This window comes from Scyliorhinus canicula, chromosome 6, assembly GCF_902713615.1.
Source record: "Scyliorhinus canicula chromosome 6, sScyCan1.1, whole genome shotgun sequence".
Lineage (NCBI taxonomy): Eukaryota > Metazoa > Chordata > Chondrichthyes > Carcharhiniformes > Scyliorhinidae > Scyliorhinus > Scyliorhinus canicula.
The window spans coordinates 62,051,947-63,205,379 of NC_052151.1; the positions used below are offsets into that span (position 1 = coordinate 62,051,947).

Sequence of the window (1,153,433 nt, forward strand, 5' to 3'; positions counted from 1 at the left end):
ATTTTGAAGACGGCCAGGTAACGTGGTCTATCAGAAGCCCGAAGGAGGAAGAGTTGGAAGAACATCCAACATTGGCCAAAGATAAGAATGACTGCGGTCTACTCCAGATGGAACCGGCTTCATTTACTGGGATTGCCCCACTGTGCATCAAACAGTACCCTATCAGCCTAATCTCTATTGCTGGCATCTTGCCAGTAATGCAACAACTAGAGGAGCAAGGTGTGCTGGTAAAAACACATGGTTCCTCTAATAGTCCTGTCTGGCCAGTACAGAAACCAAATGGAACTTGGCGTCTGACCATCGATTACAGGAAGGCTAACTAGTATATTGATTAGTGGGCCCCTTTGGTAACTGACCCCTCCACCATTTTTAATGCTCTACCGCTGGAACATAAAAAGGTTCTCGGTAATAGATATGGCAAATGGATTTTTATTGGTACCATAGCCACCCAAGATTCGACCGTTGTTCACCTTTGCCATCCAACAGCAACAGTACACCTGGACACGACCACCACAGAGTTTTCACAACAGCCCTACGATATTTCACATGGCCTCACAAAGCCATTTAAGAGAGAGTTACCTACCACGCATTCCACGGTTATCCAACATGTGGATGACATTCTGTTGATATCAAACATGGAAGAACAACACAAGCATATCTTGCTGGATCATCTCCACCCGAGAAGACACAAAGCCAGCATTGCCAAAGTACAAACTGCCCAAGCAAATGTTATGTACTGGGACAAGGATTTTGGAAGGAAAGAGAGAACTTACCCAGGATAGAACCACAGCCATTCGGGTTGCCACAGCCCACTACTATCCAAAAACTCAGGTCCTTTTTTAGGTTTGTGTAACTTTAACCGGAATTGGATTGACTCCGACACACAGCTGGCTCAGCTATTGTATGACCTTTTAAAGTGGAAGTGCAAATCCGAAGAAGTCATTGCCCTCATGAAAGAAGAGCTGGAGGCCTTCATTAATCTTAACAAAAAAGTTCCTTGTGTTCGGCACTGGCTCTGGGAATCCCTGACAATGGGAAGCCATTGTCCCCGAGAAAGAAGAATACATGACAGCAATACTGGTGCAAGAACATGTGCATCAACAGAGGCCCATTGGATACTATTCGAGAAAACAGGACACAGTAGCCCTTGGATGGGGAAGTTGCCTGAGAGCCATGGAGGCCATGTGTCAGGCTGTAATGACCACTGTGGGTCTAATCCTGGACCAAAAGCTAACCATCAAGTCCCCCACGCCGTACATATTCTAATGTCTATGAACAGAGTATCCCAGACTGCAGCCAGCTGGAAAAGATGGACAGTGATCCTGGAAGCCCTGAATCTCCACATTGTCCAGGCTAGCCCAATGAACCCATCGTCTATGCTCCCAAATCCCAAGGATCAAGAGGGGGGAGGAGAGGGGAATGGTGTGTGGAGGGGGGAGGAGAGGGGCATGGTGTGTAGAGATCTTGAACAAAATGGAGGAATCAAGTTTGGCAGCAGAGGAACCATTGAACGACCCAGACCATATCCTGTTTACAACGGCTCTTCCTTCCAAAAAACAGGTGGGCAGTCACAAGCCTACACGTGATTGTGGCAAAGTGTTGTCTGGCCTCCGGGACATCAGCCCAACAGGCTGAGTTATGAGCCCTGGCTGACATGATGATAGCAAAAGGACAGGCGGCTAACAAGGACAGACGGCTAACATCTATACATACTCACGGTACAGCTTTGGAGTTGTTCACAACTTTGGCCAGTTATGGCAGAGAAGAGGATTTCTCACTGTCGCCGGTACACCTGTCCGAAATGGGAGAGGCACGAGACTTACTGGAGGCCATACAACTACCACGGGAAGTGTCCACCTTGAAGTGTAAGGCTCATACAAAGAAAAATGCCGCAGAAGCGCAAGGAAACATCCTAGCCAACAAGACAGCAAAGATGTGCCTCACCATGTGCTTCTCCAGAAGAACCAACACAAACATGCAGACTAGGAGCAATCAGCCTGACTCGAGACCTACAGACAATGCAAGACGAGTGCTCTCGAGAGGAAAAATGGAGTTGAATTGAGGCAGGTATAAAACTATGTGATGAAGACATCTGCAGAAAAGAGGTACCGACAAGCCCAGTCGCGTCACAAGCACTGATGCCCTTTTAGCTCAACAGATCCATTCATGGGGACACTTGGCCCCGCAACAAATAAGGGCATGGTTTCAGAAACGCTGGTGGGGCCGGGGATTCAAAAAAAATGCGCCCAGTTGGTAGCAGACTGCTGTGTGATCTGCCAGAAGAACAATCCTGGACCTATCACAGTAGTGCCCCAACTGAGGTCCCCTGCCGGATCATTCCAGTACTTGCAGGCTGACTATATATCCCTTCCTTCATCTCACGGACACACCAACGTTCTCGTGGTCGGGAGGTTTTAAAGGTGGGTGGAAGCTGTTCTAATTAGAAGGGCTACAGACAATCACACAGCTAAAGTCCTATGCAAGGACTACATTCCCCGATGGGGAGTCCAGACCAGCATTGACTCGGACCAGGGAACCCACTTTACATGTGTTGCCTGCCAAAATGTCTGTACAGTAAGAAGTCTTACAACAGCAGGTTAAAGTCCAACAGGTTTGTTTCGAATCACCAGTTTTCAGAGCACTGCTCCTTCCTCAGGTGAATGAAGAGGGAGCTGCCTTCTGAAAGCTAGTAATTCGAAACAAACCTGTTGGACTTTAACCTGGTGTTGTAAGACTTCTTACTGTGCTCGTCCCAGTCCAACGCTGGCATCTCCACATCAAGAAGTCTGTAGATTACTAAAAATTACCAGGGACTTACACTGCCCTCATCACCCACAATCGTTAGGGCAATGTGGTGATATGCATCATTGTAAATACACAAGGGGTTAATGTAAGTACACGTAGACTAGCTAGACACTAGAGGGAGCACTAGAGACATGACACACAGACATTCAACCATGTCTTGTTATGCTTTTGGCGTAGCATAAGCTGCTTCCTTGATGTTCACTCTGACAAAGGAAGGTTCAGACGTGGAGATAACTTCAACACGTTTATTAAACTATTTACAATTTTCCTACTCGGATTCGCCACTACTGTTAATCCTGCTATAGCTACTCAGACTGACGAACCAGTCTGCTACAATCCACGTGGTGGGTGTGATATTGAATCCACCCTGTGTCTGTACTCACTGAGTGTCTCCACTGGAAAGAGGAATATCATGTGTGCTGTGTCCTTTTTATATGGGTTGGTGTAATGCCATCCTGTGGTAGTGTCACCTCTGTGTGTATCGTGAATGCCCATTGGTTGTGTCCTATCTTACTGACCTATTGGTTGAATGTCTGTGTGTCATGTCTCTGGTGCTCCCTCTAGTGTCTAGCTAGTCTACGTGTACTTACATTAATCCCTTGTGTATTTACAGTGATGCATATCACCACAGGCAAGTGGAACGAACAAACAGAACTCTGAAACAACGACTTGCCAAACATCATCAGGAAGGAATGCCATGTCCCCAGGCACTACCAATAGTCCTGTGCAGTATAAGGGCAACTCTGAATAGAACTATGGAAATCGTAACAGGGAGACCCGTGTCTCTGCCAGGAACCACTGATTTGAGAAAAGCTGATGCCTTATTAGAATATTGCGCCGGAATGTGGTGACTAGGGGCTTTTCACAGTAACTTCATTGCAGTGTTAATGTAAGCCTACTTACATTGACAATAAAGAGTATTCTTATTATTGCCAGAATCTAACAAATGCTATTAGTTCTGCTTCTCAACAGGTATCGGCAGCCTGGGGAGATCCACCAGAAGGAGGACACAACATTGTCCCTGGAATTTGGGTTTATGTGAGGACAGTACATAAAGAACCTTTGGATGCTAAGTGGGAAGAAACCCTATCACGTTCAACTGACCACCCAAGCAGCTGATAAAGTCCAGGGGAAGAAAGCTTCAATTCACGCATCTCACGTTAAACAAGCACACAGTGATTAAAACTCCTCTCTTAAAAGGACAATTCTTGCTGCCAATATGTTTAACCATATTGTTGTATCCGTTGCTTGCTTTTTAATTTTTTGCATTCCTTGCTTTCCCTGGACCAGCTATGCCGGGCCCAGACGGGTAAAAAAAACTCATTCAACCGCCACCCAACACCTTGTGGAGTTGGGCAACTCAATGGCTGAGCTCTATGGGAACCTCTTTAGTTCAGGGTTTGATCTTATTATTCCTCATTACCATTCATGTGTGTATTATGTTTTATGCTTAATAAGCGTTGCTGGAAACAATTAACCGAAGCCACTCCTAAGGTTATGTCTCTCAAGACTACCTGTCACCCCCTCTTGCGTAATAAGCACGTTTCCTATGTTTAAAGGATCGTAACAGTTTATCGGCTTGTCCATTCCAGTGCTGAAGGCTGTTCTTAAACAAAGGGACCAAATGTGAACGTGTTCCTCTGTACTATTTCCCGCTTGCTTCCTTTTATGGATTCATTTTAAAAACTTTTTTTTAAAAAGAAGAATCAAAGTGAGGATTGTGGGAAGTAAGTATGGTGTTCTTTCCAAGGACCGCTGCAGACTCAATGGGCCGAATAGCCGCCTTCTGTACTTTAGATTCTATGATTCTATAAAACCAAGTTTGTGGGGAAATATTAAAAACAAATTTTGAAAATATTGTAACTGTGGGAAAGTCAAATAAAGAATTTGTTGGGTTGTAGATGAAATACAAGCTGTATTGTTCTCAGTCAAGGTTGGATTATACATTTGCAGTTTGGTAGTGATAAAATTTAAATGTCACACCAGCTTTTCAGGATACATACTGCAAATGTGCAGAGCCACTTGGTTAGATACCAGTGTGAGTGATCGTATGGAGCACCATTCAGAAGACACAATTCAAACTTGTAAGCCAATTAGAGGCAGAGGAGGGGAGGGGGGGGGGGGGGGCAGTACCAGAGAGTGCAGATAAAAACCTTTGGGTACACGTGGTGCCCTCTCTCTTATAGAATCTAAAGTGCAGAAGGCGGCTATTCGGCCCATCGAGTCTGCAGCGGTCCTTGGAAAGAACACCATACTTAAGCCCACACCTCCACCCTATTCCCGTAACCCAGTCACCCCACCTAACCTTTCTGGACACTAAGGGCAATTTCGCATGGCCAATTCACCTAACCTGCACATCTTTGGACTGTGGGAGGAAACCGGAGCACCCGTAGAAAACCCAAGCAGACACGGGGAGAACATGCAGACTCCTCACAGACAGTGAGTGATCCAAGCTGGTAATTGAACCCAGGTCCCTGGCGCTGTGAATCAACAGTGCTAACCACTGTGCCACCATCTGTCCATTGTTCTCTTCCTTATGCCCTTCTGGGCTTTTGTTTGTATTTAAACATGTACTAATCAAGTTTTTGCAATACACTCAATCTCAAATTACCCCATCTCTTATTAGAAAATAAGAGATCCTACAGCTTCCATGAGAAATGTGTCTCCGATGGAATAACACCTCATATCCTACCCCTTGCATATTTCAGCTATGTAGATGATACATTTGCTAATCGAAATCTGCAGCTGCATATCATAATTTCCTTATCTGTCTTATTAGGCTTCATCCCGCATTCAAATTTACATTTGAAATGGAACAATCAAATGAGCTCCCTTTCCTTGATGTACTAGTTGAGAAATCTGCCAGGGATACTCTACCACGGTCTATTGTAACCCTACCTTCACTGGTCAATATACGAGTTGGGATTCTTACAGCTGTTACAGTATAAACACTGTAATGTTCTATGTTAACATTGGCCTTGTCAGCAACAACTTAAATAGGATCTGAGCCATTTGCTCACTATGAAAGGTGGATGCTGAAATAGAGTGCATTAAAGGCATCCTCTGGATAATGGCTACCCTGATCAGCTCGTTTTGCAGTGTATATCGCGCAAACTCATTAACCAAAAGGTGCCCAGTTTATCTTGGATTCTTCTGGGAGGGAAAGGTAACTAAAATATTTGAGTAACAGGTGAACCTAGCTGTTTCGCGCTGTTACTATGCCGTGTAGCCACTGTAGCCACCTAAAATGGACACTGAACTAAACAAAATGGAGAATCGCTAAGACTGCAGGGAAAAACAGTTTAGCCAAGGCAGCAGCCTGCAAACACTCATTAGCATTTTGCAAGCAGCAAAACTAGTTTCTGGCCAGGTGGAAGATCTCAAACCAAAGGTGATAATGGCAGAACGCTTTACATACTAATGAGGCAGTCCAGATCTAGGCACACACAATGGCAACATTTGGGTTTGAATAAGATACTTTGAGTGGGTGTCCAGACAGAGCGGCACCAGAAGTATCCACTATAGAAACCGCCCCCGCCATCAAGAGAGACCCTCACATTGGAGGAATTCAAAAGATATCGATTGGGAGTGATCCAATCGATACCTGAAGGTAAAGCCCGCCCAGAAAAAGGCAAGGACATTGGGGACCCCTATAAAAGATAGACCCCCACCCATGGTCCTGTCTGTTGTTTCGTGCTCCGGCTTTGACCAAGAACTCCAACCTGTATCCTGACTCCAGCCGTTGAGCACCAGCCGCCGAACCGTAAGTGCCAATACGACGCTCGCTACGCGAACCAGGCCCACTAGACCCCCAGTGACCAGCACGCTTTCTGAAGGTTGCAGACCAAGACCGGAACGAAGGCCTCGCTCCCTGACCTTGCCTGTTCCTGTTTAGTTAAGTATTCTGATTGCTTAGTTTAGTCATAGCTTAGTCCCTTAGCGTGTGCATGCGTATTTATTATAATTGTATAATAAATATTGATCGTTTGGAACTTACTAATCGGTGTATCGTTTTATTACTTTGAACCTGACCTTGGAATATTTGTGAGGTGTCTATACGGCATCTGGCGACTCCTGAGCTGAAAAATACATACACAGAGCCTAGTAGTGTTAAGCACACGGCCTTTAAACGGAGGCGTGTTAATACACTCCAATAAACGCGTTTTACACCCATAGCAAAACGTGCAACAGCCGTAGCAACATAAGTGGTATTCGCCACTAACAGGATGCTGCTGTCAAGCCAAAATAATGTTTTGATATTACACAAATGAGTAATGTGCCATAGAAAGATAGAATCATACAAAATAGGAGCAGGAGGAGGCCAATTGGTCCTTCGAGCATGCTCCACAGTTCATTATGATCATGGATAATCATTGAACTCAATAGCCTCATCCCGCTTTCCCTCCATATTCTTTGATCCCCTTTGCCCCAAATAGTATATCTAACTGCTTCTTGAAAAGCAGTATATGAATTTTATTTCCATTGTGATGCTAGATATGGGCCGCATGTCCCAATGGCTGGTGGATCGTATCAAACAGACTGCCCTGCCGCTTCAGCTGTTCATAACTGATAAGATACAGGCTGTAACCACCCAGCCCGTGCTTGCAAAACCTAAAACACAATATCCAACGTTAAATGCGATTCTGCAATTGGAAAACATTTGCTAAATAATCCTCAGCGTGCTAAGATTATGCTGACAACCAAGTTAAGATTGCTGATCAGGCTTGCTGTATGATGCATTTGTGTGTACTTGAACCACATACATTAATACACAGGGCCCTGTTCTTCGCAGAGAAAGGACATGTGCACACACTGCTAGTATTGCAGCTGAACAAAATAAGACACAGCCATTTGCTGGTTCATTCTTCAGGGCACTGGTTTGACCAATCAGAGTCAAACTGCCGGATTTAAATTTCAAAAAAAGCTTGGCAGTCAGCACTGTTCGTTACCATCAACTGGTGTATTCTCCATGGTAACTCCTCTACCAATCAGAATCCACTTGCCAATCAATCAGCACTCTCAAATCTGTTGTTTTCCTCACATTGCTATTCTTGTGAATTGTCCCGATGAGTGCAAGAAAATGTCCTTTTCAACAACATAGATTAAAATATCTTCCACTGTATTTTAGTTACAGCACCCACAATTGCATAAATGTTATGGTGTTGGTGATTTAAAAAAAATTGTTTATGGGACATGGGCGTAACTGGCTGGCCCTGCATATTGCCCATCCCTAATTGCCCTTGAGATGGCAGTTAAGGGTCAGCTACATTGCTGTGGATCTGGACTCACATGTAGGCCAGACCAAGTAAGAATGGCAGATTTCCTTCCTTAAAGGGCATTAATGAACCAGATGTGTTTTTACAACAATCAACAATGGTTTCATGGTCACCATTAGACTTTTAATTCCAGATTTTTAGTCAATTCAAATTTCACTAACTGCCATGGCGGGATTTGAACCTGAAGTCTACCACACCAGGGCTCTGCAGGTAGAGATCACAAGTGATCTGCACCCACATGACTCCTGGCCCCGGGGCCAGTGAATCACGGGAGGCCGGACCATAGGGCGCTGGGCCTGCTAAAGAGATGCAAATGGATCATTAAGGTTGATTTGCATTTATTTACATCCCCCCACCGGCACACATCATGGGCCTCGTTCACACCGCCAGTGGGAGGTCAGAGCATCAGACGCCGTTCCCGATTTTCCCCCAACGCCAGATTCTCCATCCCACAGGGGAACGCATTCTGAGTGGCCCGGGACAGAGAATCCCACCCACGGTCTTAGAAATTTCTAAATGACACTTGTTTAAAAATATATTAAAATACTTGCCTATGGGAACCATCTCAATAGAAGTTACCTATATTTCTACAGTAAAGTTAAAATGCAGAGCCTTACCATAATTTTGTAAAATACACATATTCAAAGGTACCATTAGAAGAACGACAGATCCTAGTATAAAAAAAGGAACTTCATATCCAAAAGATTGGTACAAAAAGCCTCCAACAGGCGGACCCAATATTAGGCCAAGCCCAGCGAATATTTCCAGAAGTCCCTAAAAGAGAAACATTTGTAGTTTGTGTTACAATGACTTTGTTTGCTAGAAATATAAAATCATAAAAAGTTACATTTACTATTATATTACAAAGTGCAGTCAGCTTAAGCAAGTTTTTCCCTTCCAAGTTTCTCCTCTCCCCTCCCCTCCCAAATGGCAAGGTAGTGTAGCACTGACCGGTAATATGGAACACAATGGGCATTATTCACTAACTAAGCATTGACAAAGTAGCTGTTCATAGGATTATCCCAATGGAGCCAAATCCTGTCCTCTGACATTCCTCATTTCTACTACAGGGTGGAGAAATTGAAGGATAAAAATCAGGTATCGGAACAGATTAATTCTCCCTTTTCTAAACTATAGCCTCGTAACTACATGTCCTATTGATGCCTTTGCTGAGATTAGCTAAGGAGTACAAACCGAGGTTCATTGACAACATTGGGAAGCCATCAGGGGTGCCAAACTTTGAGGCGCTGCAGATCTAAGAAAATGCATTGGGCATGTCATTCTAAACCTACTATTACGTTGCTTTCGTATATATTAATCATTTGAGCCCCCAAAAGTCAATAAAACTATGCTTTTTAAGTGAAAAATATGAGTGTCAGTAGAGAGAACCATGTGGCATTTTGAATCATTAGTGCTCAGCATAGCTAAAATTTAATTATGCAACAGTTTGATTTTTTAAAAATTCATTCATGGGATGTGGGTGTCACCGGCTTGGCAACATTTATTGTCAATCCCTAATTGCCCTTCTACTGACCTTCAATGGCACCATTTCTCCAGGCACTTAAGTGTCAACCACATTGCTTTGGATCTGGAGTCGCATATAGGCCAGACCAGGTAAGGATTGCAGATTTCCTTCCCTCTGGTCATTAGTGAACCATATAGGATTTTACGACAAGGCAATGGTTTCATGGTCATTATTAGACGTTTGATTCCAGGTTTTTATGGAATTCAAATTTCACCACCTGCTGTGGTGGGATTCGAACCTGGGTCCTCCGAGCATTGCCCTGGGTCTCTTGATTACAAGTCCAGCGACAATACAAATACACCATCACACACACACACACACCCTTCCCTACTGACTGGAGAATAGTATATTGAGGTGACACAGGACAAGGAGTTGAACCAAGGCTGGATAAACATGTAACAAACAGGCAAAAAGCAGAGGTTTGAGAGATTCATGAAGTCCAGAAGGAACCCGTTCAAATTTTGTAATTTATTTTGGGTGTTTTATCTTAATACAATATTGTGGCTACTCACCTTCACATGGAGAGACTTTTGTAGCTAGGCGTGGGGTGGATTTGGGGGACAGTTGCAGGAAGGTTGGAGAAAGCAAATGGAATTTGAAGCATCATAGAATTGAATCTACAGTGCAGAAGGAGGCCCTTTGGCCCATCGAGTCTGCACCGGCCCTTAGAAAAAGAGTACCCCATCCCTACCCCCACCCTATCCTGTGTAACCCAGTAACCCCACCTAACCATTTTGGACACTAAGGGCTATTTAGCATGGCCAATCCACCTAACCTGCACATCTCTGGACTGTGGGAGGAACCCGGAGCACCCGGAGGAAACCCACGCAAACACGGGGAGAACATGCAGACTCCACACAGACAGTGACCCAAGCCGGGAATTAAACCTGTATATATTCCATATATATATAAATTTCATTATAAAAGTTGAATGCTATCAGTAGAGTACAAGTTATACATTGGTGAAAAACGTCAATTTGCTACTACCATTATTGTGCCGACATTGTTTGGAAATGTTGCTGCAAGGATTGAAAACGAGGCAGTCATGCTCCCAGAAAAGCCCATTCCATCCATTGATCTTACGATGAAGCACAAAGAGATATAAATCGGTCCATCTGGAACTTTATCCAGTAAGCTGAGAATATAAAACAAAAAATCAGAAAAGGAGTACAATTCTTTTTCTCCTGTCTTGCTTATCTCAGCTCTCCCTCACCACCACGTTTGACTCTTGCCCTGTTGCTAAATCATCAGACTGTTTGATACTTATTACTTGACGAGCAGTTACGTCCTTGAACTAAACACTGGGAAGATCAAAACGGTCTTCAGTCACCACCACAAACTCTAGCTACTGACTCCATCTTCTCCCTGGCAACACGGCTGAGCCAGATTTCCAACCACATATCCATGCCATCACTAAGACTGCATTGCCACTTCAGTATCACCTGACTCTATCCTCGACTCACCACATCCTCTGCTGAAACCCTCATCCATGCCTTTGTTACCTCCAAAATTGACTAATCCAAAGCCTGGAATGCTCCTGTGAAATGCTTTGGACTTTTCATTATGTAAACCTCCCACATTCCACATCCCACCTCCACAAATGAGTGGGGCTGTTTAGCACAGGGCTAAATCACTGGCTTTGAAAGCAGGCCAGCAGTACGGTTCAATTCCGATAACAGCCTCCCCGAACAGGCGCCGGAATGCGGCGACTAGGGGCTTTTCACAGTAACTTCATTTGAAGCCTACTTGTGACAATAAGCGATTTTCATTTCATTCAAATGGGAGATAATTTAAAACTCTGCTGTCTGTGTCCTTGCATGCGCCACATGAGAGATTGTTAATTCTCGGATGGACGAGGGGGTTGGTGGTGGCGCTGGAGCAGGTGAACAGGGCATTTGAGGAGTTTTATAAAAAGGTTGTACAAGCCAGATACCCCAGAGGATGAGTCAGATATGAGGGATGTTTTGGGGAGGGCTGGAGTGTCCTAAAGTAGGAGAGAGCAGGGTTGGAGGAGCCAGTGGGGATTGAGGAGGTTTGGACGGCATTAGGGAAGATGCAAACAGGTAAAACACCAGGGCTGGATGGGTTCCCGGTAGAATTCTATAAGAGGTCATTGAATAGGTTGGCGCCACAATTGGTGGAGATGTTTGAGGATGTGGGAGCTAAAGGGGCACTCCTGGAGAATATTGGACAGGCATCTATTTCACTGTTGTTAAAAAAAGGATAAGTACCCGGTGGACTGTGGGTCGAATCAGCCAAAAGCCCTGTTAAAGATAGATACCAAAATTCTTGCCTAGGTGTTGGCAGTTAGGGTAGGCAGTTGTCCTTGAATGTGCGCCGCTTGTGGTGGAGCTTGATGCGGTGTTTAATTGAGTAGAGGAGATTTATTTGTTTGCTGTGTTGAAGCGGTTTGGGGTTGGGCCCAAGATTGTGGTGTGGGTCAAATTGTTATACAAGGAACTAAAGGCGAGTGCTTGTACAAATGAGGTTAACTCGGGGATATTTTAAGCTGCATACGGGAATGAGGCAGGGGTGTCCCACAACTCCCCTTTTATTTGCATGGCGATAGAGCCCTTGGCCATTGCGCGGAGGTGTTTGGATAAGTGGAGGGGGATAGTGAGGGGGTGGGTGGAGCATAAGGTGTCTCTGTGTGCCGACGATCTTTTGTTGTATATTTCTAACCCGGATCCCATGGTGGAAATGAGTGAGTGAATGGTGCAAGGAGGCCTGGCCAACCATGCCCACATGTTCCAGTCTTGCCCCAGACTTTCTGGGTACCGGACAGCCTTCTTCGAGGCAATATCCAAAGAGTGGGGATGAGGGTGGAGCCATGCCTGAAAGTGGCAGTCTTTGGGTTATCAGACCAGCCAGATCTCTTCATGGGGAGGAGGGCGGACGGCCTTACCTTTGCCTCCCTGATCGCCCGCCGTATAATCCTGCTTGGTTGGCGATCAGCAGCACCAGTTAAAGCTGCAGACTGGCTGTCGGACCTATCAGAATTTCTCCAAATGAGGGGGATTGCCAATTTGTGTGGCGACTACTCACTTCAAGTACCCGGGATGTGCAGGAGGCTCGAGATTGGGTCCAGCTCAGTACATTGAATTTTACAAGTCTGGTGGGTAGGGTCCAAGGCAGATTTGTTGACATGGGACAGCCTCACACTCTCATTAGCAGGCGGGTACAGGTGGTAAAGGTGAATATCTTGCCGCAGTTTTTATTTTTATTCCAGTGTTTCCCGGTCTTAGGTGTTTTTTAATAGGGATTGATTGTCATGTCTGGGCAGGTAAAGTAGAGAGGATTTGAAGACAATGTTTCAGAGAGGGTGACAGTCAGGAGGTTTGGTTCTTCCAAATCTGTTGTATCACTATTGGGTGGTGAATGCCAACATGGGGTTGGGATAGGGAGCTGGAGGCAATATGGGTGAGGATGGGGGTATATTTGGGGTGTCGGACTTGCCGGAGCTGCAAATGGGAGCGGGGCAGATTTTTTTAGCCTTCGCCTTATTGATTGATCGCAGGCAAGTCCTGCTGGGGTGGAAGTCAGCTTCTCCACCCTGTGCCTCAGTATGGCTGGGTGAATTGATGTAGTTCCTGTATTTGGAGAAGGTTAAATTTTTTGAGATGATGGAGGGGTTCCACAAGAGACGGAGTCTGTTTATTCTACACTTGTGTACCCGAACAGGTGCCGGAGTGTGGCAACCAGGGGATTTTCACAATAATTTAATTGCAGTGTTAATACAAGTCTACTTGTGACACTAATATAGATTATTATTATTATAAAGAGCTGGTTACCGTCAGCTGCTATGGGGGGGGGGGTTCTTTGAGTTATTGGGGAATCGGTTGGTGGAGTAGGGGGGGGGGAGGTCACTTTTGTTATGAAATTTGCATTGTTTTGGTTTGTGTATAACATTTTTAAATGTTAAAACCAAATGAAAATTTTTTTTTTTTTTTTTTAAATCTCTTTGCCAGTTTTATACAATCTGCAAATTTTGATATTGGAGTTACTTTTTGCAAAGTCAAAGTCATCAATATAAATTACGAGTAACAGTGACGGCACTGATCCTTGTGGAATACCATTCTTTACCCTACTTTCCAGGTTTTATAATATTTTAAATATTTAATTTGCCAATCGTTCAGTTATTTTGTATCCTGCCTCCACATGAATGAACCAATACAAAAGTGAGTAATAAATTAAGATTAATAGATTACTGCCAAACAACCTCTCTGGAACTGAAAATTAACTTTTACATGTGCAGTGCCTTATTCCTTCAGATTTTAGTTATCGTTTGGAATTTTAAAATAATAATGTTGAAACATTTTCCTTCTGTCTCTCATCTCTCTTAATTCATAGAACATAGAACAGTACAGCACAGAACAGGCCCTTCGGCCCTCGATGTTGTGCCGAGCAATGATCACCCTACTTAAACCCACGTAACCCGTAACCCAACAATCCCCCCCATTAACCTTACACTATGGGCAATTTAGCATGGCCAATCCACCTAACCCGCACATCTTTGGACTGTGGGAGGAAACCGGAGCACCCGGAGGAAACCCACGCACACACGGGGAGGACGTGCAGACTCCACACAGACAGTGACCCAGCCGGGAATCGAACCTGGGACCCTGGAGCTGTGAAGCAGTGATGCTAACCACCATGCTACCGTGAGGCCTAACACGATAATTCAATCACTCTTTTCTTTTCATTTCACTTTCTGTATCTGAATTTGCATCGAATTAAAGCAGACTCTTTTTTTAGATTCTGCATTGCTCGGTGAAGATTTTTCATTCTGATTTGTTGGAATTTGCTGGGCGCAAGACCTTTCTCTGTGTATCTGCAAGGTGTTAAAATAAATAAAACATAATAACGCAATTAAAAAATCCCTCCGGCCCTCACCCTTACGTTCTATGCCAACCCCTACCCCCACACATCCCTGGTCCCTCAAACCTCTTATGCCGACCCATGCACCCGCCACACATTTGCCCCATACCCTTATGCCCCATATTCCCTCTGCCAACTTAGTGTCAATTCATGCCCTCTAACCATCACCCTTTGCCCTTGCCTCTTCATCAGTTGGACAGTTTGAGACTTCTTGGACACATTGACAGCTCTTTAATATTCCAAAATTCCCTGGATGCGGGAAAGGTTTCATTGGATTGGGAAATGCCCTTATTCAAAAAGGAGGGAGGCAGAAAATAGGAAACTATAGACGAGTTGTTTAACATTTGTCATTGGGAAATTGTTAGAATCCATTACTAAGGAAGTAATAACAGGGCATTTAGAAAGTCAAAATGCAATCCATCAGAGTCAGCATGATTTTAGAAAGGGTAAATCGCATTTGACGAATTTGCTAGAGTTTTTCGAAGATGTAACAAGCCAAATGGATAATGGGGATCATGTAGATGTAGTATATCTGGACTTCCAGCGGAATTTGATAAGGTATCACACAAAAGGTAAGATCACATGGGATTAGGGTAATTTATTAGCTTGGGTAGAAGACTGGCTAACCGACAGAAGGCAGAGAGTCAGGATAAATGGGTCTTTTTCTGATTGGCAGGATGTAACTAGAGGGGTGCCACAGAGTTCGGCCCTCGTGTCCCAACTGTTTACAATATATATTAATGACTTGGATGCAGGAATATGACTTGGATGCAGGACCAAAAGGTACTATAACCAACTTTGCAGATGCCACTAAAATAGGTGTGATAGTAAGTTGCAATGAGGAAATAAGATATTTACAAATGGTTATAGATAGGTTAGATGAGTGGTTTTGGCCGATGGAGTTTAACGTAGATAAGTGCGAGGTTATCCATTTTGGTCAGAAAAAATGGAACGGCAATTTATTATCTAACTGGAGAGAAACTTCAGAGTGCTTTGGTGCAGAGGAAACTGGGTGTCCTCCTGCATGAATCACAGAAAACTAGCATGCAGGTGCAGCAGGTAATAAGGAAGGCAAATAAAATGTTGGCCTTTATAGCAAAAGGAAGAGAGTATAGAAGTAGGGAAGTATTGCTGCAACTGTACACGGCATTACTGAGATCCCACCTGGAGTACATGTACAGTTTTGGTCCCCTTATTTGAGGAGGGATGTAGTTGTATTAGAGGCAGTGCAGAGGAGGTTCACTAGATTGATTCCAGAGGTGAGGGGTTTGTCTCATGAAGAGAGATTGAGCAGTTTAGAAGAATGCGAGGAGGTCTAGTTGAGGTATATAAGATGCCAACGAGTATTGACAAAGTAGAATGAGAGCAGTTGTTTCTTCTTGTGGGGCAATCTAGAACAAGAGGTCATAGTTTTAGGATAGGTAGTAGATTTAAAACAGAGATGAGGAGAAATTACTTCTCTCAAAAGGGTCGTGAATCTATGGACTTCACTACCCCAGAGTGCAGTGAATGACGGGACATTTGAGTAAATTTGAGGAGATGAACAGGTTATTAATTAGTAATGGGTTGAAGGGTTATGGAGAACGTGCAGGAAAGTGGAGTTGAGGCTTAGATTACATCAGTCATGATCATATTGAATGGCGGAGCAGGCTCGAGGGGCTGAATTATTTAATCCTGCACCTAGTTCCCAGAATCACACAATAATACACTCTAGAAGAGGCCCTTTAACCCATCGAGTCTGCACCAATACATGAAAGGCCCTGACCTGCCCAACTAATCCCACTTGCCAGCAGTTGGCCCATCGCCATGTTATGGCATGCCAAATACTCATCCAGGCACATTTTAAAAGATGAGGCATCCCGCCTCTCCCACCCTCCCAGGCAGTGCATTCCAGACGATCACTACCCTGACTTTCCTCAATTCCTCAAAAAACCTCTCACTCCTCATTTTGAACTTGTGTCTCCTCATAACCGATCCTTCAACTAAGGGGAACAGCTGTTCCCTATCCGCCCTGTCCAATCTTCTCATAATCCTGTACACCTCTATCGGGTCAGTCTTCTCTGCTCCAGAGAAAACAACCCAAGCCTATCCAACCTCTCTTCATAGCTTAAATGCTCCATCCCAGGCAACATTCTGGTGAATCTTCTCTGCAACCCCTCCAGTGAAATCACATCCTTCCTATAATGAGGCGACCATAATTGCACACAGTACTCCTGCTGTGGCCTACCAAGGTTGTATGCAGCTCTAAAACTCAAAAAAAAAAAGCAGGGGCAGCAGGGTAGCATGGTGGTTAGCATAAATGCTTCACAGCTCCAGGGTCCCAGGTTCGATTCCCGGCTGGGTCACTGTCTGTGTGGAGTCTGCACGTCCTCCCCCTGTGTGCGTGGGTTTCCTCCGGGTGCTCCGGTTTCCTCCCACAGTCCAAAGATGTGCGGGTTAGGTGGATTGGCAATGCTAAATTGCCCGTAGTGTCCTAATAAAAGTAAGGTTAAGGGGGGGGGGTTGTTGGGTTACGGGTATAGGGTGGATACGTGGGTTTGAGTAGGGTGATCATGGCTCGGCACAACATTGAGGGCCGAAGGGCCTGTTCTGTGCTGTACTGTTCTATGTTCTATGACCTCCCTGCTTTTGTAATCTATGCCCTGATTGATAAAAGCGAGTGTCTCATGTGCCTTTTTCACCACCCTATTAAAAAGCATTTCTGCATTCAGAGATCTACAGACAAACACGTGAAGGTCCCTTTGTTCTTCGGAACTTCCCAGTGTCAGACATTTCATAGTCTACTTCCTTGTTAATTGCTCCTTCCAAAGTGTATCACCTCATACTTTTCAGGGTTAAATTCCATCTGCCACTTATTCGCTGATTTGACCATCCCATCTATATCTTCCTGTAACCCAAGACACTCAAACCCACTGTTGACCACCGGGCCAATCTTTGTGTCATCCACAAATGTACTGATTCTACCTCTCACATAGTCATCTATGTCACTGATATAAATGATAAACAATAGGGGGCCCAGCTGTTGACTTCTTTATTTCTATGTGAACCACAAGTTGTTTCTTATGTCGGGCAGCACGGTGGCCTAGTGGTTAGCACAGCTGCCTCACGGCGCTGAGGTCCCAGGTTCGATCCCGGCTCTGGGTCACTGTCCGTGTGGAGTTTGCACATTCTCCCCGTGTCTGCGTGGGTTGCGCCCCCACAACCCATAAATGTGCAGAGTAGGTGGATTGGCCACACTAAATTGCCCCCTTAATTGGAAAAAATAATTGGATAAACTAAATTTATTTTAAAAAAAAAGTTGTTTCTCATGTCCACCGAATGACCACACAACTAGTGTTTTAGTTCAAAGGCAGTTTATTAATAACACAAGACTTATTTCTATATGCATTAATACACGCGACTACGCACTAAACTAGACTTAATAACTAAGATGACCTTTACTAAACTTCGGGGTGACCGACTGTGTGCGGGAGATAAGGCCTTTATCTGTGTCCACATAGGTCAGTTGGAAGTCTTCAGGTTCGTCTCGGCTGGGCTCGTCCTTCAGGTAGCAATCATGGGTCCTTGAACTTAGCTAGTTTATATGCTGCAGTTGGTCGCACACAGGCCGGTCCAAAAGAGGCCACTCCCTAGTGTGCAGGGCTTCTTATCCTTCTTCTCTTTCCCGCCCTTTTGGGCGGTCCTATCTCCAGCTCCAATGGATCGTTAGGGTTTGATCACCCTCATTGATTCTGGCCAATTAGGGGGCGGATACCTCGGTGGCTGGGCGGGTCCTAGCTATCATTGTCCTAGGCACGTAGGCCTTTCCAAATAAGGGGAAGTGGCGCAGGTTAATCTGCTACTGTTGTAACTCCTTGATTCAAACTCTATTGTTCTGGGGGAAATGCTGATCGACTCTTAATGGATTCAATTTTTGGTCAGGTCTGGTTTCTTTGCACAATACACAGAGGCTATGTATCTGTCAGTGTCCAAGCTGACCACAATTCCCATGGTCGTTTGCAGGTGTCTATTTCAGATGGCTACATAGCACAGATCCCTGTGGCATGCCGCTGGACATTGGCTTCCAGACACTAAAGCAGCCATCTATCATCACCCTCTGTCTCCTACCGCTAAACCAATTATGAATCCACCTTATCAAATCACCCTGTATCCCACTTGCCATCTTAATAAGTCTCCCATGTGGTATCTTGTCAAAGGCTTTGCTGAAATCCATGTAAACTACATCAACTGCAATACCCTCATCTATACACTTGATTATATGATCAAAAAATTCAATCAAATATGTTAGGCATGACCTCCCTATGACAAAGCCATGCTGACTATCCCTGATCAAACCTTGCCTCTCCAAGTGGAGATAGATTCTCTTCTTCAGAATCTTCTCCAGTAGTTTCCCAACCATCAATGTGAGACTCACTGGTCTGTAGTTTCCTGGCTTGGCTTTATAACCTTTCTTAAATAGTGGGACCACATAAGCGGTTCTCCAGTCTTCTGCCACCTAGCCAATGACCAGAGGGGAATTAAAAATTTGGGTCAAAGCCCTAGCAATCTCCTCCCTCACCTCCCACGCAGCCTGGGACACAATCTCTGGACTGGAGATTTGTCCACTTTTAAGCCCGTCAATATGAAATGAAATGAAAATGAAAATCGCTTATTGTCACGAGTAGGCTTCAATGAAGTTACTGTGAAAAGCCTCTAGTCACCACATTCCGGCACCTGTCCGGGGAGGCTGGTACGGGAATCGAACCGTGCTGCTGGCCTGCTTGGTCTGCTTTAAAAGCCAGGGATTTAGCCCAGTGAGCTAACCAGCCCCTCTAAAAGCCCCTAGCTGCTACATTCCGGCGCCTGTTCGGGGTGGCTGGTATGGGAATACCTCCAATACCCATGACAATTTGCTCAAGAAACTCACAATCTCTCTCCCAGAGTTCCATGACTACCTCCTCATTTTCTTGGGTGACGACAGATGTGAAATATTCGTCCAACACCCTACCAATGTCCTCCGGCTCCTCCCACAGATTTCCTCCTTGGTCCTTAATGGGGCCCTACCCTTTCCTTGGTTATCCTCTTCCCATTGATATACTTATAGAATATTTTGGGATTTTCCCTTCTTTTATCAGTCAGAGCTTTTTCATATCTCTTTGCTCTCCTAATTGATTTCTTAAGCTCCATCCTGCACTTTCTATACTCCGCTGATGCCTCTACAGACTTGCTCCCATACTTGTTAACAGCCTCTTCTCATGGTATCCTGAATGTCTCTGGTCATCCATTTGTCACACCTTCCTATTACCCTAGAGGGAACATTTTGGGCCTGTGCCCTTCTCATTTCATCTTTGAATGCCCCCCACTGCTCTTCTGTAGGTTTCCCCACTAGTAATTCTTTCCAGTCTACCTTGGTCAGACCCTGCCTTATTTTGTTAAAACCTACTCTCCCCCAATCCCAAAAACGTTTTTTGCAACTTGTTTATTTCTTTGTCCATTACAAATTTAAATTGAACCCTGTCACTATCACCAAAATGCTCTCCCACCAACACATCAACCACCGTCCAGCTTCATTCCGCAGAATTAGGTCCAGCATTGCAGCGACCCTTGCTGGATGATCTACATAAAAAGTTCTCCTGTATACATTTTAGGAACTCTCCTCCATCTACGCCCTTAACATGATGGCTATTCCAATTAATTTTGGGAAGTTGAAATCACCCAATATAATTACCCTCTTATTATTTTTACATCCCTCTGTGAATTGCGCACATATTTGCTCAATTATCTGTTGGTCTTTAATAAATTTGTTATGTTCCTAACAGTTCTTTGACAGCTGTAGAGTTCTTCAACAGCTTGACAGTTGCTCTGCATTTGTGCATTGGACTTTGATAATCATATTTACTTTTATCAATCGCAGAGTGCCCTGCCTCCCACAGAGGGGGCCCCGTTTACCCCAAAGGGTGGTGTACCTCCCCTATAGTTGTTGCAAAGGAGTAACGTACCTCTCCAAAAGAGTGCCCTGACTATCAAGCGAATTCATCAAGTTCAAACCTCCTCTTACTTGTTCCAATCTACGAACTCGAATTGTCGTACACCAGACCTCCCAAAATCCCACTTCAATGAAGGCAGCAGGTGATTTAAAAGGCAAATTGCGCATGACTCCAGTCTCGTGCCCAGCAAAAATTGGAAATGGGTGTTCAGGGGTGGGACCTGGATACCTTGTCGATTTTCGCCACAATGGAGAGCCTCTCAGTCATGGCGAATATCTAGGTCTCAGTGTACAAACATAGATGCACTGAGAAAAATCCTCATCAGGATCTTTGTGAACCAATATTTACATCAGGGAATTTTGCCTCTTTCAAATATGAGTAAATAGGATTTGGGTTCTCAGCTATGTTGAAGAAAACATCAGTTTGGTCAAATCCCACTTCTTGAACTTTAAGAGTTCTGTTTGTTAATTCAGTGTTTGTAACTGCATGCCAATTCCTTTTCACTGTGCAGTTTACTGGAGTGAGTTGAAAAGTTGTTTGGAGAGCGCCTCACACACACATGCAAAAACCACCACAACCTGAATCCCAACTTGCACATTCAATAACACAGGACTGGATTTACCTACCTATATCCCTATAGTAAAAACTATACAAATTCCAATGGATAACTTACCCAAAAAGGATAGTACACCAGCCAGAAATAAACAACCCAACCAGAAACATGAACTTGGCCCCAATTTGCACAATCTGAAAAAAAAACAATAGGCATTTTAAACAGTCAGCAAAACAGCCGGTTGGAATTCTCTTTTCCTGCTGGAAGCACGTCTCCGCCTGCGGGTTTCCCCAGAGGTGTGGGATGGTTTCAATGGGAAATCACATTGACAAGTGGCGGGAGTAGCAAGTCCCGTCAACAGCGAACGGTGCGCCGCCGAGAAACACGCGGCTGGGGTACCGGAGAATCCAGCCCAACATCTCATCATGGTTATATGGAATATACACTTATACACATGATTACATCATAAGGAGCTTTCAATCAATTGTGCTGGGCTATAATAATTAAAAAACATAAAACATAAGGAGAAACCCAATGTTTAAAATGTCCACACTTAAAATGTGCTAAAAAGCCTTTCAAAATTGCCAGGTATTCAATCTGTATATTTTGTGCAGGAACAACTGTGCCTATTGCCCTCAAAGATCTTTGATTTTAAGTCAACCCTGAAAGCTTATGGGGAATCCTCAAATTTGACTGCCCTCAGAATTTTTTTCCCATCCTCTGCCTACTCCATGATCTTCACCTGTCTATCCTTCATTGAGAAACTGTTGTAATGAACTGGTTTAGTAAAATAGATTTTGTTTTCCCATCATGAAAAATGTATTGTCATTTAGCTACTGGCTAAAATATTATAAGAAAACATAAATATTAAAATAAAATACTTACATATTTTCCCAATATCAGTGAAAATAGAAGTTCGATTAAAGCAAAACACCCAAAAATCATTCCAACAATAGTAGCACTGGCTCCTTTCTTTTCTGCCTATGAAGAGAATATACAATAAATGTATTATATATTTATTAATAAGCTGTTTACAGTTAAAAGTATTTGGTATCCAGACTTGGAACCTTTTCTTTCACCCACAAGATGCCATTTGGCAATATGATCTGCAGATTTGGTGGGAAGGGAGTTTCTCGGCACGGATTGCAGGATCAAGCTCTCTGCAGCACCTTTCTTAAGTACTTCAAAACCGTTGTACTGTTTGACTTTCTTGTTTGATAACCAGTATTTCCTCTCACTGTGCACTGGAAAAATCACCTTCAATGCATACTCTAAACTCTGAGCACTTGCTACTGACTCCTTAGCCACCATTGCAGCCTGAATCAGATTGCTCATTATCTCTACATCTTATTCATTCCCAAGCTGACTCCCCGTTTTCTCCATTAAAACTGCCTGCCTCCATCTCTAATCATAGAATCATAAAATTTACAGTGCAGAAGAGGCCCATTGAGTCTGCACCAGCCCTTGGAAAGAGCACCCTACTTTAAGCCTCCACCCTAACCCCACACTAAAGGGGTAATTTAGAATAACCAATCTACCTAACCTACACATCTTTGGATTGTGGGAGGAAACTGAAGCACCCGGAGGAAAACCACGCAGACATGCGGAGAAAGTGCAAACTCCACACAGTCACACGAGGCCGGAATTGAACCTGGGACCCTAGAGCTGTGAGGCAGCAATGCTAACCACTGTGCCACCATGCCGCCCTAATGATGCCTATCTGTGACTAAAACACAAATTCATACTGGTTACCTCCAGACTCTCCTGGATATCATCTTTCTAAACACTGGCACATCAAAAACCTGTATCTTATTCTGCAACAAGCCCAACTCGCCCAATTCCCCTACTCCCGCAACATGCCTAGGTCCCAAATTCACTCCACCTCCCTCTCCTCCTTTAAGACCCTCCTAAAAATCTGTCTCTTTGACCAAGTATTTTTCAACCCCTCATATCTCCACCGTAGGCCCAGTATGTTATTTTTATTATGCATCAGTGAATTGTTTTGGAACATTTTTCTACATTAAAACGTCTCTATGTAAATGCAAATAGCTGATACTAAAAATCTATTAGATAATATCAGTAGGTTATTGTTGCATTCCAATAGACCAGTTAAAACAAGTGTGGAAATAGGCAGCCACTTACTACAATCTAAGGAGTACCTGTCAGGGATACTAAATTATATACATCAGGGAGAAATCATCGATAAAGAGCATTATTAAATGTATTATTTGTATCAAGTGTTGACCAACAATTTGCTAATCAAACACATTCCATGACTGCAATATCCTTTAATAGTAAAAATAGCTAAATATATCCGTCAAATATTTAATGAAACAGTAGTTGTCAAACCACTTAGAATTACAAAATGCTTTAATGAAACTTTCAAGGATGTCTTTGAAAAATATATAGCTATTATCTAAACACAAGACAAGAGATGTTTATTACCTCTTTTGGAAAGAAAGGTCCCAAACATGAATAACAAATCATAGAACTAAAGTTCAGCGATGCCACAGACGCTAGTGTGAAAATTTGATTCCTTGTCCATTTCTGCGATTCTTTTCTCGAATTTTCATTTTGATCATCTGAAACTGTCACAACTTTAAGACAAGAGGCAAACATCAATTTTTAGAAGCTATAAAACATTAATGCCCACTTACAGGAGAATAAGGTTTTTCCCCCCCTCATTGTACTCAATTTTCCAGATCTTTGCCCATTCAGTTTACCTACCTATATCCCTAAGTAGCCTTTGCTATGACCTCCCCCACCCCCCCAGGTTGGTCACAACAACATTAATATATTTTTTAAAGGGACCCCATCCTCTACAGAATACCTTTCACGAGTCCCAATATCGATGGCGTAAAAGGAGCCAATTTAACCAGACTTCCTTGAGCTCATTAATTACTGAATGCAAGAAAATGCTAAAATACATGTATATAAATTCATACAGATTAGAAGTGAGAATTGACTCCAAAACAATAGAGTCATACATGTTTACAGCATGGAAACAGGCCTTTCAGCCAGCTAGCCCATGCCGCCCAGTTTTCATCACTAAGCTAGTCCCCATTTGGCCCATATTCCTCTATACCCACCCTGCCCATGTAACTGCTTTTTAAAAAAGACAAAATCATACCCGCCTCTGGCAGTTCGTTCCAGATGCTCAGCACCCTGTGTGTGAAGAAATTACCCCTCTGGTCTCTTTTGTATCTCTCCCCTCTCACATTAAACCTATGCCCTCTAATTCTAGACTCCTCTACCTTTGGGAAAAGATGTTGACTATCCACCTTATCTATGCTCCTCATTATTTTATAGACCTCTATAAGATTATCCCCAAGCCTTCTATGCTCCAGGGAAAAAGGTCCTAGCCTATCCAGCCTCTCCTTATAAGTCAGACCATCAAGTCCTGAGAACAGCCTCGTAAATTTAATCTGAACTCTTTCTAGTTTAACAATATCCTTTCTAATATAGGGTGACCAGAACTGTACACAGTATTCCATGTGTGGTTTTACCAATGTCTTGTATAACTTCAACAAGACGTCCCAACTCCTGTATTCAATATTCCGACCAATAAAACTTAGCATGCTGAATGCGCTTCTTTACACAGACCATGGAATTAACCCAGTCTGTGAAGACTTCATTACCCTTAATGACACCCACGGCAGTCATTCTCTCAAGCTCTGCCTTTAGTTTATCCATTAATGCTGCTGGCACATGTCTCGGCGCATGAATCACAGGCTTCGCATCTTCCTTTAATTGAATCTTGTAGATGTATAGTAACATACCAAAACCTTGGTAAATTTCAGGGAAATCATTCAGAATGGAGTCTCCTGAAGGATGAGAGCCTGTTGCAGCACTGTCTGAACTATAGACTCGTCAGACTAGCTGCAGCTCCTCAGAAGCCTGAATTCCAATTAAAGACTCGCTGTCCGTCGCCACCACAGAAAATTTCAACTTGTGAATTTTGTTTTTCACATCAACCTCAAACTCATGCTCCAAACGAGAGATTTGTTCCCATTGTAATCCCTTAATAATACTGCTCTGGTAACTATTTTTGGTTCAATTCGCAGCCTTTTAAAAAAAAACATTGGACAGGTTGATGAGGTTGGCCCTCGCACCAGTGTCAAGCTTGACTGTTATCACTGTGCCATTTATCTTTAGTGGCACTGTCCATTTATCTTTATGATTATCTGCCTTCACTATTGCTTCAGATTGGTACAAATACGTTGTTATTTGGTATGAGCCGAGTCTCCCTGTCCGCGCTGGAGATCATGTCTACAAAGAATGTGTCCCCTAGGCACACTTCATCAATAGCGCTGATACTCTTTGTTTGTTCAGGCCTTCTTCGTGAATAACATTGTAGCCACCTAAGATGGACACTGGGCTAACAAAATGGAGAACTGCTAAGACTGTAGGGAGAAAACAGTTTAGCCAGGACAAGCAGTCTGCAAAGGCTAATTAGCATTCTGCACGTCGCAAAACTGGTTTATGGCCAGGTGGAAGATCTCAACCAAAGGTGTAAATAGCAAAACGCTTTGCATAGTAATGAGGCAATCCAGATCTGGGCACACACAATAGCAACATTTGGGTTTGAATGGATACTTTGAGTGGACGCCCAGACGAAATGGCACCAGAAGTATCCATCACAAAAGACCCTAGAGACCGCCCCACCCATCGAGAAGAGACCCTCAGATTGGGGGGATTTGTAAGACATCGATTGGGAAATGATCCAATCGATACATGGCAGGTAAAGGCCCGCCCCGAAAAGGCACGGACATTGGGGACCCTATAAAGATAGACCCCGCACATGGTTCTGTCTGTTTTGCTCCGGCTCCGCTGTTTTTGTGCTCCGGCTTGGACTGCTGTTTTGACTCCGGCCCAGATCTGCTGTTGTATCCTGACTCCGACTCCAGCCGTTGATCCTGTCTTCGATCACCAGCCGTTGAGCACCAGCCATCGTTCAGTAAGTGCCAAAACGACGCTTGCTACGTGAACCCGGCATTGCCTATACATTAATCGACTAGTAACGAACAGAAGGTGCAGCCCAGAAAGGAACAAAGGCCTTGTCCCCTGACCTTGCTGGTTCCTACTTAGATAAGTATTTAGTCGTTTAATAGTAGGAATAGGTATTAGTCTTTAGCGTATGCATGCGTATTTATTATATTTGTATAATAAATATTGATCGTTGGAACTTACTAATCGGTGTATAGTTTTATTACTTTGAACCTGACCTTGAAATACTTGTGAGGTGTCTATATACGGCACCTGGCGACTCAGAGCTGAAAATACACACACACAGCTGTAGCAGTGTTAAGCACACGGCCTTTAAACGGAGGCGTGTTAATACACTCCAATAAACGCGTAATACACTCAAGTAAAACGTGCAACATTTAGTGGCGACATCCTGACGGGACCCGGTTACAAGTGGCACCCCCACTCCGTCGAGGACCCTGAAATTTGAATTAGAAATCTGGTAAAGAAAAAGGAAAGAAATCACAAGTATTCAAGGTGTTCAAACGAATAAACGTAATTCGGAAGTGTGTTTAGTGCATGCGCACTAACAGGGTTGTAAGGAAAACCTGAAAACATTTTTGTTGCGACAAACTTTCGGAATTTTGTGAACGGAAGATAGCGTAAGCCTTACCCGTTTCGTGAGACATAACCTCAACACCCCCCGTTCCAAATTAAAGTGAGTCAGAGAAAATGGCCATGCAGGCAACGGAACGCCTGATGAATCCAGAACGGTTTGTGGTCTCAGCGACCAGCAGTAGCCGAGTAGGTCAGTGTCCCGTGTGGGAGCTGGAACTCCGCAAGTATCTGCAAGGAAAGGGATGGCCCATTTGGAAAGAATTCTGTATGAATGAGGAGACAGGTCCCGGAAGTATAGGACATACTTGGTGGGAGAATCTCTCTCAAATTCATAAGAAAACCCTTAGCAAAGCACGCAAGCCGATGGCAATCGTGTCCTGTTTGGCACAATTGCGAGGCACAGAGGAGGTCGTTCAGACGCTCCGGGCAGAATTAGAAGAGAGAAATCGAATGAGCAAAGTGGATGTCAGGGACATCGAGAAAGAAAATATGGATCTTAGAGGGAAGCTGGCAGAGAAAGGTAGAGAGGTGGATGATGCCAAGAGGGCACATCAGTCTTGTCTAGCCCATCTCAGCAGTTCCCAGACCCAGTACGAAAAGGCCTATCAGGACGTGGAACGTGCCGTCCTGATAAGAGAAGAATCAGAGAAGCAGGTAGAGGCTTTGCAGAGGCAATATTCTGACCTAAAGGCAGCTTTAAGAGCACTCCATGCTGCCACCACAGAACAAAGACAGAGTACAGTAGACCATGCAAAATGCAGGAAGCAGATTGCGGAGCTGCAATCGCTGCTTTCAGTGCAAAATGGGTTCCAAAGCACCTTTGGAACGCAGTTAGATGAGGAGAATGCCCCAGACTGGAAGGAATTAAGCGAAACAGCGCAGCGTTATGTTCAGGGAACATGTGTGCCAGCAGCGCAGCAGAAAAGACAAGCACCCCAACCCCCTACAGATCAGATAGTTACCGCACCAATGAATCCAGTCACCACCCAGAGGAAAGCGACCACAGAAGGCGCACCCGATATCACCTACACCACCCCCTTAACTGTAACCCAACTCAGGGACGCGTGTGAAAAGATCACTCCGTTTCTCCCCACCGCAGACCCCCACCAATCTTTCGCAAAAGTAAAGCAACAGGCAACCATGTACGGCCTGGACGAGAGAGAGCAGGTTAAGCTCACAGTTCTGAGTTTAGACCAATCGGTAGTAGCAGCCCTCCCCGACCCACAGAACGTTGGCGGAGGCACCCTAGAGGAAATGCACACCTCCATTTTAGATGCCATAGGGTATAATCGAGGTGACCCAGTAGAAGGACTTAACAAGTGCCGACAGAAGAAAACAGAGCACCCCACAGCATTCGCAGGAAGGCTGTGGATCCATTTTAACGCAGTTTTCGGCGATTTAAATAGAGCCCATTTGAACCGTGAAAACATGGTTAAATGGACGCGCACCATAATTTCCCATGCCACAGATGCAGGACAGAGTGCTTGCAACAGCTATGACCCTCAGAAGAGGCCCATAATGAGAAGTGGGTCCTGAAAAGATTGTCCCGCGCTTGGGAGCAATCAGTTCAGGGCAGAGGCAAAGTGAAGTCCCCAGAAGAGGCTCAGGCTCCAGCAGACATTCAGGCAGTGAGAGCGCACCAAAACCCCGCGTGGGTAAATGAAGGAAAGAACAGCCCTCCACAGAAGTCGCAGGAATGCTACAACTGTGGCCAGTTAGGACATTGGGCTAAGGAATGTAATGCACCCCAAAGATCACAGAGAGGCCAGCAGACAGGCACTCTGAATAGGAATAAAGCCAAACCAATCCATAGTATAGGGATCCAGTCAGGACAGACCAATGTGGACGGGACGGACTGACGGTGTTCGGGCTCCCCCACTTGGGTCTGTGACACTCTTTGGGATCAATCCGGAAGACCGGTAGTCACAGCTAAGGTTAGAGGGAAGCCCATAGAGTTACTTTGGGACACAGGAGGGTCCCGCACCACGATTAATTCCACCACCACGGCACAGGCAGACACGTGGCCGACCACCTCCACCATCACACTTAGCGGTTTCACAGGACACTCGCGGCAGGGACACATTACAGCACCCGTAGCAATCCAGCTAGGGAACATTTCCACCAAACACCCCGTCGTTCTAGTAAATCTTCCCCGGACAGCAGAACACATCCTAGGGATAGATTTTATGAATGCCCATAGCCTGTCGTTCGACCCAGTGAACCAGTGTGTCTGGCGAATGGCAAGATCGGACAGAGCACCCGCTACCCTCACAGTAGGAGACTACGCCAATAGGATTAGCGCAGTAGGCGACTATTCATTTGACCTGACTACACTAAACACGGACAGACAAGTAAAGGCAGTATTACACAAACATAGGACAGCATTTGCCAGTCACCGGCACGACTGTGGCAGAATGACTGGACAAATTCACGTTACCGGACCTGACCCCCGACCACAGAAACAATACAGATTTCCCCTAGAAGCAGAGGGAGAAATAGAGAAGGTAATAGGTAGCTTATTGGAGCAAGGTGTGCTTAGAACAGTAGCCTCGACCAATAATGCCCCTATTTGGCCAGTGAGAAAGCCCGATGGATCATGGCGTCTGACCATTGATTATCGGGAACTCAACAAAGTAACCCCAGCAGTAGCCCCCACGGTAGCAACAAGTCCCGAGACCATGCTCAAACAGGGACTCAACTCCAAATATTTCACGGTATTGGACATTAGCAACGGCTTCTGGTCAATCCCATTGGCAAAGGCGTGCCAGTACAAATTTGCCTTCACTTTCAAAGCACAACAGTATACGTGGACATGCCTTCCACAAGGATTCCACAATTCCCCCTCCATTTTCCACCGACGGCTGGCGAATGGACTAGAAAAATTTTCCCGCCCCGAATGTCTGGTACAGTATGTGGACGACCTACTACTGCAGACAGACACAAAGGCAGAGCACATTACGCTTCTGGCCGAGCTCCTGGAACTTTTAACCTCAATTGGCTGCAAAGTTAACCCAAGAAAGGCCCAGATTTTGGAAAACAAAGTGATGTATTTGGGTACAGTCATCACACACGGCAAACGCGAGATCGAATTCAAAGGAATTGATTCGATTGTCAAATTGCCCCTTCCCCAGAATGTTTCAGCCCTCCGGTCGTTCTTAGGACTGGTTGGTTATTGTCGGAACCACATCGACGGATTCGCGACAAAAGCCGCCCCACTCTCAGACCTCCTTAAGAAAGGAGCCCCCTGGGAATGGCTTCCGCAGCATACAGAGGCTGTGGAGGAGTTAAAGAAAGCCCTTAGCGTAGCACCCGCGCTGCTAGTCCCAGACCACCTTTCCCCCTATGCAATAGAGGTAGCGAGCACAGATCTGACACCGAAGTATTGATTCGGACCAGGGATCTCACTTCACAGGACGTGTCATGAAGAACGTCCTGACAATATTCGGCATCAAACAAAACTTTCATATTGCGTATCACCCACAGTCCAGCGGGATTGTAGAGCGCATGAATCGGACCCTAAAATCCACACTTCGAAAAATGGTTCAAGAAAACAACTCAACATGGGATTCAGTGCTCCCATTTGCACTCATGTTTATCAGAAATACAGTTTCAACTTCCACAGGATACACACCACACACACTCATGACCGGACGCCCTATAAAAGGTACAGAATTCCTTTTAGGACTGGACATGACTAGCCCCGAAGTGACGGCCCTCACACATGAAAAGGCAGTTAAAGACCTAGTTGAGACTGTGAGGTCTGCACAGATCGCAGCCACAGTTCAACTAGGGAAACGGCGAAAACAAAGCACAGCATGCTTTAATAAGACCGTACACCCCACAGAATTCCAGGTTGGGCAACAGGTAATGCTATCTGTATACAACCCCAGCAGTTTTTTGGCACCAAAATATTCCGGCCCATATTCAATTTCGGATAAAATTAGCCCCTCAGTTTACAAGATAAAATATCCTAATGGAAAGACCGCATGGTTCCATATCAACCAGCTAAAGGCATATGGAACACAGTCCAACCATGCACACCATGTCCTGCTAGACGCAGCAGAACACCTCACCCCTCCCACTAGAGACACGTTTCCACCATCCCCCTCACAGACCAGTTCTTCATCGGACTCGCCCACGACTCCGCCCACTGACCACGACAGACCACGCCCCGAAACGCCCACAAGCTGCCGCAGCAGAGACAACGATACAGACACTGACTCTGAGGACAGCCACAGCACACCACACTATAGCCCACACTGCAGCGACTATGACCCCGACTCCAGTGACCCCATGGAACTCACTTATATTAAAAACCCAGACCCACCACCCGACCCCGACTACCCCGACAATACCCATTCACTTTTAGACCCACTACTTTGGCACAGGGACAATTCGTACAGACTTGTCCGCAACGACGAAAGTGACCCCCGGTCACATAATTCAAAAATTTCATGCCTGATCCACATAAGGGTGTGGGATCCGGGAGAGCAGGACGACACGGTGTCTGACTCCCGACACGGCAACCCCTTTGTGACCCTGTTCACAGAGACAGAGGAAAAGTGAGGTGTCCAGATGATGTAAAATAGGAACCGCTTGAGGGAAGCGATGTCCTTTCTGATGGAACCTGCACGTATGTTTTGTTTGTCAGTTTATGTTGTTTGTATTTAATGTTATTGGTTCAGTTGGAGGCTGGACACCTTCTTTTCAGCTGAAAAGATTGTGACCACCTCGCACGCACTTTAGTTTGTCCGCAGATACCTCTGAGAACTTTCTATGGTGACCAGCTCACCTTATCGTCTGAAATGTCTGAAGCCCAGCTCAATTTTCAAAAGGAGCATCTTGGCTCCTCCCTTGTTTTTAGGTGCCCCTCTATTCGGCGAATAGAGGCTGCAAATCCACGGTAGACACATTCTTGCCCGTTTAATCCAGGTTACTCAGGCAGTGGACAAACGGCACTGAGGACCCGCCCTGTCTGAGAACCCACTTTGGTCAGCCAAGCTCGGGTATGGCACAGCACGCCTTACCCGGGGATCCCATTCAAATTGTACCCGTAGCGGCCCATACGCAACCCATTCGACCTTTTGTTTCAAATTTGTTTTCATTTTTCGTTAGGCAGCCCTTAGGCCGCCATCCCACATGCTATTTACATCCAGGAACATTCGGATGGTAAATTAGCAAAGCCTGCGAGACAGCTCGCAGGAGGAAAGTTGTTAGATGTATTCTGGTCCTAAAATTCGCTTTTGAAAAAAAAAATGAGGGGAGTCACAGGGTGTGACTTGGCCAGTCATTTTAATGGGTCAATTGGAATTAGAGGACAGATACACTAACAAGTACGGATATTAAACTGTGTATTGACAGATACTGTGCTTGATCCCATAGCTTTCAAAGGGCGAAAGAGGGTTCACAGCAAGGATCGGCCATACAGGAGGAAGAGAAAGAGAACGAAGAGAAGACCATGATGGAAGCCTACCTATTACTGTTAAATGTTGTATTTGTATGTGTGGAAGCAAGGCACGTTTCCCCCACAATCCCTGCCGTCAATGTTTCCCTCACACCAACTCCCCCGTGCTCAGCTCTGATCAGTGAAGTTCAGACCTGGTGCACAAAATTTATGACATGGTACTCCATGTCATATGTGATTGAATCACTGCTAGTGATCGCAATCCTCTGCATAATCGTACAGACCCTCAGGTTGAGGAAGTGGAAAAGGAGAGCCTCCCATTCCTGCCCCTCAACCATCTATGGAGTTCGATCCCCTATTTTTCGGTTTCATCAATCCCCCTTGCCCCTTGATGAATAAAGCACTATGTGAATAAAATAAATAAATACCCATGTATCATATTGTCCTGGACTCGACTGCCGAGTCAGGAAATGTTATGTGATGTGGTATGAATGGATGAGGTTCAGACTGTAATAAAATGTTTAAGGTAAGATAAGGATAGTTGTGATAGGTAGAGGTTCCCGGTTTTGGTAATGCATGTCCCCTTTGACATAGCGCCAAGTAGAGATGTCAGGTAAAAAAATTTCTTCCCATAGTCAAGGACAGAATAGACGCCCAGGAACTTGCCGAGGTCAGGGAACACAAAGAAGGCACCCAGAAGCACTCGAAGCAACGTGCATAGGTGATCCTTCACAATTTTATTGTGTGGATCACAAGGAGGGAATGTAGCCACCTAAGATGGACACTGGGCTAACAAAATGGAGAACTGCTAAGACTGTAGGGAGAAAACAGCTTAGCCAGGACAAGCAGTCTGCAAAGGCTAATTAGCATTCTGCATGTCACAAAACTGGTTTATGGCCAGGTGGAAGATCTCAACCAAAGGTGTAAATAGCAAAACGCTTTGCATAGTAATGAGGCAATCCAGATCTGGACACACACAATAACAACATTTGGGTTTGAATGGATACTTTGAGTGGACGCCCAGACGAAACGGCACCAGAAGTATCCATCACAAAAGACCCTAGAGACCGCCCCACCCATCGAGAAGAGACCCTCAGATTGGGGGGATTTGTAAGACATCGATTGGGAAATGATCCAATCGATACATGGCAGGTAAAGGCCCGCCCCGAAAAGACACGGACATTGGGGACCCTATAAAGATAGACCCCGCACATGGTTCTGTCTGTTTTGCCCCGGCTCCGCTGTTTTTGTGCTCCGGCTTGGACTGCTGTTTTGACTCCGGCCCAGATCTGCTGTTGTATCCTGACTCCGACTCCAGCCGTTGATCCTGTCTTCCATCACCAGCCGTTGAGCACCAGCCATCGTTCAGTAAGTGCCAAAACGACGCTCGCTACGTGAACCCGGCATTGCCTATACATTAATCGACTAGTAACGAACAGAAGGTGCAGCCCAGAAAGGAACAAAGGCCTCATCCCCTGACCTTGCTGGTTCCTACTTAGATAAGTATTTAGTCGTTTAATAGTAGGAATAGGTATTAGTCTTTAGCGTATGCATGCGTATTTATTATATTTGTATAATAAATATTGATCGTTGGAACTTACTAATCGGTGTATAGTTTTATTACTTTGAACCTGACCTTGAAATACTTGTAAGGTGTCTATATACGGCACCTGGCGACTCAGAGCTGAAAATACACACACAGAGCTGTAGCAGTGTTAAGCACACGGCCTTTAAACGGAGGCGTGTTAATACACTCCAATAAACGCGTAATACACTCAAGTAAAACGTGCAACAACATGGATTGCAAAATGATTCCTGCCATTGCAGATGGCACATGTTTTTTCCGTAAGGAGGGCATTGCCGTTTGCTACATCGTGGATATAAAATGGAGGATTCAGTCAGCCACTCAAAATTGCCATTTTCACGAGGAGCACGTTTCTTATTCAGCTGTGCCACCACACTAATGGCATTTGCCGGCCCTTTTGCCTTCACTCCAAAATGCTGGAGATTGAGCATGCTGAAAGATCATTAGCATGGCAGATTTAATCGCACTTTCGAGTTTCAGGCCTGTTCGGGCATTTTATCATTGGCGATTCCAAAAACTATCTGGTCATTGATGACTGGAGTGTGCTGAAGTCAGTGAGGAAGCTATCGAACACCTCTCGCATGTTCTGGGTGTGTGTACAGAATATATAGCGCTCGAAGGTTTTATTTTTTTGGGGGGGAGCAGTGCTGATCGAACTGTTTAAGAACTTCGTTGAAGCTTTTGCTGTCAGCCTTGTTTTCAAAGACAAAAGTGTTGAAAATTTCAATTGCTTGGGGATTTCTTCCAGTGAGCAGCAATGCTATACACCTCTCATTGGGCTGTGTCTGAAGACTAGGGCTGCATCATAGAATTTAAACTGTTGTTTAAACACCATCCAATTCTCGACTATGTTACTGGTAATCCGAAGCTGTTTGGGTCCTTGATGCCTACATCCTAGACTTCGATGTTTTGTAGTGCGTTGAGCACCAGATGCCAATAGCTAGCAAGTTTAGTAGCAACTGTGTGTTTTCTTCCTTTACTTTCAAAGTTATCTTTAGTGGTTCAAATGTTTTCATACAGAAGTTCTTAGTAAATCATCAATCCTGGGACCATGTCATATTCTGTTGACTGGCGGACATAAATGATAAAATACAGAGCATCTAGTTTAAATGATTTAATATGAAACAACTGCATGATAAAGGTAAATAAGATAATAACCTCACACTAATTGACTATTGTAGAGCTACTACAAAATACGTCTAACCGTTAGCACTACTTATTCCCAATTTCCCAGCCACCGGGTCATGTTGTGGGTTTACACTGCACCTAGTGGTCAGAGGTCATGCATAATATTATATACAAACTTGCTTTATGCATATCATCTATAATTGAAAATATGGAAAGATGTGTCATTTGAAACATGGAATTCTGGCAATATCTGGTCTGAGTGAAACATGAGAGAATATAGGGCAAGATCCCACAAAGGGTTAACAGCAGCTGCGAAGAGCAGGGTTGTAAAATGCAGATAGCCTTAGTCAAGCAGGCTTCACCAATAAACAGGATTCTTGTATGAAGCTAAAAACAATGGTTCACACCTTCATTGAAAGTAACCATCTTAGTAGGCATCTGGAAAAGCATGGATGAGGGTTTCAGTTGAGCTAAGTGATAAATATAAACTTTTCAAGTTATAACCAAGTGGATATTTAGCATTATGCCAAAAGCAATGATTCACACCTTCATTGAAGTAAAATCAGCAGATAGAAAAGAATGACTAGGGAGACAAAGATATAGGTGTAAAGTTCTGCCGATATCAGGTAAATTAAAGAAAATTGGAGACTATCAGTCTACGAGAAACATAATTTAAAGCTAAAATCAAAGTCAAAATAATGAGCTGGGGACACAATTGGAAAATAAAACTATAGAAATGACAGGAATTAAAAGTAACACCTCTTGAAATCAAAGCATTTTGAACATCACAAAGGAAACAATGTAATCAGAGATCTGAGAGGTGACGTCATGTCAAAATGAATACTTAGTTGTGTTAAAAAAAATTTAGATTAAAAGTACCTTTTACAATCAAAGTGAAATAAAAGTTGGGACTTCCGGTGGCGGCGCTGACGTAGGAAGCCGCACATTTGGGAGCTCCTGATTCAAACGGACTTTTCGGCTCTTTTTAGAGCCCAAAACAGAATTTTTTTGACGTCTCCCGGTGGGAGAAGGTGTGGTGATCAACTTTCTCCACATTTCATGACTCGAACTCGGAGTGGAAAGGGGGAAAAAAATGGCAGCAGCTCCCCAGAAAAAACGGGGGAAGGATTCCAAGATGGCGGCTGCTCTCCTGCGCTGTTTTGCAGATTTTAAGGCTGAGGTGCTGAGCTCTCTGCAGGAAACGAATAAAAAACTTTCAGAGATTCAGACGACCCAGGGTGCTGCCATCCAGGCGTTGCAGTCGCAGGCCGCTGAACGAGAGGAGGAGGCCGTGGTCCTCGTAAGGTGGAGGGGCACGAGGCACTCCATAAGAAGTGGCAAGACCGCTTCGAGGAGCTTGATCTCCGCATGAGGCGGAAGAATCTGAGGATCTTGGGCCTTGCGGAGGGGCTGGAGGGGTCGGATCGGACAACCTACGTGGCCACGATGCTGAACTCGCTAGTGGGGGTAGGATCTTTCCATCTGCCCTTGGAGCTGGAGGGAGCCCACAGAGTACTGGCCAGGAGGCTTAAGGAGAAAGAACCCCCGCGTGCGGTGCTGGTGAGATTCCACTGGTTCAGTGATCTGGAGTGTGTGCTGCGCTGGGCCAAGAGGGTGAAGAGCAGCAATTGGCAGAATGGGGTATACGGATCTACCAGGATTGGAGTGTGGAGGTGGCTAAGCGGCGGTCCGGGTTTAATCGGACGAAGGAGGTGCTCTATAAGAAGAAAATAAAGTTTGGAATGTTGCAGCCTGCGCGCTTGTGGGTAACTTATTTGGAGCGGCATTATTATTTTGATTCCCCGGAGGAGGCGTGGGCCTTTGTGCGGACGGAGAAGCTGGACTCGAACTAGGGGTTGGGGGTTGCGGGGTCGGTTGTAATGGTTTATTGCTGGTTTCTGCTGTTGCTGTGTTTTTTCTGTACTTCTGTAATTTTGATATGGTTATTTATTGGGGTGTTGTTCTGTATTTTGTTGGGGGGCATTGTTTGAGTTTTGTATTTTGTGGGGGGGGTTGGGGGATTTGTTGTATTCTGTATAGGGTTGGGGGTGTGGAGTGGGGCTGGTATTTGGGAGCTGCGTCAGAAGGGTGTGGGGGGGGCAGTGCGAAAGCGCGGGCTTTCCTCTGGTTTCCCGCGTTGCGGAGCTGGGGGGTGGAGATGATGACGGGGGGCGGGGCCTTAACTGGTTCCTCCCCGTGCTGGAGCGGTGCCTTGAGGAGTGACAGGATGGGGGATGATCCCACTCTGGGAGGGGTCGGGTTTTTGGCGGGAGTTTCCGGGGTCAGCAGAAGTTAGCTGACCCACGGAAGTACAATGGAGGACGGTTCGCGGCTAGGAGGGTTTCTAGCCTGGGGGGGGGGGGGGGGGGGGGGGGGGGATACCGGGTTGCTGCTGGCAGGGTCAGGAAGGAGCTGGTGTGGACCGGGAGGGCAGAGGTGAGGTGTTGTCGCCGTGGGGACTGGGTCGGGCGGGGGGTGCTGGCCTGGGGCGGGCAGTCAACGGGCTATGGCTAGTCGACGGGGGGGGGGGGGGCCCTCTGTTGGTCACCTGGAATGCGAGAGGATTGAATGGGCCGGTGAAGCGGTCTAGGGTACTTGCTCATCTGAGGGAGCTAAAGGCAGATGTGGCAATGCTTCAGGAGACCCACCTGAAGGTGGCGGACCAGGTCCGTCTGGGGAAGGGGTGGGCGGGGCAGGTTTTCCACTCTGGGTTGGATGTGAAGAACCGGGGGGTGACGGATAAGGGGGGGGGGGGGGTTTGTTATGGTAAGGGGCAGGCTACAGGGAGAGAAGGTGGTACTTGTTAGTGTGTATGCCCCAAATTGGGATGATGCGGGCTTCATGAGGCGTATGCTGGGACGTGTCCCGGATCTAGAGGCGGGAGGTCTGATTATGGGGGGGGGGGGGGGGGGGGGGGGGGACTTCAATACGGTGTTGGATCCTTCACTGGATTGGTCCAGCTCTAGGACGGGTAGGAGGCCGGCGGCGGCCAAGGTGTTGAGGAGGTTTATGGACCAGATGGGAGGGGTGGACCCATGGAGGTTTGTGAGGCCGAGGGCACAGGAGTACTCTTTCTTCTCCCATGTACATAGGGTTTATTCTCGGATAGACTTCTTCGTGGTGAGTAGGGGACTGATTCCGAGAGTGGAGGAGGCCAAATATTCGGCCATTGCAATCTCCGACCACGCTCCGCATTGGATGGAGTTGGAGGTGGGAGAGGTGCGGGACCAGTGCCCGTTGTGGCGGTTGGATGTGGGGTTGTTGGCGGAGGAGGAGGTGTGTATGTGGTTCATACAGGCCCATATCTCTCCTTAATGTGGATGTCAAGGTGCTGGCAAAGATCCTGGCCACCAGGATAGAGGACTGTGTGCCAGGGGTTGTACACGAGGGCCAGACAGGTTTTGTTAAGGGAAGGTAGCTGAACACAAATGTGCGGAGGTTGTTGAATGTCATCATGATGCCGGCGATTGACGGGGAGGCAGAGATAGTGGTGGCGCTGGATGCGGAGAAGGCCTTCGATAGAGTGGAGTGGGAGTACTTATGGGAGGTGTTGGGGAGGTTTGGATTTGGTGAAGGTTTTATTAGATGGGTGAGGCTGCTATATGAGGCCCCGATGGCGTGTGTGGCCACGAATGGGAGGAGGTCGGAGTACTTCCGGCTTTACCGAGGGACCAGGCAGGGTTGCTCCCTGTCCCCCTTGTTGTTTGCATCGGCAATCGAACCATTGGCGATGGCGTTGAGGGATTCAGGGAGGTGGAGGGGTTTGGTGCAGGGTGGGGAGGAACATAGGGTGTCGTTGCATGCCGATGACCTGCTACTGTATGTGGCAGACTCGGTGGGAGGGATGCCGGGGGTTATGGAGCTGCTAGCTGAGTTTGGGACCTTTTCAGGCTATAAACTAAATCTAGGCAAGAGTGAGGTGTTTGTGGTGCACCCTGGGGACCAGGAGGGGGGAATTGGTAGGCTCCCGCTTAGGAGGGCAGGGGAGAGTTTTAGGTACCTGGGGGTGCAGGTGGCCAGGGACTGGGGGACTCTTCACAAACATAATTTCACCAGGCTTGTGGATCAGATGGAGGAGGAGTTCAAAAGGAGGGACATGCTGCCATTGTCATTGGCGGGGAGTGTGCAGTCCGTCAAAATGACGGTGCTTCCGAGGTTCTTGTTCCTCTTTCAGTGCCTGCCCATCTTCATCCCCAGGGCCTTCTTTAGGAGAGTGACTAGCAGTATTTTGAGCTTTGTGTGGGCACATGGGACTCTGAGAGTGAAGAGGGTTTTCCTGGAGCGAGGGAGGGATAGAGGCGGGCTGGCGCTGCCCAACCTTTTGGGGTACTATCGGGCGGCCAATGTGTCAATGGTGCGTAAATGGGTGATGGGGGGGGCGTGGAAAAGAATGGAGATGGCATCTTGTAGAGGTACGAGCCTGGGTGCCCTGGTAACGGCGCCGTTGCCGCTCTCTCCTAAGAGGTATACCACGAGCCCGGTGGTGGCGGCGACCCTAAGAATCTGGGGACAGTGGAGACGGCATAGGGGGGAAACAGGGGGCTCGATGGAGGCTCCATTAGGTGGAAATCATCGGTTCATCCCGGGGAACACTGATGGGGGATTTAGGGCGTGGCAAAGGATATGCATCAGTAAATTGAGGGACCTGTTTATTGCCGGGAGATTTGCGGGCCTGGGGGAACTGGAAGATAAATTTGGGCTCCCCCAAGGGAACATGTTCAGATACTTGCAGGTAAAGGCGTTTGCTAGGCGACAGGTGGAGGAATTTCCTTTGCTGCCCTCATGGGGGGCGATGGACAGAGTGCTTTCGGGGGTGTGGGTCGGAGAGGGAAAGGTGTCTGACATTTAGAAGGTAATGGAGGAGGTGGAGGAGTCGTCAGTGGAGGAGCTGAAGGACAAATGGGAGGGGGAACTAGGGGAGCAGATAGAGGATGGGACTTGGGCAGATGCCTTGGAGAGAGTCAACTCTTCCTCATCATGTGCAAGGCTTAGTCTCATCCAATTTAAGGTGCTGCATCGAGCCCATATGTCTGTGACTCGGATGAGTAGGTTCTTGGGGGGGGGGGGGGGGGGGGGGGGGAGGACAGGTGCACCAGGTGTTCGGGGAGTCCAGCGAATCATGGCCGTATGTTCTGGGAATGCCTGGCACTGGAAGAATTCTGGAAGGGGGTGGCAGGGACGGTGTCGAGGGTGGTTGGATCCAGGGTCAAACCAGGTTGGGACTCGTGATTTTTGAAATTGCGGCGGAGCCGGGAGTGCAGGAGACGAAAGAGGCCAGTGTTCTGGCCTTTGCGTTCCTAGTAGCCCGGCGGAGGATCTTGATGCAGTGGAAAGATGCGAGGCCCCAAGTGTGGAGACCTGGATCAGTGACATGGCGGGATTTATAAAATTGGAGAGGGTCAAATTTGTCCTGAGAGGATCAGTACAAGGGTTCTATAAACGGTGGCAGCCTTTTCTGGACTTTCTGGCTCAAAGATAGGTATCTTGGTCAATAGTAGCAGCAACCCGGGTGGGGGGGAATGGAGGGTATTCTTTATTGTTTCTATTTTTTTCAATGGTTATTTAACTTAATATTGTGTTAATTTAAGTTGTTGTTGTTAATATGTTTGTTGTTCATTAAGGATGGGCGAATGTTTATGACTGTTATCATTATTGTTATTGTTGGTACTTTATTGCGGTTCGTTGTTCAATATGCGGTTCAATAAAAATTATTTTTTTAAAAAAGTGAAATAAAAGTTAATTTACAATAAAGTCATAAAAACTTAATAACTGTTAGAAAGAGAATATAAACCCAGAACCAGAGGGGGTGAGAGAGAAGCAGAGAAGGAACAAGAAAAGCAAGCAGAGTCAGCTTACAGTCAGCTCGGTCATGGGAAAGGGACAGGGCCAAGTAGCCGAGCTAAAACAGCTAATACATCTAAGGAAGACCAGAATTTAAAGAGGAGGCAGAGTCAGTTCAGAGATAGCCAGCAGAGGCAGCTCGGTACATGGGAAAACAGGACATAGCAACCGAGCTAACCAGTGAATACTTCTAAAGAAGACCAGATTTTAAAAAGAAGATTGATTGTCAAGGTGGGCCTGAAGGTCCCTTCAACCAATCAGAAGGATCCAGAAGCAAGATATTTTTACTTTTCTGTAAAGACAGTGATTGCATCTTTTTAAAAGAAAAAAATATAATAAAATAACTTTAAAGTTTTAACCTGAAACAGTGGTTATTCCAAAGTCTACTTTACTTACTTAGCAATGCGGGACCCAGGATCGATGCTACGAAGTGGTAAGTAGATGAAATCTTCTGTGAAGGTATGGGTTATACCGGCGGATAACTTGAAAACATAGTTTGACTGAATAGCACCCACCGAAGCCTGCTTAGGAGTTTGGGAGTGAGAATTCCTGTTTACCATTTAGAATGTCGGCCCTTTTTGGTATAGGGGGAATTCTAAGAATAGTGATGAGTTTTCAACAACATGGCGCCCAACGTTTAATTAAAACAGTGTTAATTACACCTAGTGGGTTGCTTTATTTTCTACATGGCACCCGACGACGTGTTAACACCGTGTCAATTACATCCAGCCAGTTGTTTTGCTTTCTCCGTGGCACCCAGCGTCGAGGCCCAGAATATTAGAAGTTTCTAGGTAAAGCAAGGCTAGAATATTAGAAGTTTCTAGCTGAGCAGAATGGGGGCTAGAGTGGGGGCTAGAATATTAGAAGTTTCTAGTTCCCAAGAAACGCTTGGAATATTAGACGTTTCTAACTGGCACAAAGGCTAGAATATTAGAAGTTTCTGGTCTATGTGTGAGTCAGACCATACCTGCCGCATTTAGTCTGGAAAGTCATGTGTGATTGACTTTTGTAAGGATATTCTGTGGGGACTAAAACTCAGGTTGGGTGTGAAAATCAGCAGACTAGAAGATTCTGACCGAGACAAAGTCTGCAAGACATCTTGGTGACAGCATGAAAAATCTTGCATGCATTACTGGTAAAAAGGAGGCCAAAAAATAAATCATCCTTAGAGTAAGGCTGATTGTGAGGGAACATCCTAGAGAAATGGGGACTCCCAGAATCCTTTAGAGACCAATAACCAATCAACCCTTAACTAAAACGGGAAGATAGTGCCTTAGCTAGCCTTGGATGGGGCCCAGAAAGGGTACTTATCCTTAATTTCAGATTGCAACTGAAAGGGACAACCAGGAACAGAACTTAGAATTCCGAAAAATGGCAATTAGAATAATCCTCTTGCTCTGAAACACGGTCAAGAGTTGAAGCAATGAAACAAGAGTGGAAAAGATTAAGAGGCAAAAAACTCCTGCATAAGAGAGACTTATCAGCACGGAGGGGTCTCAGTTTTTGTTAAGAGTAACTAAAACCCTACTGAATAGAGGTCCAAGATCTCAGTGCATAAATGAGTATGTGTTTAATAAGGATTTGTGAAGCCCTACAAAGTAGTGATCCAAGATCTTAGTGGATTAATGAGTGTGTGTATGTTTCATAAGGATTTGAGAATTTCCTTTGGTGTTTGTATTTTTAAAAATGTTGTATTTTGCAAAACCAAGTTTCACATCAATTGGAAGTTGTAAACGGCAGGCAGGCAGAATTGTGATCAGTATTATGAGGTCGTAAATCAGTATGTTCAGAACTAAATTGGTCTCAGAATAAACAGATAAATAAGTTTTACTGGGCAGCAGTCAGCTGTGTGCAGGAGATTACTTTGAAACTGATGCGTTGAAATTGACATTGCATAGCTCCGCAGGGTCCTACTGCCGGATGATCACAAAATGTCACTAGCAAAAATAATGATGTTTAGAATGTTAAATGCATTGAAGAAGGAGCTTTGGAGAATAAATATATTGGCCCAGAAATTAGATTAAAGAGAATTACTTGCAGTATCAGGAGATGAGAATCTGATGGCAGGACAAGATTTAATAAAAATAGATGCAGGAAAAATTAAAATATTAAGAACAATTGATTATACAGAGGAAGTTTGTGGTGAAGCTACCAACTAAAACTGCAGGAAAAATAATCAGTGAAGCTGTAAAATGTAAAGACAAGATCGTTCAGAATTTGGGTAAACATACAGTTGAATTAGAGAAGCATGGTGTCTGGAGCAAAAGAAATTGTATCACAATTAAAACACATGACCCAGTTGGTGGGAAATTGAAACCCATTAGCAGCATTGATTGGACAGATGATAAAGTTAAAATGTCATGTTTGGAACTTACCTTCATAAAGATCCGGTCGTAATCAAAATAAAGTAATTAAAGTAAATGCAGTAGCAATATCAGGAATGTATCAGGGTAAGGTTTCGACCAGATTGGATCACTGAGTGAGCAAAAGAGGAGTTTGAGATTCTTTGAATCTCACTCAGGGGTGCAATGACAGAAGGAGGAGGCTTAACAGGCCTTAATTGTATGATGTATACCAATGATAAGGAAAATAAACCAGTTCAAAAGAAAAAGGAAAGAAATGGTGGCAAAATAAATCCATAAATCCTGGGGAGGGCACTTCTGGATTATCCAAACGAAGATAGAAAGTACAAATTAAAGATTAGGGCCCTCTCCACCCTTGACCTGTTCATTTGATTTTTCAGATGGAAAAAAAAAGAAAATAAATAACAGACAAACCAGTTCACAAGAAGGAAGAGAACCACACTCCAGATAAGAGTGTTTTAGACAGGATTGGAGGAAAACTAAATGAATTTGAAGGAATTAAATGACAGAGGCCGGAAGAAAACTTTTACGGGTTAGAAACAAATCAAAATATCAAATTATTACTGAACAGTGAAACCTCCGGTCAGACATCTCTGACTGGACATCAGTTGATGGATGATCTGCGGTCTCCACGGGGTATGTACTACGCGATGGTGTTATTAAGGGTCTCGGCAGACAGCAGCGACTGACGAAGAACCCCAACATGATAAATGACAATAGTTTAAGAATTTTTGTAGCTTGATGCCACGGCGGGAAAATTGTTACCAATGCAGCAAACAATATTGCATTGAAGAGCTATAATAGTTATTAAAGAAGAAATGTCATGTAAGTTGGTAGGGACTGTTATGTTATGATAATGGGGGTATGTGTGCCGTTCAAGAACTTGATCAGCATTTCTAAACTGTGTGAATGTTTTAATAGAGGGGGAATAGTGGTAGTTTAGTGTGTTTTCTTGATTTAACTGCATAGAACATCCGAATAATATTGATGTTGTTTTCACGCCATAATTAGTATGTAATGACTTTTGGTCCTAAAGCCACTAAGGGATGTGTCGATATTGTACTTTATTTTTTAGTGTTGAAATTGTGATAACAGTTGCAAATATGTAAAGTTGTAACACACAGTCTATTTGTGAGGTTAGGTGATGAGTAATGTGTTAAGATAAGACATTTTTTTTTTTTTTACTGTGTATTTAACAATAGGGAGAATTTATTTGGAAAAAGTGACAGTTCAATGTGGTTTTGCGAATACTGTTGGCATATTATGTTGCAAATGTTGTAATGGAAAATATACACTTTCATGTTGTACGGGAAATGATAACGGACAAAAGGGATTTGAAGGAAATCTGTCAGAAAGATATTCTCTCCACCAGGGGCTGGCAGACATACATAGTTCAGGACAATATTAGACATTAATGAGAAGTTAGGAATAGATGCAGGACCAATTGAACCCTATAAATTAATGAAGCAAGGGAATCAGTGGGTGGTACATGATATCATAATTTACCATTCCAATGAGAACCAGAAAGCAAGTTGGATGATTGAAAAATGGGACACTCAACAGCCAATGATGGACAAAAGACCTTTTTGGTTACTGATGGACTGAGTTTGTGCTGTCTCTAAGGGACATGGGGAAGCTTTTACGGTGCAGCTAACCCAAGGAAGTAAAATGCTTTGGAGGTAGTGGAACACATGGATATAGCTATTGTGTTACCTTCCTGAGCGGCTGCAGCTATGGTTCACGGTAATTGGACTTGAGGAAAGAACGAAACAAAAACTCTTATCGACACTAGTCTGTGATATGGATACATTTACAAATTGATTTTGGTGCACAATTTAAAATCACAACATGTACATACAAAATGAGAAAGATTGGGGATAAATGTTAGTCAGTATAATGGGTGGGGGTGGGGGGGGGGATAATTGACCAAATGATATAGTTATGTTTCAAATGTCAAGACGGGGTGTAATTGAAAATATGGAAAGATGTGTCATTTGAAACATGGAAGTCTGGCAATATCTGGTCTGAGAGAAACATGAGAGAATACAGGGCAAGATCCCACAAAGGGTTAATAGCAGCTGCAAAGAGCAGGATTGTAAAATGCAGATAGCCTTAGTCAAGCAGGCTTAACAAACAAACAGGATTCTTGTATGAAGCTAAAAACAATGGTTTACACCTTCATTGAAAGTAACCATCTTAGTAAGCACCTGGAAAAGCATGGATGAGGGTTTCAGTTGAGCTAAGTGATAAATGTAAACCTTCCAAGTTATAACCAAGTAACTTTTTAGCATTACGCTAAAAGCAATGATTCATACCTTCATTGAAGTAAAATCAGCAGATAGAAAAGAATGACTAGGGAGACAAATATATAGGTGTGAAGTTCTGCCAATATCAGGTAAATTACTTCATTTACAATTTCTTAAGTTATTCTTTCAGCCTCTCTTGGTTCCATTGTTTCCTACATATTCCACTTTGAGTCTTAAATCAGTCAGAATAGCATTTCCATTTACACAAGATTATGATCTGATTCTGCGGCAGCTCCCAGCTGAGCTTTTGAGCTCTCAACACTGTTCCTGTATCTTTGTATCACCATTATATGGTGCAGTTGAAATCGTCCTGTATTGCTGTCAACCATTTTCAAGGTATGTCATGATCTTTTATGCTGCCTAACTGACTTGATTACTATCATGAGTTCTGTTCTTCAAAAATCCACTAGTTCTTTGGCCTGGCTCATTTCTTTTTCCAAGACCATTGGGGCCATTCTCCAAAATGGAGACCAAGTATTCGCGCTGTCGTGAACGCCGTCGCGTTTCACGATGACGAGAAACGGGCATGGGGATGACCGATTCTGGCCCCACAGCGCTGGAGCGGTTCAAACCACCCCAGCTTCCCTTCCCGGCACCAAATGGGCACCACGCCAACCCGCACATGCGCAGTTGGGTCGTGCCAACGTGCGCATGGACTTCTTCAGCATGACGGTCCCAACTCAACATGGCGTCGGGGTTCAGGGGCCGGCTGTGCAACAAAGTAGGCCGGTGGGGGGTGGGGGGCAGGGAAGAGGCTGGCCTGCCGATCGGTGGGTCCCGATCGTGGGCCAGACCCCATCGGAGGCCCCCCCCCCGGTGAAGGAGCGCTTTTCCCTGCCCCACAGGCCGTCTCCTGACCGTTCGCACAGAGTTCCCGCCAGCAGCGACCAGGGGTGAGCGGCACCGGCGCGACTCTGCCATATCCGCTTGGCCACTCGGCCCATCCGGCCCTGCTGATGCCACTCTCCTGGATGATTTGTTTTCTTAATTATTATTATTAATAATAATAATAATAATAATAATAATAATAATAATAATAATAAAATAATAATAAAAATAATAAAATCTTTGTCACAAGTAGGCTTACATTAACACTGCAATGAAGAGACTGTGAAAAGCCCATAATCGCCACATTCCAGCGTTTGTTCGGTACATAGAAGAGAATTCAGAATATCCAAATGACCCAACAGCACGTCTTTCGGGACTTGTGTGAGGAAACCCGGAGGCAACCCATGCAGACACAGGGAGAACGTACAGTCTCCACACAAACAGTGATCCAAGCCGGGAATCGAACCTGGACCCTGGAGCTGTGAAGCAACAGCTACCCACTGTGCTACCGTGCTCCATCATACTGTTCAGCAATCACTTCTTCTGGATATTTGCTTGTGGGCAGATCAGTCTGAATGATATCCACTGGTTGGTTGCCCCTATAATTTGACCAGCATCAGTCTATCTGACTCACATTTCACCTTATTACACATTTGGCAGCTCCCTTGCTTGGCATTACTGGTACTCTCTATTCCTTTTCAATTCCTCCCGAGTATACCATTCTCAACTCATCATTCTTAAGTCACATTCCCTGCCTATTATACTTCACATTTCTCCTTTTCTATTTCTTGCTTTAAGCTCTCTTTGGGCAGCACAGTAGGCTAGCACCGTGGCTTCACAGCGCCAGGGTCCCAGGTTCGATTCCCTGCTGGGTCACTGTCTGTGCGGAGTCTGCACGTTCTCCTGTGTCTATGCGGGCTTCCTCCGGGTGCTCTGGTTTCCTCTCTCAGTCCAAAGATGTGCAGGTTAGTTCGACTGGCCATACTAAATGGCCCTTAGTGTCCAAATGATTAGGAGGGGTTATTGGGTTACGGAGATAGGGTGGAAGTGAGGGCTTAAGTGGGTTGGTGTAGACCCGATGGGCTGAAAGGCCTCCTTCTGCACTGTATGTTCTATCCAGCTTTCCTTCCTGAAGATTATTCATACATTCCATGTTTCTATTATTTTGATACGTCCTAGCTTGTACCAAATGAGGATTTCCCCAGAGAACAACTTACATAAGAACTAGGAGCAGGAGTAGGCCATCTGGCCCCTCGAGCCTGCTCCGCCATTCAATTAGATCATGGCTGATCTTTTGTGGACTCAGCTCCACTTTCCGGCCCGAACACCATAACCCTTAATCCCTTTATTCTTCAAAAAACTATCTATCTTTACCTTAAAAACATATAATGAAGGAGCCTCAACTGCTTCACTGGGCAGGGAATTCCATAGATTCACAACCCTTTGGGTGAAGAAGTTCCTCCTAAACTCAGTCCTAAATCTACTTCCCCTTATTTTGAGGCTATGTCCCCTAGTTCTGCTTTCACCCGCCAGTGGAAACAACCTGCCCGCATCTATCCTATCTATTCCCTTCATAATTTTAAATGTTTCTATAAGATCCCCCCTCATCCTTCTAAATTCCAACAACTACAGTCCCAGTCTACTCAACCTCTCCTCATAATCCAACCCCTTCAGCTCTGGGATTAACCTAGTGAATCTCCTCTGCACACCCTCTAGTGCCAGTATGTCCTTTCTCAAGTAAGGAGACCAAAAATGAACACAATACTCCAGGTGTGGCCTCACTAACACCTTATACAATTGCAACATAACCTCCCTAGTCTTAAACTCCATCCCTCTAGCAATGAAGGACAAAATTCCATTTGCCTTCTTAACTTGGGAGGCCATACTTCCTCACTTGCTCAGTGTGACATTATCGGTCTTTTGACAGGGACTCCTGCCTACGCTTTTGGTATTCTGATGCTATCTGAGCCCTTTCTATTCTTGACTACTTTCACTGTTGGTGCGCCATCCCGTACCAGCCCCCCCGGATAGGCGCCGGAATGTGGCGACTAGGGGCTTTTCACAGTAACTTCATTGAAGCCTACTCGCGACAATAAGCGATTTTCATTTAATTTCATTGCCTTCCACTGCAGTGCCAATTTAGACATGTACAACTCTGCCATTGCAAGTTGACACACTGGGCTTCCCATAGTAGCAGACCTCACACATTTGACCTAACCTGTCAAACAACCATGCAATCTTTTGGAAATAGGTTTGAGGTTTTAAACTGTCAATGATCAAGACTGATACACTCAACCAGAGCCAGGAATACAGTTTCAAAATGGTTTTGCAATTCAAGTGCTCTGCAAAGCAAGACTGTTGTAAATATTCTTAAAAGGGTAATGGCAACCTGTTAACTGAATTATTTTGTTTATGACAAAATAATACAAACTTCTACAAGAGTAAAACTGTTTCTATTTTATCAGAATTGATATACTGGTGACACGGAGGGAAAGGAATCAACACATCTCCACACATGAGCTTTGGCGCTCTGACTTTTCCCTATGTTTATGCTCTCTCACCTGCCATTTCCAAACCCAGTGTTCGGGCAATAAATAGACCTGATTCTCAGCCAACCTGCTGTAATGTCTCTTTTTAGGCCAATAGTGCACTATTCCTTTCAATGATTCATTCCAACAGATTTATTAAGCTGAAGGCTGAATGCATTTGGATATTGTTACACAGCCTCAGTATAGCAAAAGGTTGCACATTTCAACCCTCCCTGGAAGCCATGCAGTACTCCTTGTGAAAAACTGCCAACTACTTCTTCAATTAGTATTCTCTGCGTCACTAGATTCCCTAAGAAAACTTAGAGTACAACCGGATCATTGTTCTTCTGGTGGCCAGCCCTGTTTTCACAGTGCTTCACAGAATGGTCCTGTAGACATAAATGTATTATTCAGAGGCACTCAGAGAAAGCACCTTCCAGGTTAGCATAAACCAGACGACTGAATTTTATTTTCATAAACATAGTCACAATCTTACCATTTATGACTCCTGCCCAATAGTGATGTGGTTGATTCTTCCTTGCTCAATTAGGGATGGACAATAATAACAGTTTAGCAAGTGCCACCTATACACTCTTTACCAGTGCAACTTTACCCCATATTGTGCGGCTCCAAAAAGTGTCAATTCACCATATGTCTGTGCCCAATTCATTCGCCACAAATGGAAAGTGGCGAAACATGTTGGCCAACATAATCACAAGATGCACTCCAACAACTCACCCAGACTTCTTCGGTGACCCCTCCCAGACCTGCAGCGACCATCATCTTGAAGTACAAGGGCAACAGGCACTGGAGAAAACCACCAATTGCAAATTCCTCAAGTCACACACCATCCAGACTTGGAAATATATTGCCATTCTTTAATTAGCACTATATCCCCTCATCAAAGTCCCTCAATTACCTTCCAACAATGAGAGTTCATTGTTCCAACAATACCTTCATTGCATGGATTTACCAGTTCCTCAGGGCGAGGGTCATAAATGGCAGCCTTACCGGCAACTTCATATTCTGTGAATTTTTAAAAAAATCATCCCGAAGAGGGCGGCAGTGGTTAGCACTGCTGCCTTACAGCATCGAGGACACAGGTTCGATCCCACCCACCCCCCCCCCCGCCGTCACTGTCCGTGTGGAGTTTGCACATTTCCCCCTGTGTCTGTTGCGTGGGTCTCACCCCCGCAACCCAAAGAGCCATGATGTGGAGATGCCAGCGTTGGACTGGGGTGAGCACAGTAAAAAGTCTTACAACACCAGGTTGTAACTCCAACAGGTAAAATCCAAAGAGCTGCAGGGTTGGTGGACTAGCCACGCTAAATTGCCCCTTAATTAGGGGGGAAAAAATTGGCTACTATAAATTTATATTTAAAAACAAAACCCTGCCCTAAAGACAAACAACCCTCTTTGGAATATTCACTAAACTTCATGATCTGGGGCTGTCACGGCCGGATCGGTTACACAACCTAGTCAAGTCAGCACAGAAAAAGAGCAAAGCCAGGAATTACCTTCATCCCCTTGACTTGCCATTGCAGTTTGGTGGAGGGGCAGCTGCCGACAGCGGGGGAAGAGAGAGGTAGACTCTGTGCGTACAGGGTAAATCAAACTCGGTCCGAGCTCCACCAGCTCACTCCACCCGCCCACTTTCACCCGCACTATTGCAATTGCCCGAGTAGCCCCGCCCACCCCGCACTTTTTAAGGAATGAAAGTCCTGATTTGCGAGCATTCAATGTGTTGGTCGTATTAACTAAATCGCCCCGTTCTCCCAATTGTCGGGTTACTCTCCACCTGTTAGGTGCTGCGCCAGAGCCGGCAGTGGGCGGACGGTGCGAGAAGTTAACGGTTTCGGTGTGTGTTCACAGGGAGACTGAGCGCGGGGTAGGGTAAAGGTTCACATCTCACTCGGAACTTGCTCGAGTACAAACTCTGGGCGCGGGGCCCAGTGCAGCACTGAGGACAAGAAGGTGCTGCTGCGCTGCCAGAGGAGTCAACATCTGGTCAATGCCCTACAGGTGGGCATCAAATCCACCCCGGCAGAGCTATCCCCGCCTTTTCGCCCAGTGTCCACGGGAGCTTGCTGTGCGTAAATTAGTTGTTGCCCCTTTTCTACATTGGGCCACTTTTTAAAATGCTTCATTGCCCTTTTGAGTCAGGCTAAGGCCGTGAACAGCGCGACGCAAGCACAACACAGCCCCTCCCCCTCGGCGGGCGGCTTGGCTCCTCCCCCCTCGCGGGGCGGGTCCTGCGCGGGCGCGCGCGGGTATTAAAGCGGTGACGTCACGGCGCGCGCCCTCTCTCTCCGCCATCTTGTCGGCGGCTCTGACTCTGTGGTCCGCGGTGAGTGAGGGTACAATCGGAGCCGTATCTCCGCCATCCTCAGACCCTTCCCCCCGGGTAAAGCGCCATCCCACACGGCCCAGCCTAACCCTCACCCTCTCCTTTATATTGCAGCAGGAAACCGCCCTGATCCGCCACAGCAAGCAGCACAATGGCCGAGGAATGGTGAGTGGCTCCCCTGCCCCCAGGTCTGCCCCGGATCGGGCTGGGAACCGGGGATGGGTGGGGGTGCAGTTCGCCGTGGGGGAAGGGGGAGCTCCGGTCCGGGAGCAGGGCCAGAACATGATGCGGTGGGGGGCGGTCGGGCCCGGGAGCAGTGCCTGGAAAGTAGCTGGAGTCTCAGTCATTTGCTTTAGCCAGAGGGAGAACGGGAGAGGCCTAGGAAATGAAATGGGTTAGTGAAGTCCAAATATTCGCAACCCACGAGTGAAGAAGTTCCTCCTCCACCCCACGGTGTTGAATATTGAGACATTACCCTGATATTGTGCTCCAGCTTCCCAAACCAGAGGAAACGATCTGTGTCCACGTTGAGCGATCGCCTCCTGTTCCTAAACTTTAGATTACAGGCCCAGTAAACGTTGCCGCTCATATGGCAATACTCTCATCCCAGGAACCCGTCTCATCAATCTTTGCACCTCCACATCAAAGGCACTCATCTGTCAATGCCAACAAAACTAGAGAGCTGGTCATTGACTTCAGAAAGTAAAGTATTGTACACACCCCAATCAACATCAACAGGGCCGAGGTGTAGATGGCAGTTTCAAATTCCTAGGGGTACACATATCCAAAAATCTGTCCTGGTCCACTCACCTCGACACTGCCACCAAGAAAGCACAACAGCGCTTATACTTCCTCAGAAAAGTAAGGCAATCTGCCATGTCCACATTAACTCTTACCAACTTTTACAGATGCACTATAGAAAGCACCTGATCTGGCTGCATCACAGCCTGGTATGGCAACTGCTCGACCCAAGACTGCAAGAAACGTTGGAGTCATGAACACAGGGACAATGAAAAGTATTTTTCTACGAGCAGCTCAACAGATCATTAAGGACATGAAAAGAAAATCCATCTCACGAACCTGCCTCCCATCCATTGATCCCATCTACACCTCCCGCTGTCTGGGGAAAGTGGGCAGCATAATCAAAGACCCCTCCCATCCGGCCTCTTCCAACGTCTTCCATCGGGCAGGCGATACAAAAGCCTGAGAACACGCATGAACAGACTCAAAAACAGCTTCTTCCCCACTGTTACCAGACTCCTAAATGACCCTCTTATGGAGTGACCTAATTTACACTCGTATACTTCACCTGATGCCAGTGTTATCTAGTTACATTGTGTATCTCGTGTTGCCCTATTATGTAGTTTCTTTTATTTCCTTTTCTTTTCATGTGCTTAATGATCTGTTGAGCTGCTCGTTGAAAAATACTTTTCATTGTCCCTTGGTACACGTGACAATAAACAAATCCAATCTTTAAGATATGGAGACCAAAACTGCATTACAGGTGTGGACTCACTAAAGCACTATACAATTATAACATGATTTCCACATTGGACTCCAATCCTCTTACAATAAAGGCCAATTTGCCATCCTAATTGCTTGTTGTATTTGCATGCTAACTTTGTGTTCCTTATATGAATATACCCAAGTCACAAGTTTTTCCAGCCTTTTAAAGAAAATTTTGCATTTGAATTATTGCCAACATTATACCACACCTGCCACATTGCTGCCTATTCATTCAATCTGTCTATAACTCTGCAATCTCTGTCCTCATACCTATAATAATAATCTTTATTGTGACAAGTGGGCTTACATTGCAATGAAGTTACTGTGAAAAGCCCCTAGTTGTCACATTCTGGCACCTGTTTGGGTACACAGAATTCAGAATGTCCAAATCACCTAACAAGCACCTCTTTCAGGACTTGTGCGAGGAAACTGGAGCACCCGGAGGAAACCCACGCAGACACTGGGAGAATGTGCAGACTCTGCACAGGCAGTGACCCAGCCGGGAATCGAACATGGCACTGTGAAGCCACTGCTACTGTGCTGCCCGAGCTTGTGTCATCACCAAATCTAGATTACTGTTTTGTCTTTGACTATATCATTAAATGTAAATCACTGACGCCCCAACCTACCAACTTGAAATGTTCCATTTATCCCTACTTTATACCTCCTGTTTGTTAATCAAGACTGATCTTGGCAGCACACATTCCAAAGAACCAGCAGGTTTTGCGGTTCATTTCCCTCACTGACTTTGTTATGATTTATATGAAGTGTTGCCGAGTTTAATTGGTCAGTGAGAAAGTGGTGGAAATATATTATTTCTAGTAGAAGTATTTATAATGGAAATATAGACAAAAAATATACATTTAGGTGCTAGAAGTCTCACTCGATCATTAAGTTCTTCCAGATATTTGGAATGGTTGCACGTCAAAACGTTTTAAAATTATGTTGCAAGATTGACCATAATTGTTCGATTTCAAGTGTCGCTGATCATAATTATCGTACTACAATTAAGCTACATGGTTGGAATGATGAACGTTTTATGTCGGATACCCCTTCACTCTTAAGGATGAGTGAAAAAAATATTCTGACAACGATGTAGCTCAAACCATTAACTTTATTTGATATAATTTGCCAAAAATCCATAGGTTGAATAGGAGCAGAATTCTGTATAATATACAATTTTAACTTTTGACAGCATAACTGCAAGCGGTGTTATGGATGTTAACACAGCACTTCAGGAAGTGCTTAAAACTGCATACATCCACGATGGCTTGTGTTGTGGTCTCCGGGAAGCTGTCAAGGTGCTGGACAAGTGAGTATCTTTCAATAATTCGATAAATGAACCTTCATCATTGACGTGTAATGGGAGAAATGTAACCATCGCTATGAACGTTTGAATAATGTCTAGTGCTGTTAACTTTGAAATCTATGATAAAGGGATGGTTGTAATATTGAAATGAGTTTTGTTCCAGCAGATTAGTGCTAAAATTCTTTTAAGATGTATTGACTACCAAATTTGCTTAAGCCACATTTTTAGTTAAAATGTCCAATTTTAAAATGGTAGGTATGAACCCAGTGTACATCTTGTAGATGTAGCCTATTGTCAGTATCGTGAAATTAGGATAAGAGTGCAAGAGTGGCATGTTAAAAGTTTTTGCTGAATGAAACCGTTATATTTTGTCACAGCTACTTTGGGTTTCCCCTTTGAGGGAATGGGGGTCTTGGCAGGGTCTTGGCTCCGAAACATGAGCCAGTAACTCCTGCAATAGGCATGCGAGTGCCTGATGGCTCCACAATGTGACACTTGGTAGCTCTGTTCACACAAGCCATTTAAGTGAAGTATTGAAGGCTGTTGTGACCATCAGAACGGGAGTTGCTGTATTCAGAAGAGCTCTGTGCTTATTGGTTTTTAATGTTGAATCATATCAAGCTATCCCATTGTTGCATTAAACCGTGTAAAAAACCTAATGCTCATTACTGTGCCAACACCTACATCATGCTCCCTTAACTTAGCAAGGGACCAATCTTGAACCTACCATTATACTGTCCGAACAGCCCAAGTGCTGGTGACCTATTCTTTATGTAGATAGCATTACACATAAACATATTTATATCTAGATTTTGAATAACATTCGTTACTTTACTTTGTGACATTGATATTAATGGTCATATTCATTGGAGCAGATTGGTGTAAATATTTGTATGTGCCAAAAATAGTTCAATGTAATATTCTGATTTCTTTTTACTTCCAGACGGCAAGCTCACTTGTGTGTCCTGGCAGGCAATTGTGATGAGGCACAGTATGTTAAATTGGTAGAGGCACTATGTGCAGAGCATCAGATCAACCTGATTAAGGTGAGCATCAGTGCCCTGAACAAATAACTTCTGGTACTTTAATGACCATCATGTATTCCATCTTTTTACAATTAAAGGCATTATTCTGTATTTTCTTTTGTTCATTGACTATCTTATGAAGCACCAAGATCAGCTCCCAAATTCCCCAATCTTTCCTCATATCATACCTAACTGGCACACGTTCGGACTGTGGAAGGAAACCGGAGCACCCGGAAAATACTTGCAGACATGGGAGGAATGTATAAATTCCATACAGTCGCCCAAGGTCAGCAGTGAACCCAGGTCCCTGATGCTGTGAAGCAGCAGTGCTAACCAATATGCCACTTCACCCTAATGCCCTGGGTGGCACGGTAGTACAGTGGTTAGCATTGTTGCTTCACAGTACCAGGATCCCAGGTTCAATTCCTGGCTTGGGTTACTGTCTGCGGAGTCTGCACGTTCTCCCCGTGCCTGCGTGGGTTTCCTCTGGGGCTCCGGTTTCCTCCCACAATCCTGATAGACATGCTTGTTAGGTAATTTGGACATTCTGAATTCTCCTCTGTACCTGAACAGGCGCTGGAATTTGGCGACTAGGGGCTTTTCACAGTAACTTCATTGCAGTGTTAAGGTAAGCCTACTTGTGGCAATAAAGATTATTATAATATAGTAGGTATGATTTGCCATGATTGAATTCGATCCTGTTTTCACATGACATCTGTGCAGCTCCACTATGAATGATTGGGTAGCAATCAGGCATTGGATGGAATGTGTGCTCCCTAGCAACATCACTAAAGTTAACTGTTAACCTAACTAGGTCAGCTTTCTGCACACACAAGGCAGATTAAACTTGGGACTTTCTGAGCCTGTTGGTTTAAGCTACTGAATGTACAAACCGGACTGATTTGATGAGATAGTTTAATGCAGGAATACATTGAGATTAATAGCATCTGGGATTCTGAGAATTGACCACGTACATGGTATGGAAACCTAAAAAGGTAGCACATTTCCTCCTTGAGGCTTCATTTGTTTCAAAGAGTTTAAGCAGCCAATAGTTGAACTACTGTATGTACACCAGGAAGGTCTGCCATTTGACATCAGATCTCTGTTGAGCCACCAATCTTGGCTAATAGAGATGCTATAATTGATGCTCCCAGGTTAGAAGAAGGGAAAACTTTGTGGTGGTATTGCTCACTTAATTATCCAGTTAGTGTTGAGTGGTGAAGCTCTATTTAATAACGATGGCTTGAACATGGAACATTGTATCTGAAAAGTTTCCCCTGTGAGTCACTACTTTGTACAAGGGGGATAGATTTGCCCTGATGAAATATTTAACTTAAAAATTAATGATTGTAGCTATTATTATCTATGTATACTTATCCTGTGTTTGATGTGGAATGGAATAGCAGTACTGTATCTGTGATGACCACTTGGCTCCCTCAACAGAAATCAAATGAAGAAAATGCCAGAATTGTTACCCAAAAATGTCTGAGATGCAGTACTTGTCTTATCAAATGTTGGTGAAACTTGATGGCTTTTATAAGACGTTGTATAACTGCCTTTTTCTGCACTGAAGGTTGATGACAACAAAAAACTTGGTGAATGGGTAGGCCTGTGCAAAATAGACCGAGAAGGAAAACCTCGCAAGGTTGTAGGCTGCAGCTGTGTTGTTGTCAAGGTGAGTTATTTACATCAGTAAATGAGGCTAATTTCTAAAAACTATTGGTTGTAGTCCGATTGGACATATATATGAAACTATGTATTTTATATATATATGTATATCTACTTATTTTAATGTATTAAACTTGAACTAAATGAAAGAAAGACTATCCATTCATAAGGCATTCCTGTTGCAAGTTTGAGATCGTGTTATAAAATTAATCTAATACAAGTTAACAAATGTTATTTCTTTTTAGGATTATGGCAAAGACTCACAAGCCAAGGATGTCATTGACAACTATTTCAGAGGAAAGTGATGTGTTTCATAAATAAAAACAAAAACTAATTTTATGACTCAATTTTTGTCCACGTGTGAGATGGATTATGCTGTTAGCACTATGGGTCTTAGCAAGCTACTTTCAGAAAATACGATACTACAGTGTTGTAAAATTGTTGAGACTATTCCTTGTTAGTGGACAATCAGTTCAGTTGCAAAAATTGCCATTTGGACTAGTCTGAATTACTGTCAATAGTGAGTATCCATTACTGTATCAATGAAGATCACTTGGCTCCCTCTACTGACAAACTGAGGAAGAATGCCAGATCCATTACCCAAAGTTTCTGAGATACAGTACAGGTTAATATTGGCTAAACTGAGAAGAGAATGCTGTTTAATAGTTCTTTGTGTACAGTGGGCATGCATATAATTATAAAAGTTTTCACAAAGCAGTGAGGTCTAAGAACTTAAATAGGATTAGATATTGTCATTGGATTAGTAATCCAGAGATCCTCTGGAGACCAGGAATCGAATCCCACCACGGCAGGTGGTGAAATTTGAATTCAGTAAAGATCTGAAGCCATTGTCGTAAAGGCCCATCTGATTTGCTTACGTCCGTTAGGCTCATTGTAAATATGTGCGTCATATTCTCCCGGGGCCTGGGAGCTACCGGCCATGCTTAGGAGTCCTTGCCATTTGGCATTGGTTTCCACAAATGTGGACCAGGTGTAACAGCACCGGGGGGGGGGGGGGGGGGGGGGGGGGATCCCGGCTCTGGGTCACTGTCCGTGTGAAGTTTGCACATACTCTGTGTCTGCGTGGGTTTCGTCCCCACAACCCAACGATGTGCAGGTTAGGTGGATTGGCCATACTAAATTGCCCCTTAATTGGGAAGAAATGAATTGGGAACTCTGAATTTTTTTTAAGTGTGACCTTGGAGGGGCATTCTCAGTCAAAAGCCAAAAAAACCAGCAAAGTGCTGTTAAATAGTGGTGTCTGCAGCGCCAAGAAACTGCTAAACTAGCCTCTGCTTCTGTCTGTTAAATCACACCCCATATCTGTCATTTTGAAACTTAAAATCTCAATGCCCAATATACATTTATTAGTCCAAAGGTTGTGTAATGAATGTTAGAAAAAAAGCAGCTGTTAGCACAAAGTTAACTCTGCTGCTTGTTTGGGTAGGGTGAAGGCAAAGAATCTGACATGCAAATTCAATACTTCACATAATTTTTTAAAAAGCTGATCAAACTATTTCAAACTACTTCAAAAAAATATATTTTACTACTTAGCAAAATTTGAAAGAAACGTAAAACATGCTTTTAAGTCGAGTGCAAATGTTTTCAAAAGTTTAAATTGGATTTCTGCAAGATTTTACACGTCCTTGTATATTTGGGAACAAACTGTAGAGCCCTTTCACAGCTGTGCAAGTACAATTCAAACTTCCTGTCTCAGCACAAACATCATGTTTTAAATGCTCAGTTTCCAAACTCTAGCTTCCTTTTCAAACTTTAAAAAAACATTTTAATGTTTGAGAACAAATAGTAACATGCCTCAAATATCAGGTGTTCTTTGCTGGGGAAAAGTCAACTTGCCCAACTTTACAGGGTAATGATCGTGGATGATGTTGGTGGAGGAGCCAGTTGACTGAAATTAATTGCTATTGGCTTTACTAGTTATAATCCTCACCATTGATCTTATGGTAACAGTTGTAGAGTTTTCAGTGAATATACTCAGGATTTTGATGGGGACCTGTCTGATGGTAATTGGGTCCCTGTGAGTGCTTTGGCCCATCAGACTTTAAATTCTAGGAAGCATGCAGCTGGGAGGATCTGTCAGGTCACTGTTTTGTAACTCTGGGTGAGGCCATAAACATTTCTCACTTTGACAGGAGGGCAATGAGTTTGGAACCTTGTGCTTTGAGAGCCAACTTCAGTTTCTACTGGCTGAGGCATCTCCGTCACTATCTTGTCAATTTGGGAACTTGCTTCGTCCTGCTCTAAATCTGGAAAGAAGGATTCTGCGATCGTTCCTGTTTGGACCATTTGACTTCCCTCAGTCTCTTCAACAATAGGGGGACTCTCCGTCATTGTCCCTCTCTGTTTTTGAACCTCTGAAAAGAAAGATGCAAATGGCATAGCTTGCGCCACTTCAATTCATACAGGTTCCAGTGTTTGGTCTAGTTTTTTCAAATCTTGCATAACATGTTATATCATGTGCCTCCTCTTCTAAACGGGTCAATTCCTTTTCTAACTTATTGCTGCATTCCCTTAACTTCTTGAACTTTATATTACATTGTGCACTGTTGACCAACATAGTTTGGATTTTTTTTGAATGGAATCTTTACTTAACCTTTTAAGAAAGTTTATCAGAGAAACACTTGTAATCTCCATCCCACTCTTCTATATCTTGAAATCCCAACACACAAATATTGACTAAAATAGGAGAGGGTAGATTTGTCCAAATTAGTTTGTGTGAAAGTTAAAAATGTTCATAGCTTGCTGCCCTGTCTGGCTGCAGATAGAATCTGTGAGGCATGATGCTTCAAATTTAAGAATGTAAGTGACCTAGTTGATCCTCTGAAGTCACAGCTGTGGTTAAGCTCTTTAAAAATCTGTATAATACATAGGAATAGAAGTAAGCTATTTGGTCCGTTGAGTGCTCTGCCATCCTGCAGAATGGAGACATTTGATGGTTCACCTCGAGAGATGGGGACCCTTCATATGGGCATACAAATTAGGAGCAGAAGTAGGCCACAGCCCCATAAGTCTGCTCTGCTGAAGGCAAGGGAATATACAATAAATTAGCATACTGAGAATTGTAGAGGACCCGAGATTTTGGAGTGCACATTCACAGATGCAGGAGATTGCTGAGTAAGCAGATAAAATGGCCAAGGTAAAAGCATTCAGAATAGTTTATTCGCTGAGGCAAAACATAAAGGCAGGGAGATTATTTTAGAATTATATTAAGATTTAGTATATAGTTCTGGTCACTGCAGTAAAAAGGGATGTAATCATACTGGAGATGGTAGGAGATATTGTCAGGAATGGATCATTTTGCACGTTCTCCCTGTGTTTGCGTTAATTTCGCCCCCACAACCCAAAGATGTGCAAGGTAGGTGGATTGAACACGCTAAATTGCCCCTTGGAAAAAATGAATTGGGTACTCTAAATTTTTTTTAAAAAGGAATGGATCATTTTAGTCACGAGGAAAGATTGGATAAGCTGGTACTTTTTGAAACTGAGGTTGAGGGCGGATTTAATTGAAGTATAAATTATGATGGGCCTTCACATGGGTGGTTAACAGATGGCAGGCGGAGATTTAATGTAATTGGTAGAAACATTCCAGGGAATTTGATAATTTTTCTTACCCACTGAGGATGGTTGGGGTCTGGAACTCACTGAAAGGGTGGTAGAGGGAGAAACTCATTGAATTAAAAAATATATTTGGAGATGGACTTGGAAGCTTTGTATTAAACCTCAGTACGTGTTGATGTTGTTTTTCTCCTAGTGTGAACGATGAGTCTGACCACATTGCTGCTGAATGCTCCAGTCACTTATCGCATGGAAATGTTTGCAGAAAAACACCTTGGACTAGTCAAATGGGCAAAAAGTGTCATTGATTTCAATCTAAAGGAATGTGAGGCAGTGCATTTGAGGAGAGGAAACAAGGCAAGGGAATATACAATAAATTAGCATACTGAGAATTGTAGAGGACCCGAGATTTTGGAGTGCACATTCACAGATGCAGGAGATTGCTGAGTAAGCAGATAAAATGGCCAAGGTCATTTGTCAACTGTCAGGCAGTGGTCCACATGTAACGCCTTTGAGGCCCTGGAGGGAGGGGGAGGGGGGGGGGGGGGGGGGGGGGGAAGAAATGGTAGATCCTGTCATGTCCACAGATGTGCAGGTGAAGTGGGTTGGCCATACTAAATTGCCTCTTAGTGTCCAAAAGGTTAGGTGCGGTTACGGGGGTAGGGTGGGGACCTAGGTAGGGTGCTCTTTCAGAGGGTTGGTGCAGACTTGATGGACTGAATGGCCTCCTGTGCTGTAATGATTCTATGATTTTTCTTCTATCGTTCACTAAGCAGACAAGTTATTTTGCAGAACACCTCATCGGCATAACTGTCAAACAAGGCACCAAGGCACATCTTGGCTGATGATGGGAAGAGCTCTTCCTGTCAGATCCTTCCCGCACACTGGAGTGTTATCCCCTCTGCATGCTGCTACTAAGGTGGCTGTGGTGAAGAGACTTTTCCTCTCCTGGGAAACAAAAGTCTGGAAAGAGTTGCAGTGGATTTTGTCAAGACTCATTTCAAGCAGCTTGGTAATGCAGAACGCTGCTCTACCAATCTGTTCCCAGGATGGACATTGAGATAAGTGTCAACTGCTGCTGGAGGAATATCAACATTGTGAGAGACGCCCTTTGGTTTGCCAAAAACCCGTTGGACACTGTGGATAGCACTGCTGCCTCACTGGGGCCCAGGTTCAATTTCAGCCTTTGGTGACTGAGGAGTTTTCACATTCTCCCCATGTCTGCATGGGTTTCCTCTCACAGTCCAGTTGTGCAGGTAAGGTGGATTGGCCATGCAAAAATTGTCTGAAGATGTGAATGTTAAGTGGGGTTAAAGAAATAGGGCACAGGTCTAGGTAGGGTGTTCTTTCAGAACGTTGGTGTCGATGGGCCAAATGGCCTCATTCTGCACTAGGGATTCTATGGTTCTGGTAGCCAAGCGGTGCAAACAGGTGCAGGACTATTTGAAGAGGGGTGCAATAAAACTTGGGCAGACACTGCAAAGGCTCAGTGGGGAAGAGCCATTGTCGTAAGGCCACTCCCACTCTAGTATACCTAGAGGTTGGAAACAAACTCCTTGAGCTGTATATTTGACATAAAGTATAATATATTTATATATATATAAAGCCTGTAATTGTATATATAGTGAGGTACCCCAGGCTGCTACATACTTTATTACAATAAGTGAATCTATGTTAAACTTTTATGATATGTCAAATTTGAACTATTATGTAATGTGGTTTTACAATTATGAATAAATACATTTTTGGAAAAAAATACTCGATGCAATCTGCCAAACTATGAAGCAAGAGCTGGAAATAGGGATTAAGTTGGAAAGCCCCTTTAGAGCTGGTAGAAACATGATGGGCCAAAAGGCCTCCCATTCTGTAAATTTTTGATGCTTACATTGAAAGCATTTATTTAAAGGAAACCTGCCTTATGGCTGTTACTACTGGATGGACATAAGTGCTTTTTGTGATGAGCATTGCCACCCTCTGTTACTTCATGGTACTGCTCTTAATTTCTAATGACTAAATTTGAAAATGCAAAATTGTAGCTGACAAATCAGACATTAAAAGTCATTTTTACACAATGAATTCATATAGCTCATTTAAAATGAAAGCACATGGAATTGGGGATAGTGTATTGACATTGAGAGGGAAACCGGTTGACAGGCAGGAAACAGCGCAGGATTAAACGGGTCTTTTTCGAATGCAAGAGAGTGACTAGAGGGGTATCACAGGGATCAATGCTCGGATCCCAACTGTTCGCATTATATATTAATTAATTATGATGTGGAGATGCTGGACTGGGGTGGGCACAGTAAGAAGTCTTACAACATCAGGTTAAAGTCCAACATGTTTGTTTCGAATCACTAGCTTTCGGAGCGCAAATCCTTCAGGAGGAATCTATCTTTTGGAAGCAGTTGAGGCTCCTTCATTAAATATTTTTAAGATAAAGATGGATAGTTTTTTGAAGAATAAAGGGATTAAGGGTAATGGTGTTCGGGCCGGAAAGTGGAGCTGAGTCCACAAAAGATCAGCCATGATCTCATTGAATGGCGGAGCAGGCTTGAGGGGCCAGATGGCCTACTCCTGCTCCTAGTTCTTATGTTCTTATTATGTTCTATTTATTAGATGAGGGAACTAAATGTAATATCTCCAAATTTGCAGATGACAAAATGGGTAGGAGGGTGAGCTGTGAGGAGGGTACAGAGATGTTTCGGTGTAGATGGACTGGAGGCCATGCAGTCGGGCAAGGCCCCGAGACCAGATGGTTACCCAGTGGAATGTTTGGGCGCACTGTTGGTTAAGGACATTTAACGAGGCAAGGGATCACGGTGTTCTTCCTCGGACAATGTCACAGGCCTCAATTTCACTGATCCTGAAGCGGGAACAGGACCCTGAGCTATGCAGGTCTTACAGGCCGATCTCCCTGCTGAATGTTGATGCCAAACTGTTAGCTAAAATCTTGTCCTCAAGGATAGAAGACTGTGTCCCGGAGGTGATAGCGGAAGACCAGACGGGGTTGGTTAAGGGTAGGCAGCTAACGGCCAACGTTAGAAGGCTCTTGAATGTAATCATGATGCCCCCAGAGGGAAAGGAGGTGGAGGTAGTGGACGCAGAGAAGGCCTTTGACTAAGTGAAATGGAACTATCTGTGGGAGTTGTTGGGGCGGTTCGGGTTTGGTCGGGGCTTCATCGACTGGTCAGGCTGCTGTACCAGGCACCAGAGGCGAATGTTCGAACGACCCGGCTGACGTCGGGCAATATACTATGTTTCTGACCCGTTAGAGGGGATGGGAGAGATCATGAGGATTTTGTGGGAATTTGGCCGTTTATCGGTGTACAAATTGAACATGGGGAAAAGTGAGATGTTTGCGATCCAGGCAAGGGGGGCAGGAGAGGAGACTGGGAAAATGACGGTCCTCCCGAGATTACTGTTTGTTTTTCAGTGCCTTCCCATCTTTACCCAAGGGCCTTTTTCAAGCGGGTAAATAAGGTGATCTCCTGTTTTGTGTGGGCGGGTAAAACCCCGCGAGTGAAGAAGGTGATGCTAGAGCGTGGCTGGGGGAGGGTGGGCTGGCACTGCTGAACTTTAGCAACTATTACTGGGTGGCAAATATAGCCATGATTAGGAAGCAGGTAGTGGGGGAAGGGTCGGTGAGGGAGCGAGTAGATGCTGCATCTTGTAAGGACACGAGTTTTGGGGCATTGATTGGATTGGATTTGTTTATTGTCACGTATACCGAGGTACAGTGAAAAGTATTTTTCTGCAAACAGCTCAACAGATCATTCAGTACATGGGAAGAAAAGGGAATTAAACAAAATTCAAGAAAATACACAATAGGGCAACACAAGATATACAATGTAACTACATAAGCATTGGCATCGGGTGACGCATACAGGGTGTAGTGTTAATGAGGTCAGTCAATAAAAGGGTCATTTAGGAGTCTGGTGACTGGGGAAGAAGCTGTTTTTGAGTCTGTTCTTGCGTGTTCTTAGACTTCTGTATCTCCTGCCCGATGGAAGAAGTTGGAAAAGTGAGTAAGTTGGGTGGGAGGGATCCTTGATTATGCTGCCCGCTTTCCCCAGGCAGCGGGAGGTGTAGATGGAGTCCATGGATGGGAGGCAGGTTTGTGTGACGGACTGGGCGGTATTTACGACTCTCTGAAGTTCCTTGCCATACCAGGCTGTGATGCAGCCCGATAGGATGCTTTCTATAGTGCATCTGTAAAAGTTGGTAAGGCTTAATGTGGACGTGCCAAATTTCCTTAGTTTCCTGAGGACGTATTGGCGCTGTTGTGCTTTCTTGGTGATAGCGCCGACGTGAGTGGACCAGGACAGATTTTTGGTGATGTGCACCCCTAGGAATTTGAAACTGCTAACCATCTCCACCTCGGCCCCGTTGATGCTGACAGGGGTGTGTACTGTACTTTGCTTCCTGGAGTCGATGACCAGCTCTTTAGTTTTTCTGGCATTGAGGGAGAGATTGTTGTCGCTGCACCACACCACTAGGTTCTCTATCTCCCTCCTGTATTCTGACTCGTCGTTATTTGAGATCCGGCCCACTATGGTCGTATCGTCAGCAAACTTGTAGATGGAGTTGGAACCAAGTTTTGCCACACAGTCGTGTGTGTACAGGAAGTAGAGTAGGGGGCTAAGTACGCAGCCTTGCGGGGCACCGGTATTGAGGACTATTGTGGAGGAGGTGTTGGTGTTCATTCTTACTGATTGTGGTCTGTTGGTCAGAAAATTGAGGATCCAGTTGCAGAGTGGAGATCCAAGTCCAAGGTTTTGGAGCTTTGATATGAGCTTGGCTGGGATTATGGTGTTGAAGGCGGAGCTGTAGTCAATAAATAGGAGTCTTATGTAGGAGTCCTTGTTTTCGAGATGCTCTAGGGATGAGTGTAGGGCCAGGGAAATGGCGTCTGATGTGGACCGGTTGCGACGGTATGCGAATTGAAGTGGGTCAAGGCGTTCCAGGAGTATGGAGGTGATGCGCTTCATGATCAGCCTCTCGAAGCACTTCATTACAACTAATGTCAGGGCCACTGGGCGGTAGTCATTGAGGCACGTTGCCTGGTTCTTCTTTGGTACCGGTATGATGGTGGTCTTCTTGAAGTAGGTGGGGACCTCGGAGTGGAGTAGGGATAGGTTAACGATGTCTGTGACTACCTCTGCCAGCTGGTCCGCGCAGGCTCTGAGTGCACGACCAAGGATCCCGTCCGGGCCCGTCGCCTTCCGCGGGTTCACTTTCAGGAAGGCCGATCTGACTTCGGAAGCTGTGATGGTGGGTATGGGTGAATTATGGGTTGCTGGGCCACTCGATAGCGGATTGTTGGTTACCTGCTCGAACCGAGCATAGAATGCATTAAGAACATCGGGGAGGGGTGCGCTGCTGCCAGAGATACTGCTCGGCTTCGCTTTGTAGCCCGTTATGTTGTTTAGTCCTTGCCACAACCGCCGAGAGTCTGTCTGTGACTCTAGCTTAGTTTTATATTCTCTCTTGGCATCTCGGATGGCTTTGCGGAGGTCGTACCTGGATTTCGGATGGCTTTGCGTAGGTCATGTGGAGGCAGAGCCCCCAGTTCCAGCCATGTAGCCCATTGGACATGGGTTGGGCATGGGGTTATGCCCCATGCTAACATGTAGGTATAGGGGATGTGGGTGTCTGCATGGGTTTCCTCCGGGTGTTCCAGTTTCCTCCCACCATCTCCAAAAGACGTGCTGTTGGGTAATTTGGACATTCTGAATTCTCCCTCCGTGTACCCGAACAGGTGCCGGAATGTGGCGACTAGGGGCTTTTCACAGTAACTTCATTGCAGTGTTCATGTAAGCCTACTTGTGACTAAAGATTATTATTATTATTATTTCACCCCCTGCAGACATTGGATACAGGAATTCAACCAGCAATGGTGGCCTTCCTGCTAGTCGTCGCAGCTCTGGGGAAAACCCTGGGGCTGAACAATGCACTAGCACTACTCCAGGCGGAGGAAGCTGCAGCAGTGGAGCATATGCTAGAGAGACAGGAGGTAGCAACCCAGGATGGAGAGCTGGCCGCCCAACAGGCCGAGACGGATGAGATGCCAAGAAGGCACCGCATGAGGCCTCACGTGTACCGGCAGCTTCTGCTGGACCGAGCATGTCGTCGAAGACTCGGGCCGAGCAGGGAGACAGTGCAACATATCTGCCAGATGATGGCACACCTGGCACCGTGGGGTATGGGGGAGAACACCTGCTCCCGGTGGCCGTTGAGGTGACGGTTGCCCTGAACCTTTATGCCACGGGTCCTTCCAGGCGCCGAGTGGGGACCCGTCCGGGATCTCACAGACCTTGGTGCACCGGTGCATTTGTGCTGTCATGGAGGTCCTACATGGTCAGTCAGCATAACACATCCATTTCAATGTGGACCGAGCCCACCAGGGTGGCTGGGCAGCGGGGTTCGCCGTCATTGCCGACATGCCCCGGGTCCAGGGGATGATGTCCCCCTACGAGCACCTGCAGATTACAGGCGGCTGTACACAAACCAAAAGGGTTCCACTCGATGAATGTGCAGCTGATATGTGACCATCAACTGCGCATCAATTCCCAACATGTTCGAGGTGCTCCCCTGGCTGGGGATTGGCTCTTCGGCGACAGGGTTTATCCACTATGGTCATGGCTATGACACCTATCCAGAGACCCGCTCCAACGATGCCCATGCAGCGACCAGGAGCATGATCGAGCACTGCTACGACCTCCTGAAGATATGGTTTGGGTGTCTGGACCTCTCTGGAGGTGTCCTCCACTATGATGCTGTGCTGAGAGGGCCGCCCGCTTCGTGGCGGTCTGCTGCATCCTCCACAACATTGCGCAGCAGAGCGGTGAGGTGCTGGAGGAGGAGGATGAATGCCAAGCCTTGCGCGAAGAGAAGGATGTGAGGGAGGGTGGGCAGGACATGGGGCCCAGGCAGGCACAGGACGCCGCACGACAGGTGCGCCAGGGCCAATGTGCACAGGACGCTCTGATCGCCTCCAGGTTCACCGACTGGTTCCCCCCCTCCACTCGCCTGCAACCCCCTCCGTGATACATACCTGCAGCACTACGGGGTGCAGGCCCTGGGTTGGCAGTAACACTGGGTCTGGTCCATGAGATGGAGAATGATGATAACCTGCTCTGCAATGCGCTCTTGTGCTTCGCATCATTTGACTCCTGCCCACATAACACTTTCCATGGTCCACCTGGGTAATCCCTGCTTGCGCGCTGGTCAAGCCATCATACGGTCCTATCGAATCCCTGGGGTGCCGGTGGTGGAGATGGTTGGTGGGGGAGGGTGGGGAGCCCAGGCCACCCACAATGTCCGCCCATTTTCCCGCCCCCCTCTCTGGCCATCCCAGCCCACCCCTCACAGCGTTCTGATAGAGCAGCGAGGCAGGTTGTAACAGTGTGAAAAGGTGTTTAATGTGGTAACGTTTATACAGATTTATGCCCTAGCCCCTATAACTAAACTGTGCCCTGCACCCTTGCCATCTTAACTGGTGTCGAACTTTCTGGCCATACGGGCCCTAAAGTTGCATCTTGGTGGATCCCCAGATGGTACATCAGGAGTGGAGGAGGCCTGCTGTGATTCCCACCCAGCGACCTGGGTCCGCGCTGGTGGCGACCAGGCCTTTATGAGCTCGGCTACAGCTTGGGTTTCCCAGGTGGCGTGGTGCAGCCCTCTTCTGCCCACTGCCCACCAGATGCACCAGGGGCACGAGAGGGGGGGTCCGAGGTGCTGCTATGTTCTGGCACCTGCCCTGCAGGAGTCACCGGCACGGGTCCCAGCACCTCCTCCTCCCTCAGGGTGCCCAATGGCCACCGGGCTAGTCCATGGGATGGGGTTGTGAATGGCTCTATCCCCTGAGGCTCACTCGCCATCTGGCGCTGCCAGTCATGGAGGCCTGCTCTGGTCTCGACTAGGGGCCGCAGGTTCATGGTCATGGAGCAAAGGGAGTGGACCATCAGCGTCTGGAACTGCATCACATCACCCATTGACTGTGCCACCTACCTTCTGGGTTTGTGTCACATCAGCCAGTGACTCCCTCTGGGACTGGGCCACCTCCCTCTCAGTCTGCACTACTTCGTCCAGCACCTGGGCAAGGCAGCCGACATTCCCAGCCATGGCCTGCTGTGAATGGGCGACACTCAGAAGCACTGCTGCAATTTCCAGGTGGCTCTGGCACATGGCTGCCTGTGAGGCAGCAACCCTATCCTGGTTCTCGGCCAGCGTCTGCACAGAATGCCCCAAGCCTTGACATTGTCACCCCAATGCCTCCACCGCGGAAGCCACCGGTGTGGTATTGGCCTGGGTGGCACCACCTCCTGATCCTTCATGTGGTTGGACTCCTCCAACTGCTCCTGCAGGTGCTGGATGCTCGCCGACAACCCTTCTTGTTGTCCCTGGCTCTGCGACTGCATCTCCACGATCGATGGGACTGTCCATTCCAGAAACCTGAAACCCATCTGGACGGCAGCTAGTTCCTGGGGTCGGCCTGCACTTCAAGCCCCCCCCTCGTGAGTTCCTACCTCCACCTGCTGTACTGGATCAGCTGTGTGGTGAGCACCAGATAGTGTCCCAGGAGCCTCTGCACTAAAGTGTCCAACCGAGGTGAGTGCCTCGGGGATGGTGGAGGGTGTTGGAGATGCTGTGACAGGAAATCTGTGACATCCTCGGACTCGAGCTCCGGGGTGCCCCGAATCTCGGGTCGAGGGCTGCCATCCGAACTGCTCTCCTCATCAGTGCTCAGTTCACGGGGGCGGTGGCGGGGGTGTGTGTGTGTGTGTGCACGGCTGTGGCACTATCTGTCACAGATTTGACACCGGACGGACCCGCCCATCGCCAACAGGTCCTGCAAGGTACAAGACAAGACACATGATTAGATTGCGGGCTGGGGGGAATGGGGGTGGTGGGGGTGCGGGTGGTCAGGTGGTGTGGGGGTGGGGGGTGAGAGTGGTCGTAAGGGTGGTGATGAGGTTGAGAGTGATGTGGGGAATGGGTGAGGGTGCTGTGAGGGTGGTATGGGGAGTGTTGGCACACATATCACAGATGCTGTTGGTAATATCACAGACGAACAGATAGATGATGTGTGACCTCCAACCAGCAGGTGGCGGTGCAGACACACCATGTGGTCTCAAGACCGTTGTCAAGTGACCCTTCTACTAGGAAACACATCCGGCCATCAGCAGATGGTTGCAGAGGATAGTAAGATGTACAGGTGAACGGTCGGTGCTAGGTGTAGTATAGTATGCCAGAGGAGTATAAAGAGACTCCATGACAACGTGCTCTGTAACAGATTGCTAACTTCCACCCAAGACTCAATAAAGATCCTGGTTTGGACATGTCAAGATGTTTGGTGGATTCCTTTGCAAGGTATAGAAGACCAAAAACAACATGGTACCACGAGTGCTGAAGATTTAAAGATAGAGACGGCAGTGACAACATTAGGCATTCAGCTTGAAGACCGATTTGGTGAACAGCATCCTGAGGCGACCCAACGCGCTAGAAGATGCTGAAGCTTGTGATGGATGGACTGAGAGCCCCCCAGCAGCTTCAGATGTCCAGTAATGTAGATGAAAACTGGCGGCTGTTCCAGCAACAGTTCAAACTCTATGTTTCAGTCGTGGGCCTACAGGCCCAGCCTGATAAAAGGCAAATTGCGTTGTTGCTAAGTGGCAGGTCCACAAGCAATTGAACTGTATAACTCGTTTGCGTTTGATAAAGAGGAGAATTGCAAGAAATATGATGAAGTTGTGAGGCACTTTGATGAACATTGTTCCCCGAAAAAGAATGACATGTTTGAGCGATACATGTTGAGTGCGCGTACCCAAAGACCTGGCGAATCATTTGACAGTTTTTGTCACTGACTTGAGGCTGAAGGCCCAGTCACGCAACTTCAGCAACCTGAAATCTTTGTTGATCCGGAACCAAATTGTCTTTGGTGTAGCTTATGATAAGCTTCGGGAAAGGTTATTGCGGGAAGAAAATTTGGTGCTGGAACAGGCAGTGAAGATTTGCCAGGCGAGCGAGAATAGGCACATTCTGCTCAAAAACAGTTTGGCACCAACTCAGAAGAAGAAGCCAGCACTATTAGTGCTGTGACGCACGTCATGAAGAAACGTGGTCTCAGTGCGGGCGACCATTTTAAGTGGCCGATAGGAGCCCGCCCCCGCCACCTTGTGACAAAAGTGTGGCACTCGACATGCCCCACGGCAATGTCCGGCCTTTGGAAAGTTTGTTCCAGGTGCGGCCGTATTGGGTATTTTGCAAAACAATGTTTTGGCCGTTCTACAATGGACCATGCACGAGCGGTGTACACAGTTGATGAGATAAATATCGAAGAACAGTTTTTCATCGATCCCATCATGGCGAGGAACCAAAAACGTCCGAACAAGAATGATGAAAACAAAATCTTAAGGAAGACTGAAGATAGCTAGAACTTTCCCAAGACCTTTACATCTAAATTGAAATCGATGGTGATACTGAATAATTCTTTAATACGTTGTGACTTTGACCCTAAAGTGACAGCCAACCTTGTGAGTCGATCTGCTTTGCAAAAGCTGAACATGCAGCGGAAATTCGCTGATCGGTCAGGGCTGATAGACTTCGGAACAAGAACTATGGAGACATTCGTTGTCTGCGAACTGGTGCTCTCCGTGGCAGACATGAAGCATACACTACTCCTTCATATTGCACACATGGACGTTAACTCTGTACTTGGGCTTGACTTCCGGGCGGCGAGCGAGGAGGTCGCAGGGAGAGGGGCTCCCGCAAGCGGTGGACAGCAGGAGGAACAGCCCCCCCCCCCCGACAGGCCGGACGGCGGAGGAGCCGGAGCGGGAGCCGAGGAGACGGAGCCGAGGAGCCGGGGAGCCGAGGAGCCGGGGAGCCGAGGAGCCGAGGAGCCGGGGAGCCGAGGAGCCGAGGAGCCGGGGAGCCGAGGAGCCGAGGAGCCGGGGAGCCGAGGAGCCGAGGAGCCGAGGAGCCGAGGAGCCGAGGAGCCGAAGCCGAGGAGCCGGAGCCGAGGAGCCGGAGCGGGAGCGGAGGAGCCGGAGCGGAGGAGCCGGAGCGGCGACAGGGGGGCCCAACAGCAGCAGGTCCATCCCCTCTCCCCCCCCCCCCCCCCCCACGCGGGCCAGGAGCGGTGCGGCGGCGGCCCCTCTTCTCTCCCCCCCCCCCCACGCGGGCCAGGAGCGGTGCGGCGGCGGCCCCTCTTCTCTCCCCCCCCCCCACGCGGGCCAGGAGCGGTGCGGCGGCGGCCCCTCTTCTCTCCCCCCCCCCCACGCGACCCAGGAGCGGTGCGGCGGCGGCCCCTCTTCTCTCCCCCCCCCCCCCCCCCACGCGGGCCAGGAGCGGTGCGGCGGCGGCGGCCCCTCTTCTCCCCCCCCCCCCCCCACGCGGGCCAGGAGCGGTGCGGCGGCGGCCCCTCTTCTCTTTCCCCCCCCCCCCCCCCAGCCAGCAGCGGGGACCCCCCCCCCCCCCCAGCCAGCAGCGGGGACACAACCCCCCCCCCCAGCCAGCAGCGGGGACACAACCCCCCCCCCCCCCAGCCAGCAGCGGGGACACAACCCCCCCCCCCCCCCCCCCCCAGCCAGCAGCGGGGACCCCCCCCCCAACCAGCAGCGGGGACCCCCCCCCCCAACCAGCAGCGACCACCCCCCCCCCCCCAACCAGCAGCGACCACCGGCCCACTCGCCCCCCCCCCCCCCCCCCAACTGCTGTGACCACCACGTGGCAAAGACAAAGGGACTCTCTCTCCTGGTTGAGTGGGGAAAAAAAGAAAAAAGAGACTTGTATTTCTGTTCTTCCCAAAAGAAAACTGGTAAAGAGAAAAGGGGTAGGGGAAATAAATTAAAAAAAATATATATATATATACATATATAGATATATAATAATAAATAAAATAAAAATAGGGTGCGGAAAAGGGGGAAAAAGAAGAACAAGGAGAGAAGAAAAGATGAAGGGGAAGGGGGAGAAAAAAGTGCCAGAAAGGAGCCAAGAGAAAGGGGGCACCGGAAGTAGACTGGGCAAAGGGAAAGCCAGCTCGGGCGAACGAGTCAACACGCGAAGCGGCGGGAAGGATGCTTCGCCGCATCCAGAAGAGCTGGACGGGCGGGCAACCTCTCCCCTGGGGTTAGAGGGGGGCGTGAATTGGAAGGAAGCCTTTGCCGAGGTGGTGAGGGAGCAGCTGCAGGCATTCAAGGCAGAGTTAAAAGCAGACGCAGAGGCCGCAGCACAGGCAGCAGCGACCAGGGCCATGTCAGGGGTGCAGCAGGTTCTGACCAGATTGGAGAAGAAAGTGGATGCCCAAGGGAAGATACTGGAAACCCAAGGGAAGATACTGGAAGCCCAGGGGGCAACCATTAAAGAGCTGGAGAAGGCAGCGACTGACGCGAGCGACCGGGTCATATCCCTGGAGAGGGGAATGGTGAAACTGAGTGCAACACAGGGGAGCCTGAAGGGCAGGGTAGACGACCAGGAGATCAGCTCGAGAAGGCAAAATATCAAGATAGTGGGCCTGCCAGAGGGGATAGAGGGTAGAAGTCCCACAACATTCGTGGCTGCGATGCTGGGCTCCTTAGTGGGGCGGGAAACTTTTCCCACCCCACCGGAAATGGACAGAGCTCATCGGTCACTGCGCCCGAAGCCCAAGGAAGGGGAAAAACCGAGAGCAGTTATAGCCAGACTGCACCGGTACCGGGATAGGGAGACAATCCTGCGCTGGGCCAAGGAGAATAGAGCCTGCAATTGGGACGGGCACGCCATCCGAATCTACGAGGATTTTGGAGCGGACATAGCTAAGAGACGGGCGGAGTTCAACAGAGCGAAAGCAGCTCTCTATAAGAACAAAGTACGTTTTGGTATGCTGTACCCAGCAAAACTCTGGGTCACATACCAACACAAGGAATATTTCTTTACAGCCCCTGCCGAGGCGAATAAATTCGTCGAGGAGCACGGGCTGGAAAAACGCCATGGGAAGTAGGGACGAGGGGCCCATGGCAAGGAGACACGTCATGCCGACGGGGGGGGTGGGGAGGGGCGAGGCAAAGCCAGCCCCCTCCCCCCTGGCAGAAACACCCAGAACGGAAAACAACCCAATGCCCTAGGGCCCGCTTCAGGTGGGAGGCCAGGCCCCGGCACGAGGGAACGGGAGTACTGGAGAGGGGAGAGGGGAAGCGGGACAGCAACCTCCGGGAGGGGAGCCACCGTGCTAGCAGGAAAGCTAGCGAAGGGGGCGCGCAACAGAGCAGGGCCGCAGCGCACCCCCAACAGGGGGGAAGGCGCCAGGCAGGGGAGGGGGGGGATCACCCATCAAAGGTGGGAGAGCAAATGGGGACAGGAATGGGGGAGAGAGGGGCAATGGAGGGGTACACAGGGGTATCCCCGAAAGGGATAGAGCGGGGGGGGGGGGCACCCGGGGGGCGAGAGACCAGGGAGGGGAAACGCAGGGACGAAGGGACAAAAGAGGCCAGTAAGGGAATAGGGCCACAAAGTGCCACAGACAAGGGCTCGAAACAGGGAACTGCTGCAAGCACCCACCCAGTACGGTCTGTGGGTGAAGGGGCCCCCCGGAGTGCAGGGGACTACCCGCGTGGCGGACACAAAGTGGACGGCCATGGCGGGTGTCCCCGGGACAAGGGGGAACCCCGGAGCGCAGGGACCCGACCGCATGGGGAGAGCAGTGATAGTGGACATCCTGGACGGCCCCCTAACATAGGGAAACCCCAGAGGGCAGGGGCGCGTCCACCGGACAAATATGGTTAACCCCACAGGAGCAAGGGGGCAGAAGCCCCCCACCAGAATAGTCACCTGGAACGTAAGGGGACTTAACGGCCCAGTGAAGAGATCTAGAGTCCTCACCCACCTTAGAAACATGAGGGCCGACATAGTCTTCCTCCAAGAGACGCACTTGAGGGAGCGGGACCAACTGCGGGTAAGAAAGGGCTGGGTGGGACAAACCTATCATTCCTGTTATGGGGCAAGGGCCAGGGGGGTGGCGATCCTGATTGGCAAGAGGACAATGTTTAGGGCGACAAAGACGGTTACGGACCCAGGGGGACGGTATGTCATGGTCAGCGGGGCCCTGGATGGGGCGCCGGTAGTTCTAGTTAACGTGTACGCGCCCAACTGGGACGACACGAGCTTCATCCAAAAGACCATGGCAGAAATCCCGGACATAGCGACGCACCGACTAATCATGGGGGGGGACTTCAACTGTGTACAGGACCCAACGACGGACAGATCAAACCCCAGAACGGGGAAAACCTCAAACATGGCAAGGGAACTCAGCCACTATATGGAGCAGATGGGAGCAGTAGACCCCTGGAGATTCGCCCACCCGGGGGAGAAAGAATTCTCTTTCTTCTCCCCAGTACACAACGTGTACACCAGAATTGACTTCTTTGTGGTGGGGAAAACGGTGCTTCCAGAGATAGACAAGGTGGAATACTCCGCAATTGTGATATCAGACCACGCTCCACACTACATGGATGTGCGGCTAGAGACGGGAAGGGCCCAGCGCCCCAAATGGAGGTTGGACGGTGCCTTACTAGCTGACAAGGCCTTCAGCGAAAGGATAGCGCAGGCCATAGCGGAGTACACTGAGATCAACCAAAACGGGGAGGTCTCACCCTCCACGTTCTGGGAAGCGCTTAAGGCCGTACTAAGAGGGGAAATCATAGCCTACAAAGCGCAAAGAGATAGGGAGGAAAGGGTGGCTAGGCAGAAGCTGGTCGACTCCATACTGGAGGTAGACCATAAATACTCCGAGGCCCCGACTGTAGAACTCCTGGCGGAGAGAAAAGAATTACAAAGGAACTTTGACCTGCTCTCCACCAGGAAAGCAGTACACCAACTCCGCCAGGCACGCGGGGCCCTATACGAACACGGAGACAAAGCCAGCCGCCTGTTGGCCCACCAGCTGAGAAAGCAGGCAGCCAGCAGAGAAATCGCGCAAATCAGAGATACCAGAGGCACGTTGGAAACAGAACCAGAGAAGATTAACAAAACCTTCAAGGCCTTCTACCAAGAGCTGTACACCTCAGAGCCCCCAACGGGGAAGGCTGGGATGAACCGGTTTCTTGACGGACTGAACATACCAGTTGTGGGAGAGGGCAGAAAACGGGATCTGGAAGCACCACTAGCACTGGGAGAGATCATGGACAGCATTAGCTCCATGCAGGCGGGGAAGGCGCCGGGACCGGACGGATTCCCGGCGGACTTCTACAAAAAATTTGCGACAGCGCTGGCCCCGCACATGCGGGAGATGTTCACAGACTCGCTAGCTAGGGGCACGTTGCCACCCACGTTAGCACAGGCCTCAATCTCGCTGATACCTAAGAAAGACAAAGACCCAACGGAATGTGGGTCATACAGACCCATATCTCTGCTGAACGCAGACGCCAAAATACTGGCCAAAATCCTAGCCAAAAGGCTAGAAGACTGTGTACCTGAGGTGGTCACAGAGGACCAGACGGGCTTTGTCAAAGGTAGACAGCTGACCGCGAACATCAGGCGCCTGCTGAACGTGATAATGACCCCCTCCGGGGAGAGAACACAAGAGGTGATCGTCTCCCTGGACGCAGAAAAGGCCTTCGACAGAGTCGAATGGAAATACCTCATAGAGGTACTGGAGCGGTTCGGGCTTGGAACAGGGTTCACCGCTTGGGTAAAGCTCCTGTACAACGCTCCCATGGCGAGTGTACAGACCAACAATACCAACTCCCAATACTTCCAGCTGCACAGGGGCACCAGACAAGGATGCCCACTGTCCCCGCTGCTGTTCGCACTAGCAATCGAACCGCTAGCAATCGCGCTCAGGGCAGCAAAAAATTGGAGGGGGATCCGAAGGGGAGGTAGAGAGCACAGAGTCTCACTCTATGCGGATGATCTGCTCCTCTATATCTCGGACCCACAAAGCAGCATGGACGGAATCATCGCGCTCCTGAAAGAGTTTGGAGCCTTCTCGGGCTACAAACTCAACATGAGCAAAAGTGAGATCTTCCCATTACACCCGCAAGGGGGGGGGGGGGGCAGCACTAAAGGGGCTGCCGTTCAAACAAGCCCGACATAAATTCCGCTACCTGGGGATCCAAATAGCCCATGACTGGAAAGGGATCCACAAATGGAACCTCACCAGCCTGACGGAGGAAGTTAAAAAGGACCTGCAAAGATGGAACACACTCCCGCTCTCCCTCGCGGGGAGAGTTCAGACGATCAAAATGAACGTACTGCCCAGGTTCCTCTTCCTGTTTAGATCCATTCCGATCTACATCCCCAAGGCCTTTTTCAAAGCGCTGGACAAACTCATCATGGCGTTCGTATGGGGGGGTAAAAATGCTAGGATCCCAAAGAAGGTCTTACAAAAAACAAAAACCAGGGGAGGGTTAGCCCTCCCGAATCTACAATTCTACCACTGGGCAGCAACAGCCGAGCGAGTAAGGGGATGGATCCAGGAGCCAGAAGCTGAGTGGGTGCGTGCGGAGGAGGCCTCCTGCATGGGAACCTCCCTCCGGGCCCTCGCCACGGCAGCACTCCCATCCCCACCCAAAAAACACTCCAGCAGCCCAGTGGTGACAGCCACCCTCCAATCCTGGAACCAACTGCGGCAGCAACTTGGCCTGACCAAAATGTCGAACAGGGCTCCCATCTGCAACAACCATAGGTTCAAACCAGCACTGACCGACGCCACCTTCAAAAGGTGGAGGCAGGACGGGGGGACACTGACAGTCAGGGACCTGTACACGGACGACAGGATCGCAACACTGGACGAACTGACAGAGAAATTTCAGCTAGCTGGGGGGAACGAGCTACGGTACCTGCAGCTCAAAAACTTCCTACGAAAGGAGACAAGGACGTACCCACAACCGCCACGACAGACACTACTGGAAGACCTACTGGACGCAAGTATCCTAGAGAAAGGGAACTGTAGTGACATGTATGACCGACTGGTAGATAGGGACGACACCGTACTGGACGCAACAAGGAGGAAATGGGAGGACGACCTGGGGATGGAGATCGGGTGGGGACTCTGGAGCGAAGCACTGCATAGGGTCAACTCCACCTCCACGTGCGCAAGGCTCAGCCTGACGCAACTAAAAGTGGTACATAGAGCCCACTTAACAAGAACCCGTATGAGTAGGTTCTTCCCGGAGGTGGAAGACAGATGTGAACGGTGCCAAAGAGGCCCGGCCAACCACGCCCACATGTTCTGGTCCTGCCCCAGACTCGTGGAGTACTGGACAGCCTTCTTCGAGGTAATGTCCAAAGTGGTGGGAGTGAGGGTGGAGCCATGCCCGATAGTGGCGGTCTTCGGGGTTTCAGAACAGCCAGATCTATTCCTGGGGAGGAGGGCGGATGCCCTTGCCTTTGCCTCCCTGATCGCCCGCCGTAGAATCCTGTTTGGCTGGCGGTCAGCAGCACCGCCCAGAGTTGCGGACTGGCTGTCCGACCTCTCGGAATCTCTCCAAATGGAGAAAATCAAATTTGCCATCCGAGGGTCGGACGACGGCTTCCACAGAACGTGGGAGCCATTCATGCGACTGTTCCGGGACCTATTTGTGGCCAATGTACAAGAGGAAGAATAGTCGGGGGAAGGTAGCGGGAGGGGGGGGGGGGGGGGGCTACAGGTTCGTTACGGGGGTTCGATGGCTAGCTAAGGCCCAAAACCAAGCTAAATAAACATGTTGAGGGGGGGAGGGGGGGGGGGGGGGGGGCGCAGTTACTACTACGAAGATGCTTACCTGTAAATATGTGTGTTAATTTTTGCGTGTTTGTTTTTGTTAGTTTTTTTTTTTCTCTCTCCTAACAATTTGTAATTTGTTCAATATAAAATACGAAAACTGAATAAAAACATTTATAAAAAAAAAACTCTGTACTTGGAGTAAAATCATGTCAATCCCTGAATCTAGTTGAGCATCTATGTGTCCAAGAAGGTGGCTGCTCAGCTGAACACTCTGGATCCGTACAAGACATTACAGTGTGCACGGTGTGTGAGGATTTAGAAGAAACTCTAGTGGAGGACGACAAATCAGACGAGAGGATGGAACTGCCGGTCAGCATTCTGTAATTTTGGTTAATAATCTTGAACAACGTGCATAGGCTCAATGGCATGATACGGGAACATGACAAACCTGCATTAAAGTATCTGCAAGGTGTGAGTGTTAAACGGACAGAGCATGGGTAGCCGTGGAGCTTCACTCTAGAGTTTGCATTCGAGCCTAACGAGTATTTCACAAATGAAGTGATCACTAAAGTATATCAGTTGAGCTCGCAGACGCTTAAATCATTCTTTGCTGAACCACAAATCATTGGTTCCACAGGCTGCACAATCGACTGGAGGGAGGGCAAGAATGTGATGATGAGAACAATCTGAATGAAACCAAAGCACAAAGGTCGAAGCACTCCAAGGACGGCGACAAAAACCGTACCAATGCATCTTGTAGATGGTACACATGGCTGCCATTGTTCGTCAGTGGTGAAGGGTTTGAATGTTTGTGGAAGGGAAGCAATCAAGCGGGCTGCTTTGTCCTGGATGATGTTGAACTTCTTGAGTGTTGTTGGAGCTGCACCCATCCAGGCAAGTGGAGAGTATTTCAATACACACCTGACTTGTGCCTTGTAGATAGTGGACAGGTTTTGGGGGGTCAGGAGGTGGATTCCCGTTGTAGGATTCCTAACCTTTGACCTGCCACAGTACTGCTGTGGCTAGTCCAGTTCAGTTCCTGATCAATGGTAATCGCCATGATGTTGATTGTGGGAGTTTCAGCGATGGTAATGCCATTGAATGTCAAGGGGCGGTGGTTAGATTCTCTCTTGTAGGACATGGTCTTTGCCTGGCACTTGTGTGACGCGAATGTATGTTGCCACTTGTCAGCCCAGCAAGATAATTTCCTACAAAGCACACGTGGAAAGGACTGCGAAGGTGGAGCGGCAGAGGCTGGTGGACTCCACCCGTGAGGCAGACCCATCAGTACACACTTGCCCCAACCCCGGAATTGCTTGCAAGCAGGAAAAAGCTGCAGTCACAATTTGAATTGGGCAGCACGGCAGCATTGTGGATAGCACAATCGCTTCACAGCTCCAGGGTCCCAGGTTCGATTCCGGCTTGGGTCACTGTCTGTGCGGAGTCTGCACATCCTCCCCGTGTGTGCGTGGGTTTCCTCCGGGTGCACCGGTTTCCTCCCACAGTCCAAAGATGTGCAGGTTAGGTGGATTGGACATGATAAATTGCCCTTAGTGTCCAAAATTGCCCTTAGTGTTGGGTGGGGTTACTGGGTTATGGGGATAGGGTGCTCTTTCCAGGAGACGGTGCAGACTCGATGGGCCGAATGGCCTCCTTCTGCACTGTAAATTCTATGATCTATGAATTACTATCAACAGGCAAGGCGGTGAGCCAGTTGTGACGTTCAAGGCGGACATTTTATGAACACAGGGAGAAGACCAGTCACCTTTTAGCTCATCAGCTGAGGCGGCAGGCTGTTTCCCAGGTGCTTGTGCAGATAAGGACTCGAGTTGGCAGTTTGGTTTCCACCCCGCCTCTGGTCAGTGTGCCTTTTGAAACATTTTACTGGGATCTTTATAGATCGGAGCACCTGGTGGAGAGTTCGGCCATGACGTAGGTTTTGGATCCATTGCGGTGGTGGAGAGAGAGGCGGGAAGAGTTGGAATTTCCGTTGGGCCCTGAGGAAATTCTGAAATGCATTGGGTTAATGCAGATGGGTAAAGCTCCCAGCCCTGATGGATTACCTATTGAGTTTTATAAGAAGATTGAAGGACAACTGATTCCTCTTAGATATGTTTAATGATTCCTTGTCCCGGGCTTCATTGCTGTTACACTTGCACAAGCCTCTATTTATCCTATCCTTGAGAAAAACAAGAACCCTACGGAATGTGGTTCACTTCAACAGACTTCGCTTTTGAATGCAGGCACTAAATTACTCGCAAAAGTGTTGGCACAGCGGTTGGAGTCTTCCAGGGGTAATCTCAGAAGACCAGACAGGCTTCGTCAAGGATCGGCAATTGACGGTTATTATATATGGCAGCTATTAAATATTGTCCTTTTCCCCCTTCTGCAGTGCCCGAACCGGAGATGATTATTTCCCTGGACACTCAAAACGCATTTGATAGGGTGGAGTGGGGATATCTCTTTGAGATTCTTCAGAGGTTTGGTTTTGGGCAGAGGTTACATTCTAGATTTGTTTACTGTGTTGGGCCCCTACTGCTAGTGTTCACACAAATGCCTTGAACTCAGGCTATTTTCCCCTGAATAGGGGTACAAGGCAGGGACGTCCATTGTCTCCACTCCTATTTGCTTCAGCAATAGATCATCCAGTAAGTGGAGGGAAGGGCAGCACAGTGGCGCAGTGGGTTAGCACTGCGGCCCCATGGCGCCGAGGTCCCAGGTTCAATCCTGGCTCTGGGTCACTGTCCGTGTGGAGTTTGCACATTCTCCTCGTGTTTGCGTGGGTTTCACCCCCACAACCCAAAGATGTGCAGGTTAGGTGGATTGGCCACGTTAAATTGCCCCTTAATTGAAAAAAAAATTAATTGGGTACTCTAAGTTTAAAGAAAAAGAGTAAATGGAGGGAGATAAGTCGGGGAGAGAGGGAGCATGATGTGTCCTTGTACAGAGATAATCTGCTTCTTTATATATGGACCCAGTATGCATTATGGATGAGACAATGGAATCTGCTTAAGAGTTTTGGCTCCTTCTCTGGGTATCAGAGGAATTTGGATCAGAGCGAATACTTCCCAGTTTAGTTCCTGGGGTGAGGAGCCCATCTGGGAATGACTGTGAGGAAAGAATATTTTGCTCCAGGAGTAATTGCACAACAAAAATGGGGATTTGATATTTTAAAACCAAACTTTATTATTACCACAATATTTTTTATTACCACAATATTAAACTCTTTAACATCACACCTGAAAATAGCTTACACTTACCCTTTGAACAATATTACTCAGAATAGTAAATACAATACCCTGAATTACTATCTCTATTCCTAATTAAACAAGAAAGAAAAAAACCCATACATCTCTCAATCCATCCTGAATGCCAATTGCACAGAGTAATGCTTTTTACAAATAAATTTAGAATACCCAATAATTTTTTTCCAATTAAGTGGCAATTTAGCATGGCCAATCCACCTAACTTGCCAATCTTTGGGTCGCGGAGGTGAGACCCACCCAAACACGGGGAGAATGTGCAAACTCCACACGGACAGTGACCCAGGGCCGGGATTGAACCTGGGACCTCAGTGCTGTGAGGCAGCAGTGTTAACCACTGCACCACCGTGCCGTCCAGGCACAGAATAATACTTTCCTTCCAGAACAGATTTGGCTCCTGTTAGAACCCCTGCAAACTCCGGTTGTATGTCTTAAAAAGATGTTTCAACTGGTTTGTTTCAGCTTACCCTTTGTCCTCAGACATGTTTACACTGCTTTAAATGCTATTAATCTTTTTTCAACTAAACTAGTGAGAGCAAAAGACATTGGGCAGGATTCTCCATTGGCTGACACTGAAATCGCGAAATGCGATTGGGCGGAGAATAGGTTCCGACTCCAAAATCGTGGTGGCCGCTGATTTGACGCCAAATCGTAATTCACCGCCACCTTGACAATGACATCAATGCATTCCGGAACAGTAGACACGTTTGCATGTCATTAGCGGGCTCGCCCGGTATTCTCCGGGGCCTCCAGCATGCTCTGCCTCCGATGGGCCAAGTTCCCGATGGCGTGGTTCACTTGTGCTTTTAAAAATTGTGAAACTGTTGTCGTGGCTGCTGAAGGAGAGAGATGGGGTATGAAAAGTGTACAACTTTGCCATAGTGTGCTCACAGTTGCACCTCTGGCCGGGGGATACTGCCAGGTCTGGGGGGAAGAGCGGGGGGTAGCCAGGTGGTGGGCGTTGGGATCGGGGTGGATGAGCACAAAACATCATTGCCGCAGCCAGCAAGGCAGCCATGCAGCTGTGCATGCCGCTGACTGCCCACTGTGAACTTAGGGCCATAGGTCATACAGATGTCCCCCCAGGGCTGTTCCCACTGGCCCTATCTGACCTATCAGTGGCATGGGCCTGTTCCAGCCCAACCAATGCCATCTTGTTGGCTGGGACGAGTGTGTGTGGGGAGTGTAATGTGTATTTGCAGCTGCAGCTTGTCAGTCCCCGACTGTCAATCACAGATCCGGCAAATCCCGCACTGTTTTTCATTGGAATCGAATGTGATCCACGTGGCGCGTGTGCTAGCCTTGCCACAATCACTGAATCGATCCAGGTTTGGCGCAAGTTTTGCTGTCACGCAAATCCACGAATTCTGTCTTGGGGTCAGTCTCAGGAATGGGGAATCCAGTCCCTTACTTGTGGTTTAAAGGGTTAGCCAGATTAGAACTCAACTCCAAATCTTTGACAAAATGTTTGAATATCTTTGCTCCACCCAGCAATAACATCACCTCCTCAAGCTGAAAACAAATGAACTCCCCAGGCTAAAAACACATGGGGCAGATTCTCCGTTTCTGAGACTAAGTGTTGATGTCAACGCAGAATATGTGGACTTCCACGACAACAAAACTGGTGCCGCACTTGGACTGATTCTGTTACTGTTGAAGGGCATCACGTGGAACACGATTGTGAGAAATGGATTTGAAGGTTCTGCACTTGACACTCAGGAGGCTGACAAGCAGCAGCCGTATGCACACACTTCACTCCCCACACACACTCATCCGCAGCCAACAAGATGGCAGTGAGGAGAGCAGCCCTGAGATTTACTGATGCTGCTGGAGACCCTCTTGGACACGGTGGAGGAGAGGAGGATGACCCTGGACCCCAGCCCGGGAAAGAGGCTGCTAGCCATCGCCGTTTGCTGTGCCTGGGAGCAGGTGGCAAATGCAGTCAGCGCTGTAGGCAACACCGTCCGCACCGGCCAGCAGTGCCGTAAAAAACTGCATGACCGCGTCTGGATGGCCAAGGTGAATAAGCAGCGCTGTGCTCCTGGCGCTTACCCCCGTAACGCAACCCCCCCAGCCACTGAGGCCACCAGCTACCTACGCACTGGGCTTCATGCGTCGGACTGTCTAACACTGCCATTTTCCGTTTGCACCCCCCTGCCGACCCGACCCCCTCCCCTTAACTCCCTCAGGAGAAGCCACAGCCACCGTGCATAGCCGACGGAGCAGGAGAAGACAGGAGTGGAACCACTGGGGTGTGGTCATGAACCTCGATCCCGGAACCAGTGGGCGGTCGGAGCATCACCCAACGCCCGATTCTCCATCCCATCGGGATGCGCCTTGCCACGGGACGGAGAATCCAACCCAAAGTTTCTTTAGAAACATACGGAGCATTAACCTGCGTAAGTTTAAAGACCAATCTTGTGATAAACTACTAATTAATTTTTTTTTTTAATAAACATTTTATTGAGGTATTTTTGGTTTTACAACAACAAAATAAACAATATACATGAGTCTATAAATACAGTGCAAATGCCGTCTCCCTCCCTTACAGGTCCCACCTTTATTAACCCCCTACTCTAAGCTAAACTATCCCCCCCCACCCCTTCTGTTGACGATTAATTTTCCGCGAAGAAGTCGACGAACGGCTGCCACCTCCGGGTGAACCCTAACACTGACCCTCTCAAGGCGAACTTGATTTTCTCCAAACAGAGAAAGCTAGCCATGTCCGATAGCCAGGTCTCCGACTTCGGGGGCTTTGAGTCCCTCCAAGCTAATAGTATCCGTCTCCGGGCTACCAGGGAGGCTAAGGCCAGAACGTCTGCCTCTTTCTCCTCCTGGATTCCCGGGTCTTCTGACACCCCGAAAATTGCCACCTCCGGACTCGGTTGTTGTTAACACGGTGGACATGACATCTACAAACCCCTGCCAGAATTTCCTGAGCCTGGCGCATGTTGTGGACGCGTTTACTCTACTCAACGCATCCGCCCAGAGACCATCCTCTATCTCTCCTCCTAACTCCTCTTCCCACTTGTGCTTCAGCTCCTCAGTCTGCGTGTCCTCTGACCCCATGAGTTCCTTATAGATGTCAGAGACCCTCCCTTCTCCCAGCCACACTCTGGAAACTACCCTGACCTGTATCCCCCTTGGTGGTAGGAGCGGGAAGGTTGAGACCTGCCTGCGTAGGAAGATCCGCACCTCCTGGTACCTGAATTCATTTCCCCGCGCCAATCCAAATTTCTCCTCCAACTCCCTCAGGCTGGGAAAGCTCCCCTCTATAAACATATTCCCCATCCTCTCAATCCCTGCTCTCTGCCATCTCCGAAACCCCCCGTCCATCCTTTCCGGGGCAAACCGGTGGTTATTACAAATTGGAGACCAGACCGATGCTCCCTCCGCTCCCACATGCTTCCTCCATTACCCACAGACTCAGGGCCGTCACCACCACAGGGCTGGTGGAGTACCGTGCCGGCGGCAACGGCAGAGGCGCCATTACCAATGCCCCCAAGCTGGTGCCCTTACATGAAGCCGCCTCCATACGCTCCCATGCCGACCCTCCCCCCCCCCACCACCCGCTTCCTAATCATGGCTATATTCGCCGCCCAATAATAGTTACTGAAGTTCGGCAGCGCCAGCCCGCCCTCTCCCCAGCTCCGCTCAAGCATCCCCTTTTTTACTCACGGGGTCTTGCCCGCCCAGACAAAGCCAGTGATCACTTTGTTAACCCGTTTAAAAAAGGACCGCAGAACACAAACAGGAATCTCGGAAGGACCATCATCTTCACCGTCTGGACCCTCCCAGCCAGTGACAACGGGAGCGCGTCCCACCTTCGGAAATCGTCCTTCATTTGGTCCACTAGTCGCGCCAGATTAAGTTTGTGCAACCATTCCCATTCCCACGCCACTTGGATGCCGAGATACCTAAACCTTCCCCCAACCACTCTAGACGGCAGTTCCCCCAATCGCCTCTTCTGTCCCCTTTGCCTGGATCGCAAGCATCTCACTTTTCCCCATATTTAGATTGTATTCCAAAAACCGGCCAAATTCCCCTAGAATCCTCATGATTTCTTCCATCCCCTCTGCTGGGGTCCGATACATACAGAAGCAGGTCGTCTGCGTAAAGTGAGACTGTGTTCCACTCCCCCCCGGACCAGCCCCTTCCAGCCCCTTGAGGCTCTCAGTTCAATTGCCAACGGCTCTATAGCTAATGTGAACAACAGTGGGAAGAGGGGGCATCTCTGTCTCGTCCCCTGTGCAGCCTAAAATAGTTCGATGTTGTCCTATTCATCCGTACGCTCACCACAGGAGCCTGATACAGCAACCTGACCCAGTCAATAAAGCCTCTCCCGAATCCGAACCGTCCCGGTACCTCCCACAGATATTCCCATTCTACCCGATCAAAAGCCTTCTCTGCATCGATTGCGACCACTACTTCCACCTCCCTTGTGAGGGCACCACGATCACATTTAACAACCTTCTTACATTGGCCACCAACTGCCTTCCCTTAACAAACCCTGTCTGGTCCTCCCCAATCACGTCCGGAACACTGTCTTCAATCCTAGAGGCCAAAATTTTGGCCAGCAGTTTGGCGTCCACGTTTAACAGGGATATCGGCCTGTAGGACCCACACAGCTCCGGGTCCTTGTACCGCTTCAGGATCAGCGAGATCGTGGCCTGTGACATTGTCGGGGGCAGCACCCCTCTTTCCCTTGCCTCTTTGAACATTCTCATCAACACCGGCCCCAATATCCCAGAGAACGTTTTATAAAACTCCACTGGGTACCCGTCCGGCCCCGAGGCTTTACCCGACTGCATGGCCTTCAGCCCCTCCTCTATCTCTTCGATCCCGCTCGGGGTTCCCAGTCCTTCTACAGCTCCCCGTCCACCTTCGGGAAATTTAGCCCCCCTAGGAAGTGCCTCCTCCCCTCCGGCCCAGGTGGGGGGTTCCGACCCTTACAGCTGACTATAAAACTCCTGAAACGCCTCATTCACGCCTGCTGAGTCTCCCGCCAGGTTCCCGGCTCCATCCTTTACTTTCCCTGTCTCCCTGGCTGCCTCCCTCTTTCTAAGCTGGTGTGCAAGCATTCTGCTGGCCTTCTCTCCATGCTCATAAATCGCCCCCGTCGCCTTTCTCAGCTGCTCCACCGCCCTCCCTGTGGTTAACAAGCTGAACTCCGCCTGTAGCCTCCGCTGTTCCCTTAAAAGCCTTATCTCTGGGTTCTCCACATACCTCCTGTCGACCTGTAGTATCTCCTTTACCAGTCGGTCCATCTCTGCCCTGTCTACCTTCTCCCTATGGCCCCTTATCGCGATCAGCTCCCCTCAAACCACCGCCTTCAGTGCTTCCCAGACCACCGCTGCTGAAATTTCCCCCGTGTCATTGACCTCCAGCTATCATGAATACATTTCCTCAACCGCCTCATCCGCTAAAAGTCCCATCTCTAACCTCCAGTGTGGGCACTGGTTACTGTCTTTACTAACCTGTAGGTCAACCCAGTGCGGGGCATGGTCTGAGATTGTGATCGCCGAGTACCCCGTGTCCACCACCCCCGTCAGTAAGGCCCTGCTCAGAATAAAGAAATCAATCTGGGAGTATATTTTATGCATGTGTGAGTAGAAGGAGAACTCCTTCACTCTTGGCTGCCCAAATCTCCATGGACCCCCCCCCCCCCCCCATCTGATCCATGAGCCCTTTTAGTTCCTTTGCCATTGCTGGCACCCTGTGTGAAAAACCTGTCCGACCCAACCTTTCCTTAATCTAATCTGGTCAGCTACTCAAAGGTGCGTCTCCTGCAGCATTACCACGTCCGCCTTCAGTCCTCTCAAATGCGCGAACACCTGTGCCCTCTTGACCGGCCTAACACCTGCTAATCCCCCACTACGCTTCCGTATGCTAGCCTGCCCAGCTAGCTTGGGGGCCCTCGCCCCTGGCGCCAAACATTCTCCCACCTATTCGTCTCCCCCCCCCCCCCCGCTCGACATACATGTTCAAATGAAAAATAATCCCAAGACAATTCCCGACAGAGAAAAAAAACCCCAGTTAAATAAAGAAAAGATCAAGCAAAAGATCCAGCATCTGAACAAACACACCTCCATCCCCCCACAGTGCAAATGCAAACTTTATCTCACTCAGCTCTGCAACTGGCCCCAGATCAATACAGAAGACATTACAAATAACGTCCGCTAAACAAAACACGAGAAACGTTTTTGAACATAATCGTTGCAGCAAAGTTCAAAGTTCTCAGTCCAATACCAGTCCTTTCCTTTTTGCGAAGTCCAACGCTTTCTCAGGCGACTCAAAATAGAAATGTTGCTCCTCGTACGTGACCCAGAGGCGGGCTGGATACAACAGCTCAAACTTCACCTTTTTCTTGAAAAGGGTTGATCTTAGTTAAACCCAGCTCTTCTCCTGGCCACCGCACTCAAGTCCTGATAGATCCGCAGAATACTGTTGTCCCATTTACAGCTCCGTGTCTGCTTGGCCTACTGTAAAATACGCTCCTTATCCAAATATCTGTAGAATCTCACCACCATTGCCCTTGGGGGGGTCTCCCATTCGCGGCTTCCTCGTGAGCGCTCTGTGAGCCCTGTCCACCTCCAAGGGTCAGTGGGAATGCCCCATTCCCCATGCCCGCTATGTATGCCGCCAGCGCCCGCTCCTTCGGACCCCTCCGGGAGCCCAATGATTCTCAAGTTCTGCCAGCGGGACCGGTTCTCTAGGTCCTCCACCTTCTCCAGGAGCCTTTTCTGCTGGTCTCTCAGCATCCCCACCTCCAACACAACCGCAGTTCTTGGTCAGCCAGCGCCTTCTCTATTTTCTGGATCGCCCGATCTTGGGCATCCAATCTAAGCTCCAGCTGCGCAATTGCCTCTTTAATCAGGTCCAAGCAGTCCTGCTTCTGCTTGGCGAAGCTCTCCTGGATAACTTGCATCAGAAGCTCCGGTGACCGTTGGGTCAACAAACCAGAGGTCCGGTCCTCCGCCATGCTGTCTCCCTCTGCAGCTTCAGCCCAAGCCTTCTCTGTTCTTCTGTTTCTGCCTTTGCGAGCACTTGTAGTCCCCCTCTCCATGCACTGATGTGGGAATTCAGTACACAATTGCCTCTGTCATCAATTTTTCAAATCAAGTCCGGTAAAAAATCGGGGGAAAAAGTCCAAAAGTCCGACCCGAGCAGGAGCCACAAATATGTGACGTACTCCTTCATTGCCGCCACTGGAAGTCCTCAACTACTAATTAATTAATAGTTGTTTAATTATAATTGAGGCTCAATCTTGATTTCTGGGCTGGAGTCCAACTATTCAAATGAGTTGATGATTCTCTTTATCTGTCATTTCCATAATGCATTCCAGGCATCCACCACCCTCTGCGTAAAGAACTTTCCACGCATATCTCCCTTAAACTTTTCCCCTCTCACCTTGAACTCATGACCCCTAGTAATTGAGTCCCCCACTCTGGGAAAAAGCTTCTTTACGGGCAGCAGGGTAGCATGGTGGTTAGCATAAATGCTTCACAGCTCCAGGGTCCCAGGTTCGATTCCCGGCTGGGTCACTGTCTGTGTGGAGTCTGCACGTCCTCCCCCTGTGTGCGTGGGTTTCCTCCGGGTGCTCCGGTTTCCTCCCACAGTCCAAAGATGTGCGGGTTAGGTGGATTGGCCATGCTAAATTGCCCGTAGTGTCCTAATAAAAGTAAGGTTAAGGGGGGGGTTGTTGGGTTACGGGTATAGGGTGGATACGTGGGTTTGAGTAGGGTGATCATGGCTCGGCACAACATTGAAGGCCGAAGGGCCTGTTCTGTGCTGTACTGTTCTATGTTCTATGTTCTATGTTCTTGTTATCCACCCTGTCTATACCTCTCATGATTTTGTAGACATCAATGAGGTCCCCCCTCAACCTCCGTCTTTCTAATGAAAATAATCCTAATCTATTCAACCTCTCTTCATAGCTAGCGCCCTCCATACCAGGCAACATCCTGGTGAACCTCCTCTGCACCCTCTCCAAAGCATCCACATCCTTTTGGTAATGTGGCGACCAGAACTGTATGCAGTATTCCAAATGTGGCCGAACCAAAGTCCTATACAACTGTAACATGACCTGCCTACTTTTGTACTCAATACCCTTCCGATGAAGGCAAGCATGCTGTATGCCTTCTTGACCACTCTATCGACCTGCGCAGTCACCTTCAGGGTACAATGGACCTGAACTCTCAGGTATCTCTGTACATCAATTTTCCCCAGGACTCTTCCATTGACCGTATAGTTCGCTCTTGAATTGGATCTTCCAAAATGCATCACCTCGCATTTGCCCAAAGGCATACTACTTGTAATTTTGATATTACTGGTCAATGTTACAATACATTGCAACACACATATATCACTGTAGGGTACATGCAGTAATTATGTTGAACAGGACAAAAGATTGATTGTTTGATTGATTTGATTTATTGCCACATATATTCAGTATTTCGCCGTATTCAGTATTACTGAAGATTTCGGTATTGCAGTGTTATGTATTGTGTTAAAATCCTTCTCTTAAACGGGTATTAATATAGTCAAGCCTTATCTATTAATGTCTCCAAAATTGTGGTTCACTATCTGAAAATCATCTGTTGCCAGCTTGTCTAATTCATTGTCAGTTCAACAATATATGAATTGAATGCTTGATGCGACCATCAATTCACGCGAAACAGAGAGTAGATGTAAACTGTGGCTTTAATCGACTAGAACAGTGCCTGCCTGCTGCTGCTCTGCTAGTGAGAGCTGCCTATAGGGCAGCTTCTCTTCATACCTCCCCTCAAGGGGCGGAGCCCACAAAGGCACCAACATGATACATTCCGTGTGATACCATACAATGGTCCATAGGTGGAGCCCACATGGGCAACAGCGTGATACTGTAGAAGTCAATATTTTTCCTGTTTCTTGACTGTGGTAGAAAGACTCAACAAAGTTAGTTCCGACAAAATAATTAGTCTTTATTTACGAAAAGACTGCATGCAGTATTGGCTGCAACTTGAGTTCAGAGAGCAGTTGTTACAAATTGTGAATTCCTCCTCAGGTCCGCACTTACACAGAAAATCAGTTCAGTATTTATACATGATCATTATCAGGATTGCGTGACTACAGCTTAGTCAGGAATTTGATCAGAGGTAGAAACATAAGCAATGTCATAAAACAGGCACAACCTGCTGATCTCCTAGGACTCTTTGTCTCATCACTCATACCATTATCTTTGATGCACGATCAATTGTACAAAGACTAGAGTTGGATACAACTGAGGCTTTAGTGCTCTAAGATGTGTGGCCTCCCACAGCAGCTGGCAAAATGGCTGCTGAATGAGGACACGCATATTTATACTCCGCCTACTGGGCTACCGGCAAACCTGTAGTACAGGTCCTACCTTACATCACCTAATACATGTGTAACAGTGGTTTACCACATTCACCCCCTGTTAAAATTGAGTCCGGCGGGGGTGGTGGAGAACGATATACAGCGATAAATTTATATTTACAGTATTTGATTAGAAAAAAAATGTCTTTTGAAGTCTGGTGCCAGTTAGAAATTTAACCGGTCCGGTGCCTTGATGTTCCGCTGGGATCGACGTAGCGGTGGCAGCGATATCGGTGCTGGCCTGATGTTCGGTGACTCCGGGAGCATGCCGAAATCCTCTTCATCCTCGGGCATGGGCAGGGGAAGGACGGATTGTCCTGGTGGGGTTAATGCTGGGAGTGCCGGGGGAGGGGAGGGTGGCGCTGGGCCGGGGAGGTGTGTGTGTGGAACCTGCTGGTGCCAGGTTCCTGAGGGAGACAGTATCTTGGCGGCCGTCCGGGTACACCACGTAGGCATACTAAGGGTTGGCATGGAGCAACTGCACCCTTTCCGCCAACGAGTCCACCTTGTGGAGTCGGACGTGCCTACGGAGCAGGACTGGTCCTGGCTCTGCGAGCCAAGTCGGGAGCGACACCCCGGATGTGGACTTCCTGGGGAAGGCAAAGAGACGTTCATGGGGCGTGTTGTTAGTAGCGGTGCACAGCAGTGACCAAATGGAGTGGAGTGCATCAGGGAGGATCTCCTGCCAGCGAGAGGCTAGTAGGTCCCTGGGCCGTAGGGCCAGCTGGACGGCCCTCCATACCATCCTGTTCCCCCTCTCTACCTGACCGTTTCCCCGGGGGTTGTAGCTGGTCGTCCTGCTGGAGGCGATACCCCTGCTGAGCAGGAACTGACGCAGCTCATCGCTCATGAATGAGGATCCTTGTCACTGTGCATATAGGCGAGGAAACCGAACAGAGCGAAGATAGTGTTTAGGGATTTGACGACGGTGGCAGACGTCATATCGGGGCATGGAATGGTGAAGGGGAACCTGGAGTACTCATCGACCACACTGAGAATATACGTGTTTCGGTCGGTGGAGGGGAGGGACCCTTTGAAATCCATGCTGAGGCGCTCAAAGGGGCGGGAGGCCTTCACCAGGCGCGCACGGTCCGTCCGGTAGAATTGCGGCTTGCACTCCGCACAGACCTGGCAGTCCCTGGATTGTCCGTACTTCCTCGACGGAGTAGGGCAGATTGCGGGCTTTGACAAAATGGTACAGACAAGTTACTCCCGGGTGACAAAGGCTGTCGTGCAGGTCCTGGAGTCGGTCTACTTGTGCGCTGGCACATGTACCTCGGGATAGGGCGTCTGGGGGCTCGTTGAGTTTGCCGGCGATACAAAATCTCGTAATTATCGGTGGAGAGCTCGATCTTCCACGGCAAGTTTTTATCGTTTTTGTCTTGCCCTGCTGCGTGTTATTGCAGATGAAGGCTACCGACCATTGGTCAGTGAGGAGAGTGAATCTCCTGCCGGCCAGGTGATGCCTCCAATGCCGTACAGCTTCAACGATAGCTTGGGCCTCTTTGTCGACGGATGAGTGCCGAATTTCTGAGGCATGAAGGGTGCGGGAAAAGGATGCCACGGGTCTGCCTGCCTGGTTGGGGGTGGCAGCAGGGGCGACGTCCGATGCGTTGATCTCTACTTCAAAGGGCAGTGTCTCATCTACTGCGTGCATCCCGGACTTGGCTATATCGGCTCTGATACGGGCGAAGGCCTGTTGCACCTCGGCCGTTAGGGGAAAGTGGGTGTACTGAATGAGTGGGCGGGCCTTGTCCGCATAGTTTGGGACCCACTGGGCGTAGTACGAGATGAACCCCAGGCAGCGCTTGAGGGCCTTAGGGCAGTCAGGGAGGGGAAGCTCCTTGAGGGGGCGCATGTGGTCGGGATCGGGCCCCAGAACTCCGTTCTGGACCACATAGCCGAGGATGGCTAAGCGGGTCGTGCTAAACACGCACTTCTCCTTGTTGTAGGTGAGGTTGAGGAGAGTGGCGGTGTGGAGAAATTTGGCAAGGTTGGCATCATGGTCCTGCTGGTCATGGCCGCAGATGGTGACATTGTCTCGGTACGGGAAAGTGGCCCGTAAACCGTACTGGTCGACCATTCGGTCCATCTCCCGTTGGAAGACCGAAACCCCATTAGTGACGCCGAAGGGAACTCTGAGGAAGTGGAAGAGATGACCTCCGCCTCGAAAGCGGTGTATGGACGGTCCGATTTAAGAATGGGGAGCTGGTGGTAGGCGGATTTGAGGTCTACCGTTAAGAAGAGGTCTACCTAAAAGCTTTCTATAGGTATGTCAGGAATAAAAGAATGACTAGGGTAAGAGTAGGGCCAGTCAAGGACAGTGGTGGGAAGTTGTGTGTGGAGGCTGAGGAGATAAGCGAGATACTAAATGAATACTTTTCGTCAGTATTCACTCAAGAAAAAGATAATATTGTGGAGGAGAATGCTGAGACCCAGGCTATGAGAATAGATGGCATTGAAGTGCGTAGGGAAGAAGTGTTGGCAATTCTGGACAAGGTGAAAATAGATAAGTCCCCGGGGCCGGATGGGATTTATCCTAGGATTCTCTGGGAAGCCAGGGAAGAGATTGCTGAGCCTTTGGCTTTGATTTTTAGGTCATCATTGGCTACAGGAATAGTGCCAGAGGACTGGAGGATAGCAAATGTGGTCCCTTTGATCAAGAAGGGGAGTAGAGATAACCCCGGTAACTATAGGCCGGTGAGCCTAACGTCTGTGGTGGGTAAGGTCTTGGAGAGGATTATAAAAGATACGATTTATAATCATCTAGATAGGAATAATATGATTAGGGATAGTCAGCATGGTTTTGTGAAGGGTAGGTCATGCCTCACAAACCTTATCGAGTTCTTTGAGAAGGTGACTGAACAGGTAGACGAGGATAGAGCAGTTGATGTGGTGTATATGGATTTCAGTAAAGCGTTTGATAAGGTTCCCCACGGTCGGCTATTGCAGAAAATACGGAGGCTGGGGATTGAGGGTGATTTAGAGATGTGGATCAGAAATTGGCTAGTTGAAAGAAGACAGAGAGTGGTAGTTGATGGGAAATGTTCAGAATGGAGTTCAGTTACGAGTGGCGTACAACAAGGATCTGTTCTGGGGCCGTTGCTGTTTGTCATTTTTATAAATGACCTAGAGGAGGGCGCAGAAGGATGGGTGAGTAAATTTGCAGACGACACTAAAGTCGGTGGAGTTGTAGACAGTGTGGAAGGATGTTGCAGGTTACAGAGTGACATAGATAAGCTGCAGAGCTGGGCTGAGAGGTGGCAAATGGAGTTTAATGTGGAGAAGTGTGAGGTGATTCACTTTGGAAAGAATAACAGGAATGCGGAATATTTGGCTAATGGTAAAATTCTTGGTAGTGTGGATGAGCAGAGGGATCTCGGTGTCCATGTACATAGATCCCTGAAAGTTGCCACCCAGGTTGATAGGGTTGTGAAGAAGGCCTATGGTGTGTTGGCCTTTATTGGTAGAGGGATTGAGTTCCGGAGCCATGAGGTCATGTTGCAGTTGTACAAAACTCTAGTACGGCCGCATTTGGAGTATTGCGTACAGTTCTGGTCGCCTCATTATAGGAAGGACGTGGAAGCCTTGGAACGGGTGCAGAGGAGATTTACCAGGATGTTGCCTGGTATGGAGGGAAAATCTTATGAGGAAAGGCTGATGGACTTGAGGTTGTTTTCGTTAGAGAGAAGAAGGTTAAGAGGTGACTTAATAGAGGCATACAAAATGATCAGAGGGTTAGATAGGGTGGACAGCAAGAGCCTTCTCCCGCGGATGGAGGTGGCTAGCACGAGGGGACATAGCCTTAAATTGAGGGGTAATAGATATAGGACAGAGGTCAGAGGTGGGTTTTTTACGCAAAGAGTAGTGAGGCCGTGGAATGCCCTACCTGCAACAGTAGTGAACTCGCCAACATTGAGGGCATTTAAAAGTTTATTGGATAAGCATATGGATGATAAGGGCATAGTGTAGGTTAGATGGCCTTTAGTTTTTTTCCATGTCGGTGCAACATCGAGGGCCGAAGGGCCTGTACTGCGCTGTATCGTTCTATGTTCTATGTTCTAAGACTCGGTACAGTGCAATCTGATGGACCATATCAGATATGCGTGGGAGGGGGTACCCGTCGAGCTGCATATACCGATTGATGGTCTGGCTGTAGTCCCCGACCATTCTGTGCTTCTCCCCAGTTTTAACGACTACCACTTGGGCTCTCCAGGGGCTATTGCTGGCCTCGATAATACCCTCCCGAAGCAGCCACTGGACCTCGGACCTGACGAAGGTCCTGTCCTGGGTGCTATACCGTCTGCTCCTGGTGGCGACGGGTTTGCAATCCGGGGTTAGATTGGCGAAGAGGGAAGGCTGATCGACCTTGAGGGTCGCAAGGCCGCATACAGCGAGGGGTGGTAGGAGCCCGCCAAATTTGAGGGTGAGGCTCTGGAGGTTGCATCGATTGAACAGTCCAGGCCGAGGAGTAGGGCAGCGCAGAGGTTAGGGAGGACGTAGAGGCGGAAGCCGCTGAAGTCTACGCCCTGGACCGTGAGTGTGACCGTGCAGAACCCCCGGATCATGACGGAATGGCTTCCGGAGGCCAGGGAAATTCTTTGATTGGCGGGGTGTACCGCGAGGGAGCAGCGCCTTACGTGTCCGTGTGTATGAAGCTTTCGGTGCTCCCGGAGTACAGCAGGCAGGAGGTCACGTGGCTGTTGATTTTCACGCTGGTCGATGCGGTGGCCAGTTGTGCGGATGAGACTGGTCCATCGTCACTGAGGCGAATCGTGGTCGGTCATCGCTGACATCGGATGATGGGAAGCCTGGGGGGCCCAGGTCCTGGAATGCTGCCGGTGTCCATGTCCTGTGGGGGAGACAAGATGGCGGTGACTGAAGTTCCTGCAGGGGACAAAATGGCGGCACCCATGGGCCGCACGTTGCGGGGGTTGGACAAGAAGGTGGCGCCCATGAGCCGCACATGGACTGGGGGGGGGGGGGAGAGAAGATGGTGGCCCTCACTGGCTGCGTGTGGCCCCGGGAGCTGAAGGTGGCAGCGCCCACGCCGCACGTGGCCCCGGTGGGTGAAGATGGCGGCTGGCCAAGTGTGGCCCCGGGAATGAAGATGGCGGCACCCACTGGCCGCGCGTGGTCCGGGGAGGTGAAGACGGCGGCGCCCACTGGCCGCGCGTGGTCCGGGGAGATGAAGATGGTGGCGCCCATTGTGTGTAGACTAGAGGGGTGGGAGCGATAGCGATGGCTGGGCGGGCTTGGCACACCGTGGCGAAGTGCCCCTTTTTGCCGCAGGCCTTGCAAGGGGCAGCACGGGCCAGGCAGCGTTGGCGAGGGTGCTTCTGCTGGCCGCAGAAGTAACATCGGGGATCCCCGGGGTGCGTGGGCTGGCGTGTGGCGCAGGCGTACTGGCTGGGCAAGGCCCCTGCTGGGGCGGCCGTCTGTGGGGTCCACGAGGGGTAGAAGGGGTGGGCCGCGCGGCTGGTGGGGTTGGCCTGGATGTTACGTGAGGCGACCGTCATGGAGAGAGCTAGCTTCTTTGTTTCAGCTAGGTCGAGCGTGGCCCCTTCTAACAGTCTTTGGCGTATGAGGTCCGACCTAATCCCCGTTACGAACGCATCACGCATAAGAAGATTGGAATGTTCGGTGGCCGTAATGGCCTGACAGTCACAGTCCCAGACTAGTGGGATTAGGGCCCGCCAGAAGTCTTCTATGGACTCACCAAGAAGTTGAGAGCGAGTGGTGAGTACGTGCCTGGCGAAGGGTGTGTTCGGTTTATGTGCGTAGTTCTCTTTGCAGGGGTGCCATGGCTTCGGTGTAGTTCGGGGTGTCCTGGATCAGCGGAAACACGTTGGAGCTCAACCTTGAGTACAGGATCTGTATCTTCTGAGCCTCCAGAACAGGAGCGGGCGCTGATTTTTATTTTTTTTAAAAATAATTTTTATTGAAATTTTTACAAAATATAAACAGCTCAACTCTATTAACAAAACAACCGCGGTAACACCCCAAGACCAATTCCCACCCAACTTCAAAAGCAACTACAAACAAGAGAAAAAAACCCCAAAAGAACACCCAACGACAAAAGGGAAAGAGATAACACCCGCCACATCCCACAGACCCATGTACACAGTTCTCCCTCTCCCCGATCCAAACCCCCCCCCCTCCCCCCCTCCCGGGTTGTTGCTGGGGTGGTTGCTGATTTGATATACACCTCGAAGCAAGCTAGCCAGTGATTAAAGTCCTTTCTGGCGTCACTTGATTGTGGATCCAGCTGCAGGCGATCCAGTTTGATTCAGAGGTCCATCTTTTAGAAAATCTTAGAGCAATAAATTGATGCACGATCAAATGTCCAAAGACTAGAGTTGGATACAACTGAGGCTTTATTGCTCTAAGATGTGTGGCCTCCCACAGCAGCTGGCGAAATGGCTGCTGAATGAGGACACGCATATTTATACTTCGCCTACTGGGCGGAGCCAACAGGCAGGGGCTACCGGCGAACCTGTAGTACAGTTCCTACCTTACATCACCTAATACAGGTATAACAGTGGTTTACCACAATCTTGTCCTTTGATAGAACATTAAAAGGTTGATGACGCCTTCATCCCTGACCTTATCTTGTCTTACTCATACAGCCCTGGGTCATGAGGAGTTAACCTTATTAAAAGTTACAGAGGCCAGGCCTTTTGGGATAGCTTGGCCTTCTCTGACCCTATTCATGCTTTAAGTTATGCGGAGTCAGCCTTATTGGTCTTACAGGGCCCTGGCATATTTGAATGGCTAGGTCAGCTTTTCTTACATTGTATCAAATAGTTGACCAGTTTTCCCATCATGCCATTACTTAATTCGTACAACATCACATTCCCTCCTTTTGTCATATCACAACAACTAGTTAAATAGGTATATCCATGACTCGATTGAAAATGCATTTACCCAAGCAACCAAGCAATCCTATCCCTAGCAGCAGTAGTAGCAGTAGCATGAAGGCCTTAAAGATCCAACCAAATAACTTGTGACCCAACCATCCTAACCAACCTGGCGGGTTATAGTCATGAAACTCACTGCAAATCTCTTGAATTTGATCTATATTAAGAGACCATGGGTGCGATTTTCCGCTCTCACGCCGGTTCGGAGAATAGCGGGCCGCGCCGATTTTCACGGCGACGCCGGTCCGACGCCCTCCCGCTATTCTCCGAACCCCGCACAAACTACACGTCGGCATTCCCAGCAAAGGCCTCGGCAGACCCCCCGAAACGACCAGAAGGCCGACTTTTTGGCCCCCCGCTATTCTCCGGCCTGGATGGGCCGAAGTCCCGACGTCATCACGTAATGTCTTCATGCCGGCCAACACACCTGCTTTTCAAGTTCGTCAACCAGTCGTGCAGGCTGACGAGAGCTTCGAGGAGGTGAGCGCACCGCTCAGCGCACTGCTGGAGTCTGGCCACAATGGGGAAGGCATCCCTGAGAACGGGAGGGGGGGGGGGCGGAGACGGAGGGGGGAGTGTGGGAGACGGAGGAGGGAATGAGGGAGATGGAGGGGGGAGTGGGAGACTGAGGGGGGGAATGTGGGAGACGGAGGGGGGAGTGTGGGAGACGGAGGGGGGAGTGTGGGAGACTGAGGGGGGGAATGTGGGAGACTGAGGGGGGAAGTGGGAGACTGAGGGGGGAAGTGGGAGACGGAGGGGGCGAGTGGGAGACTGAGGGGGGGGGAGTGGGAGTGGGGGGGTAGAGAGAGAGTGAGCGAGTGACTCGTCCAACCCCGGTTACAAAATGTCTGCCACCATGCCATGGCGTGCCGGTCACGCGGACACGGCCGCTGGTTCCCCTGTGGCTTACGGCCACAGGCCACTGACGCATCGGTGAGGAGGACATAGTTAACAGCCAGTTGGATGCAGAAAGTGACCAGGGGTTAGGCTGCCCGCGTGTCAGCAGCGCGACCAGGCCACCGGGACACACTGGTATCCCATGGCAGGCGGCTGCCGAGGTGTCGACTAACCTCCGTCTAACATGTCCTGTTTCTCTGCCCCCCACCACCCTTCTGTAGGTTAGCACAATGTATGTGAACAGAACGGCTATGTTCTGCGCAGTGGTTGGGGCCGCTGCACTGCATTTGGCGATGCAGCAGCATCCACACCCACAACCCGCAGTGGATGCAGGGCCAGCTGCAGCAGCAGAGGGAAGGGCCGAGGAGTTGCCAGTCGTCGAGCAGCATGGGGGGGGGGAGGAGGAGGAGGAGGGGGAGGAGGAGAGAGTGAGGGTGCAGCCACGGCACCAGAGGCGACGACCAAGGCCGAGGGTGTACCGTGCCCGGATCTCTTTCCTAACAATGACGGACATCACCTGCTGGAGGAGACTCCGGCTGCGTAGGCGGACGGTGATACATATCTGTCACCTCGTGGCGCACCTCGCCCCACGTGGAACGGGGGGGGGACACGCGATCCCGGTTGCCATCAAGGTGACGGTTGCTCTTAACCTCTATGCTACTGGCTCCTTCCAGTCTCCGAGCGGGGACCTCTCCGGGATCTCCAAGTCATCGGTGCACAGGTGTATCCGGGATGTGACCATGCCCTCTATGCCATCGCTGATCACTACGTCACCTTTCCCGAGGACCGAGCAAGTCAAGATTCACGAGCTCGTGGATTTGCCAGCGTGGCCGGGATACCGAGGGTGCAGGGTGCAATTGAATGTGTTCACGTCCCCATGCGCCCGCCTGCAGGGGACAGGGACGTGTTCACAAACAGAAGGGGGACATACTCCATGAATATCCAGGTGGTATGCGACCCCCACATGAGGTTCATGAACATCTGTGCAAGGTTCCCAGGGAGTGTGCATGACTCCTACATACTGGCGCAGTCGTACATCCCTGCGATGTTTGAGGGACGTCCCCCCCCGGCTGAGGGGCTGGTTGCTGGGCGACAGGGGTTATCCACTGAGGTCTTGGCTGATGATGCCTATACGGAGGCCTCAGACCAATACGGAAACACGATACAACGAGGCCCATGCAGCAACCAGGGGTGTGGTGGAGCGCTGCCTTGGCCTCCTGAAGATGAGATTCAGGTGCCTGGACCGCTCCGGAGGGGCCCTGCAGTACCAGGCCGACAGGGTCGCTCGCATTGTTGTGGTCTGCTGTGCGCTGCACAACATCGCGATGCAGAGGGGAGATGTCCTGCTGCAGGAGCCGGAGGGAGAAGCTAGTGGCAGTGGTGCCAGCACAGAGGAGGAGGAGGAGGAGGAGGATGAGGAGGAGGAGGCTGGCGGAGTGGCGGGCGCAGCACGCAGACACAACCCAGGTGCTGGTGATGCCCAGGAGGCGGCATGGCGGACCCGGCGAGGACGGCGGGCATGCGACGCCTTGGTGGCAGCACGGTTCACGCGTTGCATGCGACATCCCCGCTGAACACCAAACCCCCACCTGCATCGCCAGTCGCGCAGAGGCTCAACACACAACTGCCACCACCACAACCCCACCCCCAACCCCCTCTCAGTGTACACTGCTCCACTTCGACATCACCCTTACCACTGGGTCCAGACGGTATGGCACAACATTGATGGCTGTGTCAGCGGGTGTGATCAGTGCCATGTGGAATGATGACAGCCCGCTCTGCGAAGAGCTGTGAGCTCAGAATCATTAGAGAGAGTCTGAACCATCCACCTTGGTGGCCGCTGAGTTTGTTACGGACATTCCATCACGTGCCCGCGTGGGCTAGCTGTGGGAGGGGGTGGGGGGAGGGGAAGGGACTGCACACCCGGCACCGAAGTTTCACCGCTCGCCAACCCCAGCGACACTCGGTCACCATCACGATTCCTGTGGCTTTGGAACAATCACACGGTATTACAAGTAAGGTGGAACAGTGCGTTTAATGTTAACAATAATTTACAGATGCCCTAGCCCCTACAACTAAACTGTGCCCTTCACCCGTGCCAACCTACTCAGTGTCTCTCTTTGTTGCCTTACGGGCCCTACCACTACGTCTAAGTGATTCCCCAGATGATACAGCTGGAGTGGAGGAGGATTGCTGCGAATCGCCCCCCTCGACTCGTTTCTCCTTGGCCAAGCGTTTCCTGGGGCGACCCGGCATTGATGGGCCAGGCTGCTCTGCGGGCGTCTCGGGTGACGTTGTGCCACCCTGCTCTGCCCGCTGCCCACACGATGCATCAGGGATGGGACGGGGGGAGGCCGGGAATTCCGGGATGTCCCGTGTTGGAGTTAATGGGACGGGCCCTGAAACCTCCTCCTCCCTCGGCGAGCCCGGTGGCCCCCGGGCCTCACTTTGGGACAGAGGTGCGAGCGGGGAGGTGCCCCGTCGTGCCGCCGACACCTGGCGATGCCAGTCCTGGAGGCCTGCAACGGTATTGACCAGGATCCGAAGGTTTGCAGAGACGGAGTCCAGGGAGTTAGAAATTCCCGCCAGGGACTGTGCGACCTCAACCTGTGTGTGCACGACGCCATCCAGCACATGTGTCAGGCGGTTGATGCTCTCGGCGACTGACTGCTGCGACTGGGCCATCGACTGCTGTGATTGTGCCATGACCTGCTGAGACTCTGCCAAGGCCCGCCGCACGCTGGCAATGTCGAGTTGACTCTGGCGCATTGCTGCCTGTGAGAGGGCAACCCTGTCCAGGGCCGAGGATGACGCGTGCACATTAACCCCAACGCCTTGCATAACCTGACCCATTGCTTCCACCGCGGATGCCACCCGTGCGGTGTCGGCCTGGGTTGGTGCCATGAGCGGCACCACTCCCTGCTCCTGGACGCGGTTCGACTCCTCTAACTGCGTCTGCAGATGCTGGAAGACAGACCTCATCCCGTCATTGTGTCCCTGGGTTTCTTGATGCATCGGCTGTGCTGGTGGGTTGAGAAACTCCAGGAACTCGGATGCTGGGCCTGGCCTGCCCTCCGCCAGTCCGGGCCCTCGGCTGCTCCGACCTCCACCTGCTGTACCTGCTCAGCTGTGATGTGCGACCCAGACTGTGACCCAGGAGCCTCATCACTAAATAGGCCAACCGGGGTGAGTGTCTCTGGGATGGTGGATGGTGTGGGAGATAGCTGTGCCGCAAGCTCGAGGTCGTCTTGGGTGGACGCCTCCTCTATGTCATCGGCCTGCTGAGAGGCCGCAGGGCGTTCGCGGGCCATTTCTCTCTCTTCCTCTCTCGCCGCCCTCTGGGCGTCCTGCTCCACAGATTCAGTTGGGGAGGATGGGACTCCCCGCTGATCAGGCACCCTCTGTCGTGCGGCCCTGGGTGCGGTGGGGGCAGATGCCTGTGTCTGCCTGGAGCCAGACGGCCCTGGTCGTTCGGCATCACGTCCTAGGGAAGAGAATGAAACGGGTTATTTAGAGACGCTCGGCCAGGTGCTGGACAGTTCCAGTGAGCAGAGTGTTAAGGGACAGAGGATGGGGGAGGTGTCCCAGTGGGCAGAGTGTGAAGGGATAGAGGATGGGGGAGGTATCCCAGTGGGCATGGTGTGAAGGGACAGAGGATGGGGAGGTGTCCCAGTGGGCAGGGTGTGAAGGGACAGAGGATGGGGGAGGTATCCCAATGGGCAGGGTGTGAAGGGACAGAGGATGGGGGAGGTGTCCCAGTGGGCAGGGTGTGAAGGGACAGAGGATGGGGGACGTGTGCCAGTGGGCAGAGTGTGAAGGGACAGAGGATGGGGGTGGGGGTGGGGGGGAGTGTTTGTCATGCAGGGTTGTCTCACTTGGTGCAGCTCAGCCAACCTCGCATTGCGCGACCTCCCGGGTGGCAGATCCCCCAACAAGGTCCAGTGCCCTCTGCTCAAACGTGGTGAGGGGGTGCAGTATGGGCGAACCCCCTCCAGTCTTGTCCTGTTGGGGGAGGGGGCATAGGTATATCATTACAATACGACTGGTATCAGCAGGCCGTTCAGATACTGGCACAGGTTGGGGGTCAAGTTGTAATAAGACCATTGCATCTCTCCACGGGGGCCAGAGCGCTGGGTCTGTGACTACTTAGTGAACCACCCTCCACTCACTCTGCCCCAATCCCCCTCCACCCCCCGTGCCGGGGGGGGGGGGTGATTAAGTAAAGGGGGGGGGGGGAGGGATGGTTGTGCCCCGGGGGCACCCTCTTGGCACTTACCCTGGCAGGCCTGGTGAGGTCGTGCAGCTTTTTACGGCACTGCTCCCCAGAGCGAGGGGTCTGCCCCACAGCACTCACGGCAGCAGCCACCTCTCGCCAGGCCTGGCGCACCACGCTGGCAGGGTGGCGATGCCCTCTTCTCGGGCAGATGATGCCCCTCCTCTGCTGCACCTCATCGAGGAGCGTTTCTATGTCGGCCTCATCAAACCTCGGCGCTGCCCTCCGTGGTTCCGACATGTTTTCCGTCCCGTTCCTGTGCTCGCCCGCGCCTTTTTACGACGTTGAGCGGTGTCACGTGGCCGTGATCGTGGCGTCGCCGCGTTCCGACGTCATCTGGAACGTAATTGCTGCGGCCCCGTTCCTAGCCCATTTCCCGGGCGTGAATACCTCGGGAATGGGGCCGTGTCGGGCCGTTGGCAAATTCGGCCGTTTTCACGGTGTGGAGAATCACGCCCCATACCTCTTAATATGGTCGGCCAGGCTGGTGATATTTTCAGAGCCAACTGGAATGTAAGTACAGCACTCCTTTTTTTAAAAAATAATTTTTATTGAAATTGTTCGATACAAACATTTACCCCTACTACATTTTAAATTATAACACAACAAACCCCCCCTGGAAAATCCTCCCCACGCCCTCCCCCGCGCGCACCCCCCCACCCTCCCCCCCCCCGCGCTACCAGTCTAGCAACCAAACCGTTTTTCCCTTTCTGCCGATGGCCTCGGGCAGTCATTGCCCGCGACCCCCCGCTGACGTGCTCCCTTTGTTGCTATCCCCCCCCCCCCTCCCTTCCCCCCCCCCTTTCTCCCCGGGTTGCTGCTGTTTCGGCCTCCAGTTCCTATCTCTGATCCAGAAAGTCAAGGAAGGGCTGCCACCGCCGGAAGAACCCCTGTACCGACCCTCTGAGGGCGAATTTGATTCTTTCCAATTGGATGAAGCTTGCCATGTCGTTTAACCAGGTGTTAACACTTGGTGGCCTTGTGTCCCTCCACTGAATCAAGATCCTTCTCCGAGCTACCAAGGACGCAAAGGCCAATATTCCGGCCTCCCCTGCCTCCTGTACTCCTGGCTCCACCCCAACCCCAAAAATCGCCAGCCCCCACCCTGGTTTGACCCTGGTTCCCACCACTCTCGATACCGTCCCCGCCACCCCCTCCCAGAACTCTTCCAGTGCCGGGCACATCCAGAACATATGTACATGGTTCGCAGGGCTTCCCGAATACCTAACACACCTGTCCTCACCCCCGAAGAACCGACTCATCCTAGTCCCCGTCATATGGGCTCTGTGCAGCACCTTAAATTGGATGAGGCCCAACCTTGCGCACGACGACGACGAATTGACCCTCTCTAAGGCATCCGCCCATGTCCCATCTTCTATCTGCTCTCCCAGCTCCGCTTCCCACTTGTCTTTCAGCTCCTCTATCGATACCTCCTCCACCTCCTGCATTATTTTGTAGATGTCCGAGACCTTCCCTTCTCCGACCCAGACCCCTGACAGCACCCTATCACTCACCCCTCTATCGGGAAGCAAGGGAAATCCTTCCACCTGTCGTCTGGCAAATGCCTTCACCTGCAGGTATCTAAACGTGTTCCCCGGGGGGAGCTCAAATTTCTCCTCCAGCTCTCCCAGGCTCGCAAACCTCCCCTCTATGAACATGTCCCTCAGTTGCCTGATGCCCGCCCTGTGCCAGCTCTGGAATCCCCCGCCAGTGTTTCCCGGGACAAATCTGTGGTTCCCTCTCAGTGGCGCCGCCATCAGACCCCCCACTTCCCCCCTGTGTCGCCTCCACTGCCCCCAGATTTTAAGGGTGGCCGCCACTACCGGACTCGTGGTATACCTTGTGGGGGGGAGCGGCCATGGTGCCGTTACCAGCGCCCCCAGGCTTGTATTGCCGCAGGACGCCCTCTCCATACGTTTCCAAGCTGCCCCCTCCCCCTCCATCACCCACTTGCGCACCATCGATGCGTTCGCCGCCCAGTAGTATCCGGAAAGATTGGGTAGCGCTAATCCTCCACTGTCCCTACTCCGTTCCAAGAAAATCCTTCTCACTCTAGGGGTGCCATGTGCCCACACATAGCCCATAATGCTGCTAGTTACCTTCTTGAAGAAGGCCCTGGGGAGAAAGATGGGCAAGCACTGGAACAGAAACAAGAACCTCGGGAGGACCGTCATTTTGACTGACTGCACCCTCCCTGCTAGCGACAGCGGTACCATGTCCCACCTCTTGAACTCCTCCTCCATCTGCTCCACCAGCCTTGAAAAGTTCAGCTTGTGGAGGGTCCCCCAGTTCCTTGCCACCTGCACCCCCAAGTACCTGAAGCTCTTTACTGCTCTCTTAAAGGGGAGCCGCCCAATTCCCTCCCCCTGATCTCCCGGGTGTATCACAAAGACCTCACTTTTACCCACATTTAATTTATATCCCGAAAAGTCCCCAAACTCCGCTAGTATTTCCATTACCTCCGGCATTCCCCCTTCCGGGTCCGCCACATATAACAACAAATCATCCGCATAGAGTGATACCCGATGTTCCTCCCCTCCCCTTGTCAGTCCTCTCCACCCCCCTGAACCCCTCAGTGCCATCGCCAATGGTTCGATCGCTAATGCAAATAGTAAGGGGGATAGGGGGCATCCCTGCCTGGTACCTCGATGGAGCCCAAAATACTCTGACCTCCTCCCGTTTGTAACCACACTCGCCATCGGGGCCGAATACAGCAGCTTCACCTACTTGATAAATCGCTCCCCAAACCCAAACCGTTCCAGCGTCTCCCACAGGTATTCCCACTCCACCCTATCGAATGCCTTCTCCGCATCCAGTGCTACCACTATCTCAGCCTCCCCCTCCACTGCTGGCATCATAATCACATTCAACAGTCTCCGGACATTTGTGTTAAGTTGTCGTCCCTTTACGAACCCCGTCTGGTCCTCATGGATTACCCCTGGCACACAATCCTCTATTCTGGTTGCCAGGACCTTTGCCAACAGTTTGGCATCTACATTCAAGAGGGAGATAGGCCTGTAGGACCCGCACTGTACAGGGTCTTTGTCCCGCTTCAGGATCAAGGAGATCAGGGCCTGTGACATTGTCGGGGGCAGAACCCCCCCCTCTCGCGCCTCATTGAAGGCTCGCACCAGCACTGGACCCACCAAGTCCACATACTTCTTATAAAATTCCACCGGGAACCCATCCGGCCCCGGCGCCTTCCCCGCCTGCATCTGGCCTATCCCTTTAACTAGCTCCTGCAGCTCTATCGGCACCCCCAGCCCCTCCACCCGTTCCTCCTGGACCTTTGGGAACCTCAATCTATCGAGGAAGTTCTCCATTCCCCCCTCCTCCTGGGCGGCTCAGACCGGTACAATTCCCTGCAGAAATCCCTGAAGACCCCGTTCACCTCTTGCCCCTTCTGCACTACGTTCCCTCCCTTCTCTCTCACTCCCCCAATCTCTCTGGCTGCATCTCGCTTGCGCAGCTGGTGTGCTAGCATCCTGCTCGCCTTTTCCCCGTACTCATAGACCGCGCCCTGTGCCCTTCTCCATTGCGTCTCCGCCTTCCTAGTGGTCAGTAGGTCAAACTGGGCCTGTAAACTGCGCCGCTCCCTCAACAGCCCCTCCTCTGGTGTCTCCGCATATCTCCTGTCCACTTCTATAAGTTCCCCCACCAGTCTCTCCCTCTCCTGCCTCTCCTTCCTTTCTCTGTGTGCCCTTATGGAGATCAGCTCTCCTCTGATCACTGCTTTCAGGGCCTCCCAGACTACCCCCACCTTCACCTCGCCCGTGTCGTTCGTGCCCAGATATCTCTCAATGCCCTTCCGGACCCTTCCGCACACCTCATCGTCCGCCAGCAGCCCCACATCCAGGCGCCACAGCGGGCGCTGGTCCCGTGCTTCCCCCAGTTCTACCTCTACCCAGTGTGGTGCATGGTCCGAAATCGCAATGGCCGAGTACTCCGTGTCCTGCACTCTCGAAATCAGCCCCCTGCTCAGAACAAAAAAGTCTATTCTGGAGTACACCCTGTGGACGTGGGAGAAAAAAGAATACTCCCTCGCCCTTGGCCTGCCAAATCTCCAAGGGTCTACCCCCCCCATCTGCTCCATGAACCCCCTTAGCACCTCTGCCGCTGCCAGCCTCCTATTCGTCCTGGAACTCGATCTGTCCAGCCCAGGGTCGAGCACTGTATTGAAGTCCCCCCCCATGATCAGGCCCCCTGCCTCCAGACCCGGAATGAGGCCCAACAGGCGCCTCATAAAACCCGCGTCATCCCAATTCGGGGCATACACATTCACCAGCACCACATTCTCTCCCTGCAGCCTACCCTTCACCATCACGTACCTACCCTCCTTATCTGCTACCACCTGCGCCGCCACGAACGACACCCTCTTTCCCACCAAAATCGCCACCCCCCGGTTCTTTGCGTCCAAGCCTGAGTGGAACACCTGTCCCACCCACCCCCTTCTCAGGCGTACCTGGTCTACTACTCTCAAGTGAGTCTCCTGCAACATTGCCACATCCGCCTGCAGTCCCTTTAGGTGTGAAAAAACCCTTGATCTCTTGACCGGCCCATTCAGCCCCCTCACGTTCCAAGTAATCAACCGGGTCGCAGAGCGACCCGTCCCTTTCCCCTGTCTATTAGCCATGTCCTGTCCCCTGTTCGCCCCGGGTCGACCCTCCCCTTCTGACCCATTCCCCATGGCGATGGCCCCCCCCCTCTCTCCTCCCGTTCTTCCCTTCCCGTCCTCGGCCTTTCCAGCAGCAACCCGGTATCCCCCCCTAACCCCCCCCCCTTGGCTAGGACCCCTCCTAGCCGCGGTGTATCCACCATCGTACTCCCGAGAGTCAGCTGGTTTTCGCTGACCCGGCTGCCCCTGCCACACTCCGACTCCTCCCGATGTGGGGGGGGAGGGGCCTCCCCCCCCCCCCCCCTTGCCATCCCTCTCTGACCCCGCTTCAGCGCGGGAAAAGCCGCCATTGCTGGCCACACCCCACTCTTCTCTCCTCCCCCTTCCTCCGTCCCGCGCGCGGGAAACAGGGGAAAGCCCGCGCTTTCGCCCGGCCACACCCTACCCCGCCATCTTCAATTCCACCCCCGTCCCCATCCAAGCCCATAAAAAAGCCCCCTTAAAACGAGAGGAAGAAAAAAGAGAAAAAGAAAACACGCATAACCAACTTGCACCCCCCCCGTCCCGCCTCCCCAACTTAACAATATAACAATATAAATAACAAATCTCAAATAAATACATAAATACATAACTATGCCTGCATAACTAAATAACTACCCAATAATAACGTATTTAACCATCACCCTCCATCGAACAGAACAGTAACCATAACCCTTAAAAAACAGATCAAAAAACAGTAAAAAAGCCCCCCCTACAACAACAATAATTAAGGGAAGTTGGCAACGGGAAGAGACACACAAAAAGGAACAAAGAAACCCCCCATAACACAAGTTTCAAAGAAACCAAGCGATCCATCAACTTTAACCAAGTTCCGACCTGGCCTAAGAAAGACATGGGCCACTTGATCAGTCAAGGGTACTCGGGCGGCCTCGACCGCCGGCGTTCCCAAGTTCTAGTTCAGGTCCAGCTTTTCCTCCCGAACAAAAGTCCATGCCTCCTCTGGGGTCTCAAAGTAATGGTGCTGGTCCTTGTAGGTGACCCACAAGCGCGCTGGCTGCAGCATTCCGAACTTGATCCTCTTTGCGTGCAGCACCGCCTTCGTCCGGTTAAACCGGGCCCGCCGCTTTGCCACCTCCGCACTCCAGTTCTGATATATCCGCACCGTCGAATTCTCCCATTTGCTGCTTTTCTCCCTCTTGGCCCACCTCAGCACTTTCTCCCGATCACAGAAACGCTGGAATCGCACCAGCACCGCCCTCGGGGGCTCGTTCGCCCTAGGCCGCCTAGCCATGACCCGATATGCTTCTTCCAGCTCCAGGGGCGATGGACCGGCCCCCTCTCCCATCAGGGAGCTCAGCATCTCCGCTACATATTTCGGGAGATCAGGCCCCTCCAGGCCTTCTGCTAGGCCCAGGATCCTCAAGTTCTTCCGCCTCATTCGAGTGTCCAGCTCCTCAAAGCGGCTCTGCCATTTCAGGTGGAGTGCCTCGTGCACCTCCACCTTTCCCACGAGGACCGTGGCCTCCTCCTCCCTTGCAGTCATCTCCTGCGGCAGCTCTCTTATCGACGCCTCTTGGGTCGCCTGGGCCCCCATCAGCCTTGTGGTCGTCGCGTTCATAGACTCTAAGAGTTCCACTTTCAGCTCCGTAAAACACCGGAGGAGAGCGGCCTGCTGCTCCTCCGCCCATTTTCTCCAATCTTCTAGTGCGCCACCGGCCGCCATTTTGGTCCTCTTCCCCCGCTTTTTTCGGGGAGCTGCTGCCGCTTTTTTTGTCGCCCCACTCCGAGTACCGACCATAAAGTTGGTCTCACTCTCCTCAGGGAGCCTTCCCCCACCGGGATTCGTCTTTACAGTACCGTCGGGGCCCTCCAATCGGCCCTTAAACACCTTTGTCGCAGGAGCTGCCAAATGTGCGACTTAGCTGGTCATAGCCGCAACCGGAAGTCCCCTAAGTACAGCACTCCTGACCTACAAGAGTGCACGTTCCTCCCTGCGAGGCTAACATAACGAGTGCAGCATATGAAATATGTTCCATTATAGGCCGTAAAATCATCAGCTAATGTCATCCAGGGGATTGGGGATGTCTGTTCCCATGAACTATCAGAGGTTATATTCCATACCCTGGACCAATCACAGTTAAACATGCCCTTGTTGGATATTCCTGGTACCGGTCCTTGGCAGTCAACTGTAAGGTTACACCTACTTTGCCCCATCAATTTTCCTTTCCCTGATTTATTAAAACACATGGAACCTTGAACATCATTTGAGTGGATGGTGAGGGAGGGTGGAGTCAAGGCATGATTATAAGCAGGCTGATACCAAGCCAAAAACCTAGTAATGTCATAGCCAGCAGATTTCCATATTTCCATATCTCCCCCATCTCCCCTGCTCCCGGTTTGATTTTGTCGTAAAATCCATTCACCTGTCTCTTCGATATGGAAGGGGATGGATTGGAGAGGTATTCCTTCCCTCGAATGGACAGGGGTGTGGGTACAAATCCAACACTTGCTTACATTCAATTTTTCAGCCTCATCGAGGAGCGTTTCTATGTTTATTTTACAGCGAGTGGCCATTAAGGCCAAATAGTCCAGAGAGTCCAAAAATTATAAGTATCATAGAATTTACAGTGCAGAATGAGGCCATTTGGCCCATCAAGTCTGCACCGGCTCTTGGAAAGAGCACCCTACCCAAGGTCAACACCTCCACCCTATCCCCATAACCCAGTAACCCCACCCAACACTAAGGGCAATTTTGGACACTAAGGGCAATTTATCATGGCCAATCCACCTAACCTGCACATCTTTGGACTGTGGGAGGAAACCGGAGCACCCGGAGGAAACCCACGCACACACGGGGAGGATGTGCAGATTCCGCACAGACAGTGACCCAAGCCGGAATCGAACCTGGGACCCTGGAGCTGTGAAGCAATTGTGCTATCCACAATGCTACCGTGCTGCCCATGAATATCTTCATCCTGTGTTCGCGTCTGGATTGGAGACTATCTTCTTGCAATCGGATAGATGTATCCAGCTTGAATGTCCTTCAAGCTTGACAGAAGTCGGTGTAGTCAGTAGTACTTGAAAAGGACCGCTCCAGCGTTGTCCTAGTTTCTTTCTATCCCAGTTCTTCACCAATACGTAGTCTCCGGGTTCGGTCACTGGATATCGAGGGATGGCTGTCCCTGCTGTCACTGGGAGATGTGCCTGTTTCACCTGTGAGTGGAGAAACTTCAGAGAAAGTGATAATTGCTTCAAATAGTTCCGCATCTGTTCCCATATCACATGGAGGTTTACTCCCTCCAGGGATTTTTCATGGACATCCCAGGGAGTCCTCATTGGCCGACCATGTGAATGTGGAGTCACCCGCATGTGAAACAGTGCCAAGGGTAATACCTTGAGCCAATTTAACCTAGTTTCTTCAATTAATTTAGATAATTTTTCTTTTAGAGTCCCGTTGGTTCTTTTCACAATTCCTGCTGCCTGCGGGTGATACGCGCAGTGCAGTTGCTGTTTAATTACGAGTGCTTCACACAATTCAGTATTGATCCGAGCCACAAAATGTGGTCCATTATCTGAGCTCACCATTTTGGGTACCCCAAAACGGGGAATAACTTCTGTAAACAACAACATCACCACCGTAATTGCATTACAATTCGTGGTGGGGAAGGCTTCAATCCATTTACTAAACACATCGATTATTACTAAACAATATTTATAGCACTGTATTTTTGGTAATTCAATAAAATCAAGCTGTATACTAGCAAAAGGGCCGTCTGGCAAGGGAGTGGTTCCTGGAGGGCATTTGATGCCTTTACCCTTATTATTTCTCATGCAAATGAGGCATTGATCCAGCCACGCCTGCGCTGCTGTATTCAAATCTGGGTGCCACCAAGTTTTTTGGAGTAGCTGTACCATTCCCTCCTTGCCAAGATGGGTACAAGAATGTAAATAATCAATAAGTACCGGCAGTAAAGAATCCGGGATACAAACTTGACTGGAGTAAGCTAGAGGTCCCGTGCAAAGGGGTGCAAACACCCCATTAACTTCCATAGTGCGTGCTCAGAATCAGAGGCGTCCCTCTGTAAATTTTGAACCTCAGTTATCTCTGGCATGCCCTTCGTCCTTAATGCAGGAACCTGATTTAGAGCCTGATAAGCCCCATTGGGAACAATCAAAGAGGCCGATGCAGCCGCCGCCTTAGCAGCTGAATCAGCACGGGCATTCCCTAATTGCACAGGAGTATCCCCCTTCGTGTGCGCAGCACATTTAATAATTGCCAATTGACGAGGAAGCGGAACAGCATTGAGAAGATTTTTAACCCAAAGACCGTTTTGAATGGGTGCTCCCGCAGAGGTGAGAAAGCCTCGTTGTTGCGAAAGGCAGCCAAAATTGTGGGTCACGCCAAAGGGATACCTAGAATCGGTGTAAACGTTTGCACTTTTATCTGCGGCCAAAATACACGCTCGAGTGAGGGCGAATAGTTCGGCTTTTTGTGCAGAGATAGGGGTCTGGAAGACAGCTGCTTCCCGAATTTCAGTGTCTGTCACAACGGCATATCCCAACTGTGGGATACCAGTGGGAGAAATGGAGGAACTGCCATCGACATAAAAAATGAGATCTGGATTTTCAATAGACCGATCCGGTAAGGAAGTGATTCCTAAGCAAACAATCATGCGGTGCATCAGCAAGGTTATCGGGGGGCTGCTCGAGGAACACAGCAGGATTTAAGGTAGAACAGTAATGAAAAGAGAGGTAGGGGTTTTGCAATAGTGAAACCTCATAGCGGCTGAAGTGAGCATGAGTCAGATGCTGGGTTTGCTGAGACGCTAGGAGAGCCACAATAGAGTGCGAGGTATGCACTTGTACTGGCCGGTGAAGGGTCAGATTAGACGCCGCCTGTGCTAACAAATGGACAGCAGTAAGAATTTGGGTGCAGGGAGTTAGACTGCAAGCTACAGGATCCAATTTGGTAGAATAGTAGGCGACCGGGCGACGCCGCTCACTGTGCTCTTGTGTCAGAACACCAGTGGCACATTCATCAAGAACATTAACGTACAACTGAAAGGGTCTGTCATACATACGTTGTCCGAGCGCCGGGGCGGCAGCCAGGGCGTTTTTGAGAGTAACAAAAGATTGCTTTGCTGAATCGGGTAGTTCAAACTTCTTTAGTGTGTGAAAAAGTTCTTTAGTGTGGACAGTAACATTTGAAATCCGTTGTCTGCAAAAGTTCACCAGTCCTAAAAAGGCTTTTATCTGTTTGGGCGAGGTAGGAAATGGGGTCTGCAATATAGGATAAATACGTTCCTGAGTAAGGGAACGATCAGTAGCACTTATTAGGACACCCAAAAATTTTACCTGCCGTTAGCCTTTATGAACGTTAGCGGGCGGGATCACATATCCCCACCAATGGAGGTGCTTGAGCAGGTAAACGGTGTCACGCTGGTTAGTGAGAAGTCAGGGCTGGCAAGGAGTAAATCATCAACATATTGGATAATGGTGGACCCACCAGGGGGTGATAATGTCGCTAACTGGGAATGCAGGGCCTGTGAGTAAAAGGTTGGAGAATGATAAAGCCCTGTGGGAGCCTAGTCCAAGTGTACTGTTTGCCCTTAAATGTAAAGGCAAACAAATACTGTGATTCAGTGGCAAGGAGTATCGCAAAAAAGGCATGTTGTAAATCCACAAGGGTAAAAACAGTCGCTTCAGCTGGGACTTTACTATGGATCGTAGCTGGGTTTGGGACTATAGGATGTAAGGGCTCCACGATCTGATTAATACTTCGGAGGTCTTGGACCAAACGCCGTTCGGACGGTCTACCTATCTTAGGAACCGGAAGAATGGGGGTGTAACAAGGCGATTGGCATGGTATCAAAATTCCCTGTTGGAGGAAAGATTGGATCATGACCGAGACTCCTTCATCAGCCTCGGGGCGTAAAGGGTACTGTGAAATGGAGGGCAAGGGCATATCGGGCTTGACTTCAAGGTACATTGGTGAGACCAACATCGTGTCTGGAAGCCTCCCATAAATCTGCGGGGACTTCCGAAATCGGAGACTGGACTGCTCGATGGTGGTGCTGTGCACCAGTTAGATAGAATGGTTGCGGAAAATATTCTAAAGTGCCCTCAGGGAAGGTTTGCCATCCAGTAAAGGAAGGATCAGCCTTCCCTCGTAGGGCAGCTACCAAAAATCCCAAGGATTGGCACTGTATCCCTTGTTGACAGTAAGAATCATGTGGGGTGCCACTTGTCCCGACTGATGCCAGAGCCCGTGGGGTACCTCAACAAGAAAGGCGGAACCTTCTTTTCCCTCAGCAAGGCCAACAAAAGACACGGGTTGTAGAGTACCAAGGGCCTCTCAGTAAATGCTCTCCAACTCAGTCAAGCATCCCGTGTGATCGGAGCAAAGAGTTACATGTGGATGAAGAATATCTAAGGGAGGGGAACAGTCGGAGGGATCTAAATCAACCGACCACCACCGTGGAGTAGTGAAAAGGGGGAAATTTCAAAGCTGGGCTTGCGAGATAGCTGATATTGTAATGCTGTTATTAAGGCAAGCAATTTCTACCTGCAAGGGACACAGCAAGTCCTGTCCAGCCAGGTTGACACCGAGCACCCGGGTAACCGTGAACGGGATGCAACATTCTTGGCCCTCAAATTGAACAGAGAGCGGCTTCGTAAGTGGATAAACCGCACCTTCCCCCATGAAACCAGCAAGTTCCACAGGCTTATCAGAGAGGGGAAATCTATGCTTCTGAATTAATGTCCAGTCTAACGTAGAATTATTCGCGTCATTGTCAATCAAGAAGGGGATAGGGACGCCTTTGATGTAAACCGTAGCAGTGGGCTCGTCAGAGTGGTCCACTGAGAGAACTGGAAAGCTCGATCGGGCTAGTCAATAGGGGTGAGAGGCAGTGAAGGGCGTCTGTCTACGGGGTTGAAATCTACCTTGTCATTGGGGAGCCGGACAATCCCTAGCATAGTTCCCTGTCCGTTGACAGTTGAAGCAAGTGACATTATATTTGGCTGCAGGATGGCGCGGAGAAGCGCAGGCAAAATCCTCCATGCGCGAAGTGCAGGGGTAAGAAGCCTGTGAGCGGTAACCAAATTCCGTAGGGTCCGTGCCATCTGGGCGATAGTAACGTGAATCTGTTTGAGAACCTTGACCTTTAGGAGGTCTCCTTTGAGAAGGACGTTGGACAAACTCGGACTTAAGTCTAGGCGTAGTGTCTTTGTAACAGGCCTCACGGTTGCGGCCATTGCTCCAATAATAAGACACAGCCCATTTCATTTGAGATTTAGAACTGTCAGACCAATCCATGTTATTAGTTTTAATACTGGACGCTACGCGGTCATGCAATACCTGCATTAGTAGGGCATTGAATTGGGGAGACTGTATCCCCTCATTAAAACAATATCCCCGGAGCAAAGAGTGTAGACGCCACAGAAGCGGTCAAAAAATTCTGGACCATCTTCCTTCGGAGCGGGGGTACAGTCAAGTAATCTGGAGATGTCCACGGGCTTATGGAGAGCCCGTTTCAGCACCGGGAACATTAAAGCGCGCTGATCCTCCTCCGTCTGGTGAGCAGCGCTGAAAGCCGCCCATGTGTCCTCGTGAAGTCCCAATTCATTTTTCCACTTTTCCCCGAACTCCAGGGGAAGTGAGGAATAAATCAGTGAATACTGATCACGTGTACATGGTCGCAGTTCTTCTCAAAAATTCAGTGAACCCCTCTGGGTCGTCTTTACAGGAAGGACATTGGGCCATGATCAAACATAGTTCCTGGGGTTTAAAGGCCTGCCACACCTCAATAAATTGATCATCATTATCACCAGCGTGGGAGTTGATAACACTCCTAATGGGATAATTTGCAGGGGGGGGGGGGGGCGGAGGTTCTTAGGCTGGAGGGATAAATCAAGAAGAGCCCGATTGACAGAGGTGGAGGGTTGTTCCATATTTAGGAGTTGCGTTTGTGACCGGATGCATGATGCCACGGGAGAAGCGGCAGTGGGAAAATCAGTGGCAGTGGGACCATAAGGGGGAGGCTGGACTTGGGACGGTGGCAGTGAAACAGCTGGGAGCGCTGGATAAAGGGTGGATCTAGGGGCCGTCTCCTCCTCTTCCTCTGTATCGCCAGAATAGGGAAACATCGGCATGCCAGGGCAACTGGGAGGATCCTCCTGTTGTTTAATCTGATGGGCTAGCCCTACCTGCCCATTACTCGGCGCTGTCTGATTACTGCCCTGTCGTTTCGTCTCATGATGCTTCCTATCCCAAAGTTCACATTCCAATTTTAAAGTTTCCCAATTCTTTGATTTCCCGTCCACACACTCATCAATGCCTTTTCTACAGGCGTTATTCCTCCAACTCATTCATAGCGATTGTTCGTGGCGCCTAGCTGACTCTTTTTTCCATTCTGAAATTCCACTTGGAACCTGCATTTTTTTTCCCAAATAGCTTTTTCTGCTGCAGTGCAATGTTCCAAGCTCCATGTGCCGCCTAGTGGCCAAATATCTTTACCCAATTTACTATTTAGTGCAGCAGATAATCGTCAGAAATTACGTTCCTGAGATGGGGGGTCTCAGAACACATAAAAGGCAAAGGAGAATTGCCCCCTGTTTTGTCTAAACTCTGTCCCATAACGTCAGTATACTGTGCCCCAGGCAAAAATTAAAAAAAAAAAATTCCTGGTACCAAAATCAAATCACAGGGTCCCTGACCTAAACTAAGCCTGGATAATCCTGATCCAGATCGAAAACGAGATCAAGGGGTCCCTGACCTGAGGCTAAGTACAATCGGGTCCCTGACCCTAAACACTCTACGCACAGTCCAATTTAGATTCAATACCGTCACCTGTTAGTGTCCTCTGTCAGGGACGAGGGGTCGCAGCACCGATCCGAGAGATAGAGAGAGGGAGAGAGAGACCAAGATGAATCTTACCTTGTGGCCGGAATCCATCTCTTCCCTCCGGGTCATAGCTCGATCACTTCTTCAGTCCCCTACGGAATTCATTCAGGGTATTGGTTTTTGCTCGCAGCTCCAAATATAGAAATCAATATTTTTCCTGTTTCTTGACTGTGGTAGAAAGACTCAAAAAAGTTAGTTCCGACAAAATAATTAGTCTTTATTTACGAAAAGACTGCATACAGTATTGGCTGCAACTTGAGTTCAGAGAGCAGTTGTTACAAGCTGCTAATTCCTCCTCAAGTTCGCACTTACACAGAAAATCAGTTCAGTATTTATACATTATCATTATCAGGATTGTGTGACTACAGCTTAGTCAGGAATTTGATCAGAGGTAGAAACATAAACAATGTCATAAAACAGGCACAACCTGCTGATCTCCTAGGACTCTTTGTCTCATCACTCACACCATTATCTTGTCCTTTGATAGAACATTAAAAGGTTGGTGTGTCCTTCATCCCTGACCTTATCTTGTCTTACTCATACAGCCCTGGCTCATGAGGAGTTAACCTTATCAGAAGTTACAGAGGCCAGGCATTTTGGAATAGCTTGACCTTCTCTGATCTTATTCATGCTTTAAGTTATGCGGAGTCAGCCTTATTGGTCTTACAGGGCCCTGGCATATTGGAATGGCTAGGTCAGCTTTTCTTACATTGTACCAAGTAGTTGACCAGTTTTCCCATCATGCCATTACTTAATTCGTACAACATCACAATACAATGTAATACAGTGGTGAATGGTTAGTAGAATACGTTCACCCCCTGTCAAAAAAATTTAAGTCCGGCAGGGGTGAAGGGTTCACAGGTTCAGTCTGTCCGGCGCCCTGATTGTGCGCTGCGATAGCCAGAGCTCTGGTATCACAGCTGGCCCGGGTGTCAAACTCGTCAGTGCGGGCATGGGTGGTGGACTCATCAGTGCGGGCATGGGTGGTGGACTCATCAGTGCAGGCATGGGTGGTGGACTCATCAGTGCGGGCATGGGTGGTGGACTCATCAGTGCGGGCATGGGTGGTGGACTCATCAGTGCGGGCATGGGTGGTGGACTCATCAGTGCGGGCATGGGTGGTGGACTCATCAGTGCGGGCATGGGTGGTGGACTCATCAGTGCGGGCATGGGTGGTGGACTCATCAGTGCGGGCATGGGTGGTGGACTCGTCGGTGGAGGCACAGGCGTGGACTCTGGGAGCGTGTCTTCAGGAGCTTCATTCCTGTGGGTTGGTGAAGGGGAGGGTGTGTGGAGGCCATGTAGGGGCGTGGGCACTGGTCGGCGTAGGTTGGGGGGGGGGGGTAGGTTGGGGTGGTGGTAGGGGAACTTGCGGGTGTCAGGTCCCGGAGGGAAACCGTATCCTGTTGGCCATCGGGGTGTTCTATGTATGCGTACTGGGGGTTGGTGTGAAGGAGCTGGAGCCTCTCGACCAGGGGGTCGGAATTATGGCTCCTTACATGTTTGCGGAGTACGGGCCCCAGTGTCTTCAGCCAGGATGGAAGCGAGACCCTGGAGGTGGATTTCCTGGTGAAAACAAACAGGTTGTCATGAGGGGTCTCGTTCATGGCCGTGCAAAGGAGGGACCTAATGGAGTGGAGTGCGTCGGGAAGGATGTCCTGCCAGTGGGAAACTGGGAGATTCCGAGACCGTAGGGCCAGGAGGATGGCCTTCCATACCGTTGCGTTCTCCCTCTCCACCTGCCCGTTTCCCCGGGAGTTCTAACTGGTAGTCCTGCTCGAGGCGATGCCCTTACCGAGCAGGTACTGACGCAGATCGTCACTCATAAACGAGGAGCCCCGGTCACTGTGGACATAAGTGGGGAAACCGAACAAGGTAAAAATACTATGTTTATGCCTTAATGATGGTGGCCGCGGTCATGTCGGGGCAGGGGATTGCAAAAGGGAAGCGGGAGAACTCGTCAACGACGTTGAGGAAATTCGTGTTGTGGTTGGTAGAGGGGAGGGGCCCTTTGAAGTCGATACTGAGGCGCTCGAAGGGCTGGGATGCCTTCACCAGGTGGGCCTTATCCGGTCGATAGAAGTGCGGCTTACACTCCGTGCAGATCTGGCAGTCCCTGGTCATGGCCCTGACCTCCTCGGTGGAGTAGGGCAGGTTGCGGGGCTTGATGTAGTGGAGAAGCCGGGTGACCCCCGGGTGGCAGAGGTCATCGTGGATGGCCCGGAGTCGGTCATCTTGCGCGCTGGCGCATGTGCCGCGGGACAGGGCATCTGGGGGCACATTGAGCTTCCCAGGACGATACACTATATCGTAATTATAGGTGGAGAGTTCGATCCTCCACCTCAAGATCTTATTGTTCTTGATCTTGCTCCGCTGTGTATTATCAAACATGAAGGCTCCTGACCGATGGTCAGTGACGAGGGTAAACTTCCTACCAGCGAGGTAGTGTCTCCAGTACCGCACAGCTTCCACGATGGCTTGGGCTACGTGAGGCCGGTGAACGAAGTGTACGCGCAACATCTCCTCACCACTCGCCGCCAACGCCCCAGGGAATTGTTGGAGGAGTACCTACGCGACCTCTGTGGTGAATGAGGTTCACACGGTGTTATAAGTTACCAATGTCACTCTGTTCCCATTATATATGTACCGATATTGTAAGTGCAGTTGCACTACCTGACCACCAGGGGAGTAGCTCTGGGAGTACTCAAGAGTTTGTACTGGGCTCCCCCCTTGGCTCTGCCCTGAACCCCTCCCCCTGGAGCTGCTGTATAAAGATCCGTGCCACAGGGCCAGCCAGCCAGTTCATCGAAAGTTCAATGGCTAACAGGCTGGCTCTGTTGTAAATATATTAAAACTGTTATTCTAATCCTACAAGCACGTGTCCGTAGAATTGATGGTTCCTTCAATTTAACATACTTACGAAACAGTCGAAGTAAATCATGGAAGCAGCCCTCAAGCCTAGAACTCGACCCGCAGGATGCAGAGGCTAAAGAAATTTTCTCCCACTGGCTGAGATGTTTTAAGGCCTATCTGGCAGAAGCCAGCACCACTCGAACAACGGAGGAACAAAAGCTCAGCCTACTGCACGCGAGGGTAAGCCACAGAATCTCCACACAGCTAAACCCGGCCGGTTCTTACACCGCAGCGCTGGCGATATTGGACAAAATGTACGTTAGGCCCATTAACGAGGTTTATGCACGCCACGTGTTTACGACTCGCCGTCAGCGGCCTACAGAAACGCTAGCCGAATTTGTACGTGAACTGAACAATCTCTCTAATGACTGTAATTATCAAGCCGTTACCGTGGCTGAACATAGGGAGCTTGCTGTGCGGGACGTTTTCGTAGCGGGCCTTAGATCGAACTATGTGCACCAAAAACTGCTAGAAAAGGGGGCCCAGGACTTAGATACTACTGTGGAGGCTGCTACCACTATGGAAGTCTCCTTCCGTAGCCTCACGTCGTTTCCCGCGGACCCCGCGATCTCATCGTGGACCCCCGACCAACAATCCCCCCAGGCCTGTGCCGCACGGCTCCCCAGCCACCGTGCTGCCAAAGCCAGTTACTCTGCTGCCCCAGCCAGCTACTCAGCTGCTCCAGCCAGCTACTCAGCTGCCCCAGCCTGCCATTTCTGTGGCCAAAGCCAGCACCCGCGGCAGCACTGCTAACTCCCCAGTAGAGAGAACAAATCGCTCCCAGCACCAGCGGGCCCGTGGGGCCCGAAAAGCTGCGGCCTACGCCCTGACTCCGCCCCCTCCTGCCACACGCGATCCATGGGGCCGCCATCTTGGCAAAACCCCACCATGCGGCCGGCCGCGTGCGGCTCATGGGGGCCGCCATCTTGGACGCCATCTTACTCGCCGCTCACCACGTGCGATCCACATGCCCCATCTGCATCTCCAGACTCAGATAGCTCATCAGAAGACTACGACTTCCCCGGGCACTCATCACGCAACTCGCAACTCAGCGCAGCAATCCTGCATCAAGCTCGCCAGAACGTGACGGCATCTACTCGACCGGACGCCCACTCGGAAGACTACGACTCCCCCGGGTACGCGGCCAGCAACTCAATGCGGTCACCCTGGATCAATCCCGCCCCAAGCACCTACGAAATTCGATGGCGGAGGTCCAGTTCAATGGGTACAGCACGCCATGCCTCTTTGACTCCGGGAGCACCGAGAGCTTCATACACCCAGAGCTGGTAAGACGCTGTTCGCTTCCTATTTTTCCTGTGTGCCAAACTATCGCCCTCGCTTCGGGCTTCCACTCAGTCCAAATCCAAGGACGCACCGTCGCTACGCTCACAATTCGAGGCGCTAGTTATTCTAAATTTAAACTTTATGTCCTGCCTGACCTCTGCGCGCCACTCTTATTAGGCCTGGATTTCCAGTGCAACCTCAAGAGCCTCACCCTCAGCTTCGGTGGGCCCCTGCCCCCACTCACTATCTGCAGCCTAGCCACGCTGCGCATCTCCCCCCCTCCGCTCTTCGCCAATCTCACTCCAGATTGCAAACCAGTAGCTACACGCAGCAGGCGATACAGCCTACAGGATAGGGTCTTTATCCGATCGGAGGTCCGCAGGCTGCTCAGTGAGGGGATCATAGAGGCCAGTAATAGTCCCTGGAGAGCTCAGGTGGTGGTCATCAAGACCGGGGAAAAATTTTGCATGGTCGTCGACTATAGTCAGACCATAAATCGCTTTACGCTCCTAGACGCGTATCCCCTCCCCACAATTGCAGACGTGGTTAACCAGATCGCCCAGTATCGGCTATTTTCCACGGTGGATCTGAAGTCTGCATACCACCAGCTCCCAATCCGCCCGGAGGACCGCCATTACACGGCGTTCGAGTGTTCCAACGAGCAATGGACCGAATGGTAGACCAGTACGGGCTGCGGGCCACGTTTCCGTATCTGGACAATGTTACCATCTGCGGCTATGACCAGCAGGACCACGACGCCAACCTCCACCGTTTTCTCCAAATGGCACAGAAATGAAATCTCACTTATAACAAGGAGAAATGCGTTTTCCGCACAAACAGACTGGCCATCCTCGGCTACGTCGTGGAGAACGGAGTCCTGGGCCCAGACCTGGACTGTATGCGCTTAGAACTCCCCCTCCCCCATTGCCCCAAGGCCCTCAAACGGTGCTTGGGGTTCTTTTCATACTACGCCCAGTGGGTCCCTCAATATGCGGACAAAGCCCACCCACTCTTTAAGGCCACACGATTTCCCCTGTCAGCTGAGGCGCGCCAGGCCTTCAGCTGCATCAAGGAGGACATCGCCAAAGCAGCCATGCGGGCGGTGGATGAATCCATTCCCTTTCAGGTTGAGAGTGACGCCTCAGAGGGAGCGCTAGCAGCCACTTTAAACCAAACAGGGAGGCCCGTTGCATTTTTCTCCCGTCCCCTATCCGCTTCAGAACTCCGACACTCCTCAGTCGAGAAGGAAGCACTAGCCATCGTGGAGGCTGTTCGTCACTGGAGGCACTACCTCGCAGGTAGGAGGTTCACCATCATCACCGACAAACGATCGGTTGCCTTTATGTTTGACAACTCGCAAAGGGGCAAAATAAAAAACGATAAAATCCTTAAATATCGACCAGGGAAGCTCAACGAGCCCGCGGATGCCCTATCCCGTGGGACATGCGCCAGCGCACAGATCAGCCGTCTGAAAGCCATCCACGTTGACCTCTGCCATCCAGGGGTCACCCGGCTCGCCCACTACATCAGAGCCCGAAACCTGTCTTTCTCCAACGAGGAGGTAAAAGCAGTCACCAGGGACTGCCTGATCTGTGCAGAGTGCAAACTGCACTTCTATAGACCAGACAGGGCCCACCTGGTCAAGGCTTCTAGGCCCTTTGAACACCTTGCGATCGATTTCAAAGGGCCACTCCCCTCAACTAACAAGAACATTTATTTCCTCAACATCATAGACGAGTTCTCCCGATTCCCTTTTGCCATTCCGTGCCCCGACATGACCTCCCACACAGTCATTAGGGCCCTGCATAGTGTCTTCACCCTGTTTGGGTTCCCCAGCTACGTGCACAGCGACCGGGGTTCGTCCTTTATGAGCGACGAGCTGCGTCAGTACCTGCTCAACAAGGGCATCGCCTCGAGCAGGACTACCAGCTACAACCCCAGGGGGAACGGGCAGGTGGAGAGGGAGAACGCGACGGTCTGGAAGACCGTCCTACTGACCCTCCGGTCTAGAAAACTCCAAGTCTCCCAGTGGCAAGAGGTTCTCCCAGACACGCTCCACGCAATTAGATTCCTCCTCTGTACAGCGACAAATCAAACCCCTCACATGCGGCTCTTCATTTTTTTTAGGGGCACTACCACAGGGGGTCTCACTTCCAGCGTGGCTGAGGACACCAGGCCCGGTTCTCCTGAGAAAGCACGTCAGGGCGCACAAAACCGACCCCCTTGTTGAAAAGGTGTGCCTCCTCCATTCCAACCCACAGTACGCATTCGTGGAGTTCCCGGACGGTCGCCAGGACACAGTATCCCCTACCCCCACTGAGGAACCCCTTACCCAGTTCCCTATGCTGCCGCCCCCTCGCGCCCCCAATTCCGCAAGCTTGCCCCACCTGTTCCACGCTCCAGCACCAGCCCGCCCCCAGTGCTCCCAGTCGCCGGTCGAGCCAGAGGTGTATGAAGTTTGGACGAGACCCGCCCCGGAGTCTGCCACAGTACCCCAGCTCGCAACACCCACCCAGCCACCACAAGAGGCTGCAACCCCGGTGCTCCGCAGATCGCAACGAACAATTCGTCCACCGGACAGACTAACTCTGTGAGCCACCACCCCCGCCGGACTTGATTTTTTTCACAGGGGGTGAATGTGGTGAATGAGATTCACACGGTGTTATAAGTTACCAATGTCACTCTGTTCCCATTATATATATGTACCGATATTGTAAGTGCAGTTGCACTACCTGACCACCAGGGGGAGTAGCTCTGGGAGTACTCAAGAGTTTGTACTGGGCTCCCCCCTTGGCTCCGCCCAGAACTCCTCCTGCTGGAGCTGCTGTATAAAGATCAGTGCCACAGGGCCAGCCAGCCAGTTCATCGAACGTTCAACGGCTAACAGACTGGCTCTGTTGTAAGTATATTAAAACTGCTATTCTAATCCTACAAGCACGTGTCCGTAGAATTGATGGTTCCATCAACCTCAAAGTCCTCTCGCAAAGCTGCAACTACAAGGCCATCACGGCCTCACAACAGATGGAACGCGCCGTCCGGGACGCCTATGTGGCTGGAGTCTGGTCCAACTACATCAGACAATGCCTGCTCGAGAAAGGCGCCCCCGAACTGGAAGAGACGGTAAAACCAGCCACCTCGCTAGAAGTAGAGTTCCAAAGCATCAACGCGTTCCCGTCCGATCACGCGACCCCCTCATGGACCCCCGACCAGAGAGTACCCCAGGCCTGTGCCACGCGGCTGCCCGCCCAAGCCAGGGGGGCTACCCTGCTATTTCTGCCGCCAGCACCAGCACCCCAGGCAACGCTGCCTGGCTTGGAGCGTGAACTGCAGCGACTGCGGCAAAAAGGGACACTTAGCTAAAGTTTGCCTGGCCAGATCCAAATCCTCCTAATCGCAGGCCCGACTCTCTGACTCACAGGCCCGCAGACCCCTCAGTGTGACTGCATGCCTGCCGGCTCCACCGCATCACCTCCGACCACGCTGGCTACCCGCAACTCGGCGCAGTCACCCTCGACCAGTCACGACCAAAACACCTCCGGGATTCCATGATGACTGCCCGGGTCAATGGAAACGAAACGCCTTCACCCAGACACGGTAAGGCGCTGTTCGCACTACACAGCCTTTGAGGCAGACGGCTGCCTCTTCTTCTGCTGGTCTGCTTTCAAAGCCAGCGATTTAGCCCTGTGCTAAACAGCACCTGCTGTTGAATCGATCTGGGTGGAAATAAAAAACAAGGGAGAAAAACTCCTCAGTAGGAGTAATTTACAGACCTCGAGCAATATTTCCAAAGTGGGGCATAGTATAAACCAAGAAATAATAGGGCTTGTGAGAGGGGCACAACAGTAAGCATGGGTGATTTTAATATTCACATTGTTTGGATTGATCAAATTTGCAAGTGTAGCCTCGAGGGATTTTTCATAGACTGTATAAGGGATTGTTAGAGCAATATGCTAAGGAGCCAACCAGTGAACAGGCTATTTTAGATTTAATATTATGTAATGAAGAAGGGTTGATAGTCTTGTCATTAAGGATCCTCTTGGAAGGAGTGATCACAGCATGCTAGAATTTCAAGTTCAGATTGAACTAGAGTTTTAGCATTGGGCAGAGGTCATTATGCAGGCCTGAGGAAAGAGTTGGTCCATGTAGACTGGAGACAAATAACTATGGGTAGGACAGTTGAGGAACAATAGCGGGTTGGGGATGGGGTTCCAGTCCCTTCACTGGTAGGACGTGGTCAGCTCTGTGTCAGGCAGGAGTTAGATATATCTCTGCGAATGTGAGGGACATCGCTTTGTCCTCAATGCAAGTTATTATCATTCTCCCGCAGAGTCCGGCAAATGGCTTCAGCACCCTCCCCATGGAATTGGGCACCATCAAGAAAACTTACCGCTGGTATCACAATGAGATTACAGTCCCACAGTAGGAGAGCTCCTCACTCCCTCGCCCTGGTTGTCTCCAAACCGAGAGACTATGAGGATGTCCCTAGTTTGACAGCCCTTGCGAGTCCTGGCCATGGCCTAAGGTTCTTCCTCCTCCACAGGTAGCCCTTCGCAATCCTCCTCAACCTCCTCCTCATCTGAGGAGATGTGGCACTCTTCCATACCCTCCTGGTCCAGCTGATCTCCATTCTGCAGTGCCAAGTTGCGAAGAGTGCAGCAAACCTCGGTGGTGTGTTGTACCTAAATGCGTGCAGTATACGGAACAAGGTAAATGAGATTGTTGCGCACATTGAAATTGGCCGGTACAATGTTGTGGGCATCACAGAGATGTGGCTGCAAGGGGGTCAGTGCTCGGATCTAATTATCCAAGACTATGGGACAGGCAGATGGGCGAAGGGGGCGGGGTTGCATTGTTAGTAAGGAGTGAAATTAAATCGATAGCAAGGAGTGATATAGGATCAGAAGGCATACAATCTCTGTGGGTATAGGTGAGGAATCGCAAAGACAAAAAGACCCTGATGGGAGTTATGTACAGGCCCCCTAGCAGTAGTCAGGATGTGGGGCAGAAAATAAATCAGGAGATAGAAAAGGCATGTAAAAAAGGCAATATTACAACAATCCATGGGGGACTTCAATATTCAGGTGGACTGGGAAAAGCAGGTTGGTAGTGGATCCCAAGAAATGGAATGTGTGGAATGTGTAAGAGATGCTTTTTTGGAGCAGCTTGTGACAGAGCCTCCTAGGGAACAGGCAATTCTGGATTTGGTGATGTGTAATGAGGCAGACTTGATTCGGGAACTTAAGGTGAAGGAACCCTTAGGGAGCAGTGACCACAATGTGATAGAATTTACCCTGCAGTCTGAGAGGGAGAAGCTGCAATCAGATTTAACGGTATTACAATTAAATAAAGGTAACTACAAAGACATGAGGGAGGAGCTGGCCAGAGTTGATTGGAAAAGGAGCCGAGCAGGGAAGGCAATGGAACAGCAATGGCAGGAGTTTTTGGGGGTTATTAGGGAGGCACAACGGAAATTCACCGCAAGGAGGAGGAAACATGCTAAGGGGAGGACAAGGCATCCATGGCTGACGAGGGATGTCAAGAACAGCATAAAGGCTAAAGAAAAAGCAAACAAAGTGGCGAGGATTAGTGGGAAACCAGAAGATTGGGAAGGCTTTAAAAGCGAGCAGAGGACAACTAAAAAAGCAATAAGGGGGGGAGAAGATGAAGTACGAGAGCAAGCTAGCTAGTAATATAAAGGAAGATAGGAAGAAATTTTTTCAATATATAAAAGGTAAGAGAGAGGCAAAAATAGACATTGGACCATATGTGGCTGGAGAAGTAATAATAGAAAACAAAGAAATGGCAGACAAACTGAATAGTTACTTTGCATCAGTCTTCACGGTGGAAGGCACAAGTGGGATGCCAGAGATCCAGGAGAATCAGGGGGCAGAGGTGAGTGCGGTGACCATTACTAAGGAGAAGGTTCTGGGGAAACTGAAAGGTCTGAAGGTGGATAAGTCACCTGGACCAGATGGACTACACCCCAGGGTTATAAAAGAGATAGCTGAGGAAATTGTGGAGGCATTAGTGATGATCTTTCAGGAATCACTGGAGGCAGGAAGGGTCCCAGAGGACTGGAAGGTGGCTAATGTAACACCGCTGTTTAAGAAGGGAGGGAGGCAGAAGACGGGAAATCATATGCCGGTTTGCCTGACTTTGGTCATTGGTGAGATTTTAGAGTCTGTTATTAAAGATGAGATTGTGAAGCACTTGGAAGTGCATGGTAAAATAGGACTGAGTCAGCACGGCTTTGTCAAAGGGAGGTCGTATCTGACAAATCTGTTAGAGTTCTATGAGGAGGTAGCAAGGAAGTTAGACAAAGGAGAACCAGTGGACATGATTTATTTAGATTTCCAGAAGGCCTTTGACAAGGTGCCGCTTTGGAGACTGTTAAATAAGTTAAAAGCCTATGGTGTTAAGGGTAAGATCCTGGCATGGATAGAGGATTGTCTGACTGGCAGAAGGCAGAGAGTGGGGATAAAGGGGTCTTTTTCAGGAAGGCAGCCGGTGACTAGTGGTGTGCCTCAGGGGTCTATGCTGGGACCACAACCTTTTACAATATACATTTATTGGAAGAAGGTACTGAAGGCACTGTTGCTCAGTTTGCAGATGATACAAAGATCTGTGGAGGGACAGGTAGTATTGAGGAAGCAAGGGGGCTGCAGAAGGACTTGGACAAGCTAGGAGAGTGGGCAATGAAGTGGCAAAGGAAATACAATGTGGAAAAGTGTGAGGTTATGCACTTTGGAAGGAGGAATTTAGGCATAGACTATTTTCTAAATGGGGAAATGCTTCGGAAAGCAGAAGCACAAAGGGACTTGGGAGTCCTTGTTCACGATTCTCTTAAGTTTAATGTGTAGGTTCAGTCAGCAGTTAAGAAGGCAAATGCAAAGTTAGCATTCATGTCAAGAGGGTTAGAATACAAGACCAGGGATGTACATCTGAGGCTGTATAAGGCTCTAGTCAGACCCCATTTGGAGTATTGCGAGCAGTTTTGTGCCCTGTATCTAAGGAAGGATGTCCTGGCCTTGGAAAGGGTCCAGAGGAGGTTCACAAAAATGATCCCTGGAATGAAGAACCTTTCGTATGAGGAACGTTTGAGGACTCTGGGTCTGTACTCATTGGAGTTTAGAAGGATGAGAGGGGATCTTATTGAAACTTACAAGATACTGCGAGGCCTGGATAGAGTGGACATGGAGAGGATGTTTCCACTTGTCGGAAAAACTAGAACTAGAGGAAATCATCTCAGACTAAAGGGACGATCCTTTAAAACAGAGATGAGGGGGAATTTCTTCAGCCAGAGGGTGGTGAATCTGTGAAACGCTTTGCCGCAGAAGGCTGTGGAGGCCAATTCACTGAGTGTCTTTAAGACAGAGATAGATAGGTTCTTGATTATTAAGGGGATCAGGAGTTATGGAGAGAAGGCAGGAGAATGGGGATGAGAAAATATCAGCCATGATTGAATAGCGGAGCAGACTTGATGGGCCAAGTGGCCTAATTCTGCTCCTATGTCTTATTGTCTTATGGTATGTGCTGAAGGACACCCCCTCAACCAACCTAGGCACCAGACTGAATCTTGAGCAGTTCAATCACCTGCTTGACTAGCACGTGTTGAAGCATGCACCTTGTTATAGGAACTCTCAGCAGATGTTTGTGGACTCGGCGCTGGCATCACCAGCCACTTCCTCAGTGGGTATCCCCTGTTCCCGAGGAGCCATCTCTCCAGACGCAGCGCTCCCTCAATAACTTCAAGGATCAGTGAGCGCTCAAGATGTAACTGTCATGGACGCTCCACAGGAAACGGGCACACACCTGCATTATGTGCATCATGTGGTCACAAACAAGTTGTACATTGAGGGACTGGAATCCCTTGCGGTTCATGAATAGCATCACATGACACCATGGAGACCACAGAGCCATGTGGGTGCAGTCTATTACACTGTGCACCTGTGGCATGTCTGCTAAATGGATGAAGCCCATGGCCCTGGCTCTCCTGGTCCTGGTCTAAGTTGATGTATCTGTGCTGGTCCTTGCATAAAGGCCATCTGCTACCTCCCTAATTCATTTGTGTGTGGCTGATTGGTAGAATCACTGGTGCTGCCCTGAAATGAGCCTCTCGAATATAAGTTCAGAGTGCTGGTGACCTTAAGGGCCACGGGCAATAATTGTTAATTAATGATTTGGATGATGGCATGGAAAATCATGGGTGAAATTTTCCCATTGGGAGACTAAGTGCCGACGCCGGAGTGAAACCCAGAGGGCGAAATTCTCCGCCCCCCACGACGGGTGGGAGAATAGCGGGAGGGCCTTCCCGACATTTTTGCCGCCCTCCCGCTATTCTTCCACCCCCCCGCCGAAGTCCCGACCCGAATCGCTGCCGCCGTTTTTTTACGGCCGGCAGCGATTCTCAGCTGTTAGATGGGCCGAAGTCCCAGCCCTTTCCGCCGTTTTCACGAACGGCAAACACACCTGGTCTTGCCGTTCGTAAAAACGGCGTCACAAACTCGCTTTTTATAACCATGGCACCGATTGGCACGGCCGTACCACGGCCGTGCCAAGGGTGCCATGGGCCCGCGATCGGTGGGCACCGATCGCGGGCAGCGGGCCCGATGCCCGCGCACTACTTGTCCTTCCGCCGCCCCGCAGTATCCATTCGCGGGGCGGCTGAGGGACAACCCGGCCCGCGCATGCGCGGGTTTCGCGCAAAAACGCGATGACGTCACCCGCGCATGCGCGGGTTGGAGTCTTCCAATCCGCGCATGCGCGGCTGACGTCATATGACGCGTCAGCCGGCGCTAACTCCGGTAAGCGGGCTTAACGATTTTCGTTAAGCCCGTCTTGCCAGAGCCTACGGCGTCGGGCTGCTAGCCCCGACTGGGGACCAGAATCGGTCCCCCGTCGGGAAGGGGCGCGCTGCCGTAAAACCCGCCCGGGTTTTACGGCAGCTTTACGATTGGGAGAATCTCGCCCAGAGTGTTTCACTCCGGTGTCGGAGGCCGCTCCTCGCCCCCGTATTCTCCCACCCCCAGGGGGCTAGGAGCGGCGCTGCGTCAATTATGCGCGCAGGGCCTTGGCGCCATGTCAAAACGGCGCGTGTAAATTACGTGGCCAGCGGCGCGTACATGACGTCACCCGCGCATGCGCAGGTTGGCCGGCGCCAACCCGCACATGCGTGGCTGCCATCCTCCCCGCGGGCGCCCCGCAAGACATGGAGGATTGATCTTGCGGGGCGACGGAGGAAAAGAGTGTGCCCTTTAGAGACGCCGGCCCGCCGATCGGTGGACACCGATCGTGGGCCAGACCCCTACTGAGCACCCCCCTGGTGCTCGATCCTCCCTCCCCCCCCCACAGGCCGCATACATAGCGTTCGCGCGATGTTCATGCTGGCAGCGACCAGGTGTGGTTGGCGCCGGCGTGAACCCGTCGAATTAGGCAGGCCGCTCGGCCCATCCGGGCCGGAGAATCGCAGCTCGACCGTTAGAAACGGCGAGCGGTGATTCTCCGAGCGGCCTGTCGTGAAACGCGGTATACCGTTCTGGGGGGGGGGGGGGGGTGGGAGAATCGCGTGCGGGTGCCAGGGCGGTGTAGCGGGAATCACCCGGCACTCCCGTGATTCTCCCACCCGGCGTGGGGGTCGGAGAATTGCGCCCCATATATCCAAGTTTGCTGATGATACAAAGTTAGGTGGCATTGTAGACAGCCAAGATGATAGAATAAAATTGCAAGGAGATATTGACAGATTAGGTGAATGGACAAAATTGTGGCAGATGTTATTCAGTGTAAGGAAGTGTGAAGTTATCCATATTGGACCAAAAAAGCATAGGGCAGAGTATTTTCTAAATGGAAAGAGGTTAGGCAAAGTGAATGTCCAAAGAGACTTGGGGGTTCAGGTGCATAGGTCCTTAAAATGCCACGAAAAAAATGCAGAAAATAATCAGAAAGGCTAATGGAATGCCAGCCTTTATATCTAGAGGATTGGAGTATAAAGACAGATTATGCTGCAGCTATACAAAATCCGATTAGACCCCACTTGGAGACTGGGAGCAGTTCTGGGCACCACTCCGTAGGAAGGATATTTTGGTCGTGTAAAATTATATCTGGACTACAGGGGTTGAGTTACGAAGAGATATTACTCAAATTAGACCCGTTTTCACTAGACTTTACAAGATTAAGGGGTGATCAGTATTCACGATATTCACGATTGAAGTATTCACGATATTAACAGGAAAAGAGAGCGTAGATAAAAATAAACTATTTCCATTGGTTGGAGATTACAAAACTAAGGGGCATAATCTAAAAATTAGGTCTAGGCCCTTCAGGAGATATCTTAGGAAGAACCTCTTCACTCAAAGGGTGAAGTTGAACCTAGAACATTGTTAATTTTAAATCTGAGATAGATTTTTGTTAAGTAAAGATATTAAGGAATATGGGCCAAAGGCATGTATATGGAGTTATGCCACAGATCAGCCATGATCTCAATAAATGACAGGACAGGCTCGAGGGGCTGAATGGCCTCATTCTGTTCCTATGTTTCCTATGCACGTTCATTCCATGTGGTGCCAGCTCTTGTAGGACATGTGTAAAAGGGTTTCCTTTACTCCACAACAGACTGGTATTGGGTGTCACAGATAACTGCAGGTGTTTCTCTCTCAGGTGTTGAAACCACAACCCAGAAGTGTCGCACTGGAACAGCTTTGCAAAAGCGAGGGAACAAGTCTCACTGTTTATACCTAACCAGTGGGTTTGACCTTATGCCACGCCAGTTACCTTGACTGCCACCTATGCCTGTGTGAGTCTCTCTCCTGTTGATGGTGAAATGTCACCCGGAAGTACCCCACTAGTGCAACTTCACACGAGAGAGAGAGAAAGAGGGACCATTGTTTATCCCTAACCAGTGGCCTCTCTTGAGTGAGCCTGTTCAAAGCACTCGGATTCCCTTTGGGTCCTTGACTACGGAATTATGTTCTGGCAATTATTGTGACTCAACCAGAGCGGACAGTGAAAGAAAGGTGAGACTACAACATTGGTAGATTTAATAATAAATAATTTATTCTAGAAAATTAGGCCCTCCACAACTCAGACGCTACCACACAAACACAGGTTATAAAAATACTATGGGAAGCAAGAAACTAAACGACATATCGAAAATTCTTTTACACAAATTTACTTAAACACACATAAACATATATATATATATATATATATCCACTCACCCTCCCCAACCTCAACTATCTAACCTATTTGGGAGTTTCTGTGGGCTGAGGGTGTATACTCACCGTTCCCAGGAAGAATAGTTAAACCGGCATGGATGTCTCCGGCTCTTCCTCAAAAACAGACTGGTCCATTTGGCTGCTCGGCCTTGCTTTAGTGTCCCTGACCTTCTGTCTTGTAGTCTGGTAGAAGCCTCGTAGCAAGTGAAGCGAGAGCGAAGCAAGAGAGCGAGGGCCTCTGAGTCCAATAGTTTTAAGGGCAAAAACCTGAATGGAGCTGACTGGCCCCTCCCACAGGTGAGTTCCAGGACTAAGGCCTGCTAATTGCTGGCTGGATAAAATTGATTTGATCAGTTTCTCCATAAAAGATTCCATAATGTCTCCGGAGACCGCTGATGTCTTTCAAATGGCTCAAGTGGACTTTGGGGACAACTTTAATAGTTTTCCCATCGGTATTGTGTGATTTTGTCTTGGAGTGAATTCAGGCCTTTTAGATCTTCCCGCATAATTTTTCCGTTGGCCCTGTTATGACTCCTGGCCCTGCTTTGTTCTGACCTGAGATGATCATAAGGATGTATATTCTGTGGTCTGCCTCCGTTTAAAGGCCGTGTGCTTAACACTACTATAGCTCTGTATGTGTAATTATGCTCGGAGTCGCCAGGTGCCGTATTGAGACACCGTCCCAAGTATATCAAGGTCAGGTTCAAAGTAATAAATCCGTACACCGATTAGTAAGTCCAAACGATTGGTGTTTATTATAACAAATATAATAAATACACATGCATACGCTAAAGAGACTAACTTACTTCTAATACTAAACAACTAAATACTTATCTAGACAGGAACAGGCAAGGTCAGGGAGCAAGGCCTTCGTCCCGTTCTTGGTCTGTAACTTTCTGATTGGCAAAGTTGTCAAGATCTAGCAAGGTCTGGATCACGTAGCGATCGTTGTGTTGGCACTTACAGTTCGATGGCTGATGCTCAACGGCCGGTGATGAAACTGGAGTCAGGATGCGATGTAACAAGTCTGGGGCGGAGTCTGGAAGCAACAGCAGATCTGGGCCGGAGCAAAACAGACCGAACCATGTGCGGGACCTACTCTTATAGGTCCTAGAAGTCCGTGCCCCTTGGGGCGGGTTCTTTCACCTGCCAGGTATCGATTGGGTCACTCCCAATCGATATCTTTCAAACTCCCCAATCTGAGGGTCGTTCCTCGATGGGTGGGGCGGTCCCTACGGCTCTTTGTGTTGGTTGCTTTGGCGCCATTCTGTCTGGGCGTCTATGGAAAAGTATCCATTGATACTTAAATGTTTCTATTGTCCGGGGTCTGGATCTGGATCACCTCATTACTATGCAGATCTGTTTCCCATTTGCACCTTTGGCTGAAACTCTGCACCTGGCCAGAAACTGGTTTCTGTACGTGCAGAATGCAAAACAGTCTTCTGCAAGCTGTTTGTCCTCACTATGACTGTTTTTCCCTGCAGTCTTAGCACTTCTCCATTTTGTAGTCCAGTGTCCATCTTAGATGGCTACACATGGATTCTGTTTTCTGGACAGCATTTGTCCTTTTAAAATGGAATATATCCTTTCCAATTTTGTCCATTTTGTTCCGTTTATTTTTGTTCAGCTGATAAGTTGCTATAACTTACACATGGCAAAAGTGGTCCAGCGTCCCTCCGGGACAGGAGCTGCCTTCTCCGGCACTGTGGTTCCGCCATCTTTTGGTAGAATGTCCGACGTTGGAAGTCTCTTTGCCCTCAGTGTCTCCTATGGGGCTCCACCCTCTGTGGTGCTGTTCTCCGAACAACTATGGGCCAAGCCTCCTCATCCTCTGCAGTCCGCTGGTCCTGGCTGCTAGTAGCGGCATCTCTCTGTCTGTGCTGATGATTGATCGCTATTAGTAGATAAGCCAACTCGACAGACTCCATGATTCTCCAGAATCATGCACTGAAAGAAGAACACCAAAGTGAAGTGGTGAGGATTCCTGACAGAGCCAGTCCCACTGTCCTCCATTCCTCTGGGACCTCCACCTATGCGTTTCTCCCTTAGTGAGTGCCTCTCCACTAGGCCTCACACCAGAAAATCCCCACCATTGTCCCTCTCAACTCCACCAGGGAGTTTTAGTCGCTCATCTCCCCCGCCATTTCCCCAAATGCCCCCCAAACCTTGCGTCAGTTGAAAAGGCAGTTGAGTGGATGCGAGGCACCAGCATTTGCATCCTTTTGAAAAATATATAAATTTCAGAGTACCCAATTATTTTTTCCAATTGAGGGGCAATTTATCGTGGCCAATCCACCTACCCTGCACATCTTTGGGTTGTGGGGATGAGACCCACACAGATACGGGGAGAATGTGCGGACTGTAACCCGGGGCTTGGATTGAACCCGGGTCCTCAGCACTGTGAGGCAGCAGTGCTAACTACTGTGCAGCCCAGGATTTGCATCCTCAAGGGGCACCTCAAAGACACCCCTCGTCATGACCTAGAACGGGGTGAGTGATGATAGATTTAACCATGAAGCTTTGTATTGGGGTGCACATCAGTGTGATCTGTGTGAAGTTAACTCTTGTATGAACCTTAAGAGTTCAATGCTTGGGACTCCAACTATTTTGATTAACCAAATAAACTAAATTAAATAAATTGAGGAACAAATTAAAGGGATGCTGCCATAAACCAAAAAAAAATCAAAAATGAAACTTTAAAAATTAACCTAAAATGTGAATAGAAGGGCCAATAAGGCACCCCAGTGGGCACAGAAGGCCTCAACGATGCCAGTGGCACCACATGCTCCCTTTCCAGGGACACCAGGCCGTGAATGTAGCTGCAGTAGAGGAGCAGACAGTCATGTTGGATGATCCCCTCACCACCCGCTGCCTGGACCTGCTCATGGTAAGTTATGCCAGGTCCAGGTTCACAAGGAGGTCCTCCTCCTGCCTTGCCCCTCTTTGCACCAGGTGCCTGTAGATCAGGGGTATGGGCCTGAAGTGCAAAATGCTTGGAACTCAATTAAACTAAATTAAATAAACTGAAGGTTGCAAGGTGACTAAGGTTGGTACCTAAATATTGAAGGTTATTTGACATTTGGGAAGGACAAGAGGCAAAGGTGGTTCAGTAGCTCTGTTAATCAAGATTCTATTCAAGAAACGAGGGAGACAGAAAGCACAAACTGTAGGGCAGTTAGTCTAACATCTGTCATTTGGAAAATGTTAGAGTCCAATATTAAGGAAGTAATGATCAGACATTTAGAAAATCATAATACAATTAAGTAGATGACACATGGGCTCAGGGCAGGATAGTACTCTGGCACACCTGCTGGCACCTAGACATTTTGGCACTTGCCACTTGGGCATCCACTGCCAGAGTGCCCAGATGGTACCCAGGGTGCCAGGCTGGCAGTACCAAGATGCCAGAGTGCCAGGTTGTCCATGCCAAGGAATGGGCCCAGAGGTGCCCTGAAGAGGTGGGGTGAGGAGGGGCTCAAGGACCCCCAAGAGATAATTGGTGCAGTGGGGGGAGAGGGGGTGGGGTCCAGTGGCCACAGTGGGCATTCCATGAGGGGGAGGGGGGGGGGGGCGGGAGTCAAAAGATCGGGGCGGCATCTTTATTTCTTCTTGCACTACCAGCTAAGCCCGTCAATGCAGGAAGTGAGATAAGTGCGGCCTCGGTGGGGAGGTTCCTACCGAGGCAAAAAAAGAGACAAGATAGCAGAGTAATTCTCGGTGCCAAACAGGACTCTTTTTTGCATGTTAAATCATGTCTTATATCAATAACCTCGATGAAGGGACCGAATTAATATACAGTAGCTAATTTTGCTAATGACACAAGATAAGTAGAAACGTAAGCTGTCAAGATGACGTTTGGAATTTACAAAAGGATCTAGATAGGTTAAGTGAGTGGCCAAAATTCTAGCAGGTGGAGTATAAATTGGGAAAATGTGAGCTTGTCCACTTTGGCAGGAAGAACAGTAAAGCAGTATAGTATTTAAATGGAGATGTAGAACTCTATGTTATAGCGGGATCTGGGTGTCCTGCTGTATGAATCACAAGAAGGAAGTCATATGGAATGAAACATAAGTTTCTGAGGGGTTTTGACAGGGTAGATGTTTCCCTTTATGGGGGAATCTAGAACAGGGGTCACTGTTTGAACTAAATGGTCACCTATTCTAAAGTGGAGTTGAGGCCACAACTGGAGCAACCATGATGAAGTGGGTGGGGGGTGTTCAGCGATGATACCTCTTAAAACTGAATAGTTAGCATGCCACTAGAGTTTTACATAAGTTATTTTATTAAGGATTGAGATGAATTATAGGACTGAGTAATCATTATTAACCATTAAACATGTATTTTTAGGACAATAGCAGTAATAAGTAACCAAATGGGACTTAGGATAGTTAACTTGACCAAAAGGACATTACTTCTGATGTCTGGGGCCGTATTCTCCCCTACCCGGCGGGGCGGGGGGTCCCGGCGTAGGGGATTGGCGCCAACCACTCCGGCGCCGGCCCATCGCCAGCCGGAGAATCGCTGTGGGGGGCCCGCCAACCGTTGCGGGGGGCCCGCCGACTGGCGGGGCGCGATTCCCGCCCCCGCCGATTCCCGGGTGGTGGAGAATTCCAGCCACGGCGGGATTTACGTCGGAGAATTCTGCCCCTTGTCTTTGTGAAGCAATTCAGGGTGCTGGTTCTGTTGCTCTGTTTCTCACAAACAGTCAGCACAGGCTGCTGGGAACAGTTGTCAGAATGAGGATCAATCATGCACTGCTTGCAATTCTATTGGATGAAGTTTAAACACTGCTTGCAATTCTATTGGATAAATTTAAAAGTAGCAGCTTCAGGCATTGGATCGTGTCCAAATGGTGTGGGCTATTGATTTTTGACATTGTACAAGTACTGTGTTCTGGTCTTTGTTCGGCAAAACAGGTCTTGGCAGATATCCAGTCAGTTCTCCATGTACACATAACAAGCTTGATTAAATAAGCCATCTTTGTCCAGGTTGTCGTGTTTGTTCCTCTCTGTACTGAGTTGAGCCACAGGGAATAACCCCACGTGGGAGCTGACTCAATACACAGGTCTTGAAACCACTCGTACATCACATGGTTTCATTCAATGGCACAGTAAGAAGTCTTACAACACCAGGTTAAAGTCCAACATGTTTGTTTCAAACACTAGCTTTCGGAGCACTGCTTCTTCCTTGGGTGCAGTGCTCCGAAAGCTAGTGTTTGAAACAAACATGTTGGATTTTAACCTGGTGTTGTAAGACTTCGTACTGTGCTCATCCCAGTCCAACGCCGGCATCTCCACATCATTCAATGGCAGAACAGGCTCAAGGGAATGAATGGCCTACTCCTGCTTCTAATTCTTGGGAGCTATTACTGCTGAATCTCTCACTTATAATTTTTTCACGACACACTCAACTTTCCCAATGCTGTTCTCGCTAGATCATTCCCACTCCCTCACTCAATCCATCCTACACAAATTTCAATACATCCAAAACTCTATTGGCCATTTCCTCTCATCCTCCATCAAGTCCCTCCACTGTCCTTCCCTTAATTCTTCCAGCCCTGAAAATCTACCTCTTTACATTCTCTAATTATACCCCCAACACTTGCTTGGTGTCTAATATTTTTGTGAAACACCTTTAGAATTTCCCTGTGCTGCAATGAAAATGAAAATTGTTTACTGTCACAAGTAGGCTTCAAATGAAGTTACTGTGAAAAGCCCCTAGTCGCATTGCCTGTTTGGGGAGGCTGGTATGGGAATTGAACCTGCACTGTTGACCTTGTTCTGCTTTACAATGCAGCTGTTTAATGTAAGTGCAAGTCACTGTTTTCCATTATTATATAGTATATCATTGCAATAATTACCTCATGAAGCATTCATTTGTACCAAAAACTGAGGCTGTCTTAATCATTGAAATTAGTTTGTTTTAATCATTTTGAAACACAGAAATATCAAGACTGTTTCTGTACAAGTATTTTCAGATAATTCACACTAAATATATTACAAAGAAACCCAGGACCATTTAAATTTCCACAAGAGTTGATTTTAATGTTCGAAAAGCACAATCAAAATAAATAAAAAAAACATAAACACTATACTGTTACCACTAAAATTTTGCGGAGTGGCCAATACTTATTACTCTATAGCCCCAATACTAGAATCTGCAGGAACAAAGTTTAACAGATCAGAGTGGTGTATCAATTTGTGCATCCTCTGAATATCTCCTTTATTAAATCACACACAGAGTTGAAGACTAATTGCATTTACAGCATATTGGCAGATTACCTAATCTGTTATGTATAGTTTGTTTCTATTTTTTCGGGAAGGGAGGGGAGATGAGACAGTGAAATCAGAATGATGTTACTGTAACTGGTGAATCTGTGCTGAGCTTTCCCCATACGGCACGGCAGCACATTGGTTAGCACTGTTGCCTCACAGCACCAGGGTCCCGGGTTTGATTCCTGCTTCACGGGTCACTGTCATTGTGGAGTCTGCACAAGTCCCAAAAGACGTGCTTGTTAGGTGAATTGGACATTCTGAATTCTCCCTCAGTCACCCGAACAGGTGCCCGAGTGTGACGACTAGGGGCTTTTCACAGTGACTTCATTGCAGTGTTAATGTAAGACTACTTGTGACCATAATAAAGATTATTATTATTATTAATAAATAGACACAGCCAGATTAAAGACTAAAGGATATGTTCATGCTACACCATGAAATTGTTGATTGTAAATGGCATTAAATATAGAAGTTAATAAAATGATAATTGGGAGATTTAACAAAACTAAAATTGAACTGTAACATAAGCAACATAGAGAAATAGTTAATTGGAAAATTATGTTTTGGGATGAGACACTGCAAGTCTACTTAAATTAATTCTTGTCCTACCTTCAAGATGATTTTTTGTATGTCTGCCAATATGCTGTAAAAACGCATAATGCACAATTGCATTTATTAGGAAGAACTTAGTTTAAAGGCTTTTAACATCAACTTTATTTAAGGGTCTCTGAACTTTGAACAAGTTATTAAAATGAATTTGAATGGTTTATTGTACAATAGGAACTGCAATACTGGCTTAGAGAGAAAATTGTAACATTGGGCTGAGAAATTGGATAACTTTTCACTTTGTATTTGTAGAATGAATCTATCAATGAAAACTGGAGCCTTCCCAGGAGATGCAATAAGCCCTTAAACTTGTTCAAAACCCTTATCCACACATTCCTTTTTATTCATAGACATATCAAATGGGGACGGGAGGCAGGAAGGGGTGGATTGTGATAAAGCTTGTATGAACTCAGTGAGGTTGGGGTATTATCATTTTCAGATTTAAAGAAAATATAAACTAGCATGAAATCAAATAAGTGCCCAAACCAAAGTTCTTTTAGAAACTTCCCAAAAATGGTAAAGACTAGCATAATATCAAAAAGTGTCAAGCTGTTTCTTAACGACTAAAATAGATTACCTCACAGTTTAAATTAAAACGTTTTTCCTGGATATCATTAAGGATTGTAATTTACAATTAAACACTAAAAGTCCAAGTAAAAACACAAAAAACTCTCCAATTTTTAATTTCCTGTTTAGACCAGCAGTTTGGAACAATTCTTCTCTGCTTACACAACGCAGAATTCTTTTACTTCTGATTCTTTTCATAATTTGGTCATTTCAAAAAATTAATCATCACAAAGAATTTATCTATACATATGTGGAACAAAAGTTACATTGTAACACACCAACACTGTCTTATTTTAAGGCACAGCACATCGTTTATGTATATTCTCCTTGTCAAGCTTTACAAAAAGTGACTATCCCCATAAAAGCATTACATTTTCGAATACAGCTGCTAACTTAGAGTAAGCTCTCACAGTAACTAAGTTACACAAACTGCAGGTCTAGATGTGATTGTCAATGTAGCCCAGTGCGCTTCCTATGCAGGTTCAGCTTGGATAAGCAGACTAAAGTTTGCTAAAACACTGCATTATTGAGAACATCCAATGGCAAGAAATGCCGTTGAACAACTTCATACCGGATGCGTTGGTAGCAGCTTCGTGTTCCTTAAAAGAGCTAGTTCATTGTAAAAGCTGTTCAAGCAACCTGGGCATTGTATAATCACTTGAAGAGTTGTAAAATACACACAACTTGCACTTTTATCTATAATGAACAATATTTCCTAAGACCAACATAGTTCTTTATGCTGAGGTTTAATGTACCAGTCACTGTTCAGCAGTTTGAATTCACAATAGCCTCACATGACAACTCATATCTCTTCATTTCTTAAGACAAATGTGGAAGCCAGAGGTGCTGCAGATCACAGAGGGTAACTTCATATACTCCTATGTATTTTGTTAATTTTGTATCTCTGGCTGTGCTGCACAAGGCAGCTACAAGTATTCCAGTTCCAGTGCTTGATTCAAAGCCAACAGATCAGAGTGGCTTGATATCCTCCAGAATGGCATATTGTGCTAGATGAAACAAAACAAAAAAGTCACATTAAACCAATATTAAAAACATGTTGATAAAGTGAAATTCTACACTTTCAAAATGCTTCATTTCATATAAATTAAATGAGAGTAGGTTGAGAGCTTAGTTTGACTTTTGATAACAATGGGGCGAGATTCTCCGTTTCTGACACTATGGGCGGAATTCTCCGCCATCGGGATTCTCCGTTTTGCCGGCAGCCCGGGGAATTTCCCGACGGCGTGAGGCTGCCCCACAATGGGAAACCCCATTGATGAGCTGGCAAAACTGAAATCTGGTGCGGTGGGACAGAGGAACCCGCCCTAAATGTTGATGCCAATGCATCAGAATTTGTGGACTTTTACGACAGATAAATGGGCAGCACACCTGGACCTACTGTTGAGGGGCTAGCACTGATGCCGTGTAGAACACAATCGATTCCAATGAAAAGCGGTGCAGGATTCGGCGGGTTTGTGGTTGACACTCGGGAGGCTGACAAGCTACAGCCACATATACACATTACAATCCCCACTCACACTCATCTCAGCCTACAAGGTGGCACTGGTTGCGCTGGAGCACGGCAATGCAGCTGATGGTTGTCTGGGGCCTGAGGGCACCCAGGAGGGTGCCCTGAGGGGACACCTATACGACCCGTGGCACGAAGTTCAAAGTGGGCTGTTAGTGTTGTGCTCAGCTGCAAGGCTGCTTTGCCAGCTGCGGCAGTGGTGATCCCTGCCCGCCCTCCCTGATCCAACAGCCCATCTCCTGGCCACCCCCCATTATTCCCCCCAGCCTTAGCAGAAGCCCCACACCCAGCAGCACAGCTGTCAGCAAACTATGGCGATGTTGGACACTTTCCGGACGCCCTCTCTCTCCCTCAGCAGCTGCCACGTGGTTTCACGATATTCAAAAGCAGAAGTAAACCACGCCATCGGGAACTCGGCTCATTGGAGGTGGAGAATCGCTGAGGCCCTGGAGAATACCGGGTCAGGCCCGCTAATAATATGCATAAAGTGTCTACTGTACGTCCGTTCCGGAATGTATTGACGCTGCTGTCAAGGTGCGAGAGCATTGCGATTTGGCGTCAAATCGGTGCCTGCCATGATTTTGCCGTTGGAACCGATTCTCCACCCAATCGCCTTTCCTGATTTTGGGGTCAGCTAACAGAGAATCCTGCCCATGATATTTCATGCATCAAGGGAAAGAGCGTTGGAGAAACACAGATGGTCAGCTGCTTGTTCGCCTGTTGCTTTCGCGACAGCCCCATTCTTCTTTATAGAGGTTTGAAAAGGGGGTTGATCAGACAGGAGAATAAGCAAAATTCTTGAGGTCCAGGCCAACACAAGCCTGGATCTTCAGGTGGACCCGAAAGACAGCGGATAGGAGTTCCTCCAGGTGCACAGCATGCTGGGTGAACTCAGATGGAGGCTAAAGAATTTACTGGGCTTGGCACACTTCGATGTTTCGAGTAGCTACATTTTCTGTTCCAAATAGGTTCTCCCAGAAACATGTTGGGATTCAACTTTTAAAAATAAAAAAATATTTTAGAGCAATTTTTTTTTTCCCAATTAAATTTGGCGATAGAGTGATTAGCAATGATGCTTAGGGCATTGAGGAATTGGAGAGGGCTTGAGCAGGGGGGTGTGCCGAACATAGGGGGTGGGATTCCCCGTTGCCGGATGCCGATATTGTAATCAGCGATCGGGCGGAGAATCGACTCCGATGCCCAAATCGGGGCCGGCGTTGGTTTGTCGCCGGACAGCTATGCTCTGTCCCCTCGGAAGTGGCGTAATCGTGTCGCGCTCCGTGTCATCGGCAGGCCCTCCTTCGATGCTCCGCCCCCCTGGGCCATGTTCCGAAAGGCATATGACACGTGTGATCTCAGCGTTTGGGGACCCGGCGTAGCGGCTGTGGACTGTGTCCAGCGCCGCACACTCGGCCGGGATCCGTGTCGCTGACCACGGTGGCGCTTCCGCGAGGGCTGGGGAGACTGGTGGGGGGGGGGGGGGGGGTGGCCAGTGGGGTCACGGATGATGGGTTGGGTCCGCGCATGGCCGGCGCCATGTTGTACGGTGCGACCGCTGCAGGTCGCCACAGTGCGCATGTGCAGCCAGGGACTCGGCCATTCGCCGGCAGTTTTCAGCGCAAAGCCAGGAGATTCACCCGGTTCCACTGCTAGCCCATCATCGGAGGAGGCGTCGTTTGGGGAACCTGTTTGAGGGCTTTACCGTTCTCTCCGGCCAGGTACTCCGCAAGAGCAGTGGTGGTGTCGTCCCGAAGGGTGTGGGAGCAGTGGAGGCAGCATATGGGGCTGGAGTACCTTGGTGTGGCCACCGATCTGAGACAACCATAGATTTGCGCTGGCAGGGTGGGATGCAAGGTTTAGGGGGTGACGACAGGCGCTTTGGGGACGTGAATGGATGGGGCAATTGTGTGGGGCTGGAGAATTTGGAGGAACTGTATGGACTTCCCAAGTGGAATGGCTTTAGGTACTTGCAGGTTCAGAATTTTGTGAGGAGAGAGGTGCCGTCCTTGTGATGTGTTGTTCTGCTGATATTTTGTGTATGCCTTGAATAAAAATATTTTAAAAAACAAATAGTGAGATTTTCCAGCATTTCATATCAGTGGGATCTTCTGGCCCTGCCGACAGCGCACCCCCGCCACAGGTTTACCAGCAGCAAAGGGTGCATTCAATGGGAACGCCTGTTGACGATGGCGGGACCAGAACATCCTGTCACTGGCCAATGGCAGGCCGTCTCCCACTTTGAGAAATCCCACCCAAAGTATTTATTTAACTCCTCTTCCATTTCCTGTTTATCCATTATTATTTATAATAATCTAATTGTCACAAGTAGTCTTACATCAACACTGCAATGAAGTTACTGTGAAAAGCCCCTAGTCACCACATTCGCCTGTTCGGGTACAAAGAGGGAGAATTCAGAATGTTCAAATTACCTAACAGCACGTCTTTCGGGACTTGTGGGAGGAAACCAGAGCACCCGGAGGAAGCCCGTGCAGACACAGGGAGCACGTGCAGACTCCGCACAGACAGTGACCCAATCCGGGAATCAAATCTGGGACCCTGGTGCTGTGAAGCAATAGTGCTAACCACTATGCTACCTGTTTCAGCCTCTAAGGGCCAATGTTCTATTTGATCTCTCTCTTCCTTTTTATATATTTAAAGAAGCTCTTGCTGCCTTTTTTATATTACTTGCCAGTTTCCCTTCAAAGTTTATTTTCTCCCTATTTATTTTTTTGATCATCTTTTGTCTATTTTTAACTCTTTCCCGATACTTTGACTTAGCACTAAACTTCGCCACACTGTATTTTTTCTTTCATTCACTTCCTTGGTTAACTGTGGTTGATTTACCCCTTGCTAAAATCCTTCTTCCCGACAGAGATATATCTTGTTGTGAATCATAAATTATTTTCATAAACGTCTGCTGTAGTTAATCAACTGTCTTTTCTGCTAAACACCTTTCCCAGTCCACTCTATCCAACTCTGTCCTCCTTCCTTTATAATTACCCTTATTTATGTTCAGCACAATTGTTTCTGACCCAAGTTTCTCACTCTCAAACTGAAGGTTGAATTCCACCATGTTATAGTCACTGTTTCCTAGGGGTTCTGAGATTGTTCACTAAAGCTACTTCATTACATATGACTAGATCCCAAATTGCCTGATCCCTAGTTGGATCCACAGCATATTGATTGAGAAAACTGTCCCGAATACACACGATGAATCCTTTCTCATGGTTACCTCCGCCAATTTGATTTTCAGAATCCACATGAAGATTAAAGTCACCCATGATTAATGTGCTGCCTTTATTACATGCCTTCATTATCTCCTGATTTCTTCTCCATTCTACAGTTTAGCTCGTGTTAGGGGGCCGATAGACTACTCCCAAAAGTGTCTTTTTCCCCATGTTATTTCTTACCCCCACTCATATGGATCCTATATCTTCCGACTCAGGGTCATTTCTTGCTATTGTACTTATACCATCTCATACTAACAAAGCTAACCCACCAGCCTTTTCTTCATTCCTGTCACACACCCCAGAATATTTAGTTCTCAGCTTTGATTTCCTTGTTAAGAAGGGCACGATTTAACTAAATGGGAACAAAGTCCCATAGCGAGTGCATTTGGCCCAGTGTTTCCCAGCGCTTGTAGCAGCGAGAAACACCCTGCTATTTAAACGTTAGTTAGGGGCCTCATCAGAAACATCCAGCCGAGGTTGCACGTGGCCCTGTTTTCTGCACTGAGGAGCTCCACTCGGCAAAACTCCTCAGTGCAGCGAGGGATTGCCCAATCTCTGGAGCCTCCGACGTGACCCCTGACCCCCCCTCCCAAGCCCCAACTCACTATGAGGGGATACCCAAGCCCCCTGCAGTCCCAAAACACCCGTGTAGGGCATCCCCGGACCAATCGCCGCCATACAAATATGCCAGTGTGCCACCTTGGCAGTGCCAGGCTGGCACCCAGGTGGCACTGCCAGCATGGCATGATGGTAGTACTAGGGTGCTCAGGTGGCACCAGCAATGCCAGGGTACCACCCTACCCAGAGGGCAAGCACCTGTGGGGCTGGTTTAGCTCACCATGCTAAATCACTGGCTTTTAGAGCAGACCAAGCAGGCCAGCAGCACGGTTCGATTCCCGTACCAGCCTCCCCGGACAGGCGCCGGAATGTGGCGACTAGGGGCCTTTCACAGTAACTTCATTGAAGCCTACTCATGACAATAAGCGATTTTCATTTTCATTTCCAAACCCTTGGGAGACCCCCACGAGCCGTTCCGTCTGGTCCCCATTTGTGAAGACCAGCATTGAATAGTTTCACCCCAGGTCTCCAAGGCGAAGGGGGTATATTCCACCGTCACAGGAAACTGGCACCTTAAAAAGTGAGACTCGCTGTCTTGCCTTAATATACAGAGTTGACAAAAACCCATTGCAAAGTCTCGTGAGAGCACGTTCGATCTCGCGAATGTTGCAAGCCGGGTAGATCCCTGGAGTGGGGTCTCTCAGCTTCTATTGTCATGTTGTGCCGCTGTGCACTGCTTTTAAGGTGCAAAGAGGCCGGTCGATAGCATCCAAGATCTCTGTAATGTCTATGAGATCATACCCATTAACTTCAATTTGTGCCATTAATTAATTTATTTGTGCTGAAGATTACATGCATTAAAGTACAATGTTATTGGCTGCGATTCTCCCCTACCCGGCGGGGCGGGGGGTCCCGGCGTGTTGGAGTGGCGTGAACCACTCCGGCATCGGGCCGCCCCAAAGGTGCGGAAGTCTCCGCACCTTTAGGGGCCAAGCTCTCACATTGAGGGGTTAGACCCGCACCGGAGTGGTTCCTGCTCCGCCGGCTGGAGCGAATGGCCTTTGGCGCCACGTCAGCCGGGGCCGAAAGGACTTAGCCAGCCTGCGTAAGTCCGCGCATGCGCCGGAGCGTCAGCGGCTGCTGACGTCATCCCGGCGCATGCGCAGGGGAGGGGGGTCTCTTCTGCCTCCGCCATGGTGAAGACCATGACGAAGGCGGAAGAAAAAGAGTGCCCCCATGGCACAGGTCCTTCCGCCGATTAGTGGGCCCCAATTGCGGGCCAGGCCACCGTGGGGGCACCCCCCAGGGTCAGATTGCCCCGCGCCCCCCCAGGACCCCAGCGCCCGCCCGCGCCGCCAATCCCGCTGATCAGGTAGGTGTTTTGATTCCCGCAGGCGGGAGAGGCTTGTCAGCAGCGGGACTGCGGCCCATCGCGGGTCGGAGAATCGCTGCGGAGGGCCTGCCAACTGGCGCGGCGCGATTCCCGCCCCCGCCGAATCTCAGGTGGCGGAGAATTCGGGACACAGCGGGGGCGGGATTGACACCGGCCCCGGGCGATTCTCCGACCAAGCGGGGGGTTGGAGAATCCCACCCATTATTTTTGCCCTTTTATCATTTTTTTCTCCCTATGACCCGATTTATTGCTGTTTTTTAATGTTTGTACATTTTGTCCCTTCTGGCCACACTATGGGTATCATTACCTAAATAGCTGTCTTGCAATGTTGCCACATCATTTTGCTTTTTAAACTCACACATCCCGTCTCCAGAACCATCCCCCGATATTTTGTTCAAAGCCGTCTTTGCCGCCCCAGTAATCCGGGTCCCACTGGTCCTAGCATTGTTCAGATGTAGGCTGAGGGAGGGTACAGCACCCACTTACCCCAACCGATGTCAGTGCCTCACGAACCAAATCCCACTTCTCTCACACCAGTCTTTGAGCGACATATTAATCTCTCTAATTTTACGTACCTTATGCCAATTTGCACGTGGCTCAGATAATAATCCAGATATTATAACCTTGGGGATTCAGTGTTTAATTTCGTGCCTAGCTCCTCAAACTCTCTGCGCAGAACCAATTTGGTTGTTTTACTTAAGTTGTTGGTACCTACATGGACAACGCCAATAGGATCCTATCCTCCCCCATCCGTTGTAATTTCCTCTTCAGCCCAGTAGATGTCCCAAACCCTGGCACCAGGCAGGCAACACAGCAATCTGGACTCTGTCTCTTTGCTGCAAAGAACAGTGTCAATCTCCCTCACTGTGCTATCCCCTACTACCAATATTTTCTGATATGCTCCTCCCATTTGAATGACTTCCTGGATCGCGGTGCCATAGCCAATCAGCTCATCATCTCATCCAAACAAGCTGGGAGGACCTCAAACTGTTGGATAATTGCAGAGACTGACACTGCTGCCCTCTGGGTCTCCTTACCCTGCCTCAGCTGCAGTCAAAACCCTCTGTCCCTGGCCACTTTCCAAACCACAAGACTCCATCCTAAGGGGTGTGACTACCTCCTGACCCAAAGCATCCAGGTAACTCCCCCTCTCCCTCAGATGTCGCAGTGTCCGCAGCTCAGTCTCCAACGCAACGACTCTGTGCAAAGTTCCTCAAGGTGCAAACACTGCATACGTGACCTGAACCTAGAGAGTTCATAGTGCATAGAATTTACAGTGCAGAAGGAGGCCATTCGACCCATTGAGTCTGCACCGGCCCTTGGAAAGAGCATCCCACTTAAGCCCACCCCATCCCCATAATCCAGTAACCCCAGCTAACCTTTTTGGACACTAAGGACAATTTATCATGGCCAATCCACCTAACTTGCACATCTTTGGGCTGTGGCAGGAAACCTGAGCACCCGGAGGAAACCCATGCAGACACAGGGAGAACATGGAGACTGCGCACAGGCAGTGACCCCAGCCGGGAATGGAATTTATGGCCCTGAAGCTGTGTTGCAGCCTTGACACATCACCTATCCTGCCATCTTAAACGTGTTTTAAATAATCACTTTAGCAAATTATTTCATTATTTATGGCGCTTTTAATATATTTTCAACTTAGAAAAGAACAGCTCCTATACTATTTTAAAACTTAAGAATGGAATAAACACTTACTAGATACTCACCAGAAAGGCACCAAACAGCTAGCGTGGCAAGACCATTTTCTGAAGAGTGAAAAAGTTAGAAAAAAAAAACCCAAAAGTGCACTTCTTTCCCCTGTGCACTGAATTCACACTTTGATCCAAATTCCCAAATATACAAAGATGTGCTTTCTCCCACTGTGCACTCATTGTGCGCTTGACTAGGCCCTTTCTTACAGAGAGCCGAGATGAGTCACTCTTTAGTTTAGCGATCCTGTTCGGAGGCCTGAAAACATGGCTCATGCAGACTGCTGCAGGATAAAATCAAGTTTGTGTTGCCAGGATAGTAGGCATTCACCAATACTAACTGCATGTGTTGAATCATAGCTCCTGCTGCTGCTTTTCCTCCTCAGTCAAAAGATGTTGAAGTTTCCTTTCCTCCTCTGAGCTCCTCTGTCATCTCTCTGATACTTCCATGAATAGCAAATAGTGAAACACTATGAATATTGCCATCTGCCGTCTGGGAAGAACTGGTTGTAAAGGAGGAAAGGGGCGATGGTGGTACTGGGAGGGCATCCAGGTAACTCCCTGCCTCCCTCAGATGTCGCAGTGTCTGCAGCTCAGTCTCCAGCACAATGACTCTGTGCAAAGTTCCTCAAGGTGCAAACACTGCATACGTGACCTAGAGAGTTCATAGTGCATAGAATTTACAGTGCAGAAGGAGGCCATTCGGCCCATTGAGTCTGCACCGGCCCTTGGAAATTGCATCCCACTTAAGCCCACACTCCACCCTATCCCCGTTACCCCACCTAACCTTTATTTTTGTTGGACACTAAGGACAATTTAGCATGACCAATCCACCTAACCTGCACAACTTTGGACTACACTCAGCCCATCAAGCTTGTTTCTCCATTCAATACGATTGTGGCTGATCGAAGATTTCAATGCCTCTTACTCACACTATTGACATATGCTTTACATTATTGTTAATGAGAAATCTATCGTCTGGGAGCTTTGATAACAGCTCCTTTGCCGTTCTCGCCGACCCGTTTTTTTTTTTTACAAAATCCGAATTTAAAAATGTACATTGTTTGATATTGTACGATGCTAGTTACTCCACAAGTCCGGTGGTGGTGGTGACACTGTGGATCTGGGGACAGTGGAGGAGGTACAAGAAGGTGGAGGGAGCGTTGGACTGGACCCTGATATGTAACAACCACAGATTTGTCCTGGGTAGGATGGATGGTGGGTTCCAGAGCTGGCAGAGGGCAGGCATCAGAAGGATGGGAGATCTGTTCATAGACGGAAGCTTTCCCAGTTTGAAGGTGCTAGAGGACAAATTTAACCTGCCATCAGGAAACGCCTTTAAATATCTGTAAGTACGAGCCTTCCTGAAAAAAGCCTTTCCGCGCTGCCACCACTGAGGATACAGGACAGGGTGGTCTCCGGCACCTGGGTGGGGGAGGGGAGGGTGTCAGATATCTATCAGGAACTACAGGAGGCAGAGGAAACCCCAATGGAGGAGCTCAAGGGCAAGTGGGAGAAGGAGCTAGGTGAGGAGTTGGAAGCGGGTCTGTGGACAGAGGTCCTGGGCAGGGTTAATTCCTCCTCATCATGTGCCAGCCTCAGTCTAATTTAAGGTGGTCCACCGGGCACACATGACGGCAGCGAGAATGAGCAAGTTTTTGGGGTAGAAGACAGTTCTATGAGGTGCAAGGGCAGCCCTTCAAACTATTTTCACATGTTTTGGGCATGCCCGGAGCTTAGAGTGTTCTAGCAAGGGTTCGCGAAGGCAATGCCCAAGGTGCTTAACACGGGTGGTGCCGAGTCCAGAGATAGCGATCTTTGGAGTGTCAGAGGATCCGGGAATTCAGGGGCGAAAGAGGCCAACGTCTTGGCCTTTGCCTCCCTAGTAGCCCGGAGACGGATTTTATTAATGCAGAGGGACTCAAAGCCCCCGAGTGTAGAGACTTGGGTTAACGACATGGCTGGGTTTCTCAGCCGTGAGAAAATAAAGTTTGCCTTAAGAGGGTCTACGCTAGGGTTCTCTCGGAGGTGGCAGCCGTTCATCGACTTTCTCAGGGAAAATTAAAATGTCAGCAGCAGCAATCCGTGGAGGGGGTGGGGGGGGGGGGAAATGGGGGATGAGTGCTTCATTAGGATGGTGTGGGAAGAGTGGGTCACGTGGAGTAATGTCTATTTGTTATTGTATATTCTCTTTTTGCACTATGTTAATGTTCACTCTAGTTTGTTTTCTTATTATGGTTACTACTGTTTTATTATGAAAAATTCTGCATGACCTTAATAAAAATACTTTAAAAAAAAATCAGAAATCTATCAATCTCCACCTGAAACATAATTTTTATTTCATTTTTTATTTTTATTTTTTTAAAATAAATTTAGAGTACCCAATAATTTTTTCCAACTAAGGGGCAATTTAGCATTGCCAATCCACCTACTCTGCACATTTTTGGGTTGTGGGGGCAAAACCCACGCAGACACGGGGAGAATGTGCAAACTCCACACGGACAATGACCCAGAGCCGGGATCGAACCTGGGACCTCAGCACCTTGAGGCCACTGTGCTAACCACTAGGCCACCGTGCTGCCCCACCTGAAACATAATTAATGACTGAGCTTCCATGGCCATCTGGGTAGAGAATTCCAAAGATTCACGACCCTCTGTGCAAAGAAATTTCTCTTCATCCTGGTCCTCAATGGCTTCCCCCTTATTTTGAAATTGTGCTCCCCTGTTCTAGACTCCCCAACCAGGGAAACATCTTACCTGCATCTACCCTGCCTGTTTCTTTAAGTATTTTGCAGGCTTCAATGAGATCACCTCTCATTATTCAAAACTCTAAGAGAATACCGACTCGGTTTGTCCAATCTCTCTCTATACGACAGTCCACACATCCCAGGAACAGCCCTACAATCCCTGGAACAGCCCTGCCATCCCCGAAACTGTTCCGCCACCCCCGGAACAGTCCGAACATCCCCGGAACAGTCCCGCCAACTTTGGAACAAGTCTGATGAACCTTCTTTGCATTTTGGGGCAATAATATCCTTTCTGAGGACCAAAACTGCACACAGTACTCCAGGTGCAATCTAACCAACCTTCTATACAATTGAAGCAAGACTTCACTACTCCTGTACTCAGCCTTTCTGAAGCCAACAGAAATCTTCAAACTCCACCAATAACTCAGAGCTTCCACCATCATTGTCTGAGCACAAGTAAGTCAAAAGAACCTCACTGAGAGACCCTATAAGTAACCACAGAATCGGACTGATCATATTTGCTAACACTTGTATCCAGGAGTGAATAAGGAAGACGATTGCAGCATATATGTTGGCCAGTTTCAGTATTTCGCCTTGGCATCAGCCTGTTGACGTCTGTCATGGCACGATCTATCCCTTCTTTGGGTGCATGCAGGGGATGCACCTGTGTACTCAACTCCAGTTGTCGGATGCTGCTTGGGAACTGACCATCAGCACTCCCCCCCAACAAACATGAAGGATTGTCTGCATAGTACACACCAAGTGATTGGATTTCACTATGCTGAATGTAGGAAACTTTTATGTATACATTGTATTGTATATCTCTTGCAGTAAAATTTTCAAAAGTTCTGGTTTAACATACAAGCAGGTGATGTCCCTGCTCGGGCTGAAAGTAAAGTATCTGAAAAGTGAGATAATCATTCATTCCAACCAAGTACCTGTTTACCTATATGGGGTTAATGGAATACTGGGTATTTTGGAAGGTTTCCTGGGGTATAGATAATTGAGGGGTTGTGTTTAGCCTTAGTTAAGATGGTCATGAGAATGTTAGTGGGATAAAGACAATGTAATCAATGGGAGGAGCCAGATCTGTAGCAAGCAGTTTAGCTGAAGGATATTTTAGTCTGACAAAGACAGCATGATTTCCAGGTTGTGTCTGTAAGAGCTCTCTCCTTTCTGAAAGAAAATCTCTATGCAACAGTACAGCAAATATTCCTGTGTTTGTTAACTTTGTTTACAAGTGATTTTTTTGACCTGTAATGGGCCTTGCTTAATTGGAGAAAGTGAAGGTACAAGTTAGTAGTTAAAGTTTTCCCTTTTATTTTAAGATTTGTTTGACTGCTAATTGTAAAGCTATTTTCTGTAATATTAACGTGTTTAATCCTGTGTTAATAATAAAGCGTGTTTTAATATAAAAGAGCCCTTTTTGTCAGTGGAATCACTTCTGGAGCGAAGTATCCTTTTCTCACAGTTTTACAAATTGAAAACTTGTTGGGATTTCTCGTCTGGTTTCCTGACATAAATTGGGGTCTGGTCCGGTACCATAACATCACACCAATGTACCTTAAATCCCAGGATTCCTACTGAATTCCTGGCACACTATTGACAAAGAGTCATCGGACTCGAAACGTTAGCTCTTTTCTGTCCCTACAGATGCTGCCAGACCTGCTAAGATTTTCCAGCATTTTCTCTTTCGTTCCTGGTGCACTATTGTTGGGATTGTGACAGAAAGGTTCACAACTTTTATGGAGCCTTGCTGACTACAAGGGGAAATCTGGTAAGACCTTACTGAGTAGGTAGTATAGCAATTCATGACAATAACAGCAATTTGCATATAAAATATCCCGTGGGACTAACTAGATATCCCATTGAAAAGGCTGGTACAGGAATGACTGGCGGACTGGCCTCCTTAGTGCAGTATTATTCTATGATTCTGTAATTCTCATAGAACCATAGAATCCCTACAGTGCAGAAGGAGGCCATTTGGCCCATCAAGTCTGCATCCATCCTCCGAGAGCACCTTACCTAGGCCCCTCCCCCTCCTACACAGTCCTATCCCCCGTAATCTAACCTGCACATCCCTGGAGACTAAGGGGTAATTTAGCCTGGCCAAACCACCTAACCTGCACATCTTTGGACTGTGGGAGGAAACCGGAGCACCTGGAGAAACCCACACAGACACGGGGGAACATGCAAATTCTGGTTAAAATTTCTCATTGGACCTTGCGGGCAGTTTCTCATATATACTTAGATCTAGAATGGACACTTACCTGCAGCTATTTCTGCTTACTGTATTGATACTTGGGAACCTAACAACCCGCTACTGTATTCTCACACACACTGGGTTGGATTTTATTGCCCCTGAGCTTTAATCTGTGGTGGGAGACACCACTTCAATGTCCAGCCCGGCAGCTCAATGTGTAGGCTGGTAGTGAGCAAGGGCCACCTTCCGCCCCTGGCCCACCACCAGGTCTTCTCCTCCTATCTACCCCTCCTGTCTGTCTATCCTGGCCCCTTTTATCCCTGGCCAGCCTGCCAGCCTGTCCCCAGTGATGTCCCCCTGGCACTTAATTTTCATTCCAGTTCCTCATGATTGGGATTGGATACATTCCCAGCAGTAGCCACCACTCTCATTTGATTGTCCAACAGCTCTCAGAGACAGGTCTTTCTGCCCAGATACGGGCGCAAGTCTCACCTCAGGTCAACCAATGCTGGGGCGAAGAAATGGACCTGACCTTTTTTTGCCCACAGGGCGGGTCCCTGATGCCCCATAAAATCCAGCCCACTGGCTATAAAGGGGCTTCCCTTTCAAAATAATTAGGCTTTGGGGTAATTTGATAGAGGTATTAAAAATTGTTTGATGGTGTTTCTTTTGTGGCTCTTAAAACTATATTGGTTAGGTAAAACCAAAGGACATGGGTATAAGCTATGGAAGGATAGTGCAAGGTTAAATGTTGGATGGCTTTCTTTTTCCCAAAGGATAATAGATGGAACAAATTTGTCACTTGCAAAGCGTTGAATCTCTGCATGTCTTAATTGGGAAGAGGATCACGTCTTATAAATGGTGCTAATAAACTGTTTATGTGGTCTCCTAAATTAGTTTCAGTCCTCTAAAGGGGTAGGAAAGGAAATTTAAAAAGGTTTTCCCCGATTGCTATTTTTTCTGTTCTTGTCGAGTACAGGAGATTGCATGCATGGGTATGTTGTCAGGTGGTGGCAGCACCTAATTGTGATACTCCAGGAATTATAGTTGTGTGAAGCAGGTTTGATAAAACAGCTGGCCTTTTCCTGTCTGTAGATTTTGTATTCTCATATTGGCCACCCCTACATGGCCAGGCGTTTAGCCTGAAATTCTTCCAAGTTTACACTCCGTCATTGAAAGAATCACACAACGTTGCTGCAGGGCATCCTGTAGATACATCGTGCAGATAATGCAATCAGCAGCCATCGTTTGGGGGGGGGGGAGGGAGAAGAGTTAGAGATGCCCAAAGTGCAGCTTCCAGATGGTACGCACTGCAGTCACAATGGTGAAGAGAGTGAATGTTTAAGTTGGTGAATGGAATCCCAATCAAATGGACTGCGAATATGATGTCAGGCTTCTTGAGTTTTGTTGGAGTTGCACCCATCCAGGCTGGTGGAGAGCATCCCATCACATTCTTTTATTGTACTTTGTGGAAAGGCTTTCAAAAGTCAGAAGTTGAGTCACTCACCACAGAACACTCCGCTTCTGACCTATTCTTGTAATCACAGCATTTAAACCAGCTGGTCAAGTTAAGGTTCTGGTCAATGGTGATTCCCAGGATGTTGATAGTGGGGCTCAATGATGGTAATGCCATTGAATGTCATTATTGGAGATGGTTGTTGCCTGGCATTTGTGTGGCACAATGCTCATTTATGTGACATGAATAGCACCTGTTACTTGTCAATCCAACTCTGGCTTGTGGCAGGTTGCAATGCTTCACTATTAGCATAATTGTGAATGAATCTGAAAACTATAGAATCATAATTGAATATCACTGTTCATGATCTTATGACAAAGAAAGGTTAATTAATGAAGCAGTTGAAGATGGATGAGTAAAGGACATTGTCTTGAGGAATACTGTTAGTGATATCCTTGGGCTGAATAATCAGCCTCTGACAACCATGACAATCTATCAGTGTGTCAGGTATGATTCCAGCCACACGAGGACTTGCCCATTGGCCCTCTGCTTCTCACAGGTCTATGTTTTGAAAACTGTCTTGATGTCAAAAGCAGCTACTTTATTCTCTCCTCCATTTTTCTCTGCGCTTAATGATTTTATAATGAACTCATACTGTCTAAAAGCATAGTTTAGAAATGGAATTGTGCTGCACTCATTTCTTGCACTTGGACAAATGCTGAGGGGTCCAACGTAATGTGTGAAGTGGTCAGTTCATCTTGGCAGTCTGCCACAGGCCATATCTGTAAATGCCTGTGGTACTTACCTGAAACTGGCATTAGACCCACTGCTTATGCAGTTTAGATCTCTTTGGAAAAATGGACGGCATGTGGCTTGTTTTCTTGGGTGTACAGTGACCAAACTTGAAAGGAACTGCTGGAGGCTGTCACTAAAAAGATGGTTACAAAATTGTTTTTCTCCTGGTCCCAGTTTAAAACTGGAGTCACTGTCCTTGGACTTAACTGCACCCCCCAATGACCAATCTCAGGCATCATGACTGACATCCGCAGCTCACCAGTAATAAAAAAATGAGATGGTGCATTAATATTGCATGTTCCCCCTTTGCACTTTCGTGGTTGTCAAAATTTGGGTGAAATACATTTCCAGGCTTATGTTTCAAAGTTGCATGTTCCCGCAATTTTATTTGTTGTGGAGTAAATGGTTATTTTACGATTTTCTATTATAATGGAGTTAGCCCTTAGAAAATTAACATTTGGATATTATCACAAATGTATTACTCTCCCCAAAAACACTCAATAATAGAAATGCTGCAGAAGTTTAAATGATGGAGTAACATTTCCATAAATTTGTGGGAGTACTTAAATGCACAGAAGGGGGAGGGGATGAATGGTGGTAAAGACGCAAAGATTTATTAATTCCCTCTTGGCTTAAAGGAAAGGAAAAACAGTTTACAATCTGCCAAATTTTTAACACTCCAGCTGTAGTGGCTTATTTTTGTCAATCAGACATGGGCAATGTGGATTCAGGGTTGGTAATGAAAATCAATTGGAACGGAGTTTAACTGAGAGAAATGGTCAGCAACATCACCCCTCAATTAGGTATTCACTGAAACTTTAAACCAGAGCACTCCAGACTGATCAGTGAGTGATAGCAGCTGGGACACGTGGATTCCTAAAAGATTGGCCCTCTATGTTCATTTAATTTTTTTTTAAAGAGTACTCTTCATTTAAAAAAATAATTACTTTTGAGGCCTGACGCCTCTCCCCAACGTCAAAGCTACGCAAAGCCGAAAGGGAATATCCACAGTCTTAACCAGTTCAGTACAGCAATGGTTTTGTATGGCACACATTTTCTTCCCCTGTCTCTTGTGAGGTACCCAAGGCTTGCTCATCACCTCATCAATTCATTCATGATCAGAATGTCCTAGTGTGGGTCGATGTGGCTGTGCAGACATTTCATGGCAGAGTTATTTACGAAAACCAATGGTTGCGTTCCCCACCATCACACCTTCCCCCTTCTCTGGGCCTCCTTCAGCGATGCATTCTGTATCAAATTAGATCTGGTAATCCTCGACATTCCTTCAACGATCCCATTTTACAAAGATTTTACTATTCAATTTGTCTACAACAAGTGGTAGAAACATAGGACTTAGGAACACCAGTCGGCCATTCGGCCCTTCGATCTGCTTTGCCATTCAATGAAATCATGGCTGTTTTGGTTGTGGTCTCAATTCCACTTTCCTATCTGTCCCCATAACCCTCAATTCCTCTGTGAGTCAAAAGGCTGTTTAAGTCAGCCTTGAATGACGCAACCTCTTCTGCTCTCTGGGGAAGAGAATTCCACAGGCTGACAACCCTCGGACAGAAATAAATTCTCGCCATCATTCCCAGCTGCAATTCAATCATTCAATCATTTGGACAGCAAAAGTTTTGGGCAGAGAGACCATTGTATTTCAATGTAATGTCACAGGAGGTGCCGCTGCTCTTTCAGCATGCTGTTCCCAGTTTGCTTATTCATAATCTAGCAAACGACAGAGCTCAGACAGCTCAGGGAAAGAAGACTATTGCTGTGTTTCATGCATGGAATAATTATTTAATTTTATTTTGTTAATTAATTTTATTTCACCTTCAGCATAAATCAAATCTCCAGATTTAATCCCCGAAGATTTTGGTTAGAAGTTTCCAGTGGATATGATGAGCACCAATACAAAAACCTTCAGAGACTGGACCAAGTGATTTAAAACATTAGTTACAACTTAATGCTTTTTCAGAAAGCAGACATGGCCAGGATTTCTCGATGGCAGAACTTCCCTTCCCGCCATCCAAGGAGCGATACTTGCTAACCCAGTGCCATTTCACCCTCCAACGAGCATGAATTGGCTGAAGGTCGGCCTTCCACCCCTCATTCGGGAGGAAAGCCCACCTCAGAATTGCCAAGCTGATTGGCTTGTTGCTCTCTCGTCCCACCAATGATGGAAGTAATGGGTAGTCCCCCGCATCTAAGGCCAGCATATTATCCTCCACTCCGCCCCCAGCAGGTTCTGAGGAGCAGACAGCCAGCAAGGGGTGGGGGGGGTCGTGAAATTTTCCATTCCAACCCTACAGCCATTTTACACTGGGTGGGACAGCTTCGAACAGGAAACCCCTGTTTCTCCAATGAAGGTCCTTAAGTGATTCATTAATGGGAATTTAAGGGCTGTTTCCATCCCAGCCTCAATTATTAGTTTGGCGGGCAGTTGACAGCTCACTGAGGGGAACCGGAAAATAGGATTTTTACAAATTCATTTAGAGGATGTGGGTATCGCTGACTAGGTCAGAGTGTATTCTCCATCATTAATTGCACTTGAGAAGGTGATTATAGGGACTTCCGGTAGCAGCCATGTCCGAATAGGTCGCGCACACGGCAGCTCCCGCCGGGATCGGAGTTTCGGGCCCTTAAACGGAGCGGCAGCGGCACTTTGGCGGTGATTCCTGGTGTGGCAAAGGACGCTGGAGAGGTTCCCCTCACTGCTGCATGGAGGGAACCAGGTGCTGGGCCGTTAAAAGAGCGTTTGCAGGGAAGCGAGCGGAGCAGGTCTGGGAAGACAAGATGGTGGCCGGCGCGGACCAAGCAGCGTGGGCCCAGTGGTCGAGAGAGCAGCAAGAGTTTCTGAGAAGCTGCTTCAGATGAAGGTGCTGGCCCCTATGAAGGTCTCCATGGAAAAGATGGTGGGGACTCAGAAGGTGCAGGAGAAGGCGATTAAAGAGATGGAGAGGAAGGTATCTGACAATGAGGATGAGATCCTGGACCTGGCGGTCAGAGCGGAGGCGCACGAGGCCCTACACAAGAGATGGCAGGAGACACTGGATGACCTCTAATATAGGTCTAGGAGTCACAACCTGCGGATTCTGGACCTCCCTGAATGTGCGGAGAGGGCGGATGCGAGCACGTATGTGACTACAATGCTGGGGACGCTGATGGGAACCTTCCCGCGGCCTTTGGAACTGGACGGGGCGCATAGAGTCCTCGCGAGGAAGCCTAGGGCGAACGAACCAACGATGGCGATGGTGATAAGGTTCCACCGCTTCACAGCCAGGGACCGTGTCTTGCGTTGGGCAAAGAAGGAGGGGAGCAGTAAGTGGGAGAACTACGAGATTCTCATGTACCAGAACTTGGGAGCTGAACTGGCTAAGAGGCGTGCGGGATTCAACCGGGCCAAGGCGGTCCTCCACAGCAAAGGGGTGAAGTTTGGGCTCCTGCATCAGGCGAGGCTTTGGGTAACGTACCAGGACAGTCACCATTACTTCGATACGCTGGACGAGGCGTGGACATTTATTAAGCACGAAAAGCTGGACTCGAACTAAGGGGCAGCTGCACATGGGTGAAACGCTCTGGCGGGGATGTGTAACCGGGTGTTGGCCTGATGTAAGATTGGTAGTAGAATTTAAGTTGTTCACTCTTCTTTTTCTGGTTTTTTTCTTTGTTTCTCTCAGGGCGTGGGGTAACGCCCGGGTTGTGATTTTCGTTGCATGGGAAGAATTTGGATGTCTCTTGCCCTCTTACCCTGTGGGAGAGGGGGGGTTGGGGGCCCGAAGGAGGAGACAATAGTAAGACTGAAGATAGAGGCGGGAGTGGCCAGCGTCAGCATGGGTCAGCTGACTTACGGAAGTGTAATGGGGGGGAAATCAGTGCCATGGGGGTGGTTGGCACGGGGGGGGGGGATTGGGGGGGGAATGGGCGCTGCTTTGCTGACTGAAGGGGAGCCAACTGTTGGGGATGGATGGAGAGTCGGGTTGGGGAGCCTCCGGCGGGAGGGCTGGAGCGAGCGGGGGGCGCGGGCACGTGTCTGGCCGAAAAGGGAGATGCCTAGTCGGGGGGGGGGGGGGGGGGGGGGGGGGGGGTGTCAACCTCCCATCCAGGCTGATCACGTGGAATGTGAGGGGTCTGAGCGAGCCAGTCAAGAGAGCCCGCGTGTTCTCGCATTTAAAGGGATTAAAGGCAGACGTGGCAATGCTACAGGAGACGCACTTAAAACTCGCTGACCAAACGAGGTTAAGGAGGGGATGGGTGGGCCAGGTGTTCCATTCGGGGCTAGACTTAAAGACCAGAGGGGTGACAATTCGGATTAGTAAACAGTTGGCATTCGAGGCAGGGAGCATTGTGGCGGACAAGGGGGGCAGGTACATAATGGTGAGTGGCAAGCTGCAGGGGGCCTGGGTGGTGTTAGTGAACGTCTATGCTCTGAACTGGGATGACGTGGAATTCAAGAGCCGCATGGTGGGTAAAATCCCGGACGAGTCAAGTAACTTGATCATGGGGGGGGGGACTTCAACACAGTCCTGGATCCGGCACTGGACCGGTCTAAGTCCAGGTCGGGAAAGAGACCAGCGGCGGCCAGGGCCCTGTGGGAGTTCATGGATCAGATGGGGGGCGTGGACCCATGGAGATTTGCCCAGCCAAGGGAGAAGGAGTTCTCCTTTTTCTCCCATGTTCACAAAGTCTACTCGCGCATTGACTTTTTTGTGTTGAGCAGGGCGTTAATCCCGAGGGTGGAGGGGGTTGAGTATTCGGCCATTGTGGTCTCGGACCATGCCCCGCACTGGGTGAGCTTGCGACTGGGGGCGGAGCGAGGGCAGCGCCCTCTCTGGAGACTGGATGTGGGACTGTTAGCGGATTAAGAGGTGTGTGGGTGGATAAAGAGCAGCACCCAAAACTATGTGACAACAAATGACACAGGAGAGGTAACAGCAACAATGGTTTGGGAGGCTATGAACGCGGTTATCAGAGGGGAGTTAATTTCTATTAGGTCCCACAGAGAGAAGATGGAGAGGGCGGAGATGGAGAGGCTGGTGGGAGAGATACTTAGAGTAGACAGGAAGTACGCGGAGACCCCCGAGGAGGGGCTGCTATAGGAGCGCCGGAGATTGCAGGAGGAGTTTGATTTGCTGACCACTTGGAAGGCGGAGGCACAGCTGAGGAAGGTGAAAGGGGCAGTCTACAAGTATGGGGAAAAAGCAAGTAGGATGCTGGCGCACCAACTTCGCAGGAGACAGGCGGCCAGGGAGATCATGGGAGTGAGGGATAAGGCAGGTAACACGGTCTTGGGGCCCAGAGAAGATCAACAAAGTCTTCAAGAAGTTTTATTGTAAACTATATGAGTCAGAACCCCCGAGGGGAGGGGAAGGGATGAAGCAATTTATGGATCAATTGAGGTTCCCAAGGGTGGACGACGATCTGATGGAGGGACTGGGGGCCCCGATTGAGTTAGAGGAGGTAGTTAAGGGCCTAAAGAGTATGCAGTCGGGCAAGGCCCCGGGTCCGGATGGCTTCCCTGTAGAATTTTATAAGAAATTCTCGGAGCTACTGAGCCCACTCCTGCTAAGAACCTTTAACGAGGCAAAGGAGAGAGGAACCCTCCCCCGACAATGTTGCATTGATCTCGCTCATTTTGAAGAGGGAGAAGGATCCGCTTTACTGTGGGTCCTACAGGCCGCTATCGCTCCTGAATGTGGACGCCAAACTGCTGGCTAACATTTTGGCCACCAGAATAGAGGAATACGTCCCGGGAGTGATTGAGGAGGATCAGACGGATTTCGTCAAGGGCAGGCAATTGAACACAAATGTGAGGAGGCTCCTGAATATTATTATGATGCCCTCAGAAGGAGGGGACGCAGAAGTAGTGACTGCAATGGATGCAGAGAAAACCTTTGACAGTGTGGAATGGGAGTAACTGTGGGAAGTGTTAGGTAGGTTTGGATTCGGTGAGGGATTCATAGGATGGGTCAAGCTGCTGTATAAGGCCCCCGTAGCAAGTGTATCCACGAACTGGCTGAGGTCGGATTATTTTAGACTGCATCGAGGGATGAGGCAGGGGTTCCCCCTATCCCCGCTACTATTTGCCCTGGCAATTGAGCCATTGGCCATAGTGCTGAGGACTTCAAGGAACTGGGGGGGGGCTGGTCTGGATGGGGGGTGGGGGGGGGGGGGGGGGGAGAGGAGCACCGGGTTTCCCTCTACGCAGACGACCTGCTATTGAATATTTCGGACCCGCTAGAGGGGATGGGGGAGGTCATGCAGATCCTAAGGGACTTTGGGAGCTTCTCGAGATACAAGTTGAATGTGGGGAAAAGTGAGCTGTTTGTAATCCACGCTAGGAGTCAGGAGGAGAGACTGGGAGAGCTCCCGCTCAAGATGGTGGTGAGAAGCTTTCGTTACCTAGGTATACAGGTGGCTAGGAACTGGGATGTCTTACACAGGCTCAATCTATCTCCGCTTGTAGAGCAGATGGAGGGAGACTTTAAAAGGTGGGACATGCTCCCGCTTTCCCTGGCGGGAAGGGTGCAGACTGTGAAGATGACGGTCCTCCTCAGATTCCTGTTTGTTTTCCAGTGCCTTCCCATCTTCATCCCCAAATCCTTCTTCAAGCGGGTGAGCAGGATTATCACGGGAATTCTGCGGGCAAACAAGACCCCGCGAGTTAAAAGACTGTTTTTGGAGCACAGTCGGGGGGGGGGGGGGGGGGGGGGGGGGGGGGGCGGCGCGGGGGGGGGGGGGGGGGAAGAGAAGGGTTGGTGCTTCCGAACTTCTGTAGCTACTATTGGGCGGCTAATGTGGCCATGATTAGGAAATGGGTAATGGAGGAGGGGTCGGCGTGGGGGCGGCTAGAGGCGGCGTCATGCAAAGGCACCAGCCGAGGGGCACTAGTAATGGGACCGCTGCCGTTCTCGCCAGCACGATACACCACAAGCCCGGTGGTGACGGCACTGAGGGTCTGCGTTCAGTGGAGAAGGCACAGGAAGGAGGAGGCGGCCTCAGTTTGGACCCCAATACGGAACAACCATAGATTTGCTCCGGGCAAGATAGACGGGGGGTTTCAAGTCTGGCAGAGGGCAGGCATTGGAAGGATGTGAGACCTGTTTATAGATGGGACTTTCCCTAGCTTGAAGGCGCTGGAGGAGAAGTTCAGCCGGGAAATGCCTTCAGACACCTCCAAGTCCGCGATTTTCGCAAAAAACAGGTGGGAACATTTCCATTGCTACCCCCTCGAAGGATACAGGACCGGGTGGTGTCTGGCATCTGGGTAGGAGAGGGGAAGGTGTCGGACATCTACCAAGAGCTGCAGGAGGCGGAGGAAGCCTCAGTGGAGGAACTGAAGGGCAAGTGGGAGGAGGAGCTTGGTGAGGAGCTAGATGAGGGCCCGTGGACTGATGCCCTGGGCAGGGTGAATTCTTCCGCATCATGTGCCAGGCTCAGCTTAATTCAGTTTAAGGTGGTACACCGGGCTCACATGACGACGGCGAGAATGAGCAAGTTCTTTCGGGTGGAGGACAGGTGTGCGAGGTGTTCAGGGAGTCCGACGAACCATATCCATATGTTCTGGGCATGCCTGGCGCTTAAAGAATTCTGGCAGGGCTTTGCGAGGGCTATGTCCAGGATTTTGGTGGGGAGGGGGGGGTTTGGGGTGGAGGGGGGGCTCAGGTGGGGGAACTGTCTATTTAATGTATATTTTCTTTTTGTATAATAACAGCTACCTAGTTTTGTTAAATATTTTTCATCTATTTTTCTGTTATTAGTTATGTAAAAATTCTGTTTGAAAAAAGTTAAAAAAAAAACAAATTTAAAAAAAGGTGATTATAGAAGTTACAGTGCAGAAGGAGGCCATTCTGCCCATAGAGACTGTACAAGCCCTTGGAAAGAACACCCTAATTAATCCCACACCTTCACCCTAACCCTGTAACCAAGTAACCCCACTTACCCTTTTGGACACGAAGGGCAATTTAGCATGGCCAATCCACCTAACCTGGACATCTCTGGACTGTTGTGAGCTGCCTTAGATCTTGGTTGGGATGGGCAGGCAAAGGGGTCGGGAGAGGGGTGGGGGGGGGGGGGGGTGCAGAATGGTGATGGTGGTGGCGGTGGTGGGGGGGGGGGTGAGATGCCTCCACAAGTAGCCTTCTTCTGACTGGGCTCCCTCCCCACACAGCCTGGTCCCCAATAGCCTCCCTCGTAATCCCCCAGGCCTTCCCTGTCTTCCCCATCCTAGAACCCATTTCAATTATCTGGGTCTCTGGTCCCAGGAGTTAGTCTCAAGCTTGTTGCTGTCAACTCTTTGGATGGCGGGGCTGGTCCCATCTAAAAAGGGCTGTGCCCCCACAATCCTAAACATTCAAGCCTAGGTCCCAATAATCCAGGATCATGCACCTTTTGGCCTCTCTGTGTAGGGAGAGGAGCTAAGGCCCGTTAGGATTGTGGAGATGGGGGGGGGGCTTCCCCCTTCCCCGAACTCCTCCCACCAGCTTGAAAATTGATGCTGGCTGTGAAATCGCCCTTAAGTGGTCCTTGGTTGGCGACTTAAGGACTTCAACTGGGGCAAGAGCAGGGGAAGCTTATCGAGGCCTTCTCTGTCCCACAGAGAGGTCAGGGTGGATGATAGCCCAGTGGGAAGGCCGTCTCAAGAATTTTATGGCCACTCCCTGTTGGCAGTGGAATGTAAAATTCTGTAACCAGGTGATGCCAGGAACCTCTGCATAAGGCTCCCTGAGGAGATATAGTAATGAGTGTAATCAATGGAAAAAACAGTTGAATGACCAGAAGACCAAAAGACATAGGAGCAGTATTAAATCACTCAGCCCATTGAGTCTGCTCCGCCATTCACTCATGGCTGATATGTTTCTCATCCCCGTTCTCCTGCCTTCTCCCCACAACCCCTGATCTCCTTATTAATCAAGATGGAATGGAAAAATCTGATTTAAGCTTTTAGTTTCAAAATCTGGCATTTCTGTTATATGTATCTTAATGCTAATTATAGGGCGGGATTCTCTGATTCCCGACGCCAAAATCCCTTTTGGCGATCGACCAGAGAATCCACGTTCAGGCTGGAATTGGGGACAACGCCGTTTTTGAGATGCTCCGCTCCCTCAAAAACGGCGTACTCAGGACATCAGCTGAGGCCCTCCCATGATGCTCAGGCCCCGATGGGCCGAGTTCCCGACGGTGTGGGACACATGTCCTCACAACCTTTGGGGACCTCAGGTGGTGGTAGCAGACAGTGTCCAGCATTGTCACAATCGGAGGGGGGGATCCGCTGGTTGGGGGTGGGGGGGGGGGTGCTTCGGCGGGGGCTGAGGAGGCTGGGGGGGGGGTGGTCCAGGGGTGGCAAGGCTGATTACAGAGGATCAGTTTTAGGCAAGCCTGGTCCGTGCGCGGGCGGCGCCACCGCCGTCATGCGCATGCGTAGCCATGGACCCGGCAATTCTGTGGCCATATCCGTAGGTAAAGCTGGGGGCTTGACGATACGCGGCTGCTAGTGCCCCAGCAAGTGGAGGATTGGTGGGGGGGTAGCGCCGATTTTCTGGTCGTAAGACCAGACGGATCCTGCGGACATAGCTGCAAGATCGGAGAATCCAGCCCGGAATCTCTAGAAGAAAAGTTACACAGGATACTTAAATCGCTTACTGTACTCTGAACACAAAGCTGACACTCAAAGCACATCACACAACAGTTCCCAGTGTGAGGCCCACTTTCAGACACATTGACACAATGTCATTGTGTCTGCAGTAGTGCATTCATGGGTTTATTTAAAATCAATTGTTAATCAAAATCAATTAATCTGGTAACTTGTGGTTGGTATGAGAAAAAAAATGACCATGAAAGGTGATATGTTGTCAAAAACCCCAGCTAATTTATAAATGTTGTTCAGTGATGGCAACATGCCAACTCTACTCTGTCTGACTACATGTGATTCTAGCTTCATTCCATGGCCGGAATTTTCCGGTCATCGGGATTCACTTTTCCCGCCTGCAGCATTGTCCTGCCAGTGGGTATCACGCCAGCGTAGGGGGGTTTCAATAGGAAATCCCACTGACAAGAGGCGGAAAGACAGAAGCCACCCGCCAGCGAATGATACACAGCCAAGAAACATGTGGCTGGGGGACCAGGGAATCCCCCCTTATGTGTTTGATCTTCAGGGATTTCACCCAGAGAAGTAGTTATCACAGCATCTAGGCATGAGCAATAGGCATGAGCAATAAATGAAGTCTTGCTCGCAGTTGCCCACATCTCAAGAACAAAAAACAATCGCGGAAGATAATCCAATTTGCTTGTGAATTTCTATTGTTTGAGCATTTTGCATTAAGATTGTATTCTTTGTAAGACAAGATTTGTTTTTAATGTCTAGAACTTGAAACATGTCTGTTTTTAAAAAAAACTAAATTTGCACATTATTGTCAATAGGGTGATGCCTCGCTCCTGGATCTTCTCAGAATGAAGTATAACAGTAGACAGTACTTGCCAGCTACACCTGTTATACTATCCTATTCAAGCATCTTTGTTGTTGTTGCTGTAGCATGTATCTTAACCAACAGGAAGATGATTAGTCAATAGCGAAGCAATGAACTAATATAGCTAAAAATGAAAATGTGTCTCATTTTTTTATGGCACAAAGCACATCCAAAACAAACTCTGGACATGTGCATGTCATGAGTTTGGAATTTTTTTGGCACTGAGATCAGGACCTGAACTTCAAGAAATGCATAATTTGATTAGACTATAGTTCCAATTCATCCCTCAGCTATTCCATTTCTCTTCACTTACCACTGTTCAAATGATTGGCAGCAGTAGTGCAATTTATTAAATCAACATTCCATTCTATTTTAAAAGTAATTACGTAATTCATTCCAAAGGAACAAGGAATAATCAGTCATGATATTGTCCATATTTCATGGATGGAACATTATTAACTGCCAGGACTAGGACAATATTTTTTCAAAGCTGGATGTTAGTACAATAAACTAGCCAAAGCTCTCCCCTCCACATCCCCCCCCCCACCCCACCCCCCAAAAAAAACATTGGGGTACAATTTCTAGAGGGCTGGGGGTGGGGCATGTATCATAGGACAGATACAGAAACCGCCACCTTCCCACACGCTTCCGTGCTCACCCCCAAAATACGGGGGTGGTAGGATGGATGTAGAATTCAGCATCCCACTCGCCATACTTAAATAAGTAATCAAGGATTAATTAGGCTTATAATAATAATAATCTTTATTATTGCCATAAGTAGGCTTACATTAACACTGCAATGAAGTTACTGTGAAAATCTTGTAGTTGCCACAGTTTGGGTACACAGAGGGAGAATTCAGAATGTCCAATTCACCTAACAGCACGTCTTTCTGGACTTGTTGGAAGAAGCCGGAGCACCCGGAGGAAACCCATGCCGATACGGGGAGAACGTGAAAACTCCCCACAGACAGTGACACAAGTGGGAATCGAACCTGGGGCCGTGGCACTGTGAAGCAACAGTGCTAACCACCGTGCTACCGTGCAACCCAACGCAATTTTTACCAAGCCAATTGACCCCGATGATGTACTGCCCATGCCGTAAAACATTTGGCGTGGGCAATCAGGCAGAAGTAGGCAGCCTTATTGTTTTAGCACCATTCGCTAAGAGGTAGAAAGTTGAGTTTTGATCTTCGGAGGCTGCCCTCTGTGGAAGGGGGGGGGGGGGAGGGGGGGGGCAGTCCCCTAAGATGGAACCCCCTTTACTTTCTAACTCCCGCAGCCCTAAATAGAATGCCCTGCTCCCCATCCCACACCCCTGACCTGACAAAGCCCTCTCTGCCCAAGACAACGGACCTTTAGGCATTGGGGATCCACGGGCCTTCTTACTCCTCTAAGTGCAGTCCCGACTAATGCACTCTTGCCTCTGCCGGGACTGATGGCGTTGCCTGCTAATCGGAATGTCCAGCAGCTCCAGAAGGTGGGCCACCCTCCCCTGTGAGGGGCAGGAGTCCCATATTGCCCTTGTTAATTTCTCCTTCAGTGCATTATGGCTGTTGTGGCAGGCCAACATGGAGCGGGATGGTTCCACGCTAACTTTGCTTCTGGACAAAGAACAGTCATATTGGACTGGAAATGTTAACTTTGCCAGACCTGCTGTATTTTCCAACATTTTCTGTCTTCACACCCTTGTAATTGCCTTCATTTAAGCTTAAGACACTAGTTCCACCCCCAAATTTCTCACCTTCAAACTGAATGTGAAATTCCATCTTGTTACGGTCATTCTAGGATCCTTCACTATGAAGACATTAATCAATCCTCTCACATGACACATTACCCAGTTTAAAATAGCTATTCCTTTGTTAGTTCCAGAATGTATTGTTCGAAGAAACCTTGCCGAATAAACTCTATGAACTCATTCTCTCGAAGGCCTTTGCCAAACTAATCAATTTTTAAATATAAATTTCGAGTACCCAATTATTTTTTTCAATTAAAGGACAATTTAGCGTGGCTCATCCACCTAGTCTGTATATATTTTGAGACACACATAGACACGGGGAGAATGTGCAAACTCCACACGGACAGTGACTCCGGTCCTCAGCGTCATGAAGCTGCAGTGCTAACTACTGTGCCACCGTGCCGCCTGTTTGCCAATCTAATCTATATGAAGGTTAAAATCTTCCACAATTATTGCTGAGCCTTTCTTACAAGCCCCCATCATTTCTTGATTATATAACTAAAATTATACAAATCACTCCCACCAGCGATTTACTTCGTTGAGATTTCTTAATAGATACAGCACACTTTGATACATGTTGACCCAACATGCCACCCAGGTTGATAGGGTTGTGAAGAAGGCCTATGGTGTGTTGGCCTTTATTGGTAGAGGGATTGAGTTCCGGAGCCATGAGGTCATGTTGCAGTTGTACAAAACTCTAGTACGGCCGCATTTGGAGTATTGCGTACAGTTCTGGTCGCCTCATTATAGGAAGGACGTGGAAGCTTTGGAACGGGTGCAGAGGAGATTTACCAGGATGTTGCCTGGTATGGAGGGAAAATCTTATGAGGAAAGGCTGATGGACTTGAGGTTGTTTTCGTTAGAGAGAAGAAGGTTAAGAGGTGACTTAATAGAGGCATACAAAATGATCAGAGGGTTAGATAGGGTGGACAGCGAGAGCCTTCTCCAGCGGATGGAGGTGGCTAGCACGAGGGGACATAGCCTTAAATTGAGGGGTAATAGATATAGGACAGAGGTCAAAGGTGGGTTTTTTACGCAAAGAGTGGTGAGGCCGTGGAATGCCCTACCTGCAACAGTAGTGAACTCGCCAACATTGAGGGCATTTAAAAGTTTATTGGATAAGCATATGGATGATAAGGGCATAGTGTAGGTTAGATGGCCTTTAGTTTTTTTCCATGTCGGTGCAACATCGAGAGCCGAAGGGCCTGTACTGCGCTGTATCGTTCTATGATGTTCTATGTTTTGGCACTTGGAACTTTTAATTTCCTTAATTGCTATTACTGTCAATTCAAATGAAATGGCCTGGTTCTTATGCTTCATTATGCTATCTGCATCTTCCATCGCTAACTGCCTTGTTGCTCATATGTGCTGATCTATAACGCAAGAACTGGGCCCTGTAAGTACTAAGCCATTAATCTTCAAGTTATTAGTCACTTTAACTTGCATGTACAATTCTTGCTCCTTGGAAGATCTCGTCAGCCTGATGGCCTCATGGGTTGCATTATACAAAATTCAACTCATGTTCCATTTTAAAGTATTAAGATATTTTAATATTTTTATTTTTGCAACTAATGTGTTTCAAAGCAATAGGAGACTTTTGGATATTTGATATCAATGTCTGACAATGTAATCGAGTAGACTTTTTATTGATATAATCCTTGAGGAAAGGCACACCACAATTGGTACTTAAAGCATGCAAAATCTGATTTGATCCATACAAGACTTTATAAAGGGGCACACACCATTTCTTCAAAATTCATGCAAGAAAAAAAAGAATTAACCACCACCTTAAAATGAAGACCAAATCCATTAGCTAATAAGATTAATTATATTAATTCTAGTTCACAAAGCGACTTGTTCAGGGGTGCTATCTCATCATGCTCTACAAGCTAATACATTAAAGCACACTTGGAAAAACCTTTTCCAGCATCACGTAAATTCAAACAAAGAAAAGCCCAGAGCAATAAATCTAAATGGTGCACCAACAATATTTAGCAGACTTGTTACCTTTTTTGCTGCCTGTTCTTCTTCTACACCATCCCCAATAACAACATATACTACTTTTCTGCCAAACCTTTGCATAATTCGTTCAAAGCAACTTTCTTTGCCTGGAAGATAAATGAGGAAGAGTTCAGGGTGAATTTACCTGAGTAGCGGCATGCTCTTCATCTCGGGCATCTCCAATGACAACATAAGTAACTTTAGTGCCAAATTTGGACACTATACGCTGAAAACAGCTTTCTTTGCCTGAAAAACAACGCATGGCTCAGCCTTTCAATCTGCTTACTATACTGTACATAATTAAAATCAGCCTTGTGGGAACATGCTCAAATTATCTTTGTAAAAAACATTGAGAATAGCAAGAGAGAATATAACATTGCAGTGTTTATATTTCATCTCCCTCAATCCATTAGTAATGATGTACCTCAGTCTGCCACCTGTCCCTATTTTGTCAGTCTCCCTGATGGTTCAACAAACTCTGTCTCAAGTCATACTTTTTCCTCAAAACTACATCTGGGCAGGCAATTTGAAGGCTGGGGTTCTTGGGTGTTCAATAATCATTTTCCTCACTTTTCTCTTCTTCTTCAAAAGGACACTGACTTATGTTGGGGCACAAGTGATGTCAACCCGTGAGTTCTTCACCCAAGTGTGGACACAGACAGCAAATGCTGGTGGGAGATAGTACGACAGCTTGCTCTTCTTTTCATCCAACACTGATACACAGAAGATGAATTTGCCCTTTTGTGCTAGTGCAATATAATAATAATAATAATAATCACTTATTGTCACATGTAGGCTTCAATGAAGTTACTGCGAAAAGCCCCGAGTCGCCACATTCTGGTGCCTGTTGGGGGAGGCTGGTACGGGAATTGAACCCGTGCTACTGTCCCTGTTCTGCGTTACAGGCCAGCTGTTTAGCCCACTGTGCTAAACCAGCCCCTATTGGGCAGAGTTAATTGACAGCCCATTTACATCACCCGCTATTTTCAGTTCAACTGACTGTGTAGCATCCCATGACTTTATAGCACCTCATACACTGCTGTGTTCCAGGGTCACGAAAGTTGCCATAGTCCCAGAGGACCAAAAGCTGTTCTCCTATTGAGAGAGAGCGAGCTGAGGGTCACCACACCTTAGGTGAGCGGCAAGATTGAGACGGCAGTGCTTTGTGAATAGCGCCAGCCAGTATGGAAATTGAAGCCATGCAGTAGGCATGGCTCCGCATCACAAATCATCCGCTCAGCCAACTAATGGGAGCATGATGGTGGGCCCCAGGAAGTGGTAGTGAAGGCTCTGAGTTTCCCTGCGGGAAGAAACTCTTACAACAGAGCCCTCTCCCTCTAACTTTATCGGACTTTTTCCCTTAGTTTTAGTCTTACTTGCACTCTTCCTAAATTTCAATTGTAACTTTCTTTCTGTTTTAATGTTGGAAGAATTTCCTCAGGTTAAATTGGGTCTCACAACTATTCTTATTTTACTTTACTGCTGAAGCACATTTTTGGAAGTTTGTACATCTCCACTTGCTTTCTGGTTGAGTTAGGTTTCTTCTGGATTCTTTGGGTAAAAATGTGTGCCCCCAAGATTGGACCTTGCTGCACTTGTTTTAGGCCGTTTATCCATAAAATGGACAGAACAAAGTATAATTTCTGCCCCAGCTGGTTGTTGCTTCTCCCTAAAGACTTTGTAGTGCTTAATTTCTCTTTGTATTGTCTTATCAAACCTTTCAAAGTCACATTTCTAAGTCTGTAGTACTAATCTTTAGTAAGTAATTAAGCTGAAAACTCAGTTGCCTGTCCTTAATTCTTTAGAGTAGTAACTTACTAATCTTATATTAGTTTGTCATACAATCTATGCTAATTATAGTTTGTTTATATGTTTGGTGCTCGTACTAATGTTAATTAAGTTTTTTCCTGGGAAGGGACTGTATTAATGGCAAACAGTCTCCCATTAAACCAGAATCTGTACTAAATATTAATTAGTTCCTCAACCACTCAGGATCTGTGATAAAGTTAAGCAGCTCCTCAAACAATCAGGTTATGTATTCTTATTCTTAGGGGCTGGTTTAGCACAGTGGGTTAAATAGCTGGCTTGTAAAGCAGAACAATGCCAGCAGCGCGGGTTCAATTCCCGGGCTCCCTGCACAGGCGCCGGAATGTGGCGACTAGGGGGTTTTCACAGTAACTTCATTGGAGTCTACTTGTGACAATAAGCGATTATTATTATTTGACAGCGTTTCATTGTCAGGTCAGCTCTCATGTAGTCAGGTAATTTTTTCAAGGCTTTAGTAGTTGTTTAAGTAAATAACCAAATATTGAAAGTAAATGATGCAAGAAAACAAGAGGGAATTGTCATAATATACACACAGGTATATGATGGTGCACAGACAGGCAGTGATTGACACACAGGATGACCAATGAACACACAGAACACAGCAGCCAATCACTAGACAGGACACAACCACTATAAAGCCAGAGGGCACTAGTTTTCCTGCTCTCTTGGGATCCAGCCTCTGAGACAGTCAGAGCCCGTGAGCAACAACTAGAACATACACCATGTGGTAGTAAGAAAGTCTGGTCAGGTTAGCCTCAGGTCTCCAGTCAAGTCAGCATAGTGTCAACCCACAGTTAAGGTATGTTTAATAGTTAAGAGTTCAATAAAATCGAGATGCATATCTTCAAGTGTTGGAATCCTGTCTCTCTCACTGCTGTGGTAAACGCAGTTCTCGCCGACTCAGCCTACCCAACACATCACGGTACCAGTGAGTCATGCTCGAGTTCGACGGACCTACCTTGAGATAGTCTGCCTTTGACCAGCGATCAGCCATCCGGTAACATGGACAGCATCCGCCCTCCCCCGCAGCTCCGCATCGCTGGCAACCTCGCTGCAAACTATTTTCAAGCAAAAGTTCCAGCTGTATCTTGAAGCCACCGACCTCGAAGCCGCATCGGATGCCCCAGGAAGATCGCTCTCTTTTTCTCTACAGCCAGGGACATCTTTAACTCTCTCACCTTTGCTGAAGGCAAGGACAAGATAAAGTTTAAAATAGTCCTGCTGAAGTTCGACAGCCACTGTGAAATCGAAGTCAACGCTATGTGTTCCAGCAGAGGCTTCAGGGTAAGGATGAACCTTTTCAGTCCTTCTTAACCCATTTCCGTATCCTCACGCAGTCCTGCAACTACAGCTCCACTTCCGACTCCATGACCCACGACCAGATCGTTTTGGGGTCCACTCCGATCCCCTTCGCCAGGAGCTCCTTAAAGTTAAGCAGCTCACCCTTACCATCACCATCGAACCCTGCATCCTCCACGAGCATGCTAACAATCGGTACTCCCATATCAAGGCGGCAGAGACGGCGCGGCAAGGCCCCCACGATGCGGAGCGGGTGCAGGCCGTTAAACAGCTCCAGGGCCTGAGCCTGGATGAGGGCGGCCATTTCGCCCGCTTTTCCCGGGCTCCTGCGCATGTGCGCCACGACCAGGGGGACGGCGAGGCCGACGACCGAACTGCGCAGGTGCGCACATCGTTCGACCGCACCGCGGATGCGCGGTGGCGCATGGAGCGTCCTAACATCAGCGCCATGACGTGCAACAACTGTGGTCCTGCCCATTTAAAGCGGCAATGTCCCGCGAAGTCTCGACGCTGTCCCCAGTGTGGCAAGCTTGGCCACTACGCAGCCCTGTGCAGATCTGCTCAACTGCCCAACACACAGCGACCCCAGCCGCAGTGCAGGAATGTCCAGTCAGTACAGCAACCCGTTGCAGACTCCGACTCCGACATGGTTCCAGATCCCAACACCGAGGGCCCCACATCCCCATTCCGGGTGGGCATCATCACCAAGCATGCGATGCTTTCAGCGAAGAAGGTGAAACAATTCCCAGTGATGAGCATTGAGCGACGAGTGGTGTGCCGCCCTTACGGTCAACAAGGCTCGCATACGCTTCAGGCTGGACACCGGCGCTTCAGCGAACCTCATTCCAAAGACTGACTTTGACACCATCCGCGTCAAGCCAAGCATTCTTCCACCGGCCTGCCAGCTCCTCGACTACAATGGCAATGCCATTGCTGCCAGTGGCACATGCCAGCTTGCGGTATCCCATCGTTCTTCAAAAGCAACCCTACATTTTGAAATTGTAGGAACCAACAGAGCTTCCTTGCTCAGTGCTCAGGTCTGCAAAATCTTGAATCTTGTGCAGCGGGTTCACACCATGTCGTCCGCTGAGGCAACGGCCTCGCCAGATGTCAACTTCCAAACCCAATTAGATGACATCATAGCACAATACCACAGCGTCTTCGAAGGTATGGGCACACTCCCCTACCAATACAAGATACTACTGAAGCCAAATGCCAAACCTGTGGTTCATGCACCGCGTCGGGTGCCGGCACTTCTTAAGGACCGCCTCAAGCAGCAGCTGCAAGACCTCCAGGACCAGGGCGTCATCTCTAAGGTCACGGAACCCACGGACTGGGTTAGCTCCATGGTTTGTGTCAAAAAACCGTCAAGGGAACTTCGCATTTGTATCGACCCCATAGATTTGAACCGTAACATCATGAGGGAACACTACCCTATAACTAAACGAGAAGAGCTCACCAGCAAAATGGCTCACGCCAAGTTTTTCACGAAGCTGGATGCCTCCAAGGGGTTTTGGCAAATCCAGCTGGACGTGTCCAGTCGAAAGCTGTGCACATTTAACACCCCGTTCGGTCGTTACTGTTACAACCGGATGCCCTTTGGCATCATCTCCGCCTCAGAGGTGTTCCACTGAATATTGGAGCAAATGATGGAGGGCATCGAGGGGGTGCGAGTGTACGTCGATGATATCGATCGCCTCAAACAAGTGTTCCATAGGATCCACGAGCATGGCCTCCAACTGAATAGAGCCAAATGCTCGTTCGGTCAACCAGAATTCGTCGCCCGCCACAGAGACTGAATTTATAGACTGAATGTTGCATTACCTTGTGATCCGTTTACACATCTGTACATATTGTTTCTTCCTAATTTGTTATCTCTATCTGCACGAGACACCTTCCCATGTAAATACGTTCACATACTTTGTAGATAGTCAGGCTCCTACAAACACACACACACACTCACTATTTATTGACCTGTACACATTTTTTAAAAGTAAAAAAAAAGGGGGGAGATGTCATAATATACACACAGGTATATGATGGTGCACAGACAGGCAGTGATTGACACACAGGATGACCAATGAACACATAGAACACAGCAGCCAATCACCAGACAGGACATGACCACTGTAAAGCCAGAGGGCACTAGTTTTCCCGCTCTCTTGGGATCCAGCCTCTGAGACAGTCAGAGCCCGTGAGCAACAACTAGAACATACACCATGTGGTAGTGAGATAGTCTGGTCAGGTTAGCCTCAGGTCTCCAGTCAACTCAGCATAGTGTCAACCCACAGTTAAAGTTTGTATGATAGTTAAGAGTTCAATAAAATCGAGTTGCATTTCTTCAAGTGTTGGAAGCCTGTCTCTCTCACTGCTGCAGTAAACGCAGTCCTCGCAGCTTACCCAACACATCAGGAATGATCATCATAATCCTTCATAAAACCTCTTTAAAAAATGGAATAATCACCTCCAAATACAGTCGGCATATCCAACAAACCCATGTTACACAGATAAACCCATGGAAATTTCTTTAGGCCCGTGTCTCATACACCGAGTTACCCGGATTTTGGAAGAACCTTGGGGTCCCGTGCTTCGAAACACCATAGCAGCATAGTGGCAAAATCAAGGCAGCAGGAATTTACTTGAATAAAGGAATAAAGTGTTATCAAATGGTTTGGTGGCACAGCAGTCAAAAATTGATTGGTCAGTGACATATTTCCTGTCTATCCCACCCTGCCTCCCATAGTAGCCGGGCATTGGCTGCTCTATTTAACGGAGATGAAATCCATCTGATTGCAGTTACTTTGTAGAGGTCACTAGCACCCACTCTCTTGCACTCTCACTGGAAGGGTGGGTTCACGGATTTATGGAGTGCACCTCACAATTGATTTAACGTAACCCATTTGACTCAAATTCAGAACAAAACAAAACTAACATAAACATTAAATGGCCTTTGCAAAATGATGAACTGCACAATGGAACTAAGAGGGCATTATTTCCTAGCAAGATTGACCACATGTTGGTTGTGGCAATAAAAGCTGTACCCTTAGTTCCTGTGACATTCTGTAATCTCAATATAGTTTCAAAGATTATAATGCTCAAGTATTGTTTGGTTGATCCTTACCTATTTTGGTTGCACTGTAAATATTTTCAATAGGGAAAACACCACCTAAGCTATACAATAGGACTTTGGCAAGTGCTGGCACGAGTTGCGTCGTGGTTACCAAGACATTAACACAGTTACTTCTGTAACAAACAAAGAGAAAAAAATTAAATTAGTAACCTTCCTTGTAATATGAAATATGTACATGTAATATGTAATATTGAAGCGAGCACTTTTCCAGGAGACTCATCCGGAGTGAGACTCATACAGAGTGGGAGATTGAAACTTGGTAATTTGGTGCAGTGAGGTAATTCGGTGCAGAGTGTGAGGAGGTGCTCTTTAACCCTGGTAAGTGACTGGTAAGTAGTCTCTCTTTTTCTTTTCATTGTCTAATTTATTTATTTTTATTTTGAAATTCTAGTTGTTTAAGTTTACCAAGGGTTTAAGACATGGCAGGAGATCCCAGACTCGTGTCATGCTCCTCGTGTGCGATGTGGGAGCTCAGGGACACGTCCACTGTCCCTGGCTCCTTCACGTGCAAGAAGTGTGTTCAGTTGCAGCTCTTGTTAGACCGCTTGACGGCTCTGGAGCTGCGGATGGATTCACTTTGGAGCATCCGCGATGCTGAGGAGGTCGTGGATAGCACGTTTAGCGAGTTGGTCACACCGCAGGTGAAGGTTACTGAGGGAGATAGAAAATGGGTGACCAAAAGAAAGAGCAAGAGTAGGAAGGCAGTGCAGGTGTCCCCTGCGGTCATCTCCCTGCAAAACAGATATACCGCTTTGGATACTGTTGAGGAAGATGGCTCACCAGGGGAAGGCAGCAGCAGCCAGGTTCATGGCACCGTGGCTGGCTCTGCTGCACAGCAGGGCAGGAAGAAAAATGGCAGGGCTATAGTGATAGGGGACTCGATCGTAAGGGGAATAGACAAGCGGTTCTGTGGACGCAATCGAGACTCCAGGATGGTATGTTGCCTCCCTGGTGCAAGGGTCAAAGATGTCTCGGAGCGGCTGCAGGACATTCTGGGGAGGAGGGGGGGGGGGGGGGGAGGGTGAACAGCCAGCTGTCGTGGTGCACATAGGCACCAACGATATAGGTAAAAAACGGGATGAGGTCCTACAAGCGGAATTCAGGGAGTTAGGAGTTAAACTAAAAAGTAGGACCTCAAAGGTAGTAATTTCAGGATTGCTACCAGTGCCACGAGCTAGTCAGAGTAGGAATGTCAGGATAGATAGGATGAATGCGTGGCTCGAGAGATGGTGCAAGAGGGAGGGATTCAAATTCCTGGGGCATTGGGACCGGTTCTGGGGGAGGTGGGACCAGTACAAACCGGACGGTCTGCACTTGGGCAGGACTGGAACCGATGTCCTAGGGGAGGTGTTTTCTAGAGCTGTTGGGGAGGGTTTAAACTAATGTGGCAGGGGGATGGGAACCAATGCTGGAAGTTGGAAGGTAGTAAAACAGGGACAGAAACAAAAGGAAGTAAGGGGAAAAGTGCAAGGCAGAGAAGACATAGTCAGAAATCCATAAGGGCGACAGTACAAGGTACAGTGACTGAGGGGAGCACAGTGAATAGGCCCAGTAATAACAAAAGGAATAAAACTGGAGATGTTAAGATTCAAAACAGAGGTAAAAAAACCAACATAAGTGTACTTTACCTGAATGCTCGTAGTATTCGGTATAAAGTAAATGAGTTGGTGGCACAAATCATCGTAAATGACTATGATTTAGTGGCCATTACTGAAACATGGTTAAAGGATGGTCACGACTGGGAGTTAAATATCCGAGGGTATCAAACTATTCGGAAGGACCGAGTGGATGGTAAGGGAGGTGGTGTTGCTCTGTTATTTAAGGATGACATCCGGGCAATAGTAAGGGATGACATCGGTGCTATGGAGGATAAGGTTGAATCCATTTGGGTGGAAATCAGGAATAGTAAGGCGAAAAGGTCACTGATAGGAGTAGTCTATCGGCCACCAAATAGTAACGAGATGGTGGGGCAGGCAATAAACAAAGAAATAACTGATGCATGTAGAAATGGTACAGCAGTTATCATGGGGGATTTTAATCTACATGTCGATTGGTTTAACCAGGTCGGTCAAGGCAACCGTGAGGAGGAGTTTATAGAATGTATCCGCGATAGTTTCCTAGAACAGTATGTAATGGAACCTACGAGGGGAACAAGCGGTCCTAGATCTTGTCCTGTGTAATGAGACAGGATTGATTCATGATCTCATAGTTAGGGATCCTCTCGGAAGGAGCGATCACAATATGGTGGAATTTAAATACAGATGGAGGGTGAGAAAGTAAAATCAAATACTAGTGTTTTGTGTTTAAACAAAGGAGATTACAAGGGGATGAGAGAAGAACTAGCTAAGGTAGACTGGGAGCTAAGACTTTATGGTGGAACAGTTGAGGAACAGTGGAGAACCTTCCAAGCGATTTTTCACAGTGCTCAGCAAAGGTTTATACCAACAAAAAGGAAGGACGGAAGAAAGAGGGAAAATCGACCGTGGATATCTAAGGAAATAAGGGAGAGTATCAAATTGAAGGAAAAAGCATATAAAGTGGCAAAGATTGCTGGGAGATTAGAGGACTGGGAAATCTTTAGGGGGCAACTGAAAGCTACTAAAAAAGCTATAAAGAAGAGTAAGATAGAGTATGAGAGTAAACTTGCTCAGAATATAAAAACAGACAGTAAAAGTTTTTACAAATATATAAGACAAAAAAGAGTGGCTAAGGTAAATATTGGTCCTTTAGAGGATGAGAAGGGAGTTTTAATAATGGGAAATGAGGAAATGGCTGAGGAACTGAACAGGTTTTTTGGGTCGGTCTTCACAGTGGAAGACACAAATAACATGCCAGCGACTGATAGAAATGAGGCTATGACAGGTGAGGACCTTGAGAGGATTGTTATCACTAAGGAGGGAGTGATGGACAAGCTAATGGGGCTAAAGGTAGACAAGTCTCCTGGCCCTGATGGAATGCATCCCAGAGTGCTAAAAGAGATGGCTAGGGAAATTGCAGATGCACTAGTGATCATTTACCGAAATTCACTAGACTCTGGGGTGGTCCCGGTGGATTGGAAATTAGCAAACGTGACGCCACTGTTTAAAAAAGGAGGTAGGCAGAAAGCAGGAAATTATAGGCCAGTGAGCTTAACTTCTGTAATAGGGAAGATGCTGGAATCTATCATCAAGGAAGAAATTGCGAGGCATCTGGATAGAAATTGTCCCATTGGGCAGACGCAGCATGGGTTCGTAAAAGGCAGGTCATGCCTAACTAAATTAGTGGAATTTTTTGAGGACATTACCAGTGCAGTAGATAATGGGGAGCCGATGGATGTGGTATATCTGGATTTCCAGAAAGCCTTTGACAAGGTGCCACACAAAACGTTGCTGCATAAGATAAAGATGCATGGCATTAAGGGTAAAGTAGTAACATGGATAGAGGATTGGTTAATTAATAGAAAGCAAAGAGTTGGGATAAATGGGTGTTTCTCTGGTTGGCAATCAGTAGCTAGTGGTGTCCCTCAGGGATCCGTGTTGGGCCCACAATTGTTCACAATTTACATTGATGATTTGGAGTTGGGGACCAAGGGCAATGTGTCCAAGTTTGCAGATGACATTAAGATGAGTGGTAAAGCGAAAAGTGCAGAGGATACTGGAAGTCTGCAGAGGGATTTGGATAGGTTAAGTGAATGGGCTCGGGTCTGGCAGATGGAATACAATGTTGACAAATGTGAGGTTATCCATTTTGGTAGGAATAACAGCAAACGGGATTATTATTTAAACGATAAAATATTAAAGCATGCCGCTGTTCAGAGAGACTTGGGTGTGCTAGTGCATGAGTCACAGAAGGTTGGTTTACAAGTGCAACAGGTGATTAAGAAGGCAAATGGAATTTTGTCCTTCATTGCTAGAGGGATGGAGTTTAAGACTAGGGAGGTTATGTTGCAATTGTATAAGGTGTTAGTGCGGCCACACCTGGAGTATTGTGTTCAGTTTTGGTCTCCTTACTTGAGAAAGGACGTACTGGCGCTGGAGGGTGTGCAGAGGAGATTCACTAGGTTAATCCCAGAGCTGAAGGGGTTGGATTATGAGGAGAGGTTGAGTAGACTGGGACTGTACTCGTTGGAATTTAGAAGGATGAGGGGGGATCTTATAGAAACATTTAAAATTATGAAGGGAATAGATAGGATAGATGCGGGCAGGTTGTTTCCACTGGCGGGTGACAGCAGAACTAGGGGGCATAGCCTCAAAATAAGGGGAAGTAGATTTAGGACTGAGTTTAGGAGGAACTTCTTCACCCAAAGGGTTGTGAATCTATGGAATTCCTTGCCCAGTGAAGCAGTTGAGGCTCCTTCATTACATGTTTTTAAGGTAAAGATAGATAGTTTTTTGAAGAATAAAGGGATTAAGGGTTATGGTGTTCGGGCCGGAAAGTGGAGCTGAGTCCACAAAAGATCAGCCATGATCTCATTGAATGGCGGAGCAGGCTCGAGGGGCCAGATGGCCTACTCCTGCTCCTAGTTCTTATGTTCTTATATCAGATGTTGACCAAAATGAGTGTCAGCTTAGCTCAACTGTGTAAGCTTAGCTCCACTATTGCCTTTAGGCTCAAGCCCCCCATGAGCATACAATCTAAAATGACGCTTCAGTGTAGTTCTAAGGAAGTCATAGAACCTCTACAGTGCAGAAGGATGTAATTTGGCCCATCAAGTCTGCACCGACCACCCCCCTACTCTCTCCCTGTAACCTCGCCTAACCTGCACATCCTTGGACACAAAGGGGCAATTTTATCATGGCTAATCCATCAAACCTGCACATCTGTGGGAGGAAATTGGAGCACCCAGAGAAAGCCCGTACAGACACCGGAGAAAGTGCAAACTCCACGCAGTCACTCCAGGCCAGAATTGAACTTGGGTCCCTGGTGCTGTGAGGCAGCAGTGCCACCCACTGTGTCACCTCTATATTGTTGGAGATACTATTATTTGTACGATACATTATAGTTAGATTCTGCTTTTAGTTTTCTGGGCAGGGGAAATTAAGTATCCCACAGTACTGTTTGAGGTAAAGTGGGCAGTTTTCACATTGTCCAAACAAACATTCTCCCTCAACCAACGCTACTCATACAAAATAACTGATAGACCAGGGGCTGGATTCCCCGCTCCCTGACGCCGAAATCACATTCTTTGACAGGGTGGAGAATCCATTTTGGCGCCAAAATCGGGAGTGGCGCCGGTTTTCAATTCTCCACCCCCTGAAAAGTGGTGTACTCTAGGAGTACGCCGCGCTGATTATCCACCGCCTCAGGCCATTGCCTGAGGGCTGCACCGTGATGCTCCGTCCCTGACCGGCCGAGCTCCCGACGGCGTTGGTTACGTGTGCTCACACCGTCCAGAAAGCTCGTGTGGTGGCTGCGGACGCTGTCCAGGGCCACCACAATTGGGGTAGGGCTGATCGGTGGGGAGTGGGGGGGGCTTCATTCGGGGCTGGGGGCACTGTGGGTGTGCAGTCTGGGTCGTGCGACTGGTTGGAGGGGGGCACTACTTTGGCGGTCCAGGTCCGCGGGCTGAGTCTGCCATGGAGCATGGCGCGGCCGCTGCAGGCCGCCACCATGCACATGCACGGTCTTGGAACCAGAAGTGCTGAGGCCCTTATCGGCAGTTAGAGCTTCTACGCTGCCTCCCTGCTCGCTCCCAGCAAAATGGGAATCGGTGGCCCTTTTACACCAGTTTTCCTGGGGAGAATCCAGCCCCAGGTGTATCAGTTTAATTAACTTTTTGTAGGACCTTAGTATTTTTTAGATATTCTCAGGATGCAGTTGACACTGGGAAGACTGCATTTGTAACCCAACCTTGGTTGTCTTGAGAAGGGATTTTTGGGCCTTAAGCCTCTTCAAGTTCTTTCCACCCTCAAGTCTGAATCATCATCCTCACTCCTGCGGCAATGTCTCTTTCATCACTTGGCACAAGGCCTCGCTTCAGTGACAGATGGAACCAAATCAGGGGACGTGAAATGGACTGAGGATTTTGTTTCCTTTTTGGGTGCTGAAGGGTCACAGGTGGAGGCTCGTCTTCAATGCTGACCTTTAGCGGAGGATCAATCTCCTCAATCTCCATTTCGGACTCCGAACCTTCATCATCAGGGGGGAATGACACTTAGAATGCATCATAGGCTGAGTCCCCTTGCTGGAGGTGGTCGTAACGGGCATTGGGAACATGGGGCGGGATTCTCCGGTCGCTGACGCTGAAATCGCGTTAGGCGATCGGCCGGAGAATCAACGTTCCCACTGAAAATGGGGGCGGTGCCGCTTTCGCGATTATCCACCTCCTGCAAAGCGGCGTACTCTAAGACGCTCTGCCCCGACCTGCTGAGTTCCCCATGGCGTCGGTCGCGTATGCTATTATTTTTCAGGAACTCGGTGTGGCAGCTGCGGACTCAGTCCAGTGCCGCCAGTCAGGGGAGAGCCGATCTGCGGGCAGGGGGGACTTCGGCTGGGGCTGGGGGCACTTTTGGGGGTCTGGTGTCGCGAGTTGGCCAAAAGGGGGGCACTATTTGGCGGGCCAGGTCCGCGCGCGGCCGGCGCCATGTTGCACGATGTGGCCGCTGCAGGCCGCTGCGGTGCGCATGTGCAGCCACGGGCCTAACAATTCTGCGACCGTATCGGCAGCTAGAGCCAGGTGCTCTACTCTGCCTGTTTGCTAGCCTCCTACCAGACGGAGGATTGGTGGCCTTTCCGGTCGTAAAACGCCACCGTTCAGGACATGCCTGAAAATCAGAGAATCCAGCCCTGATCTCTGCTGAAAATATCTCTGCTCGAATGGATTCACTGCTTCTCAGGTGCTTCAGATGGTTTTAATGGCCTCCCCTTGGACTGTGATTTTGCAAGAAACTGGACCAGTCTTTTCCGTTTTTAAAATAAATTGAGTACACCCAATTCTTTTTTCCAATTAAAGGGTCATTTAGCGTGGCCAAAGTCTCGTCCACGGGCAGCACGGTGGCTAGCACTGCTGCCTCATGCGCTGAGGACCAGGGTTCAATCCTGGCCCCAGGTCACTGTCCGTGTGAAGTTTGCACATTCTCCCCGTGTCTACGTGGGTCTCACCCCCACAACCCAAAAATGTGCAAACTTCACACGGACAGTGACCTGGGGCCAGGATCGAACCCTGTTCCTCAGCGCCATGAGGCAGCAGTGCAAACCACTGTGCCGCCCTTGGACTAGACTTTTCCAACAGAACTCCTGGGATCCATTGGGAGCCATCACCAACGTTCTGCACATAGACGCCATCTCCTGTTCTGAAAGACCTTTTATAACTTCTGGTGTCATGTTCAAAGAAGAACTGGGCTAATTTCATATCCAGGGAACCATCAGGCTGTTTCTTCATTCCGTAATTGAATGTTTGAACTGCTCGTTCGGCCAGGCAATTAAGATGATGGTGGGTATGGTGCCATTCGATGTGTTTAAGCCATTCGACTTCAGGAATGCCACTGGAAAAGGGGGTACCATTATTGGATATGAGGGCCTCTGGTATGCTGTGGGTAAAGAAACATGGCCGGAGTTCTTTTATTGATGCACGTGAAGTCATGGATGACTTACAATGTATTTCTAACAATCTTGATTGGGCGGCAACCATAATAAGGAACATCGATCCCAAGATGGGCCAGCAAGGTTCACATTCACCCATACCATCTTCTTCCTGGCCACTCCCATGGGTGCAAAGAGCGGAAGGTGGCAGCTTCTTGTTGTCCTAGTACTGGAGCGCTGATTCATCTGATTCTCAGTGTCTGTATTGAGCCTAGGCCACCAGAAATAGGTCCCTGCGAGCATTTTCATCTTGGATACTCTGGGCTGTCCATTATGCAATTCCGGCAGGATTGGGCGCCGATCTGGGCGGAGGACGACCACTCAGCCTCCCCAAAGGATAGTCCCATCTTCTTTACTCAGCTCTTGTTGTTTAGTGTGGAAAGACCTCAAGTCATCTGTGGGGTGTCCTCGAATTCCGCAGCTGATGATCATATGGCACAATTGTCTTTCTGGGTCCATGCTTGAATCTGCTTTGTGGATGCCAGCAAGGTCATGATGACTTCTTTCAATTAAAACCAAGCGTATGAGCAGCGGGAGGTAACTCAGGGCATCCCCGTTGGCAATTTGTGTTCCTGGGCGGTGCGCGGGAGAGTATTTGTAGGCCATTGACAATAATGCCCAATGTTGGATCTGAGCCAGGTGATGGGGGGGGGGGGAAAATCACTTTATCCTCTTTGAAAAGGCGCAGCAGAGATTTATGGTCTGTTATGATTCTGAAATGTTGGCCAAAGACATATGGGTGGAATCTTGTCATCCCAAAAAGAACATCCAATCCTTCCTTTTCGATCTGAGAATAGCATCTTTTCATGTCCGCCAAGATTCTGGATGAATTTGCTATAGGTCTCTTTGTGCCATCGTCCCGTCAACGGGAAAGGACTGTCCCTACTCCATTATGAAGAGGCATCACATGTTCTCTCTTGAGGTCATAATGAGCCAAGATGTTAGATTATAATAACTGCTGCTTCACCTTCATGGAGGCTTCATCCTGCAGCGCCTGCCATGACGACTTTTGGTGTTCTTTTAACAGTGTGTGCAGGAGTGACAATAGAACGGCCGAGTTTGGGACAATTTTCCCATAGTAGTTTATGAGGCTTCGGAAATATTTTAATTCTGTCGTATTTTGTACCTCTTTGATGGCCTTAACTTTATCCTTCATGGGGTATAGGCCTTTTATATCACCTCAGTACCTTAGCTAGACCACTTTGCCTGCCTGGAATACGTATTTTTCTCATTTGAGACAGACACCGGTTTCAGAAAACGATCTCAAAACCTCCTCCAGGTTTGTTGGGTGCTCTATTTCCATGGCTACTGTGATTATTATGTCGCCTAAGTGTACTGCCATAGTATACTTAGGTAGCCCTTGGAGAATGTTTTCCATCATGCATTAACAAATGACGCATGCCAACAAGACTCTGAAGATCAGACGTATATATCTGTTTAAACCCTTATGGCTGTTAATCGTTACGTACTTCTTAGATGACTCGTCTAATTCTAGCCTGAAATATTTGGGAGGGGAGTCAGTGTCGACATAAATCTTTGCCCTTGATTCCTTTATTTTACCGAGGTATTCTTGGAATATCTTGGGTATTTGCCAATGACCTCATACAGTCCTGGTTTAAAAATTTGTAACCAGTCCAAACGGACCCTCTGGTGCCAGTCTCTGCCCAAGAGGCTGGGTCCTGGTCCTCGTACAACTTTGAACGGGAATCAGGCCGTCTGCTGCCCATTGGTAACCAGGATCATAGTGGTCCCCATAATCTTCAAAGGTTCCCCGGTATATGTGGTCAATCTGACGCTGGTGCCTTGCAGGCCTAGGGGCAGGATGCCCATTCAGAGATGCCAGAAGGACTGTTCCCCGACGTTGGTGATAGCAGCTTCTCTATGCACCCCCATTTCTAGAGAATGGCTGTTGAACACAAGTGTTATATTTATCGGGGCAGCCTGAGGGGTGATGCTGCAGATTAGTTGCATTGTTTCGTCCTATGGGTTGATTGAGTTATAAGACCCTAGTCTGAGGTGGTTTTGGCATCCGGCCTGGACGACACGAGTATCTCTGATTCTGGCAGCTTTGCCTGGGTAATATCCTTTGGCTGCACTTATAGCAGCCTTGCGGCTGACACTTGTAATCCTCTGGGGGGGCTTCCCTGGTTCTTCTAGTGTTATCCGGCGGTCTTTTGAAATGCCAGAATGTCCTGGCTGAAAGCTCAGTTGGTGGTGGGTGGGGTATGTGGGAGCCTTCACTGGGAATGCTACGGTCCAGCATCTCTTGGAGTTCTTGGGCCCGTTTCTCGGCGTTCTCCAGGGATAGTGCTAATTCTATAGCCCTTTTGAGGTCTAGGTTGGGTTTTTGTTTTGCTTTGTTTCTTACTGGAGTTGTTGTCGAGCATTTTCGATAAAGGTGCTAAGAATCCTGGGCGGGATTCTCTGATCCCAAGGCTAAGTGTTGACGCCGTCGTAAATGCCGTCATGTTTTACAACGGTGTCAACAGGTCCCCAGGAGCAACGATCCTGAGCCCTACAGGGGGCCAGCATGGCACTGGACCAACTTTCGCAGCTCCAGCTGCCAATGCTGGCGTCAAACAGGCGGCGCGGATCTGCGCATGTGCGCTGTGGCCGGCGTGACCACGTGCAAGCACGCTGCGACCAGTGTGATCTCGCGCATGCGTACTAGCTTCCTTCTCCGCGGCAGCCCTGATGCAACATGGCGGAGAGCTGCAGGGGCCGGCACGGAGTAAAAGAGGTCCCCACCAGGAGAGGCCGGCCCGCTGATCGGTAGGCCCCGATCGCGGGCCAGGCCACAGTGGAGACCCCTCCCCCCCCCCAGGGTCGGACCCTGCCGCCCCACCCAACAGGCCGCCCCCCGCAGGATGGATGCCGTGGTCCCGCCGGGTAAGACCACATGTGAATGACCCAGCCCCAGGATCAGAGAATCCCGCCTCCTGTCCTTGATTCTCGTCGCCAATGTAATAATTCCAGGACGCGCTGTGTGAAAGGCCAAACTGATTTATATTACACTGAAAATAAAGCTGCTATTACGGCACACAAAACAAACATCCCAGCCCAGAACCATTGGGAACTGTCGACCCAGGTCCGCGAGCTGCATTTAAAGGTCCCGTTGATGAAACCCAGATCGGGTGGGCCTCTGCCCACTCACCACGGGAACTCTTTTTCTACAAAGTCCAAGGGGAGATCAATCAGTGATCCTCCATGGTCCTCGTGAGAGTTACCACACTAATCTACCACTTTGCATATTCTCCAGGCAACTAGTGACCCCAGTGCATTTCGCAAGTATTTATTGGAACACAATGAAGGCCGATCAAAATGAAAATGTTAAAATGTTATTTACTTTTATTGTTGAACTATTATTGATACCAAATCATTATTTTGTCCTGAACACAAAGCACTAATGCGACTGTGTCCTGGAAGTTTCAGCAGTGAGCAATAACTATACTAATAAATAAACCTTTGTGTCAGGGTGCATGGTATAAAATGTTATTCCAAACAGTAAATTAACAGTAAAATCCTACCTTGAGCTGATGATTGACAATGATTTAAGTGCATTTGATAGCCAGGAGTCTGTCAGGGCCTCAACCTCAGCTCTTAACTGAAGCCAGGAATCTCTTTTTGCTGGACCAAGTAGTCCTAAAACAAAATACAAGAAAATACACAGAGAAATAGAGTGAGAATATATTTAATACTCTTGAGGGGTAGCTTGTGAAAATCATGGGTACAATGGCCATGATTGTCTGTCCATTGATTTATTTTATAAACTTGGAAGCTTGTTAACTGGGTTATTTTGACCAGTTTAATGGAGGGAAAAGTTCCGCTACACTGGAAAACAAGCATTATTCGTTCAGTTTCAATTTCGTTCCAGAAACGTTATTCCATAACATAATGGAATTTTAAAATAGTTTTTCAGGATGAGGTTTTAAAGCTTAACTAGCATTTTTCAGTTTTAGATTCTACATCCTACGAGTTATGAATGTTGTATTGTGTAGTTGGATTTGGATTTTGTTTATTGTCACGTGTACCAAGGTACAGTGAAACGTATTTCGTGAGGGGGGTCATTTCGTCGGGGGAATCACTGATAATATTTAAATCAATGCAAAACTATAAAATGAGATTCAACAGGTGGAGGATTTTGCGAAAATGGTTTATCCGACTTTTCGGTGGTTAAAGGGGATGCTGTCAGTGGTGGGGCTGGCGGGTGGGGGGGGGGGGTCATCTTGGCGGTTTATGGGAGAATTTTGGGGAGGATATGGTGTCTCTGGAGGGGGTTAAGGACAAGTGGGAGGTGTTGGGGACAGTGCTGGAGATGGGGCTGTGATATTGGGTGTTGCAGAGGGTGAATGCCTCAACATCGTGCGTGAGGTTGGGGTGGATACAGCTAAAGGTAGTGCATAGGGCACATCTGACGAAATCGTGGATGAGCTGGCTGTTTGGGGGGGGTGGAGGATATTTGTGCGCCGTGTGGTAGGGGCCCAGCCAATCAGGTACATATGTCCTGGTCCTGCCCAAAGTTGGAGAAATTTTGGAGGTCGTTCTTCAGCACCATGTTGGCCACTTGTATGTGGATTTGGAGCCCAGTCCCCTGGGGGCCATATTCAGGGTGTCGGACTTGCCGGAGCTGCAGACGGGAGCGGGGGCAGATGTTTTGGCCTTTGCCTCGTTGATCGCTCGCAGGCAAATCCTGTTCGGTTGGAAGTCAGTTACCAACTGTCTCCTGGCATTAGTTCCACTGGCCACCCCTCAAATTCTCAACCCACACCCCCAATCCACTGGCTGACACCTCGCACCCTTGATCTTCGTGCTTATTCCTCGAAGCCCCCTGGCACTTACCAGGCAACCTCTCATGTCCAGGTGTGGTCTCCACACATGCCACCTGTTATTGACCCCCCTGACCCATCAGGTGTGCAGCTCACAAAGCCATCTTTTTGTCCCCGCAGAAGAACATAGCCCATGGGAAAGGAGCAAGACGGGAGGAACCCAGAGATTCGAGTCCTTACCCCCATGAGGAATTGGCCAGGAAATCGCAGCATTGCGCGACGAGAAAGCAGTCAACGACAGCGGGGTTGGTCTGCGACAGAGAGGTGAGGATCCACTTACCCTTCACCCAGATGACCTGTCTCAAGTGAGTTGTTCACATCAGACAAAATTTTCCTGCCCTCTCACCGACCACATATCCATTGGGCGGGTTCCCCTACCCGGCGGGGCGGGCCGTATCAGCACTAAGGAGTGGCGTGAACCACTCCGGCGTCGGGCCGCCCAGAGGGCGGCGGGGCGGGATTCACGCCGCCCCCCGCCGATTCTCACCCGGCGGAGGGTCGGAGAATCCTGCCCATTGTCTTTCAGGCTCACCATCTGATGAGGCCGGGGCATCCTGTACTTTTCACCGGCACAGAGTCACAGACTCGGTGAGTGACATTGGAGGACAGGCTTCTGGGGCACAATGTGAGCATCACACAATTGCTGATGCACATCGGATGGAGGCAGGAACTCCCAACGGAAATAGCAGTCAGAGGTCCGCTGGATTCTGGGACACAGCCAAACCCATGGACAAGGCTCTCCCAGATCTGATACAGATGATAGCATCCAGCTGTGAGAATCAGAGGAGGTGTCAGCGACTGAAAGTCCGATTGGTCCCAAATGCTTCAGGTGCAGGAGATGGTACTGACAATGCGTGGTACCAAGGCCAATACTGCGAGGGTGGCGACCGCAGTGGAAAATCTGACGCATTACGTCCGCGTCTTGGATGGTGGTATCCAAGGCGTTGCTCAGTCTGTGTCAACTATGGCCGAGGGCCTTGACACCATGTCCCAGTCATCGAGGGTTGTGTCCCAGACACAGGTGGGAATTGCCGAGGCATTGCAGACTCACTGAGGACCATTGCTGAGGGTGTCACACTTCAAACATGTGAAGCCTCTGTCACGTTAATCTTCGCACCGGGCCTGCCTGCACCCCCACCTCTTGTTGACTTCTGCTCCCATCCCCCCCCCCCCCCCCCCCCCCCCCACTTCCCTGGGAACAGTGGTCCAAGATCAGAAGCTCCCGAAGCAGACCCGTTCTGAGGATGGGTGTGAGCGCATTGTCAGCACGGCAGGAGTCAGACTTAATCAGACCCTGAGGGGCACCAGAGCTTTCCTGACAGCGAGTGGTCATCACACTTCTGCTGTATAGTGACCCGCTGACAGTGCGACACAGGCCCAACACTCTGGAGCGATGTTGCACACTTGGAGGGGGGAACAGGGTGGCTGAGGTGTGGGTGGTGTTAAGGGGTGGGTTGAGAGAGAGAGAAATGGGGGGGGGGGTGGGGAGGGGAGGAAGTGGGAAAGGGAGATTGGGGGTGTGGGGATTGAGCTGATGGACAGAGCTTTGTCCCAGATGAATCTGAAGACAATGAGTACCTCCCTGGTTCTCCTCGCGTGTCGGACCCTCACAACAGCCTGTCCCCATCCTCCGGCTCCTCCTGTTCCACCTCCTCCTCCTTAGAAGACTGCACGTTCTCCCTGTGTCTACGTGGGTTTCCTCCGGGTGCTCCGGTTTCCTCCCACTAGTCCCGAAAGACATGCTTGTTAGGTGAATTGGATATTCTGAATTCTCCCTCAGTGTACTCGAGCAGGAGCCAGAGTGTTGCGACTAGGGGCTTTTCACAGTAACTTCATTGCAGTGTTAATGTAAGCCTACTTGTGACAATAATAAAGATTATTATTATGTTCCTCCGCCTCCTCCTCCAGCATGTCACTCCGTTGCTGTGCCAGTTTTGATGGACACAGCAGACCACCACAAAACAGGAGACCGTCTGGGGGGTGTACCGCAGGACATCGCCAGAGCGGCAAGGCATCAGAACAGCATTTTCAGCAGCCCAATGACAGCAAGGGTGGCAATGCAGACCTTATTGTTTCAGGTCTCCGCCTTGGTCTCAGGCCTCCGCACTAGCGTCATCAGCAATGTACTCAGCGGGTATCCCTTAATCCCCACGAGCAAACCCTTCATCCTAGGGTGGTCCTCAAAGACACTGAGGATAATAATCACTTATTGTCACAAGTAGGCTTCAATGAAGTTACTGTGAAAAGCCCCTAATCACCACACTCCGGCGCCTGTTCGGGGAGGCTGGTACAGGAATTGACCCACGCTGCTGGCTTTGTTTGGCATTACAAGCCAGCTATTTAGCCCACTGTGCCAAACCAGTCCCTGATATCTCCGTGCTCCCCAGGGTGGAGCTGTCATGGACGCTCCCAGGGTAGCGGGCACACACTGCATGATTCTGAGGCAGTGGTTGCACATGATCAGAACATTCAGGGAGTGGAATCCCTTCCTGTTAATAGGGTAATATCGGAGCTAGGGGGAATGGAAATCTGTCAAGGTTAAAACATGTCACACTGGCTTGCCTGTGCCCCGACCCCTTGTTGCCCTCCGTTCCCCCACCCCCGAGCTTAGTGGTCCAAGATCAAAAGCCCCGGATGTATACTCATTCAGAGGATGGGTTTGAGCTCATTGTCAGCACAACAGGTTTTGGACTTTAGCAAAATCTGAGGAGCACCAGAGATTTCCTCGCAGCGAGTGATCATCATTCTCCTGCCTTGTATAGGGACTCACTGACAGTGCCGACACAGGCCCATCACCCTGGAGCGATGTTACACCCTTGGAGGGGGGAACAGGGTGGTCGATGAGTGGGTGGTGTTAAGGGGGGTAAGGGAGGGGAGGGTAGTAAGGGGGTGGGGAGTGGAGGAAATGGGAGAAGGGAGATTGGGGATGGGGTGGTTTGAGCTGATGGACAGAGCCTTGTCCTAGGAGAATCTGAAGACGATCAGGGTCTTCCTGGTTCTCCTCGCCACAGCCTGTCCTCCATCCACCAGCTCCTCCTCGGGTTTGACCTCCAGCCCGTCCTGGTCCGCCTCCTCCTCAAGACGGCAATGCATGTCCCTCCAGCTCCTTCTCCAGCATGTCACTCCACTGCTGTGTCAGTTTGTGGATGGCACAGCGGACCACCACAAAGCAGGAGACCCTCTGGTGGTGTACTGCAGGACATCGCCAGAGCGGCAAGGCATTGGAACCCCATTTTCAGCCACTCAATGCATTGTTCGATGACAGCACTGGTGGCAATGCGGGCCCCATTGTTAGGTCTCCGTGTCGGTCTCAGGCCTCCACACTGGCATCATCAGCCGTGTCCTCAGCGGGTATCCCTTAACCCCAACGAGCAAACCCTTCATCCTAGTGTGGTCCTCGAAGACACTGAGGATCTCCAAACTCCCCAGGATGTAGCTGTCATGCACGCTTCCTGAGAAGCAGGCACACACTGCATGATTCTGAGGCGGTGGTCACTTAGTATCAGAACATTCAGTGAGTGGAATGCCTTCCTGTTAATATAGGGCACTCCCTGATGCCCCTGTATTCACGGGGTGACATGCATGCCATTCATCGCCCCCCTAGACCTCGGGCATCCAGGCAATGGCCGCAAATCCTGTAGACCGGGCATCTTGTGGGTCAGGTGCAGGTCAAAGACTTACTCAACTTAAATCATATGACTGTAAGGGAAGGTCAACCATTATAATAAAAGAATCTGCCACAATTTTTTTTAATGCTCTGCCCCATCAGTCTTGACAAAGAGTCCTTGTGTGTTCAGGTAACTCTTAAAATTCTATGACAATTTGCTAAACTTTGTCACCAGTCTAGATACGCCCTATAATTATCCTCGCCCCATTAAATTTCACTGAGATATCCAATTCCCCCTCCCCAACCGTTAGTTTTAGACAGAAAGATGTGTTAACACAGCACACATGGGAAAACATTTGCACAGATTTGTTAGCCAGTGAGCTAAATCGAGTGGAGCTTCTAACTGTAGAATGTTTTCAATGACAAGGATGTGAGACAAGCTGTTATGTTGACCACAAGTGAGAATTTCCTTTCAATGGCAGCACTAAATTGGTTGACGGTGAATGGTGTTCATTCTGAAGGTAGCACATTATTAAATTGTTGGTCCCATAACTTCCGGTCTCCGGAGCATCATAACCAGGAGGCACCCCTGAAGATGAGCTGGGGGACTCCTGGGTGTTACCTCACAAGGACTGCACCGGAATTGCCTGGGAAGTTCAAAGTTTTGGTGGGCAGGTACCCTGCGCTGGGAACAATCCAATACTCCAATTTAAATTCGCGATGTAGGACTGTTCCGATTGTACTACCAGAATAGTTACCAAGAAAAGCGAGTAGCAATGACAGCACTTCCCAATCCTGCATAACTACGGTACTAACAACACCCCCTCCACCCCATGGGAACCCCCGACTCCCCCATCACAATGACCTGACATCCCCATTGACCGCCTGACCCCTATAATCATCCGACCGCCTCAACTGACCACCCGATAGCAACCCCACGGCCCACGCCCTCACCCTCCCTTCCCTGTGTACAGACCATCTAAAGCATCACAGCCTATCCATTTACCTTTTCCCTAGCTTCTCAAAGTGGCTGGACTATTCATTAAACTTACCTGCTACGGCAGCTAGTGCTGTGAAAGAAGGGCACGGCTTCCTTTCACCTGACTTTGCAGCAGTCAACTGAGGGCCTCAGGAACCTGCCACACTGCAATTTTCTCACCCGGCCCAAGTCAGAAGGTTGGGTGAGAAATGTGCAGCTATATTCCAGTTTCAGTAAAAAGGACCGGAGTGGCAATCCAACTGTGATTGCCACTCCTCGGAAGTTCTGGCCCATTGTCTTAAGAGGCAGTGAGAAACCAAACTAATCAGTGTAATGTTCTCTATGTTCACAGATGGCGATATCTTTGTGGTTGAATCAATTAGAGAAAATACGGCTTTGTTAAAGAACAAAACTATTTATTAACTAACGAAATACTATGAAGTTTGTACGATGTGAACGATAAATACAGTTGGATACTATGGCTAAATTCAAATAATTATGATGAACTAGTATTAATTACTATTGACTAAGGAGCTACTCGATATGCGGCTGGACTCTATGTCTGCTATCCAAGATCTGCTGCACACCTCGTGTGTTCCAGTAACGTTCTCCTGTCGTCACGCCACCGAGTGGTCGGATGCTAGAATTTCAGTCTATGCATACGGCACCTATCTTTACTTACAGTTCGGTTGTTAAATTATACGCAAATTATATTCTATATATCATTACAATCAGAGTAAACATAAGCCAGACTCACCTCCTATATTGTTTTTGTAAGTATTGTACAGTTCTTTTACACGCCTATAGCGGAAGGCTAATTTTCTCATCCAATCAACACCCCCTCGCACACCTGTTGCTAAGCAGAGGTTTGCACTGGTGGCAGCTGCATGAAAACCATCAGTTGCAAAACTGTAGGTACTGCAAATAGAGCAAAACAATATATGATTTGTCATTCAAAATTCTTTTTCTTGGCATATTAACTTGCTGGAGAATACTGCGATTACCTTAAATCCTGTCCATTGTCATCAGAGGAGACATCATCTATATGAACTTGATCACATTCCTGTTAAAAGATGATCAAATTAATCAAATACAAAAATACCTCTCTGAGAACAGAAAATTATATTGCAATTTTAACTGCAGTTACTGTTTTAAGTTGAGTAAACTTTGACCCCATTGTTTTTCAAGTTAGAATTTGAGGAACATTCATGTTCAGCATGTTACAATATGCAGGATGCTTGGTTAAGGACCAGAATGATAATGATATTTTGTGACAAGATCTAGATTTAAATAAATCATCATTGTTTGCAACACAAGCAGTGCCAGGGACCTGGATTCAAATCCCAGGTGGATTTGAGACCAGGACAAGATAACTACGATCTGATTGAATGGCGGAGCAGGCTCGAAGGTCTAAGTTGCGTACTTCTGCTCCTTGTTCCTATGTACCTTGGGTGACTGTCTGTGTGGAGTTTGCACTTTTTCTCGATGTCTGCTTGGATTTCCTCCAGGTGCTCTGGTTTCCTCCCACAGTCCAAGGTTTGGCTGCGCTAAAATTGCCCATTCGTGCCAAAAGATGTGCAGCTTAGGTGGGGTTACGGCGAAAGGGCAGGGGTGAGCCTAGGTAGCGTTGCTCTTTCAGAGGATCAGTGCAGACTTGATGGGCCATATGGCCTCCTTCTGCACTGTAGGAATTCTATGCTACTTTAAACAGACTAGCCATATAAATAATATATAATATAAAAATAGAATACTGCAGGTCCTGGAAATCTGAAATAAATACAGAAAATTCTGGAAAATCTCAGCAGCATCTTAGGAGAGAAATATTTTGAGTCTGTGTGACTCTTCTTCAGATCTATATAAATACTGTGGCTACAAGTACAGGTCAGGGGGTGGAAACTTAAGGCAAGTAACTCACCTCCTGTCTCCCCAAAGCCTGTCCACCATCTACTAGGCCCAAGTCAGGAGTAATTGAACACTCTCCTGGAAGCGGCAGCTCCAAGAACATTCAATCGGCCAGCCATCCTCCAGGACAAAGCAGCCGATTTGATTGGTACACCTTCCACAAACATTCACTCCCTCCACCACTGACGCACAGTAGCAGCAGTGTGTACAAGGTGCACTGGAGGAACTCACCAAGGCTCCATACTTAGGCTGCACTTTCCAATCTCATGGCCACTACCATCTAGAACAGTGGTTCTCAACCGGGGTTCACATGGACCCTGGGGGTCCATGTAATATTACTGGGGGTCCACACAAAAGAAATACCGAATTGGGGGTCCACGGTGATATTTTAGTGGTCCATAGAGCAATTCTACTTCAGAACAATTGTTATTACTGAGAATCAAGTAGAAGAAAAAATGTTTGTTTTCATGATGAATATTCACCTTTCTCTCTCTCTCTCTCGCACCGACAAAGGTCAAAGAGAGATTATAATCCATACCGGTTGATGACAAATGGGTTTATTGTGCTTTAATGACAGTTGTTGTTGAAGATTGCCCGGGCTATTGTCCCCTAGGAACAGCCCAGAGGACCTTTAATGACAGAAGCAGCTTATTAAATACCCACGGTTGACCTGACGCTTATGCCACGTTTCTCCTTGACAAGTTTAATGAACGATTTAACACAGTAATCACTAGAAACTGTGTATATTTGATATGAATTGGTTATTTTTAGAGTAATTTAATTCAATTTAGTCAGTAAAAAGTTTTTTTCATTACTTTTCATATTAGAATAAGTTTGGCAACGTACGAAAATACCGCTAATCCGTTTCCAACCCTCACGGTAAGGTAGATGGACTTTAGGATTAGTTTACCACGCATATAAGAAGCTTTTTTTCTGTGGAATGGCTATGGGGGTCCACAAAAAAAAATTAAGAGGAAAAGGGGTCCATGGGTTAAAAAAGGTTGAGAACTCCTGATCTAGAAGGACAGAGGCAGCAGACACAGGGGAACACCACCACTTGGACGTTCTCCTCCAAGTCACTCACCATCTTGACTTAGAAATCTATCGTTATTCCTTCACTATTGCGGAGTCAAAACTCTGCAACTCCACGCATAGAAGGCGTTTGATTGGGTGGAGTGGGAGTATCTGTGGGAAGTGCTGGGTGGGTTTGGGTTCAGGCACGGGTTTGTGGACTGGGTTGGTTTGCTGCATGAGTCACCTGTTGCAAGTGTATGGACGAACCGAGAGAGCTTGGGATATTTTGGGCTGCATCGGGGGATGAGGCAGGGGTGTCCGCTCTTCCTGTTGCTTTTTGCTTTGGCGATAGAGCCGCTGGCAATGACTCTTAGGGTGTTCGGGGACTGGAGAGCGATTGTGAGGGGGGTGAGCACCGAGTATAGGGTCTCGCTATATGCAGGTAACTTGCTGCTATACATTTTGGACCCATTGGGCAGTATTGGGGACAATATGGGGATTTTGGAGAAATTTGGCTGGTTCTCTGGGTACAAATTGATTATGGGAAAGAGCGAGGTGTTCCTGATTGAGGCTTGGGAGCAGGGGAGCAGATTAGGGGAGCTGCCATTCAAGGTAGTGGGGATGAGTTTGAGATACTTGGGCATCCAGATGACAGAGGGCTGGGTGCAGCTGCACAAGCTGAACTTGAGTCGATTGGCGGAGCAGATTAAGGGGGACTTTAAGAGGTGGGATGTGCTGCTGCTGTTGCTGGCGGGGCAGGTGCAGACAGTAAAAATGACAGTGCTGCCAAGTTTTCTGTTCGTGTTTCAGAACCTCCCAATCTTTGTCCTGAAGTTGTTCTTCAAAAAGGTTAATCTCTAGGTTTGTGAGGGTGGGGAAGGTTCCGTAGGTCAGGAGGGCTTTTATTGAGCGGGGATGAGGAGGGGGTGTACGAGTAGCCCGGGGGTACGGTTTCAGATACTTGCAGATCCGGGATTTTGTAAAGAGAGAGGTACTGTCCTTTCCTGAGCTACCACCCTGCCATTCAGTTTAAAGTAGTCCACAAGGCACATATGCGGGGGCCCATGAATTATGTCCACATGTTTTGGGCATGTTCGAAGCCGAAGGGGTTCTGGCTGGGTATTGCGGACATAATGTTCAATGCGCTGGGGGTAAAGGTGGCCGCAAGTCCAGAGGTGGCGATATTCGGGGTGTCGGAAGACCCGGGGGTTCATGGGGGCGAGAAAGGCCGATGTTTTGACCTTTGCCTCCCTGATAGCCCGGAGACGGAGTTGGCTCGCGTGGAGGGGCTTGGAGCCGCTGAAAGCGGGAATGTGGGTGAGTGACCTGGTGGAAATCTGAGGCTGGAGAAGGTCAAGTTCATCCTCAGAGGTTCGGTCGATGGGTTCACTTGGCGGTGGAAGTCGTTTATTGATTTCTTTAAGGAGGATTGAGGGGTTAGCAAAGCAGGGGTTGGGGGTGAGTGGGGGGGGGGGGCGGTGCAGGAATAAGGGAGGTAAGTGGGTTAAAATGGGGAAGGCAGGTTTGGGGAAGGAGGCGGTATTGGGGGAGCAAGGGGGAGTTGGTGTTGGTTGTTTATAATGTATGGTTGTTCTTCTGCTTTTTTTTGTTTATATGAAAATGCCTTGAATAAAATATTTTTTAAAACTCTGATACTCCCTCCCTAACAGCACTGTGGGTGTACCTACACCACAGGGACTGCAGTGGTTCAAGAAGGCAGCTCACTACCACCTTCTTAAGTGCAATTAGGGATGTGCAATATATACTGGCCTAGCCAGCGACTCCCACATCCTGTAAATGAATTTAAAAATCAAGTAGTCAAGGCCAGAGAATGTACCCACAAATGTCATACCCCACCTATTGTACCACAAGGCTCTCAAAGTGCTCAGTGCACCAACCTGCATCACACACCTACCAATAATCTCTATCAATCACATTTATACCCAGCATTCACAGTTTCACGTCACCATCATACACTTAGTATTTCTGCAAATCTCATATTCACCTCTCACAGATTATATATGCCGTCACCTCCTCAACCCTTATAGCTACATCATCTGAATACACTGACACACTTCCTTATCTCCTGAAGAACATGGGGCCACATATCTGGAGACAGCAACATTTAACCTACCCTGATGCAGGAGATGGTGCTGCTGCCACTGGAGTGGCTACGACCAATTTCACTGCATGATGGTATCCTGGTATCTAATCGTCCTTCTCATATCCCACTTTCCCCCCTTATGCCAGACTCTTCTGATATACAAGCTTCAGATGGTGTTAGCACACACCTCTTGCTTTCCTCTCATCCCTCATCACAGCCCTACCATTGTGACTTTCTCCGTTTAGATACTCAAAAGCTGCAATATGAACAGACAGTAGTGGACGATCAAGAGGGGAAAGCCAGTAATGAAGCAGAAAGGCGATCACTCACTAACTCTCACACTTACAGCTACCAGCTCAGACACGGACACTTTGTGTACTTTGCATGATAACTCAAAGGCAGAGTTGGCATATGGTGAGGCACTGGGTTTGAGTGAGCTATCGCCAAGGAAGCGTTTGGTGCAGCAAAGGTGCTAATTTGCCCAAGGGCGAGATTGTATACAAGTTGTGGGTTCCAAAATTCAGCCCACTTCATCCTTACTGCGGAACCTGGGCAATCAGTAAGAAAGGGTCGATATGGTGGGACAGCTTATGTCCTGGGCCACTTCAGTTACCATGAAAGCCTATTTTTAGGAACCCTAGAAATACTTAGCAGATGGGACTCTGACAAACATATCCTCAATGGCAGAACAGGTAGGGGAAGATGTGCCATCTGGAATATCTCAATGGCTGTTCTAGCAGAAGGCTGCAGAAGAACAAAACCTCCAATTGTCTTAGTTTCCTTGCCAGTGGATCAAGGTTTTGCTCTGTCACATGGAAGCTGGTGTGCAATGGTTTCTTCATGCTACAAGATCTCATAGATTTTCTTTCTGGGCATACCTACCAAACTTTTCGGTAACCAGCAGAATGGTTTCAGGAGCAGGATTGTGTTGTCTGGAAGCTTCTAGTCTTAATCTGCCACTGAGACGGCAGTTACAAGATTGTAGGCTAGCATTCAGATGAGGCATTGGTGCCTTTTAGCAGCTGTAACTGTGACTGAGTAACCCTCTTTAGGATCCACTCTGCTCACCCTTTATTGGGGAGAGGATTAGAAAAGTTTCCCTAAAAATAGTCTCCCTCACTGCTCTGAACTGGATAGCCGTAGCCTGAGGGATCACCTTCTGCATGTAGAAACACACAAAAGACACAGGTCACAATGTTTGGGATCAGGAACATTAGGATCCTCGTCGACATACCTGTGAGTGGACACCTAGAGTACCACACACTGCATTTGTTGCCGAGAACTCTGGCCATATGACATTGACATTGCCACTTTGAATGAGGCCCAGTAAGCTGGAGGGGGGCAATTCAGTCAACTCTGAGGTGGCTATTCTTTCTTCTGGGAAGGGAAATCAGAAAAAGGGCACAAAGATCATGGAGTTGGATTTGCCATTGAGAATGAACTGGTCAACCGGCTTCATAAGTTCCCCTTAGAAGAAATGGGACCCTCATGACTCTTCGTCTCAAACTGCAAGGACCCAGTGTGCCACCATGGTCAGTGCATTTTCCCGAACTCTGGATTGCCAATGCCAAAACCAAGGGAGATTCTATGCTGAACTTGACTAAGCTGTCTGTGGGGTTCCGAAGGATTATCTTATTCTCCTCGGAGACTTCAACACCAGAGTTGGAAGAGATTCCAATCTCTGGAATGGAACTATTGGCAGGGAACGAATTGGAAATGTCAACTCCAAAGGCATTCCTCTTCTTACCAACATGGGTTTAGTATCACCAATACCATGTCCCACCAGAAGAACAAGTACAAAATGTCATAGCAATACCACGGACCAAGCACTAGCATATAGCGATTATATTATCGTCTGTGCCCGGAATCAAAATGATGTCCGCACCATCAGAGAAATGACAGGCCTGATGACTGTTGGACCAATCACCAACTGGCTCCCAAATGACGTGTACAACAGAAGAGATGTCCATGAAAGATCAACAACAGACCGATTCCAACACTGCCTTAGGGAAAAACTTCAATCGAAAACAGAAGAAGAGTGTCCACGGTGCTTGGGATGCCCTTAAGTTCAACATAATCAATGTCTGAGGATATTCTGTCAGGGTACATCAGGATTGATTTAATGAAAATGATCAGGATATTACGAACTGATTGATCACAAGTGCAAGACTTTATGCCCTTGGCGGAATGACCCGAACTCAAAGCAAACAAAACTATCTCACCAACAATTAAAAGCTGAAGCACAAATGTGCAGCTGTGACATGAAGAACATGTGGTGGGCAGGCTATGCAAAGGAATTTCAACATATCACTGACATAAATGATATCCGTGGCTTCGAACACTGCCACAAAGTCCAGGTCCTTTGAGGTTCAAGGACAGGGAGATCTAATCAAGGAGAGGGAAGCTGTCAATGCCTGTTGGAGAGAGCATTTTGCAGATCTTTTCAATCAAGGATCAATTGTTGAGTTTTTTCAACTCCATCCTCGAGACGAGCATGGGACTTCACCAACACCTATGGGAGTAGTGAAAGCTATCACACAAATGAAGATCAACAGAGCTCCAGGAGGCAATGGAATCCCAGCTAAAAACTTTCAGCATGGAGGAGAATGACTAACATTACAACTTCATGCCCTTATCCTACATGTCTGGAATTAAGAGGAAGTCCCAAATGACCTCAAGCATGTCCTAATTGTGGCAATCTTCAAGAAATGGGACACCCAACAAAAAATCCGACTGTGGAAAAGACAGCAGTATCTCCCTGCTTTCCACTGCAGAAAAACTGTACTACAAGAGAGAAGGTGGGTCTATTGGAGGAGATTAAGGGGCACTTATGGAACCAATTACGTGGGATTCTGGATTGCAGGGACATGGGTCAGATGGTACTTGGGAGTCCTGGTTGTGATGTATAGCGGAGCAGGGAAATCAATTCATGGTTCAAGGTGGTTCCAAATGTGGGGAGTGCAGTCTAATGGTGGTGCAGAGGGTCTGGCTCATGGTAGGGTTTGGTCCAGAATTGGAAGTAGTTGGCAGTTGGGGTTTCCAATACTGTTCAAGGGATAAGCAGACTGTTTATGGCGATGGTGGGTAGCTGTGAATATTTGCTGGCTACTTGTTGGGCCTGGAAGAGGCACTTTCAGGGTTTCTCGCGGCGTGAGAAACCCAGACGCTTATGATTGCAAGTAGAATGAGTGTTGAAATTAAGTCATGCAGCCTCATTATAATAATATAGAAATTACCAACCCACTTCCCACATGTGGGTTGGTCATCGGCCTCTCATTCCACCTCTACTAAAGGTGAAAGCAGGCTGGATTGAAACTAGCTCAGCTACAGTTTAGATATAAATGTTTGCAAGACTCAACCCACCTCTCGTCAAGTAAAAATTCAACCGCTGCTCTCCTCATCAAAGTTCAGGTAGGTGAATTACTCCCTGGAGATCATGGCCAATATGGCCATCTGCTGAGAGTCCTCCTCCCCCTTCTCTCTCTCCCAGAAGTTTGTCCTGCTCTGTATTACCTCTGTTCATTCTCCCTGTCTTGTTGTGGAACAAATCTGCATCTATGTCTGGGGGCAGGTGGGTTTTGCAGAATCCTTGTAGTTGGTACCTTGAAATCCTTCAGCATGCGTCACATCACTCTCTGTAGAATTGAGCAGCTCTCAAAAAGCAGAAAAAAACTCTGCAACTGCAGCAAGAGCCGGCAGCAAGAGCCTTGAGAAATCCATCGGCAACCACATTCAAAGTTATTGGCAATACTTCTAAATAGGGCTGCTGCTCGGTCCTTCCTGCTGTTGGATGCACATGTGAGCCCAAATCTTTTGGTGAAAATGCAGTGCTAGCATCAGAACAGGATTACACACTGTCTGGTGTCACAACTTGTCTATTCAACATACTTCCAATGGATGATCGCCGCCAGCATGCCCCGATCTCCACATCAAAATGGCAACCAAGACCACTGCACTGGAAATGTGCACGTCTGCTATGGATGTCATTTCGGAGGAACAATGGTACATGCAGCATGCAGAAGCAGAGATGCTAAAGAGAATTTTGCAACCATGAGCTTCTAATGTCAAAGTTTTAAAGAAGGATTAGAGAAAAACACAAAAATATAAAAATGCTAAATTCATAATTGCACCAGGGTGGCCGTTGACCAATAAAAGGGGCAGCATTGTAGCACAAGTGGCTAGCACAGTGGCTTCACAGCACCAGGGTCCCAGGTTCAATTCCCTGCTGGGTCACTGTTTGTGCGGAGTCTGCACGTTTTGCCCGTGTCTTCGTGGTTTCCTCCGGGTGCTCCGGTTTCCTCCCCCAGTCCAAAGATGTGCAGGTTAAGTGGATTGGCCATGATAAATTGTCCTTAGTGTCCAAAAAAGGTTAGGAGGGGTTATTAGTTTACGGGGATAGGGTGGAAGTGAGGGCTTAAGTGGGCCGGTGCAGACTCGATGGGCCAAATGGCCTCCTTCTGCACCGTATGTTCTATGTTCCAAAACTAGTTCTGTTTTTATTCTGGATTATTATTGTTGCAAAGCCTTTTTGGCAGTTCAGAAAGTTTATTTCCTTAACAATAATTTTCTTTTAATGACAACTGTTGATTAACTTGTTACTCAAGGCAGTTACAAATAAAATGACATACACTGGTTCATTAAAGTGATTCATCTATCAATTAATTTTTATCTACTTCAAATTTTATCTACTAAACCAGGGGCTGGTTTAGCTCACAAGGCTAAATCGCTGGCTTATAAAGCAGACCAAGCAGGCCAGCAGCACGGTTCGATTCCCGTACCAGCCTCCCCGAACAGGCGCCGGAATGTGGCGACTAGGGGCTTTTCACAGTAACTTCATTGAAGCCTACTCGTGACAATAAGCAATTTTCATTTCATTTCATTCATTTCATTATTTCAATTATGTGGACAAAAGATGACTAGGAAATACAATTAATTGAAGTAATATTTATTATGGCATTAAGGTTTGTATTGAATGGGTCATAAAGTAACATTCAACCAGTAGGTGGCAGAATTGATACATTTATCACGACCATGGGCTGCTGCACATTTCTTTTCAAGCATGCAGTGAAAATGATAATATAATTGTTTAATTCGTCACTTCGCTCTAAAAACTGTGGTGCACTTTATATGTGCTTGACTTTTGTGTTGTTACATTTGTTCTAACATTTTCATTAAAGATGCCAAAAATAGTTAATACACTGACATGCAGCTATGTGAAATGGAATGACTAAGAACCATATTGCACCAACAAATGTTGTGTTGGGAGGACTTTTAGTTTGAATCTGGTGGAAGCAAGATCCACCCTCTCTGATCAGCCTGCATTCCCACAACCTTCCATAGTACAGTGAAAGCGTCATAAATTACCTAGCTATTTTTTGCACAGGAGATAATGGACTTGTATGCAATTAGCATCCTCCATGTCAAAAAATAAAGGGAAATTAAACTACCTGCAAAGTTATGTACAACATGAAATGGCTTATGCGCATGTGAAAGTTATCCTGCCAGGCCAAAATGAATATTCTTTGTCCCTTTTATTTTTGTTCAATGAGAGCTGATCCATTGGAATATTAAAAAAATTCATTTACGGGTTGTGGGAGTCACTGGCTAGGCCAGCATTTAATGCCCATGTCTCGTTGCCCTTTAGAAACTAATGGTGAGCTGCCATCTTGAACAATTGAAGTTATTGAGGTGTAGTTACAGCCACAGTGCTGTTAGGGAGGGAGTTCTCGGATTTTGACACAGCGACAGTAAAGGAACAGTGATGCATTTCCAAGTCAGGGTGATGAGTGACTTGGAAGGGCACCTCTAGGTGGTGGCGTTCACAGGTATCTGCTGCCCTTGTCTTTCTAGATGGTAGTGGTTGTGGATTTGGAAGGTGCTGCCTAAGGAACCTTGGTGAGTCCCTGCAGTGCATCTTGTAGATGGTACACACGGCTGCTAGTGTGGAATGCCATGAATAACTCCGTGAACATAGAAACTGAAGCTTTTTATTAATGATGGTGGATAGTTACAAGAAGCTTGAAAACGTTGATTGCTAACATTCACTACCATGACTAATAAAACATTGGTGGTGTGGAACAGTGTACTGCTGTTCTCCAAAAAAAGTCCATCAACAAATCATTTTAATTTCTCAATCAAACTAAATGCCTGCTGCTGCCTGACCTTAAACCTTGAGAGCTATATATCTTTCATATGGACCTAATAATTTACTGCATATGAAACTGACCTCAGCACAGCTGAATCAATGAATGTTCTCCACATATAAGTGAGTAGAGATTAGAGTAACATTCCTTCACCAAGTAGCCAAATATGATGAGGTTAAGCAAATATAGTCCGCAGTGTCAAATAACTGAATGCATAATATACAAGAATAATGTCTTATTTAATTTTTTTGTTCAAAATTACACTCAATAAAGAAATCATTAAAAACATATGAAGGAGAATGTTTAAACTGTTCCAAATGCTAAGCTCCATAAGCAAAATTATTGTAAATCATATGATCAAATGTCACTAATGTGACACAACAAATAGTAGCTCCTCACTGTAACACTCACCAATACTGCAATACACTACATTACTTCCAGCTCCCTCATTAATACAGAAACCATATTAAACCCAACTATGGTACACTTTTTGTATCCTTCCCAATTGACAGTCTTATAGAGCAGGGCTCTACTGTATTAAGTTGAAACACCATGTAGCACATGCATAAGAGTTGACAGAGGCAGGGGTAGAGATTGATGGAGAGAGTAAGATTTCAGGTCAGGGCGGGTACATAGAGACCCTGCTAATCCTGAGCAGAGAGAGCTCTGTGAGTGCACTCTGGTAGCTCTTTGAAACAACCAATAAGTCATATTGTTTTTGCAAGAGGCTGTTTTAATAAAAGTGTGCTCTTTCCTATACTACAGCTTGGTTTGGCAATTTATAATAACAGTGACTGCTTGGCAATATCATAATTTGTTGCACTGGCTGGGCAATGGGAGTATGCACTGTTGCACCACAGGAGATTTCTTTAACACAGTCAAGGGCTGTGAGGAAGCCAAAAACCTGTGCCGAAAGCTGGCTGGGCAGTACTCCCGATTGAAGCAGCCTTCAATTAAGAGACCGACAGTGTAGGTCAACACAGGTTAGATGTATGGAAACCTAAAACGGCCAAAGGTAATTTTACAGCCAATATCTCAAGGCAGATGGCTATGTAAATTTAACATGTGAAAAAACACAACAAAAGAAACAGGGCACAGTTCTGGATAACGCTGACCAACTGTAAAAAGAAATTTCCAACAATATCACACCTTTATAAAATCCTTTCTGATTGAAATATATATGATACTAATGTGAAAATATTTAGAAACAATCACAGTTCCCACGCTCCGAGTGCTTGAAGGGGGCATAGGTCGGAAAACCAGTGATACAATGTTCCTGGCCTATCTCCGGCCTGCAGTTTCAAAAATTTTGAAGGGGACATGTGAAGGTTAGTGGAATGGACAAAGGTGGCAGATATAATTTAATAGATTTGGAGAAAAGGAAACGAGGGATGGGAGCAGAAACTCATGGGAAAGATAGAATAGAATGTGGAAGAACAAAGGGAACTAGGGGTTTAATTTCTGTGGGGTTTTCCGGTTTGGTATAGGTTCAGCGGAAGAGCCACAAAATACCTGGGAAAAATAGCATGAATTATTTGGCCCTCCCAATGAAATTAGTGAGGCAAGTGGGAGGATTCCATGGAAATTCAACACCTAGGACGCAGATATATAAATCCTTGAAAGTGCAGTTGATAGTGTCACAAAAATGCCTCTTTGTTTTTGAAAATGTATTTTTAAGGGACTTTCAGCTGACTGGACAATTGGTACTTTTAGAAAGAGATAGCCAACTGCTTTAAAATGCAAGGTGAAGGTGAGAAAAGAAAACAAAAAACCCCTCCAAATGGAAGTGTGAAGTTAGAAACATTCTAAAAGAAATCGGCAGACACCAAAACCCAACCTTCTAACCAAGGAAGAGATGCAACATGTGAATTTTAATCAACAATAAATACAATGGGAACTGCTAACCTGCCAGTTATGCCCAACAGGTACTCAAAACCCATTGTGGAGGATGAAATAACTTCATCTCCTGTTGGCTTCTGATATCATGAAATATGTCAAATGTTTTTGAGATGCAAGATCAAAATGTAACTTCAACAATGACAGCAAGACATGTTAATCAAATTCCTTTTTGGGAATATACAGGCAGGAGGATTTTATAAACTGGTTTTGCTAAGCCAGTCACAGACAGAAGTCATCAAGAAAATCTGCTGAAGGAAACTCTCTCTCTCTTAAGTTAACATATGTCCAATTTCTACAGTATGAAAATCCAACCCAAGAGCTAGTGACTGACCATCGGAAAAAACCTCAGGATGAATTAATTGATTTCTAGGAGACGGAAGAAAGAATTAAGAGGAAGGAAATTGTCTCCAGCAAAGTGAAGTTACCAGGACTACAATTCAACTCCAAGATTTTAAAGGGGACCAGTTAACCTCAAACAGCTATAACATCAAACAATCTTTGCCTCAAGGATAAGCAAATAATCACTGATTCTTTTAGCTTTTATTTGGAACCTTACTTTTCTTACTTCTGTGGGCGTGTTGTCACATCTTTCATTATTTTTGTAACTGAGAAAACTTGCTCTTTCTTTGACTCAAGAAAACCTGGTTTGATTGGCTCTTTATTACATAGTAAATACATTTGGATCGTAAAAGGCATCTACTCAGGAAAAATAAATGTAAAACCTTTTGTTGTGACCAGTCCTGGAGGGTGAATCCAGTTCATCCCTCCTCGCTTAGTCGTATTAATCTCATACACTGCATACTAATATGAGAATACATTGTGGCCTGAATTCTGCGGCCATCAAGTGCGCGCACTCGGTGGACTCGAGGGTTGGCACGAAATTCGCTTCTAACTACGATCAGCCCCAGCTGGCCAATTAAAAGGGAGCCAGCATGAAAAACATGCTGAGAAAGGCTCATTGCTGCCATGGTGGACGAGAAGAGGGCAGACACTGAGAAAAGGGAGGGTGCGGGGTGTCACTTGCATTGCGGAGCTGTCTCAGTGCGCTGCAAACCACTACAAATTAAAAGTGATGAAAAAAATGTAGCAAACTGTGTTTGTGCAGCAGTCAAACACCCGTCAGTGGGATTCAGTCCCCAGACATTCAATCCCACCCTGGATTGAGGTTGAAGCAAAACGTTGGGAACTGATGCAGGAAGTTGGAAGGTAGTAAAACAGGGACAGAAACAAAAGGAAGTAAGGGGAAAAGTGCAAGGCAGAGAAGACATAGTCAAAAATCTAAAAGGGCGACAGTACAAGGTACAGTAACTGAGGGGAGCTCAGTGAATAGGCCCAGTAATAACAAAAGGAATAAAACTGGAGATGTTAAGATTCAAAACAGAGGTAAAAAAACCAACATAAGTGTACTTTACCTGAATGCTCGTAGTATTCGGAATAAAGTAAATGAGTTGATGGCACAAATCATCGTAAATGACTATGATTTAGTGGCCATTACTGAAACATGGTTAAAGGATGGTCACGACTGGGAGTTAAATATCCGAGGGTATCAAACTATTCGGAAGGACAGAGTGGATGGTAAGGGAGGTGGTGTTGCTCTGTTATTTAAGGATGACATCCGGGCAATAGTAAGGGATGACATCGGTGCTATGGAGGATAAGGTTGAATCCATTTGGGTGGAAATCAGGAATAGTAAGGCAAAAAAGTCACTGATAGGAGTAGTCTATCGGCCACCAAATAGTAACGATATGGTGGGGCAGGCAATAAACAAAGAAATAACTGATGCATGTAGAAATGGTACAGCAGTTATCATGGGGGATTTTAATCTACATGTCGATTGGTTTAACCAGGTCGATCAAGGCAACCTTGAGCAGGAGTTTATAGAATGTATCCGCGATAGTTTCCTAGAACAGTGTGTAATGGAACCTACGAGGGAACAAGCGGTCCTAGATCTTGTCCTGTGTAATGAGACAGGATTGATTCATGATCTCATAGTTAGGGATCCTCTCGGAAGGAGCGATCACAATATGGTGGAATTTAAAATACAGATGGAGGGTGAGAAAGTAAAATCAAATACTAGTGTTTTGTGTTTAAACAAAGGAGATTACAAGGGGATGAGAGAAGAACTAGCTAAGGTAGACTGGGAGCTAAAACTTTATGGTGGAACAGTTGAGGAACAGTGGAGAACCTTCCAAGCGATTTTTCACAGTGCTCAGCAAAGGTTTATACCAACAAAAAGGAAGGACGGAAGAAAGAGGGAAAATCGACCGTGGATATCTAAGGAAATAAGGGAGAGAATCAAACTGAAGGAAAAAGCATATAAAGTGGCAAAGATTGCTGGGAGATTAGAGGACTGGGAAATCTTTAGGGGGCAACAGAAAGCTACTAAAAAAGCTATAAAGAAGAGTAAGATAGAGTATGAGAGTAAACTTTCTCAGAATATAAAAACAGACGGTAAAAGTTTTTACAAATATATAAGACAAAAAAGAGTGGCTAAGGTAAATATTGGTCCTTTAGAGGATGAGAAGGGAGTTTTAATAATGGGAAATGAGGAAATGGCTGAAGAACTGAACAGGTTTTTTGGGTCGGTCTTCACAGTGGAAGACACAAATAACATGCCAGCGACTGATAGAAATGAGGCTATGACAGGTGAGGACCTTGAGAGGATTGTTATCACTAAGGAGGGAGTGATGGGCAATCTAATGGGGCTAAAGGTAGACAAGTCTCCTGGCCCTGATGGAATGCATCCCAGAGTGCTAAAAGAGATGGCTAGGGAAATTGCAGATGCACTAGTGATAATTTACCGAAATTCACTAGACTCTGGGGTGGTCCCGGTGGATTGGAAATAAGCAAACGTGACACCACTGTTTAAAAAAGGAGGTAGGCAGAAAGCAGGAAATTATAGGCCAGTGAGCTTAACTTCGGTAGTAGGGAAGATGCTAGAATCTATCATCAAGGAAGAAATTGCGAGGCATCTGGATAGAAATTGTCCCATTGGGCAGACGCAGCATGGGTTCATAAAGGGCAGGTCATGCCTAACTAATTTAGTGGAATTTTTTGAGGACATTACCAGTGCAGTAGATAACGGGGATGTGGTATATCTGGATTTCCAGAAAGCCTTTGACAAGGTGCCACACAAAAGGTTGCTGCATAAGATAAAGATGCATGGCATTAAGGGTAAGGTAGTAGCATGCATAGAGGATTGGTTAATTAATAGAAAGCAAAGAGTTGGGATAAATGGGTGTTTCTCTGGTTGGCAATCAGTAGCTAGTGGTGTCCCTCAGGGATCCGTGTTGGGCCCACAATTGTTCACAATTTACATAGATGATTTGGAGTTGGGGACCAAGGGCAATGTGTCCAAGTTTGCAGATGACACTAAGATGAGTGGTAAAGCGAAAAGTGCAGAGGATACTGGAAGTCTGCAGAGGGATTTGGATAGGTTAAGTGAATGGGCTCGGGTCTGGCAGATGGAATACAATGTTGACAAATGTGAGGTTATCCATTTTGGTAGGAATAACAGCAAACGGGATTATTATTTAAACGATAAAATATTAAAGCATTCCGCTGTTCAGAGAGACTTGGGTGTGCTAGTGCATGAGTCACAGAAGGTTGGTTTACAAGTGCAACAGGTGATTACGAAGGCAAATGGAATTTTGTCCTTCATTACTAGAGGGATGGAGTTTAAGACTAGGGAGGTTATGTTGCAATTGTATAAGGTGTTAGTGCGGCCACACCTGGAGTATTGTGTTCAGTTTTGGTCTCCTTACTTGAGAAAGGACTTTCTGGCGCTGGAGGGTGTGCAGAGGAGATTCACTAGGTTAATCCCAGAGCTGAAGGGGTTGGATTATGAGGAGAGGTTGAGTAGACTGGGACTGTACTCGTTGGAATTTAGAAGGATGAGGGGGGGGATCTTATTGAAACATTTAAAATTATGAAGGGACTAGATAGGATAGATGCAGGCAGGTTGTTTCCACTGGCGGGTGACAGCAGAACTAGGGGACATAGCCTCAAAATAAGGGTGGACCCCGCGAGGGCCTTTGACCGGGATTCCCAATGGGCGTTATGCACACGAGATCTAATGCGATATCGTGATCTGGATCCTGCCCACAATGGGCGGATTCAGACTTGATAGTTATGAGAGCTTAACAGCTCACTTAACTATGGGCATGATCGAACAGAAACAAACAAGAGTACCTCTCTGGGAGGAATTAGCTGGGTCGTTCCCGGCACACACCAGGAACGACCTCGCTAATCCTGCCCAGAAGGGGAGTGTTTTTTTTTGTTAGATCATGCTCTGAATGTGTGATTATAACATACAAAGATTGCACTATGAAGATTATAACAAAATTAGTTATTTTTCCTTTATTGAGACAATTAACATAAACACAAGTTCAAAAGTAAACAACCCCCAGTAATTAACTAGGCTAGTAATCCAGAAGCCCAGGCTAATGGTTTGGTGACACATGTTCAAATCGCGCTGCAGCAATTATTAGTAAAATTGAGAATTGGAATCGAGTCTTGGTAATGGGACCATGAAACTACCATTGATTGTCATAAAAAGCCAATGGGTTCACCAGTGTACTTTAGGGATGGAAATCTGCCGTCCTTAGCCAGTCTGGTCGACATGCAAGTCTGGACCCACAGCAATGTGGTTGACTCTTAACTGCCCTGTGAAATGGCCGAGCAAGCCACTCAGTTCAAGGGAAATTAGGGATGAGAAACAAATCCTGCCCTTGCCAGCGGCACCTACATCCCATGAAAGAATAAACAAATAAATCCTAACTCTATTGTGATATTAATAATTAAATACGGATTTAAATCTGTAACTCTATTATGCGTATGAACAAACCTTTGTCTCTTAATTGTAATGCTAGCTTTGATATAATATATTATTTATAGTTCCCAAATTGATGGCGAAGTTATACAAGTGACCTATTCCATAACATTGTTTTTCAATATGGTTTCTCAAAAACACCACAATAGAGAAGATCGACTGTACTGACTATCTGTAATTAAATTAATATGAAAGGTGGGTTTTCTGAGGGGCACGAAGAGTCCAGCACAGGTTTGTAGACTCAAACAGAAAGAAACTTTTATTTACAACAATATTTACACAGTACCAGTAGTTCATTACTGGTTCTCTCTCTCTAGCCAGTGCCCCACTGGCTAGCTCTATTTATACAGCTGAAAGGTTAATCATTGCCCCCCCCCCTCCCCGACCTCATTGGGGAGCTCATAATCCTCAAGAGTCATGGGATAACCAATTGTCCCCAGCCAATAGCATCTGGGCAGGTTAAAACAGTAAATATTGTACAATTTTAAATGCAACAACAATTCATATTTATATAGTGTCTTTAACATAGTAAAATATAATAATAATAATCTTTATCGTCACAAGTAGACTTACATTAATACTGCAATGAGGTTACTGTGAAAAACCCCTAGTCGCCACATTCAGGCGCCTGTTCGGATACACAGAAGGAGAATTCAGAATGTCCAATTCACCTAACAGCACGTCTTTTTGGACTTGTGGGAGGAAACCAGAGCACCCGGAGGAAACCCACCCAGACACAGGGAGAACGCGCAGATTTGCACAGACAGTGACCCAAGCCAGGAATCGAACCTGGGACCCAGGTACTGTGAAGCGACAGTGCTAACCACTGTGCTACCGTGCCACCCCTGGGCAGGTGATGAAAATCTTGGTCACAGAGATAGGTTTTAAAGAACATCTCAAGGAAAGTAAGAGTGATAGACAGGTTCAGAGAAGATATCCCAGAACGAGGGGTCTTGGCAGCTCAAGACATGGCGGGTGTTCATTAAACCATAATTGCAGGAGCATAGATATCTTGCAAGGTTGTAGGGCAGAAGGAGATCACAAAGGTTTAGAGGGGTGAAGTCAAAGGTGCTAATTTTTAAATTGAGGAATTGCTTAACTGGGAACTAATGAAAGTCAAAGAGTACAAGAGTAATGGGTGAACCAGGGCATAGTGCAAATTCGGACACAGGCAGCGGAGAATGGATAACCTCAAGAATATGGAGGGTAGAAAATGGTAGGCACAGCAGCACCTTATTAGAATAGTCAAGTATTGAAGTAGCAAAGGGGTGCATGAGGGTTTCAGCAGTAGATCATTTGAACCTGCAGTGCAGTTTGGCAACGTTACAGAGGTGAAAACAGACAATCTTACCAATGGAGTATTTAGCGTCAAAGCCTCATTTGGGGTTCAAATATGGCACCAATGTTGTGAACAGTGCGGTGATTGGGAGAGAGATGAAGTTGATGGCTAGGAAATGATGTTTCCGGTGGGGATCAAAGGTTTTGGGTGGTACTTTCCATACCTTGGCTGTGTGTTTTGTGCCAGACGGAGGTAGGCCACCATTGGTTGGTGTCGGGAACGGGACTTCCAATATTCTGCACTCCCCTGCTACCGAGAAACCTGCGTTCACATCGGTGGGGCCAGAAGATCCCACCGGCGAAAACAGCTGGAAAATTCCAGCCAATGGCTCTGTCTTCCCAAAACACAGTTGGAGGAACTCTCTGATTATTTAGTAATGAAAGTTTGAACAAGCAGTCTGAAAATTTAGAGACAATGGCCAGTTCAAGAGAGGTGGTGGTGATGATGTGGAGCTGGATGTATTCCTTAGACTTGTGGAAACCGATGGTTTTCAGATGATGTTACTAAGGGGCAGCCTGTAGATGACAAACACAAGGGGGTGAAAGCGTAGGTCCAGAGAAAATGGTGTGGAAGTGGGAAGTGAATAAATTGCAGGTAGTGCTCTGGCTATTACTGGATAGATAACAATGGGACCAGATTAGTGTAGCCTTACTCAGCTGGATGATAGCTAGAGGAGCATTGTGTAATTAACTATGTCAAAGATCAACAAAGATAGGGAGGGATCATTTACCTTGCCCTTGAGGTTGATCATGAGGCACATCAACTCCATACTACCAGAATGCTGAAATCCACTGCAATTCGTATACCGCCATAACAGGTCCACAGCAGACGTCATCTCCCTGGCCCTACAGTCATTCCTGAAGCATCTCAACAACAAGGACTCCTACATCAGACTCCTATTTATTGACTACAGCTCGGCCTTCAACACCATAATCCCAGCCAAGCTCATATCAAAGCTCCAAAACCTGGACTTAGCTCTTCACTCTGCAACTGGATCCTCGACATTCTGACCCATAGGCCACAATCAATAAGGATAAACAACAACACCCCCTCTTCTCGATAGTCCTCAATTCCAGAGCCCCGCAAAGCTGCATGCTTAGCCCCTACTATACTTCCTATACACACACACGACTGCATGGCAAAATTTGGCTCCAACTCCATCAACAAGTTTGCTCTCGACACGATCGTAGTGAGTCGGATCTTGAACAACGATGAGTCAGAATACAGGAGGGAGATTGAGAACCTAGTGGAGTGGTATAATGACAACAATCTCTCCCACAATATCAGCACAACTAAAGAGCTGGTCATTGCCTTCAGGAAACAAAGTATCGTACACACTCCTGTCTGCATGAACGGGGCTGAGGTGGATGGTTGACAGCTTCAAATTCCTAGGTGTGCACATCACCAGCAATCTGTCCTGGTCCACCCACGTTGACACTATGACCAAGAAAGCACAACAGCGCCTATATTTTCTCAGGAAACTAAGGAAATATGGCATGTCCACATAGACTCTTACCAACTTTTACAGATGCCCCATAGAAAGCATCCTATTTGGCTGCATCCCAGCCTGGTGTGACAACTGCTCAGCCCAAGACCATAAGAAACTACAGAGAGTCGTGAACACAGCCCAGTCCATCACACAAATCCACCTCCCATCCATTGACTCTGTCTACACCTCCCGCTGCCTTGGGAAAGCAGGCAGCATAATCAAAGACCCCTCCCACCCGGCTTATTCTCTCTTCCAATTTCTTCCATCGGGCAGGAGTTACAAAAGTCTGAGAACATGCAGTCATGGGTTCAAAAACAGCTTCTTCCTCGCTGTTACCAAACTGCTGAATGACCCACTTATTGACTGATCTGATCACACATTTTCTCTATTGAGTAATGTTACATTCCTGTATTCTTCACCCGATGCCTGTGTCTATGTCTGTATATTGTGTATTTTGTGTTTGCCCTATGCATTTTCTTTTCATGTACGGAATAATCTGTCTGAACTGTACGCAGAACGATACGTTTCACTTTACCTTGGTACACGTGACAATAAACAAATCCAATCCAATTCAATGCAAACCACATAGCATGCCATTTGTGACTTTGTTAAAAGTCCTTTCAGTGCTGTGATAGGAGATCAGTAAGAAGTCTTACAACACCAGGTTAAAGTCCAACAGGTTTGTTTCAAACACGAGCTTTCGGAGCACGGCTCCTTCTTCAGGTGACTCACCTGAAGAAGGAGCCGTGCTCCGAAAGCTCGTGTTTGAAACAAACCTGTTGGACTTTAACCTGGTGTTGTAAGACTTCTTACTGTGCTCACCCCAGTCCAACGCCGGCATCTCCACATCGTGATAGGAGATGAAATCCAATGGAGAGATTTAACACAGAAATCCAGGATAGATGGACACAATTCTGGGAGATGACAGCATGTTCAAGGACTTTGAGAAGAAAGGGAGATTAGGGACAAGGCCAAGGTTTATAAGGACAAAGAGGGTTAGATTTGCTTTTTCTTAAAAAAAAGCCGGGAGGGCGATGATGGCAGATTTGAAGAAGAGTGGTATACTACCTGGAAAAAGAACCATTAACCATATCTGCTATCACTACTTCCCCATGGAGTATGAGCCCGAGACCCTTACTGAGTTAAGAGAAACACATTTAAGTCACCACAGGGAAATGAGGAAATACATTCGTTTTTTAAATAAATTTAAAGTGGCCAATTTTTTTTCCAATTAAGGGGCAATTTAGCGTGGCCAATCCACCTACCCTGCACATCTTTGGATTGTGGGGATGAAACCTATGCCGACACGGGGAGAATGCGCAAACTCCATATGGACAGTGACCTGGGGCTGGGATCGAACCCGGGTCCTCAGCCGTGTGAGGCAGCAGTGCTAATCACTGCGCCACCGTGCTGTCCGAGGAAATGGATTCTAAAAGGTACTCAATTTTTCTGGAATTGATTATCCTCGGTCTTCCAGGGTAGAATTTGGAGTGAGACTTGGAAACCTGCTGGATGCAGCTTCTAAACAAATCTGCAGCTCCCCTTGTGACCCTGCTGACAAAATTGCATCAAATTTCCAGGAGGCATCTGTAGTTGAAATCTCAATGTTGGGAACTGGATAAAGCCTTCTTCCACCACAAATTTTCAATTTTCCATGTTCATACACTCAAACCTAATACTACTACACATAATAAAGAATGCAGGAAAGTCTACATCAAAGTAGTCCTGACAGAAATTGATTACAACATAATTCCACTTTTTTCCATGTTTAAGATGGATTTAAAATGTGCTGGCGTGGGTTGTTGCTAAGGATAAACTTTGTCTGTTATTGCAAGTGAGGAGGAGGAGGAGACAAGCAGAAAATTCTTTGCAGCTTTCTAGGATTAGAAGGAGATTTGAAAGCTGGAGCTGAAAATGTTAAAGGTTTACCGAATAAAGGTCTTTATGGTTATTGAAGAGTTATGAAAAATAGTAATAAACTCTTCACAGGCTGGTGAAATGATTAGACGAGGGTATAAATTAAGATAACAAGAAATATTTAAAAGCGGGTTGAAACAATCCTTTAAACAGAGAGTGGCTACAAACACACCACAAACTATTACTGAAGCAAGTCCATAAATGTGAATTGTATAGTTGATTGAGAAAGAAAAACTAAAGGCATCTGGCAAGCAAAGAGAGTGTGATTTGATGAGAGCATTCACGCAGAGAAAGGAAGTGGCACAAACGTGTTAGTTTGCTTCATGTACTTCTGTTGAAAGCTACTAGGTAAAACTAAGTAATCAGGGATAAATCGTGAAAAAAATTGTAAATAAAATTGATTAGTAACTAAATGGTCTGGCCTCAAATAGTTAGCAACTTATGGTTAGTTACATGAAAAATCAGAGGGTGCAATCTTCCCAAAATTGCACAGAGTGTTGGATCAGGCGAGACAAGCATTGTGAAACTCGGCAGCTCCACACCTGACCTTTTAATAGAATAGAATAGTACAGCACAGAACAGGCCCTTCGGCCCTCGATGTTGTGCCGAGCAATGATCACCCTACTCAAACCCACGTATCCACCCTATACCCGTAACCCAACAACCCCCCCTTAACCTTACTTTTTAGGACACTACGGGCAATTTAGCATGGCCAATCCACCCAACCCGCACATCCCTGGACTGTGGGAGGAAACCGGAGCACCCGGAGGAAACCCACGCACACACGGGGAGGACGTGCAGACTCCGCACAGACACCGACCCAGCCGGGAATCGAACCCGGGACCCTGGAGCTGCGAAGCATTTATGCTAACCACCATGCTACCGTGCTGCTAAATTATACTTCCAATCTCATGAGTCTTAATTTTGTGTATTAACCGTGGCACATTATCGATTTCCTTTTGAAAATCCAAATACTCGACATGCATTGGTTTCCCTTCATCATCTCATTAGTTACATTCTCAAAAACCTCAACAGATTTGTTAAACAACAATTCTTTTTCATAAATCTATGTTAACTCTGCTTAATTATGATTTTCTAAATACAGGGTAATGTTCCTAATAGCGTATTTTAGCATTTTGCGTACAACTGATGTTAATCTGATGGGCCAATGATTCCATGTTTTCTCCCTTCATCCTTTATTATATAGCAGGGTAATGTTTGAAACATTCCAATCTTGGGAACTATCGCAGAATCTACGGAATTCTGGAAGATCTAAACTGCGGTATCCACTACCTCAGCAAGACTCAAGTAAGAGGACATTAGATCCAGGAGATATATTTTCACTTATTTTCTTTCGTACTATTTCTTCAAGTTTCTCATTCTCACTCGGCCTTTGGTTCCTTCTTTTTTTCCAGAATGTTCTTTTGTGCCTCCTATCCCTCAGGGCCGTCTCGCCTGATTTGCACTCTGTGCAAGTTCAGAGTTCCGGCAAGGATAACACAGACAACTGGAAGGGCGGGGCCTAGAAACATTGCCACTGGCGGAATACTGGGATTGGGGCACCCACTCTTAAAGTAGAATTTAAGGCCACTCCCTGCCACCCCCCCAACAGACATCTGACCCAAACGCACATCCGGGCCCCTGGTGAAGAAGGGAAACACCCCCAAACCCCACATACAGAAGGGGACGCTCTCACATTCCCCTACCCCATGTATGGGGGGAAGCCCCCCCCCCCGCCCCGCAAGTGAAAAGGGTATCACCCCGGGCAGTGCCCCCCCCCCGTCAGTGTTCCCTGAAGGCATGACCATCTGCCCAGAATTGTCCCTCAATCTCGGGGGTTACAGGCATATCTGCAACCCTGGCGTGTGTGGTGAATCACATTCCTAGTAATTCACACTGTGTTATATTGTATGTGTTGTGTCTCTGTAAGCTCGGTATACGAGCAATTGTGCGGCTCTGCCCATAGGGGGAGATGAGGAGTTTGTACTGGGCTCCACCCTTGGCTCCGCCCATGGCTCCTTCCACTAACTGGAAGTATAAAGATCTGCAGTTGTGAGCCTGCTGCCAGTTCATCTCGTCGCAGGCAGGCTCAGTTGTAAGACTATTAAAACCACTGTTCACTTCCAACCACGTGTCTTGTGAATTGATGGTCACATCAGCGTGGACATCACAACTGCCTTTCACTTTTGAAAACTAGTAGTGATTCTTGTCTGTGTGAAGCCACACCGAGGGGTGGGGGTGGGGGGGGGGGGGGGTGGGTGGGTGGGGGGGGGGGGGTGCGGAGACACATTGTGGGCAGATGTTATGGCTTCAAGCCAAGTATTTATATTAATTTATTAAAAAGTATAGAAATCAAGTTCACGCCCAGCCTCACTGGCAGGGACGTGGAGAAGATCTAAAACTGAGATTATGCTGGCACAAATCCCGATATGGGGCGCTAACAAGATTTAGTCGCCATTACGGTGTAGCCATCTAAGATGGCCACTGGTAACACAAAATGGAAGACTGCAAAGAATGCAGGGAAAAACGGACATAGTAAAGAGCAAACAGCTTGCAGAAGCTTTCAGCATTGAGACACTTGCAAAAACCGGTTTCCCGACAGCTGCAGAGTTCAGGCAGCGCTGTAAATGGGAAATCAGTTTACATATTAATGAGGTGATACCGGGACAGTCCCGGGCACAATAGATACACTCAAGTATCAATCGATACTTTCAATAGCGAAGCAGACACGATGGAGCCAGCGAAGCCCAGGACAATTAATCCTAAGAACCGCCCCAGCCATCAAGGAAGCAGGTAATTATAGGCCAGTTAGCTTAACTTCGGGAATAGGGAAGATGCTGGAATCTATCATCAAGGAAGAAATAGTGAGGCATCTGGATGGAAATTGTCCCATTGGACGGACGCAGCATGGGTTCATAAAAGGCAGGTGGAGCCTAACTAATTTACTGGAATTTTTTGAGGACATCATCAGTGCAGTAGATAATGGGGAGACAATGGATGTATTATATCTGGAGTTCCAGAACGCTTTTGACAAGATGTCACACAAAAGGTTGCTGCATAAGATAAAGATTCATGGTGTTACGGTAAAGTAGTAGCATGGATAGAGGATGATTAATTAACAGAAAGCAAAGAGTGGGGATTAATGGGTGTTTCTCTGGTTGACAATCAGTCATTGGCAATCTGTAAGTTTGCGGATGATACGACCGTGGTGGGCCATATTTCAAACAACAACGAATCAGACTACAGGAGGGAGATAAATCACTTGGTTTCATGATGTACTGAAAACAGCCTCTCTCTAAATGTTGGAAAGACCAAGGAACTGATCATCGACTCCAGGAAGCATTGCACGACACACACTCCCGTCTGCATCAATGGCTCCGAAGTGGAGAAGGTCGATAGCTTTAAGTTCCTGGGGGTCACCATCACCAGCAGTCTGTCCTGGACCATTCACGTTGATGCAACAGTCAAGAAAGTCCAACAATGTTGCTACTTCCCACGGAAGCTAAAGAAATTTGGCATGTCTGCACGACTCTCACAAACTTGTACAGATGTGCGGTGGAAAGCATCCTATCCAGCTGCATCACAGCTTAGTATGGCAACTGCTCGGTCCAAGATCGCAAGAAACTGCAGACTGTGGTGAACTCAGCCCAACGCATCACACAAGCTTGCCGCCCCCACATTGATTCTGTATACACCTCCCACTGCCTCAGGAAGGCAGACAGCATTATCAGAGACCCCTCTCACCCAGGCATTGCCTTCTTCCAGACCCTTCCATCAGACAGAAGGTACAGAAGTCTGAAGACTCGTACATCCAGGCACAGGAACAGCTTCTTCCCCACAGCTACAAGACTCCTCAATGACTCGCCCTTGGACTGATCTGTTCCCTGTAGGAACACTATTCACGATGCCCTATGCTGCTCTTGCTGCATTAGCTTTGTTTGGCCCTTGTTTCGCACTGTAACCAATCACTGTTTGTCAATGTACCATTTGTCAATGTTCTCTGTTGATTATTCTTTTGTCTACTATGTACTGTGTACATTCCCTCGGCCGCAGAAAAATACATTTCACTGAACTTTGGTACATGTGACAATAAATTAAATCAGATCAAATCAGTAGCTAGTGGTGTCCCTCAGGGATCAGTGTTGGGCACATAATTGTTCACAATTTAAATAGATGATTTGGAGTTGGGGACCAAGTGCAACGTGTCCAAGTTTGCAGAGGACATTAAGATGAGTGGTAAAGCAAAAAGTGCAGAGGATACCACAAGTCTGCAGAGGGATTTGGATAGTTTAAGTGAACGGGCAAGGGTCTGGCAGATGGAATACAATATTGACAAATGTGAAGTTATCCATTTTGGTAGGAATAACAGCAAAAGGGATTATTATTTAAATGATAAAATATTAAAGCATCCTGCTGTGCAGAGAGACCTGGGTGTCCTAGTGCGTGAGTCGCAAAAAGTTGGTTTACAGGTGCAACAGGTGATTAAGAAGGTGAATGGAGTTTTGTCCTTCATTGCTAGAGGGATAGAGTTTAAGTCTAGGAAGGTTGTGCTGCAACTGTATAAGGTGTTGGTGAGGCCACATCTGGAGTATTGTGTTCAGTTTTGGTCTCCTTACTTGAGAAAGGATATACTGGCACTGGAGGGTGTGCAGAGGAGATTCACTAGGTTAATCCCAGAGTTGAGGGGGTTGGATTACGAGGAGAGGTTGAGTAGACTGGGACTGTACTCGTTGGAATTTAGAAGGATGAGGGGGGATCTTATAGAAACATTTAAAATTATGAAGGGAATAGATAGGATAGATACGGGCAGGTTGTTTCCACTGGCGGATGAAAGCAGAACTGGGGGGTATAACCTTAAAATAAGGGGAAGTAGATTTAGGACTGAGCTCAGGAGGAACTCCTTCAACCAAAGGGTTGTGAATCTATGGAATTCCCTGCCCAGTGAAGCAGTTGATGCTCCTTCATTGAATGTTTTCAAGATAAAGATAGATAGTGTTTTGAAGAATAAAGGGATTAAGGGTTATGGTGTTCGGGCCAGAAAGTGGAGCTGAGGCAACAAAAGATCAGCATGATCTCATTGAATGGCGGAGCAGGTTTGAAGGTTCAGATGGCCTACTCCTGCTCCTAGTTCTTATGTTCTAATGTCCCAGGATCAATTCTCGGCTTGGGTTACTGTCTGTGTGGAGTCTGCACGTTCTCCCTGTGCCTGTGTGAATTTCCTCCGGGTACTCCGGTTTCCTCCCACAAGCCCTGAAAGAGGTGCTGTTTGATAATTTGGACATTCTGAATTCTCCCTCTGTGTACACGAACAGGCGCCAGAATGTGGCAACTAGGGACTTTTCACAGTAACGTCATTGCAATGTTAATGTGAGCATACTTGTGACAATAAAGATTATTAAGATTATTATTATTGTGCATCAGTAGAATTCATGATAGAAACTACCCAACCTTCATAAGATTGAAAACACTCCACTTTCTCTTAAAGATGATGTGGAGATACCGGCGTTGGACTAGGGTGAGCACAGTAAGAAGTCTTACAAACTTGTGTTGTAAGAATTATTACTGTTCTCTTAAAGAGTCTTCCCTTCACAAATCAATTCCCCAGGAGAAATGCAAGGCTAACTGCATTGATTTCCCTAAACCATAAACAGTTCAAAGGATTTCACAGATTGACAGAACCATAAAGGGCTCAACACATTCAAGTCTTGTCAAAATCACTATTCTGTAAGCTATTAAATGATTATTCCCAGAATAATTCCACATTGGCTACATAATTGATCTCTGCATCACAAGAATTCTGCTAATAATCTAACAGAATGCAATGTTAATTTTATTGGTGTTTAAGAATATTCAATTTATGAGGTGCACTGAATAACTCACAAGTGCCAAAGGTTCTCATAAAGAAGGTAATCAAACTCACACCTCTCCAACCTGAAGCAGTTCATTCTTTAAGTAGGTTTCACAGTTTAACCTGATTACAGTGTCAATAACTTTGGAAAATCTTAATCTGAACATCTTGAAATGTCCCTCTGCAGATAAAGGGGGCAAATTTCCAAAAAACACATCTCAGGAGAAAAACACTGCAAATCTGAAATTAAAGGGCATTATCCCAAACATTACCTTCTGATTCTCTCTCCATCGATGCTGCCAGACCTGCTGAGTAATTCCAGAATTTTTTGTTTTTATTGTATTAAGTTTCAGATTGGTCCAATGGTGCATTTTCTCCGAGAAGGTTGTGGGTTCTAGTCCCACTCCTGGGACCAGAGAACAACATTTGGGCAGATACTTTGGTCTAGCACTGAAGGAGTACTGCAGAGGTCAGAGATGCTGGGCGTGATCTAACCAAATTGCAACTGAGTCCCGTGATGAGCATGTTTAGCCGGATGTTTCCGGGTGATCGCAGTGCCGAGAAACACCAACTTTGTTGTATTCTGTGTCCTCAGCTATACTTGATGCCCCATCCAATGAAGGCAAGCATTCCGTATGTTTTCTTAGTTTAAGCATGGACAAAAGAGCTGAACTCAAGAGGTGGGGAGAGGGTGGCTCCCCTTGATATCAAGGCATCACTTGACCAAATGCGGCTTGAAGGAGCCCTTCATGTGCTAATGTGCGGCTGTAGCTAGTCAGCCTCTTGGGTGGCAATTCCAACCCGGCAAATTGGACTCGGTTTTTCATTGGAATCTCTGGAGTTCTACGTGGCGCCGGTGCTAGCCCATTAACAGATCATGAATTGTTCCGGGACCAGCGTCAATTTTATTGTCGCAGAAGTCTACCGATTCAGACCCGGCGTCAATGCTTAGTCTCTGAAACGGAGAATCCCGCCCCTGGTGCCAATTATACCTTTGACTAAGGCTAGGAGGGGAAATAAAACTGTTAAAATATTCATATTGGACAGTAGCTTCACTTAACCCCATACAGCACCCCCATACACAAGTAAATAATACATTCCACATATATTATGCAACAATGGAAATGAACAGCTGTTGATGAAATGCTGATTGTAATAAAATGTAAGTGTTACCGTGCTCAGACTAAAATTGCTATTCTTTAATGCTGAAGCATCCACTTCAACTACCATAATATTGTTCCATTTAACCGTCCACTGTTGAAGCCTACATTTTCTGTTCAACATCACTCAATGCAATTAGCACCCTTGTGGTAGAATTATATTCAATTTAATGAAAGAAGGATTCCACTACCATTGCTCACTTTTTTTCCTGTTTCACTGTTCTGCTTTTGTAACAATAATATTGACTAATTCTTAAAGCCCGGTTAAAACCATAGATTGCTTAGTTCTAATGCCATTATTATACAATATTATGTTTTGTTCATTAACTGCAACATTGAACTAAAATACCTTTATTAATTGATGGCATTTTGAAAAGTGTTTTTTTCCGAACTTACTGTTGCTAATGTTGCAACAATAACTTATTTACCTGCAATTAATTTATCATTGCAAGCACCATTTCATCTAGTTATCCATTTCCATGTTGCATAATATATGTGGAATGCATTATTTACTTGTATACAGTGAGATGCTGTATGGGGTTAGATGAAGCTACTGGCTAATATGAATATTTAAAAGCTTTATTTCCTCGCCTAGTTTTAGTGGGACAAAGTTGATGTGTTACTGATACCGAATTTCTCAAGTACAAAACATAAAGACCACAAATTTTGACTTTGTGATACAAAATCTTGTGAGGGCATTCACACAGGTGTGCTCTGCATGTGCTTCAATCATGCAAAGTGGACAATCAACAGCCTCTCAGGTTAATTGGCACGATCTGCCAATTTGGACCACATAGGTCAGTTAAGAATATGTTGATGTGATAATAACATCTGTTCAGCAACCACAAAGGAAACTCCACTGGTGTTATATAATTGGTGAGGTGATTTCGACTAAATTCTGCTCTTGCGAGGATTAATGGAAGTACTGTGCGTTGTGTTGGAGGAGTTCAAACAACTTGTCATTTTGAGTAAGTAAGTTCGCGGATGACACGAAGGTTGGTGGAGTGGCAGATAGTGTTGAGGATTGCCAGAGGATACCGCAGGAAATAGATAGGTTGGAGACTTGGGCAGAGAAATGGCAAATGGAGTTTAATCCGGACAAATGTGAGGTAATGCCTTTTGGTAGGTCTAACATAAGAGGGTCAGAGAGATCTGGGCATACAGGTCCACAGATCTTTGAAAGTGGCAACACAAGTGGACAAGGTAGTCAAGAAATCATCTGGAATGCTTGCCTTCATTGGATGGCCATGATATGGAGATGCCGGCGTTGGACTGGGGTGAGCACAGTAAGAAGTCTTACAACACCAGGTTAAAGTCCAACAGGTTTGTTTCGAATCACTAGCTTTTGGAGCACTGCTCCTTCCTCGGGTGAATGGAAGGAAGCAGCGAGGAAGGAGCTGCGCTCCGAAAGCTAGTGATTCAAAACAACCTGTTGGACTTTAACCTGGTGTTGTAAGACTTCTTACTTCATTGGATGGGGCATTGCGTATAAGACTTGTCAAGTCATGCGACAGTTGTATAGAACTTTGGTAAGGCCACACTTATATAATGATTATTTTGTCCAACTGGGTGTCCCCGCCAGGCGTGTTTAGGGCAGGTGCCCATTGCATAACCTTCCTGTTCACTCCAAAGCTCACACCCATTCTACGAAATCAGTAACCCACCCGCCATATTTAAATAAACAAGGGTCAATTGAGCTTGTTAACAAACCAATTAACCCGATAAAACACTGCCAACACCATAATATGGTTGCATGGGAAGTTGCGGGATGGGCAGGCTGCTTTTTAAAAAAACGTTCTCAAAGGACAGAAAGCATAAAAGAAAGCATACGGAATGCTTGCCTTCATTGGACAAGGCGTCGAGTTTAAGAACTGGCAAGTCATGCTGCAGTTGTATAGAACCTTGGTAAGGCTGCACTTGGAATATTGTGCACAATTCTGGTTGCCACGCTTCCAGAAGGATGTGGAGGCTTTGGAGAGGGTGCAGAGGAGCTTCACCAAGATGTTGCCTGGTATGGAGGGTGTTAGCTATCCAGGGAGGGTGAATAGACTAAGACTGTTTTCATTAGAACGACGGAGGCTGAGTGGTGACCTGATAGAGGTCTACAAGATTATGAGGGGCATGAATAGAGTTGATGGGCAATCACTCTTTCCCAGGGTGGAAGAGTCAGTCACCGGGGGGCATAGATTTAAGGTCCATGGGGCAAAGTTTGGAGGAGATGTGTTTACATAGAGGGTGCGAGTGCCTGAAAAGCGTTGCCAGGGTAGGTTGTGGAAGCAGATACATTAACCGTGTTGAAACAGCATCTCAACAAATACATGGATAGGATGGGTACAGAGGGAAATGGCACTAGGAAGTGCTGAGGGTTTTGGCCTAGGGTGGTAAAAGGTTGGAGGGCCGAAGGTCTTGTTCCTGTGCTGTATTGCTTTTTGTTCTTTGAAGTGAATGTTCCTACATCATGTGAGGGAGACCAGAAGGTTTTTCTGCCCAGTGCACAGAAGGTTGCTAGAGTTGGGGGGGGGGGGGGGGGGGGGGGTGCATAATAATCCAGTCCCATTTGAGTCGCGATATGATATGGAGCAAAGGCTGCAAAGAGGGAAAGCTGAACACAGAGGGAGAAAGAGCAATGCTCTTCATAGAAATCCCTACCCAGCAAAGACCTTCCAAGAGAACTACATTCACCTTAGCCAGGAACAATGTTTCAAGCACCTGCAAGGAAGCGGGTCACTTTCTGCATCAGAGCCGACAGCCATATAATAAGGGTGAGAACAGTGCTGCCAATGGTCATCAAGGTAACCTTCGCCCTCAGATTCTATGCAAGTGATCCTTCTAGGTGGTAACTATCCCAATTCACTATCCACCATTGCATCAGATGGTGACAGAGGCCCAGAATGCCAGGAAAGGGACTTCATTGTCTTCTCTCTTTCCAGAGAGAAGCAGGATGAGCAGGCACATTGCATTGCCAAGATACCAGAATTTCTATTGTGCAAGGAAGCATCAACTGCACACATGTGATTCTGCAGGTCCCATTTGTAAATGTAGAGTGGTAAAGGACCGCATGTGCTAATATGCCATCAATGTGCCGTTAATGTGCGACCATGCCCAGATCATAATGAACAGTGAATGCCTGCTATCCTGGCAGTAGCCACAATACATTCATCCTGAGACAATCAGCCACTCCCATCATTTTTAGGCTACTGTGACGATCCAGAGGAGTCTGTTTCGTAAGAGGGATACATTGGGCGGGATTGTTCAAACCCACGGCAGAGTGTCCATGCCGTCGGTAAACACGTGCGCCACGGGATCCGCGCATGTGCAGTTGTGCCGGTGCCAACGAGGACATGCGCAGTGGCCTCCTTCAACGCGCCGGCAGTGACGCAACATGGCGCAGGACTACAGGGGCCAGCGCGTAGGAAAGGAGGCCCCCAGCCACAGAGGCCGGCCCGCCGATTGGTGGGCCCCGATCGTGGTCCAGGCCACATTGGAGGCCCCCCCAGGGTCGGACCCCCCCCCCCCCCCCCTCGCACTCTCCCCCCAAAGACTGCCACCCAACCCTCACATGCCGCGGTCCCGCCAGCCCAGAGCAGGTTAGAAGGCGGCGGCGGGATTCGGCTCTTTTCTTACGGCCGCTCGGCCCATACGGGCCGGAGAATTGGTGGACCAGCTGCATAGAGCGGCCCGCGACTGGTGCCACGCCAACCACGCCGGCGCCAATGGCACCGATTCTCCGCTCTACGGAGAATCGCGAGCCGGCGTCGGGGAGGCGTGATGCGATTCGCACTGTCCCGCCCCCGGTCTACAAATGGTGAGGAATCCCCTACAACACCCAGTTACATGGGTAGCCCGTCACGGGCCGGTGCTTAGAGGGGGACATGCATCCCGTCGACCACTTCCTGTACCTGGGGCATCCTGGCAATAGTGCCAAACCCTGCTGCCCGGGCATGCTGGTGGGCTCAGTCCACATTGAAATTGATATATTGTGCCGACCCGACATAGTGGGCCTCCGTGACAGTGCGGATACACCTGTGCATCGAGGTCTGCGAGATCCTAGACAGGTCCCCACTCAGTGCCTGGAAAGACTCCATGGTGTAAAAGTTCAGGACAACCATCACTTTGACGGCCACCAGGAGTGGGTGTCCTACCCATACCACTGTGGTTCTATGTGTGGCACGATCTGGCAGATAAGTCGCAGTCTTCCCTGCTCTCAGCTGGAGTCTTCGATGGCATGTCAGCCCTGGCAGGTCCTTGAATGACAGGCGCTGCTGGTACATGAGGCCTGATGCCTCGGCCTATTGGGGAGCTGGCTCTCTATCCTCACTGGCTGCCTCCTCTTCCTCTGGGGCAGGCTTGGCCACTGCAGGGTCCACCCTGAGCAGCATCTGCACATACAGCCTCAGTGCATCCACCTGGGCTGTGGCGGTGGCTAGGATGAAGGCGACCATTCCTGGTTGAATTCAGAGGTCCATGTTAGCATGGTGGGAACTCCCGTGCCTAACTAGGCCCACTGGGCTACACAGTAGCCCCGACCTGCACTGCAGCCCCTGTCCCCGCATGTCCCACCCACCCCCGCCCATTCCCATGCCCACCCCCAGCCGTATTCCCTGACACTGCATCCCTGGTCCCGTTGGTGCCCGGCACCCATCCAGCGCCTCCCCTTGGGTGGGCCTCATGAATGCCCTGCCGGCGGGTGGCACACAGTTGTGGGAGTGGGGGGGGGTGTGGAGATATGGTGGTCAGTGGGGTGGAGTGGGGGTGGAGTGCGAAGGTGGTAGGGGAACCCATAAGACTGGAGTCACTCTGTGCAACCACAGACCATGGTGGGCAGTCAGTTGGGAACGCAGCAAGATTTAGATTGCCGTAATGGTGGTCCGTGCCTGGCCTTCCCAGTTCTGGGGGGGTCACCCCGTCCCCATGGCCTAGCCCTGGTCACACTCCCTGTAACCCGCCCCCATACAACCCCTGAAGCTGGCAGAGGCACTCCCCCAACCCCCCCAGCCAGCAGAAGGTCCGGCAGCCCACGGTTGCACCTCTGGAACACATCCTACCTCCTCTCTCCCTCAGCAGCGCCTGTATTCCGATTTTTAAAACCACAAGTGAAACCCAACATTGGTAATTCCTCCTTGTGGAGGTGGAGCATCGCGGAGGCTCGGGAGAATGCCAGGTCAGGCCTGTTAATGATATGCCAACGGCTTTTACTGTACATGCGGAGTAGAATGCATTGCCGCCGCTGTCAAAGCACCGGAGCATGGCACTCCATCGGGAGCCCAGGACCGGCCACGAATTCCGCCGCACACGCGATTCTCTGCTCAATTGCGTTCCACGATTCCGCTGTCACTGGACGGCGAATCCCGCAACAAATTTCTGAAGTATAATACATTTGGTGTACAACATATTGCCATATTCAACTTAAAAATTACTACTCATTCCCTCCTCAGAATCAAAAAGTATATTTCTCTCCAATATATTCTCTGTCCCCTTTGTTTTACAACTTTGTTGCCACACTTTAATCAATTTCTGAGCTGCTGGAGAGGGAAATGGGAAAGATGTGAATTGAACTTCTGATCTGCTTATGCCCTCCTTCCAAGAAGCATTTGTAAGTACACTGCCAAGAACTGGGAAAACACATCGAACAAGTGGACAAGCTTGAGTGTCAGGCAAAGCTGGAATTTGAACTAATGGTTTCCTGGCTGGAAGTCAAGGGATTAACTAACTGAGCTATCAGGCACAGACTTTAGAATTCTTTTAATATTTTCATTTCCAGTTCTTTTTGTAAAAACAGTTCACATATAAAATGAGAAGTCAATGTAAATCTGAGTGATCAATTATCTAATCAAAACAGAATACAGAATCGTTCTTTTTCCAAAACAAATGAATAATGAACATAGAACATACAGTGTAGAAGGAGGCCATTTGGCCCATCGGGTCTGCACTGACCCACTTATGCCCTCACTTCCACCCTATCCCCGTAACCCAATAACCCCTCCTAACCTTTTTGGACACTAAGGGCAATTTAGCATGGCCAATCCACCTAACCTGCACATCTTTGGACTGTGGGAGGAAACCGGAGCACCCGGAGGAAACCCACACAGACACAGGGGGAACGTGCAGACTCCGCGCAGACAGTGAACCAGCGGGGGATCGAACCTGGGACCCTGGTGCTGTGAAGCCACAGTGCTATCCACTGTGCTACCGTGCTGCCCAAATTAAGTTACTATTTGAATGCTACAAAAGAACATTAAATTTAATAGCGTTTGCATGAACCAATCAATACAACAGCGTTTGATGTAATTCATAGAAAACATATGAGGAAAACAAGGAAGCTTACGTAAGGTTGAGGAAGCAAGGATCTGACTCGGCTCTAGAGGGTTACAAGGTAGCCAGGAAGGAACCCAAAAATGGACTGAGGAGAGCTAGAAGGGGGCATGAAAAAGCCCTGACGGGAAGGTTAGGGAAAACCCCAAGGCGTTCTACACTTATGTGAGAAATAAGAGGATGATCAGAGTGAGAGTAGGGCCGATTAGGGATAATTTCATAGAATTTACAATGCAGAAGGAGGCCATTCGGCCCATTGAGTCTGTACCGGCTCTTGGAAAGAGCACCCTACCCAAGGTCAACACTTCCACCCTATCCCCACAACCCAGTAACCCCACCCAACACTAAGGGAAATTTTGGACATTAAGGGCAATTTTGGACACTAAGGGCAATTTATCATGGCCAATCCACCTGACCTGCACATCTTTGGACTGTGGGAGGAAACCGGAGCACCCGGGGGAAACCCACGCACACACGGGGAGGATGTGCAGACTCCGCACAGACAGTGACCCAAGCCGGAATCGAACCTGGGACCCTGGAGCTGTGAAGCCATTGTGCTATCCACAATGCTACCGTGCTGCCCTAATGGAGGGAACTTGTGCCTAGAGTCTGAAGAGCTGGGGGAGGCCCTAAATAAATACCTTACTTCAGTATTCACTAGAGAGAGGGACCTTGTTTCTCATGAGAACAGTGTGAACCAGGTTAATAGACTCGAACAAGTTGATATTAAGAAGGAGGATGTGCTGGAAATTTTGAAAACATCAGGATAGATAAGTCCCCTGGGCCTGACTGGATATACCCAAGGTTACTACGGGAAGCGATGATCTTTGCGTCCTCACTCTCCACTGGAGTAGTACCGGATGATTAGAGGGAGGTGAATGTTGTTCCCCATTCAAGAAAGGGAATAGGGATATCCCTGGGAATTGCAGACCCATCAGCCTTACGTCTGTGGTGAGCAAAATATTGGAAAGGATTCTGAGAGATAGGATTTATGATTATTTAGAAAAACATAGTTTGATTAAAGATAGTCAGCATGGCTTTGTGAGGCCATGCCTCACAAGCCTCAGTGAATTCTTTGAGGATGTGATGAGACACATTGATGAAGGTCGGGCAGTGGACGTGGTGTATATGGATTTCAGTAAAGCATTTGATAAGGTCCTCCATGGTAGGCTTATTCTGAAAGTTAGGGGCATGGGATACAGGGAAATTTGGCTGTATGGATACAGAATTGGCTGGCCAAAAGAAGACAGTGAGTGGTAGTGGATGGAAAGTATTCCGCCTGGAGGTCTGTGACCAGTGGTGTCCTGCAATGATCTGTTCTGGGACCTCTGCTCTTTGTGATTTTTATAAATGACTTGGATGAGGAAGTGGAAGGATGGGTTAGTAAGTTTGCCGATGACACAAACGTTGGTGGAGTTGTAGATAGTGTTGAGGGTTGTTGCAGGACATTGACTGGATGCAGAGCTGGGCTGACATGGCAGATGGAGTTCAACCTTGAGAAATGTGAAGTGATTCATTTTGGAAGGTCGAATTTGAATGCTGAATACAGGGTTAAAGGCAGGATTCTTGGAAGTGTGGAGGAACAGAGGGATCTTGGAGTCCAGGTACATAAATCCCTCAAAGTTGCCACCCAGGTTGATGGGGTTGCTGAGAAGGCCTTTCATTAACACGGGGATTGCGTTTAAGAGCCGCGAGGTTTTGCTGCAGCTTTATAAAACTCTAGTTAGACCACACTTGGAATATTATGTCCAGTTCTGGTCACTTCATTATAGGAAGCATGTGGATGCTTTGGAGAGGGTACACAGGAGATTTACCAGGATGCTGCCTGGACTGGAGGGCATGTCTTATGAAGAAAGGTTGAGGGAGCTAGGGCTTTTCTCACTGGAGCGAAGAAGGCAGAGAGGTGACTTGATAGAGTGTACAAGGTGATGAGACGCATGGATAGAATGGATAGCCAGAGACTTTTCCCCAGGGTGGAAATGGCTGTCACGAGGGGACATAATTTTAAGGAAATGGCTGTCACGAGGGGACATTATTTTAAGGTGATTGGAGGAAGCATGGTAGCATGGTGGTTAGCATTAATGCTTCACAGCTCCAGGGTTCCAGGTTCGATTCCCGGCTGGGTCACTGTCTGTGTGGAGTCTGCACGTCCTCCCCGTGTGTGCGTGGGTTTCCTCCGGGTGCTCCGGTTTCCTCCCACAGTCCAAAGATGTGCGGGTTAGGTGGATTGGCCATGCTAAATTGCCCGCAGTGTCCTAAAAAGTAAGGTTAAGTGGGGGGTTGTTGGGTTACGGGTATAGGGTGGATACGTGGGTTTGAGTAGGGTGATCATTGCTCGGCACAACATTGAGGGCCGAAGGGCCTGTTCTGTGCTGTACTGTTCTATGTTCTATGTAAGGTATAGGGGAGATGTCAGAGGTAGGTTCTTTACACAGAGTGGTGGGTGTGTGGAATGTACTGCTAGCAGAGGTGGTGGAGTCAGAGTCCTTAAGGTCATTTAAGCGACTCTTAGACAGGTACATGGACAGCAGTAAATTGAAGGGGTGTAGGTTAGGTTGATCTTAGATTAGCATAAATGGTTGGCACAACATTGTGGTCTGAAGGGCCTGTACTGTGCTGTACTGTTCTATGTTCTATGATAGGTATATCTAAAATTTGTATTTGCACTCTAATCATCAAAAGGCTAGTTAATCTCAGTAAAAATCATTGAAGACATAGTTTGATAGAGGTCCCGTAAAACTGAAAACATACTTTGCAAACTTTTAGATATTAAGGCAAATGAATTACTTCTGTAAACTGTAAAATATCCATACCTCCAGATCATTGAAAAATAAATGTGTATCAGCCAGATTGAAAATCATTTCTTCCATCCGAAGTCCAAGTGTAACAGCTATAGGTGGATCCTGTAATACAAACATTTCCATCAGAACCAGCGTACTGCTGCGCAAGTTTCAGCACTTACTCCACTTTCTTCACAGTCTATTTTAATAATGAGAATGAAATAGTGGGCTAGATAATATGCTGAGGGCAGACTTCCTGTACCCTGGCGCAAATTTTGAGGGGCAAGTCCAGTTCCCTCTGTTTGCCTGCTCACCCCATTAATTAGCATGAGGCGGGTCCTTTGCCGTCTCCAGCCGATGTCCTGCCTCATTCAACTGCTTTCGCATTGGAGGCCAGCAGTTCTGTGCCATACCAGGATTGGTGGCGATTGTTGGTATTGCAGGAGGCCTGCGAGGAAATGGAACCATGGATTTCCCCAAATTTAGGGAAGTCTCATATTTAGCTTTAGAGTCATTGGGCTCAGCCCGCCTCGCCACCATCCCCCACCCCACCCCTGTTGTAACGTGCTGTGGGCAGACTGAACAAATGCCAAGTGAGACTTCTGCCCCTCACTGGGGAGGAAGATCTGTCCTGTGGAGTTGTTGACCAATCCATTTGGCTGGCAGCTCCACCAGTCCTGATAAGGAAGAAATGGGAGTTCCATCTTCGGAGGACAGCTTCTGACCCGCAAAGGACAACTACCCCAAAGATAGAACCGGCCATTTCTTTCCACCCTCTGACTAAACTATTTAAAAAATTGTGCTACCTGACTGCCCACGTCATATGTTTTACGGGGTGGGCAGCATGTTATCTGGATCAATTGTGTTGGTAACAAGCCAAATTGACCCTTGATTATCTATTTAAATATGGTGGGTGGGCTGATGGTTTTGCTGCAGGCCACATCGCTCCCCAGTGTATTATGGGGCGAGCTTGGAGGAAGGTGGTTTTTGTGAGGGCCACGAAGAATGCAGCACGAGTTTGTACAGTCGAATAGAAAATACATTTATTTACAACAATATGTATGCAGCACCAGTAGTCCACTACTGGTTCCCTCTCTAGCCGGTACCACACTGGCCAGCTCTATTTATACAGCTGCAAAGCTAACGACTGCGCCCCCTCCCACCCCATTAGGGGAGTTCATATTCCTCAAGTAACATGGGGTGACCAATTGTCCCCAGCCAATAGGATCCAGGCAGGCTATAACAGTGGTGGGGTAGGAACCCACCCTATGTTATGTGATCCCTCATCCACCCCTGCTGAAAACACGCATATCAAGGGCACGTAAAATACAGCCCATTGAATCCAGTTTGATGAATAAACCATGGAGCTAAAATACCTCATTACATCCTCAGTTCTAAAGTGTTTAATATATTTTCTTTGGGCTCGATACATTTATTATGTTTGTTCTCTGTGTTTGCTGAATGCAAACATTGCAATTAATATAGCTTTTTATATCGGCACTTAGAAATCGACCAAATAAATTCAAAACAATATGGGCTATTAAAAAAATGAGTGGCTAATCAGAACATATGAATGCAGAAAAAAGTTCTAAACGACATTCTCCATGGTCACTTGTCCTGTTCTGTCAGGAGCCATTATTTAAGGGCTCATTGTTTTTAAAAATTTGTAGGTCAACTGCTACTCAGCTGCAAAAACCATTATCAAGCACAGGTCACAACAAGTCAAATACCAATCGTCTTTATTTGTTGTTATGGTAACTAATCTAACATAAAAACAGGCGATATTTTGAATGATCATACGACAATTCACCGCACTCAAGTTAATTTGTTTCTAACAAAATCCTTTAAATTCGAATACTGCCATGAGCAATGTAATATTTCCTGCTAAATAATACCAGTACACCACATTATGTGGTGAAGAAGAATTATGTATTTTTAATGATACTTGCTCTTAGTCTCTTCCAACAGCAATTACATTTACCGTGCCACAGTTTTATTTACATTTTGGCAAGTTGGCCATTATTTTGACATTGTTTTTCACAGACTGTCTCATTCTCATTTAATGGCTCAGTAATTCTTCCTGTGTACATCTAGTAAAGTATTCCAAAGCACTCTTGAACCTGTCACTTCACTAGATAAAATATACCACATACCCTACAGTCAATAGCCTTCATCCTCCCAACTATCCTGTTACTGCTATATTAGCTGCAGTTTTCAGTCCAACGTAAATCCTAAAGAGTGAACTGTGCATGGTAATAATTAAAAATTTATTGATGTCTAGACAACTGGAAGATTCATTTATACCTCCAGTTTCGTGGCTGAGAAAACAGACCAAATTACCTCTGTGTTATGCATGCCGAGTACGCTGGTTTCCTTATCCTTGCGTTTCGACATATATTTATAAATATATGCAACATATATTTATAGTAAGCACTTCAAACATTAAGGGCTCAGTTAAGTGGGCTAAAATGCCAAAATTGTGCTTGTTTTTAACAATCTTTGGTATTATCTATAAACCTTCTTATCTAGCAGTTAGAGTTTTTAGTGCACACCAACAGTGTAGCAAAGTACCATGTTTCAGCAGTCTGAAAACTGTTAGACTATCAAACATTAAACATACTCATCTTTTTAAGCACTGACTTCACTTTCATAACTGAAGACTTATTGAGTCAGAATCATGGGGCTGGATTCCCTGTTTCGGAGACTGAGGTGTATTGCAACCCGTTTATGATCTCCCTGGCAGTGCAAACCGGGAAATAATTCAGTGTTCCTTGGCATGCAAATTTATGCATGTCGTGGAATGTGAGAGGGTCCAAAGGCAATCCCTCTATCAGGCTACCATTTTGAGCGAGTGGCCCAATACCGAGGTGCTGCCGCCGGCTACCTCCACCGCACCGCAAATCAGCCCCAAACAACTGCCCCCTCCCCCCCGCCGCAGTGCAATGTAGCCGTTCCCCACCCCAGATTGACTGGGTGCTCCCCCCATCCAAGTATGGGGGTGACACAGCCTGCCGCCCACAGGGACCCCCATATTAGAAAGATCCCCACAAGGCCCCTGTAATAGGGAGACACACCACAGGGATCCCTGCAATATGGAGACCCCCGTCCCAGGAGCCCCTGTATTTGGGGGACTTTCTGACCAAAGGGACCCCCTCAGGGACCCTGTAATAGGGGCAACCGCCCACAGGGACCCCTGACTAAAGGAACCCCCATCATGGATCCTCTTCCCCCTCCGAATGCCTCCCCAGAAAATAGACCCCTGTCTATTTTCAGGAAGCTAGAGAGCAGTCCAGACAGAGTCAGTGATAAGAATTACAGCTCTAACACTTACCTTAAAGATCCACATGCCCATTCCTGAAAAGAGAGCAGCTGTGACCAGTGTCTGGTTCCCACAAATCCATTAGCTACAAGCCACTCATAGCTTTCTAGTAGTGGTCTGTGATTGACAGCTTCAACAAACCATCTGCAGCTTTGATTCATTCATCTCCCTTCATGGTTCAGTGGCCGAAGTAGTGAAACCCCAATGTTTACAATCAGTAACCCACCCGCCATATTGAAATTAAACAAGGGTCAATTGAACATGCTAACAAACCAATTGACCCCGATAATACGCTGCCCACACTATAATAAGGTTGGCATGGGCAGTTGCGGAAGTAGACAGGCTGCTTTTTAAAAACCTTTCTCAAAGGGCAGGACGGAATGGGTACTCTCTTCAGTTGAGGGCAGGGTGGCAGCCTCGTAAAGATAGTATACCCCTTTCTTCCTATCTGCTTCCCCCATGAAACACACCATCCCCATCCCCCAAACCTTCCCTAAAGTGCCCAAAATCTCATTACTCAAAGACCTCTATTAGCTGGCAGCCCCAAGAGTGGGGCTTATTCCCACTCTGCACCTGTTTAGCCTGTCCGTTATGACTGCGAGGCGGGCTGGTGTTGTGCGGGTTGGCTCCATGTCGACCTTGCTTTTGAGGGGAGGAGGTGGTGCCGTCAGATGTAAGTACTTCACTTCGCCACTGATTGTAAAATCAAGGTCAATAAGGCCGGAACCTTCTCCAATGCAACGTTGGGAAAACCGAACTCTCATGTTTGATTGCTCCCAGAATCTTTGCAATCTAGCCACAGTTGTATTACCCTCCCTGTGTATAATAAACTAGAGACCAATAAATGACTGTTTCACATAGTGACTCTATTATATTCATCGTTACCTTCAGCTGTTGTTAATTTGAATTAAGAAACAGCTTTTAGTTACATGCCAGGAGAATTATTTATACATTACACTTACAGCATTTCGTAGAGCAGAATTAGTTTTAACAATAAAAAACAAAGTTAACAATAAACTGCAATTCATATGTTACCTTTCTTCACTTGCACAATGTAAAATGGACAGGAAGTCCCTCAGTACTCCGTAATAAATGGTTTTATTATTTTGAAAGTTTCAAACCATACCTCAGTGGAGGAGTAAGCACTGTGTTCCACTGTTTCCCACTGTATTTATATATTACAAATGGCAAAATATTGCTCCATTTGTTACACTGATTCCACAGGCAAAGTCCAGAGTTTACCCATATGTTAACATAGAACATTACAGCACAGAACAGGCCCTTCGGCCCTCAATGTTGTGCCGAGCCATGATCACCCTACTCAAACCCACGTATCCACCCTATACCTGTAACCCAACAACCCCCACCTAAACCTTACTTTTTTAGGACACTATGGGCAATTTAGCATGGCCAATCCACCTAACCCGCACATCTTTGGACTGTGGGAGGAAACCGGAGCACCCGGAAGAAACCCACGCACACACTGGGAGGACGTGCAGACTCCGCACAGACAGTGACCCAGCCGGGAACCGAACCTGGGATCCTGGAGCTGTGAAGCATTTATGCTAACCACCATGCTACCGTGCTGCCCTTAGCTGCCCTTAACTGCAAACTGGATCTGACTTGTGCATAATCACAATGCCCTGTTTCACCCGAAGCCTCAAACTCCATAGGGCAGGATTTTTTTGGATGGTGGGCTTTCCCACCCTCCTACTCAAAGAGTCCATGGGGAACGAATCCCTCGTGGTACCGGCTGCCCCGCAGTTATTTAACATTCCGCAGGGAGTTAATTGTCTAAGTGTGATATTTCCATTGCGGTCTGGGGAGGAAGTCCAAATTGAGAGGGTTGCCAGCCAATCGGATAGCCTAAGACTCCATAATCCCAGCAATGCCAGGTCCAAGCGGTGGTCACTGCTGGCACTACAGCCAGTCCCTGAAGAAAAGGAGCCAACGGAGGCCAGGCTGAAGATTAAATCAGACACCTCCACCTGTAAAATGAGAGTTTGATCAGGGGTGGGTGGGAATTCAGCGGGCAGCCCATGGGCTTCATTTTATGAGCCACACCTGCCTTCAAACCAATCAATAGGGGACAGTAAAATTCCAACACATATTCTATTCATCACCACAAGAACCTGATCCCCTTAGTAAAATTGCCTGCTTCTATCCCTGCCACTGAAATTTGTGATGTGGAGTTGCCGGCATTGGACTGGGGTGGGCAGAGTAAGAAGTCTTACAACACCAGGTGAAAGTCCAACTGGTTTGTTTGGAATCAATGCGAGTCTTTGCAGGTAATTAAGTCTTGAGTACTCATGCATCTAGCCTGGGCTTGCAAAATCCTACTAACTGTCCTGGCTTTAGACAATTCACACCTCTTTAACCTGTGATTATCCCTCCCTCCAGTCGCTCCATCTGGACCTGTAAAGACTTAATTACCGGCAAAGACTTGCATTCAAAGTATCATCTTGCAACATTGACTTTGTCTATGTATGTGTTTGTGGAACCCACCTCTTCACTCACCTGAAGAAGGAGCTACGCTCTGAAAGCTAGTGATTTGAAACAAACTTGTTGGCCTTTAACTTGGCCTTTAAGTATGACTTCTTACTGAAATTCATACCCACACTTTATCATTTCCAATGCTTTCTTTGCCACTTTCCACTTACTGAACTCCAAACTTCAACTCTAACTCCATTGTTTGCACCCTGCTTGTACAGCCAACTTAATTGCCTTTCACTTCTGCTGTTGCTGACCTCCACTGGCTTGTTGTCCTTTGATACATTAATGTCAAAACCTGGGTCCTAATTTATGAATCCCCCAATGGCCTTTTCACCAACGTCCTCGCACCTCACAATTCATATCTTCTCTCCTTCTTTCACCTGGATATCGGCCATTTAGCCAACAACCACCCCCCACACCCTAAAACAATCACCTGAGGGAATATGCTCAAGTCAAACAAGAAGCCAAGAACATAGTGAAAGCAGTAAGAGTCAGGGGAGGAAAGCCCAAGTTGCAGACACGAGGAGTGAAGCAAAGCAAGACATGGCAGACCGAGCTGTTTTGCCATTGTGAATACTGGCCCATCCACTGATGGGACAGAGAACGGAGCTCCAAACACAAGAGCTCCTAAAACTTAGGGACTCCATTAAGGAGGATTTCATGGTGACTGTGAAGGCGGCCATGGTAACCGCTCTGGCCCTCCTCAAAGAGGTGCTGGAGAGGATGGAGCAGCGGTTGGAGACCAAGGAGGTGACAGTGCAGGAACTAGGAAAAGTGACCACTGACCAGAGTAATCGGATTGCCTCGCTCGAGACAGAAATGGCAATGTTGGCAGCAACCTATGGAGTGCTCAAAGGGGAAGGTGGAGGACCAGGAAAATCGGGCTACCTGTGGGCATGGAGGGCAGAAACCCAACAGAATACGTAGCACAGATACTAGGGATGCTGGTTGGGTGAGAAAACTTTTCCAAGGCCCCAGGCATGGACAGGTCACACAAGTCACTCTAACAAAGGCTCAAAACATGAAAACCACCACGAGCGATCGTTGCAAAGCTCCACAGACTTCAGGCCTAGGAGCAAAATTTGAACTGGGTGAGGTCCTGCAAATGGGAAGGGCATACAATATGCATATATCAGGACATTAGGGCCGACGTGGCCTGAGTGACACACAACAACAAAGAATATTATTTCAACATACTGCGGGAAGCAGACAAATTCATTCGGAAAAACGGGCTGGGAAGACAGCAACACTAATGGACACACATGGGCCATAATAATACTCTTTTGTTTATTATTCTGTCTGCCTGCCATTCTCGCGAATGAATACCTGCATGGCCTAGGGGAAGGGGGTAAGGCAGAGAGATACCAAGCAGCGAGAAGGGCGGGGGGGGGGGGGGGGGGGGACAAACAAGGACAAAAGATAAGAGAAAACGCTCCCAGGGGGAGAGCCATTTGGCTGGCAAACATGCAAACACAGGGAAGGAAGACGAGAGGGGGGAGCTTGCGGTGCATCTCTCGAAAGGGAGGGAGCACCTGGCAAAAGGGGTGGACAAAATAACAAGGAGCGAGGGGGGTAAGGGGGGGGAGGAGATACCATAGGGTCATGGGGAGGGGGGGCAGCAAGAGTGGGGGGCTTGGGGAGGTAGAATGCCAGTCACAACAGGTCACGCATGGGAACGGCTGCAACAAAGAAGACAACGATGGCCATCTCGGATGGCCCCCAGACATAGGGAAACGCCGGCGTGCTGGGGCACAACCATGTGGTTAGTATGGCTGACCCCGCAGGAATTGCGAGACAGAAACAACATCCCCCATCAGGGCAGTCATCTGGAATGTCAGGGGACTCAAGGCCCGGTGAAAAGATCCAGAGTCTTCGCCCATCTGAATAGCCTGAGGGCCAACATAGTCTTCCTGCACGAGACACACCTGAGGGAGAAAGACCGACTGAGGGCAATAGAGAACTGGATAGGACTACAAAGTATACTATGGGACGAGGGCTCGGAAAGTGGCAATACTGTTGAATAGGAGGATGACCTTCACAGCGACGAATACGGTGACGGACCCTGTGTTGGCGGGATGTGTGAGGGTGTGTGGGGGAATGGTATATCATGGTGAGTGCTCTCCTGGAAGGGGCACCAGTGTTGCTTGTGAATGTGTACGCCCCTAACTGGGACGACGCAGACTTTATCAAAAAGACCATGGCAGAAATCCCTGACCTAGTCATCCACCGATTCAACATGGGAGGAGACTTCAACTGCGTACAGGACCCACGGACAAACAAATCTAGCCCAAAGCGGGGGATGCAATCGCTGATGGCAAGGGAACTGATCTCCTTTATGGAGCAGATGGGTGCGTTGCGTGGAGGTCGGTGCGGAAGGGTGGACCTGTGGACATTCACACGCCCGTGGGAGAAGGAGCTCGCCTTCTTCTCCCAGATCCACATATTCCTGTATTGACTACTTTGTAGTGGGTAAAGTAGTACTTCCAGAGGTAGTGGGAGCAGAATACTCTGCAATAGTAATCTCACACCATGCTTTGCACTATGCAGATGTGACGTTGGAGTTGCGCAGGGCCCAGTGCCCCCATGAAGGCTGGACACAGACCTCCTCGCCGACAAGACATTTTGCTAGAGAATGTCACAAAGCATTGATGGGTATTTAACTGCAACCATAATGGGGAGGTCTCACAATCCACATTCTGAGAGGCAGTGAAGGCAGTGATAAAGGGGGAAAATAATTGCGTATAGGGCACACAGGGACAGAAAGGAGAGGGTGGCTAGGCAAGGGCTAATCAACTCCATATTGGAGGTAGATCGGTGGTACTCCATGGCCCCAATCATGGAACTATTGGCAGAGTGGAAACAATTGGGGCGGCACGGTGGCACAATAGTTAGCACTGCTGCCTCACAGCTCCAGGGTTCAATTCCGGCCTTGGATGACTGTCTGTGTGGAGTTTGCGCATTCTTCCCATGTCTGCGTGGGTTTCCTCCGGATGCTCCGGTTTCCTCCCACAGTCCAACGATGTGCAGGTTAGGTGGATTGACTATGTTAAATTACCCCTTAATGTCCAAAAAGATTAGGTGGGGTTACGGGGATGGGGTGGAGGCGTGTGCTTAAGTAGGGTGCTCTTTCCAAGGGCCGGTGCAGACTCGATGGGCCGAATGATTCTATGTTTCTATGAATTACAAATGGAGTTTGATCTGCTCTCACTGGGAAAGCAGAGCACCAACTCCACCAGACTCAGGGGGGCCTTCTGCGAACACGGAGACAAGGCTAGCCGCCTGCTTTCCCACCAGCTGAGAAAGCAGGTAGCCACGAGGTGAAAGAAAGGAACGCCAGACTAGCCACGACCCCAGATAAGATCAGCGAGGCCTTTGCGACATACTACTGGGGGCTGTACACCTCTGAGACCCCGGCGGAGGAGGTAAGAAAACAGGAAGCACCACTGAAACTGGGGAAATCATGGATAGTATCAACTCCACGCAGTCGGGGAAGGCACTGGGTCTGGATGGATTTCCTTGCCATTTGCCATTCCCTGTTGCTTGCCATTTTAACAAAAGACCCTGCTCCCATGCCCACATGTCTGTTCTTGGCCTGCTGCAATGTTCCAGTGAAGCGCAACGCAAACTGGAGGAACAACATCTCATCTTCCAGTTAGGCACGCTACAGCCTTCCAGCCTGAACATCGAATTCGACAACTTCAGATGATCAGCCTCACCTTGACCCATTTGTTTTCATTTGATTTTAACTGTCTTTTACCATTTTCTTTCTTTCTTAATATACATTTAATTCCCCCCTGCCATCTTATCCACCTTTCCTGCACCTTTCTCCTCTTTGCTTCCCCCTTCCCCTCCCCCCCCCACACCTACAGTTCATCCTCTGATGTTAGTTTCTCTGCTGTTTGACCTTTCACATCTTTTGTCCTCTCTGGGGACTGTCATTAACACCCTTTCCCCTTGGTTTCTGCGGCCATTAGCACCCGGTTTCCCTGGGTTTCTGTGGATATGACTCATCTTTCATTCTCACTCCACAGTATAAATATTTCCCACTTTCTCTGTCTGTTAGCTTTGACACAGAGTCATCAAACTCGAAACGTTAGCTCTTTTCTCTCCCTACAGATGCTGCCAGACTTGCTGAGATTTTCCAGCATTTTCTTTTTTTATTTCAGATTCCAGCATCCGCAGTAATTTTCTTTTATCTATATGGATTCCTGGTGGATTTCTATAAAAGATTCGCGACAGCACTGTTCAATGACTCGCTATCAAGAGAGACCCTGCTGGCACAGGCCTCAATATCGCTGATCCATAAAAAAGACCCGATGGAGTGCAGGTCATACAGACCCATCTCACTCCTAAACACTGACGGAAAATGCCTAGCGAAGGCCTTGGTGAGGAGACTGAAGAGGTGTGTGCCAGAAGTAGTCACGGAAGATCAGATGGGGTTTGTCAAGGGCAGCCAACTAACGGTGAACATCAGGCACCAGTTAAATGTGATCATGACCCCACCTGGGGACGTGACACCAGAAGTGATCATCCCCCTGGGTGCAGAGAAAGCATTCGGCAGAGTCGAATGGAGGTACCTGATGGAGGTACTAGAACAGTTTGGATTTGGGTCAGGCGTCATCTCATGGGTGAAACTACTGTACAGCGTTCTCATGGCAAGCGTACGGACAATCGCCACCATCTCGGAATACCCTCCAGCTGCACAGAGGCACGAAGTAGGGGTGCTGCTTATCTCAGCTGCTTTTTTTCCTGTCCATTGCTCTCAGATCAGCGAAGGGATGGAGAGGCATTCAGAGGCAAGACAGAGAGAACAGAGTCTCATTCTATGTGGATGACCTGCTCCCCTACATCTCGAATCCCCTGGCCGACATAGGAGGATTACTGGATCTCCTAGGAGAGTTTGGAGCCTTCTCAGGTTACAAACTCAACCTGAGCAATATTCCCCGCGATCCCGCAAGGGAGGGGGGGGGGGGGGCGATCCCGCAAGGGGGGGGGGGTAGCCGAGCTCGGAAATCTACCGTTCAGGCTGGCCCAAAGGCTCCCAAAAGGGACCAAGCTGCAATATATGCAACTAACAAACTTTCTCCGCAAGGAGATAGCAATAGTTCCCACAGCCACCAGGACACTCCCTCCTGAACAGATGTCTAACTGTGGGTGAATTAGGGGAAGGTAGCTGAGCCGACATATACGGTGACTACTGGAGAAAATACAGTCATCATTGGATGGTGGACGAGACAAGGGACAAGTGGGAGGAAGAACTAGGCATGGAGATAGGGAGAGGACTCTGGATTGAAGCACTGCATAGGGCGAATTTCACTTCCTCATGTGCGGGGCTGAACTTAATGCATTAAAGGTAGTGCATGGGGCGCACTTGACCAGAACACGCATGAGCGGGTTCTTTTCGGAGGTGGAGGACAAATGTGAATGGCGCCAGGGAGCTCTGGTCAACCACTCCCACCTGTTCTTGTCATGCCCCAGACTCGTCGGGTACTGGAACGTCTTTCTCGAGACAATGTCCGAGGTTTTGGGGTAAGGATGGAGCCATGTCTTTTAGTGGCGGTTTTCGGGGTATCGGAACAGCCAGAACTCTTTAAGGGGAGAGGGGCAGACGTCCCAACCTTTGCCTGTATGATTGTCCCCGGACACTCCTGCTCGACTAGAGATCAGCAGCACCATCCAAGGCCGCAGACCGGCTCTCCGACTTAGCGGAATTCCTCAAATTGGAAAAGTTTAAATTTAACATCAGAGGACCGGAGGAGGGCTTCCTCAGTACATGGAAACAATTTACCAACTTGTTTGAGGACCTGTTCGTAACCAGCAGCCAATAGGGTGGGTGGGAGGAGGGGGGAATGGAAGGGGGTGAACACAGGGGAAGCAGGGCAGAGGGACCGTAGGCGGGGGCGGGGAGAACCCAGAGGGCGATCACAGCAACATAGGGCGGCACGGTGGAACAGAGGTTAACTGCTTCCTCACAGCACCAGAGACCCAGGTTCGATTCCAACCTCAGGCGTCTGCCTGTGTGGAGTTTGCACATTCTTTCTGTAACTATGGGGGTTCCTCCGGATGCTCTGGTTTCCTCACACAGTCCAAAGATGTGCAGGTTAGGTGGATTGGCCATGTTAAATTGCCCCGAGGCAGGGTTACGTGGATAGTGTTGGGGAATGGACCTAGGGTGTTCTTTCGGAGAGACAATGTAGACTCGATGGGCTGAATGGTCAGCTTCTCCATTGTAGGGATTCTATTCATAAAAAGTAGGTCCACTTGGGGGGTTTTCATACCATGTGGCCGCATATAAATAGTGAAATAGCGCAGTTGGGATAACTAATTACTGAGGGCTGAATGCCAACAGGCCCTAAATCTGTGTTCTGCTTTCCTGTGTATTTACACTGGATTACTTGTTTCCCCATTTTTCATTTTGTTTTATACTGTTGTTACCTTTGGATCTTTTGTTCTCTTTTCTTTTTTCTTTTAATCTTTACTCAGCAATGTTGTTACAAGTTAAATGCAAAAACCAATAGAAACATATTTTTTATAAACGCTGCAGTTTTTCACTTCACTGCCTGAACTGCTCTTCAACTTTCAGGTAAGGGTGCCTTATGGGGGTATCTATTGAGTGACTCTGATAGAGGGTTCTGATATGGGGGGGGGGGGGGTTCACTGATGGGGGGATCTCTCTCTGATGGAGGGTTGTGACGGGAGTGCTGGGCGGGGTGGGGGGAGTTTGGGTCACCACATGTGTGCTGTGGGGGGAGTGAAACGTTATTCTTGAGGTAAGGGAGGGAGGATGCCCCTACTTGCCAACGGTGGGCAGGATTAGCGCTGTGTGTGTGCGGGGGGGAGGGGATGGGGACTTACCACTGGCCCTCGGCGGTTTCAGGCCGCCCACTCAAAGCGGTGGCCCAATGCCGGGATGCTGACTGAATCTGGCGGGCTCTCCTCAGCAGGAATGAGCACGGTAAAGGGCAGAGACTCACATACCGCTCCTAGCGCCAGCGGAGACCCGTAGAAAATTTCCGCTGGTGGGAACAGAGAATGGAGAATCCAGGCCCAAGACTGCCCAGTGTGACAAAACTGGACATTCCAAGCATTTCTGCCAAGTTGAAGAAAATTGTCCTGCTGGTGGGATATTCCAAGCCCCCTGAAGGCGACCCCCCCCACAACAGGTAAATTGCAGCAGGATGGATAGGCCATGCCAAATGATGTAGATAGGGTGGGGGGGGGGGGGGGGGGGGAGATGATTCAGGCTGCATACACCTTTTAATCATTCGCAGGATGATTGCTCCTCTTTGGTACAAGGGGCAGCAGATCATTGATTTTTCATAGAATTTACAGTGCAGAAGGAGGCCATTCAGCCCATCGAGTCTGCACCGACTCTTGGAAAGAGCACCCTACCCAAGGTCAACAACTCCACCCTATCCCCATAACCCAGTAACCCCAGCCAACACTAAGGGCAATTTTGGACACTAAGGGCAATTTATCATGGCCAATTCACCTAACCTGCACATCTTTGGACTGTGGGAGGAAACCGGAGCACCCGGAGGAAACCCACGCACACACGGGGAGGATGTGCAGACTCCGCACAGACAGTGACCCGAGCCGGAACCGAACCTGGGACCCTGGAGCTGTGAAGCGATTGTGCTATCCACAATGCTACCGTGCTGCTCTATGTTCTTCACAATCAATGTACATCTTTATTGAGTGGCGATGTTGGCTTACTTCTAGGAATCCCAGAAAAAACAAATGATGCTCATCATTTGAATGATTCACTGTTTTTCATGCAACAACCTTCAACCTTTCATTTAGAAACAGTAATAATTCAGCTATCTGAAGCTGAGGACGTTTATACACTTGACAGTAAATTCCTTTACAGAGACACCATCCACTAGATCAGTGTTTTCAAATTGTTTTCCCCAGGACCAATTTTGCAACTGGCCAGCTTTCAGGACGCATGTCGGTTGTCCTTCCGGACCCATGGCAACTGTCCTTTGCGACCCATTCAGGCTGACCTTCATGTTCTCTTACCTTTAATCCAAAAGGTGAGCCTGCCTGATTCTCATGATCTCACTCTAATCAGGTTCACAGGAGAAGAGGGCAATGTGCATATCAGGTGCAGACCTCAGCCAGTTTCCGTTGTGTCAGCTTCATCTTTGTGAGAATGGAAAATCCAACCTCGCACATGTAGTTCATTGTGAAGGGCAATAGCAACAAAATGCTCATTTTACTCAGCACTGGATACTCCTGGAATGTGCCACTTCAGAATGCTGACAGACTCATGGGCTTTTGGTGTGTTTTTAGTGTGCTGTCATAGGTGATGTACAGCAGAGTAGTCTTTTCATTTGGAGTCAGCTGTAAGTTAATAACTGACTCTGTGGTCTCAACCTCAAAAGAAATTTTCACCCACCACTTTTCTTTCAAAATCAGAAAATTTGCCTCTCATTTGCCAGTACTTCCCTGCATATAGCACACATGGGCTTTGCATCCTTATCTTCACTGGCACAATTCGCAAAACCATACCTCAGGAAGTCATCTTTTCAATGCTTTGTCCCCGATTTAAGTCACCTGTTAACCAAAGTCTCTGGATCTCTGTATAGAGCTAACACAAGCACTGCCCTGGATTCTCCTGAGCAGCTCTCTCCACCAGATTCAGATGTGAGATCCTGGCCAGTAGGAACGCTGCCTATTTGTGCCTCTGGCCATCTCTTTCTTGTAAGAAAATAATGAATCTTCACAGTCCTCTTGCCTTGCTTGCGAGTAGCTAAAAAATGGAAGATGATCTCCTCCATGATTTGGCGTTAAAAGCACGTACATACAGGGCATTGAATGTCAAGTGTATGCAAAGGGCATGTGACCAGCTCACTGCTGCCTCTTCTGACCAGAAGACTATGCACCCTTATTTCCTTTTGATTTCAAAGGTGGCAGTGGCCATTATTCTCAATTAAAATGGCGGTAGCGGCCATAGGAACGCCACCACCGATCACCATGCGGCCCTTCAAACACCCACCCGCGACCCACACTTTGAAAAACCCTGCACTAGACCCACGGCAGAGACTGAAGTTTTCAATCTCTCAGTTCATAGAATCTTAAAATCCCTACAGTGCAGAAGGAGGCTATTTGGCCCATCGGGTCTGCACCGATCCACTCCACACTATACCCATAACCTACCAGTACATCTCAGGTGCAATTTAGCATGGCCAATCCACCTAACCTGCATATCTTTGGACGGTGGGAGGATTCCGGAGCACCCGGAGGAAACCTACACTGTCACGGGGAGAAATTGCAAACTCCACACAGTAACCGAAGGCTGGAATTGAACCGGGGGCCCCTGGCATTGTGAGGCAGTCCAAAGATGTGCAGGATAGGTGGGCGGCGCAGTAGCACAGTGGTTAGCTATTCTGTAGATGATGGCGTCCTACCAGACACAGAAGAAAGCTTTCATATCCCCAAGATGCCTTCCCTAAGGGCCACGAATATCGTAGGAGATTCAATCTCCCGGGACAGTGACTGAGGAGGCAAAGAGTAGGAGTTGGGTTGAATTATAAAAAGGGAGTTACTATGTCCGGAATTCTCAGTTTGGGAGATTAAATGTTGCTGCTGGGACTGAACGGTGTGCAATTCACACTTCCATTGGGGTACTATTCGGTAAACTAGTCAGGACATGGAAATGGGCCAGCAGTCTGCCGGCGCAAAGTTAGAGCAATTCCTGCTGCATCGGGCATTCTAACCACTAGGGCCGGAGTTAGTACTAAAGAGCCTGACAGCTGGAGCTGTTTCTATGCGCTCCACTTACTATACACTCAATGCAGCCACAAAGATGGCCCACAGAACACCTGACCCCTGAGGTTGGGAGTCCGAAGCAGACCCACAGCTCTATGCCAGTGAGGAAAGGAGGGACGCCTCTTCCCGAGGGTGGGCCGCAGACTCAAGCTGCCCTCCTGAATGGCGCCTTGGAGGTAGCGGCAAAGGCAGTCAGTGCTGCCAGCCTCACCAGGAGGAGACAACTGGTGATCCAGTGAGGTGGGTGTCACTAGTGAGGCTTCTGCTCTGAGAGGGGCAGAGAACCAGAGAGGGATCCAGAGGTCACGCTGCAGTTGGCCTCTGGTTGGGGTGAGCTCTGCTGATCCCTATTTCTTCTGCTGTGCGATAGCGTTTCTGAGGAGTGCCAACACCTGGTGGACACTTGATGAGACTGGCCATGTCCACCCTCTTGATGAAACAGTTAGGGTGTTCAGAGGGGTGGCCTAGGTCGGCTCGCAGATAACCAGAGGCCTTGTGAGCATTTGAAGGACACAGGCAACACTCAGCAGTGTGAGCAGCCAGGAGCCTGTAAGTAGCACCAAAGGGGTGTGTTTAAAAGACAATGGTGGACTGAGCTGACCTGAGGGGGACATCCTGAGTCCACGGACTTGGTACTAAGTTGTTACCTGCTACTGCCTCCAGCTCAGGCAGCCATTCCAGCAAGCCCGACAATTTTTGAGGGTTTTTGTTATAACCCCCAAGAGACCCACAGGGACTACCCAATTGATCTCCCCATGGTGTCCGTGGAATACGAGCTCCCCCGCTGAGGGAAAGAGGCCCAACAGCGGGCTTGTTAATTCCCGGAGATAAAAGCTGACCCAAGAGGGAGTCGGCATCTCAGGATGGTCCTGGCGAGGACTTGGAGTGTTGCTTAGTTGCTGTATTTCCTAACTGTGAGCAGGAAATAAACTACTTTTGACTTACCTTTTCTGGGTTCCTCATTGACTACAATAGTTTTTCAATGTTTTCTAGCCTTCCGCTCCCATGGCACCCAGGCTCCACTTGTAAATACTGGCACTAATTCACGCCTGAGAGACTTCCACTCAGAGGGGCGAAGTATTCCAGAAGTGTTCAAGCTACCGATGATATTGAAATCCATACATTTGACAGTTTTGCGGCCGCAGGGCGCAAACATCGATATCGCCGCCAGCTGGGGTCCGAAACATGGCGTCCGAATTGGCGCCGGGTACAAACATCGATGTTTTGATTACCTGCAAACCTTTGCCCGATCGTGATTCGTCTTTTTGGAGTCGAGAAATGGAGAATTCAGGCCAATGTAAATAGTTAAAAACATTTTTTAAAAATAGCAAAGTGTACTTGGAGGGTGGTGTAAAGGGTTAACAGATGGGATATGCTTTTTTATCACATAGATGAAGATCTACCACTGACATTGGTCAGTCATGTATTAGGCTTTCTCTCTCGATAATGGAATCATGCCTAGGAGCAATATGACTACTCTGTAATCTTTTTTAGGTGTAATATTTCTAAGCAGATACCAGAGTAAGTCCAGTCCCGATCTCTCACTACACTGAGGGCCGAACGGAGCATCTCGGTGTAGAAAACCCGGTTATATGCTGCCTTGGCCCTTGTTCCCCATTGAGGCCCCTTATTTAATGCGAGTGGCGTTGTGTAGACATGTATTTATCGGCGCTATGTGCGGGGGGGGGGGGGGGGGGGGGGGGGAAATAGGCGGCTAAACGCGCTCGCTTTGGGACTTTGTTCCCATTTTGTTGAATCACGGCCATAGGTTTTAAAGTATTAATGGTCTTTTCAGATAGTTTTCTCAGTTAAGTAAGTGTCTGTTTGAGTACTTGAGAAATGTACTTGATAACCAACACTTGTTAATTCCTACTCCAAACTGGCTGGACTTTTAAAAATTAACTAAAATGGTAAAGTCATCAAAGGCTTTTCTTAGAAGAAGACTGAATGATTGTACAGATTCCAGCATTTAGTCAAGCTACTCCTGAAACAAATGTATAACACCAATGTTTTAAAAAATTAAAAATTTTTTTTTTTTATAAATTTAGATTACCCAATTATTTTTTCCAATTAAGGGGCAATTTAGCGTGGCCAATCCACCTAGCTTGCACATTTTTGGGTTGTGGGGGCGAAACCCACGCAGACACGGGGAGAATGTGCAAACTCCATACAGACAGTGACCCAGAGCCAGGATCGAACCTAGGACCTCAGCGCCGTGAGTCAGCTGTGCTAACCACTAGGCCACCGTGCTGCCCTATAACACCAATGTTAACAGAAGTAAAGCAAATAGTTATTTTAATTTGAAAAAGAATGACCCTGTCTTATGTAGGACTTGATCGAACAGAAAGGTTTCTAAGTGTCATTTGTAGCGAGTTTTGTTGGGACTTTCTACCAACCTCTGTCAGCAAGTTCCCCACCGCTATCTAACACACTTAGTCACTTTTCTGGGTGCTGGGGAGTTTCTCTCCGGGCTAGCCCACACTTCAAATTATTTTAATCTCTCAGGAGCTGAACCCACTAGCCAGACCGGCACTTCACAGATCGGGCCACCATTTTGAAAGGGTGCCATGATCACAAAGTGAGCTTGTGTGACACCTATACCCCCCCACCCATGGGCAATGTCAGCCCATACACATAGGCATAACCCCACACACCGCCCAAGTGATGATACCCTACTGTGGGGTTGCTGAGGGCCCTCCTTTTCATGCCTTCCCATGCTCCCTTTCAATACCACCACCAACCTTCAGGAGGATCTACACACCGGCCCTGCACAACCCCATCCTTCATACCCCCTCCATCCTCCTTTCATGGGCATGGCCCTCCTCACACCCTGACCCTTGGCAGTATACCCGGGCTCCTTGGCACTGCCACCCTGGCAGTGCTCCTATCAACTTTGCACTGCCACCTGTGCACCATGGCAGTGCCAGGGTGGCACTACCAAAGTGCCCGTGTGCAAGGGGGAGGGCCATCCTGCCCTGTCTCTGACCACCCAGGGACCTCCGATGGCCCGGGAGAACCCCCGGATGCCGTTCTGCCTGGTCCACATTTGTGCGGTCCAGTAATTAACGGCACTCGGCTGGGATCTCCCTGGAGAGGCAGATAGTTGTTGGGAGCCCAACAGGTCCTGGGTCAGCACGCTGGTCTTAAACCCACTTAGATGTGCATGAGATCCAGATTCTCATGAGGTGTGCTGGCGTCGGGAGGCCTGCGGAAGGCCTCTCCCTCCACCTACCAGCCGTGTCGCACTCTCGTTGGGAGTGTTAAATTGTTTATAAAAGCTTACTGGTGTTGGGATTGCCAATGCTCTTATTAGGAATTAATTAACTGTACAACTCTTCTGGCAATATGCAAATGACAGCTTCACAGTCAGAGAACTTCAGACCGAAACACACCTGGAGTAAAAATAGAGAGAAAGCCACTGCATGGGAGAAAGAGGAGAACATTAAATGGAAAGGCCATTGGCTCAGGAAAAAGCTTGGAGTGAAAAAATGTACAATAAAGCAAATAATAAAAGAATGATAACTGCAAGGCTTTACAAAAATAAATTAAAAATAGAGTAATTATGGAATAATTCAGGAAAATAAACAACTATAGATACGAAAAAACAATTAAAATGTGACTAAAGCTAACTAGATGGAAGAAGCAAACATGCTACAAGATATAAAATAAAAATAAAAATAGCAGTAAAGAAACAATCCGCAGAATAAAGTGAACCAAGAATGATTAAGATATTTAAGGAATAATCTTCAGCCAAGAATATCAAACAACTGTAATGTAGAAAGATGACAAAAATTAACTTGTAAACTAAAACTTCCATGAAAAGGCAAAGGAGGAATTAAATTAGTGGGAATGAAATACTGTGTAGCAGCTATTTTCTGACGGGATTTAATGTGGCACTTTTGGATACACTCCAAATAAAAGTTTTGCCAATTAAATCGCAAGCAATGGAAAACAACTGACTTCTTCCTTAAACACACAAATATTCTAATTCAAATATGCAGCTTCAAATATAGTGCGCCAATAATTCTTTAACTGATATTTGAGCAGCTTGGGAGGAACACAACTGAGGGTTCAGAAGTCATCGTAAACCCGAACATCCAGTTTGAAGAAAGTAATCTGAACATCTGTGTGGCTGCCCGTAATTCTGCCTCAATAGGATCCATTTTCTTTATGTTATAGCCTCTTCTTGTTGCAAGGATTGAGTGGAACCCTGTCAGTGATTTTAACACTACCATGTTTTCACATTCACAGAATCATAGAATGCCTGCAGTGTAGAAAGAGGCCGTTCGGCCCATCGAGTCTGAACCTCAACCAAAGAAAAAGTTGAAAAATGGGCAGGAGTTTTCAAACTCCATCCTTCCTGCTTTGGGATTCATTTTTACCCTTAGCTCTTTGCTCATCTGTAGACAAATCAGAATGATACAGATGGCTTGAAATAGCGCCAAGAACACAGCCATCTTGTAATTTGCACAATACATAAAGTTAGGATCAATAAAATGCAATCCAATAAATGATGTTAAAGTTTATGTTTCCCTTAAACACTTTATACAATTTATCCTGCAATTCAGAAATTAAACTATATTTAAAGAAATATTCCTCCTGTTGATAATAATTTTCGCTAAAAATCATGTGTGATACAGCCGCTGCCTGGAGTCCTATTGCATAGAAACAACACATGAAATTGATTGCTTTTTATTATTTTCTACTGCACAGAAAGGGTCAGTGCATTGATGCTGTTTACAGATAATGTTTTTAAATATTTGCTACATTACCATAAATGCCATGAAGAAAGATGCCTGGTACCTTTAACTGTGTCTGTCACAGCTTGTGACCCTGCATCAGAACAACTGGTTAAAACTACATGGGATGAGTAGCTGGCTAGCATCAACCAAGAGTCCAACACTGTTTGAGCATCAAAGAATATCTGAACATTTTCACAGTTTTAATCAATGCAGATATTCAGTTTGAGTATTCGGTCACCATTCTGTTCACCTTAATGATGTGGGTTGCGCAGCTGACTATTTTGATTGCAACAAAAAAGCATTTTAATTATAGCCAGAATTTTAAACAATTAAAGTGACCTGAACTTGTGTAAAATTGTGTAAAAAAACGTTGGGTGTTCATCCCGACGTCACCGCGCATGTCAGTGATATTATAGTTGGCAGGAACGCAGGGGAGGCAGAAGTGCAGCTGCTGACACTGCAAGGGCCAATTAAGGCCATTCATTTAACAACTGAAAACAATTTTCAATAGCCCATACGGTTTTGCGGATGTTGCATAGGCAACATGGGAATGTGACCAACATATTTTCCCTGAGTTCTCTTCTGAGGTGGGTGAAAAGGCCCCCGGGCTCTATTTCTTTAGGCTAGATGAATTTGCTGTGAAATGTATCCGATATGAGAGGCTTCTCTGCCATTTCTGGTGTATTCAATGCTTTGTTTCGGAATACATTTTCTTACCACTTTTGTCTAAAGATTTCAGCAGAGTGCTCTCTTAGATGATGAGAAGGTGGGTTTGTGAGCCACCTTGTTACTCAGGAGCCATCCATCCAAATGATCAGGAATGACGCACAGCCTTGGTACCTGTGAATGTTGCAGGACGTAAGCATCATATGAGCTGTGAGGGTAAAGGGCACAAACTTGCAAGATCAGTGACTTGTCACAGACGAACTGCACGTTCATTGAGCGGAACCCCTTCTGCTTCATTAAGGTACCCAGCTCACCTGCAGGCACCTTGATGGTCCCATGAGTGCAGCCAATGGCATCCTGGAGAGGGCATGGGCGGAGATGCAGATTATCTCAACTGGACAACTGAAGGGGAGCCCCAGCATGTATTACTTACAATTTAGGGCATTGGGAGAGATGAACATGTGAAGGGCAAAGGCTCAATGTGTGCAGGAAACATCTTGCACATGGCTGAAGGGCCCTGGCAAATATTTTTGCCTCCCTGCACATGCATGATTCCTAGGGATATAACCTAGCCTGTGGTGTCCCTTTGAAGATGGATGGTAGTGTTGGTTGGGGGGCATACAGGCCTAAGGGCTATGAAATGCAAATAAACCGCATCGGACCTCATTAAAATGTAAGTGTATTCTATTTACAAAAGCAAATGTATCATAACATTAACAATCATACTACACCCATGCAACCACATGTGAAATCAAAACTTCTTATTCTTGCATTCCTACCACTTCTTCTGGATGCTTCTCCGACATCTGCAGCAGGGATGGAGGCAGTCTGCTGACCAGTTTGCCCTGTTGTCTTGGATGACCTTGGTGGTCAACCTCTGGAAACCTGAGGCCTGAAGGACCCCAGCTTACTTTGGTGGTTCTACGGTAGGGTAGCTGTTCCTTTTGTTGTCACAAAGAATGAAACTGAAGGAGTCACAGGCAGGAAGGATTCCAAAGGGCTGGCCACCCACAGAGAGTCCTGAATGGAGGTCCAAGTAGTATTCAACAGCTGCTCCTTCTCCCTTTTGGTGCCAGACTCCATGAGGGGAAAGGGCTACCTGGAGGGAGGTCGAGGTAACCCATCCCCTTCTCATGGAGCCACTACAAAAAGTCACCTATTGCTACACTTATGGACTGCAGGTCTGTGTGAATCTCCGGCAGAAACTGGGTGATGTGCTGGACCAGGTTCTCCATGGCATCTGCCACCTTCCCCATGGAGACCTCAATCTATGCATTATCGGCATTTCTTCATCAGAGAGTAAGAGGACGGACTCTTCCACCTCATGTGCCTGTTGCAAGATTCCAAACATCTCTGTCTGATGCTTTCCTTGTCGTTTCCGAAGTACCTCATGCATGGCCATCCTAGAGGCTTGTCGTCCAACTTGGATGTCGCAGATGCATCTTCTTCAGCAGTTCTCTGAGTGCCAGTGAGTTTGGCTGGCCCTGTCTTCTCCAGCTGGGATACCTGCTCATTGAACTCAGGTTCTTCAGGTCAGGCAAGCTCTCTCTCTCTCTCTCTCTCTCCTGTTGTGCCTCAACCAGAGGTGAACTTACACCTTTGGGGGCATTGTGCTCTTGCTCTTTGCAGGAGCCCCACACCCCCTGGTGACATGGCAGCCCACCCCAATGCCATTGAACTCCGCCTCAATGACATCATGCCCTTCCAGTCATATCAAACGCCAGCTACACTGTTGAGCTCCACCCTGAATGATGTCAATGTCACAATGCAAGGCACAGAAACCCAAAATCGCTGCTTGACAGACTGCTGTAGTCCTCTTTAACTTGACAACAACAAGCATGTATTAATAGATATATTGAAATCCATGCCCACCTGTTATCAGCATGATGATAGAGGTGGTCAATATTGCGATCTTGGTTCCATGGAGGCAAGCAAATATTAACTGCTTGATGAAAATGGAATGGAGAAATCAGCTGATGATATGACTGCAGCACAACACAGGCCAGTGCAGGACAGAATCAGCCAGAAAAAGTCCAGTGCAGGAAGTGGACTGTCCAGTCCAAGTCTAATATCAGCGGCTTTGTTGGCAACTGTCTGGCAGGATTCCATTCTTTAATTGTCCAGAAGATTAAGAAGGCACTTTCTAAAAGCCAGAATAGAGTGAAGGGGATGGCCGGTCTGCATGTGACCACCAGCCATTATATCAGACCAGTATACGTTCTCTCTCTCTCTCGAAGACGACAAACAGAATTTAGACTGAAAAACATTGTAGGGTGACAGATTCTTTTAGATTTTCTTGCTCCATCAGTTGTTTGCAACCCACGGCAACTTAGATAGCTTTACTTCTGCACTTTTTCTTAAGTTCACAAAATCATCAATCACATCATCGTAGGTAAAATATTGTAAGGATGCATTTTTAACTGTCTGTCTTGCTGAACTTGTCCAATTTTCCTGGCTCATTGCACTTCGCAGATAATGTTTCACTCTTTTCAATACAGAGAAAGAACGTTCAAGGGAAGTATTTGTGACAACTATTGTTAAAAAGAACTTCAGAATGTTTTCCATAATTGGAAAGGATTCCTGCAAACCATCACGTACAATTTTGTACAAATAAGCTGGTGATCTCAAGGCACAAGAGTTTATCATTATCGATGAAATTAATGAATTACTTTGCTTCATCTTCAAAAAAACTTGTGTCCATGCTCTCCTGTTAGAATTCAATTAACCTCTTACTGCAGCGGTCCTTAGCATTCTCATCCAAACTTTTGTCAATAAGCATGCAAAATAATTAAACAGCTTTCTTCAGAGATTCACTTCCACTCTGCAATTGCACCATTATTGACTTCCTCCCATTCAAGGCTGGACTGATGGCTCAGCTTTCTCCTTCCATCCTCGCTGTAGGGGACCCCCCCTTCTGGCCTCCACTGCATTGAGCTGCACTTTGAGAGATGCATCACTGAATTGTGGGGCTGGAGCTCCCTGTGATTACTCCTCCAAAGTTGGGTAAGTTGATACCCTGGCGCTTTATAAGCATGGTGGGGCTTATGCCACCCTGTCCGCCCGCCAGGCGATATATCGGAAAACCCCCCGACTGCATAATTTATGAGGCTGGTAGTGCGTAATTCGGCACAAATTTCCACCAGCCTTTGTGGTAGGAAACATTCCTGGTTCTTCCACCCCCACCCCCCATCTCCCCCGCCATGGCACCTATGACTAGAATATTCTGCCTCCAACATCTACAAGCCCTCCATTCAACCTTGACGGTGAGAAACCGTTTAGAATTGATAATCTGTGCCAAAACTAATAATTACCTGGACAAGCGTGAATTAATTAAGGAAAGCCAATTTGAATTTGTTAACAGCAAATTCTGCTCAGATAACTTGATTTGATTTTGTTTAAAGAGGAGGTAACAGAGTTGATGAGGATAATGAAATTAATATTTCGGGCTTCCAAAAGGTGTAGAATGAGGAGAGACAATGTAAAATAAAGGATACAACTGTAAAGACATACAGGAAGAGGGCGACTTGGGGTATATGTGCATAAATTATTGAAGGCAGTAAGGCAGGTTGCGAAAGTGGCTAAAAAGTTTTAAAAATAGACATGGAGGACAAGGAAGTTATGATGAACCTGTATAAAATGCTGGTCTGGTCTCAATATTGTGTCCAATTCTCAGATGATGCACTTTAGGATGGAAATGAAGGCTTCAGAATTGGTGCAGAAAAAAGTTACAGAAATAGTTTCAGGGATGAGGCACCTCAGTTACTTGGAAAGATTGGAGAAGCTGGGGTTGTTTTCACTAGAGGAGAGAAGGTTGAGCGAATATATGACAGAGATGTTCAGAATCATAAGGGGTCTAGTTAGAGTAGATAGTGAGAAACTATCTAGTGAGAAACAGAGGGGCACAGAAGTTAGCGCAGTTGCTTCACAGCTCCAGGGTCCCAGGTTCGATTCCCAGCTTGGGTCACAGTCTGTACGTTCTCCCATGTCTGCGTGGGTTTCCTCCGGGTGCTCCAGTTTCTTCCCACAGTCCAAAGATGTGCATATTAGGTGGACTGGCTATGCTAAATTACCCTTAGGTTAGGTGGGGTTACTGGGATAGGGTGGAGGTGTGGGCTTAAGTGGGGTGCTCTTTCCAAGAGTCGGTCTGGACTCGATGGGCTGAATGGCCTCCTTCTGCACTGTAAATTCTATGATTCTATGAAACTGTTCCATTCTTGGAAATAGAAAGAACCAGAAGGCACTGATATGAGGGAAAAAGACGAATGGCAATATGAGGAAAATCGCTTTTACGCAGTGAGTGGCCAGAACCTGGAATGCAGTGCCCGAGAGGCTGGGGTAGCCAAGTTCAATGATGGCTTTCAGAATGGAAATGGATAAGCACTGGAGGAAACAAAAATGTAGGGCTACAGGGAAATGGTGGAGGCGTGAGACTAGCTGAGTTGTCCTTGCAGAAAACCAGCATGGTCACATGAGGGCACATGCCCTCCTTCTGTGCTGCAACCATTCCACGATTCTACTGTAGTTATGCCGATGTACCTTGGACATAAAGTGTAATTTTAATATTGGCAGCAGCCTAACAAAGCTTTCCAGAAAAGCTGCTGCATTACAGAAGCTCCAAAAGCAACACTCCCTTTGGGATAGATCATTGTACAATAATATAAATTCAAGCCAAAGGAGGTTTGTCTACCTTAAAAGCATCTGTGAACTGTTAATTTTTGAGTGAATGACATCCATTTGTATATAACTTGCCAATTCTCTGTAGTACTTTACCAAGCCTTTGACCAAACTTGAAGAGTTTAGCAATGTCACACAAATGTTGCCATCAAGCCATTCTATCTATCAGACAAATGAATAATGTGGTATATGAAATTCAGTGCCAGTGTGATGATAGCCATGATGTGGAGATGCTGGTATTGGACTGGGGTGAGCACAGTAAGAAGTCTTACAACACCAGGTTAAAGTCCAACATGTTTGTTTCAAACATTTGCTTTTGGAGCACTGCCCCTTCCTCAGGTGAATGAAGAGGTATGTTCCAGAAACATATATATAGACAAATTCAAAGATGCCAGACAATGCTTAGAATGCAAGCATTTGCAGGTAATTGAATCTTTACAGACCCAAAGATAGGGGTAACCCCAGGTTAAAGAGGTGTGAATTGTCTCTAGCCAGGACAGTTTGTAGGATTTTGCAAGCCCAGGCCAGATGGTGGGGGATGAATGTAATGCGACATGAATCCCAGGTCCTGGTTGAGGCCGCACTCATGTGTACGGAACTTGTGTGCAGAAACTTATAGCTAAGTTATAGCCAAGTTCCGCACAGGACCGATAAGTCAGAGTACAGGAGGGAGATAGAGAATTTAGTGGCACGGTACAATGACAACAATCTCTTCCTACATGTCAGAAAAACTAAGGAGCTGGTCATCAATCATCATCGTACACGCCCCTGTCCACATCAATGATGTCGAGGTGGAGATGGTTGACAGCTTCAAATTCCTAGGTGTGCACATCACTAACAATCTGTCCTAGTCCACCCATGTCGACGCTATGACCAAGAAAGAACAACAGTGCCTATACCCCCTCAGGAAATTAAGGAAAATCGACATGTCCACAATGACTCTTACCAATGTTCATAGATGCACCATAGAAAGCATCTTATCTGGCTGCATCAGAGCTTGGTATGGAACTGCTCGGCCCAAGACCGTAAGAAACTACAGAGAGTCATGAACACAGCCCAGTCCATCACTCGAACCTGTCTCCATTGATTCTATCTGCACCTCCCGCTGCCTTGGGAAAATGGGCAGCATAATCAAAGACGCCTCCCACCCAGGTTCTCTTCTCTTCCAACCTCTTCCATCGGGCAGAAGATACAAAAGTTCGAGAACATGCACTAACAGGTTCAAAAACCGCTTCTTCCCCACTGTTACTAGACTCCTCAGTGACCCTCTTATGGACAGAACTGATCTCTTCACATATCTTCTCCACTGAGCATACTCTGTATGCTTCCCCTGCTGCCTGTGTCTATGTCTTTACATTGTGTATTTATGAATGTCCTATGGTTTTTTTTTCATGTATGCTGATCTCTATGACCTGTATGGACTGTACACAGAACAATACTTTCCACTGCACCTTGGTACATGTGACAATAAATCAAATCAATCAATCAATCAAATAGAAGCATTGCTTCCATTTATCTAATAATTCAAATAAAGTTAACAAAAAGAGAATACAGTCTTGTCAGCAAAGGTTCTAAAGCACAAAGTTCAAATGGTTACATGTTTCTCACCAACTTCACTACGATTCACTTCAATAGCCAGGTGATCATTCAGAAGTCTAACCCAGCTAATTGGTTTTCACTAATTGAACTGCAGAACTGACGAGGCTGGAAGAACATTATTGTTTCTCAGCCTTAACAAGTAAATCTTAGGTCGTTCTTTCAAAACTAGGAGTAAACTGACAAAGAGAAAAAAGTGACAAAACGTTTGGGGAAAGCATTTGAACACAAAGAATATTCCTCTAATAATAACATTGTTTGATCACTGAGACTGGTTTAAGCATTCTGCAATTTAAAAAAAGGGTGGGATTCTCTGATCCTGGGGCTAAGTATCGGTGCCTTCGTAAATGCCGGAGCGTTTTACGATGGATTCGTCTGGCCCCGAGGATCAGCGATCCTGTGCTGCACAGGGGCCAGCATGGCACTGGAGAGCCTTATCCTACACCAGCTGCCGATACGGGTATCAGAACGAGCCCTGCGGGTCCGTGCATGTGCGCTACGGCCGGCGCGAGTTCGCGCACGCGCATGGGTTGCCATCTCTGCGCTGGCCCCGATGGAGAGCTACAGGGGCCCGGTGCGGAGGAACATAGGCCCCCACCGGGCTAAGCCCGCCCGCCGATCGGTAGGCCCCGATCGTGGGCCAAGCCACCGTGGAGCCCACCCCCGGGGTTGGATCCCCCCATCAGGCCACCCCCCGCAACATGAATGGCGAGGTCCCACCGGGTAGGACCATACGAGAACGGCTCTGGCGGGATTTGGCCTAACTCGGCACATCACGCGGGGAGAATTGCCGTGGGGGGGGGGGGGGGGGCTGCGATGAGTGGCACCTGACCCGACCGCGCCAGCGCCAATGGCACCGATTCTCCGGTCTGCGGAGAATCCCCGCCTCGGCGTGGGGTCGGAGAATCCCCCCAAAGTTCTTTAGCGGCAACAGGGGCTGCCAGCAACATGTGTGATGAAATTGTCATATATCATATTTCATGTTTGTGGCAGTAATGTTATTAAAAACCCTGATTTAAAATGCATACAGGCAGCCTGTCTACTAAAGCTGTATTTAAAGAGTAGTAAAAGGTGAGGTAATGATTGATTTTAACCATTTACTTGTGTATAGAGAGATAACTAATAGGATATTGTTATGATTCCGGAGATTTCCTGGAGAGTAGATCATTTTTGAGGGATTATATTTAGTCATAGCTGAGCAGGTGATGGGACATCTTAGCGGGATACAGATGATGTAATTAATGGGAGGAGCCAGGTCTGTCTGCAGTTTGCAATTTTGTCAAAAGCTGTTGGGTTGAGTTGAAGGGTTTGACAAAACAGAAGTGTACTGGATTTTCTCTTGATAGGGTCTCTCTCAAAGGTCTACACAGATAAGCAAGTAACTTGTTTTGTAAAGTTTATTTATAACTGGCATTTGAACTGTATTCAGTTGCTTAATTGGAACTAGTGGCAGGTGGTAGATAGTAAGTTAAAGCTTTTCCTTTTATTTAAGAACTGTTAACTGTAAAACAATTTCTTTCACGTTAATGGGATTAATTATGTGTTTAAGTTAGTTTGTTTTAACATAAAAGATACCTGTTGGGCAGAATCATTACTCCTGAGGTGAAGTATCCTTTATTCACAGTTTTACAACTTGAAAACTTGTTTGCTGTTTGGTGTTCTCGGCTGGTATCCCAGCAAAAATTGGGGTCTCGTCCGGTATCCTACCAACTGTTACAAGCTCCTGGGCCTGTAGTAGCATTTTCCTTCCCTCTCTCCCCTGAAAGGGTTTCCCTAATGCCAGGGAAAAAACATCATGACCCCACATAATATATTTGACAGGAAAGTCAGCAAGTGTGGGGGGCAGCAGTAGTTTTATCCCACCAAGGATTCACCAGCTTAGGTGCCGGTGTTCAAATCACAGTAGAATATATGGGCAGGATGGTGACGAGTCTTAATTTTATTCCAATGATTTCTTTGCCCCGTTTAATATCACAGACCTGCATAATTTACAAGTTTACAAACTTGCAGAATCAGGTGTAATAAAAAAACTAAAATTGATACACATAAACAAAAAAAATTAAGGTAAAGTATTTGGATGTAGATTAAAATATAAATAAAAGATATTTGAACTAGAAGTGCATGTATGAAATATCCAAAAAGAGACGGACAGGCTAATATTATGAGTGACATTTGCCACTGGAACTGGCAAAGACTTATAACTGAAACTTTCACCTATCTTTTTCACTTTCAGGTGCTGTGCATTTGTCAGTTTTCCTGTTTTTATTACAGACTTTAGCTATAACTGTGATTGTTAGGAGAGTCAACTAGGGCACCAGTGTCATGATATTGCTGGTAATCAATTGGATATTTCAAACACTTAGCATCAAAAGTCTGATAGTTTGGGCTTGATGGTTGCCGGCAACAGCTGTATTTTTTTTAGGTTCATTAAATTAACTGTGAATGGAAATTAAAAAATTCATAGCAGGCTGATGGTACAGGAAATGTTTGTGTAATAGAGACTTTTGCACATTGATGCATCATCAATTCTGCAACTGAAAACCCGTTTTTCAAAATCCTCGGTGAGTTGCATGTACATTTTGCATTACTTCACATCTGGACAAAAACAGAATCTGGTTGTCACAGTGTGAAATACTTTGGATCACCCACAGTTAGCTAGATTTGGTTCTTTAAAAACAAAAAGGAAAAACAAAGGCATGGACTGAATGCAACAATTAAGATCAAATACCGTCACAAATGTAACAAACAGCAACAGCAAAACGTCTCGATGCATTAACTTACTAAATTACTCTTCACTTACTAGCCCTCATTGTACTATTTTTAATAAGGTACGGGTCACTGACCCATTCCTGGAAAAATCCAAGATCACAGGGATGTTAACCCCAATTGACAACTGAACAGATTTTACAAGCCAGCTAGCATTAATCTTCTAGTCCTGTCTGATGTGACAAACTACTGACTGCAAGATTCAAAGGTAGACTTTGATTAGTCTCCCATGGTGGTGGGCGTTGTTGGTGTGGCATTCTGCTTTCAGTTAATGAGAATATTACAAAAGTAGACTGCACACTGAGTGATGGCCACATCCTCCACCTCCCACTTGCCTCACTGAAAGCAGTCAACAATTAATCCACTGAAAGTCAGACACACAGTTATCTCAAACATGTTTGTTCATCAAGTTGAATGCCTTCCCTTCCGAATATAACCAGGCATAACCGCATATTTAATCCAACAAAATCAAATCATTTCAAAGGCTTATGCCCTTACATTACTTGTGGGCTTTTTAGTAGCTTTGTTCCTGTTACGTATTCCAGACATTTAGCTGTGGAAATTGGTCATTTTGCAATATGTCAGATAAGATAGTGTTTTGAATCTAAACTTTGAAAGAACAAGCAGAAGCTGCGATGTCAAAACCGTGGCATTAAAATATGAATAGTGCATTTTTGTACACACTTCTAAAATTAAGTCTGTATGACTCGATCCACAGAAATTGAACGTTTTTGTAATTTTACAATGCCATCAACTCTTTTCCTCATTCTCCAGGAATTCTTTTAAAAAAGTAATTTCAATTATAAATGTCACAAATAGAATCACATTCAGTAACAATTCAAGAGCAGAAAGCAACCTAAATTGGCTGTGCTTTATTCAGATTATTTTAGGAAGGTGGTTCAAAAGTTCTTTTATTAATCTCAGTACAAATTTATAGGTAACAACTACCGTGAACTTTTCAGCACTCTCAGACAGAAGTAGCATCTATTGCATGGAAGGAAGCATCAAAGTTACACTGCTTGTCTGGAAACTTTAGTCTCTGCTGCCAAGCTTGTGCCATTAGCTGACAAACGCATGTCATTAGGAAAGTACGTGGTGCAAAGTAAACTACTGTTCAAGAAACGCAGAGCAAAGGCAGACACTGCTCATAAATAATGGTGCTTTTATATACAAAGAAATGAAAGCAAATTGCATGGTTGGTTTAATTTCTTACCTTACCATACTTTTGTGCATACGATCCTGTGAGCAAGGAATGAAAGATAATGATAGTCTCATCGAGATCCCAGACAAATACTCGCTGCAAATATAAAGACAAAAAGTCAGTGAAATAATACTTATTTTGTATTAACGCCACAAAACATTTATTTGTATTGCTGATTGCTTTGCATTTTTTGTGCTTTCTGCTCTTGAATTATGGTTGAATGTGATTCTATTCATGAAATTCAGCATTGAAAATACTTTTAAAATAATATTTCCTGGTGAATGAGGAAAACAGTGAGATTACAAACCTATTCACTTCAAAATAGATATACATGATGTTGTAATTTATTGTCCTTATAAACACATGGAGCATGATTCACTCAAAACATGACTAGGTGTCATTTTGGGTGGGTTTGGTGGGGTGATTCAATCCGGCTGTAATGGCGAAATTGCGACCTGTATTCACCCGCACTTAGTGCAAAAATCGAGCCTCCCTGTGATTCTCGCCATGCCTGGCACCCTCACCATCTTATTCGCCGTCTCGCGACTCAGCTGCTCACCGCTCACAAGGGGGAGCTGCTTTTAAATGCTCACTCAGCACTCACTCCCAGTCAGAAACTGAGGATGGCAGCTCAGAGACCTACTCCTCGCTTTGGGGATGCTGACCTGGCCAGGCTTCTCGATGCCGTGGCTGAGAGGCAGGGCACCCTGTTCCCCCAGGGGTTTGGAGAACCAGCAGCACAGTTAACAACGCCACCTGAGAGGCAATGGCAGCGGCTGTTAGTGTGGGCAGCATGACCAGGAGGAAGAAGAGCTGCAAGGGTAAGTTACCACTTCTCTCCTGGCATCGGTCCCGCCTGCCACGCCTCAATTTCCCAAACCCCCAACCAATCCACTGGCTGACACCGTGCACCCGCCCAACATCTGACCTCCAAGATTGTTCCTCAGAACCCCCTGGCATTCACCAGCACATCCCCCTCATGCCTAGGTGCATTGCCCACACATGCTAACTGTTACACACTGTTCTAACCCATCATGTGTGCACGCAATGCTCTTGCTTTGTCGCCGTAGGAGAAGATAGACCATAATAAGAGGGAAAGGGCGAAGATGGTGGGGGCTGAGTCCTCGCCCACTATGAGGAACAGGCCCTGGAGATCGCCAGGTTGCCTGCGCAGAGGACAGTGACCAACAGAGAGGTCGGCCTGCACCAAGAGGTGAGGATCCACTGACCTTTCACCCAGATGACCTGTTTCAAGTGAGTTGTTGGTCCTTCCCTTTCACTGACCACATGTCCATTGTCTTGCTGGATCACTATCTGATATGGTCAGGACCCCCTCCCACCCCAACCCAAGAGAACACCTTGGAGGAGAGCTCCAAGGTAAATACCGGCAATGTGTCACAGCTATCACTCACATTTTCCACCAGCACAGAAACACACACCCTAGCACGGTACCATTGTGGATAGCACAATTGCTTCACAACTCCAGGGTCCCAGGTTCGATTCCGGCTTGGGTCACTGTCCGTGCGGAGTCTGCACATCCTCCCCGTGTGTGCGTGGGTTTCCTTTGGGTGTTCCGGTTTCCTCCCACAGTCCAAAGATGTGCAGGTTAGGTGGATTGGCCATGATAAATTGACCTTCGTGTCCAGAATTGTCCTTAGTGTTGGGTGGGGTTACTGGGTTATGGGGATAGGGTGGAAGTGTTGACCTTGGGTAGGGTACTCTTTCCAAGAGCCGGTGCAGACACGATGGGCCGAATGGCCTCCTTCTGCACTGTAAAGTCTATGATTTGATTTATAGTGGGCAGACTTCAGAGTCATTATCTGTTGTCCACCACACAGCTGCTGATGCAAATCAGGTGGAGGCAGGAACATCCAAGGGAGTCAACAGTCAGAGATCTGCTGGGCCCCAGAACTCAGCTGGGTCTCAGCCAGATGACCAGCCTCTGGACAAGGTTCTCCCAGAGCTGATGCAGGTGCTCGGACACAGCTGTGACATTCAGGAGGGGGTATCAGTGACATTCCAATGACTGCAAGCCGATTGGAGGAGTTACAACGCCTTCAGGTGCAGGAGATGGTGCTGGCATTGCTTGCTAGCCTGGCCAACACTGCTGGGGTGGCGACCACAGTGGAGAACCTGGAGTAAAACCATTGAGTGGTGGTGTCCAAGGCGTTGCTCAGTCTGTGGAGGGCTTCGACATCATGCACCATTCGCTGAGGGACATGTTCCAGACACAAGCGGACATTGACGAGACACTCCAGAGTGTGGCCCAATCACTGAGACCATCGCTGAGGGCATTGACACCTTGGTGCACACATTGGGGGACCTCCAGCACTGGGAGCGCCAGATGCCTCAGAGACCTCTGGAGCCCACTCCAGCTGCCCCTTCATCTCATGGAGTCACCCAGGGCCCTATGGGCACCCTCATGGAGGAGGAAGCGCTGGAGCCCATCCCGGGGCCTTCCACCTAGGAGATTAAGGCAGTCTCCAATTCTTCTTAATCCCCCACCTCCTGACACCGGTGCATCTCAAGGCAGAGGGCAGAACAGGCTGACATGGTCACTAACTCCAGGCCCTCCAAAGGAAGGCCACCATTAAAGGCCACAGGGAACGGAAGGCCACAGGGCACAGAAGGCAGCAGGCTGCCTCAACCTCTGATGTGCATCTTGGGGACACACAGTGTAGCACTGGACCATGGAAGTCCAAGAAGAGTGAGGAGCACCGAGAGGGCACTATCTGCAGCTAGGGGGAATGGAAAGCTGTCACATTAAATGTCAAAACATCACACACCTGAAACATGTGAAGCCTCTGTCACTTCAATCTTCACAGCAGGCCTGCCCGCACCCCCACCCACAGCTCTTCTCCAGTCCCCGCACCCTCCCAGTCTCTGCCTGCCCCCCCCCCCCCCCCCCCCCCCCCCAGCTTACCACAGTGTACAGTGCAATGAAAAAAGGCTTTTGCCTTGGGTTATTTTACAGATTGCTGCCATCTAGTTCGGCATGTCCTCCCCCCCCCCCCCCCCCCCCAGCCCCCCTTTCCCTAACCCCTCCCCAGCTCTCCAGCCCACCCCCCTTTCCCTAACCCCTCCCCAGCTCTCCAGCCCACCCCCCTTGCTATCCTCCCTGATCGATCAGCGGCTATGCTCCCTCTTCTCCTTGCTTCCCCCTTTCTCTTCTCCCTTTGTTGGCTTCAGCTGTGTTTTTTTTTGTGGATGAATGAGTGTGGGGGGGAGGGGGGTTGCCCCTCTTTATCCATCTCAGACTTGTAAGTGGCTACTTTAAAGGTTGCGCTCACAGAGCTGTGAATTCTCCAGTCTCTGCAGACACGGCTTGGGAGTGGAAATCTTGGCTTAAGTCATTCAGACTCCTGAGGATCCCGTTCAACAATTCAATTTGATCATCCCGCAAGCTTCCAAACTCAAAGGAATATGATCCATATTTATGTAACCTGTCCTCATAATTTAACGAACTATGCTCTTCTGGTGCAACTTGATTGGACTCCCACCAAGGTCAATAAACCCTGAAGGTCATATTCCTGAAGTTCAATATCTAAAACTATACACAGCACTCTGGATAGAGCCTATTGATTGCTCCAAACTGAGGCATCAATTCCTCAATTTTGTATTCCAAAGTCAATTGAAATAAACCCCAACACTCATTAGACCTTCTCATTATTTTTTGTGCCTGTACATCAGCTTTCAATGATTTGTGTAGATGACCAGCACTTCTCTACCATGCAATATATCTCACCATGATGAAGCCATTGGTAGTTTTTAAAAACTTTTTCAAAACCAACATGCGATGTACGTGCAGGGAGGAATGGGACAACTCATCGCCGCCGACTCATCGCCGCCGACTCATCACCAGCCCAACTCATCGCCAGCCAACTCATCGCCAGCCCAACTCATCGCCAGCCCAATAAAAACAGTACAATCAACAGACTTCTTAACAGCGCTCTGGAGTGAATGGAATTTATTTAAACCAACAGACTTCTTAACAGCGCTCTGGAGTGAATGGAATCTATTTAAACAATTTAAACCTATAGAAAACAAAGGACATTTTAACATATTTTTCAGTAAATTGACTCTATATATATTGCATATATATTTATTAACATGATAATCCTCCCACATCTATCCACGCAAACGCATCCACACACACACACCTGCATAGGGTTATCAATCGTGGCATCTCAAAGAAACTTATTAGCATGAAACCAGTGGCATATATCAGCTGACTTGTACCAGAGTGCACTTTGCAACTCACAAAGTTGCTCAATGTATATTCGCACCTGCCACATATAATTTTGTGCTTTTCGTCTGAATAGCTGAATAGCTGAAATTGACAAACACCAGGGTTATGGAACATGCGAGCGACAAATGTGAAATTGATTAGGTTCAGATTTGGTCAGTTGACTGTTTACTGTATATTTTTCAGTATTTCATAGAATTTACAGTGCAGAAGGAGGCCATTCGGCCCATCGAGTCTGCACCGGCTCCAGAGCGCTGTTAAGAAGACTGTACTGTTTTTATTGAGTTGGCGATGAGTTGGCTGGTGATGAGTTGGGCTGGCGATGAGTCGGCGGCGATGAGTCGGCGGCGATGAGTTGTCCAAGACCCGTGCAGGGCCACTCTCTGCATGATCAGAAACAGGTCTGTATTGCCCACATATGGCGTTTGTACTATTCATTCTGTACTCTTTTCTGACAAATTACACAACCGCTTCTCAAACCTTTTTACAAGATTGTTTTTCAGATTATCTGTGAAGTGCTTTCTCTGGCCACTTTGCTGAATACATTTCTTCCTTCAATTGGCTGTAAAATTTATCTTTAGGTAATTATTCATTGACCATTCTGGTCACATATCCAGTGATGGTAGCTGATTTTTCTACAGTAGCAATAGAGCCTGTGAATGAATAAATGACAAAACTTCATTGGTTGGTTATTCTGCCTCGCCAATGGAGACCTCGTATGCGGGGCTGTACTTTCCCCAACGGAGACAGGAAACAGGTGTGGGGACTGTTATCGGGTCCTGAACCTGCCTTGACTGACTGAAGTCAAGATTTTCATTGGGGGTGAGTCCTCAGCTGGCACAGAGGTTTTCCCTGTCCATTTAACCATAGCAGGTGGGTTCTCAAAACTTGAATCCAACCTGAGGACTTTCAGTTTGAGAGAAGCACGAACTGGGAGGGTGCTTCAATAGAAGGTATCCGCTCAGCAACTTTTAAAACCTTTCGTCATTAAAGTACAAAACGCAGCCACACCACCACTGTGGTTTATGGAGTCGGGCTGGGGAGTGGTGGAAATGGGACGGGGATGGGGTGGGGAACCGCTCCGCAGGGTAGTCTTTGAAAGTACCCCCCACCCACACAGACAAGGAGGCTCTCTGGACTTGCTTGGAGCATTGGCAGGAGCCTGTCACTGGTTGTCCAACTCATGTTGATCTGCCCCCAGTTATGTTGGCAAATTTGGAGGCCTCCATTACCCATCTTTAACAAGGCTCATATTGAGTCTACTTGTTTATTTGCCTTATGGGAATGATCAGCCTTTTCAGGTCCCAAACCTGTGTTAGCCAAAAGACTGACACCAGGAATGGGGTCGGTAGCTGCCCTTGCTTGCTGACTAGCCAATGTCTGCCTCCATCCCTGATGTTGGCGTGTCCAAACATTTCAACCAATGAAGTATTTGAGAGCTGCGATGTGCCCATGATAACCTGTTTCACAGTTGCATAGTTAAAGGAACATGACTACATCATAAATTTGAATTTTTAGGCAGCCAGTTTCCTTGGATGGAATCTTTCATTCTGGAGACAAAATCCAGTGGCGGACAGGAAAGTCGAGGTGATTCCTGCTGAGGCGGGGACTGGTTGAACATGCGCAACTTTCTGCTTTTGAGCTCATTTATTATGCATCCTCAAAAGGATCGGCGAATCTCGTGGTGGGGTGAGCATAAAGGCCAATCGTTATTTCATAGGGTCAAATGTGCTGGTATTATATTTAACTGGCACTTGGACGCCTTTCATTTAATCAGGCCAGGAGCTCCAGGTAACACGTCCAGGATGGCCCAAAAAGAAAATAGCTTTCGGCCCCACATCCTAGGGATGGGAGCAGGAGGCTCTGCTGTCTGACCATGCCAGTCGGGAGGTGATCCAGACCCTGTGGGGCCCAAACCAAAGATCGTCCTGCATTGCAGGAAGCGGATAAATGATCTTCCGTGCTTCAGCAGGGTAAGTGCATTGTTTACTCAGGAAACTAACAAATCTCAGAGGGGTATCAGGCAGCCAAGGTTAGAGTCCACAGGAATGTCACCAACGACTGGCAGATGGGACATCAGCACTAAATGTGTGCCAGCCACTTTAAGCTCTCAATCTCATATTAGTTCTTGGACAAACGACTTCTTAGTCACTTACTGGGGAGAGTTCAGCATGCTTCACCCATTGGGATCACAATCAATTCATTATTCTTTCTGTAGGAGTAGATTCTCATAACAAGAGAGACTGGCCAAGATCAGAGGTGGCACTCCTGAAACCTGTTCCCTCAAGTTCAAAGGCACAGGCCGCGAGCTGCCAGGAGACGACAGAGTTCAGATCTGCGCAGAAGGAGAGATTGGCCTTCCCCAACAAGGCAGTGAGGATGCATCCAGTATACATCGACAAGACATGGGCAATGACTGTGAGTGAATGTATGAGCCTGTTTATTCGATAACTAGCTCTCCCTTTTCTCTATTCCAGGTACCAGCAAGAAAAGGCATAGGATGTCATCTTCCACATGCCACAGTCCAGAACCCTCAGCCCATTTCTGTGGAGGAAGCTGCAATATACTCAGAGGGAGCACCATCAGCGGGTTCACCTGCACCCTCCACCAATGCAGATACAAATAATTTGGTGGGTCCTAATCCTATTGCAGGCTTGGGTTCACAATATGGTGACCACCTCATAGACACAGATCCACATCTAGCAAAGGCAGTGACAGCCAAGGTGGCTGATATTTGGATCATTGCTGGAGAGCGAAGGCGAGCAGTGTCTCCGGCAGCAGCACACCCCTCCCCGATCAACTCAATGCATTCTATGCTCGGTTCGAGCAGGAAGCCAATAATCCGCTGTTGAGTGCCCTAACAGCCCATAACTCACCTGTACCCACCATCACAGCTTCCGAACTTAGATCGGCCTTCCCGAAAGTGAACCCTCGGAAGGCGACGGGCCCAGACGGGAACCCTGGTCGTGCACTCAGAGCCTGCGTGGACCAGCTGTCAGAGATGTTTGCGGGCACCTTTAACCTCTCCCTATTCCACTCCGTGGTCCCCACCTGCTTAAAGAAGACCACCATCATACCGATGCCAAAGAAGAACCAGGCAACGTGCCTCAATGTCCGGTGGCCTTGACTTCAGTTGTAATGAAGTGCAACGAGAGGTTGGTCATGAAGCGCATCACCTCCATACTCCCAGGATGCCTTGATCCACTGCAATTCGTATACCGCCGCACCCGATCCACAACAGACGCCATTTCCCTAGCCCTACACTCATCCCAAGAGCATCTCGACAACATGGACTCTGACATCAGACTCCTATTTATTGACTGCAGCTCTGCCTTCAACACCATAATTCCAGCCAAGCTCATATCAAAGCTCCAGGACTTGGCTCCCTACTCTGCAACTGGATCCTCGACTTACTGGTCCACAGACCACAATAGGTAAGAATGAACAACAACACCTCCTCCACAATAGTCCTCAATACCGGGGCCCCGCATGGCTGCGTACTTAGCCCCCAACTCTACTCCCTGTACACACACGACTGTGTGGCAAAATTTGGTTCCAACTCCATCTACAAGTTTGCTGACGATACGACCATAGTGGGCCGGATCTCAAATAACGACGAGTCAGAATACAGGAAGGAGATAGAGAACCTCGTGGAGTGGTGCAGCAACAACAATCTCTCCCTCAATGCCCGCAAAACTAAAGAGCTGGTCATTGACTTCAGGAAGCAAAGTACTGTACACACCCCTGTCAGCATCAACAGGGCCGAGGTGGAGATGGTTAGCAGTTTCAAATTCCGAGGGGGGCACATCTCCAAAAATCTGTTCTGGTCCACCCACGTCGACGCTCCCACCAAGAAAGCACAACAGCACCTATACTTCCTCAGGAAACTAAGGAAATTCGGCATGTCCACATTACGTCTTACCAACTTTTACAGATGCACCATAGAAAGCATCCTATCTGGCTGCATCGCAGCCTGGTATGGCAACTGCTCGGTCCAGGGCCGCGAGAAACTTCAGAGAGTCATGAACACAGCCCAGTCCTTCACACAAACCTGCCTCCCATCTATTGACTCCATCTACACCTCCCGCTGCCTGGGGAAAGCAGGCAGCATAATCAAAGACCCCTCCCACCCGGCTTACTCACTCTTCCAACGGGCAGGAGATACAGAAGCCTGAGAACACGCACGAACAGACTCAAAAACAGCTTCTTCCCCGCTGTTACCAGACTCCTAAATGTCCCTCTTATGACTGAACTCATTAACACTACACCCCTGTATGCTTCACCAGATGCCGGTGCTTATGTAGTTACATTATATACCTTGTGTTGCCCTATTATGTATTTTCTTTTATTCCCTTTTCTTTCCATGTACTTAATGATCTGTTGAGCTGCTCGCAGAAAAATAATTTTCACTGTCCCTCGGTACACGCGACAATAAATAAATCCAATCCAATCCAATCCAGACAAGACCCCTGCTGAGTCCGAGTCAGATGATGAGTCTCTGGACTCAACCCTAAGAAACAGGCAGGGGAATATCAGGCAGAATTATCATTCGTAGTCTGTACCAAAGGAGGGAGGAGTCTGTCCATATTATGTTTGCAGTTGTGGCCCCAGCATGCGAGTGCAACAAAGCCTTTATTGTAAGGGTGACGACACCCTGGAGACCAAGGTTCAATCTGCTGGATTTGTGCTGGGACCTGCATACCATCACTCTAGCAATAGGTGCATTTCAGCAGTGGTGAGACAAGAGAGTGATGGGGCACCTCAACCTCCCACAGCTGTTTGGTGGATTGTTTATTTATCTTTCCCTTCACGCTTGAATGCATCTCAAGTACCCTGCTTTGAAGCTAACCATAATATCTATGAACACTGTAGCTATGTTTGACAGCACCTCATCACATCAAAGGAGCTCAGAGGTTTCACTTCCTCTTTGCTCACAGCAAATGCGCTCCATTGATGTGATGACTGACCACACCCTACACACCATTCTGTGCACAGCAGTCACTGCCAAGAGAGGCCTTCTCCCGCCCAAGCCTTGAACATGACACACCTTGCTCTTTAACTGACAGTGTGGCATAATTCTCTTGATAGTCTGTTAAACATGCCCCTGACAGCGTATCCTCATTTCTTATAGCCGTATCTTAAATTTCCTTCCCTGACACTCTTTTGTCCTTCCCCTCTGGTCCTTCCCCATCTCCTCCCTGGTCCTGCCAGAAGGGAAGGGTGAGATGGAGGCAGGGGTGTCTCCCCCTCTCCCCCCCCCCACCCCCTGCACCCTGATATATATCAGTGACGGTGTGAATCATGTGTGAAGTGAAGGTCAGCAGGTGAGTGCCAGCTATATACTGTCATAAAGCAGAATGTTCAATAGTTGCTGGCAGGGAACTTAATTTGGAGGAGGAAAGGTGATTTAGGTGAGTTGGCCTTTAAATGTGCACTCTTGAGATGCTAATTAATGCCAAAGGAGTTCCTGACATTGCTCAAAGGGAAAGCCGACAGACCTTTAACTTGCCTTAAAGTCAGGAGAACAAAATTCCAAACAAATTTTCTGCGATTCGGAAACCGATTTTCTAATTCACACCAAATTTAATTTTTTTCCCAATTAAGGGGCAATTTAGTGTGGCCAATCCACCACCCTGCATACCTTTGGGTTGTGGGGGTGAGACCCATGCAGACACGGGGAGTATTTGCAAATTCCACACGGACAGTGACCCAGGGCCGGGATCGAACAAGGGTCCTCGGTGTCGTGAGGTAGCAGTGCTAACCACTTCGCCGCCATACCGCCCCTAATTCACAACAAACATCCGCTGTAATTCCCTCTATTGGAGGGAGTGGAAGACTCTGCCTCTTGTATTAATTTGTCTTTTTCATATCACCCAAAAATATCAGAGTGTGTTTTGTGTCATTTCTCCGAAATAATATCTTTTTGACAATGGAATCTCACAATGGTATTTTGACCACATTTCTCCACCCTCAGATGGATAGGGTGCCCATTGCATTCTTCTTCCATCAAGTTTGTCAAAAACAGATGTAGGGCTGGATTCTCTGTTCAGGAGACTAAGTTCTCACGCCAGAGTAGAATCGCTCCTGATCAGTGCAAGTGCTAGGTGCGGGCCCAGGAGCAATTCCCTCACCCTTGCCATGCACATTTATGTATCGCAGGGAGCTCACAGGATTCCATTGGAATCCAAGTATCGGGCTGCCATTTTGAGAGGTTGGCCCAGAGATGGACCCCCTCCTCCCTACAATGCAAATCCTGCCTTCCCACACCCTGCTGACAGGTATGGGCATCCTCCCCCCAACACCACGAGAATTATGGGTCAAGCCACTACAGCATGCACGTATGAGGGTGAACCAAACCCCCCACAACTCCCACATCAGATCCGTCCATCAGAGACCACTATCAGAGACCCTCCATCAGAGTCCCAACACAGACCCACATATCAGAGATCCCTATATCAAATAACCCCGGGCGCGATTCTCCGCTCCCCAGGCCGGACGGGAGAATCGTGGGAGGGCCGCTCTGGCACCCCCTGTGATTATCCCACCCCCCCTAAAATGGCGTGTCGCGTTTTGCGACACGCCGCTCGGAGAATCGCGGGTCGCTGTTTTTCGCGGCGACCCGCGATTCTCCGGCCCGGATGGGCCGAGCGGCCTGATGTTCCTGACCTGTTCACGCTGGCGGCAACCACAACTGGTCACTGCCGGCGTGAACATCGCGTGAAAGGTAAGTTTGGGGCCTGTGAGGGGCGGGAGGGGATCGGGCACCACGGCCGTGCTCGGGAGAGGACTGGCCCGCGATCGGTGCCCACTGATCGTCGGGCCGGTGTCTCCAAGAGACGCCTCCGCCGCCCCGCAAGATCAAGCCGCCACGTCTTGCGGGGCAGCGGACGGGAAGACGGCAACCGCGCATGTGCGGGTTGGAGCCGGCCAACCGGCGCATGCGCGGCTGACGTCACTTAGGCGCCGCCGGCCGTGTCATTATTGGCGGGCGGCCGAGTTCCCCGCAACCCTGCTCTTAGCCCCCTGGGGGGGGGGGGGAAGAATAGGGAGCGAGGAGCGGCCTTCGACGCCGTCGTGAAACACTCAGGGTTTCACGCCGGCGTCGGCCGTTGCGGAGAATCGCGCCCCTCCTCTTTCACTTCCTCTTTTCCTCAGCAGAAAGGACTTTGTTTGATGTGGTCAGGATCTGTCAATCATAGCTAGATGTTTATAAACATTGTTGTTAGCTTCAAAGCAGAGTATGTGAGGTGCATTCAAGTGTGAAGGGAAATGAAAATAATCAATCCAGACACCGGGTTGTCTGAAAACTATTACCCTGTCAATTACAGCCTACTAAAAGCTATTTCTCTTTGAAACTGAATAGAAGCCTCGCAGATCGAAGGATTTGAGGGTGTTTAAAGCGTTGTGTTCTGGCTTTCTATGAAGCCTAGGACACTTGTAACAGTTGCTGGTTTCAATACTTTTGTCCAAGGCAGCAGGTGTAAGGGACTGGTAAAGGAAAAAGCAGTGATTTTTCACTGTTTCTGTCTGGACTGCTCTTCAGCTTCCAGGCAGGGGTGGCCGATGGGGGGGAGTCTCTGTTGGGGGGGGGGGGGGCAATCTCTGGTATGGGGGTCTCTAATGGAGGGATCTCTGATATGGGGGTGTCTGTTGGCGTGTGATGGGGTGTCTCTGTTGTTAACCTCAGTTGGGGGTTTGATGGAAGGCTCTCTGTTGGGAGGAGTCTGATGGGCGATCTGATTGGGGGGAAACTCTGTTGGGGTCTGATGGGGGAGTCTGTGTGGGCAGGATTTACCTTGTGGAGGGGGGAGGGGGGAGGGGCCCTACAATGGACATTGGCTGCATCTATGTTACATAGTTAACCCCTGACCCACCGCGGGATCCATCACGTCACGCTTAAAAATACTTGCACCAGTTCACACCTGCATAAACCCTGGCCGAGCCCGAGAGGGCTGGAAAATCAGGGGACTTGGAGAATCGGGCTTCCAGCCTGTTAATCAGATGCACATAGATTCAAATGAGCCATTTGCATCCTCCCACCGGCACGGGGAATGTGGCACGCTGCCACTCTTGGCGGGGTACTGGAGCATCAGAACAGGATCAGCGATTTTTGCCCGATGCTCGATTCTCTGTAGCATCAGGGACCCCGCTACGGGCAGCAGAGAATCCACCCCATAGTCCGTTCAATATGAAGTGATACCTATTGACTGAGATGTCACGAGAAAGTGCGCTGCCTCTGGTTGTTATGAAATTCTGCGCCATGCAACATGTTGTACCGATGATGGAAAGCTGACTTGTTGCCAAGTCAATAAGTTATATGTGTGAATCAGAAATGGTAGCAATGCTATCTTGCACTGGTACATGTTAGCATTGGAGATTGCTATCTGCTGTGAACTCCAATATCTGAGTCAATGTTATTATATCAGGCATGACTACAAAAATAACCCAAATAGATTGGGTGCTAAAATAAAACACTGCTTGATAATAATTTTCTAAAAATCATATGACCCCACCTCTAATTCTAATGTGAATGGTTGAATACTGCTGTCAGAGTTTGGGGAGGGGGTCAGGCAAATTGATCAATGGAGAGGACAGCAGGCCCAGCAATTACTACTCAATTGGCTAATTTTTCTATCCATTTTATGACTGACAGAGGAAAAGCCAGTGAGGCTTATTCCCACGGTACAAGAATTGACAACCTGGGTTAATGCTGTCAGGAGCTGTGATCTAAGCAGTGCAGAATTCTGGCTCTACTTTGCAAAGTAAGTTTAATTTTAAAAAAAGGAGGAAATTGTGGTAACAAATCAAGTATTTAAATGAACCAGTGGTATTGCCACCAGCTGCTCCAAGTGGTAGCAACGGAAGAAAATGACTCTGAAGTTCAGTTCAGAGAATATGATGGCAGCTAATTATTTTTCCAAGTCAATGATGAAGGAGAAACACTTTGGGGAACTAACAGATTAACTGCTGGTTGTAAATTCACCACTGCCACCATATCCTTATCTTAGGGGCGGCACGGTGGCACAGTGATTAGGACTGCTGCCTCACGGCCCTGGGACCCTGAGTTCGATGCCGACCTTGGGTGACCGTCTGTGTGGATTTGCAAGGGTTTCCTCAGGGTGCTCCGATTCTCTTCCCACATTCCAAAGATATGCAGGTTAGGTGGATTGGCCGTGCTAAATTGCCCCTTAGTGTCCAAACGTTAGGTGAGGTTACGGGGATAGGATGGAGGAATGGGCCGAAGTAGAGTATTCTTTCAGAGGGTCGGTGCAGACTCAATGGGCCGAATGGCCCCCCGCTTCACTGTAAGAATTCTATGATTCTAATCAGGTTTCGGAGGGGGAGAAGGAGGTAAATTTTAAGCCTGTTGAACACCACTGTAGGATTCTTCACTTGAAAAAGATTGCAATTGTTTAGGGAAAACAAAGTGAGATCTCTAAAGTTTAGAGGTGCGAATGAATGGACAAATCAAAATAATTAAATAAAGCTGCCTGACAATATTTGTAAGAAGTGCAGAGTAAAGTAAATTCATGCAGTTACAATTGGACTATACCATCTGGTTAGCTTAATAATGTGTAAAGTAAAATTTTTTTAAAAATCAACTAATGTTATTATTGCACCAGTTCTTGCTTTTGAAGTCAACACTTAATTCCTTGTAACACATAGATACAATTTGAAGTAAGTGCACATTAGTTCAGTACTAAAGAAGGTTTGACTGATGCTTTTAACACAGAAATGAATTGGCAACACATACATGAGCTGATTACAACATTGAGCGCAGAGTACCATAACATTTATCCAATTGAGAATTAGCTTAAATGGAAATCATTATACCTCAAGGGTGGTCAATACCTTTTTTTGTCACATTTTGTACGGGGCAGTTTCATTTTGGGCTTTGGGACCTCACTGCTGTTAGGCTCAAATGAGGTTGGACACCCACATTTTTTGAGGGAACAGTCACTCATTTGTATTTTCCACAAATAAGCCAATTGTTGGCCAGAAGGCCACCCAATTAAACATGGCGAGAGGGTTTTGAAGCTGGAGGACCAATAGGAGGAAGAAGCTGGATATCTTTAGACACAAGTTAAGGAGAAGGGTGCTCCATAGGGAGGCACTCTCTATTCAACTTTTCAAAATGGGCAGCATGGTGGCACAGTGGTTAGCACTGTTGCTTCACTGCGTCTAGCGCTGTCACTTCACAGCCCCAGGGTCCCTGGTTTGATTCACGGATTGGATCACTGTCTGTGTGGAGTCTGCACGTTCTCCCCGTGTCTACATGGGTTTCCTCCGGGTGCTCCGGTTTCCTCCCAAAAGTCCCAAAAGACATGCTGTTGGTAATTTGGACATTGTGAATTCTCCCTCAGTGTACCCGAACAGGCGCCGGAATGTGGCAACTCGGGGCTTTTCACAGTAACTTTATTAGTGTTAATATAAGTCTACTTATGACAATAAAGATTATATATATATTTAAAAAATTAAAAATACAAAATGGCTTCAGCAACCGGGCACCATTTCAGAAGGGGTTCAGGTTTGGTAGGGCAGTGGGGGAACCCCTCCACGAGGTGGCGGCTGTAGCTCCAGACAGAAAGGGCCTCTAAGCCTGCCTGGAGCTGCCGGCTTGGTCTGCTATCAAGGAGGCCACCTCCAGGGAGGTACACTGTTCCCTGGGGCGCCTCCAGCAATCTGGGGGTCGACTGCAAAATTTCAGCCGATCTCCAACAATAGACCTTATGCAGCCCTCAGTTGGTTGAATCAGCCACCTGATGCCTGTGGGTGGGTATCCCTGCTACCCCCCCTTGCCCTGCCTCAGGGAAGACGGACCAGTGGTGGGATGGAGCCAGGAAACTGACAAGCTAGCCGGTGGCGAGAATCTTTGTGACTTAAAGAGCCCAACACCCTCGGAGGTTAAAAACCCTCTCCATGACGTCACTTGACTGCATTATACTGCAAAATTATCATTAAGATACATACAATGCATTTGTTACTTTGTTGACCATATTGCCTCAAACTAACAACACCCCCTTTAAAAATATGTGTCAATGCAACCTAGCTGCTACTTCCTGTGACAATGAGTTCAGTGCAAACAGGCCTTAAACTAGACAGGCACCAACAGCTCCTGCTCCTTTAGGGTAATGATGGTAAAACAGTAATAATAGTAAGTACATTTACACAGCACTTTGCCATGTCCAAACACCTCTAAGTGTCTCACATCATTACTTTAGAAGTGCAGCATCTGTTGTATTGGTTGGATGAGCTTGGGCTAAACAGTTGCGGGAAGAAGATGAAGAAAGACTCATGCAGCAGGTTTGCAATTTCTAATTATTGTCGTATTGGAAGTCTAAATAAAGGATGATTGCTAGAGATACAATTTACCCTGCAGGATAGTGTAAGCTATTTTAAAATCAGAATGTGGATCATTATATTCCATTTAAAACTGCACTGTAAAATCTAAAAGCAGATTGGAAAATGGGACAATCAATGTTAGAATCTGGTCCGTTAAAGATCTGCATCATCAGGGAAATGGATCTGACCCTGGTACTGGGTACCTGACCTTGGACTGAAAACTTGGGCTTAGGTGGCAGCCTAAATTTTTATATTCAGATTATGTATAGTCTAATTGCAAAACATACAGCTTTAAATCTGCCTCGAGGAACAGGCTCTGTTCACGTGTCACTGGGTCATGTTGTGCATAATGAGGCCTGTTGTTTTGTTTTTCACGCTGTGGATTTTCTGGTTTTAAATAATTAAAAGGCAAGTCATGTATTAACAAATTGTAATACATTCATTTATTTTAATCCCCCCGATTTGTACAGCTGTAAATCTGTACCCCCATCCAGTAATTGTCCTCTTCTACTGATGACAGGGGCCTCTGCTCACAATCTCTTCCTTCTGGCACTTGACTCTTTTCTTTCCTCAAGATTTAACATTTTGTAAAATGATCTCAGCCAACATCAGGTATATTATTCACTTCCAGCAGGGGGACGAGACATTGATGATCTTTGAGGATAAAGAGGTACTGCAGTTGGGAGGTGCTGCAGTTGGGAGGTACTGCAGTTGGGAGGTACTGCAGTTGGGAGGTGCTCTTTGGACAGGGAAGTGGGAAATTGAAGGTGCATATTGATGCTCAGTGGGGTATCATAGAATTTACAGTGCAGAAGGAGGACATTTGGCCCATCGAGTCTGCACAGGCCCTTCGAAAGAGCACCCTACCTAAGCTCACACTTCCACCTTATCCCCGTAACCCCACTTAACCTTTTTTGGACACTGAGGGCAATTTTAACACGGCCAATTCACCTAACCTGCACATCTTTGGACTGTGGGAGGAAACCGGAGCACCCGGAGGAAACCCACGCAGACACGGGAGAATGTGCAGACTCTGCACAGACAGTGACCCAAGCCGGGAATCGAACCTGGGACCCTGGAGCTGTGAAGTAACTGTGCTAACCACTGTGCTACCGTGCTGCCCATGGGGGTTTTGAAGGGAGGCAATTAGAGTTCGAGGCCAGCAATGACATTAAATGTATTAGGGATGTTGGACACCAGGACTATCATCACTGCTCACAGAATGTAGCTTGCAGCCTAGGCATGCAATACAGTCTTCAACGGAGGAGGTGATAGCATAGAAGCTGTTCTGTCAACTGCCACTGCTATAAATTAATCTATCCTTATGTCAAATGGTACAGCCTATTGCGTCACCAACCTCCTTTCCCAATTACTCCCCAACTACTGCAGCTGATGGCTCTTCCTCCACCACTGCAGATATTTCCCTGACACTGTAGCCAAACAACATACATATCCACCTCCCCGTGTTTCTCAGTGGAGCACCATCACCGGCTGTGGGCATCTCCGTTCTTGCAGCCGGCCAATGGAATTTCCCATTGTAGGCACTCCACTAGGCTGGGGTGATCTGTCGGCAGAATGGAGAATCCTGCTGGCGAGGAATTTACGGGAATGTTTATAAACACCTAGCTATGATTGACAGCTCCCACCAGATTAAAAGCAGTTCAGTGCTTTCTGCTGAGAAAAAGAGGAAGTGAAAGCATTTAACTCCTAGATATTTATAAACATCGCGGTTAGGTTCACAGCAGAACACTTGTGATGCATTCAAGGGCAGCACGGTAGCACAGTGGTTATCACAGTTGCTTCACAGCTCCAGGGTCTCAGGTTCGATTCCCGGCTTGGGTCACTGTCTGTGCAGAGTCTGCATGCTTTCCCCTTGTCTGCGTGGGTTTCCTCCAGGCGTTCCGGTTCCCTCCCACAAGTCCCGAAAGACGTGCTTGTTGGGTGAATTGGAGTGCCCGGAGGAAATCCAGGCAGACACGGGAGAAAGTGCAGACTCAGCACAGACAGGGACCTAAGCCGGGAATCGAACCTGGGACCCTTGAGCTGTGACGAAACCATGCTACCCACTGTGCTATTGTGCCACCCAATATAATAAACAATATATTTTCCGATAGTGTTGAATACAAGATCCAGCTACTTATTATGGCAGTACATAATTAAAAACAGAACAACTCTCAACAAATCACAGCTTCCAATGTCGAAACTGACGCTTTTGGTTCTCAATTATTTTTTGAACAATAAGTGTTTGCAATAGTCCACAGTCTTGCAATAGAGCTAATGGCTGTATTGGGTGCAGTGAAATTTTTACCAGAAAGTTTCAGTTCTGCTGCTTATCACTCATAATAATTCCAGCTTTATTCTCCTGCTGCGTTGCCCCAAATTCAGAAAGCTCTGGAAGGTAATATACACTCTGTAAACCAAGTGCTTGCTGAAACCATCATTGTGTTGCACTATCTTTACCATCAGGAATAAAATCACCTCACACCAACCTTGGCTGATAACTATTTTATGAATCAGGTTTTTGGAAAGAATGTTTAGCTGTAGTTCTGCATTAGTGTAGTGAGGCCTGCCTTCCACCATTTATTGCAAAATGTATGTAATCTTAAGCTTTCGTCAATTAAAGTCAGGGCATACCTCCAAGTCGTTGTCAGGAGGTGGTGATGGATTATTCTTCCTTCCCCTTCCCCGTGACTTTGACCCTGAACTCCTACACGTTCGCTCATCCAGGTCTTTGACTGGTGTTGATGGGCTCTGCACAGTATCAAACTCCCCTGTAAAAGCAACCATTTAGATTACAACTATCATCTTGAGTTTTTCTGCACACAAGGTATGCGCGTTCACCACAAATTCACACTGCTGCAGAAACAAAGTGATTTCTGATGATTGCACAGCATTCAGTTTGACAGCAGTTCAGCAGCTGAATAATTATGTATAAAGAAAATACACCAGGCACAGAATAACAAACAGTGCGGCAATTTATTTAACTGTTGCCACAGTCAGAACTATTAAGGTTCTATGATGTGGAGCTTTCATATTTTACTCATTTGCTACACACATTTGGACGGATTGTCTAAGGATCTGGCGGACAACTGGAGTGAATATTCGATCATTAGGAATTATTCCATTAGCACAACGTGAATGTAAGGGGGGGGGGGGGGGGGGGAGGGCATATTTTGGACTGAATATCTGTAGCCTTTCTGGCGTACTTATGCTTTTAAGTCTGATGAAGGCCAGTGGAAGGAGGGTAACTGGATCAGCTGCAGTTCAGTTTCTATTGTTCCCCCTGAGTCAGAAAATTGTGGATTCAAATCCCACCCCAGAAACTTGAATACAAAATCTGAGGGCTCACACTCCTGTGCTGTGCTGAAGGAATGCTGCACTGTTGGAGGTGCCATCTTTTGCATGAAATGTTAAACTTCAAGCTTTGTCTGCCTTCACTGGCAGTAGTACCCGATTTCATGGCACAATTTCAGCTAATAATCAGAGGAGTTCTTCCTGACATCCTTGTTAATATTTGTCCCTCACCCAACATAATATTAAAAAAAATAGAAGTAACTGGTCATGATCACTTTTGTGAAATTATCCAGTTGTTTGCTTGCGTGGGACCTTGCTGTGTGCAAATTAGATGTAGCTTTTTCTACATTCCAACAGTACTTTATGGGCTGTAAGGTGTTTTGAATGTCCACAGATCATGAAAGATGAATTATAAATAAACTATTTTCTCTTTATATGTTGGGTCCCAGCCTTCGCAGCTAATTTCCATCTGTACCCCCGTGTTGTTGGGGTTTCTCAAGTACTTCGTCTCCCAGACCACAAGTTTCTATGTTGATAATGGGCCAGTATGCTGAGCGAGAGCAGAAGAACCAGCTCGCAGTCCAGAGGAGGTGATTCACGAGGGTCAGCAGGGAATTTCCATCATCTCTTTGGTGTAGGGAGGACAGATGAGAAGGTCCTTGGTTTGTGGGGGTATTGGGGGGTGGGGGTTAGTGGTGCACTTCCAATGCCATGGTCATGAGTAGCACGGTAGCACAGTGGGTAGCACTGTTGTTTCACAGTGCCAGGGTCCCAGTTTTGATTCCTGGCTTGGGTCACTGTCTGTGTGGAGCCTGCACGTTCTCCACGTGTCTACGTGGGTTTCCTCCGGGTGCTCTGGTTTCCTCCCACAAGTCCCAAAAGGCTCGATGGGCCTTACCTGTTAGGTAATTTGGACATTCTGAATTCTCCCTCTGTATATCCAAACAGAGGCCGGAATGTGGCGACTAGGGGCTTTTTACGGTAACATCATTACAATGTCAATGTAAGTTTCCTTGTGACAAAGATTATTATTATTTGTCCACAATATTAAAATTACATCTGCCATCCAATTCTGCATACTTAAGCTGGAATATCAGACCTATGGATTTTCAGGCTTCAAATATTTACTGATTTAGCCTGGCCCTCCTTCAGAACTTCTCCATCCAAATGTCTGCTTGGTTTATAAAAACTGTGAAGGAACACATTTTACAATTCTGCCTGCAGGATGTGCCTGATGGCTTTGTGTTTGAATGTAAATCCACTTGTGAGTGAGTGAACTGAGGGAGGTAAATGAGGGAGGTAAATGGGCAGGATGACACTAGAGCACAGCCTTCGCCACTCCTTCTATCACTCCCTCCATGATTTCACCATTTATGATATTCAGCAAGATATCTTGGAATTGACCCACAGGGTTGAAGTTGCAAGGTCCTCTTCCTGTGTCGGTCTGCTCTCTCCTGATTTGAACAACCCCATCCTGTAAACAGAGTAGCAGCGTTGAGACATGGAAAGCTTCACAAGCACATAAGAGCGATTCCCATGTGCCTATCCCTCATTCCAGTGTGTGTGAGTAAATCACGTAACTAGATTGTGTTAAAATGATTTGCTGTGCGAAGCTCTTTTAAGATGTCAGTGTGTCAAGAGCTTTTGTTGAAAGTTGCAGTTTGAATGTGTGGCATGCATAGTAAGGGATGGAAGGGCTGTAAGGCTGTCTGAGGGCTTTGCATGGATCAGCAGTAAATGCGTAACAGGCAGTGGGCAACACTTTGTGGAATGCCGGCTTGTAGCAGCAATTTGGTATATGGCACTGTTGAATAGCCTTATCCCAGCAACTTTGTTACAGTAACAATCAACCCCAGCATTTGTTTCCAGGTTTTTCCTTTTTGGTGCTGTTCAATCACTTGCCTAGATACTCTATTTGCTGCCTCTATTTTTGCCCCCCTTTGCCCTCACAGCCAGCCACTTACTTTTGCTGCAGCTGTTAAAGTATCTGCAGCAACCCCAGAAATTCTACTCACCCTCCCCCTACCAACACTACGTCTCAGCTGTCACCATCTTCAACGATGGTCATGACTGATTATCCAGACCCCAGGAGTTTTATCTGAAATGACCACAGTTAAGTGCCTAACACTTACGGACCATCCTCACAGCTTTTGTGTCACTCGTGGAAAATCCACCCCTAACTCTAAAACAAATTGTAAGCCCTAGCTGGAACCAGAAAAAAAATTAAAGATTGTGAGGAATGCCGTTTTACTCCAACCAGTGCCTGCAGTTCTACTCTTACACTCAATTCATTGGACTCCTTTTACGAATAAAAATTTTAAACACGTTACACCCACACCCAAGTGGGTTACATATGTTCTGAGAATCTCCGTGTAGCCGTAGGCTAATCTAAGCATCCAAACAAAAATCCAGTTGTTAACTCCAATAAAATGTCTAGCCTGAAAAAGTAAAGTCAAACTGACAAGATTTAGTTCATATGCTCAGAAATGATGCTAAACGATTAAAATAACGATATGCACTTATAAATCCAGCACCGGCCTCCCCTTCCCCCTGCCCTTACCCTTGGCACTAACATTTGGAAATTCTTTTGGACTTAATGCCTCAATCTGATTTTGAAAAAATAAAAATGAAAATCGCTTATTGTCACGAGTAGGCTTCAATGAAGTTACTGTGAAAAGCCCCTAGTCGCCACATTCCGGCGCCTGTCCGGGGAGGCTGGTACGGGAATCGAACCGTGCTGCTGGCCTGCTTGGTCTGCTTTAAAAGCCAGCGATTTAGCCTGGTGAGGTAAACCAGCCCCTGGTGAGCTAAACCAGCCCCTAAGTACCAAAATGATTTGTCTTACTGCCTGACACTGACAGCTTCAAAATCTAACGACTTGCAATAATAAAATTCACTTAAAAGACAGGTCGGATAATGCAAATATTGTGGACAAAAGTAAAAGGACAGAGAAAGCCAATCATAAAATGAACACATGTACATGTGCACACATCTTTTTGGAAAATCTTACAAACGCTTGCAAATTGAATTACTTTTTTAAAAAAAATTGCATTTCTGGTATGCACTTTTAACTAAGTATTTGTGTCCAAGATGGATAATATTAGTCAGGTATCTAAGTGAGAGCAACTGAAGACCACACAGGCCAGGAATCCCACATAATTACCCATGTTTAGTGAGTGTAACTGAAGGGTGTTACAGAAAAATGTTAACAGGAAACAGAACAGGTTTTAAAGCTCTTATTGTTATGTCTCAATAATGAAAAACAGTCTAACTCTCTGGAATGGAAAAAGAAAATGTCTGTGATTGAAGAAGAATGATAAGCTTCCTTAATCAAAAATCTGTAAGGCTGCCAAAGACAACTGGAAAAAAGAGACTTGAGATTCAAGAATGTTCCAGTTTCTCAAGGAAGCTTTGATATCAAAGTTCAAATACCTGCAATTAAAATAGTCAAACTCCGGACTAAAAGAGTGTGCCTTTTTCACACTGATATTAATGGAAAGTATTAGCTTTATTTTTAAAACAGTGTGGAGCCTTCAAAAGATAATTACACTGCGACTAGCACACACAGAAGCTTGAACTGGTTACATTGCTTTTTAATGGCAAAATGAATTTAAAAATAATATATTTTCATCAAATTCTCAAAAGGCATACTTTTGTTCCCCCTATTCTTTCTGAATTATGACCAACAAATGCTTGAGACATTTTGCTGTGTGTATGTGTGTTTGTTATTTACTAATTTGGAAACCTGCTTCTGTTTAACTTGGCCTGGCTGTATTCACTTTATGGCTAAACCTCAACATCACACGCCATATAATAAAATGTTGAACCATACAAATCTATCAACAGCGTTGGTTATTGTCCTCTGAGCTTTGCTCTCCACTTGGACCAAAGACAATTTGCTACGTTTCACCGACACAACCCAACTGCCACTTGTGTGTGCGCGTGTTTGCTAGCCTATTGTGCTTTGGGTTCAGTCCCAACTGGAACTCATTTAACAAAATCTCCAAATCTGAGGCTCTCCTCTGTCATTCTAACTGCATAAATATATGCTTCGGTTTTAGAGGCGCAAGTGCAGTAGTCAACATTAAAGGGTTTGTTTTGACAAGTGTAAACCAAGCTGCTGAATTTTTTTTATTTTCCCTACCTCCTGATCAACACGTCCAAAATGGTATCAGATTGCAACTGCAGAACGTCCTTGCAACTGCAAACCGCCCCCCACCTTCCATTGCACCCTTCCCCCCACCATAAATCATTAGGGGAATTTAAGTTCAGTTGTTTGGATCTTACAATCGTGATACACTGATGTTGCTTGCTCTGTAGAATAACTTAAAAGCACTTGCAGTCAAAGGTATAAAAATTAGGACTGTTACTGTGCTAACTTAAACCAGACACTTTCTTCCTTTGTCAGAAACATGATGGTGTTTGATCTTTCAGTTGTCTTAAAACACTGACTACAGTACAAAGGGAAAGGAAGTTCTTTACCTCCAGGAAGATCTGTGGCGGGCTGACCAGTGATATTGGAAGGATCTTGTAGCTGATAAGTTGTTGACGTTGAAGAGGTACCATCAACAGTATCATTCGAGGTCATGTATGTGCCATATGTTGAAGTTGGATAATACTGTGCATACTGGTTTTGGCCAAATGCTGTGTAGGAAGGGTAATCCTAAAATGGCAACAAGCAGGTTTAAGTAATATCTCTTGTATCTTACACTTTATGCTGTTTAATCAGTGTAATGAAAACTACCAGAATTGTCATAAATAAAATGCATTCAGCGGAATAAAATCACACTGTGCACAGAAGTAATAAATACAACAACTAAAAGGGACGTTCATATCAACTATGTTAAGGGACACAATTCTCCCAAAACATTTCTAAGTGTGGCCTCCGGTGGGAAATGCAATGCAATTCCTGCCGGATGAGTCGGCGCAATTCAGTTCGCAATCCACTGACATTTAGAAAATCTTTTGAAGGGGGACGAGTTTTGCACTGGCACGGATAGCGGCGGGGCCTAAACATGCTGGTAAGCCCGGCTTCACAGAGATTGGGGATGCGTTTTTTAAAGGGCGCCCCGATCTTAAAGTGATGGTAAAGGTTCCCCACCCCCCATCATTACCGGCATTGGGGCTTCAGTGCCGCCTTTCACAGCCAGAGGGCAATGCCATGGTACTGTGATCACTCAAGGATTACTGTGACCTCAGAGCTCCCTAGTGTGGTCATCGCGTCTGGTCTCTGCTGGCTGCATGTTGTGCTGGCGGGTGGATGAATAGCGGGAGCCAGGAGAACCCGGCATCAAAAAAATCCAACATATTTAAATGAGGATTTAAATATGCTAATTTGGGCATGAACCAGATTATGTCAGCTGCAGCGGGCCTGGAGCATTGTGTGCTATTCTGCGCCCGACACAAATCCCGTTTCGGAGCTCTCCTGCAATTCTCCCACCATTGCAAGATTTGCGCCAGGTGCAACATGGCTGGAGAATGGCCCCCAAAATTTTGGATATACATGCATAAATTGAGGGGTTGTGGGATGAGTGTGTAAGATCCAATACAGCTACAACACTGGCATCTACCTGACAAAACAGAATATTGCCCAGGTACATCTGTCTAATTACTTCCACATTCAACCTACCCTCAATCATCTGCAAGGTGAGGAAGGGGTTGTCCTGTGCTATCTGGTGGCAGATACTAACCAGTAATTTGCCACAGATGTTCAGTTTTAATTCCGTCAGGACCACTTGGTTCCAGCCCTCCTGATAGGCTTGGATCAAACATGGACAAAAGAGCATAATTTCAGACATGAGGTGAGAGTCACTGCCCTTGACATCAATGAAACATTTGACCAAGTGTGACTCAGGAACCCTACTGAAATTTAAATTAATGGTGATTGTGGGGAAATACCTCCATTGGCTGGAGTCATACTTATTACAAAGGAAGGTGACTGTGGTTGCCAGAAGTCAATAATCTGAGTCCCAGAACATCACTGCAAGAGTTCCTCAGGGTAGTGTCCAAGGCCACTATTTTCAACTGATTCATCAATGAACCTTCCTCCATCATAAAGATGTTATAACAGCATTCAGATAAATTCAAGGTAATCAAGCAATGTCAACAAGATTTTGTGGGAGGGAAGTCATCTTTAACCAATTTATTGGAATTCTTAGAAGGAGACGCATGTGCTGTAGACAAAGGAGAACCCGTGGATGTACTGTACTTAGATTTCCAGAAGGCCTTTGATAAGGGCTGGGATTCTCCGAAATCCCGGTCAAGAACAGGCACAAGTGATGCCGGCGTCAACGCCCTCCAGAACCAGTCATTCTCCCTTCCTCGGGGGCTAGAACGGCACCGGAGTGCTGTGCGCTGCTCTGGTGCTGAAAGCAGGCCCTACATGCATGCGCGCCACGGCCATCTCCACGCCAGCCCGCGGGCAACATGGCGGAGCCCTACAGGAGCACGGTGCAGAGGAACATAGCCCCCCCCCCCGGAATTAGCATGCCCGCCGATTGGTTGCCCCCGATCGCGGGCCTGGCCACCGTGGAAGCCCCCCCTCTAGAGTCGGCTCTCCCCGCCCCCCCCCCCCCCCCACCAGGACGGCCAGGTCCCGCCGGGTAGGACCATCCGTGAACGATGCTAGAGGGACTCGGCGGAATTCGCCGGGCACTCGTCTCGTCGAGTGCGCAGAATCGCAGCGGCGGCCGCTTTCTATGGTCCCTGACTTGCGCCACGGCGGCATGATTGGTGCTGATTCTCTGGTCGCCGGAGAATCGGTGGTCCAGCATCGGTGCGGCGTGGCAGGATTCGCGCCCCCCCCGGTGATTCTCCCACCCGGCGTGAGTTCGGAGAATCCCACCCAAGGTGTCACATCAAAGGTTATTCTAACTTATTGGCATGGAAAGAAGATTGGTTAGCTATAAGGAAATAGAGCGTCAGTATAAATCGGTAATTTTTTTGGTTGGCACGTTGTGTGCCACAGGAATCAATACTAGGCCTCAACCTTTTACAATTTATGTAAATGACTTGGATGAAGGGACCATGGGCGCGATTCTCCGCCCCCCACGACGGGTCGGAGAATAGCGGGAGGGCCTTCCCGACATTTTCCCCACTTTCCGCTATTCTCCCCCCCCATGCCCGCCCCCCGACACGAATCTCCCCTAGCCGATGGGCCGATTTCCCAGGCCTTTACGGCCGTTTTCACGAACGGCAACACACCTGCTCTCACCGTTCATGAAAACGGCCGCAAAGTGCCGTTCTGGGTAACCATGGCACCGATTGGCACGGCCGCACCACGGCCGTGCCAAGGGTGCCATGGGCCTGCGATCGTTGGGCACCGATCGCGGGCAGCGGGTCCGAACCCCGCGCACTCTTTGTTCCTCCGCCGCCCCGCTGGATCAGTCCGCGGGGCGGCTGAGGGGCATACCGGCCCACGCATGCGCAGGTTTCACGCATATGCATGATGATGTCATCCGCGCATGCGTGGGTTGGAGCCGTCCAATCCGCGCATGCGTGGCTGACGTCATCGTGCGCGTCAGCCGGCGTTAACTTTGGCGCGCGGGCTTAGCGAATTTCGCTAAGCCTGCGATGCCGAGGTTCACGGGGCCCCGCTGCTAGCCCCGACCGGGGAGCAGAATCGGGTCCCGGGAGGGGGCGCGGAGGTTGCCGGGAAACACGGCCGGTTTCACGGCAGCCTTCACGACTCTCCGCATTTGCGGAGAATCGCGCCCCATATGTATGGTTGCTAATGTATGGTTGCGACTCAAGGGGTTGACTCCTGTTCCAAATTCATATGTTCATATTAGGTCAGAAGTGGGGCCCTTGACAGTTGATTGCATAATGTTCAGTTCCATTCACAACTCCACAGATACTAAGCAGTTCTTGCCTGCATGAAACAAGACCTAGATTTTACAGGGTGCTGTGGTCCCTGGACCTCCCCCACTTAAAATGTTAGGGATCTGGGGGATGGGGGATACGTTGGGAGCCGACCCATTATCTTGACAGTAACCCTAAAGCATTTACTGTTGGGAGCAGTGCTAATTGCCTTAAGCGCCACTTCTATCCCAGTTGGCCAATCAGACAGTTCCAGTAGCACCAGCCAGAATTGGTGGCCACCATGCTGAGGAGCCCAGATAAGTTTGGGGTTGGGTCTTAGTGAGGGGTGTTGGGGTTTGGGTTTACTTGCCTCGATGAGTGTTGCTCCAACAACACACAAGCTCGACACCTTCTAGAACAAACCAGCCCATTTGATTGGCACTCCATCCATCACCTTAAATATTAATTGCCTTCAACGCCAATGTACAATGGCATCAGTGTGTACCATCTACAAGATGCACTGCAGAAACGCATCAAGTCTCCTTCGACAGCATCTTCAAACCCATGACATCTACTACCTGAACCACAAAGGCTACAGGTGCATGAGAACAGCCCCACTTCCAGGTTCCTCTCCCTGACTATTTCATTTATCATCTTTGAGAAAGGGTCATCTGGACTCGAAACATTAGCTCTTTTTCTCTCCCTACAGATGCTACAGACCTGCTGAGATTTTCCAGCATTTTCTCTTTCGATTTCATTCATCATCGTTGGGCCAAAACCCAGGTACTCCCTCCCTATCAGTACTATGGGAATGCTTACACTAACAGTCTACAGTGATTTATCACCATGTTCTCAAGAGCAATGAAGAATGGATTTTGGCCTTGCCAAAGATGCTTATATTCCTGTCAATGGATTAGAAAAAAAGAGCATCACTGGCTTCAGCTTCCTTGGGAAGAGGAGGGTGAAAGAAGTTGGTCAGGTTTTGTACTCCTGATTCTATCTCTTGGGACCTTTCTTGGAAGGCACATGCATGTACATTTGATCAAGATAAAAGTCAAGTTCCATTGTGATAGCCTTAACAATTATAAAAGCCAGATTCACAGGTGAAGAATGGTCACTTGAGTGAGATAACCAGGCACACAAACATTTGTGGAATTGCACTCACTGTATGTCGTAATCGTCAGAAGAGGAGTGATTTGTGAAAAATTAAAGAATAAATGCAACTCTCAACATAAGTCCATTATGTATAACAGTAAACTTTCCTCATGAGGTATTAGTCACTGTTAGATATGATGGCAATAAAGAATGTTGTACTCTTAGCTGTAAAATGTTGTATCAGCAAGGAATAAAACACTTGAAGAATTGTTCGATAAAATAATACACAGAAGTTTCAGAGTAAATGGTATTGTTCATGTACCATGTGCTTTATATGTTGAAATAATACACTTAGGAACCTTACAGAAGACACTTGCCAAGTACATGAGTAGCTCATAAATCTGCAATGTTGTGAGTACTTTCTTAGCTGCTACAAAACGGAACTGACATACTGGTTGGGTTGAACCATTTTTCCCTATGATTTCTGTGTTGGACATGCCCTTATGTGCTTAAAACATGAGAGCAAATGGTAGAAGATAAAGATCTCCATCATGTGTGTTACATGCTGAAGCTGGGAGTTCACAAAGAGTGAGAGATGAGTCAAGAGTTCACAGTGAGCGAGAGGAGCCGGGAGTTCACAAAGAATGCAGAAGGATCTGGGAGGTTAAAATGAGAACGAGAGGAGCCGGGAGTTTAAACAGAGCACGAGAGGATTCGGGAGTTCACAAAGAGCACGAGAGGACCTGGGAGTTTAAAAAGAGTGCAAGAAGAGCTGGGAATTCACAAAGAGCACAGGGCTGGTTTAGCACAGTGGGCTAAACAGCTGGCTTGTAATAGAACAAGGCAGCAGCGTGGGTTCAATTCCCTTACCGGCCTCCCCGAACAGGCGGCAAAACGTGGCGACCAGGGGCTTTTCACAGTAACTTCATTGAAGCCCACTTGTGACAATAAGCGATTATTATTATTATTGGAAGCCGGGTGTTCACAACGAGCACGAGAGGAGCTGGGAGTTTAAAAAGAGCGCAAGAGAATCCGGCAGTTTAAAAAGTGTATGAGAGGATCCGGGAGTTTAAAAAGTGTATGAGAGGATCCGGGAGTTTAAAAAGAGCACGAGAGGAGCCGGGTGTTTAAAAAGAGCACGAGAGGATCCATAAGTTTAAAAAGAGCGTGAGAGGGTCCGTAAGTTTAAAAGGGGCAGGAGAGGATCCAGGAGTTTGAAAAGAGTACGAGAGGAGCCTGAAGTTCACAAAGAGCACGAGAGGACCCGGGAGTTTAAAAAAAGCACAAGGGGAACTGGGAGTTTAAAAAGAGCAGGAGAGGACCAGGGAGTTCACAAGGAGCACGAGAGAAGCTGGGAGTTCACAAAGAGCACAAGAGGATCCGGGAGTTCACAAAGTGCGTGAGAGGAGCCAGGGCTTTGAAAATGTGCGCGAGAGAAGCCAGGATTTCACAGAGAGCGTGAGAGGACCTGGGAGTTCACAAAGAGAGCGAAAGGAGCTGGGAGTTTAAAAACAGCGCAAGGGGAGCCAAGAGTTCACAAACAATACGAGAGGAGCCAGGAGTTTAAAAAGAGTGCAAAAGGAGCCAGGAGTTCACAAAGAGCGCGGAAGTTCACAAAGAGTGCGAGAGGAGCTGGGAGTTCACAAAGAGCAGGAGAGGTGCTGGCTGAGAGTTTAAAAAAGAGAGCAAGAGGAAAGTGAATCTAAGAGCAGAACCAGGTGGATTAAAAGACTGTAAGAAAGGGCAGAGTGCAAGTTTACATCTCCTAAGGAAACCTAAACAATGGTTTGGGTGAATATCGTTGGTTGGGTACTTATTACTATTATTGGTTATACTTGTTGAAATATCATTCTATAATTCATTATTTGTAAGAAATATATTCTATAATAACAAAGAGCTGAGAAGAAGGGCCTTAGTTGATATTGTTCGATATTAAAAGGATTAATTTAGTTTAAAGTGATAAGACATGGCAGGAGAGCTCCAAGCTGTGATCTGCTCTTATTGCTCATTGCGGGGTTCCAGGAATGCTTCCAGTACCTAGGAACAGCATGTGTGCAGGAAGTGTTTCCAGCTCCAGCTCCTGAAATCCCAGGTTTCAGAGCTGGAGCGGCGTCTGGGGACATTGTGGAATATCCGTGATGTGGAGAGTATCGTGGATAGCACATATAGAGAGGTGGTCACCGCGGACTCAGACTCCACAGGCAGGAAGGGAATGGGTGACCACCAGGCAGAGTAGAGGGCCAGGCCAGGCAGGCAGTGCAGCCGGGTGAGATTCTCGCAACGGGAGACAAAGTGCCGACGCCGGAGTGAAAACTGGAGTGTTTCACTCCGGCGTTGGAGGCCGCTCCTCGCCCCCTATTCTCCCACCCCCAGGAGGCTAGGAGCGGCGCCGCGGCAATTTTGTGCGCTGGGCCTTGATGCCGCGTCAAAGTGGCGCCGCGTAAATAACGCGGTCGGCGGCGCTTAAATGACATCACTCGAGCATGCACGGGTTGCCGTCCTCCCCGCGGGCGCCCCGCAAGACATGGAGGATTGAACTTGCGGGGCGGTGGAGGAAAAAGAGTGCGTCCTTTAGAGACGCTGGCCCACCGAGCGGTGGGCACCAATCGTGGGCCAGACCCCTACTGAGCACCCCCCTGGTGCTCGATCCTCCCTCCCCCCCCCCCCCACAGGCCGCACACGCAGCGTTCGCCGCTGTTCACGCCGGCAGCAACCAGGTGTGGTTGGCGCCGGCGTAAACCCGTCGGATTGGGCAGGCCTCTCGGCCCATCCGGGCCGGAGAATCGCCGGAGAATACAGGGAGCTAGAAAGCAAGTTGAAAAGTAGGTCCTCAAAGGATCACTACCAGTGCCATGTGCTCGTCAGAGTGAAAACAGCACGATATAAAGGATGAATACGTGGCTGAAAAGATGGTGTGAGTGTGAGGAATTCAGATTCCTGGGGCATTGGAACCGGTTCTGGGGGTGTTGGAACAAACTGGACTGGTTACACCTGGGCAGGAGTGGGACTGATGAGGTGGGGTGTGGTGGATAGGGGGTGGGGGGGGGGTGGCATTGCTAGAGCGGTTGGGGAAGGTTTAAACTAATATAGCAGGGGACAGGAACTTATGTAAGGATTCAGAGCAGAGGGAATGAGGAAAAAGAAAGACAGCAAGGAGAATAAGAAAAGTGATAGGCAAAGAAATCAAGGGCCAGAATCAGATAAGGATACCATAAAAAATAGTAGGGACAGGACAAAGAATGATAAAAGGACTAGCATTCAGGGTTTGTACCTGAAATCTTGGAGCATTTGAAATTAAATGGATGAATTAGTTGCACAGTTAGATGTAAAAGACTATGATATAATTAGGATTATAAAACACGGGGCAGGACTCTCCGATCCTGGGGCAAATTGTTGCCGACAGCGTCATCTGGCCCTTAGGATCAGCGATCCTGCGCCGCACAGGGGGCCCGCATGGCACCGGAGAGCCTCACGCTGATCCAGCTGCCGATACTGGCGTCAGGACGAGAGCCACGGGTCTGCTCATGTGCGCTACGGACGACACGCATTTGCGCATGCGTGTACATTGCCGTCTCCTCTCCGGCCCCGACACAACATGGCGGAGAACTACAGGTGCCCGGCGCGGAGAACCATAGCCCCACACAGGGATAAGCCCGCTCGCCGATCGGTAGGTCCCGATCGCGGGTCAGGCCACATTGGAGGCCCCCCCAGAGTCGGAACCCCCTCCCCCCTATCAGACTGCCCCCCCGCAGCATGAACACCAAGTCCCGCCGGATAGGACCACACGCGAGCGGCATAACTCGGCGGGCGCTCTGCCCATCGTGCGAGGAGAATTGGCGGAGGGGCTACGTTGAGCGGCCTCCAACTGGCGCCGCACCGGCGGACATGCGTAGGAGTGGCGTCACATGATTCGCAGCCCCCCCCCCCCCCACCCTCCCCCCCCCCCCCGGCAATTCTCCGACCCGGCATGGATTCAGAGAATCTCGCTCACAGTAAAGGATGGGAACTAAACATTGAGGGCTATTCAGCTTTTAGGGAGGACAGACAGAAATGAATAGATGGTGGAGTTGCATTGTTGATTAAAGAAGATATTGATACAATATTAGGACAATTGATGTGGATCCTGTATGGGTTGAGTAAAGAAATACCAAGAGGAAAAAACATTCGTCGGGCTGGCATACAGCCCACCAAACTATAGTGGTAATGTTGGGAATAACAGTAGACAGGAAATCGGAGATGCATATGTTAAAGAAACATCTATGATTATGGGTGACTTTAATCTGCATATAGATTGGGGTGAGTCAAATTAGTCACATTACAATGGAGAAGGAACTTAAAAACTATGGGAAGGGAGGCAGGGGGTGGCCATTACCATTGGGGAGGGTTTGTGCTTCTGATGGGAAAGTAAGCTGCAAGCAAGTTGTGCGCTTCCCTCCATACATAATGAGTTGAGACCAGGAAAGTGGTTTTGGTCACAGTGGTGTCAGGGAAGTGCATGGAAGTAGAACCGATTGAAATAAACTTAAAATTCACTCCCAAACACAGTCAAATTGTTGTTGAAATATCATTTGCCCTATATAGGAACTAGGAGTGTGTTGCTCAGCCCATTGAGTTTGCTCCACCATTCAATATGATGATCCACACTACTCCCATTTCCCTTTAAGTCATTTGTATTCAGAAATCTGCCAATCTCTACTTTACACATACAGAACTGCAGCTTCCACAGCCATCCAGGTAGAGGATTCCAAACAATCACTATCCTCTGAGTAAAACATTTTTTTCTCCTCTTTTGGTTCTTAGTAGCTTCCCTCTTATTTTAAAATTGTGACCCCTGGTTCTGGACTTGTCAATTAGGCGAAACATCTTACCTGTATCTACCCGGACTATCCCTTTCAGTATTTTGTAAATTTACACTGAAACATTTACTTTTGAGAAACTAACGCATAATCGTAAACCTTGGGAAAAGTTATCTATCCTCATTCAGTGGCATTAATGGGGACGCCACTATTGGTCTACCATCGTCAGGTTTGAGGAAGTGAAATAGGCAGAAATCCCTTTTCTAACTGTGACCTATTGCCCCTTTTAGGACTGCATGTGTAGAAATATATATTTTGCTGAATAGGAGGGGGTCAGGCTGAACTGTGTTATGCAAGGTTAACGCAGGTCAGTCTCACAGGTGACAGAAATGTGAAGCAATGGAAGGCTGGCATAACCCATGGTTCAGGACCAGAGTTCATGGCTCTGTCTTCAGCGAAAGGTGGTTAAGAGAAGAGAATTGGAATTTATACCTGATGAGAACTGTTGAAGTTTGTCGAATTGGAAACAGAATTGCTGCTCGCATAAATACCGGGTGATGGTGTGAAACTAGAACCTGCAGTCAAAACAAACAGCACATTTAGAAATCTTACATATCTCACATTAAGATCACAGTAAAAATTGCAGATGCAGATGACAAAAGTAAAGCAAGTACTGGATGCACTTCTTGACCAGAGTGGTGCTCGCACTATTTTTTAGTGCAGATAATAAATTCACATGTCATTGGGTGCGATTCTCCCAAAAGGAACACAGTCCCATTGCAGGCGCGTTTAGCGCATGTTTCCCTGTGCTCACAGTGCCGAGAAACACATGGCTATTCAACCCAACTCGCATAGAGTAAGGGGTCTGAATGGGGAATGTGCAGCCGAGGGCACACAAAGCCCCTTTCTGTACAGTGTAGCGAAAGATTGGGACGCACAGTGTGGAACACCCAGGGTGGAAGTTGGTACTGGGGAAAAAACAGACTACCAATGGGGGGGAAGGGGAGGGGGGTAGACGGAGGGAATATATATGTAAATACCAGGTGCACTATAGATTGAGTTGTTACTCTGTAAAAACTGAAAACGGCCAAGAAATAAATATTTCAAAAAAGATTACAAAAGGGACATAATGTAAAATCAAACTAATACATGATGAAGGGCATAAGACAAACACCTGGAATTCCCGGAAGAACACCGGTGAGTGGAATAAAAGAGTAAATTAGGTAGCTGCTTCTGCTGTCCACACAGTAGAGCAGAAGTCAGGAAGTTGTTCTCTCTGTTGGTCTGCTCCTCCGCAGAGTTTGGAGGCCTCTCGCGAGATTCAATGGCCTCGTCCCGTCACCAGGTTGGGTGCGATGAGGCTGTTAAATCGCGCCCTGAAACTCTCAGCAAGGGTACCACTGCAGCATGGTTTGTGGAGGAGCAAGGTTTGTGGAGGTTAGGGCAGCCAGATAAAATGGCACCCCGATCTGCGACGAGCCTCTCCTGCTGGGCCTGCCAGCAGGAAATGACTCTAAGTGTGGCCTCGGCGGAGAGAATCTACACAAGGCCCAAAATAACGCAAAAGTGCGGTTAAATAGTGGATGCTGCAGCCGCCAAAAAACATCCTGCTAAACATGACCAAAACTGGACAGAGATTTGTTTTCCGGTTGAATCGCGGCCTCAGTGTTCACACATATGCAAGTCGTGAAATTGATCTACTTACGCAGTAAACACCAACTAAACATGCTGGAAAATGTTATGGCTCATCTATTCGAGTGATAAGCAATGTTTCCTGTAAAATTTCATTGTTGAAAAAGCGGTCAGCTTTTTAACTAGTGGTACCTTAAAGTATTTTTGCACCACTGCTGCACTGTACTCATACAGAATAAGGCTTGTGCAGTACCTTTCAGGCTTCTGTGCAACTGCACGTTCACCCAGCTATTACTGATAAATTACCTCCCTGGTACAGAAAATAAACATTTACAAGACTTACTTGGCCCCTCCAAATTTGCACGTTTGCACTAAATCTTTATTGGTGTCCATTTCAGATGAGAAAGGGGTACTTTCTCTTGTACCCCTAACCCTACTCAATAGTTAAAACCTGCCAGGGAATAAATTTCGCAGAAAAAGCGACTCCATTGAATCCCATTATATTGGAATTCAAATTCAGGTTCAAATGTACATTGCTAAAACTATTTTTTTTTAAGTTAAGGATTTGACTTCCCTCGGACTTTCTGTTGCTGTGTTTTTGATGACATTGCAGGTAAAAAATATGACGAAATTCAAGGCTCAACTATGACCAGAAACAGGAGTGTTGGTGATGGGTGAAATTCGCCACTGCCTGTCTCCGGTAGTGGGGTTTCTAATGCAGCAGAGAATCGGGCGTAGGGGAAAAAACAGGATTGGTGCCGGGTGCCAATCTGTTTCCGATGCTCTGGCCGCGGGACCGAGGTTTGCACCCGGGAGCCAGCATGTCGGGCACCATACTCTCCGGGCCCATCGTCCTCTGGGCCGGGAATCACGTGGGCGAGAATCACTACAAGTATTTCCCAGCGTGACCCTGACGTAGTGGATCTTGCTGTGGGGCAAGAGGGGTAATTTCTTAAGGGAGAAGCCCCAAAGTCCACCTGAGGATCACCCTCCCTCCCCACAATGCAAGATCTGCCCACCCAACCCTCCACCGCCCCCCCCCCCCCTTAGATAAAGAGACCTCCCAGCGACCCCCTAAATAAACAGGCCTCCACAGAGATTTCCTAAATAGGGAGACTCCCCTATAGAGACCATCCTAAAACGAAGAGATCCCGCCAAAGACCTCCTAATAATGGAAGCCCCCCCCCACATAGATCCCCAAAATGCAAACTCCCTACAGATCCCCCTGGAAAGAGCCCTCTGTCAGGAAGCCCCTCAGAAAAGAGAACATGTCAGGAAGCCCCCAGAAAGGAGAAAGCCGTCAGGAACCATCCAGGAAAGAGACCCCTGTCCGGAAGCGGGAGAGCAAATCAGTTGCAAATCACCCCCGGCGGGAGAACGTTGGGCTCTGTTTTACCGGCAGCCTGGGGGTTCCCCGATGGCGTGGGGCTGCCCCACAATGGGAAATCCCATAAACCAGCTGGTGAAACGGAGCCACCCGCCGGTGTGCTGAACCAGAAATCTGGAGTGGCGGGAAGGAGAATCCAGCCTATAGTTTCCCAAATACAGAATCTCGTCCAATGTTTCTGACAAGAAATAAGTGACTATTCGTTCTTACATCAATACTTATTGTAATGAAAACTTCTACCTAATCCTGCAATTCCAAAATTTTAAACTTTAGTTAAAAGATTTGTTACAAATGAAGACTAATAGTTTTTTTGTGTGACTGAGAACATGATCAATTGAGCACGCTAGAAAATCCCCCAGAATTTCCTTGTAGCTGCTGCTGCTCCACCACTGCCATTTGCTGGAACTGTTTTCAGGGATGTAGAAAGGTAACGAGATTAACATTGAACTTCAGATGAAAATTAAATAATAAAAAGTAATAACACTCGCAGGCACCTAGAGTAATAATGAGATGCAATTTGCCCAGTCACAAGATTGGCAGGAGTCCAGAGACATTGGGCAAGATCCAATAGCCACAATGTGCCCGAAAAGCAGCTTGCCGTGGTGCAGCATGGTTGATAAAAGCCGAGAGAACCTGCTCCTGGGATCTAGCCGGCTCACAACGCCTAACAAGATCCAATGTGGGCGAGATCACATATGGCAAACATATAATCTCATTCTAATCTGCAGAATCCCGAGGTACCCAAAGGTTTTGGGATTTATCTCTTTAACCCGGAGACCTTGGGCAAGCGCCATTCAGCACTGGTCTCCACAAACTGGGACCAGGTAGATTGGTGCTTATGGGCATTGCCTAGGGAATTGGATGACCCCAGCTGCATGCCCTTTGGCAGGGTGGTACTCTGGCACGGCTGGTGCCACCTGGCAACCCTGGCAGAGCAACCTATGTGCCAGCCTGGCATTGCCACAGTTCCCAGAAGGCATTGCCAGCTGGCATGGGCACTGCCAAGGTGCCAGGTTGGTGCCTACCGTGGGCCTTGGAGGCGGGGACCCTCCCAGAGTGTGTTTGGGCTGGGAGATCGGAGATCGCTTAGGGGGCCTTGGAGATTGGGACGCCATTCGAGCGGAGCTCCCCAGTGTACAAAACGTGACTATAAGTGGCCTTGGCCAGGCATTCCCTGCTGAGGCCCCTTATACAACTCGTGTCGTGTTGTATAGCCATGTGTTTTGTGGTGCTGCAAGCGCCAGGAAAAGCGGATAAACACGCTCGCTATGAGATTTTATTCCCATTTAGTTGAATTGAGCCATTGAGGTGCAAATGGTTATATCAGAAAAATTGTTTACCAGAGATTAATGAGGCTATACAAATCGTAATTTCAAAAGGCAAGGAATTTGATGGAGGTAGACAGTAGGATCCACAGAGGGGAATATCAAAGAGATTGGACTGTACAACTGCTGGTATTCTCATTGGAGAGGCAGGCTAGTTGTCCATCTAACAGCCAGACAGGTCAGTTTCATCTGTGATCTGAGCCACGGAGGCCTGTTCCAGATAACATTCAGAGCCACAGCAGATATTCTCCTCTAAAAGACATAGTTTCATGCCTTCCTTGAACCAGGAAGAGGTGTTTTCCCAGATTTAGTCACATAAGCGGTATTGTGGGGGAACTATTAACTGGATTTGACCTGTAGAGTGACTAAATTGGATGTTGCTGGAAAAAGTAGGTCTTGGTGAGTTCATGGAACGTGAATTCTCCCAGTGAGCAGACACAGCCAGAGTGAGGCACAGCAAAGAGTGAGTTTGGGAATTTGAAGCTAGGTGGGAATTCAAAGCTTGGTGGGGAGGAGGTGCTTTGTATCCCTGGTAACTGACTGGTCAGCAAATTTTCTTTTCATTTGTTTATTTATTTATTTATTCTTTCTTTTTTTGGAATTGTAGTTGTATAAGTTAACCGAAGGTTTAAGACATGGCAGGAGATCCCAGACCCGTGTCATGCTCCTCGTGTGCGATTTGGGAGCTCAGGGACATGTCCACTGTCCCTGGCTCCTTCACGTGCAACAAGTGTGTCCAGTTGCAGCTCCTGTTAGACCGCTTGATGGCTCCGGAGCTGCGAATGGACTCACTTTGGAGCATCCGCGATGCTGAGACGTCGTGGATAGTACATTCAGCGAGTTCGTCACACCGCAGGTGAAAGTTACTGAGGGAGATAGAAAATGGGTGACTAAAAGACAGAACAAGAGTAGGAAGGCAGTGCAGGTGTCCCCTGCGGTCATTGCCCTGCAAAACAGATATACCGCTTTGGATACTGTTGAGGGAGATGGTTCACCATGGAAAAGCAGCAGCAGCCAGGTTCATGGCACTGTGGCTGGCTCTGTTGTGCAGGAGGGCAGGAAGAAGCTGGCCGGACTATAGTGATAGACGACTCAATCGTAAGGGGAATAGACAGGCAGTTCTGCGGATGCAATCGAGACAAGGGTCGATGGTGTCTCGGAGTGGGAGGGGGGGGGGGGGGGGTGACCAGCCAACTGTCATGGTGCACATAGGCACCAAAACTATGGGTAAAAAATGGGATGAGGTCCTACAAGCTGAATTCAGGGCGTTAGGAATTAAACTAAAAAGTAGGACCTCAAAGGTAGTAATCTCAGCATTGCTACCAGTGCCACGAGCTAGTCAGAGTAGGAATGTCAGGATAGACAAGATGGATGCGTGGCTTGAGAGATGGTGCAAGAGGGAGGGATTCAAATTCCTGGTACATTGGAACCGGTTCTGGGGGAGGTGGGACCATTACAAACCGGACGGTCTGCATCTGGGCAGGACTGGAACCGATGTCCTTGGGGGGGGGGGGGAGGGGGCTTGCTAGAGCTGTAGGGGAGGGTTTAAACTAATGTGGCGGGGGATGGGATCCGATGTAGGAAGTTGGAGGGAAGTAAAACGGGGCCAGAAACTAAAAGCAGTATGGGGGAAAGTGTAAGGCAGAGAAGCCACAGTCAAAAATCAAAAATGGCCACAGTACAGGGTACAGTGACTGAGGAGACTGTGAAAAGGGAGGTGGCCAATGCAGGATTGAGGGTGTTGTACCTAAATGCGCGCAGTATACAGAACAAGGTAAATGAGCTTGATGCGCACATTGAAATTGGCCTGTACGATTTTGTAGGCATCACAGAGACGTGGCTGCAAGGGGATCAGGGCTGGGATCTAAATATCCAAGGCTATGTGTGCTATTGAAAGGACAGGCAGGTGGGAAAAGGGGCGGGGTTGCATTGTTAGTAAGGAATGAAGTTAAATCGATAGCAAGGACCGATATACAATCAGAAGGCACAGGTAGAGTTGAGGAATCGCAAAGGTAAAAAGACTCTGATGGGAGTTATGTACAGGCCCCCTAGCAGTGGTCAGGATGTGGGGCAGAAAATAAATCCGGAGATAGAAAAGGCATGTAAAAAAGTCAATATTGCAATAATCATGGGGGACTTCAATATGCAGGTGGACTGGGAATATCAGGTTGGTAGTGGATCCCAAGAAATGAAATTTGTGGAATGTCTAAGAGATGTTTTTTTTGGAGCAGCTTGTGACAGAGCCTACTAGGGAACAGGCAATTCTGGATTTGGTGATGTGTAATGAGGCAGACTTGATTTGGGAACTTAAGGTGAAGGAAACCTTAGGGAGCAGAGACCACAATATGATAGAATTTACCCTGCAGTTTGAGAGGGAGCAGCTGCAATCAGATGCAACGGTGTTATAATTAAATAAGGGTAACTACAAAGACATGAGGGAGGAGCTGGCCAGAGTTGATTGGAAAAGGAGCCGAGCAGGGAAGACAGTGGAACAGCAATGGCAGGAGTTTTTGGGGGTTATTAGGGAGGCACAACATAAATTCAGTCCAAGGAGGAGGAAACATGCTAAGGGGAGGACAAGGCATCCATGGCTGACGAGGGATGTCAAGGACTGCATAAAGGCTAAAGAAAAAGCAAACAAAGTGGCGAGGATTAGTGGGAAACCAGAAGATTGGGAAGGCTTTAAAAGCGAGCAGAGGACAACTAAAAAAGCAATAAGGGGGGGAGAAGATGAAGTACGAGAGCAAGCTAGCTAGTAATATAAAGGAAGATAGGAAGAAATTTTTTCAATATATAAAAGGTAAGAGAGAGGCAAAAATAGACATTGGACCACATGTGGCTGGAGAAGTAATAATAGAAAACAAAGAAATGGCAGACAAACTGAATAGTTACTTTGCATCAGTCTTCACGGTGGAAGGCACAAGTGGGATGCCAGAGCTCCAGGAGAACCAGGGGGCAGAGGTGAGTGCGGTGACCATTACTAAGGAGAAGGTTCTGGGGAAACTGAAAGGTCTGAAGGTGGATAAGTCACCTGGACCAGATGGACTACACCCCAGGGTTATAAAAGAGATATCTGAGGAAATTGTGGAGGCATTAGTGATGATCTTTCAGGAATCACTGGAGGCAGGAAGGGTCCCAGAGGACTGGAAGGTGGCTAATGTAACACCGCTGTTTAAGAAGGGAGGGAGGCAGAAGATGGGAAATTATATGCCGGTTTGCCTGACTTTGGTCATTGGTGAGATTTTAGAGTATGTTATTAAAGATGAGATTGTGAAGCATCTTTTGACTCTGGGAGGAAACCGGAGCACCCGGAGGAAACCCACGCACACACGGGGAGGATGTGCAGACTCCGCACAGACAGTGACCCAAGCCGGAATCGAACCTGGGACCCTGGAGCTGTGAAGCAGTTGTGCTATCCACAATGCTACCGTGCTGCCCGTGTGTTCAGTTATTCAAATGTTTAAATGTCATAGTGCATATTCGTCTTTTGTCATGCATTTTTTCTCCTTTTATTTTGCTTTAATAAATATTTTGTATTTATTGTTTACACAATGATTGGACTGATTCCTCGCTGGGTTATATATGATTTCTCACATTATTCCAAGCATATATACATCCCTAAGAATCGGTGTTTCAAGTTATCTTTTGGGGTTTTGAGACGCTCCCACAGGTAAAATCAGCAGGGATCTTAGAACTGTGTAAATGGTGTTTCCAGCGAAGTTATAGCTGCAGGATAGGAGCAACTCCAAGGAAATTCTGGGTCAAGTTTGACCATGCTGAAAGTTTATATGGACCATTGAAGACTGTTTTAGTTAGCTGTTCTGCTGATATGGTGACAATTGAATTGATAGCAGCGCTACTTCTGAAAGCATTTAATGTTGAATACTGCTTTAAAGAGAGACCAGATTGCTGGGGCTTTTCGCCTTGCACTCATTTAAGATAAACGCAGAATGGCAAATTTCAAGTGATCTACATGACAAAGTGGTGCTGATTGGTTGGAAAATCAACTCTGATTGGCTGAGACTTTGCCATGGAGAAAGCATTGGGGAATTAGATGCTCCCCATGTGTCTGGCTAATTCAAAAAAGGCACAAGACTTGAACATATTCCTTTTGTTTGCAGAGAGAAGGTTTCCACAGAATAATTTATGTCACTTATAACAAGGATAAATGACCATGTTATGAGCTCAACAGATTATCTTAAATTGGTTATTAGCGTGGCTATTATCTAATTGTTCAGCAAGTACCGCCCAATCGCGCAATCACATTTAACAATAGATGTTTTGTCTAGAGTTTTGCAAATGTAGGCAATTGAGTAAGGTCTGTATCCTACATGTTACGTACAGCCAGAGGAATACGTTGTTCGATATGAGCAACCAATCATTGGGATGTATACCCCACGTACCTGACCTCGCAATGGCACTGAAATTCCTACATGAATTTGCTCAATTATGTTGGAGTGGAGTCTCTTTTAGGACTGACGGCAGCATCCAAGTAGTGGAAAGTACCACTTGCATAGCAACAGCATGAAATGTCTTGCTCAACCTGTTGTTCAAATTTTTTGAGATACTTTTCCTAGCCAGGGCAATTCGATGCGGATTGAGAACTTTTCAGGTCCGAACGTTGGCGGCCTTTTGCAAGTTCGCATGATACACAGCAAACAGTATCCTGGCCAGGATGTCCAGTGTCCTGCAGGATTCTTTGATGCACTTTATTTCTGCGTGAGAAAATCACTTGGGGCTTATTTATAAGACTGCTGATAATATTGACTTTCTCTGGTAAATTCTCTAAACTTTTGCTAAATTTAAGCCACCTCCACCCCCAATGTTAATCAAACGTGACTGTTGAAACCTGAGTGGGTACAAGTTGGATGCCCGATTTACATCCCTCCTGATCTTACACTCCATTAAAATCAATGGAATATGAAATCAGGTTACTTTACCAGTCCTTCTCATTGTTGATGGCTGTGTTAGGCTTGAATTGTGGCTTGAATCTATAAATAGGTTTGTCATGCTTCTGGGATTTGGTCGGACTTTCCTCGCTGCAGCAGTCACAATCTAACAGAGAGTCAGGTTCCTATATTGCAGAGTATCACAGAAAGTGCTCTCGCAATAATATGTGATATTAAATAAATAATATTTAGGTTCTGCATTAAATGATTAAGTATGGTCCTTAATTTTCTTTCAGTTGACTTTTTCTTTTGATCAGTGCTGCTGTGAAGTTTAATGCAACAGCATTAAGCAAAGTAACTTAATTATGACTGGAGCATTGAAAAAAAAAAGAAAAGAAAGTAAGACTCTAATTTTAGAGCACATTTGAATTCTGGAAATGTTAAACCATACAACAGACAAGCCATAAAAATATATTTGCGGCTGGAAAAAGGTTAATGAGATCATTTTCTAAATTTGCTGATATAAAGATAAAGGAATTGATTTTGTTGGCCCCAACTCTTTCCAGGGAACTGTAAAGGAGCAGTGTGCCTAATGTGTACTGCACCTGTCCAGGCTTGATGTCTAAGCCATAACATGGTCCAGTGACAGCCTTAACCTCCTGGGGAGCAGCAGCTAGAATACACAAGTGCCAAAGATCTGCTAGATCACAGTAAGAAATGTGTCACTTACTTTTAAACTTGTTTGGTTCTCTTGAGAACCTCATACAAGCCCACTTGGGCTTGGTTACCTTAGCCATACACTTCAGTTTCAGCACTGCCCCCAGTAACCTGGGACAACATTAAGAGGGCAAAGGCCCAGAAAACAGGCTATTTGCTTGACCTCCACAGTCAATGATTTCCCAAGGGCAAAGGTCAGTAGAATCAGAATGATTATAGTTTGAGGAAATAACCTGAAGTTAATTATTAAAAATATTTGTGCTGCAACATTTAGAATGTTATCCCAAAAGTAAACAACACGGGTTGTGGGATAACTTCATCTGTGTGAGGCTACTCCAGGCCTCAACGCTATTATTTTGAAAGTTTGAAATAGTGGTCAACAATTAGCGTATCACCATTCAGAACATGAACAGGACCACAAGGGTCTCAAAGTAAATTAGTTGGGAAGCAGACAGAAAGGAAAGAAATAACACTGCACTAACCTTGCATCTGATAGGAATATGCCGTTTGGCCAGGCTGGGGTGCAGCAAATCCTGGGCTGTAACTAAGGCATCCAGTCTGCAGTGCAGATTGTGCTTGTGGTAGTCCTCCTTCGGTCTTGATTCCTGCCAACAGCACACCCAAACTGGTTGAAACATTATATTTTGTAATGCCGTTTCTTTAAATGAAACTTTCATCCCTTTTCTTTTACAGTGGACAATTGACTAAACATCGCTGTAGAATAATTAATTTACAAAGCCTCAGAGAAGTGCCTTACCATAAGTGGGCAATCCGTAGTGCTGGCCTGTTTGAGAATATGCTGCATAGACTGCTGGCTGCTGCATTCCTGAATACTGGGTTTGGCCAGCATAAGGTGTCATTGACTGCACTGCTGGTGTGGAAAGAATGTGTGGGTATGGCCTATGGAGAAGAGAAAGCTATGTCAAAACAGTGTGATTCTGGCCGGCTGAGTCAATGCCATCCGAATCGCAATCCCCCCACACTTATAGACATTTTTGTTTTGTAGTTGGGGCGTTTTGTGCCATAATTTCTTTTAAAATTTAGAGTACCCAATTCATTTTATCCAATTAAGGGGCAATTTAGCGTGGCCAATCCACCTACCCTGCACATCTTTTGGGTTGTGGAGGCAAAGCCCACGCAAACATGGGGAGAATGTGCAAACTCCACACGGACAGTGACCCAGAGCTGGGATCGAACCTGGGACCTCGGCGCCTTGAGGCATCAGGGCTAACCCACTGCGCCACCCTGCTGCCCGATTTGTGCCATAAACGAGGTGTGTGAAACTGAAAAATGCTGGCAAGGCTGGCTCCAAACACACCCACCCGCCCCCCAACCCCAATCGCTGGGAAAGACCACTTTCCCCACCAATCGTTGTCATCAGGCCCTCCCTCCAAGAGAGCGACACCCAGCATTGCGAAAACCTTCATGTTCTCAACCCTCCTGTTCCCCTGGAAGTGCAAGTCTGGCAGTACGAGGGAAAGTTTCCGGCCATAGTGAAATTTGCACCTGTGCAAGAGGAGCCCCCTTTTGTCTCACGTGACCCCACAAGCAGAAATAATATAAAGAAAATGTGTTGCAATCATGCAATCCAGATTTATACCCAATTTGGTTTCTATGGAAATGAATGTATAAATAAATACTGAGAAGGCATTTCCCTTTGACTGACTATAAAGTTTGTTTTATACGTACTTGGAAGGATATAGCTGTGGTGAATATTGGTGTATTCCTCTTGGACTGTAGCCACTACTTGTTATTACTACAGGAAAGGGAAAAGACAAGTGAAACATTAAATGACAAGCAGAACAAATGCATTTTGGATTTTGTGGCACAAACTCAAGTTAAGCAGGTGTGAGATGACAGAATAAACTTAAACAACTAGGCATCTGCGGAGATAAATGCATAATGCATAGCAAATAACATTTAGCATGGTTAAAGGAATTGCAACAAACACAGATTAAGATGTCTGCAAAAATGTTGGTTGAAATATAGAACACTTAAATTTATGAAGTACTGATTTGACACATTAGTCCTGTTATATTAGGTGGATTGGTCAGGTGGATTGGCCATGATAAATTGTCCTTAGTGTCCAAAATTGCCCTTAGTGTTGGGTGGAGTTACTGGGTTATGGGGATAAGGTGGAGGTGTTGACCTTGGGTAGGGTGCTCTTTCCAAGAGCTGGTGCAGACTCGATGGGCCGAATGGCCTCCTTCTGCACTGTAAATTCTATGATATCTATGATATTGCTGCAGTTGGAAGTCAGAAGACATAAATGCAATATGGGGTGTGATTCAGCGACCCTATTGTACCCTGTGAGGATCCAGGCTAAATTGGGCGAGAGCTCCAAATCAGGCTCCGCGCCGGGAGATGGACCGATTGTGAGTCACTTGACTTGCTCTGCCCGCTGCGATCTGGATCTTGCCCTTGGTCGACAGATCTGTGGACTTAAATTAGCCTAATGTCATATTTAAATACACAGACGTCGGATTCACCCAATGCCCGGGGCTCAACAGTGCCCTTCGAGACCTCACCAGTGAAGCCGTTTAGTACTGGTGTGGACCAGGCATAACGGCACCTCGGGGTGTCTCACAGGGCATTAGAACCCCCGGATGGTCAGGATAGGGCAGGTTTGCACCCTAGTAATGCCAGCCTAGCACCCTGGCTGTGCCACCATAGCAGCATGTCCGGATGGCACTGCCTGGGTGCAAGGGGCACTGCCAGTGTGCCCAGGTGCCAGGTTGGCACGGGTGTGGGGCGGGGAGGTGTCGGACCTGGGGTCGGCCTTGCCAATTGGAGAGGGGGTGGGGGGGGGGGGGGTCCCCAATGACCTTGACAAAGTTCGGCGGTGAGGGATTGATAAAGCCGGGAGGGGGGGGGGGGGGGGGGGGGGGGGGGTAAATCTCTCCAAGTGCAGCCACAATGGGGAGAAACTCCCCAAGGCCAAAGAAAGGGGCAGATTGCTGTTTCTCAACGCTGCAGCTGGCAACAAAAACCTTGCTAAATGTGCCCACAAGCTGACTTTAACACTTGTCCGCTGAATCGCGCCCATGAGGCTCTGAGGACTGAGCACTGATCACCAAGAATCTAAGTTTGAATGTTAGAAGTTTTTAAAAGTTTGAAGTTATTCATTCTCATACTTGTAGCCAGTGGTAATGAACCTTTTGAGGATTGCAGTCGTAAACATTTAAGAAATTGCAGTCTTGGGGATGGCGAGGAAGGGGTGGGGAGGAGGTGGGTTACAGTGAGGCTCAGACTGGCAACAGATTCCCAACCATCTCCACCCTCACCCCTGAACTCCTACCACAGCGAGGGAGATTTTAACCATGAGATCTCAATTTTATGTTCTACACAGCACATTAACCCTTAATCTGAAGAGAAACACCACGTGGTAGATTGGTGGGATTGGGATTTTGGCTGACAGTAGGCTGCCACCAAGTACCTGGAGGAAAGGTTCTCGCGGTTGGGACCTGCAGCAAGTGCCTATGACTGTGATCAGAGAAGAGGAGGAAAGCCCAAGGCAGTGAGGTTCAAAGTTTGCTCATGCACCCCAGAGGAACACTCCAGCTCCACCCCCCCCCCCCCACCCCCCGCAAGGAAACTAAGCGGGATTGGTTGTTATCATTGTGTCAGGGTCCCAATTATGAAATTGAACACCAATATTTTCAGGTCAACAAGCCTTTTCGATGCTGAATATTAGCTCCACAACTCCACAAATGTACTATTATTACTCTTCCCAGCTGTGGGTAATATTTTGATTGTGGATTCTGATAAATTTTGTTTGGTCACTTAAGTTTTGAATGCTTAGTTGCAAACTTAATTTGTAAAAATTAAACCATATGTGTTTCTAGGTTAGATTTGCTCTTTGAATAATTTGAGGATTGCATAACTTGGAAAAATGACCCAGAATTATCTCTGGCCAATTAAGTGATAGTGAACTAGGTCAGTAATGTTCCTAGCTGGATAGGTTGAAGTGCTGTGGCATTTACAATGCTGTACAGTAATAACAAATGACTGCTAAAGTAGATCCATACGAGCCCAGCTGTAAACGTTTTCCATTTGTTCATTTTTTTTATTTAGACAAGGTACGAACTCACAGGAATGGAATGAACAATTCCATTGTGGGCTTTTCTCACTACTCTTTGCATTTTAATGTGTGTACAGAAATTAAAACATGACAATAAGTTTGAACCAAAGTTGATTTTTATTTTCAGCTCGGCTTCTGACTGAACAGGAAACACGTGGCATTTCCTATTTCAAGATTCATGACAGAAATTGTAAATGTTTTGTTCCACACACATGAAATAAGGAAATATAAACTTCAAATGTTTCATTTCCTTTGTAGGAATAAGGAAGTTCACCTAATTAATCTACAAAATTAAAAGTTAATGTCAAATGGGAAACACAGAATTGGCTTTAAAGGACATATTTCTGTATACTTCAATATTTGAAAAGATAATCTTCTCTTGACCGACTGGATACTAAACGAATACAAGGTAAGAGAAGGTAAAGTTACTGCCAGTGTGCAATCGCATTTTCAGTACCATTGACCTGAAAAAGGCCTAAGACATGCAAAAGATCAAGGAATTTCAAGCGTAAATTGAGTTTCTGTGATCTTCTGTGCTAGTTTAAAACAACATCGGGCGCAATTCTCCGCCCCCCACGCCGGGTGGGAGAATCGCGGGAGGGGGGGGGCGGTCGAGTCCTGCCACCCCGCCCCGGCACCCACACGCGATTCTCCCACCCCCCCAAAACGGTGCGCCGAGATTTACGACAGGCCGCTCGGAGAATTGCCGCTCGCTGTTTGTAACGGCCGAGCAGCGATTCTCCGGCCCGGATGGGCCGAGCGGCCTGCCCAATACGATGGGTTCATGCCGGCGCCAACCATACCTGGTCGCTGCCGGCGTTAACAGTGCGCGAACGCTGCATGGGCGGCCTGTGGGGGGGTGGGGGTGGAGGGAGGATCGAGCACCGGGGGGGGGCACTCAGAAGGGGTCTGGCCCGCGACCATTTATTTTTTATTTAAAAATAAATGATTTTTAGTTTTGAAAATTGGGTTACTTACAGGTACTGGTCTAAATACTCTAATTAAAAATTGCTCATAATTTCGTGATGAACCCATTTCCACCTGTATGTATAAAACTGCGCCATGTTGCCACTCTTTAGTGTATCAAAGAATATAAAGTACTGTTCGATTGTGCTGGTACATGGAAGATTTATGTCCAGCAATAGCAATTGAGTTAGAAGGCAGTTTGTACCCTGATTGCACCCAAAGCGGAAACTCTATCCCAATATATGCGACTATACCACTGAAACCTTTAAGTTTAGTGGGTACACACGCGTGTCGTTTGGTCATGGTAGCACAGACACCAAGGTCGGAATTCTCTGGCCATTGGAACTATCTGTTTTCGCCTGCAGCAACCCCTGCCTGCGAGTTTCCTGGCGGCTTGGGGTGGCTTCAATGGGAAATCCCATTGACAAGTGGCAGGACTGGAGAATCCCCCACCAGAGAAGGATGTGCGGCCAAGAAACATGCAGCAGGAGGACTGGAGAATCCAGCCCTGCTGCGGATCCCCTTATACTGAAAGGATTGCTAATACTTTTATACAAGGTCATTGCGGTAAAATACCGCATATTCCACTGACAATCTTCTCGGGTCAGGTTGTCACTACCACTTCCTGATCAATAATAGTAAGGTGAAAAAAGATGCATCTTGTGTAAAAATTATGGAGACTAACAAATACAGAGCAAAAGGACTCTCGCATGCAACAATTACATTGTAACTTTACAGTGTTACTTTATACAATCACTTTTTCTGTCAATAGATTTTAATGCCACTGGCAAGGTTAGCATTTGTTGCCTATCCCCAAAGGCCTTTCAAAAGATGGTGCTGAGCCACCTTTTTGAACTGCTGTACTATATGTGGGGCAGCACGGTAGCACAGTGGTTAGCACAGTTGCTTCACAGCTCCAGGGACCCGGGTTCAATTCCGGTCTCGGGTGACTGTGTGGAGTCTGCACGTTCTCCGGATGTCTGCGTGGGTTTCCTCCAGGTGCTCTGGTTTCCTCCCACAGTCCAAAGACCATAAGACATAGGAGCAGAATTACGCCACACGGCCCATCGAGTCTGCTCCGCCATTCAATCATGGCTGATATTTTCTCATCCCCATTCTCCTGCCTTCTCCCCATAACCCCTGATCCCCTTATTAATCAAGAACAAGAAGATGTGCAGGTTAGGTGGATTGGCCACGACAAATTACCCTTAGTGTCCAAAAATGTGAGTTGGGGTTACTAGGTTACATGGATAGGGTGGAGATGTGGGCTTAAGTGGGGTGCTCTTTCTAAGGAGCAGTGCAGACTCGATGTGCCGAATGGCCTCCTTCTGCACTGTAAATTCTATGATTCTATGTGGTGTAGCTACACCCACAGTGCTGTTAGGAAAGGAGCTCCTGGACTTTGATGCAGGGAAAGTGAAGGGATGGTGATATAGGTACGTCACGGTGGTGTGTGTATCGGAGAGGAACTTGCAAGATAACGGCATTCCCATGTATCTGCAGCCCTTATCCTTCCTGGTGGTAGAGATCATGGGATTTGGAAGGTGCTGTGGATGGAGCCTTGGTGAGTTGCTGCAGTGTATCTTATAGATGGCACACACCACTGTTATTGTAATGGAGTGGTAGAGGCAATGAAAGTTCAACGTGCTTAACAGGGAGCCGATCAAAAGTGCTGCTTTGTCCATAATGTTGAGCTTCTTGAGTGTTATTAGAGCTGCACTCATCGAGGCAATTGGAGAGTAACCCACCAGACTCTTGACTTGTGCTTTCCAGATATGTTTTGGGAAGTCAGGAGGTGAATTACTCACTACAGAACTTCCAGCCTCTGACTTACTCTTGTAACCACAGTATTTATATGGCTGGTTCAGGTGCAACGGTAACCCCCCCAGGATTTTAAAGTTGGGGATGTAGCCACTTTAATACCATTGAAGGTTAAGGGAAGATAGTTAGATTCTCTTGTTGGAAGTAGTCATCGCCTGGTACTTGTCTGGCATGGATGTTGCTTGTCCCTTATCAACCCACCTTGAAAGTTTTCCAGGTTTTGCTGTATGTGGGCATGAACTACTTCAGTGTCTGAGCAAATCAAATTGCGCTCAACATTCTGCTAACATTAGTGAATATCACCATTTCTGAACCATTCTGGCCTACAACACTGCTGAAGTAGAGTTTCTCAACAACTTTGCCTTCCCAACTGTTGGGACTATTGTCCTTGATGAACAGGAGATGATCTACAGATAATGTGGGTTGGGGGAGGGTGGGGGTTGTGCGGCTGACATTATATTCTATTGTACCTTTTTCCATACTTTAAGTGCTCTTTGAATGAAACAGCTCTGCCTGCAATTCCAATTTTCTAATTATATCGCTAGTTTCTGAAGCCTTGGACAACACAATTTGACAACGTGAATAGAAAGGCTACCATTCTTTCAAGAACAATCAACCCCAAAACTTTTATTTTCATTAAAAAAGAACATCAGAGCCAATCCCGCCTTCAATGTGACAGGTAGAGGATACTGTAACACAATATAACAAGTAAATTTGAAACAAATAAGCTGCAATATAGCACACAAACAAAAAACATGCAATTTTTGTCCCATCGTAGATACTTCAACGGCATGGTTTCAAAACAACTGTGTGATCTTGAAAAAAATCAGGAGGAATCTGCTCAAAGCAAGGAAAATGAAGTTGGCTGTAGATGGCATTTGAGAAAGATTCTAAATCATTAAATTGGGCAGTGAGTGGGTGTTCATTTTTGACGTCATTTCCATAGGGTTAATAAAGATAAAGTGCCACATGAACCATCTTTCTTTCATTGCACCAAGGCAGCCCCAAAAAATATACCCACTAAGCTGGGTGGGTGCACAGTCGTGCTGGAGCCTGACAGGTACCTATCCATCATGGTCCTAGAATATGGACGAAACACTGGCCCAATTATAAGCCACTCACAACTCATTCACTTGCACAGAACCCACACAGTCCAATCTGGTTATAGACTTGATGCATTTATGTGCAGTGTTCAATCACATGCATTGGAATATAGATACATCCTGGGCGGCATTCTCCCCTACCTGGCGGGACGGGGGGGTCCCGGCATAGGGGAGTGGTGCCAACCACTCCGGCGTCGGGCCTCCCCAAAGGTGCAGAATTCTCCGCACCTTTGGGGGATAGGCCCGCTCCGGAGCGGTTGGCACCACGACCTCTGGTGCCAAAACCGGCACCAGCGGCCTTTCAGGCCTTTCAGCGGCCGGTTCGCGCATGCGCCGGTGGTGACGTCTCCATCAGCTACCGCTGACGTCACCACCGGCGCATGCACGCTGGGGGATTCTCTTCCGCTTCCACCATGCCAGAGGCCGTGGCGGAGTCGGAGGAGAAAGAGTGCCCCCACGGCACTGGCCCGCGCGCAGATCGGGGGGCCCCGATCGCGGGCCTGGCCACCTTGGGGGCACCCCCCGGGGTCTGATCGCCCCCTCCCTGGACCCCGGGGGCCCGCGTGCACCGCTGATCCCGCCGTCACCAGAGGTGGTTCAAACCTCGGCGACGGGAGGGGCCAGCCAGCGGCGGGACGTCGGCCCATCGCGAGCCGGAGAATCGCCGGAGGGGCCTCGTCGATCGGCGCGGACGTCACGCCGATCGGCGGGGCGTGATTCCCGCCCCCACCAATTCCAGGGTGGCGGAAATCTCTGCCACGGCGAGGGCGGGATTTTCGGCGGCCCCAGGTGATTCACCGACCCTGCTGGGGGATGGAGAATTTCGCCCCCTAAAAGAATTTCTGTTGTGCAATTTGGTGGGAAGGTTTCTAAGTATGGTAGGCAGCGGGAACTGCCACGAGCTTCCCGACGCTTGGCCCGGTGATGCCGTCACTGCTATAAAACATTAATTGGCCCACTTAACGAGGTCCTACAGGCTTCACGCTGCTCATGACTGTCCTGCAAGCTGATTTTCCGGGACCGTGCTAACAAGGGAGAGCAGCACTTTAATCGTTCCTGTACAGCCAACCCCACATAGCTCGCAGCCATGCCACTGAGGAGACCAGCGCCACGATTTAGGGATGCCGACCTGGCCAGCTTATTGGACGTGGTTGAAACCAAACGGGATGCCCTGCTCCCCTGAGGGTCTTGGCGGGTCAGCCATAGGGCCTGAGGGGAAGTGGCAGCGGCCGTCACCAGGAGGACTGGCACCCAGTGCTGTAAGACGGTCAACGACCTCCACCAGGCCGCATGAGAGAGTTGGCACCGACTCCCGGCACTGCCCTGCCCACCACCACCGACTCCCACCCCCCACGAGTATGCACCAGGCATCGGCCCGCCCAGCACCATTTCGTGCCCCAGCCTAGCTATGTCCAGCAGTGACGCTCACGCCACCCCTTGCAAACTCCCCACCCTCCACACTCCTCAACACCTCTACTCCACCCCTACTGACAATCCCTTCCCCTGCCTCCTCCTCCCCCCGGGATGAATGAAGCCTGCAGCTCATGATGCCCCTCGGTGTCCCCGCAGGAGAAATTGGCCCACAACAGACGGGATTGGTTCCAGATGGGCAGCGGGGTGCGGGACAGCAGAGTCCTCAACCCTACTAGGAACGGGCCCTGGAGGTCAAGGGGGTGGCTGAGGACTGATCTGTCACCGATGTAGAGATTGGTGTACGCCGCAGAGGTGAAGTTCCACCGACCCCCACCCAGAGTTGTTAATGCCATGTAGCATGAGCCATCCCTCCCACTGACCATATGTCCATTCTCCCGCAGGATCCTCATTGGGACATGCTCCACAGCACCTCATCAAGGACCACGTGGGACTGGGACATGTCAACCAGCGAGTGAGACATGTTCTCGAGGTGCTCAGTTCAGATGACAACTGTGCCACCCCAGATGGGCTAGCAATGTCTCCGGTTTACCCGGAGCTGATGCAGATGCTAGGGTGCAGCCGTGATATCAGATGGGGCTGTCGGCAACAAGGTTGTGGCTCAGTCGGTGGCGGCCATGGTTGAGCACCTCGAGAACATGTCTCATTCGTTGGTTGACATGTCCCCAGTCCCATGTGGACCTTGATGAGGCGCTGCAGAGCATGTCCCAATCTCAGGTGGGCACAGCTGAGGAACTGTGGAGCATGTCCCAATCTCAGGTGGGCATAGCTGAGGAACTGTGGAGCATATCCCAAACTCAGGTGGGCATAGCCGAGGCGCTGTGGGGCATGTCCCAATCTCAGGTAGGCATTGCCGGGGCACTACAGATCATGTCCCAGTCACTGATGAGCATCGCCGAGGGCGTCGTCACCATCCTGCAGAAATTGGGGAGCCAACAGGGCTGGCATAGCCAGATGACACAGGGGCAGCCAGGGCTCAATCCAGCTGCCCTTCTGTAATGGGCACCATCGGGGAGAAAAAGGGTGCTGGGTGCCACCCCCCAGAGCCACCCTACAGAGTAACGATGACGGCCACAACTACGGAATAGCGATGATGGCTGACAGTGGCGACTCATCACACTGGAGTGATGTTACACAGACCCTGGGAGGGTGGAAAGGGGTGGGGTGGGGGGGGGGGGGGGGGGGGAAAGAGGTGGTGGGAGCCAGAATGGTGGAGGGTTAGGAGGTACGGGAGAGGCAGGGGAGGAGGGGGAAGGGGGCAGGGGGAAGGTGGAGGGGGAGGGGAAGGTAATGGGGGAAAGCTGAGAGATGGGGGGAGCGGGGTCGATGATGGACAAGGCCACACGCTATGTGAAGTAGGTGAGGACGAGGGCCTCCCTGACCATCCGGGCTTGTCGGACCTTCGCTGCTGCCATTGTCCTCCAGCCCCAGGCTGGTCTGGTGCCTCCTCGTCCTCCTCCTCGGAGGTGGGCACATGTTCCTCCTCCTCCACCACATCGCCCCGCTGCTGTGCCAGGTTGTGGAGGGCACAGCATACCACCGCAAAACGCACAACCCTCAGGGGGTGCATCACCAGGGCGGTCGAGGAATTGGAACCGTGCTTTCAGGAGTCCGATGCACCATTCAATGACAGCCCAGGTGGCCACATGGACCACGTTATTTCGGGTCTCTGCTCCGGTTGCCGGCTTCCGCACTGGTGTCATTCGCCTTGTTTTCAGTGGGTATCCCTTATCTCCCAAGAGCCAACTGGCCAACTTGGTTTGCTCCTCGAAGAAACCTGGGATGTCTGACTGCTCCAGGATGTAACTGCTGAGCACACTCCCTGGAAAGCGTGCACACATGCATGATCTTCATGTGGCAGTCGCACATGAGCTGGACATTCAGGGAGTGGAACCTCTTCCTATTGATGTAGTGCACTCCCAGACGTCCTGGTGAGCGCAAGACGACATGTGTGCCATCTATTAGCTCCTGGACCTGGGGCATCCCGGTAATGGTGAAGAGTCCTGCTGCCTGGGCAGCCTGTTGAGCCTGGTCATTGTCAAAGTTAATATAGTTTACGGCAGGGACAAATAGGGCATCCGTGACCTCATGGATACACTTGTGATCTGTAGCTTGTGAGATGCTGCACTATTCCGCACTCAAGATCTGGAATGATCCTGAGGCGTAGACATTCAGGGCTGCGGAGACCATGGCGGCCATCAGGAAGGTATCCTTCTCTTCCACGTGGTGCCAAGCCCACAAGGACATGGCACAGGTGCTGTACCATCCCCTTGTTGTGGCAGAGCCTCCTGCAACATATGCTGTCATTCATCTGTTCAAAAGACCAGTGACGTCTGTACACCTTGGGCCATCATTGGCGTCCCTCTCTGGTCCCTCCCTGGCCTGATGGGTGGTCAGGTTGTGAAGCAGGGCCCTGCACATGGGCTGCTGCCTAGAACCTCTTTTGATGCTGCTGCTGCCGCCACCTTCTGCAGTGCTGGCCGCCTGGTCTGTCAGCAGCACCACGATGGCAGCTTCCGCGGGGTCCAAGATATCATCCATCCCGTGTAATATCTGCAAGGATTAGGAGAAGGTGTGAGACTGAAACCTGCGGTGTCTTCCAGCCTGGGACCCTCCATTCCCCCATTGCTACTCCCCACCCCCTGCCATCCAACACACTCTGCCCACACATCCTGGCCGCAGGGGGGGACCTGGTCACCGGTCCCACAACCTGCACCCCAGACACCCGCATGTAACATTACCTGGACCATGCTGTAGTCCTCTTCCCGGTGCACACAGGCACCCTCTGGTTGCCTAAATGCCCCCGGTGCAGAGGCGACAGTAGCTGGTGTTCAGATGTTAGCTGCTGCATCCGTGGTGTTGCCTCCCGCAGTATTCTGGCACAATGTCCAGGCATCACTGTCTGATTAGGATGCGAGGCAATCACTCCCACTTGCTACATGGCATGCGTACCCATGGGAATTCACTTGGGAGCTGTGAAGTGCTCACTTAACTATGATTGCCAATTCCCTATTAGCAATAGACTTCAGCCACGCGGCCAGAGGCCTCCTTGGTCAGTGGGAGTATGGGTGGTCGGTGGGGCAGACAGGCAGGGGCTAAGACTGCCCTGGAACAGGGCACCGCGACAGCCATCGTCACCCCCACCCCTCTCAGGCCTTGTTTGGGAACTCCCCCCCCCCACACCCCCCCTCCCCCCCACCATCTGACCGAGACTGCCCTCCCCCAACCCCCAACCCCCCAACCCCCAGTGCCATCAGATGAAGGAGCTACACTCCGAAAGCTCGTGATTCCAAATAAACGTGTTGGACTTTAACCTGGTGTTGTAAGACTTCTTACTGTGCTCACCCCAGTCCAACGCCGGCATTCATTTGCATGCAATTGCATCTTCTGGCACAATTAGGTGCAGACACTGAAAAACACTGGGCAGTGTAGTTCAGAAGCACAATGGAGGGAAAACTTTTGAACCCATAATTCAGGTATCGATTGATTATAATTCTAGCCCCATTAACTATCAACCAGAAAACAATGAAACAGTTCCATTCATTGATCTCCAGTTCATTCTACCCATCCATATACAATGCTTTACATTTAAAAAAAGAAACCTTTACAATTTCAAGTATATTGTATAAAAATGCTCTGTTGGTCCAAAATCTGAAATGCTCCATTTATATTCCTAACTTTCTGTCAGAATTAAGTGTGTAATTCCACAAATCAGGTACAACAGGTGGAATATAAATTATCCAAAATTGTGCGGTATCATCTTTGAATAAACCTCTTAGATAGTTTCATGACTACTAAAAGCAGATTAGAGGCAATTATGGAATGGAACGCCCCAACAAGGGACTGCAGCGCAAATGCGATTATTCTGTTAAATGTTCATTGACACTAAGGGCAAGGCTTTCTCCGAGGGGTTTGAACTGTCAGAATCAATTGTGGGTCCCACCCCCGCACTGTGTCGGGAACAGTCAGCTGACATTGATTTTGCTTTAATTGTCATCTTGAGGCACCCCCTCAACACTTTGAAAAGAATCAAACTAAAAAAGGCCAGCAGCTGGGCCACTTTCGTGGAAGGAAACCCCTCCACATAGTGGCCTGTGGCCAGATCTGTGGCCAGGTAGGCGGGAGAGGTGGCCCTCAGAGTCACACTGGAGTGCTGGCATCCCAGTCTGTCACTGGGAGACCTCTTCCTCTGCTGCCTATGGCACAGGAACTCGCAGGCTGACTGCAAAATTCCAGTTGGTCTCCAATCCTTGGCTTTAATTGCCCTTTAATGACCTTAACTAGCTACCCACTGCTCATCAGCAGGCAGGTGTTCTGTCCTCAGTTTGGCCTCCCCAAAAATGGCATGCCTGCCAGTGACATGAAATTATGCGGACATCTGCCTCCATTTCAGCGCCCATATTGGAATGAAAATCTGGCTCTGATCTTCGATATATAAATAATTACAGACCATAGCCCTAACATTACTGTTAGCATTTGCACCTGACTAATCAAGGCTCAAATAAAGTTTTGGGTCTTGGACTTCAATATTGGATTAAATCTCCTGCACAAGCTGGTAGTAAGTTAGATCCTAATTGGATCATTTCCAAACTGCAAATATTTCCAACCACCTGATGGCTAAGATAGATGTATAATACATACAGACTTTACATTATTAAATCAATTTCATCAGAGAAGGACAAGACTGGGCAAAGAAACAGAGTTTCTTTATGATTCCATCTGCTATTCGTTCACCATTCTGAAGATTAAAGTGGCACATTATACAACACAGGAATTAGTCTCTCCTAATCCATCATACCTGTACTTCAAAGAATACAGTAAAGAATATGGTACTTCTTCATTATATATTAAGAATATTTTTATAACATGTGTATTTGACTGATAACTGCTGTCGTAGAAAGGAATTCCATTGCATACACACACTGTATTTCACCAAGTGCACTCAAATTCCTCTGCCTGAAGTTAGGAATATTATCAGAAGTTGTGCTATATCGAGAATTTACCCAATGGTAACTAATTACTAGCTGTGGAGTCTTTATCTACTTATAGGATTACCCCATCTGCAATTATAAACAATTATACATAACTAATTCTGTCTGTTAACTTGCAGCCATGACCATCACCGCAACCCCACGCGCCCCGCCCCCCCCCCCACCCCCCATCCCAAGCTTTTTGTTAACAAATTTAGAATTTTAGATTAGTGTCCCCATGGGGTCTGATTTTAACTCACTCAAAACCCACCCACTTGCACGGAGTTAAAATTTCACTGAATATCTCACTGATATAATTTAATTCAAAATTTGCTACATTTGTCACCCACTGTACTGCATAAATGAGCCCTTTATGTACATAAATGACATATGGAAGTTATTTTTTAACCACTGCAGTCCACGTGGTGTAGGTACACAGACCACTGAGTGGCTTGCTCGGCCATCTCAGAGGACAGTCAAGAATCAACCACATTAGGGCAGCATGGTGCGCAGTGGGTTCGATGATCCGGTCCTCGTGGAGGTTTCCACACCCCTAGACGGAGCTGGTGAGGGCCGGGCCGTGGGGGGGGGGGGGCGTCTAGTCCTCTAGGCGGCACGGGTGAGGGGGTTGGCGGGCCAGGGAGGGGAGCGCCTGCAGGGAGCAGTTGTGGCTGGAGGGGGGTGGGCGGGGCTGGTGCCGGGGGCGATGGCGGGGATCCAGCGGTCGCAGGTCCCGTAGAGAGACCGTGTCTTGTCCGCCGTCGGGGTACTCCACGTACGCACATTGCGGGTTAGCATGGAGCAGCTGGATCCTCTCGACCAACGGGTCCGATTTGTGTGCCCGCACGTGTTTCCGGAGCAGTATGGGCCCGGGGGCAGCCAGCCAGGTCGGGAGCGGGGTCCCTGAGGAAGACTTCCTGGGGAAGACAAGAAGGCGTTCATGAGGCGTTTGATTTGTAGATTAAATTGATCTGTGATCAATAACCACAGAAATGAAGGGGTAGTCCGAATTGAAGGCTTTAATCTACAAGATGTTTCCCCAGCAGCTTGAGTACAGAAAGAACGATGGCTGCTGGGAAACATGGGTTCTTATACAGCTACCTTCATCTTGACCAATGAGAAAGCAACACTTGGGCCAATGAGCAGCGAGCCTTCTCCACCAATAGCAGCTCATACTCCCAGGTACCGTAGTACCTCTAGTCATACTACCACATTACCCCATCTGCAATTATAAATAATTATACATAACTAATTCTGTCTGTTAACTTGCAGCCATGACCATCACCGCAAACCCCCCCCCCCCCCCCATCCTAAGCTTTTTGTTAACAAATTTAGAATTTTAGATTAGTGTCCCCATGGGGTCTGATTTTAACTCACTCAAAACCCACCCACTTGCACAGAGTTAAAATTTCACTGAATATCTCACTGATATAATTTAATTCAAAATTTGCTACATTTGTCACCCACTGTACTGCATAAATGAGCCCTTTATGTACATAAATGACATATGGAAGTTATTTTTTAACCACTGCAGTCCACGTGGTGTAGGTACACAGACCACTGAGTGGCTTGCTCGGCCATCTCAGAGGACAGTTAAGAATCACCTACATTAGGACAGCACGGTGGCGCAGTGGGTTAGCCCTGTTGCCTCACGGCGCCGAGGTCCCAGGTTTGACCCAGCTCTGGCTCACTGTCTGTGTGGAGTTTGCACATTCTCCCCGTGTTTGTGTGAATTTCACCCCCACAACCCAAAGATGTGCAGGCTAGGTGGATTGGCCACGCTAAATTGCCTCTTAATTGGAAAAAAAAATGAATTGGATACTCTAAATTTATTTAAAAAAAGAATCAACCACATTGCTCTGTCTGGAGTCATGTCAGTAGGTCAGACCAGCCAAGAACCCCCGATTTCCTCCTCTGAAGGACAGTAGTGAACCAGATGGATTTTTACAACAATCGGGAAGCTTTGAGATTTGTAGTAATCCACGGGAGGCAGGAGTTCCGTCACCACACCAATATTTATTTACAATAACGATATTACAGGAGCAGCTACAAACAGTGCTGCTAGCAGTCCAGTCAACTTAAGACTGGCTCACAAAGCCTACACAGGTGATTATATGGGCCCCCTCAATGAGCTATCATTGAGGGAGCTCATACTCCAATTGGCCAACCAATAAAGCCAATTGGAGTTCATTACAAGATTATTATTAATAAGACTGGCATTTTGTCCCATGTTTCTTAATTCACTGAATTTGAATTCCCTCTGCAGCCATGGTGAGACTTGAACATATGTCGCCAGAACATGAGCAAAGATTATTAGTCGAATTATAGAATTTCTATTGTTGACATGGCTATCTAGAAAAGATGACAAATTGAGTGAGATGCTTTCTCCTTGGAAGTGATTAATTTACAAATTAACTTAATTTACAAAAATTAGGTGGGATTACTGGGTTATGGGGATAAGGTCGAGGCATGGGCTTAAGTAGGGTGCTCCTTCAAGGGTCGGTGTAGTCACGATGGGCCGAATGGCCTCCTTCTGCACTGTAAATACTATGAACTCTATTACCACCATGCTCCCTTCCCTCTTAAATCAGTTTTGATTTACTGGTGGGCTGAGGAACAGAATTGCTCCTCCAGGTCTGACGAGGAAACCTTAAGTCTCCTTAACCCAAAGGCTTCATCTCCTCTCCTTTGACCATGGTTTGGATTTTTATCTTGGGTATTGGGAGTCGGGAAGTTTCCTTCACCCTCACAGGGCCTCTCTGTGTTGCAATGTGTTGCAATCCATTTAAACACCTATCGATCTGTCAAAAAAAATAACCAAAGAAGCCATTGGAAAAATGTACTCCCCCCAGAGGGTGAAAGGTCTCTCAAAATAATCATACCATTCAAAAGCCACTTGGAAGAACCACCAGTCTTTTGAAGTCATAAAACTGTCAAGGCCAATCTGGCAATGTTTTGTTACATTTTGCATCCAATTCCTACCAGCTCTGAATATGGATGTAACAGATACACCTCAGGTTGCAGCATTTCTTGATGAACTACCCACCCCAATGTCACCTCAAGCATCAGATATAAATCAGAAGGCCTTGTTGATCATGATCACCTCCAGGAAAATCACGAGTGATCTGAACTGGCCGTCTATAAAATGTGCGGCAATGTTAACCAACAGGCGATGGGTGTCATCACCCACCTTTCAGGTGAAAGGAGCTGGCGCCAGGGATGGAGATGGTACTTCCAGGTCCCACCTCACCTCCATTTTGGGTCCCGATTGGAAAATCCAGCCACCGGATTCCATTCTTGGAGAACTCATCTTGTGCTGGGGACTGCACCCCTGGTAGTAGCTTATTGCTGCCCTATTTTAATGGCTGGGTAGCCACATCCCCCTACCCTAACTTCTTGGCTGTTTTGGTCTGGAAATCAGCAAGTGACACGATAGTGAGATCCAGCCAAATTGTTGAGTAAACTGAGACTGAATCATGCAGTAGCCTAATGGATTATGGAACTTGGAGTTCATTAGTCAAGTTATTAAAAGCGAATTCTGAAAATCTGTGTTCAGCATATGAAAAATGACCATGAAAGCTTCTGGATTGTAACAAGCACCCAGCTTGTTATTTAATGTCCTCTGGGAAGGGGAGTTGCAATCCTTACCTTGTCTAGACATCACCTGGCACCAATTCCATATTATGAGGCTTACTCTAAATATTTAGGATAGAGCACAGAGTAAAAGGGAGGAATCAGGAATAGTTCAGCACTGGGTTAAGGATGAAATACTATGGATGGAATTCTCCGTCCTGCCTCACCTGTTTTCTGGTGCGGCGCACCCCTGCCGGCAGTGGGATCCTCCGTCCAGGCAGCCGGCCAATGAGGTTTCCCATTGTGGGCACCGCCATCCACGGGCTGCGGTGTGTGTGTGCTGCTGGCAAAACGGAGGATCCCGCCGATGGAGAATCCAGCCTTATGACTTCCGGGAGCGACCTTCCCTGAGGCCTGAGGGGGGTGGGAGTGTAGATGGAGGTCACACGATGGGCGGCTCCTGCTAGGGTGCTAGTTTTTGGCCCTTTGTGCCCAGTTTTTATGGTGGTTGGAGTGCCCAGAGGTAGGAGAGGAGAGTGCGGGATTGGAGGAGCCAGTCGAGGTGGAAGAAGTGCAGACAGCGATAGCGAAAATGTAGACGGGTGGTTTTCCCGTGGTATTTTCTAAAAAATGTAAGGAGTAGGTTGACACTGCTGTTGGGATAAATGTTTGAAGACGCAATGGTCAGGGGAGCCTTGCCGGAAACAACGTGTCAGGCATCCATTTCGTAGTTGCTTAAAAAGGATAATGATCCAATGGAGTGTTGGTCATCCAGGCCCATATCTCTGCTGAATGTGGATGCCAAGATACTGACAAAGGCATTGGAGGTGTGCCTTCTGAAGGTGATTGGGGAGGATCAGATGGGGTTCATTAAGGGTTGGCACTTGTCTATATGGGGAGGGAAGGTGGCCAGAATTAGAAAAGTGCTACTACAGAGAGGAAGGCAGGCAGGGGGTTTGGGTCTTCTGAACTTGATATATTATTACTGGGGGGCGAATGTGGAGAAGGTACAGAGCTGGATCAGAGGGGTTGACTCCCAGTGGGTCAGAATGGCGGAGAGTTTGTGTAAAGGGTCGGATTAAAGGAGCAATCAACAGCGCCGCCCCCAACGGCCCTGGGGAAATACTCAGGGTAGTAATAGCTTCATTGCGAATTTGGAGGCAGTTTCACCAGCACTTCGGGTTGGGGCAGGGTCAAGGGAAATGCCAATTCGGGGGAACCATAGAAGGGAAGCGGGATGTAAATTTTCGGAGATTTGAGGAGAAAGGAATTAGGACACGAAAAGATTTGTTTTTTGAGTGTTGATTTGCATGATTGAAGGAGCAGGGAGCGAAGTATGGGCTGGAGCAGGGGGAAAAATTTAGATACATGCAGGTTCGAGACTTTGCCAGAAAGGAGATACAGAGCTTCCCGGTAGAGCCGGCTTCCAAATTGCTGGAGGAGGTGCTGACGACAGGGGGACTGGAGGAGGGGGTAGTGTCGGCCGTTTATGGGGCAATTTTAAAGAGGAGACAGCACCGCTGGAAGGGATCGAGGCAAAGTGGGAGGAAGAGTTGGGTGAGGGTATAAGACCATAAGACATAGGAGCAGAATTAGGCCACTAGGCCAATTTTGGCTGATATTTTTCTGATCCCCATTCTCCTCCTTTTCCCCATAACCACTGATCCCCTGATTGACCAAAAACCTATCTGTCTCTGTTTTAAAGACACTCAGTAATTTGGACTCCACAGCCTTCTGCGGCAAAGACTTCCACAGATTCACCACCCTCTGGCTGAAGAAATTCCTCCTCATCTCTGTTTTAAAGGATCGTCTCTTTAGTCTGAGATTGAGTCCTCTGCTTTTAGTTTTTCTTACAAGTGGAAACATTCTCTCCATGTCCACTCTATCCAGGCCATGCAGTATCCTGTAAGTTTCAATAAGATCCCCCCTCATCCCTCTAAACTCCAATAAGTACAGACCCAGAGTCCTCACCGTTCCTCATACGACAATTCTTCATTCCAGCGATCATTCTTGTGAACCTCCTCTGGACCCTTTTCAAGGCCAGCACATGCTTCCTTAGACATGGGGCCCAAAACTGCTCACAATACTCCAAATGGGGTCTGACCAGAGCCTTATATAGCCTCAGAAGAACATCACTGATCTTGTATTCTGGCCCTCTCAACATGAATGGTAACATTGCATTTGCCTTCCTAACTACCCACTGAACTTGCACGTTAACCTTAAGAGAATCGTGAACAAGGACTCCCAAGTCCTTTTGTGCTTCTGATTTCATAAGCATCTTCCATCTCCATCTATGGAGGAGGTGTTCTGGTATGAGGTGCTCCGGAGGGTGAACGCCTCCATCTCGTGCGTGAGGTTGGGGCTGATACAAGCTGAAGGTGATATATAGAGCACACCTCACAAAGGTGAGGATGAACCGGCTCTTTGAGGGGGTAGAAGATGTGTGTCAACGTCGTGGGGGGGGCGGTGTCCCCCAAACTACGTTCATATGTTTTGGTCCTGTCCAAAGCTGGAGGATTAGTGGAAGGAGATTTTTAGGGTAATCTCTAAAGTGGTACACGTGGAACTGGACCCGGGCCCTCGGGAGGCCATATTAGAGGTGTCGGACCAGCTGGGGTTGGAAACAGATGCGGAGGCAGATGTTGTAGCCTTCACCTCGTTGATCGCCCAGAAGAAAATCCTGTTGGGATGGAGATCAACCTCTCCACCCTGTGCCCTGGCGTGGCGGGGGTACCTGCTGGAATTCTTGAGTCTTGAGAATGTCAAATTTGAACTGAGGGAAAGGATGGGGTGGTTCTACAATTCATGGCCGTTATTTATTACGCACTTATGAGAATTGGGTTACGTCGAACATTAGTGGGGAGGGGGGGTTGGGAGAGTTAGGGGGAGGGGAACTGTATGTGTTAATGGTGACTATGGGTGATTCCTGATTCCTTTTTGTTATTTGTTCATGTTAATATGTATCTCATGTTTGGGGATTTGGTGGGAGGATGAGATTGGTGGGGATTGACATGGCATTTGTTACTGATTATTGTTTATTGTTGGGTGTAAATTTGGGAGAAAATGTGATAAAGGACAAGAATAAAAATATTTTTTTAAAAAAGGTAGGTAATTGTCGTTGAATGTGCAGCGACTGCTGATTGTGATGCTTTCTCCGGCAGAAGGGAGTTGGAGGTGCTGGTAGAGATGGATGTGGGGATGGCATTTGATCGGGTGGAGTGGAGCAATCTGTAATGTTGGAGAAGTTTGGGATGGGGCCTAAGTTTGTGGCATGGGTGAAATTGTTGTATAAGGATCCGATGGTGTGTGTGCGAATGATATGAATTCAGGATACTTTCTGTTGCATAGGGGTACGAGGCAGGGTTGCCCCATGTCACCCCCCCCCCTTCTGTTTGCGCTGGTGATAGAGCCCTTTGGCCAACCCAGGTGGCTACACCCCACCCACCCCCCCCTTCTGTTTGCGCTGGTGATAGAGCCCTTGGCTGTTGTGCTGAGGTGCTCGGATTTGTGGAAGGGGATAGTGGGGGGGGGGGGGGGGGGGGGTGGAGCACAGGGTGTCTCTGTACGTAGTGATTTGCTATTATATATTTCAGACCCGAGCTCTTCAGTGGGAGCCATAATGGGTCTGATTAAGGGATTTGGGGCGTTTCGGGATATGAAATGAATTGAAAATCGCTTATTATCACAAGTAGGCTTCAAATGAAGTTACTGTGAAAAGCCCCTAGTCGCCACATTCCAGCGCCTGTTCGGGGAGGCTGGTCCGGGAATTGAACCCGCACTGCTGGCCTGCCTTGGCCTGCTTTAAAAGCCAGCGATTTAGCCCTGTGCTAAACCGGCCCCAATTATAAGTTGAATTTGGGGGAATAGCAGGTATTCTACGGGGTCTTCTCCAGCACTGGGGGTTGGTGTGCGGGGGGTGTTGGAGTGGGGTGGGTTGCCATTTCGGGTGGCAAAACCCCATTTCAGGTATTTGGGGATGCAGGTGGCCTGAGATTGGGCGTGGTTGAACTTTACAAATCTGATTGGGAGGATGAAAACGGATTTATTGAGGTGGCACGTTGGGTGCAGGCAGTAAAGATAAACATTTTGCCACGATTTCTATTGTTATTTCAGTGCCTGCCGGTCTTTTTGCTGAAGTCTTTTTTTTAAGGGGATGGGCAGGTTGGTTTTGTCATTTGTTTGATCAGGAAAGGTGGCCAGGATAAATAAGGCAGCACTTCAGAGGGGTCGGCAGTTGGGGGGGGGGGGCCTCCGAACTTGTATTATTACTGGGCGGCGAACGTGGAAAAGGTGCGGGTCTGGAGTAGGAGGCGGAGGCTTTATAAGTGAGGATGGAGCCGGGTTCTTGTAGGGGGTCAGGGTTGTGGGTGCTGGCGATGTCATCGCTTCAATTTGCCCCAGGCAAATATTCGGGAAGTCTCGTGGTGGTTGCCATGTTGAAGATTTGGAGGAAATTTCGGCAGCATTTTAGGTTGGGAGCGGGGTTGAGGCTGATGCCGATTTGAGCTCGGGAGGAAGGATATGTGGTTTCGGGAATGGGAAGAGAAAGGGTGAAGGAGAGGAAAGATTTGCTTATGGAGGAGCGGTTCACAAGCTTGGAGGAGTTGAGGGGGAAGTTTGGGTTTCCGCTTGAGGAGGGTTTTCGGCATATGCAGGTCCAGGACTTTGCTAGAAAGCTTTTTCTGACCTTTCTGACCGTGCCGGCTTATTCGTTGTTGGAGGAGGTGTTTTCGGTAATGGGGTGGAGGGTGGGGTCGTCTCGGTGATTGTGGAGGAGGATAAGATGCCTATGGAGGGAGTTAAGGCCAAGTGGGAGGAGGAGTTGGGGACGATGCTGGAGGAGGCACTGTGGTGTGAGGTGATGCGGATGGTGAATGCCTCAAACGCGTGCGTGAGGTTGGGGTTGATACAATTTTAGGGCAGCATGGTAGCATGGTGGTTAGCATAAATGCTTCACAGCTCCAGGGTCCCAGGTTCGATTCCCGGCTGGGTCACTGTGTGGAGTCTGCACGTCCTCCCCGTGTGTGCGTGGGTTTCCTCCGGGTGCTCCGGTTTCCTCCCACAGTCCAAAGATGTGCGGGTTAGGTGGATTGGCCAGGCTAAATTGCCCGTAGTGTCCTAAAATGTAGGGTTAAGGGGGGGGGGTTGTTGGGTTACGGGTACAGGGTGGATACGTGGGTTTCATCATTGCTCGGCACAACATTGAGGGCCGAAGGGCCTGTTCTGTGCTGTACTGTTCTAAAGTCTAAAGGTGGTGCGCAGGGCACATTTGATGAATTCCAGGATGAACCGGCTGTTTGAAGGTGTAGAGGATACTTGCGAACGGCGTATGAGGGGCCCGGCTAATCATGTGCACATGTCCTGGTCCTATCTGAAGTTAGAGAAATTTTGGGGGTTGTTTCTCAGCACCATGTTGGCGATCCAGCATGTGGATTTGGAGCCAGGTCCCCTGGGGGCCATATTCAGGGTGTCGTACCTGCTGGAATTGCAGAAGGGCACAGGGGCAGGTGTTTTAGCCTTCTTCTCAATGACTGCTCGCAGGCGGGTTCTGTTGGGGTGGAGGTCAGCTTCTCCATCCTGTGCCTCGGCGTGGCTGGGGGATCTAATGGAGTTCTTACATCTTGAGAAGGTGAAATTTGCCCTAAGGGGGGCAAATGAGGGGTTCCACAAGAGATGGGGTTTGTTTATTTCGTATTTTGGGGAGCTAGTTACCGTCAACTGTTAGGGGAAGGGAAGGGTTGGGGGTGGAGGTTGGGGGGGGGGGGGGTGGAGTAGTTGGTGCAAGGTTTATTGTATTTGGGGGTGTAATGTTTTGGTTTGGTAAAATGTTAAAATGCTAAAAATTTAAATTCTAATACTTTTCAACAAGGATGAAAAAATATCTCCGGTGTTGGAATTTGCACAAATGCACGCAGAGCCAAATGGTCCATAATTCAAGACTAATTGACATTAACCTGGCATTGTCAGTGAGAGAAGCCACATGAATGAGATTCATGGGCGATGGAAATTCCATGGTGATGTAGTAAGAAGTGCTTCTCCGACGACAGTTTTAAAGCGCAACTTTGGGGGTCGCATACAGGCAGCAATAGAATGAATGATGAAATACTAATAAAACAAGCCCCTGCAATTTCCACCACAGCCAACCCCCAACCCCCCCAGCCTGTTTTTAAGCCACTGAAGCACTTTCGTGGGGGTTGTACCCATCTCCTGCTTACATTATGGCAGAAGACCAGTTGAATCCAATGGTACATTCAGCACTGCTCAATCCATTTTCTTTCTAAGTCAAATTAGGGGCTGGTTTAGCACACTGGGCTAAATTGCTGGCTTTTAAAGCAGACCAAGGCAGGCCAGCAGCACGGTTCAATTCCTTTACCAGCCTCCCCGAACAGGCGCCGGAATGTGGCGACTAGGGGATTTTCAAAGTAACTTCATTGAAGCCTACCCGTGACGATAAGTGATTTTCATTTTCTGACAAATATTTCACAGTTAAGTTGCTGACTGGGCACCATGTGGCAGAAATTCCGCACAAAAGAACTAATCTTTCAGGCATAAAATCGCACCAGGCAACTTAAACACGCAGATCTGTAGGATCCTGAATGCAAAATTCAGATACAAACGGGTGAAGATTGTGCAGTGGATGTTATGCCTAGTTGCAGCCAGGTACTGTGCCGCCTCGGTAGCAATCCTTAAAACAAGCCAGCGTGTATTAGCACCGGTCCCCAGAATAGATAAACGGAGGAAGGAGGTCGGTGGCAGGCAGGACCACCGTCAAATCTGAAAAAATAATGCTTGATATGAAGGTGATCATCCAGCAATGTGGCAACCCCATCTAACATGGGAAAAGTCAAACGAGAAAGAAAGAATCCTTAATGGCGGCTGCTCAAACACCCCCCTTCCCCCAACCACCACCGACAGCAAATAGCAAACTACCATTTTTATTTTTTTTGGAGAGCGCCTCCTGAGGCCACATAAAAAAGCTCTGGATGCTACTGGCCCTTTCAAGGCCCCTCACAGACCCTGGACTTAATCTGGCAGCGTCGGACCCAGCTGACTTACTGCTCTTTCTGCCCAACCAGCTGCTGTAGTGTGCCCATTTGTCACCTGCCGCTTGCCGGCAGCGTTTCAGTTTGGCCCAAAGCAGAATGTGTCTCGGGCTTCAGGCCGGCGTGGACAGGAGGTGTAACTCTGCCAAATCTGCCCCTGTTTTGGGTGCAAATCAAATTCCTCAACCAGTACATCGGTCTGCCCTGTACAGGAAAGCAAAAATAGAGAGCTGCTCAGCTGCAGCACATAAATCAGAACACTTGACAGTGGACTGTGTGTTTATGGGCACATTCTTGATGGTTTACTCTTTGACAAACAGTCACGGGTTTCCTTACTGAAACAAAAATTCTCACAAAGGCATAATTAAAAATTCTGCCATTAATTTAAACCTCTTCATTCATAATGCTTGAGAATAACAGCTAAATAGGATTACTTGAAATGTTGAGGTGTTATGAAATGCCTGCAGGCACGGCAGAGCTTAATAAGATGCATTAACTAACACTATTCCTACTGTCTCTACATGAACTTAACTCAACAATTGCTTCATATCGTATACTCAAATGAAGTCCATTAACTCCTGACCCAGCATTCAAGGTTCTCTGACAAAACATTTACAACAACTTTCTCCTCTTTTCTTCCTTCCTTTCCTCAATGCTGATGCATGGGTGACGGTTTCCCTCTGGTACACTGGAAAGTTGTAGCGTCAAACCTGGACAGTGACATTCATTGAAGGGAAACACAGGGAAGCCCAATCGTCTCCTCACCAATATCCACATCTGGACTAGGCAATTTTATTGACTATACCTATTAGGTCATCAGGAAAGTCACGTTAACAGATCGTTTATAAACAACCTAGATATGGGGTGGGATTCTCCATCCCGCCGAACCTGTTTTCTGGTGTGACCCGCCCCCACTGGCAGCAGGATTCCGTCCCAGCAGCTGGACAATGGGATTTCATCGGGAAATCCGCAGGCGTGAGTGCGCTGCTGTCGAGGATCCCGCCGACGGAGAATCCAGCCCATGGTCCCTGAGCAAGATTGTCCCACCCACGTTCCAGGTGAGGTAGCAGGCGGGAAAAGTGGCCCTTTCCTGGCCGAGCACAATGACGTGTTTTTGCGCCGTACCGTCTGCTCCTCGCCTCGAGACTGATGCAAAAACCGGAAGCACATCGAATCACGGGTTGTCGACCTCTGATTTGCCCGCTGTGACCTCAGAGGTTGTTTCCTCTGGGTGTTATATTTAAGGTGCAGCCATAATCAGCCTTCTCAGTGTCTTCAAGCCAGAATAGCCCCACAAAAGGAATGACCCCAAAGACAAGAAATGTGCATCACCCACATTGAGTGACGCTTCACTGGCGAACCTCTGGACGCTGTTGAGGCACATCAGGATGCCCTCTACCCCAGTGATGGCTCAAGGAGGTCCACCAATGTCACCACTCTGGCTTGGGAGGTGGAGGAATTGACAGTCAGCGCAAACACGGTGAAGAAAAGAGTCTGTAAACCAGAACAGGAAGAGGATGAATTATCTCACTTGTTCTGGTAGGGTAAGGCAACCACCTCAACACCTTCAGCTCATATTCACAAGCCCATCTGGACTCTACAGGGATGCCACAGACTACCAACTGAAGGCACATTGCCACACTCCCTCTAAGACACACCTTCGCATCTCTCTCTGGCCTTATGTCCTGTGCACATTGTGTCCTCATCCCGCCCACTCACCATACACAAAAGGCAGGCATCCTTATCATCTGCCTGTGCATGTGCTCTGCTCACAACTTCTCCATTTGTCATGCAGGACAAGCTCGCAAACAATAGGAGGGAGACGTCAGAGGCCTGGGGTAGAATGACTGAAATTAAGGTCCTCACTCCACGCAACAGTACTGGCTAGAGAGGACTGGGATCATGCATGTGGTGACAGTGTGATGGGCGTCGCCAACCTAAGTGAGGACCCTGCACCAGCTCATCCCTGAGACAACCATGCTATGAGTCCATTCTGCTGTCTTCCAGTTGTTTGTGATGCTTAAGTAATCTCAGCTTCCTTTCATAGGAATCTCTGGAAAGTGTCTGAGATCATCATACAGTCAGGCTCCAATTCCAGCCTGTAAGGACTACGGGGAGATCAATCAGGGTATCCCCGTGGGCCTCTTGGGGGTTATTACACAGTCCTGAAGACACTTCAGACATAGAATAGGAGGCCAACTTTGAAGACCCACACCCTCCATCAGTACAGAAACACACAACTCTGCACCAGCTAGTTCTAGAGTGGCCTTGAAAGGGGGGGGGTGTCACAATCTGGTGAACACAGCACACAAACTGGTCCACAGCAGGTGGAGGCAGGGACATCCGAGGGATCCGGCGCTTGGAGTAGTGCTGGAGGCCCCAATTCTGCTGAACCAGAGTCTGATGATGAGCCTCCAGACTCGGTTCTAACGCAGTTGGCGGAGTTAGCAGTGACAGCCAATGGAATATCAGTAAGGGCGGTCAGTTGCTTTGCACAGTGTGCAACAATGATGGAGAAGCCTGTCTGCATTCAGTCTATGGTTATAGTGCAGGCATGCGAGTTCAACACTGGTAGACTGGTAACTGCCATGGAGACCTTGGCACAGGACACATGTTCTACATTGCTTTAGGGGCAGCAGTCCATCGCTGTAGCCATTTTTGTCATCCATCTCACAGGAGAGAGGCAGGGAAACTCAATCTCACGCCAGCTGCCCCCTCTCCTCAAGGAGTCTGCCAGGGGCCTTCAGGCACCCATAGGGAGGGGGGAACCAGCACGAGAACACCAGGGGTCATCCACCCCAGGTGACTCTAGGAGTGTCCAGCTGATCCCAATCCCCTCTTCCTGTGACTCCAACAGCTACAGTTGCACCGGGCAAGGAGGGTGCATCTGTCCCACTGCAGGACAACTCAAAGCGGCCAGGGCCATCCAAGACATGGCTCTCCAGAGGACCCATGTCAAGAGCATAGTAATCAGCAGATTCCCTCCACCTTGGGATGCACCAAGACGTAGTGGCAGGGTTAAGAAAATTAAGAAATATTAGGAACATGACAATGACACAGCTGATAACCACAGGCTGTATACTTTGCTCTAATGTTATTAGGATACCAACCATTTCACAACATCTGTATATGTTCTGCTGTGTTGTCCATCAGCTGTGACACAATGGTCTCTAACACCACTTGTCAAAGGCAGGTGTACATGCTATCAGCTTTCACATCTCCACAGTGTGTGTGCGTACTCATATAATTTTCAACATCACTGATGCCTCGTCCTTAATATCAAGTCTGCTTGTGTAAAGAACCTTGTTCACATGATGTGCTGCTTCCTGTCATCTTCAGTTCAGGCTGTTTAGGTTTGAGGTTAGGGTTTCATCTTCCTTATTGTAAGGTGAACGTCTCCTGTCCATTGAAAAATTAGTCTTCTTCTTCGGTGATCACTTGCTAACGAATATGATGTCCGCCTAAGAAACTGTGTGTTACTGGTCATAGGGATCAGCTAGCGGGGGTATTCGCAGACATCTTCAACCTCTCTTTACAACAATCTGAGGTCCCTATCTGCTTTAAGAAGATGACCATCATCCCTGTACCAAAGAAAAGCCAAGCAGCGTGCCTTAATGACTATCGTCCAGTGGCTCTGACATCCATCATTATGAAGTGCTTCGAAAGGTTAGTCATGGCACGAATCAACTCCAGCCTCCCAGATTGCCTTGATCCACCTACAGTTCGCCTACCACTGTAACAGGTCCATAGCAGACACCATCTCCCTGGCCCTGCGCTTAACCCTGGAACACCTAGATAACAAAGACACCTATGTCAGACTCCTATTTATTGACTACAGCTCAGCCTTCAACACCATTAATCCTATAAAACCCATCTCCAAACTCTGTGGCCTGGGTCTCGACTCTTCCCTCTGCGACTGGATCCTGAACTTCCTAATCCGCAGGCCACAATCAGTAAGAATAGGCAACAACACCTCCTCCATGATCATCCTCAATACCGGTGCCCCACAAGACTGTGTCCTCAGCCCCCTACTGTACTCCTTATACACCTATGACTGTGTGGTCAAATTCCCCTCCAACTCGATTTTCAAATTTGCTGATGACACCACCGTAGTGGGTCAGATTTCAAACAATGACGAGACAGAGTATAGGAATGAGATAGAGAATTATTGAACTGGTGCGACAACAATAATCTCTCCATCATGGTCAACAAAATGAAGGAGATTGTCATCAAATTCAGGAAGCGTAGTGGAGAACACGCCCGTCTACATTAATGGAAATGAAGTAGAAAGGGCTGAGAGCTTCAGGGTTTTAGGTGTCCAGGTCACCAATAAACTGTCCCGGTCCCCCCATGCCGACACTGTAGTTAATAAAGCCCACCAACGACTCTACTTTCTCGGAAGACTAAGGAAATTTGGCATGTCAGCTATGACTCTCACCAACTTTGGTATGGATCCTGCTCTGCCCAAGACCACAGGAAACTACAAAAGATCGTGAATGTAGCCCAATCCATCACGCAAACCAGCCTCCCATCCATTGACTCAGTTCACAATTCCCGCTGCGTCGGAAAGGCAAACAGCATAATTAAGGACCCCACGCACCCCAGACATACTCTCTTCCACCTTCTTCCGTCAGGAAAAAGATCCAAAAGTTTGAGGTCACGTACCAAGCGACTCAGGAACAGCGTCTTCTCTGCTGCCATAAAACGTTTGAATGGACCTACCTCGTATAATAAAGTTGATCTTTTCTCTACACCCTAGCTATGACCATAACATTACATTTTGCAGTCTTATCTTCTTTCCCTATGTACAGTATGTGTTGTCTATATAGCATGCCGAGGTGGAGATGGTTAGCAGTTTCAAATTCCTCAGGGTACACATCTCCAAAAATATGTCCTGGTCCACCCACGTCGACGCTACCACCAAGAAAGTACAACAGTGCCTATACTTCCTCAGGAAACTAAGGAAATTCGGCATGTCCACATTAACTCTTACCATCTTTTACAGATGCACCATAGAAAGCATCCTATTTGGCTGCATCACAGCCTGGTATGGCAACTGCTCGGCCCAGGACCGCAAGAAATTTCAGAGAGTCATGAACACAGCCCAGTCCATCACACGAACCTGCCTCCCATCCATTGATTCACACCTCCCTTTGCCTGGGGAAAGCGGGCAGCATAATCAAAGACCCCTCCCACCCAGCCTACTCACTCTTCCAACTTCTTCCACCGGGCAGGAGATACAAAAGTCTGAGAACACACACGAACAGACTCAAAAACAACTTCTTCTCAACTGTTACCAGAGTCCTAAACGACCCTCTTATGGACTGACCTCATTAGCACTACACCCCTGTATGCTTCACCAGAAGCCGGTGATATGTAGTTACATTGTGTACCTTGTGTTGTCCTATTATGTATTTTCTTTATTTCCTTTTTTTTCGATGTACTTAATGATCTGTTGACCTGCTCGCAGAAAAATACTTTTCACTGTGCCTCGGTAAATGTGACAATAAATCAAATCCAAAATCCAAGAAACAATTCTTTTCACTGTATATTAATATATGTGACAATATAAATCAAATCAAATCAAAAGGTTCTGTGGGTTCTTGCATGGCTGATGATCTCAATCCTAGAGCCGCATCTTCGACCGCACACTTGACAGGTGTTTCCAGGAGGTGGGGTCGATCCTTGGATGCTAGCTTGCTGGTATTCCTTTCTCAGGCTCCTTTTCCAGGTCTCCTCTTGCCGTTGGGTGTTCTCGAGGAATTGTGTCCCTTCAATCGGGAAGTTCTTCCAAGAAGGTCTCTCCCAGGCATTGACGTCTAGGTTGCATTTCTTAAGGTAAGTCTTCTTTGAACAGCTTCCTTTGTCCTCCTCTTGCTCTGGAGCCTCCTTTGAGCTGGGCAAAGAAGATTTACTTTGGCAGTCGGGACTCTGAAGTCCTAAGCACATGGCCGGCCTAGCGGAGTTGGTTTTGGATGATCATGGCCTCAATGCTCTTGGCTCCTTCAAGGACACTGACGTTAGAATGCCTGCCCTCCCAAATGTGGAGAATTTGTCTCAGAAAGCATTGATGATAACTCTCCAGAGCCTTGAGGTGGCATCTGTACATGGTCCAAGTTTCTGAGCCGTATAGAAGAGTTGAGAGGATGAATGCTTTGTACATGGTGTCAGCATGGACATCGCGGTCATCAAAGTCTCTCGATGTTAGGCGTCGGAAGGAAGTATTGACGAATTGGATACGATGTTGGATATCCGCTTTGATGTCAGCCTTAGAAGAGAGGTTGCTCCCAGGTATAGGTGGAATGAGGGACTCAAGTTCACACCTGCCTCGTCTGGCCTGTGTTATAGTCTCTTCGCTGCAGCCTTGGCGTCATCGAACTATTCATCCTCATCTTTTCAATATTCTCCTCATTCGAGGAGACTTGCAGCTCCTTCAGATCTGCACTTGGAAAGTCCTTCCCCCTTGGGAGCACTTGTACAATGCGCACCAGACGACGATGGTAAAGGCAGTACTGGAGTGCTGTGCCAGCTTTGTCGAGGCATTGAAACTGCATCTTCAAGATGCCTATGCTATGCTCTCCCAGTGTTCGGGTCACGGTATGAGCATCATTGTATCTTCTTTCAACAGGGTTTCTCGGCTGTTGCACGGGCATCCTAAGCCAGGTGTTGTGTGGATACCATTTTGACGCCAAGAAGCCAACCCTGGATTCTGTCTGGTCCCTTCAAGAAGTCAGGGATCTGGGATCAGTTCAAGATGTATGAATTGTGGCAGCTTCCTGGGTATCCCGTACACAGCAACATTGGGCGCCATCTAATGGAAATGTTTCTCAGTGTGGTAGTGAGCGGGAAATGCCGATGTTTCCCAAAAGCCGACCCAGCGAGGCCGTCACCGGTCTCTAACGTTAATTAGGGTACTTAATGATGCTCTACGGGCTTCACACAGGAAATGACTGTCCCACCGGGTCTGTGCCCGGCAGCTCCCCACTAATGAGGGGGAGCAGCACTTCAATTGATCCCGCAGACCAAACTCCAGACAGCAAGCAGCCATGTCGCTGCGCAGACCAGCTCCACAATTTGGGGATGCCGACCTGGCCAGACTGATGGACGTGGTCAAATCCAGATGGGATACGCTGTTCCCCCCTTGGGTCAGGCGCTCTTTCCAAGAGCCTGTGCGGACTCGATGGGCCAAATGGCCTCCTTCTGCACTGTAAAAGTCTATGATTGATTCTATGACCTCCGCCAGGCCACACGGATGAGTTGGCTTCAGCCTCCTGGCACTGGTCCTGCCTACTACCCCCAGAGCTTACCCTCGACGACCTTGGGCCTGGCACCTCACCCCCCAGCACAATACCATGCCCATGCCCCAGCATACCCTCGCATTCACCAACACAGCCACCAGCAATGATACACCTGCCTGTCACCTGCCATGAGCCCCACCCGTGATGCATCAAGTGTGTGGCTCACAATGCCCCCTCTGTGTCCCTACGGGAGAATTTGGCCCATAACTGATAGGAAAGGGCCCAGACGGATGGCGGGGTGCCGGACATCATAGTCCTCACCCTATGAGGAACGGGTTCTGGATGGGGTTGGCTGAGGACAGGTCCGTCACCGACATCGGAATTAGTATGCGCCACAGAGGTGATTATCTACTGGCCCCCACCCAGATGACCTGTCACACGTGAGTTGTTCATGTCAGGACAATGATCCTGTCCTTCGACTGACAGGGGCGAGACTTCATTAAAGACCACGGAGAGACAGGGGCGAGACTTCATTAAAGACCACGGAGAGACAGGGGCGAGACTTCATTAAAGAGCGGAGAGACAGGGGCGAGACTTCATTAAAGACCACAGAGAGACAGGGGCGAGACTTCATTAAAGAGCGGAGAGACAGGGGCGAAACTTCGAAGGTAAGTTTACCTCTTTAAAACTTTAAAAACTTAACTTGAAGGGTGACATCACAGCAAAGCAGAGATCCGATCGGCTGGTAAGGAAAGTGCTCCAATTAGCAGCAGCTGGGAGAAATTTAACTCTTCGTGTGTTGGTAAGTTTTGTGATTGGTAAGTAAAATCTTTGTTCCTTTCACTTATTAATTATTTGATAGTATAGTTTGTAGTCAGTTAAGGTAAAGGGTAAAAATGGCAGGAGATCCCAGACCCGTGTTATGCTCCTCGTGCTCAATGTGGGAGTTTAGGGACGAGGCCGACGTCCCTGACTCCTTCATGTGCGTGAAGTGTGTCCAGCTGCAGCGCCTGTTAGACCGCATGACGGCTCTGGAGCTGCGGGTGGACTCACTTTGGAGCATCCGCGATGCTGAGGAGGTCGTGGATAGCACATTCAGTGAGTTGGTCACACCGCAGATTAGGATTGGTGAGGGAGACAGGGAATGGGTGATCAAAAGGCAGGGAAAGAGCAGGAAGGCAGTGCAGGTGTCTCCTGCAGTCATCTCCCTCCAAAACAGGTATACCGTTTTGGATACTGTTGGGGGAGATGACTCAACAGCGGAAGGCAGTAGTAGCCAGGCTCATGGCACCGTGGCTGGCTCTGCTGCACAGAGGGGTGGGAAAAAGACTGGCAGGGCTATAGTCATAGGGGATTCAATTGTAAGGGGAGTAGACAGGCGTTTCTGTGATCGAAAACGAGACTCCCGAATGGTATGTTACCTCCCGGGTGCTCGGGTCAGGGATGTCTCCGATCGGCTGCAGGACATACTAAAGGGGGAGGGTGAACAGCCAGTTGTTGTGGTGCATATAGGCACCAATGATATAGGTAAAAAAAAGGATGAGGTCCTACAATCAGAATTTAGGGAGTTAGGAGATAAGTTAAAAAGTAGGACCTCACAGGTAGTAATCTCAAGATTGCTACCAGTGCCACGGGACAGTCAGAGTAGAAATTCAAGAACAGTCAGTATGAATACGTGGCTTGAGAGATGGTGCAGAGGGAGGGGTTCAGATTTCTGGGACATTGGAACCGGTTCTGGGGGCGGTAGGACCATTACAAACCGGATGGTCTACACCTGGGCAGGACTGGAACCAATGTCCTAGGGGGTGCTTTTGCTAACACTGTTGGGGAGGTTTTAAACTAATGTGGCAGGGGGATGGGAACCAGATTAGGAAGTTAGAGGTCAGTAAAGAAGCAGAAACTAAAGCCGGTAAGGTAGAGTCGACAGGGAAGAGATGATGAACGCAAAGGGACAGGTGGTCTGTCGTGCATTTGTTTTAATGCGAGATAAATGCAGGTAAGGCAGATGAATTTAGGGCTTGGATCAGTACCTGGGAAAATTATGTTATTGGTATTACTGAGACTTGGTTGAGGGAAGGGCAGGACTGGCAACTGAATATCCCAGGGTATAGATGCTTCAGGAGGGATAGAGAGGGAGGTGGAAGGGGTGGAGGAGTTGCATTACTCGTCAGAGATGATATCACAGCTGTGATTAAGGAGGGCACGATAGAGGATTCGAGCACTGAGGCAATATGGGTGGAGCTAAGAAATAGGAAGGGTGCAGTAACATTGTTGGGACTTTACTACAGGCCTCCCAAAAGTGAGCATGAAGTAGAGGTACAAATATGCAGACAGATTATAGAAAAATGTAGGAGCATTAGGGTGGTTGTGATGGGAGATTTTAACTTCCCCAACATCGAATGGGATTCATGTAGTGTTGGAGGCGTAGATGGAGCAGAGTTTGTAAGGAGCATCCAGGAGAGTTTTTTTTAGAGCAGTATGCAAATAGTCCAACTCGGGAAGGGGCCATACTGGACCTGGTATTGGGGAATGATCCCGGCCAGGTGGTTGATGTTTCAGTCGGTGATTACTTTGGGAATAGCGATCACAATTCCGTAAAGTTTTAGAATACTCATGGACAAGGACAAGAGTGGTCCGAAAGGAAGAGTGCTAAATTGGGGAAAGGCAGAGTATAACAAAATTCGGCAGGAGCTAGGGAATGTGGATTGGGAGCAGCTGTTTCAGGGTAAATCCACATTTGAAATGTGGGAGTCTTTTAAGGAAAGGTTGATTAGAGTGCAGGACAGACATGTTCCTGTGAAAATGAGAGATAGAAATGGCAAGATTAGGGAATCATGGATGACGGGCAAAATTGTGAGACTAGCTAAGATGAAAAAGGAAGCATATGTAAGATCGAGGCGACTCAAAACTGATGAAGCTTTGGAGGAATATCGGGAAAGTAGGACGAATCTCAAACCCGCAATAAAAAGGGCTAAAAGGGGTCATGAAATATCTTTGGCTAACAGGGTTAAGGAAAATCCCAAAGCCTTTTATTCGTCTGTAAGGAGCAAGAGGGTAACTAGGGAAAGGATTGGCCCACTCAAAGACAAGAGAGGGAATTTATGCGTGGACTCGGAGGAAATGTGTGAGATTCTTAATGAGTACTTTGCATCGGTATTCATAAAGGAGAGGGACAAGATGGATGTTGAGACTAGGGATGGATGTTTAAATACTCTAGGTCAAGTTGTCATACGGAAAGGGGAAGTTTTGGGTATTCGAAAAGACATTAAGGTGGACAAGTCCCCAGGACCGGATGGGATCTATCCCAGGTTACTGAGGGAAGCGAGGGTCAAAATAGCTGGGGCCTTAACAGATATCTTTGCAGCATCCTTGAGCACGGGTGAGGTCCTGGAGGACTGCAGAATTGCTAATGTTGTCCCTTTGTTTATGAAGGGTAGCAGGGAAAATCCAGGGAATTATAGACCTGTGAGCTTGACGTCAGTGGTAGGCAAACTGTTGGAGAAGATACTGAGGGATAGGATCTATTCACATCTGGAAGAAAATAGACTTATCAGTGATAGGCAGCATGGTTTTGTGCAAGGAAGGTCATGTCTTACAAACCTAATAGAATTCTTTGAGGAAGTGATAAAGTTAATTGATGAGGGAAGGGCTGTAGATGTCACATACATGGACTTTAGTAAGGCGTTTGATAAGGTTTCCCATGGCAGGTTGATGGCAAAAGTGAAGTCGTATGGGGTTCAGGGTGTACTAGCTAGATGGATAAAGAACTGGCTGGGCAACAGGAGACAGAGAGTAGTGGTGGAAGAGAGTGTCTCAAAATGGAGAAGGGTGACTAATGGTGTTCCACAGGGATCCGTGCTCGGACCACTGTTGTTTGTGATCTACATAAATGACCTGGAGGAAGGTATAGGTGGTCTGATTAGCAAGTTTGCAGATGATACTAAGATTGGTGGATTTGCAGATAGCAAGGAGGACTGTCAGAGAATACAACAAAATATAGATAGATTGGAGAGTTGGGCAGAGAAATGGCAGATGGAGTTCAATCTAGGCAAATGCGAGGTGACGCATTTTGGAAAATCAAATTCAAGAGCGGACTATATGGTCAAAGGAAGGGTCCTGGGGAAAATTGATGTACAGAGAGATCTGGGAGTTCAGGTCCATTGTACCCTGAAGGTGGCAACGCAGGTTGATAGAGTGGTCAAGAAGGCATACAGCATGCTTGCGTTCATCGGACGGGGTATTGAGTACAAGAGTAGGCAGGTCATGTTACAGTTGTATAGGACTTTGGTTAGGCCACATTTGGAATACTGCGTGCAGTTCTGGTCGCCACATTACCAGAAGGATGTGGATGCTTTGGAGAGGGTGCAGAGGAGGTTCACCAGGATGTTGCCTGGTATGGAGGGTGCTAGCTATGAAGAAAGGTTGAGTAGATTAGGATTGTTTTCGTTGGAAAGACGGAGGTTGAGGGGGGATCTGATTGAGGTATACAAAATTATGAGAGGTATGGACAGGGTGGATAGCAACAAGCTTTTTCCAAGAGTGGGGGTGTCAGTTACAAGGGGTCACGATTTCAAGGTGAGAGGGGGAAAGTTTAAGGGAGATGTGCGTGGAAAGTTTTTTACGCAGAGGGTGGTGGGTGCCTGGAACGCTTTACCAGCGGAGGTGGTAGAGGCGGGCATGATAGCATCATTTAAGAGGCATCTAGACAGGTATATGAACGGGCGGCAACAGAGGGAAGTAGACCTTGGAAAATAGGAGACAGGTTTAGATAAAGGATCTGGATCGGCGCAGGCTGGGAGGGCCGAAGGGCCTGTTCCTGTGCTGTAATTTCCTTTGTTCTTTGACCACATGTCCATCCCAGGCTATCCAGGATGTACACCGGCCATGGGAACATCTCGGAGGAGAGCTCCGTGGATGCCACCAGCAATGCGTCATGCCTGTCATCCCCACCAGGATAGAGATACAAACTTTGGTGGGTGAAAGTAGTGGACAGAGTTATGGGGCACAAACTGGTGAGCACCACACGTCAGATGGAGGCCGGGGGGCGGGATTCGTCCCCCCCGCCCCCCTCCGCTGGGTGGGAGAATCGTGAATCGCTCCACGCCGCCCCGATCCCCGCACACGATTCTCCCACCCCCCCCCCCCCAAACCAGCGCCGCGCAAATCGCGCCGGACTGCTCGGAGAATCAGCGCAAACGGTGAGCGGCGTTTCTCCGGCCCAAATGGGCCGAGCGGCCAGTGAAAAAAATGACAGTCACACCGGCGCCGTTCTAACCTGCTCTTGGGCCGGCGGGACCTGGGGCTTCAAGGGCTGGGAGCGGCCGGGGAACCCCGGGGAGGCGTTCCGGAGTGGCCTGGCCCGCGATCGGGACCCATCGATCGGCGGGCCGGCCTCTCTGTCAGTGGGTCTCCTTTCTTCCGCCGGCAAGCCTGGATCCATGCACCATTTTTGTGCGGGGCGGTCTGGGGGAGGACGGCCACCGCGCATGCGCTAGCTGGCGCCGGCCCAACTGCGCATGCACGGGACCCATGGCGCCATGTCTTTTATGCGGCGCCGGGTCTCTGACGCCACGCCAAGCCCCCGCCCCCGTAAATCGCGCAACGCCCCTGCTAGCCCCACAGAGGGCGGAGAATAGGGGACTGGGAACGGGCGCCGACGCCGGTAAAAACTCCGGTTTTTACTCCGGCGTCGGCACTTAGACTCCCGTTGGGAGAATTCCGCCCAGGAACATCCAGAGGACAGCAGTCAGAGGTCTGCTTGATCCCAAGACATAGCTGAGTACCAGTCAGATGCTGAGTCTCTGGACCAGGCTGCCTTGGAGCTGATGCAGTAAGCAGGGTGCGAACACGAGATTCAGAGAGGTATGTTAGTGACACTTCAGGAGGTCCATAGCCTAATGGAAGAGTCCCAATGTCTACGGGTGCAGGAGATTGCATGGCAAAGCATGGTCAAAACTGCTTGGATGGCGACTGCAATGGAAAGCCTGGAACACGATGTCAGCAGCATGGCTGGTGGTGTCCAAGGTCTTGCTCAGTCAGTGGTGGCCATGGCTGTGCACCTCAAAAGCGCATGACGTGACGTGTCCTCACATGACGTGTCCCTGACACAGGCGACCTTTATGAGATGCTGCAGAGCATGTCCCACTTTCAGGTAGACATTGCTGAGACGCTATGGAACAGGTCCTGTCATTGGGGGAACGTGTCCCAGACGCAGGTGGACATTGGTGAGTCACTGAAGAGCATGGCCCACTCACAGAGGGTCATCATTGAGGGCATCGACACCATGGTGCAGACCCGGTCCTCAGCATGTGGGGCAGGACCCTGCATGTGGGCCGTCGCCTTGCACCTCTCTTGATGCTGCCGCCATCGCCGTTGCCTTCTCCAGCATGTGGCCGCCTCACCTGCCAATGCAAACGTGAGGACAACTTCCGTGGGGTCCAAGATACTATCCATAATTTAATATCTGTAAGGAATTGGAGAGGTTGTGAGGCTGACAAATAGTTATGGCTTCCACCCAGGTATCCTCATATCCCCTAAGCATCCCCCACTCTCACATTCACTGACATCCCTCAGGGTGCCATCCTATGCCCCCTGCACATGCACCCCCAGCTGCAGCATTGGCCCTTGGGCACCAGACAGACCCTGTACCCCAGACACCCGGTGGAAATGTGAACTGGACTGGGCACCTGTCCACAAACTTGTCACGGGCATGTCCCTAGTGCTCAGGCCCAGCTCTTGGGGTTTGAATTTTGGCTGCTGCCTCTGTGGTGTTGATGCCTCTGGAGTTCAGGACAAGTGTCCAAGCATCACGGCCTGATTCCGATGCTGGGCAGTAGAAACCTGCTTCACAGCATGTGTACCCATGGGGTTCAACTTGGGAGGTGTGAGGTGTTCACATTACTGGACTTGCCAATTCCCCATTAGCAATGGCCTTCAGCTGTGTGGCCAGTGGCCACCAAGGTGAGCATCATATAAAATGACCCCCATCATATTACCATGATGGGGCTCTCTCACGGGTGTGTTGAGTGGGACAGACAGGCAGCAGCTGGAGCTGCACTGCAATGGGTATACATGATCTGGGGGTGGCATGGTGGACACAGGGGTGCTGAGCCCCCTTGCCCTCCAGCTGAGGGTGACCTCCCCGCACCCCCAACAATGGCCCCAAAAATGACTCAGTCCACACACTGGTAGGGTCTATCTTCCCTTGATCTTGATTTGCGAATGTGCTCAGCCATTCTATTGAAAATGGATGGCTGAACATAGCTTTCATATTTAAAGCAAGGAGGTCTATTAGTGCCATGACTTGTGATTAATCTTGCATGAATGTGCTTCATTGCCTCACTCTCCTGATTCTCTGCATTATCATTGAAAGGCTCCTAACATGTCTCAGTGTGGTGAGATAACCACTGTAGTTATGTGTACTGCAGTAGGAGGATGTATGCCTGTACCTGTAATACAGGTTCCTCCGGTCAGCCCCTGCCGGCTAGCTCCGCCCACAGGGAGCTTATGTATAAATGTATGAGAGCTGCTCAGACCCTTAGTCTACTGTTGCAGATGGAGGGACAACATCGTACAGCAATAAAGCCTCTATTGTACTAGTCTCTCGGCTTTGAGTATAATTGTTAGCGCCACACTCAGGTACACAACTTTTCTCATTAGGCAATACACAATTCAGTTGGGTGCCACTTTAATCAACCCACCCAGTGAAGTGCACAATTCCTCCAGAGCCCTCACCAGCTGAGATATTTCTCAGATTTATTTTGTGTTGCACCATCCCTTCAAGTTGCAAGATGGTGGTGTTAAGGCCTCACTATCAGACCAGCTTGGGCCTTACCTTGTGTGAGCTATCATCCTGGGTGTGCATTATGTTCAGGCTTCCCTTCCTCCAAGGATTCTCAAGCCTTAACCTCCAAAGCTTTATGCCATTTTGATGGTTGAGGATATCCTGAGCAATTCCCTGAATGCATTAATGTAGATGTGCATTGTGCATTGGCAGATTAGTCCACTCTTTCTAGAGCTCTCCTGCACATTGAGCGTCTGAGCTCACACCCCTCACCCCCACCGCCCCCCGCTATGAAACCCTTAAATAGGTGTACAATTCCGTTTAACCATCCACAGCCTACCCAGACTGTGAGTGTGCCAACCGCATTCCATTAATGAGCCAGAAAGCCACTGGACCAAGCCATCTGTTACAATTACCTACGTTCAACTGCTAGGCACAAATGACTTTCTACTTGAACGTCCTCCTCCTCCCTTACCTCGGACAGGGACAGTCCTTGCAAAGCCAGCACTGTAAAGTTTAACAACTCACCACTCTGCCATCTTCCAATTCTGGCCCGGGGTCACTATGGCCCTTTTTGAGATTCTGTTCCCATTCTGGCCAAGAGGACGTATCCCCCTAGTCATGTGCTGGATTGCATCCTTTGCCAATTTTACTGCCTTCACTGGGCGGCCTTGCCCTGTGACCCCTTGCAAAACCTCTGCCCACTTTTTCCCCCTTCTCCATGAAGGCATTGCCCTGCGGACCCTTCCTTACAGCACCCCACCTTACAGTTGCTATGATAGCTACAACCTTGCCAGTGATACTCCCAAGAGCGATGTGGTGCTGCCTGCCATGAACACTTCATGATGAAAGGTAGGCGAACAAATCTCGAAGTTGGGAGCCAAGTGCTGGTCGACAGATGCATGTTTATAATAATCTTTTATTATTGCCAGAAGTAGGCTTACATTAGCACTGCTATGAAGTTACTGTGAAACTCCCCCCTAGTCGCCTGTTTGTATACACTGAGGGAGAATGCAGAATGTCCATTGTGAAACATGTCGGTCTAATTGTTTAACGACGTGACCACTTGATCCCAGTGTCGGTAAGCAAGCTATATGATGAGTATTCAATCACATTTAACTGTATTAAAATTAATTTCCTGACATTGCTGCACCATTGACGGCTGGAGCAGACAATAGTACCCTGTTTTCCAAACGACGTCAATCAGATTTTTATGCTCCCACAATATTTTCCGCTGATGACCACCATGATACCTGTTGCAGGTGGGAGCGGAAAATCCTGGCCTCTATCTTAATGGACAGAATTCCAGTCTTAGCCAGACATATCTTTGCTCGGCAGCTTCACTCATAATATCAGAAAGCAAGAAAATAGAAAATACCATTCAGTTCATTAAACCTGCTTCTTTCAAAAGCGATGCACAATTTTCTCTTCCCAAGGATAAATTGTAAATATTTTTAATTTATAGTTGTAGCAAATTAATCATGTTTTCAGAAACTAATTCAAGTGATTTCATAGATTTATTTTGCTTCTGTGCTTTAGATTCTATGTAATGTGCACCTTCAGCTACTAGTTTGACTTGACCACTCCAGTTTTTGCTAATAGTTCTGTTATGCTACTGAATAGGAAATATGGGAAGTACATTCTGGGTTTAGCTAGTTAAAAGAGGATGACCACATGAAATTATTATCTTTGTCTGAATAAATTTCCTATCATAATGTTCTCATTTTACTAACAAATCTTACAGTGGGCTGGCATTAGATCACTTAGTGAAAGAATTTCTTATATATTTAAAGGAAATGATGGAAACATAAGACAGGTTATTATTCTGTTTCGTTTCAATATTCCTTTAATTCTGGACATTCTGATGTACTCTCGTTAAAAGCATGAACAATGCCGTCGTATTTCATGCTCTTACTCTCTTTTTCAAAAGGGAAATCACACCGCTACTTAATCACAGGCATGCACCATAGATATTCATATACCAGTGATAACTGGTTGGAGAAAGTACATTTCACTGTCTGATATCATTGACAGCTGTTGTTGCGATCAACCTCATCACGTACAAGGCAGACTTTCATCTATTCCATTGCTAGCCTGTTGTCAGAGGTATATAGCCTGACGGGGTGCCACTCTTCCTCAAGAATGGCTGCCCAGGAATCTCTTCCGCTCTTACCATCTGCCATTGGCATGCGTTGGAAGGATTTTGCAGCTTGATACTCAACCTCTTGGCCACGTTATTAATTCACCTTCCTTAGCTATCACTCCCAGGGTGGGACACGAACCCCAAGCTTTTGGCTCAGAGGCAGGGAAACTACCTATCATGCCATAAGACCGCCTTTATAATACAGTGCTACATGTTAACCTCCTGTTTAATACAGTGCTACATGTACATCTATCAGTGAGAGTTCTAGTTTTGTCACTAGTCAATGAAGTTGCGACAATTATGTCTGCTCTGCGAGTTGAACTATGTGGTCAGTGCCTTACCTGACCCAGTGTAATTGTCAAGTGATCCATCTCCTGTCGTTGTGGCAGTGTCACTGCTGCTCATTGGCTCTGTTTTGACTGCAAGAAGAGACACTACATAGAAGAATAAGTATAAAAAATGATGTAACCCCTAGTTTTTCATTCTGATTTATACAATGCGTTTGGACAGTCCCATCTTTGGTTTACAGTCATATTTGTTTATGGTTCGGATGTACCAATGCTGGAACATGGAGCCCCGAGGTCAGCATGAAAAATTGCTGCAGTCACGTTAACTCATCTCAGAGAGTAGTGTCACTTCAAAAGGGGGTGATAACAGTTTGGTGGTTAAATAAAATCCTGATATTTAGAAAAAATGCTTTTTAGCATATATTCTACATGGAAACGATCTGTACTCTGATCCAAAATGATTCCCTGGTAATACTACAGCGAAAATATCGCAGAATATGTTAATACCTTCTTCTGAGCCTGGAGACACAAAAGCTCTGTTGACAATGTTAAGAAAGAGACGTTGTAATTTTTAGTTTAAAAAATAAAATGTAAGCAATATGGGTCTTACAAAATATAAGGTGCCAGGGAGCAATCTCAAGATTGTAATCTAATCTTCAATCTTAGATGACGTTGATAAACCACTTAAGTTCTAATCTTGCAATATAGGATATCCAATGAACCTTCGATCAGACAGTAACCTTGTAACTCATTCCAAGATATCTATTATTGTGTACATAAAAATAGAATACACAACAGATAGGGATAGTTGGACAAAAATAAATTACTTGTAACATTAGGCGAATGAGGTCACTGAGTGGTTAATTTTTTGTAAGTCGCTGCTCATCACATATCTGTTTTTCAAAGCTTTATTACTTTGCTTGTGTAGCAAACTACCAGTTACTCTATTGCGATGACAACACTGTTCAGCTGAACAAATTAAATATGTATGGTATTAGAGACAACTGTAAATTGAACTAAAATATATTATTTCTGTATGCATGGCAAAGTTGACACACGCTGAAAACTTGTAAACCAAACACTGTAAACTACATGTGCCAAAAAAACACAACAAGGCAAGTTAAAAGAGAAAAGAGTTGTGCAACACTCGCATGCAATTTGTAATATCTAGCAAGGAGATAAAAGAACTGAGTGATGTGTTGTTACATATTTAAACTGCTTCCGAATCTTCATTAAATGCATTGAAAAAGCATGTTCCCAAGAGAGTCAAAACTTAAGTACTGAGAAACTTGTTCAAAATTCAAGATCAGGAATACTGAGGCAACAATATTTTTTTTGGCCAGTTACCCAATGCGTGGGGGACTGTAGCTGTGAACCCATATCCTACGATTCTGCAGCAGCACATTGCAACAACATGCTGTGCTTCCTATTAATTGAGAAAGGATCCTTTAATCCTCCAATGAATCAGACTGAACAAAGAGGTGTTCTAAAAAATAATGTAAAACATTAAAATTAGGGTAATATAGCACAGGGCTAAATCGCTGGCTTTTAAAGCAGACCAAGTGGGCCAGCAGCACGGTTCGATTCCCGTAACAGCCTCCCCGAACAGGCGCCGGAATGTGGCGACTAGGGGCTTTTCACAGTAACTTTATTTGAAGCCTACTCGTGACAATAAGCGATTTTCATATTTCATTTCATATAAATGGTGTAAATTAAATACACAACTGCATACAGTCAAAATTCATTTATTCCACAATGGAAGGAAGCTCTGATAATTAATGAGTACCATGTTATTCACAAATAAACTAGGGACGCAATTTATGGTCTCTTCCACATGATTTGGTGCGGGACCAGACCTTTGAATCTTGCAAGAGGCCTCTCGCGAGATTTGTGATGCTCGAAACACCTCGTGAAATTTAACAGAGCCTCGCGTGACGCCACAATCTGGATCTCGTCCTCATTCGGTGTGATCTAGATCAACATATTTAAATGAGCTGAATATGTGTTTGTGGGATTCTCTCGATGCCCGGCACCTCATCAGGGTGCTGTTTAGTACCAGTTTCTACAAAGGTTGATCAGTCGTAATGGTATCTGGGGTGGTTTCCCAGACCATTAGAGACTCCCAGGTGTCGGGAACAGGCATGGTGGCACCCAGGGGCTCCCTCTGGCACCTGTGCAACTTGAGTCTGCACCGGCCCTCTGAAAGAGCACCTTACCGAGTCCCACTGCCTGCCTTATCTCTGTAACCCCACCTAACCTTTGGACACAAAGGGGCAATTTAGTATGGCCAATCTACCTGACCTGCTCATCTTTGGACTGTGGGAGGAAACCAGAGCACCCACAGAGGGAACCCACGCAGAGAAGGGGGGAACATACAAGCTCCACACACTCACCCAAGGTTTGAATCTAATCCAGGTCGCTGACACTGTGAGGCAACAGTGCTAACCACTGTGCTACTGTGCTGCCGTGAAATTTGAAATGGACAGGAACAGAATAAGAACATGTGATGGCTAAACTCATTAAAATTGCAATGCATCTTTGACCTTGTTCTCCAAGATTTTTAGCTAACTTTAATTTCACTTGTTTGTGACTGGAAAAAAACTGTTTTCCACTGAAAACCTTTGAGTGGTCATGGCTTTATGTCTGTAGTGGTGGATTATATTAATTGGGACAGCTTGTTAGGAATTGGCACTCTTTTCCAACCTTGTCTCTTAAAAAGTAAGTTAATAATAATGATAAAAATGTTCTCATTAGGAACGCGCCAATAATTGTTATCTCAACAAAACAGGAAGTCTAGTTGTGTGAAATTGTTCCAAGTGGGTGGGGGGGGGGGGGGGTGGAAGAAGAGATGGAACTATTAACCTAAATAGACAACAAAAATGGGACATGCTTGAGTCGGATGCCTGATTTAAACCCTGCCTTTCAGCCACAGTACACCGTGGGGCTGGAAACGTTGTAGCAGCCACCCCTGGTTGTATGCCCAACGCTCAATATAAATATAAAAGCACAGAAATTGTATTGAGGGAATTCAGAGAGGCACATGCTGTCTGCACTTTTTGTAACTTTTCAATCTGAATTGTATTTTGCCCCCAGGATGTGTGCCTGACATGGAATGTATATTGAAAATATCAAAAGAATTACAATGGCACAGAGGCACCTAATAGTGGAACACACTGCACGGAGGCATGTCGGGTTTTTAATGGCACATTTTGTAAATTTCAGGTTGAAATGTTTTGTAATGTACTTTTACAAATTTTATGAATAAAGCACATTATTTTGGAAAAACAGATTTAAACCCTGCCTGATTTTATGCTCCAATGATATTGGCAAGCTTGCGGAGTTAAAATCAAGGCTTTCAATTCTGCATTTCTGGTGCCAAATTAACTTGGCACCATTTGTGACAAATTCATGTTCAAACCCTTAAGTGCAGATTATCATCTTCACCGGATGCAGGAACCTGAGGGGGCAATCATCTGGCATAAAAATCAATGGAATGAAAATTGGATGAATTCTATAAAAGGAAGCGATTCACTCAGTCAAATTACAGTTCAAAAATGTACCTGCATGATGTTGGTTAAAAAAAAGAGGAAATAAACATAGCTGCTCATGGTTCTGCATGAAACTAAAAGGCTGAGTTTTACTCGGATTGGGAATCGGGGTGGGGGGGTAGGGGAGGTGTGGGGGAGGTGCTAGGGCCAAACCGGCAGTAAACAATCTGCCCCCCGCCCCCACCCTACTCCATTCCCTCCTCTAGAGCGTGGTGCCTGGGATTTCAATTCCCGGGCCTCATTTATTTGTCCCAACTCTGACTTCTGCTTGATGCTGGTGGGAATTATGTCGCAGAGTGGGGCTAGTGTAGACTTCAAATCAATTCTTAAACAATTGTTGTCTTACTCTGTAAGCACGTAATGATGAATAGAGTAAAAAGTTACACCACCATACTTTGGATTAAATTGACCCTGGGAATTGCACAATACTGTAGGCACCAATTATTATTGTTGTGTCATGATATCAAATTTACAGCACCAGCTTCATGTATTTTAGCCAATCATCATTCTAACCTGGATCAAAATGATTTCTAAATATGTTTACTTTGTCCTGAAAGTCAATCTAATTTTATTTTTAGCTTTTAAAATTAAGCTAGTGTTTCTTTTATTCAGTTACTAAAACTACCTTGTCTACTTACGGCATAAATTGTAAGCATAAAACATTTTTTAAAAGCTGATTGGAATACTCACTCACACTTTTTGGATTGATGTGTGCCACATTAGTACTAAATGTTTATACTGAGAGGATGTTTCCACTTGTGTGGGAGTCTAGAACTAGGGGGCAGATGTACCGTCAATTACCACGAGAAGAGAATGGTGGAACAATAGAGGCTTTATTGCACAAGATGTTGTGCCTCCTGCAGCTGGAACCAGAATGGGAGCAGCGCAGGAGAGCACACAACTTTATACACCGCCTGCTGGGAGAAGCCAGCAGGCAGGGATTTACCGTAGTACTTGTAATACACGGGCAGTGCAGTAATACATGCAATATATCACTAGTGGTGTTTACCACATTCACCCCCCGTTTAAAAAAAATAGTCCGGCGGGGGTGAGGAAAACATTACAGGTTAAGTCTGTCGGAGGCTTTGACTCTCTGCTGCGATCGCCTCAGTCCTGGTGGTGATGTGGGTGCCGACGTGGTCACCTGCGACTCCGGGAGCGTGTTGTCCTTGTCTTCGTCACCCCTGAGTGGACCTAGTGGGAGGACGGATCCTGCTGGGGCGGGGGCTGCGGTGAGGTTCGCTGGAGGGAGGGTGGGTGGCGCAAGGGTGAATGAGGCAACTGGGGAGGGAGGAGCAGTGTCAGGTCAGGGGTCATGGTGGGGTCCCAGCGGGTGCCAGGACCCGGAGGGAGACTGTGTCCTGTCGCCCGTCGGGGTGTGCCACGTAGGCGTACTGCGGGTTTCCATGGAGGAGGTGGACTTTCTCGACCAAGGAATCCGATTTATGGCTCCGCACATGCTTCCGGAGGAGGACGGGGCCAGGAACTGTCAGCCATGTTGGGAACGAGACCCTGGAGGTGGACATCCTGGGGAAGGCAAACACCTATTCGTGAGGGGGCTCATTAGTGGCGGGGCAGAGGAGCGACCGGTAGGAGTGGAGCGCATCGGGGAAGACTTCCTGCCAGCAGGAGACCGGGAGATTTCTAGACCGAAGGGCCAGCAGGACGGTTCTCCCTCTCCACCTGCCCATTTCCCCGGGGGTTGTAGTTGGTCGTCCTGCTTGGGCCTCCTTTTCAACCGAGGAGTGACGGATTTTGGAGGCATGGAGGGTGCGGGTAAAGAAATCCACGGGTCTGCCCTCCTGGTTGAGGGTGGCGGCCATAGCTACGTCTGATGCATCGCTCTCCACCTGAAAGGGGAGGGTCTCATCGACTGCGTGCATCGTGGCCTTGGCGATGTCCGCCTTGATGTGGTTGAAGGCCTTGCGGGCCTCAGCCATCAGGGGAAAAACTGTGGACTTGATGAGTGGGTGGGCCTTGTCCGCATAATTCGGGACCCACTGGGCGTAATATGAGAAAAACCCCAGGCATCGTTTCAGGGCCTAGGGGGCTGTGGGGAAGAGAGAGTTCCAGGAGGGGGCGCATGGGGTCAGGGTTGGGCCCTAGGACTCCATTTTCCACTACGTAGCCAAGGATAGCTAAGCGGTTGGTGCGGAACACGCATTTCTCCTTATTGTAGGAGAGGTTAAGGAGTTTGTCGGTATGGAGGAATTTTTGGAGGTTTGCGTCGTGGTCCTGCTGATCGTGGCCGCAGATGGTGACGTTATCTAGGTACGGGAAGGTGACCCGCAGCCCGTACTGGTCAACCATTCGGTCCATCTCTCGCTGGAAGACCGAGACCCCATTGGTGACGCCGAAGGGAACTCTAAGGAAGTGATAGAGGCGGCCAGTCGCTTTGAACGCAGTGTATTGGCGGTTCTCCGGGCGGCTGGGGAGCTGGTGGTAGGCGGACTTCAAGTCAACTGTGGAGAAGACTCGATACTGCACAATCTGATTGACCATGTCAGATATGCGTGGGAGGGGGTACGCGTCGAGTTGCTTGTACCGGTTGATGGTCTGACTGTAGTCAATTATCATCCTGTGCTTCTTCCCAGTCTTCATTACCACTACCTGAGCTCTCCAGGGGCTGTTGCTGGCCTCAATGATCCCCTCCTGCAGAAGCCTTTGGACCCCCGACCTGATGAAGGTCCTGTCCTGGGTACTGTACCGTCTTCTCCTAGTGGCAACAGGTTTGCAGTCCGGGCTGAGGTTCGCAAACAGTGAAGGTGGATCGACCTTAAAGGTCGTGAGGCCGCAGACGGTGAGGGGGGGCAGAGGTCCACCGAGTTTCAAAATAAGGCTTTGGAGATGGCATTGAAAGTCCAGGCCTAGCAACAGGGCCGCGCAGAGATGGGGGAGGACGTAGAGCCTGAGGTTGCTGAACTCTACGCCCTGGACGGTGAGGGTCGTGATACAGTAACCCCGGATTTCAACGGAATGGGATCCGGAGGCCAGGGAGGTTTTCTGGGTTACAGGGAATACCGAGAGGGAGCAGCACCTTACCGTAGTGGGGTGGATGAAACTGTCGGTGCTCCCGGAGTCAAAGAGACAGGTCGTCTCGTGCCCGTTGATCTTCACCGTTGTCGTAGCGGTCACGAGGTTGCGGGGCCGAGACTGATCCAGGGTGATGGAGGAGAGCTGTGGAAGATGTTGGGAGGTCCCGGGCTGATCAGCGATGGCGGAGGAATCAGCAGGCAGTAAACGGCCAGACAAGCCTGGGTCCTGAGGCATGGTCCAAAATGGCGCCACCCACGGGGCGCACGTGGCTTGCGGTGGATAAGATTGCGGTGTCCCTGGATCGCACGTTGGGGGTGTAGAAATGACGGGCCTGGAAATGGCGGTGACCGACCGGGCCTGGCAAATGGAAACAAAGTGTTCCTTCTTCCCACACCCGTTGCAGGTCACGCTCCTCACTGGGCAGTGCTGCCTGGGGTGGTTTGCTCTGTCCACAAAAATAACACTTGGGCCCCCCCCCGGAGTTGGCTGGCTGTCACGCGGCGTAGGCTTGCGGTGCGGTCGAGTCAGCAGCTCGATGCCCATGAGGGTGCCATGTGGTTGGGGGTGTAGGACTCCACATTAAGGGAGGCCACTTCTAGTGAGTTCGCAAGCTGCCTAGTCTCTGCAAGATCAAGCGTACCCTCTTCCAATAGTAGCTGGCAAACGTATGTAGACTTCACGCCCATGACATAAGCGTCACTGATTAATAGTTCGGTGTTGGACTGCTGAAACTGCCTGGCAGTCACAGTTCCTACCGAGGATCTGTCGGGCCCGCAAGAAATCATCCAGAGTCTCCCCCGGGAGTTGCCGTCTCGTGGCTAGGAGCTGCCTGGCTTACACTTGATTCACCGGCTTAACGTAATGTCCCTTTAGTAGCATCATCGCTTCTGTGTAGATGGCCGCATCCCGGATGAGGGGAACAATTTCAGGGCTCACCCGTGAGTAGAGGACTTGGAGCTTCTGTGGGTCTGAGAGTTCTTCAGTGGCTGCTCTGAGATAGCCTTCGAAGCAGGCTAGCCAGTGCTCGAAGGTGGATGAGGTGTTGGTTTCGTGAGGGCTCAGCTGCAGGCATACACTTTTATACGTCGCGTGCTGGGAGGAGCCAGCAGGCAGGGATTTACCATAGTCCTTTTAATACACGGGCAGTGCCGTAATATATACAATATATCACTAGTGGTGTTTACCACAGAGGCACAGTTTAAAAATTGTGGGAGGGATTCTCCGGTGGCCGACGGTGAAATTGTGAAAAGCAATTGGGCGGAGAATCGTTTCAGACAGCGAAATCACAATTCTCCGTCACATCAATGCAATCCAGAATGCGTGCACAGTAAACACTGTTTGCATATTATTAGCGGGTCCGACCCAGTATTCTCCGGGGCCTCCGTGATTTTCCTGCTCCGATGGGCCGAGTTCCCAACGGCGCGGTTCACTTGTGCTTTTAAAAATCGTGAAACTGGCGCCATGGCTGCGGAGGGAGAGAGAGGGTACGGAAAGTGTCCAACATCGCCATAGTTTTCCAACAGTTTTGATGCATTAACTGACCTAAAATAAATAGATCGATGCCTTTCTTAAAATAAGGGCAGCACGGTAGCACAGTGAATAGCATTGTGGCTTCACAGTGCCAGGGTCCCAGGTTCGATTCCCCGCTGGGTCACTGTCTGTGCGGTGTCTGCACGGTTTCCCTGTGTCTGCGTGGGTTTCCTCCGGGTGCTCCGGTTTCCTCCCACACTCCAAAGACGTGTAGGTTAGGTGGTTTGGCCGTGCTAAATTACCCTTAGTGTCCAAATGCATTCAGGAGGGGTTATTGGGTTATGTGGAGGTGGGGGCTTAAGTGGGTCGGTGCAGACTCGATGGGCCGAATGGCCTCCTTCTGCATTGTATGTTCTATGTCTGTCTATGTAATATCAAAGGAAGATTTAACATTCTCTTTTCATAGCATCCCTAAAGTGCAGAAGGAAGCCATTTAGCCCATTTGATCCTCCAAAAGAGCACCCTACCCAGGCTCTCAACTCCCATCCTCACAACCCCATAACCCCTGCATAACCTTTGGACACTAAGATGCAATTTAGCATGACCAAGCCACCTAACCTGCACACCGCATTGGACTGTGGGAGAAAACCCACACAGACACGGAGAATGTGCAAACTCCACACCGACAGCCACCCAAGGTTTGAATCGAACCCGGGCCCCTGGCGCTGTAAGGCAGCAGTGCTAAACACTGTGCCACCATGCCCTCCCAATGTTCTTCATATTAAAGAGTTATTTACAAACAAGACTGATATGGTTTTGAAATTGCCACTGCTTTGATTCTAAAATTGCATTTATTTCAGCAAGGCAAAGCCACTGCTTCACCTTCATTCAATGTATACTAGTCATGAATCAATAGAGACAATGCAACAATACAAGGTCTGTGTTACATTACAGCTTTCCAGAGAATTTTGATTTCTAACCTAATTATTGTTTTTCCTTAAAAGTGAAGATCATAATAATTGCACGTAAATTTCATGTAATTGGAAATCTGTACTGAACCTTTACGTAACTTAGTCTTCCCTTAAGCCATGCGAGAGGGCAATGACACAAAATATAGTACAGGTACTCGCTTTTAAGGCTGAACTGGCCAATCCTCCAGTTTAGTGCTCATTTACACGTAATATAATGATGTTGACATTTAATAAATGTGGCTTGAATGTGCAGGATGACTTAGAGAGACAAAATCAACCTTGAACATTTTCATGACAACAAATGATTTCAGACAACAGGGATTTCAAACATTAACGATCAAAATATATTTTTTGTACAGTAATGGATGACATCTCGGTTTCAAAAAGCAAGTCAGAAAATATTTTTAAGTCTACTTAATTTATTCAGCAGTTAGGATCAGATTTCATTAACATTGTTATTATATGATTTGTGGACTCATTTTAAGGAATGGATTTTTTTTTGATTTCAATCAGGCAAGAATTAAAAGCACCATACTTAACAGGAACACAAGAATTATAGAACATATAGAACATTACAGCGCAGTACGGGCCCTTCGGCCCTCGATGTTGCGTCGACCCGTGAAACCATCTGAAGCCTATCTGACCTATACTATTCCATTTTCATCCATATGTCTATCCAGTGACCACTTAAATGCCCTTAAATTTGGCGAGTCTACTACTGTTGCAGACAGGGCGTTCCACACCCCTACTACTCTCTGAGTAAAGAAACTGCCTCTGACATCTGTCCTATATCTACCACCCCTCAATTTAAAGCTATGTCCCCTCGTGTTGGTCATCACCATCCGAGGAAAAAGACTCTCACTGTCCACCCTATCTAACCCTCTGACTATCTTATATGTCTCTATTAAGTCACCTCTCAGCCTTCTCCTCTCTAACGAAAACAACCTCAAGTCCCTGAGCCTTTCCTTGTAAGACCTTCCCTCCATACCAGGCAACATCCTAGTAAATCTCCTCTGAACCCTTTCCAAAACTTCCACATCCTTCCTATAATGTGGTGACCAGAACTGCACGCAGTACTCCAGGTGCGGCCGCACCAGAGTTTTGTACAGCTGCAGCATGATCTCGTGGCTCCGAAACTCAATCCCCCTACTGATAAAGGCTAGCACACCATATGCCTTCTTAACAGCCCTATTAACCTGGGTGGCAACTTTCAGGGATTTATGTACCTGGATGCCGAGGTCTCTCTGTTCATCTACACTACCAAGAATCTTGCCATTAGCCCAGTACTCTGCATTCCTGTTACTCCTTCCAAAGTGAACCACCTCACACTTTTCCGCATTAAACTCCATCTGCCACCTCTCAGCCCAGCTCTGCAGCTTATCTATGTCCCTCTGTAACCTATAACATCCTTCAACACTATCCACAACTCCACCGACCTTCGTGTCATCTGCAAATTTACTAACCCATCCTTCTACACCCTCTTCCAGGTCATTTATAAAAATGACAAACAGCAGTGGCCCCAAAACAGATCCTTGCGGTACACCACTAGTAACTGAACTCCAGGATGAACATTTGCCATCAACCACCACCCTCTGTATTCTTTCAGCTAGCCAATTACTGATCCAAACCGCTAAATCACCTTCAATCCCATACTTCCGTATTTTCTGCAATAGCCTACCGTGGGGAAACTTATCAAACGCCTTACTGAAATCCATATACACCACATCAACTGCTTTACCCTCATCCACCTGTTTGGTCACCTTCTCAAAAAACTCAATAAGGTTTGTGAGGCATGACCTACCCTTCACAAAACCGTGTTGAGTATCGCTAATCAACTTGTTCTTTTCAAGATGATTATAAACCCTATCTCTTATAACCTTTTCCAACATTTTGCCCACAACCGAAGTAAGGCTCACAGGTCTATAATTACCAGGGTTGTCTCTACTCCCCTTCTTGAACAAGGGGACAACATTTGCTATCCTCCAGTCTTCCGGCACTATTCCTGTCGACAAAGACGACATAAAGATCAAGGACAAAGGCTCTGCAATCTCCTCCCTAGCTTCCCAGAGAATCCTAGGATAAATCCCATCTGGCCCAGGGGACTTATCTATTTTTACACTTTCCAAAATTGCTAACACCTCCTCCTTGTGAACCTCAATCCCATCTAGCCTGGTCGACTGTACCTGAGTATTCTCCTCAACAACATTGTCTTTCTCCAGTGTAAACACTGACTTAAAATATCCATTTAACACTTCCCCTATCTCCTCTGATACCACACACAACTTTCCACTACTATCCTTGATTGGCCCTAATCTTACTCTAGTCATTCTTTTGTTCCTGATATACCTATAGAAAGCCTTAGAGTTTTCCTTGATCCTATCCGCCAACGACTTTTTGTGTCCTCTCCTCGCTCTTCTTAACTCTCCCTTTAGGTCCTTCCTGGCTAACCTGTAACTCGCAAGTGCCCTAACTGAGCCTTCATGTCTCATCCTAACATAAGCCTTCTTCTTCCTCTTGACAAGTGCTTCAACTTCCTTAGTAAACCACGGTTCCCTTGCTCGACAACTTCCTCCCTGCCTGACAGGTACATACTTATCAAGGACACGCAGTAGCTGTTCCTTGAAAAAGCTCCACATTTCGATTGTACCCATCCCCTGCAGTTTCCTTCCCCATCCTATACATCCGAAATCTTGCCGAATAGCATCATAATTGCCTTTCCCCAAGCTATAATTTTTGCCTTGCGGTATATACCTATCCTTGCCCATCGCTAAACTAAACATAACCGAATTGTGATCACTATCACCAAAGTGCTCACCTACATCTAAATCTAACACCTGGCCGGGTTCATTACCCAGTACCAAATCCAATGTGGCCTCGCCCCTTGTTGGCCTGTCTACATACTGTGTCAGAAAACCCTCCTGCACACACTGCACAAAAACTGACCCATCTATAATACTCGAACGATAGTATTTCCAGTCAATATTTGGAAAGTTAAAGTCCCCCATAACAACTACCCTGTTACTCTCGCTCCTGTCGAGAATCATCTTTGCAATCCTTTCCTCTACATCTCTGGAACTATTCGGAGGTCTATAGACAACTCCCAACAGGGAGCAGGAATAGGCAATTCAGCCCCTTGGCCATTCGATAAGATCATGGCTGATCTGATTGTGGTCTTAGCTTCTCTATGCTGTCTGTCCCCATAACCCTCAAATCCCTTGTCTATCTAACTCAGCCTTGAATATATTCAATGATAGAGCCTCCACAGCTCTGAGGGAGAGAATGCAACAGACTAATGCGACTCTGAGAGAAAAATATTCTCCTCATCTCCAACTTAGATGGGATACCTATTATTTTTAAATTGTGCCCCCTAGTTCTAGACTCCCCCACAAATGGAAACATCCTCTCAGTGTTAACCCTGTCTAGACCCTCAGGATTTTGTATGTTTAATAAGATCACCTCTCAATCTTCTAAAATTTCAATGGATACAGCCCAACCTTTCCTCATAAGAAACCTTCTTTTTTACAGGAATGAGTGAACATTCTCTGAATTGTTTCTAATGCAATTATATCCTTTCCTGAGTAAGGAGACTAAAACTGAAAGTAGTAATCCAGATGTAGGGTTGGATTCTCCGCCCCGCCGCGCCACATTTCTTGCACATTCCATTTACCTCCCTAATCACTTGCTGTACCTACTCACAACCCTTCTAAATCCCGTTGTAAACCTTGGGCGTGATTTTACAACTTCACTGCGGCCAAAAGGCAGCTCACCGCGGCGCAGCATGGCCGATATGAGCCGGGGGACCCTGCTCCTAGGATCTACCTGGCTTGCAATGCCACGTGAGACCTTGCGATGTAAATCCCACCCATTGTGAGCGGGATCACTTTTGATAAATCTGTAAATTAGAGTGAGAAAGCTAGTCTCACTTTAATGTGTAGATTCCCGAGGTACCAGAGGCATGGGATCTATCTCTTCGCCCGGAGACCTCGGGCGTGCGCCGTTCAGTACTGGTCTCCACAATCGGGGATTAGATGGAAATGCACTCATGGGCGTCTGCTAAGAGATTGGAGGAGCCCAGGTGTAAGCCCTTTGGGCATGATGGTACCCTGGCACTGCTGGTGCACCCATTTATCCCTACTCTCTGCTACCTGCTAGGTAAGCAATCCTCTACCCACGCTAATATGGAGTAACTTCTGATATGTCACTTTATCGAGTGTCTCATGCACACATCTACAGGTGCCCCTTCATCCACCTTGCGTGGAAACAAGGAAACATCATGGCTGATCATCAAATGCAATACCCTGATCCCATCTTCTCGCCCGTATCCCTTGATCCCTTTAGCCCCAAGAGCTATATCTAATTCCTTCTTGAAATTACACAACTTTTTGGCCTCAACTACTTTCTGAGGTAGTGAATTCCACAGATTCAACACTCTCTCTGGATGAAGAAATTTCTTATCTCAGTCCTAAAAGGTTTAGCCCTTATCCTCAAACTATGACCCCCACCATCGGGAACATACTTTCTGAATCTACCCTGCCTAATCCTCTCAAAAAATACAAGCCTCATTTTCAAGCAGCTTTTGAACTTTTGCCTCTGCTGGTTGGTTAACCTGAGCCAGGGGACACCCGGGAGCTTCCTCAGGACGAGCCCTTGGTGGATATAGGAGGTGGCTAATGCTTGGTTGATTCTGTTGTTAGGTGATGGGCATTGTTTGATTAAGGATTGAGAGCACATAAACAGTGTAAGCGAGGAACTGGGGAACTGGGTGGGTATTTAGAAGGTTGTGTCGATTGGAGGATTTTAAAAATACTGGCTTCTAAATATTGGGACGAGTTATGAGTTAAAAGCCTTGGGGATATAGTGTGTGGCTGCAGTGAGCATGGGTTTCAAAGGGATTTTGTTTTGCTTCTAGGGAATAGCATGTGAAATTAACCAAGCAATGTGTTTTTCACTCGAGGCTAACGGACTGTGGTTTGAATGGGGAGGTCCCTGTGGAGGTAATGTGCTTTTGCAGCCTGCAGAGGCAATTTGCTTTTAAAACTTGGCAAGATAGGTAATTGCTGGATAGAACCCTGAAAGGCAAAGAGGCAGTACATTTGGAGAAGCTTTGCGAGAGAGAGGAGCTGAGTTCTGATCTACCTGACTCTGAGTCCAGAATTCTGTCCAAGTAGGCTAGTTAAAGAAAGGGTAATAATATTTTAAAGCCGAGTAATATTGTCTGAAGACAAGAGGCTGTAACAACCTAAGTTGAAGTTGCTTTTTAAAGATATTCAGCCAGAGTCTGAAGGGTTCCAACCGGTGTCAAATCTGTTTTATAAAGCAAGGGGACGGTATGGTGGCACAGTGGTTAGCACTGCTGCCTCATAGCACAAGGGATCCATGTTTGATTCTGACCTCGGGTCACTGTGTGTTGAGTTTGCACTTTCTCCCCGTTTCTGCGTGGGTTTCCTCTGGGTGCTCTGGTTTCCTCCCACAGTCCAAAGATGTGCAGGTTAGGTGGATTGTCTTTGCTAAATTGGCCCTAGGTGGAGTTATGGGGATAATGTGGGGTTTGGGCCTAGGTACGGTGCTCTTTCAGAGGGTTGTTATAGACCTGATGGGCCGAATGGCCCCCTTCTGCACTGTAGGGATTCTATGATCCTATGAAGAATTACTCTATGCCCTGCTAATTTTAAGCTGGATTAAGAGCTGTATGTTTCTTTTTTATTGTTTAACGGGAAATTCAGTAGTCGCGCTTAAGGCATAATTTGTAAGCTGTTCTTTTTGGGGGTGAAGTTTAAAAATTAATAATCTAGTAATCATAAAGTTTTGTTTTAAAAATAACTAGCCCTGTTTCTTCATGCAATCACTCCTGGAGTGAATCATCTTTTCCACACAGTCTTTAAATAAGCTCAAATACTGAGGTTTTGGTCCAGTATCCTATCCACTGTTGGAGTCTTGTCTGGGATTGTAATAAGGCAGAAAATTGTAATGTTACATCTGGTGAATAAACCTACTGTTAATAAGGTTTAATAGGTATATCTATCTCTTGATTCATACTTCGCCATTGTCTTGGATCCATTTAACAGAGGTAAGTGCTGCTGCACATATCTTGATTCAGCCCGAGGAGGCTCTGTTATTGGAAGCCCCTGCTCCCCCCCAAACTTTTCAGAGGCATCGGACACTACTCCTGGTCAGCAAGCCCTGATTATTCCCCATAAGGTCTCTTCCACCACACACCCCCTGCTCCCCCAACTCAAAAATGTCTCCTGGCCCCTCTCTCACCAGGCCCCCATTCTGCACCAACAATTCTGAGATGTGCATTTTCCCCACTCATCCCGGAGACCTCTGAACTCCCCCTTACAGGCTTCTCCCCAACAGGCCTCAACCTCCATCCATTCCTACTGCCCTTGATCGCCCCAGATTGACCACTCGCTAGCTCTGTCTTGATCTCTTACCCCACCACGCCACCTCATCCTGACAACGAAGGTGGTTTACACCTGGCATTCTGACTAAATAGCTCCCTGCAGCTCAGGTCAGTGATAATTCTCCCTTTTGTGTCCTCCTCACAGCTTACCGAGCCTTAGTAACCTTGGGCACATTACTCTTACCGCCGTCATGTAATTGTCATATTTTTTGTAAACAGCTGAGGTCCCAGCGCTGATCATTACTGCAATCCACTATTTATAGCCCGTTAAATTTAAACCCCATTTATCCCTGGTTCCTATTTGGTAACCAATCTGCTATCCATACCTGTTGGTGACATTCTCAAAATAAGTAATAAACATGTTCAAAATAAATTTGTAATATGGGGCGGGATTCTCCGACTCCCGGGTCCTGGGGGGGGGGGGGGGGGGGGGGCGCGATCTGGCCCCAGGGCGTGCCCTCACGGTGGCCTGGCCCGCGACTGGGGCCCATCGATCCGCGGGCGGGCCTGTGCCGTGGGGGCACTCTTTTCCTACGCGCCGGCCGTGTCAGCCTCCGCGATGGCTGACGCATAGGTGAACGTCAGCAGCCGCTGACGCTCCCGCGCATGCGCGGACCTGCGCCGGCCGGCGGAGTCCCTTCGGCCCCGGCTGGCGCAGCGCCAAAGGCCTTCCACGCCGGCCGGCGGCCTAGACCCTGAAGGTGCGGACCGACGCCGGAGTGGTGTGAACCACTCCGTGCCGCCGGGATCCCCCGCCCGGCCGGGTACGGGAGAATCCCGTCCATGATTTTTAATTTCCTTGTTAACACTTCCTCCATAGAGGACTGCAGTATTTTCCTTATGACTGATATCAGGCTAGATAGTCTGTAGTTCCTGCTCTTCTCTCTCCTTTTCTTGAATGATTATTTACATTTGCTATCTTTCAGTCTGCTGGAACTGTACTAGAATCTAAGGAAGATTACAACCATTGCATCCACTATATCTGCATCCTCCTCTGTTAGAACCTGAGGATACAGGCCATCAGGTCCAGGAGATTTGTTGCCTTTTCTCCATTGATATTAATTATTTTAATTTCCTCACTCTCATTAGCCCTTTGATCTCCTATTATTTTGATATGCTTTATGAGTCTTCCACAGTGAAAACAAATACCAAATATTTGATTCTCATCTCTGCTATTTCCTTACTTCCCATTATAACGTATTCAGTCTCGAAGGGAGCATGTTTAATTTTACTACTCTCCTTCTGGTACATATGTTTTACCATCTGTTTTTGCATTTCTTACTAGTTTACTTTGTAACCTACATTTTCCCACTTTAACAATTCTTGGAGATAGAAACAGGGTTAAAATTTTGAGTTGTGAATTACACTTCTCCAATTCTGAAGAGGTCATATTTGACATGAAACATTGCCCGAAGCCCGTTTCCGGAGAATCGAAAAATCAGGATCTGCACCAGGCATCAGCAGGCACTGATCTGATCGTGATGCTCCGACTCACTGCTGGCGGCAGGATCGAGGTTCACGCCAGTGTGCCAGCAGGATGATGTAAATTAACGCAATTGGTCTTCATGTCCCATTTGCATCCATTTAACTGGTCCAGCACCCTAAACTCCGGCCCTCCATGATTCTCCGGTTCCCTGGGGCGGGAATCACTTGAGCGGAGATTACTACAGGTCTCATCAAGCGTGAGCCTGACATGGTGGACCTCGTAGTGGGCCAAGGGAGTAACTCCTTAAGGGTGTTGCCTCCAAAGCTAATCCGTTGACCACCTTTCCTCCCCCCACAATGCACTACCTGCCCACCCCTCCTCTACCAGACCCCCCCCAAGACTCCCAAAAAGGGAGAACCCCCCAGGAGACCCCCTTAACTGCTAAGGTGCTTGAATGGCACTGCAGAGCTGGTGGGAACACTGTCAGGGTGCCAGGTGTTTGACTTCTTAAAAGAATGCTCGAAGTCGTCTCTAGGTTAACTGATGCTTTATTGTGCCCCACAATAAACTACAGTGGTACTTGAAAATATACTGCTTTACTTGTCTGCAACTAGGCCCAAAAGACTTGCATCTCCACAGTTGAGTTCCACCTCTTGTCTCTTCAACCCTCTAGCTCCAACTGGCCGAAGGCGGAGCTCCGGCGTTCCTCCTATTTGTCCTCGCGCTGCCCCCTGGTGGTACTTGTACACACACAGGCGAGGATCACCACATCCCCCTTTTTCACTCTTTTTTTTTAGCTGCAGAGCTGTAACAAAACACAAATGTAACAGTTAGGTTTATATACATATATATATAACAGGGCAGGGCCATGCATGTGTCAGTCCATGTTTACAGGTTCAGACGGTCAGGTGCACGTCTGATCCGAGTGGACCTCCTGAGTGGGCATGGAGATCCAGGGTCGTCTGTGTCCATGTGGACATCTGCTGCTGGAGTGTCAGGATGATGCATGACAGCGTCCTGTAGGTCCAGCGTGTCCTGCCGATCAAGAGTCGGAAAGACCCGTGGTCGAGGTGTGACTTTAAGAAGGTCTCTCCGATTTCGTCGAACCATTGTCCCAGCGTCCAACCGAACGATGTAGGACCGCGGCGATGTTTGGCGAAGGACCACGGCCATTTTGGACCATCCTCCAGCCGGGTTTCGCAACCTCACCGTGTCGTTGCTGGCCAACGGCTGCAGTACCTTGGCCTGCTGGTCATAGTGCTGCTTTTGCACTTGACGTTGGTGACGCATTTTATCCAGGACAGGCGAGTGATCAGGATTGGTGAATTGTAGCGCTGGTAATGTTGTCCGTACGTCCCTGTTGAAAAGCATCTGAGCTGGTGATAGTCCCGAGCTCAAAGGTGACGATCGGTACGACAAGAGGGCCAAGTGTACGTCGGATTTCGAGTCCTCAGCCTTGCTGATGAGTTGTTTAACTATGTGGACACCTTTCTCCACCCTGCCATTTGATTGCGGAAAGTGTGGACTCGACGTTATATGCTGGAAATTGTAGTGCTTGGCGAAGTCCGTCCACTCCCAGCTGGCAAAGCAAGGACCATTGTCGGACATGACCGTCCGTGGGATGCCATGCCTGGAGAAAGTTTCTCTGCAGGCCTTGATGACGGCTGCGGCTGTGAGATCCGGGAGTTGCAGGACTTCCGGAAAGTTGGAGTAATAGTCAATGATCAGAACATAGTTGCAGCCCATGGAGTGGAACAAGTCAATGCCCACTTTTGTCCCATGGTAACGTGGCCATCTCATGCTGCTTCAGTGGCTCCTTGCATTGCGCCGGTCGATGTCTTTGGCACGTGTCACAAGTGAGCACCATGTTTGTAATGTCCTCGTTAATCCCTGGCCAGTAAACAGATTGTCGCGCTCTCCTTTTGCACTTTTCGGCACCAAGGTGCCCCTCATGAATCCTGTGAAGGATGTCCGCCCGGAGAGCCGTAGGAATGACGATCCTGTTGTTTCGTAGTATGATGCCATCGACCACGGATAGTTCAGTCCTAACATTTTGGAACTGTGGGCACCGCCCCTTTGGCCAGCCATGTTGCAGGTTGTGTAAGACTTGGAGGAGGGTAGCATCCTCCTGTGTTGCCTGACGAATTTGCTGTAGCCTTTCGTCCGTTGCCGGGAGCGTCTCCTTGCACCACTGTGCATGAGCTTCCACATCATTGATGGAAGCCGGTGGCGGGTTGTCAGCGTCCATGGCTCGTGATAGTGTGTCAGCTATTACAAGGTCCTTGCCAGGGGTGTAGACCAGCGTGAAGTCGTACCTTCGCAACTTCATCATCATGCGTTGTAGGCGCGGTGTCATATCATTTAGGTCCTTGTCGATGATATTGACCAGCGGCCTATGATCCGTTTCCACGAGAAAAGTGGGGAGACCGTACACATAGTGGTGGAATTTGGTCACCCCTGTGATTAGCCCTAGGCACTCCTTTTCTATCTGTGCATACCTGCACTCTGTGACAGTCATTGCCCGTGAGGCGTAAGCCACTGGGACCCAGTCCGACTGGTCGTTCTGTTGTAGGAGCACAGCACCAATTCCATATTGACTGGCGTCAGTGGAGATCTTGGTAGGTTTTGCCGGGTCAAAAAATGCGAGCGTTGGAGCTGCCATCAACTGGTGTCTCAGATCATCCCATTCATCTTGGTGAGCTTGGGTCCAGGCAAACTCCGTGTCCTTCCTTGTCACGTTCCTCAACGCCGTTGTCCGTGCTGCCAAGTTCGATATGAATTTACCAAGGAAGTTGACGAATCCAAGGAACCTTAAAACCGCTTTCTTGTCCTGTGGTCGCTGCATGCCCTGAATCGCAGCGATCTTCTCAGCGTCCGGCGTCACCCCATGCTCGGATATAGTGTCGCCCAGGAAGGTCAGAGAGGACTGTGCGAAAGTGCACTTGGCCCGGTTGAGCTTCAGTCCATACTGGTGGATCCGCTGGAAGACTTGCTTCACCCTCGCAATATGGTCTTCCTCTGTCGTGGACCATATTATGATGTCATCCACATAGACACGGACGCCTTCGATGCCTTCTACCATCTGCTCCATAACCCTGTGAAATATTTCGGATGCCGATATGATGCCGAAGGGCATCCGATTATAGCAGTACCTTCCAAACGGCGTGTTGAAGGTGCACAGCAGGCGGCTGGACTCATCGAGCTGCATTTGCCAGAACCCCTGTGATGCATCCAGTTTGGTGAAGATTCGAGCTTGTGCCATTTCGCTCGTTATCTCCTCTCGCTTGGGGATAGGGTAGTGTTCCCTGCGAATGTTCTTATTGAGGTCCTTGGGATCTAGACAGATCCGGAGTGCACCCGACGGCTTCTTGACGCACACCAGCGAGCTGACCCAGTCAGTCGGCTGTGTGACGCTTGAGATGACACCTCGAGTTTGGAGACGCTGAAGTTCGGCTTTTAACTTGTCCCGCAATGGAGCCGGCACCCTCCGTGGGGCATGAATGACCGGTATGGCATTCTGTTTGAGCAGGATCTTGTACGTATAGGGCAGTGTGCCGATGCCCGAGAAGACGTCAGGGTAGTCGCTGAGTAGCAGTTGTATGTCCTCGGCAATTCGTGATGCTGCAGCCGTGTTCATGAAAATCCGCTGAATCAGCCGCAAATCCTTGCAGGCTTGAGCACCGAGCAGTGAGGACTTTTTGTCCTCTACAATTTCAAAGCGGAGTTCTGTCATGACTGTTTGGTTGGCAACTCGTAGGTGGCATGATCCCTTTGAGACGATCTGGTTGCCGTTGTAGTCAGTGAGCTTGCATGCTGCAGGTAACACCTCGTGCGTCCCTGGGACGGATGCGAGATCTTTGCTCGTCAGCAAGTTTGCTGAGGCTCCCGTGTCCAGTTTGAAGGTGATGGGGAAGTTATTTACGTGCACCATGGCAGTCCATTCGCTTGCCGAATTGATGGCATGCACGTGACGAGGTTTTGTCGTCAGGTCCTGTGGTTCCGCTGTGGCATTAATAATTCCAATGCTGTACTTGTGCTCCCAGGAGTTGAATTCCTCATGGTCGGAATAATTGTCATCGGGTGCCTGAGTGTTCATGACATCAACTGTGCGGACCTTCATGTTCCCGTGCCGTGGCATTGAGGAGTGAAATTTTGCTGTAGACTGACATTGGGAGGCGAAGTGATTCATTTTTAAACACTTTCTGCACTTTTTTCCTTGAGCTGGACATTGCCCTTTTAAGTGGGAGGAGCCGCAACAATAACATGTCATGACGTCATGCGCATGTTGCGTTCGCGCATGCGCAGTGCGGTTTTCATTCCAGGGCCGGTATTGCGAGTAGTGCGAATGCGCATGCCGATCACTTCCGGGATCGCGTCTTTCAGGACGGTGCGCATGCGCAGACGGGCCGGAGAACGGAAGAGACGGCCTGGAGAACGGAAGAGACGACCTGTGAGGGGAAGCCACCATCTTTATATCTGCCTCGTGGTGAGTGTCTTTCAATGAATGCTTTTCAAACAACTCGTGTACCTGCTGCTTTTTCTGCTCATGTAACAAACATTTATCTATGGTAGTTTTGAGTGTTAAATCGCTTTGTAGTAACAGAGAATCTCTCAGATTTGTATCAGCAAGACCAAAGATTAGCTGATCTCTAATGAGTGAGTTTGCCAAATCACCAAAGTTGCAGCCTTGTGCCAGCAAGCGTAGGTCTGTCACAAAGTGGGAGATAGTCTCCCCGTGGTTTTGGAGTCTGCTACGCAGGGTGTACCTTTCAAGGATCTCACTGGATTGAGACTTCCAGTGTTCATCAAATTTCGCAATTACCACGTCATACTTAGTTTTGTCTGCAGCATCAGCATATGTGAAAGAGTTATATGTATTTAACACCTGCTGGCCACCTATTGTGACCAAATGTGCAATTTTTCTGTCATCAGCGGCTGTATGTAAGTCCAGAGCTAACAAATGCATCTCAAACTGTTGTTTAAACATTTTCCAGTTGGAATGTAGATTACCTGTAGTGCGCATTGGCCCTGTAAGTAGCTTGTGTTCCATCATTGCAGAAGGTCGTCTGTAGTTGAGAGGCTGCAGAGTCTGGTGGCCTGCCTGTTGTTGTTGCTTTTTTTTTTCTGTTTGCTGGTTCCTTTTGTTCAGAGAAGCCACTCCTGTACCATGTTTGACTTCTTAAAAGAATGCTCGAAGTCGTCTCTAGGTTAACTGATGCTTTATTGTGCCCCACAATAAACTACAGTGGTACTTGAAAATATACTGCTTTACTTGTCTGCAACTAGGCCCAAAAGACTTGCATCTCCACAGTTGAGTTCCACCTCTTGTCTCTTCAACCCTCTAGCTCCAACTGGCCGAAGGCGGAGCTCCGGCGTTCCTCCTATTTGTCCTCGCGCTGCCCCCTGGTGGTACTTGTACACACACAGGCGAGGATCACCACACCAGGCTGGCAGTGCCAGGGTGCCTGGGCACGAGCATGGCAAGGCCAAGGGTCAGGGCCCGAGGGGGGCCATGCCCATGAAAGGAGGGTAGATGGGGGTATGAAGGGACCTCCAAAAGATTGGGGGGATGAAAGGTGGGGGCCCTGGAAGGGGGAGAGGCCCAAAAGGGAGTATGGGGAGGCCTGAAAAGAGGAACCCCTTGGTAGGGTGTCATCATTTGGGGGGGTCGGGTCTGGAATAATACCCATGTGTGTTGGGGGTGACATTGCCTTTAAGGTGCGGTGGGGGGTGTAGGGGACCCTCAGAACCATTTAAAGATCAGGGCACTCTTTCAAAATGGTGGCCCTACCTTGGAGGAGCCATTCTGGCCAGTGAGTGCAGCTCCCCAGCGATTAAAATAATTCTGAGTGTGGGCTAGGACAATGAGAAACTCAGTAGGGCCCACAAAAGTGAGCAACTATGCACCGCCCAAAAAAGTGACTAAGCGTGGTTAGATAGTGGTGGAGAACCTGACGACAGAGCCAGGGAGAAACTCTCAGCAAACCCCGCCACGTTAGATCGTGCCCTTTGTTTCTATTTCAGATTTTGGATTTCTAGAATTCATATTGTTTTGCTTTTAGTTTGATTAGCCTTTGCAGGTTTCTAAAACACTCATTATACAAAGCAGGATTTAATTTAGTCTTAATGCTGGTTGGTTCCATGACATTTAATTTTAGGAAATCTATCTTGAATGCATGAACTTGACCTCCAGGCTAACTTTAATCATTTGAGTTATCCAATCAATGAGAAAATTAGGTGTCCATTGTGGAAACTCTACTTTGAGAAACACAGCCTTTGACGGCTGCATCCACTTCATTTTCAAAACAAATAATCATATAAGATGCTAATTCTTAATATTTGTTTCTTTTTCTATAGTGCATTCAATCTTTGTTCGTGCTACTGTAATTGGCAACAGCACTGGTTTCCTGTAACATTGCACAATGCTGATATGTACATAATACAGCTTGAATATTTAAATAAAAGGTCAGCTGTTACATCTTTGTCACAATTAAATCTGCAACACACTTGAAACTAGATCCAAGGTATTCCTAAGTATACAATTAAGTGAAATAAAGGATTCTAGAGGAGCAAAATTGGACCTTGTTGCACATGGTAGGCCAACCAACAGACAACATCGGAGCGATCAGGAGAGGGATGAGCAGGAGCTGACAGTAGTGCTGGAGAAGCTGTAGGGTGCACTCCTGTCTTATCCTGGCTGCACAGTAGAGCATAGATCCCGACAGTGCAGAAGGAGGCCATTTGGCCCATCGAGTCTGCACCAGCCCTCCGAAAGAGCACCCTACCTATGCTCACTCCCCCTGCCCTATCCCTGCAACACCACCTAATCTATACATCTTTGGACGTCAAGGGGAAAATTAGCATGGCTAATCCACCGAACCTGGACATCTTTGGACTGTGGAGGAAATCTGAACACACAGAGGAAATCCACGCAGACAAGGGGAGAACTTGCAAACTCCACATAGACAATCACTCAAGACTATAATCATTTGATTGAGCGATTAAAGAGCCCTTGGCATCAACCTGAAAGTGGTGTCAGATCCTTGAACATATTACTTTCTTGCTGACTTTGACAGTTCTTCAGCAGCATTAAAAGTAATTGTTGGATGCCCAGGTAGGGTTTTGGCTGGTACTTTGCTGCCAGGATAAGACAGGAGTGCACCCGACAACTCCCCCAGCACTACTGCCAGCTCTTGCTCATTCCTCACCTGATTACATCATTCGCAGCTCCACCTGTGGTCCAATTCCAGCAGTGAAGTAGCCTCAATTCATTCTCAATTTTCTGGTGAGCTGGCTGGGGACAGGGAGCAGGCACCTGTACTTCACCAGTATTTTTAAATTGAGGCCCACATTTTGTGCACACCTGTTCCATCATATGCTTCATTCCCTACGGCTTGTAAGAGGCTGGGAGCCAATTTTAACCCCCTGTTGATTAACTCAAATGGTCACAATACAAAAGCCATGCAGATAGAAATACAATTTCCATAAATACTCGAATAATACAAGTTGAGATAACTTAAATGGAAAATTTACATAATGCAACATGGTATTGGAAAGGTTTTTATTGCAGAAATTCTACATGGTGGATCCATGGAATTATTTTCATATCCAGTTGTCTTTGACACCAGTGTAAAGATCATGGATATATATTTTTAGTTATGTATCTTTTGAAGACTTTGTTATAATATGGAATTTATTGGCCTAATCTTCAGTAAATAAACAGTGTTATTCACTCACTGTGTCTAGTGAGCTCAGTTGGCTAGATGTTAGCATGTAATTCAGAATAACACCAAGAGTGTGAGTTTGATTCCCATTCCAGTGAGGTAGGTTTGGGACCTGTGATGAAAGTTCATTTACCTGAAACACTAACAATGCAATGGACGGAATTTTCTGCCCCCTGCCCCACCCCCACAGGCATGTTTCGCAGCGGTGGTGTCCTCCCATTAGCCGACAGGCGGGTCATCTTATTCTACGCACTTCCCACTGCCGGGAAACCAGAGGTGGGGGATTGCTGTCAGCGGGAATATCCCGCCAGCAACAAAGGCCAGAAAATTCTGGTGCCTGTGTCTCTCCCCACTGAACTGCTGAGTATTTCCAGTATTATATGTTTTTATGTAAGAGCATCTGTTCAAATTACTTGAAAAATGTAATAATGAGCAATTGATCAGGATGACAACAGGTTCACTCAAAGAAAATACCCATAAACATTTGGTTACTATCAAGTTCCATGATAATTGCTATTATTTGTTTAACACCATTTTATAGAGTGTACAATCTTTCAGAGAATAAAGAAGACAAAAGCACTGCACTCAAATTCCACACTAGCACGCACATGCACTGTACCATAATCTGTCATACTTGTTGCAGAGGCGGGGGTGCTGCAACCCAGCAACCAGTCTGCAGTGTTTAAAATAGTCATGGTGTCTCCTGAAGAGGGAAAGTCAAAATCACATTTACTTTGAGATTTCAGTAACATTTTATCACTTGCTTATACACTAATTCATATATTCATACAACTTGCAGTCATACAAAATATTGATGGAAGGTGTTAAATGAGTATATTTCCAGGTAACGTAAATGTGAAATACCCTGCAATGGGGAACTGTGGACAAAGAACAGCTTGGTTTGCATAACAAATTACCCAGAAAAAGCAAAGGCTAATAGTGCAAATGACAGTGAAACAACTATGTATCATTGGGCTCACTGACGGTGCAAATTCACAAAAATTAAGTGACAGGCGAATAATCAACTGGACACATTTAAAATATTGGTTGAGAAGTTGCAAAAAGGAAATACCAAGCAAATTATGTCATTGTAAGCCCTTTCTCTACCCTGCACATTCATTAGCATAAAGAGGTTTAAGTTAGTTGAATAAATAACTACATGTAGTTCAGCTAAGCCACAGAAATGATTTAAACCACATCTAAATAAGGTATCAAAGAAACAGGATGCTTCCCCTCAGTACCACCACCTGTTGGTTTTTCTTGGCCTTGCTGCATCTTCGTGAATCCAATAAATATCTGTGGAAACAGGTTTTTTTTGTGCCTTTGGCATTTCGGTGGACAAAATGATGGGCACTGGGTGAAGTCTAATTTGAGAGTGAGTGTGAGAAGAAACTGTTTACCGTTCTTATATCAAAGGACAAATAATTGAAGCCCACAGCTCATTTTGACACCAATCACTTGGATAACAGTGACGTCTTTCAAAAGTTAATAATTTAAAAAAAAATTTCTTCATGCTGAAGAAAATCACAGTTAAATAAGCATGCTCTGTAAGCACTCCAATATTCACTAGCTTGCAAGGCTGAATTATATTCTGCCAGAGTAACTCTAGTCCAGTTCACTCCAGATCTTAATGAGATACATGCCATTGCCTTCTGTTTATAGTGCAGTCAGAGCAAGCCAAACCAGACCAGCTTGCTGCATGTTGATCTCAAGTTGAAATGTGTGCACAAAATGAATTACACGTACACTAATGGGTGCAACCAGTTAATAGTACACGATCAGCAAAAGCAATGACTGGCGGGATATTTATTGCTCCATTCATTACATTATAACAGGAAATTAGAATGACCCCTCAGGTCAAAGGTAAACAAATGTTAAAGAAAGGGGAAAACATAATTAAAACTCATAAATCTCAGTTCTGCACCCCATGTCATGCACACTGCAGTACGTTCTCCTCCTTGAAAAGGGTAGGAGGGAACATTTGAGAATAAGACCAGGGAACAGCAGCAGGGTTGATTTAGAATGACGCCAGAGATTACATAATTTATGGCACAACTCTCAGTTTTGGAGTTTTACCAAATCCAGTAGCCAAACATATTATGATCTGCGGACATTTCCATATAATCAAAAAAGTAAGAGAAATTAAAGGCTAAAGAGATGTAGAGAGACAGAGAGAGATAAATGCGGATATGTGAGAAAGACAGAGGGACAATTAATTTCTTCTAAAAAAAATAAATTTAGAGTGCCCAATTACTTTTTTCCCAATTAAGTGGCAATTTAGCGTGGCCAGTCCACCTACCCTGTACATCTTTTGGGTTGTGGGGGTGAGACCCAGGCAGACATGGGGAACATGTGGAAAATCCACACGGACAGTGACCCGGGGCATGGATTGAATCTGGGCCCTCAGCGATGTGATGCAGCAGTGCTAACCACTGCACCACCATGCCACCCAAGGACAATTAATTTCTATCTAAATTTCTGATTTATTATTTATGATCTAAATTTAACCATGTAAGAATCGGGAAATTTATGGGAAAAATTTTAAATTTAATTCCCAGCTGATCATTATTCGCATGCATGGAATAATAACAATAAATAATTATCAGCTAGTAATATAATCAAAGGATTTGAATTGTTAAATTAAATGTGCAAACTGAACAATGTAAATATCAGGTGAGCTCCAAGATTAAAGTTAAAATATGAACTCATTCTTGCTTTCTGCTTCATTCTGTGGTAAATATACTCAATTTGAGAATTGTTCCCATTTTCAGTAGATAGAGTCCCATCACATACGTCAGCCATCAGTTTTTTAAACTGACTGTCATCTTTTCAACGCATGTGTCAGCTTGTCAGTTTTTTTTCAGAAAAATCAGGATGGGATTGGAAGTGGTCAGTATCAGCTAATCAAATTTGTAGTATGGTGGACTGAATGCTGTAAAAAGCAATCAATTGATTAACCAGATATTACTTGTGACCACTGTTGACTGGGCATTCTTCAGGCAAAAAAAGATGAATGGTGGTTTCTGAGAGTTGCAATTATAGATGCATTCTTTTATTTTTTTTGCCCCTTGAAGATGGTAGATAAAGCTGCTAAATTCAACTGAAAACACAATTTTCCTCAAAAAAGTGACATTCTGGAGCATGCCCAGAAGTTGTCTTATTTGAAGCTTAATTTCTTCAAGGTTGCTGTAGAGTTGCCGAAACATTTTTGGATTGAACCATTTGTTCCTGCTGTGAATATCTTAACTGGCTTTGATGAACCACTGTTGTCACCTTACTTGCAGAATCACCAGTGTTTGAAAATAAAAGAGGGCGTGGGTTTGGAACAGTGATACGATTAACACAATTTAAAGGTTCACAGTGAGACTCCTGCACATTAAATGTAGTTACAGTGCTTTGCTACGATGTATGGAAGGGACAGTTGGCCTGAGTGGGGGTTGAGTTATAATGCCCATTTATGTTCTGTAACTGTGAAACAGTTTTCAGTTTGTTCTTGTGCTACCGGTGGAGGTCACTTTGTTACCGTATAGTAATCACAGAGGGAGAGAGTGCGAGAGAGCCCGCACTGTCTGGATCAGAACAGTTGTTTATTTAAAATAGTTAAATCAGCATACCCTTAATTCACATAATCCCCACCTGCCTCTGGGCTGCCTGGGATCAAGGACAGGGACAGATCCAATAATTGTGTCAGTTTGTTGACTGCATTTAAACTACACTATTCTTTGGCATTATTGTTAGTACGAGTTGGAAAATTTTCAATTGTATCTGGCATTAGATTTTCTCGACCCTGTAAATTTGTTTTGAAGTCAGAAGAAATGCTTTTTTTTCATACCTAAAATATCTATAACTATTCCAGGATGAATTTATTTTTGGAGTGAAAGACAGTAGGCGCCAAAAATTCAGAAAATGCACTGAATAAAGTACAAAGATTTTTTTTCTCTGGAAAGGTACTCGGGTCCCTTTGGAAAATGAACTTCACTTCTTCAGCATTGATATTTACCTTCAGTAAATTCTGAATATGCCATTGTTGCAAACAGCACGTTTGTGGACTTTTGGCTTTGTCTGCTGCATCAAAGTGATGGAATGTTGGGTACAACTGCAGCTTCAATTTTGAAAAGCCCCTGTCCATGTACTTGCTGCTGAAGCCCTTTTCACAGGTCAGAGGGCCTTTAGGGCTGTTTATGGTGTCAGGCTTTTTGAGACTGTCAGATATTTTGCTTACATCGCTTCAAAAATAATGAATTGGTTGCCAAACACTTTTGGGCACCCTGAGGTTGTGAAAGGGACTGTGATCTTTCTTTGTGCATTTTGTCAGTTTCTAAGGTTGACATGAATGCATCATTGGCAATCCTACATCTTTGAAATAGATAGACAGTTCAAACTAATCTGGTATGACACTTACAGAAGGGCAATTATTGTTGGTTTAATGCAAATTAGTTCAGCAAAATTCTTTCCTTGTGTTTATTATTGAAACTACAATTCACATTTGTAAATTGTTTCTCTCAACAGTGCATGACTTTTAGGAAGTTATTTGAAAGGCACATGACAGTTGAAACTCTATCAAAGCACAGTTGCAATGAAAAAAAGAGACTCTTTATCTGGGGATTGCGAGATGTATCCATTCTCACTGCTCTTAGCAGTCCAAGAATATTATTATCGATGATTCTTTGTTGGACTCATTTCAGAAGTTTATACTTGTGATAAATAGTTACATTTCATCTGCACTCTTCAGATGATTCCCATGTTATGCTGAATTATTGTTTGGTGACAGACTAAGGGCCAGGTTTTCATGGTCCCGAATGGAATCAAATGGAAGTGGCACAAAAGGACAATGGCCGCTGACTGCGCGCCCTGAGATCCTGCCTCCATTTTCACCCTCAACCGTTTTCGTGAGGGTGGGGAAGGAATGGAACCCTGCAACCTGCCACTCCTATGAAGGAGGCCATCACCACCACGTGGGCCCATTCAGAGCCTGTCACCAGTAACTTTCACGGAGACAGCCAAATTTTAGAAGCTTTTGGCCGGAATTCTCCGGTCCTTGCGATTCACTTTTCCGACCGGCAGCACATCCCTACCTGCACAGGTTTCCTGGTGGCTTGGGATGGTTACAATGGGAAACCCATTGAAAAGCATCTGGAAGATAAAATCCCACCACCAGCGAAAGGCATGCGGCGGAGAAACCCATGGCTGGGGAACTAAGAATCCCACCTACCAGCTGCACGGAGGCATGAATCATGGATTGGGGTAACAAGGTTAAGCAGTAAAATGGTTTTTCCTTGTTTACAGCCCATCATGAAATGCGAGAGCATGAGTTGCATCTGTGTTAATTACGGTGAGTCATGATAGTGCTGTTATTGGAAGCTGTGATTACCCATTGAACAAGGTGTTTGCCATGTTGTTACTTCTGCCAACTGGTAAGCTGTCAAGTAAAAATTCAACATTGTAAATGTGGACAAGTCTTCAAATGAGTTAAAAAAATTAATCTCATGGATAAAAAGGTAGAGAGCATTTCACATGATGGAAAAGGTAGTCTAGTAATGATATCAATGTGAAAATATTTGAACCTTTGTGTTTTCACTTTAGATTCTGCTCATACAGGTAATGTAAAGAGTTAATTTATTCACTAGTAACCAGGGGAGTTGTATGGGCTACTCAATAGCTTCCAATTGTTATAATTGGACTTGTGAGTTATGTTTGTAAAGTGGATAATGGGTGAGGGTGGTAAGGGTGGGTGAGGTGGAGGTGTTAAATTGATCAGAGGTTTTAAATTAAAGATTGTGAAGCCTTCCCGATACAGGTCACCTTTGTTTCTAATCCATTGGAAGAACCGAGGGCCAATGTTTTTTGTGAACTGGGGTGGATCTTTTAAACTTCTCACTCTGGAATCTTACTCACATCCATCTCAAGGTCAATTAAAGCCATGGCTGTTGAAACATCCCCTTTCTTGGCAGCCTGGCAACAGAGGTGGGATTACCATGGCGGGATTAGTCCTGCTTCCCAATATTTTCAGAAGACGTTTGTCTTCAGAAGTTTGCTGAGGTAGTACATTTTGGTATGAAGGACAGGGAGATCACTTATGCAATTCTAGGTGGGGTAAAGAGATCTCAGAGTACAAATGCACCAATCATTAAAAGCTGTGTCACAGGTTAACAAGGCCATTAAAAAAAAAACAAAGAACTAGGCTTTATTTCTAGAGGGGCACAATTGAAAAGTAGGGTAGTTATGCTAAACATGTATCAACCTTAATTAGAACAATCTTAAGAGTACATGTGCAGTTCTGGCCACCAGATTAGTAAAAGGCAGAGATGAGGGTACAGAGATTCAAAATGATGATACCAGAAATGTGTGGGTATGCACATCAGGACAGGATGGACAGGTGGATCTCTTAAATCTTCAAGGAAATGGCTGAGGGATGTCTTAATAGAGGTCTTTAAAACTCTTAAATAAGATATTATTTAACAAGAGTGAATACAGAGAGAATGTTTCCACTTAAGATATGGCGATTCTCCGACCCCCACGTCGGGTGGGAGAATCGCGGGAATGCCGGGCAATTCACGCCATGCCGCCCTGGCACCCGCACGTGATTTCTCCCCCCCCCCCACAAACGGCATGTCGCGGTTTGCGACAGGCCGGTCGGAGAATCGCCGCTCCGGTCGAGCAGCGATTCTCCGGCCCGGATGGGCCGAGCGGCCTGCCTAATACGACCGGTTCACGCCGGTGCCAACCACACCTGGTCGCTGCCGGCGTGAACAGTGCGCGCATGCCGCGTGTGGGGCCTGTGGGGGGCGGAGGGAGGATCGAGCACTAGGGGGGTGCTCAGGAGGGGTCTGGCCCGCGATCGGTTCCCACCGATCGTCGGGCCGGCATCTCTGAAAGACGCACTCTTTTCCCTCCGCTGCCCCACAAGATCAATCCTCCATGCCTTGCGAGGCAGCGGAGGGGAGGACGGCAACCGCGCATGTGCGGGTTGGTGCCGGCCAACCTGCGCATGCGTGGGTGACATCATTTAGGCGCCGCCGGCTGCGTCATTCAGGTGGTGCCGCTTTGACGTGGGCGTCAAGGCCCGGCGCGCGAGACTGACGCGCTGCCGCTCCTAGCCCCCTGGGGGTGGGAGAATAGGGGGCGAGGAGCAGCCTCCGACGCCGGAGTGAAACACTCCGCTTTTCACTCCGGCGTCGGCACTTTGTCTCCCTTTGGGAGAATTGCGCCCATGGTTTGTAGTTGAGTGATGGGGTGCAGTGCATTAAGCCGTCTTTGAGCTTAGTTGTGCAGTTGGTGGGATTCGACATGTGAAGATGAATTCACTGACCCTGATAATTCATACGAGGTCAGTGAATGTTTCTGCTGCAAATCATCTGGGCTGGTCTCCTATCATTGATTGCCATGGCTATCTGGTCCCACTATCATCAGACCATTTGCGTGCAGGGCCATCTGGCTCCCTCTGAACTGAGAACCACTCTGCTCCTTTGCACATTATCCACTAAGGCCTTCTTGAGTACAATGCCCAAAATCTTGGGCACACTCTTTTCCATTTGTACCATTGTCTTTCTTCACATTGTGGTGACTTATACAAGGATTTCCACCATCTGCTCCAACCACATTGCACCTCCCCTTTAAGTGATACAGGCTAGCTTTGACTGGTGCTGGCACCTCCCCCACCTGCTGAAGTGTGCAGTCATTCAACATCGCGCTTATGCTGCCTTCTTGCAATGGCAGGTAATCACGAATTTCAAGTTCTTCCCCTGTGCCCGGAGCCTATTAGATTTTGCTCCTCTTGGGCGGGATTCTCCCGTACACAGCGGGGCGGAGGGTCCTGGCGGGACGAAGTGGGGTGAACCACTGCAGCGTCGGGCTGCCCCAAAGGTACAGAATCCTCCGTCGCTGTGGGTCCGCGCATGCGCGGGAGTGGCAGCGGTTGCTGACGCCATCCTCGTGCATGCGCGGGGGGGGGTGTTCACCTTCGCGCCAGCCATCGCGGAGGCCTACACGGCCGCTGCATAGGAAAAGAGTGCCCCCACAGCAGAGGCCTGCCCGCGGATCGGTGGGCCCCAATCGCGGGCCAGGCCACCATGGGGGCACCCCCCCCAGAATGAGCGGGACTTCGGACCATCGTGGGTTAAAGAATCGCCGTTGGGGGGGGGCATTGCGAGCGGCCGTCGACTGGTGCAACGCGATTCCCGCCCCCGCCAAATCTCCGGCACCAGAGAATTCTGAAGCCGGCAGGGGCAGGATTCACGCCGCCCCCTATCTCTTAGTCAGTGATGATGAGCATAATTTTCCCAGTTCAGTGTTTGCAGAATGAAGCCATCTTTTTTGCCCCTCTGTCATCAACTCCCACGATCGATTCCATCTGCTTTCATACAAAATTGAGCAAGATTTTAACATGGGGTTCAAGACACCAACGTTGGGACGAAATGGACGTTCTGCGCCTGTAGCATTGGCAGCAGCACAGAGAGCGATATTTTCCTAGATGCAGCCTCCTAATTGACTGCCTACTGCTTGCTTACTCCAATTAAGGGCAGTGGGCAAGTTGTAGAGGCTGCCGGACCAATCGGAGGACTGGCAACTGCACCCTATCTCTGTAGCTTTACATTTGTCTCCTTTTGCTCAATATACATTTTTGCCTGATCTATACTTTTGTAAAATGGATGCTTTCCCACATTGAAGGTGAAATATAAACATACACGTTCTCACCACTGCTGTGTTAATCCTCTGTTTTAAGATTGAATGTAACATTTATGGACCTAAGCTCTCTAAGTGTCCTCTTCTGTTGGAGTACTGGAAAACATTCTTATTGTTGTAAGACACAGACTTATTGTCGTGTCTGCAGCTACATTCTGTTCTAGGTCTTTCTTTTATCTCTTTAACATGTTCCTACATGTCAAAATATTTGTTCAAGTGAACCCCATCCCCCTTCACCCTATTGTGTTTATAGAGCCTATCTGTTCTCCTTACTTCACTTCATTTGTTTATGCTTCTATTTATGGTGAACGTTCATTTAGTCTGAGCTTTTTGTTTTCAGGTATACATTTTTCCTCGAAGATCAACATAATGCATCCAAACGTGTTCCGTGTATCCTTTACTGAGGTGTTGTTGAACAGCCTCCCCAATCGATTTGCTTCTGTTGTCCCCTAAATATTTTGAAATGAGGTATTTATACGTCATATACTTGGCTCGTCATCCTAGCTATTTCTGAATCTCAAATCACGTTCAATTTCTTCATTCTGTGGTCACAGCCAGCCAGGGCTGCCCTAACTTAGTATGGCTCACTTATGAATACCAGATGAGATGAACACTACCTCTTGTAATCGTCTGGGGCATGCAACAGTTACATACTTCATTTAGATCTGGCTCTTGGCAATTTTCATCTTCCAAACTTTTATTAAGTTGATTAAGTTGCCCATTCGAACAACTTTTCTGTTTTTGTACAGCAAACTATCTTCCTTGGTGGTCTATGGTTAACCCCTAGTATCAGCCTGGATTTTTTTCAAGTTAGTGATTACTTTGCTGAGTACCCACTGTAGTTCGTTGTGCATTTTTCTGTTGGACAGACTTTTTGCATGAATTTGGGAGCAGTTTAGTTCAAGCCATAAAAATCACATGAAAGTCAACCTCAAATTTAACATTCTAGTTTTTATATTCCTAGTTAAAAACTAATCTTTCATGTTCTCCTGTGTGAGGAAACAAAACAGATTTTACTTTGTAGATGCATAGCAACACTTTCTCGCCATCACTCCTCCCTATCTTATTTAAACTTATTTCAGAAGGGAAATGGGCAGTGAAACATCATGTGCAATCTTCACAGCTGAAGGAGAAGTACTAAGGCAGTTAAGGAAAGGTCCAGAATCCTTACAGAAAATGATGGACAGACTTTTTGCATGAATTTTGGAGCAGTTTAGTTCACCTGTGGCTTGTTCAGGCCAGAAAAATCACATGAAAGTCAACTTCAAATTAAATATTCTCGATTTCCTATTCCTAGTTAAAAACTAATATTTCACGTTCTCCTGTATGAGGTAGAAAAACATCAAATGAAAGTTAAATGAGGGTACTACTGGGGCAAAATGGCTTTATTACACAAAATAATATGAAAAGGTAGGAACAATGTCCTTCAATATTGGAGAACTTGGAGCAGATTCCTCCATGCTGAAGTGTAATTAAATAGAAGCAGGATTGCAAAACATTGCCCTGGCAGTCTACATGGCAGTCTGGCTTTTTTAAAAAATAAATTTAGAGAACCCAATTTTTTTTCCAATTAAGGGTAATTTACCATGGCTGATCCATCTACTTTGCACATCTTTGGGTTGTGGGCGTGAACCACACAGACACAGGGAGGATGTGCAAACTCCACAAGGACAGTGACCTGGGGCCGGGATTGAACCCGGATGTTCGGCACTGTGATGCAGCAGTGCTAACCACTGCGCCACCTTGCCGTCCCTCCATTCTCAACTGATGATTTTCCCAAGGATGGTGGGAGAACGGGAGTGTGGGCTGGATTGTGGTCAATTGGGCAGCTTGAAGTCATTCGGGTGCTTATTAAATGTTTGCCTTTGGACCTCCCAGGAGTGTCTTGGATGCGGCCGGCCACAAGCAGCTCTCTGAACATGACCAGCTGCAACTTGGCAAGAGCAGAGGTGGAAATGTTGAATCAGTTTCATTTAATGCAAAAGAGTGAAAGTTTGGAGAACCGAGTACTGAACAGTGATAAAAATGTAATTAACCTTTAGAACATAGAACATAGAACAGTACAGCACAGAACAGGCCCTTCGGCCCTCGATGTTGTGCAGAGCAATGATCACCCTACTCAAACCCACGTATCCACCCTATACCCGTAACCCAACAACCCCCCCCTTAACCTTACTTTTTTTGGACACTACGGGCAATTTAGCATGGCCAATCCACCTAACCCGCACATCTTTGGACTGTGGGAGGAAACCGGAGCACCCGGAGGAAACCCACGCACACACGGGGAGGACGTGCAGACTCCGCACAGACAGTGACCCAGCCGGGAATCGAACCTGGGACCCTGGAGCTGTGAAGCATTTATGCTAACCACCATGCTACCGTGCTGCCCCGTGCTGCTTTCTCGACCCTATTCCAGTTTCTAGCTCTCCATTTCGCCCTGGCCACTGTGAACATAAGATTCTCTAATTTTATTAGTGCCGCACTGCATCCCCATGACTAAACTTAGAAACTCGACTATTTTAATTATTCTTAATTTACAACAGTAATGTAATTCAATTTTCCCCCAAATTTTTATCATCATTATTTTTCACTTTGTTGTAAACAAATTTTAACAGACACCAATTAAAAAGAACAAGAAAAAGCCAAATCAAAATGTAAAAAAAAATGTGGTGTACACTATATAGAGAACAACAACACTATTATTACCTACCTTTACATTGTATGAAGTATAGCAGGGGGAGATATTCAAGTTGCCATATAACATGCTTAACTTTACATCTGCAGTATTTTAAATGGAAGTACATGTGCGCTGTGCTACTACCAACAAAAATATATATTGTGGAAACATATATCAAAAGAGTAAATGGTCCCAAGGCAGAAGGGAAATTAAATATTCAAGTACTATTGATACTTCCTTATAATTATGATTACTTACATGCTGCATTCATTTATAAGTACCAGTTTAATCAGTTCTGCTATGAGATCTGTGCCAACCTACATGCTTAAAATGCCGGAAACAAAAAAGTTGACACTTCCTGCATTTTTGACTAAGCCACATGTGGAAAACACACATCTTTGTATTGAGGAAAGGCCCAAAATCTTTTCCCAATTTTATCATTATCACTGTGAAGTAGAGAAAAACAGTGAAGAATTTTCGAAAGCAGCCACATAGAATGTAAGCAAAAGCAGGAAATATGGAAGAGAAACATTTCCTACAACTTACCCGCTGTTCCATTTGATATAATCGAAGAGTTACTCAGGTTGGCCTTGTCCAGTTTTGAGCCAGCAGAAGTGTCATTACTGCTCACTCGACTGTGCGGACTTGCTAGGTCCTGCATTTCCATAGACCTGCCAGGACATGAAAATTTATTTTATCACAATTATTAAGTAAAATGTTCAACTACCGGTATTAAGTAAAATGTTCAACTTACGGCAATATAATTTTCAAGTACCTCCCAACACTTCAGAAAAACACATGTTAATCATTATCGCATTACGATTTAAGACAGTGAAATGATGGTTTTTGAGGTAATTGAAAGATCTGTATGTAACTCGGTTTATTTGTTTCAAAAGGGAAAAACAATTTATTCACCTATTAACCTTCACTGATTTGCTTGTGCATAGCTAAGGCATCACTTTGTTGGCCAAAATACATTTAAGCTCCTTTTATTGTATCACATTTCGATCATGCAATGGTTGTAACAAAATTCCTTGGTGCAGTGGTTTCAAACAAAAGCATTGATTTCTGCTCAAAATTACATCACCATGCGCAATGCCCTTGAAAAAAGACAATCTGCCTATTTGCAGTCATAACAACATTTTTATGCCATAAATTACCTACTTCTCTAACTAATTTTCTTGAGAAATCAACTGCATGCCTAGAAGCCTAAAAAAGTTAGAGAACATTGTTTTCTTTGCGAGCTGAAAAGAATCACGGTTATATGGTGCACATATTTCATTTTTAAACCTGTTTACAAAATAAAACGTCTCAACACAAGACCAGCTGGCAGCATTGAAGTACACTTCAAAATGTTAAATCTTTCAGAAGTTTACCGATTGGTACATTTGATCTATTAGGAATCAAGAAGGTACCACATGTAAAGAACCAGGGAACCCTATTAACTCTCCATTCTTGTTTCACTTTCTCAGCAGGGATAGCAGGGCAGATTTGGATATTTGACTGTCATCTTTCCTTATTTTCCTTGCCCCTTTATGTGTCACAATTCAAAATCTCTTGATTGGAAGAAGATGGGGAGGGAGGGCTGTGGAGGGAGTGGGGCCGAGGGGAAGAAAGTGGTGGGAGCGGTTGGCTGAAATCCATTGAAAATGGTTCCAATAAGTTGAAATTTGCTGGCATCTTGGAAAGGGCACAACTCTCAAATTCCTATTGTACGGTCATCTCCTTTGCAAATCATACAATGGTTGGTTGAGGATTTAAAGTTTTTTTTAACCATAAAAGTTTACAAATGCATTTTTATTTTTGCCACCATTTAACCAATGCCATCAGGCTACTAATGATGTGTTTGCAGCAATTTTATGGGTTGGCGCTGGTTTCCAACAGAGAGCCCCAGCCTCCACCTTAGAAATCTAGGCTCGCATGGACCATGATTCATAGACCATTAATATAAAATGGTGGGTGATGTTTGTGAGTCCGCATCATCAGTGCTCTATCCTTGTCACTCAACAGCCAACCATTGGTTTGTTATTGTTGCTCAAACATGCAAGTAGTATTTAGATGAGCCCTTGAAATGCCAAAGCATACAAGGCTATGGATGCAGACTCTAGATGTAAAATGAAGGAGTGAAATCTCTTTAGGTTGCAGTACATTTCAGAGTTGACATGCAGCACTCAAAGTGGTATGCTTGCTGTCAAGAGCACCCTGTACCATGGGGGAACCAGCAATCTTTGCCATGTGCTCAGTCACCTTGCTGCTCTCAGGCAAGAGGGAAGAAAATATACTCAGCTCTGCTGTGCAGCTTGCAGAAACGTCCCATATCCAACAATGGATGACAAATTGGGAGATGCTACAAATATTGCTTTCTCCAGCTTGGAGGGCGTCAGATACATAAAAGCTCATGGCCATTAAAAGCTCGCCTTCATGCCCATTGGTGATGCAGTCCCTACCAGGCTTTGAGACAGCAGTAGTTGGCAGATTTCAATAAGCACCTCATTGGTGAAGCAGAGATAATGATAATAATAATCTTTATTATTGTCACAAGTAGGCTTACATTAACATTGCAATGAAGTTACTGTGAAAATCCCGAGTGACCACATTCCGGTGCCTGTTCGGGTACACTGAACGAGAATTCAGAATGTCCAATTCACCTAACAAGCACGTCTTTCAGGACTTGTGGGAAGAAACTGGAGCCCCAGGAGGATATCCACACAGTCACGGACAGAACGTGCAGACTCCACACAGAAAGTGACCCAAGCTGGGAATCAAACCTGGCGCTGTGAAGCATTGTGCTACCATGCCGCCCAGATGTTTGACATACTGTTCCTTCTTGAGATTCAGTTAGGATGTTGGCTCCCTGAACATACTGTGTGGATATGGCCTCGTACTGAGAGCCATTCCGCTTTTCCCCTGTTCCATCTTTGAGCAACTTGTCCTGCTGTGTTACCTCTGCTTATTCTTCCTGTCATGCTGTTGACTAAAGCAGGTGAAACTACTACACTCATGTCTGGGAAAAGTGGTTTTGGCAAAAGTCCTCCAATGTGTAACACACTACTGTTTGTAGACTTCAGTAATTTTAAACAACACTGGAAACAACCAACTCTTTTCCAATGGCAGAAAAGAACCTGCAGAAACTAATCATAACTGACCCGAAAATAATTTATGATTCATTTAAATAGCACTGGGAAAAGGGTCCTCCAGATGCTAAATGCATGTTCAGCTGTGAGAGGTCAAGAGAAGATGCTAGCAGGAGCACTTGGCTCCAAAATGGTAGCAATTTCATCAAATCAGTATTACACGTGATTGATGTCACAATCTTTGCATACTCTGGCAGACACTGCTTGCATATGTTAATAGCCTCATCGAAATGGAATCCAGCATGGCTAGGAGTGACTGAGAATGCCATGGATGCCACATTGGAGGTCAAGATGTTGGGTGCTATGGAGTTGAATTTCCTGGCAACAGTCTTTAGTTTATCCCTTCTGGGAAAGACTGAAATTGAGTTTTGCTGCACTGTGTAAAATGCTGCAGTTGACTAAAGGACCAAACATTCCTTCCGTGAGTGGAGTAGCTGAAATGAGAAACTATGGACACGATCTACCCGAATAGGGACAGGGTCCCATAGCGCCAGAGATTAGCCGGATGCTTTCCGGCGCTCGGAGTGCTGAGAAACACCCCACTATCTAATGCCCATCCGGGTAGATTGGGGGCCTCAGCAGGGAACTCTCCGAGGAGGCCACGCTTCACCCCGTTTTCTGCACTGAGGAGTTGTGCAGCAAGAGATCGGGTCACCATTTTTAAATAGCGTCCCAATCTCTCAAACACCCAACGTGACACCTGAATGCCTGCCCCCCCCCCCCCCCCCTCCCTCCGCAGGGCACCTCACGCCCCGATCACCACTGTGCAAAAAATGCTAGCTTGGCACCCTGATGCCAGGATGCCCAGCTGGCAGCAGCAGTACCAGGGTATCACCCTGCCCAGGTGACATGCACCTGGGAAACCCGCATGAGTGCTGTTCCATCTGGTCCTGGGCCAAACTTTACCGGCTGTTCACACCAGCGGGATCTTCTGGTCCCTCCTACGGTGCAGCCCCGCTTCGGGTTTCCTGGCGACAAGGAGTGCATTCAACGGTAAATCTTGTTGGCAATGTCGGGACCAGAAGATCCTGCTGGCGGGCCACCTCCACCGCCAAAAAACACACGACAGGTTGCACAGAAAATCCAGCAGGATACCATTTTGGAGCCAAATGCTCCTGCTAGCATCTTCTCTTGACCTCTCACAGCTGAACATGCATTTAGCACTGAATGGCACTCATCCGAGGTCTCCATGGCGAGGGAGTTAACCCCTTGGTTAGATCCCAAGTGCACTAGGGGCTGTTTAGCACAGGGGTAAATCGCTGGCTTTGAAAGCAGACCAAGGCAGGCCAGCAGCACAGTTCGATTCCCGTATCAACCGCGCCGGAAAGTGGCGACCAGGGGCTTTTCACAGTAACTTCATTTGAAGCCTACTTGTGACAATAAGCGATTTTCATTTCATTTTTTTCAGATATTAGACTGAGACGAGCAGTCTCACTCTAATATGCCGATTTGGCAGAAAGTGATCCCTCCCACAATGGGCAGGATTCACATTGCGACACCTCGCGAGATCACATTAGATCTCATCATGGGGCTACTCTTTGGGTGCAACGCGACCAGTAGATCCCGCCCCATGACTGTGGAATGAACTCCATCAGGCAGAAGGCAGCAGTCACAGAAAGGACTTCCAGGTTTCTTGGTAGCTGTAATCTGAAAGCATTGTAATTATGAGTTAAAAGAGGTGCGAGTGACAATCAGATTTCTCTAACACTATATGTTCTCTCTTTATAAAAGATAAGGGCCGGGATTCTCACTTATCCGGTGGGGCGGGGTGTCCCGGCGTAGCGGCAACCACTCCGGCGTCGGGCCTCCCCAAATGTGCGGAATTCTCCGCCCCTTCCGGGGCTAGGCCCGTGCCGGAGTGGTTGGTGCCGCGCCGACTGGCGCCAAAACCATCGCCAACAGCCTTTGATGCCCGCCACCCGGCGCCGGGGCTGGCCGAAAGATCTTTGCCGGTTCGCGCATGCGCGGTGCGTCAGCTGCCGCTGACGTCACCACAGGCGCATGCGCGGTAGGGGGGTTCTCTTCCGCCTCCCCCATGGTGGAGGCCGTGGCGGCGGCGGAAGAAAAAGAGTGCCCCCGTGGCACTGGCCCGCCGCCGCCACTGGTGGGCCTCGATCGCGGGCCTGGCCACCGTTGGGGCACCCCCGGGGTCCGATTGCCCCGCGCCCCCCCAGGACCCCAGGAGCCCGCTCGCGCCGCCGATGCCGCCGCCACCAGAGGTGGTTGAAACCACGGCAGCGGGATTGGCCTCTTAGCGGCGGGACTTCGGCCCATCGCGGGCCGGAGAATCACCGCAGGGGGCTCGCCGATCGGCGCGGAAGGCACACCGATTGGCGCGGCGCGATTCCCGCCCCCGCCAGTTCCCGGGTGGCGGAGAATTCCGGCCACGGCGGGGGCGGGAGTTTCGCCGGTGAGGTACCAATATCATGGCAGATTAAGAAAGGGCAGCAGGGGGATGGGATCAAGTTTCCCTCCAGGTCACACACCATCGTAACATGGAACTATATCACTGTTCCTTCGCTGTCATTGGGAGTTGGAACTCCCTTCCTAAAAGCACTAGAGATGTACATACACCACATGGACTGCAACAGTTCAAAGGCAATCAGGAATGAATAATAAATGTTGGCCTTGCCATCAATACCCATATACCGTAAATTAATTTTAAAAATGTTTTATTTGATTTCAATAAGAATGGTACTACCATCAGCCATTATTTTTTAGGAACAAAATGAGAGCGTTGATATACGTAATCAAGGTTTTATAAAACTAAAATTCTTGGGGGTTTCTTAAAGAAGGCCAGCTGCTCAGTGAATTAGCGGGGCTCATCAAATGTTTGCGACCTCTTCTCCATCAATCAATTCTATGCCAGCGTTTAATCTGCCCCAAAATCATTTTAGATTTGTCCATATGAGAGGAAGCAGCTAGTGTGTCAAAAATAATTTTCTATGGGCAGTCAGAACAAGAGGTCCTAGGAGTGGAAACAGAGTGAGTCTTCCATGGGGAGTGGGGAAACAGTTATCACTTGAGGGACCCAAGTATCAGAGAGCTCAATCTTCAAAAGGAGAATGATGCGGGAGCATAGATTTAACATGTGATCCGGGACATGTGTAGCACATTTAAAGCAAAAACCCTGAGAGAATGACAGTCTGGCATATCTCTACAACATAGTTCTAGAAAGAGGTTCTGGGATGATCAGTTTCTCTTAGAGTAACTATTTATTCAAAAGATGTTTCAAGGGTCATACGAACATATGAATTAGGAGCAGGTGTAGACCTTTCAGCCCTTTGAGACTGCTCCACCATTCAATAAGATCATGGTATACCTGATTGTAACCACAACCCCACACTCCTGCCTGCCCATGATAACCTTTCACCACTTGCTTAACAAGAATGTATCTTCCACTACCTTGAAATATTTAAAGACTCTGCTTTCACTGCCTTTTGAGGTGGGAAGTCCTTAAGACACACTACCTTCAGAGAAAAAAAAATCCTAATCTCTTTCCTAAATGGGCAACCTCTTATTTTTAAACAGTGGCTCCTAAAAAGGGAAATATCCTCTCCACATCGACCTGTCAAGACCACTCAGGACATATGTTTTACTCAAGTCGCCTCTTACTCTTCTAAATTCCACTGAATAGAAGCCTAGCCTGTCCAACCATTCCTCATAGGACAACCCACTCATTCCATGTATTAGTCTGGTAAACCTTCTCTGAACTTCCGCGAATACATTTACATTCTTCTTTAAAAGGAGAATAATACTGCACATATTACTCCAGACGTGATCTCATCAGTGCCCTGTACAACTAAAGCATAGTCTCCCTACTTGGTATTCAATTCCCCTCACAATAAACAAGAATATTCCATTAGTTTTCCTGATTACTCGGTGTGCCTACATTTTAGCCTTTTGCGATTCATGTACTAGGCCACCTAGATTCCTCTCCATCTCAGAGCTCTAAACTGTCTCACCATTTTTCCCGTCAATGCACAATTTCACACAATCCCACATTATACTCTATTTTCCAGGTATTTGCCCACTCACTTAATGTATCTATATTCGTTTGTAGCCTCCTTGTGTCTTATCCACATCTTCCTCTACCTATCAGCAAATTTAGCAACCATACCTTCAGTCCCATCATCCAAAACGTTTGTATAAATTGTAAAAGGTTGAGGTCGCAACGCTGATCCCTGTGGCACATCACCCATTGCATCTTGCCAATGATAAAAAGAACCATTCATGTCTATCCTCTGTACCCTGTTAGCTAGCCAATCTTCTACTTATGCTAATATTTTTTTCTTCATTCGTTCATGGGATGTGGGCATCGCTGGCTGGGTCAGCATTTATTGCCCATCCCTGAGAGCATTTAAGAGACAACCACATTGCTGTGAATCTGGAGTCACATGTAGGCGAGACCAAGTAAGGACGACAGATTTCCTTCCCTAAAGGACAATTAGTGAACCAGATGGGTTTTTGCGACAATTGACAATGGTTTCATGGTCATCATGAGACTCTTAATTCCAGATTTTTTTGTTGAATTCAAATTTCACCAAATGCCATAGCAGGATTTGAACTCTGGGTCTCCAGAGCATGGTTCTGGGTCTCTGGATTACTAGACCAATGGCAATACCACTACGCCACTGCCTCCCCCTATACCATGCTTTTATCTTCTGCAATTACCTCTGATAAGGCACATTATCAAATGCCTTCTAGAAATCTAAAGACATAACATCCCCCAGTTCCCCTTTAACCACAGCATCTGCTACTTCTTCAGAGAACTCCAATAAATTGGTCAAACATGATTTCCCTCACTGAGCCAAAGACCCGGGTTCGATCCCGGCCCGGGTCACTATTCATGTAGAGTTTGCAAATTCTCCCTGTGTCTTTGTGGGTTTCCTCCACAACCCAAAGATGTGCAGGGTAGGTGAATTGGCCGCGCTAAATTACTCCATAATTGGAAAAATTCTAATTTCCCTTTCACAAAGCCATGTTGAGTCTACCTGATTACCTCGAATTTTTCCAAGTGCCCTGTAATAAAGTCTTTAATAATAGCTTCTAACATTCCTTATGACAGGTGTTAAGCCAGTGAGCCTGTAGCATCCTGCCTTCCTTTAATGATTGAAGGAAATATATTCATCATTTTCCAATTTAATGGAACCTCACCCAAATTCAAGAATTTTAGAAAATTACAACCAAAGCATCAACGTTCTCACTACCAGGGGCAGCATGGTGGTGCAGTGGTTAGCTGCCTCACAGTGCGAGGACCCGGGCTCGATCCTGGCCCAGGCCACTGTCTGTGTGGAGTTTGCACATTCTCCCGGTATCTGTGTGGGTCTCACCCCCACAATCCAAAAATGTGCAGATTAGGTGGTTTGGCCATGCTAACTTGCCCCTGAATTGGAAAAAAATAATTGGGCACTCAAAATTTTTAAAAGACTTCTCACTAGCCATTTTTTTTAAGGTCCTGGGATGAACTCCACTGGGGACTTGTCAGCCTCCAGCTCCAACATTTCCCCAGTGATTGTAATTTCCCTGAATTCTTCCCTCTCTTCCTCTTCCTGATTAACAGCTATCTTTGGATGTTACTTGTATCCTTGAAAATACCAATTTAATCCTTCACCTGAGGAAGGAGCTGTGCTCTGGTGATTCGAAAAAATCTGTTGGACTTTAACCTGGTGTTGTAAGACTTCTTATTATATTTCTAGATAGCTTTCTCTCATATTCTAATTTTCCTTATTAATCTTTTGGTTATTATTTGCTGTTTTATAATATTCTGTCCAACCATTTGACCTGTCACCATCTTTGTGCAATGATATACTTTTATCTTTAAGTCTGATACTTTAATTTTAAAATTCTAATCTTCGACCTGCTCTTCTCTCCCTCAAACTGAATATAAAAATTAAATCATATATTACGAATGCTGCAACCTGGGCACCTTTACTATGAGGCATTAATTAATCCTATGTCATTGCACAACACCAGATCTAGTTAAGCAGAATGTGCTACTCGAAGAATCTATCCCAAGAATATTCAATGAAGTCTTCATCCAGTACACCTTTGGACATCTGGGGTGGGATTCTCCGAGCTTCCGTGCCAAAATTGCGCTTGGCACGGGGGCGGAGAATGGGGCAATCGGGTCCGATGCCTTCCTGCGATTCTCCAGGGTCCGGAGAATCGGCACCAGTCGTGCGCGCGCAGTCAACACGGTGCCAGTTTGGGCCCACTGAAAGAGGTCCCCATGGCGACTCTCCGCCAACAACTGGCCGAGTTCCCACCGGCGTGGTTCACTAATGGTTCAACCCGGCGGGAGCTCGGAATGGTGGCTGCGGACCTAGTCTGCGGCCGCCCTGGTGGGGATGGGGAGGGGGGGATCCGTCACCGGGCCTGGGGGTGGGAGGGGGGGGGGGGGGGCTGCAGGACAGCATATTGTTGGGGCCGGCCCGCTGTGTGGGTCCGCCATGTTGCACGGGACTCACAGCCGGAAGTGCAGGGTCCCGTATCGGCAGCCGGAGCTGTGAGGGCTACACCGGGGCCCTGCTAATTCCACTCAAAATGGAGAATCACTCTGGATTTTCTCCACGAAAGTCCACAACATTAATGTGGGGGTTGTTTAAGGAGCACTTCCTGTGAGTGCTGGATAGTTTTGTCTCACTGAGACAAGGAAGGAATGGTAAGGTGAAGGAGCCTTGGATGACAAGAGAAGTGGAGCTTCTAGTCAAGAGAAGGAAGCTTACGTAAGGTTGAGGAAGCAAGGATCTGACTCGGCTCTAGGGGGTTACAAGGTAGCCAGGAAGGAACTCAAAAATGGACTGAGGAGAGCAAGAAGGGGGCATGAAAAAGCCCTGGTGTGAAGGATTACGGAAAACCCCAAGGCGTTCTACATTTATGTGAGAAATAAGAGGATGATCAGAGTGAGAGTAGGGCCGATCAGGGATAGTGGAGAGAACTTGTGCCAGAGTCTGAGGAGATGGGGAGGCCCTAAATGAATATTTTGCTTCAGTATTCACTAGAGGGAGGGACCTTGTTCCTCATGAGAACAGTGTGAACCAGGTTAATAGGCTTAAACATGTTGATATTAAGAAGGAGGATGTGCTGGAAATTTTGAAAAGCATCAGGATAGATAGGTTCCCTGGGCCTGACAAGATATACCCAAGGGTACTACAGGAAGCGAGGGAGAAGATTGCTGCGCCGTTGGCGATGATCTTTGCGTCCTCACTCTCCACTGGAGTAGTACAGGATGATTGGAGGGAGGTGAATGTTGTTCCCCTATTCAAGAAAGGGAATAGGGAAATCCCTGGGAATTGCAGACCCATCAGCCTTACGTCTGTGGTGAGCAAAATATTGGAAAGGATTCTGAGAGATAGGATTTATGATTTTATAGAAAAACATAATTTGATCAAAGATAGTCAGCATGGCTTTGTGAGGGGCAGGTCGTGCTTCACAAGCCTCATTGAATTCTTTGAGGATGTGATGAGACACATTGATGAAGGTCGGGCAGTGGATGTGGTGTGTATGGATTTCAGTAAGGCATTTGATAAGGTTCCCCATGGTAGGCTCATTCAGAAAGTTAGGGGGCATGGGATACAGGGAAATTTGACTGCCTGGATACATAATTGGCTGGCCGAAAGAAGACAGCGAGTGGTAGTGGATGGTAAGTATTCCGCCTGGAGGTCGGTGACCAGTGGTCTCCCGCAAAGATCTGTTCTGGGACCTCTGCTCTTTGTGGTTTTTATAAATGACTTGGATGAGGAAGTGGAAGGGTGGGTTAGTTAATTTGCCGATGACATGGAGGTTGGGGGAGTTGTAGACAGTGTTGAGGGTTGTTGCAGGACACAATAGGATATTGACAGGATGCAGAGCTGGGCTGAGAAGTGGCAGATGGAGTTCAACCTTGGTAAATGTGAAGTGATTCATTTTGGAAGGTCGAATTTGAATGCTGAATACAGGGTTAAAGGCAGAATACTTGGAAGTGTGGAGGAACAGAGGGATCTTGGGGTCCACGTACATAGATCCCTCAAAGTTGCCACCCAGGTTGATGGGGCTGTTAAGAAGGCGTACGGTGTGTTGGCTTTCATTAACGGGGAATGAGTTTAAGAGCTGCGAGGTTTTGCTGCAGCTTTATAAAACCCTAGTTCGACCACACTTGGAATATTGCATCCAGTTCTGGTCGCCTCATTATAGGAAGGATGTGGATGCTTTGGAGAGGGTACAGAGGAGATTTACCAGGATGCTGTCTGGACTGGAGGGCATGTCTTATGAAGAAAGGTTGAGGGAGCTAGAGCTTTTCTCACTGGAGCGAAGAAAGCAGAGAGGTGACTTGATAGAGATGTACCAGGTGATGTGAGGCATGGATAGTGTGGATAGCCAGAGACTTTACCCCAGGATGGAAATGGCTGTCACGAGGGGATATAACTTTAAGGTGATTGGAGGAAGGTATAGGGTGATGTCAGAGGTCGGTTCTTTACACAGAGAGTGGTGGGTATGTGGAATGCACTGCCAGCAGAGGTGGTGGAGTCAGAGTCATTAGGGACATTTAAGCAACTCTTAAGACAGGCACATGGACAGCAGTAAATTGAAGGGGTGTAGGTTAGGTTGATCTTAGATTAGGATAAATGGTCGGTACAACATCGTGGGCTGAAGGGCTTGAACTGTGCTATACTGTTCTATGTTCTATGTATTTCCCGACTGTTTTCTCGCAGACTTGCGGACATAGCCCCATTATCAGAGAATTCCGCCACTGATTTTTCCGGTCGATATGTACATTACAATATCCCATAATTATCACCATATCTTTATGACAACCTCCCATTATTTCTTCCTTTATTCCCCATCCTATAGTACCATTACTGTTAGGTAGCCCATACACCATTTCCACAAGTGACTTCTTGCCTTTGTCATTTCCCATCTCTACCAAAACCGTTTCTACATACTGGTTTCCTGAACTTAGATCATTCTTCTCTGTTGTGTCAATGTTAGGGTTTTTGGTCAGTAAATATATTAAGGGATAATGGCCAAAGGCAGTTATATGGAGTTCCTTGACAGACCAGCCATGATCTCATTGAATGGTGGAGAAGCCTCAGGGAGATAAATGGCCTCCATTCCTATTATAGCACTGATTCCAGAATCACAGAACGGTAATGGTGCAGACGGAGGCCATTTAGTCTGTCGTGTATGCACCGGCTCTCTGAATGAGCATTATGATTTAGTGCCATTCTCCTGCTTATTCCCTGTAATCCTGCACATTGTTTCTATTTAAATAATAATCTAATGACCTCCTGAATGCCTTGATTGAACCTGCCTCCACCACGCTTCCAGGCAATGCATTCAAGAGCTCAACCACTCGCAGTGAAAAGGGGCGGGCTTCTCCCTTCTGGGGACTAAGTCCCCACGCCCACCGAAAAACGGGCGGGAATCACTCCAGACTTTTTCCTAGAAAGTCCGGGGTGATTCTCCGTCTTCAAGGGGCCAGTAGGGCCCCGGCATGCATCCCGCAGATCTGGCTGCCGGCGGGCCCCTGCAGTTACAGCCGCGCATGCCGGCCGGCCGTGGGTCCGCGCATGCGCGCGTCTTTGCACCGGCCCCTGCGCAACATGGCAGCGCCCTACAAGGGTCCGGAGTGGAGGAATATAGGCCTCCCGCTTTCAACGGCCCCCGACCGGCGGCGCGTCGATCGTGCAAGCGTGACTGCCGTCAACTCTACGGTTGCTGGAGAATCGCGTGCCGGCGTGGGAGCCTATTTTGGATCATTCTCCGCTCCCGCACTGAAATCAAAGGTCGGAGAATCCCGCCCAAGGTTTTTTCTCACATCACATTTGCCTCTTTCATAAATCACCTTAAATCTGTGCTCTTGCATTCCCAAAACTTTTATGAGCAGGAACAGTTTCTCCCCATTTATTCTTTGCATACCCTCATGATTTCTAATACCTCTATATAATCGCCCCATTTGCCTTCTCCTCTCCAAGGAGAACAGTCCCAACCTCTGCAGTCTATCCTCGTAACTGAAATTTCTCATCCATGGAACTATTTTTGTAAACCTCTTCTGCGCTCTCTCCAATGGGTTCACATCCTTCCTAAAGAGTGGCACCCATAACTGTAGAAACTTTGAGCACATGTTCTACACTAATGGGCTGCAAGTTATGGAAACATGTTACTGATTCTCATGATAGTGAATTGCATCTACTTCTTTAAGATCCTATCCAAAGCTGGCATCTAAGAAAATTCCAGACCCTCGGCATGGCTCCTCTTTAAAATATAACTGAAAATGGGTCCTTCAAGAACACTCAGGCAAACATTATTTCAGTCTTCTAAGTATCCAGCCTAATCACCCCAACCACTCAGCTTTCAATGGTGTTTCACTTAGTGAGCATCTTGTAGAAGTGTAAGCTTAGTAACTAGGGTGGTGAAGAGTGATAACAAATAATTGAAATTTTAGGGTGTGAAATTACTTGAAGATATTGATGAATTTTGTTGTTGGTAATAAAAATTGTTTGACCACATAAATTTCACAATTAATGATTGTGAAGCTTACAACTTTAACTGATGGCTTGAGATTGTGGTGTTTGTAATGTCTAGGCGAGGTATAGAAGTCTTTGTGGCTGCATGACTTTATGAGCCAGCTGGGATGGGGAGGAAAGTTTGTACACAAAATTTCTAAGTGTGGTCTCTGGCAGGAAACAATTCCCGCCAAGTGGGTCGGTGCGATCCAGATTGCAATCCACCCACACTTAGACATTTTTTTAAAAGTTGGAGTGATTTGCACCATGAATGAGGCATGTGGGACCTAAAGACACCAACAGGCCCGGCTCATCAGGGATCAGAGCGCCCTTTACAGAAATCCCCTCCCCAATCGCCGACAAAGACACACTCCTCCCCCAACCACTGTTATCAGCACCCCCTAGTGAATGGCATTCTGTTAAGGGATCACCAAAGGCCTCCATTTTCAGGGCCCTCCCCCCACCTCAGGGACTGCCACATTGGCACTGCCAGGGTGCTGGAGGCAGCAACAGGGCAACCATGTCCCTGACCACCCGGGTCTACAATGGCCTCCCAAGGCCCCGGCATGGTTATCATGTCTATCCAGATATTTCAACAATGGCTGCACGAAGGTCCTCATTGAGCAACCCTTGAACTTTAATAACTGAGTGGTGCCAGCAGCTTCTATGGTGGAAAAATACCTCCAGTTCAGGCTTGCTGTTCAGGCATCAGAGTTTGAAAGAAATCCAGTCGAAAAAGATTGCTGCCAGATGGAACATCTGCTCTTTCTCGGAAGCATTTCAGACTTTAAACAAACCCACCACGGCAAAAATTCATTCAGACTGCACAACTGCACTTTTTAACGAAACAATTCAAGGTAGAAAAACATCCACTACAGAAAAAATGTGGTCAGACAGGACACCTCATCAATATAGGAAGCACTTCAGAGTTAAAAGCTATATAAACAAACAAGGCTTCAGGAGTTAATCAAGACATTTGTAAAAGACAATGGGGTGTGAAATTCAACGTAAACAACCAAGTACAAAGGCATAAAAGCAGGCATACTGCAACAATGAAGCCAGTCAAACCGCAGAGGCTCGGAAAAGCCAATGGAGTGTGAAATGGAATGTGAACAGCAAGTAGAAAGGGATAAAAACAGGCATACTTCAACAGTGACACCACAGAGCATATTGAAATGCTTTTCCAAGAGACAAACTGCAGAATGGCTCTGTCCTGTGAGAGGGGTTCAGCACAGACAGGCTGCATCTATGCTTTGTCCTGTTATGGGGTGTTAAACTTGAAAGAGAGCAGGCTTCAAGCCTTCGCAGACCCAAAGCGACCCCCATCCAGGGGGAGACCCCCGACCTGGCCTCCTCCAGTTTAGCATGAGCCCCCAACCCCCAGTGTCATAATATACACACAAGTATATGATGATGCACTGACAGACATTGATTGACACGCAGTATGACCAATGAACACATAGAACACAGCAGCCAATCACCAGACAGGACACGGCCACTATAAAGCCAGAGGGCACTAGTTTTCCCGCTCTCTTGGGGTGCAGCCTCTGAGACAGCCAGAGCCTGTGAGCAACAACTCGAGCATCGACCATGTGGTTGGAAGATAGTCTGGTCAGGTTAGCCTCAGGTCCCCAGTCAACTCAGCATAGTGTCAACCCACAGTTAAAACATGTTTAATAGTTAAGAGTTAATAAAATAGAGTTGCATTTCTCCAAGTGTTGGAAGCCTGTCTCTCTCACTGCTATGGTAAACGCAATCCTCGCAGACCCAGCATACCCAACACATCATGGTACCAGTGCGTGATGTTAGAGTTTGACAGAACTACCTTGAGATAGTCTGCCTTTGACCAGCTATCAGCCATCCGGTAACATGGACAGCGTATGCCCTCCCCTGCCACTCCGCATCGCCGGCAACCTCAGTGCCAACTGGAAGATATTTAAGCAGAAGTTTCAGCTGTATCTTGAAGCCACCAACCTCGAAGCCGCATCGGATGCCAGAAAGATTGCTCTCTTCCTCTCTACAGCCGGGGACCACGCTATCCACATTTTCAACTCCCTCACCTTTGCTGAAGGTGAGGACAAGTCCAAGTTCAAAACAGTCCTGCTGAAGTTCGACAGCCACTGTGACATCGAAGTCAACGAGAGCTTTCAACACTACGTGTTCCAGCAGAGGCTCCAGGGTAAGGATGAACCTTTTCAGTCCTTCTTCACCCATCTCCGTATCCTCGCGCAATCCTGTAACTACGGCTCCACTTCCGACTCCATGATTCGCAACCAGATCGTTTTCGGGGTCCACTCCGGCCCCCTTCACCAGCAGCTCCTTAAAGTGAAGCAGCTCACCCTCGCCATTGCCATCGAGACCTGCGTCCTACATGAGCACGATACTAACCGGTACTCTCATATCAAGGCGGCAGAGACAGCGCGGCAAGGCCCCCACGATGCGGAACGGGTGCAGGCCGTATAACAGCTCCAGGGCCCGAGTCTGGATGAGGGCAGCCATTGTGCGTGCTTTTCCCGGGCTCCTGCACATGCGCGCAAAGACCAAGGGGACCGCGAGGCCGAGGACCGAACTGCGCAGGTGCGCACATCGTTCGACCCCAGCGCACATGCGCGGTGGCGCCGAGAGCGTTCTGACGTCGGCGCCATGACGTGCAACAACTGTGGCTCCTCCCACTTAAAGCGTCAATGTCCCGCAAAATCTCGACGCTGTCTCCAGTGTGGCAAGCTTGGCCACTACGCAGCCCTGTCCAGATCTGCTCAACTGACCACCACACATCGATCCCAGCAGCAGCGCAGGAACGTCCGGTCAGTGCAGCAACCCGTTGCAGACTCCGACATGGTTCCAGATCCCGACACCGAGGATCTCACATCCCCATTTCGAGGTGGGCATCATCACCAAGCATACGATGCTTTCCTCAAAAAAGGCCAAGCCCCTCCCAGTGATGAGCATTGATCAGGACGACGAGTGGTGTGCCACCTTTATGGTCAACAAATCTCGCAAGCGATTCAGGCTGGACACCGGCGCTTCAGCTAACCTCATTTCGCAGTCTGACCTGGATTACATCCGCGTCAAGCCGAACATCCTTTCATCGGCCTGCCAGCTTCTCAACTCCAATGGCAATGCCATTGCTGCCAGTGGCTCATGCCAGCTTGTGGTATCGCGTTCTTCAAGAGCCACGCTGCGTTTCAAAATTGTAGGGTCCAACAAAGCTTCCTTGCTCGGTGCTCAGGCCTGCAAGATCCTGAATCTTGTACAGCGGGTTCATTCCATGTCGCCCGCTGAGGCATCACCCTCGCCAGATGCCAACTTTCAAATCCAATTAAATGACATAATTGCACGATACCACAGCATCTTCGAGGGTATGGACACACTCCCCGACACATACAAGATTCTTTTGAAGCCGAATGCCACACCTGTGGTTCATGCACCCCGTCGGGTGCTGGCGCCCCTTAAGGACCGTCTCAAACAGCAGCTGCAAGACTTCCAGGACCAGGGCGTCATCTCTAAGGTCACAGAACCCACGGACTGGGTTAGCTCCATGCTTTGTGTCAAAAAACCGTCAGGTGAACTGCGCATTTGTATCGACCCCAAAGATTTGAACCGTAACCCCAAAGATTTGAATCGTAACATCATGAGGAAACACTACCCTATCCCAAAGCGCGAAGAGGTTACCTGCGAAATGGCTCGCGCCAAGTTTTTCACGAAGCTGGATGCCTCCAAGGGGTTTTGGCAGATACAACTCGACGCATCCAGTCGAAAGTTCTGCATTTTTAACACTCCGTTTGGCCGGTATTGTTACAACCGGATGCCCTTTGGTATCATCTCCGCCTCGGAGGTGTTCTACCGAATAATGGAGCAAATGATGGAGGGCATCGAGGGGGTGCGAGTGTACGTCGATGACATCATTGTCTGGTCCACGACTCCGCAGGAACACATCGATCACCTCAAGCGAGTGTTCCAGAGGATCCATGAGTATGGCCTCCGACTCAACAGAGCCAAATGCTCGTTCGGTCAAGCAGAAAAAAGTTCCTCGGCGACCATATTTCGCAGTTCGGTGTGCAGCCAGATGCAGGTAAGGTGTCGGCGATCAATGCTATGAAGACACCGGAGGACAAGAAGGCGGTCCTCCGCTTCCTGGGGATGGTCAACTTCCTTGGGAAGTTTATCCCCAACCTTGCATCTCACACCACAGCTCTCCGCAATCTTGTAAAGAAAACCACCGACTTCCAGTGACTCCCCGCTCATGAGCCAGAGTGGCGTGAGCTCAGGGCGAAACTCACCAAGGGGACGAAGATCTCCACTGATGCGAGCCAATCAGGCATTGGGGCAGTACTCCTCCAGCGCGACGAATCCTCCTCCTGGGCCCTGGTCGCATATGCATCTAGAGCCATGACACCTACTGAGCAGTGCTATGTTAAAATCGAGAAAGAGTGCCTGGGCCTCCTCACGGAGATTGACAAATTCCATGATTACATGTATGGACTCCCCAAATTTATGGTCAAAACGGACCACAGGCCACTGGTTCACATCATACAGAAGGATCTCAACGATATGGCGCCACGCCTACAATGCATCCTCCTCAAACTCAGACGCTATGATTTCGACCTGGTCTACACCCCGGGCAAGGAGCTCATTGTGGCCGAGGCAGTCTCCCGCTCCATCACCACGCCGTGCGAGCAGTCGGACTTCGTCTGCCAGATCGATGCCCATGATGAGTTCTGCGCATCCAACTTTCCGGCCACTGACGAAAGGGTCGTGCAGATTCGTCATGAAATGGCCAGGGATCCTCTACTCCAACAGGTCATGCACCATCTCACAGACGGGTGGCAAAAGGGCCAGTGCTCACAGTTCTACAATATAAAAGACGATCTGGCAGTGGTCGATGGCATACTGATGAAATTGGACAGGATAGTAATACCACAGAGTATGCGAGAGCTCGTCCTTGGCCAGCTCCACAAGGGTCACCTGGGGGTGGAAACGTGTCGCCGGCGAGCCCGAGAGGCAGTATACTGGCCTGGCATCAATCAGGACATCACCAACACAGTCCTAAATTGCCCAACGTGCCAACGGTTCCAGCCAGCTCAGCCGAAAGAGACTTTGCAGCCGCATGAACTGGTGTCGTCCCCATGGACCAAGGTTGGCATTGATCACTTCCACGCAAAAGGCCGGGTCTGTGGTGATTGTATATCAGTGTAGATGCAATACAACTGAGCAAGCACTAGAGGGAGCACGGGAGAGATATAAATACACACGAACAGGAAGTCAGGACACACTTCACAGGAACGGGAGCTGGTTGCAAGACAGACTAGCAGCACAGATGTAACTTTAAGTTAAGCACTGAAGAGAGAACAAACTCACAATAAAGCATCTACTTCAACTTTAAGACTATGAGCTTTATTAAGACACAAGGAACAACACAGGGACCACGTCCTCATTGTGGATTATTTTTCTAACTACCCCGAGGTGGTCAAACTGCATGACCTGACATCAGTGACAGTCATCAAGGTGTGCAAAGAGACCTTTGCCCATCATGGCATTCCACTCACAGTCATGACTGATAATGGCCTGTGCTTCTTCAGCCAGGAGTAGACCAATATTGCCCGACAGTACAATTTCACGCATGTCACCGCGAGCCCCCACTACCCCCAGTCAAATGGGAAAGCTGGAAAGGGGTACACATTGTCAAACGACTGTTGTGTAAAGCAGCTGATTTGGGTTCAGATTTTAACCTGCCACTGCTAGCCTACAGGACGACTCCCTTGTCTGCTGGCCTGTTCCCAGCACAACTGCTAATGAACCGCACACTACGGACGACGGTGCCTGCTATCCACATCCCGGACCTCGACAATTTTCCAGTCCTGCAAAGAATGCAACTATCTCGGGCCCAATGCAAGTCGGCGTATGACGCCCACACCACGGATCTCCCTGCTCTCGTCCTGCTGACCGGGTTTGTGTTCAGCTACCTGATGGTGGCTGGTCTGCCACAGCTGTGGTGGTCAAGGAAGTGGCCCCCAGATCATTTCTAGTTCCATGCATGATGGCTCTTTCTTCGGCGTAATAGGCGGGCACTGCAGCTGCTTCCACGCTCGCCGCCTGAACGTTATGTCCCGCCTCGCCTGTGATTCCTCAGGACACACCCTTCCAAGAGGTCACCGATCTGCCGCTTCTTTTGCCACCCTCTACATTGGATGCAGCTCCACCCATTCCAGTGCAGGCGGCCCCTGACCCTCCCTTCAGGCGGTCAACCAGAATTCGTCGCCCGCCAGAGACTGAATTTATAGACTGAATGTTTCATTGCCTTGTTCTTCGTTTACTGTACATATTGTTCTTTCTAATTTGTTGTATCTGCACTAGACACCGTCCCATGTAAATACGTTCATGTATTTTGTATATAGTCAGGCTCCTAATCATGTAAATACGCTCACATCCTTTGTACATAGTCAGGCACATTCACATACTCACTTTATTGACATATACACATTTTTTTAAAGGGGGGAGATGTCATAATATACACACAAGTATATGATGGTGCACAGACAGACATTGATTGACACAGGATGACCAATGAACACACAGAACACAGCAGCCAATCACCAGACAGGACACGGCCACTATAAAGCCAGAGGGCACTAGTTTGCCCGCTCTCTAGGGATGCAGCCTCTGAGACAGCCAGAGCATGTGAGCAACAACTTGAGCATCCCCCATGTGGTTGGAAGATAGTCTGGTCAGGTTAGCCTCAGGTCCCCAGTCAACTCAGCATAGTGTCAACCCACAGTTAAAACATGTTTAATAGTTAAGAGTTAATAAAATAGAGTTGCATTTCTCCAAGTGTTGGAAGCCTGTCTCTCACTGCTATGGTAAACGCCATCCTCGCAGACCCAGCATACCCAACACATCACCCAGCTCCCTTGAAGGACCCCCTCCCACACCACAGCATCTGGCCAGGGGTTGCTGTGCCCTTGTATTCCCTGGGGGTCAGTGGAGAGGGGTATACATGAGATTAAAATGAATGCAAATGAGCTCTGATCAGATTCTTGCCCTCTCTGGGCAAGATCAGGTTCTTGCCCTCTCTTCTTTCCAGGAGAGAAGCGAGCACTTCCAGGAGACTCATCCGGAGTGAGACTCATACAGAGTGGAGGATTGAAACTTGGTAATTTGGTTGCAGTGAGGTAATTGGTGCAGAGTGTGAGGAGGTGCTCTTTAACCCTGGTAAGTGACTGGTAAGTAGTCTCTCTTTTTCTTTTCATTGTCTAATTTATTTATTTTATTTTGAAATTGTAGTTGTTTAAGTTTACCAAGGGTTTAAGACATGGCAGGAGATCCCAGACCCGTGTCATGCTCCTCGTGTGCGATGTGGGAGCTCAGGGACACGTCCACTGTCCCTGGCTCCTTCACGTGCAAGAAGTGTGTTCAGTTGCAGCTCTTGTTAGACCGCTTGACGGCTCTGGAGCTGCGGATGGACTCACTTTGGAGCATCCGCGATGCTGAGGAGGTCGTGGATAGCACGTTTAGTGAGTTGGTCACACCGCAGGTGAAGGTTACTGAGGGAGATAGAAAATGGGTGACCAAAAGAAAGAGCAAGAGTAGGAAGGCAGTGCAGGTGTCCCCTGCGGTCATCTCCCTGCAAAACAGATATACCGCTTTGGATACTGTTGAGGAAGATGGCTCACCAGGGGAAGGCAGCAGCAGCCAGGTTCATGGCACCGTGGCTGGCTCTGCTGCACAGCAGGGCAGGAAGAAAAATGGCAGGGCTATAGTGATAGGGGACTCGATCGTAAGGGGAATAGACAGGCAGTTCTGTGGACGCAATCGAGACTCCAGGATGGTATGTTGCCTCCCTGGTGCAAGGGTCAAGGATGTCTCGGAGCGGCTGCAGGACATTCTGGGGGGGGGGGGGGGGGGGGAGGGTGAACAGCCAGCTGTCGTGGTGCACATAGGCACCAACGATATAGGTAAAAAATGGGATGAGGTCCTACAAGCGGAATTCAGGGGGTTAGGAGTTAAACTAAAAAGTAGGACCTCAAAGGTAGTAATCTCAGGATTGCTACCAGTGCCACGAGCTAGTCAGAGTAGGAATGTCAGGATAGATAGGATGAATGCGTGGCTCGAGAGATGGTGCAAGAGGGAGGGATTCAAATTCCTGGGGCATTGGGACCGGTTCTGGGGAGGGTGGGACCAGTACAAACCGGACGGTCTGCACTTGGGCAGGACTGGAACCGATGTCCTAGGGGGGGTGTTTTCTAGAGCTGTTGGGGAGGGTTTAAACTAATGTGGCAGGGGGATGGGAACCAATGCTGGAAGTTGGAAGGTAGTAAAACAGGGACAGAAAGAAAAGGAAGTAAGGGGAAAAGTGCAAGGCAGAGAAGACATAGTCAGAAATCCATAAGGGCGACAGTACAAGGTACAGTGACTGAGGGGAGCACAGTGAATAGGCCCAGTAATAACAAAAGGAATAAAACTGGAGATGTTAAGATTCAAAACAGAGGTGAAAAAACCAACATAAGTGTACTTTACCTGAATGCTCGTAGTATTCGGAATAAAGTAAATGAGTTGGTGGCACAAAACATCGTAAATGACTATGATTTAGTGGCCATTACTGAAACATGGTTAAAGGATGGTCACGACTGGGAGTTAAATATCCGAGGGTATCAAACTATTCGGAAGGACAGAGTGGATGGTAAGGGAGGTGGTGTTGCTCTGTTATTTAAGGATGACATCCGGGCAATAGTAAGGGATGACATCGGTGCTATGGAGGATAAGGTTGAATCCATTTGGGTGGAAATCAGGAATAGTAAGGCGAAAAAGTCACTGATAGGAGTAGTCTATCGGCCACCAAATAGTAACGAGATGGTGGGGCAGGCAATAAACAAAGAAATAACTGATGCATGTAGAAATGGTACAGCAGTTATCATGGGGGATTTTAATCTACATGTCGATTGGTTTAACCAGGTCGGTCAAGGCAACCGTGAGGAGGAGTTTATAGAATGTATCCGCGATAGTTTCCTAGAACAGTATGTAATGGAACCTACGAGGGAACAAGCGGTCCTAGATCTTGTCCTGTGTAATGAGACAGGATTGATTCATGATCTCATAGTTAGGGATCCTCTCGGAAGGAGCGATCACAATATTGTGGAATTTAAAATACAGATGGAGGGTGAGAAAGTAAAATCAAATACTAGTGTTTTGTGTTTAAACAAAGGAGATTACAAGGGGATGAGCGAAGAACTAGCTAAGGTAGACTGGGAGCTAAGACTTTATGGTGGAACAGTTGAGGAACAGTGGAGAACCATCCAAGCGATTTTTCACAGTGCTCAGCAAAACCGACAAAAAGGAAGGACGGAAGAAAGAGGGAAAATCGACCGTGGATATCTAAGGAAATAAGGGAGAGTATCAAATTGAAGGAAAAAGCATATAAAGTGGCAAAGATTGCTGGGAGATTAGAGGACTGGGAAATCTTTAGGGGGCAACAGAAAAGCTACTAAAAAAGCTATAAAGAAGAGTAAGATAGGAGTATGAGAGTAAACTTGCTCAGAATATAAAAACAGACAGTAAAAATTTTTACAATATATAAGACAAAAAAGAGTGGCTAAGGTAAATATTGGTCCTTTAGAGGATGAGAAGGGAGTTTTAATAATGGGAAATGAGGAAATGGCTGAGGAACTGAACAGGTTTTTTGGGTCGGTCTTCACAGTGGAAGACACAAATAACATGCCAGCGACTGATAGAAATGAGGCTATGACAGGTGAGGACCTTGAGAGGATTGTTATCACTAAGGAGGGAGTGATGGGCAAGCTAATGGGGCTAAAGGTAGACAAGTCTCCTGGCCCTGATGGAATGCATCCCAGAGTGCTAAAAGAGATGGCTAGGGAAATTGCAGATGCACTAGTGATAATTTACCGAAATTCACTAGACTCTGGGGTGGTCCCGGTGGATTGGAAATTAGCAAACGTGACGCCACTGTTTAAAAAAGGAGGTAGGCAGAAAGCAGGAAATTATAGGCCAGTGAGCTTAACTTCTGTAATAGGGAAGATGCTGGAATCTATCATCAAGGAAGAAATTGCGAGGCATCTGGATAGAAATTGTCCCATTGGGCAGACGCAGCATGGGTTCGTAAAAGGCAGGTCATGCCTAACTAATTTAGTGGAATTTTTTGAGGACATTACCAGTGCAGTAGATAATGGGGAGCCGATGGATGTGGTATATCTGGATTTACAGAGAGCCTTTGACAAGGTGCCACACAAAGCGTTGCTGCATAAGATAAAGATGCATGGCATTAAGGGTAAAGTAGTAACATGGATAGAGGATTGGTTAATTAATAGAAAGCAAAGAGTTGGGATAAATGGGGTGTTTTCTCTGGTTGGCAATCAGTAGCTAGTGGTGTCCCTCAGGGATCCGTGTTGGGCCCACAATTGTTCACAATTTACATTGATGATTTGGAGTTGGGGACCAAGGGCAATGTGTCCAAGTTTGCAGATGACACTAAGATGAGTGGTAAAGCGAAAAGTGCAGAGGATACTGGAAGTCTGCAGAGGGATTTGGATAGGTTAAGTGAATGGGCTCGGGTCTGGCAGATGGAATACAATGTTGACAAATGTGAGGTATCCATTTTGGTAGGAATAACAGCAAACGGGATTATTATTTAAACGATAAAATATTAAAGCATGCCGCTGTTCAGAGAGACTTGGGTGTGCTAGTGCATGAGTCACAGAAGGTTGGTTTACAAGTGCAACAGGTGATTAAGAAGGCAAATGGAATTTTGTCCTTCATTGCTAGAGGGATGGAGTTTAAGACTAGGGAGGTTATGTTGCAATTGTATAAGGTGTTAGTGCGGCCACACCTGGAGTATTGTGTTCAGTTTTGGTCTCCTTACTTGAGAAAGGACGTACTGGCACTGGAGGGTGTGCAGAGGAGATTCACTAGGTTAATCCCAGAGCTGAAGGGGTTGGATTATGAGGAGAGGTTGAGTAGACTGGGACTGTACTCGTTGGAATTTAGAAGGATGAGGGGGATCTTATAGAAACATTTAAAATTATGAAGGGAATAGATAGGATAGATGCGGGCAGGTTGTTTCCACTGGCGGGTGACAGCAGAACTAGGGGGCATAGCCTCAAATAAGGGAAGTAGATTTAGAACTGAGTTTAGGAGGAACTTCTTCACCCAAAGGGTTGTGAATCTATGGAATTCCTTGCCCAGTGAAGCAGTTGAGGCTCCTTCATTACATGTTTTTAAGGTAAAGATAGATAGTTTTTGAAGAATAAAGGGATTAAGGGTTATGGTGTTCGGGCCGGAAAGTGGAGCTGAGTCCACAAAAGATCAGCCATGATCTAATTGAATGGCGGAGCAGGCTCGAGGGGCCAGATGGCCTACTCCTGCTCCTAGTTCTTATGTTCTTATGCCAGCTGGCGTTAGCTGCGGGTCCAGCGCAAATCCCGCCTTGGGCCTCTTTCGGAATTCTCCCGACATAGCAGGATTTGCACCAGCGCAATGTGGACAGAGAATCACCCCCATTATTTGCTTCCACAATGTTTGTTTACTCAAAGAATTTGGCTTTAACTTGTTGCCTCCTCTCTAGTTGCAAGCTGATAGCTGTCCTGCTCCACTCAGCTTCCTCCCACGCACCCTTCTCCTGGATGTGAGTATAGAGGACCCTACTCCCTCTTTTTCTTCATCAACATCTGCTACAGTTTCAGGAAGTAATAATTATTTCTCCATGGCAATATAATGTGAAATGCAGAAAAGAATGATGATTCTGAATTTTATCCCTATGTGGGGCCTCCACCATTTGTATAAAATATATATAGATATCCTCATGGCTAATTTCTGAAATTCTAAAAACTGGACTCCTTTTAAAATGACTGAAACTAGGTCTGTCTGTGACCATGAAACAAAAGGAACATTCGAGCAGCATCAGGACACCTCGCACCTTGTTATCTCTGAAGTGACACTCATGGTGCCTGTGGGCTGTAGAGACCAAATTCAAATAATCATACAAAAGTCAATTGCATTTCATTAGCCAGCCCTAGCTAACTGGAGCCTATTCATCTGCTGGGACAAATGACCTCACAACATTGCTTTTGAGCCTTAATGGTTGAAACATTTAACAATTTTGGGGACCCAGGCAAAGGACCTCTGTCGAGGATAGTTAAGAGGTGGGAGCCTAGCTTGTGCAGCACGGTGGCATGGTGGTTAGCATAAATGCTTCACAGCTCCAGGGTCCCAGGTTCAATTCCCGGCTGGGTCACTGTCTGTGCGGAGTCTGCACGTCCTCCCCGTGTGTGCGTGGGTTTCCTCCGGGTGCTCCGGTTTCCTCCCACAGTCCAAAGATGTGCGGGTTAGGTGGATTGGCCATGCTAAATTGCCTTAGTGTCCTAAATAAATAAGGTTAATGGGGGGGGGTTACTGGTATAGGGTGGATACGTTGGCTTGAGTAGGGTGATCATTGTTCGGCACAACATCGAGGGCCGAAGGGCCTGTTCTGTGCTGTACTGTTCTATGTTTGTGTAACTGGTAATATTGCCTTGCTTTACTGGAAAAATCCTCAGTCTGCGATTTCTAATGTCCACCAGCAGCTGCATAGCATAGGGACTCTGCCAGGCTGAATACTTGACCTCATCTACACTATTCCTACTGGAACTTTTGTACCATATCCTGCAAGACCGATTCATCTGTGTGTGTCAATCTTCTCATATGATGCCAACTCTACTGGAAAAGTGAATTGGACAGCATTGGGTTTCAACCTGCAAACCGTCTTGAAGGGGTACCTTATTGGACTTTGATTCTGGACTCTGGATTTACGTGACGCAAAATTATTTTCTCTGACATCTTTGCCCTACAAATCTTTCTGTCTCTACCCCAACTTTTCCTGTGTGTGTCCACGGCGCAATGTGGCTACCCCCCCCCCCCCCCATCCCCACCCCTCCTGAGTGCATGCAAATAAACTAATCCTTTGACTTCACCCGATCATAATTTTTCTGTGGGGTTATTAACAGAAATTGGATCACACCAAAATTGAGAGATTGGGAAGTTATAAAAGGGTGGCAAAATAAAACACGTTTCTGTTTATCGATGGCAGGAGGAGAAATCATGGCTGTTTAAATTAATTGCCCTCCTGTCCATTACAACTCAAATAAATATGGCTGCTGTAATAATATTTCTGTTGTCTTATGGACCTTACTGTATTCCGCAATTGCCTCCAGGGGAAGCAAAATATTCTGAGGTACTGATGGAAAGAGAAATCTAAGTAAGATTTACAGGTTTGCAAACTCTGTGAAGTATTGACATATTGGAAGCAAATCATTTCTGTGATGTCTCATTCCAATAACCTGCAATCTAGCATCTTCGACATGCTCAGCCTCCTCCACCTTGTAGCACAGAATTACTGCAACAGCAAAATTCATTTACTCACTGCAGAAAGTTACTTTGTCAAGCACTCGTTAAAAACTGTCAGGATATGTCTTCAGACTTCCAAAGCAACAGCCAACCAAAACATTGCACAATCGAAGTTTCTGCAAGTGACATCTTCCAAAGAGACTATCATACAATCAGTTTTCTGGAGGTCAGGTTAGTAACCGTAGGTGGGGAAATGGCATAGGAATGTTGGTCAGGCCCTTCTGACCCAGGATTGAGGTAATATCAGGAGATTTAATTCCGGAAAGGATTCACCGCCGAGGACCGAGGGCATCGGTATTGTGAAGAAAAACCATACGGCCCCATTTTACACCTCAAAACTGACCAAAAGTAGACTGATTTGACAAAAAAAACAATTCTGATTAAAGTAACTCTATTGTATGCATAGCTTACAAACAATTTCATTCAAAGCATTAATTGGTTACACAACACGAAGTCTTGAGTAGATATAGTGGGTCAGTGAGTCCTCCAGATTAGTGAAATAAGACAATCTGACTGCCAGTGGCCATCCTGAAATCCAGATAACGTTGAATTTCACAGGGGCACATGCCAAAAAGTGCATTTTTTATGGTGCTACAGCTAAGCATGGGTTTTCTGTTTCTTATTTGCGACTTTACAGCCTGTCAATGTTGTCCTTTTTAAATAAACTTCATATAAGTTTACAATAAGTCCCTAATTTAATGGATCATGTTCACCAATTAAACGAGTATCACTTGCAACAACTGAAGTAAAATTATTAATCAGCAAACCGTGGCGACCAATCGATGCTTCAATGTAAATGCTTAATGTGGTTGTTCATTTAAACAGAACACGTACTTAGGCAACATTTCACTTATCCATCACGAATCACAATGGCAGGGGGCAGAAAAAATTATGCACAAGTAGGCGATTTAAACATTATACTTATAATCATATCTTGAAAGGGATCTGTAACATATTGTATGTGCATGATTTGACTAGACAGTTGAATGCAGTGTGACAGAGGTTGTTGTTGTCCAGGTACATTTAAGTGCAATTCCACGTATAGTGTAAGCTTTTATTCATACTAACTACCAGAGATTAGAGGCAGGGAGATTCTTCTCTTAAACATAATTCTAGGTCAATTTCTAAAATAATGATACATGGAAAATTTAACCGTCAGATTTTTTAATGGGTGTGGCGGGGGGGTGGTGGGGGGGGGGAGGGGGGGGGGGGGGGGGGGTTTGTAACAGATGGGATGTTTCCCACAACTGTTAAATGACCATGACAGCAGAAAATGGGCAATAAAACAAGCGGAAGCAGTGAGATACACTGCAGCTGCCAGTTTTGACATTTCTTGCATTATTGTTTTCTCTTTACTCTCTCAAAAGTAAGTGAAACTAGTAACTAATTCTAAACAAAGAATTGTTGATATTTGTTAAGGTCTTGGTAACGAGCTTTCGCAGAACTTTGCGGCAGTTTTCCACGGGTAACAATGGAACCCTCCCCTTGATCTGGGCCAGGTTTTGGAGAATGGCAGGGCTTCCCTTCCCACTATCGAAAGAGCCTCACAGCTGAGCATTAATTGCCTGGAGATAGAACGTCTGTGTCTAACTTGGGAAGCAGTCCCGCCTCAGAGTGTTGCCAGTTTATCTGACTGGCTGGCAGATCTCCTTCAGTCCCAGCAGCACCAGAAGTTATTAATTAGTCACACGAGGGTCTCATTGGACTAAGAGTGGGCAGGCTGGCTGAGGTCTTATTTTTCAGACTGCAAAACTGCAGAGGTCAGGGTGCGTAGGTAGATGAAGGTAAGGCCATCCAAGGAATTTTACAGCCCCCCTCTCATGCTTGAAAGTCTTTGAAGCAGGAAGGTACAATTCTCCCCCGAGTTAATTCAATGATGGAGCTGTTAAATACTACCACTCATGTTGCTCAAATTGTGACATTAACAGATTCAGTAATTCCCTTGGCAGGAAAGAACTGCCTGCGAACATGGATTCACAGTTGTTACGCCACTCTGCGCAAGTGCGTGGTCAATTCGGAATTTGTGCCCCGGAGTCACAACATCGTGAATTAACCAATAATTCTTTTAAAAATCCATGAAATCTTTAGCCCCTGGCTGCCCAGTAATTGCAGTCCCCAGGGGCGGGATTCTCCCCTACCCGGCGGGGCGAGGGGTCCCGGCGGGATAGAGTGGCGTGAACCACTCCAGCGTCGGGTCGCCCCAAAGGTACGGACGTCTCCTGATGAACCACAAAGATAACACCACTATTTGAGAAAAATGGGAGACAGAAAGCAGGAAACTATAAGCCAGCTAGTCAAACATCTATCAATGGAAAGTGCTAGAATTTATTCTTAAGGTGGTTATAACAGGATATTTAAGAAGTCATCATACTATCAGGTAGAGTCAATATGGTTTTGTGAAAAAGAAGTCATGCTTGATAATTTGACAGAGTTCCTTAAGGATTGTAACAAGCTGGGTGGATAAATAAGAACTTGCAGATGGAGTATATTTGGATTCCCAATGGCAATCAATAAGCGCCACATAAAAGGTGTTTGCGATGATATATTAGCATGGAGAGAGGATTGGCTAAATAACTGGAAAAAAGAGAATCGGGTAATTAGATGATTTTCGGGTTGGCAAGCTGTTATTCGTGCAGTTAGGGATCAGTATAGGGGCCTCAACTATTTACGATCTATATTAACAAATTGAATGGACTGACAATATTGTAGCTAAATTTGTTCTTGATGCAAAGATGGTCGGCACGCAAGTTGTGAGGAGGATACAAAGAGGATATCGGTTAAGTGAATATTAGTGGGTAAATATTTAGCAGATGGAGTATAAGTGAGAAAACGTGATGTTGTCCAAGTTGGCAGTAAGAATAAAAAAACAGAATATCATTTAAATGGAGAGAGACTGTTGCAAGGGGATCTATCATTTTAAATTCAATTTGTTGCTTTTGAGACAGATCCCACATCAGAACAGAAGCTGAACAGAAAATGAAGCTGAAAGGGAAGAACAGGTCAACATAGAAATAAACGGAACTTCCCTGTCTCTGAAGGAAATCAGGAGCAAGCTGATGTGGGGAATTTGAAAATCAAAGTTGTTTAATGATGTGAAAGGACACAGATCAGTCCAAGCAGTTGTTGAGTTCACAGGAGCAAAACAGACAAACTGGAGATGTCGGATAAACTCGGTTTGTTCTCACTGGAACGACGGAGGTTGAGGGGCAACCTGTGAAGTACAAGATCATGAGGGGCATGGACAGAATGGATAGTCAGAAGCTTTTTTTCCCAGAGTGGAAGAGTCAATTACTCGGGGGCATAGGTTCAAAGTGTGAGGGGCAAAGTTTAGAGGAGATGTGTGAGGGAAGTAGTGGGTGTCTGCATCTCGCTGCTGGAAGAGGTGGTGGAAGCAGGTACGATAATGATGTTCAAGAGGCATCTTGACAATTACGGGAATAGGATGGGATTAGAGGGATACCGTGAGGTGCCGCCCATACTACCTTCCCGTGAGTTCACTTCAGCCATTATCACAGCGGCCTACATCCCACTCCAGGCAGAAGTGAAGAAGGCACTGGACGAACGATACACAGTTATAAACAACAAAACAGAACACCCGGAAGCCTTGTTCATTGTGGCCGGGGACTTCAACAAGGCCAACCTCAAAAGTGTACAAAACTTCCAGCAGCACATCTCCTGCCCCGCCAGGGCGACAACACTCTTGACCACTGCCACTCAAAAATCAAGGGTGCCTTTGGAAAATCAGACCACAAGATGGTGATCTTTCTCCTGGTATACAAGCAGAAACTTAAGCGGGGGAATCTGGCTAAGAATGTCGTGCAGTGCTGGTCCGAGGTAACAGAACAGCTCTTACGTAACTGCTTGGAGACAGTGGACTGGTCCATATTTAAGAACTCAGCAACCAAGCTAAATGAGTATGCCACCACCGTCACAGACTTCATCAGCAAATGTGGATAACTGCGTGCCAAAGAAAACAGTGCATAAGTTCTCCAACCGGAAACCATGGCTTAATCGGAGGATTGACTCCCTACTGAAGGACAGATTTGAGGCGTTCAAGTCAGGCTACCCTGACTCATACAAGAAATCCAGGTACGACCTCTGCAAAGCCATCCGGGATGCTAAGAGAGATTATCAGACCAAGCTAGAGTCACAGACTAGCGTTACAGACTCTCGTCGGTTGTGGCAAGGCCTAAACAACATAACGGGCTGGAAAGTGAAGCCGAGCAGTATCTCCAGCAGCAGCGCACCCCTCCCTGATGAACTCAATGCATTCTATGGTCGGTTCGAGCAGGGCACCATCAGATTCAAAAACAGCTTCTTCCCCGCTGTAACCAGACTCCTAAACAACCCTCTTATGCACTGACCTGATTAAAACTACACCCTGTATGCTTCACCCGATGCCGTGTCTATGTATTATATTGTGGACCTTGTGCTGCCCTATTATGTATTTTCTTTTTATTTTCTTTCTTTTTGTGAACTAAATGATCTGTTTGAGCTGCTCACAGAAAAATACTTTCCACTGTACCTCGGTACATGTGACAATAAACAAATCCAATCCAATCGATATGGACCTCGGAAGGTTTTAGGTTAGACGGACAGCATGGTCAGTGCAGGCTTGGGGGGAGGGGGGGCGAAGGGCCTGTTCCTGTGCTGTACTTTTCTTTGCTTTTTGAAAAGAGTCAAGAAAAAGAGATTAGATCCAGAACTTGAGGACAGGCAAAGAAAATTAGTTGCTGCTGTTGTTTCTGTTAACTGAAGAGTGGTGGATTTATGCCATCCATTGGTTCAGGTTGGTTGTCAGCTGCTATTGCCTGGAGATCCAACTAGCTCCTAGATGGAGAGGAGCTGAAATTCCCCAAGAGGAAGACAGAGTTTGAAGGATTTTAGACCAAGTGTGATCACCAAAATCTGTAAGAGTCTGACAACACCAGGTTGTCCACAGGTTTTGTTTCAAATCACTAGCTTTCAGAGCACTGCTCCTTCCTCAGGTGAATGGAGAGGTAGATTCCAGAAATATTTATACAGACAAAGTCAAAGATGCAAGATGATACTTTGAATGTGAGCATTTGCAGGTAATTACAGAGCCAGAGAGTGGGGTAACCCCAGATTAAAGAGGTTTGAATTGTCTCAAGCCAGGACAGTTGGTAGGATTTCACAAACCCAGGCCAGATGGTGGGGGTGAATGTAATGCGACATGAATCCAAGGTTGATCCAAAGTTGAGGCCATACTCATGTGTGCGAAACTTGGCTATAAGTTTCTGCTCTCCAATTCTGGGTTGTCATGCGTCCTGAAGGCCGCCTTGGAGAACGCTTACCCAAAAATCAGAGGCTGAATGCCCTCGACTGTTGAAGTGTTTCCCGACTGGAGGGGAAACATTCTGCCTGGTGATTGTAGCGCGATGTCCATTCATCCATTGGTCGCAGCATCTGCAAGGTCTCACCAATGTACCATGCTTCGTGACATCCTTCCTGCAGCATATGAGGTAGACAACGTTGGCCGAGTCGCACAAGTATGTACCGCGTACCTGGTGGATGGTGTTCTCACGTGTAATGGTGGTACCCATGTCGATGATCTGGCACCAAAATCTGAGTGGACTGCTGGGCCAGTTCATAATGTCTGTCTTTGTTGTATCTGCCACTTAAGGTACAATTTATAGTTTATATTCAACCACAATTTTCCATTGTTTCCATTGTTAATTCATGTTCAACTCTTTTTAATTCTGGGTGTTAAAGTATAGAATAAATAGTATTTAATGTTTTCTTTGTTGCCTCTTGTGTTGCAAATACATTTCTGGTGTAACCTGTGGAATATTGTGGCTGAATTCTCTTCGTAAATAACTGTTTTCATATTTGGTCTACTTGAAAAAAATGTGACTGGTTTCTACCGAGATCATAACACTGCAGAATGCTACAGTACAGAGGGATCTGTGTGCCCTTGTATATGGATCACCAAAAGGCAACATACAGGTACAGCAAATAATTAGGAAAGCAAATGGAATGTTGGTGTTTACCGTAAGGAGTATAAAAGTAGAGAAGTCTTGCTACAATTGTGTGGCGATTGATGAGACCACATCTACAGTACTGTGTACAGTGCTGCTCTTCTTACTTGGGGGATAGACTTATATTGGAAACCAGTTCAGAGAAGGTTCATGAGGCTGACTTCTGGTATGTTGGGGTTGTCTTATGAGGAAGAGTTGAGCAGGTTGGACCAATACTCACTGGGGTTTAGCAGAATGAGAAGTGATCCAATGGAAACATAAGATTCTGAGGAAGCTTGACAGAGCACATGCTGAGTTGATTGGCATAGTTGGATCAGGCAAGACCGTTTGAAACCCGCTGGTCAAATGGCACTCCGTGCAATTTTGAAGTACTGACACAACCATCTAGAAGGGACGTAGCCTAAACATGCCAGCAAAGCACGGATTTGGAGATCGGGGCATGATTCCCCCCACCAATGCGGGCATCCCGACCCCTACCCTCACCAATACAGTCATCCCAGCCTCACTCCCACCATTGCCGTCATCACCCCCTCCACCACCCCACCAATGTGGCATCCACAGCGCCCCCCCCCCCCCATGCCCCTCAGCATCACCCACCAATGTAGGCATCAGCCCCTTATAGCCCCCACCATCGCTGATGCTCCTCCCACCAAAGGTACAGCTCCCAATGGGGCTTCCCTGAAGACACCACACTGATTGGCACTGTGAGGATACCAGGGGGCTGTGCCAGCGCACTGTCCGACCATTCTCCGCTCCACCCAGGGGCTATACTCATCTCCAAGCCCCCAGCGAGGTCGTCATAATTGGTTTCCATTTTTAGGAGCCAGTAGTTCCCGTCGGCGTGATATCATGCTGGCAGGGGTGAATATTGGAAGCAATATAGGAAGAATATTGAATATTAAAATGCATTTAAGTACATGGTAATCAGGTTCGGGCCCCTTACTGGGCAGAAGGGAGGGCCCGGGAACATTCTCGCCAGCACAAATCCTGTTATGACTCTCTCAAGAGAGTTAGCAGCTACAACTGGGTTTGCAGTCGCGGTGAATGAACAAAGAACAAAGAGGTACAGCACAGGAAAAGGCCCTTCGGCCCTCGAAGCCTGTCAACGATGCTGCCTGTCTAAACTAAAATCTTCTACACTTCCTGGGTCCGTATCCCTCTATTCCCATCCTATTCGTGTATTTGTCAAGATGCCCCAAAGAGAAAATCACGCCGTTGTTTCCTCTTGTTCAGGTACCTAAAATAGGGGGCATAGTTTAAAAATAAGTGATTTTGTTTAGTGATTTCCCATTTTAAAAATTCCTTTAAGGGATATGAGCCCCACTGCTGTTCGCACTAGCAATCGAACCGCTAGCAATTGCGCTCAGGGCAGCAAAAAATTGGAGGGGGATCCGAAGGGGAGGCAGAGAGCACAGAGTCTCACTCTATGCAGACGATCTGCTCCTCTACATCTCGGACCCACAAAGCAGCATGGACGGAATCATCGCGCTCCTGAAAGAGTTTTGAGCCTTCTCGGGTTACAAACTCAACATGAGCAAAAGCGAGATCTTCCCAGTACACCAGCAAGGGGGGGGGGGGGCAGCACTAAAGGGGCTGCCGTTCAAACAAGCCCGACATAAATTCCGCTACCTGGGGATCCAAATAGCCCATGACTGGAAAGGGATCCACAAATGGAACCTCACCAGCCTGGCGGAGGAAGTAAAAAAGAACCTGCAAAGATGGAACACACTCCCACTCTCCCTCGCAGGAAGGGTCCAGACGATCAAAATGAACGTATTGCCCAGGTTCCTCTTCCTGTTTAGATCCATTCCGATCTACATCCCCAAGGCCTTCTTCATAGCGCTGGACAAACTTATCATGGCGTTCGTATGGGGGGGGGGGGGGGTAAAAATGCTAGGATCCCAAAGAAGGTCCTACAGAAAACAAAATCCAGGGGAGGGCTAGCCCTCCCGAATCTACAATTCTACCACTGGGCGGCAACAGCCGAGCGAGTAAGGGGATGGATCCAGGAGCCAGAAGCCGAGTGGGTGCGTGCGGAGGAGGCCTCCTGCATGGGGACCTCCCCCCGGGCCTTCGCCACGGCAGCACTCCCATCCCCACCCAAAAAACACTCCAGCAGCCCAGTGGTGACAGCCACCCTTCAATCCTGGAACCAACTGCGGCAGCAATTTGGCCTGAACAAAATGTCGGACAAGGCTCCCATCTGCAACAACCATAGGTTCAAACCAGCACTGACTGACGCCACCTTCAAAAGGTGGAGACAGGACGGGGGGACACTGACAGTCAGGAACCTATACACGGATGACAGGATCGCAACACTGGACGAACTGACAGAGAAATTTCAGCTAGCTGGGGGGAACGAGCTACGGTACCTGCAGCTCAAAAACTTCCTACGAAAGGAGACAAGGACGTACCCACAACCGCCACGACAGACACTACTGGAAGACCTACTGGACGCAAGTATCCTAGAGAAAGGGAACTGTAGTGACATGTATGGCTGACTGGTAGATAGGGACGACACCGTACTGGACGCAACAAGAAGAAAATGGGAGGACGACCTGGGGATGGAGATAGGGTGGGGACTCTGGAGCGAAGCACAGCATAGGGTCAACTCCACCTCCACGTGCGCAAGGCTCAGCCTGACGCAACTAAAAGTGGTACATAGAGCCCACTTTTTTTTTTTTTTCTTTTTTTAAATAAATAAATTTAGAGTACCCAATTATTTTTTTCCAATTAAGGGGCAATTTAGCATGGCCGATCCACCTAACCTGCACATCTTTGGGTTGTGGGGGTGAAACCCACGCAAACACGGGGAGAATGTACAAACTCCACACGGACAGTGACCCAGAGCCGGGATCGAACCTGGGTCCTCGGCGCCGTGAGGCTGCAGGGCTAACCCACTGCGCCACCGTGCTGCCCCCCATAGAGCCCACTTAACGAGAAACCGTATGAGTAGGTTCTTCCCGGAGGTGGAGGACAGATGTGAGCGGTGCCAAAGAGGCCCGGTCAACCACGCCCACATGTTCTGGTCTTGCCCCAGACTTGTGGAGTACTGGACAGCCTTCTTCGAGGCTATGTCCAAAGTGGTGGGGGTGAGGGTGGAGCCATGCCCGATAGTGGCGGTCTTCGGGGTTTCAGACCAGCCAGATCTATTCCTGAGGAAGAGGGCGGACGCCCTTGCCTTTGCCTCCCTGATCGCCCGCCATAGAATCCTGTTTGGCTGGCGGTCAGCAGCACCGCCCAGAGCTGCAGACTGGCTGTCCGACCTCTCGGATTCTCTCCAAATGGAGAAAATCAAATTCGCCATCCGAGGGTCGGACGACGGCTTCCACAGAACGTGGGAGCCATTCATGCAATTGTTCCGGGACCTGTTTGTGGCCAACGTGCAAGAGGAAGAATAGTCGGGGGAAGGTAGCCGGCGGGGAGGGGGGGGGCTACGGGCTCGTTACGGGGGTTTGATGGCTAGCTAAGGCCCAAAACCAAACTAAATAAATGCCAATAAACATGTTGGGGAATGTAAAATATGTATGCCGGCGAAAAGGGGGAGGCCACAGTTATTACTACGAAGATGCTCACCTGTAAATATATATGTTAATTTTTGCGTGTTCTTTTTTTTTCTCTCTCTAACAATTTGTAATTTGTTCAATATAAAACATGAAAACTGAATAAAAAACATTTATAAAAAAGAAGGGATATGAGCATCGCTAGTTAGGCCAACAATAATTGCCCATTGCTAATTGGCCTTGAGAAGGTAGTGGTCAGCTTGCCTTCTTGAACTGCTGCAGTCCATGTTAAGTAAGTACACCTACAGTGCTGAAGTGATGTCCTAGAACTGAGATGATTGATCTCCAACCACCACAACCATCTTCCTTTTGTGTCGGGTATGACACAACCCTAATTCACCTCTTTTGTCCATGTTTGAACCAAGGCTGTAACAAGGTCAGGAGCTGAGTGACCCTGCCAGAACTCGAACTGAGTGTCAGTGAGCAGGTTATTGCAAACAAGTGTCTCTTGGTAGCGCTGTTGATGACCTCTTTCATCACTTTAATGAAGATTGAGAGTGGGTTGAAGGGGAGCTAATTGACCAGGTTGGATTTGGTGTACATATGTGGGCAACTTTCCTCATTGCTGGGTAGATGCCACAGTTGTAGCTGTACAGGAACAGCTTGGCTCGGGGGCATGGCAAGTTCTGGTGTACAAGTTTCAGTACCATTGCTCGAATATTGTCAGGCACAAAAGGCTTTGCAGTATCCAATGCCTTCAGCCATTTCTTGATATCAAGGGAAGTGATTCAATTTGGTTGTAGAATGGCATCTGTTATGCTGGGGACTGAATTGATGTGTGGAGTTTGCATATTCTCCCCAGGTCTGTGTGAGTTTCCTCCAGGTGCTCCGGTTTCCTCCCACAGTTCAAAGATGTGCAGGTTAGGTGGATTGGCCATGTTAAATTTTCCCTTAGTGGCTAGGAATGTGCAGGTTAGGTTGCATTGATAGGGAGGGGTGGGCTGGGTATTTGGCGTAGGTAGAGTGTTCTTTCAGAGGGTCGGTGTCGACTCAATGGACTAAATAGCCTCCTTCTGCACTGTAGTGATCCACCCACTCAGGGATGGTTTAGCCACTTCTAGTGCTCTGTTTTGTAATTAACACCAGTAATGCTGTGATTAGCATTTAAAGGCTAACATGGAACATAAAATAGCTACTTGGAACAGAAATGCAATAATCTGCATCGCACAACTTATTAAAAATTACTCTGTTTCATATTTTCTGTATCTGCATCTATTTTCAAATACATTTGTGTAACAAGAGAAGGGTTGATATACAACCAAGATCTGATAAATGAACTGGTTTGCTTGGATCAGGAATTTTGCACACTGCGACTACAAAAATAGTCGATCAGTAATATTAATACCTCAACAACCCACCAAGTCACTCACTCTGCAACTGAATCTAAATTTAAACAGTTTATTCTGCTAAATTTCTAAAGCTGGTGGTATGTTAGGAATGAATTGCACACACAATGGGCGCAATTCTCCGAGTCCCGCGCCGGGCCGGAGAATCGCCGCAAGCGCGCAACAATGCCCCGACGCCAGCACGCGATTCTGCGAGGTGCGGAGAATCGGCGGCATTTGTGCCGGCGCGTTTGGTGCAGCGCTGGTCGAGGGCCGCTGGAATCGGAGGGTTCGCCGATTTTCCGGACCAGATGGGCCGAGTGGCCACGCGGAAAAAGCAGAGTCCTGCCGGCACCGTTCACCCCGGTCGCTGCCGGCGGGAACGCTGCACGTAGGGTCGGGGGGCGGCCTGTGGTGCTGAGAAAAGCGCTCCTTCACCGGGGCGGCCCTCCGATGGGGTCTGGCCCGCGATCGGGGTCCACCGATTGGCAGGCCATGTTAGACGTTTAGCTGCTGCAGTATAAAGAGTCAAGGGTTCTGCTGCTTTTACACAAACACCTTCAATTTACTTCAACAAACTCTGCACTAAACTCTAACATCACATCACCTGACACAAAGGCCACATGAAGTCCCTGTACATATCAGTGTCAATTATTAGATGCTTAACATAAATGAGACAACTAATTGGAATGTCTCTTAACCCATTACTTAACAGTCTCCCCTTCCTTGGAGGGAAAAAAATAATTAGGTGAAACAAAATTACAAGAAACTCACAAACACACACGCAATTTCCCCCCTTCTTTTGTTTTCATTTTTGGAAGAAAAAAAGTCACAGAAATAGGCGCCCTTCTTTAACAATATCCAAAAGTTTCTGTGATCTAGCCCCTCTTTTTGTAAAACAGTCTGACAATTGATAGCTACTGTCAACCCATTTAATTTTTGCTATCTCCCCTCTGTCCAACATCTGCTTCAAACTTGCAATGTCTATCCTTAACCTTTCTTCATTGACACTTTTTGTAGAGTGCACATTTTCCCATAGGGATTTATTGTCAATGTGACGTTCAATAGGTATATTTCCCAAATCCCCTATTCCCAAAATTTCTGTCAACATCTGAGCTATATTAAAGGCCTTATCCACCACCTCTACAAGGCTTAATGTCTCAGCAGCCAACGTGCTTTTCACCACGCTCCTTGTTTTCTTTGTTTCCCACACAAAAGGGCAACATTTACCATTGTTCCCCAAAAGGAAAATTATAAAACCTCCTGCGCTTGAAACCCCATCACATAAATTTGCATAGGACGCATGACTATAAACTACGAGTTTCAAGTGCCTAAGGTCATCTAAAACCGGGCACCTCAAAACACACTCCTGCATTTTTAGTTTGACCAACGCTTTATTTGCTCTTATTATGTCTTCCATAATGGGATCATTCATTTTTGTACTCAACTCTAAGACATCAACACTCACGTCCGGTCTAGTCTCTACCTAACCAATTCAGTTGCCCAATTAAATTTCGCAGTTGCTCTTTTTCCATCTTTGAAACCATTGCGTATTTTTGTGAAACCCGGCCACGACTAATTGCTATTGGGCTGATGCTTTCCAAATAAGATTGCTGACATAAAGTTGCCCCTAACTTAGTCTGTCCGATTTCTAGTCCAATATACTTAAATGCACCGGAAGCCTGACTTCAAACCCCGAATTCTTTCCTCAAACCAGAGATTACAATAGCTTCAAAATCACGGGCGAAATTCTCCGACCCCACGCAGGGTTGGAGAATCGGCCGGCAGCGGCGTTAATCCCACTCCCGCCGGGTTTTTATTCTCCGACCGGCCAAAAACCAGCGTTGTGCAAATCCCGCCGGCAGCCTCTGAAAACAGCTGGTGCAGGCGGGATTTCATTATATTTTTCTTTCACCAAATCTCCGGCCCGGATGGGCCGAAGTCCCGCCGACGTGGCCACGGGTCACGTCGGCGAAAAACAGAGTAGCTTTAAAACGGCGTCAACCATTGATGATGGTTGACGGCGTTCAGTGTCCGAGTGCGGGGGGGGGGGTTTGCGGGGGGGGGGGTTTGCCGGGGGGGGGTTTGGCGGGGGGGTTGTGTGGGGGGGTTGCGGCGGGGGGGTTGCGGCGTTGGGGGGGGGGTTGCGGCGTTGGAGGGGGGGGTTTGCGGCGTTGGTGGGGGTTGCGGCGTTGGAGGGGGGGTTGTGGCATTGAGAGGGGGTGGGTGTGGGGGGGTGGGGAGGGGGGTATGGGTGGTGGGGAGGGTGGTAGGGGCGGTGGGGGGGTAGGGGTGGAGGGGGTTAGGGGTGGTGGTGGGGGTGGGGTGGGGGGGGTTTGGGGGCAGCAGCGTGCAGAGAGAGGGGGGCGATGATGCCCGGGGCCAACGCACCGTCGCCCCCCCTCTGCACGCCGCTGCCCCCTACCCCACCCACCCCCCCTCACCACCCCTACCTCCTCCAACGCCCCTACCCCCTCACCACCCCTACCCCCCTCCCCACCACCCCTACCCCCCTCCAACGCCCCTACCCCCCTCCCCACCCCTACCCCCCTCTCCACCACCCCACCCCCCTCCAACGCCGCCCCCATCTCTCGCAACGCTGCAACCCCCCACCCTCAACGCCGCAACCCCCCACCCTCTCAAAGTCGCAATCCCCACCCTCTCAACGCCGCAACCCCCACCCTCTCAACGCCGCAACCCCCACCCTCTCAATGCCGCAACCCCCCCTCAACCCCCCCTCATCGCCGCAACCCCCCATCCTCAATGCCGCAACCCCCCACCCTCTCAACGCCGCAACCGCCCCCGCAAAGCCGCAATCCCCCCCCTCAACCCCCCCCCCCTCATCGCCGCAACCCCCCACCCTCTCAACACCGGCCCCCACCCTCAACGCAGTGTCCCCCCAACTCTCCTCTCAACGCCGGTACACACACCCCCCCCCTCTCAACGCCGGTACCCACACCCCCCTCCCCCTCCCTCTGAAGGCCGGTACCCCCCCCCCCCCCCGAAGGCCGGTACCCACACCCCCCTCCCTCTGAAGGCCGGTACACACACACCCCCCCCCTCCCTCTGAAGGCCAGTACCCCCCCTCCCACTGAAGGCCGGTACCAACACCCCCTCCCTCCCTCTGAAGGCCGGTACCCCCCCCCTCCCACTGAAGGCCAGTACCCACACACCCCCTCCCTCCCTCTGAAGGCCGGTACACACATCCCCCCCTCCCTCTGAAGGCCGGTACCCACACTCCCCCCCTCTCTTCTCCTCCCCCCTTCCTTCCTCCTCCCCCCTTCCTTCCTCCCTCCTCCCCGCTTCCTTCCTCCTCCCCCCTTCCTTCTTCCCTCCCCCCCTTCCTTCCTCCCTCCTCCCCCCCTTCGTTCCTCCCTCCTCCCCCCCTTCGTTCCTCCTCCCCCCCTTCCTTCCTCCTCCCCCTTCCTTCCTCCTCCCCCCTTCCTTCCTCCTCCCCCCTTCCTTCCTCCTCCCCCCTTCCTTCCTCCTCCCCCCCTCCTTCCTCCGTTAGTGGGGGGGGGGGGTGCGGCGTTAGTGGGGGGGGGGGGTGCGGCGTTGAGAGAAGGGGGGTACCGGTGTTGGGGGGGGGGGTTGCGGCGTTGAGAGAGGGGGGTACCGGCGTTGAGCGGGGGATTGCGGCGTTGAGAGGGGGAGTACCGGCGTTGAGAGAGAGGGGGGCGGCATTGGAGGGGGTAGGGGTGGTGGGGAGGGGGGTAGGGGTGGGGAGGGGGGTAGGGGCGTTGGAGGGGGTAGGGGTGGTGAGGGGGTAGGGGTGGTGAGGGGGGTAGGGGGCGTTGGAGGGGGTAGGGGTGGTGAGGGGGGGGTTGGGGTAGGGGGCAGCGGCGTGCAGAGGGGGCGACGGTGCGTCGGCCCCGGCCATCCGTCGCCCCCCCCCTCTGCACGCCGCTGCCCCTACCCCAACCCCCCTCACCACCCCTACCCCCTCCCACGCCGCCCCCCCCCCTCTCTCAACGCCGGTACCACCCCCCTCTCCTCTCAACGCAGGTAACCCCGCCCTCTCCTCTCAACTCAACGCCGCAACCCCCCCCCCTCTCCTCTCCTCTCAACTCAACGCCGTAACCCCCTCCCCCCCTCTCCTCTCAACGCAGGTAACCCCCCTCTCCCCTCTCCTCTCCTCTCAACGCCGCAACCGCCCCCTCCCTCCCTCCCTCCCTCTCCCTCCCCCCCTCCCTCTCCCCCTCTCCCTCCCTCCCTATCCCCCTCTCCCTCCCTCCCTCTCCCCCTCTCCCTCTCCCCCTCTCCCTCCCCCCCTCTCAACTCCGCAACCCCCCCCTCCCAACGCCGGGTCTCTCTTCCTCCCCCCCCCCCCAACGCCGGGTCTCTCTTCCTCCCCCCCCCCCCAACGCCGGGTCTCTCTTCCTCCCCCCCCCCCCAACGCCGGTCTCTCTTCCTCCTCCCCCCCCCCCCCCCCAACGCCGGGTCTCTCTTCCTCCTCCTCCACCCCCCCCCCCCCAATGCCGGGTCTCTCTCTTTCCCCCCCCCCCAACGCCGGGTCTCTCTTCCTCCTCCCCCCCCAACGCCGGGTCTCTCTTCCTCCTCCCCCCCCAACGCCGGGTCTATCTTCCTCCTCCCCCCCCCCAACGCCGGGTCTCTCCTCCTCCTCTCCCCCCCCAACGCCGGGTCTCTCCTCCTCCTCTCCCCCCCCAACGCCGGGTCTATCTTCCTCCTCCCCCCCCCCCAACGCCAGGTCTCTCTTCCTCCTCCCCCCCCTCCCCCCCAACGCCGGGTCTCTCTTCCTCCTCCCCCCCCAACGCCGGGTCTCTCTTCCTCCTCCCCCCCCCCCAACGCCGGGTCTCTCTTCCTCCTCCTCCCCCCCCCCCCCCCAACACCGGGTCTCTCTTCTTCCTCCTCCCCCCCCCCCCCAACGCCGGGTCTCTCTTCTTCCTCCTCCCCCCCCCCCCCCCCAACGCCGGGTCTCTCTTCCTCCTCCCCCCCCCCCAACGCTGGGTCTCTCTTCCTCCTCCTCCCCCCCCCAACGCCGGGTCTCTCTTCCTCCTCCCCCCCCCCCCCCAACGCCGGGTCTCTCTTCCTCCTCCCCCCCCCCCCAACGCCGGGTCTCTCTTCCTCCTCCCCCCCCAACGCCGGGTCTCTCTTCCTCCTCCCCCCCCCCCCCCCCCCAACGCCGGGTCTCTCCTCCTCCACCCCCCCTCCCCAACGCCGGGTCTCTCTTCCTCCTCCCCCCCCCCCCAACGCCGGGTCTCTCTTCCTCCTCCCCCCCCCCCCCAACGCCGGGTCTCTCCTCCTCCACCCCCCCTCCCCAACGCCGGGTCTCTCTTCCCCCCCCCCCCCCCCAACGCCGGGTCTCTCTTCCTCCTCCTCCCCTCCCCCCCAACGCCGGGTCTCCCTTCCATCTCCTCCCCCCCCCCCCCAACGCCGGGTCTCTCTCTCCCCACCACACAAACGGCGGGACTCACCACTTCCGCAGCGGGTGAAACTGACGCGTATCGCGTTAGTCCGCTGCTGGCCCTTTCGGGAACGGAGATTACCGGCTTAAAAGAAGGCCCTGACGCCGGAGTCATCCGCACCGCTTTTTCCCGCCGGAAATAGGCGTCACGTTGGTCCGCGGAGAAGTTCGCCCCACTAGTCCCACCCCACAAACAATCATCGACATGCATCATAAAGATGCCAGAAAGATTTCCTTTATAGTGCCAGATCTGCTTTCAACTGGCAACAGCTTAACTTTAACAAAACGGACCTTACCGAAAACTACCAGACTCTAGATGCATCATTCAATCCATATACACATTTGTTCAACTTCCAGAATACCCCTTCTGTGTTAGCTGCCTCTTTTGGAGGACGGAGAAAAATGTCTCTTTGGAGCTGATGCCCCTGCAAAAAGGCAGCGTTTATATCTATAAATTTGCATTCCCATGCCTTTGTGGCTATTAGAGCCAAGAAGATCTTTAAAATAACCTTTCCTGCATTAGGTGAATCTACCCTTAAATCCGGATCTTCTAAGTTTTCTTCAAATCCCCTTGCCACAAGCCTGGCCTTTCCCTTATAAGTTCCATCTGGAAGAACCTTTTCCATACAAATCCATCTGTGGGATAGAGCTCTTTGTCCCCATCCGGTACTTCTGTGTATACCCCAAATTCTCTCCAACAATGCAGTTCTTGCTGTTTGATAACTTTTTCATCTAATTTATTGGAAGCCACCAAAATCTCACGTGCATGTGGGCTTCTACTCCAATTAGTATTCGTAGTCTTACTCATGTTCCGAGATCTTGATAAACTACGTCCCCTCTCCCGCCTGGTATCTCGTTCTGTACTGCTGCTGTTTGATCTTTACTTTCTGCTGTGGGATGTCCTTTCAATAGTTTTCTACCTTTTCCTGCGGACCTGTTCACTATCCGATGTACTAACAGAACTGGCACGGCGTTTCTGTGCTCTCAATTTTTGAACTTCGTTTTCCCAATCCATTGTCTTGACTCCGTCCCCTGAATGCTGTACATTCAACTAATGTTTATACTTTCCAGTGGCCTTCCCTGCTCTACTAATAACAGTTGCATCCTTCCATTGACTGGACCCTTCAGGCAAGTATGTCACTTTTGTACCAACTTTTGGCATTCGCCCTTTCGGAAAAATGGCCTGTTCTAATTCATCAGAAATGTTGTGTTCCTCTAGAGAAACCCTGTCTATATCAGTTAACTGGTCCTCATAGTTCTGTAAAAGGTGCGTACCAGATGACTCTGGTTCCTCGTCATGTCTGTCTGCTCTGTCTAAATTTGAAAATTTGTAATCTGTACCCATTATTCTTGATGAATGTACCCTAACAGTTTGATTACCATGTTGCAAAATAATTGTTTTGCCATCTATGCCTATGATCTTCCCTGGGCCTTTCTATTCATTAGAACTGTCTCTCTTATAGTATACCATGTCTTCTTGCTGAAAAACGGCATCTGATGGCCGTACATTATGTCTTAAAGCTATGAGAATTCTTTCAGAGACTTTGGCTTCCAAAAAGGCTTTTCTACTGCTATGTAATGCATTTAAATGCTCACCAAAAGCAGAGCTAAGGCTGGACGCTGGTCATCTAAGATGGACAGAATTTTAGGGTTTCTACCAAACACTAATTGACAGGGACGATAGCCTCCAACAATCTGCAATGAATTCTTTGCATGTACCGCCCATGCTAAAGCTGAATTTAACTTGCAGTTTGGTCTATCCGCCAATATTTTACAGAGCATGTCATCTATTATCGCGTGGTTTCTTTCACACACAATTACTAAATGGGCTTTCCGCAGCCATATTCATAACTGTGATATTCACATTTTCGCACATATCCCTGAACTCATCATTAGCAAATTCTCCCACATTGTCCGTAAGGAATTTTGCTGGTAGGCCCATTCCTGTCCCTATCCATTTTTCCACGATTTGATCCAGAATTACACTCTTTTCTTTACTTCGTACAATCGTTGATTGACTAAACCTGGTTGCTAAATCTACACAATGCAAAATAAATATATTATTGGCTTTATCCCAGATCTTAAGGTCCATGGCCACAATGTCGTTAAAATCCTTGGCCAAAGGTAAGGTTACTATCGGTCGTGCTGGTGTTCTTCTGTACTTCCTACAAACTTCACAGCGATCACAAACCTGTTCTATCAGTTTAGTATAGTCTTCATCCCTTACCCCTGCATCCTTTAATAAATTTTCCAGCTTCCGAGGAAACGGATGCGCAAATTGCCTATGCAGTTTTAATACAACAAGCTTTTTATCAGCTAAAGTCCCATTTTCAACTGCCATTAACACATCCTTAACAACTGTACTTTAAATATTATTTGTCAGTAATGGAATACAATAGTGTCCAGACTGTGTAAATTGGAAGATCACCGTCTTTCCAAAAACTGTTGCCTTATCCTGTTCCATATCCAGTTTCATGTGTGCTTTCTTCATCGACGGTCTGCTCAGAAGCAAAGGTATCTCATTTGATACAACATCCGTGTTAATGAAATAATTCACTCCGGCAATATTGCAAGGGATCACCACTCTTTTCAGCGACTTCAGAGTATTATCATCCCCAAATCTGAAACTTGTGGAACTTTCAAATTCCTTAACCTTGTTACGATTTTCAGCATTCAAGGAGTCCAGGTAACATTTTAACCAGTCAATTCCACACACAGTAGATGCGCAGCTACTGTCCAATACAGCACAGTTGAACGATTCTGCAACCAACACCCTCATTACTGGTGTAAAACTGCTTGTTAATAGGACAACGCCTTCTTTCTGGCCACTATCGTTTTCCTCTTCTAACTCTTCTGTGTCATGTGTCGCTTCAAACACTCTATTATAACGTGTTCAGCAGTTGAAAGCATAATGGTATTGAGAGTCACATCAAAAACATCGATTTATCATACCCCGGGCATTTCTGGCGTTCACCTTCCGATTGTAGGTTCTAACTGGGTTTCTGTCTTCATACTTTCCGGATCCCAATCTCCCTCTATAATCTTGGAACCTGTATGCAGCTGTGCAATTTCGCCATCCTGTTAAAAGTGTGTCTTCTCTATTCTGCTTTATTGCAGGCTGACCTATTTGGGTCATCAGAGCCATCAGAATTGAATGTTTCCACAGAAACTTTTTAAAGCTTCTGTCATCTGATCGAATAAGGTATCCTTATCCGCAAACTGAACTGTCAAAACCAGGAGCATATTCATGTTGCTCACTCTAGCACAGTCACGCAATTTAAAGGCCAACACAGACTGTGGAAATTCCAAGTTGTATTTCTGCAGCGTTTTATATAGTCTGCCAAATTCCATTATACAGTCTTCCATGGAGAATTCCTCTATTTTCCAGAGCCTATCAAAATCCGACCATGCTTCATCCGCACTTAACAAGTCATCCTTTTTATAAATCTTATCCATGTAAAGTAATAGTCTCCAGACCTTCTTCTGAGTCTAACTCTTCCAATTCCAGCTCAGAAAACACTTTGCTTCGGATTTTACTGTCATAAGATAAAGAAAGAGCCAATGCCATACCTTGTTTTCTCTTTGCCAAGGCAGTTAGTTCACATAGCTACTGCATTTCTCCATTGATCATACAATCCCCTTTCAGAAAATAAGGTGGTGGGGGGGGGGGGGGGGGGGGGGTAGTCATATCCAGCCATCTTTATCCTTGGTTCAGCCATTTTCTTTTCACTTCCTCCGTGGTTTGGTCTGGAAAAGTTGTATCTTTCAACCCTTCATACTTGCACAGCAACCATCCTCTGCTACCATTTGTTAAACATTTGGCTGCTGTAGTATAAAGAGTCAAGGGTTCTGCTGCTTTGCCACAAAACACCTTTAATTTCCTTCAGCAGACTTTGCACAAAACTCTAACATCACATCACCTGACATAAGGGCCACTTGAAGTCCCTTTACATATCAGTGTCAATTATTGGATGCTTAACATAAATGAGACAACTAATTGGAAAGTCTCTTAACCCATTACTTAACAGGCGGCCTCTCCCCCCCCCCCCCCCCCCTCCCCCCCTCCGGACCTACTTTGTTGCGCAGCCGGCCCCTGAACCACCACACCATGTTGTGTAGGGGCAGGTGCGCAGAAGAAGTCCCCCGTGCATGCGCGGGTTGGCGCGGCGCCCATTTGGTGGCTGGAGCGGCGTAAACTGCTCCAGCGTCGTGCTGGTCCCCTGTGGCAGATAGAATCGGTTGTCCTTGCACTCATTTCCCGCCATTGTGAAACGCGACGGCATTCACGACGGCGGAAACACCACGGGCGGCATTCTCCGACCCCCCACCGCGTCGGAGAATCGCCCGGGGCCAGCGTCAATCCCACCCCCCTGTGTCCCGAATTCTCCACCACCCGAGATTCGGCGGGGGTGGCAATCGCGCTGCGCCGGTCGGCGGGCCCCCGTGGCAATTCTCCGGCCCGCAATGGGCCGAAGTCCCACCGCTGAGAAGCCTCTTTCGCCAGCGTGGTTTAAACCACCTACCTGACCGGCGGGCGCTGGGGTCCGGGGGGGGGGGGGGGAGGTGCGGGACGCTCTGACCTCGGGGAGTGCCCCCACGGTGGCCTGGCCCGCGATCGGGGTCCACCGATCGGCGGGCGGGCCTGGGCCCTGGGGCACTCTTTTTCTTCCGCCTTCGCCATGGTCTTCACCGCCTCCCCTACGCATGCGCCGGGATGACTTCAGCAGCCGCTGACGCTCCGGCGCATGCACGGACTTACGCCTACCGGCGAAGTCCTTTTGGCCCCAGCTGGCATGGCACCAAAGGCCATTCACGCAATCCGGCGGAGCGGTAACCACTCCGGCGCAGGCCCAGCCCCTCAATGTGAGGGCTTGGCCCCTAAGATTGAGACCTCCGCACCTTTGGGGCGGCCCGACGCCGGAGGGGTTCACGCCACTCCAACACGCCGGGACCCCCCCGCTCCGCCGGGTAGGGGAGAATCCTATATATCTTGTGCAATTAATGAACAAATAATTCAGCAAACTTTACATCTGAATCAGTTTCATTTATCTGACATGCAAATGCTGTACTTGGATAATAATGTGAATGAATAATGATCGGTTACATTGCATTTTTATGCTTACATGACCTGTTTATCTATAATCAACAGAACAGCACGGCAATATGAACAATGCTTGAAATATATCCCATTGTATGCTGAAAATGGGGAAAAATTATTTCAGTGACAAACTACTTTTTTTGCCAAACCCAAACAACTTATTTTTAAAAATTATTCATATCTTTAAATATCAACTTCTAGTGCAGTCAGCCAAGGGCTGAAATGACCCAATCAGTCCTTCCAAAGACAATATAAAATACAAAAAAGTAATAGAAAAAACTGAGTACAATACCATACTGATCAACATCAGTCTTTACATCAGGGTTCAAATTTCACCAATCATTAGAGTTTGTTCATTGTGCAGGTCAGATAAGGTACTGGACTATTCGTAAATCTTGTAGTTTCACATCTAAATTCTGTTGTGTGGCATGTGTGGTTTTAATAATTTAGTCTAAAATGTTTCAGTCATTTGTTTTTTCCCATACAAATAAAAAACAAGTGTGACACAAACAAGTAGAAATTTTATTCCACTAACATCTGTAAAGACAAGCTGGTTTTGTTTGACTTCAATTTTACAAGCATGTCATGCAAAGTTAAACGTTAAACTTAAAAAAATGTACAGCTTTTATAAAACGATAAATTCCAGGACCTGGATTTGCAAATTGCATCTCACATCTTGAATACTACCAATGTGAACAGCTGGAAGATCTTGTCCAATGCCTCTGCATTAGCAAATATGCAGCAAATGCTAACACTGTTTATCATCACACTAGCTTACTTATATTAAAGACACAAAAACATGGAAATGCTCAATTACCTGGCGTTCTGAAGCTCTGTAACATCTGAATCTGGCTGTGTTTTCTTTACCTGCAAGAGTAAATTATTACCAATTACATATCCATGGAGTAATTGCAGTTGAGTTTAGGACATTAATGAGGTCACATCTCGAATACTATGTAACATTTTGGTCTCCTTATTTAAGAAGATTCATAATTGCATTAGTAGCAATTCAGGGAAGGTTCACTCAGCTAATTCCTGGGATGAGGCAAGGTTGGACAGGTTGGGCCTGTATCCAGTGCAGTTTAAAAGAATGAGGGGTGATCTTAATGAAACATATAAAATCCCGAGGGGGATTTGGCACAGTGGATTTTTTTTTTTAAATCATGGGATATGGGTGTCTCTGGCTAGGCCAGAATTTATTTCCCACCCTTAATTGCCCTTTAGAAGATGTTTTCCATTGTGGGAGAGACTAGACTAGAATTAGAACAAAGTACAATACAGCACAGGAACAGACCCTTTAGCTCTCCAAGCCTGTACTGGTCATGATACCAACCTTTGCCAAAACCCTCAGCACTTCCTTGTGCCTTATCCCTCTATACACATCCTCTCCATGTATTTGTCAAGATGCCTTTTGAACGTTGTTAATGTATCGGCTTCCACAACTTCCCCTGGCAATGCGTTCCAGGGACTCACCACCCTCTGCGTAAAAAAACTGCCTCACCATCTCCTCTAAACTTTGCCCCACGGACCTTGAACCTATGCCCCCTGGTGACTGACCCCTCCACCCGGGAAACTGTTTAAAAATAAGGGGTCTCCCATTGAAGACGGAGATGAGGAGAATTTATTTTCTCTCAGAGGGTTGCGGAGCTCTGTTCCCCAGAGAGCGGTGGAGGGAGTGTCATAGAATATTTTTAAGACAGAGGTAGCTAGATTCTTGACTAACATGCGAGTCAAAGGTTATCAGGGGTCGGCAGGAAAATGGTGTTGAGGACCAAATCAGAGTCGGCATGATTTTATGGTATTCACCTGCTCCAATTTGTATGTTCATATCAAGATGTGTTGTTCTGTGAATTTATCCAAGTAGAAACATAGTACTGCAAAATGTTATTTTCCCTCAAGTACCAGCGAATCTATTCTGTCCCTGAACCTTGTAGTTTCAGTTTCCACTCAAACCATAATTTTATGACGCGTATTGAAATTTCACTTCTCAATTATTTTTGGTGCAGCTTTCATTAAAAAAACATTCTTAGATCTTCCCTGGCACATCTCTTGCTTTTGTATGAGTTAAAAATATTTTTCTATTTGCCTTTTAATAATTTAGAACCGATTATCATTTTTAAAATGTTTTTGCTCATTGTACATTTCCAAGTGCTCAGTCTTTGTGTGAAATCCTGGGCGGGATTCTCTCAGCCCAGGCTGGGCCGGAGAATCGTCGGGACGGGTGCGAATCGCGCCACGCTGCCCCAACACCGGGCCGCCGATTCTTCGGAGAGCGGAGAATCAGCCCCATTGCCCCCCCCCCCCCGGCGATTCTCTGCCCGGGATGGGCCGAGCGGACACGCCAGAAAATACGAGTTCCACCGGTGCCATTCACACCTGCTCTTATCCGGAGGGACCCCGCCGTGCATGCATCGGGGCAATAGAACATAGAACATAGAACAGTACAGCACAGAACAGGCCCTTCGGCCCTCGATGTTGTGCCGAGCCATGATCACCCTGCTCAAACCCACGTATCCACCCTATACCCGTAACCCAACAACCCACCCCCCCCACCAACCTTATTTTTTAGGACACTACGGGCAATTTAGCATGGCCAATCCACCTAACCCGCACATCTTTGGACTGTGGGAGGAAACCGGAGCACCCGGAGGAAACCCACGCACACACGGGGAGGACGTGCAGACTCCGCACAGACAGTGACCCAGCCGGGAATCGAACCTGGGACCCTGGAGCTGTGAAGCATTTATGCTAACCACCATGCTACCGTGCTGCCTATGGTGGGGGGGGTCCTCTGCTGTGGCCTGGCCAACCATTGGGGCCAACCGATTGGCCCCTGTAGCCCTACGCCATGTTGCATTGGCGCCGGTCCCACTGCACATGCGCAGACCGGCGGCGTCCATCTGACGCTGGGGATGGGCAGCTGGAGCGGCGTGGGTCGCTCCTGTGCTGTGCTGGCCCCCTGTAGGTGTCAGAATCACTACTCCTGAGGCCATGTTGACGCCGTCGAGAAAAGCAACTGCGTTTATGTGGTGTCAACACTTAGCCTCAGGATCAGAGAATCCCGCCCCCTATGTTGTGAGTATTGACAAGCTGGTTGCTCAGTGTTGAAGCATAATAGCTGACCATGACCTTGCTCCTCACCAAGTATTCACAAAGCTACTTTATAATGAGATTGTTTTCCACTATTTTATTTGACTCTCCTAGGAGAGTTCATGGCTGGGGTAGGGGGTGTAAAGGATAGTGTCTCATCTTAATGCTTTGTCCAGCATAGTGTAGCTAGAGCCTCATGACTAAACATGCCCTTGTGTGGGGCATGTTTAATGGACCAATTAATCCTTTCCTGCTCATTAACTTTGTATGTTCTTATGTCACTAAATCAAGATCAGGAGTGGGAAGGCTTGTTGACTATTTTCTTCAGCTGTGGGACACTGAACCTCAAGTTTTTTTTTTACTGAATCAGTCTCTTAATAGTTCATTTTGAACAGCGCAAGGAGAGAGGAAAGAGTTGATTTTGACCAGTGGAGAGAGAGAATCATATCATAGAATTTACAGTGCAGAAGGAGGCCATTCTGCCCATCGGGTTAGCACCAGCCCTTGGAAAGAGCACCCCACTTAAGTCCACTCTTGCAACCTATCCCCGTAACCTGACCAGCCTTTTTGGATGCTAAGGGCAATTTAGCATTGCCAATCAACCTAACCTGCACATCTTTGGACTATGGGAGGAAACCGGAGCACCCGGAGGAAACCCACGCAAGACACGGGGAGAATGTGCAGATTCTGCACAGACAGTGACCCCAGCCGGGAATCGAACTTGGGACCCTGGTGCTGTGAAGCAACTGTGCTACCATGCGGCCCTTAAGAGGCGAGAGTTCATTTTGAATGGCGCGGGGAGAGAGGAGGGAGTTCGTTTTGAATAGCGTGGGGAGAGAGGAGAGAGTTCATTTTGATCAGTGAAGAGAGAGGCAAGAGTTCATTTTGAATGGCGCGGGGAGAGAGGCGAGAATACATATTGATCAGCAGGGAGGGAGGCGAGAGTTCATTTTAAGTATCATCCCAGCCACAGTGATCTCCTGGACTCATTTCGATTGCCACAAGGGGTCGGAGAGGAATGTTCCCAGAATCTCTTCTCATATTGGCCCCGGGGTTTTTTCGCCTCTCCCTGGGTCGGTGTGGGGAGGGGGTGGGGAGGGGTTCGTGGAGATCAGAAAAACACTGCAAAATTAATGAATAAATTAATTAACTAGGTGGACATGACTGGGCAGGTGATGTGCTGTAGTTGTATGATGTGGAAGCTGGCAGATCCCATTGCGAGCCGCAGTGACCACATTTGCAGCAAGTGTTGGTTGCTCGTGGAATTTCGGCTCTGAATTGATGAGCTGGATTCTGAGCTTCGGACACTGTGGAAGTGGAGAGTAACCTGGATGCTATGCTTCAGGGTGTGGTCACACTCCGTAGATTAAATACTTCAAAGTCGGTCAGTGGTCAGGGGCAGAAGAGTGTGCCTGCAAGTCAGGAAAGTGGAGGGATCCTAAATTCAGGAACAGAGGAGCCTCAGCTTTTGATCTTGTCCAACAGGTATGAGGTACTTGCTTCCAGTGTGGATGAGGAAAAGGGCTGTAGGGAGGATCAGCTAGCCAACCACTGCACGATGGTATAGGAGGCCATTAAAATGGGGGGAGCAAAAGTGGTAGTTGCAGGGATTCTCCAGGGAAAATTATGAAAAAAGTTAAAGGGAAGAAGAACTCAGGAAATGTTGTTAATGGAGGTGTTCCAATTCAAAAAGAAGGTTAAAAAACCCCCACGGTGGCCTGGCCCATGATCGGGGCCCACTGATCCCTCCGCGCCGGCCTCTGTAAAGCTCCGCCATGGCAGGCACGGAGAAGAAACCCCCTGCGCATGCACAGGGATTACACCAGCGGTTCTGCGCATGCGCCAGAACACGCTGGTGCTCCTGCGCATGCGCCAACTCGCGCCGGCCGGCGAAGGTCCTTCAGCACCGGTTGGCGCGGCACCAACAACTCCAGTGCCGGCCCAGCCCCCGGAAGTGCGAAGGATTCCGCAACTTCTGGGCGGCCTGGCACCGTAGTGGTTCAGGCCACTCTTTGGCGCCGGTAGGGGGAGAATCCCGGCCATGATTGCAGGGTGGTCATGACTGCGAGTTAAATATCCAGGGGTATCAGACTATTTGGATGGACAGGCAGGAAGTTAAGGGAGGTGGTATAGCTCCGATATGTAAGGATGACACGAGGTCGGTAGTGAGAGATGATATAGGTTCTATGGAGGAAAAGGTTGAATCCATTTATGTGGAAATTATAAATAGTAAGGAGAAAAGGTCGCTGATAGGTGTTGTCTATCGGCCACCAAATAATAACATCACAGTCGGGCGGGTAATAAACAAAAAAATAACTGATGCATGTAAAAATGGTACGGCAATTATCATGGGGGATTTAATCTACATGTCGATTGGTCAAACCAGGTCGGTCAAGGTAGCCTTGAGGAGGAGTTTATAGAATGTATCCACGACAGTTTCCTCAAACAGTATGTAATGGAACCTACAAGGGAGCAAGCGGTCCTACATCTGGTCCTGTGTAATGAGACAGGAATAATTAATTATCTCATAGTTAGGGATCCTCTCAGAAGGAGCAATTACAACGTGGGTGAATTTAAAATACAGAAGGATCGTGAGAAGGTAAAATCCAATACCAGCGTCTTGAGCTTAAACAAAGTAGGCTACAATGGGATGAGGGAGGAGTTAGCTAGGGTATATTGGGAGCAAAGACTTTGAGGTGGGACAATTGAGGAGTTGTGGAGGACTTTTAAAGCAATTTTTCACAGAGCTCAGGAAAAGTATATGCCAGTGAAGAGGAAGGACTGCAGAAAAAGGGATAATGAGCCATGGATATCTCAGGAAATAAAGGAGGGTATCAAATTGAAAGAAAAGGCATACAAAGTGACAAAGATTAGTGGGAAACTAGAGCATTGGGAAATCTTTAAATGTCAACAGAAAGCCACGAAAAAAGCTATACAGAAAAGTAAGCTAGATTAGGAGAAAAAAACCAGCTCAGAATATAAAAAGAGATGGCAAACATTTCTACAAATATATAAAACAAAAAGAGTGGCTAACATTGGTCCTTTAGAGGATGAGAAGGAGGACTTAATAATGGGAAGTGAGGAAATGGCTGAGGCATTGAACAGTTGTGTTGATCTTCACGGGGGAAGACACAAATAACATGCCAATAATTTATGGCAAGAAGGCTATGGCAGATGAGGACCTAAAAACGATCATTATCTCACTAAGGAGGTAGTGTTGGGCAAGCGAATAGGGGCTAAAGGTAGACAAGTTTCCTGGCCCTGATGAGATGCATCCCAGGGTACTAAAAGAGATGACGGGGGAAATAACAAGTTAACTTGTGGTAATTTAGCAAAATTTGCTGGAGTCTGGGGGCGGTGCCAGCAGATTGGAAAACAGCAAATGTGACGCCACTGTTTAAAAAAGGAGGTAGACAAAATGCAGGTAACTATAGGCCAGTTAGCTTAACTTCTGTAGTGGGGAAAATGCTTGAATCTATCATCAGGGAAGAAATAGCAAAACATCTGGATAGAAATTGTCCCATTGGGCAGACGCAGCATGGGTTCATGAAAGGCAGGTCATATTTAACTAATTTATTGGAATTCTTTAAGGACACTACGAGTGGGATGGACAAGAGAAACCAGTGGATGTGGTGCATCTAGATTTCCAGAAGGCATTCGACAAGGTGCTGCACAAAAGGCATAAGGTAAGGGTGCACATCGTTTCAAGTAATGTGTTAGCATGGATAGAGAATTGGTTAACTGACAGAAAGCAAACAGTGAGGATAAATAGATGTTTTGTTTGGTTGGCAATCAGTGGCTAGTGGTGTGCCGCAGTGATCAGTTTTGGGACTGCAATTGTTTACAATTTACAGAGATGATTTGGAGTTAGGAACACAATGTAATGTGTCAAAGTTCGCTGATGACGCTAAGATGAGTGGTAAAATGTGCAGAGGACACTGAAAGTCTGCAGAGGGATATAGATAGTTTAAGTGAGTGGGTAAGAGTCTGGCAGATGGAGTACAATGTTGGTAAATGTGAGATCATCCATTTTGGCAGGAATAACAGCAAAATGGGCTATTATTTAAATGGTAAGAAATTGCAGGATGCTGTCTTGCAGAGGGACCCGGGTGGCCTTGTGCATGAATCGCGAAAAGGTTGGTTTGCAGGTGCAGAAAGTAATTAAGACGGCAAATGGAATTTTGTCCTTCATTGCTAGAGGGATGGAGTTTAAAAGCAGGGAGGTTACGTTGCAGCTGTTTAGGGTGCTGGTGAGGCCACACCTGGAGTACTGTGTACAGTTTTGGTCTCCTTACTTGAGAAAGGATGTACTGGCACTGGAGGGGGTGTAGAGTAGATTCACTGGCCGGGATTCTCCTTTCTGGGTACTATGTACCCACGCCGGCGGGAAAACTGCCGCGAACCGCTCCAGCGTCAAAGGGCCCCCAAGGTGAGGAATTCTCCACTAACCGCCACTTTCTCGGGTGCTAGGTGGACGGCGGAGAGGTTGCCGCTGCTCCAGCTGGCGCCGAAGGGACTTTGCGAGTTCGCGCATGCGCCAAAGGGCCGGCGTGATCTCGCGCATGCACAGAACCACCGGCGTGTTTTGGCGCATGCACGGGGGGTTCTTTATTCTGCGCCGGCCATGGCAGAGCTCGGCAGGGGCCGGCGCAGAAGGAAGGAGTGCCCCCATGGAATAGGCCCGCCTGCAGATCGGTGGGCCCTGAGCGCGGGCCAGGCCACCATGGGGGCCCCCCCCGGGGTCGGATCCCCCCACGCCCCGCCGAGCACTGCCCCAACCGACTTACCTAAAAGGTCCTGCCGGTTTGTAAGCTGAGTGATTCATGCCGGCGGGACTGGCCAAAAACGGGCGGCCACGGCCCATCGGGACCAGGAGAATTGCCGGGGGGGACCATTGGCAATGGCCCCCAACCGGTGTGGCATGAGTCCCGTCCCCACCTGAAAACCGGCGCCGGAGAATACAGCAGCCGGCGTCGGAGCATGATTTGTGCAACCCCCCGGGAATTCTCCGACCCGGCGGGTGGTCGGAGAATCCCGCTGACTATGTTGATTCCCAAGTTGAGAGGATTGGCTTATGAGGAGAGACTAAGTAGACTGGGACAATACTCATTGGAATTTAGAAGAAAGAGGGGGGATTTCATAGAAACATATAAAACTATGAAGGGAATAGGGAGCATAGAAGCAGGGAGGTTGTTTCTACTGTGGGTGATACTCGAACTAGGGGGCCCAGCCTCAAAATAAGGGGGCACAGACTTAAGGCTGAGTTGAAGAGGAACGTCTTCACCCAAAGCATTGTGAATCTGTGGAATTCCCTGCCCAGTGAAGCAGTTGAGGCTACCTTGTTGGATGTTTCAAGGCAAAGATAGATAGATTTTTGAACATTTAAGGAATTAAGGATTATGGTGAGCGGGCTGGTAAGTGGAGCTGAGTCCACAAAAAGTTCAGCCATGATCTTATTGAATGGGGGAGCAAACTCGAGGGGCAAATGGCCTACTCCTTATGTTCTTATCAACGATTGGTTCATGGCAATTCAGAAGGGGTTTCTTCAAAATTACAAATGGTTTGTGTTGATGAAAAATGGAACCACTTAAACTTATATACTAAAAGTAAACCAGTGTGTCCAAATTTACTACATATCTACACTTTTTATAAACATGTGCAAACGTGGCAAATTTCTTAAAAATTGACTTAGCTGTGAAGTACATTAACAAATTAATAGAAACCATTTACTGCGTTTCATTAATAATACAACAGAATTGGAATTGTACTGGTCGATTCTGGACATATCCAAGTTAAGCATGAATATAAATGTAAGGTGCATAATTGTTTCCAGTTGAACATTGTATAAATGATCAAAAATATTTTAAAAACTACAACATATTTATCAAGAGCTACCAATTGATCATAAACAATTTAAAGCAATAGTGATATCTGTAAGGATCTCGGATCGTGTTTGCGGGATCCTTAAGGGGAGGGGGAGCAGCCCAAGTCGTGGTCTACATAGGCACCAACGGCATAGGCAGGAAAAGGGACAGGGAAAGGCAGGAATTCAGGGAGCTAGGGTGGAAACTTAGAGCTAGAGCAAACAGTTATTATCTCTGGGTTGTTACCCGTGCCACGTGCTAGCGAGGCGGGGAATAGGAAGAGAGAGCAGTTGAACACGTGGCTACAGGGGCGGTGCAGGAGGGAGGGATTCAGATAGCTGGATAATTGGGGCTCATTCTGGGGTAGGTGGCACCTCTACAAACGGGATGGTCTACACATGGACCAGAGGGGTACCAATATCCTGGCGGGGGGGGGGGGGAATTTGCGAATGCTCTTCGGGAGGGTTTAAACTAATTCAGCAGGGGGTTGGGAACCTGAATTGTATCTCCAGTATACAGGAGGTTGAGAGTAGTGAGGTCCTGAGTAAGGCTTCAAAGTTGCACACAGTATGTAGATAGGCCAACAAGAGGCAAGGCCACATTGGATTTGGTACTGGGTAATGAACCAGGACAGGTGCTAGATTTGGAGGTAGGTGAGCACTTTGGAGATAGTGACCACAATTCAGTTACGTTTACTTTATCGATGGAAAGGGATAGGTATATGCAGCAGGGCAAGAGTTATAGCTGGGGGAAAGGCAATTATGATGCGATGAGGCAAGACTCAGGATGCATAGGATGGGGAAGGAAACTGCATGGGATGGGCACAATTGAAATGTGGAGTTTGTTCAAGGAACAGCTACTGCGTGTCCTTGATAAGTGTGTACCTGTCAGGCAGGGAGAAAGTAGTCGAGCGAGGGAACCGTGGTTTACTAAAGTAGTTGAATCACTTGTCAAGAGGAAGAAGGAGGCTTATGTAAAGATGGGACGTGAAGGTTCAGTTAGGGCATTCGAGAGTTACAAGTTAGCTAGGAAGGACCTAAAGAGAGAGCTAAGAAGAGCCAGGAGGGGACATGAGAAGTCTTCAACAGGTAGGATCAAGGATAACCCTAAAGCTTTCTATAGATATGTTAGGAATAAAAGAATGACTAGGGTAAGAGTAGGGCCAGTCAAGGGCAGTAGTGGGAAGTTGTGCGTGGAGTCTGAGGAGATAGGAGAGATGCTAAATTAATATTTTACGTCAGTATTCACGCAGGAAAAAGGATAATGTTGTCGAAGAGAATACTGAGATACAGGCTACTAGACTAGAAGGGCTTGAGGTCCATAAGGAGGAGGTGTTAGCAATTCTGGAAAGTGTGAAAATAGATAAGTCCCCTGGGCCGGATGGGATTTATCCTAGGATTCTCTGGGAAGCTAGGGAGGAGATTGCTGAGCCTTTGGCTTTGATCTTTGTGTCGTCATTGTCTACAGGAATAGTGCCAGAAGACTGGAGGATAGCAAATGTTGTCCCCTTGTTCAAGAAGGGGAGTAGAAACAACCCCGGTAACTATAGGCCAGTGAGCCTTACTTCTGTTGTGGGCAAAGTCTTGGAAAGGTTTATAAGAGATAGAATTTATAATCATCGAGAAAGGAATAATTTGATTAGGGATAGGCAACACGGTTTTGTGTGCATGCGCACTGTGGGTTTCTCTTCCGCTTCCGCCATGGCGGAGGCGGAGGAGAAAGAGTGCCCCCAGGGCACTGGCCCATCCCCTGATCGGGGGGCCCAGATCGCGGGCCTGGCCACCGTGTGGGCACCCCCCAGGGTCCGATCGCCCCACGCCCCCCCAGGACCCCGGGGGCCCGGTCGCGCCGCCGATCCCGCCGCCACCAGAGGTGGTTCAAACCTCGGCGGCGGGAGAGGCCTCCCAGCGGCGTGACTTCAGCCCATCGCGGGCTGGAGAATCGCCGCAGGGGCCTCGTCGATCGGAGTGGCGTGATTCCCGCCCCCGCCACTTCCCGGGTGGTGGAGAATCTCTGCCACGGCGGGGGCGGGATTTTCGGAGGCCCTGCTGGGGGTCGGAGAATTTCGCCCCTTATCGAGTTCTTTGAGAAGGTGACAACCAGGTGGACGAGGGTAAAGCAGTTGATGTGGTGTATATGGATTTCAATAAAGCGTTTGATAAGGTTCCCCACGGTAGGCTATTGCAGAAAATACGGAGGCATGGGATTCAGGGTGATTTAGCAGTTTGGATCAGAAATTGGCTCGCTGTAAGAAGGGGTGGTGGTTGATGGGTAATGGTCAGCCTGGAGTTCAGTTACTAGTGGTGTACCACAAGGATCTGTTTTGGGGCCACTGCTGTTTGTCATTTTTATAAATGACCTGAAGGAGGGCATAGAAGGATGGGTGAGTAAATTTGCAGATGACACTAAAGTCGGTAGAGTTGTGGACAGTGCGGAAGGATGCTGCAGGTTACAGAGGGACATAGATAATCTGCAGAGCTGGGCTGAGAGGTGGCAAATGGAGTTTAATACAGAAAAGTGTGAGGTAATTCATTTTGGAAGGAGTAACAGGAAGACAGAGTAATTGGCTAATGGTAAGATTCTTGGTAGTGTGGATGAGTAGAGAGATCTCGGTGTCCATGTACATAGATCCCTGAAAGTGGCCACTCAGGTTGATAGAGTTGTTAAGAAGGCGTACGGTGTGTCAGCTTTTATTGGTAGAGGGATTGCGTTTCGGAGCCATGAGGTCACGGTGCGGCTGCATATTGAGTATTGCGTGCAGTTCTGGTCGCTGCATTATAGGAAGGATGTGGAAGCATTGGAAAGGGTGCAGAGGAGATTTACCAGGATGTTGCCTGGTATGGAGGAAGATCTTATGAGGAAAGGCTGAGGGACTTGAGGCTGTTTTCATTAGAGAGAAGAAGGTTAAGAGGTGACTTAATTGAGGCATACAAGATGATCAGAGGATTAGATAGGGTGGACAGTGAGAGCCTTTTTCCTCGGAGGATGATGGTTAGCACGAGGGCCATAGCTTTAAATTGAGGGAAGATAGATATAGGACAGATGTCACAGGTAGGTTCTTTACTCAGAGAGTAGTAAGGGTGTGGAATGCCCTGCTTGCAACAGTAGGGACTCGCCAACATTAAGGGCATTTAAATGGTCATTGGATAAACATATGGATGATAAGGGAATAGTGTAGATGGGCATTAGAGTGGTTTCACAGGTCAGCGCAACATTGAGGGCTGAAGGGCCTGTACTGCGCTTCTATGTTCTATGTAACATAGTTTTAATATAAGCTGAATATTGGAAACAAAACGGGGAAAGCCGGAGGGGGGCGGAGGAGGACAGGAATCCCAAAAATGCTTTTACGCTGGTGGGATTTCCCATTGACATTGCCGCCACCCCCCCCCCCCCCCGCCGCCCCCCCCCCCCCTCCCGCCCCCCCCCCGCCCCCCCCCCCCCCTCCCGCCCCCCCCCCCCCCCCCCCCCTCCCGCCCCCCCCCCCCCCCCCCCAAGCCAATGGCGTAATGGGCTTCCCGTCATGAAAGATTAATTTTTAAATTTTCATTTATTTCAAATCGGGTGCCCCGATCATTCTGGACCCGAGGTTTCTGGGCTTTCTGCCAGCTTGACAATGTGGGACCCACCTCTTAAATTTTCTTTCTAAGTGCTGCCCTCTGTTTTTCCCGTACCAGACAACGCTTAGAAATTAAATTGAAAAATTCAGCCAATATCTTTCAAATGGCAAGAAATAAAATGTCCACCAGTTAGACACATGTTTACCAGCAGCATTTGCCAAGGTTCTGTACTATTGAGGAGTATAGTACTATACTCTGTAATGTCTGGCAAGTATTTCAGACTCATGTGTATAATTTGATGAATAAGGGTACTACTGTGAACATAGACCAGTATGCATAGACAAGTGTTATGAAGACTTTGAATTTTTTATAATTGAAGTGCACAAATCACAAAAACACCATTAATTCAGAAAATATCATAGAGTAAATAAAATGTCTTAGAAGGCTTAAAAAACTGTAATTCAATATCTTCTGACACACTAAATCCATTTTTTATATTATGAAAGTTTATTCTTTTCGTCATGTCTGGGGTTATATTTATAAACAGGACCACAGAAATGCATGATGACAAGCAGAAATAGCAAGTAAATATTAATTTTACATTCTGCATAGCGCAGCAATTCTGCAAGAAATTACATACTTTGGTCAGGACTTTGTAGTTTATTGTTTAGAATGAATGGTTAAGCCGTATATCTGAAGAAAGAGTCCTGAGCTTGGCTCCCGGTGAGGACTGCTATTTGTACATTATTTGTACACTTGTACTCAGGTTCCTGGGAGATTTTGTGGCTCAGGGAGGTAGTGCTCTTGCCTCTGAGCCCAAGGTTTTGGGTTCATGTCCCACCCCAGGACTTGATAGCCAAGGAAATGCGGTCATAATGTAGCCAAGCAGGTTGAGTGTCAACCTGCAAAATCCTTCCAATGTGCCATTGACAAATGGTAAAAGCAGGGTCAGCAATGCCTGATGTGGAGTGGTACCCCTGAAGCTAGCAGCCTCTGGCAACAGACTAGTGACCTGTTCCAGGAATAAGCAGCTGTAGGAAAAGACAAAAGTCTGCCTCAGTGCACTCCTCGGTGTGGGAAGAGAATTGGAATGGAAATCAATCTCCTCAGTCTCATTCAGTTAGGATGTCTGTGGGGATAAAAGCAAACTTTTGGAGACTTCCGGTGGTGGCTATGAGGGAGTAGGTCACACATTTGGTGGCTCCCGCTTCGGTCGGACTTTTGGAACTTTTCCCCCGACCTTTTTGCGCTTTTGAGCGCGGAACTGGAAACCAATAGTACTCAGGCACAGGACCCATACAGAATTGTATGGACCTAAGAATCCAGAGGGACCGTAAACAGCAGAAGAAGTGGTCGAATAAGGGCACAGTGGAGGCTGTGAGAGGGACCAGCATGGCTGGCGTGCAGAGCAAGGAGTCGACAGCCCAGCCTACAATGGAGCAGCTGCTGCAGACTATGCAGGAGGGCTTTTTGGCTCGGAAGCATGACAACTTGGAGCCGTTACAGAAGTCGATTGACCGGATGGAAAAAAGGCTGGATGATCAGGCTGAAGCTCCAGCAGTTGGAGCAGTCAGTAGAGGAGCAGGCTGACTTTCAAACGGTGGCGGATGTGGAGATTCGGAGGTTGAGGGACCAGCAAAAAGTGCTTTTGGAAAGGCTGGAGGACCTGGACAACAGATCTCGTCAATTGTGGGCCTCCTGGAGGGGGCAGAGGGGCTCGACGCTGCCGCGTTTGTGGAGGGTATTTTTCAGAAGTTGCTGGAGAATGAGGTGTGCCCGCGCCCGCCGGTGGTGGACAGGGCACACAGAGTGCAGGGGAGGCAGCAGTGACAAGGGGATCCCCCACAAGCGATGGTGGTACGCTTTCACAGGTACTTGGACAAGGAACAGGTGCTGCAATAGGCAAAAAGCACACAAAGCTGTACTTGGGACAATACGACCCTACGTGTGTACCAAGAGGAGGGGAGGCTACAGGCAGGTGAAAAATGAAAATCACTTATTGTCACGAGTAGGCGTCAATGAAGTTACTGTGAAAAGCACCTAGTCGCCACATTCCGGCACCTGTCCGGGGAGGCTGGTACGGGAATCGAACCGTACATGTGTGGGTTACGTATGAAAGTCAGCACCACTATTTCGAGGAACCCGAAGAGGCGATGGACTTAGTTAAGAAGCAAGGTCTGGCCCTGAGCTGAGGACGTTTGGACTCATGTCAGAACTTTTAAGTATGTGTGGTGTCTCTCCCGTTTTGAAAATTGCCTGCATGTTTCGGTCTGGTTTTTTTCGGGTTTTTTTCGACCTTTTTAGGGTGTTGGAAGGTGGTAGAGAGGTTTTGTTTTGCGTGCGTTTTGCGTGGTTTACCTGAATGTTTCCTTTTTGGGCTCTTTGATTAGTTGGAGTTTGGTTGGGGGGAAAAGAATAAAGAAAACAATTAAAAGGGTTGGGTTAAGATGGATGCTTCAGGGGAGGAGGGGTGACTGGGAACAATGGGTGGGAGACGTGCTAGCGCCGAGGCTGGGAGCCCCAGCCTAGCTGAGTGGGGCTAGTCAACGGCAGCCGAGATGGGGGTGTGTGTATATAGTTAGATTAGAGCAGGGGTTAGGTGATAGGATGGCGTTGCCGGGGGGGGGGGGGGGGGGGGGGGGGGGGGGGGGGGGGGTGAGTCGTTCTGCTGACGGGAATGAAGACTGGGCATTGCAACAGTCAGGAGGTCATGGGCGGAGCTGGTCGGCAGGCGGCCAGATAAAGCGCGACACATGGCTGTGGGGCTGGCCAAGGAAAGGGGATGGCTGATCGACACCTGGAATGTTCGAGGGTTAAACGGCTAGTGAAGAGGGCATCTGCGGGTTCTGAAGGTGAACATAGTCATGCTGCTGGAGACGCACCTGAAAGTAGCAGACCAGGTTAGGTTAAGGAAGGGCTGGGTCAGTCGGGTCTTTCATTCGGGGCTTGATTCTAAGATGAGGGAGGTTGCGATCTTGATTAATAAAAGGGTACAATTTGAGGCAGAGGGCACAGTCGTGGATGGGGGTGGCAGGTTTGTTATGGTGAGGGGTAAGATCGAAGGGGTGAGAGTAGTCCTCGTCAGTGTCTATGCCCCTAATTGGGACATTGTGGATTTTATTAGGAGGATGCTAGGGAAGATCCCCGACTTGGACTCGCGTAAGCTGATCATGGGCAGGGACTTTAATACAGTCCTGGACCCGAGCCTGGACCGGTCATGTTCAAGAACGGGCAGGTTGCCAGTGATGGCAAAGGAACTGAGAGGGTTCATGGAGCAAACGGGGGGAGCAGATCCGTGGAACCTTAGCCGGCCGACGGCGAGGGAGTTCTCGTACTACTCCCACGTCCACAAGGTGTATTCCCGAATTGACTACTTTGTTGTGAGTAGGGACCTGCTGGCTGGAATGGTGGGGGCAGAATATTCGGCAATTGCCATATTGGACCATACTCCGCACTGAGTAGACCTGCAGTTTTGTAAGGACAGCTTTCAGCTCCCACCATGGAGGCTGGAAGTTGGATTACTCGCGGACGAGGCGGTGTGCGAGACGCTGAGGAAATGCATGCAGAATTACCTACAGGTGAACGATACTGGAGAAGTCTCGGCAGCGGTGCTCTGGGAGGCACTGAAGGCAGTGGTGAGAGGGGAGCTGATTTTAATCCGGGCATACAGGGACAGGACAGACAGGGCAGAGACGGACCGACTGATTAAGGAAATTCTACGGACGGACACGTGTTACGTGGAATCCCTGAGGCCAGAATTACTCAGGAAACGACAGAGGCTGCAGACCGAATTTAGGGTGCTGACTACAGGCACGGCTGTAGAGCAGCTTAGAAAGGTAAAAGGCGCGATTTTTGAGCATGGGGAAAAGGCCAGTAGAATGTTTGTGCAACAACTAAGGAAGAGTGAAGTGCCTAGGGAAATAGGGAGGGTAGTGGATGGGGAAGGCAATCTAGAGGGTGACCCGGCAGGGCTGAACAAGGTTTTTAGGGACTTTTATAGGAACCTGTACACTTCGGAACCCCCTGGCGTCCGGGGGGGATGAGGCGATTCCTGGACGGACTGACCTTCCCAAGAGTGTGGAGGGGGTTGGTGGACGGACTGGGGGCCCTGGTCAGGATCGAAGAGGTATTGGGGGGCCTGAAGGTCATGTAGTCGGGAAAAGCCCCGGGGCCGGACGGGTATCCGGTGGAGTTTTACAAAACATTTGCCGGGATAGTGGGGCCGGTGCTGGTCAGGGTCTTTAACGAGGCAAGAGACAGAGGGAGTTTACCCCCGACGATGTCGCAGGCCACCATCTCACTTATTCTGAAACGGGATAAGGACCCGGAGGCTTGCGGGTCCTACAGGCCGATCTCTTTGATCAACGTAGACGCCAAGTTACTGGCCAAGATTTTGGCGACTAGAATTGAGGACTGTGTACCGGATGTGATTGTGGAGGACCAAACCGGGTTTGTGAAGGGGAGGCAGCTGGTGGCCAACCTAAGGAGGCTGCTTCACGTGATTATGATGCCCCCGGAGAGTAGGGAAGTAGAGATTATGGTAGCCATGGATGCTGAAAAGGCTTTTGACCGGGTCGAGTGGGATTATCTGTGGGAGGTACTAGGACGGTTCGGGTTCGGGGTGGGGTTCATCAACTGGGTTAGGCTATTATATCAGGCCCCGGAGGAGAGTGTAAGGATGAACAGGACAACATCAGACTACTTTAGACAGGGCTGCCCTCTCTCCCCACTGCTGTTTGCGCTGGCCATAGAGCCGCTGGCAATTGCATAATGGATCATGGTAATTGTCCTCTACTTGGAGGTTTAATCTGCACAGAAATGATGGGCTGAATGGTCTTCCTCTATGCTGCATGATTTTATAAAGTAGAATTAATAAAAGCCATTGGGTTATTTAATAATTAAAGCTTACACCAAAATAATTCTGTCATATACAAAACTATTTTGTCAAAAATATGTGTAATTTGTACCTTAGAACACCCTGTCCCACAATTCATAGGATTGCACAGGATTATATTGGATAAACGGCACAGAAACAGGTAATTCGGCACAAACAGCCCATTCCAACATTTATGTTCCAGTCGATTTTGTGTCATTTTTTCTCACCTTAACTACCAACGTAACTCTCTATTCTCTTCTCCCTCCTATGCTTGCCTATCTTTCCCATAAATACATCTACACTACTCCTTTCAAACGCTCCCCATGGTATTCTCAGCACTTTTTGGGTAAAGAGGTTTCTTCTGTTGGATTTCTATTGGGTTTATTGGTGCTTACCTTATACTGTCGGCCTCCGGTTATGTTCTTGCCTGCAAGTTGGAACATTCCCTGTACACTCCATCAAACCTTTACAAATGTAAAAACCTCTACTAGGCCACCCCTCAGCCTCTCTTTTTGAAAAGAAACAAACTAAGCATGTTCATCCTTACGTATTTTTAACTCAGAGGAAAAAGAAATGTGAAGGGCGGGTCCCACAACACCATACTGGCAGGGTGATCTCATTCAACCTGGTCTCCTGCCAGATTGGGGCTTTGTTTTTAAAGGGTGCCCTGATCTAAAAAAAATGAAAATAAAAGCAGAAACACCCCAGGGAACCCACTCCCACAGACATGCTTCCCACCACCCACACCCAGAGAATCCCTGCACCCCCCGCCCATGGAACCTCCCGCCCCACCCCCAGAAAATCCCCCCACCCAAACCTCCTAATTGGAATTTACATAGATAGAATTTACAGTGCAGAAGGAGGCTATTCGGCCCATCGAGTCTGCACCGGCTCCTGGAAAGAGCACCCTACCCAAGGTTAACACCTCCACCCTATCCACATAACCCAGTAACCCCACCCAACACTAAAGGCAAGTTAGCCTGGCCAATCCACCTAACCTGCACATCTTTGGACTGTGGGAGGAACCGGAGCACCCGGAGGAAACCCACGCACACACGGGGAGGATGTGCAGACTCCGCACAGACAGTGACCCAAGCCGGAATCGAACCTGGGACCCTGGAGCTGTGAAGCGATTGTGCTATCCACAGTGCTACCGTGCTGCCCCGAAGCGGCATTCCACATTGGATTTCCCATTGAAGCCACCCCATGCCAGTGGGAAACCCACGGAGGGGGGCGGTGCTCTGCCAGCAGGACCAGAGAATTGCACCGCCAGTGAACAGCCGCATATTTCCGGCCCCCATTATGTCATTGGCAAGGGTGGGAAACAACCTCAATGGTAAATCCCAACAGCGTAAAACCTGGTTTGGGACTCCCATTGGATTCCCCCCCCCCCCCCCCGCCACAAACAGGGAATAAAGTCCCCCCATGCATGGTCTAACCAAGGTTCAATACAAGAGTAGCAAAATTGACTTGACTTCCGGAATGCGAGCGAGGAGGTCGCAGGGAGAGGGGCTCCCGCAAGCGGTAGACAAGAAGAACAACCCCCCCCCTCCCCCCCGACAGGCCGGACGGCGGAGGAGGAGCGCCGGCAGAGGAGCCGGAGCGGGAGCCGAGGAGCCGGAGCGGAGGAGCGGAGGAGCGGAGGAGCCGGAGCGGAGGAGCCGGAGCGGCAGCGGAGCGGCGACAGGGGGGCCCAACAGCAGCAGGTCCATCCCCTCTCCCCCCCCCCCCCCCCCCCCCCACGCTTCTCTCCCCCCCCCCCACGCGGGCCAGGAGCGGTGCGGCGGCGGCGGCGGCCCCTCTTCTCTCCCCCCCCCCCCACGCGGGCCAGGAGCGGTGCGGCGGCGGCCCCTCTTCTCTTCCCCCACCCCCCCCCCAGCCAGCAGCGGGGACACAACCCCAGCCAGCAGCGGGGACACAACCCCCCCCCCCCCCAGCCAGCAGCGGGGACACAACCCCCCCCCCCCCAGCCAGCAGCGGGGACACAACCCCCCCCCCCCAGCCAGCAGCGGGGACACAACCCCCCCCCCCCCCCAGCCAGCAGCGGGGACACAACCCCCCCCCCCCCAGCCAGCAGCGGGGACACAACCCCCCCCCCTAGCCAGCAGCGGGGACACAACCCCCCCCCCCAGCCAGCAGCGGGGACACAACCCCCCCCCCCCCAGCCAGCAGCGGGGACACAACCCCCCCCCCCCCAGCCAGCAGCGGGGACACAACCCCCCCCCCCCAGCCAGCAGCGGGGACACAACCCCCCCCCCCCAGCCAGCAGCGGGGACACCCCCCCCCCCCAGCCAGCAGCGGGGACACCCCCCCCCCCCCCCCAAACCAGCAGCGACCACCCCCCCCCCCCAACCAGCAGCGACCACCGGCCCACTCGCCCCTCCCCCCCCCCCCCCCCCCAACTGCTGTGACCACCACGTGGCAAAGACAAAGGGACTCTCTCTCCTGGTTGAGTGGGGAAAGAAGACAAAAGAAAAAAGAGACTTGTATTTCTGTTCTTCCCAAAAGAAAACTGGTAAAGAGAAAAGGGGTAGGGGAAATAAATTTAAAAAAAAAAAAAAATATATTTATATATATATATATATATATACATATATAGATATATAATAATAAATAAAATAAAAATAGGGTGCGGAAAAGGGGGAAAAAGAAGAACAAGGAGAGAAGAAAAGATGAAGGGGAAGGGGGAGAAAAAAGTGCCAGAAGGGAGCCAAGAGAAAGGGGGCACCGGAAGTAGACTGGGCAAAGGGAAAGCCAGCTCGGGCGAACGAGTCAACACGCGAAGCGGCGGGAAGGATGCTTCGCCGCATCCAGAAGAGCTGGACGGGCGGGCAACCTCTCCCCTGGGGTTAGAGGGGGGCGTGAATTGGAAGGAAGCCTTTGCCGAGGTGGTGAGGGAGCAGCTGCAGGCATTCAAGGCAGAGTTAAAAACAGACGCAGAGGCCGCAGCACAGGCAGCAGTGACCAGGGCCATGTCAGGGGTGCAGCAGGTTCTGACCAGATTGGAGAAGAAAGTGGATGCCCAAGGGAAGATACTGGAAGCCCAAGGGAAGATACTGGAAGCCCAGGGGGCAACCATTAAAGAGCTGGAGAAGGCAGCGACTGACGCGAGCGACCGGGTCATATCCCTGGAGAGGGGAATGGTGAAACTGAGTGCAACACAGGGGAGCCTGAAGGGCAGGGTAGACGACCAGGAGATCAGCTCGAGAAGGCAAAATATTAAGATAGTGGGCCTGCCAGAGGGGATAGAGGGTAGAAATCCCACAACATTCGTGGCTGCGATGCTGGGCTCCTTAGTGGGGCGGGAAACTTTTCCCACCCCACCGGAAATGGACAGAGCTCATCGGTCACTGCGCCCGAAGCCCAAGGAAGGGGAAAAACCGAGAGCAGTTATAGCCAGACTGCACCGGTACCGGGATAGGGAGACAATCCTGCGCTGGGCCAAGGAGAATAGAGCCTGCAATTGGGACGGGCACGCCATCCGAATCTACGAGGATTTTGGAGCGGACATAGCTAAGAGACGGGCGGAGTTCAACAGAGCGAAAGCAGCTCTCTATAAGAACAAAGTACGTTTTGGTATGCTGTACCCAGCAAAACTCTGGGTCACATACCAACACAAGGAATATTTCTTTACAGCCCCTGCCGAGGCGAATAGATTCGTCGAGGAGCACGGGCTGGAAAAACGCCATGGGAAGTAGGGACGAGGGGCCCATGGCAAGGAGACACGTCATGCCGACGGGGGGGTGGGGAGGGGCGAGGCAAAGCCAGCCCCCTCCCCCCTGGCAGGAACACCCAGAACGGAAAACAACCCAATGCCCTAGGGCCCGCTCCAGGTGGGAGGCCAGGCCCCGGCACGAGGGAACGGGAGTACTGGAGAGGGGAGAGGGGAAGCGGGACAGCAACCTCCGAGAGGGGAGCCACCGTGCTAGCAGGAAAGCTAGCGAAGGGGGCGCGCAACAGAGCAGGGCCGCAGCGCACCCCCAACAGGGGGGAAGGCGCCAGGCAGGGGAGGGGGGGGATCACCCATCAAAGGTGGGAGAGCAAATGGGGACAGGAATGGGGGAGAGAGGGGCAATGGAGGGGTACACAGGGGTATCCCCGAAAGGGATAGAGCGGGGGGGGGGGGCACCCGGGGGGCGAGAGACCAGGGAGGGGAAACGCAGGGACGAAGGGACAAAAGAGGCCAGTAAGGGAATAGGGCCACAAAGTGCCACAGACAAGGGCTCGAAACAGGGAACTGCTGCAAGCACCCACCCAGTACGGTCTGTGGGTGAAGGGGCCCCCCGGAGTGCAGGGGACTACCCGCGTGGCGGACACAAAGTGGACGGCCATGGCGGGTGTCCCCGGGACAAGGGGGAACCCCGGAGCGCAGGTACCCGACCGCATGGGGAGAGCAGTGATAGTGGACATCCTGGACGGCCCCCTAACATAGGGAAACCCCAGAGGGCAGGGGCGCGTCCACCGGACAAATATGGTTAACCCCACAGGAGCAAGGGGGCAGAAGCCCCCCACCAGAATAGTCACCTGGAACGTAAGGGGACTTAACGGCCCAGTGAAGAGATCTAGAGTCCTCACCCACCTTAGAAACATGAGGGCCGACATAGTCTTCCTCCAAGAGACGCACTTGAGGGAGCAGGACCAACTGCGGGTAAGAAAGGGCTGGGTGGGACAAACCTATCATTCCTGTTATGGGGCAAGGGCCAGGGGGGTGGCGATCCTGATTGGCAAGAGGACAATGTTTAGGGCGACAAAGACGGTTACGGACCCAGGGGGACGGTATGTCATGGTCAGCGGGGCCCTGGATGGGGCGCCGGTAGTTCTAGTTAACGTGTACGCGCCCAACTGGGACGACACGAGCTTCATCCAAAAGACCATGGCAGAAATCCCGGACATAGCGACGCACCGACTAATCATGGGGGGGGACTTCAACTGTGTACAGGACCCAACGACGGACAGATCAAACCCCAGAACGGGGAAAACCTCAAACATGGCAAGGGAACTCAGCCACTATATGGAGCAGATGGGAGCAGTAGACCCCTGGAGATTCGCCCACCCGGGGGAGAAAGAATTCTCTTTCTTCTCCCCAGTACACAACGTGTACACCAGAATTGACTTCTTTGTGGTGGGGAAAACGGTGCTTCCAGAGATAGACAAGGTGGAATACTCCGCAATTGTGATATCAGACCACGCTCCACACTACATGGATGTGCGGCTAGAGACGGGAAGGGCCCAGCGCCCCAAATGGAGGTTGGACGGTGCCTTACTAGCTGACAAGGCCTTCAGCGAAAGGATAGCGCAGGCCATAGCGGAGTACACTGAGATCAACCAAAACGGGGAGGTCTCACCCTCCACGTTCTGGGAAGCGCTTAAGGCCGTACTAAGAGGGGAAATCATAGCCTACAAAGCGCAAAGAGATAGGGAGGAAAGGGTGGCTAGGCAGAAGCTGGTCGACTCCTTACTGGAGGTAGACCATAAATACTCCGAGGCCCCGACTGTAGAACTCCTGGCGGAGAGAAAAGAATTACAAAGGAACTTTGACCTGCTCTCCACCAGGAAAGCAGTACACCAACTCCGCCAGGCACGCGGGGCCCTATACGAACACGGAGACAAAGCCAGCCGCCTGTTGGCCCACCAGCTGAGAAAGCAGGCAGCCAGCAGAGAAATTGCGCAAATCAGAGATACCAGAGGCACGTTGGAAACAGAACCAGAGAAGATTAACAAAACCTTCAAGGCCTTCTACCAAGAGCTGTACACCTCAGAGCCCCCAACGGGGAAGGCTGGGATGAACCGGTTTCTTGACGGACTGAACATACCAGTTGTGGGAGAGGGCAGAAAACGGGATCTGGAAGCACCACTAGCACTGGGAGAGATCATGGAGAGCATTAGCTCCATGCAGGCGGGGAAGGCGCCGGGACCGGACGGATTCCCGGCGGACTTCTACAAAAAATTTGCGACAGCGCTGGCCCCGCACATGCGGGAGATGTTCACAGACTCGCTAGCTAGGGGCACGTTGCCACCCACGTTAGCACAGGCCTCAATCTCGCTGATACCTAAGAAAGACAAAGACCCAACGGAATGTGGGTCATACAGACCCATATCTCTGCTGAATGCAGACGCCAAAATACTGGCCAAAATCCTAGCCAAAAGGCTAGAAGACTGTGTACCTGAGGTGGTCACAGAGGACCAGACGGGCTTTGTCAAAGGTAGACAGCTGACCGCGAACATCAGGCGCCTGCTGAACGTGATAATGACCCCCTCCGGGGAGAGAACACAAGAGGTGATCGTCTCCCTGGACGCAGAAAAGGCCTTCGACAGAGTCGAATGGATATACCTCATAGAGGTACTGGAGCGGTTCGGGCTTGGAACAGGGTTCACCGCTTGGGTAAAGCTCCTGTACAACGCTCCCATGGCGAGTGTACAGACCAACAATACCAACTCCCAATACTTCCAGCTGCACAGGGGCACCAGACAAGGATGCCCACTGTCCCCGCTGCTGTTCGCACTAGCAATCGAACCGCTAGCAATCGCGCTCAGGGCAGCAAAAAATTGGAGGGGGATCCGAAGGGGAGGTAGAGAGCACAGAGTCTCACTCTATGCGGATGATCTGCTCCTCTATATCTCGGACCCACAAAGCAGCATGGACGGAATCATCGCGCTCCTGAAAGAGTTTGGAGCCTTCTCGGGCTACAAACTCAACATGAGCAAAAGTGAGATCTTCCCATTACACCCGCAAGGGGGGGGGGGGGGGGGGCAGCACTAAAGGGGCCGCCGTTCAAACAAGCCCGACATAAATTCCGCTACCTGGGGATCCAAATAGCCCATGACTGGAAAGGGATCCACAAATGGAACCTCACCAGCCTGACGGAGGAAGTTAAAAAGGACCTGCAAAGATGGAACACACTCCCGCTCTCCCTCGCGGGGAGAGTTCAGACGATCAAAATGAACGTACTGCCCAGGTTCCTCTTCCTGTTTAGATCCATTCCGATCTACATCCCCAAGGCCTTTTTCAAAGCGCTGGACAAACTCATCATGGCGTTCGTATGGGGGGGTAAAAATGCTAGGATCCCAAAGAAGGTCTTACAAAAAACAAAAACCAGGGGAGGGTTAGCCCTCCCGAATCTACAATTCTACCACTGGGCAGCAACAGCCGAGCGAGTAAGGGGATGGATCCAGGAGCCAGAAGCTGAGTGGGTGCGTGCGGAGGAGGCCTCCTGCATGGGAACCTCCCTCCGGGCCCTCGCCACGGCAGCACTCCCATCCCCACCCAAAAAACACTCCAGCAGCCCAGTGGTGACAGCCACCCTCCAATCCTGGAACCAACTGCGGCAGCAACTTGGCCTGACCAAAATGTCGAACAGGGCTCCCATCTGCAACAACCATAGGTTCAAACCAGCACTGACCGACGCCACCTTCAAAAGGTGGAGGCAGGACGGGGGGACACTGACAGTCAGGGACCTATACACGGACGACAGGATCGCAACACTGGACGAACTGACAGAGAAATTTCAGCTAGCTGGGGGGAACGAGCTACGGTACCTGCAGCTCAAAAACTTCCTACGAAAGGAGACAAGGACGTACCCACAACCGCCACGACAGACACTACTGGAAGACCTACTGGACGCAAGTATCCTAGAGAAAGGGAACTGTAGTGACATGTATGACCGACTGGTAGATAGGGACGACACCGTACTGGACGCAACAAGGAGGAAATGGGAGGACGACCTGGGGATGGAGATCGGGTGGGGACTCTGGAGCGAAGCACTGCATAGGGTCAACTCCACCTCCACGTGCGCAAGGCTCAGCCTGACGCAACTAAAAGTGGTACATAGAGCCCACTTAACAAGAACCCGTATGAGTAGGTTCTTCCCGGAGGTGGAAGACAGATGTGAACGGTGCCAAAGAGGCCCGGCCAACCACGCCCACATGTTCTGGTCTTGCCCCAGACTCGTGGAGTACTGGACAGCCTTCTTCGAGGTAATGTCCAAAGTGGTGGGAGTGAGGGTGGAGCCATGCCCGATAGTGGCGGTCTTCGGGGTTTCAGAACAGCCAGATCTATTCCTGGGGAGGAGGGCGGATGCCCTTGCCTTTGCCTCCCTGATCGCCCGCCGTAGAATCCTGTTTGGCTGGCGGTCAGCAGCACCGCCCAGAGCTGCGGACTGGCTGTCCGACCTCTCGGAATCTCTCCAAATGGAGAAAATCAAATTTGCCATCCGAGGGTCGGACGACGGCTTCCACAGAACGTGGGAGCCATTCATGCAACTGTTCCGGGACCTATTTGTGGCCAATGTACAAGAGGAAGAATAGTCGGGGGAAGGTAGCGGGAGGGGGGGGGGGCTACAGGTTCGTTACGGGGGTTCGATGGCTAGCTAAGGCCCAAAACCAAGCTAAATAAACATGTTGAGGGGGGGGGGGGGGGGGGGGCGCAGTTACTACTACGAAGATGCTTACCTGTAAATATGTATGTTAATTTTTGCGTGTTTGTTTTTGTTTGTTTTTTTTTTTTGTTTCTCTCTCCTAACAATTTGTAATTTGTTCAATATAAAATACGAAAACTGAATAAAAACATTTATAAAAAAAAAAAGAGTAGCAAAATTTCCATATTATCCAATTCTAACTCTTCTAGAAATAAAATCTGGTGGCCTGACTTGATTTCCTTATAGTCTTCCTGACTTGTGGAGCAACTTTTAGTTTCTGTTATGTTATGAATGAAAAGAGAAGTATTTTAAAGCACTTATAAAGTGTGTAACACCTGAATATGAACTGAATACTGGCCAAATCTACACTCTTAAAATAATTTAACAGTAAGGACCAAAGAACCTCTATATAAATAGTCCCTTTGCAAGTCCTCAGGATTTCTCGAAGAATTTCACAAGCAACAAATCACTTCTTGAATTGAAATCACATCAGCAAACAAAGTCAATTAATTAACATTGAGTGAGTTTATCATTGAGTTCATTTGAGTTCAATAAACATTGAGTCACACTGAGTGTACTGAACATCGAGTTCAACAACTACAGACTGTGAACTCTCTTCTACCTTCACCCATTTTTATTTCTATCAATTTATTTTCATTTCTTCCATTAATCTGTTTATCCCTCCCCATTGTCCCCCTCCCCCACCCCACCCTCCTTGGGGCACCTGTTCCCGGGGCGGGGTTCTCTGAGCCCGCACCAGGTCAGACAATCACCGGGGGGGGGGGGGGGGGGGGGGGCGGTGCACACCGCTCTGACGCTGGGCCGGAGAATCGGCGGCAATCGCGCAGATGCCGCAGCGCCGGTAGGGGGCTGTTGAAAGCGGCCCCCGCGGCGATTCACCGCACTCCAAATGCCGAGTGCCCGCCGAGTTCTGCCGACATTGTTCGCATGTGGTCCTACCCGGTGGGTCTTCGCCGTTCTGGCTGTGGGGACGGTGGGGAGCCGACTCTGTGGGGAGGGGGGCCTGCACGGTGGCCAGGCCCGCGATCGGGGTCAACCGATCGGTGAGCGCAGTCATTCTGGGGGGGGGGGGGGGGGGGGGGGCCTGTGTTCCTCCGCGCTGGATCCCTGTAGGGCTCCGCCATGTTTCCCCGGGACCAGCATGGAGATGGCAGCGCATGCATGAGCGGACCCGCACCAGCCGTGTAAGGCCGGCTTTCAGCGTCAGAGCAGAGCACAGCACTCCGGCACCATGCTAGCCTCCGAGGAAGGGGAGTATGACTGGGCCTGGAGGCCCGTTGACGCCAGTGTCGCTCGCACTGGTTTTGACGCCGACATCAACACTTTGCCAGGATTTCAGAGAATCCCGGCCCCTGTCCCGAGTTGCCGTTTAACACACTGCTCACCTTTGTTATGCCATTCACACATTCTAATCTCTTTATGTGCCACTATCAGCACCCTTCTTAGCCTTACTTGCCCCCATTTACATTCCCTTTGTATTTCTGTCCACAACATCTTTGTCAATCTCCACCTATCGCTGGCCCTCTATCCAGCCCCCCCCCCTCCACCGCTCCATGCGCCCCCACAACAGTATCAATCTGACCCTATTTACAGGTCTCTCCAGCTTTGACAAAGAGTCATCCAAACTCAAGGCATTAGCTCCCTTCTGCCTCCACAGATGCTGTCAGACCTGCTAAGATTGATCAGTACTTTCTGTTTTTGTTTCAGATTCCAGCATCCAGTCATTTGCTTTTTACTAAAGGGATGAGACCATCGGTTCACGCGACACGTGGTTAGAAATGAACAGTGGTTTTAATCGTCTTACAACAGAGCCTGCCTGTGACACGATGAACTCCAGATGAACTGGCAGGCAGGCTCTCAGCATCACCCTTTATACTTCCGGTTAGGGGGAGGAGCCGTGGGTGGAGCCAAGGGTGGAGCCCAGTACAAACACCCGTACACTCCCAGTGCATCTCCCCCTAGTGGCAGAGCAGCGCAACTGCTCGTGTGTCGAGCTTACAGAGACATAGTATAACATGTGTAATACAGTGTGAATTACGCGACTGTGATTCACCACATTCACCCCCTGTAAAAAATCAAGTCCGGTGGGGGTGGTGGCTTACAGATTGAGTCTGTCCGGTGGCCGAGTTGTCCGCTGTGATCGGCGGAGCACCGGGGTTGCAGCCCCTTCTGGTGGCTGAATGAGCACCGTCGGTTGGGGTACGATGGCGGACTCCGGGGGCGATTCCGCCCGAGCTTCGTACCCGTCTGGTTCGACTGGGGACTGGGAGCGCTGGGAGCGAGCTGGCACGGGCGCGTGAAAAAAATGTAGCGAACTGGTAGGTGCGGGGGCGTGGGGGGAGAGTTGGGTGGGATGTAGTGTGAGGGGTACCTCGGCGGTGGTAGTGGACCCTGCAGGTGCTAGGTCCCGGACGGATATTGTGTCCTGACGGCCGTCAGGGAACTCTACAAAGGCGTACTGGGGGTTCAAATGCAGTAGGAGCACTTTCTCTACGAGTGGGTCAGTTTTGTGCGCCCTGACGTGCTTCCGGAGGAGTACTGGGCCCGGTGTCTTCAACCATGCCGGGAGCGAAACCCCCGTGGTAGTGCTCCTGGGAAAAATAAAGAGCCGCTCGTGAGGGGTCTGGTTGGTAGCGGTACATAAGAGGGACCTAATAGCGTGGAGCACGTCGGGGAGGACTTCTTGCCAATGGGAGATCGGGGGATTCCTGGACTGGAGGGTCAGTAGGACGGTCTTCCAGATCGTCGCATTCTCCCTCTCCACCTGCCCGTTCCCCCTGGGGGTTATAGCTCGTAGTCCTGCTCGAGGCGATGCCCTTGCCGATCAGGTACTGACGCAGCTCATCGCTCATAAAGGACGAACCCCGGTCGCTGTGTACATAGCTGGCGAAACCAAACAGGGTGAAGATACTATGCAGGGCCCTAATGACTGTGTGGGAGGTCATATCGGGGCACGGGATAGCAAAGGGAAAACGGGAGAACTCGTCTATGACGTTCAGGAAGTACACATTCCTGTTAGTCGAGGGGAGTGGCCCTTTGAAATCGATAGCGAGGCGTTCAAGGGGCCTAGAAGCCTTGACCAGGTGGGCCCTGTCTGGTCTGCAGAAGTGCGGTTTGCACTCTGCGCAGATCGGGCAATCGCTGGTGATGGCTTTTACCTCCTCGGTGGTGAAAGGCAGATTTTGGGCTTTAATGTAGTGGGCGAGCTGGGTGACCCCCGGGTGGCAGAGGTCATTGTGGATGGCTTTTAAGCGGTCGCTCTGTGCGCTGGCACGCGTCCCGCGGGACAGGGCACCTGGGGGCTCATTGAGCTTCCCCAGTCGATACATAATTGTTAGAGAGAAGAAGGTTAAGAGGTGACTTAATAGAGGCATACAAAATGATCCGAGGGTTAGATAGGGTGGACAGCGAGAGCCTTCTCCCGCGGATGGAGGTGGCTAGCACGAGGGGACATAGACTTAAATTGAGGGGTAATAGATATAGGACAGAGGTCAGAGGTGGGTTTTTTACGCAAAGAGTGGTGAGGCCGTGGAATGCTCTACCTGCAACAGTAGTGAACTCGCCAACATTGAGGGCATTTAAAAGTTTATTGGATAAGCATATGGATGATAAGGGCATAGTGTAGGTTAGATGGCCTTTAGTTTTTTTCCATGTCGGTGCAACATCGAGGGCCGAAGGGCCTGTACTGCGCTGTATCGTTCTATGTTCTATAATATCGTATTGTAGGTGGAGAGTTCGATCCTCCACCTCAGAATTTTGTCATTATTAATTTTGTCCCTTTGCGAGTTGTCAAACATGAAGGCAACCGATCTTTGGCCGGTGATGAGGGTGAACCTCCTACCTGCGAGGTAGTGCCTCCAGTGACAAATAACCTCCACAATGGCTTGTGCTTCCTTTTCGACTGAGGAATGTCGAAGTTCCGAAGCGGAGAGGGTTCGGGAGAAAAATGCGACTGGTCTCCCTGCCTGATTTAGTGTGGCTGCAAGAGCTACCTCTGAGGCATCGCTCTCAACCTGGAAAGGGACGGATTCATCCACCGCCCACATGGCAGCCTTGGCGATGTCCTCCTTGATGCAGCTGAAGGCCTGGCGAGCCTCAGCTGACAGGGGAAAAAGTGTGGCCTTAAAGAGTGGGCGGGCTTTGTCCGCATATTGAGGGACCCACTGGGCATAATCCGAAAAGAGCCCCAAGCACCATTTAAGGGCCTTGGGACAATGAGGGAGAGGGAGTTCTAAGAGCGTTACGGGGCGCATACGGTCTGGGTCGGGACTCAGGACTCCGTATTCCACGACATAGCCGAGGATGGCTATTTCTCCTTCTTGTATGTGAGGTTAAGCTCCTGGGCCGTCTGGAGAAATCGGTTGATGCTGGCATCGTGGTCCTGCTGGTCATAGCCGCAGATGGTGACGTTATCCAAGTACGGAAACGTGGCCCGCAGCCCATACTGGTCCACCATTCGGTCCACTGCTCGTTGGAACACCGAAACCCCATTTGTGAAGCCAAAGGGGACCCGGAGGAAGTGGAAGAGGCGGCTATCGGCCTCAAACGCCGTGAAGTGGCGGTCCTCCGGGCGGATTGGGAGTTGGTGGTATGCAGACTTCAGATCCACCGTGGAAAAAAGCCGATACTGGGCGATCTGATTCACCATGTCTGCAATCCTGGGGAGGGGGTACGCGTCGAGGAGCGTAAATCTATTAATTGTCTGACTATAGTCTATGACCATGCGGAATTTTTCCCCGGTCTTGACGACCACCACCTGAGCTCTCCAGGGACTGTTACTAGCCTCTATGATCCCCTCACGTAAAAGCCTCTGGACCTCGGATCAAATGCACACCCTGTCCTGTAGGCTATACCGCCTGCTGCGAGTGGCTATGGGTTGACAGTCCGGAGTGAGGTTGGCAAAGAGAGGAGGGGGGGAGATTCGCAGTGTGGCTAGGCTGCAGATAGTGAGTGGGGGTAGGGGTCCGCCGAAGCTGATGGTGAGACTTTTGAGATTACATTGAAAGTCGAGTCCCAATAAGAGTGGGGCGCAGAGTTCGGGCAGGACGTATAGTTGGAAATTAGAGTAGCTAGCGCCTTGGATTGTTAGAGTTGCGACGGTGCGCCCTTGGATATGGACAGAGTGGGAACCCGAAGCGAGGGAGATAGTTTGCCGTGCAGGGAAAACAGGGAGCGAACAGCCTCTTACCAGATCTGGGTGTACGAAGCTCTCAGTGCTCCCGGAGTCGAAAAGGCACGGTGTACTGTACCCGTTGATTTGGACCGTCGTCATAGAGTTGTGGAGATGATTTGGGGCCAGTGTGACTGCGTTGAGTTGCGGGTAGTCGGCGGCTCAGTCGGCTACACTGGGCTGGCCCCGCGATGAGTGCCCGCTGAGGTCGCAGTCTTCAATCAAGTTTTCTGAGTGTGGAGAGGATGGGGCCTAAGATGGCCGCCCCCGTGGATCGCACGTGGCAGGCAGCGAGGAAGACGGTGTCCAAGATGGCGGCCCCCATGAGTCGCCCGTGGTGGACCGTGTGGTGGGGGTTTCACGACGGCGCGTAATGGGCACGGGCACTAGTGATTCTGGCCCCCTGCACGGCGCAGGAGCAGTTCACGCCGCACAAGCCTCCCTTCCCAGCGCCAACTGGCCACCGTGCCAATCCGCACATGCGCGGTAGCGCCGCACCAACCCGCGCATGCACGGGGGGGCTTTCTCAATGAGCCGGCCCCGACTCAACATGGCATGGGGTTTCAGGGGCCGGCCACGTAACAAAATAGGGCCGGGGCTGGAGAGGCCGGCCCGCCGATCGGTGGGCCCCGATTGCGGGCCAGACCCCATCGGAGCCCCCCCCCCCCCCCACAGGCCGCCCCCCGACCCTGCGTGCAGATTTCACGCCGGCTGTGAGCAGGCGCGGACAGCACCGGTGGGACTCTGCTGTTTCCGCACGACTGCTTGGCCCATCAAGGCCGGAGAATTGGCGGCCCGGCTGTGGACAGCGGCCCGCGACCGGTGCCGTGCCAAACACGCTGGCGCAAATGGCGCCGATTCTCCGCTTGTCAGAGAATTGCGTGTCGGTATCGGGGTGGCATGGCGCGGTTGCGGCGATTCTCCGGCGCGGGCTCGGAGAATCCTGCCCAAGGCTTGGAAATAAAAATCAGCCTGGCCCTTCTGCAGTATTTGTGTCAGATTCAGAAGTAAAAATGTCAGTAACTGAGCCAAGCTTACATAAGCACCCCTCAAATGTAGATTCTTGTCTTCGCTGCATGGGTGTAGTGTTGCCTGAGAGGAAATGATGCAAGCAAATATTTGGCAGATTATGTCTGAAGTATGTAGATTACGTTGCCCAATTTAGCTCTTTGCTCACTACCTGGTGATTTTTTAAAAATCCCCCAAATGGTAAAGAAAAATCCTACACAATAAATAATATTTGGATTAATAATACTTTGCCCGAAGGCTCCTGACTGGACTGCTAAGAGAAGAGAAAATAATTTTAAACCATTGTCAAGATATTTGTTGCTTGACTTCACGAGGGTTGAGTGAGCTGGAGGTAATCTCATTGGATCACCTGAACTGGTGTTTTTTCCATTCACAAGTCGTGAACAGGTTTTCAAAGTTTCGGAGTTTCGCTGCTAATTGTTTCTCAGGTCAGTTACCCTTGATTAGCTACAGGAATCCACTCAAGTCTTCTTGCTGTAAAGTGATCTTGTCGTGGCACCGCTGTCATGCGGGCTCTGGTTTGCACAGGAAATTTGATGTCCTCTGCTTTCCATCTGAAGATATCAGTGAGCTGTTCAAACTAAGGGAGAGGAAAGGAACTCCCTGGAAATAAAGAATTATTCTTTTTATTAAAGATCGTCTAACAAAATTACTTCTGTTAAGAACTGAACTTTTAATGATGGAAGGTGATGTGGTGAAGACAAAATCCGAGTTTTTTCTTAATGCCATACTTAAACTCTGAATGATGATTGAAATGGCTCTGCTACTACAACCAATCATTTTTAATGACCTGCAGAAAGGCAGATCGGGAATCTCAAAGAAGGCTGGCGAGAAACCGATTTGCATCTCATTAATAGTGTGGAAATGAAGGCTCGACCAGAATCTTCCTTTCATGTCTCGATTTTCCACTGTGCCAGCAGGAAAACACACTAGTTCAGAACATGTCTGGACCAACGTGGTGTGCAAAAGTCAGGACTTACCTGAAGAAGGTCTAGGCTACCATCGGAGTTCGGGATGGAGGTGTCCAGGAAGGCTGGACCTCCACAGATGTGGATGGAGGGTGCATCTATGAGGTGGATCTTCCAGCTTTAGTGTCGTCAAGGAAGTCTATCTTCCAGCCTCAGAGTGCTCCCAGAGGTCCATCTTCTTACTTCAGGAGGTCCATTTCTTTCTTCAATGGTGGATCACCTTTCAAAGTTGAATGTCTTTTCAATATGGCGCCTGCACATGACAGCAGAATGTGCACCATCATGCCTGTCCCACCGTGCAAGATACATAGAAACATAGAAGATAGGAGCAGGAGGAGGCCTTTTGGCTCTTCGAGCCTGCTCCGCCATTTATCGCGATCATGGCTGATCGCAGATGGTGCAAAACCCTGGATGCATAATTGATTACGCCCGGGATGGAAGATATGATGTGGTTTCCTGTCAGCCTCCGCAGGAAAAGCTCCCCGTTCCTCCCGCCAGATTTAGTCCCAGATGGGAGAATTCCATCCTGGGTCTCTCTCAGGAACACCCTCTTAATGACAGATAATACTAAATTGGCAGCATCAAGGCCATTGTTTACTAATATGAGGGGTGAGGGCTGAGGACTGGAGGGATGCTTTTTTATTTTATGCTTTTAACAAAATATTCTGGACACAGTACCGGAGCACAGAGGCAGACTTTCTGTCCTGGCTGCCTCTGCACTCAAACCGGTGGTGGCGAGTCTGACTCTCAGGGAACACGCCACCGCAGAATGAAAACTCCAATATCCAGGGCATTTTCTCCCAGGTTGCATTTGTAGAGCCAACACATGTCCCAATTCCGCACTTTAAACCTAGGAGTGAAAATCCAGGCCTGAGAAAATGCAATACTATCCAGGGGCGAAATTCTCCGACCCCACGCAGGGTCGGAGAATCGGCCGGCGGCGGCGTTATTCCCGCTCCCGCCATGTTTTTAATTTTCCGAGCCGCCATTAAACGGCGTAGTTCAAATCCCGCCGGCAGCCTCCGAGAACAGCTGGCGCCGGCGGGATGTCATTTAATTTTTACGTTGATTAATTCTCCGGCCCGCATGGGCCTAAGTCCCGCCGACGTGGCCACGGGTCACGTCGGCGAAAATCACAGTAGGTTTATAATGGCGTCAACCATTGATGATGGTTGACGCCGTTCAGTAACCTACATCGAGTGCGGCGGGGGGAGGAGAGTACCGGCGTTTGGGGGGGGGGGGGGAGAGAGTACCGGCGTTTGGGGGGAGGGGAGGGAGTACCGGCATTTGGGGGGGGAAGAGTACCGGCGTTTGGGGGGGGGGGGAGAGAGTACCGGCGTTTGTGGGAGGGGGGAGAGTACCGGCGTTTGGGGGGGGGGGGGGGAGTACCGGCGTTTGTGGGGGGGGGGGGGAGAGAGTACCAGCGTTTGTGGGGGGGGGGGGAAAGAGTACCAGCGTTTGTGGGGGCGGTGTGGTGGGGAGAGTAGGGGGGGGAAAAGAGGGATGGATGAGGTTAGATGGAGGATGATTTGGGAGGGGGGTGGGGGTGGTTCAATGCAGTGCCCCTGAGGAATGCCGAACCCTCCCTCTTTTCTCCGCCCCCACACCTGGGGTAAACACAGAACCTAAATCGCACTGTAAATCTGTGCCAGTGCACAGGGGGATCAAATAGCTCTGGAACAAAGGGCAGGATGAAGAGAATGTGAGAGATAGAGAGGAGAAAGGGGGAGGGAGTAGAAAGGGGGAGGGAGGAGAAAGGGGGAGGGAGGAGAAAGGGGGAGGGAGGAGAAAGAGGGAGGGGAGGGAGGAGAAAGAGGGAGGGAGGAGAAAGGGGGAGGGAGGAGAAAGGGGGAGGGAGGAGAAAGAGGGAGGGAGGAGAAAGGGGGAGGGAGGAGAAAGGGGGAGGGAGGAGAAAGAGGGAGGGAGGAAAGGGGGAGGGAGGAGAAAGGGGGAGGGAGGAGAAAGAGGCCCAGGGGGGTGGGGAGGCAGAATTAATCCAAATTCCTGCTTATTCCTCAGACCTTCAAAAGTTTGTTTCTCCCCAGGATTAGAAAAGGTGCCTTGATAATTCACTGTCCAATGGATGCCCAGGGCCAACGCACCGTCGTGCCCCCCCCCCCCTCTGCACGCCGCTGCCCCCTACCCCAACCCCCTACCCCTACCCCCCTACCTCTACCCCTACCCCCTACCCCTACCCCTACCCTCCCACCACCACCCCCTACCCCCCACCCCCCCACCCCCCTACCCCCCACCCCCCCCTCTCCAACGCCGCTACCCCCCCCCCACACAAACACCGGTACTCTCCTCCCCCCCCACACAAATGCCGGTACTCTCCTCTCCCCCCCCCCCCACACACACAAACGCCGGAACTCTCCCCCCCCCCCCCCCACAAACGCCGGTACTCTCCCCCCCCCCCCCTCACACAAACGCCGGTATTCTCCCCCCCCCACCCCACACAAACGGCGGTACTCTTCCCCCCCCCCCACAAACGCCGGTACTCTCCCCCCCCCCCACACACACAAACGCCGGTACTCTCCCCCCCCCCACACACACAAACGCCGGTACCTCCCCCCCCCCCCACAAACGGCGGTACTCTCCTTCCCCCCCCCCACACAAACGCCGGTACTCTCCTCCCCCCCCCAAACGCCGGGCGACGTTGATGATGTCACCCGACATCAACCGACGCGCCACTTCCGCAGCGGGTGAAACTGACGCGTATAGCGTCAGTCCGCTGCTGGCCCTTTCGGGAACGGAGATTTAGGGCTTAAAAGAAGGCCCCAACGCCGGAGTCACCGGCGCCGCTTTTGCCCGCCGGTAATGGGCGTTACGCAGGTCTTCAGAGAATTTCGCCCCAGGCCAGAGCAGTCTGTATGACTGGATTCCCTGAAACAGAACTCAATATCCATTCCCTCCAATGGCAGCACATGTTCGCGGTATTATATATTCAGGATGCAACAAGCATATTTCGACAGAATCTCCTAACCCTATTGCTTGATCACAGTCACAACATCACCTTCATGCATCTTTCCGAACTGCACACCCTTCTGACTTGAACATGCATGGCTGCTCCTTCACCTTCGTGGAATTTCATACAATTTGCACCCATCAAGCAAGCACGATCCACAAAACGTTCTGGATCAAGGTGAAATCCCACCACCACCACTTCCTAAATATAGCAGTACAATGACTACTGTAAATAAGTATGTAACAGTGTGTGAGTGCATGCACACGTGAGTGTGTGCAATTCTATCCTTTGTAGTAATTGATTTTAATAAAGGATACAAAAAATAGGATTCTTCGTTTACAGTGGGCCCAGTTAGGAAAGTCACTCCTTTGTACGTATAACTATAGGTTTCAAGATGAGGTCGACATGTTTAATGTAGCACAAATGCATATTTCTCTGTCACACAATATGGTATGAGACAAAGAGGAAGATAGTTAGGTTTTCTTTCCAAAAACAAAGAAGTCCCGATAATATAGAACAGCTTCTAATTGATTTCAAGAAGACCTACCAATTCAGCCTCATGGCCTTAAAGCAACGTTGGATGAGCTGTTCATCTTCATGCTCACTTAGATGCATATCGTACAATCGCACAAAGTTTATGATACATAAGTCAATGTTCAAATTAATTTTCATGTACCTCCAGTTGAAAATATTTACAAATCTTTTGATTCAAGATTTATCCATTAATGAGACAGCATCCCTTTCCAAACTGCCAGGCTCAACAGAGACCAACAGACCAGTGATTAGCAGCTGACCATATTGCCAGGACTTTATGCAGGCCATGGTCCATAACTTGTACATTTGGTCATAAAGGGCTACGAAGTTTCATAAAGGCCAGAACTTCCCGGCCATTCACGCCAGCTGGATCTTCCTGACCCTGATGGTGCACCCCCGCCATTAGTTTCCCAGCAGCGAGGGGTACATTAAACGGGAAATGCCATTGACAACGCGGGACCAGAAGATCTCACCGATGACTGATGGCAGCTGTCTCTGCTGCCGCGAAACGTACGGCAGGTTGTGTGGAAAATCCCACCCATGATTCCACTTTATGAGCAAATGAACATATTGTTCATTACATACTGTAATGATCCTATCGTTATGAAACCACACATTCTCTGACTGTGAGCAGCAACATGGGAAACCTGCTAGCAACACTAAGGAAAATAAATGGTTTTCTGCAAAATAGATGTATGTTTTACCGCGTATCATTTGGCACAGGTTGATTTCAACTTACATTTGAAACCATTATTCTCCCCTGTTAGTTTGTCTGAAACACTGCCTTTAGAGGCTTTAGCCAAGAACAATTTACCTGCCGGAATGGGTAGACTTTGGGCCTTCGGTCTCATTTATATGAGATCAGTAAGCTGTGGATGCATACTGGGCACCTAAGCAGCCTGTCGTGGAATAGAATCATAGAATTCCTACAGTGCAGAAGGAGGCCATTTGGTCCATCGAGTCTGCACAGACCCTCTGAAAGAGCACCCAGCCGAAGTCCACTCCCCTCGCCCTATCCCCGTAAGCCCCTAACCTGCACATATTTGGACACTAAGGGGCAATTTAGCGTGGCCAATCCATCTACTGGGAAACAACATTGCATTTTAGGTTGCTGCGTTGCAAGCAGCTGCTCCCAGGTACATCCTGGGATGGGAAGATGGGAGGTGATCGGGAGGAGACAGTGGAACTGGGAGGGGCGCTACTCACCACCTGGCCACATTCAATTATTTTTCAGGAAATAACATTTTTTGGAGGTGATCTTCAGCAGTTCCTTAGGAGAACATTGATTAGGCTGCATGAAGACTTTTTTTTTTACCAACACAAGTAAAAACTATAAGATATTTGAATGAGAGGGTCATTAGTTATCATCAGACTACTGTGTAGTCACCCGAGTCGGATTTTGGGAAGGAAGCCTCAAACAAGCATTAGGGACTCTAATTTTCTTCATTCTAATAATAATCATTATTGTTACAAGTAGGCTTACATTAACATTGTGGTTAAGAACTTTGAAGTTAAAGTTGCAGCAGCTCATCACAGGCCAGGGAAGGAACCAGAATTAGGAAAGTTGCCATTTGAAGGGGTCGTAAGCCACCTGGCATTCAGTAGGCATTGGATCAGTGGGCAAGGCTTTCTACACCTGAGCACCAGGAAGATTGTAGCTGGAAATGGGTTCTGCATCTTCAGAAATTGATGTGGAGATGCCAGCGTTGGACTGGGGTGAGCACGGTAAGAAGTCTTACAACACCAGGTTAAAGTCCAACAGGCTTGTTTGAAACACGAGCTTTCAGAGCACTGCTCCTTCCTCAGATGAATGAAGAGGTATGTTCCAGACACATATATATAGACAAATTCAAAGATGCCAGACAATGCTTAGAATGCGAACATTTGCAGGTAATTGAATCTTTACAGATCCAGAGATAGGAGTAACCCCAGGTTAAAGAGGTGTGAATTGTCTCAAGCCAGGACAGTTGGTAGGATTTCGCAAGCCCAGGCCAGATGGTGGGGGATGAATGTAATGCAACATGAATCCCAGGTCCCGGTTGAGGCCGCACTCACATGTTCGAAACCTGGCTATAAGTTTCTGCTCGGCGAAGGTCTTGTCGGTTGAAGGACCTGTGCTGTCAACCAACATTATACACCAGATACATCGATTACATTTTTTTCCTTTGAAATTGAAAATTGAAATTGAAAATCGCTTATTGTCACGAGTAGGCTTCAATGAAGTTACTGTGAAAAGCCCCTAGTCGCCACATTCCGGCGCCTGTCCGGGGAGGCTGGTACGGGACCCTTTGGACCCACGGCGAAGAATCACTGAAACGACTACACGATGACATCAATAAGTTCCATCTCACCATCAGACTCACCATGGACTCCTCTCCAAAATCAGTTGCATTTTTTGACACACTCATCTACATCAAGGACGGTCACCTCAGCATTTCGTTTTACCGCAAGCCCACGGATAACCTCACGATGCTCCACTTCTCCAGCTTCCACCCTAAACACATTAAAGAAGCCATCCCCTATGGACAAGCCCTCCGTATACACAGGATCTGCTCAGACGAGGAGGAGCGTAACAGACATCTACAGACACTGAAAGATGCCCTCGTACGAATGGGATATGGTGCTCGACTCATCGATCAACAGTTCCAACGCGCCACAGCAAAAAGACCGCACCAACCTCCTCAGAAGGCAAACACAGGACACAACCGATAGGCTACCCTTCGTCGTCCAGTACTATCCCGGAGCGTACAAACTACGACATCTTCTTCGCAGCCTTTAACACATCATCAATGAAGATGAACATCTTGCCAAGGTCATCCCCACACCCCCACTACTTGCCTTCAAACAACCGCGCAACCTCAAACAAACCATTGTTTGCAGCAAATTACCCAGCCTTCAGAACAGTGACCACGACACCACACAACCCTGCTATGGCAATCTCTGCAAGACGTGCCAGATCATCGACATGGATACCACCATTACACGTGAGAACACCACCCACCAGGTACGCGGTACATACTCGTGTGACTCGGCCAATGTTGTCTACCTCATACGCTGCAGGAAAGGATGTCCCGAAGCGTGGTACATTGGTGAGACCATGCAGGCGCTGCGACAACGAATGAACGGATATCGCGCGACAATCACCAGGCAGGAATGTTCCCTTCCAGGGAACACATCAGCAGTCAAGGGCATTCAGCCTCTGATCTCCGGGTAAGCGTTCTCCAAGGCGGCTTTCAGGACAACGTAGAATCGCCGAGCAGAAACGTATAGCCAAGTTCCGAACACATGAGTGCGGCCTCAACTGGGACCTGGAATTCATGTCGCATTACATTCATCCCCCACCATCTGGCCTGGGCTTACAAAATCCTACCAACTGTCCTGGCTTGAGACAATTCACACCTCTTTAACCTGGGGTTACCCCTATCTCTGGATCTGTAAAGACTTGATTACCTGCAAATGCTCGCATTCTAAGCATTGTCTGGCATCTTTGAATTTGTCTATATGTATGTTTCTGGAACATACCTCTTCATTCACCTGAGGAAGGAGCAGTGCTGTGAAAGCTAGTGTTTGAAAAAAACCTGTTGGGACTTTAACCTGGTGCTGTAAGACTTCTTACTGTTCAGAAATTGAGGCCATTGGAGATGAGGATGTACAAGAAGGGCAGAGTGTTGGGCATCAGGACAGCAGGGGAGAGCAGCACAAAGGAGAAGGAGGAACTACCCTGAGCATAGGATCTGCAGTCAGAACTCTCTCGGCAGATGGTCACAGATATCCGTAGCCTGGTCATTGCCGATCTTTGCAGCATCTTACAGGTGGCTGCATACTCGCACATCACCCAGATGATAGATACCTTCTTTATCAATGCTGAACGACACATCAGGATCACAGCTGATGGAAATTGTGGGCTTAGAGGCACTGTGTCCATTGTTTGGTATTGTCACGTGATGCCCTGCAAAACCCTCCTGCGAGGATCTTGGTCAAAGTAGTGGTCTGCTGTGCTCTCCATAACATGGCCTGCCTGAGAGTCTAGGACCTGGAGGAATGTGGTCCTGGAGGAAACAGCTCATCAAGGAGAAGTAGGAGGCAAGAGAGGAGGAAGAATTGGCAGCAGAGAGAGATGACCTTGATCATAGGTGACCCTGCTGCATGACAAGGTGGCCACCTCCTGCCTTTCTCTCATAGATGCTGGACCTCAGCCTCCCCTGTGCTATCTTGGATCCCTGTGGTACAGTGGAAGGCTGTTGCATATACCTTCTCTCCAAGCAAGGACAACCAGCAGCTTCAGTGATAGCTCCCTTGGATGTCTGAAACCCACCTCCACTCCTGCTTCCAATAGCTGTAATTGAACAGGAAATCCATCTCCATATCAAGGGCTCAAAATCCCAAGCTAGAGTCATTTTTCCACCAGAGGTGGGTTTCTGACACAGACACCAACGTGACCCCAGTTTCCTGTCTCCAAGGGGCAAAACCGATCTGTTTCAGGAATGGGCTCTGGAAGTCTTTTCTTTTACCTTTATCACTGTGGCAGGTAGTGCAGGCTTGTTGCCTGCTAAGTTGAATGCTTTGGTTTCTAATTCACATCCTCAATACAATGCAGCAGCAAACAAATTCGAGGCCAAGTTAAGCCAAGCAATTTTTATTTTTATTTATTTTAAGTTTAATGATTACAATTTTGGTTCACATTTGTCAGTGAGCCATAATGTTTCTTGCTGATGAGCTGTGAAACACAATGTAGTTTTATCAATCGTCAAGTTTTATGTGGCTATTAATCCAAACAATTTGATGACAAAAAATAGAAATTTTAAGTTTCTGCAGGTCATGATATAGAGATAATGTGATATAGTGCTCCAAAATCAACCTCACAAATGTTAGCTCATATTGATTACTCATTCTTCCTCATTTATTTATTGCATTATACGAAGAATTATATCACTTTTCCCATCTATTTTGTGACATGCTGAATAACATCTTTGTCCTTCGTAATTAACAGAGATACAGTGCCAAACTCTCGTGCAACCACCACTCAATTGTCTCAAGGATAACTGAAGATTTGCATGTTCAGCCTCAAACTTTATTTTACTGTTTCAACATCTACTTTGTATTGATGGTGAAGAAAATTCTCATACATTTTTTGCAAAGCATCTGACCTCTATCCTGCAGCGATGAATGATAAAACATTAACCTGTAACCTTCTGATTAAACAAGAACAAAATTAATTGACTGAACCAAATAAGAAGCATATGGAGGAACTAGGGTTGAAAACTATATAAAACAATAAATGCGATAGGGAAAGCCACATAAATATTCAATGCCCATGAAACTATTGATTTTAAGGTTCCAGAGTTGATTGCTACTCTCCGTTTAAAGCTGGAGATATAATCCAGCAAGGCAAAAGATGTGAGCAATGTTTTGTTCCTAATGTAATGCCAAAGTTACATTAAGAAACCATTTGTTCTATCTATTTTAGACGCAACAGCATGCCTAGATTCTTAACTTGCTAATGAAATTTGAACATTAGGATTTACAGCATGCACTGAAAGGCATTCAATCCATCGGTCCTCCGACGAGACTTGTTCCAAACACTCATGAAACTAGAACTTAAACCAACTAATAACAGTCAACACTGCACGGAACATAAACTGATATAAAATAAAGTCAACTGTGTATACTGAATTACCATGCATCAAATCTGTAATCAATTCCTAATCAAAGGCATTGTTGAAGCTAAGAGGTTGGAAGGTGGCAAATGCTTATCATTTCTCTATTACTGTTTTCTATCATCTACCCAGCAAGCTGGTTTAATGTATCACATGTTTGACAATTTGAATCATTGTGGCACTATTCATTTTTTTGTACTGGAGTACTTATTGAATCTTTGATTTGCTCACCAAATGAAATGTGCCGCATAATTCAGGCATACGTATGTGGATGCCAGTCAGCAATTCAAAATGTCAGCAGTTATAAGTAGCACAAAGGTTCTCCTGAACAGGTTGCCAATTTATTTTTTTCTTTAAAATACTACTGTTTTATATTAGTTGTCAGAATTGTCACGATAATGTCTACTGTTTTTAATTTAGTTAAAAATAGTTCAGTATTTAACCCTTGCAAAAAAGGCGTCGGAGCAAAGAATTAGGAGAGATGTCGTAGATGTTGGAGTCCTTATTTTACAAACTCAATACTTCTTCACTTAACAAACATGTTAAATAAAATTACCATAGAGCACAGAAGGCTATTTTCAGTGTTTACACCCTTTTAACAGTACGCCATACTATCCATTTATATTGATTGCTGTTTATGGTGCACCCATGTGGACTCTTCCTCAATTCCATTCTCCTTCCAGAAAAAAATAACAGAGGCACCTTTCTCTTATTATTTCATCCTAAGTACATATTTATTGATAAAGAAACATAAAACTAAAATATTTACATATACATGGATACATATGTACCTAGATACTCATAAACAAGAAATACGTTTTGAATCTATATATTCCTGCATAAAATTAGGAAAATGTGAAAATTATTAATACTCTAGTAAGCACTATGAAGCCCACTCCACCATTCAATTAGATAATGGCTGATATACATATGAACTCCTTTTACCTTATTTAGCTTAATATGTTTTGCGCTTAACTGATAAAAGATTGATCTCAATACTGAAAGCTCCGTTGAGATTGCTGAAGAAACATAGCAGAAGCTGATCCCCTGAGATGGAGAATGGAACTCAGACATAAGAAGGACACAGCAGGGTCACAGAGAGCTGTGGGACAAATTCATCAGTAACATCTGATCTGACGATTAACATCTGTAATAACCAGGCTACCCTGCATATTTCTAATTTATAATATTTCAGTATATGCTCTTCATTATTAATAGCTGAAGTTCCATAAAGGCACCAAGACACAAATGTATTTTTTTTTGATTTTCAGTTCTAACTTGTGCATTCAACAGGAAGATTGTGAACCTCATGCCATTTCTCACAACAAAAACAATATAAGGATTCTGAGAAGTAAGTGAGGTTCCCCACGACATTTTCACTTTTTGTCTCAATTGTATTCTAACATTTCAAATTCCCACCTTTTTAAAATAATTTTTTTTTCACAAAATATAAACAGAACAATATTAACCAAACAACCATAGTAAAAAACAGAGAACCAGAACCAACCCCCCCCCCCCAGTAACTACAAAAACAGGAAAAAGAAAACAACAAAAGGGAAAGAGCTAACACCCGCCCCATCCAACAAACCAATGTACACAATTCTCCAAATTCCCACCTAAGGCTTCAAACATACAGCTGCTTTATTTGATCATTCTTGGAATGGAGTTTGCCATCTTCTCTGCTGAGTCCTGGGATGGACAGTTTGTTTGGATTTGTAATTTCCAACCTTGATCAGTTGGGCTTTATAATTCAGGGGTACAGGGGTGGATGCGGTGGGGAGGGGGGGGGGTGATTGATGGCAGCCCCCGTCACCTTCCTCCTCCCCATCCCCGGGTGCAATGTCGAGACAAAGGGCGGGATACTCCGACCCCTGCCGGGTCGGGGAAACCCGGGAAGGGGGTGGGTGGGGGTGGGCGCGAATCCCGCCCCGCCGCCGGCTGCCGTATTCTCCTGCGCCGGTTTTCGGGCGGGGGCAGGGTTTACACCGCGCCGGTTGGGGGCCGATGGGCCGAGCGGCCGTCATTTCCTGGCTAGTCCTGCCAGCGTGAAATGGACACGGTCCATCACGGCGGGACCTAGCTTGTAGGCCGGCTAGGGGTGTCCTTGGGGGGTGGGGTGGGATCCGTTATTGGGCCAACCGATCTGCGGGCGGGCCTGTGCCGTGGGGGCACTCTTTCCTTCTGCGCTGGCCTCTGTAGGCCTCCGCCATGGCCGGCGCCGATAAGAACCCCCCCCTGTGCATGCGCAGGAAACACGCCGGCCGGTCTGCACATGCGCGGAACCACGCCGACGGTTCAGAGCATGCGCCAACTCGCGCTGGCCCTTCGGCGCCGTTTGGCGCAACGCCAACCCCTCCGGCGCCGGAGTGAAGTGTGTTGGAAGGACAATTTAAAATTAAGAATGAGCAAAAAAAGTAAAACTTCTGAGTATTTTTCAACATATTGCATATTATTCTAAAATAATCTTTCACAAAGCAATGGGATAATATTTAAAATAAAAACTCCTAAACTTCATGGTACTTTTGTAGAAAATATTGTGACACACCTCATACTTCATTGTCTGTAATCAACCAAATATACAGCAGCAAAGGATCACTTGTTAACACATGTAACACACCTCTTGAGTTTAGGATTTTCAATGATTTACAATTATTCTTTGATGTTTTATGCCTTTAATTAACATCATCCATCAAAGTGGTCACAAAATAAATACTTGGGAAAGAATATTATTTTGTAATGAAGTAATGCCTACCTATTTCCGGTAACTTAAAATGGGCATAATATTATACTTGTGTATGTGAGAGATAAACTCTTGATATCACTGAAACGGCACTGTATATGGTAGATATTCCATAAATGAAAGGTTTGCATGTTGCAGTGTCTACAGCAACATAATGTGCGCCAAATTTCCTTTTTTCTGTCCCTATAACGTTGGAGATTGACTTGTGTCTGACATCCTGACCCCACTCCCATTTCCTGGGTTGGTGCCATTAAGCATTCATGGCAGGCCTATGACGGGATTGCGCAAAGTTGGAGCTGCCCAGTAGTCTCAAGCGAAACGGACCACTGCTGCAGCACTATAACAGGGAATACATGTTAAAGCCGGACGAAGAATCGTAATAACTTCAATACAAATACCAAAGACTCTGTCAAGTCAAAGGCCATTGGCAGTCTTTCATTGAGGAAGAGGTTTGATGGAGCAAGAGGTGACCAAAGCATGCCCTCTGCTTTCATTGAGGAAGTAGCAGGACGGTTCTGAAGTGTCTCTCTACTTGTCGGGTTCACCTGGAATGTGGGAAAATGGGCTGTGAGGAGGGGAAGATTAAAACCCTGCGGGGACGGGGATCATGGGTTGACCAGAGGTCATGATGAGGTCGGAAACTGTGAGTCAAGGGCTTGAATTGATCAAGGAAGGAAGACACAACTTGGGAAGTGTAGGATTGTGGGTCAAGTGAGAGATTGTGAATTAGGGGCTGAAGTGATCACACAGGCAGAGGTGGTGACATCATGGCGAGGAAGACATTGCTCTGGGAAAATTGGTCTGCGGTCATTCAATCTTAATGTTGCTAAAAGCTGAAGCTTTTAATAAATAATTAATATTTTATTAATTTATTAATTGACCCACCTCTAGGGGAGTAGGTTAGTTGTTCACTCCCTAGCCTGCCTCAATTAAAACCAGAAATAGTGCAGTCAAGGATTCATCAGGTCAGTTTTCAAATTCTTGAAATTTACACATGCAATCACCTCAACCTACCCACCCCAACATCCACCAAACCACAATCCCTGAACCCAAATTTCCAAAACCAAGATGAGATTTTTGGTCTTTAGGTAATCAAGGGATATCGGGAGGGGTGGGATAGTATAACTGAAGTCGCAGATCAGCCATAAGCATACTCAATGGTGTGAAAAGCAAATTACTGTGGATGCTGGAATCTGAAACTAAAACAGAAAATGCTGGACAATCTGTGGAGACAAAAGGGAGCTAACATTTCGAGCCTGAGTGAGCTTTGATCAAGAGTCACCCAGACTCAAAACGTTTGCTCCCTTTTAGCTCCACAGGTGCTGTTAGACCTGCTGAGATTGCCAGTATTTTCTGTTTTTGATACTCAATGGTGTCATGGACTTGCTCAGCAACAGGTCTGCCCAGTAACAGGTAAAAATCTGCCAAGCAACAGCAGTAAACCTAATGTGATAAGGCATGATTGGGTATGATCTGCCCAGCAACAGGTACAAATCTGTCTAGTAACAGCAGTAAAATAAATGTAATAAGGTATAATGGGATGTGATCTGCCCAGCAACAGGTAGACATCTGCCTAGCGATAGCAGTAGCCAGCATTCAAAAGGCATAATAAGACGCGATTTTAAAAGAAGTGAGATGTAATGAAATGAAATGAAATGAAAATCGCTTATTATGAAGTTACTGTGAAAGGTGTCTAGACGAAAGATATAAAGTTGCCAGCACCCTCAGAAGCAGCGAGGCTGTTTACACTGAACAGTCAAGAGGCCGTTTTACACCTAACAGTCTGTGTGGCCAGTCTCCAATCTAATAGCCAGGAGCTGAGACTAGCATCTACGTCTTAGAGCCAATACCGTGCAGAAATCTTTGTAAATACAGTTACTTATAAAGAAAGCTGGCTGCTTTATGCTGACTGGTGTTCTATTTTAACAAATGTTAAACTTAACCAGAAAAATCCATTCTGGAAATTATTCCCAATTCATCTGAAAAAACTCAGAAATCCTTCCACTTGCATAGAGATAACCCTACGGACACCTTGCTGGAAAATACAGTAATGGTGAAAATTAAAATATGAAGTCTAAACTCAAGGCTGCAGGAATTATACCTACTCTGGCAACTTCTTTGCCTAAATATCAAGTGTTTTTCTTCCCCTCACTAAACTTTTTTTTTGATTAATGCATGTGTCCTTCTCAACAGGCAGGGTCAACGGGCGGAATTCTCTGAGCCTCCGCGTTGAAATCACCCTCGGCATGGGGGCGGAGAATGGGGCATCAGACCCCCGATCGGGTCCGACGCCTTCCTGTGATTCTCTGCAGACCGAAAAATCGCTGCCAGTTGCGCGTACACAGTCGACGCAGCGCCGGTCGGGGGCCACTGAAAGAGGCCCCAGCGGTGATTCTCAGCTGACTGAGTTCCCGCCGGCATGGTTCACTCATGTTTCCACCCGGCAGGCACTCAGAGTGGTGGGTGCGGACACAATCCACGGCCACCCTGGTGGGGGCGGGGGATCCGTCAGCGGTGGGGGGCCTCCAGCACGACCAGGCTCGCGATCGGGGGCCACCGATCGGCAGGGCGCGCGTGATCTGGGGAGGGCCTATATTGCTGTATTTTTAGCCGGCTTGCTGTGCGAGTCCGCCATGTTGCGCGGACCCGCCACCGCAGGCGACCACCACGCACATGCATGGACCAGTGGCCAGAAGTGCAGGGACCCGCGGCCGGAAGCGCAGGGCCCTGTATCGGCAGCCGGAGCTGCAAGGAGTACTCCGGGGCCCTGCAAGCTCCCTTCAAAATGGAGAATCAGTCTGGACTTTCTCCAAGAAAGTCCAGAGTGATTCGCGCCCATTTTCTCGCGGGCGTGGGGACATAGCCCCATTTTCAGAGAATTCCGCCAAACCCATTTTCAGAGAATTCCGCCTAACAAGTCTTAATGAATTGCGCATGTTCCTGGCGGGTTGAGTGGGAACTGCCTGCTTTTGTTAACTAGATTGGTGTTGAACCCTCTGACCCTTGATGGGCATGATGAATAAGCTTATAGAACATATAGAACAGTACAGCACAGAACAGGCCCTTCGGCCCTCGATGTTGTGCCGAGCCATGATCACCCTACTCAAACACACGTATCCACCCTATACCCGTAACCCAACAACCCCCCCCCCCCCCCCCCCTAACCTTACTTTTTAGGACACTACGGGCAATTTAGCATGGCCAATCCACCTAACCCGCACATCTTTGAACTGTGGGAGGAAACCGGAGCACCCGGAGGAAACCCACGCACACACGGGGAGGACGTGCAGACTCCGCACAGACAGTGACCCAGCCGGGAATCGAACCTGGGACCCTGGAGCTGTGAAGCATTTATGCTAACCACCATGCTACCGTGGTTGATACATCATGAACATGTATTATTTGCTCACCTCCAGGTCCTCAAATCAAGACAAAGAAACAGATGAAGGCTTAGATGAACCACTTCTTCAATCAGAAATATCCTAGTTTATAACCTAGTTTATAAGCTTATTCATGAAGGCCCACCTTCATAACCTTGCCCCTCACCTGAGGTGTGGTAATCCTCAGGTTAAACCACCACCAGTCAGCTCTCCCCCTCAAAGTGGAAAGCATCTTGTGGTCTTATGGGACTATGGCGAATTTACCTTTTATCTCACCTAGTTTACATGCAAATACATTCAAATAAAACTATATATACTCAGGAATTGTACAATAACATTATGCTTTTTGGGGGAATTCCATTTTGGGGATATGTTAGAATTTGGACTGGAAGCTAGATCTAATGGGTTTCCAGCTTATCAAGGTAAAACTGCATATTTTACTTGAGGAGTGGGGGATAGGACATGGATCAGCCTAGCTCCAGGATGCTCACATAAACTTGTCAAGCTTCTCTGGCAGCACCTCCCTAATTCATGCCGTCCACCATTCAGACTTGTATCATAGTTTCTCCATCATTGTTGAATCAAAATCCTGGAAACTTCTGCCTAACAGAAATGTGAGAGCACCTTCACCGCATGAACTTCAGCAATTCAAGAAGACTATTCACCACCAGCTTCTTAAGCTTCTTAAGCAGGGATGGGCAATGAATGCCAGTCTTGGCAGTGACACTCATATTAAAAGGTTGAATTGTGGAGGGGAATGTGGGATTGGTTAATTGAGAATTTCTATATCAACAGTGGGAGGGATAGTGGTTAGGGTCTGGCAACAATGTATGGTTTGGTAGAATTGGTTGGTAATATTCTAATAGATTAGGTCTGCCCATTCAGTGGTTAATATCTAGAGATGAGGAACTTGGCTTTGTTTATGAGCAAGACAATTAAGGCTTTACAGTTCTGGTATTTTGCACTTGTTGGGAGGTTTTCTGCACATTTCAAATGCCTGCATTTCATTATAATTTTTCAAATTTGTGACATAGATGTGACATAGATGTTTGAATTAAACAGTGTGCTGTGCTTGAAGTGTCGTGATGTGTGATAATTTCAAAAAACATCCGCATTAGTAGAAAAGATGTGCACATGAAGATATGTGGCAATGGTTTCAAGACTAATTTCAGAGTTTAGATGAGGATAATAAACCACTTGCTGTTTATAATATCATCTGAACCACCGAATATGATTATTACCTTGCGACTCCAACCCTTTTCTTTAAAGAAACCAAATCCTTTTGTAATGTTTCAGTAACATAAAAAAATACTTAACGGGAAGAATTTCTTTGCACAGTGCCACTTAAAGAGATGCTACGCAGACTTGCGTCAACTCGCGGGAGAAGGTAGCACAAGGGCCGCCATCCATGCAATATTCTTAATTGATATCGCTGAAGAACACCTTGGACGGAGCGCTCCAGGGCACTGCTTGGCTCCACGGAATTATTGTAGTGTGCTTAGCCCGCTTGCAGCAGTACAAATGAATTTCTCCCCCTTACAGTATGCATACAATCGCAAATTATGGAATACTTTGTACTGTTACTGAACTTCACCTATAAATGGCACACAAACAAAAACGTGTCCGAAACTAGGCCATATACAAATGTTGTTTAAATTGATTTCAAGTTGACATACTTGTTACTGTATATATACTGTATATATATTATCATGTATATTTACTTGAAAAAAAATCACACAAAACGTTCGAGTAACCAAATACTACTAACAATTTGAAGCACTATATTTAAAAATACTCAAAGATGCATTCATGGAATCATAGCAATAATACAGCGCAGAAGACCATTTGGCCCATCTAGTTTGCACCAACCTTCTTATAGAGCACCCTACCTCGGCCCACTCCCCAACAACCCCACCTAGCCTTTGGGCACTAAGGGCAATTTAGCATGACTAATCCACCTAACCCGCGCATCTTTGGACTATGGGAGGAAACCAGGGGACCCAGAGGAAACCCACAGCGACACGGGGAGAATATACAAACTCCACACAGACTGTCACCCAAGGTCGGAATCAAACCCAGATCCCTGGCACTGTGAGGCAGCAGTGCTAACCACTGTGCCAGCGTGCTGCCCTAGAAAACTGAAAAATCGTTATTTTGTTGGATTTTGAAAGCAATCCACTAGTAGTGATTTTCTGGCTTATTAATGAATAATGGGAGATAGAAAATAGAAAGCAGGTTGAAAGTTCCTTCCCAGGACATTTTACTCTAATTCTCCTTCACACTACCCTTTGAGAGATACTGGAATGCTGTGGCCACAAGGTTAGGCAGGATTCTCCATTAGTGTTGACCTGCCAAACAAAATAGGGTCGTGATCCTCAGCAGAAATTCAGCACTTAACTAATCCTAGTTCCTACAAGGATACAATATCTGAAAAGTATTTGCTAAAGGCTAAGATTTAATGCTTCTTTTGCTTGTAAGAAAAATACATCTGTCAATCATATGTATGAATTGTTCTCCCATGCAAGACTGGAAACAAAATTAGTCAAGAGTATTTTGAATAATGCGGAGAGATTTCCTCATGTATATTTGCAAAGTAAAATCATTACCAGCTCTTTATAAACAGGCTTACAGTTTTGTTATATGGGGCACAGGAAATTTTCCTCCATGGATGAATAGTTCTATTCTTGCACAAGATGTTGCACTGTATATTTTGAAATATCAAATGTTTGTATTTTACATTACAGCGCTAATGCTGTTCTTCAATATGCATTAAACTAATAACTAGCACAGGTAATATAATCAACTATAGCAGTTCCTGGTTATTCAAATAAGCACATTTAATTTCAGGTGTTGTGCTGCTGAGTAATAACTTGGGTTATTTTGCCCAAGTAGTTTTTCCGCAATGTAAAACATGGCCATGGGGAAAGAGCAAGGAAGTTGCTCTCCCAAAGGGAAGGCACAGGCGTGATGGGTTGAATGGCCTCTTTCTGTCCTGGATGCTATGAAACGTTTTAGCACAAATTTTGCACTGAGAATAACAGTGAGGCTATCAGTGCTCATTGTTGTTACGGAGTAAGTCGGACAGCAACGTCCAAGCATCCACACATGCTCAGTTAAATGTGGGAGTCAGGAAGTTGCTGTTTGATTGGCTCTGCTCCTCCATAAGCTGCACTACACTGGTATCTTACGAAGGGAGTTGGAATCAAAATGCTTGAAAGGCATGAAGTTGCTGTACTTACCCACTAAATTTGCTGGTTTGTCGATTCAGTTTTAATAGCTTGATAAATAGCCAGAGAATCCCTCTGACACTGAATATTTGCTTTTACAAGTGTGAAGCGCTTTTCCTTCACATTTTAATTATTATTGGAGATTCAAAAAATATTAATTATTTCCCAGATCTTGTGGTCAGGGTTGGAGAGGGCGTGTCCAACATTGACTTTGATCTAAAAATCCCACTTACCATTTTACGCTGGAGTCTTTGCCTCTTCCGATGATGGCTCCAGCAGGGATGCAGCTACGGGCAGATTCAGGAGACAAGTTGTTGAGTGTAAATGCAGCACTGCCACTCCCCCTTTTCTCATCATCAAGTGAAGGCATGCCTCTTGAGGTCTGTTTTTAGTTCATTGATTTACACTGTTTTTAAATGGAGCTGTCAGTCTCCCAGTTGACAGTGTTAACCCCTCATCCCCAACAATGTTCACCCTCCTCTCTCAGCCCTCAACGGTACTCAAATCCCACCTCACTGCCTGACAATGTTAACCCTCCTCCCTCACCCACCGACTGTATTTACCCCCTCTCACTCACAATTGTATTTACACCCCTCTCTCACCCACCGACTGTATTCACCCCCTCCCTCATCCACCGATTGTATTCAACCCCCTTCCCTCACCCACCGACTGTATTTATCGCCTCCAGCACCTCCGACACTGATCACCCCAACCCCCGCAGTGTTCGTCCTCTCTCTCTCTCATCTCTGACAGCGTTCACGTCGAATCTCAACACCCCGACAGGATTCAATGCAAGGAGTCATGACCTGAGGACTTGAGTGCAGAGCCGCAATAAATTCAATTACCTCACACGAGAGGTCACAACCAGTGGCAAATGCCATATCCAACCACATCTGCATTGTAAGGTTCTTATATTGCTCAATTTACCATAACCCCTTCTCTCACCTACCAACCATCTCTATCAATAGGACTCCAACGCGATCTTGCGAGACATTGTGATGCAAATCACACCCATTGTGGGCGGGATCACTTTTTGGCAAACCTGCATATTAGAGCGAAGAAGTTAGTCTCATTCTATTGTGCAGATTCCCAAGGTACCTGAGGCCTTGGAATTCATCCCCTTCACCTCAGAAACCTTGAGCGAGCGACCTTCAGCACTGGTTACCACAAAAGGGGATCAGCTGGAACAGCACTTGTGGGGCTCTCCCAAGGGATCGGAGGCCCCTAGCTGCATGCCCTTTGGGCAGGGTGGTGCCCTGGTACTGCTGGTGCCACCTGGGTGCCAGCTAAGGTGCCAAGATGGCATTTCTTGCGCACGTTTGATTGGGCTGGGGGTGGCTGGAGTGGATGTTTGGACTGTGGGGTAGGGCGATGTCGGGGATCCTTTTGGGGTCCTCGGAGATCGGGACGCCATTTAAAAATGGCGTCCCGCTCTCTCACCACAATGGGGCGTGCTGGCGAATGGGGCTCCCCAGCGTACAAAACAGGGCTATGTGCGGCCTTGGCCGCGGGTTCTCCCTTCAGGCCCCTTAGACAATGTGAGTCGCATTGAATGGCCATGTGTTTCTCAGCACTGCAAGCATGCATCTCTTCCTTTCCCCACTCCTGCCCCACAACTTTAACCTATCTCCTTTCAGATCCCCAAGGTAAAACCTTGGCGAGGTACTGCAGGAACAACACTCACATTTTATTTTACATAGCTCAGACAGCGCATATAAATAACATGACGGCTCATAGGTGGGGTCTGCACAGGGTGAGACACTGGACACAAATTGCCTCCAGCTTGAGTAAGGATCGCTCAGGTGCCAACTCACTGGTGAGTGAGGGCAGACATGGATTCTGCAATAGAGGACTCATGCCAGTACTTTTTCAGTCAGGTTACAGGAGAAAGTAGATGGGTGAACAAAATGAAATGCTTGGTGCAGTCTACCAGAAAGTCTGCGGTCAGTGTCAAGGACTACAACGTGGAGGAATTGGGCACCAACCTGAAAAGGAGTCTTGTGAAGAACCCACAGCCCATCCATTCCAGAAAGGAAATGGTCGACAACTTTTTCAGTGGACCTAACTATAAATGCAATATCTGATGACCGAGGTTTCAGCTTCCACTGCAGCTCGACCAGAAGTCACCACAAGACTGAGAGTTGTAGTAGAAGCTCAAACTGAAGTTATAAAAGGCCAGCCTCTGCCATGCAAGCTTTTAGGGCTGCTGTCATGAATACAGCATGCAAAAGGACTTACAGGATCCCACAACAATTCATTATTTTGTCCTCCAGCAGATTGCTAAGATTACTAAATTGGTATCCTGGGAAAGTGGCAGTGGCACAATGGATCAAGAAGTGTCCTCGATAAGGAAGATCATATACAACCTCAGTCCTGCCAATGCCATCACTGTTGACCTGCCAGCCCAGGCTGTTGTCACGCTGACTGAGATGGTGCAGTCCAATGCCGAGTCTTCTCAGCCCAGAGGTGCTCATGGTTGTCTCCTCATGCCAACTGCAGTCCCCTGATTTGAAAGCCTTCCAGCAGCCAAGCTGCAGCCATTGGTTTAGCATGTGTAGACACACTCAAGACAGGAAATGCACACAGCAGATTGACAATGAGGAAATGCACAAAAGTGTTTAGTTGACTTCTGCATGCAATATGTTAATATTTGATCAATATATTTTATATGGAATGGATATTTTTTCGTGGCTTTTATCTTTGCACGTGCCCAAGCATATGCTGTAATGGTCAGTGACAGAGGGAAGACAAGAGTCTGGATTCTCCGCTGGCGGGATTCTCCATTTTGCCGGCAGCGCACCCACACCTGGGAATTTTCCAACGGTGTGGGGTTGCCCATAATGGGAAACCCCATTGGCCAACTTGCGGGACGGAGAATCCCGCTGCCAGTGGCGGAGCGCGCGGCATGGAGAATCCTACCCAAGGAGTTTCCACAAGAATTTAAAAAGAAAAGAGCAAGTAAAGGGAACGTTGGTCCTCTAGAAAGTGAGAGTGGGGAATGGGAAATGAGAAAATGGAAATTTTGCACTGTCATCACTGTAGAAGACATAAATAATATCCCGGAAATAGTTGTAAATCGAGACGTGAAAGGGAGGAACTAAAAACAATTACAATCTGCAGGGAAAGGGTACTGAAAAAATATTAGAACTAAAGTCTGACAAGTCCCCAATATTTGTTGGCCCGTATCCTAGAATCTTAAAAAAGTGGCTTCAGAGATAGGAGATGCAATAATAGTTGTATTTTGCAAATTTTCCTTGATTCGGGAAAGGTGCAATCAAATCGGAAAATAACAAATATAACTCCTCTAATCAAGGGAAGCATGGTAGCATAGGGTTAGCACAATTGCTTCACAGCTCCAGGGTCCCAGGTTCAATTCCCGGCTTGGTCACTGTCTGTGCGGAGTTTGCACATTCTCCCTGTGTGTGCGTGCATTTCCTCCGGGTGCTCTGGTTTCCTCCCACAGTCCAAAGATGTGCAGTTTAGGTGGTTTGGCCATGCTAAATTGCCCTTAGTATCCAAAATTGCCCTTAGCGTTGGGTGGGGTTACTGGGTTATGGGGATAGGGTGGAGGTGTGAACTTGGATAGGGTGCTCTTCACAAGAGCCGGTGCAGACTTGATGGGCCGAATGGCCTCCTTCTGCCGTGTAAATTCTATGATCTATGATCAAGGGAAGGAGGTAGAAAGCAGGAAACTGTAGGCCAGTGGGTTAACATCTGTGATTGGGAAAATTCTAGTATTCAGGAGCTCATGGCAGGACACTGAGAAAATCGCAATGCAATCAGGCAGAGCCAATATGCTTTTGTGAAAAGAAAATTGTGTTTGACTAATTTATTAGAATTCTTTGAGGAAGTAACAAGAAACATAGATAAAGGGGAATTTGTATATATGGTGTACTTATGTTTCCAAAATACATTTGATAAGGTGCTGGAAAGGTTATTACACAAAATATGGGCTGGGTGTGGGGGAGGAATGTATGGTTGCTAAATGTTCTGAAGACGCAAAGTGAGATAGGAAACATAGAAAAAAGGAGCTGGAGAGGGCCATTTGGCCCTTCGAGCCTGCTCTGACATTCATTGTGATCATGGCTGATCATCCAACTCAATAGCCAAATGCGACTTTCCCCCCACACCCTTTGATCTCCTTCACCCCAAGGAGCAAGAGTAGGTTGTGAAGAGAACAGAAGTAGTCTGCAAAGGGATAAAGAGAGTTAAATGAGTGGGTGAAAATTTGCAAGATGGAGTAGAATTTGGGAAAATGTGAACTTGTCCACTTTCAGAGGAAAAGTAGAAAAGCAGTATATTATTTAAATGGAGAGAGATTGCAGAACTCTGCTGTACAGAGAGATCCAGGTATCCTGGTACATGAATCACAAAATATTGGTATGTGGGCACAGCAAATAAGCCCATAATAGATGAAGCAGCAGTAGGCCATTCAGCCCATCGGGTCTGCTTCACCATTCAATAAGATCATGACTGATCAGATAGGATCATCCTCAACTCCACTTGCCCGCTGACTCCCCATAAACCTCGATTCTCTTACTGATTACGGAATGTTGGTGCTTATTGCAAGGGGAAATCACGTATAAATGTGGGGAACTTTTGCTACAGCTGTAGAGGGTGCTGGTGAAGCTGCATCTGGAGTACTGTGTACAGTTTTGGTCCCCTTGCTTAAGAAAGGATATAATTGCACCAGAAGCAGTTCAGAGAAGATTCACTCAACTGATTCCTGGGATGAAAGGGCTATCTTGGGAGGAAAGCTAGACAGGCTGGGCCTGTATCCATTGGTGTTTAGAAGAATGAGAGGTAATCTTATTGAAATATAAAACTCTGAGGGAACTTGACAGAGTGGATGCCAAGAGGATTTTACCCTTATGGGAGAGACCAGAACTAGGGGACACATTTTAAAATGAAAGAGTTTTCTCAACTATGATGGAGATGAGGAGTATATATTTATTTTAAAAATGAATTTAGAGTACCCAATTATTTTTCTTTTCCAATTAAAGGGCAATTTAGCAAGGCCAATCCACCTACCCTGCACATCTTTGGGTTGTGGGGGTGAAACCCACGCAGACAAGGGGAGAATGTGCAAACTCCACACAGACAGTGACCCAGGGCCGAGATTCGAACCTAGGGCCTCCGCGCCGTGAAGCAGCAGTGCTAGCCACTGGGCCACGTGTCGCCCTGAGGAGAATATATTTCTCTCAAAGGGTCATTAGTATTTGAATTCTCTTCCCCAGAAGACAGTGGAGGCAGAGCGGTGGAATATTTTTAAGACTCAGTTAGATAGCTATTTGATTAACAAGGGAATCAAATGTTATAAGGGGTCGAAAGGAAAATGGAATTAAAGCAACATCAGAACAGCCATGGGGGAGGGGTGCACCTTTCAGCCCATATTCGCTGTCAGAGACAACGATGATTCGGGTGGAAAATTGGGAGAGAATCAGGAAACATGATTATCTCCGGAGAGATTGCATTTCCCGATTTTCCCCATCCGTTGCCGGTGATGTCATGAGGATCATGCCCACAAAGAGAGAACTTCATTTTAATGGGTTTTAATAAACTTAAACATAATTACCCAGTTCATGATCCCCCCCTCCCCCCTCACTGAATAACCATAGTCCTGCCGGCAAAGTCTACCGTAGCTCAATGTGTTTACAGTAAACAAATTAAAAATAGCACATACTTAATTTGCGCACCAACTGTTGGTCAAAAGGTCAGTTAAAGATTATTGTTCATCGACTATAATACAAATTACATGTTTTAACTTTTGATGTAAACTGGAATAGGAATTAGAAAACCAATCTTTTAACTCAAGGGCATTTGGGTTGAGATCCAGGCCGCAAAGTGCAGAAGTACAGTCCCAGCTTGTTGAAATGTTGCTGACCCCAATTGAAATTAGTTTGTGAGTACCACACATTGCTTAGTAGGCACAAGGGATAGCGATGGCTTATGAAGGAATGAAAATGTCATATTGATGCAGTAAGTTTGAAGCACATTGTAAGAGATGCGTATGCACAGATTGCCACTTCTTTTTTTAACAAGTACGGTAGCATAGGATTAGCACAATTGCTTCACAGCTCCAGGGTCCCAGGTTCGATTTCCAGCTTGGGTCACTGTCTGTGCGGAGTCTGCACGTTCTCCCCGTGTCTGCGTGGGTTTCCTCTGGGTGCACCGGTTTCCTCCCACAGTCCAAAGATGTGCAGGTTAGGTGGATTGGCCATGCTAAATTGCCCTTAGTGTTGGGTGGGGTTACTGGGCTTCGGGATAGGGTGGAGCTGTGGGCTTGGGTAGGGTGCTCTTTCAAAGAGCCGGTGCAGACTCGATGGGTCGAATGTTCTCCTTCTGCACTGTAAATTCTATGATTAATTCTCTCAGATCAAATAGAGTTAAGTGCTGTCAATTTCTAGCTCAGCAGTTCAAAATCACTCAAACGTGAAGGGGCATGACTGGATTTAGATTTAGATTTATTGTCATGTGTACTGAAGTACACTGAAAGTATTGTTCTGCGTATTGTCCATGCACACCGCTCCATACATGAAAACATAGAACATACGATCGGTGCACGATGTAAATATATAAACATAGACATTTTCAGAGGAATTGTTTGAGGACATTATCAGTGCGGTAGACAACGGGGAGCCAATGGATGTGATATAATCTGGATTTCCAGAAAGCTTTTGACAAGGTGCCACACAAAAGGTTACTGCACAAGATAAAGATGCATGGCGTTAAGGGTAAAGTAGTGGCATAGATAGAGGATTGGTTAATTAATAGAAAGCAAAGAGTGGGGATTAATGAGTGTTTCTCTGGTTGGCAATCAGTAGCTAGTGGTGTCCCTCAGGGATCAGTGTTGGGCCCACAATTGTTCACAATTTACATGGATGATTTGGAGTTGGGGACCAAGTGCAATGTGTCCAAGTTTGCAGAGGACACTAAGATGAGTGGTAAAGCAAAAAGTTCAGAGGATACTGGAAGTGTGCAGAGGGATTTGGATAGTTTAAGTGAATGGGCTAGGGTCTGGCGGATGGAATACAATTTGAGAAATGTGAAATTATCAAGCAAAAGGGATTATTATTTAAATGATAAAATATTAAAACATGCTGCTGTGCAGAGGGAGCAGAGTGTGCTAGTGCATGAGTCGCAAAAAGTTGTTTTTTTGAGATATATTGTTAAATGATTTGAATCAACATATAATCAGAATAATAAAAATAATTTAATTATTTTTTTTTTTAAATATACAAAATATATATCCCAAATTTTACCTGAGTGCTGAAGATGTCTTGCTGTTGGAATTACATAAAACATAAGAACTAGGAGCAGGAGAAGTCCATCTAGCACCTTGAGCTTGCTCCGCTATTCAATAAGATCATGGCTGATCTTTTTGTGTACTCAGCTCCACTTACACACCCGTTCACAATAACCTTTTATTCCTTTACTGTTCAAAAATCTATCTACCTTTGCCTTAAAAATATTTAACGAGGTAGCCTCAACTGCTTCACTGGGCATGGAATTCATCAGATTCATGACCTTTTGGGTGAAGAAGTTCCTTCTCAACTCAGTCCTAAATCTGCTTCCTCTTCTAGTTTCAGCCGCCGTGGAAACAACCTCCCTTCTATCCTATCTATTCCCTTCATAATTTTATGTTTCTATAGGATCCACCCTCATTCTTCTAAATTCTAATGAGTATAGTCCAGTCTACTTAGTCTCTCCTCATAAGCTAATCCTCTCAACTCCGGAATCAACCGAGTGAATCTCCTCCACACACTCTCCATTGCCAGTACATCCTTTCTCAAGGATCAAAACTGTGCACAGTTCTCCAGGTGTAGCCTCATCATCACCCAATACAGCTGCCACATAGCCTCCCTGCTTTTAAACTCCAACCCTCTAGCAACAAAGGACAACATTCCATTGTCTTCTTTTTCTCTTTTTTATATAATTTCGAGTACCCAATTTATTTTTTCCAATTAAGGGACAATTTAGCGTGGCCAATTAAACTAACCCTACACATCTTTAGTTTGTGGGGACGAAACCTACCCAAGCACGGGGGGAATGTGCAAACTTCACACGGACAATGACCCAGAGCTGGGATCAAACCTGGGACCAACTTTTTGCGATTCATGCACAAGGACACCCAGCTCTCTCTGCACAGCAGCATGCTGCAATTTTTTAACAATTAAATAATAGTCCATTTTGCTGTTATTCCTGCCAAAATGGATGACCTCACATTTATCAACACCGAACTCCATCTGCCAGACCCTTGTCCACTCACTTATTATATCCCTCTGCAGAATTTCAGTGCCCTCTGCACACTTTATTCTACCACTCATTTTAGTGTCATCTGCGAACTTTGGCAAATTACATTTGGTCCCCAACTCCAGATCATCTATGTAAATTGTAAACAATTACGGACCCAACACTGATCCCTGAGGTACACCACCAGCCACTGATCAGCAACCAGGAAAACACCCATTTATCCCCACTCTTTGCTTTCTTTCAGTTAACCAATCCTCTATCCATGTTAATACATTACCCATGACGCCATGCACCCTTATCTTAAGCAGCAGCCTTTTGTGCAGCACTTTGTCGAATGCATTCTGGAATGTCAGATACACCACATCCACCGGTTCCCCGTTGTCCATTGCGCTTGTAATGTCCTCAAAGAATTCACCTAAATTAGTCAAACATAACCTGCCTTTCATGAACCCATGCTGCGCCTGCACAATGGGACAATTTCAATCTAGATGTCTCATTATTTCTTCCTTAATGATAGATCCAAGCATTTTCACCATTACAGAAGTTAAACTAACTGGCCTATAGTTACTTGCCTTTTGTCTACCTCCTTTTTTAAACAGTGGCATCTCATATGCTGTTTTCCAATGTGCCGGGACCGCCCCAGAGACCAGCGAATTTTGGTAAATTATCACAAGCGCATTTGTTATTTCCCCTGCCACCTCTTTTAGCACCCTGGGATGAATTCCATCAGGGCCAGGAGATCTGTCTACATTTAGCCCCATTAGTTTGCCCACCACTACCTCCATAGTGATAATGATCTGAGGGCTCCTGAGGACTGCTTTTGGTTTGAGCTGCTAAACAAAAATATATTGCAGATTTGACTGGAAGGTATCCATAATGCAAACAAGTCAATTATTGAAATCATGATTATTGGCTGATCGAGCACTTGGCTTCTGGAAATGGCTCAAGGAAGGCTGGTCATTCAGGGGCCAGTTTTGAACCATGTTGGGCTCTGTCTTCTGGATGAGAACTAAGTATGGGGGGGGGAGAAAGATACCGTTGACAAACAAAATAAGTACAAAATAGCTGATCACTGGAAATCTTCCTTGCTTTTGAGCACTCCCGTTATGAACTGGAACTTCAGACATTCGTTGTCACTTTGCTTCTTGTCATATTGGGCAAAATTCTCCATTTGGGAGGCTAATTTTTGACACCAAGACTGAATTTCATGTAGTTTGTATTAGAATTCAGGACATGCTAATGGGTCAGCACTCTGATGGTGCAAATTCCAAGCAAATCCCGGCCCAGCGAGTGTTCTAACTGCGGGGGCCGGAGTTAGCGCCAAAGAACCTGGCAGCTGGAGCTGTTTCTAAATGCTCCACATACCACACACTCATTGCAGCCACCAAGATGACTCAGAGAAGACCTGTCCAGAGCTCTGGACCCACAGCTCCATGCCAGTGAGGAGCAGAGGGACACCCTCTTCCCCGGGGTAAGCCGCAGACTCAGGCCTGCCCTCCTGAACACTGCCTGGGCAGTGGTGGCAGAAGTAGTCAGCGCTGCCAGTCTCACCGGGAGGTGATAGCTAATGATATGGAGGGGTCACTGAATGCTCTGCCATGAGAGGGGCAGAGGAAGGTTCCAAAGGCTATTGTGCAGGTGTTCATGGTTGGGGTGAGCTCTGCTGATCAACTGTTTCCTTTGCAATGGGGCAGCACTTCTGAGGAGTGCAGATGCCCGGTGGGCTTCTGATTGAGCTTGGCCCTTGATGAGACAGCTGGGATATAAAGGTGTCCAGAGGGGTGGCCTGTGTGGGCTCCCAGATGTCCAAAGGCTTTCTGAGCATTTAAAGGACACATGCAGCACTAGGTAGTGTGAGCAGCCAGGAACTGTAAGTAGCACCAAAGGGATGCATTTAAAAGACAGACTGCAGTGATGGCAGTCTGAGCCAAGCCACTCTGATCCTGAGGGATCACCCTGGGATGCAAACCTTCTTATCACCCCAGCGAGGGTCCGGAGCATGGCGCTTAAATCAGCATCTGACGTGGTCCTCAATTTTGGCCAGAAGCCCATTCTCTGCCGACTGCAGTTCGCGTTTGCAGCGGCGTCATGCGGAAAAATTCACCCATTGTTGTAACACCAATCACTCATGAGGGATTGTGAAAACATGTTGTGGGTTCATTTATTTAAGCTAGGCACAAAGAAACATTTATACATAGATAGAAAGCTTGAAGACATCAGCAGCAGAGTGAGATACGTGTGCTCTGCTCAAAAGCAAAAGTGTAACTAAGACTGGATCACATGACACACTTTCCTTCTGGTAATGTCATGCTGTTATCCCTTAAAGGCTTAGTGAAATACTTCTTACTCTCTGAATTTAGCAACTTCCCTCGGAAGTCTTATGACAGAGTGGTAGTACCACTACCCCTGGACCAGAAGCTCTGGTTTCAAGTCCAACACACGGATTTGTTGGCCACAGAAGGGGTGTTCATAACATGATTCAACGGGCTGATATTCAGCTTGAGAGTCTTTACTCCATTATTCCTCATGGGTGTATATGTGTGTATGTATGTGTGAAGGCATGCCAAAAAACAAATCAGTTTTCCCTGCCTTTCTTCAATGATGGGCGTTATTATTATCAATGAACACAGGGAAACCTATCGGCCTGTCTTCAGCTTTACCCACGAGGACAGTAATCTCTGAAGGGACAGTGTGCAGCTGTACCACTGTTACTAATTTGCTTTTCCACTGGCAACATTCAGCCTCTACATGCTCGTTTTTGTGAAAATTCCTTAGACGTTTGAGGTCTACAAAATTATGAGAGGTATGGACAGGGTGGATAGCAACAAGCTTTTTCCAAGAGTGGGGGTGTCAATTACAAGGGGTTACGATTTCAAGGTGGGAGGGGAAAAGTTTAATGGAGATGTGCGTGGAAAGTTTTTACGCAGAGGGTGGTGGGTGCCTGGAATGCTTTGCCAGCGGAGGTGGTGGAGGTGGGCACGACAGCATCATTTAAGATGCATCTGGACAGATATATGAACGGGTGGGGAACAGAGAGAAGTAGACCTTGGAAAATAGGCAACAGGTTTAGATAAAGAATCTGGATCGGCGCAGGCTGGGAGGGCCGAAGGGCCTGTTCCTGTGCTGCAATTTTCTTTGTTCTTTGTTCAAAACTCACGTCCAGTCTAGTCTCTCGACATAACCAATTCAGTTGCCCAATTAAACTTCGCAGTTGCTCTTTTTCCATCTTTGAAACCATTGCATCTTTTTGTGAAACCCGGTCACGGCTAATTGTTACTGGGCTGATACTTTCCAAATAAGATTGCTGACATAAAGTTGCCCCGAACTTAGTCTGTCCAATTTCCAGTCCAATATATTTAAATGCACCGGAAGCCTGACTTCCAACCCTGAATTATTTCCTCAAACCAGAGATTACAATAGCTTTGAAATCACTAGTCCCACCTCACAAAAAATCATCGACAGATCCTATATCCTTTATAAAACATTGCCAGATCTGCTTTCAACTGGCAACAGCCTAACTTTAACAAAACTGACCTTACCGAAAAATTACCAGACTCTAGACGCATCATTTAATCCATATACACATCTGTTCAACTTCCAGAGTGCCCCTTCTGTGTTAGCTGCCTCTTTAGGAGGACGGAGAAAAATGTCTCTCTGGAGCTGATGCCCCTGCAAGAAGGCAGCTTTTATATCTATAGATTTGCATTCCCATGCCTTTGTGGCTAATAGAGCCAAGAAGATCTTTAATGTAGGTGAATCTACCCTTAAATCATAAGAACATAAGAACTAAGAGCAGGAGTAGGCCATCTGGCCCCTCGAGCCTGCTCCACCATTCAATGAGATCATGGCTGATCTTTTTTGGACTCAGCTCCACTTTCCTTATCTTCTAAGTTTTCTTCAAATCCCCTCGCCACAAACCTGGCCTTTGCCTTACAAGTTTCATCCAGAAGAACCTTTTCCATGCAAATCCATCTGTGGGATGGAGCTCTTTGTCTCCTATCCAGTACTTCCGTGTATACTCCAAATTCACTCCAACTGTGCAGTTCTTGTTGTTTGGCATCTTTTATAAATTTTTCATCTAACTTATTGGAAGCCACCAAAATCTCACGTGCATGTGGGCATTTATTCCTATTAGTATTTGTAGTCTTACTCATGTTTCGAGACCTTGATAAACTACTTCCCCTCTCAGTATCTTATTCTGTACTGCTACTGCTTGATCTTTCCCTTCTGTTGTGGGATGTCCTTTCAATAGTTCTCGACCTTTTCCTGCGGACCTGTTCACTATCCAATGTACTATCTGAACTGGCACTGCGTTTCTGTGCCCTCCATTTTTGAACTTCGTTTCCCCAATCCATTGTCTTGACTCCCTCCCTTGAATGCTATACATTCAACCAATGTTTACACTTTCCAGTGGCCTTCCCTGCTCTACTAATAACAGTTGCATCCTGCCATTGACTAGACCCTTCAGGCAAGTTGACACTTTTGTACCAACTTTTGGCAGTTGTCCTTTTGGAAAAATGGCTTGTTCTAAATCATCAGAAGTGTTGTGTTCCTCTACAGAAACCCTGCCTATATCAGTTAATTGGTCCTCATAGTTCTGTAACACGTACGTACCAGATGACCCTGGTTCGTCGCCATGTCTGTCTGCTCTGTCTAAATTTGAAAATGTGTAATCTGTACCCTTTATCCTTGATGAATGTACTCTAACAGTTTGATTGCCATGTTGCAAAATAATTGTTTTTCCATCTATGCCTATGATCTTCTCTGGGCCTTTCCATTCATTAAAATTGTCTCTCTTATAGTATGCTATGTTTCCTTGCTGAAAAACGGTATTTGACGGCCGTACATTATGCCTCAAAGCTCTGCGAATTCTTTCAGAGACTTTTGCTTCCAAAAAAGCTTTTCTACTGCTATGTAATGCATTTAAATGCTCAGCAAAGGCAGAGCTAATTGTAGTCCCTTCCCAAGCTGGAGGCTGGTTATCCAAAATGGACGGAATTTTAGGATTTTTACCAAACACTAATTGAAAGGAACTATAGCCCCCAACCATCGGCAATGGATTCTACTTGTGTACCGCCCATGCTAAAGCTGAATTTAGCTTGCAGTTTGGTCTATCTGCCAAAATTTTCCGGAGCATGTCATCTATTATCACATGGTTTCTTTCACACACACCATTACTAAATGGGCTTTCTGCAGCCGTATTCAGAACTGTGATATTCATGTTTTCACACATATCCCTAAACTCATCAATAGCAAATTCTCCCCCATGGTCTGTAAGGAATTTTGCCGGTGGGCCCATTCCTGTCCTTATCCATTTTCCACGATTTGATCCGGAATTACTCTCTTTTCTTCACTTCGTACAATCATTAATTGACTAAATCTGCTTGCTAAATCTACAAAATGCAAAATAAATATATTATTGGCTTTATCCCAGATCTTAAAGTCCATGGCCACAATGTTGTTAAAATCCCTCGCCAAAGGTAGGGTTACTATCGGTTGTGCTGATGTCCTTCTGTACTTCCTACAAACTTCACAGTGATCACTAACCTGTTCTATTGGCTTAGTATAGTCTTCATTCCTTCCCCCTGCATCTTTTAATACATTTTTCAGCCTCCGAGGAGATGGATGCGCAAATTGCCTATGCAGTTTTAAAACAACAAGCTTTTTATCAGCTAAAGTCCCATTTTCAACTGCCATTCACACATCTTTAACAACTGAACTTGAAATATTATTTGTCAGTAATGGAATACAATAGTTTTCCGACTGTGTAAATTGTAAGTCCACCATCTTTCCAAATCCTGTTCCATATCCAGTTTCATGTGTGCTTTCTTTATCAACGCTCTGCTCAGAAGCAAAGGTATCTCACTTGATACACATCCGTGCAAAATAAATGATTCACTCCGGCAATATTGCAAGGGATCACCACTCTTTTCAGCGACTTCAGAGTATTATCATCCCCAAACCTGAAACTTGTGGAACTTTCAAATTCCTTAACCTTGTTACGATTTTCAGCATTCAAGGAGTCCAGGTAACATTTTAACCAGTCAGTAGATTTTCAGCCACTGTCCAATACAGCACAATTGAAGGATTCTGCAACCAACACCCTCATTACCAGCGTAAAACTGCTTGTTAATAGGACAATGCCTTCTTTCTGGTCACTATCTTTTTCCTCTTCTGACTCTTCCGTGTCATGTGTCGCTTCAAACATTCTATTGTAACGTGTTGGGCAGTTGAAAGCATAATGGTCTTGAGAGTCACATCAAAAACATCGATTTATCATACCCCGGGCATTTCTGGGGTTCATCTTCCTATTGGAGGCTCTAACTGGGTTTCTGCCTTCATAATTTCCGGGTCCCGATCTCCTTCTATAGTCTTGGAACCTGTTCGTAGCAATACAATTTCGCCATCCTGTTAGTAGTGTATCTTCCATATTCTGCTTCATTGCAAGCTGACCTATTTGGGTCATCAGAGCCATTGGAATCAAATGTTTCCCCACAAAATGTTTTAAAGCTTCTGTCATCTGATCGAATAAGGTATCCTTATCCGCAAACTGAACTCCTGTCAAAACCAGGAGCTTATCCATGTTGCTCACTCTAGCACAGTCAAGTAATTTAACGGCCAACACAGACTGTGGAAATTCCAGGTTGTGTTTCTGCAGCCTTTTACATATTCAGCCAAATTCCATTATATAGTCTTTAATGGAGAAATCCTCTATTTTCCGGAACCTATCAAAATCCGACCATGCTTCATACACACTTAACAAATCATCCTTTTTATATAACATAATAGAGTCTGCAGACCTTCTTCTGAGTTTAACTCTTCCAATTCCAGCTCAGAAAACACTTTGCTAGGGCAGCACGGTGGCCTAGTGGTTAGCACAGCTACCTCACGGCGCTGAGGTCCCAGGTTTGATCCCGGCTCTGGGTCACTGTCTGTGTGGAGTTTGCACATTCTCCCTGTGTCTGAGTGGGTTTCGCCCGCCCCCCAACCCAAAAATGTGCAGAGTAGGTGGATTGGCCACGCTAAATTGCCCCTTAATTGGAAAAAGTAATTGGGTAATCTAAATTTATATATATAAAAAAAGAAAACACTTTGCTCTGTCATCAGGTAGAGAAAGAGCCAATGCCATACCTTGTTTTCTCTTTCCCAAGGCAGTTACCTTAGTCCACATAACTACTGCACTTCTCCATTGGCATATGATTCCCTTTCAGAAAATAAGGTTGGGGGGGGGGGGGGGGGGGGGGGGTCATATCCAGCCATCTTTATCCTAGGTTCAGTCATATATCTTAGGGTTTTTTTTCTTCACACTCACTCCTTGGTTTGGTCTGGAAAAGTTGTATATTTTAACCCTTCACATTTGCACAGCAACGATCCTCTGCTACCATTTGTTAGACGTTTAGCTTCTGTTGTATAAAGAATCAAAAGTTGTGCTCCTTTTCCACAAACACCTATGATTTACTTCAACAGACTCTGCACAAAACTCTAACATCACATCACCTGACACAACGACCATCTGAAGCCCCTTTACATATCAGTATCAATTATTGGATACTTCACAAAAATGAGCCAACTAATTGGAATGTGTCTTAACCCATTACTTAACATCCCTGACCTGTATCACTTCAGCACCCCCCTCCCCCGACCAATCCACACCACCCTGAGGGATGCGCCCACCCCCCAGCCCTTGAGCTGCAGTACATTGAGCTGCGTACCCGTAAATGGAAATGGCGACTCATCTCTTCACTTACCCTCAGCAGCCATTACGCCAGCTTCACGTTTGTAAAAAGGATTACTAAACAACAGCCACGTGATTTCTCGCTGGGGAGCCAGTTAATTCCCGTGAGGCTGTTACATTCAATCTTACCAATGGGATAGAAATTAATGCAAATGGGTGTTAATGATTTGCTCGGCATATTTGGGCGAGATCTGGTACTCGCTATTGGGCCGTGACGGTTAGATGGCAAACTTATTTGCGCCGGCCATGGATTTTGATTTTGGCCTTTTCCAGTATTTAACCGACACACCCAGATCCACGATGGGCGCAATGCAGTGGTCAAATCCCATCCAATGGCTTTAAATTTTAAAACAGATCTGACTTGATCGAATGGAATGGTGGGGAAGCCTTGGGAGCTGAAGGCCTACTTCTGATCCTGATTTGTATGTTCCTATATAACATTTAAGTCATGCATGTGCCAGGAAATGACATTCTCCAGCAGGAGAGAATCCAACCATCCCTCTTGAGATTCAATAGCATTACCATCACCATCACGGAATTCGCCCACTAGAACATCCTGGGTGATTACTGTTGACCAGAAACTGAACAGTGGAAACCCACACAAACACGGGGAGGACATGCAGACTCCGCACAGACAGTGACCCAGCCGAGAATTGAACCTGGGACCCGAGACCCTGGAGCTGTGAAACAATTGTGCTCACCACTATGCTACCATGCTGCCCCTTAATAGTATGCATTCTCAAAGCTTTTCCAACTCAGCCTCAGCTTTTCGAATCTTTCACTTCCCACTCATTAGTTTCGGCCATTGATTTGGATTTGCTGGCAGTTGGGTCCCATTCGACAACCCCGGAGACGGTTAAGACAGACAAGGTCTATGTCTACAAATCCTCTCTCTATTGGGCCATGATGTTGCTGATGGCACTGAATCTCCTGAGACTCCCTTCTCCATCCCTTTAAATTTTTTTTTGGGGCTGTAGCAACACTCAAACAGCGGCAATAGGTCTTGTCCAATCCTTCCTTTCTTCAGTCCTCTGCTCCTTCTACCTGTTTAATAAACAATATTAACACAGTTAGAAGTCTTACAACACCAGGTTAAAGTCCAACAGGTTTGTTTTGAATCACTAGCTTTTGGAGCGCAGCTCCTTCCTCAGGTGAATACGCTCGGAAAGCTAGTGATTCAAAACAAACCTGTTGGACTTTAACCTGGTGTTGTAAGACTTCTTACTGTGCTCACCCCAGTCCAACGCCGGCATCTCCACATCAATAATAACACAGTCTTTGGGCATTGAGATAGAGGATCAGCCATGATCATATTGAATGGTGGAGCAGGCATCAAAGGGCTGAATGACTGATTTCTGCTCCTATTTTCTAGGTTTTCTATAATTCATCTATTCTCAGAGACCTGCCTCAACACCAGGATTTGTTTGAAGGCTGTCAAATAGATGGATTTCCATTCACAGAGAATGGTTGCCGGTTTCCTTTTTACACAAATTCTCAGTGCTCCAAATTGCCAAAACGAATAACACTGTTTGACGCCACTGCAATTAGCTTTTTATCCATCCTTTCCTTCTTATTAGTACCTCTCCATAGCAAATCAGGTCACATGAGCATTCTTTGGAACCAAATCATGTCATAATCAGGAAACCAATTTATCCTCTTTCAGAATACTCCCCAGCCGGGTTTAAAGAGACATAGCATAAAAGAAAATACAGGCATTTCTCCACAGTCCTTTCCTAAAGCACTTCTCATTTGGATTTTTTAATGTTTAATTTTATTCTATAGCATTCATATTAGGTGTGAATAAACCTACTATGAAGAGTGGAGTATCTTTATTACTATAACACAGGTTTTGTTTCAGTATGAGTTCATGGAGTACGAGTTGAAATTACACTTCAGCCAATGTAATAGAAATATTCACAAGCTTAACGCTTACTATAATTGAATGCATGAAAGAGAAAATATTTAAGTCACAAAAGGAAATAGTACCAGTTATTCTTTGTTCCTATGTCTATCATTCAAAACTCTGCTGGTTTGCCTCAGCTCACAGCAAGTCCTGTTCCCCTATCACCCCTGCTCCTTGCTGACTTACAATGACACTCGGTCACATCCTTGTTTTCAAATTCCTCCAAAGCCTTATCCCTTCCCATATCTGCAATCTCCCCCAAACCCTACAACCCTCCGAGGTATCTGCACTTCTCTAATTCTGGCCTCTTGTGCATTCTCAATTATACTTCCTCTGGCACTGCTGGCCGTGCCTTGAGTTGTCTAGGTTCCGAGTTCTTGAATTCCATACATATATTTCTCTACCTTTGTAACTCGCTTTCCTCCTTTATAACACTCCTTAAAGCCTACCTCTTTGACCATCTAACCCAAAATCTCCTTATGTGGTTCAGTGTCATACGTTGTCTTGTAACACTGTTCTGAAGTGCCCTGGGACAATTTATTACCTTAAAGGTGCTGTGTAGACATGTTGCTGATCCCAAGTTAATCATATCAAAATTAGCAACGCTGTCTACACTACACAAAATGTCTCACATATACAGATGCTTTTAGCATTAGTAGCTAAAGATCCTCCCAATACAAAGATCAATTTTGACCTAACAAATAAACCTGATTGTGACGCCACATTTTCTAGAAATGAAGCTGCAACATTGTACAGTTTCTTTCGCTTCATTGTATGTTAAACATGCTGACTATTTTGGTGAAGCTATCTTCTAATTAAAAAGAACAGAATGAAATCACAATACTAAACATAGGAAATCCCCAATAATTCAGCCCTCTTTCCAATAAATAGTTCAACCCGGCAGTGTTGGGGTCTATTTGAAATGAGTGTAGGGGTCATTTAACGCCTCATAAGTGCAGGGATTCATGCATTTATTACTTCGTTATCTTCTCTAACTATATTTGTAAATATATGTGAGGAATTGCAAAAGCATTGAAGCGTGTTAAATAGAAACTGGGTAAATACAAGAGCGTACATAAAACATATACAGAACATCTTAAAAGAAACAAATACTTTAGCAATGATGTTTTTAGTTAAAACATCACCTCTGTAATTAAGAATAAAATATAGATGGCATGTTGTGTGATAACTGAATTACCTGCACATTTTCATTAACTTTTGCTGATAAAGCAATTTGTTCAATTCACTGCACATTGGCGGTTTTGTGGTCTGTTTTAATATTTGAACAACTGTCACAAAACTATCATAAGGTTTGAAAGACAACTGTTGTGTTGGTCTACTACGCTTACTAGTACTATTTAGATGCCAATATACGAGCTACTGGAGGTGCTTTTGAATTTTGTCGCCACTTTAATTTCAGCTGGAAAGTTTGTTTATTAAGAACTTACAGTTAATAACATGATACTCTCTCCGTCATTCTTTCAGCTACGCAATATAAAAAGTCTAGTCCCACAAAAGCTTTCAGAAACCTTCTAAAGTAATTGCACATGGAGATTATTGTGTGGTTTCACAATTTTTTTCAATCTTATTAAAATGCTTAAAACAGAATATAAACTATTGTTTAGAGACCTTACACAGTAACAACCAAATTTTACATCTCGAGTAGAAGTAAATAACCTCAGGACAAGAATTACCAATAAACTTCAATTTAACAGGTTTCAAATTGAGCACTGAAGTCTGCAGACCTGAATGTATTGCATCAGATCAAAATTATATTCAAAAAAATATTATTTGGTTTAGAAACTAAAGCAAGTGTAAACCCAGGAAGGCAGATATATCTGAAAAGATGTTGCCGCAAACTACAAATGCAATACTTTTAATCTGCTGCAAGTGCGGGGAACCGTAAGTAATTAGTTCCTGGGCAATTATGAACCAATGGAAATGTTCAGCAATATTTTCAAAGGTGTCTGCAATTCCTTCGGCCTTGTTTGCCTTCTCTGGTGTGACTTTCAGTCATTTCAATAGAATTATCCTACACAAGGGGTTTGAGCAAAATGCTTTCCATGCAACCTTAAATAGCGTAACTGTATTCTGCAGGCCAACATCATTTTCCAAATGCACAGATTTAAAAGAACACATTGAAGGCATATCTCCACAAATAGTTCATACAGAATTCAAAAGAGTAATAGAACTCAAAGAAAAAAAACACAACTTCAACTAAAACTTCACCTTAGTTGGAACACAGCAGTACATACAAGTCTTGTTTTTTTACTCCAAGCATAGTATCCCCTTGTGCAAGCAACAAATGAACATTCCTAGCTTTCAATGACAATCATAAAAATCATGACAATGACACATAAAATGCAAAATATTCATGATCACATGAGTTTCCAGTCTGTGATAATTGTAAAACATAAGTGTGATCAGCCAAAAGTTGAATGTAGTTCAAGAGGCTTTTAAGTTGATCAAAACAATATTTTTTTTCAGGAACTATCTGAATTAATAGATTTCCAGGGCTTTGAATTTTATATATCAAAATATTTTTCAATTAATCACATGGCCAAGTAAAGATAGTGATAGATGTAAGCAATTAAGAATATCCTAACATTCTAGAATAAAGTTAGCCCATTTTTAAAACGCTTATGTGAGACTAGAGTTACATGTTATCACAAGAAAATGAAAATTGCATTTTGATAAAGAACAATTCATTTTTAAAGTGTTTTTAAAAACTGTACCAGCTGGTAAATGTTGCTTCAAAAATTATTTGTTCCATCAGTTTGACGTAATCATAACCTGTTTCATAGCTATGCTCTTAATAACAGGAATTGAGTTTTATAAGTCCTGAGAATTACTTAGCAGAGCTAAAGACAGCACATTTTTCTCTACATTGTTAACAGCTTTATGAGATTTGTAGAAAAAACCCAACAATATTTTCTTGCAAAATCTTACTGTGCCTTAAACTAAATATCAGTTGGGGTTTATTTAAAATGCAATGACACACTTAAGTATTTACGGCTTCATAGGTACAAGCTGTACTGAAATACTTTTACTGAAAGAGAAAGAAATCAAATCACACCTAAATTGCATATTCCACACAAAACTGATCAAGCTTCCTTATTAAAGTTCACTCTCAACACAGTGTCAAACATTATTCACATTTGCCTTAAAATGCTCTTTTGTACTAATTTAGGCACAATAATCTACCCAATATTCTTAATTTATAACGTTAAATATATTTTATAGTATATTTACTACAGCCAGGCTTTAAGGTACACTTTCATAAAAGAGCATGTTCAGAAGGAAAGCAACTGGGCAACCCACATAACAAGCTGCTTGCTTTAAAACCATGCATCAATCTATTCCATACAGCAGCTCTGCAGTTTCATGGCATTAGCCTACAGAACTAAATGGGAAAGGAAAACCTTCCCTCTTTTACACACTGTGCGTACCTGTTGTTACAATGAAAACAGAAGTCAGGTTCTCAAAACAATCCAAAGCCCTGAAGGTGAAAAACTGATTTCAGACACAGAAGAGCCCAGTCTGTGGTATTCTGTTTCCTCCAGAAGCCTGATAAAGAGGCACTACCGTGGTAGCCTCTCACTGGCTGTGTCCCGTGAATGAAGCAGACTTTCAAGAAGTCAGCAAACATTTTGCCAACTCATGAAATGGCCTCAGATTGCAAACACCGACAGTTGGTCTTAAAAATGAAACTCGATTTTAAATAGATATGTTATGCTGTATAGAGCACGGCATCGCACCAGTTAGTAATAATATTTCTGACAACCAGGTTATGAGGATCTTACAAATAAACAAATTAAAGATGAAGGGAGTTGACTGCTTAGTGTATTGTTGCGAATTATTTCTTGTATGTTACTAGCAGTAAATGTTTTAAGCATACTTAACTGTTTTTTAAAACAAGCATATCTAATATAGTTTCAGAAGAAATTAAGATAAATTTTTCTTAAATATTTCAGTTGAATTTTCTAGGTCTACCTTTATATCTGTAATGATTTCAAATGGATCTGTAACTTAATCCTCCTTCCGTAGATCTTGACTTCCTTCTAACAAATTGTTATGAGACATCATTATAGATAAGATGACATGAATATTTCACATATATTTTCTCACTGGTTTGCATTGAATTAAAGCAATTTTAAATTCGACTTCAAAGGGATGTGTAGAACATTTGTCCGCAATAATAAAACAAATAGTCAACAATAACGAGCACATTTTCTGCAAACAAGGTAGGGGTACCCTCCAGTACAAAAGGAGAAGAAAACTGCAACAAGAAGACTTACTAAAAAGCATAGCTCATTGAGCCCGACTCTGGACGTAGAATGATTTTTTTTCACTTGACACAATGAACTGAAAAATAAGTTCTGTAATTCTAAAGTAACAAGACACTCTTGTCTTACAAATACTGTAACTTATCTCCATAACACGAGCTTGCCTTTCAGCATCAAACCGCATGGATGCATATACCGAGGAACACCAGCAAGCTCAACAATTGTTTCTCACTTTCCCAGAAATGAACTGCATAAGTTAGAAACAATTTTTGTCCCCCTACTGAGACAAAGCTACAAGGAATTACAAAGTTACTTTGGACTTATAATGATAATATATCATCCACTGCAGCTAGCAGTCCGTAATGGAATAAAGGAAACAATTCTCAGGTAAGCTGTTCAATTATCTAGACATTGGGCAGATATGTGAAACAGCGGTCTCATTGTTTTACTGGAAACAAAGTGAAAAAATAGAAGGTAAAGTCTTACCGGAAAAACACACAGCTCTTCAGTTAAAACTCCAAAATGTTCATTTTGTTTTCACCTCTGCAAGGAAGATATTAAATTTTGTTTCTATTTTTCTTTACCTTACTGTTCAGTCACCAGTTCAACGTTATAAACGTGCCACAGCTTTTGAATTAGTCAAAGTGGTGATTTTTTTTCAACAGTAATGTTTTTATTTACTCTGCTGATTTTTTTCCCCTTTTAAAGCTGTAATCATGTTCGAAGGTTCAGCGCTGTTGATTTAACTTTACCATGAGGATAGTCAGAATAGTAAACAAGTTTCAGACTGACCAATAGCTTTCCACACTCTTCTGTTTATAGCAAGCTGACTTACATTCAGAGGTCACCTCGTCAACAGCTCCTGTCTTTCACTGGATATATAATGTGCTGCATTTATTCCATGGCTCACCAGCGTAGCCACATCCCCGGCCTCTGCTAGCCTGCTGTCACTTTGTGACGCATCTGCTCTTTAGCATGTGAAGTTTCAGTCTCAGAAGGGAATTTTGAATTTTTTTTGCAATAATGCAATATCATTTTCATGGAGTCCCTTAAACGTTAATCAGGTTCTATTCAAAGATTCCTTTCAGACAATATGTCTTTTCTTTTACTTTTTTTTTGCTTATTGAAAGAACGTCAATTTTAATGTTCTTAAAAATTTACCATTTATAAATACAATAAATATCTAGGAATTAAATGCAGACATTACTATAGTTTATGTTTATTACTTTCGCCGTACAGCGTGAAACGTAATCTTGGAAGAAAGGATCCTGAAATTAATTTTATCTGAAACCAGTTGCAATTTTGTCACAAGGAATCGAATTTCTAGTTAACATTTTCAGAAATAAATTTTTTTTTGAAACTGTTGATGGAACAATGTTCCATTAAGCTTTAGCTCAAAAATAACACCAACAATTGAAAACATTAAACCACTGAAAAGAATTGCAATAGAGGGTTTGATCTGAAAAAAAAGTTCTGAACCCCCCACATGTTGCAGCATTAAGTGAAGCGGAATTGTCTTTTTAATAGCCTTCTTTAAAAAATCTTCTGCACAACCAAACTTATACAAGTATCACTGTTTAACTAACCTCACACATAATCACTGTGCCACCGACTTAAACAAAGGAAAGAAGAGACTGAAGATGGCACCCTTCCTCCATAGTGGAGACCACTGCGACTCCTGTCACAAATGGGGTTTGAGTGAAGGTTACACCTGCAGCACATTTCTGGTTCACTTTTGTCACCACTGCAATGTTTAAGTGACGGAAAATGTCCAAGCTCCATTAAAGCTAATAACACATGATTGATGTGCTGCGTTAGGAAGCTGTGTCAGTACAGATTAGAACATCTGTGCCGTCACTTTGACAACTCAAGCACTTTATTATTAGAAAGGATCTTGGAAGGCTGAAAACTCTCTTAAATGTTTCATGGTTTAAAAAGAAATTGCACTGCATAATGCAGACATATTCAAAAATGTCCAGCGCTATCAATTTAAAAAAAGGCCACTTCTGCTGAACGAAAAACATATTTCTGTATTTATTTACGTGAAATATTCATTGACTGGGATACTCCTGGGATATTTCAGTTACCATTAATGATATTTCATACCACAGAAAATTAAGTCTCGGCATCTGTGTAAAGCGTTTGAGTACCAGGCGATGTGCACTGTATTCAAAACCTATTTTAAACTGCTTGCGCTGACAATAAAATGAACAGAATATCTGACTGAGTCACAGTCTGTTTTAAACATACTGTCAACTTCTGAAGGAATGAGAGCAGTGCACCGTATTCTGGTGCAGTCGTAGATACAGCCAAAGTAGCCATACTAATTTGTGTCACATCAGTTGCATGAAGGCTATACTAAAAGCAAGAAACACGGCTTACAATACAAAAAGAAAGACCAGTACATCACCTGAGAACAAAAGATGAAGTTCAGACACAGCATATGCAATTCAATTAGTTTTACAGCAAACTATCAGAGTTGGAAAAGACAGCGTACAAGTAGTGTTGCAGCCAGGACTGCTGGATAAGTCTGCAAATTGTGTTGTGGAAACACATTTCAGCAGTCACCCTGTCTGCAGAAAGAAGCATTTTTGTCTGAAAGCGTCGATCCCTTCAGGAAATACCTAGACTACTAAAAAAAATTAGAATGCTATTAGCTGCAGCCCCTGTCATATTTCTTCAACAGCACACAGGTAAACATCACCCTTCGCCAAGTACTCAAAGATACTGCCAGAAACCTAATGGAATACAGGCAAATCAAAGTAATTCATGGAATTTCCTTGGATTTAGCCAAATGTCTACTTTCATTTCTAGTGGTACCATAGTTAATTTAAGCAACAATCTTTTTTGTCAAATAGATTAAAATTTATTTTGTTATCTTTGTTCAGATGATATAATGAAGTTCCACTTCCAAAAACAGTGTGGACCTCTGATACGCAAGAAAGAGGCATGGGTTAGTTATTAATGCTTCAAATATATTTATTATACTTTTAATTGAGCTTCCATAAGTCAATGAGGTTTAGAACCACGTCCAGAAGCAAACATTTTCTGGATGTTTGGTGTAACAAAAGGAGTAAATGAAGGGAAAGCTAAATTAATAGAGGATAATTTATCCCTGGGTTAAATGTTTCAGCATTGTCTGTTCCTGCTACGCCAAACATTAGTGGATTTAAAATGTCTTGGCATACGAAGGAATATCTGTGCCTTTATCTGTTCAGTAAGGTTCATTCAAAAGGCGCTGAAAGACAAAAGCCTGACCATGTAAAACAGCAAGAATTGAAATAAAATAACTCCATACTAATACACCTTCCCTGCTATATAATAAGAATACGACTAATAATAGCGTATTGTCACAAGTAGGCTTCAATGAAGTTACTGTGAAAGGCCTCTAGTCGCCACATTCCGGCGCCTGTTCGGGGAAGCCGGTATGGGAATTCAACCAGCACTGCTGGCATTGTTCTGCATTACAAGCCAGCTATTTAGCCCACTGTGCTAAACTAGCCCCTTCATACTTGTATTAACAAGCATTGCAGCATCAAGAGGCTTTAACATTGTACACTAAAGGGATGGGTTTGAAAAATGGAACACAAAAATAATTTTTGTAAAATACCCATCAAGAGCACTTTTTTGTTAACAGGTCAGAAAGTATGCAACCTAAAGATGGCGCTATAAGCACTACATCATGAGGTTGCACAGTTCCATTCACTTTTAAGATGCTATTTTTCAGTATTTGCTCCAAAAAACTTTTCATTTCATGTGATTCAAGCTTTTTATAACAACTCTTTCATGAATAAAGATAACACATTTCCGTTTAACTATGGCAGCATTAACATGGAAGGGTTGGGAAATCTTACACAATCTCTTAATAGTATCAGAACCCTTTTCAGACACTCACACAATCAGTTATTAATAATCAATATACGTACGGTGGATATATCATTAACAGTCACACTGTTCTTTAAATCAACTTTTAGGGGAAAAAGCTTGTATGATTGATACCATGGTTACCTACTTGCAGGCACTGTAACACATTCTCCCTGGAGCCTTTCTGCAAACAAGCAAACCACCTTCCTGACAGGGAGAAATATGACCCACAGCCTGACTCATGTCCTACTGTTTAGGGAAATGTAGCAAAGACTACATTTGATTATTCCAAATCCTCTCCTAACCCACCCGAGAAAAATAAAATCAGGCCATCCCACAATATGCTTCTGAAATAAATTGGTTAAAGATTATTGCAATACAAAATTAAAAAAAAAACATTTTAGCAGAAGAAACAAGTCCTGGTTTTGGAAGCAGATCAGACAGAATCCTCATTCATTATTAACCATGTCTTGCGCCTGTGTCAGCGCCTGATAAATAATTTAGATTAATCTCATTACAGAAGATTTCATTACAGGATAATTTAATTAAATGATGAATTGGCTCCCAGATGTCAATGTGTGTGCCATCCTTTAAATAATGCTGATGATGGCATAGGGATTTGCCAGGTTTCCAGTCCAGACTGGGGAATGTGCATTATTTAACATGCTCTGCCCCAAGTTGAGAATGGTCACCCAGGTGCTTTGTTGCAGCTAAAAATTATATTTTAAGAGAAAACCCAAACTTTGCAGGCTATTTCAGAAGTGTTGAAACTTTTAGAAAGTGGAGTGATGATCTTGTAGAACTGAATAGGTGACACTGAAGCATGGACAATGCCTGTCTTATCCCAGCGAAATGATTTGAAATAGAATACTTAAGAAATTATTTCGAGGAAAATTGTTATGAACAAGATTAAAAGAAAATTTTACGCTAAATTGAAAGGACTCATTTTCAAAAATATGTCCAGCACTTTCAGTGTTTACGCTCTGTATAAAATATGCTTCTATGCTAACATTGCACATGTTGGTTGTTGTGTAACAAGCACCCAATTTTTAAATGCTTTTGTTTGTTGTTCAATTTGTATTGACCTAGAGTGGAAGGGATTCAAGTGACTGATCATTAAAATGTATTTTACTTTACCAAATTCAGAGTTCAATTTGTAAATGTGTAAACTATTTATAAATAATTATCATTAAAACCTTATTTATTGAGGTCAAAAGTTAGTGCTTATGGCCTCTTAAATATATATCACAAATTCCAACACAAATTATAACAGGGAATAAAGACCCTGGGGAGGGGAGGAGAAAATACTTTATTAGCCTTAGACAGAAAACTATTGAATATTTTGAAGTTAATGAGATGACAGGCAAATCATATTTAATCACAGAATATTCATACACTTGGTCCAAAAAATATATTGTGCTGAAAATATTCCCTTTTAAAAGTAAGCCAGAGAATATGGAGAGGAAATAGCTCATCAAGTTTGGCAAAACTCCACAAATTAGTTTACATTTGACAGTGCGCTGATGTATCATAAATATATATGCAAATGAGCCATGTGGTTCTGAGGAGAAAAGGTTTTGTGGGGTAACTGCAGTGTGTACTGAATTGACATATCTCTTCATACACCAGTGGTTGTTTTGAGTATTTTATCTTCTTTGTAAAGTAAATTTATGCTTCTTGGGAAAACAATTCAATTGGTTTTTGCATCACAAAATAGTGATGTATACTAAATTTACATCAATGGGCCCACTAAAAAATTGTGTTTAATTCTTTATTTGATTAATTATGGCATTACTGAAAATATGCCACAGTGTTATATAGCAATCATGCACTATGCTGCATGAAATTAAATGTAAAATCTCTATAGCCTCTTAAAATTGCTGTTCTCCCTCAATTTTAGGTACTGACCTATAACCTTAACAAAATGGCAGGTAAAATTACAAAACCATGTTTCTGCCAATCCTCCTCTGCAACTTGCATCTGCAGAAGAAACATTTTTATTTTTGCCTAGAAACCAATTCGTCACTAGGAAGACCAGTAGCAATTGCACTCCTACCAATGCAAAGAAACAAAAAAAACTGCAGTACAAAATCGTGTTGTTTAACTGCTGTTAGATTTATAGTTTGGAAATATGCAAAGATTTAAAATATTACAGAGAGATGCTGTTTGAAATTAATTATCAGTAAATTAAATCTACTGAATCAGAAATTGTAAGATACTCTTTCAGTGACAGTAGGTAACATTAGTAGTATGTTCTCAGCTTTTCTATTTGATAAAACAACAAGATAAAAACGGTAATCCAGAACAGATGCAATAACAAAATGGTGGGTGCGAAATCCAATTTCTCTTACCTTAGATACTGCAGAAGACAGCAATTTAGTTTGTAGGTATGTAACACCACTAATTGTTTGAAATTTCCATTGCCCATGGGTCAACATTATACTTCATTAATCCTTTGCAGGAACTGTAGACTACAAGTAAGCTCATAAAATGTTTATGTGGAAGTGTATCAAGCAGTATTTTATTTGTTTTCAATTTCAAGATAGTTTTGGACACAACATTGTCAATTAAATCCACATAAAAAGTTTTGATATTCTTCATTCAATGTCAATGGCATTTTCTTTTTTCTGATTTTTAAATATTTTTTATTCTCCTTTTTCACATTTTCTCCCAAATTTACACCCACCAACAATAAACAATAATCAGTAACAAATATGTTAATCCCCATATCAATAACAACGATCCCATCCTCCCACCAAACCACAAACATCAGCCCGCATGTTAACATAAACAAATGACAAAACGGAATTAGGGATCACCCACAGTTGCCATTAACACAAACAGCCCCCCTCCTCCCCCCAACCCTCCCACCCACCCGCCCCAACTAATGTTCGATGTTATCCAGTCTTGAAAGTGCATAATGAATAATGCCCATGAATTGTAGAACACCTCCATCCTTGCCCTCAGTTCAAACTTAACCTTCTCAAGAGTCAAGAATTCCAACAGGTCCCCCCGCCATGCCAGGGCACATGGTGGAGAGGTTGCTCTCCAACCTATCAGATCCGCCTTTAGGCGATCAATGTGGTGAAGGCTAACATATGAACGTGATTAGCGCCGCCCCCACCCCGGCAACGTTCACACACATCTTCTACTCCTTCAAAGAATCGGCTCATCCTCGCTCTCGTGTGGTGTGCTCCATATACCACCTTCAGCCGTATCAGCCCCAACTTCGCGCCTGAGGTGGAGGCATTCACTCTCCGGCGCACCTCACACCAGAACCCCTCCTCCATATCCTCTCCCAACTCTTCCTCCCACTTTGCTTTGATCCCTTCCAGTGGTGCCTTCTCCTCTTCCAAAATAGCTCTGTAAACCGCTGTCACTACCCCCTTCTCCAGTCCCCCTGTCGTCAGCACCTCCTCCAGCAATGTGGAGGCCGGCTCCACCGGGAAGCTCTGTATCTCCTCTCTGGCAAAATCTCAAACCTGCATGGATCTAAACATTTCCCCTTGCTCTGGCCCTGACTTTGCTTCCAGCTCCTTAAATCCTGCAAACCGACTCCGAAGAAACAAATCGTTTAGTGTCTTAATCCCCTTCTCCTCCCATTTCCGTAAATTTCCATCCCACCTCCCTGGCTCAAATCTGTGGTTCCCCCGAATCTGCATTTCCCTTTACCCTGCCCCCAACCCAAAGTGTTGGTGAAACTGCCTCCAAATTCTCAATGAAGCTATTATTACCGGACTCCCTGAATATTTCCCCGGGGCCATCGGGAGCGGCGCTGTTTCTAGTGCTTTCAATCCCAACCCCCTGCACAAACTCGCCTCCATTCTGACCCACTGGGAATCAACCCCTCTGACCCAGCTCCGTACCTTATCACATTCGCCGCCCAGTAATAATACATCAGGTTTGGAAGACCCAAACCCCCTGCCTGTCTTCCCTTCTGCAGCAGCACCTTTCTAACCTTTCTCTGGCCACCTTCCCTCCCCATATGAACGAAGTAATCCTTCCCTCAATCTCTCTGAAAAAAGCCTTTGGCAGGAAAATCGGCAGGCATTGAAAAATAAACAGAACTCGTGGCAACATGTTCATTTTAACTGCCTGTATCCGACCCGCCAGTGACAGAGGGAGACCATCCCATCTTGCCAGATCAGCTTTCACTCTCCCCACCAAACTGGAAATGTTGTACCTGCGGAGCCCCCCCCCCCCCAACTCCCGGGCAACCAGCACCCCCAGGTACTTAAAGTAAAACCCTGCCCTACGGAATGGCAGCCGCCCCTACCCCCGGCCGAGACACTACAAAATACTCACTCTTGTCTAGATTTAGTTTGTACCCCGAGAAAGACCCAAACACTCGAAGCAGCTCCAATATTCCCCCTATCGACACACTCGGTTTCGACACGTATAACAGAAAGTCATCGGTATACAAGGATACCCTATGCTCTATTCCCCCCCCCCCCCCCCCCCGCATTATTCCTTTCCATACCCCCGCGATGGCCAATGGCTCAATTGCAAGTGCAAACAGCAGGGGGGGACATAGGACATCCCTGCCTAGTCCCACGGTGGAGAGAAAAGTATCTCGAGCTGATGTTATCTGTGCGGACACTTCTTATATGGTAGCTTTACCCAGTTCACAAATCTTGGTCCAATCCCAAACCGCTCCAGAACTGCCATCAAGTACTCCCATTCTACCCGGTCAAACGCCTTTTCAGCATCCAATGCCACAACCACCTCTGTTTCCTTCCCCTCCGCCGGTGCCATAACGGCGTTCAATACCCTTCTAACGTTTGAAAAGAGCTGGCTCCCTCTCACGAACCGCGTCTGATCTTCACCTATCACCTTCGGGAGGCACCCCTCCAGCCTACCCGCCAGTACCTTCGCCAATACTTTTGAGTCCACATTCAGAAGTGATATGGGCCTATACGACCCACACTCCGTCGGATCCTTATCTTTTTTTAGCAACAGGGAAATCAATGACTGCCCCTAAGTTTGTGGCATCCCCCTTCCCTATCACCTCTTCCAACATCCCCAGCATCAGGGGTGCCAGCTTATCCTTGCATTTTTTATAATATTCCCGGAAACCCATCTGGCCCTGCCACCTTCCCCGACTGCATCGTCCCAATTGCATCCTTTATCTCCTGCTCCACTATCGCTCCTTCTAATGTAGCCCTGCCCCCTCCCCTAACCTTGGGTCCTCCAACCCATCTAGAAATTCCTGCATCTCCCTTTCACCCCCAGGTGGCTCTGACCTGTGCAACCTGTCATAAAATTCCTCAAAGACCTTGTTAATCAGATCCGGAGCCACCACCAACTGCCCTGCCCTATCCCACACCTGAACAATTTCCCTTACCGCTGCCTCCCTCCGGAAGAGCTGACTTGCTAACATAACTTATCTCCATGTTCGCAAACTGCACCCCTTGCTCGTCTCTGTTGGCACACCGCCTTCCTAGTAGATAGTCGGTCAATCCCCTTTTCCAACTTCGCTGGGTCGCCATCTTCTATCTACCGCCAACATCTCATCTATTACCCTCTGCCACTCCAACCTCTCCTCTTTGTCCACCCTGGTCTTAAACAAAATCACCTCACCACTCACTACCGCCTTTAGAGCTCCCAGACAACTGCCTTTGACACCTCACCGGTTCAATGGCATTTTCATCACACTTTTAAAATGGTGGATATATTTTGAAGACACAAACAGCTCATACTTTTTAGGTTTCTGGAACTTTTATATTTCGGAGAATTTTACAATGATCTGTTTTCTTTGTACTTTTTGCTATATTTTAAGCCCTATAAATCATTCACTCCAGCTCATCGGGTGCATACTAACTTTGTTATACAAAGCCCATAAAACACTAGAGCAGATAAATTATTAGGTGAAAACAAAAGTGACCAAGAAAATTGCAAAAAATTAATCAATTACTTAAAGCCAATTCTCTTATAACGTTCAATTTTTTATATAATTTCACATATTTTTATGGATTTTTTAAAAATGTAAATTTTCCTGATAAAAGCAAATTGACAAATGAAAGTCCTGCTTTGGCAGCACAGTTTTTGAAGGCTGGGAGATTATATTGTGTTCCTCTGTAAAACCCAATGCTGTGAAGTTCAACTTGTAGAGACAGAGATTCTACACCTCCTCTCTTTTCACAGAAACCGCTTGACTCCTTGGTATCTTCTGTTCAGATTGTTACACTTGTCAAACTGGGATAGCAGGAATAATTTTCTATGAATCAACATGTTGAACATTTACACAAGTCTTTGACACTCACCGGAATTTTAAAAGAATTGTCACGGGCCAGCTAAGTGAGAGTCAATTTGTATTTCTGAAAGTTGCTACAAACGCAGTTGGAAGAGATGTTGGGCTAAATTCTCCGCCGCCCACCACCAGTAGTGGTGTTCCTGACGCAGTGGAGAATTGGGGATCAGGGGTAAAAATGGGATTGGCACCAGGTGCTGATTCGTTTCCGATGCTCCAGCCCCCCACTGGTGGTGGGATCGGGGTTTGCGCCCATACAGCAGTGGAAGGATGCAAATGGCTGCAAAGGGGTCTTAATGACCGATTTAACGCCCAGCACCAGATTCTCCGGGCTTCGCGATTCTCTGGTCCTCCGGGCCGGGAATCATGTAGGCATGGAGTACAACAGATATTGCCCAGCATGGCTCTGGTGTGGAGGAACTCACCATGGGCCAAAGGGGTTGCCCCCAAAGTCCACCTGAGGGCCACCTCCTCTCCCAAAAAATGCCAGAGACCCCTTCAATAAAGAGACCCCCTAAATAGGGAGACCCACCCAAAATAGAGACCCCCTGAATTGCATTGTAATCTCCCTCCTTCACGCTTGAATGATTTTGAAGTGCTGTGCTGGAAATTGACAGCACTTAACTCTCTTTGAAGTAGTTGATGTTTGTTAACATTGTGGTTATAGCACTTTAGAGTTATGTATCCATGAAGGGAGATTAATGAAGCAAGGTTCACACCTATCTCTATGGAAGCTGTCAATCATAGCCCATTATAAAATGAATGAATGGTTTGCAGCTAAAGGATCTAAGGGGTTTAAACACAGTTCACTGCTTTTCACTTTCCAGGAATGGGCATGTGATGCTTCCTCTGTCTGAGCCAGCACGTGTATGCCCAGGTGAATGTTACAATAGTACTTATTTAGTACTATTAGTACATGAGTATGGTTGCCATTACAAAAGAGATGGTGCTAAAAAAGCTAAAAGGTCTTAAAATTGACAAATCTCCTGGCCCCGATGGGCTACACCCTAGAGTTCTGAGGGAGGTGGCTGAAGAAATAGCGGAAGCGTTGGTTGAGATCTTTCAAAAATCACTGGAGTTAGGGAAAGTCCCGAACGATTGGAAGATCGCTGTTGTAACCCCCTTGTTCAAGAAAGGATCAAGACAAAAGATGGAAAATTATAGGCCAATTAGCCTAACCTCGGTTGTTGGTAAAATTCTAGAATCGATCGTTAAGGATGAGATTTCTAAATTCTTGGAAGAGCAGGGTCGGATTAGAACAAGTCAACATGGATTTAGTAAGGGGAGGTCGTGCCTGACGAACCTGTTAGAATTCTTTGAGGAGGTGACAAGTAGGTTAGACCAGGGAAACCCAGTGGATGTGGTCTATCTGGATTTCCAAAAGGCCTTTGATAAGGTGCCACACAGGAGGCTGCTGAGTAAGGTGAGGGCCCATGATGTTCGAGGTGAGCTACTGGCATGGGTTGAGGATTGGCTGTCTGACAGAAGGCAGAGAGTTGGGATAAAAGGTTCTTTTTCGGAATGGCAGCCGGTGACCAGTGGTGTCCCACAGGGTTCAGTGTTGGGGCCGCAGCTGTTCACCATATATATTAATGATCTGGATGAAGGGACTGGGGGCATTCTAGCGAAGTTTGCCGATGATACGAAGTTAGGTGGGCAGGCAGGTAGTGCTGAGGAAGTGGGGAGGCTGCAGAAGGATCTAGACAGTTTTTGGGAGAGTGGTGCAGGAAATGGCTGATGCAATTCAACGTGAGAAAATGTGAGGTCTTGCACTTTGGAAAAAAGAATCCAAGCATAGACTACTTTCTAAACGGTGAGAAAATTCATAATGCCAAAGTACAAAGGGATCTGGGAGTGCTAGTCAAGGATTCCCTAAAGGTAAACATGCAGGTTGAATCTGTGATTAAGAAAGCGAATGCAATGTTGTCATTTATCTCAAGAGGGTTGGAATATAAAAGCAGCGATGTGCTACTGAGCCTTTATAAGGCTCTGGTTAGGCCCCATTTGGAGTACTGTGTCCAGTTTTGGGCCCCACATCTCAGGAAGGACATACTGGCACTGGAGCGTGTCCAGCGGAGATTCACACGGATGATCCCTGGAATGGCGGGTCTAACATATGATGAACGGCTGAGGATCCTGGGATTGTATTCATTGGAGTTTAGAAGGTTAAGGGGAGATCTAATAGAAACTTACAAGATAATACATGGCTTAGAAAGGGTTGACGCAAAGAAACTGTTTCCGTTAGGCGAGGAGACGAGGACCCGTGGGCACAGCCTTAGAATTAGAGGGGGTAAATTCAGAACAGAAATGCGGAGACATTTCTTCAGCCAGAGAGTGGTGGGCCTGTGGAATTCATTGCCGCGGAGTGCAGTGGAGGCCGGGATGCTAAATGGCTTCAAGGCAGAGATAGATAAATTCTTGATGTCGCGAGGAATTAAGGGCTACGGGGAGAATGCTGGTAGGTGGAGTTGAAATGCCCATCAGCCATGATTGAATGGCGGAGTGGACTCGATGGGCCGAATGGCCTTACTTCCACTCCTATGTCTTATGGTCTTATTTGATTATTTGCATTGCCCCTGCCTGGACTGCTCACTAGCTTCCAAACATGGGTCTCTTTTCTGGGGGGGGGGGGAGGTTGCTTTAGTTAAAGGGTCTCTGAGGGGTGTTCCTCTATTGAGGGGGCTCTCTGGGGTTCCTTTAGCTAGGGGGTCTCAGGGAGGTTCTTTTATTGAGGGGGCATCTGTAAGGGGGGGTTCCTTTAGTTAAGAGATCTCTGGGAGGGAGTTCCTGTACTTAGGGGCTCTCTGTGCGGGGTTCCTTTGTTAATGGGTCTCTGGGAGTTCCACTACTCGTGGGTCTCTGTGGGGTGTACCCCTGTTCAGGGGGGTCTCGGGTGTCCCAGTATTCAGGGGGCCTCTGTGGGGTCACCAGATTCAGGAGGTCTCAGGGGCTCCTATTCAGGGTGTCTCTATGGGGGTCCCCCTATTCATGGGGTCTCCGTGAGGGTCTCCCTATTCAGGGGGTCTCTGTGATGGGAGTCCCCATATTCAGGGGTCTCTAGGGGGCAGGTGGGTCGGGTTACCTCTATGCTTGGGGGAAGAAATGCACCCAGAAAATCCAGGATGGGTGGCCAAATTGCGATGCGGATTGGGGGGCCGGCTGCTCTGCAATGAGGAGGGGGGGGGGGGGCAGCCATAAGATGCCGCTTATGGCAGACCAATACGGGATTCCCTTGGAAATCGCTCGCAGTCCTCGGCATACATAAATTTTCCCGTGGGAGCACAAATGAGTAGCGAATCAACTACAAGGGGAGAACATAATTTCCCGAAGGGAAATTGTCGCCTGTTGAGTACAATAGTTCCAAGACCATTGCCCCAAGAACAATGTTGCAGTGGACGGAAATATTTGCTGGCCCAGTTATTTGGAACACTGATAATGATTGTCGGATTGCCACTTTTCTTGAACATCGCAACCCCACCCCCCACTGCCAACTTGATGCTGCTGCACATTTCTACTGGGACACCCCAAGTCCTGGGTTTGGGCTGGTTTAGCTCACCAGGCTAAATCGCTGGCTTTTAAAGCAGACCAAGCAGGCCAGCAGCACGGTTCGATTCCCGTACCAGCCTCCCCGGACAGGCGCCGGAATGTGGCGACTAGGGGCTTTTCACAGTAACTTCATTGAAGCCTACTCGTGACAATAAGCGATTTTCATTTTCATTCATTTCAAGTCCAGCTTGCACAGAAATGTGCAGTGCACTGTCCCTCGGGGAACTCGGATGGAGCAGAGTCGGGGGGAAAATGGGATATGCCCCCTTTTTACAGCACTAGCTACCCACCACATGGTAAGTTAGGAGGTCCATCTGAATGTTAGTGATACGTAGATGAGTGCGTGTGGTTGGATAGGTAGCGGAGGTGGAAAGTGGGTAAGGCGGTTAAGTTAAAACGTCCCAGACAATTCCTACATAGATCCAGAGACCAGCAGATTTAGCCCAATGACTTAAGTAGAATTGATCACAGCTTCATTAATTACAGAATTTACGGCACTGCACTGTCCTCCTCCACTGCAGAGTCCTATTGCATCAAACTTTAGAAATGTTCTCATGCTCACACACTTAACCCAACTACAAAACTAATTTGCTTGCAACTGACAATTTATTCGACACTGTCAGCTATTCAGCTTGACAACCAGATTCTCCAAGCAACTCACACTGTTATTAATACACTTCAAACACTTTAACACATTTTTGTATGTGAAGGCTACATACAATGCACATCTACAGGCTGCTGTTGCTATTGGAAGAGGAAGAACCCAAATGAACCTCCCCTCCCCACCCCTTCTAGTGTCCGGTCTATAATGGTAAGGGACAGTGTGGAGATTGGGGCCACTGGAAATGCTGGAGGAGATGTGATGCAGGTTTCTTTATACCGAATCTTGAATACTGTTGAAAAGAGAGAGACATGTTTCTGAAGCTTTTCACTTTGCACTCAGCAGGACAAATGAAAGAGTACCAAATTTCAAATGATCAAAAAAATTTAGGCTACAGAAGAAAAAGATGTTAATTCGTTAGCAAGTTAACTCTGATAGGCTGAGGCGAAAGCAATAGGGAACAATAGGCTCCCCAAATTCCCCAGTAATTCAACAAAGGTTCAAGGCCCGAAAATGTTCCTTTTGTTTTCAGAGAATGGGTCTCCCCACATTCATTTGTATGTCCCTTCTAGCAAGGGTAAATGAGCCACATTACGAGCTTGACTGATTATCATAAACTAGTTGTTAATGTAGCTGTTAACATCACTCAGGATCTGTGATGCTGGGAACTTCAACAAGAAAAACATTCCATCGCACCTCGTTTCAGGAATGCGATAATTGTAACTTTCTTCAGAAAGGGTGATTGGAAACAATTCCAATTCTTATTGTCCATAGCAGGAAAATTCCTAAAATCGCATTCTCCTCAGTTGCCTATTTCCTGAGACTGAAAAAATCCTCCCAGAGACAGACATTGGGAATTTCCACTCCCAATTGCAATGGGTGGGTTCAGAAAATCCCACCAGAACGGTCAAGCCATGTTTCATATCAATAGGAATATGTCACATGGTGGAACTTTTATCAGTGATGGGGATCATTTAAATTAATTGGCATATTATCAGGCTTTCACACCGGGGTGCCCAGCATGGGTGTTGGGAGTGCCAGTGGACCTCCCATGTTGCGTTCGGGTTTGGGGGTAGGTTGGGGATTTTTTTCGGGGCATCAGAGATTGGGAAGACATTTAAAAACGGCGTCCCGATCTCTCACTGCAATGCGGAGTTCTGACGAGCAGAGCTCCCCATTGTAAAAAACGGGGCGATGGGCAGCCTCAGCCATGCGTTCCCCGTTTGGGCCCCTTATTCAAAGCGAGTCGCATTGAACAACCATGTGTTCCTCGGACTGCGGGTGCCGGGAAACACGCGGCTAAACCACTCGCTCAGGGACTTTATTCTCTTTTGGGAAGATCGTGCCCTTCATCACGATTTCATTATGGTGATATGCCTGGAAATGTCTTGAGTGGGAGATCTGAAACAGACTCCTTCAAAATCTGAACCAGGGTCAAGCCAGGTTGTGTGATAGCCTCTATACTAATTACCATCCATCAAACAGTGGCTCTTCATCTCAAAGATAACTGTCCTCTGGCATCCATATTAAATACGGCCTAGATGGAAAACTCTTTAACCTCAGCAGCCTGCTTTCTGAAACTAAATTCACCACCATGGCCATGCATTGTCTACAGTTTGCGAATTATTGCAGCCACCCCACACCTGATTTACAAGTCATTCTCAATCTCTTCAATTCTGCATTCAAAAAACCTGGCCTGTCAGAACTCATGTATCAACCCACACCTGGTCAGCCAAATAATCCACCTCCCATATATGTTGGAGGAGAGAATCTGGAATATGATGAACACTTCCCATACCTTGGCAACCACGTCACTCCAGAGGCCACCATTGACAAGGAGATCCAACACCAGATCAGCTGTACCAGCTCAGCCTTCTACAAACTATGGTAGCAACAGTTCGACAATAAAGTCCTCGGCAAGTCAACACAAGTCCTAGTATACAGAGTAGTTCCCATTACCACACTTCTGAACTGCAAAGAGACCTGAACTGTGCATCTACACATAAGAGAACTGAAGAAATTCCATCAGCCTCTGGATTCAATGGGAGGACCGTCGAACAAACACTAGTATGTTCCAGAAGTAAGCTCCACAAGCATTCCGGCAAAATTCTTGCTAAACCGGCATCTAAAGACTGTACACATTGTTCAGGTGGCTGAAAAACATTTCCTCCGCATCCTGTCCATTGGGCCAAAGATCGGTGCAAAGATCAGTCATATAAAGACCAATGGAAGAATCTGATCCCGAATGGATGTCAGGCTTGAATTGGGGGACAATGTCAGCGACAATATATATACTATAAGAAATTCAGGAACAAGTAATGATTACTGCCAGCCTGGCACTCACATGCCCACTTTTATATTGTTTCCCATATAAGTTTTCATTCTGACGGATTTGCATCAATGAGGCAGCATTTAAGTGATCAAACACAGCCTCTTTAGCCTAGTTTCAGATTTGTCTTTCATCAGCTGGATTTAAGGCTGCAAACCGAAAAGCTGGCTCTGAGAACTGGTACGACAGCAGTTATTAAACAGGATGAGGAAATTGTGAGCACCCAGGAGAATTTTGCACCATGACCTGGTTGTCACCTAATGGGGTACTACCAAAAGGTTGATCCTGCAACCTCAGCGGTCTCTGTTGTACATCATTGTACAAAAAATGGAAATATATGTAATGTTTGGGAATTCAACGTTTTGTTAGAAATGTAACATTTTCATAACTACTGAAAGGAGCAATCGACACGTAAAATAGGATAGATTTTTCACTTCCAGTGGAAACATTTTTCTTCCTATTAGTTTTCTATGCAAGTTGTTATACATTCAGCAAACATTCAATCTGCGTTATGTGGTAACAGATTTCACAGAAACTGGAGACACTCTCCTCAAGCTAAGTGTAATGAATTTCCACTTTTTTCAGTTGAGTTAATTTACTATGGGTTGATAAATATAATTTAATTATTCTGTTTTTAAAAAAAAGAGCAATTCTCTTTTGTCACAATGCTGTGTCCTCCAAGCCACTGTCAATGAATGATATTGTAGACATAAATCTTATCACAATACCCATAACAGAACAGAAAACCATAATACAAAAGCTACCCAAACCTATATCAGATAAGATACATTTATTTTGTGGTACTAATTTATTTTGTGCGCTTTTATCAAGACCAGAAAAATCAACTTCTCTTTAAAACTTGAAAAGAGAGGGCCAAAAACAAGAACAGTTAACTTTGCTTGAACTTAATGTTTTCATTTGGGATACTTTAAAACTATTAGCCAAACCCAATTGTATAAAGTTCTGCACTCCAGGGTATGACTGGAAAATTGAAATAAAGTGCAACGGACACAAAGTCTGATTTGTATATCCGGTTTCTCTGAGGACACAGGTACAGCAGCTATCACATGCTGCTAAAAACTGAAATCCAATATAAAATGTCAACAGGGAATATGTGTCCTCTTTCTCATTCGAATATTTAAGATTTGCATTGGAATGTGAAATGTATTTCTTGAGTGATGGTTAACTAATAACTCTCGAACTAGTAACAGGTAAGTAGGTTCACATTTAACACAGTACTTCTTTTTAAACTTAGAGGGCGGAATTCTCCGCTCCTGGGAAAAATCGTGAAGGCCATCGTGAACTCGGCCGAGTTTCACGACGACCTCGGAGGCCGCTCCTCTCACCGTATTCACCCCCACCCAGGGGACTAGGAGCGGCGCTCCGTTATTCTCGGCCGCCGGGCCTTGACGCTTGCGTCAAGGCGGCGCGAATGATGCCACGGCGGCGCCTATGTGACGTCAGTCGCGAATGCGCAGGTTGGCCGGCTCCAACCCGCGCATGCGCGGCTGACGTCACAACGGCTGACGGCTCAAACCCGCGCATGCGCGGTGGCCGTCTTCCCCTCTGCTGCCCTGCAAGACGTGGTGGCTTGATCTTGCGGGGCGGTGGAGGGGAAAGAGTTTGTCGCTTTGAGACGCCGGCCCAACGATCGGTGGGCACCGATCGCGGGCCAGTCTCCTCCCGAGCGCGGCCGTGGTGCTCACTCCCCTCTCCGCCCCCCCACAAGCTTCAAACGGGCCTTTGGCGCCCATGTTCACAACGGCAGCGACCAGGTGTGGTTGCTGCCATCGTGAAACGGTCGCGAACTGCAGGCCGCTCGGCCCATCCGGGTCGGAGATTCGCCGGTCGCCGTGTAAAACAGCGAGCGGCGATTCTTCTGAGCGGGGGGTGGGAGAATCGCAGGGGGCGCCAGGGGGGCGTTAAATTAGTCGCCCGGCCCTCCCGCAATTCTCCCACCCAGTGTGGGGAGCGGAGAATCGCGCCCAGAATATCCAATTCTTTTTTCCAATTAAGGGGCAATTTAGCGTAGCCAATTCAACTATCCTGCACACATTTTGGGTTGTGCGGGTCAGACCCACGCAGACCCGGGGAGAATGTGCAAACTCCACACAGACATTGACCCAGGGCCGGGATCAAACCCGGGTCCTCAGTGTTGTGAGATAGCAGTGCTGACCATTGCGCCACCGTTCTACCCTAGCATTTAACACTATATCAAAGTTTTGAAAACTTACTGCAAAAGGAAGAACTGTGAACGAAACAGGTACTGGCAACAATTTTCATAAAAACTATCCGAGCCATTAACTTGTGCATGGAACTGTGTACATGGGTTTGTGGGATGTGGCGGGTTCTATCTCTTTCCCTTTTGTTGTTTGGGTGCTCTTTTGTTTTTCTTTTCCTTTTTCCTTTTGTTTGAAGTTGCTCTTGAAGTTGGGGGGGTATTGTTCTTGGGGTGTGACCGTGGTTGTTTGTTAATAGAGTTAAGATGTTTATATTTTGTAAAAATTTCAATTAAAATTATTTTAAAAATACAAAAACTTGTGCATGGATACATTACTTGGGACAGATTTTTAAACTGACATTTTAAGAATTCTTTAAAAAACAATGGGTAAAATTCTCCGTTTGAGAGGCTAAGGGCAAGATCTAACCAAATTGCAACAGAGTCCTGTGACTAGCAGCCAAGTGTTTCCTGATGCTCACAGTGTCAAGATCTTCCGAGACCCACCCCGATGATTTGATCAGATTCATGTCCAAGAGGGGGAGGAACTGAGGCGGGGATTTCTGGGGATGGTCTCCCTTTTGGGGCGGTGCATCTGGTGGGGGTCTCTCTTGTGAGGGGAACTCTGGTGAGAGGGTTGAGCAGGATTTGCATAGTGGGGATGGGTGTGCGGCCCTCCCCATAAGGATGAACTTTTTGGGCAACTCTCTTAGAGAACTACCCCACTGGCACACTGCGAGGCCCATTGCATTATAGCCACGCTGGGAAATACCTGTACCATTTCCCACCCACATGAATCCTGGACCAGGATACTCACGCAGGCTTGGATAATCTGGTGCCAAGATGGTTAATAGGATGAAAATGGGTCAAATTGACCAATTTGCATCCCCCCACTGGCGTGGCCGTGAACCTCGATGCCACCGCCAGTGGGGGACTAGAGAATGGGAATGGGCGTCGATCCTTCTTTTTGCCCGACGCTGAATCTCCATCAGATTGGGAATTCCACTGCTGGCGGGCGAGAATCTAGGCCACGATTTCAAACACCCTGATCGAGCCTTATATGGTCCACCCCAGGGGATCACCAACCTCCCCCCACCAGTCCAACCCCTCCTACCCTCCTCTTCCCGGTTCGGCTCTCTCTCACCCTTCACTCAGTCCAACTTCCCACATCCCCCCTCCCAGTTTGGCTCCCACCCTCCGATCAGTCTGGCTCCTCCCAGTCTGGCTCCCTCACACCATCTTCCCAGTCTAGCTCCCCCGACCATCCAGCTAAACGAGGGGAGGAAGGAGGAATGGGAGGGTGGAGTGGGTGTCGGACTGAGAGGAGGAGGACGGGCAGGGAGATGTTGGACCGGGCGGAGCACGGGGTGGGTGGAAGTATCATACGGAGAGGAGGCAGCAGTCATCGCACTGGGATTGCGGGGGGGCGGTGAGGGGGGGGGGGGACAGGCAGGGGCTGGGGGGGAGGGAAGAGTCCTCCCAGTCATACTCCCCGTGTCCACCCTCCTCTTGTTTCGATTCCCCTTCCAAACTCCTTCCGGTTCCCCCCCCCCACCCCACACCCAGTACGACTCTATACCAGCGACTACATTTTATGCAGGTGCCATATTACCGGTGCTGTTAATTGGCTTAAGGAAATACCTCCATCACCATCATGGAGGGAGTCAGGACTCCAAGAGCTTCTGGCCAATCAAGTATGGGATTATTAGTCAATGCTGGGACTGCAGGGACCAAGGGAAGTGAGAGCCATGACAATTTTGCGGTCTTGTGGAGTCCGTGAGCCCTGTCTATGTTGAATGTCCTAGATTGCACTCGCTTTTATTGAAATTTTGTTTGCACTTCAGCCCTACGCTCTTGATCTACGGGCATCCGGTGCAGAAAGGGACGAGAAAGGCTGAGGACCTCCTCATGAACCTGCTCCATGGCCTGGTGAAATTCGCCATTAACAGGTCTAGGCAGCGGGCGACCGAGGGGGTCATCCGGCCGGACTGCCTGTCCCTTTTCCGTGGCATATTCATGGCCAGGGGTCCCTGGACAGGGAGCATATGGTGTCCACAGGCACTCTTGAGGCCTTCCGATCGCTGTGGGCATGGCAGGGGTTGGATTGCTTTATCGACCCCTCTTTCACATTATGATTTGATATTGATAAATTTCCGTTGTTCTTTGTTATTTTTGGGCAGTGCCCCTACCAGAAGTGGCTCCTTTTAATTTGTCCATGAGTTTGTTTCTGTTATTCTATTACATTGATTGGACCCTAAAATAAATCAAGGGAAGTAAGTTGCGATTGAGCTGAACTTGAAGGTAATTCCAAAGGAATCGACGGGGTGAGGCTGGTTGTGGGTGAAGAGTCAGTGTGGAATGGTCAGTGGAGTGGGGAAACACGGGAGGTGGTGGTGAAGACCCGGGGGGGGGGGGGGGGGGGGCTACCTCCAATGAGCACTGAAGGCCTGAACAGAGGAACCCCCCCACCTTGCTTGACCAGCATTCTGTTTGATTTCACCCGACAGGCTGGACTCTGGAGCAGTGGGTAAAACCGCCTGGGTAGAACCGGTCATTAATTTGCCATGCAAGGGTTTCAATTGGCCCAAAGAACGGGATGCCTTGTTGGTGGCCTGACACCCAATTTTTTAAAAAAGTATTTTTATTAAGGTTTTGCAGAATTTTTCATAATAAAAGTCGTAACAATAATAACAAAATAAACTAGAGTGAATATTAACATAGTGTAAAAAGAGAATATACAATAAAAATTAAATAGACATTACCCCACGCGACCCAGTCTTCCCACACCATCCCAATGAAGCACTCGCCTCCCCCCCACCCCACCCCTACGGATTGCTGCTGCTGCTGACATTTTAATTTTCCCCGAGAAAGTTGACGAACAGCTGCAACCTCCGAGAGAACCCTAGCGTAGACCCACTCAAGGCAAACTTTATTTTTGACCCCCAATTTTATGACCCCCTCCCCCCCTCCACCCAACTTGTATTCATCCCCCAGGAAATTGGGTGCCAGAAGCACCATCCCTATTTTTCACCCCAGGCATTTTATAAACTCCAAGTTGTAGTATCAAAACCTGCATCCCCATTTACATCACATTGTGGTGAGATCTATGCTGTAGGCTTACATAAGTGGTCAGTATCATTGCGCTTAGTCCATGACAGCTAGGAAAAGTTTAGGGGACTTTTATTTCATTAGCCAGGGCTAGACATATTTCCAGGTAAAGGAACAATGTGTCTATTATTCTCCTAATGTAATGTTTGCGAGCAAAGTCATAGCAAGTGCAGCAGCCCTGCTTTTCGAAGAAAGGTGGCTTAGGCTTCAATGATTTATGTACTCTGAAATCCTCTGTAGCCAGGTTTAATGCATAATATTCTATTTTGATACATTGGTCCAAGCCCACTACTTCACAAAACAACCCTTTTCCTCCATCAACTGGTTTCAGTTATGTCTAAAATTCTTGTGAAAATGTTAAATATATTTGATTGCAAGACATTCGTCAAATAACTGCTTTATTACACTTCAGACTTATAGAACCTGCGAGCTAAGTAATAATAGTGTAATATTGGATACTTCTGTTAATGCTCTTGTTGCCATAGTTTTCTGGAACTTTGGGGAGATTCCTCATGAAATAATAGCTGGAACATGCAACAGTTAGGTGAGACACTTTCATTGTAAATCTTTACAATTGTAAATTGTAACGGTACTACTCACTCATACACAGTGGCGGACTGGGTCTAAAAATATTGGTTGCCAGGAGACAAAGGGGGCCCACCCACAACTACAATGCTATCATTTAATTTTCATAACGAATAAATAAAATTTACAAAAAATACATATGGAAAAAAGAATACAATTAAAATTTTTGTGGAAAAATGTGTATTTCTTAGTAATTACAGTGTACACGTACTGTACATATTACTGGCAGTAGATACCAAATATAAATACAGAATGTTATAATTGAATTTTTTATTTATTTTTTTAATTTTAAGTAATTGGTTGATATTTTTAAATAGTTTACTGCACAATTTACACATTAACAGATAGTTCAAAAGCACAATAGAGCATTGCATGCAGTCCACTATATTAAGAGCAATTGTTTGTGTTCGCTAGATGATTGTGCGAATCTGCCAATAATTGCTTCTGCATCCAATTCATCTAACAATTCCTTTTCAATGGATAGCAACATGTATGATTCCAAATTCTCCTCAGACAGCGAATTTCTTAACCTTGTCTTTATGTTCTTTAGCTTTGAAAATGTCCTCTCACATTGGACTTGAGTAACTGATAGTGTGCAGATGACTTTATAAAGTTCATAAAGGTTATCATATGCCTTGTCATGAAGTCTGTTGGATGCCAGAATTTTTAGTACACACATAGAACAGTACAGCACAGAACAGGCCCTTCGGCCCTCAATGTTGTGCTGAGCCATGATCACCCTACTCAAACCCACGTATCCACCCTATACCCGTAACCCAACAACCCCCCCCCCCTTAACCTTACTTTTATTAGGACACTACGGGCAATTTAGCTTGGCCAATCCACCTAACCCGCACATCTTTGGACTGTGGGAGGAAACCGGAGCACCCGGAGGAAACCCACGCACACACGGGGAGGACGTGCAGACTCCACACAGACAGTGACCCAGCCGGGAATCGAACCTGGGACCCTGGAGCTGTGAAGCATGTATGCTAACCACCATGCTACCCTGCTGCCCAAACGATGGGCAAGTGCTGCAAATTTTACAATTGTTGCAACTGGAATCCATATTCTCACCATCATTAAGAAATAGCTTTAATACATCAAAGTTTGAAGCAAAAGAAAACAATTCCAATATTACTTGATCTTTGCTGATTTGTGGAAACAGCTTAATAATACCTTCCAATGCTTCATCTTCAAGGCCCTTCTCTGCAATAGTTTTAAACTTTGCTGGGTCCAAGCAGGACAAATCTTTATACAACTGTTTGTGTTGTACAAAGCGTGATTCTGGTGACTGGACAATGCGATCCATTATTAGGTTAAACACATTTACTCGAAAATCAGCTAGAGAATCTGAGGAATTTCTTTCATCATCAATAAGCTCATCTGCCATTCTTTTCTTCTTCCTCTGCCTCTTAACTGGCAATGCTGTTTCCAATGCATCAATTTCCAATGTTTGATTTTCATCCATATTCATTTGTGAAATCCTGTCATTACATTTATTTACAAATTCCGAAGCCTTGGTGTGAACGTTATCAAATGTTCTTGTCTGTTCCTTCAACTTTGTTGTAGCTGAATCTACCAAACCCCATGCAGTAAACATATCTAAACCACTTGTCTGTAGATAACTTGATAACGGGGTTGCAGTTTCAAATATATACAAGTAAGTAAATGCTGTCAATATGGTTTCAAACTTTAGAAGACTTTGAAGTAAAACACTTGCTTCATGTTTTGTTTTTGCATCAAACTTTTCTGAATCTTGTATCATTGATAAGCATGTCAATAGATTTACGAAAGTACTGGCAGCGGCATCATCAAAACGTCCAAATATAGTTGTTGCTGCATTGGATTTTCCTGACCATCTGGTTTCACCAATTAGCTTTAATTGTTTCATTTTTTCTTGTCCTAGATGTTTTCCAACAACTTCTATCCATACAGCCATTCTCTTGTATGATGCTGTCACAAAAGTTGCTATATTCTGGAGCAAATTGAAAAAAGAAACTGCAGGCACACAACATTTTGTTGTTTCAGTTATCACCAAATTCAAGACATGGGCATAGCACCATATATGAACATGTTGATCAGCCACATCAGCAATTTTACTTTGTAAACCATTATACTGGCCATGGTAGCTTGCAGCGCCATCTGTGCTATCAGATAAACATTTTTGGGGGTCAATTTTAAGATGCTGTAATGTTTCAATCAATAGATCAAAAAGTCCCTGTCCTGTACCATCATTACTTGGCACAACTGAAAGTAGTCGCTCACAGATAATACCTTTAAGCACATACCAAATAATAATGCTAAACTGATCGATGGATGAATTATCTTGTGTTGAATCAACCTGAATAGAATAATATTTTGCTTGAGAAACTTCATGACTAATTCTTTCTTGTATCATAGTCTTCATAATTTTCATTAACATGTTTATAGTTGTTTTACTCAGGTATGTAACAAGTCCACCACGGCCTTTACTTTGAGCCTTTCCTTGTTGCTCTAATCGTTTGATTCTTTGTTTAGACTTGTTTTGCACTGCAGAAACGTGAGCTGCCATAATGTGGTCATATTTTGCCATCAACTGCACTGTAGCTAAAAAATTGGCATGATTCAGAACCTCATTATCTAGAGTGTAGGCCGATTCATTTCTGTGACCTCGAAAAGGAAGTGCTTGCTTGCCTAACATCTTTATGATGTCTATAATCCTCATGACAATACTTCTCTGCTTCAATAACTCTTCTTTCCTTTTAATTAGTGATGCTGCAAAAAATGTATCTAAGATGCCATCATTAACCACACTGATATATTGCTGAGCATTTCTGACATGTGTTGTTGTCGATTCATGTAAAGTCAAGCTCTGGCTAATACGCCTGTAGTCACTAAAGCCACGTACAAAGGGTGATGGATTACAAGTGTTGGGAAACTCAAAAGGCTAAGCAGTATGAACAATATAAGCATCTATTTTCTTTGTTATATGTTAGCCCTTTTCTTGGGACTGAGTCATTCATAATTTTCCTCTCATACAAACGAGTATCAAATGGCAGATCATCAAGTGGCTGACGTGGATGTTCAGCAAAAAACTGTTTTAGCTTTGCTCGTGATGGATATTGGAAGATTCCAGTAATTGATCTTTCATTTTCTTGCGTAGGTTAATTTACAGGATGTACTTCAGAAACCAAGTCATTTATGCTTGAAGGAATATCTGATTCCCTGTCACTAGTTGAAGCTGTGTGTTCAGATGTTGCAACTACAGGCAGTACAGATACCGGAACAAGGAAGCCAGAAGAAATATTGGGCCTGAGTTGATTAGTAATGGATGCACTTGTATTTGTCTCTACATTCAAAGTAGCTCTTCTCTGTTCTTGCAGCTCGCATGTCATTGCATCATCACCAACCATGAGCATTGTTTCTTGCTTCTTGATTATTTGTTGCAGAACAGGATATTGATGTGGATTGTGCTTGTGGTATTATAAACTCTGTAATAGGCCTGCATCGCTTGGCTGATTCCTTCCTTTCTGCTTCTTTTTGTTCTTTGCGTTTTAGTGACCCAGATTTATGCTTTTTCTTTTCCATGCTGGTAGGGGTAATAGTCCTGAAATAAAAAGTTAATTAAAAATAGCCCACATTGGGAAAAATGAATATTGATGATTGCAAGAATAACTTGAAGGAACGCCAGATAAACCCCTACTTGATAAAAAATATAAAATAACTTACTTACACTTCAATAGGCTATGTTCATTAGTCAATACTACTGTGGCCTATGCAGCTTCAGAAGAGGAGACAATCCACTGTCCAGTGTTCACACCAGCAAGCAACTGAGACAACTGTTGAAACTTAGAAGTTTGGTCCGACGATAGTAAGACATTAAGAATGGTCCCACAACCAAAGTTAACATGTCCAGTTTGATACCAGTGTAGTGTTACAAGTCGCAACCCTTTGAGTTTACCGATCATGGCTTATCACTTCAATATCTTTGACCTCATGATTCACGGTCAAAGGTACCGCTTCTCCTTTTCGGTGACCTCACGACCCTATGTACTGCTTGATATCCTTTCAAGTTGCCAACCATCTCAAATCACGAACTGTAACTTTATCTTTAAATTCACACACTCTTGCTGAAAACGTGGATTTCCAACTATGTCCGACCCGGGTGAACCAGCCCCCCCCCCCCCCCCCCCCACTCCTTTTCACATCCGTTTAACACTGCTTCGTTCCTTCATACACTGAGTCATTATTTGTTTGTTTCTTTATTGCATTTTTATTTGGTATTGCTCTTTTTAAAAACAATTATATTTTATTAAGTTAGAATACAAATCTCAGGAAAGAAGTTGGAGATTTATTTATCTAATTAATTATAATTTTTAAGGGCCCTTCAGAGATTCACGGGCCCCTTCTTGGCTCTCCGGGCCCCGGACCAATGTACCGGCTGAACTTCCTTAATTTCCTTAATTATGCCCGACTCAGGCCCCCCTATTCCACATCCTTCCACTACCTCCCCTGCTTTGTTCCTTTTCATGCACTGCTTATTTGTGTCCTGTTCTCTTTTTTTTCTTATTCCTTTTTATTACCAAAACAGTTGTCTGTGTTTGTTTCTTTATTGCATTTTTATTTGATATAGGGGGCCCACTTCATCAGGGGCCCACTTGCCATCGGGCAAGCTGACACCCTGGCCAGTCCGCCACTGCTCATACACATTTGTTACTATTACATTACGTCACACTGTCCAAGAAAAGTATAATGCTGTTTTCAGATCTTGGAAAGAGTTTGCAAAAACTTTAGGGACCCTTTACTTTGACAGAATATTTTCATCAGCATGCCTTTCCCAATTGCAATGTCTTACACAGCTTTTCAATAGTACATAGATGGCCAAGAAATAGGATAGGTTTAATCAGAAATGCTCCAAAAGTATTAGCAAGAGTGCTCATGTAGATAGAAATGATTTGTACTCATGCTTAAAAAGGGGGTAAATATTTGTTGTCACCCAAGTTCATCACAAAGGAATTTACACGCAGTTTTTATCTGTAACTTTTGTTTCATATTTGAGAGTTTTTTCATTTACAATACTTTTTTCACTTTCACTATTTTTATTTTGAACAGTCCAAACAGTCTGTTTCTGCCAAAAATATAATTGGAAAACGACAAATCCAATAGATCAACAGGAGGGAGCGACAGCAATAGTCCATGTTTTTTTTTAAGTCCCCAAAACATTGTCATGGAGATCTCAAACAATTAACAGAGCAAAATTATTGTGCACAAGCTGAAAACATTATTAACAACTCCCCTGCAGGTATAACAAATTAAACACTAAAAGCAATTTGAGAATTCAAAACTGTAGATTTTTCTTCTTGCTTCAAAGACCAAAGGTTGTCTCATGTACAGGTTGTTACATGCTATTGTAACAGCGTAATAATTACAGCAAAACAAAATTTTTAATGTTATTTTTGACGTTCTTTTATTTTACCAGAGTGAAAATGTCTCATACAGAAAAAAATGAAGGATAGGAATAGAACAGTAGACCTATTAAACCTATTGCAACCAGACATTGTGGAACCATGAACACTACTGACTCACCCCTAATCATGTAATTGCTTAGGAGGGACCAAAAAGAGGAAAACCAACTGTGACCAATTTAGAAGAAAAACTAGGAAATTTCTCTCTGATTCTCGAAAGATCCAGCCGATGTGGAACAGCTAATAATTTTCCATCTACTTCTTCAGGATTCGTGTTTTACAACTCTCAGCAATCATGGCTCTCTAACTTCCATGGTCCTCGACAGCAGCCAACATTGTTCTCAAATCTTATACCCGTTCTGCTTCTTCAACTGTTGGTGTATTCCCTCCTTTATCACCGTCATGCTCCACTACCTTCAATTTTACCAGCCACTACAAAATATTCTAGTTTCTCTCTCCTAAGAGCATGCCCTAAGAATTGTCGCTGTCTCTCGGTGATCATTTATAAATGTTCTTCTTATGTGCCTGCTTCCCTCAAAACATCTCATCGATTGTATGTGTTGTCCAACTAACCCTCATCATACTCAGAAACTGTTTACTTTAATTTATATTCAATTGTCTTGCTTAAATTCCAGCTTTCAGATCCATAGCGTAATGCTGACCACATGGAAAATAGACAAGAACACAAGAAGAAGGAACAGAATGTCTCCTATTTCTTGGTCATCTATGTTCTACTTTGGCCTGTTGAGCCTGCTCCGCCATTCCAAAAGAACATGGCTGATCTTGGGCATCACTCCAATTTCCTATCCATCCCCACATATCGCGATTCCCTGAGACGCGCAAAACCACTTTCAGCCTCAAATGTATTTAATAATGGAGCATCCTCAACCCTCTGGGGTAGAGAATTCCAAAGAGTAGAACCCTATGCGTGAAGTAATTTCTCCTCATCTCAGTCCTAAATGATTGCCCTCCGTGTCCTGTGACCGCGCCCCTCTATTTAGATTCTCCAAATAGCGTCAATAATCTCTCAGCATTTACCCCATCAAGCCTCTTCAGAATCTTGAACTTTAGAGATCCCATTCTACTTTCCAAGGTGATGTTATTTCTAAAGTGGTATGGCATTTTTGCAAATCTTTGTTTACCAGGTGTTATGCACTTTTTGGAGACTGTCACTTTTCGCCATCAAATTTTCCCCGGCTACTTAATAATTTGCCCTCAATAACTGGAAATATCCAAAATCTAGGAGTTTATCCATAATAATCTATTCCTGAGAGTGATGATTTGCTCAAATAGTCAATAGGTACATAGAGGGCTGGATTCTCCCAAAATGGGGCTTTATCCCCACGCCGGCGTAAAAATGCTGGCGTTTCACTCCCCAGTTTCCTGCGAAAAATAAAGAGCTATTCACTTACCTGCAGGGGGCTGGCAGGGACCCGATAAGCTTCATGCAGTTTTGGCTGCGGATACGGGCCCCCGCCTGTCCGGTTCCGAGTTCGCGCATGCACACGGTGGCTTCTAGCGGCCACGCCAAACGCGGGATCGGAGTATCGCTGGGAGGGCCTCTGGCAATGGCCCCCCCAGCCGCGCGGCATGATTGATGGACGAGTGATTCTCCGGAGCCCATGAATTGCCGGAGCGGTGGCGGTCGCGATACGGTCGGGAACGTCGGTTCTCCGCCACCGTGCCAAATGCGATTTTGGCGCGAGGCTGCGGAGAATCCAGCCCAGAATCTCTACAGTGCAGGAGGAAGCCATTCGGCCCATCAAGTCTGAACCAATCTCTGAAACAGCACCCTACCTAGGTCCACGCCCCTGCCCTATCCATATAACCCCGTAAAACCTCTTAACCTGAACATCTTTGGACTGTGGGAGGAAACCGGAGGAAATCCACACAGACAGGGGGAGAACTTGCAGACTCTGCACAGACAGTAACCCAAGGCTGGAATTGAATATGGGTCACTGGCGCTGTGGGGCAGTGCTAACCACGGGACCACCCCCAGTGTCTTGACATTTAAGCCAATTCTTTACCTACATAGTTGTACAAACACCCTCTAATTATACCTTTACTATCCATTTCAAATAATGTAATCACCAGTTCTTAACAACTGCCTTCAGATGCTGTGGGATGAGAACCTATATACGTCCATCCCATTTTTCTTGGTGAGAGATGAAATTAAGTTGGCAGCATAATTTGGTCTGTGGTTCCGACATCACTCTACATATGTTTGGTCTCAAGGATACCTGTGGCATCATAACAAATGGTGCTGCATTGCATATGGTTTTCATTGTGTGTAGAATTACTAAAGTTTAGAGTATAGACTAGACAGGATTTTGAGATATATATATATATATATATTTATACTCTCCAGTCAACTACATGCCCATCATTTATTGGGGTATTTTTAATCAATTTAATAAATTTGTGCCGAAACCAGATTTTTAAAAAACACAACTAATTTAAAGTTTGACTATATATACAGAAAGGCATCAAGTACATTTTTAAAATATACCACACCCCACCATTTTGAATACTTATTTTCATATCTCCCGATCTATCAAAATCTCATTCACATCTGCCCTTTTGGCTTGTATCTTTTTCCTGAGCTTTCTACTTCCTTTTCTTTCAGCTCTCAGTTATTTCAGTGAAAGTAGCCAATAAATAAACCGTCTTCCTGTGTATTCTAACAGATCAGTTTTATGATTACGTTATGGCACATGATCATGGGTCACTTGTATTCAGTCAGTCTACAACTCCCTCAGTGCAAGTTAAAGCATCTGCCATGATGAATAAATTCCAAAAAAGTGGACGCAAATTTTGGGAATGTGCTAGATAATAAATAACAAGCCAAAGTGTTTTTCTTAGAGTACATATGATAGTTCTCAAAGTGGAAAATACTTGGTTCTGCGCTTCATTGGAAGGTGAAACCAATAAAGACATGGCTGGTGCCTAATCTTGATGATGGAATGATGAGGGCTTGAACCACTAACATACCTGAGGCACTCATCGTACGCCAGTGCAGAGAGAAACATCATGGCGAGTGCTGGGAGCCAGCACTGGGAATACATCTTACTAGATAAAAAACTGTTTCATATTACATTTTGTGGTATTATGTCGTTATTCTTTGCCTTGTGATCCAGAATGGTCTGATGAGTTGATGATACAGAAACCACCAGATTTTAGATTGAAGCGAAACTAATTTATTGAATAATGATTAATTAAAGAAAGTTTAAACACACTACAGAGCTATAACTACTAATAAAGTAAGACTGAATCTGTTAAACAGCAATTTATAATCTAGCATTAATTAATGATGACCTTGTGCTAACTCTCTCCAATCTAAACTACTCCTCGAGCTGTGATCAATACTTCTCCTTTGCTAACTACCCAGCATTCCCTGAGGTCTGATATTTATACTGGAAACTGGTGTTGCCCTCCAGTGTTTGAGTTACACTGAGATGTAATAATTAACCCTTCACTGGCATACCTATATACATATCAATAGAAACTGCAGCACCAGTGATGCTGTATCGATGCAGCATTATCAGCCCCCTATGTGTGTACTACAAGACAGTCAGATTTCTAGTTTATGCTTCTGGCACCTTGTGCATACACAATGGATATTATCAAATGATGATGGAAAGATCATAAGAAATAAATTTACATCGAGCATTTCATGACCTCAGGACGTCACAAAGCATTCCACAGCCAATGAAGCATTTTTGAAGTATACCAGGAGGAAGGAGGATATATATATATATATATATATAAAAAAGAAAATGTACTTTAACTAATTGGGTTTTCTCTACTGTGGTAAAATTTTCACATGTCATTATTTATATGGGAAAAGATAAAAGTCTATTGTTGTAAATCAGACCCTTCGTTAGTTTATTGCCGAGAGTCATCTGGTACTTCTCTGTAAGAAACCAAAGCTAAGATTTTCAGTCATTTTCCTTTCAACTTTGGTTTTGTTTAGCTTTGCACAGAGGCAGGTCAAAACACATTTCTTTTTGTTTATTTATTTCTCAGGATGACTTTTACTGATGTTCTACTACCAGCCTTACTCCTCACAAGGCCCATAATGGCTGCAAATTACTTCAAGATTTTTTGAAGCAAAATACAACAGCTTTCATTTCACTTGGCATTAACTTTCTTTATAAGTAAGGTATAATCTAGAGGTCAACGTTTTTTGTTTTGCTGTAACTCCATTTTTTTCCTGATATTTTAATTAGCAATTTAACAGCAAGGTGCTTTTATGATGCCAGATATAGGCCGGATCAGATAAGGACAGCAGGTTTTCTTCCTGATTATATTATCAAACTATTTATGCTCTTACAACCATCCAACAGTTTCAGTGGCATATTTACTGAAAGCAACTTTTAATTTTTTTCCAGTATTTTTTCAATAGTGAATTCATATTCTCAAACTGGAATTTGTAATTTTGAGGTTCACATTTCAGGTGTACTTTTGTGTGTGTGTGTGTGTTTCTCAATGTATTTGCATCTAACATATGGAAAGGTTAGCTTTTTTTCAAGCGAACTTCCATTATTAATTGTTCTTGCAATCTTAAAAATTCTTTAAATCAATAAAATTATGTACTCTTTGGGATATATTTTAAGCCAACAGCATGGGACATTCGGGAGAGATTTCAGAGTCTATTACACAATCAATCTTATGAAATTTATTGCTAGAACTCAATAATGGATTTTTATAACCTTTTGTTTTCCTCAGTTATATAACAGGGAATGGGAGGCCAATGTTTGATTTAATTTGAAATTATTTTTGTTCTGGAAAGATGACCGGCCAGTATATTAACTCACATCAACTACCACATGACATGCATTAGTTTCTACAAAAACTGTAAAATTGACCTGAAACACTGCAAGAGTTTAACACTACTTCAGAAAATTTCTTAAATCAAACCAGCTGCTGATCACTTTCAAAATGAAAGCAAATCAGCAACAATACAATACTGTAATTATGTGACCTTGTGACAAAAGTGAACATGTGACCCACATAAATGTCTGGCAAGGAAAAGTTGGAACCCTTCCATTCTCGTAAACACCAGAATACTAAATTACTTAAACCTTCTGTACAGCTGTGGGTCCCTTGCCCCAAGCATCTAGGAGCAAAAGAATCAACTTTCTAGAATGGTGGAATCACCAGAAAACAAGATATTTTGAATTAAACAACATCAAAATGCACCACAAGACAAAGAACTGACCAAAAAACTATTTTCATTTTAAAGCATTTCCTACTGCACATTTCTAAAAATCTGCTTTTTCACAAGACTGAAAACACCAGCCAAAAATAGATTTTTAAAAATGAGATCCACTTCCAAACCGGTAGACCGACTTCACATTTATTTGCTTCCATTGACAGAATTACTTTGGAGACTGTTAGAAGCAAACATGGAATTTTCATTGATCGTTCAGGTCACATCAATCATTTGTACTTAAAACGACACAATTTTGTTTTTTTGCACACCTCAAACAAATAAATATCCTAAAGGGTGGATAGCAACAAGCTTTTGCCAAGAGTGGGGGTGTCAATTACAAGGGGTCACGATTTCAAGATGAGAGGGGAAAAGTTTAAGGGAGATGTGCATGGAAAGTTTTTAACGCAGAGGGTGGTAGGTGCCTGGAATGCTTTGCCAGCGGAGGTGGTAGAGGCGGGTACGATAGCATCATTTAAAATGCAGCTGGACAGATATATGAACGGGTGGGGAGCAGAGAGAAGTAGACCTTGGAAAATAGGCAACAGGTTTAGATAGGAATCTGGATCGGCGCAGGCTGGGAGGGCCGAAGGGCCTGTTCCTGTGCTTTAATTTTCTTTGTAAACTAGAATGTATGGATGCATTCATACTCCAAATTTTGAGTTCCGTTAAATTTGTTACTGCCTGGCTCCAATGCTCAACTTGCTGTGTAAAGCTGGATGGAGGGTCTGACCTGACTCTGGTTAAAAACTATGTGAGCCTTCTTGAGGGGCTAATTTTGCAATCATGAAGTTCAAAAGTACATGAAACACAAGTCAATGTGTGACATCAAAATCCCCACCATGTGACTAGAAATTCAGTAGCCTGGACTAATAACCCAAAGAATAAGAATTTAAATCCTACCATTGTAGTTTTAAGAATTTGAATTCTGTTTTAAAATAAGTAAAAACATGCACCCACTTCATTAAGGTGCTTTAGGGATGGAAATCAAATGCCCCTATGTGATTACAGTCTCGCATAAATGTGACTTATTCCGGAGTGCCCGAGCAAGCTATTCAGTTTACCCTCGGATTGTAACAAGCGAAGGACAATACATTCTGGTGTTGCCCGTATGTACGCACATGTGTTTAAACACAATACACAAACACACACATGATTAGAGTGCGAAGATATACATTCTCCAAAGCCAAAGTTTACATGTAATTGCTTCAGGCTGACTACTGTAACTTTAGTAAGGCAAAGAAGATAAAGTCGCTATAGTCCCAGATGACCAGGCTGCTTTTCCCTTTGAGGGGGAGAGCTGACTGGTGGTGATTTGACCTGAGGATCACCACACCTCAGGCAAGGGACAAGGATGACAAGGCGGAGCTTCATGAATAATTACAGCCAGTAAGAGAATTGCGCCCACGCTACTGGCCTTACTCTACAACACAAATCAGCTGTCTAGCTAAGTGAGCTAAACCGGCCCCAGTAAGGCAAAGTAGTAGCTAAAATACATTGGCCTGGATCATCTGCGAAGCAGCAAGCACTGTCGGATTGCCGCTCTAACCGTACTTCTGTGTGTCATAAAACAGCTCTGCACTTCTGGCCAGGTCTAATGAGCCTGGCTTTTCTAGAAATGCAGAGCGTTCAGGCCACCAGAGAACTCCATTGCTGTCGAATAGTGTCAGGGGAAGACTGACGCTCTTTTTATGTCACTAGCTGCCATAAGTTTTAATGTCCAGTGTGGGTCTTCGTAGATGGGAAAGTGAACAATTAAGTATATGGGTAGGTGGGTGAGGCAAGTGGGTAGGGAGCAAATTGAAGCACAAGTCAGGAGAATTCCCAGTCCTGGTGATGAACCCCCTTGCGCATGCACTGGGATGACGCCAGCACACGGCACTCCCGTGCATGCACCAACTCGCGCCGGCTGGCGGAGGCCCTTCGCTGCCAGTTGGCATGTCGCCAAGCCCCTTCTACGCCAGTCGACGCGGCACAAACAACTCCGGCGCCGGCCTAGCCCCTGAAGGTGCGGAGGCTTCCGCACCTTTGGGGTGGCCCGACGCCGGAGTGGTTCACGCCACTCCTTTGCGCCGGAATTGCCCACCCCATTGGTTCGTGGAGAATCACGCCCCAGATATTCATTCTGGGAGAGTGAGGCGGGGTTGTGACAGGATGTAACAGGGGATCAATGCCCCTGGAGGCTGCAGGGGGCAGAGACAGGCTCAGCAAAAGGTTGGCTTCGTCAATCCAGCACTTTGTCCCAGCTGCACAAAAAAACCCAAAAACTCAAAAGGAGCACTCTAGTCCTCATCTCTGCACTCCCTCTCATCTGCAGACACATCCATGTCAACCCATGCCACCTCATTCTCTACCTACCTGTCATGGTTCCTCATATTCTCCATGCCAACCTTGGCCTTCTACCGAGCCCAGGCCGCTCATACCGTTCCTGCCAACCTACACCACCACCCACCCCCACACTCTTTATAGCCCCTATGTCAATTTAGTACCAACTCATGCCAACCCATGTCCCCACCTTCCACTACCATTTTCCCTTACACTCTCCATGCTAATTACCCAGTGGGCAGACCCCAGGACCCTTGCTGAGAGGAAATAAAGTTCTAAATGTGTATTGATGATTTACTATTTTAAAGAAAACATTCACCTTGAATAAACCAATTTACTGCATTTAAATCCCTTCATCAACTTAATCCCTTAGAAAAACAAACACTTATATTCATAGTCCCACTTATAAGTACAAGTGGCTGTCAATCAAACTGTGACTGGGTAGCCGGCCCACCAAGATAATGATAGGTTGTAAAATCAATCATGCAGCACAAATGCTATCAGGATAGCCTCAAGCTTATGTCAATAGGCAGAGTGAAATAGTGTGGTTCAGCACACTGGGCTAAATCGCTGGCTTTTAAAGCAGACCAAGCAGGCCAGCAGCACGGTTCGATTCCCATACCAGCCTCCCCGAACAGGCGCTGGAATGTGGCGACTAGGGGCTTTTCACAGTAACTTCATTGAAGCCTACTCGTGACAATAAACGATTTTCATTTCATTTCATCTTTTAACCTGGATACAGCTTTTTAAAAAAAAATAATGGCCAGGAATCTTTGAAACTCTTCAAAGTTCGAATGAGCTTATCAGTTCCCTTGCTAAATTGAGTGTTCCAATTTGTTTATCAACATTTTATGCACACTTTCAACAATCTGAAAGGGTACCTGACCTCTCCTACAGGGCACCTTACCTTTCCCAAATGTGTCCCTGGACCAATCCTAAAGGGTACCTGCCTTCTCCAAAGAGCTCCACTAACTTTGCTGGTTGCATCGCAAATTATAGCGCCTGGCCTGGTTCTCATTTTTCCCTCTCCGGCTATTCACCGGCCTCTTTTCATGCGAGTGGGAGCGCAACAAGGCCAGAGAATTGTGCCCAAAAATGGTAGGTCCTGAGTTTGAGGGTGGGACTTCCAGAGACCCTCTCCATTGTTCGAAAAGCATGCCAATTATTCACGGTAGCTGTTTTGTAAATAGAAGCCAGAGAAACCATGAAATCTATAGAGTCCCTATAGTGCAGAAGGAGGCCATTTGGCCCATCGTATCTGCACCGACCCTCTGAAACAACACCCTACTTTGGCCCAATCCCTCACCCTATACCCGTAACCCAACCTAACCTGCACATCTGTTGCATTTGGGAGGAAACCCAGCATGCGGAGGAAATCCATGTAGACACGGGGAGAATGAGCGCATACAGTGGCACAGTGGCTAGCACTGCTGCCTCACAGCACCAGGGACCAAGCTTCAATTCCGGCCTTGAGTGACTGTCTGTGTGGAATTTGTACCTTCACCCCGTGTCTGCGTGGGTTTCATCCCGATGCTCCGGTTTCCTTCCACAGTCCAAAAGATGTGCAAGTTAGGTGGCTTGACCATGCTAAATTGCCCCTTAGTGTCCAATAGGTTAGGCAGAGTTTCAGGGTAATAATAAGAATGATAATAATCTTTATTAGTGGTACTTTTGTAAATTGTGCATCAAATTTTGGAACCATATTGCTGTTCCTTCACTGTCTCTGTGGTTAAATGTTTAAGTGATCTGCTATTTCTTCAAAAGCCTCAACAATTGACTTTTGGACAATCTTCTCCTATTCGTTGATTTAAAGTAAAGACTCCTTGCTTTTTATTACTGGTGACATAAAGGCATGAGAAGCCAAGAGGGATATTGTGAGGCAGAAAATGTTGAAAAATTAACAGTGGGAAGTATTCAAAGACAAATTTGGTACAATATAAACGCTACATGAATTCCAAAATGGCAAAGGCTCCAATTGACTAACAAAACCATGGTCAACAAATGAGGTAGGAGTACTGTGAAAGAAAAACCTTACACAAACGCAAGGAAAAGTGGAAATTCAGGAGTCTGGAAAGCATAAAAAGAAACAAAGGAATTCAAAGAGAGTAACAAGATTTGTGAAAAGGGAATAAGAAAAGAAATTTGCAAGCAATATCAAACCGACAGCAAAGGTTTTAAAAAACATATTGAGGACAATAAATTAATAAAGGAAAATGCGGGCCATTTAAAAACGGATGCAGCCGAGACTATAATGGATAATAAGGAAATGGAAGACTTGTTAAATGAGTACTTTGTATCCATTTTCACAGTGGAGGGAGAGGTCAAAATATAAATGGTACAAGGGAACGCAAAAATATGTCAAGAGGAGGAAGTTAGTGGATTTTATGTAAGTTTTTAAAAAATGTAATGGAGAAAGCAATGGGACCTAAGACAGAAAAACCTCCTGGACCTGATTGTTTATATCCCAGAATAGTAAAAGTGAAGAAGTTTCAAATGTATTAACCATAATTTTCTACCGTTGTCTAGATTCGAGAGTTATGCCTTTGGATTGGAAAATTCTAAATGTTACTCCATTATTTAAGAAGAGAGGATGGGGGAAACCAGGTAATGACAGGTCATTCAGCTTAACATCAATTGTAAAAAAAAATTAAGAATCTATCACTAGAGTCACAGTGGGATAAATTTTGACTTTGTGCAATCGTGTTAAATGGAAATAAAACACAGGGAAGATACAAAATGGACTGGCAATTCCGTGTCACCTGATTTACATTATTGCAAGGCAATGTGTACGTACCACTGTGCTTGAACACATCAAGAATCAGCTGAGCAAAGTCTGCATTTGTGAAAGTTATGTCATGACTTATGAATCTAGTTGATCATTTAGAGATCACTGTAGTGTTGTAGTATTTTGAGAAGTATAATGTTGTATATATTGTTCATTTGAAATTACTGTACAAAATTATACCAGCAGAAGGAGTCTGCGAGTGGGAGCAGAGTTTAGAAGCTGCTGAATAAAATACAGCATTTTGCTCATGTACTTTTAATCCCCAAAACCTCATACTTATGTTGAGGATAAGGAAAAATAAGAAGGTATGAACCTTTTTGGAGAGTTTTGCCTGCTCTCTGCAAAGAATACAGCATTATAAGCTGCAGGCAGAAGTTTAGGCTGCAGGCTTTGAGAAATAGGGGGCGGGATTCTCTGATCCTGAGGCTAAGTGTTGACTCCATCGTAAATGCCGTCGCGTTTTATGATGGTGTCAACAGGCCCCTAGGAGCAGCGATCCTGCGTCCTACAGGGGGCCAGGATGGCACTGGAGCGACTCACGCAGCTCCAGCTGCCGATACCGGCGTCAAACGGGCGCCGCGGGACTGCGCATGCGTGCTACAACCGGCGCGAACTCGCGCATGCACGCTAGTTTCCTTCTCCGCGCCGGCCCCGACGCAACATGGTGGAGAGCTACAGGGGCCCGGCGCAGAGGAACATAGGCCCCCACGCAGAGAGGCCGGCCCGCCGATCAGTGGGCCCTGATCGTGAGCCAGGCCACGGTGGAGGCCTCCCCCGGGGTCGGATCCCCCCTCCTCCCCACCAGGCCGCCCCCCACTGGGTAGGACCACATGTGAACGGTGCCGGTGGGACTCGGCCTATCTCGGCGGCCACTCGACCCATCTCGCGCAGAAAATCGTGGGGGGGGGGGGGGGGGGGGGGGGGGGACACACGTGTGGTCCTACCCAGCCCAGCCTCAGATAATTCCGTCCAGGGAGGCTGTGTTGAGTGCTGACAAGTTGAGATCAAACGAGCAGGGAAGTTTTTAACAGAGACGCTTCATCCTTATTGCTGATGAAAATGGCATTGTTTATGCCCAAGCTACCACCTTTTGAAGTACATTTAGAATCTTCATATGTCTTTCCAAGTTGGCAAAAATTATTGCAACATTTTGAAGGGGCAATAGAAGGTTTTGCCATCACAGAGGACAAAAGGAAAAAGCCATTACTAAAGAATTGGAAGACATAGTTGAAACACTCACACCTGCGCAAAATGGCAACGACTCATCAACTAATGTCCTATTTTACGCTCAAGAAAACCATAATACAAAATAATTATCTTCAGTCACATGATACAAGAAGCCAATAAGACAATAGATCGACATTGCATGTGGTTTAGGAAACTACCCGCCAAATGTGACTTTGGTAAAGTTCAATGGGTCGAAAGGGAAATAAAAGTACAAATCATCCAAGGTTGCCTCTCCAGCCAACTATGCTGCAGTTGAGAAAGACAGAGAACTGTCAGAGATGTTGGAGTTACCAACGTCACAATTGCTTTCCGAGTCAACAGATGCTGAAGCTGAGGCTGCAAAAAACCACACTTTTGAAGTTCACGTTTGCCAGGCAACCACTTGCAAACGCAACAACAGCAGACTCACAAACAGAGTTGTGACTTGTCCAAAAACATTTCCACTTGCGCTTACCAACACCAGACAGGGTGTTTGGCTACTGGTAAACAGTGCAAAGCTTGCGGAAAACCCTACCGGTATCTCATGTTTGTCGCTCTTCTGCAAAGTCAACTGCCAAGACCAATACCAACAGAAAGGTGACATGTGCGCGTACTTCAGCAAAGGGATGAGAAAATGTTGATAAAGAATAGGCAGATGACCCCAAACATACATTTGTGCTTTCTATCAAGCAAAGCAAACAGCCACCTGTGACAGTGACCAGTGACTACTTGGTTATTGATGCTCTCACAGAGACAGCCACATCTGTCAGTCATGGGATACAAAGGGCGGGATTCTCCCGCAATTGGAGGGATGGCCCAAGCCGGCACCAAGAACGGCGCGAACCACTCCGGTGTCGGGCCAACCGGAATTTGCAGAATCCTCCACACTTCCGGGGGCTAGGCTGGCGCTGGAGGGGTTGGTGCCGTGCCAACCGCCGGCAATGGGCCGCCGCGTGTTTCCTGCACATGTACAGGGGGTTATTCTCCGCGCCGGCCATGGCGGAGCACTACAGAGGCTGGCGCGGAAGGAAAGCGTGCCACCACGGCACGGGCCCGCCCGCAGATCGGTGGGCCCAGATCGTGGCCAGGCCACCATGGGAGCCCTTCCCGGGGCCGGATCCCCCGCGCCCCCCCCCCCCCCCCTCCGAGGACTCACCTAGGCCTACAAGCCAGGTCCCACCGTGATGGACCATGTCCATTTCACGCTGACGGGACTGGCCAGAAAACGACGGTCGTTCGGCCCATCGGGGCCCGGAGAATTGTTGGGGCGGCCGCTGCCAATGGCCCCCAACCAGCGCGGCATAAACCCCGTCCCCGCCCGAAAACCGGCGCCGGAGAATACGGCATCCGGCGTCGGAGCGGTGGGGCGGGATTCACGCCTTCCCCCAGGGATTCTCCGACAAGGCAGGGGGTCGGAGAACCCCGCCCAAAATGTTCAACAAGCTTCAGGATTGTCCCATTCTCTGCAAACATGAAAATTCTCCCTTATAACAGTGACAAACCAGTGAAAATTCTCAGAACTTTTGAAACACTAATCTCATTCAAAGACACCAGAACAAGTGCTGTATTTTGTGTCATATCTGGAGAATGTGACATGCTCTAATGGTTTTCATACAGCAACAGATCTGGACGATTGCCCTCACATACATGGGCTGGGATTCTCCAATCTCACGCCGGGTTGGAGAATCACCGGGGGGGGGGGGGGGGGGATGTGAGAATCTCTGCGCCTGTAGGGCTCCGCCATGTTGCCCGGGGGCTGGCGCGGAGACGGCAACCCACGTACATGCGCGGACTCGCGCCGGCCATGTCGGGCAGGCTTTCGGCGTCGGAGCAGCGCACAGCACTCCGGCGCCATACTAGCCCCCGAGGAAGGGGTGAATGACTGGGCCTGGAGGCCCGTTGATGCCGGCGTCGCCCATGTCGCCAGAGTCAACACTTGGCCCGGATTTCGGAGAATCCTGACCATGATTTCTATGCATGCCAACAACATTCTTGAATTGTATTCTGACCACTTCACTGGTATCGGAGCACGTTACACGCAAATTGCATGTAGATACCAATGTGCCTCCTGTAGTGCACATCAACGGTTACAACTACCACTTCATGTGTAGAAGGCCTTGTGATGCAATGGTAGCACCCCTACCGTATGACGAGAAGCTCCAGGTTTGGGTCCAATGCCAAGACTTGTTGGCCACGGAAGGAGCATTCAACCCGTTTAATGGGCTGATAATCAGCTGTGCAATCCTTCCACCACGTCCCACCCTATTTCACAAATGGTTAAAAAGATACAGGAGTGAATTTACGCTAACAACATCCACTTAATGCCAGGAAGGAAGCAGACTCAGAAGGAACATCAACTTGACCTTGACATAATTGACAAAGTTGGAGCTACGCCTACTGTCACGAAGCACCCTGATGTTATCTGCGAGGGTAGCCAAACCTGCAACACCGGCTCATGAGGGTATATTGTTGTTTTGTTTTGTTGTGAGGAGACAAGTGAAACCCCAGTGAGAATAAATAGTCCAGTTGTTGTGTAACAATTATGAAAGGCTGTTTATTGAAGTAAAGACAAATACACTCAAAAGGACTATTCCACTCTCGCACAATCAATATATATGAATTACTAAACACAATGAGTTCATATATAACATACCCCATGTTACAAAATCTATCTACGATACTTGAACTCTGCAAGACCTCCCCTGTTCCCCAAGCAACATCCAATTGAATAACCAGCTATAGTGACCACACAAGGGATGATGCCCAAACATGGGAACCATCTTTTCCTGGTCCAGTGAAGATATTTTAAAACTGCTGTGACAAAGGTTTTCAGCATTGCCTTGGCTCTAAGGCTTAGAAGCTTGCTTCCTGTAAACTTGGCCTTCAGGCATGGTGGCTAGGACCTGCCTGTCTTCTTTCTGAGGCTACGAGATGTTAACTGTCTCTCCTGGCTTCCCAGGGTCTTCTGTGTGTTCAGTTGTCTGTCCCTATCAATTCCTTGACTATACATTAACATATGTACATCATGGATTTTCCCAATCGTCTATAATCTGTTTCTCCTCCATAAGCTATTCACACTCGATTACATAAACTGCCATTCTAACCTCATTAACATGGAAAATGCATACCAATTGAGGGCCTTTAAGTAACAATAATAATCTATATTAGTGTCACAAATAGGCTTACATTAACATTGCAATGGTTACTGTGAATATTCCCTAGTCACCACACTACAGCGCCTGTTCAGGTACACTGAGCGAGAATCCGGAATGTCCAATTCAGCGAACAACCATGTTTCAGGACTTGTGGGAGGAAACCGGAGCACCCGCAGGAAACCCACGCAGAGAGGGTGAGAACGTGCAGACTCAAAAAACAGTGCACCCAAGCAGGGAATCAAACTCGGGTCCCTGGTGCTGTGAGGCAGCAGTGTTAACCACTGTGCCACCGCGCCGCTCGTACTGTCTACTGCTGTCTCCACGCAGATTCATGACACTCACCCAATGGGTCTCACCCATACAAGTCGTTAAGAAATCCAAGGGCAAGAACCTGGGACGGGATTCTCTGATCTCACGCTGGGTCGGAGAATCGCCGGGGAAGGGGAAGCGAACCACACAACACCGCCCCGACACCGGGCCGCCGATTATCCGGTCAATGCGCCCCCCCCCCCCCCCCCCCCAGCGATTCTCCATGTTCGGACGAGTCCCACCAGCGCCAGCGTCGTTCACGTGTGTTCGTACCCGGCGGGACCTCTGCGTTCTGCTGCGGGGGCTGTCCTGGTGGGGGGGTTGCCGGAGAATCGGCGGCCCGGTGTCGGAGCGGCGTGGCGCGATTCTCGCACCCCCCAGTGATTCTCCAACCCGGCGCGAGATTGGAGAATCATGTCCAGAATGCCATTTTGCCCGCGGGCCGGTGCGGAGACAGCAACCCACGCGCATGCGCGGCCTGCGGCAGCCGTGGTGCGCATACGCGCCGCCCATGCTGGCACCCGTATCGGCAGTTGGAGCTGCGTGAAGCGCTCCAGTGCCGTGCTGGCCCCCTGTGCGGTGCAGGGTCGTTGCTCCTAGTGGCCAGATGATGCAGTGGTAAAACACGCCGGCATTTACGACGGCATCGACACTTAGCCCCATTATCGGCGAATCCCGCCACTGATCTGAATCTGCAGTGATATCTGGTTATGAAACGAAGCCACATGATGAGAAAGACGTTTGACACCGACAATCGATGATGTGCTAAATTAAACACTTTGCTAAACTTGACCTCAATGTAAGGATACCATAAAATTGAACTTGCAGAAGAATCAAGGTACTTTACAGTATTCTGAACTCACAGCGGTCTTTTTTTACGATATAAGAGGACCAACTTTGGGGTCAATTCAGCAGTTGAGGTATTTCAGCACTTGATTAAATCTGTATTGCCAGGACATGAAAGCATGCTGAATATCAGTGATGACATTTTCATCTATGGATACACTGAAAGTGAACTCAAAACATGCCTACCTGCATGCCTATATCTTAGCGAATGTAACCTCACCGTGAATGAAGCCAAATGCTTGTTCAATGAAAGTAAATTCAAATTCTGCGGTCATGAGTTTAGTGGTGAAGGACTATCACCTGATTCACAGAAAATTGAAGCCATTGTAAAGGCCGTGTACCTTCCAAACATGCAGGAAGTCGGAGTTAGGATTGTTAGGATTAATCACATACAGCAGTCACTTCATTCCTGATTGCACAATGCTATCTGCTCCCCTCTGCGGTCTGACAAGAGACCACCAAGTGGGCATAGACTACATTACACAGACTGTACATCAAATCAAAAGGCAGTTGTCAGCAAGTTACACAAATACCTATTCCAATCCTGAGAAAACCACTCAGCTAGTCTTGGGTATAAGCCCAGCTGGCCTCGGGTGCAGTTCTCATACAAACAGTCAAGGCAGGGAACCCATCAATTGTTGCAATGACAATCCAATCACAAACACCCATAAAGCAATGTTATTCGGAAACAGAGAGAAATGCACACTCAATCACATAGAGGAGCTTACACTTTCATCCATATTTGTATGGAAGCAAGTTGGGAGTCATAACTAATCATAGTTATGTCTTTTCTTTTCATGTACTAAATTATCTGTGAGCTGCTTGCAGAAAAATACTTTTCACTGTACCTCGGTACACGTGACATTAAATAATCATATGAAAACAAATACAAATAGAACACTAGTAACTTTTTCAACAATCCACATTGCAAACCACCTCCTTGAATAGACCATTGGAAACTCGAGTTTGAATTCCATGTTGAGTATCAGCCAGGCTAACTTAACCAGTGATGTCCATTGCCAGCAGTGAGTCCTACTCGTCATGAGGAAAAGGTTGCTAAACAATACAGAATCGTAGAATCCCTACGATGCAGTAGGAGGCCATCCGGCCCATCGTGTCTGCACCGGCCCTTGCTCTGATAGAGCACCCTACCTCGGCCCAATCCCCTGCTCCTATCTCCACAACCCCACCCAACTTTTGGGCAATATTAGCATGGCCAATTCACCTAACCAGCACATCTTTGAACTGTGGGAGGAAACCAGAGGAAAACCACGCAGACACGGGGAGAAGTTCAAACTCCACAGAGACATTTACCCGAGGTCAGAATCAAACCTGGAACACTGGCGCGGTGAGACAACAGTGCTAACCACTGTGCCACCCATTTTAACAATGTAAGCCTAAACACCAAAATTACAAAAACTAACTGACATCAAAGCAGCAACAAACCACGATGCATGGCATCAATGGAATGACAAAAATGGAAAGGCATGATTGAAAGAGTGTCTTTTGAAAATGTATTTTTTCATGTGATTCAGACTTTTCAGGCCAGGCCAGCATTTATTGCCATCCCAAATTTTTCTGAGAAGGTGATGGTGAGCCGCCTACTTGAACCACTGCAGTCCATGCATTGTCGGAAAATCCACAGTGTTGTTGATGCACTATCAATTGTACTAAAGACTCGGATTGGTACAACAGAGGCTTTATTACAGTCAGATGCGTGGCCTCCTACAGCAGGTGGCAGAATGGCTGATCAGGCGGAGTCATGCTTATTTATATGGCTCATTGTGGGCGGAGCTATCCGGCAGGGGCTACCAGCGAACCTGTAGTATAGGTACTACCGTACATCCACTAATACAGGTGCACACAGTTAACACAGTGGATCATCACAGTTGTTAGGAAGGGATTTTTTGGATTTTGATCCAGTGACAGTCTACAAATGAAATCATTCACACACTAGAAGTCCTTCACAATATTTGAAGTGAGCTGACCAATACAAACACATCTGGGGCGGAATTCTCCAACCCCCCGCAGGGTCGGGGAATCACCCGGGGCCTTCGTAAATCCCGCCCCCGCCGTTGTCAGAATTCTCCGTTACCCGGGAATCTACGGGGGCGGGAATCGTGCCCCGCGAATCGCCCCCCCCCGCCGTGGCAATTCTCCAGCCCACTATGTGCCGAAGTCCCGCCGCTGTCAGGCCTCTCCCGCGTGGTTTAAACCACCACTGGTGCCGGCGGGAGCAGGCGGTGCAAGCGGGCCTCAGGGTCCTGGGGGGGGGGGGGGGCACGGGGCGATCGGACCCCAGGGGGTGCCCCCACAGTGGCCTGGACCGCGATCGGGGCCCACCAATCAGCGGGCAGATCTGTGCCGTGGGGGCACTCTTTCTCTTCCGCCGCCGCCATTGAAGAGACCCCCTCCACCGCGCATGCGCCGGTGGTGACGTTAGCGGCCGCTGACGCTCTGGCGCATGGGCGGAGTCACGCCGACCGGCGAAGGCCTTTCGGCCAGCCCCGATTCCGGTCGGCGTGGCGCCAAAGGCCGTTGGCGCCAGTCAGCGGAGGGGGAGCCACTACGGTGTGGGCCTAGCCCCTAAAGGTGTGGGGAATTCCGCTCCTTTGGGGAGGCCCGATGCCGGAGTGGTTGGCGCCACGCAGCTACGCCGGGACGCCCCGCCCCGCCGGGTAGGGGAGAATACCGCCCCTGATCTCTTGTTATGCAACAATTGTATGATCATTCTACAATCATTGGGGGAATGCCTTGATAACATGGCACATGAAAGTCACCATGAAACTCAAAACCAAACAATTCTTTAGGGGAAAGATTTGGGGGGTGGTTCCCTCGGTGAAGGAGCTTCCCTCCCCGCCCCACAGGCCACCACTCCCCCCCCCCCCCCTCCCCCGACCCCGAGCGTTCCCGCAGAGTTCCTGCCAGCAGCGACCAGGGGTGAACGGCACCGGCGGGACTCTGTCGTGTTGGAGCGGCCGCTCGGCCTCATCCGGGCCGGAGAATCGGCATCCCCGCTGATTCCAGCGGCCCATGGCCGGCGCCACGCCAAACGCGCCGGCGCAAATGGCGGCGATTCTCCGCACCTCGGAGAATCGCGCACCAGCGTCGGGACTTTGTGGCGCAGTTGCTCCGATTCTCCGGCCTGCCACGGGGCTCGGAGAATCGCCGCCTTGATTTCCAGGATTCGATCATTTTTTGTTATGTCAAGCAATCACAATGGCAAATATTTGTGATCCTCTCAAGATTTCTGAATTACTTCCAGGACCATGGATTGAGTTTAGCGATGGTTTTGCAGACTTGCACAAATGAGTGTTGTCAGTGACGACGACAGCAGATTCCCAGTAGTGGAAATAGCCATGTCAACTTCAACGAAAGCAGTCATAAGAACATAAGAACATAAGAACTAGGAGCAGGAGTGGGCCATCTGGCCCCTCGAGCCTGCTCCACCATTCAATGAGATCATGGCTGATCTTTTGTGGACTCAGCTCCACTTTCCGGCCCGAACACCATAACCCTTAATCCCTTTATTCTTCAAAAAACTATCTATCTTTATCTTTAAAACATTCAATGAAGGAGCCTCTACTACTTCACTGGGCAAGGAATTCCATAGATTCACAACCCTTTGGGTGAAGAAGTTCCTCCTAAACTCAGTCCTAAATCTACTTCCCCTTATTTTGAGGCTATGCCCCCTAGTTCTGCTTTCACCCGCCAGTGGAAACAACCTGCCCGCATCTATCCTATCTATTCCCTTCATAATTTTATATGTTTCTATAAGATCCCCCCTCATCCTTCTAAATTCCAAAGAGTACAGTCCCAGCCTACTCAACCTCTCCTCATAATCCAACCCTTTCAGCTCTGGGATTAACCTAGTGAATCTCTTCTGAACACCCTCCAGCGCCAGTACATAAGAACATAAGAACATAAGAACTAGGAGCAGGAGTGGGCCATCTGGCCCCTCGAGCCTACTCTGCCATTCAATTAGATCATGGCTGATCTTTTGTGGACTCAGCTCCACTTTCCGGCCCGAACACCATAACCCTTAATCCCTTTATTCTTCAAAAAACTATCTATCTTTTAGTACGTCCTTTCTCAAGTAAGGAGACCAAAACTGAACACAATACTACAGGTGTGGCCTCACTAACACTTTATACAATTGCAGCATAACCTCCCTCGTCTTAAACTCCATCCCTCTAGCAATGAAGGACAAAATTCCATTTGCCTTCTTAATCACCTGTTGCACCTGTGAACCAACTTTTTGTGACTCATGCACTAGCACACCCAGGTCTCTCTGCACAGCAGCATGTTTTAATATTTTATCATTTAAATAATAATCCCTTTTGCTGTTATTCCTACCAAAATGGATAACGTCACATTTGTCAACATTGTATTCCATCTGCCAGACCCTAGCCCATTCACTTAACCTATGCAAATCCCTCTGCAGACTTCCAGTATCCTCTGCACTTTTCGCTTTACCACTCATCTTAGTGTCATCTGCAAACTTGGACACATTGCCCTTGGTCCCCAACTCCAAATCATCTATGTAAATTGTGAACAATTGTGGGCCCAACACTGATCCTGGAGGGACACCACTAGCTACTGATTGCCAACTAGAGAAACACCCATTAATCTCCACTCTTTGCTTTCTATTAATTAACCAATCCTTTATCCATGCTACTACTTTACCCTTAACACCATGCATCTTTATCTTATGCAGCAACCTTTTGTGTGCCACCTTGTCAAAGTCTTTCTGGAAATCCAGATATACCACATCCATTGGCTCCCCGTTATCTACCGCACTGGTAATGTGCTCAAAAAATTCCATCAAATTAGTTAGGCACGATCTGCCCTTTGTCTGTGTCTGCCCAATGGGACAATTTCTATCCAGATGCCTCGCTATTTCTTCCTTGATGATAGATTCCAGCATCTTCCCTACTACTGAAGTTAAGCTCACTGGCCTATAATTACTCACTCTCTGCCTACCTCCTTTTTTAAACAGTGGTGTCACGTTTGCTAATTTCCAATCCACCGGGACCACCCCAGAGTCTAGTGAATTTTGGTAAATTATCACAAGTGCATTTGCAATTTCCCTAGCCATCTCTTTTAGCACTCTGGGATGCATTCCATCAGGGCCAGGAGACTTGGCTACCTTTAGCCCCATCCGGCATCACTACTTCCTTAGTGATAACAATCCTCTCAAGGTCATCACCTGTCATAGCTTAATTTCTATCAGTCGCTGGCATGTTATTTGTGTCTTCCACTGTGAAGACCGACCCAAAAAACCTGTTCAGTTCCTCAGCCATTTCCTCATCTCCCATTATTAAAACTCCCTTCTCATCCTCTAAAGGACCAATATTTACCTTAGCCACTCTTTTTTGTTTTATATATTTGTAGAAACGTTTACTATCTGTTTTTATATTCTGAGTCTTCTCAAAACTTTGCTTGTTTGGAATCTCTCAAATGGTTAGAAGAACCGATGGGCCATCTGCATTTCGACAGAGATGGGTTCACTGAATTAGTGAAGTATCTAGATTTCACACAACAAAAAACCATGCCCCATTGGCCAAGAACTGATGGAGATTTATGCATACCTTGAAAAATATGATATGTACAGCGACAGCTGAGAGCAAGTAATGGAAGGAAGAGCTGCATTGCTTTCTTCACAATTATAGAGCGATTCCTCTCTCAACTATTGGAAAGTATCTTGCAACATTCATTTTTGCACATCATATGTACACGTCTTCCTAAGCTGTACCACGGAGCTAACCGTGGGCAGCACGGTAGCATGGTGGTTAGCATAAATGCTTCACAGCTCCAGGGTCCCAGGTTCGATTCCCAGCTGGGTCACTGTCTGTGCGGAGTCTGCACGTCCTCCCCGTGTGTGCGTGGGTTTCCTCCGGGTGCTCCGGTTTCCTCCCACAGTCCAAAGATGTGCGGGTTAGGTGGATTGGCCATGCTAAATTGCCCGTAGTGTCCTAAAAAAGTAAGGTTAAGGGGGAGCGTTGTTGGGTTGCGGGTATAGGGTGGATATGTGGGTTTGAGTAGGGTGATCATGGCTCGGCACAACATCGAGGGCCGAAGGGCCTGTTCTGTGCTGTACTGTTCTATGTTCTATGTTCTAACGATTAGCGTCAGCGAACGCGATTGAGAACAGAAGAGTTGAATGAGAGTGAATGCAAATCGAAACATGAAATTCAGAGCTACACCACTAAAACCAGGCGACAAAGTGCTTCTCAGCACGATGGCCATGCTGGAAGGCAAACAACCCTCTATGCTGTCCAGCCATTTCTTGTGACCAACACAAAAGGATCAAAGACCACTGCTAAGCTGTGTTCACAAGCCATCACCAAAACCATTCATCCTTCTAAGCACTGAAAATGCCACTCAAGTGTTATGGGGTGTTATGTCTATTTGTCGACTCTAGGCATGGTACTTGGTTGGTAGACAGACTCGAGTTATACTCTGTTATCTACTTAACACTTGTGTAGTAGTATAACTGCTAAACTAGTTAAGACGGTCGGTTTAGCTCGGTTGGCTGGACAGCTAGTTTGTGACACAGAGCAAAGCCAACAGCATGGGCTCAATTCCCATACTGGCTGAGGTTATTCATGAAGGCCCCACCTTCTCAACCTTCCCCCTCGCCTGAGGTGTGGTGTCCTCAGGTTAGATCACCACCATTCAGCTCTCCCCTTCAATGGGGAAAGCAGGCCATCTGAAACGATGGTGACTTTACTTTTAAACAGGTTAAACAGTAAGAATGATGCTCTGAGGTACGGTGCTACTCTCTTTCACTCTCTCTCTCTCATACATACATGACTGACTGATGTCAGTAGAATATCATCATATTTGTCATACATTAGCATCACCTATCCGTCAACCTTTTACACTATAGTAAGCAGCACATCCGATTCTGATATAGACATTTCAAATGAAGAACATAATTTAAAATAGACTCCATCTGAGATTAGATGATAACCCATTTGTGAGACATCAACCTCCATACTTACATGATTATGTTGCAAAGCGAACTGTTTTCAGTGGTGAACAAATCTGTCACCTTATTGTACTTAAATGAGTGCATGGTTAAATTAATACTAAAGTTAGAACATGCAATAAGTTGAATGTTTTAGTTATGCTTAAGTTTACTGCTTACTCTTTGGACATGAATTATAGAAACATGTCTCTCATCTACTAATGATGGGAGGGTTTAGAAAGTGCAATGCTGTACATGTTGTTGAATTGAAGTACTGGAGAAATGCCCAAAACACCAATCATTTTTAATTTTCGTTTTGCGCTTTTAACATTATATATCACAAATTCACAGAGCCAAACAAGACCAACACATATATCAGCAAACGAAGAAGTTCCAGCCAACAACTGTCACAATAGCACCCCCCGCTTAACAAAAATATTTCTCTTGCAGACTTTACATTGCCAGACGTGGCCAAAACACGCACTTACAGTGGTTTATGTACATTGTGTTTCAGGCATCAATTTGCCAGAAAACCGGTCTCTCATAGAATCCCCCTCTCCTGCCTGTCTCCCGTGTTTCTCTTTGATGCATTCGTCTCTCATTCCCCACCATGACCTCCCCCCTTTCTTTCTGTTCCTTGCCCCATAGCTTGCTCTGTGCCCCCCCCCCCCCCCCCACCACTACTTTATTGGTTGTTGGCCACGAACAGTTCTTGAAACAAGTTGGTGAGGTGTACGGCTTCCACGTCCTGTGAAAGTCTTCTTCTGACCCACGGATGGTGAAATTTATCTTCTCCAGACTGAGAAATTCCACCGGTCAGACAGCCAGTCTGCAGCCTTGGGTGGTGCTGCCGATCGGCAGCTGAGCAGGAGTCTCCGGTGAGTGATGAGGGCGGCAAAGGCTAGGTCATCAGTCCCCCATCCCATGAAGAGCTCTAGCTGCTCTGAAACACCGAAGACCCCCACAGGTTGGCAGGGCTTCTCCCTCGCTCCCACAACCCTGGACATGGCCTCAAAGAAGGACGTCCAGTACCCGACAAGTCAGGGGCATGCCCAAAACATGTGGGTGTGGTTGGCCATGTCTCTCTGGCACTGTTCGCATTTGATCTCCACCTTCAAGAAGACCCCGCTCATTCTAGTACTGGTTAGGTGTGCCCTGTACACCACGTTCAGTTGTGTTAGGCTCAGTCCTGCGCATCGGGAGGTAAAGTTTGCCCTGTCCAGTGCTTCGATCCAGAGTCCTCCCCGATTGCCCTGCCTCCCACTTTTTTTTTGTCTCATCCAAGGGGGACGTGCACCTCTTCTAACAGTTGTCCATTTATGTCTGCACAGTTCTCCTCCCCTAGGTCGCCCACGCTCAGTAGTCTTTCAAATAGTGAATGTCATGGGGGTGCATTATCATTTCCATGGAGGAAGTTTTTGACCTGTATGTATCTAAGGTTATTCCCTCTCAAAACACCAATCATGGTTTATTGGGGCGAAAGGAAAATGCTGGAAAATCTCAGCAAGTCTGGCAGCATCTGTAGGGAGAGAAAAGAGCTAACGTTTCGAGTCCGATGACTCTTTGTCAAAGCTAACAGACAGTGAGAATGAAAGATGAGTCATAGCCACAGAAACCCAGGGAAATCGGGTGCTAATGGCCACAGATACCAAAAGGAAGGGGAGGGGAAGGGGGAAGCAAAGAGGAGAAAGGTGCAGGAAAGGTGGATAGATCGGGCGGGGGGGGGGGGGGGGGGATTAAAGGGATTAAATAAGAAAGAAATGGTAAAGAAATTGAGTTTCTTTCTTAATATACATTTAATTTCCCCCCCCCCCCCAAATCTTATTCTCCTTTCCTGCACCTTTCTCCTCTTTGCTTCCCCCTTCCCCTCCCCCCAACACCTACAGTTCATCCTCTGATGTTAGTTTCCCTGCTGTTTGACCTTTCACATCTTTTGTCCGCTCTGGGGACTGCCATCAGCACTCTTTCCCCTTGGTTTCTGTGGCCATTAGCACCCAGTTTCCCTGGGTTTCTGTGGCTATGACTCATCTTTCATCCTCACTCCACAGTATAAATATTTCCCACTCTCTGTCTGTTAGCTTTGACAAAGAATCATCGAACTCGAAACGTTAGCTCTTTTCTCTCCCTGCAGATGCTGCCAGACTTGCTGAGATTTTCCAGCATTTTCCCTTTCGTTTCAGATTCCAGCATCCGCAGTACTTTGCTTTTATGGTTGATTGGGAGGTTGTTCCCAGTCCACTGTCCTGTGATATGCTCTTTCTGCGCATGCACAGGGTTGGCACAGTGCATGCATGCTTTCTGCATGTGTTTTCTCTGTGGAAAAGACAAGTATAAATTTTATATGATGAAACAATAGAAATCAAATTAGATACTCACAGTTTTACCCAGGCTGATAAAATGTAACTCCCATCTACCCCTGTTGACGGAAAATGTCTGTGCAATACAAATAGCCTTTACTGTGACTCAGAAGGGAAGGCGGGGGATTAGAAACGTGATAGTGACAGTAGATTCAATGGTTCGGGGAGCAGATAGGAGATTCTGTAGACAGGAACGAGACTTCCGGGAGGTATGTTGTCTCCTGGTTGCCAGGGATGCCTCAGATAGAGTCTACAGGATTCTTAAGGGGGAGGGGGAGCAACCAGAAGTCGTGGTGCACATAGGCACCAACGGCATAGCTAAGAAAAGGGATGAGGATCTAAAAAGTGATTTTATGGAGTTAGGTTGGAAGCTAAAGAGCAGGACAAGCAGAGTAGTAATCTCAGGATTGCTACCGGTACCACGTGCTAGTGAGACCAGGAACAGAGAGCAGCTAAACATGTGGCTACAGGGCTGGTGCAGGAGGGAAGGCTTCAGATATGTGGATCATTGGGATACCTTCTGGGGAATGTGGGACCTGTACATGAAGGTGGGGTGGCATCTAAACTGGAGGGGCACCAATATCCTGGGCGGGAGGTTTGCTAGACCTCTTTGGGAAGGTTTAAACTAGTTTGGCAGGGGGATGGGAACCAGATCTACAGATCAGATGATAGGTAGCTGTTGAACAGGCATAAATAGTATGCAGCGAGTCTGTGAGGAAGGATAGACAGTTGATAGAGCAAAGTTGCACTCGGTGGAATGGGTTAAAGTGTGTCTGTTTCAATGCAAGGAGTATCAGGAATAAGGGAGATGAACTTAGAGCATTGATCGGTACTTGGAACTACGATGTTGTGGCCATTACGGAGACATGGATTTCTCAGGGGCAGGAATGGTTGTTAGATGTTCCAGGGTTTAGATGTTTTAAGAAGAATAAGGAGGGGGGTAAAAGAGTAGGGGTAGCACTGTTAATTAGGGAGTGCATCACTGCTGCAGTAAAGGGGGTAGTCGAGGAGGGTTTGTCTACTGAGTCAGTATGGGTGGAAGTCAGAAACAAGGAAGGAGCAGTCACTTTATTGGGAGTTTTTACAGACCTCCCAATAGCAGCAGAGAGATGGAGGAACAGATTGGGTGGCAGATCTTGGAAAGGTGCAGAAGTAACAGAGTTGTTGTCATGGGTAACTTCAACTTCCCTAATATTGACTGGAACTTCCTTCGTGCAAATGGTTTGGATGGAGCAGATTTTGTCAGATGTGTACAGGAAGGATTCCTGCCTCAATATGTAGATAGGCCGACCAGGGGGGAGCCCATTTTGGATTTGGTGCTTGGCACCGAACCAGACCAGGTGTCAGATGTTTCGGTGGGAGAGCATTTCGGTGACAGTGGCCACAACTCCTTGACCTTTACCATAGTCATGGAAAGGAATAGGAACAGACAGTATGGGAAGGTATTTAATTGGGGGAGGGGAAATTATACTGCTATTAGACAGGAGCTGAGGAGCATAAATTGGGAACAGATGTTCTCAGGGAAATACACAACAGTAATGTGGGGGTTGTTTAAGGAGCACTTGCTGCGAGTGCTGGATAGTTTTGTCCCACTGAGACGAGGAAGGAATGGTAAGGTGAAGGAGCCTTGGATGACAAGAGAAGTGGAGCTTCCAGTCAAGAGGAAGGAGGAAGCTTATGTAAGGTTGAGGAGGGCAGCACGGTGGCGCAGTGGGTTAGCCCTGTAGCCTCACGGCGCCGAGGTCCCAGGTTCGATCCAAGCTCTGGGTCACTGTCCATGTGGAGTTTGCACATTCTCCCCGTGTTTGCGTGGGTTTCACCCCCACAACCCAAAGATGTGCAGGCTAGGTGGATTTGCCACGCTAAATTGCCCCTCAATTGGAAAAAAATTAATTGGGTACACTAAATTTTTTTTTTTTTTTATTTAAAAAAAATGTAAGGTTGAGGAAGCAAGGATCTGGCACTGCTTGAGAGGGTTACAAGGTAGGAAGGAACTCAAAAATGGACTTAGGAGAGCTAGAAGGGGGCATGAAAAAGCCCTGGCGGAAAAGATTGAGGGAAAACCACAAGGCCTTCTACACTTATGTGAGAAATAAGAGGATGATCAGAGTGAGAGTCGATCCGATCAGAGATAGTGGAGGGAACTTGTGCCTGGAGACTGAGGAGGTAGGAGAGGCCCTAAATGAATATTTTGCTTCAGTATTCACTCGAGCCAGGGACGATGTTGCTCGTGAGAACAGCGTGAACCAGGTTAATCGGCTCGTTGGTATTAAGAAGGAGGATGTGCTGGAAATTTTGAAAAGCATCAGGATAGATAAGTTCTCTGGGCCAGACAGGGTGTACCCAAGGTTGCTACGGAAAGCAAGGGAGGAGATCTAGCAACAGGCATGGCTCTAGACCTTTCCAGCCTTCATCGGATTGCAATAGTGCTGGCAGGCACTACCAGGTAGGAAGAGGCCTGGTGATGTCAGGAAATCTCCCGACTCATGACTTCCACCTTAAAGATTAAAATCTGGCCCAATAAATGCAAATGGAGACCAAATACGTCAACCTTGCCCCATCCAGCAAAACGTGTGGCATAGTGGAAGATGGCTACCTCTGCTCCTGGCTGTGAGGGAGCATCCAGAATCGTGCAGGGTCACTTCGTTTGAATAGCATTGATCTGGCCATACAATGGTCTTGAGGACTTAAGGGGGATGGGGTAGGGCAGGATAAAGCAGGAATTGCAAGCCTGAATCGCCAGTGGCCTCATAAGTTAATGTTCATAATTCAAGTTTCTTCAAGGGATTATTGTGTTTCATGTTACCCCTCAAACAATCTGTCCACTGCATCCCACCTCCTGACACCGGTCACTATGGTTGGGATCAATGGAAGTTTTACCCACTCCTGCACCCTGTGCTGATTAGAAGCAGATTTTAATCGGAGTCTTGACATTCAGGTTCTGCCAAAAAAACGTGCTTCTATAGGCCTCCTGTGCCTGACTTCCACTTTGGCTGCCCAATAATTACAGTCACCAGGGACTCTGCAGCCCCGCTCAAAAAGCACGTTTGGCACAGGGGCGGAGAATCCACTTTGATGCCCGAATCGGGCCCTGCGCCGCTTCCGCGCGATTTATGACGCGTGGTTGGGGGGCCATTGCCAGAGGCCCTCCCGACGATGCTCCGGTCCCAACCGGCCGAATTCCCGTCGGACTGGTTCTGACCACGTCTGGCCGGTTGGGATTCAGTCCAGGGCGGAGATTGGGCAGGTTAGATGTAGCGGCACGGGGCAGATCATTGGGACCTTCTTTGTTGGTCCAGGTCCGCCGTTCGGCTTGGTCGTTGGAGGCCGCCGCCGTGTGCATGCGCGGAACCGGACGTGTGGGGGCCCGTATCCGCAGCTGAAGCTGAAAGAAGCACTCCAAGCCCCTGCCAGCCACCTGCAGGTAGGTGAATAGGTCTTAATTATTTTAAGGAAAGTCTGGCGTGGGGATGTAGCCCCATTTTTGGAGAATCCAGCCCCAGGTTTTTTTATGTTTAAACACAATTCCTGTTTATTTATAACAAGGATGAATTTGAAATATGCAGTTGTTAAATGTCCTTTAACACCTGACCCCCTGCCCTTTACGGTCTCACCCTCTACCCACACACATAAGACAGACAAACACAGAAAGGAAAGGAGAGAGTGGAAAAATAATAAGGATTGAGGTCAAAAGTTAGGAGTCCTGGCTTCAGATGATGATCGTCAGTGCACCCTCTTCATGGTAAGAGTGATCATCTTTGCAGCTCAGCAATATATCTTCCTCACAGTTTTTCCATGAGGCACCTCTGGCTTAGCACCAGCCTCCTATCCACAGAGAGAGTTATCAGACTCTGGATTCAGCTTGCACAGTCCCTTCTTTTCAGAGAGAGACAGAGTTATTGGATTCTCACAGTGACCTTTTTGGTGAGAATTAACTTCATATTTCTGATGTGGAGATGCCGGCGTTGGACTGGGGTGAGCACAGTAAGAAGTCTTACAACACCAGGTTAAAGTCCAACAGGTTTGTTTCAAACACTAGCTTTCGGAGCACTGCTCCTTCCTCAGGTGATACTGTGTTCATATTTCTGGAGTGACTTGATTAGATTCCTCCATCCAGCTTGCAGAGATGAAAGTGAAATGAAAAAGCAAGCCTTGTCACTGAGGAACACAGCAGTGTGACTGGGTCTAATCACTACCTGTCACTGGGCAAAGCATTGCCTCCTATTTTCCAATTTGTTGGCCATCAGCCAAATCAATCAACTGGAGTCATTACTGAAGTCTCCTGCTGCTGCAATCCTCTGCTTGAATTTAAAGGCATAGGCCACACACAGGCTGCTTTGCTTTAAAGTCACAGATCCATTACTCATCCATGGATCAAGATGTAACAGCAAAATATAAAAGAAAAGGGAAGTAAGGAACAAACGAGAACAAACAGGAAAGTCCCTTACAGGTGACATGTCCTAAAATTTCCTTATGTGGCTTAAAGTCAAATTTTGTTTGAGAATGCTCTCATGAAACTCCTATATGAGAGGTGCTATATAAATGCAAGTTATTGTTGTATTTCAGCAATGATATTTTTAGACATTGCCAAACAGTCCACAAAGGTTTGTACAAGGGTACATCTATATATTCCGATAACAGAAAAATTATTTTTTTTCCAAAAAAACACTTCACATTTTTGCAACAAATGCATAATGCTTTGGGTAGATCTCGACATCAAGTGCCACTTTTTGGAGTGTTATCCATTAGGGGCCCTAACGGTGATTTGTTTGTCTAAACTGCTCAATTTGTTAACATGCAGGAATGCAGCAGTTTCCTGTCAGTAGCACCAGAATAGCCACTGTTTGAGAACTTAAGCCATCCAATCAAAGCTCAGCTGTAGTGATCACAGTTTAACACCTTAGTCAGCAGGAAGTGAGTTTCCCTAACTCTTACAAAAACAAACTGCCCAGATGTGCTGATTGGAAGCTTCAGAGCTATGGTCCAGAAGTTTATACACTAGGCCCCTTTCATGGAAATCGATGTACTATGTTATATAAGAAAAACTGGTCAGGACGTTGGATTTGTTAGCTCATGCACTCCCATCCCTCTTCAATCCACATGGTAAAAAAAGCTGGAAGAATGGTTGAACACCAGCTCTGTCCCCTGAAAAATGTGGCAGGAGATAAGAAAACCATCTCATAACTATTGTGAAAATCACAACATAGAAACTTGTTTTCAAATACCTCATAAGTTCAACAACAGCGGCTATGCCTCAAAAATTGACAGGCTTTTGGGGCTGACAAGCCTTGATGAATTGAAGTGGGTAATTTAAGATAAAGAACAGGGATCATCTAGTGTACAGAGAATCACTGCGCCTGAGGTCTCACACAACAGTACTGCTGTGAACACAGATACAGAGCCACCTCCACTCCCATAAATGAGTGCATTGTCAGGAGGCCAGTAATAGAACCTTAGATACTTGATATATTGGATAGGCCAAGAAGATCTCTGTTGCTATGTATCCATGGAGATGCAAATAGAGGAAGTGGTAGGTTCAGCAGTGAGTGGCTTACCTTTCAAGTGCAACCTTTGAAGTTTCAGCAAGACATCCACAATGAATTCGCCACCAAGCACATTATGATCAATGACAGGATAAGAAAGAAAAAAGGTCCAGCTTGGAAATGAACACCTACATTTTGGATGTACTTAATGCAGTGGACCAATGATTGTGGTCCACAGTGGTCAATAGCAGACAAAGAACGTGGCAACAATTTAAGCTTCAATTTGACCTGTACGATATAAGTGCATTGCTGGTAGGAAACCTCAGACGTAAAACAAAAATTTTCTTTATATCGTCCCTCTAATGTCGAACAATATCCCAAGAAATTCAAATCTGTAACCACGTGACCTAAATACCAAACCTAAGTAAAAATAATCAAAATCTCTTTAGACCTCAGAGAACTCTTCAGGTCATAGGTGAACTTGCTTCTCACTTCCTGATAAAATTACTCACATGGTATCGGTGAGAAAACTGAAATGACTTATCCTCATTTGATAAAAGAGACTCCCTTAACTCTTATGAGTACCAACCAGGTTTTTCTTAACTTTCCTTTTCTGAACCGGATGGACTACACCCCAGGGTTCTAAAAGAGATAGCTGAGGAAATTGTGGAGGCATTGGTGATGATCTTTCAGGAATCACTGGAAGCAAGAAGTGTCCCAGATGACTGGAAAGTGGCTAATGTAACACCACTATTTAAGAAGAGAGGGAGGCAGAGGGGACTGGAAATTATAGGCCGGTTAGCCTGACTTCGGCCATTGGTAAGATTTTAAAGTCTGTTATTAAAGATGAGATCGCAAAGTACTTGGAAGTGCATGGTAAAATAGGACTGAGTCAGCACGGCTTTGTCAAAGGGCGGTCGTGTCTGACAAATCTGTTAGAGTTCTTAAAGAGGTACCAAGGAAGTTGGACAAAGGAGAACCAGTAGACATGATTTATTTAGACACCCAGAAGGCCTTTGACAAGGTGCTGCAAAAGGAGACTGTTAAATAGGTTAAAAGCTCATGGTGTTAAGGGTAAGATTTAGGCATGGATAGAGGATTGGCTGACTGGCAGAAGGCAGAGAGTGAGGATAAAGGGGTATTTTTCAGGATGGCAGTCGTTGACGAGTGGGACCACAACTTTTCACAATATACATTAATGATCTGGAAGAAGGTACTGAAGGCACTGTTCCTAAGTTTGCAGATGACGCAAAGATCTGCAGAGGGACAGGTAGTATTGAGGAAGCAAGGGGGCTGCAGAAGGATTTGGACAAGCTGGGGGAGGGGGCAATGAAATGGCAAATGAAATACAATGTGGAAAAGTGTGAGGTTATGAACTTTGGAAGGAGGAATTTAGGCATAGATTATTTTCTAAATGGGGAAATGCTTAGGAAATCAGAAGTACAAAGGAACTTGGGAGTCCTTGTTCACGATTCTCTTAAGGTTAATGTGCAGGTTCAGTCGGCAGTTAAGAAGGCAAATGCAATGTTAGCATTCATGTCAAGAGAGCTAGAATGCAAGACCAGGGATGTACTTCTGAGGCTGTATAAGGCTCTGGTCAGACCCCATTTGGAGTATGGTGAGCAGTTTTAGGCTCCGTATCTAAGGAAAGATGTGCTGGCCTTGGAAAGGGTCCAGAGGATGTTCACAAGGATGATCCCTGGAATGAAGAACTTTTCGTATGAGGAACGGTTGAGGACTTTGGGTCTGTACTCGTTGGAGTTTAGAAGGATGAGGGGGATCTTAATGAAACTTACAGGACACTGCGAGGCCTGGATAGTGTGGACGTGGAGAGGATGTTTCCACTTGTAGGAAAAACTAGAACCAGAGGACACCATCTCAGACTAAAGGGACAATCCTTTAAAACAGAGATGAGGAGGAATTTCTTCGGCCAGAGGGTGGTGAATCTGTGGAACTCTTTACCGCAGAAGGTTGTGTAGGCCAAATCACTGAGTGTCTTTAAGACAGAGATAGATAGGTTGTTGATTAATAAGAGGATCAGGGGCTATGAGGAGAAGGCAGGAGAATGGGAATGAGAAAATATCAGCCATGATTAAATGGCGGAGCAGACTCCATGGGCTAAGTAGCCTAATTCTGCTCCTATGTCTTATGGTCTTATAACCAATGACATTAGAGTAAAATTACATCTGTTGTCACAGTCACCTTATTTATAGCTGATATGGATGGATTCAAGTATTCAGAAAATGCTGCAGGGCTCTATATAACCCGGAATACTGCCTGAATAAGTCTGAATCATCGTTTTCTTGGTGTTGTGAACTTGTTTCTAAAAATTTGAAGTAAGCTCTATCCACAATAATCGTATCGAACAGGGGAATGAAGTTAACTGGATCACTCTGCAGGGAGCTGGCATGGACTTGATGGGCCAAATGGGCTCCTTCTGTACCGTATGTGTCTCTATGATGTTGCTCTGATGTTTCTAGGTGTCATTAGACCTTTAGAAATATTAGTAGTGCCATAAAATATATTATTTTGTTTTATACCTTTTAGGTTTTTCCAATCACTGCTCTATGTGAAGGAATATTCTGTAATTTGTAATCCCCATTTTGGAAGGACAAATATGAATGCGGAATACAGGGTTAATGGTAGGGTTCTTGGCAATGTGGAGGAGCAGAGAGATCTTGGGGTCTGTGTTCATAGATCTTTGAAAGTTGCCACTCAAGTGGATAGAGCTGTGAAGAAGGCCTATGGTGTGCTAGCGTTCATCAGCAGAGGGATTGAATTTAAGAGCCGTGAGGTGATGATGCAGCTGTACAAAACCTTGGTAAGACCATTTTTGGAGTACTGCGTGCAGTTCTGGTCACCTCATTTTCGGAAGAATGTGGAAGCTTTGAAAAAGGTGCAAAGGAGATTTACCAGAATGTTGCCTGGAATGGAGAGTAGGTCTTACGAGGAAAGGTTGAGGGTGCTAGGCCTTTTCTCATTAGAACGGAGAAGGATGAGGGGTGACTTGATAGAGGTTTATAAGATGATCAGGGGAATAGATAGAGTAGACAGTCAGAGACTTTTTCCCCAGGTGGAACAAACCATTACAAGGGGAAATAAATTTAAGGTGAATGGTGGAAGATATAGTGGGGGCATGGAATGCACTGCCTGTGGAAGTAGTTGAGTCGGAAATGTCAGGGACCTTCAAGCGGCTATTGGATCGGTACATGGATTATGGGAGAATAATGGAGTGTAGATTAATTTGTTCTTAAGGGCAGCACGGTAGCATTGTGGATAGCACAATTGCTTCACAGCTCCAGGGTCCCAGGTTCGATTCCGGCTTGTGTCACTGTCTGTGCGGAGTCTGCACATCCTCCCAGTGTGTGTGTGGGTTTCCTCCGGGTGCTCCGGTTTCCTCCCACAGTCCAAAGATGTGCAGGTTAGGTGGATTGGCCATGATAAATTGCCCTTAGTGTCCAAAATTGCCCTTAGCGTTGGGTGGGGTTACTGAGTTATGGGGATAGGTTGGAGGTGTTGACCTCAGGTCGGATGCTCTATCCAAGAGCCGGTGCAGACTCGATGGGCCGAGTGGCCTCCTTCTGCACTGTAAATTTCAATGATAATCTATGATTAATCCAGGCCGAAGGGCCTGTTCTGTACTGTTTTTTTCTATGTTCTATGTTCTATGTTCCATCACTCCACATCATGACCGCCAGAAATAAGTAACATCGGAAAATTTCGACCATAAAACCCCAAGATGTAGGAGCAGAAGTCAGCCATTCTGCCCACTGATTCTGTTTCGCCATTCAATGGGATCATGAATGATCTGATATGATCATCTTCAACTCCACTTTACCACCTTTTCTCTTTAACCCCCGTTTCCTTTACTGATTAAAAATCTGTCTCTTTCAGCATTGAATGTACTTACGACCCAGCTTCTCCAGCTCTCTGCGATAAAGGTATTGTACGGGACATAGAACATAGAACATACAGTACAGAAAGAGGCCATTCAGCCCATCGAGTCTGCACCGACCCACTTAAGCCCTTACTTCCACCCTATCCCCGTAACCCAATAATCCCTCCTAACCTTTTTGGTCACTAAGGGCAATTAATTATGGCCAATCCACCTAATCTGCACGTCTTTGGACTGTGCGAGGAAACCAGAGCACCCGGAGGAAACCCACGCAGACACGGGGAGAACTTGCAGACTCCGCACAGAGAGTGACCCAGTGGGGAATCGAACCTCGGACCCTGGTGCTGTGAAGCCGCAGTGCTATCCACTTGTGCTACCATGCTGCCCAAACGGTAGCACAGTGGTTAACATTGCTGCTTCACAGGGCAGCATGGTGGCTCAGTGGGTTAGCACTGCGGCCTCACGGCGCCAAGGTCTCAGGTTCGATCCCGGCTCTGGGTTACTGTCCGTGTGGAGTTTGCACATTCTCCCCCTGTTTGCATGGGTTTTGCCCCCACAACCCAAAAGCTTGGTGGATTGGCCACGCTAAATTGACCCTAATTGGAAAAAATTAATTGGGTACTCTAAATTTTTTTAAAACATTGCTGCTTCACAGTGCCAGTGTCCCAGGTTCAATTCAGCTTGGGTTACTGTCTGTGTGGAGTCTGCACATTCTCCCCGTGTCTGCATGGATTTCCTTTGGGCGCCCCAGTTTCCTCCCACATAACCCGAAAGACATGCCTGTTAGATGAATTGGACATTCTGAATTCTCCCTCTGTGTACCCAAACAGGCACCGAGTGTGGTGACCAAGGGATTTTCACAGTAACTTCATTGCAGTATTAATGTAAGGTGATGATAATAAAGATTATTATTAAAGGATTCCAAAGATTCACTACCCTCTGGGAGAAGAAATTCCTCCTCATCTTTGTCTTAAATGGGTGACCTGTTACTCCGAGTTTATGCCCTCTGGTCCTAGTTATTAAAATAATTTCACCCTTGAAAGCTGTCTATGGGAATAATGTTCAGTTGGTTAGAGTTCTGTTGCCGGAGACTTCCGGTTGCGGCTATGACCAGCTAAGTCGCACGTTTGGCTGCTCCTGCTACAAAGGTGTTTTCGGGCCGATTGGAGGGCCCCAACGGCGCTGTAAGGACAAATCCCGGTGGGGGAAGGCTCCCTGAAGAGAACCAGACCAACTTTATGGTCGGTACCCGGAGTGGGGTGGTAAAGAAAGCAACAGCAGCTCCCAAAAAAAAGCGGGGGAAGAAGACCAAAATGGCGGCCGGTGGAGCACCCGAGGAATGGAGGAAATGGGCGGAGGAGCAGCAGGCCGCTCTCCTGCGCTTCTTTACGGAGCTGAAAATGGAGCTCTTGGAGTCAATGAATGCGACGACCACCAGGCTGATGGGAGCCCAGGCGACCCAAGAGGCGTCGATTCGGGAGCTGCAACAGGAGATGACTGTGAGGGAGGAGGAGGCCACGGTCCTCGTGGGAAAGGTAGAGGTGCACGAGGCACTCCACCTGAAATGGCAGAGCCGTTTTGAGGAGCTGGATACCCGAATGAGGCGGAAGAACCTGAGGATCTTGGGCCTGGCAGAAGGCCTGGAGGGGTCAGACCTCCCGGGATATGTAGCAGAAATGCTGAGCTCCCTGATGGGGGCAGGGGCCGTCCCTTCGCCCCTGGAGCTGGAAGAGGCCTACAGGGTCATGGCTAGGAGGCCAAGAGCAAATGAGCCCCCGAGGGCGGTGCTGGTGCGGTTCCAGCGACTCAGCGACCGTGAGAGAGTGCTGGAATGGGCCAAGAGGGAAAGGAGCAGCAAGTGGGAGAATTCGACGGTGAGGGTCTACCAGGACTGGAGTGCGGAGGTGGCAAAGCGGCGGGCCCGGTACAACCGGACGAAGGCGGTGCTACATGCAAAACGGATCAGGTTCGGAATGCTGCAGCCAGCGCGCTTGTGGGTCACCTACAGGAACCAACACCACTATTTTGAGTCCCCAGAGGAGGCGTGGGCCTTTGTACAGGAAGAGAAACTGGACTCGAATTAGACCCAGGGGATACTTGGCGGCCGTAGCCGCTCGGGTACTTTCAGCTGAATTCTTTGTTTGGATTTTGAACTCTTGCTGTGGTTTTTCTTCTGATGTTTTTTCCCCCTTTGCCAACTTCCCTTAGTTATTGTTATTGTGGTTATTCATGGTTATTTATGGTTATTTATGCTGTTTGGTAGAGGGCGACTGTTAAGTACATTGTTATTTGTTATTTATCTGTTATTTATAATGTTAAGTTGGGGAGGTGGGACGGGGGGGAGAGCAGATCGGGGATATGGGCTCCTAGGGGGGGTTCTTTTACAGGCATGGACGGGGACGGGGGTGGAACTGAAGATGGCGGGGTGGGGTGTGGCAGGGCGAAAGCGCGGGCTTTCCTCTGTTTTCCCGCGCGCGGGGCAGAGGAGGGGGGAGGGGAGGAGTGCGGGGCGTGGCTAGCAATGGCGACCTTTCCCGCGCTGGAGCGGGGCCAGGGAGGAGTGGCAAGGGGGGGGGGAGGCCCCCCCCCGAGCCGGGGGGAGTCGGAGTGGGGCAGGAGCAGCCGGGTCAGCGTGAACCAGCTGACTTACGGGAGTACGATGGAGGGTACATCGCGGCTAGGAGGGGTCCTAGCCTGGGGGGGGGGGGGGAGGGGGGTTAGGGAGGGACACCGGGTTGCTGCTGAAAAGACCAGAAACGGGAAGTGGAGGACTGGAGAGGTGGGGGGAGGGGGACATCGCCATGGGGAGCGGGTCAGAAGGGGAGGGTCGACCCGGGGCGAGCAGGGAACAGGACATGGCTAATCGGCAGGGGAAGGGGGCGGGTCGTCCCGCGACCCGGCTGATCACTTGGAACGTGAGGGGGTTGAATGGGCCGGTCAAGAGATCAAGGGTATTCTCACACCTGAAGGGACTGAAGGCTGATGTAGCAATGTTACAGGAGACCCATTTGAAGGTAGTGGACCAGGTTCGCCTGAGAAGGGGGTGGGTGGGACAGGTGTTCCACTCTGGATTGGACGCAAAGAACCGGGGGGTGGCGATTCTGGTGGGAAAGAGGGTGTCGTTCGTGGCGGAGGAGGTGGTGGCGGATAAGGAGGGTAGGTATGTGATGGTGAAGGGTAAGCTGCAGGGGGAGAAAGTGGTGATGGTCAACGTATATGCCCCGAACTGGGATGACGCGGGTTTTATGAGGCGCCTATTGGGCCTCATTCCGGGACTGGAGGCAGGGGGCTTGATCATGGGGGGGGACTTTAACACAGTGCTGGACCCCGGGCTAGACAGATCGAGCGCAAGGACCAATAGGAGGCCGGCAGCGGCAGAAGTGCTGAGGGGGTACATGGAGCAGATGGGAGGAGTAGACCCATGGAGGTTTGGTAGGCCGAGGGCGAGGGAGTATTCCTTTTTCTCCCACGTCCATAAAGTGTACTCCAGAATCGATTTCTTCGTGTTGAGCAGGGGGCTGAGCCCGAGGGTACGGGAAGCTGAGTACTCGGCCATTGCGATCTCTGATCATGCACCGCATTGGGTGGATGTGGAAATGGGGGAGGCGCGGGACCAGCGCCCGCTGTGGCGGCTGGATGTGGGGCTGTTAGCGGACGACGAGGTGTGTAAAAGGGTCCGGAAGAGCATTGAGAGCTATCTGGACTTGAATGACACGGGTGAGGTGCAGGTGGGGATGGTCTGGGAGGCCCTGAAGGCAGTGATCAGGGGAGAGCTGATCTCCATAAGGGCGCATAGAGAAAGAAAGGAGAGGCAGGAGAGGGAGAGGCTGGTGGGGGAGCTATTGGAAGTGGATAGGAGATATGCGGAGGCACCAGAGGAGGGGCTGCTGGAAGAACGGCGCAGCCTGCAGGTCAAGTTTGACCTGCTGACCACCAGGAAGGCAGAGACGCAGTGGAGAAGGGCACAGGGCGCGGTCTATGAGTATGGGGAAAAGGCGAGCAGGATGCTGGCACACCAGCTTCGCAAACGAGATGCGGCTAGGGAGATTGGGGGAGTGAAGGAGAGGGGCGGGAAGGTAGTGCAGAAGGGGCAAGAAGTGAACGGGGTCTTCAGGGATTTTTACAAGGAGTTGTATCGGTCTGAGCCGCCGACAAGGAGAGGGGGAATGGAGGACTTCCTAAACAAATTGAGGTTCCCAAGGGTCCAGGAGGGGCTGGTAGAAGGGCTGGGGGCGCCAATAGGGCTAGAGGAGCTAGTCAAGGGAATAGGTCAGATGCAAGCGGGGAAGGCGCCGGGGCCAGATGGGTTCCCGGTGGAATTCTATAAGAAAAATGTGGACTTGGTGGGACCGGTACTGGTACGAGCCTTTAATGAGGCGCGAGAGGGGGGGGTTCTGCCCCCGACAATGTCGCAGGCTCTGATCTCCCTGATATTGAAGCGGGATAAAGACCCCGTGCAGTGCGGGTCCTACAGGCCTATCTCGCTTCTGAACGTGGATGCCAAGTTGCTGGCAAAGATCCTGGCAGCTAGAATAGAGGATTGTGTGCCAGGGGTAATCCATGAGGACCAGACGGGGTTCGTGAAGGGGCGGCAGCTCAACACGAACGTGCGGAGATTGCTGAATGTAATTATGATGCCGGCAGTGGAGGGGGAGGCTGAGATAGTGGTAGCGCTGGACGCGGAGAAGGCATTCGATAGGGTGGAGTGGGAGTACCTGTGGGAGACGTTGAAACGGTTTGGGTTTGGGGAAGGGTTTATTAAGTGGGTGAAGTTGCTCTACTCGGCCCCGACGGCGAGTGTAGTGACAAACGGGAGGAGGTCGGAGTATTTCGGGCTCCACCGAGGGACCAGGCAGGGATGTCCCCTATCCCCCCTACTTTTCGCACTGGCGATTGAACCGTTGGCGATGGCACTGAGGGGTTCAGGGGGGTGGAGAGGACTGACTAGGGGAGGGGAGGAACATCGAGTATCGCTGTATGCGGATGATCTACTGCTGTACGTGGCAGACCCAGAAGGGGGAATGCCGGAGATAATGGAACTATTAGCAGAGTTTGGGGACTTTTCGGGGTACAAATTAAATTTGGGCAAAAGCGAGGTTTTTGTGATACACCCGGGGGGCCAGGGAGAGGGTATTGGGAGACTCCCCTTCAAGCGAGCAGGAAAGAGCTTTAGGTACTTAGGGGTGCAGGTGGCAAGGAACTGGGGGACCCTCCACAAGTTGAACTTTTCCAGGCTGGTGGAACAGATGGAGGAGGAGTTTAAGAGGTGGGACATGGTACCGTTGTCGCTGGCGGGGAGGGTGCAGTCAATCAAAATGACGGTCCTCCCAAGGTTCTTGTTTTTATTTCAGTGCTTGCCCATCTTCCTCCCTAGGGCCTTCTTCAAAAAGGTGACGAGTAGCATCATGAGCTACGTGTGGGCGCATGGCACCCCAAGGGTGAGGAGGCTCTTTTTGGAGCGGAGTAGGGACAGTGGAGGGCTGGCACTGCCCAATCTCTCGGGGTACTACTGGGCGGCAAATGTGTCAATGGTGCGCAAGTGGATGATGGAAGGGGAGGGGGCAGCTTGGAAACGAATGGAGAGGGCGTCCTGTGGCAACACAAGCCTGGGGGCCCTAGTAACGGCACCATGGCCGCTCCCCCCCACAAGGTACACCACGAGCCCGGTGGTGGCGGCCACCCTCAAGATATGGGGGCAGTGGAGGCGACATAGGGGTGAAATGGGAGGTCTGTTGGCGGCGCCAATAAGAGGGAACCATAGATTCATCCCGGGGAACATCGACGGGGGATTTCAGAGCTGGTACAGGGTGGGCATACGGCAGCTGAAGGACCTGTTTATAGAGGGGAGGTTTGCGAGCCTGGGAGGGCTGGAGGAGAAGTTTGAGCTCCCCCCGGGAAACATGTTCAGATATTTACAAGTGAAGGCATTTGCTAGGCGGCAGGTGGAGGGGTTTCCCCTGCTCCCCAGTAAGGGGGCGAGTGATAGGGTGCTCTCGGGGGTCTGGGTCGGAGGGGGGAAGATATCAGACATCTACAAGATAATGCAGGAGGCGGAAGCAGCATCGGGGGAGGAGCTGAAAGCCAAGTGGGAAGGGGAGCTGGGAGAGCAGATAGAAGACGGGACGTGGGCGGATGCACTGGAGAAGGTCAACTCTTCCTCCTCGTGTGCGAGACTGAGCCTCATTCAATTTAAGGTGCTGCATAGAGCTCACATGACGGGGACAAGGATGAGCCGGTTCTTTGGGGGTGAGGACAGGTGTGTCAGATGTCTGGGAAGCCCAGCGAACCATGTGCATATGTTCTGGGCATGTCCGGTGCTGGAAGGGTTCTGGAAGGGGGTGGCAAGGACGGTGTCGAAGGTGGTGGGGTCCAGGGTCAAACCAGGATGGGGGCTTGCGATCTTTGGGGTCGGGGTAGAACTGGGGGTACAGGAGGCTAGGGAGGCCGGAATACTGGCCTTTGCGTCCCTAGTGGCTCGACGAAGGATATTAATTCAATGGAAGGACGCGAGGCCTCCAAGCGTTGAAACTTGGATTAACGATATGGCTAGCTATATTCAGCTAGAAAGGATCAAATTTGCCCTGAGAGGGTCGGTACAGGGATTCGCCAGGCGGTGGCAACCTTTCCTTGACTTTTTAGATCAGAGATAGACGTTCGGGGTCGTGGCAGCAGCAACCCGGGGGGGGGGGGGGGGGGGGGGGGGGAGGGGGGGGGGCAGCAAGGGTCGTGGGGGGACACGCACGACTGTAACGCGGGCAAGCCTGCTCACTGCTCATGTCTGAAACTGTAGGCTGCCTTGGTTGTTAAGGTTGCCTGGGGGGGGGGGGGGGGGGGAGGACTGGTGCGCGCGAGTGGGCGGGCGAGGGAGGGACATTTGCCTAGAGGGATTGTGTTGTAAATAATTTAAAAATTTGTAGGGGTAAATGTCTGTATGGAAAAACTCTTTCAATAAAAATTATTTAAAAAAAAAAAGAGTTCTGTTGCCAATATCGCACTTAAAAATCAAACATTAGTTGATTGGAATTAACTTCCATTCTGATTTATGGTTCTCCCGTCATTTAAAAATTCACTGACAGAAAGTTGAACTGACATCACTAGGAACCGTGCTGAAGTTTCCAATATTGTTTTCAGTAAGGCGGGGGGGAAAGTAGGAGAATTTTATCATGGAGTAGAGATTGGAATGTGGTGCACCTGCTTACAGACAAATGATGACAAATTTATTGGGATGGCCCATGCCACCATACAGGAGCATGCATGCCACCACTAAATGCACACGGTCAGTTTTATTGCCACCCAAAGTGGCAGCCTAAAGCAGGTATTGTGATCTCGGTATATGCTAAAGAGGAGGCTGGCAGCTGCTTAAGGTCCCCTCTGGGAATTTGGTTTATGATGAGTGAAGGCGTTTCTGGGCCTGCTCTGCTCAGCCTTCTTCAGCGGCCAGTACAATCTAGTCCGTGGCCGCCACAGAAAGGCAAGACTAAGTCCTTTTAATAATTAAAAATCATTCCTGTGGAGCCAGGAGGAGCAGGAATGCTGCCCCAATATCCACAGTCTTCACAACTGACTCCTCCCATTGCTGCTCCCAGGCCCTCACCCCTCAGGACGTACTTCTCTTTGGGTTCCTGATCACCAGGTCTTCATTTGAATAAACTGCATGATGCACAACAGGCACTGGCAGCTCACACATCAAATAAATAATTAAGCCCAAAGGGACAATTTCAGGACGAACTGTTGCTTATGGGCACACAAATGCGCCAATACCGATCGCCAAACCCATATTCTAAAAAAGAATTGAACTTGAAAATCAATTAAAAATGAAAATTAACTTTTGTTTGATTTATTTTACTGTGCTAACATTTTAAGCAAGTCCAATAGCACAACTAATTCAAACTCTAATGGGAATCTATTGTCAAACTGCATCATAATTATTTCAAGACTCCTTGACCTTAGCTGTGCGCACGTAAACTGCATTCGTCAAATGTTTTGGCTCAGTAACTCCTCAAATGAGGTCATTAGCAAACGGTGCTTGAGCATTTTTTTTAAATCTAAAGGGACGGCAAATCTGATCCCAATTATACTTAGCTGACTACTATTCACAGGAAATTTTGTTGGTGAGACTACCTCTTTAACCTACGGGTACCTTATCCAGTTTGTCATTTCAAACTGTGCATGTTACGCTGCTTGACATTGAAATTGGATTACTAATTATTTGGCGGGGTAAAAAGATGCAAAAATGGTAAAAAGGCAAAGGATAAATGAACCCAATGTTTCATCTCTTTATGCAGGTGGCATAATCAGGATTAACAAAGAAAACTCAATTATTTTTCCCTTTTGCTTTTCATCTTTATAGTCCACTCCTTCAAATTCACAGGCGCGATTAAGCGACCCCATTGTGGATCCGGACGCAATGGGTGAATTGCGCACGAGTCCCAAATTGGGCGATCAGGATCTCGCCCTCGCTGTGGGGCCTCAAAATCGGGGAGGGGGGAACATCGGGGCTGCCGGACACAATGACGCCCCAATCTGCGAGGACCTTTCCTGCTGTCAAGCTGCATGAAATCCCTCTAAGTGCGGCCTTGGTGGGGAGAAATCCCCCAAGACCAAAAAAACCAGCAAAGTGTCATTGGATAGCAGGCGATGCTGTCGCCAGAGAAATCCCCCTGTAAACATGCCATTCAGCAGATTTTAACTTTAGTTCTCTGAATCGTACCCCACATCCAATGGTGTATAACCCAATTTCAACGGCTCTCTTAAACAATGGTCACCAACAACCTTTGCGAAATACGTTCAACTCATGAGCTCATGCAAGATAGTTTCCCAATAGAATCAGATTCAGTTTGATCATAAACAAAATAACCCTTCTTTAAAAATAATCAGAAATAAGATGAGGAAAGAACAGGATATTAATGTCGCTAATTATTATTTTTAAAAATAGATTTAGCATACCCAATTCTTTTTCTTCCCAATGAAGGGCAATTTAGCATGGCCAATGCACCTACCCTGCACATCTTTGGGTTGTGGGGTGAGATTCACGCAGACCCAGGAGAATGTGCAAACTTCATATGGCCGGTGACCCGGGGCCGGGATGGAACCTGGGTCCTTGTTGCCGTGAGGCAGCAGTGCTAACCACCAGCTTGCCGCCACTTTGCTAATTATTTTTAACGTGTTTCTAAGATGGAATGCTGATGGCTGGGGTTCCGCTTCAAAATCTGCTACTGGAGTTACAATTGGATCTACAACTCCTAGCAGTGGTTTACAGTATCTGTAGATATGCCTGGTTGGTCTTTGATTTAGCATAGTGTCCTTGTACCATCGACTTCAAATGTAATTCCATTTCTCCAGAAATTAAAGCCCCAGCGTTTGCCCTTTTAAAAAAAAATGGCCTTATTAACCTGCGAAATTTAGAGTACACAATTATGTTTTCCAATTCAGGGACAGTTTTAGCGTGGCCAATCCACCTATCCTGCACATGTTTGGGCTGTGGGGGTGAAACCCACGCAGGCACGGTGATAATTCACAAACTCCACACGGACAGTGACCCAGGGCCGGGATTTGAACCCGGGTTCTCAGTGCCGTAGGCAGCAATGCTAACCACTGTGCCACCGTGCTGCCCTAGCATCGCTACATTTAATAATTTCTGTATCGGTACTCCTGGATCCCTTGGTTCCTCACCACATTTAAGCTCTTAGGGCTTGATTTTCTCAGCTCAGTGATGGTGGGCTTAGAGATGAGAGAGGCAGGGGAAAGGATGGGGAAATAGAGAGGAGCTGCATCGGGCTGGCTCCCTAGGTAATTTCCACTGTCAAGGATATTTTCCGTGGGTGGGTGGGGACTTGGATCAGATGTATGCACTGTAGCCACTGTAGCCACCTAAAATGGACACTGAACCAAACAAAATGGAGAATCGCTAAGACTGTAGGGAAAAACAGTTTAGCCAAGGCAAACAGCCTGCAAACACTCATTAGCATTTTGCAAGCAGCAAAACCAGTTTCTGGCCAGGTGGAAGATCTCCAACCAAAGGTGATAATGGCAGAACGTTCTACATACTAATGAGGCAGTCCAGATCTAGGCACACACAATGGCAACATTTGGGTTTGAATAAGATACTTTAAGTGGATGTCCAGACAGAGCGGCACCAGAAGTATCCACTATAGAAACCGCCCCCACCATCGAGAAAGACCCTTACATTGGAGGAATTCAAAAGATATCGATTGGAAGCTATCCAATCGATACCTAGAGGTAAAGCCCGCCCAAGAGGGAAGGACATTGGGGACCCCTATAAATATAGACCCCCACACATGGTCCTGTCTGTTGTTTCGTGCTCCGGCCCTGACCAAGAACTTGAACCTGTATCCTGACTCCAGCCGTTGAGCACCAGCCGCCGAACCGTAAGTGCCAGTACGACGCTCGCTACGCGAACTAAGCCCGCTAGACCCCCAGTGACCAGCACGCTTTCTGAAGGTTGCAGCCCAAGACCGGGACGAAGGCCTCGCTCCCTGACCTTGCCTGTTCCTGTGTAGTTAAGTATTCTGTTTGCTTAGTCTAGTCATAGCTTAGTCCCTTAGTGTGTGCATGCGTATTTATTATAATTGTATAATAAATATTGATCGTTTGGAACTTACTAATCGGTGTATCGTTTTATTACTTTGAACTTGACCTTGAGATATATGTGAGTTGTCTATATGGCAACTGGCGACTCCTGAGCTGAAAAATACATAAGACAGAGCCTAGTGGTGTTAAGCACACGGCCTTTAACACAGGCAAGTTAATACACCCCAATAAACGCGTTTTACACTCATAGCAAAACGTGCAACATTTAGTGGCGACTCCCTGACGGGACACGGTTATAAGTGGTACCCCCACTCCGTCGAGGACCCTGAAATTTGAATTGGAAATCTGGTAAAGAAAACGGAAAGAAATCACAAATATTCAAGGTGTTCAAAGCAATAAGCGTAATTCGGAAGTGTGTTTAGTGCATGCGTACTAACAGGGTTGTAAGGAAAACCTGAAAGCATTTTTGTTGCGACAAACTTTCGGTAGTTTTGTGAACGGAACATAGCGTAAGCCTTACCCGTTTCGTGAGACATAACCTCAACACCCCCTGTTCCTAAATTTAAAAGTGAGTCAGAGAAAAATGGCCATGCAGGCAATGGAACGCCTCATGAACCCAGAACGGTTTGTGGTCGCAGCGACCAGCAGCAGTAGCAGGGTAGGTCAGTGTCCCATGTGGGAGCTGGAACTCCGCAAATATCTGCAAGGAAAGGGATGGCCCCTTTGGAAAGAGTTTTGTTTGAATGAGGAGACAGGTCCCGGAAGTATAGGACATACTTGGTGGGAGAACCTCTCTCAAATTCACAAGAAAAACATGAGTAAAGCACGTAAGCCGATGGCGATTGTGTCCTGTTTGGCACAATTGCGAGGCACAGAGGAGGTCGTTCAGACGCTCCGGGCAGAATTAGAAGAACGGAATAGAATGAGTAAAGTGGATGTCAGGGACATCGAGAAGGAAAATATGGATCTAAGAGGGAAGTTGGCAGAGAAAGGTAGAGAGGTGGATGATGCCAAGAGGGCACATCAGTCTTGTCTAGCCCATCTCAGCAGTTCCCAGACCCAGTACGAAAAGGCCTATCAGGACGTGCAACGTGCCGTCCTGATAAGAGAAGAATCTGACAAGCAGGTAGAGGCTTTGCAGAGGCAATGCTCTGACCTTAAAGCAGCTTTGAGAGCACTCCATGCTGCAACCACAGAGCAAAGGCAAAGTACTGTGGATCACGCGAAATGCAGGAAGCAGATTGCAGAGCTGCAATCGCTGCTTTCGGTGCAAAATGGGTTTCAAAGCACCTTTGGAACCCAGTTAGATGAGGAGAATGCCCCAGACTGGAAAGAGTTAAGTGAGACAGCGCAGCGTTATGTTCAGGGAACATGTGCGCCAGCAGCGCAGCAGAAGAGGCAAGCACCCCAACCCCCTACAGATCAGCTCCTTACCATTCCAATGAACCCAGTCACCACCCAGAGAAAAGCGACCATAGACGGCGCACCCGATATAACTTACACCACCCCCTTAACTGTAACCCAACTAAGGGACGCGTGTGAGAAGATCACTCCGTTTCTCCCCACCGCAGACCCCCACCAGTTTTTCGCAAAGGTAAAACAGCAGGCTACCATGTACGGCCTGGACGAGAGAGAGCAGGTCAAACTCACAGTTCTGAGTTTGGACCAATCGGTTGTAGCAGCCCTCCCCGACCCACAGAACGTTGGCGGAGGAACCCTAGAGGAAATGCACACCTCCATTTTAGATGCCATAGGGTATAATCGAGGTGACCCCGTAGAAGGACTTAATAAGTGCCGGCAGAAGAAATCCGAGCACCCCACAGCATTCGCCGGAAGGCTGTGGATCCATTTTAATGCAGTATTTGGCGATTTAAATAGAGCCCATTTGAACCGTGAAAACATGGTTAAATGGACGCGCACCATAATTTCACATGCAACAGAAGCAGGACAGAGCGCTTGCAACAGCTATGACCCCTCAGAGGAAGCCCATAATGAGAAGTGGGTCCTGAAAAGATTGTCCCGCGCTTGGGAGCAATCAGTTCAGGGCAAGAGTAGAGTTCAATCCCCAGAAGAAGCTCAGGCTGCAGCAGACATACAGGCAGTGAGAGAGCACCAAAAACCCGCATGGGTGAATGAGGGAAAGAGCAGCCCTCCACAGAAGTCGCAGGAATGCTACAACTGTGGACAGTTAGGGCATTGGGCAAAAGAATGTAATGGACCCCAGAGATCACAGAGAGGCCAGCAGACAGGCACTCTGAATCGGAATAAAACAAAACCGATCCATAGTATAGGGATACAGTCAGGACAGACCAATATGGAAGGAACGGACTGACGGTGTTCGGGCTCCCCCACTTGGGTCTGTGACACACTATGGGATCAGGAAGACCGGTAGTCACGGCAAAGTTAAGAGGGAAGCCCATAGAGTTACTTTGGGACACAGGAGGCTCCCGCACCACAATTAACTCCACCACCACGGCACACACAGACACGTGGCCGACCACCTCCACCATCACACTTAGCGGGTTCACCGGACACTCGCAGCAGGGACACATTACAGCACCCGTAGCAATCCAGCTAGGGAACATTTCCACCAAACACCCCGTTGTTTTAGTAAATCTTCCCCGGACAGCAGAACACATCCTAGGGATAGATTTTATGAACGCACATAGCCTGTCGTTCGACCCAGTGAACCAATGTGTCTGGCGAATGGCAAGATCGGACAGAGCACCCGCTACTCTCACAGTAGGAGAGTACGCTAACAGGATTAGTGCAGTAGGAGAATATTCATTTGACCCGACTACACTAAACACGGACAGACAAGTTAAGGCAGTACTGAATAAACACAGGACAGCATTTGCCAGTCACCGGCATGACTGCGGCAGAATGGCTGGACAAATTCACGTTACCGGACCTGACCCCAGACCACAAAAACAATATAGATTTCCCCTAGAAGCAGAGGGAGAAATAGAGAAAGTGATAGGTAGCTTATTGGAGCAAGGTGTGCTTAGAACAGTAGCCTCGACCAATAATGCCCCTATTTGGCCAGTGAGGAAGCCCGACGGATCATGGCGTCTGACCATTGATTATCGGGAACTCAATAAAGTAACCCCAGCAGTAGCCCCCACGGTAGCAACAAGTCCCGAGACCATGCTCAAGCAGGGACTCAACTCCAAGTTTTTCACGGTTTTGGACATTAGCAATGGCTTCTGGTCAATCCCATTGGCAAAGGCGTGCCAGTACAAATTTGCCTTCATTTTTAAAGCTCAACAGTATACGTGGACATGCCTTCCACAAGGATTCCACAATTCCCCCTCCATTTTCCACCGACAGTTGGCGAATGGCTTAGAAAAATTTTCCCGCCCCGAATGTCTGGTACAGTATGTAGACGACCTACGACTGCAGACAGACACAAAGGCAGAGCACATTATGCTTCTGGCCGAACTCCTGGAACTTTTAACCGAGATTGGATGTAAAGTTAACCCAAGAAAGGCCCAGATTTTGGAAAGTAAAGTGATGTATTTGGGAACAGTCATCACACACGGCAAACGCGAGATCGAATTCAAAAGAATTGATTCGATTGTCAAATTGCCCCTTCCCCAGAATGTTTCAGCCCTCCGGTCGTTTTTAGGACTGGTTGGTTATTGTCGGAACCACATCGACGGATTCGCGACAAAAGCCGCCCCACTCTCAGACCTCCTTAAGAAAGGAGCTCCCTGGGAATGGCTTCCGCAGCATACAGAGGCTGTGGAAGAGTTAAAGAAAGCCCTTAGCGCAGCACCCGCGCTACAAGTCCCAGACCAACTTTCCCCCTATGCAATAGAGGTAGCGAGCACAGATCTGACCCTCTCGGCCGTGTTACTTCAGGAACGGCACGAGCAGCTAAGACCAGTGGCTTATGCCTCCCGACTGTTAGACCCAGTTGAACAAGGATTTTCAGCCTGCGAGAGGCACCTCCTTGCCGTCGTCTGGGCAGTGCAATATTTTTCATACATTACCGGACTCAACCCCACCACCATTTTGACCGAGCACACCCCCACACAGTTACTCCTAGACGGTCGACTGAAGGACGGTTCAGTTAGCCAGATTAGGGCAGCTAGGTGGACACTACTTTTACAAGGACGGGACATTACAGTAAAACGGACCCGCACACACACATTTTTAGCCGACAACCTCCAATACCCAGGACAGCCCCATGAATGTGAAATTGTAGCCCCCCTACATAACACAGGACCCTTTATTGCAAAGACACCCCCCAGGAAGATAGGGAACCCAAGACAAAGCCCCCAACCCACAGACACGTGTGGACCACTGAGGATTTACGTAGACGGTTCATCCACAGTTTTAGAAGGTGAGCGTATCACAGGATGCGGCATCTATGTAGAGGACGCGCAGGGGCGCGCTCTCGAAGAGATAGCTTTAAAACTACCCGGACACTTAGGCGCGCAGGTAGCAGAGCTCGCGGCCATAGCTTATATAGTGGACCACCCAGATTCTTTCCCCAGCCCAGCGGACATATATTCGGACAGTTTATATGTCTGCAATAGTTTAACCGATTTTCTGCCCCTGTGGAGGACACGAGGTTTCGTCTCCGCAGATGGGAAACCCCTTCCATCAGCCCCTTTACTCAAACACATTTTAGAGAAAGCGAAGGACAGGACCTTCGGCATTATCAAAGTAAGAAGCCACCATAGGTCATCCCCCCCTGGGAATGTAAAAGCCGACGCACTGGCTAAGGCAGGTTCCAGGCGAGGACACTTATGGACACCCCCAGCTAGCGCACCAGCTAGCGCCCCTGTGAGCGCAGTCCAAATCTCACAGACCAGTATTAAAGATTTAGTAGAGGCACAAAAGCAGGATGAGGATCTCAGGGAGATTTTCAAAGGCAACTTTGTGCCACAGTATGATAAATTCAGACACGCACTGACCACACATGAGGGTGTGATCATAAAGGATCAGCTTTATGTGGTCCCGCAGCAGGACAGGAATGAAATGATTGCTTTGTTCCATGATGGACACGGGCACCAAGGGACCGACGCAACCACGAGGCACCTCAGGCAGCTCTGTTGGTGGCCTAACCTAAGGACAGATGTAGGTCACTACATCGAGAATTGCCTTATTTGCGCCCAGAATAACCCGGAGAGGTATTCTAAAAAGGCACAACTTCGGCATACTCGACCAGTTAATGGCCCCTGGACAAACCTCCAGATCGACTTTATAGGCCCATTGCCCCCTTGTAGGAATGGCTATAAATACGTTCTGGTGGTCATCGATACCTTTACCAAATGGGTAGAGGCATTCCCCTCTAGAACGAATACAGCTAAGACAGCTGCAAAGATCCTGACCCACCACATCTTCACGAGATGGGGTTTACCCCGTAGCATTGATTCGGACCAGGGATCTCACTTTACAGGACGGGTCATGAAGAACGTCCTGACAATATTTGGAATAAAACAAAATTTTCATATTGCGTATCACCCACAGTCCAGCGGGATTGTAGAGCGCATGAATCGGACCCTAAAATCTACGCTTAGAAAAATGGTTCAAGAGAACAACTCCACATGGGATTCAGTGCTCCCATTTGCATTAATGTTCATTAGAAATACAGTTTCTACTTCCACAGGATACACACCACACACACTCATGACCGGACGCCCTATGAAAGGTACAGAATTCCTTTTAGGACTGGACATGACTAGCCCCGAAGTGACGGCCCTCACACACGAAAAGGCAGTTAAAGACTTGGTTGAGACTGTGAGGTCTGCACAGATTGCAGCCGCAGTTCAGCTAGGGAAACGCCGTAAACAACGCACAGCTTGTTTTAACAAGACCGTTCACCCCACAGAATTCCAGGTTGGGCAACAGGTAATGTTATCTGTATACAACCCCAGCAGTTTTTTGGCACCAAAATATTCTGGCCCATACTCAATTTCGGATAAAATTAGCCCCTCAGTTTATAGGATAAAATATCCTAATGGTAAGACCGCGTGGTTCCATATCAACCAGTTAAAGGCATATGGAACACAGGCCAACCATGCACACCATGTCCTGCTAGACGCAGCAGAACACCTCACACCACCCACTAGAGACACGTTTCCACCATCCCCCTCACAGACCATTCTTCATCGGACTCGCCCACGACTCCGCCCACTGACCATGACAGACCACGCTCCGAAACGCCCACAAGCTGCCGCGGCAGAGACAGCGATGCAGACACTGACTCTGAGGACAGCCACAGCACACCACACTACAGCACCATGGAGCCAAATAAGTCCTGTTATGTAGCAGCATTGTCACCGGCAGATCAGCCCCCTACAGCATGCAGAGGCCCTCACTGAAATGGAGACTACCTTGGGAGTGCCATCAGAGCCGAAGGCTTTATATCCCAAAGTGGGGGTTTGCAACCAGGAAAGTTCACATCCATTATCCAAGCGATCCATCTGCAGAGGTTCCCTCTGTTCCAATGAGCCTAATGGCTTCAGCTCTAAATGCAACTCTGAAGGTGCCTCCATTTTTCAGGTGTCCTGCCGCAGCAGTGCCCACCTCTGGCAGGTTGCCCAGGCTGCAGGGCTTCCAGCCCCAATTGGACCAGCAGCATCAGGATCCCACCCACCATCCGTTATGGCAGATCAGGCAGGGATTAGGAGGGGATCAGGAGACCACCTTCGGGAAGACTGTGTTGTCGGGTGTGCAACAAGTAAATACGGGTTTGGGATCGTCCTATTGTTCCAGCATTGGGGCCCCAAAGCCCATTGGAAAATTCAGCCCTTGTTTTCCAAGGTATATATGACAACCTATTCCTCCTCACAAATGCACCTCACTTATCTCCAATTAAATTAATTTTCCATTTACTGCAGAAGTTTATCAATGGCTTCTTGTGTTTTGTTGTAGTTATCATTATTATTATTATTAACTCCCCACCTTGATGTCGTCTGCAAATTTTGAAGCTGCACTTCTGATTTCCTTAGAGATCCCTCACTTTCATAAGCGCAATAAGAGACTCCCAAAATATAAATTTACAATTCCTATACCTTTTATGAGCTCAGTCGGCATAGCAACTTATGAATTTATTGGTTGTCTCATCACCTTGATTCTGGGTACAAATACTGAAAACCGCTGATGAGCATTAGGCTGTTAGCATGGTTAACTGTTTGAAATACGCTATCGCCGAACACTTAAATGATCATTGTGGCTCATTACTGATGTCATTTACAAGCACCACAAATATTTAATGGCTAATGATTTTTATAATACTTACAGTAAGATCCAGGCTGATAAATTTACAAGTCTTACATCTACAATAATCCATTATAAAATACCCCGGGGTATATCGCTTACAAGGTCATCTGCAAACACCTAGGTAATAATATACTGCAGCTGCTAAATTCAAATAAACTTTTCAAACAGGGTCATACTAGAATCAATACTGCTGTAATATCAAAATGTCTGAAACATGATATCAAATCCTATATCTGATAACACTATTTGCCTTGCTGAGTGCACCTTAACTTGAACTTGTATGAATGGATGAAACAATAAGCAAATAATCTTTAATATAGAAGACTGTGTTTTCTGTTGCCTAGAAGTAACAAGTAACAGTTTGCTAGCACACTGCACTAAAATGACACATGATACAGCAAAACAGGATGGTATATATCTCTGTTTTCATTCCAGGTTTGCATTTTTAAAAGATGATAATGTTAGCTGGTATCCATGGTATTGCTTCTGGACAAAATATAGCGTTATTAAATTCTCGCCTAGAGAAAGAGGTTGAACATTTGTACAGAGCCCCTTCAAATCACTCTTGAATCATTGACATTGTGGCTATTACTCCTTGTCCCCTTTGGATGTTATCTCTCAAAAGCTTGGCAGACAGACAAAACACTGTCAGTGAAGCCGGTGCCAATGAGTGAAAGACAAGCTTCTGAAATCAGCACAACCTGCTGCGTGCGGAGCTGCCTTAGGTGCATATTATCAGGATCCCTTTTCTCTCTGTCAAATCAGCAGTGGTCCCTGTGCTTTCTGGCCTTGAGACATCCCGCTCCCTGGTATGATGCAATCTTTTCTTCACTATCTCGCAGATTAGGCTGGAGCCATCGGACTAACGATAGCGGAATGAACTCGACACGCATCCTTCTGTAATAATAATAATAATCTTTGTCACATGTAGGCTTATATTAACACTGCAATGACGTTCCTGTGAAAAGCCCCTAGTCGGCACATTCCGGCGCCTGTTCGGGTACACAGAGGGAGAATTCAGAATGTCCAAATTATCTAACAGCCCATCTTTCGGGACTTGTGGGAGGAAACCGGAGCACCCGGATGAAACCCATGCAGACAGAGGGAGAATGTGTAGACTCCACACAGTGACCTAAGCCTGGGTCACTGCCGCTGTGAAGTAATTGTACTACCATGCCGCCCATGACATCAGAGGAAAATCTTGGCAGAACTTGCGAAAAGGTAGTGAGGAACAAAAATGGGAATCGGCATTCAAAATGAACAGCGGAGAGTAGCTATTGAAAAGAAAGTGTGGCAAATGGGCATTCATATACAATAAGGAAAGAACACAACAGGGAAGAAAGAAACATCATCCAATGAGCCTATCAGAAAACACAATGAGGTTATTCTAACTTTTAAAAATAGAGCAGGGAGAGAAAAAAAAACAGTACACCCAGACTATTAAAAAGCAGCTGGCAAAAAATTAACGGTTATCTGGTCCTGGGTCGGGGTTTGTGGATGTGGGAGGAAGTTTGAAGAGCACAGGCTTTCGTGAAAGGTATTGATCAACAAGGAATAAAATGGATTTGATAGGAAAACCTATCTGGAGGGACTTAGCCTTAATACTCAGCAATGGACTTGGAAGAATAACTCCAGAGCTATGTCATTGACTCAGTCAGCCAGAGGTAAACATAATCAATAGAATTGTATCGTAGTACCACGCAGCTTCTAGGCTTAGCTGGGAAAACTGTATGACCAATCTGATAATAAGAAGGTTGTAGCATGGCAAAAATGGTGCAGCTGCACACTGTTGCACGTTTTACTATGGGCGTAAAACGCGTTTATTGGAGTGTATTAACACGCCTCCGAGTTCGACGTGTGCTTAACACTGCTAGGCTCTGTTCTATGTAATTATTTAAGCTCTGGAGTCGCCAGCTGCCGTATAGGCAACGTCACAAGTATTCCAAGGTCAAATTCAAAGTAATAAAGACGATACACCGATTAGTCAAGTTCAAACGATCAATATTTATTATACAGTTAATAATAAATACTCATGCACACACACTAAGAGACTAAGCTACAACTAAACATAAGCAAACAGAATACTTATCTAACAGGAACAGGCAAGGTCAGAGAACGAGGCCTTCGTCCTGGTTTTGTCTGCAGCCTTCAGCAAGCGTTCTGGCACTTGGGAGTCTAGCGGGCTTGGATCGCGTAGCGAGCGTTGAACTTACGGTTTCGGCGGCTGGTGCTCAACGGCTGGAGTCAGGATACCAGGTGTCAGTCGGGGGCCGGAGCACAGGTTTAACAGACCGGACAACACGAGGTCCCTATCTTTTATAGGGGTTCCGTTGTCCTTCCCTCTTCTCGGGCGGGCTCTACCTATTGGATCAATTTCTTATCGATACTGGATTAATTCCCCAATGCGAGGGGGTCTCCGTGATGGAGGGGGCGTTTCTTATGTCCTTTTGTTCGGAGGTTTCTGGTGCCTCGATGTCTGGGTCTTGATTGGAATGTGTCCATTCAGAACCAAATGTATCTATTGTGTGGGTGTTCAAGTCTGATGGCCTCATTAGCATGCAAAGCGTTTTGCCATTTGCACCTAGCTAAGGTCTCTTTACCTGAGCCCAAACTGGTTTCTGCTGCTGCAGAATGCAAACTGCTCTTTGCAGACTGCTGTTCTGGCTGAACTGTCTGTTTCTCAGCAGCCTTCCATTTTAGTTTGGCTCAGTGTCCATTTTGCGTGGCCAGCATGGCTACATTCCCTCCTTGTGATCCTCACAATCATACTATTGTGAAGGATCACCTATGTACTTTGCCTCCTTGTGTTCTGACCTCTTGCCAGTTCCTGTTCTACTCTGTTCTAAACTATGGGAAGAAGAGAAAAAAAAAGTTTTAACTAACATTTCTACTTGGCCCTATGTCAAAGGGACATGCATTACTACAATTGGGAACCTCTACCTATCACTATTAACCTTAACCTTAACTTAAACATTTAATCACTCTAAAATCTTAACCATTCACACCACAACATCACACTTCCCAACTCGGCAGTCGAGTATGGAACAATATAATACATGGCTGAATTTTATTTACAGAGTGTTGTAATCAGTGAGGGGTTGAGGGGTTTGGTGGAATCCGAAGATGGGGGATTGCACTCTATAGATGGGTGAGGTGCTGGAACGAGAGGCTCTCCTCTTCCATTTCCTCAACCTGAGGGTCTGCACTAGGATGGTGAGGATCGCAATCACCAACAGTGATTCGATTATGTAGGACATGGAGTACCACGTCATGAATTTAGTACACCAGGTCTGAACCTCGCTGATCAGAGCTGAGCACTGGGGGTTTGCTGTACTAACATTTACGGTGGGGGTTGTGGGGGAAACGTGTCTTGTTTCCACACATATACATATGACATTAAATAGTAATAAGTGGGCTTCCATCATTTTGCTGTTCTTCTTCTTTCTCTTCCTTCTTCCTCCGGTATTGACAATCCTGGCTTCGACCTCTGTCTCGTCCTTTGAAACCTTTGGGATCAAGCACAGTATCTGTCAATACACAGTTTAAGACCTTTACTTGTTAGTGCATCTGTCTTTCAAAACCCAATTGACCCTTTAAAATGACTGGCTAAGTCACACCCTGTGACTCCCCTCATTTTTTTTTTCAAAAAGCGAATTTAAAGACCAGCATACACCTAACAATCCTTCCTTCTGCGAGCCGTCTCGCAGGCTTTGCTGATTTACCATCCGAATGTTCCCGGATGTAAATAGCATGTGGGATGGTGGCCGAAGGGCTACCTAACCTAAAATGAAAACAAGATTTGGAAAGAAACATCCGAATGAGTTGCGTATGGGCCGCTACGGGTACGAGTTGGATGGGATCCCCGGGTAGGGCGTGCTGTGCCATACCCGAGCTTGGCTGACCAAGGGTTGGTTCTCAGACAGGGCGGGTCCTCAGTGCCGTTTGTCCACTGCCTGAGTAACCTGGAAAGAAACGGGTACGAATGTGTTTACCATGACTTGCAGCCTCTATTTCGCCGAATAGAGGGGCACCTGAAAAAGAAACCAAGGGAGCCAAGATGCTCCAACTGAGGACATGAGCTGGTCTTCAGATATTTTAGACGATACGGTGAGCTGCTCACCAGGCTGCCACAAGTGTTACAACTTTGGAAAAGATCTCCAATCAAACCGAAGTTCTCAGAAGTATCTGCGGACAAACTAACGTGCATGTGAGGTGGTCACAATCTTTTCAGCTGAAAAGAAGATGTCCATCCTCCAACTGAAACATTTACATTCCTGAAACAAACAAACATAAAACGAAGACAAACATACGTGCAGGTTCCATCAGAAAGGACATCGTTTCCCTCAAACGATTCCTATCTTACATCATCTGGACACCTCACTTTGATTCTGCCTCTGTGAACAGGGTCACAAAGGGGTTGCCGTGTCGGGAGTCAGACACCGTGTCGTCCTGCTCTCCCGGATCCCACACCCTTGTGTGGATCAGGCATGCTATTTTGGAGTTGTGTGACCGGGGGTCACTCTCATCATTGCGGACAAGTCTGTAGGAATTGTCCCTGTGCCATTGTGTGGCGTCAAGTGTGTTGTCGGGGTAGTCGGGGTCGGGTGGTGGTTCGGGGTTTTTGAGGTAAGTGACTTCCATGGGGTCACTGGAGTCGGGGTCGTAGTTGGTGCAATGTGGGCTGTATGGCTGTGTGGTGTCGCTGTCTTCAGAGGCAGTGTCTGTCCTACTGTCTCTGCTGTGGCAGCTTGTGGGCGTGTCGGGGCGTGGTCTGTAGTGGTCTGTGGGCGGAGTCGTGGGCGAGTCCGTTGATGAACTGGTCTGTGAGGGGGATGGTGGAAAGGTGTCTCTGGTGGGCGGGGTGAAGTGTTCTGCTGCATCCAGCAGGACATGGTGAGCATGGTTGGCCTGTGTTCCATATGCCTTTAACTGGTTTATATGGAACCACGCGGTCTTCCCATTAGGATACTTTATCCTGTAGACGGAGGGGCTAATTTTGTCCGAAATTGAGTAGGGACCGGAATATTTTGGAGCCAAAAAACTGCTGGGGTTATAAACAGATAACATTACCTGTTGCCCAACCTGGAATTCTGTGGTGTGTACGGTCTTATTGAAACAGGCAGTCCGTTGCTGTCGGCGTTTCCCTAGCTGGACTGCGGCTGCGAGCTGTGCAGACCTCACAGTCTCAACTAGATCTTTAACTGCCTTTTCGTGGGTGAGGGCCGTCACTTCGGGGCTTGTCATGTCCAGTCCTAAAAGGAATTCTGTACCTTTCATAGGGCGTCCGGTCATGAGTGTGTGTGGTGTGTATCCTGTCGATGTGGAGACAGTGTTCCTTATGAACATAAGTGCAAAGGGGAGCACTGAATCCCATGTGGAATTGTTCTCTTGAACCATTTTCCTAAGGGTAGTTTTTAGGGTCCGATTCATGCGCTCCACAATCCCGCTGGACTGTGGATGATACGCAATATGGAAGTTCTGTTTGATTCCGAATATTGTCAGGACGTTCCTCATGACCCGTCCTGTAAAGTGAGATCCCTGGTCCGAATCGATACTTCGGGGTAAACCCCATCTCGTGAAGATGTGGTGGGTCAGGATCTTTGCAGCTGTCTTTGCTGTATTTGTTCGTGAGGGAAATGCCTCTACCCACTTGGTAAAGGTATCTATCACCACCAGAACGTATTTATAGCCATTCCGACAAGGGGGCAATGGACCTATAAAGTCGATCTGGAGGTTTGTCCAAGGGCCGTCAACTGGGCGAGTATGCCGAAGTTGTGCCTTCTTAGAATACCTGTCCGGGTTATTCTGAGCACAAATCAGGCAATTCTCTATGTAGTGCGTTACATCATTCCTGAGATCAGGCCACCAACAGAGTTGCCTGAGGTGCCTCGTTGTTGCATCAATTCCCTGATGCCCGTGTCCGTCATGGAACAAGGCAATCATCTGATTCCTGTCCTGCTGTGGGACCACATAAAGTCGGTCCTTAATGATCACACCCTCATGTGTGGTCAGTGCGTGTTTAAAGTGCTCGTAAGCAGGCACAAAGTTTCCCTTGAAAACCTCCCTGAGGTCTCCGTCCTGTTTTTGTGCTGCCACGAGATCTTTAATATCAGTCTGTGAGACTTGGACTGCGCTCACAGGGGCGCTAGCTGGTGCGCTAGCTGGGGGGGTCCATAAGTGTCCTCTCCTGGAACCTGCCTTAGCCAACGCGTCGGCCTTTACACACTAGCAGGATACTCCACTACCCGCCACTCAGATCGGGAAGCCCAAAAACGGGATCGGCACCAGGCGGCAGACCTGACCTGTCCTGGTCAGTCTCCTGTCCTGCCCTGTCAGCCATAGGGGCATCTCACCTCGCGCCAGCGGAAACACGCAAACAGCTCAAATGCATTCATTTGAATGCGATTGATGGGCTGGAACCCAAATCTCCACCTGTGCCATCCCCCCTCCCCCCATTATGCTCCATCCCTCCCAGCCAGGAGTCACGTGGGTTTGATTTGGTGTAAGCATTTACAAATGGGGTCCTTGTGCCATCACTTTTGAGTGGCAGCAAGGAGATAAGTGCCTTTTTCATTGTCTTTGGGTTTGCTGCAGGGTGTATGCCCGGAGCTCTGGGACTTGTGGGGAACGACTTGGTGACAAGGGTGTGGACCCGGGATGTCCCCCTTGAGATTGGAATGCCATGGCCGAATCTCCTATTGCTATGGCAAAAGACTAGTAAATCATGCCTTAGGTGTAACCTACAGGCTCCTGGCTGTTGACTGCTGCCAGTATCCTTTCAATGCTCAGTGGTCTCCTGATCATGTAGGTATCCATCTACTCTGCCCATCTGGAAACCCTCATATATCAGCAGTATAATCAGGGGATGATCATTGTCATGCTCAATCGCTGGACCACCAGGTATTGAGACTCCTCAATGCACTCTTTAGATGCACAGCTCCGTAGCAGAGGAAACAGGGAAATTACAGAGCTAACCCCACAGAAAAGACACATGCACCGGTGGCCGCTGGAATTCACCCACCATATAGCCCCTCTCAGAGTAACAGCCTCATCAGTGAGAATATCAGCCAACCCACTCCTAAGGATCAGTCGATTTCTTGAAGGCCTGCAGGTTAACCATGCCCCATTGGTAACACATGGTATGAGTGTCCGGATCTTGAACATGCTCAGTAAACCTGAACAACTCCCTGTCACAACCATTGTGTTAAACACCAGCTCCACATCACACTGCAGCCAAGCTCCCAGCAACAGCACACAGCCCTCAGCGGCCCCCATCTGTAGGACCTGCCTGCACACCAGTCTCTTAGTTTAGAGCCGCATACCTGCACAGTAAGAACGTCTCCACCACATAACCAGCAGCACGGTAGCATAGCGGTTAGCACAATTGCTTCACAGCGCCAGGGTCCCAGGTTCGATTCCCGGCTTGGGTCACTGTCTATGTGGAGTCTGCACGTTCTCCCCGTGTGTGCGTGGGTTTCCTCCAGGTGCTCCGGTTTCCTCCCACAGTCCAAAGATATGCAGGTTAGGTGGATTGGCCATGATAAATTGCCCGTAGTGTCCAAAATTGCCCTTAATGTTGGGTGGGGTTACTGGGTTATGGGGCTAGGATGGATGTGTGGGTTTGGGTGGGGTGCTCTTTCCAAGAGCCGGTGCAGACTCGATGGTCCGCATGGCCTCCTTCTGCAGTGTAAATTCTATTAAATAACCAGTTGCCACTGTTCTGGCGGGAAGGCACAAGGCTCACACAATGAGGGCACCCAAAAATAGACAACACTGGGAGAACCAGGACTGGGGCCACAGAACCCATTCCTAACAGCATGGGCAGCACAATAGCAGTGGTTAAAACTGAGGCTTCACAACGCCAGGGTCCCAGGTTTAATTCCCAGCTTGGGCCACTGTCTGTGCGGAGTCTGGACGTTCTCCCCATGTCTATGTGGGTTTTCTCCACTTCTTGGATTCTCACGTCTTTGGTGCATGCCGAACGCCATGGGCTGAATTCGCAATATCCTGCCACCGGCAGTGAAAATTCCGATTGGGTGGAGAATTTTGTGCAATGGGAAAATCGTGATTTGCGCCTGGTGCCGATTCTGATGCCATGCTCTGGTCCTCCGCTGGCAGCATTAGTGAGGTTTGCGGCCCGCACCTGTAGGCCTATGCAAAACCGTCACTTGCATGGATTTAAATCTCATTAATGGGTTGGTTGGATACTTCATGCTCTACTCCTCCGCGATGCGCCGCGGGCACGAATTGGTGCAAGTATTTACAAACAGGGCCTGGGCGCATGGCTGTTGAAGGGGAGTGAGAGGGTAAAAAAACTCTTAAAAGCTGTCGGGCTTGCTGGGGGGTGGCTGCCTGGGCTGGGAGGAGTAGTGGGAAATGACTTGGTGCCAAGTTTGTGGACTCGGGGTGTCTCCCTCGGGATTGGGGTGGCCTGGCTCAGACCACCAATGCAGCTCTTCCTGGCTGCTCGCAGTGCTGACTGCTCTTTCCTATAAATGTTCTCTGGCGAGTCGCTGGAACCCACCCAGGCCGACTCTTTGGAAAGCCTCATACCCAGCAGTACAATCAAGGGGGATAGGTGTGGCCATGCTCAATCACTGACCCACCAGGTGTTGGTACTCCTCAGAAGAGTTGTCTCACTGCAGGGTTGAGCAGAGTTCACTCCAACCGAAGGACACCTGCACGGTGGCCTTTGGAACCCTCTCTGGCACGCTGCTCCTCTTAGCGCAGAGGCCTCACCAGTGACACCCACCCCTCAGGATCACAACCTGTCTCGTCCTGCTGAGGCTGGCTACACTGGCTGTCTCTGCCACTTCCTCACAGGCACAGTTCAGGAGGGCGGGCCCGACTCTGCGGCCTACCATGGGGAAGAGGGTGTCCATCCTCTTCTCAACGGCATCGAGCAGTGGGTCCACTTTGGGCTCCCAAAATCGGGAAACAGGTCTTCTGTAAGCCATCTGCAGTGCAATGAGTGTGTGGAGCACTTACAAGCAGCTCCAGCTCGTCAGGCTCTTCAGCGCTAATTCCGGCCACCGAGATTATGCTGCCTGCTGGGTTGGAAATTGCTTCCAATTCATGCCGGCAGAGTGCTTGCCCATTTGCATGTCCTGAATCATAGAACAGTTTCAACAGGAACACATATGGCGGGATAGTCCGTTACCCGACGGTGATATCGTAATTGTCAATCGAGCGGAGAATACTTTTGACCCCTAAATCGGGGTGGCGCTGTTTTCAGATGCCCTGCCCCCTCAAAAATGGCATAATCGGGGAGTGCGTCGCACACCGTTGGGACTGCCTCAGGACGTCACCTGAAGGCACTCCCCTGATGCTCCGCCCCCGATAGGCCGACGTCCCGACGGCGAGGGACACGTGTGCTCTGAGATTTCGTCAACCTTGCATGGCAGCTGCAGACTATGTCCTGCGTCGCCACAGTCGGGGAGGGGCGGGAGGCGGGGGGAGCCATTCCGCTGGCCGAAGGGCCTCAGCGGGGGCTGGGGGGTCTGGTGGGGAGTGGTCCGGGGGTGGCTAGAGGGGTGGGGCACAGGAGGGCACTTTCTGGCAGGTTGGGTCCGCGGACGGCGCATGTTGTACAGCGCGACCGCTGCAGGTTGTCGGCGTGCGCATGTGTGGCCATGGACCCGGCCATTCTCTGGCCGTTTCTGGTGCGGGAGCCGGGGATTTTACCCAGCGCCGCTGCTAGCCCCTCACCGGTCCCGGAATCGGTCAATATTAGCCGCCGATATTGGCATCATAAAAGGCCACCGTTCCCATGCCGGTGTCGCCACTTAGCCGCAAAATAGGAAAATCCAGCCCTTAGTCTCCCAGAGAATCCAGCCTATGTCAGCCTCAACCCGCTCCTCGGCCTTCCCTATGAATTCCATGGACACTTCCTCAAAGTGGGGTGTGGACCTGTATCTCACGCATGACCCACCTATCTTCTGACACTTCCTTCAATTATTATTTTTTAAAATTTAGAGTACCCAATTCTTTTTTTTTTCCAATTAAGGGGCAATTTAGCGCGGCCAATTCATCTACTCTTCACATCTTTTCGGGTTGTGGGGGTGAGACACAGGCAGACACGGGGAGAATGTCCAAACTCCACACGGACAGTGACCGGGCTGGGATTGATCCCGGGTCCTCGGCACCGTGAGGCAGCAGTGCTAACCACTGCGCCGCCATGCTTCCTTTGCTCCCTTAGATCATGGCCCGCTTTGCCCTTGGGGCCAGAGAAAGGACATTGTGAGTTGCCAGCATACCAGTTTTATTCGGGGAGCAGGGGAGGAGGGGCTTCTAGCTGGTGGCACATGTGGGCAAGGCACCTGGTCAAAGTGGACAGGGCATGTGTTGGGGGTTATTGGAGTGTGGGTTCTGAGGACCATGCTGGTCGGTGGAGTGTTATGGGCAAGGGTTTGGGGGCAAATCATCACAAGCGTGCCAGGGTCACATAGGTGGTTAATTACCGGAGCTGCTCGAAGGAGGCTGTTCATCTTCTTCCTGCATTGCATGTTAGCCCTCTTGGTGAGGCTACCAACACTCACTGCCTCTGCCACCTCATTCCTGGCTTGATTCATCACAGCTGGCAGTTGTCCCTACCCCGCCCTGGGAATGTAGGTGTCCCTCCTCTCCTCAGCGACATCCTGTGGTTTTCTGCATTAAGGAAGCATGGTGCAGGTGTTTTAGCAGTTATTGTTTTGGCTAGAATGCAAGTGTGGGGTACAGCTTGTCAGACTCACAATTGGATTCCCTGCCCCAGTGAATAACACGTCTGGGGAACCGGGACTCAGGTGGGATGCACGTAGACAGCGTGCTACCTGCATGGAATCATGCCTCCCCAGCTCCTAGTGGCAACACGATAATGTTCCGAATCTCTGCTGGCGGGAGCACTTAGGACTGCATTCTTCGATTTCAAGGCTATGTACGGAGGAAGTTTCTAGTTTTACGATGAAAAAGTCGGCGGCACCCCAGCACCAATGCTCCGCCCGGTGGGGGGGCTAGCAGCCGTGCAGCCACGACCCCGGCGATCCCGACAGAAACGGCCAGATAATTGCCGGGTTCGTGGCTGCGCATTCGCACAGTGACGACCTGCAGCCATACAACATGGCGCCGGCCACTCACAGACCTGGCCTGCCAGATAGTGCCTCCCTGTAACCCGTTTAGCCACCCTGGACCACCCCCCACCAGCCCCTCCGAAGCCCCCCCCCCCCCCCCCCCCCCCGGCCAGTGGAACAGCTCCCCCCCTTACTGTGGTGACGCTGGCCACAGTCTGCAGCCGCCATGCGAGGCTGACTAAAACTCAGAGCATATGAACTCCACACTTCTCGGAAAGTCGGCCCATCGGTGTGGGAGTGGGGGGGGGCTCTTCAGGTGACGCCCTGAGGCCGTCCCAATGGTATGCGGTGTACTCGGTGATGACGCCGTTTTGGACGGGGCGGAACATCCGTCAAAAGGGATTTTCAGCCCGATCGCTGAATACGATTTTGGCGTCGGCAGGCGGAGAATCCCAACCCTGGTCTCTGAAACGGAGAATCCCACCCATTATGTGAAAAATTAATTGATGTTCACAATCCATGTTTTGATAAAATATTTAAACAGTATATAGGAATTGCATCAAGAGCGTCTTGCGCTGTTGGAAATGTAAACCATACACTTTATCACAGATCATAGAATTTACAGTGCAGAAGGAGGCCATTCGGCCCATCGAGTCTGCACCGGCTCTTGGAAAGAGCACCCTACCCAAGGTCAACACCTCCACCCTATCCCCATAACCCAGTAACCCCACCCAACACTAAGGGCAATTTTGGACACTAAGGGCAATTTATCATGGCCAATCCACCTAACCTGCACATCTTTGGACTGTGGGAGGAAACCGGAGCACCCGGAGGAAACCCACGCACACACGGGGAGGATGTGCAGACTCCGCACAGACAGTGACCCAAGCCGGAAACGAACCTGGGACCCTGGAGCTGTGAAGCCATTGTGCTATCCACAATGCTACCGTGCTGCCCTTTATGTAATTATATAATAAATATAATTCAGAACTATACAAGTCCTATTAAAATTATACTGTGAGTATACTGTTAACATTTGACAATTTCTGCTTTATTAAATGTATATTGTTCCTTCGATTCATGATGGATTTTTTTTGCTGAGTATTATATTTGAATCTTAAAAGGAACAGAATTTTTAAAAAATGTTCCAAACAGCAATACAAAAGAAAATTATTTTCTTGATTTACGGTCATAGAATTGTTTAAATACTTAAACTGAATAATTCAGATTTTCTCACTGTAAATCTAAAGTACTGACAAGTCCACATACCCAAGAGACAAGAATTGCGTGCATGCAGTGTCATACACTGATTAACAAATGGATGAAAGTCAGAGGGCCCATAATACAACTGCAGTTCTTGTCTGGGAGTTGTTGCTCCTTCTTGCAATCCATTTGTTCACAGTAATCAGACAAGGCAATCATTCCTCATCATTGGAATGCATGTGAACTTTAGGTGGATAATACATGCTGATACGCACTGTTTTAGTTCACGTGTGAACAATACCACTGAGCTGAGGCTGTAGAGGAATTCCAGTTGTTGTGGAAGTTCAGCGTGAATCCGCATCTTCGGGAGAAGGGGGAAGTTGGGGATTTTTTAAATCTCAAAAAGACAAAGAAATGCACTTAAACCAGAAATATTAAATGCATTTTAAATGGAGGTGAAACAGCAGCTGCAATCAATTGTTTCACCCCAATTTAGAGACACCAACAACTGCATTACATTATCTATCTTCCAGATTAGGAATTGGGTTATCTCACTGGATTGATAATACAGAGAACAGTGGGTGTCAAATTGGTCTCTGTTTTAAAATCATTACCCTTGTTTTCAAATCCCTCCATGGTTTTGTTCCTCCCTATTTCATCCAGCCATTTTGCATCCAATCTTTCAGTTGAGTAGGGATTCCTCTTTGTCCTTGAGCATGGCTGAGTGAATGAACAAACACCACGCAGATCTGGACAAATGACGGTAGAGGAGGGTGGAGAGAAGAGCTCTTAGCAGAAGACCAAACCCTGTGGAGATTTTAGGGAGCAGATCTATTGTCAGGGACATTGTTAATAACCCCTGCATCCAATTTGTGGAGCCAGCAAAAGCAGCATAAAGTAACTTTAAAATAACACCCATGTCTGGTAGCAACTAGTTTGCTACAAACCTTATAAGTCTACAGAAAGCAGTTGAGGCCAAAGCCTTGTATATTTTCAAGAAGGAGTTAGATATAGCTCTTGGGGCTAAAAAGGGTTCAAAGGATATTGGGGAAAGTGGAAACGGGTTACTGAGTTGGCTGATCAGCCAGGATCATAATATGTGGCAGAGCAGGTTCAAAGGAATGAACAGCCTACGCCTGCTCCCCTTTTCAATGTTTCTGGGTCATCATATAAGTATTTCAGCACCAGTCAGACCACTCACTGTAGTCTATTGTAATTTTTAACAAGGTTTGAAAGACAAATGCATAGAATTGCAGCATCATCCATAAGAAATAATCCAATAATCCAACAACTAAGTGGCAGGGTGTTAATAATCCATATAAACAGCATTAGTGAGGGTGTTCTTCCTGACTTTGTAAACATGCCAGCTTTGGTTGGTTGGGGGGGGGGGGGGGGGGTAGGCCAGAGGTTGGAACTCCCAATGGCAACACTGGGAACAAACCAGTGTTGCTTGCTGATTGACATTTTGATGGGCCTTTCCTTTGTACTGCCGGTACACATTACATGCGCGCACTAATCTCTACCAATATAGCATCGTCACATCAGAAGCATAAAACAAAGTCAGATTGTTGTAAAAAACCAACAACATCATCTGCGGAAGGAAACCTGTCATTCTTACCCAATTTGGCGCATATATGACTCCAGCCCAGTATCAACATGTTTGACTTTTAACTGCTCTCCAACATAGCTCAGAAATCACTCAGTTGTACGGGGGCTACAAATGTTTGTCTCGCCAGTGACGCCTGCAACTTGAGAATGAATTTAAACGAAAAGGGAGAATTTTCTGTAGCTCAGCTACGTACTGGGAGAAACTAGGTTCCTTGAACTCTGAAGACAAAAATGGCATTCTGGTCCTGTAGAGAGACCAGCATCTTGTGGCACCTTGCATAGATGCCATTAAAAATTATTGCCTTTGCTGCTGCCACCTTCAATGTAGCTAACTTTCTCTATGAAACAACAAGTTGCAACTAAAACACTCTGCACAAATTTATTGGGATAATTTAACTTTTATTGCGGGATGGAAAATAAATGATAGCAATTCCCCTGATTTGCTTTTCCAATTCGCTATTAACTAGTTTTTCTTGTTAGATGAAAAAAGTGAAATTTATCTTTTTGCTTGGTGCAACTTCCACTGCACCAATGGTTGTCAATCTCTTAGAAAGTCTGTCTCAACGAAGTGAACATTTTGGGCACGATTTAATGGCCAAGCTCTGCCCGAAAAGCAGCTCGCCGCAGTGCAGCCTGGAGAAGTCACAAGATGTTGCATGTAAATTCCGCTCATTGTGGGTGTGATCACTTTTCAGCAAATCTACATATTAAAGTGAGACAGCTGGTCTCACTTTAATGCGCAGATTCCCGAGGTACCCAAGGCATGGGATCAAACCCCTCCGCCTCGGAGACCTTAGGCAAGTGCTGTTCAGTACTGGTCTCCATAAATGGGGACCAAACAGAACGGCACTCGTGGGAGTCTCCGTAGAGATTGGAGGCCCCCAGGTGCATGCACTTTGAACAGAGTGGTATGCTGGCAGTGCCAACCTGGCACTGCCAGCTGGCAGGGACACTGCATGGTGCCAAGTTAGCACTGTCAAATGCATTTGTTATGTTTCTTTGTTCTCAATTAGTTAAATCGCGCCCTTCGTTTAAAAAATTTTAAATGTGAAGGGAACAAAGTACACCAGGTATTCATTGCGCAAGCAGAGAGGTGCTAGCTGCCTAATAGACTAGTAATATTTAATCAAATGTGACAGTAAAGCAGCTTACAGAAACATGCTGGAGCAGACCAGGTCTGTTTTCTTGTCATGTGCTAATTTTACACAGCAATCTGAGTTTCAAACGTCAGCAGGATGGCCTTAATTTCCCTAGTCAATGACCGTGCCCCCCACCCCCCAGGACCCCGGAGCCCGCCCGCGCCACCAGGTCCTGCCGGTAAGGGACCTAGTCTAATCCACGCCGGTGGGACTGGCAAAGAACCAGCGGGACTTGGCCCATCGCGGGCTGGAGAATGTCTGGGGGGGGCGCTGCGAGTGGCCACCGACCAGCGGGGCGCGATTCCCGCCCCCGCTGAATCTCCAGTGCCGGAGAATTCGGCGGCCGGTGGGGGCAGGTTTCACGCCGCCCCCCCGGCGATTCTCCGACCTGGCAGGGGGTCGGAGAATCCCGCCCTAGATGTCTGGTCCATGCCCATCGCCAGTGAGGCTTCGCACTGAGGCTGGCTCTGAGAAGAATAGGAGCTATGATGTCAATCACAGCTCCTGTGACATGTTTTGTGCATGCAGACTTTGTTTTATTTCTTTAAAACTATATTTGCACAATCACAAGAAAGAAAACAAAAGCAGACTTTTTGGGACACAGAATAATTTTGTGCTCTGGTAGCTGCTGCTAAAATCATTAGCGGCGTGAAAGGTTGTTTGGACAGCTGTTTCAATTTTGATTACGGAAAAAAAAAGTACATTCTATGGAGCAAGAAAAAAAGGAGTCCATTGGATCAAAGGGATCTCTTTCAGGGGAAATGCTTTATGGGCTTTTTAAGTATTGCAGCCAATTCAGCCTTTCCATTATTTGAAGGATGCAACGGCTAACGAGTCTAAATTATAATTTTCTCCCTAAAACAAAAGTGCCACATTTTCTCACAGCAACACAACATACACCTTTGTAACCTTCCAGCTAAAGTGATTGTTTCTCATCATTAGCTTTCCATGTGTATAAAACTAAAAAAACGTTTTGCACTTATGTGATGCCACATGTCAAAATTTTAAAAGGGAAAATGTGATTTGGCTTTGATATTGCATAAAGAGGCCCAAAATCTGGATATATATAATGCTACATCTGAAGTTACAACCAAGATGCCTTGCGAGTCCCCTTTTCCCACCAGCAAACACAGGCACTGACTATGTTACAGAAAATACATGCATTTAGCTGGCTGCTTCCTATGCCTGTCAGAAGTGTCTCATAAGAGCTTAAAACAATGAACTAAAGTAAATTTTGTTATTCAGGCACAGCACGTATTTTCAATTCTGCAAGATCCTACAAATGACAATGAGGTGAATGACCGTGTAATCAGATTTTAGTGGCACTGGTTGAGGGGCAAATGTTAATTAAGACAACTGAGAGAACTTGCCAATCCTCTTCAAATAGGGTCATTCACCGAAAACCACTGAAATAACATATGGAGTTTCCGATTTGTATGGATGGTATCTTTGACAATGCAGCAATCCCTCTTTACTTAAGGCTAGATTTCACAAATCTGTACGTCTTACCTGCTCTGGGAGTAGAATTCGGTCAAATTTATCTGTTATGTGTTAATTTCCTAGGGAGTAATGTGAACATTCAACTTTCTGATTTAAAAGAACAAATGATACCAGGTTTGAAACAAACACACATTCACTTCAACTCTTCACCAGATCGGAATTTTTAAATATAATTATGGCATGTGACTATCACTAGCAAGACCAGCAATTATTGCTCATCCTCAAATTTGCCCAGTTGCAGTGAGCCTGCTGCAGCCCATGTATGGAAGGTACACCTACAGTGCGGTTAGGAAGGGAGTTCCAGGAATAAGTAACAAAATTATAGTTCTAAGTCAGGATGGTGTGTGACATGGACGAGAATTTGAAAGTGATGGTGTTTTCTTGTGTCTGCTGCCTTTTTCTTCCTAGATAGTAGAGGTCACAGGTTTGGAAAGGACTGCTGAAGGAACCTTGCCAAGTTGATGCAATGTAATGAAATGAAAAAAGAAAAAAATGTACCCTGAAGATGGTACATACTGCGACCGCAGTGCATCCAGCTACAAGTATAGCAAATATCTAGCTCATTATTTTCATCAATCAGGTAAATAAGACATACAGAAACTTAGCACCGTGTTTAAGAGTCCGAAATAAAATATCTGAGATATTTACACAAGTAGAGATTCTATTGCCCGTCATGCTGTGCACATTGCCACCCCTTAGCAACAATCTCCGCTTACCCAAGTCGGGATAACTTAAGTGAAGGTTGGCCAGGGTCAAGACTTAAGGATTCCAAACGGGGGTCTGTTTCTGCTATTCCAACCCAACATTCAGCAGGAATAAAATGCCACCAAGCAGACAAAACACTTGTATATTCTGAGTTTCAAAATTCAAAGAAAAGCCATTTTCCTCTGGGAACTAGAGGAAACTGATGTGTCCCCAGCAGGATGGCAAGTAAATTACTGTCCATAAGAAAGAGAAATGTACAATTCATAGAATCATTCAGCACAGGGGGCCATTCAGCCCACTGTGCCTATGTTTTCTCTTTAAAAGGGCTATCCAACCAATCCCACATTTTTCCATTTGCCATTCAGCATTCATTTTTCCAAATATTTCCCTGCTGAATGTTATTTTTCAATTTGCTTTCATTGTTATTTAAGGCAGTGCATTCCATACCAATTTGCTTCAAAACAAATCATTCTCCTCCATTCCTTTCTGGTTCTTTATCCAGATAATACCACATCAGCAGAGGGACAGAGAACCAAATGCTGAATGGGAATATAGGAGTACATTTGACCAAAAATGACCACTGTGGCCAGTTTGCAAATTCTAAATCATGCCACCAGTTCGTGGAGTAGGTTAATCCGATCTCCCACTGTGACTTCAGCGAAAAGTTGGTACAAAGTCCAGAGAAACAGTGCAGGCCATTTATGGCATTTCTCTGGTTTTTTTTTGTTGATTTGCAAACAAAATTACAGTGAGGCCTCTGTGGAAATTCAACTCCTCCATGTAGTATATGAAGACAACAGTTTTTTGAACGGCATTTGGTAAAGTTTTGTTGCTTCAGTGATGGGAGTGACCTTGAGTGTGGAATAATGCCCAAAGGCAATTAAAGCACACACTCAATCATATCCGTCACTCTTTGGGCAGCAGTTTAACATTGTAGCCTTTAAGTGAAGTGAATATTTGTGTATTATTTATTACTTTTTCTTTGGCTTTCAGGGCCAAGAGAACTATGAAATATTTTCAGCCAAAGGCAGTGAAGTAGCAGTCAATTTGTTTTATTATGCATTTTGGATAAAGCTGTTACTTTAACAGCACTCAGTGATTCCACTGAATACCTCAAAGGGCAAACATGTTGCCAAAATCTAAAGTTATTTTCTCTACATATTTTTTCATGATATCCATTGTGAACTGTGGGCAGTTTCGTACTGAGGTATAAGATCGGCATGTAAACGGATTGATATTGTTCAAATTTCATTTCATTAAGAAGCCTCAACAGCTCTCAGTGGGGCTAATTTTAACTTGTCCCTGTTGTATTTGCCAGTTGGTTGTGTATTTTATTTCTCGGATACCTGCAGAGGTAACACTAGTTTCTATGCATGCAACAGCTTTCATTTACAGTGCTTTAAAATGTCTTCTCCGTGTTTTAGTTCTGGCTTCCAGCTCTTACTACAGCTTGGTTTACTTTTCTCCGAGTCCACACCTAGGCTACGAAATCTTTTCTCCCTTGCAAAAATAATTAAACCATCCTAAATAACAAAGGTATGAACATCATGTAATTCCTTGGGAGTTCAGCTTGTCTGTTTTCTGTAAGTACAGGAAGTCTTTAGTGCGGGGGTCTATGAATTTGACATTGTGGTTTCGTATGATCAACTCTGTTGCATGCACCTGCGAGGTACTCAACTTCAGAGCTATTCTGATGAAGATGGTCTGATCATCTGTAGATGCATAGAGGTCGCTGGCAAGATCCTGATGTAGTTAACAATATAGCCAGCACTTGGTGAGTGGTTAGGAGCATGAACTTTCTACCGTAGAGGTGGCATATGCCAATGTTCGCAAGTGTAGTTGCCGGTTCCCTGCTGTCCAGTAAAGAATTTGTGTTCAGTTTCCAACAAAGGGTGTGATGCATAAGTGATTGGTTGTTGGCTTCCTTCAATGCACTGTGAGAGTACAGTACCAATTGCACTTCTTGACCCATCTGTTGTGACACATGTTTTCACATGTGGGTTAAATTGCAGAAGGACTTGTGTACATGCTCTTTTCATCTTTCACACATCAAATGCTGTTTGCTGTGCAGCAGCTTCCAAAGAGGTTCCACAAGCTCTGTGTACTTAGGAACAAATTTGTGATAAAAGCTGGTAGCACCAAGCAACGATGCCAACTGTTTCATTAGATGGGCAAGAAGCAGTTGGATGACTGACATTGTCGTGTTTTAGGATTTATTCAAGCTGCTCCCACTCTGTACCCCAGGAAGACAATCTCAGGTACCGCGCATTTGCATTTGTCCTTGTTCAGCATCAAACTGTGTTGTGCAAGATAACAGCTGATTGTGTTCTGCTTTACTCCTTCCATTGGCAATGGCATCATCACATCTGCTGAGTGTCCCCTCAATGTCTAAAAAGACTGAAAAAAGCGATCCTCTGGAATGTGCTAGATGCTATCATTAATCCATAGGGAATTCTGTGGTACTGAAAAACACCTTCACGAGTAACAAAATTGTAAGATATGGGGCGCGATTCTCCGCAAATGCGGAGAGTCATAAAGGCTGCCGTGAAACTGGCCGTGTTTCACGGCAGCCTCCGCGCCCCCTCCCGGGACCCGATTCTCCCCCCCCCGGTCAGGGCTAGCAGCGCGGCCCCGCGAAGCATGGCATCGCAGGCTTAGCGACCGTCGCTAAGCCCGCGCGCCATGGGTCACGGCGGCTGATGCGCATGATGACGTCAGCCGCGCATGCGTGGATTGGACAGCTCCAACCCGCGCATGCACAGATGACGTCATCGCGCATATGCGTCAAACCCGCGCATGCGCGGGCCGTCATACCCCTCAGCCGCCCCGCGGACTGATCCTGCGGGGCGGCGGAGGAACAAAGAGTGCGCGGGTTTCGGACCCGCCGTGCCAATCGGTGCCATGTTGTCGGGAACGGCACTTTGCGGCCGTTTTCACGAACGGTGAGAGCAGGTGTGTTTGCGTTCGTGAAAACGGCCGTAAAGGCCTGGGAACTCGGCCTATCGGCCTGGGGAGAATCGCTGCTCGCCGTAAAAAAACGGTGAGCAGCGATTCGTGTCGTGGGACGGCCGTGGGGGGGGGGGGGGGGGGGGGGGGAGAGAATAGCGGGAGGTCGGGAAAAATGTCGGGAAGGCCCTCCCGCTATTCTCCGACCCGTCGTGGGCAGCGGAGAATCGCGCCCATGAGCTTTTCACTTCTCGAGGGTTCTGGAGATAGTTTATTCATATGTCGAGCATTGTGAAGACTGGAGAGTCATAAAAATGATGCCGACAGATCTTGGATTGTAGGAAGTGGACATTTGTCTGGAATGATAGCTTTGCTGACCGCATTAAAGTTGGTGCATGATCTAATTGCCAGTTTTGCATCATGCATCACAGCGATGAATTGATTCGCTCAGCAACATCATTTGCTTCCCCTCATGTCAATTTCTGTGACACTTCGACATGGATTTCAAAAGGCAACTGTCTCGAATTTTGTGAAACTGGTGGAATTTATGTGAAGACACAAGGATCATGACAATACCCCTTGATCGCCACAAATCTGGTAAATAAGCATACCATAAGACCATAAGACATAGGAGCGGAAGTAAGGCCATTCGGCCCATCGAGTCCACTCCACCATTCAATCATGGTTGATTTCAACTCCATTTACCCGCTCTCTCCCCATAGCCCTTAATTCCTCGAGAAATCAAGAATTTATCAATTTCTGTCTTAAAGACACTCAATGTCCCGGCCTCCACCGCCCTCTGTGGCAATGAATTCCACAGACCTACCACTCTCTGGCTGAAGAAATTTCTCCTCATCTCTGTTCTAAAGTGACTCCCTTTTATTCTAAGGCTGTGCCCCCGCGTCCTAGTCTCCCCTGCTAATGGAAACAACTTCCCTACGTCCATCCTATCCAAGCCATTCATTATCTTGCAAGTTTCTATTAGATCTCCCCTCAACCTCCTAAACTCCAATGAATATAATCCCACGATCTTCAGACGTTCATCGTATGTTAGGCCTACCATTCCTGGGATCATCCGTGTGAATCTCCGCTGGACCCGCTCCAGTGCCAGTATGTCTTTCCTGAGGTGTGGGGCCCAAAATTGCTCACAGTATTCTAAATGGGGCCTAACTAGTGCTTTATAAAGCCTCAGAAGTACATCCCTGCTTTTATATTCCAAGCCTCTTGAGATAAATGACAACATTACATTTGCTTTCTTAATTACGGACTCAACCTGCAAGTTTACCTTTAGAGAATCCTGGACTAGGACTCCCAAGTCCCTTTGCACTTTAGCATTATGAATTTTGTCACCGTTTAGAAAATAGTCCATGCCTCTATTCTTTTTTCCAAAGTGCAAGACCTCGCACTTGCCCACGTTGAATTTCATCAGCCACTTCTTGGACCATTCTCCTAAACTGTCTAAATCTTTCTGCAACCTCCCACCTCCTCAATACTACCTGCCCCTCCACCTATCTTTGTATCATCGGCAACTTGGCCAGAATGCCCCCAGTCCCGTCATCTAGATCGTTAATATATAAAGAGAACAGCTGTTGGCCCCAACACTGAACCCTGCGGGACACCACTTGTCACCGGTTGCCATTCCGAAAAAGAACCTTTTATCCCAACTCTCTGCCTTCTGTCTGACAGCCAATCGTCAATCCATGTTAGTACCCTGCCTCGAATACCATGGGCCCTTATTTTACTCAGCAGTCTCCCGTGAGGCACCTTGTCAAAGGCCTTTTGGAAGTCAAGATAGATAACATCCATTGGCTCTCCTTGGTCTAACCTATTTGTTATCTCTTCAAAGAACTCTAACAGGTTTGTCAGGCACGACCTCCCCTTACTAAATCCATGCTGACTTGTCCTAATCCGACCCTGCACTTCCAAGAATTTAGAAATCTCATCCTTAACGATGGATTCTAGAATTTTGCCAACAACCGAGGTTAGGCTAATTGGCCTATAATTTTCCATCTTTTTTCTTGTTCCCTTCTTGAACAGGGGGGTTACAACAGCGATTTTCCAATCCTCTGGGACTTTCCCCGATTCCAGTGACTTTTGAAAGATCATAACTAACGCCTCCACTATTTCTTCAGCTATCTCCTTTAGAACTCTAGGATGTAGCCCATCTGGGCCCGGAGATTTATCAATTTTCAGACCTTTTAGTTTCTCTAGAACCTTCTCCTTTGTGATGGCAACCATATTCAACTCTGCCCCCTGACTTTCCTGAATTGTTGGGATATTACTCATGTCTTCTACTGTGAAGACTGACGCAAAGTACTTATTAAGTTCCTCAGCTATTTCCTTGTCTCCCATCACTAGATTACCAGCATCATTTTGGAGCGGCCCAAATTTTGCCAACAGCCGAGGTTAGGCTAATTGGCCTACCAGTGCGTATCGTCTAGGTCATCAATCATGTCAATGTGAGCTTTGGTCGGAGTTATCAAGTTTGAATTCAAGTCTATTGAATTCGAGTCCGCGCATGTGCGCCATGGCCGGTGCGAGTCCGCACATGCATGTGGGTTCCCGTCTCCGCGCCGGCCCCAGGTCAATATGGCGGAGCCCTACGGGGGCCCGGCACGGAGGAACATAGGCCCCCCCCCATGGAATTAGCCCGCCCGCCGATCAGTAGGCCCCGATCGCGGGCCAGGTCACCGTGGAGGACCCCCTGGAGTGGGGGATCCCCCCGCCTCTCCACCAGGACAGTCCCCACAGTCAGAACCCAGAGGTCTCGCCGGATGGGACCATATGTAACCCATCCCGGCGGGATTCAGCCGAACTCGGCGGGCACTCAGCCCATCGAGGCGCGGAGAATCGCCTGGGGGCCGCTTTCAATGGACCCTGACCGGCGCGGCGGTGATCCAGTGGGCAGCAGGGTACGATTCTCGCGCACCCCCCCGGTGATTCTCTGACCCGCTGCCGGATCGGAGAATCCCAGCCGAAGAGACAATTTAGCATGGCCAATCCTTTGAAACGTTTTCATTAAATTGGGTCCATTATTTACTCTGGTGCTGAATAATAGCCAAAATACTATATTCAGCAACATTATATGACAATATGACAATAGAATACTGGAGAAAAAATTTCCAAGTAGGATTTTCCAAATAACATTTGTAGATGTTACAGAATATACAGTGCAGAAGGAGGCCATTCGATCCATCGAGTCTGCACCGGCTCTTGGAAGGAGCATCCTACCCAAGCCCACACCTACACCCTAACCCCATGACCCAGGAACCCCACCCAACACTAAGGGCAATTTTGGACACGTAGGGCAATTAACATGGCCAATCCACCTAAACTGCACATCTTTGGACTGTGGGAGGAAACCGGAGCACCCGGAGGAAACCCACGCACATACAGGGAGAACGTGCAGACTCCGCACAGGCAGTGACCCAAGCCGAGATTGAACCTGGGACGCTGGAGCTGTGAAGCAATTGTGCTAACCACTATGCTACCGTGCTGTCCAATCACAGCATTTCATAAAATTTCCAAGTTTCGAAGTTTATAGAGGAGCCTAACAAGGGTCTCTGGTTTCCAAGCCAAACCAATAAAAACAACGTTCCTCCCTAATTTAAAATGCGTTAATTATATATTTAACTTTACCCAAAATTGTAGATTTAAGGGGCGGGATTTTCCAATAATGGGGCTATGTTCCCACACCTGCATAAAACGCTGGCGAATCACTCTGGAATTTCCTTAAGAATGTCCCGAGTGATTCTCCTACCTGCAGGGGGCTATCAGGGCCCCGGAGTGCTTCTTGCAGCTCTGGCTGCGGGTACGGGGCCCCGCACTTCCGCTCGGGAGTCCACACATGCGCACGGCAGCGGCCGCCCCGTGGGACATGGCACTAGAAATGTAGGCCATCCCGAGATTACGCGCGCCCGCGACACCCGATTGCCCACCCCCCACCGGCCGTGCATGTGACCCCGCCCCCCCAATGATCGATACCCCGCCTCCCACCAGGACGGCCGCGGACCAAGATCGCAGCCTCCACCGGCCGTTCCCGATGGCCGATAGGTGGTTAGACCCACGCCGCCGTGAGCTCGGCCAGTTTTTCTGGGAGAATCGCGGGGATGGCCTCTGTCAATGGCCTCCTACCCCGCGACATCCTGAGCGATTTCCTTTCCTTTCATGTACTTAATGATCTGTTGAGTTGCTCGCAGAAAAATACTTTTCACTGTACCTTGGTGCACATGACAATAAACAAAAATCCAATCCAATTTGTAAAAGTTACTTTGAATAGACCAAGCATATGAGCTTCCTCCTAAGTAACAGAAAGAGACAACTGCTGCAGACATTGTTATTGATAATTAAATTAGCGGCTTCCAATTGTTTGGTGTGGTGAGGTGAACAAAGTTAAAATATTTATTATGGTTTTTATTTTCTTTGTAATTAAATACTGAGAATAATCAGCACATAGCATAGTTATGTCACTGAATTAAATGGAATATTTTTCTTCACATTTTCTGAATCATCCATAATATGATTTCTTTCAATTTAAGGACCATAATTTACAATTCTTTCATCCCTTTACTCCTTGGGTCAAATTTTGACAGAGGTGGGCTGCATTAACTGGGGACTGGAGTGGGGAGCTTCTGTTGGGATAAGTTCAGCTTTCTCCAAACACTGCAGAGTTTTGCTTGGATTGACAGGATTGGCTTCTGATCAGGCAGGAGCACAAAGGAGGAGACTGCAGCCACAGGCAAGTTGCTTGTGCTGCTAATGGGAATGTGGGGTTGGTTGGATCCCTACACCGGAGGAGAGGAGGTCCCAATCCCAGTCCCTGAGGTGGGGGGGGGGGGGGGTGTTCTAGACGGATGATGATGGTCAAAAACTCAATTCCTTGGAGAAAGCTATTTGCTTGTTCCTGAGGTGAGCAAGCGGGTTTGAAATTTTAAAAGTTTTACGCATAGATATTCGTTGCCCTGCAAGGCTGGGATCAGAGGTGGGCAGAAGTTAAAAACAGCCCCACTTTAAAAAAAATGAATTTACAGGATGTGGGTGTTGCTGGTTAGGCCAGCATTTATTGCCCATCCCCAGTTGCCCTTCAGAAGGTGATGGTAAGTGCCTCTTTGAACCGCTGCAATCCCTGAGCGGTAGGCACACCCACTGTGCTGTTAGGGAGGGAGTTCCAGGATTTTGACCCGGCGACAGTGAAGGAAGGGCGATAGATTTTCAAGTCGGGGTGGCGAGTGATTTGGAGGGATACCTCCAGGTTCCCAGGTATCTGCTGCTCTTAACCTTCTGGACTGGCCAGTGTGCATTGGTGCTTCTTCTCATCTGCCTCAAAATTATTGGTTATCTCTACAGTTGTTTGGGTCCTACATTGTGGCCCACCCCTTCACCAACATTTCAGTGCGCCCTCCTAATATTTCATTCTTTGGTTTGCCATTCAATTTGCTTGAATATATTGTTATGGAGCAATTTGGAACATCTTTCGGTCTTAAAGGCATGATATAAATACTAATTTCTGTTCAAAAAGAGACACAGCTTTCTAATTATGCAAGCTTCTTCTGAGCTTGAGTGATACAAAGGAAATGAATCAGTCTAGCAAACTAAATTAAGTGTAGTAATTTCAGTTTTGTTAACTGAAGGAAACTTAGAAAATATTGAAAACTGAGAGTCCCATAGATCCAAACTATAAATTTCCAAAAATAGTAAGAGAGCTTCGAGACTTGTAAGCCCAATTTAGCAGAATCTGAGTAGCATAGCCCCTCAGGTTATAGAAGTAGCCTGTGTGCAATAATTGAATCACATTATATCAAACTGTCAATCAAGGCTATAAGCCTCAAGGCCAAATCTTAGTGTTTCAGCTTTCTATACTCAGACTCATAGGGCACGATTCACCGGAAACATTTCAAAGTCCAGTTTCAGGCACGTTTGGCGGCTGCAGAGCTGAGATTGATACTGCGAACCGTTTTTTTGGGCCTCAGGAGTTTCTCCCCATCGAGGACACCCTTTTGAACGTTTTCCGGCACCGAAGACTTGAGCTTGCCAGTAGGATCGGCTCCTCACAGATCTGGCGCCATGTTGTAAGGCTGCCCAAACTTTACATCCACCCCTCTCAGGACTCCCCTCCCGCTTTCAGGACAACCCCCACCCCCCCTCCCCCCACTTCACCAACCCCATCCTTTCTGTGGCCCCTCAAAACCACCTCTCACCACCCCCACCCCCCACCCCCCTTTCATGGACATGGCCTACCAAGGGCTGACCATTGGCAATGTCAACCTGGCACCCGGGCACACTGCCCCTGATGCCCTGGAATGTGAGCAGGAGTCAGACATTGCATGCAGTGTACTCATAGAGTACGCCACTTTTCAGGGGGCGGAGTATCGCGAAAGCGGCGGCGCCCCCGATTTTGGCGTCACTGGGGATTCTCCGCCTCCTTGCCGAATGCGATTTCGCCGTCAGGGATCGGAGAATCTAGCCCCATAGATTTATGCCATTCGGGATGGATGCAATGTATAAGATTTGGAAGAGGGAGGGTGTCAAGTGGTCCAGGGATTTGTTTGAGGAGGGTAGGTTTGCGGGAAATAGTGGAGAAATTTCAACTCCCGAGGTGGAGTTTGTTCAGGTATATGCAGGTGCGAAACCTTGTTTTTAAGGAACTGTCTACGTTCCCTCGGATTCCGGGACCTACACTTATGGTCAAGATGCTATGAGAGAGGGAAAGGGAACATATCTGATATATGGGTGGTTGTTGGAGGCGGGGAGAGCACCATTAGAAGAGGTAGTTGGAGGAAATGGGGCTGGAGGGAGAGTTGTGGAGCGAGATCTTGCACAGGGTGAATCCTACCTCTTCTTGTGCCAGGCTGAGCCTGTTACAGTTCAAAGTCGTTCAAAGGGTGCACTTAACTAGAGCTCGCATGAGTGGGTTCTTCCCCGGAATAGAGGACAGGTATGTGCAATGTCTAAGGGGGCTGGCCAATCTGCCCAAGTCCTGCCCTGTTTGAGTTTTGGGTCTCCTTTTTTGAGACTATGTTCAAGATTGTGGAAAATCAGGCTTGAGTCATGCACATTGCTGGCGATCTCTGGAGGGTCGGATTTGCCGGCACCTCTGAAAGGTGTGATGGCTAATGTCCTGCCCTTCGCCTCTCTGACTGACCAGAGGCGAGTCCTGCTTGGATGGAGGTCGCCGGCTCCACCAAAGGCCTCAGCATAGTTGTGGGGGGGTATGACAGAGTTTCTGAAATTGGAAAATATTAAGTATGCCATTAGAGGTTCAGTGGAAGGGTTCTATTCCAGGTGGAAGCTGTCCATCATCTTTTTGAAAGACTTGGTCATGGCCAGCAACTGGGGAGGGGGGTTAGTTGGTGGAGGGTTAATTGGAGGGGTTGGGTCTTGCATGGGAGAGCGGGATTAGGGGATTATTGTTATTTAAAAAAAATAATAATTTGTATTGTTGGATTGTTTTGTATGTGTTAAATTGAAAATTGCTTGAATAAAAATATTTATTTTTTTAAAAACTGGTTTCTCCCCGCTCCACTTCTTGAATAATGGACATTAGATACTCTCTAGTCTTCTGACAATCCTTCTGTGGCCAGAGAGGATTTGAAAATTAGCCCCTGCAATCTCTTCCCTTGCCTCACACAGTAGCCGAGGATACATCCTATCTGAGCCTGGGGATTTATCCACGTTTAAATCCCCTGGACTTGCTAACCCCTCCTCCCTCTCAATGCTAATCTGTTCAATTATATCACAGTCTCCCTCGCTGCTTCCAAGCATTGTCCTTCTCCATACTGAACACAGATGCAAAATTCCCATTTAAAACCTCACCTACATTTTTCACCTCTCCGGGCACTGAATTGCATCCTTAATGTATTTTACACCTAAAATATGTAGTTAAAATGAACTAAAGTTAGATTCAGAAGTTATCACCACCTGTTACAATCACATTTTGTTTTTAAGTGGTTAGGTAGTGGGCCATTCTAAAAAAAGTAAAATATCAAAAGGTCATTGGTAACGAGTTGGAAAGGCAGGATCAGTCCAAGTGGATCATTTGAAGAAAAAGACCAGAAGTGCCTTGATTGGCCGAACAACCTTCTTCTGTGCCATAACGTTCTATGATTTTTTTTCTTTAATGATTTCAAAACATTCCCTGCAATTGAAACTTGTCCCAGGAGACCCGGAAACTGGACCTTTTCGAAATCTGGCCTTGTAGAAGTTGTAATCATAGAATTTACAGTGCAGAAGGAGGCCATTCAGCCCATCAAGTCTGCACCGGCCCTTGAAAAGAGCACCCTATTTAAATCCACACCTCTATCCTATCCCCGTAACCCCACCTAACCTTTTGGACACTAAGGGGTAATTTAGCATGGCCAATCCACCTCACCTGCACACCTTTGGACTGTTGGAGGAAACCGGAGCACCCAGAGGAAACCCACGCAGACATGGGGAGAACGTGCAGACTCCGTACAGACAGTGACGCAAGTCAGGAATTGAACCCGGGTCCCTAGCTCTGTGAGGAAGCAGTGCTAACCACTGTGCTACCGTGCAACCCATGATGCTCAGGTCTAACTATTGCTCTAATTATAATGAACTGCATAATTAAAATTATTTCAACTCGCAAAATGATTTTAACCATCTAAATATGGTGAAATATCAAAACACTGATCATGTTTTTACATTACAGCCTAAAGTAGAAGGTATTTATTAACAAATTAAAGAACAAAATGAAGCATCATAATCAGACAATGTTAGAATTATACAATAATCAAACATAAATGTCACAAGCAACAGCCATTTGAGGTTAATTTACTAGTCCTTTTCAATGACTGCCCCTTCAGTCCTGGGAGATTTCTTTATTATCGAAATAATAGTTCATAAAAGACAGGACCGTGCAATCTTTTCCACTTGTGGACACAAAACTCCACGTATGTAAAGCAAACCTCGCTTCAATAGGGCTCCCTTCTCTAGATTTCTGAGCCAAGAAATATACTGCAGAAAACTAGCGACATTCTGTTCTAATTTGCACACCGTTTTCTAATCGGATCAAACTTGCAAATACAGGAAGCATACAAATAGGGCAGCTTCATTTACTCAGTGAGGCTCACGGGGTTCAGAGAGTTTGCTTTGGACAACACCCTGACAGAACACATGCTTAAATGTAACCAATTTGCTTACCAACAAATGTTTAAATCAATCTCATAGATAGGACAGCACAGTAGCATAGTGGTTAGCACTATAGCTTCACAGCGCCTGGGTTCCAGGTTTGATTCCCAGCTGGGGTCGCTGTCTATGCAGAGTCTGTACGTTCTCCCCGTGCCTGCATGGGTGTCCTCCGGGTGCTCTGATTTCCTCCCACAAGTCCCGAAAGACGTGTTGTCAGGTTCTCCCTCTGTGTACCTGAACAGGGGCTGAAATGTGGCGACTAGGGGCTTTTCACAGTAACTTCATTGCAGTGTTAATGTAAATCTACTTGTGACATCATAGATAATTTTTTTTTAAATGTCAAAAAAGCCCATTCTCAACCATAGACTTGATGTCATTTCTGAGAAGCTAGATAAATAGCATGTGTAGCCTACTTCCCGGTTAATAAAAAGAAATATTTTCATTGAGGCACTTCTAGCATTCTAAAATAACCATCTAACCTTAGTACTGGAGAAAAGGTGATTTCCTGCATTTGATGCAGGCCGGCTCAATTTTGTACTTAAAGTGGCAACACTTTGCTTTCAACATAGAAGTAACATATTTATCAAAAATATATAAATTATTGTTGAAGTACATTTGTGGAATTGTGCTGCAATCTCAGTGACTGAACATTTTTAAAATCAGTGTTTATTGTCATCTTAGGATCCTGGGCTGATCTATTTTTAATATCATAGACCTCTTTATCATAGAATTGACAGTGCAGAAGGAGGCCATTCGGCCCATCGAGTCTGCACCGGCTCCTGGAAAGAGCACCCTACCCAAGGTTAACACCTCCACCCTATCCCCATAACCCAGTAACCCCACCCAACACTAAGGGCAATTTTGGACACTAAGGGCAATTTATCATGTCCAATCCACCTAACTTGCACATCTTTGGACTGTGGGAGGAAACCGGAGCACCCGGAGGAAACCCACGCACACACGGGGAGGATGTGCAGACTCCGCACAGACAGTGACCCAAGCCGGAATCGAACCTGGGACCCTGGAGCTGTGAAGCGATTGTGCTATCCGCAATGCTACCGTGCTGCCCACTATAAAAGTATAAAATATAAAAGTATCTAACTACTTTAACTATTTATGTTCTATGTTATATTTAGTTTGAACTTTTGAAGGTGAAGAATTAACAGAAGTTTGCTTAATGGTCTATAAAAGCTATCCAGAAGCATTACAATTAACAAATATTTCTTGCCTTGCCCCTGGAGTAACATCAATAGTATTAAATATTCTTGTTTTATTACTTTCAAGAAAGATTTAGGGAAAAATCTCAGACAGAAGTGGGTTAAACTGAGATTGATCTCTGGGGGAGGGGAAGGATGGGGTGGGGGTTGGGGATGATAGCCCAGGAATTTGGGACGTTCTAATGCCCCTGGCTGAGCTGGCTGCCTGCTTCGCAGGTCCGTGCCAGCTTTGGAGGCAAAATGAGGACATTTCTGGGCTATTCCAGGAATTTGGTTCAGTACATCATTTGATAAGCCCAGAGGGATCAATTACTTTTGAATCCTGCTGTTTCCCTCCCGAAGGAGCAGAATTAAAATGAAGAAGCCTTTTTACTTTTTACCTCCTAGCCCTCGGGGTCTCCCAGTCGGCAGCACCGTGATTTCCTCACCCTTTTCTGGGGCAGGCGTGTCACGATCAGCTTTACAAATGTGGGCCACCCACCTTGGCTACTTCAATGACCACAATTTGTGATGGAGTCAACTCTATATCAAACTGGCAGCTGGAAGTCCTGCCATGCTTCCAACTGTACAGCAACGGTCAGAAATTTCAGGGAGTTCGTTTTTTCCAAACGGGCCGGCTAATTGCAATCTTACATGGTGACTATTGTTAGCAAGCAGAGGGCTACTTTGATTTTACCGTCTTTATGGGTGACAACTACCAAATAAATCAAAACAGTGGTTTAGCCATTTGTATTTCACACTGAAATTAAAGAGGAGGGAAGTGGGGGAAAAGGAGCAACAATATTTAATACTAACAAAATTGAAAGTACTCTCTTTTAAGGTTAGTTAAGTGGATGCCAAGGTTTTTCTGGGGAATGGGGTGGACAAAATTTAGCAGCAAGGTAGAACAAATTTAAATCTAACCAGATGACTAAAATATTATTTTAAACTCAACTATTTTCTGCCTTGGCGTCAAGTATTGATTTTTTCTTCCAAAGAAACACATGCTGATGTCATTTTATTTAAATGAATGAAAAATTAAAATGAAGGCACTTTGTGGAGTTTACTTGTGTTTACATTTGGAAGATGTTGCTACTCTGGAAGTCGACAAAAAAAATTGTGGGATGGTTTGAGTTTTGTTGAGCATAATCTATTTCAAACAATAACTAGTGAAGCATTTTGTATAATACTGGTTCAAAGAGTTGGGGTGAATAATCCTGCCCCAGCATGCAAGGTTCTTATCTGTGCATTGCATTCACTTTAAGAAGTGCTTGATCAAGTAATGCTACCTCATCATTCATCACTATACCAATGCTGGTATGGTATTTCACCATTCCTCTCTGTCAAAATCACTTCAGTATCCCATCAATCACTCCTGATTTACACAGGCCCCCACATTTTTATACAATCTCCCTCAATCACATTAGGTCAACCCTGCTTCCTGCTTCCAAGCAAGCAACAGGGGATTCAGAAAACTACCGAGAAACATTTCCCCAAATAAATTGAGATCTCTACAATTAAACCCCATGAAAACTGCCTGGCATGCCATCAAAAGTAATCATGAGGATAATAAACTGATTAAGGCAAACAGTGCTGTGAAGCTTAACTGCATCATAATGTAATAAAATGCAATAGAAAGTAATTTTTACCCCTTGAGATTATGGTAACAAATGAGGGAAATTCCAACAAGATTACAGAAATCTAACTTCCCATTAATTTCAGTATGGTGACACACAACTTCAATCTTCACGCGCAATGGATGACAAATAAGAGTTTTAATCTATTAAGTTTGCAATTTAAAAGTCTAATGAAAATTACTGTAGCACTTTGCTTTAAATTTACTAGCATATGTGTGACACTATGTTCATATACAAGGACAGATTCCACAATCCTGGAGAAAATTCTCAGATTGTGATGTGCATCAGCTGATTTAAGTAACTTCAAAATGTGACCCCGTTAACTTGTCAGATGCTTCGGGAGCACTATTGCTGCAGGTAGGCAGAGAATGTAGTTTTTAAATAGCTGCCTCACCTTTTAACTGCAGGTCACTGTCCTCCATTAAAAAATGAAGAATGATCAAATCTACTCCTTTAACGAGGAGAAAATATGATACGAGAGGAGGCTCAACAGAGGAAGGTGTCTATTATTTGGGGACATGACCCGACCTCAGAATCAATGTGCCGTATTCAGGACAGAGACAATACAATCTGCCACACCTAGAATAAAAACAGAAAAGGTTGGAAAAAACTCAGCAGGTCTGGCGGCATCTGCGGAGAGGGAAACAGAGTTAACATTGTGAGTCCAATATAATATGACTCTTCTTTCGGATCGAAGAGAGGGAAATAGGATGGGTTTTAAGCTGTTGAAAATGGGGGGAGGGTCTAGTGGAACAAAAGTTGGCTCAGTTGGCTGGACTGCTGGTTTGCGATGAAAGGCCACCAGGACAGGTTCAATTCCCGTTCCTTCCTGAGGTTATTCATGAAGGCCCCGTCTTCTCAACTTTGCCGCTCGCTTGAAGTGTGGTGATCCTGGGGTTCAATCACCACCAGACAGCTCTCCCCCTCAAAAGGGAAAGCAGCTAATAGTCATCTTTATGTACTTATATAATAATCTTTACTATTATCACAAGTAGGCTTAGGTTAATACTTCAATAAAGTTACTGTGAAAATCCACTAGTCGCACACTAGGCGCCTGTTCGGGTACACGGAGGGAGAATTCAGAACGTCCAGTTCACCTAACAAGCACGTCTTTCGGGACTTGTGGGAAAAAACCGGAGCACACGGAGGAAACCCACGCAAACACAGGGAGAACGTGCAGATTTCTCACAGACAATAACCCAAGCGGGAATAGAACCCGGGACCCTGCCGCTGTGAAGCAACAGAGCCAACCAATGTGCTGCCGTGTCCCCCATGTTCTACCGTGCCGCCCATTTAGGTTGATAGAAATTCAGAGAGGAAGATTGGATGATGGGGAGATAAAGGGCTGGATGTTCATGGAGTCGGCAGGAAAGTCGAGTCAGGAAACTTGGAGATCCGACAGACCTGCACCTTTTAAAAAGACCCTCACCCACCAGGTGCACCACGGTGGCTGAATCACAACCATCAAACGTGCAATGCAGCATCCAGCTATCCAAAATGATGGAACTTTATTTTGTATTTCAAAGCCTGTCAATGAAATAATTCCAGGAGAATGTGTCTTTCTTTTGGTTCCCCACTTGAGACTGGGATTCCCTCATGGTTCAAGCCTTCTGTGAGAGGCCATGAACCATGTCTACTTACTGAAGGAATCCAACTTCACTCAACTTGCAGGGTGGGGGTTAAACTGCCCACTCACGCAATGGCGAGAGTGTTGCTTGTGAGGCTGACTGCCCACACTTTTAGCACAGCAGCATCTGTACTTCCTCAGGAAACTAAGGAAGTTTTACATGTCTGTGTTGTTACTCGTGTCTTAATAAAGCTCGTAGTCTCAAATGTGGAGAAGATGCTTTATTGTGAGTTCGTTCTCTCTTCAGAGCTGTTTCCTACGGTTACCTTCAGTGCTCCTAGCTGGTATGTGTATGTGTGTGTGTGTCCTGCTCCAAGTTCTGCCCTCTGTGAAGTGTGTCCTCACTTCCTGTCCCCGTCTATTTATATGGCTCTCCCGTGCCCCCTCTAGTGTTTGCTCAGTTGTATTGCATCTAGTTAACTTGTGATCACCACAATGTCCACATTAACTCTTACCAATTTTTACAGATGGATGATAGAAATCATCCTATCTGGCTGTATCACAGCCCGTTATGGCAACTATTCAGCCCAAGACTGTAAGAAACTACTGAGAGTCGTGAACACAGCTCAGTCCATCACGTGAACCCGCCTCCCATCCATTGACTCTGTCAACACCTTCCGCTGCCTTGGGAAAGCGGGCAGCATAATCAAAGACCTCTCCCACCCGTTTTCTTCTCTTTTCCAACCAGGAGATACAAAAGTCTGAGAACACACACTAACAGGTTCAAAAACAGCTTCTTCCCCGCTGTTACCAGATTCTTGAATGGCCCTCTTATGAACTGAACTGATCTCTCCTCATCTAGTACGACGCCCCTGTATGCTTCACCCGACGTCTGTGTCTAATTATTTACATTGTGTATCCTATGTTTTTTCATGTATGGAACGATCTGCCTGGATTGAATGCAGAACGATACTTTTCACTGTATCTCGGTACACGTGACAATAAATCAAATCAAATTGAAAATTGGTGAAAAATGAGAATTGGAGCGGGAATCCCAGAATATGTCCCACCCACCATTTTTAAAGGACTCCTCAGTTGGCCTCACTCAGTGAATATCTGGACCAAAGGCTGTAATGGAACACACCTGATTTGCCTTACATTACAATGCTTAAACACCCAGGTAGTCAAAGTGACAATCCACCACTATGCCCACAAAGTCTTAACTGGATCATGGCAGCTAACAAAGAGAAGTACTTCCATTGCCACATAGCTTTAATGTTTTACTATTAAATACAAATTCTTGAAATACCTTCTTGAATGTTGTGTTGTCATCCCTTTACACAAGTTCATAAGTAGACTTAAGATTAAGGTACATCCCATGCTGAATCAAGATGCTGAAATATTGGGGCAGCACAGTAGCACAAGTGGATAGCACTGTGGCTTCACAGCACCAGGGTCCCAGGTTTGATTCCCCAATGGGTCACTGCCTGTGCGGAATCTGCACATTCTCCGTGTCTGCGTGGGTTTCCTCCGGGTGCTCCAGTTTCCTTCCACAGCCCAAAGATGTGCAGGTTAGGTGGATTGGCCGTGATAAATTGCCCTAAGGTTAGTAGGATTATTGGGTTACGGGGATAGGGTAGAAGTGAGGGCTTAAGTGGGTCGGTGCAGACTCGATGGGCTGAATGACCTCCTTCTGCACTGTATATTCTATGTTCTGTGTTCTAAAGCACCTGCATGTCATTTTTAAAGGTGAAGGCAGCCCACAGTCAGAGAGACCTGACTAGCCTGCACTTCGGTCACAGTACAAATTGTCAGACAGGGGGCGAAATTCTCCGACACCCAGCAGGGTCGGAGAATCGCCTGGGGCCGCCAAAAATCCCGCCCCCGCCGTGGCAGAGATTCTCCGCCACCCGGGAAGTGGCGGCGGCGGAATCTCGCCACTCCGATCGGAGAGGCCCCTGCGGTGATTCTCCGGCCCGGATGGGCCGAAGTCCCGCCGCTGGGAGGCCTCTCCTGCCGCCGAGGTTTGAACCACCTCTGGAACGGCGGGATCAGCGGCGCGAACGGGCCCCCGGGGTTCTGGGGGGGTGGCCTGGCCCGCGATCGGGGCCCCCCGCTCAGACTCCGGGCCAGTGCCCTGGGTGCACTATTTTCCTCCGCGGCCGCCACGGCCTCCGCTGACATCACTGCCGGCGCATGCGCGGACCGGCGAAAGCCTTCCGGCCAGGCCCACTGCCGGGGGCGCGGTTTTTTTTGCGCCGGTCTTCTGGTGCCAACCACTCCGGCGCGGGGCTGGCCCCCCCAATGATGGGGACAATTCCCCACCTTTGGGGAGGCCCAACCCCTGAGTGGTTGGCGCCACTCCCCTACTCCGGGACCCTCCGTCACGCCGGAGTAGGGGAGAATGCCACCCAGGGTGTGCGCTAGAGTCAACTTGGTGGCTTCATGCCATCCCTACATAAGTATCTGCTTTCCTTGTTCTTATGTTCAACGCAACTTATTCAGTAACATTTTGGCACCTCTATTCAGCACTGGCAGGGCATTGTAATACTACAGGATCTTTCTTTTTAAAAATTCCATGCTAACACTTGTTCCTTTTCTCTCTTGGTAGGGTATTCCCTAAATAATAAGCAGTGAATTGGACCTCTAGAAAGCACACTAGATGATATAAACACCAGAGGCGGGATTCTCCGACCCCCCCCGCCGGGTCGGAGAATCGCCGGGGGCCGGCATCAATCCCGCCCCTGCCATGTCCCGAAGTCTCCGGCACCGGAGATTCGGCGGGGGCAGGAATTGCGCCGCACCAGTCAGCGGGCCCCCCCTCCTGGCGATTCTCCGGCCCGCGATGGGCCGAAGTCCCGCCGCTGTCATGCTGGTCCTAATGGCGTGGATCAAACCACCTACCTTACCGACGGGACCAGGCGGCGCAAGCGGACTCTGGGGTCCTGGGGGGGGGGCGTGGGGGGGGGGGGTGTGGGGCGATCTGGCCCCGCGGGGTGCCCCCACGGTGGCCTGGCCTGTGATCGGGACCCACCGATCGGCGGGCGGGCCTGTGCCGTGGGGGCACTCTTTTCCTTCTGCCTTCGCCATGGTCTTCACGATGGCGGAGGCGGAAGTGACCCCCTCCCCTGCACATGCGCGGGGATGACATCAGCAGCTGCTGACGCACCAGCACATGCGCATACTTCCGCCGGCCGGCGAAGTCCCTTCGGCCCCGGCTGGCGTGGCGCCAAAGGCCATTCCCGTCAACCGGCGGAGCGCCAACCACTCCGTTGTGGGCCTAGCCCCTCAATGTTAGGGCTTGGCCCTTAAAGGTGCGGAGACCTACAAACCTACAAAAGTGAAGTTCATGGAGATTAAGGGGAGAGCTCTAATAGAGTCATCGCTGATGCATAGGACGATGACTGTAGTTACATTCATTAACTGGAAACTTGGTAGTCTGCAATGAGTTGCTGCCTTTGTTATGTGATGCCTCCTGATCCTCTTGCAGATTTCCCCAAGGTGGGCATATGTAAACAGGGCCGGGATTCTCCCCTACCCAGCGGGGCGGGGGGTCCCGGCGTGATGGAGTGGTGTGAACCACTCCGGCGTCGGGCTGCCCCAAAAGTGCGGAGACTTCTCTCTCGGGACCCCCCACCCCGCCTGGGGAGAGGGTGTAGGGTACTTTCCGTTTGTGGGGGGTGACATTGTCCATGGGTGGAGAGATGTGGGGATGCACAAGCTCACTTAGAGAATGGGGCACCCTTTCAAAATGGCAGCCCGATCTCTGCGTTCAGCTCCCCAGTGCTAAAAAAAATTTCGAAGTGTGACCTAAACTGGTGAGAAACTCCCCAGGACCTAAGAAAGTGACTAAGTGTCACTGAATAGCAATGGGGAACTTACCAGCAGAGCCGACGGGAAACTCTCCGACAAACTCGTCACAAATTAACTGAGACACCTTTTGGAAGAACCGGGCTCATTGAGTTCAACAACTTTTGATTGTAAACTCTCTCCTCCACCTTCACAGCATTTTTATTTCTGTCAATTCATTTTCATTTCTTCCATCTATCTGTTTTTCCTTCACCATTGTCCCTCCCAACCCCACCCCCTATTTGGGCCAACTGTTCCGAGTTGTGCTTTGACACACTGCTCACCTTTGTTCTGCCATTACCATATTCTGACCTCTTAATTTACCACTATCAGCACCTTCTTAGCCTTGTTCACGACCATTTACATTCCCGTTGTATTTCTGTCCATGACATCTGTGTCAATTTCCACTGATCGCTGGCCTGATATCCAGCTCCACCCCCCGACCCCTCCCACAACAGTATAAACCTGAGCCTATTTCCAGTTCTCTCTAGCTTTGATAAAGAGTCATACAGACTCGAAATGTTAATTCCCTTCTCTCTCCACAGATGCTGTCAGAACTGTTGTGTATTTTCTGTTTTTACACCAATCAGGCAGGCTGCTTTGCCCTGGTATCAAGCTTCTCGAATATTCTTGGAGCTGCACCCATCCAGGCAAGTGGAGAGTACTCCATCAGGCTTGTGCCTTTTACAAAATTCCTGACCTCTGACCTGCTCTTGTAACCATAAAATTTATATGGCGGGTCCAGTTCAGTTTCTATTCAATGGTAACTCCCAAGATGTTGATAATGTGGGGTTTAGCAATGGTAATGCTGTTGAATGACAAGGGGAGACAATTATATTCTATCTTGTTGGGGGTGGTCATCATCTGGCAATGTTACTTGTCTCTTGTCAGCCTGAGCCTGAATGTTGTCCGGGTCTTGTTGAATATAAGCACTTCAATATCCGAAGAGTCACGAATAGGGCTGAATATTGTTCAATCATCAGCAAACATCCCCACTGACCTTATGATGGAGTAAATGCCATTTATAAAGCAGCTGAAGATGGTTGGGCCCAGAACACTACCCTGGTGAACTCCTACAGTGATACCTTGGAACTGAGATGATTGACTTCCAACAACCGCAAACATCTTTCTTTGTGCTAGGTATTACAAAAATGAAATATTAATGGAAATTACATGATTATCTCTTGACCCAGGAGAAATACTTCAAATACTGGCATTGAATCCTAGGAGCAGCAGGCTACCATCAAACTTACCCCTTTAATTGAATTCACCCTTATAATGGGGACTAATCTAGGCAAATGACAAACTTACACAATCTCATTAAGACTGTACACTGGGGAACTAAATAATGAATGAAAGAGACACAGGGGGCGATTCTCCACTCCGCAGACCAAGTGCCCGCGCCGTCGTGAACGGCGTCGCGAACAGGGCCCGGGCACGACCTATTCTGGCCCCCACAGGGGGCCAGCACGGCGCTGGAGCAGTTCACACTGTTCCAGGCTCCTTCCACGGCGTGAAATGGGCGCCACGCTAACCCGCGCATGCGCAGTTGGGGCAGCTCAATCATGCGCATGGGAAGTTGGGCTGCACCACCCTGTTCATGAGCGGGGACCTTCTTATGCGTGCCGGCCCAGCCGCAACATGGCGTTTGGATGTTCAGGGCTGGCCGCGGCGGGATGTAGGCCCGGCCCGGGAGGGGGGGGGGGGGGGGGCGGCCCGCCGATTGGTGGGCCCGCGCCATCATGAACGGCGTCGCATTTCACGACGCCGCGAACAGGGCCGCCCCCCCTCACAGGCCGTCCTCCGAGCGTTCCCACAGAGTTCCCGCCGGCAGCAACCAGGGGTGGACGGCGCGGCGGGACCCTGTCGTGTCGGAACGGCCGCTCGGCCCATCCGGGCCGGAGAATCGCCGCTCGCGGTTTGCACTGATTCTCCGAGCGGGGCGACACTATTTGCGCGCCGCTGGTTTCGGGGGGGGGGGGGGGTGGGAGAATCGCACGTGGGGGTCAGGCGGCATGGCGTGATTCGCGCACCGCCCCGCGATTCTCCCATCCGGCGGGGGGGGGGGGGGGGGGGGGGGGGGGAGAGAATACCCATAGTACTTGTGTCAGAAAAAAAGGGAACGCATCTTTGGGACGTGCTAATATGGGCCGAATTTTTGTAATGCTAATAGTGGTGATGTATTATTGGATGTTGGAGAGGACCTGCAACTTCCAGGGTGTGCACTGTACTGCGTTAATCTGAAAGTTGTGGTGAGCTATCCAACACTACTCTGTGTAAGGAACCAGTCGCGAAGTTGGGCTCATTGTCCACAATTCCAAATTAATTACAATTTTAAATTTCATGCCTGTTCTTTCAGGCATAAGGAACCTCCTTTCAATTTGCAAATATTTAATGAGGAGGCCCATGCATTTTAAAAGTTAAAATGGAATGGGTTAACATAAAGCCAGTCAAACACCTGAAAGGTTTTCTTAAAAATAAAATCTATAACTTTTTAATATGGTTTTTAAAAATTATTTATCTAAACTACTTTATCTTTCAAAAATGTTTACATCTTGAATTTGATTGTAAAAAATGCCTACATTTTATGTCGACAAAAAAAAATTGATTCGGCGAAGCCTTTTTCTAAATGTGATTGCTCTAACATCTTTTTACAGCGCCAGCCTTTTCATTCTGATTTTGTAATGCAGTGACCACACCACCACCAGGCTGCACACCACACTGGGAGGGAATCCTCTCTCAAGGCAGCTGAAATTCTTGCCACTGGGATCAAGGTAGGTTTGTGTGTAAATGAATTCAATGTCAGAAACAAGTGCCATCACTAACCACAAGATCCAGGCCGCTGATTTATCTTTAGAAGAATATTACAGAGGAAGGGGAACCAGACAAGGGTAACAATGACAGTGATGATCAAGCACACCGTTTTGATAATGGAGCCAGGATAATTTAATTAATTCTTTCATGGGATGTAGGCATCACAGTCAAGGTCAGCATTTGTTGCGCCGTCTGAGAGGGCAGTTAAGAGTCAACTACATTGATGTGGGCCCGGAGTCACGTGTAGGCCAGACTAGATCCTTCTCAAAAAAGTTTTTATGGCAATGAACAAGTGTTTCATGGTCACTGGTAGTTTGTTTTTATTCCATACATTATTAACTGAATGTAAATCCCACCAGCTGCTGTGGTGGGACTTGAACACACACCCCAGGGCATTAGCCTGAGTTTGTGAATTAAGGTACAAATAAGCCATAGTCCCAGATGACCGTAGGCTGCTTCCCCTTTGACAGAAAGAGAGCTGACTGGTGGTGGTTTAACCTGCGGATCACCACACCTCAGACTAGGGACAGGTTTGAGAAGGCAGGTTCTTCATGAATACCTTCAGCCCATACAGGAAATTTACCTGGGAATTACTGGTCCAGTGACATTACCCTCCACCGCCATCTCCTCAGAATATATTATGAAGAAGTCTGTGAAGCCATTCATGTAGTGTCACAAATACAGGTTATAAGTGGAAGACTTGCCAGGTATTGATTGAGGCACCAGTCTTCTTGGATGTAGATCAAGCTTCATCTATTTCATTTTCCTCTTTCTCTGACTCCTCCTCTTCCCAGAAAGCTGCAAACATGATTGGCGGATTCTCCATCCCTGGGACGCCCAGAATGCATTCCCCAATGGGACGGAGAATCAGGCATCGGGGCAAAATCGGGATTGGTCTCGGGCGCCAAATCAAACACCATGCTCCAACCCCTCGCTGGCAGCGTCAACGGGTTCCACGCCGCCCGCCTGCTGGAACGTGGAAATAAATGCAAGTGGGTCGAAATGCGAATCACGTGGGCGAAATTCACTTGTGGTCTCAACAATCGTAAACCTGATGTGGTGGACACGCGGTGGGCCAAAGGGACCTCTTGGCCCACCGCAAGTTCCACCACGCCAGGGCCAAAATGGTAGAGACCAACCCCCCCCCCCCTCCCAACACGGCAGCCTCCATCCGCAGATTGACTGGGTTCCCTCCCCAACCCTTAAGTACGAGGGTGACCCGACCTGACCTCCCCAAGGACCCCTTGGCCCACCACGAGATCCACCACATCATGTTCAAGATTGTAGAGACTACAAGTAAACCTGGCCCATGTGACTCTCAGCCACGGTGATGGGGGAGACACGGGAGGGTGGAACATAGGGCGCCTGGCCTGCTAAATAGATGCAAACAGGTCATCGTGACACATTTGTATTTATTTCCATGCTCCCGCTGAAGTGCGGCACGCTGCCAGTGAGTGGTTGGAGCATCGCGTTCGAGTCAGCACCTGGTACCAATCCCGATTTTGCCCCAACTACCGATTCTCCGTCCCATCAAGGAACGCACTCTGGGCGTCCCGAGGATGGAGAATCCCGCCCAAGATATTTCAGCAATATAAAGGAAAATGGCAAGCAAAGCAATTTTGAAAAAATGTAGAAAGATTTCAATTAGTTCAGTTTCTGCTATTTTACTGGCAATTTTTCTCACTGCTCATAGCTAAAGTCTTGTTGCTCTTTTCGCTATGATGAATTTAGATCAGATTTAATACTGAAGTGTGACACCTGACGTTAACATTGAAAATGTCCAGTCAAATATTACTTTAATAAAAACACAGAAGATCTTCATTGTAAATCAGGGATTTTATAAGAATAGGAATGTTATACCGAGCAACTACTGGGCGGCAGGGTAGCACAGTGGTTAGCACTGTTGCTTCACAACTCCAGGATTCCAGGTGCGATTCACGGCTTGGGTCACTGTGTGTGGAGTCTGCATGTTCTCCCTGTGTCTGCATGGGTTTCCTCCGGGTTCTCCGGTTTCCTCCCACAAGTCCCAAAAGACGTGCTGTTAGGTGAACTGGACATTCTGAATCCCCCCCTCTGTGTACCCGAACAGGCGCCGGAGTGTGGCGACTAGGGGATTTTCACAGTAACTTCATTGCAGTGTTAATGTAAGCCTACTTGTGACAATAATAAAGATTATTATTGCCAAGGATTGAAAACAACTTTGGGGTACCTCTGGGAAGACTTGGGAAAATAGCTTTGCATCCTGCAGTGCTAGGGTGGGATCTTAGGATCTACTGTTTTGAGGTGGGTGGAGGTTCTGTGTTGCGTCAGCACTGGGGGACAGAGTTCCTGGAACAGTGAGGAGAGAGGAGTTTCGAAACACTGGAGATCCCCAGGGATTTGGGATCACTGGGATGGGGGGGCTGGAATATTGGAAAGGGAGGTGGAGGAGAAATGGGCATAATTTCTGGATCAAAACGGACAGTGGGTGGGATTCTCCGCTGTCGGGATTCACCGTTTTGCTGGCACCCGGGGGTTTTCCAACGGCGTGGGGCTGACCGGCCGGCATAAGGGAGAATCCCACCGACGGGTTGGGGCAGAAATGTGGCGCCGTGGGGCAAAGGATCCAGCCCAGGATGTCTGGAATTGTGACGACTGATGAGGGGTGCTAGGATTTGATGAGTGAGCCAGAAGATGTGTTGGGGGTTTGCAGGTGGAGGAAGACCAGCCAGAATGAGAAGTATCAAAGCATTAGAAAGTCAGATGTCTGGGAGTGCTAGTAGGTTGCTGGGATCTGGCACCAATGCAGGGGAAGCAGGATCCACAAACCTGTGGGAGAAGGACAGGTCAGAAAAACAAGGTGGAAAATGTTCTTGACAATTGTAGAACCATCAGACCTCCCCCCCCCCCCCCCCCCCCCCCGCCGCCCCACCCCACCTTATCACATTCCTGCAAGCCAGCTTTCTCATACCCATCCTAAGGATCAGTCCCTAGCCCACCATTTTGCCTTTGATCAGCTGGTTTCTACCTTTAAATTCCTGTCTTAAAATATTTGGCTTTTTAAAATTAATGAATACAACTTTCTTGACATGCATTTTCAGTCCTGCACCAGAAGCTCGCAGCAGAAAACATATTTCACTACGAGTGAATTAAACATCTTTAATAAATAATTCTATTGGCATTAGAAAAATTGCCTCCGATCAAGCTAACCATTTCTGCATTTCCAATTCCTCAAGTCTCAGAAATAGTTCAGGGAAAGATTTTTTAAAAATTGACTATATATAATCTAAAGCAAAAGGAACAGCTGTAATCGACGTGAGCAGTCAAAGGAGTGCAAGGCCACCTGGGGGCTCCGAGTTGGAACTGGACTTCGTACCCACCCCCTCTTGCCCAACCCACAACCGCAAACATTTTGAAAATAGGCTAATCTGTTTCAGTCTATGATAACTGCTGGGGTTCGTGGCAGGAGCTCTTGCCACACCAATTTTGGTATTAAAGGCTTGCAGATTGTTAGCACCTTTGTGTCTTATTCCTTAGTCTGAAATGGAAAAATGCAGAGCGTTGTATATAGACTGAACAACGTTCCTCTGTTCCTGCTCATTCTGACTGTCTGTTACAATTAGTGTTGCCAAACCCTGCTCTTAAAACTACTAACATGGGAGTCACCTAAGGTTATTCGTGCTATTGATGAAATAGCAAAATAATGACCCATACTGTTCCTGGCTGAAAAGCATTCGTGATGAACCTCGTCTTTCTCAATTTCTACTGCAAAACTTTCTAACTACAAACACACTGGCAAAATTCTCCACCTCGTGTCACCGATAGCTGAGTTCTTGGTAAGGCGAGAATCCAACGGTTGTAGCGCTGATCTGTTTCAGATGACTTGGCTCCTCACTGGGCTCCGGATCGAGGTTCACAGCCCACCCCAGCAGGAAACCATAAGATGTGGGAGTAGTATTAGGCCATTCGGCCCATTGGGTGTGCTTTGCCATTCAATCATGGCTGATATGTTCGTCATCCCCATTCTCCTGCCCATAACCCCTGACCTCCTCATTAATCAAGAACCTACCTATCTCTGTCTTAATGACACTCAGTGATTTGTCTCCACAGCTTTCTGCAGCAAAGAGTTCCACAGATTCACCACCCTCTGGCTGAAGAAAGTCCCTCTCATCTCTGTTGTAAAAGATCGCCCCTCCATTCTGAGATTGTGTCCTCTGCTTCTAGTTTTTCCTACAAATGGAAACATCCTCTCCACATCCACGCTATCCAGGCCTTTCAGTTTTCTGCAAGTTTCAATGAGATAACCCCTCATCCTAAACTCCACTGAGTACAGACCAGAGATGTCAATCGTTTCTTTCATGACAAGTCCTTTATTCTGGGGGTCATTCTTGTGGACCTCCACTGGATCTCTTCAAAGCCAGCACATCCTTAGATACGGGGCCCAAAACTGCTCACACTATTCCAAATGGGATCTGACCAAAGCCTGATACAGCCTCAAAAGTACATCCCTACTCTTGTATTATAACCCTCTTGACATGAATGCTAACATTGTATTTGCCTTCCCAACTTATTCAATGAGAGAAAGAGTTCTGCCAAGTGGAGGTTAATGGGGACTGGTTGGCCACAGGTGGTGCTAGACCTGCTGTGTATTTTCAGCATTTTCTGTTTTTATTTCAGATTTGCAGCAACCACAGTATTTTTTGCTTTTATTTTACAAAAGTTGTTGTTAATAAGTTATTTGCACAAAGTTCCAGAGTGAAGTGTAAAGTCCAAGTCCCAGGACACTCCTCATCCAGCAAGCATTTGTGAGCCGAATGAAACAGAGTTTTATGGCATAACACCATAGTAGTTCTGATGATTAATGCATTTTCTGTCCAAAAACATGGGTATAGAAATCACAGGCAAAGAATTGAACAAGAGGTCATAGGAACGGCACAGCTCATAATGTATTATTCAAGAAACTGGTATTTGTAAACAGAGTTAGCTATTCGGTACCATGAAGCAGTGGTGATCATGGAGCCATTTTCCAAAATTGCACTCTTTGGAAGTATCAATATGAACACAGGCTAAGTGGCTTGTTAAGTACTAGAGAACTATTAATGTAGCACCAGTGCATTGCTTTTTAAACTTAATTATATAGTAAGCTTTGTCAGCAGATCAGAAATTATAAAAAAACATTATTTTTATGCTTTTTAACGATGAGCTTTGAAGTCAATATCAAAGGATAACAATTCATTAATTTAATATTTTTTGAAAACATATTGGTAATTTATAAAAAATAACACTGCAGTCTTGTACCTTACCCTGTACCAGCAATTGCATCTTTTGCAAATGATATTGTTAAGCCAATTTCAGTGTCATCGCCTCAACTATAAATGGACACAGCTGGTACAGTTGGGTGTGGGGATTAGAGAGATTGGCATTGTATTGTGAAAATAAACTGGCTTAAGGTAAAAGGCAAGCATCAGGTTTATTCCTTCACCACATACTAGTATTGGATTTACTAGCATTGAGCATGAGGGAGAAAATATCACTGTTACCAAATGTAAAATTTGATCAATACGTTCCTCTGGTATATTCCTGTTGCCACAGTCTCTCCAATCCATGTGACTGATGCAGTATTGGAAATGACAACTTCTTCCCAGTTCCTTCGCTAACGATGCTTTGTTTGGTATGTAACAGTGACCCGGTGACAATCCTCTTTCCAGTTTTTTCTCTACTTAATGTACACCTCTCAGGCCAATTGTGTGGCACTTCACCACCACCACCACACCCCCCCCCCCCCCCCCCCCCCAAGTAGCAAGTTTGACATTGATAAGCTACAAATTGCCCGCTGGGTCACTGCACTGTCTGCACGATCTCCCAGTGTCTGCGTGGGTTTCCTCTGGGTGCTCTGGTTTCCTCCCACAGTCCAAAGACGTGCAGGTTAGGTGGACAGGTCATGATAAATTGCCCTTAGTGACCAAAAAGGGTAGGAGGGGTTACGGGGATAAGGTGGAAGTGAGGGTTTAAGTAGGTCGGTGCAGACTTGATGGGCCAAATGGCCTCATTCTGCACTGTATGTTCTAAAAACATAATGCGTTTGGTAAACAGGGCCAGGATTCTACCCTACCCGGCGGGGCAGGGAGTCCTGGCATAGCGGAGTGGCGCCAACCATTCTGGCGTCGGGCCTCCCCAAAGGTGTGGAATTCTCCGCACCTTTAGGGGCTAAGCCCTTACATTGAGGGGCTAGGCCCGTGCCGGAGCGGTTAGCACCACACCGACTGGCGCCCAAACCGGCTCCAGCGGCCTTTGACGCCCGCCGCCGGGGCTGGCCAAAAGGCCTTCGCCAGTTCGCGCATGTGCCGGTGCGTCAGCTGCCGCTGACGTCACCACCGGTGCATGCGCGCTGGGGGAATTCTCTTCCGCCTCTGCCATGGTGGAGGCCGTGGCGGTGGCGGAAGAAAAAGAGTGCCTCCACAGCACTGGCCCGCCCGCCGATCGGTGGGCCCCGATCGCGGGCCTGGCCACCGTGGGGGCACCCCCTGGGGTACAATCGCCCCGCGCCCCCCCAGGACCCCGCTCGCACCTCCGATCCCGCCGCCACCAGAGGTGGTTCAAACCACAGCGGCGGGAGAGGCCTCCCAGCGGTGGAACTTCGGCCCATCACGGGCCGGAGAATCGCCGCAGGGGGCTCACCAATCGGCGGGTCGTGTTTCCTGCCCCCGCCAATTCCTGGGTGGCGGAGAATTTCTGCCATGGCCGGGGCAGGATTTTCGGCAGCCCCGGGCGATTCTCCGACCCTGCGGGTGGTCGGAGAATTTCGCTCCAGATCTTAATTTTTAGAATGGTTTCCTTAGCAAAACGTCATTGAACATTTCACCAGTAACACATGTTAAATTGCTCATCAGCTGCTTAAGTGGTAAAGAATGACTACAGGTACAATGTAATTGGCTGCTTGTTGTTACAGATAACAAAACTGCAATATTGTTATAAAATATGGGCCGGCATTCTCACCTACCCAGCGTGACGGAGGGTCCCGGAGTAGGGGAGTGGCGCCAACCACTCAGGGGTCGCGCCTCCCCAAAGGTGGGGAATTCTTCCCACCTTCGGGGGCCAGCCCCGCACCGGAGCGGTTGCCACCAGAAGACCGGCGCAAAAAACCGGCGCCCCCGGCAGCGGGGCTGGCCGAAAGGCTTTCGCCGGTCGGCGCATGCGCCGGTAGTGACGTCAGCGGCAGCTGGCGTCACTGCCGGCGCATGCGCGATGTAGGGTTCTCTTCCGCTTCCGTGGGCCAGGCCACCGTGGGGGCACCCCCTGGGGTTCGATCACCCCCCGCCCCCCCCAGGACCCCGGGGGCCTGCTCGCGCCGCTGAGCCCGCCGTTCCACAGGTGGTTTAAACCTCGGCGGCGGGAGAGGCCTCCCAGCGGCGGGACTTCGGCCCATCCGGGCCGGAGAATCACCGCAGGGGCCTCTCCAATCAGAGTGGCGAGATTCTGCCGCCGCCACTTCCCGGGTGGCGGAGAATCTCTGCCACGGCGGGGGTGGGATTTTAGGCGTCCCCAGGCGATTTTCCGACCCTGCTGGGGGTCGGAGAATTTCGCCCATGGTTAAGCCATTTTTCTATTCTTTTCCAAAGTGGAAGAAATTATAACCCTATTGCATTAAAGGCAAAATTTACTTTTTATCAAATATTCACAAAGGTGTGGGTGGCATGGCATAAACTTTTTCTGTTTTATTTATGTAGTGTGCTCAAAGGAAAATAGTTTGTTTAATACATTTGAAAATATATGAATCATTCTGTGTATTCCATTATACCAAAATTGGAACAGTTTTGAATTGCATATTTGTTAGTCGTCGTTGTTTGCATCTCGGTGAGGATGATGTCTTCCAAAGGTGGTAATTTTGGCCAGACATCCTCATGTGACTGAGCAGGTTAACTCTCAATCCACCTAGTCCAGAATCTAGCACGTGGTGTTGGGACACGGAGTACAGGATTTGTTTCATATTCTGCTGCAGTTCTGCTTCTTAATTAAGGGCGCGATCTACCGGCCGTGTCATGACCGAATGGGAGCGCGATGCAGCTGTGGGCTTCCCGGCCGCCAGTGCGACTCACAAGATCCACCAAAGTCACACGAGGCATTACGATTAGGATCCTGCCCACTATGGGCACCGGAACATACAAAACAGGAGCAGGAGGGCATTCAGCCTTTCGAGCCAGCTCTACCATTCAAATGATCATGGCTGATCATCAAGTTCAATGCCCTGATTCCACCTTCTCCTCCCCCATATCCTTGAGCCCTTTAGCCCCAAGAACTATATCTAATTCCTTCTTGAAATTACACAACGTTTTGGCCTCAACTACCTTCTGTGGCAACAAATTCATCACAGATTCGTCGCTCACTGGTTGAAGACATTTCTCCTCACCTCAGTCCAAATAGGATTACCCTTTATCCTCAAACTATGACCCCTAGTTCTGGACTCCCCCACCATGAAGAACATTCTTTCTGAATCTACCTTGTCGAATCCTGTTAGAATTTTGTAAGTTTATGAGATCCCTCACTCTTTTAAACTCCAATGAATATCATCCTAACCAATTTAGTCTCTCCTCGTATGACATTCCCGCCATCCAAAAAAGCAGCCTGGTAAACCTTTGCTGCACTCCCTCCATAGCAAGAACATCCTTCCTCAGAGAAGGACACCAAAACGGCATACAATACTCCAGGTGTGACCTCACCAATGCCCTATACAATTGAAGTAAAACATCCCTGTTCCTATACTCAAATTCTCTCGCTATGAAGGCCAACATACCATCTGTCTTCTTTCCTGCCTGCTCTACCTGCGCACTTTCAGTGACTGATGGACGAGGACACCAAGGTCTCACTGAGTATCCACCTCTCTCAATTTACACCCATTCAAATAATAATCTGCCACCTTATATTTGCTACCAAAGCTAGTAACCCCCCGCATTATACTGCATCTGTCATGCATGTGCCTACTCACACAGCTTGTCTAAATCCCGCTGCAACATCTCAGCATCTTCCTCACAGCTCACCCCCCTACCCAACTTTTATCATCTGCAAATTTGGAGATGATACATTTAGTTCCCTCATCCAAATAATTAATATTTAATGTGAACAGTTGGGGTCCCAGCACAGACCCCATTAATGGTACCCCATTAATCACTGCCTGCCAATCAGAAAAAGACCTACTTATTCCAACTTCTTGCTTCCGAGCTGCTAACCAGCTTTTTATCCATCTCAAGACACTAACCGCAATCCCATGCACTTTAACTTTACATATTACTCAGGTATGTGAGATCTTGTCGAAAGCCTTCTGAAAGTCTAAATTAACCACATCCACTGGTTCTCCCTAGTTAACTCTACTAGTTAGAGCTTCCAAGAATTCTAGTAGGCTTGTCTAGCATGATTTTACTTTCATAAATCCATGCTGACTTTGTCTGATTACACCGCTGCTTTCCAAATGCTGTGCTATGAAATCCTTGATAATGGACTCCAGCAACTTCCCTTCTACTGACGTTAGGCTCACTGGTCTATAATTCCCTGTTTTCTCTCAAACTCCTTTTTTTCCAATAGCGAGGTTAGATTCGCTACTCTCCAATGGACCATTCCAGAGTCCAAAGAATTTTGGAAAATGACCACCAATGAATTTACTATTTCTAGGGCCATTTCCTTAAGTATTCTGGGGTGAAGATTATCAGGCCCTGGAGATTTATAATAATAATAATAACCTTTTATTATCACAAGTATGAAGTTACTGTGAAAAGCCCCTAGTCGCCACATTCGGGTGCCTGTTCGGTCAGTTGGTACGGGAAATGAACCCACGCTGCTGGCCTTGTTCTGCATCACTAACCAGCTGTCTAGCCCACTGAGCTGCCTTCAATCCCATTTATTTCCACAAAACCATTTCTTTACTAATATTAATTTCCTTCAGCTCCTCCTTGTGCTTCTCAGACCTTTATTCATGGCATCCTTTGTGAAGACAGAAGCAAAGTACGAATTTAGTTCCTCAGCCATTTCCTTATTCCCTGTTAAGAACTCCCCCGTTCTGACTGTAAGGAGCCTACATTCGTTTTTATTAATCTTTTTCTCTTTACATACCTATAGAAACTTTCATAGTCAGTTTTTATCTTCCCCACTAATTTACTTTCAAATTGTATTTTCCCCTTCTTAATCAATCCCTTGGTCTGCCTTTGCTGAATTTAAACTGTTCCCAATCCTCAGATCAATTGCTTTTCCTTTCTAAGTTGTATGCCTATACTTTGAATCTAATACTATCTCTAATTTCCCTTGTAAGCCATGGTTTGGCCACATCTTCCTTTTTACTCTTGCGCCACATAGGAATAAACGACTTCTGGAACTCACTTATTCGTTCCTTGAATGCCTGCCATTGCCTGTCCGCTGTCCTTCTTTTCAGTAATGTTTCCGACTCATACCTCACAGCATCATAGTGACTTTTACTGAGGTTCAGGACCTTGGTCTCAGAATCAATTACCTCACTATTCATCTTGATAAAGAATTCTACCATTTATGGTCACTCATCCCCAAAGGTTCCATCACAACTGGATTGCCAACTAATCCTTTTTCATTGCACAATATCCAGTCCAAGATGGTCTGTTCCCTTGTTGGTTCCTCAACATACTGGTGCAGAAAACCATTCCATATACACTCCAGAAATTCCTCCTCTATTGTACTGTGTCAAATTTAACTCAACCAATTATATGCAGATTAAAGTCACCCATGATCACAGATGTCCCTTTTTAACATGCATCATTGATTTCCTGTCTAATGCTATTCCGAACATTACCACTGCAGTTTGGTGATCTGTATACCAGCACACAAATGTTTTTTGCCCCTTGGTGTTTCTTAACTTCACCTGAACAGATTCCACTCCACCCAGACAGATTCCATATCATCTGTACTAATATCTTTCCTCAATATTGTATCAATATCTTCTTTTATCAACAATGCAACTCCACCACCTTTTCCTTTCTGTCTGTCCTTCCTAAAAACTGAATAGCCCTCAATGTTTAGTTCCATTCCTTGGTCACCTTGGAACCATGCCTCCATAATCCCAACAATATCATATCCCTTTGCGTTTATCTGTGCAATTAATTCATCCATTTTATTTTGAATGCTCTGCACGTTCAGGTACAAAACCTTAAGGTTAGTCCATTTACCGTTCTCTGTCCCTTCCCCACTATTTTTTTTACAGTGTTATTATCTGATACAAGTCATTGATTTCTCTGCCTATCACTTTTCTTATTCTCCTTTCTGTTTTTTTCTCTTGTTCTTGATTCCCCCTGCTCTGAATCCTTACATAGCTTTCCATCCCACTGCCATGTGTTAGTTTAAACCTTCCTTAACCCCTCTTGCAAGTGCCCCCCCCCCCCCCCCAATGATGACCAAGCCAAGTGCCTAAGTTGGGATCTATCGGGCTCTGGGCATCAAACAGCCTAGTCCCCAGCTGGGCGCCGTTCAGTACTGGTCCACACAAACATGGACCAAGTCGAACAGCACCCGTGGAGGGGGTCTATCAGGCCTTGGGTGGTCAGGGACAGGGCAGGGTGGCCCCCTAACCCTCCACTTGGAAAGTGGGAATCTTAGTACTGCCAGGCTGGTACATTGGTACTGCACACTGGAAGGAGCACTGTGAGCGTGCCAGGGTAGCAGCAAGCTCATCCCAGGGTGGTAGCAAGCTCATCCCAGCCATTAATATGTAGACAGATTAGAGAAAAATATAGGAGCAATAGGGTGGTCGTGATGGGAGATTTTAACTTCCCCAACATTGAATGGGACTCAAGTAGTGTTGGAGGCGTAGATGGAACAGAATTTGTAAGGAGCATCCAGGAGAGTTTTTTAGAGCAGTATGTAAATAGTCCAACTCGGGAAGGGGCCATACTGGACCTGGTATTGGGGAATGATCCCGGCCAGGTGGTTGAAGTTTCAGTCAGTGATTACTTTGGGAATAGCGATCACAATTCCGTAAGTTTTAGAATACTCATGGACAAAGACAAGAGTGGTCCTAAAGGAAGAGAGTGGTAAATTGGGGAAAGGACAAGTATAACAAAATTTGGCAGGAGCTAGGGAATGTGGATTGGGAGCAGCTGTTTAAGGGTAAATCCACATTTGAAATGTGGGAGTCTTTGAAGGAAAGGTTGAATAGAGTGCAGGACAGACATGTCCCTGTGAAAATGAGGGACAGAAATGGCAAGGTTAGGGAACCATGGATGACGGGTGGAATTGTGAGACTAGCTAAGATGAAAAAGGAAGCATACATAAGATCTAGGCAACTTAAAACTGATGAAGCTTTGGAGGAATATCGGGAAAGTAGGACGAATCTCCCACAGTCCAAAGATGTGCGGGTTAGGTGGATTGGCCATGCTAAATTGCCCGTAGTGTCCTAAAAAGTAAGGTTAAGGGGTGTTGTTGGGTTACAGGTATAGGGTGGATACGTGGGTTTGAGTAGGGTGATCATTGCTCGGCACAACATCGAGGGCTGAAGGGCCTGTTCTGTGCTGTACTGTTCTATGTTCTACATGTTCTAATCTCAAACGCGCAATAAAGAGGGCTAAAAGGGGTCATGAAATATCTTTGGCTAACCTACTTAACGAAAATCCCAAAGCCTTTTATTCGTCTATAAGGAGCAAGAGGGTAACTCGAGAAAGGATTGGCCGACTCAAAGACAAAAGAGGGAATTTATGCGTCGAGTCAGAGGAAATGGGTGAGATTCTTAATGAGTACTTTGCATCGGTATTCACCAAGGAGAGGGACAAGATGGATGTTGAGGCTAGGGATGGATGTTTAAATACTCTAGGCCAAGTCGGCATAAGGAAGGGGGAGGTTTTGGGTATTCTAAAAGTTAAGGTGGACAAGTCCCCAGGTCCGGATGGGATCTATCCCAGGTTATCCCATGTTACTGAGGGAAGCGAGGGACGAAATAGCTGGGGCCTTAACAGATATCTTTGCAGCATCCTTGAGCACGGGTGAGGTCCCGGAGGACTGGAGAATTGCTAATGTTGTCCCTGTGTTTAAGAAGGGTAGCAGGGATAATCCAGGGAATTATAGACCTGTGAGTTTGACGCCAGTGGTAGGCAAACTGTTGGAGAAGATACTGAGGGATAGGATCTATTCACATTCGGAAGAAAATAGACTTATCAGTGATAGGCAGCATGGTTTTGTGCAGGGAAGGTCATGTCTTACAAACCTAATAGAATTCTTTGAGGAAGTGACAAAGTTAACTGATGAGGGAAGCGCTGTCGATGTCATATGTATGGACTTCAGTAAGGCGCTTGATAAAGTTTCCCATGGAAGGTTGATGGAAAAAGTGAAGTTGTATGGGGTTCAGGGTGTAGTAGCTAGACGGATAAAGAACTGGCTGGGCAACAGGAGACAGAGTAGTGGTGGAAGGAACTGTCTCAAAATGGAGAAAGTTGAGTAGTGGTGTTCCACAGGGATCCGTGCTCGGACCACTGTTGTTTATGATATACATAAATGATCTGGACGAAGGTATAGGTGGTCTGATTAGCAAGTTTGCAGATGGTACTAAGATTGGTGGAGTTGCAGATAGCGAAGAGGACTGTCAGAGAATACAGCAACATATAGATAGATTGAAGAGTTGGGCAGAGAAATGGCAGATGGAGTTCAATCCAGGCAAATGCGAGGTCATGCATTTGGGAGGATCTAATTCAAGAGTGGACTATAAGGTCAATGGAAGAGTCCTGGGGAAAATTGATGTACAGGGGGATCTGGGAGTTCAGGTCCATTGTACCCTGAAGGTGGCAACGCAGGTCGACAGGATGGTCAAGAAGGCATACAGCATGCTTGCCTTCATCGGATGGGGTATTGAGTATACGAGTCGGCAGGTCATGTTACAGTTGTATAGGACTTTGGTTAGGCCACATTTGGAATACTGCATGCAGTTCTGGTCGGCACATTACCAGAAGGATGTGGATGCTTTAGAGAGGGTGCAGAGGAGGTTCACCAGGATGTTGCCTGGTCTGGAGGGTGCTAGCTATGAAGAAAGGTTGAGTAGATTAGGATTGTTTTCATTGGAAAGACGGAGGTTGAGGGGGGACCTGATTGAGGTCTACAAAATTATGAGAGGTATGGACAGGGTGGATAGCAACAAGCTTTTTCCAAGAGTGGGGATGTCAATTACAAGGGGTCACGATTTCAAGGTGAGAGGGGGAAAGTTTAAGGGAGGTGTGCGTGGGAAGTTTTTTTACGCAGAGGGTGGTGGGTGCCTGGAACGCTTTGCCAGCAGAGGTGGTAGAGGCGGGCACGATAGCATCAGTTAAGATGCATCGGGACAGATATATGAACGGGCGGGGAACAGAGGGAAGTATATCCTTGGAAAATAGGCGACAGGTTTAGATAAAGGATCTGGATCGGCACAGGCTGGGAGGGCCGAAGGACCTGTTCCTGTGCTGTAATTTTCTTTGTTCTTTGTTATTAAGGTCAATGCCATTATGCTTCAAGGAAATTTTCTTTGCCCTCCCCAGGAATATTGGCCAATTGAGAGTTTAGGAGCTGGATTCTCTGATCCCCAAGCCACATGCTTCTCGGTGGTGATGGGATTCTCTCTTCCCATTGCTCGTCAATGGGGTTTCCTATTGAAGCCATCCCATGCTAGCGCTTTTCCAGGAGACACACCCCTTGTAATTGACATCCCCACTCTTGGAAAAAGCTTGTTGCTATCCCCACTCTTGGAAAAAGCTTGTTGCTATCCACCCTGTCCATACCTCTCATGGGGATTGCAACTTGGTAATTTGGTGCAGTGAGGTAATTTGGTGCAGAGTGTGAGGAGGTGCTTTTTAACCCTGGTAAGTAGTTTCTCTTTTTCTTTTCATTGTCTAATTTATTTATTTTTACTTTGAAATTCTAGTTGTTTAAGTTTACCTAGGGTTTAAGACATGGCAGGAGATCCCAGACCCGTGTCATGCTTCTCGTGTGCGATGTGGGAGCTCAGGGACACGTCCACTGTCCCTGGCTCCTTCACGTGCAAGAAGTGTGTTCAGCTGCAGCTCTTCTTAGACCGCTTGACGGCTCTGGAGCTGCGGATGGACTCACTTGGGAGCATCCGTGATGCTGAGGAGGTCGTGGATAGCACGTTTAGCGAGTTGGTCACACTGCAGGTGAAAATTAATGAGGGAGATAGAAAATGGGTGACCAAAAGAAAGAGCAAGAGTAGGAAAGCAGTGCAGGTGTCCCCTGCGGTCATCTCCCTGCAAAACAGATATACCGCTTTGGATACTGTTGAGGGAGATGGCTCACCAGGGGAAGGCAGCAGCAGCCAGGTTCATGGCACCGTGGCTGGCTCTGCTGCACAGCAGGGCAGGAAGAAAAATGGCAGGGCTATAGTGATAGGGGACTCGATCGTAAGGGGAATAGACAGGCGGTTCTGTGGACGCAATCGAGACTCCAGGATGGTATGTTGCCTCCCTGGTGCAAGGGTCAAGGATGTCTCGGAGCGGCTGCAGGACATTCTGGGGGGGGGGGGGGGGGGGGAGGGTGAACAGCCAGCTGTCGTGGTGCACATAGGCACCAACGATATAGGTAAAAAACGGGATGAGGTCCTACAAGCGGAATTCAGGGAGTTAGGAGTTAAACTAAAAAGTAGGACCTCAAAGGTAGTAATCTCAGGATTGCTACCAGTGCCACGAGCTAGTCAGAGTAGGAATGTCAGGATAGATAGGATGAATGCGTGGCTCGAGAGATGGTGCAAGAGGGAGGGATTCAAATTCCTGGGGCATTGGGACCGGTTCTGGGGGAGGTGGGACCAGTACAAACCGGACGGTCTGCACCTGGGCAGGACTGGAACCGATGTCCTAGGGGGGGTGTTTTCTAGAGCTGTTGGGGAGGGTTTAAACTAATGTGGCAGGGGGATGGGAACCGATGCAGGAAGTTGGAAGGTAGTAAAACAGGGACAGAAGCAAAAGGAAGTAAGGGGAAAAGTGCAAGGCAGAGAAGACATAGTCAAAAATCTAAAAGGGCGACAGTACAAGGTACAGTGACTGAGGGGAGCTCAGTGAATAGGCCCAGTAATAACAAAAGGAATAAAACTGGAGATGTTAAGATTCAAAACAGAGGTAAAAAAACCAACATAAGTGTACTTTACCTGAATGCTCGTAGTATTTGGAATAAAGTAAATGAGTTGATGGCACAAATCATCGTAAATGACTATGATTTAGGGGCCATTACTGAAACATGGTTAAAGGATGGTCACGACTGGGAGTTAAATATCCGAGGGTATCAAACTATTCGGAAGGACAGAGTGGATGGTAAGGGAGGTGGTGTTGCTCTGTTATTGAAGGATGACATCCGGGCAATAGTAAGGGATGACATCAGTGCTATGGAGGTTAAGGTTAAATCCATTTGGGTGGAAATCAGGAATAGTAAGGCGAAAAAGTCACTGATAGGAATAGTCTATCGGCCACCAAATAGTAACGTTATGGTGGGGCAGGCAATAAACAAAGAAATAAATGATGCACATAGAAATGGTACAGCAGTTATCATGGGGGATTTTAATCTACATGTCGATTGGTTTAACCAGGTCGGTCAAGGCAACCTTGAGGAGGAGTTTATAGAATGTATCCGCGATAGTTTCCTAGAACAGTATGTAATGGAACCTACGAGGGAACAAGCGGTCCTAGATCTTGTCCTGTGTAATGAGACAGGATTGATTCATGATCTCATAGTTAGGGATCCTCTCGGAAGGAGCGATCACAATATGGTGGAATTTAAAATACAGATGGAGGGTGAGAAAGTAAAATCAAATACTAGTGTTTTGTGTTTAAACAAAGGAGAGTACAAGGGGATGAGAGAAGAACTAGCTAAGGTAGACTGGGAGCTAAGACTTTATGGTGGAACAGTTGAGGAACAGTGGAGAACCTTCCAAGCGATTTTTCACAGTGCTCAGCAAAGGTTTATACCAACAAAAAGGAAGGACGGTAGAAAGAGGGAAAATCGACCGTGGATATCTAAGGAAATAAGGGAGAGTATCAAATTGAAGGAAAAAGCATATAAAATGGCAAAGATTGCTGGGAGATTAGAGGACTGGGAAATCTTTAGGGGGCAACAGAAAGCTACTAAAAAAGCTATAAAGAAGAGTAAGGTAGAGTATGAGAGTAAACTTGCTCAGAATATAAAAACAGACAGTAAAAGTTTTTACAAATATATAAAACAAAAAAGAGTGGCTAAGGTAAATATTGGTCCTTTAGAGGATGAGAAGGGAGTTTTAATAATGGGAAATGAAGAAATGGCTGAGGAACTGAACAGGTTTTTTGGGTCGGTCTTCACAGTGGAAGACACAAATAACATGCCAGCGACTGATAGAAATGAGGCTATGACAGGTGAGGACCTTGAGAGGATTGTTATCACTAAGGAGGTAGTGATGGGCAAGCTAATGGGGCTAAAGGTAGACAAGTCTCCTGGCCCTGATGGAATGCATCCCAGAGTGCTAAAAGAGATGGCTAGGGAAATTGCAGATGCACTAGTGATAATTTACCAAAATTCACTAGACACTGGGGTGGTCCCGGTGGATTGGAAATTAGCAAACGTGACGCCACTGTTTAAAAAAGGAGGTAGGCAGAAAGCAGGAAATTATAGGCCAGTGAGCTTAACTTCGGTAGTAGGGAAGATGCTGGAATCTATCATCAAGGACGAAATTGCGAGGCATCTGGATAGAAATTGTCCCATTGGCAGACGCAGCATGGGTTCATAAAGGGCAGGTCGTGCCTCACTAATTTAGTGGAATTTTTTGAGGACATTACCAGTGCAGTAGATAACGGGGGGCCGATGGATGTGGTATATCTGGATTTCCAGAAAGCCTTTGACAAGGTGCCACACAAAAGGTTGCTGCATAAGATAAAGATGCATGGCATTAAGGGTAAAGTAGTAGCATGGATAGAGGATTGGTTAATTAATAGAAAGCAAAGAGTTGGGATTAATGGGTGTTTCTCTGGTTGGCAATCAGTAGCTAGTGGTGTCCCTCAGGGATCCGTGTTGGGCCCACAATTGACATAGATGATTTGGAGTTGGGGACCAAGGGTAATGTGTCCAAGTTTGCAGATGACACTAAGATGAGTGGTAAAGCAAAAAGTGCAGAGGATACTGGAAGTCTGCAGAGGGATTTGGATAGGTTAAGTGAATGGGCTAGGGTCTGGCAGATGGAATACAATGTTGACAAATGTGAGGTTATCCATTTTGGTAGGAATAACAGCAAACGGGATTATTATTTAAACGATAAAATATTAAAGCATGCCGCTGTTCAGAGAGACTTGGGTGTGCTAGTGCATGAGTCACAGAAGGTTGGTTTACAAGTGCAACAGGTGATTAAGAAGGCAAATGGAATTTTGTCCTTCATTGCTAGAGGGATGGAGTTTAAGACTAGGGAGGTTATGTTGCAATTGTATAAGGTGTTAGTGAGGCCACACCTGGAGTATTGTGTTCAGTTTTGGTCTCCTTACTTGAGAAAGGACGTACTGGTGCTGGAGGGTGTGCAGAGGAGATTCACTAGGTTAATCCCAGAGCTGAAGGGATTGGATTATGAGGAGAGGTTGAGTAGACTGGGACTGTACTCATTGGAATTTAGAAGGATGAGGGGGGATCTTATAGAAATATTTAAAATTATGAAGGGAATAGATAGGATAGATGCGGGCAGGTTGTTTCCACTGGCGGGTGACAGCAGAACTAGGGGACATAGCCTCAAAATAAGGGGAAGTAGATTTAGGACTGCGTTTAGGAGGAACTTCTTCACCCAAAGGGTTGTGAATCTATGGAATTCCTTGCCCAGTGAAGCAGTTGAGGCTCCTTCATTACATGTTTTTAAGGTAAAGATAGATAGTTTTTTGAAGAATAAAGGGATTAAGGGTTATGGTATTCGTGCCGGAAAGTGGAGCTGAGTCCACAAAAGATCAGCCATGATCTCATTGAATGGCGGAGCAGGCTCGAGGGGCCAGATGGCCTCCCCGTGCTCCTAGTTCTTATGTTCTTATGTAGACATGGTCGACGGCCCAGAGGAAAGGGAGGTCACTGGGTTGGAGTTCGGCCACGGGCGAGGAAGTGAGACTCCGCTCAGTTACGGTTCCCCATGCCCTGTGTGTCAACCACCCCCCCCCGTGTCTAATCACAGGTTGGCAATGGGGCGGGTCCACCTGGCATCCCCCAGCCCCAACCAGTGCCACAGCCGGAGCCGCCCCCGAGACTCAGGAGATCCCAGAGCTCGAGTCCGAGGATAACACGGATTTCCCATCACAGCTGTCTCCAACACCCTCCACCATCCCAGAGACTCTCACCTTAGTTTGGCTCTTTAGTGAAGATGCTCCTGGGATGCTATCGGATGAGCACCACACAGCTGATCCAGTGCAGAAGGTGGAGATAGGAACACCTGAGGGCAGGAGGGAGGGCCGACTCAACTAGCTGCCTTCCAGAAGGGTTTCTGGGTTCTGGAACGGACAGGCCCATCAATTGTGGAGATACACTTGCAGAGCCAGGGACTACATGAGGGGTTGTCGAGGGCGCAGCAGGCCGCCTCGGCATACAGGGCTCTCTGTGACATTGCGGATGCACCTGTGCACCGAGGTCTGTGAGATTCCGGACACTTTCCCATTTTCCCACTTGCCGCCTGGAAGGAGCCTATCTTATAAACGTTCAGGGCGTCCATCACCTTGATGGCCACTGGAAGCGGGTGTCCTCCCCTATTCCCCTGCGGTGCCAGGTGTGCCATCATCTGGCAGGTATATCGCACGCTCTTTCTCTGCTCAGCCGGATTCTTCGACGGCATGCCTGGTCCGGCAGGTCCTCGACTGACAGGCGGTGCCGTTATACACGAGGCACCTCCTTGCCACCTCCTCTTCCGTGGTCTGTTGGGTGGCTCGCACTCCATCCTGGGCGGCTGCCTCCTGTCCCTATGTGACACTCCGCTGCGGCACACTCCCTTGCTGTACACTCTGCTGCTGCAGCTTCCTCCTCCTTGAGCAGCGCCAGCTCGTACAGATGCAAGGCATCCACCAGGGCTGCGGTGACTAGTGGGAAGGGCACCATTGCTGGTTGAATTCCAATCTTGTTCACTCGTGATGCGCAGCTCACCCAGTACACCCTGTGTTGGTGGTAGGTGTAGGAGTGGTAGGTGTAGAGGAATGATGTGATGGTGCAGGCTCGAGAATATTTCTCCCACTTTCCACTCTTGCTGACTGCTGGAACTGTCTTCACGGGCCGCAGCTGCTGCTGCTCCTGAACACTTCCCTTGGCAGGCGGGCAATCAATTCCATTCTCCTGGCTAACATTTATCCATCAAACCTTGAATAGTCCTTCATCTTACTTCTGTTTTGCAGTATTAGAACATAGAACATTACAGCGCAGTACGGGCCCTTAGGCCCTCGATGTTGCGCCGACCTGTGAAACCATCTGAAGCCTATCTGACCTACACTATTCCATTTTCATCCATATGTCTATCAAGTGACCACTTAAATGCCCTTAAAGTTGGCGAGTCTACTACTGTTGCAGGCAGGGCGTTCCACACCCCTACTACTCTGATTAAAGAAACTGCCTCTGACATCTGTCCTATATCTATCACCCCTCAATTTAAAGCTATGTCCCCTCGTGTTGGTCATCACCATCCGAGGAAAAAGACTCTCACTGTCCACCCTATCTAACCCTCTGACTATCTTATATGTCTCTATTAAGTCACCTCTCAGCCTTCTCCTCTCTAACTAAAACAACCTCAAGTCCCTGAGACTTTCCTCGTAAGACCTTCCCTCCATACCAGGCAACATCCTAGTAAATCTCCTCTGAACCCTTTCCAAAGCTTCCACATCCTTCCTATAATGTGGTGACCAGAACTGCACACAGTACTCCAGGAGCGGCCGCACCAGAGTTATGTGCAGCTGCAGCATGACCTTGTGGCTCCGAAACTCAATCCCCCTACTGATAAAGGCTAGCACACCATATGCCTTCTTAACAGCCCTGTTAACCTGGGTGGCAACTTTCAGGGATTTATGTACCTGGATGCCGAGATCTCTGTTCATCTACACTACCAAGAATCTTGCCATTAGCCCAGTACTCTGCATTCCTGTTACTCCTTCCAAAGTGAACCACCTCACACTTTTCCGCATTAAACTCCATCTGCCACCTCTCAGCCCAGCTCTGCAGCTTATCTATGCCCCTCTGTATCCTATAACATCCTTCAGCACTATCCACAACTCCACCGACCTTCGTGTCATCTGCAAATTTACTAACCCATCCTTCTACACCCTCTTCCAGGTCATTTATAAAAATGACAAACAGCAGTGGCCCCAAAACAGATCCTTGCGGTACACCACTAGTAACTGCACTCCAGGATGAACATTTGCCATCAACCACCACCCTCTGTCTTCTTTCAGCTAGCCAATTACTGATCCAAACCGCTAAATCACCTTCAATCCCATACTTCCTTATTTTCTGCAATAGCCTACCGTGGGGAACCTTATCAAACGCCTTACTGAAATCCATGTACACCACATCAACCGCTTTACCCTCATCCACCTGTTTGGTCACCTTCTCAAAAAACTCAATAAGGTTTGTGAGGCATGACCTACCCTTCACAAAACTGTGTTGACTATCGCTAATCAACTTGTTCTTTTCAAGATGATTATATACCCTATCTCTTATAACCTTTTCCAACATTTTACCCACAACCGAAGTAAGGCTCACAGGTCTATAATTACCAGGGTTGTCTCTACTCCCCTTCTTGAACAAGGGGATAATATTTGCTATCCTCCAGTCTTCCGGCACTATTTCTGTCGACAAAGACAACATAAAGATCAAGGACAAAGGCTCTGCAATCTCCTCCCTGGCTTCCCAGAGAATCCCAAGATAAATCCCATCTGGCCCAGGGGACTTATCTATTTTTACATTTTCCAAAATTGCTAACACCTCCTCCTTGTGAACCTCAATTCCATCTAGCCTGGTCGACTGAACCCGAGTATTCTCCTCGACAACATTGTCTTTCTCCAGTGACAAAAAAAACACTGACGAAAAATATCCATTTAACGCTTCCCCCATCTCATCTGATTCAAAACACAACTTTCCACTACTATCCTTGATTGGTCCAAATCTTACTCTAGTCATTCTTTTGTTCCTGATATACCTATAGAAAGCCTTAGGGTTTTCCTTGATCCTATCCACCAACGACTTTTCGTGTCCTCTCCTCGCTCTTCTTAACTCTCCCTTTAGGTCCTTCCTGGCTAACTTGTAGCTCTCAAGTGCCCTAACTGAGCCTTCATGTCTCATCCTAACATAAACCTTCTTCTTCCTCTTGACAAGTGCTTCAACTTCCTTAGTAAACCACGGTTCCCTTGCTCGACAACTTCCTCCCTGCCTGACAGGTACATACTTATCAAGGATACGCAGTAGCTGTTCCTTGAAAAAGCTCCACATTTCGATTGTACCCATCCCCTGCAGTTTCCTTCCCCATCCTATACATCCTAAATCTTGCCGAATAGCATCATAATTGCCTTTCCCCCAGCTATAATTCTTGCCTTGCGGTATATACCTATCCCTGCCCATTGCAAAAGTAAACATAACCGAATTGTGATCACTATCACCAAAGTGCTCACCTACATCTAAATCTAACACCTGGCCGGGTTCATTACCCAGTACCAAATCCAATGTGGCCTCGCCCCTTGTTGGCCTGTCTACATACTGTGTCAGAAAACCCTCCTGCACACACTGCACAAAAACTGACCCATCTATAGTACTCGAACTATAGTATTTTCAGTCAATATTTGGAAAGTTAAAGTCCCCCATAACAACTACCCTGTTATTCTCGCTCCTGTCGAGAATCATCTTTGCAATCCTTTCCTCTACATCTCTGGAACTATTCGGAGGTCTATAGACAACTCCCAACAGGGTGACCTCTCCTCTCCTGTTCCTAACCTCGGCCCATACTACCTCAGTAGACGAGTCCTCAAAACGTCCTTTCTACCGCCGTAATACTTTCCTTGATTAACAATGCCACACCCCCCCATCTTTTACCATCTTCTCTGTTCTTACAGAAACTTCTGAATCCTGGAACCTGCAACAACCATTCCTGTCCCTGCTCTACCCATGTCTCCGAAATCGCCACAACATCGAGATCCCAGGTACCAACCCATGCTGCAAGCTCACCCACCTTATTCTGGATGCTCCTGGCGTTGAAGTAGGGTGGGTGAGCTTGCACCCTACTTCAACTCCAGGACCTTGCAAGCTCGTGGTTGCAACCTTTCAAATGTAATTCTTGATGGATGAATGTTGGCCAGTGAAATGCTGCTGAATATACATTGTCCTGGTGGCTAGCGATTTCCGTGAGGTTGAGGACAGTCTCTGTGGTCTTCTTCTGATGCCTGTTCTCTTCTGGACCCTCCTTTCCATCCTCATTTCTCTTTCAGCCTCTGAGAAAGGGTAGCAAAGAGGTCCACCTCTTGATCCAGCTCCAGGCATCTTTACATTGTCATATTGTGCAGCGTACAGCAAGTGACAACAATATGAGACACACTGGTTGTCTTGCACTACAGGATGCCACCCGACCAGTCAAGGCAATTGAAGCGCATCTTCAGGATGGCTGCTCATTGCAGGTTCATGTTTAGTGGTTTTGGTTGTAGTGCATCTCTCCTTACTCATCGGAGTACTGGAGAGCGTCAGCAGCCATTTTTTAAAAATGTGTTCATGGGATGTGTTATTCGCTGGCTGGGTCAGCATTTATTGCTCATCCCTGAGGGCATTTAAGAGTTAACCACATTGCTTCCCTAAAGGACATTAACGAACCAGATGGGTTTTTAATGACAATCAACAATGGCGTCATGGTCATCATTAGATTTTTAATTCCAGATTTTTAGTGAATTCAAATTTCACTATCTGCCCTGGTGGGATTCGAGCCCAGGTTCCCAGGGCATTTTCCTCGGTCTCTGGATTATTAGTCCAGTGACAATACCACTACGCCACTGCCTCCCTATTTTCAGGGGATAACCCTTATTCCCCCAGCAGCCAAGCATGGATTCTGGATACTGGTCGAAAGATATGTGACATTTGGAGCCCTTGAAGGATCCATGACAGCTCTCAAATTGTGTGGTGACATGCAAGGTATGTTTCCTGAGGTTACAGACAAGCTAGACATTCATTGTGGAAGTCTTTACTGTTCAGACATCTGACTGGCTTGAATTTTGGTGCCTTGATGGCTACCTTAGCACATTCAATCACCTACAGACGTAAGGGAATCCATCAATAGTAGCAAAAGCCAATACCCTCTGTGTCTGTAATAGTCCATGGGCGGGATTCTCCGACTCCCCGCTGGGTCGGAGAATTGCCAGGGGGTGGCGTGAATCCCGCCCCCGCCGGCTGCCGAATTCTCCGGCGTGGGAGATTTGGTGGGGGCGGGAATACCACCGCGCCAGTCTGCGGTCACTCCGGCCCGCAATGAGCCGAAGTCCCACCTGTTCTATGCAGGTCCCGCCGGCGTAAATTGGTGTAGGTCCCTTACCAGCGGGACCTGGTGGCGCGGGCGGGCTCCGGGGTCTTGGGGGGGGGGGGGGGGGGAAAACGGGGTGATCTCCCCGTGGTGGCCTGGCCCGCAATCGGGGCCCACCAATCCGCGGGCGGGCCTCTGCCGTGGGGGCACTCTATTCCTCCGTGCCAGCCATGTAAGCCTCCACGATGGTGGGTGCGAAGGTGAACCCCCCTGCGCATGCACAGGGATAACGTCAATAGCCGCTGACACGCCCGTGCATGCGCGGACCCGCGCCAGCCGGCGGAGTCCCTTCAGCCCAGCTGGCGCGGCGCCAAAGGCCTTCCACGCCGGCCGGCGGGACGCAAACACCTCCGATGCCGGCCTAGCCCCTGAAGGTGCTGAGGATTCCGTACCTTTGGGGCGGCCCGACATCGGAGTGGTTCCCGCCACTCCACTGCGCCGTTTGTGCTCGCCCCGCTGATTCTCAGAGAATCCTGCCCCATTTGTCTCAAATTGGATTCATTCCGTGATTCTCCAGCATAGGGGATCCATGACCTGCCTGATGATGTTATGAGCTGCTGACTGCGTTGATACCACCCAGGAAAGCAGTGGATCCCTGGAATGATCCAGAGGTATAAAAATGTAGGGCAACGGTGATCTTGATTGCTACAGGTAAGGGAACCACAAAATATCAAATCAATGTGGACCACAGCACAAAAGTTCAAGATTACCTGCCTGGGTAAGCCCAAACTCCTACAGCACTTATGCTCTGTCACCTGAAGGTAGCTGTTTTTTAATGGTATTTTCAATGTCTTGTGTAGTGCCTTCTTCCCCTTGCCAGCAGCCTCATGTCCTTCTCAAGAGTTCTACCCCTCACGCCTCTCAGCACCAGCAATGGCAACTCTGAGCCACCAGTTGAGCAGCTGAGTATAAATCTCAGTTTCTTAATATGTTGGCCACTGCATGCATTAACACTCATGGCTCCCTGCTGTGTGCATAACAGCAATGGCCCAGCCATTCAGTTTTCCACATGCCTCCTGATTAAAAGGCTTTCGCGCAGCAGTTTAAAATTCTCAATGAGCTCTGCAATGAGTTAATGACCAGTTACTTGGAGGCATGCAGGATGCAGGCTCCCCTCACCACACTCCTCCTTTGAACATTGTCTCACATTCTAAAGGCGTCAGGATCCAGAAGCGGCATCTGAAAATGTTATCTTCGCTATGCGTCCTTACACGAACTCACCCTCACGAGTAATTGAAAACCCAGCCCCAAGTCTCTGTCACGTTTACACATGACAGGTGGATCATGGTGGACCTCAAATGCAGGAATCCCCTGTGTGAAAACCTGGGAAGGGACATTTTTTATTTTTGCAAGTGCAGACACTTGGTTACATTCTAGGTAAGGCCATAAGATGAAAGGGCAAAATTAGTCCATTTGGCCCATCAAGTCTGCTCCGCCATTCAATCATGGCTGATATATTTCTCATCTCCATCCTCCTACCTTCTCCCCATAAGTCTTGATCTCCTCATAACTAGTCAATATGAATGCTGCTCAATGTCTGGTCGCTAGAAAATGCGCTTTTGTATGGTACAGGAGGACAAGCCAGCCAAAGTGAAGCCCTGCCAATTTTCCTCTTGCAGAGGTGCTGTGCTTTGACAATCGTGCTACCTCGCTGCGATCTCCCACAAGTCTCCCAATGATGGCATTTGAGGTTAAGAGGCAGATTTGTGAGTCAGTGGAAAATTAATCTGTCCAAGTTGCAAATATATATTTTGCGGTTGGATGATCAGTGGTTTGCTGCCAGAGCTACCAGGCCACCCAGTTACAGTAATCTTAATCAACTGTATTTGCTGGAAATAATTTTCCTTTTTAACCACTTACCACAGCAATCATATTGGATACGAATCAGAATATGTGAAACAGACACTGTGAAGTGTATAACCACTTAAAAGCAGTTTATTAAATTCAAATAGTATAAACCAAAAGACGTTTCAAGACCTGTTGCTTGGAAATATAACCTTATTTTTTGGACGTAGTTGTTACATTTTAATAAATCTGGAACTGCAAATGGTCTGAATAATGTTAAAAGTAAATGTGCTCTCCAAATAAACATATCTAGCGCACAATCAAAATTGTTGTGGTTGACGCGTTTCCAACTACGAACAGAACCACTGGACGTCAGCCAATCAACACAAACATATAGGCTGATCATGTCAACATTAATATTTAACTTGAATAACAAACTATAGTAACTTTATATTATATAATGGAAATATTTTGTCCACCAAGAAATGAAAAACATCTGACCAGTTGCAAAAAAAGCAGAAACAAGTTTAATTTTTTTCATTTTTTTTTATAAAATAAGAATAATTTTCTTAAAAAGAGTAGACGCTGTTTTACAGCATATTGAATTATATCATAATGTGGTCAAAAATGCACACATTGGGTCTGAAATATCCAACCAACAATTGCTGCCAATATATACCAGCAAGTATTCCAACCTACAGTATTAAATCAGTCCAGCAATAATAATTCAGATGCATAGAGGACATTTTTTGCTGACAATTTCAGAATTAGTTGCATTTAGACAGAAACCAGGAAATGGAAAAAAAAAAAAAGAGGGGCCTCCGGCTTATTTTCAGAGAAACAGGACTTGGGACAAAACAAAAGCAGTTTAATATGAGACAGTATTCTGGAAAGTTTTCCCTCAATATACAACTGCAACAATAAACGAAGTGGTTCTTACCTGATGTACCACATTGCACACCAAGTGAGCAGTTTAAATGTTATTCCAAAACACAGACTGTTTCATACTGAAATGTCACGGACAAAATACCTTATTCATGCAACTTGCACCCATGAGAGTCAATGGAATAATATATATTTTTAACATTTTCACATCCATAGTCTGAATATAAAACTGTAAAGGAAATGGGTATTAATACAAATGAATACTTTCAAAAGCAGGTTTTGCAAAATCTGTACAGATGGGTTGGTGCGTGGGTGGCTTGAAGGCTGAGAAAACACTAAATATGCTGCCATTTTAAAACTCAGTTTTCTAAATTTTGAAAACTATAAAAATAGTAGATATGATGGAGTTTATACAATGGGTGGTCATATCATTTGACTGGTGAGCATAGCAAGACTTAATACAGGCAAAAAGTATTATTTTTATGTTTCCATTGATTTAACAAAACTATATGTTTGCCAGCCATTCACTTTACATTACTAGCCTAGAAATAGATAAAAATGGTACCCCAGGGGCAACTACAGGGCACTAAACTCATCAAAATCTCAGACTGTGGAAAGCAAACATGAGGCTTGCCAACAGGATCAAAGTCAGACCCATTAATAACAGAATAACAACGGCCAATCTTTACAAAGCTCAAGGAAATCACAGTGACAAAAGAGCTGTTTCAATGTCTCAACAGCCTACAATCTTGTCACTAATCTGGTTTCAACAGTGACTTGCATTCATATGGCACCTTTAATGTCCCAAGGAATATCACAGGAGTGAATGTAATCAGATAATTAAAAAAATGACTTCACATCAAACTAGTTGGTTCCCAGTATTCTCAAACTCCTGGCCGCATAACAAATTGCTCTTGTTCCATTATAAACACTTGAGTAAGGTTCTATTAAAACCCGCATGCAACCCACGAGGTGGCAATGAGTATGCCTCGCTGAATAAGAGCTTCTTCATTAAAGGGGGCTGGAAACCCTAAACTCCCAAGTCGGCCAGTTTGGGTACTAACGAGAGAGACCTGGGCTGTGTGAATAACAGTTATCGTAATAAAACTTTATTTCCTTTTAACAGCTTGGTGTGGACTCCTTCATGGCGTACAAAACGGATGACAAGAGTTCAAATGGTTTGTTGTTAATGCTGCTTCTTGGTTGTTTAAGCATCCTCCCTAACCCTGCTGGATAAAAATCTTTTCATTTACCATGCCTGTTTGGAAGATGAGATGTGTTTGACGCCCATTTGGAAGATTGGACTCAGTATACGGAAAGAATGCGCTACTTCTTGGGGGCCAATAGTATCATTGAGAATGATCGTCAGTCAGTCATTTTGCTAACTGCCTGCGGCGCACAGATCTATGGTGTGATAGGGAGCTTCACCTATCATGTGACACCTGACACTCATACTTTCGAGCAGCTAGTAACACTAGTGGGGCAACATTTCAACCTGTCATCATCCATAATGGTGCAGGGGTAACACTTTAATACAGCGGAAATGACCCCGGGTGAGTCCATCACCAAATTCTTGTCGGGATTACGAAAGATAGCCAAATTCTGTGAATATGGTGCGCCCCTGTCGGAAATGCTGCACGACTGTTTGGTCTGCGGCATCCATAATATGGCTACTCAAAATAAATTGTTGGCCAAAATGTCCTTAAACCTACAGCAAGCTGTGTACATTTCGTTATCTCGCCAGTCTGCTGAGCAAGGGGTGCAGTAAATCCGGTGAATGGAAGTTAACGCCTTAGGACATGCCTCCTCCTGACAATTGACCCAGCCCTGGAATGAGCGTCATGCAGGCCCGGTCTGTTGGTTGAAGGCCGAGTCGTCTGGATGGGATACCTCTCCAGAATCTGCAGAGGGAGAACCGGGCTGTTGTAGGGCATGTGGTCATAGGCCCCGACATGAACACAAGCCGCAGGTTGACCAGAAGTCCCAGTTGCCCGGTAAAGGTAGGCGTCTACCGAGAGCCCACACTTACTGCCTGGATGAACGAGAGGAGGAAGACAGTATGCAGCTCAACTGCATAGTGGCGCCTTGGGTTGCCTCCATCAAAATTGCAGTACAGGTGAATGAGCGTCTATTGGATATAGTGCGAGAGAATGCCATTGCAATTTCACTTGTAGGAAGGCAAACATTTGATCGCATTAAGAAAGAGGCACAACAGGTGGACTCTCATTCACTAAACTTGATATAAGTCATGCATATTTGAAACTCAAATTGGCCACCCGCCATTATGTCAAGATCAACACGCACCGCTGCCTGTATGAGTTTACACCAGTTTGCCCATCAGCGGGTCATCTGCCTGTGCCATATTTCAGCGGTGACTGAGAACATTCTGTGTGGGCGTATATTTAGATGACGTGCTGGGTACCGGAGTGACCAAACAGGAGCATTTGGACAACCTGGCAGAAATTCTTTGTTTTTCAGAATCTGCATCCACCGGCGGAGAGCCAAGTAGCACAGTGGTTAGCACCGTTGCTTCACAACGCCAGGGTTCCAGGTTCAATTCCCGCTTGGGTCACTGTCTGTGCTGAGGTCTGCACGTTCTCCCCATATCTGCATGGGTTTCTTCCGGGTACTTCGGTTTCCTTCCACAAGTCCCGAAAGGCGTGCAGTTAGGTAATTTGGCATTCTGAATTCTCCCTCCGTGTACCCGAACAGGCGCCGGAATGTGGCGACAAGTGGCTTTTCATAGTAACTCATTGCAGTGTTAATGTCAGCCTACTTGTGACACTAATAAAGATAATAATTATTATTGTGTGCTTTTCACACATATGGGCCGCCTAAGAGTACTCGCAGGGCAGATGAAGTTGTCGCCACCCTTACCTTTATGGACCCGGTGCCGGTCTTTGCGTCTAGGATCTGTAAGTGGACCCAACCGGACCCAGTTCATTCCAAAGTTCGACATCCCATGTTGTATGGTGGCCAGCATCCAGGTGAAATTCAGGCTTTTCATCCAAATGTCCAAATTTAGCGTGGAGGACTGTGTCCTGCTTTTGCATACGCATGTTGTAAAGGCCCAGGGTTTGATCTTGCAAGACCTCCACAATGTACACTTGGGGTTGTCAAAAATGAAAATGTTAGCACGCAGCTACATTTGGTGGCTAGGCCTGGGTGTTACCATTGTACGATTGGATCAAGAATGTACCGTCTGTCAGGAGTTCCAGAAGCTCCTGTCGGCGTGCCCCTTCATCCTTGGGAATGGTCTAAGTGGCCAAGGGCACAATTGCATGCCGTATTTGATGGCCCATTTCAGGGTTTGATATTCCTCCTCCTAATTGACACCCATTCCAAATTGCAGGAGGTCAACAAGATGGGGGCAGTCACTTTCAGGGCAATGATTGAAAAGTTGCATTTGTCTTTTTGTACCCAGGACATATCTGAGGTGTTAGTCATGGACAATGGCACACATTTTACGAGTAAAGAATTCTGTGGGTTTCTGAAGGCTAACAAGGCATGAAACATCTGAACTGTCCCATGCCACCCAGCTTCAAATGGACTAGTGGAAAGGACGGTCCAGACGTTCAAACACAGGCTGCGGAAATAGTCTTCAGGGTGGATGGACACTAGGCTAACCCGGTTCCATTTTTGCGACTGGACCACCCAGCACACCATGACTAAGGTGGCCCTAGCTGAGATGCTGATGGGATGGAGGCTTTGGATCCGCCTTTGCATGATTTTCCCAGATATCGGCGAGTAGGTGCGCCACAACCAGGATCTGCAAGGGTGTTTCCCCTTTCGTTGTCAACCGCCCAATTTGCCAGGTTGATGTAGTGTATTTTCAAAATTTTGCAGTCAGTGCCCAGTGGATCTGCCATCATGGGAGCGCCCGTTTAAGAAATGTTGTCTTATCACAAGGCTTCAGTGATGTCTTTGTGTGGGTGGAGCTGGGCTGTGGTTCTGAGTTTTACTTTTGTTTTGGCTTTGGGGCTGTTGTGTGGCTCTGGGTTTTGGTTTTGTTTTTACATTTGGCTGCTGGACTCAGCCAGAGAAGTCTTGTCTTGTCTCTCTCTGGATTTTAAAAGCTGTTTCCAGATTACTTGATAACTTGAAAAGAAATAATTGTTTTCTGGAAGAAATTCAAACCTCCTTTTTTGGAAAGGACACAAGAGCATCTAAACCAGGTCTTGAGTGCTGTGTGCTGGGCCACCCCTTTGAAAAGGGCTTTCTGGTTTTTGGGATCTTGTTATTAAATTGGAACAGTTTAAGGGGGGAATTTATTAAGTGTTATATATAGAGTACTGTAGCTGTGTGGGGTATTTATGTTTGTAGTTGATAAAAATGCCTGGGTGTATGTACTGTGTGTATTTATAAAATTGTTAACTAAATAGCGTAGAACAGACTTTGCTTTTGATTAAAAGTACTGAAGGCCTCTGTTGATTAACACCTGAAAGGTAGGCCCTGGAGCTCCTCATAACCAAAATTAATAAACAGTTGTAGGTCAAGTAAATTCCATGATATACTTTAAGAGTTTTCTAAACCTGGCCCATAACATGGGCCCGACTGTCATCCGCCAGACAGGCCCGGCTTCCTATCAAGTGGCAATCCAGGCCAAGTAATGCGAAAGCACTTAGATCACATCAGGTTCAGGTGACCAGTTTTTCGTAAAATTTCCAGTGAACGAGAAGTTCTCGTCCAGCAGAATCTGATGCCCGAAAGGGCCAGAGCAGAACCCCAAAAGGGGTCAAAGCGTCAATATTAGAGAGGTTGTCGACACAGATTTGTATATGGAGACGTAACTGTTGGTGGTCTCCAGGGAGTTCACAGTACATCCTCCAGCAGAGAATCCACCTCTGTGTTCCAGTCAAAAGTGACGTTCGCCTTCACAGTGCACACCGTCTGATCCTGCACTGTGGGTACACTACGCAGAGCAAGACATGAAGAATCTGGCGCCTTGCAACTCCGCCGTCGTCGGATGATTCTTCGGACTTGGGGAGGGTGGGGGGGGGGAAGCGGGGAGTGTCATACTGCACAGAGTCTGCACGTTGTCCCCGTGTCTGCGTGGGTTTCCTCCGGGAGCCCTGGTTTCCTCCCACAGTCCAAAGATCTGCAGATTAGGTGGATTGGCCATGCTAAATTGCCCTTAGGTGTCCAAAAAGGTTGGGTTAGGTGGGGTTATGGGGATAGGCTGGAGGTGTGGGGATAGGGTGCAGGTGTGGACTTGGGTATGGTGCTCTTTCCAAGGGCCGGTGCAGATTCGATGGACCAAATGGCCTTCTTCTGCACTGTGAATTCTATGATTCTATGATAACTGCACGGGACTACAAGATGGGAATGATTAAACTCCCCTCGAGCCTCACCGAATACGAGCTCCCCCGTTAAAGAGCTGGGAAACCCTTAGTTGTGTATAGTTATCTTCTGTATAAAGTCAGCCAGTTTAGGTACCGATGGGAGTGACATAGCTGGAAACCCCATTTGTGATGTTTAAGGGGCATCTCGACAAATGCATGAATAGGATGGGAATAGAGGGATGTCCTGGAAGTGTAGAAGGTTTTAGTTTAGACGGGCAGCATGGTCGGAGCAGGTTTGGAGGACCGAAGGGCCTGTTCCTGTGCTGTACTTTTCTTTGTTGGGATCGTTCATGCTTTGTAAATAATAATTTTTGTAATAAATCTTTATTTACTTTTCACAACTCAGTGTGGACTCCTCCGTGGTCCACAAAAAGGTTCAGAATTCAATACCAAGGTGGCTATATTTTCCAAAGAAGGCACTGGGTTGGATTCTCCGTCGACGGGATCCTCTGTTTGACTGGATTTCCTGATGGCGCAGTGGGCCCATAATGGGAAGCCCCATTGGCCGGCTGGGTCAGAGAATCCGGCTTCCGGCGGGGCGTGCCACACCAGAAAACGGGTGCGGCGGTACGGAGGATCTCGTCCATTATTTATGCAATACCAAAGTCCTGAAATAACTGCTTAACTAACCCGTTGGTTGCCAGTTTCTCTTTCTGCTATTTAAGTGGAGTTATTAACCCATTTGGAATTAGCCTTTGGTTTAGTGGTAGCACTCCCTCCTCTGACTCAGAGGACTGATACAAGACAGCTATGGTGAGCAAAGACGAGAATATAATCCCTATTGGGTTGATATCCAGTTGCATCATTGCATCCAGATGGAATGGCCACTTGCTCAGTGATAAAATGTACCACGGTTTTCATTCCAAAATATTAAAGTTCCTTTTTACAGATACTGATACATCTGCTGTCTACTTTCAGCATTAAAGTTTCGCTTTTCATCAGTGCTTATGCAGTTAACCCAAGTAAAAAAATAACATCAGCATAGCTATATTTAGCTCAGGAATATAATAATAATAAAACTAATATTCAGCTTAATTTTGATTCTGTAATTGGTAAATGATTGCTGCCGTGGTTATAAAAATGACTAAGTGCACAATCAATTTTTGTACACTATAATAATACATTGTCACTTTAATTTCCACTAAAGGTAATATTTTACCTCATAGCTCTGAATGAAAATTAGGCACCACACTTTCGCTATCAAGCTGAGAAATTTCCAAGCTCGCCGGAGCAGCCTTGATAAATATAACCCCAAACTGCTTGATTTTAACTCCAGGGGGTTTTGGGTGGTGTATCGGGTGCGGGACGGTGTTGGGCCCACTAGCCCCAGAAGCAGAGTATAGGCAACCACAGGGGCAGGCGACTGCTGATGCAGACTGGTTAGAAGGCCCGCTTCCGATCTCTGGGACTTGGTGCCAGTCGCTTCACAGGTTGTTAGGCCCTTTAGACCTCACCTTCCCACCCACCCTCATGAACCATAATCTAGCTTGGTGAAGGTTTGAAGAGTGGCACAGTGGTTAGTATTGCTATCTCGCAGGGCCAGGGACACTGGTTCCATTCCGACCTTGGGTGACTGTCTGTATGGAGTTTGCACTTTCTCCCCTGTCTGCGTGGGATTCCTCCGGATGTTCCAGTTCCATTCCACTGACCAAAGATGTACAGGTTAGGTGGATTGACCATGATCAATTGCCCTTTAGTGCCCAAAGGTTAGGTGGGGTGGTGGGGTTGTGGGGTTATGGGTGGCAGGGGAGTGGGGCTAGGTAGGGTGCTCTTTCAGAGGGTCGGTGCAGATTCAATGGATTGGATTGGATTTGTTTATTGTCACGTGTACCGAGGTACAGTGAAAAGTATTTTTCTGCAAGCAGCTCAACAGATCATTCAGTAAATGGGAAGAAAAGGGAATTAAACAAAATTCAAGAAAATAAAGGAAAATACATAATAGGGCAACACAAGGTATACAATGTAACTACATAAGCATTGGCATCGGATGAAGCATACAGGGTGTAGTGTTAATGAGGTCAGTCAATAAGAGGGCCATTGAGGAGTCTGGTGACAGTGGGGAAGAAGCTGTTTTTAAGTCTGTTCGTGCGTGTTCTCAGACTTCTGTATCTCCTGCCCGATGGAAGAAGTTGGAAAAGTGAGTAAGCCGGGTGGGAGGGATCCTTGATTGTGCATCTGTAAAAGTTGGTCAGGGTTAATGTGGACATTAATTTCCTTAAGTTTCCTGAGGAAGTATATGTGCTGTTGTGCTTTCTTGGTGATAGCGTCGACGTGAGTGGACCAGGACAGATTTTTGGTGATGTGCACCCCTAGGAATTTGAAACTGCTAACCATCACCACCTCGGCCCCGTTGATGCTGACAGGGGTGTGTACAGTACTTTGCTTCCTGAAGTTGATGACCGGATCTTTAGTTTTGCTGGCATTGAGGGAGAGATTGTTGTCGTTACACCACTCCACTAGGTTCTCTATCTCCCTCCTGTATTCTGACTCGTCGTTATTCAAGATCCGGCCCGCTATGGTCGTATTGTCAGCAAACTTGTAGATGGAGTTGGAACCAAGTTTTGCCACGCAGTCGTGTGTGTACAGGGAGTAGAGTAGGGGGCTAACTACACAGCCTTATGGGGCACTGGTATGGAGGAGGTATTGGTGTTCATTCTTACTGATTGTGGTCTGTTGGTCAGAAAATCGATGATCCAGTTGCAGAGTGGAGAGCCAAGTCCTAGGTTTTGGAGCTTTGATAGGAGCTTGGCTGGGATTATGGTGTTGAAGGCGGAGCTGTAGTCAATAAATAAGAGTCTGATGTAGGAGTCCTTGCTTTCGAGATGCTCTAGGGAGGGGTGTAGGGCAAGGAAAATGGCGTCTGTTGTGGACCGGTTGCGACGGTATGCGAATTGAAGTGGGTCAAGGTGTTCCAGGAGTATGGAGGTGATGCGCTTCCAGGCGGTGATGTGCAGAAGGGGCCGAATGGCCTCCTTCTGCACTGTACAGATTATTTTATACCCTCAATGCCAACTGATGTCTCCACCCAGCCGCATGGCCCCTCGTACCCTCCATGAGACCTCCATAGCCACACACCCATAATCCACCACAAACAGACCCCAGGAGCCATGTGGAGATGAAGAAAATAAACTTCTAACAACCTAATTCTACCCATCACGCTATACACATGGTAGCTTTATGAATATGTGATACCACTCAGGAGGATCACAGGGAATCGCTAATTCAATGTTTATAAACATCAATCTATGATTGACAGCTCCTGGACCACATCAAAGTAAGTTGTGTTTTCTGTTAGATTCATAGCTGACTACTTCAAAGCCACTCAGGCCTGAAGGGAGATGAATTAAATCATGCAAACAGCTAGGTGTGTGTGGAAGCTGTCAATCACAGCCTGGTAAGATCAATTTTGCAGAGAAATGAATGAATGGGTTACAGATCAAAGATTTTAGTGAGTTTAAACCCAGCTGACTGGCTTTGTCTTTCCAGGAAATTATAGGTGCTGCTTCCTCTGCCTCAGCCAGCAGGTGTATTGCATAGGTGATTTTTAAAGTTTTCACTGCTTCTGTCTGCACTACTCTCTAGCTTCCAGACAGGGGTCTCTCTTCTGGGAGGGTTCCAGACAGGATTCCCTTCTGTGGAGCTTGCAGACTGTGGTCTCTCTTCTGGGGGGCTTCCAGACAGGTGTCTCTCGTAAGCAGGGTCTCTGGTTGGGGCCTCTTTAATAAGGAGTCTCTGGTTGGGGCAGGTGGTGGGGAGTCTGCTGGGGGTGGGGTGGGCAGGTCTTGCATTGTGGGCGGGGGTGGAGGATGGGCCTCCGATGGACTTTGGTGGTAACTTCCTTCCAGAGTTGCCCCCTTGGCCCACTGCGAGATTCCCCGTGTCAGGGCCTCGTTTGGCAAGACCTGCACCAATTCTCACCCATGTGATTACCTGCCCAGAGGACCAGAGAATCATGAGAGCCCAAGAGAATATGGTACCCGGCCCGTTAATAGGATGCAAACAGGTCATAATGACTCATTTGTCTCGCTCCCACTGATGGGAGGCGCAAACCTCGACCCCGATGCCAGCGGGGTCTGGAGCATCGGAAAGGGATCAGCACCACTGGATTCTGCGCCGCCCACCGCCAGTAGTTGAGTTTCATAAGAACATAAGAACTAGGAGCAGGAGTAGGCCATCTGACCCCTCGAGCCTGCTCCACCATTCAATGAGATCATGGCTGATCTTTTGTGGACTCAGCTCCACTTTCCGGCCCGAACACCATAACCCTTTATTCTTCAAAAAACTATCTATCTTTATCTTAAAAACATTTAATGAAGGAGCCTTAACTGCTTCACTAGGCAAGGAATTCCATAGATTCACAACCCTTTGGGTTAAGAAGTTCCTCCTAAACTCAGTCCTAAATCTACTTCCCTTATTTTGAGACTATCCCCCTAGTTCTGCTTTCACCCGCCAGTGGAAACAACCTGCCCGCATCTATCCTATCTATTCCCTTCATAATTTCATACGTTTCTTTTTTTTTAAAAATAATTTTTATTGGAATTTCTTTACAGAAAATATGACAACAAACAATGAAATGCAACAAAATAACCCCATAATAACTGTAACACTCCCAAGACCGTATCAACGCATGTATCACATCCCCCCCCCAAACCCAGTGAACAACGAGAACTTAAAAATAAATAAAAATTAAATAAACAAACAGTCATCGTCTCCCCCCTTTCCCCCTTCCCTTTCCCCCCTCCTCCCCTTTCCCCCCCTCCCCTTCTCTCCCCCCCTTTCCTCTTCTCTCCCCCTCCCTTTCTCTCCTCCCTCTTCTCTTCCCCCCCCTCTCCCCCCCTCCTTTTCTCTCCCAACCGCTCTCTCCCCCCTCTTCTCTTCCCCCTCTCCTTTTCTCTCCTTTTCTCTCCCCCTTCTCCTTCCCCCCCCGCTTCTCCTTCCCCCCCCTCCTTTTCTCTCTGCCCCCTCCTTTTCTCTTCCCCCCCCTCTTATCTTCTCTCCCCCCCTCTCCTTTTCTCTCTTCCCCCCCTCTTCTCTTCCCCCCCTCTTCTCTTCCCCCCCCTCTTCTCTTCCCCCCCTCCCTTCTCTCTCTCTCTCTCTCTTTCCCCCCTCCCCCCCCCCCGGGTTGCTGCTGCTGTCCCAGTACCCTATCGTTGAGCCAGAAAGTCGAGGAAAGGTTGCCACCGCCGAAAGAACCCTTGTACCGATCCTCTCAGGGCGAATTTGACCTTCTCTAGCTTAATAAACCCCGCCATGTCATTGTTCCAGGTCTCCACGCTTGGGGGCCTCGCATCCTTCCATTGTAGCAAGATCCTCCGCCAGGCTACTAGGGACGCAAAGGCCAGCACACCGGCCTCTTTCGCCTCCTGCACTCCCAGCTCCACCCCAAAAATCGCAAGTCCCCAGCCTGGCTTGACCCTGGATCCTACCATCCTCGACACCGTCCTCGCCACCCCCTTCCAGAACTCCTCCAGTGCCGGACATGCCCAGAACATATGGGCATGGTTCGCTGCACTCCCCGAACACCTGACGCACCTGTCTTCGCCCCCAAAGAACCTACTCATCCTAGACCCGGATATGTGGGCCCGGTGCAGCACCTTGAATTGGATGAGGCTAAGCCGCGCACATGAGGAGGAAGAATTAACCCTCTCCAGGGCATCAGCCCATGTCCCGTCTTCGATCTGTTCCCCCAGTTCCCCCTCCCACTTAGCTTTCAGCTCCTCTACTGACACCTCCTCCGCCTCCTGCATAACCTTGTAGATATCAGATATCTTCCCCTCTCCGACCCAGACCCCCGAAAGCACCCTGTCGCTCACCCCCCTCGCGGGAGGCGTAGGGAATCCCTCCACCTGCCGCCTAACAAACGCCTTTACCTGCAGATACCTGAACATGTTCCCCGGGGGAGCCCAAATTTCTCCCCCAGGCTCGCAAACCTCCCATCAATGAACAGGTCCCTCAGCTGTCTGATGCCCGCTCTGTGCCAACCCTGTAAACCCCCATCAATGTTCCCTGGGACGAACCGATGGTTCCCCCTTAACGGAGCCTCCATCGAGCCCCCCACTTCTCCCCTGTGTCGCCTCCACTGCCCCCAAATCTTGAGGGTAGCAGCCACCACCGGACTCGTGGTAAACCTCGTAGGAGGGAGCGGCAACGGCGCCGTTACCAGGGCCCCCAGGCTTGTATCTCCACAGGACGCCCTCTCCATCCGTTTCCATGCTGCTCCTTCCCCCTCCATCACCCACTTGCGCACCATCGACACATTGGCTGCCCAATAATATCCCGAGAGATTGGGTAACGCCTGCCCCCCCACCATCTCTACCCTGCTCCAAGAAGACCCTCTTCACCCTCGGGGTCCCATACGCCCAAACAAATCTCATGATGCTGCTAGTCACCCTTCTAAAAAAGGCCCTAGGGATAAAGATGGGCAAACACTGAAAGAGGAACAAGAACCTCGGGAGAACCGTCATTTTGACAGACTGCACTCTACCCGCCAACGATAGCGGCACCATGTCCCACCTTTTAAATTCCTCCTCCATCTGCTCCACCAGCCTGGTAAAATTAAGCTTATGGAGAGTCCCCCAACTCCTGGCCACCTACACCCCCAGGTATCTGAAACTCTTCACTGCCGTCTTAAACGGGAGCCTCCCAATTCCCTCCTCCTGATCACCTGGGTGTACTACAAATACCTCACTCTTGCCTAAATTTAACTTATAGCCCGAGAAGCCCCCAAACTCTGCCAACAGCTCCATCACCCCCGGCATTCCCCCTTCTGGGTCCGCCACAACAGCAGGTTGTCCGCATACAGTGATACCCGATGTTCCTCCCCACCCGCACCAGACCCCTCCACCTCCCTGACTCCCTCAACGCCATAGCCAGAGGTTCAATCGCCAACGCAAAGAGCAAGGGGGACAGGGGGCACCCCTGCCTGGTCCCACCGTAGAGCCTAAAGTACTCCGATCTCCTTCCGTTGGCAACTACACTCGCCATCGGAGCCGCGTAGAGCAACCTCACCCATTTGATGAACCCCTCCCCGAATCCGAACCGCTCCAGCACCTCCCACAGGTACCCCCACTCAACTCTATCAAACGCTTACTCTGCATCCAGCGCCACCACTATCTCCGCCTCCCCCTCCACCGCCGGCATCATAATAACATTTAGCAATCTCCGCACATTCGTGTTGAGCTGCCGTCCCTTGACAAATCCTGTCTGATCCTCGTGTATCACCCCTGGCACACAGTCCTCTATCCTGGTGGCCAGGATCTTCGCGTCAACATTGAGAAGCGAGATAGGCCTGTGTGATCCACACTGCAAGGGGTCCTTATCCCACTTCAGGATCAGAGAGATCAGCACCCGCGACATCGTCGGGGGCAAAGCCCCCCCCCCTCCCATGCCTCATTGAAGGCTCGCACCAACAGGGGACCCACCAGATCCGCATACTTTTTATAAAATTCCACCGGGAACCCATCCGACCCCGGCGCCTTACCTGACTGCATTTGACCAATCCCCCTGACTAGCTCCTCCAACTCTAGCGGCGCCCCCAGCCCCTCTACCAGCTCCTCTTGAACCTTTGGGAAACATAGGGGGCCTCACGGTAGCATGGTGGTTAGCATCAATGCTTCACAGCTCCAGGGTCCCAGGTTCGATTCCCGGCTGGGTCACTGTCTGTGTGGAGTCTGCACGTCCTCCCCGTGTGTGCGTGGGTTTCCTCCGGGTGCTCCGGTTTCCTCCCACAATCCAAAGATGTGCGGGTTAGGTGGATTGGCCATGCTAAATTGCCCGTAGTATAAGGTTAATGGGGGGATTGTTGGGTTACGTGGGTTTGAGTAGGGTGATCATTGTTCGGCACAACATCGAGGGCCGAAGGGCCTGTTCTGTGCTGTACTGTTCTATGTTCTTCTATGTTCTATAGCCTGTTCATGAAGCTCTCCATCCCCCCATCGGAGGCTCCGACCGGTACAGTTCCTCGTAGAAGTCCCTAAAGACCCCATTTACCTCTGCCCCCTTCTGCACCACATTCCCACCCTTATCCGTCACTCCACCAATTTCCCTAGCCACATCTCGCCTACGGAGCTGATGCACCAACATCTTGCTCGCCTTCTCCCCATACTCATATACAGCGCCCTGCACCCTCCTCCACTGTGTCTCCGCCTTTCTGGTGGTCAACAAGTCGAACTTGGCCTGCAAACTACGCCGTTCCCCCAGCAACCCCTCCTCCGGTGCCGCCGCGTACCTCCTATCCACATCCAGGAGCTCCCCCACCAGTCTCTCCCTCTCCCTCCTTTCCCTATGGAGATCAGCTCCTCCCGGATCACTGCTTTCAGAGCCTCCCAGACCATCCCCACCCGGACCTCCCCCGTGTCGTTGGTATCAAGATACCCCTCAATACTTCCCCGGACCCTCCTACACACCTCCTCATCATCCAGCATCCCCACATCCAGGCGCCATAGCGGGCGCTGGTCCCGCGCCTCCCCCATCGCCAGATCAACCCAGTGCGGAGCATGATCTGAAATTGCTATGGCCGAATACTCGGCATCCTGCACCTTCGGGATCAATCCCCTGCTCAGGACGAAAAAAATCTATTCGGGAATAAACCCTATGGACATGAGAGAAAAAGGAATACTCCCGCGCCCTCGGCCTCCCAAACCTCCAGGGATCCACCCCTCCCATCTGGTCCATAAACCCCCTCAGCACTTTGGCCGCCGCCGGTCTCCTACCCGTCCTTGAACTGGACTGCTCCAGTGGGGGATCCAGCACTGTGTTAAAGTCTCCCCCCATGATCAGGCCCCCTGCCTCCAGGTCCGGAATGCAGCCCAACAAGCGCCTCATGAAGCCAGCATCATCCCAATTCGGGGCATATACATTAACCAGCACCACCTTCTCTCCCTGTAGCCTACCCTTCACCATAATATATTTGCCCTCCTTGTCCGACACCACCTCAGCCGCCTCGAACGCCACCCTCTTCCCCACCAGAATCACCACCCCCCGGTTCTTCGCGTCCAATCCTGAGTGAAAAACCTGCCCCACCCACCCCTTCCTTAGACGAACCTGGTCCGCCACCTTCAAGTGGGTCTCCTGGAGCATAGCCACGTCCGCCTTCAGATGAGAAAATACCCTAGTTCTCTTAACCGGCCCATTCAGCCCCCTCACGTTCCAGGTGATCAGCCGGATCAGATGGCAACCCGCCCCCCCTCCCCCGCCGGCTAGCCATAGCTCATCGACTGCTCGCCCCAGGCCAGCACGCCCCGCCCGACCCGTTCCCCATGGCGATAACGCCTCTCCTCTACCCCCCCCCCGGCCCACACCAGCTCCTTCCTGGCCATTCCAGCAGCAACCCGGTCACCCCCCACATCCCCCCCAGGCTAGGACCCCTCCTAGCCGCGACGCACCCTCCATGGTACTTCCGTGAGTCAGCTGACTTCTGCTGACCCTGGCAACTCCCACCAAAAACCGGCCCCTCCCGGCATGGGGTCATCCCCCTCTTGCCACACCTCCTTGGCACCGCATCAGCGTGGGAAAAATAACCAGTAGAGGCCACGCCCCCACCGCCAGCTCCACCCCCCCTGCCCCGCAGCGCTTTCACGCTCACTGTTTTCACGCTGCCACACCCCACCCTTCTGACGCAGCTCCCCAAAATCCAGTTTCACCCCAACCCCCAGCCCCGTATAGAAGAGAAAATAAAAAACACAAACCACCACCAACATTCCCCACATAACCCAAAACTATACCCAACAGACAGACCCACCCGGAAACAGAGCAAAAAAAAAAAAAACCAGCGTAAAAAACACATGTCAAAATTACAAAACAGCAACGACCATAGTGTGCCCCCAGACCCTAGTTCGAGTCCAGCCTCTCCGCCTGTACAAAGGCCCACGCCTCCTCCGGGGACTCGAAGTAGTGGTGCCGGTCCTTATATGTCACCCACAGACGCGCAGGCTGCAGCATTCCAAATTTGACCTGCTTGGCATACAGCACCGCCTTCGTCCGGTTGAACCCGGCCCGCCACTTAGCCACCTCCGCACTCCAGTCCTGGTAGATTCGCACTACCGAATTCTCCCACTTGCTGCTCCTCTTTCTTGGCCCAGCGTAGCACACACTCCCGGTTGCTGAACCGATGGAACCGCACCAGCACCGCCCGCGGGGGTTCATTTGTCTTGGGCCTCCTGGCCAGCACTCTGTGGGCTCCCTCAAGCTCCAGGGGCAAATGGAAGGACCCCGCTCCCATCAACGAGCTCAACATCGTGGTCACATAAGACGGAAGATCCGACCCCTCCAGCCCCTCCGCCAGGCCCAGGATCCTCAAATTCTTTCGCCTGGTGCGAACGTCCAGCTCCTCCAAGCGGTCTTGCCACTTTTTGTGAAGTGCCTCGTGCAACTCCACTTTCCCCATGAGGACCACGGCCTCCTCCTCCCGCTCAGCGGCCTGCTGCTGCAACTCCCGGATAGACACCTCCTGGGCCTCAAGCAGCCTGTTGGTAGTCGCATTCAGGGAGTCCAGCAACTCAGCCTTCAGCTCCGCAAAACAGTGCAGAAGAGCACCTTGCTGCTCCTGCGCCCACTTCCACCAGTCCTCGGGTGTTCTGCCGGCCGCCATTTTGTCCTTCTACCCCCGCTTTTCTTGGGGAGCTGCTGCAGCCTTTTCCTTTGCCCCACTCCGGGTGAGCACCATAAATTGCGGGGAATGCTCCTCCAAACACCTTCCCCCACCGGGATTTGTCGAAACAGCGCCGTTTGGCGCCCCCAAATAGGCCCGAAAGTCCTTAAGTAGTGGGAGCTGCCGAACGTGCGGCTTAGCTCCGCATAGCCGCACCCGGAAGTCCAATTTCATATGTTTCTATAAAATCCCCCCCTCATCCTTCTAAATTCCAATGAGTACAGTCCCAGTCTACTCAAACTCTCCTCGTAATCCAACCCCCTCAACTCTGGGATTAACCTAGTGAATCTCCTCTGCACACCCTCCAGCACCAGTATGTCCTTTCTCAGGTAAGGAGACCAAAACTGAACACAATACTCCAGGTGTGGCCTCACTAACACCTTATACAATTGCAGCATAACCTCCCTAGTCTTAAACTCCATCCCCCTAGCAATGAAGGACAAAATTCCATTTGCCTTCTTAATCACCTGTTGCACCTGTAAACCAACTTTTTGCGACTCATGCACTAGCACACCCAGGGCTCTCTGCACAGCAGCATGTTTTAATATTTTATCATTTAAATAATAATCCATTTTGGATTCTGCGCTGCCCACCACCAGTAGTTGAGTTTCAGATGCGGCAAAGAATCCAGCTCATCACCACCCAAGTTATGATGTCCTGAAGACCAAAGACTTCTCCAGTGAACCGGCACATAAATGTGGAAATTAATTTTTTTATATCGCTGCATTTTAGTAGACATGTGTCATACTTTAAGCGAAAAGTGAACCAAGTAGTTATATGATATGAAAGAGAACAAGACAAAATGGTTTCGATACATTTCATCAATTTTGATTTTTAGATTTTTTTTAAAATTCCAACATTCATAAAACACTTTTTTTCATCTTATTAGGCATTGAACTAAAAAGAGTCACTTCTGTATATGTCTGAGATTCATAGCCCAGCACTATGACATGAAACCTGTTGCTTTGGTTCTGTTCCTGTTTCAAAGGAAAACTAAAGTATTTTTCAACCCTACATTAAAAATCTACATCCGTCCCTTGGGTCACTGAAAATCCTTTCTCACTTCAGCCGCCTTCTTGAACTCAGTCAAAACATTTGCAACTTCAAAAGCAAGTCTAGCTGGCTCCACTGCTGCTCCAGGTTGCTTTGCCCAAGAGAGGCTAGTTTGCTTGGTTGTGTTAATTTATTTTTTTGCTGTCTGTTTGACTTCCATGGGCATTTTGCAGGAAAACTGAAGGTTATAATGTGCCTCTTCGTAACTAATATATTTCGACATTATATGGCATTTGTACAAACTGCATTCTACAAGAAAACTTGCGTACAATCTTTGGAATTTGGTGCTTTTGTATCTGTGGATCAGTTAATCCTCATGTTCAATCAATTTTTGTTAGAGAAAATTAATACAGTAGCCCATGTCTATAATTGACCATGCAAGTATTTTTTTTGTTAAATCACAAAAGCCGAGGAATTTGGTCATGCAATTCCAGAATTTCAGGAACTAGACTGCCCCCTGAGCCTCTGTCCAATATGGTTGCAGGAAACATGTTTATTTTATGTACCAGAAATCTGCCACTCACCACATTGGTAAAGGACGAAAAATTGTGTGGAGTGAGCATGCACCACAAATCCCCAGCTGAATAGCGAACACCCTAATTTTATTGACATCTCACACCCATGCCTCTCTGTCATCCTCTACAAATGTTCTCAGTTTGCCATTTCATCCTCCCAAGCACAATCCATTTCTTATATTCTGCCTTCGCTCCTTGCAGGAACAGTGAGTGCACAATTCAAGGGAGAGTGGAGAACCAGAGGTGAGCCTCCAGCAGCAACTACCTTGACAGCCACTTGCTGTTCATGTCCACATGATCTACTGGGAAGTCTAGCAACATTGACCTGCTGCGAAAGCCTGAGCCCTTTGAGGCACTGGTTCTCAAATATGTCTCAGTGTTTGAGATATCGCCTCCGTCAAGCTCTGTGCCCACGTTCTCGATCCTGTGCGGTACTGTGTGGTTGAGGAAAAGTCAGATGGTGCTTCTACTGGTGTTCCTTCTCCCGCACCTGATGCTGCTCCCTTTGTTCCTCAGTAGAGGTCCAAGGTAGAGCTGCACAAGCTGCTGTCATGCTGCAGTGAAGGTGAACAGTAAAAAAGATCAGATAAAGGTAAAGTCCAAGGCGAGTGAACCGCATTCACAAAAAATTAGCTTTCTGAACAAGTGTTGGAAGCTCAAGTCCTTTGCACATACAGCAACTATGCAGTTGCCCACTGCTTAAAGGTTTTTAACCCGATCAGTTTCATACAACAATGAATCCCCTCTGTGGTCTCATCTTGTTGACCCTGACAAGTTTCGCACATCTGTCCGTTGCCTGTTAAAGCCAGAATCCCGGGCTAAACCACAATTCATTGACTATTTCACAATTTCAATTATTTACCAACAGCTCCATGGGGGTTCTCCTTGATCTCTAAGTGCGACTCAATTAAACCGGTAAATGGGCTGAATCATATCCAAGTTCCAGACCTGTGAGAATTTTTTGGGGCTTTAACCTTCTGCCCACGGCCAAAACCCATTCCTTCCCCTCCCCACCCCATGCATCCATCCATTGGCAGTTAAAATTCTGCCCACCTTTTAGTGCTGGTTTTGCACCAGGGGCTGGTTTAGCTCGAGGTGCTGGTTTAGGTCACAAAGCTAAATCGCTGGCTTTTAAAGCAGACCAAGCAGGCTTCGATTCCCGTACCAGCCTCCCCGGACAGGCGCCGGAATGTGGCGACTAGGGGCTTTTCACAGTAACTTAATTGAAGCCTACTCGTGACAATAAGCAATTTTCATTTTCAGTGCTCAGGGCAAGATTAACTGGAAGACATCCCTTTAGGAGAAAAAGGATTCAAATTCTGCATCGGGATTTCACGGCAAATTCCCATTGATAAGTAGGAAATATAGACCTGAAGAAGAAGAAATAAATTTACTGATTGCAAATCTGGCAGGAAACCCTGCATTTCTGGCCTTTGGGAAGCCGAGCTGTTGGTCACTTCCATTCGGCTGTTTTCAAACCCACAGAACAGGTGAATTATAAATATTTTTAAATGATGGATTATTTGGTTAAATTTTAACTTTATTTTCAAGAGTATACTTTGTGAGTATGTGTTCTCTTTTACTTATGGACATTCCAATGAATTCACCCGATGTGACGCCTACAGGCCGATAGTAGGTTAAATTAAATCCCGCGATCAGCAAACGAAAGCCCAGGACCAACCTCACCCCACCCATTATTCAGGATTTCCTCTCAAAGCTTCAGCTTGACAGTATCAACAGGGGGGGGGGGGGGGGGGGGGGGGGGGGGGGAACATTTCCTCCAGGATACTCTTGATTTGTCTTCTATCTAACTTTTTTGCGATACGTACCTCCCCTTCCAAATGACACCTGTCTGTTCATCTCATACAGTTTTGCAAAGGACCTAAAATAATAACTCCACGTACTGTTTTTTTTAAATAAAGGCCAAGTACTGTGGATGCTGGAAATCTGAAATAAAAACGGAAAATGCTGGAAAACTCAGCAGGTCTTGCAGCATCCATGGAAAAGCAACAGAACTAACCTTTCGAGTCAGTATGACTCATTTTCTGTTCTTATTTTGGGTTTTTTTCAATTAATTCGTGGGATAAGAGCCAGCATTTGTTTCTGTCCCCAATTGCATTTAAAAAGATTGGGATGAACCATCTTGCTGAAGACCATCATCTTTTTGAAAAGGAGATCCAGGTTTTTGACCCAATGATAAATTTAGATTTATTATCACATATATCGAGGTACAGTGAAAAGTATGTTCTGCATACAGACCAGGCAGATTGTTCCATACATGAAAAACATGACATACCATAAATACACATTGTAAATTCATAGACATATGGGCCGGGATTCTCCCTTCTGGGGCTAAGTCCCCACCCCGGCGGGAAAACCTGCGCCAATGACTCAAGTGGCAATGCCCCCCCCCCACCAGGTAGGAATTCTCACCTTTCTCACGGGCTAGGTGGAAGCCGGAGGGTTTGGCGCCGCTCCAGCCGGCGCCGAAGGCCAGTGCGAGTTCCGCATGCGCGGAACGTTGGCGTGATCTCGCACATATGCAGAACGGCCGGCGTGATTCCGTGCATGCGCAGACCAGCTGGCATATTTTTGCGCATGCGCGGGGGCTTCTCGTCTCCACGCCAGCCCCCGGGCAATATGGCTGAGCCCTAAGGGGTCCGGTGTGGAAGAAAGAAGTGCCCCCACAGAACAAGCCTGCCCGCAGATCGATGGGCCCCGATCGCGGGCCAGGTTACTGTCCCCCCAAACCCCCCTGAGGGCCACCGCCGCATACTCACCTGCCAGGTCCCGCCGTGTGTGAGGTGAGTAATTCACGCCGGCGGGACTGGCCAAAAATGGACGACCGCTCGGCCCATCGGGCCCCAAAGGATCGCCGGGGGGGGCGCTGTTAACGGCCCCCAACCGGTGTGGCGGGAACCCCACCGCCGCCCGAAAAATGGCGGTGGAGTATACGGCAGCCGGCTTCAGGGCGGCGGGGCAGGATTTGCGTCCTCCTCTTGCTGCATGTGAGTATGTACTTATACCTGAGGGGTTGCGAATGGTATACTGAACACTGAAATCATCAACAAGCATCCCTACTTCTGGCCTTATGATAGAATTATTGATGGAATTATTGACTTTATTGATGAAGCAACTAAAAATGTTTGGACCTAGGGCACTACCTGAGGAACTCCTGCAGAAATGTTCAGGAGCTGACATAAGTGGCCTCCAACAACCACTGCTATCTCCCTTTTGCTGGGTATGACTCCAACCAGTGGGGTATTTCCTCCCCGATTCCCACTGACTTCAATTTTGCTCGAGCTCCTTGATGCTACATTTGGTCACTTTCACCTCACCTGTATTCTGATAAAAAATAATTTGCCGTTCACAGAGCAGTTCTCTTGACATTGGAGTGACCAAATGCATATACTGCAACTGCTTTGCGAAACATCTCCATTCTGCCTGCAAGTGTGGTTACAACTTCCCTGTGACTCATCTACTGTAAGTTACATCTTTGGTCTCCTACACCGCTCCATCCAAGCCCAGCAGACTTCAGAAACATTTGGCACTCTTTTAGTCTGCTGTTTTGAATTTTGCCTCAGAGAAACTTAAACTTTATCTCTTTGCTCTTTTTTCTACCTGTTTCTATCTCTATCTTGCTTTTGATTCCCTTCTGTGTTGGAACAGTTTTGCAAAGCATTTTGTCTTTCTACATTTTTCACTGATGACTAGAATCATTTTTCCAACATGCCTTCTACCCCTTTTTCACTTATTTTAACACTTTATAACTTATTGTAAAATCTACTCAAAGGGCAGAAAATCCATGAACTGTTTATTTGTACTGATACTTTGGGCGCGATTCAGCGGACTCCATTTAAAGTCCGTTGAGCGGCACGTTTAGTGGGGTGTTTCTGGTGGCTGCAATGCCGAGGAACAGCCCATTATCCAACGGCACTTTGCCGTTTCTTTTGGCTTCGGGGAGTTTCTCCCCACCGAGGCCGCACTGAGGGGAACTTCCTGCTGGCAAGCTGAAGGCTCCTCTCAGATCCGGCGCCATTTTGTCCGGCAGCCCGATCATCCGCCCCATCCCCTTTTCAGGCTCTCCTCTGATGCTTTGACGCACCCCCCCCCCCCCCCTCCCCAACTCTGGGGTGGCCCCTGGATACCCATCCTCCCCGTCTATCTGGCAAGGCCCCTCCTGGTCCCAACCCTTTGTATTGTCAACCCAAGTGCCAGGGGAAGGGCCAGGGCCAACCGTTAGGGAGTCTCCAATGGCTTGGGAGACCGCCACAGGTACTGTTACGACTGGTCCACGTTTCCGTGGACCAGTACTAAATGGCACCTTGGCGAGGTCTCCCAGGTGCGGCCGATGAATTATGGATGGCGGGTTTTAAATATCCAGATCTCGCTGGGCTGAGCGAGTCGGGTGACTCGCAGTCGGCCTGCACTTGGCGCGGAGCCCGATTTGGGGCTTGCATGTGATTCACCCGTTACGTCCAGATGTGCACCAGGTGCAAAGGGGTCGCTGAGTCATGCCCTTTGCCTCTTTCCTGTTCACATTTTCCTCCATTTTTCGTTTCGTTCTAGAGATGGAGATGTCAACCCTGGGAGAAATCTGGAATGCTTCCCAATTTTAGTAGCTGCTCCAGAAAAAAAATGCTCCCCCCCCAAAACAGCCATCTGCAGAAACAGCTGAGCTGTCAGTAAGGAATGAAGGAGATAATGTTGCCAGCTCTCAGCAGGGGTGCAACAATTGACACCTGTCCACTGCTCCCAGCATTGCTGTTATTCCCCTTCCTGAGTCAGAGCATAAAGACAGGAGGTAAACAGCAGCAAATGCAGGGCGTAAGCCACTGCCTTCCCCCGAGAGCCACAAGGCAAAAGATAAATTTGTGTTCTTGCGTACTGTATATGTCAATGCATTAAGGCAATAGGGTGCACAGTGGGAATTCACCTGGAGGCTGCTTAGTACGAGGAAATAGAAAGAAAGAGTTGAAAAGTTGGTGCGGTTTTGAGGACATTACAAAATGTTTAAAATTATGAAGGGATAGACAATGGAGTGACTGAAGCACTGAGAGGGAGATCAAAACAGTGGTGTGAAAAGTAGGAAAATAAGTAAAGTAATGGAAGAGGAGATGGGGAGGGAAGGATGGAGAAAAATAGTGAAATGAAGGAAGAGGTAGAGAAGTGAACAGGGAGAAAATGGTACAAATTGATAATTCCATGATTTGCACAGTGGCATGGGAATTGAATGGCTATTCATAATTATGCTCAGCTCAAAAACGTGTTTTATTTTTGTCTCTAAACTATAGGCAGGGAGAGACAGTGATACAGGAACTGAGGCAGACTGGCTCAGCAAATATTTATGCATTCACAGTTATTTATTTGGTGATACAGAAATTCCTGACCATCACTTCCGTCCCTCTCCCTGGCATCTACCTGAAACACAGCTTTGATGTTGTGTTTGACCCCAATCCACAGCTCCATTCCATCTCCAAGACGGCCCATCTTCACCTCTGTAACATCACGTAAATCCGATCCAGCCTCAGCTGATCTGCTGCTGAAATCATTGCCGATAGCTTTGTTAACTTATCTTGGCTGGCCTCACCATTTTGCACCTTTCATAGATTTATGCTCATCCAAAACAGTGGTGTAGTCATAATATCACTGGGATAGTAATTCAGAGGTCTCGGTTCATGTTGGGGACGCGATTCTCCGAAATGGAGACAGAGTGTCTTCGCCGTCGTGAACTCCGTTGCGTTTCACGATGGTGGAAAATGGGCGTGGGTACTACCGATTCTGGCCCCTACAGGGGGCCAGCACAGCGCTGGAGCAGTTCACGCCACTCCAGCCTCCCTTCCCGACACCAAATGGGCACCGCGCCAACGCAGTTGGGCTGCGCCAACAATCGCATGCGCAGTTTGGCCGCACCAACCCGCACATGCGTGGGGGACTTCTTCAGCGCTCCGGCCCCGACATAACATGGCTGGGGGCTCAGGGGCTGGCCGTGCAACAAAGCAGGCCCGGGGGGGGGGGGGGGGGGGGGGGGGGGTTGAGGTGTGGTTACCCTCAAGTTAATAATAATACTCTTTATTATTGTGAACAAATAGGTTTACATTAACACTGCAATGAAGTTACTGTGAAAATCCCGTAGTCGCCCACTATGGCGCCAGTTCGGGTACACGAGGGAGAATCAATTCACCTAACAAGCACGTCTTTCGGGACTTAAATAACCGCATCAACTCTCTCTCTCTTAACAGGGGAGAGGAACCCATGGTTCTCTGGCACTATGGCAACTTTCACTTTCACTCCTCGAATTCTGGCCTTTTGCACATCCCTGGTTTCCTTTGCCCAACCAGTGAAATTAAAAATGAAATGAAAATCGCTTATTGTCACAAGTAGCCTTCAAATGAAGTTACTGTGAAAAGCCCCTAGTCGCCACATTCCAGCGCCTGTTCGGGGAGGCTGGTACGGGAATTGAACCGTATTGCTGGCCTGCCTGGGTCTGCTTTAAAAGCCAGCTATTTAGCCCTGTGCTGGTGGCCATGTCTTTAGCTGCCTTGCCCCTAATTTCTGGAATTCCTTCCCTCAATCTTTCTCTCTCTCTCTCTCTCCCTTCAAGATGCTCCTTAAAACCTACATCTTTGATTAAACTTCATCAGTCCTGATAGCCCCTGTGGCTCGGTGTTAAAATAATTTATTTATGAGCACTCTTGTTAAGTGCCTTGGGAAATTTTACTCTAGTACCATGTAAATGCTAATTATTGGTGTTGTACATAAATCCAACCCACTATCCCAAAGGGACCAGAACCATTTCACATTGCATTTGTTACCAATGCTATAGTAAATGTCGAATTTAAATATGTGCAGCAAGAAGAAAACAGAAACAAAAATGTAACGATGCACTTTACATGTGTAGGATAGTCCCTGATTGCACCATATTCCTTATAACAACATCCCCAATGATGTTGAATCCTTTACCATCACAACATACCAAAGCTACAAATTTAGCTGTACACTGTATTGAATCTGCATTCAAAGAATTCAGATGAGATTGCTGAGATCAATATGCACACAAATAATAAACCCTCGAGGTTAAGATATCCAGGAAATAATAGAAAACAGAAGAAATTAATAGGGGACAAAAAAATTGACATTCCATATTAATTTGTAAAGATTCTTTTATAGCCCTGAAACAGGTAAAACATTTTGCATCTCGCCAAGTACATAATCGCATGATTTTGGGCACAATTCAGGCACCCCATTGCGCCCCAGAGTGGACCCAGACGCAAGAGGTGAATCGCATGAGAGTCCCAAGTCGGACTATACGCCGGGCCCTGGACCAATTGTGAGTCACCCGACTCGTTCTGTCTGGCAACTCATGGAGTGAAATCCAGATCTGCATATTTAAATGAGCCTAATAGCTCATTTAAATACCTGGCAGCCGGATTCATCCGGAACCCGGGGCTCAACGGCCAATGTGCCAGGTTGGCATCGCCAAGGATCGGGGTCAGGGGGCCTTGCCAATTGGAGGGCGGTGCGGGGGATTTCCAGGGGCCTTGACAAGTTTGGGTGTTTGGGGGGATAAAGCGGGGGCCTGAAGGGAGGGGGTGGGGTGGGAAAGATCGGTGCTGCCGATCAAAACAGTGCCCCAATCTGCGAACAGTTGTTCCTGCTGGCAAAATCGGCTTGTCAGCAAAAAATCAACTAAAAAGTGTGGCCTTGGTGGGGATAAAACCCCCAAGATAAAAAAAATGACAAAGTGCCGTTGATTAGTGGGGTATTTCTTGGCGCTGCAGTCCAAAAATGGACTTTAACATTTGTCCGCTGAATTGCGCCCTTTATCTCTTCAAATAAAACTTTCTTCCAATGATTGTACCAGAGAATTATTGCTTAAGGTAGTCGGAAAACGTAGAGGTCACTGACTAGTCTATTTTAAGTTTAATTTATGACTGTATAAAAAAAATGAACAAAACTGTCTATAGGAGTAGATGTTAGAGCTGGATTCCCTACCCACCTGCCACTGATTTGAATGGATCTGGGCAAGGCGAGGGCAAAAAGTTAGTTGGAGTTAGTTTCACCATGCCCACATGTTCTGCTCCTCATCCAGCACAGGCCATGTGTCATGGATTATACCTGCCCATATACGGATGACATGTTGAAACAAGATTCAAACTAAGAGAATTTGCTCTTTGATGTATTTCCAGCGACTGGGCTGTCTGTTTGTACAATGCCAAGGGGTTAATTGTGACGGTGGGTGGTCTGAGATTTTCTTTTGGCTAGTAGAACCTGTGCAATGACCTGGAATAATAGATCACACAGGTTGAAGAGGAAACCTAAAAATCTATTGAACAATCTGCCTGAATGCAATGCAGATGCTTCCATGTTATAGCAGGCTCTGGGGCCTCTAATCTGTTTTGACCCCCTGGCAGAGGTAGTGACTCACTGCTAAATATTAAAACAACAAAGACCCAAAAGTGTGTCACTCTCATGTCACGGAAATGAAAAGTACTAATTTAAGAGGTGGCCAGTGAAGGAGCAGCAGTAATTTAAGAAGGTCAATAATCTGCCCAATAAGATACACATCCAGCCCGTGATAACCTGGCCTCGTTCTTTACAGTTGTTGACTGAGATATGTGTGTTTTTTTGGAACTTTGTCTTTATTTCCGCATAATTGTTGCAAATTCATAAGTCATGTAAAATATGTCTCTGTAGCGAGGATTTTGGCATGCCACTCGCTGGTGGCGGGATTCACTACCGCTGTCCCTTATCAATGGGATTGAACCCACCCCATGCTGCCAAGAAACCCATTGACGGGGGTTGCTATGGATGGGACCAGAGAATCCTGCTGCACCAGTTAAGAATTACAAGATCCTTCTTTCAAGAAATGCAAGGCCGAAAGAAGAGGCATCCAAGCAACAAAAAAATTCTTTCAGGTAGTCTGAACGTTACCAGAAAAGAAAATATGGATATTTGCAACTACCTCATGAAAATAAATAATTTAACCTGGGAGCTGTTGGTTTCTCAGATTCTCATTGATAGTGTGTAATATCACATTCTCATTTTTCTCAAACAATATTCCCACTTTCTGATATATGAAGTAGATTCAAATAATGGCATGAAGCTTCTGCCTGGGTGGCTTAGTACCAGTTTGTGGTAAATTTAGGTGTTAACATGTGGGAATTGTAACCTTCATGCTTGTACATGAACTGTGGCCATCCAGCACCAGGACACTGTCTAAATAGCTTTAAACGCCTGCAAGTCAGATTATCACCTCCACGGTGTTCCATAGCAAACATCATCAGCTATATCTAAACTCACAATCATCAAAAACTTTTTAACAGTTGTGTGTGGCTCTTCTTTTTGACGTACAACATAACTGATTTCCCTCACAGCCTATTCCACAGATTGGAGAGAGACAACTTTCGTCTGATCTGTACTTTAAATTGAGGCTAGTTAATTTAGTCTCCTTCTTCTGCAAAAAAATATGATCTAATGTATAATATCGCCTACATATCGCTGGTCGGGGGTCGTTGAAAGTGGTCACCCCCGGCGATTCTCCGCACCTCGACAGGCCACGTGCCCGCCGTGTTCGGCTGAGTCCCGCCAGCGGCAGTTACGTATGGTCCCACCCGGCGGGACCTCGGAGTCCTGGCTGCGGGGGCTGTCCTGGTGTGGGGGCGATGGGATCTGACTCTGTGGGTGTGCCTCCATGGTAGCCTGACCCGCGATCGGGGCCTACCGATCGGCAGGCGGGCTAGTTCCGTGGGGTTCCTATGTTCCTCCGTGCCGGGCCCTGTAGTGCTCCGCCATATCGCCCGGGATCCGGCGCAGAGACGGGAGCCCACGCCTATGCGTGGACCCGCGTTGGCCGTAGCGTGCCGGCTTTAGAGTGCCAGAGCAGCAGACACCACTCCGGCGCTGTACTAGCCCCCTCGGAAGGGGTGAATACCTGGGCCTGGAGGCCCGTTGACGCCGGAGTGGCTTGCGCCGCTTTTGACGCCTGTGTCAGAAGTTGCCCGCGGGATTGGAGAATCCCGACCCATGTCACTGCAAAATAAAAACTTGATTTACCAGCAAATGTCTACAAATGACAATGCTAATTTAATTTATTGTTTAGAACATAGAACATTACAGCGCAGTACAGGCCCTTCAGCCCTCAATGTTGTGCCGACCTGTGAAATCCCTCTAAAGCCCATCTACACTATATAGAACATATTTTTGCCCAAAAATGAATAATTTGAAGCACTGACTACTGTCAACAATTGCTGAAGGTGCCTGGTTCTATTGTATCCTTTCCAAAGTTTGCAGTCACTGGAATTCCTGATTTAACTCCTGCATATAATTTAGAGCAGCAGTACCCACAAGATGTAGGGCTACTCATGGCCATCATCAACCCACACCCATCATCCACTCACATTTGACTCATTTTTACTCCCTTGTATTACTGGGCCTAAATCTGTGGTCAACGCGACTAGTTGTGTTTTAAGTGAAGTTGAGATGCAGCAAAATTTCTATTCATTTTCATGGTTTCCAGTGACGGAAAACAAGGGTGAACTATTGAACAACATTGCAATCCCAACATACATATGACAGAAGAGATCGGGAACTTGACCATTCTCCTCATGATGAGGTTGAAGTCAGGAACCAACTGTGCTAATAATTATTGGTACTCAGCTGGATAAGTGGAAGTACAGGTTGAGCATCCCTTCTCTGAAATGCTTGGAGCCAAGTGTGCATTGGATTTTGGAATATTTCGGATTTCAGAATATAACATTTGAGGAGGGCGAAACAACCTGTTCCTTATCTTAGGAAAGCTAGTTTCCTGTTGCAGACATTTATCAATCTCACCTTTATGTTGCCATTCTGACACATTCCTATAAAGTCAGGCGGCACAGTGGCGCAGTAGTTAGCACTGTTGCCTATGGCGCTGAGGATCCGGGTTCGATCCGGCCCCAGGTCACTGTCCGTGTGGAGTTTGCACATTCACTCTGTGTCTCCGTGGGTTTCACCTCCACAACCCAAAGATGAGCAGGATAGGTGGATTGGCCACACTAAATTGCCCCTTAATTGGAAAACAAAAAATAAATATTTGGGTACTCCAAATTTTAAAAAATCATTCTTAAAATGCCTCTTAAAATGAAACACAAGAATTTATAATACGATCCCGAGCCGGACACATGGGCCGCATGGGGCCATGCTACCACACAACTCATCTTGCTGATGCTTTCCAACAAGACAGTGGCCAAAACCCTGAAAAAGTATTTGGTTAGTTGTAAAACAAACCGGAAACCATGGCTTAACTGTGAGATTGACTCCCTACTGAATGACCGAGGTGGAGATGGATAGCAGTTTCAAATTCCTAGGGGTGCACATCTCCAAAAATCTGTCCTGGTCCACTCACGTTGACGCTATCACCAAGAAAGCACAACAGCGCCTATATTTCCTCAGGAAATTCGGCATGTCCACATTAATCCTCACCAACTTTTACAGATGCACCATAGAAGCATCCTATTGGGCTGCATCACAGCCTGGTATGGCAACTGCTCCGCCCAGGACAGCAAGAAACTTCAGAGAGTCCATCACACGAACCTGCCTCCCATCCATTGACTCCATCTACACCTCCCGCTGCCTGGGCAAAGCGGTCAGCATAATCAAAGATCCCTCCCACCCGGTTTACTCACTCTTCCAACTTCTTCCATCGGGCAGGAGATACAGAAGTCTAAGAACACATATGAACAGACTCAAAAATAGCTTCTTCCCCACTGTCACCAGACTACTAAATGACCCTCTTATTGACTGACCTCATTAACACTACACCCTGTATGCTTCATCCAATGCCAGTGCTTATGTAGTTACAATGTATACCTTGCGTTGCCCTATTATGTATTTTCTTTTATTCCCTTTCCTTCCCATGTACTTAATGATCTGTTGAGCTGCTTGCAGAAAAATACTTTTCACTGTACCTCGATACACGTGACAATAAACAAATCCAAATCGAAATCCAAACACTTTGGGATATCCTGAGATAGTGCAATGCGCACTATAAATGTAAGTCTTTCTTTCTGATTAACCATAAATATAAAAGGCACCAGGGTATAATATGTTTTGTAATTACCAAAAAACCAAATGCACTCACGCCTGGCTTTGATGAAGTTTGGGCAACAAAGCAGCCTCACCTCGTGTTTGTGACCGTCTGCGGCAAGTTGGACCTGGGCATCTGCAGCGCGTTAGGATGGGCACTTCATTCGGAAACCTTCCTAGAGCATGTGGGATTTCTCACTCATGTCACATTAACGCTCGAAAAAAGTGCAGGTTTTGGAGCTTTTCGGTTTTTGGAATTTCGGATAAGGGATGCTCAACCTGCATAAGTGCTTTATACCAGGGTTTTTCAAAGTCAGGGTCGTGGGTGGGTGTTGGGAGGGTCGCGGAAAGATTGGTCACACCGTTCCCGTGGTGGTCCCGATCGCAGGGAGAGCGCCCATCTTTTTACTTTGAGAATGGCAACCAAGTTTGAAAATATCCGCGGCTTCGACAGAGGGAGCAAATCAGTAAAGCAGGGTAGAGAGAAAAACTTAAATGTCCGCGGCTTGGGATCACCCCCGGTTTGTGCGGAGCCGTCCGAGTGTCGGCTGGTGGCCGGTAGGTTTTGTGCCGGGCGCTCTGGGTGAGTGAGACCCGGACTTTGGAGTCAGCTCTAAATTAATGGGCCCGGTTTAGCACAGTGGGCTAAATCGCTGGCTTGTAATACAGAACAAGGCCAGCAGCGCGGGTTCAATTCCCATACCGGCCTCCCCGAACAGACGCCGGAATGTGGCGACTAGAGGCTTTTCACAGTAACTTCACTGAAGCCTACCTGTGACAATACGTGATTATTATTATTAATAAGTTAATAGCTGACTCTGGGGTCTTGACCTCAAAAATAATTTTTCACCCACCACTTCTCTTTCAAAATATAAAACTTCTCTCATTTGCCAGTATTTCCTGAATATAACATACATGAACTTTGCATCCTTATTTGCATTAGCACAATTGACAAAACCGTACCTCAAAACATCTTTATACTGCTTTGTTCCAGAGTTAAGTTTCTTCTTTGTAGGTGACAACCAGAGGCCTGAGAGCTGTGTGCAGAGCAAACACTAGCAGTGTTCTGACATGCCCTGGACTCTCCGGTGCAGCTCTGACAAGCAGATTCTTTGTGAGATCCTGTCCAATAGGTAAACTGCCTATTTGAGTCTCTAGTCATCTCTTACTTTTAAGAAAGCCAATCTTCCCAATCTTCACTGTTCACATGCCTTGCTTGCCAGCAGTTGGAAAATGGAAGCAACACGGCTTCCATTTGGCGTCAAAATCACATACCTGGAGGGCACTTAAAGTTAAGTGTGCGTGCAAGGCGCGTGACCTACTCTCTACTGCCACTTTTCTCTGGAAAACATCACACAGCCTAATTTATTTTCTTTTAAAAAGGTGGCAGCGGCCGCCATTCTCCTTTTTTTTTTGTTTGTAGTAAGTATTTTATTTTGGCTAGGTAGGCACCAGAGATCCCAACATAACCAAGAGTAAAAGAGCATTATTTCTGCTGGTATCACAATCTAGCTTTAAAAATCTATTATTTTTCCAGAATGCAATGTCATTGTAATTCACGTCAAAATGCAAAAATGGAAAATTTCTTCAAGACAGCAATTTTGAGTTGTGATACAGAAGTTTAATTCTCAAGAAGGTGCAACACCGAAGCCTGCATTCTCCAAACATCATGCTCTCCTGCGCGAATACCAAAATAAGCTATACACTTTCTCAGGGTTCTTGTCATTTTAGACCAAAGTTTGGTCTGTATCTCAAGAGGAGAGTCCTTCTCAGTAGAGACAGGGACACAACTGGGAATTACCAGGTTGATTGTCATTTCCTAGCCCAGCACTCAGTATTGCCCAGGGCTTTACCAAATACAGCCCCCCTCCCAAAATTAAATCCGGTGCCAGTAACCCCCTCGAAACCAAACCACAAACCAGGTTCTGTGTCACAGAGAAATGGGGGGCTGAGCCACCAGGACCTGTTTGAGCAAATGAACTCTCGAGCCGCCACAAGCCTAATTTCCCCAGATAAATCACCGAGCTGGTGTGGAGAGGAAGGGGGGGGGGTGCAGCAGCACACCAAGCCTTAGGTGCAGTTGCACCAGGAATCGGATCAAAATACTCACCAAGGGTTGATCTTCCACCTGACCCATAGGGATGGAGCGGCCTCACCTCTGCCTCAATTGTCGGGTCTCACTCACCCCGAGCGCCCGGCACAAAAAACTGACCGGCCACCAGCCGACACTCGGACGACTCCACATAAACTTAGAACTTAGAGCGGACTCCAAATCAAAAGACTGCTGCTGTGGCTGACTGTAACACCACATTAAAAACACACCAAAAGCCCATGAGGCTGTCAGCATGCTAGTGCAGCAATTCTCAGGAGTATCCAGTGCCGAGTAAAACATGCATTTTGTTGCTATTGTCCTTCATGACAACCTACATGTGCGAGGTTGGATTTTTTGTTTTCGTAAAGATGAAGGTGGCATAAAAGAACTGGCTGAAGTCTGCACCCGATATTAGTATTGCCCTCTCCTCCTTTGAACCTGAGTCAGGCTCCCTTTTCACATTAAAGGTAAGCAAACGTGGTGTTTGTCGCAAAGGTTGGCCGGCATGTGTTGCGAAGGTCGGCCATCGTGGGTCCCAGAGGTTGGCCGATTGGCAAAAGTGGGTCCCGGGAAAAAAAGAGTTTAAAAACACCGCTTTACACAATGCCTCATTGTGGCTTTCATGCATCACAATCCTTGCTGAAACATTGTGAAGGATAGTCAATAGATGGAACATCCATGTAATATGTGTACACTAATGAATAGGGTTCATAACATCATCTTGAATTTTCTTGGAGCTTGTCCCAATCTTTCATTGTGACTTCAGCAGGATATCAGCAAAACATCCAGAAGAACAGCATAAGTAGCTTAATATAGAGTTGGCTTTTGACCACCTGTCCTAATATTTCCATTTGTGGCTCAGTGTCAAAGTTTGATTGATAATGCTCCTGTGAAATGTCTTAGGACTTATTACCATTTAAAGGTGCAAGATGAATCAGAGTTCTTGACATTTCACTGGGAGTTCCGCTGAACTTCCACTAAAATTACTGTAGAAAATTGGAATAATCTGTGTGGAAATTCAAGTCCAAAGAAATGCATCTAGCAAGGTATGGAATCAGCCACATGTTTAGGTCACTGATGTACTTTTATAATAAATTAGAGCTATTATTAATTTAAATCTAAAGCGAACCATCTGGTGATACCATATTTCTTTTTATCTCCACAGTTTCAGGACCGCATATACATTAATAAAATAGTCCCATAATTCTATTTGTATTTGGATCCGAAGGGCCTCCAATAAGTCCAATAAAACAGAACCAAATTTCTATTTTGAGTACAAATCTGAGCCAATATTAAGAGGATTATGGGGAAAGGGGAATACAGCCAAGCTGAATTTCACAATGCTCAATTTGTGATTTTTCCCATAATTCTGCTCAAGCATTCCACTTCCTACTGGTATGAGCTGATGCAGAAATTGGTAATTATCATGTAAAGTGCTATTTATCCAAATTAATGGCTAACTATTAGGGCTCATGTGACTACATGTACAACCTCACCTGAAGAACATGATTAAATCATCATCTAGTTTGGTCATTTCAGCTTTCAGTCACCCTCATGTTACATGTAGGTCTCACACATAAAAAATGTTTCCCTTACCCTCCCCCACTTCAGGGTCTGCACCATATAATCATAGATAATTCAGGAGAACACTGCAGTCCATTGCTATGTTACAGCTTCCAACTTATATAGGCTAATTCTTTAAATTCACTGGGCATGATGGCAATGACTCTTTCTCAGCTGTGGCAGCTGTCAACTCACTGTTTGCCAATCTAATGTGTAATTAATAGAAATCTTGTTTTAATTTTTACACGTTTGCCCATTTAAACATGCTTTTCGGAATATTAGTTTGTAGAATGAAGAGCAAAGCAAACTTTGGCTGCTGATCGTCAAAAAAGTGTGCGGAAATGGTCAAGTAAATACATAAGCAACCACCAAAGAACAAAGAAAATTACAGCACAGGAACAGGCCCTTCGGCCCTCCAAGCCTGCACCGACCTGTATGACTGCAATTCGCTAAATTAGATAAATAATGACATTGTAAACAGAACAAAAATGGTAACTTTTAATCAATGCAATATATAAGAAAACAAATATCTAACCATAAGTAGAACACTTGGAATGGAAGTATCTTGCCATAAAAATGAACAGAGACAAATCTTACCATGAATCAATGCTTTTTCAAAACAAGAATGTTTTGGGGGAGGGGGGCGGTGTAAAAAAGGTTACAAATCCTAAATTTTATGCCCAGGTTCTACCAATACTGCAAATGTATTTAATTGATTAGTTTGAAAAGGTATTTATTTTTAAGCTGTATACAGAAATTGCTTATTTTATGAATCACAAAATAAATGTATGATTTATAAAAGTAAAATAATGAAAGGAACTGAATATTTCCTGTATAGAATTTCTGCACGAGTTGTGCATAAGGCAAAATATTTTTATGACAATTCAGTTACTACAATATGGGCGCGATTCTCCGCCCCCCACGACGGGTCGGAGAATAGCGAGAGGGCCTTCCCGACATTTTTCCCGACCTCCCGCTATTCCCCCCCCCCCCCCTCCCCGACACGAATCGCTGCTCGCCATTTTTTTATGGCGAGCAGCAATTCTCCCCCAGCCGATGGGCCGATTTCCCAGGTCTTTACGGCCGTTTTCACGAACGGCAACACACCTGCTCTCACCGTTCGTGAAAACGGCCGCAAAGTGCCGTTCTGGGTAACCGTGGCACCGATTGGCACGGCCGCACCACGGTGCGATTGCGGGCAGCGGGTCCGAACCCCGCGCACTCTTTGTTCCTCCGCCGCCCCGCTGGATCAGTCCGCGGGGTGGCTGAGGGGCATAACGGCCCGCACATGCGCGGGTTTCACGCATATGCGTGATGACATCTTCCGCGCATGCGCGGGTTGGAGCCGTCCAATCCTGCATGCGCGGCTGACGTCATCGTGCGTGTCAGCTGCCGTTAACTTTGGCGCGCGGGCTTAGCGAATTTCGCTAAGCCTGCGATGCCGAGGTTCACAGGGCTCCGCTGCTAGCCCCGACCGGGGAGCAGAATCGGGTCCCGGGAGGGGGCGCGGAGGCTGCTGGGAAACACGGCCGGTTTCACGGCAGCCTTCACAACTCTCCGCATTTGCAGAGAATCGCGCCCTATGTTTTTGAGCAATGAATCTCAGATGATTGAAAACAAGATCAAAAAGATTGGCTCTCAACTTCACAGGATGCTGAAGCTGTACAAACTGAAGTTTTACTTCAACATATTTCTGCAGTGTCTGAGTTATAGTAAAATAGTATTGAAACCCTGAAAAATGGTTCCATTGGTAGGAATATTGAAGTAATGACAGATTAAAATAAAAGCACTTTGGGACTTGTTAACATAGTTTTAGAGCAAAGTCTATTTAAGCAATTGTCAATTGGAAAACTCTATACAGCTGCTTCATCAATGACCTTTCTTCCAACACAAGGTCAGATGTGGGGATGTTCGCTGATGTTTGCACAATGTTCAGGACCATTCGCGACTCCTCAGACACTGAAGCAGTCCACGTAAAAATGCAGCAAAACCTGAACAATATCCAGACTTGGGCTGGCAAGTGGCAAGTAACATTCACACCACCCAAGTGCCAAGCAATCACCATCTCCTACAAGAGAGGATCAAACCATCACCCTTTGATATTCAATGGCATTACCATCACTGAATCTCCCACTATCAACATTCTGGGAATTACCATTGATGAGAATCTGAACTGGATTAGTCATATACTGAGGCTACAAGAGCAGGTCAGAGGGTAGGAAGCCTGCCAAGAATAACTCGCCTCCTGCCCTCCAAAGCCTGTTCACCTTCTACAAGGCACAAGTCAGGAGTATAATGGAATACTCCCCACTTTCCTGGATGAGTGCAGCTCAAACAACACTCAAGACGTTCAATACGATCCAGGACAAAGCAGCCAGCTTGATGACACCCTTTCCACAAACATCCACTCCCTCCACCATCGATGCACAGTAGCAGCCATGTATACCATCTAGAAGATCCATTGCAGGAACTTACCAAGGCTCCTTAGGCAACACCTTCAACCGCATGAACATTACCCATCTGGTGTTAGACATATCAGATGCTATGGTATGAAGAGGCAAAAGTTCTGCTCCTTTTTCACCAACACACTTTTATTTGTTCCAACTGACTCTGCACAAAACTCTACACATCACCAGACCCAGAGGCCACCTGAAGCCCCTTTACATATCAGTGTTAATCATTGGACACTTAACATAAATGAGACAACTAATTGCAATGTCTCTTAACCCATTACTTAACATCTGAAATGTCAAGGGAGGCAGATACATGGGAACACCACCACTTGGAAGTTCCTCTCCAAGTCACTCACCATCCTGACTTGTAAATATATTGCCGTTCCTTCACTGTCGCTGGAACGTCCTCCCAAATAGAACAGTGGGTGGATCTCCACATGGACTGCAGCGGTTCAAGAGGGCAGCTCACCACCACCTATTCAAGGGCAATTAGCTATGGGCAACAAATGCTGGCCTAACCAGCGAAGGCAATTCCTATAAAAATGTATTAAAAAATAAAAGTGGAAGGCGATTAAAAATTCAAACTGTTGTGGCCAACATTGGGGGTCACGTGAGCTCCCTGACCGAGGCCTTGGCAAACCTCAGAGGCCACGTTGCTCCCAGTCTCCGGTTTATCAGGGCAAACCGCATACAGTTCCATCAGGCTGGAGGTCATTAAGACCTGCAGAACATATCCAGTCTTGGAGAAGAGTTGGAGTTGCTGACTGGTATTGTAACATTCCTTTATACTTTCTGTAAATGGTTTTTGCCTCTAAATAAACTGTCTGCTGCTGTTATCCGCTGTTGGAACCTAAAGTTCCTCATACCATACTGGTGACAAGGCAGAAGGACACGATTGCGGGACGAGCATGGTAGTTTTTCCAGGCCCAGTTCCTAGTCATTGATAGTGCCCAGTGGAAGGAGCATCATCATGCTGCTTTTTGGTAAGCTTGAGCCTTTCAATGCGAATGATTTGATTGATTGATTTGATGTATTGTCATATGTACCGAAGTACAGTGAAAAGTATTTTTCTGCGGCCAAGGGAACGTACACCGTACGTATTTAGTAGACAAAAAAGAATAATCGACAAAGTACATTGACAAATGGTACAGTGACAAGCAGTGATTGGTTACACTGCGGAACAAGGGACCAAACAAAGCAAATACATGAGGAAGATTGTATGCAGTGCATGGAGCGCACTGTAATAAGTGTAATAATTATGTAATAAGAAGCTTGATCGAATCTGAGGCCCCTTATTCCAAATCATTTAATGATCATGCAAAATTAGTTAGAGGTCATTATCACCTGAAACCCTCCATCATCCTTAAGCTGTATAAGTTAAATTCAATGGGGAGAATCCATTGCGGTTTTTATGGATGGCTTGGAGAAGTTGGCGAAATATTGTGTTTTAGGAATGTCCCTGATTGATATGTTACGTGACAGGTGGGTGTGTGGGGTGAATAACAAGGCTATTCAGGAAAGGTTGCTGGCGGAACTGGAGCTGGACTTTAAAAGGGTGATGGTAATAACTTTATCCATGGAGGGGGTTGAGAAAAGCGCCCAGGAATTGCAAAACGTTCCTGGGAGTGAGATCCACCGGTTGGAGCAAGGGGCCTCAAGTAGCAACACCAGGGGAAGATTCACTGAGGGAGGGAACTGTGGCAGCAGACGTCACCTTGATCGAACTGCAAATTTCAACAAATGTTTTCATTGTGGAGGGGAAACCACACCCCAGACAGATGCAGTTCTCCGAGACCGAGTGTTTCTGTTGCGGTAAAAGAGGTCACTTAAGGCATTTATGCAGAGACAAGCAGAGGCTGCCCAGCCCAGGAAGAGAAGGAAACTAGCAGCTGTTCACAGTATGGAGGAATACCAGTCAACTGAGCGGAAGGAATGTGTTAACATTGAACCACATGGACGTGGGCAGTGTGGCTCCAATAACCGTAGTACTTGTCAACCGACGTCCTTTAAAGATGGAAGTAGATACCGGGGCTTCAGTGACCATTATAGGGAAACAAGTTTATCATTACTTGCAAGACGGGGTCCAGGCATTGAGGTTGAAATAAACTGCAGCCCAGTTAGCCATTATACAGGAGAGGCATGGCAGTTGGCCCAGCTGCCACTAAGTGGACAGGGTCCAAGCTTAATGAGGCATGACTGGATCCAACATATAAAATTGAATTGAGTAGAAATTTTCAAACTGGGCGAGGGGGACCTTTGCAAAGTTATCCGAAGATACTCAGGTCTTCCTGGACGAACTGGGGAAGATAAAGGGGCTCCACGCCAAAATATATTCAGACACTGAGGCCACACCAAGATTTTATAGGGCCAGACTGGTCCCTTAGTCCACGTTAGAAAAAGTGGAAGCAGAGTTTCAGCGCCTTAAAACCCTAGCCATCATTAGACACTTCGCAGATGGGCCGTACCCATCGTATCCAGCCTTAAGCCGGCCAAGGCAGTCTGAATTTGTGGGGATTATTAACTAACAGTCAATCGAGTGGCCAAATTGAACTGGTATCCCAAACCTAAGATTGAGAACCTGAATGCTGAACTCACTGGGGATTTGATGTTCACTAAGCTGGACATGAGCTATGCTTACTTGCAACTGAAGTTAGATGAGGCATCCCGAGAGTATGTTGCCATCAGCATGCACAAAGTCTTTTATAAGTATTATCGCTTACCATTCAGGGTATCATCAGCGTGCGCAATTTTCCAGTGCACCATGGAAAATTTTTTGCAGGGACTGCCCAAAGTTGCTGTTTATTTAGATGGTATCTTGATCATCAGTTCCACGGAAGAGGTGAACACTTAGCCAACTTGGAAGAAGTGCTAAAAAGATTCTCGAACGCTGGCATACGCTTGAAAAGGGAAAGGTCCAGGCCAACGATATGACTTATTTGGGCTACAGGGTCGATGCAAAAGGATCACACCCAGTAGAGGAGAAAATAAATGCCACCAGAGAAGTGTTCACCCCGAAAAACTACAGAGCTAAAGTCCTTCTTGGGGATGATTATCTATTATGATAGATCCTTCCAAATTTGGGCATCCTGTTAGCGCCATTGCAAGAACTCCATAAATGGTTTTGTAAAACACCCGAGGAGGAGTAAAGCAGCATCTTCAGGCCACGAGTTTACTGATCAAATTTGACTCTTGAAAGGAACTTGTCCTCGCCTGTGACACATCTCCATATCGGATTGGAGCTGTTCTTTCTCATCGATTGCCCAATGGAACAGACAGGCCCAACGCTTACGTATCCCAAACCCTCTCCAAAGCAGAGAAAATATACTCTCAAATTGAAAAAGAGGCATTGGCGGTCATGTTCAGCGTTAAGAAATTCTACCAATATGTCTACGGACGGCATTTCATATTGGTGATGAATCACAAACCATTGTTAGGATTATTCAAGGAGGATAAGGAAATTCCCCCTATTGCTTCTGCTGGCTGTTGCTACTATCAGACTATGAATATACCTTGGAGCATTGGCCTGGGGTCCAGATATGTTAAGTCGATGCCTTGAGCCGTCTCCCATTGCCCGTAAGCACCACATCCCTACCGATGCCTCAGGAAGTCGTGATGACTTAAAATTTTCTGGAGTCGTTACATGTGTCTGCAAGACAAATCAGGTCATGGACACAAAAAGATCCAGTCAAAAATTAAGCATATGATTTTGAACGGTGGTTTCTCTGGAACTGTTTCAGAAACGTTAAAGCCTTATTTGACCAGGAGACAGGAGACATGAGTTGAGCTGCGAGGATGGTGTGCTCCTGTGGGATTCACGTGTCATCGTTCTGGGTCCTGGTCGACGCCTGCATAATGCACCCGGGCATATCTAAAATGGAGATGTTGGCACAGAGCTACATGTGGTAGCCCGGCATCAATGCCAACATTATTAGCATGGTCGAGTATTACGACCAGTGTCAAAAACAGCGGAACTTGCCCGCTGCCACCCCTCTGCACCCCGGGGAATGGCCCGGTAGGCCTTGGGTGAAGGCACACGTTGACCTTTTGGGGCCTTTCATGGCGACCATGTTCCTTTTGTTGGCAGACACCCACTCAAAATGGATGGATATGTACTAGATGTCCACTACCTCTTTTGCGACCGTCGAACGGTTGCTCCAGGGTTTGTGTGTCCATGGTATACCCACGATCCTCGTTTTTGACATTGGTACCGCATTTACCAGTATGGAATTTCAGCAGGCTCTGTATTTCAACGAGATAAGGCACATAAAATTGGGACCATACCACCCATCGTCAAACAGGTTGGCAGAAGGTGCTGTGCAGACCTTCAAAGCTGGAAAGAGGAAACAGTCATCTGCTCCCGTGGGCACCAAGATTTCATGGTTTCTGTTGTTGTATAGGATTACCCTACATTCCACACGACAGGAATTTCCCCAGTGGAGCTGCTGACGATCCGCCATTAAGACTGGGCCTGATCTTCCTGAATTTGACGGGGTGGGTGGAGTCCAGGCAACATCTCCAAAAAAGAAACTGTGGCTCATCAGGGGCAGAGAGAGCATTTGAAATAAATGACCCGGTTGCCATAAGGAACTGTGGAAAGGGACCTAGCTGGGTCTCGGAGTTTGTTGTAGCCAAGACAGGCCCAGTGTCATATAAGGCATGGACACCAGGATAAGATCCTGCCGAAGCATTTGGATCGCTTAAGAAAAAGAGAGCCTTCACGAGAGGCATAGCCTCTTCAACATCCAGCCTACCCATGGTTAGTACTGATCAGGGGCTCGAAGTGAGTCCGGAACCTATGGTCACTGGGCAAGGAAGAGCGGAGGCCAAGGAACTATCAGTATCCACAGAAGAAATTGGAGAGACCAATCCAAGCAGGACACCCCCAAGGGAGAACCCCAACCTAGCGGTACTCCGTCGCATCCAATGCGAACAAAGTCCCCCCGATAGCCTAGGGGCAGCACGGTGGCATAGTGGGTGGTACTGTGGCTTCACAGCGCCAGGATCCCAGGTTCGATTCCCTGGTGGGTCACTGTCTGTGCGGAGTCTGCACGTTCTCCCCGTGTCTGCGTGGGTTTACTCCGGGTGCTCCGGTTTTCTCCCACAGCCCAAAGACGTGCAGGTTAGGTGGATTGGCCATTCTAAATTGCCCTTTGTGTCCAAAAAGGTTAGGTGGGGTTATAGGGTTAGGGGGATAGGGTGGAAGTGAGGGCTTAAGTGGGTCGGTGCAGACCCGATGGGCCAAATGGCCTCCTTCTGCACTGTATGTTCTATGTTCTATAGTAGACTGAGCTATTGAGACTAAGGTCTCCAGTACCTGAGGGTAGGGACTAGTGGACCTGACGGAGGAAAAGGATGTTGCAGTGAACATCGAGGGTCACGTGACCTCCCCAACCGAGGCCTTGGCAAACCTCGGAGGCCACATGACGCCTGGCCTATCAGGGAAAAGCGCACACGATTCCAGCAGGCTGGGACCTTTAACACCTGCAGAACAGATCCAGTCTGGGAGAAGAATTGGAGTCGGTGGCTGTTATTGTAATGTTGCTTTATACTTTCTGTAAATAGTTTTTGCCTCGAAAGAAATTGTCTATTGCGGTTATCTGCCGATGGTCGCCAAGAGTTCCTGATACTACGGAAAATATTTTCCATTTATGTGTCAACTGAATAATTTTCATTTTTCTTCCTGTTAAATTAATATTGACATACCTAAGTTGCATAGGCCGATGATAGGCACGATCTACAGGATTAATCAATTTCCAAAAGAAGCACAACCAAAAGTAATAACCTATTGAGCACAATGGTGCTTTATCCAAATAAAAAAGACAAAAAAATTTGGGTGCATAAATCCAAAGTTGGAGACCTGAGTTGGACTGTTCATCTCTTTGCATTGCTTTAATTTACAAGTTTATTGAGGTTTTTTTTACACCAAGGAAACATATGGCTATTTACCTTACTGTGATGCAGCTATGTTCTGATTGTGAGCTTTATGTGAAGTTGGAATGCCTCAGGAGTGGCAGTAAAGTAGTAAGAAAATGTTCTTTTTAAAACAAAATTCTAATGGCATTATCCTAGAATTTTGAGGCAAGAACTACAATAAAAGAAAAGCTGGGGAAGAGAAGGACAGTTTAAAAGGCTGCAATGAATGATATGCAGGTGTGTGCGCACCATGTGATGCTTGGAGTGAAAAAGTGCCATATGCCACAAATAAACCTGTATTCAATCCATATGTGTGGTACAAGAAACTATTTAAGTACTTCAGTACAATTGAAAGTATGTAAGAAAGTTTATCTCAGAAAGGTTTACGAATATTTTACTCTAAATTTTTGGTAAGTTGATGCCCTTCACAATTAAAAGCCAACAACGAAGTTAGCCATGCAGCAATATTTGCCTGAACACATGGATCTCTCTGTATTTGTAAATTAACAATATGGGTCTTCACAAATAGACCAACATTAAATTGGGTAAATTTATTATGTATATTCTTGTTTCATTATTATTTAAAACATCTATTAAACTGTGCACTTTTAAAGTCAGTTGCAACTGCAACTATACACATTCGAATCATTTAACTAGATGCGTAGCATCAAATCCCCAGTAGCACAAGACTTTTTTTTACTGCACATCAGTAATTAGGAGAGTTTAAGTTTTATATATTGCCAAAATATATAAAAGCTTAAAACCCATATTTTGAAGACAAATTATTCTCAATGGAGTTGAGTTCTTGTCCCATTTTAATTTCCCACAGAATTACTTCACTTCAATACATTAAATAGCAGACCACTCAAATTCTAATGGAAATACATTGTGGGAAAAATCCAGCTAGACTTTAGGAGGAAAGAAAACACTTAAATGGCAAAGCACAACTGCAGTTTCAAAACATGCTCAGATTTAGACATTTATGAAGTCGACAGTGATATTTTACAGTCCAGTTACACAGTTTGAACTCTTTTATGTGAATTCCTCTTAAGAACCACCGCTGAAGAACAAATAACTATAGAAAGCAGCTTACTGAAGTTTAAAGAATGGGCACCAAGATCCGCAAACATAGGGCTGGATTCTCCGTTTCAGCGTCTAAGTGCCGGCTCGAACAGAGAATTCACAGGAGGTTAGCGATGAAAATATTGGCACGGACCCCTCACCGATTGGAACGGTGAAGGGCTAGCAGCAACACCGGGTGAAACCCCCGGCTCCCACGCCGAAAACGGACAGAGAAGGGCCGGGTCCCAGGCCGCACATGCGCATGGCTGACGACTGGCAGCGGTCGCGTCGTACAACATGGCGCCAGCCGTCTGCGGACCCGACTCACCATCTGCAACCTCACAGGTCACCCCCTACCCCCTGCCAACCCTTCACCAGCCCCCCCAGCCCTCACAGAAGCCCCCCCAGTCAGCGACATGGAACCCGGCCGAGTGTGGCAGTGCTGGACACAACCACTGAGACTACACGTGTCCCGCTCAGTCGGGAACTCAGCCCATCGTGGGCGAGCATCAAAGGAGGGCCGACCGATGACGTGCCATAGCCGTTGCAACGGCGCACGCCGCGCAACGCGATTATGCCATTTACGAGGGGGAGGAGCATGGCTGACCGGCGTCAAACCGGCGCCGACCCCGATTCGGAGTCAATTCTCTGTCCGATCGCCGATTACGATATCGCCGTTCGGCAATGGAGAATCCCGCCCCTAGTTTTTGAAACAGAATGGTCCAGAAAATTAAATTATAAAGGAAAGTAAACCTTATTCTTTCTTCTTCATTCTGTCTTCTCTAGAGATTTATCAGTTCGAGTAAAATGTTGCTTTGAGCTTTTTCCCCAATTATTTTCACCAAACTAATTTAGCAGCTTTCTCCTCTCACCACCATTTTTATTAATATAGATTTTTATTAGAGTTATTCCATTTTTACAAATAATGCAACAAACCCTCATACCTGGTGCAGTACATTATAAATGCTTCTACACACGAGTACATAAAAAGACAGGAGAACACCAACACAGTTTGTTCAGCTTAAATATTAAACCCGGTGCCTCCATTTATATAAGACGGTGAACGGGTTAACTAAAGAATGAGGGAGAAGAGGATTGTGATATTATCACAACTGTAAGAACGGCAAGGGTTAATGAAGTGTCTAGAGTTGCCACTAGAGGGAGCTGCAGTTACAACTATATAAGGCAGTGATGCTAAGCCTTGTGGGAGAGTGTGTGCAGGAGTTAGCTGGAGAGAGTCACAAGTACAGATAGTGTAAGTAACAGTAGATCCTACTTTATATCAGTAGAGAGATTAGCTGCAGATGAGTGTAGTTTAAATGTTATTAATCAACTGTATATTCTTCAGGAGTACATGTTGAATCCAAGTTAGTAGTGGTAATAAATTAATAGCTTTGCTCAAATTCAAACTGCGCCAACCATCCTGAAATGAGCAACACAAAGAACACCACAAAGATAAAGCCATGAAATCATGGTCAAATGATGCACACTTTCTCGTGTAGCGATTGCTCTTACAGCCAATGAAACTATAGGATAAAACTTTCGCGCCACATTCAGGAGCGCATAAAAATACACCTCCCCCAATTGCAGTTATACCAGAGGCACCGATTATACATAATAACATCTTTTTTCAGATACGAGACCTGCCTGTACCTTTGCAGGAGCCTATTAACGACTATTTAACCCCAAAATAAAGAAAAATACAGAAAAGATTTGTGAAGACTATAATTTCTAAAGGGATATTTTACATATATACAAGCACAGTAAATCCCCAACATCTAGCACAGTACAGGGTGATTACCACTCCACACACACACACATATATGTATGTATATATGAGAGGGAAGACCAGCAAATATTTGTACCATTGATTCACATTGTAATCGTTGTAGTCAGCGCCTTCCTTAACAGAAAAAAATGAAAGAATTTAAAGATACCATAAAGAGCAGAGGATCTTAGAATAACAGGATACCAAGATAAAGCCTTAAGCACATGGCCCTATGGTGCGCACCCTTCCCCATGAGGCATAAAAGAAAGAAACTACACAATCAAAACCTACCTCAGCCTCCCAAGACCTCCAGGCAATGATATAGTACCCCAAGCGAAGAGAAACAATAGAATACCTACCGCCCTCAGTACAAGACACTGAGGGCAGCACGGTAGCCTTGTGGATAGCACAATCGCTTCACAGCTCCAGGGTCCCAGGTTCGATTCCGGCTTGGGTCACTGTCTGTGCGGAGTCTGCACATCCTCCCCGTGTGTGCGTGGGTTTCCTCCGGGTGCTCCGGTTTCCTCCCACAGTCCAAAGATGTGCGGGTTAGGTGGATTGGCCATGATAAATTGCCCTTAGTATCCAAAATTGCCCTTAGTGTTGGGGGAGGGGTTACTGGGTAATGGGGATAGGGTGGAGGTGTTGACCTTGGATAGGGGGTAGGGTGCTCTTTCCAAGAGCCGGTGCAGACTCGATGTGCCGAATGGCCTCCTTCTGCACTGTAAATTCTATGTAATCTATGTAAAGACACGGCTTGGCAGTGTACACTCTCAAATACAGAAGCTAGTAAACCAATGATACTTGCACCATGCCCAGACTCGCTACACAAAAGGCCTCACTCCGCTCCAACCAAATCAGAGGCACCATTCAGGCCTCACCATTACCAGAAAACCTAAACCATCCTCCATCGAGGAAACCCCACCGACAAGTAGAAGAGAAATTGTCAAGACCCATCAACGGGATATCTCAGGAAAGGATCTGACTCTTTCCTCCTCCATACCCCCAAGCCCCCCGACAAGGTAAGGGAAACCCTCTGGAACTAAATATAACAAATCAGAGCCTCCATCAATGCTTCTCCTACCCAGGTAATGAAAAGAAATCCTAGAAAGAGAAGAACAGCAGGATTAGGCAATAAACATCATAAACATCGAACATGGCTGAGCGACATACACTTATGCAAAAAGGATACCAGGGACAGAACAGAACAGCCTCTTAAGAAACAGGATACCCCCCTCCCTCCGCGCCCCCTCCCCCCCCCTCCCCCACTCCCAGAGGAGCCCAAGCCTCAAGCAGGAGGACTGTCTGAAAGTCCTTATTTAAGAGCACTTGGAGGAGGGTGACTTGCTCCTCCATCCAGCCTAACCTCCAACTGAAGAAAGATTCTAACAACACTGCACCAAAGCAGAGTCGCACTCAGGCCTTGCAGCCAACACGATACTACCTCCCCAGTGGGAGCAAATCTCAACAATAGCAGTTCAGGAGCAACCAAAAGGGGATATCTTGGGGAAGAGTAACTTACTCCACCACCTAGTATGCCCACCACCTGACCCACGTAAACACAGTTACTACTGCCCGAACCTACTCAATCAAGTGATCACCGTTGCTACCTGCGCAGCCAAGTAAATACAGAAGACCAATCCAAGAAATCTATCCAAAGATTAACCGACCACATTCAGGCATGCACCAATACATATTTCCCCCAACACCAACAACACCGGAGGTGCCAACCACAGGAGAAGAAAAAGGCACTCAGTCCTCTCCAGGATACATAATCTGTTCGTACCTTCATAGGACACAAGCAAGGATTCCATAATTCCAAAACAACAAACGTAAAAAAGAACACGACATGGAGAGTTCTAACAGGGGCTTTCCTCACCCAGAATGAGGGCCTGTAAGGCCATACCAACCACCTATACACCAAACCATCTGCCCACCACCATGCCGTGGCACTACTCATCTTCTCTGTAAACAAAGTGAGGGGTATCTAAAAATATACTCCCTCATTGTAATAGGAAGATTACAGCACGGTTATAAAAACAAAACTAGGTAAATACTGTACAACCCTCATGTCATACTACCAACTCAGCAGGATAACAGACGACAAACACCTCTGAGCTCATATGTCGTACACCCTTATCAGGATAAAAGGCAATAATATAAAATCAGAGTTATAAGGCGCGAATCAGCGACTCTGTTGCACCCAGCCCAGATCCGGGTGCACCGGTGAATTCCTGTGTTGGGTGCGAAACCTCACGCACATCACCTGTATCGCTCCACGCGACGAGATCCAGATCTGAATATTTAAATGAGCAAAATACCAGGACACCGGAATCATCCCGCGCTCAGGACTCACCAGCCGCACCTGGAAGACCTCGCCAGAGTGCCGTTTAGTACTGCCAGGGGTTGTGCCCGAGGGTCCTTGCCAGGTAGAGGGGGTGAGGGAGGTTCCCCAAGGTTGGAGGTTTGAGGGGGTCAAAAGACCAGGGGGGGAGGCCTGAAAAAGGGGAAGAGGCAAGATCAGGGTAGCCTTTCAAAATGGTGCCCTGATCTGCAAGGAACCTTTTGTGCTGGCTAGTTGAAGCTCACCGGTAGGAAATCTCAGTGTAGCCTCAGCGGGGGAGAAATTCCCCGAGGCCAAATAAAACAGCAAAGTGCCGTTCGATAGTGTGTATTTCTTGGCGCGGTGGCCACCGAGAAATACCCCGCTAAATGCTTCGATCAGCAGACTTTAACTTGAGTCTGCTGAATCGCGCTCATAATCACAAGGGAACAAAGTTCAGGATTATTGATGAACTGAAGGATAATATGACTGTTCACTGAGCTTTGAAAGGCCAAAGCCATAATAGAATCCTCGAGCAACATCCAGGAGCCATCAGGGTTTCCCTGAATCCCCTGCACCTCTGCCATGTCGCCATCCCGAAGCACCGGTAGTGGTAAACCTAGGCGTGTTCGGCCACCTCCAGCCCTTCTTGACAAACATCGAGGGCAAGACAACGTAAAACCAGTGATTGGAATCCTCGAACTACCCCAAGCCTCAAAGAGCAGATACAATGTTCACCTTAAATATCAAAATTACCAACCTTCAAATCGAGATTGTGAAAGCATGGAAGCTAGTTCTCAAATTCAGCCGGGAATTCATCCCCAGCTCCCCGTGGGAAACTGGGCGCATGGATACTGCAGCAGGATTTCCAAGGGCTGAAAGCAAGCGCCTACTGAGGAAACTGCCCTATCGACTGAGAATTCTGTGGTGGTATGAATGTGAGCACTGCCATTGGTGCAGAGCATTGGTTCCCCATTGGCTCTGGCTGGTCATGTGCCTCTTGTCCGATTGGCTGGGACTAGTCATGTGACTGCTCACCAACTGGTCGAGAGGCAAGTAGACCCCGCCTCTGAGGCGGGGTATAAGTACCCAGGTTTCCCAGCGGTCGCCCTTTCTCTACAGCCGACCACCGGGCTAACAACTAGCTGATTAAAGCCACAGTTCGGATCATCATCGTGTCTCGAGTCCAATTGATGGTACATCAAATTCTTTCTACACTTCCTCTATTCTCTTCAGGATATCTTGCAGTTCATTAATGCAAACACTAATAACCTGTGCTAGGGAGCCGAGATTGTCATCCACTACTTCACTCACAATGGCAGGCATCATCTTGATGGCAACGGCATTGCTGAAGCATAGGCCCGCTCACAACCAAAACCACCACTGCGAACTGGGCCCCACCCGGCTGCCTCTGACCGTCTCAATCAAAGAAGGAGTTTCTTGACTTACCTTGACTCCCCTTCGCCAAAATCTAGCCACGGTCATCCAGTAGCGTAGCACAGGGGTATACACCAGGATCAAATAATTAGGGGTTGTGCATTAGGACAAAAAAAATAATTAAAAGATAAGTAGCACCAGAAATCGGGAAACCGCAATCACTCCCGCACTTACATCACATGACTCCATCGCCATCATTTTTATGAAACAGAAAATAATAATTCAGTCTTATTTTCAGCTATCACACTTAATGAAGTGGCTGTGCTTTGCAATTGTCAGTTTGCATAGGATCTTATCTGAAATGCAGCCTGATTGTTTTAATACTCAGAGTTAAGATGGTGGGTGGATGGTAATGTGTAGGGTGCGGGGAGGTCCTTGTTTGTGAAAGATCATCTCTAATTTGCTGCAGAAGTAAAAGTGTTCTGTCTTTTGTTATGATTAAAAGAATAACTCAAGGCATTTTGAATGCTGACATTGATAGGGATTTGATTTTAATAAGAGGTGCCACTAACACTGTGCAACTGAAAAGCTTCAATCTATTTTTAAACTTCAGTTCAAGAAAAACACGCCAAATATCACATTTCAACTATGACTGCACTGAAATATGAATACTTTCAAAGAATCTGGTTTTGTGTGTTTTTTTGATAAATTGTTATGATCTCTTATACCACTAGACTTAGGGTCCCTAAATTTCAGCAACATGGAAAACAACATTTGCACGCAACGCATATACCACAGAGTTCAATTTTCACTGCAAGTTTTCTTCTTAAATCACAGACGCATAACCTATGTAACAGGCAGGATGTTTGCTGAGCAGGAAGTTTTGATATTGAGCTTTTAACAGTGCTCTGTGTTGTTATACCTTAAGTGAGTCCCACTGAGTCATTTATTTTTACAAGTGCCACTGTCTTCTAGCATGATAAGTAGAGGAGGCTGGCTAAAAAAAAAAGAGGGAAGCATGTGCAGGGTATACTGCAAGTAATGGCTCAACTCCAGACCCTTTACAGCTTCTCCATTTTGTTCTGGGCTTCAATCAGGAATATGCTTGCCAAAATTCCATCATGGATGTAACTGTGGCATTCAATAAGCTCAACCCAATCTGGGCCAGAGCAGTTTCAATGATTGGCATTCCGCCACAGGATTCAAAATCCACCATTCCACTCACAAGCACTGTGGTGGCAGGTATGTACTATTTACTGGGTGCACTGCAGCAACTATCAAACTAGGTTCAGTGGCACACCACACCACTGCAAAACCAACCGCAGTAAAGGGCGAGCAGCAAGATTATGGAAATACGAGTGCCTTCAAGTTGCCTGCAAATCACACACCATCCTCTGTTTGATATATATTGTCATTCGTTCATTTGAACAAAATCCTGGTATTTCTCATCTAATGCCACAAGGATTGCAATGGTCCAAGATGCTTCATTGCTTCCTTCTTTGGTCAACTAAGGATGGGCAAGGATACTTTCTCAGTATCTCCCACAGGCATCAATGCACAAAGTGAACTATAATTATTCTCTGAAGTCACTGATTTATAGGAACATAGGAACATAGGCAACAGGAGCAGCAATAGAGAAGGAAAACAAGGGGCTGGATTCTCCGATTTTGGGGCTATGTCCGGAGGATCCGTGGCGTTTTACGTGGGAAAAATCATCGAGGCCTCAGCACCGGTCCTCCTCCCTTGAGGGGTTAGCAGTCGCGGCATGTAAAATGCACGGCCTTCCCGATATAAACGCCTGGAGAATTGCCGGGTCTGTATCCGCGCATGCACACGGTGACGACCTGCAACAGTCATGATGCCAGCCGCGTGCGGACCCGACCTGCCACATAGTGTCACCCTGGACACACCCTCGCCACCCCCGGGCCACCTCCCACCAGTACCCCCAGCCGTCGCCAAAGGCCCTCCGCTCCCCGGCCAGCAACACACAGACCGCAGCCGCCACGCCGGGTTCCTGACCGCTGAGACCACATGTCAACCGCATGGTCAGGAACTCGGCCCATCGGGGACGGAGCATCAGGGGAAGGCCTTCAGGTAACGTCCTGAGGCCGTCCCAACGGAGTGCGGTGTGCTCCTCGATGATGCGGGTGGGGGGGGCGGGCGGAGCATCCGAAAACAAGCGTCGCCCCTGATTCGGTAAAAAGGGATTCTCCGTCCGATCACTGATTACGAAACAGATATCATAGCATATGAAATGATAAGGTATTAAATATATTATTATGGGAGGAGGAAATGCAGTAGAGTCTAAAATAGGTTTACTGCACCATGCATGTGAATGCATAGCGTATGGTAAATAATATCCGTGAGCTACAGGCTCAGCCACAGTGGAGTTTGATGTTGTGATCATAACAGAGACATCTTTAAAAAAAAGGCAGGACTAAGTATAAAATGTTGCTGGATGCAAGGTATTCAGGAAAAATAAGGGAGGAAAGAAAAGAGATGGGGTGATAGAGTTAATTCAACAGAGTATTATGGTGCTGGTGCGAGAGAAGATCCTCGCAGGATAAGGAACATAATCTATGGGCAGAATTTTAAGTAGCATGCCATTCCCAACAGGGAACCTGGAAATATGCACCACTTCCCCTCTCTTGCTCTTTTCTGTTTCCCACCTGACTCTGGTAAAAATTTACACTGCTGGTGCATGTATGCGAGACATATGCGATTCTACTGTGGGTTAGCTGCAAACTGGTGAAACCTGTTGTCAGCTAACAATGCTGCAGCTATGGGTGGGCTATAAAAAAGCCTCCTGGTTTCACGGGAAGGCTCTGCACTGCTGTACGATGGCTCCAATGGTCGGCAAGAGTAAGAGATTCATCACAACTCTATTTGAAGAACCCACAGAACGCCTCAGCTTTCTCCCAGATCATTCTCCCTTACTCCTGGCTCTCCAACTCACTGTCAATCCCCTCCAAATTTCTCACTCCATAATGTTTGAGCATTGCAACAGACCATCCCCACAGTCCAGCAACAGCTCCCTGCAAGTTCTCCACCTGGCCGTCAGGGAAAGGCAAGAGGTGCTCTTTACTAAGGTGGTATCAAACGGCCGTCCTGCCTGGTGAAGGCAGCTTGTATGGATGAGGCTGAGGAGGTGATCATGGGGGCCATACAAAAATCTGGATGCAGTGCAAGAATTGGGTCAACGATCTCCTGTGATCCGCCAGGGTAAATGTCAGTATTGCATCTTCATAAGGAGTCTCTTGCAGAGTCATCAAAATATACATGTGTGTGATGCGTTAGGCAGGTTGCTTCGACGTTGACGGCAACTGGATGCAGTGAAGCTAGAAACAGACGTCTGACACAGGAGATGATGCAACACTGTTTTATTTAACTAGTGGACTGCTGTACATGTTCAGCCGTGGGTTGACACTCTACTAATCTAACTGATGACCTCTTACTGGCTTGACCAGACTTACTAGCTACCACATGGTGATAGTGCTCACTAACTTGTGCACTCTGACTGTCTCAGTAGCTGGGTCCTGAGAGAGGGAGAGTCTTAATGCCCTGTGGGCTTTATAGTGGTGGTGTCCTGTCTGGTGATTGGTTGTTCTGTGCTGGGTGTTCCTTGGTCATCCCGTGTGTCAATCACTACCTGTCTGCATCTCATTATATACATGAGTGGATATTATGACAGTGTGAGTGGGCAACAATGCCAGAAGAGGGAATGCATGGTTAACCATTGTGCCACGTGGCAATTGGGGGTCAGGTGGTTGGGGATTTGGCTTTTGTTTGCATTTAGATGCAATGTATGACTGACAAACCAGTATATGTGATGAGGATACATGCGGACAAGGGGGTTTGGTGTCACTTGACAGGTCAATAACTTTGCACTTTGTCATGCAGGATAAGCAGACCCATAATGTCTAGAAGAGGAGATAGACAGGAGGTGGAGTGGCTGACTTCAGGCTCCTCACTGCAGTACTGCAGGTCATGACCATGGAAGATCAAGGGCTCAAAACATCTCAACAGAAATCTATTGATCTCAGTTTTAAAATGAACTGATTGAGAATCAATTGCCATTTGCAAATGTTTTCCATAATTGGGCCATCATTGGCATGTCCTAATTTCACTACCGAACAATCTGGCTCTATGTTCTTCATTATGCTCCTAAATCCTAGACTCACGTTTCAGGAAGTAATGAAATAGCACAATAGAACATAGAACATCGAACAGTACAGCACAGAACAGGCCCTTCGGCCCTCGATGTTGTGCCGAGCAATGATCACTCTACTCAAACCCACGTATCCACCCTATACCCGTAACCCAACAACCCCCCTTTTAACCTTACTTTTTAGGACACTACGGGCAATTTAGCATGGCCAATCCACCTAACCCGCACATCTTTGGACTGTGGGAGGAAACCGGAGCACCCGGAGGAAACCCACGCACACTCGGGGAGGACGTGCAGACTCCGCACAGACAGTGACCCAGCCGGGAATCGAACCTGGGACCCTGGAGCTGTGAAGCATTTATGCTAACCACCATGCTACCGTGCTGCCCCTAGATTAAGTACCGACCTGATAGAGATCTTCTCGTTTATGCAAGCTTAAAATAAGGCATGTGATAATATGTAGATTCCACCAATGAGTGAAACAATAAATAAAAAGGCACAAATTTCAATGTTCACCAAAAGAATTAAGGAAGGGGTAGGTTGCAACTCAAGAACAGCAAGTCATCTACCATCATTGTTGATGTAGGGCCCATGGCTTTGTTTAAAAGGAAATTAGTTACTCAAAAAAGAGGAGTATTAAACAGTCGTTAGAGGATTGCATAGACTCCCACTGTACAATCAATTCAACATAATCAAAATATCATTACAATCACACTTGTAAAACATCAGCAGGCGTCAACAACAATTTCTGTTGCTTTTTAGGAACAGTTGCATTGTAAACAGTTGCATTGTAAACAGATTAACAAATGCAACGGGTACAGTCATAAATACACTGAAGTGAAGGGTTCTATAAACGATGGCAGCCTTTTCTGGACTTCCTGGCTCAGAGATAGGTAACTGGGTCAATAGCAGCAGCAACCCGGGGGGGGGGGGGGGGGGGGGGGGGGGGGGGGGGGGGGGGGGGGGGGGGTGCACTATTGTAGTTTTTATTCTGTAACTTTATAGTGTGTTAATTTGCGTTGTTGTTAAAATGCTGGGTTGTTCATGGGGATGGGGCGAATGTATATGATTGTTAATATTATTGTTATTTTCGGTATTTTACTAAGGTGCGTCAATGTTGTATAAAATCAAAATTTCTCAATAAAAATTATTTTAAAAAAATAAATAAATACACTGAAGTTGCAAAATATAGTTGTTTAAATTTCACACAAATCTTTCCGACAAAAATTGAACCAACATTAAAATAAGTGGTTTGCAATTGATTCAACCCGGAGAGAAAAATTTTTCAGCACTTTGATATTACTCCCGCATTTTGTCATATTGATTACTTTATTTCTTCATTCATAAATGTAGGTGTTGCTGGCTAAGCTAGTTTAGCACACTGGGCTAAATAACTGGCTTGTAATGCAGAACAAGACCAGCAGCATGGGTTCAATTCCCATTCCAGCCTCCCCGAACAGGTGCTGGAATGTGGCGACTTGGGGCTTTTCACAGTAACTTCATTGAAGCCTACTTGTGATAATAAGCTATATATATATTTTTAAAATTTATTACACATCCCTATTTGCCCTCGAGAAGTTGGTGGTCAGCTGCCTTCTTGAACCATAGTGGTCCACATGGTGTTGGTACATCCACAGTACTGTTCGGGACGGAGTCCTACAATTGTGACCCAGCAGCAATGAAAGAACGGCGATATATTTCCAATTCAGAGTGGTGTGTGGCTTGGCGAGGACCTTCCAGGTGGTGTTGTTCCCACATATCTGCTGTCCTTGTCCTTCCTGGTGGTGTGGCCACGTATTTGGAAGGTGCTGATTAAGGAGCCATGGTGAGTTACTGGAGTGCACCTTACCGCTGATACACATGGCTGCCACTGAGCATCACTGAGTGAATGAACGTTTAAGGTGGCGGATGGGGTGCCAATCAACCTTTAACCTGGATGGTGTTAAGCTTCTTCTGTGTTGTTGGAGTTGCAAACATTCAAGCAAGTGGGAAGTATTCCATCACACATCTGACCTGTGCCTTGAGGATGGTGGAGAGGCTTTGGTGTGTCAGGTGGTTTATTACTCACCATAGAATTTTATTTATTTTATTTTTTCCAAACTGTTACACATTATCAGCAATGATATATTTTTATGAGAAATGCTCATCCACAGTATTAGGTGTAATTCGCCCAAAAGATTTTGAAGTGTGGCCTCTGGCGGGAAACAAGATGTGATTCCCACCGGATGGATCAGCATAATCCAGAGCGCAATCCGCTCACACTCGGAATTTTCTTTCGAGCTCGTGGAGATTCGCACCGTGGGACCCGCAGAAGAGAAGCTGGTAAGGCTGGATCCTCAGAGGTCAAAGGGTTCCCCGATCTCAGAATAACCCTACAGCCCCCTCTCAAATTGCTGACAATACACCCCCCAATCGCTGGCAAGACCCCATCTAGTGCTGCACCATGGCAGTGCCCGATGCCTGGAGGCAGCACTCGGACATAGCACCTGGTCTTTTAAGGAAGCACTTCACACGCGCTAATGAGATTAAAATGATTGCAAATGAGGTCTGATCAGCTTCTTGCCGCTTCTGGGCCAGAACCTGATCTCGCCGGGGGTCGGGTCGCTTTGGATGTTATGCCCGATTCAACGGGCTAGCGGGAATCCCAGCTAGGGCTAACGGCCCTGGAAAATTGCCCCATTAAATTAAGAATTAATTAATTAAGAAGGGAATAGGAGTCAGAAGCGTTGCTACTTATATTGTTCTTCAGCACTCTTAAAATGGTTAACATTGTAATTATTATGTCTATCAATGCAGGATGAAAACATATTAGCAAAGTTTTTGTGCAACATAATTAACTCCAGCCATGTACCAACTCCTGTCACTTCATGTGCCAAAGCTTTCCAGACTTATTTTGTAACAGTGAGCAGCTTTTACCGAGGCACCCGGTCCTCACATTTTCTGGAAGTTCTGCACTTTGCGTAATGAGTAATGCACTCAGTTTACTAACTTTCAAAGCCTTCCATGCAGTGCAGAAATAACTAAAGGTGGCTTGTGATCAATTGACTTCACACGATAAATCACTGCAACAACATGGTGGGTTATTGAAAAGAAAGTCAGTGATTATTCAAGTAAGAGACTGTTTGTCATTACTAGAACAGCAATGATACACTACAGCCAAATGCACATCAGTGCCATCTGCTCATGCACACTTTCACCAATCAATCAACCATTCAAGCAGCAAGGAAATTCAGCAGTGAAAGGGATTGTGGCAGAGGTGCGGTGGGGGGAGCATTGTGGTAAATGAAGAATCTTACAGCTGTCATCTAATGCTGAATAAGCAAGATCCTTAGCTTAATCTACACAAAAAACAGCACAGAAATCTTCTGGGAATCAATATTTTGCTTCGAACTCTACATTAGTACCTAATGAGCAGGATTATGCTCTTTTCAAGCACTGGCTGCACTTGACTTATGGAAAGGAGGTAAACTTTTTTTTCTTTCCTCAACAAGCATGAAATGGTGAAGATCATTTTTAGTAACGGTCTTTTTAGAACATTAAAATATTGCTGTTAAATATTATATGGAAATGTGTTTTGCACATGGGAGCATACATACATATGCAGATGCACCAACATAAGCAATTGGTTATTCAGAAATTAAAAAGGAATCCTCTGTTTTTGTTGAGACTAATTGCAGTACTGGTATTCTACCCGGAATTAAATTAACTAATTTAGCACAGATTACATAGAAGAGGACTGGAACCTGCTTGACTGATATGGTGCAGTCCACTTACAGATTGAGCCATTGGGGATCTTTTTTACCTGAACTAAATTTTACATGAAAGAACACAATGTGCTAATTTTATCTGAATAAGGAAGTGATAAAATTATGTAAATCATCCATTTATTATCACTTTACCAAAATATACACTATTCTCATAACATGAAATTAAAATGAAATGAAAATCGCTTATTGTCACAAGTAGGCTTCAAATGAAGTTACTGTGAAAAGCCCCTAGTCGCCACATTCTGGCGCCTGTTCGGGGAGGCTGTTACGGGAATGGAACCGTGCTGCTGGCCTGCTTGGTCTGCTTTCAAAGCCAGCGATTTAGCCCTGTGCTAAACAGCCCCATTGTGGCATTGTGGCACTGGTAAAATATTTTGAGATGGGATTTTACAGACTATAATTGAAAGGACGCTGATGCTAAATCTGAAAATTTTGAATGACAATGGACCTGCAGAAATAAAATGTACCTGCATTGTCTTTACATAAATATTTCAGGTTAGTTTAAGACAGAAAATTTGAGAACGAGCATCTAGATTGAGAATTTTAGGTTAACTGATTTCCACAGCTTTAACTAATATAATCGTGCTGTATTTTACATCTCTTTCTTCCCACTGCTCCTGAAGGCAACATTGCAGCTGCAGCTCACCCAGGTAATGGTTCCGCGCATTTGAATCAATAAGCAGAATTTAATGCTGGCTGGGGGAGAGGTGAAAGAATAGGTTAGGAATTTCCCAACGTCAGGTTAAAACCACAGAGTTCTCCTGGTGGTGGGTTGGAAGTAAGACTGCACTGTCAACGACACACAGCAAGAAAATAATTGCAATTGATTTGCATGCAGTGAATACACATTAAAACACAAGGGGAGGGATTCTCCAGTCTCCGACACTGAAATCGGGTTCGGCAATCGGCAGGAGAATCCCCATTTGGGCCAAAATCGGGGCGCGACGCCACTTTTCCGACGTTCCACCCCTCCCGTCGGGAAGGCCTCCCTCCCCCGATGCTCCACCCCGGTGGGCCGAGTTACCGACGGCGTGGAACAGTTATCCTGGGTGGGATTCTCCCTTCTGACGGCAGAGTTTAACGACGGCGTAATCGGACCGCTAAGTGTAGCGATCCTCTGCTCTACAGGAAGCCAGCATGGCACTGGAGCGACCCATGCAGCTCCAGCTGCCGATATCGCAGTCAAATGGGCGTCGCGGGTCTGCGCATGCACGCTGCCTAGGCATTTGCACTGCAACCGGCGCAAATGCCCGGTAGCATCTTTCTCCGCACTGGCCCGACGCAACATTGCGTAGGGCTACAGGGGCCGGCACAGAGTAAAAGAGGCTCCCACCAGGAGAGGCCGGCCCGCCGATCGGTCGGCTCCGATTGTGGACCAGGCCATTGTGGACCAGGCCATTGTGGAGCCCCCCCCTCCCGGATCAGACCCCCCTCCCCCTCAGAAGGCCGCCCCCGACAGGATGTACGCCGAGGTCCTGCCGGGTAAGACCAGATGTGAACAGCGCCGGCAAAAAAGGACTTGGCCTTTTTTGGCGGCCACTCGGCCCGTTCCGGGTGGAGAATCGATGGGGGGGACCGCGTAGAGCGGCGCCCGCGCCAGCGCCAATTCTCCGGTAACCGGAGAATCGGCGGACCAGTGTCAGGGCGGCATCGCGTGAATCGCGCCCGGCCCGGTGATTCTCCAAACCGGCGTGGGCTGAGAGAATCACGTCCCCTATTTTTTTTCCGGGCACCCAGCATGGCAGCTGCGGACTGAGTCCAGCGCCGCCACAGTTGAGCGGCAGCCATTCCACGGGCAGGGGGGGGCTTTGGCGGGGGCTGGGGGTACTGTTGGGGACTGTTCGTGGGTGACGAGCCTTCCTCATCAAACGTTTTGGCAGGCCGGGGCAACGTGCGGCCGGCGGCATGTTGCATGCACGGCCACGAACCCGGGAATTCTACGGTCGTATCCAAAGCTAAAGCCGGGGGCTCTATGCTGCGTGCCTGCTAGCCCCCCATCAGGCGGAGGATTGGTGCAGCTTTTGCGCCGTTTTTTCGGGTGTTAAACACCACTGTTCCCATGCCAGCATCAGTCTTCAAATCAGAGAATCCAGCCCAAGTTTTTTTCAATTGACTGCAGTTAAATTTGAAGTACACGGGAAACGCAAGCCTTCACTTTCATGACTGGTTAAAGCTAGCATGGAGCAGGTGAGGCAGTCTGGCAGATGGAAACTGCACGAGTTGGAGCTGTCATTACTTGGAGAGTTCACTGGAAGGGGGGAATGGAGGATGAGAAGCAATGCAGGGCAGGTGGGTCCTTGGAGGGTGTCAGAGGGAAGGTCGAGAGTGAATGAGAAAGGATTAAAAGTGATTGAGGGAGAGTCGAGGAAGATCGAAGGAAGGTCGAGGGGCATTTTGAGCTGTGACAGAAGAAGCAAGGCTGTGGTCCAAGGACACAAAGGTATGCTTGATAAAATGCGAGATGCTGTCCAAGAACACAAGGATGTAGCTGGGGAGGACTGTGGTGGTCTCCATTTGTTCAAAGGTCCAAGGTACTGTTCGAGGGAGAGGCCAACGGTGGAGGATACATCTTTACCTGGCTTCTGATGGCACGGCGGCACAGTGGTTAGCACTGCTGTCACACAGCGCCAGGGACCCAGGTTCAATTCCGGCCTTGGATGACTGTGTGGAGTCTGTACTTTCTCCCCGTGTCTGCGTGGTTTCTTTCAGGTGCTCTGGTTTCCTCCCACAGTCCAACGATGTGCAGGTTAGGTGGCCTTGAAAAATTTCCCCTTAGTGTCTGTGGATGTGCAGGTTGGGTGGGTTTGCAGCGATAGGGTGGGGGTGGGGTTCTAAGTAGGGTGCTCTTTCAGAGTGTCTGTAGGAATTCTATGGTTCTGCCCTCTGTTCACTTCCTGCTGCCAAAATTGGTCTCATCCATCCAAGGGCTCCTGGAGCTTGGGCAGAGGAGAAGCGTCACAGACAAATTATGGCATTCAGTCAGTTGCAACAGCAACCAGAATGCTATCAAGAGTCAGAATCAGACATTGTGGTGGATCAGGATGGAGGTAAACAGTAGCCAGGGTGACAATGAGCAGTGTCCTAGGGTTTTCCACGTGCACTTAAATTACCTGCAAACGACTGAATGGCAATGCCGAAGACAGCTTAAATTGCATGCTCTCCTCAAGGTGACCTGTACCTCTTCGGACTGGGAGGGAACACAATTCAAGAGGAGTTAAAAATCACAATGGCATTGAATTTCTATGCCCAGGGGCTCCTTCCAGGATTCCACAGCGGGTATGCCCACTCATAGGCAGCTTCTCATCGCAGCATCAATGAGGTCACCAATATGTTATTTAAAAGGCCAGAGACTTGCTGCCCACCCCTCCACGTATTTGGTCAGGCCTCACACCTCTGCATATTTTATTGGCTGGCATCTAAGTAATCACAGTCAGCCAGCCTTTCCCACCCACTTCTGGGTCTACCATCAGGAACCGCACCAGAAAACCAAATTCCATCCAATATATCTGCATTAGCTTTGGAACAATAGAAAGCATCAAGACAAGTCAAACTCTGTTGGCATCCAACAAACCACATACGAACCTTCCAACGTGGGTTACAGGAAAGTTAGCAGGCATGAGACTCCTAAATTATTTTACCTTAGCCTGGGGAACTGAGGCAAGAGTAGTAACTACTCTTGCCACCTGAGCTGAATTCAGCTGACGTTACACAGGCCATAATCTGAATCCGGGATCTTTTTGTCTGAATAGTTTTCTAAGTGCACAAGATGGCTAATCCATGGTACAGTTTAACATGATTTCTAATTATTTGCTAGAAAAATAAAAATGGTCTGGCACACTTGATAAAGAGGTGGAACCAATGCTGATGGTACATACTAGTTCCACTTTCCTGGCAGAATGCCTGGATGCTAATTCTCCTATTTTTTGCCATCCCCTCTTCTGTTCGCCCATCACGTGTTCAGACTGGTGGTGCTTTCTTTCCACAGTGGAACGAAAGTACTGCTTCCCAAATCTACCCACCCTTTTTCCTTTAGGTATATAAAAATACCCCACAAACATGTTTGCAGTCAGGCTGGGTATTAAAATTTGAACACTTCAAAGTCAGTCTGGTTTTCAGAAACCTGGATGAACCATCAGCATTTTAACTGATACCAGGAGTTCTGCACTGCTGAATACGAACAAAAAAGAAGTTTGAGATGGTGGCCACTTTCAATCTGTCAAAAAGCATGGTTGAGTTGCCATTTATAATGCAGTCAATTCAACATTCAAAAATAATCTACAAATGCACATTAATTAGGGCTATAAAAATGCAACAAATTAGATTCTAATGTAGCAGTACTACATTATGAACTAAATTACATCAGGGAACAGAAAATTTCATTCACCGTGGTGCTATAAAAGATCAAGTGTATGATGCAATTGCTCGCGCAAGAATATTGCCATCAAATCATTGGTTCGAATGATAGAAATCTAATACATAACCAATTTACCTTTTACATAAACATTACCGCGTCAAATACTGTAAAGTTTGTTTTAAGAAAGAGCTAAGGCTATAAAACAATAGGCAGATGTTTATTGTGCATCAGTCGATTTTCTAACTGTCAAGAGAAGCCTGGCTGTTAGGAAATTAACACCTTCCCCATCAGGTTGGCTCCCACTATGCTATCGGTTTTTCTTATTATCATTGACTTCCTGAAATGAATTATGGCATACCATTTATTTTAACAATATTTTCTATTGGGGAGAAAAGCAAAAGGAAACGTACTTCTACAAAAAACAGTATTTGACAAATAATCCAAAGTAAAAGTTTCCTTTGCAAGTGCGAGTTTGAAGTCTGATGATTACTTAGAATTTAATGTATTAACAAAACACAAACAGCTCTATTCTTTTTTATAATGGTACACAAATAATCCACAACACAAAATACAACATGTAAGTTTTTATTACCTCTACAAATGAGTTCCCTACTCATAGATATTTGCCTCAACAGTATGGATTAGTGGGGTGGTCATCTTAATACAGAAAAGCTATTATTTCTGTTCTATCAGTCAGCAAAATAAATACAGTTGGGTGGCAGAGTGTTCGCACTGCTGCCTCATACCGTCAGGGACCCGGATTCGATTTCGGCCTTGGGTGAATGTCTGTGTGGAGTTTGCATGTTCCCCCCGTATCTGCGTGGGCTTCCTCCAAGTTCTCCAGTTTCTTCCCACAGTCAAAGATGTACAGGTTAGCTGGATTGACCATTATCAATGTGCAGGGTTACGGGGATAGGGCAAGGGAGTGGGCCTAGGTAGAGTTAATGTATGTGGTACAATTTCATTAGCTGTTAAATCAATGTTTTTCTCAACACTCCTGTCATAAAATGTGAGTGATTGTGTGTAATAGTGAGATATGCTTATGTTTCTATATACTATACATAATAATACCACTGTAATGCATCCCAAAGCTGTAATACCACCTATGGTTAAGATGAACTGTATACCACCAATGGTTACGATGAACTCCTCAGATTATGTTTGAATTTCAAGCTCTTGATGTGCTTCTTTTGTTCGTTGAATACAATAACAAGATAAAAGTGAATATTTTGATTGTTGGTTGCTAAGGAGGCATGAAAGTGTGCTGTGGGTGCAAGCGGGAAAATGATACATTTCCCATAGTCAAATGTTTTTATCAGCAATTGTGGTACTTCATATTATAGCTAAATCTGTATTCGACTTTCTTGATACAAGCAACAAAATTTCAAATAAGTAAGGATGTTCATCTATGGCTGCATTTCACAAGTATCGAAGCAGTGAGTGAACCTCCACCACTCGTATTCCCTTCAGAATCTTGGGTCAGCATACAGCACTGAGGGACAGCTGCAGCTTGCGCTCCTGCTACAATCATTGATGACAGGCTTATGTACGAGCAAACAAACTAGATAGTACATTATTGTAATACACCACAGAAGAGTTATTTTACTGGTCAACTGTAGTAGGTTGAAAAAGTAGGAGAGAGAGGCATACAGACAGATGGTGGGGAGAAACTGATCTATGCCAATAATGTTTATAAAGAATCGGCAGCCAATTTTTCACCACTCCTGAACTGCTTTCTACTGAAGTTCACAAAATGACCACGTAAACGTTTTTTATTTGGTTTGAAATTAAAAACTTTGACAATATTTTTCAAGTTAACAGAAGGTAAAAACTGGTGCAATGACAAATTGGCTAACAATTCGCTATGAGCCCATTCTGTACAGCTGGTTAAATAAAACCAGCGGTGAAAGCCCATTGCAACACCCTGATGGCAATTGCGTTAATGGTTTTACAGAAGTATAATAAATGAAAATCCTACGGTTTAATGGCCTCGTCGTGGTTGAGCTTGGTTTGGTTGAGCGATGAGGCCGTTGAATCTTGCGAGAAGCCTCTCGGGAGATTTGCGAATCTCGAAATGCCTCACGACATTTAACAAAATCTTATGAGACATCGGGATCTGGATCACGCCCTCGCTGGGCAAGAACTACTGGGAACTAATGGCCTTCCCGTGGCGCCATTTTGCACTTGTTTCCACAAATGTGGACCAGGCATAACAGCACCTGGGGAGGATCTCCCAGCCATTACAGACCCCTAGGTGTCGGACTTTCACACTCCCGTTGACATTCAAGCACCTTGGCATTGCTTGCTTGGCAGCTTGGCAATGCCATCTGGACATCCTGGTAGTGCCCAGGTGGCACTGCCAAGCTGGCTGGGGTACTTCCAGGGTGACAGGCTGGCACGTCCACGGTGCACTGGTGCCAGGCCCAGGGGTACCTTACCCTTAAGAAATGGGATGAGTGGGGCGTGAGGACCCTATATGAGGTGGGTTGAGTGCTGTGGGGGGAGGGGGGGGGGGAGTTCTGGAGGTTACGGTGGGGTGGGTGAGGTCGAAAGATCAGGGTGGTATTTAAAAATGGTGCCCAACTGGCGAATACGTTTCCTGCACTGGTGAGCTGAGCTTGCCAGTGCAAGGAATGATGTAGGTACGGCCTTGGTGGGGCATTCCTTGCCAAGGCCAAAAAAAAGGCAAATTGCAGTAAAATAATGGTGTCGTTCTCAGCACTGCAGGCGCCGAAAAACACCTCGCAAAACCCATCCAAAATAGGACTCTGTTTCTGTCCCGTTAAATCATGCCCTACATTTCACAATATCTGAATAACAATTTCATCTGTCATGAATACAGCATTTTGATTTTCTATCAATCGGTACTACTCCAAGTTGCCTAATCTTTTAATGTACAATCACAACAACCCTCATATTTTCATGCAAATCAAATGTAAAAGATTGTGTTCAAAAGAAAACATCATTGATGTGGCTGCACGGTGGCACAGTGGTTAGCACTGCTGCATCACAGCATTGGAGACCTGGGTTCAATTCCGGCCTTGGGTGACTGTCTGTGGCATTTGCACTTTCTCCCCATGTCTGCGTGAGTTTCCTCCGAGTGCTCCGGGTTCTTCCCACAGTCCAAAGATGCGCGGGTTAGGTTGATTGGCCATGCTAAATTGCGGCTTAGTTACAGGGACAAAGCCAGGGAGTGGGCCCAGGTAGGGTGCTGCTTCAGAGGGTCGGTGCAGACTCGATGGGCTGGCTGACCACCTTCTGCATTGTAGGAATTCTGTGGTTCTAGGTTCAAGGGGCTGAATGGCCTAGTCCCGTCCCGATGGACGAGAATTGTACTCACGTATTGTGCTTTTGAATTAAAGTTATCAAGATCAGTAGTTAAATACTTTGAAGAATAGAAAAATAGTTTCAATCTGAGCAGATACTTCTTGGAAACCACACTTACTGGATCGAGTGAGGCTCTAAACGTTAATGCGAAAATGAGTTTTGTTATTGGGCATGTCACATGGATGAAACAGACAAAAAGATATAATTATTTCATATTAACCTAATTGATAAAAGTATAACAGGTCATTGTTTTAAAACAACACAATTTAAAATTAAGATAAAAATTAACACATTTAGAAAATAGTTAAAGTGAAAAACTGGGTCATAATTTCACAAAACTGGCTATTTCTCCAAAATATAATCAGTTTGAAATCAAAAACTAGATATGATTTCTCACGATAGTAATGATTATTAACAAAACAAACAGGAACATGGATACTGTCCTACTTATCCAACCATTGTTTGTTTCCAAGGCTTTGTGACCTAAATATTTCCAGGAGCTATATGGGACACGTCTAAAGGATGAAATTACACCCTTTCTTAATGAATCTGTTTGTAAATCTACACCATTGTGCGAAAAACATTTTTCTAACAATAAAACTTTTCTGTAAACAAAGATTACCGATAAATATTAAGCACCGACCTGTAAATGCTGTGATCCTTCATAGTTAAAGTGACACGGCTGTCATTGAATAAACAACATGATCAAATTTTAAGAAAACAAGTCCTTTGAAGAAAATCTGGAAAGTGCAGTCTTGCAATGGGTATAATGTCTGTTCTTGCTAAAATGACTAAAATTGTAAATTTTGATATTATCATTGCTTAATCATTGAATATGAAAATGTTAACTCAATACAAGTCATGCTGCCAATCATTCACACTGGCAGACAAATAAATAATTCACTACATTTCATTACCTGCGCAGCAAGTGAATTTGCCCGTGAGATCACTTCAAAGTATAGAAGGATTTTCCCTCAGATAACTTACTTGGACAGAGGTACAAATTGAAATGTACACAGACAATGATCAGTTATTTGCCATATAAATGCCAATTACACCAATAGTTATATCATAATGTTTTCTATCCTATTTCTGCAATAAAATTGGTGTAACTTGTTCTTCTATGGAGAAATATCTCAACTTCAATGAACAACTTTTCCCTGCCAACTGGCAATGTTTGGAAACTCACAACATGAACCCACACTTCTGCAACTTGAGCTTCAGATTGCTTAATGATGCAACTAGTGTTTATATATCTTTATGTAACCTGGTGCTAATTTCCTTACCACAGGCAGAAGCTCATGCTCAATTGGATTTAATCCAAAGGCAAATTTTGGAAGGAAAAAAAATCTGAACAACATCAATTTGAATTAATTCAGATTCAAAATCACCAACGGTGAAAATAATAAATTCACAGAAACTAGTAAACTTCTAATGTAATTGCTTAAACTTAAAATAATGGAGAAAACATGCAGTATTTTTAATGAATAATATATCCTCTTTGTTAGACAATGATTTTCTCCTGCATTTACAAAGCTTTGAATCTCCGCATATAAATTTGAATGTGACTGCAATGTTGCACCTCCAACGTCATGCACCCATTATGTCTACACCTGAGATACGATACCCTTCTTGTTTTTCATTACAAATGGCTTACTCATCCATGTAATCTATTGACCTCAATTTCAGGGCAAGTTTTTTTGGAACAAGAGAGCAGGCAACTAATGGGAAAGCTACTGTGATGTGCATATCTGATGGTTATGGGGACAAACTGATTTCAGAGGAATCATAGAATCACTACAGTGCAGAAGGAGGCCATTCGGCTTATGGAGTCTTCACCGACCCTCCGAAAGGGCACCTCACCTAGGCACATGGTCCCACTCCATCACCCAATAACCCCACCTAACCTTTTGGACACTGAGGGGCAATTTAGCATGGCCAGTGCACTTAACCTGCACATCCTTGGACTGTGGGAGGAAACCGGAGCAGCCAAAGGAAACCCACGTAGTTACAGGTAGGATGTGCAAACTCCACACAGTCACCCGGTCGGAAACAAACCCGGGTCCCTGGCGCTGTGTGATAGCCGAGCTAACCACTGTGCCACCCTGACTAGGACTAAGCAGTCACCTGCTGATTTTTAACTTGTATGTCCCACACATCCCTAAACGCCAGTGGGCCAAAACACAGCAGTGGTTGAATCAATATCTGTAACTCATCCGCAACAATTTCGATTTATGATGTAATTTGAAATAAACAAGAAAATACTGTTGTGCGGAAGAGTAGTTAGTGCACTGAAATTTCAAACAAATATAGATTGATGTCAATATTGTCACAATGTCACATTTCAAAAGATAACAGAAAACAATCAACAGTCAAACTATTGTGGAATTATGATTAAAAATGTCCTGGATGGTGCACTGGCATAGAACCATAGAATCTCTACAGTGCAAAAGGAGGCTGTTCAGCCCATCAAGTCTGCACCAACCCCTTGAAAGAGCACTCGACCTAAGCCCATTCCCGCAACCCCATAACCCCACCTACCTGCACATCTTTGTGCACTAAGGGACAATCTAGCATAGCCAATCCACCTAACCTGCACGTCATTGGACTGAAGGCAAGATATGGTTGAGGGCGGGAGAGGTAACAGACATTATTATACTTTTACTGTTATTGAAGAATAATGAACAGTAGTATACTTGTTAAGACAGTGTAGTCATTGTACGTGACTATTATTAATCAGATAACGCAGCCAACATGTGCTTCTATTGACTTTTGTGGTGACTACAGAATTAACACATAGAGTAGTTCAACTGTCACATAAACAGCTGGTTACAAAACATTAAGACTCATTTGACAACACAAATCCTTCCTTAGCAAATTCCTGAATGATTGCAAGCTGTATAACAGAGAACATTAGTGTTACTGGTGCTGAACAAACAATGGGCTGCGCTTTCCACCATCAATATTATGTGAAATATAGCTACAAATGGTTGAACTAATATTGTAAGTATCTTTAAAAATAAGCACATTTGTTTAATCCAACAGTTGAAGTAAAAAGGAACAGTCCTGTTTCAGTACAGCAGACTGTTCTGTAAAACAAAATTTAAAAATCTATCCTGTATGGAACTGCTAATAATATATTAAAATTAATACATCTTTACTTTTTGTTAGCATCCACTCTTGCAAAATTGGGGGCTCAAACACTGATAAACAGAGATAAGTTTGATTTTACTTATTGTATCCAGATATGCATTAAATTTGCTTAATACCAAATTATCCTGGACAGTTCATATTACTCTCTCTTGCAGCAGCGATCGCAACACTGATACGTAAACGCAGCAATGGGCAGGATCCACATTATGAAAATATGATTTTAGTATCTGAGGTAGTTACATAATTAGGAATGGTATCAGCTTTAGTTCTTATTTAAGATGACAAATTTCTGAGTGGGTACATACCGTTGGTCAAAGAGTTTACAAAACTTGTCAGAATATGTTATTAAACAAATTAAGGCCAAAAAAAGAGATAAGAATTTCAATGCTTCAAACTCCACTATAATTTGGCAAGTGTCCCTTTGGCTTGATCTTCCCATTCAGACTTAATCACGCTTTATCAAAGCATTAACTGATAAATGCAACAGTGTTTGAAACTTATCGAATTTTTACATTAAGAATTCAAATGGCATCACAAACATTTATGGCCTGTAACCATCTTTTTTTCAAAATGCATTCTAAAAATGCGATGAGTTATAATCATGGAAAACATACCTCATCTAATTGATCACATTCTGATGAGGAAAGGGCAGCAGCTTGACTCATAATTTTAAAAAAAAAACAAATCTCAGTAAAAATGAAACTAAAGTATTTTAGTTAATGGCCAAACTGTTCCAACAGCAAAAGCAATGGTTAGGAGAAATTCTCAGGGTAATTTCCTTTTTCGCTTTTACATGCAGATGTTTACATCTAGACAGAAAATAAATCTTATCAATTTCCCTATTTTGTCCCCAAACTATAAATGACAAACAAATTAGTTGTACAATCCCATCCAAATTATATTATTTTGTATTCTGAGGAGGGGGGGGGGGGGGGGGGGAGACAACTATGAAAACCCCAAATTGTTAGCTTGTGTTTACAGCTAAAGCTTCCACAATGGCATTCTATGATTTTCCTATTTCAACATGAAGCAATCATTGTAAAAAAAAATTGATTTGCATCGTAATTCACTCACCGATCGTTCATTTACGTCCTGTGGGTCTTCCATGTGGGTGGTTCCTTGATTTCCTTTCTTTTTAATTTGCAGAATCTTTTGTTGCCCTTTCAGATTAAAGTATGCTCGCTGAAAGAAAACCAGACTGCATTTGCTTCTACTCTTTACATGTAACATTGCTTTAATCAAAACATTTTAAAGGCGCATGAGATAGTGACTTATTTCTTTTTTAAAAACTGTACCACACATGACACCACTAATTTTTGTGCAAACATTTGAAACTGTGGTCTCATTTGGTAATGTAGCTACCTAATATGTAGCAACAAAGTAGCTGATCTGAAGGTGCTTTAAAAAAAATGATGGCAGTTCCCGTAAAAACAACCACAAAGCCAGCTCCTGAGAAAATAACATTGGAAATAAAGTTTTAGAATACAGGGCAAAACACTCCATATGCATTTCGTGGCAACCCCTCCTAACTACAATCGGTTTGGTATTCTAGCAGAAAGGTTGTTATCCAATTACCGATCTACAATCCCTTCTCAAAGGCACAATAAATTCCTTTAGGATTATGTGAAATACACAAATTGATAGAGAGCAGGCTGCTTCTCGTAACGTGCAAAATGATAGGCACCAACCTAGTTATGTCAGGCTGATTAAGTAAGCTGCATGCTGTGGGAAATAGGAGGGTGACAGGAATAGTAAGCTCCGAGTAAAATCATGGCCCAAGTTAAATGAAGGTTACATATTTCAGCTACATCATTTATTCTACAAAAAATTAAATATATTTTGATGATGCACTTGCACAATATTATAGTGGTTAGTGAGTAAAGCATCTCTCATTCTCATCTTTTTCCAGGCTGTCTTAAAATGTTCAATTGCCGACTAAAGGTTTCAAATGACAAAACTAACCCACGGTGCCAGTTGCAGGGGGCCAATTAGCACCTTTCAAGCCGTCTTGACACTAAATGTGCGACATACTGATGTCCATTGTTGCACTTTTCTTTTGCTTCAATCGCTTGAATTATTTCCCCTCCCTCCTTGATATACTAGTAGTCATTTCAGGTATATTTACATTTTCGTACTGTCTGTCGCAAGTTTTTGTTGTAACAATCAATCCTGTTAATACATCGGAAAGAGAATGAGTAAGTCACTGTTCTGTGGCACTGCATTTACTGCAGCAATATCAAATTTCAGTGATGGAAGCAGAGTGCACTCACATTATCTATTTCTGCTTGCTTTTACTTATTTAAGAATGTTCCACAGATAAACTGAATTTAAAGGACTGCTACATATGGCATAATTTCAAATCTTCTTCAGTTTATAAAAGCAATACATGCATGTTTACATAAATTCTGCACTAGGAAAGATAACATTGTTAGAAAATATTTTAAGTGTTGAATATCTTGAGGGCAATATTTACCTCTAAAACATACTACAACACTGAATCTCCTGAACACATGCAGAATATCTGAAATACAAACTCGTAACCTATTCAGGTCAAACATGTAATTGAAAATGAACTCCAGCCTTTTATCAGCTATCGGTATTTGGTTTTATGGGTAACAATATTTTGGGTATCTATTTTTTGCTGTTAAGATCAAAAAGTGATTATATTGTTCAAAGCCTACCATAGCCTGAAGTGTATGACTTGGGAGAAGGTTTTAATGCAGTACAGCATTGGCAGCAAAACGAAAAAACAGTTTTCGATGAGTTGCAAAAGAGAGGCCCCATCTGCCTGCTTAGCTGGAGATATTTAAAGAGGAAAAGGAAGTTTTCCTAGTGCAGGGAACAATAAAGCTCCCTCAGCCAATAACACCAATAATAGATTTGTCTTGTTATTCATACTTTTTTGCTTTTTGGACCTCGTTCAGTGCAAAATTGGCTGCATAATAACATCGGCTAGGATTTTATAGGGCCCCAGAGTGTGTGCAGGGCGATGGTAGTTTGGGGGGGGGGGGTTCACCTGTGCAAGAAGATGGCTCTCTCACCTAAGATAATTGAGGGCCACTTAAGGGTCTCTTCCTGCCACTGTTGGTATTTTACCAGCAGCTGGTGGGCACCTTGCCACATGGGGAGACTGCCAAGTATACTTTGGCATAATCCCTGAGGCTCAGGGGTGGAGGGGGCGGGGGTGGTGCCTCCTGAACAGCTACCTGCTGGCCATGGAGAGAATTCTGGTGGCTAGGACCAACCCCTCTTGATCAAATACTCTACCTCCCCCTTGCCAGGGGTCTGTCTGAATGGTCCCAGCAAGCCTAACCCCATTTACAGGTTCTGGGTTCTCCTCCACCGATGCTGTGTCTGCCTGGTTGCAGTCCCAGCAGTGACCGCTGCTCCTCGTGGCACAGCTGGGATTGTGGAGCTTCCAGCCATCTGACTCACAAGCAGCTCTCGGAGGCAGGACCTCCTCCTTAAAAGGGCTGGGAGCCACAATGTCAAGCAGTTTAATTGCCTGCTGCATGTAAAATCAGGTTGGGGTTCCAAAAACCAGCCGAGGAAAGATTGCGCCAGACTTTCCAACAGCGGGCAGGCAACCACCACCCAAAAAAATCCCAGTAATTGACTTCTCTTTGGAAGTAATATGGTAACTATAAAGTACCTCGTGTATCACTAATGTCAATATCAATATTTTAAAATGTGTGGTAACTCTTGCTTTTACAGTACTTTACATTTAACCTGCAGTACCGTGCAAGTAATCTACAGAAGTACAGAAAAGAGAGGAGAAACAAAATCTCCATTGTTCATGGCATTCTTTCTCCAGTCTATGGCCTGGCTTGGTGATTACTGCACATGGTAGTAATACCAATTTTCCCCAAACATACTGATAAGACAGTTCCATTTGTGTCCTTCCCCATCAGAATGCATTTAAAAACCGAAACTAAAGCATTTGGTAATATATTTGTAGATTGCATTTAAAAATGTCGTGAAATGGCAGTTACATATATTACATTACATCCTTGATTCTTTGATTTAATTTCCGACCTTATTCATGCTTAATTCCGGTAGCTGTAACGTCAATCTAAATTCTTACTACCATTATAGTAACCATACTTAAAATGCTTTATCAGCTTTAGTTAAAAGAGCATTGCTGTGGAAACAATGTAAAGCAAAGAATCACTATACAGAACAATATGGAAAACGAGACGAAACTTTAACGCAAATTGCATCAGGAAAATAGCAGCAGTGACCATTTCTACATTTCAAAATTCAGTCATGGTGATTTTCGTCAGCCTACTGCTCTGAAATTTTGGTAGGCAGGCAACTTTAAAAAAAAAACATGGTCCATTGGTCACCCAAGGCCATCTTGAGCGGATCTTACAAAAAGGCCTTATTAAAATATATAAATAAAGAATTAAGGCAGCTTGCCGTCATTACATTTCAAAGAATGAACGTAGGAAATAGATGCAGTAGACCATTTAACCCGTTGGGCTTTCTCTGCCATTCAATCAGATCGTGGAGTGACACCCAGAAGTGATTCCCTCTCCCTTGCCATGCAGATTTATGCATGGTGGGGAGCTCAAGGGATTCCATTTTGAATTCCATTCATGAGCGATAGCCTGATACTGAGGTCCAACGCCTGCACCCGCCCACCCCCCACAACAACGCAAATCCTGACCTCCACTCCTGCTGACAGGTAAGGGCATCCTTCCCAACCCCACCATGGGAATTTCTGGGTCACCCCACACAACACGCACACATCCATACCTTCCTCCCACCAACCCCCCAGCAGATCCCAATCAGACCCTGCCACCAAAGAGCCCATATCAGAGAACCCACTATATCAGAGACCCCCCATGATTTAATGCATCTTAAGTATCCTGCTGTGAACCTAACCACATTGTTTATAAACATCTAGCTATGACTGACATCTCCTGACCACATCAAAAGTAGTTAAGTCCTTTCTGTTTGTAAAAAGTGGCAGTGAAAGCACTGAACTCCCAGATATTTAGAAATATTGTGGTTAGGTTCAAAGCTATCAGTGACAGGTGGCAGCGAATCCTGGCCCATTACTGATCTTCTAACTCAAAAACATTTTTTCTACACCATCCCCATGTCTCTTGATATCTTTAATATCTATAAATCTATCAATCTCTGACTTGAGTATCCTAAATGACTGAGCTTTCAAAGTTGTCTGGAATAGAGAGTTCCAAAGATTCACCACTCTCTGAGTGAAGAAATTCCTCCTTATTTCAGACCTAAACAGCTTACCTCTTATTGTGAGATTTTGTCTGATGGTTCGACACCCCCTCCTCCTCATCCCCCCCCCCCCCCCCCCCCCCCCACTCCCCCTGCACCCCTACTCCAGCCCAGGGAAGCATTCATCCTGCATCTGTCCTTTGAGTCCTGTCTGAATCTTATATCTCCAATGAGATCACCTCTCATTTTCTAAACTGCAGAGAATATAGGCCCAACTCCTTTATCTCTTCTCATCGGACAATCCCACATTTTCCGCACCAGGATTTCTGCAAAGATGAACGGTTGGCACCAGATATTTTCATACTATGTTTACTTAAACTATAAACTAATCTCAGCATTAGATTGCCAAATGGAGTACTTGCTGCTCATGCTCACCTGATTGGGACTGGATGCCGAGCAGCCTAAGCAGTCGTCCTTAAAGTGGCAACTTCTTACTCACTCCAAGTGAATAAGAAAATAATCCGTGATCTCCTGGCCCAACAAATATCTTCTGATCTTCAGATCTGTTAGCAACCGTTTACTTACTGTATTTTAACAGAAATTCTTAAGTATTTAAAAAAAAATAGGAGGGCCTTTACTCCATCCAAGGGCAAACTAATGCACATTCTTAGTGAGGTTTTGTTTAATTTTGGGGTAAAGAAGCATGGGCACGATCCTCCTGAACCGCGACTAAGTGTCCCACTAACAGGAAAACTGGAGTGCTTCCCACTGGTGTTAAGAGTGACCCCAACTTGCAACTTGGAAAAGGTTTTTACAGAATCGGCTTTTCTGTGCCATTGCATGGCACACCAGGGTCTGTGCTGCAACTGATGGGTTGAGCCTAAACACGCTGACAGGTCCCACACCTCTGAGATTGGAGCGCAATTTCTAAAGGGCGCTCTGATCTTAAATAGCCTCTGAAGCCCCTCCCCCTGGATCGCTGGCAGGGTACAACCCCCTCACACTAATTGTCACTTTCGAGGAAGCACTTGAGGACAAAGAGGCAGACTCATAAAAAACATTGTGGTTAGGAAAACACCTGCTCCTGAGTTAATGGATCCCTCCAGATCTATAAAACCACTGAATCCCCCATTGAAATTGCATCAACCTGTCAATCAAGAAGCTTTCAGCAGGCAATGGAGTGTGGAATTGAATGTAAACAATGCAGTTCAAAGCTTTCAGCCTTCTAGCCATACGCACAAACTTCTATACCTAAAGGAGAACTAAATTGCTTGTGTGTAAACCATTTCAAAGGTTTCCCAATTTTTAAGGTATAACTTTTACCTTCATCTCACAGACCTTTAAACTTGGCGTATTGACAGATTTTTAAAGGGTACAGCTGTGGACACTTTCTCTTTATTATGAGGGATGTGTATTTCTGAGATAGAGTGACTGTTTAAATGGTCTAGGGGTACAGATGAGAACACTTCCACTTTATTGTCAGAAAACTTTCATTTTTACATACTCATTGACTAATTAATGGATTTAAAGGCGGCAGATGGGAGAGCACTCAAATGAACTCAATCGCAGCGAATGCCCCCAACCTGAGCCCCTCCAGCCCAGCAAAAGCCCCAACATCCACCACCCATGAAGGACCCACCTTGGCACCCAGGTCGCAATTGTTGTACTTAGCACCTTGTCACCACTTGGCAAGCTGCAAGGTCAATTTATACCGTATGACAAGAGAGTGCCGATTGGTTGGTAAGCGTACTCTTATCGGTAGAGGCGTTGCCATGGAGTGATGTTGACTGACAGTTAACTGTCGAGCCTTACTTGAAATTTAAACCAAATAGCCTGACTCTGATCAGTCCAGGCATTTCCCTGGGGAATCAATCAGCAAATGGCTGCCACTTATTATGTTTAGCTGTAACAGGCACGATATGTATACATGTTTTTTCTGTCTGCAAAGAACAAAGTCTTTTGAATTAATATATGTAGCATCCAGTACATGCTATTAAGCGACACTGCAAGCCTGACTGGCAATCTTAAATTGATTATCAGCTTAATTCCTAGTGCATAAAGGATTATTTAGTGAATACTGTCGGAATCACATGTAATGTTGCTCTGTGTTTTGCAAACACAGGCTGGCTGGGTCCTGTATGTACTTTACCCATTGCAAACAATGACTGAGACAAGCTGTTTATTATGGTCTGCCAGTTTTTAGAACGTGTGGCCTAGCATCACACTGGCACCGAAGTTCATATACCACATTACTCATTTGTGTGATAGGCAGAACATTTTTATGGCTTGACAACAGCATGCTGTTAGTGGTGTGTACCACTCTTCTTGCTACTGCATAGTAGCAGTGTCAAACAGCTAGCTTCACCTGTTGCTCAAATTTTCTCAATAATCCTCAGTGTGCTAAGAATTTGCTGATTCATTCCCCAGGGCAATGCATTGACCAATCAGGATCAAGCTGCCTGATTTAAATTTCAAACAATGCTTGGCAGTTAACTGTTAGTCACCATCACCTGATATATTCTCCATGGCAACACCTCTACCAATCAGAGTCCACCTGCCAACCAATCAGCATTCTTATCTCACACAGCATAAAGTGTTGCTTTTCCCTTATACTGGTATCCTTGCAAAGTGTCCTGACGTCGTGCAAGTCGAAACGCTTTGACATGCCTCTTTTTTCAGCAATACTCAAGTTTTTTTTATTACCAAATGACTATTTACTCACTTTGTTGCAAAAGGTCACGAAAGTTAAACACTCTTTCAGTAACTTGCAATTGAGAAAATGCCAGTTTTCCCAGCTTGAAATTGTGACTATAATTATATGAAGGAATGGAAACAAGAGTCAATCTTGCATCCTTTGTCATTCTACTCTATTTTAGGCATCTTTCAAATACACAGAGACAGTGGATGCATAATGAAGTGAATGTTGTCACAAGAATTTCAGTAAAGCATCGTGGTGATTGTTGAGGTTCATTTTCCCCACTAGGATTTCTGTAGGCATCTGATATTTTCATACTGTGTTTATTTGAACTGTAAAATAATCTCAGCAGCACAATTAGATTAAAAATGATTGCCTTTCAAAATCGAGTTGTGTCTGAAGGAAATATTTTGAGCTATATAGCACTGGAGTGACGTACAGGCACAAAAAGCAATGGAAACATGCATCCACTGCCACAAACGACATGTGTGGCTTCAGTGGACTTTTCTCTGCCACACTAGGCTTCAGTGCAATGTTTTCTGAAGTATTTTCAGGCCAACACACTAAATAACCTGAGAGACAATTGTTTTATTCTAAAGGGAACAAAGCCCTCTACTCAATGCCAGTAGACAAAGGATCTCAACAATCCTAATTCCTTGAGACAAAAATATTTTCCATGAAAAAGTGACTATAATCTAACTTCTTATTTACACATGAAGTAAACAGCAATCAATCCAGCTCAATTGAGTACTGCTACAACTGAGCAGTTAACTCTGGGAATTTGGTGCAGTGAGGGAAGAGGTGCAGTTTTGGTCTTCGACAAAACAAGGAGCTTCTGAGTGAGGGATTGAGAGACAGTGTGACCTGGCAGCAGGAGTGGTGGCTAATAAATCAAAGTGGTGGAAGAGCAGGCCTTCCACAGTGTTTTCCAAAAGAAAAACAGGGAGTAACAATAGAGGGCAATAGGTAAGCGGAATGCTGATAATACCAAACTGAGATGTGGAGATGCCGGCGTTGAACTGGGGTGAGCACAGTAAGAAGTCTTACAACACCAGGTTAAAGTCCAACATGTTTATTCAAACACTCGCTTTCGGAGTACTACTCCTTCCTCAGAGTAGTGCTCCGAAAGCTAGTGTTTGAAACAAACATGTTGGACTTTATGAAATGAAAATCGCTTATTGTCACGAGTAGGCTTCCATGAAGTTACTGTGAAAAGCCCCTAGTCGCCACATTCCGGCACCTGTTACGGGAATCGAACCGTGCTGCTGGCCTGCTTGATCTGCTTTCAAAGCCAGCGATTTAGCCCTGTGCTAAACAGCCCCTGGTGTTGTAAGACTTCTTACTGTGCAATACCAAACTGAGAAGCGTGGAACAGTGAGGATGACACCAATCAATTACAACAGGATGCATATAACATAGGCAGGCTAGCAGAATGGTCAGATAAGTGGCAGATGGCAGATGGAATAGGGGCTGGTTTAGCACACTGGGCTAGATCGCTGGCTTTTAAAGCAGACCCAGGCAGGCCAGCAGCACGGTTCAATTCCCGTACCAGCCTCCCCAAACATGAGTCGGAATAAGGCGACTAGGGGATTTTCACAATAACTTCATTGAAGCCTACTCATGACAGTAAACGATTTTCATTTTTTTTTCATTTAGTACAGAGAAGTGTGAGCTTATGCATTTTAACAGAAGGCAGGAGAGGCAATATAAACTAAATAGCACAGTTGAGTGTACTGGAAAGAGGGAGCTGGGGGTTAATGTAGTAGATCTTTGTAGGTAGTGGCATATATTGAGAGCGTAGTTAGCAAAGCATATGGGATCATGGAATTCCTAAATGGAAGTATTAAGTACTATCTCAGGAAGTTATGTTGGGTGGGGCGTGGTTGCAAGGTGCGGGTCAGGCGTAGGGTGGTCAGCATCAAGGGCAGGGGAATGGAGTAGTGGTGGAGTAGAATGGGGTGTCGATTCCCTTGATCAGGCAGAGTGCCTTTGAACGAGGAGAACCTTGCTTCCAGGGCTCCCCTCCTCCATTTCAGAAGCCCGCAAGAAAATCCGATTCGGTTTGCTTTTAGGTTTCTCATATGACGAGACACCACCCACCCGTAGCTGAATCCCAGTGGTGGTGTGATGAAGCCCTTAAGTGGGCATGAATCATCCACTTAAAGGCCTCAATTGGCAGTGGGGCGGGAAGGCTGTCCTCATCTACTGCCGGTTGCCACACTGGGGAGGATGTGAGGGTCCTTGAGAGGGTGCAGAGGAGATGTACTCGAATGCGTCGAGGGATGGAGGATTTTAGTTGCATGGTTGAAGAAGCTAGGATTGTCCTCCTTGGAGCAAAGGAGATTGAAGGGAGATTTGATAGAGACATACAAGTTATTATGACAGGTTTAGATAAGAAAGGGAGTTCCCATTAGTTGATGACACAAAGAATGTGGGAATCACGATTTAAGGTTTTGGGCAGGGATTGCGTGGGATTGTGGGGAAGAATTTTTTTTACATCGCGAGTGGTAATGGCTGGGAATTTGCTGCCTATAAAGGCGGTGGAAGTGGAGATTGTCGACGATTTTGAAAGAAAATGGGTATTTGAAAGAAATTAACTGACAGGGTTATGTGTTTAGAGAGGTGCAGTGGAAAATATTGGATTCCTTAAGCTTACCGAGAGCCAGCACAGACTTAATGGGCTGAATGAACTCCTTCTGTGCTGTCAATAACACTGAAATTACCCAATAACTCTCAATCTTCTAAACAAGCAAATTCAAGTTCTGGGCTAACTGAATGTGAAGATAATTGAAAATTTGGTGAATTGAATTGAATTGAGACAACCCTCAGAAAAGGACTCCCCCCTCCCTTACCAAATCAAACTGTTCTATTAAAGGTGGTATAGGAATATACATCAAACAAAAATGCGAGTTTAATCAAAGGGAGCTCAGAAGAAAGAGCAGATGAAATACTATTGCTAGCATTTGAATTTCAATTTGGCAAATTCAAATTTCACTAGTAATCCAACATTTTGCAAAGAGAAATGGAAATCCAGCAGACTGGGAGAGCTATAAAAAGCAATGGATACAGAAATAGTAGTAAAATGTACAAAAAAGAATTCTGAAAATATAATACACCATAAAAGAGTGGCAAAGAGAGTATGGGCCGATTAAAAACAGATGCACATGACACTACAATGGATAGTAAGGAAATGGCAGACTTGTTAAATTAATTCTTGGTATCTGTTTTCACAGTGGAGGAAAAGGACAAAATACCAAAGGTACAAAGGAATCTAAAAATAAGTCAAAGAGGAGAACTTAGTGAATTTAATAGGAGTAGAAAAAAGGAAAAATAACATGAATTAAGACAGACAAATCTGCAGGACCTGATGGTTTTTATCCAGACAATTAAAGGAAATATATGGGGAAATTTACAAAGCTTTCCAGGTTTCAGAATTGTGCTTTTGAAAACTGCAACTGTCTTCCATTATGTTTTTGGCAGACGCTCGTCTCGTGAGACGATCGTTGTGCCTTGGTGGTCAACTGTGTGTTAAATATAGCCTGGTGTGGCTCAAGAGCCCTCCTCTGGCATGGCAGCCTCTGCCGCATTTGCTGCAGAGGAAGGCAGTGGGCTGAGAAGGTGCAGGATTTGCTGGCTTCGGTTTCTCTTGGCCCTTTTCTCTGCCAGCTAAGCTTTCATTTCCGCTCACCTTTCCCAATGCCCATCCAGACAGTCATCCTTCAGAGATAATGGACATTGGCGACTGTCTCCCAACTGTCAGTGTCAATGTTCGTCAACTTCATTTCTCGCTTTCAGGTGTCCTTGTAGCGTAGATATGGTTGTCCAGGAGGTTGTGCAGCCAGTTCGCCGTACGTGTATCCATCAACCATCCGATGAACAGGGCTGAGCCAGTGCAGATGTCATTTGTTTAGCAATTTGTGTATGCTAGTGGAATTAGTATGATCCAGAATCTCTGAGTTACCTATCTTGTTCTGCCAAGAGATGCTGAAAAAACATCTGAGACAGTGAAGGCGGAAACTGTCCAGCCTTTTCTCCTGCCTAACTTATGTTGTCCAGCTCTCAACTGTACATGAGTGTGCGAGGCGGGAGATTCTCAGTTTGATGTTCTCAGTAAGGTTGTTCTTCTTCCACACTCTCCTGCTCAGCTTGGACCTAACAGCTGCATCTTTTGCAATTTTTGTGTTGATTTCAGCATCTAATGACAGATTTCTGGTGATTGTGGAGCTCCCAATCAGTCTACTCTTGACCATCAAACCTATGGAAGGGGCCAGCAACAGTGCTGTCAGGCAGAATTTGCTTAGCAATAACCTGTTCACTGACGGTCAGTTTGGGTTCCGCCAGAGTCACTAAGCTTCTGACCTCATTATTGCCTTGGTTCAAACATGGGGAAAAGAACTAGAGCTCAACTCCAGAGGTGAGGTGAGAGTGACTGTCCTTGACATTAAGGCAGCATTTGACATAAAGGAGCCCTCGCAAAGCTGAAGTCAATGGGAATCAGGAGGGAAACTCTCTGCTGGCTGGAGCCATACTTGGCACAAAAGGAAGATGGTTGTGGTTGTTGGAGGACAATCATCTCAGCTCCAAGACATCACTACAGGAGTTCCTCAGGATAGTATCCTCGGCCCAACCACCTTCAGTTGCTTCATCAATGACCTTCATTCAATCATAAGGTCAGATGTGGGAATGTCCACTGCGGATTGCACAATGTTCAGGACCATTTGTGACTCCTCAGACACTGAAGCAGTCCATCTCCAAATGCGACTAGACCTGGACAATATCCAGGTTTAGGTGACAAGTGGCAAGTAACATTTGTGCCACTCATGTTCCAGACAATGATTGTCTCTAACAAGAGAGAATCCAACTGTCGCCCCTTGACATTTAATGGTATTATCATTATTGAATCCCCTACTATCAACATTCTGAGGATTATCATTGACCAGAAACTTAACTAGACTCGCCACATAAATACTGTGGCTACAAGAGCAGGTCAGAGGTTAGGAATCCTGTGGTGAATAACTCATCTCCTGACTCCCTAAAGCCTGTCCACCATCTCCAAAGCGCAAGTCAGTAGTGTGAAGGTATACTCTCCACTTGCCTGGATGAGTGCGGCTCCAAGAATCTAGGCACCGTCCAGGGCAAAGCAACCCACTTGATTGGCACCACATCCAAAAATATTCACAATGCTTAGTGGCAGCAGCGTGTACTATCTACAAGGTGCATTGCAGGAACTCACAAAGGCTCCTTAGACAGCACCTTGCAAATCCATGACCTCTACCATCTACAGGGAGAAGGGAAGCAGATACATGAGAACACTACCTGGACATTCCTCTCCAAACCACGCACTATCCTGACTTGGCTGTTCCTTCATTGTCGCTGCGTCAAAATCATGCAACTCCCTCTCTAACAGTACATGGGTGTACCTGCACCACATGGACATCAGTGGTCCAAGAAAGCAGCTCACTACTACCCTCTCAAGGGAATTAGGGATGGGCAATAAATGCTGGCCTAGCCAGCAATGTTCATATCCCTTAAATAAGTAAAACAAGAAGAACTGAAAATGAACCACAACCATATTTCATTATGCTTGTATGAGAGCAAGAAAGACTTTTCCATCTTTTCTCATATATTTCATTTTTACTTTATGCCACACCTCTAAAATGTTGCTTTGCTGTCAAGAGCAGTCATTCTCACTTCACCTCTGAAATTCAGCTCTTCTGTCAATGTTTGAACAAAAGTCTTAATGTGATCTGGATCAAGAGATCCTGCGAGACTCCAGACTGGGCAATGGTTTGCAGGATTTTGCTAAGTAACTTTGCTTGACAGAATCAACAACACATTCCATCTCTTAGCTTATGATTGAGGGCATACCTGAGTGATGTTCCACTTTGTCAGGTGGATGCCAGTGTTGTGGCTATACTGGAACAGCTTGACTAGTGGTATAGCTAGTTCTGGAGCACAAGGTGATGGATCCTCCTCTTTCCATTAATTGTTTGATTGTCCACTGTTACTGGATGTGGCAAGGCTGCAGAACTTTAATCTGATCCTATATGATAATTTAGATCTGTCTTTAGCATGCTGCTTCCAATATTTAGCACATATGTAGTTCTGTGTTGTAGCTTCACCAGCTTATTTTTAGGTATGTCTGGTGTTGCTCTTGAAATGATCTTCTGCCCTTCTCATTGAACCAGTTTGATATTAATGTTAGAATGAGGGAGAAGCTGGGCCATGAGGTTACAAATTGTGGCTGAATACAGTTCTACTGATGCCAATGGCCCACAGTGCCTCATGGATGCCGAGTTTGAGCTGTTTCATCTGTTCAGAATCTATCCCATTTAACACAGTGGTAATGCCACACACAACGATGGAAGTACTGTATCCTCAAAATGAAGACGGGACTTCATCTCCACAGTGACTGTGCGATTATCCAATCCTTTTTCAAAAAAGTTTTTTCCAATTAAGGGGCAATTTAGCTTGGCCAATGCACCTCCCCTGAACATCTTTGGGTTGTGGGGGTGAGGTCCAAGCAGACATGGGGAGAATATGCAAACTCCACACAGACAGTGACCCAGGGCCGGGTCCACGGCGCCGTGCTAACCACTGCAATACTGTGCCACCCTGTTATTGTCACACCTATCACCACCAATGTTTCCTTTCAAATTCAGTCGCTATATTTGCCTGTTTTTATCAGTGTGCAGTTCCTTCACATCATTTTTGCACAGCCACGAACTTGCATTATTCATCACAAAACAAAGTCTTCATGGTACTGTTCAGGCTGCTGAATGGCTGAGCAGATTACCAGGAACATTTTCTGATGGACAGATGCATCTGCGACAGCTATACTGGCAAGGACAACGACAAGTCGGTTTCCCCTTGTATTGATTCCCTCACTACCCGCTGCTGGCGTAATAAGGCTGCTGTGTCCCTCTGAATGCAGCTAGCTTGGTTAGTGGTTGCGCTATTGAGCCAGTCTTGTTAGTGAGTGGTTAGCACTGTTGCTTCACGGCGCCAGGAACCAGGGTTCGATTCACCGCCTGGATAACAGTCTGTGCGGAGTCTTCATGTTCTCCCCGTGTTTGCGTGGATATCCTCTGGGTGCTCCAGTTTCTTCCCACAAGTCCCAAAAGACGTGCTTGTCTGGTGAATTGGACATTCTTAATTCTCCCTCAGTGCACCCGAATAGTGTAGCAACTAGAGGGGTTTCACAGTAACTTCATTGCAGTGTTAATGTAAGCCTTCTTGTGACACTAATAAAGATTTTGAAAGAAGATTAAAATGTCCCCCATCAATCTACATTCTGTGTCTTTGCGATGCTCAATGCCTCTTCTCAATGGTGGTCAATGTGGAGGAGTACTGATTCATCTGATGTAAGACCATAAGACCATAAGACATAGGAGCGGAAGTAAGGCCATTCGGCCCATCAAGTCCACTCCACTATTCAATCATGGTTGATTTCAACTCTATTTACCCGCTCTCTCCCCATAGCCCTTAATTCCTCGAGAAATCAAGAATTTATCAATTTCTGTCTTAAAGACACTCAACGTCCCGGCCTCCACCGCCCTCTGTGGCAATGAATTCCACAGACCTACCACTCTCTGGCTGAAGAAATTTCTCCTCATCTCTGTTCTAAAGTGACTCCCTTTTATTCTAAGGCTGTGCCCCCGCGTCCTAGTCTCCCCTGCTAATGGAAACAACTTCCCTACGTCCATCCTATCCAAGCCATTCATTATCTTGTAAGTTTCTATTAGATCTCCCCTCAACCTCCTAAACTCCAATGAATATAATCCCATGATCTTCAGACGTTCATCGTATGTTAGGCCTACTATTCCTGGGATCATCCGTGTGAATCTCCGCTGGACCCGCTCCAGTGCCAGTATGTCCTTCCTGAGGTGTGGGGCCCAAAATTGCTCACAGTATTCTAAATGGGGCCTAACTAGTGCTTTATAAAGCCTCAGAAGTACATCCCTGCTTTTATATTCCAAGCCTCTTGAGATAAATGACAACATTACATTTGCTTTCTTAATTACGGACTCAACCTGCAAGTTTACCTTTAGAGAATCCTGGACTAGGACTCCCAAGTCCCTTTGCACTTTAGCATTATGAATTTTGTCACCGTTTAGAAAATAGTCCATGCCTCTATTCTTTTTTTCCAAAGTGCAAGACCTCGCACTTGCCCACGTTGAATTTCATCAGCCACTTCTTGGACCATTCTCCTAAACTGTCTAAATCTTTCTGCAGCCTCCCCACCTCCTCAATACTACCTGCCCCTCCACCTATCTTTGTATCATCGGCAAACTTGGCCAGAATGCCCCCAGTCCCGTCATCTAGATTGTTAATATATAAAGAGAACAGCTGTGGCCCCAACACTGAACCCTGCGGGACACCACTTGTCACCGGTTGCCATTCCGAAAAAGAACCTTTTATCCCAACTCTCTGCCTTCTGTCTGACAGCCAATCGTCAATCCATGTTAGTACCTTGCCTCGAATACCATGGGCCCTTATTTTACTCAGCAGTCTCCCGTGAGGCACCTTGTCAAAGGCCTTTTGGAAGTCAAGATAAATAACATCCATTGGCTCTCCTTGGTCTAACCTATTTGTTATCTCTTCAAAGAACTCTAACAGGTTTGTCAGGCACGACCTCCCCTTACTAAATCCATGCTGACTTGTCCTAATCCGACCCTGCACTTCCAAGAATTTAGAAATCTCATCCTTAACGATGGATTCTAGAATTTTGCCAACAACCGAGGTTAGGCTAATCGCCTATAATTTTCCATCTTTTTTCTTGTTCCCTTCTTGAACAGGGGGCTGCCACAATTTTGACATCAAAACCGATTCTCCGCTCAACAGTGTTTCCTGATTCCGGGGTCCTGTAGGAAGGTAGGTAGGTATAATAATAATAATAATAAAGGTAGGAAGGTTATCTGAGGAAGAATATTCTTGCTATCGAAGGAGTGCAGCGAAGATTTACCAGGCTAATTCCTGGGATAGTGGGACTGTCATATGAGGAGAGACTAAGTCGATTAGGATTATATTCATTGGAGTTTAGAAGAGTGAGAAGGGATATCATAGACATTTATAAAATTCTAACAGGATTAGGCAGGAATTAGATTCAGAAAAAATGCTCCCGATAGTGGGGGAGTCCAGAACTAGAGGTCATAGTTTGGGGACAAAGAGTAAACCATTTAGGACTGAGGTGAGGAGACATTTCTTCACCAAAAAGTGGTGAATCTGTGGAAAGGTAGTTGAGACCAAAGCGTTGTGTAGTTTCAAGAAGGAATTAGATATAGCTTTTGGGACTAAAGAGATCAAGGGATATGAGAGGAAGGTGGTATCAGGCTATTGAACTTGATGATCAGCCATGATCATAATAAATGGCGGAGCAGGCTGGAAGAGCTGCTTCTATTTTCTATGTATGATTCTATGTAATCAGCAGGAGGTTTCCTTATTCATGTTTGGCCTGATGCCAGGGGTGCTCGTGGAGTCCGGAGTCACTGTTAAGGACTCCCAGGGCCACTTTATCAACTATACAGCACTGTACCACCACCTCAGGTTGGTCTGTCCTGCGAGTGGGAAAGGACAAAACCATAAATGATGCTGGAGGAGTCTGAAACATTGACTATGAAGGTATGATTTGTCAGTATCAGGAGGAGTCAGGCACTCTAATTTCAGCATAAGTTCCCAGATGTTAGTGAGGAGGACTTTGCAGTGTCAACTGGATAGAGAATGGATTTTTTGAATTGAATCCAGTGCCTACATCAATGGTGGTTTTCTGGTTTACATCTCATTGCACCTTGGGTAATGGTTTTATACAACTGAGTGACCTGCTCGGAGATGTTAGAGGGCATTTAAGAGTAACTACATTGCATGCGTGTTTCCAATCACACATAGACCAGACCCGGTAAGGACGACAGATTCCTTTCCTAAAGCACATTAGTGAGCAATTTCTTTTTTTTTCAAACTACAATCTAATACCTTTATGGTATTGATTATTGGTAATAGCATTTTATTCCAGAATTACTTAATTCACTGAATTTGAAATTCCCAATTGCCATGCTTGGATTTGAACTACAAATCCAGATCAATAGTCCAGACCAAGCTGTCACTAATTAAAATGCTGTTATGTTTCTCTCAGTGAAACATAGGAAAACAGATGCTAATTATTTGGCTTTCTCCTTGGTTAAAATAAGAACTCAACTTAGCTTGATGATAGACACTGCCTCTGTATTTGTCTCCTTTTCTCTCTATTTCTGAGACACACATGCACATAATGATATGTCAACGGCGTTTACTATTGACGTCGCTGTCGAGGCACCGAGAATTGCAATTTGGCGTGAAAACGTGCCTGCCACAATTTTGACATCAAAACCGATTCTCCGCTCAACAGTGTTTCCTGATTCCGGGGTCAGCCGACGGAAATTCCCACCCAATATATTTTATAGTCACTTCCACCAAAGTCATTGCCAATACAAATAAGGCACGGCATTGTATAACATAGGGTTTTTCAAAGTGCAGTTTGTGACCCTTGGGTGGGTTGCAGGTGGGTGTTGGGAGGGCGGTGAAGCAATCGGACAGCATAATCAAAGACCCCTCCCACCCGGCTTACTCACTCCTCCAACTTCTTCCATCGGGCAGGAGATACAAAAGTCTGAGAACACGCACAACCCGACTCAAAAACAGCTTCTTCCCCACTGTTACCAGACTCCTAAATTACCCTCTTTTGGACTGACCTGATTAACACTACACCCCTGTATGCTTCACCCGATGCCAGTGTAATGTAGTTACATTGTGTACCTTTTGTTGCCCTATTATGTATTTTCTTTTATTTCCCTTTCTTTTCATGTACTTAGTGATCTGCTAAGCTGCTCGCAGAAAAATACTTTTCATTGTATTTTGGTACACGTGACAATAAACAAAATCTAAATCCACCATTCCCGCGGAGGTCCCAATCGCAGAAGAAGCACACAACTGCGATTACTGGCTTTTAAATTGGGAATGGTGGCCTCTGCTGCCTTTTAAGTGAAACAAAATGAGGCTGTGAGCAGTCTTCCAGCCAGAAGCGGCAACAGTGAGAAGGTCAGGCACCCTGCAAGTATACTTGACGAAGGTGGCTCTATATATGTGCTTTTGGTGCCAAATCACGAAGGAGAGCTGCTTCCATTTTCTAGCTGCTGGCAAGCAAGGCAAGAGGACTGTGAAGAGCGATAGTTTTTTTTTAAACCAGTAAGAGAATGTTTGAGACACAAATAGGCAGTGCACCCACAACAGAATCTGATGGAGAGAGCTTCTTAGGAGCATCCATGGCAGGACAGAGCTCTGCTAGTGTTAGCTCTGTGCAGAGCTCCAGGGCCTCTGGTTGACAGCACAAAAGAAGAAACTGAACTCGGGAACACAGCAGTATAAAGATGATTTCTTGAGGTACGGTTTGCCAATTGTGCCAATGCAAATAAGGATGCAAAGTACATGTATGATATTTGCAGGAAAACTACTGGCTGGTTTAGCTCACTGGGCTAAATCGCTGGCTTTTAAAGCAGACCAAGCAGGCCAGCAGCACGGTTCGATTTCTGTACCAGCCTCCCCGGACAGGCGCCGGAATGTGGCAACTAGGGGCTTTTCACAGTAACTTCATTGAAGCCTACTTGTGACAATAAAGCGATTTTCATTTCATTTTCAAATGAGAGAAGTTTCAGATTTTGAAAGAGAAGTGGTGGGAGAAAAATTCCTTTTTAATTTGAGTCAGTTATTAACTTACAGCTGACTTCAAATTAAAGGACGACACTGCTGTATCCGACCTGTGATACCACATTAAAAACACGCCAAAAGTCCATGAGGCTATCAACATTCTGGAGTAGCATCTCCTAGGCGTATCCAGTGCTGAGTCATACAAGCGTCTTGTTGTTATTGCCCTTCATGACACCCTACATATGCGAGGTTGAATTTTCCACACTCAAAAAGATGAAGACTGCACAAAGGGACTGGCTGAACTCTGCACCTGATATGCACATCACCCTCTCCTCCTGTGGATCTGACTGGAGTGAAATCGTGAGGACCTTTCGCAAATAAGGTAAGCAAACATGGCGTGGATCGTGAAGGTCAGCTGGTGTGGGTCGCGAAGGTGGGCCGGATGGCAAAAATGGGTCCCGGGAGAGAAAGTTTGAAAAACACTGATATAAAAGGAAGATTCAATTGAAAACAAAGCTTGTCATTTTGTCCTTGGACATGATGACCACATTTAGAATAGTGTTCCAATTTTTGTCTCTACATACGGTGGGTGACATAGAGGCGATGGAAAAAGTTCAAAGGAGGGTCACAAGAATGATACCTAGTTTAAGCAACCTTTGTTACTCAGATCATCCTAAAAAGCTGAGTTAGTTCAGTTTAGATATGGGTATTTAAGTTGATTTGTTAGAAGCATTTGAAATATTTAGAAGGATTATGTTTTGTTCTAACTGATAGATTGGGGAAGGCCAGGGTATATGTGCTCAACTTATGCAAGAACAACTCAGACAGCCCAGGGGGTGGCAATCCGGGAGATCTGACAGCAGGCCTCTGAAAGAGAGGATGAGGCCTCAGCCCTCGCGGTAAAGGTGGAGATGCATGAGGTGCTCCACAAAAAGTGGCAGGAGCGGTTCGAGGAGATGGAGAACCGGTCGAGGTGGAAAAATTTGCGGATCCTGGGCCTCCCGGAGGGGCTGGAGGGCTCGGACTTGGGAGCCTACATGGTCGTCCTGCTGAGTTCGCTGATGGGAGCAGGGTCCTTCCAGGGGTCCCTGGAGCTGGAGGGGGCCCAGAATAATGGCAAGGAGGCCCAAGCCGAATGAGCCGCCACGGGTGGTGCTGGTGTGGTTCCACCGGTTCGTTGACCGGGAGTGTGTGCTCAGGTGGGCCAAGAAGGAGTGGAGTAGCATGTGGGAGAACGCAGTGGTGCGGATCTACCAGGACTGGAGTGCGGAGGTGGCTAAGCGGTGGGCCGGGTACAGCCGGACGAAGGCGGTGCTACACAGCAAAGGAGTGAAGTTTGGCATGTTGCAGCCGGCGCGTTTGTGGGTCACCTACAAGGACCGACACTTTTACTTCGAGTCCCCGGAGGAGGCGTGGGCCTTTGTGCAGGCCGAGAAGTCGGACTCAAACTGAGGGTTTGGGTGCGGGGGTCTGTATGTAACTGTTATTTTCTGAGGGGGGGCTTTCTGTTAAATGCTGGTTCTGTGTGGTTTTCAGGGCGGGCGGGGCACTGTCTTTTGGCGTGGGTTCGGTGGATGGGCTCGAGTGGGGGGGGGGTAGATTTGTAGTGTGGGGAGCTGATGGTGGGAAGGGGGCTGGGGCCCCGCGAGGGGCTTGGGCCGACAATGGGAGCTGCCTTAGAGGAGGCTGGGTTGGGCAGGTGGAAAGCGCGGGCTATTTTCTTTTTCTTTCCCGCGTGAGAGGGAGGAGGAGAGCCTGCTGGTGGGCACTGGGGAGGAGGGGTAGCCCCGCACTGGGAGGGGTCGGAGGAGTGGCGGGAGTTGCCAGGGTCAGCAGGAGTCAGCTGACTTACGGGAGTATTATGGAGGGAGTAACGCGGCTAGGAGGGGTCCTAGCTCCTGGGAGGGGGGGGGGGGGGGGGAATGGGGGAATGCTGGAATGGCCAGGAAGGAGCTGGAGAATGCAGGGGGGATCGGGATGGGGGTTTGCCGCTGTGGGGAACGGGCCAAGTGGGGGCGCTGGCCAGTGCCGGGCAGGGGAATGGTTATCGTTAGTCGGCGGGGGAGGGGGACAGGGAGCCCCCTGATCCGGCCGATAACTTGGAATGTGAGGGGACTGAATGGGCCGGTCAAACGGGCCCGTGTGTTTACGCACCTGTATGGGCTGAAGGGAGACGTGGCCATGCTTCAGGAGACGCACCTGAAGGTGGCGGACCAGGTTAGACTGAGGAAGGGATGGGTAAGCCAAGTGTTTAATTCGGGGCTGGATGCAAAAAATCGGGGGGTGGCGATCCTGGTGGGAAAGAGGGTGTCGTTTGAGGACTCAAATGTGGTGGCGGACAGCGGCGGGAGGTATGTGATGGTGAGAGGCAAGCTGCAGGGGGAGCGGGTGGTGCTGGTGACCGTATACGCCCCGAACTGGGAAGATGTGGGTTTTATGCGGTGCATGTTGGGTCGCATTCCAGATCTGGAGACGGGGTCCTGATAATGGGGGGGGGACTTCAATACAGTGTTGGATCCCCCATTGGATCGATCCAGGTCCAGGATGGGTAGGAGGCCAGCGGCGGCTAAGGTGTTGAGGGGGTTTATGGACCAGATGGGAGGGGTGGATCCTTGGAGGTTTGCGAGGCCGAGGGCCAGGGAGTTTTCATTCTTCTCCCATGTGCATAAGGCCTATTCCCGGATCTATTTTTTTATCATGAGCAGAGGGCTGGTTTTGAGGGTGGAGGATGCCGAATATTCGGCGATAGTCATTTCGGATCATGCCCCGCAGTGGGTGGACCTCGAGCTGGGGGAGGAGAGAGACCAGCGCCCGCTCTGGTGCTTGGAGGTGGGGCTGCTGGCAGATGAGCTGGTGGGCGGGCGGGTTCGAGGATGTATCAAGAGGAACCTGGAGGCCAATGATAATGGGGAGGTTCGAGTGGGGATGGTCTGGGAGGCATTGAAGGCGGTGATTAGAGCGGAGTTGATCTCCATCCGAGCCCATAGGGAGAGAAGAGAGCAGAGGGACGGAGAGACTGGTGGGGGAGTTGGTGAGGGTGGATAGGAGATACGCGGAGGCTCCAGAGGAGGGATTGCTGGGGGAGTGGCGTAGTCTTCAGGCCAAGTTCGACTTACTGTCCACCAGAAAGACGGAAGCTCAGTGGAGGAAGGCACAGGGAGCGGTTTATGAATATGGGGAGAAGGCGAGTAGGATGCTGGCGCATCAGCTCCGTAAAGGGGATGCGGCCAGGGAGATTGATGGAGTTAAGGATAGGGGAGGGAATGTGGTGTGAAGGGGGGCAGTTATCAATGGGGTCTTCAGGGACTTTTACGGGGAATTGTATCGGTCTGAACCCCCAGCGGAAGGGGGGGGGAATGGGGCACTTCTTGGACCGGCTGAGATTCCCAAAGCTGGAGGAGGGGCAGGTGGAGGGACTGGGGGCGCCGGTTGAGCTGGAGGAGCTGGTCAAAGGGATAGGGAGTAGGCAGTCGGGGAAGGCGCCGCGACCGGATGGGTTCCCGGTCGAATTCTATAAAATGTATGCAGACCTGCTGGGTCCCCTGTTGGTTAGGACCTTTAACGAGGCAAGGGAGGGGGGGCTTTGCCCCCGACTATGTCCCGGGCGCTGATTTCCTTGATCCTTAAGTGGGACAAGGACCCCCTGCAGTGTGGATCATACAGGCCGATCTTGCTGTTAAATGTAGACGCCAAACTGTTGGCGAAGATCTTGGCCACAAGAATAGAGGACTGTGTGCCGTGGGTCATCCACGAGGACCAGACGGGGTTCGTGAAGGGAAGGCAGCTGAACACCAACATATGGAGGCTGTTGAATGTTATTATGATGCCGGCGGTAGCGGGGGAAGCGGAGATAGTGGTGGTGCTAGACGTGGAGAAGGCCTTTGATAGAGTTGAGTGGTGGTACTTGTGGGAGGTGCTGGAAAGGTTTGGGGAGGGGTTTGTCAGATGGGTGAGGCTGTTATATGAGGCCCCGATGGCAAGCATGGCTACGAATAGGAGGAGATCGGAGTACTTTCGGTTACACCGAGGGACGAGACAGGGGTGTCCCTTATCCCCCTTGCTCTTTGCGTTGGCGATCGAACCCCTGACCATGGCATCGAGGGAGTCGAGGAGTGGGAGGGGACTGCTGCGGGGTGGGGAGGAGCACCAAGTGTCGCTTTATGCGGATGACTTATTGCTATATGTGGCGGACCCAGTGGGGGGAATGCCGGAGGTGATGAAGATTCTCAGGGAATTTGGGGACTTCTCAGGGTATAAGCTCACCCTGGGTAAGAGCGAGCTGTTCGTTGTGCACCCGGGGGACCAGGAGGAGGGGATTGGTAGGCTCCCACTAAAAAGGGCGGAGAGGAGCTTTATGTACCTGGGAGTCCAGGTGGCCAGGCGCTGGGGGGCCCTACACAAACTTAACCTTACAAGGCTGGTGGAGCAAATGGAGGAGGAGTTTAAAAGATGGGACATGTTGCCGCTGTCGCTGGTGGGCAGGGTGCAGTCAGTCATGCTGATGGTGTTCCCGAGGTTTTTGCTCCTGTTCCAGTGCCTCCCCATCCTTATCCCGAAGGCCTTTTTTAGGAGGGTCAACAGGAGAGTCAACGGGATTTGTATGGGCGCACGGGACCTCGAGGGTGAGAAGGGTGTTTTTGGAACGGGGCAGGGATGGGGGGGGCTGGCGCTGCCCAACCTCTGTGGGTACTATTGGGCTGCCAACGCAGAGATGGTGCGTAAGTGGGTAATGGACGGTGAAGGGGCAGCATGGAAGAGGATGGAGATGGCGTCCTGTGTGGACACGAGCTTGGAGGCGCTTGTAATGATGCTGTTGCCGCTCCCTCCAATGAGGTATACCACGAGCCCGGTGGTGGCGGCTACACTCAAAATTTGGGGACAATGGAGACGGCACAGGGGGGAGGTGGGGGTCTCGATGGGGTCCCCGATACAGGGGAACCACCGGTTTGTTCCAGGGAGAATCAATGGCGGGTTCCTGAGTTGGCACAGGGCAGGTGTTAGGAGGTTGAGGGACCTGTTTGTAGATGGGAAGTTTGCGAGCCTAGGTGAGTTAGAGGAGAATTTTGGGCTCCCCCGGGAACATTTTTAGGTATATGCAGGTAAGGGCGTTTTCCAGGCGGCAGGTGGTGGGGTTCCCTCTGTTGCCCCCATGTGGGGTCCAGGACAGGGTGCTTTCGGGGGTGTGGGTTGGAGGGGGGAGGATTTTGGACATATACCAAGTGATGCAGGAGGTAGATGAGGCCTCGGTGGAGGAGCTGAAGGGGAAAATGGGAAGAGGAGCTGGGTGAGGAGATTGAGGAGGGGACGTGGGCGGATGGTCTGGAAAGAGTGTACTCCTCCTCTTCATGTGCGAGGCTTAGCCTCATACAGTTCAAGGTGCTACATAGGGCTCATATGACCGGGACCAGCATGAGTAGGTTCTTTGGGGGCGAAGACAGGTGTACTAGGTGCTCGGGGAGCCCAGCGAACCATGCCCATATGTTCTGGGCATGCCATGCGCTGGGGGAATTTTGGAAGGGGGTAGCAAGCATGGTGTCGAGGGTGGTGGGATCCAGGGTCAAGCCAGGCTGGGGACTCGCAATATTTAGGGTTGCAGTGGAGCCGTGAGTGCAGGAGGCGAAAGAGGCTGGTGTTCTGGCCTTTGCGTCCCTAGTAGCCCGGCGGAGGATTCTTCTTCAGTGGAAGGACCTGCAACCGATGTTATCCACCAGATACATCGATGACATTTTTTTCCTTTGGATCCACAGCGAAGAATCACTGAAACGACTATACGATTGGCAGTTGTCGGTGTTGAGTACTGAGGCTGTTGCAGCAATGCCGTCGTCATGGGGGATGCTGGTGTAGAGTGCCGAGACATCCATTGTGACGAGGAATGTTCCTGGTTCACTGAAACGACTACACGATGAGATCAATAAATTCCATCCCACCATCAGACTCACCATGGACTATTCTCCAAATTCTGTTGCATTCTTGGACACACTCATCTCCATCAAGGACGGTCACCTTAGCACTTCGCTTTACTGCAAGCCCACAGACAACCTCACGATGCTCCACTTCTCCAGCTTTCACCCGAAACACATTAAAGAAGCCATCCCCTATGGACAAGCCCTCCGTATACACAGGATCTGCTCAGACGAGGAGGAGCGTAACAGACACTTACAGATGCTGAAAGATGCTCTCGTACGAACGGGATATGGCGCTCGACTCATCGATCGACAGTTCCAACGCGCCACAGCAAAAAACCACACCGACCTCCTCAGAAGACAAACACGGGACACCACTGACAGAGTACCCTTTGTCGTCCAGTACTTTCCTGGGGCGGAGAAACTTCGACATCTTCTTTGCAGCCTTCAACACATCATCAATGAAGATGAACATCTTGCCAAGGTCATCCCCACACCCCCACTACTGGCCTTCAAACAACCGCGCAACCTCAAACAAACCATTGTTTGCAGCAAATTACCCAGCCTTCAGAACAGCGACCACAACACCACACAACCCTGCCAGGGCAATCTCTGCAAGACATGCCAGATCATCGACTTGGATACCACCATTACACGTGGTAACACCACCCACCAGGTACGCGGCACATATTCGTCTGACTCGACCAATGTAGTCTACCTCTTACACTGCAGGAAAGGATGTCCTGAAGCGTGGTACATTGGCGAGACCATGCAGACACTGCGACAACGAATGAACGGGCATCATGCGACAATCACCAGGCAGGAATGTTCCCTTCCAGTCGGGGAACACTTCAGCAGTCAAGGGCATTCAGCCTCTGATCTCCGGGTAAGCGTTCTCCAAGGCGGTCTTCTGGACACGCGACAACGCAGAATTGCCGAGCAAAAACCTATAGCTAAGTTCTGCACGCATGAGTGCAGCCTCAACCGGGATCTTGGATTCATGTCGCATTACATCCACCCCCCACCATCTGGCCTGGACTTGCAAAATCCCACCAACTGTTCTGGCTTGAGACAATTCACACCTCTTTAACCTGTGATTATCCCTCTTCCTGGATCTGTAATGATTTGATTACCTACAAATGCTCGCATTCCAAGCATTGTCCAGCATCTCTGACTTTGTCTATATAAATGTTTCTGGAACATACCTCGCCATTCACCGGAGGAAGGAGCTGTGCTCTGAAAGCTCGTGTTTGAAACAAACCTGTTGGACTTTAACCTGGTGTTGTAAGACTTCTTACTGTAAATGAAAAATCTTCACTTTCGGAATGCAGGATTTCTTCAATTCAGAGTCAAGCCCAAGCACAGACTTTTAAACAGACTGAGTCAATTTATCCTTCTATTCCTTTATTATCCTCATGTACGTATCTAGTTTATCTTAAGAATCTCTGCTATTTACCTCAAGCTTTCTATCTGTAACAAGTTTCACATTCTTACCCCTCTTTCCCAAATCTCTTATTGGATTTACTAGTGATTATCAGTTTAGCTCAGTTGGCTGGACAACAGGTTTACAATGCAAGGGGAAATCAACAGCAAAGGTTCAATCGTTGTCCCAGCCAAGGTTATTCATAAAGGCCCACTTTCTCAACCTTGACCCTTGCCTGAGATATGGTGATCTTCAGGTTAAGTCAATAGGGACTATGATAATCTCACTTTTATCTTATATTTATGGCCCCTAGTTTCAACTCCATGTCTACCTTATCAAATTCCTACATAATTTTAAATACCTCCATAAGATTACATCTCTAATCTTCTCTTTTTTTTAAGATATTGTCTGTGACCACCTCTAGTGACTACATTTGGCTTGTCTGCACATACTGTGCCAGAACATTGTTACTGAAATAATGGTGACATTCATGCGTGATGATGATGCTGATGTCACCGCCAAAATATGGTTCTTCCATTACGACAATACTTACTAGTCCCAGTAACATGACTGGCAGACAGGGAGATCCAATCTTCCTCACTGCTAATCTATAAAAGTACCTGGCAGGTTTATGTTGATGTGGTTGCCAGCTGTGGAAGACCCATTGTATGGGAGTCAGTGCCCAAAGGACGAAATAAACACAGTTTGGCGGTGTGTTAAATGAAAGCTACTTTCTTTTATTGGCACGCTCCCCAAATTCACTCAGTGTGCTTTAATGTCAAATATACAAATTCACAGTTGAAGAGTCTAATCAGAATATATCCGAGGTACTGCTCATGGAGCACTTGTTTAACTGCTAACCTTGAAAATTATCCTGTGCACTTGTACATCTCTGGAGCTTTCTGTTATGATTGTTTAGTTATGCAAATCTGAAATTCCAGGTGTTCACAAAGTTCTGGAACAGCATACACCCATGACAGTAACCACTATGCTTTTTCATTAGTTAGAAACTAGAAACTTCTGTTGAAATAACCATTTGCAGGAGTTCTCTGTGAAGCTCTTTATAGCCAACTCATCGTCAGCTAGAAACTGGATACGAACACATGTAAAATGATCAGTACCTTTTCAAAATTGTGAACATGAAATCATATGACAAGCCTCAACAAGAGGAAAGCATTTGGAATGAAAGGTTTACAAATGTATGAAAAAGAATGTTTTAAAGACAGAAACTATAAATACACCTGAAAACGGAAATAAAGGCGGAAATTGATAGAAAAACCCATCGACACCTGAAAAGCGACAACATAGTGACAACAAACGTCACAACATTTAAGAAACATTTAGATGAGAGTTGAAACACCATAGCATACAAGGCTACGGGCCACGTGCTTGAAATCGGGATTAGAGTAGATTGGTGTTTGGTGGCCAGCACAGACATGATGGGCCGAAAGGCCTCTTTCTGGGCTGTAAAACTCTCTCAATCTATAACAGTTCAGGAAGAAAGAGTCATCAGTTCTAACAAAGATTTTGTTTACCCCAAAACAGTTAACTGTGTTTTTTATTTTCAAATACCCAAAGAGCCTTTTGTCCATTTCCAGAATTCTCCGTTTCTAATCCGGCTAATCAGGACTCTTCATATTAGGGAAGTATTAGAAATTTGAGTAGATATCATGGGCGAAATCCTCCCCTACCCGGCGGGGCGGGGGGTAGGGGCTAGGCCCACGCCGGAGTGGCTCCCGCTCCGCTGCCTGGCGCCAAAACTGGCGCCAATGGCCTTTGGCGCCATGCCGCCTGGTGTCGGGGCTGGCCGAAAGGCCTTCGCCGGTCCACGCATGCGCCGGAGCGTCAGCGGCCGCTGACGTTACCACCGGCGCATGCGCGGTGGAGGGGGTCTCTTCCGCCTCCGCCATGGTGGATGCCGTGGTGGCAGCGGAAGAAAAAGAGTGCCCCCATGGCACTGGCCTGCCCACCAATTGGTGGGCCCCGATCGCAGGCCAGGCCACCGTGGGGGCACCCCCTGGGGTCCGATCGCCCCACGCCCCCCCCCCCCCACTGATTCCCGGGTGGCGGAGAATTCCGGGCACAGCGGGGGCAGGATTTACGCCGGCCCCAGGCGATTCCCTGACCCTGCGGGGTGTCGGAGAATTCTGCCTCATGTGTTTTTTTTTTATTCATTCATGGACCAACATTTATTGGCAATGCTTATTTATCCTTGAGAAGGTGGTCGCGAACTATCTCCTTGAACTGCAGCAGTCCCTGTGGCGTAGATACACCCACAGTGTTATTAGGGAGGAAGTTCCAGGATTTCAACCCAGCACAGTGAACAAACAACAATATATTTTCAAGTTAGGATAATGTGTGGCTTGGAGGAGGACTTCCAGGTGGTGATGTTCCCATGAATCTGCTTCCCTGTCGAAAGAGCTTTGGTGGGTTCCTGTTGTGTATCTTGTAGAATTGACACACTGCTGCCTTGCACAGTATTGAGGGAGTGAATGTTTGTGGATGAGGTACCAATCAGGTGGGCTGCTTTGCCCTGATGTGTCAAGCTTCTTGAGTGTTGTTGTCGTTGCACTCATCTAGTGTTACGCAAGGGAGATAATGGGAAATTGGGTCCAACAATGAGACCCTAATGTAGCAGACAGTTTAGGAGTTAAACAGACTGAGGGTGAAAAAAGACTGCTCACAGTGTCAGAGGGAGATGCCCACATCTGGCATCAGTTACATTGTCCCATTCAGACTTAAACTCATTAGTGGGACTACACAGGATTGTCCGGTTCAGCAAGGGTGCGTTACTCAAGACCCATTGTCCTTCGGGACATTTCTGTCTGACCAGCTATAAGCCCATCACAGAGTCTGATGGGCTCTTTGTCCGGCAATGGGAAGTTATTTGCATATCAATAGCATAGCTCTGTTCTTTTGTGTAAGGGGCTGGGCAGAGCTTAAGAAAGAGAAATAGAAGGAATGCTGCATTGAAAAGTTACAGAAGAGAAGGCTTTGGAAATTGACCAGGAAGGTCATGAAAGTTGGCACCGAGGTGGCTTTGAAAAAAGTGTTCAGAACGAATGTCCCTACCAGAAGAGAAATTGCTTCTTAAATAATAATAATCTTTATTAGTGTCACAAGTAGGTTGACATTAACACTGCAATGAAGGACTGTGAAAATCCCCTGCTCCTGCTCGGATACACTGAGGGAGAATTCAGAATGTTCAATTCACCTAACGAGCACGCCTTTCGGGACCTCTTAGGAGGAAACCAGAACACTCTGAGAAAGCCCACGCAGACATATGGAGAACGTGCAGACACGCACAGGCAGAGACCCAAGCCATAAATCGAACTAGGTCCCTGGTGCTGTGAAGCAACAGTGCTAACCACTGTGCTACCGTGCTGTCCATTACAAGTATTGCCTTTGTCTTCCGGTGAAAGTGGCATGAGAACTGCATGTTCTGTTACAGTGTTGTTTAATGGGAATTAGTGTTTTACGGTTTAGAAACTAAATGAAATGAAATGAAAATCGCTTATTGTCACAAGTAGGTTTCAAATGAAGTTACTGTGAAAAGCCCCTAGTCGCCACATTCCGGCGCCTGTTCGGGGAGGCTGTTACAGGAATGTAATCTGCTATTGTTAGGGTTGAAGGTTAAAAGTTTTTATTGTTTTATTTTCCTTTGTTTTAATAAAGTTTCTTTATGAAATAACCAAGCCATATTTCTTATATTATCACTCCTGGAACAAATCAATCTTCCTGTACCGTCTGAAAACCGAAAAAGGTTATGATTCTGGTTCAGCCTCAGCCACTGTTGAGAGCTGATCAGGCATCCCTAATATCTAGTGGGCAAGCTTTGTGGAGTCAGGCGGTGAGTTACTCACTGCAGGATTCCTAGTCTTTGACCTGCTCTTGTAGCCACAGTATTTATTTGGGAAGTCCAGTTTGGTTTCCAGTCAATGGTAACACCCAGGATGTTGATAGTGGGAAAATAAGCAATGGTAATTTCATTGAATGTCATGGGGTGATGGGTGGATTCCCTCTTGTCAGAGATAGTCATTATATGGCACTTGTGTGGTATGAATATTGTTTACCACTTCTCAGTCCAAGTCTGGATACTGTCCAGGTCCTGCTGCATTTGGACATGGACCAGCTTTAGTTTCTGAGGAGATGCGAATGGTTTGGAACATCAGCAAACCTCCCCACTTCTGACCTTACTATGGAAGGAAGGCCATTGATGAAGCAACCGAAGATGGTTCGGCCCAGGGCGGGACAGTGCTCGAAGGAACTCCTGCAGTGATGTACTGGAACTGAGATGATTGACTTCCAACAGCCACAATTATCTTCCTCTGTGTTAGTTTTGACTCCAATCAGCAGAGAGTTTTCCCTGATTCCCATTGACTCTAGTTTTGCCAGAGTTCCTTGATACCTCAGTCAAATGCTGCCTTCATGTCAAGGGCAGTCACTTTCACTCACCTCTGGGGTTTAGTTCTTTGTCCATGTTTGAACCAAGGCTGTAATGCAGTCAGGAGCTGAGTGACAAAACTAAGTATCATTGAGTATGTTATTACTAATCAAGTTGATAGCCCTGTTGATGACATCTTTCATCAATAATATTGATGATTGAGAGTAGACTGACGGGGCAGTAAATGGATAGGTTGGATTTATCCTGATTTTTGTGTTCAGGACATACCTGTTGTTGGGGGAATGCAAATGTTGTAGTTATATTGGAAAAGCTTGGCTAGGGCACACGTAAGTTCTGGCACACAAGTCTTCTGTCGTGTCGAGTGCCTTCAGCTGTTTCTTATTTTTTAGAAAATATTTTATTGAGGCATTGAAAATTTTAACATTTTAAACAACAGAGATCCAACACACACAAAAAACCCACAATAACATACCCCCCCCCCCAACCCTAGACCCTAACTACCCATACATTAGATTCCCTACCCTTATTCATCACTTCCATGCCTCCCCTTCCCCCCTGCTGACAGTCAATTCTCCTTGAAGAAGATGATGAACGGCTGCCACCTCCGAGCGAACCCCTGTAGTGAACATAATTTTCTCTAGCCTAAGAAACCCTGCCATGTCACTGACCCAAACACCCGACTTTGGAGGCTCCGAATCCCTCCCAACAAAATCCGTCTCCGGGCCACCAGGGAGGCAAAGGCCAAAACATCGGCCTCTCTTCCCCCCGGGGCTCCTGGATCTTCGGACACTCCAAATATTGCCACCTCTGGACTTGGAGTCACCCTCCCTTCCAGGACCTCTGACATGACATCCAAAAATCCCTGCCAAAATCCCCTCAGCTTCGGTCGCGCCCAGAACATATGCACATGATTCGCAGGACCCCCCCCCCCCCCCCCCCCCCCCCAGGCAACTCAAACTCCTCCTCTAGCTCCTCCAAGCTCGGGAAACCCTCCTCAACAAAGAGATCCCCAAATCCCTCCGGCACCTCCTGAAACCCCCGTCCAGCCCCTCGGGAGCGAATCGGTGATTGTCACAGATCGGTGACCTCACCGACACCCCCTCCAGTCTCATGTGCTGCCACCATTGCCACCACACTCTCAGGGCTGCCACTACCACTGTGCTTGTGGAGTACCGAGCCGGCGAGAACGGCAGAGGTACCATTAAGAAAGACTTCAGACTCGTGCCCTTGCAAGATGCCACCTCCACTCTTCAGCCGTTTCTTGCTATCTAATGGAGTGAATCGAATTGTCCAAAGACTGGCACCTGCGATGCTGGGGACCTCCGAAGGAGGCCGAGATGGATCATCCACTCAGTAATTCTGGCTAAAGATTGTTGCAAATGCTTCAACTTTATCTTAATAAACGTGTTTCTCTTTTCCAATGTAAATAATGGAAAGATGTTTTATGCATGTAAATATATTTGTGTCTATTTTTCCTTGAAAACAAAATAAGGCTGATGGATGACTTGATAATAGAGCTCTTTAAAATTACTAACAATTTTAATAGCGTGGATAGAAAGAAAGAATGTTTCTGCTTCTGGGGAACAGCACAGCTTGAGGCCATCAACATAAAATAGTCAAGATGAAATCATATAGGTAATTCAGAAGAAGCTTCGTTACCCAGAGAGTGGTGATAATGTGGAACCCACTGCCACAAGGATTGGTTGAAACATATAGGGCTGGATTGTCCGTTTCAGTGGCTAAGTGCTGGTTTGAACGGAGAACTCACAGGAGGTTTGTGATGAAAAAAGTCGGCGCTGACCCCTCACCGATTCCGGGACCGGTGAGGGGCTTACAGTGTGCCGGGTGAAACATCCGGCTCTCGTGCTGAAAACGGGCGGAGAATGGCCGGGTTCCGGGCCATGCATGCGCACAGATGACAACCTGCAGCGGTCACGTCATGCAACATGGTGCCGGCCGTCTGCAGACCCAACCTGCTATCCGCAACCCCACAGGCCAACCCCTGGCCATCCCCCACCAGTCCCCCCAGCCCTCACGGAAGTGCCCCCGGCCAGCGGCACAGATCCTGGCCAAGTGTGGCAGCACTGGACACAACGGGAAGCGAGACAAGCATATGAAGGAGAAGGGAATGGATGATTACGATTTAAATGAGGGAGGAGGGTCAAATGCAGCACAAATACTAGCAGGTATAGGTATGACCGAATGGCCTGTTTCTGTACCGTATATCCTAGCAGTATTTTAAGGAGAAAAGTTCCAACTGTTCCTTAACAAACAGATGCACCATTCATACCAAGTCAGTGCATTAACTGGATATGGAGCACAGACAAAAGTTATTGCCCATTTAATTAACAGATTAATTCCATTTACAGACGAATTTGCTTTCAACATATTTAAACAATTTATATTAATCCTTTCATTTAAGACTTTAAAAAAGCATTTTATTTGGCTCCCAGCTGAATCTCCACATCCTTTATAAACAGTCTCCTGTTTAACCTTGAGATGAGCTTTATTTCCCACATTAGACCCGATTAGACAGCATACTTACACATCTGCAAAATTGCCCACTTTAATCCTCTCTACTTCCTTGGAAACCCTTATCCATGTTTATATTACTTCAATACTTGACTTGTCAAATACTCTCATCAAAGTGCCAAACTGCAATTTGTCCAAAATTCTGCTGCATCCATTCTGACCAGCAATCAATCCCGCCCACCCATTGTCTCTATTCACACTGACCTTCAGTGGCTCTGTTCATGTATTGTGGATTGTCACCTTCACTGAACCGAACACAAGTTTCCGAGCTGATCTACAGTTTATTTTTTAGAAATGTGTATAAGTTACAAGTTAGATAAAGTGCATATTGGGGTTTTAATTTTGGATATGGAGTTCTTTATCATCTTTTTTTTTCTTTTTTATAAATTTAGAGTACCCAATTATTTTTTTTTCCCAATTAAGGGGCAATTTAGCGAGGCCAGTCCACCTAACCTGCACATCTTTGGGTTGTGGGGGTGAAACCCACGCAGACACAGGGAGAATGTGCAAACTCCACTCGGACAGTGACCCAGGGTTGGGATTTGAACCCGGATCCTCAGCGCCGCAGTCCCAGTGCTAACCATTGCGCCACGTGCCACCTTCTTTATCATCTTTAGCAAATACAGTACATTGTGAAAAACAATATTTTGGTTAGATAAACCGCAGTTCATAAGTAAATTAAATAGTTCTTCAGATATTAAAAATGCTTACTTGGGAGAAACCGTAACATGCACAATGGTTTACTACAGGTATTAAATATGTTTAGCTACATTGGCAGCAATCTAGCAAATTTGAACTCACACTTTAAATACTCTTTTTAAGAATGTTTGAATGTTGCTTACAAAGTAAAAAAAAAACAAGTTGCTACTCCTCGTAGTACCAACTCAAGAATCAGCTACATTACTATAATGTAGCAACATCAACTATAATATCATCTGTACGGGCAGCACAGTGGCACAGTGGTTAGCAATGCTGCCTCACGGCACCGAGATCCCAGGTTCTATCCCGGCTCTGGGTCACTGTCCATGTGGAGTTTGCACATTCTCCCCATGTTTGCGTGGGTCTCACTCCCACAACCCAAAAGATATGCAGAGTAGGTGGATTGGCCACGCTAAATTGCCCCTTAATTGGAAAAAAGGAATTGGGTACTCTAATTTTTAAAAAAAAAAATAATATCCTCTGTAACCCTCATTGTGATTTTGGAAATGGATTTTTTTAAGTAATTTCTATTCACTTCATTTCTGTTTTCAATTCCTAACCTGGCCTTGGCTCTCCCTACCACTGTTACCCACTCCAGCCACACAACCCTCTACGATATCTGTGCTAATTTAATTCTGGCCTATAGATAATTCCTAAATTTCATTGTTTCATCATTGGTGGCCATGCCTTTAGCTGTCTTGACTCCAAGCTCTTTAATTTCCTCCCGAAAACTCCCCACTCCTGCTCTTCCTGTAAGATGCTCTTTAAAATCTACCACTTGGATCAAGATTTTGGCCATCTGCCTTAATATCGCAAAGTGGATTGGTGTCAAATTTTCCTTTATAATGCTCATGTGAAGTGCCTTGGATGTTTTATTGTAAAAAGGTTCCATATAATTACAAGTTGTTGTTGCACTGAATTTATAGGGTTTTTATAGCAATCCAGCAGCTTGCCTATTTCATTTCTAACTGCTTGTTGTTTCAATATTTTAAACATTAAATTCAAAATTCTCACACCGTCATGATGGAACTTGAATTCATTATAAATCCAATGTTATCATGCATAATAACACTCCTTTTTATTGTACTCTGCTTTGTATGAAAAATCTGTTGTTGGACTATCACCACTATAAAGTTTATATTTTTATACAATGTAAGGGAAGTGGTTGAGTACATTATTATTCTGCATTTTAAGGAGACTTTTAAAACCAAATCTCACAAACTTCTTGACTTGTGGAATAAACATCATTGCTGCCACTTCCTATTTATAATTCACCCCTTGCATAATCCACAGATCAGATAAAAGTCACAAGATTTGATTTCTATCTGGATTATTTTTTTCTATATATGTGGGAACATAAATTATGGTGTAAATTAATTGATGGTGACATTTTAATTATTTTCTAGCTGTAAAGTGTTTCAGCTCTGTACTACATTTCCATGACAATCCACTAACATTGTCTGTGAAACAACTAGAGCAGTGAAGAATAAGAGACTTGCAATTCTATAATGCTTTTCACAATTGCCAGATATCTCAAAGCACTTTACAACCAATAAAGCACTTTCCTAAAGTGTAGTCTCTCTTATAATGTGGGAAAACGCAACAGCCAATTTGCACACAGAAAACTCCCTCATTAGGCAATATGATAATGACCAGATAATCTGTTTTGTGATATTGATTCGGGGATAAATATTGGTTAGGTCACCAGGGATAACTGCCCTGCTCTTCTTCAAAATTGGGCCATGGGACATTTTACATATACCTGAGCAGATAGAGCCTCAGTTTAAAATCTCACCTGAAGACGGTACATCCCTCAGTACTGCACTGAACTTGTCAGGGTTAATTTTTGTGCTTGAACCCTGGATTGACTTTTGAATCCAGAACCTCATGATTGACAAGTGGGAGTGCTCCCAACTGACCCATGGCTGAGCACAATTATATTATTTGTTCACAATTTTCAAATTTCATATAATTTTAAGAGATTTCTGTTTTCAGTCATTAAATAGCAAATCTGCCTTAGATTAACTCGCTATAACTGTTTGGCAATATTGGTGAATCAGTATTTAAACATTCTTGTAACATTCCTCTGTCCTCTACGTCAATGGAGGCATTAAATCATTATAAATAAAGAGGTTAACACCTCGGTTAAAAGAATGGAGGAAAGCAATAAAAGCTTATTGAACACTAATTTCAAATAATAATTTCTAGGCTATGTTATCAAACAGGCAAACCTAACATTAAATTCGGTGGGCTGAGAAAGTAGAAGACACATGGATAGCTAAGGAATACTGATTGCTTCTGGATGTAAAACATTTTCATTTTCACGACTGAAGCTGACTGGATCACTAAATATGATCCTCTTCATTATCTCCCTTTCCCATATATTTAACTACACAAGGCATTACAACCATTATTGTCTAGATTTTACATTTTAATTAAAACATTAATGTTATGTTATTCACTCAATTCAGAGAATTAGAATTAACACATCAGTGATATTACAGACCTGTGATGAGATCACAAAAATGGACATATAATGTTTGTATTTCCAGTTCATCAGCTCTACATATGTTAGAAGGAGTGACTTGCTGGTTATTTTAGTAGCGGTAGAGAGTGTTTAAGTTATTCAAAGATGCCCAAAGGTTGCCTTCAGTTCTGTATTTTTTTTAAATTTCTGAACTTTAGATTTCCTTCACAAAAAAATGAGTTTGGACTTTGCATCTATTAATAACTTTGCAATAATCTATTTTCACAAACATTTTAACACCAATGTGATCTGATAAGCAAGTATAAATGAGAGTCCAGATGCTTTCTAACAAGACCTTCTGTTTTATTCAAATTCCTCTCAGAGACTCCTCATTGTACACTATTATTGCATGAAAGAATAATACTGCAAACTTAACACACTTCTATAGTATATTGATCACAAAAATGCCCACTATAGTAAACATAATTGCAAAAAATGTCAGTGTTTCATTTTTCCTTTCCTCTGTTTTTATTCATTCTTTTTAAAAATTCTGCCAAAGTGTCTTTTCAAAATAAGTTTAACTCTGTCGTAGTCTCAGCACAATATTTTTGAAATGCTTTCGCATCACCACATTCTTTCTACAATATGGTCAGAAAGTTACGTTATAATGAGTAATAGTTTAGAACCGTAACCCTGGTACCGGATGTCTAAATATTGCAGCCAAGGATGATCTTGAGGCTACAAGTAAGTTTTAATCCTCTCTTTAAAAAAACAAGTGCGTTTTTATTTTAGAACATAAAGGGAGTGGTGAATTATTACGTGCATATTACTATCTGGGATGTTTCTGAAAATATACTGAACATCCATTATGTTCTCGACTATATTTTATTCTTACAGACAGCATCGCCCGAGCGAGACTGCGGACCATTTTCAGGCGAATAGCTCAGCAAAAGCAGCTGTTGGTACAAAGTACCGACCACACGATCTTTTTTTTCCCCTGCCCTTAAAAACATTTATTGTCACCATTGCCGACTAATTGACACCAGAGCCGAGCATATTCGACCATACGAGATCTAAACTAAAGGTTGTCAGACAAACGTTTTCGATGTTTGTGATGACTGCTTCTGTGGGTTGTAATCCGGCCTGTGCGTTTCCTGCAATGTGACGATGTAATGTGGAAAGCGCTCTGATGAGATGGGGATGTGAAATTGGGTGGGCGGTCTGGAAATTAAACAGTACCTTATGGGCAATTCTAAATCGCTGACATCAAGGTAAGTAGGAGCAGTGTTTTATTTTAAATGGTGACTGTGGCGAGTACAAATCTGAATATAAAAACCAGAAACCGATTTCTATCTTACAGGATGCCCATCACGATGCCCGTTCAGTGCAGTTCCAAAACAAATAAATGAAACGTGGCGACGATTATTGCACCAAACTGAATCGGTGTGATACTTTCGGCTCACATTAAAGACTGCTTTAAAATAATTTGATCAAAAACACGGGCAAGACAGAAACCCCCACACGCGCTGAACTTGATTCTTATGTTTCTTAATGTATTGCAACTGGTGAATTTCAACCGTATCGAGGTCTGGCTCCTATCCCCCCCCCCCTTCATTCTCTCAAATAAGCTTCTGATCCTGGGAATCAATATTGATTCGCAGAGGAGAAATATTCATTACCAACCCGGGTGGGTATGCTAACCAATTTACCGCTCCAAATAGATGTTCGACCAGGCCAGTTTTTAACCCTTTGTGCTCACAAAACAACCCATTGAAGTGATGTTGTTTTCAGCTGGGAAGAATGTCTCAAAATGAATGGGAGGTGGCAAATTCAAATCGGACCATTAAAATATGGAAATACTTACTGGGCACTTTCTAAATACACTTTCTCACAGCTCCGACACTTGTCAGTATTTCTTATTCGGCGTAAATGCATAGTTTCATTCGCAGAATTTACAGTGGTGCTACCATGCTCTAGTACAAGATATTAATTAATGGGACCACGGTTTCTCTTCCCCCGCCGCGCGAACTCTCGAGATGCAGAAGCGGCAAAGAAAAGCGAAGAAACCTGACAGCTAATCTCGACAATGATCCAAATGAGAACAATTTATTCCTTGCGAGTGTAATGAAATCGCGCTGTCGGGAAAATAACTGTTAAGTACGTGTCGTTAATCTGAAATCCAACCTGTAGGTTTATACAAGTATCGAATTCAAAAGGACTGTAATGACAGCCAGAAAAGAAAACTAATGGACGACAGCCCATTGGGCTTGAAGAGTGAGCCGGTGCTACCCTGAGAGGCAGTGGATGTGTGTGTGTGTGTGCTGTAAGAGTATCCTCCTCACAGTACACCAGACATAAACACTAAATACACGTGCACTTCCACAATACAATAACAGGCCTCCAAACACCACCAGCAAAGAGACCATCTCGAACACAGCCACTGCGTATTGAACCGTGTTTTGTATAACAAATCCAATATTATGTATCCACAATTTCAAGAATTTGAACCGAATTGTCACGGTTTACATTTCTATAAAACACATTTCTTTCTTTAAGCACGCTTCTGAGGTTTAGTCGACAGTTTAGAAATTAATTCCCATCCGAGTATGTAGGAAACCCGACACAATAGTTTCCCGGGACGATTATATTTTGTAGATACATATATGTGACAAATACATGAAAACTTACTTTCTCAATATAATTCCAGTTTCTTCTCCTCAAATTGTCTTCCTGGAAATAGTTGAATTCTCAGGTCTTCTTTGAAGCTGGGACCAAAGGGACGGGGATGTAAAATGGGAGACTTTTTTGTTTTGCTACCCTCGATTTGCCAAGCGCATTGCACATGTGCGTCTATGTGAGGAGCGCTCAGTCCCCGTGTATCTGACCCTGGGCTCGCGCTCAGTCCCCGTGTATCTGACCCTGGGCTCGCGCTCAGTCCCCGTGTATCTGACCCTGGGCTCGCGCTCAGTCCCCGTGTATCTGACCCTGGGCTCGCGCTCAGTCCCCGTGTATCTAACCCTGGGCTCGCGCTCAGTCCCCGTGTATCTGACCCTGGGCTCGCGCTCAGTCCCCGTGTATCTTTCCCTGGGCTCGCGCTCAGTCCCCTTGTATCTGACCCTGGGCTCGCGCTCAGTCCCGGTGTATCTGTCTCTGGGCTCGCGCTTAGTCCCCGTGTATCTGTCCCTGGGCTCGCGCTCAGTCCCCGTGTATCTGTCCCTGGGATCGCGCTCAGTCCCCCTGTACCTGACCCTGGGCTCGCGCTCAGTCCCCCTGTACCTGTCTCTGGGCTCGCGCTCAGTCCCCGTGTATCTGTCCCTGGGCTCGCGCTCAGTCCCCGTGTATCTGTCCCAGGGCTCGCGCTCAGTCCCCGTGTATCTGACCCTGGGCTCGCGCTCAGTCCCCCTGTATCTGTCCCTGGGCTCGCGCTCAGTCCCCCGTATCTGTCCCTGGGCTCGCGCTCAGTCCCCGTGTATCTGTCCCTGGGCTCGCGCTCAGTCCCCGTGTATCTGTCCCTGGGCACGCGCTCAGTCCCCCTGTATCTGTCCCTGGGCTCGCGCTCAGTCCCCCTGTATCTGTCCCTGGGCTCGCGCTCAGTCCCCCTGTATCTGTCCCTGGGCTCGCGCTCAGTCCCCCTGTATCTGTCCCTGGGCTCGCGCTCAGTCCCCGTGTATCTGTCCCTGGGCTCGCGCTCAGTCCCCGTGTATCTGTCCCTGGGCTCGCGCTCAACCCCCGTGTATCTGACACTGGGCTCGCGCTCAGTCCCCGTGTATCTGACCCTGGGCTCGCGCTCAGTCCCCCTGTATCTGTCCCTGGGCTCGCGCTCAGTCCCCGTGTATCTGTCCCGGGCTCGCGCTCAGTCCCCCTGTTTCTGTCCCTGGGCTCGCGCTCAGTCCCCCTGTATCTGTCCCTGGGTCGCCCTCAGTTCCCCTGTATCTGTCCCTGGGCTCGCGCTCAACCCCCGTGTATCTGTCCCTGGGGTCGCCCTCAGTTCCCCTGTATCTGTCCCTGGGTCGCCCTCAGTTCCCCTGTATCTGTCCCTGGGCTCGCGCTCAGCGCCCCTGTATTTGACCCTGGGCTCGCGCTCAATCCCCCGTTATCACTGTCCCTGGGCTCGCGCTCAATCCCCCTGTATTTCCCTGACCCTGGGCTCGCGCTCAGTCTCCCTGCATCACTCACTGACGCTGGGCTCGTGCTCAGTCCCCGTGTATCTGACCCTGGGCTCGCGCTCAGTCCCCGTGTATCTGACGCTAGGCTCGCGCTCAGTCCCCCTGTATCTGACTGACTCTGGGCTCGCGCTCAGTCCCCCTGTATCTGATTGTCCTTGGGTTCGCGCTCAGTCCCCGTGTGTCACTCGTGCACTGACCCTGGACTCGCGCTCGGTTCCTAGCTGCTATCTGTGGGCTTGCACTGAGTTCCTGTCTCCCCCCCCCCCCCCCTCCGTTTCCAAACTTCTCTTGTGCGGCACCACGCTCGCTTCAATTTCAGTCTCACAACTAATCAAAACACAAGCCGCGTCTTTTCCTCGCTAGAATGCAAGCATATTAGAACAAACAGTTAATGTATTTTTCTTGTGATTATCTACAATTATAGTTTTTTTTTCTGTTTAATACTGTATATGTTTTAGACTTTACGAAATTCTCAGTTGCCATTTAATACATGAATCTATGTCCAGTCTTGGGAGTAGAGTATGCCGGGATACTGGAGGATTTAAACTCTTCTGACTATATGGGTGTGCGCATGTACAACTGCAAGAAGTTCAGCCATGTGTTTTTTTTTGACCCTCTGCATAGGATTATACTTCCAACACATTTCATTCCGATCAGGGTCAAATATATTTACGAATTAGAAAAGTATATTGATACCTAACGAACTACACAGATAAATAGTGCCATGGTAGACTAATTATTGCCACTAAGTTCTCTAACGTTGAAAAATAATCATCATTTTCTAAATTTGAAATTATAAATTGTTTTTAATTAGACAATTGGCTAACATTGCCCGATAAGTTGTGTGGACAAAAACTATTATCGAGGATTTAGAAATGAAGCAAAATTTGCATATGTGTTTTATAAAAGTTCTAAAATAATCGCTATTTGCTTTATTTAAAGAACAGAATTAGTGAAAATGGAGTTAATCATTTGAGTTTGATGACTCTTTGTCAAAGCTGTGTCACTCACTGGCTGCAAAGGCAGAAAAAGTCTGCAGTGGCAAGGTGATCCCAGGCATTGTGGTCTGATACATCACCAAAATGCAATCACCCGCTGATCAAGATTGTGTGGACATTAACAGTGCCCCAATGCCGGGGCAGCACAATGGCACTGTGGTTAGCACAACTGCCTCACAGCACCAGGGTCCTAGGTTCAATTCCGGAAATGGGTGACTGGAGTTTGCAGCTTCTCCCCGTGCCTGCGTGGGTTTCCCACATGTGACCTGGTTTCCTCCCACAGTCCAAAGATGTGCAAGTCAGATGGATTGGCCATGATAAATTGCCCCTCAGTATCCAGGTTAGGTGGGGTTATGGGGATAAGGTGGGGAGTGGTAGGTGCTGTTTCAGTGGACGGTGGAGACTTGATGGGCCAAATACCCTCCTGCTCTAGTGATTCTATGTCCCCACATTAAACAAAGTTGCAAGCAGGCTTCTGCCGGTGTCCATTTACCAAGTCCTGTGGTGATGGAGGATTGGTGAGTGTTGTGAACCTGGGAATCGTCAGTCAAGAGTCTGCAAACAGGAGACACATGCATGAAGGTTGATAAACACCTGTGGGATGGAAGTGTCTTTGAGCAGCAGCATCTGTGACTGACCATTCCGTCTCAGATATCCTCTGCTGCCTCACCCTAAATTGGAAAGTTCCTAGAAATGGTGCCCTGAAAGTAAACTGTTCCAATTTCCGCTGGTTGGAGAACCACACCTTGCAGGATCACCATCACTGTGGTCAAATAATGAAAAAACTTATAATTTTGCAATGTGGAATGTTAGAACATTTGTGGATAATCTTGAGAATGACAATCTGCAACCGTATCATGGGAGCTATTAAGACTCCGAATTAATATTGCTGCCCTCAGTGAGACCTGCCTTCCTGGGAAGGGGCAGCTAAAGAAACCAGCAGGGTGATGCACCATCTTCTAGAAAGGAAAGGTTGACAGTGACCCTCATGTCTATGGAGTTGATTTTGCCCGCTGGAATAAAATCTTGGATGCAGTCCCAGAACTCCCCAAATACATAAATGAAAGACTCATGACACTCAACCTACAGCTCACCAATAACCACAATGCAATCATCATCAGTGCTTATGCACTTTGACTCTGAAGATGATAAAGAATGGTTTGATTTTGACCTTGAGGAAGTGTCCACTGCCATCCCAAAAAGAAAAGATCACCTTCTATGGGGTCTTTCCTGCCAGGGGTGGCCATGATTCTGATGCCTGGAGTGGAGCCATTGGGGAAAGTGGCATGGGAACAGGAGTAGACCATATGGCTCTTCAAGGCTCTACCACTATTCAATAAAATAATGGCTGATCCAATTGTGGCCTCAATCTGCATTCTGCTTAACTCCGATAACCTTTAGTTACCTTGTTAATCAAGAACCTATCGACTTATGCTTTAAAAATATTCAGTGACCCTGCCTCCACTGCATTCCGGGGAAGAGAGTTCCAAAGAATCATGACCCTCTGAGAGAAAAAATTTCCTCCCACCAATGCAAACAGCATTCTCCCATTAGCAATGTATGCTCAGGATGGCCTATTTATAACAAACACCCTCTTCCACAAGAAGGACAAATACAAAACCATATGGAGGCAACCTAGAACAAAGCATTGGTACCTTCTCGGGTTATGTTATCATTCAGGTGACAGATCTAAATGATGTACATTCTCCTTGCACCAAGACATCACAAGACCCAATTGTTGAAGAGGAAGAAGAACAATGTCTCGGCCATAAAGCAGTCTGAACGAAGAGGATAATTTCAAGCGCTGCTCATGACCAATCTGGAAAACCGTTGCACATCCAATACAGTTCCAGAACAGTGGGATCAAATAAAGTCAGCTCTACTGACTCCTGTGCCCAGGCTGTTGGGTTTGAACATCGTTATCACAAGGATTAGTTTGACGACAATTAGAAATATGTGGCTTAGAACAAAAGGGAGCAGCCTTCATTGCCTGGCAAAACAACAAGGTCACGTGTCAAGAAGGCAAATTTCCAACAGTTCAATGCTGACATATCAAAGACAAATCCAGAGATTAAAGGACATGTGGTTGTGTGAAGAGAAAGCCCAACAGATCTAACAAATAATAACCATTATATGCTAAATCTTTTTGTAGCCAACATGGCCACACTTTGTATTCTTTCATGGGATGTAATATCACTGACTAAGCCAGCGTTTATTGCCCATCCCTGACTGACCTCGACGATGTGGTGATGAGCCACCTTTTTGGTCTGCGGCAGTCCATGTGGTGTAGGTGCATCCACGGTGCTGTTAAAGAAGAGAGTTCTAGGATTTTGACAGTGAAGGAATGGTAATATTGTTCCAATTCAGGATGGTGAGCAGCTTGGAGAGGAATGTGCAGATGGTGGTGTTTAGAAGATGGCGGCTTTGGAAGCTGCTGTCCAAGAAGCCTTGGTTAATTGCTGTAGTGCACCTTGTGGGTGGTACACACTGCTGCCACTGTGGAGGGAGTGAACGTTACAGGTGATGGGTGGGGTGCCAATCTTTTGGGATGCCTTTTTCTAGATGGTGTTGAGCTTGAGTGTTCTTAGACCTGCACTCATCCAGGCAAGTGGAGAATATTCCATAACACTCCCGATCTAAGTTAATTGGACAAAATCCCCCTTCACTTCTTGGGTAATGTCTCTCTTCTTAATGAAGACAATACCATCTGTCAATGCTGGAAAGAAAATTCTGAACAACTGATCTGCAGGCTATCTGCTAGTGCCCTCTGTCTAAATCCATAGATAAACCAGCATTGAAGGGACAGTGGGCATCCCTGCCTTGTCCCTGTGTAGCTGGAAGTATTTACAGCTGGAGGTGTTTGTCCATACGCTTACCATGGGAATGCTGTAATGGAGTTTCACCCAGATGGTGAACCCTGCTCCAAGCCCAAACCGCTCCAGCACCTCTATGTGTGCTTCCATTCGACTCTGTCGAAGGCTTTTTCTGCATCCAGGGAGATGATCACCTCAAGTGTTCTCTCCCCTGATGGGGTCATTATCACATTCAGCAGGCGCCTGATGTTCAATATTAGCTGCCTACCCTTAACACAGCCCGTCTGATCTTCTGCGACAACCTCTGGCACACAGTTCTACAAGTGCCTGGCCAGGATCTTGGCCAGTATTTTCACATTTACATTAAGCAGCGAAATGGGCCTGTAGGACCCGTATTCAATCAGTCCTTTGCATTTCTTGGGTATCAGTGAGATTGGGGCTTATGCTAGCATTGGTGGCAGTGTGCCCCTTGCTAACAAGTCTGTGAACATCACCCTCAAGTGCCAGAGCCAGTGCTGGTGTGAATTGTATGTAGAAGTCAGCCGGGAATCCGTCTGGTCCTGAGGCCTTCCCCCCATGATGGAGTTAATGCTCTCCATGACTTCTCCCAGTTCAAATGGTGCTTCTAGCCCCCGTTTTCTATCCTCTCCCATGACTGGCATGTCCAGTCAGTCGAGGAACTGCTTCATCCTCGAGTCTGCCTTGGGGGGCTCTGAGGTGTACAGTCCCCAGTAGAAGGACTCGAATACTTTGTTCATCTTTTCCGGCTTAGTTACGAGTCTGCCGTTGTTGTCCCTAATCTGTGCTATGTCCATCGTGGCTGCCTGCTTTCTCAGCTCGTGAGCCAGCAGGTGGCTGGCTTTGTCTCTGTGTTCATAGAAGGTCGCCCGTGTCTGGTGGTGCTGGTGTACTGCTTTCCTAAAGCTTCTCCCAAGATGACAAAGGGTCATCTGGACTCGAAACCTTAGCTATTTTCTCTCCCTACACATGCTGCCAGATCTGCTGAGATTTTTCCACCATTTTCTCTTTGGTTTCTGTGGAGAGCAGGTCACAGTCCATTTGTAGCTTTTCCTCCCTGCCAGAAGCTTTACTGTCGGGGCCTCAGAGTATTGCCAATCCACCTCCAGCATGGATTCAACCAGTTGTTGCTTAGCCACCCTCTCCTGCCTGTCTCTAGGTGTTTTATAGGCAATAATTTCACCCCTGATCCACTTCCTTCAGTGTCTCCCGGCACGTGGAGGGCTAGATTTCCCCATTCTGGATGTTGGTAATATATCCATCTATGGCCTGTGATATTTTATCACAAAATGCCTTCTCAGCAAGGGGGGCTGTGTCCAATCTACGTGGGGTGTTGTTGAGCACAGCCCATCCATGTGGTGTGAGTGTGGTCGGAGATTACGATCGTAGACTATTCCGCTCCTACTATCCCTGGACACACCACTTTCCCCACTACAAATAAGTTGATATGCGAATATACCCGGTGTACCTGTGAGAAGGGGAACTCCTTCTCCCCTGGGTGTGTGAACCATCATGGGTCCACTACCCCCTTCTGCTCAATGAATGCATTTAGTTCTTTCGTCACATTTGAGATCTTCCCCAATTTGCAATTTGATCTCTCCATCTGTGTGTCCTGTATACAGTGAAAGTCCCCCCCCCCCCCCCCCCCCCCCCCCCGGATTAGTCAGTAGGCATCTATGTTGGGGATTTCCATCATGGTCTTCTTTATAAACTTCTTGCCGTCTCAGTTGAGATCGTACACGTTGACCAGAACCACCGGTTCCCCGTCCAGGATACCGCTGACAATGATGTAGCATCCCCCGGGTCTGTAACCATCCTCGTCACTGTGAACACCTTCCTCTTATTCAGTAGTATGGCTCCCCCTAACTCTCATCCCATAGCTTGAATGGTACATCTGTCCCAGCCAGCCCTTTCTTACCCACAGTCGGTCCTTCTCCCTCAGATGTGTCTCTTCGAGAACTCTGTCAGCTTTCATACTTTCCAGGTGGTCAAATACTTTGATCTTTTCACTGGGCCATTAAGTCCCCTGATGTTCCAGGTGACTATTCTAATGGGGGTTTCTGTCCTCCCCCTCCTGCGGGATCAACCATACTTACCTTGTGGATTGGCTCCTGTGCTTTGGGGTTTCCCTTTGTCCAGGGGGCCAGCCAACTATGTGTATGTCATGTGGGTGAGCCAGGTCTGACCCAATGACTTGGTATATCCTAATCTGGCATCCTTCCCAGTTGCAGGTCTTTGTTTCTCTTGCCCAGCGCAGGACTCTTTCCCGATCCTAGTACCAGTGCATTTTTGCGATTATCGACCTTGGCTGCTTTCCAGCCTTGGGTTTGGCCGTAACAATCTGTGGGCTTTGTCTATCTCTGGTGGGATGGGGAAGCTGTCCCTTCCCACCAGGTTTCCCAGCTCTGGGCCACATAGTCCGTGGGGTCCCTGCTTTGGTCCCCCTCCGGCAGGCCCACTATCCTTAGGTTTTGGTGCCACGACCGGTTCTCCTGGTCCTCTATTTTCCCCTTTATACTTCTCTGCGTCACCACCAACCTCGCTATCTCCATCTTAAAGGCAACGATCCAGTCACTCTGGTCTGTTTTTTAAAAATATTTTTATTCTCCTTCTTTTTCACATTTTCTCCCAAATTTACACCCACTAACAACAATAATCAATAACAAATGTCAATCCCCATATCAATAACAACGATCCCATCCTCCCACCAAACCCCAAACATTAGCCCGCATGTTCACATAAATAAATTACAAAAAGGAATCAGAAATCACACATAGTCACCTTTAACACACACCGCCCCCCTCCCCCAACCCTCCCACCCACCTCCTCTAACTAATGTTCGATGTTATCCAGTTCTTGAAAGTGCATAATGAATAATGCCCATGAATCGTAGAACCCCTCCATCCTTCCCCTCAGTTCAAACTTAACCTTCTCAAGAGTCAAGAATTCCAACAGGTCCCCACGCCAGTGCACAGGGTGGAGTGTTTGCTCTCCAACCTATCAGGATTCGCCTTCGGGCAATCAATGAGGCGAAGGCTACAGCATCTGCCTCCGCACCCGTTTCCAACCCTGGCTGGTCCGACACCCTGAATATGGCCTCCCGGGGGCTCGGGTCCAGTTTCATGTGCACCACTTGAAATTACCCTAAAAATCTCCTTCCGGTAATCTTCCAGCTTTGGACAGGACCAAAACATATGAACATGATTAGCGCCCCCCGCAATGTTGACACACATACAATCCTTCAAAGAATTGGCTCATCTTCGCCCTCGTGAGGTGTGCTCTGTATACCACCTTCAGCTGTATCAGTCCCAGCCTCGCGCACGAGGTGGAGGCGTTCATTCTCCGGGGCACCTCATACCAGAACCCCTCCTCCATATCCTCTCCCAACTCTTCCTCCCACTTTGATTTGATCCCTTCCAGTGGTGCCATCTCCTCTTCCAAAATAGCTCCGTAAACCGCCGACACTACCCCCTTTACCAGTCCTCCTGTCATTAGCACCTCCTCCAGCAATGTGGAGGCTGGCTCCACCGGGAGGTTGTGTATCTCCTTTCTGGCAAAATCTTGAACCTGCATGTATCTGAAGATTTCCCCCTGCTCCAGCCCATACTTCACTCTGGTTTGTTGAGGTTCTTTCCAATTCCTTGATGGTGCTCCCCTGGGCCTCCAGTTGTTTCTCTGCCTTGTCCAGGGCCACCTGCATGGTGGCCAAGGGGTCCGCGACCCCGATCCTGACCTCTGCTTTAATGTTGGTCTTTATCTCTTCCTTGAACTCCCTCAGCTGCCTGGTGAGGAACTTCCTCCATCCACCCTCTGACAATGGCGAGCCCCGTGTGTGGCTTGTTGGTCCCTGTTGTTCTGGTGTGGCTGGCGTTTCAAAGAACAAAGAAAAGTACAGCACAGGAACAGGCCCTTTGGCCCTCCAAGCCTGTGCTGACTATGCTGCCCGTCTCAACTAAAATCTTCTTACTCTCCCGGGGTCCATATCCCTCTATTCCCATCCTACTCATGTATTTGTCAAGTTGCCCCTTAGACGTCACTATCGTCCCTGCTTCCACCACCTCCTCCGGCAGCGGGTTCCAGGCACCCACTGCCATCTGTGTAAAAAAACTTGCCTGGTACATCTCCTCTAAACATTGTCCCTCGCACCTTAAACCTCTGCCCCCTAGTTTCTTTGCCTCGTGTGTTCGCCCGTCTTATTCGCTCGCTTCTCTTGGCTTCTGCCGCGCTTTGCCTCTTTCCGTCCTCTGGAACTGGTGTGGCTCGGCATTGTTCCTTGCGATGCTGTTGGATAGGGTGAGGGGATTTTTTTTCCCTGTAGCAGGCTATTTCGGGTAAAAGAGCCTAATTTTGGGTTCTTAGGCAGAGAGGCACCTTGCGTGCATCCGGTCAGCACATCCCCATCACCGAAAGTCAGAGAATCCTCATTTGTGCATCACACACTATCATAGCATTTAAGAAATGGAACCTTTTCCTGTTGATGAATGATGCAGTGTCATTTCTTGGCACCTTCAACGCAATATGTGTTCAATCGACAGCTCTGATTACTTTGGTGAAACCAGCAACCCTGTGAAATGTGATGGATTTCTCCTTCATCTGCACGGGGGTGGGGGTGGGGGGGGGGGGTCAAAGAAATAAGCTCTGAAGGCCTACCTGGTGAATGTAAGTCCTTGCAGCATTCTGTGAAATGTTACATATGTGACTAATGCCATGTTGAAAGGACCCAGATGCAAAATCATTCAGCACCACCGTGAGTTTCATTTCCACTGTTAAGGCAGTGTGGCAATTATAAGATAACTGCCTCTCAGCAATTAGGGTGGGGGCAGCTTCAGCCAATCAGATACTAAGCTACACACTGCACTTTTAACTGAAAAACAGCAGAATTAGACTTGCCACTTACCTTTCCTGATTACCTCACTGCACCAAATTACCAAGTTCCAACTCCCACTCTGGATGTGTCTCACTCAGGCTGTGTCTCCTTGACCTGCGCAAAGCTTGACCAGGGAGCATAGGTTTACGGTGCAAGGGGCAAGGTTTAGAGCAGATGTACGAGGCAAGTTTTTTCACACAGAGGGTAGTGGGTGCCTGGAACTCGCTGCCGGAGGAGGTGGTGGAAACAGGGACGATAGTGACATTTAAGGGGCATCTTGACATATACATGAATAGGATGGGAATAGAGGGATACGGACCCAGGAAGTGTAGAAGATTTTAGTTTAGACAGGCATCATGGTCGGCACAGGCTTGGAGGGCTGAAGGGCCTGTTCCTGTGCTGTACTTTTCTTTGTTCTTTGTTCAATTAGAATTTGGCTTCAGGTCGTCCTTCAACATTTCACAAGGAGTCGCATTGCTCCCTTGTTGAAGCACAGTCTCCTGGCACACATCTCCTCTGACATCATTTCGTATGATGTTCTTTGCCTGAACACTCTGGGCTGGGTGATTAATTCACTTACTTACCAATCGGACATGTAGCCTAACTCTTCTCTCATGATCCCTTTGCCTACGTCGAAGCCTCAAAAGAACTTCAGTAGTTTTCAGAAGCCAACCTAAAAGTGTGATGCCCCAATGGTGGTGGAGCATGACTCCAGATTTTGAATCTGCACTGCATTCTGCAATACTTGTCAGAGAGATAGTTCACATTAACTTACAGAGGCTTGCATATGTCAACTAAGGCAGTCAACTTTCCTAAAGCATTTGAAGTAGTCACTGAGGCTTGCAAGGATCAACATTACATCTTAAACAATACAGCTTAAAATGCGTTGCAAAATCCAAATGTACTTATCTGAAGTGTATTAGATACACTCTAAACCCACTCTACCCATTATAGTTCATTTATGGAATTAGCTGCCTCATAAGAAACCAAAGTTTTAAAATATAGATATCTTTCTTCCACTTCCTGTACATTTAAGCATCTTATAAACGCTATTATAAAAGATTACCCCATCTAAAAAAAATCTCTCCGATGTCTCCTGCGTCTGCTCGCTAATTTTGGATCAGAAACAAAAGAGCAAAGAACCGGATCGGACGTTTGAACTTGACGCGCTTTGAGCGCGCATGTCCGTGCATCCGCACATGCATGCGTGACGTGCGCTCTCCGTTCGCCAGAAGATTGATCGGAAGTTACAACCTGACATGTAAAACTACGACCAAAATGCCACCCACAAGTCGGAAACTAGCCCTTAATTTCTTTGGAAACGCATTTTGATTTGCGTGTTTCAGAAACTCGCCAAAGCTATTGCCCTAATCATATTTACGGCAGCTAAGTGATGAGGGCAAATTCATAATTTCGGTTTATTTTGTGAGTAAATAATTGCAGCGATGTTTAGCACATAAGTTTTAACTATCTGAAAGACAGCCATGACCCACCTCAACCTCCCATTCTATGAATTTTACATTTCATCTTAGTGCCTGGAAATAATATTTCGGATAATGCTGGTCTACAACCCAAGGCGAATGTATGGTTTCCAAATGTTTGTTAATGATCTTATTTTTAATTTACCGCTGATCCAATCAAACTTCCATATTGCTCCTCGGCTATGCCCAGCATAAGAGGATTTCGGGCAGGATGTTATGACAATAATAATTATAGAAATGTGTGGGCTGTAAAAAAATATGCCTTTTTGCACATTTTTCTTTCGTGCAGACGTTTACCCAAACACCACAATCGTAGATTTGTTGGGGATTGTAATTTACATTTAAATGCACTCTTGCAGTTTTTTCTAAAGTATGGAGGCAAGCACTCACCAGCAGATCAATGCTGCCTTTAGTGTAAAATGCTGATGGGTGAACATGTTTTGGGGAGGCAGAGAGGAAAATCAGTGACCTTCTTGCCCGATGGCCGAATTTATTTGAGCATAATTGATATTAGCCGGAGGCCAGCTAAAAGTCCTTTTCATGTGATTGCCGGAAACCAGGCGATGCCATTCGGGTCGCTAAAACTCCAATCAAACCAATGAGCTTGAAAGAGGCTCAACAATTCGGTGGCCACAAAACAACGGTGGTGATCGCCGTTATCTCGTTTTACTTTTGGGCCCAGGAACCGTTGTTTCTTCACACTCCTCTCGGATAAGTGGTTAGATTCCAATACCACGCCGAGTCCACATTTTACGTCGAGAGGTCAGTTTACCGCGCTTAAATCGGGCTTGGGACAGACCTCAGGGGAGTGCAAGCACTTATAGAATGGAACTGGGTTCGATGGAAACTACTGCAGCGTTCCTATTTAAATGTAGACTATCAACGGGCCCTTTTCCAGGTGGCAAAGTGGTTTAGTACTTTAACTTGTATAATACAAAAGACAAGTTTAACAGAAGGTGTCATATTTGCACACTCTATATTTTATTTATGACCATCATGGCGAACCCAGTGATATTATATTCCTCGACTGAACAGTAGCTATCTAATGCTTTTAAGACAGTCTCTATAATAGAGCGGCTAGTCTTACAAAAGGTGTCATCTTTACATACCCAGTCATTTATTTATAACCCAGAGAATGACTTCAGTGACTTTTTTGCTTAATCAGCAAGGAAATGAGAATAACTGGCAAGAGATCACGAGCATTTCTCCTCAGCCAATAGGACGATTGAGACATTTAACTTAGCTAAAAAAAATCTAATGACTTAAAATACAATCTTTTTGAACATTGCGTGTGTTGAAAACATCCGCAACAAATTCAAGAGATACTTTCCAATGTCTTTGACTCCGTTAATGCACAACATCCGATGGAAGTCAGGATATTGGCAACGTCAAGCGTCCATGTGCTGAAAGGTCAGCATCGACCAACAATGAAGGCACTATGAAACCAACTGCTCCATATCCTTCCCACAGGACACCTTTGCACAGAGCCTTAAAACTCAAAGGCGTCACATTGATTTAGAAACAAACCTTTCAATGTATTAAAGCAGAGGTTGCAGATTTGGGATCCTCACTCAGTAAGCGGTACGTGTTTTAAAATCCTATCCTCAATATGCCATTTGCTCAGTGGCAGTGGTTAACTCAAGTGTTACACCCGACAAAATATAACATTTCAATGAAGTGAGCGGGTGTGAAAGCCGTTAGGTAAATATCTCCGCGATGCACGCAATCCATGTAGTTCGTCAATTGAGGCAAACTGTCATCTCAAACTAATCGTCTTGGCCAGAGCGCTGAATAATGCAAAAGAATCGGCTTTGGTGGTGGGGGTGGGGTAACTAATACTAACTGCCACATTTGAAAATAAAAGGGCAGATTGTTGATTCTATTTTCGGAGTGTCTAGATGTTGAAGGTGAGAATATCTTTGCCTTGTTTTAATTTTCCATTTTCATTCTTCCCCACTTTAGGTCACGTCAGAACATGTTGTGCATGTAAAGGCTGACCGATCGATGCCGCGCTTGTCTGTCCATTTACCTTTCATTATTTGCATACTCGCATTTGGGATAGATTTCAACTCGTTCAAGTGATCTTCTACCTGCAGCAGAGGCCATGAGCGGACAAAAATAGTTTTCGAAGAAGGACGTAGTCTTTATTTGTTTGGGGGTGGATGAGAAACAGAGAGAGAGAGAGCGGGGGGGGGGGGGGTAAGTGTGATTTGGGACTGGTTTTCGAAACTTTAAAAATGCTTCAAAAAATGCAATTCTGCATTATGTCGCCGAAAATATTACCAAGTGTCAAAACGCACAACATTCAAACTTGACTAGAAGTGAAAACCAAAAAACCAACAAGATTGTCTAGAGTTTTATGCGCCAGTGCCTGGTGATGTCAGGTGTGTTGCGAAGCAACCAGGTGGCATTAATGTGCTTAAACAATAAATAAAATGTGCTTATTATTATCCTCACTATGCCCAGCACAAATATAAAGAGAGATAAGCCCCGGCTGACATTTCTTAATGAGCAAGAGTAAAATGAGATGTTTGCGAGTGCATTACAGCTTCACTGAATAGCAATCATTAAAGTAAAATTAAAACTCCCATTCATTCGGTGTGAAGTCTGTAATTTTGGACAGAAAACCCTGCCGTGTGGTTTGAATTTCAGCAACCTTTTCTAAAAGCACCAAAGAAACCAACAGCGTGAGAAACGTATAACTTTAATAAAATAAGTTCCTCGCCATACCTCGCCATTCACCTGAGGAAGGAACTGCGCTCCGAAAGCTCATGTTTGAATCAAACCTGTTGGACTTTAACCTGGTGTTGTAAGACTTCTTTTTTTAAATAAATTTAGATTACCCAATTATTTTTTCCAATTAAGGGGCAATTTAGCATGGCCAATCCACCTACTCTGCACATTTTTGGGTTGTGGGGGCGAAACCCACACAGACACGGGGAGAATGTGCAAACTCCACACAGACAGTGACCCAGAGCCGGGATCGAACCTGGGACCTCAGCGCCGTGAGGCGGTTGTGCTAACCACTAGGCCACCGTGCTGCCCTTTGTAAGACTTCTTACTGTGCTCACCCCAGTCCAACGCCGGCATCTCCACATCATTAATAAAATAAAACTCAACATGAGAAAATGAACATGTATTATGGCCCAGAGATGTACAAGGAAGATCTACCAAATACATATCAAGTCAGGCGTAGTACATAGAATTACAAAATGGCAAGTTGACGAGTCCCACCATAAAAACTAGGGCTGGTTTAGCACAGTGGGCTAAACAACTGGCTTGTAATGTAGAACAAGGGCAGCAGTGCTGGTTCAATTCCCGTACTGGCCTTCCCGAACAAGTGCCGGAATGTGGCAACTAGGGGCTTTTCACAGTAACTTCATTGAAGCCTACTTGTGACAATAAGCGATTATTATTATATAGCAAAGAGATGCACCATATGTTCTGATTTTGGACATTGCTGGGACATTGTTGCTGCTTCGTCATCAGCTTTTTTAAGACCTGAAACATGACCATCACTGCATGAAATCTGCATTCCATTGTTTGTCACGAAATCTAGATTGGCCCCGTTAGCACAAATGAATCTCACCTCAGCCATTTCGGTTGGTAATTCGTGTGGTAAGTTTATGGATAATGGTGTATATAGTCCTCCTGACACACCATTCAACCTTGAAAACCCAGAAAGGAAACAATAAAACCATGGAGTCTCACACCTGCAAGTAGAAAATTGTTCTTTGAGGTTTTTAACTTTACATTTTATCGATCTTTCATTTCTGTCCTTTATCTCTCCTAATTCGGTCCCATCCTTTCCCTCTCTTCTCAGTCAGTACCTAATGTGACTCTAATTCACTTATTTCCTTCTCTGTTATTTACTCTTTCTCCCTAAATACAATTGGTTATAGAAAAAGACCAATGTTCAGGAGTTTCCAGCTGTGCTGTTGCCATGACCATATGAGCATCTTCAGCAATCTGCGGCCATAAAATATTAGGACCTGAAAGGTATGGTTAAAAAAATTCATCTCACGGTGCCCATCATGAGATGCACCATTTCAACAATGTCTGGGCCACTGTGTTTCTTCTGCTAATTTAAAGAGAACACTACGTCAAAACATTTTCTGTTGAATAGCTACTTCGTGCTGTCCACACATTTATGATGGATGATTAGACCAGACTGAAAACATTACCCGATGGGTTCACTTGGCTGTGGGGATTAAGTTCAACTCTTTTGGGACAGTCAAGTAGACAAAAAGAAACAAACCAAGGGAAGAATCAAAAGGGGCTGCTCCTGATAGGGGCACAGCCCGAACGAAACAAAGATCAATGGAAACTTAACATCAAATCAAAGTGCAGCTAAAGGGGTCGATAAAGCACTCAGCTCCTGCAGTTCCCACTGGGCATGAACACTCTCGAAGGTGCCCATGGACACCACGTGCTCCCTTTCCAGGAACACCTGGCCATGAATATAGACATAGAAGAGGGAGCCTTTGGTCACCTGCTGCCTGGACCTGTAAAGGGTGAGTTTTGTCAGGCCCAGGAGCAGGTTCGCTCGAATGTCCTCCTCCTTCCCAACCCCTCTCCACATCAAATGGGGGATTAAGTTCAGCACTAACTAATTCTGCATTGTATCCTTTGGTTAGGTCAGTATAGATGACATTTAGATGACATTTCTTTGTTAATGTGAATTTAAACTACTAAATAAACCACATAATCAAATTTCAGTTCCATTGATTTAAAGTCATTATGTAGACCATGAAACTTGTTGTGGCTGTACACATTTCAGACATATTGTATTATAGATAGCTGATGCAGTAGAGGTTAAAAACCTGGGTTAATAGTGTTTTAAAGAATCCTGGGTTGAAATATATTGGGAGCCAGGGGTGCAATTATAGCATCGTAAAAAAACTTGGGCGAATGTATTGTTGTTTGGATTCAGGGGATTCCTTATGGAGTTAATTGGATTTCAGCTTGGTAAGATGATGTAATTACTGGGAGAAGTCAAGGTATCAGACATTTTGCAGAAAAGTATTTTAGTAGTGGGTTAAATGGAGATGTGAACAGGAGTCAAGCATCTCAGTTCAGTTAACATATATCTATAGTAGATTAGCAGTTTCCTTTCAAGTAGTCAGCAGAGTGTGGTTAGAAGGCGAGCTGACACCTGCTGAAGCAGCTTCTGAAGAAATACAGCCAAAGTTTCTGCATGATTCTGAGAGGAGTCAGATCTTTTCCTCAAAGCAGTGTCAAAAAGTATCTCTCAGATAACATCTCTGTAAAGCAAGTGTTCCTGGGACAGTATTTAACAGTAGACTGAGAGCAAGTTGTTGTTTGTGTGGGAATAAAGATAGCAGTAGAGGGTAGTGTATTCACTATATTGATTGGTATTCTTTATGGGGTAATTACAATCTGTTTTATGATGTGATGTTAAAGATCTTTTAATACTGTGTTAGTAATAAAGTTTGTTTTAACGTACATATCCCTATTTTTTCACGAAATCACACCTGGGGCGAGGTATCCTTTCTCACAGTGTTGCAAAATGAAAATAAAATCCTGTATCCGAGCCATTATTGGGGTCTAGTCAGGATTGCAATAACCTGCATAATTTCTTGCACCCGAGTCAAAGATAATTCTGAGTACTTGGTCTACTCGAGGACTGAGCAGATAACCAAGGCTAATGTTTAATTGCAGTGTTAAGAGAGTACTGCTTTGCCGATGGTGCAGTGTTGATGAATGAGTCCTTAAAACAAGGCTCTTTCGCCAACCTCTCAAAAGCAAGTGTGAAAGATCCATTCAAAGGGAAGCAGGGCCAGTTCACTGAATGCTTCAACCTTTTTTTTTCCACGCCAGTAATAGCGCAACTGATTACCTGCTCATTTATCTAATTGGTATTTGAAGGACCTTGCTGTCTGCAAAACAACAAAGCCAAAACTTGAAGAGCGAAGTACACTGGGTCTTGACGATGTGCAAATTGTTACATACGTGCAAGTTCATTCGTTCTGCACAGAAGCCGATGAGCAAATTTGATGAAACGGAAACGTTCATTAATGCAAGCAGATACTTGCACTCTGGTTTGATAGGCATATTAACATTTGATCAGCCAGGTTCGCCAACATCACCCCCACCCCCAGGGGTACAGTCCCCTCCAAGCCAAAGTGTGCCGTATTGCATTTCCCCAAAAGAGTTGGTCAGCCTGATTTAAACCCAAGGTGTAGCTCATTTTAAATTTGGACTGTTGTTGATGAGATATGACAGCAAAGTTTGGATGAGAGTGGAGGACTGGTGGGGGGAGGGGGGAGGCTGGACGAGAATGTGTTGGAATAAGCAAATTTCGAAGTGACGGTGACAAATCGTTTCAGCAGCAGAAAGACTGATGTAGGAATAGAAGCGGACGATGTTATATCAGTGGGAAGCAAATGGTTAGGTGCGAATGCAAATTTCTAAACTGTGAAAAACAGGGGCCAGGGAGGGGGACAGTTGCTGACAAGGGCACAGTGCGGTACAAACTAAGCATATTCCAGTAAGGAGGGGAGATGGGCTCCAACTCTAGACATCTACGGATGATAAAGAGAGTTTGAGTGAAAAACAAAGTAGACAAGGAGATTCATGACAAATGCGAAGGGCAGAATACAATCAAAAATCAAGAACAGAAGATTTCAGGGGGAAAGGAGAGAATTCATATAAGACAAGCAAATGAAGAGTGTGGGAAAAGATTAGTGGGTAACATGAAAGAGAATCCAAAAATATTTCGCAACTAAAAAGGAAAAGGATAGTTAAATGAATAAAGGTACAGATTAAAGAGAAGAAAGGAACGGGTGGGTCGGTCGGGGCTGCTGGCAAACCTGAGGCAGGGCCTGACCTTTTGTATGGTCTTCATAAAATAGAGTCAAGTTTTTAAAAATGTGTTCATGGGATGTGGGCATTTATTGCCCATCCCTAATTACCCTTGAGAGGGCAGTTAGGAGTCAATCACATTGCTGTGGGTCTGAAGTCACATGTAGGCCTGACCTGGTAAGGACAGCAGATTTCTTTCCCTAAAGGACATGAGTGAACCAGATGGGTTTTTATGACAATCGACAATGGTTTCATGGTCATCATTAGACGTTTAATTCTAGATTTTATTGAATACAAATTTCACCATCTGCAGTGGCGGAATTTGAACCTGGGCCCCCAGATCATTACTCTGGTTAACTAGCCCAGTGACAATAGCACTACATCACCGCTCCTCATTGGGCCTTACGGTAGCATGGTGGTTAGCATCAATGCTTCACAGCTCCAGGGTCCCAGGTTCGATTCCCGGCTGGGTCACTGTCTGTGTGGAGTCTGCACGTCCTCCCCGTGTGTGCGTGGGTTTCCTCCGGGTGCTCCGATTTCCTCCCACAGTCCAAAGATGTGTGGGTTAGGTGGATTGGCCATGCTAAATTGCCCGTAGTGTAAGGTTAATGGAGGGATTGTTGGGTTACGGGTATACGTGTTACGTGGGTTTAAGTGGGGTGATCATTGCTCGGCACAACATCGAGGGCCGAAGGGCCTGTTCTGTGCTGTACTGTTCTATGTTCTATGTTCTATGATACTATAGTCGCGCGCTGGGGAGGGTAAGTAGTGATATTGGATAGGAGACAGAAATTAATACATCACCTTGTCCACATGAAATCTCTCCTAGAATATCAAAGTTAAATACTGTGGATGCTAGAAATCTTAAAATAAAAATTGAAAATGCTGGAAATATTCAGGAACCTGAAGCATTAAGTCCGTTTCTCTCTCCACAGATGCTGCCTGAATTGCTGAGTGTTTTTATTGCATCCAAGGATACAGTGATACAAGGCTGGAGGCAACAGGACCTCTGACGACAATTCTTCAATCCTCGACTGGCAGGGCAGTGGTGTTGGAGAATTGGAGGGTTGCAAATATCACATCACTGCTCAAGAAAAGTGAGATTGATGAGCTGGTAATTATTGGCCACTCATTCTAATGTACGTGGTGTAAAACTGCTAAAGACAATTTTCAAGGACAAAATTACTTGCCGCTTGGAGAATCATGGCTTAATAAAGATTTGTGGGGATTGACTTGTTAAAGACAAATCGCATCAAATTGCATTTGATGGAAGAACGGAGAGAGGTAAGATAAGAATTTAACCCTTTGCTCGTTCTGGATTGGACATAACTGTGGTAGTCGGTATTAGGGGTATTACGGTACCCAGGGGCCTCACGGTAGCATGGTGGTTAGCATCAATGCTTCACAGCTCCAGGGTCCCAGGTTCGATTCCCGGCTGGGTCACTGTCTGTGTGGAGTCTGCACGTCCTCCCCGTGTGTGCGTGGGTTTCCTCCGGGTGCTCCGGTTTCCTCCCACAGTCCAAAGATGTGTGGGTTAGGTGGATTGGCCATGCTAAATTGCCCGTAGTGTAAGGTTAATGGGGGGGTTGTTGGGTTACGGGTTGACGGTTTACGTGGGTTTAAGTAGGGTGATCATTGCTCGGCACAACATCGAGGGCCGAAGGGCCTGTTCTGTGCTGTACTGTTCTATGTTCTAAGGTTGATGCTGTAAGACAATTGGTGTGGGAGGTACCTGAGACAGCAATATCATTTGGTGAAGCCTGCCTGCTGTTTCCGTCCATTAAGGCGGAGTATAAGAGCCTGTGTCTCCCCAGCAGCTGCATTCTGTACCTGCGCTGCTGGGGGAAACATCTAGTCAAATAAAGGGCAGCACGGTTGCATAGTGGTTAGCATAAATGCTTCACAGCTCCAGGGTCCCAGGTTCAGTTCCCGGCTGGGTCACTGTCTGTGCGGAGTCTGCACGTCCTCCCCGTGTGTGCGTGGGTTTTCTCCGGGTGCTCCGGTTTCCTCCCACAGTCCAAAGATGTGCGGGTTAGGTGAATTGGCCATGCTAAATTGCTTGTAGTGTCCTAATAAGTAAGGTTAAGGGGGGGTGGGGGGGGGTGGTTGCTGGGTTATCGTCCAATCTCGCTTCTGGAGTCATTGATCGAGCATCAATTTATTGGACTAGATTTTAAAGAATGGAGGTCCGAATCAAGCTGGAGTGTCTGCAACTCAGCCCCCACACGGCAAACTCAGCAGCAACCCTCAAACACTGGCTGGCATGCTTCAATGGGTACCTCAGGACGGCCACGACTACACCCACGGAGGACCAGAAGATGCAAGTTCTCCACTTGAGGGTGAGCCCAGAGATCTACACCCTCATTGAGGATGCGGACAATTTCGAGGCCGTGATGGCCCTGTTGAAAGGACACTATATTCGCCCAGTAAACCAGGTCTACGCCCGACATCTGCTAGCGACAAGGTGACAAATCCCCAGGGAATCACTGGATGAATTCTACCGTGCGCTCCTGGTATTAGGTAGGAACTGTGACTGCCCGCAAGTTTCAGACAGCGACCACACAGAACTTTTAATCCGGGACACATTCGTTGCAGGTATGCTGTCCTCCCAAATCCGCCAGCGGTCGCTGGAGAAAGAGACACTAGGCCTTAAGGAGGCACGGGCCCTTGCTAGGTCCCTGGATGTGGCCTCCCGAAACGCCCGCGCGGCCCCTTGGGCAGCGTGGAACCCCCCTGCGGCCGACCCTGATGCATGCCCCATCCGCACGGCTACCAGACCACCCGGGGGGCCCCCGCTGTTATTTTTGTGGGCAAGCCAAGCACCCCCAGCAGCGCTGCCCGGCCCGCTCCTCCACCTGCAAAAGGTGCGGCAAAAAGGGCCATTTTGTGGCAGTATGCCAGACCCGGGCGGTCGCCGCGGTCCCCGGGGGTGAACCGGGATCGCCACCACAACTCTCTCCATGAGCCACGTGCGGCCAGCGGGCACCACCAGCTTCCTTTTCCAGAGCCACGTGCAGGCCCCGGGCGCCGCCATCTTGTTCCCCAGGGGCCAAGTGCGACAGATGGGTGCCGCCATCTTGCACACCCCCAGCCATGTGTGACCAGTGGGCGCCACCATCTTGGCTGGAGTCTCAGGACCCCGATTCGGATGACCACACACCGCCCGAGGAAAATCTCCAACTTTTATCACGACTCGCCTCAGTGACCCTGGACCAGTCTCGGCGCCGAATGCTCTCGACCGCGACGACGACCATACTCATCAACGGGCGTGAAACATCCTGCCTGATCGACTCCGGTAGCACAGAGAGCTTCATACACCCCAACACGGTATGGCGCTGATCTCTTACCATCCACCCAGTTAACCAAAGAATTTCCCTGGCCTCTGGGTCTCACTGTAGAGATCAAAGGGTTTTGCATAGCGAACCTCACGGTCCAGGGAAGGGAATTAAAAAATTTCCAACTCTACTTCCTCACTCACCTCTGTGCTGCCACGCTCCTAAGGTTAGACGTCTAATGTAACCTCCAGAGTTTAACTTTTAAATTCGGCAGCCCTATGCCCCCCTCACTGTCTGCAGCCTCGCGACCCTCAAGGTCGGTCCGCCTTCTCTTTTTGCGAACCTCACTCCAGATTGCAAACCCGTCGCCACCAGGAGCAGACGGTACAGTGCCCAGGACCGGACCTTCATTAGGTCGGAAGTCCAGCGGTTACTGAAAGAAGGTATTATCGAGGCTAGCAACAACCCCTGGAGAGCTCAAGTAGTGGTTTTAAAGACCGGGGAGAAGCACAGGATGGTCATCGATTATAGTCAGACCATCAACAGGTATACGCAGCTTGACGCGTACTCTCTCCCCCGCATATCTGATTTGGTCAATCAGATTGCACAATACAAGGTCTTTTCCACGGTGTACCTCAAATCCGCCTACCACCAGCTCCCCATCCGCCCTAGCGACCGCAAATACACTGCATTCGAAGCAGATGGGCGGCTCTACCACTTCCTAAGGGTTCCCTTCGGTGTCACAAATGAAGTCTCGGTCTTCCAACGGGAGATGGACCGAATGGTTGACCGGTACGGTTTGCGGGCCACGCTTCCGTACCTCGATAACGTCACCATCTGCGGCCATGACCAGCAGGACCACGCCACCAACCTCCGAAAATTTCTCCATACCGCAAAAATCCTTAATCTAACTTACAACAAGGACAAATGCGTGTTCAGCACCGACCGTCTAGCCATCCTCGGCTACGTAGTGCATGATGGAGTTATAGGCCCAGATCCCGAACGCATGCGCCCCCTCATGGAGTTTCCCCTCCCCCACTCCTCCAAGGCCCTGAAACGTTGCCTGGGATTTTTTTTCATATTATGCCCAGTGGGTCCCCAACTATGCGGACAAGGCCCACCCACTAATTCAATCCATGGTTTTTCCCCTGTCGGCAGAGGCTCACCAGACCTTCAGCCGCACCAAAGCGGACATCGCAAAGGCCACGATGCACGCAATCGATGAATCCCTTCCATTCCAAGCCGAGAGCGACGCGTCCGACGTAGCTCTGGCGGCCACCCTCAACCAAGCGGGCAGCCCGTGGCTCTCTTCTCACACACCCTCCACGCTTCAGAAATCCGCCATTCCTCCGTTGAAAAGGAGGCCCAGGCCATAGTAGAAGCTGTGCGGCACTGGAGCCATTACCTGGCCGGCAGGAGATTCACTCTCAGTATGGACTTCAAAGGGCCCCTCCCATCCACCGACCGCAACACGCATTTTTTGAACGTGATTGACGAGTACTCCCGGTTCCCATTCGCCATCCCCTGCCCCGACATGACCGCAGCCACCGTCATAAAAGCCCTCCACAGTATCTTTACACTGTTTGGTTTTCCCACCTACATACACAGCGATAGGGGTCGATCCTCCTTTATGAGCGACGAACTGCGTCAATTCCTGCTCAGCAAGGGCATTGCCTTGAGCAGGATGACCAGTTACAATCCCTGGGGAAACGGACAGGTAGAGAGGGAGAACGGAACGGTCTGGAAGACCGTCCTACTGGCCCTACGGTCCAGGAATCTCCCAGTCTCCCGCTGGCAGGAGGTCCTTCCTGATGCTCTCCACTCCATCCGATCACTGCTGTGTACCACGACCAATGAAACACCTCACAAATGTCTCCTTGTCTTCCCTAGGAAGTCCTCCTCTGGGACTTCGCTCCCAACCTGGCTGGCAGCTCCGGGACCCATCCTGCTCCGCAAACACGAGCGGGCACTCAAGTCAGACCCGTTGGTTCGAGAGGGTTCACCTCCTTCACGCTAACCCTCAGTACGCCTGGCGTACCCCGATGGCCGACTGGATACGGTCTCCCTACGGGGCCTGGTGCCCGCTGAATCCCCACCCACACCCCCACCACCAACCCCACCCTCCCTCCCACCGGCACACCCCACAGCTGCCCCCTTCCCAGGTGGATGGGTCCTGCCACTGGTCCCATCTAGGGGTGATGAAGCTACCGAAGAAGCCAAAGTCACGCTCCTGGAGCCACGGATGCCCAAGCCGGCACCTGCATCACCGCTGAAACCAAGACGATTTCAGAGAACGACCAGGGCCCCCAATCGACTAATTGCTTAATTTTGAATGTAAATAAAGACTGTAAATAGTTGCGACATGTAACGAGACAAAACACTGTACTAATGTATACCGGGTACCACCATAACCTCAACCTCTACCACTGTATAACGCAAGACCACCACCTCCGCCGGACTCTTTTTTTAATAGGGGTGAATGCGGTAGTCGATATTAGGGGTATTACGGTTCCCAGGTTGATGCTGTAAGACCATTGGTGTGTGAGGTACCTGAGACAGCAAGTTCATTTGGTGAAGCCTGCCTGCTGGTTCCGCCCAGTAAGGCGGAGTATAAGAGCCTGTGTCTCCCTAGCAGCTGCATTCTGTACCTGCGCTGCTGGGGGAAACATCTAGTCCAATAAAGCCTTCAATTGTCATCCAATCTCGCTTCTGGAGTCATTGATTGAGCATCAATAACAATGAACATTCAATTATGGAGCAACTTTGCTGTGAGAAAGGCAAGACAAACTTATACATATAAAGCTTATACGTATGATTTACGGAACAACTAGAGTGTTGAAACTGGTCGGAAGTGATTCTGCCCTCATTTTTGTCTTCAGTTCATCTTTCCTCTTTTGTTTTCTTTCTTCCCTTTCTTCTCTACCATATCCGACCCTGGACCAAGGGCCTCTTAAGCCAGACGAGCCTTTCCAGCACACTCTTCTTAGACTTCTAATTAGTACCAGCCCTGCACAGTCCACCACAAGCATACCGTTCGTGTCCAATTATAGGTAAGTTTATATTAACAAACCTCGCTTGCACATGAGCACACACTCACTCAGTGATAACATGTAGCTTTTACAATGTAATTATCCCATTTCTAACTAATGAAAGGAGGTTTAAAGCATAAACAATTCTCATAATTCCTTCACTTTGCAGATACAAAAATTATTCATTCCTAAGGTAATGATGAATATATATTTTACATTTTTAAAAAATGGAATGTGGGTGTCACTAGCTGGGCCAACATTTGTTGCACATCCATAATTGCTCTTGAGAAGGTGGTTGTTTGCTGCCTTCTTGAACCGCAGCAATCCCTGAGGCATAGGTAAACCCATTGTGCTGTTAGGAAGGGAGTTCCACGATTTTGACCGGGCGACAGTAAAGGAACGGTGACATAATTCTAATTCAGGATGGTGAGTGATTTGGAGGGGAACCTCCAGGTGGTGGGGTTCCCATGAATCTGTTGTCCATGTCCTTCGAGATCGTAGTGGTGGTGGGTTTGCAAGGTGCTGCCTAAGGAGCCTAGATGAGTTCCTGCAGTGCATCTTGTAGATGGTGGACATGGCTGCTACTGTGCATCGGTGATGGCGGAGTAAATATTTGTGGAAGGGGTAGCAATCAAATGGGCTGCTTTGCCCTGGACGGTGTCGAGCTTCTTGAGTTTGTTTTTGGAACTGCACTCACCCAGGCAAGTGGGGAGCATTCCATCACCTGATTTGTAAATGTGGACTCTCAAAGGATTTTAGCAAGTATCATGTAACCCATTTGGAAAATAGAGGCACAATAGTAATAGCTTTAGTATGTAATTAGCCAAGGGATAGGAGGCAAAGATTAGTGGTGAAGAGATGCTTTTCTGACTGGAAAAAAGTAAGGCAGCGTGGTCCATAGATTTAATACCTTTCTTTTGGTAATATGTTTGGCTTGCACCTGAATTATCACCACGTTGAAGTGGTCATTTACAGTTTTCCTGGCCAACCTATTTCCAGTCTAATTGTGCTCCTGAAATTGACTTTCTACCAGTTGGACATTTTGACCTTTTAGTTTTCTTTGTTCCTTTCCATAACAACTTTAAATCTAATTATATGAACCACAAAGTTCTCTCACTGAAAGACACTACACTTGACCTACTTCTGGGTTCTGGGTCAGTGAGATAGTTAGAACAGAAAGCACCACTCTATACACCTGCTTCATACTTCACAGGATACAGAGAATTTTGGGGTGGGTGGGGGGATGTTTCAATCTTTGGCGGTCCCAGTGTGTGCACTGTTCTTCAATAATGTGTCCCAGCCTCAATTGGAGGGGAGCACCACCCTTTAAAATTTTTAACAATAACCTGGGCCGGGATTCTCCCCTACCCGGCGGGGCGGGAGGTCCCGGCGTGTTGGAGTGGCGTGAACCACTCCGGCGTCTGGCCGCCCCAAAGGTGCGGAAGTCTCCGCACCTTTAGGGGCCAAGCCTTCACATTGAGGGGCTAGGCCCGTGCCGGAGTGGTCCCCGCTCCGCCGGCTGGTGTGAACGGCCATTGGCGCCATGCCAGCCGGGGCCGAAAGAACTTCGCCGTCCGGCGTAAGTCCGCGCATGCGCCGGAGCATCAGCGGCTGCTGACGCCATCCCGGCGCATGCGCAGGGGAGAGGGTTTCTTTGGCCTCCGCCATGGTGAAGACCATGGCGAAGGCGGAAGAAAAAGAGTGCCCCCACGGCACAGGCCCACCCGCTGATCGGTGGGCCCCGATCGCGGGCCAGGCCACCGTGGGGGCACCCCCCGTGGTCAGATTGCCCCGTGCCAGGCCCCCCAGGACCCCGGTGCCCAGCCACACCGCTAATCCCGCCGGTCAGGTAGGTGGTTTAATCCACGCCGGCAGGAGAGGCTTGTCAGCAGCTGGACTTCGGCCCATCGCAGGCCGGAGAATCGCTACGGAGGGCCCGCCGACTGACGCGGCCCGATTCCTGCCCCCGCCGAATCCCGAGTGGCGGAGAATTCGGGACATGGCAGGGGCGGGATTGACGCCGGCCCCGGGCGTTTCTCCGACCCGGCGGGGGGGTCGGAGAATCCTGCCCCGATATTATGACGTAAAGTATGCAGTATTCATTCAGAAGGCACAAAAAAAGCCAAAGGCAGTGCCATTTGGAAATCTGCCATGTAATGTGGGGCTATATAGTTTGAACCCAACAGACTAAGAGTAAAGGAATAACATCAACCAACAGAGGGTAACAGTTTTCATGAAGCCAATGCCAAAAATACCATTCCATGTCCAGTTTGTGAACAGAAGGAAACATCGTTCCCCAGTTATATTTTGGGGAGATAAAAATGAAAAACAAATGAGAAAAATCTGAAATTGAAGGTGTTGAAATTGTGCAGCAGCTTGATTGTCACTACTTACTAAAACTTGTCTTTCTCAAACTTCCGGTACATTATTCATGTCTTCCTTTGTGAAGACAGAAGAAAAGTACAAATTTAGTTCCTTCGCCATTTCTTTGTTCCCCGTTATGAATTCCCCCGTTTCTGACTGTAAGGGGCCTACATTTGTTTTTACCAATCTTTTTCTCTTTCCATACCTATAGGACTTTGGCAGTCAGTTTTTATGTTCCCCATTAGCTAACTTTCATATTTTATTTTCCCCTTCTTAATCAATCCCTTCGTCTGTCGTTGCCGAATATTAAACTGTTCCTTATCCTGTAGTCTATTGCTTTTTCTTGCTAGCTTGTATGTATCTTCTGTGAATCTGATATAATCTCTAACTTCCCTTGTAAGCCGTGGCTTGGCCACAGTTCTCTGTAAAAATGTAAAAATGGCAGGAGATCCCAGACTCATGTTATGCTCCTCGTGCTCAATGTGGGAGTTCAGGGACCCGGCTGATGCCCCAACTCCGTCATGTGCGGCAAGTGTGTCCAGCTGCAGCTCCTGTTAGACCGCATGACGGCTCTGGAGCTGCGGATGTATTCACTTTGCAGCTTCCGCGATGCTGAGGAGGTCATGGATAGCACGTTCAGTGAGTTGGTCACACCGCAGATTAGGATTGGTGAGGGAGACAGGGAATGGGTGACCAAAAGGCATAGAAAAAGCAGGAAGGCAGTGCAGGTGTCCCCTGTGGTCATCTCCCTCCAAAACAGGTATACCGTTTTGGATACTGTTGGGGGAGATGACTCACCAGGGGAAGGTAGTAGTAGCCAGGCTCATGGCACCATGGCTGGCTCTGCTGCACAGAAGGGCGGGAAAAAGACTGGCAGGGCTATAGTCATAGGGGATTCAATCGTAAGAGGAGTAGACAGGCGTTTCTGTGGTCGAAAACGAGACTCCCGAATGGTATGTTGCCTGCTGGGTGCACGGGTCAGGGATGTCTCCGATCGGCTGCAGGACATACTGAAGTGGGAGGGTGAACAGCCAGTTATCGTGGTGCATATAGGCACCAACGATATAGGTAAAAAATGGGATGAGGTCCTACAATCGGAATTTAGGGAATTGGGAGATAAGTTAAAAAGTAGGACCTCAAAGGTAGTAATCTCAGGATTGCTACCAGTGTCACGAGACAGTCAGAATTGAAATTCAAGAAGTCAGAATGAATACGTGGCTTGAGAGATGGTGCAGGAGGGAGGGGTTCAGATTTTTGGGACATTGCAACCGGTTCTGGGGGCAGTGGGACCATTACACATCGGATGGCCTACACCTGGGAAGGACTGGAACCAATGTCCTAGGGGGCAATGTCTTTTGATAACACTCTTGGGAAGGTTTTAAACTAATGTGACAGGGGGATGGGAACCAGATTAGGAAGTTAGACGTCAGTAAAGAGGCAGCAACTAAAGCCAGTAAGGTACTAGATAATAAACTCAATGTGACTAAGGGGAAGAGTAGACAGGGAAGAGATGATGAATGCAAAGGGACAGGTTGTCCGAGGTGCATTTGTTTTAATGCGAGAAGTGTAGCAGGTAAGGCAGATGAACTTAGGGCTTGGATTAGTACCTGGGAATATGATATTATTGGTATTACTGAGACTTGATTGAGGGAAGGGCAAGGCTGGCAATTAAATATCCCAGGGTATAGATGCTTCTGGAGGGATAGAGAGGGGGTTAAAAGGGGTGGAGGAGATGCATTACTGGTCAGAGATGATATCACAGCTGTTATTAAGGAGGGCACTATGGAGGATTCGAGCACTGAGGCAATATCGGTAGAGCTAAGAAATAGGAAGGGTGCAGTAACATTGTTGGGACTTTACTACAGGCCTCCCAAAAGCGAGTGTGAAGTAGAGGTACAAATATGTAGACAGGTTATAGAAAAATGTAGGAGTAATAGGGTGGTCGTGATGGGAGATTTTAACTTCCCCAACATTGAATGGGACTCATGTAGTGTTGGAGGCGTAGTTGGAGCAGAATTTGTAAGGAGCATCCAGGAGAGTTTTTTTTAGAGCAGTATGTAAATAGTCCAACTCGAGAAGGGGCCATACTGGACCTGGTATTGGGGAACGCTCCCGGCCAGGTGGTTGAAGTTTCAGTCGGTGATTACTTTGGGAATAGCAATCACAATTCCGTAAGTTTTAGAATACTCATAGACAAAGACGAGAGTGGTCCAAAAGGAACAGTGCTAAATTGGGGAAAGGCCAAGTATAACAAAATTCGGCAGGAGCTAGGGAATGTGGATTGGAAGCAGCTGTTTAAGGGTAAATCCACATTTGAAATGTGGGAGTCTTTTAAGGAAAGGTTGATTAGAGTGCAGGACAGACATGTCCCTGTGAAAATGAGGGATAGAAATGGCAAGATTAGGGAACCATGGATGATGGGTGGAATTGTAAGACTAGCTAAGATGAAAAAGGAAGCATACATAAGATCTAGCCGACTTAAAACTGATGAAGCTTTGGAGGAATATCGGGAAAGTAGTACAAATCTCAAACGTGCAATAAAGAGGGCTAAAAGGGTCATGAAATATCTTGGGCTAACAGGGTTAAGGAAAATCCCAAAGTCTTTTATTCATGTATAAGGAGCAAAAGGGTAACTAGAGAAAGGATTGGCCCACTCAAAGACAAAAGAGGGAATTTATGCATGGAGTCAGAGGAAATGGGTGAGATTCTTAATGAGTACTTTGCTTTGGTATTCACCAAGGAGAGGGACATGACGGATGTTGAGGCTAAAGATGGATGTTTAAATACTCTAGGTCAAGTCGGCATAAGGAAGGGGGAAGTTTTGGGTATTCTAAAAGGCATTAAGGTGGACAAGTACCCAGGTCCAGATGGGATCTATCCCAGGTTACTGTTTGAAGCGAGGGACAAAATAGCTGGGGCCTTAACAGATATCTTTGCAGCATCCTTGAGCACGGGTGAGGTCCCGGAGGACTGGAGAATTGCTAATGTTGTCCCTTTATTTAAGAAGGGTAGCAGGGATAATCCAGGGAATTATAGACCTGTGAACTTGACGTCAGTGGTAGGCGAACTGTTGGAGGAGATATTGAGGGATAGGATCTATTCACATTTAGACGAAAATAGACTTATCAGTGATAGGCAGCATGGTTTTGTGCAGGGAAGGTTATGTCTTACAAACCTAATGGAATTCTTTGAGGAAGTGACAAAGTTAATTGATGAGGGAAGGGCTGTAGATGTCTTATACATGGACTTCAGTAAGGCGTTTGATAAAGTTTCCCATGGCAGGTTGATGGAAAAAGTGAAGTTGTATGGGGTTCAGGGTGTAGTAGCTAGATGGATAAAGAACTGGCTGGGCAACAAGAGACAGAGAGTAGTGGTGGAAGGGAGTGTCTCAAAATGGAGAAGGGTGACTAGTGGTGTTCCACAGGGAACCGTGCTCGGACCATTGTTGTTTGTGATATACATAAATTATCTGGACGAAGGTATAGGTGATCCGATTAGCAAGTTTGCAGATGACACTATGATTGGCGGAGTTGCAGATAGCAAGAAGGACTGTCAGAGAATACAGCAAAATATAGATAGATTGGAGAGTTGGGCATAGAAATGGCAGATAGAGTTCAATCCAGGCAAATGCAAGGTGCTGCAAGGTGTCCCCCCCCCCCCCCCCCCACCCCGGCAAGGACATCAGATACGGTCCTGCCCAGGTATAACCCGCTCAATTTGTACTGGTCTCACCTCCCCCAAAAACAGTCCCAATGCCCCAGGAATCTGAAACCCTCCCCCTCAAATCATCTCTTCAGCAACATAGTCATCTGATATACGCTGCCATTTCTACTCTTACTAGCATGTGGCACTGAGATCACTACCTTTGGTGTCTGACTTCTGAACTTTCTTCCTAACTGCCTATTTTCTGCTTTCAGGGCCTGATCCTTTTTTTTGCCTATTTTGTTTGTACCAATGTGCACCATGACCACTGGCTGTTCACCCTCCCCTCCAGAATGTCCTGTAACTGCTCCGAGACATCTTTGACCATAGCACCAGGGAGGTAACACACCTTCCTTTGGTCTCATTTGCGGTCACAGACACGACTGTCTATTCCCCTTACAATTGAATCCCCCATAACTATTGCATTTGCAGACTTTTTACTCTTCCCCTTTACAGAAGAACCAACTGTGGCGCAACAAATTTGGCTGTTGCTGCTTTCCCTTGAGAGGTCATTTCCCTCAACGGTACCCAAAATGGTATACCTGTTTTGCAGGGGAATGGCCTCAGGAGGTTCCTGCACTGTCTGCCAAGCTCTATTGCTCTGCCTCATGGTCTTCCTGCCTGTAAAGTCTGAGCCTGTGATGTGACTCCTTCTCTATACCTGCTATCCACAATACTTTCCACCTCACGGATGCTCCACAGTATCTCCAGTGCCATTCCAACTTTGAAACCCAGGCTTCCAGGAGCTGCAGCTGAAGAGACGTCCTGCACACATGGTGGTCCTGGAAACTGGAAATGTTCCTGGTCTCCCACATGGAGCAGGAAGAGCAGACCACGGTTTGGAGTTCTGCTGCCATGTCTTACCCTTTAAATTAAATTCATCCTTTTAATATCAAATAATGTGAACTAGTATTAACTAATATTGACTAGGGTCCTTCTCTGCTCCTTGTTATTCTAGAATATATAAATGTACTCACCCAATCAGCTCTTTTGATTTCCTGGTTCTGCTTTTAGATTCACTTCTCCTTTATCCTTTTAGCTTGGTTGCCTAACTGTTATCTTTTTCTGTTATTTAAGTTACAACTATTCAGACACAGTCCCTAATATTAGTTACTGACCAACCAATCAACTTACCACTTTCCTGTGACGTCACTGTGATTTATGTTTTGAACAGTAAAAAGGCTGTAAGCCTTGAGAAGACTGCCCCTCGCAGGTCTGGTGCTCTCTGCTGTCTGAAGATGAGTGAGGGCCCCAAGCCTTGCGTTCCCTTTATCCTCTGCTCCCAATAGAGTGCCCCTCACTGACCCGGTGCTCTCTGCTGCCTGAAGGTGATCATTACACATTGTCAGGGCGGCATCTGCCCCAAGCTTGAGTGTAACCTTCAACACATAGTCCTGGTCCTTGGAATGCACCAGTCTGCAACACTTGGCCGAGGACAGTTCTTTGAAATTGCAATTCTCTGGAAGAGCAACAGGTTTTGGGCAGCCTAAAGAGCATCTTTCATTGAATTGATGATCCTCCAGCAGAGGTTGATGTTTGTCTCGGTGTGCATCCTTGAGAGCAACCCGTAAGGTTGTGTCACGGAGCTACTTAAGACGGCCCTTGACAAATACCACTGCACCATTCTCCAGACTTACTTTGCAAAGACACATATAAGGAGGTATGCGACCATCTCCCGTACCCCCCCCCCCCCCCCCCTCCCCTGTAGCCACTTTGAGGGCAGTCTGCAGATGGGATAAAACTCCGGGTGTGTAGAAAGTATCTGACGGGGTGGGCCCTTCTCAACACCAGCCAAGCTAGACCTTGGTACTGTACTTGTTTGAACGTTCTGGTAATGGGGCATTTTGCCAAATGACTTTGATACTCTGCTCAGGGAACCATTCAACACGATCCACCAAATCAGTTTTCCTCAGGGCCTCGAGGACGTTACATGTAGACAACTGCTTGATGAACTTGTGGTCAAAGGTATTTTCTGAACAAACTTTGCAATGATGAACAGTTGATGTGGCATGGTCCAACTACTTGGACCATTCCGTGGCAATGTTGCCAGAGCCATCCTTCGCAACACTGGGCATAGGCCACTAGGCATTTGTGCACCGAGGAACTACACGCACACAAAGGTGGCCATCGGGCTGAGGGTGACATTGGGGATATTTCTCCCTCCCTTGCATGGTGCCCCTTTGGACACAATCCATCTTTGATCTTCAGATGAAGTGGAAGATGGCTCGGGTGACTGCTGCGGCGTAGGATCGGGGTATGGACTGATCTGTACCATGCACAGCAACTCTAAGAGCACCTCACACCTGATGACAAGGTTCTTATCCACCATGGAGGAGGAGCGTCGCTCTCACATTCCTGGTTTGTCTCACCTTGGCAACCCACTCCTCCCAATTTTTGCCACATGCCCCATCTGATTGGAACTATATCCCCAACACTTTCAGGTAATCTTAGCTGCAAATGAAGGAGATGAGGGATAACTCAGCCCAATTCATAAAGAATATGACCTCGCTCTTGCCATGGTTTACCTTGGCTCCCAAGGCCAGGTAGAAGTGGTAGCAGATGTTGATCAGCCTGTGCACCAACAGTGGATCCATGCAGAAGACAACGACGGTATCCATGTACAGAGAGGCTTTGACCTGAGTGCCTCCACTGCCTGAGATCGTCACTTCTCTTCTGCCCGAATGCTTCCTGATAGACTCGGAATATACAACGCACAAAGTGGACAGGGCATCCCTGCCTGACTCCAGATTTGATCTGAAAACTTTCCGATTCCCATTGATTCAATCATTCCGAGTGATTGAAACTGCACTATAGATGTCTGTGCAGAGAAGTTGGATCCATTTGCAGATTTCCTCCAAAATCCTGTTCTGGAGAGCACATCCATCATATAGGTGTGCGCTTTTCTGTCAAATGCCTTTTCCTGGTCCAGAATGATGAGGCGTATGCCCACCCTCATGTCCAGCAAAAAAGACAATTGTATTGCTGAGTAGCGAGAGGTTATCAGAGATCTTCCTGCTGGATACAGTGCAGGTCTGGTCAGAGTGGATCACTGACACCAGAGCAAACTTGACCTGGTTGGTGGTGACCTTGGCTATAATTTTGTAATCCACGCTCAACTGTGAGATGGATTGTTAATTTCTTTCCTTCCCCCCCTCCCCCTCCCTGCTCGCTGTTGTCCAAGACCTCCGTGAATGATGACAGGAAGGACTGTGAAGCTATGCTGTCTGGTGGCTTCAGGTCATATCATCTGACATAAAAGGATTTTCTGATCCTCAGAATGTCAGACTGCAATGATTTTACTGAGTCATCTTCTTCCTTCTGGTCGCTGGTTACTGAAGTCTCCTTGTGCACCTTTTGGAAGAAGAAACACCTGCTCCATGGAGAAGACTCTAGTCTGGAAGGTAACCTTAGAAGCTGCCAACATAAAGAGCAAGGCTTGCTGGCTCTTCACCTCTTGGAGATCCCCCTTGACATCAACCACCATCGACTGCAGCCAGAGCAGATTCTGCATGCTTTTCTGGAGTCAGGACATTCCCCCTGTCTCTCGCTTGCCTTCTGAGGATGGAAAAAAACTTGATGTTCTCTTTGAATGCTTCCCACCAGAGTGATGAATACTCAAAGAGGGGTTTCATAGTTCTCCAATTTTTATAATCTCTTTTGAGTTCCTCGAGGGTTCTCTGGGATCCACAGCTTCACATTTAGCTTCCATATCTCCCTGCCAATACTATGGTCTTCCGGGAAGTGACAGTCAGCCAGTAGGAGGTAGTGGTCAGAGATGGACATCGGCTTGATGTAAGTGGATCTGACCATGAATGCACGGGACACAAACTGGTAGCCTATCCTGGAGCAGACGGACCCATCTGCCCCCGACCATGTGCAACTACGCTGAGCTTCATCTGCAGGATTGCTGACTATTATAAATGCAAATTCTTCTCTTTCCCTATTGCACAATTTACTCCAAAATGATATCAAATGTGGATGAGAGATTTTCCTCATATCTCATGCCTTAGGGTAAAGGGCAGGCGGTTTAGATGAGATGTGAGGAATCCCTCCACCAAAGAGAAATGTTTCTCCCTGTCGACTCTATCTGTGCCCCTTATGATTTTATACATCTCAATCATGTCCTCCCAGTCTCCTCTGTTCCAAGGAAAGCAACCCCAGTCTCTCCAATCTCCTTTCATAATTAAAACTCTCCCGCTGAGGCAACATCCTGGTAAATCTCCTCTGCACCTTTCTAGTGCTATTACATCCCTCGTCTAATGTGGATTCCAGATCTGAACACAATACTCTAGCTGTGGCCTAAGCAACATTTTATATAGTTCCAGCATAACCTCCCTGCTCTTAAACTTTATGCCTCGCTAATAAATAACCACTTGATCCACCTGTCCTGCTACCTTAAGCGACCGGTATACATGAACACCAAGGTCCCTCTGATCCTTGGTGCTTCTCAGGGACCTGCCAGTCATCATGTATTCCCTTTCCTTGTTTGTTCTTCCCAAGTGCATCACTTCACCCTTATCCGGATTTAATTCCGTTTGCCACTGATCACCCCATTTGACCAGCCCGTCTATATCCTCTTGTAATCCTCTGCCCTCACCAACAGACACCATCTTCATCAACAGGCCGCAATCTGTCAGGATAGGCAACAGCACCTCCTCCACAATAGTCCTCAACACTGGGGCCACGCAAGGATGTGTGCTCAGTCCTCTACTGTACTCCCTATACACACATGACTATGTGGCAAGATTTATCAATCTATAAGTTTGCGGATGATACGACTGCGGTGGGCCGTATCTCAAACGATGATGAATCAGACTACAGGAGGGAGATAAATCAATTGATTGCATGGTGTACCGAAAACAACCTCTCTCTAAATGTCGGAAAGACCAAGGAACTGATCATCGACTTCAGGAAGCATAGCACAACACACACTAATGGCTCCAAAGTGGAGATGGTTGATAGCTTTAAGTTCCTGGGGGGCACCATCACCAAAATCTGTCCTGGTCCACTCACGTCGCTGGAACAGTCATGAAAGCCCAACAACATCTCTAGTTCCTACGGAAAGTAAAGAAATTTGGCATGCCTGCATTGACTCTCACAAACCTCTATACATGTGCGATAGAGAGCATCCTCTATCCGGCTGTATCACAGCCTGGTATTGCCACTGCTCGGTCCAAGGTGACAAGAAACTGCAGACTGTGGTGAACTCAGCCCAGCGCATCACACACGTTTGCCACCCTCACATTGATTCTGTATATACCTCCCTCTGCCTCAGGAGGGCAGACAGCATTATCAGAGACCCCTCCCACCCAGGCATCTTTCAAGTCTAAATCATTTATACAAACCACAAATAGCAAGAGCCCCAACTCTGATCCCTGTGGGACACCACTGGACACAGGCTTCCAGTCAGAATAACATCCCTTGACCATCACCCTCTGCTTCCTGACACTCAGCCAATTCTGGATCCAATTTTCAAAATCTCCTTGGATCCCATGGGCTCTTATCTTCACTATCAGTTTCCCATGTGGGACTTTATTAAAAGCCTTGCTGAAGTCCAAGTAGACTACATCAATTGCACTCCCCTCATCTACACACCTGATCACCTTTTTGAAAAATTCAATCAAGTTGGTCAGACCATGATCTTCCCCTAACAAAACCATGCTGACTGTTCTTCATTAATCTCTGCCTCTCCAAATACAGATTATTTCTGTCTCTCAGAATTACTTCCCATAGTTTCCCCACCACCGAGGTTAGACTGACTGGCTTATAGTTTCTTGGTTTATTCCTTCCTCTTTTCTTGAATAATGATACCACGTTGGCTATCCTCACATCCTCTGGCACCTCTCCTATGGTCAGAGAGGAAATGAAAATTATTACCACTGTACCTGCTATTTCCTTCCTTGCTTCATGCAGCTCACTCATACTCATGGAATCATATATTACAGATAATGTCCCAACACCACCATCACCATTCCTGGGTATGTCCTGACTCACACAAGACAGATCTAGAAGAGGTGACGGCACAGTGGTATACAGTTGGGAGGGAGTTACCCTGGGAGTCCTCAACATCAACTGGATGCCATGAAGGCTCATGGAACCAGGTCAAACATGGGCAAGGAAACCTCGTGCTGATGACCACATACTTTGACAAAGGGTCATCTGGACTCAAAATGTTAGCTCTTTTCTCTCCCTACATATGCTGCCAGACCAGCTGAGATTATCCAGTATTTTTTCTTTGGTTTCAGATTCCAGCAGCCGCAGTAATTTGCTTTTACCACACACTGTGCCCCTCAGCTGATGAATCAGTACTCCTCCACATTGAACACCACTTGCAGGAAACACTGAGGGTGGCAAAGGCGCAGAATATACTCTGGGTGGGGGGGGGGGGGGGGGGGGGGGGAGGACATCAATTTCTATGACCAAGATGGCTCACGTCAAGCTGCCTGGGTCCTAAAGGACAAAGCTGCTGGACTGGGACTGCGGCAGGTGGTGAGGGAAGCAACAAGTTGGAAAAACATACTTGACAATTGGGAAAAACATTCTTGATCCTTACCAATCTGTATGTTGCAGATGTATCTGTCCATGACAGTATCGGTAGGAATGACCAATACACAGACCTTGTGGAGACTAAGTCCTGTCTTCACACTAGAATACACTCCATCATGTTCTACGGCACTACCACCTTGCTAAGTAGGGTAGACTTTGAGCAGATCTAGCAACTCAAGACTGGGCATCCATGAGGTGCTGTGGGCCATCAGCAGCAGCAGAACTGTACGCAATGACAATCTGTAACCTCATGGGCAGCATATCCCGCGCTCTATAATTATCGTCAAACGAGGGGGTTAACCTTGGTTCATGAAGAGTGCAGGATGGTATGTCAGGAGCAACACCAGGCATATCTGAAAATAAAGTGTAAACCTGGTGAAGCTATAGTACAAGACTACTTGTGTGCCAGACAGCATAAACATCAATGACAGACAGACTTAAGAAAACCCACAACCAACAGATCAGGTCTAAGATTTGCAGTCCTGCTACTTGCAGTAGAGAATGGTAATTAAACAACTCTCTGGAGGAGGGAACTCCACAGATGTCCACATCCTCAATGATGGAGGAGCCTAACCCACCTGTGCAAAAGATAAGGCTGAACTGCTCACAACAATCTTCAACCAGAAGTGCCTTGTTGATAATCTATATTGACCTCGTCTAGAGGTGCCCAGCACCACAGATATCAGTCTTCAGCCAATTTGATTCACTCCATGTGGTATGAAGAAAGGGCTGAAGGAACTGGGTACTGCAAAGGCTAGGCCCTGACAATATTTCAGCAATAATCTTGACGATTTGTGTTCTAGAACTTGCCGTGTGCCTAGCCAAGCTGTTCCAGTGGCACCTATCCAACAATTTGGGAAATTGCTCAGGGATATCCTGTACACAAGAATCAGGACAAATACAATCCAGTCAATTACTGCCCCATCAATCTACTCTCCATCATTAGTAAAGTGATGCAAGGGGACATCAACAGTGCTATCAAGTGGTACCTAATCAGCAATAACCTGCTCACTGACGTTCAGTTTGGATTCCGCCAGGGCCACTCAACTCCCGACTTCATTACAACCTTGGTTCAAACATGGACAAAATAGCTGAACACCAGTGGTAATGGGAGAGGGATTTCCCTTGACATCAAGGCAGCATTTGACTGAGTATGGCATCAAAGAGCCCTGGCTAAACTGGAATCCCTGGGAATCAGGGGCGAAAACCCTGATTTGATTCATACCTGGCACAAAGGAAGTTGATTGTGGTGGTTGGAGGTCAATCATCTCAGCTCCAGACCATCACTGCAGGAGTTCCTCAGGGTAGTGTCCTAGGCCCAACCATCTTCAGCTACTTCATCAGCGACCTCCCTTCACTCAGAAGAGGGGATGTTCGCAGATGACTGCACAATGTTCAGCACCATTTGCAACTCCTCAGATACTGAAGCAGTTCATTGTTCAAATGCAGCAAGTTCTGGACAATACCCAGGGCTGGGATGACAAGTGGCAAGTAACATTCATGTCATACAAGTGTCAGACAATGGTCATCTCCAATAAGAGAGGATCTAACTATCGCCCCTTGCCGATCAAGGGCATTGTCATCGCCGAATCCCCCACTATCAACATCCTGGGAGTTACCATTAACCAGAAATTGAATTGCACTAGTCATATAAATACACTGGCTACCAGAGCAGGTCAATGGTAGAAATCCTGTGGCAAGTAACTCACCTCCTGAATCCTCAAAGCCTGTCCACCATCTACAAGGCACAAGTCTTGGGGCAGCACGATAGCATTGTGGATAGCACAATCGCTTCACAGCTCCAGGGTCCCAGGTTTGATTCTGGCTTGGGTCACTGTCTGTGCGGAGTCTGCACATCCTCCCCGTGTGTGCGTGGGTTTCCTCCGGGTGCTCCGGTTTCCTCCCACTGTCCAAAGATGTGCAGGTTAGGTGGATTGGCCATGATAAATTGCCCTTAGTGTCCAAAATTGCCCTTAGTGTTGGGTGGGGTTACTGGGTTATGGGGATAGGGTGGAGGTGTTAACCTTGGGTAGGGTGCTCTTTCCAGGAGACGGTGCAGACTCGATGGGCCGAATGGCCTCCTTCTGCACTGTAAATTCTATAAGTCAGGAGTGTGATGCAATACTCTCCATTTGCCTGGATGAGTGCATCTCCAATAACATTCCAGCAGCTTGACATCGTCCAGGACAAAGCAGCCCACTTCATTGCTACCCTTTCCACAGCATTCAATCCCTCCACCACTGGTGAACAATGGAAGCCATGTGTACCATCTATGAGATACATTTCAGGAACTCCCCAGGGTTCCTCAGGCAGCACCATCCAAACCCACGACCACCGCCATCTAGAAGGACGAGAGCAGCCGACACATGGAAACATCACCACCTGGAGGTTCCCCTCCAAATTGCTCGTCATCCTGACTTTGAAATCTATCATCGTTCCTTCATTGTCGCTGGGTCAAAATCCAGGAACTCCCTCCCTAACAGCACAGTGGATGTACCTACACTTCAGGGACTGCAGCAGTTCAAAAAGCAGCTCACCACCACATTCTGAAGGGCAATTAGCAATGGGTAATAAATGCTGGCCTAACCAACAACACCAACATTCCGTAAATGAACTTTAAAAACCTACAGTAGGTCCACCTACATTTGCTGTTGGGGAGGGAGTTCCAGGATATTGACTAAACGATAAGGAAAGCTGATCAATCGGTTCTCAGAGCGGGTCATGGCTGTGGGCGTCGGCGGCATTTCCCAGGCACTGCCTGATGTGGCACAGACCCAGAAGGTGGTGGCGCAGTCGAAGTATGATGTGGCGCAGTCCCAGATGGAGGTGGTCCACTTTCTGTGCTCCATGATCTTGAATACCAAGACTAGTCAGGACGGGAGCAGACCTCCAGGACTGGCAGCGCCAGTCCCATAGAGTCGCCCAGTGGTCAGTGGGCACCCCGAGAAAGGAGGGGGTGTTGCGGCCTGTGCTGGTGACTCCCACAGGGGTGGTGCTGGAACAGCACAGCGCCTCGACTCCCCCGCACCACCCCTCCTGTCCCTGGCGAATCTGATAGACAGATCAGGGTGGCACCATACCACCTGGAACACGGGAGCAACAACCAGGCCCATACAGGTCCAGTCATCCCAGAAGACGTCTGCCAAAGGGGATCCAGGTCAGAGGGCAGGAACCGCAGCAGGCCGCGTCCATTCTTGATGTAACGCCTGGGGATTCACCTAGGCTTAGTGTTTGGGCCCATAAGGCCAGAAAGTTAGACACCAGTTTTATTGGCACGAGTGCAGCATATAGGATAGTGATAGCGGCACACACCTGTAGATATATACATATATATGTTCACAGTTGCACAATAAACAATTGTTCACAACATATCAACCTGCCTCAATGCTCTGTCAGATGGGTGTGAGGGATGGGCCGGGCTGGCTACAGAGGCTGCGCTGGGAGCAGAGGGGGGCGATGGTTGGACGTTGGGGATGGGCATGGACCAGGGTCCACAGTTCAGCCAGCGCTCACCGCTCTGGTGCCCTACCTCTGTTCCTCTCTTTTCCATCCCTAGGACAGCATGGTAGCAGAGTGGTTAGCACAGTTGTTTCACAGCTCCAGGGTCCCAAGTTCAATTCCCGGCTGGGTGACTGTCTGTGCGGAGCTTGCACGTTCTCTAGTGTCTGGGTGGGTTTCCTCCGGGTGCTCCAGTTTCCTTCCACAATCCAAAGATGTGCAGGTTAGGTGGATTGGCCATAATAAATTGCCCTTAGTGTCCAAAAAGGTTAGGGGGGTTACTGGGTTACGGGAATAGGGTGGCGGTGTGGGCTTAAGTAGGGCGTTCTTTCCAAGAGCTGGTGCAGACTCGATGGGCCTAATGGCCTCCTTCTGCACTGTAACTTATATGACTTTATCCCCCCACCTGGCTGCCCCCCCTCCCCACTGTCTGTATCGTCGTCACCCCAAGGGTTCGGTCGGACCATGTGATGGAATGGCCAGCTCACATCCAGGGATCACCCAAGTGGATGGTGGAAAGTGCTACTGTGGGCAGGAATCAGACGTTGTCAAATGGAGCGGAGCACCAGAGCTCATCGCAGACGGGTTGTCATCCTCCTCGATCCCATGGAGCAGACCCGTGGTGTTACTGTCAACCCAGGTCCCACACCCTGTAGTGAGGCAGGTAGAAATCTGGGAGGGGGCTGCAAGGGGGGTGGCAGCGTGGGGTGGGGTGGTGCAGATGGGGGTGTTATGGGCGGGGTGGTCGGTTGTGAGAGGGGATGTGGGTGTAGGATGGGATGTCCGTGCCATTAGCTAGGCCCCGTAGTCGGTGAACCTCGAGGTGATCAGAGCGTCCCGTGTGCATCGATCCTGGTGAACACATTGTGCGGCCTTCTGTGCCTGCCTGGGCCCCACGTCCTACCCATCCTCACCCTCCTCCACATCCTCCTCATCTGACAAGACCTGACATTCACCTTCCTCCTCCAGCACATCGCCCCTCTGCTGTGTGATGTTGTGGAGGATGCCGCAGGCCACCAAGATGTGGGAGACATTCCTAGCGTTATACTGGAGGGCCCCTCCAGAGCTGTACAGGCACCTGAACTGCATCTTCAGGATGCTGAAGCACTGCTCGATTACGCCCAAGGTCGCAACATGGGCATCATTGTAATAGGTCTCCGTGTTGGTCTCTAGCTTCTGGATAGACATAATAGTATCATAGAATTTACAGTGCAGAAGGAGGCCATTCGGCCCATCGAGTCTGCACCGGCTCTTGGAAAGAGCACCCTACCCAAGGTCAACACCTCCACCTATCCCCATAACCCAGTAACCCCACCCAACACTAAGGGCAATTTTGGACACTAAGGGCAATTTATCATGACCAATCCACCTAACCTGCACATCTTTGGACTGTGGGAGGAAACCGGAGCACCCGGAGGAAACCCACGCACACACGGGGAGGATGTGCAGACTCCGCACAGACAGTGACCCAAGCCGGAATCGAACCTGGGATCTTGGAGTTGTGAAGCCATTGTGCTATCCACAATGCTACCGTAACTGCAGCGGATAACCCCTGTAAGCCCAGGAACTGACCCCTCAGCCAGGGGTGCACCTCGAGTGTGCCAAGATGAAGGCATTGTGCACACTGCCCAGGTATCGGATGCAGACATGCATCTCATGGTCTCACACCAGCTGCACTTTCATTGAGTGGAGCCCCTTTTCGTTTGTGAAGACTGGCCTGTAATAGGCCGGTGCTCGTAAGGCGACATGCATCCCTTGGACCGGGGCATCTCGCCGATGGTGGCCAACTATGCTGCCTGTGCATCCTGGTGGACTTGGTCCACATTGAATTTTATATATTGTGCCGTATGGGCATATAGGGCCCCGGTGAATACCGGATCAGACCCGCTAATGAAATGCAAACGCTGTTTACCCTACATGCGGAGTAGAACGCATTGATGCCGTTGTCGAGGCACCGGAGCATGGCATTCTGGCGGCGCCCGCCATGATTTATGGCGTCATGATCAATTCTCCGCTCAATCGCCTTTCCTGATATCGGTGTCAGCAACGGAGAATCACACCCGATATATTTCCACGTCAAAGTTTGACTTGGAGGGGAACCTGAGGTGGTAGTGTTCCCATGTATCTGGTGTCTGATGTTCTTCTTCTTCTAGATGATAGACATTGAGGGTTTGAAAAGTGCTGTCAAAGAAGCTTTGAGTTGCTGTGATACATCTTGTAAATAGTCCACATTGCAGCCAATGGTGGTGGAGAGAATTAATTCTTACGGTGGTGGATGGGTTCCTAATCTTTGTCTTGGATGCTGTTCAGCTTTATGAGTGTTGTTGAACTTGCCTTGCCTTGTACATGGTGGAAAGGCTTTGGGGAGCCAGTCGATGAGTCATTCGCCGCAGAATACCCTGACCTGTTCTTGAAGCCACAGTATTTATTTTAGCCACAGTATTATCAGAGAGATAAGCAGATCCCTGCTTTGAAGTTCAGTCCTTGACAGGAATCCACCTCAATGCTTTTCCATGAAATGTGAGACCTTTAAACAAACATACCGTCAGGCTTTGTTAATTGTCTGTATTCAATTGTTGGCTCAATTTATTAAACAAACATTTCTTTAGAAGAATGCCACATACCAAGCTAACTACTATTCAAAAGCATTTTCTTGGCACACAGAAATAAAATAAAATAAGTACCACTGAAATTAAAAAACAAGTGCCACTTAGAACATGATTTAACTGGCAATGTCATACATTTGAGGTCAACCAGTCCAGGACTGACAATTAAGCGGATTTGACAAAAAATTAGCTCTGACTATGGTAACGTGCAAATACTTTTGGACGTCATGGGTATTATTTTCAACTTTGAATAAAACTTGCAGTGTCAGAGCAGCTACTGCTTATACACCACATCAAAGCCAATAGAGCGGCTGCTTCAGTCATCACCTTATGCCAGCCTGAGACCCACTCAAGTGGGCCATCAGCCCACTGGAATCTCATTGTTGCCCATGACGACCATTTTATGAGCAGCCTTTAGCATTTCCTTTAAGAGCAGTTGGATAAGCTACGTGAAGACCGCTACACCTAGATGGAGAAGGCATGCTGTACAGTTCACTCATTTATCCCTGAATTTTACAACTTTTATAAGATTATAGCCGCTATGTTAGCCGACCAGTAATCCAGAGTCAGGAGTAATCATCCAAAGACATACAACCTACCATGGTATTGAGAGAATTTAAAACTAGTTAATTAAATACATCTGGAATGGAAAGCTTGTAACAGTGATGGTGACTGTGAAACTGAATTGTGAATTGTGAAACTAATTGTTTCGGAAGCCCATTTGGTTCAATAATATCATTTTGGGTGGAAATCTGTCTGCTTTCTCAGTCATGTGACTCCATACCCACAGCAATGTAGCTGTCACTGAACTGTCCTCTGAAATGGCCAAGTACATCACTTGTTGTACCAAACTGCTACAAGAAACTAGAATTATAGAATCATAGCATGGTTACAACAAGAGGCCTTACTCTTACTCTCTACACAAGCAACTCAGTTAGTCATAGACTCATAGAGGTCTATAGCACAGAAAAGACATTTCAGTCCATCGCATCTGGGCTGGTCAAAGAAAAACACCTAACTATTCTAATTCCATTTTCCAGCACTTGGCCCATAGCCTTGTATGTCCTGGCATAGCAAGTGCACATCTAAATACTCCTTAAATGTTATGAAGGTCTCCACCATCCTTTCAGGCAGCGAGTTCCAGACTCCCACCACCTTCAGGGTGAGATAGAATTTCCTCATATCCCCTCGAAACCTCCTGCCCCTTACCTTAATGCTATGCCTCTTGGTTATTGATTCCTCCACCATGACAAAACATTTTTCCTGTCTACTCTATCAATGCCCCTCATAATTTTATACATCACAATTATTTCCTCTCTCAGTCTCCACTGCCCCAATGAAAACAACCCCAGCCTGTCCAATCTCGCTTCATTGCTAACAGCCCAGGCAACATCCTGGTAAATCTCCTCTGCAGCCTTTCTCATCACTCCTATAATGAGGATACCAGAACTGCCACAACACTCTAGCTGTGACCTAACCATTGGTTTATGCAGTTCCAGGATAACCTCCCTGCTCTTAAACCCTATGTCTAATAAAGGCAAATATATCATATGCCTTCTGAACCACATTGTTTACTTGCCCTGCTACCTTAAGAGACTGTTGTAACTGCACACCAACTTCCTTTTGATCCTTGGTGCTTCTCAGGGTATTGTTTGTCCGGCCCAAGTGCATCACCTCACACTTATCTGGATTGAATTCCATTTGCCACTGATTAGCCCATCTGACGAGATTGTTTATTTCCTCCTGTAATCTAAGGTTTTACTATTTACCACCCCACCAATTTTCATATCATCCGCAAACTTACTGATCAAGCCTCACCTCCCTCTTTTTTCAGTGCAACCTTGCAATATTTTTCTTTTCAGATAATTATTCAATTCAATTTGGAAATCCTAATTTGAACCTGTCACCACCACAATCTCAGAAAGTGTATTCCAGATCAGGGCCGGGATTCTCCCCTACCCGGCGGGGCGGGGGGGTCCCGGCGTGTCGGAGTGGCATGAACCACTCCGGCGTCGGGCCGCCCCAAAGGTGCAGAGAAGGGGCCAAGCCCTCACATTGAGGGGCTAGGCCCGCGCCGGAGTGGTTCCCACTCCACCAGCCGGCGTGAACGGCCTTTGGCGCCACGCCAGCCGGGGCCGAAAGGACTTCGCCGGCCAGCGTAAGTCCGCGCATGCGCCTGAGCGTCAGCGGCACCTGCCGTCATATCGGCGCATGTGCAGGGGAGGGGTTCTCTTCTGCCTCCGCCATGGCGGAAGAAAAAGAGTGCCCCCACGGCACAGGGCCGCCCGCCGATTGGTAGGCCCCGATCGTGGGCAAGGCCACTGTGGGGGCACCCCCCGGGTCAGATCGCCCCTCGCCCCCCCAAAACCAGGACCCCGGAGCCCGCCCGCGCCGCCAATCCCGCCGTTCAGGTAGGTGTTTTGATTCCCACCGGCGGGAGAGGCCTGTCAGCAGCGGGACTTCGGCCCATCGCGGGCCGGAGAATTGCCGCGGGGGGCCCGCCGACCGGCGCGGCGTGATTCCTGCCCCTGCCAAATCTCGGGGGGTGGAGAATTCGGGACATGGTGGGGACGGGATTGACGCCGGCCCCGCGCGAATCCCTCCCCAAATCCTGACCATTTGCTGCTTAAAAAACATTTTCCTCATGTCGCCTCAGGTTCTGTTGCCAATCACCATAAACCTGTACCTTCTGGTTCTTAGCCCTTAAGCCAATAGAGTTGGTTTCTCTCTGTCTATTGTGTCTCTTTGAGGCAAGCAGTCCCAGCTTCACAACTTTGGCCATGTAACTGTCTATAATCCCTGGAACCCATCTTGTTAATTCTTTGTGCACACTCTCCAATGTCTTTTTAAAAATAATCTTTATTGTCATAAGTAGACTTACATTTCACTGCAATGAAGTTACTGTGAAAGGCCCCTAGTCGCCACATTCCGGCGCCTGTTCGGGTTTACTGAGGGAGAATTCAGAATGTACAAATTACCTAACTGCACATCTTTCGGGACTTGTGGGAGGAAACCGGAGCACCCGGAGGAAACCCACCCAGTAACGGGGAGAACGTGCAGACTCCGCAAAGACAGTGACCCAAACCGGGAATCGAACCCGGGACCCTGGCGCTGTGAAGCAACAGTGCTAACGATAGTGCGACCGTGCCACCCATGCTCATATCCTTCCTAAAGTGTGGTGTCCAGAATGGCGCGCAATACTCCAGCTGAGGTCGAACAAGTGTTTCATATTGGTTCATTATAACTTCCTTGCTTTTCTACTATATACCTCTACCTAGAAAATTCAGGATCCTGTATGCTTTATTAAATGCTTTCTCAACTTGCCGTGCCACCTTCAATGGTTTGTGCACATATATCCCTAAATCTCTCTGTTTATATCCCTACATACCCCTAAATCTCTCTGTTCCTGCATCCCCATTTGAACTGAATTCTTTCTTTAATATGGCTTTTCTGGTTCTTCCTACCAAAATGTACCACTTTACAAAAAATGAAGATTTAAATAGGTATGCATTTCTCCTCACTTTACCTTTCGAATTTGTTTGAACACTGAAGGCTGTGAAATAATTTTTGTGCAAAAACTTTGAGGAATGGGATAGGATTTTTAAAAATTCCTTCAGAGGGTGTTGTGAATGAAGAAATGAACTGTAGTTCTATAAAAGCCTAGCATTTTATTGATAATAACTAACATTAAATACACATTGAGCATTGTTATTGTTTTCGCTGTTTGACAGGAAAAAGGTTTTCTACAAAAACCAACGCAGAAAACATTCAGCGTTGAAAAAGTTTTGAACCACATTGAAATCTCTTACTAAACAACATGTTGGGGGGAAAAAGTAAACTAATTGTGCATGCCTGCTTGCAAAAAGAACAGGGATACCACCACTGAGTCATGATTTCCTTATATCAAGAATACTTTATGTAAGGATTTCCTCATTATGCCAGTTTATGTCATATTTGCAGAAAAATAAATTTAACCGCATGCTCCTGACTTTGAAATGCTTATTTTAATATGACATTATGTTTAAAAAACAATTTCCTTTCAAATGAAATGAGCTGGATTAGTAAACTGCAAAATATACTGCCTTTGGAATATATTTCATCTTGTAAAACATCACACGACCTGGGAAACGTTTCATGAACATAATCTACAAATATAACGAGAAGTAGTGTAGAAAAATGCAAGTGTGTATTTACATCACACTTGATCATTTGTAATGTAACATTAAATGTGAAAGAGATTCCAGAAAACATTCTGACAAAGCAAGACATTTTGTAAATGGCAGTAATGCCAGTTATTTTCTTGCAGCGAGTTGGCATTGCCAAGAGCAATGTATCGTTGCAGTGCAGAAGGAGGCCATTACTAATTTCCCTTGCAAAAACGGTGGTTAGCTACCATCTTGAACTGCTGCAGTCCACACGGTGTAGGCACACCCACACAGTAACGTTTGGGAGTATTTTGACTTAGCGATAATGAAGGAAAGGTAATACAGTTCCACGTCGAGATGTTTTGTAAACTTTGAGGGGAACTTGCAGGTTGTGGTGCTCCCAGGGTGTCCTTTTCTTTCCAGCTGGTAGAGGTCACAGGTTTTGGAGAAGCCTTGCTGAATTGCTTTCGTGAATCTCAGATGGTACACATTGTTGCCACTGTGCACCATTGGTGGAAGGAGTGAATTTTAAGGTGGTGCCAGTCAAGTGGGCTGCTTTATTCTGGATGGTGTCAAGCTTCCTGAGTGTCATTGAAGCTGGACTCATGCAGGTCAGGAAAGAGTATTCCATCATAATTCTTGACATGTGTTTTGTAGATGGTGGACAAACTTTGAGGATTCAGGTGATGCGTTATGAGCATTTGAACTGTTCTTGTAGCCATTCAGTCTCCATGTCTGGGCCTCCTCTTGCCATTGGGTGTTCTCGAAGACTTGTGACCCTTCAATCAGGACGTTCCTCCGAGTAGGTCACTTCTGAGCAAGGGTCTCCCAGACATTGCCGTCTATGTTGCATTTCTTGAGGTAAGCCTTCAGCATGTCTTTGAAGCCCCTCCTTTGTCTTCCTAAGTGAAATAAAATTTTTATTTGAAGTATCCTTTGCCTGTTAATTCATCTGTAATTTGCATTGGTTCTGATTCGGGTTCAAAAAGAAGCTAGTGGAATCTTGTTGGTAATTGCCCATTTGGTAGTCATCCATTAAGTTTGGTTATTTTGGTTTACGGTTTCCCCATGGGGATTATAACAATGATAAAATGTTAATTAGAAAGTATCCTAAAAGTAATGAATAATATTGCTACTCTCATTAATGAATTTCATCTAGGTTTCTATGTAAATATTTTAACTTTCCTAATTCTTCTAATTTGGAAGCATATCACATTCATTATGCCAGGTGGTTGCTGTTATGTTGCTGATGCATGTAGATGTATGGATGGAAATACCACTACATTGACTTGCTGTGCTAGTGGAGGGTCTTATTAGAGAAATAGGTAACCATTAGGAGTGCCCAGTCTCTTCATTATAACCAATGCAGCAGCAGACAGCTCTATCTGTGCACACTACAGATGAGGAGAGCCATCTGGCTTAACTTAGCCTATAAACCCAGAAAGAACACACAGTTCTTTCAATATATCATCAAATTGTTTCTGAGCTAACCTTAGAGATTAAGAGTTGGATGTTATGGTCCTGAAGCAAGACAAAATTGAGGAGGAATAGCTAAAACACGGCCTCCAAGTGGCACAGCCAAATGTCCTGCATCCATTTCTGCTGGCAAGCAATTTCAGGGCAAAGGGCACAGTGAAGGAAGCCGACTGCAACCCTGCTGAGTGAGACAAAGAATGGGTGGCCACAGAGATGGCCATAAGAGCAGGAAACTGCTAGACGGTTTGTAGGAGCTTAAAGGTGTCATAGAGGTGAGTTACTGTTGAGGGAGATCAGTATGGGTGGGGAAGGGGTAGGGAGGATCTGGGGAAACAACTCCATAGAAGGGCCAAATTTTGGGAAGACATGCCTATTTTAATGGGCTCTCCCTTAGGAGGCACCTATCTCCATTTTTAATTGCTAGCAACTGAGTATCAGACCAGAGGGATCATTGGAACTATATGTATACCAAACAGTGGGACCGGTATGTGATAGATAGAGCTAAGTGATCCCAAAACCAACCGATTAGAACAAAGCTCTGCAGTCTTGTCACACCCGGTCATGAATGGTGATGGACAATCAAACAGCTAACAGGAGGAAGAGGTTCCCCAAATATGCCCATCATGGGAGCCCAGCGTATCCATCTTCAGCCAAAAGTGCCAAGTGGATGATCAATCTCAACCTCCTCCTGAGGTTCCCAGCATCACAGATGAAATTTGATTCACTCCATTTGATATCAAGAAATGGCACTGAAAGGCTATTGGCTCTGAAAACATCCTAACAAGAAACTGAAGACTTGTACTCCAAAACGTGCTATGTCCCTAGCCAAGCACAACTACAACACTGGCACCTGCCGGCAATGTCAAACATTAGTCAGGTATGTCCCATCCAGAAAAGGCAGGACAAATCCAAACCTCATCAAATCCACTCTGTCAGTCTACATTCGATCATCAGCAAGACAATGGGAGCTACCATCAAAGGAGTAATCAAGTGACATTTGTCCAACAATAACTGACACTCAATTTGGGTTCTGTCAGAACTACTGAGCTCCTAGCACCATTACAGTTTTGGTCCAAACATGGACAAAACAACTGAATTGAAGAGTGGTCGTGACAATCACTACTCTTAACATCAATGCAGTATCTGACTGAGTGTGGAATGAAGGAGCCTTGGCAAAACTAAAGTGAATGGGAATCAGGGTGGGGGTGGGGGATGGGCGGTGGGGCAAGCGCTCCATTGTTTGGAGTTGTACGTAACAAAAGGAAGATGGTAGTAATTATAAACTAAATGTGGTGAAAGCTTACTGATTAGATTTGGACAAATTCATTTATCATAGATCATAGAATTTACAGTGCAGAAGGAGGCCAATCGGCCCATCGGGTCTGCACCAGCTCTTGGAAAGAGCACCCTACCCAAGGTCAACACCTCCACCCTATCCCCATAACCCAGTAACCCCACCCAACACTAAGGGCAATTTTGGACACTAAGGGCAATTTATCATGGCCAATCCACCTAACCTGCACATCTTTGGACAGTGGGAGGAAACCGGAGCACCCGGAGGAAACCCACGCACACACGGGGAGGATGTGCAGACTCCGCACAGACAGTGACCAAAGCCGGAATCGAACCTGGGACCCTGGAGCTGTGAAGCCATTGTGCTATCCACAATGCTACCGTGCTGCCCAAGGATCATTTATTTGACAGAAATTAGTTGAGAATTAAGGCAATGAGTCCGGGTAAATTAATTTTCATCTTTTCTGATTGCTCGACGCAAGTAATTTTTCACTTTATTATTCACTTAATAATATTTATAATTTCTTTAAAAAGCCTGGAATCCCTATTTGCATTTTCTTGGAATATCTGAGAAGAACTTTTATGCGATTGAGAAGGGATCAACTTGGAAGACAAGGAATGCTGGTCCATCTAATCCGGTGATCCCTGACCTGGAAGCAGTACTAACAGGAAGGAAGTTAAGACCAGAAACCATGGGCGGGATTCTCTGTCCCCCGCTATAGTATATTGTCCTGGGAAGCTCAACGAGCCCCCAGATGCCCTGTCCCGCGGCACATGCGCCAGCGCGCAAGATGACCGACTACGGGCTATCCACGATAACCTCTGCTACCCGGGGTCCCCCGGCTTATCCACTATATCAAGGCCCGCAACCTGCCCTACTCCACCGAGGAGGTCAGAGCCATGATCAGGGACTGCCAGATCTGTGCGGAGTGTAAACCGCACTTCTATCAACCAGATTAGGCCCATCTGGTAAAGGCATCCTGGCCCTTTGAGCGCCTCAGTATCGATTTCAAAGGACCCCTCCCCTCCAATAACCGCAATACATATTTCCTCAATATTATTGATGAGTTCTCCCGCTTCCCCTTTGCAATCCCTTGCCCCGACATGACCACGTCCACCGTCATTAAAGCCCTACATAGTGTCTTCACCCTGTTTAGTTTCCCCAATTATGTCCACAGTGACCAGGGCTCGTCGTTCATGAGCGACGAACTGCATCAGTACCTGCTCAGTAAGGGCACGCCTCGAGCAGGACTACCAGTTATAACCCCCGGGGAAACGGGCAGGTGGAGAGGGAGAATGCGACGGTCTGGAAGACCGTCCTACCGACCCTGCGGTTTCCCACTGGTAGGAGGTCCTCCCCGATGCGCTCCACTCTATTAGGTCCCTACTTTGCACGGCCACAAACGAGACCCCTCATGACCGCCTATTTGTTTTCCCCCGGAGATCCACCTGAGGGGTCTCGCTTCTGTCCTGGCTGAAGACACCTGGGCCAGTCCTACTCAGAAAGCACATCAGGAGCCATAAGTCCGATTCTCTGGTAGAGAGGGTCCAGCTCTTACACTCCAACCCCCAGTACACTTATAGCGAACACCCCGATGGCCGACAAGATACGGTCTCCCTCCGGGACCTGGCGCCCGCCGGTTCCACAAAGACCACCACCGCCCCTCCACCATATCCCGCCTAACCTACCATGACCAGCGCCCCCGCCCCTATATGGCTCCCGCGCTCCCTCCCGCCTGCCATCCCCCCTTCACCAATCCACAGGAATGAAGCTCCAGAAGAGACGGTCCCGGAGTCCACGTCTGTACCCGCACCGGCGCCCTCACTACCGATGCCAGCACGGATGAGTTTGACACCCGGGCCAGCAACAATGCCAGAGCTTCGGCGATCAGAGCGCACAATCCGTGCGCCAAACCGGCTGAACTTATGAACCCGTCACCCCCGTCGGACTTCATTTTTTTTACAGGCGGTGAATGTGGTGAATGTATTATGCCAATAATCCACCATTGTATTTGTATCTGTGCTGTGCTGTTGCCTTTGTGGGCTTCTCCTATGGGCCATTGTATGGCATTATCCATAGGGGAACATGTTGGGGCATAGAACATAGAACACTACAGCGCAGTACGGGCCCTTCGGCCCTCGATGTTGCGCCGACCTGTGAAACCATCTGAAGCCTATCTGACCTACACTATTCCATTTTCATCCATATGTCTATCCAGTGACCACTTAAATGCCCTTAAAGTTGGCGAGTCTACTACTGTTGCAGGCAGGGCGTTCCACACCCCTACTACTCTCTGAGTAAAGAAACTGCCTCTGACATCTGTCCTATATCTCTCACCCCTCAATTTAAAGCTATGTCCCCTCGTGTTGGTCATCACCATCCGAGGAAAAAGACTCTCACTGTCCACCCTATCTAACCCTCTGACTATCTTATATGTCTCTATTAAGTCACCTCTCAGCCTTCTCCTCTCTAACGAAAACAACCTCAATTCCCTGAGCCTTTCCTCGTAAGACCTTCCCTCCATACCAGGCAACATCCTAGTAAATCTCCTCTGAACCCTTTCCAAAGCTTCCACATCCTTCCTATAATGTGGTGACCAGAACTGCACGCAGTACTCCAGGTGTGGCCGCACCAGAGTTATGTACAGCTGCAGCATGACCCTGTGGTTCCGAAACTCAATCCCCCTGCTTATAAAGGCTAGCACACCATATGCCTTCTTAACAGCCCTATTAACCTGGGTGGCAACTTTCAAGGATTTATGTACCTGGATGCCGAGATCTCTCTGTTCATCTACACTACCAAGAATCTTGCCATTAGCCCAGTACTCTGCATTCCTGTTACTCCCTCCAAAGTGAACCACCTCACACTTTTCCGCATTAAACTCCATCTGCCACCTCTCAGCCCAGCTCTGCAGCTTATCTATGTCCCTCTGTATCCTATAACATCCTTCAGCACTATCCACAACTCCACCGACCTTCGTGTCATCTGCAAATTTACTAACCCATCCTTCTACACCCTCTTCCAGGTCATTTATAAAATGACAAACAGCAGTGGCCCCAAAACAGATCCTTGCGGTACACCACTAGTAACTGAACTCCAGGATGAACATTTGCCATCAACCACCACCCTCTGTCTTCTTTCAGCTAGCCAATTACTGATCCAAACCGCTAAATCACCTTCAATTCCATACTTCCTTATTTTCTGCAATAGCCTACCGTGGGGAACCTTATCAAACGCCTTACTGAAATCCATATACACCACATCAACAGCTTTACCCTGATCCACCTGTTTGGTCACCTTCTCAAAAAACTCAATAAGGTTTGTGAGACATGACCTACCCTTCACAAAACCGTGTTGAGTATCGCTAATCAACTTGTTCTTTTCAAGATGATTATAAACCCTATCTCTTATAACCTTTTCCAACATTTTACCCACAACCGAAGTAAGGCTCACAGGTCTATAATTACCAGGGTTGTCTCTACTCCCCTTCTTGAACAAGGGGACAACATTTGCTATCCTCCAGTCTTCCGGCACTATTCCTGTCGACAAAGACGACATAAATATCAAGGACAAAGGCTCTGCAATCTCCTCCCTGGCTTCCCAGAGAATCCTAGGATAAATCCCATCTGGCCCAGGGGACTTATCTATTTTGACATTTTCTAAAATTGCTAACACCTCCTCCTTTTGAACCTCAATTCCATCTAGCCTGGTCGACTGAACCTGAGTGTTCTCCTCGACAACATTGTCTTTCTCCAGTGTAAACACTGACGAACAATATCCATTTAATGCTTCCCCTATCTCCTCTGATTCCACACACAACTTTCCACTACTATCCTTGATTGGCCCTAATCTTACTCGAGTCATTCTTTTGTTCCTGATATCCCTATAGAAAGCCTTAGGGTTTTCCTTGATCCTATCCGGCAACGACTTTTCGTGTCCTCTCCTCGCTCTTCTTAACTCTCCCTTTAGGTCCTTCCTGGCTAACTTGTAACTCTCAAGTGCCCTAACTGAGCCTTCATGTCTCATCCTAACATAAGCCTTCTTCTTCCTCTTGACAAGTGCTTCAACTTCCTTAGTAAACCACGGCTCCCTTGCTCGACAACTTCCTCCCTGCCTGACAGGTACATGTATGGGCTCGTCGTCCTGTAGGCGGTTCTCAGTATTGGATCAGTCGCAGGCAGGCACTGTTCTAAGTTAATTAAAGCCACGGTTTACTTCTACTAATGTCTCGAGTGAATTGATGGTCGCATCAATGCCATGCTGGTCGGGCGCCGTTGGCAGTGGCCCCCACTGCAATTCTCTGGGCTCCTATGGCCCGAGCGGCCTTCCGTTTTTGGCCAGTCCCACCAGCGTGGGTTACGCATGGTCCTACACGGTGTGACCTGGCAGGTAAGTTGGCGGGTGTAGTTCTCAAGGGGGATTCGATCCTGGGGGTGCCCTCACGGTGGCCTGGCCTGTGATCGGGGCCCACCGATGTTCCGTGGGGGCACTTCTCCCTTCTGCATCGGCCCCTGGAGGGCTCCGCCATGGTCAGCGCGGAGGCGAGCAGGGGGGCACACGCACCAAAATACGGCGGTCGGTCTGCATATGCGCGGAATGACGCCGGCAGTTCCACGCATGCGCGAGATCACGCTGGCGCTTTGCCGCATGCGTGAACATGCGCCGTCCCTTCGGCGCTGGCTGGACAGGCGCCAACCCCTCTGGCATCCACCTAGCCCCTGGAAGTGCGGAGAATTCTGCATTTTCAGGGGCTGTTGATGCCAGAGTGGTTGGCGCCAGTTCTCCCGCCGGCATGGGGACTTAATCCCCAGAAGGGAGAATCCCGCTCCATGTTTGGTTAGCAGACACAAAGGAGAGCTACAGACCCAAAGAATGTTTGCTGGAGGCAGAAGGAAGTTCTGCAGCCGAACATAGCTATGAAAATGACGAGTGTGTTTCAGAGCAAGGTAAGTTCTCTACAAAGCAGATCTATTTTCTATTTGGCAATAAGAAGAAAAACTGAATTCCAGAGGCACTTGGGGAAGTGATATTTGACTGAGCTAAAAGGGACTGAATCATAAAAGTGCTGTCAATGCTAGGCATGTGAAAAAGCTGAGACTTTGGCTTGAGTTAATGAAAAAATTTCAGAGCCCAATTTCAGACGCGTTTAGTGGGGTGTTTCGCGGCATCTGAAGCACCAAGAAATACTCCACTGTTCAAATACAGTTTACCATTATTCTTGGCCTCAGCAAATATTGCCCTATCAAGTTGGCACGTTAGTCATTTCCCGTACTGTCGAGCTCAGCTTGTCAGTGCAGGAAGATGACTTGCAGATTGGGACGCCATTTTTAAAAGCAGCCCTGATCTTTCCACCTCCTCAGTGACCCCACCGTGGCCTCCAGACCCCCCACCACCTCAGCCAACTTACCTCTTTCAGGGTCTTCAAGCCCCCCTCACCCCACCTCTTATGATAAGGCACCCCTGGGCCTGGCCCCTGGCACAAGTAACCTGCCACCCCAGCACCTTGGCACTGCCAGTCTGACACCATGGCATTGCCCTTACAGTCTGGAAGTGGCACCCAGGAACCCTATGGCTACAAAAGTAGGTCGGAAACTCAGAATTATGAGGCACTAACTCACTTCCTGTCTTCCAGAAGCCTGCCAATCCCTCACATGGCACAAATCATGAGTGTGATAAAATACTCTCCACTTACCTGGTTAATTGCAGCTCCAACAACACTCAAGTAGCTCGATACCACCCAGGCCAAAGCAGACCACTTGATCAGCATGCAGTACCTTAAACAATTACTGCCTCCCCCATTGTTGCTTAGTGGCAGCAGTATGTACTATATGAAATGAAATGAAATGAAAATCGCTTATTGTCCCGAGTAGGCTTCCATGAAGTTACTGTGAAAAGCCCCTAGTCGCCACATTCCGGCGCCTGTTCAGGGAGGCTGTTACGGGAATCGAACCGTTCTGCTAGCCTGCTTGGTCTGCTTTCAAAGCCAGCGATTTAGCCCTGTGCTAAACAGCCCCTGTACAAAAGATGCATAGCAGCAACTCACCAGTTCTCTTCCGAAAGTACAGTGCAAACCTGTGCAGCGGGATTCTCCACCGGCGGGTTTCTTCGTTGCACCAGCGGCAAACCCACGCCCATGGGTTTCCCGGCAATGGGAAATCCCGTTGGCAGGTATGGAGAATCCCGCTTCTGATGAGGTCTCGCTGCCCAGGAAAACGTAGCTAGCGGACCGGAGAACAGGAGTTAAATGGTACGCCATCATCTGCAAGTTCCCCTCCAAGCTACTTGCCAACAGCACTGTAGGTGTAACTGCACCAGATGGACTTTTTTTCTCTTTATTCATTTATAGGATGGGGGTATTTTTTTTTCTTTTTGAAAAATAAATTTAGAGTACCCAATTCATTTTTTCCAATTAAGGGGCAATTTAGCGTGGCCAATCCACCTATCTTTGCACATCTTTGGGTTGTGGGGACGAAACTATGCAAACACCGGGAGAATGTGCAAACTCCACATGGACAGTGACCCAGAGCCAGGATTCGAACCTGGGACCTCGGCGCCGTAAGGCAACAGGGCTATCCCACTGTGCCACCCTGCTGCCCGCTTTCCCTGAGGGTATTTAAGAGTCAACGACATTGCTATGGATCTGGAGTCACATGTAGGTCAGACTGGGTAAGGATGACAGATTTTCTTCCCTAAAGGATATTAGTGAACCAGATGAGTTTTTTTAATGACAATTGACATTGGTTTCATGGTCACCATTAGACTTTTAATACCAGATTTTTTATTGAATTTAAATTCCACCATCTGCCCTGGCAAATTTTGCAGCTAGGTAACCAGAGCATTACCCTGGGCGTTTGGATTACTAATCCAGCAGCAATACCACTACGCCACTGGCGCCTTGCAGAGATTCAAGAAATTGGCTCATCATCACCTGCTCATGGGCAATTAGGGATGGGCAACAAATATTGGCCGTGTCAGAGACGTTTACATCCCATGAAAGAATTTTTAAAAATGCAATGATACTGTAAAGATTTTCAATGTTTAGCTTATATTTTCTCTTGCTCATTAACCTCAATGATTAAATATACAATACAGAATGTGTTTTTATATTTCCAACTTTTATTTGGTAAAATAGTGGTGGCACATACATGTGTAGCTCAGGACCACACCCTACTTACTTTAAATATGTTAAGTCAACCATTGTTCTGCTTTGCTCACATGTCAAACCCATGCATCCATGAGAACATGCCAAAACAAAAACAAGTTAATGCATATTACTTCCAAGTGGGTTAAATTCAATTGCCTTAGATGTCCTCCAAAGTGCGGAACATGGTTTATACATGGTCAGTTGTAGAACTTACATTTAATTTGAATAAATATAGCACAAATCTGTAGTTTGGCAACTTTCATCCTATGCAGTGTCTTATAAGACCATTATTTTCACTTACCAATTGGATGCATCAGAGGTAACTTATTTCTGATGTTTTTACAAAGCCCATGGCTTGCACTTCTACTTCCCATTTGTAACTCTATTTACTATTCTCAGATAAAAGTTGGTGTCCATATTTTGTTAGACTCGTGGCTGGGAAGAGCAGTATAGTAGCCATGACACTGTCTGAACTTCAATATGGTTGGATAGTTATATTTCTTTCTGTGACATTATTGCTTCGGCATTGGAAGGTAAAAATGGGCCTCAAGCCTCTCCACCATGGCAAGATGACAATCCACAAAAAACTAATTATGGAAGGGTTTAATGATTTCATTTATAGAGGAGAGGAGACCTTACTACTCGTTATCTGGTGGATTTTCTGTTGGATTAAAGTCAGATTTATCACAAGTGGCAAACTCGTGGTAATTTTTATAAATTTTAATCATTATTATCACAGCCTTCAAAGTGTGAATGGGCTCTGAGTTCTTTTGTATGCCAAAACTCTAGAGTAAAATCATTAATTGAGCCTAACACTAAATGGTACTGGATTATTTTTGTTTTATCGCCCACTTTGTTCTGAAAAGTTTACTTCCTGGTAACTGCAGTATGGGCAATCATTTGTTGTATGATGCACCTATAACATTACATGTCAACTGTTTTTCTTGAAATGTTTTAAATATTAAAAAAGTACTGAAACGTTTTCAGCTTCTGTGTATTAACTTTATGTGCTAAATTAGGAACATTTTAAGCAAATGATTTATTCTGACAAGCAACACATAGCTTCAACGTTATGCATACCAATTTTTGGGGGATTCAGTTTAAAATAACACAATTGCTTTGGAATGATCAATTAAACTGTCTTAAACAAAATAACATAAACGGGAAAGCATGACTGTATATCAAAGTGAGTTGATTCCAAACATTTTTAACCTAAAAGTATATTTTCTTGTGCTGAACAGTTACTGAATGATCATATTGTTCCTCACGAATCCTCTGAGGTATTTGTCAAAATAGTTTTAACTACAATATAAAAACATGAATAAAATATAAGCTGTTTTTCTTATTGTAACTATAGAATAAACTCGCCTTTTTTGGAGACTGTGGTGAAAACTTACTGATCAGATTTAACTTGTTTCTTATGCAGTCGAGGATAATTTATTTGACAGAGATTAATTGAAAATTAAGGCAACGAGCCTAAAAAAATGGATTTTCCTTTTTTCTGATTGCTCACAGAAGTAATGAATTTAATATTCACTTAATAAAACTAACCATATTACATAGACTTTAAGAACATGGATAAACTTAGGACACTGACTTAAAACAGTTACTTGATTTCTATCATTTAAAAGTCAATAAACTTAAAATTATTGACTTTGTGTATGGCTTCTTTACTATTTTATACTATCAAGGCTTATCCAATCTTGTGCCGAGGAAGCACACATAACATTGAAGCTTAACACTATGTCCTCATTACCAGTTAAGCTAAAATTTCATATGTCATGAACTCTACTGAACAGCTGTAAAATATGTACAACTGAACTTCAGAAATAGATAATGTTAATGATTAAAGATAAATTATTTGTTAGTGAATTTCATATTGAGCAGCATGAGATGTATTAATTACATTTTCTATTTTCTGTGAATAAATATTCTAGGTTTGAGCTAATTCAGCAAAACGTAATGCTTTAAATCAGAATTCAAAACTATTCCTAAGTGTCTTCGGAACGGAGGTTTGTCATATGACATTTATAACTCCAGTGGTCAAGGCATTCACCAACTGTCCTGAGGCTTTCAGTCCTGCCACTTTCCTGTTACACCATTCCAGCGGCAAGAGTGCAAAGTTTGGGAGGAGGCTTTCCCTGACAACGGCTGAAACTTTTCCATCAGTCACCAGTGATCATATCTTAACATCATCACATACTGATCCGAACCAAAACTGAAATGAATTTATATCCTGAATTATACAGAACTACTTCTTCTTCTGCTAAGGAAAAGTACCTGATGTTCTAAGATTAAATCAGGGCCTGTCGTAATATGACTGGCAGCATCATCAAAATAAATTAAAATTTCAAGCTGTGACAAAGCTCAAAATAGACGGGACTGCTGTTGATCCAAAAATCTCTCACAGCACGTCAACACTAGTATCTGGCTCAGAGCTTATAGAGCTGAAAAAAGAACATAACTTGTAGACCCATGAAAGCAATTAGACTCTTTGTCCGACTTGTCAGTCTGTGGATGTGAAAAGACCAAGTATTTCAATTGTTGACTTAAAATGTTCCTCTAATTAGTGCAGTCTGATTCCAAAACTTACTGAAAACAGGACCAGATGGGCCTAACTTTGGAGGTCAGCTGTTGTGAAAAATATGTGTTTCCAGCTCCTTGCCAAGCCAGACCATGATTCTTAGAGTGAGGGGTGAGTAAATGCCATTCAGCTCAGCAGTATTTAATGCCACGTAAGGAAGTTTAACTGGAAGCTCTGCTGACAATGTTAAACAAGAAGACATTCCCAGAAGTGTCTGTCAAACAAGGTATAAAAATAATCACGATGCGTCACATCATTAATGATTTGCTAAATGTGACTTTGTCAGTTGGAAAACGGTAACTGAACTGCAAATCACATTTAATATCTGATTAACATGGATATTTAAGCAAGTTGAAAATCTGCCAAAGTCTATGCGAAACTAAATATAAATTTATAATTTCACAGGTTCTGAACATGTGGGAAGAGAAAGCATTACTAAATGCATTCAGCTAAAATCATTTTCACAATATTAAAGTCTGTTCAATAAAATATTTTATTTGTCAGATAAATAAGATGTGCTTTCAGCCTCAAACTTTTAATAACCTTATGTGTCTTTCCATGGTTGAAATTTTTCGACTAACTTTTTTAAATTCACTCATTCCTTTCTCTTTCCTTTTAATTCCCAATGGTCTCTCTCTTCTTTACTTTTGAAAAATGGCTTTGCTATTTTCGGAGCTAGTTTGTAAACCATTAATAGTCTGAAGTTTCAATTTAATCAGAAACAGCATTTTGCAAAAGTGAAATTTTAACATTTGTGAAAAACAATGACATTTTTCCAGATGAAATTCATCAGCTGACATTGATCTTTACAGGAGAAAAATATGTCTCCCCACCCCCACCCCCCCACCCCCCCACCCCCACCCAGAAAAATGGTAATAAAAGCATGGTTAGAACTTGCAAAACTTATCCTGAACTTTTATAAAGGTTTTGGTGTGTCCTCCAATTTCTTGTCATTCTTCAGTAATGTACTGCCATTGTCTAACATGTTTATTCATATCACCTCTGTATTAGGTTTTACACTCTAATTGGATATTGTTCAGAGGATATTTTGGTAGTAATTTCTTAAAAATAATTAGGAACTATTAAATGTTTTACTTAATAAAGGAAAGAAAAAATATCTATTACAGATGGAATATTGACACAGATTTTTGGGATTTGTTTGTAAAAAAAAGTCCTCTCGTTCCCTAATTATTTAATTATTGCTGGATTAACGATGTGACGTTGGACTGATTGCAACATGACGTAATGTTGAGTGGTTGAGGACACACCTAACAACACAGTTATTTCCGATGAAGGCTTGTGCTGAGATTAAAACCATTAGCATGTCATAATTGTGCTCTTAGCTGTTGGGCAAAGACAGATAAAATAGTGCACGGTAGAAATTGCCCATACAAGTCATCAGGTATGATATAAAATGGCTGATTTTCCTGGAACTTTGAGCTGTCTTGTCTCTATCAGCACTTGCAATACTTCACAAAACATATATAGAAGGTAATTTAAAGTACACTTATTTGTACTTCTTTGTATGCATTTAGCACATTGCATGAAAGCCACTTAGAGAAACTCAATTGCCATTTTTTCTTAAGATATAAGCTGTTTATTATTGCTGGACTGCGACAGCAGGAAATTAAAGAATAAGTGAAAGTTTTTTTAAAAAGTAAAAGAAGCCGCAAAGAAAAAAAAAGGAAAGATCAAGGGAATTGGGATAGAATGGGAAAGGAAATTAAGAGGAAAATGCTAAGGTTGTACTGAGCCAGTAAAGAAATTTAAGGATGGCAAAGAAACACAACTCTAAGAGGAATGAGTAAACTCTCTGCGAGAAGTGAGGAGATTGTGAGAAAGTATATCAACTGAGGCAGGATGTTAAGCATTTTGCACTCTGATCTTAAATGTTTTTTCAAACAAAATGCTGAAAATATTTCACAGAGCAGAACATTTATTTCACTTTTATCTGTTCCAAAGGAAAGTTGTATGGAAAATTTAGTTCAATATCTTATGTTGTACTTCCTCATCAGATACTACATGTATATTGATCAAATGTTTAACACATCCACACATTAATCTTTCAGGTCCTATTATGTGTCTGACTACTTGTCTGAAAAATGATCATTTGTTCTGTGGAGCAGAAAAATGACTACAAGCATTACTGGCACAAGACAAATACCATCACGATTCTCCACTTGACCAACATTGAGGATACCTATCTCACAATCTACAGCATTTAAAAGGACATATTAGGCATGGTCAGCAAGAATAGTTTATTCTGGAAATCATCACCTTGCATGTTCTGAGAATGTACTAACTTGAAGATTTAATGCACTAATTTTGTTCCTGATTTGTTACAGTGCGAATTCCACACAATATTGAGACATGTAACTGTCTTACATTACAAAATAAGACGAGTGCAGCAGCAGATAGATAAAGCTGAATAAAGCATGTGGCATTTGAGATTTTATATATAGGGGCATACAGCCTGCAAGAGCATGGGCTGAAGCTTCTGCTGGACTGAAACCGATCAAACCAGCAAAAACGGTCGAAGAATTGTAATCACAAGTTACATTCAGGGAAAATTGTCTTTCTGCTATCTTTTACTCTAGTTTGAAAACCATCGCAGTTGACCCTGCCCACAAAACTGGCCATGCCCTCTGATCAGATTAATCATCATTATTAATTTCCACTAATTATCTACATTTTCATATGCTTTACTTTAGGTGCAAGAAAACTAATAACCAGACACCCTCTAAACACATTTGAATATAAATTATTTTAAAATCTACGATGAAACCGACCACTGTATACCAATGAAACTAGCAAATACTTCTGTACTTTTTAAAGTAGTTTTCAGTTACTTAAAATTGGGAATACCTGTAGAAATCGATAAAACTGCTGTTTTTGTGATAAACCCAGTTTCAGCTGTATTGATAAATCTACATTAGGCCACCATAGAAATATATCAAGGAATTTTAGAAATACAAAGGTTTTTAAATATTGCAGTCTAAAATGTTGTCTAATTACACTGGTTTGTTGAAGATTTTGCATTTGGTGATATGCAAATAAGCTTGACAGAAGCTTGAGAGAAAAATAATCCACTTAACTTGGAAAACTAGCACAATCTGAGTGCCGTTAACACCAATTTCACACAGAGTAGAACTTTTGTATATAATGTTAAGTTGGTATAAATCATTGCTTTGGTCACATTAGAATGACATGCCCAATTTTAGGCACCCAAATGTAGAGAGGCTATTGAGGGTATTAAGATAGGGCAGAGGAGATTAAGATAGTTCTAGCACAAGAGTGTTTAGTTATAAGGAGAAGCCAGAGAAACTAGTGTCCTTTTCATTAGTTCAGAGAAGATTAAGATGAGATCTAAAAAAAGTGTTCAAAATTAAGAAGTGTGTTGATAATATAAATAGGGAACAAACTAGTTCCACGAGATGGTAACGAAAGTGCATACATTTAAGATCATCACCAAAAGAACCACCGGTGCTTTTAGAAGAATTTAGAACATTTGAAATGGAAGGAAATGAATATTTAAAACACTGTTGGAAGTGGTTAGGGGAATGGAACACAATGAATAGTTCTTGAAAATAACTGGCACAGACATAATAGACCAAATAGCTTTCCTCTGTTCTGTGAAATTCTATGATTCTGAGAAAAATGGGCTGGGCATATTCAATATGAGCATGGCGACTTTCTGCTCAATTTACTGTCAACATTCTTCTCGAAACCAGCTCTCATCCTCACAGTTCCTGATCATTGATACAGCCTACAGTTCTATGAATGATGTGCCACTTGCATCAAAGGTTGATCATGTAGGTGATGGTTCCTGCACTTAAGTGTTCTAAAATCCATTATTGTATTTCAAATTTAAATGATAACAGCACCAATATCAGCATTGAGGCAATCTAGAATGAGAGGTCACGAGTATAGGTTGAGAGGCAATAGATTTAGAACTGAGATGAGGAGGAACTATTTCTCGTAGAGGGTGCTGAATTTGTGGAGTTTGCTGCTCCATAGTGCAGCGGAATCTGAGTCATTAAATGGCTTCAAGAAGGAGATCGATATATTTCTGCTAAAAAAAAATGGGTTAAAGGGATATGGGCAACGTGTGGGAGGTGGATTTGAGCCCAGAAAAAGATGAGCTATGATCTGATTGAATGGCAGAACAGGCTCGAAGGGCTGAATTGCCTACTTCTGCTCTTAATTCCTATGTTCCTATGTAACATTGATTGATGATAACTTGTTGAATAAGCATTACTGTTCAACCATTACATTCTTTCCTCAACACTGATACATTTATATAATTTTGGATATTTAAAATGAAACTTCAGTTCTTTGTAGGTTGATGCATGTTAATCTCGCTAAATATAAGGCTATGTACATTTGGAGTTGAAAGTATGACTGTTCACACAATGAATAATGTTCCTTAATAAAGAATAGATAAAGATTTTTGCCATCAATGTGGAACTGTTAGCAATAATAATAATCTTTATTGTCACAAGTAGGCTTACATTAACACTGCAATGAAGTTACTGTGAAAAGCCCCTAGTCGGTTCACATTCTGACGCCTGTTCGGGTACACAGAGGGAGAATTCAGAATGTCCAATTCACCTAACAAGCACGTCTTTCGGGAAAGACCCGGGGGAAACCCACGCAGACACGGGGAGAACGTGCAGACACCACACAGACAATGACCCAAGCCAGGAATCGAACCCGGGTCGCTGGCGCTGTGAAGCAACAGATCGAACCACTGTGCTATCATGCAAGTCTCATCACAGTTGGAATAAAAAACTCCAGTCATACATAAATAATTATTGTTCTAATTCTTTACACCTCTCTGCCTCCCTCTCCTCCTTTGAGACACTCATTTAAACCCAATTCTTAGATTAGGTTTTTGGTCATCCCCCATAATCTCTTGTTCGATTTCCTTGTCTTATATATTTTTCTACATTAAAGGCATTTTACAAATTGTTGTTCTTATTGTCTTTTCTGAAATCTATTGTCCACTTTAGGTATCCTACCTGTTCTGTTTCAGGCTCTTTCAGCTATGTTTCATTTGTATTTGTGCTTTCCATGAACTGAAACAATACTCAGTGCAAAATAATGTTCAGAGTGATAGAGTCGTAGAGGTCAACAGCACAGAAAAGGCCCTTTAGCCCATCGCATCTGTGCCAGACAAAAACAAATACCTAACTATTCTAATCCCATTTGCCAGCACTTGGCCCACAGCCTCGTATGCCCTGGCATCGCAAGTGCACTCTAAATACTTCTTAAATATTACAGTGGTCTCTGCCTCCACCACCCTTTCAGGCAGCGAGTTCCAGACTCTCAACACCTCTGGGTGAAAAGGCTTTTCCTCACATCCCCTCTAAACCTTCAGCCCCTTAACTTAAATCTATGCCCCCCTGGTCATTGATCCGTCCACCAAGGGGAAAATTTCTTCCTGTCTACTCTGTCTATGCCCATCATAATTTTATACATCTCAACCATTTCCCCCCCCTCAGTCTCCTCTGCTCCAAGGAAAACAACCCCAGCCTATCCAATCTCTCTTCACAACTAAAACTCTCCAACCTAGACAACATTCTGGTAAATCTCCTCTGCACCCTTTCCAGTGCTATCACATCCCTCCGAGAATGTGGATTCCAGAACTGTGCACGATGCTCTAGCTTCCAGTCAGAAAAACACCCCTCGACTATCAGCTTCTGCCTCCTGCCACTCAGCCAATTCTGGATCCAATCTGACAAATTTCCTTCGATCCCATGGGTTATCAGTCTCTCAAGCAGGACTTTCAAGATCCTAGACCAGACCCCAACATTTGCTCGGTTGCTGGAAAAACGCTTCGTTCCGAGAGATTTCACTGACCAATAGGTGTCTTTCATATTAAAACAAACTTTATTCTTAACACAGGATTAAACACATGAACATCATAGAAAAAGATTTTTTAAAAAAATATTTTTATTGGCATTTTTCATATTTAGACAATTGTGTATGTACATCACATTTTTCGTACCCATGTAAGTTTACTTCATTGTGCACAAAGGTTTATCCTGTCCTTTTTTAAAAATTGACTCTATATACATTTTGTCGCCTTGTGGTTGGGTCTATGGTCCCTTCTGTCTTTCCCCCCATCCCACTCCCCCCCGCCCCTCCCCACCCCCCTCTTGCCCCCATGCATGACAGCTACAACCTGGGGCACTTGGAGATCCCGGGTGTCTTCGAGGACTACCCCAGGATGGTGGGATGACTTGTGGTTGATCAGGTATAACCACTGAGGTGGTGACTGATGATGCCAGTGCAGAGGCCTGAGACCGAGGCGGAATGCTCATACAATGAGGCCCACGCTGCCACCTGAACTGTCATTGAGCCGTTGCTTCAGGCTGCTGAAAATGCTGCTCTGCTGCCTGGAGCGCTCTGGCAGAGATTACAATATCCAGAGGGTTTCCCGCTTTCTGGTCGTCTGCTGTGTCCTCCACAAGCAGCAGGACGACACGCTGGACAAGGAGGACGAGAAACATGCAACCTTGTTTGAGGAGGAGGAGGAGGGTCAGGAGGGGATGGAGGATGAACCTGAGGAGGACACGGAGGATGGAGGACAGATGGCGGCAAAGGATCAACATGCCAGGAAGACCAGAGAGGCCCTCATAGCCACTAGATTTGTATGACATGAGGTTATGTGGCCGTCAGCTCAATAGTCCCCTATCACACTACCCCTCCTCTGATTTCCCTGTTCCTCCTCCTCCCCGATGGTCCATGTTCCATGACACCAGGGTGATGGACCTGTGTTGGCACTGTCAGTGGGTCACTATTCAAGGCAGGAGGTTGATGACCACTGAGTGCTGTGAGGAAAGCTCCTTAGGTTCTGATTAAGTCTGACTCCTAACTTTCTGCTGACAGGGTGTTCACACCCATCCACCTGATGGGCTATATATTTTGTGAGGGGGGAATGCGACGTATGCGTCCAGTGAGAGATGGGGCTTGCAGTCCAACATGTCCGTCATTGTGGGTTTCCTATGCTCTCACTGGTGGTGTCTCTTGGGGGGAGTGTGTAGCTCTCTAGAATTAGAAGCGACTCTAGATGAGGAGAGAGACCCACCCTGATGTGAACTGACAGAGGCATTGCATGTTTCAGGTTTGACATACTTTACTGGTGAACATTTAATGTGACTATTATTCGTTCCCCATAATTACGAATCCTGACCTCATCAGTGCCCACTCAGTGCTCCTAAAACTTCTTAATTCTCCGTGATCTACTGTTACGTTGAGGTGTGTCCCCAGGATGTACATCAGAGGTGGAGGTGGCCTGCTGCCTTCCGTGTCCTCCGGCATTTGATGCCCTTAGTGGTCATCCTCTGGAGGGTGTGGAACCAAAGGGCCCCATCAACTTACCGGTGTTACAGGATCCAGCAGATCTCTGACTGCCGTCTCCCTTGGATGTTGCTGCCTCCACCTGATGTTCATCAGCAACGGTATGGCGCTCACCAGATTGTGCCCCAGAAGCCTGTCTGCTAATGTTGCCCACTGCGGTGTGCGTCTCTGCGATAGTGGAAGAGGAAGGTAAGAACTGTGATCCGCTGTCAGTCCCTTGAGTCGTAGGAGGGACAGAGACTCCGGATGGCCCGGCCTCATCAGATGGTGATCCTGCAAGGTCATGCAGGAGCGGAGAAGGTCAGCACGGATGAACTTGTAATTCCACTTCACCCCCGACAGACTATGCGTCTATTTTAAACAGGGGGTGAATGTGATTAATGGTATTGGTGTAACTGCTGTAACTGTACCTTGCCTTTAATACGATGGCCCCTTTAAGACCGGGCTTGAAACCCTGGGGGACTCCGCCTCTGGCTCCACCCCCAGGAAACTGTATATAAGGTGATGCTTACTGGGCAGACTTGCTTACTGTGAGCACACTTCTCGACAGCTGTCTGGTTCTCTGGTAATTAAAGCCTTTTAATTACCAATCTGCTCTCCTGTGTCGTAATTGAGGGTATCCCATCCACATGAACCCTTACTAACTTTTACAGATGCACCATAGAAAGCATCCTATTGGGCTGCATCACAGCCTGGTATGGCAACTGCTCGGCCCAGGACCGCAAGGAACTTCAGAGAGTCATGAATACCGCCCAGTCCATCACACGAACCTGCCTCCCATCCATTGATACTATCTACACCTCCCGCTGCCGGGGGAAAGCGGGCAGCATAATCAAGGATCCCTCCCACCCGGCTTACTCACTTTTCCAACTTCTTCCACAGGCAGGCGATACAGAAGTCTGAGAACACGCACGAACAGACTCAAAAACAGCTTCTTCCCCACTGTCAGCAGACTCCTAAATGACCGTCTTATTGACTGAGCTCATTAACACTACACCCTCTATGCTTCATTCGATGCCAATGCTTATGTAGTTACATTGTATATCTTGTGTTGCCCTATTATGTATTTGCTTGTATTTTCTTGAATTTTGTTAAATTCCCATTTCTTCCCATGTACTGAATGATCTGTTGAGCTGCTTGCAGAAAAATACTTTCCACTGTACCTCGGTACACGTGACAATAAACAAATCCAATCCAATCCAATCCATACACCTAGTGAAAATCACCCTTTGATTACCGCCCAAAATTGCCCAGTCATTTTTTGGGATGCTTCTGCCTAATGTCTCAAATTATCTATTCTCCAGGGAATCTCCAGCAGTCATAATGAAATTCCATTGGGCCTCTCTTTGTAAACAAATAGCTGGTTGGAATGAATCATTATCTCACATTTATGACATCTTAATTGCACCTTTTCAAGACACACCACCTGTCAGTAGGTGCATTGCAGAAGGGCTGAGCATACAGTGTCCAACCTGCTAATCACATTTGAATGCATGCAAATGCTAGTTTTGCATGCCCACACGGGCATGGGTCTAAACCTCATTTTCGCCGCCAGATAGGGACCGGAACATCGTACCCAATTCGTCACTGGGTGGAAACATCGATGTTAGTTGGACGCCTGATTCTCCACCCAATCACAGTTGCATTTGTGACTTCGCGAGGCAGAGAATTTAGCCTTGTATCAAAAAGAAATGAATGAATGCCTTGCAGATTAAATATCCAATGGGGTTTAAACACAACTGACTGTTTTTCTCTTTCCAGGAATTGACATGTGCTGCTCCTTCTGTCTAATTGGATTGGATTTGATTGATTGTCATGTGTACCGAGGTACAGCGAAAAGTGTTGTTTTGCGTATAGACCCGACAGAACGTTCCAAACATGAAAAAACATAGGACATACAATAAATACACAATGTAAATACATAGACACAGACATCGGGCAAAGCATACAGAGTGTAGTACTCCTCAGTAGAGAATATGTGAAGAGATCAGTTCAGTCCATACGAGGGCCACTAAGGAGTCTGATAACAGCGGGGAAGAAGCTGTTTTTGAACCTATTAGTACATGTTCTCAGACTTTTGTATCTGCTGCCCGATGGAAGATGTTGGAAGAGAGAATAGTAAGAAGTCTTACAACACCAGGTTAAAGTCCAACAGGTTTGTTTCAAACATGAGCTTTCGGAGCACAGCTCCTTCCTCAGGTGAATAACCTGGGTAGGAGGGATCTTTGATTATGCTGCCCAGTTTTTCCATGGCAGCGGGAGGTGTAGAAAGTTAATGGATGGGAGGCAGTTTCGCATCGTGGACTGGGCTCATGACTCTAATTTCTTACTGTCTTCGCCTGAGCATTTGCCATGCCAAGCTGTGATGCAGCCAGATAGGATGCCTTAAATTCCTGAGAACGTAGAGGCGCTGTTGTGCTTTCTTGGTCGTAGCGTCGACGTAGGTGGACCAGGACAGATTGTTGGTGATGTCCACACCCAGGAATTTGAAGCTGTCAATCATCTCCACATCGGCACCATTGATGCGGAGAGCGGTACGCTGCTTCCTGAATTCAATGCCCAGCTCCTTAGTTTTGCTGATGTTGAGGGAGAGATTGTTGTTGTTGCGCCATGCCACTAGGTTCTCTGTCTCCCTCCTGTATTTTGATCCATCGTTGTTCAAGATCCGACCCACTTTGGTTGTGTCATCAGCAAACTTGTAGATTTTACCACACACGTGTGTGTACAGGGAGTAGAGTAGGGGGCTACGTACGCAGCCTTGCGGGCCCCGATATGGAGGACTATTGTGGAGGAGGTGTTATTGTTTATCCTTACTGATTGTGGTCTATGGGTCAGGAAGTCGGGGATCCAGTTCCAGAGGGAGCCAAGTCCTAGGTTTTGGAGCTTTTATATCAGCTTGGTTGGGATTATGGTGTTGAAGACTGAGCTGGACGAGTCTGATGTAGCCAGCAGATGCATTGCACAGATGAGTTTTAAAGCAGTGATTTTTTTTTCCATCACCCTGTCTGGACTGCTCTCTCGCTTCCAGACAGCGTCTCTCTTCTGGGGGGGGGGGGGGGGGGTTCCAGACGGGAGCTTCTCTTTTGAAGGGCTTGTGGGGGGGGGGGGGGGGGTCTTTTTAATTAGAGAGTCTGTAGGCGGGGGGGGGGGGGGGGGGGGGGGCTCTTTATTTAGGAGTCAGTGGGAGGGTCTCTTTACTGAGGGGGTTTCTGTGGGAGTTTTCTTTAATTAGGGGTGTCTGGTGGGGGAGGGTGGGCAGGCTGCATTGTGGGGGAGGGTCTGTAGAGGGACAGGTTGTATTGAGGAAACAGGGGACTGCCGAAAGACTTGGACAGGCTAGGAGAGTGGGCAAAGAAGTGGCAGATGGAATGCAATGTGGAAAGGTGTGAGGTTATACACTTTGGAAGGAGGAATGGGGGCATAGACTATTTTCTAAATGGGGAAATGCTTAGGAAATCAGAAGCACAAAGGGACTTGGGAGCTCTTGTTCACGATTCTCTTAAGGTTAACATGCAGGTTCAGTCAGCAGTTAAGAAGGCAAATGCAATGTTAGCATTCATGTCGAGAGGGCTAGAATACAAGACCAGGGATGTACTTCTGAGGCTATATAAGGCTCTGGTCAGACCCCGTTTGGAGTATTGTGAGCAGTTTTGGGCCCTGTATCTAATAATAATAACAATAATAATCTTTAATGTCACATGTAGGCTTACATTGCACTGCAATGAAGTTACTGTGAAATGCCCCAAGTTGCCACAATCCGGCTCCTATTCGGGTACACAGAGGGAGAATTCAGAATGCCCAAATTACCTAACAGCATGTTTTTTGGGACTTGTGGGAGGAAACCGGAGCACCCGGAGGAAACCCACGCAGACACAGAGAGAACGTGCAGACTCCACACAGACAGTGACCAAAGCTGGGAATCGAACCTGGGACCCTGGAGCTTTGAAGCAACAGTGCTAACCACTGTGTTACCATGCCGCCCCACGAAAGGATGTGCTGGACTCGGAAAAGGTCCAGAGGAGGCTCACAAGAATGATCCCTAGAATGAAGAGCTTGTCGTATGAGGAAAGATTGAGGACTCTGGGTCTGTACTCGTTGAAGAATGAGGGAGGATATTATTGAAACTTGCAGGATCCTGCGAGGCCTTGTTAGAGTGGACGTGGAGAGGATGTTTCCACTTGTAGGAAAAACTAGAAGCAGAGGGCACAATCTCAGACTAAAGGAACGATCCTTTAAAACAAAGGTGAGGAGGAATTTCTTCAGCCAGAGGGTGGTGTATCTGTGGAACTCATTACCATAGAAAGCTGTGGTGGTCAAATCACTGAGTGTCTTTAAGGCAGAGGTAGATAGGTTCTTGATTAATAAGGGGATCAGGGGTTATGGCGACAAGGCAGGAGAATGGGGATGAGAAAAATATCAGCCATGATTGAATGGCGGAGCAGACTCGATGGGCAGAGTGGCCTAATTCTGCTCCTATGTCTTATGGTCTGATGGGTGCCCTCTGATGGACTTTGGGGGCAACTCTCCCAAAGACTTACCCAGCACCCCCCGCTCGACCCCCCACCACCCCCACCCCCGGCCCACTGTGGGGTCCACCGTGTCAGGGCCACGCTTGTCACGACCTGGACTAATTCTTGCCGACGTGATTCTCCGATCCAGAGGACCGGAGAATCATGCGGGCCCAGAGAATATGTTGCTCGGCTTGTTAATAGAATGCAGTGGGACTTAGTGACTCATTTGTATCCTCCTGCTGGCTCAGGGTGTGAACCTTGATCCCGATGCCTGTGGTGGGCTGGAACATTGGAAACAAATCAACCCACTTTTTTCCTGATGCTGGTTTCTCCGTCTCAGCATGAGGTGGAGAATCCAGCCCCTGATCTTATTAAAATCTGCCTTTGCCCAGTTTAGAACTTTGATTTCAGGCCCACCTTTGTCTTTTTCCATAACAATCTTGAATCTAACCTGTTATGATCATTGTCTGCAAAATGCTCTCCTGCTGATACTTCAAGCACTTGCCTGGCTTTGTTACCTTCAATTTAGTCCAGGATCGCCCTCGATCTTTTCTAAAATAAATTTAGAGTGCTCAATTCATTTTTCCCAATTAAGGGGCAATTTAGCGTGGCCAATCCACCTACCCTGCACATCTTTGGGTTGTGGGGGCGAAACCCACGCAAATACGGGGAGAATGTGCAAACTCCACACGGACAGTGACCCAGAGCCGGGATCGAACCTGGGACCTCGGCGCCGTGATGCAGCAGTGCTACCCACTGCGCCAAAATGCTGCTCGACTGCCCCCTCGCTTGTCGAGTCTTCTACATACTGGCTTAAAAAAATATTTCGTATGCATTTTCTGAATTCCACTCCCTCTAAAGCTTTCACATTATGCCGACGTCAGTTGATGTTGGGGAGGTTGAAATTATCCACTATCCCCACAGGGCGGCATGGTGGCACAGTGGTTAGCACTGATGCCTCAGCTCCAGGGACCCTGGTTCAATTCCGGCCTTGGTTGACTGTCTATGTGGAGTTTGCACTTTTTCCCAATGTCTGCGTGGGTTTCCTCTGGGTGCTCCGGTTTCATCCCACAATCCAAAGATGTGCAGGTTCGGTGGATTGGCCATGCTAAATTGTCTCTCATTGTCCAGAAGGTTTGATGGGGTTAGTGGATATGGTGGAGGCATGAGCTGGGGCTTGGGTAGGGTGCTCTTTCCTTGGGACCCCTTTAATAAGGTGACCACCACGCAGGAAACCCCTAACTAAAGAGACCCCCCCCACTAGGGCCCCCTGACTAAAGGGACCCTGCAATGGACCCACACACCCCCCCCCCCCCCCCCCCCCCCCCCATAAAAGAGACCGCCGTCTGGAAGCTAGAGATCAGTCCACACATGGGCAGTGAAAAAAACTGCAGCTGTAACACCTGGAAGCTCCAGTGTCCATTGCTCGAAGGAGAACAGCTGTGACCTGTCTTTTCAGCCCTCAGATCCATTATCTGCAAGCCATTCATTCCTTTCCAGTTGTGTGCTGTGATTGATATCTTCCACAATTCAGCTGCAGCCTTGATTAATTCATCTCCCTTTTTGGATGGGTGACTCTTCAGCGCTGTAACCCCAATGTTTACAAAACCAACCACATCAAAGAGCGATTGGAATGCACTTAGCGATTGGAATGCATTTACCTCTTACCAGAGGGGTATGCCAGCGACGGCCCAGGCTTGGGTCATTCGAGCAGATGACAGACAGCATGTGCCACAGGAGACTCAGTCCCAACAAAGAGACAGTGTGGCACCTTGCAGACTTGGCACCCCCTGGAGGAGGAGGACACCCTCTCCTGGTGGCTGTGAAGGTTACCGCAGCCCTGAACCTGTATGAAACTGGTTAATTCCAGGTTTTAAGCGGGGACCTGTCTGGCATATCACAAGTTACAGCCCACAAGTGAATCCATGAGGACATGGATGCCCTGTATGCTTGGGCAGCTAACTGCATCAACTTGGAGCTGGACTAAGCCCACCAAGGTGCAGGGGCTGCAGGATTCTTGCCATGATTCCCCAGATCCAGGGGGTAATTGATGGCATGCATGTCATCTTGCACGCACCAGGGCATCAGAGATGCCCTTCATTAATGGAAAAGTTCCATTCCCTGAATGCTCAGTCCATGTGCGACCACCACCTCCAAATCATGCAAGTGTTTTGCTGTTGCTCATTCTGAATTAGTGTGTTTAACACTCCTCCAACAGAGGAAGTGTGCTGAACACTCGCTTGGCTCTGTTTCTTGTTTCTATGCTCTGGAGTCGCCAGGTGCCGTAAGAGACACCGTCACAAGGATCAAGGTCAAGTTCAAAGCAATAAAGCTATACAGCAATTAGTAAGTGCAAACAGTTAGAGTTTATTATAACAATTATAATAAATACTCATTCACACGCTAAAGACTAACTTACTTCTCTACCATTAAACGACCAATACTTATCTAAGAAGGAACATGCAAGGTCATGGAACAAGGCCTTCGTTCCGTTCTGGTCTGCAACTTCTTGATACTACTGGTCGGCACGGGTATAAGTAATGCCTGGGTCAAGGTAGCGATTGTCGTTTTGGCACTTACTGATCGATGGCTGCTGCTCGACGGCTGGTGTAAAAGACAGGATTCTGGAGGCTGGAGTCGGAGGCCGGAGACAGGAGACCGAACCATGTGCGGGACCTTCTTTTATAGGTCCCAGGAGGTCCGTGCCCCTTGGGGCGGGCTTCCTCACCTGCTAGGGATCGATTGGGCCTTTTCCCAATCGATATGATTTGAACCCCCCTATCCTAAGGTCGTTCCTTGATGGCTGGGGCAGTTCTTAGGACTCATTGTCCTGGTTTCGCTGGCTCCATCGTGTCTGCTTCGCTTTTGAAAGTATCGATTGATACTTGAGTGTATCTATTGTGCCTGGGATTGTCCCGGTATCACCTCATTAGTATGTAAACTGTTTTCCCATTAACAGCGCTGCCTGAACTCTGCAGCTGTCGGGAAACCGGTTTTTGCAAGTGTCTCAATGCTGACTGCTTCTGCAAGCTGTTTGCTTTTGACCATGTCCGTTTTTCCCTGTATTCTCTGCAGTCTTCCATTTTGTGTTACTGGTGTCCATCTTAGATGGCTACCCTCCCTCCTTGTGATCCCCACGAGAAATTGTGAAGGATCACTTATGTACGGTTCCTTTGTGTTCCTTTGAGATCTTTTGTGTTCCCTGACCTTTGCGAGTTGCAGGGCGTCTACTCTGTCCTTAACTATGGCAAAAAGTTTTAGATAACATTTCTCTAATTGGCGCTACATCAAAGGGGACATGCACTACCAATACACGGGAACCTCTACCTATCACAATAACTGCTCTCGTCTTATTTTTAAAACATTCTATCATATCTTAAAATCTTACTCATTCATACCACAGTACATCTTGCTTTCTGACTCGGCAGTCGAGTACAGAACCATATAATACATCCATATCATTTTTATTTACAGATCGCTATAAATAAATTTCTTATGCATCAAGGGGTTGGGGGGATTGGTGAAAACCGAAAATAGGGGATTGAACTCCGTAAATGGTTGAGGGGCAGGAGCGGGAGGCTCTCCTTTTCCATTTCCTCAACCTGAGGGTCTGCACTATGATGCAGAGAATTGCAATCACCAAAAGTGACTCAATTATGTATGACATCGAGTACCAGGTCACGAATTTGGTGCACCAGGTCTGAACCTCGCTGATCATCGCTGAGCATGGAGAAGTCGGTGTGTGGGAAACATTAACGGTGGGGGTCATGGGTGAAACATGGTTTGCGTTCGCGCGCGAAAATACAACAATAATCAGTAAAAATATGTAGGCTTCCATCGTGGTCTTCTTTCTTCTCTTCCTTCTCTTCCTTTTGTATGGCTGATCTTGCCGTGATCCCTCCTTCGACTGTTCGAAAGCTATGGGATCAAGCACAGTATCTGTCAATACACAGTTTAATATCTGTAATGCTAGTGTATCTGTCCTCTCATTCCAATTGTCCCTTAAATGAATGGCCAAGTCACTCCCTGTGACTCCCCTCATTTTTTTTTTTCAAATGCGAATTTAGGACCAGACATACACCTAACAACCTTTCCACTGCGAGCCGTCTCGCAGGCTTTGCGATTTACCATCCGAATGTTCCTGGATGTAAATAGCATGTGGGATGGCTGCCGAAGGGCTACCTAAAGAAAAATGAAACCAAATTTTGAACGAAAAGGTCGAATGAGGTGCGTATGGGCCGCTACGGGTAAGATTTGTATAGGATTCCCGCGTAAGGCGTGGTGTGCCGTACCCGAGCTTAGCTGACCAAAAGGGGGTTCTCAGACAGGGCGGGTCCTCAATGCCGTTTCTCCACTGCCTGAGCAACCTGAAATGAACGGGCAAGAATGTATTCATCTGGAATTGCTGCCTCTATTCCCAGAATAGAGGGGCACCTAAAAAACAAAGGAGGAGCCAAGATGCTCCAACATCTGAAAACATAAGACAAGTCGTGAACTTTGTCGGTTCACCAGAGGATATCTAACTGAAGTTCTCAGAGATATCTGCGGATAAACTAACGTGTATGTGAGGCGGTCACAAGCTTTTCAGCTGAAAAGAGAGTGTCCGATCTCCAATCAAACTCTTAACATATAAAAAAAAAATAAACGTGCAGGTTCCATCAGAAAGGATATCGCTTCCCTCAAGCGGTTCCTCTGTTACATCATCTGGACAACTCACTTCTCCTCTTTCTCTGTGAACAGGGTCACAAAGGGGTTGCCATATCGGGAGTCAGACATCACGTTTTCCTCTTCTCCCGGATCCCATACTCTCGTATGGATCAGGCATGCAATCTGTGCATTATGTGACCGGGGGTCACTCTCGTCATTGCGGACAAGTCGCCATGAATTGTCCCTGTGCCAAAATGTGGGGCGCAATTCTCCCAGAGGGGGAGAAATCGTAAGGCTGGCATCAAATCCGGGCGGGTTTGACGGCAGCCCCCCCCTCCCCGACCGGGAACCGATTCTGGTCCCCGGTCGGGGCTAGCATGCCGCCGCCGTAAACTCCGGCATCGCGGGCTTAACGAATTTCGTTAAGCCCGCTTGCCAGAGTTTGCGCCGGCTGACGCGTCATATGACGTCAGCCGCGCATGCGCGGATTGGAAGACTCCAACCCGCGCATGCGCGGATGACGTCATCGCGCATTTGCGCGAAACCCGCGCATGCGCGGGACGGGATGCCCCTCAGTCGCCCCGCGAAGTGATACAGCGGGGCGGCGGAGGGACAAAGAGTGCGCGGGCATCGGACCCGCTGCCCGCGATCGGTGGGCCATGGTACGGCCGTGCCAATCGGTGCCATGGTTTTAAAAATCGGGACTTTACGGCCGTTTTTACGAACGGCCAGACCAGGTGTGTTTGCCGTTCGTAAAAACAGCCGTAAAGGTGTGGGTTTGGATATTTAATGTAGGTGACCTCCATGGGGTCACTGGAGTTGGGGTTGTAGTCGCTAAAGTGGGGGCTGTAGGGTGGGGTGCTGTGGCTGTCCTCATTCTCACAGTCAGTGTCGCTGTCTCTGCTGTGGCAGCTTGTGGGTGTTCCGGGGCGTGGTCTGGAGTCAGTGGGCGGAGTCGAGGGCGAGTCCGATGAGGAACTGGTCTGTGAGGGGGAGGGTGGAAATGTGTCTCTTGTGGGCGGAGCGAGATGTTCTGCAGCGTCCAGTAAGACATGGTGTGTGTGGTTGGACTGCATTCCATAAGCCTTTAACTGGTTGATATGAAACCACGCAGTCTTACCGTTGGGGTATTTTATTCTGTATACCGAGGGGCTGATTTTGTCCGAAATTGAGTACGGGCCGGAAAATGTAGGTGCCAAAAACGTGCTCGGGTTGTAAACAGATAACATAACCTGTTGCCCAACCTGAAATTCCGTGGGGTGTACATTCTTATTAAAACAAGCCGTGCTCTGTTTTCGTCGCTTGCCTAGGGTTACTGCGGCTGCTAACTGTGCAGGCCACACAGTTTCCACTAATTCTTTGACTGCTTTCTCATGTGTGAGGGCCGTCACTTTGGGGCTAGTCATGTCCAGTCCTAAAAGGAATTCTGTCCCTTTCATAGGGGGCCGGTCATGAGTGTGTGTGGGGTGAAACCTGTAGATGATGAAACCGTGTTGCGGATGAACATTAGTGCGAATGGGAATACTGAATCCCAAGTCGAATTGTTCTCCTGTACCATCTTCTTAAGTTCGATTTTAGGGTCCGATTCATGCGTTCTACTATCCCGCTTGACTGGGGGTGATACGCAATGTGGAAATTTTGTTTTATGCCGAATATGGTCAGGACGTTCTTCATGACTCGTCCTGTAAAGTGAGATCCCTGATCTGACTCTATACTTCTGGGGAGACCCCATCTCTTAAAGATGTGGTGGGTCAGGATCTTTGCAGCTGTCTTAGCTGTGTTGGTTCGTGAAGGAAATGCCTCTACCCATTTGGTAAAGGTATCTACAACTACCAGAACATATTTATAGCCATTCCTGCAAGGGGGCAATGGTCCGATAAAATCGATCTTGTAGGTTTGTCCAGGGGCCATTAACGGGGCGAGTGTGGCTAAGTTGTGCCTTCTTTGAGTACCTCTCCGGGTTATTTTGTGCACAAATTAGACAATTCTCGATGTAGTGTGTGACATCTTTTCGTAAGTTTGGCCACCAACAGAGTTGTCTGAGGTGTCTTGTGGTCAGGTCGATCCCTTGGTGTCCATGACTGTCATGGAATAAGGCAATCATTTGATTCCTATCCTGTTCAGGAACCACATACAGTTTGTCTTTGATGATCACACCCTCATGTGTGGTCAAAGCGTATCTGAACCTATCATATTGGGCCACAAAGTTTCCTTTAAAAATCTCCCTGAGATTTCCGTCCTGTTTCTGTGCCTCAACTAAATCTTTAATGTTTGTCTGTGAGACCTGAACTGCACTCACAGGGGCGCTAGCTGGTGCGCTAGCTGGGGGTGTCCAAAAGTGACCTCGCCTGGAACCTGCTTTTGCCAATGCGTCAGCTTTTACATTTCCAGGGGGGGATGACCTATGGTGACTCCTAACTTTAATTATGCCATATGTCCTATCCTTTGCCTTGTCTAGGATGTGGCGGAGTAATGGGGCTGATGGAAGGGGTTTCCCGTCTGCGGAGACAAAACCTCTTGTCCTCCACAGGGGTAGAAAATCGGTCAAGCTGTTGCAAACATATAAACTGTCCGAATATATGTCTGCCGGGCTGGGGAAAGAATCGGGGTGGTCCACTATGTATGCAATGGCCGCGAGCTCTGCTGCCTGCGCGCCTAAGTGACCCGGTAATTTTAAAGAAATTTCCTCTAGTGCGCGACCCTGCGCATCCTCCACATAGATCCCGCATCCAGTGATGCGTTCTCCATCTAAAACTGTGGATGAACCGTCCACGTATATTTTCAGTGGGGCACACGTGTCTGTGTGCTGGGGGCCCTGGCTTGAATTTCCTATCTTTCTGGGGGGTGTCTTTGCTATGAAGGGTCCTGTGTTGTGTAGGGGTGCTACAATTTCACATTCATGGGACTGTCCTGGATACTGGAGGTTGTCTGCTAAAAATGTGTGTGTCCTGGTCCGTTTAACTGTTATGTCCCATCCTTGTAATAGTAACGTCCACCTAACTGCTCTTATCTGGCTCACTGAACCGTCCTTCAGTCGACCGTCTAAAAGTATCTGTGTGGGGGTGTGCTCGGTCAAAATGGTGATGGGATTGAGTCCGGTAATGTACGAAAAGTACTGAACTGCCCAGAAAACTGCTAGGAGGTGCCTCTCGCAGGCTGAAAATCCTTGCTGTACGGGGTCTAAAAGTCGTGAGGCATAAGCCACGGGTCGTAGCTGCTCATGCCGTTCCTGAAGGAGCACGGCCGAGAGGGTCAGATCGGTGCTAGCTACCTCTCTTGCATAGGGGGAGATTTGGTCTGGGACTTGTAGCGCGGGTGCTGCGCTAAGGGCCTTTTTTTAACTCTTCCACAGCCTCTGTATGCCGCGGAAGCCATTCCCATGGGGCTCCTTTCTTAAGGAGGTCTGAGAGTGGGGCTGCCTTTGTCGCGAAACCATCGATATGGTTCCGACAGTACCCAACCAGTCCTAAAAACGACCGGAGGGCTGAAACATTCTGGGGAAGGGGCAATTTGACAATCGATTCAATTCTTTTGAACTCGATCTCGTGTTTGCCGTGCGTGATGACTGTACCCTTATACATCACTTGGTTTTCTAATATTTGGGCCTTTCTGGGGTTAACTTTACATCCGATTGAGTTCAGAAGTTCCAGGAGCTCCGCCAGAAGCGTGATGTGCTCTGCCTTGGTGTCTGTCTGCAGTAATAGGTCGTCCACATACTGTACCAGACATTCGGGTCGGGAAAATTTTGCTAAACCATTTGCCAGCTGTCGGTGGAAAATGGAGGGGGAATTGTGGAATCCTTGTGGGAGGCATGTCCACGTGTACTGCTGTCCTTTAAATGTGAAGGCAAATTTGTACTTGGCACGCCTTTGCCAATGGGATTGACCAGAAGCCATTGCTAATTTCCAAAACCGTGAAGAATTTTGAGTGGAGTCCCTGTTTGAGCATGGTCTCGGGACTTGTTGCTACCGTGGGGGCTACTGCTGGGGTTACTTTGTTGAGCTCCCGATAATCGATGGTCAGACGCTATGATCCGTCGGGCTTTCTCACTGGCCAAATAGGTGCATTATTGGTCGAGGCTACTGTCTTAAGAACCCCTTGCTCCAATAAGCTGTCTATTACCTTTCCAATTTCTCCCTCTGCTTCTAGGGGAAATCGGTACTGTTTCTGTGGTCTGGGGTCAGGTCCGGTAACTTGAACCTGTCCAGTCATTCTGCCGCAGTCGTGCCGGTGACTGGCAAATGCTGTCCTGTGTCGGTTTAGAACTGCCTTAACTTGTCTGTCTGTACTAAGCGTGGTCGGGTCGAAACAATAGTCGCCTACTGCGCTAATCCGATTTGCATACTCTCCTACTGTGAGAGTTGCGGGTGCTCTGTCCGATTTTGCCATTCTCCAGACACAATGGTTTACTGGATCGAACGACAGGCTATGGGCATTCATGAAATCGATACCCAGTATGTGTTCTGCTGTATGGGGTAGATTAACTGGAACAACGGGGTGTCTGGTGGAGATGTTCCCTAGCTGAATTGCTACGGGGGCTGTAATGTGTCCCTGCTGCGAGTGTCCTGTAAATCCGCTGAGTGTAATTGTGGATGTGGTCGGCCACGTGTCTGCCTGTGCTGTGGTGGTGGAATTAATTGTGGTGCGGGACCCTCCTGTGTCCCAAAGTAATTCTATGGGCTTCCCTCTAATCTTTGCTGTGACCACCGGCCTTCCTGATTGGTCCCAGAGGGTGTCACAGACCCAAGTGGGGGAGCCCGAACACCGTCAGTCCGTTCCGTCCACATTGGTCTGTCCTGACTGTCACCCTATACTATGGATGGGCTTCGCTCTATTCCTGTTCAGAGTGCCTGCCTGCTGGCCTCTCTGTGATCTCTGTGGGGCATTGCATTCTTTTGCAAAATGGCCTAATTGACCACAGTTGTAGCATTCCTGTGACTTCTGTGGAGGGTTGTTCTTCCCTTCGTTTACCCGTGCGAGGTTTTGGTGCGCTCTCACTGCCTGAATATCCGCTGCAGCCTGAGCTTCCTCTGGGGTCTTTACCTTAACTTTGCCCTGAACAGATTGTTCCCAAGCGCGGGACAATCTTTTCAGAACCCATTTCTCATTATGGGCCTCTTCTGAGGGGTCATAACTATTGCAAGCATTCTGTCCTGCATCTGTGGCGTGGGAGATTATGGTGCGGGTCCATTTAACCATGTTGTCTCGGTTTAAATGGGCTCGGTCTAATTCGCCAAAAACGGCAGTGAAATGGATCCACAGCCTTCCTGCGAATGCTGTGGGATGCTCTGTCCTCTTTTGCCTACATATGTTCAGGCCTTCGACTGGGTCTCCTCTATTATATCCTATCGCATCCAAAATGGATGTATGCATCTCTTCTAGTGTGCCTCCTCCAACGTTCTGTGGGTCGGGGAGGGCTGCAACTACTGATGGGTCTAAGCTCAAAACAGCGAGCTTAACCTGCTCTCTCTCATCCAGGCCGTACATGGTTGCCTGCTGTTTTACCTTTGCGAAAAATTGGTGGGGTTCTGCGGTGGGGAGAAACGGAGTGATTTTCTCACACGCGTCCCTGAGTTGCGTTACAGTTAAGGGGGTGGTGTCAGTGATTTCGGGTGCGCAGTCTGTGGTTGCCTTTCTCTGGGTGGTGACTGGGTTCATAGGTGTGGGTGCTATCTGATCTGTGGGGGGTTGGGGTGCTTTCCTTTTCTGTTGCGCTGCTGGCGCACATGTTCCCTGAACATAGCGCTGCGCTGTCTCACTCAGTTCTTGCCAATCTGGGGCATTCTCCTCATCTAACTGTGTTCCAAAGGTGCTTTGGAACCCATTCTGCACTGAAAGCAGAGATTGCAGCTCCGCAGTCTGCTTCCTGCGTTTTGCGTGGTCCACTGTGCTCTGTCTTTGCTCAGTGGTGGCAACGTGGAGTGCTCTTAAAGCTGCCTTTAGGGCAGAGCATTGCCACTGCAATGCCTCTACCTGCTTTTCTGATTCATCTCGTATCAGGACTGCACGTTGCACATCCTGATAGGCCTTTTCGTACTGGGTCTGGGAACTGCTGAGATGGGCGAGACACGACTGATGTGCCCTCTTGGCATCATCTACCTCTCTACCCTTCTCTGTCAGCTTCCCTCTTAGCTCGAGGTTTCCCTTTTCGATGTCCCTGACATCCACTTTACTCATTCTGTTTCGTTCCTCCAACTCTGCTCGGAGCGTCCGAACGACCTCCTCAGTGCCTCGCAACTGTGCCAAACAGGACATGATTGCCATCGGCTTGCGTGCTTTACTAAGATTTTTCTTATGAATTTGAGAGAGCTTCTCCCACCAAGTATGTCCTATACTCCCGGGACCTGTCTCCTCATTCATACTAAACTCATTCCAAAGGGGCCATCCTTTCCCTTTTAGATACTTGCGGAGTTCCAGCTCCCACACGGGACACTGGCCTACTCTGCTACTGCTGGTCGCTGCGACCAAGAACTGCTCTGGATTCATGAGGCGTTCCATTGCCTGCATGGCCATTTCCTCCTTCTGTCTTAATTTGGAACAGGGGATGTTCTGGTAATGTTTTAAAAGACGGGTAAGGCTTTCACTATGTTCCGCTTAAAAACTCCCGACAGTTTGTCGCAACAAAAATCTCTCAGGTTAACCTTACAACCCTGTTAGTTACGCATGCACAAAACACACTTCCGAATTATCGTTATTGATTTGAACTCCTTGAACACTTGTGATATTTCCTTTTTCCCAATTAGATTTCCAATTCAAATTTCTGGGTTCTCTCGGAGTGGGGGTGCCACTTATAATCGAGTCCCATCAGAGTTCGCCACTAATTGTTGCTCGTTCTGAGTTAGTGTGTTTAACATTCCTCCAACAGAGGAAGTGTGCTTAACACTCGCTTGGCTCTGTTTCTTGATTCTATGCTCTGGAGTCACCAGGTGCCGTAAGAGACACCGTCACAAGGATCAAGGTCAAGTTCAAAGCAATAAAGCTATACACCAATTAGTAAGTCCAAACAGTTAGAGTTTATTATAACAATTATAATAAATACTCATGCACACGCTAAAGACTAACTTACTTCTCTACCATTAAACGACCAATACTTATCTAAGAAGAAACAGGCAAGGTCAGGGAACAAGGCCTTAGTACCGTTCTGGTCTGCAACTTCTTGATACTACTGGTCGGCACGGGTATAAGTAATGCCTGGGTCAAGGTAGCGATCGTCGTTTGGCACTTACTGATCGATGGCTGCTGCTCGACGGCTGGTGTAAAAGACAGGAGTCTGGAGGCTGGAGTCGGAGGCCGGAGACAGGAGACCGAACCGTGTGCGGGACCTTCTTTTATAGGTCCCAGGAGGTCCGTGCCCCTTGGGGCGGGCTTCCTCACCTGCTGGGGATCGATTGGGCCTTTTCCCAATCGATATGATTTGAACCCCCCTATCCTAGGGTCGTTCCTTGATGGCTGGGGCGGTTCTTAGGACTCATTGTCCTGGTTTCGCTGGCTCCATCGTGTCTGCTTCGCTTTTGAAAGTATCGATTGATACTTGAGTGTATCTATTGTGCCCGGGATTGTCCCGGCATCACCTCATTAGTATGTAAATTGTTTTCCCACTAACAGCGCTGCCTGAACTCTGCAGCTGTCGGGAAACCGGTTTTTGCAAGTGTCTCAATGCTGACTGCTTCTGCAAGCTGTTTGCTTTTGACCATGTCTGTTTTTCCCTATATTCTCTGCAGTCTTCCATTTTGTGTTAATGGTGTCCATCTAAGATGGCTACAGAGCGAGGAAAGCGGCGGGGACACAGTGAGCGCGAGGAGAGTGGTGGGGACACAGTGAGAGCGAGGAGAGAGACGGAGACACAGTGAAAGAACGTGAGGAGAGTGGCGGAGACACAGTGAAAGAGCGCGAGGAGAGCGACGGAGACACAGTGAAAGAGCACGAGGAGGGCGGTGGGGACACAGTGAGAGCGAGGAGAGCGGTGGGGACACAGTGAAAGAGCGCGAGGAGGGCGGTGGGGACACAGTGAAAGAGTGCGAGGAGAGCGGCGGAGACACAGTGAGAGCGAGGAGAGCGGTGGGGACACAGTCAAAGAGCGCGAGGAGGGCGGTGGGGACACAGTGAGAGCGAGGAGAGCGGTGGGGACACAGTGAAAGAGCGCGAGGAGGGCGGTGGGGACACAGTGAAAGAGTGCGAGGAGAGCGGCGGAGACACAGTGAGAGCGAGGAGAGCGGTGGGGACACAGTCAAAGAGCGCGAGGAGGGCGGCGGGGACACAGTGAGAGCGAGGAGAGTGGCGGGGACACAGTGAGAGCGAGGAGGGCGGTGGGGACACAGTGAAAGAGCGCGAGGAGTGCGTCAGGGACACAGTGAGAGTGAGGAGAGCGGCGGGGACACAGTGAAAGAGCACGAGGAGTGCGTCAGGGACACAGTGAGAGTGAGGAGAGCGGCGGGGACACAGTGAGAGTGAGGAGAGTGGCGGGGACACAGTGAGAGCGAGGAGGGGGGCGGGGACACAGTGAGAGCGAGGAGAGCGTCAGGGACACAGTGAAAGAGCGCGAGGAGAGTGGCGTGGACACAGTGAGCGTGAGGAGAGTGGCGGGGACACAGTGAGAGCGAGGAAAGCGGCGGGGACACAGTGAAAGAGCGCGCGGAGAGTGGCGGGGACTCAGTGAAAGCGAGGAGAGCGGCGGGAACACAGTGAAAGAGCGCGAGGAGAGCGGCGAAGAGACATGAAAGAGCGCGAGGAGGACTGTGGGGACACAGTGAGAGCGAGGAGAGCGGCGGGCACACAGTGAAAGAGCGCGAGGAGAGCGACGGGGACACAGTGAGAGCGAGGAGAGCGGCGGGGACACAGTGAGAGCGAGGAGAGCGGCGGGGACACAGTGAGAGCGCGAGGAGAGCGACGGAGACACAGTGAAAGTGCGAGGAGAGTGGCGGGGACACAGTGAGAGCGAGGAGAGCGGCGGAGACACAGTGAGAGCGAGGAGAGTGGTGGGGACAGAGTGAGAGCGAGGAGAGCGGTGGGGACACAGTGAGAGCGAGGAGAGCGGTGGGGACACAGTGAGAGCGAGGAGAGCGGTGGGGATACAGTGAGAGCGAGGAGGGGGGCGGGGGACACAGTGAGAGCGAGGAGAGCGGCGGAGACACAGTGAGAGCGGGAGAGCGGCGGAGACACAGTGAGAGCGAGGAGAGCGGTGGGGACACAGTGAGAGCGAGGAGAGCGGCGGGAGACACAGTGAGAGCGTGGAGACACAGTGAGAGTGAAGGGAGCGCCGAGGACACAGTGGAGCGAGGAGAGCGGCGGGGACACAGTGAGAGTCGAGGAGAGGCCGCGGGGACACAGTGAGAGCGAGGGAGAGCGGTGGGGACACAGTGAGAGCGAGGAGAGCGGCTGGGGACACAGTGGGAGAGCGAGGAGAGCGGCGGAGACCAGTGAGAGCGAGGAGAGCGGCGGGGACACAGTGAGAGCGAGGAGAGCGGTGGAGACACAGTGAGAGCGAGGAGACCGCGGGAGACACAGTGAGAGCGAGGAGAGCGGCGGGGACACAGTGAGAGCGAGGGGAGAGGCGGGGACACAGTGAGAGCGAGGAGAGCGGCGGGGACACAGTGAGAGCGAGGAGAGCGGCGGAGACACAGTGAGAGCGAGGAGAGCGGTGGGGACACAGTGAGAGTGAAGAGAGCGGCAGGGACACAGTGAGAGCGAGGAGAGCGGTGGGGACACAGTGAGAGCGAGGAGAGCGGCGGAGACACAGTGAGAGCGAGGAGAGCGGTGGGGACACAGTGAGAGCGAGGAGAGCGGCGGAGACACAGTGAGAGCGAGGAGAGCGGTGGGGACACGGTGAAAGAGCGCGAGGAGAGCGACGGGGACACAGTGAGAGCGAGGAGAGCGGCGGAGACACAGTGAGAGCGAGGAGAGCGGCAGAGACACTGTGAGAGCGAGGAGAGCGGTGGGGACACAGTGAGAGCGAGGAGAGCGGCGGAGACACAGTGAGAGCGAGGAGAGCGGCGGAGACACAGTGAGAGCGAGGAGGGCGGCGGGGACACAGTGAAAGAGCGAGGAGAGCGGTGGGGACACGGTGAAAGAGCGCGAGGAGAGCAGCGGGGACACAGTGAGTGTGAGGAGAGCGGCGGTGACACAGTGAAAGAGAGCGAGGAGTGCGTCAGGGACACAGTGAAAGAGAGCGAGGAGTGCGTCAGGGACACAGTGAAAGAGAGCGCGGAGAGTGGCGGGGACACAGTGAGAGCGAGGAGAGCGGCAGAGACACAGTGAGAGCGAGGAGAGCGGCGGAGACACAGTGAGAGCGAGGAGAGCGGCGGGGACACAGTGAAGAGCGAGGAGAGCGGTGGGGACACGGTGAAGGAGCGCGAGGAGAGCAGCGGGGACACAGTGAGTGTGAGGAGAGCGGCGGTGACACAGTGAAAGAGAGCGAGGAGAGCGTCAGGGACACAGTGAAAGAGAGCGAGGAGTGCGTCAGGGACACAGTGAAAGAGAGCGCGGAGAGTGGCGGGGACACAGTGAGAGCGAGGAGAGCGGCGGGGACACAGTGAAAGAGCGCGAGGAGAGCGGTGTGGACACAGTGAGAGCGAGGAGAGCAGTGGGGACACAGTGAGAGCGAGGAGAGCGGCGGGGACACAGTGAAAGAGCGCGAGGAGAGCGGTGGGGACACAGTGAGAGCGAGGAGAGCAGTGGGGACACAGTGAGAGCGAGGAGAGCGGCGGGGACACAGTGAGAGCGAGGTGAGCGGCGGAGACACAGTGAGAGCGAGGAGAGCGGCGGAGACACAGTGAGAGCGAGGAGAGCGGCGGGGACACAGTGAGAGCAGGGTGAGCGGCGGAGACACAGTGAGAGCGAGGAGAGCGGCGGGGACACAGTGAGAGCGAGGAGAGCGACGGAGACACAGTGAAAGAGCGCGAGGAGAGCGGTGGGGACACAGTGAGAGCGAGGAGAGCGGCGGAGACACAGTGAGAGCGAGGAGAGCGGCGGGGACACAGTGAAAGAGCGAGGAGAGCGGTGGGGACACAGTGAGAGCAAAGAGAGCGGCAGGGACACAGTGAGAGCGAGGAGAGCGGTGGGGACACAGTGAGAGCGAGGAGAGCGGTGGGGACACAGTGAGAGCGAGGAGAGCGACGGAGACACAGTGAAAGAGCGCGAGGAGAGCGGTGGGGACACAGTGAAAGAGCGCGGGGAGAGCGGCGGAGACACAGTGAGAGTGAGGAGAGCGGCGGGGACAGAGTGAAAGAGCATGAGGAGAGCGGCGGAGACACAGTGAAAGAGCGCGAGGAGAGTGGCGGGAACACAGTGAAAGAGCGCGAGGAGAGCGGCGGGGACACAGTGGGAGCGAGGAGAGCGGCGGAGACACAGTGAGAGCGAGGAGAGTGGCGGGGACACAGTGAGAGCGAGGAGAGCGACGGAGACACAGTGAAAGAGCGCGAGGAGAGCGACGGAGACACAGTGAGAGCGAGGAGAGTGGCGGGGACACAGTGAAAGTGCGCGAGGAGAGCGGCGGGGACACAGTGGGAGCGAGGAGAGCGGTGGAGACACAGTGAGAGCGAGGAGAGCGACGGAGACACAGTGAGAGAGGTGGGGACACAGTGAGAGCGAGGAGAGCGACGGAGACACAGTGAGAGCGAGGAGAGCGGTGGGGACACAGTGAGAGCGAGGAGGGGGGCGGAGACACAGTGAGAGCGAGGAGAGTGGCGTGGACACAGTGAGCGTGAGGAGAGCGGTGGAGACACAGTGAGAGCGAGGAGAGCGTCAGGGACACAGTGAGAGCGAGGAGAGTGACGGAGACACAGTGAGAGCGAGGAGAGCAACGGAGACACAGTGAGTGCGAGGAGAGCGGTGGGGACACAGTGAGAGCGAGGAGGGGGGCGGAGACACAGTGAGAGCGAGGAGAGTGGCGTGGACACAGTGAGCGTGAGGAGAGCGGTGGAGACACAGTGAGAGCGAGGAGAGCGGCGGGGACACAGTGAGAGCGAGGAGAGCGTCGGAGACACAGTGAGAGCGAGGAGAGCGGCGGGGACACAGTGAAAGAGCGCGAGGAGAGCGGTGGGGACACAGTGAGAGCGAGGAGAGCGGCGAGGACACAGTGAAAGAGCGCGAGGAGAGCGGCGGGGACACAGTGAGAGAGCGCGAGGACAGCGGCGGGGACACAGTGAGAGCGAGGAGAGCGGTGGGGACACAGTGAGAGCGAGGAGAGCGACGGAGACACAGTGAGAGCGAGGAGAGCGGTGGGGACACAGTGAGAGCGAGGAGAGCGGTGGGGACACAGTGAGAGCGAGGAGAGCGGTGGGGACACAGGTGAGAGCGAGGAGAGCGGTGGGGACACAGTGAGAGCGAGGAGAGCGGTGGGGACACAGTGAGAGCGAGGGGAGCGGCGGGGACACAGTGAGAGCGAGGAGAGTGGCGGGGACACAGTGAGAGCGAGGAGAGCGACGGAGACACAGTGAAAGAGCGCGAGGAGAGCGACGGAGACACAGTGAGAGCGAGGAGAGTGGCGGGACACAGTGAGAGCGAGGAGAGCGTCGGAGACACAGTGAGAGCGAGGAGAGCGGCGGGGACACAGTGAGAGCGAGGAGAGCGGCGGAGACATAGTGAGAGCGAGGAGAGCGGTGGGGACACAGTGAGAGCGAGGGAGAGCGGCGGGACACAGTGAGAGCGAGGAGAGAGGCGGGGACACAGTGAGAGCGAAGAGAGCGGCGGGGACACAGTGAGAGCGAGGAGAGCGGCGGGTACACAGAGAGAGTGGCGAGGACACAGTGAGAGCGAGGAGAGCGGCGGGGACACAGTGAGAGCGAAGGAGAGCGGTGGGGACACAGTGGGAGCGGCGGGGACACAGTGAGAGCGAGGGAGAGCGGCGGGGACACAGTGAGAGCGAGGAGAGCGGTGGGGACACAGTGAGAGCGAGGAGAGCGGCGGGACACAGTGAGAGCGAGGAGAGCGGCGGGGACACAGTGAGAGCGAGGAGAGCGGCTGGGGACACAGTGAGAGCGAGGGAAAGCGGCGGGGACACAGTGAGAGCGAGGGAGAGCGGCGGGAGACACAGTGAGAGCGAGGGAGAGCGGTGGGGACACAGTGAGAGTCGAAGGAGAGCGGCAGGGACACAGTGAGAGCGAGGAGAGCGGTGGGGACACAGTGAGAGCGAGGAGAGCGGCGGAGACACAGTGAGAGCGAGGAGAGCGGTGGGGACACAGTGAGAGCGAGGAGAGCGGCGGAGACACAGTGAGAGCGAGGAGAGCGGTGGGGACACGGTGAAAGAGCGCGAGGAGAGCGACGGGGACACAGTGAGAGCGAGGAGAGCGGCGGAGACACAGTGAGAGCGAGGAGAGCGGCAGAGACACTGTGAGAGCGAGGAGAGCGGTGGGGACACAGTGAGAGCGAGGAGAGCGGCGGAGACACAGTGAGAGCGAGGAGAGCGGCGGAGACACAGTGAGAGCGAGGAGAGCGGCGGGGACACAGTGAGAGCGAGGAGAGCGACGGAGACACAGTGAGAGCGAGGAGAGCGGCGGAGACACAGTGAGAGCGAGGAGAGCGGTGGGGACACAGTGAGAGCGAGGAGAGCGGCGGAGACACAGTGAGAGCGAGGAGAGCGGCGGAGACACAGTGAGAGCGAGGAGGGCGGCGGGGACACAGTGAAAGAGCGAGGAGAGCGGCGGGGACACAGTGAAAGAGCGAGGAGAGCGGTGGGGACACGGTGAAGGAGCGCGAGGAGAGCAGCGGGGACACAGTGAGTGTGAGGAGAGCGGCGGTGACACAGTGAAAGAGAGCGAGGAGTGCGTCAGGGACACAGTGAAAGAGAGCGAGGAGTGCGTCAGGGACACAGTGAAAGAGAGCGCGGAGAGTGGCGGGGACACAGTGAGAGCGAGGAGAGCGGCAGAGACACAGTGAGAGCGAGGAGAGCGGCGGAGACACAGTGAGAGCGAGGAGAGCGGCGGGGACACAGTGAAAGAGCGAGGAGAGCGGTGGGGACACGGTGAAGGAGCGCGAGGAGAGCAGCGGGGACACAGTGAGTGTGAGGAGAGCGGCGGTGACACAGTGAAAGAGAGCGAGGAGAGCGTCAGGGACACAGTGAAAGAGAGCGAGGAGTGCGTCAGGGACACAGTGAAAGAGAGCGCGGAGAGTGGCGGGGACACAGTGAGAGCGAGGAGAGCGGCGGGGACACAGTGAAAGAGCGCGAGGAGAGCGGTGGGGACACAGTGAGAGCGAGGAGAGCAGTGGGGACACAGTGAGAGCGAGGAGAGCGGCGGGGACACAGTGAAAGAGCGCGAGGAGAGCGGTGGGGACACAGTGAGAGCGAGGAGAGCAGTGGGGACACAGTGAGAGCGAGGAGAGCGGCGGGGACACAGTGAGAGCGAGGGGAGCGGCGGAGACACAGTGAGAGCGAGGAGAGCGGCGGAGACACAGTGAGAGCGAGGAGAGCGGCGGGGACACAGTGAGAGCAGGGTGAGCGGCGGAGACACAGTGAGAGCGGGAGAGCGCGGGGACACAGTGAGAGCGAGGAGAGCGACGGAGACACAGTGAAAGAGCGCGAGGAGAGCGGTGGGGACACAGTGAGAGCGAGGAGAGCGGCGGAGACACAGTGAGAGCGAGGAGAGCGGCGGGGACACAGTGAAAGAGCGAGGAGAGCGGTGGGGACACAGTGAGAGCGAAGAGAGCGGCAGGGACACAGTGAGAGCGAGGAGAGCGGTGGGGACACAGTGAGAGCGAGGAGAGCGACGGAGACACAGTGAAAGAGCGCGAGGAGAGCGGTGGGGACACAGTGAAAGAGCGCGGGGAGAGCGGCGGAGACACAGTGAGAGTGAGGAGAGCGGCGGGGACAGAGTGAAAGAGCATGAGGAGAGCGGCGGAGACACAGTGAAAGAGCGCGAGGAGAGTGGCGGGAACACAGTGAAAGAGCGCGAGGAGAGCGGCGGGGACACAGTGGGAGCGAGGAGAGCGGCGGAGACACAGTGAGAGCGAGGAGAGTGGCGGGGACACAGTGAGAGCGAGGAGAGCGACGGAGACACAGTGAAAGAGCGCGAGGAGAGCGACGGAGACACAGTGAGAGCGAGGAGAGTGGCGGGGACACAGTGAAAGTGCGCGAGGAGAGCGGCGGGGACACAGTGGGAGCGAGGAGAGCGGTGGAGACACAGTGAGAGCGAGGAGAGCGACGGAGACACAGTGAGAGAGGTGGGGACACAGTGAGAGCGAGGAGAGCGACGGAGACACAGTGAGAGCGAGGAGAGCGGTGGGGACACAGTGAGAGCGAGGAGGGGGGGCGGAGACACAGTGAGAGCGAGGAGAGTGGCGTGGACACAGTGAGCGTGAGGAGAGCGGTGGAGACACAGTGAGAGCGAGGAGAGCGTCAGGGACACAGTGAGAGCGAGGAGAGTGACGGAGACACAGTGAGAGCGAGGAGAGCAACGGAGACACAGTGAGTGCGAGGAGAGCGGTGGGGACACAGTGAGAGCGAGGAGGGGGGCGGAGACACAGTGAGAGCGAGGAGAGTGGCGTGGACACAGTGAGCGTGAGGAGAGCGGTGGAGACACAGTGAGAGCGAGGAGAGCGGCGGGGACACAGTGAGAGCGAGGAGAGCGACGGAGACACAGTGAGAGCGAGGAGAGCGGCGGGGACAGACAGTGAAAGAGCGAGGAGAGAGGGGGGGAGACACAGTGAGAGCGAGGAGAGCGGCGGGGACACAGTGAGAGCGGAGGAGAGCGGCGGGGACATAGTGAAAGAGGCGAGGAGAGCGGCGGGGACACAGTGAGAGAGCGCGAGGAGAGCGGCGGGGACACAGTGAGAGCGAGGAGAGCGGTGGGGACACAGTGAGAGCGAGGAGAGCGCGGAGGACCAGTGAGAGCGAGGAGAGCGGTGGGGACACAGTGAGAGCGAGGAGAGCGGTGGGGACACAGTGAGAGCGAGGAGAGCGGCGGGGACACAGTGAGAGCGAGGAGAGCGCGGGGACACAGTGAGAGCGAGGAGAGCGGTGGGGACACAGTGAGAGCGAGGGGAGCGGCGGGGACACAGTGAAGCGAGAGAGTGCGCGGGGAACACAGTGAGAGCGAGGAGAGCGGCGGAGACACAGTGAAAGAGCGAGGAGAGCGACGGAGACACAGTGAGAGCGAGGAGAGTGGCGGGGACACAGTGAGAGCGAGGAGAGCGTCGGAGACACAGTGAGAGCGAGGAGAGCGGCGGGGACACAGTGAAAGAGCGCGAGGAGAGCGGTGGGGACACAGTGAGAGCGAGGAGAGCGGCGAGGACACAGTGAAAGAGCGCGAGGAGAGCGGCGGGGACACAGTGAGAGAGCGCGAGGACAGCGGCGGGGACACAGTGAGAGCGAGGAGAGCGGTGGGGACACAGTGAGAGCGAGGAGAGCGACGGAGACACAGTGAGAGCGAGGAGAGCGGTGGGGACACAGTGAGAGCGAGGAGAGCGGTGGGGACACAGTGAGAGCGAGGAGAGCGGTGGGGACACAGTGAGAGCGAGGAGAGCGGTGGGGACACAGTGAGAGCGAGGAGAGCGGTGGGGACACAGTGAGAGCGAGGGGAGCGGCGGGGACACAGTGAGAGCGAGGAGAGTGGCGGGGACACAGTGAGAGCGAGGAGAGCGACGGAGACACAGTGAAAGAGCGCGAGGAGAGCGACGGAGACACAGTGAGAGCGAGGAGAGTGGCGGGGACACAGTGAAAGAGCGCGAGGAGAGCGGCGGGGACACAGTGGGAGCGAGGAGAGCGGTGGAGACACAGTGAGAGCGAGGAGAGCGACGGAGACACAGTGAGAGCGAGGAGAGCGGCGGGGGCACAGTGAGAGCGAGGAGAGCGGCGGGGGCACAGTGAGAGCGAGGAGAGCGGTGGGGACACAGTGAGAGCGAGGAGGGGGGCGGGGACACAATGAGAGCGAGGAGAGCGTCAGGGACACAGTGAGAGCGAGGAGAGCGGCGGGGACACAGTGAGAGCGAGGAGAGTGGCGGAGACACAGTGAGAGCGAGGAGAGCGGTGGGGACACAGTGAGAGCGAGGAGAGCGGCGGGGACACAGTGAGAGCGAGGAGAGTGGCGGAGACACAGTGAGAGCGAGGAGAGCGGTGGGGACACAGTGAGAGCGAGGAGAGCGGTGGGGACACAGTGAGAGCGAGGAGAGCGTCAGGGACACAGTGAGAGTGAGGAGAGCGACGGACACACAGTGAGAGCGAGGAGAGCGACGGAGACACAGTGAGAGCGAGGAGAGCGGCGGAGACACAGTGAGAGCGAGGAGAGCAGTGGGGACACAGTGAGAGCGAGGAGAGCAACGGAGACACAGTGAGAGCGAGGAGAGCGACGGAGACACAGTGAGAGCGAGGAGAGCGGTGGGGACACAGTGAGAGCGAGGAGAGCAACGGAGACACAGTGAGAGCGAGGAGAGCGTCGGAGACACAGTGAGAGCGAGGAGAGCGGCGGGGACACAGTGAGAGCGAGGGGAGCGGCGGGGACACAGTGAGAGCGAGGAGAGTGGCGGGGACACAGTGAGAGCGAGGAAAGTGGCGGGGTCACAGTGAAAGAGCGCGAGGAGAGCGACGGAGACACAGTGAGAGCGAGGAGAGTGGCGGGGACACAGTGAAAGAGCGCGAGGAGAGCGACGGAGACACAGTGAGAGCGAGGAGAGCGACGGAGACACAGTGAGAGCGAGGAGAGCGGTGGGGACACAGTGAGAGCGAGGAGAGCAACGGAGACACAGTGAGAGCGAGGAGAGCGTCGGAGACACAGTGAGAGCGAGGAGAGCGGCGGGGACACAGTGAGAGCGAGGGGAGCGGCGGGGACACATTGAGAGCGAGGAGAGTGGCGGGGACACAGTGAGAGCGAGGAGAGCGACGGAGACACAGTGAAAGAGCGCGAGGAGAGCGACGGAGACACAGTGAGAGCGAGGAGAGTGGCGGGGACACAGTGAAAGAGCGCGAGGAGAGCGACGGAGACACAGTGAGAGCGAGGAGAGTGGCGGGGACACAGTGAAAGAGCGCGAGGAGAGCGGCGGAGACACAGTGAGAGCGAGGAGAGCGGCGGAGACACAGTGAGAGCGAGGAGAGCGGTGGGGACACAGTGAGAGCGAGGAGGGGGGCGGGGACACAATGAGAGCGAGGAGAGCGTCAGGGACACAGTGAGAGCGAGGAGAGCGGCGGGGACACAGTGAGAGCGAGGGAGAGCAGGCGGGACACAGTGAGAGCGAGGAGAGCGGTGGGGACACAGTGAGAGCGAGGAGAGCGGCGGAGACACAGTGAGAGCGAGGAGAGTGGCGTGGACACAGTGAGAGCGAGGAGAGTGGCGTGGACACAGTGAGAGTGAGGAGAGCGCCGGGGACACAGTGAGAGCGAGGAGAGCGGCGGGGACACAGTGAGAGCGTGGGAGAGCGGCGGGACACAGTGAGAGCGAGGGAGAGCGGTGGGGACACAGTGAGAGCGAGGAGAGCGGTGGGGACACAGTGAGAGCGAGGGGAGGCGGGGCGGGGACACAGTGAGAGCGAGGAGAGCGGCGGGGACACAGTGAGAGCGAGGGAGGAGCGGCGGGGACACAGTGAGAGCGAGGGGAGAGCGGTGGGGACACAGTGAGAGCGAGGAGGGCGGCGGAGACACAGTGAGAGCGAGGAGAGCGGTGGGGACACAGTGAAAGAGCGCGAGGAGAGCGGTGGGGACACAGTGAGCGCGAGGAGAGTGGCGGAGACACAGTGAAAGAGCGTGAGGAGAGCATCAGGGACCCAGTGAAAGAGCACGAGGAGAGCGGCGGGGACACAGTGAGAGCGAGGAGAGCGGCGGGGACACAGTGAGAGCGAGGAGAGCGACGGAGACACAGTGAGAGCGAGGAGAGCGGCGGGGACACAGTGAGAGCGAGGAGAGCGGTGGGGACACAGTGAGAGTGAAGAGAGCGGCGGGGACACAGTGAGAGCGAGGAGAGCGGCGGGGACACAGTGAGAGCGAGGAGAGCGATAGGGACACAGTGAGAGCGAAGAGAGCGGCGGGGACACAGTGAGAGCGAGGAGAGCGGCGGGGACACAGTGAGAGCGAGGAGAGCGGTGGGGACACAGTGAGAGCGAAGAGAGCGGCGGGGACACAGTGAGAGCGAGGAGAGCGGCGGAGACACAGTGAGAGCGAGGAGAGCGGCGGGGACACAGTGAGAGCGAGGAGAGCGACGGAGACACAGTGAGAGCGAGGGAGAGCGGCGGGGACACAGTGAGAGCGAGGAGAGCGGCGGGGACACAGTGAGAGCGAGGAGAGCGGTGGGGACACAGTGAGAGCGAGGAGAGCGGCGGGGACACAGTGAGAGCGAGGAGAGCGGTGGGGACACAGTGAGAGTGAGGAGAGCGGCGGGGACACAGTGAAAGAGCGAGAGGAGAGCGGCGGGGACACAGTGAGAGCGAGGAGAGCTGTGGGGACACAGTGAGAGCGAGGAGAGCGGTGGGGACACAGTGAGAGCGAGGAGAGCGGCGGAGACACAGTGAGAGCGAGGAGAGCGACGGGGACACAGTGAGAGCGAGGAGAGCGACGGGAGACACAGTGAGAGCGAGGAGAGCGGCGGGGACACAGTGAGAGCGAGGAGAGCGACGGAGACACAGTGAGAGCGAGGAGAGCGGCAGGGACACAGTGAGAGCGAGGAAAGCGGCGGAGACACAGTGAGAGCGAGGAGAGCGGCGGGGACACAGTGAGAGCGAGGGAGAGCGGCGGGGACACAGTGAGAGCGAGGGAGAGCGGCGGGGACACAGTGAGAGCGAGGGAGAGCGGCGGGGACACAGTGAGAGCGAGGGAGAGCGGCGGGGACACAGTGAGAGCGAGGAGAGCGGCGGGGACACAGTGAGAGCGAGGGGAGAGCGGCGGGGACACAGTGAGAGCGAGGGAGAGCGGCGGGGACACAGTGAGAGCGAGGGAGAGCGGCGGGGACACAGTGAGAGCGAGGGAGAGCGGCGGGGACACAGTGAGAGCGAGGAGAGCGGCGGGGACACAGTGAGAGCGAGGAGAGCGGCGGGACACAGTGAGAGCGAGGAGAGCGGCGGGACACAGTGAGAGCGAGGGGAGAGCGGCGGGACACAGTGAGAGCGAGGGAGAGCGGCGGGGACACAGTGAGAGCGAGGAGAGCGGTGGGGACACAGTGAGAGCGAGGGAGAGCGGCGGGGACACAGTGAGAGCGAGGAGAGCGACGGAGACACAGTGAGAGCGAGGAGAGCGACGGAGACACAGTGAGAGCGAGGAGAGCGGTGGGGACACAGCGAGAGCGAGGAGAGCGGCGGGGACACAGTGAGAGAGCGCGAGGTGAGCGGCGGGGACACAGCTGTCGGAGAAGCGGCCTTCAGATGTTCGGCGGGGGCTGTGGCTAGGGGTCTGTCGGGAAGAGTGACATCACCGCAAATCTGTGACCAGATTGGCTGATAAGAAAAGTGCTCCGATTAGCGGTAGCTGGGAGAAATTAAACTCTTCGTGTGTTGATAAGTATTGTGATTGGTAAGTAAAATCTTTATTCCTTTCACTTATTCATTATTTGATATTATATTTGTAATCAGTTAAGGTAAAGTGTAAAAATGGCAGCAGATCCCAGACCCGTGTTATGCTCCTCGTGCTCAATGTGGGAGTTCAGGGACGCGGCCGATGCCCCTGACTCCTTCATGTGCGGGAAGTGTGTCCAGCTGCAGCTCTTGTTAGACCGCATGACAGCTCTGGAGCTGTGGATGGACTCACTTTGGAGCATCCGCGATGCTGAGGAGGCTGTGGACAGCACGTTCAGAGGGTTGGTCACACCGCAGATTAAGATTGGTGAGGGAGACAGGGAATGGGTGACCAAAAGGCAGAGAAAGAGCAGGAAGGCAGTGCAGGTGTCCCCTGCGGTCATCTCCCTCCAAAACAGGTATACCGTTTTGGATACTGTTGGGGGAGATGACTCACCGGGGAAGGCAGTAGGAGCCAGGCTCATGGCACCGTGGCTGGCTCTGCTGCACAGAAGGGCGGGAAAAAGACTGGCAGGGCTATAGGCATAGGGGATTCAATCGTAAGGGGAGTAGACAGGTGTTTCTGTGGTTGAAAATGAGACTCCCGAATGGTATGTTGCCTCCCAGGTGCACGGGTCAGGGATGTCTCAGATCGGCTGCAGGACATACTGAAGGGGGAGGGTGAACAGCCAGTTGTCGTGGTGCATATAGGCACCAACGATATAGGTAAAAAACGGGATGAGGTCCAACAATCAGAATTTAGGCAGTTAGGAGATAAGTTAAAAAGTAGGACCTCAAAGGTAGTAATCTCAGGATTGCTACCAGTGCCACGAGACAGTCAGAGTAGAAATTCAAGAATAGTCAGAATGAATACGTGGCTTGAGAGATGGTGCAGGAGGGAGGGGTTCAGATTTTTGGGACATTGGAACCGGTTCTGGGGGCGGTGGGACCATTACAAATCGGATGGTCTACACCTGGGCAGGATTGGAACCAATGTCCTCGGGGGTGCTTTTGCTAATGCTGTTGGGGAGGTTTAAAACTAATGTGGCAGGGGGATGGGAACCAGATTAGGAAGTTAGACATCAGTAAAGAGGCAGCAACTAAAGCCAATAAGGTACTAGATAATAAATTAAATGTGACTAAGGGGAGGAGTAGACAGGGAAGAGATGATGAATGCAAAGGGACAGGTGGTCTGAGGTGCATTTATTTTAATGCAAGAAGTATAGCAGGGAAGGCAGATGAATTTAGGGCTTCGATTAGTACCTGGGAATATGATGTTATTGGTATTACTGAGACTTGGTTGAGGGAAGGGCAAGACTGGCAACTAAATATCCCAGGGTATAGATGCTTCAGGAGGGATAGAAAGGGAGGTAAAAGGGGTGGAGGAGTTGCATTACTGGTTAGAGATGATACCACAGCTGTGATTAAGGAGGGCACGATGGAGGATTTGAACACTGAGGCAATATGGGTAGAGCTAAGAAATAGGAAGGGTGCAGTAACATTGTTGGGACTTTACTACAGGCCTCCCAAAAGCGAGCGTGAAGTAGAGGTACAAATATGCAGACAGATTATAGAAAAATGTAGGAGCAATAGGGTGGTTGTGATGGGAGATTTTAACTTCCCAACATTGAATGGGACTCAAGTAGTGTTGGAGGCGTAGATGGAGCACAATTTGTAAGGAGCATCCAGGAGAGTTTTTTTAGAACAGTATGTAAATAGTCCAACTCGGGAAGGGCCCATACTGGACCTGGTATTGGGGAATGATCCCGGCCAGGTGGTTGAAGTTTCAGTCAGTGATTACTTTGGGAATAGCAATCACAATTCCGTAAGTTTTAGAATACTCATGGACAAAGACGAGAGTGGTCCTAAAGGAAGAGTGCTGAATTGGGGAAAGGCCAAGCATAACAAAATTCGGCAGGAGCTAGGGAATGTGGATTGGAAGCAGCTGTTTAAGGGTAAATCCACATTTGAAATGTTGGAGTCTTTTAAGGAAAGGTTGATTAGAGTGCAGGGCAGACATGTTCCTGTGAAAATGAGGGATAGAAATGGCGAGATTAGGGAACCATGGATGAAGGGTGGAACTGTGAGACTAGCTAAGGTGAAAAAGGAAGCATACATAAGATCTAGGCGACTTAAAACTGATGAAGCTTTGGAGGAATATCGGGAAAGTAGGACAAATCTCAAATGCGCAATAAAGAGGGCTAAAAGGGGTCATGAAATATCTTTGGCTAACAGGGTTAAGGAAAATCCCAAAGCCTTTTATTCATATATAAGAAGCAAGAGGGTAATTAGAGAAAAGATTGGCCGACTCAAAGACAAAAGAGGGAATTTATGCGTGGAGTCAGAGGAAATGGGTGAGATTCTTAATGAGTACTTTGCATCGGTATTCACCAAGGAGAGAGATGTTGAGGCTAGGGATGGATGCTCAAATACTCTAGGTCAAGTCGGCATAAGGAAGGGGGAGGTTTTGGGTATTCTAAAAGGCATTAAGGTGGACAAGTCCCCAGGTCTGGATGGGATCTATCCCAGGTTACTGAGGGAAGCGAGGGACGAAATATCTGGTATAGGTAGCAAGTTTGGAGATGATACTAAGATTGGTGGAGTTGCAGATAGTGAGGAGGACTGTCAGAGAATACAGCAAAGTATAGATAGATTGGAGAGTTGGGCAGAGAAATGGCAGATGGAGTTCAATCCAGGCAAATGTGAGGTGATGCATTTTGGAGGATCTAATTCAAGAGCGGACGATACGGTCAATGGAAGAGTCCTGGGAAAAGTTGATGTACAGAGAGATCTGGGAGTTCAGGTCCATTGTATCCTGAAGGTGGCAATGCAGGTCGATAGAGTGGTCAAGATGGCATACAGCATGCTTGCCTTCATTGGACGGGGTATTGAGTTCAAGAGTCGGCAGATCATGTTACAGTTGTATATGACTTTGGTTAGGACACATTTGGAATACTGCGTGCAGTTCTGGTCGGCACATTACCAGAAGGATGTGGATGCTTTAGAGAGGGTGCAGAGGAGGTTCACCAGGATGTTGCCTGGTATGGAGGGTGCTAGCTATGAAGAAAGGTTGAGCAGATTAGGATTGTTTTCGTTGGAAAGACGGAGGTTGAGGGGGGACCTGATTGAGGTCTACAAAATTATGAGAGGTATGGACAGTGTGGATAGCAACAAGCTTTTTCCAAGAGTGGGGGTGTCAGTTACAAGGGGGTCACGATTTCAAGGTGAGAGGGGGAAAGTTTAAGGGAGATGTGCGTGGGAAGTTTTTTACGCAGAGGGTGGTGGGTGCCTGGAACGCTTTCCCAGCAGAGGTGGTAGAGGCGGGCACGATAGCATCATTTAAGATGCATCTGGACAGATATATGAACGGGCGGGGAACAGAGGGAAGTAGATCCTTGGAAAATAGGCGACAGGTTTAGATAAAGGATCTGGATCGGTGCAGGCTGGGAGGGCTGAAGGGCCTGTTCCTGTGCTGTAATTTTCTTTGTTCTTTGTTCTTCCAGGGCGTGAGAATAACGACTACATCCTGGGATACCCGGATGTCCCCAGCATCTTTGAAGTCCACCCAAGGATCAATGGTTGGCTCTTAGGGGATAAGGGGTACCCGCTGAGGACCTGGCTGATGACCCCAGTGCCAGCCTCCTTTTCCCCCTGCTTCCCCCAACCCCAACCCCCCCCCCCCCCCCCCCAGTCACAGCCGTCGAAGAGCAAACGCCCCTGAGATGCCCTTGAGATGCGCCCGTGTCAGGAGGGGGAGTGGGATTCGGAAGAACTGGAGACCGTCGTTGTCTCCTTGGTGACTGGCCCTGGGTTGGCCTCCAGTGCCCCTTCCTCCCTGATGGTGCCTGTAAGATCCTTGGGGTCTCCATGGGATGAGTGAGCTCCAGAGGCCTCTGCGTCACCTGTCTCCACCGATCCTGGTGCCTCCCTAATGCCTGCACCATGGTGTGAATGCCCTCAGCGATGTTCCTCTGTGACTGAGCCATGCTCTGCAATACCCCAGCAATGTCCACCTGTCTGGGACACAACCCTCAGCGACTGGGGCACAATGTCAAGGCCCTCAGCCATGATGTTTCACAGGGCAGACCAGCCTCGTTGTCGATAACTGCTCTGTCTTTGGTCAACACCACGATCTCCAGGGCCCATTCCTCATCATCGTGGGTGAGGACTCGAATCTCGGGTTCCTCCCCCCCCCTGTCTTAGCCTATTCCCACCTATTATGGGCTATCTTTTCCTTTGGGGACAAAAAGAGGATATTATGAGCTGCACGCTTGGTGAATCGGGGGTTCATGGCAGGAGGCATGTGTCAGCACTGCAGCTCTACATGAAAGGGTTGTGCTGGTGGGTGGCGGGGGTGCTGAAGAACAAGCACGAAGATTGGACGTGGGGAGGGGGCAAGGTGTCAGCCAGTGATTTGTGGGGGGAGGGGTTGACAATTTGAGGTGTGGCAGATGAAAATGATGCCATGAGAGAGGTGGTAACTTACCCTTGCAGCTCGGTGAAGGTCATTGGCCTTCTTCCTACATTGTACGGTGGTCCTCCTGGTCATGCTGCCCAAATTGAAAGTCACTGTCACCCAGGTTGTATTGGCCCTGCTGCCTGGGCCTCTGACCCCCTTGGGAGAACAGGATATCCCGTATCGCATCCACTGTATCCAGAAGCCTGGCCAGGTCGGCATTGCCAAAGCGAAGAGCAGGTCTGCGTACTGCCATGCTTGTGTGTTGACTGGGGTGAGTGGTGAGGGAGCTTTTAAAAGCAGCTCCCTTTGTTAGTGGTGAGGTGCTGAGGTGTGTGAATCAAATGACGAGATAGCAAGTCTTAGTGAGAAGCTTGTGCGGCATTATTTTCGCCACTAAATGCAGTTAAATACAGGCCGTGATCTTGCCAACGCAGCCGTCGAGAAACACCCCACCAATCGCGCCCAAAAAGACACTTTGAAATCATGCCTGTGTTCTATGGAAGGAAGGAGCCTATGAACTGCGCTGGTTTTCCTTATCAGAGAGGCTATATTAATGTGATACTAGGTGCAGCAGAAATGGTATTCTACTTTCAATGGAACCACATTTGCTTAGTCCAGGCATTGTCAAACTTGGGGGCATGACCCGCGGATGGGTCACGGGCGGGTGGCAGGAGGGTCGCGGAGCCGTCCGTTGCGGCGCTCCCAATTGCACAAACCCACGCACAACAGCTGCAACAGCGGCTTTTAATAATGCCGGCAGCGAGCTGCCTTCAAAATGGCCAGGAACAGATAAAAAAACATTTGGCCGTACTGCGCATGCATGCCCGATCATTGGTGCGCATGTGCAACTATGCGCATGCGCACTGAAGATCTGGCACACACGCGCAGTGTGGCAGCATTTTATTTTGTATGGTCACAGGCTTTTTTTTCCAAGTTCGGGGGCCCAAAGGGACAAAGAGACCAATGGGGCCAAAGGGACCCAAAATAATTTTCTCCATTTTTGTCAGCAACAAACACGATAAAAGAAAATGGTGGGCCGCGAAGGTCGGCCAACGTGGGTCACGAAGGTTGACTGGCGTGCGTCACAAAGATTGGCCAGGTTGGGTCCCGAAGGTTGGCCGGTTGGTAAAAATGGGTGCCTGGAAAAAAAGTTTGAAATACACTGGCTTAGTCCTAAGTTGCTTATCCAGGTACATCAGCAGCAGCAAGCAGCAAGACAAAGTGTTTGTTGTTGCTTGACTGAAAGGAGGAAAGGACTGAAAGAAACTGCCTGCAATCTTTTTTGCTTGTCTTATGTCTAAAAAAGGAAACAGCATAAGAAGTAGTACCGAATTGACATCAGTCAAGGAACAAAACATTATTTTTTGGGAGTTCTGTGCAGCACGGTAGCATGGTGGTTAGCATAAATGCTTCACAGCTCCAGGGTCCCAGGTTCGATTCCCGGCTGGGTCACTGTCTGTGCGGAGTCTGCACGTCCTCCCCGTGTGTGCGTGGGTTTCCTCCGGGTGCTCCGGTTTCCTCCCACAGTCCAAAGATGTGCGGGTTAGGTGGATTGGCCATGCTAAATTGCCCGTAGTGTCCTAAAAAGTAAGGTTGGGGGGGGGGGGGGGGTTGTTGGGTTACGGGTATAGGGTGGATACGTGGGTTTGAGTAGGGTGATCATTTCTCGGCACAACATCGAGGGCCGAAGGGCCTGTTCTCTGCTGTACTGTTCTATGTTCTATGTTCATTCCACTAATAGGTTTGAGCACAATGGAGGGCCAGCATCAGTTAGGTCAGGCTGCAAAATCTATACAAACACTTGCAATAAAATGTCTTCATCTAGCTTAAAGGTCCATTAATCTACATTCCTGCAGCTTCATATAATGATGCTTGATGCTGCAAAGTCTCTTGCCCATTGCCTATTTACTTTTTCAAACTGTTTTGGCCATAATGCTGTCTTCTTGAGGAGTCAACAACAAGGCACATTTTTACTGCATATTTGAACATTAACAAAGGTTTCAAGCACAGTGCATGACAAGAGGGGTGCATGGATAATAAATGCCACACCAGCAAGGGATTGCTTGGCACGGGTTAATCAAAGCTTATTTGAAGAGGAGGGCATTGAGGATTTTGTTTTAAAGTCGAGAAGTCTTTTGAATAAATCTGTAAGTGTGACATTAGTGATCATGATTACACTGAGGTGAGAGTGAAATCATAAGAGGATGGAATCTTTATTAAAGTTATGGCAGTAGACGTGCAGCACGGTGGCACAGTGGTTAGCATTGCTGCCTACGGCGCTGAGGACCCGGGTTAGAATCCCAGCCCTGGGTCACTGTCCGTGTGGCGTTTGCACATTCTCGCCGTGTCTGCCTGGGTTTCACCCCCACAACCCAAAGATATGCAGGATAGGTGGATTGGCCACACTAAAATTGAAAATGAAAAATGAAATGAAAATCGCTTATTGTCACGAGTAGGCTTCAATGAAGTTACTGTGAAAGCCCCTAGTCGCCACATTCCGGCACCTGTCCGGGGAGGCTGGTATGGGAATCGAACCGTGCTGCTGGCCTGCTTGGTCTGCTTTAAAAGCCAGCGATTTAGCTGAGTGAGCTAAACCAGCCCCTTATTGCCCCTTAATTGGACAAAAAAATGAATTGGGTATTCTAAATTAAAAAATAAAAGAAGTTATGGCAGTACCAGAAACAGACACAGTCCAGGTGCTCCCAAAATAATCTAAAAGATAAAAACACTAATGCTGTTCTTGGAATATTTAAAACTTCCTTTTCTCTAACTATATTGTTCCCTTCTCTTTACTTTTGTAAAGCATGTCCATCACCAATACTACTGATCTCAATTCAGAAAGGGAAAGCAATCTCAATTAAATAATTGATAAATTAACTTAATACTCACAAAGTGTATTCACTTGGGCCCAATAAACAAATGCAGTTGTGTTTCTGCTGGCAAAAAGCAGCGGCGGGTGGAGTAAAATAAAATAGAAGATCATGCTTCAGACAAACTGAGGGTTACTTCTGGGGGAAAGAAATTTTAAAATGGCGTGAAGTTATTTTTGGCTCCAATGTCACCACCTCAACTCCACATGGACACTGTGTTGCCTGGGAGGAAATCAGCGCTGTTATAAATTGGGGAATCAAAAAAACAAACATGATCGAGATGACTGCTGGGAAACATTTAGCCATGTGAAAAGGACTGCCAAAGACAAAATTGTCGTTAATAGACCATAAACCATGAAGCTTCAGGAGGTCATTACAGGATCTAAGAATGTTGGTCATTGCAGAGGTGTGTCAGCATGGAGGCCACGGATAGGGTTGGAAGAACTCACATTTAGGTAAGCCAATTCATTTAAAGGTATATACGATAGAAAAAACAATACCGACCTATGCTCTAGAAAGAACACTTGAGCAAAGGAGATTATGTAATTTTAGCTTCAAACTACAGCAACTTTGCAGAAATCCTGTAGTCCGGACCGTGGACCAACCTTTTTTCTTTTACAATTTTGTGCACACAACGAAAATTCCTTCCAATATTACCCCCTTAATGCTTCTCAGATTGGATTGGATTTGTTTAATGTCACGTGTACCGAGGTACAGTGAAAAATAATTTTCTGCGAGCAGCTCAACAGATCATTAAGTACATGAAAAGAAAAGGAAATAAAAGAAAATACATAATAGGGCAACACAAGTTACACAATGTAACTACATAACACCGGTATCGGGTGAAGCATACAGGGGTGTAGTGTTAATGAGGTCAGTCCATAAGAAGGTCGCTTAGGAGTCTGGTAACAGCGGGGAAGAAGCAGTTTTGAGTCTGCTCGTGGGTGTTCTCAGACTTTTGTATCTCGTACCCGATGGAAGCAGTTGGAAGAGTGAATAAGCCGGGTGGGAGGAGTCTTTGATTATGCTCAGAATGATTATGATCAGAAACAATATCATTATTCTGTGGTTAATGTATGACTAAAGTGTCTCTCTCAAAAAAATTAAATAAAAAATAAAAGGCCTTGAAATTACGCAGAGGGTTATGAGGGTGTGAACCCTTATGTCAACTTTAGCCCATTCCAATGAGGTGCAAATAGAGCAGTGTGTTAATGTGTTGGTGCAACATTTATCACCCTGTTTGCACATGTACGGTGATCATTTTGTCTGTGGTTAGTCTTTGCGCGAATCAGGTGGCAGTGTTATCAAAATAATCACCCTATTACACAGCTAGAACATTTGCTGTGATTTAACAGGAGACGGAAGACTGCCACTGAGTGTCAAAACTATCCAGGACACTGGGCAGTACAGGAAAAAGACCACGGGAACAATACTTTAAGTGGCGTGCACAAGTATGTTTTTGGATCATTGGATCTAGCTGAAAGTAAGTCTATCATTCTCCATAATGCTCCACTTTGCATTTGACAAGTTTTGGTGAATGCTTTGAAGCATTTGAGGGTAGAAGAACGGAAATAGCAGCACTAACTTGAGCAATGGGAGGAAGAGATTGGTAAGCTGGACAGGAGGATGCAGTAAGACTGCCAAGGAGTGGTAGAAAGAAGGCACTGGCATCTTCCAAACAGAGTCTAATAAGCTCACTAACCTCAATTTTATCAAGGAACAAAGTTGCAGAAGGTTGCATGGGTGTCACTGTCCTGTGTCACCTGCTGAATCCAAACCTGGAGCCTTTAATTAGAGATAGTCATGGACTACCTCACCTGTGGCCATCAAAGTCGCAATCACTTTGATTTTGTTTGCCTTGATTCCTTCTTGTCTGCTGCTGATGACATTTTGTGTCAGTCAGTCACCTTTGCACTCCTTCATCAAGGAGTTAAAAGATGTAGGGCGGAATTCTCCCATCCGGAGACAAACAGCCGACGCCGGAGTGAAACCTGGAGTGCTTCACTCCGGCGTCAGAGGCGTCTCCTCGCCCCCTATCCCCCCCCCCCCTCCCCGGGGGGGGTAGGAGCGGCGGCGCGTGAATTCCGCGCGCCGGGCCTTGACACTTGCGTCAAAGCGGCGTGCCGGGAATGACGCAGCCGGTGGCGCCGAAGTGACGTCAACCTGCGCATGCGCGGTTGCCGTCTTCCCCTCCGCTGCCCCGCAAGACATGGCAGCTTGATCCTGCGGGGCGTCGGAGGGAAAAGAGTGTGTCTTTTAGAGACGCCGGCCAGACGTGGCCCAGACATCTGCTGAGCACGCACGTGATACTCGATCCTCCCTTCGCCTCCCACAGGCCCCACACTCACCGGTCGCGCGCTGTTCACGCCGGCAGCGACCAGGTGTAATTGGTGCCGGCGTGAACCGGTTGGGTTTGGCAGGCCGCTCGGCCCATCTGGGCTGGAGAAAATCTGCTCGACCGGAGCGGCGATTCTCTGAGCGGCCTGTCGCAAAACGTGGCACCCATTTTGGAGGGGGTGGGAGAATCGCGGGGGGTACCAGGGCGGCGTGGCGTGATTCGCCTGGCCCTCCCGCGATTCTCCCACCCGGCGTGGGGTGCGGAGAATCGCGCCCGTAATTTTCCAAAGAACCAGTAGATATGTTAAGTTCCCCATAAGCAGGTGAAGCTAAAGTGAGTGGGCTGTTGACTTTGCAACCAATACAATCTTTGTCACTACTAGCGACCATTAACCTATAAAGTCAATGTTAATCTTAAACAGGAAGTCACCCTGCTTAGGCTCTTGCAGATCATGCCATAAGAGGAAGAGGTTCCATGATGCTGATGTATTTACTTTTCCAAGAAGACCAACCAATGTGTGCATAGCTGCTTGATGACAAGATGACAAGAACTTTGAGAATATGGGAACTCTGAAATATCATAAGCAAATGCATCCACTATCTCTGCCATCTCCCTTAATACCCGAGGATGCAGTCCCGGAGATTTATCTGCCTTTAATCCCATTAGTTAATTCAAGTTGTTTCTCTAGCGATGGTTATTGCACCAAGTTCCTGCAGCTTTTGGAACATTTTTGTTATACTCTACCATGAAGACAGAGGCAAAATATTAGTTTAGTGCCTCCGCCACCTCACCGGTATCATCCTCTAAAGGGCCAACATTTACATTAGCTATTCTCTTCCTTTTTACATACTTATAGAAATTTTTGGCATCAGTGTTTTTATTATCTGCTAGTTTCCTTTCATAGTTCATCTTAATTCTTTTGATTTTATTTGAGTAGCCCTTGGCTGAACCTTAAATTCTCCAGGTAACTGCTCACTTTTGTAGTATGGCATGCCTTAGATTTTGCCTTTATTGCTTTCTTGACTTAATTGTTTATCCATGGAAAGTTTTCCTCCCTTTTATAATTTGATTAATCCAGTTGATAGCATGTTAAAATCACCCATGATTACTGTTGTGGCCTTCTCACAAGCCCTCGTTATTATTTGCAAGTATTGCTTGGGGGCCTGTGAATTACTCCTTTTCCAGGCCTCAGCAAGGACCATCCCGTCGAGGTTGCACTTAGTTACATTTCCCGCTCGAATGACCTTAGCAGGAAGAAAGGAATGGCCCCTGATCTCTGAGCCCCCCCCCCCCCCCCCCCCCCTCCCCCCTCCATCATGGCCTCCGGACACCCCCAATAGAGCCTTCTACACCTTACCTAATAAGCGCAGTACATCCCCGGGTTTGATCGCTGGTACGGGACCCAGATGCCACCTGGGTATCTTGGTGCTGCCAGCTTGGCACCATGGCAGTGCCCTGCCCAGCCTGGCAATGCCACTTGGGAACCCTGGCATTGTCAGATGGCACCAAGATGGCACTGCCAGTGTTCCAGGCTGGCAGTGCCATGACACCCAGGTGACATCGGGGGGGCCCGACCATCCAGGGCCTCCAATGGCCTGGGAGAGCCCCCAAGTGTCAGTATGCCTGGTACATGTTTGTGGAAACTATTGCTACATGGCATCCACTCGGGGTCTCCAAGGCGAGGCTGTTCGATCCCGCACCTTGGGTAATTCCGGGGCGAAAATATTCAAGTGAGCCAAACTGCTCAGTTGAGTACGGAAATCTGGATCCTGTGTGTGGGATCCAGATCTCAATGCCTCGTGGGTATGCAATGGATCCCGCGAGGCATGATGAGGCTGGTAAATCTTGTAATTGGCCTCTCACAAAGTTTACCGGCCTCGTTGCATCCTGAGTCGGGCATGGCGAGGTCAATAGATCACGTCCATTTATTTGGTGGTTCATGGCTGTCGCTGGGTTCAGGCCCAAATTTGGAACAAACAAATTGTGAGGCCTCAATATCTTGACCTCATGACATAGACTCCACAAACCTTGTTGGGGCAGTGCATCTGCACTCACCAGCAAAGTAAGAGGAAGCCTCGGAGGTTTTCCAAGGGTGCCTGATTGTGGGAGCTTTAGAGGGCATGGATCAGGCCAGTGTCCAAAGTGACTCTGAAGTGGCAGTTACTTACTCACTACAATGCCAATGTGCTTGAATGCTTTATTTAATTGAATGTGGAAGCAGGAAGAGTTGGAGTGACCCTCCCCACTGTGCACTTAAACCTTTACCCCCTCTCCCCATCATTCTAATTGGCGGTGGTGAGCAGCCTTCCTACACCACTGCAGTCTGGGTGTGGTAGGTATTCCTGCAGTAGTTAGAGAATTCCAGGGTTCTTGGCCCAACAATGATGAAGGAATGGTGATACATTTTCAAGTGAGGATACTATGTGACCTAGAATCATAGAAAGTTTATGGCACAGAAAGTGGGACCCCACCACTCCTACTTGGTCCATCGTGTCTGTGCCAGCCAATAAATAGCCATCCAGCCTGATCCCACTTTCCAGAATTGCTCTGTAGCGCTGCAGGCTACAGCACTTGAGATTCACATCCAGACACCTTTTAAATGAGTTGAGGGTTTTTGCCTCTACTCCCCTTTCAGACAGTGGCTTCCAGGCCCCTACAATATTTTGGAGGAAAAATAATTTTCTTATCTCTCTTCTAATCTTTCTACCAGTCACTTTAAATAAATGCCCCTAGTTATTGACCTCTCTGCTAGGATAAATAGACTTTTCCAATCCACTCTATTCAACCCCACCCTCCCACAGGTTTTGTACATCTTCCCTCCTCCCATCCCTTCTTTCCCCTGCATCCCTCCATTCCCTCCTCCCACCCACTCCCTCCCACTCTCCCCCCATCTTCCTCTCTCCCTTTTCCCCTCCTTCATTTCCTTTATTTGCCCCCAATTCCCCTCCCTCTTGCCTCTCCAAGTCCCCTCACCTATTCCTTTCTTCTCCTTCCCTCCACCCCTTCCATTCCTCCACTCCTGTCTTCCCCTTTCAAGTCCTACCCCACCTCTCCCACTCCACTCTCCACCTATTCTTTACCCACCCCGTCACCTATCCCTCCTCTCTTTTTCTCTCACTCTCCTGTCCCTTTTCCCCTCATCCCTCCTTTTCAACATCCTCGCAGTCACTTCTCCCGCTCCCACCTTTCCTATCTCCCCATCATCCTCTAGCCCCTCCTCACTTTTCCTTTTTCTCTCTCTCCGCAACTGCTTCAGCTGCCCACCCCATCCACTCTCCCTTCTCCCATCACGCCTTTCCCTCATTCCTCCCCCTCTCCATTTGTCTTGCTCGTCCTTTCATTCCTCTCCCCCATTCCTCACCTGTGTCCTATTTCACTCCTCCCCATTCCTCCTCGTCCCTCCCCCTATTTTATCTCTACTCCCCCATTGCAGCTGATGGTATTCTCATATGTCTGCTGACCATGTCTTTCGAGGTGGTAGACTTAGCTAAGTATTATCGTTAAAGAAGCAGCAATGATCGGAAAAGATTGATTTAATAAATAAAGTCATTATTTTTTCTCAAATAAAAATAAAAAGAAAGATGGTATTTAAGATGGCATTTGGTAAAGCAGGCTTCAAGGGCTTGGGAAGAAAGATGTGGGAAGGTAGAGGGAAGCAGACTGTTTCCATGGTTATCAGATTCTGTGTTGAGTCATGTCTCCAAGTTCAGAAGGGAATGCTTTTTGCAGATTTTGAAGGTGGAATTTACCAGAACGTAGACATTCCGCATCCTGAGAAATGGAATGTATCAAAAATATAAATTCCTTGTCAGACTTCCCAAGATTTTTTTTGAATGGCATAAATTTTTGTAGGAGGAAGTTTGGGAATATGACCTGATGGCAATTCCTGCAGAAACACGTGAAATTCCGACCAACCCAATTCTGACATAAATCAATGAAAATTCCCACATAGCCATGCCAGTTAAATTTTCAAATGTCTTTTTTTATAATATCAAGAACTTTTAGGCCTTAAAATCTGCCAAAATCATCCATTATTTCAGGATCAGTAAATTCCACACCTCATTAAACAGGAGAGCAAAATTATCCATTAGTTTTTTTCCCCACTCCTTAATCTACTGTCCACTTCCCCCTCACTTCCATGCCCTCAGCTTCATGGATGAGCTCCCTTTCCTGCTTTTACCTTTCCCTTGTTCAACAAGTCAAACCTACCCCCAGGACCCCTTTGCCTTTGTTCCAAACCTGTACATTTCTTTAATTACTCTCCTATCTCCCCTCATAACCTTCAAAGCTGATTTTACTCCATTTCCTGCTCTCTTGACCTCATTCCTGTTAAACACCCAACTACCAAATTGCCAACTTGCCTCTCACCCGAGCTGACATTGTAAATATCTTCCTCCTTGGGTACTGTCTCCCTTTCAAACTGCCGTCATCAAACCCCCACACGCTCAGGAATCTCACCATTGAGCTCTCTGTCAGAACAAACTACTGTTCCACGATGTTGTGCCGAACATTTGTCCGAGATTAAGAACAAATTCATCTACACCCCATCATTCTACTATAATCCATGTACCTATCCAATAGCCGCTTGAAGGTCCCAAATGTTTCCGACTGAACTACTTCCACAGGTCTCTGACATCCCCCCTATATCTTCCACCATTCACCTTAAATTCATGTCCCTTTGTAATGTTTTGTTCTACCCAGGGAAAAAGTCTCTGACTGTCTACTCTATCTATTCCCCTGATCATCTTATAAATCTCTATCAAGTTGCCCCTCATCCTTCTCCGTTCTAATGAGAAAAGGCCTCGCACCCTCAACCTTTCCTCGTAAGACCTACTCTCCATTCCAGGCAACATCCTGGTAAATCTCGTTTGCACCTTTTCAAAATCATCCACATCCTTCTTAAAATGAGATGACCAGAACTGCATACAGTACTCCGAATGTGGCCTTACCAAGGTTTGTACAGCTGCATCATCACCTCATGGCTCTTAAATTCAATCCCTCTGCTAATGAACACTAGCACACCGTAGGCCTTCTTCACAGCTCTATCCACTTGAGTGGCAACTCTCAAAGATCTATGAACATAGACCCCAAGATCTCTCTGCTCCTCCATATTGCCAAAACCCTACCATTAACCCTGTATTCCGCATTCATATTTGTCCTTCCAAAATGGACAACCTCACAGTTTTCAGGGGTAAACTCCATCTGCCACTTCTCAGCCCAGCTCTGCATCCTATCTATGTCTCTTTGTAGCCGAAAACAGCCCTCGTCACTATCCACAACTCCACCAATCTTCGACCCACCCTTCAACTCACTCATCCAAGTCATTAATGAAAATCACAAACAGCAGAGGACCCAGAACTGATCCCTGTGGTACGCCACTGGTAACTGGGCTCCAGGCTGAATATTTGCCATCCACCACCACTCTCTGACTTCTATCAGTTAGCCAGTTCGTTATCTAACTGGCCAAATTTACCACTATCCCATGCCTCCTTACTTTCGGCATAAGCCTACCATGGGGAACCATATCAAATACCTTACTAAAATCCATGTTCACCACATCCACTGCTTTACCTTCATCCACGTGCTTGGTCATCTCCTCAAAGAATTCAATAAGACTTGTGAGGCAAGACCTACCCCTCACAAATCCGTGATGACTATTCCTAATCAAGCAGTGTCTTTCCAGATGCTCAGGAATCCTATCCCTCAGTACCCTTTCCATTACTTTGCCTATCACCGAAGTAAGACTAACTGGCCTGTAATTCTCAAGGTTATCCCTATTCCCTTTTTTGAACAGGGGCACAGCATTCACCACTCTCCAATCCCCTGGTACCATCCCTGTTGACAGTGATTATGAAAAGATAATTGCCAAAGGCTCTGCAATTTTATCTCTTGTTTCCCATAGATTCCTTGGATATCTCACGTCAGGCCTGGGGGACTTGTCTATCCTCAAGTTTTTCAAAATGCCCAATACATCTTCCTTCCTAACAAGTATCTCCTCGAGCTTACCAGTCTGTTTCACACTGTCCTCTCCAACAATATGGCCGCTCTCATTCGTAAATACTGAAGAAACGTACTCGTTCAAGACCTCTCCTATCTCTTCAGACTCAATCCACAATCTCCCGCTACTGTCCTTGATGGGACCCACCCTCGCTCTAGTCATTCTCATATTTCTCACATACGTGTAAAAGGCCTTGGGGTTTTCCTTAATTCTACCTGCCAAAGATTTTTCATGCTCTCTCTTAGCTCTCCTTAGCTCCCTTTCTTCAGTTCCCTCCTGGTTATCTTGGTTATCAGCGCCCTGAATGAACCTTGTTTCCTCAGCCTTACATAAGTATCCTTCTTCCTCTTAACAAGACATTCAACCTCTCTTGTCAACCATGGTTCCCTCACTCGACCATCTCTTCCCTGCCTGACAGGGACATACATATCAAGGACACGCAGTACCTGTTCCTTGAACAAGTTCTACATTTCAATTGACAGCCTGACAGCCTATGTTCCCAACTTCTGCACTTCAGTTCTTGTCTGACAGCATCGTAGTTACCCTTCCCCCAATTGTAAACCTTGCCCTGTTGCACGCACCTATCCCTCTCCATTACTAAGTGAAAGTCACGGAATTGTGGTCACTATCTCCAAAATGCTCCCCCACTAACAAATCTATCACCTGCCCTGGTTCATTACCAAGTACCAAATCCAATATGGCCTCTCCTCTGGTCGGACAATCTACATACTGTGTTAGAAAAGCTTCCTGGACACACTGCACAAACACCACCCCATCCAAACTATTTGATCTAAAGAATTTCCACTCAATATTTGGGAAGTTGAAGTCACCCATGACTACTACCCTGTGACTTCTGCACCTTTCCAAAATCTGTTTCCCAACCTGTTCCTCCACATCTCTGCTGCTATTGGGGTGGCCTATAGAAAACTCACAACAAGGTGACTGCTCCTTTCCTATTTCTGACTTCAACCCATATTACCTCAGTAGGCAGTTCCTCCTCGAACTGCCTTTCTGCAGCCGTTATACTATCTCTAATTAACAATGCCACACCCCCACCTCTTTTACCATCCTCCCTAGTCTTGTTGAAACATCTATAACCAGGGACCTCCAACAACCATTTCTGCCCCTCTTCTATCCAAGTTTCCGTGATGGCCACCACATCGTAGTCCCAAGTATTGATCCATGCCTTAAGTTCACCCACCTTATTCCTGATGTTTCTTGTGTTGAAGTATACACATTTCAACCCATCTCCGTGGCCTGCAAGTACTCTCCTTTGTCAGTGTTACCTTCCCCACTGCCTCACTACATGCTTTGGCGCCCTGAATATCGGCTTCCTTAGTTGCTGGACTACCAGTCTGGTTCCCGTTCCCCTGCCAAATGAGTTTAAACCCTCCCGAAGAGTACTAGAAAACTTCCCTCCCAGGATATTGGTGCCCCTCTGGTTCAGATGCAACCCGTCCTGCTTGTACAGGTCCCACCTTCCCTAGAATGCACTCCAATTATCCAAATACCTGAAGCCCTTCCTCCTACACCATTCATGCAACTGCCCTCGTGTTCACGTGTTGAACTGCCCTCTCTCCGTATTCCTAGCCTCGCTATCACGTGGCACCAGCAACAAACCAGAGATGACAACTCTGTCTGTCCTAGCTTTTAACTTCCTGCCTAACTCCCAAAACTCGTTTATTACATCCACACCCCTTTTCCAACCTACGTCGTTGGTACCAATGTGCACCAGGACTTCTGGCTGCTCACCCTACCCCTTAAGGATCCTGAAGACACGATCCGAGACATCCCTGGCCCTGGCACCCGGGAGGCAACATACCTTCTGGGAGTCTCACTCGCGACCACAGAATCTCCTATCTATTCCCCTAACCATTGAGTCTCCTATCACTATTGCTTTTCTATTCTCCCCCACTTCCCTGCTGAGCCCCAGAGCCAGACTCAGTGCCAGAGAACTGGCCGCTAGGGCCTTCCCCCGGTAGGTCATCCCCCCAACAGCATCCATAGAACATAGAACAGTACAGCACAGAACAGGCCCTTCGGCCCTCGATGTTGTGCCGAGCAATGATCACCCTACTCAAACCCACGTATCCACCCTATACCCGTAACCCAACAACCCCCCCCCCCCCCCCCCCCCCCATTAACCTTACTTTTTAGGACACTATGGGCAATTTAGCATGGACAATCCACCTAACCTGCACATCTTTGGACTGTGGGAGGAAACCGGAGCACCCGGAGGAAACCCACGCGCACATGGGAAGGACGTGCAGACTCCGCACAGACAGTGACCCAGCAGGGAATCGAATCTGGGACCCTGGAGCTGTGAAGCATTTATGCTAACCACCATGCTACCGTGCTGCCCCAAAATGGTATACTTGTTTTGAAGTGGAATGGCCACGATGGATCCCTGCACTGTCTGCTCGCTCATTTCTTTCCCTGACTGTAACCCAGCTACTCTTGTCCTGTACCTTGGGTGTGGCTACCTCCCTGTAACTCTTCTCTATTACCCCCTCTACCTCACAGATGATCTGAAGTTCATCCAGCTCCAGCTCCAGTTCCCTAACACGGTCTCTGAGGAGCTGGAGTTGGGTGCACTTCCCGCAGGTGTAGTCAGCGGGGACACCTGTGGTATCCCTCACCACCGACATCCTACAGGAGGAGCATGCAACTGCCCTAGCCTCCATCCCCTCTTACCTTACAGAATACAGCTGCACTGTGGACCAACTGGAACTCCACCCTCCGACTCTGCTCCCAGTCAGCTGCACTCTCTGTAAACTCCCGGCTCCCTTCACGCTCTTTGAGGAAATGTAGGAAATGAAATGAAAGGAGCACCTTGCTCCCTCCTCATCTAACTCCCTCAGTCACCAAACTCTCACTATAGCACTCAAATGCACACAAATTCAGCACTCCCTCAGTCACCAAACTCTCACTACAGCACTCAAATGCGCACAAATTTAGCACTCCCTCAGTCACCAAACTCTCACTCTAGTACTCAAATGCAGAGCAGCAGTGGTCTTTTGGACTGTTACCTCATTGAAGCTTTAAAGGTTAGGACTGCTTGTTCCGCCAATCCATTGAAGTTTGTGGTAGGGGCAGTACATCTGTGCTGGATACCGTTAGATTTGATGGAGTTGTAGCTGCTCGGCTGTGAAAGCGGTGCCATTTTTAAAACAATCACCTCCAGGATGCATTGCGTTGCGACAATCTGACACATCTTGTCAACTGTTGCTGATGAAGTTGTTGAATATGTGAGTTGGACTTCCAACCATTTGAGTGGGCATCAATAACCATTAAAATCTGGGCAGCAGGTAGCACAGTGGTTAGCACTGTTGCTTCACAGCGCCAGGGTCCCAGGTTCGATTCTCAGATTGGGTCACTGTCTGTGTGGAGTTTGCACGTTCTCCCCTTGTCTGCGTGGGTTTCCTCCGGGTGCTCCGGTTTCCTCCCACAGTCCAGACATGCAGGTTAGGTGGATTGACCATGATAAACTGCCCTTAGTGACCAAAAAAGGTTAGGAGAGGTTATTTGGTTACGGGATAGGGTGGAAGTGAGGGCTTAAGTGGGTCGGTGCAGACTCAATGTGTCGAATGTCCTCCTTCTGCACTGTATGCTGTATGTATGTATGTATGTTAAAAACATAGGAGCAAATTATCTGTTTGGGAGACTATGAGTGTGATGGAATACCCTCACTGCCCTCCCAACCCAGATTTTCTAAATTCTTCCCTTCCCCACCAATACAGGGGTGAAGATCGTAGATAAGAGGAAACGCCCCCTGAAAAGAGACCCACTCAGGTCTCTGATCTGCAAGGCACTCAATAATTTATTGTTGATATTGATTTTACTAGGCTATGATTGACAGCTTCCAGACTGTCAGCATTGTTCCATTCAACTTTCTTCATGGTTCAATAACTCTGAAGTGCTCTAACCGCAATATTTATAAACATCAATCTTTGACTGACAGCTCCTGGAGCACTTCAAACAGAATTAAGTGCTTTCCAAATACCTCGTGGTCAGCTAGAAATTGACAGCACTTAATTCTGTTTGAAATGGTCTGTTTATTTCGGGTGGCTCTGGGGGGTCTCTTTATTTAAGGGCCTCTGCAGTCTCCTTATTTAGGGTGTCTCTGGTCGGGGGGGGGGGGCTGGCAGTGTTGGGGTTGATGGTTTTGCATTGCAGAGGGAAGGTGGCCCTCAGATGGACTTAGTGGGTTCCTTTCTTTACTCCTCTTGGACACTGCAAAGCCATGGCACCATGTACACGTTTGTCAGGACCAGTAGGATTCTTGCCTACGTGATTCCTGGAGGACTGGAGAATCAAGTGGGCCCGGAGAATATGGGGTGGGATTCTCTGATCTTGAGGCTAACTGTTGACGCCGTCATAAACACCGTCGCATTTCACAACTGTGTCAACATGCCCTCAAGAGCAGCGATTCTGACCCCTACAGGGGGCCAGCATGGCACTGGAGCGACCCACGTCATGCATGCGCACTGCGACCGGTGCAAATATGCGCATGTGCAGTGGCTCTCTTCTCTGCGCCGGCCCTGAAGCAACATGGCATCGGGCTACAGGGGCCAGCGCAGAGCAAAAGAGACCCCAGGCCGAGAGGCCAGCCTGCCGATCAGTAGGCCCCGATCACGGGCCAGGCCACAGTTGAGGCCCCCCTGGGGTCAAATCCCCCTTCCCCCCCACCAGGCCACCCCCCGATGCATGCACACCGAGGTCCCGCTGGGTAAGACCACACGTGGACGGCGCCGGAGGAATCGGATTTTTTTTGCGGCTGCTCAGCCCATCCGGGAGGAGAATTGCCGGGGAAGGGGAGAGGTTGCTGCGTAGCGCGGCCCCAACTGCCGCCGCGCCAATCGCGCTGGCGCCAATTGCTCCGATTCTCCGCTCTCTGAAGAATCGGCAGATCGGCTTCGGGGCGGTGTCACGCAATTCATGCCCGGCTCGGCGATTCTCCGGCCAGGCGTGGGCTGAGAGAATCCCAGCCATGGTTCCCAACCGTTAGGCGGATGCAAATGGGTCATTAAGTGGGGCGCATACATTGATCCCAATGCCAGCGTGGAGCCGAAGCATCAGAAACGGATTGGCGCCCGGTGCTGATCCTGTTTACTTCACTACCGCCGGATTCCCCGCCTCATCGGTACCTCTGCTACTGGTAGTGCGAGGCAGAGAATTTAGCTCATAATTCCCATAAAAGGTCCAGCAAAATCAATGTGGAGCCTTGGCCAAGGGCGGCCTGGACACTCCCATGGGTATAGTTTGGCTGCAGGTGCTGCATTTGGCAATGTTCACAATGGCTGATTATGATCTCTACTTCTTTGTCCATCCCTGGCCACCAAATGTAGCTCACAGCCAACAGATTCATCTTGGTTTGGCTAAAGTGTGCATTGTCCTGGAGAAGTGGCTGTCGCTCTGGGGGTGGGAGTATCAATCTGCACTCCACAAAAGAACCCCTTCTTCACAGGGAATGTCATCTCTATGCTGAAATTAGGGCCTGACTTGCTCTGATTTATCAAAATCCCAGCCAGTTAAATCCGCCCTTTTGACCTTTGATAAAACCATGTCCCTGTCAGTCCACATCTTGATATGGGCTGATGAAATGGGCAGAATGTTGAGAAAATTCCTGTGGTATGGGAGGCACAGATACTGTCTGTGGAAGTGGAAACCGGCTTAAAACATCAGCTTTTGAGATCTGCGTACCTGCTCTGTGTTGGAAAATCTAACACGCAGTCAACAATAATGCCCAGCTTTGTACTCAGGCTGATGTGATCGGCGGAACAGGTAATGGCTTATGGTCTGAGATGATGGTGAAGTGGAGTTTCCTGATGGCATACATGACTGCTAAGCTCTATCTATCAGTGAATATTTCCTTTCTCCATCCAAAAGGTCCTGGAAATAAAAGCGACAGGCCTCTCCATGCCATTTTCCATCTTACTCATATGCCATAACGTGATGCATCACACATGGCTACTATGGGGCTGTCTAGGTTAAAATGGACAAGTAAGGCCGACAATTGTAGGGCCTCCTTCAGTTGATCAAAAAATTTTCGTTGGGAATCTTCCAACTTCCATCATTGATACTTCTTCAGCAGTTATTGCAGGGCACCAAAAATGCAGACAATTTAGGTAAAAAATAGCCATAATAGTTGACCATCCCTAAAGAGGATTTCAAGAGGGTCTCGTTCCTTCACTACTGTTGTCAGCGCTATGCTCTGTGTGCTTCGCCCGATGTCTATGTCTATGCATTTACATTGTGTATTTATTATGTTTCCTATATTTTCTCATGAACGGAATAATCTGTCTGGACTGTCTGCAGAACAATATCTTTCACTGTATCTTGGTACACTCGACAATAAATCTAAATCTAAATCCATGGTGCCTTTTATCACTTATACTTTGTCCTCGCATGGATGTGATCCTTTTGCATCTACTTTGCAACCTAAATATATGACCTCATCGGCCTGAAATGTACAGTTTTCTAGCTACAGGCATACACCAGTTTCTTTGAACATAGAATCGTACAATCCCTACAGTGCAGAAGGAGGCCATTTGGCCATCAAGTCTGCACCGACCCACTGAAGAAACACCCCACATAGGTCCAATCTCCCAGCCTATCGTCATATCCATGACTAGTCTTTGGACACCAAGAGCAATTTATCCACCTAACCGCCACATCTTTGAACTGTGGGAGGAAACCAGAGCACCCGGAGGAAACCCATGCAGACACGTGGAGAAAGCGCAAACTCCACACAGACAGTGACCCAAGGTCAGAATTGAACCCAGGTCCCTGATCCTATGAGGCAGCAGTGCTAACCACAGTATATTCTGAGGATTTCTTCCAAATTTGCACAATGCTCTTTGGTTGTTGCCCCTGTTATTTAGACATCATCCAGATACACGACAACCTTTGGGGTCGCTTGTAAAAGGCTTTCAATCATGCACTGAAACATAGTGAAATATCGAAGCACAATCTTGAATGTTTGGCTGAGCCTTTGTGTATGTTCATGATGATGAATCTCCTTGATTCTTCCTCCAACTCAAGCTGTGAAGGCTCGGACAATGGGAACTAACTGGCAGGACTTTAAAATGTGCAACCTAGACCCGGCCCGGTGTTCCCGTTGATCCTGGGTTGGGACAGTAGCATTGTACGCTGCAGCTGTGGCATCTTTTTGTTCAAGGAACCGCAGCCCATTACCTCTCATGAGTTGTTCAGGGTAACCAAATCTGCAAAGATTTCACCCAATCTCGCAATTGTTTTCTCCGCTGTCTTGTTTTCATGTTGGCAACTTCAGGCCATTTTGAGTGAGCATCAACTAAGGCATCACGGTAGCACAGTGGTTAGCACAGTTGCTTCACTGTTCCCGGGTCCCAGGCTCGATACCCGGCTTGGCTCACTGTCTGTGCGGAGTCTGTACGTTCTCCCTGCATCTGTGTAGGCTTCCTTCGGGTGCTCCAGTTTCCTCCCACAGTCCAAAGATGTGCAGGTTAGGTGGATTGGCCATGATAAGAATTGCCCTGAGTGTCCAAAAAGGTTACTGGATTACGGGGATAAGGTGGAGGTGTGGGCTTAGGTAGGGTGCTCTTTCTTAGAAGGGTCGATGCAGACTTGATGGGCCGAATGGCCTCCTTCTGCAATGTAAATTCTATGATTCCATAAATTGGTTAAGTACGACTTGGAATTCACTGAGTAAGGATCCAGACTCTTGAGCAATTTGTAAGAATGACTAACAGATTCAAAAACAGTTTCTTCCCTGCTGTTACCAGACTCCTAAACAACCCTCTTATGGACTGATCTGATCTCTTCACACTTCTTCTCTACTAAGGAGCACCGCACTCCTGTAAGCTTCACCCGATGTCTGTGTCTATGTATTTACATTGTGTATTTTATGCTTGTCCTATGTATTTTCTTTTCATGTACAGAATGATCTATCTGACCTGTGCGCAGAACAATACTTTTCACTGTACCCCAATATACGTGACAAAAAACCAAACCAAACATACGGCCTTCAAACAGTCTGGTATAATCCACATGTACCCGTTGCCAAGTATCTTCTGGCCATTCCGACGGGTATAATGGGGATAATGGCAGTAGATTCCACAATTTTGCGCAAGACAAACACATTCCCACCTTCTCCTCGATTTCAGCATCTCGCCCCAGCCACCGTTCACTGGCAACAGGATTCTATATTCCCATCGCTTGTCAATGGGATTTCCCATTGAAGCCATCCTGCTGCCGGGGAATCTGCAGGCAGGGGTGGGCTGCCGGCAGGCAGAGTGAATCCCAATGGCCGAAGAATTCAACCGTCATGTTTGTTGACCACTGATGGACTGACTGGCTAAAGACGTCTGTACACAAATACTCCCTCCATAAACGCCAGTAAAATGGTTTTGAAAATCTCATCTGGTTGAGTCATCTACCATCATTCTGGAATATACAACATTCAGCTTAGTTCTTTTTTTTCCAGCTGTTTTATTCATGCACCCATCACATATTCCCAACACATGGGTCTAGCATAGATGGCAGCCATTTGAAGATAAACCAATTAAGATTTAAGTGTCAGCCATGAGTCAGAAGGTCATGGGCTTAAATCTCACTCAAGGGAACTGAGTGTATAATCTAAGTGGGCACTTCAGAACAGTTACTGATGGAGTATTGTACTGTTGGAAGAACTGCCTTTCAGTTGAGCCGATAAACTGAAGCACCATCTGTCCTCTCAGGTGGGCTAAATGATTCCATGGTATTTTTTAGAGAAAAAGATGAACTGGCTAACTTTAATCCCTGAATCAACATGATTAAAACAAATGATCTGGTCATTGATCTCATTGTTGTTTGTTAGAGAGTTTTGTATATTGACAGCTGAGTTTCCTCATTTGCTATGTAATAACAGCGAACAAGGATCACTTAATTTATTTTTCACATGGTTGCTGGCTAGACGAGTGTTTGCTGTCCATTTGTGCTTTAGCACGTCTTTAATTTTGGGAAAGACAATATACAAATGCAGTTCTTTCTTTTTATTTGCTAAGGCCAGGGGCAAGGGCAGGGGCAAGAGTGGGGTGGGATTGGCTTTACTTTTGTGATACTATAAAGCAAGTGATATTAAATAGTCAGTACAGCCTGTTTGACATCTCCCTCAATTCAGTATCCCTAATTTTACACAATCAGACAAAGACAAAATGACCCTGTTTTCTTCTCCTGTTGCAAACCCAAAAGCTTTGCCTTTGCATTGCAGTCAGCCCATATGTTAGAAGCCCAAAAGCACAAAGCAGCTTAAAAGAACGGTGTGTCCACACGTTTTAACATTCACAATTGATTTGCAATGGAACTAACTGTGAAAATAGCAAACGCATCATTGTGGAGCACCACAGGAAGAAGGGAAAACAACAATTAGCAGAGTTTTCAGAATAAAATTCACAAATGTAACATAAGTTTAGAGATTTCTGTAATGAAGTGGTTAAACAAAAGGAACCTACTGTGTCTCATTAATGCGACTAATAAATAACAAACGTTTGCATAATGTTACAGTTGACATGAGCAGCCTCAGTGACTTTCTAATTGCTACACCAGGCTACCAGGGGAGGAACAAAGGAAAAATTTAGCACATCGTAAATTCTTCTGCAGTCCTGCTGAGTTAGTTAAGAGCTGCTGGAGTTCGTATTACACTTTTATTACTATCATCTTGCACAAATTTCTACTTCAGTCATGGAGGTAGGCAAATTACTTGTTTTAACTATTTGTAAAACTGGTTAGATGTAAGATTGTAATTCAGCTTTCCGTTAAAAAGCATTTGCATTCAAGGAATGAAGCTCTAAATTATTTAGGCACTTTACTTTTAGCAACATCTTGTAAATATGGAGCAGAGTTTCCACTTTAGGGGAAACTAGCAATCGTGTTACACATTGTGCTCAGAGTTGTGCCCGTTTTCAGAAATTCTTTTTTGTTCAAGGTTCCACTCAAACTAATTTTCATCTTGCCAAATGTAAAGTCTCCCATGAATCCGTGCAATCCGTCAGCTGAAAAAAGAGACATGTTGCCGAAGATTTTTGCTTTGCACTCATCAGGGCAAACTTAAAAGTGCCAGATTTCACACAATCACAACAATTTATATTACAGGAGAAAAGGTTGCTGATTGGTTGGAAAGTCTATTCTGATTGGCTGAGGCATTACCATGGAGAAAACAATAGGGAACTATAGACTCCCCAAGCTCCCCAGGTAATTCAACTAGTTGCGAGGCTTGACTATATTCCTGTAACTCCTGAGCATGAATATATGTTGTTTCTAAGAAGCAGAAATTAGCTTGAGTGACTATCTTAAGTTAGTGAGCACAGTAAGAAGTCTTACAACACCAGGTTAAAGTCCAACAGGTTTGTTTCAAACACGAGCTTTCGGAGCACTGCTGCGGAACCTGAGGAAGGAGCAGTGCTCTGAAAGCTCGTGTTTGAAACAAACCTGTTGGACTTTAACCTGGTGTTGTAAGACTTCTTACTATCTTAAGTTGGTCCTTAGTGTATCGATTAGCATTCTCAAGATTGTCCAGTGAGTACTGCCTAATCACGGAATCACATCTAACAGTAGACATTTTGTTCTGGGTTTGGTAATCGTGGGCTGGTTGAGTACTGTCTGAACTCTGCCTATTGTGGACAACCCATGGTACTATTTTGAAGAAAAGCAGGGGAGTTATCCTCGGTGCTCTGGTCAATATTTATCCCTGAGTCAACATCACAAAAACAGATTACCTGGCCATTATCAGATTGCTTTAGTTTGTGGTGTGCAAATTGGTTGCCATATTTCTTAAATTATAGAGGCAGCGCGGTAGCACAGTGGTTAGCACAGCTGCTTCACAATTCCAGGGTCCCAGGTTTGATACCCGGCTTGGGTCACTGTCTGTGTGGAGTCTGCACGTTCTCCCCGTGTCTGCGTGGCTTTCCTCCGTGTGCTCCGGTTTCCTCCCACAGTCCAAAGATGTGCAGGTTAGGTGGAGTGCCATGCTAAATTGCCCTTACTGTCAAAAATGGTTAGATGGAGTTACGGGGATAGGGTGGCAGTGTGGGCTTAGATAGGGTGATCTTCCCATGGGCCTGTGCAGACTCGATGGGCCGAATGGCCTACTTCTGCACTGTAAATTCTATGATCTATGATCTAAAATAGTGATTACACTTGAAAGGTACTCCGTTGGTTGAAAAACGCTACAAGAAATGCAATTGTTTATTTTTCTTTGACATTTTGGGTTCTGAATCTGTTTCAGCATTATTCCTGTGAGACTTATCATTAGGAGAAGGGACCTACAAAATTATTACTCACATGCTAAATCACAGTTATCCTAGAGTTAAGTTGAAAGGCTGTGGTACTCTGATTTTAATAATCTACTTAAAAAAAAACTTTTATGAGGTCTGGCCAATTTGTTCTCAACTAATGATGATATCAGGGAAGGCTGTGCCGTACTGGTATTCTTGCCGGACTAGTAATCCAGAGACCCAGGGTATTGCTCTGGGAATCTGGGTCCAATCCCACCAGAGCAGATGGTGGAATTTGAATTCAATTTTTAAAAATCTGGAATCAAAAGTCTAGTGATGACCATGAAACCATTGTCGATTGTTGTAAAAAACTGGTTCACTAATGTCCTTTCGGGAAGGAAATCTGAGTTTGCCCCCAAAACCCAAAGATGTGCAGGGAGGTGGATTGGACACGCTAAATTGCCCCTTAATTGGAAAAAATGAATTGGGTACTCTAAATTTATAAAAAAGAAGGAAGGAAATCTGCCATCCTTACCTGGTCTGGCCGACAAGTGACTCCAGACCCACAGCACCCTTAATTGCTCTCAGGGATGGTCAATAAATGTTGGCCCAACCAGTGAGACCCACATCCCATGGACGAGTAAAGAAAGAAAAATCAGGGAAAAGCATTGAAAAATAGAGATTGGGATGTTTTTCTTTTTAAATGCTAAATCTGAGATTAACTTTAATTGCCTAAACCCCAGCAGTGGTCCAATATGCACAATGTCATTCTAATGTGCTAATCTCATGGTGCATAGTGTGACATTGCTATTGGTAATGAGCAACCTTCTTTCTGTAAGATTACCATGAAATGAGTGACCTCCTTCCTGCTTAGATACACACAACAATTCTATAAGTATTGGATCAGAGGAATTAAGATCTCACGCTGCGAAAATCAAGCTGCACGTGCTGAGTAAATGAGCTGGAAAATCCCTCCTGCACATGGTAAAACAAGTACACAAATTAAGAAGAAAAGAACAGAATTTAGCTTTAGTTCCTTCGGCTCTCCTTGTGAAAGTGTGAAAACGTACAGCAGGAAGCAGAAAATGATGTTCCAGTACAAGGCGATTGCATCGTGGCAGGTATATTGCTTTCTTAAAAGTATTGGCAAAAGTGCTTGAATAGTATTGTTCACCTGATCGGCCCCCACAATCAAGTCATATTCTGTGTATTTTGGGTCCTCAATTTGTTTTCACATTACCCAGTGTCAGCTACCTTGATTGAAATTACTGCTGAGGGCTATTGTTTCAGAAATCTGTCTTTGATGCATACTCACTCTGCAAATTCAAATTTGTTCTAGTCTACAATTGGCCACGTACAAACAGTAAGGAATTATTTACAGCAATTGGATTTTTTTCGGAGCAGATTGCCATCAGGCTACTATAAATGGCTGATGTGGATCTCCTGCTGATTTCGACTGTCAAGAGTCAGTGCATCCATTAGGCAGGTCATTTAATACCTCCCAGTGAATGAGCTGCCTTGGTTCAGGCTTCAGTTTAAACCTTGGGGATTGTATCGAGTTCAAGACACCCTGACCTGAACCAACAATGATGAAAGTACAGCTGAAGCTTGAGAGACCACAGTGACAGACAGTTGGGGAAATGGAAATGGAAAATATCACACTGGTGCGGTAATGGGTGCTCTTCTGAGGTTAGGGCTGAATTACATTGTTCAAGCAATGTAGGGGAGCCCTGCGGTACATCTGCTTTTTATTTCGGCTATGTAATAAATAATCTAGGATGTTCAATTACATCACTTGGTGAGAGGAGAAACATATCCCACTCTCCGCCACTGATTCTGACAATTGCACACAAAAGGCAGAAGTATGGTCATCCTTGTCAGAAATACACATTCTTTGTGAGTAATTCTGATGGACCAATAACCTTTCCATTTGGTTTCCAATTAGACCGATGCTGGCTTTTCGAGAACATGGACCATCTCTTGCACTATCCCACCACATAGGTCACCTTCCCGCGACAACTTGCCGAACATTTGGAGCAGAGAATGAAATGAAAATCGTTTATTGTCACGAGTAGGCTTCAATGAAGTTACTGTGAAAAGCCCCTAGTCGCCACATTCCGGCACCTGTCCGCGGAGGCTGGTACGGGAATCGAACCGTGCTGCTGGCCTGCTTGGTCTGCTTTATAAGCCAGCTATTTAGCCCAGTGAGCTAAACCAGTGAAAGTGTAGTCGTGAACCTAGATTCCATCAGCTTATGGAACAGCAAATACATGCATTAATGCACTGTTTCAATGGATAATTGTATGGGGATGTTGAAGTTAAGACTGATCGCAAACTTGCAAGCTAATATGCCATCTCATTTGGTCTACATCCACTAGCTTCTGACCAAAAGGGGATAATCAGCTGAAAATACATTTGACTACAAATTGGTCCTTGCTCTTTTTTTGGGTGCGGTGTTGGGATTCACGACCTGCCTGTTCCTGATTCTGTAGCATGCAAGCATGGTGCTGCATCTTCATTCACCCAATTTTACTGTTGGTCTGAGTGGGGCCTGTGCTGCTGGCTGCCTGAGTTCTCAGCAGGGAACTGAGTGTTCACAGAGAGCTCATGACATAGACAGCCTGTTCCTCTTCAACGCAGTCTGTCCCCCTTAAGGGGTTACTGCATGAAGTCAAATGAGGCCGCTTCTGAATGCTATTGCTGCAATTCTAAACAAGAACAATGGAGCACCAGGGCAGAAAGTGGGCTCCAGAGTCACCTGACGCTTGAATTATTAGTGGAGAAAGAGAAAAGGAGAGATGTCACTTATTTGTGAGTGAGCCAGAAGGTATTTAACGAGCACCCTCAGCTGGGAATGTTGGCTAAGGAAGTAAATTCCCCGAGTTTGGCTTCGACTGCACCAAGAAGTATAATAATCTCATGTGGGTGGTCAAATGCAGTGAATAATGATAATCTTTATTAGTGTCACAAGTAGGCTTACATTAACATTGCAATGAAGTAACTGTGAAAATCCCCTAGTCGCCATACTGTTCGGGTACACTGAGGGAGAATTCAGAATATCCAATTCACCTAACAAGTACGTCTTTCGGGACTTGTGGGAGGAAACTAGAGCGCAAGGGGGAAACCCACACAGACACTGGGGGAATGTACAGACTCTGCACAGACAGTGACACAAGCCGGGAATCGACCCAGGTCCCTGGCGCTGTGAAGCAGCAGTGCTAACCACTGTGCTACCATGCCACCTATATGAATTAGTGAATTCATTATTAAATGCCACATCTCACCAATTGAACCAGTAGCTCCACACTACACAAATCACCAACCCCATTTCACGGACCTAAAAACAAATGTCTATCGATCGTGATTCATACCTTGAACTCATAGCTCTGCTCACTGAGTACTGCTGCAAGTGTCACACGCATATTTGATAGCTTGTACATATTGCTAGTTATTCAACCATGGCGGCCACAACACCCAAGCACATCACACTGATACACTTCCCAATCTGCCACAAGGTAGGTTAGCATACAACTGGAGGCAGAAACACCTAACTAGAGGGAGGCAGGCATGGCTGTATGGCTTTACCCTCTTGGAGGAGTAGTCATAATGGAAGCCGTAAACATTGATAAAAACCTTAGAAGGTGGCAGTACCCTCAAAACCGCCTTCTTGTATTCCACTTCCACTTCATCCCAGACTCTCTTCTGATTTATAAATGTACGTGGTGTAAGCATTTTTGCACTGTCCGCTTTGTCACAACAACGCTTTTCGCCTTTCAGTTACCCAAGAGCTGTAATTTGTCCAGGCAGTGGTGGAGCAACCAGAGATAGAAGAGCAGAAAGACACTGATGATGAAGATACACCGTCACTCACACTTACTCTTGCCTTAAAGATAGGATTTGCAAGTGGTGAGCCAGCAGCTTGACTGATTGAAGTAAAAAATGGCTGTGTTGGTGTTAAATCAGTGTTATCTGCTAACTGACATTATCACCTGTCTACTTTGCTTACTTCTGGCACATGGTCCCTATATACACTAACTCCATCACTAATGCCACCATAGAATCCCTGCAGTGCAGAAGGAGACCATTCGGCCCATTGAGTCTGCACCGACTTTTGAAAGAGCACCCCACCTAGGCCCACTTCCCCCGCCCTATACCTATAACCCCGTAACTTCGCCTAACCTGCACATCTTTGGACACTAAAGGACAATATTAGAATCGCCAATCCACCTAACTTGCACATCTCTGGACACTAAGGGGCAATTTAGCATGGCCGATCCACCTAACCTGCACATCTGTGGACTGTGGGAGAAAACTGAAGCACCCAGAGGAAACCCACGCAGACAAGGAGAGAATGTGTGAATTCCACACAATCACCTGAGGTCCCTGGAGCTGTGAGGCAGGAGTGCTAACTATTGGGCCACTGTACCGCCCAACCTGTTTTAATACTATCCCCTTTACTTGTAACCATGTCCTATTCAATGACATTGCCACATAAGAATAACTGCTATCAAGCCTTATCTTTTTTGATAAATTTGTATGTAACCATTCTTCAGCTTAAATTGTGAAGGGATAGCTTTGATGGTACATCGCTATTAGAATAGACTGGTGCTATGGAAATGAATATTGCTGCATAGCAGTTTGGCTGCTGCAGGCTGCTTATCCCCACTGAAAACTGCAACCAGACCGTGCTGTCCCTTAATTGAAATTACTTTATAAAAGGAATAAAACCTGCATTTTATGTACATAATTGCCCACTCTCATTCTCTCATAATTGCCCACTCTCATATTCTGGTCTATTTCGAAGCTGCACTTTAACTCCAGTTGGTTGTTTGTTCTGATTTAATGTCACCTAACTCTCCCATTTTTAGTAATGTCAAATATATTGGAAAATAGCTGGTATTTAAAATACAATTTCCTTGACTCGCCCATCCTTATTAGCTCCATGTGTACTTAAAAAGAACCTTGAAACCAGAGGCCTCCATACTAACTGCTGCAGAGGCCCTGCATCCTGAGCTGGCCAGATGCTGCCTGTTCGTGCCAATGGTGACCTGTAGCACTTGGAACCTAAAAGAAAAAAAGAAGTAAAAGAAAGACTATGATATGTATCCTTGCTCATGTCCCTCAAGAGTTTATATGCTGAGACATGCTGATGGGGGACTGCATCTGTTGCCTCTGAAATACAGGAAGTCCATCCATGGTGTGTCACATCCTGTTATCAGAATGTCAATGTCAATACAAATCAATAATTTGTAGCAGCATAGCACTAAGCAGGAAATATCACTGTACCTATTCAATTTTTTGAATTCTCCCATCAACAGTCATGTCTTCGGTACACGCAAAGATAAATTGACCTAGAAGTAAGATTTTTTAAACCATACAACAATTTAATTTTTAGATGGAATGTTCAAACTCTTTCTTTGTCCATAAATCAGTCATGATTCATGGAAATGTCAAAATAATTGGAAAATACATGTACACATTAAGAACTAAGGAAGATTCTGGGATAATAAAGGTAAATACATGTGATAAGCGATGGAGTCAATTCAGTTGATTTGGAGATTTCGGGTTTACTGTTGGCTGTAGCTTTCAAGCTGGAATCACAGGGGTCTACAAGGGTTATCATAGGTTGCTATCTAACAGGACTATACGTACAATGCATTGGTCATAACGTGGTGGATTTTAGGGTCAGGAGACACTCCTAAGCTACATGGCTCACACAATGCTTCTGTAAAATGCTATTGCCCTAACTTGGGAAAGGGGCAAGCTCAGTGCCTAATTAGAGGCACCAAGCATCTCCAGGGGCAGAAAATGCCTGCCTGGCACATGCAGAAAGGAAGATGTCAACCATGTTGGGGGTTGTCTCCACCTTTGTCGAGGTGAGCAGGCAGCTCATGAAAAGACCAGGAGGACAAAACGGTGCAAAGTGGCTACATCGAGGCATAATGCTTGAACTGGTGCTGGTTGAGCCCTCAAATTTCATGCAAACGCAAATAAACTTCATTTTGCCCCATGGTGACCCTGGCGGCAGTGCACTAACAAGCACCAGACTGCTAAAATCATATTTCAAAATTGCGTTCCTTCACGAGCTCCTTAAGGAACTTAAGAGTCTGTCAATTAGTGGTGAGTGGGTTTCTTGTTCCCTCCCCTCTCCCCAGCCCCATGGAAATTACAAACTGTCCTGGAGGAGTCAGGATCCTTAGATGACCTTTGGCACTGCAGTTTTCAAATCCCAACCCTGTCGCTTTTTAAAAATCCGGCCCGGTGTCTCGAAATTCTTTAATCAATATTTTTGATATTTATTGATTGCTTAGTGAGTTGTTTATTTTGTTGATGTTGGTTGTAGTCTTATTAAAATGTGTTGTGAAAATGATAGCACCATTTTGTTTTGGTTAGATGATGTGATACTAAAGACCGGACTCCCTGGATTTGTGCAAATATTTGCAGGGGTTCCTGCGCAGAGGTATTTGTAAGCTACTCTGTTGGGACCCGGGGCTTTAGTTTATTACCGACCTTTCATTGCTCTGTTTAATAGAACATAATCCAGTGACCCTCAGAAATGTGGTATCATCCCCTAAATAAGGGTACGTTGACAGGCAAAACATTAAAAAACATAATAACATATTATCACTTACAGGTGTGAGCCTAGGGGGTTGTTTACAGGTATACTGAAAAGGAGGAATCCTGACACAGGAGGCCTCTGGACTAACCACTCTAGAGGCCTATCATGCCTAACTGTTGAGATGGCACCTTTTCGTGACAACAGTGAGTCACTCCCAGCACTAAGAGAAGACGGGTCCAATATGGTGTGCAGCATAAACATGCTCATTGTACACTGAACATACACCAGGCATTAGGTCTATTTTCTATGCAAACTGAGGACTTTATGCACATTTCAGGCCCCTTTTCAAAATTGGTTGACAAGTGACTGCATGTACCATGTTTGTTGCAGTCAGTTTAATTAGGCAAACAGCAGCCAGAGCAACATTTTACATTGGATCCACTGGAGGCTGCAACCAAGAAGCTGCGTAATGTGGAACCAGGGGGAGCAGGTTTGGTGCCTGTAGAATCCTAGAACAATACCAGTTCTGTCTCTGCTGTCAGCTACTTTAAGTACATGACCTGGTCTGGATCCAATTCATTTTCTAGGCTGCTTTGCATTTATAATACCCTTTTACATTCAGATTTTTAAAAGTCGGTGATAAGTAATGTGATTACTTGTGGTGATTTGCGATGATTGCCCCTCTAAGGGCTGCACAGCAGAGTTAGGGTCACCTGGCTTGAGGGGACCAAATGGGACTCAGAGTGGGTAACCGCCCCTGAGTGTGCAACCCTCTTAGGCAGGAGGTATGTAGGAAGCTTGGTGCGGTCACAAGGCTTCTGTTTTCTAAATACGTGCTTTAGGTTTTGTTGCAAGTTTAAAAAGCTAAAATCCCTAACAGGATCCCAACTTGCCTCAAATCCACTCTGTTCTGGCTTTAACAGAGGTGAGATGCAGGATGGGCAACTACTCTGCTCTTAGGAGACAGGTTTAAATATTTGAATGAGCCCCTCTGCCTTCATTTTAATGGCAGATCTACTGTTAACCAAAGAAGGCTGTGTTTTCCAGGTCTTGAAGCTCCCACCAGACAAAATCAGGCAAGAAGGGTTGGTAATCCTGAGGTAAATGCTTTCACAGCAGTGTTTGTGGATTAAGAGGAGTTGAGTGTTCGCATATAGCCTTGTGCGGTATGTTTTCTTGCCATGCTTGCCAATCGCGCTGTCTGTACGTGGGAAATCTTAGGGGAAAAAAATTCAAGGATCCTGTACTCTGGTTCCTCATACCTAAATTTACCGCTCACTTTGGACTGTGCTGCAGTGATGGGTTTGGGCACTATGTAACTATCCAACTCTATGAAACTATGTAATTCTATGTAAATATATGCAGAAGTCTACTTTGAGGGTAAGATTTTGGAACATACCAACTTTCTGGATATGATCTAAATGTGTGAATTATTACTTCCCAAAAGTTGTATGTTTGAGAATTCCTGTAGTAGTGCAAGCTTCACTGCTCCTGCTTGTGTCCATGTGTGTTGTGAGCTGCTTTGCACAGAGTGACCTTGATTTTGTTGGTATCATCTTTCCATTTCTCATTTCCACTTAAGTATCGAGAGAATCATCAAAACAACTCCCAGGGAAGCAAACATTACCTTGCCTAATTCTAAGCTAATGATTGTAGATCATGAGGATGGTAAATACAACCCATTTTGCCGGGCCAGGGTTGAGGATTGAATGGTGACGTGGATGCAGTTGATGGCACTGTGGTCTTTGGAAAGTCCAGCAGTTTGCGTTGTTCTCATCCTTTGACTCCCTTGGTCAACAGTCCTCACCAGAGAATTTTGACATCTTTTGCATTCAACTTGTGCACATTTGACATCAGTTGTGCTCAAAAGTGATCATTCAGCTATCATTTGAAATTGCAAGTCGTGATCAACTGACATTGTCATCAATTGCCACGAAACCATAACGCTCAAACATTTGCAGTCATGATTCATGGAAATGTCAAAATAATTGGAAAATACATGTACACATTAAGAACTAAGGATGATTCTGGGATAATAAAGGTAAATACATGTGATAAGCGATGGAGTCAATTCAGTTGATTTGGAGTTTTCGGGTTTACTGTTGGCTGTAGTTTTCAAGCTGGAATCACAGGGGTCTACAAGGGTTATCATGAAACCGTAACGTTCAAACATTTGCAATTAGCAAAATTATTTTAGCATTCTGACGCCATCTCCATTTTTCTGAATTTCTATACTTTAATAAACATTCTAAAACTGAGCTAACTTTAGAAAAAAAGCAGACTACATTTTAACAAATATATTCTGACAAGCTAGGTTTATGTTTTTCTTCATAACCTGTAAGGAGTGCAGCACAAACCTGCCCCCATCCCCTGCCTCCTCTGGATTGAGCAGTTTTCTCGCTCTCAGATTGCTGCAGTTTTCTTCCCCGTCTCCCCTCCACTTCTTCCCCTCTTCCCCACTTCCTCTTCTCCATTCCCTCTCTCTTCCCCCCTCCTCTCCATCTCCTCCAAACATTTTTCCCCATCCTTCCACTCTCCCCCTTCCACCCCTCTTCCTCCCCATGCCCCTTTCCCCTTCTCTCCCTTCCATTTTATCTTCACCCTTCCACACCCTCCTCCCCTCTTCCCCCTTCACCTCATCTCTCCCCTGCTCCCTTTCTTTCCCCTATTATTTGTCATTTATACGATTATGTGGGGGAGGATCAGTAAGTTTGCAGATAACACAAAATTGAGGTTGAGAGTCTTGGTTTATAGGAAGACATGGACAGGATGGTCAAATGGGCAGAAAAGTGACAGAGCAATTTAATCCTGAAAGGTGTGAGCTGATACACTTTGGAAGGAAGTATTCAATGAATGGCATGGCACTGGGAAGGATGGCTATAGGAAGGATGTAGGACTGTAGGGGGTGCAGAGGCTAATCATCAGGATGTTGCCTGGGATGGAACATTTAAGTTATGAAGAGAGGCTGGATAAGCTTGAGTTGTTTTCGCTGGAGCGGAGAACACTGAGGGGCAACCTGATCGAGGTGTACAAGATTATGAGGGACATGGACAGTGTGGATAGGGAACAGCTGTTCCCCTTAAGAAGACCAAAGAAAGTCCAACACATGAACAGGCCATTTGGCCCTCCAGGCCTGCGCCGACCATGCTGCCCTTCTAAACTAAAATCTTCTACACTTCTGGGGTCCGTATCCCTCTATTCCCATCCCATGCATGTATTTGTCAATATGCCCTTAAATGTCACTATCGTCCCTCCTTCCACCACCTCCTCTGGCAGTGTGTTCTAGGCATCCACTACCCTCTGTTTAAAAAACTTACCTCGTACATCTCCTCTAAAATGTTGCCCCTCGCACCTTAAACCTATGCCCCCTAGTAATTGACCCCTCTACCCTGGGAAAAAGTCTCTGACTATCCACTCTGTCTATGCCCCTCATAATTTTGTAGGCCTCTATCAGGTCGCCCCTCAACCTCCTTCGTTCCAGTGAGAACAAACCAAGTTTATTCAACCTCTTCTCATAGCTAATGCCCTCCATACCAGGCAACATCCTGGTAAATCTCTTCTGCACTCTCTCTAAAGCCTCCACATCCTTTTAGTAGTGTGTCAATCATAATTGATGACTAGCACCAAGTGTGGCCTAACTAAGGTTCTATACAGCTGCAACATGACTTGCCAATTCTTATACTCAATGCCTCAGCCAATAAAGGCAAGCATGCGAATGCTTTCTTGAATACCTTCTCCACCTGTGTTGCCCCTTTCAGAGACCTGTGGACCTGTACACCTAGATCTCTCTGACTGTCAATACTCTTGAGGGTTCTACCATTCACTGTATATTCCCTACCTGTATTAGACCTTCCAAAATGCATTACCTCACGTTTGTCCAGATTAAACTCCATCTGCCATCTCTCCGCCCAAGTCTCCAAATGATCTAAATTCTGCTGTATCGTCTGACAGTCCTCATCGCTATCCGCAATTCCACCAACCTTTGTGTTGTCCGCAAACTTACTATTTAGACCAGTTACATTTTCCTCCAAATCATTTATATATACTACGAACAGCAAAGGTCCCAGCACTGATCCCTGCGGAACACCACTAGTCATAGCCCTCCAATCAGAAAAGCACCCTTCCATTGCTACTCTCTGCCTTCTATGACCCAACCAGTTCTGTATCCATCTTGCCAGCTCACCTCTGATCCCGTATGATTTCACCTTTTGTACCAGTCTGCGATGAGGGACCTTGTCAAAGGCCTTACTGAAGTCCATATAGACAACATCACTGCCCTACCTGCATCAATCATCGTTGTGACCTCCTTGAAAAACTCTATCAAGTTAGTGAGACACGACCTCCCCTTCACAAAACCGTGCTGCCTTTCGCTAATACGACCACTTGCTTCCAAATGGGAGTAGATCCTGTCTCGAAGAATTCTCTCCAGTAATTTCCCTCCCACTGATGTAAGGCTTACAGGCCTGTAGTTCCCTGGATTATGCTTGCTACCCTTCTTAAACAAAGGAACAACATTGGCTATTCTCCGGTCCTCCAGGACATCACCTGAAAACAGTGAGGGTCTAAAGATTTCTGTCAAAGCCCCAGCAATTTCCTCTCTTGCCTCCTTCAGTATTCTGGGGTAGATCCCATCAGGCCCTGAGGACTTAGCCACATTAATATTTTTCAAGACTCCCAACACCTTGTCTTTTTGGATCTCAATGTGACCCAGGCTATCTACACACCCTTCTCCAGACTCAACATCCTCCAATTCCTTCTCTTTGGTAAATATTGATGCAAAGTATTAATTTAGTACCTCACCCATTTCCTCTGGTTCCAAACATAGATTCCCTCCCTTGTCGTTCAGTGGGCCAACTTTCCCTGGCTACCCTCTTGCTTTTTATGTACGCGTAAAAAGCCTTGGGATTTTCCTTAATCCTATTTTCCAATTACTTTTTGTGACCCCTTTTAGCCCTCCTGACTCCTTGCTTAGTTGAAGGGTCAGTGACAAGAGGACACACGTTCAAGGTAAGGGGCAGGGGGTTTAGAGGGGATTTGAGGAAAAACGTTTTTACCCAGAAGGTGGTAATGGTCTGGAATGCACTGCCTGGGAGTGTGGTAGAGGCAAATTTCCTCACATCCTTTAAAACGTGCCTGGATGAGTACTTGGCATGCCATAACAAGGCTATGGGCCAAGTGGAATTAGGTAGACAGGTCAGGGCCTTTCATGTGGCGGTGCAGACTTGATGGGCCGAAGGTCCTCTTCGACACTATCTCTCTCCGCACTATCCCTCTCATCCCTACCCTTTTCCTCCCTCCTTTTCCCTCTCCACTACACCCTCTCTATATTGCTCTCCCCCCCCCCCTCCCACTGAGAAATAAATATGTTTTCAAAGGGTGTTTTCACCCTGCTGGGCTGACTTTAGTTATATAGATTTAGTATCTTGGCTCTGATGAAATCTGTCTCCTGTGAAATAAAGGGATAGATTCTCCATTGCCTGATTCCGGTATCGGGATTCCTGATGGGTCATATTCCTGACATGTTGAGGATGGTACAGCAGTACAACTCAGGTTGATCGTGTAATCTGGTGGCATTTGATGGTCAAGTGAATCCTCACCGTGCTAACATTCTCTGTCTCTACCCCTTCTACCCACAGAGACATGATGCTGGATTCTCCACTCCTTGACATCAGGCCTGAGGCCCGCCCCTGATGCTCCGTCCTCGCCCGACCGAATTCCTGACGGCGTGGGACACGTAGGCCTCATCCGGCGTGAACTTAGCGTGGCGGCTGCGGACTCAGTCCGGCGCTGTCACAGTCGGGGGAGGGGGGGCTTCATTTGGGGCTGGGTCTCTGTGGACGGGCGGTCTGGGGTGCGCGAGCAGCCGAAGGGGGGTACCATTTTTGCGGTATGGGCTGAGTCCGCCATGAAGTACGGTGCGGTGGACCCGGAAATGCTCAGCCTGTATCAGCAGTTGGATCTGGGAGCTCTACGCTGCCTTCCTACTAGCCCCCAGGAAAACGTTGAACTGGTGCCCATTTTGTGGCAGTTTTCCTGGCGTAAAACACCACTATTTTCACGCTGGTGTGGGGACTTAGTCTCCCAAATCGAGAATCCATCGCATGGAATTTGGAAAATCGGCAGTAATGCTTGCTATCTGTCTGGCTGCTGCAGTCGTCGCAAATACATGGTAATGAGAGCGCCAGGGCCAGCCCAGGGTGGGTCAAATGATAGTCATCCAACAGGCCAAGGAGGAGGTGCAAAGGAGGCACTGCACCAGGCCACATTTATACCATCGCCACCTGTCCTTTCAAGAGCTGCCAGACTGCGTGTGCCGTCACTGACTCTGGCTCACCAGGCAGACGATACGCCACATGTGCCAGATGGTGGTGCACCTGGCACTGTGGGAACATGGAGGAGGACGCCCGCTCCCGGTAGCTATCAAAGTGTGGGACTTCGCAAATGTCTGCACACAGGTGCATCTGTGCTGTCACGGATGTCTTATGCACCCAGGCATTGGACTAAATCACCTTCAAACTGAGGCCCAACAGGATTCCTGGGCATGCATTTGCTCTCTGAGCACCAGTTTGCCATGACTGTGCAGTACGTGGCACAGTGATTGGCACAGCACCTGGGACTTGGATTCGATTCCGGCCTTGGGTGACTATGTGGAGTTTGCACATTCTCCCCCTTGTCTGTGTTGGTTTCTTCTGGGTGTTTCGGTTTCCTCCCACAGTGCAAAGCTGTGCCGGTTAAGTGGATTGGCCATGCTAAATTGCCCCTTAGTGTGCAAAGATGTGTAGGTTAGATTCTAACGTTGCGGGGATAGGACAGAGGAGTGGGCTTCGGTATGATGCTCTTTTGCAGGGTCGGTGCAGACTTGAGGGACCGAATAGCCTCCTCCTGCACTGTAGGGATTCTATGGTGTGCGACCAGCACATCATACGCGCCTGCAACCGATATCCAGGCAGCGTGCATGACGCATATATCCTGGCGCACTCGTTGGTTCCTGACACCTTTGAGTCACTTCCTCTTGTGAGGGGTTGGCTAGTAGGTGACAAGGGTTAATTGCTGAGGTTATGGCTAATGACACCTAAGCAGACAGATTGAAGTAGAGAACTGTTATAACGTCACTCAGTCTGCAACCAAGAGCATCATGGGTGCCACACATTGTCGGCAACATCTCCTGTGCCTGAAGCTGACTGGACTCCTCCAGCTGTAGTTAAAGGCATTGGAAAGATGCTGACACCCCCTCCTGTAGAATCTGACTCTGCTTCTGCATCTGCACTATTGATGGGATCAGCTTTTCTAGAAGCGCAACATCTGTTTAGGCGACAGCTGTCAGGCAGCCCTCCACTATCCACTCCCTCGCGAGTCCCTGCCTCAACATGATGTGCTCCAATATCTGTATGGTGCTCACCAGAGGGTCACCCAGGAACATGATTGCTAACGCTATCCACTGAGGTGCTAGTCTCTGCAATGGTGGATGGTGCAGTTGAAAGCAGTGTTGAAATGTCGGTGTCTTCCCTGGAATCATGCTCCGGGGTGTTCTGAGGGTCTGGTTGGGGAAGTGACCTCGAATGACCCAGCTTCGTCTGATGGTGAGCCTGAAAGACAAAAGACATGGGGTGAGATGTCGGCAAAAACTTGATTTAGATTTGGATTTATTATCATGTGTACTGAGGTACAGTGAAAAGTATTGTGCGTACAGTCCAGACAGATCGTCCATACATGAAAAAAACATAGGACATAACGATAAATACACAAAGTAAATACATAGATATCAAGTCAAGCATACGGAGTGTAGTATTACTCAGTAGAGAAGATGTGTGGAGAGATCAGTTCAGTCCATAAGAGGGTCATTTAAGAGTCTGTTACTGCATGTTCTCAGGTTTCTGTATCTCCTGCCCCATGGGAGAGGTTGGAAGAAAGAATAATCCAGGTGGGAGGTGCCTTTGACATAGAACATACAGTGCAGAAGGTGGCCATTCAGCCTATTGAGTCTGCACCTACCGGGCAGCACGGTGGCGCAGTGGGTTAGCCCTGCTGCCTCACGGCGCCGAGGTCCCAGGTTTGATCCCGGCCACTGTCCGTGTGGAGTTTGCACATTCTCCCCGTGTTTGTGTGGGTTTCGCCCCCACAACCCAAAGATGTGCGGGGTAGGTGGATTGGCCACACTAAATTGCCCCTTAATTGGAAAAATGAATTGGGTACACTAAATTTAAAAAAAAAGAAAAAAAAAAAGTCTGCACCTACCCACTTAAGCCCTCATTTCCTGCCTATCCCCGTAACTCAATAACTCCTCCTACCCTTTTTGGTCACTATGGGCAATTTAGCATGGTCAATCCACCTAACCTGCACGTCTTTGGACTGTGGAAGGATACCAGAGCACCCAGAGGAAACTCACGCAGACACGGGGAGAACGTGCAGACTCCGCGCAGACAGTGACCCAGTGGGAAATCGAACCTGGGACCCTGGCGCTGTGAAGCCACAGTGCTAACCACTGTGCTACCGTGCTGCCTCTTTTCTCAAGGCAGCAGGAGATGTAGACAGAGTGAATGGATGTGGGGCGGGTTTGCGTGATGCACTGGGCTGTGTTCACGACTCTGTAGTTTCTTACTGTCTTGGGCAGAACAGTTGCCATACCAGTGATGCAGCCAGATCGGATGCTTTCTATGATGCATCTGTAAAAATTGGTAAGAGTGTGGATATGCCAAGTTTCCTGAGGAAGTATAGATGCTGTTGTGCTTCTTGGTTGTAGCATCGACGTGGGTGGACCAGGACAGATTGTTGGTGATGTGCACAGCTAGGGATTTGAAGCTGCGGACCAACTCCACCTCAGCACCATTAATGAAGACAGGAGTGTTTAAGATACTTTGCTTCTTGAAGACAATGACTAGTTTCGTAGTTTTGCTGATGTTGAGGGAGAGATTGTTGTCGTTACAACACGACATTAGGTTCTCTATCTCCCTCCTGCACTCTGACTCATCATTGTTTGAGATTTGACTTACTGGTCTGTGGGAGAGGAGTGACTCACTTGCTACAGGGACATCTGCGTTGCATTGGACTCTCACTTGTTTGGCACATGCTAAACTCCATTGCAGCCACTGCCCTCTCCTCTTCCTCTCCTGTGAGTTGCAGGGCCCTCTCCTCAGTGGAGTGTGGACCTGAATATCTGGGATGCCTCCTCCTGTCCTCTTAGACTCCTGGTCATTATGGCTCTCTTTATCCTTGGGATACAGAAAGACACAGTGAGTCTCTGGGATGCAAGTTTTATGCAGGGTTTGAAGTTTGAAGCTGGTGGCATGTATGTGCAAGGCTCTTGGCCAAAGAGAACAAATACATGTGTTGGGGGTTCGTGGAGGGTGGTTTGTAAGGGAGATGAGGCTGTGGTGATATTAGCCGCTAGGCGATTGGGGGAAGATGTGAGGAATGACATTGTAATGGGGGCAGCACGGTAGCTCAGTGGTTAGCACTGTTGCCTCACAGCACCAGGGTCCCAGGTTTGATTCCCGGCTTGGGTCACTCTCTGTGCGGAGTCTGCACATTCTCCTCGTGTCTGTGTGGGTTTCCTCTGGGTGCTCCGGTTTCCCCCACAAGTCCCGAAAGACGTGCTGTTAGATAATTTGAACATTCGGAATTCTCCCTCCGTGTACCCGAGCAGGTGCCGGAATGTGGTGACTAGGGGCTTTCCACAGTAACTTCATTGCAGTGTTAATGTAAGCCTACATGGAACAATAAAGATTATTATTATTATGAGGGGCTGGATTCTCAATCGGCGGGATCCTCCATTTTGGCAGCAGCGCTCTCACAGCCGCTGACTTCCTGATTGTGTGTGGGGGGGGGGGGGTGCCCACAATGGGAAACCTCATTGGCTGGCGGGCGGGGCAGAGTATCCTGCTGCCGGCAGGGGCGCGCCGCACCAGAAAATGGGTGTGGCGGGACAGAGAACCCCACCCGAGGGACGCGAGTGATGCTCAGGCCGCAGAGGTGGTTACTCACCCGAGCTGATTAAAGGAATCGTTCATCTTATGGCATAGCATGCCAGTCCTCCAGGTGAGGCTGCCCGCACTCACAGCCTCCGCCACCTCATCCCAGGGCTGGTTCAGTAAAGCGGGCTTGAGGTACAACCCCACCCTGGGGAGAGAGTGCCCTTCCTCTCCTCAACAGTATCCAGCATGCTTTCACTGTCAGAAACATTGGTGCTGGTCTTTATGCAGCCGCCTTCTTGGCTGGAATGACATTCTGTGCTGAGTGGAGACCTTAAAAAGCTGCTTCAGCTTTGCCAGGCTGTGAATGTGAATCCCGATGCCTGCAGGGCTGGGACTCGGGCGGGATACAAGTGGGCTGTCGGCTGCTTCATTTGCATGACAGTGATTTCTACTTGCCAGCAATCCTGGAGGCAGCATGCAATTAGCATGATTCTCCAGGTATTCCTGGAGAGCTAGAAGTTAGTTGTCATTACACCTGTTTTAAAGGGTTCCCAAGTGTCCAATATGGCGAGCAATGCGCACATACACATTCTGCGTCAGACGCCGTCACCTACTTTATTGGTGAAGTTGGAGAATAAGTATTCAAGCCCTTTTCCATGTGCAAATGAAGGGTATGCTGCTAGTTTTGACATACTTCTACATACCTCAACACAACAGTTCATGGGTAGAAAGGTCTTCTTAAAAAAGCGATCATTGACCCCCCCACTGTTCTTTCAAACTACTACTCCATGGACAACATTCTGAACCCCTCCTACCTCCAGGATTGCTTCCCACTGCCAACGTGAACCCCATGCGCATGTTCCCCGGAAATGGGGCCTGTGAACCATGCAAAGCTGTAGACATTACAGGACTGGAAAATGCCTGCTGCACCCGCAGTGGGAAAACCAACGGAGGCTGGAAAATCCCGGTCAATCTCTACCTTCCTTTGTTCTCCAAAGTGTTTGTGAGTTGCCTTCCAAATCCATTGTCGTGCTTCCCGAAATTTTGGGTTGGATTCTCTGATTCTGTGGCTATGTCTGCAGGATCCAACTGATCTTATGACCAAAAGGTCGCCGCTGCCCCCACACTGATGATCCGCCCAGTGGGGGGCTAGCAGCCATGCCGTGTAAAGCCCCCAGCTTTACCTGTAGATATAGCCGCAGGATGGCCAACCCCGTGCCCACGCATGCACACAGCCTGCGGCGCCTGAGCCGTACAACATAGTGCCTGTGGCACACGGACCAGGCCTGCCAAAAAGTGCCCCCCTCTAATCCCCCTCGCCACCCCCAGACCACCCACCACCAGTCACCCCAGTCCCCACCTAAGCCCTCCCCCCCCCCGGCCAACGGAACAGCTCCACCCCCCCTCCACCGACTGTGGCGGTGCTGGATACAGTCACCACGCGAGGCCCTCGAATGTTGTGAGGACACATACCACGCCATCGGGGACTCGGTCCATTGGGGGCAGAGCATCGGGGTAGGGCTTCAGGTGATGCCCGAGGTTGTCCCAACAGTGTTCGGCATACTCTTCAAGAACGCCGTTTTGTAAGGGGCGGAGCATCGGAAAAACGGCGCTGCCCCAGATTCCGTCTGATCGCCAAATGCAATTTCGCGTCAACAATCGGAGAATCCAGCCTTTTATCCAGTTCAGTTTCCACAGCTGTTACTGTACTGAAATGGCTCTTGTCAAAGTCAGAAACAAATGTCTTTTCTTCCCTGCAAGTTGCACTTAGAGCAGATATTGTGGTGTATGCCAGACTGAAATGAAATACCTGTATCCTTAAGGTTGAGTAATCTGTTCTTCCTATGTTATTAAAAATCAGATAACGAGTTACACTATTATTTCAACTGAGAGTAATGAAAGACTGATTTTAAAGGTACAGTCTTGCAGGTTATAGGTGACAATCTGAAGCTGTGATCAAATACAGCACTTTGTAATATATTTATTTTATAATAATTTAGGCAAATTAAAAAGGAATGGAAGAGCTATTGAATTTGTGGGTGGTCAATAGCGTTAAGGAGTAATGGAATAGTCAAAGTAAATTGAATTCAGCGTTTAGGATACTGTAGTTTGCGATCATTATCATGAAACAGGCCCACACTGAATGATGAAAGATCCAGTTGATATTTACTTCATGTAGGATATGCTGTAGCATGGAGTATATATACATTGTTGACACTGTTTAATTTTTGGTTTTCATCTGAGACCTATGGCCTGTTTGGGTTATGCTTTATTTTATAAATATTTTATGCAATTAATTTTATGCAACTTTAATTAATAACAAGATATTGCTATTCATATTTTCATGTTCCAGGGGCAGCACAGTAGCGCAGTGGTTAGCACTGTGACTTTACAGCTCCAGGGTCCCAGATTCGATTCCTGGCTTGGGTCACAGTCTGTGCGGAGTTTGCACGTTCTCCCCGTGGGTTTCCTCCGGGTGCTCTGGTTTCCTCCCACAGTCCGAAAACATATAGGTTAGGTGGATTGGCCATTCTAAATTGCCCTTAGTATCCACAAATGTTAGGAGGGGTTATTGGGTTACGGGGATAGGGTGGAAGTGAGGGCTTAAGTAGGTCGGTGCAGACTCGATGGGCTGTTTCATGAAAATGATCGCAAACTACAGCATCTTAAACGCTGAATTCAATTTACTTTGACTATTTCATTACTCCTTATTGCTATTGACCACCCACAAATTTGATGGGCCGAATGGCCTCCTTCTGCATTGTATGTTCCATGTTCTTTCTATTTCTTTTATTTCATGGGATGTGAGCATCCAGCATTTACACCGATCCCTAATTGCCTTGAGGAGGTGGTGGTGAGCTACCTTTTATAAAAACTGCAGTCCATGTGATGTAGGCATACCCACTGTGCTGCTGAGGAGGCTGGCCCAGGGTTTTGACCCAGTGACGGTGAAGGAATGGTGATGTACTTCCAAGTCAGGATGGTGAGTAACTTTGTAGCCATCTAAGATGGCCACCTGCAAAGGATCATGGGAATTATGGCCAACCCATGACTCAGAAAAATGCAGTGCCTATGTGTATTTGAAACACAGGTAACCAGACCTGATCGAAACCCCCCTCTCGTTTGCATTTTAATGGCCCATTTCTCAGGACAATAGGACTCCAATCAAGCAACCGGTACAGCCACAGACTGATCGGCACCACTCCCTTTATTTAGAAAGCCCAACTGCCAAGGTCAATGACCGCTAAGGACCTGCGCAGCCACCAAGGCACCCACCCCTTTATTGGCCGAAATCGAAGAGAGTGATCAGACTCCCGTTGAACTATTAGGTCCAAGGTTAAGGACCGCCCCAAAGAGCGCAAAATCCCAGAGGGATAAAAGAGAGCACAGCCATGTGTTCTGTCTCTTTTGGATCCGGCCTGTGCCAACCCAATTGTAGCAGGAACAGCCAGTCAAGTTCAACACCAACGAGCGCTACCTGACGGATGAGCCCAGCAGAGCCAGAGCCACTTTCTTTGAACCAGCCAAGTGAAATCCAGATCAAGGCCTTATCCATTTGCACAGTGCCAGTCGCCCTGAAGTTAAGTATAGGTTATTGTAGATGATAGGTGTAGTTTAACTCATAGTAGATATTGTATATGTAAATAAACCATCTTTTGAACTAACTAATTGGCTGTGTGGTCATTTGATCGATATAAGGGAAGGCTTGTGGTTTACTAACATTATTAATAGAGCAACAACTTGGAGGGGGACTTGCAGGTGGTGATGTACCCATCTGCTGCCCTTGTCCTTGGAGGTGGTAGTGTCTGCGGGTTTGGAAAATACCATCAAAGGAGTTTTGGTGAGGTGCTGTGCATCTTATAAATAGTAAGCAATGCTTCCACTCTGTGTCACTGGAAGAGCAAGTGAATGTTGAAGATGCTGGGTGGGGTGGGGTGCCAATCAAGCAGGCTTCTTTGTCTGGATGGTGAAGAACTTTCTTGAATGTTGTTGTAGTTGCGCTCATCCAGCCAGATGGGGAGTTTTCCATCACATTCTTGACTTGTGCCTTACAGGTGGTGGACAGGCTTTGAGGAGTCAGGAGGTGAGTTACTCCCACAGAATTCCCAGCTCCTCATCTGTTCTTGTAGCCACAGCATTTATATGGCAGGCTCAGTTCAGTTTCTGGTCAATGGTAATCCCAGTGATACTGATAGAGGGAGATTCAGCGATGGAATGTCAAGGAGAGGGGGTTAGAGATGGTTTTGCCTGACACTTAGAGTACAATCCAGGGGCATGCCCCAGACAGCAGTTAGGCACTTTCCGATGTAAATGGGGGCCTAAACTCTGTCGGAGACACCTCCACCCTTTGTATAATTGGGTAATGGACCAATATCCTATAGTCATAGCATCGGCCATTTTACAAATGCTTTGTTTATGCACCTCTTGTAGGGCAATCTAGAATGAGAGGCCATAGATTTAGAATAAGGGGTAGCAGATTTAAAACAGAGTTGAGGCAAAATTAGTTCTCTCAAAGGGTCGTGAATCTGTAGAATTCACTACCCCTGAGTTCAGTGAATGCCGGACTTTGGATAAATTTAAGGAGGAGGCAGACAGATTTTTAATTAGTGATGGGTTGAAGGTTATGGAGAACTGGCAGGAAAGTGGAGTTGAGGCCGAGAGGAGATCAGCCACGATCCTATTCAATGGCGAAGTAGGCTCAAGGGACTGAATTACCTACTCCTGTTCCTTGTTTCTATGTTCTTTTCTGGAACAAGGGGGTAGACCTAGACTTCATGCGATAGTCTGCAACAGTTTCTTTTGATTCTTATATCTATATATAGCCACCAATGGGTCAGGTTGATCACCATGTCAATTCCAGGAAAACACTTGGTGGGATTCTCTGGTCGCTGACGCCGAAATTGTCAGTCAGTGTCAGTCAGTCTGAGTCAGTGGGGTGCAGTGCTCTAACTGTGAGATGTGGGAGGTCCGTCCAGCTTGCAGCATTGTGGATGACTACATCCGCAGGAAGTGTAGCCAATGGCAGCTCCTCACAGACTGCGTGATTCGGTTAAAGCAGCAGGTGGATGCACTTAAGAGCATGCAGATGGCGAAAGCATCATAGACAGGAGTTATAGAGACATGGTCACACCAAAGGTGCAGGCAGACAGATAGGTGACCGCGAGAAAGGGCAGGCAGTCAGTGCAGGAATCTCCTGTGGCTGTCTCCCTTTCTAACAAGTATACCATTTTGTATAATGTTGGGGTGATGGCCTATCGGGAGAAAATGGCAGCAGCAGCCCGAGCAGTGGCACCACAGCTGGCTCAGTTGTTCAGCAGGGAGGGTCAAAGCGCAGAAGAGCAATAGTCATAGGGGACTCCATGTCACAGGCACAGATAGGCACTTCTGTGGTTGTGAAAAAGATTCCAGGATGGTGTGTTGCCTCTCTGGTGCCAGGGTCCGGGATGTCACTGAACGGCTGCAGGTCACCTTGAAGGGGTAGAATGATAAGGCTACGGTCATGGTACATGTTGGTACCAATGACATAGGTAGAAAGAGGGATGAAGTCTTGCCTCAGGAATTCAGGGAGCTAGATGAAAAGCAGGACCTCTCGGGTTATAATCTCTGGAGAATAGCGCAGATGAATGCATGGCTTAAGAGTTGGTGCAGGAGAGAGGGTTTTAGATTCCTGGACAACTGGGAACGTTTCTGGGGAAGGTGGGACATGTACAAGCGGGACAATCTACATCTGAACAAAGCGGGACTAACATTCTTGCTCGTGGTTTTGCTAGTGCTGTTGGGAGGAGTTTAAACTGAGTTGGCAGGGGGAGGGGATGCAAATTGTAGCAGAATAGGGACACTGTGTATCACAGAAAAACAATCAAGTCAGAGGGACTACAGTGGTAGTAGGTTTCAGGAGAGTAAGACAAGGCTGAATGGCCTCTCCTTTAATGACCGGAGTATTACAGGTAAAACGGAGAGTTAAGGGTGAGGGTTGACACGTGGAATTATGATATAGTAGTCATTACGGAGACGTGGTTGAGGGGGGGGGGGCAGGATTGGCAGCTTAACATTCCAGGCTACAGAATTTTCAGGAGGGACAGGGAAGGGGGCAGAAGAGGGGAGGCATTGCACTATTAGTTAAGCAGTCAATTACTGCAGTAAGGAGAGATGATATCTTGGCTTATAAATGAAGCTTTGTGGGTCGAGCACCTGATGAAGGAGCAACATTCTGAAAGCTAGTGATTCCAAACAAACCTGTTGGACTTTAGTCTGGTGCTGTAAGACTACTTACTGTTCCAACTTCAGTCCAATGCCGGCATCTCCACATCATGAATAAAAAAGGGACAGCCACATTGGTAGGTGTTTATTATAGACCCCCAGACACCCAGATAGTCAGCGGGAAATTGAGGAGCAATTATGTGTGCAATTTGCAGAAGTGTGTAAAAATAATAATAGGATAATTATAGTGGGTGATTTCAACTTTCCCAACATAAACTGGGATAGTTATTGTGTTAAGGGCTTAGATGGAGCAGTGTTTGTAAAATGTATACAAGAGAACTTTTCAGCTAAACATGTGTCGGGTCCAACCAGGGTTGTGCAGTACTGGACCTAATTAGAACATAGAACATACAGTGCAGAAGGAGGCCATTCAGCCCATTGAGTCTGCAGCAACCCTTAAGCCCTCACTTCCACCCTATCCCCGTAACCCAATAACCCCATCTCACCTTTTTGGTCGCTAAAGGGCAATTTATATGGCCAACCCACCTAATCTGCAGATCTTTGGACTGTGGGAGGAAACCGAAGCACCTAGAGGAAACCCACGCAGACACAGGGAGACCATGCAGAATCTGCACAGACTGTGACCCAGCGGGGAATCGAACCTGGGATCCTGCTGCTGTGAAGCCACAGTCCTAGCCATTTGTGCTACCGTGCAGCCATTCTGGGAAATGAAGCTGTACAGGTGGTTGATGTGATGGTGGGGGAGCTCTTTAGTCATAGTAACGACAAAATGGTTCAATTTAAGTTTGTTATGGGCATGGAAATATACAAATTACAGAAAAGGTGTTGAATTGGGGGAAGAGCAGACTTTAGTAAAATGAGGAAGGTGTAGATAGGGTAGAGAGGAAGGTACTTTTTCCCTTACTGGACGGGTCAATAAACAGGGGCATAGATTTACGGTAACTGGCAGAACGTTAGTGGGAGAAGTGAAGAAAAGCTATTTCACCCAGAGGGTGGTTGGAACCTGGAACTCACTGCCTGAAAGGGTGGTAGAGGCGGGAACCCTCACACATTATTTAGTATTTAGATGAGCACTTGAAATACCATGGCATAGAAGGCTACGGACTAAGTGGTGGGAAATGGAATTAGAATAGTGAGGTGCTTGATGGTTGGCGCAGACGCAATGGGCTGAAGGGCTGTAAAACTCTACCTGGCCAAGGTAGATTGGAACAAGTTACCCGGTGGGGAGATCTATAGAAGATCAAATGGGAGTGTTCAAAGAGGAAGTGGGGAGGGTACAGGCCCAAGCTGTTCCCTCTAGGGTAATAGGAAGGAGTAACAAGCCCAGCGAACCATGGATGACCAGAGATATTCAGGATACAATGGGAAGGAAGAGAGAGGCTTTAATAAGTACAAGGGGAGCAAATCAACAGAGGCATCAGTGGAGTACAGAAAGTGCAGGATGGAGCTTAAGAAAGCAATTAGGAGACCAAAGAGGGGAGATGAGAAATCTCTAGCTGGTAAAAGCAGGGAAAATACAAGATATTCTATAAGTATATCAATGGGTAGAGGATAACTAGGAAAAAAGTAGGGCTCATTATAGGACCAAGAGGGGAATCTGTGGGTGGAGCCAGAGGATATTGGTAGGGTGTCAACTGAATACTTCACATCTATTTCACCCAGGAGAATGAGGAGGCAGATATGGAACTCTGGGAGAGAGATTATTGAGCAAGTTGTCATAGGGAGGGACAAGGTTTTGGAGGTGTTGGCAGGCTTAAAAGTGGAGAAATCGCCAGGTCCAGATGAATTGTGGTCTAGGTTGCTGTGGGAGGCGAGGGAGCAGGTTGCAGGGGCCCTGATGCAAATTTTTAATTTTTCTCTGGCCACAGGAGAGGTCCTAGAGGACTGGATAACCGCGAATGTGGTCCCACTATTTAAGAAAGTGTTGCAGAGATAAGCCAGGGAACTTCAGGCCTGTGAGTCTCAAGTCAGTGGTGGGGAAACTAATGGAGAAAATCCTGAAGGAAAGAATCTATCTCCACTTGGAGAGGCAATGTTTGATTAGGAATAGTCAGCGTGGCTTTGTCAGAGGGAGGTCACACCTAACAAATTTGATTGAATTTTTTTGAGCTTGTGACTAAGTGTGTAGATGAGGATAATGCAGTTGATGTAGTTTGTATGGAATTCATGGAATACTGTGGGGACAGGATCAGTAAGTTTGTGGATGACACAAAGATAGGCCGGGTGGTTAACAGTGAGGTTGACTGTCTTGGGTTACAGGAAGATATAGACGGGATGGTCAAATGGTCAGAAAAGTGGCAGATGGAATTGAATCCTGAAAAGTGTGAAGTGTTACACTTTGAAGGAGAAATTTGACAAGAAAGTGTTCCATGAATGGCACCACCTTGGGAAGCCCTGAGGAACAAAGATACTTTGGCGTGTTTGTAAATAGATCTCAGAAGGCAGAAGGACAAGTTAATAGGATGGTGAAAAAGGCATATAGAATTTACAGTGCAGAAGGAGGCCATTCGGCCCATCGAGTCTGCACCAGCTCCTGGAAAGAGCACCCTACCCAAGGCTAACACCTCCACCCTATCCCCATAACCCAGTAACCCCACCCAACACTAAGGGCAATTTTGGACACTAAGGGCAATTTATCATGGCCAATCTACCTAACCCTATATGGTACACTTGCTTTTATCAATCGAGGCACAAATTATAAAAGCAAGGAAGTCATGTTGGAATTATGTAGAACATTGGTGAGGCCACAGCTGGAGTACTGTGTGCAGTTCTGGTCGCCACATTATAAGAAGGATGTGATTGTACTGGACGGGGTGCAGAGGTGTTTCACCAAGATATTACCTGGGATGAACATTTAAGTTATGAAGAGTAGTTGGATAGGCTTGGGTTGTTTATGCTGGATCAGAGAAGACTGAGGGGCAACCTGATTGAGATGTAAAAGGTTATGAGGGGCATGAACAGGGTGGAAAGGGGACAGTGTTCCCCTTAATTGAAGTGTCGGTTATGAGGGGTCACAAGTTCAAGGTGAGGGATGGGAGGTTCAGAGGGGATTTGAGGAAAAACTTTTTTACCCAGAGGGTGGTGACGTTCTGGAATGCACTGCCTGGGATTGTGATGGTGATAGAGGCGGGTTGCCTCACATCCTTTAAAAATTATCTGGATGAGCCCTTGGCACGTTTTAACATTCGAGGCTATGGGCCAAGTGTTGGCAAATGGGATTAGGATTGGCAGATCAGGTGGCTTTCATGCGGCCGTGCAGACTCGATGGGCTGAAGTACCTTTTCTGCACTGTATTTTTCTGTGATTCTGTGAGCCGAATAGATCGCAGAAAAGGGATCTCCCGACATATACAGGCCACGCTGCGCCATCTTAGGGGCGCAACGTGGTCGGTAAATTGTGCCCTAAATCTATAAAATGCAAGTTGTTGTTGCTGGTTGCTCTAAGGAAACTAATCTCAGCTTCTCTAGTCTCTTCAAGAAGTCTCTCATTGCTGATACCATTTTAGTAACAGATCTAAAAATCAAAAGAGATTGTTCTACACAAGATCACAAGGACTACCACATTATGCTATGTTAGTCTCCAGTGTGGTACTGAACCTGATCAGATGATGAAGCAAGTAGGTTCTCACTTAGTGAAGGGAAATAAAATCTGTCATTTTAAGTAGTTTGAGAGAAAGAAAACAAATGAGATTTATTGTGTGTGTTATCAGACACATTTTGATATGATAAAACTACGAGATGTATTTGCTGATGTGCATTCACCCCAAGCAATAGTAAATAGCTTCAGCTTCCCCACCTGCGGGCAACTCATTGATCGGCCGACATAAACAAGCACTATTTCCTGTAGCCTAGTCTATGAACTGTTCTAAACAGACACAAACAAACTTGACCTAATGCTTGCAAAAAAAACTAATTTGCTGGTATCTGATTACTTGAATTCTTGCCTAATTGTGTCACGGCCTTAGATGAAACAGATAATAATGTGGTGAGAGGTGAAAAAAAGTAGGAATGAGAGGAAAGGGCAGCAATCCATATATCATTCGTGCCACACACTAGCATCTCAGCTCCCCACAGCCCTGAATTTTATTTGACTACTATGTATATTTCACGGAGTTTTTTTGGGCGAGGGACTGGAAACAGCAGCTGCTCTATGTGCGTGCGTGTGTGTTGAAGGGGGTGGACTCAGTCGCTGGCACGCAACATTCGGAGGTCTTTTAAAAAGCAGAGGGTCACCGTGTAGGTCTCGACTGACAGCAGCCACACAGTGTGAGAAACAGCCAACATGAAGCTCCCTGACAGATGTTATGAGGGGGATCAGTGTTAAGTGCCTTTTCAGGATATTAAACTACCTTTATAACAAGTGAAAAAGTGAATTGTCACCGATATCATGTCGGCCTCCTTGGAGCATTACCCTCCCCCCCCCCCCCCCCCTTCCTTCTTACCTTCTGCCTTCCAAACCCCTGCCCCCCCCCCCCCCCCCCCCCACCCCTCCTCCTCCTACCTTCCCCCACCCAACCCCCCAGAACCCCAACCACCAGTCTGGGAACCATTACAGGCCAGAGATCAATAATCCTAGCTGTGCTGGAATTTGAATAATGATTTCCAATAAACCACATCTCAGGCTGTTCTGGCTAGAGGACTGAGACAGGCCATGAACATAATACAGTTAAGGCTTTTATTCAGAGACTGAAATAATGGAAGAAAGATTTTAGTGATAAGGCACAAAACAGGCATTCTCAGCAGCCAATCTGCTTTGTTAGCAACTGTAAACCGACACCCCTAATGAAATAAAAATGTCTCGGTGGGAGCACATAACTGCACAATTGTTACTAACACTGAATTCTGTTTGTAATCGCAGTGATGGGTGCTAGGCAATATGTTGATGTTTCACAGGCATTTTTTCCATTAGAAATAAAACAATTATGTTCACAATAAAATTAAGTCCCTTTCCTGTATCCACGAGGAAGAAACTACAGATAATATTTTGTCTAAAAGGCCATCTGTGGATGAAATGTTTGCCTAATACTGGAGCAAATGGCCAGAACCTGAGTAGTATGTACTGTCCAATGAATAATCTGTCCATTGTATTTATTACTTTCAGTCACTTTAGCACAATTCTAAATGGAATTTGAGATTTTAATAGATAAAGTATTTGGCAGTAATTTTTAAACTACTGTTGAGCCATCGCACAAAGGATTGTACTGCTGAGGTACTTGACCTGTGTCTCAGACTGCAGACGGAGAAAGGCCCTTCCAAGTGCAGTGGGAGAGAACAACTGTGGTTATGATGGTTTCCCCTGCATCCCCCTCACAGCTTGCAGTTGTCTGATTCCAATTTGGTCCGCATGTCCAGCCATCAATCTTTCCCTGCCTTTAGCTAAGTGCATGCTACAATCATTAGAATATTTTCTTTTGGAGACAGTCATATCATCGACAATAATGTATGTTTTTCCTCTCAAGCTGCCATTCGTATAAAAGGAAAACCTTCATACTCATTAGGACTATTGTTACTACAGCAGTAATCAATGCCTTGATTGTTCTAGCTGCTCCTGAAGTTTCCTGTTCTCGCTTATACAGTTGGCTCATTTACAGTGACCATAGATGAAAGCACTGGCAAATTGAAATTCCTGTTTCTCCTGTTCCTTCTTCGCCTGCACCCTCCGCCCCCAATCCTGCGCGCTACCCACATTACCTTATGGATCTTCTGTGCAAGCTCTGTAGAATGGATCACAATTTCCAGACGAGTTGAGAGAGCAAGAGAGCCTATAAAGTACTTCCAGTACTTCATAACTAGTTATTTGTGCTGGATAATTATTTTCAAGGCATTTGTCAGTGAAAACGTGGAACATTTACTGGAGTAATGGTTAAAAAACCCATAATTTGTTAACCCTCAACTTTCTAATTCTTCCCACAGCAGTGTCCTAATTATATCCACAACAGAAAGTAAAAAAATATAATCGTCTGCGCGAAAATATAGTTTTAGTTTCAATGTATTTGACCTAGACCTTTGAAAGCTTAAGCTCTATTGTGGCTGTGGATACGCGTCCACTGGGGACTGAATAGAGATTTCAGACCATGTATTTTCCTGTCATTCAACACCATGAGCAAAAGCAAACCAACTGTTCCTATTACACAGTATCATGTAGAATTAGAACAATATGCAAATTGAGATTTTGATTTACTAACTTTCATTACCTGTTAGTTATGACCAGAAACACTGACGTATGGTGACTAAATAAGTCAAATTCTGTTCTTATTACATGAACTTCTGACATTACATCACTGCACTTGCTTCTGTGTCGTTGTCTCAGATGAAAAAAAATCAGACGGCACTAATCAACATGAATTTATATAGCACCTTTAATATTGGAAAGCACTCCAAGGTGCTTCACAGGAGAATAATCAGACAGAAATTCACACCACTCCAAATGAGGGGGTATGGAGACAAGTGATTATAAACTGGATCCAAGGATGTAGGTTTTTTAAGGAAGATCAGAAGAGGAAGGGATGGTGGAGATGTTTAAGAAGGGAGTTTCGGTGTGTAGTACCTCGACTGTTGAAGGCAGGGCTATTAATTGTGGGGCATAGGAAACCGCGGATGTACAAGTGGATTGAGTGTAGAGTTCTTGGAGGGTTGTAGGGAGGGAGGAGGTTACAGAGATAGGGAGTGTGAGGCCCTGGAGGGATGTGGTCTTAACATGATCATTTTTAAAATTGAGGCACTGGTAGAACATAGAACATTACAGCGCAGTACAGGCCCTTCGGCCCTCAATGTTGCGCCGACTGTGAAACCCCTCTAAAGCCCATCTACACTATTCCCTTATCGTCCATATGTCTATCCAATGACCATTTGAATGCATTTAGTGTTGGCGAGTCCACTAATGTTGCAGGCAGGGCATTCCATGCCCTTACTACTCTCTGAGTAAAGAACCTACCTCTGACATCTGTCCTATATCTATCTCCCCTCAATTTAAAGCTATGTCCCCTCGTGCTAGAAATCACCACCCGAGGAAAAAGGCTCTCACTTCCACCCTATCTAATCCTTTGATCATCTTGTATGCCTCAATTAAGTCAACTCTTAACCTTCTTCTCTCTAACGAAAACAGCCTCAAGTCCCTCAGCCTTTCCTCATAAGTTCTTCCCTCCATACCAGGCAATATCCTGGTAAATCTCCTCTGTACCCTTTCGAATGCTTCCACATCCTTCTTATAATGCGGCGACCAGAACTTCACGCAATACTCCAAATGCGGCCGCACCAGAGTTTTGTACAACTGCAACATGACCTCATGGCTCCGAAACTCAATTCCTCTACCAATAAAAGCTAACACACCGTACGCCTTCTTAACAACCCTCTCAACCTGGGTGGCAACATTCAGGGATCTATGTACATGGACACCGAGATCTCTCTGCTCATCCACACTACCAAGAATCTTACCATTAGCCCAGTACTCTGTCTTCCTGTTATTCCTTCCAAATGAATCACCTTACACTTTTCTGCATTAAACTCCATTTGCCATCTGTCAGCCCAGCTCTGCAGATTATCTATGTCCCTCTGTAACTTTTAACATCCTTCTGCACTGTCCACAACTCCACCAACTTTAGTGTAATCTGCAAATTTACTCACCCATCCTTCTACGCCCCCCTCCAGGTCATTTATAAAAATGACAAACAGCAGTGGCCCCAAAACAGATCCTTAAGGTACACGACTAGTAACTGGACTCCAGTCTGAACATTTCCCATCAACCACCACCCTTTGTCTTCTTACAGCTAGCCACTTTCTGATCCAAACTGCTAAATCACCCTGAATCCCACGCCTCTGTATTTTCTGCAATAGCCTACCATGGGGAACCTTATCAAACGCTTTACTGAAATCCATATACACCACATCAACTGCTTTACACTCATCCACCTGTTTGGTCACCTTCTCAAAGAACTCAATAAGGTTTGTGAGGCACGACCTACCCTTCACAAAACCATGTTGACTTACTCTGATCAAATTATTCATTTCCAGATGATTATACATCCGATCTCTTATGAACCTTTCCAAGACTTTGCCCACAACAGAAGTAAGGCTCACTGGTCTATAGTTACCGGAGTTGTCTCTACTCACTCCTCTTCTTGAACAAGGGGACAACATTTGCTATCCTCCAGTCTTCTGGCACTATTCCTGTAGACAAAGATGACTTAAAGATCAAAGCCAAAGGCTCAGCAATCTCCTCCCTAGCTTCCCAGAGAATCCTAAAATAAATCCCATCCGGCCCAGGGGACTTACATATTTTAACACTTTCCAGAATCGCTAACACCTCCTCCTTATGAACCTCAAGCCCTTCTAGTCTAGTAGCCTGTATCTCAGCATTCTCCTCGACAACATTGTCTTTTTCTTGTGTGAATACTGACGAAAAATACTCATTTAGCACCTCTCCTATCTCCTCGGACTCCACGCACAACTTCCCACTACTGTCCTTGACTGGCCCTACTCTTATCCACGAATTCTTTTATTCGTGACATATCTATAGAAAGCTTTAGGGTTATCCTTGATCCTACCTGCCAAAGACTTCTCATGTCCACTCCTGGCTCTTCTTAGCTCTTTCTTTAGATCCTTCCTAGCGAACTTGTAACTCTCAAGCGCCCTAACTGAACCTTCACATCTCATCATTACATAAGCCTCCTTCTTCCTCTTGACAAGTGTTTCAACTGCTTTAGTAAACCATGGTTCCCTCGTTCGACCACTTCCTCCCTGCCTGACAGGTACATACTTATCAAGGACACGCAGTAGCTGTTCCTTGAACATGCTCCACATTTCCATTGTGCCCATCCCCTGCAGTTTTCCTCTCCATCCGATGCATCCTAAGTCTTGCCTCATCGCATCATAATTGCCTTTCCCCCAGATATGACTCTTGCCTTGCGGTATATACCTATCCCTTTCCATCACTAAAGTAAACGTAATCAAATTGTGGTCACTATCACCAAAGTGCTCACCTACCTCCAAATCTAACACCTGTCCTGGTTCATTACCCAGTACCAAATCCAATATGGCCTCGCCTCTCATTGGCCTACCTACATACTGCATCAGGAAACCCTCCTGCACACATTGGACAAAAACGGACCTATCTATAGTGTTTACAGTCAATATTTGGAAAGTTAAAGTCCCCCATAACAACTACCGTGTTACTTTCGCTCCTATCCAGAATCACCTTTGCAATCCTTTCCTCTACATCTCTGGAACTGTAGAAAACCCCTAGCAGGGTGACCTCTCCTTTCCCGTTTCTAACCTCAGCCCATACTACCTCAGTAGACAAGTCCTCATCAAACCTCCTTTCTGCCACCGTAATACTGTCCTTGACTAACAATGCCACCCCTCTGCCTCTCTTACCACCTTCCCTGAGCTTACTGAAATATCTAAACCCCGGCACCTGCAACAACCATTCCTCTCCCTGCTCTATCCATGTCTCCAAAATGGCCACAACATCTAAGTCCCAGGTACCAACCCATGCTGCAAGTTCACCCACCTTATTCCGGATGCTCCTGGCATTGAAGTAGACGCACTTTAAACCACCTTCCTTCCTGCCGGTACACTCCTGCAACTTTGAAACCTTACTCATGACCTCACTACTCTCAACCTCTTGTGTACTGGAGCTACAATTCAGGTTCCCAATCCCCTGCTGAACTAGTTTAAACCCTCCCGAAGAGCATTAGCAAATTTCCCACCCAGGATATTAGTACCCCTCTGGTCCAGGTGTAGACCATCCCGTTTGTAGAGGTCCCACCTACCCCAGAATGAGCCGCAATTGTCCAGGAATCTGAAACCCTCCCTCCTGCACCATCCATGCAGCCATGTGTTCAACTGCTCTCTCTCCCTATTCCTCGTCTCACTAGCACGTGGCACGGGTAACAACCCAGAGATAATAACTCTGTTTGTTCTAGCTCTAAATTTCCACCCTAGCTCTCTGAATTCCTGCCTTACATCCCTATCCCTTTTCCTACCAATGCCATTGGTGCCTATGTGGGGCTGCTCCCCCTCCCCCTTAAGGATCCCAAAACACGATCCGAGACATCACGGACCCTGGCACCTAGGAGGCAACATACCAACCGCGAGTCTCTCTCGTTCCCACAGAATCTCCTATCTATCCCCCTAACTATGGAGTCTCCAATGACTAATGCTCTTCTCCTCTCCCCCCTTCCCTTCTGAGCAACAGGGACAGACTCTGTGCCAGAGACCTGTACCTCATGGTTGACCCCTGGTAAGTCCCCCCCCCCCCCCCCCCCAACAGTATCCAAAGCGGTATACTTGTTACTAAGGGGAACGACCACAGGGGATCCCTGTGGGACTGGAAACCAATGGTAGGTCAGCAAAACAGCGACAATGGGCGAGGGGAATTTGTGCGAGTTAAGAAAGGGCAGCAGAGTTTAGGATGAGCTCAAGTTCAGGAACATGGAAGATCAGAGGCAGACTGGGGTCACAGTGGAATAGTCAACTCTAGTGGCAACAAAGGCATGGATGATGGTTTCAGTAGCAACTAAGCTGATGCAAGGATGGAATCTGGTGATGTTATCGAGATGAAAGTTGCTGTGCTTAGTGATGTTGCAGATATGTGGTTAGAAGCTCATTTCACAGGTAAATAAATGCAAATGTCGCAGTCACTCTGTGGGGAGAGAAACAGAGTTAATGTTTTGAATCCATATGGCTCTTCTCTAGAGCTAACGAGAGGGAGAAATGTAAAGGATTTTATGCTGTTTAAGACGGGGTGGAGCAGGTGTGGCAAACTAAAAGGTAAGCATTACGTGTGAGCTGGGAGAAATATAACAAAGATGTCATTGGCACAAAAATAAAGGGAGTATTAATGGTAGTGTTAAAAGACTAAGGAATGCGCTAATAGTAGCATAGTGTTAATAGCAGAACAAGGGTCAGTGCTCTGTGAAAGCAAAACTAGGAACGGGTGACAGATGGCCCTATGGGAGAAGATGGGGTGGGGTGGAGGGAATGTGGGGGGAGTGTTGGGACAAAAGCATTGGATTAAAAGGGGGGTCAAGAAGGAGGACAGAGCTGGTAGTCTGAAGTTGTTGAACTCAATGTTGAGCCTAGAAGGCTGTAAAATGCCTAATTAGAAGATGAGGTGATATTCCTCTGAGCTTCACTGGAACATTGCAGCAGACCAAGGATGGACAAGTGAACAGGAGAGCAAATTGGTGAGTTGAAATAGCAAGTGTGGTGAATGTATTTCACCATACTATTAGCTGTCTGTATAGCACTGCGGCCCAATGGTAATATGATCTCTGTCCAGGTATTGTACTGGAACCCTGGTGGGCTCTGCCTCTAGCTCCGCCCCCCCTCGGATGGTATGTAGACCGGCCGCCTGGGGCGGCGCTCATTTGTACAGCAGTCACAGGCAGGCAAGTTCTCGGTTACTAAAGCCTATGTTCACTCGCTCTCATCGTCTTGTAGTGAATTGATGGTACATCACAAAGACAGAGGAATTAATGTGTTTTTTTTGAGGAGCAGATGAATGGCACCAGATTTTAAAGGGAAGGAGTAGAGTGAACTTAGGGCAGCATGGTAGCACAACGGCAGCACAGTAGCACAAGTAGATAGCACTGTGGCTTCACAGCGCCAGGGTCCCAGGTTCGATTCCCCACTGTGCCACTGTCTGTGCGGAGTCTGTACGTTCTCGCCCTGGCATAAACATTCAATCCTGCATCTCATAATGGAGTAGAGATAAGGGCCATACTAAAGGAGTAATAAGGGTAAAAGACAGAAATACTTAATGGGGCCATGATGGAGGTGAGGGTATGATTGAGTAGATCAGTAGCTACAGGAATGTTGTGCAGCCATAGGCGAGGCAGTTGGAGATTTGAAGGTGCCATTTTAAGTCTCTTTTAGGTGAGTTTTTTCCTGTGTGGACATAAGATGTTAAAGGATGCCGACCTCTGCCTCAGTGACTTCCTTCTCTCTGGGCCCACTCACCAGGTCCAGTGCCAGCCGCTCTGCTGTGGTGAGGGGCCACAGGTCCAGGGGTCCCCCCACCCCCCGGTCTTCTCTCTCTCACGGCGGTTGTGGGTCGCCTTCTCCTGGGTGAGAGCAGACAATGACAGCATGGGACACACAGATGCAGGCAGCACAGGGGGTAGGAAGCTGGTGGCCGTCGTGGCCAGGGCATTTGGCCATGGAGGCCGCTATGCATGCTGGCATGTGTGGCAGGGTGGGGGATCGAGCACACTGCTGGCGGGTCCCTTTCGATCGCCTTCCTTGGAGGGGGGGAGCGGTAACGGATGTTTGGTACGGGGGTTGGTGCTTGGGGCATGGTGCTGCCTTCTCACCTTGTCTGCCCGAAGGAGGTCATGCAGCTCTTTCCGTCACTGCTGCCTGGTCCTTGCGGTGGGGCCCATGGCGCTCATGGCCTCTGCCACCTGCGCCCAGGCCCGGTGTACAGCGGTTTCTGGCAGCCTACTTCCGAACCCTGGGATCAGGGTGGCCTGTCTCTCCTCCACAGCATCCAACAGGGTCCTGAGCTCTGCGTCTGTAAACCGGGGTATCGCTCATCTTGCTGCCATCTTGTTGGCTGGGAAGAGTGTGTGTGGAGAGTGGAGTGCTAATATGCAGCTGCAGCTTGTCAGCCTCTTGAGTGTCAACTCCGACCCCGGCGAATCCGACACCGCTTTTCATTTGAATCATTGGTGTTCCACATGGCACTGGTGCTAGCCCATTAACAGATCCTCAATTGCTCCTGGATCAGCGAAATGCAATTGGGAGGAGAATAAGTTCCGACGCCAAAATCGCAGCAGGTGCCGATTTGACACCAAATCGCAAATCTCCCTCACCTCGACAGCTGCGTCAATGAGTACCGGAACGCATGTAAAGTACACACCGTTTGTGTATTATTAGCAGGCCCGACCCGGTACTCTTCGGGGCCTCTGCAATTCTCCGTCTCTGATGGGCTGAGTTCCTGATGGTGCTGTTCACTTGTGCTTTCAAAAATTGAGAAACCAGCGTCATGGCTGATGAGGGAGAGGGAGTGGCGTTTTGGGAAACAGAGAGGAAGGGCAGGATGGTGGCGCAGTGGTTAGCATTGCTGTCTCACGGCGCCAAGGTCCAGGATCGATCCCGGCTCTGGATCACTGTCCGTGTGGAGTTTGCACATTCTCCCGTGTTTGCGGGGGCTTCCTCCCACAACCCAAAAGATGTGCAGGCTAGGTGGATTGGCCATGCTAAATTGCCCCTTAATTGGAAAAAATGAATTGGGTAATCTAAATTAAAAAAAAAGGAAACAGAGAGGGGCGACTGTGGGCTGCCTGGCCGGCGTGATGGAGGATCAGGCCGAAATGGCCGGGGTGACCCTCCCCATGGGACCAGGGCCGTGCCCTGCACAGACCGCCATTACCACAACCTGCAAGGCAGCCATCTTGCTGCGCACCCACTGACCACCCACCCTTGCCCCCACAGAGTGCCAGCAGCCATATGGGTGACCCTCGCACCCCCCCCCGCTTTTCCCAATCTGGCCACCACACGCCGACAGTCCATCCAGGTCAAAGCCCACAGAAACCTCTGCAGGTGCTGTGATGCATACCTTTGGCAAGGACATTGCCAGCCCACAGTTGCAGGGGCCAGTGGCCCCTACGATGCCGGCCACCGATGAGTCAGGGGAGCGGACTCGGGGGTGGGGGGGTGGGGGGGTGCATACGGGGGCAGAAAAGAATGCCCCCACGGCACAGGCCCACCCGCTGATCGGTGGGCCCCAATCGCGAGCTAGGCCACCGTGGGGGCACCCCCCAGGGCCAGATCGCCCCACGCCCCCCCCAGGACTTCGGAGACCGCCCGCACCGTCTGGTCCCGTCGGTAAGGTAGGTGGTTTGATTCCCGGCATGACAGCGGCGGGACTTAGGTCCATCACAGGCAGGAGGATCGCCGGGGTGGGGGGGGGGGGGGCGCCGACAGGCGCAGCGCGATTCCCACTCCCGCCGAATCTCTGGTGCCGGAGACTTTGGGAGACGGCGGGGGGGGGGGGGGGGGGGGGGATTCCCCCTTATTAGCGGCGAGCTGCTGAGGTGGGCTAATCAGATGGCAAGGCAGACAGTAATGTCTGGAATCTCATGGGGGCTCATTTTTGGCACTAAGTCTGTTGAATATGGGCCGTGATCTCGCCAATGTGGCTGTCGCGAAACACCCCGTCAAACACGTCCCAAAACAACGGACTTTTTCCATTAAATAGCATTGTATAACTAATTTGCTGTACTGATATATGGTCAGAAATATTTGCTATGATATCCTGATTTCATAAACCATTAATTTAATTGCTAAGACCTGTGTTTCAATCTGGCTTTATTTGAAAGGATGGAAGTTTCTTTTCCCTGAGGCCTGTATAGGTATTAGGGGGAAGGTACTTTTACTGGATTCCAGCATTGTTCTTTGTGATTCTTTATTTTCAGGACCGATGTCGTAGAGTTCACAAAGACCACAGAAGCTAAGTTCAATAACAAAGCTAACATTTATTACACTACTTATTAAAGCTCAACCACTTACTCCTACAGCAAGCAACAATCTAGTAATCTGCACTCTATTAACACTTGTCTCTACACTCTATCTATAACTACAGTCTGCACTCTCTAGACCTCTCCTCTGCATACTTTCCAGCCCTCTTCCAGAAGCCTGAGAGTCAGTGCATTTTATAGTTCTGCATCTAGCTCCATCTAGTGGTCAATTATGATATTACATTAATCCTTTCTGAGGTTATGACAAAGCTGTATAAAACACTCATTAGACCATGGCTTAAACAAGTGTGTGGTTCTGGTCGCAATACTAGGATGGGTGTTATTATACTAGAAAGGGTGCCGATGTAGCCACCTGGGGTGGCCACTGCCCAACACAAAATGGAAGATTGCAAGGAATGCAGGGGAAATGGACATGTTGGAAAGCAAGCAGCTTGCAAAGCGCTTGTATATTGGGACGGCTGCAGAAACCAGTTTTGACTGTTGCAGAAACCAGACAGCACTGTGAAAAGAAACCAGTTAACATACTAATGAGGCGATACCGGGCGATCCCCAGATACAATGGAAACAAGTTAAACACAGATCGATACATTGAATGGAAGGCCAGACTTTCGGCGCCAGAGAAGCCCAAAACAATAAGTCCCAAGAACCGCCCCAGTGACCGAGGAACTGCCCCATGATTGGGGGGTTCAAACATATCGATTGGGAAGAGACCCAATCGATTCCAAGCAGGTAAGGGAGTCCGCCCAAAGGGGCGCGGATCCCCTGGGACCTATAAAAGAAAGGTCCCACACATGGTTCAGTCTTCTGATCCAGCCTTCGGACAGCAGCCGCCAACAAGTAAGTGCCTCACAACGATCGCTACCAGAGATAGGCACGCCTAACCCCTTTTTACTCATACCAACCTGAAGTCTGCAGACCAGAGCAGAGCAAGAGGCCTTGTTCCCTGACCCATCAGTTCCTTCGAGATAAGTATTAGTTATTTAGCGGTAGGAATAAGTTTAATCCTTTTTGCGTGTGCATGGGTAGTTATTATAACTCAGTTGTTTGGACTTACTAATTGGTGTATAGTTTTATTGCTTTGAACTTCACTTTGAAGCTATTGGCGGTGTCTTAACAACACCTGGCGACTCGAGAGCTTAGAACAAAAACAGAGCCAAATTGAGTGTTAAGCACACTCACCCAGAACGACCAACACCGAGGAGATTTACCAGAATGTTGTCTGGCTGGAGTATTTTTCAGCTATGAAGAGTGACTGATTATGCTGGGGTTGTTCTCCTTGGAGCCGAGAAGGCTGAGAGTGGAACCTGATTGAGGTGTACACAATTATGAAGGACAGAGATAGGGTAGATAGGAAGAAAGTTTCTCCTTTAGTTGAGAGCTCAATAACCAGAGAGCAAAGATTAGAGGCAATGGGCAGGAAATTTAGAGGGAACTTCAGGAAAATCTTTAGAGGGCGGTGGGAATCTAAAGCTCCCATTCTCATTGGTAGAGGTGGGAACCCACAATGTTTAAGAAGCATTTAGATGAGCACTTGAAACATCATGGCATATACGGCTACAGACCAAGTGCTGGAAAATGGGATTAGAATAGATAGGTGCTTGATAGGTCGGCACAGGCACGATGGACCGAATGGCCTCTTTTTGTAGCTGTAAAAGTCTATGGCTATAGCTATTCTAGATATTCTACACAATGTCACAGGTACGTATGAAGCCTTGACCTCTTCTTAATAAGTACAACTCAGGACACAAAGCTGCTTCCAGTCTGTCACAAATTGTCGCTTGGCTGGTGTGGGAAGTTGAAAACTTGCACTGGCAGTGTTTGTATGCAGAAAAAACTTGTCTGATGTTGCAATTTAGGCAGAATAGAGGAAGTTATCTTTACTATCTAATTGTCCTGTGCTAAAAATGACCTGCACACCTAATGCATATGATAGGATTTCCCTAACTCTGTAATCCCTTTCTTAAACAAGTACAATAATCAGCAAGTATTAATTAAAAATGCATTAAATATAGCTCTAGAACTGGTGCTAGGCAACCAATCATGGCAACTTAAGTTTGAATCTCAATTTTGGCTGACTGAGACCTCCCGTGGATTGTAAACTTCTCCATTCTTATGTAGGGTTATCCAAAGAATAAAGGAAAAACATGAACGTTTTTGAAACTGAAGTTGAGAGTCTCTGGCATCCTGAATAAAGTTATATACCTGAGTCAAATTCCTTCTCAGTCTATGCCCCAGCAGCAAATCCAGATCTTCATTGTAAGCCAATGATCCTTCAAAGCTATTCAAGTAATGTAAAATGCGGTTGGGTTCTTACAATGGCCAAAAGTCTCACAACTGTTGTAAATGATAACATTTCGGCCAATCGAAATCTAAATCACTATTGATGACTGTGTAGCTACATGCAGAAAATATTTATTTTCCAACTGGACAATTCTGGAACACGTGCAGTTGCTGTAAAATACACATCCCTCAACGGCAGTTCCATCATTCCATTATCACCCCATCCTGTCAGAACTTCATGCATTCCTAATATTTGATGTTTGGACCCTGTACACTCATATTTACATAAGTTGCATATGGATATATATTTGCTCAGGCCTGTTCTGCAACCCTTTTTTGCCTTGTTTGTGCCAGCTATCAACACAGATTGCTTTGAAATGTACAGAGCACATTTCAATGCTGGGATCCAGAAAAAGAACTGATGTCACATTCAGTCAGTCGGTTCCTCACTCTTGATGTGCTTTCTGGCTGCGTTCTTCAAGGAATGGAATTGTTTTTGTTGGGAAGTGAAATGGAGGGATTCCTGCTGTGGTACTGTGCATACATAGCACTCACTGGGAAAATTAAACTGACTGAAAGATTTGATTTTAAATGTTAAAAGCAAATGCACACATCCACACTGGACAAATATACAGTGGGTTTATTTTATATTGAAATGTTATTCGCCGTATTCATATTGCAGAAAAGCATTTTTTTTGCAACGTCAGGAATCATCTGAATGTTTAGTTCTACTGGTATTTTAAAAACAACACATACCTTTCCATTCTCCACAAGAAAAGTCCCACTGAAAAATGAAAGAAGATGTTTACTTTTCCTACTTAACGAAACATATTTAACACCCTGTTCATCCTCAATTACCAAAGAAGCTCTCCTTATCTGGCATCAGAAGTTAAATGTGGGCAAGCACTTTTTCTCCAGAGGCTTTGTTTTACGGTTCAGATAAAAGTGGAGAGTTACCTGGGTTAATCAGTCCTTCAATTTACTCTCCCTTTTGTGTCAATGGAAAAAAACATTTTGTGAGGTGCAAATAAACTGTTGGTTCAATCTCACCTGCCTGGTCACACCATTGAAGACCAGTTTTGCTCCTGGACTATAATGCCTGGATCCTCTGATGGCGAAATCATGCTTAAAGGGTTATTAGAGTGTTCTGGCATGCCCAAGACTGTTGTGGTAATTGTTTGCGGGTACAAGACTTGATTATTATTATTCCATGCACTGAGACAATTTTTTGATATCACGGTTGTGGGCAAATTGACTCATCTCATCTCAGAATCTCCATTAAATGGACAATCTTGATAGAAAATTGTAATATAAGTTGTCAAAAATGTGTTGAATAACACAAACTAAAATCTCTAAATTTGTAGACACTTATTTTGTAGACCATGAGCAACCTGTGCCTATAAAGTGGATGTAATGTGATTAAAATGCACCAAGGAGTTTCAGAGCAATAACTCAAAATTAAACATAAGGAGATATTAGGACAGGTTACGAAAAGCTTTGCCAGAGAGATATATATAAGGCCAGAGAATTAGTGAAGCGGAGATTCTTATGAAGGGAATTCAAAGCTATGCTGGAGCAGGAAAGCATTGATGGTGAATGGGGACATCGAATTTGGTGTTGGAATCAAAATGCTCCCACATATTATCCTATTCCCCTCCCCCACTCAAATAGTAACCGACTAGCTGCCTGCTCTTCTGTTGGGCCCATCCATCTCTGCGTGTGGTGAGGGAAGCAGTGCTTGGCAGGGCTTTCATGAGCTTGTTGGCCATGAGCATCTCTGAAGTCAGAGCAAGGAGCAGCTCAGCCTTTACTTCTGCGTAGGAGCAGTTGGAAAATGAATAGAAAAGCTTTGTAGATCTTTGAGAATATATGGATAGATGTTTATGAAAATGTTGAGTTAGTTACGTTTGCATATTTATTCACATAAATCTTATCCATTGCATAATTTTCCCATGTGTACCACTCCTGCCAGGCAAGTATCATCTTGAATGTTTATTTGTTTGGTGATGAATGTGAAGACATGAATTGGTTGGACAAATTGGTTCATGTCTAACAGATGGACGGTTCGTTACATGACTGCTTTGTGTCAGCAGTGGGTTCAGGTTGGGAGTTTACCTGACTTACTACTCAGCCTATGAACTATTAAACCATCCATAGAATCCTGAGAAGCAATATCATTGGTACCAGCTTATCTTTTCCTCAAAAATATACTTTGTTCATAAAATTTGTAAAAGCACACTACAAAAGAGTTTGAAGTGGGCTTTGCATAAAGTGGGAACCAGAGCAATTTCTTCCAATACAGAGTGTGTCACTCTGAGGTGCCTCTTTAAACTTATGATTGTGGCTTAAATTTACAGTATTCATTTTATTCCACATTTACAGCCTGAAGCGTTTTATACAATTTCCAAACCCTCATTGTACGATGGCTGAAGTCCAGTGTTTCTTCCCTAATGTGCCTTCCCCAGGCTTTATGGCATCCTTCAGCACATAGCCTTGACCTTGGAACGTGCCAGACTGCAACCCTCAGCTTTCAACAGCTCTTTGCGCTTGAAGACCTGAAAGTTTTGGGTAGACCAAAGGGCATATTTCACCGAGTTGATGATGCTCCAGCAGCAGTTGATGTTTACCTTATTATGCGTGCCTGGGAACAGCCCATAGAGCTCAGCCCTGCATCATGGAGCTGTTCGGGGTGAATCTTTCCAAAAAATACTGCATCTTTTTCAGACTTGCTTTGCAAAGGCACATTCTAGAAAGAGTTGGAAAATGGCCTCTTTCACACTGCAGCCGCCTTGAGGGCAACATGCAAAATGTGAGAGACTCTGGGCATACAGGAACGATCTGATAGGGAGAGTCCTTCTCACCATCTGCAAAGCTACACCTTGATGCTCATTTCAAAGCTATGAAAACGCAGCATTTAACCAAATGACTTTGACAACCTTCTTAGGGAACCATCGACTGGATCCACCATCTTCTTTTTCTGCAAGGCCTCGATGACCAGACGTGCAGATCACTGTCTGTTGGACTTGTGGTCAAAGGTGCTCATGGGCTGGTTTAGCACAGGGCTAAATCGCTGGCTTTGAAAGCAGGCCAGCAGCACGGTTCAATTCCCATACCAGCCTCCCCGAACAGGCGCCGGAATGTGGCGACTAGGAGCTTTTCACAGTAACTTCATTTGAAGCCTACTTGTGACAATGAGCGATTTTCATTTCATTTATTTCTTCTCCATGAGGGATAAATGACATGGCATGATCTAATTGACAGGAATGTTCCAAATCAATATGGCCCATTCTTTGCAACATGGGAACAGGCAGAATCTCAGACAGTAGTGAAACATGGGGCGGGATTCTCCGTTGGCTGACGGCAAAATCGTGAAACTTGATTGGGCGGAGAATAGATTCCGACACCAAAATCGCGGTGAACTGCCGATTTAACGCCAAATAGCAATTCTCCGTCACCTCTACAGCCGGAATACATTCAGAGTGAACACCGTTTGCATATCATTAGCGGGCTGGACCCTGTATTCTTATGGGCCTCCACAATGTTCTGCCTCCGATGGGCCGAGTTCCCAACAGTGAGGTTCACTTGTGCTTTTAAAAATCATGTAACAGGCGCCGTGCTGCGGAGGGAGAGAGAGGGGGTTTAGAGGGAGAGAGAGGATCACCACAGTTTGCTGACAGTTGTGCCGTTGGCCGGGGGGGGGGGGGGGGGGGGGGACTTCTGCCAGGGCCAGGGCCAGGGGAGTAGCGGGGTTTGGCCAGGAGGTGGGCTGTGGGGTCAAAGAACAAAGAACAATACAGCACAGGAACAGGCCCTTCAGCCCTCCAAGCCTGTCCCGGTCATGATACCACACTCGGCCAAAACCCGCAACACTTCCTTGTGCCGTATCCCTCTATACCCATTCTATCCATGTATTTGTCAAGATGCCTTTTGAACACCGATAATGTATCTGCTTCCACAACCACCCTGGCAGTGAGTTCCAGGCACTCACCACTCTCTGTGTAAAAAAACCTGCCTTGCACATCAGCTCTAAACTTTGCAACACGGACCTTAAACCTATGCCCCCTAGTGACTGACCTTTCCACCTTGGGAAAGAGTGTCAGCCCATCCAATCTGCCATGCCGCTCATAATTTTGTAGACCTCTATCAGGTCACCCCTCAACCTCCGTCATTCTAGTGAAAACAGTCCGAGTCTATTCAGCCTCTCCGCATAGCTAACACCCTCCAGACCAGGCAACGTCTTGGTAAACCTCCTCTGCACCTTCTACAAAGCCTCCACATCCTTCCGGTAGTGTGGTGACCAGAATTGTGCGGCATATTCTAAGTGCAGCCTTGACAAGGTTCTATACAACTGTAGCATGACTTGCCAGTTGTTATACTCGATGCACCGTCCAATGAAGGCAAGCATTCCAGATGCTCTCTTGACTACCTTGACCACTTGTGTTGCCACTTTCAAAGATCTGTGGACCTGTACGCCCAGATCTCTCTGACTTTCTATATTCCTAAGAGTTTTGCCATTTACTGTATATTTCCCCTCTATGTTCGACCTACCAAAATGCATTACCTCACATTTGTCTGGATTAAACTCCATTTTCCAAGTCTCCAACCTATCTCTGTCCTACTGTATCCTCTGACGATCCTCAACACTATCTGCCATTCCACCAACCTTGGTGTCATCCACAAACTTAATAATCAGACCAGCTACATTTTCCTCCAAATCGTTTATGTATACGACAAACAACAGAGGCCCAGCACAGATCCCTGTGGAACACCACTAGTCACAACCTTCTGCCTTCTGTGGCCGAGCCAGTTTTGTATCCATCTTGCCACCTCACCACTGATCCCATGTGATTTCACCTTTTACACCAGTCTGCCATGAGCAACCTTGTCAAAGGCTTCACTGAAGTCCATATAAACAACATCCACTGCCCTCCCCATCCCTCCTTCACTATCCAGCCCTGAACACACTGCATTGGCTATCATATTGGCAGCACGGCCGCACAGTAGATAGCACTGTGGCTTCACAGCGGCAGGATCCCAGGTTTGATTCCCGGGTTGGGTCACTGTCTGTGTGTGGAGTCGGCACGTTCTTCCCGTGTCTGCTTGGGTTTTCTCTGGGTGCTGCGGTTTCCTCCCACAGCTCCCTAAAAACTTGCTCGTTAGGTGAATTGGACATTCTGAATTCTCCCTCAGTTTACCTGAACAGGTGCCGGAGTATGGCGACTAGGGGATTTTCACAGTAATTTCATTGCAGTGTTATTGTAAGCCTACTTGTGACACTCATAAAGATTATTATTATTCCATGAGACATTGTTCATTGCTCTTTATGTGCTAAACATTGAAGCATTGCACAGACCTTGCATTTAAGTGCATAGAACCATCAATTCAAAAGCTAATATCATCCCTATCAGTCCCTGTTAAACATTTTCTTTAGCATCAGCAGAGGTTCCCTGTATTCAAGTTGACAATAAAAAATTATATTGCGTCTGTTTCATCCAAGTCAATATCTAACTAATGGTGTAGGTATTTTGGATTATATTCGCCAGTAATTGAATTTGATCATTATGGTGGAAATGCTATTTTGACTTTGTGTAATCTTAAAATAGTACTTTATAGATTTTAGCTATGAGTATGTAAGACATTCCAATAATCAGTGCTGTTGTAGTGCCATTTACCTCAATTAATAGCACATTGAATAGTCAGTATGTTTACACCATGACCTCAGGAAACAAATAGCTTTCTAACTGAACCTTTCGCTAAAGTGACCCATGTAATTATTAGCAAAAGCTTACAGCTTATCGCATTAGCTGAAGTAATTACCTTGATTTTTCCATTCAATGTTTTGATATTTTTGGTAAAATAACAGTATTTTCGTTTTTCAAAATTAAAGTTGTGCTAGTTTTAACTTCTCATTCCAATAAATTATAATGTCTCAATTTTTGGGCTTTGGGAAGAGTTGAGGCATGTTTTGGCTTGATTTTGAGGGAAGTGGTAACTGCAGTATTCTTCATCTGGCAAGAATAAATAATCCGTTGTCAATGTAACGTTTAGGAATAAAATGGAATTAGAACTTGATATTCTTTATATCTTCCAATGGCAGGATTTTCCGAATGCCGAGGTTTCCCAGATTGCCAACCGAAGAATTGGCGGATGTACCCCATCCAAAGTGGCTGCCCCGCAGCCATTTGAAAGTTAACTGGCTGGAGGTGGCACTTCCACCCCTTACTCAGGAGGAAGTACCACCTCAGAGACCTCTCTAGACCCAGGATCGCCAGAAGCTGCAATGAACACGTCTGGGAATACAAGCAGTCCCGAGAGTCTAAGACTAGGTTTGTGTGGGGGCCTCAGGGCAGGGAGGGGAGGTGTCGCTCTGGGGGTGGACAGATGGAGAGTTTTGTTGGAGAGGTCAAGGCATGGGGAGGGGGTGGCACCAGAGAGGTGCAGACCTTGGGCGGGGGCCCGAATGTTGAAAGGAGGTGATTGGTGGAGGCGTTCCCATCTTCATCTTCTCACTCAAGCCTAGGGAGCGTCGCTTTCCAGGTCTCCTTCCACTGCCATGAACACCTCCTGCCAGCCTTGAAATTGAGACCAGGTGGGAAATGGCCTGTTAAATTGTGGAGCGATTGTGGGGAGCGGAGGGGCGGAGGAAAGGCCACCTGGGAAATGTTACTGGTCCTCTCCACTGCCAGCAAATCCATCAACTGGGTTCATAAAATTCAACCCTGTATTATTTTAGCAGAGGGATAGTGTAGAGGTTATGATGCTGGACCAGCAGTTTGAAACACCAGAAAAATAACCATATAGATACAATGGGCGGCAAGGTGACACAGTGGTTAGCACTGCTGCCTCACAGTGTCAGGAACCTAGGACGAAATTCTCCGACCCCCCGGGGGGTCAGAGAATTGCCCGGGGCCGGCGTCAATCCCGCCCCCGCCGTGTCCGAAATTCTCCGCCCCCCGAGATTTGGCGGGGGCGGGAATTGCGCCGCGCCGGTTGGCGGGCTCCCGGCCCACAATGATCCGACGTCCCACCGCTGACGGGCCTTTCCCGCCGGCGTGGTTTAAACCACCTCTGGTACTGGCGGGATTGGCGGCGCGGGCGAGCTCCGGGGTCCTGGGGGGGGGGGGGTGCGTGGGGCGATCTGACCCCGGGGTGTACCTCCACGGTGGCCTGCCCGCGATCGGGGCCCACCGATTGGCGGGCGGGCCTGTGCCGTGGGGGCACTCTTTTTCTTCCGCCTCTGCCACGGCCTTCACCATGGTGGAGACGGACGAGACCCCCTCCCCTGTGCATGCACTGGTATGACGTCAGCAGCCGCTGACGCTCCGGCGCATGTGCGGACTTACGCCGGCCGGCGAAGTCCTTTCGGCCCCGGCTGGCATGGTGCCAAAGGCCATTCACGCCAGCCGTGGAGTGGAAACCACTCCGGCGCAGGCCTAGCCCCTCAATGTGAGGGCTTGGCACCTAGAGGTGCGGAGAATTCCGCACCTTTTGGGGCAGCCCGACGCCGGAATGGTTCACGCCACTCCGGCATGCTGGGACGCCCTGCCCCGCCGGGTAGGGGAGAATCCCGGCCCTGGATTCAATTCTGGCCTTGGGTGACACTGTGGAGGTTGCATGTTTTCGCTGTGCCTGCGTGGGTTTCCTTCGGGTGCTCTGGTTCCCGCCCACAGTCCAAACATGTGCGGGTTAGGTGGATTGGCCAGGCTAAATTGCCCCTTCATTCCCAAAATGTGTAGGTTAGGTTAAGAAGTTGTTGGAATCAAGCGGCGGAGTGGTTTTGGGAGGGTGCTGTTTGAAAGAGTCGATGTAGACTTGATGGGCTGAATGGCCTCCTTCTGCACTATAGGGATTCTATGAAAGTTGTCACATATGTTGTTAAAAAATGTAATGAAAAAAAATAATTTACGGATTGTGGGTGTCGCTGGCTAGGCGACAAAGTACTGCAGAAAGCAAAGTACTGTACACACCCCTGTCAGCATCAACGGGGCCGAGGTGGAGATGGTTAGCAGTTTCAAATTCCTTGGGGTACACATCTCCAAAAATCTGTCCTGGTCCACCCATGTCGATGCTACCACCAAGAAAGCACAACAGCGCCTATACTTCCTCAGGAAACTAAGGAAATTCGACATGTCCACATTAACTCTTACCAACTTTTACAGATGCACCACAGAAAGCATCCTATCTGGCCGTATCACAGCCTGGTATGGCAACTGCTCGGCCCAAGACCGCAAGAAACTTCAGAAAGTCGTGAACACCGCCGAGTTCTTCAGGAACCTGCCTCCCACCCATTGACTCCATCTACACCTCCCGCTGCCTGGGGAAAACGGGCAGCATAATCAATGACCCCTCCCACCCGGTTTACTCACTCTTCCAACTTCTTCCATCGGGCAGGAGGTACAAAAGTCTGAGAATACGCACGAACAGACTCAAAATCAGCTTCTTCCCCGCTTTTGCCAGACTCCTAAATGACCCTCTTATGGACTGATCTGATTAACACTGCACCCTGTATGCTTCATCCGATGCCAATGCTTATGTAGTTCCATTGTGTACTTTGTGTTGCCCTATTATGTATTTTCTTTTATTCCCTTTTCTTCCCATGGACTTAATGATCTGTTGAACTGCTCGCAGAAAAATACTTTTCACCTTACCTTGGTACACGTGACAATAAACAAAATCCAATCCAATCCAATCCGTTGCCTGGCATTTGTGTGGCATAAATGTTACTTGCCACTTGTCACCCCAAGTTGTCCAGGTCTTGCTGCACTTGGACATGGGCCGATTCAATGTCTGAGGAATTGCGAATGGCGCTGAACCATGTGCACTTCTGACCTCTTTAGTCTTTCTGGAAGAGGAAACTGTCAAGTGTTCCCAGTCTGGCCTTTATGTGATTCCAATCGCACATTAATTTTGTCCTTTATAGTGGCCAGCAAGCCATTTAGTTATATCAAACTGCTTCTGGTAGTACAAGAACCCGTCACACTATCTGGGCAACAAGAGTTGCACAATAAATGCTAACAATACCTTCATGCTGAGAATGGATTAGTGAGTACATATGAAAGTAATTATAATTTGCAGGACAAATTGCAGTGCACCATACATTCTGCAAAAGAAGTGCTACAAGTTCAATGCTAGGCTTGGTCTTGAATAAGATTTGTGAGAAATATACTAAACCTTGTAAATGAATGTACGCTTTCTTGTTGATTGCTATCAACCTTCAGTATTTTTCTCTCAATTTTATTCCTCTCACTGTTCTTTCAGTTGGAGAGTGAGTCAGTCTGGAGTGCTCTTGGACTATTTCAGGGCTGTAATCAGCAGCACTCTCATGGGCACAACTGGTGATGAAAGTTTTTCTTTTACACTTTGACACAAAATTTGTCACTGCCAGCAATCTGTTCAGGTTAAGCTGGGCTGAGATTTAAACTCAAGAGTCCGGATCTCTCCGAGTGGATTTAATGTGCAAAATGTAACTTGATGTTTAACCGCAGCTCCCGGACAATGGGACCCATGCCGGGTTAGAACCTGACTGGCAGCTGTTTGCCAACTTAACAAAAGCATTGACTGCACCAAGATGAATTGACTCCAGAAGTTGAGCTGGAATGATGGCTTTTTAAAAGTTTAACTAAGAAAAATACTGAGGGCACAGACAAAGAATTGATACAAAAACAGAATATGCTGGAAAATCTGAGCAGCATCTGTCGGGATAGAAAACAGAGTACATTGGATTATATACTGTACAAACAGGGCTGGAACAGCTGGAACAGCGGAGAAAGTTTGTGATTGGTGGGAGCTAGGAGAGGGTGCAACAAAGATATCAGTACATATTATTGGTTGAACAGAGGTCAGTGCTAAGGGAAAGCAAAACTTTCAAGTGACAGATGGCCTGATGGGGGAGGAGGAGGGAGGGTATTTGCACTGGGGCAAAAGGTGTTTTGAATATTTAAAAAAAGATGGAGCAGAAAGTCACAGTCGAAAATTGTTGAACTCAATGTTGAGTCCCGAGGGTTGTACCGTGCCTAATCGGAAGATGAGGTGCTGTTCCTCCAGTTGCATTGGACTTCACTGGAGAATTGCAGCAGGCTAAGGGCGGATATGTAGACATGAGAGCAAGATGCTGAGTTAAAATGGCAAGTGACAGGAAGGTTAGTGTAATGTCCTACAGGCTAAGTGGTGTTTCACAAAGGGGTCCTCAGTCTGCGTTTAGTCTCCCCATTGTAGAGGAGACCACATTGGGAGCAGCAAATACAAGAGACCAAATTGAAAGAGGCGCAAGTGAAATGCTGCTTCTCCTGAAAGGAACATTTGGAGCCTTGAACTGTGAGGGGGGAGCAGATAAAGGGGCAGGTGCTACACCTTCTGCGATTCCAAGGGAAGGTGCCTTGGGAAGGCAATGAGGAGTTGGGCGTGATGGAGAAGTGGATCAGGGTGTCATAGGAACAGGAACAGTCCCTGCAGAATGCTGATAGAGGCACTAAGGGAAGATGTGCTTCCTGGTGGCATTATACTGGATTTGGCAGCTGATGATCCTTTAATTGCAGAACAAATGTGGGGCGACACGATGGTACAGTGGTGAGCACTGCTGCCTCACAATGCCAGGAACACAGGCTTGATTCTGACCTTTAGTGTCTTGCAGACTAGTCAAGCAACAGTCTGACATAGCCAAATCTTACAGACAATGTCCCAGACACCGCTATCACCATTCCTGGGTATCTCCTGTTCCACCAGCAGGACAGATGCAGCAGACGTGGCAGCACAGAGGTATACAGTCGGGAGGGAGTTGCGCTAGGAATCCTCAACATTGACTCTGGACCCCATGAAGTCAAATATGGGCAAGGAAACCTTCTGTTGATTACCACGTACTGTCCACCATCAGCTGATAAATCTGTACTCCTACATGTTGAACACCACTTGGAGGAAGCACTGAGGGTGGCAAAGGCGGTGAATATTCTCTGGGTAGGAGACTTCTCCATTGTCCACCAAGGAGTCTAATGGAAGAGAGCGCACTGGGCCCCTCTGGGGGAGTGGTTGTTGAACACAAAGAGGGAAGCTATATTAATCTAATATGGCAGGGGGATGGGAACCTATGTAAGGATTCAGAATAGGGCGAATCAAGATCAAGAGAAAAAGACACAAAGGCAAATAAGAAAACGGATAGGCAGAGAAATCAAGGGCTTGTATCAGATAATAACACTGTAAACAATAGTAGGAAAGGGACAGGGCATGTTAAAAGGGCTTGTCTTAAGATTTTGTACCTGCACGCATGGAGCATTCGAAATAAAAATAGATGAATTAGTTGCGTAGATAGATGTAAAGGGATATGATATAATTGGGATTACGGAGACCAAGGTGACCAAGGATGGGAACTAAACATTGAGGACTATTCAGTTTTAAGGAAGGACAGACAGAAAGGAAAAGGTTGCATCGTTGATTAAAGAAGATATTCACACAATATTGAGGCAAGATATTACTACAGATGATGTGCAACCTGTCTGGGTCGAGTTAAGAAACTTCAAGGGACAAAAAATATTTATAGGGGTGATATACAGACCATCAAACTGCAGTAGTATTGTTGGGAATAGCAATAGACAGGAAATCAGAGCTGCGTGTGATAAAGGAACATCTGTGATTATGGGTGTCTTTAATCTGCATATAGGTTGGGTGATTCAAATTAATCACAGTACAATAGAGGAGGAATTTCTGGAGTGTATACAGAATGGTTTTCTGGCCCAGTATGTTGAGGAACCAACAAAGGAACAGACCATCTTGGACTGGATGTTGTGCAATGCAAAAGGATTAGTTAGCAATCTAGTTATGAGAGAACCCTTGGAGATGAGTGACCACAATATGGTAGAATTTTTTATAAAGGTAAATAGTGAGGTAGTTGATTCTGAGACCAGGGGCGAAATTCTCCGACCCCTCGCAGGGTCGGAGAATCGCCCGGGACCGGAGAAAATCCGGAGAATGGCCGGAACTCTCCGCCACCCGGGAATTGGCGGGGGCGGGAATCGTGCCGCGCCGAGCGACGTGCCCTCTGAGCCGATCGGCGACCCCCCTGCGGCGATTCTCCGGCCCGCGATGGGCCGAAGTCCCGCCGCTGAGAGGCCTCTCCCGCCGCCGTGGTTTCAACCACCTCTGCTGGCGGCGGGATTGGCGGCGCGAGCGGGCCCACGGGAACCTGGGGGGGGGGGGCGCAGGGCGATCGGACCCCGGGGGTGCCCCCACGGTGGCCAGGCCCGCGATTGGGGCCCGCCGATTGGCGGGCGGGCCAGTGCCGTGAGGGCACTCTTTTTCTTCCGCCGCCGCCACGGCCTCCACCATGGTGGAGGCGGAAGAGATCTCCCTACCGCGCATGCGCTGGTGGTGATGTCAGCAGCAGCGGAGTGTGTTCCATCTTTGCAGGTCCTTTTTTACTTCCTCTGTCAGACTGGTGAGGTTCCATTTGTGGATCCCTTTCCAGTCATGGGCTATTTGGATCCCTAGGTATCGGAATTTGTGTCGGGCTTGTTTAAACGGCAGTCCCGTTAGTGCTGCCCCCCCTCCTTGTGGGTGTACCGGGAAGATCTCGCTTTTGCTAATGTTCCGTTTGTAGCCCGAGAAGACGCCAAACTCTTTCAGGAGCGTGATGATTCCGTCCATGCTGCTTTGTGGGTCCGAGATGTAGAGCAGCAGGTCATCTGCATGGAGTGCTCTCTGCGGCACCTTTGGATCCCTCTCCAGTTTTTTGCTGCTCTGAGCGCAATTGCTAGTGTCCCGATCGCTAGAGCGAACACGAGCGGGGACAGTGGGCATCCTTGTCTGGTGCCCCTGTGCAGTTGGAAGTATCGGGAGTTGGTGTTGTTGGTCCGTACGCTCACCATGGGAGTGTTGTATAGGAGTTTTACCCAGGAGGTGAACCCTGTTCCAAGCCCGAACCGCTCCAGTACCTCTATGAGGTATTTCCATTTGACTCTGTCGAAGGCCTTTTCTGCATCTAGGGAGACGATCACCTCTGGTATTCTCTCCCTGGAGGGGGTCATTATCACGTTCAGCAGGCGCCTGATGTTCGAGGTTAGCTGCCTTTGACAAAACCCATCTGGTCCTCTGCGACCACATCTGGTACACAGTCTTCTAGCCTTTTGGCTAGGATTTTGTCCAGTATTTTGGCATTTGCGTTCAGCAGTGACATGGGTCTGTATGACCCACATTCCGTTGGGTCTTTATCTGTCTTAGGTATCAGCGAGATTTAGGCCTGTGCTGGCGTGGGTGGCAGTGTGCCCCTAGCTAGCTAGTCTGTGAAAATCTCCCGCAGGTGCGGGGCCAGTGCTGTCTCAAATTCTTTGTAGAAGTCCGCCGGGAACTTGTCTGGTTCTCCCCATGAGACCTCCCCATTTTGGTTGTTCTCCGTGTACTCTGCTATGGCCTGTGATATCTTTTAGTTGGAGGCCTTGTCTGCTAGTAGGGCAATGTCCAACCGCCATGTAGGGTGTTGGGCCCTGCCCGTCTCCAGCCTCACGTCCATGTAGTGTGGAGCGTGGTCGGATATCACAATTGCGAAGTATTCCACTTTGTCCATCCCTGGAAGCCCTGTTTTCCCCATCATAAAGAAGTCAATTCTGGTGTATACGTTGTGCACTGGGTAAATGAAGGAGAACTCCTTCTCCCCTGGGTGGGTGAACCTCCAGGGGTCCACCGCTCCCATCCGTTCCATAAAATGACTGAGTTCCCTTGCCATGCTTGAAGTTTTCGCCGTTTTGGAGCTTGATCTGTCAGTCGTTGGTTCCTATACACAGTTAAAGTCCCCCCATGATTAGCTAGTACCTCGCTATGCCAGGGATTTCTGCCATGGACTTTTGATGAAGCTCGTGTCGTTCCAGTGGGGCGCGTACATGTTAACTAGTACTACTGGTGCCCCATCCAGGGCCCATCTGACCATGACGTACCATCCCCCTGGGTCCATAACGGTCTTCTTGCTGATGCAGGAATGGTGGGTCTGCCCCACCCAGCCCTTTCTTACCCGCAGTTGGTCCTGCTCTCTCAGGTGTGTCTCTTGGAGGAAGTCTATGTCGGCTTTCATATTTCTTAGTTGGGTAAGGACTCTGGATCTTTTCACTGGGCGGTTGAGTCCCCTTACATTCCAGGTGACTATCCTGGTTGGGGGGTTTCTGTCCCCCTGTTCCTGTGAGATTAACCATACTTACCTGGTGGACACGTCCCTGCCCTACGGGGTTTCCCTTTCTTAGGGGGCCGTCCAGGATGGCCGATCTCACTGCTCTCTCCTTGCGGTCGGGTCTCTGCGCTCCGGGGTTTCCCTTTGTCCAGGGGGCACCTGACATGGCCGCCCACTGTGTGTCCGCCACGCGGGTAGTCCCCTGCACTCTGGAGTCTCCCTTCGCCCAGAGACCGTACTGGGTGGATGCTTGCAGCGGTTTCTTGTTCCGAGCCTTTGGTTGTGGCACTTTGTAGCTCTATTGTTATTCTCTTTCTAGTCTTGTTTGTTCCTCCTTCCCTGTCTGACCGCCCCCCCCCCCCCCCAACGGTCCCTCTCCCCTCCCCCCCTTTTCTCCCTTTTCCCGTATACCTCTCTTTTGTCCCTCTTTCCCCTGCTCTTATCCCCGTTTGCTCTCCTGTCTCTGTTGAGTGGTCACCCCCCCACCCTGCCTGGCGCACTGCGGCCCTGCTTTGTTGTATGCCTCCGGCGCTAGCTTTCCTGCTAGTGTGGTGGCCCCCCTCTCGGGGGTAACTGTCTCGCTTCTCCCTTGCCCGACCTCTGCGGTTTTCTGCCCGCTCTTTCCCCGTCCTACCATGCACTCCTCTCGCTTGCTCTCCCTTCTCCGCTACTCTCGTTCCCTCGTGCTGGGGCCCGGTCTCCCACTTGAAGCGGTCCCTCGGGTAGTGATTTGCTTTTTGTTCAGGGTGCACTTGCCGTGGCGGGGGCACGGGACGGGACGGGACGGGACGGGGGAGGGGGGGGGGGTGTTGGCATTGTCTCCCCTCTCTCCCCCTCCCCGTTGTTGTGCTGTTGCCCCTTGCCAGGGGCCCATTTTTTCTACCTTTGCTGTTGGCTTTCCAGCCCGTGTTCCTCATCAAACTTGTTTGCCTCAGCGGGGGCTGTGAAGAAGTATTCTCTTTCTTGGTATGTGACCCAGAGTTGCGCTGGGTACAGCATACCAAAACGTACGTTGTTCTTGTGAAGAGCTGCTTTCGCTCTCTTGAATTCGGCCTGTCTCCTGGCTAGGTCTGCCCCAATGTCCTTGTAGACTCTAATGAAGTGTCCTTGAAAAGCAATAGACCTGAGGATTGGGAACAGTTTAAATTCAGCAAAGGCAGACCGAGGGATTGATTAATAAGGGGAAAATACAATTTGAAAATAAACTAGCAGGAATCATAAAAACTGACTGTAAAAGTCTCTATAGGTATGCAAAGAGAAAAAGTTTAATAAAAACTAAAGATTAATAAAAACTTACAGTCAGAAACAGGGGAATTCATAATTGGAAACAAAGAAATGGCTGAGGAACTAAATTTGTACTTTGCTTCTGTCGTCACAAAGGAAGACATGAATGTGAGGAGCTGAAGGAAATTATTATTACTATTTTTTAAATTATTTTTTTCCAATTAAAGGGCAATTTAGCATGGCCAATCCACCTACCCTGCAAATCTTTGGGTTGTGACGGTGAGACTCACTTAGACACGGCGAGAATGTGCAAACTCCACATGGACAGTGACCCGGGACAGAGATCGAACCTGGGTCCTTAGCGCCGTGATACAGCAGTGCTAAACACTGCGCCACCATGCCTTCCTGATTATTACTAGTAAAGAAATGGTTTTGGGGAAAGTAATGGGATTGAAAGTGGAGAAATGTCCAGGGCCTGATAATCTTCATCCCAGAGTACTTAAGAAAGTGGCCCTAGAAATAGTACATCCATTGGTGGTCATTTTGCAAAATTCTTTGGATTCTGGAATGGATCCTCCAGATTGGAGGGTAGCAAATGTAACCCCGCTATTCAAAAAGGGAGGTAGAGAGAAAACAGGGAATTAGTGACCAGTGAACCTAACGTTGGCATTAGGGAAGTTGCGAGAGTGCATTATCAAGGATTTCATAGCACAGCATTTGGAAAGCAGAGGCACAATCAGACAAAGTCAGCATTGATTTACGAAAGGAAAATCATGCTTGACAAATCTACTCAAATTTTTTGAAGATTTAACTAGAAGTGTTCTCCAGGGAGAACTGGTGGATGTGATTTATTTAGACTTTCAGAAGGCTTTCGACAAGGTCTCGCATAGCAGATTAATATGTAAAGTTAAAGTGCATGGGATTATGGGTAGTGTCTTGAGATGGACAGAAATCTGGTTAGCAGACAGGAAGCAAAAAGTTGGAATAAATGGGTCATTTTCTGGCAGTGACTCGTGGGATACCGCAGGAATCTGTGCTAGGACCCTAACTGTTCACATTATATATTAATGATTTGGATGAGGGAGCTAAATCTATTATCTCCAAATTCGCAGGTGATACAAAGTTGGATGGGAGGGTGAACTGTGAGGAGGATGCAGAGGTGCTTCACGGGATTTAGACAGGATGAGTGAGTGGGCACATGCGTGGCAGATGCAGTGTGATGTGGATAAATGTGAAAGTAAGCAAGGAGGATGGATGATGGATAGATGGAAGGACGAACAGTTGGACCGATGAATGTTTGGACAGGCGGACTCTCCACCTCTCTCAATTTAAACCCATTCAAGTAATAATCTGCCTTCCTGCAGATGCAGTATAATGTGGATAAATGTGAGGATATCCGCTTCGGGAGCAAAAATAGGAAGGCAGATTATTACTTGAATGGGTTTAAATTGAGAGAGGTGGAGAGTCCGCCTGTCCAAACATCCATCGGTCCATCCATCCAACTGTTCGTCCTTCCATCTATCCATCCACCCATCCCCCTTGCTTACTTTCATGCCTTTTTAAAAATGTCGCGCTTGCTTTCTTTCTGTCTGTCTATTTCTAGTGCTAAATACAAGAATACATCTATTGTAGCTACTTTCTCATCTCTTTATTTCGTTACAATTGCCTCCAAGTTAGGATTGCAGTAGTTCAACAATTTAGATATTCCTCTGGAGGGAAGTGCTTTGTTTGATGGAGGTGGGAAGGAGGGAGGGGAAAAATATTAAAAGTGCCCAAGGGGAGACTTATTGCATTTTTTGAAAAAAGGCATCAGGAGAAATCCATCCCCAGCAGTTAAAGTTAGTATTATACATGATACCTTTCTCTTCGACAGCTAAGGTGTGACAACTTGAAGTGTCGCTGTCTGTCACTAGATGATGTACTCAGCAGAGTGTCTACCAGACAAGTGTTTCATATCATAGCAGGTCAGCTATTCAGACTTCAGAGGATTTCTGTGTATTAAGCCCATATTGAGTTAGCAATCTTTTTAAGTGATTTATTACATGCTTAGCAATTTCTGTTTTTAGTTCAACACCTGTGAAAGTGATTTTCATGTCAACTGTACAAAGAATGGATACAGTTTCCACTGATGATCATGTCCTCCAGTCAGGAGGTAAACTCCAGGAGATGCAAGATCAAACAGTGACAGGAAACATGGTGTAATATTAATAAACACCTGTCGAGACTTATACTACCTGGTGGTAAGTAAATGCCCCAGGAATATAATTAATCACCTGTTATCTTACAAACCATTATCCCAAATGCTGTGCGGTATGAACCACAAGGTCATCCCTCGCCCATAAAACTGCTCAGTGATAAAGACACTTCAAATATTTAAATTCAAAACTTTATATGGCTAGTCATTTGAAGCAAACGTTTGTCTGTAATTTTTGATGGGATTCCAATGTTCTTTTTTATCTACCGGATATTAATAATAAGTGCTGAGAACAAACTTCTGTCACCTTTGTAGGAGCTCAAGGGTGGCGGCACAGTGTCGCAGTGGTTAGCACTGCTGCCTCACAGCGCTGAGAACCCAGGTTCGATCCCGGCCCCGGGTCACTGTCCGTGTGGTGTTTGCACATTCTCCCCGTGTCTGCGTGGGTCTCACCCCCACAACCCAAAGATGTGCATGGTAGGTGGATTGGCCACGCTAAATTGCCCCCGAATTGGAAAAAATATAATTGAGTACTCTAAATTTAAAACCAAATTAAAAACCTTTTTGTAACAGATCTTTGAAGTGATGTTTATTGTCTGCAATTTTAAAAAATCTATCATTGTTTAAATCAGATTTTAATAATTTTATACACTCCTGTGGTGATTTTAACTTTACCCAGTTCCCTCCTCAAGTGACTAACTACCCTCCCATTCCCCCCCCCCCCCCCCCCCCCCCCCCCCCCTGATGTGTTAGGCAGGTTGGTTCGACGTGGACTGCACTCCATACAGGGAAGTTAGAAACAGACGTCTAACACTGGAGAAGATCCAACACTGTTTTATTCAAATACAGAACTGCTATATATATTCAGCTGTGGGTCGACACTATACTCATCTGACTGGTGACCTTGTAGTAGCCTGACCAGACTTACTAGCTACTGCATGGTGTTTGCACTTGCTAGCTCGTGGACTCTGACTGTCTCAGTAGCTGGGTCTCGAGAGAGCGGGAAACCTAGTGCCCTCTGGCTTTATAGTGGTAGTGTCCTGTCTGGTGATTGGCTGTACTGTGTTGTATGCTTACTGGTCACCCTATGTGTCAATCACTGCCTGTCTGCATCTCATTATATACATGAGTGGATATTATGACACCCCCCCACCTCACCCACCCATTGGAAGTGAATAAAAACTTATGGTGTTCGGGCAGGAGAGTGGAGCTGAGTCCACAAAAGATCAGCCATGATCTCACTGAATGGCGGAGCAGGCTCGAAGGGCCAGATGGCCTATTCCTGCTCCTGGTTCTTATGTTCTTAAGTGACTGGTTTTGATTGTCATCTGCTTCCGTGAGAAGCAGATCCACTAGTCCATAGCCAATAGGATCCTTCTTTACATCGGTCAGTTCATGGTGTTGTCATCTGTAACAGGCAACATTTTAGCTAGCCTGAGTGGAAAGCAGCAGTGAACCATGGAAAAAAATTGGCCTCCCAAAAACACGTTTCAAATTTTCATTGTGCTGAGAGGAAACGTTTTCCTATTCTGTTGCAGACCTGGTACCCTTACACCCTTTACAAAACTCCTGCAGGGCAACCAATCCCACCAGTAACTGGAATGTTCAGCCCTCCCAAGTACGTGGCATCAATTGCTGGTGGGATTCATCCTTCTGTCCTGCCCAGGAAAACTATAATGAACTGACCTTGTGATTGTTGGCGGAGTCAATAAAAGAATAATTATACCGGCAGAATTATTGCCCAATTACACTTCCAGGAACAGATCACAGGGATTTGTTGCTGCAGAACTTGTAATTATTCAAAACAAGGCTAGCTGTTAAGGTTGGGATTGATTCAAATACTGTAAACTTCAGCAGAGGAATAACTTTTCTTCATTCTTGCCACTTCTTCGTGTGTGTGAGGTGTGTGTTTATGTATCTTTGCCGTGCGTTTTTAGTTGCCAGTAATGGTGGGTGGGTGGTTGGGCCAGCAGTCTGGGTCAATTATTGGGCAGCCCATTGATGAACATGCACGCATTTACATGAGCAAAATAGCCCGAGAATACTCAGTGTTCATGGTGGTCTTGGAGAGCTCAAGTGTCTGTTTACAGAATTGGAATCATTCTTGGGGAGTTCTTGTTTCTTGTACACCCAAATTTTATAGGCTCTTAAATGAATCCAAAACCTGAAATACTCAATGGTAAACCAAGAACACATGCTGTATGAAAAAAGTAACAGTAATACTGGAGATGTCCGCTTATAATTTATTGTAAAATAATCATTCTTGTATTATGGTGCAATAACTTATATGTATGTATTGATGTAACTTTAATAACCCACTGATATTGAAATGGTGTATCTCAGGAATTTGATCAAGGATTTGAGTCCCAAACACAGTAAAAATGAAAAATGTTAGTGCAACAGTAATAGTAGATACTTCAACATGCATTATATAGCATTATAATAATGTCACTGTATTAGCAATCTAGAGGCCTGAACTGATGCGCTGGAGGCAAGGTGCTGGATTATATACTTCCTCCACCAGCAGTTTTCAAGAGAATTGGCACATAATGGGCACCGTGCCTCCCACCACCACTTGCCTTTACCACACTACAATTAGGCCAGGGGATGGGGGAGCTTAAGCTGCATGAGCTGGTGGCAGGCAACGGGAGGCCCTCATTTGCTGCCACCCATTGCTCCATTGGATGCACCCCCTTACCACAAGGCCATATTCCCAAACCTCCGCACCCAGCCCCCACCCTCGCAAACCCAGCCCTCAAACCCCTCACCAGTGCCGGCCAACCTGGCCCTAGTGAGACTTACCTGAGTCTGGGATCCTTGGGTGTGACTGGACTGCCTGTAATCCGTGCAGCATCCACCACACCTGGTGGTACGACAGGCACTACAGAGGTGTTGGTCATCTAGTTATCTGACAGCTCTCAAAGGCAGAATTTCTTCCCGACAGGACGAAAGTCCAGCCTCCAACCGCTTCATGCTGCTCCCAGCGCGAACTGACCTCAGAGCAGCCAGTGGGATCGTGGGCGGGCTCCACTCCCTTGACGTTTTAGCTGGGGTGGCATGGACTACAGCAGCCAAGATATCCAGACTGAGTTCAAATCCTACCACAGCAGCTGAGGGAATGTAAATTCAATTAATTAAATAAATCTGGGCTAAAGAATCTGGCCTCTGTACTGATGACCATAGCGGAATTCTCTCATCTTGCCCTTGGCGGAATTGGTGGCGGGCAAGAGTTGAGAATCTAACCAGAGCCAAAAAGTCGGAAAACCGCGGGTGTAAATTCATGCTGCAATTCTCCCAATGGCTGTTAATGGTGGGTCAGTCTTCCCACCAGCATGAACGCCATTTGCATTTATTTGCATCTCATAACTGCTCATTAAACAGCTAATCATCAGGCTTTTCCAATCTCCCGTCACATGAAATTACATCAATCTAAACCCCAATTGCGAAAGAGTGGTGTGCACAAGTTGGCCGTCAGTTCGCAAGAGACTTTTAAGGGGAGTGCAACAACTCTCTCCCATTGTGCTGTGCTGCTGCTGATGCACTGTTCATTTTTGCGGGATGTGGGCATTGCTGGTTAGGTCAGCATTTATTGTCCATCCCTAGTTGCCCTTCAGAAGGTGGTGGTAAGTTGCCTTCTTGAATTGCTGCAGTCCTTGAGGTGCATGTACACCCACCGTGCTATTAGGGAGGGAGTTTCAGGATGTTGCCCCAGCGACAGTGAAAGAACGGCAATATATTTCCAAGTCAGGGTGGTGGGTGACTTGGAGGGGAACTTCCAGATGGTGGGGTTCCCAGGTTTCTGGGAATGGACGGCACCGTAGCACAGTGGTTATCACTGTTGCTTCACAGGGCCAGGGACCCGGGTTGGATACCCGGCTTGGGTCACTGTGCGGAGGCTGCACCTTCTTCCCGTGTCTGTGTGGGTTTCCTCCGGGTGCTCCAGTTTCCTCCCACAAGTCCCGAAAGACGTGCTGTTAGGTGAATTGGACTTTTGGAATTCTCCCTCAGTGTATCAGAACAGACGCTGGAATGTGGCGACTAGGGGCTTTTCATTGTAACTTCATTGCAGTGTTAATGAAAGTCTACTTGTGACAATAAAGATTATTATTATCTGCTGCTCTTGTCCTTCCAGATGATAGTGGTCGTGGGTTTGGAAGGTGCTGTCTAAGGAACCGTGGTAAATTCCTGCAGTGCCTCTTGGAGATGGTGTGGCCTGATGAAGACAAAGGGAGGGCAATGTGGAAGGAGGGCTATGCACGGAGGCAAGAGTGGGGGATGGACAAGGGCTCATGATGGCAGGCAGAGGGGCAAGGCGGTGGATGACGAAGATTAACAAGGGAAGATAGAGGGGAGGGAAGCTGGATCCTGACAAAGCTGCAGGAAAAGCTCATAGACAAGCATGTCAAAGGGATGCCAGATTTTTTACTGGAAAGGGGTTCATGAAGAAGACCCCAGATGCAGTGGGTAGTGGTCCAAGAGGGGCATGGGCTCAGTGACTGTATTGAGGAATTGATTTTGTCTTGAGACTGCTAGCCTTTTTCCTCAGACTTGCTGACACCCTGCATGGTGTGGTGAGGACAGCAGGGCTGGAGGGAGTGATTCAAGTGTGCTGGGCTGGTGCTGGGGCCTTCGAACCTGCCAGCTGACGGCAGGCAGACGAATCAGCTAAAGGTGTCCCAGGTGACTCGGAGGGGAATTCGTCTGTCTGTAAGTAATGAGGCTCCAAGCATTGAATCAGCGGACTCAGAGGGGAACATTTGAAAAACATACTGTTTATGTAATTTAAGGGAATGAATACAATGGTTTGTGTTCTCTCTGGACCCTGCCCACACAGAATTGGGCCTCGCATCTGGGATGAACCAATTGGACTAAAATGAGCCAAACCTGATGTTGAAAGCAGCAATTGCAAAAAACAAAGGAAAGCTCAATAGCTAAAATTGTTTCACTAAACCAATGGAATGCAACAGCAGGCTGTGTATTTGCACTAGAAAGAAGAATGTGTAGGTCTGGTGTGAAATCGTTTGAAGAACAGGAGGATTTCACTGGGCAAACATTAGCAGCCTAACCATTTACACAACTGAAAGCAGGTCGGACAAAATAGGCACAAAGACCAAAGGTGCTCAAGATGCTTGCTGAGCATTTTGGCCTCACTCCAGAATTGGAACAGGCAGAAGAGATCGATCCTGAAACAGACCAGGTTACCCGAGCCAAAATTTGGCTGAAAGATTGGAGGCTAAAAGGTGGGGTTTCAAACGCAATGAGAGGAACAGGAAAGGCAGGAGAGAAAGGAAAAAGAGGGACAGAAAAGGCAGAAGGAAAGGAAAGGGAGATTTCCGAAAGGGAACGATCGGAGAATTCCGGAAAAAAGAGAGATAATTTCAAAGGGAAATGTTTGAAAAGGCATTACAAGCATGAAGGTCAGTGAAAAAAGGAAAATTGGGTTGGCTAAGAGAACATGTCTTTCTGTGATGGAGAAACCACTCATGATTTCAATAACACCAGGTCAGAGACAAACTTTGATTTCTTAAAATAATCCTGGTTAGTTCCAAAATTTGAAGAAGATATTGAAACCTTCTTCATATCCTTTCAGAAGCTGGCAGATCGGTTAAAGAGATTGGTAGAGATTTGGACCCTCCTAATGCAAAGCCAGCTAGCAGGGAAGTCCACAAAGTGTATTCTCTGTTCTCCTTGGGCTATGATCGAGCAAAAAATAGTATCCTGAGTGTTTGTGAGTTCGTGCCTGAAGGATTCCACCAGATATTTACAAATTCAAGAAACCTCATGCACTATCAATTACAAGAAGACGAAAGTAGAATGTAATTGAATCTTTATTACACTGAGATGTGGCCTCCTACAGCAGCTGATGAAATGGCTGCTGTATGGGGAGCACACATATTTATACTCCGCCTACTGGGCGGAGCCAGCAGGCAGGGATCTACCCCCGTACCTGTAGTACAGGGGCCTTACCGTAAAACATATATATATATATATATATATATATACAGTATATATATCAGTGGTGACTACCACAAAACCCACTCAAATCTCCCTTGAATTTGTAAGAATTAAACAGCTTGCATTTGATCAAAGGGGAAGAATGCTCAAAATTGACCGGACGTACAAAGGGCTAAGGGAAATAATCCTGTTACAAAAGTTCCAGAAACAGACCTAAAGGCCATGTGGAGGAACAAACAGTTTCAAAACGTAGAGAGACAACCAGCATTGCAGATCACTGACTTAGCCCACAATCTTCTAACTCAAACTAGAGTTTAATAATTCCTACACTCCAGGGAGATTATACGGCAGATGTGGATGAAACAGAAACTGGCTCCAGATGAGAGAAGTGAAGGAAAACAAGATCAGTCTCCACCTTTATAATGGAAGAATGTGTATGGTAAACCAGCAGGAGCCCACCCTCTGTTTTCAGTGTTGGAAACCTGGAGCGCATCTAACCAACTTCGTTCTAAGTGTGGTAGCGAGCGGGATCCGCCGGGTGTTTGACTATGGCTGACCCAGCAAGGCTGTCATCAGAATCTGGTGGCACTTAATGATGCCTCACGGGCTTTACGCCACAAATGACTGTTCCGACAGCTGATTCGATGGGACCGTTTCCGGCAGATCCCCGGTAACGAGGGGAAACAGCACATAAACCGATCCCGCAGAGCAAACCCCAAACGCACGCAGCCATGCCACCATGCAGACCAGCTCCGCGATTCAGGGATACCAACCTGGCCAAACTCTGGGTGCGGTCGAGTCCAGGTAGGATACCCTGGTCCCCCGAGGAGGTCGGAGGGTCGGCCATAGGTCAGCCAGTGCCGCCTGGGAGGCAGTGACAGCAGCCATTAGCCTGGGGAGTGTAACAAGTTCCGCAAGAAGATCAACGACCTCCACCGGACGCACGAGTGAGTGGCAATGGCCCCCTGGCACCAGTTCTGCCTGCCCTCCCTAGACCCCGGCAACTCTGTGCCTGGCACCACCCCCACAGTACAGTTCCACGCACGTACCCCAGCATACCTCATGCATGCCTGGCAGTGGTGCCCATGCCTGTTCCCCGCCATGCCCCCCCATCGTCCCCCCCCCCACACACCCCCTTCTCAGAATGCATGAAGCATTCAGCTCATGACGCCCCCCCCCCCCCCCCCCCCCCCCCCCTCCGTGTCCTCGCAGGAGAGGTTGGTGCACAATCAGCAGAAAAAGGTCCAGATGGGCAGCAGGTTGCCGGACTTCAGGGTGCTCACCCCCTCTGCCGCAGAGGTGGCCCCCACCCAGGTGAGCTGTCACACGTGAGTTGATCATGCCAGCATGATGATCCTTCCCTCTCACAGATCCGTTCTCCTGCAGGATCTCCAACTGCTGATGTCGGCCCATCCGGGGTTCCCCCCCACCCATCCCTACAGAACATCCCGGAGGAGAGCTCCGAGGAAATCACCATTGAGGCATCACAGCTGCCAAGTCTCCCCTCCACCAGGACAGGGAGACACACTTCGGTGGGCGAACGTAGTGGACAATCTTCTTGGGCACAATCTAGTGAGCACCACACAGTTGCAGATGTACATCAGGTGAGACAGGAACGTTCAGGTGAGCAGTCGGTGGTCTACTGGATGCCAGGACCCCCCCAGTCAGCTGCTGAGCCTCTGAAACAGGCCATCCCGGAGATGATGCAGTCAATAATAATAATAACAAGTAGGCTTGAATGAAGTTACTGCAATAGGGTGCGGCCGTGAGATTTAGATTGGGATGTCAGTGACACTCCAGCGGATCCATAGCCGATTGGAAGAGTCCCAGATGCTAAGGACGCAGGGAATAATGGCGACAATGCATGGCACCAAGGCCAACACTGATCGGGTCGCAACCACCGTGCAGAGTCTGGAGCACATTGTCAACGTGAGTGGTGGTGTCCCATGTGTTACTCAGTTGGTGACGGCCATTGCTGAGTGGATGTTTGAGTTGCTGCGGGACGTGTCCTTGATGGGTATTGCTGAGGTGCTGCTGAGCATGTCCCATTCTCAGGTGGACCTCGCTGGGGTTCTGCGGACCATCTCCCAGTCTCGAGTGGGCATCGCTGAGATGGTCAAGAGCATGTCTTGGTCACTGAGGACCATGTTCCAAATGCAGGTGGACATTGCCGAGTCGCTGTAGAGTATAACCCACTCACAGAGGGGCATTGACACCATGGTGCAGATGTTGGGGAGCCGCCAGGGTTGGCAGAGCCATAAAATGCAGGGACATCCGGATCTCAATCCAACTGCCCCCACCCCCCCCCCCCCCCCCATCCCCTAATGACCCCCAGGGCTCTATGGGCACCAATTGGGAGGAGAGCGCTGGCGGCCCACCCGGAGCAGTCGCCGGCTCTCCTGAGTCCACCATCCCCCCCCTCCCCTCCCCGACAACAGTGTGTCTCGGGGTCAATGTGTGGAACAGGGTGGCACGGTGAGCATACGCCATGGTCAAGTCAGCAAGGGGCCTCCAGCACCAGGACCTCCAGAGGGCGTCCATCAAGGGCACCAAAGGCCACAGGACCCAGTAAGCAGCAGACTACCCCCAGCTCTGATGTGTATACTGGGGACACATGTGGTAGAGCACGGGGTGGGGGGGGGGGGGGTTCAGCACAGTGAAGAACACTGAAAGGGCACGGGGAGCGGGGGGGGGGGGGGGCGGGGGGGGGGGGCCATTGGAAGCTAGGGATACTTGGGGTCGCTATTGCACTTGTACACCATTAAAACGCGTTACACACCTGAGACATGTGAAGCCTTATCACGTTATTCCTCATTGCGCACTGGCTGCACCCCATCAACCCCAGTCGCCCTTCACCACCCCCAGGCCCAAGCCCCCTGGGCTCCTTGCTTCTAGACCTGCCCCCCGCGCCCCCCAAGCCCACGTGCACTGATCGGTATGAGCGTGCATTCAGCGGTTAGACAGGAGTCAGACTATGGAATAGATTGAGGAGCATTAGAGCTCAGCTCACAGTGAGCTATCATCATCCTCCTGCCTTGTATATTGACCCACTGTCAGTGCTGACAGAAGCCCATAACCCTGGAGTGATGTAACAGAGACCAGAAGAGTATGCAACAGGATGATGGGGGAGGAAGGGGGTCACGGTTATGGGGGGACGATAGGGGGGATGGGGAGAGAGGGCGCGATGATGGATAAAGCTACGTCCTAGGAGAAACAAGCGAGGATAAGGGGTTCCCTGGCTCTCTGGGCATGCTGGACCCTCGCCAAACCTCCATCCTCTGACTGGTCCCATGGGTCCTCCCCGGGCACGTCCTCCAGTCCTTCCTGGTCTGGTTTCTCCTCGTCCTCCTCCTCAGAGGAGGCTGCATGTTTTTCCTCCACCACCTCCAGCACATTGTCCCGCTGCTGTGCCTGGGCACAGCAGACCAACATAAAGCAGGCGACCCTCCAGCAGGTGCACTGCAGTGCATCACAGAGTGGTCGAGGCACTGGAACTGCATCTTAAGCACCGTTCAATAACAGCCCGTGTGGCCACATGGGCCTCATTGTATCGGGTTTCTGCATTGGTCACCAGCCTTTGTACTGGCTCCATAGCCGGGTCCTCAGCGATACTCCTTATTCCCAAAGAGCCAACCAGTCATCCTGGGGTGCCCCTCGAAGATCCTGGGGATGTCTGACTGCCCCAGGATGTAGCTGTCGTGCACACACCCGGGGAAACGTGCACACATGTGCATGATCTTCATGTGGTTGTAACACATAAGTCGGACGTTCAGGTACCCTTTCCTGTTCATGAAGGGTGCTCCCTGACCCCCTGGTACGCGTAAGGCGACATGCTGTCATCTATTATCCCCTAGACCTGGGGCATCTCGGTGACCCAGGCATCTTTTTGGGCTTAGCCCAGGTCAAAGTTTATATAGTCCGCTGCCTGGGAAAACAGGGCATTTGTGACTTCACGGATGTATTTGTAGGCTGTTGGTTGGAATATGCAGCATAAGTCTCCACTCGAGCCCTGGAATGATCCTGAGGCATAGAGGTTCAGGACTGCGGTGACCTTGATGGCCATCAGGAGCGGGTATCCTCCTCCTCCATGTGGTGCCAAGTCCATGAGGCATGGCACAGGTGCCGCACCATCTCTGTTTTTAGGCGGAGCCTCCTGCAGCACAACATGCTGTCTGACATCAGTTTGAAAGCTCAGCGACGCTAGTCTCCGCCTCTGGGTCCCTCCCTGATTGATGGGTGGCCGAGTCCTCAGGGTGTGGGCAGGGTCCTGCACATGGGCCGCTGTCTCAGGCTTCTGTCGACTTGCTGCTGCTGCCGCTGCCTTCTCTGGTGTCTGCTTACCTAGCCTGCCAGGGCTGGGTAAGCCTGCCAGGGCAGCTGTTGCGGGGTTCACAATATTATCCATAATGTGATATCTGTAAGGAGTTAGAGACGGTGAGAGACTCACAATCAGCTGTGGCTTCCACCCTGGAGCACCAGGCCACCCAGCCCATCCCCCCCCCCCTCACATTCCCTGCCATGCTGGCCCTGACTTTCCCCCTGACCGAGCTCACCCCCCGGAAGCTCCTCCCCTCCTCCGCACAGGGGGCAGCGACCCTATTGCCCCTGTGCTGACTGCCCGATTTCGAAGGCGGCCACTCACCTCCTTGGATCCCCACAGCAGCCATTCCTCTGGCTTCATGTTTCTAAACAGCTGTACTAAACGGTGTCCGAGTGACCGCTCATTGAGGAGGCGGTAAGATCACGGGTGACCGTTCCACAGGGGTCCTTCCCGTTAATGGTATAGCCATTGGACTTTATTGGTGGTATTGCTTTCTCACCATGCCAGGGCGAGATCCAGATCTCGCCAATGGGAGTGGGCCGGTTAGATCACAAACCAATCGTCACCTGTCGTGCTTCCTGATTTCAGCCTGGCCCGTGATTTAACGGCCCGTTCGTTTTCGCGCACGGCGCGCAAGGCCGGTAGATCGCACCCCTGGACACAAAAAGGAGAATTACCGGAAATACCAGGGTCATCCAACAGGGGGTGGTGCAGCCAAGCCAGTGTCTGCAGCCATGAGAGAAGTGAAGTTGAGCTCAGATGTAACTGGGTATGACCAGGATACCTACTAGAGATTTATGCACAAATGGAAATTACTCCATTTTATTACAGGCCCTGAGAAAAGAGATAACTGTCGTCAGAGTCTTCAAATTGTACTTGTATTGAAGGTTTCAGAGATACCACTTGTCATGATATACAGACAGGCTAATGAACACAGAGAACAGGACATGACCAATAAGCAGGCAGGACACTCAGGGGTGGTATCTCACTATAAAAGGCTCGAGGCACTCACACTCCGCCTCTTTCCATTGATGAACATCTACAGAGTGAGTCAGGGTGTATGTACAGTATCGCACCTCCAGCACGTGGCTAAGAGCTTGTCTGGTTCAGTCAGACAGAGTAACCACACTTAGGTTAGCAGAGAGTCGAACGCATAGAGAACTGTGCGAACTGTGCTAACTGTGCTACTGGATCAATAAATCAGATTGAACTAACTTCAAGGTCTGGAGTATCTTTTGGTTAAAGCTGAATCCAGTTGCAGCCTGTGTTATCCCAGAGTACATAACACAACATGCTACCACGAGACTGCTTAATCTAGGTGGTTTACCTCAGTCCTTTCCGTGACGACCAGCGAATGTATCCTGGCACCATGGAGAGGATTCAGGCTCCTCACCAGCTCAGGACCTCCAGCAATTTCAGTGCCAACTGGCGGACATTGAAGCAAAAGTTTCTGCTGTACATCGAAACTTCAGACCTCATGGGTGCGTCTGATGCAAGGAAGATCGCGCTTCTCCTCTCAACAGCGGGTGATCAAGCCATCGAACTCTTCAACTCTTTTCAATTCACCGAAGTCCAGGACAAGACACAGTTTCAGACCATCCTGGACAAGTTTGACAGTCACTGTGAAGTGGACACCAATGAAATCTTCGAACGCTACATAGTCACACAGCATCTACAAGGTAAAGATGAATCTTTCAACTCTTTCTTAACTAACCTCCGCCTGCTAGTGCTGTCCTGCAACTTTGGTGATATTGCTGACTCCATGATCAGAGACCATATTGTTTTTGGAGTTCACTCTGATCCTCTGAGAGAGCAGCTACTGAAAATCAAGCATATGACCCTGCCAGTCAAGATTGAAACATGCACAATGCATGAGCAGGTCAAAAATTGCTATGCCCAGTACAAATCGGCTGAAAATGAGAAACTTGCCTCCCACGAGGCAGAGTGTGTGCAGGCCATCTCCCGGATGCAGCACCTCAGCATTGATGAAAGCGGCCATTTTGCGTGCTTTTCCCGGGACCCCACGAGTGCACGCTGCGAACGGGATAACAAAGCCGCTGACATGTGCACTGCGCATGTGCAATGACGTGCGGATCATCAGGACGCCAATGTCATGACGTGCTTGAATTGCGGTAACGCCTACTTAAAGGGACACTACCCTGCAAGAGGCAGGCTATGTTTAAACTGCGGGAAGCCTGGACACTATGCAGCCTTGTGCAGGTCTGCACCACCAGTCAGGGGCCAGCGCTCCCAATTCCGACGACGGCGCGTTCGGAGTGTGCAACAACGATTACTGGATTCTAATCCTGGCAGCACAATGGATCCAGAGGGAGACTGCCTGGACTCCGCCTACTGTGTGGGCATCATTACCAAATGTGAATATGCCATACCCAACTCACCACAAATTCAATCCATCCTTCCTGCAGCCAGCAGGCTTCTGGACTACAATGGAAATGCCATCACGGCACTGGGAACCTGCCATCTACTCGTCTCCAACCGGAGCACCCATGCACGGTTATGTTTTGAAATTGTCAAGCCAGACAGGACATCCTTACTTGGCGCGCATGCCTGCAAGCAGTTGAACCTTGTGCAGAGGGTTTACACAACAACATCCTCCAATGTGGATCTTCAGGCCGGCATTGACGACATCCTCGCTCAGTATCCGGATGTGTTCGATGGGATGGGTACGCTGCCATATCAATACAAGATTCTACTACGGCCTGCTGCCAAGCCAATGGTCCACGCACCACGCCGGGTCCCGGTTCTGCTGAGGGAACGCCTGAAGGCACAGCTCAAGGATATTCAGTAATAGGGCATCATTTCCAAGGTAACCGAACCGACTGACTGGGTCAGCTCAATGGTATGTGTTGGAAAGCCTTCGGGAGACCTGCGCATCTGCATTGATCCCAAGGATCTCAATAAGAACATAATGAGTGAACACTACGCCATCCCGAAGCGGGAAGAACTCACCACTGAGATGGCACACGCACGGTTTTTCACCAAGTTAGATGCTTCACATGGATTTTGGCAAATCCAGCTGGATGAGTCCAGCAGAAGGCTCTGCATCTTCAACATATCGTTTGGCAGATACTGCTATAATCGCATGTCATTTGGCATTGTCTCGGCATCGGAGATCTTCCATCGCATCATGGAGCAGATGATGGGGGCATTGAAGGTATTCGCGTGTAACTGGACGACATCGTCATATGGTCCACGACCCCTGAAGAGCATGTTTCCCATTTCCAGCAGGTATTCCGCCGTGTCCATGCCAATGGCCTGAAGCTGAACAGGGCCAAATGTTGCTTTGGCAAGTCGACACTCAAGTTCCTGGGTGACCAGATCATTCAGCAGGGCATGCGCCAGACACAGACAAGGTCAAGGCCATCGAAGCCATGAAGGTTCCTGAAGACAAGAAGCGGTGCTGCGCTTCCTGGGCATGGTCAATTTTCTGGGCAAGTTCATCCCAAATCTGGCCTCACGCACCACCATGAAGCGTGCGACGTAGGTCGTAGGAAGCGATTGCGCATGCGCGTATCGCTGTTCCTTCACTTGGGGCCTTTTTCAAAATAGCGCATCCACAGTTTCTCGCACATGCGTAAACGGACCTACCCGTTCTGTGCGCTCTTCGTGCAACTGCGCATGTGCAGCTCCTTTTCCAAGATGGCTGCAATTCAAAACTGCAGATTTCTTCAATGGAAAGCCTACCTTCGTCTCGTGGTGAGTTTTGGCGCCTCTTTTATGGTTTTTTCTTAAAAGTTCCTCGCAGAATTCTTGGAATTTGTCCAGGGCTGCCTGGAAGTCGCTCTTGTTTTGCCCCTTTGAGTATTTGAAAGTCTGGAAGATTTCAGCTGCTTCTGGACCCGCGATAGTAAGTAGAAGCTTTATTTTCTTTGCATCCACCACGCCATCTGGGTCGGACGCTATCAGGTAGATCTCGAATCTCTGCCTGAACCAACGCCAGTTTTCACTGAGATTGGTTTGGTACCTGAGCTGCTGTGGAACCGGAATCCCGAACATCATCTTGCCTGGCCGCTGTTGCTGGTTGTCACTGTTTGCTGAGTTGTAACTATATGGATTTAACAGTCACTCCTGGGTACCATGTTTTGTTATGCTCTTGACATAGCATAAGCTGCTTCCTTGATGTGCACTCTGACAAAGGAAGGTTCAGACTTGGAGATAGCTTTAACACGTTTATTAAACTGTTAATAATTCTCCTACTTGGATTCGACTCTCCTGTTAATCCTGCTATAGCTACTTAGACTGACGAACCAGTCTGCTACAATCCACGTGGTGGGTGTGATGTGTTTCAAATCAACCCTGTGTACTCACTCAGAGTCTCCACTGGAAAGAAGAATATCATGTGTCCTTTTATATGGGTTGGTGTCATGCCCTCCTGTGGTAGTGCCACCTCTGTGTGTATTGTGAATGCCCATTGGTTGCGTCCTATCTTACTGGCTTATTGGTTGAATGTCTGTGTGTCATGTCTCTGGTGCTCCCTCTAGTGTCTAGCTAGTCAACGTGTAATTACATTAACCCCTTGTGTATTTACAGTGATGCATATCACCACAAGAAACAGTTAACGTTTTGAGTCATTTGACTGAAGGGAGGGAGAATGTATTAGAACTGTAAAAATGGCAACAAATGGCAACTTCGTCAGTTCTGACAAAGAGTCAAAGAACCCCAAATTCGTCGACGCTATCGCCAAGAATGCACAACAGCGCCTATACTTCCTCAGGAAACTAAGGAAATTCAGCATGTCCACATTAACCCGTACCAACTTTTACAGATGCACTATAGAAAGCATCCTATCGGGCTGCATCACAGCCTGGTATGGCAACTGCTCGGTCCAGGACCGCAAGAAACTTCAGAGAGTCGTGAATACCGCCCAGTCCATCACACAAACCTGCCTCCCATACATGGACTCCATCTACACCTCCCGTTGCCGGGAGAAAGTGGGCAGCATAATCAAGGATCCCTCCCACCCAGCTTACTCACTTTTCCAACTTCTTCCATCGGGCAGGAGATACAGAAGTCTGAGAACACGCACGAACAGACTCAAAAACAGCTTCTTCCCCACTGTCACCAGACTCCTAAATGACCCTCTTATTGACTGACCTCATTAACACTACACCCTGTATGCTTCATCTGATGCCAATGCTTATGTAGTTACATTGTATATCTTGTATTTCCCTATTATGTTTTTTCTTGTATTTTCTTGAATTTTGTTTAATTCCCTTTTCTTCCATGTACTGAATGATTTGTTGAGCTGTTCGCAGAAAAATACTTTTCACTGTACCGCGGCACACGTGACAATAAACAAATCCAATCCAATTGTAACCCTGTTTCTCGCCTAAGCTGCTGGCAGACCTGCCAATTATTTTCTGATGTCCTCAGTTCTTATTTCAGATTCCAGCATTTTGCTTGTTTGAGTGGGTAAGTTGGTCAGTAGGGTAGTGATTATTGGGGTTGCTCAATGTGGGGGATTGACCCAATACTAGGCAATGAGGTAGCCAGAAGTGTAGTAGAGGGTGCTGAGCAGTACATGGAGGCTGGGAAGCTGGGGGAAACAAGCAAAGTTTCTGCTCAGCTGCAGAAGGCTGAGGCAATCAGTAAAATCCTACTTGGGGGGGGGGGGGGGGGGGGGGGGGGGGGGGGGGGAATTGAGGGGGGCGGGGGAAACACAGTCCCATGAAAAAAAGAAAAGGGAAGATGATGATATCCCCCAAACTGAATCGCACTTGTGAACACCAAAATGGAAATACAAGAACAGTCAGCGTACAATTTCCCAATAAAAGATCAAATGAGCAAGTTCAAGTTTCAAATCTCACTGAACCCAGCAGGTCAGCTTCAGAACCTACTGAAGACAATGTGTGGGCGACAAATTGGGACAACATACGGGGATTCGAATCTCGTTTACCACCCATAATCACCCTAGAAATAAGAATTATCAATGGACCAGAACTTGAACTATTTAACCCATTGGTTGTGGAAACAGCAAAGAGTTAAGAGATTTGCAGACGGGGCAATGATACAGTAACAGAAATTTGCATAGTATAAGCATTCCTTTTCAGCAGCCTGTGAAATTCCATTTTTTCCGGGATCCCAGAATTGAACTTGAACCACCGTGAAACTCACAGCTCACCAAAGGGTCTGTGAGTGTTGAAGTTCCCAAATCACGACAAACAGATGGTGCTGAAAATCCTCAACTGCTAGACAAAACATAACTGGGAATTTTAAAATAAGGGAACAGGGAATAGAAGTATTCGAGTCCTGAAAGCAAGCTTTCTTGAAGCCAAACCCCAACACCCAAAAAAATTCCTTCATAGTTATGTCTCATCCAACAAGAATGATGAGAGGTCGAGGCTTCAAGCTTGAAAAAGGGCTGTTGCAGACAAATTGTGCCATAGCAATTATAAGATTAATGTGTGGATGGTAGATGAATATGTGCAACACATGTGTTCATATTCTTCTTACTTTACTATGAAATCAACGTAAAAACAGGTAATCAAGATTCCATCTTTTTTCTGTGTGGCGGAGGTGAAATGATATGAAAAATGAAAATGAAATGAAAATTGCTTATTGTCACAAGTAGGCTTCAATGAAGTTACTGTGAAAAGCCCCTAGTCGCCACATTCCAGCGCCTGTTCGGGGAGGCTGGTACAAGTGTGTCATGCCCATTGAAGACATGCCATATTCATATCTTTAAACGTGGACTGCATTCATTATATATATTTTCTGGAACCTTTTTTCTGTTAGAACACAAATAACATTGTTACAATATCTGCTAAGGGCCAGGTGACTTCTGCAATTTCTCGACAGACTACCTCAAGTTTCCAGAAAGTTCCTACTTGAATGCATATGTGTGGAGTGCTCCCCCCTTGTGTCAACGTACCAAGATGAAAACTGCCCGTGGAATTTGCACTTCCTATTTTTGTGGATTTTTCAAAAGCAGAATTCCAAACTCCATGGTGGGGGAATAGTAATGCGGTGGTACTGTCACTTAACCTGTAATGCAAGGCCCAGGTGAAAGCTCTGTGAATCCCATCACAGCAGCTGGCGGAATTTGAATTCAATGAATCAAATCTGGAATATAAAGCTAAGGTCAGTAATGGTGACACCGATTGTTGTGAAAACCCATCTGGTTCACTAATGCCCTTCGGGAAAGATTCTGTGGTAGTCCACATGTAACTCCAGACTCACAACAATGTGGCTGATTCTTACCTGTCCCTACCTGGGCAGCACGGTAGCACAAGTGGATAGCACTGTGGCTTCACAATGCCAGGGTCCCAGGTTCGATTCCCAGCTTAGGTCACTGTCTGTGTGGAGTCTGCACATTCGTCCCGTGTCTGCGTGGGTTTCCTCCGGGGGCTCCGGTTTCCTCCCACAGTCCAAATATGTGCAGGTTAGGTGGATTGACCACGCTAAATTGCCCTTAGTGTCCAAAAAGGTTAGGAGGGGTTATTGGGTTACGGGGATAGGGTGGAAGTGAGGACTTAAGTGGGTCGGTGTAGACTCGATGGGCCGAATGGACCTCCTTCTGCACTGTATGTTCTATGTTCTCTTAAATGGTCTGACAAGTCACTCAGCTGAAAGGCAATTATGGGTGGGTAGTAAACTTTGGCCTTGCCAGCAGTGGCTACATCCCATGAAAGAATAAAGAAAAATGTCTCAGTGTTTGAACCTCAACAACGAGAGCTGGGCAAAAACAAATTCATTCTAAATAAGTGTGGAGAACCCATCCATTATCTCATTGTTCAGCCATGGTTTTGGACGTTCAGTTCTTTCTGGGTTGACAATAGTATCGACCATAATAGTACTGATGCCTTGTGCTGCAGGACTTGCCATGGGAAAACTGGAATTAGAATTCCAAAGGGGAAGTGAAGGGGAGAGTGAAATGAGAGCAAGAGAAAGAATGGTCAGAAAATTTGTGTTGGCAAAGGCAAAACTGAAATTGGAAAATACGGGTGCACCAGACTGATTCTGATCTGGATTCAGAGCAAGTTGTGATTTTCTGAAATACATGTGGCTAAGGCCCACATTTAATGAAGAAGAGGTTGAATTCTACTTCATTCCATTTGAGAAAATTGCTTAGAGTTTAAAATGTTCAAAACAATCTTTGCCCTACTTTTCCCACAGAGAATTAGTTGAAAGAGCTGCTGAGGTTTTTTACTTTGCTGTCAGAAGAAAGGGCCGGGATTCTCCGAAGCCGCGTAGGGACGGAGAATTGCTGAGGGGGCGCGCGAATCCCACCCCACCGCTCCGGCGCCGGCACTCCGATACACCAACCCGCGAAAAAACCCGCCGACGAGGATTGCGCCACGCGCCTCCCAGAATCGCGAGACTCGGCACAACGTGCTGGTCCCTGGGCTTGCTGCAAATCTACGGCCCGCTGACATGACTGCAGGTCACACCAGCAAAAATCAAAGTACCTTTCTAACGGCGTCAACCAATTGTGCTGGCTGACGCCGACGAAGGAGCAGGTAGAGGTCGGTGTAGGGGGGGTCCGCCACTGAAGACACAGCACGGTCGTGGCTGGTGGGGGGGGGGGGGGTTTGGGCTGCGGTTGTCGGTGACGGATGCCCCCCGGGCCGAGGGTCCGTGGTGGTGTTGGGGTCGGTACTGGGTGGGGGGGGGGGGGGGGGGGGAAGGATGTGGAGGGAGGGCAATGTACAGGACACACTGGCTGGATAGGGATGGGAGGCTGCCCACCGATACTGGCTGGGCCAGCGGGCATGGGAAGAGTTGATAGCCGCAAGGTTCACAGACTAGGGGGGGGGGGATTCGCTGAGCATGGGCACGGACAGCACAGTAAGGCACCACCCTCACCCCACCCACCACCGACCACACTCGCTCCGCCAATCACCAACCACCCTCACCCCACCCACCCACCACCAATCATCCTCCCTCACCCCGCCTACCACCGACCACCCGCATACACACCACCCCTCCATGACACATCCATCATGGCACAACGGGCTCTACATCATTAGACAATATCTGACTCATGGCCACAGTAACACCCTCCACCTGGGAGGCCCCTGCATGCGGCCTGGACACTCCGGCGCATGGACCCGTCGTCTGCCCGGGGGCGGGATGCGGAGGGCGACCCGGGGAGGGAGGGAGGCGGCTCGATGTCCTATCACCCCTCATACACACACTGGCGTTCACCTCACACCCCAACCCCGCTTGCATCGGACAGAGAACAGAGGCAGCTTCCGTCGATGTAGCACCGTGTGCTCCTGCAATACACAATACACCATGCATGGTTAGATTCGCAGACGGGGCTGAGGGGGTGGTGGGGGGGGGGGGGGGAGTGTTGATGGGATGAGGGGGGAAGGGTGCTGGGAGGAGGGGAGATGGAGGAACTGGGATGGGGGAGGGGCGTTTGGAGGAAGGGGGTGGTGGGAGGGGAATGGGAGAAGGGGGGAGGTGGGAGGGGGAATGGGAGGAGGAGGGGGAAGGGAAGGGGATGGGAGGGAGGAGGGGGGATGGGAGGAGGGGGGTGGTGGGAGGAGGGGGTGGGGATAGGAGTGGTGGGAGGAGGGGAGAGGGGGAGGGGTGATGGGAGGAGGGGGGAGGTGGGATGGGGATGGGAAGGAGGAGGGGTGATAGGAGGAGGGGGTAGTGGGAGGAGGGGGAGGGGAGGGGTGCTGGGGAGAGGGAGGATCAGAGGAATGGGGGAAGGAGGCAGGCAATGGGGTCCCACTTGGTGCTGTGCTCCCGGCCTCTGCATCTGCAACCTCCCGGTCCTCGGGTCCACTGGCTGCCTCTCCTGGCTGTTAAGGCCACAGGGCTGACGGCCTCTGCCACCTCCTTCCACAGTCGTCTGCTGGTGTTTGCTGCGACCTTGCGGCCATGTCTGGGGTACAGTGTCTTCGTCCTGTGTTGAACGGTGTCCAGGAGCGCTTCGATATCCCGCTCCTAGAACCTCGGCGCATTCCGGTGGGCGGCCATCTTCCTGCGTTGCTTTCTCTCCGCCGGTGGCGTCATTTCAAGAGCGACTACGCGCGGCGTAAATTAGGCGTGTATGTGACCTCGTTCCAGGTCGCGCTGTGGCGCTTCACGTGATGCCCGTGCTAGCCCCTTCAGGGCGCAGAATTCCTCAACTTTCGATTGGTCCGATGCCAGAGTGGCTCACGCCGCTTTTGAGACTGGCGTTGGCACATGGCCGCGGGATCGGAGAATCCCGGCCAAGGGGCGGAATTCTCCGCTGGGTCCAAAAATCGCGGAGGCCATCGTGAACTCGGCCGAGGGCCGTTCCTCGCACCTAATTCACCCCCACCCGGGGGGCAAGGAGCAGGCCCCCGTTGTTCCCGGCCGCGACCTCGTCGCGCCAGAAATGACGCCCGAACGGCGCATCTCTGATGTCATCTGCGCATGCGCGGGTTGCCGGTTCCAACCCACGCATGCACGGATGACATCAGCGCGCAGATGGCACGAACCCGCGCGTGCGCGGTGCCGTCTTTCTCCACCGCTGCCTGGCAAGACGTGGCGGCTTGTTCTTGCCGGGCAGCGGAGGGGAAGGGTGCGTCCGTTTTAGACGTAGGCCCGACGATCGGTGGGCACCGATCGCGGGCCAGTCCCCTCCGGAGCACAGTCGCTGTGCTCACGTCCAAATCAGGCCCCTGGATGCCCCAAACGGGCATCTGCCGCCTGTTTCATAAATGCAATGACCAGGTGTGGTTGCTGCCATGGTGAAACAGGCGTGAATGGCTGGCCGCTCGGCCCATCGGGCTTGGAGAATCGCCGTTCGCCGTGAAAAACGGCGAGCGGCGATTTTTCCAAGTGGGGGGGGGGGGGGGGGAGAGAATTACTGGGGGCGCCAGGGGGGTGTAAAAAATGTCAGAAGGTCCTCCCACGATTCTTCCACACCACGTGGGGAGTGGAGAATTCCGCCCAAGGTCTCTGGACTATGAATTGTTGAAAACTACCATTCTAAAAGCATACTAGTTAGGACAATTCCGTGAGATGTTCACAAACTCCAAGAAAAAGCCTACCCAGATCAACATTGTGTTTGAAAGAGACAAACACATGGGGCGGGATTTTCCACTGGTCAACGCCAATATCGGGAAAGGCGATTGGGCGGAGAATTAGCCTTGGCCAGTTGCGGGTTCATGCCAAGTCGCAATTCTCCGGTGCCTCGACAGCAGTGTCAATGCGTTCCACTCTGTACGCACAGTAAGCATCGTTTGCTATCATTAGCGGGCATGAACCAGTATTCTCCGGGCTCTCTGCGATCCTCTGACACCACTGGGGGGGAATTGCCGACTGCGAGGTTCACTTATCCTTTTAAAAATCGGGAACAGGCGCTGTGGCTGTGGAGGGAGGGAGAGGAGTTAGGACATGCAGAGGTGCGACTGTGGGCTTCTGGACCTGACACAGACCGGGCAGGCTGGGGGCGGCCGTGCCAGGCCTGGGGGGGGGGAGGGGGGGGGGGGCAGGGGCATAACCAGGGGATGGGCTGTGGTGTCCAGCCACGCACCACCATTGCCGCAGCAAGGTAGCCATCTTGCTGCGCACCTCACTGACCACCCACTGTGGCCTGCGGTTCTGCAGAGTTGCTGCTAGCCATATGGATGCCCCCAAATCACCACCCCCTCACCCCAGCACCCACCAATCATCACCAGACCACACATTCCACCCCAATAGCAACCCCCCACCTGCCGCCACCTACTCACCACATGGCCCACCCAAGGAAGTGTCAGACAGGGCAGTGGAGCATACCGCTGGCATGGGCAATGCCAGTCGATGGTACCCCTGGCAGCATGGAAAGATGCCAGACCCCATGGTACCAGGTATCAATGGGGCCAGGGGTGCGGCTTGCAGGGTCCACAGTTCCAGCCGGGGTGGACCTGGTTTGGTTTGGGGTATCTCACATGGTAACATGTCTGCCCTTCACCCCCTGTAGACAATGGATATTGGAATACAACCAGCAATGGTGGCCTTCCTCCTAGTCACCGCAGACCTGGGGGATGTACTGTGACTATATGAGCTGGAGCTGCTTGAGGAGGAGGAGAATGCTGGAATGGGAGGCAGCCGGTGAGGATGAAGAGCCGACCCCACAATAGGCCGAGGAGGAGAAAGAAAGGACGCGCCGCATGTGCCTGCAGTGCGTGTCATTCAAGAACCTGCTGGACAGGGCATGCCAATGACTCCAGCTGAGCAGTGAGACAGTGCGACATATCTACCAGATCATGGTGCACCTGGCACCGTGGGGGTCTGGGGAAGGACTCTATCCCCCAGTGGCCTTCAAAGTGATGGTCGCCCTGAACTTGTACGGTACAGGGTCCTTCCAGGTGCTGAATGGGGACCTGTCTGGAATCTCACAGAGCTTGGGTGCACAGATGCATCCGTGCTGTCAGGGAGACCCCATGGGCGGGATTCTCTGACCCCCCCCCCCTCCCCCGCCGGGCAGCGGTCCACCCGGCGATTCTCCGGCCCTCAATGGGCTGAGTGGCCGCCCGTTTTTTTCCGGTCCAGCCGGCGTAAATTAGAGTAGGTCCTGCAGGACCTGGCGGCGCTGGCAGCCTCCGGGTTTCTCGGGGGGGTGCGGGGGGGATCTGGCCCCGGGAGTTTCCCCCACGGTCGCCTTGCCCGCGATCGGGGCCCACCGATCCGCAGGTGGGCCTGTGCCGTGTGGGCACTCTATTCTTCAGCACTGGCGGCTGTAGCGGTCCACCATTGCCGGTGCGGAGACGAAGCTCTTTGCGCATGCACTGGGATGATGCCATCACATGCTGGCGCTCCAGCGCATGCGCCAACTCACGCCGGCCGGCGGAGGTCCTTCGGCGCTGGATGGTGTGGCACCAAGCCCCTTCCCGCCGCCCGGCATGCGCAAACCACTCCGGGGCCGGCCTTTAGGGCGGCCCAACACCGGAGTGGTTCACGCCACCCCTTCCCGCTGGAGTTGCCCGCCCTGCCGTTTACGGCAGAATCCTGCCCTATATGCCCAGTGGGTACAATATCCCCATTTCAATATGGACTGAGACCACCACGTTGCCCGGACAGCAGAATTCACCGCCATCGCCGAGAGTCCCTGGTTCCAGGGGGTGATCGGCGAGATGCTTGTCGCCTTATGAGCACCTGCAGATGACAGGCCTACACAAACTGAAAGAAGTTCCATTCAATGAATGTGCAGCTGGTGTGTGACCATCAGCTGCGCATCATGCTCGTCTGCGCCCGATAGCCTGTGATAGGGAAACTCTGCCCTGGGCCTTGGCCATTACATGCACAGAGAGCCACAGGCGTTGGAGATGTTGACCCATTGGTGAAACCTTTCTCCCCAAGGCCTCCACCTCGGACGCCACCCGTGCGGTGTTGGCCTGGGTGGCACCCATGGGCAACACCACCTTCTGCTCCTGCACACAGTTGGATTCCTGCAGCTGCATCTGCAGGTGCCAGATGCCCGCCGGCAACTCCTCATGCAGTCCCTGGCTCTGTGACTGCATCTCCACAATCAATGGGACCTTCCGTTCCAGCAGTCTGAAACCTGTCTGGAAGGCAGCTAGTTCCTGCCGTGGGTCTTTCTTCCGACTGCCCGTCCCCTCAGGAGCTACTACCTCTACCTGCTGTACCATAGCAGGTGTGTGGTGCGCACCAGATAGTGTCCCAGGAGCTATCGGGTGTTTGGGGGTGGGCGTAATGCCAGGGGCACAGTGCTGCCTACTCACCCTGTCACCCTGAGGAGGTCAAGCAGTTTTTATGGAACTGATGGCCGGTCCAGCGGGTGTTGCCATAGCGCTGATGACCTCTGCCACCTGCATCCAGTCCGGGCAACGGCAGTGTCTGGCAGCCTCCTTCTCACCCCAGGGTACAGGGTCGCCCACTGCACGACGTCCAGCAGGATCCCCAGTTCCGCATAGGTAAATCTCCTTACCGCTCGTCTTACTGCCAACTGCTTGGCTTGGAGTGTGTGTGGGGAGTGAAGTGTATATATGCAACTGCAACTTGTCAGCCTCCTGCGTGTCAATCCCAAACCCAGCGAATCCGGCACAGTTTCTCATTGGCATCAGTTGTATTCCACATGGCTTCGGTGCTAGCCCCTTAACTGTCATTGAATTGGTCCAGGTGTGGCCCCAATTTTGCTGTCACAGAACTCCACTAATCCTGCACCGGTGTCAAAAGTTAGTTTCAGGAACGGGGAATCCGGCTGATGGCTTTTGCTGAGTAAGATCTCTAAAATTAGATCCCGCTTACAAAAACCTACACAAGATAATTCTACAAATATCTTGGTTAGCACAACCGTCTCACGGCGCTGAGGTCCCAGGTTCGATCCCGGCTCTGGGTCACTGTCCGTGTGGAGTTTGCACATTCTCCCCGTGTCTGCGTGGGTTTCGCCCCCACAACCCAAAAATGTGCAGAGTAGGTGGATTGGCCACGCTAAATTGCCCCTTAATTGGAAAAAATAATTGGGTAATCTAAATTTAAAAAAAAAAAAATAAAATAAAATCCCAGGTAACATTAGATCCCACATAGAGGATCAAAGAATTACAAGATTGAGAGACACTGCTTTCATGACAGATGACTATAGGTTTATCCACAAACCCTTTAATCTAGGAAAACCTTTCCCCCATATTTGCCAGAGGTCTCGGAAGGACAGAAAGTAGGAGAACAATGGGAAATTGGGGATTAGTCAAAGGGCAGAAGGTGAAGGAGAAAGAAGCCCAAAAGAGAAGGAAAATAGGGTAAAAGTGAATACTGCTGCTCAACTTTAAAATGAGGAAGTCAGGAAGAACTGCTCCAACTGGCTTACACTGTAGCAAGACCAGACATGTCCTAACAAATTGTTGGCCTTACCAGGGAAAACCAACAGGAAATAGTTTCTGATGACTATTTTTGTGCCGTGTCATGCTCTCGTCCGCACCTGGAATAATTCATCAACTTCGCTTCCAGTTTCCACCCCTCCATCACTTTCACCTGGTCCATCTCAGACACTTCCCTTCCCTTCCTTGATCTTTCTGTCTCCATTTCCGGCAATAGACTATCTATTAATATCCACTACAAGCCCACTGACTCCCACAGCTATCTGGACTACAGCTCTTCACACCCTACACCCTGTAAGGACTCCATCCCTTTCTCTCAACTCCTTCGCCTCCGTCATATTTGTTCCGATGATGCCACGTTCCAAAATGGTGCTTCAAAAATGTGTTCCTTCTTCCTCAACCGTCATTTCCCACCTACAGTCGTTGACAGGGCCCTCAACAGTGTGCGGTGCATCTCCCGCGCCACTATCCTTGCCCCCTCCTCTCCCTCCCAGAACAAGGATAGAGTTCCCTCGTTCTCATATTTCACCCCACCAGCCTCCGTATGCAAAGCATAATCAAACGCCATTTTTGCCAACCCCAGCGTGATGCCACCACCAAACACATCTTCCCTTCACTCCCTCTGTCAGCATTCCGCAGAGATTGTTCCCTCCGAGACAATCTAGTCCACTCCTCCACCATACCCATCACCTCCCCCATCACCCATGGCACCTTCCCATGCAATTGCAGAAAGTGTAACACCTGCCCCTTTACCTCTTCCATGCTTAATATCCCAGGCCCAAAACACTCATTCCAGGTTAAAAAGCGTTTGCTGCTTTTGCAATCTGGTCTATTGCAATTGCTGCTCCCAATGTGGTCTCCTCTATATCGGACAGACCAAACGCAGACTGGATGATCGCTATGCCGAGCACCTTCGGTCTGTGCGCATTCAGGACCCTGACCATCCTGTTGCTTGCCATTTTAACACTAGACCCTGCTCCCATGCCCACATGTCTGTCATTGGCCTGCTGCAATATTCCAGTGAAGCTCAACGCAAACTGGAGGAACAACATCTGATCTTCGGGTTAGGCACACCACAACCTTCCAGTCTCAACATCGAATTCAACAACTTCAGATGATTAGCTCTACCCTACCTCAACCCATTTGTTTTCATCCCATTTCATTTTAACTGTCTTTTCCCATTTCTTTCTTTCTTGTCTTTCTTTATATATATTAATCCCTCCCATTTTATCCACCTTTCCTTACTCTTTCTCCCCTTTGCTTCCCCCTTCCCCTCCCCCACATCTATATCTGTCACAGTTTACCCTCTGATGTTAGCTTCTCTGCAGTTTATCCTTTCACACCTTTTGTTCTCTCTGGGGACTGCCGTTAACACTCTTTCTCCATGGTTTCTGTGGCTATTAGCACCCCGTTTCCCTGGGTTTCTGTGGCTATGACTCGTCTTTCATTCTCACTCCACAGTATAAATATTTCCCACTTTCTCTGTCAACTTTGACAAAGGTTCATCTGGACTTGAAACGTTAGCTCTTTTCTCTCCCTACTGATGCTGCCTGACATGCTGAGATTTTCCAGCATTTTCTCTTTGGTTTCAGATTCCAGCATCCGCAGTAATTTACTTTTAAACCAACAGAAGGCTCTCTGGTTAAATCAGTGGCTGTGGCCATATAAGTTGCAAGTTTGTGTAATAGCAACAGGCCAGAATAGATACAAAATATCCGTAATTCAAAGGCAAATTGTCCCCAAATTTTCTAAGAAACCAGAAAAAGAAAAAAACATTCTGTTTGCACATAAACTTTGTGGCAGGAGAGGTAGATTGTGGTGTTCTTTATGATTCTTGTTATCAGGATGGATATTGTAGTGTTCACAAATACCACAGAAGCTAAGTTCCTTTCCAAAGCTAAGTTATTTACACTACTTAAATAAGCTCGACCACTTACTCAATGGTCTAGTAATCTACAATCTACCCTCAACTAACACTAGTCTCCACACTTTATAACTTTACTGCCTCTCTATCACTGCTCTCTCTAGCTCTCCTCCAGCTCTTTCCCAGAAGCCTGTGAGTCAGAGCTTTATATAGTTCTACATCTCGCTCCATCTAGTGGTTAATCTATTAGTTAGGCCTCATTTGGAATATTGTGTACAATTCTGGTCGCCACACTACCAGAAGGATGTGGATGCTTTGGAAAGGGTACAGAGGCGGTTTACTAGGATGTTGCCGGGTTTGGAAGGCACTGGCTATGAGGAGAGGTTAGATAATTTGGTCTGTTCTCAGTGGAACGACGGAGGTTGAGAGGCGACCTGATAGAGGTCGACAAGATTATGAGTGGCGTGGACAGAGTGGATAGTCAGATGCTCTTTCCTAGGGTAGGAGAGTCAAGTACATGGGAACATAAGTTTAAAGTGCATGGGGGAAATGTTTAGAACAGACATGCGAGGCAAGGTTTTTATACAGAGGGTGGTAAATATATAGAACGCGCTGCCTGGGGAGGTGGCAGGAGCAGATACGATAGCGACATTTAAGGGGCATCTAGACAAATCTATGAATAGGGTGGGATTGGAAGGAAAAGGACTGCGTAAGTGCATACGCTTTTAGTTTAGGCAGGTACCATGGTCGGCACAGGCTTGGAGGGCCGAAGGGCCTGTTCCTGTGCTGTATTGCTCTTTGTTCTCTTTGTTCTTTGTTATCCTCAAACTATGTCCTAGTTCTGGACTCCTCCATCATCGGGAACATTCTTTCTGAATCTACCCTGTCTAATCCTGTTAGAATTTTATAAGTTTCTATGAGATTCCCTCTCACTCTTCTAAACTCCAATGAATATAATCCTAACTGACCTAGTCTCTCCTCATAAGACAGTCTCGCCAACCAGGGAATCAGCCTGGCAAACCTTTGTTGCATTCCCTCCACAGCAAGAACATCCTTCCTCAGATCACGATGTCAACACAATACTCTAGGTATGGTCTCACCAACGCCCTATACAATTGCAGTAAAACATTCCTATTTCTATATTCGAATCCTCTCACAATGAAGGCCAACAAACCATTTGCCTTCTTTACTGCCTGCTGTACCTACCTGCTTACTTTCAGTGATTGATGCACAAGGGCACCAACGTCTCATTGAGTATCCGCCTCTCTCAATTTACTCCCATTCAAATAATAATCTGCCTTCCTATTTTTGCTCCTAAAGCAGATAACCTCACATTTATCCACATTAAACGATATCTGCCATGCATATGCCCACTCACTTAACCTGTCCAAATCCCACGGAAGCAGTTCTACATCCTCCTCACAGTTCACACTCCTGCCCAACTTTGTATCATCTGCAAATTTGAAGATAATACATTTACTTCCTCGTCCAAATTATATAATGTGAACTGCTGGGGTCCGAGCACAGATCCTTGCAGTATCTCCCTATTCACTGCCTGCCAATCGGAAAAGGACTCATTTATCCCAAATCTTTGCTTCTGTTTTCTAACCAGCTTTCTATCCATCTCAAGACACTACCCGCAATCCCATGCACTTTAACTTTAACTTTACAGAGCAATCTGCTATATGAGATTTTGTTGAAGGACTTCTGAAAGTCTTAATAAACCAGTTCTCCGTCATGAACCCTACTAATTACATCTTCAAAGAATTCAAGTAGGTTTGTCAAGCATGTAAATCGATGCTGACTTTGTCTGATTACACCACTGATTTCCAAATGCTACGCTACGAAATCCTTGATAATGGACTCCAGAAACTTCCCTACTATGACATTAGGCTCACTGCTCTATATTTCTCTATTTTCACTCTACCTCCCCATTTTGAAAAGCAATCTTATATTAGATACCCTCCAATCTGTAGGAACCATTCCAGTGTCCAAAGAATTTTGGAAAATAACCACCAATGGATCTACTATTTCCAGGGCCACTTCCTTAAGTACTCTGGGATGAAGATTATCAGTCCCTGGAGATTTGTCCACCTTCAATCCCATTAATTGCCCCAAAATAATTTCTTAACTAATATTAATTTCCTTCAGCTCCTCACTAAAACTTGTGTTTCTCAGAACTTCTGGTACATTATTCATGTCTTCCTTTGAAATGGAAATGAAAATCGCTTATTGTCACAAGTAGGCTTCAATGAAGTTACTGTGAAAAGCCCCTAGTTGCCACATTCTGGCACCTGTTCGGGGAGGCTGTTATGGGAATGGAACCGTGCTGCTGGCCTGCCTTGGTCTGCTTTCAAAGCCAGCGATTTAGCTGTGTGCTAAACCAGCTAAATACAGAAGCAAAGTATGAATTTAGTTCCTTGGCCATTTCTTTGTTTCCTGTTATGAATCCCCTTGTTTCAGACTGTATGTTTAGTTTCTTATTAATCTTTTTCTCTTTACATACCAATAGAAATTTTGAGAGTTGCTGGGCAGGATTCTCTGATTCTGAGGCTAAGTGTTGACGCCATCGTAAACACCGTTGCATTTCTCGGCGACTTCAACATGGCCTCAGGAGCAGCAATTCTGACCCCTACAGGGGGCCAGCACGGGAGGGGGTGGGGGGGCGACCAGCGCCGCACCAACCGCGCCGGCGCCAATGGCGCCGATTCTCCGCTCTCCAGAGAATTGTGTCCCGGCGTCGGGGGCTGCGTGGCACGATTCGTGCCGGTCGCGGTGATTCTCTGGCCCGGCCCTGGGGTTTCCTGCTAGCTTACTTTCATATTGTATTTTCCACTTAATCAATCCCTTGGTCTGCCTTTGCTGAATTGCTGAATGCCTGCTATAGCCTGTCCGCTGTCCTTCCTTTCAATTCTGTTTCCCAGATGTCATAGCCAGCTCATGCCTCATACCATCAGTGTTACCCAGAAATACAGAAAAGACAGGAGATGGTACAAGGAAAAATTTTTAAAATTTATTTAAAAAAAAAATTTAGATTACCCAATTATTTTTTCCAATTAAGGGGCAATTTAGCGTGGCCAATCCACCTACTCTGCACATTTTTGGGTTGTGGGGGCGAAACTCACGCAGACACGGGGAGAATGTGCAAACTCCACACGGACAGTGACCCAGAGCCGGGATCGAACCTGGGACCTCAGTGCCGTGAGGCGGTTGTGCTAACCACTAGGCCACCGTGCTGCCCCGGTACAAGGAAAATTAAGAGACTTGAGAAAACCACAGGAGGACTGAAAACAAAGGCAGTAAGGATTTTCCATCTGAATATTCAAACTGGCAGATGATGCAGGTCCCAGATCTCAAGCGATTTATACATAGCAACTTAAACTTAATAAGAACAAATAATAACAAAGTACAGGAGGAATGAGAGAGCCCAGGCAAATTGCATGTCCTGGAAGATAGTCCAACATGTGATCTCACCCTTGAAATTCGAATTACAAATGTTGCACAGTGGTTAGCACAGTTGCTTCACAGCTTCAGGCTCCCAGGTTTGATTCCTGGCTTGGTTCACTGTCTGTGTGGAGTCTGCACTTTCTCCTCGTGTCTGCATGGATTTCCTCCAGGTGCTCCGGTTTCCTCCCACAAGTCCCGAAAGACGTGCTGCTAGGTGAATTGGACATTCTGAATTCTCCCTCTGTGTACCCGAACTGGCGCCGGAATGTGGCGACTAGAATTTTTCACAGTAACTTCATTGCAGTGTTAATGTAAGCCTACTTGTGACGATAAAGATTAGAGAAAAAAATGTTTTGCCTGAAACTGAATTGTTATCCGACCAAGAGTTAAAGTTTTTCTAAACTAGTTGCAAGCAGCAAAAGCTTTTATCGGCTGCATGAACTAAAATTTGTATGATGAGAGTACGTGGCCAGAGCTGCTCTTTTCACAAAGCAGAAAACTTATAAGAAATTATTTTTGTGCAAGGATATTAGAAGAACTGCCAATATGTATTAACAAAAATATAAAATCCTCTGACAGCACTTAAAGAGACTTTTTAAAAATAAATTCAGAGTACCCAATTATTTTTTCCAATTAAGGGGCAATTTAGCATGGCCAATCCACCTAACCTGCACACCTTTGGGTTGTGGGGGCGAAACCCACGCAGACACGGGGAGAAGGTGCAAACTCCACACAGACAGTAACCCAGGGCCGGGATCCGAACCCGGGTCCTCTGTGCCATAGGCAGCAATGCTAACCACCGTGCCACCGTGCTGCCCCACTTAAAGAGACTTAAAGGTGGAAAAGGCACGGAGGGCATAAAGTTTCATTTCATTTTTCCAGTCTTCCCAACTACCAAACTCTTCAACCAAAGAGAAAAATAATGTTTTTGCCCACCTTAAGGATAACCCAAATTGTAAACAAGAAGCAGAATGTTGTCAGGAATCCCTAGAACATCAATGACCATGGCTTTGAGGAGTGCATGGAAGTGAATGTGTATGAATGCTGTTGCTGCATTTTGCTCTTGGGAAGTCGATATGTCAAATGTCCTTAAGGTTACTGGGCGGAGAATACATTATTTTTAAAAAGCAACATGGAATCTGGACATTCACAAAATGGACAGAGTCAGATACCTTTTTGGTGGTTTCTACACAGACAGAAACAGGCATGTCTGAAAGTATTTCTGGGAAGTTGTTTAAAATGCAAATTGGCTTCGGGTGCTGAATGAATCCCCCTCAACATTTCAATAGAAAAACGGACAAGTGGAAATGGCTATCAGACTGATTGGTCCAATGAAGATGGAATTTCAAATGTAGGTGCTTTGTAGGCTAATTATAGCTTGAATGTTGATGAGATAGCAACGTTGCAACTACCATCCTGAGGACTGGTTAGAAGTGACTTTTTTTTGAAGGAGATTAAGACACTAAAAGACTTGGGGCGCGATTCTCCGCTCCCCACGCGGCGAGGGAGAATTGCGGGAGGGCCCCCCGACAAAATTCACGCCCCCCCCACCCCCCCCCCCCCCCCCCCCCACACGATTCTTCCCTCCCAGCTCGGAAGAATCGCCGCTCGCCGTTCTTCACGGCGAACGGCGATTCTCCGACCCGGATGGGCCGCGCGACCTGCCGTTCGCGGCCGTTTCACGATGGCGGCAAACACACCTGGTCGCTGCCGTCATGAAACGGGAGTGAGAAGCCCGTTTGGGACTTGTCGGTGGCCTAGAAAGGAAAGAGCACCACGACTGTGCTCGGGAGGGAACAGGCCCACGATCGGTGCCCACCGATCGTCGGGCCGGCGTCCAAATCAGACGCACTATTTCCCCTCCGCCGCCCCGCAAGATCAAGCCACCACGTCTTGCGGGGCGGCTGAGGGGAAAGACGGCCACCGCGCATGCGCGGGTTCGTGCCGTCAGCGTCATGATGTCAGCCGCGCATGCGTGGGTTGGAACCGGCCAACCTACACATGCGCGGCTGACGTCATTAGGCGCGCCAGCCGCGTCATTCTCAGTGCGACGCCCCCGCGGCCAAGATTTACGGAGCGCCGCTCCTAGCCCCGCTGGGAGGGGAGAATAGGGGGCGAGGGGCGGCCTCCGAGGCCGTCGTGAAACTCGGCCGAGTTCACGACGGCCCTCCCGATTTTTCCCGGGAGCGGAGAATTCCGCCCAATGTTTCTTAGGGGTCGGTTTGCAGAATTGAAGGAGCTGGAAGCGAAGTATGGGCTGGAGCAGGGGGAAATGTTTAGATACATGCAGGTTCGAGATTTTGCCAGGAAGGAGGTGATGTGTTATCTGTGTTGGCCTAACATCGACTGCAACTGGATGCAGTAAAATGGGAAACAGGCTTCCAGGAAATGGTCCAACGCTGTTTTATTGAACCTGTTGATTGCTGTACAGAATCTGCTGTGGGTTGACACTCTATTAACCTAACTGATAACCTCCTACTGGCTTGACCAGACTAGCCCTCTATCACATGGTGATGATGTTCATTGGCCTGTGCACTGCGACTATCTCCCTGGCCGTGTCCTGTGAGAGAGGGAGAGCCTTAATGCCCTGTGGGCTTTATAGTGGTGGTGTCCTGTCTGGTGATTAGTTGTCCTGTGTCGTGTGTGTTGATTGGTTATCCTGTGTATCAATTACTGCCTGTCTGCATCTCATGATATACATGAGTGGATATTATGACAGGAGATACAGAGCTCCCCGGTGGAAACGGCCTCCACATTGCTGGAGGAGGTGCTGACGACAGGGGGATTGGGGAAGTGTTGGCAGTTTACAGGGCTATTTTGGAAGAGGAGAAGGCTGCACAGGAAGGGATCAAAATAAAGTGGGAGGAAGAGCTGGGAGAGGGTATGGAGGAGGGGTTCTGGTGTGGGGTGCCCCGGAGAGTGAACGCCTCCACCTCTTACATGAGGTTGGGCTGATAGAGCTGAAGGTGGTATATAGAGCACACCTCACAAGGGCGAGGATGAGCCGGCTCTTTGAGGGGGTAGAAGATGTGTGTGAACATTGCGGAGGGGGCCCTGCAAATCACGTTCATATGTTTTGGGCCTGTCCAAAGCTGGAGGATTACTGGAAAGAGGTTTTTAGGGCAATCTCTAAAGTGGTGCACGTGAAACTGGACCCGGGCCCTCAGGAGGCCATATTCGGGGTGTCGGACCAGCCGGGGTCGGAAACGGGTGCGGAGGCAGACATTGTAACCTTCACCTCGTTGATTGCACGAAGGCAGATCCTGTTGGGATGGAGATAAACCTCTCCATCCTGTGCCCTGGTGTGGTGGAGGGACCTGTTGGAATTCTTGACTCTTGAGAAGGTTAAGTTTGAACTGAGGGGAAGGGTGGAGGGATTCTACAATTAATGGGCATTATTCATTACACACTTTCAAGAATTGTGTAACATTGAACATTAGTGGGGGGGTGGTGGGAGGGTTGGGAGGAAGGGTATGTGTTAACGGTGACTATGGGTGATTCCTGATTCCATTTTGTTATTTGTTTATGTTAACATGCGAGCAGTTGTTTGGGGGTTAAAGGGAGGATGGGATTGTTGTTGTTGATATGGGGATTGACATTATATTCGTTACTGCTTATTGTTTATTGTTGGTGGGTGCAAATTTGGGAGAAAATGTGAAAAAGGAGAATAAAAATATTTTTTGAAAAAAGAAGTGATCTTTTTTCATAATCCTTTATTGATTTAAGTGTGGGTTACATCTTTAGAAATCATCTTTTCCTGAGTTGGTGTGTGCATGTGAGAGGATTTAATGTTTGTGTATGATGAGCTATAACCGTTTATCTTTTCTTTTGATTTAAACTTCCAAGAAAACCAATAATTCCAAATCTAAAGATTGACTTAATCTAGTGTTTACAAACAAATTAAAATAGGTTGGCCTGCCATATTTGCATGGAATCTGCTCCTTTAAAAATAATATTCAGAATTATTCACATCAGAATGTGAAGGAACCTGCAGTTTCATTCACCGGGTCTAGTTAAAGTGACCAGTTGTAAATATTATTGGCAATGTGAGAATGGTAACTCTCAGGATGTTGATAGTGGGGGGATTTAGTGATGGTAATGCCTTTGAATTTCAAGGGGCGATGGTTAGATCCTCTTTTTAGAGATACTTATTGCCTGGCACTTAAGTGGCACAAATGTAACTTGTTGCTTATCGCCCAAGCCTGAATGTTGTCCAGGTCTTGCTATCTGAACACAGACTGCTTCAGTTTCTGAGAAGTTGCCATCGGTGTTGAAATTTGTGCAAACATCAGCGTAAATTCCCTCTTCTGGCCTTAGACCGGAAGGAAGGACATTTCAACTTATTTAAAAATAGACTTTGCTGGATCAACAACATGGATGTCACAGATCACATGCATTGCAACTTGACTAGAGTTCAGAAAATTTCCAACGATAAATACAGGACAAAGCCCAACCCTCATTCTTGTGGAATCTCATACCTATCATTGTGTGGACCCATTACAATCAATGAAAGAAGGGAGCAGTAAAACATCTCTCTCTGCAGCCTGGATTTACAACAAAGACAGAGCCAACAAAGCTCATTATAGCTACAGAAGTGCTAATAGCCACCATTTATCTCCTAAGGTGAACAATGGACTTTGACCAAAAATATAGGAACCATTTGTTATTCTGAAACTGACTCATCAAATGGCAACACCACATACCATAAGATACAGGTGCAGATTAAGGCCATTCAGCCCTTTGAGTCTGTCCACCATTCAATCATGGCTAATACGTTTTTCATCCCCATTCTCCTGCCTTCTCCACATAACCCCTGATCTCCTTATTAATCGAGAACCTATTTATCTCTGTCTCAAAGACACTCAGTGATTTGGCCTCCACAGTCTTCTGCGGCAAAGAGGTCCACAGATTAACCACCCACTGGCTGAAGAAATTCCTGCTCATCTCTGTTTTAAAGGATCATCCCTTCAGTCTGAGGCTGTGGCCTCAGGTTCTAGTTTTTCCTAAAAGGGGGAATATCCTCTCCACATCCACTCTAGCCAGGCCTCACAGTATCCTGTTAGTTTCAATAAGATTCCCCCTCATTCTTCTGAACTCCAATGAGTACAGACCCAGAGTCCTCAACCGTTCCTCCTATGACAAGCTCTTCATTCCAGGGATCATTTTTGTTAACCTCCTCTGGCGGAGGGGGGAGTGGGAGTGGAGGTGGGAGGGAGGAGAGGGAGGGAGTGAAGGAGGGAGGGGAGAGGGAGGGAGTGGAGGTGGGAGGGGGAGAGAGAGGGAGTGGAGGTGGGAGGGGAGAGGGAGGGAGTGGAGGTGGGAAGGGGAGAGGGAGGGAGTGGAGGTGGGAGGGGGAGAGGGAGGGAGTGGAGGTGGGAGGGGGGAGAGGGAGGGAGTGGAGGTGGGAGGGGTGAGAGGGAGGGAGTGGAGGTGGGAGGGGGAGAGGGAGGGAGTGGAGGTGGGAGGGGGAGAGGGATGCAGTGGAGGTCGGAGGGGGGAGTGGGAGTGGAGGTGGGAGGGGGAGAAGGAGGGAGTAGAGGTGGGAGGGGGAGGGAGTGGAGGTGGGAGGGGGAGGGAGTGGAGGTGGGGGGGGAGAGGGAGGGAATGGAGGTGGGAGGGCGGAGAGGGAGGGAGTGGAGGTGGGAGGGGGGGAGAGGGAAGGAGTAGAGGTGGGAGGGGGAGAGGGAGGGGGTGGAGGTGGGAGGGGGAGAGGAAGGGAGTGGAGGGGGTCATCCACCCGTGGATGCAACATGTCAGCCGCCCTGCCATGGCAGGAAGGTGACGAGGACACGCCCGTTGTCGTGTGGCTGATGGGCAGAGCCCACTGATGCACCGGTGAGGAGGACGTTGTTAACTGACCGGTGGCCGCAGACAGTGACCGGGGGTTAGGCTGGCCTCATGTCAGCAGCGCGACCAGGCCACCGGGGCACACCGGTATCCCGTGGCAACCGGCTGCCGAGGTGTCGAAGAACCTCCGTGTAACATGTCGTTTCTCTGCCCCCCACCACCCTTCCATAGGTCACCATGTATGCCAACCAGACAGCGATGTTCACTGCAGTGGTTGGAGCCACTGCACTGCAGTTGGCCATCCAGCAGCATCGACTGCGACAGCCCACAGTGGATGCAGATGCAGGGGCTGCTGCAGCAGCAGAGGGGATGGCCGCGGAGTGGCCCGTCATCGCTGCGCAGGCCGCAGGCGCTCATGGCCGGTATGTTCAGGGGGATGCCGAGGGGAACATTGACTCCCAAACGCTGAGGAATGCACAGGATGCGGGCACTGATGTCGAGTAAATCCAGGAACCCGGGAAACGTCTGGAGGGCAGCTGGATGCTGGGCCTGGGCTGCCCTCCGACCGTCCAGCCCCTCAGCTGCTCCGACCGCCACCTGCTGTACCGGTTCAGCTGTGTGGTGCACACCAGACCGTGACCCAGGAGCCTCATCACTTAATTGCCCAACCGAGGTGAGTGTCTCTGGGATGGTGGATGGTGTGGGAGACAGCAGTTCCGCAAGATCTAGGTCCTCGTCCATCAGTAAATCAGGAGTGTCCTGGTCCCACTCATGTCCTGGCGCAGGGCGCACGCGGCCCATGTACGGTTCAGCGTCGGGTGAGTCCGTTGACTGCGTCGCCGTCCTCTGTGCATCTGGGTCCACAGACCCCGTCATGTCCTGTCTCACGGCCCGACCTTCGAGCAACGCACAGCCATGAAAGTCGTCACTGTCCGTCCTCTGTACGTCCTGCTCAAGAGTCCCAGTTTTGGAGGATGGCCCTCCTGGCCGACCTCCTGCCACCCTCTGGCGTGCGACCCTAGGTACGGTGGTCATCGCGGGTGGTCGGCTGTGTGTGGCACCAGACGGCCCTGGACATTCGTCGGCTGGCCCTGGGGAATAGAATGTTACGGGGTTAGTTAGACACGCTCGGCTGGGTGTTGGGTGGTCCAGTGTGCAGAGTGTGAGGGGACAGAGGATGGGGGGTCCAGTGTGCAGTGTGTGAGGGGAGAGAGGATGGGTGGTCCAGTGGGCAGAGTGTGAGGGGAGAGAGGATGGGGGTTCCAGTGGGCAGACTGTGAGGGGAGAGAGGATGGGTGGTCCAGTGGGCAGAGTGTGAGGGGAGAGAGGATGGGTGGTCCAGTGGGCAGAGTGTGAGGGGAGAGAGGATGGGGGTTCCAGTGGGCAGACTGTGAGGGGAGAGAGGATGGGTGGTCCAGTGGGCAGAGTGTGAGGGGAGAGAGGATGGGTGGTCCAGTGGGCAGAGTGTGAAGGGAGAGAGGATGGGTGGTCCAGTGGGCAGAGTGTGAGGGGAGAGAGGATGGATGGTCCAGTGGGCAGAGTGTGAGGGGAGAGAGGATGGGTGGTGCAGTGGGCAGAGTGTGAGGGGAGAGAGGATGGGTGGTCCAGTGGGCCAGGTGTGAGGGGAGAGAGGATGGGGGTCCAATGGGCAGAGTGTGAGGGGACAGAGGGTGGGCTGGGGGGGGGGGGGGGGCATGCAGGGTTGTCTCACTTGATGCTGCACCTCCAACCTCACATTGCGTGACCTCCCGGGTGGCGGATCCCCCAGCGAGGTCCAGTGCCCTCTGCTCAAACACTGTCCAGTAGGCATGCATAACAGGTGAACCCCCTCCGGTTCTGTTGCGCCCCCGGCTGTTGTGCGCAGTCTTGTCCTGTTGGGGGGGGGGGCATCACAATTAGGCGGGTATCATCAGGGTGTTCAGACATAGCTACATTAATGCAGGGTGGGGGGAAAGTTGCAGCCACACCATGGCATCTCTCCAGGGGGTTGCAGCGCTCATGTGGGTCTGTGACAACGTTGTTAACCACCCTCCACTCACTCTCGCCCCCCCCCCCCTCGTGCCCGGGGGGGGGGGGGGGGGGGGGGGGGGGGGGTGAGGGACGAGGGACATGGGGGGGGGGGGATGGTTGTGACCCGGGGGCACCCTCGTGGCACTCACCCTGGCAGCCCTGGTGAGGTCGTGGAGCTTCTTTCGACACTGCTCCGCGGACCTTGGGGTCTGCCCCACAGCACTGGCTGCCTTGCCCACCTCATGCCAGGCCCGTCGCACGGCGCTGGCAGGGTGGCGATGCCCTCGTCTTGGGCAGAGGATGCCCCTGCGGTGCTCCACCTCATCGACGAGGGTCTCCAGGTCAGTATCACGGAACCTCGGGGCGGCCCTCCGTGACTCCGTCATTTCCCTCCCTCCTTTCTCTGCGTGGATCGCGCCCTTTTAGGACGCGGAGCGGCGTCATTCGGGCGTCGTGCGCTGATGACGTGCACTGAACGCCACGCCCCCCATGTTCTTCGCGGCCCCGATGCTAGCCCATTCCCGGAAGCGGTCCCAGAATAGGTCGCGATCGGGGCCGTTTCGCGCCGTTGTTGAACTCGACAGATTTCACGACGGCTACCTCGATCCGGTGCAGCCTCGGAGAATCGCACCCATCACCTCCCCTTGACAAAGCCGTGTTGACTCAACCCTATTTTATCTTGCAATTCCAAGTACTCCGCGATCTCATCTTTAAAAATGGACTCTAAAATCTTACCAATGACCGAAGTCAGGCTAACCGGCCTATAATTTCTAGTCTTCTGCCTCCCTACCTTCTTAAACAGCAGTGTTATATTAGCTCCTTTCCAGTCCTCTACTCCCTCCCTGCCTCCAGTGGTTCCTGAAATATCACCATAGATGCCTCCACAACCTCCTCAGCTATCGCTTTTAGAACCCTGGGGTGTAGTCCACCCGGTCCAGGTGACTTATCCACCTTCAGACCTTTCAGTTTCCCCAAAACCTTCTCCTTAGTAATGGTCACTGCACTCACCTCTGCCCCCTGATTCTCCTGGAGCTCTGGCATCCCACTGGTGCCTTCAACCATGAAGACTGAAGCAAAGTAACTATTCAGTTCCTCTGCCATTGCCATTTACAAAGCCAGAAGAAAGAGAACAAAATGAAAGGGAAGAAGCAGCTCCTCCCACTCTGCACCGAATTACACACTGCTCCAAATTACCAAGTTTCAATCCTCACTCGGGCTTTCTCCCTCAGGCTATCTCTACTTCACGTGCGCATAGCTTCCTATGTTACAAGTGACTACAATTCAACAATTAACTCAAAAATAATGACGATCTTGGAACAGCCTGAAAATGATATATAAATGCAAGCTTTTCTTTAAGACATTCTTACATTGGCACTTAGTTAGTTTGGATCCAAGGAAAGCTGTACCATTATCCCCACACTTGCTTCATTATTCCAATGTCAAAGCTTTAGAACCAAATTATGGAAATAACTTTCTGAAATGAGTACTAAAGGTTATTTCTCCGCACCCATTACACTTGTCTTTCAGTCTAACTGAACTTTAAAGTAGGTCTCCTCTGAGAAATGGCTGCTTGCTTAGATAGGGACCAGTACAGTAGGTGGTAGCGCCCACTCGGTGGAGTTTAGAAGGATGAGGGGAGGGGGATCTCATTGAAACTTGCAAAATACTGAGAGACCTAGATGGAGTGAACTTGGAGAAGATGTTTCCACTGGCAGGAGAGTCGAGAAACCAAAGGCACAGCCTCAGACTGAAGGGATGATCCTTTAAAACGGACACAGTAAAAAGTCTTACAACACCAGGTTAAAGTCCCAACAGGTTTGTTTCAAATCACTAGCTTTCGGAGCACTGCTCCTTCCTCAGGTGAATTCGCCAATTCAGTCCAACGCCTGCATCTCCATATCATGGCTTTAAAACTGAGGTGAGAGGAACTTCCTCAGCCAAAGAGTGGTGAATCTGTGGAACGCATTGCCACAGAATGCTGTGGAAGCCAAGTCACTGATTTGTCTTTAAGACAGAGATAGATAGGTTTAAAATGTTACCATTCTTTCAGCACTATATAATTGGGTGTGGAAGACTGGACTTTAGTTTTGGTCTCAGGTACAATCTGAATGCTGATGCGATCAGGAAGTGTAAGCTTGAAGGCTGTGCGCAGGTTATGTGCAAAGCTTATTTAGATACTAATTTTTGGATAAATGACAGTTTCTCCACTTAATGAGGTTGGAGCAACTGAATAGCATTCTGGGAAAGAAAGGAAAAATGCAAAGATGGGTTTGCTGTTTGCCCTTCAGTTGCACATCCTTTCTGCAATATCTCCTGAATCATGACCCACAACACCTGATCAACAAACTAAGCTGGCTTTTGCAACCAGATGTATTTTTGGAAAGAGCAAGCACAGCTTTAAGGAGATCTGGGATTTTTTAAATAATCGTTATGACCAATAAGAGACCCTGGCACCTAACTAACCTATCGAGTCCCACATGGTGAGAAACCTTGCCTAATGTGGTAACTAGCCAACCATGCCATGTCAGAAGAGCTCAGCTTATAGACTGAATGTTATAACAGCATGTGGACTGCATTATTCACCACCTGCAATAGCAGAGAGCAGTCAGCCCCTGGTAAATATTTTCTACAGACAGGAACTGGGGCAGAATTATCACTTAGGAATTGGCCCACAATTATCCCAATCTGTGTTGTTTCTGAATGGCAGAGGTCTACAAGATTATGAGGAGCATGTATAGAGTGGATGGGCAGACACACTTTCCCAGGGTGGAGGGGTCAGGCACTAGGGGGCATAGGTTTAAGGTCTGTGGGGCAAAGTTTAGAGGAGATGTGAGAGGCAGGTTTTTTACACAGAGGGTGGCGAGTGCCTGGAACGCGTTGCCAGGGGAGGTTGTGGAAGCCGATACATCAACTGCGTTCAAAAGACATCTCAACAAATACATGGATAGAATGGGTATAGAGGGATACGGCACTCGGAAGTGTTGAGGTTTTTGGCAAAGGGCGGTATCGTGACTGGTATAGGCTTGGAGGGCCGAAGGGCCTGTTCCTGCGCTGTATTGTTCTTTGTTTCTTTGTTCTTTGAAGTATAAATCAGTGCAACAAATCCAGTAGGCTAAGTGGAAGTAATGATGGCTTCTGTTTAACCTCTGCACTCACAAACATTGCCAAATATTGGGCACATAAATGCTTCTCCAGTTCGCAGGGAACTGATGTGATATCTGGCACAGAGCACAAGGAAATTATTTGAAGTAAAGCTCACAAAATGTGGTATTTTGCACTTAATCTAGCATCTTGGATGTAATGACTAAAATTGAATCGCATTGGTACTGAGCAAAAACTTACTTTGAAACTTCTACATTGCGTTCAGTCGCATAGCAATTAATGGGGGAGGATCATGTAAAACTTGGAGAGTTAACTGGAGAATAAGGAAACTCTCTTTGCAGAGGCAAAGCTTTCCCATCCATTTGTATTTTACCACACAGTTCACACTGGATAATCGTCTTCATTCCTTGGGTAATCCTCGGTGCCTAATATATCGCCACATGCACACGTATACGTATTTCCAGTTCTGACCTCAGCAGTTTTCCTAATGTGCCACAATGGGATAACTGCTATGGAAGACTGAAGACCATCTGTGTAAAGTTAGAGACTAGATAGAGATATCATAGCTACAGGAGGTCTTTCTTTGGAGAGACCTATTCAAGATGCTTCCTTTCTTTGGTGGAAAAATAACAAATAGATATTGGTTCTGACTCGAGCATGAAAAGGGTCATTAGTTACTGCATGAGCATATGGAAGTGATTTTAAGGCCATAATATATCAAAGCAAATTTTGCTTCTGGATTAAATGTTAGGTATACTTGTATATTTAAACACTTACGTTCTTTTTTTCTACCAGTTTTCATAGAATCATAGAATTTACAGTGCAGGAGGCCATTCGGCCCATCGAGTCTGCACCGGCCCTTGGAAAGAGCATCTCACCCAAGCCCACACCTCCACCCTATCTCTGTAAACGAGTAACCCAACCTAACCTTTTTTTGTGGACACTAAGGACAATTTAGCATGGCCAATCCACCTAAACTGCACATCTTTGGACAACATGAAATTTAAAAAAAAAGATCCTCCAGCCTGATGCTCTGTTTGGTCTGACATCAATGGTGACACCTCAGATGGACATCTTTGGACTGTGAGAGAAAACTGGAGCACCCGGAGGAAACCCACGCAGACATGGGGAGAACGTGCAGACTCCACACAGACAGTGACCCGAACCAAGAATCGAACCTGGGACCCTGGAGCTGTGAAGCAGTAGTACTAACCACTGTGTTACCATGCCGCCCGTTGTGTTTCTCTTAAAGTCTTTGGCAACCTGTATAGTTCCATGTCATCTTCCTGTACCTATCTTCAGTAGACATTATTCATGAGTAGACATTTTGGCTATGGGAGTCTCATAGCTAAACCCTATCTCATTTAGTCAACATCCCTGTGCATGGACTGCCAGGAGATGTTCTGGGATAGTATTCAGGAGACCATATCCTGGCTGCTACCCACTGCAACAATTTAATGGTAACTGCCCTCCTTTGAGCAGCTAACCATAAAGATCCTCATGTTAATCACCGTTTAGTCCTTGTTTATTACATTTTCTTTTGTTTAGGCTTTTATAATTTTTGTACATGGACAAAAGTTTGCTTATGCCTTTAATGTAAAAAAAAAGATCTTCTAGCCTGATGCTCTGTTTGGTCTGACATCAATGGCAACACCTCTGATGGACTTGGCTGTCGGCTAATGGATTGTTTTGGATTGCCAGGCCTTATCAATGGATTGTGATGGCTGGTCAGTTCTTTCTCTGGAATGTTCCTTCTTTGATGGGGCTGTTTTTTCAGTTTTAGTTTTGTTTTGAACAGAAGCTGGAGGGTCAGTGCTCTGATTTCTCTCTCTTGCCTGATGGATTCTTTCTGAAGGCCCAGAGTAAAGTCCTTTCTCTCTGCACAGCCAGCTTGAACTGCAGGAAAATCCAGTCCAGCACCAGCTGCAGGCAGGGTCAGTTGTTTAAAAACCCTTTTTTGAAATCTCATGTGGCTAACTCTGCACTTATCTCAGAAGGGCTGTTAGACATTCTGGTAGAGTTGGACACAAATAGGAATTACACAGGCCTGAGGATGTTATTTTGAGTGAAGGCCCAGGTTAATCCAAGTTAAAGTGATCCCCAGAGGGAATCCTATAGCTTGGGAGGTCAGGCTGAGGGTTCCAGCCAGAGGATCCCCGTTGGCAATCCATCCAGTGTTTTCCATCAATCCACATCCTGATAAAATGGAGGTTAGTATATTAGCTGCCGTTATTCTATTATAATTATTGCACGTCTTATCTCTATTTTTGTTATAAATAAACAGTTATTGTGCTTCACTTACACATTTGGTGCCTGTAAGTCATTGGAGAAGTCAAGGACCAAAGATCTCAGAAACCTTACACAAATTATTGGTTAATTCACTTGTGTTGGGAGTCCGGAGCCTGTGGGGTTGGAATTGACTGACCACAAACCCAGGGTGCGTTGTAACATAACTTACTGTAGCGTTACACCTTCACAGTCTAGGGGCGGCATTTTTCACTTTTGTGACTAAGTACGGTGGAGGGCGGGTTCAGCAGCATGTTCCTGCTGGGCGGCATTATGGGAAATTGCGGCCAATTTCACACTCAAAGCTATTTAATTATTATGCATAGATGGGTTTCTCTCCCAATCAAATAGCAGGTCGGGAACTGATTCAGCTGACCCACTGTCATCTTATGGGGTTGAAGGTCCAGGTGTCAAATTCAAATGCAATCCTCACTCTCACCAGTCCAGCTTTCAGAAGACAAAATTTCAAAATGGCAGCGGCAAAGAAGAGAGCTGCTCAGAAGCTCAGCATTGACTCACTGAAGGTGCTCATAAATGATGCAACACAGGGATAACCTTTACCCCAGGAGTGGCTCCTGGAAGCCCAGCAACCGCACCTCGCCAGCCTGAGAGGCCATTGCGAGCGCGTTCAATGCATCGGGCAATCGCGCGAGGAACACAATCCAGTGCAGGCAGAGGATGAATGATTCTCGCCCGTTCTGCCAGGGCCAGTCAACCCCCGCTCAAAATCTCACACAGTGGCATCATGCACTTGCACAATATTAACGACGGTGGGCACTTTAACATCCTACAGTATCTCTTCTATCATGTTGCACAAACCCCATTCTTAGCCCTTACTGAGGAGGGTCCAGCACAAACAGTAGGAATGTGTGCTCTCCAACCTCTCCCCCATTTCTTCATCACATTCAATCCATCTGCCTTCATCTAGGTCAAGCTTGAACACAGGAGGGAGAGATTCCAGACCAGAGGAGAGAGTGCCAACATCGCAGAGCTAACAAATTTTGAGGAAGATGCCACTGAATCGGCTGGGGAGGACAGAGTTCGCTCCTTTGGGGAAAATGAGATTGCCTTCCCCCAGCAAGCCAGTACAGATAAGCCCTCTGTGAGTTCATCACATCCTGATGTTCTCATAGAGTGAATTGCAATGTTGTATTCAGTCTGCTCCTGAATTAAATCTCTCTTACATACACCTGTAAGTCCAAGAAGACCTTGAGACTCAACTTAAGCTCCAGCCCCCAGGCCACCTCATTAGAAGACCCGATACTGCATTCATCTGCACCCTGCGTCAACTCAGAGACACAGAGTAGGCTTTTGATCACATTCTGGGGAGCACCTCAACTCTCCCACAGCAGTTGGAGACAATGACATTCCAGATCTTTTGCCAGGTCTTGGGAGAACAGATACCTGGTCAGCCCAGGGCTAATGATACCCTCTGGAAATGACCTTGCCACACATATTGGAGCTGCAATGACAGCCGGTATAAAGTCAGGTAGAGTTGCGAAAGGCAGTTAACAAACTAGAACAAAGGACGGGTGGAGTCCGTTTGCATTCTTTCTGATGTCATGATTCTGACATGCAAGTATCTTGAGGCCTCCATGGGACAAGTGGTGACCACCATGGAGACCTTGGTCCGGTAGATTCTGCCAGATTTGAGCTTGGACCTGTACTTTATTGCTTTCGGCTGGGATCCATCAGTGGCTAGGGGAGTGGTAGGACAGTTACCATGGTCTCCCTTCAGGTGTCCCCTCTCTTCAAGGAGTCAGGCAGGGGCCCAGTTGCACCCACTGGGTGGAGAACCAGCTGATGGACACCACAAGGCCATTCATGCCAAGAGAGTCCAGCTGATCCCAATCCCCTTTGAATTTGACCCCGTTACCTCCAGTTGTATAGGACAAAAAAGGATGCATTTGCCCCACAGCAGGAGAATCAAAGCAGGCCAGGTCTTCCAGATCTCCGTCCTCTAGAGGCCAAAGTCATCAAAAGTAATAGGGCGTAGCGATCAGCAGACTGCCTCCACCTCTGCTGTTGGGAAAGCACTGAGACTTTCTTGAAAAATTATGAAGCTTTGAGATCACTTCTGGGTCACAGATGTTCAATCACTGTTAATATCATGCATCTTAGTCTATATTTGCTGTTCATGAGAATGGTCTTGTCACCTGACAACATTGTGCATAGGCCTCTATGTGTCCTCCTATTGTGAGAGTGATCCCTGCTCCCACATGTTAACCTCCCTTTCTTGTGATGTGTGGCTGACTGGTGATAGTTACTCAACCCTTGTCTTATGTCAGGATATGTCAAACTCTTCACTGAAGTGTCTGCAAATTGCACTAGCAACTATAGTCCTTACAAGACAGCAGGGAGTTAGGTGTTCTCACCAGCCTTCATAGAATCACAAGAATAATACAGTGCAGAAGAGGCCCTTTGTGGTGATAACCACTGTAGATATGCATACTTGCAGTAGGGGGATGTATGGCTGTACCTGTAATACAGGTTCCTCCGGTAAGCCCCTGCCGGCTAGCTCTGCCCACAGGGAGCTTGTGTATAAATATGGGTGTGAGTCACTCAGACCCTAGTCTACAGTTGCAGATTGAGGAATAGCATCGCACAGCAATAAAGCCTCTATTGTACTTGTCTCTCGTCTTTGAGTATAATTGTTAGCGCCACACCCTCCAGCCCATCGAGTCTGCATCAATGCCTGAAAAGCACCTGACCTATATACCCAATCCCATTTGCCAGCACTTGGCCCGTAGCCTTAAATGTTATGACCCTGACAAGAGCTCGATCTTGTATTTTTCAAAGAATACGAGGCAACCCGGCTCTATCGCCCTCCCAGGCAGCGCATTCCAGACAGTCACCACCCTCTGCGGAAAAAGAACTGTTCGTCAAATCCCCCCTGTACCTCTCACCCCTGAACTTGTGTCCCTCGTAACTGACCCTTCAACTAAGGGGAACAGCTGCTATATATCCACCCTATCCATGCCCCTCATAATCTTGCACACCTCGATCAGGTCACACCTCAGTCATCTCCGCTCCAGTGAAAACAATCCAAGCCTATCCAACCTCTCTTCATACTGTTCCATCCCAGGCAATATCCTGGTGAATCGCCTCTTCACCTCCTCTAGTGGAATCACATCCTTCTTATTGCACATAGTACTCCAGCTGTGGCCTCATCAAAGTTCGCTACAACTCCAACATGACCTCCCTGCTTTTGTAATCTCTGCCTCAATTCTATGCCTTAGAGTGGTAGCAGTGATTGTCTTTCCAAATGAGAAGGCTGCCTTCATTGGCAGTGCCAAAGCACAAGACCTGAAGCCATGTGCTTTCTCCAACCATGCGTGCATCCCAGTGTCTGCAGAAATCTTAACATAAAGATGACCACTGCTACATCAAGTCTTTTGACACAGTGCCTGTTACTTCCCAGAGTGAGCCAATGGATGGTTCATGCTGACCTTTCTTATGAACAGGAGCTAGTGAATAATGAGGTTTGAAGGTGCAAGTCCAAATGCTGAACTTGCTCTCAATGTCACTGGTTGTAAAGACCTTTCTCAGTCCACTGGCTTGACACTAAGGGACAGAAAGAATGTGGCTGTGTTCTGCTGCGTGCACCTTATTGCCCCTGGAATCATGTGGCATGGGCATGTCTTCCACATCGTGCTTCTTCGAGGGCATCCTTATCTCAAAGCTGACTCTCATCTCACTCTTCACTTTCCTGCCCTTCGTGTTCTTTATTGTCTGAGGAGTTCTCAGCCTCTTCCATCTATCCCTCTAGCAAGGGATCCTCCTTTTGAAGTTCCAGCTTGTGAAGGGTGCAACAGACCATGATGATGCAGGGCACCTCCTGTGGAGTGTACTGCAGAGACCCAGCTGAACAGCTAAGCATCAGAAACGCATCTTTGAGATGCCAATGGGCTGCTCAATGTTGAGTCTTGTTGCTTTATGTGCTTTGTTGTATCTTGGCTTTGAGTGACTCAGAGGACAACACACTGGTGCCATCGTTTGAGCGGATACCACTTCTCCCCAAGGAGCCTATATTCGCTGACGCCCTTTGAATATGTGAGGCTACTGGGAGTGACGGAGGATGTACAAGTATTATTAATAATAATCTTTATTGTCACAAGTCGGCTTACATTAACAGTGCAATGAAGTTATTGTGAAAAGCCCCTAGTTGCCACATTCCAGCGCCTGTTCGGGTACACGGAGGGAGAATTCAGAATGCCCAAATTACCAAATAGCACGTCTTTCGGGCCATGTGGGAGTAAACATGTGGGCAGTTGTATGTGGGCAGCACGGTAGCATTGTGGATAGCACAATCGCTTCACAGCTCCAGGGTCCCAGGTTCGATTCCGGCTTGGGTCACTGTCTGTGCGGAGTCTGCACATCCTCCCCGTGTGTGCGTGGGTTTCCTCCGGGTGCTCCGGCTTCCTCCCACAGTCCAAAGATGTGCAGGTTAGGTGGAATGGCCATGATAAAATTGCCCTTAGTATCCAAAATTGCCCTTTGTGTTGGGTGGGGTTACTGGGTTATGGGATAGGGTGGAGGTGTTGGCCTTGGGTAGGGTGCTCTTTCCAGGAGACGGTGCAGACCGATGGGCCGAATGGCCTCCTTCTGCACTGTAAATTCTATGTAAAAACCGGAGTACCCGGAGAAAACCCACGCAGACACGGGGAGAACATACAGACACCACACAGACAGTGACTCAAGCCTGGAATCGAAACTGGGACCCTGGAGCTGTGAAACAACACTGCTAACCACTGTGCTACCATGCCACCCACATCATGGAACCTCCAGGGTACCCGGCACAAATATGCATGCTATGTATCTGATAATCACTCACCAGTTGTATACTGATGGAGGGGAACCCTTTCCTGTTATTGAGCGCCAGGGAATAATGCGATGGAGCTCTCCGGAATAGAACCCTTTCCCGATAATGAATATCAAGGACTAGTGCGTGCAATTGTTTTCACCCTGAACACAAGGGAACCTGGAAATATCTGCAAACTTTTGTAACCTAGCATTCTGTCTCGCTTCACCGAATGCAAAATTCATAATGTTGAGAGTTACGGGAGATGGCATCTGTCACATCCTTGTTATATTTATGTGCAGCCTAGTATGAAATCTATCAAGACCATGGCCAACAACTGTAAGACCGTGACCTACACACCAAGCTGTGCCTTATCTCAATTGAGCACATGGGCCTTGCCCTCTCTGGAGCGGGCCTATAATGTTTCTGCCATGAATAGTCCCGTGCCATCACCTGCAAAAACCTCAGGACTGCCTTTAATCTTTCACCCTGACTTGGAGGCTGACAAAACCCCAAGGCTGACTTTACTCTCGCACCCTGACTACTTGGTCCTAGACTAGGAACTGTGACTGCTTTTCAATGATCGCTCCTATTCCTTCTCTATTGCTGACAACATACTGTCCCTTGCCCCCAGCTCTCCATGAGTGCACCCCATCTCTCATGTTCAAGCCTTCCCGCTCACCCACCTCCACGAGCCTCTGTGAAAGCTTTACCCTCTTGTGTCACACTGGTATTCCAGAATTCACATACATGTATGCATCTCCTACAATTCATGCAGTTCTGTTCCCATTCCAGTCTTTAATATTGGGCTGCAGCTTGGCTACCTCCTGTCTCTCCTAACCTAACTGATGCCCATTGCCCCCATGTCTCGTGCATCCCCTACCAGTCACAAGCTGGTCTCTGTCTGGTTTGCAGCCCTGTCTGAGCCCCCAGATAACTCCTTCCTGGACAATGGAGGAAGCCAGTAAGGAGAGCAACCCTACACCCGCACCTTCTCATTGGCTTTAGTGAGAACCTGGAGTGGCGCTGTTGGAGGTCGGATTTGAGTGTTTCACGCACCATCAAGGTGAGGAGTGTAGTGAGGGCTGACAAACAGGTTTCAGACCAGTCAAATTTCCAGCTGGCGTGGTGTAGGATTTTTTTTTTTTTTTTTTTTTTATAAATTTAGATTACCCAATTATTTTTTCCAATTATGGGGCAATTTAGCGTGGCCAATCCACCTACTCTGCACATTTTTGGGTTGTGGGGGCGAAACCCACGCAGACACGGGGAGAATGTGCAAACTCCACACGGACAGTGACCCAGAGCCGGGATCGAACCTGGGACCTCAGCGCCGTGAGGCGGTTGTGCTAACCACTAGGCCACCGTGCTGCCCGGCATGGTGTAGGATTGGGAGGAGCTTACGCAAATGGGGTTGAGAAAAATATCAGCCATGGTTGAATGGCAGAGCAGACTCGATGGGCTGAGTGGCCTAATTCTGCTCCTATGTCTTATGGTCATTCTGGCGAGTAGTGTATTTAATGAGCTTTCACGAGATACATACACATGGGGTTCCCTCCATGGAAACGGGGGAACCTGTCTCGCCATCAGCCTATCATGAAAGTGTTGAGGGGAAAATTCCAAACTTCTTTCTCGCCAGTGGTTTCCGGTGTTTGGCCTCTCGCCGATTTTCCGGGTCCTACCTACCGTGAAGGCCGGGGGGAACAACTCCGTCCTCTCTGACTTAACCCCTTGCTCAATAAACTCAGGGAATGTGCGGAAGATGGAAACATCGAGAATCAGACTTAAAAATCTCAAAAAGCAAGACCTCCTTCGACCAGAGAGGTTAGTTTCAGAGATTTAGCGTGGTCTAACCATCTATTATATACACAGTGGTCTAACCATCTATTATATACACATTCACTTCATAATGGTAAGCACATTCAGGCAGGATTTATAACAGGGAATTTATCCTCAATCACTAGTTTTTAACTGAAAATTAACCCCCTTCCCTAATCCCAACACCCATGGCGTCAGAATCCCTATATTACCACAGAGAAGCCAAGTGATTGCACAATCTTTTCCACAATATTGTAAGGTACCTAAAGCTCCCAGAGGTCTGAGTTGGAGGGTTTTCTCTATTATCCTGTTTACACAGCCGGTAGGAATTCATGTTGCATTTCTAGTAATGTGAATGAAATCCTTCTGTTGTGAATTACCCTGCATTTTCATTAGACAAATCTGTAAGATTCGCAGCAAAGTGCTGATTCTGTTCACTAAAGCACAATTAAGGAGATTTGCTGTTTCGCAAATTGTAGAGCCCTTTTTAAAATGAGATGATCAAGTCCGTGGCAAGTATCAAGTGAACTGCCACTAATCTTTGCAGCAAGCACATTTCCCCAGTAAGAAATCGCAGGCTCATTCTCTCGGAACTGCAGCTAAGACCTGGATTGAAGCAAGAAAATAAACGATCTTTTTTTTTTAGTCAAAGGTTAGATCAGGAGTTTTGAGCAGGGCTTGAGGAGACTGTTGATCTGTCGGTGAAGAGGAAGGAGTGAAATGTGGATTCTCAGCCGCAATACGGATGCCTTTTCCACGTTTGTTTCATCAGCAATTTAAAAGAGGGACACTTCTGCTGAAAATAAATGGCCCTTTCGTTTTCGTGGACTCTCCCACAGAAATAATTAATTTTCAGAGGACAAGAAAGCAATGATCCACCCTGCCCTACCTTGACGCATTCTGGACCTGAAATTCAACTCAGTGGCACCAGGCTGTTTACACAACCAGAAATCAAAATACTTTGCTATGGAGCAAAATTAAATCCACACGGGTGGGAGATTGCGCTCCGCAACAAAGCCGAATTGGATAACTCGGCAGTGTTTACATGGCCCCAAGTAATTTGGAACAGCTGCAAATACTGCACAAAACGGAATTAGCTGCTGCCATGTAAACAGGGTATTAGGGATGAGTGAAGTGAATCCAATCTGAACACAACAGCAGAGGGGATGGTGGATTATTTTGTAAAATAAAATAAATAGTTTTCATGAAGAAAAACTACCTATTCTTTAGCCGTTTCTATAACTACAAGACCAGAATTCCAAACCAGACTGCAGTCATGCACTGCCTGTGCCTGCTATTAATATAGAAGGAACTATGATACACCCTTTGCAGAATGGGGAATGTGAAGTAATGTATCGAAGGATATTCCTGAATCTAAGTCAACTTGAATCAGAGAATGTGGATTTTGTTTTTCCAAATGGATCTGAATTGACCAATTTTGCTGAGTTTCTAATTAAGTTTGGCATCAAATCAAGGATTCTGATAACATCTGAAGACCACATTTTGTGTATACGAGCTCGGCTTTCTCCAAATGTATACAGTGATTTCCATGTATCTAGCATTCAGAAACTGTGGGTAACAAATTTGGAGGAAATGTCAGTCTGTCATACAAGAGCAATGCTACCCATTACTCATGATACAATCAAAAAGGTGAAGCTGAAACTTATTTAACTCAAACTAAAGCATCTGGCGATTATTGACCTTTCCGGCCACAATAGAAATGAGGGCTGCGGCTAAAAGGTGCCAGAGGGATAAAGGGATTCTCCTTCATGTTATGTTCTTAGAGTGATAAGGAGGCTTTGGCCTTATTCCCAACGTCTAAAATTATGACTGTCCTAGCTGCTTGTCCATCGTGCATTGTGTAAATAGAAATGTAACCCATCTATCAACTTCACATTGCATGCAAAGTTTGATAATGATCACATTCCTGTACAGTAATCAAACAGGACAATCTAAGTACAAAAAAGTTCTCATTTTGGAAGGATAAAACAAATGAATTAAAATGTCTAAAATAATTGCCAATGGAAATCTTGATAAGAACCAGTTCTATCTGAAACCATCGGGCCCCTCTGAGTCATACCTGAAATTGTTACAAGATTGTCAAGATTTGTAAAACCACTTTGATCCCATACCTAAAAACCATCACTGAGGCTGCCACAGATTTCGAAGGATTCACAATAAGGGAGTTTGAGTAAAGGGAAGGAATTTAAAAATAAAACATTTTTCTTGATGAATCTTGTTTTCTTTTAATTTTTAAAGACTGCCAAAATTCAACCCTTCCTATGTTCCTACCTGTGTCGCTATTAAATGCTTACAGATGTGTGGCTGCCGAATCGACCTGAAACATAACAACATCTGGACAGACAGCTCTTCTCTCATGTCATGTCACTGGATTTTACTCATCCAAGATCAAAGTGACATGGCTGCAAAATGTCACTACCTGATCGATTAAAGATGGGACAAGGTTGCCTTAATATTTCTCAACAACGTGCTCTAACCGCAACCCCATGAGCACTCCTGCCATTTTCAGTGTAACATTTCTATGTCTTACAACAATTTTTTTACGTCAAAACTACATCAAAGTGAAAGTATCATTTCAAAGGAAAATTATTGCCAGTCTCGTGCTTTAACCCGCATGCACTGGAGATTTGACATGTCCTAATTTAATTTAAGATCTTTATATATGGCCATCAGAGTGATGAATTCTTCATCCCATTGTCGTGATCTGAATTGGAGGCTCAGATCCTAGATGTGAAAATGTAAAATTATAACTCACAGTATTACCCCCTTGTTGGCAAAACGCCTATTACTAAAAATTATTTAGCAGATTGGTACCTTCAATTTATTCACTGAATCTTTAGCATGTGAAAGCAAATAACATTATAGGTTAGATTTGTGACACCCCAAACACCTGGACACCCCAGATGCACAAGATGTTCAATGTAAATTGCCACATAAGACAAACTGAAAAATCTGGCTAAATGCATATTGAAATGTTCATGTAAGTAAAACACTTTCTCATTTATTTCAATAATTGCATGTAGGCAGACCAACATTTTATTGTCCACCCCTAATTGCCCTTGAGAAGGTGGCGGTGAGCCTAAAGGCATTAGTGAACCAGATGAATTTTGCAACAATCCAAAAGTTCCAAGGTCACCATTACAAACAATAATTCTTCCGACTTCAAGACCTCCTGGTCATTAGCCCAGGGCTCTAGATTATAAGTCCAATGACAGAATCACTGCGCTACCATATCCTGGAAGCTCCTTTATTCCACCATGTTGAAATATGTATAATCGTATAAGGAAAGCTGATTATAAAAAATGATAAAATTGTAATATATTGCGTCTAGAACAGAAGCAGAGAAGAGTCACAGGGCCACCATTCAGTTGACTTGCATGCTTTAGAAGAATGCTGGTTGCGATAAGCAACAGGGGGATGGGAGTTGGACACGGAGGGGGTCGAAACTCGGGGTCTGAAGGGGTCGACATGGAGGTGTTGCTCTATAATAATGTTGGTGAACCACAAGCCTTCCCTTATATCGATCAAATGAGCGCACAACCAGTTAGTTAGTTCAAAAGATGGCTTATTTACATACACAAGAGTTATCTTGATATGCAAACACAATATCTACTCCGGGTTGAACTATACCTATCATCTACAATAACCTATACTTAACTTCAGGGTGACCGGCACTGTGCAAAAGGATAAGGCCTTTATCTGGATTTCACTTGGCTGGTTCAAACAAAGTGGCTCTGTCTCTGTTGGGCTCATCTGTCAGGTAGCGATCGTTGGCCTTGAACTTGGCTGGCTGTTCCTGCTACAATTGGGTTGGCACAGGCCGGATCCAGATGAGACAGAACACATGGCTGTGCTCTCTTTTATCCCTCTGGGATTTTGTGCTCTTTGGGGCGGTCCTTAACCTTGGACCCAATAGTTCGACAGGGCTTTGATCACTATCTTTGATTTTGGCCAATAAAGGGGCAGGTGCCTTGGTGGCTGAGCAGGTCCTTAGCAGTCATTGACCTTGGCAGTTGTGCTTTCTGAGTAAGGGGAGTGGTGCCGATCAGTCTGTGGGTGTACCGGTTGCTTGATTGGAGTTCTATTGTCCTGGGAAAATGAGCCATTAAAATGCAAACGAGCGGGGTTTTCGATCAGGTCTGGTTACCTTTGTTTCAGATACACATAGGCTCTATATCTGTCTGAGTCCTGAGTTGGCCATAATTCCCATGGTCCTTTGCAGGTGGCCATCTTAGAGGGGTGGGAGGGTCAGTCATGGAGGGCTGGGGTTTTAACATTGGGGAGTGTGGGGTTGGAGATAATTTTAAGGGGAGAGACTAAAACACGGTGCAGACACTCACTCCTGCAAGTGCAACCCAGTGCTTTCCCCTTTTAGAATGTGGACATTTCTATCAATGTCCATCTGACTGATTTTATATTAAATACAGAAGCCAGCGTGACAATACTGTCAAATAACTGTGTCTGAAAGAAGTCTGGCTTTGAACAATGGACACTTCACTTTATGGGCCTGGAGGAATCTGTCTTCCAGTCATTGAAATGATTCTGGAACCACTTACTTATGGCAGCAAAGCTCCATAATCAGCCTTTCTCCAGGGGTATGGAGAGAAAGTGGGAGTGGGACAGTGAATTTGCATGATCAGCCATGATCATATTGAATGGTGGTGCAAGCTCAAATGTCCGAATGGTCTACTCCAGCACCTATTTTCTATGTTTCTAATATAATTGATAGTGGCCATTGAGTCTTTGGTCAGTATTAAACATGGAGACAGGCAATCTGGAAACTCTATTGTCTTTAAGTATTGGCCCATCCTTAAGAAGTGAGATGTGTGAATTCCACAAATGGCTGTGAGGTACCGTCACCTTTATCCATATTCAATTAAGTATTTGCCAGAGACTAGGTACTGCTTGTAGTTCAAACACCAAAAGTCACATGATTTGCAGCAGCTCTGGTAAGAGCTTGTTTGTGTCCAATTTTTAAAAGTATTGACTGAAAGTCTATAAAATGCCCATTACTGGGCATGGCATTGTCATCCATTCATGATTCATCAAGTCTTTGTGACAAGACCAACCTCTCAATTTTAAAAAATGCCTTTCTTTTCCTTCTATTTTTGAGATTATTCCTTCTCCCTTTTCCACTTTTTTCCCTTTTCACCAATTTCCTTCCTTATTTCCCTCATTTTTTCATTTTATATCTATTCCTCTGTTTTTTCTTGAATTTTTTACGATTATCTATTTTTGTTTCTCTTCCCGGTGATCGCAATCTCCTTCCCATCACACTCTCCCTGGCATCATCTCATTTTCTTCATGCATTCTCTCAGAGTACTGCAGAAATTTCCTGGATGTTTTTCTGATCTGTATCTGTAATCCTGTGTAAATTACTTTTCCAAAAGAACAAACAAGAACAAAGAAAATTACAGCACAGGAACAGGCCCTTCGGCCCTCCCAGCCTGCGCCGATCCAGATCATTTATCTAAACCTGTTGCCTATTTTCCAAGGTCTACTTCTCTTTGTTCCCCACCCGTTCATATATCTGTCCAGATGCATCTTAAATGATGCTATCATGCCCGCCTCTACCACCTCCACTGGCAAAGCATTCCAGGCACCCACCACCCTCTGCATAAAAAACTTTCCACACACATCTCCCTTAAACTTTTCCCCTCTCACCTTGAAATCGTGACCCCTTGTAATTGACACCCCCACTCTTGGAAAAAGCGTGTTGCTATCCACCCTGTCCATACCTCTCATAATTTTGTAGACCTCAATCAGGTCTCCCCTCAACCTCCATCTTTCCAATGAAAACAATCCTAATCTACTCAACCTTTCTTCATAGCTAGCACCCTCCATACCAGGCAACATCCTGGGGAACCTCCTCTGCACCCTCTCTAAAGCATCCACATCCTTCTGGTAATGTGGCGACCAGAACTGCACGCAGTATTCCAAATGTGGCCTAACCAAAGTCCGATACAACTGTAACATGACCTGCCAACTCTTGTACTCAATACCCCATCCGATGAAGGCAAGCATGCTGTATGCCTTCTTGACCACTCTATCAACCTGCCTTGCCACCTTCAGGGTACAATGGACCTGAACTCCCAGATCTCTCTCTAAATCAATTTTCACCAGGACTCTTCCATTGACCATATAGTCTGCTCTTGAATTAGATCTTACAAAATGCATCACCTCGCATTTGGCTGGATTGAATTCCATCTGCCATTTCTCTGCCCAACTCTCCAATCTATCTCTATTTTGCTGTATTCTCTGACAGTCCACCTCACTATCTGCAACTCCACCAATCTTAGTATCATCTGCAAACTTGCTCATCAGACCACTTCTACCTTCGTCCAGATCATTTATGTATATCACAAACAACAGTGGTCTGAGCACGGATCCCTGTGGAACACCACTAATCACCTTTCTCCATTTTGAGACACTCCCTTCCACCACTACTCTCTGTCTCCTGTTTCCCAGCCAGTTCTTTATCCATCTAGCTGGTACACCCTGAACCACATCGACTTCACCTTTTCCATCAACCTGCCATGGGAAACTTTATCAAGGGCTTTACTGAAGTCCATGTATATGACATATACAGCCCTTCCCTCATCAATTAACTTTGTCACTTCCTCAAAGAATTCTATTAGGTTTGTAAGACATAACCTTCCCTGCACAAATCCATGCTGCCTTTCACTGATAAGTCTATTTTCTTCCAAATGTGAATAGATCCTATCCCTCAGTATCTTCTCCAACAGTTTGCCTACCACTGACATCAAGCTCACAGGTCTATAATTCCCTGGATTATCCCTGCTACCCTGCTTAAACAAAGGGACAACATTAGCAATTCTCCAGTCCTCTGGGACCTCACCCGTGCTCAAGGATGCTGCAAAGATATCTGTTAAGGCCTAAATCCCACAAAGGAAACGTTGGTCAGGTTAAAAATTTTTAAAAATTGGTGCAGGACTCCAGATGGGAGTTTGTAGAGAAAAAAAGAGAGACTTCTAATTACATGGCACCTTTTGCTGCCTCAGGAAGATTTTTCGATTCACAGCCAATAACAGCAAAAGATGTCATGGCTATAATTCTCCATTTGTAAGACAGAGTTCTCCTGCCGGAGCTTCTTCGCAACTGATTTGTGCTCGCCCTGGGAGCGTAAATCCAGAAGCCATTCACTATTCTTAGCCATGCAAATTTCTGCATGGCAGGGATTGCGAGGGACTCTCTAATGAATCCCTTTATCGGGCCCCCATTTTCAGCAGGAGGCCCAAAAGCGAGGTCCGGTGGCTGGCCCCCTAAACCTTCTTCGAAACACAATTCAGCCACCTCCCCTGTGGGATTTTCTGGGGCACCCCCCCCCCCACACATTATGAGGGTGACTGACCCACCCCACCAACCCCCCCAACAGAAACCCCCATGAGAGAATCCCATCAGAAACCCCCCAATTATGTCCAAAGTCCAAAGATGTGCGGGTTAGGTGGATTGGTCATGATAAATTGCCCTTAGTGTCCAAAATTGCCCTTAGTGTTGGGTGGGGTTACTGAGTTATGGGGATAGGGTGGAGGTGTCGACGTTGGGTAGGGGGTAGGGTGCTCTTTCCAAGAGCCGGTGCAGACCCGATGGGCCGAATGGCCTCGTTCTGCACTGTAAATTCTATGTAATTACAGAGGCTCCCACCAGAGACCCCTGCCTGGAAGCCCCCCATAAGAGGGAACCCTGGCTGCAAGCTAGAGAGCAGTCCAGGCAAAGACAATGAAAAAAAAAATCACAGCTTTAAAACTCACCTGTGCAATACACCTGCTGGCTCAGGCAGAGGGAGCAGCACCTGTCAATTCCTGGAAATAAAAAACTAGTCAGCCGGGTTTAAACACCTTCCCACATTTTTGATCTGCGAGCCTTTCATTCACCTATCTGTAAAATCACTTTCATTAGGCCGTTATTCACAGCTTTCACACATACCCAGCTGTTTGGATTGTTTAATTCATCTCCCTTCATGCTTGAGTGATTTTCAAGGAGTCAGCTGAGAAACTAACCAGTTAAGTGCTTTAAGTGCCTTCCGTCTTCTTTTTCTCTGCAGAAAGCACTTAACTGTCTTCTATGTGGCTCAGGATCTGTCAATCTTAGGTCAATGTTTATAAACATTGTGGATAGGTGCAGGTTTTGATCTTAGACGGCAAATTTGAGTTGCAGTGTAAATTAGAAACAGACGGCAGGTTTGCAAGGATATAACAGGATGGTTCTGGGAGCTATTTTCTTCAGGAGCTGCCAGAATGTAAAGGGGATCTTAATCCTAGAATGGAACCCAGTGGTGTTATGTTTACATTTATACAGGCCTTCCCTAATTTTGATGAAAAGGAAGTAGAAAGATTTCCTCGAGCTTTTGAGAAAATAGCAATCTAAATGGAGTGTGGACAAAAGGAAAAGTGGACATTACCCCATGCAGAGTAAATTGTTGGGGCGGACACAGGAAGTTTATGCTGCCCTGTCAAAGCGGGGGCCGAAAGATTATGAGGCAGTAAAGAAGGCAATTCTGGATGCATATAAATTGGTTCCCAAAGCATATAGGCAAAAATGTTGGAATTTAAGGGGACTGCCGGGACAGACCTATGCAGTATTCAAAAAGGTTAAGCAGAACAATTTGAATAGGTGGATGAGAGCAAAGGGAGTTAAAACTACCTATGAGTCTCTGAGTGAGTCTCTAATAACAACCCATGTTGACGATCAGAGGGTGATCATGGGATGTGGACGTAGCTGGCCGGGCCAGCATTTGTTGCCCATCCCTGAGGGCATTTGAGAGTCAAACACATTGCTGTGGGTCTGGAGTCACATATAGGCCAGACCAGGTAAGGATGACATATTTCCTTCCCTAAAGGACATTAGTGAACCACATGGAGTTTTACAACAATCGGCAATGGTTTCACGGTCGTCATTGGACTTCTAGTTCCAGATTTTTATTGAATTCAAATTCCATCAATGGCCCTGGTAGGCAAGCAGCAATTATGGCTCATGATTATCAGAAAATTCATAAATTTAATCCTTTGTTCCATCACCTCCAAAATGTTGAAAAGGATAGGAAATGGGAGGGTGAGAGGAAGGCAGGTAGCCAGAGTAGAGAATGGATAGCTCGGAATGCTCTGAGATCTCCTCAGACAGTAAGGAAGATACTGCGGCTGGGTGAGACTTGGAAGCTGAGGTGTTACCAGAGTAACAAGGTGGGACACGTTCATTCAGCATGTTTGAAGTTGCAAGGAAAGCGCATAGAACTTGTCAGGTTCATAGGGAGGAGTCCAAAAAGGGAACAAAAGTGCAGAGTACTCCAGTGCAGACTGCAATGTTAACTGAACTTAGGAGACCTGAGGTAAAAACTGTTGTGGGAGCAGGTGTGAGGACTGAAGTAGATGAGAGATATGCTGGTTTTATGTCTAAGGGGAAGATAATCCTATTTTCCTCAACTGATGTAGCCAAACCCATAACAATTTTAAGGGACACAGGGGCTACTCAAACTCTCATATTGGAGAAGGGTTTGTTTTTATCTCCAGAGAGCTCAGTAAAACCTGAAGTATTCATGAATGGGATAGGTGGAAGTTGTATCCCAGTTCCATTGTATAAAGTGCAATTGGAGTCTGATTTAGTGTCAGGTCCAGTAGTTGTTGGAGTGGTTAAGGAATTCCCAGTGGAAGGACTACTTATTTATGGGAAATGATTTAATGGGAATGAAGGTTGTAGCTTCACCCATGGTTCCAGAGAGTTCAAAGGAAGCACTGCAGTTAGCATCTGAGCTGCCAATGGTAGGGCATATGAAAGTTAGGAAAACCCATTGAGCAGTAGATGACTCAAAGAAAGAGATGTTGGTAATTGTTGATCACATTGTTGGGGCAGCACGGTAGCATGGTGGTTAGCATAAATGCTTCACAGCTCCAGGGTCCCAGGTTCGATTCCCGGCTGGGTCACTGTCTGTGCGGAGTCTGCACGTCCTCCCCGTGTGTGCGTGGGTTTCCTCCGGGTGCTCCGGTTTCCTCCCACAGTCCAAAGATGTGCGGGTTAGGTGGATTGGCCATGCTAAATTGCCCTTAGTGTCCTAAAAAATAAGGTTAATGGGGGGGGGGGGGGTTACTGGTATAGGGTGGATACGTTGGCTTGAGTAGGGTGATCATTGCTCGGCACAACATCGAGGGCCGAAGGGCCTGTTCTGTGCTGTACTGTTCCCTCCCTCTGACATATCAAGTGATCGTGGTGGTGAACCAGATTCTGAACATTCTCAGACTGAAGGTGACGATCAGGATGAAGCGTCAGTCGAGAGTCGTGATTTCGATTTTGGTTCTGATTATGAGGTAGTAGTAAACAGTTATTACATGAGTGTTGGAAGGGAGAAAGAGCCAGGTGAGAGCTTTGACTATGATTTCGGTTCTGACTATGAAGGGATGATAAACAGTTACCAAATAGACCCACCACTAATTGAGTTTGAACAATTGGCAAGCAAGTCCTCCAATGCTATTAAAGGAGATAGCAAACCGGAAGAAGAAAGTGAATTGAACTTTTCTAAAAGTAACGTGTTCCAGCCTCTTGCAGTAAACCCATTGCCTTTCCCTTCAAGTGAAAGAATTTTCCAGAGCAGGTTTGCTTTGAATGAAAGTATACCTGACAGCATGGCGTCAGTTAGTCAGGATGAGGACAGTAAGGACTGTGAAGTGTTTCCAAGTGAGCCACATCCTTTTGGAGGTCGACAGAGCCTGGTTGACCCACTTAATTTTGAAGGTCTACAGCACCTCTTCAAGGTGACAGAAACCAAAAGCAAGGGAGGTGAAGTAATTGGCAATCAATCCCTTTCATGAGTTGCGTTTCCGCAACTGCAAATGTTAGCAAAAGCCAAGAGGGTTAGACCACCAATAATGTACCATACTCTGATTCTAAAAGTAGAGAAGCAGAATTGAAATCTGGAAAGCACAAATTATGTCAGTTCGTTTTACTAATTGGAGAAAAAGGTTGTGATTACGAAAACTCAAATGAGAAGGTAAACGTTGTCACCCAAGGAATAGTGCATTTTAAGTCAACCAACCCTGAGAGGATTGAATCCTCAGCTGCTGTTGCTGAAGGTAGCCAAGTGAAGGCCAAGGTAGAAGATAAAGCTGGAACGGTGGGAAGAAGGTGTGCTTACTTATTGGAGGTTATTGGTTAAAAGTGAACCCAATACTTCTCTCAGCGTTGACAATCCTACTTGTAGTTTAGCTGTGGGAGATCCTCGAAATTTGGTTAAACGTTCGTTGGACAGGGCTGTACGGTAGCGCAGTGGTTAGTACTGCTGCCTCATGGCGCCGAGGACCCTGGTTCGATCCCAGCTTCAGGTCGCTGTCTGTGTGGAGTTTGCACATTCTCCCATGTCTGCGTGGGTCTCAGCCTCACAAACCCAAAGATGTGCTGGGTAGGGGGATTGGCCACACTAAATTGCCCCTAATTGGAAAAAAAGAATTGGGTACTTAAATTTATTTTTAAAAAACGTTCATTGGGCAATCAGAAAGCCTGACTGTATTGTGTGAGGGGCAGAAATAGTGAAGATACTGATGGAGCATAGACGGAGTTGCAGGGATAACCCAGGGGGGCACTCTGTTAACTGCTCATGGTGTGGACATTAGAAACTTTGAACCGCTAAATCCACAACTGTCTCGCCTAAAACCACAAAAACTGGTTCTGTTAGAGATGGAGGAACAACATATATTGGACATCTTGCAGAAACCAGCAAAACCGTTGTGGACCATGGAACACCAAGGAGGGTCTGGGAGATCGGTGGCCATGTTGGAGGGTGAATCAGTGTTCGCCATTCTGGACTTTTCCAAACCATTTATACTTACGTTTGCAGAGACATTTAAAACCTGGAACGCAAAGTTATTTTTTGGAGTTTATTATTACAATCGATTGATGTTAAAGCTGCACAAATTCCTGGAAATGATAATGTGTTTGTAGATGCTTTGCCATGTGCTCAAAGGCTGACTTGTTATTAATGTGCGAACAAGAAAGGGAACTTGTATAATGGGACTTGTTTAGATAGGTATGTGTTGGTGTTGCGTATCTTGCATACCTCATATGGAAACATCTGTGCCCTGAAGCTTCTTTCCTTTATGGAGGTGGTATGTAAGAATCCTCCTGTTAATCCATGTTTAGGCTTTGTTTTTTCCTTTTAATTTATGTTGTTTTGCTATTTGAATGTTTTTACATGGACAATTAATATGCATATGTCTTCAAGATGGACTTCACCTTTAATTTGAGTTGTTTGGTAAACTGAATGTTGACGTATTCTTCTCTTTGAAGTTAAGGTATTTTTTCAGTCATCGGTTAGCTGAGGTCTGTATAAAAGACAGACAGACAGCGCACACAGTAAGCTAGCACTTTTCCAGGAGACACATCCGGAGTGAGACTCATCCAGAGTGGGGATTGAAACTTGGTAATTTGGTGCAATGAGGTAATTCGGTGCAGAGTGTGAGGAGGTGCTTTTTAACCCTGGTAAGTGACTGGTAAGTAGTCTCTCTTTTTCTTTTCATTGTCTAATTTATTTATTTTTATTTTGAAATTCTAGTTGTTTAAGTTTACCTAGGGTTTAAGACATGGCAGGAGATCCCAGACCCGTGTCATGCTCCTCGTGTGCGATGTGGGAGCTCAGGGACACGTCCACTGTCCCTGGCTCCTTCACGTGCAAGAAGTGTGTTCAGTTGCGGCTCTTGTTAGACCACTTGACGGCTCTGGAGCTGCGGATGGACTCACTTTGGAGCATCCGCGATGCTGAGGAGGTCGTGGATAGCACGTTTAGCGAGTTGGTCACACCGCAGGTGAAGGTTACTGAGGGAGATAGAAAATGGGTGACCAAAAGAAAGAGCAAGAGTAGGAAGGCAGTGCAGGTGTCCCATGCGGTCATCTCCCTGCAAAACAGATATACCGCTTTGGATACTGTTGAGGGAGATGGCTCACCAGGGGAAGGCAGCAGCAGCCAGGTTCATGGCACCGTGGCTGGCTCTGCTGCATAGCAGGGCAGGAATAAAAATGGCAGGGCTATAGTGATAGGGGACTCGATCGTAAGGGGAATAGACAGGTGGTTCTGTGGACGCAATCGAGACTCCAGGATGGTATGTTGCCTCCCTGGTGCAAGGGTCAAGGATGTCTCGGAGCGGCTGCAGGACATTCTTGGGGGGGAGGGTGAACAGACAGCTGTCGTGGTGCACATAGGCACCAACGATATAGGTAAAAAATGGGATGAGGTCCTACAAGCGGAATTCAGGGAGTTAGGAGTTAAACTAAAAAGTAGGACCTCAAAGGTAGTAATCTCAGGATTGCTACCAGTGCCACGAGCTAGTCAGAGTAGGAATGTCAGGATAGATAGGATAAATGCGTGGCTCGAGAGATGGTGCAAGAGGGAGGGATTCAAATTCCTGGGGCATTGGGACCGGTTCTGGGGGAGGTGGGACCAGTACAAACCGGACGGTCTGCACCTGGGCAGGACTGGGCAGGGTGTTTTCTAGAGCTGTTGGGGAGGGTTTAAACTAATATGGCAGGGGGATGGGAACCGATGCAGGAAGTTGGAAGGTAGTAAAACAGGGACAGAAGCAAAAGGAAGTAAGGGGAAAAGTGCAAGGCAGAGAAGACATAGTCAAAAATCTAAAAGGGCGACAGTACAAGGTACAGTGACTGAGGGGAGCTCAGTGAATAGGCCCAGTAATAACAAAAGGAATAAAACTGGAGATGTTAAGATTCAAAACAGAGGTAAAAAAACCAACATAAGTGTACTTTACCTGAATGCTCGTAGTATTCGGAATAAAGTAAATGAGTTGATGGCACAAATCATCGTAAATGACTATGATTTAGTGGCCATTACTGAAACATGGTTAAAGGATGGTCACGACTGGGAGTTAAATATCCGAGGGTATCAAACTATTCGGAAGGACAGAGTGGATGGTAAGGGAGGTGGTGTTGCTCTGTTATTTAAGGATGACATCCGGGCAATAGTAAGGGATGACATCGGTGCTATGGAGGATAAGGTTGAATCCATTTGGGTGGAAATCAGGAATAGTAAGGCGAAAAAGTCACTGATAGGAGTAGTCTATCGGCCACCAAATAGTAACGTTATGGTGGGGCAGGCAATAAACAAAGAGATAACTGATGCATGTAGAAATGGTACAGCAGTTATCATGGGGGATTTTAATCTACATGTCGATTGGTTTAACCAGGTCGGTCAAGGCAACCTTGAGGAGGAGTTTATAGAATGTATCCGCGATAGTTTCCTAGAACAGTATGTAATGGAACCTACGAGGGAACAAGCGGTCCTAGATCTTGTCCTGTGTAATAAGACAGGATTGATTCATGATCTCATAGTTAGGGATCCTCTCGGAAGGAGCGATCACAATATGGTGGAATTTAAAATACAGATGGAGGGTGAGAAAGTAAAATCAAATACTAGTGTTTTATGTTTAAACAAAGGAGAGTACAAGGGGATGAGAGAAGAACTAGCTAAGGTAGACTGGCAGCTAAGACTTTATGATGGAACAGTTGAGGAACAGTGGAGAACCTTCCAAGCGATTTTTCACAGTGCTCAGCAAAGGTTTATACCAACAAAAAGGAAGGACGGAAGAAAGAGGGAAAATCGACCGTGGATATCTAAGGAAATAAGGGAGAGTATCAAATTGAAGGAAAAAGCATATAAAGTGGCAAAGATTGCTGGGAGATTAGAGGACTGGGAAATCTTTAGGGGGCAACAGAAAGCTACTAAAAAAGCTATAAAGAAGAGTAAGATAGAGTATGAGAGTAAACTTGCTCAGAATATAAAAACAGACAGTAAAAGTTTTTACAAATATATAAGACAAAAAAGAGTGGCTAAGGTAAATATTGGTCCTTTGGAGGATGAGAAGGGAGTTTTAATAATGGGAAATGAGGAAATGGCTGAGGAACTGAACAGGTTTTTTGGGTCGGTCTTCACAGTGGAAGACACAAATAACATGCCAGCGACTGATAGAAATGAGGCTATGACAGGTGAGGACCTTGAGAGGATTGTTATCACTAAGGAGGGAGTGATGGGCAAGCTAATGGGGCTAAAGGTAGACAAGTCTCCTGGCCCTGATGGAATGCATCCCAGAGTGCTAAAAGAGATGGCTAGGGAAATTGCAGATGCACTAGTGATAATTTACCGAAATTCACTAGACTCTGGGGTGATCCCGGTGGATTGGAAATTAGCAAACGTGACGCCACTGTTTAAAAAAGGAGGTAGGTAGAAAGCAGGAAATTATAGGCCAGTGAGCTTAACTTCGGTAGTAGGGAAGATGCTGGAATCTATCATCAAGGAAGAAATTGCGAGGCATCTGGATAGAAATTGTCCCATTGGGCAGACGCAGCATGGGTTCGTAAAGGGCAGGTCATGCCTAACTAATTTAGTGGAATTTTTTGAGGACATTACCAGTGCAGTAGATAACGGGGAGCCGATGGATGTGGTATATCTGGATTTCCAGAAAGCCTTTGACAAGGTGCCACACAAAAGGTTGCTGCATAAGATAAAGATGCATGGCATTACGGGTAAAGTAGTAGCATGGATAGAGGATTGGTTAATTAATAGAAAGCAAAGAGTTGGGATAAATGGGTGTTTCTCTGGTTGGCAATCAGTAGCTAGTGGTGTCCCTCAGGGATCCGTGTTGGGCCCACAATTGTTCACAATTTACATAGATGATTTGGAGTTGGGGACCAAGGGCAATGTGTCCAAGTTTGCAGATGACACTAAGATGAGTGGTAAAGCGAAAAGTGCAGAGGATACTGGAAGTCTGCAGAGGGATTTGGATAGGTTAAGTGAATGGGCTAGGGTCTGGCAGATGGTATACAATGTTGACAAATGTGAGGTTATCCATTTTGGTAGGAATAACAGCAAACGGGATTATTATTTAAACGATAAAATATTAAAGCATGCCGCTGTTCAGAGAGACTTGGGTGTGCTAGTGCATGAGTCACAGAAGGTTGGTTTACAAGTGCAACAGGTGATTAAGAAGGCAAATGGAATTTTGTCCTTCATTGCTAGAGGGATGGAGTTTAAGACTAGGGAGGTTATGTTGCAATTGTATAAGGTGTTAGTGCGGCCACACCTGGAGTATTGTGTTCAGTTTTGGTCTCCTTACTTGAGAAAGGACGTACTGGCGCTGGAGGGTGTGCAGAGGAGATTCACTAGGTTAATCCCAGAGCTGAAGGGGTTGGATTATGAGGAGAGGTTGAGTAGACTGGGACTGTACTCGTTGGAATTTAGAAGGATGAGGGGGGATCTTATAGAAACATTTAAAATTATGAAGGGAATAGATAGGATAGATGCGGGCAGGTTGTTTCCACTGGCGGGTGACAGCAGAACTAGGGGACATAGCCTCAAAATAAGGGGAAGTAGATTTAGGGCTGAGTTTAGGAGGAACTTCTTCACCCAAAGGGTTGTGAATCTATGGAATTCCTTGCCCAGTGAAGCAGTTGAGGCTCCTTCATTACATGTTTTTACGGTAAAGATAGATAGTTTTTTGAAGAATAAAGGGATTAAGGGTTATGGTGTTCGGGCCGGAAAGTGGAGCTGAGTCCACAAAAGATCAGCCATGATCTCATTGAATGGCGGAGCAGGCTCGAGGGGCCAGATGGCCAACTCCTGCTCCTAGTTCTTATGTTCTTATATGACCCTAAGACAAATCAGGATGTTATGTTGTGGTCTGATCCGTGGTCATATCAGTGATGACATATCTTGATGGACTTGGCTGGTGGCCGGTGAGCTGGCTCAAATTGCCGAACATTTGCTGAAACTCAATGCTGATTGGTGCTGACTGTTCTGGAATGTTCTGCAGAGCCAGGAGGTTTTATCTTGCTTTCAGTTTTAAAACTTCAGCAGCAGAGCAACATCTCTGCTGGAGTTCTCTCCAGGAAAACAAATTGAGCCAGCTTTTCCTCCCTATCCAGCCTGTGAGTGCTTTATTCCTGAAGACAGAGCTGGAGGGAACTCTTTGAGTTTCTCTCCCTGAGATGTTAACAGACCTCTTTAAAATCTCCTGGAAGCTGCTTCTCTGATACTTTGTTTTTCCTCAGTAAAACTGGAGGACATTTTGGTGCACCTGGAAAAAGTTTAAAGCACAGGCTGGTGCTGGGAAAAGGGGAGACCGAGATTCATAAGAATCAAACTGTCCTGAGGTGTTCCTTTGAGTGAAGGCCCAGGTTAATAAAGGTTAAAGTGACTCTCCCAGAGTCACAGTCTGACAGTGCTGAATGAATGTTCTTGCCAGAATATCCTCATTAGCAATCCAGCCGATGGCTTCAATTGCTCTGTGTCCTGGGAGGACAGCCTGCTGCAAAGACTACAACCTCGATCAAAAGGGTCCTCATCGTCTTTACTTTAAACCATTACTATTTCCTCCTTTCCCCTTCACATCCCTGATGTTGGTGTGTCGTGTGTGTAGAAGGATAGAGGGCAAGGCAGTTAAAGGAGGGGGGGGGTAGTATATTTGTGCTGTTATCTCATTACAATTACTGCATGTTTCAAATCTATTTCCGTTATAAATAAACTGTTGTTGTGTTTAATTTAGATCTGCCGCCTGTAAGCCATTGGAGCAATCAAGGATCAAAGAGCTCAGACATTGTAGACAAATTATTGGTTAATTCACTTGTGTTGGGACTTTGAGGCCTGCGGACTGGAAGTGGCCATTCACTCGTCGGGGGTGTTGTAACACCATCTGAATGAATGCATGCCAGCCACTTTAACATCACCAAATCCTGTAAGATCCTGCACAAATGATGTCTTCATCCCTTACTGGGGAAGGCTCAGTACATAACATGCATTTTTGTGAATAATTCTTTCATCTGTTGTGCTCAGTCATACATGCATAAGGGCATCAATGTATGTAATAGGGTTTGGGCCTCATGAAGGCTGCATGGTCAGTGACTTTCTGGTGCTACCGTTGAACTGGGCATCATCACTTATGCAGTTTTGTTTTGCTGATTTTGATATTCCGCAGAGGTCCTCAGTGGAGCCCTGGAAGGATTGCTGACAAAGAAAAGTTGAGTGCAGTGGTAACCTTCAATGCACCCAGCACTGGATGCCCTCCCAGTTCCTTTGGCGTGAGTTCCTCAATGAGAATGTGGCAAATAACACACCCCTAAGCAAGCAAAAGCATCTGCAGCAACACCCACCAAGTTCCTCCCATCCTTCTCACCCTCACTGTCTGCTAATTGTTATTCCTCCTGTTACTATCCAGTATGTTAACCGTGACCCCCATCCTTTTGTATCTTGATATTCCTATTCAAGACATGCATAACATGCAGAACCCTCTAAGATGACTGCTCAACCATAGGAGAGTCTATTTTATATGCCCCTGACACCAGGACAGTTTGTTCAAGATGCACCTGAGGCATGGCCTCAGCCTGAGGACAGTCTCTGACTCCTGCTTGGACAGTCTTGTCCCAGGACAGTCTTTCACTGCTCCACTTTGTTTCCTTGCTTGATAACGGATGGACCAGTCAGATCGATAGTTGAATGTTTATAAAGCTGCAGTCAGATGCTAGAAAGTGAGGTCCTTGACCTCTCTGTCTCCATTTCATTGACTGACCATCAATATTCACTACAAATCCATCAATTTTCACAGCTACCTGGGACGCGATTCTCTGACCCCCTCCCACCGGGGCGTGAATCCCGCCCCCGCCATCCGCCGAATTCTCCGGCACCAGAGATTCGGCAGGGGCAGGAATTGCGCCGCGCCGGTCAGTGGCCGCTCGCAGAGCCCCCCCCCCCCGGTGATTCTCCGGCCCATGATGGGCCGAAATCCTGCTGGTTCTTTGCCAGTCCCGCCGGTGTAGATTAGACTAGGTCCCTTACCGGCGGGACCTGGCGGCGTGGGCGTGCTCCGGGATCCTGGGGGGGGGGGGGGGGGGGGCGGGGGGGGGGGCACAGGGCGATCTGGCCCCGGGGGGTGCCCCCACGGTAGCCTGGACCGTGATCGGGGCCCACCGATCCGCGGGCGGGCCTGTGCCATGGGGGCACTCTTTTCCTGCGCGTCGGCTGTGTCAGCCTCCGTGATGGCTGACGCGTAGGTGAACCCCCCCCCCCTTGCGCATGCGCAGGGATGACGTCAGCAGCCGCTGACGCTCCCGCACATGCGCGGACTCTCGCCGGCTGGAGTGGCGCCAAATGCCTTCCACACCGGCCGGCAGGGTGCAAACCACTCCACCGTCGGCCTAGCCCCTCCACACCTTTGGGGCGGGCCGACGCCGGAGTGGTTCACGCCACCCCGTCCCGCCGGGTAGGGGAGAATCCCGCCCCTTGTCTACAACTCCTTAAGCCCCGCTTCCTAAAGGATTCCATCCTATTCTCCCAGTTTCTCCATTACTGCCTCGCCTGTTCTGGTGATATCACCTTCGGAAGTAGCACTTCTGAAATGTCTGCCTTTTTCACCAAATGAGGTGCCCACAAACCCCCCAACTGTGGCTGACGTGGTCCTCAACCATTTCCGGCCCATCTCTCATACTTCTACCCTCACCCCTTCCGCTCTCTCCGAGAACCATGATAGCTCCCCCCTCTCCTCACTTTTAACCCCACCAGCCTCTGCATTCAAAGGATATCCTCCGTCACTTCCACACGACGTCACCATGAAAATCGTCTTCCCCTCACCCCTGCCCCTCGTCATCATTCCGCAGGGACTGCTCCCTCCATGACAACCTGGTCTACACCTCCATCACCCCCAACCCTTCATCCCCTCTCACCGCACCTTCTGATGCAATCGCAGACGATGCAACATCTGCCCCTCTACCTCCTCGCTCCTCACTGTCCAGTGCCTCAAACAACCCATTCAGATGAAGCAACAATTAATTTGCACTTCCTTCAATCTGCTCTACTGTATTCGCTGCTGCCAATGCGGTCTCCTCTACATTGGGAGACTAAACGCAGACTGGGTGACAGCTTTGCAGAACACCTATGTTCAGTCCACATGCATGATCCCAACCTTCCTGCCCCTTGCCATTTCACCTCACCATCCTGCCCTCATGTCCATGTGTCCATCCTCTACCTGCTGTAATGTTCCAGTGACGCCCAATGCAAACTGAAGGAGCAGCACTTCATCTTCCAATTAGGCAAGTTACACCCTTCTGGACTCAACATTGAGTTCAACAAATTTAGACTGCGAACATACTCCTCCATCTTGACTCCTTTTTTTGTTTTTGTTTGTTTTTTGTCCCCCCCCCCCCCCCCCCCCCCCCCCCCCCCACACACACACACACACACTGGCCTATCTATCACATGTTCTTTAGTTTTCCTTTTACAGAGCACTGATTTTGTTCTCCTATGAACACATTTTGCTTCCTTACCCTTATGCCACTTTCAGCACCTCCTTAAGTGTTTAATGTTGCCACTAACACACCCTTAGGCTTGTGACCACATCAATCTCTCCTTAGCTCTCACCTATCTCTGACCTTCCATTCTGCGCCACTTTCTTCACCTCACAATGCAACTACATTATATTTTTACCCACTGCAACCCTGAAGACGAGTCATATTTTTCTCTCTCCATAGATGCTCCCAAACTTGCTAAGTTTATCCAGAATTTTCTGCTTTTATTTCAGAACATGAGGCTTGAGCAGACGTCATCTTTTAATGTTCAGTTTCAGCTGGCAGTCTTTTTTTCCTGCTGATGTTCTTGCAATCGACTAATGACAAAAAGGCGGAGGGGAGGGGGTTGTTCTCTCAGATATTTCAACTTACAGCTGGAGTTGTCGTAACTTAATTGCTGGGGAATGAAGCTAATGGTGGAATCAACCTGAACCACCCAGTATGCTGACAGACATTCCCAAACATTTAGTGCTCCCATACTAAGGGCAAGCACTTCCAGACATCTGCTAACTTTTAATCATCCCTTTCCCAATTATTTTATATCGTTGGGACCTGGGGATTCTCAAAGGGACTGTTACATACACTACCGCATTTTCAAAAGATTACATTTCATAATTTATCTTGATAAGAGGGATTACAAAACCTGAGTGTATTAGCAATCAACAAGTTGCTTTGTTTCCTATTACAGAGAGGTTTCGTACAAAGCAAAGCAAAATGGATGAAGTAGCCCCATAAAAATGGCCTCCAGGCAATGTGTTCACACTGATAACCCTAGACATTATGTGGAAATAGCTGTTTGACCTTTAGCCCTGTTAGGGTCTCAGACGACTGCTGTATGACCTGGAAGTCTCAGTGCTGTTTGGGCAGTCCTAAGCTCAATGTGGTTGTATATTGAGTCACATTTAGACAGTCCTGAGTGCTAACTGCAACAAAAAAAAGGACATTTTAAGAGTTTTTCTTCAGCCGAGTGTGACAGTACTTCTTACAGCAAGCTGTTTGTATTATTATTTGAGCAATGTGTGCACTCATGGACCAAAGCAATATGTCAATGAATCAAGCAACTTCATGTGTGTTTCTGAATGCAGAACATGTCCGTTTCACAAGCCACAGAGGTGCTGGTTGGGCCCAAGTTTATTTATGTCATGCCAAACACTTTGTTGAATTATAACATCTTCAGGATGAGTGGCCTAACTATAATGTCCTGTTTATCAGGTCATTCTCCCAGCATTTGAGTCAGTGTGGGTTTCTGCTTTCTAATCCCCCACCTGTCACAGGCTATTCACTCACCAGCATCGCCATTAACATACATCAAAGTATTTAAGCAGTGTTAACTCAAGCAAACAAACTGCCATTAAAAACACAGTGGAAGTCTTTAAAGTGCAGGAACTTTGAATAATGCCTCACCTCAAAGAGGGAGGATTCAGTACTAGCATGGGGGAGGGAGGCAGGTCGTAATACAAAGACACTGATCTGTTTCCACTTTGTTAGGAATCTTAATAATAATGATATATTATTTCCAAATTAGGATGCAATATTTCTCTTAATGCCCATGGGCTAGGGTCTAGATGTTAAGAGTTTCACAAATGCACAAGGCTCTTTAAATATACAAAAGTTGCACCTCCACTTGGTAACTTTATTTTATAAAAATAACCTTTTTAAATTAAACAGTTCTAGCTTGACAGTGCAATAAACATTTCAGCTAGCTGCTGCTTTATTTGAAGGCCAATCTGATATAAAGGCTGCCATGTCCAATTATGTGGAACAGCAAGATGATTGGCTGAGATGCTACCCGGGCATAAATCTATTTCACACTCCCATTTGTAGGAGATCCCTATCTTTCATGATCTCAGTGGAGCAGCAAGGATGGAGAATGGTAGCACGTTGTTTAGTCTGTACTTATGCAGTAATTGGCTGCAGCTGGTGTACCGGCATTTTCCCTCTCCTTCTGCAGCGATCTTCCCTGAAAAAAAAACCTCCACACAAAGGAAGCCATATCTTGATTAGCCCTCCCTTTTACCACTGCCTGCAGAGTGTAAAACGCTAGACATCCGAATTAAATTTGTCATCCAACCGTCTCAGGGGGAATGTCGATGCATCAAAACATTGGGAAGCCAGCCCCATAGTTTTACATTTCTCCATGCTTTTAATCACAGGAGAAGCTAAATTTAAAACCCAGGAAATGTCCCTTATTTAAAGCAATCAAGATTTTTTTCTGAACACCAAGTCTGTAGCACTTACTGACATTTTTCAACTTTATACTGCAACTTTCTTTTGGCACAGTAAATACTGACTTTGTACAGTCAAATCAGAGGCCAGTAACATGATAGTAAGACATTTCAGTTCAAATATTTTGTAATGTCCTTCCTTTCATGCACCCATGTTCCACACTGAAAGACAAATGTTACACAGTGACTGACTACTTGGCTCGATCATTTTGAATTGGTAGATATTATATTTATAACTCTTTTGCTAAAAAAAGAGCACACGCCTTCCGTGGTTGGAGTTTATTTTCCAGAATACCTGTGGCTGAGGTATAGTTTACTTTTAACTTCCTGTTTCACCATACTTGTTAACTCATTCCTTTCCCCAGATTGTCCTTCTTATAACAGTGACATCAGTAAGTTTGTTCTATATTAATTTATCGGCATTAATGGTAGCTCTCTGTATCTTCATTCAGGTGTGTTACATAGAAGATACATAGATACATAGAAGCTAGGAGCAGGAGGAGGCCTTTTGGCCCTTTGAGCCTGCTCCGCCATTCATCACGATCATGGCTGATCATTCAACTCAATAGCCTAATCCCCTTCTCCTCAAGAGCTATATATCCTTGCCGCCTATTGAATATATTCAAAGTTTTATCATCAACTACTTCCTGTGGTAATGAATTCCACAGGCTCACCACTCTTTGTGTGAAGAAATGTCTCCTTATCTTTATCCAAAATGGTTTACCCTGAATCCTCAGGCTGTGACCTCTGGTCCTGGACACAGCCATCATCGGTAACACCTTCCCTGCATCTACCCTGTCTAGTCCTGTTAGAATTTTATAAGTCTCTATGAGATTCCCCCCTCATTCTTCTGAACTCCAGCGAGAACAATCCCAACCTAGTCAATCTCTCCTCATATGAGGGGCCTCACGGTAGCATGGTGGTTAGCATCAATGCTTCACAGCTCCAGGGTCCGAGGTTCGATTCCCGGCTGGGTCACTGTCTGTGCGGAGTCTGCACGTCCTCCCCGTGTGCGGGTGGGTTTCCTCCGGGTGCTCCGGTTTCCTCCCACAGTCCAAAGATGTGCGGGTTAGGTGGATTGGCCATGCTAAATTGCCCGTAGTGTAAGGTTAATGGAGGGATTGTTGGGTTACGGGTATACCGGTTACGTGGGTTAAGTAGGGTGATCATTGCTCGGCACAACATCGAGGGCCAAAGGGCCTGTTCTGTGCTGTACTGTTCTATGTTCTATGTTCTATGACAGTCCCGCCATCCCTGGAATCAGTCTGGTAAACCTTCACTGCACTCCCTCAAGAGCAAGAACATCCTTCCTCAGAGAAGGAGACCAAAACTGCGCACAATACTCCAAGTGTGGCCTCACCAAGGTCCTGTATAATTGCAGCAACACATCCCTGCTCCTATACTCAAAACCTCTCGCAATGAAGGCCAACATACCATTAGCCTTCTTTACCACCTGCATGCTTACCTTCAGCGACTGGTGCACAAGGACACCCAGGTCCCGCTGCACACTCCCCTCTCCTGATTTACAACTATTCAGGTAGTAATCTGCCTTCCTGTTTTTGCTTCCAAAATGAATAACCTCACACATTCCAAAGAATACTGCATCTGCCATTGGTTTGCCCACTCGCCCAACCTGTCCAGGTCTTGCTGTAGGATCCCTGCATCCTTGTCACAATTCACCCTCCCACCTAATTTGGTATCATCTGCAAACTTTGAGATGTTACATTTTGTTCCCTCATCCAAACCATTAATATATATTGTGAATAGCTGGGGTCCCAGCACCGTGAGCGATGATCTCGTTTCAGTGTCCGTACCCCTAGTCGGAGCTAGCAGGGGCCAGGCCGGGGGAGGGGGTCCCTGTCCGCTGAGCTGTGGGTGTGTCATTGCTGGGGGCAGTGGGTGTCGGGGGGGGTGGGGGGGGGGGGGGCTGGTGCTGGGGGTGTGGCCAAGATCCGGCGGGTGCCAGGTCCCGAAGGGTGACCGTGTCCTGTCGGCCGTCGGGATACTCCACATACGCATATTGCGGATTTGCGTGGAGTAGCTGGACTCTTTCGACCAGAGCAGAATGGGCCAGGGTGTAGCCAGCCAGGTCGGGAGCGGGGTCCCTGAGGAAGACTTCCTGGGAAAAACAAGAAGACGTTCGGGAGGCATTTGGTTAGTGGCGGTACAGAGAAGTGACCGGATTGAGTGGCGGGCGTCTGGGAGGACCTCTTGCCAGTGGGAAACAGGGAGATTTCTGGACCGTAGGGCCAGCAGGATGATCTTCCAGACCTTACCGTTCTCCCTCTCTACCTGTCCGTTACCCCGGGGGTTGTAACTGGTCGTCCTGCTGGAGGCAATGCCCCTGCTGAGCAGGAATTGACGCAGCTCGTCGCTCATAAATGAGGACCCCCCGATCGCTATGGATGTATGCAGGGTAACCGAACAGGGAGAAGATGGTATGCAGGGCTTTGATGATGGTAGTTGTGGTCATATCGGGGCAGGGGATGGCAAAAGGGAAATGGGCGTACACGTCAATCAAGTTGAGGAAGTACGTGTTGCGGTTGTAGGAGGGGAGGGGACCCTTGAAGTCCATGCTGAGATGTTCAAAGGGGCGGGAAGCCTTTATCAGGTGCGCTCGTTCAGGGCGGTAGAAGTGCGGCTTACACTCCGCGCAGATGTGGCAGTTCCTCGTGACTGTCCTGGCCTCCTCGATGGAGTAGGGCAGGTTGCGGGTCTTTATGAAATGGAAAAAGCGAGTGACCCCGGGTGGCAGAGATCTGCGTGGAGGGTTCGAAGTCCACTTGTGCGTTGGCACAGGTGCTGCGGGACAGGGCATCGGGAGGCTCGTTTAGCTTCCCAGGATGATACAAGATGTCATAGTTGTACGTGGACAACTCAATCCTCCACCGCAAGATTTTATCGTTCTTTATCTTGCCCCTCTGTGCATTATCAAACATGAAAGCTACTGACCGTTGGTCTGTAAGGAGGGTAAACCTCCTGCCGGCCTGATAGTGCCTCCAATGTCGCACAGCTTCAACTATGGCCTGTGCTTCCTTCTCGACTGAGGAATGTCGGATTTTGGAAGCGTGGAGTGTCCGGGAGAAGAAGGCCACAGGTCTGCCCACTTGGTTGAGGGTGGCTGCCAGAGCAACATCAGACGCGTCGCTCTTGACCTGAAAGGGGAGGGACTCATCGATAGCGCGCATCGTGGCCTTTGCAATGTCTGCTTTGATGCGGCTAAAGGCCTGGCGGGCCTCCATCGACAGGGGGAATGTGGTGGACTGGATGAGGGGACGGGCTTTGTCTGCGTAATCGGGGACCCACTATGCGTAATATGAAAAGAAGCCCAAACAGCGCTTGAGGGCTTTGGGGGAGTGGGGGAGGGGGAGCTCCATCAGGGGGCACATGCGTTCGGGGTCGGGGCCTATCACTCCGTTACGCACTACGTAGCCGAGGATGGCTAGACGGTCGGTGCTAAATACGCACTTATCCTTATTGTAGGTCAGATTAAGGAGTTTTGCAGTACGGAGGAATTTGCGGAGGTTGGTGTTGTGGTCCTGCTGGTCGTGGCCGCAGATGGTGACATTGTCGAGATACGGGAAGGTTGCCCGTAAACCGTGTTGGTCGACCATTTGGTCCATCTCCCTTTGGAAGACCGAGACTCCATTTGTGACACCGAAAGGAACCCTTAAAAAGTGGTAGAGTCGCCCATCCGCTTCGAACGCAGTGTACTTTTGGTCACTCGTGCGGATGGGGAGCTGTTGGTAGGCGGACTTAAGTTCCACCGTGGAAAAAACCTTGTACTGCGCGATCCTGTTAACCAGGTCGGAGATACGGGGGGGAGGATACGCGTCCAGCTGCGTAAACCTATTGATGGTCTGACTGTAGTCTATGACTATCCGATTTTTCTCCCCGGTCTTAACCACCAGCACTTGTGCTAGCCAGGGGCTGTTGCTAGCCTGGATAACCCCTTCCTTCAGAAGCCTTTGGACTTCGGACCTGATGAAGGTCCGGTCCTGGGCACTGTACTGTCTGTTCCTGGTGACGACGAGTTTGCAATCCGGGGTGAGGTTTGCAAAAAAGGATGGGGGATCGACCTTGAGGGACGCGAGGCTGCAGACAGCATGGGGGGTGGGGGGGGGGGGGGGGCCACCGAATTTGAATGTTAAGCTCTGGAGGTTGCACTGGAAATCTAACCCCAGGAGTGCTGCCGCGCAGAAGTGGGGAAGGACGAAGAGCTTATAGTTTTTAAACACCCTCCCCTGGACCGTGAGGTCCGCTATGCAGCACCCTGTGATCTGGACCGAGTGCGAACCGGAGGCCAGAGTGATTCTTTGTTTTACCAGATAAACGGGAAGTGCGCAGCGTCTTACCGTGGAGGGGTGGACGAAACTTTCCGTGCTCCCGGAGTCCAACAGGCAGCTCGTCTCGTGACCGTTGAGGAAGATCTTCGTGGTCGCCGTGGAAAGCGTGCTGGGCCGTGACTGATCCAACGTTACTGAGGCGAGTCGTGGCAGGAACGCCGAGTCATCATCCGGCAGCGAGTGGTCACTTGCGGGGTCCTCGGTGCCGATCCAAGATGGAGGCGCCCGTCGGCCGCACGTGGTGGGGTGAACAAAATGGCGGCGCCCAGGGATCACATGTGGAGTCGGGGGCCCAAAATGGCGGCGCCCAGTGATCACTTGTGGCGGTGGGGGCAGCGAGGTCCGTGGGCTGCGTGGGGCGCGTGAGGAGCGCGGGGGGGGGGGGGGGGGGGGGACCCTTGGACTGGCAAACGGCCGCAAAGTGGCCCTTTTTGCTGCAGCCTTTACAGGTTGTGGTGCGGGCTGGGCAGCGCTGGCGGGGCTGCTTGGCCTGGCCGCAAAAGTAGCAGCGGGGCCCCGTGGCTTTATCGGGGCGCCCTGCAGCGCAGGCCTGGGGGGGGTCAGAGTCTGCGGGGGTGAGGGGTGTCGCGTTCCATGCCTCCCAGTGGGCCCCCGCGCGGTCAGGAGCGTATGCGCGGGTGTTGCAGTTAGCGATATCGAGAGAGGAGGTGAGGGCCCGTGCCTCAGCAAGGTTTAAAGTTTCTTTCTCCAAGAGTCTCTGGCGGATCTGGGTAGATTGAATACCCGCCACGAAAGTGTCTCGAATTAAAAGTTCGGTGTGCTCGGCCGCAGAAACCTGTGGACAGCCGCAGTTTCTCCCCAGAACAAGGAGGGTCCGGTAAAATTCATCTAAAGACTCACCGGGGAATTGCTGTCTCGTGGCCAGTAAGTGCCGTGCGTAGACCTGGTTCACCGGCCGGATGAAATGTCCTTTTAGTAAGTCCATGGCCGCGTCATAGTCTGTCGTGTCCTATATGAGCGTATACACAGAGGTGCCCACGCATAGTGGAGGATATGTCGTTTTTGTGCCCTCGTCGGCGGTTTTCAGCTGTGCTTAAATAGCTGTTGAATCACAACAGCCAGTGTTTAAATTCAGCTGTTTCATTTGTTGCGTGCGGGCTGAGTCGAAGGCACTCCGGCTTGATACGAAGCTCCATCTTTTTAAAACTTGTGCATTAATTGATGCACCATCAATTGGACACGAGGCGAAGATGTGATCCAAACAAAAGGCTTTAATGCACAAGATGTGTGCCCGGCAGCAGACGTACAGAAGAATGGCCGACTGCCGGGGAACACGGGTTCTTATATCCCACCCTGTAGGTGGAGCCTATCGGCTGAGAGGCACATGACTTACCCGGGCCAATGGGCAGCGAGTCCTCTGCACCAATGGCAGCTCACCTCTGAGGTACCGTAATACCCCTAGTCATACTACCACACTACCCACCAGATGCTCCAGGGACAGGAGGGGGGAGTCTGAAGTGCTGCGGTGTCCCTGCCCTGCGGGAGTCACCGCCACGGGCTCCATAACCTCCTCCTCCTTCGGTGTGCCCGGTGGCCCCCCCGGCTACTGAATGGGATGGTGGTGGTTGGGGCAGAGGTAATCCCTGAGGCTCCCCCACCACCTGGCGCTGCCAGTCCTGGAGGCCCAATCTGGTCTCGACCAGGTTCTGCATGCTCACGGCCATGGAGCACAGGGAGTGGACTATCGCCATCTGGGACTGTGCCACATCACCCATTGACTGTGCCACCACCTTCTGGGTCTGTGTCACATCAGCCAGTGACTGCGCCATCTCCCTCTGGGACTGGGCCACCTCCCTCTCTGTCTGTGCCACATCAGTCAGCGATGCCGTTGATGTTGCCAGCCATGGCACGCTGTGACTGGGCCACGCTCATAAGCGCCGCTGCGATGTCCAGGTGGCTCTAGCACATGGCTGCCTGTGAGGCGACAACCCTGGCCTCTGCCAGCGTCTGCACAGAGTGTCCCAGGCTTTTGAACATGCTGATCCATAGCCGGAACTGTCTCCCCTAATGCCTCCACCGCGGACATCACCAGTGTGGTGTCGGCTTGGGCGGCACGCATTGTTGGCACCACCTCCTGCTGCTGCAGGTGATTGGACTCCGCCACCTACAGGAACAGGATACTCGCAGACAACCCCTCATGCAGCCCCTGGCTCTGCGACTGCATCTCCACAACGATGGGACTGCAAATCCTTCTGGACGGCAGCTAGTCCCTGGGGTCGGCCCTCCATCCAACCGTCCACCCCCTTGGGCGTGCTTACCTCCAACTGCTGTACTGGATCAGCTGTGTGGTGAGCACCAGATAATGTCCCAGGTGCCTCTTCACTAAAGTGCTTAACCAAGGTCAGGGTCTCTGTGATGGTGGAGGGTGTTGGAGACAACTGTGACAGGAAATCTGTGTCACCCTCAGACTCGAGCTCCTGGAAGGCTGTTGTCTCAGCTGCTCTCGTCGTCAGTGCTCGGCCCTCACAGGACGGTGGGGGTGGGTGGGGGCTCCGGCTGTGGTACTGGCTGGGGGTTGGGACACTGGACGGACCCGCCAGCAGTTCCTGCAAGACACAAGACAAGACGCATGATTAGACCACGGGCCGGTAGGGTGAGTGAGGGTGGTAGAGGTGCGGGTGGTGTGGGGTTGAGGGCAAAGATGAGGGTGTTGTGGGGTTGAGGGTTGGGTGAGGGTGAGGATGTTGTGAGGGTAAGAGTGAGGGTGAGGGTGAGGGTGGTGTGGAGGAACGAGTCGGGGTGCGGACGAGAGTGAGGGTGATGTGCGAGTGACAGTAAGGTTGTGGGCGAGGGTGAGGGTGAGGGTGGTTGGGGGTGGGGGTTGACACATGTCAAGTGGGAACCGCAACTCAGGAGGGTCTCACTTCCTTGCCCACGGCCGACCTCCACCCTGGCGACCTTTCCTCCGGCCGTCAACCACGTCCAGGGCCCTCTGTTCTGCCACGATGAGGCCGCAGGTCTGGCGATCCCCCTCCTTCCTTCTCCCGCTCCCGGTGGTTATGGGTGACCTTCTCTTGGGGCAGTGGAAAACAGGAAATGACAGTGTTAGACAGTCTGACGCATGGAGCCCAGGGGTGGGCAGTTGCTGGCTACAGTGGCCTGGGCACGTGGCCATCGCGGCTGGTATGGGTGCTGGCATGTGGTGCAGGGTGAGTGTTCGGCTGCTCTCCGGGATGTGGGAGGGGGATGCTGTGTCAGGGTGCCAGGTTACGGGTGTGTGGGATGGGATTAGTGCCAAGGGCACAGTGCTGCCTACTCACACTGGTCGCCCGGAGGAGGTCGTTCAGTTTTTTCTGGCACTGCTGGCTGGTCTGGACACTGTTGCTGACAGCGCTGACTATCTCTGCTACCTGCACCCAGGCACGGAGGCAGCTGGCAGCCTCCTTCTGGAGCCGGAGTACAGGGTCAACTGTCTCCCCTCCACTGTGTCCAGGAGACTCTCCAGCTCGGCGTCTGTGGATCTTGGGGCCGCTCTCTTCACTGCCATGTTGTTGGCTGGGATGTGTGTGGGGAGGTGCAGTGTGTCTATGAAGCTGCAGCTTGTCATCCTCCTGAATGTCAATCGTGAAACTGGTGAATCCGGCACCGTTTTTTATTGGAATCGATTAAGTTCCCTGTGGCGCCGATGCTAGCCCCTTAATAGTAGCGAAATTGGTCCAGTTGCGGCGACAGTTTTGCTGTCCTGGAACTCCATGAATCCTGCACCGGTATCAACACTTCCTCTCAGGAATGGAGAAGCCCGCCGCTTAACTCTGTAGATTATTGCAAGGACTTCCTTCTCAATTTGAGCGTATTTATGCTCAGCATCAGATAGTGTCCTTGAGGCAAAGGCAATTGGTCTCTGAGTTATCCACCATTATATGACAGAACTGCCCCTAACCCATACAGCAAAGCAGCGCAGGTCAGAATAATGGATTTCCTCAGGTCAAAATGAACCAATAGGTTTGAAGATCACAAGACTTCCTTAACATGTTGGAAGGTTTGCTCTTGTGGCCCTTCTGATGCTATCGCTGGTTTTTCTTCAAGAGCATATGCAATAGCACCAATATCATTATGAGATTTGGAATAAAACAACCATAATAATTTATATCCCTCAGAAGGACTTTAATTCTACCATGTTCTTAGGTGGCAATACCTCTCTTATGGCTCTCATATTGTCTTCACGTGTGTGTAAGCCCTTTGAAACCTAGGAAATTGACTTCATTAGCTTGGAAAGTACACTTCTCACATTTAATTTGGATTCCCACATCTCTAAACCTTCTCAGTACATCTTCTAAACTTGTTAAATGTTCCTCATGTGATGTCCCTGATATTGGGAGATCATAGAATCATAGAATTTACAGTACAGAAGGAGGCCATTCGGCCCATCGAGTCTGCACCGACTCTTTGAAAGAGCACCCTACCCAAGCCCACCCCCCCACCCCATCCCCACAACCCAGTCACCCCACCCAACACTAAAGGCAATTTTGGACACTAAGGGCACTTTATCATGGCCAATCCCCCTAACCTGTACATCTTTGGACGGTGGGAGGAAACCGGAGCACCCGGAGGAAACCCACGCACACACTGGGAGAACGTGCAGACTCCACACAGACAGTGACCCAAGCCGGGAATCGAACCTGGGACCCTGGAGCTGTGAAGCAATTGTGCCACCATGCTTCCATGCTGCCCTGAATTCACAATTTCACTATCTGCAGTGGCGGGATTTGATCCTGGATTTCCCAGCACATTACTCAGTCTCTGGCTTATTAACTTAGGGACAATACCACTATGCCACCACATCCCTCCTTGACACATCATCCAGGTAGACAACAACCTTTGGGATGCCTTGAGGGAGATGAGATTCTCCATTGTGCACTGGAATATCACACAGACTGAGGCAATGCCAAAAGGTAATCAGGTGAATTGAATCAGGCCTTCATGTGTGTTAATTGTTGCAAACTTTCAGGAACCGTCATCCAGATCCAGTTGCAATTACGCATGACTGAGGTCAAGTTTGGTGTATGTGAGCCCCCCCCCCCCCCCCCCCCCCCCCCCAGCCAACTTCACATAAATGTCTTCAATTCATAGAATTGGGTATTTATCTACTTGGGCTACCTGGTTAATTGTTAGCTTGTAATCTCTGCATACCCTAAAGGCGTGGTCCGGTTTTAATATAGGAACAATGGGGCTACCCATTCTGAAAACTGCACAGGTGTGATGATTCCAAGTTCTTCCAGGCGTTTAAGTTCAGCTTCCACATTGTGGTACAAGGTATAAGGGATGAGTCTTGCTTAAAAAAATTGAGTGTTCAGTTTGGGTTGACATACATCTTAGCCTTTACTCCCTTTGTTCAACCCAACACATTCTGGACACATCCTTGCATCTGCATAAGACATCTGAAAGTTACTGCCCGAGATTTAAAACATTTCCAAGCAGTTCACCTTGATTTGGCGCAACCAATCTTGCCCCATCAGGTTTGGTAGATGTCCCTCGATAATGATCATAGGTAACTGGACACCTTGTTGCTGATATGACACTCGAGTCATTGTCGTTCCTAAAACTTTTAGGGTCTCCCATAGTTGTCGCCAACTTAGCTGTTGTCTCTACTTAGGTCCAAATACCGAAAACCTCCGCAAAGATACTGAAACGTTTGTTCACCCACAACTGTGGCTGACACCCCAGTGTTAACTTCCATCTTTAATGGTCTTCCATCTACTGTCAGGACTCTCTCAATTGGGGCTGTTTTGCTCACTCTCACCATGTTCAATCTGTATGTTTCAGACTCCTCATCTGAATTCTTCTCCACTTTGTTCACTCGTGCAGTGGTCTGCTGCTTTTATTTTTGAATTGGCGTGTTCTGGTGGGCATGGCAACGTGCCTGGATGTGGCCCTTCCTATTGCACCCAAAACAAATAAACTGCCTGCAGTGGCACAATTCCTGGGGGTGATTTCCTCTCCATCGAGAACAGTCACCTTGACTCCTGGGCTGAGGCCCAATTTTCTTACTGGCCACTGACTACAATCCTGTTCCTAGGATTGTGGGTGAATTTAATCTTTGGCTGTCAACCTGGCTGTGTGCCTTATAGCCGAACCACCCAACTGGTTCACGTTGCCCTCTTGCACGCTTTGAAGCTTTGTTGTGCCACTCTCAGTGCATTTGGTCACCCGGGTGATCTCAATCGCCCTATTTAGGGTAATCTTTGTTTCAGCCAAGAGCTTCTTTTGCATATTTATACTGCTAATGTTGCATAACCGATTTTTAAAAATCGTTTTTACGGAATGTGGGCGTCGCTGGCTAGGCCAGCATTTTCTGCCCGTCCCTAATTACCCTTGAGAAGGTGGTGGTGAGCTGCCTTCTTGAACCACTGCAGCCCATGTGGTGTAGATGCACCCACAGTGCTGTTAGCGAAGGTGTTCCATGATTTTGACTCAGCGACAATAAAGGAACGGCGATATATTTCCAAGTCATGATGGTGAGTGACTTGGAGGTGGACCTCCAGGTGGTGGTGCTGCCATTTATCTGCTGCTCCTGTCCTTATAGATGTAGTGGTGGTGGGTTTGGAAGGTACTGTCTGAGGAAGCTTGGTGAGTTCCTACAGTGCAGCTTGTATATGGTGCACACGGCTGCCACTGTTCGTCAGTGATAGAGGGAGTGAATGTTTGTGAAATGGATGCCAATTAAGCGGGCTGCGGTATCCTGGATGGTGTTGAGCTTCTTGAGTGTTGTTGGAGCTGCGCTCAGCCACACGTGGAGAGTATCCCATTACACTCCTGGCTTGAGCTTTGCAGGTGGTGGACAGGATTTGCAGGGGTCAGGAGGTGAGTTACTCAGCACAATATTACTAACCTCTGACCTGCTCTTGTAGCAACAGTATTAATATGGCTAGTTCAGTTCAGTTTCTTGTCAATGGTAACCCCCAGGATATTGATTATGGGGGATTCAGTAATCATAATGCCATTGACTGTCATGGGGCGATGGTTTGATTCTCTCTTATTGGAGATGGTCTTTACATACAATTATGTGGCGTACATGTAACTTGCCACTTGTCAGCCCAAGCCTGTTGTCCTTATCTTGCTGCATTTGCAAGTGGACTGCTTCAGTGTCTGAGGAGTTGCAAATTGTGCTGAACATTGTGCAAACATCAGCGAAAATCCTCACATCTGATCTTATGTTTGATGTGTTGGGTAAGCTGGGTCTATGTGGACTGCGTTTGATGCAGTGTAGAGAGAGACAGGCTTCCAACACTTGATGAGATGCAACACTATTTTATTTAACATCTAACTATAATACATGCTTAACTGTGGGTTGACACTATGCTGACTTGACTGGAGACCTGAGGCAAGCCTGACCAGACTAACTGACCACCACATGGTGTTTGTACTAGCTGCTGCTCACGAGCTCTGACTGTCTCAGAGGTTGGATCCCGAGAGAGCGGGAAAACTGGTGCCCTCTGGCTTTATAGTGGTCGTGTCCTGTCTGGTGATTGGCTGCTGTGTTCTGTGTGCTCACTAGTCATCCTGTGTGTCAATCACTGCATGTCTGCACGCCATCATGTACATGGATGTATATTATGACATTTCTCCCCCTTTTTAAAAAAAATATGTGTTCAGGTAATAAATATTGAGGTGCGTGTGCATGAAGATGTGTACAGGTACTTGACTATATACAGAACATGCTAACGTATATACATGGGAAGGTGTCTAGTGCAGATAGTGGGCAGATAAAACATGAGAAAAAAACGATATGTACAGATGTCAAAATGATGAGATAACAAGGTTATGCAACAGTCAGTCTATAACCTCAGTCTCTGTGGCGGGCGATGAATTCTCGTTGAACACCACAAGGGTGGGTCAGGGGCCGCCTGCACCTGGACGGGCGGGACTGCCTCCAATGCGGTGGTCACAGAGGTCGGTAGAATAGCTGGTAGATCGGTGACCTCGTGGCAGGACGCGTCCGGAGGAAGCAATGTGCGTGGCGGGACGTTACGGTCGGGTGACGGGCGTGGAAATCTGGGCAGTGCCCGCCTGTTGCGCCGGAGAAAAGAGCCATCATGCATGCAAATGAGGAACGATCTCGGGGCCACTCCCTTGACCACCACAGCTGTGGCGGACCAGCCGCCGTCAGGCAGCTGAACTCGATCAGCAGGATCCAGCTCGGGGAGATCTGTGGCATGGGCGTTGTATGCTGATTTGTATTGGGCCCGAGACTGCGGCATCCTCTGCATTGATGTGTTGGGTAGGCTGGGTCTGCGAGGACGGTGTTTACTGCAGCAGTGAGAGAGACAGGCTTCCAACGCTTGAAGAAATGTAACTCGATTTTATTGAACTCTGAACTATCATACATACTTTAATTGTGGGTTGACACTATGCTGACTTGACTGGAGACCTGAGGCTAACCTGACCAGACTATCTTACTACCACATGGTTTATGTTCTAGTTGTTGCTCACAGGCTCTGACTGTCTCAGAGGCTGGATCCCAAGAGATTGGGAAAACTAGTGCCCTCTGGCTTCATAGTGTTCATGTCCTGTCTGGTGATTGGCTGCTGTGTTCTGTGTGTTCATTGGTCATCCTGTGTGTCAATCACTGCCTGTCTGTGCACCATCATATACCTGTGTGTATATTATGACATGTATGATCGGGAAGTTGTCAAGGCCCGCAATGTGGATAGCCGGAACCATCGTTCGCAGTGTGTGGTTCATGAGGAGCTGTACTGGAGACAACCCATTGGACAGAGGGGTCGCTCTGTATTCCAACAGCGCCAGGTTGAAATCGGAGCCCGAGTCAGCAGCCTTACACAATAATCTTTTGACGATGTGGATCCCTTTTTCGGCATTCCCATTTGACTGGGGGTAGTGGGGGCTGGGTGTGACATGCCGAACGTTGTACAGCCGGGCAAAATCTGACGACTCCTGGCTGAAAAAACAGGGGCCATTGTCACTCATCACCGTGAGTGGTATTCCATGTCGGGCAAAAGTTTCCTTGCATGCCTTGATTACCGCCGCCGACGTGAGGTCAGACAGTCTGACCACTTCGGGGTAATTGGAAAAGTAGTCCACTGGGAGGACATACTCACACCCCTTAGCATGGAACAGGTCAACACCGACTTTGGACCATGGGGAGGTCACCATCTCATCTTGCTGTAGAGTTTCTTTAGGCTGAGCCGACCGGAATTTTTGACACGTAGGGCAATTGAGGACCGTATTGGCGACGTCTTGGCAGATGCCCGGCCAGTAGACTGCCTCTCGAGCTCGACGGCGACATTTCTCGACCCCCTGGTGACCCTCGTGGATTTGGCCGAGCACCAAATCCCGCATGCTCTGTGGGATCACAATTCTGCCAAGCTTCATGAGGATGCCGTCTACCACCGTCAGATCGTCCTTGACATTGTAAAACTGGGGACACTGCCCCTTCTGCCAGCCATTCGTGAGGTGCTGGATCACCCGCTGGAGCAGAGGATCCCTGGCCATCTCCTCATGAATTTGAATGACCCTCTCATCAGAGGCTGGGAAGTTGGAGGCACAGAATTGCACCTGTGCGTCTATTTGACAGACAATGTCAGTCTGCGCACACAGTGTGGTGATAGATCTGGAAAGTGCATCTGCAACAATGACCAAAATCGTAGCGGCGTAGCTTGAGAAGGATGCATTGTAACCGTGGCGTCATGTCATTGAGGTATTTTTGGATGATGTGAACCAATGGCCTGTGGTCCGTCTCAACCGTGAATTTGGGGAGGCCATACACATAATCGTGGAACTTGTCGATACCTGTAAGGAGGCCCAGGCATTCCTTCTCAATCTGAGCGTACCGTTGCTCAGTGGGCGTCATGGCTCTAGAGGCATAGCAACTTGGGCCCAGGAGGAGGAGTCATCTCATTGGAGGAGCACTGCCCCAATTCCATCCTGGCTCACGTCAGTGGTCGTGTCCTGTCTGGTGATTGGCTGCTGTGTTCTGTGTGCTCACTGGTCATCCTGTGTGTCAATCACTGCCTGTCTGCACTCCATCATATACATGGATGCATATTATGACAATGTTGGATGGAAGATCATTGATGAAACAGCTGAAAATAGTTGGGCCCAGACACTACCTTGACGAACTCCTGCAGTGATGTCCCAGGACTGAAATGACTGACCTCCAATAATCACAACCATCTTCTTTTGTAACGGGTCTGACTCCAACACGCTGAGAGTTTTTCCCTCTGATTCCCATTGACTTCAGATTCTCTCGTGCTCCTTGATGCCATACTTGATCAAATGCTGCCTTGATGTCAAGGGCAGTCACTCTCACCTCATTTCAGGAGTTCAGCTCTTCGTCCATGATCACGCAACATGTTGCCCAATGCTACACCAAACTTTCAATGCTCAGCCGTTTGCCTGATTCTGGCCGCTAAGGCGGGGATAGTCTCTCCTGGGTCCCTGACAGCTCAGTTGAACTTTTATCGCTGTAATATGATCGAGGGACTGAGATTGAAACGCTCTCAGACCAGCTTCGTCAATCGGTCAAATGACTTTGTGTTAGGAGCCTCGAAGGATGTCAGTTCCTTATAATGTTGTAGGTTGTTGGCCGACAAGCTACTAATAAGATGACTTTCTATTTATCCTCCCCCGTTATTTTGTTTGCTGTAAGGAAGTAACAGAGCTGCTTATTATACTGGCTCCAGTCTTCAGCCCCCTGGTCGAATGGGCCTAACTTCCCAATCGTGGCCATTTTTCCCTCACTGTTCTCTGTTATTGTCAACGCTGTGTTCGTCTTGGAGGTCTTCCTTCCCCCACTCAAATTCGATGACTGCGGGCTTGCAATCGATCCGGTTCATACTCGTTGTCAATGTGATGGCTTGAAGCAATACCAGGTAGACGGTAGTAATGAAGAACAAAGGGCTGGATTCACCGTTTGTCAGGCTAAGTGCCGATGCTGGCATGGGAACTGTTTTACCACACCAAACTCGGTGCCGAACCCTCACCGATCCTGTGACCAGTGAGGGGCTAGCAGCCACGCCGAATAAAACTCCCGGCTCCCACGATATAAACAGCTGAGAATGGCTGGGTGCGTGGCCGCACAAGCACATGGCAATAACCTGCAGCGGTCGCGCCGTAAAACATGGCATGGCCGTGCGTGGATGCAATCGGCCATATAGTGACCCCCTGGCCACACCCTGGCCACCCCCTCTCCAGTCCCCTCAGCCCTCACGGAAACCCCCCCCCCCCCCCCCCACCTGCCAGCAGCATGGCTCCTGGCCGACTGGTGCCGATGGGCGTAGTCCGCAGCCGCCATGCTGGGCTCCCAACCACTGAGACCACACGTCCCCCACACGGTCGGGAACTCGTCCGATTGGGGGCGGAGCATTGGGGGAGGACCTTCAGGTGACGCGCCGATGTTGGTCCAACGGCATGCAACATGCAACGCGATGACACCATTTTGGAGGGGGCGGAGAATAGAAAACTGCCATCAAACCGGCGCCGCCCCCGATTTGGGCATCAGAAAGGATTCTCCGCCCGATCGCCAATTACGATATCGGCATTGGCAAATGGTGAATCCCGCCCAACGTGTTTATTCGCAACTAACAAGGGATAACGTATGTACAGGCACAGAGCCTCTAATGTAAGTGTTAACACTCTGGCTGTCAGGTTCACTCTGACCAGAATCCCGCCCCATGGGACCCATGCTGATCCCTCATTGGTCAGGGTTCACGCACTCCTGCATGATGGGCCCCAAGTCAGTCACATGAACAGCAAGGGTGCGCCCCTTAAAGGAGCCGCACTACCACAGGCTGCTGTTTTCTTTGAACAGAGGAGGCTGAGGAAAGATGTAATTGAAGTGGAGATAGTCTAGAAAGCGTGGATTGGAAATCTCTATTCCTCAGAAGCAGGGGGCATAGAGGGTAGCACAGTAGCATAGTGGTTAGCAGCTCCAGGGTCCCAGGTTCGATTCCGGCTTGGGTCACTGTCTGTGCGGAGTCTGCACATCCTCCCTGTGTGTGCGTGGGGTTTCCTCCGGGTGCTCCGGTTTCCTCCCACAGTCCAAAGATGTGCAGGTTAGGTGGATTGGCCATGCTAAATTGCCCTTAGTGTCCAAATTCCCCTTAGTGTTGGGTGGGGTTACTGGGTTATGGGGATAGGGTAGAGGTGTTGACCTCTGGTAGGGAGCCGATGCAGACTCGATGGGCTGAGTGGCCTCCTTCTGCACTGTAAATTCTATGATTTAGGTGCAATCATTCATAAAATTCATCCTTAAATCTTCAGAATGTCAATTTCAACACTCTTTCCTCTCTCATGAGTCTTTTGATTTATGCTCCTGGCGCGAGTTCAGCGTTCTGGGAAGTGCTGGAAAAGTTCAGCAGTTTGGCAGCATCTGTGGAGAGAGAAACAAAGTTAATGTTTCAGCTCGATGGCCTTTCATCAGAATTGAAAGATGTTGGAGAATTCCTGCTATATAGTCTTGGTGAGTGAAGATCTGGGCAGAGCGTTACTGCATAGGCAGACAGCCCGACATTGAGAGGAAATCCATGTTGTCAACATGCGGAGGAGAGGTGGTGGAACTTCCGCCTGCATTTTTCCATTCGCTGCAATGAAATGGCTGTCAGTGAGGGAGCTGTCCAATCAATGGTGATGGGAGGTCCTAGTGCCGGCAGCTCGACTGAAGTGTAATTTTAAAAGGCACCAATGGAGCATTCAGGCAGCTGAAATACAGAAGTAAGAATGAGGGGGTGGGCAACTGAGAAGACAGTGCTGAGACGGTGGCGAGGAAAGAAACAGTTGCCCCATGTTTCAGTGACCTCTCCCTTGAGTCTCTTGTGGCCAGGACAGTTGGTAGGATTTTGCAAGTCCAGGCCAGATGGTGGGGGGTGGATGTAATGCGACATGAATCCAAGATCCCGGTTGAGGCCGCACTCATGACTTGCAAAATCCTACCAACTGTTCTGGCTTGAGACAATTCCCACCTCTTTAACCTGTGATTATCCCTCTCCCTGGATCTGTAATGATTTGATTACCTGCAAATGCTCGCATTCCAAGCATTGTCCAGCATCTCTGACTTTGTCTATATAAATGTTTCTGGAACATACCTCTCCATTCACCTGAGGAAGGAGCTGCGCTCCGAAAGCTCGTGTTTGAAACAAACCTGTTGGACTTTAACCTGGTGTTGTAAGACTTCTTACTGTGCTGACCCCAGTCCAACGCCAGCATCTCCACATCACAGGAGTTAATGTGAGACTTCAATGGGCAGGGGAGGGGAAGGCTTCAGGAAAAGTGGACACTTCCATGGCTGAAGTTACATCTTCAGCCCCTTTGACAGTGGTACACACACATACACACAGGATACTGCAACTGATGACTGAAGTGGTCCCTACACAGCTGTAGGTGGCTTCAAATGTGCTGGGCCCCAGTATGGTGCAGGCACCCTGAGCACATAGACTATGGCCATCTATTAACCAGAGCAAGAAGGGCAGGAGCCTATCTCCACATCCACTCGAGGCACATGCAGAGGCATAGGAGAAATTATCATAAGCCGAAATACATTAGCTGAGGGTTCACCTGGGTTATATTAATTTGCCCCATGTAAACTTGTGTCATGTTTAATGATATAAAAGGTTGCTAAACTGTGAACTGAAATGATTTGTGCATTTATTTCAATACAACAGTGACAGTGGCCAGATGTTAATCCCAGCAATGATATGGTCTCTGTAAAGTTGAGGGACTCAAGAGTGCCTGTTTCCATGATAGCCTTTGCACATTGCAATCACGGACACACTGAAAAGATGAGGGTCTCCAATAACAGGTCCGTAACCCATGCATGTGACAGGCTCACTGTCCCCCTCCACTTGTGTTCAAATGTCTGCTGATCAGAGAGTCCTAGATCTCCCTGACACGTGTGCCAGGTTCCTGTTGCCTGGGACGCTCGCGCCACCTTCATCAAGTGGCAGGTCCCTCATGATCATCCTCCTCCCCTCAGGACAGGGCTCACTCAGTATCTCCCCCTGGCTCCAGCAACCAGACTGTGGAATGTCTAGCAGATCAAGGAGGGGGGGCGAGACATATTGCAAGGTTCCCCAGATCCATTAAGGCGTTGAAACCTGGTGGGAATCTTCCACACTTTCCTGCCTCCCCCCCCCCCCCCCCCCCACCCCGGCAGCCTTGGAGGTGGAGGTGGCTTGCCATTGACTCGTGGAGGGATCTTCAGGTCCCGCCGATGTCCATGGCATTTTGTGTTGTTCACCAACAGCTCCGCCACCACCTCCCCAGAAAGGTACCATCTAAGTGGGCATTGGCGCTCTGATATCTTGATGAAGTCGAGCCTCTGTGATGTACCATCAATCGGACGCGAGTCGTAGAGAGGATCCAAATATCAGGCTTTAACAAGCTAGATGTGAGCTCGGCCGTGGTCGTACAAGGAAAGGCCAACTGCCAGCTGGTACGAGCTTTTATACCCTGCCTTGTAGGCGGAGCTACCATCCTCTCGGCCAATCGGCGGGGAGTCACTTGACTAGCCACAGCCAATTGGCAGAGAGGCACATGACTTGCCTGGGCCAATGGGCAGCAGGACTGCTGTACCAATGGCATCTCGGTTCTAAGGTCTCCCTAGTCATACTACCACATACACCCCTTGGTGAGAAAGAAGCGGGGGGGGTGGGAAGGAGTGACGGGAGAGACGGGGGGGGGGGTGTCCCATAAGACTGGTAGTATGACTAGTGAGATCATATTACCTTAGAACCAAGCTGCCATTGGTACAGCAGTCCCGCTGCCCATTGGTCCAGGCAAGTCATGTGCCTCTCTGTCAATTGGCTGTGGCTAGTCATGTGACTCCCCGCCGATTGGCTGAGAGGATGGTAGCTCCGCCTACAAGGTGGGGCATAAAAGTTCGTACCAGCTGGTAGTTGGCCTTTCCTTGTACGACCACTGCCGAGCTCACATCTAGCTTATTAAAGCCTGATATTTGGATCCTCTCTACGACTCGTGTCCGATTGATAGTACATCAATTTAATAAGCTAGATGTGAGCTCGGCAGTGGTCGTACAAGGAAAGGCCGACTGCCAGCTGGTACGAGCTTCTATACCCCGCCTTGTAGGCGGAGCTACCATCCTCTCGGCCAATCGGCGAGGAGTCATATGACTAGCCACAGCCAATTGGCAGAGAGGCACATGACTTGCCTGGGCCAATGGGCAGCGGAACTGCTGTACCAATGGCAGCTTGGTTCCAAGGTAATATGACCTCCCTAGTCATACTACCACATTCACCCCTTGGTGAGAAAGAAGCGGGGGGGGGGGGGGTGTGGGAAGGAATGACGGGAGAGACGGGGGGGGTATCCTTTTCGAGGAGTCTCTGGCATATCTGAGGTGACTGCATGCCCGCAACAAAGGCGTCTCCGATCAAGAGTTCAGTGTGTTAGGGCGTAGCAACCTGCAGGCAGGCGCAATTTCTCCCTAGGACAATGAAGGCCCGATAGAATTCTTCAAGGGACTCACCGGGAAATTGTTGCCTTGTAGCCAGGAGATGCCGTGCGTAGACCTGGTTCACTGGCCTGATAAAATGTCCTTTTAGCAGGTCCATAGCGACATCATAGTTCAGTTCATCTTCTTTCAGCGAGTAGATGGCAGTGCCCACGCATGAGTGGAGGATGTGGAGTTTGTCGGGCGGTTTTCTGCTGTACACCTATTGAGCCAATGTAGTAGGTTGTAAGACTTCTTACTGTGCTTACCCCAGTCCAACGCCGGCATCTCCACATCATGCCTATTGAGCCAGGTAGCATCTTCTGCGAACAGGCTGCAATAATTGCCACACACCCACCCCCTCCCCCCCGCACACACTTGTTCACTTCCAGTGGCTTCCTGCAGCAGCTGATGCCCAACAAGCTGCACCATGTGGCTGCATGTTCTTCTCTGGGCTAATCTCCTCCTCAGTGGTGGAAGAGTCGGAGAGTCTGAAAACACTCTGACAAAGTCTCCTTGATACTCCTACAGACCTTTGCTCTGCCTCCAGTGGTTTCTTATGTTTCTTAAGGAGCCACCTTTCCAGCAGCAGCAGCAGCAGCAGCAGCAATTGCCCCACCACATGCAAAGCCACCAAGCCTGACAGCCTAGCTTGGTTAAGGACACAGGCTGCAGTAAGGTTCACAGACTTGGCATTGATGCTCGCAGGCTGGCTGCTTTGTTGCACTTGGCAAGCCGTGGACCCGCTTGTGCTTCCCGTGTGCCCCTGGTAAAATTGTAAAAAACGTGGTAAAGTTCTGCTGGATTGGCATTTTGTAATGCTGAAAGCCTTCCTGCTCCCCCAGTCTGCCATTGATCCGCCGTGCTGCCGCCTTTGGAAAAGTTAGCCGATGGCGGGAAGAGGTTGTTGGGGGGGGGGGGGGGGGGGGGGAGGGGGTGCTTGCCTGATGTGCGGCACGCATTCTACCACTCACTCCACCCAGGCACCCCCCTATCCTGGCCTCCATTCCTGCCTTCACAGGACCAATAAAATTCTACCCTCTGTGTTTGCAATGGAATCCATTAAAATGTACCCGACGTGGCAATCAAGGAGGTTATCGACATTTGCAGTATTTTTGAGCAAAGTATGATGTACGAAAGCTACCATTTTTAATACACTTAATTGGAACATTTTGTCAAAGTGACAGGACCAAATATGATATTAATAAAACTTGTATGGAACAAATGTTGTTTATATAGTGCTGGCACCTACTTTCTGTCGGTATTTAGTGAGCAGACAAGCACTCAAAGGATAAAAAAAAATCACGTTCTGCACCAGAGCTCTCCAGAAACTGAAAAGTTTGGGCTCAACGCCACCTCACAGCATGAATTTTCTACTTTTATTTTAGAAAATCAAATGATCAGTTACGAGCATCAAGAAAAAAAAATGAATGCAGAAGTGATGAGAAAATATGTCAAATGCAAGGTTCCATAAAAGTTAAATAAATGATGGTGAAACTGTGCATATTTGAATAATGTACAGAGTTTTCATTTATAACTTAATGAATAACGCTTAGTGGCAGCAAATTCAGATTTATACACTCTGCTTTCAAATACTGCCCCTGCTGTGCTCATTGGCTTGAACATGTGTAGGAGGTTCAGGCGCAGGTTCCTTTTTGGAATTTTGCCCATTAAAATGTTGCATTATGATTCATTTTAAAATGATTTTTATCGAACAAAACAGATATATTTTTCACCTAAAAATTGGAAGAATTAGAGACATATGTGTTAGGACTAAACAGACATCGCTTTCCCAAAACCTATTTGAAGCCTCTCAGTCTGAGGGACACATTCCTTCATGAGATTTAATAATAATCTTTATTATTGTCACAAGTGGGCTCATTGCATTGAAGTTACTGTGAAAATCCCCCAGGCGCCACATTCCGGAGCCTGTTCGGATACACTGAAGGAGAATTCAGAATGTCCAATTCACCTAACGAGCATGTCTTTTGGAACTTGTGGGAGGAAACCGGAGCACCCGGAGGAAACCCACGCAGCCACAGGGAGAATGTGCAGACTCTGCACAGTGACCCAATCCGGGAATTGAACCTGGGACCCTAGCGCTGTGAAGCAACAGTGCTAACCACTGTACTACCGTGCCGCCCTAGCAAGGCCAGAATATATTGCCCAAACAAATTGCCCTTGATGAGGTGGTGCTGAGCCGACCATCATGAACACCTACAGTCCATGCAATTAACGTGCTCTCACAGTGCTGCGAGGGAGATGAGTTCGAGGAGTTTGACCTGGGTGATGAATGGACCATCATGTATTTCCAACTCAGAAAGATGTGAGGACATGCAGGATCTCAGGAGGAGGCCAAGATGGATCTTCCATTCGCCACTTCTGGCTGAAATGCTTTGTGTTCCGGATTCCAAGATCATCGAGCATGGACATGTTCTTGGAGCTTCGTTATCTCACTATTTTGTACCACCATTCTTGACTGGATGTGACAGGACTGCAGAACTTTGTTCTTATCCATTGTTTGTGAAATCATTTAGTGTTGGCTCTCGGCTGTTGCTTCTACTATTTAACATGGATGTAGTCCTGTTTGGAGGTTCACCAAGTTGGTACCTCATTTTTAGATCTCCCAAGTGCTGCCTCTGGCATGTGTACAGGCACTCATCATGGAACCAGACTGAACCCCTGTCTTGATGGTAAAGTGAGGGATATGCTGGGTCACAAGGTAACCGATTCTGATGAATGCAACTCTGCTGCCCAGTATTGAGCTGCTAAATCTAATCAAAATCTGTCCCATTCAGGTTATGCTAATACAACACGAGACAATGGGACTAATTCTCGGTGTTAAACCGGTACTTCGGCTCGACAAAGAATGTGCAGTGGTCACTCCTATGAATAATTTCATGGTCTGACACAGATGCAACAGGTACGTCTGTGCTTCTTCCACAGTGTTGCACAGGATTATGTGGCATATGCAGCACAGACACTGGTTATTTGACAGAAGTTGTCCATGCTGGCATACATGCTTCACTCAAAGGTCTCCCATCTGTCCTCATCTATGCCTAATATCCTAACACTCTATTTCTTTATCCTCATATACTTGGCTTCCTCACAAATGCATCTGTTCCAATCACATCCCTCTTTGGGTGAAGAAGTTTCTTCTGAATTCTCGATTGGATTTCTTGGTGCTTATCTTATATTGATGGTCTTAGTTATGCTCTTGCCCACAAGGGGAAGCATGATCTGTATCCACTCTTTCAAAACCTTCCATAATTTAAAAAGTGACCCAACACAGCCTTTTTTCAAGAGAAAGGCGACTCAGCCTGCCAATCATTTCCTGGTATGTGTACTCTGTATCATCCTTGTAAATTTTCTCTGCACCCTCTCTAATGTCTCTATATCCTTCTTATAAAATGATAGCCAGAACTGCAGGCAATAGCCTCGAGTATGGTCGAACCAAGGTTCGATATAGGTACTTTTCAATTCTATCCCTCTGGAAATCAAGCCGAGTGTTCAGTTAATTTTGTTTTGAGGTGTTCAACATGGAGCATTACTGATGGGGGTGGTGGGAGAGAGGAGTGGGAACGTTCCAGATTCTAATCCGAAGAATTAAGAGGAAATATTTGTGACTATCTTTCTTGCGGGTTTTAGAATTTTGTCCGTGTGAACATGGACTGGAGACTGGGACAATAGTGTTTACAGAGAATAGCTGAATTTTCATGGATATGGAAGGGCTCCATGTCTTAGGCAAAATGGCATTGGAGCCCTGATTCTGATAGCCCTGCCACCGAACCCAGCACACACCATTTTCATCGAGAAAGAGGGGGAATAGAGAAAGGTTGTATTTTGCACGTCAATAATTCATGGACGCAGATCCAAATTCCACTGCTGGGTTGATGTAACAGTGTGGGCTTTAAACATTTGAGGAAAAGAGCTAAACTGCCGATGTTATTTGGAAAGGTCAGTGCCCTTTGGGAAAGGTCACTTGCATTTCTGGCATGGAGGGTATGAGGAGCCATGGAGTTGGGAGAGGTTCATGAGATGGCATGAGTTGGCATGGAAAAGGTAGTGCAATGACTTGAGAGCTGTTTTCTGTTTCATTGGGTGCGATCTAACCAAATTGCAACAGTCCTCTGCCAGCCTTGGCAGTGCCCAGTGCCCTTGCTAGCACCTGTGCCAAGGTGCACAGGTGGCACCAGCAGTGCCAGGGTGCCACCCTGTCCAGAGGACAACCACCTGGGGCCTCCGTCCCCCAGGGAGACCCCCCAAGTGCTGTTCCACCTGGTCACCATTTGTGCGAACCAGCACTAAACGGTTCTTGCCTAAGATCTCCGAGGTTAAGTGGTTAGATCCCAACACCTGGGGTTAATCAGGCGAGCTGTATATTAGAGTGAGACTAGCTACTGATCCTGCCCGACAATGGGCGGAGTTCAGATCGCGATGTCTCTTGAGATCCAGTTACATCTCATGAGGTGTGGCGAGCCAACTCCCGACATCTACCTCCTGAATGGGGGCGCGGGCGCCAGATTGCACTCCTCATTTTTATTTTCAACTGGGATGCAGTCTCAGAGCACAGAGATAGGCCTTTAACCAGCCCGTCGTGGCACCTGGCAGCCTCTGAACACTTTCCAGGGGTCCTGACTTCTGGAGGCAGACATAGAATCCCAACAGTACAGAAGTAAGCCATTGGGCTCATCGAGTCTTCACCAACCCTCTGAAATAGCACCCTGCCCAGGCCCATCATCCCACCCCATCCCCATAACCACACCTAACCTTTGGACACTAAGGGGCAATTCAGCATGGCTGGTTTAGCACACTGGGCTAAATCGCTGGCTTTGAAAGCAGACCAAGGCAGGCCAGCAGCATGGTTCAATTCCCATATCAGCCTCCCCGAACAGGTGCCGGAATGTGGCAACTCGGGGCTTTTCACAGTAACTTCATTTGAAGCCTACTTGTGATAATAAGCGATTTTCATTTCATTTAATTTCACTTAAGCAGCACATTTAGACTGTGGGAGGAAACTGGAGCACTCGGAGGAAACCCATGCAGATTCGGGGAGAAAGTGCAAATTCCACACGGTCACCCAAGGTCAAAATCGAATCCGGATCCTGGCACTGAAAGGCAGCGGTGCTAACCACTCTGCCGGCGTGCTGCCGAACATCTTAAAATCAGTTCAACAAAAGCCTCTCACACAAGCACTGACAATGGCACAGCAGTATACAGTCGGAAGGAAGTTGCCCTGAGAGTCCTCAACATCGACTCTGGCCCCCATGAAGTCTCGTGGCACCAGGTCAAACATGGGCAAGGAAACCTCCTGCTGATTACCACGTGCTGTCCCCCCTCAACTATGAATCAGTACTCCTCATGTTGAATACCACTTGAAGGAAGCCCTGAGGGTGGCAAGGGTGCAGAATGTATTCCGGGTCAGGGACTTCAATGTCCATTAGCACAGGGCTAAATAGCTGGCTTTTAAAGCGGACCAAGGCAGGCCAGCAGCACGGTTCAATTCCCGTACCAGCCTCCCTGAACAGATGCCGGAATGTGGTGACTAGGGGCTTTTCACAGTAACTTAATTTGAAGCCTACTTGTGACTATAAGCGATTTTCATTTCATTTCATTTTTGTCATTTCATTTCAAAAGTAGCTTGGTCGTACCATAACAGACCAAGCTGGCCAGGTCTTGAAGGACATAGCTGCTAGATTAGGACTGTGACAGATGGTGTGGGAACCAACAAGAGGGAAAAACATATTTGACCTCTCCCTCACCAATCTGCCTATCGCAGATGCATCTGTCCACAACAGTATCGGTAGGAGTGACCACCGCACAGTTCTTGTGGAGATGAAGTCCCGTCTTCACATTGAGGATACCCTCCATCATGATGTGTGGCATTGCCACTGTGTTAAATGCAATTTAAACAGATCTAGCAGCCCCAAACTGGGCATCCTTGAGGTACTGTGGGCTATCAGCAGTAACAGAATTGTACTCATCCCAATCTATAACCCCATGGCCTGGCATATCCCCCACTCTACCATTACCACCAAGCCAGGAATCAACCCTAACTCAAAAAAATGCAGGAAGGCATGCCAGGAGCAACACTAGGCATACCTAAAATAAGATGTCAACCTGGTGAAGCTACAAAACACGATTACTTGTTTGCCAAACAATAGTAAGCAACAAGTAATAGACAGAGAGAAACAATCTCACAACCAACAGATCACATCTAAGCTCTGAAGTCCTGCTACATCCACCCGTGAATGGTGGTGGATAATTGAACAAATCAGTGCAGGAAGAGTCTCCACAAATATTTCCATCCTCAATTATGGAGGAGCCCAGCACATCTGTGCAAAAGAGGCATGGATAGAGTGGATAGCCAGAGACTTTTTCCCAGGGTGGAAATGGCTGTCACGAGGGAACATATGTAAGGTGATTGGAGGAAGGTATAGGGGAGATGTCAGGGGTAGGTTCTTTACACAGAGAGTGGTGGGTGTGTGGAATGAACTGCCAACAGAGGTGGTGGAGTCAGAGTCATTAGGGACATTTAAGCGACTCTTAGACAGGCACATGAACAGTGATAAATTGAAGGGGTGTAGGTTAGGTTGATCTTAGATTAGGATAAATGGTCGGCACAACATCATGGGCTGAAGGGCCTCTACTGTGCAGTCCTGTTCTAAGTTCTATTCTATATGTTCAAGAGGTGAAGTAAGATTGACTGCCCTTGACATCAAGGTGGCATTTACAGCAGCCTTGGCATCAAGGAGCCCGAGCAAAACTAGAGTCAATCGGTGGGAAAGCCCTCCTGAGGTTGGAAACATACCTGGCACAAAGGAAGATGATTGTGGAGGTCAATCATCCTAGCTCCAGGTCATCACTGCTGGAGTTTCTCAGGGTAGTGACCTAGGCCCAACCATCTTCAGCTGCTTCATCAGTGACCTCCATTCCATCATAAGATGAGAGTGGTGATGTTCACTGATGACTGGACAATGTTCAATATAATTCGACTCCTCGGATACTGAAGCAGTCCATGTCCAAATGCAGCAAGACTTGGACAATATCCAGGCCTGGCATGACAAATGGGAAGGAACATTTGTGCCACACAAGTGCAAGGCAATGACAAACTCCTACAAGAGAGGATCTAACCATCGCTCCTTGACATTTAATGGCATTATCATCACTGAATCCCCATTGAACAGAAACTGAACTGGATGAACCATATAAATACTGTGGCTACCAGGGCAGGTCAAAGGTTAGGAATCCTATGGCAAGTAACTCACCTCCTGACCCCCCCCCCCCCCCCCCCCCAAAGCCTGTCCACTATCTACAAAGCACAAGTCAGAAGTGTAATGGAATACTCTCCACTTGCCTGAATGAGTGCAGTTCCAACAACACTCAAGAAGCTTGACACCATCTAGGACAAAGCAGCCCACGTGACTTCTCCCCCTTTCATAAACATTCAAACCCTCCACCACCAATAAACAGTGCAGTCGCTTGTGCCATTTACAAGATACACTACAGTAACTCACCAACGTTCCTTTGGCAGCACCTTCCAAACCCATGACTGCTAACATCTAGAAGGACAAGAGCAGCAGATACCTGGGAATCCCATCACCTGGAGGTTCCCCTCCAAGTCACTCACCATCCTGACTTGGGAATATATCACCATTCCTTCACTGTCGCTCGGTCAAAATCCTGGAACTTCCTCGCTTACCGCACAATTGATGAACTAACACCTCAGGGCCTCCAAAGGTTCAAAAAGGCAGCTCATCAACACCTTCTGAAGGACAACTGGGGCTGGGCAAGGGCAGCACAGTGGCGCAGTGTGTTAGCCCTATTGCCTCACGGTGCCGAGGTCCCAGGTTCGATCCCGGCTCTGGGTGACTGTCCGTGTGGAGTTTGCACATTCTCCCCGTGTTTGCGTGGGTTTTGCCCCCACAACCTAAAGATGTGCAGGCCAGGTGGATTGGCCACGCTAAATTGCCCCTTAATTGGAAAAAATGAATTGGGCACTCTAAATTTAAAAAAAATTGGGGCTGGGCAATAAATGCTGGTTTAGCCAGCGATGCTCACATCCCATAAATTAATAAAAGAAAACAGAAGTATAGCTGTCCTTATAAATGCAACAAACAGTTTTTCTCACAAAGAGAATACAAAGAATGTGCTGCCCAGCATATTAGAAGACAATATGGGTGTTCCCCAATCAGAAACCCTGGCTTAACTGAAGGGTTCACTCCCTGCTGAAGTCCCAGACGAAGGCACTCATGTCTGACGACCCTGATCTGCACAAGAAATCCAAGTACGTAAAGCCATCAGGGGTGCCTGAAGACAATACCGGATAAAACTAGAGTCTAGGCCAACAACACAATGTCCATGGCAGGGCTTACACATGATAGCGGGCTACAAAGCAAGGCCAGGTGGACACTCTGGGGCTGGAGCATCCCTCCCCGATGAACTGAACAAGTTCTATGCCCGCTTTGAACAGTCAGCTAATACATCAGTGCCACCCACCCCAACAGCCCTGGACACACCCATTCCCATTTTTACAGCCTCAGAGGTAAGAGCTACGTTCTTGAAAGTGAACCTGTGGAAAGCAACAGGCCCCAACGGAGTCCCTGGGCAAGCACTCAGAGCCTGCACAGACCAGCTGGTGAGTGTATTTGCAGACATCTTCAAGACCTCACCTCTCTGCTCCAAGGCTCCCATCTAATTACGAAGACCACCATAATACCAGTACCAAAGAAGAATAAGGTAGTGTGCTTCAAAAACTACCGTCTACTGAAATCTGTTATCATGAAATGCTTTGAGCGGCTAGTCATGAGACAGATTAACGGCAGCCTTCTAGACGCCCTGTATGCCCGGACGACACAATACATCCACCTGGATATGGACCGAGCCCACCAGGTCGCCCGGGCAGCGGGAATCGGCACCATCGCCGTGATGCCCCAGTTCCAGGGGGTGGTCGATGGGACACATGTCCCTATATGAACACCACCACATATGGGGTGAACCGAAAGGACTTCCAGTCCCTCAATGAACAGTTGGTATCTTACCACCAACTGCCCATCGTGCATGTTTGCACCCGATACTTGGGCAGCGTGCATGATGCCTTCATCATAGTGCACTTGATGGGGCCGACACGTTCGAGGCACTCCCCTTGGAGAGCAGTTGGCTCTGGGTGACAGGGGTTATCTTTACCACAGTGGTAACGGCTGATGATGCCTATCTGGACGCCACAGACCAACGAGGAGAACCGCTACAACGATGCCCATGCTGTGACCAGGATAGTGATTGAGCAGTGCATCAGCGTGCTCAAGATGCAGTTCAGGTTCCTGGACCTCCTTGGAGGGCCCTCATACAGCCCTCGGAGGCTCTCCCAGATCGTAGTTGCCTGCTATGTCCACCGCAACATCGCGCAGCAGAGGGGCGACATGCTGGAGGAGGAGGATGAACGCCTCTCAGATCTCGAACAACGATGAGTCAGAGTACAAGAGGGAGATAGTGAACCTAGTGACATGGTATAAAGACAACAATCTCTCCCTTAATGTCAGCAAAACGAAAGAGCTGGTCATTGACGTGAGGAAGCAAAGTATCGTGACACCCTTGTCGGCATCAATGGGGCCAAGGTGGAGATGATTGATAGCTTCAAATTCCTGGGTGTGCACATCATTAACAATCTGTCCAGGTTCACCCACATCGACGCTACGACCAAGAAAGCACAACATCGCCTATACTTCCTCAGGAACCAAAGAAACTCAGCTTGTCCACATTGACTCTTAACAATTTTTACAGATGCACCATAGAAGGCATTCTATCTGGCTACATTACAGTCTGATATGGCAACTGCTCATCCCAAGACCGCAAGAAACTACAGAGTCATGAACACAGCCCAGTCCATCGAGCAAACCCACCTTCCATCCATTGACTCTGTCTACACCTCCTGCTGCCTTGGGAAAGCGGGCAGTATAATCAAAGACCCCTCCCATCCAAGTTATTCTCTCTTCGAACCTCTTCCATCAGGCAGGAGATACAAAAGTCTGAGAACACTTACTAACAGATTCAAAAACAGCTTCTTCCCCGCTGTTACTAGACTCCTGAATGACCCTCTTATGTGCTGAACTGATCTCTCCACACATCTTCTCTACTGAGTATGCTTCATATGCTTCACTCGATGTCTGTGTCAATGTATTTATGTTGTGTATCTATCGTATGTCCTATGTTTTTCATGTATGGAACGATCTGTCTGGGCTATACGCAGAACAATACTTTTCACTGTACCTCGGTACACATGACAATAAACCCAAATCCAATCCAACGCCAAACCTTAGCCAACGAGGAGGATGGGCAGGGCATGGGGATCAGGACAGAAGGCCACACATCGTGTGCACTGGGGCCGGCGCACACGGGACAATCTGAATGCCTCCAGGTTCGCTAACTCGAGGCCCTGTCCACTGTCAGCTTGAACATCCCGTCCCATATCAAGGGCTGGTTTAGCTCACCAGGCTAAATCGCTGGCTTTTAAAGCAGACCAAGGCAGGCCAGCAGCACGGTTCGATTCCCGTACCAGCCTCCCCGGACAGGCGCTGGAATGTGGCGACTAGGGGCTTTTCACAGTAACTTCATTGAAGCCTACTCGTGACAATAAGCGATTTTCATTTTCATTTCATATCCACATCCGAATGTTTGCTCGCGGGTTGGAGTCAAGTGGGGGTGGGTGGGGGTAGTGTGGGGGTAATGAATCAGGTGATGAGGGGTTGGTGTGGGGAGGGGGGTAGGGTGTAGGTCATGCAGGAACGCAGTGGGGTCTCACTTGATTGCCGGATGCCAACCTCCGACTCAGCGACCTCCCGCCCTCCGGGCAGTGTTCAGGATTTTATATTTAAGTGTTAAACTTAGAACATGTGGGCAGCAAGGTGGCACAGTAGTTAGCACTGCTGCCTCATGGCTCTGAGGACCTGGGTTCGATCCCGCCTCCGAGTCACTGTCCTTATGGAGTTTGCATATTATGCCCGTGTCTGCATGGGTCTCATCCCCACAATCCAAAGATGTGCAGGGTAGATGGATTGGCCACGCTAAATTGCCCCTTAATTGGGAAAAAAAAGAATTGGGTACGCTAAAATTTATGTTCCAAGTTTTTTTAATATAAATTTAAAGAATGAAAGTGGAATAGTTTGGTGCTTTGGAGTTCTGTTTGGATCAGGTACTTGTAAATGTTTGCCTCAAGCTGACTGTACATCAAATTTGATAGCTGTGAGGCAAACAATAGCATGCTCAGATAGGTTTAAAGTCATTCATTCATGCTTCTGTCTTGCATGAGATAACACTCATTACACAGCAAGGCAAAAACTAGACATTATGGACCCTAGTAGGCATTGTCAGTTGGAAAATTGCAAAGGTTGAATACACTCCATTAAGATTATTTTTGTAACTGAGACCTTGTTGAAATGTAAAGTTCCGTTAACTATTTGTTGATACATGGCAGTGCGAAGGAATATTATAGCAACTCTTTATAGATGGCTTTAAAAATGTATTAGTAATCCCTGTTTTTAATAAATAAGCTCAAAACAGTTCCTGTATGATTTTAGAATCTAGCCACATAGCACCAAAACACAGATACTGCAGGTAATGGTGATGACACACGACAGCAGTGAATCACTTAGATATCACGGTTTCATGAAAGGTTCAGCTATTTCAGTTATAGTACATTTAAATAGATATGTCAAATTGTGCTATGAAATGTAAATAAAGATACTTACCAGCAACATAAAAGGCGTCTGCCAAGTGCACCGTACCATTAGGTCACTCTTGAGTTATCTTGCTCAGATGTGGTGTGGGCCTTTGTAATTACCTGTCATTCCTTTGATTGACAGGTAGCTACATTACCTCATGGGGACTTTTCGCAATCATGTTTAGCGTGCTTTCAGGGGTGATGGTCTGCCCTCATGGCACTTTTCAACTTCAGATTCTCACCCAAGAACACCAGAAACAAATGAGCTGGACATTAGTTATTGTTGCTTGTGGAGCATTTGCTGTGTGTAAATCGGTGGCCACGTCTGCCCACATTATAACAGTGAATATTCTTCAAATATTCAATCGCATTAAAAATATTTAATTGGTTGTGAAGCAGTTCAGGATGTTCTGAGGTCATGAAACTGCTGTATAAACGTGAGTTTTATCTTCTATACCTGGAGCAGGTTTTCAAAGAGGTTTCAGCAAGAAAACAGGAACTATCCAGTTTATTTAAATTTGAGATGAGAGTCAGGATAAATTGATAAATTATGTACCTTAGCTCAGTCAATAGCATTCATCTTGTCTCTGAGTCAAACGTTTGTGGTGGCATCAGTCAGCGCTGGTGTGAACCTATGGTTGTTGCAGATGGGATCCTTGTCCGACATTTTGGTCAGGCCAAATTGCTGCCAACATCTCTTTTTGATGTTGGTGTTTATCAGAACCCTTTTAAATTATTCAGTGATGTTATGAGGTCACTCATATCACTTCTATATATCAATATATAGGTTATATATATGTTTGATCTCAACTCCAGGTAGTCCCTGTGACAATATCGATTTACATTTATATAGAACATTTAACATAGAAAATCCTTCAAGTTGCTAAACAGTGAAATAATGTCAAAAGAAATGAAGGAGCATAGAATGGAATTTTCTGATTTTTTTCAGAGTGGCAGAGTGATGGGAAAAATGTGTGTGGGGGGGGGAGCGCTACGTCAGCCCAAAGACAGCTTCCTCCGCCATATTTGTAGCCACTCAGTGTAAAAATAAGTTATGGGGCAGGTCCTGCGACATAACGTTAGCAGGCGGGCTCCAGGAACTTAGTTTTTTTAAAGATCAGAGTGCCTGTTTTAAAGAGCAGACTGACTTTAAAATAATGAGATAGGAACCCCCCCCCCCACCCACACAGAGCTCCACTCTGCTCCCCACCACGCCACAGAACTCTACCCCGCCCCCCCACCACACCGCATATCTCCACCCTGCCCCCCACCCACACAGATGTCCACCTTGCTCCCCACCCACCCAGAACTCCACCCCACCCACACAGAACTTCACCCCGCCCCCCCCCACACCACAGAACTCCACCCTGCGCACCCCCACGCCACAGAATTCCACCCCACCCCCCACCACCCCCCACCACGCCACAGAACCATCCCTGCCCTCCACCACACCCCAAACTCCCTGCCCCCCACCACGTCACAGAACTCCCCCTGTGCTCCCGTTCCCCACCGCACCACAAAACCCCCCACACGTGACCATGCCACAGAACTCACCCCATTCCCCACACCACAGAATTCCCCCACTCGTGACCACACCACAGAACTCCCCCCGTTCCCCACCACATCACAAAACCCCCCGTGCCCCGTCATGCCATAGAACTTCCCCACCCCCCCACCACACCACAGAACTCCCACTTCACTCCCCACCCATACAGAACTCCCCCGCGCCCTACCATACCAAAGAACTAGGCTTTCGGGTGCCTAACTGAACCCCATAAGACACCGGACTAGTCTGCTGAAGCACAGTCCTGGAGAGTCAACAGGCACCGAGGACAAAATTCCAAACAAAGACCTCATCTCCTGAGGCAAAACGACAGGACGGATGATGTGGAGCAGGGCCACGTGCCTGCTGATCCTGAGCACATTTGATTACCTGCAAATTCCTGCATTCCAAGCATTGTCCAGCATCTCTGACTTTGTCTATATAAATGTTTCTGGAACATACCTCGCCAGTCACCTGAGGAAGGAGCTGCGCTCCGAAAGCTCGTGTTTGAATCAAACCTGTTGGACTTTAACCTGGTGTTGTAAGACTTCGTACTGTCTATATCCGGGAGTAACAACCCCAAGCAAGTGCGGAGCCATCAGCCCATGAGTAGTTCCGCCAGAGCCACTCCGGTCATGGTATGCGGCGTGGTCCGGTACATAAACAATAATCTGGCCAAGCGTGTGTCTAAGGATCCCGTCTGTCATCTGCTTTAGAGGCCCTGCTTGAACGTTTGGATGGCCCTTTCAGCCAACCCATTGGACACTGGGTGATATGCGCTGTCCTTACATGCCGGATGCCATTGGTCCTAAGAAATGTTAAAAGGTCCGCACTCACGAAGGACGCCCCATTGTTCGTTATGAGGGCCTCAGGGATGCCATGTGTGGAGAAAGTGGGACGCATCTTCTCCACTGTCGCATTAGAGGTTATGGTTCTTATTCAATGGACCACGAACCATTTAGAATGGGCATCCACTAATCATAGAAACATCGAGCCCATGATGGGCCAGCGGAGTCTGTGTGTACCCAGGCCTATGGTCGGCTTGACCACTCCCAAGGTTGGGGAGGTATGATGACAGAAATCTGCTGGTGTTCCTGGCAGACAGGGCATTGCTGCGCTAACATCTCGTTGTTGGCGTTTTGTCCCGACCACCATACATAGCTCCTTACCAGCATCTTCATCTTGGTTGCCCCTGGGTGCCTGTTGTGCAGGTCCCACAGCACGAGCACCTGGCCTTTAGCGAGGATCATAACCCGTGTGCCCCACAGCAGGACCCCATCTTCAATACTAAGCTCAGACATTCGGGTAGAAAACTCCCGCAGCTCCTGGGCTATTGTTGATGCTGACCACCTATGAGGGTCCAGTCGCGGATACGAGATTCGGTGACTGGTAGGGAGTCCATAAAATTCAACACGGCCAGTATTTTGTCTGCTGGAAGTGAGGCTATGACCGGTATGGACAGTCGGCTCAGTGCATTAGCATATGCTGAGTTCCTGGCCGATGCCCCAAAGAATATGTGTAAGTGGCGAGCAGTAGAGCCCACCGTTATGGGTGGAATCATCTTATCTCCGCGAAAAAGACCCAGGAGCACTTTGTGGTCCGTAACAAGAGTAAAACAGTGACCATAGACATACTGGTGGAACTTTGTAACACCAAAGACCACCGCAAACCCCTCCTTCTCTATCTGTGCTTACTTGCGCTCGGTGACTGGGATGCAAAAGTGCAAAAGTGATCGGCTGTTCATTATCGTCCAACATCCGATGGACCAAGATGGCCCCAATCCCATAAGTGATACGTCACAGGGACTCACTTGAGTTATAGTGGGTCAAGTCGCCAGACAAGGAGAGCTGCTGTTTGATTCAATGAAAAGCCGCCTCATGTGCCGCAATCCATAACCATTCCTCATGTTTTTTCAGAAGGAAGTATAGAGGGGCCAGTACGGCTGCCAGGTTTGGGACACACTTGCCGTAGTAATTCACCAAGTCTAGAAACAAGCGGAGTCCCGTCATATCCCTCTGAGCGGGGGGTCAACTCTATGGTGCATGTCTTCCATCGAGTGCAACCCGTCACGGCTCACGCGATAGCCCAGGCAGACAACCGCCTTGGCGCGGAATACACATTTTGCCTGTCGAAGGCGGATGCCAAACTCTGAAAACCGTTGGAGCACTGCCTCCAGATTCAGCAAATGTTCCTGTTCTGTTGTGCCTGTGACCAGGTCATCATCAAGGTATACCGTGACCCGCGGTAGTCCGAGCAAACCTCCCTCCATTACACGTTGAAATATCGCGCAAGCAGACAAAACCACAAAGGGCAATCGGGTATATTCATACAGACCACGCTGAGTGTTGATGGTGACATATTTTTGAAAGGTCTAATCCAATGTCAGCTGCAGGTAGGTGTTGCGCATATCGAGTTTAGTGAATGTGCTTCCGCCAGCGGGGTTGGCATAGAGATCCTCACAGCGGGGCATGGGGTATTGGTCCGACATTGAGGTGGTATTAACTGACAGTTTATAGTCACCACAGAGGCGCAAAGTCCTATCTGGTTTCAGAACTGGGACCACCCAATTGGAAAAACGTACCAGCCAAATGCTGTCCAGGTTCTCTATGCGGTTGAGCTCCGCGTACATCTTGTCTACCAAAGCATAGGGCACAGGCAGTACCTTGAAAAACCGAGGCTGAGCCTTTCGGGTCGATTTGTACTTTTGCCATGGTGCCTTGGATGGTTCCAAGACCGGACTGAAAAACTTCAGGGAACTTCCGAGCACCTCACCCACTCCATCGGACCTGACCTGTATGTTGCCGTGCCAGTCCAAATGAAGGTGGCATAGCCAATTTCACCCCAGGATGTTGGGGCCATACCCTACAACCACAATTGGCGGGGTTGGACAGCTTGATGACCAAAAACAACTCTGGCCCGGGTGGTGTCAGTGGAGTTTGAAGGGCTGTTCGCCAAACACTTGGAGGTTCTTCAGAGGGAGATGATGGCTTCGCTTAAAGAGTGGGTAGAGGATGCAGTTGCCCCGATAAAGGTGGCATTGACAAAGACAGCGGTCGAGGTGGGGGTGCAAGGAGAGAAGTTGGAGGGGGGGGGGGGGAGGAGGCATTGTTGCAACACATCGGCCAGTTCACCTTGATGGGTGAAGAGCTGTGGAGGGTGGCAGAGGCCAATTAAGGCTCAGAGGATCATGGGTCTGCTGGAGGGGTTGGAGGGCCTGAGCATGACTGAGTATTTTGCGAAGATGTTTGCCAAGTTTTTTTTTATTAAGGGGCAATTTACCGTGCTCAATCCACCTATCTTGCACATCTTTGGGTTGTGGGGGCGAGACCCACGCAAACACGGAGAGAATGTGCAAACTCCACACAGCAGTGACCCAGAGCTGGGATTGAATCTGCGCCGTGAGGCAGCAGGGCTAACCCACTGCGCCACCGTGCTGCCCGATGTTTGCCAAGTTGATGGGGAGGGGAGGGGGAAGAGCGATTCCTCTGTGAATTTGACAGGGCCAATCAGTTGCTCTGGCTGAAGCCTAAAGCAAATGAGCCACCACGGGCAGTCACAGTCTGCTTCCACAGCTACCATATGAAGCAGAGGCGTTGGCATACTCATATACCAGGATCTGACGGCGGAGTTGGTGAGGAGGCCAGCGGCCTTTGGACGGCAGCGGAGTGAGATTTGGAGTGGTCTACCCAGTGAAGCTGAGAGTGACTCACGATTCAAAGGACTTTTATTTTGAGACGGCAGAAGCGTTTTTGAAGGCTGAAGGACTGGGACTGAGATGAGAGTTGGGATTTGGACTATATTGGTGGGGACTGGGAATGCTTCTCTTGCTCAGTTTTTTACTTGGATTGGGGTTTTGTTTGTGTCTCTTAATAGGTGGAGCAGTTACAAGTGTTCTTGTTTCTCCTTATGGGTGTGTTTTTGTTTGATGGTTTGGAGAATGTGGGTTTTTGGGCATGAGGGACCGGGTTATTGAAGATGGGCGTGGGGAGGAGGGTTAAACTCTGGCAGGAATCACCACGCCAGCAAGCAAAGGTTGGCCAGTGAATGGGAGTGTGGTGGGGGGGAGAGGGGCCACAGTCGTTCGAGCCTTGTCGAACAGGGTTTGATGGACCTGGGAGGTGTGAATGCTGGAGGAAGGGAATCGATACTGGGTGTGGTGTTTGCAAGAGGAAATGAATGGGGGGATTCTGGGAGGGGTCGATGTTAACAAAGGGATGGGGCAGGTTTGGCCACCTGGGCGGAGCTTGAGGTAATGGTGATGGCGGATAGAAGGGGCAGGGGGCGCTGAGAGACCCCTGGTCTGATGGTGACGTGGGACTTGAGGGGATTAGGGGAACCGGTGAAGAGGGTAAGAGTTTTTGCGTATTTGAAGAGTTTAAAAGCTGATTGGTGATGCTGCAAGAGACTCATCTGAGGGTGAAGGACCAGATGAGTCTTAGGAACAGTTGGGAGAGTCAGGTGCTTCATTCGGAGTTTGTTATTGGGCCTGGGGGGGCATGGCCATTTTGGTGGGTAAGCGGTAAGGTTCCAGATGGAGAACATGGAAGTGGATCAGTGGGATAGGTATGTGATCATTACGGGTGTGTTGGAAGGGAGAATGGTGTTGGTAAACGCACATGCCCCCAATTGGAATGATGCGAGGTTTGTGAAGAGAACGTTTGCTTCCATTTCGAATCTGGATACCCATAAGTTGATTTTGGGGGGGAATGCAACACAGTGCTGGAGCCAAGGGTTGGCCGCTCTTATAAGGAGTCTTACAACACCAGGTTAAAGTCCAACAGGTTTGTTTCAAACACTAGCTTTCGGAGAACTGCTCCTTCCTCAGGTGAATGAAGAGGTATGTTCCAGAAACATATATATAGACAAATTCAAAGATGCCAGACAATGCTTAGAATGCGAGCATCTGCAGGTAATCAAGTCTTTGCAGATCCAGAGATAGGGGTAACCCCAGGTTAAAGAGGTATGAATTGTCTCAAGCCAGGACAGTTGGACTTTAACCTGGTGTTGTAAGACTTCTTACTGTGCTCACCCCAGTCCAATGCCGGCATCTCCATATCATGGCTCTTATAAGAAAGATGGGGTTTGGCATGTGGAAATATTTACACCTGAGGGACCGCTGGGGGTATTCCTTTTTTTCCCCCCGGTGCACAAGTGTTTTCATGGTGGGAAAGACGCTGTTGGCCGGAGTTAAGAGGGCAGAGTATTCGGCAATTGTGATCTCGGACCACGCTCCGCACTGAATGAATGTGGTGCTGGAGAAGAGGGCGGCCCAGATGCCAGGGTGGAGGGTGGATGTGGGTCTATTGGCGGATCTTAGCTTCTGTGACAAGCTAGGGAGGGTGACTGAGGAGTATGTGTGGTTTAATTGCACGGTGGAGGTTTTGCCGTTGGTGGTTTGGGAGACTCTGAAGGCGGTGGTGAGGGGGAGAGGCGATCTCATTTAAGGCTAAGGTGGACAGGGAGGAGAGGAAGGAATGCCAACAACTGATAGAAGAGATTTTGTAAATGGATGGGAGGTATGCGGGGGAGCCGGATCCAAGGCTCCTGGCAAAGAGGAAGGAGCTGCAGAGACCTGCTGTCCACAGTGTGTCAGTTGAGAAGGGCGAGGGGGGCCTGTTTCTGAGTACAGGGGAGAAAGCAGGTCGTATGTTGGTAGGCCAGCTTCACAGGCAAGCCGTGGCGAGAGTGATAGTTTGGGTTTGGGATAGGACAGGCGAGTTGGTGTTGGTCCCAGATCAGATTAACAAGGTGTTTGAGGAGTTTTATAGGGACCTGTATAAATTGGAGTGACCAGAGGATGAGTGGGGGATGAGGGAGTTCCTGGGATGGTTAGAGAGCCCAAGGTTGGATGAAGCAGGGAAGGCGGGGCTGGAGGGGCTGGTGTGGGCAGAGGAAGTGAAGGTGGCAATCAGAAAGATGCAGGCAGAGAAGGCGGTGGGGCTGGATACATTCCTGGTTGAATTTTATCAGAGATTTAAGGGTAAGCTAGCGCCATTGTTGGTGGAAATGTTCGAGGATGCAATGGTCGGGGTGTCTTGCTGAAAACGATGGAGCAGTCCTCGATCTTGTTGTTAGTTAAGAAGGATATGAATATATGACTGCTACACACCTGCGTCCGTGTCACGTGCCTGCATACTCACATCACCTGCTGGTCGGATGCTAAAACTACAACAGTAAAACATATAATTTATCATACACATACAGGTGATGAAGATCTATTCATATTATATACAGATGAATCATATTATATACGGATGATAGTCTACCTATCATCACAGCAGTGTCTGAATTTAGGGATCTGAGGATGTAGGTGGCCCAGGATTGGTGGTCCAGCTGAAGGTGGTGTACAGAGCGCCCTGGACAGAGTCTAGGATAAACTGACTGTTCGAGGGGGTGGAAGATATCTGAGCGATGTGCGGCTAGGCCCTGTGAACCATTTACATATGCTTTGGCCGTGCCCGAAGTTGGAAAGGTTTTGGAGGACAGTTTTCAGCACCATTTTGGGGGTTCTGCATGTAGATGTGGAGCCCGGTCCCCTAGAAGCCATATTCGGGGTGTCGGACCGGCCAGAGCTGCAGGTGGGAGTGGAGACAGATGTTTTAGCCTTCGCTTCACTAATTGCTCGCAGGCGGGTCTTGCTGGGGTGGAGCTTAGCTTCTCCACCCTGTGCCTCTGGGGAACCTGTTGGAGTTTTTAGCCCTGGAGAAAGTGAAATTTGCTGTCAGGGAGTGAGTTATAGGTTCGACAATAGTTGGGGGTTGTTCATTTTGCATTGTGGAGAGTGGGATACTGTTGACTGCTGAGGGAGGGGTGGGGGGAGGTAGAGGTGGGTGAGGGTTTGAATATGTTGGGTGGGTTTTGTTACTGTTATTAAATGTAAAAATGTTGATAACTTGGAATAAAAATAGTTTTGAAATAGTAGAGGGGACCACGTTGGGAAGAGCCAACACATTAGATCAAACTGAAGGAGGTGTGGGCCAGGGTGCCACAGAGGGAACAGTTCCTGTGGAATGCTGTCAGGGGGAGTGAGGGGATGATGTGTTTGGTGGTGGCATCATGCTGGAATTCTCAGAGGTGGCGGAAGATGACCCTTTGAATGTGAAAGCCAGTGGGGTGGAAAACGAGGCCCTCTTACTCCTATCATGCTTCTGGGAGGGGGGGGGGTGAAGACTGAAGTGGGGGAAATGGTGGAACTCAGTTGAGTGCGCTGTCAACCACAGTGGGGGCACAACCTCAGTTCAGAGAACAGGCAGGCATGTCAGAAGCCCCATTTTTGAAGGTGCCACCATCAGATCAGACACGACAAAGTCAGAGAAACTGGTAGAATGGAATTGAGTTTACAGGGAATGAAAAAATGAAATGAAATGAAAATGCATCAGACACATAAAGTTAAGAGAACAGAGACCAAGGTATTGTTCAAAGGAATTCAAAGAAGAGTAAACAATGTGTTAAAGAGACAATTGCAGTGATTAGATTTAAAGTGAGACGTGAGACTTTCGAGTTAGATGAAACATCTGATGCATGTTGAATACAGTCTGGAATCAAGAGTTAAATCAATTATGAGCTGTTTGCACAGCAGTCAAGACAAAGAAATCCCAAAGGAGTTGGTGTAAAAACCTGGACTGGATTCACTGTTAAACGTGGAGCAGAAGATTTGTTTAAAAGTATCATATGGAAAACTTGGTCTAGATTTCAGAATGTAAACTGTTAAGGGAAAGCATAATTATAAGAGAAGATTGGACGGCACAGTAGCACAGTGGTTAGCACTGTAGCCTCACGACGCCAGGGACCCAGGTTTGTTTCCCGGCTTGGGTCACTGTCTGTGCGGGGCCAGCACATTCTCCCCGTGTCTGCGTGGGTTTCCTCCCACAAGTTCTGAAAGACATGCTTGTTAGCTTAATTGGACATTCTGAATTCTCCCTCAGTGTACCCGAATAGATGATGTAGTGTGGTGGCTAGGAGATTTTCACAGTAACTTAATTGCAGTGTTAATGTAAGCCTATTTGTGACACTAATAAATATTATTATTATTTAAAAACTTGTTTTTGGGAGTGGAGTTTGGAGACTTTACCATGACAATCAGGGGGGAGGGGGATTCTGAGGAGACATCCACTTTCACTTCACTTGGGGGTTCTTTTTTGCCCACAATCATCTTGTGTGTTTAAAAGGAACTTTGTGTTAATGAGACCATTGCAGATTAAGATGTATTTTGTAATCCATGTTAATCCTAAAACCTGTGCGCAATTGGTAAAAATAAGGGAGGGGGGGGGGGGGGAGAAAATAAGTATTGTATCATAATCCAACTTTTTTCATGTTTAGTTAATGTTTTTTCCTTGTTGTTAAAACTAATTAGTGGTCCAGTAACACTGTTCTTCCACATTTTATATAAAAAGAAAGTTATCTTTTGAGTGGGAGTTCCATTCTGGGATCTTCCTGTCCAGTTAGAATACCAACTGGAATTGTTCTTTTTAAAAAAAATGTATTCTCCTCATTTTCATCAATAAACAACCAAATAAAAAATAAACACAATAACAATCCCCCACTCACAAACCGCTACCCACTCAATATACAGACCAAAACATATCCACCCGTATGGGCAGCACGGTAGCACAAGTGATTAGCACTGTGGCATCACAGCGCCAGGGTCCCAGGTTCAATTCCCTGCTGGGTCACTGTCTGTGCGGAGTCTGCACGTTCTCTCCGTGTCTGCGTGGGTTTCCTCCGGGTGCTCTGGTTTCCTCCCACAGTCCAAAGACGTGCAGGTTAGGTGGATTGGCCATGATAAATTACCCTTAGTGACCAAAAAGGTTAGGAGGGGTTATTGGGTTATGGGGATAGGGTGGAAGTGAGGGCTTAAGTGGGTCGGTGCAGACCCGATGGGCCGAATGGCCTCCTTCTGCATTGTATATTCTATGTTCTATGTACATTCCAGATAAAAAACAAAAATTAACAATTAATCCGTAAACTGTCACCAAAGACAACAATACTGCCGACTCCCCCTCCCCCCCTAATGTTCAATGGCAACCAAGTCTCGGAAGTGCATAATAAACAGCCCCCATGAATTGTGAAACTCTTCCTTCATCCCCTTCAGCTGAGACTTCACCTTCCTGAGTGTCAAGGAAATTCAAGTAGGTCCCCCCGCCAAGCTGAGACACAGGATGGAGAAGCTGACCTCCACCCCGACAGGTCCCGCAATCCCTGGCAATCAGTGAGGCAATCAGTGAGGCGAAGGCTAACATCTGCTCCCACACCTGGCTGCCGCTCAAGTCGGTCCAACCACCTGAAAAAGGCTTCTAAAGGCCCTGGTTCCACGTTCACGAGCACTACCCCTGCGATGATCCTGATAACCTCCCTCCAACAATGCCATCATATTCCACGTAACTATCCTACCCGGGGGTCTCTTAACCCCCCCCCCCCCCCCCCCCCCCCCCCCCCGCCCACTCACTGCTCCTATCCACTGTCATTATAACTCTGGGTCCTGCCCACTGGGCTTGGCCTGCCCTGTGTCATTGTACCATCAAACACCTCCTGCCCTCTCAGAATCACCCCATCAAGAGTAGGTTTCAATGAAGTTACTGTGAAAAGCCCCTAGTCGCCACATTCCGCCGCCTGTTCGCTAACACCTCACCCAATATCGGTCGCTCCCTTGACTTTTCACGCCTCCTAGGCTCATCGAAACCTATTCTACAAGGTTCTGATGGGCGCAGTCCCTCCCCCTACCACACTCCCGTTTACTGGTCAGCTTGAGCTAGCCTGTGCGCTGGCTCCTGCCCAGGCATCACTCCCCTCCAATCCCTCTCTCCTGCCCAGTGCCAGAAAAACAAAGAAATCCCCTTCAGCACACAACCCCAGTGTAAACCCACAAACCGCAAAGAGCCATCATTGCAAAAGAAAGTCCCAACTCGTACCTTGTCCAAATAGGCAACTTCAACTCATTTAGCACATATAACGACATGAGATAAAAAATAGAACTATGTACAATCTTCCACCCGCCTACCTTCAGTTCAAGACCAGTCCTCAGTCCCATTTCTCACTTCTGCCCCAGTCCTTCTGCCTTCATAAACGCCTCTGCTGCTTCCATTGTCTCGAAATAAAAGTCTTTGGAGTTGTAGGTCACCCTCAACTTAGCTGGCACTATGCCGCACTGCACCCTGCTGTTATACAATGCCGTCTTCACTTGGCCGAAGGCTGCCCGCTTCCTCGCCAACTCCACAGTAAAGTGCTGGTATATACATATACCAGCTCCAGCCCACTGCACTTCCCGCGTCTGCTTTGCCCAACACAGGACCTTCTCCTTCATGCGGTACCTATGGAAACAAATAATCACTGCTCTTGGCGGCTCATTCACCTTTGGTTTAGGTCTCCATGCCCTATGAGCCTGATCCAGTTTGTACTGAGAGGGATCTTCCCCCTCCCCGACCAGCTCCGCCAAGATCTTGGCAAAATACTCCATCGGCTTCTGGCCTCTCCACCCCTTTGGGCAGACCCACAATCCTCAGATTTTGCCACCTAGCTCTGTTTTCCCGGCCCTCCATTTTGACTCGCAGACCCTTGTGGCCTCCACCACCCTCTGTAGCTCCTCACCCATCGAGGTATCACTGTATTGTGATAAAGCCTCTTCCACTCCCTTCACTTTATCTCTGATCCCGCACCTCGGCTGATGTCCCCTACACTGCCGCCCTCACTGGGACAATCCCCTCCTCCACCAGCACCTTCAGCACTGCCATCATCTCCTTCCTCATCACCTCCATGTGCTTTGCAATCTGTTTGTCAAGTTCCAAAGCCATCACCTTGGTATTCTTTTCTGCCGTACACAGTGCGACGCCATCCGGCGACCCATCATCCACCACCCTTCCAGTTGCCGAATAGACCCTTCCACTTGACGGCGAACCTTCACTCGCCCCCTTCTACACGGCGGTTTTCCTTTGGGTTTTGGACTTCTTTCTTCCTTATGTCTTCCTGCACTTATTTAATGAAAAATTGCTCCTGGGACCGAGCTTAAATTCTAAAAAAATTCTAAAACAATCAAGCCTCGAGCAGGAGCCACCCAACGTGCAACCTCCTCCTACATGCTGCATACCAACTGGGAATGTAACAATGGATTAGAACTTAAAGATTTTAGAACACGCTGGCTGCATTTTTTTCCAACACTGCAGGACTCATTGAAGATCTCTGTTCTATAGAGAAGAGGATGATAGTTTGTATTGGACAGGTGTGAGTATTTCACCTGTTCAACTACTGGCAGTAAGAACCTCGTTGTCCGAAATGTCAAGCCCACGTATAAAGATTGAAGAAGTTATGCCAAATGGCACAGGATGCAACTGTCTCATTCGATACGATGTACTGCTTTGAAGGCAGCATCAACTTTGGTTTATATTGCAGGATTCTCACTGCTAGCAGCAGTACTATCAACAGCAAACTAACAGCGTGAAACGATAGTATCACAGTGGGTGAATGCACAGCCCTTAATGCTGTGCATGGCTGCTCTTTCCCCAGGCCAATTCAATGGCCCCAGTCTCTTTATAATAGATTGTTTGATGGAGTTCATTTGTTTTTAATTTGAGGTAGACATTCAATCAGCGATGTTCATTCAAGCATGAAGCAATGCTGCTTTCATTCCTCCTCTCCCTTTTGTTCTTCAATAGCTTGTACTTTATTAACTGATCACCTTCCATGGGGTAGGGTGACTCTATTTTGTTTGCTCCTACATGCCTCTGTAGCGAGTTCCTGTGCTGCTGTTTATCTCATGCTAGCAGAGATTGAGGATCATAGGTACTGTTTGAGTATTGATTCTGCATTATCAGCTCCACAGCCCACTAGTTGGCAGCTGTGTGTGCAAGTAAAGGTATGGTTAATACTTCTGATTTTTTTGGAAATCAGTAACTCTCATGGTGCTCGCCAAAGTGGGATCTCCCCGTATCCTTCCCGCAATAATAATCGCTTAGTGTCACGAGTAGGCTTCAATGAAGTTACTGTGAAAAGCCCCTCGTCACCACATTCCGGTGCCTGTTTGGGGAGGCCGGTACGGGAATTGAACCCACGCTGCTGGCCTTGATCTGCATAACAAGCCAGCTGTTTAGCCCACTGTGCTAAACTAGCCCCAACCATTTTCAGCAAAACTCCAGCCATCGCTCACACTAGACAGATACTTGAGGATACTCAAATAGTCAAATAGAAAGGAACAATTAAAAATGTGAAATAATGTGGAAAATGATGGAAATACACAGCAGATCAATTAACAGTTGATTGAAAGGTGGGCAGCACGGTGGTGCAGTGGTTAGTACAGCTGCCTCTCGGCACCGAGGTCCCAGGTTCAATCCCGGCTCTGGGTCACTGTCTGTGTGGAGTTTGCACAGTCTCCCCTGTTTGCGTGGGTTACGCCCCCGCAACCCAAAAAAGATGTGCAGGGTAGGTGGATTGGCCATACTAAATTGCCCCTTAATTGGACAAAAATAAACAATTGATAGAAAGATGGCTTTTGAAGTGTGTACATTTGGCAGATGTCTCCAAAGAAGGTTTGCTGTCAGAATTCTTACATATATTCATTTTCTGCGTGCTTCTGTGTCTTCCTACAAGATTACTTGTGAGAGCTAAAGCCCATCATGGAGCAGGTAGAAATTCCAGGGATTTCTGCAATAGTCCTCCAGTGGCAAATTGTGTGTATTTGGTATGAATACTTGTACTGCTGCTAAGGTGGAGCAATTTATGTTGTCTAACATTGTTATGCTGGGGAACTGAATGGAGAGACTGAAGTTAGAAACCCCATTGCTGTGCGGTAGTTTGCTGATACACAGCTCAGTGATGATGGTGAAAGAGGGCCACCACTACATCATCATGGCAGAATGAATGGAAGGGCTACTCATATCTCAGCACAAATGTTTACAGAGCCACTTCAACCGCAAGAACCTCCTCCTGCCATTGGGGAAATACGCAGGACCAGCACTCAGTTAAGTTCTAGAAGACAAATATCATACACAATAGCATCGATGGAGGATTCTTTAACAGAATGCAGCGACTAGGGTTACTTATGGGTTGGCAAACTAGCTAGTCGAGTGCCACAGGGATCAGTGTGGGGCTTTGACTATTGACAATCTACATCAATATCTTCGATGAAGGGACCAATTGTGTGGTTGCGGAATTTGCTGATGACACAAAGATAAGTAGAAGAGTAGGTTGTGAAGAGGACATAAGGGGCTGGATTCTCCAACCCTGTGACTATGTCCGCAGGATCCGTCTGGTCTTATGGCCAGAAAGTTGGCGCCACCCCCCCGCACTGATCTTCCACCTGGTGGGGACTAGCACCTATGCAGCATTACCTGCCGATACGGCTGCAGAATGGCTGGGTCCGTGGCCGCACATGAGCACGGTGGTGGCCTGCGGCTGCCGTGCCGTGCAACATGGCACTAGCCGTGGGCGGACCCAGCCTGCCAAAACTCCCCCCCCCCTGTAACCAGCCTCACCAGCCCCGGACCACCCCTCACCAGTCCCCGCAGCCCCCGCCGAAGCCCCCCTGCCAGCGGAACGGCTCCCTCCCCGACTGTGGTGACTCTGGACACAGTCTGCAGCCGCCACACGAGGTCCTCGAACGGTGTGAGCACACATGATCGACACCATCGGGACTCGGGCCATCAGGAGCAGAGCATCGGGGAAGGGCCTCAGGTGACATCCTGAGGCTCTCCATAGGACATGTGATGTACTCCCTAAGTATGTTGTTTTTGAGGGGGTGGAGCATTGCAAAATCGGCACCGCCCTGATCCCGGCATAAACGTGAATTCTCCGCCCGATCGTCGAATGTGATTTTGGCGTCAGCGATCGGAGAATCCAGCCCAAACTGTCTGCAAAGGGATAGGGTAAGTGAATGGACAAAAAATAGGCAGATGGAGTATAATGTGGGAAAATGTGAACTTGTCTATTTTGAATGGAAGAACAGCACATTATTTAAATGGAGAAATATTGCAGGACTCTAGGGTACAGAGGGATCAGGGTGTACATAAATTGCAAAAAGTTGGTATGTGAGTACAGCAACAGCTGGATGTTATGGAGGCAATCCAGAGCATGCTCAGTCACAGAGGGGCATCATTAAGGGCATCAACACCATGTTGCAGATTATGGAGAGCCACCAGGGCTGGCAGAGCCGGATAATGCAGCTCACTCCGGCTGCCTCTCGATCCCAAGGTGATCCCCTGGGCCCTCGGGGCACCGTCAAGGAGGTCACCAGCTCTCCTGAGTCCCCCTCCTGACAATGGCATAGCTTGGGGTCAGCGGGCAGAACAGTGTGGCACAGCAAGACATGTACCACCTGCAAGGTGGCCAGGCCCTTCCGGCCTTAGGGCATCAAAGGCCACAGGGCGCCGCGATAAGCCGCAGGCTGCCTCCACCTCTGATGTGCATCCTGGGGGCACAGCTAGATGTAGCATCAGAACACAGAGGGCTGAGCGGTTTGAGGATCACTGGGAAGGTAATTGGGGGGAGAGGTAGCTCGGGATAGTTAGTGTCACGATTGTACACCATTAAAGCACATTACACCCAAGACATGTGAAGCTTCTGCCATGTTATTCTGCATTACAGGTCGTCCTACATCCGCCACTCCACAGTGACCTCCACACTTCCCCAGCCCCAGCCCCAGGGGCACACTGGTCCTAGATCTGCCCCCCCCCCCCCCTCCCCCCTACCGAGGCATACCATGTGCAGGTGATGGTTGTAAGCACCCTGACAGCTGACTGACAGGAGTCAGACTAGAACTAGGTTATGCTCATGTGACAGCTGGTTATCAACACCCTCCTACCTTATATATCACCCCATGACAGTGCTGACACAAGCCCATTAGCCTGAAGTGATGATGCACAGACCCGGGAGGGTGGTACAGGGCAATTGGGGGGCAAGAGGTGGGTTGGGAGAGGGGAGTGGGGGAGAGCTAATGATTCGTGTCCAGATGACCCTCCGTAAAACCTTGGTCATCCATCTGGACTCGATTCATTAGGTCTTATGAGAAGTGGACAAGGATGAGGGCCTATCTGTTCCTCCGGGCATGTGAACTCTTGCCGCCACCGCCTGTCCTCCATCCTCTGGTTGCTCCCAGGGATCCTCCCCAGGTGCGTCCTCCAACCCCTCCTGGTCCAGTTCTTCCTCCTCCTCAGACAAGGTTGTATGTCCCTCTTCCTCCACCTCCAGCATGTATTCCCGCTGCTGTGCCAGGTTGTGGAGGGCACAGCAGGCCACCACAAAATAGACGACCCTCTAGGGGTGTACTGCAGTGCACCACCAGAGCGGTTGAGGCATTGGAACCACATTTTGAGCAGTCTGGTGCACTGCTTAATGACAGCATGTGTAGCAAAATGGGCCTCGTTTTGACTGGTCTCCGCATCTATCTCCGGCCTCTGTACTGGCATCATTAGCCAGGACTATAGCGGGTATCCCTTATTCCTCAAGAGCCAACCTTTCATTCTGGGGAGGTCCGCGCAGATTCCGGGGGATCTCAGACTGCCCCAGGATGTACCTGTCATGCAAATTCCCCAGGGAGTGTGCACACAAGTGCATGATCTTGAGGTGGTGGTCACACACAAATTGGACAATCAGGGAATGGCACCCCTTCCTGCTAATGAAGAACACTCCTGGACTGCCCGGTGCGCACAAGACAACATGCGTAGCATCTGAAACCCCCTGGATTTGGGGCATCTCGGCGATGGTAGAAAATCCTGCAACATCCTGTTGGGCTTCGTCCATGTCAAAGTTTATACAGTCAGCTGCCTGAGCTTACAGGGCATCCGTGACTTCATGCTTGCACTTGTGGGCTGGAGCTTGGGATATGCTGCACCAGTCCCCACTCGAGCCCTGGCATGTACCTGAGGGCTGCAATGACATTGACAGCAAGTGGGTAGCTGCCTACTCCACATGGTGCCAAGACTGAAGGACATGGCACACGTGTCACTCATTCCTCTTGTTGAGGTGGAGCCTCTTGTGGCACATGCTGTCCGACATCTCTTCGAACGACTGACGATGCCTGTACAATTTGGGCCGTTGCATGCCTCCCGCTCTGAGTCCCTCCTCAAACTGATGGGCGGCCGAGTCCTCAGGGTGTGGGTTGGGCCCCTGCACATGGGGTGCCGCCTCGTGTTTCTTTCAGTGCTGCAGACCACCTGACCTGCCACCACCACACCGAGGGCAGCTGCTGCGGGGTCCACAATACCATCCATTATGTGATTTGGGGAAGGAATCGGAGAGGGTGAGAGACCGACAACCAGTTATGGCTTCCACCCCTGTACCCTCAGTTCCTCCAAGCCTCCCCCACCCTGACATTCCCTACCATCATTAATGGTGCCATCTAACCCTCCACCACAGCAGAGGCCCCTGGGCACCAGACTCCAGACCCAGATGCATTCCAGGAATATTACTTGGACTGGGCTCGGGTACTCCCCCAATTCACACACTCTATGGTCACAGGGTTATCCCCAATGCTGGGCGCAGTTCTTCGGTGTTTGATTGTTGATTGATACCTCTGCGATGTTGTCGCCTCCAGTGTTCAGGCAAGGTGTCTAGGCCTCAAAGCCTGATTGGGATGCTAGGCAGTACATCTATCCACGAGAATCCATTGAGAGCTGTGAAGTGCCCATATAACTAACAATGCCGATTCCTTATTGGCAATAGCCTGCAGCTGTGTAGCTAGAGGCTGCCACGGTCAGAGGAGGTCACAGTGACCACCACCATATTACCACAGACAGGGCTGTGTCCTGGGGCGTTTGGTGGAATGTATAGGTAGCAGCTGGAGTTGCCCCTGGTACGGTATACACCCTCCGAGTGGGGTGGCCTGTTGGACCCGCGGGCGCTGAGTCCCTCACCCCCCAGTTCAGGGTAACTCACACCGATGGCACCCAACCTCCCGCCCCCCCCCCCCTCCCGACCAGGCCTCGGGGCTCCCACACCCACACCCCATCGAGCACTGGGGCAGCAGCTGATTGCTCGATTTCGAAGATGGCTACTCAGCTCCTCCAATTCCCATAGCAGACATGGTGCTGGATACAAGTTTTTAAATAGGCATGCTAAAGGGTATATGTATGACCGCTCGCTGGGGAACCGGTTATATCATTGGAGGCTGTTGGATATGGGGTCTGTCCTGTTAACGATATGGAGATTGGCCTTAATTGGTGATTATTGGTTTCTCACCACGTCTAGGCGGGATCCGGATCCTGCCAATGGAAACGGGCCGGTTAGATCGCAAACTGATCGGTGCCTGGCGCAGATCCCAATTTTGGGATTTAACAGGCTCACACGGATCCGCACCAGGTGCAGCACAGCCGTTAGATCATGCCCTAAATATGGGTGAATACAGATGTGTACCTCACCTAAAAGCCTGCGGGAAACACGCCGCCAAACTCGCCTGAAATGACACTTAGAAATCATGTGATTAAATTGCGCCCAAGATCTTGAGGAGACTTCACCGGGCGGATGCCAAGAGGTTGATTCCCCTTGTGGGAGGTGCTAGCACTTAGCTCAGTTTAAAAAAAGAGTCTTCCATTTCAGGTGGGGATGAAGAGAATCTTTTTCTCTCAGAGTTGATCTGTGGAACTCTTGCCCAAAAAAACAGTGGAGGTAGGGATATTGAATATTTAAAAAAATTAAGTTACATAGATTTGTGATCAACAAGGGTGTCAAGCATTAAAGGGGCAGACAGAAAAGTAGAGGTGAGGCCATAATCAGATCAGATTTAAAAGTAGGCAATAAGCAGAGAGTCGGAATAATTGGGTCTTTTTTTGGTTGGGAAGTGGAGTAGCACAGGAATCAGTGCTGGGACCCTATTGACATTGATTACTTGCATGAGCAAACTGAATGTAATGCAGCTAAATTTGACGATGGTGTCAAGATGGGTAGGAAAGTAAGTTGGTGGAGAATCCACAAAGAGATATAGACAGATTAAGTAAGTTGGCAAAAAAATTGGCAGATGGGGTATAATGAGGGAAAATGCAAACTTGTCCACTTTGGAAGGAAGAATGGAAAAGCAGTGTATTATTGAAATGGAGAGAAATTACAAAACTCGGATCTTTGTCTCCTGGTACATGAATGACAAAATACTAGTGTGCAGATACAGCAAATGGTTAGGAAGGCAAATGGAATGTTGACATTTATTTTACCTGGAATGGAACATAAAATAGGGAGGTTTTACTGTACAGGACCTTGGGAGACCACTTCTGGAATATCATGCACTGTTTTGGTCTGGTTATCTGAACAAGGATATCATTGTGTTAGAAACAGTTCAGAGAGTGGTCAGTTGACTCATTCCGGGGATGAGGGGTTTATCTTATGATGAAAGGTTGAAGAGGTTGGGCCAATACCCATTGGAGTTTAGAAGACTGACAAATGATCTTATCGACACATATAAGATCCTGAAGGGATTTTGACAGGGTAGATACCGGGAGGATGTTGAAGACTAAGAGATCTCCCTTTTAAGATGGAGATGAGGAGGTTTTTTTCTTTCAGAAGTCCGTTAGTCTGTGGAATTCTCTTCCTCAGAGAGCAGTGGAGACTGGGCCATTGAATTAGTTCAAGGCTGAGTTAGACAGATTTTTCGAGGTGGTCAAAGATTATGGCAGGGAAGTTGGGGGGGGTGGTGCAGACAAGAAAGTGGTGTTCAGACGGCAACCAGATCAGCCATGATCTTATCAGATGGGAGAGCAGACACACGGGGCTGAATGGTTTACTCAAGCTCCTAGTTCATACGCTCATATGTTCATATGTTGTACAATTTCAAAGATAAAATGCACCGGCTACAGAGACTAATCACTCATAGAACATGCAGTGCAGAAGGAGACCATTCGGCCCATTGAGTCTGCACCGACCCACATTAAGCCCTCACTTCCACCCCATCCCCATAACCCAATAACCCCTCCTAACCTTTTTTTTTGGACACTAAGGGCAGTTTTGCATGGCCAATCCACCTAACCTGCACGTCTTTCGACTGTGGGAAGAAACCGGAGCACCCGGAGGAAACCCACGCAGACATGGGGAGAACGTGCAGACTCCGCACAGACAGTGACCCAGCAGGGAATCGAACCTGGGACCCTGGCGCTGTGAAGCCACAGTGGTATTCCCTTGTGCTACCGTGCTGCCCACTCGGTTAAACTTTTTCTCGATGTGGAGATGCCAGCTGGACTGGGGTGGGCACAGTAAGAAGTCTTCCAGCACCAGGTTAAAGTCCAACAGGTTTGTTTCGAACCATTAGCTTTCTTCATCAGGTGAAGAAACTATGCTCCGAAAGCTAGTGGTTCCAAACAAACCTGTTGGACTTTCACTGGTGTTGTAGAACTTTTTCTCAGCTTTGTTCAGAGAACTTGCTTCTGATAATACGGTATAAAATAGTGGCAGGTTCAGGCTGGGGTCGATGTTGATAATAGTTGAGGTACTGCAGAGGACAATGTTAATTACAATGCATTGCACACTGAATGATGTGCAAAATGCTCGAAGCTCAGGCACTGAAATTAATGTCTCATTTACAAAAGTATGATTATGATTTTTGTTGTCTGCAAAGTGGTTTCAGCCAGGATCATTAGCAGGGTCAATCCGGCTCAGTCTTTAGCGCCTGCTCCATGGTTAGACCTTTCTGGATGGTAAAATGCTGTTATGAGGAGCAGCAGTGTTGACTTTGGAAACCTTGACAGGTCTATACAATAATATGCCCTCTGGTGTATTCAGACAGTGACAGAATTACTTCAGGACACCTGTACAATACTCGTTAATGAGTTAAATGGTGGCACGTATCTCTTTAGGGTCGAGAATTCCAAACTTTAACAACTCTCAAAGAATTTCTCTTCATCTCCGTCTTAAATAGGAGACCCCTCATATTGAAATACCTTCTCAACATTTATCCTGTCAAGCATCCTCAGAATTTTATCTTTTAATAAGGACACCCCTCATTTTACTGAATTCCAGTGAGTATTGACCCAATCAACAACTTCCCTCATAAAATAAAACCTTTTTTATTATACCTCCGATGCAGGTATGTCCCTCCTGAAATTGACCTATGAAAAAGGAATGGTTTTGTTAGGTATAGTGGTCTTCTCTTTCAAAGCCTTCTTGGTGAGTTCGTAACAGGGAACAAAGAAATGGCTGAGGAACTGAATTCGTACTTTGTTTCTGTCTTCACAAAGGAAGACATGAATAATGTACTGTGAGTTATGAGAAACACAAGTTTTAGTGAGGAGCTGAAGGAAATTTGTATTAGTAAAGAAATGGTTTTGGGGAAATTAATGAGATTGAAGGTGGACAAATCTCCAAGGCCTGATAATCTTCATCCCAGAGTACTTAAAGAAGTGGCCCTAGAAATAGTAGATCCATTGGTGGTCATTTTCCAAAATTCTTTGGATTCTGGAATGGTTCCTACAGATTGGAGGGTAGCGAATGTAACCCCGCTATTCAAAAACGGAGGTAGAGAGAAAACAGGAAACTATGGACCAGCGAGCCTAACGTCGGCAGTAGGGAAGTTGCTGGAGTCCATTATCAAGGATTTCATAGCACAGCATTTGGAAAGCAGTGGTGTATTCAGACAAAGTCAGCATGGATTTACGAAAGGAAAATCATGCTTGATAAATCTACTGGAATTTTTTATAGAGTTGACCAGGGAGAACCGGTGGATGTGATTTATTTAGACTCTCAGAAGGCTTTCGACAAGCTCTCACACAGCAGATTAATATGTAACGTTAAAACCCATGGGATTTTGGGTACTGTCTTGAAATGGATAGAAATATGGTTAGCAGACAGGAAGCAAATATTTGGAATATTTTTCTGATTGGCAGACTAGTGGGGTACTGCAGGGATCTGTGCTTGGACCCCAACTGTTCACATTATATATTAATGATTTGGATGATGGAACTAAATGGGATTGTCCAAAATCCCGGCCAAGTGTTGACGCTGGCGTCAAAACCGGCGCAAGCGATGCTGGCATCAAAGGGCCTCCAGGCTCAGTTATTCTCCCCATCCTCAGGGGCTAGAATGGCGGCGGAGCAGTGTACAGCCAGCCCGCCATGGCCGGCACGGATCCGCGCAGGTGCGCCAAGGCGGTCTCCACGCTGGCCCGCGGGCAACAAGGCAGAGTCCTACAGGAGCCGGGCACAGAGGAACATAGGGCCCCCCTGGAATTAGCGCGCCCGCCAATCGGTTGCCCCCAATCGCGGGCCTGGCCACGGTGGAGGCCCCCCCGGAGTCGGCTCCCCCTGTCCTCCCACCAGGATGGCCCCTGCAGCCAGAACGCCGAGGTCCTGCCAGGTAGGACCAGACGAAAATGACGCCGGCAGGACTTGGCAGGCACTCGGCCCATCGAGTGCGCATAATCGCCGCAGGGACCGTTGTCAACGGCCCCTGACTGGCGCCGCGGCAACCGTGTTGGCGTGATTGGCGCCAATTCTCCAGTCGGCGGAGAATCGGTGGCACGGCGTCGGAGCGGCGTTGTGGGATTCGTGCGTCCCCTCCCGGCAGTTCTCCGACCCGGCGTGGGCTCGGAGAATCCCGGCCATTATGTCTAAATTTACAGATGATACAAAATTGTGTGGGATGGTGAGTTGTGTGGAGGATGCAGAGCTGCAGGATTTGGATAGGCTGAGTGAGTGGCCATATGCATGGCAGATGCAGTATAACGTGGATTAATGTGAAGCTATCTGCTTCGGAAGCAAAAATAGGATGGCAGATTATTTGAATGGGTGTAAATTGAGAGAGGTGGATACTCAGTGAGACCTTGGTTTCCTCGCGCATAAGCCGCTGAAATTAAGCACACAGGTGCAGCAGGCAGTAAAGAAGGCAAATGGTATGTTGGCCTTCATAGCAAGAGGATTTGAGTATAGGAATAGAGATGTTTTACTGTAATTGTATAGAGCATTGGTGAGGCCACACCTGGAGTATTGTGTGTAGTTTTGCAGTCCTTATCTGAGGAATGATGTTCTTGTTGTGGAGGGAGTGCAGCAAAGGCTGATTCCTGGGATGATGGGACTGTCATATGAGTAGAGACGGAATTGGTTAGGATTATATTCATTGCAGTTTAGAACAGCGAGAGGGGGGTCTCAAAGAAACTTACAAAATTCTAGCAGGATTTGGCAGGGTAGATTCAGAAAGAACGTTCCTGGTGGTGGGGAAGTCCAGAACTAGGGGACATATTTTGACGACAAGGGGTAAATCTTTTAGGACTGAGGTGAGGAGAAATCTCTTCACCCAGAGAGTGGTGAATTTGTGGAATTCGCTACCACAGAAAGTAGTTGAGCCCAAAACATTGTGTAATTTCAAGAAGGAGGTAGCTCTTGGGGTTAAAGGGCTCAAGGATATGAGGGGAAGGCAGTATCAGGACATTGAACTTGATCAGCCATGATCATAATGAATGTTGGAGCAGGCTCAAAGGGCCGAATGGCTGAATGGCGTCCTCCTGCGGCTATTTTCTATGTTTCTATGCTTATCTACTGCCTCTTACAAACTCTAGTTCTTTCAAAGGACTGTTTGTTATGTCAAACTACCCTATTTCCAGAATGCAGGATAATCCCAATAAATACTAAAATGAAGTTCTAATATGAAAGCAAAATATTGTGGATGTTTGGAATGAACTTTAATCAGTACTGAAGGTAGTACCTGGCTTGCTATTGTCATGTGATCTCTACCATGAGACACTGACTGCAAGCAGCACGTAGAGTCCCAGGCGAGCTGTAAAGTCTCAGGCAAGAGACTACTTGGAAGCGATGTCTATAGCAGAAAAATGTGGTTTTATTAAGGTTACTATACACTCTTCCTATTCCCTGATGGGTCTTCCACATCTGGCCCTCCCCAGGGCCGGGGTATTTATATCCCAGCAGTCTTTGTTGGAGGGGTTAGCCCCGCCCCCCCTCATTTGGTTAGATCATATTCAGGTGAGGCCACAGGGGCTCTGATGTTGCAGATCCTGTTGTGTTATGTACTCAGGGATAACAAAGGCTGCAACTCGATGCAGCTTTAACCAAAAGATACTCCAAACGTTGAAGTAAGTTCAATGTGATTTATTGAACCATTAGCAAAGTTCTCTATGAGTTCGACTCTCCTGCTGATCTTGCTATAGTAACTCAGTCTGACTAACCAGCCTGCTCTAAGCCACGTGGTGGGTGTGATGCTTCTGATCTGCCCCTGTCCTACTCTCTAAGTGTCGCCTGTGGAAAGAGACAGAGCATGTGTGCCCTGTCCTTATATATGGGTTGTGCAGTGCCCCCTTATGGTAGTGTCACCTCTGGGTGTCTTAACTGCCCATTGGTCGTATCCTATTCTATGTGTTCATTAGTTGTATATCTGCATGTCATGACATCTCTGATGTTCCCTCTAGTGTTTACTTAATCATAGTGTATTTACATTAACCCCTTGTCTATTTACAGTGACGCATATCACCACATCCCCCCCTTTCTTCGTGTTACATATTTTCTGTACAGTGATAAAGAAAAATTGAACAAAAACAGGTAATTAAGTGATGACATGTACAAGATATGATGACTGTGATGACGATACAAGATCAAAGAATAGTTACAATGACATTGAGGATTATACAATACCAAATAATAGTAATGATGACGTTAAGGATTATACAATACCAATTAATAGTTATGAGTCCAAAGTTCATGAATTTATATGATCGAGTGGTTTTCTTGTTTTGTTATGAAAGTGTCGATGTTGATGTTGTCATTCCCTTGTGAACGCCGTCAGTGTCCTGGTGTTTACGTAAGAAAGAAGTCATCAGGAGCTGTTCAAATGGTTAAATCACGTCATTGTCTGAGGTGGACTCTTTTTTTTAATGCTCGTGGTAGCAATTCTTGATGATATTTTTCCTGAAAGCTGGTTTGCTTCTCCGTAGTGCAGCAAACGTGAATTGGTAAGATGCGTTGACATGCCATGGTATGTTTACACACTCGCCATTGTTCTGAGCTGAGCAGTAACATTGTCCATCATGGGCAGAGTTGTACCACGTCGTACCAGTTGTTGTTCTATTGTTGTTGTTATTGACGTGCTTGTTGTTGTGTTTGTTGCCTCTGGTACGCTTCTTGTTATTGTCTTTGTTGTTGTTTTTGTAGGTTTTATTGTTGTGTTTGTTGCGCTCAATGACCACACCGAGTGGAGAATTCGAGTCCTTCACAAAGTTACTTGTGTCAATGTCCTTTGTGGCATCAGCTGTTTCATTGAGCGTGCCATCTCTGATAACTTGGCGCTCCCCGTCTGGCCGATGTCCTCCAGCGTTTGGTGTCCACCTCCGCAGGGAGAAGTGTGTTTTTAACACCCCCGAGGTCACCTATTTAGGATACCGGGTTGACCGGCACAAAGTGAGAGCCATCCGGCAGGCTCCCATTCCTCAAATCCGACCAGCTCCGCTCTTTCGTAGCGCTCATTAATTACTACGGGAACTTCATCCCCAATTTAGCCACGCTTTTTAGTCCGGTCCACCAATTATTGAAGAAAAGACTCCAATGTGAATGGGGCGCTTCGCAACAGAAGATGTTTCAAGAGGTCAAGCGATGGTTGTCATCCGTGAAAGTGCTGATACACTTTGACCCAGAAAAACCACCTTTCCTAAAGTGGGCCACTTCCCCTTATGGCGTGGGGGCCGTTCTCGTACACCGGATGCCTGACGGGTCGGAGTGGCTGATAGATTTTGTGTCTCATACACTCACCGCCGTCGAGGGGAACTACGCCCAAATCGAAAAGGTGGACCTGGCAGTCGTGTTTGGCGTGTAAGTCTTCTTAACATGCTTAGGAGCCATGGAATACCCAAAGTGTTGTAGTTCGATAATGGTGCCACTTTCACCAGCAGGGAGTTTGAGTCGTTCGTGGCCTCGAATGGATGTCGGCACGTGAGGACTGACCTGTATCATCAGGCCTTAAATAGGCAGTCCAAACCTTCAAAAAGGCAATGAAGAAACTGACGATCGCAACTGGCCCACACTTGGAATATTATGCACAATTCTGGTGGCCATACTACCAGAAGGATGTGGAGGCTTTTGAGAGGGTGCAGAGGAGGTTTACCAGGATGTTGCCTGGTTGGGAAAGGATGTGTATAGAGGGATACAGCTATATGGAGAGGCTGAATAGACTCGGACTGTTTTCATTAGAACAACGGAGGTTGAGGGGTGACCTGATAGAGGTCTACATGATTATGAAGGGTATGGATAGAGTAGATGGGCAGACACTCCTTCCCAGATTGGAGGGATCAGTCACCAGGGGGCATAGATTTAAGGTCAGTGGGACAAAGTTTAGAGGAGATGTGAAAGGCAGGTTTTTTACACAGAGGGTGGTGAGTGCCTGGAACGCGTTGCCAGGGGAAGTTGTGGAAGCAGATACATCAACTGCGTTCAAAAGGAATCTTGACAAATACATGGATAGGATGGGTATAGAGGGATACGGCACAAGGAAGTGCTGTGGGTTTTGGCAAAGGTTGGGATCATGACCAGTACAGGCTTGGAGGGCCGAAGGGCCTGTTCCTGTGCTGTATTGTTCTTTGTTCTTTTCAGTTACCGGACGACCCCTCATGCCACCATGGGAGTGGCACCGGTGGAGTTACTGATGGGATGCCAGCTCAGGACTCGCCTCAGCCTAGTCATTCTGGACATAGGTGCTACCAGCGATAGGACAGCTCCGTGAGGGAGCTCTGGCTGCCATTGCTTCAATATGTGTTTTAAAAGCAACCATTGTCTATAAGTTACAGGCCTCTGGCTCTGCTGACTGCTCACTGTGCCCTGTAAATGTTAACAGAGCCTCTGGTCACTTGGGAGCCCACCCAGGCCATCCCTCAGACCCCAGCTGACCCATCAACGGGATGGGCATGGCCAAGCTCAATCAGTGGCACACCAGGTGTTGCCACTCCTCAGTGCACTCATCAGAAGCGCAGCCCCAATGTAGGAGAAGCAGGGGAACAGCAGAGCTCACCACTTTGGCACCTTCCCTGGCACACTGTACCTCTCAGGGAAGAGGCCTCACCAATGACACTATCGGTTAGCCCACCCACACAGTGACCTCATTCACCCTACAATCAGGTGCCACCCTGCTGGCAAAATAACACACAGCTCACCCAGCGAGGGAATCCACAGTAGACTCCACTGGAGGTAACAGGACAGGAGCTGCAGAGCCTATCACTGACAAGGGTGCAGCAGCAACCGGAACTAATGTCGACAGAGATGAGTGATGAGGATAGAGGTGACACTCACTGATGGGGCAGAGGTGCAGTGTGGAAGGCAACGTATTGGTGGGGATGGCTGAGGGGCGAGTGTGGGTTTGGGGGAGGGACATGTGGAGGGTGGAGCTGGAGTGCAACTCAGGGTCACCATGTAACCTGTTGGATCTGGATGGGCTAGGGAATACTTATCTTGCTGACATGCCTTCTCTTCTCCCCCTGGAGGGAATTAATTTTGGAGTACAGCCAAGAATGCTTACACTCTACACTGAGGCTGGAGGCAAAGGCGATGCACAGGGAGGACTCTGCACAATGGGAGCCTGCCCCAGTACAGCAGGGCCAGCCGGTGAGGCTGGTGAACTCGCTGTCCAAAAGGTCGTGGAGGAGATGTGAAGGTGGCTCCTGCCTTTCGAGGACCTGCTGGACTGAACGTGTCGCCGAAGACTTTGGCGAACCAGAGAGACCGTGCAACATCTGTGCCAGATGATGGCGCACCTGGAACCACAGGAGTATGGAGGAGGACAGCCACTCCCATCAAAGTGACGGTCGCCCCGCTGACGGTCACCCTGAACTTCTTTACTTCAGGTCTTTCCCGGCGCCGAGTGGGGACCTGTGTGGGATATCATAGTCATCGGCACACAGGTGCATTTATGCCAATACGGCTGCCCTCTATGCCCGGACAGCGAACTACATTAACTTCAGTCAGAACCAAGCCCACCAGGATGCGCGGACAGCGGGATTCGCCATCATCACTCACATGGGTATTGATGTGAGAGATGTCCCCTGATGAACACCGGTGTATGAGGGGTTGCCCTTCATCAATAGGAAGGGCTTCCACTCCCTGAATGTGCAGCTGGTGGTTATGTATGTCTGCGCCCGATACCCAGGCATCACAGAGAATGGTTATATCCTGGTGTAACTCCCGACACCTCCAAGGCACTCCCTCAGGTGAGGGGTTGGGTCCTGAAGTCTTGGCTAATGATGCCTGTCTGGAGGCCCTAGACCGATGCATAAAACCATTATAACAACACCCATGGAGAAACTAGGAACATCATTGAGCGGTGCATTGGCGTCCTCAAGATGAGGTTCAGATGTCTGCACCACTTTGGTGGGACTGTTCAATATAGCCCCAGGAAAGGTATCTAACATCTTGCAGGCCTGCTACGCCCTAATCAACATCACACAGCAGAGGGGGGACATGTTGAAGGAGGAGGAGGCAGAACGTCAGACCTTATCTGACGAGGAGGGTGAGGGGGATAACCAGGTTGACCCGGGCCTGGGACGCAAGCAGGCAGATGGGGCCACCCAATGTGTTCTCCAGGGCCGTGGCATATGGGACAACATAATTTTAATAAGGAAACGGGGATCCCACACCGAGTAAAGTAAGAATGAAATTTCATTTACACAAATGATACGAAGACTACCCAGTCGATCCCTACTGGGTTCCTCTCTCTCTCGGTTCCTTACTGGCCTAGTGACAGGTGTCACTTCAGATACTGGGGAAGCTCCTACTCCTACGGAAGCACCGGGAAGACACTAATCTCCTTCAGGTTCGCCAACTAGGGGGCAAGGCTGTGGGGCTCGGTAGAGTGCTCATTCACAGGGTCGAAGCATACTTGATGGGCTGAATGCCCTTCTTCTGCACTGTAGGGATTCAATGATTCTATGATTCAGGATATACTTATCAAGAGAGGCTTTAGAAAAGAGTAAAGGGGAAATTTAATGGAGGATTTGAAGATAAAGTAAAGGTTAGATAAGATAGAGACAATGTTTCCACTTGTGGGGAAGTCTAAATCTAGAAGTTATATTAAATTGTCACTATTAAATTCAATGAGTATTTCAGGAGAATCCTCTTTGTCTTAAGACTGGTAAGAATGTGGAATTTGCTGTCACAATGAGCATTGAGATAAATAACATTGATGAATTTAAGGGAAAGATGGGTGAGGAATGACTAGATGGATAGGCCAAAAGGATTCGATAAGGAGGGGAGGAAAAAAGCTCTTGTGGGATATAAAGACTGATGTCGACCAGTTGGGTCAAATGGCAAGTATCTCTGCTGTAGACACCACTGAACATGATGCATTTAGAATATATTTAGCGTTATCAGTTATATCAGTGCCAGCAAAAATCGGACAAGCCAAATGCACTTCTTTAAGTTTGATTTAAGCTTTTAATTGCACAAAATGCACTTGTTGGAAAGTCACGTACTGTTCCAGTATTTGGTCTCACTCCACCAGAAAGCAATGAATATTGATTCGTCTGATGTGCCACTAATATAACTTGCTGCCTCATCTTGTCTAAATGTTCAACTTTGGGACTGTTAAATATCTTCCGTTTTGTAACCACCTCTTCTCCAAACAAAGTAACTATAGAAAGGCAATAAAGAAATACTTATGGGGGGATTATGCTTTTTCCGTGGGGAAATTGGGGAGGGCATTTAATTGGGTGGGAGAATGCTAGCTTCCTGCCTCAACCCTGCTTAAGTCCATGGTAGGAATGCCCATTTAAGGACCTCTTCCCTTGTAGTGTCTAAGGGCCTCATCCCAGTGCAGACCCAAAGAGCCGAATGGCCACCTTCTGCACTGTAGGAATTCTATTCTATTCTATGATCCCACCATCACTGGCACTGAACCAGCAGCAGGTGGGTCTGTCGTCACACAGGAAGCATGACAAGCAAACCTGTGCGGGTTTGCTTGGGGCCTCCCATTGGGGGAGGTTGTATATTGTGGGTCCTTCCTGCCTTCAGACAGAGGCGTCAAGAGGAAGAATCTCTATGATGCCATATAAAAGGTGCATGTTTATAGATATCAAGCGAGGAACGAATCTGGCTGAATGTGATATCTGATTATTGGGTCTGGGTGAGGGAGTGAATTTTATGGGTAGGGGGACATATTGTTCACCACTCCCCCTCTACCAACTTTAAAAAAGGCTGCCCCACAGCGACATTACAAAGCCGCCGGCCTGAACAAGCTGAGGGTCAGAGTTCCATCCCTCAGTGGAAGGGAGTCCCACCCTTGAAAGCTGCTGGCCAATCTGATTGTCTGGCAGATCTATCCGATCCATTAGCGCTAGAACTCAGTAGTGGACACTGCTGGGATAGCAAGGTGGTTCACAAAGGAGATAGCACGGGGATCCGTGCGAGTTGAGAGCACACTTTCTGGGCAGGGAGGGATCGAGCACCCGAGGGAGCAGTGAAAGGGCAGTGAGGCGTTGTGTTTTTTGAGGCCAGTGGGGGTGTATCATCCTGCAGATGGTACCCCAGATGTAACCAGGGAACCCCCCCTCCCCACCCCGCCCCCAAGGAGCACCCCACATCCTTCCACTTTACACCTAAGAATGTGAAAACTTGGCTTCTCACTTTCATCCACGTTTCACTGCGCAACATAATATGGATGCGGAAGTAGAATGAGCTCTTAAATGCCACTTAATTAGGCCGTTAAGGGTCTCAGTCGATCACGGATGGGCAGCCTATTGTGTGTGTTTTCTTCCCCCTCCTCCTGTATCATGGGGGCCAAGTCGAGGGTGGGTTGTCAGGGCTAGTCACCCGTTATACTTCACAGGCCCCTCCCGCAACCCTGGCAAAAACATTCTGATGTGGGGTGGGCCGTAATGTCCACCATGTGATGTTTGCTTGTTGGAATGGCCTCTAATCTTCAACCTTCAGCCAATTTTGTCAAAACCAAAATTCTTAGCTGAGCCTTGGCAAGTTTAGACACCTGTGCAGGTTGTCACAACATAATTTTGCAGCGATCTTTAGCCTAGACAGAAGGACGCTGCTATAATCTGTTGACCAAAACATTTCCAGCACAAGAATGTTGGAAAACAACAGTAGAATTGCACCCAGCACTAAAGGTAAGAGCTTTTGTGTCGGACACTTTTTAGCTACAATGCCCTCATACATACTGTTATTGCAAGACAATCAACGCAAATCCCATGTTTACTTTGCAACCTCTGTGTTCTAGCTTTTCAATGGTGCCACACGTGGTCTGTGAATGCAGCGGACAACTTCTTCAGGCATCCAGGGCTTCTCCACATGGGAGACTACCTAGTGGGAAGCCAAGAATGTGAGCCAGCTAATTCCCCTCTAATTGAAAGTTGCGTTGTTCATTCCCTTGACCTAATGAATCCTTAATAGGAGCTGAATCACAAACTGATAGCCTCAGCTGAGAGAGAGACAACATGCTAAATCCTGGTGACAAAGGGACTGATCCCTCTGATTCTGGTCTGGTCATTTGGGGATAAGAAAGCTGCTGGGGGCTTTGAAAAATGTTTCTGACTGACTAGAAAAGACCAGAAAAGCTTTCATCATTCATGGGGAAGGCTTCAGTAATTATGAGTTGCCCCTATCCCCATGAATAAAAAAAAAATTCTTCACAATGTATCACATCTTTGCGAAGCCTCTCTCGTGTGAGCTATAACATAAACGCACTGTTACTCTATCTTCAGGAAATTCATGACCTGGTTCCAAATTGATATTCTCTTCACTGAATGCATTTCCTTTATGAACTAAGAAATTAAGTCTTGCTTCCCACCCTTCATATTTGAGCCTATTTCTCCAAGCCCCAGCATCCCACAAGTAACATGATCGGTTTCAATTGTGAGTCTAGAAAGTGAATGATGCAGGGTCAGTCATAAGGGCATCGGAGCTCAAACCCTATCTGCACCTTGCCGGGTGGCCACACTTTCCATTCTCCTGGATAACAATACGAGGTGGAAATTTGAGCTGTTTGCCCCTCCCTAACTCAGGAGCACTGCCATCAACTGTCTGCCCTTCGAATAATCAGTATACTATTTGTCATTTATCATTTATGAAAACTTTGCAATTACACCAAAACCATGAGCTGTTTCTGATTGTGACTACTGTTCAACAACTTGGTCGGTGTTTGTTGATCGGGTTCTTTACAATAATAATAATCTTTATTGTCACAGATAGGCTTACATTAACACCGCAGTGAAGTTCCTGCGCATGTGCAGGGGGGTTCTTTTCCGCGCCGGCCATGGCGGAGCCCAACAGAGGCCGGCATGGAAGGAAGGAGTGCCCCCATGGTACAGGCCCGCCCGCAGATCGGTGGGCACCAATTGCGGGCCAGGCCACCGTGGCGGCCTCCCCGGGGCCGGATCCTCCCGTGTCTCCCTGAGGACTCCACTAGATGGCCTACCAGCCAGGTCCTGCCATGTGGGACCATGTCCATTTCACGCCGGTGGGACTGGCCAGGAACTGACGGTTCTCGGCCCATCGGGGCCCGGCAAATTGTCGGGGGGGGGGGGGCTCTGCCAATGGTCCCCGACCAGCGCAGCGTAACCGTGCCTCCTGAAAACTGGTGCCGGAGAATATGGCAGCTGGCGTCGGCTGGGCGGGATTCACCCCCCCCCCCCCCCCCCGGGGATTCTCCAACCCGGCGGGGGCTTGGAGAATCCCGCCCCATGTCTTTCGGGACTAGTGACAGGAAACCGGAGCACCCAGAGGAAATCTACGCAGACACGGGTAGAACGTCCAGACTCCGCACAGACAGTGCCCCAATCCGGGAATCGAACCTGAGACCCTGGGGCTGTGAAGCAACAGTGCTAACCACCGTGCTACCGAGCCGATCCATGAATGAAATGTTTCACACAAAATTTTTAAAGATTTTTGTTCAAAGTGAAACATCCAAGACTGGGTCAAAAGCCCAGAACTCACTACCTCAACAGCAACAGCTAACAGATTGCAAGTATTACAGTTACAGCCAACTTCCATTCTGAAACATAGGGCAGAATTTTCCCAGCCTGGTGGAAATAGGTTCTGGAGCATGTGGAGTGGGTACGTTTTAAAATTGACATTGAGTAGGGATCCTGACTTTCCCACCCCCTGGTGACTTTCTCTGGGGTGTGTTCACAGTCCAGCGGAGAATCACCCTGTGTCCAGTAGGAATTATGAGCCTTAAGGTCCCGGGATTCCTTCGTTTCCAGCAAACACGAGTTCCACACAGTGTCTGCGCCTCGCTAGGGTCACTGAGGCAACTGAACAGTGGGAACAGCTTCAACAGTGAAAATGACAGGCTGGGAAGGGTTTGAGCTTCCGCCATGGCCAGATGTTAGGGGCAGCACGGTAGCATGGTGGTTAGCATAAATGCTTCACAGCTCCAGGGTCCCAGGTTCGGTTCCCGGCTGGGTCACTGTCTGTGCGGAGTCTGCACGTCCTCCCCGTGTGTGCGTGGGTTTCCTCCGGGTGCTCCGGTTTCCTCCCACAGTCCAAAGATGTGCAGGTTAGGTGGATTGGCCATGCTAAATTGCCCGTAGTGTCCTTAAAAAAAAAGTAAGGTTAAGGGGGGGTTGTTGGGTTATGGGTATAGGGTGGATACGTGGGTTTGAGTAGGGTGATCATTGCTCGGCACAACATCGAGGGCCGAAGGGCCTGTTCTATGCTGTACTGTTCTATGTTCTATGTTCTATGTGAGGTTCCCGTTTCAAACTTTTCTTCTCTTCGAGAGTGCTCTCACTACTTGATAGATGCCGTAAGAAGTCTTACAACACCAGGTTAAAGTCCAACATTCACCTGAAGAAGGACTAGCGCTCCGAAAGCTAGTGATTTGAAACAAACCTGTTGGACTTTAACCTGGTGTTGTAAGACTTCTTACTGTGCCCATCCTGTCCAACGGTGGCATCTCCACATCATGGCTACTTGATGGATGATTGCCAACTTCTTGTAAGGCACTTAACCTATATAGTGCTTCACTCATCTTCAGCGGCACATTCCTGCTGCCAGCCTTCACCAAGGCATGGGAGCAACTTATGTAGCTCCACCTCTGTTGAGGTGAGAAGAGGGCATACTGCCAACAGCACTAAAGCAGCAGGAGCAGCACCAGCTTCCCTTTCCTCAGCCAGATCCCTCCATGGGAAAGAGGGGATGAACAGTAAAATCCAGCTGGAAGGAGGTGAGACCCAAACGTATTGGGCTGGATTCACCGCAGCCCCGCGCGGGGACGGAGAATCCACTTTCATGCCGTAATCAGGCCCAGCGCTGGTTCAGCGATTCTCTGGGCCCCGTAAATCGGCATCATTGCGAGTACACTGTGCGGCTGGGGTCCATTGCCAGAGGCCCGTCCAGCAATCCATCCTCCGTTCCTGACCGGCCGAATTTCCGACAGCGTAGAATTCTAGTGCCGGTTGAGTTGCTGGTGTCGCGGCTGTGGACTCAGTCCGCGGCGCCCAGGTCGGGGTGGGTGAATCGGAGACAAGGGGGGGGGGCTTGTGGGCGGCCGGCAATCAAATGTGCGGGGTCGGATTCTCGGGCACGCAGCCGATTGGGGGGGGGCTCTTTTTTTGGTGTGGTTCCGTAGTCTGAGTCTGCCATGGAGCAAGGCACGGCCGCTGGAGGTCACCGCCGTGAGCATACGCAGACTCTGACCTAGAAGTGTAGGAGCCCATATCTGCAGCTAAAGCTGCGAGATTCACTCCGGGTCCCTGATCGCCCCTGCAGGGCATTGAATTCATTTAACCTTTTGGAAGGAATTTCTGGAGTAAAACTCCACCTTTTTTACGCTGGCATGGGGACAGATAGCCTCATTTTTGGAGAATCCAGCCCAGGGTTTCTAGGCAGGTGATTCCCACTCGAGACATATGTGAGCACCCGTGCCTCAGGAGGCTCAGGCTTTGATGGCAGGTCACTGCTGTCGTGTGCTGCATCCTGGAAAAAGAACACCTTCCCAGTGTGCCAGGTGGGAATGCATTGGAAATGCCCAACAAGATGCCCGGCACTTGAGGGCCATCTGACCAGAAATGATTCTGCTATTCCGACAGGGATTAAAGTGAAAAATTCCTCCCATCTTTGTCCTACAACATTTGTAATGAATTTCAGTTGGTAACAAATTAAAAAAGACTCCAGTTTTAAAAGATAAGTGAACAGGTTTTCCTCTTCACTGTTCCTGGGAATTGGCAGCTGCAGAGATGACCCCAGAATGGGTGGAAACTCATTTTGCCAGGTTACCACATCCGATGAAATCGTCTGAGGCTTCCTGTGTCTTTCCTCTGTGAACATCAATGAGTCTATCCCTTTCAGCCCTGCAGTCGTCATTTAGTATTCTTCCCAATTTTCCAGCCAGAGCGCACGCCTGTACCTGGAAATCCCCATGGCTCCACATTGGCAGCTACCTGCTGGCGGAGTAATATCTGCTTTGGGCACAATTGAAAAATTGGACACAATTTCAGCTTGAAATTGCGTAGGTTAGGCTTGGTTTCAAGTTCTTTTCGACTTCATTTGCCTGAGCACTAACATAGAACCTTCCAAGGAACATCACAATCATCAGCCTTTTAAGAATGTAATCGTTAATTTTGATTTATTCAACATGCACTTTCTCCAATTCAGCTGAAATTGAGGAAATGACGAAAATAAGCATTTTTTGGTAAGTACGTAACCCTTCACCTGTGAGTGACCAGTTAAATCACAAAAAATGACAAAAAAAACCTATACTGAACAATTTCCCTTGTGTACACTCATCAGTTCTTATTTTTAATGTGTAAAATCTTTTTAGCATGCCTACTACTGGCTGCGTACCAAAACAAACCCTCAATCTGATAAGACTCTGCAAACAAATTGGCGCAATTGCCACCAAATTTATTATTTTGAACAGGAGGGTGTGGTCGGTTTTGGGGTTGGGACTGACTTCAGACAAAATTATATTTTTCCCTCAAGTTTAAACGTACCCAATTCTTTTTTTTCCCAATTCAGGCACAATTTAGCATGACCGATCCACCTACCCTGCACATTTTTTTGTGTTGTGGGGGTGAGAACCACGCAGACACGGGGAGAATGTGAAAACTCCACATGGACAGTGACCGGGGGCCAGGATCGAACCCGGGTCCTCAGTGCTGTGATGCAGCAGTGCTAGCCACTGTGCCACCGTGCTGCCCCAACCAATCTTTAAACCAACATAAGATGACGTAAATATGATTTAAACTTGGTGGAACTTCATGTTTAAATTTTGACAGTTGTTGCACTGGTTTGGTCAACTTTTCTCAGATTGCACTGAGGAAACTAATTCAAATTAATAAAACTCTTCCTACCATTTCTCAGCCACCATGACCATTTTGTTTACTGATCAGCAATCTCCACTAAGTTCCTCTAATTGAACGATCCATCTAACAAGAAATTAATAATAATCTTTATTGTCACAAGTAGGCTTACATTAACACTGTAGTGAAGTTACTGTGAAAAGCCCCTAATCGCCACATTCCGGTGCCTGTTCGGGTACACGGAGGGAGAATTCAGAATGTCCAATTCACCTAACAGCACGTCTTTCGGGACTTGTGTGAGGAAACCCTCGCAGACACAGGGAGAACGTGCGGACTCCGCACAGGCAGTGACCAAAGCGGGAATTGAACCCGCTTATCTGGTCAGAGTGAACAATTGAGAAACTTTCTTTATTGTGGATTCAAAGTTACACCAATATTGATCCACATCTGTTTGAAATCAAGCTATGCCTGTGGATGCATTATGCAATCCCAAACCTATACATAATGATTTCAAGATAAAATAAATAACCTCTCATAAATCAGTTCAGTCCAGGATGCGATGTTCCCGCCACGTAGCGCCCGGGTGAATCGCGGGAGAAGCTCAAATCGGGCTATGCACAATCACAAAACTTGCAGAAGGCACCAGCAAGGGCGTGATCCACATAATAGACCCATTAGGCTCATTTAAACATCTCGACGCCGCATTCATTCAGCATCCGGGAGTCAATGGTCGTGCCTGCGAGGCCTCAACTGGGCACCGATTAGTATTGGTTTCCAGAAGAGATGGCACCTTGGGGGGTCTCAGAGGCCCTTAGAGCCCCCCGGGTGGAGACAGGGCAGGGTAGTACTCTGGCACTCCCCCTAACATTTGGCACCTTGGTTCTGCCAGCCTGACACCCTGGCAGTGCCACCTGCTTCTAGGGTGCTCAGTTGGCACAGACTGGGTGTCAGGAGGACTGCCAGGGTGCCAGGCTGGCAGTGGCAACGTGCCCAATTTCCAGATTGGTACTGCCAAGGGTCAGGGCCTGGGGGCCATTCCCATGTCCATAAATAGGGGGGGGGGGGGGTTATGGAGGTATGAAAGGGCCGCAGATAGGCTGAGGGGTGAACGGGGGTCTTGAGAGTGGGGGTCCTGAAATGATGGGGGGGGGTTCTAAAGATCGGAGCAGCATCTCAAAATGGCACCCGATCTCTGAGGAGTCGATCCTGCTGCTGAGTCCAGCTCCCCAATGCCCGAAATATTTGAACGTGTGGTCTCAACGGGGAGAAACTTCCCAAGGTCCAAAAAAACAGCTAGGTGCCATTGAATAGCGGTCTCCATCTTGGCATTGCAGCCGTCGCGAGACATGCTGCGTGCCCAAGATCGCACTTGGAAATTATTCTGGTGAATCGTACCCTAGATCTTCCATCTAGGTTCTTTCTTCATGGTAAAGCCGCTTGTGCCTTGCCTGAACTCTTAATCCCTGTCCATTTCCCATGATTGGGGTATATAATCTAAAGAGGACATTTCCCATGGCAACATAAGAGTGCTTCAGGTGATAAGAAGAAAATCGCTTTGGTTCCTAGTTGTAGCATAGGTGGGCTAGCAGTGTTGGCTGAAGTATTGAAAATTTGTGTAATCTAATGAACCTCACATGCATCCATTGCACTGAGCATTGTTCGAGCACCATTGAATAGAAATGTGTCATATTGCAGCATTATTTGCAGCCAATATGACATATCCAGCTTCAGTGCTAAAAGGTTGGCTTCTGTGTTTGCACATAGCATTATTAATGGACCCATACTTGGTCAAATGATGCGTGTGTCCGCTGTCACTTCAGGTGGAAAATCCCAAGCACTGTTGTATGGTGAAATGTCATAGCAATGATTCCCCAATTCTCCTGCTTGTCTGCCTAGTCAAAGGTGCATTTAACTCATTGGGGATAATGACAGGGATGGTCACTTAGAACAATCTTAATAACTTGTTGAAGTATGATTTAACTAGGTCTGTTATGCGTACTGTGTGATCTTCTCATGTGAAACCTGTATAATTCTTTTTCTGAATTTGAATAGGTCTCATCTATGCTCTTTATTCCATTGCCCTTCCTGTTGTCAAAATAAATTTGGGAAATATGTGACTGAGATAGATCGGCCACATCGGAAAAAATCTGTGAAAAGTATGTATATTAAACTGGTACAATTGAAGCTTGTCAACAACAGAAAAGAGACTTGTCTTGCCATTCAACCGGTAGCATTTTTTACACAGAAACTTCCAAAACAATGTGGTTCCTTGGCTATTAATTCAGGTTTTATCATTTTTTCTTGCACAATGTTGTTTGTTCCAGTGGGGCTGGTTTAGCTCACTGGGCTAAATCGCTGGCTTTTAAAGCAGCCAAGGCAGGCCAGCAGCACAGTTCAATTCCTGTACCAGCTTCCCTGAACAGGTGCCGGAATGTGGCGACTAGGGGCTTTTCACAGTAACTTCATTGAAGCCTACTCGTGACAATAAGCGATTTTCATTTCATGGCTTATTAATAATGCTCTGTGCAAACACAAGCACTGTGTTTTAGCTCTGAAGCTGGATGTAATTATATGATTTTGCAGAAATCATCTTCCAATTCAAGGGAAGATGGAAATGTAACTGTTTGATGCTGAGCATGAAAACTGCACATTTTAAATGCATCGAAAGCTGTATATGTTAGAATCGGACATATCACCAGCATCCAAAAAAAGAAGTTAGTCTTTCCGGTAAAGACTCCAATAATATTTTGCTTTATTAACTTGCCAAAAATCGATTAGTATAATTGTTTTAAAATTAAAGGGCAATTTAGCATGGCCAATCCACCTACCCTGCACATCTTTAGGTTGTGGAATTGAGACCCACGAGGAGAATGTGCAAACCCCACACGGACAGTGACTTGGGCTAGGATTGAAACCGTGAGGATCAATTCGTACAATGTAGTGCAATCGGTTGGGGAGGCATAAAGTGGATTTTTGCCTTTTCCAACAGTGTACAAATGCTTCTCCTCCTCCACCCTGACAAGGATGTCAGTCAGCCTACTGTGGGAAAGAGTGGTGTGGGAAAGAGGGGTTCCTTTTCATGGGACACTGGCATCAGTTTTGGGACAGGGGGGACCTATACCGTTGGGATGGTCTGCACCTGAACCGAGCTGGGACCAGTGTTCTGGCGAAAAGAGTAAATAGGGTGGTCAATAGGACTTTAAACTAGAGATTGGGGGGAAGGGAAAGTCAGGGAACCAAGAGGTGAAGGAATCAGTGGGAAGCGTAGCTGCTTAGGATTACAAAAAATCACGAAAAGACAGAGTTCAGGAGAGGTTACGATAGTCCCCATCTCACAAAATATGACACAGTGTATGGAAAGGTCAGTAAATCAAGGTCCACCACACTAAGAAAACAAAAAGGGACAGTCAATAGGGAATTAAAGGTGCTATATTTAAATGCCCGCAGTGTACGGAACAAGGCAGATGAGCTTGTGACTGGCAGGTATGATGTGGTAGGCATCACAGAGACGTGGTTGCAGGGGGTTCAGGACTGGCAGTTAAACATCCAGGGATTTACAACCTATCGAAAAGACAGAGAGGTGGGTAGAGGGGGCGGGGTTGCCTTGTTAATTAGAAATGAAATTAAATCAATAGCACTAAACGACATAGGGTCAGACGATGTGGAGTCTGTGTGGGTAGAGTTGAGGAACCACAAAGGCAAAAAAAACCATAATGGGAGTTATGTACAGGCCTCCTGACAGTGGTCAGGACCAGGGGCACAAAATGCACCACGAAATAGAAAGGGCATGTCAGAAAGGCAAGGTCACAGTGATCATGGGGGACTTCAATATGCAGGTGGACTGGGTAAATAATGTTGCCAGTGGACCCAAAGAAAGGGAATTCATTGAATGTTTACAGGATGGCTTTTTGGAACAGCTTGTGATGGAGCCCACGAGGGAACAGGCTATTCTGGACTTAGTGTTATGTAATGAGCCAGAATTGATAAAAGATCTTAAAGTAAGGGAACACTTAGGAAGCAGTGATCATAATATGGTAGAATTCAGTCTGCAATTTGAAAGAAGGAAGGTAGAATCAGATGTAAAGGTTTTACAGTTAAATAAAGGTAATTACAGGTGCATGAGGGAGGAACTGACGAAAATCGACTGGAAGCAGAGCCTAGTGGGAAAGACAGTAGAACAGCAATGGCAGGAGTTTCTGGGAGTAATTGAGGACACAGTGCAGAGGTTCATCCCAAAGAAAAGAAAGGTTATCAGAGGGAGGATTAGGCAGCCATGGCTGACAAAGGAAGTCAGGGAATGCATCAAGGCAAAAGAGAGAGCCTATAATGTGGCAAAGAGTAGTGGGAAGTCAGAAGATTGGGAAGGCTACAAAAACAAACAGAGGATAACAAAGAGAGAAATAAGGAAGGAGAGGATCAAATATGAAGGTAGGCTAGCCAGTAACATTAGGAATGATAGTAAAAGTTTCTTTAAATACATTAAAAACAAACGGGAGGCAAAAGTAGACGTTGGGCCGCTCCAAAATGACACTGGTAATCTAGTGATGGGAGACAAGGAAATAGCCGAGGAACTTAATAAGTACTTTGCGTCAGTCTTCACAGTAGAAGACATGAGTAATATCCCAACAATTCAGGAAAGTCAGGGGGCAGAGTTGAATATGGTTGCCATCACAAAGGAGAAAGTGCTAGAGAAACTAAAAGGTCTGAAAATTGATAAATCTCCGGGCCCAGATGGGCTACATCCTAGAGTTCTAAAGGAGATAGCTGAAGAAATAGTGGAGGCGTTAGTTATGATCTTTCAAAAGTCACTGGAATCAGGGAAAGTCCCAGAGGATTGGAAAATCGCTGTTGTAACCCCCCTGTTCAAGAAGGGAACAAAAAAAAAGATGGAAAATTATAGGCTAATTAGCCTAACCTCGGTTGTTGGCAAAATTCTAGAATCCATCATTAAGGATGAGATTTCTAAATTCTTGGAAGTGCAGGGTCGGATTAGGACAAGTCAGCATGGATTTAGTAAGGGGAGGTCGTGCCTGACAAACCTGTTAGAGTTCTTTGAAGAGATAACAAATAGGTTAGACCAAGGAGAGCCAATGGATGTTATCTATCTTGACTTCCAAAAGGCCTTTGACAAGGTGCCTCACGGGAGACTGCTGAGTAAAATAAGGGCCCATGGTATTCGAGGCAAGGTACTAACATGGATTGATGATTGGCTGTCAGACAGAAGGCAGAGAGTTGGGATAAAAGGTTCTTTTTCGGAATGGCAACCGGTGACAAGTGGTGTCCCGCAGGGTTCAGTGTTGGGGCCACAGCTGTTCTCTTTATATATTAACGATCTAGATGACGGGACTGGGGGCATTCTGGCCAAGTTTGCCGATGATACAAAGATAGGTGGAGGGGCAGGTAGTATTGAGGAGGTGGGGAGGCTGCAGAAAGATTTAGACAGTTTAGGAGAATGGTCCAAGAAGTGGCTGATGAAATTCAACGTGGGCAAGTGCGAGGTCTTGCACTTTGGAAAAAATAATAGAGGCATGGACTATTTTCTAAACAGTGACAAAATTCATAATGCTAAAGTGCAAAGGGACTTGGGAGTCCTAGTCCAGGATTCTCTAAAGGTAAACTTGCAGGTTGAGTCCGTAATTAAGAAAACAAATGTAATGTTGTCATTTATCTCAAGAGGCTTGGAATATAAAAGCAGGGATGTACTTCTGAGGCTTTATAAAGCACTAGTTAGGCCCCATTTAGAATACTGTGAGCAATTTTGGGCCCAACACCTCAGGAAGGACATACTGGCACTGGAGCGGGTCCAGCGGAGATTCACACGGATGATCCCAGGAATGGTAGGCCTAACATACGATGAACGTCTGAGGATCGTGGGATTATATTCATTGGAGTATAGGAGATTGAGGGGAGATCTAATAGAAACTTACAAGATAATGAATGGCTTGGATCGGATGGACGTAGGGAAGTTGTTTCCATTAGCAGGGGAGACTAGGACACGGGGGCACAGCCTTAGAATAAAAGGGAGTCACTTTAGAACAGAGATGAGGAGAAATTTCTTCAGCCAGAGAGTGGTAGGTCTGTGGAATTCATTGCCACAGAGGGCGGTGGAGGCCGGGACGTTGAGTGTCTTTAAGACAGAAATTGATAAATTCTTGATTTCTCGAGGAATTAAGGGCTATGGGGGAGAGCGGGTAAATGGAGTTGAAATCAACCATGATTGAATGGTGGAGTGGACTCGATGGGCCGAATGGCCTTACTTCCGCTCCTATGTCTTATGGTCTTATTCATTGTCTTGTTGCTTGGAAATGATTGTGGGCTGGGGTTGGGGCTGAAGTAAAATGGAAAAGGTGAGATACTCTGGGAGACCGTCATTCAAGGGACGTGGGCGTCGCTGGCTGGACCAGCATTCATTGCCCATACCGAATTATCATTGAGAAGGTGGCGAGAAGCTGTCTTCTTGAACCTCTGCAGCCCATGTGGTGTAGGTACATCCACTGTGCCATCAGGGAGGGAGTTCCAGGATTTTGACCCAGTGACACTGAAGGAACAATGGTACATTTCGGAGGTGAGTGGCTGAGAGGGAATTCTATGTGGCGGTGTTCCCGGGTACCTGCTACACTTGTCCTTCTAGATGCTAGGTGTCGTGTGGAGGGAGTGAATGTTTGTGGAAGGGGTGCCAATCAAACGGACTGCTTTGACCTGGGTGGTGTTGAGCATCTTGAGTGGTTTTGGAGCTGCACTCATCCAGGCAAGTGGAGAATATTCCAGCACACTCCTGACTTCTGCCTGGTAGGTGGTAGACAGGCTTTGGGGTGTCAGGAGTTGAGTTATTCACCACAGCATTAACAAAATTATTTTTACAGGATGTGGGCTTTGCTGGCTAGATCAGCATTTGTTGCCCATCCCTAATTACCCTCGAGAAGGTGGTGGTGAGCTGCCTTCTTGAACCGCTGCAGTTCATGTGATGTAGGTACAGCCACAGTGCTCTTAGGGAGGGTGTTCCAGAATTTTGTACCAGCGACAGTGAAGGAACAGTGATATATTTCCAAGTCAGGATGGTGAGTGACTTGGACGGGGACCTCCAGGTGGGTGGTAATCCCACGTATCTACTGATCTTGTCCTTCTAGATGGTAGTGATGGTGGGTTTCGAAGGCGCTGCCTAAGGAACCTTGGTGAGTTCCCACAGTGCATTTTGTAGATGGTACACAAGGCTGAACATTGTGCAACCATCAGCAAACACCCCCACATCTGATCTTATGTTGAAAGGAGGTCATTGATGAAACAGCTGAAGATGGTTGGGCCGAGGACACTACCCTGAGAAAATCGTGCAGTGATGTCCCGGGACTGAGATGATTGACCTCCAGCAAGCACAACCATCTTCCTTTGTACCAGGTATGACTCCAACCGGCAGAGAGTTTCCCCCCTGATTCCCATTGACTCCAGTTTTGCTACCGACCCTCTGAAAGAGCAGCCTACCACAACCACTTCCATGCCCTATTCCCATAAACCCACCTACCCTGCACAGCCCTGGGCACTAAGGGGCAATTTGATTATGGCCAATTCACCTAACATGCATATCTTTGGACTATGTGAGGAAACCGGAGCACCCGGAAGAAACCCACGCATATACGGGGAGAAAGTGTAACTCCACACAGACAGTCACCCGAGGCTGGAATTGAACCCGAGTCCCTGGTGCTGTGAGACAGCAGTGCTAACCAATGTGCCACCATGCCACCCTATTCCCAGGATGCCCTCCTGCACACTTCATTGGATTCATCACCTGGCTTGGTGGTAATGGTAGAGTGTGGGATCTGGCTGGCCATGAGGTTACAGATTGTGGCAGAGTACAATTCTGCTGCTGTTGATGGCCCACAGCGTCTCATGAATGCCCAGTCTTGACTTGCTAGATCTGTTCTGAATCTATCCCATTTAGCACAGTGGTAGTGCCACACAACACGATGGAGGGTACCCTCAATAAGTAAATGGGACATTCAATTCCAGATATTTAATGGATTCAGTTTCCACTTCCGCCATGGTGCAATTTGAACCTGGATACCAAGAGTATAACCCTATGTTTCTGGATCATCAGTCCAATGACAATACCACTACTCCACGGCCTCCTCTCTAGCTTCCAACCTACACTTGTAGTTGCAATATTTGTATGGCTGGTCCAGTTCAGTTTTTGGTCAATGGTAACCCCCAGGATGCTGATAGTGGGGGGATTCAGTGATGGTAATGCCATTGAATGTCAGCAGATGATGGTAAGATCCTCTCTTGGTGGAGATGGTCATTGCCTGGCATCTGTGTGGCGCGAATGTTATGTGACCTTTGTCAGCCTGGGCTTGGATATTGTCCTGGTTTTCCTGCATTTGGACATGGACTGTTCAGTATCCTAGGAGTCACAAATAGTGCTTAACATTGTGCAGTCATCAGCGAACATCCCCACTTCTGACCTTATGATGGGAAGAAGGCCACGTATGAAACAGCTGAAGATGTCTATAGTGAACTCGCCAACATTGAGGGCATTTAAAAGTTTATTGGATAAGCATATGGATGATAATGGCATAGTGTAGGTTAGATGGCCTTTAGTTTTGACTTCCCATGTCGGTGCAACATCGTGGGCCGAAGGGCCTGTACTGCGCTGTATCGTTCTATGTTCTATGTTCTATGGTTGGGCCTAGGACACTACCCTACGGAGCTCCTGCAGTGATGTCCTTGATCTGAGATGATTGACCTCCAACATCCACAACCAGCTTCCACTGTGCGAGGTATGACGCCAACTAGTGGAAACTTTTCCCCTGACTCCCATTGACTGTAGCTTTGCTAGAGCTCATTGATGCCACACTCGGTTAAATGACAAGGGAAGTCACTCTCACCTCCTCTCTGGTGTTCAGCTCTTTTTTCCATCTTTGAAGGAAGGCTGTAATGAAGTCAGGAGCTGAATGGCCCTGGCAGAACCCAAACTGAGCTTTAGTGAGCGTGTGCTGCCTGACATCTTCCCTCACTTTACGGACGATCAAGAGAAGGCTGATGGGGTGGTAATTGGTTGGGTTGAATTTGTCCTGTTTTTCTTGTACATGACATACCTGAGCAATTTGCCACATTGCCGGGTAGATGTCAATGTTGTAGCTGGACTACAGCAGTTTGGCTAGGTGCACTGCAAATTATGGAGCACAAGTCTTCGCTACTATAACCGGAATGTTACTTGGGGCCCAAAGCACTTGCAGTATTCAATGCCATCAGCCGTTTCTTGATATCACGTGGAATTAATCGAAATTCCTGAAGAATGGCATTACTGATGCTGGGAATCTCTGGAGGTGGCCAAAATAGATCATCCACTCAGCACTTCTGGCTGAAGATTGTTGCAAATATTCACCAAAGAGAAGGAATTGGCGGATGTTGAGTCTGGAGAAGGGTATGTAGATAGCCTGGGTCACATTGAGATCCAAAAAGACAATGTGTTGGGCATCTTGAAAAATATTAAAGTGGATAAGTCCCCAGGGCCTGATGGGATCTACCCCAGAATACTGAAGGAGGCAAGAGAGGAAATTGCTGAGGCCTTGACAGAAATCTTTGGATCCTCATTGTCTTCGGGTGATGTCCTGGAGGACTGGAGAATAGCCAATGTTGTTCCTTTGTTTAATGAGGGTAGCAAGGATAATCAAGGGAACTACAGGCCAATGAGCCTTATGACAGTGGTCGGGAAATTACTGGAGAGAATTCTTCAAGACAGGATCTACTCCCATTTGGAAGCAAATGGACATATTAGTGAGAGGCAGCACAGTTTTGTGAAGGGAAGGTTGTGTCTCACTAACTTGGTAGAGTTTTTTGAGGAGGTCACAAAGATGATTGATGCAGGTAGGGCAGTGGATGTTGTCTATATGGACTTCAGTAAGGCCTTTGACAATGTCCCCCATGGCAGACTGGTACAAAAGGTGAAGTCACATGGGATCAGAGGTGAGTTGGCAAGATGGATACCGAACTGGCTAGGTCATAGAAGGCAGAGAGTAGCAATGGAAGGGTGCTTTTCTGATTGGAGGGCTGTGACAAGTGGTGTTCCGCAGGGATCAGTGCTGAGACCATTGCTATGCGTAGTATATATAAATGATTTGGAGGAAAATGTAACTGGTCTGATAAATTCTGGTTGCCACACTACCAGAAGGATGTGGAGGCTTTAGAGAGGGTGCAGAAGAGATTTACCAGGATGTTGCCTGGTATGGAGGGCATTAGCTATGAGGAGAGATTGAATAAACTTAGTTTGTTCTCACTGGAACAAAGGAGGTTGAGGGGCTGGAATTCGCTGCCAGAGGAGGTGGTGGAAGCAGGGATGATAGTGACGTTTAAGGGACATCTTGACCACTATATGAATAGGATGGGAATAGAGGGATACAGACCCCGGAAGTGTAGAAGATTTTAGTTTTGACGGGCAGCATTGTCAGCGTGGGCTTGGAGGGCTGAAGGGCCTGTTCCTGTGCTGTACTTTTCTTTGTTCTTTGTTCTTATCTTTTGCACTGAAGTGCCTGGCTCCTCCATGATTGAGGATGGGGATATTTGGGCAGCATGGTGGTTAGCACTGCTGCCTTACAGCGCTGAGGACCCGGGTTCGATCCTGGCCTGGGTCACTCTCTGTGTGGAGTTTGCACATTTGCCCCTTGTCTGCGAGGGTCTCACCCACACAACTCAAAAAGATATGCAGGGTAGGTGAATTGGCCATGCAAAATTGCCCCTTAATTGGAAAAATAATGAATTGGGTACTCTAAATTTATTTTTAAAAAAGAGGATGGGGATATTTGTGGAATCTCCTCCTCCAGTGAGTTGTTTGGTTGTCCACCACCATTCAGAGCTGCAGATCTTCGATCTGATATGTTGATTGTGGAATTGCTGAGCTCTGTCTATCACGTGTTGCTGCTCAAGGCTTACAGCACCTCATGGTTACTCACTCTTGAAGTGCTAGATCTGTTCAAAATCTATTTCATTTAACACAGGGGTAGTGAAGGGTATCTTCAGCATGAAGAGGGGACTTTGTCTCCAGAAGGACAGATATATTAATAGACATATCTGTGGCTGGCAGGTTGGCGGGGGTGAGGTAAAAATATTGTTTTGCCTCTTTTTGGTCCCCTCGTTACCAGCTGCAGACCCAGTCTAGCTATTATGTCCTTTAGAAGTTGGGTAGCTCAGTCAGTAGTGATGCGACTGAGCCACTTTTGCTCACTGACATTGAAGTCCCTCAAGTATATTTTGCACATTACACCCTCGGTACTTCCTCAAAATAGGGCTTAACATGGAGGAGTACTGATTCATCAGCTGAGGAGGGGCGCTACATGGCAATCAGCAGAAGGTTTGCTTGCCGATATTTCACCAGATGCCATGAGACTCCATATTCAGATAATCCTTGCAGTCACAAGGAGGCCATTCGGACCATTGGGTCTGCACTGACCCTCCATAAGAACACCTCATGTAGGACCAGTCCCCCTTCCTCTCCCCATAACCCCACCTAACCTGAATATCTTTGGACACTGAGAGGCAATTTAGCATGGCCAATCACCTAACTAGCATATTTTTGAGCAATGTGAGTAAAACCATGCAGACAGGGTGAGAATATACCAACCCCATACAGTCAGTCACCCCAAGGCTGGAATTGAACCGGGTTCCTTGGTGCTGTGAGACAGTAGTGCTAACCACGCCACCGTGCCACCACTTCATAGGGACCAGAGGCAATGTTGAGGAGCCCCAGGGCAATTCCCTCCCGACTGTATACACAGTAGCACAGTGGTTAGCACTGTTGCTTCACAGTGCTAGGGACCCGGGTTTGATTCCTGGCTTGGGTCACTGTCTGTGCAGAGTCTGCATGTTCTCCCAGTGTGTAGGTTTCCTCCGGGTGCTCTGGTTTCCTCCCACAAGTCCCGAAAGACGAGTTGTTAGGAATTTGGACATTCTGAATTCTTCCTCCATGTACCGAACAGGCGCCAGAGTGTGGCGACTAGGGGATTTTCTCAGAAACTTCATTGCAGTGTTACCCCACCTGCTTTCCTTTCTTCCTGTCTTTCTGATATGCATCCATATCTCTGATTCATCAATCTTATTACAAAAACGTTTCATGCTGTCTTTTTACCATTTTCCCTGCACTGACCTTTTTGCTGGTTTATATGCTTTGTCTAATCCTGTCACACTCTGGTTATCAGTATTCACATCACTAACCTGCACCATTGCCTTGTCCTTTACCTTTAACTTTATAGATCTCCCCTCAGGTGAATCCCGCACTCCACTCTTTAGTTTGAAGCTCTCTTTGCAGCTCTAATTATAGAATTTTCTAGTAAACTGGTTTCAGAACAATTCTTAAACTGATTGTTCACGTAGTTAATAATCAGTACAGGTCTTAATGTGGTTCATTTACACTTAGTAGTAACAGCATACATTTTATACAGCGATCCGTTCAAGCATTGCCCCTTTTAATTACCACAGAGCTTGGGGAGCATATAGTTCCCCATTGCTTTCTGCATGGTGATTCCCCGGGCAATCAGAGTCAACTTGCTAACCAATCAGGTATACCTCCTGTAGTATAAGTTATTATTACTGTTTGAAATGTGGCATTCTTGCATTTGTTCTAATGAAGGAAAATGGAAAAATTTTGCAGCATGTTTTCTTTTCAGCAACAGCCATTAGTGAATCTTGGAATTCAGCCAAGCATTCATAATGAGGCGACTTGTGAACTGTATCAGCAGAAAATGATGGGCCGATATATTTTCCTCCAGATGGCCTTAATACAAATGCTTGTCTCAGTTCTAAACTCAGCAGAGGGCCTGTTAACACATGTGCAATTAAAGTGTTTGTTTTAACTGAATTACATCTTTATGAGATTAAAATTAAGTATTCCTTCTTTGATCTGTTTATTTCAATGTCTGTATGTTAATTTGGACAAAATTAAGAGATTTGAAGTGGGATAAAGCTTCTGTTATTTGGACCATAAAGGCTCTGTTTGATTGGCTTTTCTTGGGTTGCTCGAGCACAGATTTTTAAGGCATATTTTTGAATGGGTGTTTTTAAAGTGCATTTCAAGACTTGCCATTTTTATTGTATGATTAATTGGTCCTATAATGCATACTGGATGAATGAACATGGAGGTAGCATAGGGGTATGTGAGGCATGGAAAGGACATGAGGGCCTGAAGATAATTGAAGTGGCATGAAACTGACACAGATACCTTTTGAGAGGTTAAGACTATGGTTCATGACTTCTCTGAATGACCATGAACCATATGTCCTCAAAAAGCTGGCCTGACCCCACAAAAAATGAGTAGGGTGGTTGGCATGAAATGCCAACCCCTAAAATTAATCATCCAGGTAGCGAGTGCAGGGTGCAGGTTTGCTACCGGCACCTTTTTCCTGTTCTGTCAAAAATTGCTGGTACTAGGAATGGGAGAAGGGGCCTGTGGTAGTATGACTAGGGGTATTACGGTACCTGGGAGTGTGAGCTACCATTGGTGCAGAGGCTCGCTGCCCATTGGCCCAAGTATCGTGTTCTCTGTATTCTTTTTATTTTTATAAATGTTTTTATTCAGTTTTCATATTTTATATTGAACAAATTACAAATTGTTAGGAGAGAGAAACAAAAAAAAAAACAAACACGCAAAAATTAACATACATATTTACAGGTAAGCATCTTCGTAGTAGTAACTGCGCCCCCCCCCCCCCCCCCCCTCAACATGTTTATTTAGTTTGGTTTTGGGCCTTAGCTAGCCATCGAACCCCCGTAACGAACCTTTAGCCCCCCCCCCCCCTCCCGCTACCTTCCCCCGACTATTCTTCCTCTTGTACATTGGCCACAAATAGGTCCCGGAACAGTTGCATGAATGGCTCCCACGTTCTGTGGAAGCCGTCGTCCGACCCTCGGATGGCAAATTTGATTTTCTCCATTTGGAGAGATTCCGAGAGGTCGGACAGCCAGTCCGCAGCTCTGGGCGGTGCTGCTGACCGCCAGCCAAACAGGATTCTACGGCGGGCGATCAGGGAGGCAAAGGCAAGGGCGTCCGCCCTCCTCCCCAGGAATAGATCTGGCTGTTCTGAAACCCCGAAGACCGCCACTATCGGGCATGGCTCCACCCTCACTCCCACCACTTTGGACATAACCTCGAAGAAGGCTGTCCAGTACTCCACGAGTCTGGGGCAAGACCAGAACATGTGGGCGTGGTTGGCCGGGCCTCTTTGGCACCGTTCACATCTGTCTTCCACCTCCGGGAAGAACCTACTCATACGGGTTCTTGTTAAGTGGGCTCTATGTACCACTTTTAGTTGCGTCAGGCTGAGCATTGCGCACGTGGAGGTGGAGTTGACCCTATGCAGTGCTTCGCTCCAGAGTCCCCACCCTATCTCCATCCCCAGGTCGTCCTCCCATTTCCTCCTTGTTGCGTCCAGTACGGTGTCGTCCCTGTCTACCAGTCGGTCATACATGTCACTACAGTTCCCTTTCTCTAGGATACTTGCGTCCAGTAGGTCTTCCAGTAGTGTCTGTCGTGGCGGTTGTGGGTACGTCCTTGTCTCCTTTCGTAGGAAGTTTTTGAGCTGCAGGTACCGTAGCTCGTTCCCCCCAGCTAGCTGAAATTTCTCTGTCAGTTCGTCCAGTGTTGCGATCCTGTCGTCCGTGTATAGGTCCCTGACTGTCAGTGTCCCCCCGTCCTGCCTCCACCTTTTGAAGGTGGCGTCGGTCAGTGCTGGTTTGAACCTATGGTTGTTGCAGATGGGAGCCCTGTTCGACATTTTGGTCAGGCCAAGTTGCTGCCGCAGTTGGTTCCAGGATTGGAGGGTGGCTGTCACCACTGGGCTGCTGGAGTGTTTTTTGGGTGGGGATGGGAGTGCTGCCGTGGCGAGGGCCCGGAGGGAGGTTCCCATGCAGGAGGCCTCCTCCGCACGCACCCACTCAGCTTCTGGCTCCTGGATCCATCCCCTTACTCGCTCGGCTGTTGCTGCCCAGTGGTAGAATTGTAGATTCGGGAGGGCTAACCCTCCCCTGGTTTTTGTTTTTTGTAAGACCTTCTTTGGGATCCTAGCATTTTTACCCCCCCATACGAACGCCATGATGAGTTTGTCCAGCGCTTTGAAAAAGGCCTTGGGGATGTAGATCGGAATGGATCTAAACAGGAAGAGGAACCTGGGCAGTACATTCATTTTGATCGTCTGAACTCTCCCCGCGAGGGAGAGCGGGAGTGTGTTCCATCTTTGCAGGTCCTTTTTAACTTCCTCCGTCAGGCTGGTGAGGTTCCATTTGTGGATCCCTTTCCAGTCATGGGCTATTTGGATCCCCAGGTAGCGGAATTTATGTCGGGCTTGTTTGAACGGCAGCCCCTTTAGTGCTGCCCCCCCCCCCCCTTGCGGGTGTAATGGGAAGATCTCACTTTTGCTCATGTTGAGTTTGTAGCCCGAGAAGGCTCCAAACTCTTTCAGGAGCGCGATGATTCCGTCCATGCTGCTTTGTGGGTCCGAGATATAGAGGAGCAGATCATCCGCATAGAGTGAGACTCTGTGCTCTCTACCTCCCCTTCGGATCCCCCTCCAATTTTTTGCTGCCCTGAGCGCGATTGCTAGCGGTTCAATTGCTAGTGCGAACAGCAGCGGGGACAGTGGGCATCCTTGTCTGGTGCCCCTGTGCAGCTGGAAGTATTGGGAGTTGGTATTGTTGGTCTGTACACTCGCCATGGGAGCGTTGTACAGGAGCTTTACCCAAGCGGTGAACCCTGTTCCAAGCCCGAACCGCTCCAGTACCTCTATGAGGTATTTCCACTCGACTCTGTCGAAGGCCTTTTCTGCGTCCAGGGAGACGATCACCTCTTGTGTTCTCTCCCCGGAGGGGGTCATTATCACGTTCAGCAGGCGCCTGATGTTCGCGGTCAGCTGTCTACCTTTGACAAAGCCCGTCTGGTCCTCTGTGACCACCTCAGGTACACAGTCTTCTAGCCTTTTGGCTAGGATTTTGGCCAGTATTTTGGCGTCTGCAGTGTTCTCTGTATTCTTATTGGCCAAGAGGAAGGTAGCTCCGCCTACGAGGCGAGATATAAGAACCCGTGTTCCCCAGCAGCCAGGCCATTTCTGTATGTCTGCTGCCGGGCTCACTTCTTGCTGATTAAAGCCTTTCATTTCGGACTTCACCTACGCTTCGTGTCCATTGATTGTGCATCAGGGCCCTCGAATCGGCTCCTGCCCGTCATTTTTACAGGCCTCTGGTGTCAGCCTTATTCCACAAAAATCTGGCCCAACATTTTAATTCTATGTCTCTGCCTTTTCCTCAACCCCACCACAATTTTCCTGTTTCTTCCCCTAAGGATCAAAAGTTAACTTTATCTACTCTTCCATTTTTATCTATGTTTTGGTGGCTCAACATTTTTTAAATACCTGTTACCAATAAGCACAGGTTGTCAAGGCTGTGATGTATGCAGCAGACTGCAACAATTCAGGAGATTGTTGGAACTGAGCTTGTACTGCAAGATACTCCTGATATTTGCAAACATCTAAAGATCTGTATCCCAAGGTATACATCTTTTTATTCTCTCTCTTGCTGGGGTTTCAAGATCATTGGCTTTTTTCTTCCTTTTTTTGTAATTAAAAAAAAAATTACAGTACCCAAATCATTTTTCCAATTAAGGAGCAATTTAGCGTGGCCAATCCACCTACCCTGAACATCTTTAGTTGTGGGGGCGAAATCCACGCAAACACGGGGAGAATGTGCAAACTCCACAAAGACAATGATGGCTTTTTTCTTCCTGTTGCATCTCTGATTTTCTTGCTATTTTTATGTGCATCTTTTCGCTGCTGTTCTCCAACTTTGCTTTGCTGCTTTCATGACTTTTTTTTCTTTTATTACCTTTTTTATGTATGTTGGGTGCACATACTGTGAGAGCTTAGCCCTGAAAAAGAGAGGATTTCATGCCTGGCTTCATTTATATGTAATTTAAATAAGATCACCTACTAAAACGTCAGGCAGAAATTTATATGCTTTGTGAGTCTTGCAGAGATCTGGCAAATAGGATTATTGTTTGACTTCCAGCATATCTACGCCCTGTTTATATTGATGCCAACTAGAATTACTCCAGTCCTTCAGTGGGATTTGAATCCACAGACTCAAGTGCACAACTAAATCACAAAGGTGACCCCCATCAATTCATCGTATCCTATTTCTCAAGTTCGAATCAATTCACTGTGCCCGCTATTTTTATGTGACAGAGTTTTACATCAGTTCATAAAATGGTTAAACTCTTGTGATAAAGTGTATGTTTCTTTATCGGAAAACTGTGGGTAGGATTTTTGTTCAGGGTCAAAAGCCTGACACCTGGATCATGTCTGCATCCCGACCCAGCAGCATATTACGGTGCTAAAGTTCTTACAGCCAGTTGGTGCTAGACATCTTAGATGTATTCACAAAGTGAGACATCACAAATGTATTACCATCTGTAAAGCCCAGCCCAGCCCCACCAATGTCAGTAGGTGTCTCTTTATATTGGCTCAAATAATTATCCAATGAGTACATCCCAACTGTATGCTACTACAGGTATTTTATACAATTAACAGTCGGGCACACAAGCTATCCGTAAGTGTTCAGGATAGGCACCTGATACTGAAGGCATTGGATTGGATTGGATTGGATTGGATTTGTTTATTGTCAAGTGCACCGAGGTACAGTGAAAAGTATTTTTCTGCGAGCAGCTCAACAGATCATTAAGTACATGGGAAGAAAAGGGAATAAAAGAAAATACATAATAGGGCAACACAAGGTACACAATGTAACTACATAAGCATTGGCATCGGATGAAACATACAGGGTGTAGTGTTAATGAGGTCAGTCCATAAGAGGGTCATTTAGGAGTCTGGTGACAGCGGGGAAGAAGCTGCGTTTGAGTCTGTTCGTGCGTGTTCTCAGACTTCTGTATCTCCTGCCCGATGGAAGAAGTTGGAAGAGTGAGTAAGCCAGGTGGGAGGGATCTTTGATTATGCTGCCCGCTTTCCCCAGGCAGCGGGAGGTGTAGATGGAGTCAATGGATGGGAGGCAGGTTTGTGTGATGGACTGGGCGGTGTTCACGACTCTCTGAAGTTTCTTGCGGTCCTGGGTCATACCAGGCTGTGATGCAGCCCGATATGATGCTTTCTATGGTGCATCTGTAAAAGTTGGTAAGGGTTAATGAGGACATGCCGAATTTCCTAAGTTTCCTGAGGAAGTATAGGTGCTGTTGTGCTTTCTTGGTGGTAGCGTCGACGTGGGTGGACCAGGACAGATTTTTGGAGATGTGCACCCCAAGGAATTTGAAACTGCTAACCATCTCCACCTCGGCCCCATTGATGCTGACAGGGGTGTGTCCAATACTTTGCTTCCTGAAGTAATGGCCCTTCCTGAAGGGCCATTAAAACGTCCTTCAGCACTGAGAAAGTGACAACCTGCCAATGCAGGGAAGGGAGAGTGAGTGTGCTTCAAGATGGAGGCAACATCTCAGCACTTTGAAATTAAACAAAATGTCCACTGTGGTGATATGTCTGTGAATAGTATTGCACATAGTTAGCAATGTGACCTCCAGCCAGCTGGTAGCAATAGACCTTAGACACATGGGTTGGGATTCTCCAACACCGCGCGGGTCAGTGAATCCCCGGGAGGGGGGGGGGGCGCTGGAATTGCGCCACGCCGCCCCAACGCCGGCTTGACAGCTTTTGTCGAACGTCTCAACATGGCAACTGGCTTTTCCAGACTGGAGTCACCTGAGTCTGCAGCAAGGCAGGGAAATTGGTAGAGTCTGAATTAGGGGCAGTACTGTCTACCCCTTTGTAGTGAACATATGATGGCAACCATTCACCACTGTATTACATTGTACCACGCTGTTGCCCATGTGGGCTCCACCTATGGACCATTGTACTGTACTACACTGATTGTATCATGTTGGTATCCTTGTGGGCTCCGCCCCTGGCTCCACCCCCTTGAGGGGAGGTAGAAGAGCAGCTGCCCTGTAGGTGGCTCTCATTGCAGAGCAGTTGTAGGCAGGCACTGTTCTACTTGATTAAAGCCACAGCTCACTTCCATTCTCTGTCTCGTGTGAATTGATGGTCGCCTCAATCCTTCAACTCCTTCTGTGACCCCTGATGATTGCCCTAGCGAAGATTTTGGTTCCAACAACACTGATTTGGCAAATGGTATACTAGGAGCTGGGATAATGTCCACCCGTCCATTTGCAGGGACAACAGTTCTCCCCTACTCTATTTTTAAAATTTGTTCATGGGATGTGGGCGTCACCGGCTGGGCCAGCATTTATTGCCTATCCCCAATAGTCGGCAGCACGGTAGCACAAGTGGATAGCACTGTGGCTTCACAGCGCCAGGGTCCCAGGATCGATTCCACACTGGGTCACTGTCTGTGCGGAGTCTGCACGTTCTCCCCGTGTCTGCGTGGGTTTCTTCCGGGTGCTCCGGTTTCCTCCCACAGTCCAAAGATGTGCAGGGTAGGTGGACTGGCCATGATAAATTATCCTTAGTGTCCAAAAAGCTTAGGAGGGTTTATTGGGTTGTGGGGATAGGGTGGAAGTGAGGGCTTAGGTGGGTTGGTGCAGACTCGATGGGCTGGGTGGCCTCCTTTTGCACTTTATGTTCTATGTTCTAATTGCCCTTGAGGGGATAGTTAGAAGTCAACCATATTGCTGTGGATCTGGAATCACATGTAGGTCAGACCAGGTAAGGACAGCAGATTTCCTTACCTAAAGGACATTAGTGAGCCAGATGGGTTCTACAACATTCAACATAGTTTCATGGTCATCATTAGGTTTTTGATTCCAAATTTTTATTGAATTTAAATTTCACCAACTGCAATGGGTGGATTTGAACCTGGGTCTCCTGGTACCCCATTACCCTGCAGCTCTGGTTTACTTGTCCAGAGACAATATCGCTATGCCACTGCCTCCCTATGAGAAACATGTTCTCTTGCTTCATGGCCCTGGAGGTCCATGGCAAAGGATACTGCCCCAGTTAAGGAAAATATTGTCTCAAGTAACCATTCCGGTCCTCCACCAAAGTTCCGCACATGCAATAAATCTTCTGTTTGAAACAACCTATCCTTACCGGCTTTACCGTGGTGGCCTTTCTGTGAGTGTCCTTCAAGATGGAGTCTTGCTTAGCCTCCACCCTCCCCAACAAATTTGGAAAGATGAGGTCGAGCCAGGTCCTGAGGCGCAGTGTATTGTACAAGAGGAAAAAGTCCGCTAAACAAAGTAATGGTGGCTGATTAGCTTGTTTTTTCATTGACGCTTTGAAAATTTGATCAGCTCTTTCAGCCAGCCCATTTGATGTGGGGTGGTATGAGGCTGTCCTTATGTGCTGGCTCCCATTGGATTTAACGAGGAGTTGAAACTCTTTCGCCATGAAGGCTAAGTTGTCGAAGACGATCACCTCAGGTAGGCTGTGAATGACAAAGATTTGAAGCAGCTTGTCTGCGGTGGCTGACGCAGTGGTCAAACACATAAGCTGAATATACAGCCACTTTGGACAAAGTCTGTGTGGAGTCTGGTCCATAGACTCTCCAGTCACTCCCAAGAGAGCAAACCTGCTGTAGGCAGAAGGTTGTGTTGAGTCTGTTCACATCGTTTGACCATAGTTTTGATCTTCATGTCGTCACCTGGTCACTAAACTCAACTCCTGGCCAGGATCTTGATTTTGGATGGACCCGGATGATCAATGTGCAAATCTTGGAGAAGAGGCTGCCACCCCGGTGGTGGCGCTATCACTCTGCAAGCCCATTGGACCCCGACCTCACAAGTGATTTCGTTCCTACACTGCATATAGGGTCTGATCTGTTCTGACTTCTCAAAATGTCAGCCGAAGAGAACAATTCTTTTAACTCTTGACAACAAAGGGCCTCAGTTAGTTCACGTCTTAATGTGGCCAATTGAAATAGTGTGTCAAGAAAATTCAGAGCCAAGACGATCTTCAGTGGAGTGGAAGTCTCGGATATTGTTTGTGGCAGTGGAAGCCTGCTCAAAGCAGCCGTGTTTGATATCTGGATATCCGACCGATGCTGAAAGGTATAAAAAAAATCCAGCTACGAGCAGTACTCACCTTTGCACTCTGGCTGATACAATTGGCAGTACAGGTTTATCTTCACGGAAAATGGCAAGTAATAGTTCATGCTCTGTGACGACGTTGAAGTGCCGGCCATAAACATATTAATGACATTTTCCTGCTGCATAAATGACTACCATATTTTCTTGGTGGATCTGGGAATATTTCCTCTAAGCATCCGACAGTGCTCTAGATGTGAAGGCAACAGGCCTTTCCACACCATTTTCCACTTTGAGTGAGAGTACTGTGCCGATACCATAAGGTGATGCATTGCATGTGATTATGATGAGTTTGTCTGGGTTCAAATGGACCAGCAAGACCAATGATTGCATGGCCTGTTTGACCTGATCGAAAGACTTCTTCTGGGAATCTTCCCACTTCTAATGTTGGTGCTTCTGCAGCAGTTGATGCAGGGGCACTAAAATGGTAGACGGATCGAGTGAAAAGGGGCTGTAATAATTGACCATCCCTAAAATGATTTTGATTCCAATGTATTCCTTCTTGAGTGGATACAATCTCTTCGTATCAACTCCGAAAACTTAAAAGTGACCTTATCAGCCTGAAATGTGAATTTCTCTCTCTTTAACTGAATAATGGCTTCTTTGAACCTCTGGAGGACTTCTTCCAAATTTGCTTTGTGTTCCTGTCATGTTATTCCCATTGTCTTGTTATGCTCTTGGCGTAGCATAAGCGGCTTCCTTGATGTGCACTCTGACAAAGGAAGGTTCAGACGTGGAGATAACTTCAACACGTTTATTGAACTATTTACAATTCTCCTACTCAGGTTCGCCTCTACTGTTAATCCTTCTATAGCTACTCAGACTGACAATCCAGTCTGCTACAATCCACGTGGTGGGTGTGATATTGAATGAACCCTGTGTCTCTACTCACTGAGTGTCTCCACTGGAAAGAGGAAGATCATGTGTGTTGTGTCCTTTATATAATGGTTGGCGTAATGCCCCCCTGTGGCAGTGTCACCTCTGTGTATATCATGAATGCCCATTGGTCGTGTCCTATCTTACTGACCTATTGGTTGAGTGGCTGTGTGTCATGTCTCTGGTGCTCCCTCTAGTGTCTAGCTAGTCGACATGTATTTACATTAACCCCTTGTGTATTTACAGTGATGCATATCACCACACCCATCACTAGGACATTGTCCAGATACATGCAATTTCCTGAAAATGTCTATCAATTGTGCGCTGAGAAAAAGGGTAGGTTGATGAAATACCAAAGGGAAATCTCGAATATTGGAACACACCTTTGTGTGTATTTGTGGTGACAAACTTTCTTGACTTATCTTCCAGCTCCTGCTGCTGGTATGCATGGCTTAAATCCAATTTGGTGTGCTTGAGCACCCCACCCTGCCACCTTGGCATATGAGTCTTCTATCCTGGGGATCGGATATTTGTCTACTTTAGCAGTCTGTTCACCGTCATCTTGAAATCACTGCAAATTTGGACTGTGCGGTCTAGCTTCAACACTGGCACGATTACAATTGGTGCTGCCCCTTCTGAAAACTGTACTGGAATAATTATCCCAGGTTTTCCAGATTCTTTAACTCCCCCTCCACCTTTTGGTGTGGAGCATAAGGCACCACCCGTCTGGAGTGCAAAAATGTTGGTGTTGCTTGTGGTTCTACATAGATCTTTGCTTTCACTCCTTTATGCTAATTCTCTGTGGTAGAGCTCGTGATATTTCTGTATAAGTTTCTGGAAATCCCCGTCGGAGATGCTGGATATTTCTTGCCAATTAAACTTGATTTTCTTCAGCCAATCCCTCTCCATGAAACTTGACCTTTGTCCTTTCACTACAATTAGCGGCAGCTGGGTTGACTCGTGTTGGTACGATATTGGTATGGATGCCGTCCCCAGTGTCTCCCAGTATAGGTGACTAAGATGACTGATGTACTGTTGAGATTCACAAGCTGCAACCTTCCCTGCAGATGCCTAAATGTTTGATCTCCCACTACTGTGGCAGTTGTATCGACCTCCATTTTAAGTGGATGGACGCTGGCGACAATGACAATATCAGTGGGGTGTTTTACTTAATCTCACCATGTTAAGCTTATATACTTCTGGGGTTGGATTCTCCGCTAGCGGGATGCTCCATTTTGCCAGCAGCCCGGGGGTTTCCCATGGCGTGGGGCTGACCCACAATGGGAAACACCATTGACCAGCTGGCATAATGGAACATCCCGCCGGCGGGGTGAAACAGAAATGTGGCATGGTAGGACGGAGAATCCAGCCCCTGATTTTTCTTAAGGGTCTTCCTCAAGCTTGATAGCAAAAACGAGGAGGCAGACTGTTATCTGAATGGCTATAAATTAGGAGAGGGGAATGCTTACCTTCAGTGACTGGGTGTCGTCACCCACCAGCCTGAAGGTAAGCATTAGGTGCAGCAGGCGGTAAAGAAGGCAAATTATATTTTGGCCTTCTTTGTAAGAGGTTTCGAGTACAGGAGCAGGGATGTCTTGCTGCAATTATACAGGGCCTTGGTGAGGCCACACTTGGAATATTGTCTGCAGTTTTGGTCTCCTTATGTTTATGAAGGATGTTCTTGCGAAAGAGGGAGTGCAGCAAAGGTTTGCCAGACTGATTCCTGGGATGGCAGGACTGATCTATGGGGAGAGATTGAATCGGTTAGGATTGCATTCACTGGAGTTCAGAAGAATGAGGGGGGAATCTCATAGAAACCTGCATAATTCTAATAGGGGGGCAGCACGGTGGCGCAGTGGTTAGCATTGCTGCCTTACGGCACCGAGGACCCAGGTTCGATCCCGGCTCTGGGTCACTGTCCGTGTGGAGTTTGCACATTCTCCCCGTGTTTGCGTGGGTTTCACCCTCACAACCCAAAGATATGCAGAGCAGGTGGATTGGACAGGTTAAATTGCCCCTGAAAACAAAAGAATTGGGTACTCTAAATTTTGAATTAAAAAAAAAAATTCTAACTGGGCAGGGTAGATGCAGGAAGGATGTTCCCGATGGTGGGTGTGTCCAGAACCAGGGGTCACAGTCTGAGGATATGGGGTAGACCATACAGGACAGAGATGAGGAGAAATTTCTTCACCCAGAGGGTGGTTGGCCTGTGGAATTTGTTACCACAGGAAGTAGTCCAAAACATTGTATGTTGCGGGATTAGACTATTGTGTTGGATGATTAGCCATGATCATAATAAATGGCAGAACAGACTCAAAGGGCCAAATTGCCTCCTCCTGCTCCTACCTTCTATGTTTCACCGGAGCTGCCGGTGCTTTTTTTTGGGAGCTTGGAGTAGATTGACTCTGGCCTTATTACATCTGAACTGGATAAATCCCTAACACTTGCATCTGTTTTGGAAATGCTCTACTGCAGTGTTTTTCAAACTTTTTGCCCTGGACCCATTTTATCAAGCGATCATCCTTCTGGACGCATGCTAGTTGAGCTTCACGTCCCATGCCGACTGACCTTCGCGACCCACGCCGACCGACCTTCGCGACCCACACCGGCTGACCTTCGTGACCCACGCCGGCTGACCTTCATTACCCGCCATTTTCATTTACCTTTAAGTGAGGTGAGCCAGCTTGGTCCACACAATCTCACTTGCTTTGTTATTCAATGTTACATTTCTGATAATGACTTCAGCTTATGTTTTAAGTTCTCACTGCATCCGTTGAAACAAATCTTAGTCTTCAAATGTTTTTGAAGTTTTGAGGGTTTTAAACTTTCATTTGCCAGTGCTTCCCTGCATATAAAACATGAACTTTGAATCCTGGTTTGAAGTGGCACAATTAATAATCCTGTGGTGAATGTAATATATGAATGTATATACGTATACTAATTCATACTGTTATTGTAAGCGCAGTAGCGCCATCCTACCACTAGGGGGAGTAGCGCTGGGAGCACTTAGGAACTTGTACTGGGCTCCACCCTTGGTTCCGCCCACGACTCCTCCCCCTAGTGCAACTGTATAAGTATCCGTGTCCAGAGTCAGCCTGGGTCACTTCGAGTTCATTAACAAGTAACAGGCTGGCTCTGAAGTAAGTCGATTAAAGCCTAGATTCACATCGGAAAGACATGTCTGGTGAATTGATGGTTCCATCAAATCCCATACCTCAAGTAATCATCTTTATGCTGCTTTGATCTTGTTTTCAGCTCCTTCTTCATGGGTTGTTCACCAGAGGCCCTGGAATTCACACCAGCACTGCTGGTAGCTGCAAGATGGAGGAATCTCTCTAGCCCCCAGAACACGTGACATCAGTGTACAGGGCAAGTGACCTGCTCTCTGTCGCCGCTCCAGGCAGGAAGTCTCTGGCAATTAAAAAAATAAATCTGCTCCTGGGTTCGTGCGCTGATGTCAGGAGGACGCTGTCTGCCCCGCTGAGCTCCGGGCCTGTGCATTGTTGAGTGGGCACGCATGCACGGAACGTCTGGCATTCTGAAAGTCAGTCACGGCCGGCATTTTTAAAAGCCGGGCCATTGATAACTATTTCCCTCGATCTGGAACGTCGCAACACATGGCCCCGCGATCGGGAATGCCACGACGCATGCCACGTCCCTCCCAACACAACCCTGGATTTGAAAATGACTGCTCTACCCCACAACAGTAACAAGCCTCTAACCCCTGTGACTGCCGGTTATTTTTCTTCTTTTCTGACTCTGCTGTTCCCTCCCTTCGGGAACCTCAAGAGGCTGCTGCTTCCCATCATAACTGGTTCCCCTCGCTTTGCAATTCAGAAGTGCTTTGTTCAGCGATTTCGGCCATTTGAGCAAACTCAACTCCTTTGTCCAAGGATATCTTGGTTCTGCCAGCAACTTCTCCTGAATATTTAAGTTGTTGATCCCACAGACCAACCTGCCACACAGAATATCATTGAGAAAAGTACCGAATTCACAATGCTCCAACATCTGTCAAAGTCTGGCTACAAAGGTGGATACGGTTTCCCCAGGGCCTCTAATGACTGTATGGAATTTATAGGGTGCGATTCTCCCAAAGGGAGACTAAAGTGCCGACGCTGGAGCGAAACCCGGAGTGTTTCACTCCAGCGCCAGAGGCCGCTTCTCGCCTCCTATTCTCCCCCCCTCCCACCCCCCGGGGGGCCAGGAGCGGTGTTGCGTGAATCTCGAGAATGACGCGGCCGGCGTGCCTAAGTGACGTCAGCCGCGCATGCGCAGGATGGCCGGCTCCAACCCATGCATGCGCGGTTGCCGTCTTCCCCTCCACTGCCCCGCAAGACATGGCGGCTTGATCTTGCGGGGCGGCGGAGGGGAAAGAGTGCGTCTCTTAGAGACGCCGGCCCGACGATCGTTGGGCACCGATCGCGGGCCAGACATCTGACGAGCACGCCCGTTGTGCTCGATCCTCTCTCCGCCCCCCACAGGTGTGGTTGCCGCCGGCGTGAACCAGTCGTGGTCGTCAGGCCGTTCGGTCCATCCGGGCCGGAGAATCGCCGGTTGCCGGGAAAAACGGCGAGCGGCGATTCCCCGAGCGGCGTGTCGCAAAACGCGACACGCCATTTTGGGGGGGGTGGAAGAATCGCAGGGGGTGCCAGGGCAGCATATGGCTATGCGGCCATAGTGGTGCATAATAATGGAGGGTTGGGGATTGTAATAGTCCCTCACTAGTTACACCAATTGATTAAAGGAATTGGAATCCAGGGCCTCTAGAGATGTTAAGCAAGGTTCTAATAATAATAATCTTTATAAGTGTCACAAGTAGGCTTACATTAACACTGCAATGAAGTTACTGTGAAAAGATATATTTGTTTCTTTGGCTGTAAACTGTAAGTAATATTACTTTCTGTTTATCCTCTGCTGTGATTCTATTGGCAGCGAAAATGCACCAAAGCTTTTCGACATATTTGCCGCAACTTCCAACTTCCGGATGATATGGATCAATTTTCCCAAATAGTGGCATACCTATTTGACTGCTGATGATCTTTAACTTTCCAGGCCTCCGCGAGGCCACTCACCCCCCCCCCCCCCCCCACCAATTTTCGACGACTTTCCTCCAACTGGATTGATTTATCCTCGTTGCCAATGTTGTATTGTGAGGCGAGTGGCGAGGCAGTGTTAAATTGCAACGGTGATTGATTTAACTCAGACTAACCTTGGGCGGGATTCTCCGACGACCCCCCCCCCCCCCCCCCCCGGCCGGGAGGGAGAATCGCCGGGGGGCGCCGTGAATCCCTCCCTCGCGGCTGCCGAATTCTCCGGCGCCGGGGTTTTGGCGGGGATGGGAATTGCGCCGGTCGCCGGCCGCTGTAAGCGCCCCCCCGGTGATTCTCCGGCCTGCGATGGGCCGAGTGGCTGCCCGCTTCGGCAGGTCCCGCCGGCGTAAATCACAACAGGTCCTTACCGGCGGGACCTGGCTCCATGGGCAGCCTGCAGAGTCCTCGGGGGGGGGGCGCGGGGGATCTGGCCCCGGGGGGGTGCCCCCATGGTGGCCTGGCCCGCGATCGGCGCCCACCGATCCGCGGGCGGGCCTGTGCCATGGGGGCACTCTTTCCCTCCGCACTGGCCGCTGTCAACCTCTGCCATGGCCGATGCGGAGAAGAACCCCGCAGCGCATGCGCTGGGATGACGCCAGCACACACTGCCGCTCCCGCACATCTGCCAACTCACGCCGGCCGGTGGAGGCCCTTCGGCGACGGCTGGCGCAGCGCCAAACACTCCAGCTCCGGCCTAGCCCCTGAAGGTGCGGAGGATTCCGCCCCTTTGGGGCGGCCCGACGCCGGAGTGCCCCACCCCGCCGGTTCGCGGAGAATCCCGCCCCTTATTTCTATCACAGTAAAACTGCTACATAGACATGGTCCCTTTGACTCCCAAGCTATCTCTGACCAAACCCTAACAGCCAGGTCTGTAATAAAATACCTGGTCAGCTAACATGCGTGTGCTCCATCCCTATTGAGCCTCAGCTGGTCACATGGCCCATGAAGGATCACCCTAAAGGAGCCACATTACTACACAGGGAATATTTAAACGTCTCTGATGTACTGGCCTCCCAATCTACCAGCAGAAGGATACCTCCTTTCACCGTCCATCTATTGGCCACTGCAGCTGGCTAACCTGCTAACCAGGAAATGCTAGTTGGTGTGGGGGGGGGGGGGGGTGGGGGGGGGGAGCGGCTCCTTAATAGGTCCCTTAATTGCTTCTGTTGGCTGTGCTACCCGCTGCATGCTTGGTGGTGGACCGTGTCAGCAAACTGACTGGCAGCAGGAAATTCCAGACCTGCCCACTTTCCATCCCATTCACACCGACAACTGAAGATTCTGTATGTTTGAATCCCAGCCTCAACTGATTTTTGCAGTCAGCTATCCTCATGGAACCAAGTCGTGACCACTTTCAGTTGGCACACAAGATGAATTGCCTTGAATTACCAGAGGGAAATTAAAACCAGCAGATTAGTCCTGTCCCGCTGAAGCGCACCTCCTATTGATTGTCATGGACCGCTACCTGCAACTGCCTTGGAGAAATCCATAAATTGTGGCTTTTGTGTCTTCCGACAGCCAAATAATAGACAGCAGAGTTTGTGATGCTAAAAGGGAAAAAGGCTGGAAAATAAAACGCAATTTTAAAAACAAAAGTATTTTAAACGCCTGTTTACTTTCCACGACATTGTAAACATTGGAAGTCATATTTGGCAATGCATTTCCTTTATACCTGACTCAAAGTCTCTCTGGGGTATTTACCAGACTGTCTGCGAGATGGTTGCGAGACTTCAGCCTTATTATGTTACGTTTCATGTCGTGCTATTCATTGCAGAAGCAGCCTGGCACAAAATACACCAAGCTGAGTTCCAGAGGCTTTATTATAGTGCGGGCGGGGTACCTCTTGTCAAATTTAATCTTTCAGCACTATGAATTACACTGGCTATAAAGCACAGTTAAAATACCGCCGATTGTTTCGAAACTCATCAAAAGATTTTCAAAGAAGTATGCACCTAAATTGTGAAAGTAGAAACAGAAAGAGGAATTCTGGAAACTAACAGCTAATCAGCCAGCGTCTATAGAGAAACAAAGATGCTGAATGCCCTCAGCAATTGCAGTTGTTTTAAAAACTGGAACGGTAGGATAAAACTTCCATTAGTTTAATGGTTGTCATAACATTGGAGAAAAGTGAGTCCAAAGCAAGTTTAAAAATCAAACAGTCATCTCATTAATCTCTGGGATACAGCAAACTTGAAGGTTTGATGCAGAAGGAGTTAGGATTACTCAAAACAAACGGCCATCAAAAATACCTGGTTTCAATTTCAAATTGGAGGTAGGCTTCTTTCTGGAACAGGCCCAAAGCCAATTCTGCAGTTTCCTCTTGTGACCAAAGAAGTTTTTCTTAGATTTTATTAATGACCTTTTTCTTTCAATGCACCCAAGACCAATCCCCAATTTTCATGAGGACTTCAGCATTTGCCATGTTGTCTTTCATCTTATAATCATAATGGCCATACTGAGTGTGGCAGACTAAAAGTATTACATTGATGGTAGTAACTCAGAGGTCTGATCTTTCGCTGTCTTTGAGAAGAAAGTCATTGAAATAAGTATCCGCTTAATACTGCACACAAGTAATAAATCATAAAGTCATGGTAATTAAAATCATCTGGTAGAATGTTTAAGAAAAATCTAGTGTCAGTCACGGTGCCCATATGAATTTTACTGTTTATGTTGTAAGTGACCCATACAAATAATTGTACAGATAATTATCTCTATCTTCAAGAAAATGTGGTTTGTGAACCTTGTGTCCAATACATTTTCATTAATTTGAATAAAACAACTTGCCCTGTTATGTGGACACATTTTAAATCTTAAAAAAAAAGTTTTACTGTTGCAAATTTCCACAGCATTCCATTCAGATAACAAACAACGGCTAACATGGATGGTGAGCCTTGTCTTGCTGCGGAATAGTGGGGCAGTTTAAGCAAGCGTCTGCGATTAATTACACAGTCATTTTCCGATCTGAGTCCTGCTGGTGAGGTCTGGTGCCTTCCATCGACAGACATGCCACCTGGAAGTTTTTGTTCCCTGGAAGCTGTTTTGAAAATAACACGAACAGTCACCTGGATCTTGCCTGCCTAATTTCTGGTCCAGTGAAGTATGGGAGTAAACATAGAACTTTGGGTTGTTAACAATTTATTAGCCAGCAGTGGTACAGGTACAACAGCTTGTTTTGTACTGAAATTTCTGCAATTGAATCATGCAGATGCATTTCTTTTAAATGATCCTTGTTAGATTTAATACAGTACGGTATCGTCTCATATTTTCATTTCCTGCTAACTTAAATGAATAATATTGAACTTAACTGGGAAGTCCTGCAAGGTGGCACTTAGAGAGATGGGCAGAAACGGCTGATTGCAAAATGAGAGCAAAAACTGCTCAGTGTTTTCTCATTCGGACCACAGGCCACAAAGCGCTCCTGTCAACGGAATGGAAAACTATTAAAATTGACCTTGAACTGGCTCTGTAAGCATAGCAATGGCTGTAAAATGCCTCAAAGCAGTTATCTGCCACAACAGTGAGGGACTAGGCTGAATTATCTACATTTCATTGCAGTTCATTGGATATCCTGTTGTCTTTGATCACCGTTGCCATGTACCTGGGGCAGAGGAACTGGATCTGTTTCCCTCTCCGTGGGTAGTTGGGTCTTTTCTGGCTTATCGTCATGTGTCTTAAAGGTTGAATTTGTTTGCTAATTGCTGTGAAATATTTCTTGACGTGTTTGTGATTTCGCCACAAATAGCAAACAGATAAAATCTTAAGTCCTTGGGTGGGATTTCTCCAAAATTGCAGAGTGCTGGCTCAGAGGAGAAAAGCTTATTGGCATCACAGATGCCTTTTCTTGTCGGATTAAAAACAGCACCCTGTGCAATTTCAAAGAGCTGGCGGGGGTCACACAGCCAGATGGAGGTGGGGGAGGGGGGGGGGGGGGGGGGGCTGTTGGCAGTGCCTAAACATGCCGGAAATCTGAGATTGGGGTGCCCTTTAAAAGGCTCCAACACTGATATCAGGACCCCCCCCCCAAGAGGATCGGGAGCCTCCTGGTTAACAAGAGAAACACCTTCCAAGCCCCATACCTAGAAGGGTAAATGCCTCCCCCCTCCACTATGCAAAGATCAGGATACCCTGCTCCCATCCCACACCATGCAAGCATTGGGGTGACCCTTCCCCTGCCAAGACTGAGACAACCCCTCACTGGTACCGACCCCTCTCCCCATCATTGGCATTGCTCACCTCCCCCTCCACAGTCACTAGCTACCCCTGCCCCAATGCATGCACCCCCCCCCCCTACCAACAACCATCACATAAGGGGAAGCCCCTAATGGGGCTCCACAGAGGGTCTGCCCTGGCAGTGCCAACCTGGCACCATGCCAATGCCAACCTGCCAGGTACAAGGGTGCCAGGAGGCAGTGCAAGGCACTGTCTGGCCATTTCCTTTACCATGTGCACCCCTGGTTCTTGTGGAAACCAGTAGTGATTTGTTCCGGCGTGATGTCACAGTTACTGGCTGGGATGATAAGGCATTGGCGGATGTTATGGTGCCAGGCTTGGTAAAAAATGTAAATATATTAAAAATATTAAAATGTCACCAACGTGGGCAAGGAAGATCTAAATCTGAAAACTCATTGGCAGAAATTCCATTATGGTCCTCCCGCGGGAATTAGCGGCCATAATGGGATTTGCATTTGAAAATCATAAACCTTTTGTTTCTAAAATGACTGTGCGACCAACTGTGTTATAATGACACTTAAGTTACTAAACTGTAAATGATGCCACAGTCCCAGGGGACCATAGGCTGCACTCGCGTTTGAGAGCTGACTGATGGTGATTTAACCTGAGAGTCAGCTCACCTCAGGCAAGGGCAAGGTTGAGAAGGCGGGACCATCATGAATAGCCTCAGGTATGGGATTTAGCCCATGCTGTTGGCGTCATGAACCAGCCATCCAGCCAACTGAGCGCACATTGAGGGTCGTGATGCAGAGCAATGCCAACAGCAGAGGTTCAACTTATTTTACATTCTGACTTTGCCTAATAGACCTGAGCAAACTGTAATGGTATATTCCTGATAAAAGTGAAGCCATTATTTTGGAGTAGTAGCAGCAATCAGGAGCAAATTTAAAAAAAGTGAATTTGCACCTATATCAAGAAACCTGTGACCTGTAAATCTACATGGCATGGCCTTCATATTCCATAAGAAAAATATAAAGACTATTATCATTTGACAATTTCCACTGAATTTCTGGCTGATCGCAGATACTTCTTATCAATCCCAGAATGGTTCATTACTATAGAGTCAACCACGTTGACGTGGGAGTTGGGTCGCATCTCGATCAGACCAGGTAAGGATGATAGGTTTCTTTCCCTGAAGGGCGTTAAAGAACCAGTTGGATTTTTAAGACAATGCCGTCTCATCAGGATCACTTTTACTGAACACAGCTTTTTATTTCCAAATTGTTAAGAATTGAATTTAAATTCTCAAGCTGCTTTGGTAGGGTTTGAATACATGGGCCGGGATTTTCCGACCCCACGCCGGGTCGGAGAATCCCCGGAGGAATGCGAGAATCGCGACCCTCTGCCCTGACGCTGGCTTCCTGATTCTCCCCCGCCGATTCCCGGGCACCCGCGAGATTCCCGCTGCATCTGGCAGGACCTGGAAGGTATGTCTGCGGTGGCCGTCCTGGATGGGGGAATCTGACCCCGGGGTGGGGCCCCCTATGGTGGCCTGGTCCGCGATCGAGGCCTACCGATCGGCCGGCGGGCTGGTTCCGTGGGGGCCTATGTTCCTCCGCGCCGGGCCCCTGTGGGGCTCCGCCATATTTCCCGGGGGCCAGCGTGGAGAAAGGAACCCACGCGCATACGCGGAATCACGCCAGCCGTTCTGCGCATATGCGAACCCGCGGCGGCAGTTCCACGCTGGCTGGAGCTACGGGGACTTCTCCGGCGCCGACCTAGCCCACTAGGAAGGGGAGAATTCCCCATTATCGGAGACTGTTGACGCTGGAGTGGTTGGCGCCGCTTTTCACGCCGGCGTGGGGACATAGCCCCATTACTGGAGAATCCCGCCCATATTCTCTGGAATTGGATCATTAGTCCACTCATCTGTATTGCTACCAAACCACCAATGGCAACGTAACAATAACTAAATCATTAGGACATTCTAAAACCTCATGAGACTCCACAACTGAGATTGATAGGTAATGATGTTTTGTAAAGTTAGAAGAAGAGTGAGTGGATGGTCATGTGGAGCACCAATGTCAGAGTGGATCATTTGGGTTAAAAGAGCTCTTTCTGTGCTGTAGGCATAGGGTGGGTAATAAAATCACAGGGCGGAAAAGGTGGAGAGGAGAATTCTTGCAGGGAAAAGACCGTGCGGAGGTGAGGGGCGGGGGGTGAGGGCACCATCTGATGGGTGTAGGGGACTTGCTCCCTTGCCTGCCAGCTCTAGACTCCCATGGGAAAAATTGTGGTGGGGGCAGGAAGTGGCCCATAAGTGGCCATTAATTGGCTACTTAAGGACCTCAACTGACCCACAGGTGGGTGGGCTACCAGAATCCTCCCCACCATTTGTAAAATTGCAGCGGGTGGAGGGAAGGCAGGTAGGTATCAAGAACAGTGCCCAGGGCATTATGCACAATTTTATACTGCTTCCCAACCGCTCCCATGGGAAGCATAAAATTCTGCTCCAGGTGCTATCGAACAATCGCTATAATTTGTCCCAACAATCATGATTTTAAAAAAGTCAACACAGCTCAAAAGTACCCTCACAGATTATGTTGAAAAAAGAATCAGAAAAATGCCGTGGTAAAATGACCTCAATCTAATCATAAAGAATTTATTGACATTTTATTGGCTAAAGACGCTTATCAAAAAGCTATTGGTTAGCCAGAGATTATGTTGTGTAACAAAGAGAAAAGCTCTGAGCAGGAGGATGGTCGGGGCATTTAGAGTAGAGCTATCAGGAGGTCAGACAGCGGAAAAACAGAAACAACTTGGACACAGTAGTGCAGCTGAAGACAAAGCGGCTGTAACAGAAAGGGAATGTATCGGATTTACATCATAGATTGTAAATTTTGCATGGTCCGATGAAGCTTCATATCAGACTAAATGTTGGAAAGGTCATTTACCATTAGATTGAAACCACTTCGGCATTGTTAATTCACCATTTCTGTTACTGAATTGAACACAAACTCAACCATTGATCTGAGCATGCATACACGTGTGTGTATCTTTACAGCGAGTAATATTAGACCACTTAAAATGAACAGGAAATTTTATATTCTATAAACATGAACAGTAACTTTAGAACCTGAACAAATCCTTATTTTACAGAAAATGTAAAGATCAATACTGCCTTTTGAAGTTGAGATCAGCCCTGAACCAAACTGAAAACCCTCGTTTATAAGGGAACACAGTACAGTAAAATATTGCCCTTCATTTATGGCAACAGGAACTTGCACAAGAGCACACACAGAGACACACAAACCTGCTGGAGATGGGTTCCTCCCCAGCTCCCTGCTTTTTCATTTCCAGGTTACCTGAACCTCAATCCAAGAAAAAGGCATCTGAATTTGCCGGCTTCCCCTCCGCTGCCCCACAAGACATGTCGTAGTGATCGTGCGGGGTGGCGGAGGGAAAAGAGTGCGTCTTTCAGAGACACCGGCCCGACGATCGGTGGGCACCGATCGCGGGCCAGACCCCTCCTGAGCACCCTCCCGGTGCTCGATTCTCCCTCCGCCCCCCACAGGCCCCACACGCAGCGGTCGCGCGCTGTTCACGCCGGCAGCGACCAGGTGTGGTTGGCACCGGCGTGAACCGGTCGTATTAGGCAGGCCGCTCGGCCCATCCGGGCCAGAGAATCGCCGCTCGACCAGAGCGGCGATTCTCCGAGCGGCCTGTCGCAAAACGAGACATGCCGTTTTGGGGGTGGTGGGAGAATCGCATGCGGGTGCCAGGGCGGCGTGGCGTGATTCGCCCGGCGCTCCCGCGATTCTCCCACCCGGCGTGGGGTTGGAGAATCGCGCCCTTGGTCTATGCGAGCTTGATGTCAAGGGCAGTCAATCTTTATCCATGTTTCGACTAAGGCTGTAATGAAGTCCTGGCAGAACACAAACTGATAGTCTGTGAGCAGGTTATTGCTGAGCAAGTGCCATTTATAGCACTGTCGACGACCCCTTCCATCACTTTCCCGATGACCAAGAGGAGGCTGATGGGGCAGTAATTGGCTAGGTTGGATTTGTCCATCATTTTGTGTACAGGACATACCTAGGCAATTTTCCACATTGCCAGCTTGGCTAAGGATGTGGCAAGTTCTGATGCACAAGCCTTCAGATTTATTGCTGGATACATAGAAGCATAGAAAATAGAGGCAGGAGTAGCCCATTTAGCCCTTCGAGCCTGCTCCGCCATTCATTATGATTATGGCTGATCATCAAGTTCGATACCTTGAGGCTGCTTAATGTGATCATGATGCCCCCGGAGAGCAGGGAGGCAGAGATAGTGGTAGCTATGGATGGGGAAAAGGCTTTTGACCGGGTCGAGTGGGACTATCTGTGGGAGGTGCCCAGAAGGTTTGGGTTCGGGGAGGGGTTCATTGACTGGGTTAGGCTGTTATATCAGACCCCAGAGGCTAGTGTAAGGATGAACAGGATGACATAAGATTACTTCAGACTGCACCGTGGGACAAGACAGGGTTGCCCTCTCTCCCCTCTGCTGTTTGCGCTGGCCATAGAGCCGCTTGCAGTTATCTGAGAGCTTCAAGGGACTGGAAAGGGCTGGTCCGAGGAGGAGTGGAACATAAAGTCTCGTTATACGCGGATGACCTGCTGTTATACGTATCGGACCCAATGGCAGGGATGGATGGTATCATGGAAATCCTGAGGGAATTTGGCCAGTTTTCAGGATATAAATTGAACATGGCTAAGAGCGAGATGTTCGTAATTCAGGCGAGGGGGCAGGAGAGTAGGCTGAAGGGGTTGCCGTTCAGGCTGGTAGAAGATACTTGGGGATACAGGTGGCACGGGACTGGGGCAGGTTGCATAAACTCAACCTGTCCCGATTGGTGGAACGAGTGAGGGAGGAGGTTCAGAGTTGGGATGTGCTCCTACTGTTACTAGCGGGGAGGGTGTTAAGATAACGATTCTCCCGAGATTCTTGTTCATATTTCAGTGCCTCTCCATTTTCATCCCGAGGTCCTTCTTTAAAAGGCTGAATAAAATTATCCTGGGACTTTTCTGGGCGGGGAAGTCCCCGCGAGTGAGGAAGTGATGTACCATCAATTGGACTCGAGTCGTGAAGAAGTTCCATATATCAGGCTTTAATCAACTAGTTGTGTGCCCGGCAGTCGACTTACAGAGAAAGGCCGACTGCCAGGTCCTACGGGTTCTTATACCCCGCCTTGTAGGCGGGGCCACTTGCCTCTCGGCCAATGGGTGAGCAGTCACATGACTAGCCTCAACCAATCAGCAGAGAGGCACATGACCGACCTGAGCCATTGGGCAGCGAGTGCCCTGCACCAATGGCAGATAGGTACCATAAACCTCCTAGTTATACCACCACAGGAGGGTGATGCTCGAAAGGAACAGAGGGGAGGGGGGCTGGCATTGCCGAACTTTAGCAACTACTACTGGGCGGCCAACATAGCGATGATAAGGAAATGGATGCTGGGTGCGGGGTCGGTTTGGGATCGGATGGAGGCTGCTTCGTGCAGGGGCACCAGTTTGACAGCCCTGGTTTCGGCGCCTCTGCCGCTCCCTCCGGCGTGGTACTCCACCAGCCCTATAGTGGTGGCGGCTCTGCGGATCTGGGGCCAGTGGAGGAGGCATATAGGAGAAGTGAGAGCATCGGTGTGGACCCCAATCTGCGGCAATCACCGATTTGCCTCGGGATACATGGATGGTGGGTATCGATGTGGCGGAGGGCGTGAATGTGAGGGTAGGTGATCTGTTCCGGGAAGGGACCTTTCCGAGTATGAGGGCATTGGAGGGGAAGTTTGGGCTGGCGAGAGGGAACGACTTTAGATACTTACAGGTGCGGTTAGTGTAGAGTAGGGGGTGGTTTAGGCAGGTCCTTGCGAGAATGGAGTCGTGGTTTGCCCTATGTGGTATTTGCTTTTCGTTTTGTACGATACTATACAATGTAATTGTTTTACATGCCAAAAATACCTCAGTAAAATTGTCTATTAAAAAAAAAAGTTCAATACCTTGATCCCGCCTTCCCCAATATCCCTGATCCCTTTAACCCCAAGAGCCATATCTAATTCTTTCTTGAAATTACACAATGTTTTGGTCTCAAATACTTTCTGTAGTAGTGAATTTCACTTCACTCTCTGGGTGAAGAAATGTCTCCTCACCTCAATCCTAAAAGCTTTACCTCTTATCCTCAAACTATAACCCTAGTTCTGGACACCCCCACCATCGGGAACATTCTTTCTGAATATATGTTGTCTAATCCTGTTAGAATTTATAAGTTTTTATGAGATTCCTCCCTCACTCTTCTAAACTTCAATGAATATAATCCTAATCGACTTAGTGTCTCTTCATATGACAGTCTCACCATCCCAGGAATCAGCCTGGTAAACCTTCGCTGCATCACCTCCATAGCCAGAACATCCTTCCTCACATAAGGACACCAAAACTGCACACAATACTCTAGGTGTGGCCTCACCAATGCCCTATACAACTGCAGTAAAATATCTCTGTTCCTATACTCAAATCCTCTCCCTATGAAGGCCAACATACCATTTGCCTTCTTTACTGCCTGCTGTACCTGTGCGCTTACTTTCAGTGACTGATGCGCGAGGACACCAAGGTCTCACTGAGTATTCACCTCTCTCAATTTACACCCATTCAAATAATAGTCTGCCTTCCTAATTTAGCTACCAAAGTGGATAACCTTCCATTTATCCACATCATACTGCATCTGCCATGCATATGCCCACTCATTCAGCCTGTCCAAATACCACCGAAGAATCTCTGCATCCTCCTCACAGTTCACCCTCCCACCCAAATTTCATCTGCAAATTTGGAAATACTACATATAGTTTCTTCATCCAAATCATTGATATATAATGTGAACAGTTGGGGTCCTAACACAGATCCCTGCCATATCCCACTAGTCACTGCCTGCCAATCAGATAAAGATCCATTTACTCCAGCCTTTTGCTTCCTGTTTGCTAACCAGATTTCTGTCCATCTCAAGACACTACCCATATCCCCATATGCTTTAGCTTTACATAGTAAGTCGTAAGCCTTCTGAAAGACTAAATAAACCACTTCCCCAGGTTCTCCCTGGTCAACTTTACTAGTTACACCTTTAAAGAATCGCGCATGCGCCAAAGGGGCTGTGTGATGTTGCGCATGTGCGGAATTGCTGGCGTGGTTACGCGCATGCGCAGACCGGTCGGCATATTTTGGCGCATGCACAGGGGGGTTCTCTTCTCTGCGACGGCCATGGCGGAGCCTTACAGGGGCCGGCGCAGAAGAAAGACGTGCCCGTATGGGACAAGACCGCCCGCAGATCGGTGGGCTCTGATCGCGGGCCAGGCCACCGTGCGGGCCTCCCTTCGGGGTTTGATCCCCCCATGCTCCCCGAGGACCGCCCCCTCCGACTTACCTGCCAGGTCCCACCGGTACGTGAGTTGAGTGATTCACGCTGGGATGCGATGAGATGGTGGCGAGTAGCGTGATGCGGGATGGTGTACAGGGCACTCGCGACAAAGGCTGTATTTTGGTTGAGGAAGTCCTTGAAGTGCACTATCCAGTGGGTTTTGACTGCCTCTCTGTCTTTGATAAGCACCTCTTCGTTTCTGGTTCTTATTGGGGTTGGTCCCTGGGTATTCGGACCGTAGATAGTTTTACTTGCACTGAAGAAGCCATGCACATCATGGTTGTTGACGGGTTGCTGAGCACTCTTTCCACTCACCATCAGTTCTTTGTTGCACTTCGACTTCAGTTGCCTGCAAAGTTGTTTCCTCTCACTCGAGTTTTGGTGGAGCTGTCAGTTCAAGAATGCCTTGCGTTTGCGGCTCTTCTGATCATTGTCGTTGAACCAGCCTTGGTGTTTCCTGGTCGAGAGCCCGAGCCTCTCCTCGCAGGTGCTGACCAAGGTGGCTTTTAGAACAAAGAACAAGAACAAAGAAAAGTACAGCACAGGAACAGGATCTTCAGCCATCCAACCCTCCGTTTCCTCTCTATTCTGTACCCATCCAGATCTCTCTTAACTGTTGCCAGTGTGCTTGCTACCACCACATACTCTTTAGGTTGGACCAGGCTCTGTTGGCATTCCGCAGCTCTGGTTTGTTGGTTGTTGCTAGGTTAGCTGTGAGGCGCCGAATGAGTTCTTTCTTCTCAGGGCCTTTGAATCCAGCAACATTGAATCTCCTGTGACAGAGTTTTTTCTGCCTCTGTCGGTTTGGGGCCAGGGTGATGGAGATAGTAGAGCGGATTAATCGGTTGTTAGTCCAGCAGTCGTTGGCTCCAGTTGTGGCGCGGGTGATGTGGACAACTTTGCGCTTCCTTACTCGGACAATGATATAGTCTATTATGTGCCAGTGCTTGGAGGGAGGGTGTTGCCATGAGTTATTCTGCTTGTCCCTCTGGCGGAACAGGGTGTTCGTGATGATTAGATCATGTTCTAAACATTTTGTCAGGAGGAGGACTCCGTTAGCGTTTGTTTTCCCCACGCCTTCCCTGCTTAATGCACCTTTCAAAAGTTTTGTGTCCCTCCTGACTCGAGCATTGAGGTCACCGGGGAGAATGAGCTTGTCTCCCTTTGGGATGCAGAACAGCAATTGGTCGAGGCTGAAGTAGAACGCCTTTTTTGTCTCATCCATTACAATTAGGGTTGAGGCTTAGGCACTGACAGCTGTGATGTTCTGCTTCTGGGGCAGGGTGAGCCCGAAGGTCATGAGGTATTCGCTCACCCTGTTCGTTCAGACACCCGACCAATTTGTTTCTTATTGCGAAGCCGAACCCCTAGAGACAACGTTCTTCTTCTGGTTTCCCTTGCAGAGGAAGGTGTACCCACCACCTTGTTCTGTAAGTTGGCCTTCTCCTGCCAGATATGCCTCGCTCAGGGCAGCGATGTCAAGGTTGTGACGGCAGAGTTTACGGGCTATGATATTCAGGTCTGTTCCTATTGGTGTTGGCCATAAGAGCCCTGACGTTCCAGGTCCTGAAATTAATTTGGTTGGGTGAGGTGGGGTTGGAGTGGAAGATGCCTGTGTGTGGATGCTTTTAACATGGCGTGGTCGTTGCACTCCAACCACCACACGGTTCCGGTGGAGCAAGGTCTTGGCCCAGTGGCAGGGAAATCTGAGACAACTGGAGACCAGGCTTTGCTGTAGGACGAGTCTAACACACACTCATCATCCACGCAGCAACATTACCTGTGCCACAGTAGCGAGTTAGCAGGTTCACCAATGACTTGAGAAGGTGACTGTTACCCACTTCATGAAAACTGCACAAATTAACTTTCTTCCCAGTGGAATCAGAGAAGCAAAGGGAGGGCTATTTATTTTTATACGCAGGCTGGCTTCCTATTGATTCAGGTGCTGGACGTTTCCCCTCCTGCTATAAGTTCCATAGCGGGAGAGGGAATCCGGAACATTCCCTGCCGATGAGTGAGACGTGGCATTATGCGTAATTGTGAACACCACCTAATGAATTATTCATGCACACAGTTCATGATGCGACTGGTGGTAGGGTGGGCAGGAAGTCACGCACCCCACAGGTATGTCTGGGTAGCATGGTGAAAAGGTACCTGGACCGCCATTGATTCAGCACACCAGAACTTCAGTGCACTGAGTTGGCTTTAAGCAGGGACCAAGAATGGGCCCACACTTCAACAAAACTCTCCTACAGGCTGAGGAGGACAGGAGGGATGTCCTTTTCCTCATGGAGCAGGAGGCCCACCCGACTCACCACAGCGGCCTGGGAGGAGGTAATACCTAATAAAATATGAAATTGTAAAGGGGCGCAGGAGCAGAGGGACCTGGCTGTTTTCATGCATAAATCATTGAAGATGATAGGACAGGTTGAGAGCAAGGTCAATAAAACATACAGCATCCTAGGCTTTATCAATAGGAGCACAAAAGCAAGGAAGTTACGTTAAACTTGTATTAAACGTTGGTTTGGCTTCAATTGGAATTTTGCATCCAGTTCTGGGTTCCAAGGATTAGGAACTGCAGTTACGTAGATGGATTGTAGAGGTTAGGACTGATCTCCTTGGAGATGAGAAGGTTGAGAGGAGGTTTATAGAAGTGTTCAAGATCATGAGGGGTCTGGACATATAGATAGGGAGAAACTGTTCCCATTAGTGGAAAGATCGAGAACAAAAGGGCACAGATTCAAGACATTTCACAAAAGAAGCGATGACAATATGAGAGAAAACCTTTTCATGGAGTGAGTGATGAGGATGTGGCATGCACTGCCTGAGAGTGAGGTGGAGGCAGGCTCAATCAGGGTATTCAAGGATTATTATCTGAAAAGGAAGAATGTACAGAGGCACAAGGAGAAGGCATGAGAGTGATTCTAGGTGAATTGCTCCTTCAGAGAGCTAGCACAGGCATGACAGGTCAAATGGTCTTCTGGGCTGTAATAATTCTATGATTCTACCATCTAAGCCAATGGTTTCCACCGGTGAGAAGGAAAGAAGGAGGAGGTGTTAGTCACTGTAACTCAGGGAAAAGAGATAAATCCAGGTGATTCTGAATTTGACATCCCTCAAATTAGATTGGACAATGAGGGAGTGATAAGAAATTGGGAAACCTTCCAGAGGAGATTCAAGATGACCTGATAGAGTTATTGAAGTCACATGGAGCTATATGTGGGAAAAAAGTAGAAAGTACAAAAGTAATTATACATGATGTAGATGTAGGAAATGCTACTCTAATTAAACAACATCCATACAGGCTCAATCCACTAAAGTTAGCGCAGATACAAAAGGAGATTGAAAGCATGATATCATGAATGATATCATCAAAGTGAGTTGCAGCAATTATAGATCACCTATTGTGATTGAAAACAAGGATTGTGTGTGGACTATATAAAAGTCAATACAGTTACAAAGTATTGTAACTATCCTATTCCTTGTTTGAAAGGTGTGGGACAAGCACATTTTATTCCCAAATTGGATTGGATTGGATTTGTTTATTGTCACGTGTACCGAGGTACAGTGAAAAGTATTTTTCTGCAAGCAGCTCAACAGATCATTCAGTACATGGAAGAAAAGGGAATTAAACAATTCAAGAAAATACATGAGAATACATAATAGGGCAACACAAGATATTCAATGTAACTACATAAGCATTGGCATCGGTTGAAGCATACAGGATGTAGTGTTAATGAGGTCAGTCAATAAGAGGGTCATTTAGGAGTCTGGTGACAGTGGGGAAGAAGCTGTTTTTGAGTCTGTTCGTGCGTGTTCTCAGACTTCTGAATCTCCTGCCCGATGGAAGAAGTTGGAAAAGTGAGTAAGCCGGGTGGGAGGGATCCTTGATTATGCTGCCCGCTTTCCCCCGGCAGCGGGAGGTGTAGATGGAATCAATGGATGGGAGGCAGGTTCGTGTGATGGACTGGGCGGTATTCACGACTCTCTGAAGTTCCTTGCGGTCCTGGGCCGAGCAGTTGCCATACCAGGCTGTGATGCAGCCCGATAGGATGCTTTCTATAGTGCATCTGTAAAAGTTGGTAAGTGATGTGTGACTTACTTAAATAATACTGGCAAGTAACTTTATCAGACAGAGCGAAGAAAGTTTTCACTTTTGTGCCACCAAATGGACTGTATCAATTTAAAGTCATGCCATTTAGAATAAAGAATGCACCAGCAACAATCCGAAGAATAACCAACATGTTCATTTCTGACTAAACAATTGTGCAGTGTACATTGGCAATTTGGTGGTGTTTAATCAAAAGTGGAAGGAGCATTTGGAACATTTAAAGGAATTATTCGATGGACTACAGGAGGCTGGATTGGTGGTAAACTTGGCTGAAAGTGAATTTGCGAAAGCTCAAGTGACATTCTTAGGCCATACGATTGGACATGGTCAGGTACCCCATGGAACTTGAAAAAAAAAACTATTGTGGAGGTCCCAATAGCGTCAACGAGAAGAGAAATTCTGAAATTTTTGGGCATGAATGGTTTCTATCAAAAATTTGTGCCAAATTTTAGCAGTGGTTGCTCCACTGTCTAAACTTCTGAAAAAGCACAGGAAATTTCAATGGGCATCAGATTGTCAGGAAGCATTTGGCAATCTGAAAACCGTGGCAACCACTGCACCAATGTTGGCAACACTTATGCCATGCAATTTAAGGTGGCAATTGATGCGAGTGATGTGGCTGCTGGTGCTGCACTGTTACAGGAAGACAACAAAAAAATTGAAGGCCTGTTGATTATTTTTCTCCGGAACTATATTCATCAACAGAAATATTTGACCATCGGGAAGCAGACATTGAGTATGGTATTGGCGTTGCAACGTTTTGACCATTCATTGGAGACAATTGTGTGTACAGACCATAATCCATTACATTTTTTGGAGAAGTTGAAAATCAGAATGTAAGACTGTTTAGATGGTGTTTATTGCTACAGCCATTTAACTTAAAAATTATATGTGGCACAAAGATAAAACATGATTAAAAATGCTTTATCATGACTTTGAAATGTGAGAAGACTGGAACGTTTGAAGGTGAAAAAGAAAGACTGAAATGGACTGCTTAAATATAATGATATTTATCTCAGAGAGTGTTTGTGATGGTGTTTAAAAATGAGTAATGTTTAGAATTGAAAGGCTTTGGAAATTAAGCCATCTTTTCATTTTGCTGGCTCATTTTGTTCGAGGGTAATGAATGTAAGAATTTCAGTTATGTATTGCATTATCTGTATTTGGTAGAGTAAGGGTTAAAACTCTGGGTTAGTGTGCTTATGACTGCTGTAGTAATATTTTTTTTTAAATCCTTGTTTACAAGCCAGCAGACACTTTGGCTACAGAGCTGCAATGAAAGAAATGCTAAAATTAAATCATCATTCATTCCAACCATGAATATTGTTTACCTGAAGTAGGGTTAATGGAATTTTGTTTTTATGCAGACATTTCCCTGGGGAGTAGATAATTAGAGATATTGGGCAGGGTTCTCCGTCCCACCACACCAGATTTCTGGTGTGGCACGCCGGCGGGATTTTTCGTTTCCTCAGCTGGCCAATGGGGTTTCCCATTGTGGGACAGCCACACGCTGTCAGGAAACCCCTGGGATGCCGGTAAACTGAAGAATCCCGACGGTGGAGAATTCAGCCCATTGAGTTTAGCTTAATAAGATGATGTAGTCAATGGGGCTGAAGCAATCAGGTGTTGAGTTTTCAGTTTTTAAATTCAGTTTTGGATTGGTACATGAACAGACAAGCAGCTTCTCTGAAAACAGTGAGTTTTTATCTATCTGCAAACAGGAACAGTTTCTCTCAAAAATGTGAGTTAAGGATGTGCTTGTGAATAGGACAGGAGCAATTTCTCAAAGGCTGCCAGATTAAACAGTAGTTTGAGACAGGCAAGAATCTGCAGCTTGTTCCTGAAACATCTCTCTTTCTCTAAGTAGTTTAACCAAGACATCTCTTTACAGCATGTAATCCTGGGTCTACTATCTGTATTGAAAAGTGGATTTTGACCTGATATATGTTTTGCTTAAGTGGGGATAAAAGATAGCGTTAGGAACTGGTGTTCCATTTCTTGTTAAGCATTGCTTAACTGGCAATGAAAGCTATTTTCTTTATGATGTTAAAGTTAGTTTTAAGACTGTGTTAGTAATAAAGTTTGTTTTGATATGCCATATCCTTATTTGTTCATGACATCGCTCCTGGAGCAAAGTATCCTTTTCTCACACTCTTACAAATTAAACAAAATATTGGGGTTTTTGTCCGGTATCCTAGCAACTGTTGGGGATCTGGGGCGGAATTCTCCGACCCCCTGCAAGGTTGGGGAATCGCCCGGGGCCTTCGTAAATCCCGCCCCCGCCATGGCCGGAATTCTCCGCCACCCGGGAATCGGCGGGGGCGGGAATTGCGCCCTGCCGGTCGGTGGGCCCCCCACGGCGATTCTCCGGTCCACGATGGGCCGAAGTCCCGACGCTGTCAGGCCTCTCCCGCCGATGTGGTTTACACCACCTCTGGTGCCGGCAGGAGCAGGCAGCGTGAACGGGCCCCGGGGTCCTGATGGGTTCGCGGGGCGATCGGACCCCGGGGGGTTCCCCCACGGTGGCCTGGCCCGCGATCGGGGCCCACCGATTGGCGGGCGGGCCTATGCCGTGGGGGCACTCTTTTTCTTCCGCCGCCGCCACGGCCTCCACCATGGCGGAGGTGGAAGAGACCCCCTCCACCACACATGCGCTGGTGGTGACGTCAGCGGCCGCTGATGTTCCGGCGCATGCGCGGACTCACGCTGACCGGCAAAGGCCTTTCGGCCAGCCCCGACGCTGGTCGGCGTGGCGCCAAAGGCCGTTCGCGCCAGTCGGCGGTCGGGAGCCCCTGGTCTGGGATCGTAATGCTGTGACACTGAAAGCCACTGCCATGCTCAATTTACTTCCTGGGGTTTGTTACTGGGATCCACAAGAGGCCTGTATAAATGCATCAAGAATATGACAGATGTCCTGCACAGTAAGGCTCATCATCATATGAAGTTCACACTTGCAGCTGTTTCAGGCTTCCCAAGAGAGCAGGGTGCAATCGACTGCACACATGTGCCTTTGAATTCTCCATGGCATCGGCCCATGGTATTCATCAATCGGAAAGGTTATCAATGTTCAACTAGTGTACGATCATTGCCTTACAATATGCAAGTTAGTGTCAGTAGGAGATATGGAGGAAGCTGAGTGCTCCTCGGACAAGAGGCAAGAAGGGCAGGAAGCTAATGAGGGAGATGAGAGTCAGCTTCATGTGATGATCTTTTGTAGAAGGAGGATGTGGAACACCTGCACAAGGCACTTTGATAGCCACAAGTAAGGTGCAGACAACAGGGGAAGACCACATTCCCCCGTCCTTTAATGCCATGCCATTGCACTGAAAGGGGTTAACAACTAGTCACAGACAGCAGGTTCTGCATTTGCACTTGTACCTTCAACCCTCAGGATTCACCAGGTCATGACCTGTGGAAAGGTGAGCGGTGAACCCTGTATGCCTGTGCTCTGGGAAGTGCAATTTGACACAACAGCGCTAACATTTCATCAAATAACTTAATGCATGCATGGAAATTATAGCTGACAGTGAAAATAACGTATGGTTGGAGACATCAGGGTGCAAAGCAACCCTCCACAACGTTGTCATTACCATTAACCCCTCAGGGTGCTGAACAGTCCTCATACAATGTTATCATTACCATTAACCCCTCAGGGTGCTGAACAATTCTCACACAATGTTGTCATTACCATTAAACCCTCATGGTGCTGAACGGTCCTCACACAATGTTGCCTTTACCATTAACCCCTCAGGGTGCCGAGCAGTCCACACACAATGTTATCATTAATTAACCCCTCAGGGTGCTGAACAATCCTCACACAATGTTGTCATTACCATTAACCCTTCAGGGTGCTGAACAGACCTCACACAATGTCATCATTGCCATGATTTGGTGTGGAGTCTCAGGCTAGAGATGTGAGGCTGCTGGAGTCATACCTGAGGACAGCACATCCCGATGTTGGCATACTCCTTGTATCAATGCCTCCAGGGAATCAGGGCTAGACCTCAGAGTGGCCTTCTCCTTCTGCCTAGCATTCCTTTCCCATGATTTCCTGGAGACAGCTGAGCGGCAGAGAGTGAAATGTGTGTTTTTGGGTAGCTGTAAATATGGCATCAGACATTTGACGCCATTAGGTAACAGCAGAGTGGACAAACAAGTTCCCGGTTCACCAGGTGATTGGGGGAGATACTTACCTGTGCACAATTAAGGGGCTTCCTGGTGCGTAATCGGCACGATTTCCCAACAATCTGACTTGTGGAAAACACGCCGTGGAACCTGCCCCCCAAAGCACTTAGTTTCAAAAAAGGACAATTCTGCCCACATTTGCTGAGAGAGAGATGTATGAGAGGCCAGGAGATGAGTACAAAGCTCTATACTTGATGTACAACATGTGTCCGCACAAATGCCTGATTTTACTTGGGAATAGCTGCACCATGTTTTTAGACTCCACGGTGGTCCCTGGTGTAGTGGAGTTTATTCACAGCTTTGTCTCTTCAGGCAGACTGTACCACTCACTCATTCAGTTTCCAGTCCTCAATGCACGTGAGGCGGCCCTTCCTGGATCTGGCAGCAGCCAGCAGCACTGTGATTTGAAAACCACGCTATGCTGGCTCCCACTGATAACTTTGAGTATCTGGAGCTATAAATGCAAGATTCCTCTTTAACTGACAGCTAGGTTAATAAAAATACCTGATATTTATCCGCAACTCTTGTGTTTCCCTCATTTCCAAAGGCAATCCATCAATGAGTCCAATTTTTCTGTCTTTCAAACAGCCATGAACAGCTAAAGTGCAGTCCAGGAGGAAATAGCAACAGGTCAGCAGCAGTTTCACATTTGTGGACACTTGCCCTGCTACATAGGGAGAAGAATGCAGGCCTATAGATCATCACAATTGGAAAGGCTGTGGGCTTAGGTCCCAGAAGATCATAAAGTTTTTACAAATATTTGTTCTGGCCTTGTTACAAATTTTTCAGAGGCATGTGAACATTTTTCTTGATAGATAAGATTTTTGTCCTACTTTATATCTAATCACACACTTTAAATGATTTATATATTTTCAAGCCATCTATATTTTCAAAAGCCTGTGAAATGCTGTCACCTTTTTTCACTCTATAATTGTTGGGCTTTCCATTTGCTCCAGCCGATAATACTTTGCTTTCACTTAATGTACTGGGCCTTTTCCTTAAGTCCTGCTTTCTGTCCTTTAGAAGTGAATTGGTAAAAGACCCAATTATTTACATATATCAAAAAACACTTTTCTGCTTGAAAAAGTAACAAGAATAAGTAACTTTCCATTGGATGAGCATGACATCCTGACAGCTCAAATTGCAAAGAAAGCTGATTAAAAATTCTAGAATTCACTTCCTAAATACATATACATCATGCAAATGTATTTTCAACTGGATAACAATTGTAGATTTATAATAATATTAATCTTTATTGTCACAAGTAGGCTTACACTAACACCGAAATTAAGTTACTGTGAAAATCCCCTAGTCGCCACATTCTGGCACCTGTTTGGGTACACTGAGAGAGAATTCAGAATGCCCAAATTACCAAACAGCGCGTCTTTCGGGACTTGTGGGAGGAAGCCAGAGCACCCGGAGGAAACCCACGCAGACACGGGGAGAATGTGCAGACACCACACAGACAGTGACCCAAGCGGGAATCGAACCTGGGACCTGGAACCTGGGAATCGAACCTGGGACCCTGGACCTGTGAAGCAACAGTGCTACTTACTGTGATATCATGTTTAATTCTAAATATACAGAATAATAGAATCCCTACAGTGCAGAAGGAGGCCATTCGGCCCATTGAGTTTCCATCGACCCTCTGAAAGAGCACCCTACCAAGCATCCCACCTCGGCCCACTCCTACACCCTATCTCCGTAACCCCACCTAACCTGCACATCTTTGGATACTATGGGGAAATTTATCACGGCCAAACCACATAACATGCACATCTTTGGACTGTGGGAGAAAACCAGAGCAGTCAGAGGAAACCCACGCAGACACGGGGAGAATGTGCAAACTCCACACAGTCACCCAAGACTGAATTGAACCTGGGTCCCTGGCACTGTGAGGCAGCAGTGCTAACTACTGTGCCACCATGCCGCCCTTGTTCCTAACATTTTAATCAAGGAAAAATGTGATTGTTCACCCAGGATATCTCACCAGAAAGTGATAGGCAAATTCCTCACACAGGAGTACAGCCTCAACCGGGACCTTGGATTCATGTCACATTACATTCACCCTCACCATCTGGCCGGGGCTTACAAAATTATATCATCTGTCCTGGCTGGAAACAATTCACAAATCTTTAATCTGTGATTATCCCTCTCTCCAGTCGCTCAGTCTGGACTTGCAAAGACTTAATTACCTGCAAAGACTCGCATTCAAAGTATCAACTTGCATCTTTGACTTATATACAGATATATGTTTCTGGAACCCACCTCTTCACTCACCTGATGAAGGAGCTGCGCTCTGAAAGCTAGTGACTCCAAACAAACCTGTTGGACTTTAACCTGGTGTTGTAAGACTTCTTACTGTTCCCTCTGAGACGTAGGTCCAGCGTTAAGCTCGACCAGTTTGTTTTTGGTCGTTTGACGTTTGGCAGGACTGTGCTGGGGAGGGGAGTCGTGAAACCGCGTTGTTTTAGTCTCACCTGCAGACTGCCGTGTTTCCCACGTCCTTGGTTGGTGGCTGCTTCTGGAGAGTCCTGGGATCCGATTGGAGAAGTCTGACCTTGTGGAAGGTAAGTGGTTGCGTCTGGCGAGATCCCGAACGCTGGTTACGATTTTGGGCTTCTGTCTGGCGAGGTCCCGGGTGCTGGTTGCGATTTCAGCATCGCGGGGGGGGGGGGGGGGGGGGCGAATGTTTGCAATCCGTTTGGGCCCCAGGGCTCCGCGAGTACGGGTCTATCTTTTGGCCAGTTCGGGTCTTTGCGTGGGGTCTCTACTGTTTTGGGTGTGTTCAGTCTGTGTTCGGGTCACAGGCAGGTTCTTCCTGGGTTAAGTTGGGCCGGGTCACATGTTTGGTTACAGCGTTGGTGGTCTGGTTGGGAGTTCCTGGAATCGGGCCTTGGAATAGGCTTGGCTGGGTCTCCATGTGCCTTTCCTCCATCTGCCGGTAAGTCACGGCCTTGGGCGGGCCACTCCAGCTCGGGTTGGCCTGGGTTTCATGGTCGGGGGCCGGTTCAGGTATTCCGGGAGCTGGGTCGGGCGCTCCGGGGGCTGGGGTCGCTTCTCAGGCCGGGTCGGGATTTCTGGAAGCTGGGTCGATTTCTGCGCAAGATCGGGGTTGGGCTTCTGGGTCGGACCACTTCCACTTGCAAGTTGAGGCCATAGTTGAGTCATTGGAGGAGTACTGCCGGATCGGGTCATGTGGGATGGCACACGAATATTGGAGGATCTTCAGACCTGTCATTAAACATAAAAGGAAAGATTAGAGATAGTGTTGTGTTAGAATTAAGTTTTAAAAGGTTAGAGGGGCAGCACGATGGCACAGTGGTTAGCACTGCTGCCTCACAGCGCCGAGGTCCCAGGTTGGATCCCAGCTCTGGGTTACTGTCAGTGTGGAGTTTGCACATTCTTCCCATGTTTGCGTGGGTTTTGTCCCCACAACCTAAAGATGTACAGGTTAGGTGGATTCGCTAAATTGCTCCTTAATTGGAAAAAATAAATTGGGTGCTGAATACACAGAGAGTGCGCTTGAAAGCTACATCCAGGGGTAATCGGAGATCCCGGGTGTCTTCGAGGACCACCACAGGATGATGGGTTGGTTCGTGGGGGACAAGGGATACCGACTGAGGTCCTTGCTGATGACGCCGGTGTGGAGGCCTACGACCGAGGCGATACCCATTATAATGAGGCCCATGCAGCCACGCATGCTGTCATTGAGTGGTGCATTGCGCTGCTGAAAATATGGTTCAAATGCCTGGACCACTTTGCTGGTGTCCTGCACTACACCCCCCAAAGGGGGCTTTGTGGTGATCTGCTGTGCCTTTCACAATCTGCCACAGCAGCGGGATATCATGCTGGAAGAGGTGGAGAAGGAAGAGGAAGAGGGATATGTGGCGTCAACTGAGGAGGAGGTGTCCAGGCGGGGCTGGAGGAAAGGTCTGAGGAGGACAGGCAGTGGGCAGGATCCAAGAGTCTGGCTCAGCAGGGAGACAATGCGACATATCTGCCAGATGATGGCACAACTGGCACCGTGGGTTATGGGGGAGGACAGCCGCTCCCGGTGTCCCGTCACGGTAACGACTGCCCTGAACCTTTACAGCGGGGGGTATATCCGAGTGCCGAGTGTGGACCCGTCCAGGATCTCACAGACCTCGGTGTACAGTGGCATACGCGCCATCACGGACACCCTATATGCCCAGGCAGCTCAATACATCAATTTCAATGTGGACTCAGCTCACCAGGATGCCTGGGCAGCGGGGTTCGCCGCCATAGCCAACATGCCCGGGTCCAGGAGGTGATCGATGGGATGCGTGTCCCCCTACGAAAACCTGCAGATGACAGGCCGCTCTGCACAAAGTGAAAGGGGTACCACCCGATGATCATGCAGCTGGTATGTGAGGTTCATGAAGAGTGAGGTGGACAGAATGCTGGATATGGTGGAGAAGAGGTGGGACAACCTCTTCCCCAGGGTGAGCAGGATACCACTGTCCTTGAATGTCAATTGGGCCTGGGCAGAGGTGGCAGAGGAGGTGATTGCTGTGGGCCTCACCAGGTGGAGTGTCTTGCAGTGTCACAAAAAGATGAATGACCTCCTTCAGTCACCTCGGGTGAGTCACTGCCTCCATGGCCCTGGCATCATTCCTACTCACACTCTTCACCCCTCCCCCTCTTTTGGAGGCCATTCAAAACCCACCTGCCCGCATCTCCCTCACATCCCACCCTGCACCAAACCCCTACATCAGTTTAGCCAGGTGCCTTGAACACACATGCCATCAGCTACAGTCCCTGTGTAACTCGCATCCATTCACCTCACCATGTACATTATGGGTCTCCCAGGAAAAGATGGCTCACAATCGCAAGGAGCGGGAAAAGACCGGAGGGGGTGAGGGGACCTCAGAGCTCTCACCACCGCCGAGCAGAGAGTATTGGAGCTGGCTGGGGAGGTGGAAGAAAGGGCTATCTCCCAGGCGGAGGTTGGAATGGGACAACTAAGTGAGCCCCGCAATCGCAGGGAAAGAGAGAAGACTGGAGGGGGTGAGGAGACCTCAGAGCTCTCACCAGTGCTGAGCAGAGGGTAATGGAGCTGGCCGGGGAGGTGGAAGAAAGGGCTATCTCCCAGGCGATGGTCGGAATGGGACAGTCAAGTGAAACCCTAGTTCAATGTGATGTCGCCATAGCAAGTGAGTCAACCCTCTGTTGCCTTTTTTACCTGCTATAAATATGGCAATCAATAAGGTTGCCCTTCTTCCTTTAGATATCGATATTACATTGCTCAGAGTCTCCAGGTATCAAATGATACCACCACAAGGTTCAACCGGATATTGAGCAAAGAGCCAAACACCAGTTCGTTAGTTCAAGATCAAGGGTACTTTATTGACATACACAATTATCATGCAACATAAACACTACTAGTTAAACTACACCTATCAACTATGACAACCTGGACTTAACTTCAGGCATCCGGCTTAGGTCAGAGGAAAAGGCCGTTGTTCGGATCTGTATCTATCGGGTCTGTAGAAGTAACTGCTGCTCAGCTGGGCTCATCCGTCTGGTAGCAGCCGTTGAACTTGAACTTGTTTCTGGCGGTGCTGCAATTGGAAGTGAGACATTGCCGGAGCGTCAGGCCCAAGAGAGGCCGAACACATGGTGGTCTCGCTCTTTATCCTTTGGGGGTTTTGCTCTTTTGGGTGGTCCTTCGGTTTGGACCCCACTAATTGGGTAATTCTTGATCACTGGATTTGATTTGAGCCAATAAAGGGGCGGGTGCCTCGATGGTCGGGCGTCCTGAGCTTCCTGAGTACAGGGAATGGCGCCGGAATGTCTGGGATTGTACCGGTTGCTCAAGTATCAGTCTTTTGTCTTATGGAGATGGGCCATCAAAATGCTAATCGGTTGGGGGTTTCGATACCGTCTGGATTCTTCGCTCACAAATATGCATTCAGGCTCTGAGCCTGCCTGAACCTTGCGTTGTCCATTTTTCCCATTATGCTTTGCGACCATCGTTTCTTATTGCAAGTGGCCATCCCAGATGGCTACACCTATCCCCCACCACTCCTTCCCAAGATCTCAACATGCATTTTGTCTTTTGTCTTTTGTCTTGCAGGGTCATCATCAGGCAAAGCTGGCCCATCTGGGCTCCCTTGACCCCAGCCACCCAACCACAACTCCAGCATACCCTGGAGGACCAGTCTGGGGACTGCGTTCACCTGCACCCTCCACCATTCCAGCGACTATCACCTCGGGGGTCATATTGGTGAAGAGACTCCTGGTTCACCATCTGGTGCTCAAGTCACACATGCTGCTGCACATCAGGTGAAGGTAGGGACACCCAAGGGAACAGGCAGTCAGAGGGCTGCCCAATCTTAGGAAATACTGGGAGCGGTGTATCACTTCTGCAAAGGATGATTCCATCACTGGTGAAGATGCAGACACAGAGCCAAGGTTACAGGAAGAGGTGTCAGCAACCTGGAGGAGTTCAACCATCTCCAGGTGCAGGAGACGGTGTCAACAAAACGTGGTACCCAGGCCAACACTGAATGGGTGATGGGGGAAGCCTTGGGTGAAAAAGTCACAGTCATGGGTCAAGACGTCCAAGGCTTGGGGCACACCGTGTGGTCGATGGCTGAGGCTCAAGACAGGAGAGTTCAGTCACAGGCAGCTATGTATCGGGCCCACATGGACAGCATTGCGGCACCCCAGAGCTGGGCCCAGCCACAAAGAATCATGGCTGAGGACATGGAGAGCATTGACTGGGCCAAGCACAGAGAGACCTGGCACAGTCACAGAGGGATGTGGCACAGTACCAGAGGGACATGACCAAGGCAGTGAGGGACTTGTCTTACTCGCTGAGGGACATGGCCCACCTCAGTACTTCGTGCCTGAGGACACAGTCAGCAGTCAGCAGAGTGAGCAGAAAGGGGCCAGTAACTTTTGCCAAATGGGTGCATTTACTGCAGCAATGGCGGTCTGAACCAGCCCACTCCGATCCTGAGGGGGGCACCCTGAATCCATGGAGATGTCACCAAGTCGCTCCCTCCAACTCCACCCCCGGCCCTGGCAGCCACACCCCAGCAAGCGCTACAACTTTTAACAGGTTTGAAAACTTTTCTTACCTTCTCTCTCCTTCAGCAGCCTGTCGTAAATGTGCCCGCGTGACCTCCGTCTGAGAGGGGCTGAGAATCGCAGAAGCCTGGAGCTTAGTGGGTCCAACCCGTTCATGACATGTAAAGAAATGTAAGTGCTGGTTTTTCATGCCAGCGTCGCGGGCACAAACCGTTATTGCCACCAGCGAGGGACCAGAGCATGGCATTCGATTTGGTGCCAGGCGCAAACCTCAATTTTGGGCAGATTCCTGATTCTCTGCCCGATCACGGTTCGTGTTTCCAGCGTTGAAGGGGCGGCGCATTTAGCCCGGTATCTCATGCGTGAGTTGGCGCCGGCCACCCTGCGCATGTGCGGGTGACATCACTTAGGCGCCGCTGTCCGCGTCATTGACACAAGCGTCAAGGCCCGGCACGCGAAATTGATGAGCTGCCACTCCTAGCCCCCGGGGGGGGGGGGGGGGGGGGGGGAGGAGCGGCCTCCGGCGTCGGCAGTTTGTCTCCCTTTGGGAGAATTTCGCCCTCTTATTCGCCACTAATTAAAAAAGAAACAACCAATTTGCGATTTATAGGCTCCGTAGATCACGGGTACAAATCCCTTAATGGCCGCTAAACCAAGTCTAATGCCCCTCAGTCCTCCCCTCTTTGTGCCTCCCATGAATTACATCATACTCAAGTGATTTTGTCAAAATGTTATAAGTTATTGTTCTCAACTGAAATGCCGAAATTGCAGATGAAAAAGACATACTCGTGGCTGCAACACAGTAAAAACTGGAAGGTTTGAAGTTGCAATGAGATCAGTCAGGTAGTGGGATTGATGCTGAGGAAGTAGCGCAGGGTCGAGATTCATTTTCCAGCTTTGTCTGATGTAACCGTATAATGATTTGTATCCTTAGAGATAACGGTCATTTGTATTTATCATTAACTCAGACTTGGTGAAATACTGAAACTTGACATTGACCCTGAAATAACCAGATAATCAGAGCAACACCTTTAAGTGGGGATTTCAAACAGCAATGATGCAGGGATGCTCCTGGAGGTTAAGTAACTAAAAGAGACTTCTGGTGGCAGCCATGAGCTGATCGGTCTAATACAAGGTGGCTTGTGCTTGGAAATGTTAGTTTTGGCCCTTTCTACCCAGTTAATGGGTGAGTTTTGTGCAACAAAAATGTGAAGTGAGTGGAAGGTGTTGGTTTCTCCACCAGAGTGGAATGTCGGCGGGGTATCACACCCGGCAAAAGTCGGTGAGAGCCTTAGCTCAGGAGTTGGAGAAGATGCCTGACACAGCACCAATGGAGAAAATGGCAGGAGGGAAGGGCCTTTTGTTCATTTAAAAAATATATAAAATATTTGACTGAAAGTTCATCATATATTGGAACATGGCACCCTATACAGAACTATCCGCGGCTTCAGGAACGTTCCGAGGCTGGAAAACCAAAGATGTAATTGATTTGGGCAACTGTCCCTTCCGAAGCACTGGCAGTCAAGGCAAACAGCACTGCTTCTACTTAAAGATCTTCTGTTTAGTATAATTAAACTCTGGCAACATTCAATCCACTTTATGAAAAATGTTTCACATTCAAAACAATTATACAGTCATGCATTAAAAAAAAATAATATATATATGTAACAATCCATCACTAACTGATTGGGTGCTCTTCCCTTTTATCTGAATTCTAGAACATGTTCCCAAAACTCCAGAAGATGTTCTCAATCTCCAGTGACATTTTGAACCAGTGAGCCAACTCCATGTCAACTATTAGTTTCCAGCCTTCAGTGTTGGATTATAGTAATCAAGATTTATTTTTATTTGTTTTTTTTCTGCCCAGTTTTTAAAAAATTCCTGCATTGAATTTGCTCGGTATCTTACTTCATTTTTAAATGACTGCAAAAAAATGAGCTTTTTATAAAAAATACTTTTTTAAAACAAAAAAGACACTTCAAGTAGTGCTCAAAATTACGGATTGCTTCATAATCGTTGCACTGTAGTCTGTGAAGTTATTCTTGACTCTTTCCCGGCCTTGGGCAGCTTGTGCTCCAGTTTTAGAATATTGTAGGAATCCTTGCGAAACCATTCAACAGACACATATATGACAATATATGCTCCTTTAATGCTGCTTTACAATACTTTCATTATTACTCCCTCAAGGCAAACATCTGATTATTATTCTTTAGTACCTTCCAATACCTTGTCTGCATTGCAGTATTATATAAGCAGTGCATATGTCTTGAAAGTTGTATTTTCTCTGTTGATAGGTTGTTGCTAGAGATATCACTTGCTATTGCCGCTGCCATTTAGCACTGACCATAGTGTTACAGCACTTAAGTGGCTACTAAGTCCACAGTGTCTTTGCTAACTGTTTGAAAGTGTTGACTAGATAGTCCCACTCCTCCATCTTATCCCTATTGCCCTGCATATTTTGACTTCCCATATATATATGTCTAATTTCCTTTTGACCGTTAGGGTTTGTTGTTGGGTTTGTAGAGACCAGAAAGTGAATTATACTTCTGACAGTGTTGCACTCCCTTGGTACAGCACTGAAGTGTTGACCTACGTTGTGTGCTTTAGAGTCTTCAGAGACCTGCTGACTCAGAGGTGAGTGGAGCACCAGTCTCTGGTGGCAATTTCTACATATGAGATTATTCAGTAGAGGAAATTGTATACTTAGCTGAAAAGGAAAAGGAAAATCAAGTCTATGGTGAAAAGGGTGAAGTGGGAACTTTTGAATATCTCTCTGCCGAGCACATTCATTATTCTGCGGTGAAAATCACTTATGCTTTCAACTGGACCTTGTTACAAATGTTGTTACTGTTACAATGTGGAGTCATGCCTTCACATCCAAAAGATCATCACACATTGCATAGAAATCACTTTGTAGTGCTGGCAAGCAACAACAATGACTATTTGGAGATGCAGGAAGGATGTTCCCAATGTGGGGGTGTCCAGAACCAGTCAAAGACTGATGCTTGGGTAGACCATTGAGGGCTGAGATGAGGAGAAATTTCTTCACACCGAGAGTGGTGAGCCTGTGGAATTCGTTACACAGGAAGCAGTTAAACATAGCCCTTGAGGCAAAGTGGATCAAAGGATATGGGGGAAAGGTGGGATCAGGCAATTGAGTTGGGTGATCAGTCATGATCACAATGAATGGCAGAGGAGGCTCGAAGGGTCGAACTGCTTCCTCCTAATCCTATTTTCTATTTGCGACTCCTCAGACACTGAAGCAGTCCGTGCAGTCCGTGTCCAAATGCAGCAAGACCTGGACAACATTCAGGCTAGGGCTGATAAGTCGCAAGTAACATTCTCAACACTCAAGTGCCAGGCAATGACCATCTCCAGCAAGAGAGAATCTAATCATTTTCCTTTGACATTCAATGGCATTACCATCGCTGAATCCTCCTCTATCAACATCCTGGGGTTGCAATTAACTTGAAACTGAACTGGACTAGCCATATACATACTGGGGTTATTTGGGCAGGTCAGATACTGGGAATTCTGGGGCATGTAACTCATGTCCTGACTTCCCAAAGCCTGTCCACCATCTGCAAGGCAAAAGTCAGGAGTATAATGGAATACCCTCTACTTGACGCAACCTGGGAAGATAAGGATGAGCTTCCCGATGTGATCTACTGGTTTCGACAAATAATTGCAATTATTTTAGGTGTTATATGGGGAGTTGTTCCACTTATAATCCTTTAAAACAAAGATGAGGAGGAATTTCTTCAGCCAGAGGGTGGTGAATCTGTGGAACTCTTTGCCGCAGAATGCTGTGGAGACCAAATCACTGAGTGTCTTTAAGACAGAGATAGATAGGTTCTTGATCAATAAGGGGCTGAGGGATTGTGGGGAGAAGGCAGGAGAATGGGGATGAGAAAATATCAGCCATGATTGAATGGCGGAGCAGACCCGATGGGCCGAGTGGCCTAATTCTGCTCCTATGTCTTATGGTCTTAAAGGATTATTGGGAAGAGCAATATTTTGTCTCATCAATGCTGGGCCTCCGTATCTCTACTTTAGCAGCTTTCAGCAAGTCGACAAGGAAGTGTATGGCGGAATATGGGAACTAAGAAAAGACTGATTCATGATATCTTTTGCATTGGTTTTGGCTGTTTGGATAATTTTTTACACTGTAATTCATTTTGATTAAAGATTGAAAATGGCTGTATGTCCTTGTCAAGTTTTAAATTTCGAAGAGAGAGAAATGAAAACACGTTTAACCGTGATTACATTGTAAAAACTGGCATAGTCTGCTATCAATTCACGGGACCTGTGAAGAAACCTTGGGATATCTTGCAGCGAGCAGTATTCCCACTGAGGCTGTTTTACTGTCTGCAATAATATATGGAACATCCTAGGAACATTAAAAGACATGGATCTCTGCTTTAAGAAGTACAGCAGTGTTGAAGTCTGACGCCAACCATGTCAAAATTGCAGCTTCCCAGTTCCATGCCCACTAATGTCAGTACTCTTGTTGTTAGTATGTTTTAATTTAACAAATGGCTGGACGTGGCCCTTGTGGCTAAAGGGATCAAGGGATATGGAGGGTAAGCGGGAGTGGGATACTGAATTTGCATGACCATCCATGATCATATTGAATGGTGATGCAGGCTCGAAGGGCTGAATGGCCTACTCCTGCACCTATTTTCTATGTTTGCCTAGCTTAGTGCAACAACACTTTTAAAAGCTTAACACCATCCATGTCAAGCTTAATTGGCACCCCTTCCACAAGCAGATGCTCCCTCCTCCATGATGAACAGTGGCAGCAGTGTGTAACTTCTACAAGATGCACTGCAGCAACGTACCGCTCGCTGATTCTAGGCCTCCAGTGTGTGTAGTGCCAACAGGAGCCACAGCCATCCCAGTGGGGCTGTTATGCAATGAAGAGCTATCTACCCCTGATTGACCGGCAGCTCTCAATTGGTGCATCTTGCGCTGCAGGGGTACAATCCCAGCTAAGGCCTGCTTTTGCCGAATTAAGTTCCTGATTGGCACTCAATTCCAATGGGACGAGATCCCTGCTGTCTGCTGTAAATACCACTCGAGAATTTTGTTGATGAAATAAAACCAAGAAAGCTCTTATCAGGTGCATAATCCAAGGTCATCTATTTGTTATACTGAAATAAAGTTACATGACAAACTTAATAGGTTTGGATGATCTTTGCAAAAGTGAGGGTTATTCTGACTGTTTATGCCATACTTTACATATGAAATATGTAACTGCTTTATAAAGGTAAGGTAAAGTCACCAACGTCCCAGATTACCACAGGCTGCTTTGTCGAGAGCTGATTGATGTGGTTTAACCTGAGGATCATCACATTTCATAGAATTTACAGTGCAGAAGGAGGCCATTTGGTCCATTGAGTCTGCACCAGCCCTTATAAAGAGCACCCTCCTCAAGCCCACGGCTCTACCCTATCCCCATAACCCAGTAACTCCCACTTAACCTTTGGACACTAAGGGCAATTTAGCATGGCCAATCCACCTAACCCACACATCTTTGGACAGTGGGAGGAAACCGGAGCACCTGGAGGAAACTCACGCACACACGGAGAGAACGTGCAGACTCCAAGCCGGGAATCGAACCTGGCACCCTGGAGCTGTGAAGTAACTGTGCTAACCACTATGCTACCATGCTGCCCAAGGAGCACTTCAAGGAGGGGAAAGGCCGAGAAGGCAGGGCTATCATAAATAATCTCAGCTGGTGTAGGAATTGAACCCATGCTGCTAGCTTCACTCTGCACCATAAGCCAGCTGTCCAGCCAACTGACCTAAACCAGCCCTTCTCATAGCATCCCAAACGTCATTCAGTCTCTAACATAATCACAACCTGAGAGCGCTCGGTTAAACTGATGCCAAAAGTTAAAGATGCTTTATTTTCCTTGTTGACATCTCTCGTTTATTGAAAAGTATTAATAAAGTACATTAGAAATATTTGCTGGTTTGCAATGTGTTGTGATTTCATAAGAAAAACAGACAAATGTCTTTCACCCAAAAGGTAAAAAATGTGCCCACGACATTGCGAAGCATTTGCAACAGATTGGCACAGTAGCGTTGAATTTTCTTCTGTCTTGGTGTTGCACGGTGGCACAGTAGGATTGCTGCCTACGGCGGTAAGGACCCGGGTCTGATCCCAGCCCCAGGTCACTGTCCATGTACAGTTTGCACATTCTCCCCATGTCTGAGTGGGTCTCACCCCCACAACTCAACAATGTGCAGGGTAGGTGGATTAGCAATGCTAAATTGCCTCTTAATTGGAAAAAAAATAACTGGGTACTTTAAATTAAAAAAATAATAATTTTCTTCTGTTTCAAGTGACAGTGGGAGAGGTTTTACTTTCCCTGCACCTGATCGTGTTGACCAGCACATTGAGGAAAATTGGGTGGGCTCCCTTCTAGGTATGAAACCTCTCCCCTTTGGTTTACTGCTGTACATTGAGAATCCCAGAAGTCCAGGTAGAGAAGATTTGCTCCATTTGTTAATGATGTAACTGAAGGAGCACGCATCAGAGAAATTATGTCTTGATTCAAACAATTAAGAATGTTTGTTGATGTTACATCTTTATTTTGAAATGTCTCAAATAATTCAATTCAAAGAACTTCTTTCTCAAATATGGTGGTTACTTGTCATGACAGCAAATTCTGTTGCCTTTCTGCATCGGTAGCACAGTGGTTAGCACTATTGCTTCACAGCTCCATGGACCTGGGTTCGATTCCCGGCTTGAGTCTGTGCGGAGTCTGCATGTTCTCCCCCTGTCTGTGTGGGTTTCCTCCGGGTGCTCCAGTTTCCTCCCACAGTCCTAAAAGACGTGCTTGTTAAGTGAATTGGACATTCTGAATTCTCCCTCTGTGTACCCGAACAGGCGCCGGAATGTTGCGACTAGGAATTTTCACAGTAACTTCATTGCAGTGTTAATCTAAGCCTAATTGTGACACTAATAAAGAGTATTGTTAATTATTACATTCCGCAAACAGCGATGGCATGAATGGTGCTGTTATTTTGGGTGAGATATTAAATTGAGGCCCCATCTGCCCTCTCAGGTGGATGATAACGGTCCCATGGCACTATTTGATGAAGGGCAGCGGAGTTTTCACGGTGCCCTGACCAATATTTATCCCTTAGCCAATATCACTAAGACAGATTAACTGGTTTTCATCTCCTCGCTAAAAGCAAAATGCTGGAAACCTGAAATAAAACCAGAGAATGCTAGTTAAACTCTGGAGGTCTTGGCAGCATCTGTGGACAGAAACTGAGGTAACGGGTAGGATTCTCTGGCCTCCCAGCCACATGTTTCTCGACCGCAATAGGCAGCGCGCCACTCACTGGTGGCAAACGTCTCTGCTCTTGGTGCTGTCAATAGGAATTCCCATTGAAGCCACCCCACACCACTGGGAAACCCGTTGGCGGGGGTGCACCACTGGTAAGTCCAGAGAATCCCATCGCCAGCAAACGGCTAGAGAATTCTGGCCAATGTTTCGAGTCCAAATGACGCCTGGAAAGAACTGTCCTTTCTTTCTTTAGACAGCATTGGTTGAGGAAAGTATACCCTCTTTTGAATAGTCTGACTGCAAAAACCTTGATTTATTGTCTAGCCTGAAGAACAACACTTTCAATAATGCAGCACTTCCTCAACATTGCACTAGGATATCACCTTAGATCCTGCATTCAAGGTCAATTGAATGCATGAATTAAATACTCACAGAACAAAGGATAATTTCTGTCATGTGTTTGAACCAAAGTATATGATGCAGTATTGCTACATAAAAAAAATCCCTCAGGGAGGGAACACCTACCTTTACTTGTCTTGATTTGCAAATTGCCACAAATCCAAAATGCATGAATGGCCCCTTGAAATAGTCACTCATTTGTGTAAACAGTCACTACTATCAAGACAAAAGTCTAGCACCGCATCTCTCCAGAGCAATAAATGATCAGCAACATAGACCATGTTACCTTGAGAACACATTTCGAAAGAGCCATGCTGTGTGATCTGGGTGCCGGGCAAGTTGTCAATCAAGACACAATAAGTGCAGTTCTGTCTTCCAACTTTCCTATACTTTTTTTCACTCATATGAAGATGACTCACGCTCTCATTCAGAGGCTTCACAGTAGTTAACTGGTACCTCAGTTCAAACTATTCTTCATTCATGCACCTAATTTTACAGGACATTCAACTGCAGGGAGGGAGGGAGGAACTTTAATAATCAGGCTTCATATTGTCTTCACTAAATAGTATGTTCGCTTTGGCATGGGCCCATGGATAACAATCAAGAATGTACATTTTAATTGGTATTTTCCTCTCCTAGGCTGGTGCCAGTCAGGGCAATTAAATGGTCCCTACCACAACCTAAATACTTTCATAATATCAAAAATAATTTTATACATACTCGCTCTCCCAAAGGTATCTCTGTCATTGTTTATTTTGAATTTCACTTGTTTAAACATTTTGATTTTTGATTTCATTTCATTGAGCAGATATTATGAATGCACATTTGTCCTTTGTGAGTGCCCATTCCATGTTTAATGACATTAAATTTTAGTTTTTGTTTTCCAGTGTTTTTGGAATCTGGCTGATTTTTTTTTCAAAAGGATTTATTAAATATCAAATGGAAAGAGTGAGGCATGATCCAGCATCCACAATTAAAAGTAAGTAACTTGCTGAACTGTAACATTTTCCTGGGATTGTTGGGAGTTGTTATAAAACAGACCTTTGTAGCATTGCCTACCTCTGTGGATAATGACTGGAACAATTTCAAGTTTTGCTGCATCACATTAGCATAAGTACAGCAGAGTGCTTTTAAAATAAATTTGTAAACAGCCAAGCTATTATGTTTCTCATTAGCAAGAAGAATACAGAGATAAGTGGTAGTTGCCTCTGCACAATAGGCACCCCTGTTGCATGTATATTAATCCGTGCGTTCAAAAGACTAATCGCTACAGACTGATCTCCAAAGCATCTTATTTCCTTATCAAATTTCTCCATTGGACTCAGCCATGCTTGTCTGATCTCTAGGCTTTCTCAATAACTTATTTTATTCTTAGCATTTCGCCAGCCAGCATTCCAAAGAAGGAGCAAGTGAAAGAATGAAATGCTGATTTCCTTATCCTTATCAAGGGGTTGGGGAGGGGATGGGGGGAGGGGGGGGGGGGGGGGGGGTGGGGGGAGAGAAAAGGTCTTTGCAAGTACCCATGGGAAAGGTCACAGGTAATTTCTACAGGTGCACACTTTATAATAGCAACTTTGTGCATTAGCTGGAAAAGAAAGGACAGTGCCGAGTGTGGCCTCAGCCTGAGAAAGATATTGGCAATGATTGACCACCATGGAGAAAAGGAGCTGACCCTTTTCATTCTTGCCAAGGTCAGACTGTTGCCAACAGTGGGATTCTTTATGAGGAAAACAGTAAAACAGGTTACACGGCCATTGAAAAGTAATTTTTCATACAGTCAGATGGAAACAGGAGTAGTTTTCTTTGTCCCTACCATTTTAGCGAGTTTCATGTCTGCCTCACTTTTATATGGAATGTACAGCAAAGTAAAAGGAGGTTCGGTCTAACCAGTCTATACTGTTTTTGCATGCCACATAGTTGAGGGTTTATCATAAAGCAGAATAAATGTTGCAGACATCAAATTCACAAATATTAAAGCAACATGTTTTTCAATTATTTCATCTATTGACCAATTTTCCTAGACTGATTAGTGTGTGCTATTCTGTTTAACTTTGAGTGTTCCCCTGTGGAATGGACTAAATTGTGAATCATTTGCCGTCTGACTAACAGCATAGTTGTTCAGCCTCTTTCGTACAATACTTACTAAATTACCATTAAAGGAACACCACCTTCATGAACTGCGATAGATAAAAAACCCTTTTGGAACAGTCACTTTGTTTCATTCTGCAAATCATGTCGAAATGCATTGTGGTGACCCTTTTTCGAACTAAACAAAGAAAATGTGAGAAACACTCAGCAGGTCGGGTAGCAATTATAGAGAAAGGAATAGAGTTAGCATTTCAGGTTGTGACCCTTCATCAGAACTGGTTAAAGTTCAAAATGGAGTTGCTTGGGTGAAATTGGGGTGGATGGAAGAAGAATAGGCAGCAGATGGGAGACATTAGAAGATAAAAATGTGGGCTGCACAGTGCAATGTACCACAAGTAAATAAACAAAAGATGGGTCCAGAGGAGGTGTCAGTGGCAAAATAATGCAAAACTGCTGTGAAAACAAAGTGAGAAAAACAGATTAAGGCTGACACGTGCAAAGAAAAGGACACAAAGTGGGCAGCAGAAATTATTCTGAAATTGTTAAAACACAAATGTAGGGTTCAGAAGGCTGGAACATGGGTAATTGCAAGAGGAGATTCTATTCCTCAAGCTTGTGTTGAGCTTCATTGGAGCACTGATTTATGCCGAGGATGCACACGTCACCATGAGAACCAGGTGGAAATTGACACTGCATGTCACCAGAAGCACATGGTCATGGTTGTAGACTGAATGGAGATGTGCTGTAAAGCAGTGACCAATCTGCGTTTGGTCTCCCCAGTGTAGACTGCATTGCGAGCAGTGAACACAGCAGACTGAATTGAAAAAAATACATGTAAATCACTGCATCACCTGGAATTAATATTTGGGGCCGTGGACAGTGAGGAAAGACAAGGTAAGAGGGTAGGTTCTGGAAGGGGTCAGCAAAAATGCGGGGAATGGATTGAACACAGCTGAGGGCTCCACCCTTGGTGGAGGGGTATTCTCCATTGAGGCCAAAGGAAGAAGCATTCAAATTGCTGATACAGAAGATGCAACAGAGAAATGGGGAAATTTGGAGAGTGGAATTAAATCCTTACTGGGTGCAGAGTTTTGAGGAAGTGTAGTTGTGAGAACTGTGGGCCGGGATTCTCCCCTACCCGGCGGGGCGGGGGGGTTTTGGCGTAGCGGAGTGGCACCAACCACTCCGGCATTGGGCCTCCCTAAAGGTGCGGAATTCTCCGCACCTTTAGGGGCTAGGCCCGCGCCAGAGTGGTTTCCGCTCCGCCGTTGGCGCCAGGCCTTTGGCGCCTCGCCGCCTGGCGTCGGGGCTGTCCGAAAGGCCTTCGCCGGTCCGCGCATGCGCCGGTGGTGACGTCAGCGGCCACTGACGTCACCACCGGCGCATGCGCGGTAGGGGGTCTCTTCCGCCTCCGCCATGGTGGAGGCCGTGGCAGTAGCGGAAGAAAAAGAGTGCCCCCACGGCACAGACCCGCCCGCCGATTGGCAGGCCCCGATCGCGGGCCAGGCCACCGTGGGGGCACCCCCTGGAGTCCGAACACCCCGCGCCCCCCCCAGGACCCCGGGGGCACGCTCGCGCCACCAATCCCGCCGGCACCAGAGGTAGTTTAAACCACATCGGCGGGATTGGCCTGTCAGTGGCAGGACTTCGGCCCATCGCGGGCCAGAGAATCGCCACGGGGGTCACGCCGATTGGCGGGGCGTGATTCCCGCTCCCGCTGATTCCCGGGTGGTGGAGAATTCCGGCCATGGCGGGGCCGGGATTTACGCTGGCCTAGGGCGATTCCCTGACCCTGCGGGGGGTCGGAGGATTCCTCCCGTGGAGTCAGTAGAATTACAACAAATATTTATACACATCCTGTGCTCAGAAATGGAGATAGAAAATTGGAGGAAGGAAATGAAGAGGTGGGAATCGACCATGTGAAGACAAAAGAAGGGTAGAAATTGGCAGCAGAGTTGATGAAGTAAGGGTAAGAGCAGGAAGAGGCACTGATGCAGTCATCAGTATACCGGAAAAATAGATGAGGGAGGGGATACTAGTTGGATCGGAACAAGAAATGTTCCACATACAGCATCTAAAGACAACGAGGGAACGGAGTGAGCAAGTTCCGTGTGAGACAGGACATAATGAATGATAGCAGCTGATAAATGAGATGGTTAATGTCATGTCAGCAGTTCTCAATGAATAGATCTAGAGAAAGAAGAGGGATGGTGGAGGGAGTGTACCAGAGATAGGTGAAGTAATCTGCTGAGTGTGGATAGATCCCTGTCATAGAAATGGACAAGGAAGTGAAGGTGACAGAAGAGCCATATCTTGGGCCAAGATAGAAATTCATTATTGTGGGGGCATAAGGAGATAAATCTGAGTCCCCTGCTAAGGACAGACCATTCAGCATCAGAGAATAGCAAAGTACTTTCTTCCGTGAAAAAGAGGAAGCACTTAGCTGCTTTTGATGTGGTGAGGAACTAACAATCCTGGCAAGCGTGTTTATAAAGATTGTACTTAACATTAAATCAGGATATTTGAGATGCATTCAAGCATAATAGGAACGATAGATCAACAATCCACCAATAGAGTTATATACCTGTCAATCACTGGCTAATGCAATGTATTGCTGTGTGAAATGTAATACAAGATTTGCATTTCAAAGGCTGTTGAGGGTTTTGAAGCCCTTTGAAGTCTACTTGGCTTTCTAGGAACCCACTGACACTTATAACAGCTACTGCTTTGAACACTTGGTATGAGGCAGCATCTTTTAGGTAAGAGTAAGTGAAAATGCAATGATTTTTCACTCCACTGCTTGGACTGCTCTTCAACTCTCAGGTGGGTGACTGATGATGCCTCTGGAAAGGTCTCAGATGGAGGTTCTGATGGGGGGTCTCTGATGTGCGTCTCTTGGGGGGTCTCTGCTGGAGGTGTCAGTGGGGGTGGGGATGGTAATGTCACCCTCATGTATGTGTGCTGTGGGGGTGGTGGGGTGATCCATTGCTCCCATTGTGATGAAGGATGCCCCTACATGTTAGTAGGAGTGGGGGCAGAATTGTGTTGTGGGAGGGGGGCCTTCCGATGGACTCTAAGGGACAACTCAATTATGCACTGATGCCCTTGACCCACCTTGTAGGCTCTTCACATCAGGACCGTGCTTGGGAAAACGTGGGCCAAAGCCCAGTTGGAGGGTGTCAGTGCATAATGGGCGGGGGTGGGGGGATTGAGGCATGAGATTCCGGTCCATAAATCAAATGGAAATGGATGGAAATCACCAATTTACATCCTCCCACCAGTGCATGGTGGGTCGCACTCTGAGGCTGCTGGTGGAGGATCGGAGCATTGTAAGTGGCGCCAAACCTGTTTTTTCTTCGATACTCCATTCTCTGCCCAATTGGGAATCTCAATGCTGACGTCAGCAAATGGAGAGTCTACCCCCCTAAAGTATTGTATACAGTTTTCATCTCCTTACATCAAGAAAGTGACAGATAATGCCTGGGAGGAATCTGCTGCCGATCATTCAAAATGGCGGCAACTTATCCACCAATTACAGCGTACTTTGAATCACAAGTTCTTAATGATGAGACATAGCAATGGCAGAGAAGAAAAGAAAGGGAAGCAAGTCCTGCACTCTGGATCCCATTACCTCCTGGGACAACCTGCCTACAGACCTGTGGGTCAAGAATAGCCACATGAAGACCCATGGCAGAAAATTGCAACCATGAGTAGGGGTCATCCTCGAATAGAGGGATAGCTGGCCCTGCTGATGCCCATGATGGACTTAAGAAGGGATAGACTTGACTGGGGCCAGTTTAGCTCAGTTGGCTGGACAGCTGGTTCATGATGCCGAGCGAGGCTAGCAGCGTGGATTCAATTCCTGAACCAGCTGAGGTTATTCATGAAGGCCCCGCCTTCTCAACCTTGCCCCTTGCCTGAAGTGTGGTGGTCCTCAGATTAAATTGTCACTAGTCAGCTCTCCCCCTCAAAGGGGAAAGCAGTCATCTGGGACTAAGGCAACTTTACCTTTACTTTCTTTGGAAGCAGTTCAGAAAAGGTTCATTTGGTTGATTCTGGGGAGGGAGTGATTTTTGTGAAGGAATATTGAGCAGGTTCGTCTATACTTGCTTGGATTTAGAAGAATGGGAGGTGAACTTATGAAACATAATTGATTCTGATGGATAGATGCTGAGAGGAAGTTTCCACTGGTGGAAGAATCTAGAACTAGGTGCACAGTTTAAAAGTAAGTGTTTCCCATTTAAGAGTGAGATGAAATGAAAATTGCTTATTGGCACAAGTCGACTTCAAATGAAGTTACTGTGAAAAGCCCCTAGTCGCCACATTCCGGTGCCTGTTCAGGGAGGCTGTTACGGGAATTGAACCAAGCTGCTAGCCTGCCTTGTTCTGCTTTCAAAGCCAATGATTTAGCCCTGTGCTAAACACCCCCGAGGAGCAATCTTGTCCCTCATAGGGTTGGTTGTCTGTGGAAATCTCTTCCACAGAGAATAGTGGAGGCTATATAGGTATTCAAGGCTGAGTTAGACTGATCGTTAATCAAGAAAGATTATGGTGGGCAGGCAGGAAAGTTGAATTAAGGCAACAATCAGATCAGCCATGGTCTTATTGAATGGCTGAGCAGGATCATAATAATAATAATCGCTTATTGTCACAAGTAGGCTTCAATGAAGTTACTGTGAAAAGACCTGAGTCGCCACATTTCAGCGCCTGTTCGGGGAGGCTGGTACGGGATCATGTGGCTGAATGGACTACTTCTGCTTCTATTTCTGCTGACCTTATGATCTTACGGGCAGGATTCTCCATTTGGGAGATCGGGGTCGGGATTCTCCCCTACCCGCGGGGCGGGGGGTCCCGGCGGGACAGAGTGGCATGAACTACTCCGGCGTCGAGCCTCCCCCTCCGCACCTTTGGGGGCTAGGCCCGCACCGGAGTGGTTTCCGCTCCGCTGGGCCGGCGTGAACGGCCTTTGGCGCCCCGCCAGCCGGGGCCGAAAGGCCTTCGCTGGCCAGCAGAAGTCTGCACATGCGCCGGAGTGTCAGCGGCTGCTGACGTCATACCGGCGCATGCACAGGGGAGGGGGTCTCTTCCGCCCCCGTCATGTTGAAGGCCATGGCTGGGGCGGAAGAAAAGGAGTGCCCCCACGGCACAGGCTCCTCCGCCGATCAGTGGGTCCTGATCGCGGGCCAGGCATTCAACATGGCGGGGGGGGGGAAGAGACCCCCTCCCCTGTGCATGCGCTGGTATGACCTCAGCAGCCGCTGACACTCCGGCGCATGCGCGGACATCCGCCGGCCAGCGAAGGCCTTTCGGCCCCGGCTGGCGGGGTTTAAACCACGCCGGCGGGAAAGGCCTGTCAGTGGCGGGACTTCGGCCGATCACGGGCCAGAGAATCACCGCGTGGGGCCCGCCGACCGGCGCGCCGCGTTTCCCGCACCCGCCGAATCTCGGGGGGCGGAGAATTCGGGACACGGTGGGGGCATGATTTAAGCCAGCCCCGGGCGATTCTCCGACCCCCCGGGGGTCCTGAAGCTCCATGAAATTGGGAGACCTAATAAATTGGACCGAGGTGTTTCACATGTAAAAATTTCTGTCATTGATTTTAACCAGTTCATTGGATCCTCCCCATGCCTGTTTCCCCCAACATCACCCCAAACAGTTGCACAAAGTTTCAGTAACTCTACAGAAACAATGGCGTCAGATGAAGATTAAAAATGTTTTTAAAATGTTCAAGAAACAAAGCCAAAGCCCTGGCTGCCAACAAAAAAAGAACCATCATTGAGCAATTGATTTGTCAGTCTTATTACACCGTCCTGTCACTTCTGAGGCATTCCATTGTTCACTAACTGCTATCAATCAATAATACCTGTACAACAGATTGTGACATAATCAATCGGTATGTGGAATCTTTGCTCAACAAGAGATATTATCCAGAAAAAGCAGAAGGAGGCCATTCAGCCCATCGAGTCTGCACCGACCCACTTAAGCCCTCACTTCCACCCTATCCCCCCCGTAACCCAATAACGCCTCCTAACCTTTTTGGGCGCTAAGAACAATTTAGCATGGCCAATCCACCTAACCTGCACATCTTTGGACTGTGGGAGGAAACCGGAGCACCCGGAGGAAACCCACGCAGACACGGGGAGAACATGCAGCCTCCGCACAGACAGTGACCCAGCAGGGAATTGAACCTGGGACCCTGACACTGTGAAGCCACAGTGCTAATCACTTGTGCTACCGTGCTGCCCTATGAAAAAGAGACTTTTCATTGGTAAGGAGAGCTGGGAGCTGGATGAGCTCTGATTATTTACAGCACCGCAATTCAGAAAAAAGACATAAAATACAAAGGCCCGAATTCTCCTGCCATTTGCTAGCAGCGGAACTCTCCGGCCGGCAGCTCACCCCGGCCCGTGGGTTTCCCAACAGTATGGGGTGGCTCCAATGGGAATTCCCATTGACAGCGGCGGGAGCAGAGAATCGGGTCACCAGCGAATGGCGTGCCGAGGGGCAGGATTCTCCGATAATGGGGCTAAGTGTTGACACCATCGTAAACACCGGAGCGTTTTACGACGGCGTCATCTGCCCGCTAGGAGCAGCGATCCCCCAACCCACAGGGGGCCAGCACAGCACTGGAGCACTTCACGCAGCTTCAGCTGATGATACGGGCCCCAGCACATGCGGCGCGTCTCCGTGCATGCGCGCCACGGCCCCCATGCAACATGGTGGAGCCCTACAGGAGTCCGGCGCGGAGGAACATAGGCCCTCCCCAGAATTAGTCTGCCCACCGATTGGTAGCCCCTGATCACGGGCCAGGCCACTGTGGAGCCGGATTCCCCCGCCCCCCCACCCCCACCAGGACGGCCCCCGCAGCCAGAACGCCGAGGGCCCGCCGGGTAGGACCACACGTGAACGGCGCTGGCGGGACTCGGCCGAACCCGGTGGGCACTTGACCCTTCGAGCACAGAGAATCACCTGGGGGGGGCCGCCATTGGTGCCGATTCTCCGGTCACTGGAGAATCAGCGGCCTGGCGTTGGAGCCGAGTCGTGAGATTCGCTCCCCCCCCCCGGGCGATTCTACGACCCGGCGTGGGATCAGAGAATCCCGCCATGTTTTCTGCAGGTGGGGGAGGGTGGTAAAAAAAATGATTGATAGGGTGGAAGACAGGGGGCTGGATTCTCAGATTTTGAGACTAAGTGGTGATGCCGGCGTCAAAACGGTGGTGCTTTGCCTCTGAAATTCCTGCAAAAAAGTGAAACAAATTTATAGCCCTGCAGGGGGGTAGCAGAGACCCGGAGTGAATATTGCAGCTTTTGCTGCAGATACGAGCCTCCACACTTCTGGGTCATAGGCCACGCATGCACATGGCGGCAGCCTTCAGCGGAGCCAGACCCAAGAAAGAGACCACCCGATCGGCTGCGCGCCCGACCCTCAAACCCTGCACATTAATTCCCCGGCCACCTTTAAGATCCCCCCCCCCCGGTCTCCGATCTGCCCGCCCCCGACCAGGGTGGCCGCGGACTGAGTCTGCTGCTGGCACGCGAGCATCCTGACCGTCAATAGTAGGTCAGTTCCACTTCGTTGGGAACTCAGCCTGTTGGGGGTGGAGGATTGCTGAGCAGGCCTCTGGAAATGGCCCCCCGGTGACGTGGCGTACTCCTCGTGACACCGATTTTTGGTGCCTGGTGAATTGGCGAACCGGTGCCGAGCCCGATTACAGCGTCAAACTGGATCACCAGTCTCTGGTGAGGGGAGCTTATATGGATTATTCAGAAGCGACCAGTAACGGATTGGATTGGATTGGATTTGTTTATTGTCACATGTACCGAGGTACAGTGAAAAATATTTTTCTGCAAGCAGCTCAACAGATCATTCAGTACATGGAAGAAAAGGGAATTAAACAAAATTCAAGAAAATACAAGAAAATACATAATAGGGCAACACAAGATATACAATGTAACTACATAAGCATTGGCATCGGATGAAGCATACAGGGTGTAGTGTTAATGAGGTCAGTCAATAAGTGGGTCATTTAGGAGTCTGGTGACAGTGGGGAAGAAGCTGTTTTTGAGTCTGTTCGCGCGTGTTTTCAGACTTCTGAATCTCCTGCCTGATGGAAGAAGTTGGAAGAGTGAGTAAGCCGGGTGGGAGGGGTCTTTGATTATGCTGCCCACTTTCCCCCGGCAGCGGGAGGTGTAGATGGAGTCCATGGATGGGAGGCAGGTTCGTGTAATGGCAATGCGCTCCGAAAGTAAACTTCCAGAGGAATCCATGAAGTTTTTTCATAATCTGAATTATAAGTCTAGTAAACCTTTCCTCCTAATTTTCCTCAGGTTTTCTGCTGTTATCTTCTTCTTTCTGAGTTATGCTAGTGTGTGATTTCATGGATGCTGACACTCTGCCAGAGCCTTGCACAAGTGACTTCTTCATGTGTAAAGCTGGACAGTGACAGCCTCTGGCTATTTGGCTGTTAGGTTTGATTATTGAAGACTGAGAGTAAGGAAGCCTGCGAAAGTAGTATAAAGGGGATTTTGTGATGTAGCTATCTATGGCGTTCTTGACTCAAGTCTGATAGAGACTGC

General features: G+C 47.5%; 3 protein-coding genes, 1 long non-coding RNA gene and 3 other non-coding genes across 18 annotated transcripts in view; 5 read left to right on the forward strand and 2 right to left on the reverse strand.

The window, feature by feature from the left end:
• slc18b1 (solute carrier family 18 member B1) overlaps nt 1–50,775 on the reverse strand; it is a 97,843-nt gene extending 47,068 nt beyond the window's left edge. The window contains exons 1-6 of one of the 2 annotated variants that reach the window (XM_038799364.1): nt 50,087–50,775; nt 23,449–23,600; nt 21,889–21,984; nt 21,124–21,197; nt 10,594–10,741; nt 8,699–8,855 (exon numbers count right to left, since the gene is read on the reverse strand). In XM_038799364.1, coding sequence (XP_038655292.1) covers nt 8,699–8,855; nt 10,594–10,741; nt 21,124–21,197; nt 21,889–21,984; nt 23,449–23,600; nt 50,087–50,108 — 649 coding nt within the window. In that variant the 5' untranslated portion in view covers nt 50,109–50,775. The remainder of the gene's footprint in view (nt 1–8,698; nt 8,856–10,593; nt 10,742–21,123; nt 21,198–21,888; nt 21,985–23,448; nt 23,601–50,086) is intronic. The other variant, XM_038799363.1, reaches the window with a different exon arrangement.
• Nucleotides 50,776–50,813: 38 nt separating this feature from the next.
• rps12 (ribosomal protein S12) lies at nt 50,814–56,771 on the forward strand. 2 transcript variants are annotated; one of them, XM_038799366.1, is made up of 6 exons: nt 50,814–50,916; nt 51,034–51,081; nt 53,618–53,734; nt 54,675–54,777; nt 56,330–56,431; nt 56,670–56,771. In XM_038799366.1, exons 2-6 carry the CDS (start codon nt 51,068–51,070, stop codon nt 56,727–56,729), a joined length of 396 nt encoding a protein of 131 aa, XP_038655294.1. In that variant the 5' UTR covers nt 50,814–50,916; nt 51,034–51,067; the 3' UTR covers nt 56,730–56,771. The 2 variants fall into 2 exon arrangements, with proteins under 2 accessions (XP_038655294.1, XP_038655293.1); XM_038799365.1 differs by having other exon boundaries at nt 50,824–50,916; nt 51,031–51,081.
• On the forward strand, nt 53,442–53,514 carry LOC119968076. The gene has a single exon (XR_005461107.1). It is a non-coding gene; the product is annotated as a small nucleolar RNA SNORD101 (small nucleolar RNA).
• LOC119968085 lies at nt 56,166–56,251 on the forward strand. Its single transcript, XR_005461115.1, has one exon. It is a non-coding gene; the product is annotated as a small nucleolar RNA SNORD100 (small nucleolar RNA).
• A 188-nt stretch (nt 56,772–56,959) lies between the features above and the next one.
• LOC119968086 lies at nt 56,960–57,043 on the forward strand. Its single transcript, XR_005461116.1, has one exon. It is a non-coding gene; the product is annotated as a small nucleolar RNA SNORD100 (small nucleolar RNA).
• Nucleotides 57,044–137,886: 80,843 nt separating this feature from the next.
• On the reverse strand, nt 137,887–760,912 carry eya4 (EYA transcriptional coactivator and phosphatase 4). 10 transcript variants are annotated; one of them, XM_038799368.1, is made up of 21 exons: nt 760,864–760,884; nt 759,189–759,265; nt 720,585–720,692; nt 431,942–431,991; nt 383,251–383,375; nt 371,965–372,048; nt 346,822–346,914; nt 306,018–306,084; nt 305,086–305,228; nt 304,811–304,933; nt 294,871–294,953; nt 285,170–285,350; nt 280,028–280,164; nt 261,817–261,900; nt 230,607–230,696; nt 192,840–192,898; nt 192,593–192,753; nt 185,951–186,065; nt 174,855–174,976; nt 168,614–168,714; nt 137,887–139,796 (listed from the first exon to the last, which is right to left on the reverse strand). In XM_038799368.1, exons 3-21 carry the CDS (start codon nt 720,615–720,617, stop codon nt 139,716–139,718), a joined length of 1,932 nt encoding a protein of 643 aa, XP_038655296.1. In that variant the 5' UTR covers nt 720,618–720,692; nt 759,189–759,265; nt 760,864–760,884; the 3' UTR covers nt 137,887–139,715. The 10 variants fall into 10 exon arrangements, with proteins under 10 accessions (XP_038655296.1, XP_038655298.1, XP_038655297.1 ...); XM_038799370.1 differs by having other exon boundaries at nt 346,822–346,899; nt 371,980–372,048; nt 759,189–760,912; XM_038799369.1 differs by having other exon boundaries at nt 371,980–372,048; nt 759,189–760,912.
• Nucleotides 757,266–773,433, forward strand: LOC119967192. Its single transcript, XR_005460934.1, has 2 exons — nt 757,266–757,771; nt 772,806–773,433. It is a non-coding gene; the product is annotated as an uncharacterized LOC119967192 (long non-coding RNA).
• Nucleotides 773,434–1,153,433: the final 380,000 nt, after the last annotated feature.

What these genes read in the sequence shown, in the direction of transcription:
- eya4 (XM_038799367.1), bottom strand. Translation starts at nt 720,617, where the DNA reads ATGGAAGACCCACAGGACGTAAATGAACGATCG. An exon ending in AACAAGTATGACAGATTATG is followed by an intron (nt 346,915 to 371,964) that starts GTACAGTGCATG and finishes TCTTCTATGTAG; the next exon opens with TGTCTCTTCTTGCAGTCAAA. An exon ending in CTACGGATTGCCCACTTATG is followed by an intron (nt 304,934 to 305,085) that starts GTAAGGCACTTC and finishes TGCTGTTGGCAG; the next exon opens with GAATCAAGACCGAAGGAGGA.
- rps12 (XM_038799366.1), top strand. An exon ending in GCTGTCAAGGTGCTGGACAA is followed by an intron (nt 53,735 to 54,674) that starts GTGAGTATCTTT and finishes TTTTACTTCCAG; the next exon opens with ACGGCAAGCTCACTTGTGTG. An exon ending in GCAGCTGTGTTGTTGTCAAG is followed by an intron (nt 56,432 to 56,669) that starts GTGAGTTATTTA and finishes ATTTCTTTTTAG; the next exon opens with GATTATGGCAAAGACTCACA.